This window comes from Chelonia mydas, chromosome 3, assembly GCF_015237465.2.
Source record: "Chelonia mydas isolate rCheMyd1 chromosome 3, rCheMyd1.pri.v2, whole genome shotgun sequence".
Lineage (NCBI taxonomy): Eukaryota > Metazoa > Chordata > Testudines > Cheloniidae > Chelonia > Chelonia mydas.
Window position 1 is genome coordinate 140,139,603 of NC_057851.1, and position 1,146,951 is coordinate 141,286,553.

At 41.3% G+C, this 1,146,951-nt stretch overlaps 12 protein-coding genes and 7 long non-coding RNA genes across 61 annotated transcripts; 9 read left to right on the forward strand and 10 right to left on the reverse strand.

Moving 5' to 3' along the window:
• Positions 1-45,691: 45,691 nt before the first annotated feature.
• CRIM1 (cysteine rich transmembrane BMP regulator 1) lies at positions 45,692-352,538 on the forward strand. 6 transcript variants are annotated; one of them, XM_037895410.2, is made up of 18 exons: positions 45,692-46,455; positions 68,955-69,128; positions 162,325-162,567; positions 174,693-174,813; positions 188,344-188,465; positions 216,152-216,334; positions 226,027-226,224; positions 259,252-259,380; positions 283,485-283,641; positions 296,949-297,070; positions 314,933-315,142; positions 323,478-323,693; positions 329,317-329,538; positions 336,240-336,434; positions 337,585-337,707; positions 341,778-341,965; positions 347,938-347,977; positions 349,658-349,792. In XM_037895410.2, the coding sequence occupies exons 1-17, from the start codon at positions 46,113-46,115 to the stop codon at positions 347,944-347,946; spliced, it is 2,955 nt and encodes a 984-aa protein (XP_037751338.1). In that variant the 5' UTR covers positions 45,692-46,112; the 3' UTR covers positions 347,947-347,977; positions 349,658-349,792. The 6 variants fall into 6 exon arrangements, with proteins under 6 accessions (XP_037751338.1, XP_037751339.1, XP_037751337.1 ...); XM_037895409.2 differs by lacking the exon at positions 347,938-347,977 and having other exon boundaries at positions 45,693-46,455; positions 349,658-352,538; XM_037895411.2 differs by lacking the exons at positions 314,933-315,142; positions 347,938-347,977 and having other exon boundaries at positions 349,658-352,538.
• Positions 323,687-355,261, reverse strand: LOC122465142. The gene is made up of 3 exons (XR_006289745.1): positions 355,152-355,261; positions 328,455-328,731; positions 323,687-324,083 (listed from the first exon to the last, which is right to left on the reverse strand). It is a non-coding gene; the product is annotated as an uncharacterized LOC122465142 (long non-coding RNA).
• A 375-nt stretch (positions 355,262-355,636) lies between these two features.
• On the reverse strand, positions 355,637-361,792 carry LOC122465141. The gene is made up of 2 exons (XR_006289744.1): positions 361,656-361,792; positions 355,637-361,230 (listed from the first exon to the last, which is right to left on the reverse strand). It is a non-coding gene; the product is annotated as an uncharacterized LOC122465141 (long non-coding RNA).
• On the forward strand, positions 359,906-415,336 carry FEZ2 (fasciculation and elongation protein zeta 2). Of its 5 annotated transcripts, none has more exons than XR_006289741.1 (10): positions 359,906-362,253; positions 364,907-365,015; positions 367,082-367,198; positions 371,976-372,120; positions 382,228-382,496; positions 389,810-389,890; positions 399,445-399,520; positions 404,527-404,592; positions 409,732-409,835; positions 414,762-415,336. XR_006289741.1 is itself a non-coding variant. In XM_037895415.2 (9 exons), the coding sequence occupies exons 1-9, from the start codon at positions 362,024-362,026 to the stop codon at positions 414,776-414,778; spliced, it is 1,110 nt and encodes a 369-aa protein (XP_037751343.1). In that variant the 5' UTR covers positions 359,906-362,023; the 3' UTR covers positions 414,779-415,336. The 5 variants fall into 5 exon arrangements, 2 of the variants coding, with proteins under 2 accessions (XP_037751343.1, XP_037751344.1); XR_006289743.1 differs by lacking the exon at positions 359,906-362,253 and adding an exon at positions 362,727-362,785; XR_006289742.1 differs by lacking the exon at positions 389,810-389,890.
• Positions 415,337-435,113: 19,777 nt separating this feature from the next.
• Positions 435,114-502,183, forward strand: LOC102945628 (maestro heat-like repeat-containing protein family member 1). Its single transcript, XM_027820480.3, has 43 exons — positions 435,114-435,659; positions 439,536-439,773; positions 444,457-444,575; positions 444,885-445,013; positions 446,227-446,389; positions 448,333-448,425; positions 449,476-449,630; positions 451,591-451,731; positions 452,212-452,310; positions 453,031-453,109; positions 453,253-453,363; positions 454,140-454,213; positions 454,546-454,668; positions 455,244-455,306; positions 456,079-456,223; positions 457,212-457,255; positions 457,746-457,905; positions 459,222-459,274; positions 459,849-459,956; positions 461,235-461,351; positions 461,761-461,871; positions 463,513-463,668; positions 465,411-465,539; positions 471,233-471,312; positions 473,911-474,046; positions 475,100-475,189; positions 476,845-476,949; positions 480,660-480,795; positions 482,002-482,102; positions 484,396-484,545; positions 486,376-486,530; positions 487,404-487,554; positions 488,057-488,250; positions 488,702-488,839; positions 488,961-489,078; positions 489,754-489,894; positions 490,759-490,935; positions 492,202-492,360; positions 492,632-492,754; positions 493,109-493,211; positions 494,499-494,564; positions 499,557-499,904; positions 501,377-502,183. Exons 2-42 carry the CDS (start codon positions 439,743-439,745, stop codon positions 499,877-499,879), a joined length of 5,049 nt encoding a protein of 1,682 aa, XP_027676281.2. The 5' UTR covers positions 435,114-435,659; positions 439,536-439,742; the 3' UTR covers positions 499,880-499,904; positions 501,377-502,183.
• Positions 502,184-513,950: 11,767 nt separating this feature from the next.
• Positions 513,951-623,868, reverse strand: LOC119565820. Its single transcript, XR_005224813.2, has 5 exons — positions 623,699-623,868; positions 519,295-519,400; positions 516,408-516,523; positions 515,158-515,270; positions 513,951-514,378 (listed from the first exon to the last, which is right to left on the reverse strand). It is a non-coding gene; the product is annotated as an uncharacterized LOC119565820 (long non-coding RNA).
• LOC102945398 (opsin-5) lies at positions 518,813-563,506 on the forward strand. Its single transcript, XM_007057945.3, has 6 exons — positions 518,813-518,982; positions 529,564-529,769; positions 554,203-554,302; positions 558,438-558,542; positions 560,395-560,618; positions 562,724-563,506. The coding sequence occupies exons 1-6, from the start codon at positions 518,862-518,864 to the stop codon at positions 563,165-563,167; spliced, it is 1,200 nt and encodes a 399-aa protein (XP_007058007.1). The 5' UTR covers positions 518,813-518,861; the 3' UTR covers positions 563,168-563,506.
• On the forward strand, positions 586,240-669,349 carry VIT (vitrin). The gene is made up of 18 exons (XM_027820464.3): positions 586,240-586,309; positions 607,836-607,904; positions 611,642-611,707; positions 612,696-612,852; positions 615,356-615,489; positions 619,901-619,978; positions 624,329-624,409; positions 626,436-626,639; positions 628,786-628,836; positions 633,944-633,982; positions 634,760-634,822; positions 640,235-640,282; positions 652,529-652,591; positions 653,816-653,963; positions 654,995-655,098; positions 655,836-656,062; positions 664,970-665,483; positions 666,302-669,349. Exons 2-18 carry the CDS (start codon positions 607,874-607,876, stop codon positions 666,478-666,480), a joined length of 2,187 nt encoding a protein of 728 aa, XP_027676265.2. The 5' UTR covers positions 586,240-586,309; positions 607,836-607,873; the 3' UTR covers positions 666,481-669,349.
• A 3,449-nt stretch (positions 669,350-672,798) lies between these two features.
• Positions 672,799-780,414, reverse strand: STRN (striatin). 2 transcript variants are annotated; one of them, XM_037895431.2, is made up of 19 exons: positions 780,002-780,414; positions 748,106-748,209; positions 732,880-732,953; positions 730,297-730,375; positions 727,932-728,099; positions 714,372-714,507; positions 711,023-711,158; positions 704,151-704,261; positions 701,720-701,806; positions 701,007-701,150; positions 691,726-691,862; positions 689,270-689,445; positions 688,187-688,234; positions 687,314-687,435; positions 685,512-685,679; positions 684,698-684,838; positions 683,915-684,022; positions 682,277-682,363; positions 672,799-682,183 (listed from the first exon to the last, which is right to left on the reverse strand). In XM_037895431.2, the coding sequence occupies exons 1-19, from the start codon at positions 780,275-780,277 to the stop codon at positions 682,014-682,016; spliced, it is 2,472 nt and encodes an 823-aa protein (XP_037751359.1). In that variant the 5' UTR covers positions 780,278-780,414; the 3' UTR covers positions 672,799-682,013. The 2 variants fall into 2 exon arrangements, with proteins under 2 accessions (XP_037751359.1, XP_037751360.1); XM_037895432.2 differs by lacking the exon at positions 701,720-701,806.
• A 101-nt stretch (positions 780,415-780,515) lies between these two features.
• Positions 780,516-801,535, forward strand: LOC114019061. 3 transcript variants are annotated; one of them, XR_006289746.1, is made up of 6 exons: positions 780,516-780,998; positions 789,049-794,795; positions 794,873-794,940; positions 799,229-799,594; positions 799,739-799,843; positions 800,853-801,535. It is a non-coding gene; the product is annotated as an uncharacterized LOC114019061 (long non-coding RNA). The 3 variants fall into 3 exon arrangements; XR_005224814.2 differs by having other exon boundaries at positions 799,229-799,843; XR_005224815.2 differs by lacking the exon at positions 799,739-799,843 and having other exon boundaries at positions 780,518-780,998.
• Positions 786,670-880,194, reverse strand: HEATR5B (HEAT repeat containing 5B). 18 transcript variants are annotated; one of them, XM_043543401.1, is made up of 37 exons: positions 880,058-880,155; positions 876,860-877,040; positions 875,116-875,284; positions 873,890-874,101; positions 871,860-871,968; positions 868,370-868,519; positions 865,747-865,918; positions 863,318-863,475; positions 855,779-856,028; positions 853,399-853,554; positions 851,775-852,025; positions 851,209-851,320; positions 849,481-849,633; positions 849,048-849,147; positions 847,871-847,980; positions 845,180-845,343; positions 842,533-842,708; positions 841,467-841,572; positions 838,140-838,330; positions 835,834-835,993; positions 833,443-833,632; positions 831,096-831,265; positions 826,772-826,916; positions 825,120-825,374; positions 820,909-821,160; positions 819,286-819,467; positions 813,757-813,825; positions 808,474-808,653; positions 805,287-805,524; positions 802,631-802,891; positions 801,085-801,212; positions 799,203-799,347; positions 797,880-798,149; positions 796,213-796,437; positions 793,633-793,805; positions 789,458-789,671; positions 786,670-787,238 (listed from the first exon to the last, which is right to left on the reverse strand). In XM_043543401.1, the coding sequence occupies exons 3-37, from the start codon at positions 875,239-875,241 to the stop codon at positions 786,934-786,936; spliced, it is 6,258 nt and encodes a 2,085-aa protein (XP_043399336.1). In that variant the 5' UTR covers positions 875,242-875,284; positions 876,860-877,040; positions 880,058-880,155; the 3' UTR covers positions 786,670-786,933. The 18 variants fall into 18 exon arrangements, with proteins under 18 accessions (XP_043399336.1, XP_043399337.1, XP_043399341.1 ...); XM_043543402.1 differs by having other exon boundaries at positions 825,120-825,359; positions 880,058-880,154; XM_043543406.1 differs by having other exon boundaries at positions 793,633-793,784; positions 825,120-825,338; positions 880,058-880,153.
• Positions 880,089-890,311, forward strand: GPATCH11 (G-patch domain containing 11). Of its 3 annotated transcripts, none has more exons than XM_037895434.2 (9): positions 880,089-880,221; positions 882,031-882,114; positions 883,987-884,213; positions 885,168-885,209; positions 885,290-885,410; positions 886,019-886,109; positions 887,958-888,062; positions 888,825-888,906; positions 889,409-890,311. In XM_037895434.2, exons 2-9 carry the CDS (start codon positions 882,065-882,067, stop codon positions 889,462-889,464), a joined length of 774 nt encoding a protein of 257 aa, XP_037751362.1. In that variant the 5' UTR covers positions 880,089-880,221; positions 882,031-882,064; the 3' UTR covers positions 889,465-890,311. The 3 variants fall into 3 exon arrangements, with proteins under 3 accessions (XP_037751362.1, XP_007058003.2, XP_043399354.1); XM_007057941.4 differs by lacking the exon at positions 880,089-880,221 and adding an exon at positions 880,688-880,864; XM_043543419.1 differs by lacking the exon at positions 880,089-880,221 and adding an exon at positions 881,746-881,869.
• Positions 883,983-885,366, reverse strand: LOC122465143. Its single transcript, XR_006289747.1, has 2 exons — positions 885,225-885,366; positions 883,983-885,038 (listed from the first exon to the last, which is right to left on the reverse strand). It is a non-coding gene; the product is annotated as an uncharacterized LOC122465143 (long non-coding RNA).
• A 947-nt stretch (positions 890,312-891,258) lies between the features above and the next one.
• On the reverse strand, positions 891,259-935,024 carry EIF2AK2 (eukaryotic translation initiation factor 2 alpha kinase 2). Of its 9 annotated transcripts, none has more exons than XM_043543414.1 (16): positions 934,244-934,510; positions 928,695-928,827; positions 922,257-922,377; positions 919,139-919,338; positions 914,535-914,661; positions 912,032-912,120; positions 911,001-911,097; positions 909,531-909,565; positions 909,268-909,357; positions 908,543-908,662; positions 905,398-905,517; positions 903,922-904,114; positions 902,533-902,658; positions 901,706-901,804; positions 897,033-897,095; positions 891,276-891,455 (listed from the first exon to the last, which is right to left on the reverse strand). In XM_043543414.1, the coding sequence occupies exons 2-16, from the start codon at positions 928,814-928,816 to the stop codon at positions 891,429-891,431; spliced, it is 1,629 nt and encodes a 542-aa protein (XP_043399349.1). In that variant the 5' UTR covers positions 928,817-928,827; positions 934,244-934,510; the 3' UTR covers positions 891,276-891,428. The 9 variants fall into 9 exon arrangements, with proteins under 9 accessions (XP_043399352.1, XP_043399349.1, XP_037751364.1 ...); XM_037895436.2 differs by lacking the exon at positions 891,276-891,455 and adding an exon at positions 891,789-896,931 and having other exon boundaries at positions 912,032-912,114; positions 934,244-935,024; XM_043543413.1 differs by lacking the exon at positions 891,276-891,455 and adding an exon at positions 891,789-896,931 and having other exon boundaries at positions 909,268-909,318; positions 934,244-934,508.
• A 20,360-nt stretch (positions 935,025-955,384) lies between these two features.
• Positions 955,385-980,708, reverse strand: LOC102944375 (sulfotransferase 6B1). The gene is made up of 7 exons (XM_007057940.4): positions 980,439-980,708; positions 974,038-974,153; positions 965,370-965,459; positions 964,506-964,632; positions 961,752-961,846; positions 960,706-960,862; positions 955,385-960,210 (listed from the first exon to the last, which is right to left on the reverse strand). Exons 1-7 carry the CDS (start codon positions 980,632-980,634, stop codon positions 960,080-960,082), a joined length of 912 nt encoding a protein of 303 aa, XP_007058002.2. The 5' UTR covers positions 980,635-980,708; the 3' UTR covers positions 955,385-960,079.
• Positions 980,709-984,065: 3,357 nt separating this feature from the next.
• Positions 984,066-992,181, forward strand: LOC102933873 (N-acetylneuraminic acid phosphatase). Of its 3 annotated transcripts, XM_043543420.1 has the most exons (3): positions 988,029-988,139; positions 988,173-988,280; positions 989,639-992,181. In XM_043543420.1, the coding sequence occupies exons 2-3, from the start codon at positions 988,191-988,193 to the stop codon at positions 990,362-990,364; spliced, it is 816 nt and encodes a 271-aa protein (XP_043399355.1). In that variant the 5' UTR covers positions 988,029-988,139; positions 988,173-988,190; the 3' UTR covers positions 990,365-992,181. The 3 variants fall into 3 exon arrangements, with proteins under 3 accessions (XP_043399356.1, XP_043399355.1, XP_037751366.1); XM_043543421.1 differs by lacking the exons at positions 988,029-988,139; positions 988,173-988,280 and adding an exon at positions 984,066-984,329; XM_037895438.2 differs by having other exon boundaries at positions 988,074-988,280.
• A 6,277-nt stretch (positions 992,182-998,458) lies between these two features.
• Positions 998,459-1,003,976, reverse strand: LOC122465144. The gene is made up of 2 exons (XR_006289748.1): positions 1,003,815-1,003,976; positions 998,459-999,215 (listed from the first exon to the last, which is right to left on the reverse strand). It is a non-coding gene; the product is annotated as an uncharacterized LOC122465144 (long non-coding RNA).
• A 3,947-nt stretch (positions 1,003,977-1,007,923) lies between these two features.
• On the reverse strand, positions 1,007,924-1,010,433 carry LOC122465145. The gene is made up of 3 exons (XR_006289749.1): positions 1,010,422-1,010,433; positions 1,008,793-1,008,796; positions 1,007,924-1,008,099 (listed from the first exon to the last, which is right to left on the reverse strand). It is a non-coding gene; the product is annotated as an uncharacterized LOC122465145 (long non-coding RNA).
• A 94,617-nt stretch (positions 1,010,434-1,105,050) lies between these two features.
• On the forward strand, positions 1,105,051-1,112,193 carry LOC114019062 (cytochrome P450 1B1). Of its 2 annotated transcripts, none has more exons than XM_037895439.2 (4): positions 1,105,051-1,105,618; positions 1,105,886-1,106,211; positions 1,106,985-1,107,980; positions 1,111,502-1,112,193. In XM_037895439.2, the coding sequence occupies exons 2-4, from the start codon at positions 1,106,192-1,106,194 to the stop codon at positions 1,112,112-1,112,114; spliced, it is 1,629 nt and encodes a 542-aa protein (XP_037751367.1). In that variant the 5' UTR covers positions 1,105,051-1,105,618; positions 1,105,886-1,106,191; the 3' UTR covers positions 1,112,115-1,112,193. The 2 variants fall into 2 exon arrangements, with proteins under 2 accessions (XP_037751367.1, XP_043399358.1); XM_043543423.1 differs by having other exon boundaries at positions 1,105,485-1,105,718.
• The last annotated feature ends 34,758 nt before the right edge of the window (positions 1,112,194-1,146,951 follow it).

A 1,146,951-nucleotide genomic window follows, 5' to 3' on the forward strand; every position in this document is an offset into this window, starting at 1 on the left:
TTTACCAGAATATGTGTATCCACACAAAGAAAAGGGTATGTATGTAGCACTGGTATAGTTATACTGGAAGTTAGGTGCCTAGATGCTTTTGAAAAATCCCACTAGGTTCCTATCTGCTTCTTTAGGCATCTAAACACAGTATTTGCACCAATCAAGTAAGCCCGCCAATAACACATGAAATCATGGCAGCAATAAAAAACCTTCTGAATGGAAAAGCACTAGATTGTGATGGAATACTGACTGAATTGTTTAAAAGTATAGAGAAGGAAGGCTTGAAAGCCCTGTCAGAAGTAATGAAGAATATGTTTGAGGCCAGGGAATTGCCAGAAGATTTACAACCTCACTGTGTATCCAAATCCCCAAAAATGCAATCCACAGTGGTGTTCAAGACTTTAGAGAAATCAGCCTAGTATCTCATGCTCCTAAGATGTTTTTGGATGTAGCTAAAGACCAAATACAAAGAAAGATTGATAAGGAATAAGCAAACAACAATCTGGCTTCAAACACAGAAATGGAACAATAAACACCATTATGAACTTGAAGCTCGTATTAGAAAGATCAATTGAAATGGAGAAAACAATATACTTATGTTTCATTGACTTCCAAAAAGCACTTGACAATCTATCACTACAAATTGTGCAATATATTAATATCTGGAGGGACTGATGGATCTATAGTAGTAAAATAATTATACGGGAATTAGAAGGCGATTATAATGGGAGATGAAAATGAAAATCTAATAGAGATCAAGAGAAGATGAGACAAGGTTGTATAATGTTACTGACTTTATTCAACATTTATAGTGAATGTTTAATTTAATTAATCAAAGAAACAGAAAAAGGTATTAAGATGAATGGAAAATATGTGAATAATATTCGCTATACAGGTTTCAGAGTAACAGCCGTGTTAGTCTGTATTCGCAAAAAGAAAAGGAGTACTTGTGGCACCTTAGAGACTAACCAATTTATTTGAGCATGAGCTTTCGTGAGCTACAGCTCACTTCATCGGATGCATATGCATACGCATCCGATGAAGTGAGCTGTAGCTCACGAAAGCTCATGCTCAAATAAATTGGTTAGTCTCTAAGGTGCCACAAGTACTCCTTTTCTATTCGCTATACAAATGACAGTGCTGTTGGCTGATTCAGAAGAAGGGCTGATGGAATTAGTGGAGATTACATACGAAAATAGTCTAGAGTTGCATGTGGACAATACAAAAACAATGGTGGTATGCAAGGATCCCGGGAAAACACACAAGATTCCAGTGGGTGACACAACTGTACAGCAAGTGAGGAACTATTGCTATAGAAGATGGAAGATTTGATGCTGACTTCAGCACCAGAATAGCAAGAGTGAAAAACACTCTGGAAGAATAAACACCTGATGAGAAGGGACAAAAATCTGAAGGCTACATTCCAACTCTTAAAAAACTTACATTTGGTCTGTGTTTAAATTATGGCTGTGAAGCATGGACATTCAAATAATCTATAATAAAATGACAATCCTTCAAATTATAGTGTTATAAAAATTCTGATAATATCATGGCTAGATCAGGTAACTAATGAAAAAGTATTGAAAACTATTGGAACTTAGTGAATGCTCGTCAGAGATCTTCTGAAAAGAGATTTCATTTGCAGGGCCCATTTTAAGAGGCTCAGCAGGCAGTGAATATTTACATGCACTGGAAGGGAAAGTTGATGGCAGAAGAACATGAGCCAGAAAAAGATGTGGTATCTTGGCTGGATCGAAAGGACTATTCATCCACAAAGAGATTAGCAGAGGATTGACGACCATGCAAACCTTACCACATAGGAAGATACCACATAGGAAGATATTTGCATTTTTTAAAATATCATTATAATAAACCTAAAGTAAATGTTACCTATCGCTATCTTCCTCTCAATCTAGCAATCATTAATAGAAATGGCTGATTTCCTATAAGCACCATAGCAGAGGTGAGTCTTGAGGGGAGATTTGGAGAAAGAGAGAATAGTGGCCCTCTGGATCAATTCAGGGAGGGCTCTCTATGCATGCGGGGCAGCATGGAATAGAGCACAGACATTTGTGTCAGAAGCTAACAACTGAGCAAATGAGGCTGGCATTGTTGGTGGAGCAGAGAATGTCAGGCTGCTGCAACAAAAGACAAAAGGTCAAGCATGGAGTGGGGAAGTTGTGAGCGGCCTTGAAGGGGAGGACAAATAACATTACATTGATACAATGGAACAGAGGACCTAGAGGAAGAATTTGGTTGGGGGGGATGGTGAGGTGATCAGAATGATAGGCAAGGAAGATGATCTTAGCATCTTTGTGCTTAATGGACTGAAGGATTATGGAATCATAGGACTGGAAGGGACCTCGAGACATCATCTAGTCCAGTCCCTTGCACTCAGGGCAGAACTAAGTATTATCTAGACCATCTCTGACAGGTGTTTGTCTAACCTGCTCTTAGAAATCTCCAATGATGGAGATTCCACAACCTCTTTAGGCAATTTATTTCTATGTCCAATTTATTCCTGTGCCCAATTTACTCCTGTATTAGTTTTTCCTAATGTCCAACCTAAACCGCCCTTGCTGCAATTTAAGCCCACTGTTTCCTGTCCTATCCTCAGAGGTTAAGGAGAACAATTTTTCTCCCTCTTCCTGGTAACAACCTTTTATGTACTTGAATGGATGCTAGGTAGAGGGTTCTCCCAGGCTTATACGCCTTATTGATAGGGTAGTCAGGTCCTCTTCCTCATCTATGTCAGTGCCAGCTTGGCTCTCCCTCTCTTCCTCACCTACCTTACTATATAAAAAGGAATCACATCTGTGTCTACAGTGCAACAGGTGTACTGTGCAGCAGCCCCCAGCAAGATCAGAATAACCACTCAGAAACATCCTCGGCCCTTCTTGCCTTTCCACTAGAGGGATGCTCAAACCCCCTTCGGCAGAGTTCAAAAGCGCATATAAATTCCAACTTTCTTTGTCTCTCACCCAGCCTCTCTTTCTGTCTGTCTTTTGTTTGTCTCTGTCCATCCCATGATATCCTGCGTATTTGTTGGTCTTAACCAATGTGGAATAGTGTCTCTGGATCTGCTGCCTCTGTGTGAGGCAGAACACTGGTAATGTGTGTGGGGTGGTTTTTTTTTTTTTTTTATTTGTACCTATTGAGTTAGTTGTGCCTTAGGCATAACCAGAGCAGCAGCACCTGTTTGGGTATTAGACCCAGCTTTAGGTTTTTGGAAGTGCAGATGAACAACCATGCCCCTAAGTACAGCCCACAGCCTGCCCCTCTGTTCCCCATACCTACCTGGCACTCAGACATTTAGGGGCACTTATATCCCCTTGTGGAAAATGCCAAAACCGCCTTTTAGCTAACCAAACTACTGGTGCATAATCTTTGGGAAAAATTTGCCCTAAACTTGTTCTATCCACCTTACCCCACGCCCCCAAAATCCAATTTGTCTGGTAAAATCTATTCTTTTTAAACTCATGCTGATTATTGCTCATGGTTCTATTCCCCTCTTGTCATTTAGGCTATACCTGCTAGCTAAGCTGCAAAGAGCTTCTACCTGTTGATTCATTCACACATCTTTGCACATCCCAGCACTGCAGGCAAACTCCTTAGTGGTCTCTCTCAAAAATTGACTTAATACCTTAGCTCTGCAATCATACATTTGGAGCTGGCAGTGAGCTGCTTCGCTAACTTTATGCCTTTGGCTTTCTTTCTGTGTAATATATAAGTTTAACTGTTTTTAATTATGAATTTCAAACCTAGTTGCATTCGTTGTCTCTAATATCTTTGGACCTTGCCCTTTGCTTATCCAAGTTTAATGTTAAACTTGAATTTTCAAATTAGACTGAATTCCCTAGAAATTGGACTCTGTACTTAGTATTTTGTTCTCCTCTTGGATTTGAAGACAGTGGTAATGCATCTGTCATACACCCACCTGGATCTTTTAGGGCCTGATCCAAAGCCAATGAAAGTCTTTACAATTGACTTCAGTGGATTTTAGATTATGCCTTTAGCAATACGGCTAACATCCTTTTCCATCCCCAAAAATCTGGCACTTCAGCTCTGCAAAGATAAAGCACAATTTGCAATTCAAAATCCATTTTTGATTAATAGTCCGCCTTAAGTCACCCTTTTTGCAAGTGTTCACACTAATACAGCTCATTCATATGAATATTCACAGAAAAGAACACAAAAAAGGGGCCAGAACACAGGGAGGCTTCACAAGGCAGGATTCGGTGGTTAGCATGCCCCAAACCCTGTTATACACTCTGGTAGAAAAAATGCTTGTAGTAGTGAGGAGGCATTCCTCAGCCATCACTAGTGCTGAGTATAAAAAAAAAAAAGCAAAATAACATATTTTATAGGGAACATTTTCTATATAACTGGCCACTGCAACGCATGGTTTCATAAAAGATTGCTTCTCTGTTTAACTGTAATAATTATTTGAGGGATTGTCTGAGAAAATAAAATAAAAAATCCTTTATTATAGCCGACTGGAAAGATACCACATTTATTCATGATTAAAATCATAAAGGCCACACAGACAAAGTCCTTTTCTTTTCTGGGTCTGCCATCTGCAGAAGACTCATCTACGGCTCTCCCAGTAGCTCTGAAAATAGTTCTTTGCATTTGAATATAGATGCAGGTGATTCTGGCAGGCAGGTGCAGAGCTCTTCTCAAGCAGCCATCTGCTTTGAAGTCCTCCCAGAAGCCCCTGAAGTACTTCCTTGAGTAATGTCTGCTTCCATTGCCTTAATGCTTTCAATAAATAGTTAACTTTGAGTGGTAACGTCTTCCCTTTTGGGGAAAAGGGAACAAAGAAACACTAAATGAAGTGAGTGCATCTGGTGCCTTCTAGGCCTTCAAACTGCAGAGAGGAATTAAAAAGAGGGGAGATCACTTAAGGAAAAGAGGATGGGGATCTTGTGACTATGTGTGGAATCTGGATGTACAGCTTATGGATTCTGTTTGATATTGAGGGCTCTTTATATGTCTCTGTCAGACTCCATTTTGGATATTGAGGTTCTTTACCTCCCTGTTGTCCTGTTACCTCTGTTGGTCTGGAATTCCAGACACTGTTGGCAAAGGACTAACAACAGAGGTTCATCAACATAGGTGCTCTCCCATTGAAATAGAATTGCTCTAAACAACTGGCTGGTTCTTATCTAGGAGAACTGCTTTATGAGGAGAGAGATCAAGTAGCAATAAAGTCACCTGATCAGGATCTGGGATCACCTGAAGAGGCCGAGTCAGGAGGCACCTGACTAAGGGTTTGAAAGTTATAAAAGGGGAAAGACTGAGAGCCACACAGGAGGTTTTCGGGGCAGGAGAGGGGAATGGACTGGCCAAGGATTAGAGAAAGCAAGCTGGAGGGATAATGCTCCGTGTATTGGAACACAAGCCAGGCACTGCAGCAGAAGGACTTGGGATGGTCCCAGAGGACCCTGACCCCAGCTCAAAAATGCTTTGGAGTGCTGAGAAACTTGAGGCAGGGTAGGGTTGTTATTATGCATGTAGGGTTTCTTATTTTTGTATAGATCTCTCTTTCTCGCACACATGCAATTAAATAAAGAGCAATGTTTTTAGAATCCTGTGCAGGTTCTGTTTGTGAATTGCTACGCCATTCATGTGCCCCTTGAAGAAGTAAACTGTAGACTCAGAACATTCACATGGCTGAAGTTCTGGGAGAGGATGCATTTAAGCTACAAGGGGAGTCTGAGTAGTCACCGCTAGTTCCTGGGACTGGACCCTGGGCCACATGGTTACAGCTCCCCGGAGGGGTTGCTAGATGGAAGGTCTGCACTCTGTGAGTGTGTGTAGGGATCTCAAGGTGGCAGTAGCAGTGCCTGGACTCTGTTCAGACTCTGGAGGATTAAAACGCCTGGGTTTTCAGCAACTAGATCCCCTCATAGCAATCTGGTGAATAGTCAAGAGGGGCGTTTGACTGGACCTGAGGTAGGTGTGGGGCTCCTGAGCAAAAGCAAGTGACTATGCCAGTGAGCAGTGTATCGAGGGCTGCTGTTGGTCCAGGGCCCTGAAGGCCATACCACATTAGGTGCATGGGACATTAGCCAAAACGCTAACTGAAGTGGTTGAGATCGTAGACTTTAAAGGCCTGTATATTTCACTGGGGACTTAAAAGAAAAGGAAAGAGATGGAAGAGGGGAGTCTAAGCAAAACTAACCCAGTACATGATTGTTCCTAGCACCATTCATCTGGATTCCGCTCTGGTAGTGTATTAGCATTTGCGGCAGCTACTCTCCCAAAACTCCTTCATGGTTTAAAACAGAGTAACTCAGACAGCAAAGTAAAACTCTGTCACAGGCTTACAGCAGGTTACAGGTGGCAGTAGCTATCCCAGCAGCTGACAAGGGGCAGCTTAGTTCCTTCTCAGTATCTCCTAGGAGAGCAAAGTGAAGAGTTCATTTGGGCTTTGATCTTCTTGTCAGCTTCAATTACTTCTAGCCATCTGTGTCCTCAAATTTAGGTCTTGTCTATAGTGAATTCAGCCACTGATTTGCACCATTGCAAACCCTAAGTGTAGACCTAACACACTGATGCTGTTTCACCTATCAGGGTAATCAAGACATACCGGTATATAAATCGAACCTACACTTGGGATTTGCACTGAAGCAGCTACTGGTAGAAATCCCAGTGTGGGAAAGGCCTAATCCAGCTTGATTGTTAACATTCCTGGACAGCCTAGATCTACCCCTAATCCCATCACAGTATTGACTCAGGAGTTATAGGTTTCAGTAGAAATTAATTATTTTAGCAGTAAACAAAACATGCTTGAGAGGTCTTCCACCCGTTTCTAAGTTTATCTTGCTCTCCTGGACCAAATCCCTGTTCTGCATACTAATGTCAGGCTGTGGTCTACCTGAAGTCACTCAGCCAGTTTCAAGATGCATAGCTAGGATACTAATACAGATATTCACATTGTGTCTTAGGACATTTAATTTTTATGTAGCACTGAAGATATGTGGGAACAGCCACCTCTGATCACTCTCACAATAGCACTTGCATTCTGGAAGAGAGTACAGAGTACAGGTTTTAGAAACCATGACCACCTCAGTGCTTGAGAGATTTTGCTACACAAAAGGTTAGAAATAAATTAAACTAGACTAGCCAGTGGAAAAATCCCATAGTGGCGGGGGAATTTGCCATGATGACTTTCTTGGTCCACAAAAATGAAAGGCCAATAACATTTTCTACAGGCTATTTATGAGAGACAGTGTTCAAATCAGAATAGTATCTTTCCCAACGTCACATATTTGAAGTACAATAAACAGGAAGACGTGCTAGTGGCTGACTCCACTCCAGTAATCAAAGGAAGTCACCAAGGTAGCACTGTCTGAGTTTGGAATAAAGGTCACATGTTTGCTCTCAGTCAATTCTGGCATGACATGCACACAGGGTTCACAATTGCCACCTAGTGGCTGCTAATAAATACATGACAGTGATAAAATTGCTTCAATAATGGAGACAGAATCTGAGGCATGTGACCGGCTACCACTGAATGAATTAATGAGTCAAAACATCAACTGGTATAAATCAGAAAAGCTCAAGTAAATTCAATAGAGCGAGGCCCATTTTCATCAGCTGAGCATGTGGCCTGATTTTTTTTTTAATATTACTCCCTCTAATCTTCACAAAGCCCGTGTGAAGTAGGGATGAATGTATGTCAAACTCTCCCCATTTTACAGTTTGTGAAACTGATATAAAGAGAGTTTAACTTATCCAATGAGTCAATAAAAGTGAGGATGAAAATTCTAGAGCACCTGATTATTAGTCCTGTGCTTAGTCCACTAGACTAATGCTCCCTCAGTATATATGCTTGGGTAGCTTTTCTCTATGAAAAAAGTGGGGTTTGGTGAATTTCCAAAAGTGTAGTTGGCTAGTTTCAGACAAGGTGACTGATACACTGTCCAGTGAAATCTCTTGATGGAGTATTAATCTTATTCTGGTAGAAATCTTGTTCCAGAAATGCTGGGCTTTAACACAGTCCTACCGGTACACTGTAAAAATGTACCTTGATGATATGGCACTTACTTACCATAAGGGGCATATTAAGAATTCTTATTGGAGTCCAATATACTTTATGAAGGATTTTGGCTCACATGGCCTGTGACCTCAGACCACAGAGGCTTTCAAAATATTATGTATTATTTCCTATTGTGGCTGGGAAAGTCCATATGTGATATTAATGTTGAGACCCATATGTGAGTTATTTGATTTGTATGTACTAGAGAGAGAACAGTTGGATTTAAGTAACAATATTATGTTTCCATATGAGCATAAGGGGTGCATTTATCTATATTTCTTTATTGGTTTCAAAGATTCCTGCTTCATATTCTGAATAACATTCAAGAGGGTAGACAACATTGTTAGTGTGTTAATCTTAGCAATCAAATGCCAGGATAAGTTTTTAAATGATTATTTAACCCCTTGGGAGGCAGCCTGCCCATCTTCTCTTTTAAATCCTTTTTTTACAATTCCTGATAGCCTGGATTCAGAAGGACATAGCAAAGGACACAGAACCTGCTGAAACTTTATGAACCCAGAAATGTATTCTCTGTGATAAACAAAAACAAACAAACAAAAAAAACCTCTCTAAGGGCTGAGCAATTCATATGGCTTTTACCATCTGGCACACAGTCCTTAAACCCAAGTGGTATCTCCTTTATGAACAGTAATACATAAAACCCATATGCCACAGGCTCTTGGAGGTAACCACTTTAAGTTGTGGAAAGTGCTTTGCATTAAAACACTGGAAGACTTTATATGAAGAGAAACCAATCATGACATTTGAGAAGGGAAAAGTTACATTATCTCCAAAAACATGACTGTATAGATGCCTGTCACTTAGACAGCTTTTAGTTACAGAGCCATTGCCACGGATCCACAGGATCAGTGCTAAGCCCCCAGCCATCAGAGGCACATAATGAAGCCTGAGGGAGGCTAAGCCTCCACAAAGCTCGTGTCACTGGGGGGGCAGTGGCAGATTTGGGGCCCCTGGAAAAATCTCCTCCCGCCACGGCCCCAGGGCTGGAGGAGCTCCCACTCCCCACTGCAGACCCGGTACCGCAGCGGGGGATAGAGGTTTTCTGGTCTCGGGGGCTGCAATGGAGGGTGGGGCCTCAGGGGGAAAGAGGCGAAGTGGAGGCGGAATGGGGGCAGGGCCGCAGTAGAAGGGGCAGAATGGGGTGACGCCATGGACAGGGCTATGGGCAGAAAGGGTGGAATGGGGGAAAAACTCTGGGCTCAGAGCTCCACCCAAGGCCAAGAGCTCCACCGCAATCCTGACTGAGGCTGAGAACATGACCCCGGCTGAGGCCGGGGCCATGGGGGGTGGGGGGAGAAGTGCTCAGAGCAGCGAGTGGGGGCATGGCTTTGGCTGGAAGAGACAGGGCCTCGGCCAGAAGAGGTGGGGCAGGGGAACTGTATATTTTGCTGACCCTCGTTTTTGCAAAAAAAGTAGGGGGTCAGGATGAGAAAATGGCCAGTCCTGCTCTATTTTTTTATATCTATTTTTATGCTAATTATGGTTATTTAGGGACATCTAGTAGTCTGACTTTTTTCTTTCCTTTTCACATATAGAAGTACTTCTGCTCAGGTAGGTTTGTACATCATAGTCTATCCATCTATCCATGTGTTTGTACCAGATTCATTACCATGATGTTCTAGATATGCTTGGTCCTCCCACAGCACGGGGGGATGGATTAGATGTCCCCTCGAGGTTCCATCCAGCCCTACATATCTATGATACAGAATCTGAGTGCCCAGACGACCGGGACCAGAGCCAGCTACAGGAGTAGCAACTGGGACAGCAGTAATCAAGAAGAAAGGGCTGCAGCTTCAAAGAATGGCAGCCTAAAGACCAATGGGAAGAGAGGAGCACCTATGTTTTCCCCAAATAAGATGAAACACAGAGGCTAGGAACCCCCTAGCCTTAGACATGGGAGCAAAGAGGAGGAAGTAGTACCTATGCCCCTCCTCCGGAAATGCGTGACAGCTCACCCAGTGGAAAATATACACATACAAAAATGTTACGGGGCTAAGGGGGTGGAGAACCAATGTGTAGTGGGAGGTGTAGGAGTGGCATGGTAGGGGAGTTCAGCTGACTGATTATAAGGAGGCTGATCCTAAATGCTGAGCTCCTTGTTTCTCCCACTATTGTCTCAATTGCTGCCAGGGGGCCCATCTTCATAGACTCAAATATTGTAATGCCACAAAGGACCATTAGATCATATAATGTGACCTATTGTATAGTGCAGGCCATACAGTTTTATCCAATTCCTGTTTGTATTTTCATTTGTACTCCATTTTCAGCAGCCCTTTGGTCCACTGCTTGGAGAATGGGGAGAGAAAACAAGGTTTGCATTGAGTCTCACCCACAATACACCACCTCCTTTTTTAAACTGGAGAAGAGATAGATATGGTGAGGGTGAATACATACAAGCTGTGTACTTCAGAACACAGATTCTCCCCCAGTCTCTCCTATGTGTGGCAATAGAAGTGTATATCTCCCAAGTCAACTCCAAAAGACTGGCCCAGATGCATTGGGGTCACAGAGATGTTCTTTTCTGCCCTCTCTGGTGACCTTTGGTTTCCTACACTTTGAAGCACCAGCACTTCCTTCAGCTGCTGCATCTATAACCAGTTTCACCCATACTGTGATTGTTAAACCTACATGAGGGTACAGGGCTTCTACTTGTAAAAAGAAAGGGAAAGAATAGGGTCAGTTAAGTGACCTTAAACTAATATGTACATACTTGTGTGTGTGAGAGAGAGAAAGAGAGACACAAAGAGAGAGAAAAGATGATGCATTAATTGAAATCTCTCCCTAGCACAAATCCATCTAGGCAACAGCAGCTCTATCCTGTTTCTCAAGGCCACGATTGCAGCACCATAAATAGAAGTGACCCAGATATGTGAAACCAAAGACAGTACAAAAGGAAGGACAGACAGCAAGAGAGAGAGCACCTTTCCCTACACAACAAGCAGCACCATCTAGTGGCAATAATTGAAAAAATTTCCCAATGTATATACAATCACCACTTACATCACATCACTCATTTATAGCATTCTTGCTAGATCTTTAGGATACCTGGAGCTCCTAGGATTGTTGTAACATTTTTTCATGAGGCAAGTTAAACATATTTTTTTAATTGGAAAGCACTGGTATGTGTACAGTTCCAGTTTAACACAACAGCAATAATGGCAGAGGATAAGTGCATTTCTTGTCATTTAATTGTTGTACTAACAGAATATTATTATTATTTATTGTTTGTATTACCATAGTGTCTTGGAGCCCTACTCATGAACTGGGACCCCATTTAGGCTTGACGCTGTGCAGACAGAACAAGAAGATGATCCTTGCCCCAAAGATCTTATAATCTAAGTATAAAACAAGAGACAACACATGGATAAAGACAGGCCAACGAGGGAGTACAAGGAAACAAAGAGATAATACTGGTCAGCATGATAAGCAGTGATCTCAGCACACCAATGGCCTAACCGTTGTCAAGTTTTTGTAGGCATCACAGCAAAGGAGAGTTTTTTAAGAAGGGATTTTAAGAAAGATGATGAGGTAGCTTTGCAGATGTTTACGGGGTGCAATACAAAAGTGTGTGGAATGGCATGAGAGAAAGTTTGAAAGTGCTTGTTGAAAATTTAACAAGTGGATGATGGAGGCTAGCATCATGGGCCACTCAGAGGTAGGAGTCAACATCTTCATAGTGAATGAGAGATTATGGGAATAGTGAAGATAGGTTGTGAAGGGTCGTGAAAGTCAAGAAAAGGACTTGATGTTTGATGAGATAAAGACGAGGGAGCCATGAAGGGATGCAAGAAAAGGGGTGCCATGGTCCAAGTCACTGGCTAAGAAAATGATCTTTTCATCAGCATTCTGAATGGATATGAGTGAAGCAAGATTGCATTTGTCAAGGGCAGAGAAAAGGATGTTGCAGTAATTGAGATGTGAAATGATGAGAGCCTGGACAAGGATTTTAGTTGCGTAGATGGCTAGGCCAGGCCATATCTTAGAGATCTTATGCAGAAAGAATAGGAAAGATTTAGACATAACCTGGATGTGAGGAACTAGAGAGGCTCAAGTTGAAGATGTCCACTCTTAGGTTACAGCCCTAAGTGACAGACAGAATGGTGGTGGTATCCACAGTGATAAAGAAAAAGAGGTAGTAAGGAGGGCTCGGAGGAAAGATTAAGAGCTCAGTTTTAGACATGTTGAGCTTGAGTTGAAGGCTAGACATCAATGAAGAGATATCAGAGAGAATAGTGAAGATTTTAGCTTGGACAGGAGACCGGTCTGGAGTAGATAGGTAGATCAACATAGAGACAGTTGTTAAATTTGTGTTTGTGGATAAGATTACTCAGAGATAAGATGTAGAGGAAAAAAGAGAAGGGGACAAAGGAAAGAGCCCCTCAGAAAGTTGGAGGGGGATTAAGAGGATCCTCCAAAGGACACGCTGAAGGAGCAGTTAGAGAAATAGGAGGAGAACCAGGAAAGGACAGTTACAGAAGTTAAGGAAAGACAAGATTTGAAGAAAAAGAGTATGGGCTGACAGTGTCAACGTGGCTTAGAGGAGAAGGAGGATGGAGCTTTGGCTAGGAAGAGGTCATTAGAGACTTCAGCAAGAGCAGTTTCAGTGGAGTCGCTTTCTCTAAATTGTACTGAAGTATGATTTGTGATATAAACAAGGAGAAACATACACAAGCAAAATATTGCATGGGGATATATCAGTTTCATGTTGTGATAGTCACCAATGAAATAAGATGCAGCACCTTGGCAACATGTGTTACTAGAAACAGGGGAAGCGACACAGGAAGCAACAGTTGAATATGACTCTGAAAGTTCATCTTTCGTGTATTGTGTTACTAAAGATTTAAAGGTCAAATACTAATATTTCAGGGATACTGTATACTATTCAAGGACACAGTATACTAACAGTCAAGGCTATTGTATAAAGGCCCCATTTACAGCAGGTCAAAAAATTTCAATTAAACTTTTTAAAATGTTTTGCCAATTACTGTTTTCTTACAGAGCTTATATCCATCTTATGGAGTGGTCAGCACCTTTCAAAAATTAAAAATGTTGATAATTTTTATGAAAGATTTGAAATTTTTCACAAATGTTTTTTTCTGCATTTTCCCACCAGGCCTAGCCCTGACTCCAGTGGCTTAAAGTTAGGTATGTGCTTAAGTACCTTGCTGAATCAGGGTATATCGTAGCTTTGTCTCAGCTGCCTCTAATCAAAATTGAACTAAAACATTCAGCTACCATAATACTGTTTTCCCCCTTTTCATTTATTCGCAGGAATAGTGTAACATAATATTCATCTGAAAATTTCAGTTTGATTCACATGTTCATGGTATTACAAAATCTACCAAGATACCTGAATTTATTATTAGTTCTTTTGGGGCATTTTTTTCCAATAATGATCTGATGCATGCTACTGATAAGAAAGAAAGAAAGAAAGAAAGAAAGAAAGAAAGAAAGAATCTAGGGTAATATTGTAAAAAAAAACAACAAATATTGGATCACATTTTTTTTTTAAATGTGCTTTGGCAAACATTCTCTATGAATATTCAGGCAACTGTATTTTATTGACATTAGTGTCTATGGAAAGTGCTTTTCAATATTGCATGTTTGAGGGTTTGTAGAAATGGAATTATGCTTTTGGAATCTTGCATCAGAAGTGCTTACATACTCATCTAACCATGGAAAAGAAATAATACCATTTGATTTAAGTGTCCAATCACAACAAAGCAAAATTGGTTATATTTTGAATATCAAGTACAGAATACTTGCCACAAACTGTTGGTGACCAATCTATAGAGGAAAAAAATGTATTTTTAAATGTGTTGAATATATTCCATTGACATACATACCCTGGAAACTGTGATCTGCTTGGAGATAAATCTCAAGCAGAAAAAGAGTCTAAGTTTGTCAGATAAATTATTCATTGTGAATTAATTGCTCCTCTCTAGTGCAGACTCTGGTAGAGAAAGTGCCTACTGAGCCTATTATAGGTTAGATCCCTGGGCTTAATTGGGAAAGGATTGTCCTTTGAGACTTAATACATTGTCTTTGATTGTTTTTATCACTACCTCTCTATTCTTTGTTCACTTCTGTCTGTTTTCATTTCCTATCCTCTCTTTTTTTCAAGACCTGAAATTTGTTGCTCACAGTTTGCATTCCCCGTTTCATGTCAACAGATCTTAACCTGCAGAGAGAGGCTGGTATAAGCAACACTATCTAAGGGAAAAAGGCAAACCAAATCAACAAAGAAGAGTTGATAAAAGCCATCAAGTACTTTTGGAGCACTGTTTTGACTTGAAGCTGTGTAACAGGTCCATAGCTCACCTTTACAAAGTGTTGGCAGATGTTAGCGGAGGATAAATTGCCATAACATAATGATACAAAATAGATTTCTCTGTGATAGGAATCCATACACTATTGTATTTTAGATTAACACACTTAATCCTGTTATTGACACCTCCACTGTTTACAAATGCATGTGGAATTTAATCTTTTTTAAAATGGAGTGTTCAGCCCTGAAGTAATTAAATAAATGTTCTGTGAAGCAATTAAATAAATACTCGGCAATGAAGAAAGGGGTAAAATACAGAAATGCCGAAACTAAAAAGTTCAAACTTACATCAAGATGAAACATTAAAGATTGTGCCCAGCATTGTGAGGGCTCATAAGTGGTGAAGAGCGAGAGAGGGAAAAAACTAACAAATGCTGTACAAAGACCAGGCACAATTACAGCCCTAGCATTTCCTTCATCTCAAGGAGTGCATGAAAATAGCTCTGTCAGTGGTGCAAGACTCTCCAAAGGGGACAGGTAAGAATTGATCCCGGATCCTTATTATTAATCAAGTTTATTAAGGTAGTACCTAAGTACCGACCAAGAATGGGGCCCCATTGTGCTAGCCACTGTGCAAACACAGTAGCAGATGGCTCCTGCCCTGAAGATCTTACAGTCAAAATAGACCTGACAGACACAGGATGGGGGAAGGGGTAGAACACATAAGCAGAGTGAACAATGTGATGGCAGCAAACATTATGCTAGTTTCACGGATTTTATTTTTATGTTTTGGGTGGTGTGATGGGCAGGGGTGAAAGTAATAATAGATTCTTACTGGTACGGGAGCCGGCTCTGGCCCCCAGAAGGGGCGGAGCCTCAGGCAGAAGGGGCGGGGCTGGCAGGGTCAGCCTTCCCAGCCAGCCCATCCGCGTTGCCTAGCCCCCACCACCTGGGTCTTCAGCAGCGATTTGAAAGGGCCCAGGGCTCCAGCCACTGCTGCAGTAGCGATGGCGGTGGCCGGGAGCCCCGGCCCTTTTAAATCGCCGGCCCTGGGGCAACTGCCCTTTTGCCCCACCCTGTCGGCATCCTGGGGGAGGGGCAAAAGGGGCAACAATGTTAAAGCACTGTGGCAGCACTTTAACATTGTTGCCCCGTTTGCTTCCCCTGTTGGTGGCCCTGCTGGTACGGACCCTACCAGCAGGGCCGCCGATGTGGGAGGCAAAAGGGGCAGGGACGTTAAAACGCTGCCGTGGCAACGCTTTAATGTGGGCTGCGTACAGGCTGGTACTGGCTTCTTACTGGTACGCCGTACCGGCCCGTACCGACTCACTTTCACCCCTGGTGATGGGGAGTAGAAAGCCCACACTGTGGCAGCCGCTAAGGGGTTAATGTGCAGATAGTTACTTTCCCCAGCTGTGGCTAAGTGGCTGACCAGCAACAGCTGAGAGAGAGAGAGAGAGACAGAGAGAGGAAGAAGTCTCTAGATGAGACCTCCCAGGGAATAGAAGAGCCACCCAGGTGGCTGGACAAGGCGCAGCTTGCCAGGGAACCTCTGGAGACTGCATAAACTTGAAGGTAGGATGTGGTACAGGAAAACAGCAGCGAGTTTTTGGAAGCAGACTCTAGCTGCTTAATACAGGGTCCCTGGGCTGGAGCCTAGAGGAGGAGGGCCTGAGTTCCCCTACTGACCCCCCCCCCCCCCCACACACACACACAAAGAAGAGAAGGTAAAAACCCCTGATGCAAAGCAGGACAGGCACTGTTGAGCCTGGGGTGTGACTGAAGGCCTGGAATAGGGTCACCAGACTCTGCTTTAGTGGACTTCTTATTAGCCTGGAAAGGGTATGTCTACACGACATTTTGGAGTGAGCAGGAATGAGCCTGTCAGCCTGGTTTGACAGATGTGGGCTAGCAGGGCTTATGCTAGCGCTTTGAAAATAGCTTTATAGACAGCACTTTGACACTACAGCCAGAACCACAACGTCAAAGTCCTGTCTGTACAGCTATCTGAGAGGGCTAGACCCGCACTAGTGTCAGCCCAGGTTGGGAGGCTTGCTCTTGCTCATTATCTCTTGCTCATTATCTTATCTGTTTGGTTTATTTCAGCTGTAAGCAAGTTGAGGCAAGAACTGTCTTTACCGTGTGTATGTACAGCATCTAGCACAAGAATAATAAACCTGATTCAGAAAGGTACTTGAGCATGTGCTTAATTTTAAGCATGTGCATAGTACCACTGAGCAATCTCCAATAGGCTCTGTTCCTGCAAAGACATAGCACGTCTCATAGCGTACAAAGATAACCACGTGCATAAGTTTTTGCATGAATTATTTTTAAGGATCCACTTTTTTGAGAAGGGACATGGTGCTAGCTCCCAACTCATCCAGTCTGCTGAATGAGCAGAACAATAGAAAAAGTTTGTTGTACTGTACTCTGACATTCTGAGTCAGGACCTAGTCTTAGATCAGTTCTAAAGTAACTTTTCCTAAACTTCAGATGTATTTCCCTTCACATGTCAATTAGACCTAATTCTGTTATATGGTTAAACATTTTGGAACTGGTAAGTCTGCCCTGGGAAGGGTTTTGTATTTATACTCATATACTTACTTAAAACAGCTATATTCTCCACCTCCCAAGAAATCTCTAGCGTCAGAAGAAAGGATCATGATTTTCCTTAGGAGTCTCCTGTACAAACCCATCAGTGCTTCCATTATCATTATTGATATATTTTATTTATCTACCAAGATTAGGGTTGCCAACCCTCCAGGATTGGCCTGAAGTCGCCAGGTAATTAAAGATTAATCTTTACTTAAAGATTGTCACGTGATGAATCCTCCAGGAATTTGTCCAAGCAGAGTTGGCAAACCAAGCTAAGATTTACATACACACACACACAGAAGAGAGCCTGTTACGAGATATATGCACCCTTGCCCTTGATTAAAAATCTAATATAAAAATCATTACATGAATGAAAACCAAAACAGCAGCACATTATTTATTTATAAACACACATGTGCACACCAGGCAGTGAAAACATAGGCTCATATTGAAATCTCCCCACCTCTCAATGCCTAAATAAGGCCACCTCAGCCCTCCTCAAATGCCTGTAGCATGTCCTGAAGAACAAAAAATATATTTGGGCTATTTTGGACTGAAGGGGAGAGTGAATTCTAAAGTGACGGAGCCCTTGCAGAGAGCAACCTGGCAGCAGCTCTTTCTCTTATACACAGAAGTTTGAGTGTGTCTGCTGATCTCAACTGGGGCTGTGTTTTAAACTTTTCTGTTTCCCCTTTTTCATGTGACCATTTCCCCCCCAATAAATATCTGTGAAAACACCTGTTCCACCCAGATTCCCGTAGCTTTTTCATATGCTGAAGCAGATCTGTGCATTTCATATAATAAAATGCAATTTGGCATTTTAATTTCTTGAGAAAATTAGCCCTTTTTCCTTTTAATAGTGGGGAATAAATTATACCCATTCGATGGAGATTTCACACTGCAAATTGAAACAATATACATTGTTGAGTTTGATTATTATGAAAATGTAATGATTCTTTTCTCATTTAAGTCAATCTTATTTCAGTGGAAGGAAAATATACCCTTGCCCCATGTAATAAATAGAGAATACGTTCAAGAGCTTTTTTTTTTTTTTAAGGCCCTTTGCCTTCTGATATATTATACTCTTAGTAGGTGGTGAGTCGTCATGGTCTTTGAATGTTTAAGGGGAGTAACAGTATCTGTCAACACTAAGTTTGACCGCAATACCAGATATGAATATAACTCTCTCACTGAGCAGGCATTAAAAGGTTGTCCTCTCTGGTTCCATCTGAACCATATGTAGGTTAGATTCTTAATAAAAATTCCATGAACTTCGGTTGAAACAAAAAATAACAAAACTATATACAGTTTGTTACAGTTGCAACCAGCTTGACCTTGTCCCATTTTTAGCTTTGTTTCCTTTTTCTGTGAGGCTTCCAATTTGAGCCTATTTTGAAAAGAAATCCCTTTGGAGGATCAAATCCTACAGTTCTTACTCAGCCAAAACCTCCACAGAGTTTTGCCTGAGAAAGAGTTAATTAAAGACTGCTGAGTTTTCCCTCTCCACTTGCCCTGTATCTTGAATGGCTTTTGTTTGCTGAAGCAATAAGAAACAGGCAGAAATAAGGCTATCTCAAACATGACCAAAGTAATGTACCAGTCAGAGACTGTTAGTGAAGAAGAGTGAGAATTGCACCAGGGAGATGCTCAAGGAAGTTGGGGGTGGGGGTGGCAGGAGAATTCTATTTTAAAAATCATAAATACATGGATTAACTCCCATGAGTTAATAACTAATAAGTCATACAGATGCAGATTTCTCTTCCCTTTTCCCCCAGCAACATTTAACTTACATTGACACTAAGTCTGTGGTTCCAAACTCCTTCTCAGGATTACCGGGAGGTCCAGGAACAATCTCAGGCCAAACTCCCATTTAGGCTGCTAGGTAAGAAATTGTAGTCCAGGACCTCCATGGTAGCATTCTCTGAAATGCTTCCAGTTCCACGCACAGGGCCAGCTGAACAGGCAGAACTGCAGGGTCTCAATGTGTGGATGAGATGGTTTAGATTTATTAGGAACTGGGGAAACTTTTGGGAAAGGGGGAGCCTATACAGGAAGGATGGGCTCCACTTAAACCAAAATGGAACCAGATTCCTGGTGCTTAAAATTAAAAAGGTCATAGAGCAGTTTTTAAACAAAGGGACAGTGAGGAGGAGCATGTGGTTTGGACATACCTTAGGAGAGGATCTATAAATGGAGATTCCCTATGCCCTAATAAGGAGGAGAGGATGGAAGATGATAAAATACAGGTAGGATCTGATGTGAAACAGTCAAATGAAAAAAAGTCCCATTCAATTACATCATGTAATGCCAGGCAGTTAAAAAGTGACACATTTTTAAAGTGCTTATATATCAATGCTAGAAGTCTAAATAATACGATGGGTGAACTAGAGCACCTCATATTAAATGAGGATATTGATATAATAGGCATCACAGAAACTTGGTGGAATGAGGATAATCAATAGGACACAGTAATATCAGGGTACAAAATATATCGGAAGGACAGAACAGGTCGTGCTGGTGCAGGAGTGGCAATATATGTGAAAGAAAATGTAGAATCAGATGAAGTGAAAATCTTAAATGAACCAAACTGTAATATAGAATCTCTATGGATAGTAATTCAATGCTTGAATAATAAGAATATAGCAGTAAGGATATATTACAGACCACCCGACCGGGATGGTGATAGTGACTGTGAAATGATTAGGGAGATTAGAGAGGCTATTAAAATTAAAAACTCAATAATAATGGGGGATTTAAACTATCCCCATATTGACTGGGTACATATCTCCTCAGGAAGGGATGTAGAGATAAAGTTTCTTGACAGCTTAAATGACTGCTTCCTGGAACGCAGAAGAGGTGAGGCAATTCTTGATTTAGTCCTAAGTGGAGCACAGGCTCAGGTCCAAGAGGTGAATATAGCTGGACATTTGGTAATAGTGACCATAATATAATTAAATGTAACATCCCTGTGGTGGGGAAAACACCACAGCAGCCCACCACTGTAGCATTTAATTTCAGAAAGGGGAACTACACAAAAATGAGGAGGTTAGTAAAACAGAAATTAAAAGAACAGGAGTACTTGTGGCACCTTAGAGACTAACAAATTTATTTGAGCATAAGCTTTCGTGGGCTACAGCCCACTTCATCAGATGCATAGAATGGAACATATATTAAGAAGATATTTATACATACAGAGAACATAAAAAGGTGGAAGTACCTATACCAACTGTAAGAGGTTAATTAATTAAGAGGAGCTATTGTCAGCGGGGGAAAAAAAACTTTTGAAGTGATAATCAAGATGGCCCATTTCGGACAGTTGACACGAAGGTGTGAGGATACTTAACATGGGGAAATAGATTCAATTAGTGTAATGACTGAGCCAATCCCAGTCTCTCTTCAAACCTAAGTTAATGGTATCTAGTTTGCATATTAATTCAAGTTCAGCAGCTTCTCATTGGAGTCTGTTTTTGAAGCTTTTCTGTTGCAAAATTGCCACCTTTAAGTCTGTCAAACCAGACAGGTTTCAGTGAGTTTGTGGGGGGGGGGGGGGCGGAGGGTGAGAAAACCTGGATTTGTGCTGGAAATGGCCCAACTTGATGATCACTTTAGATAAGCTATTACCAGCAGGAGAGTGGAGTGGGAGGAGGTATTGTTTCATGGTCTCTGTGTGTATATAATGTCTTCTGCAGTTTCCACAGTATGCATCCGATGAAGTGAGCTGTAGCTCAGGAAAGCTCATGCTCAAATAAATTGGTTAGTCTCTAAGGTGCCACAAGTACTCCTTTTCTTCAAACCAGACAGTCTCTACACAAAAGAATAAACAAATCTGACATCAGGAATCATAACATTCAAAAACCAGTAGGAGAGCACTTCAACTTCTCTAATCACTTAGTGACAGGGGTTCCCCATGGGTCTCTACTGGGCCCAGTCCTATCTCACATATTCCTATGTCCTATTTAACATATTCATAAATGATCTGGAAAAAAGGGTAAACAAGTAGCAAAATTTGCAGATGATACAAAATTAATCAAGTTAAGTCCCAGGCAGAATGCAAAGAGCTACAAAAGGATCTCTCAAAACTGGGTGACTGGGCAACAAAATGGCAGATGAAATTCAGTGTTGATAAATGCAAAGTAATGCTCATTGGAAAACATAATCCCAACTATAAGGAAGTCTAAATTAGCTGTTACCACTCAAGAAAGAGATCTTGGAGTCATTGTGGATAGCTCTCTGAAAACATCCGCTCAATGTGCAGTGACAGTCAAGAAAGCGAACAGAATGTTGGGAATCATTAAGAAAGAGATAGATAATAAGACAGAAAATATCATATTGCCTCTACAGAAATCCATGGGTATGCCCACATCTTGAATACTGCATGCAGATGTGGTCGCCCCATCTCAAAAAAGATAAATTTGACTTGGAAATGGTTCAGAAAAGGGCAACAAAAATTATTAGGGGTATGGAATGGCTGCCGTATGAGGACAGATGAATAAGACTGGGACTTTTCAGCTTGGAAAAGAGATGACTAAGAGGGGATATGATAGAGGTCTATAAAATCATGACTTGTGGAGAAAGTAAATAAGGAAGTGTTATTTACTCCTTCTCATAACACAAGAACTAGGGGCCACCAAATGAAATTAATAGGCATCAGGTTTAAAAGAAATAAAAGGAAGTAATTTTTCACACAACGCACAGTCAACCTGTCGAACTCCTTGCCAGAGGATGTTGTGAAGGCCAAGACAATAACAGGCTTCAGAAAAGAACAAGATAAATTCATGGAGGATAGGTCGCGCAATGGCTATTAGCCAGGGTAGGCAGGGATGGTGTCCCTAACCTCTGTTTTCCAGAAGCTGGGAATGGGCAACAGGGGTGGATCACTTGATGATTACCTGTTCTGTTCATTCGCTCTGGGGCACTTGGCATTGGCCACTGTCAGAAGACAGGATACTGGGCTAGATGGACCTTTGGTCTGACTCAGTATGGCCACTCATATGTTCTTACGTTCCCATTTTTTATTCTTGCCAAAGGCAATGTAAACACAAACGGTAATAATAAGCATAACCAAGCACGTGATCTCTCTGTGGAGTCAGAGCCATCCCTATAACTTCTGTTAAAAGGCAACTTATTTAACTAATAGGGTCCATTTTTACCAAATAATTAACTGTCATAACACAGCCTAATAGTGCTGCCATTTGAGGCATACAGCACTGTTAATAATAAATAAGGCGTTATACCTCCAAAATCAAGGATTTTTTTAAAAGAAATTGATGGACAAAATAAAGTAGACCAACCTCCCACCAAGAAAGGAAAGAGCAGCCAGTCCTCTGTGGTAAAATCATAACTAGGGCCCTACCAAATTCACAGCCGTGAAAACATGTCACGGACTGTGAAATCTGGTCTCCCCCGTTAAATCTGGTCTTTTTGTGTACTTTTATCCTATACTATGCAGATTTCAGGGGGAGACCAGAGTTTCTCAAACTAGGGGTCCCAATCCAAAAAATGGTTGTGGGGGACGGGGCCATGGTATTGCCACCTTTACTTCTGTGGTGCCTTCAGAGCTGGGTGGCTGGAGAGCGGCAGATTCTGGCCAACAGCCCAGATCAGAAGGCAGTGATGCAGCCAGCAGCAGTGCAGAAGTAAAGGTGGCAACACCATACTATGACACCTTCTTTCTGCGCTGCTGCTGGCTGCATCGCTGCCTTCAGAGCTGGGCTCCCAGCCAACAGTCAGAGCTTCCTGCAGCCGGGGGAAGTTCCTGGAGGTGAGTCTGACCCAGTCCTGAGAGTGGCCCCTGCAGGGGAAGAGGAAATCCTGTCCCTCACCAACCCGGCCAGGACCAGCAGTTGAAGCCTGGTGTACAGTAGGAGCCCTCAGCAAGGGCACCCCCAACCCTGCTCCTCCCCGGCTCCAGGCCCAGCACCCCAGCACTCAGGAATTAAAGAGGCCTTGGACTGGCTGTGGGGGAGGAGGTGACCATGAAAACCCCTCCCCCAACTGCAATGCCCTGGGCGGTTGCCCACATTGCCCACCTGTCCCCCCCCAAAAGTGAGGACCTCCCCATACCATGCCACCCTCTCTCCTGCACTGTTGCTGGTGGCTGTGCTGCCGTCAGAGCTTGGAGCCTAGCCAGCAGCTGCTGATCTCTGGCCGCCCAGCTCTGAAGGCAGTGCCGCAGCCAGCAACAGCGCAGAAGTAAGGGTGGCAATACCATGACCCCCTACAATACCCTTGCGACCCCCCCATGGCCCTCTTTTGGGTTGGGACCCCCAAGGTTACAACACCATGACATTTCAGAGTTAAGTATCTGAAACAGAAATTTATTATTTTTAAAATCCTATGACCACGAAATTGACCAAAATCAAGGCATAAATTTGATAGGGCCCTAATCATAAAATGGGATAAGTTCTAGATTTTCCTTTGAGGCACTGCCAATAGTAAAGAGGAATACAGTGCAGCCCCATCTCAGGGTGAGCACCAGACGGCATGGGGTCAGAGGAAGTTGGAATGACACCCAGAGTTGCCTGCCATGCAGAGGAGTGCACATTGCTGCTACACACTGTTATAGGTGCTACACATTTGGTCCATTGATCCTGTTCTGCATGCTACTGCAGAATGGGAGCTTGCCTCCTCCCTGCCCTTTCCTCCCCTTCTGTGATGTTGGGGACTGTGCCTGAACTTCCATGATAGAAAGCTGGGGGATGCGGGAGCGGAAGCTCATGTTGCTCTGCACCGTGAAGCCTGTTAGACTCGGAGGAGGAGCCCTAAAAAGGGGAAGCCCATTTCAGAAGGATTAGTCCTGGAGAGGTGAACAGCCCTTTCCTCACTAGCTCCCGGAAAGAGCACTGTGAAGGGTTCACATGAACGCTGCATGACAGATCTGAGGGTGCTAAACTGGGCCACAGTTCATCAGGTATCGCCTGAAAGGAGGAGGACGGGCACATTTGGACTATTTGTGTGTTATACCTTTCCTTTGTTACCTTTCTTCTGAGGCCTGTAGAAGGCCTAGAGGCTGAGCACAGTAGGAAGAAGTCCAGGAAAGAAGCAGGAGGTCTAAAGAGGCAGACCTTAATCACCTGCTACAACGGCCTTGGGCTGGAACTCAGGATAGAGGGTGGGATTGGGTCATCAAGGAAAGGTCTGGCGAAGGCCCCCAGATAAGGACTGTAAGGACTAGAGGGGCTAGAGTTGGGCTGGAGATTTGGCACAAGGCTACCAGACTATTATTGGAGTGGACGCTGACTTACCCCCAAAGGGATAGGACTAAGCGTGATCAGCCAGGTAAACTGAGTCACAGGTTAGAGAGGATCACCAGAAGACCTGAACTGCTAGCCGGCAGAGTGACATAAATGAAAAAAACCCACCATTGTCACTGGCTTGGCAATTCTCTCTAGAAATACCTACAGATATATCAGTCCAAGCACAGTTAATAGACACGTTATTCTGATCCCTTCACCAGGAGTTCATGGGCATTATTCCATACAAAAGCAATGTTTTTTTAAAAAGTTGTTTTTAATTACTTTTTTTTTCATAGAGCATCTTATTTATTTATGTTTTAGATAAATTCTCCCTGATCATCTTTCAGGCTACACAGGGTCATATAGGTATAATGCTCCCAGGCTATAGGTTCAACTTTATCTTACCTCAAACTAAAACATTGGGATACCTAGAAAAAATAAAAAATGATTATGTACTGTAATGGTCAGTACCTTAGTGTTACAACACCACGTGTAGGTTCAAGAATGCTGACTACATTTTCTCCCCTATAAAATAAGATGTCTGATACAATAGGTTAACATTAAATTTTAAGAGTCTGATTCTTATTTACAACAAAACCCTTTATGCTTCTCTGGCAGAGTTAAAGGGTCTTAAAGCTTAAAGTGTAAAATGGTATTAAGGTGGGATCCATTTTAAGAATACCCTACATTGCTGGCGCATTGTAAAGGGCTTTTAGTGTAAAACAAATGTGCGTAATTTGTACATGTAATTACAATGATTGTACATAATTGGGTTAGTTCCATGTTCAAAAAGACAGACATTGATCATTTCTCCACAGAACTACCAAAATTGCATAAGCAGTCAATAATCGAGCATGCTAATTTCATATGTGCAGTTTTAACTGTTTGGAGATATATTTGCAATATTTTATTATAATTAATCTCATAAAGCCAAATCCTGGAATTCAGCTTGCTGTCAGTAACTGAGCTGTGCACTAGCGATCTCAATGCAGGCTAGTGAGGAAGCAATCCTCTACATCCAGACCAAGTAGCTGCAAAATAAGCACTTCACAGCTGTGGCCGCAGCCTGTAGCTGCATAGTGGAGAAGGCAGAATAATCTCAGATTTGCCAGCCACTCCTGCCCTTGGCTAAATTGGCTGTGTGCTGAGGTACAGCAAACCAGTGCCGGGTAGGACTCTGAACTGTGTCTGAGGTGTAGAATCCATGCATAGATCCCGTCTCCATATATTTCATGGTGAAAACACATTCGTTCCAAAGGGGAAGAGTTCTCTAAGGACAAGTGGGTAGATTTTGCCTCCCTGATGACCTTGCTCACACTAGTAGTTTAATTTAATCCAGTGAAAATAATAACATGATTTAAAAAAAAGCAGGATCTGGATTCTGTATGTACTGTTCTATTTTGGTGAAGGAAGTACATTGTGTTCTTTTCTTCTGGTTAGATAGCTGTTTAAATGGTTCGAGAATGTCAACAAATTAGGGACCGGATCCTGCTCCCATTGAAATAAATGTTAATACTCCCATTAGGAGAGCAGGTGCTGAGAACTAGGGAAACAGGTGCTGTCAAAAATATAGCCAAATTAGGAAGAGACTTCTGGACACCACCTACACAGGCATGACAGACCACATAGGATTGATTTCAAACTACTTAGGCATTGATGTTGTGGAAACAACATGAATTTGAGGATAGTCTGCAAAGGGATAGATACTCAGTCACAGAATTATGTGAGCTAGCAGAATATACTCCTTAGAAGAATAACGCAATTATTTTCCTTCTATGCAATTTCTTATTGTTTAGCTATCTGTCGAAGAAGAATCTGTAAAATAAAATTTTAAGCCTTATTGTGTAGCCAACAAAATAAAGAGGTCCCTGACAAAAGCATTGCACATTTCAATGCCCTTCAAAGGACAATGATTAATTTATCAAATACTGTATTAATCACAAGTAAGCTACATTTTATATTAATTGAAATAGTAAGTCACGTTTTGATCATAAGGAAATAGAACACATTTATAATTTCACACAAAAATTATGTTAAAAGAATGGTAAGTTAGCAAAGCCAAGCACTCGGAAGTTAGGAAATGCAAGAATTAAGGTACTTTCATTTGTTTTCCTTGCATGTATGCATTAGGATAGCCTTGCTTAACATCATGTAGGAAACTTGTGGCAAACTAAGGGATAGAACTCCACTCTCCTAGGTCCCACTCCTATATCTTAAAAGCAACAGAATATCCTTACTCGTGCAACCCTCTGCCTCAGGCACCATCCATCTTGTGCACTGGAGGAGGGAGGAGGTCTTATAGAGGAAATAATGTGATCATGTAGTTAAAAGATATATCATGAATCATATACACAAGGTAGTCAAATTAATAATGTGTAGACTATTAAGTGCACAGAATTAATATAAATCATTGGATGATCTGAGGCTAGAAGTGACAGTCTCTGCCTGGCTCCCAGTATTAATTATTTTTAAAAGTTCAAAAAACTATTGCCAAATTCCTCCCTGAAGTAACTCTACTGTAGTCAACAAAGTTATGCCAGGGGCAAGTTTTGCCCACTATGCTTTATTACTATTTCCTCAACATCAGATTGTGTCCTGTCCTTTTGCAGATGCACAGTTGTGGGAGGAGGAGAAAAGCAAGATTTGGTATCATGGACCATTCCCTCCCTTTGTGTGGTTCATTTAAGGACCAGGCACAGTTGAAGCCCTTGTGATTAGGGGTAGGGTTGCCACCTGTCCAGGTTTTCCTACAATCACCCTTTTTTTGAGGTAGCTGTCCTGGGAAATCTGTCTTCCTGGGACATTAAAAGACCTGTTTTTTGTCACTTCCCATTCCGTGGCCCTCAGCCTACTTTTCCCTCCAGATTTCCCCTCCATACAAGGGACTGCTCTTGGTTTGATCCCCTGGTTAGTCTGTGCCCTGGGGGAAGGAGAGCGCATGGCCTGCTTCTGAATGGGAGGAAAGGGGATGCTGCCTTGGGAGAGGACAGGGCTGAGAAGACCTGGTCATTCTCTTCAGGCCTGGCTCAAAGGAGGGGTGCAGGGCCAATTGATGGCTTGGCATGCCAAACTGAGGCCCATCAATGGTTTGGTGTTCTCCCCTTAGGTTCCTCAGTGTGTTGCCATTTTAAATGGTAGAACATGTGGGTCACGGAGGGAACAAGCAGCATCAAGCTGCACCAGTCCAGACTGCCCACCCCGAAGTCCTGGTTTGGTTTTTTTTACCTCAAAGATGGCAACACTACTCAGGAGAATGCAGTGAATGCTCCTCTGAGTGCTCCAAAAGAAAGCAGCAAAGTCATGGCCTGCTTCCGTTCTGCATTGGCCTATGGAGCAGGAGTAGTTCATGGAGGTAGAATTCTGCTTTTCAAGAAGGGATGTTGCAATACCATACCAATGTAATATACGTCCTGTGTGCTAGGGAGCTCCCCCAGACGCAGTGCAGTTTCCTACTCTAATACTGGGCTGTGCCTTAAAGACATAATTGAGCATTCAGTGATTGTTATTAAAACTCAGGTTATTTCTTGCTCCTATTAAATCTACTCTTCCTTTGATATGTTATCAGAGTTTGAAGATACAAAGTCTGATATATGCAATCTTTTAGTTTTCAGATAATATATCACCTTGGGAATTCTTAAGTTAATACTATCCTTGACAATTTCTAGAATGTAACATTTTAAATAAAGGAACGCTAACATCTTTGGGCACTAATGTATATGAACAACAAGATGTAAGAGGAGTCTTTCCATTGACTTTAGTGGAAGTTGGATCAGGCCCATTAGGACAGAATGCACCCCTGTATTCACACCCTACACACTCCTGTAATAATCTTTGTACAAACATGCCTTGTAAGCTGTCATTTGAAAACTAATATGTTGCTGGTCAATAATATCATGATGAAATGTATGTAGCAACATTATATGTAAAGTTATGAACATAGGCTGAAATCATGACTGAAGTGTGTTTACCAATCAAGTTTAGGAAGTGGGTAAACCTGTTTCTCAAAGACAATGGACAAGTTGACACCCCTAGCCAGGTGTCATCAAAGCTGATGGGCCATCACCTATCAAGTGGCCATTCTTTGGCATGGAAGGGCGGGGGAGTGGGAAGGAGGCAAGAGACAAGACAGATCTGCATTTCAGAATACACAGGTGAAAAGAAACGCCAAGGAACTTCCTCCATCAGACTCCATATCTCCTTGCTCCCAGCTAGATAGAACTTTATCTAGAGGTCACTCTCAAGAAAATGCATTTCAAAAGGTGACTATAAAAGTGAGGGCAAAAACACCCCAAGTTATCTCCCCCTACCCGTCTCTTTTGTTTCTCCTAAGACAAAAGAAATAGCTGTTGAACTTTGGGATCAGATCCTGGCCTGAGAGTTTGGTCAGCAATGTAATGAAAATATGTTGGATGGGACTTCACTTTGAATGAATTTGTTAAGTTTAGAAAGCATTTTATCTTTGTTTTTCTAAAATCATTTCTGATTTTAATACCTCATTACTTGCACTCACTTAAAATCTCTCTTTCTAGTTAAGGCTGCAAGTTTGTCAAGTGACTTCTGCAGTGGCCAGTGCAGCTGGCTCCAGAGCAGAACCTGGGCCAGTCGCACCGGCCGCTGCTGGGGAAGTCTCGGGCCACCGCCCCACAGCAGCTGGAGGAGTTTGGGTGTGGGAGGGGGCTCAGGGCTGGGGGTTGGGAGGCGGGAGTGGGTGTGGGCTCTGGGCGGCACTTACCATGGTGGGCGGCTCCCCGGAAGCGGCAACATGTCCCTCCCTCAGCTCCTAGCTCTGCGTGCTGCCTCCACCTGTAGGCACTGCTCCCCTAGCTCCCATTGGCCACAGTTCCTGGCCAATGGGAGCTGCAGAGCTGGCAGCGCATGGAGCTAGGAGCTGAGGGAGGGACATGTTGCTGCTTCCAAGAAGCCGGGTGGGGAGCGTGCCAGCCCCACCATCTCCCACCCCCAGCATCCACGGGGGTCCCAGCTGCTCACACCTGAGCACCTGCGGTGCCCCCACACAGCCCCCCTGAGCATTCGCTGTGCCCCCTGGATCCCCCCATGCACTTGCAGTGCTCCCTGGACTGCCCCCCTCCCAGCACATGTGGCTGCACCCACAGCGCCCCCTGGGCCACCCCGTGAGACAGGTCATGGGCTGTGAATTTTTGTTTACTCCCCGTGACCTGTCAATGATTTTTACTAAAAATACCTATGACTAAAACATACCAACAGACCAAGTATATCTGGACTGTCCAGGAAAGGGCTGGACGCTTCAGAACAAATGTTTTTGGGGGAAAATCTGGGACTAGGAGTGTGTTTGGAGTCACCCTGCATGTAGTAACCAAGGCTGCTGGAAGTCAGAGTGTGGCGGATGTTTGCTAACAGGTTGCTGGGGTCAGAGGTCCTGGACCAGGTCTGCTGCTATACACAGGCACTCAGGTTTGACCTGCATGATGTCTGGCTGTTTGTGAGGAGCCCAGGTTGGGAACTACAGCAGCAAAGCATTGTGAGGTACCCCAGGTTTAATGGCAGGGGTGACACAGCCCCTCACTGGTCTGGACTACACCCTGGAATGCATTACCCTGTATAGCATTATATACCCATGGACATTTTGTAAAAAAACAGTATTGAAATGTATTAATAGTTATTTTTACAAAACAGTCAAAAGCAGCCGCAAAAAAGATTTTTTTTAAATGCCTGGTAGATTAGTTTAGTACAAATAGAAGCATAATGGGAAAGCATAAATGAGTGTACCATAAATGCAAGGAATGTTCACATCTTTCACTACTCCAGAAACTATTATATTTTGGAAATAAAACTTTCCATTATGCCAGTTCTTGCTCAGTCACATTCTGCTTACAGAGGCAGTTTTCATTGAAGTGCATGATGGCCAAACTTATTCTGTTGGATGGAAAAGTGATATATAAGAGGTATGGAATTCCATGACTCTTTTTAAAATATCCATTTAAATTACCATGAAAAAAATTTGGTAGACCTGACTTTCATAGATTCAGGAAAGTTCTGCAGAGGCTTTAGTAAATATCTCTACTGAGAAAATACTTCATATCCTCCAATACTCTGCTATTCTGAGCCACACACAATATCATTTTATAGGCTTGAGTCAACCTTAAAAGCACAGTTAAGAAATCTTTATTGTCCAGATCATTCCCTGTCTAGGAAAATCCTGCACAGAGAACTAGAAATTCCATGAAATTCTTTCAAAAAGATTCTTCTGTATTGTTCCTTTAGAGCAGGGGTAGGCAAACTACAGCTTGCGGGCTGTGTCCAACCTGTAAAACCTTTTAATCTGGCCCTTGAGCTCCACTGCCCTGCTCCGGTGGGAAGTAAAGTCGGGGACTTGCCCCTTTCTGGCGCTTCAGCTGGGGAGCGGAGTCAGGGACTTGCCCTGCTCTGGCACTCCAGCAGGGAGTGGGGTCGGGGGCTTGCCCCACTCTGCCCACCTGGCGGTCCTGCGTGTTCAGGACCTGCATGACAGGCGTGAGGGCACACATGTTACTCCAGCTACACAACCCAAACGCACCTCACACGCCATCGGAGCCTGCTACTTGTTGGCTTGTTGAGGATAAAACAAAGAGTAGTTGGCCAGGGAGTGTTCAGTGGCAGTTTTCACGTGGGAGGAGATTTCTGAGAGCAGGGGGCTAGTGAATCTCAATTAGTTCCAGTGACTGGAAGCTGACGCCCGACAAAGTCAGGCTAGAGAGAAAGAGAGTGGAAAGGGGGTAAGTTTGGTTTAATTGTTGTAATACATTGTTATGATGGTATATTTATAATAGTAAGTAAGGTTTTATGTTTATTTCCACTAAAATGTATCTTTATTAAATAAAGTTTATTTGAATATATCTGAATTGTTAATTTTGTGAGCATTCATGACCCACCATACAATTTCCATACCCAGATGCGGCCCTCAGTTAAAAAAGTTTGTCCACCCCTGCTTTAGAGGGTGGAGGGAGCTTTAATCCTCACAGAGTGGGCAAGAGTTACCATTCAAATTGATCTTGGGGAATCTGCCAGAATTCAAGGTCATCTGTGAAGAACTCCTGTGCCTCCATACTGCCTGTGGGGTCCCCATCTCCTCTTGGTTAATCTCCAATAGAACTGCATTGTCAGGGAGTCTCCTGCTAGCTGCTGCCTTCCTGGAATCACCCGTGGGTGGTCAAGGAAGTTTATTTAACATAAGTGTGCGCATGCCAAAGTTAATACCAACTCAGACATTATCAACCGTGTTGTAGAATCTCTGCTGGGAACCTGAGTCCCTAGTCTTATTCACTCCCCACAACAGATCTATAACCCCAAAAATGAGCTCCCAGAGGAAAGGCAGGATGAGACTGCAGTCACCACACTCTCTATATGGGGTACCCATGGGGTTTTTATCCCTCTCACCCATGGAAACAGATGAAACAATTTAAGCCCATGTAAAGCTAATAATTATAGTTTCAGAATGTATGCATTTCTTACCAAATATACCTGGAGTAAAAAATCTTAAAATGCCTAAGTCCTATTTTCAAAGGTGAGTTAGGCATTTAGGATTAGATCCATAAAGGGAATTAAATTTCTAAATGCCACTTTAGGTTCCTAAATCCAAAATATGGATCCTCATAACCCCTGCAGGTGCCTTAATTCCCAAGGCACTTAAGTTTCTATTGGTAAAGTCCCCATGGCACCTAAATTTCTTCTGGTGGGTATGAACTGAGCCGCCTCAGTGCTGATGCCCTGTTCACATCTAAGCCTTGACAGGATTCACAAACTAGGTGTTCCCCTGCCTATCTCACCTGTGGCGTCTGATCCAATCAATGTTCTCGGAGCATGGCTACCAACTGGGCCCCAACAAACACAGCTCCCACCCCCGACTCTATAACTGAATAGTTAGAGCACGCACTGAGGGTATAGGAGACCCAGGTTCAAATCTCCACTCTCCCTGATTTGGAGCAGGGTTTTGAACCTCTTCTCTGCTAGCTGAGTGACCTAACAACCAGGCTGTGGGATATCTTAGGGTGGGTCTCTCTTTGTGTAAAATACTTAAATGTTTATTGATGCAGCAACTGAAACCCAGATTTCCCAGAAGAGTGCACTAACCACTAGACTACAGAGTCATTGTCTTTTTCTGGCCCAGTGAATATTTGTTTCATATAAACATAGGAACTCTAGCAGGAGATTCTGAGAGCAGCCCTGCCCAGAAGTTAGTGCACTCAGCGGGGGACCTGAATGCAAATCCCCATTCCATGGCAACTAGAGTAGGGATTTGAACTTAGGTCTCCTATTTGCTGGCTAAGTGCTCTAACTATCAGGCTATTAGGTATAGAGGGACTAAGGCCTTCTTCAGCTGTGTTTTTTTCCCTCCCCATCAAGAAAGGGCTGGCATGGCTTAGGCATCTAACTCCAGGATATGGTTCACAGCTGTGAATCCAGAGTAGCGGGATGCACCTCCTGTTAGATGCCTAAGTCCCTTTGAGGCTGGGGCTTGGGCCACACCCCTCTCCTCAGCATTTCCTCTGGTTAGCTTAAGTGGCTCCCCGCTCCACATGCTGACCACATGCTGGCTTTTGTGAGCCCTACTCTTAGGCACCTAACTCAAATCATGCATTATACAGAGAGTCTGGTCACCTAATTTAGGATTGTGAATCCCACTAGGTAGCAGGGTGTCTAAAAGTTAGGTGTTGCAATGCTGAGTCCAAACCCCGTTTGTGGATGTAATCCTTAGGAGTTAAGGCCCAGATCTGTAAAGCTATTTAGGTGCCTAACTTCCATTGATTTCCATGGGAGTTAGGTGCCTAAATACCTTTTAAAATCTGGGTCTATGTCTCATTGAAAGTTAATGGGACTTCAGCTCCTAAGAACCTGAGACATTTTTTAATATGGGATTTAGGTGCTTTTGAACATTTTATCCATTGTTTCGTCAGTGGTAAAACTTATTTATTTATTGGGATAGTTTCATATGATACAAATGGCAGTTTTTTGAGGTTCTCAAAAGACAGCAATTACATAATCTTGGGCTCTAAATGTGCTCCCATTGACAACAATAAAGATTTTGCCATTAATTTAAATGGGAGCCAGTGTGGGCCCTAGAAACAATAAAATGCAGAATCCTCAATATAAAATAGCAGACAACATTGATCATCCACAACTTCAATTCTTATAATGACAAGGAGTCTTCTGAAAGATCAACTTTTCCTCAAAACTAAAAAGGCTGGTTCCTGTTTTATTAAATCACAGTTTATTCTAGCTATTTAGGGCTTACATCCTATAACAAATTTTTACTTTATACACTTTAAAATAATAAATAAATGCCATATTTGCAGCTTGGATAAGACATCTCATTTTCATACTAGAGCTAGTGAATTTACTTCTTGTCTCTTACGTTTTTTTCACTTGTACGTAACAATCTATTGTGGTGCTGAGCATTTTAAAATGATTGTCTAGGAAGTCTGAGTGCATCCTTGAAGTCCCTCCAGTTTCAAATAGAATATGATTTTTTAAAATGTGTTAACCTTAAAACTAAAACATTAAAAGATTTGTCCATACAATGCTATCTTTCACTTGGCAACCACGTTTGGATGCACGAATGAAAGTATCAAAAATACTACATTTGTTAATTTCTTGCAGTAAAATCAAAAATTGATTTTTTTTCAAAAGTTAGCCAGACAAGTTTGACTTGCAGAATGTTGTTCACTCTCAGCTCCATTGAAGGTTAGCTTCCAACCTGCTAAAAGTCAAGTGTGAAAGGTAGCTATTTTAATATTCTTTGCACCACATAAAGGAAAAAATGAGGAAATGAATGAACTGTTTCCAGACATTCCTATATGCTCTATAATGGTCCTTCTGGCTATAAATTTGTTTACTAATTTGCATACCATGGCACTCAAGTAGCTGGTATATATGTGAGACACTAATGTTCATTTCAATTTAAAATATTTACAATCAGGTTATTTTGTTAGTCTAATATAAATTATGTATTTGGGGAGGATGTGTTGTTGAAGTGAACTGGTCACCCTAACTTGCAGAAGACTGCATGAGGATGGTGTACTGGCCAGCATTATGATAGGAAGCAGAGTCTGATAGTTGGAAATAACTGAAACAGACCACATTTGACCTGAGGAGCTATGCTGGACTGGACTGGACTGGACTGGACCTGACCTGACCTGACCTGACCCACCCAAAGGCGGAAAAAGAAATTGGATCAGACTATGCCAGCTGGTTGTGGAGTAGCAAAACTGCACTTGGGAAACAGAGGAAGCGACAAAGCCATGAAAGGTCTGTCCACAAGCAACTCCCAAGAAATCCATTGGGACTATCTGTTTCTGAAGGAAGGGAAGAAAGCATTCATGCTGTATAATCCAATCTGATTTTGAGGTTTTATGCTTTATGGGTTCCAGTGCTGTTCTGATTCCCACTAATACCTGTAACAGTTGTCTTACTGTTGTAGTAAGAGAATGAACAGAATTTCTAGGGAGCTGATAGCTTGAGAAGGCTTTTGGTTTTAGGTTAGGTTGACAGATTGGTTTGTGTTAAGATGCTCTGTATATATATTAACTCTGTATCTAATAAAGATTGCTATTAGGTTACTAGTAATGATTTGTTATTAAGACTAATGGATTACTTGAATATATAACACAATAGTGAAAGGAACTTTACCAGAAATATAAGATTGTATAGCTGTAATGTTTTTGCATTGCTTCAGAAATGTATGGGCTTTAGGTTTTCTTTAAATGTCTGTTTTAGTATAAGTAATTCAGAATGTATCCATGTAGTCAGGAGTGGCTTCGTGGTAAAGGATTTTGCTCTGAGTAGGGAATGATGAGGCCACCAGTACAGAAAGCCTTTGCCCAAGGGAACAGAGGTAGGCATCGCCTCCTAAGTAAACTTGATTTGAAATGGTGCTGAATATTGATTTAATGTAGTAATGTAGAAAGTTCATTTAATGTTGTAATATTTTGAATTGTCAAGAATCTGTATGATGATATAATAGTCATTTGTAGAAAAGTGAAATTTTCAGAACTCTCATTTGTGTTGCTTCTGATATGAAAATTGCACTAGCTTCCTGTAAGTTATCCATTGACGTTTGCCCATGTATGGTCACTAAGGCACAATATGTTCATTGTAACTCTACATCTCACTATTTAGGAAAATGCTATTTCTACATTTTGTGCTTCTTGATATTAGCTTCTGCAATTCAGAAATATATGTAACTTTTTGAGCACAAATGCCTTTATTTCCAAGAATCTGGAAAAATAATTATATTGTCTACTATAATACGAGTTTCATAGCAAAAGCATAATTTAAACAAATGATTATAATTAACACTACTATTTTTGAGGCACTATAATATCTTTTTCTTTCAAATGTAATCTTTCACTTTTGTCTGATGTGACATGGAGACACTTAATATCACAGGATCCTTCATTATATTCACTGTCACTTAAGTCATCTGACGACATCAATTCTGGATCTTTTCTGTCCTCTAGATGTTTGGAGTTGGAGAATGATGTGCTCCAAACTTCATCTTCAGTTTTCATAGTCTGTGCCATTGCACTCCCTTCCTCTACTCTTATGTCATATTCTATGTCCGTTGTCAATCATTCCACGTTCTTTATTGAGGCTACAGTGAATGCTTTATGAACACATTATGCATTTTTGTACTTTGCATATCTTAAAGCTCAGTTAGAGTTTGTGGCTCGGTATTCACATATACTGAAAAATCAAAAGTTCGTCCAAATAAATGTATCTTTCATTGTGCTCTGAAGCTTGTAAGACTGGTGTTCTGGCAAACTTTTAAGGGAAATTAATTTCAAAGGGGTGAATGTGAAGGTGGGAATCAATTGAGAGAGTCCTACCACTGATGCTAGAGAGTTTTATCCTGTTAGTAACAGCTTCCAAGACCATTTTAACTGGCATGATGATATATAAAGGAAAAGCTGGTTCCTTAAATAGCCAGGGCCTATTGGGGGCCTTAAACGTTACCACTGGCAAAGAAAATCACATCCAGAAGTGAATTCATTTAAATATTCAAAATATTTGTGGAAAAAAATGTCTACTATTCAACCAGCTCTAATATCAATTCAACTTCAATTCCATATCATTGTCTGAAGCAAGATAGAGATCTAGGAAATATGTGTAATCCATGTGCATTTAGACTCGGCCCATCACCAATCTCTTCATAACCTTTCTTAAGAAAGTGAGATTCAAGCCAAGAGTGTGAAGAAGGGTAGAGAGAGAAATTAGAAGGTTTAAGGTGGGAGGTAGAATACTAGACAGATATCATATGTGCTGGTGGGGTCACCACACCTCCTGGCTTGAAGTAATAATAACAACTCAAATACATGGTTTCTGCCTTTAGCACCCCCACTATAAAAATTGCTCCAGCACCACAGAGTGTCATGCAGCTATTTATAGGCATTTCCCTGAAAGTGCAAGTCCCAGTGGGTGGGGTTTCCTTGTGCTTAGAGCGTCTCTGCCCATATTTAGTAGGGATTCCCTCAGAACATAAGAAGACTCCACCTACAGAAGGGTGGGGTTTCCCTGGGCCCTATTCAGTGAAGTGAAGTTGGAAACCATGATTTGACTCGTTTTAATGCTGGCCAATTGACCTTTATATTTAGAAACCTGTTGGTGGTCTTGTGTGTCAAAAGAGAGAAAGGAAGAGGAAATATAGAGGTCAGGCCTCATCTTAAGCCACAGAATGCTCAGTGCAACTGTAGGGTGCAGGGAAAGGCTGCTTTATACAATCTTGGGTAGTTGAACCCTGGCCGTTGCAGGACTATTTAAAGTTGGAGCCACCAATGGAACATTTCACCAGTTGAGAATTGCCTCGACCCAAACACAAGGGGCTGCAAAGAAGAATGCTGCAGAGTCTTTCACACCAGCTCTGCGCTACCCAGGAATCCGCTGTGCCAGGGGAATCCACAGGAAGTCAGCTAAGATAGCTTTATAGCCCTTTTACATTGCTGTAGTGGCTTAAAGGGGCCAAAGATCTGATCCATAATGTGCAGGAGCAGAAAGTGATGAAAACAGGTACAGTTAAAAATAACATTTTGGAGTGAATAGTAAATTTTGCAAAAGATAGTATGCCTAATTCCCCCACTGCTTTGTACTTCATGCAATCATTTCATTTGCACAGGTGTAACGTAAATGGGTATAAAATTCTTCCAAATCAGACTGGAAGTATTTTGTCACTTACCTGTGCAAAGTGTATGTAAAATTAGGTACAAGGTAGTGGAGAATCAGTCCCAGTTGTTTTAAGTGATAAAGTCTCTTTGTGGGATTAAATACAAAATTGGAGAGAAATTTTGAGAGAGAGGATTCAAGTCCACATAATTCCCAAAGAAGCCTAAGGTCTCCCCCACCAGGAGGATTAGATTAAGATATACATTTAAGAAAAGAGAGCTTAAAAGACTGACAGTCAGGTTTAATGTCTTATACCTGGGGCATGACAGTTATGTGAATGAGCATGTCAACACACAATCTTATAAAAAGAAAAATAAGAAAGAAAAAATTGACGTCAGTTTAGTTCAGTAGAATCACTAAAGCTTGAACAGAAATATAAGCAGACTGAGGGTCTTCATATTATACACCCTTCCTAGAGTACTTTTAAATAAGGAAACAATTGCCAAGTTAATAAGTATTTGTATTATAGTAGCACCTAAAGCCCCAAATGAGATCACAACTCCATTGTGCTAGGCACTGAGCTTACACATAGTGTAAAATGCCTGCCCTTAAATGCTTACCACCTAAATAGTTAAGTCAAAGAATGAGAGGAAAAAGAGTTGAAGTGACTTGCCTAAAGTCATGCATCAGATCACTGACAGAGCCAGGTATAATCGAGGTCTCCTGTGTCTCCACCTAATGCCCTATACATTGGACCACACTATATATTAGATTAGGGAATAGAGCTCCAATGCTACAATGTGCTACATAACTTTGAGGAGACTGAGCACCTCCAACTCCATTTGAAGTCAATGGCAACTTTGGGCACTTAGCATCTTTCAGGAAGCACTTAGAACCTCACAAGGTCATGTCTAATATCTTTCAAAATAAGAAATAAAATTAAAACTAAAGCATATTGCAGGAATGTTTGTGAACTGTAAATAGCATGTTAACCATACATAGCTTTGACAATTCCAGGTTAAATATGCAAGTGTATCTCTTTATTCTGCATAGGCGTATTAATAATGATGTGGTTATAGTTGTGTTGAAGTGAGAATTTTCTTTAATATTGTTATGCTTATGCATGCCTCAGTTTCCCTCAGTACTTTGCATTGCTACCCAGTGGGTACAAAAGGTTTAAAAGAGTGGCTCTGGGAGCACTCCTGGAGACATGAGGTGTTTTCTCATGTACGTGTCTTTGGTGGAAAGAATGGGTCATTCAAGAAAGGAATTAATCCCATATCAATGGCCAGGATGTTCACTTGTAGGAACCAAGACAAAGAGGAAGGAGATTTTTCCCCATTTCTCGGCGAGGAAGCAGAGCAAAGGTCCTAGCTCAAGGACGATAGACCAAAAGGGGTCAGGATACTGGGATATGAGTTGGCTGTTGCAGAAAGTCAGACGCTCTTACCTAGGACTGCAGAGATGGCAAGAAAGAGACTGAAATGGATTCCATAACAGCTTGGCTGGCTGATTGCACTGGCTTGGCCAGAATAGACCTTGTCTTAATGTCTAATTTAAGGACATTCAGATTCTGTACTCCAGATGACTAATAAATTGTTACCTTTTTTTGAAAAGGCTGCCAGGTGTCACTGCAAATACTCAATGAAAACATTATGCCCTGAAGGAGTACAGTACAAGCCTTCCACAGGAGTCTTGCTTCTCTGGATCTGCTGCAGGGAGCCATTGTGAGCGATAGAAATTGCTGGCATCTGAAGGCCCAGTTTTTCTCATTAATGAATTATGTCTCACAATATACTTGTGAGGGAGGGAAGAATTATCGCCATGTAATCTGCTCCTCTCACTGCTGTTTATCTTGGTGACAGTCTTCACCTCCCACCCCTTTTTGGAGACTGCTCACCTGGTTTAATCTGTTTAGGTTAGAAGTTTTATATCAAGGGTATACAGTGCTACAGGGGAGGCACAAATCATACCTCTCAGCCTGCCAAAGCATAAACATGGGATATAATATATGACAAAGACAAAATGAGGGGTACAAAAATTATTCATGCAGGAAACTTACGTACGATCCATTCCGCTAATCCAAATAACTCTTTGCATACATTTATTTTCATGATCCTTTATTTCTGCTGTAAATGATAACAATAAATGAGAGGGGACCCTAAATTTGTGTGGAAAATAGGTAAATTTGGAACTAAAATGAGTGATATCCCTCAACATGAAAAGCATTTTAGAAGAATTAGATGAACCATTGATATGATATACAAGCAGAATTGGAACAAATTTTAGAATAAAAAATAACAGTTTGAGATAGATTTTATTCAGATTTCAATAAATAATGCAATTGAAACTCAGTATTTTGTAATTAAAAAAGTGTCCTCACCAAGCCTAAACAATATATATGATAAAATCAGCTAAAATATCTCCAAAGCACTGAAAATGAATATCAGACCACTAAGAGGGCATGATTTTCTGCTCCACTCCACTGAAGTTACACTAGTGAAAAAGCAATGTCAATGGAGAAACAAGCCCAGAAGCTTAAGCTGCTGTGAATGTGGCAGCCTATTTGTCAAAAAATGTTTTGGGCTTGTTTGGGTTTTTTGTTTGTTTGTTTGTTTGGTGATATTGTTTAGTGATCTTCATTGTGTGCTAGTCTATTTCTAGTGCAATTTAGGGGTTTGGGGTGAGATAATCTGAGACACTTGGACCAAGAGACCTCTGACTGAATCAGGTGGGGGCAAGAGGAAGTGAATTTTCAGTGAGTGGACCTGACAGTGAAATTCAGTTTCCTTTTGTAAATTAGCCAAAGTCTGAATTTGTTGACTTTCAAGTCACACCTCGGTGTCCCTTTCTATTTTAAGGATTTTCTACTTATATAATTCTTTGTTGATGGTACACTATTATAGTAAGTTTCTTGAAAATCAAAAATAATTTTACTGTTTAAATTACCATTGCACTGCAATGTCTTCTCTATGCCAGGCACTGAAACACAGCCACATTTGTATCTAAACACTTTTTATTGGCTGTCCTCCAGAGCCTGAGTTTGCTGGCCTTTAGCACCCTATGCAAGACTTGTCTTTTCAGCTGTTTGCTTGACTTTATTAAACTAAGACTCTGAAGATTTTTTCTTTGATGTACTGGTGTGTTTGATTTCTCCATATATATATAATACTGATGGCTTGTTTATTTAATGTATGTAATGCAATCAGACACCACGGCAATGGATGCATCATACATTATTAAAATATAGATAGTTGTAGTCTTTATTTGTAATATGTACAAATCCAACCTTAGCATCTTTGACAGGGATGTGGAAGAATTTTTTTTACTACTTATCCTTCCCCAAAGATAAGACACAAGTCCACCACTGAATGCATCCGATGAAGTGAGCTGTAGCTCACGAAAGCTTATGCTCAAATAAATTTGTTAGTCTCTAAGGTGCCACAAGTACTCCTTTTGTTTTTGCGAATACAGACTAACACGGCTGCTACTCTGAAAAAAGTCCATCATGATCACTCCATTTTACACAGAGTCAACCTGATGATTTTGGAGAGATTTAGTGAGATTATTTTTTTGGAATTACTAGACTCATTGTACATTTTTAAAAAAAAATATGTGTGCATTGGAAGTCTCCATTCCACTTTCTGCTGAAGGAATGGATCCTGGTTGCTTGGGCTGGTTTTTGTGTGCAGTTGTAATCCATTGAACAAGATTTTGAAAGGGAGAATTGCCCAAACAAAATAGGTAACTGTGACCCATGAGAACTCCAGTCATCAAAGGGTGTTGTTTGTATTTTAGTAAATATTATAGACTTTTACACAGGTCAAGATTTATGCACTTAGGGTCTAATAATAAGAATTTCCACTACAAGCTGGGGGCTCTTCAGTTGAAAGCGACAGAAGAGGAGAGTTGGGTGTGTTGACTGTTCACAAGATGAATAGGAAGCTTGCAGCTGCAAAAAGGGCAAATGCTAGGATGTATCAGATGCGGCATTTTCGGTAGACCGAGAAGGCAATGGTAAGGCCTCATTTGGAATACAGTGTACAATTCTGGTCACCCATGTTCAAGAATTCAGAATGAAACAGGCACAGAGAGGAGCTACTAGAATGACAAGGGAAATGGAGAGCCTATCTTTTGACAAAAGATGCAGCCGATGAAGTGAGCTGTAGCTCACGAAAGCTTATGCTCAAATAAATTGGTTAGTCTCTAAGGTGCCACGAGTACTCCTTTTCTTTTCGCGAATACAGACTAACACGGCTGTTACTCTGAAACCTATCTTTTGACAGAAGACTGGAAAAGCTTGGCTTGTTTACCCTAGCAAAAAGGAAGCTGAGAGGATATATGAATACTCTCTGTAAATACATCAGAGGGGAAAACACCAAGGAGGGTGAAGAGCTATTTAAGCTGAATAATAACGTTGGCACAAGAAAAGGGTATGAACTGGTCAAACTCAGGCTGGAAATTAGAAGGTTTCTAACCATCAGAAGGGTGAGGTTTTGGAACAGCCTCGCAATAGGAGTTATAGTGGCAAACAATTTAATTAGTTTTGAGAGAGAGAGCTGGACAAATTTATAAATGCGATTGTATAATGGGGTTGCTTGTGATGGTGTGGGGCAGAGCTTGGAAACCTTGTGGATCTCCTTCTGGTTTATGTCTTATGTTTCTAAAATCACTTTTCAGGGCTTCAGCTGGTCACCTGCAGGGATCAGGAAGGGATTTTGCAACAAAGTGTAATATGCTTTTTTTTCTCTCCTTACTTTGAAGCATCAGAGATGGTCATGGCTGAAAATTGGACACTGGACACCAAGGGCCAATGCGCTAATGAGGCATGGGACATTCTCTCTTTCTCTCTCTCCTGTACTTAGGTGGCTGTTTCTTGCTCATATGCCCAGGGTCTAACTGATCACCATATGGAGGGTCAAGAAGGAATTTTTCCCAGTTCAGATTGGCAGTGACTTTAGGGGTTTTTCACCTTCCTCTGTAGTATGGACTGTGGTTAACTTGCTAGAATTAAATGGGTATATTTTACTTAATCAATTCCCTTGGGCAATGAGTGCACCTTGGTTCCTCTTACTCTCTGCTTGTGGCACATAATTAGGGCCCTATCAAATTCACAGTTCATTTTGGTCTATTTTACCACCATACCATTTTTAAAATAGTCTATTTCAGATGTTTATATCTGAAATTTCAGGGTGTTGTAACTGTGGGGGTCTTGACCCAAAAGAGGGCTGGGAGGGCTCACAAAGCTGTTGTAGGGAGGGTCACAGGACTTCCATCCTCACTTCTGCGCTGTCCTCAGAGCTGGGCTCTGAAGGCAGTGCAGCCAAGGAGCTTCCTACAGCCAGGGGAGGTACCCAGAGGTGGGTCTGATCTTTCCCTAGAGAGCAGCTGTGCAGGGGATGGGGCAGTCCCATCCCGGCCAGGACTAGCAGCTGGAGCCTGCTGTACAGTAGGAGCTCCAGGCTGGGGCTCCTCCAGCCCTGCCCCTCCTCCCGCAAACAGCTAGATTTCATCGTGTGGTTGATCCAGTTGTGCTGGAACAATCTGTATAGTGGGGGTGCTAAGAGCCACTGAACCAAACAGTAAACACTGTATATGATGGAAACCACTTCAAGCCAGGGGGTGAGGCCACACCCCCAGCACCCTTAGTTCCCGCACTTAATGGGAGATCTGATTTCAGTCTGTGATGTGTTTTTCACAGCCATGAATTTGGTAGGGTCCTACACATAATAGTGTAATCTCCTGTGAGCTTTAATACTTTGACCTGTTTTGGTTGTTGGGTTTATGTGTGGGTGCTGGTTGCCACTGGTGGCCTGTGATATACAGGTCAGAGTAGATGATCTGGTGGTCCCTTCCGGCCTTACATGCTATGACTCAGTCAAGGTGCAGCCTTGTATTGTCAGTCCACCAGTACAAGGACAGCCTATTCAGAGTAGCAGTGCAAGTAAGCTATAAAGATAAACTCTCTCACTGTTTTCATGTACTCTTCCATCTGTCTGTCCTTATTCATCTGCTGTTTCTTGTCTTATATTTAGATTGTAAAATCTTTGATTTAGGGGTGGCATTTCTGTTCTGTGTTTCCTGCATAAAATGCCAATGAATGCAAGCATCTTGGGCCTGTTTCTCTTTCTGATACCAGTTTTAACATTGGCTTTAATGGAGCTACTCCTGACATATATTGAGAAAAGAGAATCAGTCTTTCCTCTATACAACTTTTCAACGACAGATTCATAGCTTTTTGAGGCCAGAAGGGAGCATTAGGTCATATTGTCTGACCTGTATAAGAGAAACTTAGAATTCCACCTATTACCCCTTTGTGGAGCCCAATAACTTGTTTACCTAAAGCATATCTTCTAAAAAGGTATAGTCGTGATATGAAGTCAACAAGAGATGGAGAATCCACTACTTGCTTCCATAGTTTGTTCCAGTTGCCAGTTCCAATACCCTCACTGTTAAAAATTTGTGGGTTATTTCTAGTTTAAATTTTTCTGGCTTTAATATCTCTCTGTTCCCCCCATTCACAGCAAGCTTCCATGTCTCTCCCAGATATACTTAAAACTCTTGTTCTAATTGTCCTTAACCCTGCCAGCCATGGAGTTTTCCCTGGGGTCTTTAGTCCTGAGCTTATAATTGAGATGTTAATCCCTGCTATGAAGCTGGGCTTGTATATGGAACTGGAAAAATCATAAAGGGCATATATAGACTTCTTTCTAATAACCTATATTTAGTTTTCAGAACCTTTGTCCTAGCTATAATTCCTGTATCATTGGCACCAATTTGTGCAACCAAAGACTTCCCCATTTCAGCCTTGTAAGGGCTGCCACAGTCACACTCACTGACCAAGTTACCTTATTCTCACAGTCATCACATATTCTATCATCAGAAATGTACAAAGTTCAGTAATGTTACAGCCTATTTAGCACCTTTGTAATGCCTTGATCTGTGCACACTGATTCTCCTCTTTTGCCACTACCGAAGGACTAATTTTTTGTAATGGACAGTGTCCCTTTGTTCCTCTTTGGTCACCTCTGTCAGGGTACAGGCTTCCTCAGTTGGAGAACTGATGCAGGTAGTTTTGAGGTGGGCTTACTGTACTATATTCCTATAAGCCACATCATTATTTTTCCCCCTTCCCCTTCATCAGGTTGGCATGCATAGCTTCATAAACACTGTACTTACCTTGTACCTGTGGCACTCTGCAACCTACTAGGTATACCAACCCCTATCCCAGTCTAAAGAGCTGCTGGCCTTCTGACTAAAGGGTTTCCTGGCTTGTCAGTTAGCTGGCTACTTTCCCTACACTTTACTGAGAGCAAAGCAAACTATTTATTTATTTATTTGTAATTCCCACCTCTATTACTCAATGTTCTCTGTTCCTCCACTGGGATGTAGTTCAGCAATTTAATTCAATGAGTCCCTCGCTCCCACATACTCGGTCTCCTGCTTAATTATTTCATATCCCTGTGTTTCTTTTGAGGAATGCTCTTCTGTTTTCAGTCAGGGAAGGGCAGCCGTTTGACAGGGAGATTTACTGATAAGTGGGAAAGCTTAATATTTTTGCTCCAGGGGAGACCGATAACATGCCTGGGGTCTACATTTTTAAGCGCTACGCTTTACACACAAGCTGTAAGCTCTGGGTTTCTCGTGTTGTTTGTAAGTGGAAGTGAAAAGCTCAGGGTTTTAAACTGATGGGAGTAATGGAGGCTTTTCCCTGGGTGGGAGGGGGGGGGGGGAGAAAAGACCGGGATTCATCTCCTGCCCGGGATGGGAGAGCACCCAGGCCTTTTGGCGAGGTGTTGTCAGCGCTGTTACGCTTCCCAGCTCGCCAGATGTTTATATCACGCTCATCCCTGTAGGAAGCCAGAAAAGCTTAAATCGCAGCACCGCGCCGGGCACCTCCGCCTCAGTCCTGCGGGCAGGAGCCGCTCCTCGGTGCGTTGCTGGGAGCCCAGCAATACCCCCACGCTCGGGGCTCCGTGGGCCTGGGCTGAGGAGAGCCACTGAGCCAGCAAAGGGGGAGAGTCTTGTCCCGGGTCCTGTACCCCCGGGAAGAGGAGGAGGCTCCCTGAGCTCCGCCCGGGCGCGGAGCGCTGCCTGTCCCGGCTCCAGGCTGCTGCCTTCTCGGCCCGGGCGGGGCCCCACGGGCACGGAGCTCCGGCTCGCACGGCGACACGGATGGGCCCACCCCGGCCTCGCTCCGCTCCGCCTCCACCCGGGCGAGGCAAGGGCGGAGGGAGACGGCCGCCGCGGTGGGGCCCAGGCGGCTGCCGCTGCGCCTCTAGCTCCCCGAGCTGGGGCTGAGGAGGAGGAGAAGGCGGTGGAGCCCTCGAGTCAGTTAGCCAATGAGCTCGGCGGACGGAGAGGCGGGGCGGGGCGATCGCGATCGCCGCCCAATGGGGAACGGGGCGGGGTCGCGTGCAGAGCTGGGAGAGTCGCAGGCAGGCGAAGGCTGGAGTCCGGGCTCAGGCACCGAGCGGGGTAGAGCCAAGCGCCACCGCCGCACTCGCTCCGCCAGGACCCGCCGCAGCCACAGCAGCCGCCCAGCGCGCCCGCAGCTAAGCGAGCGAGGAGCCGGCGGCGCAGGGGAAGCCGCGGAGCCCGCAGTGGGGAAGCGAGGGACGGACGGACGCTGCCTCCCGGAGGGGAGCGGGCGGAGCCGCCGCCGTTTGGAGCAGAAGTTTGGCTGGCGCCGCAGAGAGGAAACTTTTCTCCGGGGGCCGGAGGCGGGGGCGGCGGACAGGAGCCGGCGCTGGGCTGGTTCGGGCCGGACTCTGGGATCCGTGACCTAGCGCGGGGGCTTCTGCGCGGCTCCCCCGGGCCGGGCCGGGCTGCGGCGGCCGGGATGTACCTGGCAGCGGTCTTGGCGGGGAGGAGGCGCCCGGGCGGCGGCGGCGGCTGGCACCTGGGGGCGGGGTGGCTGCTCCTGGTGCTGCTGGGCGAGTCCGGGACCCGGGCGCTCGTCTGCCTCCCCTGCGACGAGTCCAAGTGCGAGGAGCCCAAGAGCTGCCCCGGCAGCATCGTGCTGGGCATCTGCGGCTGCTGTTTCATGTGCGCCCGGCAGCGCAACGAGAGCTGCGGGGGCGTCTACGGGCTGCACGGAGCCTGCGACCGCGGGCTGCGCTGTGTCATCCGGCCGCCGCTCAACGGGGACTCCATCACCGAGTACGAAGTGGGCGTCTGCGAAGGTAAGGGCAGCGCGGCCCCTTCCCGGCTCCTGTCAGGGCTGCCCTAGCCCCGCCGCCGGGCTCGCCCTGCCCGGTGCCTCCCCGCTCCCCTCTCTCTCTCTGTGAAGTTTTAGCTCCTTTGCCGGGAGCGCAAGGGTCGCTGCGGCCCCCCTCGTTCCCCAGCTGAAGGGCTGGCCAAAGGGGTCCCGTCGCTTTCTGACTGGATTGCTTCCCCCCCACTCGTCCAGTGCAGAGTCGGTGTGAGCTGCGGGGGCTTTAAATGCGAATTGCTTTGAATAGGAGCATGTCTGTCTGCTAGGTGTCAGCTCTGGCCCGGGGGAGTCGTGGGGCGACGACTCTGTACGAGCATATAAGGCTGGCTGGTGGGACCTTGTTCTCGATGGAGTTTGCCTGGGCTTTTCTGCTCCTCTTCCCTTCCCCCTCCCAATTAAATCTCCGTGCAGCTCGAACGGGAGCAACACATGATTATTTCCCAACCCTTCCACTGATCATGGGCAGGTGCCCTCTTTTGTATTTATTTGCAGCTCTTGGGAGTTGTTACACTTATTCCCTCGCCTGCGTTTGTCTAAAAATCAATTGCGATTGTTTAAATTTGAATGAGGAATTCACTAATTGTTTTGGTGGGGCACCGGGACCGAGCTCTTCCCTCCTGGCAGCGTTTGGTATCAGGTAGTAGCCTAGGTTTTCTCTTTCTGTTAGCCTTGTTGCTTTCTTCAGCATTAGTCATGGTTCTGCTCCTGCCAGCCATACCATTTCTTCTTACGTGAGACTGTCTGGTTCTCGCAATCTGGAGAGGAAAATTAGACCAGTAGTAATCGTGTTGTGGTAGCAACTAACTTTTTTTGCCTTCACGCTAACTTTCGGACAGGATTTAACTGAATGCTGCTGAGGAAAACCCATGTTTTGAAACGTTGATTTAAGTTTGGTAGTTTGAAGTAGTTTGTTATGCATTCCAAAACGGTTGCAATCTCGAATCCCTTTTCATTAGTAGATCATGTTAACTAGTATCAATCAATTCGGCCAACTACTGATGTCCCTGCCAAATTGCTTGATAAGATTTAAAGCGCTTGGAACAACAGCCTGGCAGTTTGCCCTCATGCAATAAACAGATAAATAATACACGTGATGCTTATTCCGGATTCCTTCTGTGGAAGGAAACACAAAGGCTGATCGTCTGTGGCAAACTTCTCCTTCCTGTTCCTGTCACTTAACACCTCCCCCCCCCCCCCAATGATGAAATGCGTCTTTTCCCCTTCTCCTACAAAGGAAAAATCCGTATGGCAGTAACTCTTCTCCAACCCGCCAGTCTCACTTTTCCTGCTTCATATGTGGTGAACATGACTAGATAGAGGAAATGCAGGGATATTTTCCCCTGTAGTTTGCTTGCTTACAAGTGGCAGGAAGGAGTCCTGGAGTCTCTCATTTGTCAGGTTGCTGAGGAAGGGAAAGCTTAAAACGTAAGAAAGTAAAATACATCGTGATGGTAAGAGATTAGGAATAGTTCAATGTGGAAAATGCATAGTTTTATTTGGTGGGTTTTTTAAAGACCGACTGGACAATTCTGGAAAGTAAGAGGAGCGGGTGTTCTTTGCTTTAAGGCTAGAGGGCAGTAAAGAGTTCGGAAATATCTTTTGAGGAGGAGGCACTCCTCCAAAAGCTGTTTGAAAACAACACAAAAACCCATTAAAATAAAACTACCATCCTGACAAAACTGCCATTCTTCTCAATATGTTCGTTGCTGGTAAACATATCATTTTAGTATCCAGTACTAGTTTATAACTGATATGATCCACAAGTTAACTGTAAACCACAACATAAAAATATGAGGGAAGTTGGTGTGTCCTGCTATACAAAAACAAATAGAATAACATTCTTCCCCCAGGATTCGTTCAGTGGGGTTGCATAGGCGTGGCTGAAGTGAAGAAAGCAGAACTGGGTTGAGTATTTTAATGAATTAATATATAGTTCTGAACTAATTTTTCAAGAGGCTTCCTTGATTCATTCTGTGTTGCATTGGTTTTTCTTTCCCACATACATAGAAACAAATTGGATTTAAAACAAATATACATATATAGAAAGATATCATGATTAAAATATCTTTCAGTTGTTTGGATAATGGTTCCTCTGCTTGCATGTTCTAAGTATAAACATAGCTTGATCTGGAGAGTGGAATAATGAAAGCCTACAATAATTAAATGTCTTGACAAGCCAGCTCTCTTCATGTATCACAATGTGGACTTCTCTGGCAGTTTAGACACATTTCATTCTTTTTGAAGTGATGCAATATGAACTTTGCATGATTTCAACTAGTAACCTCCCATATACTCTCTTAAAAATGGTATGAAGCTTCTGTTGGCAAGATTATATTTCAATCAGTGCTCTGTTGCTAGAAACTAGTTCCAGTTGTTCCTGTAGCAATCATCAAGGAGATAATTTAGGCGCTATTATTCTCAAATAAAGAAACAACTGCTTAAACTGTTACCAAATCTAGAAGATATTACTAGGATAAATGTTGGTTTATGTAAGGTTCTACCTATAATTTTCTTAAACTATGAAACTGTTTGGTATGTAACTGGCCTAATTTTATTGTTTGGGGTGGAAGAAATTTGAATGTTTTATCTCTAAACCAATAAAAGGATTTATTTTCAACTAATCAGACAGTTTAGATCTATAGCTTGCAGGTAGAAGTATGACAGGGTAGGTTGTCTGCCTTATTGCTAGCTTTTAACACTATATGTAATATTCTCTTCACAGACTAACGGGATAAAAAAATTATTACTGTATGTCATGTTTATTGCAGTGCATGCAGCTCTTCTATAACAGATGTGCTTGAATAAAAGTGAAATTCACTAGCTAAGGAAACAGTGTATATAACTATGTGAATAGAAACTGATATCTTTACTTTTTTTCTGTCCCTTTCATTGCAATTTTTACACTGAAATGACCCCTACTGGTTACAACTATAAGTGTAGAATTTTTTTGTGTGGCTTCATAAATGGCTTAGCTGAGACAAAGCTGACATAGACCCTTTCTGACATAGAAAAAGTTAATGTTTTCAGGATCCTACGGTTCTCTTCAGAGACTGATGTTGTTTATACCTGCTGCAATTACAGCTACTTCAGTTGATGTCATTTTCTCAAAAACACAGAATCAATGTGATCTGCACTTTTGGTGGGACAGAGTAGTTTTGTGGTGTCTCTTCCAATGGAGGAATCTATATTCAGAACTTGCCTCTAATCCTGAAGTGTGCTGCTACCAGTAGTATTGGTACTTTAGGAAGTGGATTCTTCTGTATGAATTTGTGCTGAACCAATACATCAGCATAGTGTGAAAATAACCTGTTACCTCAAGGCACCACTATTTTTGCTGGTTTAAATTTAAAAATCACACTTTTTAAGTTGAGGTTAATGCATGTTAGTTAATGCTATTTTTCCTAATGAAAGCAAAGCCTAGGGGAAGAAAATGAGAATTCTGTATGTATTTCAGAAAGGGACCAGGTATCTAAATTTAACCTTTGGACAAAAATGTCTTATGGAGAGTAATTTCTTGCATCCTCTGTAAATGATAACATTAGTCTGTTTATGGCCTTTTAGCACATAAACAAGAAATTGTAAATCTTGGTGTATAATTTTCTTATATTACTATATCAACATATTCATATTTTAAAATACTGAGAAATTACTGTTTCTTGAGAAGTTAATTGGACACAATTCAAATATGAATTTGATCAACCCACTATAGACTCTTCAGACTGAAAAAGGGGAAAAAAAAGGTATCACCAATGAAAAATCTTATTGTAACTCTTCCTTTTGATGCCCTAAGATTAATTTGCTAGTTTAGTGAGAACAATTATTGAAAACATTTTGTAATATGTAAAAGAATGAGCAATTGTCTATTTTGATTAAACTAGAGACTCATTTGCTATATACAGGTAATGTAATTGATGCATTAATTATATGTTTTCCATTTGGTGCATTTACTTTGGGGAAACAGACTTCTCATACTCTGATATTTGTTTAATATTAGAAATCTATGTAGATTGTTTGGTTTTTTTTGTTTGTTTTTTGAAAGTGATCTTAGGAAATTTTGGTCAACTCAAACTCAGATTATTCTGCTCAGATTGTTATATGGTGCTCATCACTGTAGTATCTGACAGGTTTCAGAGTAGCAGCCATGTTAGTCTGTATTCGCAAAAATAAAAGGAGTACTTGTGGCACCTTAGAGACTAACCAATTTATTTGAGCATATGCATCCAATGAAGTGAGCTGTAGCTCACGAAAGCTTATGCTCAAATAAATTGGTTAGTCTCTAAGGTGCCACAAGTACTCCTTTTATTTTTACTGTAGTATTTGAATGCCTTCCATTAGTGCATTAAATGATGTGATTAGCGTCTGTCATGTGTTGTTCACTCATCTCCCCAGTGGTAGAAATGTGTGCAATGGAGTGTCTGTTCTGGTGGTGGTGGTGGGTTTACATATATACATGTTATGCATATATTCAAGGAAGCCAGGTCAAAGAAAGAGCCTAATGCCAACTACCTCAAACATATGTTTAAGTACTTAATTATCAAGTGGTTTGCTGTCCAGAGAAGAACACCTGCAACTCCCAGTGACTTAACTGGAAGTTGTGGGTACCCTAGACTCTAAATATAAGGGTACTGCTTAAATATAAAACTAGGTGCCCAGACTTAAAACACCTGAGCTTTAAAATGTGGCCTTTGTTTTCTGACTTCAGAATTGTAAAGCTTTTTTTTTTTTTTTTTTTTTAATTTGAAGAACTTGAAATTTGCCATGAATTTTTTCTCCATTTAGCTCCTAATGGAGGGGTGTTCATACCCACAAACCACTATTAAGTTTTTGTGGTAAGAGTTCAGGATTTTTTTTATTTTTATTTTATTTTTTTAAATTTTTTTTAGCATGGTTGATTCCTACTATTCCAAGTGAGAACACATGAGCAGCTTGGGGAAGCTTGAACTGCTGCCATTACTGAACTACTTAGTGAGTGTGCATATTCTTTCTTCCTATGGCTATCAGCCTCTCTCCTTTCATAAGGACTGCATTCACTAGCTGGATATGTGGATAGACTTATCAGGTTGTTTTGTTAACCAGAGGTGGTTGGAGTCCTCCAGTTCTGTTTTGGGACAGTTCTATGGCAGGAGTCTCTTGCAGTGAATGGAGTTTGAGTTAGGGATGAGGGAGCTGGACTACTTTCATTACTCTTGCTTATCAGTGGTCAGGGCATCTCTTCCCCCCCCCCCCCCTCCATACTTTTTGCCTTTGGCTTGTAGACACCTTTTTTTCTTACAAACTTAGAATCTTTTGAACTTTGTCTTAACTCCCACTGTTCTCCTTCCTAGAGAGAGGTTCTGATCACTTTGAAGAAGTGTCTTAAAGTAAATAGGTGGAAACTTACGTGGCGGCAGCATACTAAATAAGTAATTTATCTGTGGATTTGCAATTGCTTTCATGGTTTGTTTTTAGAGATGATTGACTTGTTGCAGTTGCTGAAGTGGTCTTGAAATAACCAAACTAGTGAAGTGTCTTACCATATCTTCTAGTCCTTCATAAGAATATGCCCAAGCATACCATGCCCTTTGGTAGCCAGGGAAGTTCTGCTTAGATGATAAGGTACTGGAGCAGAAATGACAAATGGGGAATTCTTCATCTTATCAATTTCGTGTCCATTAATCTGTGTTAGTGATCTTTGAATCACATATGCTGAACGCTTCAGCCTGATGTGTTGTTCATTTTAACCTGTCTAGTTTTTTTACTGAATGTAGAGAAAGCTTTTGAGTGCGGTCTGTAGCTTGTTTCATATTACATGAGGTAGTGCTCTGTTGGGGTTAGGAGATGAATCTTCACCTAGGCAACTGTGTAATACATGTATAGATACAGCATGTTAATATGTACATTAGGTTATATATATATTTCTTTTTTGAGGAAGACTTTGTACAAATCTGGTACATCACCATCAGGGGTGGTGTCCTGTACCTCCCTACAGGATTTAATTACATCTTTCTAGAGGCTAAGAATTACTGCCTAGTCTTCAGTCATGTTGGTCAGTTTGGCTCTTGGGAAACTGTCACGTGACTGAGCAGTAGGAAACCTATGATCTTTCTATAAAAGTTTCATATGAAACACTGAAACTGCTTAGTTTAGAGAGCAGACATGACAGAAATACTTCTGGTGTAGCAGAGGATAAATAAGTGTACCTGGCATACCTGTCTCAAAATACAAGAAGGATTGTACAATACAAGAATACAATAGCAAAATTGAAATACAGCAAATCTAAAATTGATAAAGGAAATTAAATTGTATAGATTTCTGCCACAAAGTCTAAGTGACACACCACTGAGTAAGACTGAAGAAAGGATTAAACTGTGGATGTTTTTTGTTGTGTTTTTGCTAGACTAAAACAGAGTTCTTGTTCGTTTTCTTGTCTGAAATGAAGGCAGTGTTGCTTCTGGGGACTGCTTTTAGGGTTTTCTTCAGCATTATTAGTGTTACAGTTTTAATGTTGAGGGAATTTTTGTCTAAGTAGCTATACAATGTGCATCTCTTAAAGCTTTAAAGATTCCATTACTTAGCATATGGTGTAGGTGCTGCTTGTAGGAAGAGGGTCCATGGAATCATCTTCACAAATGTAAAACTTGTTTCTGTAACTTCTAGTGGGTTTCTCTTGAGGAGCGAGCTATTTTACAGTAAAGGTGAATATCCCTGTTTCTCCTCCCTGTTCAATCCTTGTCTGTGGCATTGCTCTATCTTCAGGTGTCTATTTGGGCCCAGTGCTGTATAGTTTTCAGATAAAATGGTTACAAAAGCTTCTCAGTTATTTGGGAGCCGGAGTCCCACTTTCAAAAATGACTTGTCTCTGAAATTCCCTTGGGAAATGGCTATTGAAAATTTTACTCTTGATCTTATGGTGTTAGGTAGCTGAGTTCAGGGCATACTCAAAAATATGCACCCAGATTAGGTCCCCCCCTTTTTTTTTTTTAAGAGTACAGATGTGGTGACGGAAACTACTGCTGTGGCACAACCGTTGCAGTTCTTGTTGGCATGAACATATTTTTGCATGTATGTTGAACAAGTCTAGAAGTTACCATGGATGTGGGAAAGGCGCTGCCAAATTTTCCACTCCTCCCAAATTAAAGAAAGCTAAGCAGGAGAAGACAGGCCATCTAACTCATCCTCTGACTTTTTTTTTTTTTTAACACAGTACTGTACCCATCTGTAGGAATTAGGTTTTCAGTACTTCCTTTTGGAGACAAGTCCCTCTAATTACCCATATGTTAAGAAGCTTATTTTGCTGGTATCTAGCCAAAACTTTCTTGCTAAATCTTCTTACTCCGGCCTCATTATTCTAAAATTCTCCATTATAAGAATCCGTTCAAATAACTCCAGACTAAGCAAATAGCCAAATTGTCTAGTTATCTCTGTATTTTTCCACATTCAATAATGTTTGTTCTTCTTTAAATCCTCTTCAGCTTGTCCAGTGTGGTTGCATTGGTAACTTCTTTGTGTGTGACACTGTGCTTCTATTGCTGAAATAGTATTTGGCTTGCATGGCACCATATGAAGTTGAGATATGTAGCTCATTACTGTAGTCCAAAGACCTCTTACTGAGTTGTACAGCATTGTTAATGTTGACTTTAGTTCAGGTATTCCATTTTACCTCCCACCACCACCACCTTTTATTTTACTTAACTAAAATTTGGACTGAAGGCTTTCATTCTTGGTCTCTACCTGAAGCTAAAGAACTTAAGTTTAAACAAAATCAATTAACACTTCTTTGGTTGACTCTTTGAAAATATTCAAAGTACAAAAACTTTATTCTCTTTACACAGGATCAAAGAGGAGATTGAGTAGTGGTATTTTTCCCAAGTTCTGCCCCTTGAGGTGTCATGAAACACGAGTCACACTAGCTTGTGAAAATTGTGTGACTAGCCCTCTCCTTTCTTGGGTATGTTGAAATTAGCTACAGTATTTCATAGCTGATCAACACTTAATGCTAATCTACTCTACAAAGCCTCCTAGTGGAGATGCAGCTTATACTGGCAAAAGGAGTTACTTTGCTAGTGTAGTTAACCCATCTCCCCGAATGACATAAGCTATATCAGCAGAAGCAATCTTTTGGTCATATAAGCTGTCTGCGCATACTTTTTCATTCCTAATTGACACTATGCCAAGGAGATAATGTATAGTGTAAACCTGGCTTTAAGGCTTGCAGGGGAGGGGGGAACAGCAGGGGCGGGGCGGGGGACTAGCCTCCCGGGCCAGGTGCTCAGAGGCCAGGCAGGAGGGTCCCACACACGTGGGCCGTAGTTTGCTCACCTCTGCTCTAAGAGATGTAATTAAGCTAACCTAAGCCCCCCCCCAATTCTTCCACCGGCCTAGCTATTGCCTTTCAGAGAGGTGGATTTACTGCAGCAGCAGCAGAACTCCTTCTGTCACTGTAGTTAGGGTCTACACTGCAGCTGTGCTGCTTTAGCATTTCTAGTGTAGACATACCCCGTAGCTCACATATTTGAGTGTTACTCATGACCACAGGGGCTAGAGTTTTAAGCTTTAATTAAAGGAAAAAAAGAGCCGGGGGGTGGGGGGGGGAAGAGTACTGGCTCATCAAGCCTCTGAGGTTCTCCTAAAACTTGACCCCCTCCGTCTGAAATGTTAAGCTTTGAATATGGCAAGCTCAAATGTAGAGATAGTGGCTCTTCTTTTTATTTTTAAATTCCACAGTGTATAACTCTAACTTAATTTTATCCATCAATCAATTAATTTATCCATCAGGCCTTTCTGCTAGGTCACTCATCCCTAGAACAAGTGAAATATCCTGAACTTTGCCCACCCTATCAAGTTAGCAGAAAAGCTCATAAACTTGCTGTTTCTCATTGATACCTTCTGAAGGAATCTGATAGACTATGCTCAAAAGTGGGGTCATCCAGGCATAGGTTCATTAACCACACAGGATCGTGTGAAATGTTCTCTTTCTTAATAGAATAGAGAAGTCAGCAAAGCTGACATCCGCCTTCCTGTTAGTCTGGGGTGGGGTTGGGTTGGGACGAACAAACATTCTCTGTTTACTTAATTTGACCTCTTGGCCTACAGTCTGCACACTACTTAATGAATTTGTCTAGGATGTATTTTGTGTGGATAATCTAGGATGTATTTTGTTTTTAATTTTAATTGTACACCCTTCTGAAGGTATGCTTTCTTTTACACTTAAACTCCAAAGGTGAATCTAAATAAGTCCTATAGCTGGTATCCTTTGTGAATGAGCACAGAAGGGAAGGCATTGCATACTTGCACAGTATGACAGACCCGTATCTTCTACAAGCAATGATAGTTCATTAGCTTGATCTACTTGCACATTGCTCTGCATAGTGGTGGTCTTCAAGACAAGTTCCCAAGGGGCATTAAGTGGGTGGTAGAAGGAGGATTCAATGGAAAAAGTACTTTTTTTTTTTTTTTTAAAGTGAGAGTTTGCCCCAGGCAGTAAAGAAGCCGTGTACAGTAAAACCTCAGTTATGAACACCTCAGGAATGGAGGTTGTTTGTAACTGAAATGTTTGTAATTCTGAGCAAAACGTTATGGTTGTTCTTTCAAAAGTTTACAGCAGAACATTGACTTACTACAGCTTTGATACTTAACTATGCAGAAGAAAAATGCTGCTTTTCCTTTTTTTAGTAGTTTGTTTAACACGGTACTGTATTTCCTTTTTACTTATTTTCCTCTGCTGCTGTCTGATTGTGTACTTCTGTTTCCAAGTGATGGGTGTGGTTGGATGGTCAATTCGTAGCTCTGGTGTTTGTAACTTTGAGGTTCTACTGTAGATGACTTCACTCATAGAAGAATACTTATGCTTTTCACAAGGAGGAACTGTTGTATGACCCTTCTGAAAGGTTTGGGCCCAAAGGGGCTTTCAGTATAGGGCATGCACATTCTTCCCCTACCTTGCCATGCAAACCTATAGCTTCTGTGTTTAAAAAAAACAAAACAAAAAACTGTTACTCAGTACAAAGAAAATCCTCTCCTGTTCTTTGAGGACTTCATTTGAGTATTTCAGCATACTCCATATCGCTCTCGTAGAACAACTTGATAGTATTTAGTCAATTTGCAACAATAATTCAGGGATGAAAATTGCTTGAAGATCCAGAATGTGAACTTTATTAACAGTACTGAATATTCTGTTTTCTTGAGCAGTAAATCTGTGGTGCTGTGACCTTCTCCTGTTGCTATTCTTAGGCAAAATACTAGAGACAGCAACATTTTTGGTAACAAAACTGGCAGGAAGCATGTAGGAGACTGCTAAAGTAGATTGCCTTTCATTTCACTGCAAACTAATATGGGTTAGGCTTTTGTATGTGGGTGTTTTTGTGCTTGAGTGTCATGTGTAATGTACTGTTGAGAACCAAATAAACTAGTTGGGGTTTCAGAAAAGTTAACAGTAAGAGGCATTTGTTTTGTTAGGAAGACTTGTTAACAACTTTTAAGATAACTAGGGTGTTCTGAATCCAAATATGGTTGTTACCAAGCTGTGTGTGTATAAAGGCTATATTTATTTGCAAGTTTGAGGGTCTAAACTTGAAAATTCAACTTGGTAACCATCATTTTTTAATTCAGCAGGTTCAGGGTGGATTTGATTTAAATCATGATTTAAATCACTGCTCAGACTCAATTGAATCATGGATTTCTACATAAAAGTGCATTCTTGTTGGTTGTTATAATCTTAATACATATTCTTCACAACTCAGAGGATAGGTGGGACCCAAACTGGGTCTCTTTTATGGCCTACTGCCATAGAAGGTTTTCCCTTCTACTGAGAGAATGGTATGGTAGATCTCAAATCAATGAAGGCTACACTCAGAAAGACCTCAAGACTTCTGGAATGTGCTGCTCAAACAGATTCACTTTTGTTTCTACTGCCTGTCCCTCCCTTCTGACATTTATCTCCAGACTTCTTCTCCTTGTCCAGATCTATCCCATCCCCAACAATCTTCTTCTATTCATTGAACTTTTTTAAACTTTGCACTTTTAGAGAGAGGTAAGGGATTGACTCCGTGTACACAAATTTGCAGAGGGACAATAAGGTTGAGGTCTGTTATTTCTCACCTCTATATATTAATTTATTTTAAAACATTTTTGTTGTTAACCAGCATGTTATGTCTGGAGACACGAATCCACAGTTTGAGAACTGCAAAACTAAGCATCTCTGATAGTATCTTCTAGACTTAGCACTGAGTCCCATTGGGTGGGTAGATAGATTTAACCTAGATTAGGTCCCTAATCCATGAACTATTGGAACTCATTTACAAAACTTTTCTTAAACATTACATGCATATATTGTCTCATACTGTAGAATTAAAATTTATAATAACTATTCCATGATGAGAGATCTTTGAGCTATAATGTATCTTTAGATAGGTTTTTCCCCTCAAAAAGCATTATCAAAAAATCTGATTTTTATTTAAAAATATCAGTGATTTTTATCCACCTTGAGCAGATTCAAATTATGTTTACAAATTGGTGGTAACTTTTTTTCTAACAAATTCCTCTAGACCCTTAGAAATCTCAGAATCAATCCTTTTTCTAATCTGTAAGTGACTTCAGAGTTTGAGCCTGGCTTGGAAAACTGCTGGAAAGGCTCCACTCCTTCTTACAGTTTCATCTCCCCATACATCAATTTTCCTGGAGTTAGAGTAAGCAAGAAAAATTATTAGGGCAGTTGAAATTCCAAGCCAAGTGCATTCCATGCTCCCCTCTAGTATAAGTGAGGGGTCTCATTTGCATAATGGAACACTGGAAAAGGCTCTCTTACTTGGACTGTCCAGTGAAGGACTGGCGTAACGTAGTGCTGCCAACCCCACATAGTCAAAAAATAAATTGGTTTAAATCATGAGCTGTAAACAAAAAAAATAATTTTGGGCTCTTTATCTGACTCTGGCTTTTGAGCTTTCAAGGGTCACATTTCCAAGCTTTTCTCTGAAACCATGGGGATTAGAAACTTTATTTATGTGATAATCTCTACTTGCCTATTTTTTTTAAAGTCCCAACTCCTGGAATCATTAAGAAATAACAAATACGAAGACCCCTCCCCCACTCCAAATTGCAATACTGTATAAGGGCTAATAGGCTTGGCTTTGCATAGATCTGTCAGATGCTTGAGGACAGTGCTAGGGTTGACTTCTATGGGGAGTCCAGCCCTGTGACGGGGGGTGTACTACCCCTGCACTGGAGCAGAAGGGTTTAAGGCAGCACTCTTAGGAGAGGAAACCATGGCCCCTGGATCCTGTTGGGCATGCTCCAACTGCAGCTGCAGTATAAAAGGGAGCAGCCTACCTCAGTCTGGGCTGACTGGTGAGGACGAAGGACGTATCTCGCTGTCTCCATCCAAGGAGCAGCCAGGATCCTGGACTGCTGGAGCAGGAGATGCTGAGGCCTAGGCAAGTGCCCGGTACCTGCGGATCCCCCAAGGAGCTTGCAGTTGCCACCCGAGGAGCCCAAAGACTCCGAAAACACCCCGACTTCAACTGCAGGAGTCACGGTAGGAAGTAGCTCAGGGAGGGACTAGCCAGTCTGTGAAGAATTTCAAAAAGATCTCACAAAACTAAGTGACTGATGGGGCAACAAAATGACAAATGAAATTTAATGTGGATAAATGTAAAGTAATGCACATTGGGAAAAAATAACCCCAATTATACTTACAATATGATGGGGGGCTAACTTAGCTACAACTAATCAAGAGAAAGATCTTGGGGTCATCGTGGATAGTTCTCTGAAGGCATCCATGCAGTGTGCAGCAGCTGTCAAAAAATCAAATGGGATGTTAGGAATCATTTAAAAAAAGGATAGAGAATAAGATGGAGAATATCTTATTGCCCTTCTATAAATCCATGGTACGCCCACATCTTGAATACTGCGTACAGATGTGGTCCCCTCATATCAAAAAATATATACTGACATTAGAAAAGGTTCAGAAAAGGGCAACTAAAATGATTAGGGGTTTGGAACGGGTCCCATAGGAGGAGAGATTAAAGGGGCTAGGACTTTTCAACTTGGAAAAGAGGAGACTAAGGGGGGATATGATCATGAGTGGTGTGGAGAAAGTGAATAAGGAAAAGTTATTTACTTGCTCCCATAATATAAGAACTAGGGGCCACCAAATGAAATTAATGGGTTACAGGTTTAAAACATATAAAAGGAAGTTCTTCTTTACTCAGTGCACAGTCAACCTGTGGAACTCCTTGCCCAGGAGGTTGTGAAGGCTAGGACTATAACAGGGTTTAAAAGAGAACCTCCAGGAATTTATCCAGTTAAGTCCATTAATGGCTATTAGCCAGGATGGGTAAGGAATGGTGTCCCTAGTCTCTTCTTGTCAGAGGGTGGAGATGGATGGCAGGAGACAGATCACTAATCATTACCTGTTAGGTTCACTCCCTCTGAGGCACCTGGCGTTGGCCACTGTTGGTAGACAGGATACTGAGCTGGTTGGACCTTTGATCTGACCCAGTATGCCCATTCTTACGTTCAGTGTCCCTGCAGCAGTCGGCATGTTGTGAGCAAATTCCCTGCCGACTTGGTGGCGAACCCATTCGCTACTGCCAGGGTCCTGGACTGGGACCTAGTGGAGCAGGGAGAGCCTGGGTCCCCCTATCCCGGCCACCCCTTTTTGGGGGCGGCCCACCAAACACCCTCCTGTTGACTCTGGCTATCAGATGAGGCCGTGCTTCCCTGCATCTGAGGGAAGTCCTATTGACTCTGGCCATTAGGCTGCACTTCCCTGCAGACAAGGCGAGTCCTATTAATGTCAGTCATTGGGCCGTGCAGCCCTGAGGCTGAGGTTAGCCATATTGACTTAACCGTGGGACTACCACACCCTTGTCACACCCCCAGGGTGACAGGTGTACTTGCCCAGTGACAAGCCCCAGCAGAAAGGCGTTCTGTCAGGCACAGTCTGACATATTTGTGACGTAGGGGCTTCCAGCAGTGAGTCCTTAGCCATGGGTGGGTAGTTGTGTATGTAGTATGACTGTTTAGCCTCATCCCTGGTCCCTGTTGAGGGTGACTGCAGGTGTCCCAGAGGAGGCAGCACAAGCTGACAGGGCCTGGAAGTAGGCCCTGCTAGAATAGGATGCATAAGTAAGCTCTTCCGGGCTGTCATCAGACATTCACTTACAGAGCAGCAGTCTAGGAATGAAAAGGAAAGAATGAGGCTATATCTACACAGCATTTTGGAGACTGAGTGTGAGCCTCCCAAGCCAGGTCAACAGATTTGCTAGACTTCAGAACCTGAGCTCCAACCTAGCTGCAACTTTGAAGCGCTGTCTACGCTGCTCTTTTTGCCAAAGTCTGTTCACCCAATGTGGGAGGCTTGCTTCTGTGGTCTCCAAAATGCTGTGTAGACATACCCCGAGTGGCATCTGGTGCTCTTTTATAGGTGTGAAGAGGTGGGACCTAGGTAATAATTCTAGGGAAGAGTCTGTCTTGAGTAAAAGAACTCTGCTGGACAATCTGTTCCACCTTGTATTTAGCTGTGACACTAACACTTCATTTCCCAGATGTGAAGAAGAGCTATGTGTAAGCTTGGATCTTTCGCCAATAGAAGTTGGTCCGATAAAAGAGATTACCTCACCCACCTTGCTTCTCTAATATCTAATAGACACAGCTACAACAACGCTGCAAACAACAAATTGTAGTAATCTTTCCTGGGGCCTCTGGAGTGCGGTGTTACTGGCCCTTATCTTGACACAGCCCCTGGTAGCAAGTGCCATGTGCACCACGGCTGAGGCAACTAGTGCTTTAGTTCAGCTCTGTTGGCCCTAACACTTGGTGGGTTTCAATGCAGTTCCTCAGCTCATCAAATACCATTCTCCTTTCAGGACTCCAGATATCCTGCCTTTTTGATCCACTTCTTTGAACTGCTGCAGAATCTTCTGCCTTTGGCAACCCATCACTTTCCTGAACAGAAGGAAAAGAGCCTCAGCAGATACACCAACATACACTCTGCTTATCACTCTGCTTATCTCTTGAAATTTTTGTGACACCCAGCTCTTGCCCCAGCCAATAATCCAAACAACTCTAGCAGGAAAAAATGACCCTCTAGCCTGGTGCTTAAGGCACTAACTGGAAATGTGGGAGGCCCAGCGTGACGGGTTGGGTCATAGAAACCCCCTTGGGACTGCCACTTGAGCCCGTTTTCCCTGGCAGCTTGGGACTTTAGTACCTTGCCTGGTTGTGCCAGACACTCTAGTCTGCTACAGACACAGACTCTGGTCTGAACCACATCCCCCCAAAAGCTGCAGGCTTAACTGAAAACAGCTTAAGAAGTGCTCCTGTCTCCAACACCCAGATACCCAGTTCCCAATGGGATCCAAACCCTGAATAAATCCGTTTTACTCTGTATAAAGCTTATACAGGGTAAACTCATAAATTGTTCGCCCTCTATAACACACAGAGAGAGAGAGAGATGCACAGCTGTTTGCTACCCCAGGTATTAATACTTGCTCTGGGTTAATTAATAAGTAAAAAGTGATTTCATTAAATATAAAAAATAGGATTTAAGTAGTTCCAAGTAATGGCAGACGGAACTAAGTAAATTACCAAGCAAAATAAAACAAACACGCAGGTCTAAGTCTACTACAGTAACAAACTAATTGCAGGTAAATCTCACCCTCAGATGTTCCAATAAGCTTCTTTTACAGACTAGACTTCCTCCTAGACTTCCTGGGTCCAGCAATCACTCACACCCCTGTAGTTACGTCCTTCGTTCCAGTTTCTTTCAGGCATCTCTTTGGAGTGGAGATGCTCTCTCTTGGGCCAGCTGAAGACAAAATGGAGGGGTTTCTACGGGCTGGTTTAGTCTCTTTTGTGGGTGGAAACCTCTCTTTCCCCCTGTGTGGAATTACAGCTACAAGATGGAGTTTTGGAGTCACATGGGCAAGTCACATATCCATGCATGACTTGGTGCTCTGCAGGTCGACGCCATTGCCCACATGTTAGCCCGAACGTTCCCAGGAAAGTTCAGGTGTGGATTGGCGTCTATCAAGGTTCGTTGTTAGCCACGTACTTCCATTTACTTGAATAATCCCTTCACGCTATGTTGACCAAATCTGCCTTAGGTGCTTCTACAGCAAACACTTTAAATACAAGCATAGAGCCAATGCTCATAACTTCAGATATAAAAATGATACATGCATATGAATAGGATGAATACATGCAGTAGAATATAACCTTTTCAAAGATATGTTACATGGCATATATAGCATAAAACAGTTATGTCATATTTGCACTCATAAGCATATTTCTATACAGCATTATGGGGTGCAACGTCACACTCAGGTTCAAGGCTCTGCTCCAAATCAGGCAGAACAGGGACTTGAATCTGGGGTTCAACATACCAGGTGAGTGACTCAACCAATGAATTCTTGACTATTCTAGGGTGGATGGATCTCTCTGGTTTTGGCCAGAAATTTCGTCTTGGATCTGGGAAACATACCTGACTAAAGTGTAGGTGTGTGTGTGTGGTGTGTTTTTCTTGTTAAAACTAGATGCTTTCCTGCAGAAAGTTTGTTTCAACAAGTCAGCATTTTTCAACAAACACTTTATTGAAAAATTAATGACTGGCTCTAATCTCTGGTTCATGACTTCAGTGGAGGTGTGCTGCTCGGGGACTACATCCAGTCTAGAAGCACAAGCTTCCTTCATGAATAGCCCTATCTTTTGTGACTTCTCTAGGTTTGGTGCTGGCCCTGCATCTACTTAAAAGGTGGATAGTAAATTCTACACCTCTCCCCATTTGACTTTCCTTTCCAGGGTGTCGTCCTCTTTTAGAGCCAGAAGCCAAAGGGCTGTCTGCAGTAGCCATTCCTTCAACCCACTTAACTTTAGACCTTCTGCAGGATCCCTTCTGTCAGTCCCAAGTGTTTTCAGTGATTCATAGCAAGCTATTGGCTATTCCAGTGCACAGCTGTATTTATTTCATTCATGTGCAGCACATTTTTCCTTAGGGCTGCACTTTGCAAGTTTAGGAATATTTAATGGCCAGTCTCAAACTTAGTTTTGATTTGACTGTTATAAGCCTTCAAAAATCTACTTCCTCTGGAACAGGACAAGGCTCCCTCAGTGAAGGCTATTTTTATGCCACTTTCTTATTCCATCCCTCGGCTCTTTCAGCTGTGGAACTGAGGGGTCAGAGGAGAAAATAAGTCACAAGACTTCATTTAAAATAACACCCCCCCCCCTTTTTTTCATGCTCAAATCACAGAATCACACTTTTTTTTTCAACTCCCTGCATGCTGCTTCTCTTCTCTTGCTCTCCCCCAGAAATCCACCTTCAGTCATCTAAAAGTCAACTCGAAGGTGACCATTTCAGAAGTACAGCTTCAGCTACAGTGTTTGCTAACATTTTCACAATACACTGGAAACTCCCGTACATCTTTTATCTAAAGATAAAGTATATTAAGGAGGGTGCAAAGTTGATCTTTCAACCTTGACGCTTATTTGTAGTCACACGCGCGTGCGCGCACACACGTACATTTTTCTTTTGTTAGCTTGATAGAGATTGGGTGTGGAAAAATACGATGCCGGCTATGTAGCAGTAGTGTATGTTCACAAGGATATTGTCTGAGAAGGAAAGAGGCTGGGATGTAAAAAGAGATTCATTGGGAGGAAGGAGTGCCTGAAATAGTCTGCAGGAAAAAAAGGAAAGCAAAGTACAGGAAAAAGGTTTGGTGACGGGAGAAGGGGAATGGAGGGGCAGGAAGGTTAGTATCAGTGTAGTAAAACTTTTCTTTAATCTTAGTGCACCAACTTTGAGTCAAATATTTTCATACTGTGTAACATTTCACTGTCCTTTCAGCAGCAATATATTCTTCCCTGACATAGTTACTTTCTCATCACTTGTACATTACATGCATGTGTGCCTTTTTAAAACAAAGATGGAGCTTCAGGTTAGCGTCTAACACAATCACACTTTTTGTCTCTAGAAACAAGTGTATCTAACTCTTGTAATGCAGGGTAGTGTAATCCAGACATTTCCTATACTATAATTAGAACAAATGCTACAATGATGTTCAATAAAGTACCTTATTAACTGCTTTTATATTGTGAAGAGGTCAGGAAAGAGACATTTCACCATCATGTAACACTTTCCTGAGGCTGTACTTCTAGGAGCTAGTGTTCATCTCCACATGGAACTGTTCTGGAATAGATGTTCTGCTTTAAATTCACACACTACTTCAATCCAAATTGTATTTCAGGTCTAGATAAGCCCTGAAAATGAAGTACCAATTTTCAGAAAATCATCAATGATGTATCAAGTCTTAATTACTTGGTCTGAGTAAAAGTCAATAATACAGCGGTTCTTCTGAAGACTGTCCCCCTTAATTCAAGCATTTGATGGAAATAAACTGAGGGAATAGCTCAGTGGGTTTCTATATAGTACGTGTGAATTGCTGAGCACTGCCTACTTTCCAGGACCAGCAGTAGTGTGAAAATAACTTTTGTGGAGATGGGCATACCTGTCCATGTTTGGTAATACTTATGTTGTTGCCACCGGTAGCCCGATATACAGTGTGCCACACACGCTCAGTATGACACGCTCTTACTTGTTCAGATTCTGATAGCACTTCAATCTCTGTTCTGAGTTGGGGGTCTAGCACCGTCGATGGTGCTAGTTGCTCTGCTGCATGATTCTTCTGCTACCTGATTCTGTACTGTAACTGTTCCTCAGGTTCCACTCCAGAGCCACCTTGGAGTGCCTTCAGTTTCTTTGGAGAAAAGCTTGCAGGATCCTCTGAATAGCCTTTGGGGCATTGCACTCCTTTCCTGACTTGGTATCCTTCTGGAGCCGTGCCAGGGCTCACTCCAGCTGCTTGTGACTCTATATACAGAGCTCCATGAAGACTCTTTTGGAAGCCACAAAATCATCTCTAGTACAGAGCACTGTGCCAGGCACCATGCCCTCCCTTGACGCTGATCCCTTATCTAGTGCTGACAGATCACTGGAATCCTAGGAGAAAATCAGACCTCCCATTGGAGGGTAGCGGCTTCCCTAGTGACAAGGTGCTGTAGAATATTTAGGCTGCTGCCCACCCTCTGGAATTAACTTCCTCCAAGTTGAAGAAGAAGCCTCTCTTCTATCAGTGTTATACCTTCAGGAACAGTCTCCCTTACAACGTCAAGGGATGGAGTTTCATAGGCATCTTCTAAACCTTCTGCTGGCAAACATCCTCAGCAGTACAGAAGTAGGATTCCTCACAGTATCTTACTCCAAGCAGCAATTTTGAGGGTACAGTTGAGAGCCATATACCAATTGCACCATATCTCCAATCACCCTCTCTTCATTCCCTCCTTTCTAACCCAGTCTCTCCTATAGAACATGCAGATGCATGATTACTTCTGATTTCTGGACACCATCTGCAATGGATACAAATCTACCCAATTCTGCATCAGGCCACATGGCCATCTCCCCCTTTCCTCTCCCCCTCCTCTCTTTATATTAAAACAAACAAAAAACCATCTCACTAGAAAGGCCTGTAGGTCAAGAAGAGAGTCGTAGAGAAGGCTCTATGGGAACATTGGAAGAGCAGTTATCTGAAATCTGTCCTCAACCTCAGAAACATCAGCAGGCACATATGAGCATTCAAGTTCAGGATGCACAACCTAGGAGGCCTTATCCCTCTTTTATCCCAAGGAGACTGTTATGTGGCTCTCAACTTATAGGACATGCTTCCTTTCATGACAGTCTCATCAAGTGCCTGAGGTTTTGCATGATGACAAAACATTACCAGTTCAGAGTACTTCCATTGTAGTCTATTCAGTCACAGTAATAGAGATCTTTGCCTCCAAACAAAACACCAAATGCCAAGTGCAGAGGGGGCAAAAGCTTCCTCCTGCATATATTTTACGGCCAGTAGCCAACACTGTCTGTATACCTTGTCTCCCAGATACCCAAGGTCAAAAGATCATGTTGGGCAGAGATGTATTAATAGCTTTAAAGTTGTCTCACGAGTACTGGTGCCTTGTGTATTCTGCAGCTGGCCAGAAAGCCACATGACCTGCTGCCTCTTTGGGCATCTTGTCTCAACAGCAAGGGGGGATCCTGTATCCAGCCTAGAGACGTTGCACCTTGCAACATGGAGGATGAGCTTTTGACTAATGTGGACTCCCCCCACCCCTTAGCGTCCAAGCCATCTGACTGTAATCCAGGAAAGGTTCCATCCTGAGTTGCTATAAAGAGAAAAGGCTGTGGTTCACCATCTGGGTCACTAGTAAAGGACTAACTCAATATTAGGCTAGGATCACTGCAGTCCTGGAGTCCCATCTAAACCTTAGATTTTGGGGTTTAGGTATGGCTTCCTTAAAAGTCCACCTTGTAAGAATAGAAGCTCGTTAGGTTTGTCCTTAAAATGTGTGTGCCTTCTCACCCTATTGTCCTCAAGCTCCTCAACAGCACGGTAAATGTCTTCTCCTTCCCCTCTCCCCCACTATCATTGAAGCTAAATCTTGTCCTAACAAAGCTAATAAACCCTCCTTATGAGCCATCTCATTTAAGCTTTTCTAGAGCATTTACTGATCAAATCAGACTTCCTCAAAGTGATTACATCTACTAAGAGGGCAAGTGAGTTTAATGCATTGATGACGATGCCACTTTTGTACCGTCTGTACCGTTTTGTACTGGTCTCTAAAGACACTGACCAGTGATGCCTCATTCCGGCCTAAGGTGGCCTCAGATTTTCACCTGTCCAGTGCATTTCCCTGTTTTCTTCCTGAGACCTTTCACATTCTGGGGAAACATATCTGCATATAATAGATGTGCAAAGAGTACTCCATTCATATCTGGAAAAGACCAAGCCCTTTAGAAATTCAAGCAGGCAGTTTGTATCATAGGGACATATACCTGTGAAAACACATTTCTGGACACTTTCCTGCTGGATGCGATGTTACATCTTAGCTAGGAAACCAGTACCTCCTGGTTTAAATACCCACAGCAGCACCATCAGTGGTATACATTAAACATGTTCCTCTGGTGGAGATATGTGAAGAAGTAATCTAGAATTCAGTGCACACTTTCACCAGACGCTACTCTTTGGCTTTATCATCATGCTCTAACATCCAGTTAGTCCAGAAGTGACTCTTGCTCAGAGTTACTGGTGAGTAATCTCTTTAAGGGAAGAAAGTGCTTTATTTTCCATGATGTTTGAAACTCACTTGCACTTCCTTGTCCTGCTGCCTAGTCTCATTGTCTTTTAAAGCAACTACAGTTTGCCATGATCTTTAAAACTATCTTCAACTTTATTGGAAACGGCACTGGTCCTGCAAAGCAAAGGATGCTAGTTTTGCTCTTTAGGTGCATTGGTAAAATAAGATTTTCATGAATCCTGGTTTGTGTCATTAATAGGATTTGATTGTTAACAACTTCAGACTGTTTGTTTCCTAGCAACAGAGGATTTGCCAGGCTGAATCAAACACTGTCCCCTCTAGTCCAGTGTCCCACATTTGGCAGTGACTAATGTGATTTTTTTTGTTTAATCTCTTACTACCTGTGCAACAATTGTGCATAGTGTACTAAGCCTGTTTGTATAGTTCTCTCGTGGGGGGCTTCTGGGGCATTTGTGCTTTATGGCACATGTTGATCATTATAGTATTCAGGAAAGACATGTAATTCTCCCTAGCCACATATTTAGTTAATGATAGTATCTTACACCATAGCTATGTGAACTTCAGTGACTGTGGATGGAACTTAATCTTCTTTTTTCAAAAGTACAGTCTTATCACTAAGAGAAGCTCCTTAGCAGTTGGCAGCGAAGAGCCTGTGAGACAGTAGAGCAGTTTTTCCTAGTATAATGATGGGTGCTTGCATACACTAGAAAGGCCACTATTGTTATCAGACCTCTCTTAAATTCACTATAGTATTTGACTCAGACCTCTTGCAGAAGTTAATTCCACAGATTGACTACATATAGGACCTACTGCAAGCAATAACTTCTGTTAATTTCCAATGTCTCCTCATTATCTCACTCACTAAAGCAATTTTACCTCTTCCCTGTATAATCCTGATTATTCAGATTCTCTCCAGCAAATCATTCTCATTTCAAGTAGTTTGCTAAAGGTATCGCAGTTTGCACAAGTGAGAGTGCTGCTTTTTTGCGTTTTGCATGCACTTGATTTTACTGCACGCAAATTATTTCCTCAGTATTAATACTAATATCAGAATAGGGAAATGTAACAAACAATCTAGTATTCAGCATTCATACTGTCTGGATTAATATTTCTGAATAAATAAAATTGCTGCATGTGGCCCTCAAATTTTATATATACAAAAGTGGTATAAGAAACATAGGGTGTCCAGTTTATAATAGCACTTAATTTTTTTAAATAGGGGGAAAAAACAAAGCTTGTTGAGTGCGCCTAATGTTGGCACCTTTGTGGGCAACTTTAAGGCAGTTAAGTGGACTTAAGTGAAAATACAGTAAACATAGTGACTTCATTTTGTTTTTTCAGATGAAAATTGGGATGATGATCAGCTGCTTGGATTTGAACCTTGCAATGAAAACCTTGTAACCGGTTGCAACATAATCAATGGGAAATGTGAATGTGACACCATTCGCACTTGTAGTAATCCATTTGAGTTTCCAAGCCAGGATACTTGCCTGTCAGCTTTAAAAAGGATTGAAGGTAAGCACTTGATTTTTAGTGATTTTCAACTTGTAATTCCTTATTGTGTATCTTTCACTAGGGCCTATCACTAGATGATGATACTTGATCTGTAAAACAACGTTAGTGGTTTCAGGGACTAACTGCCTTTAACTTCCAAAAAGAACAGGAGTGATTTTTTTTAAAAGTCTTAAAGATAATATTAGCACTGTGGAGTTTAAGGAAGATGTGGTTTATCCAGTTTGACTCTCAAGACACCTCAATTTGAAAATGGATGAGACTGATATTGTCTGTCTTTGTGCTAAGTGTCTTTTTAAAAAGTGCATTTCACTGTTGACAAGGACAAAACCAACACAAATTGTTTGTGTCCTTTTTTGACCTTTGTGCAGCTTCACAAATGCTTAGAGTCGTGGAAAAGCAAGTTGTTCAAAATTACATTGTTATATTTAAAGTGATAGATGAAAAAATGTTGGGACTTTAAATATCCTAAATAAAGAGTAAAAATCTTAAGGTGTTCTTGGTTGCCTTGACTCTCAATGTTTTGCATGATGATGGAATTGCTACTCCTTTTTCAGAAGTATATAACGTACAATTACTTTAATACTAGTACTTCTCAATTGCTTGTTTTCCCTTTGTTTTAGCTCACTTTAGATCAACACTTTTGTGTATACTTATCCTCATACTCACATTTGATGTCATAGCACTTAAGACATTGCTATATTACATGCTACTTAACAAAGCAGTCCTAAATTCGGCGAAAGAGTCAGTTCAGGGATATTGTGTTGCAATCAAACCTGCATGAAGTACTTTCTTAAAAGTTCTCTGAGCTGGGATGGAAAATGTTGTGGTTCTTGACAGCTGTCTATGCAATTTTACTTTGTCATAACATTTATTTTCCAACACATCCTAAGAATTTACAAGGAGATTATTTCAGATATGTAAATGAGTGACTGGACTCAACTAAAAGTCCACAGCTGTAGCTTCACGTGGTGACTCAATGCAGTGTTAAACTTAAATGTTCTAAAAGAATACTAGTCATGTTGGTCTGAGTTATGAGGGTAGTTTAAATAAGTAAACTAACAAGTTCCCGGGAAAACAAAATGTTTTGAGACTTGCCTAAGTGTGTGAATCTTAATTGAGCAATGGAAAATGACAGTAATTTGAAAACCTGCTAAAGTTCTCATACAATAAACTAGAAAAATATGGAATAATAATAATAAGGTGAAAGTGAATATTCCTCTGTGCTGGGTCTGATCTGTTAGAAGCTTACCCACAGTAGGGGCTTGTACTGCTAGTTTATTGGATATCATACCCCTAACTGAAAAAGTTTAAAATTGATCTAGAAGTGTAGTAGTACCAAGGGATGTCTCTGAAGTACAAAAGGCAGCAAAGAAGCTAACACTTCAAGTTTTAAAATTTTTGTCTGCAGTTTTTTTCCACACTTCATGACTTAAAGTGATAGATATGTTGTCTAATGCTGTGAGAAAGAAGTGCTGAATTCTGATCCTGACTCTGACAAAGACAGCATCTGTGGTCTTAGAGAAACAGACAGAGAAGCTGTAACTTGCCTGTCTCAGAAAATGAGTTTACAATATTGATCTGGCTCCTGAACAAGAGTGTTCTGAGGATTAATGTTGTAAAGTACTTGGATAAAAGTCAAGTACCATTACAGATATCTAATTTATAATACTGTAGGTTAGTAATGTTAGACTATTTGTGTTTCTGGGAGATAATATACTTGCTGTGTATATCTTAACGAGCTTCAAATGATGTCTGCTGTCCTGAGTAATTTATTTCTAAGTGATTTAGCCTGTACTCTTCTATCTACTTTGTACTGCTTGTGAAGCCCTTCAGTTACGAAACTATAGAGAAATTCTTTGAAGCCACATTAAACCATTAAATACTTTAACGGTCAACAGAAGATAAGTTTGGTCTTTCACTGGTTTTTGCTCTATTTGTTTTTGTTTTTCAACAGCCAATACTTTGAGAAAATAAAAATATTCAGGTCTCCCTCTTTCTTTCCTTCCTTCCTCTCCCCCTTCTTTCCCCCCCAACACTGAAAGCCTAGTTAACATGTAAGTCATTGTCACTTCATGACAAAGCTCTAATACAATTTTCTTCTCTAAGAGGTTCCAGCTACACTCCTAACTATTCAAAGTATTCTACAGAACAGGACTTACAGCATCAGACTTTCCACAGATTAAACCTATTTTTCTGAATTAGTAGCAAAAGGGGAGGGAGAGAAAAGCATAACCACAACAGATTTTCTTGAATATGACAGAGGATATTTAAATTACAGCATAAAGCATACTTTTTTAGCAGAAGTGTCCCCCCATTTATAAGCAGAGAAACATTTAAAAAAACAAAATAAAAAGGACATGCACAAAAAACTCCATGTGCATTACTACCCATTACAGCAGTGAAACAAAGGCCATGTTATGTATGCTGCCAAATACACTTATGATTGAAATAAAAATGTGCTTTACCTTGTAAGTACTTATTCTCATAAATACACAGGGAGAAGCTATACTGGTATGACTACATCCACGCTGGGGAGTTGTACTTGTTAAATTGTATTGGTTTCTAAAGTGGTACAAAAACTCTGGAGACAAGCCATGTCAACACTATAAAATTGTCAACTTTATTTATGTTGGCATACAGCCACCATAGTTGTTAAATTGCTTGTGTGTGTCTGCCCACTTGGCTCCTGGTGTTTGGTGGTGCACCTCCTCGCCATGAACATTTGTATTGATTGTATTGGGGGGGGGGGTATTGGGGGATGGCTTGTCAACAGTTGACAAGAAGGGATGAATATCAAGAGAGGGGGAAAAGTACTTTTGTAGTGCTAACAAGGCCAATGCAATCAAGGTGGACATCTCCCATTCTCAACAGTTGACAAGAAATCTGGGAGTGGATAGGTCACTACAAAAAGTAATTTTCCCTCTGCTGATACTCACACATTCTTGTCAACTGTTGGGAATGGGATGTCCACCTTGATTACATTGGCCTTGTTAGCACTACAAAAGTAATTTTCCCTCTGATATTCACCCCTTCTTGTCAACTGTTGAGAATAGGTTTCAGAGTAACAGCCATGTTAGTCTGTATTCTCAACAAGAAAAGGAATACTTGTGGCACCTTAGAGACTAACCAATTTATTTGAGCGTAAGCTTTCGTGAGCTACAGCTCACTTCATCGGATGCATGCTGGGGAAAATACAGAAGATGTTTGTTTTTATACACACAAATCATGAGAAAAAATGGATGTTTATCACTACAAAAGGTTTTCTCTCCCCACTCTCCTGCTGGTAATAGCTTATGTAAAGTGATCACTCTCCTTGTAAGCGGGGGAGAGAAAACCTTTTGTAGTGATAAACATCCATTTTTTCTCATGATTTGTGTGTATAAAAACAAACATCTTCTGTATTTTCCACAGCATGCATCCGATGAAGTGAGCTGTAGCTCACGAAAGCTTATGCTCAAATAAATTGGTTAGTCTCTAAGGTGCCACAAGTACTCCTTTTCTTGTTGAGAACAGGCCACTTCCATCTTAATTGAATTGGCCTCGTTAGCACTGACCCCCCCCACCCCCACTTGGTAAGGCAACTCTCATCTTTTCATGTGCTGTAATATATGTACTGCTTACTGTAATTTTTCACTCCATGAATCTGATGAAGTGGGTTTTAGCCCACAAAAGCTTATTTCCAAATAAATTTGTTAGTCTCTAGGGTGTCACAAGGACTCCTTGTTTTTGCTGATACAGACTAACACGGCTACCACTCTGAAACCACTCTCAAGGAACAGGTCAGGAACACTGTGATGCACAAATAACTGTTTTCTTGATGTTTCTAACTTCAGCTGGTTAATGACATGGGAACATTTTTCTTTGTAACAATTAGGAAACTAAGTAAATAAGTACACAGTAATTGAAGATTATAAAAATAAATTGCTTGCAACATTCAAGTAGCTGTTCAATATTTTGTTTTATCCTCACTGTTCAATGTGTAACCCCAGGCCTCATTTACTGGAAACCATTCAAACCCAGCTCTGAAGACAGAATTGTTAATTTTTTTTTCTCCTTGACTTTCCGATGGCACTTATCACTGAAGTATCTTAGTGTTTCACAGACATTTAATGAATTTATTTTCACAACACTCCTATGAGATAAGAGTGTAGGTATGACATGTATGCATATGGTCACGTAGACATCGAGTAGAAACTAAGTGGTTATATTTTTAATAAGTTGGTTTATTGATTTTAATAAGTAGCTTTGAACAGCTTGACTGAGCCTTGATACTGGGTGTAAGATTATTTCACTGTATCCCAGATGTGAGAGTTTGGCAAATTTTTATTTGAGGCCTTGTCTCTCTTGAAGTTTAAATATGGGCAAGGAATTACTTTTGTAAGTCAAGACAATGGGTCTTAAGTAATGACCAGGAAGACAACAGGCCCCAATAACCAAGAAGTCATTGATGAGAGTTTCTGCTGTTGATCTCAACCCCTTGTATTTAAGTAATCTTGGTAGTCATCACTTCTTGTTATTCCATCAGTGTTGCTTATTTGGGACAAACATAGACTTATGGGATTCTCCTTTTAGAACGCTGTTTTTAGTCACATCCATAAGTGGATCAAGAGTCAGAATGGCATTGCCTGATCTGGATTGGCCAATGCATTTGAGGTGAGAAACCTGGGATTTCCCCTGATTTTGATCAGAAGATCATCTGAGAGGTTGCGTGGGATGTAGTTATACTGACGGAGTTGGTAGTATAGACCAAGCCAAGGACATCAGATAAGTCAGTTGACCTGAGTGACCACCCCACTAGTGTAATGGTACTTGCAATAGAAAATGTTGCCTGGTTCCCTAGACTGCAGTTCCTGAATGAGTCTGAAGCTCTACAAGGCAAGCAAGGTAAAGAGCAGATACTTTTTCTCTTTGGGTATGTCTACATTGAAATTAGACACCCATAGCTGGCTCGTGCCTGCTGACTTGGACTGTGAGGCCGTTTCATTGCAGTGTAGACTTCTGGGCTTGGGCTGGAGCCCAGGCTCTAGGACCCTGCAAGGTGAGAGGGACTCAGGCTTCAGCCTGAGCCCAGAGGTCTGTGCTGCCATGAATCAGCCCTGTAGCCTGAGCCCGGTGAGCCCGAGTCAGCTGGCACAGGCCACCTGCAGGTTTTTAATTGTAGTGTAGACATACCCTGTCTATTTAACAGGACTGTGCAGGGATGCCTGCCATGAGAGACCTATCCTAGCCTTGTGTGTGTGGCTGGCCAGTAACAGTAATAGCATGGGTGTTTAAGTATATAGTACATGTTTTTTTTACTTTTGGGTATTAACTAACCTAGATTTAAAGCAAATCTTATTGATCTGAGCCACCTGGATTACCTAAAGATTTAAACCTGAATCCATTTTTTCCACAAGGGAAAAATAAGTTACTAAATAAACCACATAAGAATAGAAAGATTAAATAAATCCTTTAATAATGTTAATTTTGTGATTTGATTATTGGTTGTGCTCATGCAGTAACTTCACCAATTGTTGGTCTTAAGCTGTTCTCTTTGTAGTTACTCAGTTAAGTTGTATTGTTAACTCCTTGATTTAACTCAGTTTACAAGGTAATTTCATTATTATCTTGTTTAATACTTCACGGAAATAAAAGAAACTATATAACTTTGTGCTCTTGAACAAAAATTGTAATATACTGAAATTAGTTTTTTCTGATCAACTGGTGATCAGGTAAAAACAACCCTAAGTTAAAGGGAATTTAATTATTCTTAGAGCATTGGCCTCGGGTCCTAACAAAACCCATATTATTACAAGCCGTATTATACCCATTTTCAGATGGGTAGCTGAGGCACAGAAATTGTCAAAGTATCCAGTAATTTTAGGTGCCCAATTTTGAAGCACCTAAAACCTGATTTTGTCAGAATACTTTGCGTAATATAGCATGGAATATGTTCAAAGCACAGTTCCTGTTGACTTCAGTTGCAGCTGAGGGTTCTAGGCACTTCTGCATGTCAGACCACAAGATACCAAGTTAGGCTTTCAGAAATTGAGGAACTCTCAATTAGTGATTACCTGTAAAAAGGTTGGTTTAAGTGATTTGCCCAGCATCACATAAGAACTCTGTGGCAGAGGCGGGGGTAGAATCCAGCTCTTTTATGCCTTAACCTTAAGTTTTTCCTTTCTCTTCCTGTGATGCCCTGACTCATTCGTTACACTTCCAAGTTCTGTAACCAATGAAGCAGGGATCCTACAGGCAGGTCTCTGTTTATACAGTCCTGATTCATCCCTAAGTCCATCTGATGTACTGAATGAGGCAGAGTTCCTGGGGGAAAATCAGTTTTTGATCATCATAACGCATGCACAGTGGGGCTGAATAAAGCTTGATTCTGGCATTTTCTAACTTTTGATTGCTTGACTTTACAACCTTAATGTTCTTTTAATATAGGTGTGTACATGTGTAATTGCCTAGGTTTTTAAAAAGCAAACTGAAAAAAAAAATACCATCATGTGGCATTATTAATACACAGGTTAGTTAATTAGTAAAGCTGGAATGTTTAGATTCTCAACCACCTGAGCTAATAGCAATAGTGGTTCACAGGGGATGATAACCTAACATGAAAGTGGGATGAGACGCTTTCTACCATTGGGTTTACCAGAGGAATGGTGAGACCTAGATCTTGGGTCCATTCCAGGCTGTGGAGGGAAGTATGCTTTAGTGGGCATAGACTCTCTTGCCCATTTTCCTGCAAGGTTGACCCTTTTTGCCCTGTCTCCCTACTAGTTCTGTCTCTTCTTCACCCCTGACTTCTTGTCACAGTCTCAATGTCTTGGTCTTCTCATCCTATTCCTAGTCTTCCCTCCAGGCTTGCTGTACAAGTTCCAGTCTGCCACTCCCCACACCCTGTTTCCCTGCCCAGCCAGTCCTTCCCAGCTCCTCATCTGGTCTGTCTCTTCCCACCTCCCCCTACTGGCTCCCAGACTTGATCTCCCTCCCTGGGCTCTTCATCCAGTCTCAATTTCCTGCCCTTCCCGCTTCCTCCCTCACTCTGTCCCAATTTCTTACCCTGCTGGTCCCAGATTTCTCCCTGCAGCCCAGCTCCTTGTCAGGTGAGTCCCCCTTCCCCTCACTGGTTCCTAGTCCCAGTCTTTGTTCAGACAGTCACCTAGTTCCTCATCCAATCTGTGTTTCCCTTTTACTCTCTGCCAGCTGACTCCTAGCCCCAGGTTCTTTGCACAACTTCCCCTTCCCTCCAAGCCCTTCTCACCTGCTCAGTCTTTCACTAGGCTCCTCCTTCTCACATTCTACACCTTTTCTACCACCCTAGCCTGCTTTTGTCTTCTCTGCACTCAAATCTGCCTACTTTCTCCTCTTCTGAGTGCCAGCAGGGGGAGGAGCATTGAAAGCGCAGGGGGGACAGGCTCTCTAACCTCCGTTTCGGTGTCTTGTACCACCTCAGCCTGAAGCAGCTGGAAGCTGCCTTTAGCTGTAGACTTGGGCTTAAGCATGCTCATTTTGTTTTGTGGGGAAGAGACATGCAGAGTCCAGTCACAGGGAAGATTCGTGAGAGCTTTTGGAATAATTCTGTCTGAATGGTTGGCTGTGCAAAGTTATGCACAGCTGAAAACTGGATCTATCATGGGAAGTGTCTGGCAACCAGCCCAACTTTGGAGTGTTCACATTAGCTATGGTTAAACATTTAATGGTCATAAACCTTCATGTTTCAGGGCATGAGACGACAATGAATAAATTTGAGGCTAGGAAAAAACATATACGAACAAGTTATGTAAATATATATTATAGGGGTTTCTTGAACCTTCCTACGAAGGAAGGAAGCATCAGATACTGGGTCATGGTAATCAGGATACAAGACTTGATGGATCACTGGTCTGATTTGGTGCAGGAATTCCCATGTTCTTGAGCTCCAGGAAGTAAGTGTGGCTATTTTCAGCTTCTGAAGGATCTATTGATGGCAGTTTGATCCAATAACTGGGAAGTTGACAGACCTGGACCATGGGTGGGGGTTTCCAGAGGCTGAATCTGGGAAGAGTCAAGTCTGTGAGTATGAAAGCATCAGATGGCTCTCAAGAACTTTTCTAGAAGAAAAGAGGAAGTTCTTAGCAGATGGGCTAAGCTAAAGTGTAGTCCTGGAAGATTGCCTCCCCCTCCTATTTTCCTAAACATTCAGGGAACTACTAATAGGGCCTAACTTTCAGAGATGCAGAAACCCTACATCTTTCACTAACTTCAAATGATATGGGTGCTCAGTACCTCAGAAAATCTGGCGTTGAGGTTATAAGTGGGGAATTCTTCAAGGCTTGTTCTCATCAGCTGCGAAAACGCATTGTAGTGTTGTCCAGCTAAAGGACTCACTAAAAATTTTGGAGAGATTCTCTGTGAGTTGCTGAGGGAGAGGTGTATTCTGAGTTTATCCTTCAGCAGTTTGGTGCATTCCAAAGGAAAAATAAATCCTCAAATATTCTGATTAGACTGCAGCTCTCTGTGTCAAGCATTAATAGGCCCTGATTCTGATCTGGGCTTGAGTACTGCTGTAACACATGTACAGACTGAGGATTAGGAAGCAATGGTTTAGTAATCTACAGAGAGCAATGAGTGTGCCACCAGATGCAAAGAAATCTTTCCAAAACTCTTAACTTAAATGCTCCTAAGCGCCATTTCCATCAAGCTTATAATAAAACACACAAAGTGACTATTTAAATGTGAAAATTAAAACTATTTATTTTTGCCGGTTTGGGGGCAAATTTTTGTTTAGAAATTAGTGTACATTTACTTGACCAAGTACATATCTCTGCAGCAGACATTATGTTCTGGTAGAAAATTTGGTCAAACTGCACTCGAGAACAAATACAGTTCTTAACACAGTTTTTGGTCTGGAGATAAAAATGTCCTTTAATGTCATAAACCTCTTATTGTGTTGAGGAAGAGGGATTCGTATTGTCTTCCTTTCTCTCTCCTCCTTCCCCACCCCATTTTTATTTTAAAGTTCCTGAGATTTGCTGATTATGAAGATGGTTGAAGTTATTTGAAACATACTTTTTGCATTCCATTATTCTTACACGTAGTTGAATAACTCTAAAGCTGGTCCAACAGGTATTACAGCATTTTCCTATATTGAACATTAAATTTGAGAAGGCAGCTTCATTCTAAATATTAGCCTTCAGTTCATAAATTTGACTTCTTTTGGGCTGAAACTTCACCTGTGTGGTCTGAAAGGTTGATACTTCATGAGAATTAGAGCTAAATAAGTTGAATTTTTATTGAATTATATGAGTGTTGGAATAAATCTTCTACTTTCAAAAAAAAAATCATGTATGTTTTTGCTCCAATAACTCAAATGGCTGAACTTTAAAACTTGGCATCTATCTTCAGTCAGGAATGTGATCCTGGCAAAGGGCCAAATTTTGCCCTTGAATGTGCTTATGTTGCCTGTTACCTATATTTGGCTCCCGTTTTAGTTATTTGAAGGCAGAATTTAGCCCAAACTGTGGGGCAAATTGTTTTAGTAGTTTTAAACCTTTTATTAATGTTTGTGCATGCCAGATTTATACCTTTTAAGCTGTTCAAAAGCATGCACCGTAGTCTGAGGAGAGAACAGTCTGCAGTTTAAATTGCTTCTGCCAGTATTCTCAATTTTTTGTGCAAAAAGGGAACTGGAATTAAATCAATAACAAACACAATTTAATTAAAAGTACCACCTTTGCACAAGAACCATCTGTGAGCGCAGATGACTGCACAAAATGTTTAACTGCATAATTAAAGTCTATTCTAGCCGATAAGAGTTTTGTAAATAAGTATTTAACTACGGTTCCACAAGAGAAATGAATTCTGCTCAAGGCACCCTCAGTCAGGGATTAGTGGTGTATTCCTCCTCCTCTTCTCTATCTCTAGACAATGCCCTGTGTATATTGTAGCAAGTTGGCTCTAAATTCCATGGCAAAGTCTGACAGTTTGGAAATTCTGCAGCAGCTTTCAGGTAGATTAAAAAACTGAAGCTTTTATTTTATTAAACATGAAAATTGTTGGTACAGTATTCCTTTTTTGTTCAGTTTAACTTATTTTAATATTGTGCTTACATTCTTAGGTATTGCAGCTGAATTTTATTGATGGTGCATAACTTCATTGTATAAGTTGTTAGGGAGGGGTGGAAAGGGAAAGCCAGAAGCTCAAGCATCTGGCTAGGGGACATTTGGAACCTTTGGTACTCAGGAAGTCATGGGGTTTGGATTGGGATTGTAGGAGAGGCACATTCTGCCAAAATAATTAGCAGTGAAATAATATTGACATTCAACTTCTCATCTTTAGATTCAGCGTTAACACCCCATGGAGACAAATGGGTGCTGATCATATCTCACTTTCAGCTATTTGAAGCTGTCATTGGCAGGCATCCATGCCATCTGATGCTTAAGGGCTTCTGTTCAGATACTATGGATTGTCCTGGACTCAGAGTGAAAACATAGGATAGCTGAGAGCAACCTATCATTACAACTTGCTGCCTGCATTATTCAAACATATCTTAATGCCTGGTCGTTGTCTTTTCCTGCCCAGCCACAACTGCGTTTCCTACCTGGACAACTTTGTCTTCTTTTTATATGTAGTGACCAGTTGCAAGTTCTAAAGCAAATGTTGTGAGACATAACAAGATTCTCTTCCCTCAAACTGGAGCAAAACTGCATTTAAACTTTACTTTCAGGGCGGTTGCCCCGGCAAAGCCTTTTGAAGGAGGCTGCAGAAGCTACTGCTGGGATCAGAAGTTCTCACTCTCTGTGCTTTACCCCCGGGGGCGGGAGGGAGTCTGGCTGGAGTTTCTAAAGGTTGCTATTTGGCCTGAGCATTGGGATGGAGGTGTGGGCTTGCCCATGGCCGCGTTTCTGGGCAAAGGCAGATAATGTAGATCTTGTATTTAAATATGTAGTAGGTAATGCTGACGGATTATCAACTTTGTCTTATATGAGAATTTACCATGTACAAAGTGTCAGCTATCTACTGGGCTAGAATGACAGTGAAATTAGTGTAAGTAAAAAAAAAAAAAAACCAAGCTGCAAATTCACACTTACTGAGGGTTATAGAAGATACTGTGAATTGTAATATTGAGAAAATAACATGCTCATTTGATTGGACAGTATTGCGATTAATACTAACTAGCGAGTTTGGTTATTCAAACTGAAATCTGGAATTCTGGCTTTTGAATGTTAAAATGTGCAAGCTTTAATACTGTGTGAATGTAGGTTTGGTTTAATTTTATTTAATACTTTTAGAGAATGGTATGTAAAAATTTACATATCTATATCTATAATACGATATTTTAGAATATTTAATCACTTGAAGCTAGAACTGGGTGGAGAAAGGGTTTCTGTTTTGTGGAGTATTTTGGAAATATTGGTTTTGTTTAGATTTGGATTGCCCTGGAGCAGCAGACCCTTGATGCCCTGGGGTCCCCAGCAGCTTGCCAGGTGAGGTGTCAAGAAATAAAGCTAGCGTCTGACATAAAGGTCTCCATGAAACATTTTGATTTTAATAAATTGACAATTTTCAGACACAACTTTTCATCAATTGTTTGGAAAATGTAAACTATTTTTAAATATTGTGGAAGCTGATTTTTCTCTGTCCATTGTTACCTGTTCTAATATGGGAGCTGTGTACATTTAACTGTAATAAAGGTGTATCCTTTTGTTGAAATATTTTGAAACTTAGAGCTACAGTATTCTCAGTGAATCTGAGCCGCTATCGCTATGGTTCCCAATCTAGTTCTTTATCTTCATTTTTCTATCAGTGGAAAAACACTGATTGCTGTGCTTAATCAGAGCAGTGACCCTTTCTACTGAAAGCTAATAAGTCTTACTATTAATGTAGGCCTAAAAATAAGAGCTGACAAGAACCATCTGGATTGTAGTGAAGCCATTTATATTGTCTCATAAAATCCTATACTCAAAATTAATTCAAATTTGGTTGGATAAAATCTGCACATGAATTGAAAACAGACTTAAGGCCTTTAGCAAAGGGTAATTGATAAATTGCTAAGAGTGGTTGGGGAGACATTTAGTGGGATTTTGCAGGGATCAGTGGAGGGAGTAAACAGTAATTTAATGAAAATAGAGGATGATATTAAAGTGGGGAAGTGTTGTGACAGTTACAAATGCAAATATAGCTATGCAGTAGAAACACGAGCAAGAAATAAAATGAGAATCAACTTGAAAAAATGCAAACTAATATTGTACGTGTAAGCAATTATAATCCAGCACAGATTCAATAATTGGGTGAAACCTGAAAAGCAGTGATGTCAGCATAAGCTTGTGTGTAATGCAAATAATGATATATTGAAGAGTGGCTGGCTAGTGCAACTTTTAGCTGCATAGACACAGAACCTCAGAAACTGGTGTTTGTACCTGATACATTTGGAAAGATGCTGGGTTCTGGTTGCAGGCTCTGTGGCCTGCAGCTAGAAGCCAGCTGGTTGTCAAAGATGGAAGATCTACAGGGGTTGCTCTCCTCCTATGTTTTGCTCAGAGACCTGGAGGAAAGGGGAAAAGGTGGGGAGAAGATGCAGGGAGACTAACAGTGTCATGCCTCAGAACTGACCATATGCTGGAGAAATTCCTCAGCCAGGGAGTAGGGAACCAGCTATGAGGCATGTACCCTTGAGCTTCCTGTCTTCTGTATGTTTCTGTGACTGTAATCAGTACAGAATCAGCTGTGGAAAGTTTGATTAAGAAGTGTCTCAAAATACAGATATAAGGCTCACCGCTCCCTCTGGTCTTTTCTAAATCTGAGGAAGGGGCCAACGGAATACAAATTTCAAAATCTAAGTTGGAGGAGCTGGTGGGCTAATGCCCAGGACCCTCTTCAAAGTATTTTCCATGTTCCCTGAACTTCACTCTCTGTGTGTGTGTGTGTGTGTGTGTGTGTGTGTGTGAGAGAGAGAGAGAGAGAGAGAGAGAGAGATACTCTAAGAAAGTAGTAGGTTTCCCCTTATACAATGTATTATTGTAGATAAATGTATTATTGGTGAGATGTTGTTGACTGGCTTCAAAGTGATCCTTCAATTTTATGCATGGGAGTAGTTTACATTCTCCCTCAGAAGCATTTTGACATGAGGTAGTTGATTGATTCCCTGCTCCTCCCTTCTTTCCATCTGCTGTCAGTCCATGAAGTCTCTTGACTCTAGGGCAGGGGTGGCCAACCTGTGGCTCCGGAGCCACATGCGGCTCTTCAGACGTTAATATGCGGCTCCTTGTATAGGCACCGACTCGGGGGCTGAAGCTCCAGGTGCCAACTTTCCAATGTGCTGGGGGGTGCTCACTGCTCAACCCCTGGCTCTGCCCCCACTCCACCCCTTCCTGTCCCCTCCCCTAAGCCTGCAGTGCCCTCACTCCTCCCGCCTTAGCCTCCTGCATGCCATGAAACAGCTGATTGGGAGATGTGGGGTGGGGAGGGAGGGGGAGGCGCTGATTGACAGGGCTGCTGTTGGGTGGGAGGCGCTTGGGGGGGGTGGGGGAGCTGATTGGGGGCGCTGCTGATGTATTACTGTGGCTCTGGCTCCCTCTCAGGCTCAGGTTGGCCACCCCTGCTGTAGGGAACTACCCATGCACATAAAACTAAGCATGTAATTGTTTGCAGGATCAGCAGGTAAGTGTGTTTAAGGATTATGTGTATATACACAAGTACATACACATAGAGTAGAATTTGATTGCCTTTAAAACATTACTCTCAATTTAATATTTTTAACTTAACCCTTACAGCTTTGTTCTTGAGTACTTATATGTTAAGGCAAGTGCTGTTTAAATTATAGTCTGAGGGGTTTTCCCTGGGTTAGTTACCTTGCCTCTTCATTATGACTGATTATCATCAATATGATTATTATTAATAATCATAATCAAAATAATTTGTATTACAATGGTCCTAGAGGTTCTAATCAAGATCAGGGCCCCACTGTGCAAATCACCATACAAGAACAGTAAGAAACAGTTCTGTTCTGAAAAGTTTATAATCTAAATAGACAAGACCAACAAATCAGGATAAAACAATTATCCCCATTTTACAAATGAGGAACAGAGATAAGTGGTTTTTGCTGAAGATATCACAGAAGTAGTCTCCTGAGTCCCAAAGCAGTGCTGTAGTAAGACCATCCTTCCCCTCTAAGAACTCCATTTTGCACTCTTCCACCTATGATTTATCCCAAGACTTCTTTACTTTTTTGGGTAGCCTTGGTGCCAATGTGGAATTCAGACATACCTCGCTTCAGAGATTTTTCTTTTAAAAGCAGTGCCGCTGACCAAATGTTTCCCATCTCCTTATGCACTATATATTATACTATCCAGAAAATACCTGTAGTCTTTGAGTTTGTGCTGTACTGTCAAATAGCTAGAGTCTAGCTACGTTAGATCAGTCTGTGTTAAATCATGTTAATTTTAACTTTCAACACAGAAACTAAACAAAGCATTCCAGGTTAAGAGCTATAAAGATTCTTTGGAAGAGAACAAAATAGTGAACTTTTATAGTCAAGTGGGTTTATGGCTGGCTTTGTAAACTTGAGTTTTATGCACATGTAAAATAGTTGTCATAGTGACAAACCAATCCACATTAATTTAAGGTGCTGGAATTTAAATGATTTGTAAAATATACATGCCAAAAATTTTAGCTTCTAAAATATTAATTAATTTGACGTGTTAAATGTTAGTTAAACATGCTTGGCACTGGCACATAACTCTGGAAAGGCAAAGAAAATATTCACCCTAGGTTAAAAAATACTGAAGTTCTTAAAATGTTCATTTGACCTTTGGCTAATGGATACAGTCACATTGTAGCAAAGGAAATGCCTAACATTCTAGCATCTGGGTTTGAGTCTTCATACTACTTGGCACAGTTACATCAGTAGGTCTCTTCTCTTTTTCCACAGTAGTCACTGCAGACTTTTTGCAGAAGTGGATAAGGGACAGTAATAATGCCAAAAGCTACATGTCTTTTCTGTCTGCTCAAGGCCGGGTTATAATTGAATGGCTTGTTTCATAGGGTGTCTTGGACAAAAAAGGAGAAGAAACAAAGCTATTGGAAGTCAGGCTGGAATTTTGTTTCAGTAGTGCACCCAGATGCTATGATTTAAAAATTTCAGTAGAGCTTCCAGATTTATTTTTGGAAAGAATAGCCCACCTTTTAAAGGAAAAAAAAATGTAAAGCTTTTCAATAGCCTTGTTTTTCACATATCACAGTGAATGCTGTATAAGAACAAAGATAGTAAAGAAAAAAAAATCAGCATTACATTTTCTTCAAAGTCAGATTCCCCTGTCTGTCAGGGGTTTAACTGATGTCCCCTGTCTGAGGCATACTGGGTGGTATTGTTGTGACAGATTGGTGATATAGCTGTGTCAAATCCATTTTATTTTGTGAATACCATTTCTTTTCAGGGGCTCCACTTTGTATTGCAATCTTCATTGTGAGCGAGACTAAAACATCCATTATGTGTGATGTTAACAGGTTGGGCATCTCTCAAAGAGTGCAGAGTTAAGGTTGGATTGCAGAGCTAGCATGTACCATAACTTTGTATTTCCTGGTTTTGAGGGATTGAAGTTAACCCCTCTCTACATTCTAGAAGGTTGAGGCACTACTGGGCAACATTCACTCCCTCTCTTAATGATGTTTGGACTCCTTATTGCTTATTAAATGCCCCCAGAGTGACCGTATCCAAAGAGGCATATAAGGAGTTGGGATATTATGTGGAGGTTAGCCAAAACCTACTTAACCATCTACTTATGATCCATTGGGGAGTCTAGATTCAAACCCTGGCACCAAAATGGTTTAAGTCTAATACATTAAGGCCATATGTATACCCACCAAAACAGGGTTTGTAGAACAGAAGGGAACTGCTCTAGTCATTATAGCTCCCTGCAAGCCACTACAGTCCTGCTTCTAACCCCATTATTGTAGAAGCACTGCAAGAGGAGTTTTTACCATCAGGTAGGAGATGAATCTAGCCCATAGAAAATGCAACTGGCAGTCCTGTGTGGCAGGAACATAGCTCCCAGCCAAGGGGTGGTGCTAACTGCAACAACGTAACAAGGAGAAGCAGATCTGATTTCATACTGGTGGGCACTGTGCAAAAAGGTCTAGTGTCATTTGTAATTTCAACAGATCTATAGTTTATGCTAACTAGGGCAGGTTCAATTTACTCAATATTTGTTTGTAGAAGGTATATCCCCGCACTTGGTCTATGCTTAAATACAACTTAAATGTGCAGAAGTGTAACAGTAGCAGCTGGATATTCACGAGAATTTTAAAAAGGATTTCATACTGTTTTTACATTGCGAAGGGTTTAAGTTTTCTCATCTCCTGGGTCTCTGAAGTTCTCTCACTGGCAGACTTATTTCTCATGCTGAATCTCACAACCTGGCCCAGTCTACTGCTCTGGATGGACTCCAATCTATGATGCGTAGACTCCACTACTGGATCCCATGTTCTTCCAAGAACTCCAGTTTTGGGGTCCAAGTAGTGGTTAATCACTGCCAAGTGCTAGGAACTCTGGCACCAACCAAGTGTGAATCCCATGCCTGACACCCTTCTTGGGCAGCAAGACTCTGCAGCCACCTAGGCCCCAGAACCAGGGTCTCAGCCCTCCTGCACCCAAAGCTGCTTATATCCACATCTGCAGAGTTCCACCTTGCTGTGGGCACTTAGCTTCTTGATTAATCTCTTTAGGGACAATGTGGTAGGCAAGTACATTAAACACAGAATTAAAGGAATTTCTTAATCACAAACAATTTACTCTTAAACAGCATCAGAGTTACATATCTTTGAAAAACAAACAGCCCTGAGACTCACATCTATGAGTGTCGTCTCACCCTTTTCTCTGTGTGAAGTCTGGTTAGTGTTTCAGGAAAGGCAGACCCCCTCATGTCTTCTCTGTTCTTAGCATGGACTTCTGGCATGTGGCCATGAACTGGCCTCTTGCTCAAAAAAGCAACTACATTTTTTTTAAGGGGGTGGGGGGTCTTTATCCCAAAGCTGAAGGCCCAACCAGTAGCAAACCATTTGTTCCAGCAGAAAAGAGTCTCTTAATGTTCATGGCCCTTGCTTGCTCTGTGCCAGCTTCTTAGGCATTCAAATGTGTGTCAAACACCTACCTACGCAAGAGGACTCTACCCTCACAGATACTACAGAAACCTTTGGGAATACAACACATGAGCACTGCAGGATGAAGTGTGAAAACTTTCTCTGTGTGTAGACAAAACTCATGTTTACGTCAGGGTGTTTGTAAACAGCGGTTTACCTACATCTGGTCTACAGTCAAACAGAGGCTGCTCCATGCAAACCATCCTGGACTTGCTAAATGTTACGACCCCTTCCCCCTTCCCCTGCAAATTCCTTCTGAGGTGTCTTCACTTACATTCATTAAGCCCTGCTACCAGTCTGACAATCTCCAGCACAAGAAGACACCCTAGTGCCCTTCTGACACAACCTACAAAACTCAGTACTGAAATAAGGCCTACTTGATCTTCACAGGTACATTAGCATCTGTCCTTATATTATAGTAATGGCTCTGACAAGCTGTTCTACCTAATCCCTCTCCCACTCAATATAGCTACACCTAACACTGCGAATGTATCTGGGATGCATGAAGATAAATGCTGGAATTTAGCACAATGCTATGCACTCTTAGGAGAGAGAACTATTTACTTACTGTAGATTTAAGGCCAAGATGAACTATAGATCATCTAGTTTGACTTCCTGTATAACATAGTCCAGAGAACTTAATTGTTCCTTCATACATTGAGCCTAATAGCTTGTGCTTGATTAAAGCAGCTTCTAATAGGGCAGCCAGTCTTGAACTGAAGATATCAAGAGATGGAAAATCAATCTCTTCTTTTGGTGGTTTGATCTTTACACCATCCTTACCCATTCCAGTGGCTGTTGCCACTCCAGTGTGGATAGAATTAAAGTTGTTTCAGGGCTTGGGGGGCATGTTTTAGCATCACATTTCCTTTTTTCCCAGAGGTTGAAGTTAGCCACTCTTCACATTCCAGAAAGCAGTGAGGGACTGCTGTGTTAGTAACGCTATGTTAATAAAGTATTGGGGTATTTCATTTTTAATTTAATTTACTACTTTTTAAGTCCAACACTGCATATACTATATAGCTCAGCTTTCCTCTTTTTTACTGCTTTGGCAATGATTACCCTGTTCGCAGAGGGCACTGCATCATCTCCTTGGCTCCAGTCTGTCTATCCAGCACAGTCTTTCTCTCCTCTCCCTCTTCCCCCCTCCCCTCCCACCCCTCCAATGGAGCGGTAAGCATCAGCATGGGACCTGCAGGTTGAGCTGGGGGGAGTATTCAGGGCTTAACGTGGAGTCAATGTGGAAGCATTTTTTTAAAGTGAGAACCACGTGGGGTGGGAGGGCGATCAGTAGAAGGGATGATCCAGTGGTTAGGACCATGGACTTGGAAGAACTGGGTTCAACTTGCTGCTCTGCTAACAGACTTTGTGACCTTGGCCAAGTCCCTTAATCTGTGTCTGTTCCTCATCTGTAACAGGAGGATAATAGTACTTTCCTACCTCACAGGAGTGAGGAGTATTGAGGATAACCATCTTAAAGGTGCTTAGATGCTATGGTGATTGTGGCCAGGTAAGTAGCTGTCCTTTGCAGATATTGGGGCTTTTGGGGACAGAACAGAAGCCCCTGAACCTCTCCCACCACACAGTTCTGACCCCCGACTTTATACCCACTTTTCCCTGTTCCAAAACCCCTCGCTGCTCTGACTCCCTTCATATTTCCCTCACAGCTTAGATTCACCTGCTGCTACTCTGACAATGCTCCAGTTCCTCCAACCATCATAGAATTTAGGGTCATAAGGGACCCCCTGATGACCTAGTCTGACTTCCTGTATATCACACTCCACCAGTACACAAAACACAACAGTCATGCCAGTCATTCCCCGCACCATGCCTGTTGCTTTGACCTCTTCCACACACACCCCTATTGGTCCTCCATGCCCCTGGTATACTCGCAGGGTTTTTGTGGAAGTGGCAAAGTGATGGGACTGTGATGAGTGTCTGTACCACCTGGAGGCAGAGTGGAGATGCAGGGTGTCTACCCTAAATCTAGATCCGTTGTTTGAGGAAGGGGCTCCACACATCCATATGCAGCATAGGAAGCCCAGAGGTGTGAAGTAGTCCATTCATCTCAATGAGATGTTCTCAGCTGAATGAGAACCATCCTAAGGGATGAATATTGCCTGAAACAATTGCCCTGAGATGTGATCTTCTCCATTTGTCTCAATAGATTTTCTCACCCGTCGGTTTCTTAGTGTTGTTGCTTGGAAGCCTGTGCCCTGCTCAGAGCATTGCTTATTCTTAGCTCCCTACTCAGAGGGGCAGGGCTCCCAGATCATGGGCATAGGGTGGAGTCAGGGAGAGGGTCTCAGACTCCCCAGAATCCCATCTCCGGGGGCTGAGGGGAAGAGGCAAAGACTCCTAGACCTTGGCTTACACAGAAATGTAATAACATGCCTAGCAATCATTTTCATATCTATGTAGAGTATGTGTAATTTATTATAAAAGAAAATTAGTGATAGCCAGTTTTAAAGTAGCTGTACTGCTCAGGGCCCATTTCCCCAAACTTTAAAACTCCCTTAATAGAGGTGTGTAGCAGTAACGTGTCTACCAGTCATTCCGAGTTTCTGCCAAAGGCAGCGCTTGAACTCTCAGTGAATGGGTGCCGCTTAGGTTCAAAGGCTGCAGCCTGTCCCCTTGAGCTACCACTGTGAAAACAGGCTGCCTGGCAATCCCTCTTGCTTCCAAAGGACCCTAGTCCTGCTGCATGCACACACTTCATTTTTTGCCTCCAGTTGCTGAAACTTATGTTCTTAATTTAAGTATGAATAACTTTTTCAACATAAAGTCCCACCCCACAGGGTGCCATGCTGTAACAGAGAAGTTCTGAATGACTGATCAGTGTGGGGAAGATCAGAGCCATTTGAGGCCCAAATGTGAGCCAAAAAAGTTAAAGGACTAAGTTAATTTTGTAAAACTATTTTTTAGTGTGCTGTATATTGGGAATCCCTTGTTCAAATGATCCTAAATTTGTCCCATTTTACCCTGCACCCTAGTGAGGCACAGCAATTTCCAAGACTGAGTAAGCATACTGATTTTAAAGCAGTGGCTCTCAGCCTTTCCAGACTACTGTACCCTTTCAGGAGTCTGATTTGTTTGTCTGATGCGTACCTCCAAGTTTCACCTCACTTAAAAACTGTGTGCTTACAAAATGAGACATAAAAATACAAAAGTGTCACAGTCCTTAATACTGAGAAATTGCTTACTTTCTCATTTTTACCATACCATTATAAACTAAATCAATTTGAATATAAATATTGTATTTACATTTCAGTGTGTAGTATATAGAGCAGTATAAACAAGTCGTATGAAATTTTAGTTTGTACTGACTTCGCTGGTGCTTTTTATGTATCCTGTTGTAAAACTAGCCAAATGTATAGATGAGTTGATGTACTCCACTCTGGAGCCTGGTCTACACTACAGCCTTAGGTCCACCTAAGGCAGCTTACGTTAACTTAATTATGTCAGTATAGGCAATACAGCCTTTCTCCTGCCGATGTAAGTGCCTTACTACACTGACATAACTCCGCTTCCACCAGAGGTATAGGGCTTATGTCATTGTGGTTAGAGTGATACAGTGTCCCTGTACACACTGTGTTACTTACATCTATTGGCTGTCAGTCTTGTCAATTTCATGGCTCCACTGTGAGCGGTGAAATTGACAAGAAAGTGGCCTCTGGGCTCCCCTGCTGGGCTGCTGCCAGGTCTCCTCTCCAAGCTGGGCGCTCAGCTCAGGCTGCTGCCTGGGCTCCCTGCTTCAATCTGGGCTGCTGCCTGGGTTCTTCAGCTCCCTGCTCCCCACCAAGAGCATGGTAGCTGACCAGCCTCTGGGCACGGACCTCCCCACTAGAAGCCCGGCTGCCTCCCCCACCCCAGGCTTCTCAGCTACTTGCTCTCTGCCAGGAACAGGGCAACTGCCCCAAGCTTCTCGGCTCCCCACTGGGCACAGCCATGCTCCCGATTTGGAGATCTGCAGTCCAGTTGGCTGCTGTGCCTCTGGCAAGGAGTGGGGAGCCGAGAAGCCCGGGGCGACTGCCCCATCCCTACAGTGCCTGTAAGTCAACCTGACATAGGTCAATTTAAGTTTATAACGTAACTTAAGTTTGTGCTTGAAACCAGAAGATTTTTTTTTTAATGTGCATTGGTCCACATCTGCATCCCTCTCCTTTGTTCTGGGAACTGAGTGTATAAGGTGCAATGCAGACTGACTGCCTCCCTAGTTCTTTTCTACTGTCTGTGGTCTGAGATGGAACCAGCGTCTACAGCGTTAGCTAGTTTCTTGTGCTTATTATCTGTAAATAGATTTTAAATAGTAGTTTTCTTAGCCAATTAAGTGTAATCTAGTGCTGGGACCTTGGGGGGTATCTTGCATGCCTTCTTTCCCCCTCTGCCCCCAAAATGGGGTGACAACTGTGTCCAAGGTCCTGAGATTCAAGCACTGTGTATCCTGCCCTCAGGCCTTCCCAGTCAGTGATGCTTGGCTCAAGTGCCTCTGCTTCCTCGGAGAAGATTACAGCCCCTCAAACTGAATACAGGCTTTGTAGATTCCTGATGGATTGGGCTGTGAGGCCCAGGTCTGACTCTGGTCCATCAGACCCTCCTGTACATCTGGCAGAGGTATAGAGAAGCACCCTTCTAAGCACAGTGACCTTCAGCTCTGGGATAGGAGTTAGAGCAAAGGACTCCTTCAAACAGGGGCATGAGAAGGGTGGGAAACACCATTATAAAAAGCAAGAGAAATCCCCCTTCTTCATCCAAGAAGAAGGCCACTTCTCTGACACTCTCTAAGTCTGGTGAGAGACTGGGAGCAGCAGGAGCTCACAAGGGACACAGTATCGTTCTCCCAGCTTTCAGGGGAAATAACGTTCTGAAACCATTGTTAATCGCAGGAACAGGATTATCCCCGGTATCAGTGAGAAAAACAAAAGCGGACACCACCTACACAGATGGTACCAACTCGACATGATAAGGAGTTGACTGACAAGATTGACATTGCTGGTACCACGGTACAAAAGAAGCCCGGTCTGCGCCCTTGCATTAGGGAAATAGATACGCTGCCATCTGCACAGACCCAGAATCCCTGATCCTGTCAGAATGGATTCTCACCAGGGATATTAACTACACTATTGGTGCAGGGTATGCAAAGAGTGTCACTTACTAGTACCATCTACCTGCAGGGGCGTAAGGCCCGCAGAGCTGACTGCACTACCCATGAAATTTGAAGCCACTGACACTTCTGGGTCAGATGTTAGTGGGAGGGCATAAATACTCCCATCAAGACAATAGTTCAGTCTAGACATGAGATCCAGAGTTTCCCAGGGGTCATTGGTGTCAGACTGCCAGAGTACTTTTCTGTTCTCAAGTACTTCTCCAGAAGAATTGTCTGTAGGTGGTGTCATGGATCAGTTATCCGCCCTGGAAGGCTTTTCCCATTTTAGTTGTAGGTGCTCAGTCCAGCCATGTATCTAGATATCTAGCTTTGGCACCCAAATTCAAAAATATATTACATTTGGTTGCTTCAGTGGCTGAGAACACTTCCACCTACCCACACCACATAGTCCTGGTTTAGTATCTTCTTGTTTTGCATAGGCTGTTTCCCTTTTCTGCTTGTTTGATCACATTTGAGTGAAGGTCCAAATCTCCTTGGCTAGCAGGGGGGAGAATTTTAGCATTATTTTAACTCTGATGTTTCAGCTATATATATAAATACAGATAACATGAGCCTGATTTTCAGAACCACAGTCATGTAATTTTGCACCTTCATTTCTTATATGAAAAATGGTGATAGTACTTCCCTACCTCACAGGGCGTTAGTGTAAGGATAAAATTAAAGACTGCAAGGCGGTTAGGTACTATGATGATGGCCATATAAGTATATAAATACAGTTTTGTATCCATTTCTAAAATTGAGATTACTAGATATATCTTGGAATTTTAATAAAATCTTTGAGTTTTGTATAAGTAACAAATGAGACAAGATCACATTATATCTCTTTCAGATAGGAAGTACTGCTTCTTTCAGAAAGAAATACATTTATTTAACATTTGGAGAAACAAAAGAGAAAAGTGAGCTGAGCTCTTTGAGAGTAGGGATGGCTAACTGGTAACCAGGTAACTTGTGATATTTAGGCTATGTCTACACTGTGCTGCAGTGCAAGTACAGGATGTGAATCGTAGAGTGCACCATTAAGTGTTGCACTCAAACTGCCCTGTGTGGGTGCTGCTGGCACAAACTAGAAGGTAACTACTTTGCATTAATGTAATCCTTTTTGAAAGAGGACTATGTTAACAAACAAGGTATCGTTTCATTCGCACCAATAGTGTTGTCACAGGGCAGTTAAAAGCACAACACTTTGCTGTGCAGTTCACACCCCTGTAGGCATTGTACTGTGGTACAGTGTAGACAAGCTCTAAGTCACTAACAGTGTGTCTACACTGTAACTGGTAGTGTGCTTCCCAGCACAGGTAGACAGGCACACACTAGCGGTGTTTTAGCTTGTGCACTAAAAATACAAATGTAGCCAGGGATAGCACAAGCAATGGCTCTGTATAGCTGCCTGAGTGTATAGCCAGATGTCTGGGTGGATTTGTACTCAAGTTGCTAGCCTCAGCTGCTGCCCTTGATACCCCTGGCTACACTGAGTGTGTGTCTAGCCTCTTTGGGAAGCATGCTCACAGCTGTAGACATGCCCAAAGTCATCTGGGTTACTATGTCAATAAAGAGGAACCTTAAAAATATAAATCATGTATCTTTTGTGAGGAGCTAGAAAAAAGTGTGTTGGTAACGTTCTGAAAATAGTGCAAAAAGATTCCCCCAGCTATGCAAGACCTGTGCATTCAGGAAGGTAGTGACTGAGTTAGGTTAGTGCTTTCCCAGTACACGGGTGAGTGCAGTGGTGAGGGGGGAAAAAAAAATACCACTCTGATCATGTTTTCCCCTGGTGAGGACACTGGTAGGACTTTCATATGGTAAATTTTTATTAAGGGAGAAGAGTTGAAAACCCACAATGATGAAACGGTGCAGACTGGGAGTATCCCTGGGCTATTATTGACAGTTCTCCAAAGTAAGCTTTATACAAAATGTACTCCATGTTTGTGCGGTTGACTGAAATGTTTCTGTGAAGAGACATAGGATGGGCTTCAAACATTACATTTTGTCTTTGAGTCTCAATTTGTACAGTTTTTACTTATCAAGGCTTGGGCTTTCCTGAAAAAGCTTATTTTTGAATTTATAGAAAGTTCTTTGGGTCAGCTGAATTCCTAGAGACCTCTCTGGGGCTAAACCATTATGAAATTATAGACAAAAAGGATTTGTAGTATTCTCTGTCCTGCGTGTCAGTTGAGATGTTGGGTGTATTCCGCTACCAGTCTATGGAGATAAGAAATCAAAAGGACTTTGTGATGACACCTTTATAAGGTTTGATTCCTGCTGGGCAATCATTTCCCCCCAGTCCTGACTAAGCTGTACCTAGCTGTTTTAATTTTCCTTCCTGAAATACCTTTTTAAACTGCTAGGACATAGCTAGATGCTATCTACTGTCAGATCTTTTTTACCCCCCTTGTTCCAGAGAATGCTTTTGGGGGAACAGTGTGGTGGTCAGCTATGTGTCATTCCCCTCCTTTTTAATGACTGGGAACACCTTGTGATGTTGCAGCTCTTTAGTTTGATTTCTCACTTGTCTTTGCCCAGCCCAGAAGCTGGAGTCTAAAGTAATGTGTGTGTTTTCTCAGTGTGCTGCTACCTCCTCCTTAAAGTGGATTATTAAACTCAGGGTAAGCAGCTCATGGTTCTTACCAGCTCCAGCATGATCCTTTTTAGCAGGTGGATTAAGAATCGCCCAACTCTGCAGCCCATGGCTTCCATCAGGTTTGCTGTGGATTCGTTGACACTGGAGAAGGTAAGTCCCTGAAGGGATTTTTCTTTTGAATGAAAGCAACCACTTTCAAATATTTGTGTGGGGGAATAAATTATGCCAGTATCTAGAAAGAACTTGAACTTCTTATGCCATGTGCTCTTAGTTCTTAGGAAAGATGATTTTTACCCAGGCTAGGATCTGAAGTCCCCTTTCCTTTGAGTCTCCAATAGCCCTGTGTCTTATACCTCATGACCATGACACACACCCTCTCCTCCTCCTCCTCCCCCCCCACCCCCCCCCCCCCCCCCCCCTGCCCAAGGTGTGTGTAATATCCAGGGTTACAAGCCTGTCTTAAGGAGCCACGGAGATGATGGCAGAATTCTTTGACTCCCTCAAGCATGAGCTCACTGAAAGTGTTAGCTTGCCTATCCCACTTGTAGTTAGCCCTCCACTTGGTCTGCGTTTGCAGCTGTCTTATTTATGAGGAAGAGCTTGACATACCTTTGTTCAGGCCGTTTAGGAGAATGACTCCTCTTCCTCTGCAGTTCCCCCACAAAATACCCACAATGACAGTCACTGTAGAATAGATCTTGATTTTAAAAACAGTGTGATTAAAAGGTGGAGGGACACCCATTCTCTCTCAGGCTGAAGGCTAGGTATTTGTACTTCTTCTCCAACCCTCATCCTACAAATGGTCCTTATGTTTATGGTAAGCCTACTGGTTTGGCAGCCTGCCAGGAAGAAAAGAATATAAGTGCACCAACCCACCCACTTCCTCCTCAGGTTTCTTTTCCTACACCCTGGAATCATGGAGTGCAGCCATATCTTAATTTTCAGCTCCTTCTAACACTTCTGTTTTACAGCTTGAAAGAGAACATGTGAAGAAAATAATTACAGAATAAGAATTGAGGATTTTGAGATGGGGAAATGGCTGTTGAAATATTGCACTGACTGGCCTTCAAGCCATGCATAAAGAGAGCCTGCAGGTCTTTGCTTTGCATGGAGTTCTGTGTGCTTCTCTTCCAAAGTGTTGATTTCGCTGGATATCCTCCTTTCTGCTTGGAGAATCTATACTGAACCCTGTCCACCTGTGGGCATTGAGCTTATATAGCTCCTACTGTATTTCTGCAGAAAATATGAGATTGTCAGGATCTGTGATTTCTGTTGGCTTGGGAGAACTCTGACTTGGCAGTTTTGTCCCTGCCACCCAATTCAGAAATCTATTTTTCTGTCAGTAGGGGCATATCAATCTACTGCTCCTTCCCATTCTGTTTGTATTCCTTACACTTTCTCCCACTAGGTGGAGTCTTACCACCATGGGAGTGTTTGTGAAGGAATCTACCTTCTCTCTCATGAGAGAGAGCTTTGTATTCTCCTGGGTACTCTTTCAAGTGATGTCAGCTGTGCTTGCCTCCCACCAGTATGGGGAGGCTCACATTCTCCATAATTAATTCACTTTCTGTTTCTGTACTTGAGATGCCAACTTCATTCTGTTTCATGATCTCTTCCTACTGGTTTCCCTTAATGACAATGAGATGGACCCAGTTTACTGTTGTATCAGGGTTGAATTAGTCCCTATTACTGGTGGTGTGCTGCATGTGCAATGGGAACTTCTGTTGCAGTTCAGAATGCTGTTGTCACTTCTGCACTTGCCAGCTCAAGCAAGTTGCTATGTTCAACGCCAGAGTTTTCTCCCAAGCAATAAATATAGGAGCATGAGGAGTCTGTCTTCTTGTGTGCTTTTAAGTCTGTGTATGAAATGATTTTTACTAGGAAAAAATAGTGTCACCTAGTATAGCTGTGAAGAATATTTAATAGCTTATGTAAATTTCTAGTATTGGTTAAGGGTGGGGGAGAACCTATGTTGTGCACCTAAATCATGCCTAGCACTATATTGTGTTTCCATCTCCTATGTAAGATGGAGACAGAGACTAAACTGTGTCTCATTCCACGTACTCTGTTCTAGCACAGTTGTGTTTAGTATTTCAGCTGCTGAACTGTCTGGCCTTCCACAGGACTAGTAGATTTTTATAAAATAAAAATTTTGCGTTTTCCTTACTGGCATTTTAAAGAGCTATATCGTTGTAGTTGTATAATATGCAAATAAATCACCAATGTAGTAATACACAGAACTTTGAGGCTCAAGGAGAATTTGACTTTCTCAAATACTCCTTAACCTTTTGGCATTACAGAAATTTCTGTAGTTCCAACTATTGGCACAATGGAAGGCTCATTCTGGAAGTTCCCCAGCACTTCAAAACTTTTATTAAAATCAATAAAATAAACATCAACAGTCGAGAGAGCTTGGCCAATTTTTACATTTTGGGTGCAAGTTATCTAATCCTGCAGATTTATCTTTTTTAGCTTTAGAAGATGCTGTTTAACATCCTTCCTAGTTACTCTTGGTGTAGAAAATATTTCATTATTGCTGTAAGATATGAACACATCTTCCATATTCTTTCCAAATACAGAACTAAAATAATTTAGTGAACACTTGTCATTTGACAATTTTACCATCTCATCTAGTTCACTTATAGCATTGTTAGGGTTCCTTTTGTTCCTGATATGTATTTAAAAAAAATCCTTTTTGTCCTTACAGGTGTAAGTTCACTTAAAACAATGTGCCCCTGCTATTTTGCCATTTCTTACCTTTTTGGTACTTGATAAAGATTCTGTATTACTCAAATTGGGAATTTCCCTATTACTTTCTTCATAAACACATTTCAAATTTACCCAGTCTTTGGGAAGATCTATTGACTTGTGTGTGTTGCCAATTTCTGTTCTTGAAATAGACTTCCAAAATATAAATTTTCTTGAAAGCACACTTTAAATAGTATGTAGTGAATGGATTAAAAAAAAAAATCTGTTTTCTTGCTATGTGTAGAAGGGTGCACTTGAAAGCAACATCAAACTGCTTGGGCTCTCCTTCCTGTTTGTGCAATTACTGTTTGCTAGCTCTTCATTTCAGTGCTGCTGAAGAGCTTGGGGAAGAGCATGCACATGAGCTCCCTTCAACAATTCAGAAAGGAAGTGCAACTGACAATCTGTGAATCAGTGAAACTTGCTATACAAGTGCTGACAAATGCAGAAACATTACCGAACATTTTGTTTTCATTTTACTCTCAATTTAGTAACAGTGTAATATGGCCACAGGGTTTAGATGAAAATATATAGTTTTTCACGTTAATGGTGTCACTTAAATCATCCTGTTTAATTTTTCTCTTCCTTTAACTTGGATCCTAAAGGTAAACTTCATCCTTTTCAAGTAAGCCAAGACATTACTTTTCCTAGGCTGCTGCTGCTTTTTGAGTCTGGCTTACTTGTGTATGGCGCAGAGCTCTTTGTGTTTTTACTTTGAATAAAACAGATCACACATCTTGCTTGCTTTATTCATGGGTCTTAAAGCACAGATTCTTTTCAGTTAGGTGCTATCACCTTGTGTGCTGTATCCTTAATCTATATAATCATCATGTCTGTTACTTGCTGGCTTCCAGTATGACCTTTTTATTATATTTGGCTTATAGGTAAGCTCTTTTTATATCATTCTAGGTTCAGATTTACTTTTCTTTTAGTTTCACTGAAAGTATTGTAACATTAAAAGCAGAGCGGTAGTATCCATCCATCTAACTGATGCTGTCTTGCTGGACTTCTCTTATGGTACATTGTGCTTAACTATCTTTGTTGTGCCAATAAATATAAAATCTGTGCTCTCAAGCTTCCTCTTACATATGCAAAGTAGTGCAGTTCTTTTTTGTTCTCTTACTAACTTCTCTCTGGAAAAGCGGGCCCTGGACTTTCATTATATTTTACATGCACTTCATCAAATGCTGGGTGTTGCTTTGTGTGTCTTACTATCACAGATTGAGTCCACGTTCACCTTTTTCAAAGAGTCTTTCTGTTTCTTCAGACTGACAAATTTTTATGGTCTTCCAGTGTTAACTCCATGTGTTTACACCTTAAACCACATGATTGCTTATAAAATCAGGGAAGTTTTTTTTTTTTTATAATTACAGGGTCCCAATAAAACACTGAATATTCATACACTTCTATTCTTTTAGAGAAGGGTATAGACCTGTTTTTCCATGTATGGAATCTAAACTATTCTAAACCCTCCTTTGGAAAACTCAGACATGTATGTGTATATCAATTGTATGAGCCCCTGTATTGTTAGTAAGGCCATAGTTGCTCATACCAGTGGTTTTAATACATTGGCTTTTAACCTTAATAAAAATAGCTATTTGAATGTCAGTTGTCCATATTTCCTGTAACTTTCCAGGATTATTGGCATCATTTGTGTTCACTCTGTTTATTCTTTTAACTTCTGACCTGTTGTCATTCCTTCCGTCAAAATTGCTCCAGTCTCTCTTTAAAAAGTAAGCAAAGTGAAGAACTTCTTGAAGGCAGTGAGAACCTAGAACTGGTTCTTACAGAGGCTAGTCTTAACTGGCACCCTCTGTCTGGAAACAGCAGTAGAAGAATACTTTGCTTTGAAATGGCTGACCACATACAAACATGTTTCTCAGTTATGCTTGTTTTTCTTAAAACATTAATACAAAGGGATTGAAAGTAAAGTAGGGGAGGTGAGGAACCTAAAGCTGCCAACTCATAGGGAATTCTGATTTAAAAAATGCATGTCATATGACGACCCAAATTCATCTTCTTTAAGATGCAGTTGGAGCTGAAAGAGGGGAAGGGGGAATACAGAAAAAGAAAGAGGGGTGAAAAGTGACTGCTATTGGGGGGGGGGGGGAACCAGTGAATGAGGTGAGAACATGTGAAACAGGGGAAGAGGTGGTGTTAAGTTGTCTGCAGATGACCGTTTATAAGAACAGAGAAATGGAGATGAGATGTGGAGAGTTGAAGAGGGAAGAAAAGATGGAAAATGATTGAAGAAAGCAGTGGGTGGGAGAGAGAAACCTAGAAGTCATGGTGCTAAACTGAAATAAATCAGGGCTGATGGGAAGGCTGCAGACAGTTTGTTGCTTCCCAGGAGCATTTTGAAGTGGGTATTCATTCACATCACTAATGATGGAAGAGAAGGCAATTTTTTTTTTTTCTTTGTGGAAGGATTGCTGTCAGGTGTCTGAGGAGATGATGATGGTAGATGACTCAGTGCACAGGAGTTGGGTTGGGTGCTATTAAGTAGAGAGCCCAGCCCATGCATGGGAACTTCTGTCTGCTCTACTACACCAAGAACAGCTCAATGGTGCCATCCAAGAGAATTAAATGGTATCACCAGTACTTGGGGGGGATGGGTATTGCAGTACAATATGCCTGTGGAAGTGCTTTTGGCAGTCTAACATTTGTCAGGTATGTCCAGAGAACATAACAGATGCTGTATGGTATTTAGTTGTCATGAAGAATCACTATTCATGTTTCTCTTTATGGGTTACATTGTCCCAAGTTCACACATCTGCTGTTAATGAATAGATGCTCGCTGATAATGTTAATGGCATGTAGCTGGTATCAGGATTTGTATGGGAAGGAGGAAAGGGAATGTGCAAAAGGGGTTGGTAATGAGGTTTTTCTTTACTAGCCTTTGAAGAATATGTTCTGTATGGCTTCTTATTGGCTGCACATACATTCTATGATCTCTGCCTGGTGCTTGTAGGATCAAACTTCTGTATATGCAGTGCTCTTTGACAGCCCTTTCTATTTGAGCATTTATAAGCATCTAGATATTTGGTTTCAATGTGCTTTCCCTTAGTTGATGTGAAACAGTCATATAAAGTATTACCTTAAGATTTTGTTTGTATGTGTTGCAGAATCACTGAGTAACTCTTCTACAATGCTTTTATTCTTGTTCATTCCATCAGCAGAGGTAAAAAATAAAGCCTAATTTCTAGCCTAGATGAACCTGACTGGTTTTAAACATTGACCATTAGTGCACAGGACTAGAAGAGCAGATATACTTGCATGACTATAGTGGATAGTTATACCTGTGGGCTACTATCTGGCAAATTTCAGGAAGTTAAACTATTTGCCCCTCCTCCCCCTTTTCATCTGTCTTTGTTCCCTTGGAGCAAATATTTCTCCATCCCAGCCTAGAGAAATTAATAGGTTGGTTAGCTGTGTTCTTAGGGTTAGTTTACAGCCTCAAGTTACTGTCATGCTGTGGAAAGACAAGAATATAATTTATCCATGAAAAGGTGCCTCTATATAGAATGCTATATGCTTGAATTATGGATCGATGTAGCTATATGTCAAGTATAGAGACCTTTCTAAACTACAAAATCAGTTTTCCTAGGTTCCAGAATTAATAGTGATGTTCCTTTATATTGATGTCAACATAGATCCTATCCTCTGTTCATCTAAGAGATTTTGTAATGGGTCTTATCTCTGATTCCTCCGTAAGATAGTTTCTCTTTGTTGCTGTTTTTTGGACAGGCTACTCTGGATAAAGACTTCCCATTGCCTGTTTGAGTTTAATGCTTCATATGTAATGCCAAATGAAATCATGTTTGCTATCTTGGAAGAGACTCTTACCATTTTTTAAAATAAAAAAGGCTTCTGGGACACGTACATATGGATAACTGTCTTGGGGAGCTTGAGGAGGTGTTAACTCTGAAAGTTCTCAGTCTGAGGATCTTCCAGTTTCAAGGGCTCATTCCATGGTCTTTTCTGTAATCTTCGCTTCTGTTCCTGAAAGTATCCAGGCTTCTTAGGACTCCAGCATTTTTTTTAAAAGGGAGGAAGGGGGACAGTATGTTTTGTTGCTCCCCTTTCATACAGGCTAGATACCAGTTTTCTCCTTTCCAACTTAAAATTCCTCTTTGCCTTCCATTTGCAGAAAATATTGCCGGTGTAGCGCTATCTGATAAAGACTTAACTAGAGCACAGTTGGAAAGAAATGCTGTTAGTACATCTATATTCCTTTCTATTTTGTAGAGGACTTCCACTCCTTTTTCACTGGGGCTATGTGGCTCTCTCCTCCTTTTTGAGAATACTTTGAGAGTTCTCTGAGAATAACCTTCATTCCAGAAAATGTCTTTTCTGGGAATATGGTGCAATCTTTGCCATGCTTACTTCATACTCTAGTGACACTGTCAGATGTCCCAAATCCATGGTTTCCTGTGCGAACATTGCTCCACTGGAATGTTCTCTATGTTGTTATATGGTGCCATAGCAGTTTTCTATGGTTTTTGTATACATGAATATTTTTCCATTACCTCTTTTTAACTGATGTGGCCATACCTGCCAGTCTTTGTTGGTCTACATCCCATGTTATGCTGCACAGAACAAAAATAGCAGGTGTTCAGATGCTGTTTCCTCTTGAACTTCCTGACTTGGGGGAATAGCTTCTGCATATAATACAGTTAGTAGAATGTGGCCAGTCTTGGGCATCTGAATGCCACTTTAGGTCAAAGGGATAAGTTTTGATTATCTGGTCTCTGGCAGAAAAAATTGCAAAGGGTCTTTACGGAGAAACTTCCTTGCAAAGAACAATTCCTTTCTCTCTCTGTGGCTATGAACCTCCGGGGATGGTGACTCTTTGCTGAGAAGAGGATCTTGTGCTTGTTTTCTGTCTGCATCTTATCGCTTTATGTACCATCACATCTTGCCTCTCCTCTTTAGGTAAGAGTTTTATGACCATGTATTCTGACTGAATTCAACAGACATTATGATTTTGATATCTGGTGATAATTTCGAGGTTGGGATGTAGGATTTCTTCTTACATCTAAGTCTTAGAATTATTCTCATTAAAAATGTTAGTTAAAGAGACACTGTAAATATTCAGGATTACACTGCACTTAAGACATGAACACTTACTTTGTCCTTGTGCAATAGGTGTCTTCATTTTAGCCTGGGAAAATGAGCACAGAAGTTGTCTTGCAAAAGGTCATACAGCGAGCCAGGAATAGTTCCCAGCTACTCTGATTCCCACAGCCTTTGTTTAACCAATAGATTATGCTTCCTCCTTTGTCAGAGACTAGGAATAGGTATCTTTTTTTTTTTTACCTCAGTCCTAATTTTTGTGACATCGTCTTGGCTGCATGCAATTAAACTATGCACTTTATACCCAGCTATGCAGGGTGAACATAGGTCTAGATTGAGGTTTGCTATTCATGGATCCTCTGTATAATTCTTTCTTTCTTTCCTCATCTGAAAATTACTTGATTGGGGGACAAACACAAAAGCTCTTTCATATCTTGGGTATGCCCTCAGGATTTCACATAACTAAATTTAAAAGTTGCTTGAGACGGTGGCATATTTTTATCAAAGTAGAGGAAACAGTGAGTATCTGCAACTGAGTGGAAGTCCTGTTCTCATACACTGAAACATGGTAAGCTCCTAGATAGGTTTTGGTTGCTCTCTTACTAGATATGCTACACAGATTTGGAAGCAGCCTTTAGGCAGAAGTTTGGCTTTCCAGTAACTATCTATAGTAACTCTTCTCCTATTGATTTGCTTATAAGCTCTTTATTCTAGCACAGGGGAAGAGATGTGTGGCAAGGAGGAAAACTGCTATAACCAGCCTTTTCTCCCAAACCCTGTAACAAATCCCTGCTTTCCTTCTCTGTCACCTTATTGTGGTCCAGTGGTGAGGTTTTTCTCTAAGTATCTATGTGGTGTGTAGGTATCCATGGTGTAGAAAATTTTTAACTGAATGGAAGTGGGCAGGCTGGTATGTCTGTAATGTCCTTGATTGACAATTCTTTTGCTTCCTGGTAGGTGGAGCCATAACGCTTAGTGTAAGGACTCTTATAGGCTGAAGGAAGAGGAAGACTACAATAGACAGAACTGCTGGTAAGTTTTTATTCCCCCATCGCTTTCCATTGTACACATCTTGCAAAAGAATTACTGTTTCTGATTAAAAGGCACCAATTTCTAAGGTGTCTTTAGGAATTGACATGAAGTCTCCTAGGACAATTATGAGATGCTTTGTTTCTCTGGAGGTAGATTTCCAGATAGTAGGAGTAGCTGAGAGGGAGTTACAGTAAAGGACTCCTCAGGGACCCTTGGGCACCTGAGACAGTTCTCTCGAAAAACCCTAGGGTTTATCTCCATAGGTCTATTGTCCAGGATGCAATTTGTGGGTCATATGGGGCCAGGACAACCCTAAAGTGGATACAGAAGCTGTTCTAGGTGGAATGGGAAACTTGCTTTCCAGCAAGTTGTTGGACAAAATCAGTGGAAAGGATAAATCCTCCTGGCTAGCTGAAAACAGATAAGGGTACTTGTGGCCATTGCTGCAGTTTGGATGTTTTGTATTCTGACATTACACACAGTCTTGACAGAGATCATAGCTCCCACCTATCAATTGAAATGCTTATGGTATGCCTTCCTGTCTAGATCACCACCGCCATCTTACCTACACAGTACTTGAGCTGCTCTGCTTACTTCAAATTCTTGTTTTAGTGTCTTTGAGAGTGAGGGTTAATGACATTATCTGCTCTAAAGGGAGTAAGGTGGTTACCATTAGCTTATTGATTTTTGGTTAAACCCGTATGGGCTTGGTGGATCTTAATGTTCAAGATGCAGTTTGAGGGCGAGGAGACTAAATGGAAAATATAATGATTTCACAGATGAGAGCTCTTGGAGAAGAACTTTCCCTATCATGACTCTCTGGATATGAGAAGAATGACTGAAGCCATCTAATATAGCTTCTGTCACCCCTGTGAAGGTCTTTGTAGAATTGGTCAGCCACACCATGCTTCCAATAAAGTTATCAATTTTAAATCTAACGTTAACAACAAAGATGTCATCCAGCTCTCATGGCTCTGAAGACAAGCACCAGTGAGGTCTCTTTGCCAAGGCTCTGACCAGTTCTAATACTTGATTGGAAAGAGTCGAAGAATCTTGGAGATCGGTGTTGCTGGAGTTGGGTTGCCAGTAGTCCCTTCCTAACCTTGCCTTAGAAATTAGTTGGCAAGATTTTATAGGAAATGATGGTACACGGGAGTGGATGTTTCACGGGTTACTACCACAGCACTAAACTTTAAATAGTAATCCAGGGTTGGTAATCTTAAAAGCAGGACACTCAGAGATCATTCATAGTAAGTGTTCACAGTACTTCAAAACTTCAATAGCTTGTGCCCACTGTAAAGGATGCTGAAGAAAATTCTTTATCGTTCAACCTTCAAGAGCTAACTAAACATCTGGATTGTGTTGACAAGATGAGGTGAAATCTACCTGAGGAGGTAAAATTATGCCTCTTTTGATGAAATCTGCATGATGATCAAGAAGACATTGTGGACAAAGCAAAGACACCAGTTTTTCTGAAGAATTGCAATATGCTAGTCCAGGGGGTATATTTTTTATTAGAGAACAACAAAGATCTGGTTATTAAATCTTTTTCCTTTGCTATTTATACTCTGCAGCATGGTCGTATTACAGGTCTGAATCAGAAACATTGATTACGAGTAATTGTTTTGGACTTAAATTCACAAATGCAAAATAAAAGGCACTCAACATAAATTAGTTTTTGATGGGTGAAAATATCTATCTTGACTTTCAACTATATAAAATACTGAACAACATCTACCATCATAGAGCCCCTGAGGTATTTCCATTAAACGCATTGGAGTATGTGGACTCCAAGAATACTACTTGTGTGGTGCGGTGTTTGCTGTTGCCTGGTTTTGCGCATGTCTGATTTTGCCCGCAACAGTCAATGCAAAGTAACTTGCATTACCTCTTTTTTCATTCTTGTTTTCCAAAACATTCATTTTGGTGGTACTAAGACTTTCCCTGCTTAGTCTGGGGTTTTGAGGAGTATGGTCTGATGGTTGGCAAGTGTCAAAAAATTGAACACCATGATTTCTCCTCAAGTCTCTGACTCCCTCCTGAGCTATGTGCAAATAACTTAATCTCTCTACACCGATTTCCTTATGTAAAATGGTTAACTACCTCAGAGTGATTTGGTGAAGACTGAGCACTTTTAGCATGGAAAACTGCTGTATGTTCTCATACTAACAGAAGTGGATGAAACCTATGGGGAAAAGGAGGTAGAAGGCCCAAATGTGTCCCTCAGTGCTGGCAATGTGCAGTTTTTTCACTTTGAATCGTGGTGGGAAATTCCATTTGAGCAAAGACCCAAAAGTGAAAAGACAATGAGCATATGCTACAGAGGAAGACTGGAGTGGGGAGTTCATGAAATAGCTCTAGAACTGTTCAAAACGACAGGTGACTGTACTTGCATGCAACTCCAGTTATATATCCAGATATATGTCTGACTGTATGTTACACATGTATCATAACAAAGGTTCTTCGAATAGTGTCTCTGTGGGTACTCCACATCAGGATGTGCATGCAGAATGGTCAGATTTTTGTCATCAGTGTCTGGATCAAGGCAAACTTGTGCTGTGGTATGAGGGTATACAGGGAGCAACTCCTTGCAGCTTGAGTCAATGAAGGCCCAGTGCAAAGAGCAGAGCACTGGAATGATGTGCTTATGGATATGTGTTTTTTGTTTATAAACAGGCTGCTGTGTTGTATCTGTTGCAGCTTTTTCAGGGTATGTAGATTTATTCCTAGGTGTTAGTTTCAATAATCAAGTGTAGAAGTTACAAATGCTTGCATCTTTGTGATCTGGCCTGTCTCTTAAGACAGGGCATTTGGATATGGAAGTGGTTGTGTTTTGCTGCCATGGCTATTTAGGTATCTGGTAGTACTGTGGAGTTCAAAATGATCCCAAGCTACAAACCAACCTAGCAATCTGTGGGTAAATAAACTCCATATTTGGGGAAGAGGCGAGGGGGGGAGAGAAAAAAGTTCAAGGAAGAAATTACTTGGGAGGGGGAAGACCCATTAATACTAAGGAGAATTAAGTTGTTGATGCAACAAAAGATAAGATCTGTAGTCACACAGAAGACTGGCATAATTGGAAGATAATGAAGACCTTTGCAAAATAATTATTGATAACAGGGAAAGGTATATGAAAATATGAATGTAAACAATTCAGGGGTCCAGATTATATGCACCCTTAAATTATGTATTTACCGAGCTACCTTAGAAATCTGACAATTTTGTCTGAGAAGACTAAATTTGAGAGCTACCCAGAGGATTTGAAAAAATTACAATGTTTCAGGGAAAAGTGACCCTGAAGTCTATAATTCAGAAATCTATTTTTCAATCCCTAGTATAATATTTGAATAAATATTCAGGGAAGAAATTATGAAACACCTAAATACAAGGGAACTCCTGAGCAATAAACTGAATGGGATCATAGACGATAAAATAGTCTTGACTGTTACTGAATTCTAAAAAAAAAAAAAAAAGTAAATGAAGGAATGCGTAGTAAACTTTATATCATAGGAGTCACATTATCATTCTGATCTTAATTCCAAAACTTAATTCGATTAGATAAGAGCATAGTCTCATGATTGGGGTGCGCAAGAGAGAAAATATTGCTAAATGTTGTGTTATGTGTAGTTGTATAAGTGCGTGTTACAAGAATCTGTAATAGTTCAAATCATGTAGAATTTTTCTGCTCATCTGGAAGAGGGTTAAAGAGCATACTAACAAAATTGTGAGGTGATGCAAAATGAGATGTGATTTGAAAGATGTAAGCTGCTACGTCTTTGGGCTAAATTACCTGTGACAAACATCTACAGAAAAGAGACACCAAGAAAGCTTTAATGCAGAAAAAGACTTGGTATTGTAGATAGAAAATCAGCATTACTAATAAGATAAACATTATATGATCTTTTTTGATACAGGAATAGAATTGGTCTCTCTCTCTCTCTCTCTCTCTCTCTCTCTCTCTGGATCAAACAAATAGCTGTTTGTATATACTAACTGGTTAACTAAAATCTGTTCCGTTTACTCTGCAGTAAGTGTTACAAAATCATCTTGAACCTTCTGCTTTTCTTATGAAGATTCTAGAAGGGCCGAACTGAACGTTTTTGGTGCGTAATGGGTTTGAAGTGTCTCTGAGATCTTCTTGCTGTTGAAAATCTGTTTAATGCCGATCCTGTATGTTTGAAAGTGAATGTGTGTGTAAGTTGTATTATATGGAGGATCCTCAAACACTTGAGAAACTTACAGACCATCTGGGATCCTGACAGAGCAGCTTGATGGCTGTGCCTTACGCTTGCTTTCTCAGCCAGGTAGTGGTACTGGGTTGTTTTACAGGGTCAGTAACACTTCTAAAAGGTTAATATGTATGAATAGTTCAGTTATTAAAAGCTCCATGGGACCTCCTTCCTCTCTAGTGTTTTACAATGTCTGTTGGATTTGTGGAAGATGCAATTGAGTTGTATAAAAGATAGGGTGACTGACACTTTCATGGCTAAAATTGCTTTCCAAGCTCTGTCAAATTCTAAGAGAAGCTATTCTTGCCAGAAATGCTGTGTTGCTAGCTTAACTAGTAATATGAATGAATGCAACCAGATTGGTTTGACTGTGTGATTCAGTTGAACCAAATGGCTTGTCTAGTTTTAATTTTATATTATATTTTTTTAAAAACCTAGAGTGAGACTAATTATGAGAGGTGCTTAATATGTTCTAGGCATAAGTTAATTTATGTATGAACTTTGATGGCTGTTAATAAAAATATAATGCTGTAGTACACCACTGCTCCTTTCAGTATAGAAAAATAGAGTCCATTTGTGTACTGGATATCTGCATGCTTGTTGTGGTGGTAGTGGTGTCCCTCACAGCTTTGCAGGGTGTACAGGCAAGATATTTAGTAGTTCAGTTCCTAATAAATTTCTATATTTGCTCCAGATTGATTCAACAAATTCTAATGATATGTTTAAAATCCTTATCCTGACTGATAACTATTCTGGCTATACTTACCATGTAGGGATTTCCCCATTTTCTTCAGGTCATAGGGTGTGGCAATCAGGCAAGGTACTAACAAACTTCAACAGGACTTTAAAAAAATAAAGTGGAAACCTCTTTACCAAGCTGCTGCTGCACCCTCGGTAGCTTTCACTCTGCCTCCTCAACTCCCCCCTACCCTTCCTGTTTCCTGTCCTTTCAGACACTCAACAGTCAGTGCTCCCAGTTCTAATAATTACAAGCAGCATCTAAACACCACATTCCCCCCTCTCTTAAGAAACTCTCCCAATTAAAATAAACGTTCTAACCACAGGAACAAATATGAAACAAGACACTATACAGTTGGCAGAAATATTACACTGAAAACATTGTCGATACTACATATCATAGTCTCTACTCCAGACAGATGGTCGTCTGGGTCTGACAGGCAGTCTCTCAAGCCCCGGTTCCAGTGCAATGTCTTGTTGTGTTGATACTACGGTGAAGTCATCCAATGCAGACTGGGTGTTGGCATAATCTCCTCTTGGTGCATAGGCAGGTGCAAGATAAGAAGCATTCCGTACCTGCCCATCAGAAAGTCAATAGGTATAAGGTCCCTTCTTCTCTATGATTTTAAGAGGAGCTATGAATTTATGGTCCCCTTTGCATAAAATTCCAGGTTTTTGTATCCTAACGAAGGAACCACACTGAAACTTTGGTTCTTTAGCACCCCACCACTTGTCCGTGAAAGCCTTATACTTTGCTTGGTTCTGTTCAACTGTTTTTCTGACATCATCCTCGTTTGAGGCATCAGGTCATGCCTTTAACAATCCAGCAAAGTTCAGTTTAGTATTCATCTGTTTCCCATGCAGTAACTCTGCGGATGATCTTTGTGTTGTGGCATGTCGTGTAGCCTGGTATGCTTGCAAGAAATCAGTAGTGAAGGTTATCCACAATTGCCCTTCCAGTTTAGCCGTTTGTAAACTCTCTTTCAAACTTCTGTTAAACCGTTCAGTTTCCCCATTGGCTTGAAGGTAATATAGGGATGACCACTGTGTAAAATGTTCCTCTCTGCTAGAAAAGTTTCAAACTCCAGGGAAGCAAATTGACTACCATTATCTGAAACCAGTTCTTTCGGGTTACCTTCCCTGCTAAAAACTGAAGAAAGGAACTTAATTACTGTAGCAGACCGTAACTTCTGTCGTACAGGCATCACATTATTCTGCATTTTAACTTTATGCAGAAACCCATAAGCACAGCCGAGTTTCTCCTCAACCTGGTGTTGGGTCCCAGCTGAAACTGGTGTGTGTACCGCAAGAGTGCTTTGCTGAGGAAGATCAATTAGTCCATTAACTACCCTGAGATTTAAAGCAGCAAATAAATCTCTGCCAAGGATAGGAGTGCCTTTGTGGACAACGTAGAACTCTGCAGTTACACAGCAATCACCAAAAGTAACTGTTGCTGGCAGGCAGCCATGTACTGGAATATGGTTTTTTCAAATAGCACACCAAGTGAAATTTGGGTTCAGTAAGAGGCACATCTTTAAAGTAATACGAATAGGTGGAATCAGGTAGTATAGATACTGCTGAGCCAGTGTCCAACATTAGCTGAATAGAGTGTGGTTTGCCTGAGGGTATGGCGGAAATGTTTACAGTGCACTTTTTATTCTGGAATATGTGCAGTAGTGATTTTGTCCATGCTCAGCACAGTTACATCTGGTATTGTAACTGCATGCACCTGTTGATTGAACTGGCTGCTGCGACATACTTTAGCAAAATGCCCAATCTTTTTGCAATGATTGCACTGAGCTACTTTTGCCGGACATTCTGTGTAGCTTGCAAGGTGTTGTGGGGATCCACAGAGAAAGCATGCTTTTACTGTATTTTGAATTTGCTGATTTGGTAGTTTTCCATTAGTTTTCCTCTTGTAATCGTTTGTCTGCAGCGATAGTGAACTTTTCTGCAAAGGAGTCACAGCCTGGACTGTGCCTCCTGTATGCATGCTCATTATTTTGGCTTCAGCTGTAGCTGACTCAATCTGAGTAGCAATGGTTATTGCTTTTTCTAGTGTAAATTGTGGTTCTAGAATTAAGTGTTCTCTTACACGAAGCATGGTTGTTTTCTCAATGAGCTGGTCTCTAATCATCTCATCTGACATATTCCCAAAGTCACAAGTTACAATCAGACTCCTCAGGGAAGCAATATATTGCATTATAGTCTCCCCTGTTTTCTGCTCATGCTGGCAAAATCTGTAGTGATTAGCTACTACGTTCACTTTTGGCACAAAAAAGTTCTTTAGTGCAGTGAGTGCAGTCTCATATTTATTATCTGTAAGGGGAAAAGTGTAAAATATACTCTGCCCTTCTGCTCCAAGGCAGTGGATTAGCAGAGCACGCTTTCTTACTTCAGAAATCTCTGTAGCAGTGATTGCAAGGAGATAAGTCTCAAACGTATGGATCCAGGCAGTAAAAGCAATTGGAGGCTCACCTGGGCTTTGCAGAAAGGGTGCAGGTGGGTTCAGAGGCAGAAGATCCATCCTTGTTGCCAAAATGTTGTAGCAACCAGGCAAGGTACTAACAAACTTCAACAGGACTTTATTTTTAAAGTGGAAACCTCTTTACCAAGCTGCTGCTGCACCCTTGGTAGCTCTCACTTCGCCTCCTCAACTCGCCCCCCCCTTTCCTGTTTCCTGTCCTTTCAGACTCCCAACAGTCAGTGCTCCCAGTTCTAATAATTACAAGCAGCATCTAAACACCACATTGGGTCTGTGTTGGTGGCATACAAGAGAGTTAAAATCATTTTCCTTTGACATCTGTGTCAGTAACTCTCCCTGACTGTAGATGGTTTTTGAAAAGCCTCTTGGAAAAGATACTTTGTATTATCTTCATATATGCAAAACTTTTTATATTCCCCCTTTCTCACAGATAGTATCTCTGTTTGCCTGTTTCTTGCTCTAAAGGGTTGTTTTTAATTATTTTGGTATTTTTTGTTGGCTATACTTTGGGAAGGATGCGTGTATGTACTTGAAAAATGTTTGTTTAACTTTAAAATATATTCATTGTTAAACTGTCAGACTCGGTAACTTTTTTGTCCTCATTGCTTCTCCTAGATTTTTAACTCATTTGCATCTATTGTTCATGGGGTAAAAAATAGGAGAATGTTAGAAAAGGAGCCTGTTTGGAATGAGGTGTTGTGCATCAGAAATCTTAGTTATCTAGGAGTTTCTGTGGCCTAGTTTCTTCAGGTCAAGACACAAGAATCCATGAATATTACCATGTTGTTTCCTTCGAATGCTCTAACAAGTCCTTTTGATGTGCTTGGGATATGGAACTTTGTGCTAGCCTCACTTTCAGCCACAGACATATTCTTAAAATTTGAGCAGGCCCAGTGAAGTTGGCTGGTCCTGACCTCTTTAAAAATAAATTTACATTTTATATTTTGTTTTTGTTCTTTTGTTTTTGTTTGTAGGTCTTCTCCCCTCCCCAACTTCCTGGTTTCAGAGTGGGGTTTCTCCCACTCTGCTGATGACGTCTGAGCTGGATCCGCTGGGGGAGGAGCAACATCAACAGTTCTGAGGGTGAGTAGAGGCCGTCAGGGCTGGGGCCTGGACACCAGTGCCTCTCTTCCCCCTGCTCTTCCTCCATCCTTCCCAGGAAGTGTGTGCCTCCCCTCAGAGCATTAAAGAAAATGGCATGCAGCCATGTTCAGTATTTCCGTCACCCTTGTAAGCACAGTAGAGGACACTGACACTTGTCTCTGTCAGAAAGAAATGTGTAGTGGCCTTTCGATTCTGTGGCAAGTGAGCAGTACCCCTTCTGCAACTAATGGTTAGTCTGGTAATTGCTTTGTTCTCCTCGGCACCAACAAAAGGAGCCTCCATTAGTATCCCCATTGACCCTTTTTCCCTGACCTATCAGTCCCCCATTGATCCTGATCGCAAAGATGGGAGCCCTTTGAATGTTTCAGACTGTTGCTGGAACATATTCTCTAATATGCTCATCTCGCTTCCCGTTCTCAGCGGATCCGGCTCAGATGTCATCAGCAGAGTGGGCAAGGTCTTTCTTTGCAACTAGGAATTAGAGGGTGGGGATACCTTTTTTTAAAAGGTAAATTTAAGTGTATTAAACTGTAACTTTTTTTTTCTTTGAAATTGATTGATTTCTTACAGTACTTCACAGGGCTCTCTCAAAGTTTGTATGGTTAGGAGGGCTACCTACACTGTGAATCATGGAATAAAATAGATTGCTCTATGTATATTTTTTTCCCTCCTTGTAGCCTACAGCACCACCTACTCTTTATCTCTGATATCTGAAGACCAACATGGTGTTTCTTGATTGGTCATGCAGTTTTTTCAGTTTTTTTCTGCTAGTTGGAAGTACTGCTTGAGATATAATGGATAGCTCTTGGACCACCAGAATTCAGCAATTCAGAAACTACTTTCCCATGCATAAACAAGAGTCCCCTGCTTCCTTATCAAGTGGGATTCACGGAATCCTCACACTGAGCTATCCTTAGTTCTGTGGTAGTTCCACTTGCTATTCACATGTTTTAATTAGGGAAGGGACAAAGCCTTTAAACAAAAAAACCCCCCCAAAAAAACCCCACAAAAAACATTGGATCAAATATGAGAGAGTAGCCACCAGTAGTTGCTGAATGTCCTGTGAGCCCAATAAAATCATGATCCAACAACAATTTTAGTGTTGCAGTCATCAATAAATGGGTCCTCAGGTATGCGGAGTCTGTGATGTGCATGTGGTCCATAACATTTGCACGTGGCTGTAAAAATGCCTAGATCAGAGTCTGGATAGCAGTAATTGAAAAAGACCATCCTTAATCACCTCCACCAAAGACTTAGAATGTAGCACCTTATGCCGGAGAAGAGCAGTGGAAGTCTGAAGTTTTACAGGAGGGTGTTATTCTAAACATGTCAGAATGTTTGAAAAATGTTTTTAGTTTGTGTGAGAATAGGGTTCGATGAAGGAAGGTTTGGTGGGAATTTGAGATGGGGAAAGGGTTGGTATCTATTATAATAGGGTTTGGGCATAACCAAACACTGTGGGGTGGTTTGTATATTCTGTGGAGGTTTTATCTTGTGGCAGGGGTTGGTGTGTATTTTTGGTAATTTTAAGATTGGCTGTTTTGTTAGATTCATTTTTCCTCAATTGTGTAAGATAATCTAATTGCTGGATTCTGAATTTGATGGCATACCATGTTATAAATGTGGTAAATTCTTTGAAGGGGCATTCTAAATTAATTTGTCTTAGTCTTTTGATTTAAAAACAAATACTGGGTTTAAAAATAATTGTACAGATTTAAATTCAGGGTGAACTGAGGTTTGTCTCATTCTTAGTTGTAATTGTGAAAAAGGCCTTAGGTTCACAGCTTCATATAGCATACATCTTTTCTTCAATTCCATATCAAAATGACATTTGAAGTCAAAATGAAAATTTCATTTAGAAAATTTCTATATTAAAAATTATTTTTTTTCATTCTTGTAGACATTTCCAAGGTAGGGGGAGGGAGGGAAGTGGGGCAGTAAATCTCATTTTGCAACTGCCTCTACCTAATGTCTTTACTGCTATCTTATTCATGATCAGACTTTCTATTTCTTAGGTAATTGACCTAATTAGTCACCTTATCTTCTTTTTTTTCTCTTCAGCATAGGCCCATCAATCTTAAAATTGCAGGTCTACGATTTAACCTAACAAGTTTCAGCTGTACCATCAGGTCTTTCGTACCATCAGGTCATTCGTACCATCATTTAGTGTTTTCCATTTTCAGTGTGTATAGAAGCACATTAATTTTAATATTTACATTCTTTTATCGAAAATCTTCTTTATTCCCAAAACTTAATATAAAAATTGCTCCTCTACCGCATCCTTTCCAAAGAAAGTTAATAAGCTGGGGTAGTTTTGAACCCAGGAATCATAGAAATGTAGGGCTGGAAGGGACATTGAGAGGTCATCAAGTCTACCTCCCTGTGCAGAGACAGAACCAAGTATAGACCATCCCTGACAGGTGTTTGTCCAGCCTGTTGTTAAAAATCTCCAATGATGATGATTTCACAACCTCCCATGGAAGCCTATTCCAGACCTTATCTACTCTTTCACTTAGAAAGTTTTTTGTAAGAGCTAACCTAAATCTTCCTGTCTGCAGATGAAGCCCATTACTATTTGTCCCACCTTCAGTGGACATGGAGAACAATTCATTCCTGTCCTCTTTATAATAGACCTTAACATATTTGAAGACTGTTATCAGGTCCCCCTTCAATTTTTTTTCTCAGGACTAGACATTCCCAGATTTTAAACCTTTTTTTTCATAAGTCAGGTCTGATCTGCCAGAGTAGAATATCTAATTGAAATAACTGCCTCCCAAGAAGAGCACTATGTAAGCTTGAAAGCTTCTCTTTCACCCCCAGAAGTTGGTCCAATAAAATATATTACCTCACCCATCTTGTCTCTCTGATGTCTTGGGACCAACATGGCTACACCAGCACTGCAGACTTCAATCACAGAGAGCATTACAGCGTCTCATAATTCTGTATTCTTGATTGGCCCCATCTATCACATGATTACCAATGCCAGTCCTTTACTTTCTGCACTTATGCTTGGCACTAGAAGAAGTGCTAAGATGACTTTCATTGGCCCAGTCTTAGTTTTCTTTCTCAGTCCTTGAAGCAAATCACAACTCACTTTGTGAAATCTTGCTTCACTTGTTACTAATTCAAATTAAGCAATTGATTACATTTTTGAGAGCGAAAGAGCACTTCAGGTAAGTGTGTGTGCTGCAACTGGTTCAGCTTACAATTGAATTGAGAATTCTTGAATCTAAAGGCAAAAACTGTTCAAATTAGAGAAAAAGAAATGTAATTTTTTTTTACATTTTTAGAGGGAAATTCCACATCATTACCATCTAAAAACAATATCTCGAACATTGCCATAAATAGAAGTGTTTAAGCTATTTCAGAGGATAAGGAAATAGATTTTATTTTTATTCTTCACTGATTTACCAAGGTAGAATTTCTTGTAGCTGGGGGAACCTTTTTTCCACCTCAGAGAGTCGTAGGTCTGGCAAAACCTTCGGTAGGCTATATTTCTTTTTGTTGTGGGCCGATATCTTCAGGAAGAATAATTTTCCCACTGACACTATATATTGTTTTAAAAAAAAGAAAAAGGAAAAAAAAAAAAGCCCTGTGTGGAAACCAGGGCATAAACATTGAAAGGCTAAAAAATATTGGCTGAGATTGCTTAGCTAAAGTAATTTGACAAAGTAGTTTTCTTAAGTGTTTCTTCCTGAAGAGGAATAAAATGCACAATAAAACTGGCCCTGTTATACTGTTGTTGTTGTTGAATACATAATATGTTGTTGATCCAAGCTGGCATGATTTCAGTTTTGAATACAAAATGTTTTGCATAAATGGGTGGAATCTATTTGTTTCTGCTGTGTGATTTGAATATAATTTTTTTTTTAGCAGTGGTATTGTTGACACGCAAAGACACAAAGTTTTCACTATTAGCTATTTACAAATTACTGCCTCTAATAGTGTGCTATCGTTCTGTTTCTTTCCTGACACCTCTGGATACGTCTTTGTCACCATTGTTACTTGCATTCATTGGAGTTTGGGTATTGAAGTGAAATTCAGAACTTGCGATATATTATGTCTGTCTTAAGCCACAGACCCTCATAGTTTTTTGATTTTTTTTCCTTGAAGTTTTTTGATGGTACTATTCTCGGGCAGTTATGAAAACTTTCCATTGTTATAATGAATTTGTTTTTCAGGATATGAAGTTTATGCTTAATCATATCCCTAATAAGATTGTCCATTAATTCTGATTATAAATTCATCTCCTAGAATAGTTTTCAAAAATAATGTATAACACAAAATATTTAGTTGCTTATGTTAATAGCTGTAATTTTTAAAAAGTTCTTCTATGTTCACAAACACTTCTGCTTGTTGTTTTCATAGCTAACAAACTGTGACAACTAGTCACTGTAGTTTAAAAGAAATTCACCAGTTCTACAAGTCTGTAGAAGTTGTACTGAAAATTGTTCAAATTTTGCAATGAACACATGTTGTACTAACGTGGGGTTTCTTTTTTGAGACAGGCATGCTGCGTTCTTTTGTGTGGTGTTTGTCTGATGCCAAAAATCTTAATTGGGTGAATCTTAAGCCTAGGACTGTGCTTTCTGAACCTTCTATACTTGTGAGTTTTATAGTCTATGAAATCTAGAATTTCATATTTGTTATTGAAGTGTTCTTGTTTGACTGTGGAGGTTGGAAAAATTATTAAGCCAAATGATGTCAGCTGTATAAATATAAACACCACCGGTGTCTCTGTTGCAGATTTCTGTAATTACTACATAGTCTCTGCATCCAGTATTAAAACTCAATGGACTCATACTAAAACATTTGGGTGGAAACTGTTAGTCATAAAATTAGCTAATTTATAGTGGCTTTAATGGTTTGTACAAATATCTTATCTATTTTTAGAGCAAATTAATGGCCCTTTTCACTTTGTGTATGTTATACTGGCTGGACAAAGTTGGTGGCTTCATTAAATAATTGAAGAAAATTTGGTTTTGTGAAATGCACTTGTACTTACGCAGTTGTTAAAACTCAACAGTTTTCCTTGAATTGCTCCAGTCATATATTCTCCAGTCAGATTTATGAATATTGCCACCAATCAAGATAGGTATTCAAGTTTTGCTGAGTTTGTTTTCCTTTTTAAATATGATCTTAGCAGTCCGATTTTGTTACAAGAGTATTTGAAAGAATGATCTGTTGGTTTCTTCTCATCCCTAAACCCTCCTCAGACAACTTTAATAGATTATTCAGCTTCTCTCAACAAGCCTACTGTATAACGGATCTTCTATCACTTAAGCAGGGACACTGATAGGTATTTTCCCAGTGGACTGTAATCTCATTAGTAAAATCAAAAGTATTTCATAAATATTCGCAATAAACAGCTCACTGCTTTAACACTGCTTATTTTAAAAAATGCATGATCTTAGAAGGGTGGTACATTTCTTGTCTTCAGACAAGTTTGAGAAGAATTACTACTTTCAGAAAAAAAAATTGATGGTACTCTTGCTGTTTCAGGAAACAGTTTTTATAAAATGTCTGGATGAAATTAAGGGCTTAATAGAGTATATAAAAATAGACTTAAATACATATTACGTTGAAGCCATTTGATAACACCATACTTGGCTATTTGAATCACCATGTAAAAGAGAACAGTCCCCCATAAGTAATAAGGCCCCAGTCATGCAAACATTTACATATGTGAGCAATATTACTAATTAGAGTAATTCCAATGAAGTATAAGGGACTAGTAATGTGACTAAAGTTATTGACATAACTATTACAGGATTGGGCCATTAAGACAGAATTCCAGGCAGTCTGTATAACACACATTGCCAGTACTGAAAACTGTATGTAAATGGGCATTTAATTACCATTTAATGTATGCTATAATGAAGTCTGGGCCATACTTCTGTCAATTTCTGTAGGTTCAACTTTTAAATTAACAACATGGAGAGAATTCATATGAATTGAATTAAAATTCTTTCAGATTAATTGAGGCCTTACCAACCATATCAAGCTATGGTTGATATTTGGCTCCTTTGCTCGTTGGTTTTGAGTGCTTTTTTTTTTTGGGGGGGGGGTACACTGATGTCATGCTTGCTCCTTTGCATATATGCTTTTAAAAATGAGTAAATACACCACTTACGGAATCATGTTAACAAAGTTGACTTTTCTGTACTACAGTAAACTTACAAAGGTTATCAAAATCTGCTTTGGCAGAATAGTAGCTGCCATATTTTATCTTGGTTTCCTTATTTTATTGTGTCGTAAGACAGGTAGCACTGGTTATTGTGAAGATTATCGAACACTTCCCATTATAAAACCCTGTATTTACTTGCTTAATGTTTGGTAAAGTTAGAATTGTCCAGGCTAAAATTTTCCATACAGGATATCTACCTCTGGTCGAATATTTTCAGCCCAAACTGTTCCACTATTTCTGAAAATAAGCCTAAGGAAAAACGCATGGTCTTTCCCACATTAACAAATTCTGGCAACATTTTCGTTGAAAAGCTCTGGCCCAGGGACTTGAAATTTGGCAGGGGGTGGCTCTTATATTAGGGATGTGCCTTTCACTGACCCATGAAAATCTGCCCAAATTTGTCCTAGTCATAAGGCTTTAACAAATGACAGTTTGCACATGCTCAATAGATACTTCTTTGAAGTAGCTTAATTGCCTGAAGATTCCTTCAACCGCAGGTCATGCTCCAACCCAGGGTTGCAGAGTCCTGAACTGGACTTTGCCTCCAATTGTAGCTCTGGGCTGCTGAGGGCTGTACTAAGTTTGGGTCCAGGCACTGGAAATGTTAGCTGGGAGACTCTCTTCTGTGCTCTGACTGCTCCCTCTGGAGGCACCCAGGAAGCATGGCTAGGAAGCTGTCTGAATCAAATGCCAAAGGGGATAATGGTTGAACTAGGGGTGGGCAGAGATTGGATTGGGACAAGGAGCCTGGAGTGCAGGGAGGAGTGGGATTGGCTGGGCAAGGATCCTGCAATGGGAGCCAGTAGGCAGGTGAGGAAGTAGATGGAAGGGAAAGGGGAGACAGATCTGGCAAGGAGCCAGAGTATGGAGCAAGAATTAGGACTGGGGAGAAAAAGTATGAGACACGGAGCCATGTGTGCATGCAGCAGTGGCATTGAGGTTGGACAAGGAGCGTGGGAGGGAAGGGTGACTGGGATTTGGAGCCAAAGAGTACAAGGAATGTGGGATGACTGTGTGGGTGGTGGAGGGGCACAGATTAAACAAGCAGGGAACTGGGAATGGCTGGGAAGGGGATTGATATTGGGATGAGAAGTCTGAGGAGTGGAGACTGACTGGGTAGGTGAGGAGAAGGAGACTGGGATTATGAGTTGATGATGCAGGAGTAGGGATGCCAACCCTCCAGGGCTGGTCTGGAGTCTCCAGGAATTAAAGATTAATCTTTAATTAAAGATTGTCATGTGATATCTCCAGGAATTCATCCAACCAAAGTTGGCAGCCCTAGTCGGGAATGGGGAAGTGACAGGACTGGAACAGGTTAGAGAGAGGGGGGCAAATGGGATCAAGCTTGGGGGAAATGGGGAGAAGTCTGTGCCCACTACAGTACACTCCTCCCCAGTGCTAAACCAGAGATTCCTGAATCTCACTATTCCTTTGCTGTAAACCTTTATCTGTGAAACCCACTGGTAATGTGTCTTGTCCCCATCTAGTGCCAGCCCACATAAGGAATTAATAATACGTCTGTTATTTACTGTATAAGATCAATTGGCAGAGGTCTGTGCAATGGATCTAAAAGTTCTATCCCTGCTAATGAACAGTTTGTGGGGTATGATGCCATATGCTAGAAATTGTTTTTCACTTTGCTTTTTAAAAAAAATCTTGGGAATTACACACACACAGTATTAAGGTTACAAAGTTTAGCACTCAAAAGTTATGAAATGGCACAATTAAGGTTGACTAATATTATGGGAAGTTGGGGGAAGTTGCTACTTGGATCTCCTTTCAAGAAGTGGGAGTTTAGTTCTGCAGGACCAAAATTTATTCTAGAGTTTGAACCACTACAGGAGTGACAATACAGAATAGTGACTGAAGGTATAGCCTTTTAAAAGCCATCTCTTGGGATGAAAATGCTAACTATGTAGAGGTCCAGCAAAACTTAAATTCTGCTTAAGACCTGTTTTGAGGACTTAAATGATGGATTTAAGGCTGTCTGCATGGGGGTGAATTTCACCTTGAACTAGTAATGGCCTGTGTTCAAAGACCTGCCACCTTTTCTGTTTTCCTCATCTCTATCTCTGGTTATTTATTGATTTATTTTAAGGCCCCAGTTGCATTTGTGCTAGGCCCTGGTATCTGGCATGTGTTTTCAGTGGTTTTGTGCTCCTGAGTCTAGAGCACTGTAAGTCATGAGCTCTGACCTCTTTTATCAGACAGTGATTCTCAAAAAGTTTAATCACCCTTTAGCATGATATGTACTAAAAAATAACCTGCATATTTTAACAATGCTGTTACTTACCTGTACCTCTTTAAGGGACACCTGTATGTATTAGATTTTGCTTGCCATGCAAAGTAGTTCTTTTAATTCAACAGGATTCTAGTGTCCTGACAGTCTGTACTGGGTGCATTACCTAGTCAAACACAAATTCTTCAGCTTATGTGATATTTCAAGTCAGTAATGCCAGAAAAAAGGTAATATGTCCATTTTTATTGTAGAGGTTCCACGGCTTTATTTTTCTTTAGGAGAAAAATACATTTAATTAATATTCTTGCTTGGTGAGCAGATTTTAATGTGCACATTTTATATTGCATGTGTTTTTTGTTTTTTTTTTAAATCATGACTAAATTAATCTCTTCAAGAAACAGACTTGTTGTTTTGCAAATGACTTTCTGGAAAGTTATTTTCATCTTCCCCCGTATGCAAAGCAGGTCTTTGGTTTTATTTAACTTTAACATGATTGAGATCCTGGAGCACAGACGTTAGAGTAATTACTCTGTTTGAGCCATGATGGCACAATAAATGCTGCTCAGTTACCTTGGGCTACAAAGTGCTTAAATGACTTAAATTCACATTTACAAACACAGGGATTTATCTCCATACGTGTCTCAAAAGGTCAGTGAACTGATGTCTTGTGTATTCAACAATATTCCTTCCTGGAAAATGCCGTAACGTGATAAATGTCACAGGAAAAAATCAGAACTGTGTGGTCTTTGGCAGGGGAGCAGCTAGTTTTATAGTTCAGTGAAAGCAAAACAGTTGGATAATAAAAGCCAATGCTTCAAGACAGAAGTAATTGACTTCTTACTGTACCAAATACGGGATTTTAGGCCTGCGGGTGTTTTAGCTTCAGCCCGGGCATTGTAAAACATTAATAGGTAAGTGATAAGCATGCATATAAGTAATTATTCAGTTGAAAGCATCTGGCACTATTACCTGGCAGTCATACATATGGCAAAATCACCAGCTCAACTTGAAGGAAGGCTTCTGTTAAATTAACTCTGGTTGGTAGTTAGTATAAGTGGGTGTGTATGTGAAAGAATGTAATCTGTTACGTCAGAGATTGGTATGTTAGGACATGCCTTATACTTGACCTGTGTAAACAAGGTCTGTAGTGTTTCAGATTTATCTGAACAAGGTGCTTTCCTTAAAGAGGGGTTAAACTGACCTGAAATAAGACTGATTTTTTTAGGGCTAGTTGCTTGGAGCTGTGTGGTTTCTTGCTGATTTAAAATTATAGAAACATAGGGACAGAAATTGGCACCTAGAGTAACAAGGAGTAACCACTCCTAATCTGTAGTAATCTGTATATATAAAAACCCCACAGATATTAGAAACAGAAACATCAGGATGGAAACAAAGGTCCACCTTGTTCAACCCAAGACTTCTGGCAGAATCATCTCCTACTCATTTGATATCTGTAATTGTTGATGGAAATGTATCAACTTTTTAGACTGGAAGATTATTTGCACATTTGTATCCTTATGGCCCCACTTTACCTAAACAACTAGGGCTGCCAACTTTCTACTCACATAAAACTGAACACCCTTGACAAGCCCTCCTCAGAGGCCCCTCCCCCTGCTCTGCCCCTTCTGAGGCCCTGTCCCGACTCATTCCGCCCCTCCCCCCCCCCCCCGCCCTCTGGTCACTTGCTCTCCCCATGCTCACTCACTTGCTCATTTTCACTGGGCTGGCTCAGGGCACTGGGGTGCGGGAGGGGGTGAGGGTTCCAGCTGGAGATGCGGGCTCTGGGGTGGTGCCAGAGATGAGGAGTTGAGAGTGCGGGAGGGGGCTCCAGGCTGAGGCAGTGGATTGAGATATGAGAAGGGGTGAGAGCTCCAGCTGGGGGTGCAGGAGGGATTGAGGGCTATGGCTGGGGGTGTGGGCTCTGGGGTAGGGCTAGGGATGAGGGGTTTGGGGTGTAGGAGGGGGCACTTCTGGTAAACATTAATATTTATTTGCATTGTGGTGGTGCCTAGAGCTGTAACTGGCTTGAATATTCTTTAAACAGTATGAAAATGTTTTTTCTTGTCTTCAGAGCAAATCTGTTGATTTTAAAACTAAACCAATTTTCCAAACAAAAGACTTGTGTGGGTCATAAAACAGGACTTTCTAATGGGAGGTGACTGCAACCCTAATTGTGGAGAGGCTGCTGCCTTTCTTTAATATATTATGTTTTCCATTTTTGTCTTGATGTTAATTGTTATGGCTTCTTGATAGCTACATAAAAATATAACACTTAGTTCATGGATCCATCTTTCATCAAAGGGAGTTAATATAATATCACAAGTGCCCTATAAAATTAAGCTTAATTACATAATCAAGTAGAATCCATTAAAATTTGTATCTGCATCCTAAGATTTATTAAAGTGAAGAAAAGTCTGAGGGGGGGAAGCTGTATTTTAAAAAGGGGTGGGAAAGTTAATTTACAAATACATTTATTATGCAAGATCATACAAAAAGCAATTACTTCAGTTGCAGTTTTATGCAAAATCAGTAAGCTGTGCTCCTGGCTCAGTTTTCTAGCTGAGGTACACCCAATATACACATGACCTTTTAAAGTTCTATTAATTATAAAGATAAACAATGTGCTTTGTTTTGCAATCTACATTCTTAAGCATTTTTTGTGACTAATTTAAAGTAACGTATTAAAAGCCTAACCCTGTTCCCGTTGATGTCCGTGCCAAAACTCCCATCATAGCTATTGGCCCAGTAATTAATTAGTAAATCATTGTTTGATAGCACTTATAACTCCAGCTTTTAAACTGTAAGTTTAAAGGTCATTTAAGTTTGTCATATTTCCTTCTCTTCTGCAGACTCTAAGGCCGTCTGTCTTGTTGCATAATCATGTGATGTCAGCTGTGGCCTGTATATAGGATTGTGAGTCAGGAGGTATGGGTTACATTTAGGCCTGGCAGAATTCAGTTTTAGAAGTTTATTTTAGCTTATAATGTTTACTTTTAAGCACTTTTTTAGATGTGTAATTTAAATTTTTATAAAGGTGAAATTATGGAGGGGTGTTTCACACAATAGGGGATGAGACAATAAATACAGTAGACACTGAGATTCAAAAAGTTAAAGCATTATAACCATTAAATATTTTGACATATGATCTTGACAATTTGTATTTTAAAGTAAATATCTTCAAATCACATGGAGTTTCTTGAGCATTATTTTTCTTTCTTCGCCTATCTGAATTTTGATAATTATTGATGGAAATGTTATTTTGTCGGTTTGTATATGTATGGGGAAATGTATCAATGTATCAACATTTACTGATAAAAATCTAATCCTTCCAAGCATAGCGAGATTCCTAGATCAGCCACTGATTAACCTTGTGCAAATCACTGAATTTCTCTGTGTTCACTTACTCTCTAAAATAAATAGTGCTTATCTACTCTTGTAGAGCACTTTGAGATCTACAGTATGGTTGAAAAGAGAGTTGTATTTAAGATAATATTTAAGCACCTGTTTCACAAGGGTGTTGGGAGTGTTTATTGGAAGTAAAGTTAATATCTATGTAGTGCTTTAAACATATGAACTCTCTATAAATGCTTATTATTAGGCCTATTCTTGAGTACATAAGTTTTGAAGGAAAAATAAAGGGGAAGGGAGAACAAATGAAGAATGCAAAGTAGCTGACCCTTCTCTGCTGAAATAGGTGACAGGTTTCAGAGTAGCAGCTGTGTTAGTCTGTATCCGCAAAAAGAAAAGGAGTACTTGTGGCACCTTAGAGACTAACAAATTTATTTGAGCATAATGCATCCAATGAAGTGAGCTGTAGCTCACGAAAGCTTATACTCAAATAAATTTGTTAGTCTCTAAGGTGCCACAAATACTCCTTTTCTTTTTTTGAAATAGGTGAAGATGTCTTTCATTGTGTTCTTTTGTTAATCAGTATAACTAAGAAAGTGACCTTCAGAGGAGTTAGTTTAAAACTGGATGAAGGCTTTTCATGTTATCAAAAATCTTACTTAATTTAACCATTTAGTTGCTACATAAGGATAAATATTGCAGAGATTTGGTCTTGATTCAGAATTCTGTGAAAGCAGGTATTAAAAGTCTTTTGGGAAACTCCATACATAACACATCTTATTGGAAATACTGAGGCAGAATGATTAGACTATTCGTCAGCAAAAATATAGAGATGGCATGTTGTATAACTTTTTTACATTGTCTTTTTAATAGCACAATGACATGCTTTCTTAAAATATCTATTTTATGCTTTTCTGAGGACTCCATGTTTAAAGTTTTGATATGTTCTTACTCCACCAGCGCCAGTACCATGTACGCCATTCTTTCTGCCTGTTTTTATTTGCAGATTTGAGGTGGATTACACTAGCTGTTTGAAATATGTAAATTTTAAAAAACTGGATAATACATTTTTATTTGCTCACCCTTTCCTATGATTTTTTGTTTTTTTATTTTAAAAATTCCCCTTGCCGAGGTGTAAGGATTTTTATTTTAAAAGGTTGATCTCCTCCAGACCATTTTTAACTTTGAAAATTTGCATCTAGTAGACTTTTGAAATTAAGATCAAAGATTGTAAATTGATATCTAGTAATAGGGTCATTGTGTTCGATCAAAATAAACTAAATTTCCTTACTTGGAATTATGGTGGATATTATGTAACAATCTAATGTTTTAAATTAGAGAGAAAGGTGTACAGTAGGTAAGGCATATTACTAAACTTGTTTAGGTATAGGTAGCTAATGTGAGCATGCATAATATTTTACAGTAAAAAAGAAACAGTTTTTTTCCCATGTAAAATCCTATTTTGTTGAAGCATTTGTTGTGCTCTTTGACAATAATTGCTGACCGGATGTAGAAGAATTTATCTTACCGAAAGAAATGTAGGTGCTGTCAGAAAATAATTTGAAAAAATTCTTTGCAAGAGTCTGTTTGCCTATTTAGTTTCTAAGGATCATTCTCTTTGCTCTGAATGCCCGTTCTACTTCAGTTGCTGTTGGTTTGTGTGTGGAATGTGTGGATTGCTCTTTAATGACAGGTGTGTGGTGGGGGAGGGATTTTAAGGAACACCTGAGGTACCTTGTCTTGGTCTAAACTTGCAAAATACCAAAGTTATCCTCTCTTTTTCTAGCCATCTGAAAAAAATGAGTGCTTGTTAAAATGTGACACAGATTACTACAAAATAGCATAGATTGGCCTTTTCAAACATTTAACCCATTTTCAATACGACTGGCCATTTAGTGTTGATCTAAAATCCTGCTGAAGTCAATGGAAAAGGTACCACCGACTTCAGTGGAAGTTGGATCAAGCTTAGAGTACACCTCAGCAAAATGGCTTTGTATGTTTTTATTGTTCATTGTGATCAAAATATCTCAAACCAAAAAGCCAATAAATCACAGTTTATTCCTCTTACGGGATTTGGAGTGGAAAATGCAGAACAGTTTAAAATGACCCAGTAATGCAGACGCTGCATTTAGTGTTGGACTGGGGGGGTCAGGGCCTCTGGGTAAAGAAGGGGGGGGTCTTTGATGGTAGTCTCTGTAATGGTGGTTTATGCTGTCTGAACACCACATCTCTAGGACCCAGTGGATGGGGGATAATTATGTATGGATGCATATATTTATTTTTATTTCAGAGGAGCAGGTTAGAAACAGGATTCTTGCTACTCCATGGTATGATTACCTAGTTGGACCAAATGCTTCCATGCTTGTCTGTCATGCTCATTACTTGTTGCTGCTTACTTGTGTGTAAAGTTGGTGCTACCATGCCATGTTTTAAGCATCTTACTTTGTGTCTCAATACATAACATGGTCATGTGCTCAGTTGAAATGCAAGAGGCAAATGGGAGCAAGGATCAAAGTCAATCCCCATCTGAATCGCCAACTGTTGTACCTTGTGACCCCACTCTTCTTCAGCCATGGTCCCTTTCAGATGGATTAATGGTTTGAAGATGTGTTTGGACTTCTATCAGACACTACTATAATCCATGGATGGGATCTGTGTTTAATTTGCAACTGTTTAGAGGCGTTTTGGGGGGCTTCCAAGACAGAGATTTCTGGGGATCTTCCCCGTAGTGCTTGAGGCCAGTCTGGGTCTGAATATTTATATAATACATGGAGACATACTTGTTTCTTATGACTTTTTAACTATACACTCTTCCTGGTTTGCAGTATGTGTGTTTTCTGACTCTTTCCCAATGGTTTTTATTATCATCCTTCTATTTTTATTTTCATTATCTGTTTAATCATTGGGTTTTTGCATAATCTCCAGTATGCTGGAGGGCTTGCCAAATGGCTTACATCAATAATGAAGAGTCTTCCACAGAAATTGAGACTTGTTATACATTTTCTGCTGTCACTCTAATTCCTAACAGTAGCCTAACTCATTAAATACTAACTGATGCCTATTTAGTGCACAGAGCACTAATATTCTCAACACAAAGTGAAAAAACTGTCTTAGATGTCTTTTTTCACTAAATTTATTTTGGAAAAGGAAATTCTTTTTACTTTCTTTCCAGTTCAGTGCTCATTTGTATTAGGAAAAGTGAGCTGTTTGCTATTTGACATAAGCACAGGAATTCATGTTTAGACTTAATGCTGCCTGGAAGTACTGAGCCCATTTTCATACTAATGAGGAAAAAAAAGGTAAGACAGTCCATTAATGAGGCTTCTCCAGTTTGATGCTTTTCATGCTCACAAGTCTCCAATTATTCTGTTCCTATTCTATTAATTTTTAAGTTAGTCTCGCATAGTACTTACACTATTTTCGTAGTATTATGCCATTATGTTGGTTACTGTTATGCAATGAAAAATGTAGTATTTGAACTGTACTGATACTTAAAAATGCATTTGATATTATGTATATAGTCTATATAATGGGAAGTGTTGGACAGTGTACCAACCTTGCCTGTAATACACATGTGGAGATAATATCCAAGAGATCTATACATTGCAGAATCATGTCATTAGTGTATTGCTTACCTTGACTATGTCTGTTTCCCCTCATCCCATTAATTATATTCCCGCTATTTATTTTAGTATTTCAAACCACTGAGCAGCTTCATACAGCTGCTTTTTCTTAATTTTTTCCTGCCGGAGATGAGCTTATTTTCCTGCCCAAGTCCCAGGATAGGTAAGAGTCAGTGAGAGACTTTCAATATCAAAGGATATTGTTGTGTTAAACTCCAGTTTCTCTTGTTCTCACAGGAATAGAGTTTTATACCATTGGGAAGGAGAAATTAACTTCCTGATGCTACATAAATGGTATTCCCTTGTGTGTAGAAGGGCAAGAGATATAAATACCATTTAGGCCATTTTTAAGGTATCGTACATGTATTTAATTTCTCTTCTGTTGAGGCATTGTGCAGCTGGATTCAGAGTAGCTAATGCATCTGCCCTTGCAGACAGAGGAATACGAGAAATGGTCTCATATTTTATAAAACCCTCTCAAAATATTTCTAAAATAGTTTTCCGTAAAATCTTATTTTATGCAACAAATGATGTGATGCGCCACATAGGTTAAACTAGCATTCTTTTGGGTTGATCTCCATAATGTACCTTTGTCTTCACCAGTAGTGAACAGTATGATCATCACAATCTCTTGGTGGAGGGAAAACCCACACATAGTCATGAATCTAGATCTAAAATTATATTACAAAAATAAAATACATTAAGAGAACATTAAGGTTACAAAATCAAGCACTCAAATTAGGAAATGCCAGAATAAAGGCTGCCTGTGCATATGTATTAGGATTTAGTCTTTAATTACATGACCACATACTGTTTTTCCCACAAGGTCCCTGCCTCATTCAGAGCTCAGGTTGGACTGTGTTCACTGAATGAGCATCTGTTAAATATCTTGTATTATCTTCATTGTTCAGTGTGCGACCCCATAGTTTTATTTATTACACACTATTCAAGTCCTTCTCTTAGTACAGAATTATTTTCTTCATGGGGTTTTCTATGGCTCTTACCGCTATATTATATTTATATCTGGGTGCTTCAGAAACATGAATGAATTTATTTTCACAACACCTGGTGAGGCTAGGCAGTATTATCCCCATTTTTAACGACGAGGAACTGAGGCACAGAAATGAAGATTTAAAAAAATAATCCCCTTATTTTCGGTGTCCAGATGCCCTGTCGCTTGATTTTTTGGAGAACTTATCATTATACAGTACTTCTATATGTTCAAACTACAGCTCCCTTTGACTTCAGTTGCAGCCGTGAGTGCTCAGCCCTTCTATAAATCAGATCCAGGGGTCTCTAATGCTAACAAATCTCAACCGAGCATGTGCAAAGTAATATTTTTTTCCAAAGACTTATAACTTGACCAATCTGGGGAGTTTTGCACAGTAACAACAAAAAAGCATATCCCTTGACACCAAGGCTACATTCCTTTTGAATTTTAAGTCCCTGCTCCAAAGCATGCAAGAGATTCCCTTTTAAAATGGACAAAAGTGTCCCCCCCCACCCCCATCATCTCTAAAGCAGCTGAAACATTTTTTTTTTTCTGGAACTTTCAGAAGCATCAGACTGAAGCAGGTACCTGACATGGGTGAAACTCTGAACTCAAGGGCATTTTGAATGTGGAACATCCATTAAGTTATGTGTACCAGCAGAAAACATGATCAGCCAAATTATTCTTCAGCATTGGAGAGGAAAGGGTAGTCTGAAATTTTTTTTAAAGCGAAATATACGCATGAATAACATGTATCAACATAGAACATACTCATGGAAGTAAATGGCATATAAGACAGCAAGTTGGAGGGGAAAGGGCTGCTGCTCTGATTTATAAGAAGGGCAAGCTATTTGTTTTTAAAAAAGGGGAAATAAGCAATGAGAAGATTAAATGGATTTGAAGAAACGAGAGAGGAGGACACTGAAGTAGAGAAGAATAAAGAAAAAGGTTAAAGAAGTCAAAGCTTTGAATTAGTGAATTCTTAACACATTTCCTTTTGTTTTATTTGATTTCCCTGTCAGACCAACAATGTTGTAAGTTTGGGGAAGAATGTCACTAATGGCAAAATCTTTCTGCTTATTATAGCTACTCAGCATATAACTAGGTTAATGGAGCACATATGCCTTTTAAATATATGTCACAGGTGGGACTTCTTTTTTTTTTTGCAGACTACAGTTCATGGTTTCCCATGGAAAACTTAGCATCCTAGCTGGTTTGTATTGTGCTGCATAGTTCAAACATTAGTGTAGAAATGAAGTCTACAATTAAATAAAAGTAGCAGCCAAAAACATTGTTGAGGTATTTGATAGTTGGGCATAGGAACATTGTTCTCTTTCAGGCCCACTGCCTTTTGTTCTGTGTAAAAGCTGTTGGTGTCCACATACAGGGGTCCAAATTTAATGACTGTACTCCAGACTCAGCAAAATTCTTGCATTAGTGTTTACAGAAACTCAGTGCTGTGTAAGCTCTAACTCCCTGCTTTTGTGCGATTATGGCCTTTAATTCCCTCTTCATATGATGATACATCTTTTCTTGCTTTGAGATAGAATAAAGAATTCCATGAGATGGCATGTTAAATCCAGGGGCACATTACACATGGTGCAGCGTTAAAAAATTTTTTTTTTTTGCTTTAATTAGATTGGTTTGACAGAAACAGAGCATGGAGCGACCCATCTCCTCCGTGTCACTCTCAAGGCACAATAATACTTTCCTTGTATGATGTATTGCTGTGCTATAATTGGTTACTTTTTTTTTTTGTCAGAAGCCTTTGTGATCATGTCTGAATGTACATATGTTTGGAGTGCATACTGCTGCAGCTGTGAGAGTGTGGAGATTCGATACATGCTCACATTTCTGGCAATGTAATGTCTATATTTCAATTTGTTAACAGAAGAGTGTGTGTAAATAACTGGACCGATCTCTTTTCCAGTTTGTTACTTAAGGCAATTCTTATTCTACGCTAAGCACTGTTTCTATGACATAACTATAGTGCAGTAACTTATCTTGATCAAACAGCTTTTTGGAAAATGTCTTCTGTACTATTCTTAGGAAGCTTAAAAATTGGAGAAGGCTTATTGAGTAAATTAAAGTATTGGTGGTGCTTCTTCCAGTAGCTTGTATTTTGTATTTTTGAGAATGTGCCATGATAAACGCATATTGGCCGCTACTAAAAACAAACTTTTGAACCTAATAATGAGACCCTAGGGCCTTGTCTACACCTATGGGGTAAGTTGACCTAAGTTACACAACGTGAATAATGTAGCTGAAGTCAACATAGCTTAGGTCGATTTACTGTGGTGTCTATGGGAGACACTCTCCCGTCAACTTACTGTATGCTTCTCGTTCTGGTGGAGTATCAGAGTCGACGGGAGAGCAAGCTGCAGTCAGTTTAGTGGATCTTCACTAGACCTGCAAAATCGATCCCCGGTGCATCGATCGCCGCAGCTAAATCCCCATTGATCCCTTGTAAGTGTAGACATGCCCTAAGAGAGTAAACAGTGCTTATCGGCCATTTCAAATGCTTCCTTTTTGCACTAGAGTTTCACAAGTGTGCTTATTTCTGTCTTCAGCATGGCCAGCACCCATAATTATTTTTTTTAAATTCTACCTCCTTTTTATAACATTTGGTACAGGAAACTGCTTGTTATATAAGATATCAGGTTACCAGTTAGAACATGTTATTGCCTTTGTGTTTCTAGGGTACAGCTTTTCTTGTACAAATATATTTTGCTCATAGTAGAGGTGTCAATGATAAAATAAAATTAATCGTGATTAATCACGAGATTAAAAATTAATTGTGATAAATCAGTTTTAATCTCACTGTTAATAGAACATCATTTATTTCAATATTTTTGGATGTTTTCTAAATTTTCAAATCTATTGATTTCAGTTTCAACACAGAATAGAACATGTACAGCGCTCTTTCTATTTTTGATTTTTTTACAGTGCAAATATTTGTAAACAAGAGTATTTTTCAATTCACCTCATACAAGTACTGTAGTGCAATCTCTTTCTCGTGAAAGTGCAACTTACAAATGTAGAATTGTTTTTTACATAACTGCACTCAAAACAATGTAAAACTTTAGAGCCTTCAAGTCCACTCAGTCCTACTTCTTGTTCAGCCAATTGCTAAGACATACACGTTTGTTTGCATTCATGGGCGATAATGCTGCTTATTTCTTTTATACATTGTCACCTGAAAATGAAAACGGGAATTCACAAGGTTACATGCCAGATACACCGTAAGCTCCTTCATACTTTGACCACCATTCCAGAGGACATGCTTCCATGCTGATGATGCTAGTTAAACTTTTTTTTTTTTTTTTTAATTGAAATTGTGACTGAACTCCTTGGGGAAGAATTGTATGTGTCCCGCATTCTGCCATATATTTTGTGTTAGGGCAATCTCAGATGACCCAGCACGCATTGTTTGATTTAAGAATATTTTCAGTGCAGATTTGACAAAATGCAAAGAAGATACCAATGTGAGATTTCTAAAGATAGCTACAGCACTTTCAACCCAAGGTGTAAGTATCTGAAGTGCTTTCCAAGGGACATACTTTGTTCCTCTCAAATGGTATGTATCCAGTTGTCATGAAGGAACTTCAGAATGATGCAGATGAGCGGCTAACAAATGTAATTTCCAATTGTCAATTTTTCGAGTCCTTGAAATCTCACCATCAGAATTGGCGGAAGTCGTAATTAACTTTTCAAAAGGAATTTAGGTGTGACACAAAGGCCCATTGGTGCCAACTGGTAAAAGGTTTACTGTTCTTTACAAGCAACTTCTGTCTCAGGCCTGACAGACTCATACACATAATACATCACTTCATGGTATTTATCCATGAAGGGTAGCATGTGACGTGTCTACAGAAAGCTTGTAACTTATCAATAGTCGTCATTATTGTGAGATGTGTGTACAGATAGTATTTAAGGAATAATTTAACTATTTCAAACTATGCTATATTGACTTAGAGTAAAAGTTAATCACCAGGGAATCATATGTCTCGGTGATGGCCCATTCAAATGGGAATTGTCATGACTCCATGGTCAGCCTGTGGTGTAATGCAAGATTTGATAGTCTTACTCTTACCCCATCCCAGAAAATTCAATGGATAACCATCAAAGACAACTGCAGACAGCCAAAACCGCTTGGAGGTAAAAAGAAACATTATCCGAGACAAGGGAATAAAGACAGAAGACTGAGTCAGTATGTCAGAGAGTGGAGAAAGATACTCTGTATCCATTCACAGAGGAGACATTTTGTTGAGCAGGTGTGTTTCATGAAAGATTGGGTCCTGGTTCCTGTCAAGCCACTCCCCTCTGCAACAGACTGAATCTTTGGGTGGGGGAAATCTATTTTATTAGATAGGAAGGGTAACTATTAAGTGTAGGCCCTAGTTCACGTTTTATTATTCTGTTTTGTATTGTAAACATTTGTGTCCATCACTCTTGTTTCTCGTGGAACCTGTTTCTTAAATAAATCTATGGTTTTATTAAAAGCACTTAAGTGCTGTGCATTCTAAAGAAGCAGTGATTTAGGGGAAAACTGGTAAACAGTTCCTTTGGAAGCCGAGGTTCTGGGATTTTTGTGAATAGGCAGTGTCGGGTTGTATATCAAGCGGAACATTTCAAAGGGACCCTGGGACTGGGGTGCACCTCTTTTTAATCTCCAAGGCAAAGACAGGGCTGGCATAGCCAGAGGAGACTGCTTGAGTGGTAGAGAGACTCATGGTGTTAAGGAGCTAACACCTAGCTACTATGGGTGGCAAAACTCCCTCTTGCTGAGATGGAGGCTAATAAGGTGACTCCTAGTCCTGGGTATCCTGAGAACAGTCACAGTAGGCTCCAAAGTCACTTAAGCACTTGACATTTTTACCACAATTGCAAAACCAAAAAAAAAAAATCAAAGTGAAGGGGTTCAGAGGCTGGTGATGAAAATTAGACTTGGGAAGAATTCCATATGAAGAGACTGAAAAGCTTGCATTGTTTTAGTTCAGGAAAAAGTAAAGTGGGGACATAAAAATAAAAAACAAATGATATAAGGAAGGTAAATTGGGCACTCCTGTTTGCCCTTAATCCTAATACAAGAACAAGTGGTTATTTAATGAAATAGAAGACCAACAAATTTAAAACTGATACAAGGTTTTTACATAGCACCCAACCTAGGTATAGAAAAAGAGGTTAGGAAACCTAGGATGCTATAATTAAGGTGAAGTGGAGAACTGTTCCACTGGAAAAGAAGAATGAAAGAAGCAACAAGCAGTGTGGCCTCACTGGCATGTTTATCTGCTGAAACCAAAGATTATGTGAATGGAGTAAAAAGAGAAAAATCCCAATTGATGCTCAAGTGCTGCTGAGTTGTGCCAAAACATTTTCTCATTTGCACACTTATCTGGGAAAATCTGATCTCTTCAAAATTTGGGATAAGTTTTTATTCCTGTGATGCTGAAGCTGTGTTTTAACAGGAGATGCAGATTGATTAATGCCGTTTGACCTGTCAAATCAGTACCTTTTTCTGTAGGCAGTTGTGTACTAATTCAGAAATGTGGTTTGGGTGCACTTGCAATATGGATTTCTCCAGCAATTGAGAGTACCAGGAAATCTAATACAAGAGATTATAGGCCTCTTGGTGGTATTAGAATTCTTTCAGTGTCTGATGTTATCTAATTAATGTCCTTTGTTCTTCATTGCTTTATTTAAGAAGATACAATGTAGTGCTGATGGATCTGTGTACAGTGGAATCTGTTACCATCTTGTTTTTCTACATATTTGTATTCTATTTCTTTTTAATTTTTAATGCAGATTTATTGAGTTTGACTAGTATGCACATTTTATTCTGGGTAATTAGATTTATTTTTGGAAGACGGTCATCAGGACCCAACATGAGGACTTCAGAAACACCACTGTGGGTATAGTTTTATGCTAGAATAAATAGCTTTGTAGTCTTTACAGTCCTAAATTGCCTTTTCTTCTTTTGCTACTGCATTAGTTGGATGGTCCAATCAAATTCCCTTTTCCCTGTCACCTTACTAGGTAGTTTTTTACATTGATACTTTAAAAATATATTTAATTAAAAGGATATTTGCTTCAGATTCATTCTCCATATGCATATTAACTTGCATTTTTCTTAAAGTACACACAGATTTGTTCCAAACAGTTACCCTTTATTATCAGTTTGTTACACCTACAGAATTCCCTTTTGGATCTCAGTTACTTATTGCTTTGCAATAAAGGCTACTTTCTGCTCCATCAGTTTCCTTTAGTCAAATGTACTACTGGTGTAAATTGATGCAACTCTATTGAAGTGCATACAGTAGTGCCCACTTAATCAGTGATGAATTTAACCTCTTAATTCTTGGTATGTTTCCATGTTTTCTGGCATACCTTAGTTAAGGTCTTCAGCTGTCTAGCTGCGACAGATTAACCGCTACATACACACTCCCTTTTGGCTATGAGACTCTCAGACTGATTGCTCCTGACAGTAGCAGCTGTTGTCCAAAATTTCTCCAATGTAGAGGAATTGGCACCCACTGTACCCTCCTAATTCTTTATAGTAGGTAAGATACATTATATTATAGTAGAGAAACCCAGATGATGATTCTTCACTGTTCCTCATACACATTCGTAGGTGCAATTTTTACCATGTCTTTTAATCCAAGACCATATATAAAGTAGTGATCCACCTGGAATGGTAATTTAGCTACAAATTTAGGTGGTCTGTGGTGGCTAAGGTTATTTGACCCCCTTACAGGTAAAGCGATTTAGTACAGCTGCCAAGGAGGGATTTTATGCTAACCTTCTCTTTATATTTATGACAACTCTCTCTGTTGTAAGATAATGGAAGGTCTGGAAAGCCCCAAACTTGTACTGCTGTTTGCACCTCGGGGACACTTAGATGTGCAGGTGTAATGTTTTACAGACAGTTGTCAATGTGGGTTCACTTTGGGGGAACAGTCTCCAAATTGCACAGTACTGATGTTTCGGGGTGTCAACCATAAAGTAAAAACTCTCTATGCTGTAATAACAAGTACTATGTGGTGGCTAAAAAAGGACCACTTCTGGTATGAACCCAGGGAATGTTATTTTAATGAGGCTGTGGTCTATTTCACACCTAAATTTCCTGTAATAATAGATAACAGGGCTGTCAATCGCTGTTAACTAATGCGATTAACTCAAACATTAATCGCGATTAAAAACCATCATGATTTTAATTGCACTGTTACATTTCAAGTGGTGTTCTATTTGTTAAATATTTTTGGATGTTTTCTGTATTTTCAAATATATTGATTTCAGTTACAACACAGAATACTAAGTGTACAGTGCTCACTTTATATTATTTTTTCTTACAAATATTTGCACTGTAAAAATGACAAAAGCTGTTTGGAAAACAATCAAATTGAGTGTTTCAGTAATCTTCATGACTTCCTGGCAGAACATAAACTTCAGTTGGATCAGTGCACTAAAACCAATATAATTGCACACCTAAAAGGACTTTGCACAACTTTTAGGGAATACTTTCCAGTTATGTCAGGCACTAATGACTGGGTTTGCAACCCTTTTGATGATACCACTTTCTCAACACAGATATTGAACACAGAGGAAAAAGAGAAATTGATTGAGATCTCCTGTGATTATGAACTGAAAAGGAGTTTCAGAAATCTGTCATTGATCAACTTTTGGCTGAGTTTAAGAAACGAGTACCCCCTTGTGGCAGAAAAAGCTGCTGCAGTTTTGTTACCATTTTCAACAACATACTTATGTGAGAAAGCGTTTTGCTCATATGCACATCTGAAAACCAAATACAGAAACAGACTTTATGTCGAACCAGACCTGAGACTTTCTTTCTCCAGTGGTTCCGGACTTCCAAGAGCCATGTAGAGCAAAGCAAGCGCATCCATCACACTGAGGAAATTTAAACTTAAATCCCTGGAAATATTCTTTTTTTTTTTTAGGAGGGGGTTCATGAGATTTCACAATTTAGTGAAAGGGGTTCGTGGGCTGTTAAAGTTTGGGAACCACTGCTCTAAAGTTTTCCATTGTTTTGGTTTTGAATGTAGTTATTTTTTGTACATAATTCCTGATTTGTAAGTTCAACTTTTGTGATAGAGATTGCCCTACAGTACTTGTATTAGGTGAATTGAAAAATACTATCTTTGTTTTTTACAGTGCAAATATTTGTAATAAATATAAAGTGAGCACTGTACACTTTGTATTCTGTGTTGTAATTGAAATCAATATATTTGAAAATGTAGAAAACATTCAAAAATATTTAAATAAATGGTATTCTATTATTAGCAGCACAATTAATCACAATTTTTTTAATCGTGCGAAAGCCCTAATAAATATTTAGGTACTTTGTACCAGTTTTAATGATATAATTGAAGTAAAAGCAAATGTAAAATTACAGAAGGATGCTTTAAAGGAAAGGCAAGCTTATAATATGCATAAGTGCGTTCATTTTCCGTTTTAATCCATTTTTACCAAAAAATATCCTGGGTTTTACAAAAAGTATTATTCATTTTATCCGGTTTTCACGCTACTTTTGTATCATTCAACTATGTACAAATAACTTGTTTTATTAGAAAAATATAATAGATTGCATGAGCTATATGTATTACAATAATGTTAGTCTGTGTATATGCAAAGCTGCCTGTTGAAGTAAAAGATACATGCAATAAAGAGGCACGCAAGCTCTGAAGTGCATGTGCATCTGAAAGTACTGATGAATCTCATGCCCACCATGTACACATTTCAAGCTGTTAGCAGATAACGGTTTAAAGATCTGACACACTAAAATTGGAAGAAAGCAAAAATCTGTATCAGAATACATTTCAGAACACAAGGATTTTAAAGTTTTTAAAAAACTGGAGAAGAGATTAAGTTGAGTATATGCGCTGTAAATGGTGTGGACCAATTATTAAATCGAACTATTAGCCTATAAATATTTTCAAGTCCAAAACAGTAAACTGTTTATTCAAATGAAAAGTTTTATTTGGGGATTAGAGATATATTGTTTTCTTAAACTCAGAAGTGGCATTGTGTTTTGAGTTCTGTTTTATTTCTGCAGCAAACGACACTGAATTCTATTAATCAAAGTATTAATCTACTGATTACTTTTTCCCCTGTCCTATAAATAAACGCTGATATTTAGCCAGAAAAATTTTTTCCACTGATTTTTCACCTGTTTTTGTTGTAGTAATAAACACCAATAAATTCCCAGGAAAAATTAAAATAAAAACTGACAAACAAAGGGCCCTACATATGAAGTAACACCTGGGTGGGCTGTACCATAGGAAGTGATCTTGCATCCCCCCCCGCCTTGTTCATACGTTAAGCCTAGTATTTTTGGTGGTTCAAATAATTACAACTACTGTGGTCTTGAAAATATGTTGCTAGATAATAAACCTAAAAAGAAGGCACAACACTCCCCCCCCCCCCCCCCCCACAAAAATAAAATAAAATAATGGAAATAAAACATAAGTATGTAGAAAAGAAAAAAGAGGGGGCTGGCTTGACGTGTAATAAACACGGGGGAGGCCGCCTTCTTGGAAGATAGGGCTAGGGAGGTAACTTAATCATCAGGCTGAGAACAGAAGTTTGTGCTAAGTAAGATAAGTAAAACTTCTGTTCTCAGCTTGATGATTCATGTGTGCAGTGTATCATCAATGCAATAAGATGTGTAATATACATAAAGGGACAGGGTTTCTGTCTAACTTTGCAACTGTGATGTACCATGCATCCACCCTCCTGCATTTGTATTTAATCTACAAAATGTAGCATTGCTGTATGCCAAATAATACCTAAGTAAAAAATCTAAAGTCAAACTAAGTTCTTGGGAAGCCAAGTGAAAAGAAGTCATGGGTGCAATCTCACTACTCCTCTGTCATTCACATCCAGATACCAATCGGCAGTCGCTCCTCTATTTGTGGATCTCCAGAATCCTGTCCGTCATCTTATTTATAGGCTGTATGAACCTATTGAGCTAAATAACATCTAGCTCTACAGCTTTTACATAAAATTTAAACAGCACCACTTCCACGCCCTCTGCATTTTTATCCAAAATTAGCACGTGGATGAAGAGCAGATGATTGAAGCTGTACTGTAGACAGATAGAGTTGATGTTGATGTGAAGAGGAAGGAGCTTTGAAGAACTAACTTTCTGCATAACCTGTCCACTTTTTTGAGAGCAGTGCCCTCAGATTGTCAGTTTTCAGCCTTGGATTCCTTTTCAACTCATCACTGCTGTTGAATGTCCAAATAGCCACAGCTGCAAATTTCTTATTCTGCAGCTGACCGGAAGACTCTGCCCTATACTGTTGAACACAGATCTGACCATGATGGTCCATGCATTCATGATCTCTAGTCTTGATGATTACCTGGGTTTTTTATTAAATAATTCATACATAAAATGAACCTGCACATTCCCAAAAAAGCTCCAGGTTTTACAGACTACAGCATCAAGGCTCCTGAGAAACACAAGTCGTTAGGAGGATTTTGCACTGGTGCTCTGATCTCTACTAATAGGACCAAAGTCCTATTCTAGGTCTTTGGCAGGCCTTGAATACTGAGACAGGGGTTTGTCCAAGATGCTTGAGATTGCCTCTCCCTCTGTGACCATGATTATCAATTACAACAATGCTCCATTGGAATGGTAACATTTGTTCTTCAGTGGGGGAAATGGAAGTTCCACAAATTTTTGAGTTTCTGTTAATGGGCATCTTCCCATCGCCAGTGATTAAATTACTTAAGGGCCCAGTTCTGCTTTCCCATCTCACATTGAGTTAGTGCCTTACTTCAACGAGACTCCCAAGAGATTCCCCTATAAATGATCTTTTAAAGATTTTTTTTTTAGTTTGTCAAAAAAAAATCCACTCTTGTTCCCACTGTGAGTAAGCGTGTATAAAAGATAAGAAAATGAGAACTTTTTTACCAGTCCCATCATGCTAAGTCCTCAATGGCCAGATCTTTAAGCCTTGCTGAAAGGAGCCTGTTCAACTCCATGAATATCCTGTCTATAATTAGGCCTTTGTGGGTGTTTCAGTGGTGTTAATTCCTTCTGAAGTTAGATGAGGGGATGAGCTGATAGCCACTTAAAGCCAGATTTACAGAGGTATTTAGGTGCCTCAAGATGCAAGTAGGTGCCTGGTGGGATTTACAAAAGCATCTAAAGATCATAATTTTTTGCTTTTAGAAAACTCTAGGTTACATCAAATAGAACCTACTGTTAAAGTTTGGAGCTGGGTGGGAAAGTGTTTTACCATCACGAGAACTTTTGAGATTTTGACAAAATATTTCATCCTGAATCATGATGAAAAGTTGAAATCTTGAAATTTTTCATGAATGATAATCCAAAAAAAGCTTTTGATTGGATCAATCAAAACATTGTTTCAAACTTTTGAAATGTTTGTTTCACTTAGATTTTGACCTTTTATGTTTATAAACTTTTAATGTTAAATTAAGTACATTTTAAAAAGTTTTGAACCAAAAGAATGAAGTTTTTCATTTTGAAATTGTTGAAATGGAACATTTGATATCTTTTTTCCAAAACATTTTGAATTTGAAAATTCATCGAAATTTACCCTTTCTTGTGAGAAGTTTTGGTTTTGACAAATGGGGATTTTCCAGCAGAAAAAAGTTTTGGCAAAAAATTCTGTCCCAGCTCTGTCAAAATCCTCTCCTGGGAGAAAATATCCTTGGACCTAGACCAGACTGGATCTCCCTTCTTCTCTGTTTCTGTTTTGAACACTTTGCTGTTCTGTTTTATATTTTTTTCCTATACTGAGTATGTTAAGATTCAAGCAGTCTCACATAATGGACTAATGAGAGCTGGGTGATTTTTTTTTTTTTTTTAAATCTGTAAACTTTTTTTGGTGAAAAATGCGGATTTGGATTGACTGGAACATTTCATGAATTTGTGTAGGGAATCAGAAAAAATCTAAATTTTTTTTTGTTTTTGAAACAATTTTGATTTTCTGATACAAAAATTTTAGCTTTAAAATTGTCCTTAACTTTATTTAGAAAAACTAAAAAACATTAAGCTTGAAATCAAAATGAAAAATTTGGTTTGAAACTTTTTTATTTACTTTTTGATTTGAATTTTTAAAACTTTTTTTAACTTTTTTTAACTTTTTTTAAAATTTTTTTTCAAAACTGCCACAGACCCAACTAACTAATACATGTGCTTACAAAGTGTCATTATTGTCTTCCTTAGTTATGACTTGGATTCTGTGTTAATTGGGAAGACAAGTGACTCTCCACAGTGATGTGATACATATTTTTTCCTGTGCTGGTACACGCAGTTGTTCCTAACTTCAAAATCAAAATGTTGACAAGTCTGTAGATATGTCAGGCAGGAGGATTTTGATTTCTGCTGCTCTGCGTGTATTTTGACAGGATAGATCTTCAGTAGTATGACTCGTAGCATGACTGTCTTTCCTTTGCCCTGTCAGTTCTGTAAATGGCAGGCTGCAACACACATGAAACAAGAAAATAGGGCTTCAAAAATAGCCCAGACATTTTCTTTATTATATGGGATGTAAACCCAGGAGTGTCAACATGGTATTGGAGAGCCATGTGAAAGATCATTTAAAAAAGCAGATCTGAATGTAAATAAAGTTCAAGTTTAGTCTGAGGTTTAGGTGAAGGTTCAGGCTCTAGTTCCATTATTCTCTGAACCAGTTCAACTGTATACAATACTGCACATACTGTGTGTGTAAGATAATCTCATTTTTGAAGCTATTAAAAACTGTCCTTTTGATTCTTGAAAATCCTTTTGAGTATTTTGCATTCCTGTATGGATCCCTGTCTGTCTGACTGCTTCAGCTGGGTAATCATTTTTCTTGTTTATTCTTAATCCTTTTAATATTTCCTTCCTGCCACTGTATAACTGTACAGTATGCCTATTGTTTGGAGTCTGTTTCAATGACAGCTGTAGGAGACTGTCGAGTGAAAGGAAAGTAGCTGTATTTTAGTCTGGATTTCACAAAAGTGATATAAAACCAACTGAAAATCTAAAACTGCATAGCATGCATTTTAAAAGCCATGATTACAAAGAATACTGTCATAATTTTGTTGGTACTCTTAAAATCTATGTGACAAAGCAAAATGATGTAATAAAAGAGCACACTAAATGAACCATACTCTAGTCTGAACAAGAACCATTTTTTTCTGTGACGTGTATGGACTCTAATTTAGGCATCTTCAAAATTGTTCTCATTCACAGTATTGTTCTTGGGGTATGAAGGGAAAAATACATATATCACTTAAACATGTTTTTAAAAGAGCAGCTGTAGAATAGTTTAAGTATCTCCACGGAAACATTAGGACCTGGGTCTTCTATAGTTCACTTTAACCTTTTACTTTCATGAAAACAGTCTGTCCTTGTTTCTATGGAAACCAAGTAAAGGCATCTCTGGCCGCATCTGAGGTTCTGACAGGATGACAAGTCATTCTTCAGAAAAGTTTCCAAAGCAGTAGAGATCTTTTCATTTGTAGGTAAAAGGCAGAATCATATAAAGCTCCAGTTCCCAACTCTTTCCTCTGTTTACACATATGCTGTTTTATATCCTGAGATAGTTGTACTGTACTAACCAAGCTTCAGCTGTTCTGCTTTTCTCATTAGCTAAACTTGGCATATACTTTCTCTACGTGACAATGCAAAGCATGCAAAACATAATGAAGGAAAAGAGCTTGATGTGGAGGCGAAAACTACATTTTTAATATGTACTTAAAATAAAAATTAACTTGCATAAACCACTCTGATTTCCATGCAGATATAGTACTAGTCAAGACACTCTTATTACCGCTTTTGTGTTTTAATAAGGAATGAAAACTACATTGGGCCCAAGATCTAGGGCCATGTCTACACTACCACTTATATCAGCAAAACTTTTGTTGCTTAGGGGTGTGAAAAAAAACAGCCCCCCTCCCCCCGAGAAACGTAAGTTTTGCAGGCATAAGTGGTAGTGCGCACAGCCCTATGTCGGTGGGAGAACTTCTCCTGCCAACCTAGTTACAGCCACTCATTGGGGGTGATTTAATTATGTCTATGGGCGAGCTCTTTCCCATTGGCATAGAGCAGCTACACGTGAGAACTTACTGCAGCATAGCTGCATTGGTACAGCTCTGCTGCTGTAATGTCTCCAGTGTAGACATAGCCTAGGACTTTCTATGTTCAGTCCTGAACCAAAGCTGAAGAAGCACTGGTAAACCAAGGGACCGGTGACAATGTAATGTGCAGTGTCACGTGAGCCATTGGGGAACCTAAGAAAACAAAGACCCAGAAAATGCCATAAATACCATTAAAAAAAACATGGATTTATTTTTTAAAAAACTGCAACTTCCTTTGATGTGTGGAATCTGTATTAAACTAAAATAGTTCTGGCCTCCAGCTTATTTTCTTATCCCAAAAACCTCTAGCCCCGTCTCGATAACATTAGTGTAACACTTTTTTTAAAAAAAGCAGTTATCTTATTTTCTTGATTTTTTTCGCCATGTCCCCTACTCTCCTCCATTTTCATACACTTTAATATAAATTTGCAGTGTTTTCCATTAGAAAGCCAGTTTGCAAAGCCATCATGCTATTGGAGATAACATAGCTTTATTTTATACTTTTTAAAAAGAAATTATTTTAGTAAATGTGTGCTCTTTGTTAGCAAATGCTAACTTTTTAAACGATGAACTATCTCTGTACGTGGTTTCTTGAAGATGTGTTTTAATTCAAGGCCCTCAGTTATCCTTGATATTTACATAATTTATTAGTGCGCATGCTGTCCCTGTACAGTGGCATGTTTCTTTGGGGGCTAACTGCCAAGTATCCACTCGCAAGTAATATGCTACATACATTAGTAATATGCATTATGTATAATATATAGGTCCAATGTTCTACATATAACTAGTTTAGCTTAAACTTTAAATCTATGGAACTGATAGCCAGTCAAACATCAGCCATTATTTGTCTTTCTGTAGTAATGATTACTGAAGTCAGCACTTTAAGGCGACAACTGTGTAGTCATCATTGTTTATGCACGTAGCTCCTGTTCATCACCTAGAGAAGCGTAGGGCTACATGAGTAAAGTTACTCAAGTGTGTTTGCAAGGATTTGATGCCTATATAGAATTTTTTTCAAAATGAGGCTGAAATTGTCCTGTTTAAAGTTTGCTCATTTCATTAAAATAGACTGAATAACTTCTGTTCAAATTTCTAAAATACATTGATCATAAATAAGGCCCTACTTAACTTGCAATACTGCGGAGATTGCAGATTCCTCAATATTAGGCTTCTACTGAAATTTTGACAGAGTCCCGGGCCTCCACTCTCAGCCGCAGGCCATTGACAGCAAAAAATTGCAGAAAATTAATAATGGATGTTATTACTGCAAATAAAAAGGTTTATTATTACTTTTCTGTAATTTTCCATGGCTTGTCCGCAACTCAGCTGCAATTTTTTTTTAACAATCATCCCGCAATTCAAGTAGGGACTTATTCATACATGTTAATCCTGTGGTGGGAAGAACACCTCAACAGCTCAACACTGGCATTTAATTTCAGAAAGGGGAACTGTGCAAAAATAAGGAGGTTAGTTAAACAGAAATTAAAAGGTGTACAGTGACTAGAGTGAAATCCCTGCAAGCTGCATGGACACTTTTCAAAGACACCATAATAGAGGCTCAACTTAAATGTATACCCCAAATTAAAAAACACAGTAAAAGAACTAAAAAAGAGCAGCCGTGTCTTAACCATGTAAAAGAACCAGTGAGAGATAAAAAGGCATCTTTTAAAAAGTGGAAGTCAAATCCTAGTGAGGTAAATAGAAAGAAACAGAAACATAAACACTGCCAAAGTGTAAAAAATGTAATAAGAAAAGCCAAAAAGGAGTTTGAAGAACAGCTAGCCAAAAACTCAAAAGGTAATAAACATTTTGTTAAGTACCTCAGAAGCAGGAAGCCTGCTGAACAACCAGTGGGGCCCCTGGACAATCAAGATACAAAAGGAGCACTTAAAGACGATAAAGTCATTGAGGAGAAACTCAATTAATTCTTTGCTTCAGTCTTCATGGCTGCGGATGATAGGGAGATTCCCAAACCCGAGCAGTCTTTTGTAGCTGACAAATCTGAGGAATTGTCACAGATTGAAGTGTCATGAGAGGTGGTTTTGGAATTAATTGAGAAACTTAACAGTAACAAGTCACTGGAACGAGATGGCATTCACCCAAGAGTTCTGAAAACTCAAATGTGAAATTGCGGAACTATTAACTATGGTTTGTTACCTGTCCTTTAAATCAGCTTCTGTACCCAGTGACTGGAAGATAGTTAATGTAACACCAATATTTAAAAATGACTCTAGAGGTGATCGTGGCAATTAAAGACCGGTAAGTGTAATGTTAGTACCGGGCAAATTAGTTGAAACAGTCGTAAAGAATAAAATTGTGAGACACATAGAAGAACATAAATTGTTGGGCAAAAGTCAACATGGTTTCTGTAAAGGGAAATCGTGTCTTACTAATCTTTTATGCTTGTTGACCCCCCCTCAAAGAACTCTGTGGACAAGGGGGATCCAGTGGACATAGTGTACTTAGATTTCCAGAAAGCCTTTGGCAAGGTCCCTTACCAAAGGCTCTTACTAAATTAAGTTGTCATGGGATATGAGGGAAGATCCTTTCATGGATTGAGAACTGGTTAAAAGACAGGGAACAAAGGGTCGGAATAAATGGTAAATTTTCAGAATGGAGAGGGATAACTAATGGTGTTCCCCAAAGGTCAGTCCGAGGACCAGTCCTATTCAACTTATTCATTAATGATCTGGAGAAAGGGGTAAACGGTGAGGTGGCAAAGTTTGCAGGTGATACTAAACTGCTCAAGATAGTTAAGACCAAAGCAGACTGTGCAGAACTTCAAAAAGATCTCACAAAACTAAGTGATTGGGCAACAAAATGGCAAATGAAATTTAATGTGGATAAATGTAAAGTAATGCACATTGGAGGAAAAATAACCCCAACTATACATACAATATGATGGGGGCTAATTAAGTACATCTAATCAGGAGAAAGATCTTGGCGTTACCCTGGACAGTTCTCTGAAGACGTCTACACAGTGTGCAGCAGCAATCAAAAAAGCAAATGGGATGTTAGGAATCATTAAAAAAGGGACAGAGAATAAGACAGAGAATATCTTATTTCCCTTCTATAAATCCATGGTACGCCCACATCTTGAATACTGCATACAGATGTGGTCCCCTCATCTCAAAAAAGGTATACTGGCATTCGAAAAGGTTGAGAAAAGGGCAACTAAAATGATTAGGGGTTTGGAACGGGTCCCATATGAGGAGAGATTAAAGAGGCTAGGACTTTTCACCTTGGAAAAGAGGAGACTAAGGGGGGGATATGATAGTGGTATATAAAATCATGAGTGGTGTCGAGAAAGTGAATAAGGAAAAGTTATTTACTTGTTCCCATAATATAATAACTAGGGGCCACCAAATGAAATTAATGGGCAGCAAGTTTAAAATAAATAAAAGGAAGTTCTTCACTCAGTGCACAGTCAACCTGTAGAACTCCTTGCCTGAGGAGGTTGTGAAGGCTAGGACTATAACAGGGTTTAAAAAAGAACTGGATAAATTCCTGGAGGTTAAGTCCATTAATGGCTATTAGCCAGGATGGGTAAGGAATGGTGTCTCTAGCCTCTGCTTGTCAGAGGCTGGAGATGGATGGCAGGAGAGAGAGAGATCACTTGATCATGACCTGTTAGGTTCACTCCCTTTGGGGCATCTGGCATTGGCCACTGTTGGTAGACAGGATACTGGGCTGGATGGACCTTTGGCTTGACCCAGTATGGCCATTCTTATGTTCTTATATTCACATTAGTTCTGTCTGCATGTATGTTCCTGACTGGAACCACGGATAAATATTTCTTCTCTCCCAAAGGTATCCCAGTCATACTGAGAAGATTCATTGGGCATGGATAGTCTAGTAAACTCAAGTGGCTTCCAGATTGTTTCACGTTCTTCTAATCTTGATCTTTCTATTCTTGTCTCCGCCAAAGACTTCCTGTCTGACCTGGGGCAAGTCACATATCCCAATAGACATTCAGAGGTGTTGAGCACTTGCAGTGCCCATTAACTTCCAAGAGAGTTTACAGACACTCAACAGCTCTGAAAAATCAGGCCCAGTATGTGTTCTTGGCAAGATCTGCAGAAGGGACTTAAACTCAGCATTGCAATGCCTAGCATTTAGGCACCCTCCTGCCTAGTGGAATCTATAGCTCCAGGTTAGGTGCCCAGCCTACTTAAGAGTTAGGCATCCGATGAAGTGAGCTGTAGCTCACGAAAGCTTATGCTCAAATTGGTTAGTCTCTAAGGTGCCACTAGTACTCCTTTTCTTTTTGTGAATACAGACTAACACAGCTGCTACTCTGAAACCTGCACTTAAGAATGGGATTCACAAAAGCCAGCAAGATGAGTGGGGAGCTGCTTAAGCTATCCAGTTAGAAATGTGAAAGAGAGGTGTATGGCCTCAGTTTTGCCCTCAAGGTTTGTTAGACACCTAACTCTGGGATGGGGAGAGGTGCCTTCGTCCACTTGGAATTCACAGCTGTGGGCCTCTCTTTTTGTTAGCTGCCTAAACCAGGTCAGCCCTTGTTCATGACAAACTATGATAGAAGTGTTGGGTGCTGCATCTTTGTGGATCTAATCCCTCTGTTCTTCAATTTCTTCTCACATAAAAGGGAAATAGTGCTTATATCATGACTTTGAGACTTTAAGGATAAATTGAAATTTTGTTGTTTTTGTTATTGAGGGAGCTTCCTACAAGCTCAGGTCTTCTCCACTCTCTAGCTGCCTACAGATTTCTCAAAATACTCTTCTAGTATACCCCTGCAAGAACTCATTCCAGGTGTCTGACCCTATCTTGAAAGCTCACATTTATCTGCTTACATAATTGTTTTATCATTCTTTCCATACCATCAGGTATAGAAGGCAGAAGTGAAATGCGACCAATCATCTCTGTCGTTGGCTCATTTTTTCAGGTCTCTTATATTCAGATGTAATAATGCTGCTTCAGCCATTATTGTGCTACGGAGTGTGCCTCCAGGCCAGATTCTCTGTCTCTTGCAGTGGAGTTGCCCCCCTTACCCCCCCCCCCCCCCCCCCAAAAAAAAAAAAATGCTTGTTTAGGTGACCTATTATCGGGCATTCTTAAAAGAGGCCCCAAACAGGTCTCCTCTTCTGTACTATTACTGTTGTAGGTAGTTGTGATCATTCTAGGACCTGTTTGTTCCTTATTCTGTCAGTCCATTTTACTATGAAAAGTCTATGTAGACCTCTGCTTTGAAAGCTGTTCTATTTGCATTGTGTGGACTTATTGTTTTTTCAGGGCTCTGCTTCTGATAGAAGGACTCTTAGGTGGTGGTTTCTAAAATCTTAAGTTTGGTGTTTTTGCTAACGTTGAACTTCCATACTGTTTTAAGTTTTTGAAATACAGCACTTGCTTTATCTATTCTCGACTTTACATCAAATATGTCATCGCCAGTATTGTGAAATGATGCTACCTAGATAAGTAAATTTAAGTACTATCAAGGATTCATCTTCCAAGTAGATAAAAGCATTGTTAGGTAAATTTTCATAACTCCCATCTTTGATTTAATGATTAGACCTATTTGCTTGGTAGAAATTTCAAATTGTCTTTGCTGCTTATTTTCAACAGATTATTTATAAAACAGTTGTCTCCAGAATCTGTCTCCAACTTCACCATCTGTCCATCCAATGCCCATTTCCATACTTAACCGTCTGTCACATAAAAGTCAGTAGCAACTCCAGACAAGATGGAGGGATCGAGTAACAATCTTGCATGATGTCAGTATTAACGTTAAACTGGTCCATTAGCTCCTGGTTTCTCTTAACTGCACGCTTTGCATTCTGATGCAGATTTTTAATACGTTGTATAATTTTGTTGGGGACTTCATGAATTTGTATTTTCAGACACAGTAATTCTTTATCTATGCTATCAAGTGGATGTCTTTTGGAAATCCATAACATTCAGAACCACTGGCAGCCACCATTTATTGCTTTGCTCTATAATATTATGCAGGATGATGATCTGATCTACACAAAATGAGTTTGGGTGAAAACCAACTTGTTCTCAGATCTATTTAGGGTGGTTATACAGAAGATTTCTCCTGGGATTAAAAGAAGCATAATCCTGTGCCAGTTGTTACAATCACTCAAATCTTTTTTGTGGAATTGGATTATAATCCCTCTTTCCCATTCTTCAGGGGTGTACTAAATTTAAGAACCATAGCAAGGTTTTCGTGTTGCCCTCTCTACTTTCTTTGACTAGTTCTGCTGTGACTTGATCTTCATATGTTTATTGTTCTTTAATCTTTCAGTGGGTACTTTAAATTCATCTGGAGTAAATTCCTCATGGAAAACATCAATGTAATTGTGTACTTTACCAAAAAATACAAATTAAAAATTCTATGAAATAGCTAATTTACAATATAGAAGTATTTCTGCAACATCATTTATTCAAGAATCCTCAAATTTACCTACCTCAGAATGGGTGTTGTGAAGGTAAATTAACATTTGTAAAGGTCTTTGGGATCTTTAGTACTACAGAAATGTAAAGTTTACTTATTAACTTAAACTTGGAAATCCTGTCTTGAAACTGACTTTTTAAATTGCTTCTCTATTAGTATTAGAAAATTAAAATATGGTAGGACGAAATGTGCAACAGCTAACTTGTATTCGTGCATGTAAAGGAATGCTTAGCTATTTATTGTATCATTCTTGCATATTTTTAGAAGTGTGAGACTTGTGTATAGAGTGGAACACCAGTTTCTTCAAATCTTTTTTGCTGGTCTTCCCGACATGAAGCTCCTGGCATGCAGAACCGGCTCTAGGCACCAGCAAAGCAAGCATATGCTTGGGGCTGCACAATTCCAAGGGTGGCATTCCGGCTATCCTTTTTTTTTTCCCCCGTAGACAGTTGCGCTCTTGGAACTTGTGGCAGCAAAAAACCTAGAGCCGGCCTTGCTGGCATGTATTGCTGCTCCACCTGCGGATCATACTGTGCTTTCCCTTTCCATCTTCTTTCTTTTTTAATTTAAAAAAACCATGTAATTGCTGCCTCTTAATTCTAAAACGTTGGCAGCGAACAATGGCATTGTTAAGAAAGCGGCATCACGTGCAGTTATAATGTTTGTTAGTCCCTAGTACTGGTTCTGACATTTTCTTCTTTAAAAAGTACAATCCAGTCTTCAGCACTGGCAAAAACAAACGGACAAACAAAAAAAGGCAGCTTGTATGCCTCTCGAGTCTGCCATGATGGAGAAAGCGTTTTGAGTATTGTGGAATTTAATGTGAAAAGAATATTGTAGGGGTCTTACACTAAATACCACTTTCATTTTTTTTCATTGTCTAGAATATGCTACAATTACAGCTCCTATTCTAACTTGAGGAATAACAGTAAAAGTCTGAAGTGATTACTGAAACATTGCTATCTATCACAAGAACAGACTGGAGGCATTCGAGCAGAAATCTCCCTAGGTTTATTGGATGTAGTTGCTACATGGTTTATATGAGAGAGAGGTCACTGAAACTGACCTGGTGCCTGCCAGGTATCTGCCTTATTTAATGAGACCAGGTGGGTGAGGTAATATCTTTTATTGGACCAACTTCTGTTGGTGAAAGAGACAAGCTTTTGAGCTACATAGAGCTCTCTACTATCCAGGGACCAACACAGCTATAACAACACTACATTCTTTAATGATTTTCACCAGACAATGTCTCATTATTGCCTGTGGAATAATTTTATGCATTTTTATCTCAGAAGAAACTATTCATTATAGTATGTAGTCATGAAGAGCAATAGCTACAAATTAAAGAAAGAAATGTTATTAGGGCTATTGCTTTCACAGGTGATTTTGATTCTTCTAACTTTTAGACAATGCTCTGTCTATAGATGTCATCCTCCTGAACCTTCTTGTAGGGGGGAGGGGAAATATCCCCTGCAAGCCAACTGATAGTTTCATTTGTGTGGTCATTATAACCACTGATTTCTCTTTAAGTACAGGTTCTTCTTCGAGTAGTATCCCAATGGGTGCTCCACTGTCGGTGTATGTGTGCCCCTGTGCCTCTAATTGGAGATTTTTGGTAGCAGTGTACATTGAGCCCACACATGTGCTCTCCCTCCCTCGTGGTCTGCCTTGAAGCTATTTAGCGCTGTGCGGGCGAAACCGTCTCTTCCCCTTCCGCCCGCCCCGCAGTTCCTTCTCTACCACAGAGCCCTTATGGAGAACTCCAAAGTAGAGGGGAGATGGGCGGGTTGTGGCGCACCCATAGGGGTACACATCTCGAAGAATTATCATTACTGCACAAGGTGAGTAACTTCCTTTTCTTCTTCGAGTAGTGTCCCTATGGGTGTTCCACTGTGGGTGACTCCCGAGCAGTACCCACCACTGGAGGCTGGGACTTCGGAGTGGAGTCTGTTACTAGAGAAAGTACCATGTAGTCAAAAATGGCATCAGAGGCTGAATTTCCAGTGATCGCATAATGCCAGGTGTCTGGTTTTTAACTGGAACACCTGGTTAAAAGTCTGGTTGGGGCAGGGCTGGCAGGCTCCCTACCTGGCTCCGTGCAGCTCCCCAGAAGTGGCAACAGGTCTCTCAGACCCTAGGTGGAGGGACAACCATGGGGCTTCTGCACAGTGCCCCTACCCTGTCCTGAGCACTGGCTCTGCAGCTACCAGTGCCCTCACCCCAACCTCATTCCCCAGCCCTGAGCCCCCTCCTGCACACTGTACCCCCTCCTGCACTCCAGTCCCCTGCCTCAGCCCTTAGCCCCCTCCTGCACCCAAATTCCCTCCTGGAGCCCATCTCCTGCCCCAGCTTGGAACTCCCTCCTGCGTGCCGAACCCCTCAACCCCAGTCTGGAGCACCCTGCTGCTCCCCAAATACCCCCTGTCTCAGCCTAGAGCCTCCTCCCACACTCTGAACCCCTCAGCCCCAACCACCAGCCCGGAGCTCCCTCCTGCACCCAAAACTCCTCATCTCCAGCCTTACCCCAGAGCCTGCACCTCCTGCTCCAGCCCAGTGAAAATTAATTAGTGAGGTGGGGAAGAGCAAGCGACAGAGGGACAGGGATGGAGTGAGCAGGGGTGGGGCCTTGCAGAAGGGGCAAGGGTGTTTGGTTTTGTGCAATTAGAAAATTGGCAACCCTAATGTGTGGATACGGTAAACCAGTAATTGAGCTTCTAGTGGCTCATCTCTGGTCTGGCAGATGGAGAAAACCATCTTAGAACACAGTATACATTGAGCATGTACACACACATTTGGGTACATAACAAGGGGAGTGTATTTGTTTTGTGCTTCATAGCAAAAACGTAGCACTGAGCCATTTCACAGTTTAGTAACCGTTATTGCTCAGCAATGAAGTCTGCCATTGTTAATTATACTTTCCTTCCCTTCAAGTCTTTGGAGGTGCCAAGTTGATTACCAAACCTTTAATTATTCTGCCCTAGGAGGTGTTTACAATTTACTACTTTCATAAATCACTTTGGTCTGGTTATTTATGAAAATGAGACGCAAGAGACCCATTTTGTCTTGGCAGCTGATTTACACAAAAAATATTCTACCTTGTTGCCCTTTTTTGGAGCGAACAGTGAAAAGGTCAACAGTTAGGTTTTGTATACTAACTCTTAGAAATATTATTTTTCTACAGAATGTGAGATTCCTGTAAATCAGAAAAAGTAAATACCAGTGCAAATGTCAAATCAGCTGGGGGTAAAAATAAGGCTCTTAACCACTATTTTTTAAAAATCGGTGATTAAAGGTGGGCTTAAGTCCATATTTAGGCACTTAATTAAATGGCCTGATCTTCAAAAGTTCTGAGCACCCACCAGTTCTCATTGATGTGCAATAGGTTCTTGCTAGCCCATGCTGTCATATGGATTCAATTTGTAAAGTGTAAAAAAGCAGAGTATGGCTGAAAACTTAAAAACTGGATGATAAAAACTGCCAATCCTGGTGGTGATTGAATATGGTGATATCCTAAAGAAAAAGAGCTTTCAGCTGTTCTTGTATCTGTTTCCATTGTTTCACTCTGAATCCACAGACATTTTAAGCTTCAGAGTGAGAAATAAAGACAATTCTATAATCTTATGCATTATAGTAGCATCAGGATATTGTATTAACATATAACAGAGATAGTTTATGTATTTTAGTTAACACTTCAGTGGCTTTATTTTCAGAAATGGTGGGTATGGATTCAAGAGTATAACTTCAGGTGTCCATTTTTAATTATGGTGGCTCATATCACCTAGGCCTTCTATATCAATATAGGAAAACTGCATCAAAGTCAATGACTGTGATCTGATAATCTGAACAAAACAATAGTAATTATTACCTTCATTTCTAGTGTGATCTAGAGTTAGGGCACGTGACCAGCTGCTGATTTACTGCCCTGGTACTGACTTGCTGTATGACCTTGAGCAGTCTAACTTTCCTATCACTCAGTTCTCTCAGCTATAGAATGGCTATGGTTGAGTCCAGCACTTGCAGTGCTGGTTGCTTCGCCAGTTCCGGTTCTGGGACTGGCTTTGGCTGGGTCTCTGGGACTGGATCCATTATGGCTGTTGCAGTCATTGGCAGGGGATCCGGTTCCATCACCTCCATCGGGATCTCTGTTAACACCCATGGGGCCCTGGTGGAAGGCTCAGGAACAGGGATAGGTGTAAAAGCTTGCTTAGCCCAGCTGTGGGTGACAATTCCCACCCTCTGGGCTAGCTTCACATGGTTGGCCAAGTCTTCCCCCAGCAGCATGGGAAAATTCACAAGCTAAAACCAAAAAATAATCTAACGTGCCTTGCCTTATTTACTTACTCTTTTTGCAATATTGAGACTCATTTTAGGAGGAGTTTTCTGACCTGATGCTTCTCTGCTTCCCCCGAGAAGACGGAGCACAAACAAAGCCTTCCCACCCCTTCCTCCTGATTTGAAAGGATCTTCTTTCCCCATTGGTTCTTTTGGTCAGGTGCCAACCAGGTTATTTCAGCATCTTAACCCCTTACAGATAAGGAAGAATTCTAGGTTACCCTTAGCTGTATGTTTATGACAGTGGCTATAATAATTAACCACTTTTGTCTATCACTTGAGATCCTTGGATGCAAAATATTATTAATGTAGTAGTAGGTCTCCCTCCAGTCCATGAAGTCCAACCACAGAAGTGAATCCTGCACAGTAAACCATTCTCCCTGTTGAGTGAAATCTCTTTTGGTGACCATTAACTCCCTGTTCAAGATAGGGATGTAAAATATTAAATGGTTAACTGATAAGTATTAGTCTTACCGTTAATATATTGCAGTTAATGTTTAAAACAGATTGCCCCTTTCCCCACATCCGAGCACACTGTGTATTAGCAAGTCTCCCTCTTACCTATCTGTATCCTGCTCCCTACTCAGCGGCAGCGCCCAGGGCAGGACAAGCTGAAATTCCCTTGCACGGCACTGGCTCGGAAGCCTGGAACAGTGGGGACTGGGGGTGGTTGAAAGATGATGTGCTCTCAGGCTATCAGTGCTGGCTCCCAGGGCTGGGTGCCTCGCTCCCCACCAGGAGCCAGCACAGGGACCCTGGCCAGGCGCACACCCTCCCCCATAGACAAGGATCCCCTGTCTGGGGAGCAGCTGCCCCCCATTTCCCCACCCCCGCTGCCCCAGCCCCATGGGAGACTGTGTCGAGCCCCTGCACAGACTCCTACCATGAGGGCAGCCGCTCGGGGCCCAGGCTGCGGCAGCAGGTGGCGTTGGTCACTAAGTCCAGCCACTGCTGGTTTGCTATTAGGGTGGTCTTGCTGCCTCCTGGCCCATGGGGCAACCAGGGAGCTGGGAAGCAAGGGGCACATGACTGGAGCTAGCCAAAGTCCTGCAAGGCACTGAAGGAGACTGGGTCATGTGATGGGGGAGACTTGTGTTGCTATGACACCTCCCAGTCATATGATAGGTTCTCCCAACCACCATAACTCTCCCCCACTCCTCCCGTTGCCATGATAGTGTGCAGGAGGGGGTGTTGATGGGGTACCAACTAGGGATATAAAATAGTAAACAGTTAACCAATATAATTTTAATAGTTTAAACACACAATTTTTTAAAATTATATTTACATCCCTAGTTCAGGACCTAACTCTAAAAATTGGTGCGATGATGGCTGTTTATGATAAACCATTTTCATCTTGTGTCAAATACAGACTTTCAACAGGCTCCAGTGCCTGGAGCCCATGTATATGCAATCATTTTTAACCATACTCTATTCCTTCCACTTATAAGGCTTTAATAGGGGAAAAGAATGAACAAAGGTTAATGATAAAGCATTGTTTAATACATTTTGCAAAATATATGGACCAACATCAGTATAAAACATAGATTAATGTCTCTTAGTGCGTGGGAAGTAAGTGCTAGCAGAGGTGAGTGATAGCGCATTGGGGCTTTATTATGTGTTTGTGTGTTATATAAAGGCCATACTTTAAAAAAAATTCAGACTATAAACACCCCAGGATTCTAGTGGTACAAGCATTTCATCATTATAATTGCTTTTCTGTGAATTTGACTCATTTCATAACTGATTCATCTCAACTAATTCTCTGCACAGTTGATCTATAGCATAATTAACTCTTGGGATAATTTTCATACAATAGAAGATGATTAATCATGTCCAGGAAGTACTTACCTGTGCTTCTCACTACATCCATTCCCCTGAGACTTCCTCTCCACCACTTCTTCTAACTGTATTTTATGCTCACTTACTCCCTTTTCTCCAATCTCTGTATCTGTCGTTCACAACTTCTTCTGTCTCCTCTTCGTTGCTTTTGGTGACATCTGCCCTAGCCCTTCTACCCATTTGTACACTTGCTCACAAATGTCATGGGCATCTGTATCCTTCCCATTTCCCTTCTCGTGCTTCCTCTGGAATGCCCACTCTATCTCAAAGTTTTTGTTCTCTGCTATTGATGATCTCCTGCTCCTTCTATAGCAATAGTGGGCAACCTGCGGCCCATCAGGGTAATCTGATGGCGGGCCATAAGACATTTTGCTGACTTTGGCCCCTCACAGCTCCCAATAGCCACGGTTTGCCGTTCCCAGCCAATGGAAGCTGCAGGAAGCGGCAGCCGGCACATCCCTACGGCCTGTCACTTCCCACAGCTCCCATTGGCCAGGAATGGTAAACCACATCTACTGGGAGCTGCGGGAGGCTCTGCCTGTGGATGGTCAACATCAGCCAAATGTCTCATGACCCACAATCAGATAACCCTGCTGGGCTGCAGGTTACCCACCACTGGTTTAGAAGTTTAGCTATGTTTGTTTTTGAAAAAGAAATGCCTGAAAACAAAATGAAATGCCAAAAAAAAAAATTGGGTCAAAATACTTTATTCAGTACAGAATAATCTCTTTAGTTTTTCATTTTGCTGAGGGGGGAAAAAAGAATTTCAGGTATAGTTTGAAATGAGCCAGTTTTTTCCCCCAAATTTTCAGTACCTCCACCAAACTGAAAGATCAATTATTTGCTCAGCTCTAGTTCTCTGTTGACCCTGGGCTCCTGGAGGAGCCTTTCTATTCCCTACAGCTCTCCAGCTCAGTTAAACTATTTGTTGTTTTGTTTTTTTTTGAGGGCCGAGTGATCTTCAAGCTTTCACTGGCTCCTGTGACAGTGTTTCTTTTGGAAGGTTCTCCTCCTCCGCTTTTACCATTACTTGTGAGGGGATCACAGATTTACTTCTTGACTCTTGAACAATCTCTTGCTATCCAGTCCCACATCTTGATCTGTGTGTCTAACATCTTGCAGTTAAACGTAAATTTAGCATGGTTGGAACAGTCATCAGGATGTTACGAGGCTCTTACTAACACCTGTGCCCAGCCTCTTCAGTCATTGACATTCTGTATGATAAAAACTTATGTTCAATGTCGTATTTAAATCACTAATGTGATACAAGTTGCAGTCAGCATGATAAAAGGAACTAGGGTAAGCATGACTGGTGAGGGGGATGGGAGATAGAAACAGTCACTTATGTGGTTGTCAGTGGGCAACTGAACCACTTAAAGTGGCAAAAGGAAAGTATATGCTTGAGTTAATTTACAATTAGTGTTTAGATTGTAGTTGTATTTCCACAAGACAGGATCTCCATCAAATATCAAAACTAGTATATTACTCGCAAATAAGGCTGTTCACAATATATGCCTTTTTGTAATTTGTCCTGGTCACTCACTAATGGTCAATATGACCATGTGTTTAGTATAAGGGGTTATATAAGATTAGACATGCAGGTTCAGTTTGAAGAAGTTTCATTACTAAATAATAGTTGAAGGTAATATTTGAATGTGCAGTAACAGCAGTTTTGTCAGACGTTATCTGTCTTATTTTGGGGGGAGCAAAAGACTATCAAATGAGACATTACATTTTTTCTTGTTTACAGAAAAAAAATTCATAAAATGTGAATGTTATTCTAGTCTGGCAAAGTGCATTATTGCCTCTGCTTTGCTTCATTTTGACAATTTAAAAAAAGCTTTATATGTCATCATTTTTCAAGTACTGATACTAGACCTAAGTAAAAATTTTAAAGGTAACTAAATGACTTTAGAACCTAAGTCATGTTGCCTTTTGGTGAGACTTAGAATCCTAAAATCACGTAGGCAATTTTGAAAATTGAATCCTTGTACACTCTGTCACCGTGACTCCATGTATCAAAGCTGAGAATACCAAATTCAGGACAAACTGTTGAGAAATAGGGTAGATGCCTCAAAAACTGGTAGTTATTCTCAATAAGATGTACCAAGCCAGCAACAAAAGTAAAGTTCTGTTTGAAACGGGAAGTAAGAAAAAGCAGTTTTCATAGGCATTCCAGTCCTTGTATCACCACTAAAAACACTAGAGATTTACAGAGGAGTAGTTCCTTAAGACCAATATCAAATAAAATGTTGTTCTGACCCCGAAGGATCACACACCCAGGTCAATATATAACTCAGACCTTACCCATTAATTACACTGTTGCCAATCATTTAGTATCTAAAAGTTTATTTAGAAAAACGAAAGGTGAGACTTAAAGTTGGTTAAAGGAATCAAATACAAATAAATGCAAAGTTGTTGGATCAGGCTTGTAGCAGGGATTAAATAAACTGCTGTCTTAAGTCAAGTCTGTTTGCTTCTAACTCACTGGAAGGTTCTCAGTACCTTGGTTAGAATGCTCCCATTAGTATAAATCCATAGTCCAGAGGCTGGAGCAGGGAAGAGGCAAAATGGAGATATTTCCAGTGCCTTCTATAGCTTCTGCCCTGTGGAGGGAAATCCATGGTTTCAAACAAAGCCCTCAGCACAGCTAGTGGAAAATTACAGGTAGCAAGATGGTGTTTGGAGTCACATGGGCAAGTCATATGTCCATGCATGACTTCATTTAGTTCTAGCAAGAAAGTCCATTATCACAGGAGTCTCCCATGGTCCATTGTGAGGTAAGTGTCCTTGATGAGCCACTTAATTTGAGTAGTCCCTCCACAATGTGCAGGCTAAATATGTTGTGGGCATCACCTCTGGAACAAACATTTGAAATCCAGGTATAGAGCCAGTACTCAACTTCAAATACAAAAATGATACATGCATACAAATGCATAATCATCTCAGCAAATTATAACCTTTCCATAGACATCTTACATGGTACATTTTGTACAAGATTTGTTGCAATTATACAACTGGTAGCAACAATGATCTTCATGGTCATAGTTTAATCAGATAATGTCACATAACCAAAACAATGTTAGTTGAGTTTCAACACTTCATGGGGACACTAAAATCCAAACTATTGTCACTAAAATTAAAATATGAAAACAAGGTTGCAAATCTTTTAAAATTTATACCCATTCAAACCATATACCTCAATCAATTTTTAGGCAAAATGACAAACAAGAAACAATGGAAAGGAAATCCACCTAATAGTACCAGTTAAACTGTATATCTGGTTATCAGTCAGGTTTCCTCTATTCTCCAGTCATCCTTTTTTTCATCTTCTTTGGCATCTGGTAAAACCCAGTTGAGTCTTCAGGTTCGCTGATACAATTATTTCTACTTGCATTGCATTGTTGCTGATAAAGGAAAGGTAAAGTAGTTTAGTTTATAAAATGTTTCAAGCCTATTGAATTAACTGTAGTTTTTTCAGAGAAATACTAGTGTTCTCTGAATCCACAAATGGAAGAGAATTTTCTAAAGCTTCAAGGGCAGCCTGTAGCCATGGTGTTTTTGTTAAAAAGGAAAAGAATAAAGATAAAAAGGGAGGACAGAGAGAGCAGAATGGAAATGACTTTTGTGGAACCTTGGGAAAGAATATATACATTGAACTACAGGGGTGCAGGGATAGTTTGGATAGCGGAGGTGCTGAGAGCTTTGAACCAAACTGTAAACCCTGTATATGATGGAAACCACTTCAAGCCAGGGGGTTCAGCTGTCCCCCTAGCATCCCTATTTCCAGCACCTATATCAAACTGTTTATTTACATGATTTAGGCTGTATTACAAGCTTGTTTATCTTTCACTATTCACAGACAAAACACTAGCACAGAGTTAGTTAATGTTACCTCATAGTATCTCAAACTTCTGAAAACCAGGAAATGAAGAGTTACAATACATTCCTATCCAGTCTTACCTCCTGAAGCTGGTAATAGTCTCTGGGGATTACCTGCATACATACCAGCTGTGTTCACTGTATTCTATGTAGCTGTATTGAATGATGGCGGTGTAGCGAAGCGAGGACTCACCAGAGCGGAGCCTCCTGCTGGTCATCTGGGAATTAGCTCTTTTCAGCCTTGGAGTGCCCCCTGCTGGCCCATGTCTCGCCTGCCTCAGGCCATGTCCCTCCTGGACCCCGGTGCCCTTTAACTTTGGGGTTCTGCCCCAGCAGTACCCCCACACTCTGGGTCTCCCCTCCTAGGAGAACCCCCAACCCTCTAAACCCACCTTGCCTCAGTGGTTACTGCCAGTCATCATCTTGCCCCCACTCACTGGGGCAGACTGCAGTCTGTCATGACCACTCATCATTGGCATGGGGTTAGGACCTGCTGCCTTTGCCTAGCCTCAGGCTGCCCCTCTACAGCCCCAGGACCTTTTCATAGGCCTTCCTCAAGGCCTGCAGCCTGGGGGTTTACCAGGCTTGAGCTGCACTGCGCTGAGACAGCTAGCCCTTCCTACTCTAGGGCTAGAGTGAGACTCCCTTCTCACAGCCTTTTTATAGTGCCAGCTGTGGCCTAATTGGGCGTGGCCCCAGCTGTGACTGCTTCCCCACTCAGCCTAGCTTTTCCCAGCTGCAGCCCTCTCCAGGGCTGCTTTTATCCCCTGTTCTGCAGGGGTGGGGAAGCCACCCCACTACAGAGGGATTAGTTGGAGCAATTTGGCAGAGCTGTGATTGTGATATGAGGTAATCTGAGAGGGAGGTGGGTGTGTGTGTGAGAGAGGGGAGTGTATGTGTATCTTGAGAGTTCCAGTATGATTCATTTCTGTGCTGGTTTGTTGGAGTTACATCAGTAGCAGGGCACAGAAGACATCTTGCCATGGGGATTATGGAACTGAGTATGGTCTGTGGGTGTAATGAAGGGAAAGTGAAAGTATAGATGGCATCGGGTGCATAAAGATGAAAGGGTTGCAGATGTGGTCTTCTTTCTGTGGATTAGGTTAAGTTTTTGAGTTTTGGGTAGGTAAGGTAGCTCCTGTAGGGTACAGTGCACAGGCAGTGTGTGAGGAAGTTCATTATGAGCATATTGAGGCATCATTCAAAGATAACGATTCAGTGGCTGTACACCTTAACTCTATATTTCCTTGTTTTCGGAAATTTGAGTTTTGCAGAATTTAACATGCTGAAAGGGCATGAGATATCAGTGGGCAACAACCTTAACTCTGCATGAATCAGTTTTTTTTAATCGCAAAGAGAAATGGTGTTAGTAGAAGTAAGTGCTTATTTAGGCAGTTGTATTTATCTCGAAGGTTTGCAGTTGAGATTATATGGGCAGATAATTATAATAATACCGAGCTCTTACATAGCACTCTTCAGCAGTAGATCTCAGAACATTTTACTAAGGAGGAAAACATCATCACCATTATACTGATAGGGAAAATGAGGCACAGATAGGTGAAGTGACTTGGCTAGTGTCACCTGGAAGATCAGTAGCAGAGCTGGGAATAGAGCTCAGATTTTCTGAGTCCTAGTCTACTGTTCTTTCCACTTAGGCCATTAGGTTGTTCTGAGATTTCCAAGTGCTCCCTCGCACCTGGTATACTTTGTTACAGTGGAATAGGGATAATGGTCATGCTTTGAAATGTTTGAAGTTGCTCCCAGGGCCACAAAGGGAAATCTCAGCATAATCTAGGCCCCCAAATCTTGACAGTTTTATTTCACGATGGTTTCAGTAACTTTGAGCATCTGAAGAAGACCCAGCCTGCAAATCACCCACCTCCTCCACCATCCTCCAACATGTACCCTCCTCCTCAGTGACCAGTCCCATTAACCATTTAGCATGTTAGGAGCCAGATTTGCACAAAAACAGTTGAATCTGTAAACTTTAAGAAAAACTGTTTGGTTTTTTCCCCCAGGGGGCTGTATCTTGGGAACCCCCCTGGTCAGTCCCCCTCAGAGTTACAGGGCCATATCCTGGCTTATGTTGGGTGTAGGGAGAGAGGCTCAGATATCCCACAGGGACAGCCTCTCCCTGGATCCTGTCACAGGAACAGAATGTAGAGAGAGGGGTTCAGATCCACCCAGAAGGCAAGGACCCCCCAGATTCTACATTGGAGGTGGGGGGGAAGAAGGGCTTAGATATCCTGAGGGGGTGGGGTCCCACAGAATCCAGCTCATGTGAGGGGGACTGAGAGAATGGCCCAGACCCTTGAGTAGGGCAAGGATCCCCCTGGATCCAATGTGGGAGCAGGAAAAGGAGGTTCAGACCTTCCCTAAGGACAGGGCCTCCTAGATGCCATCATGGGGAGCAGGAAGAGAGGCTGAAATCTCAAAAGTCAGGAAATACTATCATCCCAAGTAACCATAACTTTCTTTCAATGTACTGTTAAATATATAATTGCCTAGTTTCAATTTAAAAAACCCACTGAAATACCAGTGTCTGGAATGATACTGAGTCATCAGCAAAGTTGGATTCACAGTATAGACTTCTTCCGCTTGAGTTAATGGAGTAACTGATCTAAGTAGCAGGCTGTTAGTTTCTTTGTAGACCAGCCATTACAGGTGGGTGAGATGCAGGCTTTGTCAGTGGGTTTCATTATTTTCTAGACAGCAGAAAAATGTTGAGACTCTGGAATCTTTGCTTCCCAGGTTTTGGGAAAGGGTGTGCGCTAGTGGCTAAAGACCCGTCTGTATCCACCCAGCTTGCCCCTAGGAGCGCTCACAATCTATCTTTGTCTTACTCCTCTACCCTCATAATCTTTTTCAGCCATTCACCTTCCCCTACCAAGCTTGTATTTGTCTCCTTTCTAGCCCATTTCCTCCAGCTTGTATCTGCCTCACTTTTTGTTACCCCCTCAACCCCACATTTTTCCCTACCTCACCTTCCAAGATTGTCTGTGCTTTCTGCCCCTCACCTCTCTGCATTCCAGTGAGGCCGCTTCCTCTTCCTGGGCACTAGCAGGGGTACTATTGCAGGTGCAGGAGGGTCTCCATGGCCCTAGCTGTGTTAGGAAGAGTGGATGCAGGACGAGTCCTTCTCATATACTGCAGCCCGGGGTGGAAGCAGGTCTAATGCAGAAGGAATCTTCAGAGAACATAGCTGCCAAACTCTACAAGTCTCTTCTGAACATTTATGAATTGCTGTTTTTTGGAGGCTTATAACTTGGCTAAATGTGAGTGGATTTTCATGGGGACAGCAAAAGGCACATCCCTGATACCAGAATGACCCCTCTTCCCCCAGCCAGATTTCAGGTCTCTGCTCCAAAGCATGTAGGCTTCAGAGCTTCTTAATGAAAAGGTCTGTACAAATTCTTTAAAATTTTCCCTATTTCATTCTTGGAAATAGCTGAACTGGTTTTGCTGAAACTTAAAAATTAACCTGAGACAGACACCAGCATGGGAAATTTCAGTTCAAACAGCTGAAATTTACAGAGTTATAAGCTACTGAATACCAGCTTTTAGTATGGAAAGACTTAGACAACATTAAAGCCAGGCATTTTTACCAGGTTCATCTATAGTTAGAGAGAGAGAGAGGGGTTGTATTTTTTTTTTAAAAGCAGAGCCAAATAAACATTTAGCTTCACTACATTCTGCAGTACTAAAGAATTTAAAAAAAGGCAAATAAAGTTTTAGTAAAATATATTGAACATACATTTATCATCTTCTCTCTATCTATATTACTACTTTTGTAGATCCCAGTGCTACTGTTAAGCTTGGTTGATGTTAGCCAATCCTGATTTTTCTTGTGGCACATCACCTGCAAGGGTAATAGCCTCCAGGCTTGTCAAAGCAGTGTTGTGGAGCTTAAACATCCGGACAGTGTTTTACTGACATACGCAGTATGCTGATTTCTCTCTCCTTTTCAGAAGAGAAACCTGACTGCTCCAAGGCCCGCTGTGAGGTCCAGTTTTCTCCTCGCTGTCCAGAAGATTCCATTTTGATTGAAGGTTATGCTCCTCCAGGGGAATGCTGTCCACTTCCAAGCCGCTGTGTGTGCAACCCTGCAGGTTGCTTGAGGAAAGTTTGCCAGCCAGGCTACTTGAATATATTGGTTTCTAAAGCATCAGGGAAGCCAGGGGAGTGCTGTGATCTCTACGAATGTAAACCAGGTAAAAATGGGTGCCATTTTTTATGTTGAAATTTTCCCCGTCACCTATCTCTAAGAAGCACAATGTATAATAAAATAATTTCCAGTACAGACTACACTGTAAGCAATGTAAAATCTACTGAATATCCTATTACAGGTATTATTATCATCAATAACTGTGTACTGCACATCACTGGAACAACATCCATTTAAAACCCCCCAAAACTTATTTAAACAAATATTTTTCTTGGCTGAGATAAACTGAAATGGGGGCAGGGGTGCTATAAGAGAGGGTGGTGTATACGACCATAGATATTTTTGCAAAAACAACTTATCTGATATTCAGGGTAAGCGGAACATGTGCAACTTCCAAGAAGTTCCTTTTTTACTGGGAGGACTGCACTTACTATTTAATTAAGCCATCAATTTGCAGACAGCTAGAAGAGAATAAGGTGATAAGTAACAGTCAGCATGGATTTGTCAAGAACAAATCATGTCAAACCAACCTAATAGCTGTCTTTGACAGGGTAAAAAGCCTTGTGGATGTGGGGAAGCGGTAGATGTGATAATCTTGACTTTAGTGAGGCTTTTGATACTGTCTCACATGACCTTCTCATAAACAAACTAGGGAAATATAACCTAGATGGAGCTACTATAAGGTGGGTGCATAACTTGGAAAACCATTCCCACAGAGTAGTTATCGGTGGTTCACATTCATGCTGGAAGGGCAAATTGAGTGGGGTCCCACAGGAATCAGTTCTGAGTCCAATTCTGTGAAATATCTTCAACAATGATTTAGATAATGGTATAGAGAGTACACTCATAAAGTTTGCGGACAATACCAAGCTGGGAGGGGTTGCGAGAGTTTTGGAACATAAGATTAAAATTCAAAACGATCTGGACAAACTGGAGAAATGGCCTGAAGTAAATAGGATGAAATTCAATAAGGACAAATGCAAAGTACTCCACTTAGGAAGGAAGGAACAATCAATTGCACACACAAAATGGGAAATGACTGCTTAGGAATGGGTACTGCAGAAAAGGATCTGGGGGTCATTGATTACAAACTAAATATGGGTCAACAGTGTAACACTTGCAAAAAAAGCGAACATCAATCTGGGAGGTATTAGCAGGAGTGTTGTAAGCAAGACACAAGAAATAATTCTGCTCTACTCCACATTGATTAGGCCTCAACTGGAGTATTGTGTCCAGTTCTGGGTGCCACATTGCAAGAAAGATGTGAACAAATTGAAGAAAGTCCAGAGAAAAACAACAAAAAAGATTTAAAGGTCTAGAAAACATGACCTATAAGAGAAGATGGGGGCGGGGGGGAAATGGGTTTGTTTAGTCTGGAGAAGAGAACACTGAAAGGGGATATAAGTTTTCAAATACATAAAAGGTTGTTACAAGGAGGAGGGAGAAAAATTGTTCTCTCTAACCTCTGAGGATAGGACAAGAAGCAATGGACTTAAATTGCAGCAAGGGTGATTTAGGTTGGACATTAGGAAAAAATTCCTAACTGTCAGGGTGGTTAAGCACTGGAATAAATTTCCTAGGGAGGTTGTGGAATCTCCATCATTGGAGATTTTTTAAGAGAGTTTAGACAAACGTGTCAGGGATGTTCTTATACTTAGTTCTGCCTTGAGTGTAAGGGTCTGGACTAGGTACCCTCTCGAGGTCCCTTCCAGTCCTACGGGTCTATGATTCTGTATATAGCAAGGGGTAAGAAAGATACTTCCTAAGTGTGAAGATTTTCAGAGGCCATAAAATGAGGATCTGGCAAACTTAAAAGAAGTACACAATCATTACATATGAGTCAAAGGAACACTCAGAGAGCTGGGCAACATGTTCAACCTTTGTCCATTTCCCACTTCTTGTGAACACACAAATAACTCTCACTTGTGAGGTGCTACTCCCATTGAAATCAAAGGTGAAACTCAGCACCCTGCATCATCAGTACTTGGAATAGGCTCAACAGCCCTGGGGCTCACTTCTAGTTTATGTCCTGTGATCCTAAAGCTCATGCTTTAGGGTTTCAGCCAGCCACCGACAGGTCAGGAGGGGATTCCCTCCCTCCCCACCTTGTATTCTGAGAGGGTTTGTTTTTAATGTCCTTCCTCTGAATAATCAGGAGATGGCCGCGGCTGCAGATGGGACATTGGAAGGGTGGGCCAGGGCTCTGAGGTGGCACTCTGCATTTTCTCTCTCGGGTGTGTGGCTGGCCAGTTCTTGCTCACATGCTCAGGGTCAAATTAATTGTCTTATGAGTGGTCGGGAAGAAATTTCCCCCCAGATCAGATTTGCAGTGAGCTCTGTGGGTTTTTGCCTTCTTGTGCAGCAGGTGAGTGTGCATCATTTGCTATGTAGCCTTTCATTTTTATTTAAAGTAAGTTTAGTGATCTTGTATTACAATAGCTGTGGTTTCAGCTCTGGTGTCTACAGTATCAAATTCAACAGAGTTACCTTTGCCTGTTGTTTCAAATCTAGAGCACATAGGAACACATGGAGGCCAAGGAAAGTAGCATATACAATCACAAGAACAAGTGCTAATATCTCATCAGTTTTATTAAAGTTACCAGCACAGTTATGAGTATCACAGCATATATAAATCCTACATATATCCACCCACAAATTCTAGCTACAGTCATACTCACATCCTCCTAGTTACTTTTAGGGTCTGATGGGTCTTTCATGGATTGGTCATCAGCAGAGGGATAGTTCCTGCTGGAGTTTCCCATAGGGAGCTGAGTGTTCCCAATCTGGGCACCCCCTTTTTATAATGTGATTTTTTTTGACTATACCTGTGCTCTGCAGATGTATAGGAAAGTGTCAACCCTCTTTTTCCTTATTGGTCTGGTGTCCCCAAAACTTGAGGTACCCCGTTTTCTATAGGTTGTGTATAGTTCCTTTTATTCTCAATAGCATTGATGCAAAACCTGTACCCTGTGGTTAAGGCAGGTGTTAGAGAGAAATGTGACTCTACAGCATTTTTGCCATCTAAAATTAATCTTTCTAATTTTTCACGATTTCACCTCTTGGTACATCTTTTCCCATAATCTTATGGTATAGGTTATTCTTTGGTCACTTACTTATGTCAATATTTCTTATCTCTAAGGCCTAAAATAGCTAAGCTAAAATCTTATAGGCCTTTGCCTGGAGGTCTTGCACTTCAGCCCTCCTTACTTAGATACCTAATACATAATCATCCCTTCTAACTACTGATCAGTCTCAGGCTTGGTCTACACTACAGAGTTAGGTTGATCTAACTTATGTCGACCGACCTACGTCAGTGTCTATGCTAGAGTCTTGCTTCCGCTGATGTAAGTGCCCTACTACACCGGCATAACGCCATTTCCACAAGAGATGTAGGGCTTATCTCAGTATATTTAGGACAACACAGTGTCCATGTAGACATTGCGTTACTTACTTTGGCTGTTGATTAAAATTCTTGTCAATTTCACAGCTCCAGTGTGGATCTGTGAAATTGACAAGAAAGGCTAGTAGGTTTCCTACTGTGAAATCTGCACTTGGTTCACTGGGGCTGTCACCCCAAGGCAAGTGTGGGGCTCCAACTAGAGCCTGGTTGCCTGGTTCCCGGCTACTTGCTCCCAGCAGTCTGCTGCCTTGGCTCTCCTTTCCTTGCTGGGAGCCCCACTGCTGTCCAGGCTCCCTTTTCTGAGCCCAGCTGCCGGGCCCTGAGAGCCTGGGCTCCCAGCTCCTCCCAGAGCTGTCAGAGTGGGCCTGCTCTGAGCAGAGACAATGGCAGAATGAAATTGGCAAGAATGTCAGTTTCACTCTTGCTGGGCTCTGTGCTGTGAAATTGAGCTTGTGTGGGGCTCACAGCTGGGGCTGTCAACCCAGGGTGGATCGGGGGCTTCAGCTGTGAGCCCCGCGTAGCTATCAGTGCTCCACATTTGGCTGTCAGTGCCCCACAATGCCCCACTTCAGTTGGTTTAAGTGCTTCTGGTGAGGATGCATTTCACAGACAGAAGGAGGGTAGTGTAGACACCAACAGCCAATTGAATTACTGCAGTGGCTGTAGGTTGACCTAAATTAAGTTGACCTAATTTTGTAGTGTGAACAAGTCCTTATACTTCTATAATCCTACAATTTAACTCTATTTAGCATACAATGGTTATATAGAACATAGCATTATACAATAAATTAAAATCATTGGCTAAAACTAGGATCATCTGGGTATATCTCACTTAATCATTTCCCTGCTTGTGCAGGGTCCTCAGGCATTGGTGTGCCTCGGGCCCTTCTATTCTCTGCTGTTGCTCATAATAGTCTAGTCTTTTGTGCGTTGTAATACTTTGGTCTCATTTCAGTTGTTGGGTTAGTGTGTGGGTAGTCTCTGCTATAAAGGAGGTCAGACCAGATAATCTAGTGGTCTCTCGAGCCTTAAATTCTATGACTCTGTCACTATTTGACAGGGTAGGCAATCACAGAGGAAACTACTAGGTGGGGCCAAATACATCAATACAAGATTTACGAACAGGGAAATGACCAAACCATTGTTGTGATACATGGGCAAAATATATATTCAGTATAGGGCAGATACTTTATTTCTTTGTGGCTTACACGTGCTGATAAGTGATTGTGTATTTCAAATGGAAAGCGTATGGGGCCTGTAGTTTGGGGATTTTCAGAGGGACCCGACATTAAAAGATTCTGGAAGTTACATTTACAGAAACAACACAATGTGCACTAACAATGTATACAAAAACAGTAGGAGATTTGGGGGTAAAAGTAGACCTCACTGTCACAAAGGCATCAGGTCTGTTGTTGCTGTGCTATACTTGGTACACACATGCCTATATTGGTAGAATCAATGCTAGATCAGACCAGTGGTCCCTGTAGTCCAGTATCCTGTTGCTCACAGTGGCCAGTACCAGAAGCTGTGGAAGAAACCCCACAGTGAACATGTTGGTTTTTTTTTTTTAAATGAGGGTATATCTTCCTTCTCATTTTTTTTTCTCGTATTTAATATACTATAGCTTTTTTTTCCCTATAAATGTCTAATGTCTAATTCCCTATCCCTATAAATGTCTAATCCTTTCTTGAATCCTAAGGTCTTGGCTTCAATACTATCAAGTGGCAAAGAGTTTCACAGGTTAATTACATGTTAAATAAAAAAGCAGATGTTTTCTTCTGTCAATTTCAAATTTTTGCCTTTCAGTTTTATTGAATGTCCCCTTGTGAAGAGCCTGATTTTGTGTTCTGTATACTATTCATTATGTTGAATTTCTATCTTTATTAAGAGGCCAATCTAGATTATCGTAATGGTCCCTTCTGAGCTTAAAATGTATGATTTCTCATAGGTTGTACTGGGGTAGAATGGCAAGAATAGCTCCCCATTCTGCTGGATACTGTACAGGCACATAAGAAGAGAGAGTCCCTGACCTAAAGAGCTTAAAACTTAAATAGACAAGGTGATAAAAGGGTCAAAGTGTTATCCTCTTTCATAGAGGGGGAGCTGAGAGGGAGCGAAAGTGCTTTACCCAAAGTTGCACTCTGTGGTAGAGTCAGGAATTGAACCCAGATCTTTGGAGTCCAGCTCAAGGTGTTAACCACAGGACTATTCTCCTAGAGACTATCCCTTCGCCTTTTATTTGTCTCCTCTTTGAACAGTTTCACTGTACTCTGTATCTTTTTATACAGTAGTCTTTCTATGCCTATAATTATTTTTATCACTTATCTCTGAACTCCTGTTCCTTATAATGTACGCTGCCCTGTATTTGTACCTCAGAAGTTCTCCTTCAAGTGATTGTGTACATACACGTTCCATTGTAGATGCATATGCTCCCAATGCACTTGAGTCGGAAACTTTTGCCAGTAATACCATTAGGCAACGTCCATGCTTTCCATGTGTGTCAACCCAAGGGCATAAAAGGGGCTTCCCTCTCCATTCCTTCTCACCACCCATGGCAAGAGTTGGAGCTTTCCATAGCTGTTTAGCTTTGGTTTTCCAGTGTCTGCAAAGAGTTCATCTTACTGTATATGGTTTTTAATTCTAGTTTATTTTTAGTATAGTTAAATAGTATAGTTCAAGATCTGGTGGATTTAACATGAAAAAATTCCCAGGGTTTAAGCAGTGTGCCACAGTCGCTGTTATGGATAGACACAAAAGCTCTTTGAATTGTCTAGATTAGGGATAGGTTCGATTTTTACCTCTTTTCCTATCAGCACAAATAAACGAGGGATTTTCACCTCTAAGTCTACCTTTCGGAGGAGAAAATGTGTCCCTCTTTAGAACTGGATTCCAATCACGAGAAGGCAGACTTTTTGTCCATGAAGAGCACCCGCCCCAGCTCCAAAGCCCAAATCGAGAATGAAACGCCCCTTCTCGTTGTCCCTGATAGCCATCTCAAAGCACTCCAAGCCATCCTCCTCCTCCAAATCTCAGAAACGGTCAAAGTCCCATTCTTTGCATCACAAAGAAAGCTCTGTGATATCAAGTTGAGGTCTGGTCTCAGGCACCAGTGCTCACCAGCCTCATCAGATGTGGCATCGTGGACTCCTGTTCCTCCAGGACCATCAAGAGTGGTGTCTTCATAATTACCGGGTCCTTCCTTTTCAGTACTGTTAACTCCACAGGGCTTCTATGCAGTGAGGGACCTAGTGTGTCTGCCAGTACCAGACTTTTCTTTGTTACACCATCTAGCACTGATGGTGTTGGTCTCTGCACTGTTGATGATTCCAGCATGGCTTTCCTTAGCTTCTTCGTTTTGGACATTGACCGGTTCCCTCAACACCAACCTGTCTGTTGGCATTTTAGCTGCCTTGCCCACTGCTGCTACCTCACTTCAATGCTTCTTTTATGTCAGTGACATTAGGGCAGTACCAGTTTTCTCTAACACTGAAACTCCAAACACCAACTGGAACTGCTCCTCCATTTACTGAGGAGAATTGTATCTCCTCTTCAGACTCAGACCACGAGAGACCAATTTTTCCCTTCCAAGGTCTTTTAGGTCATCTCATGGACCTCATTCCAGGGATACTGAATCTAAAAATCATGTCTGGTATTCTTACAAGGAATCCTCAGAATGGGGCCCACCACTTTTGGCAGTTCAAAGGGTAGAATACCCCCCATGGCCTTTACCGGTCATCTTGGACTGACTGCTCTGAGATTTTCAAGGTTTCCTAAAGTCCCAGTCTAGAAGGAGGTTGCCTTCATCCATAGCAGGGATCTTTAGGGAAGACTCTTCTATCATCCCAAATCATCTTTGTCTCCCCTTCGTCTGTAGTCTCCAACAATGGGGGAAGCTGTAGGTGCCGCCCTTGCCATATTTCATCATCTTCTGATGAGGCCTGAAATTAAAATCTCCTCCAGAAGAGTGTAAAGTGTTTCAGGACCTTATGAAAAGGGTTGCCACATCTCTGGGAGTGCAGGTGGAGGTTGTACAAGATAGGAAACACTTGAAACAAGTATTTTTGCCAGGATCATGAGTACGAGTTGAGCAATCCTGTCTTTTGCAAGATGTCTCATGCAGATCCCCCCAGCAATAGATCTATTTGCAACAGCTTGAAGCACAAAATGCTATCACTTCTGATGAAGGAGGGGACTCAGAACTCCTTGGGAGATGCCCACCTTATTCTTTGGCCTTGGTTTGTCTGTATGTCTACTCTCCAACGCCATTGCTCTTCAGAGTCCTGAACAAGCTGAAACATGAGAAAGCAGTACTTGTCCTCATAGCTCCCACATGGCTGAGACAGGTATGGTTCCCAGACCTGATATGTCCGAGGCCACCTCTTATCCCTTCTTTGGTGCCCGACCTTATGACACAGGGGTCAGGCAGACAATCTCACTCTTACACCTCTATTCATGGCTCCTTGATAGCTCTTGGACTTGAAGCAAGGTTGTTCTCTCAAGGTACAGTCTGTGCTGCGAAACAGTAGGAAACCCACCACAAGGAAAACATACCTTCAAAAGTGGAAGGCTTTCCAGCTGTGATGCACACAGTGGTCGTTGTCTCCTTTTGAGGCCCACTTCTCCATCGGACTTGATTATCTGTTAAATTTTGAAAAGCCTACACTTATCATTCATCTCTGTTAAAGTCCACTTAGCTGCCCTTACAGCCTTTCACCAATCAGCCCAAGGTCATCAGTTTTTACAAACACTACCACTAAAAGATTCTTAAAGGGAGTAACCAACCTCTTCCCTCACGTAAGACAACCCACTATACCTTGGCACCTTAATTTAGTTCAGTGCCTTGAGAAAACCACCCTTTGAGCCCTTGGGGAGCTATTTCCTTCTTTGCTTATCCTACAAAACTGTGTTTTTTGTAGCCATGACTTCAGACAGAACAATAATTGAGCTGAGAGTGCTTGTAGCTGATCTATCATACATTGTGTTCTACTGAGACAAAATATCTCTTCATCCTCCATCCTACCTAAAGTCTCTTCAGATTTTCACCTCAACCAGGACATTCAAATTCCATTTTTTCACCCCAATCCTCAAGCTTCTTCAAGGGAAGAGGTCAGTCTTAATACTCTAGACATAAGAGCCTTTGCCTTCTAGCTCAATGGGACCAAACCCTTCAGATCCTCTCCTCGACTCTTAGTCCTTTCAGTTTCTCTGCAATGGAGACATTCTCTTTCCATACAAAGACTACCTAAATGGGTTTCAGGATGCATTTTAGCACGTTAAGAAGCACTGGGGTCCACCCTGTGCCTAGAGTGATGGCTCATTCCACCAGAGCTCAACCATTTATGTAGCACTGCTCAAAAATACATCTCTTTTAGACATTTGCAAGGCCGCAACCTTGGTTGTTAATGCTCACCGCTTTCATGGCATTATGCTGTCATTCATGCCTCCAAATCAGATGCTGCTGTTGGTGAGACTCTCCTAACCATTCTGAACTTCTCTCTTCAGCACCATCCTCCATAATTTGGGTACTGTTCAGGAGTCCTCTAACGTGGAACACCCACAGGGACAATCACTTGAAGAAGGAGAAGTAACTCGCCTTCGTGTATAGTAACTGGAGTTTTGAGATGTTTTGTCCCTGTGAATTCTCCACTATCCATCCTCCTTCCCCTCTGCTTCTGAGTTCTTGCGATTAGACTTTGTTGTTGAGAAGGAGCTGAAATGATGGTGGGTCTGCCTCTCCCTATATAACCTCGATCCAAAACATAAGGGTGTGTAGGGCTCAGCCACAGGTTCACAGGCACTGCTGAAGAAAAATGTCTGGTTAAAGGTGCATGGGTGCACATGTGCCTAACATGGAGGACCCATCAGGACAGAACATCTTGAGAAACTCTTGTGGATGCTGCTGTCTGAGGGTTTATTGTCAGCAAGGAATCCAGGAGCACTCTTAAACTGTGGACTGACTTGGCCAGTTGTGTTTGAGTATCTTCAGCTACAGGAGACTTCACTATATCTCCACATTTCTTAGTGTTTTCTTCTACCAACAAGCATAATGTCCATTTAACTGACCTTTAGCTTCAAGCGACTCTTATTCAATCCATGAGCTGATCTTGGCAAAACACTGAACTCACTGGCTGACAGTTGTGGTAATGTATATTTTGAAGGATAGATAGAACTGAGTGTCATCTGCATACTGTTGGCACTTGTGCCTATTATGTCTTACCTCCTAGTTGTTGCATGAGAATATTGAATAGTAACAAAGGGGGTTGGTATTTGAGAAACCCCATAGGTGCAAAGATGGCGGAAGTGCTGTTTCCCATCATTACCACTGGATGAGTCTCTCCAGGAAGGAGTCAGACCATTTGAGTGTATTCCTTTGGAATCCTGCCATGTCCCTCAGCTGTGACATTTGACTTCTTCAAATACTGTAGAGTGCTCCCAGAGTATAAGACCTTTTTCTTCCCCTTAGCTGTGCTAATGGAATATATGGGAGATGCACCAATTTGCTGTAGCCATTGAAAGACATGAAAACCAGTTAGCCAGAAAGGATTGTCAGAAGTGCTGGGTGAGGTCATTGCTTTGTGAATTCCCTGTTTTCCTTCTCCGTGAATGTGATCAGATATGGGAAGATTTTTGTGACCATTTTTGAGGTGGAAAAGCTTCTTGGAATAGCTCAGTGGCTGCTGGACTTCAGGAAATTACACAACTTGTGAAGTCCTGAAGCCAGAATAGTGAAATATGGCTAGTTGAAGACCAAGATATTGGACACTGATTGTTGTTTAGTGTAACAGAAACAGAGAAATATCATCATTTTACATTAGCTATTATGGGACAAAATGGTTAAATTTAGGTTCTTATTGGATACATTGGAAAGTCAACCATTAGTATTGTAGTGGAAGAAATAAACATATGATTCATTAAAATACCTAAAACATTTAATTTGAGTGATAACTCTGCTTTTTAAAAAAAAATAATATTCTTAATGTTAAAGATATTCAAAAAAATCTGACCGGTATCTTACTGTCTGTATTACAAAGTGATATGCAAACTTTGAGGTGAATTGTAGTTTTATAAGTTCATCCTGTAATGCTGTAATTAAGTGTAGATTAGTAAATGGAATTTTTTCCTTTAAATTCAGAATTGCTCATATTTTAAAGATTTCTGTACATTGTTTAACTCCATACTGTGTAGCTAATTCTGTGTATTTGTCAATAAAATTCTGCTTATATGTGGCTGGCTGCTGTGCTGGTTATTTATAGTGGCTTAAAGCTTCTACTTCCATTTGTTCCCCACATAAATTGGAAATACATTGTGAATTTCCATTACAACGAATAGCCAGGTGGATACTATGCAAGTTAATAGTTTAAGCACTGGACTAGAAGACAAGAATTTCTGAATTCTAAACCTAGTTCTGTTGGTGCTAGATGTGGCTTGGGGCAAGTCACTTGCCCCCAAAATATTTAAAGTGTCCATTAAACTTGATTACAGCAATTTCTAGGTATCCTTCTTGAAATACTCAGGGTGTCATTTTTTTCTGAGACTGAGAGCTTGCAGCTCCTTGAAGTCAATTGGAGCTGTTAGTGCTCAACATTTTCTGAAGATCATGCCATAGGGAATGCAAAAATGAAGCTTCAGACATTTAGAATTTAACCTCACTGTCTGTTCTCTTATAATTGAAGAAGGCATTATGAATAATGAATTATCACACACCATTATAAGCAGCCACTTCAGGTGATACCAACCCAGTTTTATCAAGCATTGCTTGTTGTTTTGTGTAATTGTCAGTACTGTAAAATTCTACTCACCTTATCGTTTATATGAGCATTTTTTTAAAAAACAGGCAGCTAAATTTCATTAGGCTTTTCGTTACTATACTGGTAGTAAGGAAGAACAAATAGGTTTTTGTCTAGACTGGTAACTTTCATGACAGTTTTGTAAGGCTGCAATAAAATTTACTTAGACATAGTATATTTAGGATTAATTAAGAAAAAGCAGATTTCAACTTCTTGACCATAAATTATAGGGCTAACCACATTTTCAACATACATTGTGCTTCCTCAGTCATCTGACACTCTGTAAAAAGAAGTTGTTTATTTTTGTTTGTCCAAAGGAGGAAAAGCAGCAGTAATAGGCAGCTGAACTATCTGTCATGTTCAAACCCCTGAACATCACAGCCTGATGGAATGTCCATTAAAAATACAACTGATGATGGACATCAGGTATTTCCAGGCATAAACATAAGTACCTCTATTTCATTTTTTCACTAGTTTAACCCCAGACATTTTAACTTTTAATACATAGGCTTCACTTTTCACCAATAAAATAAAATAGGTTTATTAGGTTCTTACTTTAATACAGTTTTTTTAGAAAAAACTACTGTTTCTAAATATACTTTTATACTCCAAAAATGTCAGGCATTTGCGTTTTCAGCTTTCAGTATTCTCAGTGTCCTACCACCCATGTTCATGTAATGATTATTCCCCTTTGTATGAATTTTCAAACTTGAATTTAAGAGTTGTCTGGGTGGCTTTATTAATTTTTAATTGAGTAATATTTGGTCAGTCAGTTCTTGACCCTGCAGATGCAACAGAAGTCAGAGTTAGTATCATTATTTTTTAGTATTGTCTGGAGAACATTAATTAGTGAAGCAACTTTTCAGATCTCGATAAAGAGTTAATAAGTTGGCTCTTCACCATGGTGTCTTTCACACAAGACTTCCTGTAGCAAGAGTAAAACAAAGTTTAATTTTTTTTCTTTTTTTCCTCCTCCCTCTTCAGTTTTCAGTGTGGATTGCAGCACAGTGGAATGCCCTCCCCTTCAACAAGTTGTTTGTCCACTGGATAGCTATGAAACCCAAGTCAGGCTGACAGCTGATGGCTGCTGTACTCTTCCCACAAGGTTTGTGTCTGGTTTTGATTTGTTAAATATTTTTTCAATGTCTCATTTTATACAGTGTGTGGCATGAAATTCTCAACTTCCGAAATGTAGGAAGAGACTGAAGTTACTGTAGGTACCGAGGTGGTGAATGTTTAGTACAATGGCCACAGTGTATATGTATCTTATGCCCGTTAAGGGAAACCGTTTAAAAAGTTAAATCATCACTTTTATGAAACTGCTAACATCTAATCAACTTTCTGAAACTGAAAATTCTTCTCAAATGTGCACAAATACATAAAATGGAGTGTTATTAGATGTATTAATTTGTTTTCAATACCTGTCAGAATTTTCAGATTGACAGTCTAGTCAGAATTTGGTTGACAAAGGACAAATCATTTTGTGAAACTGTGGAAAAATTCCCTGATCAGATGATGGGGAAGTAGTCTGCTTGGGACATCCCTATATGTGCTGTTAAAGAATAAATCCAGTCCTATTAATGAATGAAAATTATATGTGTACTGAGTTATGCAGGTATTGTTAACTATACAACCCCGTGGTCAGACAAAAGTAGGGAGGATGTCAGGAGCTGAGACAGCAGAGGTTTTTTTTCTTTTGGAAATGTTCAGACATGAGGTGCAATTTACTACCTTTTAGAATATTAAAGTATTTCAGAACAAACAGTTCATGCAAAACAGTTATCTGGCATTTTCCTGGAATTCTGTACTATATGATATTGTCTGCATCAAGTTATATCCCATTAAAATACTGATACAGATACCAGAAAAACAGGATCCCAAACGTACTCACCAATTTTCCACTCAAAAAGCTGTTTAAAAAACCAAAACACAAAGCAGGTAATTCTCCCCCTACGCATAGGATCTTTTCAATATTAAGCCAAGCTAACCAAGCTCTCATACCGTACTACATTGACATACGCCAAAACATATTCTGAGATTGTAAATAAAATTAAATCTTATTTTGTGGGGATAGAGAGTAATCTGTAAAAATGTTGGCACCAAAAGTTCTACGAAAAATGCTCCTTACAAAAAATTGCATTAAGGGAATTTAAGATTACTAAGTGAACCACTCAGAAGTTAGGAAATGCCAGAGGTAAGGTTACACAAGCAACCATAACTCTTACCCTTAGATACGTATGTTAAAATCCATTATTTAATTATGTAACCATGTACTACATGGGACACCAGCCTCACTCATTGTGCCAGTGAATAAGAAAAAGGTATAACATTTTTTAGAGGAAACTTGTGAAAACACAAATGAAGAGGAAGACTGTAGTACAGTTACTATTGGTCTACCAAAAATTTGTTTTAAAGTATTTTCTGGAAAATTTATTAATTATGCTTTCATAAGCTGAGTTGGAGGATGAGATTCCATGGCCTGTGCTGTGCAGGAGGTCAGACTAAACGATCATAATGGTCCCTTCTGACCTTAAAGTCTATGATTCTATGATAAGCCATTTAAAATAAATATCAAATGAATTATTTGTAAATGTTATTTTTTAAATAAATTATTTTATCCTCATATCTGATTATTTTGCTAGCCTCAAAACTGAGGGCCAAATTTGGTTATAAGAGTGTGAATTTGAATGGTGCACTTATGCTGGATTTACATTATTACAATTGCAAACAGATTTTGGCCCACATTAAAATGTGGATTCACAGGACTGTGCTCCTTTAGGCTGTGTGGCATAATACATAGAGCACTGGACTGGGATTCAGGAGATCTGGGTTCTGTTCCTGACTACCATTGGCCTACTGGGCAAGTCATTTCACTTCTGTATCTCAGCTTCCCCATCTGTAAAATGGGATGCTGACACCTGACCTCCTTTGAGATCTAGTGATGAGAAATGCTCTATAAAAGCCAGGTATTATTATTATTTATTAACAACCTTCCTACCTGCTGTGCACAGACCAGAACACACCAAAGCAAAACTAGACTTTACCAGAACAATAGATGCAAAACCTGTGGACATATCTCCACTGCTACAGTGATCAACACCCCTCACAACACATCTTTCAAGATCCATGGGTCCTACACATGCCTATCACAGCATTTGGTGTACCTCATTCAGTGCATTAAATGCCCCAATAACAACTCTGTGGGTAAAACCGGTCACTATACTCTCAACTAAACTCACACAGGAGGCAACATCCGAGAGTGGAAGTTCTCTTAGATAGTCCAGTACTCTGTCAGCCCTTCTAGCAAAAAGATAAAAACACGGTATCATCTGTGAGTGAACACTTTTCACAACATGACCATTCTATCTGTTCTGTCAGTCCTCATCCTCAAAGAAAACATGCATAACATTTTCAAAAGACAAGCCTGGGAACTTAAATTTGTAACTTTGCTAGATACGAAAAATCATGGACTGAATAGACACTGGATTTGACTTCTTACAACAACCTGCAACCCACTAATAATCCCTCCAGTGGCCTTTCTCTACACACCCTCCTTCCTTTCTCCCCTACAACAGGAAGGGTGTTAACTGGCCACTTCACCTTGAATGGTCCCTTGAAATATGTGATGACTACTTATGCTAAACAATCTAATCCACCTTGAATTTAACTTTGACGCACTGAGTACATTTCCCAGACATGAAGAGGAGCTCTGGAAGCTCGAAAGCTTGTCTCGCACCAACAGAAGTTGGTACAATAAAAGATATTACCTCACCCACCTTGTCTGTCAACCTGCTGTGCAGTTATTTTCAATATCACCACCTTGGATGTGGGGGAATTATACAATAACCTCCATAGAGGAGTGCCCCAGCTGCTCCACGTCTGGGATGGGGCAGGATTTGACCCCCTTGCAAATCAACCAAGTGCCTGTTGTGCTGTGTTTGTCAGTTTTGCTAGACAACGAACACCAGACAAATAAAGTGAAACAATTTTTTGTGAACACCATGCTGAAAACCTTATGTAACCCGTGTATCAAGTTGTCAGTGATGCATGTTTCAATACTTACATGTAAAAAGTTGTGAAGACAAGGGCCTGATTAGTGAAGCACCTGTAGAGGTTTGCCAGAGAGAGGCCCAGCCTCAAAAACCTTTTCAATCCATTGGACTAATACTCCTGCTACAGAAGCTTAATGTGCCCAAAGCAGCTAGGATGAGATGCTGTCAAGGGCTGTAATCAGGGAAGTAGCATGTGCAGAGGCTGCGGAGCCTGCCTGGACAGTGGAACCACGGAGGCAACAACCGAGAGTGGAAGTTCTCTTAGATAGTCCAGTACTCTGTCAGCCCTTCTAGCAAAAAGAAATAATACAGTTGTAGTGCTTAATCTAATAAAACACATGCTTAACATGCTTGCATGGAAGTCTGTAGGATGAAACTACAGGGATAGAGTTAAGCTTGTGTTTTGGTTTGCTGGGAGCCATGGTGAAGAGGCCAAGTATCTTTCTTTCTTTGTTTGTTTTATTGTGTTTTTCTTAAAAATGCTGTGTTTGGATTTTCTGTAGGCTTAATCTGTATGCAAAATTTTGTGTATGATTTATGTAATTGTGATATTTTAGGAGCTTGAAAAAAACCTTATTTCTGTGGAATTCTCAAGAAGGAATTACTTAAAATATAGAATTTTACCAAGAAATGCCAAAGGTACCTAGAAAACAAAGTGTTCATTTTCTTCTAAGGTCTTGTCTATACAGGCCCATTAGTGCATGATAGACTGGTGCAGATTACAATTTACACCCCACTGGTGTGGACTAATGTACCATGTAGACTAGCCCTAAGTGATTATTACACCATGCTTTAAATGGAACACTCAATACAAACAGTGTAACTGGTATCGGTTTGAGCCTGCAGACAGCCTGAAATGATAGCTCCAAAGTGTTTGAGCTACCCTTTACATTTTAACTCTGAAACCTTCTGCCACTGGGATGAGGGTGGGGGTGGGGCCATGAGGATCCTCAGGGGGAATAAAAAAATAACAAGAAAGGAAAAGATAAACTGGAGTAAAATTATGAAGTCTTTGAAAGTAAAAAAATAAGGAGCTTGATTTTGAAGTACAAGTTGAGAAAGGGATTTGAAAAGGCATGGGAGATGACTTCAAACATTTTTTTCAGCCTCTCAGAATATCCTATATAAAGATTTTTGCATTACAAAATCCAGGAAGAAGGAAGAGCAACATGCAGAAATTTCTCTATGTAGGCATGAACATATATTGGGGGCAGAGGAGGTAGTTTCCACAGGTTTGCAATTTTTTAGTAAAATCACAAACAAATATTAGCAATAAGTCAGCTGCAGTTCACCTTAGATTGCCATGATCCATTTCAAAATTAGCCAACTTTTGTGTCAAGTTTATCAGTTTCAAAAAATCTGACGATATTTTAATGGAACTAGTTATTTCTTTTTGGTTTCTAGAAGCCAATACATATCATTCATTCCCCCCTCTCCCCCCCAAAAGCCTTAATGTTTTAGCAACAATTAATAAATGCTAAGTAACAGTACAGCTATAAGGGCACTTGGGAGTACTGAACCTAGGGAATTAATAGAGAGATGAATTCTAAGTTACTGACTTCACAGACAGCTGACACATTATGTGGAAGGAGAGAGGCTTCAGTTTCGCATGTGATTTTTTTCAGTTGGTCGGAAAAGGTTTATGGCCTGCTTTTTTGGGAACCAGAAACCTGTCTGCCTCCCAGGAGCACTGTTAGTCTATTTCAGGAGAGGAGATGGCACGCATCTCAAAGCTGTACTTAAGAGTACCTTTTGACATTTGTTAACTGATTGTGCGTGCCTGCAAAGTAACTAAATGAAGGGGATCTCTTTACCTTCCTGACATACAGCAAAAACTACCAATAGTTAACATCTCTCTTTATTCCATCTAAAATAGGCTTCAGACACGTCCCTTGGAAAAGCAGTTAATGGTAGACAATTATCTGAATAAAGAATAAGAGAATGTTTGTAAACCTTGTGCTTGATATCATATTAATTTATAGTGAGAAACTACAAACATAGTTGCCAATTGTGAACTGAATCAGCATTAATATTGAAATGGAAAGTAGCCTCAGTTTTTCCACCCTGGAATGAAATACCCAGTGTGACTCTCTAGATATTTTATTTAAGCAATACTTTGAGCTCTGTGAGACACAGGTAAGGACAGTCTCTTCTGTGAAGACCTTGTTGAATAAGAATATATGTTAAAGAAAAAACTTACAGGGAACACATTCTTATTAGGATAACTTGATTTTCTTTCATTAGCAAGATAAGTGAAATAAATTAGGACTGTGGGAGCAAGTTGGGGAAGATCTAATGTTTGCAGCTTTATCTCCCCTATTAGCTGGGAATATTTTCTCCACGCTTGCCGATCTCTCAGAAAGGTTTTTGTATGGATGTGGGATACTTGGCCAGTGTTTTTGTATGATTCTAGCAGGAGGCAGAACGGAATGTGGGGAGTGCTGGTTTCTTTCTTTGCAATTCACAGGTTTGGGAAGGCAAAGTCCCTTCATTCTTCTGCACGTTCTCCTTGAGGTGAGAATTTGAGGGTAAAACATGTCAAAAATGCAAACAAAGTGGAAGGAAAGTAATTAACAAAATATAATACTATTAAAACCAAAAATCATTAGTGTCCCCTGCATCTGCTTAATGAGTTGCATTGTCACAAATCCAATGTGGGGAATACTCTGACTTAGATCAGTCGCAGGCGTAAAGTTCAGTATCTCATGACATTTCAGGACTACAGGTGGAGCTTTGTATCACTGGAAAGACTTCAAATTTTCCAGTGGGATCACCTGCCTTCAGCAGTAGTGAGTGTTCGTATGCCTGCTTTTACAATGGCTATCTATCAAAAGCCATGTAGACTGTAAATTGATACTGTTGACTTTTAAAACCATTAACAGTGCAGACTCCATCTACATTCATATCCACCTCCAAGAGCCTTGTCCTGATGTGTCTGTTTTTGAACATCACCTGCTTTTGCAGAATCCTATAATTATACATTAGAGCAGCTGATCCATCATGCTTTGCTGTGCTGAGCGCCGGGTGTGGAACTTGCTCCTCTTTGAATAGTATCTTTTCTCTATATATTTTAGAAAAATACCTAAAACTTTTTCCCCCTAAAAAAGGTATTTTTGGAATGACTACCTTTGGCTTCATATTAAATGTTTTGAAAACATATTAGTTGCTGGATGCCCAGTGTTGGTATGTAGAGCTATGCAGGAACTGAGATTTTTGTTTTACTGGAAATTCTGTGATTTCAAAATTTTGTTTTTGTTCTGAATTGGAATGAAAATAAAGAATTTTGAATGTTTCCTTAAAACAATTTTTTGGGGAAAAAAATTGGTTCGTATCTATGGAAATGTGTTGATTTTGACTTTAATTTCCCATTTCACAATGACTGTTTGTAAGGAGAGTGATCACTTTACATAAGCTATTACCAGCAGAAGAGTGGGGTCGGGGGAGAGAAAACCTTTTTTAGTGATAAACACCCATTTTTTCATGATTTGTGTGTATAAAAACCAACATCTTCTGCATTTTCCACAGTATGCATCCGATGAAGTGAGCTGTAGCTCACGAAAGCTTATGCTCAAATAAATTGGTTAGTCTCTAAGGTGCCACAAGTACTCCTTTTCTTTTTGCGAATACAGACTAACACGGCTGTTACTCTGAAAAATGACAGTTTAGAAATTTATTTTATATTGTATTTTTTTTAAAAAAAGTAAAAAGTCTGATCCAAAAACAGCCACATGCTTTTTTCAGTTATTTTTCAAACTCAACACATTTCCTCAAAATTTGTTTTAACAGAGCAGCATTTTCCAGCTGAAAATGTTGGATGAGCTCTAGATTGGTGATGTTCTGTTGAGAGATCTTGTTCCATTGCTGTCATCACATGGCTGTCATTTGACAGAGCTGACACCCAAGTAATAAATGCTTTATTTAAACAGTCCAGTGGGTCTGCGTTGACTGTTTTGTGAAGTCCTTTCATTCCTCTCTACATTCACCTAGTTGCTCTAGGGCAGGGGTTCTCAAACTTCATTGCACTGCAACCCCCTTCTGACAACAAAAATTACTATATGACCCCAGGAGCGGGGGACTGAATCCTGAGCCAAAGTCCGATCCCTGCTGCCCCAGGTGGGTGGCCAAAGCCCAACCCCCACTGCCCCGGGCGGGGAGGCCAAAGCTGAAGCCCAAGGGTTTCAGCCCCAGTAGGGAGCCTGTAACCTGAGCCCTACCACTCAGGGCTGAAGCCCTCGGGCTTCGGCTCTGGATGGTGGGTTTCAGCTCTGGCTCCGGACTCCAGCAAGCCTAAGCCAGCCCTGGCGACCCACTACTCTAAGGTACTCTCTCATACTTCACTTTTGGTGGCTCTGAGTATTTTCATTTGCTCTAGTCTTCACTCTTGCCTTGCTGTCCCTTCTTACAACTCTGGTATCTCCACACCTCCTTCTGTTATCTTGACTCTTTGAGCTCTCTCACTGCTTTTGAGCTTTCATCTCATTTACCATTCCAATCTTTCCTCTCTCACCTTTGATCCTATCTCACAAAATGGCATCTCTTGTTTTATACTACCTCTCACAAGGTTAACATAGATCAATGGAAATTTGTCTTCATCCTAAATATATGTAATATTAAGGAAAACTATTTTCCTTGTCTTTTCTCCAGTATCTATAGGAAAGTAGAGTCACAAAGATAGTGCTGGGTCAATATCCAACTCCTTTATCTACTTAATAGCTCCTGCAGTGTCTGCTCACTGACAAACATCCTGCTGATAAAGTAGCTGTAACATTGGAAGGGATATAGATAAGAAGCTAGTCAGTACATTTCAGTGCATCTCAGAAAACAATAATTTGCTTGATTCATTATTTTTAAAAAGAATATGAGAGGAAGTAGTGTCTGGCCTGAAGAAGGACTCAGAAATAGCTACTAGACACCCATACACTGAACCCTGTACTATCTTGTTCTGTACACTGAACCAAGGTACTGTCTTGTTCTACAGAATCTCAACTTTCATTTAAAAAAAAAAAAGAAAAAAAGAAAAGCAAGTTTCTAGCTCTTACGACTGAAAAGAAACCTCTAAAAATGTGAACCAAGTGCAATCAAAGTAGATGGGAGCCTGGAATTTTAGCACTGAAAGATGTGAACTGGCCCACTAATCCCAGTGCAGGATATCTCAGTTGCCCAGTGATGATGATTTAGATGTCAACATTATCTGTTTAATTTTTCATATAAGAGAGAAGAGTGTGACAGATCTGCACAACTTATTTTGAGTGATGTCTCATTTTTCTGCCACAAGTAGTGTGATATTTGGGAGATGCCATCCCTACTTTCTTTTCCCCAGTCAAGAAGGAGCCAACACCAAGTAGCCCTGCAAAGCCCATAGTCTTATTCAAGTCCCAGGGAGGAGTAGCCAAGCTAAAGGAGCCCTGTGGAGTCAAACAGTACTTGTAACCATATTTTGAATATCTGCATAGTTTAAAGTTTGCATTGATTTGGATTGGGGGAATTTATTTTGTGATACCATGCCTAACTACCATTGAAAATCTGGTCCCGTGATGTTCTTCAGGTTTTTAGAATGGGTAGATTTCATGCTCTATCGCCTGGTTTTTATTCCTATATTGGAGGAGGAAGACAAGCTTTCCTACTTTCTCAACTTTGTATGACCTATTCCAAGAGAAGAAAATATTCTCTCAGCATCATCTAGCTAAACTGAAATCAAAATAATTACGTCAAAAGCATTTCTGCACAACCAAAATGGAAAATATTTATGTTTGGAAAAATATAAATACCAGAGTTCGCTCCATGGTAAAGACTGAAAGTAAAAGATATTTAATGAAGTACATGACATTGACATATTTATAAAGCTTGAGAGGACCTCAAAAGTTAGATGTTCCCCTTGAATCTGTACATAATTACAGTAGCTTTTTTTTTTAACTCACTAAAATTTGATTAGGGCTTATTGATGCAACATATTTTATTTATTTCCACCTAATTTCCTTCTTTGACAGGGTTAGTGGCCTAGTGGATGGGGGGAACCTGTAGATATGTCTCGATTTAAGTAAAGCTTCCAAGTTCCATTTTCATAAGCAAATTAGAGAAATGTGGTCTATATGAAATTACTATAAGATGGGTGCACTACTGGTTGAAAGACCATATTCAGAATAGTTATCAAAGGTTGGCTGTCAAACTAGGAGGATATATCTAGTGGGGTCCCACAGGGGTCTGTCCTTGGTCCAGTACTACTCAGTATTTTCACTAGTGAATTGGATAATGAAGTAGTGAGTAGGGTGATAAATTTGTGTGACAAGCTGAGTGAGGTATTTATATTTTATTGAACCAAATCCTGTTGATGAGAGACAAGCTCTCGAGATTTATTTTTTTTAAAGATATTATCCCACCCACCTTGTCTCTCTAATATCCTGGGACAAACTATAGAATCGTAAGACTGGAAGGGATCTCGAGAGGTCATCTAGCCCAATCCTCTGCACTCTTGGCAGGACTAAGTATTATCTAGACCATCCCTGACAGGTGTTTGTCTAATCTGTTCTTAAAAATCTCCAATGATGGAGATTCCACAACTTCCCTGAGCAATTTATTCCAGTGCTTAATCAGCCAGCCAGCCAGTTAGGAAATTTTTTCTTATGTCCAACCTAAACCGCCCTTGCTGCAATTTAAGCCTATTGCTTCTTGTCCTATCCTCAGAGGTTAAGGAGAACAATTTTTCTCCCTCCTCCTTGTAACAACCTTTTATGTACTTGAGAACTGTTATCAGGTCCCCTCTGTCTTCTCTTCTGCTGACTAAACATACCCAATTTTTTCAATCTTCCCTCAAAGTCATAGGACATGTTTTCTAGACCTTTAATCACCCTTTGCTCCTCTCTAGACTTTCTCCAGTTTTTCCACATCTTTTATGAAATGTGGCGCCCTGAACTGGACACAATGCCTAATCAGCATGGAGTAGAGTGGAGTAGAGCATTTCCCTTGCTTACAGCATTTCTGTTAATACGTCCCAGAATGATGCTTGCATATCTACCACAACTCTCTATATAAACTTTTCAGAAGATATCAAGCTGGGAGGAGTTGCAAGCACTTTGGACATTGGTGTTAGAATTCAAAACAACCTTGATGAATTGGTCTGAAATGAACAAAACGAAATTCAGTAAAGACAAGTACAAAGTACTACACTTAGAAAGGAAAATTAAATACACAACTACAAAATGGGAACCTTAGGCAGTAGTACTGCTGAAAAGGATCTGGGAGTTATAGGGATCACAAACTGAATATGAAGCAACAACATGATGCAGTTGTGAAAAAGCTAAATTCATTTTGGGATGTACTACCAAGAGTGTTGTATATAAGACACAGGAGGTAATTGTCCTGCTCTACTTGGCACCGGTGATGTCTCTGTTGGAGTACTGTGGCCGGTTCTGCAGGCCTTGCTTCAAGAAAGAATTGGACAACTTGGAAAGAGTCCAGAGAAGAGCTACAAAAATAATTTAAAAAAAAATTAGAAAACCTGACCTCTGAGGAAAGGTTAAAACAACTGGCACTATTTAGTATTGAGAAAAGAAGACTGAGGAGGGACCTGATAGGCTTCAAATATAGAATAGTAGAATCATACAAAGTTAGGGCTGAAAGGGAATTTGAGAAGTTATCCAGTCCAACACCTTATGTTGAGGTTGGTCCAAGAAAATCTAGACCATCACTGACAGGTGTTTGTCCAGATGTTCTTAAATCCACCAGTGATGGCGATTGCACAACCTCCTTTGGAAGCCTAGTCCAGATTAACAGATTAAAATATATGAAATATTGTCACCTTGAGCCATCACCAGCACTTTTTCTTTTCTTTATACCTGATTTTAGAAATGTTCCAGATTCCAATAATACTAATGAGTGTTTTAGTCTGGAAAAGCCTGAGATGAGAGAGAGTCCTGAAAGTATACTTAATGATACGCTGCAGTTTCTCTAGTTTCTCACTTTCCCTTAAATCAGTGATTACAGGAATATCGTAATGAGCTTAACCTTTGGAGGAATCATTTATAACACTCAGTTTTGTGAGTAATTTCTGGGTAGACAAGCATGTTGGAGCTGGGATCCATTTGGGTGAAGATTAGATTTCATACTACTTGATAAGAAGGACTTCATGTAGGAAATAATAAATTATTCCTCATGAAAAAGGAAAGGAAATGGACACCTGAGATATAGCTATATAATATTTTGTATACCTGTGTGATGTCCTTGTACAATATTTTAATCTTTAGTTCTGAAATATAGTTTTCCCATAAGACTGTATATGGGAAGCTGAGAAGGTCAAAAATGGCGAGGAAAAGCTGAATGACACCATGTGGGGGCAAGAAGTAGAGACTTCTTCAAGGAATAGAAAGATTGAAGCAGGTGGGGGGAAAATACAAAGCATGGCAAAAAAAAAAAGTTGTAATTGTTTCTAATTTAAACCAGCCAAGTTAATGAACAGGCTGTTGGGATTCCGCTGAAACCTCTTCTACTTGGCTCCCTGAGACCTTGGTTCGACTCCACTCTTGTCACTTGGGTTGTTTGCAAGCATTAGGGGGTGGGTATAGGGCATACGATAAATCCACATTTCAGAGTGGTAGCCATGTTAGTCTGTATCAGCAAAAACAGTGAGGAGTCCTTGTGGCACCTTAGAGACTAACAAATTTATTTGGGCATAAGCTTTCGTGGGCTGAAACCCACTTCATCAGATGCATGGAGTGAAAAAATTCAGTAAGCAAGTGAGTAAATAATTACAGTATTATAATAATACAGTAAGCAGTAGAGTAAGCTGTACTATTTATACTGTTTACTGTATTTTTCACTCCATGCATCTGATGAAGTGGGTTTTAGCCCACGAAAGCTTATGCCCAAATAAATTTGTTAGTCTCTAAGGTGCCACAAGGACTCCTCGTTTATACATCCAGAGTTACACAGCAAACCTCTTCCTTTATATAATTTACATGTTATGTTGCATCACATGTTTTGGGATTGGCTTGGTTACTTTGTAGGACCAAGTCCCTGCACAGCATGCTCACTCTGTCCATACGCTTTTTATGTACGACTTACTCTTTACCTCATCTTTATGTTCCCAATTTATCTTATCCATTGTTATATTGTCCACTGTAAATGGTTCCCTGGCTGTTCCACCCTGTCTTAGCCGGGGAATAAGGGATAGGGGGAGAGCCAGCCCCTATCCCTTTTAAAACTTAGTCTGAAAGAGCTAGATTTTTCACTACTCCTCTGGGAGTACTGTCTTCTCACTACATAGGTGGGTTGATTTGGGGCAGGGAATTCATTGTATGCCTATTTTAAAATATATTATAAAGGCAACCAGGAGATTTTCAATCCTCAATTGCTTTAAAATATATTTATAGGGCCTGTTCCCTCTGCTTTGAAATTCATGTTCATCCATGAGGTGGTAAATTAATCTATACATCTTTCATAAAACTTGTATCTACACACTCAGAAAAAGAAATAACATTTGAAGAAATATCTTTTCTATGAAGCTTCTCAGCTGTAATAACCACTATCCTCTGTGTGTTCATTTTGTCTTGTATTTTATTGTATTCTGACTGCTCACACCTTAAAATGTAAGCTCTTCTGGGCACAAGGTGCTAAATGTCTGGCACACATGATCTTTTGCACAGCTCAGTGAGTGTTGATATCACTGTATAAACAATATTAATAATGTCTTTACATTCCATGCATCACAAATAAATGGAACTCCGCTTTCTCTGAGTTTTTTTAAGCAGGGAAATTAGGTAGAAACCATCTCAGACTACTACTTATCAGGATTTTATGCTTTCCATCTCTAAACTTTTCTCTAAAAATCACCCTATGCTTTGTGAAAAAGACTGTGCCTATGGTAGTGATCCACTATTCAAAACTAAACAAAACATTTCATACACTGAGAGTCCAGTTTTTCCACTGCCTTTGCTCCTCGTGTAATCATTTGCACCTCTGCAAAATGCGAATAAACCACTACCAAGTCAGAATGGTACTGTTTTGTACTTAGTTTGCACAGGTATAAATAACTACCCAAGATGCCAAGGCAGTAGATATCAAGCATGATTTCTCTTCCTTTCTCCCCATATAACCCAGTTAAGATATATCTGGAGAGTGAATGGTGAGGGACTACAGTGTTCCATATATTGAGTAGGGGTGGGTGCTGCTGTTAGTTTTTACCAATCTACATTATTCTCAAACACCTTTTGAGGGTAAACCCAGGTTAGACAATCTTAAAGTTATTCTGTGTCTGCTGCTTTCTGAACCTGTACCTGTATGTATATTGCTTGGAAAAGTTATGGGTGTAGCACAGGATCTGAAAACCCTCCACCTGTCCCTCCTTCTGATTGCATGACTAGCTAGCATTTAAGCCCCTAGCCCAAAAGCTCAGAGAGTTAATTCATCTAAATAATAGTTTTTGTTAAACCTGATAATGTGTTAATAAAAGGTCATTTAAAAATATTTGTATAATTCCTTAACAGCAGGAATTCTGTTGTTGCAGCACGCTATTTCACCTTGCTATGCTTTCCTCTGATATGTGGCTTCATTTACTTATGGAGTTTCCCCTTTCTTGTCTTTGGTTTCAGATGCGAGTGTCTCTCTGGTTTATGTGGTTTCCCCATGTGTGAGGCAGGCTCCATTCCCCAAATAGTCTCACGTGGAGACGGAACACCCGGCAAGTGCTGTGATGTCTTTGAATGTGTCAACGGTATGTGAAGTTATTATTGTACCTGGAGAGGATGATTTTATGTGTCTGTGGGAGGTGTGGGTGTTTGAACATGCTGTCCAGGGATTTGGAAAATAATTGCCTTAAGTATTGCTCGTGATAAAAACTCATCTGGAAACTTTGAAGATGCTGTAATGGAGCAAAATGACAATAGAAAGATGTCAGTTTCTTATCCTTTCAAATTCACTGCACTCCTTCCCCATCCCAAATTTGTTGAGATCTTTTAAATGGAGATTTAGCACACAATTTGAATTGACATTCAAGCTCTTCTTTGCCAGCATTAAATACTACACTTTATTAAAAAAAAAAATAGGGGGTTTTGCTACTCACAATCCTAGATTTTGCAAGATGATTCTAAGGACAAATATGCTCTTTGAGCAGTTTGAAGAAACATTTTAAGAAACACATATTTCTAAAGCAGCTTAGATCAACTCTCATTCTCATTCTTTGCAATTGCTAATGCTTTGAGAAGACATTGTTTGATTAAGTTAAACATTTTATACTTGAGCTACTGTACTTCACAATTGTTATAAATTATAAGTGGGAATGGACACTTTTCAATTGATGGTGGTGCTGTGGAAGAGGAGTGGGTCACAAGTTGGGGTGTATCTCAGGTGAATGCTAAAATGGGTATTGACACAATGGTGTCTCTAAAAGTACGTTGTCCCATATTCATCTGCACATCTGGTATATACTTGGGACAGCCGTTATTTCTGAATTCTTGTGCCATGTACGCATACAAAAAAATGTTTTGAGTCGTTGCATGTTGCGATATTACAAACAGCTTAAATGTTGATTAAATAATTAAAATGTAGTACTTGGCACATAATTAGCATCTTTACTCTGATAATAGTAGGGAAAGAGAATATATGAGATATAAAAGCTGGGTTTCTTTGTGTCAATGAAAAAGTTTACCATTGAAAGTAACTGATGATACAAAAAAATCGCAACTGTTGGGGATAAAACTGTATAGTCTGAAGTGTTACATGGAACCTATCTAATTTATTTGCTGCCTCATACATACCTGTTGCAGAGTCACCTGGCTTACAGTTCCATAATCCTTAAAACAACTGTCTCATTTTTGAAAACCTGAGTACTTGATTTAACCATAAGGCAGTGTTTGATTCATCATTCACTATAACACCTACATGACTAAGAAATATTGAGCCAGTTTCAGACATGTGTTCACTGGTTTAATTTATAGATTCTCTTACATAATCTCCTAAGGCTTTATAACATTTTGTGACTACCTTGGAAGTATTTATATCTAATATTCAATGTGTAAGAGAGTCTGAGTTGGTGCAACATATGTTCCATGGAGCTGGAAACTACGTATAAGAAGGTGCAAGTTATTAGCAGCTGTTTCTGTTGCATCAGGTGTTCCTACTTTATTCTGACATGTATGTCCATTGTACTTGACTTCTCGAGAGAGGCAGGATTTTCTTTGGATGCTACTTTAAAATGTTTGTTGTGCTGCTCTCATGCAGTTGACAGTGGTCTTGGGATTGTACTATTACTTCCTTATTATTGTCTTACTGTTTACCCTAAGATATTTCAAAGATTTGGCTCTTCTTTTTTCTTATCCCTCAGATTTACCCATTGCAGTCTCACCTTGGTAGGTTATTGAACTTTGGTTTTCACATACTATATTAGTGAAGGTTTAATTTACTTGAATCATCTTCTTATTAGCATTGGAGATGCACCTCTATCTACTACTTTATTTTGATAATTTAGCATCTGATTAGTGGAGTTCAGTCTGTTCTTATGTGGTTTAATTAGAATTTGTTAGCCTACTTGCACACATTCTTCTACTATATCTTGACTGGATCGTATGATTGCTAAAAAAAATTGTATAAAATCCCAGTTTACTGAAAAATTTTAAAGTTCATAGCACTGTGGGTCTTTGTCTAAGTCAACCTCATCGCAAAACATCTGCTCAGAGAAGGTGGCTTTAAGGGAAGTAGAAGTCAACTTTAGTGAGCTGGAGAATTACTTTGCTAAGGGAACAAAATTACTATGTAGCAGCATATCTCATACATGGCCCACTGTCATCAAGGGAGGGGAACAGAAAGTGAGTCACCCAGGGCAGGAGCAGATGGAACAGGAGCCACCAAGGAAAGAAAGAGATGAGGTCTGAGGGGAAGTAGCTGCTGGAGGAGTGGAGAGGAAAGAGAAATTTTCCAGTGGAAGAGAAAACACAGAAGTGGTGAAAATAGTCTTGTCAAGCAAAGTTGGTGTAATTGTTTGACAAGGTTACAAGCTTGTTTTAGAATGGTAACTGCTCTAGATGTAATATACTTTGGTAGGGCATTTCACTTAGTACTGCATGACATTCTGATTAAAAAATTAGCATTATACAATATCAATAAAACATGCATTAAAGGGTCAAGAACTGACTAGCTAATTGATAGCTCTCTCTAAGTGGTTGTCAGTGAGGAATCCTCACTGAAATGGGGTGTTTTTAGTGGTGTTCCAGAGGGATCAGTTTTAGGCTTATCACTATTGAACATTTTTATTAATGATCTGGAAGTAAATATAAAATCACTGCTGATTAAAATTTGTGGATGACACAAAGACTGGTGGAGTTGTAAATAATGACAGAGCACTCACACAGAATGATCTTGATCGCTTCGTAAGCTGTGCCCATTCAAATAAAATGCTTTTTAATATAGCCACATGCAAGATCATACATCTCAGGACAAAGAATGCATGCTGTGCCAACAGAATGGAGGATTGTATCCTGAAAAACAGTGGTTTCATCATAACTCAACATGAGGTCCCAGTGTTATACTGTGGCAAAAATTAAATAAAACAAAACAACCAAACAGCAACAAAAATGTGCTTCTTGGATGTACAAATAGGGGAGTTGATTCTACCCATGTAAGGCATTTGTGAAACTGAGACTTGAAGATTGCATGCAATTCTGGTGCCCACATGTTAAAAATCATTTGAAAAATTAGATAGGGTGTGGAAAAGATCGATGCAGGAGCTGGAGGAAATACATTGCAGTGAGAGAATTAAAAAGCTCAATCTTTTTATCTTATTAAAAAGAAGATTGAGAGGAGACTTAATTATAGTGTAGCATTACCCCCACAGGGAAAAAATACCGGGTAGCAGAAGACTCTATAATGTCGCAGAGAAAGATATAACAAGAACTCATGAGAAGCTGAAGCCAGACAAATTTAAATTAGAAATAAAGAACAAATGTGTAAAAGTGAGGGTGATTAAACATTGGAACAAACTACCAAGGGAGCTGGTAGATTTTCCATCTCTTGATGTCTTCAGATCAAGATGTCTTTATGTATCTTTTAGTCAAACACAAGTTATTGGGCTCAATAGAGGTAGCTGGATGAAATTCTCTGGCTTACTTTATGTAGGAGGTCAGATTGGATGATATAATGGTTCTTTCTGACCTTAAAATCTATAAAAGCTATCATGGAGTTTCAAGTATGGCAAGTGGGACATAAGTAGAGTTCCGTCACTGTATTTTTCCCCATTTCATGACACCAGTTGGTGGTAGCATGTGGGGAGAGGAAAGAACAAATACTGAACTTGTCAACAGTGCACATAAAAAATTCTGTATCACAACTTGCAGTATGTTGACCTTGTGAGTTGTCCCAATGCTCCAGGAATCTGCAAAGGCTATGAGGGCACATGGACAGCAGAAGGTTTTCTTCATGATACTGCTGTGTCCTAGTGATCACTAATAGCCTGTGTACTATTGAAGCAGTCCAGCTTTCTCTAGTATCTACTCCAAGCATGTGCTAATGTGACTGATTTGAAACTTTCATCTCGCTGGGGAGTAGAGAGAGGCTCCCCTTCATCAAAATGAATGGTATCTGGTGTCTCAAAGCTGCTGTGAGTGCGAGAACATGGCCAATAATGAGAAGATACCTAGTGCTAAGAATAGGCAAGATGAGTATAATATGGAAGGCATAATCCAATATGAAGACACTGTTCATGGTGTGCACTGCATTGTTTATCAGATGGTGGGGTTGTTTTTTTTTGTTATAACCACTTAGGCGAGCAGTAAATACCACCAATTTGGTCAACTTAATGGATGCTACACACATACCTACGCGCGCACACACACGTTGACATAATAAGCTTTCAAATGATATTTTAAGATGAGGCATTAGTGGATATTTGCATTTGTTTTTCTTAGTCATTAAACTGTTATTTCAAGACCTAAAATTGGATTTCTTTGTGATCTCAGTGTCTCACATCAACAATCTAACGGGTAAATCAAAATATAACTTTCTACAGGTATCATTGAACTATAATAGTGCTGGTGACATTTCTAGTCAACATCATTATCATCATGTTGTTCATCATTATGATCTCTGTCGAGAGTGAGTGGGTTACCACAGTGTTCATTGCTTTTGGCATGTGTACAGCTTTATGCAGGGAAGAGTGTTCTGACTACAGACATGGTTGTGCAATGATCCCTACTGGTACAGGCACAGATGAGGTCTTGTACAAGCTCAGATGCCAATGGGCCCTAGAAAAATACAGGAACTAGTTCATCATCAAGCTTTTCCATCCATGTTGCAATGGTGATCCAATATCTGATGTACCTACGTGCTAAGATATCCTAATCTTTGTTTGCCAAGATGCTCTTTTGACATGCTCTTCAAAACTGTCCTCACATGGTGGGAGTCTGGCTAGTGACTTGTGCTTTTTGATGACTAGATTGGGGGCCAAGCAATTCAGGTCTCTGTGGGTCTCTCTTCTTTCTTCCTCTGATCATATAGCACTGCTACCAACTTACTTGCTGCAGAAAATTCGGCTTGTCTGTCACTGTCTCCCAATTTGGCAAGATCTCTGAAGCAGTAAATTCCCTTTGTTTTCACAACATAGAACACATCTTTTTTCCAATACCAAATAAGGATGGCACAAAGTCACATCATGTTAATGCTTGTACAGCAGGAAATAAGTTGCAGAAGGCAGGAGTGAGTATTCACAAATTGTATGCTCAGGTATGTAGCGGCACTTGTCAGTGGTGCTGGTAAAGGTGCCTGTTTCATTCCACATGTTCCATTTTTGGAAAGTAATGAATAGCAAGGACCCAAACATCTGTGTCAGGTGACCTAATTGTTATAGTTCCTTTGACACTAAGGGACCCAAATGCCATATTGGCACATACAATATGCAGAAGCATCCTTGTCTGCTTACTTTTGAGTACTGTACAAGTCTTGGGCTTCTTCCAAATTTCCTACTAGTGATGGACTTTGCTACTTCACCATTGGAAAAGCCTACAGCAAGGAGTGTTTGTGTTGGATGTGCTCCTACACTCTTAGGTGCATTTTGAACCACATATTCTAAAATTCTTCTTTGAAGTGCCTGCTTGTTGGATGCCACATTTAAAAACTATTTCCATGGAGACACAGGGCTTCCACCAATTAGCTGGTATTTCTTGCATCTAGACTTAGATCCGGTCTGGTACTTTTTCTGCAGGATTCAGTTACTGTTGTCATATCTGTCAAAGACTTCAATTACAGAATTAGCTTTGCATCAGATCCTTCTAGGACCTGCCTCAAGTACTCGGTAGCCGATTCATCAAAGGTGAGGAATTTGTCTCCAGACATCATTTGTATGACAACCACAGCATCTGTGGTGTACACTGTGCTTTCTTTGTTCCATGCACTTACCTCAAGGATTCTTTCAGACTGACCTTCCAGCTGATACCCTAATTCAGTCTTTCATCAGCCTGGAAGAGGGACATAGGCACAGCTTCACTTGGGTGACTCAAGAACAGTTGCCATTGAAATGTCATGTCAACATCTTTCTAAGTACAGGGCTCTGCGGAAAACAGTTTCTGGACTGATAGCTGCTATGACTGTCGCTCCCTTGCCAGAGTTAAATTTGGTGGTTTTGGCCATGTCAGCAAATGTTTTGATGACAGATTTCTTGACTGGGCTGAAGAAGCTACATGTTCCATCAGAATGAAGGGCACATCTGACAAATCTTTCCATTTGTTCTTTACCAAAATCTGCAATTTTCAGTGGAAACTCTCATACATCTGATGCTATATGCAGTCCAGTAGATAGGTTGAGAAGCACCTCTGGATGTGATTCGGGGCCAAATGAGTTTATCATATTATTGATGACATGGTTTGTAAAAGCTTAACATCTTCCTCTTTGATGCAGAGGCAAGGACTTGGTTGTGGACTTTGTCTTCATTACTTTTTTGTAGGCCACTTTTTTTTGTCATAGCTTTTGCGTTTTCCTAATGTGAAGGTGTGTATTGTCATCTCTAACGCTAATACTGACGTATGCATAAATGTCACTGAATTAAAAAATGAGTTTATCAAATGTTTTAAAGGCTAATACTGCATGCATAGGTATTTACAAATTAAAACCTTCCAGCAGGCAGACCAGATGCTACATTGTATGTACAAAAGCTTACAAATGGAGAAGCATTATATTAGGAATTCATGTATACTCATATCTCCTCACTGTGCAGTACAAAGTATAGACAATCTACTGCTACTGGTGCACAACCTTCAGTTTGAGACTGATCTAGTCAGCAAATTTCAATTGAAAATATAGAAAACTATTATCACTTTTGAGTAAGACTACGTTTTAGTCACAGGTATTTTCAGTAAAAGTCATGCACAGGTCATAGGCAATCAACAAAAATTCACGGCCTGTGACCTGTCCATCACTTTTACTACAAATACCAGTGAATAAAACTTGGGTGGGGGCTACCAGGGGGCCCCCCCAGGTAGTGGCGGAGGGTGGCCCAGTTGCTTGGGGGGGGCTGCCCGGGGGGGGGGGCTGGGGTAGCGTGCCCTGGCTGATTGGAGGGGGGCCGGGACCCCCGCTGGTGCTGGGTGGGGAGGGGTTAGCGGGCCTGGTATGCTCCCTACCTGTCTCTGCACCTTCCCTCCCCCACCCCCCACCTCCCGGCCCAGCAGCAGCAGAGTTTGGGTGTGGTAGGGGATTGGGGCATGGGATGGAGTGAGATGGGCTCTGGGTGGCACTTACCTGGGGATCTCCCTGTTAGCAGCAACATACCCTTGTTGGCTGGATTTTTCCCTACATCCCTTGCTCAGCTGCTAAGTGGAGGCATGGCTAGGCAGCTCTGTGGGCTGCCTCCTCTTGTAGGCACCACCCCCATAGCTCCCATTGACCAGGAACCGTGGCCAATGGGAGCTGTGAAGCCAGTGCTCTGGGCAGAGGCAGCCCATGGAGCTGCCTGGCCACACTTCTGCCTAGCAGCTGAGCGAGGGGGATGTCACCGCTTCCGGGGAGACCCCCAGGTAAATGCTGCTAGAGCCTGCCTCACCCTGTCCGGTGCCCCAACCCCCTGCTCCCTCCCACACCCAAACTCCTTGGTGGTGTAGGGATGCGGTGGCCCGGCCCCAGCAGCAGCAGGTGCGCCTGGCGCAGGGGCTGCCTGAGCTGCCCCTGCGCCGGGCGCACCGGCTGCTGCAGAAGTCACAGAGGCCACGGAAAGTCACGGAATCCATGACTTCCGTGACCTCTGTGACAAACTCGCAGTCTTATTATGAGATACTTTGACGATTAAGAATGTGATGTGAAAACATTTCATTTTAGTATAGTGCAAAATGTTGATAGTCACCTTTTTGCCTTATGCTAAACTGCTTCATCATTTCTGAAAAAAATATTTCCCTATGCAAAACAATAAAAGTCTTTTTAATACATTGTTGTTTGGTAGCTATAATCAACAAGCACCACATTAAGTTGTAGAAATTTAAACAATAAAAACTGTAGTGTTTCTGGAAACTACAAAAAATGACACTTTCTCATTTTGGTACTATTGTTTCACCTTGCTTACAGCCTTACATCTCCACATCATACTTCATTTAAATGTACATAAAATAAGCTTTCAAATGATAAATGATCTGGGCGTGTACGTAGGGTGGGTACATTAAACTCCAAGAAATATGGCTCTGTTTGGAGAATTGCCAGATGCCTAAATAGTGTCTGTCTTTGCTCTGTGAATATTTTTTTGTGAATTTAATTTAGGTATGATTTGGAGGGCCTGTGGTCACAGAGGTGTTGTGCTTTTCTCTTGTCAACTGGATCTGATTTTGCCTTAGCTATGCTGCTTTCATTATGGGGGATAATCTGCTATTCATAGTTCTTCGCAAATATTTATGGCAGTCTAGATTTTGTTTTGTCTAGACTAATAAAGCAGCTGTTTTTGGCTTAACATACTTAGGGGAGTATGGCCTTATTTTTCCCCATAATGTTCACGCTGTTATTTCTTTATGAACTATAATAATAGATAATTGAAAAGTACTTTCTTATGACAGAAATAACTCTTGATTCCTGTTGAGGATCATGCTGAGTACTACTTAACTGTAATGATGTAACTGGTGCTACTGGATCATGTTGTTTTCATGTTCCGTGTTTGGTCTTCATGTAGTAGACCTCTTTGTTGTTTTTGGGTTCAAATTACAGCAAATACTTAAGTTAGCAAGTGGTTAGAGCCACATGACAGCAGGAAACTTAAGAAAAGAGAACATTTGTCTTGGAGATAGCATGGTGCTTTTCTAACGACTGTGTGTTTGTAATGTTGTCATCATCATCAGCATCCATGGGTATATGTAGAGGTCAGTAAATGTTCTGTGTAAAATTGGTATATTAATTAGGAGCATATTATAGGATGCTTTCTAAAATGTTGTACTGTAGTGGTTAAGATAATTCAGTATATGTGTTATACAAAGAATAATCTCAGTGGAATATGGCTCTTCTCCCTCCTCGAAGCCTTTTACTTAAGTGATCAGAACTCATTCTTTGAAGGTGATAAGTGTCAAGCTCAAGCTGATGTGTCCGTATAAAGTTCCCCTGCCCTGGATCGTTCACCAAGAATGCTGTGTCTTGGCTTTTCCAAGGTATACCCTGAGCTCTGTCAACCCGAGGGACCTCCACCAATTTCAACTTCCCCAGAGGTTCTGAAGATTGACTATCAAATGCTGGAGATATATTGGTTCCATTCTGTTCAAGGCTTTGTAAATGAGGACCTTGAATATGCCCTAGAATTACTGACAAACATTTCAGAGTACAAAGCAACAGAAAGATGTGATGATCTTGTCTTCCCTGTTTAGCAGGTAGGCTGCTGCATGCTGTACCAACCTTAATTTTTCGGTGGTCTTTTGGCTAAACCATAGGTAATAAATATTACAGTAGCCTGGAGGTGACAGAAGCATGGATTGCAGTGACTTCGGCTGTGGTGAGAGGAAATGGAACAGATTCTTAGCTACTCTAGATCTGTGAAGGCATTTTTTGCCTCCTGGAAGTTTAATGATTAGTCTAGCAGTTTGTTTAGCTGAAAGTGCTTGGTGCTGTAACAGACCCAAATCAAAGACCATCTGCCCTGAAGAGTTTACAGTCTACAAAGTAGACCTAGAAAAAACAGTAGACACTAGAAATTCTAGATAAAAATAACTTCATAAGTTTAAAAAAAACATGAAAAATCAAATATTCCATCTCCTAGTTCCCAGTGTATTATAGCGGAGCACCAGATCCACTGTAGTTAAGGTTGAACATTGCTTTTTATTTGAATTTGAACTCTTAAGTGCTCTATAATCTGCATGTTTACTCAGATTGTCTTGAAATTGTTGTACCTCATGAGGGTTCTGGGTAGTTTTCATGGTATGAATTTGGGGTCATTTGAGCAAGGGGTTCCGAAGATACAAACCTATTAAAAAACGCATTTTACAAAATTGACTAATTTTTCTAGTCCGCATCTGGAGCTGAGAATACAACTCTGATCCACCCCAAACTGATCTCAGTTGTTAAGGATTTATCTGAGGTAGTGAATTGCACCTACTGCCCCTTTGTCAGGTTTAGTTTGGAGAAGTTACTACAGGGTAAGTTAGGAACTTACTGTCAGTAGCTGCAGCCAGAGAGAATAAAATGTTCATGTGCAGCAGGATTAGGGCTCTTTGGAAGCAAGAGGGATTCCAGGCAGCTTGTTCTCTCAGTGATTTGCTGTCTCAAGGGGACACTGCTGTGGCTGTTGAACCTTGGGTTTGTGTGATTAGACAGTTGACAACCCTAACACTCTTTCCCCGCCCCTTCTTCAAGGCCTTCCCCGCTCACTCCATCCCCCTTCCCTCCGTCGCCCGCTCTCCCCCACCTTCACTCACCTTCTCTAGGCTAGGCTAGGGGGTTGGGGAGCGGGAGGGGTGCAGGTTCTGGGAAGGAGTTTGAGTGCAGGAAGGGGCTCAAGTCTGGGGCAGAGGGCTGGGGTGTGGGAGGGGATGAGGGGTGCGGGCTACGGCCAGGCGGTTCTTACCTCAGGCGGCTCCCCGGTGGTGGTGCAGTGGGGCTAAGGAGGCTCCCTGCCTGCCCTGGTGTCGCTCCTGGAAGTGGCCAGCACGTCCCTGCAGCCAGTGGGAGCTGTGGAGTCAGCGTTCAGTGCGCGGGCAGCATGCAGAGACCCCTGCCCCCCAGGGGCTGCAGGGATGTGCTGTCTGCTTCCAGGAGCGGCGTTGGGCCAGGGCAGGCAGGGAGCCTGCCTTAGCCCTGCTGTGCCGCCAGACTTTTAGCGGCCTAAAATCTCCTGGTTTGGCTTCAGTAGCCTCTGGGAGATAGAGCCCGATTCCGGGAGACTCACGGCAAAACCGGGAGGGTTGGCAACCCTAGTTGAACATGAGCTGTGCCTGTCACTCCGAGTTTGAGCCCTGTCTTTGGCAGAAATCTGATAATGATTGGTGAGCATGTGCTCAGTTCCTAGTGTGTTTTTGTAGTATCTGTCAGGGTAGAGTCCTGGATTTGTGGTGTTGGCATGCTGGAGCATCTCTCAAAGAGGGCAGAGCAAAGGTTGAGATATAGGGGTGTTATGTACCTTAACTTTGCATCCTGGTTTTCAGGTGTGTAAGTTTAGCCGTGCTCCACATTCTGGAATGGCATAACCTACCACTGGGCAAGTGTAATTCTGTGTTAATGACCTTTTTAGGCATGTAATATGAGAACACCTTAGTTCAGGGATGCTTTATAAATGAATTATAGCCTCAGTCCTCGAAATCATTCAGGAGGTGTTTAACTTTACTGTTCTGAGTAGGCCAATTGGCTTTATTTAAAACCCTGTGTAAATGTTAGCAGGATTGGAGCCTATTGCCAAGAATTTCAAAAGGGACTAGTGATTTTGGGTGCCTCAGTTTTTGGGTGCTCAATCTTGTGATGCTTTAAAACAGTTTGATTCTCAGAGGCTGACTGTTTGGCAAGTTTCATAATTAGGCCTGCTCTGAGTTGGGTACCCAAAACCACTTATTACTTTTGAAAATCTTGGTCTGTATTTTATCCAAGACAAATGGCTTTGTTTTAACAATGTTACATATTTAATAATTTAATATAATATTATAATTTAATAACTCAAATGTTAAGATTCACACAGGTTTATTTGAGTTATAGAGTGCCTATCACCTAATAGATAGGTACTCCTAAAATTAGCAGACATACCATTGTGGATCTGTAACATTCCGTTTATCCTGCATGAAAAGCATGTTGTCTTCACCAGGGCTCAGTATTATTCAATGGAATTTACTCGGTAGGGCTAGAAATTCCTGTGCAGAACAGATGGAATTGTAGTGCTCAAAGACAATAATGCGCATAAAGCTACCAAAAAAGCAAAGCATTGCAGGACCACCGCTGCTCTCTACAAAAATCTGGAAGCAAGGAGATGGCAGCGGCATGCTTGTGGGAGAGTTATTTTAAGGAAAAATGTACAAAAGACAAAAATATATTCCCTAGTTTGTCCAAAGCCTAAGATTTGGGGGGAGGAGGAAGCATGTAGTAGCATGATACAGCAGAGTCTGTGTCCATAAAAGAGTCAGTCTGTGAGAGAGACTTTGGCTGAACTATTATTCTCTTTCAAAAACTGTGAAAATCAGCTGGGATTTTTCAGTGTGTCAATTCTAGAACAACAGAGGAAGGATATATATATATATATATATATATATATATATATACACATACACACACACACACACACTTTCTCCTCCTTAAATGGTAACTTGAGGAGGAAGGGAAGGAGAGGTTTTTATTTCCTTTGGATTTCTCTAAAGAGAGGGAGAGAGAAAAAGTTCCCAAATCTAAGGACCACAAATTTCAATTTAACTTAAAGCAAGATTTATTTGATTCAGAAAATACAGAGAAAATCAAAAGTAAATAAGAGTTAAGTAGGATAAAACATGATGAATAGAGAGTAACAATTTAGCTAGCCAGACCTAATCTTAAATTTGCAGTCTATTGATTGAGCAGGCTTATAAATCAACAGTTATGTTGCTCCTGCCAGCTATACATTGTCATCCCCGCCTCCATTTCCAGATTCAAAGACTCTCTTCTAGCTACTCCATACAGAGCTTGTGAAGTCAAGTATTGAGTTTTAATTAGCATGCTAAACTTTGCAAGGCCTCACACTAAACAGCTTCATATAGTTCACATTGGCTGTACGTTTCCCTATTTAGACTTTGGGTTATAGTGAGCATATAATGATATTCTTGTTTCCATCAGAATTTTTCAGTGTATTGTCACCTTTCCACCTCACCATTGTTAGGAAAAGTATTTTCAAGGGTTTGTTATTTTCTGACCATAGGTGGCTGCCTTATTTTTTGTCAGCCAGAACTACTGGCTGGCAAGACTTATTATCTATAATATATAATAGGTAAATCATTCACTATTATTTATATATCCAGTACAGTTAGCCTTGGATTGCAATTTAGACAGTCATGCTGGCCCAATACCTTCTGCTTATGGCTCTTCCTGAGTGTTATAGTCTCTTTATTTATTCTGAGCACATCTCACCTCCTTGCCGCATGCAGCCCTCTGTACATTGCATATTGCATCAAGGGTGAAGTGTCCCATATCCTTGAACACGCTCTGCTCTGTCCCTTGATGCCATCACTTCCATCTGCCATTGCTACCTTGTTGAACATCCTCATTGTTTGTTTTTCCTGAGTTCTTCAGCATTGTAAAAATGTGTATTATTAAAAGTCTGTCTCCAAAACCAAACTCTCCTTGCCAAACTTCAGCCCACAAAACAGAATTGCCCAATTGGGCTGATGTACCTCATCTGGTACAGGTAGAGCTCTAATGGTTTTATGAACTTAGCTCGAACTGAACACTTCCATTAAGTTTTGCTTTTTCTATTTTTTATTAAACATAAAGGAAAAACTTTTAACAGTGATCTCTGTAATGTTAAAACAGAATGTGTGACAATCTAATGTGCTGATCTGTTGCTATAATTCATATAAAAGCATACGAGGTTACTCTTAAAGTTTTATGCTTGATTGCAAGTTTGATGAAGTTGAGATAAGTATTGCTTTTTGGTGTCTGTTATAGATAGAAGAAAACATTATGGAGTATTGGAGTGCATTAATCAGTGGTATTGTAGGCATTGTGGAGGTCTTATTTCTGTGCTCTTAATGTTTCGGATGGATAAGGTGTGTCCTGATGCAATCTTAACATCGCTAAATGTAATTTTCATTTGTTAATTATACTATGTATGCTTGTGTTCATAATATGTATATATGTGTCTTGCTATATATATAAACATATTTTTTAAAATGGGAAACAGTGTATGTGTATATATGGCAAACATAAAAAAAGGATTTTGCTTAGACTTTCAGAAAATACTTATAGGCTGAAACAACACATGGGAAGTCACAGCCTGAAATGAGAACTTTTGCGAATGTTAATAGCTAGTGAAAACTGGATTTATTATTAAAGTTGCAGTTCTATAGTCCAGTGCCCTTAAAATTCCACATGTCCTTCTAGAACGGAGTGATTTTGTGTCTTTTTGTTTTTACTAGCGTTCAGTGTTTGATAAAATTCACCTGCACTACATGGTGAATTCTAAGTCTAACTACAGTGGTTTCCATTAAAATAGTTATACTTAATGTTTGTAAGTAATTAGCTTACTCTTTTCTAAGTGTAAGGAATGGTGTAAATACCATGGTACCATAAACTAGGCAAGAGGCGAAATTGTAAATACTTTCACAGGGACCACTGTATAAAGCCTTTGCTACTGTAAAAGGTATAGAAAAGCAATATTTGGAATATGCAGAGATCAGGATATTAAGTTAGGGACTCTAGCGTGATGACATAGGCTTCCCCCAATACCAACTTGGCAGTATGCAAAACAAGAAGTAAAGAGGGGAAGAAGCCATTTTGTTATAAAATACTATATGTAAATGGTAGAACACCAAATCTTAGTTCTAAGTTCCCCTTCCTCTCTTCCATTCCCTTTGACAGATTCTATTTTTCCCATAATTCTTCATTTTTCAACTCTCTTTACACTGTAAATCCCTCAGGATAGGTTAGGGGCTGTTTCTTTAATATCTGTGTAAAGCACCATACATTTATGGTGCTTAATACATTTTTATTAGCAGTAACAGTAATATTGCATCTGTAAATTACAGTTTTGTTTTAGTCCAAGCCTTTGTTTCATTTTTGTGGATAAATCTTTAGCAGATACAGAACTAAATGACTTACAGGTAGCTTCAACAATTGTCATCATAGGGAGTATACAGTATGACCAACAATGGTAACGCAGTAGTCTGTATTCCACATAGGTTTTTATTTGTGTGGATATGTTTGCAAGTCAACTAAAACATATAGTATTATGATCTTCAAAATTGCTAAGGGCTAATGCCCCAAGCATATATCGCATTCATGTTTCTTCACTCACTGAATAGCAGAGTAGTTGTATATACAAAGAACACACTGTATGCTTTTCAGTACTATTGTTTATACCAACATACAATTTTAAGTAGGGTTGTCAAGCAATTCAAAAAATTAATCGTGATTAATTGCATGATTAATTGAACGGTTAATAATAGAATACAATTTATTTAAATATTTTGGATGTTTTCTACATTTTCAAATATATTGATTTTCAATTACAACACAGAATACCAAATATAAAGTGCTCACTTTATACTTATTTTTTATTACAAATATTTGCACTGTAAAAAACAAAAGAAATAGTATTTTCAATTCACCTAATATAAGTAGTGCAATCGCTTTATCATAAAAGATGAACTTACAAATGTCAAATTATATACAAAAAATAACTGCATTCAAAAATAAAACGTAAAACTTTAGAGCCTACAAGTCCACTCAGTCCTACTTCAGCCAATCGCTCAGACAGTATCGCAAGATAGTTACGTGCCAGATGTACTAAAGATTCATATGTCCCATCATGCTTCAACTACCATTCCAGAAGTTATGCATCCATGCTGATGACGGGTTGTCATAAAAATAAAGGGAAGAGTAACCACCTTTCTGTATACAGTGCTATAAAATCCCTCCTGGCCAGAGGCAAAACCCTTTCACCTGTAAAGGGTTAAGAAGCTAAGATAACCTCGCTGGCACCTGACCAAAATGACCAGTGAGGAGACAAGATACTTTCAAATCTGGAGTGGGGGGAAACAAAGGGTCTGTCTGTCTGTGTGATGCTTTTGCCGGGAACAGATCAGGAATGCAGTCTCAGAACTTCTGTTAGTAATTAATCTAGCTAGAAATGCGTTAGATTTCCTTTTGTTTAATGAAAAAAGAAAAGGAGTACTTGTGGCACCTTAGAGACTAACCAATTTATTTGAGCATAAGCTTTCGTGAGCTACTGCTCACTTCATTGGATGCATACTGTGGAAAATACAAAAGATGTTGTTTGCATCCAATGAAGTGAGCTGTAGCTCACGAAAGCTTATGCTCAAATAGATTGGTTAGTCTCTAAGGTGCCACAAGTACTCCTTTTCTTTTTGCGAATACAGACTAACACGGCTGTTACTCTGAAACCTTTTGTTTAATGGCTGGTAAAATACACTGTGCTGAATGGAATGTATATTCCTGTTTTTGTGTCTTTTTGTAACTTAAAGTTTTGTCTAGAGGGATTCTCTATGTTTTGAATCTGAATACCCTGTAAGGTATTTACCATCCTGATTTTACAGAGGTGATTCTTTTATCTTTTCTTTAATTAAAATTCTTCTTTTAAGAACCTGATAGATTTTTCATTGTTCTTAAGATCCAAGGGTTTCGGTCTGTGTTCACCTGTACAAATTGGTGAGGATTTTTATCAAGCCTTCCCCAGGAAAGGGGGTGTAGGGCTTGGAGGGATATTTTGGGGGAAGACGTCTCCAAGTGGGCTCTTTTCCTGATCTTTGTTTAAAACGCTTGGTGGTGGCAGCATAGGGTTCAAGGACAAAGGAAAGTTTGTACCTTGGGCAAGTTTTTAACCTAAGCTGGTACGAATAAGCTTAAGGGATCTTTCATGCAGGTCCCCACATCTGTACCCTAGAGTTCAGAGTAGGGAAGGAACCTTGACACGGGTTCTCCTCAATAACGATCCAAAGCAGAGCGGACCGATACATGTTCATTTTCATCATCTGAGTCAGATACCACCAGCAGAAGGTTGATTTTCTTTTTTTTGGTGGTTTGGGTTCTGTAGTTTTCGCATATGAATGTTGCTCTTTAAGACTTCTGAAAGCATGCTCCACACCTCATCCCTCTCAGATTTTGGACAGCGCTTCAGATTCTTAAACCTTGGGTTGAGTGCTATAGCTATTTTTAGAAATCTGACATTGATACCTTCTTTGCATTTTGTCAAATCTGCAGTGACAGTGTTCGTAAATCAAACAATATGTGCTGGGTCATCATCTGAGACTGCTATAACATGAAATATATGGCAGAATGCAGGTAAAACAGAGCAGGGGACATACAATTCTCCCCCTACGGGTTCAGTCACAAATTTAATTAACGCACTATTTTTTTAACAAACATCAGCATGGAAGCATGTCCTCCAGAATGGTGTCTTTAGAATGAAGGGGCATATGAATGTTTAGCATATCTGACACATAAATACCTTACAATGCCAACTACAAAAGTGCCATGCTAATGCCTGTTCTCACTTTCAGGTGACATTGTAAATAAGAAGCACGCAGCAGTATGTCCCATAAATGTAAACAAACTTGTTTGTCTTAGCAATTGGCTGAACAAGAAGTAGGACTGAGTGGACTTGTAGGCGCTAAAGTTTTACATTGTTTTGTTTTTGAGTTAAGTTATGTAACAAAAAAAATCTACATTTGTAAGTTACACTTTTATGATAGAGATTGCACTATTGTACTTGTATGAGATTAATTGAAAAATACTATTTCTTTTGTTTTTTACAGTGCAAATATTTGAAATAAAAATTAATATAAAGTGAGCACTGTACATTTGGTATTCTGTGTTGTAAATGAAATAAATATATTTGAAAATGTAGAAAAACATCCAAAAATATTTTGTAAATTTCAATTGGTATTCTATTGTTTAACAGTGCGATTAATCACAGTTAATTTTTTTGAGTTAAGTGTGTGAATTAACTGCGATTAATCGACAGCCCTAATTTTAAGTTAATCAGCTTCCTTCCTTTTCATTTTAATTAAGGTTCATATTAATTGCAGCAGTTTCTTCCAGGAGTCTGATATGATCTATCCTGCTGCATAGTGAAGGAATTCTATCATTGGAGGTTGTTGGGATCCTGTAACCTTTAATCATTTTAACAACAGACAGCTGTCTTGAGTTTCACTTCCCTTCTGCTGGCTGGGAGCCCATTGATACTGCTACAGAAAGTGCCAAAACTTGTCTATAAACAGACACTGAAACTCCTCGTATAGCTAGAGTTACTGTGCAAAATGACTGCCTAGTGAGGATATGGATTGCAAACTAAATGCATCTCTAATCTTTTCCATGGCCTTAATCAAAGACAGCCATCAGCTAAGGGCAGCTTGAGAAATCTCAGTAATTCAGATCTCATTGTGGTCTGGTGCAGCCTACTGCTCAAAACAAGGTAATGACTGACACTGACCATTTGCATGAATGTTTAATTAATGTGGAATACAGTTGCTCCTAATATGGAGTGCTACTCATAGACAACAACTGCAGCAGGTTAGGTAAGGCAAGGCCAAGTAGGAAACAAACCCAGAAGTATGTGGTACAAATAATTGAAGGAAAAAAGAACTTCCTGCAGATAGTCTGCTAAATTAAATGAAAAAAGGCAGCCAAGGTTCAAAAGGCAATTCAAAATCCTCTTTGCAGTCAGAGTCTGCAAAAGAAAATTGCAAACACTTTTCATAGCCAGGGTTTTTCCTTTCCACTGAGTGGCTCTGTCTTCTAAATCAATTCTGCCTGTAGTAGGAGATTCTCAAGAGCTCACTTCTCTTTCAGGGCCTGATCCAACCCCCTATAAAAATCAATGCAAAGATGCTCATTGACATCCATGGGTATTGAATCAGGCCCAAAATTCATTCAGATAGTTATTCACACCATCTAACTTTGCACATTTCCTGAGTTGAGAAAATACCACAAATGAGAGGGATTAATGAAGTAGCTCAGTTAAAAAGGGAATGTGTATTAACAGAGCCTCTCCTCCTCTACCATCATACCTGCCTCCTCCCTAAATCTTGTTCCGTCTGTAATCCTCATTCCACCTGTTTTCTTTTAAAAAGTGAGAAAAACATGATCATTTCATCTCCCACCCTTTCCATTTTAGTCTCTGAGGCCTGAATTTTCCCTTCTGACACAGTTGCTGCTGCTGCCATCATTCTCTCTTGTGCAGTGGTCTCACCTTCTCCCACTTCCCCTGCTCTAGAGTTACTTCCAAAGATCACAGTGAAGGCAGTAGGCTTTTTTCTCCTGATCTTGCCACTTCTAGTCCATCCCTCCTCTTCCACTTACTCTCTTTCTTTGAATACCTCATCTGACTTTTCTCTTCTCCCCCTCCATGTTATCTGTTGACCACTTGACTCTTCCGCTTTTCACCTTCCTCTTTGACTTCACCTCTTGGAGCACTGTCTTCCTCACATCGCAATCCCACCCGCATCCTCCTTGATTATTTTTCTTTCTATACTGATATCCCATCTTATCCCCTAGTTTCTTGCCTTCTTGCTCTCACCTCCTTACTTCACCTGCAAATATGGATCAACCCTCCCACTTCCTAAAATGGTTGCTCATTTTGTCTTCACCAAGTTCTGATTCCTCTCTTATCTCTCCGTCACTGATTTCCCTTTGACCACCACCTTGTCTCCTTCAACTTTGCTCATTGGCCCTCTTTTCCTCACTTTGCCACCTGTTCCTTCCATGACTTTCAAATTATCAGCATCCACAAATTATCTTCTGCTCTTAGCCCTCTCTCTCCTTTTCCCACTTCTTTCTCCTTCCGCAATTCAGCTGTTGATCATCTCCACTACACACCCTTTTGCTTTCTATCACAAGGTCCATCCATCCAGTCCCCAGTGCTGGCTTATCATAGAATATCAGGGTTGGAAGGGAGCTCAGGAGGTTATCTAGTCCAAACTCCTTGCTCAAAGCAGGACCAATCCCCAATATCCCTAAATGGCCCCCTCAAGGGTTGAGCTCACAACCCTGGGTTTAGCAGGCCAATGCTCAAACCTCCCCCCAACATCCATTTTCTATACTCTTTTTACTGTGATGCTGAGTGTTTCTGGCAGAAGTCCAGTGACCTTGCTCACTTTCTCCAGTACCACCTAACTCTTTCCTTCTTTAATTCTGTCATCTTCTCAGCCAAACAGCTCTACTTCTACTCCCTTTTCAAGTCCTACACTCACAAACACAGCTAACTCTTTACTACTTTGATTCCCTCCTCAAGCCCCCCCCCCTCCTGTCCCCTACTCCCTTTCTGCATAGCATCTTGCTGATTTCTTCAAAGCAAAAAAATCAGCAAGATTTAGTGTGACCACCTTCCTCCACTTTCCCCTTTTTCTTTTTAGTCTCTACTCACTATTTCTTCTTGCTGTTCTCCTCCTCCCGCCCAAGTGATGCCATCCCCTCTTGCTTTCTAATCTTCCACAACCTTTCTCTCACCCCCCTTTCACCCTTCTCAACATCTCATTCTCATCAGATTCCTTGCCCTCGCAATATAAGCATGTTTTGGCCTTCCCTATATTATTAAAAAGGGAGAGAAAAAATCCCCCCTCCTCTTCTCCTCAGCATCTATATCTAGGTGCTGTTACCTGCAAACATGACTTTAACTGCCATCAAATTGTACTACGGAATCTCTATGGAAAGAAATTCCATGCTTGAATAATAAGAATATAGTACTAGGAATAAACTGCCCACTACCTGATTGGGATGGTGATGGTATTGTGAAATGCTCAGGAAGATTAGAGAGGCTACAAAACAGAATACCCAGTTATAATGGGGGTTTTTAATTATCCTCAGATTGACCAAGTACATGCAGAGATATAATTTTTAGACAATGAATGACTGCTTGTTGGAGCAGCAAGTCCTGCTACTCACAAGGGGAGAGACCATTCTTGGTTTAGTCCTATGTGGAGCACAGGATCTGCTCCACAAGGTGAATATAGCTGAACCACTCAGTAATAGCACCCATAATGTAATTAAATTTAACATCCTTGTAGGGGGGAAAATACCTAAGAACCCACCACAATAGCATTTAATTCAAAAAGGGAAAGTACACAAAAGGAGAGAGCTAGTTAAATGGAAATGAAAAGGAATAGTCACAAGAGTATAAAAGTATTGCTCAGGCATGCAGGAGTGAAATCAGGAAGGCCAAATCACACTTGGAGTTGCAGCTAGCAAGAGATGTTAAGAGTAACAAGAAGGGTTTCTTCAGGTATGTTAGCAACAAGAAGAAAGTCAAGGAAAGTGTGGGCCCCTTACTGAATGAGGGAGGCAACCTAGTGACAGAGAATCTGGAAAAAGCTAATGTATTCAGTGCTTTTTTTGCCTCTGTCTTCGCGAACAAGGTCAGCTCCCAGACTGCAGCACTGAGCAGCACAGCATGGAGAGGAGGTGAGCAGCCCTCTGTGGAGAAAAGTGGTTCGGGAGTATTTAGAAAAGCTGGACAAGCACAAGTCCATGGGACTGGATGCGCTGCATCCGAGGGTGCTAAAGGAGTTGGCGGATGTGATTGCAGAGCCATTATCTTTGAAAACTCATGATGATTGGGGGAGGTCCTGGATGACTCAAAAAAGGCTAATGTAGTGTCCATCTTTAGAAAAGGGAAGGAGGAGGATCTGGGGAACTACAGGTCAGTCAGCCCTACCTCAGTCCCTGGAAAAATCATGGAGCAGGTCCTCAAGGAATCAATTCTGAAGCACTTAACGGAGAGGAAAGTGATCAGGAGCAGTCAGCATGGATTCACCAAGGGCAAGTCATGCCTGACTAATCTAATTGCCTTCTATGATGAGATAACTGGCTCTGTGGATGAGGAGAAAGCAGTGGACGACGTGTTCCTTGATTTTAGCAAAGCTTTTGATACAGTCTCCCACAGTATTTTTGCCAGCAAGTTAAAGTAGTATGGGCTGGATGAATGGACTATAAGGTGGATAGAAAGCTGGCTAGATCGTTGAGCTCAACAGGTAGTGATCAATGGCTCCATGTCTAGTTGGCAGCTGGTATCAAGCGGAGTGCCCCAAGGGTCGGTCCTGGGGCCGGTTTTGTTCAGTATCTTCATAAATGATCTGGAGGATGGTGTGGATTGCATCTTCAGCAAGTTTGCAGATTACATTAAACTCGGAGGAGAGATAGATACACTGGAGGGTCGGGATAGGTTACAGAGGGACCTAGACAAATTAGAGGATTGGGCCAAAAGAAATCTGATGAGGTTCAGCAAACACAAGTGCAGTGTCCTGTGCTTAGGATGGAAGAATCCCATGCACTGCTACAGACTAGGGACCGAGCGGGTAGGCAGCAGTTCTGCAGAAAAGGACCTAGGATTACAGTGGATGAGAAGCTGGATATGAGTCAACAGTGTGCCCTTGTTGCCAAGAAGGCGCATGGCATTTTGGGCTGTATAAGTAGGGGCATTGCCAGCAGATCGAGGGATGTGATCATTCACCTCTATTCGACATTGGTGAGGCTTCAACTGGAGTACTGTGTCCAGTTTTGGGCCCCACACTACAAGAAGGATGTGGAAAAATTGGAAAATGTCCAGCGGAGGGCAACAAAAATGATTAGGGGACTGGAGCACATGACTTATGAGGAGAGGCTGAGGGAACTGGGATTGTTTGGTCTGCAGAAGAGAAGAATGAGGGAGGATTTGATAGCTGCTTTCAACTACCTAAAAGGGGGTTCCAAAGATGATGGCTCTAGACTGTTCTCAGTGGTAGCAGATGACAGAACGAGGAGTAATGGTCTCAAGTTGCAGTGGGGGAGGTTTAGGTTGGATATTAGGAAAAACTTTTTCACTAGGGGGGTGGTGAAGTACTGGAATGCGTTACCTTGGGAGGTGGTGGAATCTTCTTCCTTAGAGATTTTTAAGGTCAGGCTTGACAAAGCCCTGGCTGGGATGATTTAGTTGGGGATTGGTCCTGTTTTGAGCAGGGGCTTGGACTAGATGACCTCCTGAGGTCCCTTCCAACCCTGATATTCTGTGATTCTATGAGTGAATACCTACAAGCTTCATGGAAGTTATTTAAATGTACCATAATACAGGCTCAAACTAAGTGTAAACCCCTAATTAAAAAAACACCCAGTGATGGGACCAAAAAAAAAATACCCACCATGGCTAAACAATAGAATAAGAGGCAGTTGGAGACAAAAAGACATCCTTTAAAAACTGAAAGTCAGATTCTAGTGAAGAAAATATAGAAAGGGGCATAAACACCAGGAACTTAAGTATATAAGTATGATGAGGCAGGGCAAAAAAGAATTTAAAGAGCAATCATCAAAAGACTAAAAAAATGTTGCTGTTAGTTTTTGTAAGTATCTCAGAAGGAGGAAGTCTGCCAATTAGTGTGGCCCCTGGATGATCAATCTGCTAAAGAAGCAGTCAGGGAATACAAGGCTGTTGTGGAGAAGCTAAATGAATTTGCATCGGTCTTCACTGCAGAGCATGTCGGGAGATTCCCACATCTGAGCCATTCTTTTTTGGTGAAATATCTGAGGAACTGCCCCAGATTGTGGTGTCATTAGAGGAGGTTTTGGAACAAATTCATAAATTAAACAATAAGTTACCAGGACCAGATGGTATTCACCCAGGAATTCTGAAGGAACCCAAATATGAAATTGCAGAACTACTAACTGTGATATGTATCCTGTTGCTTAAATCAACCTCTGTACCAGACGACTGGAGGATAGCTAATATAGTGCTGATTTTAAAAAAAGGCTTTCTGAAAGTCCAAGTATACTGTATTAATGGTAGGGATAAATGGTCACTTTTCACAATGGAGTGAGGTAAATAGCAGGGTCCTTCAAGGATCTGTGCTGTTCAGCATATTCATAAATGATCTGAAAAAAGGGGTGAACAGTGAGGTGGCAAAATTTGCAGATAATTCGAAATTACCCAAGATTGTTAACTCCGAAGCTGACCTGAAAGAGTTACAAAGGGATCTCGCAAGACTGGATGACTGGGCAACAAAAAGGCAGATGAAATTCGGTATTGATAAGTGCAAAGTAATGCATAGTGGAAAACATCCCACCTATATGTACAAAATAATAGGGTCTAAATTAGCTGTTACAACTCAAGAAAGATGTTGGAGTCATTGTGGTTAATTCTCTGAAAACACCTGCTCCATGTGCAGCGGCAGTCAAAAAGCTAACAATGTTAAGAACCATTAGGAAAGGGCTAGATAATAAGACAGGAAATATGATAATGTCACTATATAAATCCATGGTACACCCACAGCTTGAATACTGCGTGCAGTTCTGGTTGCCCCATCTCAAAAAAGATACATTAAAATTGGAAAAGTACAGAGAAGGGCAGCAAAAATTATTAGGGGTATGGAACAGCCTCCATATGAAGAGATTTTCAAAATACTGGGACTGTTCAGCCTGGAAAAGAGATGACTAAGTGGGGATATGATCTACATCTAGAAAATCATGAATGGTGTGGAGACAGTGAATTAGGAAGTGTTGTTTACCCTTTTGCATAACACAAAAACCAGGGAGCACCCAAAGAAATAGGGGTGAAATAATAGGCAGGAGGTTTAAAACTAAGATTAGGAAGTACTTCTTCACACAACTCTGTCTACCTGTGGAACTCATTGCCAGAGATTGTTGTAAAGGCCAACATTATAATTGAGTTCAAAAAAGAATTAGATAAGTTCATGGAGGACCCCATGCTCTGGAGTCCTGATCCATGACTACGACTCGTAGGCATTATGGTAATGCAACTCATAATAGATGCTGTTGCCACCTCCATTGTGGCTGAGGTATCATGGCAGTGAAGGGCACAGTGATATATTTGAAACTGAATATTTTAAGTACATTTTTAATTTAAAGAAAATGCTTGCCCTATTCAAATCATTCTGTCTCTCCATCTTAATTACTTCATGATAAATATATTATGGCAAACTCAGAGCCTTGAGAATTATATACACATAAATCCTGTCAAATCCTGATGGTGCAAAGATGCAGATTCATAGTGAGATATTTATTCCAATTTTTTTTCATTAAGGACATTTACTGTCTTTTTTCAAGATTACAATTATTGTTGTTTGATATAGTTTTATTTTTTTTGCCTTTTAACAGTAAGTAGACATTCTCGACAGGGAATTTCTCTGCTGTCCTAGTCAGGCATAGATTCAGGGCTACACTCAAAATCAGTGAAATAATGAACAAATGGATTAAAGACCTTTTTAAGAAACTGTTTTTAAATGCTCAAATAAATTTGTTAGTCTCTAAGGTGCCACAAGTACTCCTTTTGTTTTTAAACTAGCAACTCAGAGTACATACAATTGTACTATTTCACAAATCTTTATGTGAATCGCTTTCTAATGAGGTCATAGCTAGTTTCCTGGCTCTTATGGCATTTCCTCTTCTGGTCTCTCCCTTTCTCTGTTTTTTATAATATGCCTTAAACACAGAGAAACAGACCTATATAAATTAAACATCAGAATTGCTAAGAGAGAACCAGCTTCAACCTCCAAGTTTCACAGTAGCAGTCCTACTGCATACCTTGAGACTGGAGTTGAACATAGACACCTCAGTTGGGGATATTTAAAAATGTCATTGAAATGCAGTAAAATCTTAAAGAAAACTTATCTTAATGTTAGAGGCGCACGAAGGGAAAAAAATCTCTAACCTCACAATTTAAGATGTTTTGTTAATTTTACTGCTTTCTACAAAAACCTGCTAATTCTAAATTTTAATTTAATTATATGATACACACGCATGCACACACACACACACACACACACACACACAAGTTAGTTCTAACAGTCATCTCACAGCCAACAAAATCTTGGGCCAAAACTTACCTTCAGTTTGTCCCAGGGGGCAGTCTTGTGAACAAAGCTGGGTGATGTGATCTTGGTGGCTAAGGAGATGTGCTTGCTGTATTCTGGACTAATTGAAGCCCTTTTAAAACTTGACGTGATTACCTATTTAGGATTCCAGGATTGTCACCTGTCTGTGTCACTGCAGCCTAGAATGTCTGAGTCAATGTGAAGCGATGGAAACAGCTACAAGCATGGTTGAGAGCTCTTTTTGTTTAGAATATCACAAGGTTCAAGGATCACTGGGATTCATGATCTGTTACCATCCGTTGTTTTAAGTTCTCAGCTATTTTGACTTAGCAAATTACACCAATGCAGTGGAGAGCTACGGTAAGGCATGTATATTTGCCATCCCAAGAGCTCTAAACCATTTAACATCAGAAGTAACGCAATGAATTACCACCATTACTGTATAGTGAAGTTGCATGCAACAATTTAATTGGTTGGATGAAGGAGAGACTACAGATTATGGATTACTTGGCCCAAATGCCACACCCATGTGATAGTATGGGCTTCCATCTACTAGTGCTTTATATATGTTAAATTGAAATAGTACATCTTGTAGATAATGAAGCTGTACATCATTCTATCCAGGTTCATGTATGGTAAGATGGGGAAATTATAGATAGAAGAGTGTGTGTGTGTGGTGTGTCCAGAAGACGTGAGGAATTCTGAAGGACCCCAAGACTGTGAACCAGTTTGACGAGCTAAAGACATATGCCTTCAACTAAGAATGAAGTGATAGTGGTTGCTAGATATGCACCCTCTTCATGAAATAGTCCCAGTTTTTAAAAACTCTCTAAAATGTTAATTAAAAAGTTCTACTGTAACATATATGGCACATACAGAATACGTGATAATGTAAAGTGGTGCAGTGGTTTTGTTTATATGACTTTGGGATCACAGCATTATTCATGAATTAGTGGGTCATTTCAGATTATCACCATTCATATTGTGGTATTACACCATACAGTCACACATATAGAAAAACTATATTTTAGCAAAGTTTTTAGAAGTTGTTAGTTAATTTGTATTTTTATATCCATCCACTTGTAAACTTAGGCTGCAAGTTATACTGGGAAACTAACTTTGGGCAGGTCTCTGATAGAAAGGAATGTTACAGCTCATACATTTTAGAAGTTTCTACATGGTATCTAAAATTAAACAACATTATGGATCAGGTGTTGCAAATTAAAGTCCAATAGCACTTCCTTCCCCTGGCTGCTCAGAGAAATTCCCCTTGCCTACCATGCGCCTCTCCCCAGCTGGGGGAACTGTCATTTTTATCCCCTCTATCTCCCATCCCATCACTATCCTTGGACCCCTCAGCCTCCCTGCAACCTTTAAATCTACCTCTTGTTCCCCCTCAGTTTCCCGACCCACCATTCATAGTGTCCCTGATGCTCCACACAGGCCTGTGTCCTGTCCAGCCCCTGAACCGTGAAAGTGGCAGCAATTTTGGCTGTGAGCATGGCGTCAATCTCATTGAAAACAGTGGGAGGTGGCAGCCAACTTTATTATGTGCAGCCTCACTTCCACATGCAGATAGACTGCAAGGAAAAAGCAGCCAACTTGTTGACAGTAATGGGAAATGGTGGTCATTTTAAATAAAGGAAAATTTGTCAGTTGGCAGCCTTTCATGTTTTCATAAGCAGAGTTGTGATAAAATCATGAGAGGTGGTAGTACTGATAACTTGTAACTAAGCAAGACTAGAAAGAACTGATCAACACCATTGTAGAGGGATAAGTAAATTTTAATTCTAGTCAATACTCAAATTATAAAGGTGCAGAATTATGTTTATATATAATCTTGCTGCCCTGGGAATGTTTTTGAATAGTATTTAACTGTCTTCCCACTGAAGAAACAGACCCTCAAATATTTTATGTATTTGAAAGATCACAAACTCTAGGGAAAAATAATTGCTTTGGGAAAAAAATACAAAGCTTTGTTTAAAAAAAAGACATTCTCTCTCACTGTCTCTGTATCACTTTGTGTCACCAGCAGCATGAGTTTGTTAAACTTCAGAGTGGACTGCAGAGCTCATCTTTTCTCCCTAGCCTATAATGAGTTGAGTGATGGGTAGTAGTGGCATTGGTTCTTGTGGAGATTCTGCTGCGGACAAGGTTAAATTAAATGTAGTTGCTGGTATTTTTGGTCTTTGGATAATTGTTGGGCATATGCTTGTTTTTTAAAAGGGTTCTCAAGAGCTTCAAAACCTTTGAATGGGTGCTTTTTCATTGTAAAGTAATAAGAATAAATGGATGGCCATATTTGGAATTCACATTTTAAAATTACTTTAAGATAGTAATTTCCTTTTTTCAGCACAGCCTTTCACCAGGGATTTTTGGTATTTTTGCTAGGGGCAGATATTCTTATGAGAGAGAATTCTTCTTTGTTTATAAAATTATTTAAAACTACAAAATCCACTTTTTTTCTTTTTATTTCTTTCAGAAGTGAAGCCAGCTTGCATATTTAACAGTGTGGAGTATTATGATGGAGACATGTTTCGAATGGATGCCTGTCGTTTCTGTCGATGTCAAGGTGGTGTCTCAATTTGTTTCTCAGCCCAGTGTGGTGAGCTGCACTGTGACAGGTACTATGTGCCAGAAGGAGAGTGCTGTCCAGTCTGTGAAGGTAATTTCTTTCTTAATATTCACTTATTACAGCTGCTCTCTCTTATTTGTCTTTTAAGTGGTGATTAGCACTCTGAGCCAGTGTGCGTTGTCACATTTTGTCATTCTAAAGTTTTGGCAAAATATAGATAGTGTTTCTTTTAATCCAAATTATTTTCTACAGTTGCTGGCTGCTATGTTTGGTGCACTGTTTCCACTCTAACCACAGCTGTCTCATGCCAGGTACAAGCACAACCGTAATAATTAAAAAATGGCCTAATTCCTCCTGAAGGCCTTGTATTGTGGAGGCTGCTCCTTGATTCTGTATCCACACAACTAGATGGACTGCTCTGTTGCACAAGTCTCCCATTAATTAACACCCTGCCAAAAAAAAACCCAGACTTCCTTCTGCCTTCCATCAACATGACACGGATTTCTCTGCTTTGCATTTATGGCAGTTTATTTCCAAAATGGGTAGGCATATGGAATGCTTGTGGTTCCAGTCTGAGAGTGGGTTGTTCTCTCTCTCTCTCTCCCTCCCTCCCTCCCCCCCCTTGATAGCCTTCTTCTCTATGTGTCATGCTGCTGTGATCTCTCTCATTTTGGGTGGCTCTCTCATTGGCCTAAAAAGGATTATATAGGAAGTCTCACATTAATCTCTGGCTTGCACCAACACTGAGACAAGAAATTATTTGATGCATCCTTTGCCAGCCATGTCTCCAAGGACAACTACCACTCTTAGGTGGCTGCCAAAACTTGAGTTTGTTGAGATCAGGAAGCAGAGAGAGAGCTCTTTGAGTTATTGGGTGGGGCGGGTTGCTCCAACTTTGTTCCTTTTCCATTACGCTTTTAGAGGAGTTGATCCAGATGAGTTCTGAATTGCCTAGCTTGAGCAGCTGCTCCTTAGCTAAAGTGTTCAGTATATTCAATATGTATTGGTTTGGTCCTGTAAAGTCCCTTAGGGTTTAGGTCTTGTGTTTCTTTCAGATCACTTGTGAGCAGGTGAGATAAGCGAGGATACTTAATCTAACCATGTCCAGATTTGTACCTGAGGAGGCTGGAGACAAAGCATCCTCAGTGGAGGGCCTTCAACAAGGAGATGGCGCTCTCCCGTTGATCTGACAGAAACTCATGTTTGTTGAACATCAGAGCATGCTGTGAGACTCCTTGGTTTGTCCGGCTCGTATTGGTGGGCTCGTTTTGGCTTGTTTGAGGGTTTTTCATGGTTGTAGGATGTGAATGTATATTGTCGTGGTCTTTTGTGACATGTTCTTATTTTGTAATTTATTAATACACATGCATATGACTAAGGGCAGGTCTACACTAAAAGCGCTAAATTGGCGCAGTTGCACTGCGTCTGGGGAAGAGACTATGTGCTGACGGGAGAGCGTCTCCTGCCAACATAGCGCCAGTGTGGACAGCGCTTAGGTCTCTGTAATTTGCATCACTCAGGGGGTGTCTTTTTCACACTCCTGAGTGACATAAGTTAGATTGATTTAAGCATTAGTATAGACGTGCCCTAAGAGTCGAGATCTGAGTTCTGTTCCTAGCTCAGCTGCAGAATTAGTGTGTGATATTCGGCAAGTCCCTTAAACTTTCCTAGCCTCGATTTTTCCATCTGTAAATATGGATTTTTCAGTTTCCTACCTCACACTAGTCGTGTAAGGATGAATTCAGTAAAGTTTCTAAGGTACATTAAGATCTATAGAAGAAAAGGGCTATACAAGTTAAATGTTGCTGTTGTTACTTAGGTAGAAATATTTAACTGACTACAGCCTGGAGAGTACTAAATGTGGCATGTGACAATATACTCTTTCAGTGTTAACTCTGGATCCAGTCATGTAACTGTTTCTCACCTGAGTGTGTATTTCTTACTCACATGAGTAGTTCTCTTGAGTCAGTGGTTCTCAATCAGGAGTACGCAGAGGTCAACTGGGGGTAGGTCAACTCATCTAGATATTTGCCTTATTCACTGTTTCTCAACCTGGGGGTCATGACCCCGATGGGCTTCATGGGACAGTCACGAGTTCAGGTTCGGGGAGTCACAAGTTCAGGGCTGGTGTTAGGGGGTGGCAAGCAGGACAATTTCCTGGGGCTGCATGCCACAGGGGGCCCTATGAAGATAAGTTACATGTTTCAGCCCCAGGTGGCAGGGCTCGGGCATAAAGTACACTGAAATATAAGTGCAATATTTATCTTCCAATAATTTATTTTATAATTATATGGTAAAAATGAGAAAGTAAGCAATTTTTCAGTAACCGTGTGCTGTGACACTTTTGTATATTTATATCTAATTTTTGTAAGGAAATAGTTTTTAATTGAGGTGACTCTTGAGGTATGCGAGACAAATCAGATTCCTGAAAGGGATATAGTAGTCTGGAAAGAGTGAGAACCACTGCCTTAATTGGATGGGGTTTTTGCTTCAATGGGACTGTTTGTATGCATAAAATTTCCAGGATCAGACCTTATAAGCATAAACATATATATGTCAATTAAAATTAAACAATATTTGATTAATGGTGTGGAAACCTCTCTCTCTTTCTGATGATTGTATGTTATGTCTAAATGACTTTCATACACTCAAACATAGGGGCAACTTCTCTGCCAGAGTTACAACACAAAGAAGGTGGCCCATGATTTCTCATGTTTACTGAAAAGTTGGTACTACGTCATTTATCAGCAACTTATTCTGACAAATGGTTCGCAACTATGTTAGACTGCTTTTAAAAAAAACAGATTTACCTTTCCTCATCTGACACTGCAAATGGGACTGCCAAGTTAATTAGTTTTTATTCTCTCTTAGACGTTGCGAGTTAGGATATCAGAGATCTCAAATGGAATTCTCTTGGCGTGACTGGTTCCTGGTAGACAGGATACAATAGATAATGATTAGACAGTTGTCAGCAGAACCCCATCGCTCAGATCTGGTTTTTAGTCTCAGCTGTTTTTTAATTTGGCCTTGTCTGATACAACAGTCAGGCTCTTGCTTCGTTTGCCTGGTTGTCTGACATTGGTCTTGCATGCTGCTTATATGCCTCCTTTTCTGGTATGGCTTCCCATATCTTCATGTCAGGGAAGTATGGTCTCTGGCTTTTCAGTAACTGGCAAGCAAAATACTCGTTCCCTTCTTCTGTAAATCCCTTTTGACTCAGTTGTGTCCTTTTGGGTGAGGTTAGGTGTTTGGCTCTCTCTAAGGGATTATAATTTTACTACTTCTCGTGGTGTGATAGGGCATGCCCTGCTCCTGTCATTTTTGCTGTCATACATTGTTCATTGATCTTCCTTTTGGAGATATCACCCAGTGCTTCGTCTCACCACCTTTTACATACTCATGTGGCCATACTATTAACACAGACATTCAGCATAACTACCTTTTTTTTATTCCCAGGTGGTAAAAGTGGGAAAAGGTCTCTCCACACAGAGAGCTCCCTTTATCAGGCCTAGCTAGCCTTTCTCTCTCTCTTGATTCTCCTCCACTGTGCACTTCCTTCTGGTGCTCTTTTATCCAATTTCCTTGTCAATAGGCTAATTAGCTTATAATTTACCTGGCCCCAATCTGATCTGGTAATCAGGAACTTCTTTAATCAGGCTCTCTGGGGGGACTAATGGTTTAAACAGTGACCAGAGTGCTAATTCAGTTGCTGATTTCCAGCACTCTGTTGCAATTTGGTACAAAACCTCTTACAACCCCTATCTTAATCAATCAAATTCTGTCCACAGGACACCTATCAAAGTTAGCTGTCTCAGCTCCTTGTATGATAACATTTTTCTTTTTGAATTTCCAAAGTGGTCTATGCTAAACAGAAGCTATAAAGACATCAGTTAATCCTCAATTGGTGCAGATGTTACACATCATTACTTACTTCTATTCTGAGTGTTGGGGATTTTTGGTGGACTTTCTTTTCCTCAATGTTTTGTTTTCTTGTTACAGTTGCTAATTTTGTCTACTTACAATTTTCCTGATTATTTGAATTGTGTTTCTTGATCCGTGCTCTTTTCCTTTACTTTTGAGCTCACAAATAGTGGTACAGGCATCTACCAATCTTTCAAGACAGAAATCTTTCTGCAGCTTCTGCAATTCCTCCAGAATTTCTTTGGCAGCAAGGAGGAGTGTGGCCATTGTTACACCCCTTCAAGGAGTGTAATCTACTGTCCCTGAGTAAGCAAGACTTGCTCTATACATCCATGACAATATGCATTGCTTGTGGAAGATCTCTGTGCTCTCCTGCATTTGTATAAAGGCTAGTCACAGTCCCGCCCACAGAGTTTTATGAGAAGAGATATCTCCTTATTCTTTTCCAATGAGTATGACTTGTATTGGTTTGGGGTAAGAAAAATTAAATAATTACATAAAAACCCCGTAAGTTTAAAGAACATTATGGTTGCAAAGACAAGACCTCAAAAGTTAAGAATTACCAGAATTAAGCTGGTCTGTGCAGCCTTAATTTTGCCTCCTTGTGTTTGTGCATTTTGATAGTATTGGCCATCATTGTATAAAAAGTTTGTGGCAGAAGGAGGTAAAGAGCTTAGCAGTCCTGAGTTTCCAGTCCAGTGCCTTGACCAAAAGAGAACATCCTTATTTCTTTTAAAGAATTTTGCTTATTTACCATCTTGTGCACTGAATGAAACAGATGTCCGTAAAAAAAGTACTGTGTGATCATGTCACTCAGTTGCATCCAGTTTTATCGCAATGAATACCCACACAAAGTGGAAAAAATCTGATAAGTTCAATAACTTTTGGGTGCTTGACTTTGCAGTCTTGATGTTCTTTTAATGTCATGTTTTTAGTGTAATTTCCTAGGATTTTGGGGAAAAAAAAGAAAAGAAAAATACATCATATGAGACCATAATGATCCCCATATACGTCATTGGTGTTTTAGATTATTTTTACACAGAACCTTTAGTTGCACAGCTCATATCTCATATCTTTAGTTGCACAGCTACAGGAGTAAGCATTAGGAGTAGTTAACTGTTGTTATTTGTGAACTAGCCATGAGAGGGAAATGGGAAAGCTACTTTATCAGTGGTGTACACAAGCATTTGCTGGAGAGTGGTGAAATGGCGAGTCAGGGTTTGCGAAACTCTTTGTATGTTCTGGTGGTTATAGATGGCACAGCCAAGCATATAAGTTTGGCACATTCATTCTGCAAGGTAGTGTGATTATAAGTGAGACTTGGGCATACCACATTAGAGAGAAGGTTCTATTTTTGGCTCTGCCAGAAGAGATCATCTACAACCTACTTTTTAGAACATATTTAATATATGTTTAAATATAATATATATTTAAAATATGTAAAATGTGGGGAATGATATCTGACTGTCACTTAATTTAGGGGTATGAAGACTTGTTCAATAATAAGGGGTATGAAGTGAACAGAATTATTAATACTAGTAAGTGGATAGGTGAGACTAGAACTCACAGTCTCCTGGTTCCCAGACCAGCTCTTTTCCCAAAGGGATAGTTACTGTTACTCTGTTCCATTAGAACTCAAGCTTTGTGGGGCTGTGGAGTATCCTCATTGCAGATGGAAGGTAGTGTGGACGTGGCATATTTTCAGTGCAGATAAAATGTCAGTGGGGCCCCTAAGCATGCTCAATGAAGAACCAATATTCAGCGATTTGAACTTTTTAGAGGCTTGCTGTTAAACTTTTGTAAATGGTGAGATGTGCAAATGGTTATTTTTCAGATCTACAATTTAGCCAAATCCAGGTAGATTTTCATGGGTACAAAAAAAGGCAGCTGTCTGACTCCAGTGTTATCTCCTGACAACATTAAAGTTCTTGTTCCAAACCAGAGAAGCACTAGAGCTCTTCAAAGGACAAGTGGGATAATTTTTTAACATTATCAAAACTCCCTATTTTCCCGTAACCTCTGTTTTGGAAATGGCTTAACAATTTTCACTGACACATAAGGGGGGAGAGGGGAATCACAAACCTAGCATACAAATTTTCAGTCTAAATGGTTACAATTTGGCAAAGTTATGAGCAACTGAAAACAGGGGCTTATAATGGGAAGTGCTAGGAAACCTTAACTATAGGCATTGCTATAGCTCTCCCTGTAATGAAACCAGGGGGTTAGTCTTCTGAATACAGCTGTTTGTATCTTTATAAGGGCAGCCGATGAAACTTCAAGAAATAACCCAACTTTCTCATTGTTGGTGGTATCACTCATTTCGACTCCTTTGTTCTTGGAGATAAGACTGTTTTCTCTTCAAATCCTTGAAGCACATCTATGGTCTGGAATTTAACCTAGGGGAGAGGAAAGTTTATCTCTGCACAGTATTTGGGATTTGCTCCTGTTAGTCGCTAGTGTTAACTATTAAAATGTTGGCTATGTCTCAAATGTAGTGCTAGTTTGAGTTATTGTTTGTCTTGTAATCTAGAATTACTGCTTGTTTTTTATATCTAATGTAAAAAATTGTAATAGAGATACATATGTTTCTTTTTTGTGTTTGTGAACAAAATACATCAGCACCGTTGCTAATTTGGATGAGTTGAGTACATTCCTGAAGATCAAAATATACTTTTCTTTGTAGTCGTGGAAAGCATATGTAGAATAGCATTATTCATTTGCATGAATATTGAAGAGAAATCTCAGTATGAAGAGGAATGTTCCCAAACATAAGCATGATGATTACAGTAACATGCCCTGAGGCACACGTATCTCATTTTCTTTAGTAACAAGGAAGCAGGTCTTGGAGTTTTAAATTCCAAGAGATGAAACTGTGTTGTACAGAGTAATGCAAATAACTGTTAAAGCTTTGAACTTGACCTGATAGGGCAAAGTAATGTCATTGTGGCATGTATGTCTCTGTATTATGCAAAAACCGGTGGGGGGACAGGGAGAAAAAAGGATTTTTCTACAAAAGACACTAAGCACGCAATCTGCTGTCAATGCTAAGTCCCAAAAAGTATAGGGGAAGGCTTACTTTTTATGTCCTAAGGTCACCGGGTGTTAATAACAACATAACCAGGTGGTTTATAGGGTGAACTTGTCTCACCAATGTAAATTCATGGCCTTTCAACAGTTAGAAAACAAAGTGCAGTCTGTTTGCTAATTATACACATATAATATACAAAAGTATAAAAAAAAATAGAGTTAGGTCCTGAAGTATGAAATCTAAGTTTGTATTTTTGTGTATGCTTATTCTACATGCAGTTTAATGTAGAAGGTCACACTGTTTTGGAACCTAACTGATTTGTTAGCAATCCTACATAGTATATAAATTGGAATCATCTGGAAATGAGTCTCTTAACATGATGTTTTTAATATTCTAGCATTCACTTGCTAGTGTCCACTTTACCCTAGTTAAGGGTGCAAAATAGTTTGTTATAATCCTGTTTTCTCTTCCTTGTAAGTTTTTACCAAAAAAAAAAAAAATCTTTTCAGCCAGAGGTGCCAACTTTCTGGTTTCCCCAGGGGTGATCATCCCCTGCTCCACCCCAGACGCCAGCGCACCTCTTCCCTTGCCTGCACCACCCCACCTCTTCCCGCCCTGTTCTGCCCCCTCCCCTAAGTGTGCCCTTCCCTTGCTTCACCTCTTCCTGCCCCAGCTCCTCCCCCTAGCACCTCCTGCATGCTGCTGAACAGCTGATCACCAATGGGTGGGAGCCGCTGTGGGGGAGGGGGAGGGTCTGATCAGCAGGGCCACTGGAGGGTGCTGAGCATCCACTGTTTTTTTTCCTATGGGTGTTTCAGCCCCAGAGCACCCACAGAGTCAGCGCCTATATTTTCTGCTGAATTTGTCTAAATTGGTTGTATTTGAAAGTTGGGGCAAAAATCCCTACACCATTTTTGTATTCAGAGTACACAGAGGTGCTAGGTAGGTGAAGAGTATGTCCAGTGGAATATTTCAAACGAGTCTAAGAATTTCCACTTCTGTAAGGATTATCTGTATATGCATAGATGCAACTACTGGGAAATAGCCACTCCCTAACGTTTGTCTATTCTTTTGATATCCCCTCTCATAGTGACTGCAGAACTATATTATGCATTTGAACATCCAGTCTCCTATCCATTTTTTTAATATAATTACACCAATGTGCACTCACAGTATGTATGTGTTCTTCACAAGTGCACACTTTTCAACACTTGTTACTAGGCTCTAATCAGCCTTAGGCTTACCCTGGGCCTTCCTACCCCAGGCTGGATCTGCAGGACCTCTGATTGTCACTTCAATAATTGTTCTTATATTTGAATTTGAGATTTGATTCAAATTACGTGCTGTCAAGCGTTGTGCCTCTAAATGTACTAGGATCACCAGAGGCCAAAAGACTTGAAAGATTGGTTTTATTTAGTTTTATTTTAAAATATACATCCATCTAACATTCTGGGCAAGTAAAATTTTTATAAAAACAATTACAGTTCAAACTAGCTAACTAAAACAATAGACGCATCTGATACCACCAACTCCAATTTGTGTACGCTGCTTCACCGATGACCGTCATTTCTTCACTTCAGAAAAAAAAATGGTAGAACAAACTATCCTTGCAATGTGACTTAAAGGTCATGCATCTGGGCTCTGGGGGAGGTAGCAGTTTCCATAATCAAGGAGCTCTAATGGAGAATATCCTACCTCCAACCTTCTGTGAGACCATGCCCAGACACAAAAATCAAGGCAAAAGTGGTGTGAGTTCAATTGTGTGAGCTCAGTCGAGCTAGCTTAACATGGCTGAAAAACTTTAAAAAGCATAGAATGGGCTCTTCAGTTACGTTAAACTAATGAGGTTGAGCTAGCACAATTTAAATTGAAATCCATATTTCTTGTCTGTCAAAACAAGGCTTGAACTGGGTCTCACCTTTCATGGTATCACATGGAAGAGAAGTGGTCTCTGAGATAACCATGATCTAACCCATTTAAGGTGTTGCATAGTTTAAAACCAATACCTTAAAATACACTCGGAAATTTACTGTAAGTTGTGTGCATTCTGGAGCAATTTGATTCCTGTCATAAACACCCTTTCCAATCAGGATGCTGCATTTTGTACCAGCTGAATTTCCAAGTGGCTGTAATATGCAGAGCATATTACAGTAGCCTAATCTGAAGATGACTAAAGCATGGATCATAGTGACAAGGTTAGCCCCTGAAAGAAAAGGGCTCAATCTTCTTGCCAAGTGTAAATGAAAAAGGAGTTACCTGGGTCTCCAGACCAGGGATTCTCAAATTACATTGCACCATGACCTCCTTGTGACACAACAAAAATCATTACATGACCCTAGGAGCGGGGACCGAAGCCTGGGCTTGCCTGAATCTCGCTGTCCCGGTTGGTGGGCGGGGGGGGCAAAGCCCCAGCCCCACAGCCCTGGGGGAAGGGCAAAGCCGAAGCCCAAGAACTTCAGCCCCAGGCAGGGGGGCCTGTGACCCGAACCCTACCACCCAGGTCTGAAGCCCTTAGGCTTCGGCCCCGTGTGGTGGGGCTTGGGCTTCGGCCCTGGGCTCCAGCAAGTCTAACGCCAGCCGTGGCGACCCCCTTAAAATGGGGTTGTGGCCCACTTTAGGGTCCCAACCCACAGTTTGAGAACCGCTGCTCCAGACGCATCACCTGGCTGAGGACCAAGTCCCCAGGAATGCGTTGGGCTCTTTTCCAGAAAGGGAAAAGGGTCTCAAGGCCAGCCTCCATAACAGTGATATCAAATTGCATGTTTATAAATATCTTCGAGGCATAACAGGGAGAATAAACTGTCTCTTCTTACTATAATTTATCTTGATTTAGATCCAGTATATCCAGTTAATAACCCTGCTGGCTGCTATGCCAATGGTCAGATCCAAGCACATGGAGATCGATGGAGAGAAGATGACTGCACTTTCTGCCAGTGTATCAATGGAGACCCTCACTGTGTGGCAACAGCCTGTGGACAGAGTTGCCTGAATCCTGTTAAGGTACCTGGGGAATGCTGCCCAGTGTGTGAAGGTAAGATATATTCATTTCAAATGCTGTCTCCCAGTAGAAGCCTCCCTGTAAGGGCTTGTCTTCCTTAGATAACATTATCACTTTGAGTCATAATTGTGATAAGGTGACCATTACTGACTTGTGTAGGTCAGGACAAATTCTGCTAGACACTCATGCTTAAGGCTACGTTTGTGTCATGGAAGTTGCGGAATCCATGACTTCCAGAGACCTCCATGACATTCTCTGCTTCAGCCCCAGGGGCTGCGGGACTCTGGCGCTGGCAACCAGTGGGGCCTGGCAGGGTTCCAGTGACAGGCGACAGGGGACCCCCTGCAAGGTTCCAGTGACAGATTCCTGAGGGGGCCCTCTTCATGGTGACTGTCTCATGCCGGAGGGTGGGGGGTGAGCAATTCGGGGTGTCCCATTTTCTCCAGAGTACAGAAGTTAATGTTTTGTATGAGGAAATGGTGGCAGAGATGCATTTTTTGGCCCTGACCCTGCAAAGGCTTAAGCAGATGCTTAACATTATGTTGAGACTATTCATAGGCTGGCATTTTCAAAGGAGTCTAAGGCTGCTGGGCATCCAGTCCCCATTGTGTAAGTCTTTTGGAGGCTGAGCAATTTGTATCTTCTTAGAAATATTTATAGTGTGTTAGTGTGTATGCTGAGGTTGTTAAAGGATATACAGTATTCAGCTGAGTTGGCCTCACTCAAAACTTGAATATGTTTGGGATGGCAAGGAAAAGTTCACAGAATTTTCAAGATACTGTCATTCTGCTGATTTTCAAAACTAACTGGTAATTTACTTTTCAAAAATTTAGTAGAATATTTGTTAGTATTTTTCACTTTCAAATATATTTTTATTGTGAGATATTTGAAAAACTGAAGTTTTTAATCTTAACATCTGATTAAGGCGACCAGTTAATATTGAAGTGGAAAAGATAAACAAGTACAAATAAAACAATGAACATTCAACAAAAATGGAAAAAGAAAAAAACTTAGGTTGAAAATAATAAAACATTAAGAAAATCAAAATGCTTTAATTAAAATATCCATTTTTGGAAATATTGCCAAAAATTGGATGAAAACTTTTTCCAACAAGATAATTTGACCAGCGTTACATAAAACCTGCATCAATTATCTATATAAATTAGTCTTTCCTTTTTGGAAAATTAATGTATAAATTTTGGGGGTTTTGTGTTTTTTTTAAATTATTAAATTGCTATGTATGCATATTTTAAAAAATATACTATTTCATGAATAAAATGTGTGAATTTAAATGGTGTTCCTCACTTTAAGCTGCCTTTGGTTTGCTTCTGTTACCTCATACACTTAAATATTTGAGTTCACTGAGGGGTAGATACAAATCTCATTAAAGTCAATGGAATTTTTTCCAGGAGCTATAAAAACTTTGATCTTTGAAAGTTTCCAGAAAATATTCTGTATTTATGAGTTGGAGCCAATGTTTCCAACAACTGTCTGGACTTCAGTAAGTATGCACTGTGTAAGCCTCAGAGATTCAGTTGTATACTAATCTTCTGAAACCAGTAAAGGAACACAATAAGCGTGACAGTGGTATTTACTGTAATCAGTGCTTTTCTGTAATGTATGTGGAATTACCCCTCAGTGCATGGCCCTGTGGAGAACCATCCCTACTCAGCCCAGTGGCGGATTAATGATTTTGCCTCCCCTAGGCCCTGAAATAATTGCCGCCCCACCCCCCAGCAGCTCCCGGCCCCCCCGCCGCAGCTCACCTCCACTCAGCCTCCGACTCCTCCCCTGAGTGCACTGCCAGGTCCTGCTCCTCCCCGCTCCCTGCCAATGCTTGTGCGTGAAACAGCTTCGCGCAGGAGGGGGGAAGAGGGGGGAACGCAGCACGCTCAGGAGAGGAGGCGGGGATTTGGGGAAGGGGACCAATAGGGGCAGGGAGGGGACGGGGATTGGGGGGCAGGGAAGGGGTGGAGTTGGGGCGGGGACGGGGGCAGAGGGCATGAACCGGCACCGGGGGAAACAGCCTCTGGCTGCTATTATAAATTTGCCGCCCCTGCAAATTTGCCGCCTTAGGCCTTGTCAGTGTAGACATTAATATGCCGCTGACTCAGCCCGGCAGCATACTGGCCACAAGAGAGGTATCACACTAATTAAAGAAGAGCACAGATGCACCATCTCATAATGCTGGAATTGCAAGGTCCCTCTCCAATCTACCCTCTCCACATGAAGAGGAAAGGAGAAGAAACTAAATGTTCTCACCCCTAAACACATCATGGAACAGGGTGGAAGAAGAGGAAACATTTGTATAAAATTTCACCATTATTCTTTCTCTGCTTTTATATATTATAGAATTAAAAAAATATCTGAAATTGAAGGAAACAAAACAATGGGATTCAAAATCATGGACTGCTACCCTAAAAATAAGAGATTCCTCAAAGACATTTTATTTATCTTCTGACTTCCTGGATCCATTTTTGATTAAACATTTATACTCAAGCCAGAATCTGAATGAGCTAGCTGCCTTACTTTCCATGGATTTCATTTTTTTTACAGTCTCAGCTGCTAGCTTTCATTTCCTCATAGAAATAGCTCTCTTTTACATAATTGGCTGAGTTTTTAAATTAGCTCCAGGCAGATACCTGCCCAGAACAGCATTTTATAATCAACAGGCACTGAAGCAAAAGTATAAACATCTGCTGACTTGCAAATCTAGAAAATGGGAGGTTTCTATATTGTCCATTTGTTTTAGATCACAGTTGCTCCTCTTGAACAATAAGAAGCAGAAGTATGTTGTTAGAGCATATGAATTTTATAAACGGATTATTGGATGTCCTGTTGCATAAGACTAGAAATGATGAGAATCAGTTTCCTATGGGATTTTTTTTTTTTAAATTGGGGAATAACAGGATCCCTTCTCTTTTAAATTTAGAGTAAAAAAGAGGAACTGGGTGGATAAAGGGGTCGATTGTAGGATATTAGAAGCTTATATTGAGTGGTCTCTGCATATTCCCCTTGGGACTGGCAACTCCTAGTGTTGAGCTCTGGAATCTTCTGAAGAGTATTGTCCCTCCTGAAGAGGTCACTTGCCTCTCCTTCACTTTCCCCTGACAGACGATTCCAAGGGTATAGAAGGAGCAGTGTCCCCAATTGCCCCTCAGTTCCTTCTTACCTGCCAAAGGTGTTCTGAGCTTTTAATGCACAGTATCCTTGATTCTTCCCTCATCAGTTTTTGCTTTTCTCTTGCCCTCTCGGGGCTGTTTCTGTTTAGATTGTCAGTTACTACAGATTTCTTTTAACAAAAGTAAAATTATCCCCATCTGGCATGGATATCATCTGGACCTATATGGAGTGAGAGAGGTGCTTCTCACTTTGCTGATGGGAAGGCTTCTCAAGCTCAGTCGAATAAATCTGGCAACTTGTAAGTGCACCTCTGGCTTTGGAGCCTTTGCCTGGTTTAAATGGTCCCCAGTCTTAACTGGCTGCCCAAGCCTATTGTCAAGGTCCCAGCACGATCAACACACAGCGGAGGTCCCAGGACCACTGACATAACACCTAGATCCCTACAGGTTCACCTAAGTTTGTGTGTAGGATCTGGCACCATAGGCTGTAGTGAACCAGGGGTGGCTAGGTGCCCGCTATAAATTGCACGTTCAACTGAATCCAGTGCCTACAATCCAGTACTGCGGACTCTGGTGAACTTCTTGAGGAAGTGGCCCAATGTTCATTATGCACAGCATTAACATCCCCAACAGAGTCTGGATCATCTGAATTTGATGCCAAGGTTTCAGCACCGTTGACTTGCTTGAAGTAATCCAGAACCAATATAAGTGACATTAAGTTGACATTCAGGTTGATGAGGTCTAGTGGTGCTGATGTAGTATAATTGACTCTTATGAGCCACTTGCTTGAAGTGCTTTGGCACACAGCATAAGAAGCGCTAAGGTCCCTGGTTCCACCAGTTCCAAAGATATATCACCAGTGGCTTTGGTGAACCACTAGTTGGAAGTCATTCTGTACGCACTTGAAATGGCAGTCAGGACCTAAGATCTGTTCTAAGTCGTCATAATTTGGTGCTAAAGATCCAGCACTGTTAATTTGGGCAAACTGCTTGTCAAAGGGGGTACGTACTCAGAATCAGCAATACCCAGGTCCCAGGGTTTGTCCAAATCAGCTGAGTCCAATGTCAGTGCTGTTGACTGTCTCTGAAATTCCACTTACTAAATGGGTGCTGTAGCCTCAATAAATTTGTCAAGATTTGTCAAGGTCTGCTGACTGTACGGTACCAGCAGTGCACCACCCTTCATTTTCTGGTGCCATCAACTCTATACTTAGCAGTCCATTGCTCAAGACACAGCTCTGCAGGTTCAAGAGAATCCTATGCAGTGAGGCTATATGTCCGGTATAAATGGTTCAGAGGTCCTCAGACCTTTCTCTAGATTGGCTGAATCTAGTGCCCAGAACATTCATCCTCCGTTTTAGCAAACAATTTGTTTCAGGTGCAGACGCCTAAGAAGTGTTCTCATATTGATTGTACCAAACTGACCTGAAAATGAGCATGCAGATAGTGACAGTGCCTAATGATAAAGCACTTAATTTATAATTTGCAATTCTCAGGTGAGATTTAGGGCTTGTCTACGTGGTGCATTAGTCTGGACCAATGGGTGTAAATTCTAGTCTGTACCATTTATCATGTGTTAATTGGCCTGTTTGGACTTTGGCATACACAGAGTTTCCGACTGTGCATGAATGTAGTTCCATCTTTCAAACAGTACTACATTAATGCATGCTTGGGAAGTTTGAGTGCGTGCTAGTAGGGTCCACGCAGGCCAGTTAGTGTGTGAGAATCTGGTGTAGACTAGAATTTACTGGAATGACCTGAAGAAGAGCCCTGAATAAGCGTGAAGGCTTGTCTCTCTGCTCTCACCAGCAGAAGTTGGTCCAATAAAAGATATTAACTCACTCACCTTGTCTATCTAGTTAGATCTCATTTTGACATTATCTGTTATGCCAGGGTAGGCTCTGTAGGTAGATCTCATTATTATCAAGGATAACATCCATTGTGTTTAGTTCTGTGTCAGGGTCAAACAAAATCCCATGTCATTGGCAGATTCCACTTTCTTGGATTGGAATCAGGAACTCTTCTTCATATTCCCTCTGATTCACTTGGTTCAGGAGATCCGCCTCCAGGTAAGTGAGGATGGAACCAAGATGACGCCAGTAGCCCTATTCAGATCTTGGCAGTTTTGTCTTCAAACATCATAGGTCTGTTTAACTTTGCTTTCCAGTTCACTGGAGAGTTGTCTTCATATTGGGTTACGAGCACAAACCTGAGCCTGGGTTCTACCCTGAATTCTGGGTACATTCTTTGGAAGTTTAGTGGCTGCTATTTTAAAGCAATAACTTTTGACCAATAAAACCTCTCTTGCCTCTTCATGTTGCTATAAATACTGTGTTTGAATTCTGCCAGGCTGCATAGGTTGTGATTGCAGCTTTCGTTCTCATATGTTGGGTGGCAACAGTCCTCCTTTATCTTGTAGTACCTTAATTTATATAAGTGTTACTCCATGTGCTGCTCGAATTGCTTCAGGTAGTTGCTTTGTCTTGATGGCCACGCCAAAGAAAATTTAAATTTTTTATTAACAACGCACTTTGTTGCACTGGGAATACCATAGGATGGACACATTCATCTAGTTTCCCCAGGGTAATTCCCCCTGGAACATGTATCTTTTGTTTTTGGGTTGGAGCCTTGTTTGAAAAAGCTCTGGGGATCTCTAGTCTGTTATTGGTCAGATGATCATCTTTATCATAAACCTATGAAGAGGTAATTCCTCGTGGCCATAGCTACAGTCCAGATTGTCAGATACAGGCCAAATTGCCAATCATCTAAACTATAATCCATATGGAAAATGTGGTTTGGTTGATGTCCTTATCCCCATTTATAGTCTGTATCTCCCCAAGTCTTTTTTTACAGGCTTGTTATAGCTCACTGGGTATTCATTCTTCTGGAGATACCAGATGGTATTCAACTGATACAAAGTTAGTATCCACAACATACCTGCAAATTATCTTTTTTTTTTTTTTTTTTTTTTTTTTTTTTTTTTTGAAGAATTTGCAAAGCTGGTAATTGAAGCTCTCTAGGTGCTTGGAGCAAATATTTGTTTTTCATAGAGGTCTGATCTGGGTGAGTAAAATTGCACTTCCTCCTACTACTCTCTTTAGCTGCCATCCAGAGTTGATGTTTATTTTGGCACCTTTGCAGCCCTTGTTCACCTAGTGCTCCTTAACCAACCTTCCTAAGGTGTACTGTTTGCGAATCTCCTCCAAGTGGGAATATGCAGAGGCCACTTGAAGAGGAGAGAGGTTACTTACCAGCAACTGTTGTTTGAGACTGCAGCCTCTGCAAATTCACACTTGCTATTCGCCTTTCGTACTTCTTCGGAGTCTCAGATCAAGAAACCAAAATTAGGGCTGGTTTGGACACACTGCTTTTAATTATCATCATCTCTCACTACTGCATCATGGGGAACTTTGGCGTTTTTTTAAACATAAAGCCTTCACAACATACCAGAACTATAAGCTTAAAAAGGGAAAAGCTACCGTTTAAAAGTTTTATCCCTGTGACTCACCAATAAATCCTGACCATGAACTGACTCTGTAGGTTTGTGTAGTCAGGAGTTTAATTAAACCTTCCACAGAATTCCTGCATTGTAGGTGCTCAGGTGCACTGGTTGTCTTGACTCTTGTTAAAATTTTTATAGTGCCTAAGAGGGCGCTCTTCTGGAGGTCATTGTTATACCTTGCACTCCTAACATGTTCTTGAGGTGCTCATTCAAATCCTTAGGGATCTCTCCAAATGCTCCAGAAATCACAGGGATTGTCTTTATTCTAGTTTTCCATAATCGTTCCACTTTGTGGCATAGTTGCTGTCTTAGTTCATACTTTGCTGTCTTATCTTTTCATTTTTTTTATGTTTCTGTCTGCTGGTGTAGCAATATTAGTAAACATAGTCTTATTTGTCATCTTTTCTACAATAATTATGTCTGACCTGCTTGCCTGCACCGTTCAGTCTATGACAATTGCCTCTTCATTCTTTAGAGTGCTTTCCATTCGGTGGTTTTTGTACTGCATGGTTCATTTACATCTGCACTTGATGAAGAGACTCCAATGCAGACACTTGGCAGCCTTATTGTCTCTTCAGATATGCTCTCCCAGCCAGGCTCCTGCAAGTGCTTAACACATGATCCCGTTTCTTCCTTTTTGGAACATATTCTGCAGTTCAGGGAGCAGTTCTATAGGTCAGTTTTGTTTCAAGTGTAATTAAGCCTTAAGGATTGCTCTCGTGTTGTTCATAATGAGTCTGTCTGATAGTCTCTCTCTTTTGAGCTGTTCTTCTACAAGCTATGAGTTTGTTAATCTTCTATCGCTAATGGGTTTGGTGTGTCTCCATCACTGTCTGTGCTTTGATTTCTAAGTAAAGCTTTCCAAGTCTTTTCTCTGGCAATTTGCTTTCTCCTTTCTTTTATGCTTTTTAGGGCTGAGATGCATGCTTGGCTGTCACTTGTTATCACAACCAGATGATCTTTTACTCTGGCTAATTCCACATATATTTTGATGTTATAGTCCTCATTGTAAATTGCTTTCTCCACAAAAAGCAGACCTTTCCGTCCATTACATTGTCGAATGTACATCATGTCCACATTTTGATTGACATTAATTACTCTGTCTCTTCAGGAACTTTCTTGTCTGGGTGTCAAATTTTATCTTCTCCTCTTGATGCCACTTGATCACTCTGGCTGTTTACTGTACAACTGGTATCATCCGCATATTAGTGGCTCGGATCAAATTCTTCAAGTTGAGTTTTGTCTTTAGGGTATTTCTTATTTGCCTGTAATATTCTTTTCTCACTTCTTTGACCCGCATGTTATAACTCAGACATTTCCCTGAGACCAAGGTATTTGAAGATGCCATGCTGAGAGAGATCTTGGATAGTAACTTGTATGCAATCTGATTTTCCCCCTGACCCTCTTTACAGATGCTGGCACGCATTTAGCCATGCCAACCCATAGCTTTATATCTTTGCCAAACTTTTCTACGCATCATCATTCTCTATATCTCCTTTTGTGAATGTCTATATAGTTTCAGATAATCCATTTATAACAAATGGTTAACTGGTTTTTCTCTTTGCTGATATGATAAATTGTGATCATCTCTCAGAGCATCCATGTCAGCAGCAGCATTACTTCCACAAACAGCACTGATGATAAGGAATCCCTTTAAAAATTCCTCTCTTAATTGTGACCTCATCAATGAGAGTCCCTTCCAGGTAGTCGAGTGTTCCAGTTAACCATAGGCTGCTATAGAAAGGAAATGATCTTTGCACGAACCTTGTCCCTTTTCAGTGTCTTAAAGATCCACGAATGTGGGGATGGTATCGTATGCTTTTTGGTAATCTGTCTATATCTCTACATGTGTTTTTTTTATTTTGCATCTTCTGTGATCTTGCTGTTCAGCTTGAAGTGATCTTTTTATCCCTTTTGTGTTTACTATGCAGCCTTTTTGCTCAGGAGACAGCATTGCCTTGCAAGCTACTACTATCTGGATCTTCTTTGCCAGAAATGCTGTTAGAAGTTTCCACATGTTGATTAAACATGTGATTGGACTATAATTCATAGGATCACTGCAGCCTTTTTTGGTTTGAGGATGGTTCTACTTGTCATCATCCGTCTTGGACATCTGTTCCTCAAATGTGTGTTCTTCAAAGATTTATTAAATTGTTCAAGGAAACAATCATGGAGAGTTGTTAGGCATTTCAGCCGGAATCCACAAACCCTATCTGGTCCAGGTATTTTCCAATTTTTCATTCCTTTCGGTATCTCATCTATTTCTTTCTTGTGTATTCCTCTGTTGTTTGATTTTAAACTTTTCACTCATGTTTTTAATCCAGTTCACTTACTGATTATTTTGAACATCCTCATACCAGATTTCCTTCTAGTAGCGTGGAAATTCTTCCACATTATTTATTGGCTTTCTGTTTTTTTTACTGTTTTGCTTTAACGTTGATCTGATCAAAGACTCTCTTTTAGGGTCTCTCAGGAAGAGTCTGTTCTCTTGATACTCATGGCTTCATGCTTAAAATCTTTCAAGCCTATGACTCAATGGATCAGCTTCTGTCCATATTGTTTCTTCACAACTCATCCCTTTCATTCAGCTGATATTTCATCTCCAGGGCCATTTACTTCTGTTTTCTCGTCAAATGATTTTTCTCAAATTCATCCAATAGGCTGATATATCATAGTAAAAGTCTATTTTGTTATTTTTATTATCATTGAAGTGCGTAGGCACCTCAGTCACGCAAACCTAAGTCAGTCATTGACAGCCAAACAAGGCAATTATCTTCTGTTGAGCTTGCCTTCCCTTGGGGAAACTTTGATAGGCAGCAGTCTTCCTTGGTTCCTGGCCCCCAGCCATCTTCTTTCCTGATATGAGAGCTGAAAGTCTGCTCTCCCACCCGGACAGACACCAGCTCAGCTGGGGTCTCAACATTTAGCTCCTCCCTCATAACCAAGCAACTGCTGCCCATTTACTCTCTTCTGGTCTATGTAGGATTTTTACATTCAGTTACATTGACCATACTCACATATAGTTAGAACTTGATCCAAGATGGGGAAATTGCTGATCTTACAGTGGAAGAATTTATTGGTTAGTTCTATATAAGGAACTTATCTGTCTGGAAGCACCACCTAGGCACCTTACATTAGTAAAAACAGACATTCGCAAAGAAATAAATTATGCATAATTTAAGATTTAATAACAGAACACCTGCTCCCTGTAGTTAATCAGTGTTAAGAATTAAAGACTTGACCCAACAAATAAATCTTTCACTGTGATTAGAAACTTATGCTTGGTTCTAATTGACTCTTAGAGGGACCAGATTCTAGAGGTCTGCGCACTCCACTGAGAGCATTCTGCCCGTTATCTTGGTGTGTTTAATACCAGAAACAACTCCCCAATCAGACTTTCTCTTCCCCATCCTCCATTGCTCCCTCCCAATCTCCACTGGCTCCCAGTCCCAGCTTTCAGATCCAGTTTCCCCTCCCCAAGTATCTGTGTTCTTGCTTCATCTGACTACTTGTTTTAGCCCGAACAGTTAAAGTTTGGTAAAATTATAGGCAACTTGTAATGGGAAATGTCAGGTAACCTTAAGAATAGGTAGAGCTACCAGTCCTGGCTACAGTGTTCTAGTGATATTAAATAGATCCTTAAGCTTGAATTTTATAATAGCCATAAACTAGCTTAAAAACTCAGTAGTTATTATCATTGTTTATTCTTTGCACTACCATAGAATCTAGCAGCCCTATGTGCTATGCGCTGTACAAACACAGAACAAAAAGATGGTCCATACTCTGAGGGGCTTAAAGGTGAAGTTGCTTTATGATTGCCAATTTTCAAAACTAATAATCCCAGTTTGGTCAATGTCTCCATCTGTATCCTCCATTCAATTTATCATCTCAGTTGCTGTAGGCTGAATGTTCAGTGTAGGCATTTGTTGCAGAATTACCCGATCTAGAGGAGAGTAACAATGAAGAATTTCTGGACCCAATTTTATGGTATTTTAATCCAGAGAACACCATACTATCCAGCAAATGTTCTTCATCAAGGGATTCGTAAGTGACACAGAAATGATCCAGAAATCAGAAACTCCAACTAGAAATTCTGAATCTGTTACTAATAGGGAGAAACTATTGAAAATATAAAGGCAAATTTGGGAGACACAATCTCAGGCTACTTTAATTCATCATCGTAAGGAATGAATTACCAGACTGCATCAGTTCAAGGGTATTTGATTTCAGGAATTAAGAAATCTAGAGAGGTGCAAGGAGAAGTAGTATTAAAATGCACCAATGAGGAGTCCTCCAATAAAATATAATGAAGATGCAGCAGACTACAATTCTTTAAAATTTTTCAGACTTAACAAAAACAAAGTGTACTTTAAATAAAAAGTTGTGGGTGGTAGGGCAAGTTAAGATTTGCAGAGTAAAAAGCAGAGTAGAGGTAGGGTATCAAGCAAGCAGAATAAATTAATGCAGAATAAGAGGAGTGTTAACAAATGTAAGGGGGGAAAGCAGTTCTAGAATGATGACTCAAATGGCTGTGATACTGAACTTTTAAATCTTTTTTTTTTAAACAGTAACATTGCAGGGAACTTTAAAGGAGGACAGATCCTATTATACCTAGACCATCTTCTTGCCAATGCAGGGCACTTTGTCTACAGTTCATTTTTTAGTTTTGTCCAAACTAGTTTTAAGTGTCCCAGGTGATGGAGGTTGTGAGATTTGTGCCTCATTCAGGAGTGAGAGGGACCTAGTTACATAGATTTGGTGTGCAAGAAAAGGTGTTAGTTATTGATTAGGTTGATGAAACCTTTTAGAAAAAACTCAAGGTTGCTTGTGGGATTAGAGAAGCATACAAAAGTCAAGCTATTCCATTCAAAAATCTAAATGGATCAAATGTATAGGTTGGAAGACTTTTTGTTCCAGTAAGACATAGAACCCATTGTACTACGTGGACAGTGCCATCTGCTTGATGTTTACGATCTCTGTATCAGAAATTTGCAGAGATTCTACTTGGAGTTCAAATGATACTCGTACAAAGTTAGGTTCTCTTGTTTGAGAATGATACAGGTGCTCTACCCGGTCCTCAGTATACAAGGGGTTGACTCACGCTTCCCTTTCCCATTCCCTTCCATTGGTGCTCGTGCTAAAATGAAGGGTGTGACGGGTTGGATCACAGAAAATCCCTTGGGAACTGCCAACTGATGTGCTGAGACTATCCTGAGCCTGTTTCCCCTGGCAGCTTGGGAGTTCAGTGTGCTGCCTGGTTTGAGCCAGACATGCTAGCCTGCTGCAAATCCAGACCCAGGTCTGAACCACTTCCTCTAAAAGCTGCAGGCGTAACTGAAAACAGCTTAAGAAGTGTTTGTCTGTAACACTCAGATGCCCAGCTCCCAATGGGGTCCAAACCCCAAGTAAATTCGTTTTACCCTGTATAAAGCTTATGCAGGGTAAACTCATAAATTGTTTGCCCTCTATAGCACTGATAGAGAGAGATGCACAGCTGTTTGCCCCCTCTCCCCCCAGGTATCAATACATACTCTGGGTTAATTAGTAAGTAAAAAGTGATTTTATTAAATACAAAAAGTAGGATTTAAGTGGTTCCAAGTAATGACAGAACAAAGTAAATTACCAAATAAAATAAAACATGCAAGTCTATGCCTAATACAGTAAGAACGTGATTACAGATGAAATCTCACTCTCAGAGATGTTCCAGTAAACTTCTTTTTACAGACTAGCCTCCTTCTAGTCTGGGTCCAGCAATCATTCCCATCCCTGTGGTTACTGTCCTTTGTTTCAGTCTCTTTCAGGTAACCTTTAGGGGTGGAGAGTCTATCTCTTGAGCCAGCCGAAGACAAAATGGAGGGGTCTCCCAGGAGTCTAAATAGACTTTCTCTTGTGGGTGGACACCCCTCCCTCCCCCTGTGTAGAATCCCAGCTACAAGATGGAGTTTTGGATTCACATGGGCAAGTCACATGTCCATGCATGACTCAGAACTTACAGGTAGCAGCCATTGTTCACATGCTACCTTGAGTGTCCTCAGGTAGACTTCTTATGTGGATTGGAGCCTTCCAAGATCCATTGTCCGTTAAGTGTTTCTTGATTGGGCACTTCACTTTTAAATTCCTTTCTAAAGAAGCTGCCCAAATGCCTTACTTAAAATCAAACAAGTAGACAGCCAATATTTATAACTTTGAATACAAAAATGATACATGCATACAAATAGGATGAATATATTCAGTAGATCATAACCTTTGCAGAGGTATGTTACATGGTATATGTAGCATAAAACATATTCCAGTTATGTCATATTTACATTCATAAGCATATTTCCATAAAGCATTATGGGGTGCAATGTCACAAAGGGATCGAAGAAGTTGGAGCTCCATAGCCAGGCTCTAAGAGCTGATTCAGTCCTCCACACTGAGGGTGGTTTTTGTTGTTTCCTTCTCTTGTTTTGATTTATGATTATACAGATTTTTTTCCCTCCTGAACAGACCTTTCTGATATGCTGTGCTTTCTGTTTCTGCTGCATCATCTCACCAGCTGACATGTTGATTCTCAGGCCAGAGAGATTGTAGAGATCAGTGCTTCATTCTCTTTTTAAGATCTGCCATTCTCTTGAGGGTTATTGCTGCTTACTAGTATCTTCTAGTGCTGTTTACTCTAGTGGTGATCTTCAGAGGCAATGTAATAAAGGAAATGTAATGAAGTATGCTTATTTATCAGTAGCTGGAGTTCTCTGAATATATTGCCTCTTCAGATCTACCTTGACCCTTCCTTCTTCTGCAGAGAATATTGGAATTGGGTCTGTATGCAGCAGAATGGAATAGGATGTGGTTATGAGGTGTGGTATTTTATACTCCTTGCTTTGTAATGTTTTGGTGGAGTGGCAGACAAATCTACTGCTTAAGTGCTTTTAATACTACTGAGGAGTTTGTGGCTCAGGAGGTACAGCCCACGATTTCCTCAAATGGAGATCTACAGAAGCAATAAAATTTTTCAAGTGCACTTGTGCCAGAGATGCACAGAGAGAATAAATTTTACTTCCATTCAGTAATGCAGTGTTTTTTGCATAGGCAGCCCAAAATGCCACTCGTCATTTTTGCTGTCATATTACATTGCAAACTTATGATTAAGCTATGGGATGGAGATCAAAAGTGTTTTATTGAATTGCAGTCCAAAAATATTGTCACTGCATCATTTGACCCCAGGAGATTACACCACAGTGAAAATAAATGTTCTTTTTTTCAATTGTGCTTAGATTTACCATGTATAGTAATTCTGACATGAGCAAGCTGTGTTACTGTAGGTCATCCAAAATGAGTACACCACATATGATTTCTTCTTTTTATTATATAGTACATTTATCTGCTACTTAAGAGAAATGTTCTGTTCCTTCTAGTATAGATTCCTTACTTCACTTTTTTTGAAAGAGATAAATTTCAGGAAATAGTGATTTTTGTATTCCGTCAGTCCTGTATTCTCCCACTGTGGAGGGGGGACACTAATTCCTGTGGAGCAATTTCTGTCCTTAATTTTGTCAATCCTTTTTCACAACTGATGGACCAGTTCTCACTTATGTTGTGTTCCACTGCAAAATAGGCATCAGATCTGTAATGTATGGCATTATTTTAAAAGTATGTATTTTAATATAGTATTTTTAGCCTTATTTTTTCTGATCCAATTTATATTTGCATGCTAGAGAAATCAGGAATGATTTCCAGTAGTCAGTATTAGATTGGGAGAACCTATTCGTAGATTTCAGATGCTATCTATTGGCAGAGATAACTTTTCAAAAACTAGTTATAGATGTGAAAAACATTAAAGACTTTTTCTCTACTGTGTTGCCCCTTTTGGATGGCAGAATGATTTGTAGGAGATGAAACTAACTAACAAGTCCTGTTCAGTTCAATTATGTTAGATTCCTGCACGCTTATATCTTATACCTGATTCTTTTAAAGATAAAGCTGAGATAACACTGACATTCTAAATTCCTGTTTTAATTACTGGTATCTTCCATTCAAAAAGTCTTTTTTAAAGAAATGTTTTTGACAAGTTTCACTGGTGTATTTGGCTATTGTGGAGTTATCCACATATGGGAAAAAGAAAAGGGTTTTCATTATTTATAATGGAAAAAAGTTTAGGTTATTTTTTTTTCATACTCTGATAACTGAAGAAAGTTTTGTCTTAAACTCCAGACCTGAATCCAGACCAATGTGTTTGCCTTGAGAAATATGGTTTATAGGACTCAAGTTCCAGAGATTTGTAAACCTCAAGAAAAAGTAAACGTTATTTTCTTTAACTCCCACTACGTTCTTCTACTGACGCCAGCCTTGATAATCCATTTGTCCATTTCTCCCACAAACATGTCTGCGCTTGATTCCATGTAGCACCTTGTGAACCAAATGCCCTTCTTTAACTCATCCTCAGAGCCATTACCCTCTTCTCAGTCAAATCCCTCCTTAAAACACACATTTTTCTATGCTGCCTGCAAGAAGTTATCCAACTAAGGACATTATTCATTTTGCTATAATTAATGTTTTAAAATAAACCCTAAACCCATCCCTCTTCTATATTCCACCATGAACGCTAACCATTGCTGAATAACTCTGTAATCTTACTTATGTTATTCTGTCTTCCTTTTCTCTCAGAACTCTCTATGCTTTTGTGACCTTTCCCCACTTTGTTGAGTCAAGTCTGAAATTGGTTTGTAAACTCTTTGGCGCATAGATTGTGTATTTTCATTTGTATTATGAGTTGCTGGGACACTCTTAAGTGCTATAAAATAATTGATGATATATTTAAAATTGAGTACTGAAGCACATCTTTCCAAATATTCACACCTATGCCTATCTGAAAGGCTATACAAATAAACAGTAGGGATGGGATGAATCTTTACCCAAGTAGCTGGATGGTGTTAATGTGTATGGGGTAAGCAGGTTGCTGGATAACTATGACTCAGTTTTCTGGTTTTATTTCACCATCTCTGTTATTGGAATTTCTTGACTGGAATTCTTCAGTAAAGCCATGTATAGCATCTTCGACATTTTTATTGTTTAACTTGGAGCTTGATGTAGGGATTTCATGGACAAAACATAATATAGCTCTCATAGGCTTATGTGGCTGAATCACTCTGATAGACTTCACTTCATGGCTTAGATGTGTTTCTTTGGCTCATCAGAGCTGAGGTGAATTGTCAATGATCTGACAACTGTTAGGATAGTAGCAATGGCATAATCTCTGGAATTTCTCTCTTGAATCAAATTTTTCAATAACTCCAGGATTTGACAGACACTGTAAGAATGTTGGTATTTAGGTTTTCAGAGCAGAAAGTAGAAAAGCCCGTTTGCTCTCCAGCAGGCATTGTAAAATTTGGGTCACAGTGTCCTTGGCTGGCTAATTCTCTTGGTTAGATGTTTGGGACAGGTAGACTTTTTGAATACAGGAAGCACAAAACAATCTTCTGAAGGAAATGGTTTCACTTACATTGGGAGGAGAATGGTCTAGATAAGATAACTGGTAATTTTCCATCACTAATTTCTGTCATTTTGTGATTTGGTTTGTGGATATCTTTAAAATTATTAAGGTGCCTGATTACAGTATTGTCTTTTGGCTGTGATAGGACGTGTAGATACTGTATTATCCTTGGAAATTTCATTTTTACAAAAATGTACACACAGCTTTGACTGGGTTGCAATCACAGACTAAAATGTTCCCAAACAATTCCTCCCTGGCCCCTTCTCTCTCACTCATATTAATTCTGGTACTCACCAGGTCATAAAGGAGGCTGTAGTATCCTTCATGATAAAGACAGGACTCCAGTGTAGCAAAGACAGTGGAGATTTAGGGAATGGGAAGAGACATGGTAGTTCCCTGAATCTTTAGTTTATAGACTGAGGAACAGGCTGTGCTGCATAGTGTGGCCACACAGTCTGCCTAAATCAATTGCTTGGGATTTTTACTTCGCTGTTTTGTTTTGTTTTCTAAATAATCTATATGTGCCTTTTTATGACAGGTGCATTTTAATAAATTTGAAAATAAAGTTTAAATAAATAAAAGTAATGGACACAGAAGCTTACCATAAGCATATCTATGTGACTACGCAACATTTGCCAAATGATGCAGCGCAAAAGGGCAGTAGACTGGAAAAAGCTCTGTTCAACAAGAGCTACATTTCTTGAAAGAGGGATTGGACAGAGGTCTACAGGTCTACGTAGATATGTCCATAAGAAGTTGAATACTAGGGTAGGTTAATGGGGAAAATATTGAAATTTCTGAAAACAAAAATATCCAGTCACCCTGGAAACAGATTCTGAGGCTATAATCTGGTTTGATTAATTCTTGTTCAAACCTGTAAACACTTACATTCTTCTTAAGTCAAACCTGCTTTTCTGATGAAATATGTTTGAATCATTGGTATAGTGAGCTTCTGGAAACTTCAGGAACTTGCCTTTCAGGATCTTCATAAGGGCAGTATTCTTCAACCTGCCAGGTATAAATTCATTGTTAAAGTGAAGGCAAATTTTCATAGCATTCAGGAAATAATGCTATCTTTAGCCTGTCCAAATTCAGAATTGCTAAATGAACTGGAGTTTCAGTGTCTAGATACTAGAAACTACTAGTTTATTTATACAATTCTGCCGATTTTAGAGAGAGTTTTTGATTTTTTTTTTTCAGAGCAGCCTTGAAAGTATTGGCTGTCATCCATAATAATATGGATAGTGCATTCCACTAAAGAGGCTTAAGAAATGTAAGGACTTTCTCATCCTAGAAGGCATTAGGGTTCATCCCACAATAGTGTTGAAAACCTCATGAAGCTTGAAAATGAAGCCTCAGCTAATGATTTTATGTAGAGTGGCAACCTGGAGTTCATATTTTTACTGTATACTATACTCTGGGTTTTACACCACTGACATTTCAGTTTTGGGGTTGTTTTGGTTTTGATTACACCATTGAACTTGAATTTACACCAGTGTGAGATCAGAATCAGTACCTTGATGCACAGTCGCCATCTGAGCTATTGTTCAGAAAGAGTTCTATATATCATAGTACAGTTAAGCTATCCTTTGGGTAAAACAGTGTACTTTATAGTCTCCGATACTAAATTGGTGTAGAAAAGAGATTTTTGTCCTACCTGAAGAATGATTTTCAGTTAATTGTTCCTCACTAATGTGTAAAACCCACTTCTGAGCATGTTCCCCCACTGTTGCAGGGGATAGATTGTGTAGTGGCTTGTCCCACATAGATGGGCTGCTGTATACTACATTAGCCAGATATTCCTGTTGCTTTACTTAGGGTAGTTCCAAGTAGACTACATTATGTACTTTTTTGTCTTGAGGTTAAAAGGCATGGATTACTGTGGTGAAATAGATGGGAAAAGGCAGGATGTACCACAAATGACTCCAGGGATTCCATACTGGTAAAGATTAGATGTATACCTCCCATAGACTGTGCACATATCCCTAAACAGTTTTCTCCCATACAGGTCAACATTATTTCCATGTTACTCTTATTGAGGATAAGCCAATTAGCTCCCATGCATTTCCCTACATTGGTCAGACATTGGGAGAACGCAGAAAATGCAGTGTCTGGATTAGAAGAAAAGAGGTGTTTGGTGTCATTGCTGACCAGAGTCTCATAGTCTCATATCCAATCTCGGTAACTACCTCTTAGAGAAGAAATAAAAGTACCGAAGAGAGCTCTCGCAGGCAAGTCACAAAACATCATGGTGAACGGTACTGAAGGCTGTTGTTAAAGTTAACAGAATCAGCAAGTACAGTTGACTTGTATCTGTCATCAAGAGATTGTCAACGTAGCTAATCTGCTCTCCATCCTTAAACCCATATATGAAACCAGGTATTTGAGTTCCAGAAAACTAAGTTGTTCCAGCATAAACTTACCAGTAACCTCCTTTCAGAATTGCAAATGAGAGACTGTATGGTAATTGGAAAAGTTATTGTTACAAGAGAGGTTTTCATAAGCAGAACCTTCACCACTTCCTCTTTAAGTGTGCCTAGCACGCACCCTGCCTTCATAAAGGGAAACTTGAACAATTGTCATCAATAATGGGCTCCAGAAACCCAGCTGAAGTGCAGTTGGGTTCAATTATTTTAGCATATCCAAGACTTCATTAGGTAAAAATGGGCACAATTCAATCATGGAAGACTGGAAGAAGTTCTCTGTTGCTGTAAATTGATGCAGCCCTATTGAAGTCAATAATGCTGTGCCAGTTTACACTAGCAGAGAATTTGGCCCTGTGAATTTATTTGGCCCTGTACCAGTTCAGTTAACAGCTAGTTTGTCCTAAATCTCTCTTCTTCAAAGTGAATCAAGAGAATGCAAACACAATTCTGTAAGGTTTCAGAGTAGCAGCCGTGTTAGTCTGTGTCCGCAAAAAGAACAGGAGTACTTGTGGCGCCTTGGAGACTAACAAATTTATTAGAGTCAAGTTAAGTTGGTTTTGCCTGACTGCCACTTTGAGCTAATACCTGTTCCCAGCTCATCCGGGAGAATATTTGAACCACACACCCCAGAGTATAAGGTACCCAGGGCCAGTGAAACCTTTGTCCAATTTCAAGAAGAGTCAGGAAGATTGTGCTACTAAGGTGCAACCTTTCTTTAACTCTGAGATTCAGAATGCATTGTAGGGGAGAGTTCTGAATGCATGCATTATCAAGGTACCTGGAAGAACTATCTATGACACTGCAATAGAGAGAGATTTAGCTGGTAAAGAGCTTTTTCAATGATCTGTTTCATTCCTCTAGAACATTATATATTCATAGGTTTCTGCCAAATACCTACTAAATTACTCTCTAGTCTTTTGCCTTAACACATTCTAGCAATGATGATAGTGTGATCTGCCTTGTCAGAATATCCCATTATCTATTGAATTTGCCATTACAAATAGGCTTAATCAGATTTGATTTCAGTTGATAAAGATCGATATTTGTCAGTATCACCCCAGTCAAAAAATTTTGGAAACAAAATCCTATTTGTATTAAGCTAAATTTGAACAGGAAGCTGCATGTGTATTGGTGTAGCAGCTCAGGTACAAAATACTTTGATTATGACATGTTGGTCTGAAGGAAGCTCTTTGTTTTCAATACCACAGAAGCAGGGGATAGCTTTTTTTCGGGTGGTAACAATCAAAATAATGTTCTTTGGATAAATGATTAAAAGTAGTTATTTGGATACAAAATTATATTAAGTAATTAAAATTTGGCATCAAATCTGAAATAAATGATTTCTTTCAACCCCAATTAGAGCATACCTTGTAATATTTAGTGTACATATTTTCTTAGTTCTACCCTATTTATCTTTGTACATGCAGTGACTACCAAAAATAATCCCCAATAACCTCTTGTTTTTAATACCTTGTAAAAACTTATAAACAGTTACTTGAAGTTGAATTAAAGGAGATAGTTAAATGGTGAAAAATTATCATTAACTGTAAGGCTTGCTAATTCTGTATTAGGTATGTTGGCACCAGGAAGGAAATTCTGTTGCTTCGAACTTGGGACTGGTATTTTCCATGTAATGAACTCGGGCTGGGGGGGAGAGGTCTGGAATGCTAACTATGAGGATGGAAAACATTTAGTCACTCTTGGAATTATATGAATGTTTTTCCAGGAAGCTTAAGTAAACACACACTGTGCCGCTTAGGAGGCAGCATTTAAAGTTTTTTGGACAGCAGACAACATTCAAACAAGTATGTAGATGCTAATGCAAGATTTTTAAGCAGCACACCCTTTGGGGCAAATCTGGGCTATTTGTCAGATTAGATGCTACAACAAATTTGTATCAGACTACTATTCACTTTTATGTATGAAGTATATTGCAATAACCTTGGTAATAAATACTAAAATAGATGGAGTTTTCACCTCTGTAGGTCTCTGCAGTGCTGGTTTTCTTAAAAAGTAAAATCCATTAGGCCTTCTACACTGGAGACCTAGATCACATTAGAAAGGTGCAGAAGGAAGAGTTATTTTGCTTTACCAAACACAGGGACATTCTACCTAACTCAGGCTAGAGGACTCTCTTCATAGCTACATTAAAGTATTTAATTCTATTTCTCCATTCCTTAATAGATACTTTCTGCCCTCAAAAATAGAATTTATTTTATATTTCATTACTTACATGTTTTAGGGGCCCGAAATTAAGCATAGATCTTTTTCTATTGAATTATGTCGCTGTACACGGTTAACACTTTCTCAAGGAATCCCAAGGACTGGATTCCTCATCAGTATAGGATTGTTCACCGCATAATTCTTTGATTGTAAACATGTTAACTTCAAGGGCATGTTTTATTTTATATATGCATTACTGAGTGCAGTAATATCTTCCATTGATCTTCAGCTGATTGAAATTACTTCTCACAATACAGCCTTAAAGTTTGTTTGTAAATTGTCAACCATTGTTAAAAATACTGGAAACAGAAATAAAGATAGTGATGAACTCATCAAGGGAATCAGTGTAAAATTGTTTTTCTAGTTCCATACTCTGACTACTATTTTGGTAAAAAATGGCAGTCTTTCCTTTATGAAAGATCATATAATGCCTCACTGTTAAAGATTATCTTTACAAAATATTGCTATATTGTACTGACAAAATCTGAGTTCGCAAATTAGTCATAACTTCCTTACTCCTAATTACTTTGCATTACAGTAACGCAGGCAATTGTCCATATTCACAGTACCTGATGCAACATTTCAGTTGTAGTAATATCATTTATTTCAGGTCTTGAAAACAGCAACAAACTGAAGTTACAGACCTTAAAAGAGGGTATGCACCTACCAAGTATAACCCAGGAAAGCATTCTGTGGTGTGTTTTCATCTGCTGCTATTTGGTCAGAGTGCACTACAGAACTTTTAGTGCATGCTAGCAGGGTCCAAATGGCCATAATAGTGCATGGCAGGCAGGTGTGCTATAGATTTAAACCCCAGTGTACCAGGGGATAAATCACCATACTGACAAACCCTAAGGGTATAATTTACAGATTTACTTAACATGTGAATATCTATAAATGAAATTATCAAGATAAGGCCTGTGATATGAAATTAGCAAGTCCTGAGGGTTTCTTCAATGTATTTTTCAATATATATGGTTTTTATAAAATAAAGAAATCTTGGCCCAGATGCTCCTTTCTGGTGTATGGTGTAAAAGGCAGCAAAGAAGGGCAAAGGGACTGGAAAACTGGTTGCTGCTTTGAGCCCATCCATAACAACTGTTTTTTTAATTTTGCACCATTTTTGACTTCTGTTTTAAAAAAAAAAAAAAAAAAAAAGTTTGTCAGTTGGAAGCCATCATTTGAATCAGAGCTCAGGTTTGAGTGTGCTACCATATTGGAGAAAGAAGGTGAGCCACTAATTGGAAGCAGTTGCTTAGCTTGATTCAACATGCTCTCAAAGCCCTTGAGATTTTCATGAAGTTGAGTTGGAAGAGTGTTGCAGCCTCCTTTGCTAATAACAGGTGAAAGTGTGCATATGCTCTGTCATTCAGTAGTTATCCTTAAGGAAACTAAAGTAGTTATCTGTTCACATGGAACATCTGTTTAGAACTGTAAGCAATCGAAAGATTACAGGTAACCACATAAGAAATATGTCTGTTGAATTACATAATTTGTTAGGAAAATTGTATAGTAGTTTATGCTGGAAGCCAAAAGAGGTGCTCTGTCAGTTGTAGATCTGTGGAACACTAACTTTGGCAGGATTTTTCCTTCCCTTGCCTCAGACTATCAGAGCAGCCAGGTGAAACAATAAACCTCAGAGATTTATAGCTGGGGCGGGGGGCAAGGGAAACTACTGTATGTGTTGGGTGAGAGAAGCAATCAATAGGGCTTGCCAGCAGCAACATATAAATGATCAGAAATCGCAGTCATTTGCCACAGATTTCACTTCCCTGAGTGGACAAAAGTTTTGCTTCTCTTTCTTGAAACTTCCCTAAATTGTATCTAATGAACTTTTGGTGCATCCAGGGCCGGTGTAACCACTAGGTGAACTAGGCGGCTGCCTAGGGCGCCAAAAAGCGGTGCCCAAAAGTATTTTTGCTTCATCCAAAACGGGATGGGGCACAGTTCGGTCCTTTCCCCAAGCCACCTTCCCCTGTACCCGGGTGACCCTCGCTCTCTGTCTCTTCCACACACTACGTTGGGCAGCTCTGTCCCATTCTGTGTGCAGGTTGCATTATGGCAACTCAGCTGGGCATGCACGGAGGGTTCATCTTTGTTCCGTTCTCCTGCCTGGGCAAATAAATCAGGGAGCCGGAATCAGAGGGCTTGTGAATCACCCCCATCGGAAACTTCCAGCCTCTCTCTGCCGGGGAGAGGTCCGCAGCAAGTCGTGGCTGCTTGCACTTTATCACAAGCCCGTGCCTTGGACCCGAGGCAGGGCACATCTTCTCACGGGCGAGTGGGACTGGCTCTCCAGCGACCTGCCTCGGTTGCATTTCCCAGGCACTTCCCTTGTCTCTGGGGAGGGAGCGAGGGAGCAAACCGCTGGAGAGGAGGAGGAGGGAAGGAAACACAGCGATGGAGGGAAGGCAGGAGAGGACGCAGGGAACAGGAAACGCGGGGTCGGAGGGGACAGGTGGAGAGCCCAAGGCTGACCCTCCAGGGTGTGCCTCTGTCCCACCCCCTCCGCCTTCCTTCCCTCTGGCGCTCTACTTCTCTCCATTCTGGCGGCGCTTCTGTGTCTCCCCCCACACACACACCCCGCCGCCTGGAGCTCCCCAACGTGCGGGAAAGAGCCTCTCCAAAGCAAGCGAGCTGCTGAGGTCCCTGCGCCTCGCCGCAGGCTTCCCCTCTCTCCACGAGGGTGCTCCATCCAATTCCACTTTGCATCCAGCTCGGCTTCGCTGCAGCTGCAATCTTCCTGGGAGAGAGAGGTGTGTGTGTGAGAGAGATTGCCTGCCTGCCTGGGCTCCTCACCATGATGACACTTGAATTTGGTGATTTATGTGTCATCAACAGCACAAGCACTAACCACCACTGCCTCTCCCCGCGACCCCTCTCCCGCTTCACCTCCCGGCTCCCTGGCGGAGCAAAGTTCTCCAGAGAGGCTGCGCTGCGCAGTTCTGAGCACTCCCTTTGCTACTGCAGCTCTCCGGGGCGCAAGGTGGAAGTTTCGCCGAGGGCGCAAAATATCCTTGCACCGGCCCTGGGTGCATCTTCATTCTGGTACTATATGCAGCATTGTAATAATGGATATGATTACACTGGCTCCCTCTTCTTTTGGTGAGGATTCGTTGACCAGTCTACATTACAGTTATTAACAGTTAAGAGCACTTGAGGGTGAAAGGGTATGGCTTTGCATTTTATCATCAGCCTTTGAGGATATCTTCTATGCTTTATAAGTAAGATTAACTGAAGAACTGCATAAACAGTTGTCCAGAGTAGTGGAAGGAAGGTGAGACATTTAGTGAATTGTTTGTTTTGAACAACGTATCTGTTAGGAATGGCTATTAATAGAACTATTATGTGCTTTTCAGAGGGTAAACAATCATCAGTAAGCTTTGTTTTTTCTTTGTTACCCTCACTTGATTTCTGTGTTGCCCCTGCACTGTGTGTGTGTAAACTCCCAGGCCCTAAAAACATCTTTTCGTTTTGTTTTCATAATGAGAAGTGGGTGTTTCAGTCTCACTCAAATTTTGCTGAAAGCAGTCTTTCATTTTCATCTGAGCCCACTCTGTCTTTCTGCTGTATTTGTTTCCCAGACCTCATGTTTCAGCAGGGTACACAATTATACCTGGATAGAAAAGTTATTCTGTTGTATGATTGATTTATTTTTTGCATTTAATTTCCTTGTTTGCATTTAAGTAGGAAAAATCTGCCTCTTTGATAATGTTATCATGTAATCGGCCAATGTAGGCTATGAGGCTCATATCTATCTTAGGCAAATGGATTAATTTAATAGGTTTGCTGCTGTTGTTTGATAAGAGACAGTTTTCTGGGCAGGGCAGCAGCACTTTGGTATTTTATTAAAAGTATCTTTCCCTCGGGGGAAAAAATGAAAATTTAGGTTTTTTCTGCATTGGTGGTTTGCCTTTGTTACAGCTATTTGTTGTCAGCTATTGGTGTGGCTGCACTGTTGCAAACCTCTAGTGTAGCCAAGCCTATAGACAAGAAAAGCCAATATAAGATGTGATTTGCACCGTTGCATCCCACCCTGATTTCAAGCTGAGTTGAGCTGTATCAGCGCAGATCATGGCTTAGAGAGTTTGACTGTGTACGTTAGGGTTCTACATTGGTGCCTTTACCTTGGTGGTTGACCATCCATGGCTGAAATCTCCATTGTAGACAAGGCCTAAGACTGTGTAGAACTTGCAGAAAAACTTGCAAAGTGACCTTAGAAAAATAAAATTGCAAATTCTTGACTTTCTTGTATCCACTCTTATTTTCTGTTGTGAATTTTGCTATGTGGTTCAAGAAAATATTTACACCACCCTTCAGCCTGGGAGAAGCAGCCACTGTCTTGATGAGCAGGGAGATTCTGTAGTGATTTCACATGAGGGTGGGGGATGGAGAAGGACTTAATTAGGTGCTGCATAAATCTTAGGACATACCTACTGAGTGTTCTCAAAGACTTTTTTCCAATTATTTTATTTTTATTTTTTGCAAACTTACTCTAACCAAAAAAAAATCCTTCATGAAAGGGTAGCCAGATGCCTGGTTTGGAGCTTTTTTCCTAAACTCTTTCAGTTACTGTACAAAAAGTGACCTGTTTTTTTAAAGTGAAGAATGTATGAATGTCAGTCTCCCATAAATCAAAAATGGATTAACAGATTTTTCTCATATTAAAAAAAAAAAAAAAAAAAAAAAAAAGCTGCTGAGATGAAGCATGGAAAGTTTTAGCCTCCGAGGAGAATTTTTTCAGACAGTTATGAGCATGTGAAAACAAGAGGTTATGGTGGATGTAACCTTAACTAGAGCATTTCATGGCAGTGAAACCTATATTATGAGGAATCCTTTTCACCCTAGCCACTCCCTCTTTTTCCTTTCTGTCCCCCCTTTTTCATTGCTTCTATCTACCATTTAGTTCCACTTCTAAAATATACAGACTACACAGTTTTCCCATCCATTGTTCATCTGTGCGCTCGATCTTTCTTCTGCAGTTTCTACCAAGTGCAGCAGTGAAAGGCTAACCCAGATCATATGACCTTCTGTGCTTTTTCAAGCTTAACTACTGTTTGCCTATTCAAATAGCCAGAAGACTGGCAGCAGCAGAGCTGGCTTTATTTGTTGAGTCTTGTCTAGTGAAGTGAAAAGGGCTGATACTTTTTTCTAGCTGCATTTTTGTGGGGGGAGTGGGGAATGAAATTATTTCTTTTGTCCTCTGTTTGCAGCTCATTGAGAATCAGGCATGCATATAAAATTACTGTATCTCAGGGCTTACCTTTTGGACGGGAGGGGGGAAAAACAGATTTGTAAGCTTGTCTGGAAATATTTGGGATGCTTAGGGCAGGCACAAAAGTGGGAGATAATAGAATAATAAAACACAACAAATGAAGGATTAGCAGAAGTCGTTTTAACTAGTGTAGCAGTAGTTTTGTTGTGTCATGTGTAAGAAATAACATGCTACTGAATATTTCAGATTGGCAGTGGTAATTTTTCAAAAGTATGTACCAGTTTACAACAGAATCAGAAAGCAAACCTATTGTAACTTTCAAGGGCTACAAAATACAAAGTATAGAATTGATTTTTCATAGATTTTACTTTATATGTAGGTGTAATTTAAGTGTTTTAGGGATGAATTCAAAAGGAGGGCATGAAATCCTCCCCTGCCCACAGTCCATTCTTTTATGTCCGCGTGGTGCAGGTGATACAAAAGTTTCCATGATAATTTTCAGTGAATTCCTACTTTCAGTTGTATTGATTAGTTGTGGCATTTATAAAGGTCTGAAACAATAGATGTTCTTCTAGCACAACACACTCACTTTAATATTTGTTTTCTGTTCCATAAATGAGCATTTCACTCATAAGAAAAATAAATACAAAACTAAATGGTATGTGTAAAGGATCAAATTGAGAACAGTAGTGTGTGGCAACTAACTTTATCCTGCACCATTCGAGTTAAGACAAAGTTCTGTATAAATGAGATATTCTGTTATTTAAATAGCATTACCCTCTTGTCAGCCACTCTTTCTAAAATTTCCAGTATTCCCTAAAATGGGTGACCTCTGTGTGGCCCTGTAACACTTCTAATCTACTCCTAACCCAGTATTCTAAACCACAGTAGAAATGTTCTCAGACAGCTCTCTGTGCAAGACCCATTACACGGTGTAGCAGCTTCATTTATTTGCTTTTGTTGTGCTATGAGTTTATACAAAGGCAGGAGATGAACCCAGCACAAAGCATAAACAATGTTCTTTTGGCACAAAATGAAATATTGTCAAGAACAACAATGGATGGACAACATTAAGGCTTTAAATAAATACTCGTTAATTTACAAGAACATTATTCAATTACTGTATTTATAAATACCCTTAAAAGATGGAAAATTCATAAATTAAGATCCTTCAATCAGTCTTTAACTCTTGCATGAGATCAACAAATGAGTTTACAATATCCTTCAGTCACTTGACAGAGATTGTAGCTTCTGAGAGATCACCAGCTAAATTTACAGGTTTCTTCATACACCTAGCTGAGATTATCTTGCATTAATTCTGCAGCAAACAGTCTATTTCAGGCACTTTATACAGATTGTACCTACCACAGAAGCCTTCTCAAAACTTCCAACTAGTATAAGCATGGTGAATAGAAGTCTGTGGTCCATAGGTGCCGACTCTGTGGGTGCTCTGGGGCTGGAGCACCCACAGGGAAAAATTGGTGGGTGCTCTGCAGCCACCGGCAGCTCCCCAGCCCCAGCTCACCTCTGCCTCCTCCCCTGAGTGCACCGCTGCGTCCTGTTTCTCTCACCACCACCACCACCACCACCCCCCGTGCTTGTGCCGCGAAACTTCGCACGGCAAGCGCTGGGAGAAAGGTGGGGAGGAGAAGGAATGTGGCGCACTCGGGGAAGAGGCGGGGCCGGGGCCAGGATTTGGTAGGGGTGTGCTGTGGTCTAGAAAATAGGACATTAGATTGGGAATGAGGAGAGTGGAGTTCAGTTCCTCACCCTGTTGTTGACCTGCTGTATGTGGTCTTAAGTCACTCCATGACTCTCTGCTTTGGTTTCCTCTTCCAGTCTTGTCTGCCTGGTCAATTTGGATTATGAACTGTTTGGGTCGAGAAATTTCCCTTACTGTGTGTTTGCACATCCCATAGCCCAATGATACCCCCATTCTCAATTAGTGCCCCTAGAGCTAATACAATAATAATAATGACAATACTTGAGTAATTTCAGTGAATGCTAGCTATTTTTCTCACTGAATTTACAAGATGTGCCAGCAAAGCTTGAAAATTTCTAGGATGATAGCTACTGGTTTCACAGAAATTGCAAGCTGTAGCAGTTTCACCATTCATGCTTGTAATTTTTATGAACTGTAGCTATAAGTTTCATAGAATTCACAGGCTTTGCTAGGTGTGTTAGTAAAGTTGATAAATTTCATTAACCTTAGTTATTTTTGCTATTGGATTTACAAGTGTCACTGACTCTTCAGAGTTTTTTTGCATGGATTCAAAGATAGAAGTTACAAGAAGAACTGTCAGCATAGGTGAACATAAGAACATGATAGCATTGTCTGAAATGCTTCCAGTTCCACGGGCAGGGCCAGTTAGACAGGCAGAACTGCAGGGTCTCAATGCGTGAGATGATAGGGAGGAGGGGTTTAGATTTATTAGCAACTGGGGAAACTTTTGGGAAAGAGGGAGCCTATACAGGAAAGATGGGCTCCACCTAAATCAAAATGGAACCAGATTTCTGGTATTTTAAATTAGGCGGTAGAGCAGTTTTTATACTAAGGGCTGGGGGAAAGCCACAGGTGTGGAGGAGCACATGGATCGGAGAAAGACATCCCTTAGGGGAGGATCTGTTAACAGGGATTCTGTGTCCTAGTAAGGAGGAGAGGATGGAAGACGATAAAATATCAATAGGATCTGATGAGATACAATCAAATGAAAGTGTCCCATTCAATTACATCATGTAATGGCAGACAGCTAAAAAGTGGCAAGTTTTTAAAGTACTTGTATACAAATGCAAGAAGTCTAAATAATAAGATGGGTTCATTAGAGTGCCTCATTTTAAATGAGGATATTGGTATAATAGGCATCACAGAAACTTGGTGCAATGAGGATAATTAATGGGACACAGTAATACCAGGGTACAAAATATATTGGAAGGACAGAACAGGTTGTGCTGATTTGGGAGTGGCACTATATGTGAAAGAAAGCGTAGAATCAAATGAAGTAAAAATCTTAAATGAACCAAACTGTACCATAGAATCTCTATGGATAGTAATTCCATGCTCGAATAATACGAATATAGTAGTAGGGATATATTACCAATCATCTGACCAGGATGGTTATAATGATTGCTCAGGGAGATTAGAGAGGCTATAAAAATAAAAAGCTCAATAATAATGGGAGATTTCAACTATCTGCATATTGACTGGGTACATGTCACCTCAGGATGGGATGCAGAGAGAAAGTTTCTTGACATCTTAAATGACTGCTTCTTGGAGCAGCTAGTCCTGGAACCCACAAGAGGAGAGGCAATTCTTGATTTAGTCCTAAGTGGAGCACAGTATCTGGTCCAAGAGATGAATATAGCTGGACTGCTTGGTAACAGTGACCATAATATAATTAAATTTAACATCCCTGTGGCAGGGAAAACACCACAGCAGCCCAACATGGTCCTATTTACTTTCAGAAAGGGAACTACACAAAAATAAGGAAGTTAGTTAAACAGAAATTAAAAGGACCACTCAAAGACTATAAGGCCATTGCGGAGAAACTAAATTAATTCTTTGCGTCGGTCTTCACGGCTGAGGATGTGAGGGAGATTCACAAACCTGAGCCATTCTTTTTAATATCTGAGGAAATATCTGAGGAACTGTTCCAGATTGAGGTGTCTTTAGAGAAGGTTTTGGAACAAACTGATAAATTAAACAGTAGTAAGTCACCAGGACTACCCAAGAGTTCTAAAGGAACTCAAATGTGAAATTGCAGAACTACTAACTGTGATTGTAACCTATCATTTAAATCCGCTTCTGTACCAAATGACTGGAGGATAGCTAATGTGACCCCAATTTTTTTAAAAGGGTTCCAGAGGTGGTCCCAACAATTACAGGCCGGTAAGCCTGACTTCGTTACTGGGCAAATTGGTTGAAACTATAGTAAAGAACAGAATTCTCAGACACATAGATGAACATAATTTGTTGGGGAAGCGTCAACATGGTTTTTGTAAATGGTGAAGCATGATTTCCCATCTGTTAGAATTCTTTGAGAGGGGTCAACAAACATGTGGACAAGGGGGATCCAGTGGATATAGTGTACTTAGATTTTCAGGAAGATTTTGACAAGGTCCCTCACCAAAGGCGTCTTAAGCAAAGAACTGTCATGGGATAAAAGGGAAGGTCCTCTCATGGATTGGTAACTGGTTAAAAGATAGGAAACAAAGGATAGGCATAAATGGTCAGTTTTCAGAATGGAGAGAGGTAAATAGTGGTGTCCCCCAGGGGTCTGTAATCAACATATTCATAAATGATCTGGAAAAGGGATAAACAGTGAGGTGGCAAAATTTGCAGATGATACAAAACCACTCAGATAGTTAAGTCCAAAGCAGACTATGAAGAGCTACAAAGGGATCTTATAAAACTGGGTGACTGAAATTCATCTGCCATTTTGTTGCTCAGTGTTGATAAATGGAAAGTAGTGTACATTGGAAAACATAATCCCAATATATACATATAAAATGATAGGATCTAAATGAGCTGTTACCACTCAAGAGAGAGATCTTGGCGTCATTATGGATAGTTCTCTGAAAATATCCACTCAATGTGCAGCGGCAGTCAAAAAAGCTAACTGAATGTTGGGAATCATTAAGAAAAAGGGATAGATAATAAGACAGAAAGTATCATATTGCCTCTATATAAGTCCATGGTACACCCACATCTTGAATATTGCATGCAGATGCAGTTGCCTTCATCTCAAAAAAGATGCACTGGAATTGGAAAAGGGTCAGAAAAAGGCAACAAAAATTATTAGGGGCATGGGATAGCTTCTGTGTGAGGAGAGATTAATAAGATTAGGACTTTTCACCTTGGAAAAGAGACGGCTAAGGGGGGATATGATAGAGGTCTATAAAATCATGACTGGTATAGAGAAAGTAAATAAGGAAGTGTTATTTACTCCTTCTCATAACACACAAACTACGGGTTACCAAATGAAATTAATAGGCAGCAGGTTTAAAGCAAACAAAAGGAAGTATTTCTTCACAAAATGCACAGTCAACCTATGGAACTCCTTGCCAGAGGATGTTGTGAAGGCCAAGACTATAACAGGGTTCAAAAAAGATCTAGATAAATTAATGGAGGATAGGTCCATCCTGTTAGCCAGGATGGGCAGGGTTGGTGTTCCTTGCCTCCCAGAAGCTGGGAATGGGCGACAGGATGAATCACTTGGTTACCTGTTCCGTTCATTCCCTCTGGGGCACCTGGCATTGGCCACTGCTGGAAGACAGGATACTGGGCTAGATTATCTTTGGTCTGACCCAGTGTGGCTGTTCTTAAGCTCTTAATTTAAGAGGTCCACAGACACTCAAGAGTATGCTTACGCTGCATCTGGGAGTGAGGCCTCCCAGCCTGAGTAGACAGGCTTGTGCTATCAGGGCTTGAGCTCGTGGATTAAAAAGAGCTGAGTGGATGTTGCCATTCAAATGCAGACTTGGGCTAGCCACCTGAGGTCAAGCCTATTGGATAAGGTTGGCTTGATCTTGGGTAGCTATCGCGAGCCACTGGAGCCACAACGTCCATACAGTTTTTTTCGCGCACTAGCTTGAGCCCTGTGAGCACGAGTATGTCTTCCCAAGCTGGGAGGGACAGTTCTGGAAAGCAGAATGGGAGGATATAAGTAAATGCTTCTATTTTACACATTTTAAACCAAATGAGCCAGAACACTAGTAGTTTTTGAGCTGTTTGTTTTTGAGAGACTGGTGATATTTCTGGGTTTTCCTTTTCACTTTCACTTTGTTTTAATTTCAACTTGCTTAGATTTTTATATGCTGTTTCATCTGCTGAGATGAAACTGCAGTTTAGTTTAAGGCCCCATTCCTGCAAAGAGTGACTCTCATGGCTCACTTTATGCACTGTGAGTAGTTCCCTTGAATTCACTGGGCTACACATGATGCAAAAAGTTAAACATATTCATAGGTCTTTTCAGGCTCGAGGTCTAATTCTGTAGTTAAAGTTGCTAAGTGGTTTTGATGCAATCTTCTAATGGATACTGGAGGGAGAGTAAAAGATGGCAAACTTTTGCCTATGATTTCATTGGAACTGCTGCTTGAAATAAGGGTTTACAGGATCAAGACTGGTTTAATAATTGGTGGTTTATATATATATAATCAGTATTTCTAGTTTAAACTTGGGATACAAATACTTTACTACTATCTGGGCTGTTGTGAATATTTTAAAATGCAATCGAAATACTAAGTATTGCTAAAAGATAAAAAAAAGTTCTGGAGTGGCTGGTTGCAATCCCATTATTACTGTTGTTATTTTTCACTTCAGACAGGGATTTTCAACCTCTTTGTTCTGTATGAAAAATGCAGCATATCTTTCCCAAAAATACAACATTTTATCCTCTGAGTACAGAATGAATTTTCTGAGAATGTACAAGTACTGTAGATCCATTCATTTGAATCAGATCCCCACCCCCGTATTATCTTAACAAAAGAGTGTCCCTATATAGTTTAAGTTTACTGAAATTTTGTGCATTGGCTGTATTTGAAAAAAATAGGAATAAGTCATTTTTTGTTATTCTTCAAAACTGAAAGTTTCGCCTTCAGCAAGAGCTGAAGAATAATCTCCGTCAGACTTCCCCAATCCACACATCTTTATCTGTGCCCTGTAGTGACATCATAAGGGAGGGAGGAAAAAACTCTAATGGTTCTGGAAAAATCAGTTTAGTGTGATCTGGGACTAGGAACACTAAAAAGTGCCTTAATCGTAATCATTATGTTTCTATGTGGTTTGTCATAGGGCAGACTTAAGGTTCTTTATGTTCCCTAACTGTGCGTTTCCATACCTTTAACATGTTGATATTAAATTTAAAAGAAACCCAAATTCAGAATTTCATGGGTTTATAAAGCTTGTTTTTTGTGCTAATTGCAACATTCCTGTAATATATTTACCTTAAATCGTTGATATGTACTCTCAGCCGTAGCAATCTTGAAGAAGTTTTTGCCTGATAATATGATAAAGCTTTATATTTTAAAAATATTGCGAGAAGGGAGTGGTTATTTCTAACCCATTATACTTACTTGTATTTATTTCTTTTTCTTATTTATTAGAACCAACATACATCACAATAGGTCCACCCACATGTGAGATTTTGGTGAACTGCACATTGACTGAGAAAGACTGTATGTACAGTTTCAGACTGGACCAAAACGGTTGCCGCATTTGTCAGTGCAAAACTAGTGAGTACAGAAATCATTGTGGTTCATACTGTTTTTTATCAAGATGTGGTAAAATCCTTTGTTTATTTTAATGTTGAGTAAAATCTTGGAAGTTTGAAATGGAAATCAGTACACAGGTACAATACAATAATTCACTGTTTTAGGATTGATTGTTTCCTTTGATAATTATTTTGTTTGTAAAAATACAATTGAAGCATTTGTTTGGAGAAAAAACATTAAGTATTACATGGGCTTAACTAACAGCTAAGGAAAAAAGGTAGGTAAGGTTTTGGGCTTCTCCTTGAAAATATCCCCTTGGGAATTCTCTTACAACTTTGATATTTCATTTTTTCTCTACTTTAAAAAAAATGGGTTAGCTTTGTTAGAAATAAAAGTGTTTATTCAGGTGTGTAATCTTTATAATTTTTTGCTCTTTGAAAAAAATCATTATAAATGCAGTGTTCATATTTTCTTGGGTTTAGTATTTGGATGTCTACCACTTCATATTTATATCACAGATTCTCATCTGGCATGTGACTTTTACAAGAAAGATATAACTATGTGTCTTGGGAGCACTGTCCATATATCAGTCATGTTAACATCCTCATAGGGAAACAGCAGAACTTGATTCTCGGTACACATTTCATTGAGAGTTTGTAGCATACAACTGAAAAATAAAATTTGAATTACTCCACAGGGGACGTACTATTTGAAACCTCTGCACGCACAAGGAGAGAGAGTTTGCAGTGTAGCTGTCAGTCTACCTTAGGAGCTCTGCCAAGGAGAGAAACTTTAAGCCAGTGATGGGCAAACTTTTTGGCCAGAGGGGCACATCAGGGAATAGAAATTGTATGGTGGCCAATGAATGCTCACAAAATTGGGGTTGGGGTGTGAGAGGGGGTGAGGGCTCTGATGTGGGGCTGGGGATGAAGAGTTTGGGGTGTAAGAGGGTGCTCAAGGCTGGGACTGAGGGGATCAGAGCACGGGAGGGGGCTCAGGGCTGGGGCAGGGATGCAGGAAGGGGTGCAGGTTCTGACTGGGGGTGCAGGCTCTGGGGTGGGGCTAGGGATGAGAGGTTTGGGGTGCAGGAGGGTGCTCTGTGCTGCGATTGAGGGGTTTGGAGAGCGGGAGGGGGAGCAGAGCTGGGGCAGGGGGTTGGGGCATGGGGAGAGGCTCAGGGGTGCAGGCTCTGACCAGCGCTTACGTCAAGCGGCTCCCAGAAGCAGTGGCATGTCCCTTCTCAAGCTCCTACACGGAGGCATGGCCAGGTGACTCTGCACGCTGCCTCATCCGCAGGCACCGCCCCTGCAGCTGCCATTGGAGCGCTGGAGGAGGCCATTGGCGCGCCTAGGAGCCAGAGCGGGGCCATGCTGCGGCTTCCGGAAGCCACATGGAGCGGCCCCCAACCCAGTACCCTGGCTGGAGCGCCAGAGCAGGGCCAAGCCACATGGTGTGGCTCCCGACCTGGTGCCCCGGCTGGAGCAGGGCAAGCCCCAGACCCTGCTCCTCAGCGGGAGCTTGCAGGCTGGCTTAAAACAGCTCGCGGGCTGGATCTGGCCTGCGGGCTGTAGTTTGCCCACTCCTGCTTTAAGCTCTATTGGTGGCATCACTGGAGTCCTGACAGTGGAGACTGTCAGAGATGTTCTGAATTAGTGCATCACTCTGGTCCCCTGCCCCTGTTTCCATTCTAACTGACTCCACTCACCTTCTAGGCTGAGCTGGATGATTTCAGGTGCCCCAGCAGATCAAGGATTATGAGGGACTTGTGCTCTTGGACGTCCTGCAACTTCCAGGTGGAATTTTCCACCACAAGGATAGAGGTGTACTTGTAGACTGGGTTTTGCGAGCAGAAGCCAAAAGAACCAATGGGCTGATCCAAGCCCAAGGAGGTTATTTAGAGGAGTTTGTTTATTTCTCTGGTGGTAGTAGAGTGTAAGAGAGTCTAACAAAGAATAATATGTAAAGTAAACAATAATAGTGGTAGCTCTGACTGTTTGTTTTTTTTGAGAACCAGTTGTATTAACAATAAAGAAAAGCTCCCATTGACTTCAACAGCAGCAGGGATGGATTGCATATCTATTTCCTGCTGTTTGAAATTTGGACAGAAGTTTCCCTTTGCTTCTTAAAGCAGAACAAATCACTTGCCTCTGCCAAATCTTGCATTGGCTGGTGCAGTGAGAAGAAGCAGAAACACTCCTGGAGTAGTCCATGCTCCCCAGGGAGAACTTTTGCTCAAAACAGGAGCAAATGTGCACCTTGCATAGTGCTTGCTGAGTGCAGCAGCTATGGGTTCGAGTCTGAAAGCTCTTTCTAAACAGCAGACCATGCCTCTTTGAGACTTTGGAGTACAAGTCAGCACATTTTTGACTTCTATCATCCCCATACTACGTGCATGGGAAAGAATAGGGGTCCCTAAGTCCACATCTACACTTACAAGCGTAAAGCGGCACAGCTATACCGATCAACTGTCCCGCTGTAAGATCACTCGTATAGCCACTCTATGCCGATGGGAGAAAGCTCTCCTGTCGACATAATAAAACTATTTACTTAAGCAGTGGTAGGAATGTCGGTGGGAGAGCATCTCCTGCTGACATAGCGCTGTGCACATGAGCGCTTATGCTGGCGAAACTTCTGTCAGTGGTTTTTTCACACTCATGAGCAACCAAAGTTTTGCTGAAGTATGGGATAGTATAGACATGGCCTAAGTCCTCCCCACTACTTCTTGCACAGTAGTGCAGTAGAACATAGGATTTTACCTCTAATGAAGTATAAAGAAAATGTTGCTAAAGGTCAACCAAATGCTCTAGCGTTTTTTACCTTTTGAAATCAAATCTGTGTTCTGAATTAGAGAACCGTTGCCAGTTTTGAAGCCCGGTGATGCATGCAGAATATTCAAGTATGTCATGCAATCCTGTCACTGCTAGAATGCTTCTGGGAGATTGCATTCTGGCAGGCTGAGAATTGAGACCTGCTTTCCTTGCAAATGATATGAAGCTCAGTTCCCACTCATGAAAGCAGAGAAGAGCTGTGCTGCGGTATTTATATTATACTATAGATTTTAATTGCTCTTAAAACCAAAGTGTGAAGTCTAGTATTCTGAAATAAGAAGTGTTGCTGTATAACTTACCGGCAGGGCTTTTTTGATCAGACAAAAATCAACTCATTTATGTAGGTATATCTCTGGTACTGTTTTAGTGTATTTTCCCTGGGTAAAAGAAAAAAATGATTCCACCACAGAAGTTAAATAATAAGAAAATGTATACACTAGTATGTTTGTAGCTATACACACATGAAAAAAACGAGTGTGGAAAAAATGTGGCTGTTCAGCACTTCTGCAAATTAGGCCCCAGGTTGAGCACCCAGCGAATAAAGCAACGTATAATTAGTAGCCACTTGTGAAAACTTTTGGTTAAAGTGACTTTTGCCCAGCATCACCTAGCATGTTAATGGCAAAGGCAAGGATAGAACTGAGTTCTCCTGGGTAGCAGTCACCTGCCTTTAAGTAGAAGATCATCCTCTCTTTTCCTATAGTCCCCTACCACTTTATTGACATGGTTTACAACTTCCAGACAAAATGAGGCAGGAATCCTATAAGCAGCCTAATTCATTCCATACCCTGATTAATTTCTTGAACATCATCCATCTTGAATGAATGAGGTAGGGGTATTGTAGAAAAAATAGTATCTGGTCATGTAATTAAAGACTATCATATGGATATGCACAATGGTGCTAAAATAGGTTGAACCTTAAACCTAGCATTCCGTTTTTTTGTAGGTGGTTGATTTTGCTATCTCAATAACATTATTTTAACATAGTGTTTTTAAGGGCAAAAATACATTCTGTTATGTGCAACAGTAACAATTTATCCTTGGCATGACTGGGCTTAGTGGTCACAGTGGGAACTCGGAGTCAGGAGGCCAGCTGGGTCTGGATACCAGGAGTCCAGAATCTGAGACAGGCCAGAGGGCAGACCAGGTGTCAGGAGACAGGCAGAGTCAGGAGGTCAGTCTAAGACAGGCCAGTGGGCAGGCTGGCAGTCAGGATACCAGGAAGTCAGTCAGGTAGCACAGGGGAGGCAGTCCTAACCAGGGAAAGACCAAGTTGCAGGCATGACTTCCTGTTCCTCTGCTTGGTTTAAAGAGAAGCCTTGGAGTTTCGCCCACCAGATCCCTTGACTAGAGTCCTCTGCCAAATCTGAGCTTCAAGTTCTGGTGACTGTTTACAGGTCACTGGGTGGCGGTTTGGAATGTACGGGCTCTTAAAAGTGCTGTGTCCTGGGATTCGAGACCCGTGGCCCCTGAGAATCTCAAATCTCTGAACAGCAGGGTTTGAATCCTGAATCTTTAGCACTGCAATTGAGACAACTTCCCCTGGAACGAAAGGACTAATTTCTTGAGTTGGCAGCAGGAGAAGGCAGTGTTCATCTATGGACCCAGAATCGCTGGGTTACATATGCAGGAGTAGCCCTATCTAACAGATGGCATGGCTAAGAACAAATATTTGCTAATGTTGTTAAGTGTCTGAGACTTGGATCTGCCATGTAAGATTTGGGTTCTGTTTCTGGCTTGTCTAACTTGTGAGACCTTGCTCAATGATAGAGGTTTGCGAAAGGCACAGAATTATCATCACCAATTTACTGAAGTGAGTCTAGAAATCAGGGTTTCCTGGTCCTTAGCACAATGCATGTTCTCATAATCCTAAGGGTATTTTGGCTTGCTGAAAAGTAGACGAGTCCTGGCAGAAATAGGGTACCCTTATCCTTCAGTATAAATGTCATTGGTTAACAAAGGAATTGAACCTCTGACAATTAATTATGAAAGATCATGAAAAAATGGGGAAATACCAGAATGCTGGAAAAAACATAATGAGATAAATTCTTAGAACTAGAAAAGAGTGATCCTGACAGTAAATGTATGGTAAATTTCTAAATTCAATCCCTAGTAAAATAAAATACAAATATTATCTTTAAATAAACACCTAGAGAATAATGAAAATATACACATTCCAGGATGGGTTTGTATTATGGTGAACAAATCATACCGGAGAAACTTGATCTCTTTTCTTAGTATAATTACAAAAATACCCTAAGGGGGAGGAGGAAGAACAATAGGTGGTAACACTATACTGATTTTAGTAAAGAATATATGCCTCATGAAATCAAACTAGCAAAATTCATTCAAACTGGCTTGGATGTGTGAGGATTGTCACATGGAACAAAAACTGTAAGAAGGACTACAAAAGCCAGGTTACTTGCTAGTAAATATTTCTTCAAGATATTGCCAGTACATGTCCACATTCCTGGAGCCATATGTACTATGTAAATCCCAGAACTATTTAAAGCAATTACTTATTAGGGCCATTTGCACTCAGTACACTCATGAAACATTTTATTTAAGCAGGGTTTTCAAGAGTCTCAACACTCCAACCCTCTGTTTTCATCCATGTATTGGAAATCAGTAGAGAAGGAGGAAGGGTTAGTGTGGATCTGTAGAGGCAATATATTCAGAAAATTCCGGTTACTGTTAAGTACCCTAGTTTTCTCCTTCATAAATTTGCCTCCCAGTTCCCCACCCCTGCAGATGAACCAGCAGTAGCAATCCACACCAAGAGGATGGCTGAGGAGTGCTTAATTAAAAAGGTACTGAAAACAGCTCTCTAGAAATATGATCTAGTCTCAACATCAAGAGAATAATAATGGGTAAAGATATGTAGGTAGGTGCTTGTAGCCACACTACAAATCTCAGAAATGGACACTATACAAAGGCATGCTTTAAATGCTGCCAGAGCTCTTGTTTAATTAACATTAGGACCATCTGGTATCTGAAACTTTGTCTGCAAATTAGAAGACAAAATACAAAACAAAAGCTTTTACACCTCTTGGATTTCTCTTCGAAAGACATAAGTAGCCTGGATGATTTATAAAAAGAATGGCTGTGTCTAGGTAATGGATGAGAGCCTGCTTCATATCAAAATTATGGAATAAATGTCTGTCCATGAATAAAGGGATCAGGAAAAGAAACATGGAAAGAAATGCACTATCTATAAGAAGAAATTCTGTGACCACTTCAGAATTTTAGATTGGCCAGAGCACCAAAGTGTCTGTGTGAAAAATAGTAAATGGAAGATAAGCTTATATCTAAGTTTAAGAACACATACCAGAGGAGACAGCAATTAAGAAGTCAATTCACAAGGCCAAATAATAAAACTAGGATAGAGGTTCAAGTGGAAGGTCCTTTATGGATTAAATTCCATTATGGAATTTCTGAATTAAGGTCCTTTATGGAATTCTTTGTGGACTAAATTGAATCTCCTTTAGGCCTGATTCTGAGAGTATTGAACACCCTCCCAAATCTTGTTGAATTCAGTGGAAGCTGGGCATGCTCAACACACCTTAGGGTCATGCATCGGCCATTTGTTTGAAGTTCTGTCTGACAAGCTATGATCCATTGAGGTGCCATGCCTGTGGGGGGAAAAAAGATTCCATGCTGATAACTACTGCAGCTAAAATAGCACTTGTCACATTACAGGGTTAGCTGCACTGCTGTCCCCTTTCAGGTCTCTCTGAGTGTCCCCCTGTAGGTGTTTATACCATATGCCTTTACCTATCAGTGGGCGGAATTCCACTGTTCTCCCACTCTTAGACCGGGCTCTGGGCTACAGTACCACGTGTATCAACCATTCTTGCCCTGCATGTCCAACTGAGTTTGGGCACCTGCAGTTCTTCCCTTTAGGAGGCTGACCAGTAATACAGTGATCAGACAGCCTTCTTAAAACAAAAGTATTGTTTATTTTAGCAGTGGGAACAAAGCAGATTTGAAAAGAGTAAACACTCTCCGTGTGTGTATCTTACCTAAATGTTTAGCATCCATTGATGGCAGACTAGGCTGTCCTAACTTTTCAGACACTCCTCAGCAGGGTCCTGGACCTTGGTCTAGTTCCCTTTAAATGACTACTGCCCTCTCTTGAGAGAGGGTCCCTTTTTAAATCCCTGCTACAGTTCTTTTGTTCTGTCCTCATGGGCCTTTTCCTGTCCTATTTAAAATCAGTTGTTCTTCATATGCTGGTCCCTGTGTGTATTCTACTCTGGGTACTCCTGTGCTCCATGTGCCTAAGAAGATTTTTGCTAGTAGTGTCTGGTGGTCTGCACTCTTTCCCTTCTTGTGCTTTGATCTGTGAGTGTAAGGCGCAGTTCAGATTGACCGCCTCTCCGGTTCCTTCTTACTGCTCCGTGGTCAAAGATAGAACCCTCCAGTGTCCACAGAGTTGATTCTCCTACATTGAAATGCAAGTATTATAAATTCTAAATAACATATATAAAAAAGGTCTTAGTTTAGTTTAAGTAGTTAGATTTCAGGGAACACCCACACCACATGCACACAGTCTTCCCAGTATGGGACTCCAATTATGCCTGGGACTCTGGGCATCAAGAACTGCATCTCCTGCCCTGTTTCTTCCCAGTCAGCAACAACCATCAGAGGTGCCTCTGCCTCAGAGAAGCTTATATATCTGCTAAATGTAGCATCTGTCACTCCTACCTACCCTGAACCCATCAAGTGTAGGAGGTTCAGGGTTAGGAAATACCTCATGGAACAGGCTCTGAGGTCCCAGTTGGATCTGGGCTGGGCAGATCCCTCCCCCCCATACAGCTGGCTGAGATATTGAACGCATTACCCAGCACTGCCACTTTGGATGGAGGGACAGGCAAAGGTAGAGGCAAGTACTCCTCATCTCAGGCTCACCACAAGGGCAAGAAACCCTCTCTAGGGTTTACAGAAAAATACCGCTCTATTTCCACTTCTGAGAGGGGATCTGATTTGCCCATGTGCTATTGAGGTCAAGTGACTCTTCACGCCTGGTTCAGGGAAGCTCAAAAACCCATTAAGGTTGTGGCTAAGAGACCCTCCTATTCAGCACTTTCTGTACTGAGTAAAAAGAGGCATGAGCATAGATAGAGCCCTGCTAATCCGCTTTATATCCATGGACCATTTTTGCAGATTGCAGATCAGATGCAGATAAAAATTTTGTATGTAGAGCCCTGCAAGTCTGCAGATATCCGCTTTATATCTGCAGATGCAGATATCAATGGGTCATTTTGCAGATCAGATGCAGATACAAATTTTGTTTCCATGTAGGGTTCTGAGCATAGACTGATATGACCATTAGTAACGGCAAAGAACTGACCACCATCCATACATCATCAGCACTGACACGCACTTGTGAGCTGACACCAAAAGTTCAAAGGGAGTAGACACTTTGTGGTGATGATTACACAGCTTTGGAGAACATCAACATCTTTTCAGATCTGAATCTGAGCTGTCTGTCAGAACTGATTCTTACAAGGAAGATCGTGATGCTATCAGTCCATGAGCTTTATGAAAGAAGCTGGTCTGCTATTCCCTCTTGTGGTTGGGATATTTCCTCAATGGTTTTGACAGCACTGTCTTTGGCGATGGAAGCCCACATTTTCTTCGGCAGTTCTGCTATGGGAAAAGGACAGTGTCACAGGGTGGGCTGTTGCTGCATCCACCTCCAACCATGTGCTGCCATGCCATACTTAGTTACGGGGTTTATTCTTTTAAGGCACTGGTTAACAAACAGAAGGCAGTCTTAAGTCAAAACCTGGCCCCCAGGCTTTAGGGCCACCCCTCCCAAGGGTCTCCGGCTTCTGGCAACTTTCTTGCCTCCTCCAGCTCTGCTCCCCTCTTGGAACTGCAGCTGTGGGATTGCTTCCTTGATTCCCTGGCCCCATTGGCTCCAGGGACTCACCACAGGACTTAACTCCCCTCCAGTGTGGCCTTTGCTGCTCAGGACTCAGCCTGCCTCAGTCCTTCCTCCCCCTAGCTGCCTAATAGCAGCCCTTTATAGGCCCAGGTATAGCCAAGTCCACTGTAATTAGCTGGATTGAGCCCAGCTGCTCCAGTCCAGGAGAGCTGGGCTCAAGCTGTTCAGAGACCAGCTACCCTGTGGCACTCATCACCTTCTCCAAGAGACATCAACCATGATGGGTCTCAGGAGATTCTAGAACCTCTGACACAACCTGTGTAAGATGGGGTATCCTCTTTAGAACTGATGGTAATCTATGCCTTGGAGTCCACTTCAACCCATGCTGGATCCTTCTCCATACTATCCGCTTTGGTTACACTATAAAGTTCCTCTTCCTTCACCCTCCAAAAGCCCTTTCCCCATCCCCTCATGAGATGATACTTTATAGGAGGCAGACTTGCTACTTCTAAGGAGAGTCATAGAGCCAATACCATCTCAACATTGATGAAACGGATTTTATTCCAAATATTTTCTAATCCCCAAGAAGAAAGGAGGATGGAGACCCATATTAGATCTCCAGTACCCTCAGTACCTTTATCAAGTGTGACTTCCTGCATAAACAACACAGGCCATAAGACTTCCATGAATTAATTCCTGCTTCAATTCCAATAGATGTGGGTGAACTAGAGCATATCTCTTAGGGGGGAGAAATCTGTCACAGCTGTCATCAAGCTCCCCCTGCTGGACACTCACCAGGCTGCTGTGTTTGGAGTCCACATGTTAGATCCATGTACTTTTAAGCTTTCCTGAGCCTGGATCTCTAGGCGCACACTCTTAGTGCAGATTCTTTTTCTAGAACCCACTTCTGAGACTGCTGTGGTCCAACTGCCTAGGTCCTGTGACTAGAGTCCACTCTCTCCACCCCCTCCTAGTTGCTTAAGCACATCCTTCAGATTTCCAACCTTGTGGGCACTCTTGTTGACAATTAACTTCTTCAGGGACATGTGATAGTTGAAGTAAACAGACACAGGTTTTACAAAGGTTTCTAACACAATTACTCTTTACTTTAAACAGCACAAGAGATATGTAGATCTAGGTTTAAAAAAACCCACCTATATGCTCTTTCCTGTCTGTTTCCTCATTACTCTTGAGCATTATTTGTGATTTCATTAGTTTTCTAAGGCATTCAGGATCCCCTCCAGAACATGGAATGTCTCACTCTGACCACTGCAGGCAGATTCCTTCAGTCTCTGTTGGTCCTACAGTCAAAAAGGTCCCCTCTGCTATGAAAGCATGCCCCTTTGTTCTCTCTCCTATCCCCAAAGCATCCTTTTTTTTCTTTTCGTTTTTTTTAAACGAGTCCCATTGACAACAAGTTATTGTTTCCTTGTCCTGTTTCTGGGGAAATTCTATTCAATCAAACTATAGCCCCTGCAGAGAAGCTGAAGAAAACTAGTTCTCCTATGGCTTCAGCCAACCCATTGTCCTAAATAATTCCCATTTGAATGGGAGCTATTCAGGTTAACTATTTGTTTTGTTCCATTTCTTCTTCCATAAAGGGTGTGTGATACATGATTGTGTCCTTGTCAGCCCATGGCTGACTTACTACATAACTGAGGGTTACAAATGTACATAGAATTCATAATCTCAAAGAGAATTCATAAATTTTACATATACAGTATAGGTGTAGCTGTGTTGGTTCCAGGATATTAGAGAGACAAGGTGGGTGAAGTAACTTCTGTTGGTGAGAGATGCACATGTCAGAAGTTGGTCCAATAAAAGATATTACCTCACCCAACTTGTCTCTCTAAGTTGTACATAGACAGATCCCTCAAATCATCACAACATCCAATCCTGATTTAAAGATTTCCAGTGATGACGAATCCACCACAACCTTTGGTAACTTGTGCCAACTGTGAATTACCCTCACAGTTGAAAATTTTCACCCTATTTCTAGTCTAAATGTGTTTAGCTTCAGCTTCCAGCCCTTGGATCTTGTTGTATCTTTGTCTGCTAGATTGAAGAGCCCTCTTACCAGATTTCTGTTCCCCATGAAAGTACTTACGGACCGTGATCAAGTCACCCTTTAGTCTCATGGATAGTCTAAGTAGACTGAGCCCCTGCTGTCTGTTGCTATAAGACTTGTTTTTCAATCTTTTATTCATTCTTCTGGCTCTTCTCTGAACCCTCTCTAATTTATCAATATTCTTCTTGAATTGTGGACACCATAACCGGATGCAATATTCCGATAGCGGTTATACAATGCCAAATACAGAGATAATATAACCTTCCTACTCCTCTTTGATATTTTCCTGTTTTCATGACAAGGATCAGATTACCCCTTTTTGCCAGAGTCTAACACTGGAGGCTTATACTCAGCTGATTATCCACCGTGACCCTGTGGTCTTTTTCAGAATCACTGCTTCCCAGGATAGTCCTCCATCCTGTAAGTATGTCCTACGTTCTTTGTTCTTTGATGTTTGACCTTACATTTGGCTGTAATGAAACACATATATGCTTCCTTGCACCCAGCTTACCAAGTGATCCAAATTGTTCTGTATCAGTAACCTGTCCTCTTCATTATTCACCACTCCCCCAGTCTTTGTATCATCTGCAAATTTTATCAGTAAATTGTGTAGCGCCAAGGACTGAACCCTGCAGGACCTTCTAGAAACACAGTTGCTCAATGATGATTCCCCATGTAGAGTATGATTTTGAGATGATCAAGTAGCCAATTTTAACCCATTTAATGCATGCTGTGTGGATTTTGTATCGTTTTAGTGTCTTAATCAAAATGTTGTGTGGTACCAAGTCAAATGCTTACAGAAGTCTAAGTATATTACATTAACACTATTACCTTTATCAACCAAACTTGTAATCTTGTCCAAAAAAGGTATCATTAGTTTGACCAGATTTATTTTCCATAAACCCATGATGATTGTCATTAGTTATATTACCCTCCTTTAATTTTTTATTAATCAAATTCCTTATCAGCCATTCCTTTATTTTTTCTGGGATTGATGTCAGACTGACAGCCCTATAATTATTTGATTCATTCAGTTTACCCTTTTTAAATAGTGGCACAATATTAGGCCTCTTCGAGTCCTCTGGAACTTCCCCAGTGTTTCAAGATTTGCTGAAAATCAACATTAATCTTTTAATAACACCATGCCTAGTCAATATTTAGAAGCTTCTATAAACACTGGTTTCCTTACTCAGGTTGAAAAAGGCTAACACTGGCCTTGTAACTATTATTTAATTAATTTGATTTCACTCCTTATGATCTAGAAGCCACGTCTGTCCAGCATTGGCATGTTCTAAAGGCAACTGTTGTAGCTGTCAGACTAGGTATAAATTTGTCCTTGAAGTATGTTATATCCAAGGCTCCCTATAAGGATTTTTTGAAAAATATTCTGGTTTTATCATTTCTTGTACTGCTTGTGTTTTAGTCAGTCCCAGCTGTATTCCAGCTGCTGCTAACGTTTGTCATAATTACATCAGCTCCTGTTTAGCAAATGAGCTTCAGTTATATTGATGCATTTTTCTTAATTCTCCAACAGCCTGTGATATGGTCTTTCTAAGACTTAGCCACATCATCGCATTGTTAATGTAGACTCTGACTCTGTCTCTTTCCATCATCCTTTATGAAACATTTCTAGACCAGAACTTTTTCCAATATGGAAGCCAAAGTATGTGTTACTTGTGGAAGTGGGCCCAGGTAGTGAAATTTGGATATGAAACCATATTCAATTCCACACTTTTCAAAGTTCAGGCATATTCATATTCATGGTTCTAGTATGCCCATTACATCAACAGTATTACAAAGTTTGGATCTGGGTCCCCACTTTCCCAAAGTTAAGGGGGATTCAAGCTCAGTGTTTTGGTTCAGGCCAATCTGAAGTTGAATGTACGCATTTTTTTTATTTTTGTTACTTAATTGTGTGTGTCTAAATTCATCTGATTAATCCAGTTTTCTAAAATATTGTGCCTCATATCTCATTATTTTTCTCAGTAATGCTCCTACATTATATTCTCACTGTGTTCTTTGGTATCCACGCACATTCTGAGTGTCCTGATACCTTTATTACACATGCTATTGAATTCACCCAGTCTGTGGGCTACATTTGGCTATTACTTTAGTTCACCACTATCATTCTTATAGACTAACAAACGTATTGGAGCATAAGCTTTTGTGGGTGAATATCCACTTCGTCGGATGCGTATAGTGGAAATTTCCAGAGGCAGGTTTAAATATGCAAGCAAGAATCAGGCTAGGAATAACGAGGTTAGTTCAATCAGGGAGGATGAGGCCCGCTTCTAGCAGTTGAGGTGTGAACCAAGGGAGGAGAAACTGCTTTTGTAGTTGGCTAGCCATTCACAGTCTTTGTTTAATCCTGAGCTGATGGTGTCAAATTTGCAAATGAACTGAATCTCAGCAGTTACCCACATGAGGAAATAAGGAAACAGATCAACAGAGCCAGACGTGTACCCAGGAGCCTCCTGCTGCAAGACAAACCCAAGAAAGAAACCAACAGAACTCCACTGGCCATCACATACAGTCCTCAGCTAAAACCTCTCCAATGCATCATCACTGATCTACAACCCATCCTGGACAACGAGCCCGCACTTTCACAGGCCTTGGTAGGCAGGCCAGTCCTCGCCCACAGACAACCCACCAACTTGAAGCATATTCTCACCAGCAACTACAGACCAGACCATAGTAACTCTAACGCAGGAACCAATCCATGCAACAAACCTCGATGCCAACTCTGCCCACGTATCTTTACCAGGGACACCATCACAAGACCTAACCAGATCAGCCACACCATCACCGGTTCATCCACCTGCACTTCCACCAATGTAATCTATGCCATCGTGTGCCAGCAATGCCCCTCTGCCATGTACGTCAGCCAAACTGGACAGTCCCTATGTAAAAGGATAAATGGACACACATCAGATATTAGGAATGGCAATATACAAAAACCTGTAGGAGAACACTTCAACCTCCCTGGACACACAATAGCAGATTTAAAGGTAGCTGTCCTGCAGCAAAAGTACTTCAGGCCCAGACTTCAAAGAGAAACTGCTGCGCTTCAGTTCATTTGCAAATTTGACACCATCAGCTCAGGATTAAACAAAGACTGTGAATGGCAAGCCAACTACAAAAGCAGTTTCTCCTCCCTTGGTGTTCACACCTCAACTGCTAGAAAAGGGCCTCATCCTCCCTGATTGAACTAACCTCATTATCCCTAGCCTGATTCTTGCTTGCATATTTATACCTGCCTCTGGAAATTTCCACTACATGCATCCGACGAAGTGGGTATTCACCCACGAAAGCTTATGCTCCAATACGTCTGTTAGTCTATAAGGTGCCACAGGACTCTTTGCCACTTTTACAGATCCAGACTAACACGGCTACCCCTCTGATACTTGACACTATCATTCTGTTTCACATTTCCCTTAACTCTTGTCTCCAGGGCACCTGCACTCTACTTAGGGCATGCGTTAACAATGAATCATGTCTTTCAGTTAAATGGTATATGTACCCCCTGAATGTGTCAGGAAATTTTTTGCTTTTCCCAGGCTGCAATTGCTGCTGCTTATCTAGTCTGTTTTGGTTTTGGACCACTTTGGTATTTCACTGTTTTAAAAATAAATCTAATCATCCCCAGCTTTTCACTGGTCTTCTCTCCCAGAAAAGACTATTTACTGTAAGAGCTATTTAAAAAATAGTTTGTCTTTACCATTATGCTGTATCCTCCTTAATCTGCATGTTACCTGCATCTCAATCAGTTCTTCATAGGCTTTCATCACCTCTTTTTTTCATAAGTGTTGTCTTCTGCTTCAGCTCTTTCAAAATCTTCCATGTCATCAGTATTGATTTTGCTCCTGTGAGCAGTACTGTCTGTTTCTAAATGCTAATTTTTTTTAGTCTTAACTTGTTTTGCACTTCAGTATGCTGTGCTATCATTCTATCCATTGCCCCTATTAAACCTCACAGCTGTGTCCGTATCTTCCTTTGGCATTCAAATCTTAGTGTCCTTTAAACACCTCTCCTGATAAGCACACCATTGCAAAGTGATTTTTCTTTTACCTTTTGCACAGTTTTTACCATATGATGAAAAATTTGTATGATATTTCCCACCAAAAAGGTTGCACTTTGTCCCAATTTCACTCTTCTTGATTAGTTATTTCCTGAACACACATTTCACTTTCTGCTTCTAGGGCACAAGCCCAAATTCTGCCCTATGTTACATTAATGCAGCCCCATTTATGTCAGTGGGTTATATGGCTGTAGTTGTGGGCTGAATTTATCTGCCGTCTTACTATTTCAGTCTTTGTCCTTGATTTTGCAGGATATTCCTCAAATGTTACTCTGTGCTTTTCACTTGCTCTCTAGCTTCTCAGTTTCTTGTATTGCCTTCCAGGGCTAGCTGTGCTTTTCAGAATGCCAAATTCTGCAATCTTCATTTATAATGAAAAAACAATGAGGAGTCCTTGTGGCACCTTAGTGACTAACGAATTTATTTGGGCATAAGCTTTCTTGGGCTAGAACCCACTTCATCAGATGCATGGAGTGGAAAATACAGGAGCAGGTATAAATACATGAAAAGATGTGAATTGCCTTACCAACTGTGCAGGTATAAATACTTGAAAAGATGTGAATTGCCTTACCAAGTGTGAGGTTAGTCTAACGAGACTAACACACTTGGTAAGGCAATTCACATCTTTTCATGTATTTATACCTGCTCCTGTATTTTCCACTCCATGCATCTGATGAAGTGGGTTCTAGCCCACGAAAGCTTATGCCCAAATACATTTGTTAGTCACTAAGGTGCCACAAGGACTCCTCATTGTTTTTGCTGATACAGACTAACACGGCTACCACTCTGAAACCTGTCACCGTTTATAATGAGTTCACTGTGACTGCTTACCATGAGTAAGGATTACATGGGCAGCCCTGAGTAAGCACTTTTGTACCTTGTTGATGCTATGGATCACCTACTCTCTTATAAAAGAGGTTTGTGTGATCACATACTTGCAAAATAATACTTTTAATCTCAAATCTATAATAGAATTGTCAGTGACATAAATGGGCTGCTGTACTCAATAACGAAACACATGGCCCGCATGTACTGTATATCCGATACCTTTTCATTTAGAGAACACTATGGAACAAAATTGATTTTGATGCCTAAACTATCCAGTTTTTTCATTAACAGTTCAAATACATTGTACTTTCAATTGCTTGAACCACTGCCATCATTAACATGGCAACTTTTTGCTCATCTGTGGTTTTTTTAGTTTGTTTTGGTTTGGAGGTTTTTTGTGCTCATTGACTTTTAAGTGGAGTAAAAAGTCTATCTCAATATTTACCATTTGCTATCCATGTTTCCTGTAATTTTCAGAGCTTTTAGGGTTTTAATTACTTCTACTGTGCTCTGCTTTTTGCTCTTCTGTTGATTGTTTGCATGGGATTGCTCTCATACAAACACACTCTTGCAACACATGTGTAGTCAGTGCTGTTAGACATTGAGCTATGGGAATATGTAGAACATTCCTTTTGCTGAGTGAAATACACTTTTTGAGCTAACCCAGAAGACTTATTAGTTCAAAGCCACAGTCAAGGCCAGATTTCTCATAAGAGCTACTTTTGGGTGTACAGGTGCGAGCAGATTCTTTAGCAACATTCTATCTGAATCAGAGGAAGGTAGAGACCAGTGCACCTGCCTGGAGGTGCTTTCCTTGCACCAATGGTATCTCTGTCATTAAGTTTGCCATTCAACCATTAGGGGGGTAATCATTTTACCGGAGCACAGATTCATCACAGGAATCAGAATTAAAGCTAGTAGTCAATATTGCATTTAGAAGAAGACTATCATCCAGACATATAGGTATGCCTACAGACTCAAAGATGATCTGCCACTACAGCAAGGCATTTGTTAAATAATTTTGGTGCTGTGGCTTTGACTGGAATGGAAAATTAGTGATTTGAAATAAACAAAAAGGGTATTTCATTTATAAAAGCAGGAAATTAGCGGTATGAATGCTTGCTTTTGAAGAAACTGCTGGAAATGTAACAAAAAAGAAGCTGAGAGCTGGAATCATTACAAAGGAAATATTTAATTTAAGGAATGTTACTCAGATCTTTATTATTGTAAATCAGAAATAACACATTGCACACTTATGGGTTTCCTCATGCAATTTGTGCATCTACATGCATCAATTTATAAGGCTATTCTCAGAATAATGTATTCAGTCAGAGAGCTGGGAAGATGTTGTGTGTGAAAATCATTGGGATCAAATCCATTGTCTTTTTGGGCATCAGATGTTTGTTAGGGGATATTTTACCTAAAATTACAAAGTTAATTCCTGAATATCATGCTGTTAGAAAATGTAAATATTTTGAAATTCAGATTTTAAATATTTATTCAAAAACATAATCCTTTATTGTAGTGTACAATAAAACATTTAAAACTTGTTCCAACCTTTTCTTTTCCCTTACACACAAAGTATGTTTAATAAAAATGCTGATTTACAAAAATTTGACTAATGGGAGTGTTTGAAATACATAGAGTTCTCAGAAGGTTTTTCCATAGATTTTAATTTATCTATTTCAGTATTTTCAATCAATAATATCATTCCTGTCAGTATGAAAGCCTTTTGATGACCTGATTTATGTTAATATTAAATGGCAGTTCAATAACAATTATTGAATTGCTGATTAATATTGACTGAGCCCTTACCTTAAGTGGTGTTGGAACGTCCCAAACTTTTCTGCACTGATGACTTCTATGCGAGGTCAGGATATCTAGGCCACTGGGCAAATATGGAAATAACCCAGGAAGGTTTGAGTTCAGCACATAAAAGCATATACTCATTGTTTAGAAAGCGATCAGATTTGTGGACAGGGTAGTTTGAGATCTGTGTGGATTCCTCTGATCTCTTGGAGGCCCTAGCAATTTGGTGTGATGCCTGTGTATGGTATAGAGACAGCATTAGTAATTTTGGTGGTGAACTTTTTAGTGATGGACAATGGTCACGTGTCCATATTATTTTTGTTAAATACATCAACGATGTTTGATATAGCTCAGCATGAGGCGTTTTAGGTACTGTTATAAGATATGATAATGATGGACAGGGCTGATCCTTCCATGGCTCTATTTCTTAGAGGCAACTGGGTAGCTGCTCACCCATCACAATGGCCCTCTGATGCAGGAGGTATCCCTTACATCTTTTTCATTTTGCCACTCCTCTTGTTCAAAATGTATATTAGTTTGTTACAGGCAGTTAGGCATTTTTTACTACAGCGTTGTCCACATTCTGATGGAATTGGACTATATGTTTCCTGTATATCAAATTGCAACATTGTTTTTCTTGCTTTCCCAATGTTTGACTAAGATATAGGATCTTAACTTTTCGAGACTGAATCTTGAAAAGATTGAGACGATGGTTGGCATGGAAAGCAACTTGAGGAAATGGTAATGGCTGTGACTTCCCTCAATTAATGGATTCATAAGCAGCTTGGGGTATTTTTGAAGCCCTGATCACTCTTTGATTCTCAGGTTACAGCAGTGGCTCATGCCATTACTTTTTGTTTTTATCTACAATATCTAGGAGAAGGTGGCCTTTCTATGATAATGTGGAGTTCACTGCAGTCAATCACACTATTTTAATTTTCATGTCTGGAGTACTGCAGTGTTCTCTGCTTCTTTGCATCTTTGAAGACCTTTGGAAGCCTCAGCTAGTACAGAATGTGGTAGCTCACCTGTTAGTTCAAGTTTGGAATAAGTGCATTACACCCATGTTCTGCAGAGTGCACTGATTTCCTATCTGCTTTCAGATGACATCTGTTCTAATATATACAGCCATACATGGTTTCTGATCCAGCTAGCTTAAAAGCTGCTGCTTTCTCTTGGTACTACCATAATGGCTGAGGTCAAATGAGGCACTTTTGCAGACCATCCTTAGATGTGCACTTTTAGGGATAGTAGAGTATTTATAGTGGAGAGTCGTTGGCTGTGGTTCTTGCTCCTTCTGCTCTTTGCCAGAGCTCATCGTCACTTATCTGCAGAGCATGGCAGATAGGACAACTTTCTAGTAAAGTATATACATATATTTGTATGAACAATAATAGTAAATGGGCAATATAAACATAATAAATGTCTTAAAAGAGCTACATAGTGTACAAATTCATTGAGTAATCAATTAGTAGTAATATCAAATAGCACTTACAAATGAAAAGCCTTTCAATAATAAATCACCACTAAAATTATTAACTAAGAAAATCTGCACTGTCTTGACACTGGATCTTCCAGTCTATACATCAGATGGCATATAATATGTTTTTAGATTATAAACTTATTGGGGCAGGATGTTGTCATCCTCTGTGTATGTTACTGCGTTGAGTACGTTGATGATGCTGTACAAAATAGTATAATAGACATCTCTACTAGCATGTGCTGAGTTAAGATATAAAATGCTAATCTAACACTGCTGTCTAAAAGTGATACAATGAACTAATCAAAGCAAAACATAAGAAGGAAATTGTTTGCGCATCTCCAGTCCCAAATCATGGCTGAGGTTAAGCATAATGGTGTCTTAGTTCCTGATTCAAAGCTTATTGATGTTAATGGAGGCTCCAAGAAAGAATTCTTTTGCCCTCCTTCACCACATTTCATGGAAGATCTGCAGTATGTTTAAAAAAATTAAAAGTAACAGTGAAAAAATAAAATAATAAATGACATCCTTAAAAGATGACTGGGATAATATGTTTGAATAAATTAAGAAAGTGTACAAACCACAATATTGTATTTTCTTTCTGCTTCCGTTTCTTTGTTCCTCTCTCTCTTTTTTTTTTCCTCCCACATTCTTTTTGGCTATATATTCCATTTTCTTTCTCATGTGTCAATTTCAAATTTCTCATGCTTACCCTAGGCTCACTCCCTGCCTCCTTATTCCTGCCAAGACAGGTTTGGGGCTCAAAAATTGATTTACAAGATGCTTATGTTCACATGTGAATCAGATCTTCCCATCCAAAATATCTACAGTTTGTGATGGGAGGAGATCAATACCAATTCAAGGTCCTCTTTTGGACTCTCTATGGTAGATGGAGTATTCACAAACTGTTTTTGAGCAGTAGCAACATATATGAGATGTCCTAATATCTATGTACCCTTACTTGAACAATTGGCTTATCACGGTGTCCTTACAGGAGGACCTAGCAAAAGCTACATCACAGGTATGTACCTTGTTCCAAACACTGAGGTTCAAGAAACCAGGTCAAGTATTGTATTGGGGCAGTTCTGCATTCTCAGAAAGGCAGAGCTTTTCTTCCAGAAGAGAGGCATTTCAAAATCTTTACAGCAATAGCAATAATACAGGAGAACTTTTGTCAAGCAGTGATGTTTTTCCTCAAGTTGATGGGCTTTATAGCGTCAGCCACGCAATTTAACTCTGTACAAATCTCTTAAGATGAGGCCTCTACAACATTGGTTAGCAAGATGCTGTATTCCAAATACAGACCGCATGTTTATGACATTGACACTACAGAGATGCCTTCCTGTCACTCAGATGGTGGACTCAATGTTGCGATGCCCTCAAAGGGATTGCATTCAACCCCTAGCTGCGTCAGCTACAGTCACCTCCAGTGCTTCCAGTTGAGGCTTATTAAACGAATCTAAAAGTGACTGGCATTCCAGGGAGAAAAAATTGCTATCAACATTTTAAAATTTAGAGCATTATATTGGGCTCATAAGTACTTTCTCGCTCATCTGCATGGCAGCGTGGTTCAGGTAACGCCTTAGAATATTACAGCAGTATTTTACATGAAGAAGTGGATGGGGGTTGTGGAGAGAGACATGTTATAGCCACCTGTGCAGAGACTGTAGCTCTATAGGAGTGGTGCACAGTACACCAATTTTTATCCTGTAACTCTCCATCTTGCTGACAAGGACAATATGCGGGCAGATCAGCTGAGTAGAGACTTATATGATCAGCACAAGGGATCTCTCAAGAATTTAGTAGTAAACATCATCATCTTTCTATGAGTGTATCCAGAGGGAGACCTATTTTCAACAAGACACAACTCCAAAGGTTTTATTCCAGAGCAAAAGCAGACAACCAGTCTATCTCAGCAGTACTTCTTCAGGGCTGGTGGTAGGGATATCCTCTATGCATTCCACACAATTCGTCTAATGCAGGAAGTTCTCAGGAAAATCAAGCAAGACAAAGCCAGGGTTATTCTAATAGCCCTGGCCTGGACAAGACAATAGTGGTTTTGGATCTCCTGCAACTATCATAAGGGATTTCTGTCTTTGCCTGCAATTCCAGAGCTGTTGACCAGAAGAGAGGTTAGATTTGCTATCCAGACCCAGATTCTTTCCATTTAACACCGTGGGCCACAGGACTTGGGAAAATCTGGAACTGTTCAGAAACAGTACAGGAGATATAGTTGTCCTCCAGGAAACAGTCAACTCACCTATGTTGTCATAAATGGAAAAGGTCCTCTTTTTGGAGAACCAGCTATAACAGAAATCCATTTTCAGCTTCTGTTCAATCCATACTGGAGTACTGTATTTCAAATCCTTGGGGCTCTCCATGTCATTGGTAAAAGTATATCTCACAGCCATCTCTGCTCATCACAGCTTAATTGAGAAAAAGACTATATTTAGCCATGATACAGTAAAAAAGTTCTTGAATGAATGTCTACCCTGTGGTTAGAGAACCTCACCTGCATGGTCTAGTGCTTATTCATGTTCTAGTCCTTATTCAGCTCATGAATCCTCCCTTCAAACCCATGGGAGAATGTTCCCTATTTCAGCTCTCAATTGAGACAGCCTTTTCTATACCAATTATATCCTCTAGAAAACTGAGCAAGCTATAGGCTGTCATGGCTGGACTCTGCCTCTCTCCCCTTCTTCCCCTCCCTCCCCCTCAAAAGTTATTCACAAAGATAAAGTGATCCTTTAGCCAACCTGAAATTTCTCTCAAAGGTGGCAACAGAGTTCAATCTTAACTTACCAATATCTTTCCCTAGGCCTCACTGTCACTCAGTGGAGGTTAAGCAACACTACTCAGATGCTAAGAGAGCATTAATCTTCTATTTGAGTATGGCTAAGGAATACAAAAAATCACCTAAACTGTTTGTCTCTTATAGGGAAAAGAGTAAAGCTCGGGCAGTCACATGCCAGTGCCTTTCTAAGTGTCTGATTCTCTACTGAAGAGTGTTTATGAACACACACCTGTGCCTCTTCCAGAAGGGCTTAGAACACACTCAAAGTGAAGACCACTTCCCTGGCCTGCCTGAGGGCTTGTCTACACAGCAAGTTACCGCGTGGCAAGCCAGGATGTGACTCTACAATGCTTCAGTTTGCCGCACAGTAACTTCCTATGTGAATACTGCTACAGTGCAGTGAAAATTTTCAGATCATGGAGGCTGTACTCCAGGATTTTCACTGTGCGGTAACAGTGTCCACATGATGAGTTATTGCTCAGCAAGTTGGGGTGCTGTAGGTACAACCCCTGCTTGCCACTCAGTGATTTGCCATGCAGACAAGCCTTCATTTGTCTTCCCATATTCAAACTCTGTAGAACTGCCATTTAGAGCTCAATTTTTTCACAAAATATTGCTGTTTACATCTGGAATCTAAATCTGATAAACAATTTAGTAAAGTAGCATTACAGTATCTATTTAGCTAGGTTTTTTTGGTCCCACAATCCAGAGGGAGACGTGCTGATTGCCCAACTCCCAAGTGGGAATATGCAGAGGACTCGCAAAGAAAAAATTAAGGTTACTCACCTGTAATCAGAGTTCTTCACCTGTAACCAGAGTTCTTCACGATTACCTCTGCACATTCATATTTCCCATCCTCCTTCCCCTCTTCCTTAGAGTCCTAATTTCAGTTTTGCCTTTGAAGACATGGTGAAAGGAACTCATCTGGCTGGCAAACCACACTCCCTTTTTATAACCCCATCCTCTGAATGAGGAATAGGTGACACAAGAGCTCTGCAACAGGCACTGCTACTAGAAAGTTGTACTGGTCCAAGCTGCACAATTCATGTATTCCAAGAGTGTGAATGTGCAGAGGTTGTCTTGAAGAACTTCAGTGTAGGTGAGTAACCTTCATTTCTGTTCTCTTTGTGTATGTCTGCATTGACTTGCCATCTGGTCCATTCTTCTCTTTCTGATTCCTCTCTTCCTATATTTCTCTTGTCCTCTTTTTCATTATTGCTTTCTCTGTGGCTAGTCATTTCCCAGGTCTCTTCCTCTGTTTTACCCTCTCTAAATTAATGAATATTGTGCATTCCTGTTTTCTCACACACACACCCCCAACCAATATATAAAATGTACATTTCACCATTATGCCACACTTTTAAGTGTTAGGAAATTAGTAAAGGATGTGCTATTCTCCATACCATGGAATCATGCCTAAAAATATATAACAGCACAGAAAAGGAAAACTGATTATATATGGATTCATACACCTGATGGCTTGGCAAAGTCTTAGTGTTTTAAACTGTTTTTCCCCCCATGAAGAAAAGCAAACTTGTTATTCTCAAAATAATAAAGGTTTGCTGAAAGTGAACATAAAAGTCACACCCTCTTCCTGACATCACTACACTAGATGTAATCAGATTCCTCCAATCCGCTATCTTTTTTTTTATTGCTCCCACAAGAGGCTATTTAATCATGCTATTGGACTCCATCTTCAAGCTCTTTTACTGTGACTTAATCCAACAGGTGTATTTAAGATTAAGTCACCTCTTTGGCACTGTAGTAATGTGCTTTTAGTAGGGAGGTCTTAATACTCAAACAGGTGACAGTCAACAGTGTAAATAACAAATGGAGATCCTTAATAAATAATAGCTCATCCAATTTTATTTTGGATTAATACTGTTCAAAATAAAATACATTATACTGCACATAAATCTGTTAAACAAAAATAAAACATAGACGGTATGTGGTATTACTGACTTTTTGTGGACATGAATTTAATGTGGCATGACTCATGAATGTTGGACTCAGTTGGAATGTTTACCTCTCCCTAGCAACTCCTTAAATATAAGGTGCCTACTCCCAAGTTTTTGTTTGGAACCAATAATTATTTAAAAAACACTCACTCACTATGGTATGCTGTAATACAGGTCCAAAACACGGTAGTAACACTGATGCAAACTGCAGTGTTTGGGGTCATAACTATAGAATTGTAGAGGAATATTAGGGCAGTCGAGGTAAAAATGTTAGTAGTCTTAACAGTTAAACCAGTAAAAAGTCAAAAGGAGGAATGTATATAGATACATTTTTTCTGATATGAACAACAAATTTTCATTTTGTGCTAAGCTGCATGTGTTCTTCACAGGAGAGGAGCTGTGTACTGGCCTCATATCAGGGTGTTCCTTGGACTGTTCCTTCGGTTTCCAGACTGATGTCCACAACTGTGAGATCTGTCAGTGCCGTCCAAGGCCTAAGAAATGCAAACCCATAGTATGTGACAAGTACTGTCCATTTGGATACTTGTACGTATTTTTATTCTGAAAGCATATTTATCATAATCCATGTGCATATAAAATATGCAAAATCCATGAATATTTATTTATATGTGTTTATGTTCTTTATGAAAAATGGGAGGTATGCAGAGAGGCAGGAATGTACTTATTTGATAAGTGTATGGTATTCCTCAAACAGACTTGGACGAAGTTGAGAAAATGGATTTTGATCACCAGACCAAAAGAAAATTCAAATAATCAAAATAATGACTAACAAAATTATAAAAGCAGAAAAGTATCTTTTAAAATAGTTTTAAACAGTCTTTGAGAGAAAATTTAAAGTACTGCATAAAATTTACCGTTCATGTTGCTTTTTAAAAATTTTATGCACTAACATTTCTGATATCCCCTCCATCTTGTAACTTGCTTCTTTTACTCAGTTGATCCCGTTGTATTCGGAGTTGATCTTTTTATTATGACATAACAGTAGCTTACCTGAGCAATCATCTGCTCTAGTCTTCCATTTCTTTTCTGCCAGTTATCTCCTGTGGAACACTAATGGAAAGTCAGTCTGTCTTCTGTCATAGGTGTCAGTGACACTTAGAAACACTTATAATGTTATCAGACACCCTCTTCCTTAAAAAGAAGTAATGGTGGGTATATTTTTTTTCATCAGGAAAAAGGGATCGTGCAGCAAATAGGGCAATTATTTTGTCATAAGTGGAGATTTCTTTAGAATCCGTAGATATGCAGACATTCGGTGTCCTCAGTGAAGGTTTAACCAACGTGCTCCAGCCCTTCAAAAAAGACATAACACCAATTTATAGGAACCAACATAAATTTCACCTTCTCCCTTGCTTAAAGTTGGTAGTTTTAACCCACAATATCTAACCTTCAGATACCGTACTTAGCTAACTCCACTACTGTTACTGCCCTTGGCAGTTTATACTTGCATTTCTTTAGTTCCTGACTTATTCCTTTTTTCTCCTTTTACTGAATTTGGCACTGTATAATCTCTTAATAATCTTATACACTGCACTATAGTTCCTTCTTATTTCATATTTTCTTTAATCTTTTTGAATAATCAAAATATGGTGCAGCCTAAATCATCCAAACATTTGAGACACATCACAGACTTTAAGAAAAATGGAGATCCAGCTCTGTCATGATCTGACAGCAGAGAATTTAACTAATGCTAGAATTGTAGAGGGGGTGGGAGGGTGTACAAATGAGTGGGTCAAACTCACAATACTTAGTGCTGTCAGATGAAAAATCTGGAGCAGAAAACCCTCCTGCCTCCTTTTTTTTAAATATATATTATGGGCTTGCTTCTCCCACTCCCTAATTCAGCCATTGAGTTGTATTGTACTTATGTGAATGTATCAGTGGAGTTGCCCTCTTTTATTGTTTATATAGCACTATGCAGGTACATAGTGCTGTACAAATGGTGAAATACGATAAACATAAAACAGATCCCTGCCCTGAGGACCATGCATTGTAAAAGCACAGGAAGTACAATATTTTATAATATTGGGGGGGACTCCTAAAGCCTCCACAAAATAGTGAATGTGCGTTTAAAACAGTATTTATTTTATTTCTTTGGATTTCTAATCACACTAAAAAAGGATGCCTTTCCATGTGCTTTACGTCCTCCCTGACAGGATTTAAAAGTATCAACATAAAAAACCACTCCAGTATAATTAATGTGCAGCAGTACCATTTAATATAACCCATAAAGCATTGCTTTAAAATGTTATTGGATTTAGCTGTTTTTCAAGGAGGGTAGGAATGAAACAGAACACAGTGCAGATTATGCGAGTGGCTGTTCCAAGCATTTAGCAGCAAAAATAGGATTTATCAAGTCTCCACTGGATGAAGAAGACAAAGAGAGTAGGTAGACAGGCAATGTGGGTAATCTGTGGGTAGAAGGAGGGGGTGTAAAAGAAGATTATGGAAGAGATGTAGTTGGGGCAAAATTCTTTTTGAAATTGAAAATTACCAGATGTGATCATATATTCCACATGTTCTCACCACTTATGGAGAACAAGAATAATTTTCACTAGTTGATATTTGAATCCTCTGTTTATTTTAATGTTGATAATGCAAAAGTATAAACTGAAATAAATATTCCACTAGTGTAAAGAAATGTAAAAAATAACTTAATGTTACCATTAACAGTGAAAACCAATAGGCTGTTAAACTTGTGTTTCATTGCGATTTGTAGCAAAACACGGAATCTGACTGTTTATGGTATAGAAAATGTCTTAATTATGACATTCAGGTATGCAGCAACACTTAAACTTTGGCACGGAATAAATGAAATTTTTTATTTACATTTTCAGATGCTGTGTTTAAATACTGTTATCCCTGATACTATTCAGTAATTAGCAGTTATTTTTAGCTTTCTAATCAATAATGAACTATACAGAATAATCTAATATGCTGTCACTATAAAAAGGACTCTGTCAAGATGGTTAGATCTTGCTTTAACAGCTTCCCCATGTTACAGCTCTTAAATTAAGGACTGTAACATTGTTGCAGCGCTAATTTAAAAAAATAAAAAAAGATAAATCCACAGTTTACTGTTACTTGAGCTATACATACAATGGACATGTGTCTGTGTGCACACATACATTCTCACATAGTTCAACATAAAACAGCATACTTACATGTGCAGTTTACATAGTTTGTTTAAAGGGCAGCTCTCAATTTTTTAAAAAATTCAGTACTCCACCAATAATACTTTTTAAAAGTATATGATTCCAGTTTTTAATATAAAAGCTACAGTGTGGAATAATTGTTAAAATATGGTCATTTTAAAGGCATGTCATTGTCTCTTAAGGCCCTGCTGCAGGAAAGCACTTACACATGAGCTATAAGTGCTTTCCTGAGCCAAGGCCTAAATGTCCTCCTCCCCCCCCCCCCCCCCTTCAGTTGACTCTCTTTCTTGATTTTGCTGTGGAGTATCTAAGGCAATCAAGCTAGCTTCTCTTTATACTTTTTTCCTTTATAAAATACTTCTACCTTCAATTTAATTTATTTTATTTCACTTGTAATCCTAACCTTGGATCATATATTGCAGTGTTTAAAACTGTGTACTATTGTGAGTTCTGGAAATGCTTATCATAATTTTTCTGAAATGCCACATATTGTGCTTTTTATTCATTGATGTGTGTTTTATTTATTTACTTTTTATTTATTATTCATATTAATTTGCTAGTTTTACTGTTCTGTTCTTTTTATTATAATTGTATAATACATTTTTCCTCTAAAATGAATTTGTGAAAAACTCATGCTTTCTTAATGAGCACTTTATGGGATTAAAAGTTTTATTTGATCCAGTATTTTTTTCCTTACTCTATTTTGTTTTGTTTTATAAACAGTAATTATGAGGGGGGAGGGGAAAAGGATACTTTATTTCAGTTTTGAGTGAAATACAGTAGGGACAGAAACCCACAATGAACATATTTATGCAACTTCTAAATGTTGGACCTTGGGTATTTAGGAAGAATTAATGTTGTCCTAAGGTAAGTAAATGCAGTAGATTTCCATTCATGTTTCTTTACTCCCAGTGTGTGACTGGCGGTAACTTCCTTAACCAGAATCCACAACACCAGTGAGTGGAATATGTGTAGCTGCTAAGAATAATAGTCAGCCATTCCTCAGTCCATTTTTTCTTTCTACTTAGGACAGAGAAACGTCTTTTGACTTTGCTGCTATGTGTACATGTACATCCTTACTCTGTGAGAGTTTATTCATTTTTTAAAAAGTGAAGTCCTCTCTTTATTCTTATTGTTTCTACTGCTTCTTACTGTTCCATTGGTTTACATACAAATTAGATATTTGTCTGTGAGACGAGTCTTTGATACCTGACTACTTTATATTTGATTGAGATGCCTCTTTGCTAAGGCTGAGTTTCATGGCAGGTCTCTGGCTCGTTCCTTCTTTTTCTTCTGGGTTGTGATTTGTTTGTTTTTTGGAGGCACAGACCAATGACTTCAGGAAGAGCCTAAAGTGTGATTAGCAGATGTCCATCATAATGGTAATGTCTTCTCCCTATGGTGTCTGAGTACAAACCTGGACACTCATTGATTCAGAGTCTCTAGAATGTGTTTTTAAATTGCAGGGACTTAGAGAGATCATATCAGGTCTGATTGGCTTTCCCTAAAGTAGCCTGGAAGTCCTTAAAAATACTAGTTAAATACCTCAGATGGAAATTGAGACTCTTCAGATTTGCCTGTTTAAAAGTAAGACCAGCTGAATAGACCCTACAGTGCCACTTTACCATTTGCAAAGCATTTAAATTAAGTCTGACGTTAAGGGGTACATAAAGGCATTAGATCTGTTGGAGCATCGACATAATTTCCTTGTGGCAGTCAACAATGACGTGAAGTTAAAATGGGAGCCTGCCCCCAAGAACCGGTCTACTTCTTTAGTTGAATATTTTGGCATATATGATACATCCCTCATGTATCCTCAGCATCTTGGATTTCCTGGGGTCTCTGCTCACTCCAGATCTACACTGTCATAGCAGAGAGAGCCCAGCTTCAAAGACTGTGGATTGGCCTCCTGTACATTTTAATGAATGCTTTCTTCCTGCATATTTGCAGCCCTATTGACCATATGCAACCTGTTAAGGCATCTTGCACACCAAAAATCAGTTGGAGCACCTGGCTCTGGCCACACAAAATCTGCTGATGTCTGTGCCTAAGCCATTAAGTCTATCAACATGTTCAGCCCGATTGATTGTGTACCGAAGGTACATTATATAAATGTTAAACAGTAATTGATTCCATCAGAGAAGTTGGCATTCTCAGCACCATCTTTCCTCAGTCCACGCCTTCACCTCTCCAACTAGCTGACTCAAGAGACTGAGGCAGAAAAAGATTCATCAGGTCAGTGCTATCTGAAGAAATCTTAACATCATACATTTCTTTGGAGTCTCTTTTCTGGAAGGACACAGATTCCTCCTTTCTAGAGAGACAGGAGGAAACCCCATGAATTTGCTAATTTTCTCCCCTTCACCCCACCGTGAGCAGAAAGGATGCTTTGAGAACATAATAAAAGAGGATTTGCATCTGGTTAGTGTGTCTCTTGATGCCTATCTTGCAACAACAAAAACAGCTTCTTCAGGGATAGAAATTTGCAGGCATGCATCATTGTGGTCTTATGGTCTCCTGCAGGAAGTGCAGCAAAATATGAGGACCTGTCACATAGAGGTAGAGAAATGTAGGGAAAGGGGTAGAAATTGAATGGATGGAAGAGAACAAGAGTAAGGCCACCTTCAATTCCCTGAGTTTCCATCATCTAGCATTCATATTTTTCATACCAGAGGAGGAATAAACAAAAAGCAGTGGCTAATAAATCAGGCAATGCCAGCAAGCCCAGCTTCAAAGATCCCCAAGACCCCAAGCAGAGTATAAAGCCACCCAAAAGCCAGAGGACTTAGTGTCTTCAGCATTATCCATCTCAGAAACAAGAACTTTACGGATTTTTAAAGGTTTGTTTAATCAGCCAGTTTTTACCATGGAAGATCACCCTGTAAGAAGAAGAAGAATACCTCCCACAACTCCCAGTAACCTTTAGTCGTGGATCATCAAAATTATGTTGTAGGACAGCTCACTAATTTCCCCCTTCAAGCATGCACTCGAGTACAGCTCTGTCAAAAAGAATTCACATGAAAATCTAGTCCCTCTTTGACAAAAATGCCATTAAACCCATACCATCAACTGCAAAAGGATATTTTATTCTAGGTACTTCTTTGTCAGAATTGGTGTAATGTAGGTTAGGCCAAATAAATCAGCTGAACACTTGATGAAAAGAAAAAAGTAAGTCTCTTGATTGATTTTGCTATGAAATTTCCCAGAGCCTCAAATTTTTCTCATCTAGACTTTGTTATTCACTATCTCTTGGCAGAACATTTTAGTATTCAGGTACAGGTGACAGTATTTTTGTCATGACTAGAGAAGATATTTTCTGACTTTGCCCAATTCCATGCAGATACACAGAGGAGGAGGAGGAGGCCAGGAGGAGTCTTCCACACGTTTTGCACCCTGTGCCAGAGCTGTGTCTAACTGTTGCAGTTCCCCAAACATAAACACTGTGACTCCAGTGTCCACAGTGGCATAGGACATAGGACAACTCAAAGGGAATGGGGAAGGGCAGGATTATGGCCCCCATTTGCCTCTTCACAAGTCGTGGTGCTAACTCCACAAGGGAGAGCACAAGTTGTACCCGAAAGAAGGATGAGTCAGTGGAGGAAGGATTATCTCAGAGTTAAGAGAATGAACTGGGACTCAGGAGATCTGGATTCAATTCCCACCTGTTGCAAACTTCCTGTGTGACCTTATGCAAATCACTTAATCTTTCTCAATTCTTCATTTGAAAAATACTTCCCTCCCTCACAAAGATCTAGTGAGGATAAAAGTGTTGATGATGTTGTATGAGGCACAGAGATACTACACTGATGAGAGCCATAGAAGTACCTTGACAGACACATCAGTAGTGTCTGTGCGCCACTGATACTCCAGGAGACAATGTGTTTGCCTGAGGCACAAAGTCTCCTAGAATACTTGCTGCAACAGTGCACTTCTGCACTGCCTCTATGCATTTGTCTATACTGCGGCTGGCAGCATGTTTTCTACTACGGGTAGACAGACACATGCTAGCTCTGCTTGAGCTGGCACTCTAAAAATAGTGTAGCTGAGGCAGCGTCTCAGGCTAGCCACCTGAGTACAGACCCATCTGGTCCTTATAGATGCATACTCAGGTAGTTATGCTGAACCGCCACCCATGCTACCCCCTGGCTGTGCTGCTATTTGTAGCGTGCTGTAGCTTGAATAGAGCTAGCACGTCTGTCGACTCAAGCTGGGAAGCATGCTCCCAGCTGCAGTGTAGACATCTTACAAAAGCCACTATTGAGCCCTGTGCATGCAGCTCTGCTGTTTAAATGCTATAGTTTTGCAGGTATTTTATTCATTTATTTTTCTTCCTAGTCATTAGATTGTTTGTTAGCTTTGTCCTTTCTTTTGTTCTTGGATAGTAAATTAAAATTGCATCCATCCTTTTGTTTAGCAGTTCCAGGCTTGGCATTCCATGTTTAATGTGGGTATTTCTTATACTGTTTCCTTTACAGCGGTCACCTTTTGTTTGGTTGGTTGGGTTTTTTGTTTTGTTTTGGTTTTCTTTTTTTTAACTTGGATACACTTTAATTGTGCCCTTCAGGGTTTTTTTCCCCTGAAACGAGGCCTAGATTTGCTCTGCTTAAACCAATGGCTTTTCTAATGCTGCTGCTGTTTTTCTGTATATGCAGATAACAGTTTACTATTACAAACTCTCCAGTTAAAACCGCCATATTTTATAATTAATCACTGAGAAGTATTTTTTCCATTTAGCTGTGTAAACCATAAGCCATGACTCAAATGAATTAGCATTAGAAAATGCTAGATTAAGGGTGTCCAATCTGAGGTTATATCAAACAATTTTAAATGTTATACATACAATTTTGCTGTGGAAGCTAGATTGGAAGTTAATGTCTCGGGTTGTGATAAAAATCCTTTTCACAAAAGCTACCAATACAGGGGACGATGTGTCTCTTCAAAATATCAAAATACTTAAAACTAAGGTTCCACTCTAAATAGTGCTTGTAATCATTGTGCGAATCCCTTATGATGCCAATGACTTGCAGATCAAATGTGCTCATTATTCAAGTAAAAGTATCCTTTTTTCTAATTGCCAGACCTGTCCATTCAAACTGGAATCTGAGCTATGCTGGGTTCTTTCCTGCTACTGCATCATCAGCAATAATAAAAGTTTTGCAGGACAGCTTATGCTCTTAGGCACCTTTGTAATTCATCTTCAGTGGGTTTGCGCATATGTAACTTACTGTAACTTAGGGAACAATTGTGTTGACAAAGCACAAGAAGGAATAGAATCCATCACATTTTCTTTTAGCAGTATTTCCTTATGTGAGTTTGCAAATAATACATCTGTGTCTGTCTTCTGAATATACACAGATCTCTCTAGCAAGAAATATAGGCCATTTTCAGAGTAGAACTACACTTAAAATTAGTTAACCCACTAATAATACATTCTTGGAAAATCAGAGTAGATACGTATTTCATATTAATAGTCAATCCAAGGAAATCAACCGAAGCTCATGCAGTATCTGGGGAAATTCAGTATTCAGAATAAAAGGTCAAATGTTAAATTGGAAGAATTGGCTGGAAAATGGTATTCTCAAACTTTGGATCTCTAAAATAAAGGAATTTTCATGAGTTTTGCAGAGTTAAAGACCAAATCAGGTTAACACAAGAATGCACACTGGCAATATCTAATGCTAAGGGACTGCCTAAAAAAAGATTTTTGGTAAATAACTTCAAGCACGAGATCAGAAATTTGTGGAATTTTTTATTGAAAAGAATAATACAAAATAGCTTCTGAAGTATGTAAATTTCTATTAAAACAGGTGAGGAGAGCTTCCATTTTTTCTCTCTCTTCCTCCACTTCCCCTCCCCGGCATTTGAAATTCCATTGTTTAGAACATAGTTTTTCTCTAATCAAGGATAAAGTAGCAATGCAAAAGAGATGTTGATTTACAGGTGATGCGGCCTAAGATTTCCCATAAAGTTTTCTGAACCGCTTTTCATCTGAACAGGGTAGACTTGAAAGACAATAACAAATACTAGAGGTGTTCAATAAGCTCTGGTAGCTATGATTCAAATCCTGTTTTGCCCTTGAGAGGGCAAACAAAGCCCAAAACACAGTGGAAGCAGTGTAGATTGACTGCACAGAGGAAAATAGCAGGGAAACTTTGCATGGCCTATGCATCACGGGGCCGTTAAATGGAATAACTTGAGCGCTCACTGAAATGAGCAACGGTTGCACAATCTGTTCCTTATAAACTTATCACATTATGACTTCATCACTGAATTCAAAAAAAGATGGAGTATATTCTTGATAGGGGCTTCTGCATGTTCCAGTGATTGTGGTACTCGTTCATCTAGGGGTTAAAGGTCATATGAGGAATAGAGTACTGGATGTCATAAATTGAGTAGTTAAGTGTGCTTAGATACTTGCATGATCAGGCCCTAATTCATTAATGCTATTAAAGAACTATAGCTCCTTACATGAAGAGTGCTATAGAAGTACAAGGTATTGTATGAGGCCTGTGTCTAGAGGTATGTAGGGAGCAGTAGTTTCTACTCTATACATATAGTGTGGATGAGGTAGTTTGGGTTCATTAGTTTGTAGAGGAAAGATAGATTGGGATTATAGGTTTTCTGTACTGGATATGAGTAAGAGGTGAGATGTTGTCTTCCACTGTGAACAGTCATGTGAAATGGAGAGGGGTCTGTAGCTTATAGGAAGTGAATAGGAATTGGTTCTTTGATTTACATATGAAATATGTGAATTCAGGTATTGTGTTAACTATTGGAAATATTAATGGGACAGAGTGAAGGCAGAGAGTAAGGTGGGTTCTGATAAATATCGATAACGTTTTCTATATTAGTTGATCAAGTAAAGTTGACACAACTACATTTTTTTAGTAACCTTATCTCTAAATTCCTACTATATGCCTTTCTTGTAATGTTAATTACAGCCATGGTGTTATCTTAACCATTTTTGTCTCAGAGCTGTCTTGAAGTTTAAGTAATTATTTTCAATAAGATGGGGTGATTTAAATTGTTGATCTAAATCACTTGGGTTTTGTTTGTTGTTTAAATCAACTTGAGGCTTTCTAAAAATAATTTTAAAATTTGTACTTTTGCAACTTTAGATTAAATAAAGTATAACGAACTGAACTATAAACACTGGGTTGGTTGGGGTTTTTTTTAAAGTGCCACTCAGTAATTTCTTTTATTTGAATTTTACAAAACTGCTGGAGGCAAAAACAAAATATTGAAAATTAAAATCCTGATCCTGCAAAGAGTTATGCAGGTATGCAGCATTACTCACATGAATAGCGCCAAACTCAATGAGACTTCTCATGCTTAAAGTTAAGCTAAAACTGTAGTTTAACAAAAAATTTAGTGGCATAAAATCTGTCATTTCAAAACAAAATTGCTTCAGTGTTAACAATGAAAAGTTATTTCGACTTTTGATATATTAACCAAGTTATTGTGGACTTCTTTAAACATGCCGAACAAAATTTTTAAAAATAGGAACCTTAAATTAGGCTCCTAAGCCCATATTTAGGCAAAAAGCACTGGGGAAAGCCAGTCTCATTGACTTCAGACTGCAAAATCTGGTAGACCAGTATAGCCTAGTCAAAGCACTTCCACTTTTTTGACTTGTGGAAGTTCAACGTATTGGAAGGTGGTGTTGGTTGCAGATATAGCACAGCCTATGTTCTAATCAATGTGTTTGAGTGTGCATGGTTCTCAGAGTAAGGATGTTAATGAAACCCTGGAACTGTCTTTTTCATCAAAGATTAGAGCATTTTCAAGGTAAAATTTCTTAGTAGAAATACTCCCTATGTAAAAACTGAAATTCTCCTAACAGGAAACTAAAGAAACAAGTAAACATATTTGACTATAAAATGGGAATTCAGCATAGTTGTAGCCGTGTGAGTCCCAGGATATTAGAGACACAAGGTGGGTGGGGTAATATCTATTCTTGGACCAGCTTCAGTTGATGAGAGAGACAAGCTTTCGAGCAACACAGGGCTCTTCTTCAGATATGGGAAAGGAACTTCCTGCATCACAGCAAAATGCAAGGTGGAACAGACAGTTTACCACAAGTAGTTAGCACATATTGTAAGGGACCATCCAAGGTAGAGTGCCTCACCACAGAACCTGATATCATACCAGCAGGTGAAGAACTAGAAGAATTCTTCCACTATCTCCACTTCAAAAAATCGTCACAACAATGATGACACCACTCACAACTACCATGTTCCCACCTACAATCATAAGAAAAAAGAATCCTCTGAGTGGACACAACAGTGTGGGCAAAACCACACTCTTGATCATTACATTGCTTCAGGAAAAAAACTGACTGCAAAATCCTTAACAAACATCACATCCACCATTATCTCTTCACTGCCAAGAAGACAGCCATACAGTCCCAGAAATCTAACCATCACATAGTGCTCAAACCAGCAGACATTGCACTTGGGGATACATGGAAAAGAGGTGTTACTGTGGCACAGAAACAGTTCCATTTATGGGGAAATGAATGGGTGGGGGGCATAAGTGCTGCCTGTCCATGTTCTCCTCTAGGATGGTTTTAGTGGAAGAAAAATTTACCTCTATTCCCCAACCTTATGGTTTACCTTTTCCTCAACGCTTCACTTTGCCCTGCATGCCTGCCTTCCCTGCATACCTTCTCTGCATCAATTTCCTCATCACACAGTCTGTCTCTCCCACTTTTTTACCATTCCATGTCTTTCAGGCCCCTTGGTAGGGGTGCTGAATCAAAGATTGAGCACTCAAGGGGGAAGGCATTGGGGCGGTTAAGATTCCAGCAACCACAACTATCCTTCCTGGAATGAGGTGTGCCTATGAAAAGATGCTGGCCCTCAAGATGTTTTGATAACGAATGGCTTTGAGGCTGCAAGGTGAATAAAGAATACAAATGGTGTGGGATGTCTGAGAAAAAGACCATTATAAATACTCTGATTTTTAAGAAAATAAAAACAATAGCTTTTAAAATGAGAGTAAAATAGTATCTTTGCACCATAAAGCTTAAAAACTTACACTTTTAATGAAAACTTAAATTAACACTGTATATTTATTTTTAATGTAATATTACTTAAAATCTTACCAAGTCTTACCCAAAAGATTCAAAGGCAACAGTCATCAACACTCCTTACCAAGGGTAAGGGTTGTGGATTTTCCATCACCGACCAAAAAAATAAAAATACTCAAGATTAGATGTTTTTCTAAAATATATGCTGTAGTTCAAACAGGAATTATTTCAGGGAGGTTCTATGATCTGTTTTATGCAGGTGATCAGACTAGATTATCACAATGGTTCCTTCTGACCTTGAAATCTAAAAATCTCTGAATTGTTGAGGATAATAATGTTAACACTACTTGAGGATCAATACTGTTCTTTAAATATAATGTTCCAAAAAAGTTAGACCAGTTTTACAAAAGTGAAATAGATTTGATTTGTCAGACTTTCATATTTCACTTACATCCTGTCCAGTTATCCCCAAAACATTATTTATAGACTCTCATTCCTTAGATGATCACCTTTAGGAAATTTCAGGTGTATTGATTTAGTTTTGGCAAAGTTAGTGGGCTGAGATTGGTTAGTTCCAGCGTTATCTATGGAGCGGTTACCATCTCACTGTAATACTATAAGACCATAACTTCTGTTTGAGCTGTAGTATATCTGTTAGAAAGATAGCTAGTCTTCATTTAAAGACCCCAAGTGATGGGGAATTCACCAAATCCCAAGGTAAATTGTTCCAATTTATTCAAATTTTTTGCAATCTATCCGTTAACCAGTTTTTAATCCACTTAATGTAGGCTGCATTGATTGTGTGTAATATAAATAGATTTAATAATAAAACATGATCTCATCAAAAATCAGTAATAAGTTTGTTTGACAAGAACTATTTTTCATAACACCATATTGATTAGCATTACCAGTGTTACAGGACTTGGTTGGTGATTATAAAAACCCTCAATTCTCTTGCTTGTTTCAATGTATTTATCTGGAAGGTGGGAAAATGTTTCTGTACTTAGCTTCTATCTTGGGTATCTTTGTGAAGATACATATCTTTCTGTATTAAAAAATGTGTAACTATGCATTCACTGCCTTTGCCGCTTGGTTATTGGCATTCCTCATCTTATATTTCAAAGAAGTTTTCTGTTACTTATTTAACATTTTCGGTTACATCCCTGGAGCATTTTACGTGAGTGGAGATCTACTGTATATTACTTATTGGAGAAAAAAAAATTACTTGTAATTTTTGTTCTCAGAAGATAGTGATTATAATAGATCCCCACTTACCCTTCTATCTTCTTTACAGATTTGGAGATGTTCTGTTATATCTACTCTTTTATTCTTTCACCTGAAAAAAGAACTGATTGTCAAAAGCAGTGCTGGCTCATCAGCGCTTAAGTGTACCAGGCAAATGAGGTGGTCTAATAGCTTGAAATTTAAATAGGGTGTTTCTGCCAGTCACACAGAGGGAGCACAAGCCAAGAGTGGAGATCTATTTACCCCTTACCACCTCTGAGTACAAGAATTACAATTCAGGAAATTTTCTTTACTTACTTAGTCACTTCAGGGGAAACCTTTGCTCTGAAGATCATGGGCATTTTTTAATCAGACATTTAAAGTTATCTGCTGACCTTTGACAAATTATTTCGGTCATCTAGGAAGAACAAGCATGGCTGTGATATCTGTCGCTGTAAGAAATGCCCAGAACTTCCTTGTGGTAAGATCTGTCCAATGGGCTTCCAGCAGAATAATCATGGTTGTCTTCTCTGCAAGTGCAGAGGTAGGTGTGAATGCATTACCTCCATATCTGTGTTTGCTTTAAAGCAATTGGAAGCTAGGAGAAATGGAAAGGAGTAGTACATTGTATTAATAAGACTTGCAACTTGGTAACTCAAATGGTGGTAGTCCACTTCATTTTCTGTAGGGGAGGACACTGTATAGTAGGGTTTTGTTATCATTTGTAGTTTTTGTGTTTTTAATGTCAGCCTAGTAAAGGTACACAACACACAGTTCTTTTGGCATTTTAGACCGCAGTCCATTCTTCCATTGAGAAGTCAGTGAGAGTCAGTTGATTAACTTTAGTAGGATTTCGATCAGGCCTTTAATAAGCCTGAGAAAATGGATTGCTTTGCTTCCTTCACTGGAATATGTTTTCTTTAAATCTATATTTAAAATTTTTTAAATATTTCATTTGACTTCCACCTGACCCAATTCACTGTACATAATTGCATCAGTATTTGTACATTGCTTTGACTGTATAAAACATTATATAAGTGCTAAGTATTATTATTTCAACTGAGCTGTAGGTTGCTTAGTAGCTAGGTGAATATTATTTTTTTCTGATCCTGTTTCAATACATTTACCCTTAAGTGTTATCGAAATAATTTGCTACTTCTTCCCTCTGCATCCAACAAGTTCTTAGAGACTTTTGGTTGGTTAAGTAAAATTAACAAATAACTATTTGTTTTGTTAAAATATATGATTCTTAAAAGCTTTTACTTTTGTAAGTTTACTTCTCATGTCTGTAGAAGAAAACTAAAGGAAAACAGTTGGTCTATGGAATACTTCAGTCTTCCTTCCAGTCACAATGAACAGTGTCAAAGCTTGGCAATAATGCACAAGCTTTGACTTAACTTTTGGGGGCTTATTTTACGTTCCTTCCTATTGGCTATGTACAATATGATCCATATAGTTTTACAATAGCTAAACAGTTCTATATTTATAAACAGCTGGGATTTATTTCAACAGTATTAACACATAATATCCCTAATCATCTAATAATAATTTTGCAAAATGCAACTTTTGAGATAAGATATTTAAGCTTCTATTCTTTAATGAACAATACAAATGTTAACCAGTGTTAAACAATGCTACTAACCTCGTGTACTCCCATGGTCTTCTATCACCTCTGTTCTGACACCTCTTACATGCCTCTCCACCTCCTCTCTCCAGGTGTGCATCACTTCCTGTCTCTTATATCTCTTCAAGAATGTCCTGCAGTTTCTTAAACTAAACGTGTTAACATTAAACTATACTACTTATATATCCTCCCAATGACTCCTCTGTCGTCACTTTCTCCGTCACCATTAAAAACTCCATTTCCTCAAAGTTACATTTTTTGGGTTATCTATAACTCCATTCTATCTTCCTCTCCTATATCAAAGCACTCACTATATCTTACTGATTTTCCTTCAATAACATTTCTAAAATCTACTCTTCCCTTTCCCTCTCCACTGTCAAGTCCATGTTTTTATCTTGCCTCGACTACTATAACTTCTTTCTTTCCCATCTTTAATATGTCCAGTATTCAGCAGCTAAGATGGTAACCATTTCTCACTCCTTCAAAATGAGGCTGAGGAGTTTCAGTTTTATACAGATAGAGACAGGAAGTTGGTGAAAGAAAATGAGCTGAGGCTGGCATGGTGAAATGCCTGACTCTCACTGTTGAGGCTCTGCAAGAGCTCTGCCCCTGCCTACATCTCATCTCCTGTGACACTACAACTTTCCTCCTGGTTTCTGCCCACTCTTCTCTAAGATGCCACAAGTCCTCCTGTTCTTTTTGCGGATACAGACTAACACGGCTGCTACTCTAAAACCTCTTCACACCTCATTACTCTACTTTTCACCTCTTACTACTCTCACCGTTATGACGTTTTCCCCACTGATTTCTCTGTAGCTGGAACAATATCCCTCTTCTTTTGCACCCAGCATCCTCATGCTTTCCGATCCCTCCTCAAAACCTATTTCTACTCTACCATTCTCGTCCTATCTCAAATACTGTTTAAATATATTAGAACATATATTATTCATTCACTGTGAATATGTATATAGAATAATAGGACTCTGATTATTTTAGTTTGTTTTATTCGTTGTCCTTCCTTTCCCTGTACTTTTTATCGGTCTTTATATTTTGTCATATGTTTGGCTAATTTAGGCTGCAAATTCTTTGAGCGTGGACCATGTACTTTTCAAATTTCCATAAAGCACCATCCAGACCTATGGCTTAATTTTCTGTTGCCACATATGGCCACTGCCTCAGTTTTCTTACCTCATCTGGGTAATTTACTTAGCTTTATGCATAGCTGCTTTGTCAGCTGTGGCTTGCTTACCATTCTGTTCACCTGTCTCTTATCCCTACTCTTAGGCCTGTCTGAAATTTTCTTCCATGACTTCCATCTGCTGGACTCCCTACCCCCTTACAAACTCCCTCAGTAGTGAAAACCACTGCCAATTTTGCCTCTTTGCTGATCTGTATTACTGGGGCTTTTCTACAGCCCTTTCCCAGCATGCACTTCTTCCCAGATTACAATGCTCAGTGTCATTCTGGGGCTCAACCTGTGAACAGTCCTTGGTGGCCATGTGATCTTCTTTCTTGAGGGCAAGCACATGCTGATACAGGGTCTTTATCAGTGATTATTAATAAATAAATGTCAGCAGTAAAAATGTAAATGTCCTACAGTCTGTACTTTTCTCCCAGCATCTCGCTCTACACGTGAGTATATGCATGTATGCATGCTGCTCTAACGAACTGTGTTAAATAGTTGTACTTTTCATCAATTGTTAGCTTTTGTTCAGGCTGCATTCACACAACCCTGAAGTATGAGTGTTAGTCACAAAGCAGTTTTTACTTGGGGATGTACATGTGCACAAAATTTACTTTTATATTAACTGTCTTAACGTTGTAACAGCTGCAAGAGTTACATATCTAAATAGGTTTAAACTGTTTTAGCACTTAAATAAAGGCTACTTTGTGCAATTAAATTTCCCATGTCCTTCCAGGCCATTCCTTCAGCTGTAAAAGTATAGCTTATACTATACCAGTCCTGAGCACAATCTCATTTATTTAAAGGACTTGGGGACATCAGAAATCTTCAGATAAACAGGATTTTATATGAAACTGTGGAGGTAGTTGGCCAGCTAGCTTTAAAGGAACTGTGATCTCAGGCATCCCAGACTACCTGCACAACCTGGTGAGACACAGTAAAACCATTCTTTTGTTAATCAGGTCTTTTGGTTAAATGAAGATTGCTTAAACAAGGAAGTACAGTTACACAGCTGTATATGTTCATGTGTACTTGTTCAGCTACATTTTCTAATACAAACATGTCCATGTATGTCAAGTTTTTTTGACCCTTGTAATTATCAGATGCAGTAGAGTCATAGAAATTCGGGATGGCAAACACCTAGAAGGACGCTCAGCCTCTCTCTGTGCCAATGTAGAACAGAGCTTGAGTCTGGGGTAACTCTGTCCAACATGTCCCCTTTTAATAGGCTACCTTTAGTGAGGCAGGCAATTGTTCTTGAGTGGTCTGTAGGCCTTGTACTATGCCATGTAGCATTAACCATTGTTACCCTTTTGTAGCATCCTTACATGGTGATGTAACGTTACTCTAGGCAGCAAGCACTATGTAATGGAACAATCACCTTATGATAGACAGGTTTTTGAAAAGATGAATTCTAAACTTAGTTTTAGTTAGTTGGGAATTGGTCCTGCTTTGAGCAGGGGGTTGGACTAGATGACCTCCTGAGGTCCCTTCCAACCCTGATATTCTATGATTCTATGAAAAACTGCTTGCCTATTTTCCTTTTTTTTTTAAATGATACCAATTCCATGTTTCTTGGATGATTAAGAGCCCTGCATACTCTGTAGCAAACTAGGCTTAAATTATTCAGCACTCCGGTGCAGCAGACTAAAATACCTGTGCCTACTTCAAGTACATTTAATAATAGAGGGTTTTATTGCATTCACTGTGGAAAATGAATAATAACAATCATTGAAGTATTTCTTGTGCTATTTAATTATGTTAAATTCCATTTTCATGCTGCTCCTAGATGTTTAATGTGCCACATGATTTTTATTTGTAATGCATCTCTGTACTGTAAACATTGTACTGGGAAATACGTAGACTTTGGCAGCTGTGTAAGAGACAGTTTGGGTTTTGGCTCGAAGGTAGGCATGGGAAGCACTTTGGTTTTGGAGCACCAAAAGTTAGTTGCAGCTTTTGCCACAGAGGAGGACTTGATTTCTTCTTTCCCCATCCTAGCAACCTTTGACAGCAACCAGCTGCACCACTAGTCCCTATTCCTGTATCTGCCAATGCATCTAAAATTATAGATAAGACCATTAATGTAGCTGATTGTTTAAGCCAAAATGATGGGCCATGAAAGAGTAACAGTGTTAATTATTATTGTTTCAGATGATGTCATTAGGTCTCAGAGTCAACACCTCTCTGAGATAATCAGGAGTCTTTTAGAGTTATTATTTGACTGCTTGCATACGCCTGTAGACACTTCGTCAGCTAAAACTTAGGTTTCGAAATGGGAACTATCTTCACAACTATAGGAGTTAAAACTTTTTTCTTTGTAAAAAGTTAGATTCTGGAGTACAATTCTGACAAATTCCTAGGGCATAGGATTCCAGGATACTTGGAGACTTATCTTTAAAAAAAACAGCCCTATGATCAACTTCACAAATCTGGAACTAGAAATTGTAGATTTTCTGTTTTTATTTACCATGTATGAGATCTATTCTTGTTAAATAGTTAAGTGGCCTAAAATACAAAATAATGGACTGTCCTGTAGGTTATAACTTGAGTATTGAGTGTCTGTTTCATTTGCTGTTTTTTCTTGATATCACACAACTTTGAAAAGAATGTCATTATATCTTTCTTTTTTTAACAAAAACTACCATAGAATTCTACTCTAGTAATTTTTTCTTTGCTAAAAGAGCAAGTTTACATGCACAGATCATAATCATCTCATGTATGATGATACACCTCTACCCCGATATAACGCGACCCGATATAACATGAATTCAGATATAACGTGGTAAAGCAGCGCTCTGGGGGGCGGGGCTGTGCACTCCGGCAGATCAGCACGTCATCATGTCTGGCTCCGACACGCTGCTCTGAGCGGCATGTTAAGGGTGCCAGGCCGGGGCGGAGGGGTTGGATAAGGGGCAGAAGGTCTTGGAAGGCAGTCAGGGGACAGGGAGCAGGGGGAGTTGGATGGTTTGGAGGTTCTGGGGATGGGGAACAGGATAGGGCATGGGAGTCCCGGGGGGCCTGTCAGGGGACAGGGGTGTGATAGGAGTAGGGGCAGTCAGGGAGCAGGGGAGTTGGGTAGGGGGTGGGGTCCTGGGCGTGATTAGGGACGGGGGGGTCTCTGGAGGGGGCGGTCAGGGGACAAGGAGCAGGGGGCTTAGATAGGGGGTGAGTCTTGGGAGGGGTGGTTAGGGGCGGGGGGTCTCTGGAGGGGGTAGTCAGGGGACAAGGAGCTGGGTGGGGTTTGGATGGGTCAGGGGTTCTGAGGGGCTAGTCTGGGGGCAGGAAGTGACTATTAATAACAGAAATGCTCGAGGCCAAAGCAAGTTCGCTATAACGCAGTTTCACCTATAACGTGGTAAGATTTTTTGGCTCGCGAGGACCGCGTTATATCAGGGTATAGGTGTAGTTCACTCAGAAAAGTTGAATAATACATATTCAGTTTCAGTGGCCGAGTTCATTAAATAGAATACTGCTGCTATTGATCTTCTTGGAATTAAATCACTTTAACAATATAGCTAGTTTAATGGCAATCCCTAGTTAGGGAAAATAGGTACAAGAAACATAATGTTTATTTGGTTTTCTATTTTTTCAGACAAGACATTGAATAACAAAATACAGATGTGAAAAACTTGAGCTTATTTCACTCATTATTTTTATGTGCCTTTTTCAGAGAAAACCATGCAAAAATGTATGTAATATATTTCAAATAATCACCTGTCACCGGAAGAGATTTCTATAGAAGAGGGGTGGGTGGGTGTGTGTGTGTGCATGTGCGGATGCAAAAGAAGTCTGTTTTCATCATTTTCAGAGACAGAGATCACATGAAACATGATCCTGTAGTACTTAGAGCAATTTCATGACAAAGATAGGCAAAATGTAGACAAAGTATTTGCCCCACTTTGTTACATGTTGCTAACTAGTGATGGAAGTATTAGCCGTTGACACAAAAAATATCACAGCAAAAGGCTGATTAGAGCAAGAATGTCACAACAGACATTTTTTTTAAGGGAGAAAGATGCCCTATTTGGATTTTCAGTTATTCTGATCCATGTTGTGCAATATGCAGTTTGAATAAGGCATCAGTCAGTATGATGGAGACAGCAAGACCACCTTAATACTTCTGCTTTATATGTCCTCTTATTTGAGTCCGTATAAATCATATATTACTCCAAAGGAGGGCAGGGGATGGTACAGCAAATGAGTGGTTTGATGGTGCTTCTGGCCAATACACTAAATCATTCTTTACCAATCAAGCACATATTGGAGGATGCCTACTGAAGCCTCAGATGCTGGCAGATGTAGTGTCACTGACACTATATCTTATGACAGGTTTCAGGGTAGCAGCCATGTTAGTCTGTATTCGCAAAAAGAAGAGTACTAGTGGCACCTTAGAGACTAACAAATTTATTTGAGCATAAGCTTTCGTGAGCTACAGCTCACTTCATCGGATGCATCCAGTGGAAAATACAGTGGGGAGATTTATATACATAGAGACAATGGGTGTTACCATACACACTGTAACAAGAGAGTGATCACTTAAGGTGAGCTATTACCAGCAGGAGAGCGGGGGACCTTTTGTAGTGATAATCAAGGTGGGCCATTTCCAGCAGTTGACAGGAAAGTCTGAGGAACAGTTGGGGTGGAGGGGGGGAATAAACATGGGGAAATAGTTTCACTTTGTGTAATGACCCATCCACTCCCAGTCTCTATTCAAGACTAAGTTAATTGTATGCAGTTTGCAAATTAATTCCAATTCAGCAGTCTCTCGTTGGAGTCTGTTTTTGGAGTTTTTTTTATTGAAGAATTGCAACTTTTAGGTCTGTAATCGAGTGACCAAAGAGATTGAAGTGTTCTCCAACTGGTTTTTGAATGTTATAATTCTTGACGTCTGATTTGTGTCCATTTATTCTTTTACATAGAGACTGTCCACTTTGACCAATGTACATGGCAGAGGGACATTGCTGGCACATGATGGCATATATCACATTGGTAGATGTGCAGGTGAACGAGCCTCTGACAGTGTGGCTGATGTGATTAGGCCCTATGATGGTGTCCCCTGAACAGATATGTGGACACAGTTGGCAGCTGGCTTTGTTGCAAGGATAGGTTCCTGGGTTAGTGGTTCTGTTGTGTGGTGTGTGGTTGCTGGTGAGTATTTGCTTCAGATTGGGGGGCTGTCTGTAAGCAAGGACTGGCCTGTCTCCCAAGATCTGTAAGAGTGATGGGTAGTCCTTCAGGATAGGTTGTAGATCCTTGATGATGCGTTGGAGAGGTTTTAGTTGGGGGCTGAAGGTGATGGCTAGTGGCGTTCTGATTTAAAGGCATACATTGTCCCCAAATGTGAAATAGTTATGGGTGAGGACAAAGTCACAAAGTTCAGCCACCAGGTTTGCTGTGACATTATCGGGGATACTGTTCCTGATGGCTTGTAGTCCATCTTTGTGTGGAATGTTGGTGTAGAGGGCTTCTACATCCATAGTGGCCAGGATGGTGTTTTCAGGAAGATCACCAGTGGATTGTAGTTTCCTCAGGAAGTCAGTGATGTCTCGAAGATAGCTGGGAGTGCTGGTAGCGTAGGGCCTGAGGAGGGAGTCTACATAGCCAGACAATCCTGCTGTCAGGGTGCCAATGCCTGAGATGATGGGGCATCCAGGATTTCCAGGTTTATGGATCTTGGGTAGCAGATAGAATACCCCAGGTCGGGGTTCCAGGGGTGTGTCTGTGCGGATTTGATCTTATGCTTTTTCAGGGAGTTTCTTGAGCAAATGCTGTAGTTTCTTTTGGTAACCTCAGTGGGATCAGAGGGTAATGACCTGTAAAAAGTGGTGTTGGAGAGCTGCCAAGCAGCCTCTTGTTCATATTCCGACCTATTCATGATGACGACAGCACCTCCTTTGTCAGCCTTTTTGATTATGATGTCAGAGTTGTTTCTGAGGCTGTGGATGGCATTGTGTTCTGCACGGCTGAGGTTATGGGGCAAGTGATGCTGCTTTTCCACAATTTCAGCCCAGGAACGTCGGCGGAAGCACTCTATGTAGAAGTCCAGTCTGTTGTTTTGACCTTCAGGAGGAGTCCACCCAGAATCCTTCTTTTTGTAGTCTTGGTAGGAAGGTCTCTGTGGGTTAGTATGTTGTTCAGAGGTGTGTTGGAAATATTCCTTGAGTCGGAGACGTCGAAAATAGGATTCTAGGTCACCACAGAACTGTATCATGCTTGTGGGGGTGGAGGGGCAGAAGGAGAGGCCCCGAGATAGGACAGATTCTTCTGCTGGGCTAAGAGTATAGTTGGATAGATTAACAATATTGCTGGGTGGGTTAAGGGAACCACTGTTGTGGCCCCTTGTGGCATGTAGCAGTTTAGTGTCCTTTTTCTTTTGTAGAGAAGCAAAGTGTGTGTTGTAAATGGCTTGTCTAGTTTTTGTAAAGTCCAACCACGAGGAAGTTTGTGTGGAAGGTTGGTTTTTTATGAGAGTATCCAGTTTTGAGAGCTCATTCTTAATCTTTCCCTGTTTGCTGTAGAGGATGTCGATCAGGTGGTTCCGCAGATTCTTTGAGAGCGTGTGGCACAAGCTGTCAGCATAGTCTGTGTGGTATGTAGATTGTAATGGATTTTTTACCTTCAGTCCTTTTGGTATGATGTCCATCTGTTTGTATTGATTATCACTACAAAAGGTGGTGTTGTCGTGTGTCCCTCCCACCCACCCCCGCTCTACTGCTGGTAATAGCTCACCTTAAGTGATCACTCTCCTTACAGAGTATATGGTAACACCCGTTGTTTCATGTTCTCTGTGTATATAAATCTCCCCACTGTATTTTCCACTGAATGCATCCGATGAAGTGAGCTGTAGCTCACGATAGCTTATGCTCAAATAAATTTGTTAGTCTCTAAGGTGCCACAAGTCCTCCTGTTCTTTTTACTATATCTTATGGTACTATTTATTACCCAGGCACCCCAAGCTAACTGACAGCCCTATAGTGTGTCATTCAACAAAATATGTTGCCTTTATCTCCAAAGCCAGATAGCAGTTAACTCAGCAGTTGATAACAAGGGAAAGGAAGCTTGTTCCAATCTACTCTTACACAAAGCAAATTACTCCTGCCATTGCTGCTATGATTACTCTAGATTTGTGTCCATTTTCTGCCTGTTGAAGCCTCTGGCTTCCATACATATTGCAAATTACTATACCTGGATAACAGGGTTCACCAGACAACATTGCTCAACTAAAGCAATCCCAAAACTGTACACAGAGCCAGGGTAAATATAGCCATGTACCCGTCTAAAGATCTGTTGGATTCCAAGCGAAAGATGCTTTAATTTCTTAAGAGTAAATTTGAGTAATTAAGTGTAAGTTTGAGGAAGGGAACATGTTGGGGTAATAATTTCAGTCCTGTTACCTGCAAAGAAGCTAAGTGACTTAAACCCAATAAAGAAGTCACTGTGCATTTTAAAGTGTGATGCAGATATCACAGGTGTGGATTTATAGGACACTAGAACAGGTTTTGGTGTAATTGTGAGCTATAGTGAGCTGTGGGTTACAGTTATCCCAGAGGTGTGCCAGCAAATTTGCAACAAGATTCAATGGGATTTTTAAAGTTTTATTTTCTGGAGGGGTTACTCAAAATTTTAATAATTTGGCAAAAAAAAGTTAAAAATGCACAGCAGTACATCATACAAAAAATTGTGATATATAATCTGTTAGGATCCAATTGTAAATATACTGTAAATCAAAATAAATTTGCTAGAGTTCTCAGCAGTCATTACTGAGATACAGCAATGTACTAGGAGAAGTAGTTATATAGATTTGAGTTTGATATGACAGACCACTCAGAAGAGTTGTCTTCACTGCAACAGTCAGTACACTAGAGCTAGCCTAGCTCAAGAGAGAGTGAATGACCACACTGGAGCTACATGGAGCAATTGGATTAGCAGCTGGTGAGTTGTAATTTTAGCTGCTGCATCCTCAGGGTATTCCTATCTCCAACATCAGCAGCACTGGAGCATCAGCCCACACCCCCTGACAAGCTAGGTACATGAAGCTTTTAGGGATGTAAAAGTTTAACTGGTTAACCGATAAGCATCAGTCTACTGGTTTCAGTTAATGATTAAACTCCACTGCTGGGTCTGAGTCCTCTGCTGCCCTGTGTGTGTGGGGGGGGGGGGTCCCTGGGTGCGGGGGCCAGCAGCAGGGGCCCTGCATAAAATGTGGGGGTGCTTCAGCACCCCTAATTCCCCAGTTAAACATTTAACCATGTTGTTACAGGTTAGACCCCCCCCTTCTGGGATGCCACCTGATGTTCTGGGGTTTAACTAAGCCTCTCCTGCTCAATCAGCCTGGGTTCCCTCTCCCTGCTTTGCTGAATTAGGCTCTCCGACCTCTTGCAGCGCGCGCACACACACACACACACACACAGGTAGGGCCGCACCCTGCTGCAGACAGACTGACGTCAGCTCTGTGTGAGAGGAGTCCCCCAGCAGTCCCATGCACACCCCTTTTTGGGAGATAAACCCAAAATAATACTGTCTTGTGCTATATAGAAAAATCTGCACAGCGCAAGCTCATAAAAATCCGCCCTCTTCCTGAATGTGAAGAGAAATGTGCAAACTTCTTGTCCACCCAGTTAGAAATTGCATAAACTGAGTTTTATTATAAACAAGAAATAAGTGTATTAACTACACTTAATAAAGGTGTATTTTAAGTGAAAATAAGAGATAACAGACAGAACAAAGCAAATTACTAAGCAAATGAAACCAAACACTCAAACTAAGCTAGGTTCATTAAAGAAATTGGTTACAAATCGAATTTCTCACCCTAGATATTGTTGCAGGCAGATTACAGAAGGTCTTGAAAGACAGCTGCACTGGTCTCCCTCTTGAGACCTCAGGTATTATTACTTACAAGGTAGATGCCCTTCCAGCTTGGATTCTATCCTTTCCCCCTTAGTTCAGTTTTTGCTTCCAAGTGTTTTTTCAGTGTCTCTTTGGGTGGGGAGGCAGAGGAGGACCATGATGATGTCACTCCCCTGCCTTATATAGCTCTTGTGTAAGGCGGGAACCCTTTGTCTTCTAGTGGAAAACCACTGGCATTCCAAAAGGGGAGGGGGGTATCCAGTACCAGGTGACTCGGACCCATGTCTCTTCATGGCTGTGGCAGCCATTGCTCCTAAACTGTCTCCAGAGTCCACAGGAAGCCTAAGCTCTTTCACAGTCCATTGTCTCTGCTAATGGCCCATGAGGCCTGTCTGGCTTTTCCATTGTTGTACCTGAAGTGCAGGTTGGGGGAGACACCCAAATTAACACATTTGAAATACAGGTACATAGTTAATATTCCTAACTGCAGGTACAGAAATGATACAGGTGTACAAATTGGATAATCACATTTAGTAAATCATAACCTTTCCAATGATATCTTACATAAGCCATCTTGCATAAGGTATATCTCAGTTATGTCATATTCATATCATAAGCATACTTTCATAAACAATATGAAGTGAAACATGTCACATGTAACCGATAAAATTTTAATTGGTTACATAGTTACTTTTTTTAACCGCTATTTATATCCCTAGAATATTTAAAACACCACTTAACTCAAGCCAGAGATTTGTGTGTGTGGATGGGAATCAAGTTATAGGCAAAACTTGCATTATAGCATGTGCCAACAGTGCACTGAAGACAAGCCCAGAGTGGTGGTTGGTTCAGTAAAGGACTCAATTGCTTTGGTGAGATATAAACTCATTTTATTATATTGGCTATTGGGCTATTGTAAAACAAACCCAAATATCAACAGCGTCCTCCCCTTACCTGTAGTCCAAAATAAAGTTTTGGAGGAATGTCTAACTTTGGGCAAATCTAAGAGATGAAGAGAAACCGTTAGCTCTCTTCTTTCAAGCCAGTTCAACTATCCGATGTCCATTTTTCCTTTATCGGTCTATCCTTTTTAATATAGTTGTAGCTGTGTTAGTCCCAGGATATTAGAGAGGCAAGGTGGGTGAGGTAATATCTTTTATTGAACCAATGTCTGTTGATGAATTCCCGTTTTCCTTGCCTGGAATTGGGGCTACAGCAAAGATCTGAATGGTCCAGGATAAGATATTAGAAGTGTATGCGTACACTCCTCTATTTTTTCACCAACACAGACATCTGAGAGCAACTGTTTTCCCCACAGAGTCCTTGTTTCACCACAAAAATCAAATGTGCTTTTAATTAAGAAATATATCATTAAGTATTATCTATTTAAAATATTTTCATTAACCTTCTGTATCTTCCTTGTTTTTATTATTTCTTCTGTTTCCCTCCAGTCATTATTTTTCATCTATGTGTATTCTTCCATAACTTTCAGCATCTGTTTTTCCCTAGGCTGATTACTCTATAGGTAAAATTTCCCTTGCACTTTCCCCTGTGTTGTGTTCTTTAATGTCTTACCCATGTTCTCTCTCTTTCCTTGTTTCTGATCATTTTCCTTCTTTCTCTTTTCCTAAATTTCCCCTTCCCACTCTTTTCTTCCCATCATACACTTGTTATTTTTCCCCTCTGATGCTTGCTTACTCATTCTCTTTTCTGTCCCTCTGTTTAGGTAAACTTGACTAATAAAATAGTCAAAACACTTTTTTGACTTTTTAAACAAAAAATGTTTTAACTTTTAATTTGAAAATGTTTTGTTTCAAAATTTTAACTAGATTTTGTTTAAAGAAAAATGAAAAAGGGTAAAAAAAAAAACCCTGAAAACATAAGGAAAAAATGAAAAAAATTCATTTTGGGCCAACAAAACGCTGCATTTGCCTTGAAAAGGGGGGAGGGGGGAGGGGATGTGTCAACTTTTCATTTCAGCAGGAAAAAACACACAGACCCAAAATGAAATTCTTAGGATTTTTAGGTTCATCGACTAAACCGAAAAATCAGTTATTTGATCAGCTCTGCGGAATAATTGGGTCTTGTGCCATTCAGAGCTATAGGCCGCAATTCCGACAAATACATACGTATATGTTAATTGTAGGCACATGGTTAAATGCTTTGCAGAATAGGAATGCACTTAAACACATGCTTAAGTACTTGGTTGAATTATTATCAGCAGCTTGAACTTCACCTGGAATTAAACACACAGCCACAGCTGAGAAGTGATTACAAGTGTCGTGTGATTAAGTAACTTGGGGTCCATGTGTAGCTGGAACTGCCAATCATTAGTATGTTCTGGAGGGGGCTCTCAGGAGCACTTGTTGAAATTCTGCACAAAAACTGAAGGGAGGGTTGGCAGCTCATCAGTTGGAAGTGACAGAGGAAGGGAGAGACCTGGCTTTGTGGCTTGATCACAGGAAAACTGAGACACCAATCCAATGCTGCTGGTAAAAAGGAAAATGTGATTCTAGGATGATTCAATCAAGGCATTTCCAGTAGAGAGAGAGGACTATGAATGCCATTGTACAAGGCATTGGTAAGACCTCATTTGGAATATTGTGTACAATTCTGATCACCCATGTTTAAGAAAGATGAATTCAGACTGGAACAGGTGCAGAGAAGTACTTCTAGGATGATCATGGGAATGGAGGGCCTATTTTATGAGACTAAAAGAGATTGGCTTGGTTAGTCTAGCAAAATAAAAGCTGAGAGGGGAGATGATTGCTGTTTATAAATATATGCCAGGAAAGGTGAAGAGATCTTCAAACTAAAGGACAGTGTTGGTACAAGAACAAATGGATATAAACTGTCCATGAACAAATTCAGGCTGGAAATTGGAAGAAGGTTTCTAACCATCAGAGGAGTGATGTTCTAGAACAGGCTCCCAATAGGAGTTGTGGGGGCAAACAACTTAATTAGTTTTAAGAGAAAGCTGGACAAACCTATGAGTGCAATTGTATGATGCGGTTGCTTATGGTGGTAGTGGACAGGGCTCAACAGTCTTGGTTCTGGTTTATGTCTTATGTTCCTAAAGCTCATGCTTCAGGTTTCATCCGGCCACCAGCAGGGGTCAGGAAGGGATTTCCCACCACCCCCACTGTATTCTGGGAGGGTTTCTTTTATATCCTTTCTCTGAAGCTTCAGGGATGGCCACAGCTGAAGATGGGACATTAGGCGGGGAGGACCAGGGCTCTGAGGTGGCAGTGAGCATTCTCTCTGTCAGGTGTGTGGTTCGCTGTTTCTTGCTCACATGCTTAGAGTCTAACTGATTGCCATATGTGAGGCTGAGAAGGAATTTTCCCCTCGGTCAGATTGGCAGTGACTGGGATTTTTTCACCTTCCTCTGCAGCATGCCGGTGCGGGTCATGTGCCAGGATTATGTGGGTATATCTATCTCATTTAATCAATTCCCTCCCATTGTAGGGGCCTAGAATACTGGTGCACCTTTGTCCTTCCTAATCTCTGCTTGTGGTTCTTAATAGTCTAGTCTCCTATGGATTGTAATACTTTGGTCTTATTTTGGCTGTTGGGTTTAGTGTGCTGGTGCTGGGTGCTGTTAGTTGCCTGTGATGTACAAGAGACCAAACTAGATAATCTAATCGTCCTTTTTGGCCTTCAGTCACAGAGTTTAAGTAGAATGCTAAATCACCACTACTAGATATGACTTATACCTGGAGCTCACATTTGGAGTATACCAGATTGCATCAGGTGTCAGGTATTTCCAAAATAATTTCTTGTGGGAGGATTATACATCCAAGGTCTTCACATGTCAGTATAACTTTCAAGGTATCACCGAGTGGTATATGCACTACTTCCTTATTTTGAAATATCTCACTTCCCTGTCACACTATGTATCAGTGGATCTCAGATTTTAAGATCTAGCATATGACCTCTAAATCTCAAAACTACTTACTGTACTACTTTAAGTAGTGTAGATATAATGAATTCTTATTCTGATAATGTACTTCAAACCAATTTACTTAGCATGTTTGTGATGTACATATCACCAGTGGTACGTGCACCACAGTTTGGGAATTACTGCTCTCGATGTTATCAAAAAAGGACAGTTGCTACCAAAAAAAAAAAAAAAAAAAGGGAAAATCCAGCATTCCTTTTCACACTCCTCTCCATTTTATTTTATTATAAGCAGAAAAAACACCGAAAACAAACTACAAGAAATACACAGAAATTGCAGCTATCACTTTAGGCAAGAGATTACCAAAATAACGGTTCTTTAACGCACATAATTTCTCATGCAAACAACATGTGTTACAGCAGTAGAACCTGAAAGCAAGTCAGATCACAGAAATCCCAGCCCAAAGCCAGTCATAGAACTCCAACCATAACCACTTATTTTTTAAAAATCCATAGAACCAACCAACCCAGAATCTGAATCCTTCTACAACATCAAATGTCATGAACAAGTCTCTGCCATCCCTATCTATCCTGGCCACAGGAGCCAGGTCAAAAAAAGTTACCCAATCCACTAACTGAGACTACGACAGTTTGTGTTACTTTTATTACTCACCAGTCAGCACAATCCAGGAACAAAACAATTTTCAACATTTACTAACTCTCTTCAAAATAAATCACATATTGTAATAACCAAAACAACCCAAATAAATATAAAACAGATTCATGGTATCGGGCAGTGTTATGTGAGATATTTTCATTCACTAGCATGACCCGTCATAAGTCTCTTGTGGCGTCTTTTCAGCCTATCACTTGTAAAGTATGTAAGGTCATACCTCTTTCATGGAAATACTTCTCATGTCACTTTATCCACTACCATGAATTCACATAATGTATAGGAAATTATATTCCTTGTAACATTTTATATTATATTTTCTGCTAATAAATTTGCTTGTTTTCTGCCATTGCTTTTCTTCCTGCCTTCATTTTTAGTTTTCCTTGTATTACTTAGCCTGTCATACCATTTGCTCCATCAAGAAAAAGGGTTGAGATGAAGTGTTTTCCTACAGCCATTTTCCCCTTTAATGTTCATTAATCCTTCTTTCATTCTTTTATGCCAGCTCTCCTTTCCCTTGCCCCTCTTCCTTTTTTCCTTCCTCCTCTCCAAGGTTTTCTTCAGTCACTCAATCCTCCACTCAGTCTCTCCCTCTTTTTCTCCACTTCCTCTTTATTCTCTTTACCCCCGTTGCCTCCCCTGCTTCCACCGTATGTTACTCACTTTACTGAGTGTCAGCATACTCCAGTGGAGAAAGGAGACAGGTGGTACTTTGGGGAGACTAGAGTCTTGAGGGTAGAGGAAGTATGCCAGGATTTGAATCATAGAATCAGGGTTGGAAGGGACCTTAGGAGGTCATCTAGTCCAACCTCCTGCTCAAAGCAGGACCAATCCCCAATTTTTGCCCCAGATCCCTAAATGGCCCCCTCAAGGATTGAACTCACAACCCTGGGTTTAGCAGGCCAATGCTCAAACCACTGAGCTATCCCTCCCCCAGGATTCTTTAACTCCCCCAGGATTCTTTAACTGTTTCTCTTCTATCTCTGAGGAGAATGGCGGACCCAGTCCCCAGCTCCTGTGAAAGTGCTTTGGAATCACATCTTCCTATAGACCAGGGGTGGCCAAAACTTACATGCCCTCCGAGCCGCATACGATGGTCTTCAGAAGTTCGAGAGCCAGAGCACACCTGCCGGGAGCCGGGGCTCGGGGTTTCAGCCCCTCTCCTGCTGAAGCCCTGAGCCCTGGCAGGTGCACCCTGCAGGGCTGAAGCCCCGAGACCCTCCTCCCCACTGGACAGAAGCTCCTACCCCACCAGCCCACTGCAAGGCAGAGAACCTGAGTTTACCCCTCTCCCCCCCTCCAGCCCCCAAGTCTGGTAGGTAGAGAACGGGGAAGGGGGGCAGAGGCAGCTTGCGAGCCGCACTTCAATGGTAAAAGAGCGCATGGTTTGGCCACCCCTGCTATAGACCAGAAGAAGGGAAGCTGAAGATCTTCCCTTTTCATCCCTGGAGGTACTGGAAGAGAGAGTGGTGTCTCTGATGTGATGGTCTTGTGCTCACCTCCCTCCTAACGGGAAGGTAGAGGCTGAGGGTTTAGGGGGTCAACCCAGTAGCTCAGAATGCAGAAATGGACCAGACTCATCTCTGATGTAACTTCATTTAAATTAATGGAGTTACACCAGGGATTAATTTAACCTTTTGAGCATTGCTCTGTGATATTGCCCTCACTCTGCTTGGGTAATCTTATATTTGTTCTCACTGCTGTATGAGCAGCAATAGATGCCTACCTCGGAAGCCCGAGCAAGTGACCACCAACCCATTGCAATCCAACTATAAAGATATTCCAAGCAAAGCACATTGTCTCCTGGTCATAAGGGTGTGCAAAGTTGTTTTTATCAGTATTGACATGCCAAACCAAAATTCAGTTTCTATGTGATTTATGACCAGTGCATTATGAGTAAATGGAAGTGAATACTGGCTTTCTTGTGGAAGATGCATCTAACCACAGCATACATGATAATTTCACCTTGGTACACCTTGGTACACCATGCAGAGGCTTGTTTCAAGTGCTCGTGAGGCTGACCCTATTTCTAAGTCTAGGTGAAAGAAAGAAAGAATAGCTAATAATAATAATTAAAAAATAAACCCTCTAAAAACAAATCTAATGAAGGTATGCACTATTTTTTTTCTAAGCAACACTCTCACCAGGGCACGTATTTTCTGATCATTTTATGCAGAGATACCAGATTCTGTTATGCCACCAGTTAAAACAGGCTCTTGCCTGTCAATGGATGGGCGTCGTCATGAGAAAGAGGAGAGCTGGCATGATGGTTGCCGAGAATGTTATTGTCACAATGGACGGGAGATGTGTGCCTTGATCACCTGCCCTGTGCCTAATTGTGGCAATCCTACCATACATCCAGGACAATGTTGTCCATTATGTCCAGGTAAAATGTTGTATTCTACATTATATAATTAATCAACCCTGCTCCCACTTGTGTGCAGAATTTCCTCACCCAAAGTTAAAGCACAAGTACAAGTCAAGAGACCAGGTTTTGATGCCCAGCTATACCAGAAACTAACTTGGGTGACTTTTGTTATGTTTTCTATGGTTCAGTTTCCCCAGCTGTAAAATAAAGGTATGAATACTTATTTCACATGGCTGTTGTGAGGCTTAATTCATTAATATTTGTACAAAGTGTTGCAATTCTAAAATATTATGATGTTTCCAGTTTATTAGCTGTGATGTCATTTGAATATCATTTGATAAGCTATTACAAAATATTCATCATTTTTATTGGGTTAAGAATGAGATTTCATTAATGGTCACCTATTGATGACAGTGTTTCAGTGGGTCTGATGGGAATATTCATTCAATCAGATTTCTTGATTAATTGAATATTCTCATTGCATGTTGCAGAACAGAAATGTTTGTTCCTGTAATGGAAGATTATTGAGTTCTCTTTTTGGGTAGGAAGGCTAAGTACAAATAATCTAGAATTACTATGTTTTTAATTATAACAGAATATACACTTTAAAAGTACTTGAAAGATCTTTACTTGTAGCCACCATCTAACTTAGTATAAAACTATTTCATTTTTAGTCTCAATGAAATTGCTCACAGGAGGCTGTTTTATATAATAAGCAATAATTATTACCTTAATAGATATTAATATATCATTAATTAATATCTGAGTTACTGGATGGTAGGTGGCATTGCACAGTAAACGTCAAAGTTGTAATAATGATATTTATAGTAATAAAATGCTAAATTGGTAGAAAATAAGTAATAAAAAGGATTCAGGTAATATTTTACTTCATTGTAAGATAAAACAAAAATGAAACAAAACAACAGGTGTGGAAATTAATATTTAAATTAGTATCTTAAAATTAGTTAAAACAATGTTTAGTTAAAGCTTACGTTAGTATTAGGGACTTACCTAGTACTGGGATTTAGCTTCTATGACTGAAGCAAAGTCCCCAGGGCTCTAAGCTCATCCCCGCTGTGATGGGTATTCTGCTAATACTCAAGAAGCCTTTTGTGCCCTGAAGAGATGCATAGCCCTGATGAAAGCTCATTCTGTCACTCCCTCTCCAAGAGGACACAGAAGGTGAGAGAGGCCTGTCTTAAAATTCTTTTTCTAGAGTGCTCTCTGAGAGCCTCCTCAGAACTGCAGAAAAAGGGGCCTACCGGGTATAAATAGGCATCATCAATCAATACTCCAGTAAGCTGTGTCTCAGCTTGAGCTCCCATTGCTCACTCATTGAAGAGACCTAAACCTCCATCTACTGAGGCTAGTAAAACAGCTCAGTTCGTCTCCACCAGTGATTTAAAAGTGATAGGACGGAACATCATTCCCTCAGTGAGCACAGACCTATGTTGCCCTCCCTGGGACCTAGTGAAATCAAGACATATATCACCTCAGAATCAGCCAAAGGCTAGGTCGCAGTCCATACCAGGTCCCTCTGATACCCTGACCAAATATGGTCACAAGCACACAATACTGTCTCAGTAATTTACCTGATACTGCTTTCTTGATACTGAGATTGGTGCAAGTGATGCAAATGACCTCCGTGCCCATTACTCTGGTGCTGATCTTTGCAGTGCAGATGCTCCCAGCATCAACTTTTTCAGCACTGAAGTTCTGTCCATTACTGAGCAATCTTATGGTCACAGTGCAGCCTGAATCACCATTCTTCTCCTCAGCTGTTAGTGTCCTGTTTCTCAGTACCAACTACCACAGCTGTTGTGGTACCAGTAAGCTCTTCAGCTCCAGTGCTGGGGGAAGACTCAAGGTCATCCCTAGAACTCCAGATAGGGAAGTCCCACTGTTAGAGGAGGTGTATTCATTTTCTTCCTTCCCTTCAGAGCACAGTAGGGGGAGGACCTCCTACTCACCCACCTTGTTCCTATAAATAAGACCCCTATTTGACATACAGGGAATCTACAAGCTATCACTGCAAATGCAGACCTCTGGGATCTCGGGGAGAATATTCACCTTGGCATCCACGACCCCAGCCTCTTACCCCTACTGTATGCAATATTGGCTCTTGTGAGCCACTTGGGGTATGCATCCAGTGAGGAAGCCTGCCTCTAGTGACCCCCTTCCCTCATTAGAGTTCGCTCTCCCTCTCCTATGAAATTTAATAGCTTGGCTTAAGAGAGGTAGCTGGTACACACTTGCACTGTGTGCCAGGAAGAAAAGGAAAGTGGGGAAGAATTACATGCTGACTGAAGTGCATCCTATCCCAGCAGCAATCTCCTCTTCCTCAGCAGACCAGAGAGCAGAGCCCTTCTCTCCCACTGAGCTGTTGCATGGCGCACATTTTAGAAATTCCTGTGGAATTGTGCGATTTTTCCTGCACTATTTACTGGACATTCTGCTGTGCCCATTAACAAAGTCCTTTTAGAACCAGGCAAAAACATGGCAGACCCTAGCATCTGTGGTACCCAAGTCCCTTCCAATGGGTTTGAATATTTTCACACTCACCAAGTTCCTGAGTGCATGAAAGGTCCAAAATTCCAGGACCACGCCATAAAATTACTCAAAAAATCAAAGATAAAAAAATAGTTTCTTTGGCAGGAAAAATTGCCCATTAGCAAGCCTGCAGATGCGCACTGCAAATTACTAGCTGCTCCTGTCAAAGTGTGGTTACTTTAATGGAACAAGGTGTCACAATTTATCGAGAAACTCCCTCAAGAACACAGGGAGGAATTGAAGTCTGTGGAACCAGAGGGACAGTTGGTAGCTCATCCATCACTGAGGTGGCATTAGATGTGTTTTACACAAGAGCATGGTCAGTGGCTACCCCCATTGCCACGTGCCGGGCTTCATGGCTACAATATTCAGTAATACCGAAGGAGGTTCAGGGAGCAATTGAGGATCTTGGATTTGAAGTCTGTGACTGCTCAACACAAGAACTGAGGAAGCCCTGAGCTCTCTTAAAAATCAGAGAGAGACTCCATTCTTTGGGAGTCCATGTGACAGCCCCTAGGAGAAAGCAGGCCAGGTCACAAAGCTGCTCTAGACAAAGGCCCTCCACTGTTATTACAACCCACAAAGATCATCGGAGTCACCAAGGAAAAAGCAGAGGTTGCAATGCAGAAGGCCTTCAGGTTTTTTCTCTTCTACTACACACCTTGTGTCCACCTTACAGCAGTAGGTTTGATGCCATAATTGAGAGCCCAGTGCATACACTGCTGTTGTTAACCCAACAGTCCAAACCCAACGAGCCCGAGTCAATTGGCCTGGTCTCTGGGACTCACTGCAAGGCTCTTTTTTTGCTGTGTAGATGTACCCTCAGAATTGTGGGTTTTATGGCCTTGTGCATTACATCACGCAGCATGTCAGACTTCATCTACTCTCCATGCAAGGGTGGTTGAAATCAATGTATCTTCCCAGCAAACATCACATGCACATCAGAGTGCAGTTCACTCAAGTAGTCCTCTCATCACTAAATTGGTGGAAGGACCCCCTACCAAGGTCTTTGACCTTTTCTCCACCTCTGTCTACCAAGATGCTGGTGACCGATTCCTACATGCTTGATTGGGGAGCTCACCTAGACACTCACAAGCCTAAGATCTCTGGACTCACAAAGAGACTTCCGCACATAAACATCCTAGAGCTCAGAGCTCTTTGTCCAACATGCACAGCATTTCTTCCCATGCTAGGTGGGCTAATAGTTCAGGTAATGACAAACAACACAATAGCATTGTTTTATGTCAGCAGACAGGCAGGTGCATGATCATCCCCCACCTTTGTGAAGAAACTTCTAGCCTCAGGAACACGTGCATTTATTACCAAATCACACCACTAGGTCTTAATCGGCTAGGTATACAGAATGTCATAGCAGACCAGCTCAGCAGGCAATTCACAGGTGACCACAAATGGACTACCGATGACTCGGTCCTGCAAAGCATCTTACGTGGGTGGGGATACCCAGCCAACAGTAAACTTGTTTGTTTCAGATTAGTACAAGTAATGCTAAATATTCTGTTAAAAGGGGAGATCTGAGCCCAGGCTCCTTGTCCAATGCTCTTCTCCTCTCATGGATTCCAGGGATGATGTAGGCCTATCCACGGGTCCTAAGGAAATTCTGACAGGTTTCAGCAGATCATGTTAGCCACAACTTGGCTCAGGCAGTTTTGGTATTGAGACCTAAATGAGCCTGTCAGTTCAGCGCCCAGTAACATTACCTGTTTTACTTGATGTGATCTCCCAAAACAGAGGTCAGATCGTATATCCAGACCCTAGCATCATTGCATCTGACAGTGTGGATGCTAGCTGATTAACTATGATCAAAAGAAGCTGTTCAGCTGAAGTCCAGAATATATTGGTGCATAGTAGGAAAGGTTCTACTAGACTGACCCCTGCAGTCAGGTGGAAGCAGGTCCCAATCTGAAAAGGAGAGTGTCACTTGTCTCCCATAGAAGCCCCGATGTGCGCTATTCTGAGCTATCTGCTATCCCTAAGCATTCAGGGCTGTTCCTTAAGCTCTATAAGAGTACAGTAAGCAGAAGTATCAGCACATCATCCTTGTGTCCAAGGTCATAGTGTATTTTCTCATCCTACAAATCGCTAGATTCCTCAAGCGCCTCATTCATGTGTTCCTCACAGTCTGGGTCCCCCCCCCCCTTTCTGGGACCTTAATATAATTTTAGCCTGGTTAATGGGACTTCATTTTGAGCCCCTAGCAACTTGCTCCATATACTATCTATGAAAACAGCTTTTTTTAGAAGCTATAATATCACCTTGAAGGGTGGGGGAAATTCAGGCCTTCGTGGCTGGTCCACCTCCCCAGTAATCCATAAAGACAAAGTGGAGCTTGCTCTGTGTGGCGGGGCTGCATTGCGCCGGCGGCGCAATGAGCTGAGGCTGTGGGGAAGGGGGAACAGCAGGGGAGGGGCCGGGGGCTAGCGTCTCGGGCCAGGAGCTCAGGGGTCAGGCAGGAGGGTCCCGCAGGCCATAGTTTGCCTACCTCTACTCTAGGCCCTACTCTGTTTTTACAAAAAAAGGCTCAAATGTTCATTTAAATCAGATGGTTCACCTGCAAGATTTCTTTCCCAAGCCCCACTCCAACTAAAGGCAAGCCAAACTGCACACTGTTGGCGTACTTAGGGCTCTCTCATATTACCTTGGCAGAACAAGACGATTCAGGAGTCTTGTAGCATTTGTAGCTACAAGGATGCAAGAATCAGGCAATATCTACCCAAAGCTGGTCTAAATGGATATCTAACTGTATTAAAACATGGCGTAAATTAGCTAGATTAGATCCACTCATGCAGGTTAGATCCCATTTCACCAGGTCACAGGCAGCTTCTGAGGGTTTTTTTAAGAAGCGTACAAATTTCAGAAATGTACAGGGCAGCTACATGGGATCAGTCCCCATTTTTACCCAGCACTGTTCCTTAGTTGTGGCCTCAAGATCTGACACTCACTTTAGTAGAGCTGTGCTGCAGTCACTATTTAAATAAGACGCCTAGCACCCACCTCCTGACTCTGAGGTCACCATTTGCTCATCACCAGCAGTGCAAACAGTGTGGACAGTCACACCAAGAGGAAAAAACAATTACTTAACCTGCAGCAACTGTGGTTCTTCAAGATGTGTTGTCCACAGGGATTCCATGACCCATCCTCCTCCTCCACTGCTGTGGCATCCTGTATCATATGGATTCTGTCTTGGCAAAGGAGCTGAGGGATGGTTGGGCCTGTTCTGACTTTTATACCTTTCAGTTGGTGAGGGGGAGGACATCCAGAGTGTAGGTATGGTCCCAACAGCATTGCTAGCCAAAAGAAACCAGCCTCATGCACATGGGACAAGTCTCTAAGAACTACAGTTACTGTAGGGTAAGTAACTGTCATTTCCCATGTACTTGATTCTGGGATACTTGGTAAAAATTCTTGCAAGTCTCTGGCAGTTTCAGATAAATTTTTAAAAAGGATGATTTTATTGTTTGAAAATGAATAATACAGTCAAATCAGTAGATGTTGCTTTGTTTTTATATTAATTTCAGTTTACATTAGAGTACCCCCATATTTTCAGTTTTTGATACGCTACAGATTTTTGTATGGACAAAGTGTTACTACATCGCAGAAGATGTTGGGAGAAAGCAGGTTAGGCAGCGGGTCGGTTCGGAATTATGGGATAAGCACATTAGCTGAATGTGTCTGCCAAAATGGTCACCAGTGAAATAGTTAACAAGATTGAGCCTTACATTGTCAGTTTTAAATTTCAGCATTAACAATTTACGGATATGAATGAGGCAGCTCATCAGAGTTGCTGTTTTTCAGGCTGTTCGCGAATATTGTATTGATTTATGCTCAGTTTCATGTTTTGGTTATTTTGGCAACTATGAGGAATAGAAACATTTTTCAGAATGAAGGCTTAGATTCTGGAGTACAGTTCTTTGCAAAGGACAGATTCTGTGGCACATTCCACTGCCACAGAATCACAGAAAACACAGTGCCCTGAACATTATGAGTTTGTCTCCTTTGATTCTTTGTACTCTCAGCTTGGGGCTAGCTACACACTCTGCCCTTCTGCACTTTCTGCTTTTCTTGGAAGGCTGCACATAAGTCAGAATGCAGCAGGGCCACCCACATTTCAACTGCCAATAGTTTACTCCTTTGCTGTATCCACATTTTTACATGTTAATGATGAGAACAAACTAAACAGCAGTAGTATTACAGAACACTGTAGGTTTCAGTAGGGAGTCAAAGGAAAGGAGTCATTACATAGCATTGCTGGAGTGTTGGCTGACTAGGAGAGTAACAAGGGTGTCACCCTTCTCTGTGTGTGTGGCAGAAAGGCTTATAAAATGATCAGGTATTCAGGAACCAATTCTAGAGCACATTTGACGAGCCAGGTACTGGTTCAGGAACATTATAAGCCTTGTCTTGTCATAAATTTTGCAGTAACTCAATTGCAAGAGTTGTTTCCATGCTAAGGGAGTGAGAAACAAAATTTGATGTTGAGCAGTGCTACCTGGTTATGCTATTTTGACTGTAAGCCCTGGGTAAGTTGCTGTGTATTAGATTGGTTTGCGGTTTTGCAGAATGCCCAGATGTAAAATAGGCTACTTGCTGAGACAAATAGCTTTATTCAGATATGCTATTAGTCATAAGCCATGGATAAAATAAGATAATGCTGATGTAATGCAGTCATGTACCATTACCAGAAGTTCCTACCATTAACTCTTTTCTTGGAGGATGAAGTCCTCATGGAAAAATTATTAGCATCCCCAGTGAAGGCAGCTGGTATATGGAAATGGGCACAGACTGATCATGTGCTATTCCGTATGCTCCAGTTTTTCTACAGGGCTGGCTTGAAAATTAAATGAAGAGGAAATATCCCCTTCTTGGGATGCAGCTGCTTGTGGGACAGCTGGCATGGGGCTATCTGCAGCATTGCACTGCTTGTGAACTAATAAACTGACTTATCTTCTGTGTCCAAGTTATTACAATCACCCTGAACACTTTCTGTCCCTTTCACATTTATACTCTTCTTCTTGTAGATATCCATTCAGCCTCCTTAATCATTTTAGGTGTTCTAAGAATTCCTTCCAAATTCCTGATATCAGACTCTAACACTATTTTATATACAATACCCTGGAGAAGGAATATAGCCTCCCACTTCTGTGCACATAGATCAAATTTGCATTGATATTTTTGGCTTCAGGTTTCCCTGCAAGCTCATATCTAAATTTTCTGCCCACCAGTACTTAGTATTTATATATAAATCACTGACTTCCATGTTCTATAGCAGAGGCTCTCAACCAGGGGAGCAAACTTCTAATAATTCAGTAAGACAGAGGGCCATCCAGGCCAAGTTTGAGTGAGTAGCATTGAGAGCCCAAATGCCAGGCTGTATCCTTCTCACTGTTGTAACCAGGCAGGAGGAGAGGGTGGCTCCAAGTTTAAGAGAACTGCTAAAGCAGGGTGTGATTCAAAAAAGGTTGAGAACTCCTGTTCTGCAGCTATTTCATTAAGTGTGCCCATGTTTAATTGGTTTCTCACATATATATTAGCTAGCACTTTTTGTAAGTGGAGTCTCATATTACTTTTTCTGATGTCTCATTTCTCCCACCTTTTGCCATAATGATATGCACATAATCTCATTTATTTATACAGCTGCTTTCTCAGCTAACTTTACTTGACTTTGTTACTATTGTTCTTATATTATCAATAATAACAGTCAGAAAGTAATACACCTTGGTTGTATTTTATTGACGATAGTCCCAACATATTTTCATTTGTTTGCCTTTTAATTCTCTTTTCCTAGATGAATCAATTGTGCAGAAGCCAGAGCTCAGCAGTCCATCTATCTGCCATGCTCCAGGAGGAGAGTATTTTGTAGAAGGAGAGACATGGAATATTGATTCCTGCACGCAGTGTACATGTCATAGTGGACGCGTTCTATGTGAGACTGAAGTCTGCCCACCTCTTCTTTGTCAAAACCCCATCCGTACACAGGATTCCTGCTGTCCACAGTGCCCAGGTAAGCATGACCTACCAGTTATCAGCATGGGCCTTTCTGGATCTTCTGCAAAATCCTGTGAAGTTGGCAATAAATATTTAGACTTGAATAGAGTCAACTGCTGGTTCTGTGATTGCACAGGAGCAATCCCTGTAGCCATCATCCATGACAGTTTCTGGAGAAGAATGTCCAAAACCTTCAGTAACAATACCTGCATAAATCATTTGTGAACATTTAAAAAAAAATGAATAGATACTGTAAGGAGCAGTGCTATCAATAGCACTCACTTAATGTGAGAGTAAGCACCAGAGGATTGGAAAAGTGCAAATGTTGTCCCAGTCTTCAGAAAGATTGGATGGGGATGAGGAAGTAATCCTGACAAATACTGTCTCGCAAATCCAACTTCTATCCCTATTAAAACAATGAAGAAAATATTAAGAAACATTGAAACTAATTGAAAGGAATTCAGCGAAGAGCAAGGAAAATGACTAAGGGACCAGAGAGACTGATTTATGAAGAACGATTAAAAGAGCTAAATATGCATAGCTTGGCCAAACCATGAGTTTAGGTTAGCTGTCTACAAGTATAGAAGACTAAAAGTGCCAAAAAGGGAAAATAGAATAGACTTGAGTAAAGGAAGTGTAGCTGGATAGGAAACATTTTTCTAACAGTAATATCTATTAGATTGGTATTGCCTCCCATAGGAAGTAATGGAAGCCCCATTGCTTGAGTCATTTAAAACGAACAGAACAGAACACTCACAAATACACTGTAGATAACAATACTGTGTTGGCAGGGGGATAACCTAATAGATCTCTTGAATCAATAATTTATGAAAAGAGAAAGGTGTGTAAGTATCTAGAGGTTAATGGAACCAATAAGTCAAATGAGTTTATAAAGAACAAATCATGCTGGATAAATTTGATGAAGTTTTTGAAGTTTTCCTATACTAGTGGATAAATGGAGCACAGTAAACATAATATATGGATTTTAGTAAAGAGTATTCTATAATGCCTTATTAAACTTTATTTGAAATATTAAGCCAAATTAGTTTAAATAAGATCATTGTAACACTCATTAAAATTGGCTGTAGAACAGCTGATAGAGTATAACCTAAGGTTAATGATAAACAGCAGTATTTCAGATGAGGGGAAAATGGCCATTGACATTACAGAGAGTTAGCTTAGGTAGGCCTATTTTTATTTGATACCCATATCAAAGATAAGGAAGAGAGAGTAAGATAAACAGCAGATTACATACAGACCAGATTGTGGTTGACTATACATGGGTGTGGAAGAGAGGAAAGAGGTCACAAGGAGCCTCCCTTCCCTCAAATCCTTGTGTCCTTACACAGGGACCAGCCACAGTGCAATCGAAAAACAGAGCCACTGCTCTATGCTGATGGTGCCACCATCCTTCCTTCACTATGTGGAGTGAGGGGCTGTAATCCTCTGTAGCAGCCAGAAAAGTGGGCCAGACATAGCGGAAACACATACTGCACCTGTTTTAAAGGTGACTGAGCTGCTACTACAGGGCATCAGCCTGATTGAGAAGTCAGCAAGAATTCCTCCAGGGATCCAACTGCAGTGCAGCCCCTCCCATCCTCCTCCTTCCCCAGGTTCATGGCTGGCTCTTTATAGCACAATCCAGCCCGAAGTCTGCCAATACTAGTAAATTTTGAGATGTTGCAAAAAAGAAGCGTATTAAGATAAAAGAATGTAGGGAGTTTAGAAATAGGTAAACTTCAAAAGTTTTGGTTCAAATAGTGCAGCAGTTCTCAAACTGTGTGTCGGGACCCCAAAGTAGATTGCAACCTAATTTTAATGGAGTCACCAGGGCCAACATTAGACTTGCTGGGACCCAAGGCAGAAGCTGAAGCCCTAGTTCCAACCTCACCTGGGACTCAGGCTGCAGACCCCCTATCCCCCCACCCACTCAGGGTGGCAGGGGTCCTGCAGTCATGCAGTAACTTTGTTGTCAGAAGGATTCAATGAAGTTTGAGAACCCCTGAAACAGTGGTCCTGTAGCTCTCATTATCCAAGATGTATCAAATTACTCAAACCTCCATTGGCCAAGATTTTTAAAAAATGGTGCCTACAGTTATCCTCCTAAGTCTGTATATGGACAGCTCAATAGGTGTCCTGATTTTTAAAAGAGCTGAACACCTACCAGCTCTCATTGACATCACTGGGGCACTTCTGGGTTTCTTTGCACATCTGAAAATCAGGTCACTTAGCTGCCCATATATGGACTTAGGAGACTATCTTTAAGTTCCCATGGGGAGATTTTCATAGGCACAGAGGCCAGGAAAGTCCACCACCTGGATTCCTCCATGAACAAATACGAGTTCCAGTTTCACAGAGCAAACTCAGGGTTTGTCAGAGACTGAAGACCTGGGCAGTCGCGCCTCGTGCTTGAAGCAGGAGTCAGTAGACAGGAATCGGAGCGAAAGGTCAGAGCTGGGTTACCTGGAATGAGGTAAGGCAGGGGCAAGACTGAGTCTGAGGAAGGAACAAGACAGGAGTAAGGCTGGGAAACCAGCAGGGACAGGAACTATTTCAACCATTGGCAAATATTTTGAACAGCCACTGAACTGCTGCTGGGCTTAAGAGCTGGTCTGCTGACTCTTCCTATCTGTCGGTGGTATAGCCTATCAGGCCACCTACAGAAAGTTAGCTGTGCTCATCAGGCTGCCCAGAGACTAGCTCTGCTGCAGGCCCTGATTCCTGACAGGGTTCTTACATACATCTGAGTTTCTACAGAGAATATTTGTTACAGGTTAGGGAAGGAGAAGATCACCCCAGCAGGTGACCAACTCGACTCAAATAACCTTTGCCAAAATGGACCTCAAAGTCAGTAGAAAAAAATCCTCACTTACTCTACATGGAACTCAGGCCACACATTTCGCAGAGGTTTCCAGATAGGATATCTGTTGTGATAGGGCTGTCCTGTAGTCTTTATTGAAGTAGGACTAGGAGCACCCACCCCTGAGCAAAAAAACAACGGTCGGTTAGTCATCAAGATTAGTGGACATTAGAACTAATTGGGAAGTGATATTTTCCCCCACAAAAAGTTTTGGTTTCTCATTGAAAACTTGAATCCAACTGAAAACCGAAAACAAAAAAAAAATTGTGTAAAATGTCATTTTCTGTTTTTTCAATGAAAGCACAAATATTTTCTTCCAAAATAAATGTTGTGGGATGGGGGAAAGAGGGATTTTATTTTTGACTAAACTTCATTTTTTTATGTCAGTTTTTCAGCACATTTTTTTTACCTCATGTAGTGACATGCGCTGCCTTGTTCTTCTCTGATTATTTGTGCACATGAACCCCATTCTTGTTGCAAGTGCATGCAACATCCCACTTCTTTGGCCGGCAGTATTCATTAGGGAACCCCCGCAACCCATCCAGAAGGCAAAAAGGGCAGAGCAGGCCCAGCTGGCCCTCATTTCCTTCTTACCAGCCATGGCAGGGAGATGAAACCTCTGCAGTGTTCACCTGCTTCTCTGTGACTCTGTTGCCATTAGAGTTAGTGATTAGTTAGAATAGTTGAAGGTAGTTATTTAAATCTTAGTTGGTCTGTTGGCTTAAAAAATAAGAGAGAAAATTTTGTATTTTTATTTTACTGATTTTCCTTAGGTAGTTAATAGGCTCAGTACCCAGCCCTCTTTCGCTCAGGTATTGGGTTTCGATCTGCTAAGGCAGAAGCAAAATCTCTGGATCTCCTGGAATTTAATACATGTCCCTCCTCTGATGTTTCTGTGCTACTCAACGATAGGCATTGTAAGTGCCTTTTTTCTTTAGGCAAAGGGTGTGTTCCTGTCCATTGCTTCATCTTTTTCCAAGTGGACTCAGAAGGCAAGGGATGTCTGCCTAAGACTATTTCTTCTCTAGCACCCAATGAAAACCACCTCAGACACCGAGAAGAAAGACATAGCTAAGACTCAGTCCTCCTTCCAGTCACTCTTGGCTAGTGCCGCAGTGAGTTCCACCTGGGGTCCCTGATATCTAAGAAACCCCAGTTATTGACTTAGATCCACATTCAATTTTTTCAAGGTCGGTAGGAAGGAGCATCATTCCAGAGATGAGTTGAGACATAAGTCTCCTTCTCAGGGACCCTCAAAACTGAGACACAAAAGAGTCAACATGTTTTAGACTCATCTCAATCTCCAAAGCTGAAGGGCAGCCAGTGGCCTAAGATGGCCCCTCTGGTACCTCTGTACTGGATAAGAAAAAAGTGGCTGTAGTACTGGCTAAATCTGCTCACTGCCTTTCCACCAACACATCAGTACCAACCCTTCTGGTGCTGTGGCAAATTTGGCACCAAGTGACCTGTCTGTGGGCCCGGTATCAGGGTCCAATTTGCTGACTCTTACAATGTCAGCAGTGCTAACTAGGCATTCAGTCACCAAAACCATTTTACAGCATACAGTCAGAGTAGCTCTTCTAAGGACACAAGGGATTCAGGTCTGCCAATATCTCAATGACAGGTTAGAGAAGGAGAAGATCACCCCAGCAGGTGACCAACTCGACTCAAATAACCTTTGCCAAAATGGACCTCAAAGTCAGTAGAAAAAAATCCTCACTTACTCTACATGGAACTCAGGCCACACATTTCGCAGAGGCTTCCAGATAGGATATCTGTTGTGATAGGACTGTCCTGTAGTCTTTATTGAGGTAGGACTAGGAGCACCCGCCCCTGAGCAAAAAAACAACTGCCGGTTAGTCATCAAACAGACATCCATGTGGACAAGTACTCAAAGCAGAAAGAATGGTTATTTACCTTATGGTAATTGTGGTTCTCCAAAATGTGTTCTCCAAATGGATCCCATGACCTGCCTTCCTTCCCTGCGACTATGGAGTCCTACTGTTCCGGAATTCTGTATTGGTGAAGGAACTAAGCAACAGTTAGGCCCACTCCATCCTATATGTTTTCAGGTGGGGAGACGCAAGGACACCTAGGGCGCAGGTGCAGCCCCATTGGACCCTGCTGGCCAAAAGAATCCAATCTCATGCATGGAATGCATGCACACCACGTGTGGAATTATGTGGACAAAAATCTGAAAAGAACCACCGTAACTGTAAGGTTTCAGAGTAGCAGCCGTGTTAGTCTGTATCCGCAAAAAGAACAGGAGTACTTGTGGCACCTTAGAGACTAACAAATTTATTTGAGCATTCGTGGGCTACAGCCCACTTCATCGGACGCATGCAGTGGAAAATACAATAGGACAATTTCATATACACAGAGAACATGAAACAGTGGGTGTTACCATATACACTATAACTGTTATTTTTCCCCCCTACTGTTCCTCACACGTTCTTGTCAACTGCTGGAAATGGCCCATCTTGATTATCACTACAAAAGGTTTTTTTTCTCTCCTGCTGGTAATAGCTCACCTTAACTGATCACTCTTGTTATAGTGTGAATGGTAACACCCGTTGTTTCATGTTGTCTGTGTATAAAAAATCATCCTACTGTATTTTCCACTGCAGGCATCCGATGAAGTGGGCTGTAGCCCATGAAAGCTTATGCTCAAATAAATTTGTTAGTCTCTAAGGTGCCACAAGTACTCCTGTTCTTTTTAGTAACTGTAAGGTAAGTAACGGTTCTGTACTTCTGCTGATCTGTCTATTCATATTTCTAGATGAACCTCGTCAGCCTTCCTCATCGAGCAACGAGAGCATGCCCAATTACTGCAAAAATGATGAAGGAGATATTTTCCTGACAGCTGAGTCCTGGAAACCCAATGTCTGTACTAGTTGTATTTGCATGAATGGTGTGATTAGCTGCTACTCTGAATCTTGCCCACCAGTATCCTGTGAGAGACCCGTTTTGAGAAAAGGACAGTGTTGTCCTTATTGTATAGGTAAGCAAATAAACAAAATAGTTTGCTCTTCCCTACTTGGGAATAAGAATAAAGAGGTATATTTTCAATCAGTCGAAGAATGTACAGTCTCCTTTTGTGTTGGTGCAGTTTGTGCCTGCAATTGAATTGTAGGCAAAAATCTGCATATTTGAATCTCTAGCTACCTGATTTGCACCTACAATGAGGTAATTAGTAGGGCAAAAATGCAGATGCAGTTTGCACCCAAAAATGGGAGGCCACCCTTCTGAAAATTTACAATTTGGTTACTTATCACAGTTGATGAAAACATTAAAGAGAAATTCATCCTCGTTGTATTTAATATGTTCTGTAATGATATGTAAGAGGATATAAACAGCATATTAAATACAACTGTAGATAATGCTAAATTGGAAGGTATTGTGAAAACTCGTAGAGAATAGAGACATTTTATGAAGAAATATAAGTAGGTTAGAAATATAGCTAGAATAATGAGTCAACATGGAAAAATGCAAGTTGTATCTGGAGAAAAATATTAAACATAATCAGTGGAAAGGAGATTTTGGACAGCAATAATACTTTAAAAATACTGGTGATAGTGAACACAAATTGGATTTGAACTTGCAATTAAGTATATAAAGGTTGCCATTAGAAAGTGAACATTTGCCAACAGTTACCCACAGTAGTATCAGCGATTGCCCCAGTCTTTCACTAAACTTAGAATAAATATCTTTGGTAGCAGATGGCAAAGGATGATTTTTTAAATGCCTCTGCTTTAGCTGCAAAAAACTACAATTTGGAGGCACCTACACAGAAATATCATGCCATGAACAAGGTAAAGTAATACAGTCCTTTGTCTGGCATTCGTCAGAAAGGACTTATGATATTTTATTCAGTTTTGTGACCCTCATTGCCAGGAAGAAGTGGAGAAAAATATGGAGGGAATTCAAAGAAATGCAACAAAAAATTGAGTGGCTATAGGAACTGATGGTTCAGGAGATATGGTTCATTTTACCCATCTATATAATAGGTATAATAATATTTATCTCCATCATAAGGGCATGTTGAGTGTGGTTTTGAAATATTTTGAGATACTTAATAACAATACTATTAATATAGCACTTCACTTCTTCAATTTGCTGTAGAACATTAGGTAATCCCTGAATATAAGGTGCTATAATGTTTTATAACATACAAAAATTAACTACAGCAAAAGTATGTTATTTAGGTTCCAAAGTCAAGCACTGAAAAGTTAGGAAATGTCAAGTTTACAGTTGTTCTTCAGATTTCTAGTGCTTGAATTATAGATCTTCTTACCTTGGCTAGCAGCAGGAGAAAGCTGTTATTTGGAGGGGAGGGATGGGCTGCTAGGACCAGATACTGGGTATTGGAGGGTGCTGGTGGGAAGCCTGGCCCATCTCTGTCTCCCCTCTTCTGCTTTCCCCATTTACCACATGGAGTTAAGGGATAGCCACCCACATCTGGTTTTGCCCAAAGTAGGGGATGGCCCCAGGAAGCCATTCGCTGGGTCTAAGGGATAGCTGGAGGGAGCCTAGCCTGGCTCTCCCTTGCCCAGCAGCTTCCAAGCATTCCCAGTATAATGTCATCTGCTGCTGCTGTTTTGGCAGCAGCATGATTGTAACACTAAGAATGTTTATGTTCAGCTGTTATTTTGGCATGCTGCCAATGTTTTTTTTTTTTTTCTGAGGACAACAATGGAGAGAAGGGAAATGGTGATTTTCAAAACTTTTGATCTTGGTAAAACCAGAACAGAATTTCCTGGGATAAAGAAAAGGCGCTTATCTAGCCCAAGGTCATTCACCTTCTAAGTATCTTAAGTCTGGCTACTGCAAACAATTAAGGTGTTAGTTTCTCAATAAAAGGTCACAAGAATCTGTAATAATGGAAAGCTCTAAGCAACCTAAACATGGGTGTCACTGTCATCTTCCCACACAATAAAATATAGTTACAAAATAGTTAATGTTGAAATGGTGTTAAGAGTCAACCAACACAAAGATACTTTTAAACCTCTCTCGTGTACTTTTTTTAAAAATGAAAAACAAACCCTAATTACTAGAAAGTCTGGAAATGCACAGTTAAGGTCTGCATGCTATCCCCTATTGCCATGTGTAATAACTGACCATCATCATCCCAACCAGTTTCTGTCACACACTCAGCCTTAGTTTTGTCCTTCACACACACAGAGTAATATAAGAATCTAGTATTAAAACGCACAGACATTTTTTTCTTAAATACATTTTCAGCTTAGTACATGAAAAACACAGTATTCCGAATTTTTCACTATGAAACAAAACTACACAAAATTGGAAGAGAATTTGTTCTCTTGAAACCATAGCACTTGTGGTCACGTAAAGAAGGGACATCAGTTGCACAACCTGAATACATATGCAAAAGTGCTGGAGTCTTCCTTGACTCATCACTGGGGGGATCTCATCTGGAGTCATAGAGTTGGGGAAGTCTTAGGGCATGTCTACACTGCACTGCAGTTTGGACTACGGAAGCATAAATAGCAGTGCGCACCAAAGTGCTGCTCTGTAACTCATGTGTGGATGCTGCGGACACAAACTAAAAGGTTCCTAGTTTGAATTAACGTAGTCCTCTTCAAACAGGATTACATTAATGCAAGTAGTAATCTTTTCGTTTGCACCTACAGTGTCCACACATGGGAGTTACAGTGGAGCACTTTGGTGCACACTGCTATTTACACCCTTGTAGTCCAAACTGTGGGGCACTGTAGACATGCCCTTTGACTAAGTTTGATTGAACTGGTTGAAGTTGCTTGAGGAATACAGGATGGGAATAAGAAAGGTCCAATTCCCATCATGAGTTCCAGAGGCCATGTTTTCTCCATCCTAATGGCTTTATTGAAGGGGTTCTGAGAACTAGAATTCCTCTCTCATTACATCCTCCAATGGTCACTACTCTACTTAAGACTTGAGCTCTTTGAACCCCCACAGACACTTCAGCAGAATGTCTGTCTTCGAATGACTGTGTTTCAATACCAGGCAAAATAAGCTATCATTCTTCTGTGCTCTGTTGTGGTCTACTTCCTTTCTCTCATGTCCACTTCTGATACCAAGTTGCAGCCTCTGTAGCCATGTGACAAAGGCACAAGACCCCAGTAAGATACTTTGTATTCCACCCTTCTTCCAAGATCTACTTAGAATTTAAGTTTGAGACTCCTCCACAGAGCCCTCATTATGGAGGAATATCTCTGCCATATCACTGACTCCTTCACTACCTTTCCATTCTGTAGCAGCCAGAAGTCTTTGGACCATACCAAATATTTGTACATCAGACTACATCACACTTATTTTGCCAGCTGGTGGATTCTTCTGCAGTTCTGACTGCATTTTTCACCACACCTTTATTTTTAATCCATCCCTTTTGTTGCTCCATGGAGCTGCAGAATGTCCTTAGTGGCATTTTCTAAGTTGTCTTTAAGTTCAGGAAGGAGAAGCTGTTTAGATAGGGTCTCCTGGATTGTGAAGCTGTGTTCTGAACAGTATTTAAAGCATAATCAAGGTAGAGTTCCATTGGATAGTTCTGCTGTTTTCCTGGAGTCCTTTGTGGACCAAAGTAGAAGGATTTCTGTTGAGTGTTCCTTAACACAGGCAGCCTGTAAGTTTTGAACACCTTCTCCTTCCTTTTACCATCTATTTCTATAATTTTTGTTTGTGCTTATTTTGGTTCCAGTTTCTGGGCTTAATGAAGCAAGGTGCTCAACATTTCAACTCCCATTAAAATGGGCAGGAGTTAAGAACACTGAACATCTTGAAGGAACAGGTCGCATATCTGGCCCTTCTCCTTTGAATGAGTAGAGCAGTGAATGTTGCATGTTGGCTGTCTTGCCTTATTGTACAATACCCAAAGGGCTACTACCATAGACAGTTAATGAGGATACTAGAACACTTTGATAGGTAATTTGGGATCTGGAGGTTCCAGTTCAAAATGAGTAGGCAGAATTGTTTAAATTTTATAAAAGATACTTGTTATCCAAAAATGATAGAAGAACATTTATTAAATGCAACACATATGTGGCTTTCAGATAAATAACCTCCTAGTAGGGAAGAGAAAGGAAACCAGAAATTTGATGTGTCTGATGTTACAGAAAAGTCCCAGTGATACAGGTGTCATCATAATGCATCTATTATTGATGGTTTTTTAACTCAACCAAACATTCTGTGCAGCTTGACCTCTGACATAAGAGGGAAATTAAAAATCATAATACCATAACTACACATCTGTGTCATCACATTAATTTCATGTTAACAGAATTTGTCAAACAGCCATGGTATTTTATAAATTAAAGAGGAATAGAATACTCAGATTAAAAATCACAGTTTAATTCTTGTTTACTCTAGTGAAAATCTATTGACTTCAGTAGAGTTAAACCTGATTTACGACCTTTTGTAAGAGAGAAGAATTGGACCATACATAGTGTTTAAAGACCTCACCTACTCAGTAAGAACATCTTAGATTATTAAAATGGAAAGATTTTTAAATATCTAAATTACTCTTTGCTATATATAATCTAGCTAGTTTTATTTTAATTTGTCATTTCGCAGTCGATTTTACTTTCAAATTCCTATGTACTAAAACAGTGTTGCTCTGTTTCGGTTGCAAATACCTAAATTTGAGAGCAGTTGTGACCTGCTAATTTTCCCTTTTGTAACAACAATTCAATCCAGAACATAAAAGCAAGATTTCAGTTACTGCTCAAACAGTCTCCTAATGATGACTTATTTTCTCATACCAACTTACTTATAGTATATTTTCAGTCAGAAAGTGTTTTTATGGAGACTGTAGATAAGTATATTTCTATTGTTTTCCATTATTTTGTGTTCTTTGCACTGTGTGTGCAATTAATTACTTGGTCTCACTGATTCTAGGAGCATGTTCACTAACATAAAGTTCCCTAATATGAAAGTCTAGTTATATAAAAGACTGTATAGAAACTTTTTTGTTCCTTTTGTCTCCAAATTCCTTCCTCACTACTACTAGTATGAATGGTGGGGCAGACATCTGGGAAAAACAAAAACCTGGAACATTTATAAAATATGTCTTGCTCTTTTTGGCAGCTTTAAGTAGCTTTTCTTTGTTTATATTTGAAAATGTGGCTTTCACATGCTTCCTGTTATTCTGCTTTTAGATGACTTCCTGAGCACTTCTCTGCATCTCTTGCTGTATAATCCTCCTTAATATTTTTATCCCACAGTTGAGAGAGAATTTGGTAGGCAAAATCTGCAGGGCTAGTATCTTCCTCAATAGTATAGTTACAAGTTCAGCAAATCCTGTTTTGCAGGCCCTGCATCCTTTCCTCTGACTTTTCTATTACTTTTTCCATACATCTTCACTTTTTCCCTTAACTTGCATGTTAAGCATTCTCCTTTCTTATGGAGAGAGACTGTTATTTCACATTGAGAACCTCTCTCTTGCTTATAGGAGAGAAATGGAGAGCTATATGATGAGAGTGAAGATAAATAAGATTGTCTTGTGCTTATTTTTGGCATGGTTTTTTGCATTTGATTAATGACTGGTTCAGACAAATGTCTTTTACTGGGGCCACTGGAAGCTGTGAGAAGAGGTAGTTGGAGCTGGGCACCCCATCTTTCATGACCGCTCCTGCTGTACTTTCATCAGGGGAAGGTAGGGTTGCACTTTTGTACATGGATCCCCTACTGCTTCTTTCTTCCCAGCTCCTACTGCATTGAAGACTCCTGTCCTAGGAGCAATGACCTCCATCTGTCTCCTCCTGGTTCAAGTTTCAGTTGAGATGGAATCCACATGAATGAAAAAAACCTTTGAGGCTAATCCTTCATTAGGACTTCTACTCACTCATTTACTTTACCAATTCATGAGCGGCAGCATCACTACTCTTCAAGATTTTCTTTATGTTAATTCCATGAAATGGGATCCACTCTGACGCCTTTCCCTCCAAAAGACTCTGTGGCAATGCCATATCCTTTGGTTTTGTTTAGCAAAATTCAATTTTTATTTTTATTATTTTGCTGGATAATATTGATCTTTATTTTTGAGCATTTTTTAATTTTTATCCATTTTAAATTTTAACAATGTGTGAAAAATCTTAAAAAAATAAAAACGGTGCCTAAACTCATAAGCTTCTGGTGCATATCAAGTGAAACCTATTCTTAAAGGGAACCTGGAAAGTCATCTGTATTTTCATATGCTCTATTTCTCTCACAAAATGGGGAAAAAAAACACTCATATCACTGAAAATGGAGCAATTCTTTTATTGTGAAAATATTAATACTGTTAAACATTTTATAAGCAAAACACTGTTTTGTCTATAACATTGCACTGTGTTAGTGTCAAAATGGGTCTGATTCATACACGCAAGACGCAAGATAATTGAAAGAGGAATGGGGCTATATTGAATCTAATTAACACAGTAGTTAGATTGCATTTTTTTAAACAGAAAAACACTTGTTAAGTTTTATGCTCCTCTTTGTTTTGCCTGTACATATGAAATTGGACTGGTAACGAAACTGCAAAATGTTTGCAAAGCATCTGGTATTTTCACATTTTACTGTTGTAACATGTGTTACATAGTCAATGGATATGGGTATAAATTATTAAGAAATTAGGCTCGTGCCCTTTTTTAATTTGTTCCTCATTGGATTTTTTTTAATATGTTTATATTATGCCCTATCAAGTCATCATAGCAAATTTTTTTTCAACAGAAGATACAATACCAAAGAAGGTGGTGTGTCACTTTAGTGGAAAAACATATGCAGATGAGGAACGTTGGGACATTGACAGCTGCACACACTGCTACTGCCTGCAGGGTCAGACCCTTTGCTCCACTGTCAGTTGCCCCCCTCTCCCCTGTGTAGAACCCATCAACGTTGAGGGAAGTTGCTGTCCCATGTGTCCAGGTAATAAAACCATTGTCCTAAATTTTACAAGTTATAGCGTTGTCAGAGGCTGTAATCAGGCACAGATTATTGGACTCGATTTGAATGTTGATTCACATTGAGCAACATATGCAAAGGATAACAGGAGTTGTTGCTTATATCACAAGAAACAGACACACACAGGAGAACAACTCAGGAAACTGCATACTCACCACAGATAAGAAAGTAGTACACAACAGTATAGTTCAAATCTCATGTTCTGAGGAAGGACTGTTAACTCAAAGATTAACTGTTTTGCCATTGTTCTCTCGGAATGACCTTTCATTAAATTATTAGATAAGTGAAGTGTGAGAGGAAATACTTTGATTCCTCTGTAAACTCCGCTGTTGCCTAATGTTTCTGTTGCTCCACGAGTCTGGGATATTGTTTCAAATTATTTATATTAATAATATTTTAAATTGCTTATATGAGTACTTTTAATTGTGACTTACATGTAATGAGACAGTTTCTCAGCTATGCACAGAATGGAACCAAAGGAGTTTGGTACAGCTTCCTGAATCTGGCCTGGCTTCTTATAGCAGTTTATTACAGCTGTTCTTACCTATGCAAGCTGTTAACCTCCAAGAGGCTATCTGCCAGTCAGAGAACTTCAGCCATGCCCCTACACAGGGAGCTGCAAAAAAGTTGGTAATAGGAGCCAGTCATGCCAACCCTACACCAGCTGCAGAGATCCAGCTGCTTTCTTGGCCTTTTATGCCACTAGAGCAGCACAAAGGGACCAGATTGTACTAGAGAATCTTACCAAGTATATTATGTATTATGAAAAGATATTTTACTTGAAAAATTTAATACAGCACTGTCCCATTCAGTTTACATTGGCATAGTAGTACTGGTAGCAACCATTGGTATTCTGTACTTTATGAAATGAATTAAAAGATAAGAAAAGCCATTGCAGAAACAATAACTTTCTAAATATACTCAGTAAATAAATACATTATAGCAGATAAAAAATTCTATAACCGTAATGATGAGAACTCCAGAACCACCAATAAGATCCACAGGGCAACAATCCACAAGAAATATTTTCTGAATTAAGAGCCCAGCATCCATTGATGGATACCGCAAAGTGTTGATTCTATGGATTGTGAAAAATATTTATCTCATCTTGCAGAGATGTATGTACCTGAGCCCACCAACATCCCCATTGAGAAGACAAATCGTCGAGGAGATACTGAACTAGAAGCACCAATTTGGCCTACACCTAGTGAAAACGACATTGTCCATCTCCACAGAGGTGAGATCTGGTAGAGATTGTTAATTGTTCTCTATTAGGTCTGTGATTACTCCACATGTCTTAGCACATTGTCCTGGGAAGAAAGTAAAGGTATAAATGAGCCATCTTTTTGATAGGCTTGCAGAATATTTAGATAAGATCTAGACATAATTTCTGTAGGATAAAAACCAGAAACAATTCAATCTAGCCTTCTGTACTAGAAGCAGAATGCCTGAAATGTTTCATTATGGCAGGAATGCATGCCCATCCTTCAATTTTTTTTTCTTTTAAAGCAGCAAAATAAACATCTAAAATGAGTTCCAGTGTGTAATATTAAAGAGATTCGAATATACGTAACACTTGGTTACAAAACAAAGTAAATCAATAAAAATAGTTTTGAAGTGTCTTCTTAAATACTATCAGTCTGATTCTACCACCCTTGTTCACATTAAGGAGGATTTACTCATAAGATTAGTAATTAATAAATTCAGTGGCAGTATTCTCTTGGGAAGTGTGACACAACTGGGACCTTAATAACCAAAAATAGCTGGTTGTCTAGGTTCTTGCAACCATCATCATAGTGCCAGCACCTTACAAATGTATTAATATGAACATATCTCTCTGTTGTATCTCTCTCCTTCCCCCATTATGGTGGGAGATTTTTTTATTTTTAAATATGTGGTTTTAATGATCAGTACGTGATGGATGTTATGATAGAGAGGTTAAATTACCAATGTAATTTAAGTGAGTTGTTTAGCTTTACAGGAAGCCATGTGATGTGTACATAGCATTTGCTGCATTGAATGCTGAAGAGTATGTGTTCAGCAGCGTACACAAGACACTTGTTCCATTAGACTGTTGGCATTTGTCTCCCCCAGGCACTACGCTGCTACAACAGAGGCAGATAATCCAATGGAACAAGTGTCTAGTGTGATGAACAGTGTTTGGAATGAAAAGTCAAATGAGTGTAGACACTATTAAAGCTGTTCTTTTGCTCAAGTTGTTTTGGTGCTTTATGATAAACAGAATTCTGAACCCTAAATCACTGGAATAAACCTCCACTCTAAGAAATATACACATGTTGCTGTTCAGTCAGAAACTGGCAATAGCAACATCTGCATTTAAGGTGCACTTTCTCTTTAGGGTCATGAAATACTCATGCAAAATGTTGCCACAAGAGTGTCCTTGTTTTGTACCATGATAAAAAGTCATTTTAGACCCATATCATCTTCGGCTGGGGAGGTTCAGCAGGGAGATGCTGGATTTGTTGTCAGAGGAGATCATCAATATTTATTTTCAGGAGAACATGATATCAGTATACCTTAAAGAAGCATCTGTTGAGCTTAGAATCTCTCCAATTATCTCACTTTCTAGCGGTTTTTATTTTTGTTTGTTTGTTTGTTTTAGTAGTAGCAGAGCAACTCTGGTGATATCTGGAGCCCTCAGATTTTCTTGACTATGTCAGCATCATTTTAGACTTGTGTATAGTATCGAGGCTGCGGTGTTTGCATTGGTCAGTCATCTCCCTTTTGCAATAAAGATGTCCATACTAATTCTTTGAGACATATCAGCTCTGTCTTCGATTATTGTTGACTCTGAGCTATTGTTACTCATGTGTGGATCTGGCAAGCTCAGGAGTTGCTCTTGAGTGACTTCACCCTTTTCTGTTTGAGAGGATCAAGAGCTGTTGTTCGTCAGCCCTAAAAGTTCTCTTGCCTAGGGTCATACACAAGTGTTGTCACCCCATCTGTTCGATATGTATCTGAAGCCATTAAAAATAATTGTAAAGAGTCCTGGAAGACAGGATCTTATTTGCAGATGACACTCATCTCTATATGTCTTTTCATCATACCTAGATGGTAAAGCTGGTCAGCTTTCCCAGTGTCTTCACTATGGTTAGGCCTGGATGAGAGCTAGCATGCTGAAATACAACACCAATAATGCAGAGGGAACACTGGTAGGCTGGGGAAAACAGCAAAAGGAAATAGCAAAGGCAAAATTTATTTGCTCCCTCATCTGAGAGACTTTGTCTCCCTTTTGATACTTGGGGATACTGTGGGATTGTGAGCTGCTTTTCCATATTCAGATAGCAATAATTAACCATGCCTTCTTATCTCCAGATTGGATTTCTGAAATGCTGTCTACTTGGAGTTACTACTTTATTAGATATTACTTCTGCCCATAGAGTTACTGAAATCCAATGTAGAACTCTCCATACACTGTTTCTCATGCTGATAGTCTCATTCAGACCATGTCCTAAATTCATTCCAAAGATGGTTTGGCCTTTTCATAATAACCAGTATATTCACCTACCAGTTTTCTCCCCTAGACCCCGTAATTTCAGCAGAAATAAAGCTTAATACCTTAGATGTTAAAAGAGCCCTTTTATACTCCTTGAACAGAATGAGACTTTTTAAGTCAGTTCTTAGATTGTTCATAGAATATAGTGGCAGAGCTAAGGGCAAATCTGCATCTTCCAGAGTCTAACTGGATTGTGTGAGCTCTATGAGAGCAGCTTATGAGATTAATAAACTGAATCCTCCTTCAAACATTTCAGCTCATTCTGCGAGAGCACTGACTTCATCAATGACATGTTCCCTCTCATAGAAATATGTACAGCAGCTACATGGTCTTCAGTTCATATGCTTACTAGACGCTGCTCATTACAGGCATCATCAAGAGTGGACACTCGAATTGGAAGAGCAGTTCTACAATCTTTGTTCCAGTAAATTCCTCGCTCCCATCCCAAGGTGTTGAACTGCTTGCTAGACACCATTATTGGGATCCACATGTATAGGATCTTGAAGAAGAAGAAGAAACAATGGTTACTCGCCTTTACAGTAACTGTGGTTCTTCTAGATGGTCTGTATATGTGGATCCCACAACCTACCCTCCATCCCTGCAAATTGAAAATTTATTAACAACGGTCAGAGCAATAAAAAATGGGTTGGTATTTGGGGTCGTTCTGTTCTTGGGAGGAGGAGCACGAGAGCATGAGGGATATGCATGTGCGACCCCCTAGAGGACACTGCTAGAGAAAAAATGTCTGATCTCCTGCACAGGGGCACCAGCATGTCATGAGTGGAATCCACATGCACAGACCATCTTGAAGAATCACAGTTACTGTAAGGAAAGTAACCATTTTTTCCAGTATGTGCCCAGATTTGAAAGAATGCACCTGAGGTGAGCCTCAAGGCTGCTTCAGTAAAAATCCTGCTAAATAAACATCCCAGAGTCTGTGAAGGTACCAAGATTTTAATCAACCCAGAGGAAAGGGATGTCAAGGAGCAAAAATCATTTAAGGAAAAAACAGCATAAATGAATTTTTTGCCTTAAAAGTACAGTAGGAAAATTGGAGGAAAATGGCCACAAAAGACATAGATGCAGTGTCTGAAGATACTGAAGTGATGCAAGGAACAAGTGCTGGCATTACTGTATCTCAGGTCCTCAAAGATATAAAAAGGAAATGAAAGAAGATACAATATTAGAAGAAATAAGTATCAGTGTCTTATGTACATGTATATTCCATATTACTGTAAAACCAGAGCACCTCACAATCTGTAATGTGTTTATACTTGCAGCACTACTGTGAGGTAGTTTTACAATATGATAAAAAATAGGTAATTAAGCTGGAATCTCATGTAGGAGAAGCAGAGAAAATAATCAGCTTTTGGAGAACATCCACCACATTGAAAGGAGAAATCAAGACACTGAAAGAGCTACTATAAATAAACATGATCATAGAAAAATGATAGCTTTATAATCACAGCTGGTAGAACGACATAGTATTAATGGGACCACCAAAAGATTAAAAATCCACTTCATATGGAATAGTTACTTGAAAATATGCAGAAATCATTATTCCAGCCACAAAAACTGTGGCTAATAACAAATGAGAACACATACAAGTGTGACCCTCTCGCTAAGTATCAGCAGGGTAAAAATTCAGGATACGGTTAACCAAAAAAAATAAATACAAGGCCACGGTACTGACGCTGGTACTTCCAAAATTCTATTCTTGTTTATGGTCAAGACAGAAAAGGAGCACTTACATTTTTTTTTTTACTACTAACAAATGTTCACTCTTTCAGACATGAGTCATCTTCAAGGAGATTTCAGAGAAGGCATTGGACTGCACTCCAGTGAAGATACATCTCTCAACTCTGTTGCCTGGGTGACAGTTCCCATCATGACAGCCCTGGTTCTTATAATAGCCCTTCTGCTTGTCAATCAGAAAAAGCAGTGGATACCAGTGTCCTGCTACAGAGCCCCAACAAAGGTATAGTGTTAAAACTTCTATATTTAGATTTCTGCTTTTCTGGAAAGTAGGGGGGGTCTCCTGAAATGTATTGTAGGATACAGTTGAGTCCACTTAATGTCAACTCATTTAAATTATTTTTTTCCATGTCTCAAACCGTTTGCACTAATTCAGAACAGTTATGCAATGTCAAATTAATATCACCAGTTACCTACTCCATATACTACTGTATTTTCGGGAGGTAAAACCAAGCCAATCTCAAGTGAGACTGTCAGAAAACACAGGCAGACACCCCAAACTAGTGGTATAGTCTATAATTAGATTTCATGAAGCCAATAACAAATGTGCACTCCTGGATCACTATACCAGTATTACCATGGAGTCACAGACAGTCCCCAGAGACCCTCCAGCCTGTCTTGCCAGCCAGGCAAACTGAACCTAGTGATAAAAGGTTATTAAAACCAAAAATCAGACCACATCAGATTAGTGCCAACCCCAAAGGGTCAGTCACTTACCCCAGTCAATGGATACTCTGTCTCACACCAAAGACAACTCTGGCAGCCAATTGTTCTCGTAAACTAACTAAAGGTTTATTAGCTAAGAAAAAGAAGTGAGTTATTGAGAGGTTAAAGCAGGTAAAATACATTAACAGGTGAGTGTAAGTTTGTAAATCCAAAATGATAGCAGAGATGTTGTAATCTGCTAGTTAAATCTCTCAGGGTTACCCAAAATAACTTTGGAGATCTGTCTTGCATCTGGAATGCTTCCCTATGAATGTTCAAATAGTTCAGAGATGCTAGATCCTTTTTTGAATCATATTTATAGCTTTTCCACACACAAAGCAATGTGAAAAGTGTCTTTACTCCTCCACCATCTCTTGCTTTGAAATGAACATTTCCAAGATTCCATTCATATTTGATTAATTTAGCTCAGAGATCTACACAATATAAAAGGCAACGTAATAGCAAATAACAATCCTTCATTAGTTTCCATGAAGTTTATATATCAAGTACATTCTTACCACACCTTTGATGTAGGGTTATTTAATTACCAAGGTATACATAATGTAAACGTAATTACAGGGGTATATGCAATGCAAATATAATTTAATAACAGATAATTGGTTACAGATAAGTGAATACACTAACATTAGCATCTCTTTTTATATCTAGTAGCATATGAGTGAATTAGTCTGAATGCATACTAATACTTCTTTAATATTCATACAAAAGTGAACTGGCCTACTGCTCTAATCTAAACTGGTCTATCAGCGTCACAGCCCCTTCTTCCGAAATGGCCACACACTCTCACGAAAGCTTATGCTCAAATAAATTTGTTAGTCTCTAACGTGCCACAAGTACTCCTTTTCTTTTTGCGAATACAGACTAACACGGCTGCTACTCTGAAAACTCTCTCATCATTCTCACTGGGAGCAAAACCAAGAACATCATCTTGACTGAGGACAACCTGTTTTCTCACTCCCATTGAGAACAATAGTAGATGACAGACATTTTGAAAAGGGGCAATTCCTGGTGAAACTTTCTGCAGAAGAATATTATTCTTCAATCACTGCTGAAGAAGCAACTTTCAGTTAAGAAGGATAATGCCAAAAAATGGCCACTAAACTGTTTAAAACATCAAATTTAGCCAATACACAAACTTTCAGAGACTTTTCATTATATCACAGGTTTGAAGAGTCTGCATTATTCCATTAAGATCATTTGAGATTTAAAAAGGTGCTAAATTTCTTAAGTGGCCCTTTTAACAATTAATTTTAATTCATAAATGGATTTATTTGTAAATTCTCAGAAAATTCATTTTCTGCCCAAAAATTAAGTCTATAATTTTGGAGCGGTTACACTGTGTTCTTCCTATATAAGTGATTGAGTCTCTGCTTTAAGTACAAAATTGTGGAACTATGTCCAGTGCTTCCATAATAATAAAAGCCTGAATAGTACTTCTGCTTGTTATCTCACCAGCACCCAGGTAAGAGGAACAGATTTTTACTCACTGATTGAAATCACAGTCAGAACAATCCCTGAAAGTACATTTTTGTCAGTCTTCATCATTCACATTTACTATAGTCATTACAGGAACTAATTATCCATTTCCATTTAGTTTATCATTCATATAAATTGATATTTGAGAAGACACATGTTGCTGGGCCCAGTAATTCCCAACCTTTTTTGTCTGGGGCCAACTCCTCCCATGGATTGGTCCTTGGGGTGTCTAGGACCTATCACACCATGTCCTCAACCTGCTTGTCACATCTCACGTATTCTGTCTTGCTGTGCTTTTTACACTTTTTTTCTTTTCTAGTAATTTTTCTTGTTACTTTTTGTTTGTTCTTGTTCTTGTTCTTGTTTGTTCTCCCACCAGGCCCTCCTCTTGCTCCTCAGTAGTCCCACCACTGTGTCCCACTCAGCAGCTGCATGTTCCTCCTCTCTTACAGTCATGCTACAAAGCAGTTTGTATAAACACAGTGTAGCGCCACCTAGTGGAAGAGTACATACCACACAGTTGGAAGCAGCAACAGATTAAGGAAGAGAACATACAACCAGTGCCCAAATCCCTGTAAAAAAGGATTGGTTTGCCCCCACAGAGAAATTTGGGTAGGAACAGCTGCGCTATACCTTCTCTTAATTTACCGTAGAAGCAGATAAGTGGGACAATAGCAGATCTTTACTAATTTTCTGCTGTCATATCACGAGATGTCCCCTAAATGTTGTAAAATGTTACTTTTTGGATTGTTTTGACAGAAGAAAAATCAAAGTTGTTTAGGGACATATTCTGACCCTTTCCTCACAATGAGTAGAGCCTTACTCTGAAAGTGGTCCTACTGACTTGAGCGGGACGACCCTTGAAGTAAGGGGCTACTCAGTATAGCATAAGTCCCAGAATCTGGCATTTAAGTTGAAAGGGCTATATCTAGGTTTATTTGTATGAACAAGTGAATAAGGGTTTGCTGGATCAGGCCCTAGATTTGCTAAGTAGTTGAAATCTACCAGAAACATTGTTTTTGGTATTGCGACTAAATTTAGGAAAATATATTACCTTATCCAGTCTTGTTACAGAAGCATCTTTGTTTCAATCTCTAGCACCAACATAGTGTAACACATTGGCTTAGATGCGTGCAGTTTTTCCTCCAGTTATAGGCTAGTTCTCTTTGAAGACTTGTGAATATGCAAACAGTCAAATTTTATTTAATACTTCACCTTTTCTTTTTTTTTTTGACAGTTACTTCCTCCAGATACCCCTAATTCTTTTGTACCTCTGTCTGCTGGGTGGGGAATACTTCCTAGTAAGTTTTAACAACTAGGAAATGTCTCAGGGTCCAACTGTACAGATTCATTAGCCTTCCTGCCACCCTCACTCCTCTGTGTGTTCTTTAGGGAGTGTATCAAGAACAGCGCTTAAATCCCACTATTGTTTGCCATCCACTTTTCTCCTCTTATATAATCATTCTTAATTATCATTTCTTTATTTATATTGTTTCTGTATATAATGCAAATAATACAAGAATGAAAATAAGGTCTCTGGTCTAGAAAGGTTACAGTCATTTGTGTGCTTGAGATTTCTCCTATTCCTTATAATAATTTTCTTTATAGACAGTCTGGAGCAGCCAGGTCTCTTTGGGTCATTAGTATTCCAATAGGTCAGTGCCCATTACAATTCTGTTGTGGGACAGGATTTTCCTAGCTTCATGGACACATGGAGCATGTGGCTTCTCATTCTTAAGAAAAGCAAATGAATAATTCTCACAGTATAACTACATTAGAAATCATACTTAGAGATAACTCAATTAGGAAGCCCTTTATAATAGTAACAAACCCGATCGCTGAGACTGACACAAGCCTTTGATCTGTTATTCTTTTTGAAGTCTCGCCATCAATGCATTAGTCACTTCAGCCACATAGCCCTGAATCACTGCAAAATCCAATAAACATGATGATGGGTTTTTCCCCAAACATGGAATGTTTTCAGCTAGAAACCACAAGCCTCTCATTTGAACTACTGGCAGCTTGTACGAGAGAAAACAAAAACAGAAGGAAATGTCAGCCATAAAATTTCATCCTACACAAGTGATGACATTTTACTTTATATCCAAAGCAAACAAATCTATAGTAACTTCAAAAAATAAAACATTACTGCTTAATATTAGGATACAGTTCACACCACCAGAACAGAAGCCCTGATGCTAACTGTAATGATCCAAAAGAATAAATGGACATATTTAACTGTAACCAAAAAGGCTTATATTACCTCAAATTTGAAAAACAAAATTGATTAATATAAGGCAAATTATGTGAAGTCATTCCAAAACCCCAAAGATCTAAATATTTGGGAATATTTTTGCTCTTTAATACATGAAATGGGAACTGTACAAATTAATCTTACCAACAATTTTATTCCTACATATTGAAAGAAGAGGCAACTATCTATCTTGACAGGGAGGTTAATGACATGGTATTACTAGTATAAATCAGTGCCAAATAATGTAAATCTGTCTTTATACATTAAAATATCAAATTGATTTTCTGTGACAACCTATTTGTAGACTTATTTGGTAGTGGTCTAAGCACAGATTCAAACGCAATCGTTTCTTATATCATCACTAGTAAACATCTTTTTCTAATATTTTTCATGAGTAACAGCAATTGTGTGTGGTTAAGAGTATTAGACCCACTGTAAATAGCTTTCAGATCTGGTAAATGTTGTAGCGTCTCTTCAACATTTATCTGACTTGGCAAACATTTATTGTGTACTTACACTTCACTCTACCACACATCATGAGTTAAGTAGTTTCATCTAATCCAGGATTCTCTTATCTAATTTATGAGAAAGTCATGCGGAACTGTATCAAAGACCTTACTAAAGTTAAGAAGCACTATGACTACTACATTTCATTTATCCACCAAGCATTTTATCTTATTAAAGACAAAGCACCGGGTAGTGATGAGTTATATCCTCCTGTATAATATAAGAGTAGGGAATCAGGTAGGTGAGCCGTTATTTTTAAGACTTTTTAATGCCAAAGAAGTACAATACTAAGTGTGATAGGACAAGAGTGAGTTTACTGTCATTCCAATATAGAAAATAAAGGTTGTAAAAAGAGGCTTTACAGAGAAGTGGAGTGTTTATGGTACTGATCCTACAAAATGATCTGTGGACTGGACCTTCAGACCAACCCTGAGTCGTGCTAAAGTTAATGGGACTCAGCACAGGCATAAAAGTGTCAGTTCAAGCAGATTCTTTTACAGGAACAGGGCAGAAATTAGGAAAGATTTTTAAAAATAATTTAAGGACTATTTGAGGTACATCTGAAAAAGAAAAGATGATTTGATATGAGTAGGCCCGGATTACTGAATACAAATCTTTGATCAATAAATCCCTTTATGATTTGGATCCTCAGAGAGAGAGAGACTGTGCACCCTTAACTCTATGCCCCTTGCACATGTGCATTATGTTAGTCTAATTACATGATCATATATTATTTTTCCCACAGAACTCCTGCCTCATTCAATGCACAGGTTAAACAGTGAGGCAGGATGTGTAATGAACGAGGCATTGTCTGTAGGACCCCTGATTCATTCAGTGCAGAAGCTAAAAGTCGTATAATAAATGAGAGGAGGAACTGCAGGTACAGAAAGGATGGTCTTATGATTAAGGCATTGGAGGGGACCCAGGAGAGATTAATTCTATCCCTGGCTTGGTCACAGACTTACTATATGGTTTTGGACAAGTCATTTTAAATTTTTCAGAGGCACTCGCTGATTGTATGTTCCGTATTTTTGGATGCCCAACTTGAGATGAACGTGGCTTAACTTTCAGGAGTGCTGAGCACTAACAAATCCAGATGAATGCAGTGCAGTTAGAGTGTAGTGTACTCTGCTAGATACCAAAAATCATGGAAGGAACAGAAACACTGGATATATGGCTTATTACAACAATCTGTGAACCACTAACCCCCTCTTTTTCCACTATGACTACAGAGGCGTTAATGGACCACTCTGCCTTGAATGGGTCCTTACAGTAAGTGCTAACTACTTATGCTAAACAATCTGTTCCACCTTGAATTTTGCTGAGATGCTGGGAATTCCTCATCCAGACCTGAAGAAGAACTCTGTGTGGCTCAAAAGCTGGTCTCTCTTACCAACAGAAGTTGATCCAATAAAAGATATTACCTTGTCTCACCCACCTTGTCTCTCTCAAATCCAGCTGGTCTCTCTCAAATCCAGATGAAGTCATTGAAACAGTGGGTTCTCAGCACCTTTAAAGAATCAAGTACTAACTGTCTCAAATTAGGCACCCGATCACTGAGGAACCCAAAATTAGTGTATAGTTTTGCAAATTTCAAGTGAGCACAGAGTCTGTGCCATCCTTAATCCATTGGCAGTGCCTAACATCAGCCCTGTCCCTACCAATTATGGTGCCCTGTGCAGCCTGAGCACCTGCTTCCCCCACCCCGCACGGAGGGTCTGCTCTGCACTCAAGGCTTGTGGGGCCGCGGAGGCAGGAGCTGTGGGGAGCCGCTTTGGGGGGCTCCACAGGCCCAGAGTGGCCCGGGGATTAGCAGGGGGCCTGGCGCCAGCAGCAGGAAGCAGAATGACGCAGCCCAGCCCACTCCGCTCCCCCTGCCCCAGCTGTGTCGCTCGGGGGGAGGGGGCTTGGGGAAAGGAGTCCGCCCCTCCCTCCCCCCCAACCCCTGCACTCACTGGCGGCGGGAGGTGGACCGACACAGCGGGGAGCCAACGGAGTGGAGTGGGCTGGGGCTGGGTTGTTTGGCTTCCCCTCCCCCTGCTGCCGGCGCCAGGCCCCCCTGCTAATCCCCCAGGCCGCGTCTGTCGCTGGGGGAGGGGGCTTGGGAGAAGGCGTGGAAAATGGGGGTGGGAAGAGGTGGGACAGGGGCTGAGGGAGTTGTCCCGGGCCCCACAGCCCCTAGGAATGTCCCTGCCCCTTGCTGTGGGTGCACCCCATAAGGGGGCCAGCTAGGGGATGGGGCTGGCTGCCGGCGCTGCCGCATACGAAACATGCACCTGCGTAGGGCACCATGAAATTTAGGGCAGTTTGGTGCCCCAAATTTCGTGGTGCCCTACGCAGCTGCGTATTCTGCATATGCCTAAGGACGGCCCTGCCTGGCATCCCAAAGAGGGCAGGTAGCCCTCTCTGGCCCACAGAGCAAGAGACGTGTAGGAAGAAGACTTGACTTTGTAAAGAGTTGTAATAGAATAGCAGATGTGCTGCCTTTGCCTATCGGAGAATTCTGGGAAGCAGAATACCAGTGCTCCCCCAAGAGTCATAGCTCCATAGCTATTTGTAAGCTGTATTGTATCTAACAGGCACAATCCAGCCTGAAATTATAAATAAAGTTTTCATTAAATGTAGAATGTAAAATGCTTTAAAATATATATAGTAAAGGTAGCAGAGTTGTCACCAAATCTTTCCAGATGAAAAGGATTCATTTGCCAGCTTCTGGTCCTACACAATTATATACCTGTGGACCAAATATCGCAGTCCTTACTCAGTCCATGGGAGTCTTGACTTAGCAAGGACTGCAAAAGTTGGACCTTTGTAACAAAGAAAAATAAATAGTTTAGTATGATTTTGTTTTTGTGACCTGTATGTCACAAACATTTCCCATACCTATTGTGGAGAGAAGACAACAGTGAGGTATCAACTGGATTTTTATGGGTTTTTTTTCTTTTCCAACAGCCTTCTTGCTTAAACAATCAGCTGGTATACGTGGACTGCAAGAAAGGTACCATGGTCCAGGTGGACAGTTCTCAGAGAATGCTAAGAATTGCTGACCCAGATTCAAGATACAGTGGATTCTACAGCATGCAGAAACAGAACAACCTACAGGCAGATAATTTCTATCAAACAGTTTGAAGAATTGCACCTTTGCCAAGGATTTGAGAGAGAGAGAGAGAGAGAGAAAGAAGGAGAGCGAGAGACTAATAAGTCTGCTATTAAAATAAAACTAGAATTGTGCACTTGCTTAGTGGATTGTATTGGATTTGTGACTTCATGTACAGCTCTAAGACCTTACTGGGATGGGCTCTGACTCCTGCAATGTGCCAGAACAAGCATTCCCACTTTTCCTTGTGATAACTGACCAAGAGTTTTCTTAGAACCAAAGTTTTAAAACTTGTTAAGATGTATTTGCTTGTAACATAGCTATAGAGATTGTTTGGGTGGGTGAATTTGGGGTTGGGTGGTAAAATGAGAGAAAGCTTCAAAGAAGAAAAGCTGGTCAAGCTTGGCTCGGGGAGAAAACAAATAAAGAATATTGCCAAGCATCAGGATGGTGGCTTTTCTTGTTGCTCTGAAACTGCATTTGTTGCAGCAAAGCCTAACCCCACATGGAAACAGAAAACAAAGAGGTGATTTTTTTCCCCAGCTGTTGCTACAAAAGTATATTCCTAGAACAGAACCTGTCATGTCACAGGTGTGGTGTAGCTGCATATATTTTTCTATATGACAAGAAGCTGCAGTAGTTAATGATATAGCAAGGAAAAGGTTATAGCAGAATATAAAGGGTGGGTTTATTAAGGATGTATAAAATTATACCTTGTGCTGCTTTTTGTTTAAATTTTGTTTTCTGCTAAGCTGATTGGCCAGATTTTGGCAGAGTTAGCAAATGACTGAGGCCTAAATAATTCCTGATATGAGCACTGGATCTTTTGACGGCAGTATTGAAGGAAGGGAAAGTCAAGAACACCATGCAGTTCCAGGGGCTTTTGTTTGTTGTGTTTTTGTTGTTTTGTATTATTCTCTGGTGGTTCATGCAGTTTCAGTGGAGGAGTAGGAAAAAAATATTTTTGTTGGACAAAGCTCTTGCTTAAATGAAAGAGTAAAAAAGAGACTGTTTTAAGGTTTTTCCTGTTGTTTTTATTTACTGGTTATGCAGATTAGAAACTACTTCCATGCTAGGAAGCTACTTAATTTTAATTGTATATTATTCAAGCACCTTTTTTGAAGCTCAGAAAAAGGAGATCATGCTTCTTTAAATGTTAGCATTATAGGAATATTTATGTAAATATAATTATGCTAAAAACAACAAAGTATTTGTATGTCTGTGTGTATATATGTGCATATATATATAATGTGTGTGTGCATACACACAAACACACTATATATGTATATGTATATATACAGTATATATATAGTATCTATCTGTATATATACAGTATATATATATATATAATTTTCTATTTTTTTCTTGTTGAATGTATTTTTATCTGAGAGATTTTACCCAGAGCAGAAACAGATAAAACAGGCATTCCATAGCAGTGCTTAATTGCTTGTGAGTTTAGGAAAGACAAGAGGAGCATCTCATTCTACCTACAGTTTTATTTGATTTGAAAGTGTTTAGCGTGTGTGTGTGTGCGCGCGCGCACGTATGCGTGTATGTATGCGTGTGTACACTCTTGTGTTTGCGTATATGTGTGTATGGTATGTGCACGATTATAGCAGTAAGCGTTGCTCTTGCTACATTTCAGGGTGTTTCTTATTTTCTTTTCCTGCTTAGCCTTAAAAAGGCTTTTAATGAATGCATCCGCTAGAGACACTGATGGCAATATACATGCAGCACTAATCAGCTCCGTAGAATAACACCATCAGCTCCTGGATTTTTTTTAATTCAAACAATTGTTTGAAACAACTACTGGAATATTGTCCACATTAAGCTGGAAGTTTGTTGTAGCTTGCCTCATTGATAACTCTGACTGTGTAATACAAAGTTAACTTTCCAGACAGGTCTTGGCACTTTTATACTAATTACCCATTTGTGCATTGCCTTTTTTTCTTTTACAAATGCTTGTCATAAAAGACACAGATACCCAGTATGCTTAATGTGAAAAGAAAATGTATTTTTTTGTAAAGGAACTCTCAAGTATTGTTGTAAATACTTGGTCAGAGGTTGCTGAACTTTAAAACTGAAAAAAAAAACCTAATTTATTATTATAATGACCTAATTTATTAATCTGAAGATTAACAATTTTTTGTTTTAGAATATCAGAAAGGTGTTCTAGCTGTTTGCATCAAAGAAAAAAATAGGTGTATCATTAAGGGTCATCATATTTTCTATTTATATATTACTTCAGTTTCCAAAAACAAGTAAGAAAAAATGTAGTCCTCCCAGCATTTTGTACTCAATATATTGAAACAGAGATGTTTCTGTCCAGTTATTACAAATATTCTGTCAAGACAAATCATCCATTCCTTGCATAAGAGTAAGCAGTCTTTATCCAGAAATTGTAAAAGCTTGCTTTTGTTTTACAATCAAGGCCATATTCTGAAAATATTAGCAGGATATAGGACATGGTGTAAAATGTTTTTATTATTATTTTATTATTATTATTTTAAAGATATGATTTATCCTATGTGCTGTATCCATTACACTCTTTTACTTTGGTTCCTGTTGTGCTCTTGTAAGAGAAATGCAGATATAATTTTCTGAAAAATAAAATAGACGCATATGTGGCACTCGGAGTGCACTGCAGTTCAGCAGATTGCTTGTTTACTTTTTTTAACTGTAAGGCGGTTTCTTGTAATTTGGCTCTTGGCAGCACAATAAAAATTTTAAACCTAACATTGCACTTTTTTAAAAATGTTCATATGTATGACTACCATAAAATGTTTGAGACATTAGTTTATAAATTATTTATTCTATGGTGATTTATTTCCTTGAGATTTGAATTTGCACATTCTTTTTGCCCAACATTGTTCTAAAGTAATTTTGAACCAAGACAGGTCAACTAGAGCCCTTCCGATGAGGGACAGTTTTTGTCACACACATGAGGTTTGAACTGAAGAATTTTCACAGGGTCATTAGAAAATGTTTGTGGAGTTTTAACAATAAAATTATGGACTATACCAAACTTCACCTCATCTCATAGACTGAAATGACTCAAATCTTAAACTTTAAATTAATACATCTTAACATAAGAACTACTATACTGGGTCAAACCAATGTTCCAGGTAGCCCAATATCCAGTGGCCAGAACCAGAGCTTCAGTGGATGTGTACAGAAAAGGGCAACTGGAGTGATCCTCCCATCTTCCCTGCCCAGCTTCTGTCAGTCAGAGGTTTAGGGTTGTACCAAGCATGGGGTTGCATCTCTGACCATCTCAGCTAATAGCTATTAATGGGCCTATCCTCCATGAACTTATCTAGTTCTTATTTGAACTGTTCCACGTTTGGCCATCACATCCGATATGGGAATGAGTTTCACAAGTTAATTATGCACGGTGTGAAAAAGTACTTCCTCTTGTTTGTATTAAACCTTCTGCCTATTAATTACATAGGGTGACCCCCTGTTTTTTGTATTGTGGGAATGGGTAAATAACACTACCTTGTTCACTTTTACCTCACCATTTGTGATTTTATAGCTCTCTACCATATTCCTCCTTAGTCGTCAATTTTCTAAGATGAACACCAGTAACCTTTTTAGTCTCTCCTTGTATGGAAACCGTTCAATACCTTTGATCCTCTTTGTTGTCCTTCTCTGAACCTTTTCCAGTTCCACTATAGCCTTTTTGAGATGGGGCAACCAGAACTGAACGCTATTCAAGTTGTGGGGATATCATGGATTTATATAGTGGCATGATATTTTCTGTCACATTTTATACTCCTTTCCTAGTAGTTCCTAACATTGTTAGTCTTTTTGACCATTGCTGCACGTTGAGCTGAAGTATCCCTGGTGACTCTGAGATCTCTTTCCTGAGTGGTAACGGTTAATTTAGAACCCATCATTTTGTGTATATATACAGAGAAAATGCATGGGGGGGCGGGGAAGGAGACGCAGGGTCTTGTGCTTCCCCTTCCCCCAGATTTCTGCAAAGGTTTGCTGGCTGGGCCCTGTGCAACAGCTCCCCACTCAGCAGGTACCAGTCATCTCTGCATGTATAGTTGGATTTTATATTTTTCCAATGTGCATTATTTTGCATTTATTAACACTGAATTTCATCTGCTATTTTGTGAGATCCCCCTGTAACCAGGGCCAGATTAATGCAGGGGCTTTAGGAGCTGCAGTCCAGCACCCCAGGCTAAATGGGGACCAGCGCAGCAGGGCTCAGGCAGGCTACCTACATGCTGTGGCCCCACACCACTCCTGGAAGCGGCTGGCTGCTGGCATGTCTCTGTGGCCCCTAGTGGGGGGAGGAGGCGGTTCCACGCACTGCTCCCGCCCTCAGCACTGTCCCCAGTGGGGAGCTGTGGGGGCGGCGCTTGCGGGCATGAGACACACTCTCGCCCTCCCCCAGGGGTATGCAAAGATGTGCCAGCAGCTGGCCGCTTCCAGGAGCAGCATGGGGCTATGGCAGGCAGCCTGCCTGAGCCCTGCTGCACCACTGGCCAGGAGCCACCTGTGGTAAGTGCCTCCCGGCTGGAGCCTACAGCTCACACCCCTTCCTGCACCCCAACCCTCTGCTGCAGGTCAGAATTCCCTCCTGAACCAAACTCCCTCCCAGAGCCTGTGCCCCTCGCCCTCTCCTGTACCCCAACACTCTGTCCCAGGCTGGAGCCCCCTCCTGCACCCAAACTCCCTCCCAGAAAGAAACTAATATAATAGCTGGTCAAAGGAAAGACGTAGGATATTTTGAATTAACTTTACTATATTCTACATGTTTTAAGACTGAAATGTAACCACAGAATTGCTTTGTTAATTAAAAGGTAAGTTTAGTATAGCGTTAATAGCTTCAATGCCACAATTGTGATCATTTTGTTTTAAATTAGGAAAAAGACTTGCATACAGGGAACCCACAAAATCTAATAGCCCTGGGCCCATAGGAGACTGCCTCTGCCTGTAACTCTTTGCAGTTGGCTTTGGACTTAACATCTTGAGTAATTTTGTATCATCTGCAAACTTTGTCATTTCACTGTTCACTCCCTTTTCCAGCTCATTAATGAATATGTTGAACAGCACAATACAGATCCCTGGGGGACTCTGCTGTTGACCTCTCTCCATTTTGAAAACTGACCATTTATTCCTACTCTGTTTCCTTTCTTTTAACTGCTTACTGATCCATGAAAAGGACCTCCCCTGTTATACCATGACTAATTTGTTTCCTTAAGACACTTTGGTACAGGACCCTGTCAAATGTTTTCTGAAAATCCAACTATTATGTATCAACTGGATCACCCTTATCTATGTGCTTGTTGACATCCTCAAATAATTCTAATTGATGGGTGAGGCATGACTTACCTTTACAAAAGGTGTGTTGACTCTTCTCCCAAAAAAAGGGTCCATCTACGTGTCTGAGAGTCTGTTCTGTAGGATAGTTTCAACCAATTTCCCTGGTACTGAAGTTAGGCTTACTGAGCTGTGACACGTAACCCAGAGTACAATCTGGACTGTTGAACAGCTGTGTCCCCCTCAATTCTCCAACCTGGGGTGCTTTATACACTACTTTGCTGTGAGAGCAGCCACTCCTGGCCTGCTCTCCCACAGCCTCCAGCATGTAAATTACTCCAAGGTGAGTATAAAAGAGCTCTTAGCAAGACACTCCTGAATTATATTGCAGAATGACACCAGCAAATTCCCAGGCCCAGGGTTGTCCCCAGAAATATGCATCTTGTACTGCCCAGCTCTTTCATTCTGGACAATACAAGCTTATATAAAATGATATGCACAAACCATGCTATCTGAAATGGAGTTCCTTAAAGCAATTCAATCCAAACACACACTGGTTTAGATAAAACAATAAAACAAGTTTATTAACTACAGATAGATTTTAAGTGATTACAAGTAATGTGGCATAAAATTCAGAATTGGTTACAGAGAAATTAAAAGGTAAGATGCAAACTAACACCTAACTTAACAAGCTAAGTGAACTTAAAGCAAAGGATCGCTCTCACCGTATGTTCTAGCAGTCTTACTGGCTGAATCTTTCAGCCAGGATCACTTCCCTGTCCAATGATGCTTCATTTGTCTTTCAAGCATTTTTTTGCCATGAGTAAAGATGAAGGGAGTGAAAATTTGTGTCCTCTAGTCTCACTTCTTCATCATTTTCATCTTTGAAAATCATCTCCAGCTGAGGTTCAGGCCACAGAAAGTCTATTGAATGGAAACCTCCACCTGTTCCATTGCCAAGATGTAAATTTCTCACTTACACCCATCTTCCTGCCAAAGAATGGCCACTTACCCAGGTGATAGTCCATTTGATTTTCTTGACACCTGACTGAGGCATCAGTTTGCCTTTTGTCTCTCAGAACTTGGTTTGGGCTACTTCCCCAGATTTGAAATATGCCTAACATCATGCAGTATTGTGTTGCCACACATTTTACCAGGACAATAATGCTTTACAAGTTATGAGTTTTCAAATGATACATTTTGTACAAAGTATGTCTTGTGAGGTATCAGACTGTACCCTTATGTTCAGCCTTTTTACAAGACTATCACAGCCTGTAATTGCTGGGATCGCCTCTGGAGCCTTTTTAAAAAATTGGCATCATATTAGCTACCCTCCAGTCATCTGGTACAGAAGCTGATTTAAATGATATGTTACATACCACAGTTAGTAGTTCTGCAATTTCTTATTTAAGTTCTTGGGTGAATACAATCTGGTCCTGGTGACGTATTACTGTTTATCAATTTGTTCCAAAATCTCTGCATCCTCTGCAATGAAGACCAATGCAAAGAATTAATTTCGCTTCTCTACAGTGGCCTTGTCTTCCTTGAGTGCTCCTTTAACACCGTGGTCATCTAGTGGCCCCACTACCTGTTTGGCAGCTTCCTGCTTCTGCTATACTTTGTCTTTAGCAAGTTGCTTCTCAAATTCTTTCGTGGCCTGCCTGCCTTATACTTTTATACCCAACCTGCCAGTGTGTGTGCACTTTCTTACTATCCTCACTAGAATTTTACTTCAAAATTTTAAAGGATGTCTTTTGCTTCTAATCGCCTCCATTACATGGCTGTTTAGCCATTGTTCCATTCATTTGGTCCTCTGTCTTTTCTGATTTGGGGTATAGATTTAGGCCTGAGCCTCTATTATGGTGTTTTTAAACAGCCCCATGCTCCTTGCAGGCATTTAATTCTTGTGACAGTTCCTTTTAATTTCCATCTGACATGCATCCTCATTCTTATGTAATTTCCCTTTTTAATGTTAAATGTTACCAAGGTGGGTTTTTTTGGCATCATCCACTCCACAAAGATGTTAAATTTAATTACATTATTATCACTATTACTGAGAGGCTCAGCTATTTATTGGACGAGCTCCTGTATTCCACTTGACCGAATCAAGAATTGCCTCTCCCTTTGTGATTCCAGGACTAGCTGCTCCAAGCAGTCATCACTACTGATGTCTAGAAATTTTATTTCTGCATCATGCCCTGAGGTGACATTTTCCCAGTCCATATGATAGTTGAAATCACCCATTATTATTGCGCTTTCTGCTTCTGTAGCCTCTCTAACCTCCCTTAGCATTTCACAAGCACTGTCGCCATCCTGGTCAGGTGATCTTTTTGTTCGTTTTTTTTTCCCTCTAGGGCTTTCCCCCTCTACCCCCACCCCATTCTTAGAGCGTTCGATACACAGGGATTGTATCAAACTTGGGAATGTCTTAAACTCGTAGCCATTTAGCCATAAATGTCCAGTACTTTGAAAAAATCATTGCAATAGCTTTAAACATGGCTTGTTTGCAGATACCATTGAGACAAACATTAAACCATGTGTACAAAATAATATTCTTGTGCCTTAATTTCTGTACGGATATACAAAAGAATCTAGTTTGCATTATATAGTATTATGTTTCATAATTTATATTTTAAAATGCTGCATTAAAGGCATAAGCACAGTGGGACAGTGTTTGACCATAACAATTTATTTCCTGACTTTTGATGTTGCTAAGCACACCTTGCTCACTGTGGCTCTTGGATAGCAGGGCTTCTCAACTGTCAGCTCCAACAAGAATGTCAAGTGCAAAGGGGGAAGCAGTGCTGTAGACAGTAACGCTACTGAATCTACAATAACTTACACTCTTGTTACCCTCCTGCTTTGAGGGTATTGGAGAGAATCTGTCAAATCCCCAAAGACCCTTCACTGTCCCTCAACCCACAATGCCAATCCCTTTCCTAGAACCAGATCTGAAAACATACTGTTCCCTCTGTTCATGGAAGTGGAGGGAAGTATGGAGAGGGTCTTATTTAAGAACTGAGATCAAGGAAAGCTTAGCTGTTAAACTCTGATTCTCCTGTTTTTCTTATAGGAAGGGGAGCTCAAGGGAGTGGTAGGAGTAGGAGATATTACTGCAATTTCATCAGTTCATATCCAGCTACTTCAAAGCTGAGACATCTGCCTGCATCTTCAAATCCAATCAGCTCTGGGCAATCTAACAGCAGACGAACAACCAGCAGTGAATGTTTTCTCTTTCATCTGGCCAGTATGACATTTTTGGAATAATTTAATTTTATTCTGACTCGACACTGGTAATTCCCTGGGCCCTGTGTGTCTTGTGCAAAGAAAACTGGAGTACTGTGAGTAGAAGGGGGGAGCTGCCCCTACAAAGCCCAGAGGAACAGGTAACAAGATATCAGCCTCTGTAAGCCTTTCGTTGAAGACCTTATCAGTTCCTAGAATCATGAACTGAGAATGTAATGTATTTGTTCACAATATTGTAGATCGTGTTGGTATTATAAATAAAAATTGCTTAGTTTCACATGACTAAGTGCTGCCTATTCTTGGCCTGTATCCTTAAATACTTGCCTTTGAATAGGTGGTGGATGAAGCCAGTGCTACGCTGAGGGATATTGTTATCTGAAAACTGATGCTGTAGGAGTGTGCAGGCCACAGATTTAACCATTAAGTGTTAGGCACTAGTTCTTTCATCTGAAGTGATGGCAGAGAGCCCCCCACCGTGCCCAATTTGTCATGTGTGTGAGCTTTCTAGTCCATGGGAGATCCAGGAAAAAATGAAAAACAGAGCTAATGTCAAGAATAAGCTCAAAACACTGGTGTTTCATTTAACAGGAAAGTACGCTGGTCCATTGCGCAAGAGAGCCATATATGCAGGTTCTCTCTTAAAATAAGTTCTCTCCTGCCATGTAAATCCAAAGTAGACAGCCTAAGAACAGCCTCTATATCTCCACTGCAAAAAAAGGTGTGTCTTTACATTGATATAGCTATCTCAAGTTAGCTACCTCAACGTTAAATCCTAGTGGAGACAAAGCACAGGTAGTTTGTATCTCAATATGGTAATCATGGTCAACTCTATACCCCCAACTGGAATTTACGTGGACTAACTACATTGAGGTAGAAACCACAGTATCTTGTCTCCACTAGGATTTTACATCGATATACCTAACTCAGTTTTTTTTCTACTCTACAATTGTAGCTGAAGCTTCTGGTAGTGGAAGGGCTCTTCCTTGACTGGCTTGTTGCATGGGCCGAAAAGAACGCAAAGTGATTGCTACTACCACAGAAAAGCAGCATGCCAACGCAGGAGGAGACATCAGAAGGGTTGGACGGAAATGGACAATGGACTATATGTGAGTGCTATTGCCCTGTGTGCTGCATGGGTACCACCCCACCCAGCCCCAATGGGAAGAGCTGACACTGGAGGCACAGGAGCTGGAATATACTGGGGCCAAGTACTAAGGATCTCCTCGACTGACATTTCTGTGGATCTGAAGTGCAAAAAGTACCTTTTAATTCAGCCTCTCTACTCATCTAATAATAAAGTAATGCTGATACTTCATTTTTAAGGCACTTTCTCCTACCTATAAAGTAGCTCCATATTTATTCCCATTTTATAGATGAGAAAATTGAAGAACAGAGGTGAGATAGGATTTTTTCAAAGTTGCATGGTGAGTCAGTAGCAAAGCTGGGAATAGATGCCAGGAGTCCTGATTCTCCAGTTCTGTGCATTAGTCACAAGACCAACCTTCCCATTTGTAGTGCAGTGTTTTCTTTCCTCCCTTTCCCTCTCTGTTACAAGCTCTCTCACTATTGTCTTTCTGATTCTCTGCCACCTAGCCCTATGTCCTTTCTACCTGTCCACTTCCCTTTCACCATGTCTATCATTTGGAGGATGGAACATGCTGCTGCTGAGGTCTAGAAAGCAACATTGTTGGTCACCTGTCTCTGCTGAATTGAGTGGCACAATGGGGACAAGGGAGCCAGCAGAGAAGCAGTAGTTGGAGAAGAAAAATCATTTAGGGCTGTAAAGGACATCAAGAGATCAAGTCCAGCCCCCCGATGCTGAGGTAGGACCAGGAAAAGCTAGATCAATCCTCACAGCTGTTTGTCCAACCTGTTCTTAAAAACCTCCAATGATAGGGATTCCATATCTATTCTATTCCAGACCATATCGATCCTTACAGTTAGTGCAGATTAAGCCCTATCCTACCTTCAGCAGACGGAGAACAACTGATCACAGTCCTCTTTATAAGTCCTTAACATATCTGATGACTTCTCAGGTCCCCCTTCAATCTTTTCTCAAGATTAAACATGCCCTGTTTTTTTTTAAACCATTCTCATAAATCAAGTGTTCTAAACCATTTATCATTTTTGTTGTTCTCCTGTGGATTCTCTCCAATTTGTCCACATCTTTCTTAACATATGGCACTGGACCCAGGCCTCACTAGTGCTGAGTAGAGCGGGACAATTACCTCCCATGTCTCACATATGACACTCTTGTTAACACAGCACAGCATATTAGCCTTCTTCACAACTGAATCATAACCCCCAGTTGCTTTTTAGCAGTACTACCACCTTAACAATTATTCCCTGTTTTGTAGTTGTAAATTTGATTTTTTTCTCTCTAAAGAAAATACAATGTAGTCCTCATTGTCTGAATACTAGGGGCCACATGGATTTTTTTTCAGATAAGCGGGAGTTTGGATAAGTGTGAGGACAGGAGCCATTCAGCAGCCGGGTAGCCTCCCCCACAGCCAGGGGCTCATCCTCCTCCTGGCAGTCCTGGCCCAGGGTCTCCGCTCAGCCCTGCTCATTCACCCCCAGGACTCCAGAGCTGCAGGGGGCTCCCTGGTCTGCTACAGCGCCAATGACCCCCAATCCCTGAAAGCACACAGTGTGGGCTCTAGTTTGCCGTTCCGGCAGATCATAGTAGAGAGAGGGACACACTGCAGCCTCCCTCGTGCCTGCAGGGATCAGGTACCAACAGCCCCCAGGACAGCAGGGTGACCTGTACAACTCCACTATCACAGCCCCGCTCGCTCCTGCTTGGGGTGGCTGGGCTACCAAGAGCCATTCCGCAGCAGGCTAGCCTGCCCCCGAGCCGGGGGTTTGCCCTCACCGTCCTGGCCATAGGTCTCTGTGCCACGCGCTGTGGAGAGAAGGGGTTCGGGTTACTTGGCAGTTCCGATCTCAGGGTTTTCGCCACCGGGATCACGCGGCACTGCGCACTGGGCTGCACTGAATTTCATCTCCGTGATTTCAGAGCAATTCTCCAGCCTGCCCTCCCAAGTGCTACGCCCCCTCCCGGCTGAGGGTCAGCGGCAAACCTCACCAGCGCGCCCTGCCCACCTGCATCCCAGGCCTGACTGAAAACACACGGACCAGGAGCGGCCCGAGGTGCCCCCAGCCCGACGGGGAACCTCTGCCCTTCCAAGCCGCGGCCGAGTCGGGGCCCAAGCAGCGCCGGCCGGAGGGAGAGCGGTGGCAGAGGAAGGGGGCGCCGCCTAGAGGAGGCCGGGGGCAGGGCCACGTCCTGGGGCTAGGAGGCTCGCGGCGCGGGGCTGCTGGGGTTACCTGCCTGCCGCAGCTCAGCCAACGGCCCCTGGGGCTGCGAGTGCCTCGCGCTCTGCGCGGCGCCGCCGCCTCACAGCCCGCCAGGACAGGCGTCAGGCGGGGCGCGCGGGGGGGGCTCAGGGACTCGCCCAACGGTCACTCGGGGTGGGGGCGGAGCTGGCCCCTTTCCGCTCTCTCCCCACTCCTAGGACCCCAGCGCCGGCTCTGGCCTATGCCGGTTCCGCGGTTTGCAGGCGGCTTCTTTGGACGCCAAGGCCCCCGGCGGGCCCCTTTGGCCCGGGACCGGCCCCGCCCCGTCTCCGCTACAGCGGGAGGAGCCCCGCGAACGCGCTCCGCCGAGCGCGCCGCCCGGTGTCTCGGTGGCGGCCATGGCGGCTGCCTCGCAGCGGGACCCCGGGGACTGGCAGGATTTTTCCGGCTTCCAGCCCCCCGCAGGGAGCAGCCCCGAGCCGGCCCGGGACGGGGGCACCTGGGGGCCCGGAGACCTGGGGGACAAGCTGCTCCTCTGCTTCAAGCCCCCCCCACCTCGGGACGGCGGCAGCGAGAGCCGGGTCCCGCTGCGGCCCCTCAGCGAGCAGAGCGCCCTACGGGAAGACGAGTGAGCGGGGGCGGGGCGCTGGGAGGGGGGTGATCCGCACCCGCGGGGGCCCCCGTGGGGGCCAGCAGCGCGTAGGTGGCAGAGGGCAGCGCATGAAGGGTCCGCTGGGGTGGGACGGCCTGGGCTGGGGAGTCCTTTGAGGGGGCAAACGAGTGGGGGTGTCCCCCTGGGGCGGGGGGAGGGGCTAACGGGCGGGGCGGGGGTCCCCGTTCGTTGGAGGCGGGGAGGGCGCTAGGCTGACCGGGCTGTGGCTGTGCTGGCCTGTGCGTGCTGGGCCTGGCCACACTGCGGTCAGCCCACAGAGCGGCTGGGTGGGCACAGCGCAACTTGGCTGTGAACTCAAGTTCGCACCCGAGGCCGCCCTGTGGGCGCGGGCTAACCAGAGCTGCTGCCAGTAGTTGTCCTCATCTTTCGTATGGCCACTTAATAGCAACGTTAAAGGTCGACATCCTAGTTTGTCAGCGTCTCTGTGGTTTCTCCCTGGGGTGATGAACCCCCCTGTGTGTTACTGTTGTAACCCAGGTCAGCCAAGGTGAGCTAATGCCACACCTTTTCCACTGGGTAGGCAGACTGTGCGTGAGCACCAGCAGGGCTTTCCTCCTAAGCTGATCCCATTGAGCTAAAATGGTTGAAAAATGCCTCTTTTGCCCATCAAGACAGGGTCTTAGTTTCATAATTGTCTGTGACAAAAAAGAACTAGATAAATTCGTGGGCAGCAGGTTTGAAACAAACAAAAGAAAGTATTTCTTCACAAAACGCAGAGTCAACCTGTGGAACTCCTTGCCAGAGGATGTTGTGAAGGCTATAACAGGGTTCAAAAAAGAACTAGATAAGTTCATGGAAGATAGGTCCGTCAATGGCTGTTAGCCAGCATGGGCAGGGATGGTGTCCCTCGCCTCTGCCAGAAGCTGGGAATGGGCGACAGGAGTTGTATCTCTTGATGATTACCTGTTCTGTTCATTCCCTCTGGGGCACCTGGCACTGGCCACTGTTGGAAGACAGGATACTGGGCTAGATGGACCTTTGGTCTGACCCAGAATGGCCGTCTTATGTTCTTATGACATGTATTGAACATTACCACAAGTCCTGTGGAGAGTTTTCTTTGATTTGTTGGGGATCCAGCAGCCTGTTCCTCTCCCATGGGATGAAGTTGAAGATCAGATGGATCTGAAACACTACAATAAAAATCTCATAATGAGCATGCACGATAACCAGTTTTAAATTTTTAAACTTTTTTAGTTGTATGTGGCGGTTTTTTTAATTAGGAAATGACAGCTCTTCACTGAGGTTTAGCCACATATAAAATCTGAAGTTTTTTTTTTAGTCATTTTTTAGTCTCTCACTGTATTTTTTTAGATGAGGGGAGGGAAATATTTTTCTCTTTAACTCAAATGACTAAATAAACTTATCTGAAAAAGCCAGGGGTGAAAGTAACTTAAAGGACTTACCAGTACGCTGGAGTCCTGAGTTCGGGCGTGGCCTCAACCGGAAGAGGCCATTTAAAGGCCCTGGGGCTCTGGCTGGGAGCCCTGGGGCCTTTAAATCACTCCAGAGCTCCCAGCTGCAGAGGCAGCCAGAGGCAGCTGCAGAGGCAGCTGGGAGCCCCAGGGCTCAGGGGTGAATTAAAGGGCCCGGGGCTCCGGCTGCAGCAGAGCTCGGAGCATTTTAAATCCCTGCTGGAGCCTGGCTGCCAGAGCGCTGGAGCTCCGGCAGCCAGGCTCGGGCGGGGATTTAAAGGACCCAGTGCTCCTGCCACTGCGGTGATCCCCGGGCCCTTTAAAGCACCGCCCAAGCTCCACTGCCAGAGCTCCGGAGTTGATTTAAAGGGCCCGGGGCTCCCCGCAGGAGCACCGGGCCCTTTAAATCACCACTGGCAAAGCCAGTCCAGTCTGGCACGGTGTACTGGCTCTTGCTGGTACGCCAGACCTGACCGGCTTACTTTCACCTCTGGAAAAAGCCCAGATCTTCATCCTTGGTCTGAAACGAAGCATGGATAGTTCTAGACACACAGCAGAATTTTAGAAAAAGTCGAGTATTGCAAATGGATTTATAACAAAGTTAAGTTTTAACCTTTCTTTCTTAATCTTTCACTTCCATAAACATTAGAGACTTTCCTGACTAGTGCATTTTTATTTATACATTCCTTTATAGTTGTGCAGTCTTCACTGAAATAAAGTGAAGTTTTGGCTTGGGAGTTGCTGCTCAACACTTGCTAATTCCTGGTTTTGAGATGCATGAGGCAAGGGAAATTAGAACAACATAGAAAAGAAGTAGGAAAGAGGGTACAGAGCATTGTCTGGCTAACGTTTCAACAAAGGGAAAACTCATTTATCCCCAAAATTTATGACCTATCAGGAAGCCTAGTTCTTTTTCAGTTTTCTTTTTATTTCTCTGCTGTGCAAGCATCAGCAAATGATTCCCCTTTTTGCATTTCAGGAGGATACATAAATAAAAACAAACTTTTGCAGCATTTATTTCTTTGACTGTAAAAACATTAAAAATATTTTTAATTGAATACCTGAGAGAATTTCTGATTGATACCGGTGTTGAAAAAAGATATTCTGTGTTTTGTTTTGTTTTTTGGTTTTGTTTTGTAGATGATCAGTTGCTATTCATTTCAATATCAGTTTGTTTCTTTAATCCTTTTGTCCAGGATTTGGAATGCTTTGACTGATAATTATGGTAATGTAATGCCAGTTGATTGGAAGTCCTCCCACACCAGAGCTTTGCATATGCCAACACTGAATCTCTCAGAAAGAGGGGTAAGTTCTGACTGTAGCCAAAACCCTTTTGGGGCCTTTTCCTCTCGGTACAGAAACAATATAGGATGTAATTCTTATTAAAATTGTTATTTGTGATCACTTTAAAATATTTTTCTTTTTAATGTGTAGTATTGGCATTAGCAGCAAGGGTTGTCTTTTAACACTGACAGATCTGATACATTTGTTTCTGCTCCTTGCTTTCAATAAAGTGTTATGATGTGGGTGCCTTCTAAACTGACTGACAGGTCAACAAATGGACCAATTTGCATAACAGAGGGGCAAGGGAAAGACAGTAACATACTGTGGAAGTCTTCTTGTTCACTTTCAGTCTTGTGTATTGAATGGTATCCGAAAATGTTGGTAAATTGTGTCTTGGTAAATTCATTATGAACTTTTTCCCACCAAGGCCATATCCTGCAATGAGATAGATACAGGATCCAACAATAGTGTGGATCCAATTGCAGGATCAGAGCCCAAATATATTTCCTTGCTCTACAAATACGTGCGACTGAAATATAGCAACACTTGCCCCTCCCTACTAATAGAGAAAATTGGCACTACTAGCATTGCTTAGCCAAAAAGTGTAATTTTAATAATACAATGCACTGAAGCATATTGTGAAAGTTTGGACATTCTTTTGCAGCCTAATAGCTGGGTGATTAAAAAAAGAGGATTGATACCCCAGATTTCCAATGATGCTTGGTGAGCTATTTGGGAAGATTGCCTGAATATTTGCATCCAACCACAAGCATGATGAAATTTGCACTGAGCACCAAAAAGACTTTAATGAAAACATAGCACATGTTTTACACAACAGGATACTCAGTAGACACTAAATTTAAAGATAGTTTGGGATGGATTTGACAGAATGCAGGTAGTTGACAGTCTCAGTGAAAATCTTGTTCTAGTTAACAAAACTGGAATCGCACAGTAGAAAATCAAAAACTGGTTTAAATGAGGCAATGGATTTTTCCTATTGTGTAGCCAATATGATTGATCCTAGATGCAAAGGTCATATACTGAGCCCAGGGTATGAAAAATCAAGTAAATGTGAGAGGGCAGCTAAAGTCAGAATTTTGGCAATTTTTAAGAGACCTACATTCCCATCTAGCCAATTCAGCATTAGTCAAGTGTATTCTGCACATTCAGATTGGTTTGTTTGTATTGTTTTACAATAAATGTTGTAATATACAAGGTGGTGAAAATGCAAATAATATGGTAAAAGTATATCCGTATATAACGGCATAATGGTAGGCCTAACATTATTAGTCTGGGGACTTGATTTTTGTGTCCCCCCTGTTTAATTGTGGAACTGTAAGGTCTCACGAGAATGTGTGCCTTTTTGTTTGAGGAACAAATGCTTATGAAATGAATCCCATATTATGTGTGTGGTTTTTTTTTCCAGAAAATAAGTAGCTTTGTTTTATGGTTGGAAAATCACAACCTTGAATTGTCTGTCCACCCTGGCTTCTAATTGTAACTTTTTTAGACATGACTTAATGTATATTGTATTTAAAGTAAGTGATTAAATGCACTGCTGATTCTTGCATATGTCAAAAATTCTGATGACTTTCTCAGATGTAAATAGCAGTAATCTATGTAATTTTATATAATCCTTTGTAAAAGTCAGGATACGCAACAGATTTATACTTATCTGTCATTGATATATCTATTTTGGTATCTTGCTTCTATCTGAAGGAGTACAGGGTGAGCTACGTGAGTCTGATGGACTGATTGGCTAGTCTACAAATGTTTGCATGGCATAGAGTGAGTGGTGTGTTTAAAGTCATCTTTTTTTTTTTTTTCCCTTTTGGGAAAGTAAAGAATATGCTAATATTCTTGTCAAAACAAAAAGATGATAAAATTAATAAAATATGCTTCAGTTACAGATTCATTTTCACTTTTGTTGAGGTGTATTAGGTTTTATGGTATAAGAATTATTTATATCTTTTAGATTCTTGATTATTAGCAAGAATCTAATTTTTGGTTCCATTATTGCTGACACCAAGACTTTCTTCTTATAATTTAACTTTTTGCTCTTTCACTTTTTCTGTGTGCGCTGTCAGTTAAATGAAAATTTGAACCTTGACCTATCAGATGATGAAGAGCTTAGAGAACAGCTGGATATGCACTCTATCATAGTTTCCTGCATCAGTGATGAACCACTGTTCACAGCAGAGCAGGTAAAGAAAAATATTCAACAAAAAGATAGTGTTACAGCTTAATATTATATCTTAGTTCTATACCTTTTGTTCTTCCTAGTTAGTGGATGCTAAAGAGATTTGGAGACAAGCTGATCGCTTTTTGTTAGAGTTACAGCAGCAGTGTCTATACTATGATCTAAGGGGGTAATTCCCCTGCTTATGTACACATAGTTGTGCTAGCATAAATAGCAGTATAGCTGCGGTAACACAGGTAGCAGTAGTGGAGACACAGCTGAGCTGTGTCACGTACATACCCACCAGTTTCAAGTAGGTTTGTACTCGGTACAGCTCAGCCATGCCTTCACTGTCACTACCCCTCCTATTCTAACCACACTGCTATTTATACACTCCCTAGCTTGATGAGAGCTAGCACAAGTATCTGTACATAAGCAGGGGAATCACGCCCCTCACTTGCAGTGTAGATATAGCCAAAGAGATGCATTGGGTACTTTTTCATCTTTCAAATTGCCCTCTGTTTCAGCTTTGGGTTTTCCATATGGGTCTTTGAAATTCTCATACTTCAGTTTCCTGGCATGATCCAACAGGAATCTGAGGGAAGAAGATGTAGACAAAAATGCTCCTAAATTAAGTATATATGGCACGAGGCTGGATGTCTTATTTTCAAATGTCTTAGCATTAATATACAATTTGTTACTTCCAAAAATGACAGTGAAGACAAATGTAATTTTTATTTATTTTTTTTTTTTAGGTCAGTATGAGCTCGGTTTAGATGTTACATATTACAGAGCAGCAGCTCTTCTATTGTTAAGGTTGAGAATTGCTTACTGTTTAACGGTCTTTTCTAAGAGCTCTAAAATCCACAAGCTTACATTCTATTCTATTATATTCATTTATACCATGCTCATCACTGTAGTGTCTGAGCACCTTCCAGTAGTGCAATCAGCAGTGTGACTACATATCTGCTACATGATGGTTGTTCTCTTATCCTCTCCCCAGAGGGAGGAACATCTTGAGTGGAGTATCTTGTTTTGGTAGGGTGTTTTTTGTTACAAACACATAGCAAGAGGTATATTTAAGTCAAAGAAATGCGCCTTGCACTAGAAGTGGAAAATGGTGAGATTCGTGTTCCTGGGGGAGTTCATTCCACAGTTTGACTGCCTCAGAAAATAGTTCTGTCTCTTACATAGGCAAACTTTACTCTTACTGTTGAGATTTCCATTGTGTCAAAGGAGCAAAGTTGTCGACCACGGTCTTTGTCCCAGAGGTTTAAGTATCTTGGGCCGAGGCCATGGAGCACTTTGAAAATAAGGTCACAGTAAGTGGGGGGGGGGGGGGGCTTAAGGTGACCCACTGTAGCCATTAAATGTGAGTAGCACTTATGCACTGAGAGTTTGAGCCCTACTCCTGTCAGCTTTCACAGAATGTGCACATTCCTTGCTCTCTGCCTCTATCCTGCAGGGGATCCTTTGTAAATTTTGCTCTGAGACCAACATTGGATTTGAGTGGTATTTGAAAGTGCTAAAAAAAAAACATAAGCACGCTCTGATTTTACTTTAGAAATATTGTCAAGGAAATTACCATTAAATAGCAGGAAGATGGAAAAATTATTTAGAAAGCAGTTAGGGTAATCTAATCATGATTCATGCTCGTCAACCATTTCCTGAATAATGAGACAACTCTAAAAGACAATCTGCTGTGTTCTTTTCTTAATAAACCCGATATCCCATATGTTTGTACCCATCTCAAAAAAGTATTGGGTTATAAATACATAGTTGAGTAGTGCCAAAAGCTGGCCATGGGCTCTTCATAAGCTTACTATAAAATATGACTTTTGAAAATTGATGGATAACTAGGAAAATCTTGAAAAATTGTAGGTAAACGAATATGCAGGACCAGTTGTCATCTGGGAGAGAGCAATTCTGTCAATTATTGTCCTGGTACATCTAACTTCTATCTATACTAAAGTAATCAAGTAAGAGAAGGGAAACTGGTGAAGGTAATAAGAACAAATAATAAAAAGCATGGATTTATAAAGAACAAAGGTTGGCAGAAAAACTTGATTGCTCTTTAAAATAAAACTACAAATTTGGTAAATGAAGGGAATGGAGTTGATGTAAATTTAGATTTTAGTGGAGGGTTTGATATTTTCTGATAATCTCAAAAAATTAATCCAAACTGACTTGCTAAAAACACTGCCATGTGAAGTAAAAACTGGATAAAAGTTAATGATAAATTGTAGCGGTATTGAATTTGGGGAGAGTTGAGCAGGGCAATGCAGTGCCTGGTTTTAGCATCTTCATTAATGATCTGGAATGCTAAATAAAACAGAACACTAAATTCACCTGTGTTAGTAAACTGCAGAGGATTAATCAACAATCAGTACAGAGAAATATTACTGTAAAAGGAACCAAAAGAGAGAAGAAATATGGGCCAAAAAAACCCTGATATACAATTTGGAAAAAGGAAATTAATACAGCTGGGGGAAATAGCATAAAATGCAGATTCTCAGTATGGTGGAGGGAAATGCATAGATTGCAAGACCAGAAGGAACCATTGTGATCATCCGGTCTGAGCTCCTGTATGACACAGGCCATAGAACTTCCCCAAAATTATTTCTAGAGCATAACTTTTTGAAGAACATCCAATCTTGATTAAAATTCTCAGTGATCTACCAGTGATGTTCCAATAATTAATTTCCCTCACTGTCAAAAATGTATTCCTAAATTCCAGTCTGAATTTGTCTAGCTTCAACTTCCAGCCATTGGATTATGTTATACCTTTCACTGCTAGATTGAAGAGCCCATTATTAAATATTTGTTGCCTATGTAGATACTTATCAACTGTTGTCGTCACCCTTTAACCTTCTCTTTGTTAAGATAAATAGATGGAACTCTTTGAGTCTGTTGCTATAAGGCATGTTTTCTTATGCTTTAATCATGCTCGTGACTCCTCTCTGAACCCTTTATTTTTTTTATAACTGTCTTCACTTTCCGTTTAAACCAGGCTTGTTTTTTTTAACCGGCCTGGCCTTCTTCCTTGATTGTGGATTTTTGGGCATCTAGTAATGTGTTCTTAAATTATTCCCAATTACCATTCACATTTCTTTGGTTAAATTCTTCCTCCCAGCTGATTTGGCTCATAATTTTTTTTTAATGTGAAAATGACCCTATAAAGGCACCAGGTGTGTGTGTATGTATCTATAATATGTTACTGTTCTAGACTTAATTCTGCTTGCACATTATAAAGGTGATCAAGTCATGATCACTTGTTCCTAATCTACCATTAAATTTTAGTGCTGTGATCAGTTCTACTTTATCTGTTAGGACCAGGTCTAATAAAAAATTCACCTGTGTTGGCTGTAAGACTTTTTGGGTTAGAAAATTGTCATCTATAAAGTTTAGAAATTCCAAGGATGTTTTAGAACTGGTAGCTTGAGACCTCTAGCATATGTCACTCAAATGGACGTCTTCCATGATCACAGAGGTTTATTTTCCCTGACCCATTATAGATATGTGCAAAAGGAGGCAGTGATCTTGTTCCTACTGTGATCTGGTGGTCTGTAGTAGACACCAATTAATACTTCATTGTGTGCTTTATCTTTAGGACATTGATCCATAAGCATTCAGATCATTTTCTTCCAAGTTATCAGTTACTCGGAAACAAGTAATGCCTTTTTTGACACAGATTGCCACTCCCCTACTCCTCTTGCCCACTCAGTCCTTCTTAAATAGGTTATAACCATTTATTTTTAACATGCTAATCGTGTGAATTAACCCACCAGGTTTCAGTAATACAACTAGATTTTATTTATGCCTATAAGTCAGCAATTCCAGTTCCTCTTGTTTGTTATCCAGGCTCCTATCATTGATGTATAAGCAAAGAAATAATTTCTTCTCTTCATGAGACACATCTGGAAATTAGTAACACTGAAAGACAAATAAATAAATTAAACGTAAATGTGCAATATACAATATAAATGTGACATGGTGTTTAAAAAAAATGTGATTTTGGCTTACAGAACCAGGAGGTTGTAGTTCCTTTTTTTTTTTTTTTTTTTTTTTTTGACAAGCTTGGTGTTACCACAACTGAAATTTTGCATTCAGTTTGGGGTGCCTAATTAACAGGAAGATATTGACAAATTGTGGGATGGCAAGAGAGAGCAATAAAAATGATTAAAGGGCTGTAGAGGGTATGCTTATCTGGAAAGAATAAAGTAACTAAAATATACTGTAGTTTTGCTATGGATGACTAAGGGGAGAATACCTGTTTACAACTGTTTGAAGGACGTACATATCAAGGACTGAGAAAAAATATTTATGGTGGTATAAAGTGGTTTAACTTGGAGGAATGGGATAAAATTAAGAAAATAAAACTTAGACTGAATATCAGAAAAAGATATACAAACTCATCCTGCCAAATCATCGGTGGTCTTGAAGCAGAGAGACAGAGGACCTATGCATGGCTGCAAACTTTATTTCTTAGCCATTATGAGACAATATGTATAGATTAATGAACAAAATTGTTATGAAAAGACCAATTTGTGCAGAGTCCCATTTTCTATTTTTTAAAGAAATTTCCCTTTATATTGATATGCCTGATTCCCAGTCTCAACAGTGGCTTTACCTTGTCAGTACCACCTAATATGCATTTATTGGAAGAAAAATTATCTGGAAATAGAAAATTTTAAAAGTAAAAAAGTTGATGAGCTGTCAGTAGAACATATACAAGTTCTAAGTTGTTGCTCGTTACCAGTGATTCTTTTCCCTAAGACTATGCGTATGCATCTTTATTAAAGGTGATTGAAGAAATAGAGGAAATGATGCAGGAATCACCTGACCCAGAAGACGAAGAAACACCCATGCAGTCAGACCGGCTCTCCATACTTTCCCAGGAAATTCAAACACTCAAGAGGTCAAGTACAAACAACAGTTATGAAGAGAGTAAGGGATACTCATTTAATATCTTGACTATATTTTTAACTTCTTGAAAATAGCTAATGGTTTAAATTGCCCTATACTTGATCTATAATCATTTCCATCTGTGAAATCATCTGCCTTTGAAAACGCAGTCAGAAAATCTTGAAAGGCAAAGTAAACTATAATGTATATCTAGATATCTGGGAAACATAATTGATTTCAGTAAATAAATGTTGTAAACTGCTAAGAATGTTTTTGCCGAGAATTGAATATAAAACCTTAACTTTACAGTATTTAAAACAAAAGCAGCTGTATTAAAGTTTGACATGATGGATTTGAATCCTTTTACAGAGTACGTAATCTTTGTTAAATTATTAAGATATTAAACGTTAGGTAGGATGATAGGTGTTTGACAGATGCACATGAAGGCAAGTGTACTGTATTCTTCATTTAGAGAAATGAACTAAGGTTAGAAGTTGCAAGCTTTGAAGAAGATTAAGAAAAAGTTCGTCCATGATGTTGCTTCAGTTACTGTGGTTTCTCTGTTCTGGTATAAACAGAAGAATCAGATGAACAGTTATTTTCTGTGCTTGTGCAACTGCATAATGAGCTTGACTAATGCAGTTTCTGTTGAGGGTGGTTGTGAGAGTTTCACCTTTACTTTCAAAGACTCCTTTTTGGGCATTTTTGGTTCTTCAAGTAGATGCCAACATGTATTTTTACTTAGGTGTGCGCACCCAGCACTGGAGTTTTTTGCCTAGCGGTACCCATAGAGGGCTGATGCTTGTGACTGTGGCCTCTCTCCTGGCTATATGAGGCAGTGCCACCCTGACCCTCTCCCCAGTTCCTTCTAACTGGAGTCAGTTATGTGTGGTTGTAGTCTCACAGCCTTGCCTTTAGTCTTAGCTTGCTTTATTGTATATAGTTAGTTAATTACTGTTAGGTGGTAGTGTTGCAGTGTGATGTCCTCACCAGGGTTTGAACATTGACCTTTGTGTGGAGGGGCTATCCCCAACTGTGACCCAACTTGTTTAGGCAAGGCCCACCTTAAAGAGCATTGTTTGATCTGTAGATAGTTTAAAAAGCAGACTCAGGTGGTCAAGACCTTCATCTCAGACAGCACCTGCTTGAACAGTCCAAGCGACCTGATCCAGTACCAAAGCCCTCTTTGGGCTAAAGACTGCCTTCTGGCTCAGAGAGCATCACTGCCTCTTGTTCTGAGACAGATGCCTCTCCGAAGAGGCAAAGGAGCTGTTTTCAGTCATTGGTGCTGAGGAAGAGGTCTCATAAGACCATCGGGACCACTCCAGGTCTCAGGGCAACTCCTCTGCCTTCTACTGGAAAAGTGTGGACTGGCACACGACTGGTTCTGGCACACAGGATAGCGTGGGTACCTCTGACCATTCCCTGGTATTCAGTAGGAAGGGTAGAAACCCCGTACCATTGACACCAGTTCTGGTCTCCGGATGTCCATTGAGTCTGGAACCGATGAGGGGGATGCCAGTAGCGACTGTATCTGCTGTGTTGATGTACCAGGTTGTGGCGGATCCGCTCTGCCTTTCCATTCCATCCTCACCGCTGGTACGGAATTTTCCAAGGCTTGCACCTTCAGCAACCCCTCCAAAGGACCACCCCACTGAATCTTGATGCCCCTTGGCACTGCACTCAGACATTCCTTTCCCCACAGTGGGCATGGAACTGGTACCAGAATCAGTATGGGGACCCTCTTCAGCTCAGCAGCGTTTGACACCACAGATGATCCCATGGCAAATTTCACCACCCTGGACGTCAAAGCACTCCTGAGCTCTGATACCGCTGTTTGTGTCAGGACCAGTGACTGCAGCAGTGGCATGCTCAGTAGCAATGGTACTGCCTTCATCGGGGGCAATGGTCTCTCCCTTGTTCTGGGTGATCGATGAATCTGACCACCGGTTGGTTCACTTGGGCATTGCTCTGCCCTTATCGCCGAGATCCCAGGGCTCTTCTGATTCTGAGTCGGGCGGGTTGTCATCCTGCTCCACATCACCCAACAAGCTCTGAGGGCTGCCAGTGGACAAGTATGATTCCCAGGATTGGCTGTGCACCATGGCTGGGACGGAGGTCCTTGTTCCAACCCCTGTTGTCCACCAATACCCTACCTGTGTCAATGGGCTTCTTGGACTCAGTGGGACACTCCTCACTTGTGGAGATCCTGCTCTTTGTCCTGGTCAAAGCCGAAGTCACCTGTTGGATCAACGGTGGTGACTGAAGAACAGTCATGTGCCTAGGCATTGATGGCCTTTCTCCCTGTGGAGCTACTGGAGTCCTTCCTTCTGGGCACAGTGTGCTGCCGGGTTCATCCTCTCCTTCTATCCAACAGGATTTTAAGTTGTACCAGGACCTTTTACACTGCATAGCCAGATCGCTTGGCATCCTGGTACAGTTTCTCCAAGAGAACACGCAAAAATTGGTAGACATTCTACAGCTTGCATCCCTGGGAGAATAGCCCTCCTAACTGGTGATGGGCTCCTGGAGCTGACGAGAGCCCTGTGGAGTACACCAGCCTCTGTACTGCTGGTGGCTAAGCTACTTCATTCCGATACAGGGATTTGAAGGGTTCTATTCCCATTGGGCCAAAACTCCCTGGTTGTGATGGCAGTGAACGACAGGGCGAGACAGGGGAGTTTCAAGTCTACCCCCACGGACAGAGACTCCAAGCAGTTGGAGTCTTTTGGGCAGAAATATCTATCTCTCATTGTCCTTACAGATGAATATTGTGAATCAACAAGCTTTGCTGTCCAAGTATGATTTCTTCTATTGGTCAGCCATGTCCAAAGTCAAGGACCAGTTTCCCAAAGCCTTGTTTGAGGATTTTGGGTGTTCATTGCGGAAGGCTGTTCAGTGGCCAAAGCGTCCCTGGAGTCTGCCCTTGACATTGGAGACACCTCGGTCACGGTGATGATCTCTAATTATGGGGAGCGCTTCATGGTTTCAAAACTCTGGGATCACTTTGGACGTCCAGCAAGCCATAGAGGACTTGCCCTTAGGCTCAGTCTTGTTCTTGGACAAGACTGATGGTACTTAGCACTGGAATCCTTAAAGGAGTGAATCTTGCGGTCCTTGGGAGTGTACATGTTATTGCAAAGACGCCGCTATGGGGCTCGCTAGCAGCAACAGTATCCTCTGCAGCAGTCCTGTGTGCAGCCTTTCCCCCCTAGAAAGAAAGATAGATCCCACAAGAGGAAGCAATCAGGCACAGGCTTCAGACAATCCACACACACTCCTCCAGAGCCTGGTAAGTGCCCATTTTGACTCCTTAGTCCACAGCATTACTCCACCCTCTTATTCCAACCCCTTTGGGAACAGACTGGCCCATTTTAACAGTGCTTGGGACTCAATTACCTCTGACAGCTGAGTCCTAGATACTGTTAAATCGAGCTACGCAGTCCAGTTCCTCTCCACACCCCTTTCACATACCCCTCCCCATCCCCCTTCAGGGACCCCTCTCGCGAGAAATTGCTCATCAAGCAGGTCAGCTCTCTGCTGACGTTGGGAGTGGTGGAGGAAGTTCTGCCGCAACACCAGGGCCATGGCTTTTACTCCCGATATTTCCTGATACCAAAATCCAAGGGCTGGATGAGACCCATCCTTGACCTTCATGGCCTCAACAAGGTAATAAAATAGAGTGACCATGCAGAGCCTCATCTATCGGCTATCCTCCCTGCACTGTCTCAGAATGATGTATTCTTTGCTTTGGATCTCCAGGACACTTACTTTCATGTGGTGATTCTACCAAGCCACAGGAAGTTTCTTCATTCTGTGGTAGGAGAGTGCCACTTCCAGTATACGGTTCTCCCCTTCAGTCTCTCATCTGTTACCCTAGTCTTCACCAAATACATAGAATCATAGTATCATAGGACTGGAAGGGATCTTGAGAGGTCATCAAGTCCAGTGCCCTGCACTCATGGCTGACTAAGGATTATCTAGACCATCGCAGAGAGGTGTTTGTCTAACCTGTTCTTAAACATCTCCAATAATAGAGATTCCACAACCTCTCTAGGCAATTTACTCCAGTGCTTAACTACCCTGACAGTTAGGAATTTTTTCCTAATGTTCACCCTAAACCGCCCTTTCTGCAGTTGAAGCCCATTGCTTCTTGTCCCATCCACAGATGTCACTGAGAACAATTTACCTCCCTCCTCCTTTTAACAACCTTTTATGTACTTGATAGCTGTTATCATGTCCTCCCTCCATCTTCTCTTCTCCGGACTAAACAAACCCAATTTTTAATGGCTGTGGATCATGGCATATCTCAGGAGGAAAGGAATTCACATCTTTCCGTAACTCAGGGATTGGTTGCTGAAGGGGCGGCTCAAGAGAGGAGGTTCTTGCCCGTGTCAACAGCACATTGTGTTTGCTTGGCCATCTGGGACTCATTGTAAACACTGGAAAGTTAACCTTGGCTCCCACTCAAAAAATCAAGTTCCTTGGAGCCCTGTTAGATTCCATGAGGACGAGACCATTCCTGCCAGCCGACTGCTTCCAGGCAATTCAACAGCTCTGTCTCAGCCTGCAAACTCAGCCCTCCACAACAGTCCGGGTATGTCTTAGCCTGCTGGGGCACATGTCCACTAGTACGCAGGGGGACCAGTTTGCCAGGCTTCGCCTTCGCCCTCTTCAGCTGTGGCTCAGGACAGTGTATCGCCCTGCCCTGTATTCTCTGGACAGATTAGTTCGCCTTCCCCCTCTAGTCCTAGACTCCTTACACTGGTGAGCGTTCCCATGCAATGTGTGCTAGGGGAGCCCCCTTTGCTCGGCCCTCTCCAACAAAGTCAGCAGTTACTGACACTTCACTTCTCGGGAGGGCACCTGGACTTGCTGAGGGTGCAGGACTTAGGATCAGAACAGGAAGCCTCACTCCATAGCAACATGCTGGAGCTTCGGGCCATTCACCACGCATGTCATGCCTTCCGGGACTGTATCAGGCACTCAGTAGTTCACCTACACACAGACAGTGCCACTGCAAAATACTATGTGAACAAACAGTGGGGGCGCACATTCCAGGTTACTCTGCCTAGAGGTGATCACCTGTGGCAATTTTTCATCAAAGATGACCTCACTGTGGTAGCACTTGCCGGTGGTGTAAAATCATCCGGCGGACCATGTCAGCCGGGTTTTCTTTCTGAGCCACGGGTGGTCCCTGAAGGCCAGCATCCTCTGAGTCATCTTCGCAATGTGGGGCATCCCCACGATCAGCCTGTTTGTGATGAGGGAAAACGGAAAGTGTTGCCTATTCTGTTCTATTCTGGGGGGCATTGGTCCAGACTCCCTCTCCAAAGCCTTCAATTGCAGCTGGCAGTCAGCTCTTCTGTATGCCTTTCTCCCTACTCTGATCATTCCTCAAGCTCAAGACGGATCAGGCCAAGCTCATCCTAATTGCCCCTGCGTGGCCCAGACCTCCTTGCTTTGTCAGTTCAGTCTCCCATACTGCTTCTTCTCCACCCCGATATGCTCACTCAGAGCTACGGCCACACCCTCCATCCTGCGATCAGCTCCCTGCACCTTTGGGTGTGGCTGTTATTTGGCTGAATGAAGAGGAAGAGCAGTGCTCAGTGGCTGGCCAGCAAGCCCTACTCAGTAGCAGGAAGTTCTCCACAAGGATATCCTACTTAGTTAAGTGGAAGAGGTTCTTGGTCTGTGGGACCCAAACTGACTCTGGTTTCCATCCAGGACATCTTAGTGTACCTACTACATCTTCAGAAATTGGGCCTTGCGCTCAGTTCACTGAAATTGCATTTGGCATCAATATCTGCATTTCATCCCCTTATTTAAGGGAAGTCAGTTTTTTCCAATGCCATGGTGTCAAGATTTCTGAAAGGGCTTCTCCACTTCCATCCTCCAGGTCGGGATCTGGTTCCCATGTGGGACCTAAACACGATTCTGGTGGCTCTAACTGGCCTTCCATTCAAGCCCCTTGCATCCTATCCACTGCCCCTCCTGTCTCAGAAAACCGCATTCTTGATACCCATCATGTTGGCAGGAAGGATGTGTGAGTTGCAGGCTCTAATGGCTGAGCCGCATTACACTCACTAGTCCAAGCAAAAGGTAACGTTGTGACCACTCTTTAAATTTTTATCTAGGGTGGTCTCAGTTTCATCTGAATCAGGAGGTGTATTTATCTGTGTTTTTTCCCTAAACTGCATTCCTCCCCAAAGAAACAGCATCTCCATGCTCTGGATGTCAGGCACCTCCATACTCTAGCTTTAGACAGGACTAGACTGTTTGGTGCTTCGCCTCGCGTGTTCATGTCATATGCAAACCGCATGAAAGCGGTCTCAGCACAGACCATCTCTAGATGGATAACATCCTGTATTAAGAATGCGTATGACAAAGCTTCGGCTATGCCTCCTCAGCAGGGCTCGCTCCACAACGGCACAAGCGACCTCAATAGTGTTCCTCAGTGACCTTTCCAAACTGGACATTTGCAGGGCAGCCACATAGTCATCCATATATACGATTACGGACTATTATGCTATTTTACTGCATCTTCCAGAGCAGACCCAGGCCTTGCAAGGGTGGTTCTGTGATCCCTATTTCAGTAGACTCAAAGCCCTGCCTCTGGATTGGGATACTACCTGTGAGTCACCTAAGTGGAATACACGTCTGCATCTACTCGAAGAATAAACTGTTACTTTAATTCTTTGAGATGTGATGCAGTTGTGTATTCCACAACCCTCCCTCCTTCCCCTCTGCATTGGAGTCTCCTCTCATGGGATTTCGGTTTGAAGGAACTGGCAGGGGTCGGGGTGGCACTGCCTCATATAGCCAGGAGAGGGACCACGAGGCATGAGCCCCACCACTCTGAGAACTTCAAGGCAAAAGGCTCCAGCATGCTAGGGGCGCAAACACCTAAGTGGAATACATGTCTGCATCACACCACAAAGAACCACAGTTACAGTAAGTAACTGTTTCTTTTATTCTGTGCCAAAGGAAAATACTTAATTCCCATCTTTGTCTTGCAAAAAAGGAAGACTTAGGAGAGTTCACATTTATAGTGTGACCATGATATACTGAATGGCAGTTAAAGGAAACTCTTGGCTAAACAGAGTTAAGTTATGCCCCTGAAGATTGTGCTCTTCTGGCTTGTACTTCAAAACTGCCCTCTGGGAAAAGACATGGGCCCAAAAAGTGGCTGTCACCACATCATTCTGGTTTTGGTTGGATTTAGAATGCTTTGACAGCATTCTCACTTCTGCTTTCAGGGTCTGTATTGTCCAAAGCCTCTCCACAAAACTACCTGGCATTTGGCAAGACGACTTGCTGTCTTTAGTGTAAACTTAGGCTGCAAACGGTACTGTCCTGGCTGGTCTCTGGGAATCCCAGGCAGCGTTCTCTAAGGCAGCGGTTCTCAAACAGTTTAATGGGTTGCCAGGGCTGGCATTATACTTGCTGGGGTCCAAGCCCAAAGCCGAAGCCTGTGCCCCACCGCCTGGGGCCGAAGCCCTTCGGCTTTGGGCCCCCACTGCCCAGGACAGCAGGGCTTGGGTGGGCTCAGGCTTCGCTCCCCCTGCCTCCCACCTTCTGGGGTCATGTAGGAATTTTTGTTGTCAGAAGGGGGTTGTGGTACAATGAAGTTTGAGAATCACTGTTCTAAGGCTTCAAAATATGCATTTCAGAGGTGGGAAATCCAAGGTATAGACTTCAAAGCCTATTGAGTAAGGTTTCCACATTTTCTAAAAGATTCAGGTGTTCTCAGAGACCTTCTGATATTCAGCATTGTTTTGTATTTCATATGCTATTCATTTTGCTCTTCCTTATCAGTTATTCCTGTCATTCATTTTTTTTATGGATGAACAGTCAGCTTTGACCAACTGATGCTTTGGTTTGCATGAAAAAATCATTTAGTTTTGCTTTGCCAATGCCTCAGAATTTACTCTGACATCTTCTAAGGTCATTGCCCCACAGAAAGTGGTGGTTACCTCAGTTTCTTTTGTTGCAAAGAAGTTTCAGAATTAATCTGCATATGAGAACTTCACTCTCTTCTAGTTGCCAGTTACGTCATCAGAATGTCTTTACCTAGGTTGGCATGTTTGTTTTGCCAGCACTGACAATCAGAGTTGATTTTACTGAATGTTAACAGCCCTGCAATTTTTTGGACACATTGGGGCACCATGTTATTCAGAAACTGATTGACCATGACATAACCAAGATGCTATACTACAAGACAGGGATGGTCTATAATACTTAGTCCTGCGATGAGTGCAGGGGACTGGACTAGATGATCTCTCAAGGTCTCTTCCAGTCCTACAATTCTATGATTTTAAGTAGAGGCCACAGCCAACATGCTGAAAATATAGAGTGGCGTAAGCATCTTAAACAGTTTTAAAGGCCTTCGGCAGTTTGAACCACATTAATGCTTTCTAAGGGTTTAAGCCTAAACTGTTTTAAGCTTTTAAAGTGGGTTGAGGCTTAAGCTGCTCTGAGGATGTAAAGATTGCCCTTTAGTCCCTTGCCAGAATGAAGAACCATCTACAGTAATGCTACTGATTTCCCCCTTAGCAAGGGAGTGAAGAAAAGCTAGCTCCAGTATAATTTTCCCATTGGGTAGTTGAAGAAATTAAATCATGTTTCAGTTATATCCTCTGCTACATGCAGGAGTTGTATTGTGTTGTACTTGTAGATATATTTAATTTTTTCAGCACCTATCTATGGGTAGGCAGTTTAACATCCTTAAAACAATTTTGCAACAATATAAAATCTACAAAATACTTGCTAATTGAACCTGACCACACAATAATATCCATCTCATTCATCACATTATATGTATCATATTCTTCAGGTCCCCTCTTTGACCTGCTCCCCAAATGCCAGTGGGAAAAAAATGGGCTTTGTGGCATGCCTAGATGGTAACAAATTCCAACTCTGGCGAACTTAGGTGCAGGAGTGAATTCTACAGCCTCAGAGCTCATGGAGAACATTCCTTGATCAGCATATTCCCTTTTAAATCAAGCAAGCTTTAACTTGAACATGTCTGCTGATTCCTGTTTGTCACACCTACTATCTGAGCCACTTGGGAGCTGATAATACTCTAAAAGGCAAAGTTGTGTTGCAAATGGTGGACATACCTGACAGAGGGAGTATCCCATGTAACTTTCACTATTGTATTTTGATGCGCTCCATAGCTGACCCAACATCACTTCTTTCTTGTCTGATTTGCGTGTCAGCTAGTCTTCATCTAGTCCCTATTTCAGAGACATGAGGTCATCCATTCCCTACCACACCAGCCTGAACAGAGAAGAAAGAGACATAGAGCTGTCTATTGTTGTCATGCAAAATATATCACAACCCTATTTTCTCACTAGCCTTCCACTGACCTGATTGTCACCCCTCCTGTTCAAGGTGAACAAATAGGCTGTTGTACCACCCCTTGTGAGAGTCCTTGGAGGAAATGAGCAGTTACCCAAAACTACTGTGTGGGATCTGTAAGAAAGGAACAAAGCCAGTTGAGTGACACATCCACTCTTCCTACGATTTGCGGATGTCAGCAGCATTTTGTGATCACTGGTTACAAAAGCTTCTCATGGATTTAAAAGAATCAGCAACAGTATCCGTAGTTATAATTTCATCGCCCAATGGAACTCTTGATCATACCAGGCCTGAAATATGCAGACTCCAGAAATGACCATGGGTTGTCCTGCCATAACTTTTTCAATAGCTTTTCAGAGAGAAAGAGAGAGAGGAAAAAATAGATATAAAGTGATAGATAGCAAGATTGTCATGTCAGGAGATGATTCTTGTGCAGTGATTCACCACACTTTCTTTAGGGAGAGCTGCCATCCTATATTTGAAGATTATGTATAACTTTTCACCAAGTTCTGGGGTAATCAAAAAGCTGTGGTTATTTTCTTATTTTCATATTTTAATAGCGAACCTAAAAAAAGCTCATGGTGAACTTGTATCCCCAAGAAGCACATAGTGTGTTTGTGTTAGAATTATTTATGGCATCTTTTTGGTGGTGGAAGTATAAATTATCAAAACTTTTGGGATAATTAAAAATCGTTTTTGTTGATAATCTCCCCATGCCTAAAAAACTGACACCGCTTTTTATACATTATGCAGAACATACTCTCTCTTTCTTTCTTTTTCTAATAGGAGTACAAAAACTGTCTGTTGCTGAACTAAATGAACTACTAGAAGAAATTGAGACTGCCATTAAGGATTATTCTGAGGAGCTGGTGCAGCAGTTGGCTCTAAGGGATGAGCTGGAGTTTGAAAAGGAAGTGAAAAATAGCTTCATTTCTGTCCTCATTGAAGTACAAAACAAACAGAGAGAACACAAAGAAACAGTGAAGAAGAAGAAAAAGCTGAAAAATGGTAGTCCTCAGAATGGCAAACAAGAAAGAGGTCATATGCCTGGAACAGTAAGAGAGTCTTTGTGATACTTATATGGAGATTCATGCAGAATTCTGGGGTTTTTTAAGTGTTAATTCATAGTGTACATTTATCTAATAAGGAAGTAGTCATAAATATCTCTCACACCTAGTAAATGATGTAGATTTACCCCTTATCTTCAAGCATAAGCAATGTTCAGTTCTTTCCCTTGAGACTTACATTGCTTTTCATGGTTCCTACCAGACTTTTAGCTTTTTCCCAGCTTTTGAGCAGCAACTTTATCACTTGCACTCTGGCTCAAAATCAGTTGTGCATTGCTCATCGGAGAGGTGGTCATTGCTTGTACATGCTTCATGATTTTGACTGTGTAGGTGGTAAAGCACATATCACTGCTAGACATGCAGGAAGTACAGTATTGTCATTGATATAGCTGTACAAATCTTAATTAATCTGATGGAGTCTAGTATGCAGAATTTATGCATAGTGAAATGTAGACCCCGTGCTGGTTCCACTGAAGTCGGTGACAAAGTTCCTGTTAACTGATATGAGAGTAGTATTGGGATCAAAGTTTAATGTACAAAGACATATAAATTTGGTTTGCTCTCTATAAACTATGCGATCAAACTAAGGAAAAAAGTCTCTGACAGGATTAAAATAACAGGAGTTAGAGATGGAAAAGACCTATTACGTCATCCAGTCTAGATTCCTCCCAGTGCAGTTGTTTTCTTTACAGTATTCTTTTCGAACACTTTGTCCAGTCTAGTGTTAAAAGATCCAATTTGACATTACTGGATTGCCACTGTTATGTGATCCAAACAGAAATTTCACATTACTTCATTATTTTAATTTTTTGGGTGCTAATATACAGGTAATACTGATGTTTTGTGTGCTCCTTATAGTTTGTTTAGATCAAAATGCAGTGTATGATTTATCTCTGCAAGCTTTAAATAGAGAGTAGAATGTAACCGTGTGGTTAATTGTCACAGTTCCTGCCATGCATTCTAGTGTTTGTACCTAAATAATTCTCTTTATTTCTGTAACTCATTCCACTGGGAAAAAAAGGTGCATACCCATTTCACACTGCAATGTTATCAAACTGATATGATGACGGAAGAAGTACAGTTAACCCCTGTATTTGTCAGAAGTTGTGCATAATACGGTTCGTTAATGAGAGAAGAGGAAGGAGAACATAAGAAATATTCGCAAAAAGAAAAGGAGGACTTGTGGCACCTTAGAGACTAACCAATTTATTTGAGCATGAGCTTTCGTGAGCTACAGCTCACTTCATCGGATGCTGTAGCTCACGAAAGCTCATGCTCAAATAAATTGGTTAGTCTCTAAGGTGCCACAAGTCCTCCTTTTCTTTTTGCAAATACAGACTAACACGGCTGTTACTCTGAAATAAGAAATATTCTTCAGTTGTTTAGCACACCATAAAATAATGGAAACTGAATGTAAATGGTGGTAGTATAATTTTTTAGTAGAAAGTGTTTGCTGTCAGATCAAAATTACTGTACATCTGAAAGTTGTTAAGCAAAAGTACCACTTAAGTTATGCTCATATAGTTTACAGGATCATGTAAAAATCACACGTTTATTTGATTCAAAACAAAGCAAGTAACACATACCCTGAGGAAGCTAGACTGTTTGACAAACTTTTTTTTGTTTTTTAATTCTGAATATGCTAAATAGGAATATTACTTTGTTTCTGCTGGGTTTACTGTGTAAGTAGCAGCAAATCTAAGTATACCAGGTAACAGAAAATACATTGAATAATACGTTAGAGAATATTTTTTTAAAAATTAATACGCTGATATGGTGCCTGTGATGAGGCAACTAAGCAACCTACATTAAAATTAAAGATTAACCTGCCAAAATGTATATCTAAATCAAACCAAATTTTCTTCTTGCCATTTACAAACCAGATGAAAGGGATTAATTCCCAGTGAATATAGTGAAAGCCATTAAGAAGTCAGTACTGATTAAGCTGCTACTGCACCTACTATATCCTTGCAAAAGCAGAGGAAAAACTATAGTAGTGTGACATCACTGTTTGGTAATAGTTGACAAATGCAGACTTTTTATGTGGCAACCCTCTACAAAGAATAGGAGCGAAAAGAGGGTTACAAACAGAAAAGAGAACAAGATTGAGGGTGCTGAAAATAATGGGACTTGTATTATGCCATTGACTGAAAATTGTCTGGCCTTTACTGCGTACAAGGACAGAAAGCAATTGTAACTACTGGGAAGGTTCATAGGGTTCAACTGCTTTACTACTTAGGTCATAGATTATGAAGGCTTTCATATCACAATAATGGTAGACACTGTAAAGAAGAACAGGGTAAATAATAATAATGTTGGCGCACTGACCCTTTAACTGAACACAAATTTAAAGCAGCACACTTGTGAACTCTGTTGGCACTGGATAAGGGATTCACCTTCCATCAAGGGATTTATTAATTTTTCATTGAGCAGTAAACTATTTCAGAGGCAACCAGCATAAGTGAGTATATATTTTGTAGCCTTCGTTGAAGGAAGTTAGATATCTAGATCCACTCTTCTGGGTTTTATCCTCGGGAATGAGATTCAGCAGCTGAACCGCAAATGAAATTATTTGGATACCTCCCAAGAATCAATCGTGTGACCTGTGGGTGCACCGTGCACTATCTTGCCTCTAATTCTCAGATCTCTTTCTTCCCAGGGGATATGGAGCTGGGTTATTCGGTCACATGTCTCCTGTTGCTTTTAAGTGATATAAATTGTTATGTGTGATATTAGTTCATGGTGTCTCTCTTCTTCAAACAATTATTTTATTTGTCTAGACAAGATATTCTTTAACGCTGAAACAGCTTAATTTAAAAATATTGAAAAGTGGTAGTTCTTAAGCTTTGTTGTACTGACAAGCATGGGATTGTATGTGCATATCACACGCTCAGTAGCTTGTCTACATTTTTAGACCTTGTAAGTGTCTTAGCTAGGATTCAGCTAACATATGTGAGATGAATGCGGAGCAGGTCACATCTTTCTTGAAGTTCTTGTTTCAGTTCTAGAAAGAGTTACTTATGTTTGAATTGAGAAGACTGTCTTCCAAGCATAAAGGATAGAACTTCTTTTTTAATGAAACCTTGGACTGTCTAGAACAGGGGTGGGCAAACTAAGGCCCACAGGCCGAATCTGGACCGCCAGCCATTTTAATCTGGCCCTCGAGCTCCCGCTGGGGAGCAAGGTCTAGGGCTTACTCTGCTCTGGCGCTCCAGCCAGGGAACAGGGTTGGAGGCTGCTCTGCGCAGGTCCCAGAAGCAGCGTCATGTCCCGCCTCCGGCTCCTATGCATAGGGGCAGCCAAGAGGCTCCGCTCTGCATGCTGTCCCCTGCCCCAAAGGCCGCCCCCGCAGCTCCCATTGGCCGGCGCCTGCAGACAGGGCAGTGCACAACAGAGCCGCTTGGCTGCGCCTCCATGTAGGAGCCAGACGGTGGACATACCACTACTTCCGGGAGCCACTTGAGGTAAGCGCCGCCCCCCCCCCCCCCCCCCCCCCCCCCGGAGCCTGCATCCCTGAGAGACACACACCCCTCCACTTCCTAAACCCCTGCCCCAGCCCTGATCCCCCTCCCACCCTCCAAACCCCTCAAACCCTCCTGCACCCCAAACTCCTCATTCCCAGCCCCACCCCAAAGCCCGCCAGCCAGAGCCCTCACTTCCCCCAGCCCGGAGCCCCCTCCTGCACCCCAACCCCAATTTTGTTAGCATTCATGGCCTGCCATACAATTTCTATACCCAGATGTGGCCCTTGGGCCAAAAAGTTTGCCCACCCCTGGTCTAGAAATCTGAATGTCTGCAGATTTACCAAAATAAGTTATAATTAATATAAATACTCTTATCAGCATAGCTATATCCACTTTAAGAGTTGCACAGATTTTAACTATATCAGTAGCTAAACAGGTATAGTTAAATCAATACAAAAATTGTGTAGACAAACCCTTAGAGGTGAATAGCTGAAGCTAAAGGGAAAGAATTGCTTGTCTTTGTGACATAAGCAAGACAGATCAGGGGGTGAACATTATCATTGTTTTTAAGCAAGGGTATTAAGAGAATTGTATGTAAATGACTAAAATTTGAAAGACTATACCAAACATAATTAAAAGTCACTCTCTTTAGACACCAGTAAATTTAGGAAAACTCTAATCTCAAAAAGAAACAGAATGTGTAAGGATTAAATTCCTTGTATAAACTAGGTTTAGCTTGTTTTTACTGAGTGTGATATTGGAAATTCAGTTAAAAACTTATATAAAATGCACTCCTTATTGGTTTTTTATCATGGGATAGCAAAAGGTGGTATTTTAAATTAACGTAGGAAGAGAAAAATAATGACATAGAGTGGCTCAAATTTGAGGAAAGTGATTCAGACCCATTCTGAAACGATTCAATTTTGGAGTTTCAAATAAATGGACTTGACACTTCCACATGTAGGTATGCAACCCCTGATATAAGACATTTTCAGACCAGGTTGCTTAAAGTTAGGCTCCTAAATACATATTTAGACATCTACATAAAATTGGCCTTCTTTTTCAGAGATGTTGAGCAACCCCAGATTCCACTGATGGTAATGAAGACTGCAGGAGCTAAGCACCTTTGAAAAACCTACTATGGTTCAGATATTTAAATATAGATTGTTACATAAGTCAAGGAACCTAGGCCTAGGTTTAAATGGTTACATAAAGCTAGTCACCTAACTTTTTTTATAGACAGCTAAACAAATAGGTCAGTTTTCAAAAGTGTGTTTTCAAATTGCAAGTTCAAGCAATTTTGTGTGGAAAGCAAAGAAGTGTCCAGTATTGTTAAAAAGCAAAAGCCTTCAGTAGTGCAATGGTATTTTATATGGAAAGACAAAAACTGGAATATTAAGTCTCTTTTACTGTAGCAAGAATAATTCCATTGCAGATGTGTTTGAAACCAAATATTTAACAAGATAAGAAATAATCAAATATTCTAATTCCCATTCTGCCCTTTACTTATGGATAGACTTTTTGGGCAAATCGCTTTGCTCTTTGTTTTCTTGAACTGTAAAATGAAGATAAAGAGTTTTTTAACCTACTTAACAAAAGTACTGTGAGGATTAGTTTAATGTTAGTTCAGGACTTTGAAGATGTAAAATTGTGATGTTCTGGGGTTCACACGGGCTCAGTCACCATCTGCCATGTAATCCTGGGTTCATTGTGGCTGTGTAGCTTTGATCTAGGTTAGACCTCTGACCCCAGCAGCCCACAAGCCTCACCTTAGCTTTGCCCAACCTCACTGCTCCTTGCAAGCTGACCTTAGTACCCTTTTAGTCCTATATTTGCCCCAAAATCATCCTACTGCAGAGATCAGTCTATTTCACTTGACCCTCCCAGGGAAGTGATAGGTTCATTGCCTTTACAGAGGCAGTAAAACACTCCAACCTGTTAGCTTTCTAGAAGCACACACTTTAGTGAACTACACAACATTGATGATTTATAATGAAAGAAAACAAGTTTATTACAAATGAGCAATGGATTAAGGGATACCAGTTAAAAGGGACAAAGGTAGAAATGGTTACAAGAAAATAAAAGTGAAACCACACATCTAAAAGACTAATACTTAATGTAGCATGATGCAGTCTTTGTTCAAGATGGTTTCTCTCACCCACAGTCTCCTTTTCAGCTTTTACTGGCTGGGCTGGCCAGGACCCATCACGGAGATCATATGGCTTAGTTCCTTTGTCTCCTAAGGTGAAGGATAAAGATGGAGTCTGTCTCTGTTCCTTATATCTCCAAAGAAATGTCTTTGTCGCTCAAGTCAGGAAGCCCTTCTGGGGATTCAGTTTCCTGTGTTTTTCTGGGGTGAAGGAGCCATATTAATTGAATGCCTCTCAAGTTCAGGATCAGAATAACCCCCACCAGTTTGGCTTGATGGCTTTATTTACTGCCAGTATGTATATTGAGGTAAACCCACATTTCTTTGTCTATGACAGACATGTTTATCACCTTCACCTAGGCTAAGCTGTCTTGTCTTAAACATGTTTTAGAAACATCAGACAAAGGGATTCATAACTTCACATATGAGATTAACATGGATTTCAAAATGATATTAATAACCAGCTTGTTATTAACTTTCATGTGATACCTCACAAGACGTATTTTGTACAAATATTATTGTAGTAGTCTGTGTGGTATAGATACAGGGGTGCCTAGAGTCACAAAAATATTTTAGTATATTCCAAAAAAGCGCATTAAGGTGCCTTTGAGAGCCTTCACTTTTTCATTTCCTGAATGTTGTGTGTTAAATTTACAAACTTAACATTGTATTAACATCGCATTTAATTCTTCCTTTAAAAAAATTAAATGCAGGGAAATGTGCATGAGTAACGTTATATATGCATACTTATATAAAATCACAGCTCTCTACGATTATCCTGGGGTTGGTTACTTTTTAGTTTGTTAGTCAGCTTCTGAATTTCATGTGTGAGACTGATTCTCAGAAGTGTGGATCTGTTAAACTTCTTTCCTTGAGTGAACAAGAGTGGAATGAAAATAACGAAAGGACAGATTTGGTAGGATACATTTTGATTATTTTTACTTGGCTTCCACTTGTTTCTAATGGACCTTGAAATTAATATAGCTGCTTAGTTAACTAACTTTGTGCATTTTTGATATCAGCATAATTATGGGAATACAGTTAATTATTACTGTGGTTAATTGTTGCTGTTATTGTAGCAGAGGAAATACAAAAGCATAAAATTCTTTGTAGGATAATGTAAAAGAGTAATTTTTATAAAATATTTTTAATTGGTAGTACATACTCCATCGGACTTCATAAAAATATTAAATGTCAGCAGTGTACTTTTAAATATGATAGTGTTTGAATAATAACTTTATAAGAGGGGCTGTCTCTGAAGTAAACTTTGAAGATCTTTATCAGCCTATTTACAATATTTCAGATGCTCTTAATATATTTTAAAATCTTAGTCTAGATTTAAACATTTTTTTAAATAAGAACGAAGTGGTAAGGTGTACTTACGTATAAACAAGTGGTCTGCCATATAAAGATTTTTTCCTCCGACTCTGTGCAGAAAATTTTCTGCACAATCAGGTCATTTTTAAAATGTTTATGGTGGTTCATATTTATTAATCATAAACCCCTCTGTCAAAGCTTTCTTCTGCATATGAACAGCAAACAAAGATGTTAAAATATATTGTAACACATTCTAACAGCTTGTCTCTGGCATTCATCTTACTTATGTTGTCTGGGTAAATGCTCACTAATAGTCTTTGAACTTCTTTCTCTGTCCCCTTCTTTTTCTGCCATGTTTTTGCTATCTTTAGCGCTTCAGCATGGAAGGGATCTCAAATGTCATTCAGAATGGCTTCCGCCACACGTTTGGAAACTCGGGTGGAGAGAAACAGGTGCTGGGTTATCCTCTCACTTTTCCTCATTCTTTGCTTGGTGCTACTGTAGAAATCGAGGTCTTGAAAGATGGCAACTAAAGCATATTTAGTGCTCAGATTGAAAAAATAACTGCTGTATGCTCACCACATCCTCTCCTGCTTTCAGGGTGGCAGTAGGCCTATAGTGTTTTTTTCTCTCCTCAGTGGTTAAAGACCACTCAAGTCTTGATGTGTATGAAATAATGCACTGAAATTACAGCCTCCTCCAAGGCTTTATGTCACATCTGAAAATAAAAATAAATATTAGCATAATGCATGCTTGAAATGTTTTGCATGTCTATAAAACCCACTTTAGAAAGATGCATTAAATTAGAAACTTCACTCCAGTCTTAAGCCTTAAGGAGGTAGGTAACAGATAGTAAGGAGAATAAAGAAGAAGCAAACCCCAATGTTCAGAGCTCATTCTTCTGAATAACAAAATTGCCTCTACAAAATTGCATTTATATCTTTACACCTTTGACAGTTGCATTATGTTAAAAGCAGCCAGTTGTATGGAATACAAATATTCTGGATATAATAATATATCCAAAGGTAAGTTTTTGTTTTTATTGATTTAAATATTAATAAGGAAAATACATGGCATAGAATACCACTATTTAGGATAATGGTTAATATTTCATGTCATTGTTAAATATAGAACTTTTATCCTTTATTTCAAAGTAGTATTTAATTACCATATTTTAATTTAGATTCTGAACTGTAATGGTACAAAAATTGTATGTGTAATATATCTTTCGTATAGTACTTATGATATTGATAAACAGCAAGATTCTTAAAATGTAGTCAAGTTGAGGGTGTGACCCCGGTGGTACTTGCGGCAGCCCTCACTGGAAATGCCAAGTTCTGGGCAGGCTGCAAAAGGGAGAGCAAATCCTCCCAAGACTGGTGGGTAAAACTGAAGTTAAACTCGCCAACCAGTCACAAACTCTGTTTCTGATCCCCCACACTGGTTATCAAGAAGCAAAAAAAAAAAAAAAAAAAAAATCCCTCAGCTCCCTTTATTTCATTCCAGTCTCTGGCTCCCAATCAGCACCTAGGTCCAGTACAGTGAGAAGTTATTTTAAAACTCCACTCACATATACAAAATATTCTTCTGACCCCAAAGGGTCAGCCACGTTACCAGGTCAGTATAGGTTTATATCTTACCCAAAATACTACACTGCCAGCCAATCCTTTAGTATCTAAAACTAAAGGTTTATTATAAAGAAAAAAGAGAGAACAAGAAGAGAGATGTTAAATGGTAAAATAGTCACATACATACAAGGACTTCAAAGTCCATATATCAGGATCCTTGCAGTATTAGTGAGTTTGCTGCCTTGAAAGTGCCTCTGGAATACATCCACAGCTTGGATGGGTCGTTCAGTCCTTTATTCAGAGCTTCAATTTGTAACAAAGTTCCTCCAGAGGTAAGAAGGAGGATTGAAGACAAAATGGAGAAGATGCAGCTGCCTTTTATAGTCTTTTTGCCATGAGGCTTGTGCTTCCTTTGTTTCAAACACAAGCTGCCCAGCACATGTCCTGAAAGCCTTTAGAGTTCTGTCCATAGGCATGCCCCTGCATGCCTTGCTGAGTCATAAGGTGTATCTGCCTTCTCTCAGTGGGTCCATTGTATAGCTGATGATCTTAATGGGCCATCAAGCAGACTAGGCAGAGCTGATACCCAAACTGTCTGGGAGTGTCCCACAGAAGCATAGCCCAAGTTTGAAATACAGATAGTCATACATATCTATAAATGATAATACAAAGATGATACAAACACATAAATGAGATTATCATATCTGGCAAATTATAACATTTTTGCAGATACCTTACATGGCCTATCTGGCATAACTCATTACAGTTTTACAATATTGATATTCATAATATCCTCAAGCCCTGGCTGGGATGATGTAGTTGGGGATTGGTCCTGCTTTGAGCAGGGGATTGGACTAGATGACCTCCTGAGGTCCCTTCCAATCCTGATATTCTATGATTCTAAGTGTCCCCCAGATTCCATACAGCATCACAGAGGGTTTACTTCTCTGGATTATTTCTCAAGATCAACTAATTTAGGGCCCATTCTATCCTCCTGTGTGAAGGGGAAAAGTCCAATGGCTATGTGGAAGGTTGATTTTTATGGAATTTCCTTCCCATTCTCCATTCAAAGGGAAGGGATACCTAACTAAGCTGTGATGTCATGGAATCCTGGACTTTGGAGAAACCAGGCTTCAGTCCCACAGAACTTGGCGTACAGAGAGCAAGCTGTTCCTTGGTGCTTCCTGTAGTTTACTTAAACAGCAGCAGAAAAAGAGTTTGGGTTTGGAATCAACCCCCACACAACCTAAGATCCCTAGTGGCTATAGCAGCATGTCCATACAGAATGTGCGTGCATGTATTTCTTTGTATTGGCAACTTAGTCAAGAGCAACATCTTGAAAGAGCAAATATTGATCCATGCCACAAATAAGGTGCTTAAGTCTCAAAAGCTTAAAGTAAATAGCTATAACTATATATCATTCCTTGTCTTCAAGAGAGAGTAGGAGCCCTGTAAGACATGAAAGCCTTCATTCTCTTTGCAAGGACTTGACAGGATCATTTACCAAAGCCTCACTGTACTGCAGGTAGAGCCAGAAGATGGCCATTGGACTGTGGTGTGGTATTTGTGAGATACCACCAAGCGAGGCAACCTGAGTTCAGCCTGATATCCAGTTGATAAATCTCAGTCTCTTGCCACATCTGAGTAATAAACACCCTGAGATACTCTGACATAGTGGCATTGCAAGAACAATTTATAATTAAAAGAGACGTCCACATTTCTTCAATGCATATTGTATTAGCTGTATACGAATCCACTGTGTGAAGGGTAGTGTGTAAAGAAGAAGGTTCCACATTCAGGTCATTGCCTCCCTAGAAATCTAAACTATATTAGTGTCCTGAAGACGAGGGTAACCCTGTTTGTGTCTGAAGCATTGTTGACTAAATGTCCCAAAATACATCAGAAATCAGTCTGTGATCATTTATGTAGGAGGAGTGGGTCAAGTTATCTCTGTCAGGGTCTAAATGATGAGGACCTGGGCAATGCCCCATAAGATATGCTTGGCTGCCTTTACCTGGGAGAAAAGGAGATGAAAATGGCACAAGTTCAGCAAACTGAAAATAGTCCCTCACAAGTGGTTCTTAGGTCTGGACTTACAAAGTAAATCTAAGAGAAGTCTGTTTGCCACACACAATTGCCAGTTTTTTTGCAAAATGGTAGTGTGCAGATCACAGAAGCAATGCACAAATTCTCTCTCCTTTGATGAAGAACTCGCATGGTCCTTTTATTCCACTTTGTAAAGTAGTAATGGTTCTAACCAAGTACAGGAGTCACCAAAGTTTCAAGGATATTTTTCAGAGCTTCCTTTTTGGGTGAGACAGCATGCTCCAAGCTGGGGGTGGCAGTAGCCAGTCCTATTAGACTGAGGTTCTTGCCTCCTTTGATCACCTGGAACTAGAGCATCTTTCTCAATCTGGAATCTTTGTCCCCAACAGGTTGGCTCTTGAGATGATGGAGAATGTTTTGATGTCTCACTTTCTCCTTGTCACTCTGAAGGAATTTAGGAAAATGCTTCTTGATTAATATGCACAAGGCTCATGTTGATCCTTCCTTCTCTTGTCTGCATGCACTTAACTGATCAATTTCCACACTTCTGAATCTGGTTTACAGACATATTTGCTTAGTTTTTGTGGATACTGTTTGTTTTCTGTTAATAGCATTTAGGTCAGGGTGGATTGATTTAAATCAGTGATTTTAATCTTGATTTAAAGAGGCATACAGGAAACCTTGATTTAAATAATCTAATCTTGTGCTGCATTAGTACTTTTTAGTTATTTTCCTCAACAATGATACATTTTCATTGGTTGGTAACCATTAAAACATGTTGATTTGCAACTAAATATAGCCTTTACACTAAATTTGGTACTTTTTGCAAACCAGGTGGATTCACTTTATCTATACACTGAAGCAGTTATATAGCTTAACATACATTTATTTAAATTCTTAATTTCGTATTTTTATGTTAGACAATTGTAGTGATGCATTTACTATTTACAAGTTGGTTGGTTTTTTGGTTTTTTTGAACTCGTGACTTGTGTTGATCTGCATTTGAATGGAAATTGGAATTCATTAAAAAATGAAAACAGGATTTTAAAACTGTTAGAATTACTTTAAATAAGGTCGATACCTAAGAGAAAAATTTGATTAAAACATGTTTTGCATTTGAAACTGACTGACTTATTAAACAAAGTAAGTATTATCTTTGGTTAGTGAATTGAACTGATTGTTTCTGGTCACCGTGATTTTAGAACTAGTAGATATCCACCTCTCTCACCTCATTCTTATTCATAGAATGGAAGAGAAAAACACGTTTTCCTGCTTTTTTCCACTCTCGTTCAGTTTCTCAGCTGTGAATAAATTAATGAACTGCCCTTTTTGAAAAAACTGAAATTAAGGAAATATTCTCTCTGCCCCTACAGAAGAGGTTACCGCTGTCAAAACTCTGGTTCCAGGTGCTTAGCCATTGACTTCCTTCAATTAAGTGGTTTGACTTTCTTTAAAACTTTGGAATGAACACACATTAAAAGAATAATAATAGTTAAGTGTAGGTCAGAATATCAGTTGTCATAATTTCAAAATTAATTTTAAATGTTTATTTTTAAACATAAAAATTTATTTAAATTTAAAATCAGTTTTTTAAAATCATAAATTTTTATCCTCATGGAGTTAGACCAATTTCTTCTTCACTCCTGGTTACCTGATTTATGAGGATCTTATATATGAAAATCTATGGTCTTGTGGAACAACTGTGATTTTTACTGAGCTGATGAGTCCTTTTATTGAACCACTAGATGTCTCTAAGCTTAGGTTTCTAATACGGAAAATTTTATTCTTGATAGCACATTAATCCATCAGTATTACTTTTATTGTTCCAGAACTTTTATTCTCATAGCACAGACTTTTCTTCACAAATTAATTAAGGCTTAAGTAGATACCTTTTCAAACTTGAGCTGACAAAAGCCTGTAGATCTGTTTTGGAGTTAATAGTTGAATCATAGAAAATAGAGATGGAAAAGACCAGTTAGACTGTATAAAATTACATGCAGGAGTTGGAATTAAATGTGTAAACTCCTGTTCTCTCTTTGATCATCTGCATCTGTCCAGGCACGTGGATTGTAGTTCTTCCCAACCTGTGGCTTCATTGCTCCAGGTCCTGAGCTAGCTTTGATCTAGCTAGCTCAGGTATGTTTATGTGAGCTACAATCGCAACCCGTGATTGCAGTGTAAACATACCATAAGACTTTTGATTGTCATACCCTCCTATATAAGGGTCAGGCCACCTTTCAGCCTTCAGTTGTTTCTGTCTCCAGCGGATAGAGAACATAGTCCCGACCAACACCCACCTCTTCCGACTCCCCTTCCCCGTTCCTTTTGTACTGCAGAACATTTAGTTTGTGAAACTCCAAAGTAGAGGGGAGAAGGGAGGGTAGTGGAGCACACATAGAGGGCGCGTCTCTATGAACCACAGTTACTGCACACGGTGAGTAACCCTCTCCTCTTCTTCGAGTGATGTCCATATGTGTGCTCCACTTTAGATGACTTCAGAGCAGTGCCCTCCTATGGAAGGAAGGGGCTTCGGAGTTGAAGTCATGGCAGATGATAATACAGTGAGTCCCAAGTAGTGCATCCGAAGTTGCATACTGTTCTACTGCATAATGTGTAAATGTATGGGCACAAGCCCAGGTTGCTGCTCTTCAGATGTCTGTAATGGGAACTTTGTTCAAAAATGCTGTTCGAGTCGATATTGCTCTGGTGGAATGTGTGCAAATCCCCGTAGGGGGTTGCAGGTTATGTTGGTGATAACACAGCTTGATGAAATCCGTTTGGATATGGCTTCTCCTTTTGATCGTTCAATGATTGAAACAAGTAATTTCTGAGAACCCAAGAATGGATGCTGCCTTGTCGGGGTTAGTGAAAAGGGCAGCATAGACTGTGAAATGAGGCGCGGCTCTCAAGGATTTCCTTGACAGAAAAAATGAGGTACCTCTTTGAATAGAATCTTTGTGACCTTAAGCCTGTCCCTACAATCTTCAATTTATGCAGCATATGTTTCCCAGGGACAGTGAACTGGTGACAGAAGCTTAGCAGATCTCCAAAGGCCAAAGATAAAAACTGTGAAGTGACCAAGACTCTCCCATTTCTGGTCACCACTGTCTTCAGTGTGAGTTCACATGTGACATGAGTCTGCTACTTCATTGAGACTGCCATGGCTCCAGGAGAGAGGCCCTGTAGCTAAAACAGTGGCTAGTGTTTGTTTTCTTTCTTCCAGAGCCAGGCTAACAGACATGCCTTTTAAAGGCCAGTTTCCTTTCAGTAAGACTTGGAGAAAGTCAACAGTCCTTGGCTGCTTCAAAGAGCAAAGTCCTATCCCAGGAGATGCCAAGCTGAACCTTGAATTCATGTTCAAACAGGAGTGGATGCTGGGAAACTAGAAACTATAATCCAGTAAAAAGGAGGCATAACCATTTAGAGAAGCAGTTGGCCTTAACAATGTACAGCCTTTCATTGACAAAGGAGGAAGTAACAATTATCAGAGGAGTTCCTTCAGATTTTAACCAGTCAGCCTGAAGTTTCTAGAGTCTGGACATAAAGTCCCAACATTGGGGGAAAGTTGAGGAACTCTTTCCATACCTGGGCCTAAATAACATCAAAGGGGTCCTGGACAATACTATATGGATATGCAGTCAATTCAGTATGAGATCTATTCTACTACAACAACTCCGTTCTACTACACAGTGCCACATTGGCCCAGCAAAAAGGCAACTGAGGTATCCTAAACAATTTCCTAAAAATACAGCCCATTGCCGTGGTCCTGGAAGATCAGAAGGACATTGGGATCTATTTCACTGTCCAAAAAACAAGGAGACTGTGTCCAGTTCTTGACTTGAAATGTGTCTGTCCTTCCTCGGTATCTCATGTTTGTAGGATGAGAGTCTCTAAAATATTTTATTCAAGATGTGAAGACAAGCAAATTCTTATGCTCCCTGGATCTCAGGATTGTATACCTACCTACATGTGCCTATCCTGCAGTCTATAAAGAAGTATCTGTGACTTACTGTCCTGGACCAATGCTACCAGTCCAAACCCTCCCTTGCAGTCCCAAGAAGAAAGGATATTCTTTTAATCGCTTGATTAATCACACTGCTAAACAATAACAGAATACCATTTATTTAAGTATTTGTGGATGTTTTCTACATTTTCAAATATATTGATTTCAGTTATAACACAGAATACAAAGTGTACAGTGCTCACTTTATATTTATTTTTAATTACAAATATTTATACTGTGAAAAACAAAAGAAATAGTATTTTTCAATTCACCTAATACAAGTACTGTTGTGCAATCTCTTTATCATGAAAGTTGAACTTACAAATGTAGAATGATGTACAAAACTAGCTGCATTCAAAAATAAAACAATGTAAAACTTTAGAGTCTACAAATCCACTCAGTCCTGTTTCTTGTTCAGCCAATCGCTTAGACAAACAAGTTTGTTTAAATTTGCAGGAAATAATGCTGCCCACTTCTTCTTCACAATGTCACCTGAAAGTGAGAACACCGTTCCAGAGGATGTGTGTCTGTGCTGATGATGGGTTCTGCTCGATAACAATCCAAAGCAGTGCAGACCGACAATGTTCATCATCTGAGTCAGGTGCCACCAGCAGAAGGTTGATTTTCATTTTTGGTGGTTCGGATTCTGTAGTTTCCGCATCGGAGTGTTGATCTTTTAAGACTTCTGAAAGCATGCTCCACACCTCATTCCTCTCAGATTTGGAAGGCACTTCAGATTCTTAAACCTTTGTTCGGGAGCTGTAGCTATCTTTAGAAATCTCACATTGGTACCTTCTTTTGTTTTGTGACATCTGCAGTGAAAGTGTTCTTAAAATGAACAGCATGTGCTGAGTCGTCATCCGGGACTACTAGAACATGAAACATATGATAGAATGTGAGTAAAAAAGAGCTGGAGACATACAATTCTCCCTCAAGGAGTTCAGTCACACATTTAATTAACACATTTTTTTAACAAGCATCATCAGCATGGAAGCACGTCCTCTGGAATGGTGGCCAAAGCATGAAGGGGCATACAAATGTTTCGCGTATCTGGCATGTAAATACCTTGCAGTGCTGGCTACAAAAGTCCCATGTGAACGCCTATTCTCACTTTTTGGTGACATTGTAAACAAGAAGTGGGCAGCATTATCTCCCGTAAATGAAAACAAAGTTGTTTGTCTTAGCGATTGGCTGAACAAGAAGTAGGACTGAGTGGATTGGTAGGCTCTAAAGTTTTTTGCATTGTTTTGTTTCTGAGTGCAGCTATGTAACAAAAAAGAAATCTATGTTTGTAAGTTGCTCTTTCATGATAAAGAGATTGCACTACAATACTTGTATGAGTAGAATTGAAAAATACGATTTCTTTTGTTTATCATTTTTACAGTGCAAAAAAATATACAAAGGAATCAATGTACACTTTTTGTATTCTGTGTTGTAATTGAAATCAATATATTTGAAAATGTAGAAAAACATCCAAAAATATTTAATAAATTTCAATTCTTGTTTAATTATTGTTTAACAATGCAATTAATTGCGATTAATTTTTTTGATTTAATCCCGTGAGTTAACTGTGATTAATCGACAGCCCTAATTTAAACCTTCTGTTCTCCCCTTGGGGTGTCTGGACCCTGGTTTTCACAAGAAAGTATAATTGTTTTGTGTTATCTGTACTGCCTTGTGCTTTACGTAATTAAACATAAAGAGCATAACGTCAGTAGATTGAACAAAGTGTTTGTGTTGACTGCTTCAAACTATTGTGTGCCCCTGAGGGACTTAAACTGTAAACCAGAAGTTTCACACCTTTGGGGTTGAGTTCTGGCTGAGGGGGTATGTTTAAATACTGGGCAGTCTGAAGTGTCCAGAGGGGCTGGGTAGCTGGACAGTGGGTTCTGACACTCGGAGGGCAGTGACAGATAGAAGGTCTGCACCCTGAGCATGTGCATAGGAACCCTGAGATTGGGACAGTGGCTAGACTTAGTTCAGACTACAGGAACTTAAAGCACCCTTGGGATCTGGGGCACTGAGGCCTGAATTCCCCTCACCGTAGTGTTAGTGGGTGGCCGGGAAGGGACTCTCAGTAGGATCCATGACATGGGATACAAGGAACTTGTTAGAGTAAGGAACTTTAAATGATACACAGTTATTTTCTTAAATGTTTAATACACCTTCATGTTTGTGTTTTTTATGTAATTTATGGCAAAATTCAAAACTGACATTTGTGACAGAGGTAGATTTAGGACAGTTGAAATAGAAACTTGTTTCTTGCAAAATATCTGATCTTTTTAAATAACATCTTGTAATTCTACAAAATAAATAAGATTTTTTTAGTTCAAGCAGGGTAAATTATAAGCGAAGTAATTGCTGAATAATCATGTTTTTCACTCGACAGTACTTAACAACAGTCATTCCTTATGAGAAGAAAAGTGGACCACCCAGTGTTGAAGATCTACAAACATTAACCAAAAGTGAGTAAATATTTAAAACTCTCCTGCTGATCTCATGTCCTATACCTAGTATTGCCAAAAACAAGTGTTCAAAAATCATGAGTCAGACCCTCCAAAATCATATTACTATTTTTAAGCCATAATAAATTTTGGGTGGTTCTTGTTTGTCTTCTGATTTTTGAGCCTCTAGAATGCACTTGGATCATGTTTTCAGGCTGGTCTCTGAAACCCTGAGGGCTAGAAACTTTTTATTTTAACTAAAAGCTGATATTCTCATGTAATGACTGGACTTCAGGAGCAGGAGCTGTAAGAAAAATACCAAATATCATGAATGTTGGCAACACTGCTTCCCCGCTCCCTGAAAATATGCTATGTGTATTAATGGGTTTATCAGCAAATTCATGTTGAGTTGAGACAACCATTTATGTAGTGACGTTAGAACTTTTGAGAATGAGAGTACATGGGGGAGCTATTTAATTATAGTTGTCAAACAACTGCTGTTCAGAGAGTTTCAAATTTTCTACTTTTCTTGGCCTAATTTTTCATGTGAGAGTTACTTTGGTGTGTTCAAATTAGGACACCCTAAAGGGATCTGATTTTCACAATGTCTAAAGTGCCCACCCTCTTAAAAGCAGGTCCTTTTAGGGTGTCTGAATTTGAGTACCCAGAATTACTAAACACTTCTGAAAATGTAAGATCTTATGTGCATTTCTGCTGACAGGAGATGTATAAAATTTTTAAGTAATAGAACATTTAAACAAAAGGAACTTAGATACGCATTCTTTTCCTGCAGTATGCTCCCTTGGCTAGTACTTAAGTTTTGTGTTTCAGCTAGCACTTTCTCACATTTAACTTCATTTTCTGTTTAACCCTGTAATGAGATCATAATCCTTTACTTATGACTAAAGCATAGTTCAAAATGTCAATATTCCAGTATTAGTCAAGGGGGGAAAAGCCAAAAGTCTCAGCAAAATACCTTTTTTTTTTTTGTTAACAACAAAAACATTTATACAAATGTGAATTGTAAAGAGTTAAGTGTTTTCTGCGGACTGGTTGAAACCTGATCGTGTTACTCAGGCTTGGTCTACACTACAGAGTTAGGTTGAGGTAAGGCAGCTTATATCTAATTATAGGTATGTCAGTGTAAGCACTACAGCCTTGCTCCCGCTGATGTAAGTGCCCTACTACACCAACATAACTCCATTTCTAAGAAAGGAATAGGACTTATTTTGGTGTAACTAAGGCAATGCAGTGTCCATACAGACAGTTTTCAGAGCAGCAGCCATGTTAGTCTGTATTTGCAAAAAGAAAAGGAGTAGTCCTTTTCTTTTTGCATATAGACAGTGTTACTTATATCTGCTGTTGGCTGTCGTTCTTGTCAATTTCATGGCTCCTTGCTGGAGCCGTGAAATTGACAAGAAAGCCAGGCTGACACAGGGTGGGTGGTGGGACTCCAGCTTGAGACGGCTGCCTCCTGGGCTCCCCCTTCCCAGTTGTGCTGTGCCTGACCTGCTCGGAGTTCAGCTACCCCATGGCTCCCCACTCCCAGCCCAGCTGCTGCCTGGACTCCTCACTCAGAGTTGGGCTGTGCCTGCCCGGCTCCCTGCAGGGAGCCCTGGTACTGCACGGAGGCTCCCCGCTGCCCGGAGTCTGGCTGCACTCCCAGGCTCTTGGCTCCCTGCTCCTTGCCGCAGCCAAGGTCCCAGCAGGGAGCTCCGTGCCTGAAGTCCTCGAGCCTCCTGGGGCAGCCAGGCTCCAGGTGCCAGGGAGCCATGTGCCCAGTGTGGGGAGGGCGGGAGAGTGGCCGGGCTCCCGATGGTGGGGAGCTACATGTGGAGCTGAGAGCCCAGATTCTTAGCCTCCCACACTGCCCCTCTTAAATCGGTGGAAGCGCTCCTGGTGAGGGGACACACCACCAACAAAAGGAGGATAGTGTGGGCATTAACCACCGCAGTAATTACTGTGATGGTTGTAAGTCGACCTACCATAGGTTGATGTACATTTCTAGTGTAGACAAGCCCTCAGTAGCAGATTTCTTGGCTTACTTCTCCTGGCTTGTGCAGTTGTGAGGCAAATATTGAACAGGTTATTTAAAGCTACAAACACTGAATATTTTATTTCAACATAAAGATAAATATAGTATTTTGGAATAGTCATATGGTATTCAGATTCTGACATGAGCGTTCTGGAGTTTATCAAATGCTGCTTGTCGCTAAATGCTGTGCTTCTGATTCTTTCATTCCTCTTGTGTTGCGAACACTTACAGAGGGATATACATCTCAACATTCTTTAGTTGAATATGGAACAACAGACAAGCATAAGTAATCCAGGGCAGTTAACAGAGGTTTTTCCTATAGTTAACTTTCCACTGCTCCAGGGACCAGCAATGGAAATATCTATTCTGTGTTATAAGCCTGACAGCTGCCTATTTCAAAACATAAAACAGGCATTGCATGTAGAAGTAGAATCTTCTCATTAATGGTTTGATCTCTTTCGGATCCAACTCTAAATGCTTGCAAAAAAGTTCTACAGTTGGCAAGTTAACTAAATTGGTTCCTTTTGCCAGTGGATTGTTTAGTCTACTGTGGTTGATGGTAGTTGTCCGGCTTCTCAGTGTTATTTTCTTTTCAATACTATTTTTTTTAGAATTCATTTCTCAATAATTATTGGTTTTCATAATCGACAGCTAACACTGTGAGCCAGCTTATATAGAATGAAATTTTTGCACAAGCAGAGTGAGAAAGCACTTTGCATTCCTCAAACCATGTGAATGTTCCCAAGAGATCTGAAACATTTTCAGAAATAAATGTAGTATCCTCTTGGATGGTAGGAGTTGCAAAAGTTTTTCTAACGTTTTTAGTACTTAAGTAGTACGATGCTTATTCAGTCTGCATAAATTAAATCCCTGTAGGTATGAATTTCTTTCACATTCCAAGAGTTCCTTCTTGTAATAACTGCCACCGGCTGTAAAACACTAAGTGAAATCCTGATTGCTGAAATAGTTCTTATATATGAGTTGACTTTCAGTATTACTAAACTAAATGTGGGATCTTCACAGTAGTGTTTTGCTTTCTAATATTGTTAAGGGATTAGTTAAAACCATTGAAATTAATCTGTTAGACTATTTAACTGAATATTTTGAGTAACTAGAAACCACAAAGACAGCATTTGAACTCCAATATATTTAAGTACCTTATTAAAAAAATTAATAAATTAAAATATCTTAGTTTTAGCCAATATTCTGCTATGTCAGGCTTTGCCATATGGGAGGCTCTGAAAGCTGGGAGTTTGTCTTTATATATGCAAAGAAAAGGTCAGAATATTTAATATAAGAAATTAAAGTGTAATACGTGTTACTCTGAAACACACAGACCCCATAGCAAACAGGGAGTTTCCGACCCAATTCATGGTGTTGGTTTGTACACTTTGGATCAGGAAATTTTTCAACAGGACAAAGGGTAGTTAGGCACCTAACTTCCATTGATATTAACTGCTGTTTGTGTCATTGAAAGTTTCTTCCCAATCTTTACTATGGAATTTGAAATTGTAGGCATTCTTTTTTTTACTTACTTTCACCTTCTTGGTCATCTCTCTCTACCTTTTTACCCTAAACTATAGTGTGATTCTTACAACTGTTCACTCTTTCTGCTTCTTTAGATCAAAAACTTGTAGCTTCATTTTAGTGTTTTTTTTAACTAAATGTTTTGAAGACTTGCCCTTTTTTGGGCAAGAGGAGTGTTCACAGCCACAACTACAGATTCTTTATTCCAGCTGAACATCTTGTCCATATGCAAATTTGAATGTTTACCCTCTGCAGAAAACTTGTCTCAAAATTGTCCATACTTGGTTATAAGATTTGTCTTATAAATGGCATTGTTAGTAAAGAATTCTGTCAAAATCCGTTCCAAATGCAGTCAGGTGTTTGGTATCCTCCCTGGGCCATGGTTGTTGCTTTCATTGTTTCCAAATACATATTTTCATTGGTGTATTGTGTGTTTCAATGGAAAGGAGTCTGTTGTTCTCCTGCATTACCACTGTTTGAGTGGAGACCCAGTGGAAAAATCAGTTGACGGAACTTTCTCTTCCTTCCTGATGGCTCCAACCCTAATAAGTTATTAGCTGGGATAGTTCCATTTTAGCATGTGCCCCTACAGGGATCTTTTCATGTCTAGACTGTCAGAGAGGAGAACCACCACATTCTAGGAATGTCAGTATGCTCTCTTATCTTCTCCTTGTTTCCCAAATGCTTAATTGCTGTGAATGGAGTCTCAGATTCTTCCCCAGTAGATGGGGAAAGGTGAAGGGGGAGTGTAATGGCACAATTATTTCTCTGTAGCCATATCTGAGGGTGAAATAATACAGAATAATACATAATCTGGTGAAATTTACAGAACTTCTGTAGCTTCACAACAGACGGTAAATTTGGCCTACTAAAACGCAGTGCTAGGGGGGAATAACATGAAAAAATACTGAAACATTAAAGGTTTATAATTTCAATATCCTGTTAGAAAGTTTTTCCCCATTGTAAAGATCCTGTTTTAAAACTCCAAAACAATATTGATAGCTGCTAAGTGGAATGAGAAATGTTGATACCATGGTTTAGTGTTTTCTTTACTGTTTATATTGATTTTTATAATAAAAGTGCATTGAAATACATGACAAACAAAAACACCGAAGTCTGATATGATCAATCATGTTAAAGAAAAAAAACTTGAAAAATTCAGTGTGGTTTTAAGAGAGTCTTACTATATGGTACTCCTTGACCAAATTCCCCAGCTCTTATGTGCATACACTATAGATTTGAGTTAGAATTATGCATATGAAAGGGGTGTGGAGCAGTCCCCATGTGTCTGCCATTCATTTTTTCAGTATTCCAATTACATATTTTCTAATTGATATGGATGCAATATCTAGATGAGTAGTTAAAGTATCTTCAGTGTGGTTGTTCGAGTAACATCTTTAATTTAAGACTAATTATCTGAATTATTGCTTTTTCTCATCCACCCTTCCTCTCCCATACTTTTCAGTCCTTTATGCTATGAAAGAGGACAGCGAGAAAGTGCCAAGCTTATTAACAGACTACATTTTAAAGGGTGAGTATGCCTGTTAGTATGCATGCATTAGCTGGGATCTTTTATTTTAAGTTAATATGAGGTATATTAAATATATGTTTTAAAATGCTGTTCTTGTGGCATTCATGAATTAATAGGTCTGTGTTATCTTCTAATTAAGCTAGGCTTTATTTTATTTTATGTGCCCAAAAGACCCTAAGCATGTCACACCATAAATAAAACATTGTGACGGTAATTTCTTTTGTGATGGTCTAAAATACATTATAAGATTGCCATAGGACGTCATAGTATCAAAACTAAATAATTTAAGGTCTAGTATACAAAGTAAAATATGAATAGTTCAAAATGTATTTATTAGGTAGATTTTTCTGAAACAATGAACTACTTAAATAATCTGGAAATAATGCACATTGCTGATACAGGGCTTGTAGACTTCTATAAATTTGAAATTTTCCTTCTGGTCACTAGTAAATATAAGAATGGCCATACTGGGTCAGACCAATGAGCCATCTAGCCCAGTATCCTATCTCCTGACAGTGGCCAATGCCAGGTGCTTCAGAGGGACTGAACAGAACAGGTAATCATCGAGTGATCCGTCCCCTGTTGCCCATTCCCAGCTTCTGGCAAACAGAGGCTACGGACACTTCAAAGCATGGTTTTGTATCCCTGCCCATTCTGGCTAATCGCCATTGTTTGACCTATCTTCCAGGAACAATGTCCTTGGATATTTTTCTTTATTCTGTCAGTTTCCATTTAAAATTAAAAGGTTTGTGTGTACCTACTGGAGATTTTCCAGTGCTATACATTGTCTGATTTTCAGTGTGTCAGGCAATGGGGATCATCTTTGACCTTGAAAAACAGTTCCACAATCTAATAGAGCTTATCATAAGGATTCTAGACATTCCACCTGAAATTGCATTCTTAGTTCATTCCATCACTACTGGTTATTTCATCTTAAATCATTTCTCTCCCTTAGTTATCACACTCCACTTTATTTTTGAGCTAAACTATACAATGCATGTTTAGTGTAGTTAATCTCTCTCCCTAAATTAATCCCTTTGTTACTTATTTTGATCTTTTCTCTTAAACTCCCTCCAATTTGTATGCATCTTTGTGTTATTAAGATGCCCAGAACAGAACGTGGTAGTTCAGGCACAGTCTTGCTTCCCTCTCTCACTTAGGCACATGCAAACACTTGTGCTTACTTTTAAGCATGTACATAAGAGTAGTCCCATTTACTTCAATGCTTAAAGTTAAGCATAGGCATAAGTTTTTATAAGATCTAGACCATAGTGTGTAACTAGAATTGTTGTGTCCCTGCTCCAGGATGTGATGCCTCTTTGTATGCAGTCCAAAATTGCATTACCATTGTTTGTTGCCAGATCAGACACTGCACATTCATCTCTGACTTGCTGTCCTTGGTTTTTAGTGTTACTGTTTTCCAAGTATGTGTTTTCAAATAATATATCACTTGATTTATTCGCTTCATTCCTAGTAGGTTGTATTTTTCTAAACTGATTCTTGTATTTCCTGCTCATAATTTTGATTGCTCTGGCCTCACAAGTATTTACAAATCCTCCCAGTTTACAGTTATCAATAAATTTACTCAATATGCTGACTTTATTTCAATTTAAATAAAAATAAAAGATGGCTATGAAATGTGCAAGGCCCCCTAACACATAATTTAATATTACAACAAAGCCCAGCAGTATTAAAATAATCATTATAACAAGAACACTGCCAGCCACCTACAAACACTCTTTCCCCATCTTTTTTGTTCTGTCTTCTCCAAAAATCCAGTCAAACAGATGACTTTTGCAGGATGTTTAACTGATTGAATTCAGTCTGTGTTTGGTTTCCTGTCTTCTTAAAATAAAGCCAGGCAGGAGCTTTTATCAAATGCATAACATTTTGACTTCACAGTCTTTCTAGAATTTCTCTGTCTTGTCTGAATTCTCTAGCTTTGCTTTATCTCATATAGAGTATATAGCAGAAGCTGCTTTTTTGTCTAGAACTTCTAATTAAGTTTTTTCTCATGTGACAGGTAAAACAATTAGGCTGAAAAAATTCTAGTGATACTATTGGAGTTATTTTTCAACTTAGTAATCCTGCATTGAAAGAAATAAATTACTTAGTAATTGTATTTCTTAGGAGAAGAAAATAATTTATCTATTTTGAAAGAAGTTTGGATGTTTAAAATGTCATAATTTTTAGTAATTAAATACTAATCAGAATGGGCACATTTTACACACACGTTCTGCTAATCTGAGTCATGACTGACGAGTTAACTGCACCCACAGGGCCATCAAAGCGGCTGATGACTCTGATTTTTGGTATCTTCACTCATCCCCTCATATAATCCTGGAAAGTACATCACAGCCCCAGTTGAAACTCTTCCAATGCTTCAAACCCTAAATGACCATAAACATATAAAAACTGTGTACAAGAATGGGGAAAATTCCAGATTAGAACATCTTCTGTTAAATTTAAATGGCCTGTTCCCGTACGCAACCGCTCTTCCAGTCTGGACTCATGACTGATGGAGAATAGCAAGCGGTTCACTCAGAATGAGTGGAAGGGATCAGGGCAGAACGAAGAAAACAGTTCATTACAGGTGAACAGTGAGGATGAGCTCTCAGTGGTTTTGTTACCAGCCCTGTATTGCATATTTACATGAGGATCAATACTAGAAAACTGTGTCAGACTTCCTCATAAAAATGTGGAATTCATTCTCCTAATCAAATAGAGGAGCTGTTTTCCAAATTGGATCTTAAAAATTGGTATTTACATGGAAGTAGATTCAAAATACAGAGCACTTTTACAGCAGAACAAGGACTGTAGCAATTTAAAGTAATATCTAAATGGTTTGATGAGGATACTACATGATGTGCCTAACTCAGCCTGTTAGTTATAGCTGGATGACATCCTGAGACATGCTAAAATTGTTTAGATAGGAATTGTTAAGTTTACAAATGATCTGTTATAAATTCAGCATACCAATTCAAAATTGAATCCAAAGACATTTTAGCTGTTTTTTGTAAAGCACTTTCAGATCTAGAGATAGATATTGTACTATATTATTATGAACTTCTTTGATAATCTGGATAGGCAATAAAAGCAGGCTTCTACCACCATTCAGGGACTGCACATTGATAGCTGCCAGTACCATTCAAGTAGAAGCAGCCAATATAAATAGTCTTCAATCATGCAAACCCCGTCCCCTGCAAAATCTGCTATTGTGCTGGAAAGAGAATAAATTCCCTGAGTTAAGGAATAGTTCAAAGCATGCTCACTATTTGGGAGACTTCAAGGAAGCATTTCTACCTCTGTTATTCTTGAAGCATGAACAGTTGGCATTGACAGGCTTTGTAAGCACCTATGTTGATGTCACCTAAACCTCAGTGTAACCTCAGAGTTAGAGAATATTCCTCCTCTGCATCAAGCTTCAATGCCAACAAGCGGTAAGATATTCTGTAGCTGTTCCTGGAGCAATATATTATCTCTCCGTTGCTCTGCCACCAAGACCTTCTGATGCATGATGACTCCACAGTTGGTGTCAGTGGTCTCATGCTCCATTGGGCTTCATTTGAGGACTAAGGGGTATATTTATACCGCAATCAGCAGTGTGATTGCAGCATGTGTAGACATACCTGAGCTAGGTTCAGTCTTGCTAGCTTGGTACCAATAGTGAAGCTGCAACAGAATGAGCTAGCCAACTGGAGTACAAGTCTGCCAGGGAGCCCAGCTGTGTACTTGGGTGGTTAGTCCATGTAGCTATGGCTTCACTGCTGTTGATACTCAAGCTGTCTTGGGTATGTCTGTATGAGCTGCAATCACACCTCCAAGTGCAGTACAGTAACTCCTCACTTGGTCGTCCCAGTTAACTTTGTTACGTTGCTGATCAGTTAGGGAATATGCTCGTTTAAAGTTGTGCAATGCCCCCTTATAATGTTGTTTGGCAGTCACCTGCTTTGTCCACTGCTTGAAGGAAGAGCAGACTGTTGCAGCTAGCTGGTGGGGTCTTGGAACCAGGATGGACCAGCAGCCCCCCTATCAGCACCCCGCTCCCCTAAGGTCCCTGTGCGGCAGCCACCCAGCAGGCTATCAGTTGCCGGTAGTTCAACTGTCCCTCCCCCCACTGTTATGTGCTGCTCCTGCCCTCTGCCTTGGAGTTGCTCCCAGGAGCCTCCCGCTTCCTGTGCGGTGGGATGGAGTGAAGGAGGGGACTAATGTCAGGGTGTCCCCTTCCCCCCTGCTCCTGCCCCCCGCTTACCCGTTCTCCATGTAGAGCAGGGTTGGGACACGACAGGGCTCAGGATTGAGAGAGCTTGCTGGCTGCAGCTGCTGTCTCAACTTCCTGATATACTTAAAAAGGCAATGTACTTAAAGAGGTAATGTGCATCTCTCTCTCTCTCCCCCACGTGTCTGTCTGCCATCCTGTCTCCCTCCCTGCATTCATGCTGTCTTGTAGAGTGTGAGGCTACATTAACAACAATGTGTTAACCCTTGAGGGCTCAGCTGAATGCTCGTTCATCATTTAGCAGTGAGGCATTCCCTGGGAAATATCCCACACTCTTCCATCCTCTAACTTCACCACCTCAACCAAGCTTCACAATCATCATTGCTGTGTACAGTATTAAATTGTTTAAAACTTATAGTGTGTGTGTGTGTGTGTGTGTGTGTGTATATATATATATATATATATATATATGTATGTGTATATATATATATATATATATATATATATATATATATATATATATATATATATATATAAAAAAAATAGTTTTTTGTTTGGTGAAAAAAATTTTCCTGGAACCTAACCCCCCCATTTATATTAATTCTTATGGGGAAATTGGATTCGCTTAATATCGTTTTGCTTAAAGTCGCATTTTTCAGGAACATAAATACAACATTAAGCAAGGAGTTACTATATAAACATACCCAAAATGTTCTCAGACATTAGTCTATCTGGCATGTAGACGGTTCTTTCAAAGGATTATTAATGGAGGATTAGATCTTTTTAAACAATCTGTTCAGGCAGGCTTTGATGTTGCAGTGCCTTGGAGCCATTTGCTGCTATCATTAACCATTCTTGTATAAGAATTCCAACTTCATCCCTGAATTTCAGGGTAAAATGTTTTACCTGCTTTTTTGAAGGTAGTCTCTCTTCATTGGAAATGTTGAGGATTTCTTGATCAAGATCAAGACCAGAACAACAGTGAGAATTTTGGGGCAGAATGCCACTTTCTAGAAGCACAGATGTGTGTTTAGTGATAACTGACCTGATTTCCTATAATTGGTTCTAGTCTTAGCTATTTTGATAAATACAAGACAGATTACTTGTTGTTAAGGTTGAGTCAAGAAATGAAATACAGAAAAAAATAAGTGTAAATTGCATCATGAAGGTATTGAAGTATGTTAAAATCAAATGACTTTTTTGTTTCGCTAGGGACCTATATTTTCCCTAAAAGAGTGGGCAGGGCTGTTATGTGATAATGGCACGTTGTGCAGCTCTGTGTGAAGTCTTGATAATACTGAATCTTGTCAATATAATTAGCTGACTCCTGAATACTGTTTCGCGAGCAGAAAAATAGTTCTCTACTAAAAGTCCTTATTAAGTGGCTATCATCTTCAGTGAACCCTTGTATCCAGGCACAATTTGCAGTCTTGATAAAAAGCAGAGAAGGGAATACTTAAAAAATATGACAGGTTTCAGAGTAACAGCCGTGTTAGTCTGTATTCGCAAAAAGAAAAGGAGTACTTGTGGCACCTTAGAGACTAACCAATTTATTTGAGCATGAGCTTTCGTGAGCTACAGCTCACTTCATCGGATGCAAATATGAAAGTATTCAGGCCCGCACATCTGGCCGATATGCATATTAAGGGAATTAGATAACATGAGAAAGCTCTGGCAGTTATTGTTGAGAAGTTGTTTAGAACTAAGGATTGGAGGAGAAAATAAAATATAACAATTTTAGCAATGCCATTTTCAGTTCCTCATGGTATAATGGAACAAACATTGAGAGAGAGGTGTTCATCTATAGGTAAATGGAATACTGAGCAACAAACGGCATATGTTTTGTAAAGAACAGATCTTGCCAAATGTCATTGCTTTTTTGGTAGAATCAAAAAATTAGTTGAGGTGAACAGAGAGAGATTCGCTGGATTTCATTAAAGCATTTTTATACAAAGTGTCAAGTTCTCTCAAATATGGTTGAGCACTGACATATTGATTATCAACTTTGTGGAGGACTAAACACAGGTAATAACTACTGCATTGAGTTGGGATGTGTGGTAGGGTTTTGTTGAACTTATTGTATTCTTTGGTCTTCAATAGCTTCATCACTGGTATGGTTGAGTGGGTAGAACAACATGCTAATGAATTGGGAAAGACAGCTTAGTCTACTGCCTGTGGCACTGGGCAAGGATTTGGGCGATCTGATTTCTGTTGCCAGCTCTGCCGCTGATCTTCTGTGTGACCTAGGGCCAGGTCACTTCTCTTTTCTATGCCTTTGTTTCTCTTTTCCCCCTTTGCCTGTCTTGGTTAAATAAAGTGAGGTCTTCAGGGCAGGTACTCTATCTGCTTGTGTATGTGTACAGCACTTAGTACAATAGGACCTGATTTTGGATAGGACCTCTAGGCACTATAATGCTACAAATGATAAATAAGAAATTTGAAGTTGGTACTAAATTAGGTGTTGAGAACTAATAAAGCAGAAAGGCTAAAAACGATATGAAATAGAGGAAGGAATTAATAAATTGAGCTCTAACTGGTAAAAATGCCAGGTAACGCATCTAAGTGAGTGAATGGGAAGATCCTCAAAGGTACCAATGCCAAAAGAGACCTAGAACAAATTGGATGTGAATGTGTAATGAAGTAAAATAGCTAAAAAGGCCAGCCAACTTGGGGCTGTTTCCACTGAGGCATCACATTATGCAGGGGCGGAAGGGATGATTTAGTGGATCTCTGTGTTTGGTATCAAAATACTTTGCATTGTGTTTGCCATTCAAAAAAGTCTTTAAAACTGATGTTAAAAATAAACTTACTTTAAAAATATGTCTTCAGCTCATCCTCATAGCCAAGACCCTTCATTCCAGTGCTCAATTATGTAGTTCTTCTTCGAATCCTCTCTAAAATGTGTACCTCTTCAGAGGCAAGTTACCCAAAACTAGACCCACAGTTCCAGAAAGGGTCTTTTCATGGTATTGCACAATGGAATAATTATTTCCCTTGTTTTGTTCATACTATTTTTGATGCAGTTTAAAATCCTTTTGTTCTTCTTTGTCACAATTCACCATTGTTTCCATCCTTATGTAGTTGGTAATGAAAGGGGCTTAGTGATTTATATTTAGTACATTGTAATTCATTATCCAGCAAGATATGGGTCAATGTATGCTTTTTAGATTGGAAATACTTACTAACATGAAATTCAGTCAGACATTGTCTAGGCTGCATTCCAGATGTGTTTAAATCTTTCTGAATATGATTGAGAGACAAGGTGGATGAAGTAATTTATTATTTTGGACCATTTTCTATTGGTGAAAGAGACAAGCTTTCAAGCTTACACAGAGCTGCTCTTCAGGTCTGGGACAGATACTCTTAAGTATATCTGCCCTGCAGTAGACACCTGCAGCTGGGCCATGCCAGCTGACTCAGGCTTGTGGGTCTCAAGCTAAGGGGCTGTTTAATTGTGGCGTAGAAGTCCAGGCTTGGACTGGACCCCAGGTTCTAAGATCCTGTGAGATGGGAGGATCCCAGAGCTTGGGCTGCAGCCTGGGCCCACACATCTGCACCATAGTTAAATAGGCCCTTAGCCCTAGCCCTGCAAACCCAAGTCGGCTGGCATGGCCAGGCATGGTTGTCTAATTGCTATGTAGACATACCCAAAGTGTCACAGCTAAATACAAAGTGGAACAGATTGTTTAGCATACGTAGTTAACACATATGGTAAGAGAAGTGATGAAGTGGCCAGTTAACACCCCTGCAATCATAAAGCAAAAAAGGTGGTTTTAGTGGGTTACAGATTGTTCTAACAAGCCATAAATACTATGTCTTTATTAAGTCCATGATTTTCAGTGTGTAGCAAAGTTATGAATATAAGCTCCCAGGCTTGTCGTTTGAAGGTGGTGTGCAGATGTTGTGAATATGTTTGGCACTTGAAAACCATAATAGCCATGTTTCAATCCCAAGCCAGAATGGAGGAAGCAGAAGTCTGAAATTTTAGTGATCTGAAGGAGAGGGATGTGTTTAGTGTCAGGAAAAATCTATATTAATGAATCAAGGCCAAGATTTTAAATTTTTCAGTTAAATAAAAGTATTCCATCAGTTTGAAATTGGAAATTTCAAATAATGAGTTAAAAGTTATTTTTGGGTGGTATACCTTCTCCAGTTAATCTCCCAATTTTTGTGGTTTTACAAAATTTTTCGTTTAAAAAAAATTCTTCTCATATTATCATGTGAAAGACCAACAAAAGCAGGGGAAATAATGAAAATAACTGTTTAGTTTGTGCATTTTACAGCACTTCGTGCAAACAGCAGAGCAGAGATTAATGTATTTTCTGTAATCTCTGCTAGTGAGTGTTCTTGGGTGTTACCTGCAATAATAGTAGGTACAAAATGTTCAGATAAGTATGATTAAATTAATCATGTCCCTTTAATATTCTCACAGCAGCCTTCACTCTGCCTATTTACATACACAGTATGCATTACAATACTGTAATCTCATTGCATGATCACATAATGGGATGCTATTCAGTAAATATTACATCATTTATTTATTATGTGTATTTATTACACAAAGGAATAAAACTTATTTGTAATTGGTGAGAATATAGTATGTAGTATTTTTCATTATTGTGTGGCATGATCATATATAGACTTTGTTGAAATACATGAATACAAAGGGCCAAAGATAAATTTGCTGATGGCCATGTGTAAAAAACCTAAATAGATATCTATAGCTTGAATCTTTTGATTTGTTAAATTAAATCTCTAGCCTTAACAATACATTACAGTAGGTTTTTTGCATGTGTTATATATTACCATTATGATAAACTCATCTATGAAAGCCAATTAGGTTTGCTTATTCTTGACACACAGACTTTTATAAATATAGATAATACTTTCCTATTTGAAAAACTACTTTATTAAGTCCATATGGATGCTTAACCAGAGTAAGCTCCTTTTTAAAATGTTCCATTCTTACAGTAACACAAACTGACTGGCTTAAAACTTGTAACTAATCTGAGTATTCTTGCCTCGTTGCCCATAAATGAAAAAATAGTGGTTATGACTTAAGGTAGTTCAAGAAAAATATTGCTACACGTACCGCCAAGTAAAATGGAAGAAAATGTGTGTATTTGTCTTTCTGGCAATTTAAATAGTTTTTAATTATTCTTCTGACCCCCGACTATTTAGATTGTGGAAGTGGTATGATTTCCCATCTTTGAACTTATTTGTTTTATCCCACACCTGATCTTCTAAGTTACCAATAAGGACTGAAACTGATTTTTTATTTTATATTAAAAGGCAAAAATGTAACTGTCAGTGTTTTTATTTTTAAATTTTGAAAGTGTTTCTGATCATGAGAATTTATTTTCTTGTCTTTATTATTTAAAGTTTTTGTGTTTCTTTGTTACACCTGACTTCTTTATTTGCTTTTGTATTGTGCTAGCATTGGTTTGAAAGCTGGATTGCTCTGAGGTTTGTCTCTTAGATGTGAAACAGGAATGAGAAACATGTGAAGGACATGTCTTCCCACTTTACATGATTCACAGGGTACACACATCAAGCTTAGAATTGTCATCTGAAATTTTCAGTACATATTTTAATATTTCACTGCATGGTAGCACTTCCACTTTTTCTTGAATGTTCCATGAAATAATAGTTAATTCCTCAGGACAGAAAGCTTGTAAAATGTAAAGTGTAAAAACACCATTGTTAAGACATGATCTTTAGTTAACTCATTTCTGTGTAATATTAGTTAGTGATAGCATTTTTTTGTCATAAAGTTTTCTTTTGGGAAGAGGGTTGCAGTTTAATCATCTGTATCAATTCTGGATTTTATTCACTGCTTTTAGAGTATAGAACTAAGCATTCTTCATGTTTGTTTACTGTACCCTGCAATCTGTTTATGCACACTGTGTTTAATGAGGTTTATGCCTGTATATTTGTGGTTCTTTTGCAGTTCTGTGTCCGACATGAAAAGTGCTGCTTTACTTCAGAAGTAACCATGCTCCTTCCTGTGACAAGAAGCTTTCAAGAGATAGTTCATAGTATTTTCTTTTCATTTGGCACTGTATCTAAACCTGTATGTATTTACTTTCCATGTCTGTTTGGATTTTTGGATCATACAGTAGGCCTTTTAGGCATGATAGAATGTATGCACTTTTCATTTGATGGTGCAATGTGCTTGAGCGTAGAACAAACATTGTAAAGTTTTACTCACAAGCTTTGGTTTGGCTTTTTAAAATCTATTTTACATTGTGTAACATGTAGTAATCCCTCCCACATATTTCACTGTTGGGGAAAGGAAACTAAACTTTAAATACTGTAAATAAAATAAGCCTATAATTTTAACTAATCTGCAGTAAAAAAAAAAAAAAAAAAAAAAACCAAAAAACAAAAAAAACCCTCTGTTCTTATCTCAAACATGCAAAAGGGATCATAGCCAAGCCTGCCCTGAAGAATTCCATTGAAGTTCTTCAGTGGACGCTCCAAAACAGTGATAGTGGAAACTGGCACTGAACACTTTTTTTAAAAGCAGTAACTTAGATTAAAACTATAATACTGTATTGTTCAGACATTGAACAAATGTTCTGATGCTCTTCAGGAAGAAGAACCTGTGTCTCTGCTCCCTTTACTTGCTATCTGATTTACATAAACATGAAAATATTAGAAAATTCTTCAGTTCATCACTCTTATTTTTTCTGTTGGTTCAGTTTTTAATAATTGTCTGTTGAGACCTGATATGTTCCCTCATTACTTCTATCATTTTAGTACTCATGTTAAATATTTGGTCTTAGGATAATATTTTATAGGCTGCAGTATGTAAACAAATATTTTAAGATGCTGAGTGTCCTTTAAATTATGTGTAGTGTTTGAGAAATGGTCATTCTCGTTTCCAAGAATGTTATATTGAAACTTTCATTGTCATGTACTTATAAAAGGCATCCTACAGATCTGGCTCTTGTAACTCCCTGTCTGTCATGATATTATACCTGTACCTAGATGTCGTTGATGGGAACATATTTTATAAATCACATTAAATATCTTTGCTAGTCTTAGAGTAAGTCTAGTGGTGTGAAAAGAGAAGTAAATGCCAATAGAAAGAAAGAAAGAGACTGTTTTTAGGTTTGATTCCTTATTTATTATATATTTATACTTATAGAAGCCCCCAGAGCCAGCCACTATACCAATACATAGGAAGATACAATCCTGAAGAGCTTATAATCAAACATTTTTCTCAAGAATTTTTCTGTTCTTTTATCTTAAAATCTTAGTGATGAAGAATCTGTTCGAGAATAATTTCCACAATGTAATAATTTTAAGAATCTGCTTATTAGTAGCAGATACTATGAGTTCTTTCACTTGATTAGCAGAGCACATTAATTATGAACATGGCACTCTGTCACTCAGTAATGCACTTTTCCTCTAGATTCAGTTACAGTATTATAATTGAACTTCAGTATTATGTGTCCGTTGTGCCTGTCTTTTTTTTTTTCCAGAATATTCAGAACTCAGAATTTATAGCCATTACGCCACTTGGTCAGCAGTGAACAACCTGCTTGTGCAGGATAATGGCTAAGTATTATTTCACCTGTCAATGAGATGCTCCTTCTGATCTGCTTAAATGGTTAAGTTTCTGTGAAGAGATTCTTGCCTGTATTATTCTTTTTCTTTAATAGTTCCTCTATAAAGAAAAACATTGTTTCCTCTGCTGATATGTTGTGAATTCAACATGGCATTCCTTGTGTTTTTTTGCTGAATGTGTTATTTTTCTGTAGAATTTTTTTAACCTATTGTCTTCTAGTTTTCAATTAAGAAATAATCCTATTCCATTATTTCAGTATAGAAACTGAGAAACAACAGATCAGTGGCTTCAAACCTGGTGAGAACCATTATTTATCTTCAAGCCAGCTCTATTCAAAGGTGCTTCCTGGTGCTATCTAGTCCTAAAATGAATGCCTGACAATAAGGTTCAGTCCTGCAGGGTATTGAGCATTCTGGCCTTGATCTCGCAAATAACTTAAGACAGTGATTTCTGTGGGACTCTTAAGTCCTTAAAGTTACACAGGCTTAAGTGGATCAGGGCCAGAGTGCTCAGCATCTTGCAGTAATAGAACCCATTAGTGCTTGGCATTCCTCTGTGCATTCAGTGAGACCAACTCCAGAACAGTGCTGCTTTTTCAAGGAAGAAGTTTTCAAAAATAATAGAATTGAATGGTGGCCATACTGGGAGCTGTAATTTTTGGTATAGCTGAATTATCACATACAGTTCAGACTTGAGTTCCACATTGCCTCATCAGTCTCAAAGGCATGAAGTCCAATGCATTGGAGTCAAGGTGCCAGGTAGATCTTTCAGTATGCTCCCTGCATGTCATTCATCAACATTCAGATGCAGGCAAAATTTCCCTCAAAGCAAATGTGTAGATTTGTATGTAATGTAGGGATGTTCAAATCTATGTACAATTATTATTATTTCCATACTTTTTAAAATAGTTTGTTTTGGGGGAGGCTTATGGAACTTTCCACTGTAGCCATCACTTTGCCATTTGTGATGCCAAGTGATTGCAGAGTATCCTATTTCTAACATTTCTTTGGGACACTTAAGCTAAATTACGTTGTAGGCTTTTTTAACTAATATTTTGGTATTTTTGTATTGTTTTCTTTATTGTAGCAACTGAAAGTTTAGTGAAGTTATTTGTCTGAGAATTGAGGTGATTGTTTAATATAGTAATGATTCTTGGGATTGCAACTACTGGGCTTGTTTTCCTGAATACAATATTGGGAGCCACTACAGAGATCTGTGTGTCTGATCCTGAACCACTGAAGTCAGTGGTTGCAGGATCAAGCTCTATAAGGGAGAGAAGCGAAGAGGACTTTTAGCTGGAAAGGCAGGGACAGAGGTGTCTCCTGATTTACTGCCTTTCTCCTTGAATGAGAAAGGGAGATGCAGAGAACCACAATACTCTACCCATCTCCTTTACCACAAACGGGGAAAGGTTTCCCCATGACTTGACCATTCCCTGGCCCTCTGCTGAGTTAGGAATGGGGGAAGAAATGTCCCCATGAGCTTTTTCCCCTCTTTAAATAGGTAGAAGAAACAAATGCTCTCAAGTTACCCTGTGTACCCCTACTCCTGGGGTAGGAAAGGGAGGTAAGAGATGATAGATGGAGAGGATTAGCTAAGAAGAATGTGATAGGGAGAGTGGAGGCAGAACAGGAAATGCAGGGTGCTAGGAAACATGGGAGAAGAGGAGAAAAGAAATGAAACACAGGTAGTGGAAAAATCAAAAAAGCATTGGGGGAAAAAAAAGAATTGAAATAAGTCTTAGCATTTAACACTGTAGGAAAACAGACATTGCCAAAAAAGTGCAAAGGATATACCAAAATATACTATGTAGTCTGAACTTCCTAAAAATTTCCTTAGCTGTGGATAAGTTCCTGACAAAAATTGTCTGCCCTACCGGACTGAATTGAATTTTTTTTAAGTATTCTGTATTCAGTGTTGTTGTAGCCATGTTTGTCCCTGTGTAAGTATTCTCTGTAAACCTCGCCTATAAAAGCCTGGCACTGAGCAACAAAAGCTGAAAATAGTTAATGTGCACCCAAACCAGCAAATAAATTTGCAGTCTGCAAGTAACTTTTTTCTGCAACTTTTACGCACTTAAGGTTCTCTGTGCGGTTGGGCCTTGAAGCAATACTATGTCTTGTGTCTTTTTCAAAGAGCCAGAATTCCCTAGCTCCTGGATATTTCGAGAGCACTGAGAGTGTGACGTCGGAGAGCAGTTGCTGACAATTTCAGCATACTAGCAAGGATTCCCTGAACTCATAAAGATAGGCCCCTACTAAGCATGTTTAATTTGGGGCAAGTCTGGGAGCAAGACATCTTTAAAAACTAAATGGTATTAAATCACCAAAAATCAGTGTTCACCAAAGAAAGCTGATATACAGTTGTCCTCTCCCCATTTCATGGAATTAGATGGTTCATTTTATAGATTTACCCATTGACTGGCTGGAATAAGAGGGCAAACTAGTTGAGATTCAGTCCACGTAAGAAGCATGCTCATTGGCTGGGGCAAACTACCAGAAAAACATCAACAATAATATCAGCTCTCTTCTACTGAAGAGAGTCTTGGTCTCATTGGATCCTCAGCTGTTTCTAGTAGTGTTTCAAGAATATTTTGTATCATCAATGCTAGGTCAGGAAGTTGTGACCTTTTCTTTGGGATGTCACCACCGTAATTCATGCCTTTGTCACCTCCAGATCGTATTACCTCAACATCCTATATGCCTTAATGCCACCCGGAAATTACAGCTAGTGCAGAATGTGGCAGCTTGTGTGCTTGGCAACAGTGCAGAGCACTTCACACCTGTGTTGATCATCAATCTACACTAGCTTCTTATTAATTTCCAGATTAATTTACGATGTTATTTTTAATTTATAAAGCCCTAAAATGGTGTAGGTCATAGGTAGCTCTGGGACTGCCTCTCCAACTATGACAGCTACAATCCACTGAAGCACTTTAACCTAACATCCCTCTAATTCTGTCAGGAAGGGACTGAAAGCTTCCTTGGTTTGTTTGAGTTGGTTTGTTAAAACATAAAGCACCAGTTTCTGATCTCTTCAGTTTTACTGCAGTGAAATTAGTCCCTTTTTAATTGTTGTGAGATTATAATCAAGCTCATGGTTTGATAATACACAGACGTCTGTAATCTAGTGATACAGCCAGATTTCCCAGATGCTGCAATATCCCTAGATGTCAAAAGGCAATTGCCCAGCTCACTTGGAACTGCAGAATATATGTCTAGCAATTGCATGGTTTCAATTAAGACAGAAAATGTCCTGTCATCTAATGTGCTGCTAAAATTTCAGTTAATTTTGTATCTTCGGACAAATTCCTTCTATCTAGGGGTACCCTGAGGAATGTCCTCTCATTCTTTTTATTACTGCTATTATCCAACATATAGAACTTTGTACTAAATGTTTTACGTGCAAACAATGCTGTGCTTGACTTAGAGTACCACTATTCAGTGGAAAAACAGTTTTTAGGGACGCTCTAAAATACCTGAATAAATAACAGACAGCGAAATCCATTATTTCTAATTCTCTTTTTTTAATCTTCTCAGTAGGTAAAAAATCTTGGTATCCATTATTGTACAACAGTTTGAAGATACCATGATATGCAACAGGAAAACAATAATGGCATTAAAAGAAGATTCTTTAATTTGGTCTTTAAACCTACCATGGAAAGTGCAGATGATTAGCCATAATTAAAATAATTGATGAGTAAACATCTGAAATCCTTTTTGTTTTCTGGTCAATATCTTGTAATGGGTTCTCAGTTTGGGACTTTCATTTCAGAAACTTAACAGAAAATGTTGTTTACAAAGTGGAGAGAGGAGGAGTGGGGAGAACATAATAACTTGCCTCAAAAACTTCCTAGGAATATTTTGAGTTTGTCAAAATTTGGAAGCTCCTTATATACTGTGTTTAAAGTCTTTGTTAGAGCCAACCTCCAAATATGAAGCACTCAGATAACATCGTGCTGTGGACAATATAAGAACCAAACGGAAAAGAATGAGTAACTAGGTGTAAAGAATCAGCCCTTTGACAAATTAGCCACATGTAAAGTGACCTTTGGCTCCTTTTCTGATTCCTGCTGCTACCTCAAGTTTACCTAAGCTTTGGAGCAAGATAGAGAGGTAAGGCTTTCTGAAGGACATTAATAGTTGGTCCTTGCCCTGAGGTCCCCTATCCTAGCTTCATATTTTCTCATGTTGAAACACACAAAATCAAGGATCGTGGACAAAATTGGCATAATATGTGGAGTTAGGCTATATTTCTACATACCACAGAAAAGCACTCTTCAGTGGCAGTGAACTATCTGCCTGTGTTATACTCAGGACCTTGATATCTCAGACTCTGCTGAAAGAAACTCTGTGCAGCAAAATAGCTAACTGCTAAACTAAAGATTTGCTTCAGTTACGAGCTTAGCCAGTAGGTAAAAAGATCCAGCCTTAGAGGTGTCACTTCCTTTTGAATGAGAGAGATGATTTTGGTCATGATGGTTCAGTCACCAGAACACAGAGCGTGGGGAGTTCCAGCCTGCTGCTATACTGAATAGCCCAGGAATATGCTCTGCAAGTACCGCGATTTGGTGCAGAAGGAAGTATTCCCAGTACACCTTCACTAGAGTTGGCTTTTTCTGTTGCCTCAGAACCCCAGCTTGTTTATATATTTGATAACACAGGATAATACTGTCTTTCATGAGCTTCTTTATAGCACACACTTTGGCGATGACTCTAGGCAGTTTGTGTGCAGGTAATACTCCTGTCTTCCATATCTGGCTCACCATCTTAAACTGAAGACTTACTGGCACCTTAGAGACTAATAAATTTGAGTATAAACTTTCGTGAGCTACAGCTCACTTCATCGGATGCATCTTAAACTGGTGTGTGATTCTGGGACTAAATACTGCCTTACTGATCTGGGATTACATATATTGGAGTCAGAACGGAAAAAAAATAAACTGGCTCTTCTTCAAGTGTCCCCTGCATATTCCCCATGCTTGGGATGTGCACTGACTGGTCCCATTGAATGGTGCAGCCTTCTACTAGCAGTCCTAGCCCTTCCTGCCCTGCCCCCAAGCTCCAAACACATTCCGACGGTGTGACTTTAAATAGGATGCTTGCAGTTACGGCCTCAGTTCTTCTGACATGGATGGATGATAATCTTCTATGGATCAAGATCATTTAAATAGTTGGGATAAGTGTCCAGTTGTTTTTTTATATAGTTAGCATTAGAGTTAGTTTAAGTGTTAGTATTAGTTTTTTTAGGTTATTATGGCAGATCCAAAGATCAGAACACAATGATCAAAAAGATGTGCATTGTTACGGATTCTGATGCCCATGCGCTCTGCCTAAAATGCTTGGAGGAAGGACATTTTCTTTCATGTTGCTCTATTTGCAGCACTTTCACACCATGAGCTAGAAAAGAGAGGCAAAACACTCCAAGCTCTTCTGCAAGAAGCCTTATCTACCGTGTCCTCCAGGTTTGAGGTTCCTAAGGCATTATGTGGTTAAAAACCAAGAGGCTTGGTTCAGCTCAGAGCCTTCCAGTTCCAGGAAAACTTTGGTACTTAGACCAACAGTCTCCGCACCAAGTTCCAGTTCAAAAGAGACTGAGCATTCGGTACCAAAGTCATCTGATCTGACACCACAGAAGGCCACCGGTGTTGAGGAAATCCAGAAGCGACTATAGATTCTCTATGCCGGGCATTTCCACAGAACAAGGGCCCTCAGTTCCAAGACAGAAGACAAAATGTTTATTCTGGAGATTCATTGGAACTGATGGTCATGGCTGGACAGATCAGAGACACAAAGAGAACACCTAAATTAGGGCTGTCGAGTGATTAAAATAACCCCAATTAATTGTATGATTAAAAAAATGAATTGTGATCGCATAATAGATTACCATTTATTTAAATATTGTTGGATGTTTTCTACATATTCAAATATATTGATTTCAATTACAACACAGAATACAAAGCGTACAGTGCTTACTTTATATTTTTGATTACAAATGTTTACACTGTAAAAAACAAAAGAAATAGTATTTTTCAAATCACCTAATACAAGTACTGTATTGCAATCTCTTTATCATAAAAGTTTAAATATTCATGGTAAATAGGCCCAATGGCCTGTGATGGGATGTTAGATGGGGTGGGATCTGAGTTACTACAGAGAATTCTTTCCTGGGTATCTGGCTGGTGAATCTTGCCCATATGCTCAGGGTTCAGCTGATCACCATATTTGGGGTCGGGAAGGAATTTTCCTCCAGGGCAGATAGGAAGAGGCCCTGGAGGTTTTTCACCTTCCTCTGTAGCATGGGGCACGGGTCACTTGCTGGAGGATTCTCTGCTTCTTGAAGTCTTTAAACCATGATTTGAGGACTTCAGTAGCTCAGACATAGGTAAGCGGTTTATCGCAGGAGTGGGTAGGTGAGATTCTGTGGCCTGCATTGTGCAGGAGGTCAGACTAGATGATCCTAATGGTCCCTTCTGTCCTTAATATCTAAGAATCTATGAAAGTTGAACTCACAAATGTAGAATTATGTACAAAAAATAACTGTATTCAAAAATAAAACAATGTAAAACTTTAGAGCCTACAAGTCCACTCAGTCCTATTTCTTATTCAGCCAATCATTCAGACAAACAAGTTTGTTTACATTTGCAGGAGATTATGTTGCCTGCTTCTTGTTCCCAACATCACCTGAAAGTGAGAACAGGCATTCACATGGCACTGTTGCAGCCGGTGTGTCGCAAGATATTTACATGCTAGATGCACTAAAGATTCATATGTCCCTTCATGCTTCATCCACCATTCTAGAGGTCATGTGCCCATGCTGATAACGGATTCTGCTCTATAACGATCCAAAGCAGTGCGGACCGACACATGTTCATTTTCATAATCTGAGTCAGATGTCACCAACAGAAGCTTGATTTTCTTTTTTGGTGGTTTGGGTTCTGTAGTTTCTTCATTGGAGTGTTGCTCTTTTAAGACTTCTGGAAAAATGCTCAATCTCATCCCTCTCAGATTTTGGGAGACATTTCAGATTCTTAAACCTTGGGTCAAGTGCTGTAGCTATCTTTAGAAATCTTCCATTGGTGGTACCTTCTTTGCGTTTTGTCAGATCTGCAGCAAAAGTGTTCTTAAAATGAACAGCATGTACGGAGTCATCATCCAAGACTACTATAACATGAAATATATGGCAGAATGCGGGTAAAACAGAGCAGGAGATGTACCGTTCTCCCCCAAGGAGAATTTAATTAATGCATTTTTTTAACTAGCGTCATCAGCATGTAAGCATGTCCTCTGGAAAGGTGGCCGAAGTATGAAGAGTCATGCAAATGTTTAGCATATCTGGCATGTAAATACCTTGCAATGCCACCTACAAAAGTCCCATGTGAACACTGTTCTCACTTTCTGGTGACATTGTAAATAAGAAGTGGGCAGCATTATCTCCCGTAAATGTAAACAAACTTGTTTGTCTTAGTGATAGGCTTTACAAGAAGAAGGACTGAGTGGACTTGTAGGCTCTAAAGTTTTGCATTGTTTTGTTGTGAGTGAAGTTATGTAACAAACCTAAATTTGTAAGTCGCATTTTCACGATAAAAAGATTTCACTACAGTATGTGTATTAGGTGAATTGAAAAATACTATTTTTTTATCATTTTTACAGTCCAAATATTTGTAATAAAAAGAATATAAAGTGAGCAGTGCACACTTTGTATTCTGTGTTGTAATTGAAATCAATATAGTTGAAAATGTAGAAAAACATCCAAAAATGTTTAATAAATTTTAATTGGTATTCTGTTGTTTAACAGTGCAATTAAAACTGCAGTTAGTTGTGATTAATTTTTGGAGTTAATCAACAGCCCTATTCTAAATCTTTTTCTTTGAGTTCCAAAGAATTCTGTGAGTCTGGGTGTTTATATAGGCACCAATGGCAGCTAATACTGAGGACATACAAGTGTCTGTGGAATAGCAGGTTTTGATTCTGGTTAATTTGGCAACAGTGAAGAGGAAATTGGGTACAGAACCACAATCTCAAAGATCTCCAGTGGACGCAAACTATTACAAACACAAGTATCTCAGCTCTGACATGTTACTGGACTGGCCAGATTGGTAAGAATGGCAAATGCCGTGGAATCCTTGGCCTTACTGGTCAACTCTGACATTTCCTTACCAGCCTCCTGCCGGGTAACCTGTCCAACAAAGAACTGAAGAAAGTTTTCCAGATCCATGACATCCAGGTCCAAGCTATGGACTGGATGTCATGGATCTGGGAATTACAGATGAATTACAGATACTTAGTGTGAATGGACCTTCTGACTCAACAGCAAAGAAAAGTGTACCATCCAGACCCATGGCCATATCTGATAGCATGGGCAATAAGTCTTTAATGAAGTTGGAGATGTCTTTCTCTATAATTATTCAACCTAGTCTACTAAATGTTAGAAGAGAATCAACTAGAAAATGTAATCAATTAAAATGGAAAAGATTTTTGCTATGGATATTTAATAAGGGTATAGATTCTATGTCAGCGCCTATTCATTCTGTACCAGAGTAGAGTTTATATTTGAAGCATTAAGATTTATCTGTTGCTTCACTTAAGGTACATTTTGTCCCACTAGCAGTTTATTCCATACTGTGACAAAGTTCTGTCCTTGCCTCTGTGGGGCCCACATTTCCTGGTGGATTTCACTAGCCTCAGAGGCTCACTGTGACCCTCCACGTAACCCTTCTCTGTCTAGAGACAAGGGTCACAGTCTACTGAGCCTTTTTCATCATAAGCCAGGAAGGGAGGTGAGGAGAAGTTATCCTTCCTTGCACAGTCTCTGTTGTCTCCCAGTCTCAGTGATTAATCAGGGGGCAAAGGTGGGGTGGGGGAGCCCGGGCCCACCCTCTACTCCGGGCTCCAGCCCAAGGACCCTAATAGTATCGGCTATGGTAGCTGACCTTTTAGAAACATAACATGTACAATTCCCTGGGCTACTTCCCCCACAGCAGCCCTCACTTCCTCAAGCTCCACTTCACCCTTACCTCAGGGCCTCCTTCCTTGTGCCTGATACGGTGTGTACTACTCAGCCTCTCCAACAGCACAACTTCCTCCCACAGCTCCTGACATGCACACCCACCTGACTAACTGGGAGGCTTTTAACTAGTTTCAGCCAGCCCCTGATTGGCTTCAGGTGTCCCAATCAACCTAGCCCTCTCCCTGCCTTCTGGAAAGTTCTTAATTGGTCCCAGGTGTCTTAATTGACCTGGAGCAGCTGCCATTTCACTTATCCTGGTACTAGGGATTTGTTTAGCCTGGAGCTAATATATTGATCTCCCACTACTTTTCCATAGCCATCTGGCCTTGCCCCGTCACAATACTAATATATAAGATAGCAAATCAATTTTCTCACATGAGATTGTAAAGAAGTTTTTTAAAGGGTTACTAAATTTGTGCCCTCTGGTAAGAGATCCTGTGGTGTCATGGGACGTAAATTTAGTGCTTCTGTCACCACTGTTTGAGCCCTTGTCTTTATGTTCTTTATTTCATCTATCAATTAAGACCGCCTTTGTTATAGCGATATCAGGCAAGAGGATTGGTGAACTTCATGCATTAATGGCTGATCCTCCATTTATGACCTTTTATAAGGACAAAGTAGTGTTTCATCCACATCCTAGATTTGTACCAAAAGTCATTTGAGTTTAATGTCAGTCTATTACTTAGCCAGTGTTTTTCCTAGGCCTCATTTGGAGAAAGGTGAATAAAAACTACGCTGTTTGGATGCAAAGAGAGTTTTATCATTCTATTTGGGTAGGACTAAATACTTTAGATCTTCACATAAATAGTTTGTGTCATATGCTGGTAACTGTAAAGGAAACCCTGTTTCCACACAAACATTGTCGAGGTGGGTCAGATGGTGTATAGTGGAAACTTATAAGGGGGTATCACAATATCCCCCTGTCCAACTGAAAGCACATTCCACTAGGGTTCTGGCAGCCTTGGTGGCAGGTTTGAAGCGTGTTCCGATAGTAGAGATTTGTAGAGCAGCCCTGTATAGTTCTATACACATATTCACAAAACATACCTTGTTAGATATTTCAGCCAGGTCAAATGCAGAGTTTGGTAGATCGGTGCCACAGTCCTTATTTAGTTAGGACTCCTTACCTATAGTCCTAGTTAATATGCAGACTACTGACTAAACTGTCTCAAGAGCGGGAATGTGCAGAAGATACTCGAAGAAGAAAAGAAGGTGGTTACTTGTAACCAAGTTCTTGGAAATAGACTCTGCATATTCACAGTCCCTGTCCTCCTTCCCCTCTTTTACGGAGTCCTATCTTCTACTGCTCTGTATTAGGAGTGGAAGGAACTGAGGCAGTAACCACTAGTGACCTCCTATTTATAGCCACACCCTCAAAATGTACTTATAGGCTGGGGGCAGAAAGGGCATAGAATCACAGAATCATAGGACTGGAAGGAACCTCAGGAGGACATCTAGTCCAGTCCCCTACACTCACAGCAGGACTAAGTATTATCTAGATCATTCCTGACAGGTTTGTCTAATCTGCTCTTAAAAATCTCCAGTGATGGAGATTACAACCTCCCTAAACAATTTATTCCAGTGCTTAACCACCCTGACAGGAAGTTTTTCCTAATGTCCAACCTAAACCTCCCTTGCTGCAATTAAGCCCATTGCTTCTTGTCCTATCCTCAGAGCTTAGGCAGAACAATTTTTCTCCTTCCTCCTTCTAACAACCTTTTATGTACTTGTAAACTCTTATCAGGTCCCCTCTCAGTCTTCTCTTCTCCAGACTAGACAAACCCAATTATTTCAATCTTCCCTGATAGTTCATGTTTTCTAGACCTTTTAAATCATTTTTTTTTACTTTTCTTGGGATTTTCTCCAGTTTGTCCGCATCTTTCCTGAAATGTGGCACCTAGAACTGGACACAATACTCCAGTGGAGGCCTAATCAGCGTAGAGTAGAGCAGAAGAATTATTTCTCGTGTTTCCTGCTAATACATCCCAGAATGATGATTACTTTTTCTGCAGCAGTGTTACACTGTTGCTTCATATTTAGCTTGTGATCCATGCTGTCCCCCAAATCCCTTTCTGCGGTACTTCTTAGGCAGTCATTTCCCATTGTGTATGTGTACAACTGATTGTTCCCTCCAAAGTGGAGTACTTTGCATTTGTCCTTATCGAATTTCTTGTGAGCAGTTGACTCGGCACTCGTTCAATGGCACCTGTCGGTGCATGTCAAACCTTGATTACAAGTAAGTAACGTTCATTGTCCTAAGCTCTGCCCACAGTCCTATATCCATCTATTTGTTGCCAAAATATATTCATAATATGAGTATCTTCGCTCATTCAGTAGTGGAATAGTTATCAATACTAATATTTATATTTGCTCACACTACAGAATAAACACTACTTCCAGACTCAGAGACATTACTGCATCAGTTTACAGATGGGTTATATTATAGCGGTTACATTTTCAACCATAAGAGTTAAACTTGATTATCTGTAAATGGAAGCTTAGATTCTTAATTACAAAATGAAGCCACATAGGGAGCTGCTACGAGCCAGACCAATCACTTCCTGAGGAATTCAAATGCATGGTTCCTATTTCTCTCCTGAGGTCCTGATAGCTTGGTTTACAGTAATGCAGGGGGACTGGATGTAGAATGCAGTCTTGTTATCCAAGCCAAATCCCCGCTGTTACATCCTCTGCCCTGGTAAGTTGTGAATGAAAAGATTGTGTGGTTAAAGGCTCTAGGGAGGGGCCTTGTCCTGTTTTAGTGATCCTGCCTAGTTTAAAACCATGATGTAAAGGGCTCTTTAATATATAGATTGGGCCTTACCAATGAGGTAAATTTATTGACATGTTCCTCACACCTCCACCTTGATTTATTTAATGAACAGATCCCTAGAGAGAAAGCTGTCATCTTCTGGACCATTTGTTTCTAATTAAAGGTCAACCTTTTTTTGTGCTGCCTTATAGTGTTTGTCATCAGAGCTGCACTGTATTATAGAATGGGGATCAATGAGTTCTCCAGACTTCAAAGAATGTTCTGCTAATTTGAACTCAAAATGGCATTTTCAGTACCTGCTGCCAACATTTTGGTTTACTAATTCCTCAAAAAGTTAGAATTCTTCCTCTGAGTATATCTATCAGCCCCATTACTCTGTATCATGCTCTAATACTAGCTGCTTCTGCATTAGCATTTTGCAGTCAACAGACTTTAAGTTTCAGAGTAGCAGCCATGTTAGTCTGTATTCGCAAAAAGAAAAGGAGTACTTGTGGCACCTTAGAGACTAACCAATTTATTTGAGCATAAGCTTTCGTGAGCTACAGCTCACTTCATCGGATGCATTCAGTGGAAAACACAGTGAGGAGATTTATATACACACAGAACATGAAAAAATGGGTGTTATCGTACACACTGTAAGGAGAGTGATCACTTAAGATGAGCTATTACCAGCAGGAGAGCGGGGCGGGGGGGGGGGAGGGGGAGGAAGGGGAAGAAAACCTTTTGTAGTGGTAATCAAGGTGGGCCATTTCCAGCAGTTGACAAGAACGTCTGAGGAACAGTGGGGGGTGGGGGAGGAATAAACATGGGGAAATAGTTTTACTTTGTGTAATGACCCATCCACTCCCAGTCTCTATTCAAGCCTAAGTTAATTGTATCCAGTTTGCAAATTAATTCCAATTCAGCAGTCTCTCATTGGAGTCTGTTTTTGAAGTCTTTTTGTTGTAATATTGCAATTTTTAGGTCTGTAATCGTGTGACCAGAGAGATTGAAGTGTTCTCCGACTGGTTTATGAATGTTATAATTCTTGACATCTGATTTGTGTCCATTACCATTACCCTCTGATCCCACTGAGGGTTACCAAAAGAAACTACACCATTTGCTCAAGAAACTCCCTGAAAAAGCACAAGAACAAATCCGCACAGACACACCCCTGGAACCCCGACCTGGGGTATTCTATCTACTACCCAAGATCCATAAACCTGGAAATCCTGGACGCCCCATCATCTCAGGCATTGGCACCCTGACGACAGGATTGTCTGGCTATGTAGACTCCCTCCTCAGGCCCTACGCTACCAGCACTCCCAGCTATCTTCGAGACACCACTGACTTCCTGAGGAAACTACAATCGATCGGTGATCTTCCTGAAAACACCATCCTGGCCGCTATGGATGTAGAAGCCCTCTACACCAACATTCCACACAAAGATGGATTACAAGCCATCAGGAACAGTATCCCCGATAATGTCACGGCAAACCTGATGGCTGAACTTTGTGACTTTGTCCTCACCCATAACTATTTCACATTTGGGGGCAATGTATACCTTCAAATCAGCGGCACTGCTATGGGTACCCGCATGGCCCCACAGTCTGCCAACATTTTTATGGCTGACTTAGAACAACGCTTCCTCAGCTCTTGTCCCCTAATGCCCCTACTCTACTTGCACGACATTGATGACAACTTCATCATCTGGACCCATGGAAAAGAAGCCCTTGAGGAATTCCACCATGATTTCAACAACTTCCATCCCATCATCAACCTCAGCCTGGACCAGTCCACACAAGAGATCCACTTCCTGGACACTACGGTGCTAATAAGCGATGGTCACATAAACACCACCCTATACTGGAAACCTACTGACCGCTATTCCTACCTACATGCCTCCAGCTTTCACCCAGACCACACCACACGATCCATTGGTTACAGCCAAGCTCTACGATACAACCGCATTTGCTCCAACCCCTCAGACAGAGACAAACACCTACAAGATCTCTCAAGCATTCTTACAACTACAATATCCACCTGCTGAAGTGAAGAAACAGATTGACAGAGCCAGAAGAGTACCCAGAAGTCACCTACTACAGGACAGGCCCAACAAAGACAATAACAGAACGCCACTAGCCATCACCTTCAGCCACCAACTAAAACCTCTCCAACGCATCATCAAGGATCTACAACCTATCCTGAAGGACGACCCATCACTCTCACAAATCTTGGGAGACAGGCCAGTCCTTGCTTACAGACAGCCCCCCCAACCAGAAGCAAATACTCATCAGCAACCACACAACAGAACCACTAACCCAGGAACCTATCCTTGCAACAAAGCCCGTTGCCAACTGTGTCCACATATCTATTCAGGGGACACCATCATAGGGCCTAATCACATCAGCCACACTATCAGAGGCTCGTTCACCTGCACATCTACCAATGTGATATATGCCATCATGTGCCAGCAATGCCCCTCTGCCATGTACATTAGTCAAACTGGACAGTCTCTACGTAAAAGAATAAATGGACACAAATCAGACGTCAAGAATTATAACATTCATAAACCAGTCGGAGAACACTTCAATCTCTCTGGTCACTCGATTACAGACCTAAAAGTCACAATATTACAACAAAAAGACTTCAGAAACAGACTCCAATGAGAGACTGCTGAATTGGAATTAATTTGCAAACTGGATACAATTAACTAGCCTTGAATAGAGACTGGGAGTGGATGGGTCATTATACAAAGTAAAACTATTTCCCCGTGTTTATTCCCCACCCCCACCCCTCACTGTTCCTCAGACGTTCTTGTCAACTGCTGGAAATGGCCCACCTTGATTATCACTACAAAAGGTTTTCTTCCCCTTCCTCCCCCTCCCCGCTCTCCTGCTGGTAATAGCTCATCTTAAGTGATCACTCTCCTTACAGTGTGTATGATAACACCCATTTTTTCATGTTCTGTGTGTATATAAATCTCCTCACTGTATTTTCCACTGAATGCATCCAATGAAGTGAGCTGTAGCTCACAAAAGCTTATGCTCAAATAAATTGGTTAGTCTCTAAGGTGCCACAAGTACTCCTTTTCTTTTAACAGACTTTAAGGTTCTGCTTGAAGAACTTCACTTACGTGTGAGAAACTCTTCCTTGTTTAGCTTTTATCAGTTTTTACTACTGGAATTGTGTTCTTGGAAAATTTCCCCAACATATGCATCGACTCTGTGGGTGTTCCAGGGCTTCAAGCACCCAATGGAGGGTGCTCAGCACCCACAGGGCTGGATTAATCTTTTATGGGCCCAGACTGTGGCCAGGCCCTGAGGCCCTCCCCATTTGGCATCTCCCCCCAACGCCTCACCCACCACCTACACAGGGGTGTGGGGGGCAGAGAAGAGTGAGCAGGGAGAGGGAGTGGAGAGGAGCGAGTGGCGGGTGAGTCCTTGGAGGAAGAGGCTGAGTGGGGGTGGGGTGAGGGCAGGCAAGGCCATGGTCCAGGCCCTGGATCTCCTCCTGTGTGTGGGCCCAGCACCATTGGTGCCATTTTAAACCCAGTACTGAGCACCCCTGAGCCACAGTGTTGCTGACAATTTCATCCAGAAGCTACAGTGAGACATAATGTCTTTAAACTGATACAAAGGTAGAGACACCGTGTAGGTGAGTGCAATGATTTTCATATACTGTAATTCATGATAATGTAATTATGTAGTTCATTACTATTTTAATAATGAGTAAAGTAAGACACCAATGATAGGCACATATTCAATAACTAGAAATGTATAAATATGATGAAAATAGCCTCTCCCCCAAAACTGGCAGAGCCCTCCCCCCTCCCCCAACACACACATCTCTTCAAGAGCGCCCACTGGCAAAAACAAAAATCAATGCCTGTGCTCACCACCTAAGTTCCCTCTAAACTGTGCGGCCATGCAGCTGCCTATTAAGCGCCACACAGGTGCTCAGGGCTGCAGTGGGGAGAGATGCCTCTCCCCCGGCCCTGTCCCAGCCCAGTCCCACCCCGGACCTGCCATGCCGGGGACAGGTGCCCCAGCCCCGGACCTGCCGCGGCTGGGGGACAGGTGCCCCTTGCCCTCCCAACCCAGGTGCTGCTTCGGGGGCAAGCTGGGGCGGGGGGTGTTCTCTCCCCATTGTACCCCAAACCCCTCATCCCCATCCCAGAGCTTGCACCCCCTGCTGGAGCCCTTCCCCCCCCCCCGCACCCCAACCCTCTGCCCCAGCCCTGAGCCCCTCATCCCTGGCCCCATCCCGGAGCCCGCACCCCCAGCCAGAGCCCTCCCCTGCATCCCAACCTTCTGCCCCAGCCCTGAGCCCCCTCCCACACTCTGAACCCCTTGGCCCTACACCACCACATGAATTTTATGTGCACCAATATGGAGGTGATGTATAACAAAATTCATTCTGCACATGTGTGGGAAAAATTGGAGGGAACACAGCTCACCACTAAGGGATGGATACCTGCTAACTTTGTGTTTTTGTCCAACTATTAAATACTTCTCTAAAATACATATACATATACATGGCCACATGATGGCACTATTCACCCACATTTGAAACAGAAGAGCCCATGTCTGGCAAGGGAAAAATGAAATCCATTTATGACAGAATAGTCTAGTACATTATGGAATGAAAAATTATAGACACCTGTGTGCATGTTTAAATATATAGATTTACAAAACAGTAATTTATCAGATTTTTATCATATGTTCTTATTTATTATAAGTATCTGTTTAGCAACCAGTTTTCTCTGTACAAAACATCATCCCTGAGGAATTTATAACATGTATGGTTCAAAGCCCATAGTCTAGTGCAGAGGTTCTCAAACTGTGGTCTGCGGTTCACTGGTGGTCCACCAGCTCCATTCAGGTGGTCTGCAGATAGTTCCCTCTGAGGTGTGCGCCGGGGTGGCCGCACACGAGAGAATGAAGGGCCACCCACCTAATTAGTGGATCCGTGCTTTCACCTTAGATATAAGCTGCTGTTAGCTTAGGGTCCTAGTAAGGGGCCCGACACTTCAAGGTGTTAAGGCTATGCTGCCAGGTGCTGAGTGCTTTCATTTCCCATGGACTTCAGTGGGAGTTGAGGACATCAGCATCTTGCAGAACAGTCACAGTCCCTTTTGAAGGTTTAGGCCTAATAATTAGGCTAATTGTTGACACTGATTATAAATTAGCTATCACTTCATCTTCTAGCAGCCTTAGCATCATTTTTTAAAATTGATTCCTACACCCATTAATTTCCTTTAATTGCTTTAAGTGGTCCATAATTGTCAAACATCTCTGAGAGCTTATAATCCTTTCAGTCAGGTGTGGATAAGGTGGTAAAGCAGATCCCCAATTAGTGTAAACTGGTGTTGTCCATAGGACTTCACATGAGGAATAGGAATTTGCCTGTGTAGATCATACTGAAGAAGCAAGGTCTGTCTTCTAGATTGCAAGTTTTTTGGGGTAGAGTCTCTTTTGTGTTGTATATAGCAGAAAGCACACTGTTTACACTAAACAAGGAATACATAATTCTGTGTTTTGTCTGTAAGGGCTGATGAAAAGCAGAGAATTCTCTTTTGCTCATTCAAATGTTAGTGATGTTATTAATAATTGGCCAGGTATCACAGAATTATGAACTTAGAACGTCAGAAGTAAGTGAAGTAAGGTTTGGTTTACACTCCCCTTAGCCTGTCATTTTTTCTGAACGTGGACTAATTCAGATCAGATTGAGACTTTTAAAAAAATAATCACACATCATTTCATGATAGCATGTTAAAAGGGTAAAACTACTTATAAATAACTGCTCCTCCCCCAAACAAATAAAATAAAAGCATGTGCCCACATCAAGAGAAATATATTTCTTTTAAAACATGTAATTGGATACTTGGGGTACTCAATGCAGCAAACTCTTAAGCATATGTAACTATATGTGAATAAACTTTACCCACATAATGTAAGTATCTGTAGGATTGAACTTTTAGATTGTAATCTCAGCAGGGCAGGGATCCTGTTCCATCTCTGTGTTTTCAGAGCATGCTCAACAGGGCATCAAGACCTCTATACTAAGTAAGAAAGGTCAGTTAGTAGAGAGAGCCTATTGCTACACTGTTATACACCACTCAAATGATACAATTCCCACCACTCATCTGATACAATTTGGTGCATGAATGTTGGGTTGATTGGGTTTTTCCTTTTCTCTGTTTTCCATAGGTTTAACTGATTAGCTCTTCCTGTATTTTTTTCAAAACATAGTCAAGAGACAAACAAACAGAACACTTAGTCTCTTCCTCCATATTTTTTCGTATTCACACATTTGGGGTCAGATTCTGCCTCCCTCTACTTGCATTGAGAGGACCTTATTCCACCACTAAATTCTACTGAGGAAAATGAGAATATTAATAGAGTATGGTGGTATTCAACCTGGGTAAGGGAGGCAGCATTTATTTTGTAAATGCATCTTCTTCACCCCCTACCTCCCTGTCAGCTTCTGGGAAACGGCATGATCAATAACAAACTATTCATATTTTAAAAGAGAAACACTGCTTATGTAAGGAGGAAACTTGGGAAGGTTTGGCCCATATGATTGTGTTTCTACAGTGCAAAGCACAATAGGGTCATGGCCCATGATGGGCTCCTAGGCGCTAGCACAATACAAATAATTAATATATAGTTGTTGAGGCTTTCAAACTGTACCAGACTGATTGATTTGATAGCCCCTCCCTGACCCTGCCCAACTCCCAAACCTTGTATACTCAGTGCCATTGGGTTTCATGCTCCTTTTACATTGGTTTTACACCAGTAACCCCACTGACTTCAATGGAGTGAGAGGAGAGTTAAGTGACTACCAGAAGAATCTGTTAAACAAGCCTTGTAGCTGATCTCCTAGCAACAGTATGGTAGTCCATTATGACCTGTCCTGACAATGGATAAGTCACTGGCATTCAGTTGGTTGCATGGGTAGACACTGGATATTCTTATATTTGTTCCAGTGAACTCTGCTTTGAAAAACCTAAAGATCTAATGAATATTTAGGGCCAGAGCCTCAGCTGGTGTAAATTGGTGTCGCTCCTTTAGGGTTAAGGGAGCTATGCTGATTTACACCAGCTGAGGACCTGCCTCAAACTGTTTTCTCCTTCAAGTAAGAAATGATCATCCTTCAGTTTACCTCAGAAGTGTCTGTACTGTATGTGGAGCCTGATATTAGTGCAGTCTGTAAGACTGAGGGGAAGGTTTACTGAGTAGGAGAGACTCAGATAGACATTTTGAGAAAGAATAACGGTAAGCATTTTAAGAGCTAGTTACATTCACTTCTCCTAACTTACAAATATACTTTGTGTCTTTTAGGTTCTAGAAGTACAGAACATGGTGATGTACAAGTTCATCTTAACCAATAAACAGAATGAATTAACAAAAGTACAGTTTCACTGAGCTAGAAGCAACCAAATCTGGGGAGAAGTTTGAACAGAACTTTGTATGGTTTTATTAGTAATTTATAACACCAGGAAGAGAGTGAGTCTGAGTTCTGTGTAGCATATGGTCTGTGTTAGAAGGCAGGTTGAATGAGCTCATAAAACCAGCCCTTTCCCAGTTACCTTCCTCAATATGAGTTTCTTAGGAGTTCAGCAATGTTCAGATCCAAGGTTTCTGTTTGGCTACCATGGATAAGATGGCCCAGCCTCAAACTCTGAATCTGGCTCCTAACTATACTTCAAAACCTGAGCATCTTTGGATCCAGGGCTTTTTCATGCTCATCTCTACTTTTCATCATTTACACTGTTTATTTACTCCTTTGCATTTCACTCACCTTGGGAAATGAAGCTAGATAAGTCATTTTCACTTGCTGATTCTCATGCCTTAATACAACAGAATAATGCTTGGGTTGCAAACACTGGAAGAAAATGGTTAAATCCACACAATAAATTGTGTTCATTGAAATAAATAAATAATGAAAACATTTCTGCTCATGCAGAATGGGTCTTGGATGCAAAATGGCTCATGCAGAGTAGTTCTTGCCAGGAGCTATTGTAGCCTGCTGCTCAATATATATCAGGCATCTCTGGTTGACATAATTTCTAAACAAAGGATTACAATATCTGATGTAATGCTGCAGCTATATCTTACCCAAGAAAGCCTGCAAATTGAATCACTTCTGTTCTCCCTGTCTCATAACACAAGACCCAAACGGATATTCAATACAAGGTGGTAAACTCAAAACTGATAAAAGGAAATATTTTTTTCTCACATAGCACACGATTAGACTGTAGAACTCATTGTCACAGGATGTCACTGAAGCCGAAAACTGAGCAAGATTAAAAAAGGAACTGAACATTTGTATGGATAATAAGAATAGCCAGAGTTGCTATAGTTAATGCTAATATACATTTTGGAGATGATATTAAGCTTCATGCTTCAAGGCTTAAGCCAGTCTTTACTGGCAGTTAAGAGGTTTTTTGCACCTTTCTAAGAAACATCTGGTACTGATCACAGTGGGACATTACATGGAGCATGGATCTGATCCTGGATCGCAATTTCCATTATATTCCTTTGTTCCTCTGCTTGTATGTCTGGAGGAATGTCTAGATGACATTGACAACTGGATGTATTGGAGCTTTTAAATAAAGAGTTGATAAAAAGTCAACATTTACACACAGTAACCTAAAAGAGAGAATAAATGTGATTCTTGGAGTGGCTCTGCATATTCCCACATATGAGTAATGAACTAACCAGTGCATCTTAACAATAGAACCTTCTCTGAGCAGTGCCTGTCGCTGCACACATCTTCCTCCTCTTATCCCTCCCCTCAGTGTCTTCAAACATTCTGAGGATGAGGCTATATCAGGGTATGCTGTGCCTTTTACCAACTCAGTTCCCTCCAACCAGTTATGCCAGATGGAAGTGAACCTCTCCAGTGGATCAGGTCTGGGTTTTTCTACTATATTTTAATGCCTTTATATAATTGTTGTTGTTGTTAGCTTTTAGTGTTTAGTTTTAGTTTTAGGTTTGGTTCCCTGTGATGACATAACTGAAGAAGAAGAAGCCAGGATTGAAGAGATGCTCTTCTTGCCCAGCTAGCTTCCTGGAATTGGACGACCACATTAGGTGCTCTAAATGCCTCAGAGAAAGTCACTCTCCTTCTTTTGATGTTCTGTGGGTTAGACTTACACACCCAGAGTGGGTAAGGAGAGGCAGAATAGTCTGTATGTGCTCCTAAGCCAATGGTTTCTGGGAGATTGTTGGATCCGAAGACCAAGAGGCCTGTTTCATCTCCAACTGCCTTGTCTGGTAAGAGTAAAGTTCCTAAAGGATCCCACTGGTCTGGGTCATCATTGGTTCCCACTCCTGTTCCTGTTTTGTTGGACCATCCTGTTAAAACTGCTAGGGTGTCAAAGGCATTGTCAGGTCAGCTGGTGGCTAAAGACCCCACATTTAAGCTGCTGGTTCTGAAGAAAAAGATGAGAGAGAAGACTGCCACTGTTAGCTGTGCCAGATCCCATAGGTCAGACTTACTGGATCTGTCCGATTCTCTCATGTCCTCTGCAATTCTGACACTGAAATCTAAACCATTTCCACATTCGGCTTCACAGCACACGGTTACGGAGCTGAAACTCTTTCCAGAGCTGCTGATGCCTAAACCCATAATATTGGTACTGTTGTTCATTCCCAATTCAGTGTCACTTTTGATTCTGAAAAGGGCTATTACTGAGGTGGCTGATGTTCCCCGTTAAGCTTCTGAGCATTCATCGGATCTGAGTGAGAGACTACTGGGGAAGAGGAAGAGAGAGGCTTTGATAGATCTAAATCTGCTTCATCTGAAAAGGGGGGTAGATTAGAAAATTATTGTGACTGACTCCAGATCCATCTTTGCCGCCTCCTCCGCCTACTCCTAGAAGTTCACCAGGCTGATCCTTCTGACCTTTTATGTCTCTACACCCGCTGTTGCTTTCCCTGACGATAGCTGGGATCTGAGATTGGATCCTCAGAAGAGGATAGAGGAAGAGTTAAAAGATTTGAACCATCCAAATTTTTGTCACCTACGTCTGGGTTTCCTCAGTCTTTTGGAGCGTTCCTCCTATGGATATGTTCCTGGATCCCAATGATTGGAGAGACTGACAGTCCTGGTCTCCGTGGTCTAATCTACCCCCAGAATTTTTGAATCATCCACCTTATGGCTGTAAAAATGAGGTTCTGACTGATAAGGATCTGGTAGCTGAGGATTATGTGGATCCAATCTGCCAGATCCGTCTGCAGCTCAAATGGTGGTTCCTGACATTTTGTCGGAAGAAGAAGAAGAGGTGGTCATGCCTCTTTTTGAGCAGGGTCAGGTGGATACTGACTTTGATCCTGATTTGTCACCTGATGAGCATATGGACATTGGTGCTGCATCATCTTTCTGAGCATCCTTTGCAATTCCACAAATCAGCGGGTTGTATGGCATCCACTTTGGACTTACCTTGTTCCTGTGGAAGAAGTGTCACACCCTGTATTCAACACTGTAGGTCCTCCTTCAAGGAATAGGACATCTTTACCCATACTGTTTGCAACCTGCTAAGACTGTGTATTTTGTCAGCCTATCTAAGATACCAGACAAATGCTATCAGATACCTCATGAGTGTTTTTCATATTTTCATACTCACTGTGTTTACTGTTCCTCTAACAAGAGCCAGAGGATGAGCAAATTACATGTCTTGATAGCCAAGCTTCCATTTACTCTTTTTTCACAAAGACAATGTGGTTCTTACACCTGATCCCAGGTTTTTACCAAAAATAGTGTCACAGTTTCACATCAGTTAATTTACCAGTGTTCCCCCCCTCCTCCAAAGACTCATGCTAATAAAGGGGAAAGTGCTTTACATACTTAAGATGCTAGAAGAGCTTTGGTATCTTATTTAAATAGAACTAAGCATTTTAGGAACTCTTCTAAGTTATTTCTGATGCTGAGAGTGATGAATTGTCATGTATCTGCTCAGACTATTTCCAGATGCGTTAAGCAGTGTGCAATTGAATGTTACAAGTTAGCAGTAATACCTGTGCCCGCTGTTGTGAGATCTCATTCCACTAGGGCAGTAGCAGCATCATTTGTTTATTCCTACTGGGGCAATATGTAATGTAAGGCTACTACTTGGAAGTCAGTCCATATGTTTACTAAACATTATGAGCTGGATTTGGCTTCAAGAGAAAATATTAGGTTTGGTGGAGCAGTGCTGCAATCATTAATTAGGACACTGTTTCATCTCCTGAGTTTTTACCACTGCTTGCCAAATTACACATAAGTGGGAATATGCAGAGCCATTTCAAGAAGAAATGAGGTTTGGTTACTTGTAACCAAAGTTCTTTGAGAGGTCTCTGCCTACGCTCACTTATTGCTCTTCTTTCCCCTTTTCTCAGAGTCCTATTTTGGTTCCTTTGGGTCAGTGGTGGAAGCAACTGAGGCAGTAGACGGTGCAGCACCCCTTATGTAGCCTCCCCTTCAGAACGTTCCAAGACAGTGAGAGGAGCAGCAGGAGGGGGCACACATGTGCTCTAATAGGCACTGCTTGGACAAGGTTCGACCGTTAGGCTGCATGGGTCAGCCCACTACCCACATATGTGAACATGCAGACATCTCGAAGAACTCCAGTTACAAGTAAGTAACCTTTTTTTTTGTTTCCCCAGATGCCAGTGAGAACAGTTGATAAATACTTTTTAAATGGTTTCTTGTAAATAATCTTTAACTCCAGGAAAACAGAAATCTCGCTACTGGGTTGAATCGGGTTTTAGGAGGAGACTCTTGCTTCCTTCATATTGACACTTATTGAAGAGACTTGTTCAGAGATAGTGGGCAGGTGGATCTATCTCTTAGGTACTTATCTGTTCCCTGTTATTGGAGTATCTGAGTTCCTCATAATCTTTAATGTATTTATCTGTGAGTTAAGAAAGTGCTATTCCCATTTTACAGAGGGGGAACAGAGGTAGAGAGAGACTTGCAGAAGGTCATACAAGAAGTCTGGGGTGGAATAGGGACCTGAACTTGGGTTTCCTGGGTCCCATTGTGCCCTAACCACTAGACAATCCTGTTATAATAAACAGCTGCACTAATTTAACTGAGAACCTTAAGCATTGCCATGTTTGTACCTGGCTGCATCAAAGGTAAGCGTGGGCAGGAGCTCTTCAAAATTAGGCTAGGCATTTGTCATTTGATTATGATGTAGAGAGGTTTGCTGCTACTGAATGAGACGCAGTGGTATAGCCGTCCTACAATATTTTAAACAATCAGCTAAGTGTTAGTAAGTAGCTTTTACTGTAAAAGAAAGGAGCATTCTGCTGACAGGTACTGATGACGGCACTGATAACAAATCTGTTGGGACAGAGTGTGAATGCACCTTTCAATTTACATAACTGAGTTAATCAGACGCCCCCCAGGCAAAACAAAAGGAGACTGTGAAAAACCCCACAGTTTGGACTGAGTGGGCAGGCAGCGAGGCTTTGATAAGTATTGTTCATTTTGCATCTGTGTGCGGGATGGAAGGCAGAACACATGGAAACTGAGAACAGACAGAACACCGAGAGGCAGAGGCAAAAAGCAAGAAAGCCAAGCACTAGCTTGTGAGCACAGTGTGACTTAGAGAGAGAATTTTGGGTCTGGTTTTGGCTAAAGAGGCTTGGGGGCTGTGAAACTGCACCTTTTGTTCTTGGTTCCTCCTGAGTTCAGAGATGGAAGACTTTGTACGTTCCTTGTAAGTAAACAAGCAAGCGTCAAAGAAAATGCCACATTCCAACAATTTCTTCTTCCAACTGGCACATCCCCAGGGCCCTAAAATTTGACTAGCCACTCAGGTCAAAAAGCAGCAACAGGATATTATTAAAATGAGACCTGTGATTTTGGCATTTTTCCTTTATATGTCTGTGGTGAGCTGTGATATCTGCTATTGATTGTGCATAATTCTTAGCTACAGCTAGTCTGTACTAAAACACACTATTGTTTTTGTTACCCCATCTTACCTTACCGTCCTACTGCCCACCTGTTATGTATTGTCTGTTAGACTATAAGCTCTTTGGAGCAGGAAGTGTCACTCACTATACATTTACACAGTGGCTAGTGTGATGCTGTTATGACTTAATTGAGGTCATTAGTCACTACCACAATATCAATGTAAAATAATGATGATGATGTGATATTTGCTTTCCTTCCCCCTCTAATTAGTCTGTGTATAACTTACTATGAAGGACCACTCACCCAAATTAGGATGTACAATGATCCAAGTACTTCAGTGTTGGAAGGAACCACTTTCACATATGTTATTGTTTCTGTTTTAGTTTAAAACAACTACAGGTTGTGCCTAATCTGCCCAAAAATGTCTCTTTAAATGATTTAGTGAGAAAGTAGGGATGGGAAAGTCTTTAGCTGAGATAATATATAATTAATTCATCATTACCCCTTATGATTTAGCCAGTGTAGGATTGTGCACTACAGCACATTTAAGAACTGATGTATCCACGTTCTGTGGCCATATGTTGTGTACGTGACTTGGCTCATTAGGGTTTGTTCCATGCTCTCATGCGCTATGTTGGACTTTTTCATAATTCTATATTGGTCCTAGCTAACTTAATAATAGTATCTTAAAACAGGAAATTGATAGAGGAAGCCAACTTTGCTATATTACAGCATTAACATACAAGGTATTACTATTTCCTGTAATAGTTCAATAAAACATTATTGTTATTAATGATGAATAGCATTTGCACAGCATTTTACATCTTGAAAGGGTGGTAGAAACAACAGAGCCAATCCTGCTTCACCCTGATGCACTCTCAAAGGCCTTTTTCTAAACTGCTGTAACACCTTTATTTTCCTAATGGTTCTGTTTGAAGAGAGGAAAATAGGAGATGGAAAAGGAAAGAAGGAGAATCTGTCCAGCTCTAGGACAGAAAGAAAAGAGAAAAGGCACATTCATACCAGGCCAGGAAGTAGGCAAATCACTTGCTAGATACTATAGGAGAAGTGAAAAGGGAGGGACTCATGCCCACCCAGCTCAGGAAGTGCCTTTCAGAGAGTCTGAATGATCCAAAGCCAAACGTCATACTGAGAATTCCTCTCGTCAGCGATCTCCCTAACAGGACTTGAATACCAAGTTATCTTCCTATCACCACACAACAAGCAAAACCCGTCACAGCTATATTAAGAAAAGGAGAGAAAACAATATGGAGAATATTGTTACTGTGACTATATAAATCTGCTATTAAATACATTGGTGACCTTGAACATTGTGTTTAGTTTCAGGATAACAAGAGAGAGGCACAGAGAATAACATTTAAATTCAAGTCCATCCTCTTGCAAGGCCAAGACATCAGCAACTAAAAGTGAACATATCAGCCAGGGAAGGTCAAGTTCTATTTTCAGTTATGCTGGTTCAAATCCAGATTTGCTCACGCACCACCTTGACAGGTGCAGTGTAAGAACATTGGTAAATGGGAGTAACTCAATTGGTTTTTAATAAGATTATCCTGGATTTATACCTCTGGAACTGAGAGAAGAATTTGGTTCTAAAATGATACCACCCTTGGTCACATCAAAAAAAGAAAAAGCAGAAACATATATGGTCCAGAGAAGGGCAACAAAAGTTATTAGAGACCTCATGCACCCAGACTAGGGGCAGCATAGGTATGCTATGATTCTTAAATTTTAGTTTTCTTTTCACTTCATCATAATTTCATTGTTCCTCCCCCACCCCCCGTACTTCATGGTTTTCTATAGCCATGGTACCTCTAGACTAAAGGCTATTGTGTCTGAATTAGTGTCTGTCCCTTAAACCTGCGACTTTGGTGGCTAAATCCTGTGCAGCTTATTGAAAAGGTAGGAGGTTCAGCTAAATGTCCGTCTTTCCTGTCTTCCTGTGGTGGCACTGTTCTCACCCTTGAGATTAATGGTTGACTTGGCTGTGGAGTTTTATGGGTAATTTCTGCACTATCCCTGTCATTAGAAGAGTGTCTGGTTCACAGATTGACAGATATTTGTAATTAATTAAAATAAATGAATAATACTTTGCATTTTTGGTAACACTTTTCCTCCAAATTTTTCAAGGCATCTGACTGCTTACCTGTCTAGAGGTCGATTGAAAACTATTATTTAAATCAAAATTAATATTAATTCAGTTTTTCATAACTGCTTGTTTATCTTTCTTTTTTTCTGTGAAGTCTTCTGACTTATTAAGTTGCAACTTGTAGCAATCCAAACTTTCTGTCACAGAGCCCATAGAAGTCAGTGGTAGAGCTGAACAAAATGTTTTGACTGAAATTTTTTCCAGCAAAAAATGCAGGTTTGGCAATACCAAAATGTTTAGTAAATTCATGTTGATTTTGCCAAATCATTTGTTAGGTGAAAAAAACACTGGAAAAAATAAAAAGTTTATTTTTGACATTTTCAAAACAAAAATGTTTCAGGTTTTCAATTGAAAATGAGTTTTTGTTTTGTTCCTTTAACCTTTTTTTTTAATTAAAAAGTTTTAAAATGCTTGAAACGTAAACAAAACATTTAATTTGACCTGAAACATTTTTTTTTGACTCTTAAATTCACCAAAAAGAAAAGGAATACTTGTGGCACCTTAGACACTAACAAATTTATTTGAGCATAAGCTTTTGTGAGCTACAGCTCTCTTCATGAAAGCTTATGCTCATATAAATTTGTTAGTCTCTAAAGTGCCACAAGTACTCCTTTTCTTTTTGCCAATACAGACTAACACGGCTGCTACTCTGAAACCTTAAATTCACCAGAAATTTTTTTAAATTTTGGTTTTGGTTCAACCCAAAACATTTTTTTATTGCAATTGTCAGTGAAGTAAAAAATACATTACTCACCCAGGTCTCGTCAATGGGAGTCTTTCCATTAACTTCAATGGTCTTTGGATGATGGCCATAGCTCCTGTGCAATGTGTTCTATACCCTCTCATTGCAAACTAAAGATTCCTTCATTTGCATAGCACTTTCCCTGTCACAGTGATTACGTTTTTCTTCCAGACTGTTCACTGTCTTCTCTGCATTACAAATCTGAGGCATTTGCAGGATCATGATAGTGTGAAACCTCTATATTCCATTGTGTCATTAACCATTTTGGACAGGGAGTGACAGGTCCTTGGCTGGTGTAAATCAACACAGCTCCACTGAAGTCAATGGATTTAAAGCACCTAAGGATTTAGTCCAGAATGTAGGGAACATTTCCAGAGGAACTGATAGTGTGAGACTGTGCATTTCACTGTGTTTTTTGTCCTGCTTGACAGGGAGGTGGTGGGTATCCTCCTATTAGACAAGAATTAACTTTCTTTCTTTTTGTTAGCTTCAAAAATATTCCAAAAGGCTTTGGGGAAGGGAGAAGGAGTAACCGAGCTCACTGAATTGGACAATGAGGAGGTGGAGATAAAGAGCATCCTAGAATGTCTTGAGAACAATGATTTGGTATGAACAGTCTTTATGCAATGCAAAAACAGTTTATATGAACCAGTCTCCTTCATTTTGCCTCTCCCATATAAGCCAACTTCTCCCCTCGCCTGTTCCCTGTGATTCATCCCACCTCTCTACTTACTTGATTTGATTCAGTCTATTTCCCTCTCATGTTTCCCATATGCTCTGATTCCTCTCCTGACCCATCCCACCAATCACAATAGTTGGAATAATATTATAATCCACAGAATTTGTCAGAAACTATGTTAAATTCTCACTTTCCCAAACATCAACCTAAGTCGCTGTTTTCTGTCCTCCTTGCAGTTGTCTGTGGAGCACCAGCTCCACATCTTGAGAAACCTAGAAAGAAAAATCAGTGTTGTCAACCACCTGAACAGTGACCTGGCTCAGCGTCTGCTTGACATCACCTCCACCAATCTAATCAAGAATACGGTAAGAATATAAGATGTAGGAGAGAAAGAGGGACTCAAAACTGAACCCAGACATCCAGGTCTTATTCAGAGGTTCATTCTTTCTCTAGGTAATAGTGCCATGAACAATAAAGGATGGTTACTGGTGTCCTGGGCATGTCACATGGCACATTTCTGAAGCCCATATGATAACCTGAGCTGAGATTTTGTCAGCTCTCATGAGCTAAGTAAACACATTCAGGTTTATTCAGTAACTGAAGTGAACTATAACAGATGCTGTGGCACTTTTGGCAAAATTGTGTTCTAGAGCTAGTCATTCTGTTTACTATATGTGAAAATCCTCCTGTAGATGCATTTTGCTTCAACTGTCATTTAATGTTATTTATTATTATAAACATTTATTATTTGTATTATAATAGTGCTGAGGAGACCTAGTAAAGGACCAGGACCCTACTGTCCTTGGCATTGCATAAACACAGAACAACAATACAGTCCCTGTCCCAAAGAGCTTGTTGGTGTAGAACTACTGCCATGATCAGACCCAATTGTGGCTGCATGATCCTTTAGAGATTATATAACATATTATATGCGAAGTGCTTTGCGATCCTTCAGGAACCCAAATTTAATGCTGTTTTATTATTTTATCATGGATAATTGTAGGAAAGCAATGCCTGTCCTGGAATAGCGCGTTACCTTTGTCTGTCTAAACAAGGCATTTAAACTTATTTCCTCATTAGCATTCTGCCCGTTTAGATGACAGGACTGAATTCATCCCTGATGTAACTCTATTGAAGTGAGTGGAGTTATGCCAGGAGTCCTGTTCCTTTGCCATGGGATCTGAGTAATTCCCATTGATTTCAGTGGGAGTTACCAATGTCCTGAAGCTGGAAAATAGGATCCCAAGGATGAATTTGATCCATGATGCTGTAGCGGGGAGACCATAGGACTGTAATGACTAAGATAGGATACACCCTAAGTTAATCAGGTTGATCTCTTTTCTAGTTCCCTTATAGGATTGCATTATCCTCCCCCCCCCGCCCCCCCCCCCGCCTTCTCCTTCCCCAAACATGGCAGGAGGGAAGGGAGACATGGTTTCCAGATCTCAGCTGAAGCTGTTCACTCCCTTACCTGTCTCTTGGACTCTTTTCTGATGGTAATGATTCCACAGAGAAAAGTCCTTCATGTGTAATTCTGAGTGCATCTAATAAGGCAAGAATTTCTCTGTGCTGATCAAGGAACTGAAGGAGGAATTTGAGGAGGCTGCCATTGCAATCCTAGTGGCCATTGGGAAGCACTGCCCAGGAGATGTCGTGGCCACGCTACAGGAAAGATTCCAGCCAAAAGTTCTGCCCCACCACAGTGTCCTCTGTGCAATGGAGAAGCTCTGTCAACTCAGTGGTACCATCTTTCTGAACTTCCTGTTGTCTGAGTTTCTTGTTAGATTGGAAAGTGTTTCATGTTATTCTCCAGGGAAGTGTTCACATGTGTGGCCCCACTAAACGGGTCTGAGTTATCTGGGCTTTTCCTATGTACCCTTCATATAATGACTGCTACTCTGTGGCTGGTCAAAAATTTCCCACGTAAACTGGCTTTCAATGGAAAATTGGGGTTGTGACAAAATGAATTTTTTCATTACAAGTGTCTGCTTTCCTTGGGAGATTCTGTTTGGCTGGTTTTTTTGTCAAAATATTTTAGCCCCAAACCTAAAGATTTTGCCAAAAATGAGAGTTGTGGTGCCTCATGGAGTTGTAGTTTGCTCTTCATATTCCCGTTCTCCTCTATGAGCTTGGATCAGCTGCTTGACTACATCTTCCACAATGGATCATGGTCTCCCCTCTTGGTGAAGGGAGACCGTATAATGTGGAGAGCCTGGCCATGGTGCATTATAGAAGATGTAGTCCAGGTGGGCCGCCCAGCCTAGAGAATAGAATGGGGACATGAAGAGCAAACTACAACTCCCATGAGGCACTAAACTCCCATTTTCAATTAAAAATTTCTGGTTTTGTGAAGTTTGGGGTTTTTTTTTTCTGAAAGCTTAAAATTTTCGGGGTGCGGGGAGAAGCAGGATTTCAGAAATCTCAGCCCTACACCATTCACTCCTGAAGGAGCTTCCTCTCATCCTCTTAGGGATACATTGTCCATAGCCTTATTGTGGCTATGTCAGTGGTGGGAGGGAGTTTGGGCTCAGGAAAATCATAGTACTTGTGCTTGGTAGAGTGCTGCGGCTGCTTTCTCCACACACCACCCGGGTTGCAAATGGCCCCAAAAGGAACATGGCCCTGTCCCACCTCTGCACTGGACTGCAGAGCTGAGTAGGCTGCACCATCCAAAGGGACAGTGCAGTATACATGCTCCCTCCTCAAACTCCTTTGGGTCAGTGCAGCTTCACACTGCCTCCACCACAGGCATATGCCTTAAAGGTACAATCTGGCCCTTGTGGTGCAAGGTAAGTCCTGTACCCTTGTGTTTTTACACTTTCATTCGGTTTAACTCATGCTTTTGGCTGCAGCAGGAGCACTAGTTTGGCAGAGACCATATCATCCAATGATTAATCTTGGCTTCTTGCAGGAGCCACTGACAGCTAGGAAGGTTGGGGTCTTGAAGTGCTTGAGGGGAAGGATCTGCTTCTGGGGCCAGGAAAGGAAGCTTTTGAAGGAATGGGAGGCGGAGGGATCCATTGGCTACTGTTGGGGAGTGCAGAAAGAGGTGGAAAGCTATCTTGGTGAGAAGGTGTAGTATAGATGCCTATGTATATAAGGACCCACAATATCTCCTGGACCTACACAACCGGAGACCCTCCTTCTGCTCTCCCTCACCTACACACATTTCCACTACAGATTTATTTTTTAGATTCTTGCAAACATCATTTTCCTGTGAAAATATTGCATTCCGTAAGAGTTTCTTTCTGAGAGGCGATCTGGGTATATTTCCAGGCCACAGTTGGAAGATCTGTAGTCTATAGCCAACCTTTGTCCTCTGTATGTTAATAGATAATGAGGGGAGAGCCCTTCATGTTATAGTGTTCCTGACATTTGGCTTTTTATAAAAACTACTTGCTGGAGAAGTTGTTTGTCAAGGTATCAGCCCACTTGGAACTGCTCACAAGTAACAACTGCTTGTAGCTTGAGCTACATCTATCAAAAATGCATAGAGTTGTGTATCCCTTTTACATATGGGATATGAAACACACACTCCATTGCTCTGCAGTGGGCTTGACAGGCAGATACAATTCCCTTAAGCAAATATCCCTTCATCCTGTACTGAAGATGAATCCCACAGGACAAAAAGGAATGTTTCAGCTGGAAACAAAGGTGATTGTGTTTTCCTTTCCTTTCTTCCAGTAATGGCACCCTATATAGGTGCAATGTGGGACTGTGTCCTGCCAGCCCTGCCCCTGGTCCAGTCAGAAGAATATATGCTGATATTTAGTGATGGTGAGAATTTCAAGTTTCCTTGTATTTTAGGGATTTTCCCTTTCCCAGGTCTGGATCTCATTTCCCACAGACTTCTTTTTTTGACTTTATGATGCATCAAGAGGGAGGAGGGGAGCGGAGAATTAGCAAGTGCTTGCCTGAGCGCAGGGAATGCAGTTCTGCCTAAACTTATACAATAAGGGGAGGGGAGGGGAAGCTCCTTATACCCTCTTCTTCCCCAACTGAGATCCAGCTACTATTGACCCCTAGCTCGCCTATATGTTTTCTTAGGCCAAGGATGAAAGAGAGTGGAGAGATGAGGCAGAGGAAGTAGTTGAATATACAGGTCAGAGAGGTCTGGAGAAGAGAGTCCAAGGGAGATTTTCAAACATCAGGAAGGATATATTGAATTGCGTACAGAAAGGTGGCTAGGGAAGTCAGTGGAGATTGACAAAGCATGGAGCCATGATTAGGAAGATTGTGAATGTGAAAGAGGATGAAGATAATATGCTCCTAATGTCTTGGAAAAGAGTCATTTAGATTCAGTGTCCAGGGTCAGATTCTGAAACCCTTTCCTCTCATTGTTGCATCACTGAAGCCAATAAGCCTATTCCCATGAATGTGTACCTGTCACGGGGAGTGAATATTCCAAAATCACTTCCTCGGTGCTTTGATTTTGTTCTGTATGTAACGTTCCTGAGGCAGGTGCATTGATCCATCATTTGTTTCTAATTTCAGAGGGAAATCCTCAGTCAACGAGACTCTTTTATCAAGTGAGCTATGGGGTCTCAGAATTGTCATGTATTTTTTTCTCTGTAGTGCAGAGTGGCTAGGCCCCGTTTCATGTTGACTATTCAACTTGCAAAGGCTGAATCATGTAAACATGTCTGGGATCTCCAGCAGAGTTTGGAGGGGAGTAGCTATCAGTTCCAGGAAGGTGGTTTTCCAAATTGAATTTGTGAACAGGGTGGATGTTCTTTATTTCAATTATGGACCCTGCAGAACTTTCCAAAACTATGCTGATTATTACCAATTGTGAAGTAAAATACAATTCTTTGGCTCTCCGTGCAGTACTAAGAGAACTCTCCAGGTGTGCATCAAGGTACCTGGCACAGCCACCACAGGGAGCTGAGGAGCTGGACATTACCAGAGAAACTGCAGCTGCCAAAGCCTATGTGACTTTCTTGGTGCTCTTCAACAAATGGTTCCCAACTGCAAAGGGAAAGGTGAGAAGAGGAAATCCTGGGCATTGTGCATTTTTTAGTCTGTGTGTAGAATTTGGAAGGTGAATCTGTACAGGTGAAAGGAGTCTGAAAGCCAGTGCTATAGGTTGAATTGCCTATTTATCTACAGAACAGCTATAGCTTGGGTGACAGCAGGACAAGCTTTCTTCACATCTCTCTCTGCCTCTGAAAATGTGGCCTCATTCTTGATGTGGAAGAATCCACCATGGGAGAAAAAAAGCAGGGTGTGAAGTCAGTGAGGATGGGCTAGGACACCCTTCTGTTTCTAAAGGCTTCCTGATTTTCTGCAGGAACTGAGCATTAACTTTTTGGGAAAAGACATTAAGTTTCTAGCCCTAATGGTACTGAAGATCCAAACATGAACCAACATGGGAGTTGTCAGACAGACAGCTTAAAACAATACCTCTGTGAGGTTTTAGCTGTCCTTTTTAATCTTATCTGGGCATTATCACTGAAACCTAATCATGACTGTTCAAATGTCAACATTGTTAACTATTTCAGGATTGATAATTTTAGCAGAAACATTCATCTGACATGCTTATCAAGAGTAGTTGGACTATAGGTGACGCAGGTAGGTTTGATTGACGTTTTCCTTTATAAGACAGGTTTTCAATTGCTAAAAACTTTGCCAAACTTCAGCTATTTAGGCTAAAATTTGCTATGCCAGGAATTTGAATTTTTCTTTGAGATGGGGTGGGAGCAGGAATTTCAGCAAAAATGGTTCAGCTGTTTCTCAAAACAAGTTTAGGGAAAATACATTTTTCCCATGGTGAAAAAATACTATCGTTTCAATGAAAAGCTCTAGAGAGTCTATGCTTTGGAGCTAGAGGTTGAAATGTTGCATGGGGGTCAGTCTGCTGTCAGAGCTGTGCCTGTTCCTGTTCTTGTGAAAATTTACCCAAATTTGGCCAAGTTCTAAGCCTGTGAAAGTCTCCGTGAATGGAGCAGGTGTCCTGTAGGAAAAAATCCTGGGGTCCTGTGATTGTCATTAAAGACTGTTTACAGAGTGTATACATACAAGAAAGCAGAATTAGGGTTGCACACGCTACCTTAATACTGGAATTTCCTAATTTTTTAGTGTTTTGGTTTGCAACCCTAACCTTCTTTTGTCATAAATGGAAATTAAAGTTGGAAAAGACCTGTTAGGTCATTTTATCTATCCCTGGTACCAATGCCAGGTTGTTCTCTATGCTGCCACCTCCCATGGGTTGTCTAATGTGAAATAACTTAAGCAATGGAAATTCTGTCACTTCTGCTGGACTGTTCCACATCCTGATAGCTTTCAACACTAGGAAGTAATTTAATAATTGTATTATTCCTAACTACATCCTAGGCTCTAAATTAGTCGCAGGGAAGGGATAAAGGGGACAACAGACATCATGAGGAGGAACAGAACAAAAGAGACCTGGGCAGAGGGATATGACAAGAGTTCTCATCATACTTTTCCTATTTTAGCTCTTGGAGGAAAATGAATTTACAAAGCACAGTAAATTGGGCAATGTTGCAAATATCAGTGAGGACACACAAATAATTGAAAGGACCCAAGATGCTAAAAATATAGGTAGCAAATTTCACTATCACATTCAACCTGGGAAAATGCAGGCATGGGGGAGGAGGGGCAAATAATCTGAAATGCTGATATTCAGTGGAGGAAGAATGTTAAAACAAATTTCAGAGTGATGATGAGTAAAACTAGCTGAAAATTTTACTGTGTAAAACAGCAGCTATAAGTCAATGTGACTTGACATTGGATACACAGACGCATCCTATCACAGACCTCAGAAGTGAGAGACCTTCTCTAGAAAGTTTTGGTGAGATATCGCTATTAAAATTGTAGATATTTCCAGGCACCTCAATGCTGCCAATACATGGACATATTGGTAACCATGCTCAATCTCACCTGGCAAAGGTTTATTCCTTCCCTTTTCTTCCTTCTGCGTAGGTGATGGAAGCCACACTGGATGTAATTGGCCAGCTGTTTTTCATCATGTCTATTCAAACACTGAAAAATCATCTTCAGTGTTTGATCACAGAACTCCTGCATCAGTATGAGACCAGGATACAACATTTTTATGTCACAGAGGTGAGCAATCCAAGGGTATGTCTGTGATTAGTGACTAGAGGAGTTAGATTGCTCTTCATTACCACAGAACCACTGCTTCCATGTTGTGAAGAGATACTGATTCCAAGCCGAGGCTTTGTCTGAAAGGAGCTGGGCAGGGACACATATCTAGAGTAAGGAATAGATGAGGAACTGGTTAGATATTTTGTAAAAAAAAAAAAAAAAAAAAAGAAAGAACAGAAGAAAACCTAAGAATAGGATACAACCAGTTGAACCACTGGCCTGATCTCAAATGATGGCAGGTGACAGATTCAGGGGCCTGTGGAATGAAGCATATGGTTTACTTCTTGTCCCTGGAGAGTCAGGAAGTACAGAGACAAGTGTGGGATAAATTCAGCCATTGATAGGATATGTGGGAAACCTTTCATAATTAGAAGGAGAGTTCCATAGGTGATTGGTTCAGTAGATAATTCCTTATTACTCTTCACTTCTTTACCACAGTGCTTGTGCCATCTTCTGGATGCTGTACTCTGCCACAGGAAATGGAGCAAGAGGTTGTACCATAGTCTGGACAATATTCTCAGTACTCTATTCACACAGGTAAGGAGGTTGACTCCAATCAGGAGTGGAAAATAATATCACTTTGCTCCAGATGTCACTCGTGGTCAGTAGTTGATTTTGCTCTTTGCAGTTGTCTGTTCCCCATCACTTTCCTGTCTCTTGTCATAGGCTGTTTCGTTTCTCAGATATCCTGAAGAAGGGTGAAAAATCTAATGTTTCTGCAGAGGGCTGTGAAGACTGAATATTTTAGGGATGATTCGACTTGCTATTCCATTGAGAGGGGAATGCCAGCTCCAAGGATGAAAGCACCCTTCTCTGTCATCACAGATCTGTCCCTCTTCATCTGCTGTTCTCTTCTCTATCACGTTGGGCACTGCCCTTCTCTCCCGCTCTCTATTCCCAGGTCAGAAAGTGGGTGCTGCTTTCTCCTCAACAGGAAAGGTTCATCACAGGACCTCTCTTGAGAATAAGAACCTAACAACCTCCCTTAGAGGAATTCCCTCTTCTGATGCACCAATCAGGGTCACACAGACTCCTGTTCTTCTGTCAGTCTCTGATATGTTTGTTAAGTTTTCCACTATCTTGGGGCACGCCTGTGGGGCTGAATGAAGCAAATATGCTCATTCTCTTTTAGAGGAGATGGTTTGTTAAACATTCCTGGGGTGTTGAAGGACCAGGTTTTCCAGCTTCTGTGAATGTTTCAAATGCTCCTTTGCTGTGGAACCATGTATCTGGGACAGGGATTTCTTCTGTTTTCAGGTCTGTGCTAAGTCTGAAATATCTGATACGCCAAGTAACTGGAACCAAACCTCTGCATTGCGAGCCTTCCAGGTGCTGGGTAAGAATAGAAAGAAACATTGAAATGAAATAACAGTAGCAGAATCTCAGATTCCTGACTCTTCTAAAAAACTTCATTTGGAAATGTGGTGGGTTTTCTTCCCTTTACATCACTTGTTATTAGTCAGACTTCTCTTCTGTTAGGTCCTATTTATCAGGAGGATATTATGGCTTTCCTCAGAAAGCCGATGGAGGGTGCAGAAGAGGTGGAGTGCACTGCAGCTCTCACAGTCTTGAGAGAAGTTACCCAGGAACGTAAGTAAGAAAGGAAGGCACAAGAGAAGAACTGCGGTGGGGGAGCTCGTCTGCCACTTGCTTATTTATACTAGCAAGTGCCATCAGCTCCTCCCTTTCATGGGTACCAAATGAACACACAAAAATGATGTGAATTATCAGCGTGCCTCTGACTGTCAACCCCAGGGACAAGGTCCTTTCCTGGCTGACTTCAATGGAACTGTGTCCCAGCTGAGACTCTTGCCCCAGATTTTTGGAGCCAGCCTCTTGTGTGCAGGGCACATTTAAGCTTGGCGTTAGAACTTTGTGTGTGAATGGCTGAACAATTTTATATTTGAAATCTGAATTCAAGCATACGTTCCCAGTCTTAATTCACGTTCACAGCCTTACTGATGTGTTAATGGTGCCAGATCCTCAGCTGGTATAAACCAACATAGCTCTATTGAGTCTCAGTCCGGCAGCAGGAGTAGGGTCAGGCAAAACAATCCTCCTCATGACAGGGCTGTCTCACTTGCTTAGAGGCTTACAACATATTGAAAAAGTCCCAAAATACCCCTGGCGTGATGCAATGCTACCATGCCATGATGGTGCATCATGAAGTGGTGATGTAATCTTACAATATGACAGTGGTTGTGCTTACATAACTTGTCTTGGAGGACAGAGCCTAAAAAGGAGTTAACCAAATGTTTATCTAATCCACAAAGAGGCAAGAATGGTGGTATAGGAAGTTAAAAAGAGTGAGGAGCTTCTTGTGATAGACTCCAGCCTGCTAAAGCCCCTGTCTATATTCCTTTCAGCTCCCCATATGGACAAAGTAAAAGACATCATGGTGCAATCTGTGGCTCTTCTCATACATGAAAACAACTATCAGGTAAGAGAACATTCAAATGTCTGGGAACAGACTTGTCTTAAGCTTCTAGGGTGGGAGATGGATTTATAGAATCACCAGTGTAACTAATGGGAAGGATTTTGCCTGTTGGGCTGGGGCAGGTTGTTTGCACTGTGGCTCTGACAACAGAGTTGATGCAGCTGCAGCTGCATTCTCTGATTTCTCATTTATGATCAGCAAGACCCGATCATCTACTTAAGAAGCACAATGTAAAAAACTCTACAGTGGGGAGGAGCATTTCAGACAGTACAGTTGTGGTGCACACTGGGATTTTTAAATATCATTGACAGTCTTCATTTGTGTGTCTTCTGGAGGTGAAAAGTCCTCTCTTGCAGCTGATTAGAAGTTTTGCACGCTGTGGGTATCTCACCTTGCCAGGAGGCAGTGTACTTGTGAATTTTCTCATTCGGCAGTGTGAACTCCCTGTCTGCACCATGGTAGGAAGCAGAAAAATGTCTCCCCTTATTTTTAATCCTCCTGGCCTCTTAACAATTATTGTTACCCTTTCCCTGGACCTTTCAAACTCTGCTATACCTTTTCCTACCATGAATGTATATATCACTATGTACCTTTGAAGTAGAAAATATCATACTATATTCTATATAATTTTCTGCCCCTTATTGCTGTCTTTACCAGTATCCACCAATTACATTTATTTAAGTTAAAGGGATGGTGTCAAGTATGTTCTATGCCAAAATGCAGGTTTTGGTTTTTGTAAAAACAAAAAATTACAAACCTTAATGTGAATGGGAATGATTTCACTTTTTAAAAATGTCAGTGAAAAGTGCTTTTGGGACATGGCAAGCTGGGAGAAGGAAGGGGATTTAATTGGGCATCAATAAGGGCTTCAGTGAAGTTTTCTTAACTGTGTTTGACTCAAATAATTATCTTTCAAACATTCCTCTAGATACCTGCAGTCATTCAAGCACTTATGCTATCCCTCTTCCCCTCCATCTCAATGTGGTTAGAAGGCAAATATATTAATGTGTCCTGATTTTTCATCTATTTATAGAAGCCTGAAGGTGACTGGGATGAAGAGGCAGTCCAGGTGTATAGTATCAACACCCTAAACCTGGTAAGCACGATTATACATGGACTGATCAAACTTTCCAGTAGTTCCACCCAAAGGGTTCTCCCTGACTTACTCACCTGCATGCACTAGCTGGGACATGCCTCAAAGGGATCTTCCTTCGGATGTGTTCCTCATGAGAATCATCTATATGCAAAAGAGCCCGGGTCAGTCATGAAGAGAGACGTATGTGATTGGCTAGGAAGAGAGGAAAGGAGTACCTTTGATCCTGCTAAGTGCTGAGTTCTTCTTGTGAGATGTTGAGTATGCTTAACTCCCTTGAATTTCCTTGGTATTTGAGGGTACGCATTAACTTACTAGAGGTGCTTAGCATACCAAAGGAATCAGGACCATAATGAGAAGGAAGAATCAAACAAAACTGTATAGATTTGGATGTGCTATTGTGGGAGGCAGAGAAAGGCAGTTCTATCTGCCATTAAGTAAGAGGTCAGAGTTCTGAAGTATTGGTTAAGAAGCAGCAATTTTTTCCCATTGATAAAAGAAAAGTCACAAGAGAGATGATGTTGCACGTGTAACGCCGACAGACCCCGGTCATTGGCAGGCGGGATTGAACCTGGGACCTCTGGAGCTAAATGCATGAGCCTCTATTGCATAAGCTAAAAGCCACATGGCTCTTAGCTAAGGCTGTACAGCAGACTCATTAATCTCTCTCTAAGTGATCTCAGTGCCACTACATGGGACAGAGCATCACACCCAAGAGGTGCGTGGGTTACACATGTATAAAGATATCCAAACCTATGCTGTTTGTTGCTTTCAGGTGCCCTGGAAAATGCTATTGCAGTTTCTGTGCCCTCTGGAGTATGTCAACACTTTCATCCCCATCTGCAAGACCTTGACATCTTTGTTCATAAAGTCAGGGAAAGGAGGCCTATCTCCTTACCTGGCGGAGTTACACAGACGACGTTAGTATCAGAACAGCTGCATTTAATTAAATCTCCTTCATAATATAAGATGTGAATGAAACTTTCTGCTGGAGAAGGTTACAGGACTGACACTAGTAAGGTACCTAGCCTGTTAGCAAGAGGCAATGCAATTCTTGTGGAATCTTCTCATACAGTCAGAACGCTTACATTATATATGGAAAGACACAAGCAACCAATGAAAGTGCTGCGTTTCATTCCAGTTTTCATACACTGACCAAAACTCTTGTCAGCATTCAAGTTTTGAATGCTAGAAATATATAAATAAAGAGCCTTATGAACAGGGAGATATACCTAAAAAGAAGCACAAGTGTACAAGGAAATTTCCCAGGAAGGTGAAAATCATGCCCAGCTATATTGGTTCTACTTTGAACTAGTTGGAGAGCAACAGTCTTTATTTGAGATCCTGAATAGGACTGTCTCCTACACTTCATATTTTTATTATAAAGTAGACTGGATTGAGACACCCTAAATAGCTAAAGGTGGTAAAACAAAGCTCAAAGAGGCATATAAATACTCTGGGGCTGCCATTTTATATGAAGACAATGGGGTTCAAAAGGTTCCAGAATCTACATAATTTTTTTCTGTTTTGCAAGCATCCTTTCTTGATAAAATTTTCCAACTCTGATGTTTTTTACTTATCCAGTTGTCTTTCCATCCAGTTACTTCTTGCTTCTTACCCTTTAAGTATCTTTAACTTTAGTGCTATGTGACTCATAGCAGGGATGCTGACGGAAATCTTGGACACCTGGCCAGATGTTTAAATGCTCTGTTTTATTATTGGCCATACTCACCTGTCCAAGAGTGACAAAACTGAGACTGACATTCTAACAAGTTAGAGAATGACCCTGTTGATCAGTAAACACTATCTACTGGTTAAAAACAATTGTTTAATCTCTAACTCGCAGCTCAGTGTGTTGCCACCAGCTCTTCTGTACACTCAATGAGCTTCTATTTCTTTTTATGACAGCGACTGAACTCCCAACCCCTCAGGCACTCCTGCTACGCCTTTTGGTAAGCAATTCTTCCTGTAACTCATCTATTTGGTCCAGGATACTTGAATTTAGTTCAATAATAAATTTTTAAAAAAATTAAAATATGTCATCTATGAAGCCAGAGTTTGCAGTGGTTGAGCCAGCTGAGCCTTTCTTAAATTGTACTGGATGGTGATGGCCAGTTACCATTTCCAAGGATAATCTCCCAGATCTTTCATTCAGATGTCTGCACATCCTGGCTGGATCACTTGGGGTCTCTGGTGATGACTGGTGTGGCAACAGGAAACTGAAAGCAGACCTCTGTGGCTATCCCTGTGAAATAATCTCTGACATGAGGGGGACCTGCAAATGCCGTTTATCCTATAAATAAACCTGTTCAAGACCACCCTGATCCCCATCCCAACAAAAGCAACCTTTTAAGAGACAAAATGAAGCATTATAGTTCAACCTCCCAACCGTTCCTTTTGCTGCTAGAGTCTTGAAATGAATGCTGGCTCTTCATTTTCCAGGTGATTTCATTGTATCCCTACAAAGATGGAGGCTGTGGGGTTGTTGCTCTCCAACTGTTGCATGCCCTCCACCCTCTCAACTCTCTCCATCCTGTGATGCATTCAGATTTGGGACAGTTGTGGATGGAGATGATTCCTGAGCTTATACAATATTTAGAAGGTAAGGAAGTGGGAAGTGGGTTCCCAGAACAGCTGATGTGTGTGACAGACTCTGAGTCAACTCTCCTGTTGATTCAGAGTGCACGTGCGTGGTCCCATGGAAGTAGTATGCATCTGTGTCAAGGCAGCTCTTATAGACTTACACAGTCCTGCTCCCGCACAAGTCATTTGAAGTTTTGCTTCTGATTTCAATGGTAGCAAGACTAGCTCATAGTGGTTTACCCAGCCCAACACACCACTGTGGATTGACATTTGCTCTTGAGTCAATACATTGTAATACAATCCATTTCTTCCAGCTTCACTGGGTTCAGGTCTCAGCCTAGATGTACAAATACACTTCATTCTTCCTATTGGCTTATGCTCCATTCTTGTTTCTTTTCCTGTTTGACTGGAGTTCTGGAGCGAGGCAGGCCAGAACTCCTTCTCCCCCTCCCCACCTCCTGAGTCCATTAGGGCTATTCTTTCCTAGTAGCCTTGGTTCCCTGAGTCAGATCTGGAAGGGAAGGAAAATCTGTTTGCCAACCTTGTCTTTTTCTATATTATTTAGCTAGAATCAAATCCTGAGGCCCTTAGTCCTTATTCAGGCTCTCACTGACTTTTCAACAGGAATTTTCCCCAAGTAACAATGTGGTGGAGTGTGGGGGAGAGGGGCGAAAGGGTCATAACTCTCTAAATATAGCCCCTGCCATTCTTTTAGACTGCTGAGGAGAGGAGGGAATATGGTTTTAATTTGTCTGCAAAGGGATTAAAACTGAGATGTTTCAGACGAGTGAAAGGGAATTAGGCACTCAAATTCCACTGAAATTCAATGGAAATTGGGCACTTAGCTTCCCTAGGCTCCTTTGAAAATCCCACCTTTAAAGCCCTTGCTGTTTTGCCTGCAAATGCCAGCTGGCAGTATCTCCATCACCTTTGATAACTTTTTCATAGATCCACAGATATTAAGGCCAGAAGGGACCATTTGATCATGTTGCCTGACCGCCTGTTTAACACCGAAAAGAATTCCACCCAGTTACTCCTGTATTGATCCCAATAACTTCTGCTGAGCTAAAATATGTCTTTAGATCAAGACTGGATGCCTTTCTAGAAGACATCAACTGATGGAGAATCCACTACTTCCTTTGGTAATTTGTTCCAGTGGTTGAATACTTTTATTGCATACAATCTGTGTATGCTGATCGCCAAGCTAAAGCACACATCCTAGCTGATACATCTCACTCTGTGCTGGTATCTGGAGTCTCCATTATGTCTTGCTGAGCCAATCTGAACAGTGTTCAAAACACTTTTGCTGACAAGCTGCATTTCTGCCTCTTCCAGCACATAATGAAGGAACTCTGGAAGAGGAGAAATGGAAGGACAAGCTGCTTCAGGTAACATTCATCCTCTTGAGGGGCCTTTAGCTCTTCGACGATGTGCCTATTGTGTTCCACCTATGTTCAGCACGTGTCTGTACTACCACTGCAGGATCATCTGCCCTTGCCAACTGTGTGCATCCGCATAGCAACAAAATCATATTTGTGCATCCACATACAGCAGATTTTACAGCAATGATTGTAGCAGTGCATTCTGGGATTCCTGAAGCATCCTATTTTCCTCACTGCCCTGGGGAAAGAGTACCCTGCACTGGGCCAATATCCAGTGAAACATACTTTGCTCCGTGTACTGGGCATGGTTATGCTGGTTAGCGGGACATGGGGGTAAAGGTCAGTCTTCACCCTACACTATTTCTGAAGTATCTGGTACTGGTCATTGTTGGTGACAGAATACCAGACTAAATCGGTTTTCTAACCATTCCTCTGTTCCTAATGTCTTGCATCAATAAAAGACCCTCTGACTAGCTGTCTCTAAATATCGAGCTATTTGCATACTTTGAAAATAGGTAGCAGTGAGTTTGAAGAGCTGTAAGTATTCTTCCTAACAGACTTTCTCCCTACCCCTGATCAGCTTTTAGAAAGGTCAGTGGAAGCCATTATGGATGATGCATGGTCCTGTGAGCTTGCAAATGAGATTCTTGTGAAAAGCAAAAGCTATTCTCAGAGGCCCCAAGATAAGGTCAGTTCTGGGTATAATGAATAGGAGTGAAACAACAAATGTAGTCTACCTGTGTTAGGAGAGGTTTCTGGGGAGATGAAAGTATGCAGGACTGGCTGGGTTACAAGGTGCCCAGGGTCAGTGTTTAAGAAATACATATTAGAGCTCTTTCCATGGGGATCTGTAAGTTATGCAGCATTAGAACAACATGTTCAAGGAGGCAGTTGTCCCTGATGGCACCAGAATACCTGACACAGTAGAATTCTACTTCCGGTCCTGTGTGTCAAAGCCCTGATCCAGCAAAGCCCTTAGGCACATGTTTATTTTTCAGCACATGTGTAGGCCTCTTGATTTCACCATCAAATTTATATGGAAAAACCTACAAAAAACACAGGATTATTTGTTAGCGAAAGTGGAATTAATATTCTCTGTTAGAAGAATTTTAAATTCCCCTTTGGCTTCCATTGACTTCAGTGGGACTACTCAGATATTTAAAGTTGAGCGTGTGCTGCCGTGCTTTGCTGGATCGAGGTCTAAGTGACTACCCTCTCCTCATTCCAGTGCCTTTTTAAAACACACTTCTGCCATAAGTCTTGGGTGGTGATCCACCCCAAAAGTGTATATTGAATATTGTGTGCTGCAATGGGACTACCAGAATAGCTCCTAATATCCCAGCATATATAATCTACTCTTTGTGGGCAAATTATGCTTCTCAGATGTGGTATTCCCATTATACTGTCTTCTCTTCTACGGTTCTCCAACTATGGGGCCAGATCCTCAAATGGTGTAAAATAATGTAGCTCCAGTGAAAATAGGAGCAGCTGGTGCTCATCACTTATTAGACTCTGATTTAGGTGCCTAAATATGGATTTACAAGTCTAATTTTAGGTACCCCACTTCTTAAAACCTCAGCCTTAGTAAACAGATATATATGATCATCTGGGCAGCCTCCAATCTGAAGGCTCTCTCTGGATCATGGTCATTTGCAGTTCCTGAAAACAGTGACCTTCCAATATAAGATGTGTGAAGGGCACCAAAATCTTTATCTTGCAACGATATAATGAGCCCTGCTGGGCATTTTAGAGCTGAGGGAGGTCACACTGTAACTGGCTCTAATTAGTGTTCCAACAGATATCACAATTCTTTACTCATAGCCCATAATGATATGAAGTTCTTTCAAATATATAAAAACACCAAAGAAATTATTTTTTTTTATATACTGCATACAGTGAGATCTAAAATGTATTAATGGGCAATAATCATTCCCCTCTATCTAATGATAATCCTGTATTTTTATAGATTTTCCCATATAAATTTTATGGGGCAGTCCTACGGGCATCAAGAAACAGAGATGTGCTGAGGGAGTACCTCAGCATTGTACTACGGACTTCTCAGCAGGAGGAAGCTGAGAGAGAGGTGAGGGAAATGGAGTGGTCATCAATTAATCTCTGTGGAGAGAGAAAGGGACTAATGAGAATTTCCATAGACTGGAGAGGGGGGCATAGAGATAAATGGAAGAGTGACCAAATATCTCTGTGTGAACTAGAATGGGAGAAATTATGTAATCTTGGAGTGGAGGAAGGGAAAGGAAGAGGAATATAAAGACTATCAAAGATCTGTAAGCAGACTAGGGAAAGGAGGAGAGTAATGATGGAGGAGATAGCCTTTGCCTCCCCTATATGAATGGCATAGAAGGCCCCTGGTGCTCTCCAAAGCTTGGGAAGGGATGTGGAAGGGAAGTCTGGGTGGTGGAAAGGTTGGGGTGGAGAGTAGAGGAACAAGGAAAGGGAAGTGTTCCATACTGAAGCATGACTCTGTGTTTTAGGGAATTGCTTCTGCCATCAGTCTCGTAGCTACCCGCCACCTCAAGGACACCTTGGTGGTGCTTCAGGAATTCATTAACGTTGTGAACCCAGATGAAAGCTCACCCAGTGAGGTACAGATAACATGTTATTTTACTGTGAAACCATGGCTCAAATGTGGCTTGCAAAGCACACAGGTTTCTCAGACTCCCCTCCATCCCTTCTTTTCAGTGACACTTCTGGGGTCATCTGTACTTGTTTAAAGTTACAGAGGAGAGTGCTGCCTTTTTCCAGTAGGAATTACGTTTGTAGAAGAATGGGTTGCACTACCTGATGACATGCGATCTTTTAGTGAGAGACCTGTGACCACTTCTGGGCTCAGGACAAACAGCTGCAGGGCCTCCAGTCTGGTGGGAGGAAATAAAAGGCCTTCAAGTGGGGCACCACCTGCAGTAGACTCGTTCAGCACCAGCAGATAGGTCACGGGTGATTAAATCAAACAATCATCCCCCATCAGGCCTACCTTCCCTCAGGGAGGCTCTGGTAGGCGACAGTCTCCCCTGACTGAGCTGTACTCTCCCCTTTTAATATCTTGCTCTGGACAGACAGCAGGGGGGAAATGTGTTGCCTCATGTCCCACTAGACACAGAAGATTCTAAGTCTAAGTAACTTTCCCCTTTAACCCTTCCCTCCAAGCCTGACACCTATTGCAGGTATAGTGTGTCCGGGCGAGGGATGATTGCATCCACAACCCCTCGTTTATATGCCCCGTCACAGACCCTCTTGGAATGCAAATGTACAAGGTGGGAGAGTTAAGGTTGTTGTGGGAACCTGAATTTTCTGCATTTGTGTGATTTAAAATCTCTGCCTTCATTTTGCAATAATGTCGCTGATTGATACAAACTGTGGGTCCAATTCTGCAAAGGCTTGTTCATGAGAGTAGTGTGTTCTCCAGGGGCTTTGAAAAGATTATTCAGGTGAGTAAAGGACTGCAGGAATGAATTCTGTAAAATGTGGCAAATGAGAAATGTTACCCCATTGTCTTGGAGGCCGCTTGAATGTGCTGGAGTTACAGCCCCCCACACAGGAGAAGATGCTGCTTAGCTTTCCCCTGTTCCAATATTTAAACTTCTGTCTCCTGAAAGAGGGTGGCACTGACCCAACATCAGACAAAATGGATCACTTGGGCCACACAGCTCTGTCTGCTGAATATGTAGGCAGAGTAAATGTGGTCATCTAAACACAGTTTAGTTCTGAAGTCTTTTTCCCCCAGCTCATCACTAGGTCAAGGGAGAGCTCATTCCGACCCTGCTTACACAATGGATATTTCTCTTGAAATATCACATCTGTTGTAAATTCCCTACTTGAAGTTTTGACTCAAGAGTGGGATGTCCTTTTAAGAGAGAGACTAGATTTGCTCTAGTTCAATCACAAGTAATTGGCCTCAGTAGAGTTCACTCATGTGGCAAGGAAGAATAATTCCCTCCTCCACTGCAAGAATCACTGGGTGAAATCCTATGGCCTATGCTATGCAGAAGGTCAGACTTGATGATCAGAATGGTCCCCTCTGGCCATACAGCCTATCAATCTCAGCTCTTCTGAGAACCTCTCCTTCATCTGCAGGTTTTCTCTTACCTATAGACAATTTTCTGGCACCGAATATTTGGACAGTGGAGCAGTTCTGTTGGGGGCGGGGGAGGAGAGAGAAGGGGCTTGTCCATGAGAGAGAATTATCTGGAAAGATGAGTTTGCATTTATCTCCCTTTCCACCACAGGATGCACAGCAGAGTAAGTGGAGTATGGCATCCAGCACCCTTCACCTTTGCTATGACCAGGTGGCCAAGGAAACAAAGGACAACATCCTTCCCTGGGTGGACCACATCCTGTCCCAAATGTTATACCATTACTGCTGCCACACTGCCTCAGCCACGGTACTATGAAAGTGGACCTATTTCTATGGATGCTTTTCTCCTCCTTAAGCATTAGAGTTCCTGGGGTGCAGCAATCTTTGTTTTGGGCTCAGCTTGTCTCTACTAGGAAAGTGACAGGAAACTATCTGCTGGGACACCATCCCATCATTGCTTCTGATGTGGATGTTCTAGAAAGGGGTCCCGTAAGGGCCCCATATCTGCATTGCATCCACAGCATAAGAACACAGGGATTGCCATAATGAATCAGATTAGTGATCCGTCTAACTAATTTTTCTGATTCTGAAGTAACACTTGCTGTTCTATAATACCCAAGATCTTTCCTTTTTTAAAGATAGTAAGAGTTCTTTCAGCAGAACAAGAATTTCTGGTTTGGTGTTTTTTGGTGTTTGAAAAACCGCTCCAGAAAAAGGTAAGGTACAGTTACCAGGTCCCTTCCCTCTACACTCCCTGTGCATCTCCTTTGTGTGTTTTCAGATGTTTCTGAGACTAGTAGATGAGATTGGCAGTAACCTTTTCTAGCAAGGTGGGTTTCTGAAGTGTTGTCTAAATATGGTGATCTCACTTGGTCATGAGAACTGGAATCAGGGAGAAAGGGGGGATTTTCTGAGATTTGCCTTCTCTGCATGTCATGGGAACAGAAGGAGGTTTGTCAGATTCTTGGTCACATGATCTGATGTAGGATGTAGAAAATGTCTCTCTTTCCATCTGAGCATGGAAAGTAGGGGGATGTGATCTAATGGATATTTTTATAGGTATGGTGACAGCCCGGTTTCAGGCTGTTCCCTTCTTACTTAAATTAAATGGAAAAGTTTACCTCTGGTGTAGCTTTTGATTTTTCAAATTCATATTCCAATGGTTAGAGTGATTGTTATTACCATACATGGTGGGTTACAGCCTTAATGAAGTGTTCTGTTAATCATGATAATTAAAACAAATGATACTTGTATAAAGATACTAAATACATATGGGCCCCTCTTTATGTTCCTGTATTTCAGTGTGTCATAAGGTCTCAACACATAATAGTTATCCTTGCTTCTGAGTTCAGGCAATGAGAACAGATGTTGAATATCAGTTGGGTAGGGAGAGAACATTTCTTAGGCTATGTTTACACTAGCACTTTTGTCGGTAAAACTTTTGCCCGTCGGGGTGTGGGGAAAAAACATTCACATGACTGACATAAGTTTCAGCGACAGAAGTGCTGGTGTGGACAGCGCTATGTCGGTAAGAGACACTCTCCCGCTGACATAGCTACCACCGCTCATTGGCGGAAGCTTTATATGCTGACGGGAGAGCTCTCTCTCGTTTAGTATAAAGTGACTACACGGGAGACCTTATAGTGGCACAGCTGCGCCACTGTAAGGTCTCTAGAGTAGACACAGCCTTAGAACGTGGAACAGGCAGGATGGGTAAGGGACAGTATCTCATTATAATATGTTTGACATGAGCACTCTAAGGCCCTATCTAGACTAAGATGTAAAGGCCTGATGTTAGCTAACTTGGTCTAATTAACATCTTGTAAAACCCTAGCCTAGAGAAAGTCATGTTTTAGAGTGTGAATAACTGGTTGAGTTAAGGCCTGGCCCGGGGGGAAGGTGTAAACATTTTACTCTACCAGTAGAAGCTAGCTAGCTGGATCTAACATCTCACCTTTATTCTAATCTAGCCACGACCTAAACTGCTTTATTTCTCCTGTGTCATTAATGCACTAAACTGCCTTTCTCCCCATTCCTGGTGGGATTTAGCACCTAGGTCTGAAGCTGAGCTTTCTGAGGTCAATGGCTGCATTCACCAGAACTGTTGGCAACATCGCCCAGAAAGCAAAAGAAGCCCATGAATTCTCGCAGAAAGCCGTGATTGTGGCATTCATGGTGGTGAGTAAAATATACAAATCGGGCCAAATTCAGCTCTCATTTACAGTCTTAGAGTAACCCCACTGAAATCAGTGGAGTTAATCATATTTTACACCCTGGAAACGAGTGCAGAATCTGGCCTAGGGTCTCTATTCGTTGGGCCATTATAGAGAACTCTGAGCAACACTGGCAGTAAAAAGCTGGGCATGATGGAGTTTATATACAAAGCTCCCACACTTTGAGCACATGGCAGCCGTACACAGAGCTCTGGCACTTTGAATCAATGACCCCTGCTGGAACTTGGTTGCAAGGCTGGTCCAAGCACATATGGGATCTTTCATGGTCCCACTGATCCACTTTGTCCCCACTTATAAATATAATTGTCATTTTATTTCATAGTAGTCCATACATCCCCTATAAATCAGGGCAGTGACTGGAGGTAAGGCTGATATGTGTATGTGGCAGCTTGGCTGGGGGTGCAGAGAGGTCAGGGTGGTCTGGTTTGGAGGATGAGAGGTGCGGGGACAGGAAGAGGAAGCAGTAGGCAGCATGAAGTGGTGGCAGTGTCAATGAGCACAGTGGACAGTCAGGCCTAGTGGTTAGAGTAGGAATGGCTAGCCAAGAGTCAGAGCCAGGACTGTGAGCCAAGAATCAGAACTAAGTTACCAGGAGTAAAAAGAAAAGGAGGACTTGTGGCACCTTAGAGACTAACCAATTTATTTGAGCATAAGCTTTCGTGAGCTACAGCTCACTTCATTGGATGCATACTGTGGAAACTGCAGAAGACATTATATACACAGAGACCATGAAACAATACCTCCTCCCACCCCCCTCTCCTGCTGGTAATAGCTTATCTAAAGTGATCACTCTCCTTACAATGTGTATGATAATCAAGTTGGGCCATTTCCAGCACAAATCCAGGTTTTCTCACCCTCCGCCCCCCCCCACACAAACTCACTCTCTTACCAGGACTGAGGCAAGACAGGGCCAAGGCAGGAGCAGGGCTGGAACAAGGCAAAAGCAAAACTGGAATAAGGTGGGAGCAATTCTGGGAACAAGCAGGTACAGGAGCTATCGCAGCTGTATACAGATACTTTGAGCAACTGCCGAACTGTTGCTGCTGCTGGGCTTAAGAACTGGTCTGCTGAATCTCCCAACCAATCAGCTGGTGTAACCAATAAATCAGCCTACTACAGCCAGCTGCACTTGTTAGGTTGCCCAGATACTGGTTCTGCTGCAGGCTCTGGTTCCAGATTGGCTCTGCTGCAGGCCCTAATTCCTGACAATCCGCCCCCCACACCCCCTGCGCACTCCCAAGAATGCCTCATAGGGGCCTCAGAGATGGGTTTCTTGAAGTACTTCTGATGGAATTCATACAAGAGGTCTGGGGCATGGATGTTCTCTACCGGTTCCCAAACCATTTGTCCAGACCATAGCTTTCCCAGTCCACCAGGTATTGGAGCCTTGCCCTAACTCACCAAGACTTGAGGATTTGGTTGACCACATATTCCTCCTGTCCGAAGACTGTTTTGGGTGGCGGTGGTGGTTTGGAGCCATTTGGGTATGGGTTTTTGGTGTAGGGCTTAAAAAGTGAGATGGGAAAGACAGGGTGGATTTTCAAGGACTCAGGTAGCTGTAACCTGAAGGCAACTGTGTTCACAAGTTCTGTAATCTTGAAGGGGCCCAGGTATTGGTAGTCTAGTTTGGCAGATGGGTGGCTCAATTTAAGGTTAGGGACTGACAGCCCACACCTTGTCCCCTATGACCAGATTGGGGGCAGCCTGGCAGTCTTGGTCCACATAGTGTAGATACCTTCTTTGGTGGATTGCAAGTGTTCCTTGAGCTCCCAGTGCACCTGGTGTAGGTGGGAGGCTAAAAGCACAGCAGTCGGTACTGGGGAACTCATGGTGAAGGCTGACTGGAAGTGGGGGTAAAAGCCATAGTTTGCAAAGAATGGGCTATGTTGGGTCAAGGGATGGATTGCATTGTTATATGCAAATTCGACATCACACAGCAAGGGAAGCCAGTCGTCACAAGGATAACTCAAAAAGCAGCGAAGATACTGCTCCAAGATTTGATTGACACTCTGTCCATTAGTCTGTGGGTGATAGGTGAATGACGTGAGGGACTCAGTGCCAAGGAATCTGAGAAATTCCTGCCAAAATCGGGAGTTGAACTGGGGACCCCAGTCTGATATAATGCCCCTTGGTAACCCATGTTAACGGAGGACATTTTCCAGGAAGAGTCAAGCAATCCAACATGTGGTAGGAACAGTACAGCTTGGGATGAAGTGCACAGTTTTATTAGGAGGTTGACGATAACCAGGATGACAGACTGTCCCTGGGAGCATGGTAGTTCTACAATGAAGTCCATTGATATAGTATACTGAGGCTGGAGGAACCCTCAGGATCCTGACTGTGGGTTGTTGGTACGGGCATACAGCTTGCAGGACTTAATATAATTCTTGCCGTAAGCTCATAGGCCTGGCCATTAGATGCTCCTCAAAACCATATTCCAGCTCATGAATTAGCCAAAATGGCCTGCAAGTAGTGAACTGTGGCATAGTTTTAATACCTGAAGCCGAGGTTGTCCCCCAGAACATAAACACAATCCAAGTGAGTGACAGAGGAAGCCATTTGGTAGTCAGAACTAGGAATCTGGTTGGGGAATTGCATCATTCAGATTCTGGTGGATCTGGGTTGCTGGGGAGCAGGGAGCGGGTGGAGGACGTCAGATCGCTATCAATCATCCTGTTGACAAAGTTGGACACCTTGAGCATGGTGGCAGAGGGCTCTTCTCCAGGTTCATGATATTCGTCTTTGTTGGATAGGGCATCAGCTTTCCTGTTTCTTGACCCTGGACGATAGGTTACTACAAAGTTGAAGCAAGCAAAGAAGAGTGACTGGAAGTTCTAAGTCTTAGTTAAGACATCTAGCAGTCTGTAGGTACTCCAGATTCTTGTGGTCCATCAGGACTTGGACCAGGAATCAGGCTTCTCCTAGGAGGTGGTGCCACTCCTCAAAAACCACCTCAATCCCTACATCCCTTTCCCAAATATATTTTTCGTCCGCTGGGGTTAGCTTCCAAGAATAAAAAGCACAAGAATGGAATTGTTTGTGGGGCTCCACATGGTGAGATAATATTGCATCTATGGCAAAGTTTGAGGCATTGGGCTCAACTGTAAATGGTTTAGTGGGATCTGTATGAATCCGAATGGATGCTGAGGTGAATTCTCTCTTCAGTCAAAGGCCAACTAAGCCTCTGCAGACCAGGCCAATCTGACCCCCTTTTGCAGGAGTGCCATTATGGGTGCAACCAGGTTAGAGAATCCCTTAATAAATTGCCTGTAGAAATTAGAAAACCCCAGGAATCACTGGATCTGGCATATGTCCTTGGGTGCAATCCAGTCAGATATTTCCACCATCTTATGCAGGTCCATGGTGAGTTCCTTGGGCAAGACAGTTTATCCCAAGAATTCCACTCAGACATCAGAACTCTGCTGCATATTTAGCAACTCGCTGGCATCCTTGCCACAACATTTGAAGCATGGCTTTAGCCACTCATTTGCTCTAACAAAGTCCTCAAATTGTCCCAGAAGTGGGCATCATTTTTTTGTCAGGAGCAGAGATACCCAAGCCAGGAACTCCACAATAAGCAGGCTGGTAATTAAACCCACTCTGATTTGGTCAGTAGGGTATAGCTGTGGGCGTAGCAGAAATAGGAGCCAACACTGGTTTAAGAACCCACAATATTTGGCATGATTACAATTGAACTTGTCAGGCAGGGGAGCTTGGGCTCATGGGAAGCTGGGATTGGAGATGAGTGTGAGAAAGAGATTGTCCTTTGTAGACTCCATATGTGCTGCATCAGCCATAGATCCCTTATTGTTTGTGTAGGGACTACTCAAACTTGTCAGTGACCAAGACGTGGGCAGTCATGCCACGTGGTTAGAGCAAGAGTCGGTTGCCAGGAACTGGAGCCCAGGGTCAGAACCAGAGTCAGAGGCTAGATGCCGGAGCCAAAGTCACAGGTCCTGATTTGGAGCCGTGGGTCAGAATCTGACTACCTGGAGTGAGGCATGGTGGGGTCCAAGGCTGGAACAAGCCAGGTAAAGGAGCTATCACAACCATGGGCAAATGCTTTGAGCACCCACTGAACTGCTGGGCTTAAGAGCCAGTCTGCAGACCCTTCCAACCAATCAGGAAGTGTAGCCAATCAAGCAGGCCAGTTATACTTGTTTGGTAAGGTTGTCTGGAGTCTGGCTCTGCCACAGGCCCTGATTCCTGACACACAGTCAGAGGCAACATTAAATTTATAGGAATGCAGGGGGACACTGGAGGAAGCCCTTGGGTAGGGGTAACATAGAGCGGCTGGCTGGGAGCCCCAGCCATGGTCCAAAGACCTGGGATATGACAGAAGAAATAATGAGAGAAGCCACCCAGTAAGAGGCAGCATGAAATGTTGGGAGCCTGGAGGAAACCCCTCATTGAGGCAGCAAGAAATGACTGGGTGGGCAGAGACTCAGAGGAAGAATCCATTTGGGGGGCAGGCAGCAGGTGAGGAAAGAACACTTGCTCTCCCACCAAAATTTCAGATATACCCTTCCCCACTGTCACTTCCTGTCATGTCTCACTGGTTGGTGGACGGGGGGAGGTTTTCTCAACACTGAGCAGTTTTAGACTTAGCAGGATCTGGGGAAGGAACATGCAGTCTTTGGGTCCATGAGGTCCAGCACATGGTCAGCTCTGCCTTCTTGCACATTCTCCATATGTAGAACAGGAGAGAAAAACAAGCATGCACAGAACTCAAACTCTCTACCTCCCTTTAGGGTATGTCTACACTGCAATTAGACACCCATGGCTGGCCTGTGCCAGCTGACTCAGTCTGGCAGGGCTTGGGCTCAGGGATTGTTTAATTGCAGTGTCGATGTTCAGGCTTGGGCTGCACCCTGAGCTCTGGGATCCTTCCACCTCGCAGGGTGCTACAGTCCAGGCTGCAGCCAGAGCCCGAATGTCTACCCTGCAAATTAAACAGCCCCTGAGCCCAAGTCAGCTGGATGGGACAGCCACAGGTTTTTAATTGCAGTGTAGACATACACTAAGTGACTGCAGTTTCCATGGCCTGTCAGAACTAGCCCTGCCTGCTGTTATTGGAGGCTTTCCCCAATTTACAGTCACTCACACCTTGAATGAATGCCCAGCACTCACAGAGACCTCCTTTCAGCATTGAAACGCACGCACACTGCATACCCCTAGCACTCCAATATACAGATCAACAACCACCAACACTGCTTTTAGCCATTCACCGCTCTCAATACTGAGCTTGTCATGGAACCTGTGCGCTTTAGTGGCCCTGCCCAGGACCTCCCATAACTGTCTACCTGTTCGTTGTGGTGATATTGACTGAGCCAGTTTAAGAAGGTTTTTATGGCACATGGGAACTGAGGTATATCAGGGTTTGAGTAGATTTCCTCCTTTAAAAAAACTCTTGATATTGTTTTTTGTCACACCATCTTCTATAGTCAGAAATTCTTCTTACAGTTGAGATCTGGAGAGCCCCAGAGATTAAATAGCCCCTCTGTGTGTGTCCCTTTGGAGTTAGTACTGATGGATGCTCATGTATGGGTCCTTCAGGAGCAGTGGAATAAGGATGGCGTGTCGGTGGGCAAAGCTGGAGCTCACATGCTGCTATTCTGTCTCCTCTTTGATTTACAGAAGCTGATTGAAGAAGAGTCAGTGAACTTGCTGTCTAACCCTGTGCTCCAGCAGGCCATGATTGTTGTCACTAACCTGAGGTATTGTGAAAGCTCAACCAGCCTTCCATCAGAGTTCAGTCTTGAGTTACTGCTCCATATTACGCCCAGGAATATTGGCTCCTGTGTCATGTCCTGTTTGCTAATTTCTCATCTGGAAGAAGCAGGAATATTAACTCTTTTTTTCCTTGCCTATTTCACTTTATGCTCTAGTGATCCGGAATCCAAGCACCTCTTAAAGTAAAGAACTTCTCTGTGAGGAGCTCTAAAAAACCTGTATACAGTAGGTTTCTCTTGTGGGTTTGGGACAAAGTTCCTGTAATTTATTGCAGCATTTCTGAAACAGATACTGTGGTGTATGTGGCCAACAGTGCCTGAGTGCAGAGTTGAGGAGAGATCAGTAACAGAGACCATACCACAAACATTATGTTTCTTCAGATTCTGTTCTCCTTTTTCCTGTTTAAAGGCCTAAGTACTACAAAGCATAGGAGCCGCAGAGAGACAAACTAGTATTTCATAGACTACAGATACAATATGGGTCAAATTGTGTCTGGCCCCTTTCAAGTTGTGTAAAGAGCCTTCTCCCCTTCCCTTGTGCCCAATTGCACGTGGGCCAGCCACAATCACAGCAGACTTACTCCCTAGTACCGCTGGGAGCACAAATCACACCAAAGCAGGGTCGCCCGGAGGATTCAGGGGGCCTGGGGTCTTGGGCGGTGGGTCCTTCACTCCGGGTGTGTTCGGCGGCACTGAAGGACCCGTGCCGCCGAAAACTCTCCTGGGGGCCCCTGAAAACTCTCGTGGGGACCCCTGCGGGGACCGGGGCCTGGGGCAAATTGCCCCACTTGCCCCCCCGCCTCTGGGCGGCCTGGAAGGGAGGAAGCTAAAAACCATGGTAGGATCATGTTCTGCAGCGATGAGGTTTAGCAACAGACATTGTCACTGTGCACTCCAGATGTCCAGGAAGCCTTATGCAAGTCCCATGTGTAATGGGTATATCAGGACATAGAGTGGGTATGGCCAGAGTGCACTATGCTCCAACTGTCTTCAGATGAAAAACAACTCTTCAGGCTACTCTAACCTCTGGGGCCGGGGCCAGGCAGAGAATTAGGGAGATAACCAGCTCTCTGATGTCCGCCATCTGTACTATTCTGAGTTGAAATTCAACATCATAGACAGTCTAGCCCAAAGTTTGCCATGAAGTTGAAACGAACTGTTTTTATAGATGCACAGAATCCTGGGTAATAAGCTTCAGGGGACAAATTAGTCATTCACAAAATGTCGTGAGAAATTAACCTGCAGAAACTTAATGTGCTGCTCACCTATACAGTATACTGCATATGTTGCATTAATTTGGTTGTTAGCCTGTTAAAAGTATGCTTACCGTATATTTCACTCTTTCAACGAAGAACTGTTGAAATAATTTTGATGCCAAATACGATTTTGTTAAAAATATGGTGGTCAGTTTGGCAGGAGAAAAAGGATATGAGGAATTTTAAATAAAAGTGCATTCCAGAACTAAGATATTACTAGCACTGAAAGCTTAAGGCAAACACTTTAAAAACATTAGTTTACATTGAGTTTAATATCTACCAGCTGTAACCCATAAAACTGTCATAATTGTATAACAGTATTGGAGCTAGCAGAGGGTGATATAATTACCACGCACTTCAGCGAGCTTACACATGCCATGTAGTTCAGGGAAGTGGTACATACTTAGGCTGGGCAGAATTCAATTTTTATTTTTTATAATTTTGACAGATAATATTGAAGTTTATTTTAGGTACTTTTAATTTTTATGGATTTAAATGTTCACAGTTGTGGGAAATTATGGGGAGTCAGACAATAATTATTTAATGACCGTAGATGTCAATTTATAACAGTTAAAACAAATTATCAACATCACATGGCGAAATATACAAAGAATATATCCAAATCAAACGCTAAGTTCTCAAGCAGCATTTTTCTTTCTTTGCCTGTCTGTACATTTTGATGATTATCAGTGGAAATATTTTTATGTTGGTATGGTTAAATTGACATTTGTTGACATTTACCAATAAAAATCTAATCCTTCCAAGCTTATACACGCTGTACAACATACACATTGTGGGATGACAGGCAAACACATAAATGCAGCATGCTATATGTGCAAAGAAAGGCACTACAGTATTGTGGCCACTAGATGGTGCCACTATAATTTCTGGCTAAAGCAATGGAAGCCTTGTGGTTTACAAAATTAATATTTTAAATCTCAATAAAAACTTCAGAGTTCAAACATAGTTTGTTCCCTAGTTTATACCAATATTTACCCCTAAAATATTTATTGAAATCAGAGCTAGCTTACTGCATGCTTTATGAACTCTGAACTAAAGAAAGTGAGGAAAAACTAATTTTCCTATCTTTGGGCTATGAATTTATCCCTAAGTAGGACACTTATTAAAATCAGTTTTGATGCATTATATTAGAGCACTTATCTCTGTACCAAAATACACACACACATTTCTATTGCTTACTATGGTCAGAATAAACACCCCATTAAGTTTGAGAGTGTTTAAAGAATAATGGATGATATATTTTTTCCTACCTTGGATTCCAGACATTGTCATGACTCCCATTAAGGGGGCTTCTCTCTTTTGTCAGAAAGCTGAAGCCACCACTAAAGGCTGAGAAGAAAGCTGTTCTACTCCGGGCATGCTACAAAAGTGTCTTTTCTCTGCCTCCAATAGAGATCATGTTAGCAGAGGCATGTGATAATATACAACGCCAACACTCAGAGGTAATCTGTCCTTTAAAAAAATACAGACATAAGAGAAGCCCCAGGTGTCTTAAATTCAGCAGTCCTCCTGGGGATGGTGACATATCGGGCCTGATAAGATAGTTTCATTGTGAGATTTAGAGAAAAAATGGTGAATCCTACTTACACTTTTTGACCAGCAGAATAATATTGCAAGTTGAATACGAGCCTGGATGCCAAGAAGCAGATATTGTCTGCTGGATCATGGCAATGAAGAGCAAGTAATCTAACTAGTCAACCCAGTCAGCGGAATTCAACTGATGTCTAATTAAAAAGAGACAAAACCTGTTAGTAAGAGAGAACACATGGCAAGGTGTGCAATCATCAATCAATGTATGCACACCTGGGTCTGTGTGCTAAGGATGCATCTATTCTGCTTAGTCTCAAATTACTTCACCACTAATAGAGCTAAAGGGAAATAATGGAATAGCACAGTTCCAAATTTACCAGGGTTTTGGCTCTTTAGCAGAGAATTGTTCTAATATCATAATAATAGGGGGTCTTTTCTTAGCTAGGGAAGCAGTACAGGAAAAAAAATATTATCCCGATGACACAATTTCATATTTAAACGGTGAGTTGGTGCATATGTAGCCCAGTGCGTATGTAGCAATTTTGCTGTTGTTCATCTGGCTTTGTATCAGAATCTCTGCTGAGAATGGCAAACTCATTTCACATCTTGTTCTTAGAAGGAATTTAAGGCAGATTGCCAGAAAATAATAGTGAGTTCATATATCTGAAGCAGAGAAGTAATTATTCCTATTTATGGGGTCAGAAAACTTTCCCTGTGTATCATAGGTGCTTATATGGCCCTCATTACCAGGTGTCCGAACACCACACAATTTTTAATGTATTTATCCCCACAACACCCCTGTAATGTAGGGAAATGCTATTATCCCTATTTTACAGATAGGGAACTGAGGCATAAAGAGACTAAGGAACTCATCCTATCTCTCTAAAGAAGTATTCCTACACCTCACGTTGCCTGTAGAATGTCAGATTGTATGACACTGACTATTGTACTACCTCCTCTTCTAGTCTCTGTACAAGGAAACTATAGATGCCTTGAGAGGAATGCTTGAGGGTTTGGTATTTGAATGTCCTGTGGAGGTCCAGAAGATTTTGGAGGTAAGCAGTAGTGGGGCATGCAAGAGAGGAAAAGAGAGTTATAGAGGAGAGATTAAACAATCATGGTTCGACTGTCCCATCTGAGTTCAGGGCTGAATTAAGACAGTCTGGGGCTCTAGGCACACCACAACATGGGAGCTCTATGCCCCAGCATCTTGACCCTACCCCACATCAAAGGGAGTGGCAGTGGCAGGGAGTTCCCTCTCCTCTCCCAAAGAGGCAGGGACGGTCATATGGGACCCCTGTAACCCTCAGGATCAGCACCAGAGCCCCACTACCCTTGAGAGAAGCGGGGGCGGGGGGGAGTGCTCTTAATCCCAGAGAGACAGGGATGACAGCAAAGGGCCTTCCCAGTACTTAACCCAGCAGCCAGAGTATATCTGGTCAGGTGGGTGGTCTGGGCCCACTCTTCTCTTTCCGCCATACATAGAGTACTTTGCTGGGCTGTTTTGGCAGGATGGTTTGTGTTCCCTTGGAGTTTATACCCCATTGAGATGCATGGAGCAGTTCACAACTCTGAGAGCTGTTGTTTCAGGCTCTTTGCAGACTCAGGCGGGCATCTCTACGACACTATGCTCAGGTCATGTTTTCAAACTTTTCTTAACAATCATGAAAGCTGAGCTTCTGCTCTCATGAGACAACTCCAAGAGTTGGGGTCCTGGGCACAAGCCTATAGGTCCACATTTTTAACTGTATTTAAGCATCTCACTTTCAGAAGTGATTTAGGCACTTAGGAGCCCAATGAAATTTTGGCTCCTATGTGCCTAAATCCCTTTTGATACATAGGCTCCTAAATCAAAATCATTGCGTGCAGCAATGCCTAATTACCTTTAAAAATCTGGGCCATAGTGTTTATGCCTTAATTAGCCCTGCTAGAGCTGGTCTCCCATACTCTTCTCTTTTCAGAGAGTATATGTTCAAGGTGCAGGGGTGCTGAAATAATTTGTATCATGGGGGTGCTGAGAGCCATTGAACCAAACTGTAAACCCTGCCCATAATAGAAACCATTTCAAGCCAGGGGGTGCGACAGCACCCATGTCAGGGCGTTAGAACAATCTAATGTATGTAAAAGAAATGTCAACACTTTTATAACAACTGAGAAATATACTTCCCTTCTCTTCCCTCTCTGAAGCTCTTTCCCCCAGATCTTGACTTGTAGGCAGGAGAGATGTCCTTCCTGCCTCCCAAATCTTACTCTCCCTAGAAAAGTCGGGCAGGATATGTGGTGTTACCTATGTGGTGTTACCCTCATTTCCAGAGATAAAAATAGACTTCATTTTATACCCTATCAAATTCTGAATCCACCAACTAAGATTCAGAGCGAAGGAAGGAGCCACGCTTTGGCAGAGCAGATTATGATGTCAGTTTTCCTTCTTAGTGGAACTATTATAGGATGGATTTCTGGAAAACACAGAAAATAACCCTCTTTCAGAAAACCCATAAACTTTATTTACATATAGAGGAGAATGCTACATTTTTTATCTGACCTACCATCAGACAAAGGACCCACCACACCCTCAGCTGGTGTAAATCAGAGTAGTTTCTCTGAAGTCAGTGGTGCTACCCCAGTTTACAGCAGCTACTGGTAGATTTGGGCCACAATCTTTTAGGAGTTTACTTTTTTTGTGAGCAGTGATCTCCATTTTTTCCTACAGTACCTCGAGCCCTGGCTAATCTCCAGAAAGGATCATGAGCGGGAACGAGCAATGTGGTGCAGTGCCCGGATCCTAAGATGTGTGGCCAAGCTTCCCAATTTTGACGTGAGTAACCCTTCACCTGTACTGACCTGACTCAATACAGAACATACACTTCAGCACATACACTTGCCCAAATAAGCAGCCTACTACTCACAGAACAAACAAACAAAATGCAGGACCTGATACTGCACCCATTGAAGTCAGGAGGAGCTTTGCCAGTGATTTCAGTGGACTCAAGCTCTGACAGATCTTATTTTTCTGACAAATTACCCTGAAATCCTTACTGGCACTGTGTCTGCTCAAACTTCTCCCTGGAGAAGTTATTCACTTCAGTCCATTCCCCAAAGTGATGGCAATGTAAATTCAATGCAAACAGCACCAGTCTTTCAAAACTTCTCAGGGCAAGAAAGAGTTATTTCCTCTCCTGTTTAGGCTGTTTTTTGTTGAATCTTTTTGTCTTGCAATAATATTTTTGGCAGTTGTTGCACCAGCTTTACTATGGAATTTAATCACCCACAAAGCTGGTTGTTGCCTGGTATAATCCTACCCCAAAATATATTAGTATTCCTTAAGTGTACTGTATGGTGCTTCAGTAACAAGAAATACATATCAATGGTTTTAAATGTTTCTAAATTGCTAGACAAAAAACTTCACTATACAGGTAACATTATAAGTAAGTATAATTTAATTAAATATAACATCATAGTTATATGAAATGTTTGAGACAAGTTTCTGTAAACAACTTTAAATATGGCCCAGTATCAACACCCATCTCTGTCTAGCCACAAACCCCCCACTTCACTCCAAAATATATCTCCTCTACATTTCCAATAGTAACCATAAAACCTCATCTCTTATTTTGTGTATAATAAAGATGGATCTGAGCTGCAAAGTTTGAATCTGAACTTTCCCAAAGTTTACAGGGTGGTGGTTTTTGGTTTGGGTCCACGTGTAGTAATCACCAGCCTAGAAGCCACTTATATCCAGAGTCATGTATATCCAGAGAGTCAGTGCAGCTTCCATCTGGTAGATCCACTATTGACATGGTTGAAAAGTGTCAAGAACAAGAAAAACCTCTCCGTGGATTTCATTGATCTTACAAAGGATTTTAATCTGGTCAGAAGAAAGGGCCACTTCCAACTACTAGAGATATTGGTTGCCCCCCGATCCTCCTCAGTATTTTTCAGTACTTCCATGAAGGCTAAAGTCCAGTGTGATGGTGATCAGTCTGACAGTTTTGAAATCTGCTGGTGGATCAAACTGGGATGTGTTTTGGCACCAACGCTCTTTGGTATATTCCTCTCTCTGCTGCTTTGTCATACTTTCTCATTTAGCACCATGGGTGTATGTTTTCATGCAAAATCAGATGGAAAACTCTTCAACATTGCATGTCTAAGAGGAAAAAGCAAAGTCAGACATCTGCTAAGAGAACTTCTTTTCACTGATAATGCAGTTCTTGTCATGCACAGTGAAGAGGAACTCCAGCAACTTTCCCAAAACTTTGCGCTAGCTTGTGAGGAATTTGGAGTAAGCATCAGTCTAAAGAAGACAACGGTTATGGCACAAGGTGTGTTGACTCCACCAGAACTTTTAATAGTAGTACCTAGCTTGAAGTTGTGCACAAGTTCTGCTCTCTACAATCAATTGTATTGGATAACTTATCTCTAGATGGTGAGTTTAATGCTCACATCTGAAAGGCAGCCACCACATTCAGCCTACTAACCAAGCGTGGGTGGGGTGACAGGAAACAGACACTGAACACCAAGATACGGATTCCCATATGTGCATTTTGAGCATACTGCTGTATGGTGGCAAGACCTGAACCAGCCACAGCAGGCATGAGAGAAGGCTAAATATCTTCCATGTGTGCTGTCTTCACCATATTCTAAATATCAAGTGGAAAACCAAAGTTCCTGATGCTGATGTACATCAGGAAAAAAACAACCAAGTCTAATCCCTATTCTCAAACACAGATATCTCTATGGATTTGGTCATCTGCACCAGATGGATGTTGGATGCATTCCAAAGGATTGCCTGTATAAGGAACCTGTGGATGCTCAAAGGCCACTAGGCCAGCCTAGGCTCAGGTTCAAAAGTATTTGCAAAAGGGACTAGAACATTTTCAATATCAACTGTTGCTTGAGAATCTGACTTTTTAGCCACTCGCGATGCTGCTGCATGACATGTAGTAACATAATGGCTTTAGCACTTACGCCATCGTCTTTTGAGATGAGTGGTTGCCATTCATAAACCAACTACTACGAACCTCATATCAGCTTGGCCATTTTTTAGTTCACCTAACCATTCATGGAGAAACACACCAACATCTCTCACCTATTTACAGTAAAGAAACCTTCTTCTTGATCTTCCATTCCACCGTGAACCTGAGAACCCAATTTTCTTCACTCACCCTCAACATATAGAGTAGAAATCCTATTCTGTGTACCTTCTCCATCCTCCCCACATGGTTCCATCTAGAAACAGGCCTGACATATACTTTGACACTGTGCATGCTACACAGATTCTCTGCAGGTACCAGAGAACCACAATCCTTGAGGTACCCATTGGGAATGTATTACATTTTCACTTGTAGTCAGTGATGTGAACAGTTTCTGAAGTTATTGGTCCCTTGTACTACGCCAATTGTGCAAAGGGGATTTAAAGCTTCCCTAAGTGGGCAGCTGGAGATTCCTCTGGCATGAGGGAATTCAGGAGAGCTGTCAGGCTCTTGGAGCTGGCTTTAAGCCACTCCCTCACAGTGCTGTTTTATGCCCCAGCAAAAGTGGTGTGGTAGGAGCATTCTATGCTCCATCAATCCCTACTGGTGTAAGAGCTCCACTTAGAGCAATCCTGAGGCTGTTCAAAGTTGTGCTGGGGACCAACGCAATCCCTAGAATTCTTGAGTATCATTGGGGAAGGAAAGAAAACACCCTTTGCTCTTCCCCTCAGGTGTGCGAAGTAGTACTCTAGTGCACCTGTGGCTCTGGCCCTTTGTCATCATAGGCAGTGCTTCTAATACACCACTATCTCCATTAGGTGGGTGGTGAGTAGCAGATTTAGATCACAGTGAAGACTGCGTGCAGAACCTTAACTTCAAATATTCAGGCTTTCAAACTATTTTATTTTTAACTACAATTGGCTAATTTGAGACTATAGCTGAAGCAACATATTGTGTTAGGAGGGAAATACTTAAAACACACAATAAACATTATTCAGAATTAATTCTTATTAAATAAAAACAATACATCTCTAACTAACCCTATGACAGGATCACCCCAGCCTCTGGGAACTGGGAAATCTTCAAGGCTCACACTGCATTCTTAGAGTTTGTCTACACTGGCCACTTTTTTCTCTGAAATTTTCACCTTGCTAACACCAGTGCAGTTTCCCGACATGTAAAATTGTACATAGTCAGAATAATAGTATTTTGGCCCTTGTTTGCCCAGGTGTAAATGATTAAAGACGAGGTGCAGGGAAGCAGAGAATCAGGCCCTTTACCTTTGTGTTGATGATGACTCTTTATTATTGGATATCCTGTTTGATTATGCGGCTTTTGTTGGCATATTTAAATGCCATAAACATTTTCAGTGTTTAAAGATACACAGATTTTATAAGCACGATAATGTGCTCCAGGGTGTGTGCTCGACAACCAATCTACACACACCCATCATAGCATGTTAACAGGCACAAGGCCCAGGTGTGCCCATATATTGCCTGATGATCACACACCCTGTTATATCTATTGCTAATTGGCTTCTTCTCTTTTTAATTAGACATCAATTGAATTCAGCAGACTGGGTCGCCTTGTTAGGCTGCTTGCCCTTCGATGCCATGACCAGGTGGACAACATCTGCTTCTTGGCAGCCCGGGCAGTATACAACTTGTATTGTATCCAGCTGCTTAAAAAGCGTAAGTAAACACCCTTTTTCTACATCACTGGAAACTGAAAACTTCCTCCTTGCAGCTAACACTTACAAACCTTTCTTATTATTACCAACAGATTAGTTTCAAAGTCCTAAAGTAATAATTTCTGTTATTCTATAGCATAGCACTGCATCATCAGGAAAGTAGTGAAGTGGGCTACAGCTGCTGCTATTTATTTATTTATTATTTAGAATATGTTTCCAGTTGAGCCTGCAGTGCCTTGCATGGAGTACAGAGACATGATGATGCCTTGATGAACTTATCAGTGCTGGAACAGAACTATTGTGTCAGGGAGTATCACTGAAATAAATGCATGTTTCCCTGAGGGGGGTAGAGGGATAAGGGAAGGGAAATCCAAGAGAAGGAGCAAAGTACACAGAGAAATGAAATACAGTATATGCAGTTGTTTATAACAAGTATCTAGTATTAAGGTTGTATTCCTCAAACTGAGGAGTACCTCGCCCTGGGAGGGCTTGAAGGAGTAGCTGTGGGATAGGAAGAAAGTGTGGACGAACCTCTTAATCATTCTCCAAAATCTCTGCTTTCATTTCAAAAAAATCACTGGCCATTATGGTTTGAAAAGAAAACCTTGACAATATGACCCAAGTATAACCAATGTAGAGGTGTATACTTGAGCTTGCAGAGAGCCTGAAACAATATCTCTGAATGTGTGAACTGAGCCATTCATTTCAATGGGTGCTAACTGGGGTGTCAATAATGATATTCTGTGTGTCAACATTAACTATTTTCCACTGCTGAATGAATGTAAGGAAGTATATTTTGAAGATCTCAGTTTACTCTAAGTAACTGCTCATTTTGGGGAGACATTTAGCAGTGTGAGATGGAGCTGAGGGAGGCCATGATTGGTTTAATTTTCCTTAAGTGTGGGAAGCTCTGTTTCAAAAGGAAAACATTATGTTAAAGGAAAGAATAGCCCAGAGTGAAGTCCATTTTCCAGATTAAATATTGATTCACAGGCTGCTATGAATCCAGTGAATGGTGCTCATACACTGTACACAAGGGCAAGGGTTGTGTTATATCCATCACCAGCTATTCTACTGAGTTTTGAACCAACTGTAGACTTGCCTCTAGCTAGCATCATGGACACATTCAGACACATTAACAAGTACGGAAAGAAATGTCACCCAACTGAGAAATGACAAATGACACAAATGTGTGTATCTGTTCCAGAGCTTGAGAAGGGACATGGAGTGGAGAAGGTAGACACGCTAAAAAATCTGGGAACGTACAGTCCCTCTGTGTTCTACAACAACACCTCACAAATCGCTAAGGTAATTACACTCAATGCACTGAATAATGAATGGTGTTTCCCTATGTGAGTATTAGAGAGCCATTGATCACAGCTCCACAGTGAAGGATGCAGCCACATATCCTTATAAACCCTATTTGAACTCCCCTTCAACTTTGGCTAGGAAAATTGATTTGTCCTAATTTTGCATTTACTGTAAAGGCCAAGGAAGCTTTTTCTTTTGAAAAAAAATTGGCCAAAGTGTTTTTTTGAGTTACAGGTAATGAAAAATTAACCTGATTTTGGAGCTCCTCAATAACAGTTATAGTATGAGTGTAGATATTCAAAATTTTTCCACTGATACTCTTAATCAACTGAAAAACTGGGTTTTTGACCAAACAATGTTTTTGTGTGTGACAAATGTCTGGTTTCCTCAGAAAACTTGGAATTTTCATAGAAAACAAAATACCCCAAACAAAAAACTTTTTGGCTGAAAACCAAAAAGTTTGATTTGGAAATGCCTTATTGGAGTTGTAGTTCAGGTTCCTCATGCCTCAATTCTCCTCTGTGTGCTGTGATCCCCTGCCGGACTACATCTCCCATGTAGGCAGGCCATTTGTTTGGCTTAAAGCTGGACAGTTCTGTTTTTCTATGGTTTGTTCCCCATGCAGTACTGAGACAAAACCGGACATGTTTGTCTGATGTGACACATGGAAGATGCCATTTTGAAGAGCACACTGTCTTGCCCTTGCCAGGTGACCTCGCACGCATATCTCATGTAAAGTCATGCCTGGTGGGGGTAGGGATCTCTTCAAAATGGCATACTCTGTGCAGTGTGACATAAGGTCACGCCAGTGTAGTTGGGCCCACACCATTCCTGGAAGTAATGTAATGTCCAGTATTCTGGGGATGTGTCAATAGCCAACCTACTCCCATGATGCATGTGGCGAGAAGACTCCTATTGCACACCACAGGGGATTAGCAAGAAAAGAGATGGCACTGAATATTGACAGATGTAATCTGGCCAGGGAGACCTGCCCACGGGGGGAGAATCCAGTCATGAGGCTTGTGAACTACAACTTGATGGGGAACCAGCGCAGCACGGAAAGGTATATTTAATGTCAAACCAAAATGAAATGTTTTGATTAGTAAACGTTGAACCATTTTGTTTTGATTGGAAATGTCAGAATGAAATGGTTCAACCTTTCCTAATTGAAATTTTTGGCCAAAATTTTTCAGTTTTTTAATTTTTGAACAGCTTAAATTTTCTGTGTGTGTGAGGAAACCTCATTTCCCAACTAGATCTAATTATAACCCCTGTTTTCACATTCTTTGTAACTTTAACAGAAAGATTATTTTCATAAAAAAAAAAGTGAATATTTTCAGAGTAAAGATGAGGAGAAAGGATGGTCTTGTGGTTAAGTCTTTGGACTAGACCTCAGGAGAGCCAGGTTCAGTTTCCAGCTCTGCTATGGAATTTCTCTGATAGCCTGGGCATGTCCCTTCATTGTCTTTTGATTCCTTATCTGTAAAATGGATACAATACCTCCCTACTTCATAGCAGTGCTGTGAGGATAAGTTCATAATGTCTGTAAAGCACTTGGATAACAAGGTGATTAGGACCATATACTGTGCATATTTAGACAGTGTTTAGTAGAATTCTTTGAAATTTTTTGAGATGGTTTACTCAGTGTCTAACTTTTGGGGGGTTTCTCAACCAGAGATAGAAAAAAGCTTGATTGATTTATATTGTACATTCAGTTAAAAATCTAGCGCATATGCTCATTTAAAATATTTCAGAAAGACATATTTACAGAAACTTTGGTAAAGAGATGCATGCTTTATAAAATCTGCGTGGCCCCACAGTATCTATGCAGAGCAAGAAGAGGTAGGGAAGAGGCAGGATCTTTGGAGTTCCTAAGTAGGATCGCTGAAGCATTTGGGAAACGTAGGATGTTAAGTGATGGGGATTTTGTAAAACACCTAAACTCTACATTTGCCCCCCCAACTTTTTTTGAAAACATGGGACTTAATGTACAAACAGTTTTGTTGCCTTTAATTAAGGCTGCTACTTAATATTATTGCTGAAACACTTATATACCAAGACATTTTCAATTAAAAATTTCAAAGCATCTAAAATATGAAAATGGATCTTTGAGGGATGTTGGATAAACATTCAAATATCCCCACAGTTCATGTGATTTCCTAGGTCCCAAGCATAGTGTCCCCATCTCTTCTTCCATTCAAAACTGAATTTTGTCTGTTAGTTGGTTGCTCCAGCTCTGGTGACAGCAGGAACTGTGTCAGCATGACATGCTCTTTTCTGTTTGTTTTAGGCTTTTGCAGAATATTTTACCCCACTTCAGCTAACAAACCTGGTTCTGACAGCACTTGATGGTTTGACAGATCCCAGGGAGAAAATATCTCGGGCAGCTGGAGAACTGCTCAGTGCGATTCTGGAAGAACGGGGAGCTGACCTGGAGAAGGTAGGCGATGCTGAGAGAGGCCGCTGTTAGAATTCCCTGTTCTGGAGCCAGGAGGTGCGGCTGCCAGCTCCCTGTGCTGAAATTGTCCATTGACTTAGTTCCAATGCACTTTGTAAGAAAGTTGTGAAATGGCTCCTCTTTTGGGGGAACCAGAATCTGGGTGCAGATGTTGTTTTTGCTGAGGTGCTGCCATTCCCTCATAGTCTAGTTAAAAGTGTAGATTGGGGTGTCTTATGGAGACACAATAATGACTCTATGGTTAAGCCCATAAAGTAGCTTCTATTATAAGCCCAATTTTGAAGCCTTTCTAGATTTTTTCTGCTTTTAGCAGGTGTTCTGACTTTGCTTTTCTTGAAATGTTGTATCTGACAACTTGATCCACAGACTCCAATTTAGTCTCTTGTTCTCAATGAAATCTGGTGCATAGACTGATATTAGAAGGTCGTATTGTTAATTGTGGAGTTATTAGCTGTGAATAGTTACACCTCTGAGAACTATGTGAGGATTATGGAGTTTATAAACTTCGTGCTAGGTTTTGTTGAACTGGTAAATTCAATAAACTGAATAACATTGGATTGAGGGGTGGCAAACTTTGCAGCAAGGACACAGCACCCACCCATGATACTGGGGAGAACTTGTGTGAACACATAGCACTGCTCGGGAGAAGGGAGACAAAATGAGTCTCCAATTGATGTTTCTCTCCCAAGACACTGAATGAGCTTCTGAGGACAGAGGAGAGAGAGAGAGAGAGAGAAAGTTACACCTGAAAGTAGAGTAAAGGTAGTAAAGGAGTGAGGAAAGCTGATACACACTGTATGCTATCCACACTACAGAAATATTAAACAACCAGGCTGAGGCCTTACAACATCCCCACAGAGAAGAGAAGAGAGGCACTTCCATTGTCATTCACAGTTGTGAAAAGGGTTTCTATGGTGTTTCTAAAGAGTTTGCAGTAGTTATACTATATTCATTAGATGGAAATGTAGGGTTATAGTTAAGGTGATTTGTGAATCCTTAACTTGTTCAGTTCCATGACTTTCAAAATATTTTTTTCATGAACCACAACCTTCTAATGAGATTCTTATTGTCTATGGCATATGTGTGTGTAAGTGAAAGGAAATATTATCTTTCTTTAATTCCAATTCCTGCAGCTTTAATTGTAAAGGGGATGTCTGTAGCCTGTGGGGAGGTGCAGCTTCCTATGGAATGAGAGTTAGTTCAAGATGCAAAATGTTATAGAGGGGTCATATTGTCCTCTCTCCCAACAAGACTTTAGATTTCCTCAACTGATTGTTGTTTTGTCTTAACCTGAAATAAGCCATGTAACAGAAATATGTTTGCTGTTTTGGGGAGGGTAGGTGTATGTATGTATATATAGATAGATGTGTGTGTGTGTGTGTGTGTGTGTGTGTGTGTGTACACATACATATGTGTGTGTGTGTGTGTGTGTATATATATATATATATATATATATATATATAAAATTATTTGTATAAAAGACATAAGTGTGTGTGTGTGTGTGTGGATAGGTAGGTAGGTAGGTAGAAAAATTCCAACTGTAACTCTGCCTGCCCAAAAAAGGGTTTTGTCTGGGAATATATTTACCTATCTGCTGTTTCTCTGGGAGTCCCCTGCACTCCAGAAATTGACCTGTTTTGTTCTTTAGGAAGGTGTCTTCTTTGGAGAGGGGAACTCATCCTATTGCTGAGTGATCATCACTGAGATTTAAACTCACCACGAGGGGGATAAAGAACAAGATCCTCCATCCCAAACATACAAACACATACACCCAAATATAGGAAAAAACCTTTAACTCTGCTTTTCCTGCAGGTAGATGACACTCTGACTGGCATTTACCAGCGCCTCAGCCTCATCCATGAACCCATTACGAGGCAGGAAATGTTGCGGGCAGTGTGCTTCTTGGCTGGAAACAACACCAAGAAAGTGGTGTCTATCCTGTTGGACCACGCTCTCCCATGGGACAGGTAGAAAGCTTGCCAGTGCTCTTTCTGTGTTGGGTCTCCAAATGTATGTTCCTTCTTTCTCTTTGTTTCAGCATTTTAAGCACTTGGATTTCATGTTACGCTCCCCATTGCACTGGGTTGTGATTAGAGCTAATTGAAAAATAGGATATAATTTTCACAAAAAAATTCATCTTCTATTTGGCAAAAGTTGAAATTTTAACAACAAATTCGGTCAATTTTTAAAAAGTTTTTGACCAGTTCTAGTTGTGATTAATTATTTGATGTGTTATAATCTATACTGTGTGATAGTGGCTGTTGACTGTATGGAAACGACATGGCTGGCTTTACTGGAAACCATGAGACAGCTTACTTTCCTGGTGTAATAACACACAGTTGTGGCAAATGGAACCAGTGTCATGTCTATATGATTGGTGGGGAATCCCTTCTTCCTTGTTTTTTCCTTTCCCAGGACACATTGTTTCTTACTTCTCTGCTCTCTGACCACGGGTATGATTCCACTGAAGACATCATCAATGTATTTGGATAGGGAGATGAGTTATAGCAGTATAGGTTTGATCCACGTAGAAGGTCCATTCATGAGGGATGCATCATATCTAGTGGTCTGAGCACAGAGCTAAGCATGAGACCCCTGGGTTCTTTACCCAGCTGTCAGTCTCTCATTGTTTGACCATGAGCAAATCACTTTATAGCTCTGAGATTCGGTTTCTTCATCTGTAAAATGGGAATAATTATATTTACTCACAGTACTGCACATAGGTGTTGTGAGGCTTGTTTCACTGCAGCCCTCTGAGATCTTTGAATGGAAGTTGTTATAGACTGTGTGTTGTTATAGAAGTACAAAGTATTATTTTAATTGGGCCTCTAAATTTGTAGCAACACAACTGAGATATGGAGGTTCCTGGGCACCAGAAGAGAAACCACCCTCAATGTTCTTCAGCTGCTGATAACAATCCTGGAGGAGAAACCAGTCCAAAAAGTCAATAGCAGTATCTCTGATGATGAGACCTCCCTCCAGCCTGTTGCTGTGAGTATCTGGGCATTTCATAGGCTGTTTTTTTTTTGACCGGAAAAGGCAGAACTAGAAAAGCAAAGCCTTTAGGGATGTTTTCTTTTTAGTACTACAGACGCCCCCCAACTTACGCAAGCGTTCTGTTTCAGAACGCCTTGCATAAGTCAAAATTTGTGTAAGTTGGAAATGTATCTCCAGCCATTACACAAAAAAACAAACAAAAAACCCTCCTATTTCTAGCTTATGGAAGTTTTTCCGTAAGCTTGGGTTTGCGTAACCTGGGGAGCATCTGTATATAAGGGGGACTGCCCTGTAGGGAAGGGGGGACACTCTGCTGTCCCCTCAGGGCCTGGAAAATTCCTCATTTGATCACAGATTTATACTGGCCCTCCCTTTCCTTAAAGCCTCGAGAACTTAGATGAGCTTTGTGTCTGAGTATCCTGGGGAGTCAATTTAACACCCTTTGCATTTCTTTCTAAGAAAAAAGAGTAACAGAATCTTCTTTTACCCTCTTCAGGTAACGTGTGCACTGTGTGAGATGCTCTCGGTCCCTGGCTGCAGAGATGCAGTGCAGGAACTTTACCCCCGCCTCTTATTGGCAGTGCTTAGTCATGTCCAGCGAGTCATCGAGCAGAACCCATTAGAGAACATGGTGGTCTACAGGAAAGAGTGTGGCCAGGGGCACAGGCCCAAGGCATTCGATCCTTCCAGGTAATTACTGAAAAGTCAAGGTTCTTATTAGTCTGGTTGTAACTCCTATAGTATTTCTGTACTGATGAGCATGTGTGGTTTATCTCACTGTGTGTTACATTTCCATGCAGTCAGCAGGGCTCCCTTACTTACAAAGAATGGACAAAATGGATAGTCTTTGTATCATGCATACAGAAACTAAGTGCAATATCTGAGCAGAAATGAGAAGAAATGGCTCCCACAGTCCTTCTCCCATTACTTCAATATTCACACCTAGATTAAATAATCACTCAGCTCTCCCTTCCCATTTCTGGTCTCTACACTCTCTTGTTAATATTACACAGGGTGCTGAGGATGCAGGTTATGTTATGTTATAATACAGTATCTGTGTCTTGGGGTTTCTATAGACTCACGTAGCTACTAGGAGTGGCGCTGACGTCACTCAGTAACACTGGCATTGTTTTTAATCTAGCTGTGCTCTGGAGGCTGTGAAGACCATGCTCTCAGGTGCTGGTTACTTTGAGGTGTTAGACTGTGTGGAGGAACACAGAGGGTGGGACCTGCTGTCCAGCCCCAGTGACTACTATTGTGGAATAATGGAGATCACAAGGTAAGAGACAAAAGCCACTCATTCATCAGCCTGGAACCAGTTGGGGTCTTTGCTCCAGGAACTTGCTACACAATTCATTTTTCACCTGATAACACACAGGTATGTTTGTGTCCTGTTGCAGTGCCATGGTGAAGCATTTCAAGCCTCTTCATCTGCACAGGATTTTTAACAAGCTGATCCCGCTGCTCAACAGTGAGAATGAGCATGATAAAATTATGTCCAGGGCCTTCTATGCTCAGGTAAGTTTCTTTAGCTGTTTGCAGAGCTGGAGTTCTAGAGAACATCTTGCTCCAGGCCTATTCCAAAAGTGAATGGGGCATATGCAGTAGAAGATTTCAACAGCAAGTATTGTTGGGATGGAGACAGATCACCTAGGAGATGGTTCTAGCTCTCTTGGACCATATTAAATGGTACATTTTATCTGTGGTTTTCATTTTTCAGTTCTTGGGGGGTCATCTCTATTAACCCCCGGGGGGAGGGATAGCTCAGCGGTTTGAGCATTGGCCTGCTAAACCGAGGGTTGTGAGTTCAATCCTTGAGGGGGCCATTTAGGGATCTGGGGCAAAAATTGGAGGACTTGGTCCTGCTTTGAGCAGGGGGTTGGACTAAATGACCTCCTGAGGTCCCTTCCAACCCTGATATTCTATGAAATGACCCCTAATCTAATTCAGTGAAATCCATCACTTCTACCATTTCAGTAAGGGAGATTTCCCTTCAAATCTAAACATTAGTCTGATCTTGAGAACAGCTGTTTAACCCAGAGCTCAAAATGGCTGGCTTAAACCTCTGGGTGAGGTGTGAGTTTTCTCGACGTGACAAAGTTTATTTCTCAGGAAAAAGATGCTATCTATCCAGAGAATAGAACTGGAAAGCCTGTTGTTAATTGGCTGTGTCTCACTTTGTGTTGCTTGTAGCTTCTCTGGCACCGTTCTGTGGCCCAGAGTCTGGAACTCGACGTCTTGGCCCCACTGAAAAAATGGATCCAAGAGCCAAATCCCATCATGAGGCTGCTGGGACTCAGAGGAATTAGTAATTTAGCTCTCCATACAGGGAAGGTGAGAGAGATATTATTCAATTATAAAACAAACCCCAGAAAAATACACTAGAAAAGATGGTAACTCAGAACCGAATGCAGAGCAATTATGTGAGAACTAAGGCACTTGCGTTGGTGTCACTGAAACAGAGTAAAACCAAACCAAGAAGAAATAAAATTACTGGATTTGATCGTGGCTTGGGAGGTAACACTTAAATGAGTTCCAGTAGGTGACAATGCAGTCCTGGAATGAGGAAAAAATTATCCTTTCATTGTAAAACACACATTAGAAAAGGGATATAATAAACATAAAATAAGACATTGTATAGTACATTGTTCTGTCACTGGTAATTTTTAGAGTTGATTGCATAATGAAAAGCCATGTTTATTAATTTTTTAGTGAATAACCCACTCTACCCTGGTTAACTGGAATTCATAGTGTCACACAATTGGTTATTTGTGAATATTATGATGACTGCCAGTATGGAAATATTCATAAATCCTTAAAGTGTCACAAACTTGTAATGGAAGTTTGTTATTCAGGACTGGATACTCACCTTTCGTTGATCTCCAGTTAAATAAGTTGAGTCATCAATCAGGCAGCAGAAACTGAACTTTGTGATCAATCACAAATCCTGAGTTATGGATAACTGGAGCAGGCAGTTGGCAAACTGTGGATAAGCCACTCGTAGTCTGAAAATTATTTGTTCAGACAATCCAGGGAATACTTACATTTGTTACATTTGCATCTTCCAAAATGAGAAATAGTTTACAAATTACTAATTAATCCCTCCGCCCCCAAAGACTAAATTAATTGCATTTTTAGTTTGACTAATCCTATTCTACCAGTTCTCGTAGCTTTTAACAGGCTGCTGCTTCTGTGCAGGCGACACATCTCAGAAATCACCTTCCAGTCCTCCGGGAGTTCTTAAAAGAGAAAGAGGAGAGGATTGCAGAGCAGGCCGTGAAAGCCCTACGAAATATCATTTACTACATGGAAGGGGAAGAGGTCAAGGTTGCATTCTGCCATATCGTCCGGCCTCTTTGGCAGCTAATTACTGATGTAAGGCAATACCCTGAATGACTCCACATGTGTGCACAGTATTGTGCAAAGGAGTGTGGTAGTTACAGAGAATACAGTGAATGGAGTGGCTGAAGGCACAGAGCCTCCAATACTTGTTTGCTTGTTTAGGTCGCTTTGAGTATATGGGCCTGTGCTGTTCCCGCCTTTCATATGACGAGCACTTTCACAAAGCACGACTGATGAAGAGTCAAAAATTCTTCAGAATACAAATAATCAACAAGCAAGGCACAGCAGACAGTGCAGTAATGCTGAGAATCCTACAGACAGGGCATAGAAAAGGCCTATTAAGTCACTTCCATATCTGAGAGAGCAAATGGACATTTGTTCCTTCAGGGCTTTCTCTAATCTAATTTTTTAAATAATTAAAACACACAGATTTCCACCATTTCCCTTGGGAAACCTCCAGAGTCCAAAAGACCCTCAATGATAGGACATGTTTCCAGTTGGACCAAGCTACATTGTCCTTTCATCTCATTACCCCTAATTATATCTGTTTGCAGGGCCATAAATAGAGCCCAGCAACCCAGGTAATATGTATTGAGCAGGCCACAGAATTCTACCAACACATCACTGATCTAGCAGAACTTCAGGTACAAGGCAGAGTGTTGTGGACTGAATAAAAGATCTTGTTACTAATCGGTCTTGCTTGCTTTTGTTGCTCTCTTTTCATTTTCCATTCATTCACAGCAATTTTTTCTTTCTTTATGTATATTTCTGGTGTATGTTTTTTCAAGCTAATTTTTCGATATTGGTTAATAATCCCTTCTTTTCCTCCATCCTCTTATTCCCCCTTTCTTTTAGTATTTTGGTGTTATCTCCCTCCTTCGCCCATATTCTTTTTTAATCTTTTTCCTTTCATGCCTTCCTCATCCCTTACCTTTCTTTCCTCATCTTCCCTTGTTGTACATACTCTTTCCTTTCTGTTGATTCCTTGGTGCTTTCTCATAGACTGCCAGCAAGAGTGCTGGTGGTGGTCATGATTTTTGTGATATGGACCTCAGAAAACTCAATCAAATCACCAAACAGCCATAGGACCAAGTCCACCACAATAAGACGATTCATATGCTGTGGTAGTGCTGACCGACATGTAGATTATGCTGCTTTGCACCTTGCCTCTCTTCATCTAAAGATTGTGCTAATTGACAGTGCTGATGATGTCACTTATGTTGTGTGGAGATAATTGCAGTAGTTGATTGCAGGAGTCTTTCACCCTGAGAGGTTTCTCCATCTTTGTGTCATTCACAGGAGAGAGAAAAAGTGCGCATTTCTGCCATCATTGCCTTTGGCAAAATGCTGAAATGTGTGAACAAATATAAACCTGGACCTGTCATCCATAATGAAATCTACTGTGCTCTGGTGCCTCTGATGCTGGTCATGCAGAGGAATAATCATGAGATACTCAAGGTGAGTCAGAGCTAAGGAACCTGAATTTTCAGGACCTCCAGCCATGTGGAAGTTCCTCTCTACAGCCGTGTTCCCGTCGAGAATCTTATCCTCAACCATCCTCAATCTTACCCTGTGACGAGAGGCAAGAGGTACCTGACCTGTCCCTTCACTTCCCATGTCCCAGGAGTCTTTGACCTTATTCTTCATTCCGGTTGTATTTTCTCACCAATCATCAGCTTTCAATTTTTGTAACCTCAGGAACTCCTCCATGTCTTTCTTTATCTTGCAGGCATGTGGAGACACCTTGGCAGAGTGTGCACAGGTAATGGGATGGAACCAGCCCAGGAACTTATTCAGACAAATGACACTGAGTGATCATCTTCAGGTCTTGCAAGAGATGTGCAAATTTCTGGTCAGTGCACTCTGGGTTTTCAATGGGGTTGGGAACAGGAAATTCGACTTCCAGTTTTTAAAAGAATGTCTCTTTGACTCTAAATGCTTCTTTTACTGTAGGGACATTCCTAGCATCAGTGCCTACTGGTCAGTACCAGATTTCATATCATCAAGGTCAGGATGTGAGAGCCTTGAAAGCATAACTAAACTAGTCCCACAATCATAGGTGGTTAATGAATCCTCTCTTCACTTAAATCCAAGCTGTGTGAAGGTGTCCTTTGATCCAGGGACAGTGGTGAGCTCCATGCTGTCCCACATGACTGGCCCAAGTGGGAAGGAGAGTCTTTCCTGTGTATCTCTTGTTGTTTTCTAGGTGAGGAAATGCAGGAGAATGGTGGGGGACTTCTTACTTGGGAGCATAGCCTACCTAAAGAACCCACAGCCCCTTTTACGAGAGGCAGCAGCCAGGGTTATAGGTAAACAAAATGGCTCAAACCCATTTTTTTCATCATTCTGCTCTGTTACCTCTAGCTGTGAGAACTGCATCCTTGGCTCCTAAGTTACTGAACTGAATCAGACCCCAGGGGTTTATACAAAAAATGGGGCAATTGATGTCCTAACCCCCTATTCCTCTGCATCTAGAAGACTCCCTCTCTCCTGATACCCCAGAGAATCTCTCTTTTCTTCTTTCTAGAGCAGTGGTTCTCAACCCATTTATCATTGCGGGCCACGGGCTGAGAACCACAATGCCCCTACCCTAAAATAGCCCACAGTCCTCTATGCCCAGCATCCCCGCCCAGAATGGGGCCAGGAGTGGAGTCCTGGGTGCAGGCTGGGCAGGTGGCTGGGAACCACACCACAGCAGGGAGCCAGGCAGCAGCTGGGACCCCCAGCACCAGCCAGGAGCAGAGCACCTGGAGGGGTCGGCAGCCAGGACCCGAGAAGGGGGTCAGGAGCAGAGCCCCACCTAAAACCTAGGGCAAACCCCTAGTTCCTAGAGCCCTCCCCGACAAAAAACCTACCCACAGACCCACTCTCCCACCCCCTATCCCACTGCGGCACTTTCCAGTCCTCTGCTGGCAGGAGTGCTGGTGTAGGCTGCAAGATGCTGTCTTCCCCTCAGCCAGCCCTGCTCCCTGCCAGACCAGAGTGGAGGAGTACTTGTGGCATCTTAGAGACTAACCAATTTATTTGAGCATAAGCTTTCGTGAGCGACAGCTCACTTCATCGGATGCATGTATTTTCCACAGTATGCATCCGATGAAGTGAGCTGTAGCTCACGAAAGCTTATGCTCAAATAAATTGGTTAGTCTCTAAGGTGCCACAAGTACTCCTTTTCTTTTTGCGAATACAGACTAACACTGCTGTTACTCTGAGACCAGAGTGGGAAATTTTGAATTTTTTTTAGCACACAGCTGGGCTGCAGCTATATGCTAATTGGGCCACGCATTAAGAACTGTTGTTCTAGAGGAATTGCCCTACCTTTGCTCCTCTTCAGCTGGTCCTATGGGAATTTCTTTAGAGATCAGATCTTCAGATGTTATAAGTGGGTGCAGCTCCACAGAAATCATTTTACACTCTCTGAGGGCCTGGCCTCTAGTCTCCTTTAGAATTTGGTCTCTTGGGAACTTCTTAGGAAACTTGGGATTTGGGGGATTTGTCAGATTTCCTGAGAGAGTGTCTTCCTACTCCCTTCATTTGGGAGGAGTGAAACTTTAGAAGTTAGGTGCAGTACCTGATTTTAGTTTTTATTGCATATCTAGAGTTCACAATAAAGAATTTGAACTTAATTCAAGTCGACAGAGATGATGTGATGCTACTGCTCAATGGTAAGGAATTGCTTGTGATCCAGGTTCTTTTGCAATCTATAATGCACCTTCATTTGTGTTATCAGATGACCTCTGCCTCCCCCACCCACCTGACCTTTGGTAATTCAGTAATTCAGGAGGAGTTTATAGAAATGGAGACAGAACCGATTATATTTTAAAATAATAATTAGGGCTATAAACAGAGAGAGTGCTATTATAGATACTTGTTCACTTGTTCTCATTTATTACTATACGAGGGCAAACTACAATATTTGTAATGAATAATTTATTCAGTAAATGTTGCCCTTTAGTTTGCTTGCAAATTATTTGTGAGCAGACTTCAATTTTCTCGAGATTTTGTTCATTATTCCAAAAATGCAAACCATACTGTTCATACAAGCCTCATTCAGCCTATGAGTTCTCATTGATCTGCTCTGCTTGTTTTGTTTTTATTTATTTACTATTCATTATTTGCTATTTTTGTGGTAAGTGGTTGCTCACACAAATCACATGCTGTTTCTTCTTCCTGAGTGGAAGAATGAAACTTCTGTAAACAGGAGGGGGGAAATCAAAGGTTTCCAGTTGTTCATGCACACACTTGCAGTGCGGATCTTCCTATGGTTGCTTATTTTCACAAATCATAGAATCATAGACTTTAAGGTGCTTTGTGAGGAAAAAAGATCATCCCTGGCTAACAAAAAATAAAAAGGGTCACAAATCAATCATTTTTTAAATGAACAGTTATTTGTGAATATTCTTTTAGCATTTGCTCAGCTCAGCTCGTAATCTTCTGAAAAAATCTTACGAAGACTTTAACTTTCCATGTTTAGTCTCAACCCATAGGTGAACATTTCTGAAAATGCTGAGGAAGATCCCTTTGGCTACTTTTTAAATTAAAAGAAAGTTAAGTTTTTATTCATCAATAACTCATAACAGCTCAATTTTAAATCTTTGCCCAGCTAGTTTTGCATGATGAGTTAAAATAAGTTTTGGGGGAAATAATTAAACTAAAGTTAAAAGTGATTGTAAAATAGCACCAGAGCATGCTCAGTGAGCATGTGTTAAGATTTTGATGAAAACTAAAAAAGTATTACTGTTTATTATTTGTATTACAATAACAGCCAAAAGTTCTTATAAGGATGAAGGGCTAAGTTCTGTATAAACACAAAATAAAAGTCAGTCCCTGCACTGAAGAGCTTACAGTCTTAGAAGGACTGTCCTCTACTTGTTTTCATTAGAGGACTGAGGGAACTACATGTTTTCCGTTACAATGGGGCCAGCATGGACAGGGTTCCTTGGTGGAGCAATTTGCAGGTGGGAAATTGGAAATCTCTCATTGAAAACAGAATTTCCTGTAAAATTGCTGTGAAATCAGGGATAACAAAATTATGGACACTTAAAAAAAAGTTGATCCTGGCTCCTCCCATTGCTATATGTATTTCAATTGTGAGTTAAATGTATATCTAAATCTGTGCAATGGGCATGATCATCAGAGTCTTGGGTGAAATCTTGCCCCCACTGAAGTCAATAGCAACAGAATTTCACTCTTTGCTTTCAAATTCCCTCTGCCTTTGGGTCTGAAGTGCCTCTGCGTTTCCAATGGCAAAAAGTAGAAGCAGTAAGCATAGAACTGGAGGAGTTGCTAAGCAGCACGCTTCTGTCTTTTGCTCAAGCCTGTGGAAGTCATTGTGTTGCTGCTCTGTGGTGGTGTGCTCCATTGATCGGGAAGGAATGAGCCAGGAGAAGCAGCTACTCTCCATGGCATCTCTGTGTGACATATCCAAGCAGCATTAAGTCACCCCCATCCTCCCAGAAGGAAGCTTTGTGCAAGGAGGGAAGCCAGTAGGTTGATAGCTTTTGCAAGAGCCATATTAATAGGGAAGATAAAGAAGCAGGGAAGTACCACAGAGGGGCCAACTTTTCTGGCAGAGTCCCTGGCATCTATATAGTCTAAAGGCCTTGCTTTTTGTTTGTTCTCTGAGGCCTCAATCTCCTTCTGGTCCAGGGGACCATGCAGCAGCATGTGATGCAAGTTGGACTTCTTGATCTTTTCTTCTGCCTCTTTCCCTTCTGTGAAAAAGCTGTTGGGAGGGGAGGGCTGGTTAGACGGGTTTAAATTCTTACACTCCTTTAACTAATTTGTGGGATTTAACATATTTTTCAATTAATTTAGTGTTGAAAAATGCCAAACTGACATTGACCACCTCAGAGAGTTGAAATCTTCCGATTAATCTGCAGAATAGGTACTGCATGAGCGGTGACCATGAGTGGTTCCCCGCCCCACATATTGCCTCACCAATGTGCTTCAACCTGGACTGGGAGAGACATCCTCGAGGGTTGAGACTAGAGTTTGGGCTCCAGGGGCCATACCTTTTTGTGGCATCTTTGCTGCAGGTGTCTAGAAGGGTGCAGTTTGCTGTATACTTGTGTTTGAAATCTGTCCAGTAAGTTACCGGACTGAGATGGCAATAGTTTTATTATAAATAATTCCTATATTTTTTGCAATAAATCACCAGAAATGGATGGGTCTTATGCAAGAGTTCAACAAAAATATGTAATATATCATTAGAAAGAATTTATTCCCTGGAGGACTGAAGGATTGCCACCCTTGTACCAATTTTTTTAAATGGTGCTAAGGGAAATTCTAAGAATATATTGACAACTTACTTCAGTGCCTGGGAAAAATAGATCAGAAAATGGTTACATTAATAAAGCATTTAGAGGAGTGATGTCCAGATAATCCAGGATCAGTAATGGTAGCATAGTTTCTGTCATGGTAAATACTTCCTTTCTAAGATGACAGAATTGTTTGAAAGAGTTAAGAAAGTAGCGGATAAACGAGGAAATAAATGTGTTTAGCTTTTCAAAAGGCTTTTGATAAAGTCCCTCACAAAAGACTGTTAAGGAAACTTAGTAACCAGAGAGCAAGAAGTAAATTTTTGGCATATATTAATAACTTGTTAAAAGACAAAAAGCAACACAAAAAGCATGTTGCAGTCTCTCAAGGATCAGTAATAGGACCTGTTTTCAATATGTTTAATATCCTCATAGGAAGATGGGATGAATAGTGAGGTGGTGAAATTTGCTGATGACTCAGTCATTTAGATTAATCAAGACTTGGAAGAATGAAGAGGAATTTTATAAGTCTAGAAAATTGGGCAACATGACAGAGGAGAAAATTCAGTATAGATAAATGTGGGCACATTGAAGGGCTATGAACTGGTCGTAACCCCTCAGGAAGGGGACCTAGATGTCATTATGAACAGCTCAGAGAAGACTCAAAAGTGCTGGGATACATTGGACAGTAGCTTTTTAGCACTTTCTAATGAAGATAACTTTATTTATCTTGAGGTGGTGTCAAGTTAATTTATTTTCTTGGCTCTGCAGTGTACAATTGACCATATTTTGATGTTTTACCTTGGTTTGTTAATATATATATATATCCCTTATATTTATAAAAATATAAGGGACCTAATTCTGCTCCCACTGACAGGTATAAAACGGGAGAACCTCTATTAAAGTCAGTGAGCAAGATTTGGCCATCTGGCTGAGTTGCACTTGCCACAGGCCTGGAGGCAGGGCAGGGGTGGTTTATATCACCTCTGCTGCTCCCTAATCCTTGGGCTGCTCTTGTATAGTCTTAGGGCTGCTCTAAATTGCATGCCCCTGGGCAATGGCCCTCCTGGCAGGCCCCATTTCCCTTGGTCAGGCCCCACTGCTGAGGGGTGAGGATAGCACTGAGCCACTACGGGCTCTGCCTCTCTTGGGAATACCCCTTCCACTAGGGAAGTGCTCAGGAGACCAATTAAAACAGCTCTATGGCCCCTGTGCCCCAGTGGGCTGGCAAAGAGGGGCCAAGAATCTAGCCCAGTAGTGTCACACTTATGTAAAACCAGTGTAACTGAGATCAGAATTAGGCCCATAATATTATTTCCCTTATGATATGGTATTACATACCTAGCTTAAGGGCATATTGAGTTTTTATTTGCTTTCTTCTGAAGCATCAAGTACCAACCACTGCCATGATAGGATAGTAGGCTAGATGGACCATTAGTCTATTCCACTACAACGCCTTTTGTATGCCTTTTGTATTTCACATAGCTATCCAACAGAAAAGTCATTTACAAATTGTAGATCCAGGCTGAATTCGAACCAATGATGAAAATGAAAGACTCTATAGACCTGTCCCAATCCTCACCACTGCAGTCTTTATTCCTATTTAAAATAGATTCAAATGAGGTTTATAAAATAAATTAGAAATGGGGAAAAAAAGAGATATTTCAGGAATGTTCCCTACAGTGCTTTGTGTCGTCATGTGGTAAACATCAGTCCAGTCATAGGGCATCCAGCCCTTTTTTCGTCAAGACTATACTACAGTTTGAAAGACTTCACTATTCGTAATTTTTTTCACATTTGGCCTACATCTTTTGTGCTTAATGTCATCCCATTATTTCTAGTTACACCCCTTTACAATTCCTAACCCCTCTTCTGATAGGATAGTTCCCAGGTGTGAGTGTGTTCTGTTTGCGCTGAAGAGGTTCCAACTTTTCCATTTACAGAGCGGAAATGAGGACTTCACAAATTGAACTCGATGGTTCTCAATCTATGACATTTAATGTGATGACTGAATGCTTTGGCCTGAAGGTGGTGACGAGGGGTGAGGAAGGCTAAATGCTCATCCTGGCACACAGGGCAGATTAGAAATAATATATATTTTCTGCTTCTACTGCTGGGATATGGCATGGGGCCCAGGAAAATGGCATAAGATAATGGAGCCTAATGAAATGTCATCTCATTGATATAGATATATAAAAAGATCTTCTACACTTTCCACAGTATGCATCCAATGAAGTGAGCTGTAGCTCACGAAAGCTTATGCTCAAATAAATTGGTTAGTCTCTAAGGTGCCACAAGTACTTCTTTTCTTTTTGCGAATACAGACTAACATGGCTGTTACTCTGAAACTTCTCATTGATACTGTGAGCCTTGACATTCATTTCTTCTTGGTTTCAGCTCTTGATGATCTCAAATATGACCCTGTAGCCTCAGTCTGCATTGCAGCTATAGACACCATAACAAATATTGAGACAGCTTGTTTGCCTGAAGCAGAGTCTCTCTCCAGATTGAGGAGGTTTTTCTGTTCTCTGCCTGTTCAAAGAAAGAGGAAGATTTTTAAAGACGGAGAAATCCCATTAAAGTTCAAGTCCAGCTCAAAGCAATTGAGAGGCAAAACCGTCCCTGAAGATACCTTAGCAGCAAGCCAAGAAGAAGGGGGAAAGAGCATGAAACAGAAGCTATGGAAGCTCACAAGGAATATGAAAAGGGAAAGACTCTAATGTTGTGGAAATACCTTCCTCAAAGGTATTTTCTACCCTCTCACATCCCAGTAATTATTGATTCTGTTGAATATCCTACTGAGAGAAGTCATGTGAACTAGAATGGGAGGACTGCCACTCCCCAACTACATCTGATGGGTTACAGTTGTTGAACCTGAGACAAGAAATCCCATTGTATCTTCCATATTAACCCTCCTGGAATGTGTTCAAGATCCCATTCTCCAGATATATCCGATACATACTTCGATCTAGTCCACTGTATTCATGTAGCCATAGGCCTCAGAGAACCCCATTCACCAAACCAAGTGAGGATGTTATTTATTTATCACGGAGAAGAGAAGGCAGGCAATATACCTGTAAGGGTATCTTAGTTTTTTGTTCAGAATCAGTGATTTAGAACATTTGTTAATTTCGCAAAAAGAAAAGGAGTACTTGTGGCACCTTAGAGACTAACAAATTTATTTGAGTATAAGCTTTCGTGAGCTACACTGAATGCATCCGGTGAAGTGAGCTGTAGCTCACGAAAGCTTATGCTCAGATAAATTTGTTAGTCTCTAAGGTGCCACAAGTACTCCTTTTCTTTTTGGGAATACAGACTAACACGGCTGCTACTCTGAAACCAACCATTTGTTAATTTGTAACTCTGAAGTTTCAATGTAAGAATATTCCACTAGAACACCTATGAACAGGGATAGAGAGCAAAGTTAAGGGCTTTTTTTGTGTGGAACTTTTAGTCCAAATTTCCTAACTTTGAAATGGTTGTCCTATGATAAAGATGAAGTTATTTTCAATTATTGGATATTTGTTTACAAACAGAATTCTGCCTCAGTCCGTCCCCGCCCCCGGCCCCAGCCCCTGAAAATACAGTGCCTGCCATTAAAACCTTAGCATCTGTCAATCTGGTTTTTTGCATTCAGATTTTGAGATCTTATAATCTCCACTTCTTGTTTATTGCCAATAGGTGGTGATAGTGCACTCTGCATACAGAAGCCCAAGTTTGTCCACTTTCTGGTCCCATGTTAGTTCCTTTTGCCCCAGTTCAGCCAGAGCTTCAGTGCTGAAGGAATCTGATTACTAACAGAAGTGGCGATTGCATGCCACCATGTTGCATCTACAGGCTTCTCTGCATAGCGGCTCTGGCCGTACTTTTGTGTCTGTGACCCGGAAAATATATTCCTCCTTCCTTCCGAAAAATGTAAAAATGTTCAGTTATTTTGCAAAGGTGCATTTACCAAGATGGCTTGTGTTCCTGGTCTGGATTTTGGTCTTTTATGTAGTTCACTCTTTGGAATGAATTAAAGAATTTATCCAGAAGAAAATGAAGGAAAATCAGGAAAAATTACATTGTATTTGTTGATTGCTATTCTGGCACCAAAGTAAAAATGATGGTGGCACTTCCCTTTTACAGCTTCCATATTGGTAGCAAGCAGTGGGGATGTGCACGCAGCATTGCAGTAAGTGTTCTTGTTAACCCATGCTACTTTCCTTACCTCACAGGTGCTGTAGCTGCCTGTTAAAATCAGAAATTGACTGTGCTGATGGGTCTGCAAACCCTCCAGTAGCTGCTAAGAGAGTGAAAAAGCAGAGTCACCCAGAGCAGCTGCTGAACCAATTGAGGGAGGAAGAAAAGAGTCAGGGGATAGTTTCCACCTCATTTGGCAGTGGGACTTGAGGAAGTATTCAGGTCTGATGGACATGAAGGAGAAGGACACAGAAGATGCAGGAACAGACGCACGGGACAAGGAAAGTGACACCCTCAAGCCATTTCTTCGGAGCACAAAGCTGGAGATGGAGAGGGTCAGACCTGGAGGGGGGAGTGCACACAATGCAAAAGGGACCTACAAAATCAGGCCGTGGTTATTCTCTACATGACAGAGGGTTTCCATACTGTCCTGCCATCTGCCTACCACATAACCAAACATTATCTACCATCAGCTTTACTCTAGCAGTTACCACTTCAGTTACCTCCTACAAGCTATACCCTCCTCCTAGCACAAGTGCCAGCACTGTAGTCTGGTTGTGTCCCCGCTTCCTTCTGGCCAATAGCAATAGAGTTAATTTCCCCTCCCTCTGGTTTTGCTTTGTTTGCTAGTGTTCATTAACGGTTGTGGGGGTTTTAAAATAAATGTTGCAGTGCTATTTTTCTGGAGTGATCACCACCCTGTGAGCAAAGGTTGAGTGCCCAAAACGATCATTATAGTGCCTTTGTCTGTAATCACCCCGATCACCAGGCCCATCACAGGACCTTGCCTTGGCACCAGTCTAACTTGCGTGTAAATAAAATCAAGTTGTGAAATTACAGTAGCACTGGTGGATGTCATCCCTAACTATGTTGCCAGTTGTTGACAGCAGTAGTGGGTTCCTGAAACTCCATGGGCTTCTTACTAATAAAATGCTGCATCTTGCATTGCTTCTCTTATGAGCGGTAGCTGACTGCATACATCAAGACACAATGGCTGTCAATGAGAATCCAACCCAAAACCTTCAGCACCAAGACTACAGGTTTCTCTTGAGCTAAACTAACACTTTTATAGCTGTAAATTTGTAGCAGGCTGCTATAATCTCTGTCCCAATCAGCCATTAGAGGGGGAGACAAGCATGTGTACTGAGGGCTTAATCCTATTCTCCTTGTAGTCCATGGCAAAACTCCCATGGACTTCAGTGGAGGCAGGATGGTGCCTTATGCTAGTGTATTATATTTCCCCCATGCGCTCACAAATGTCAAAGGAATGTTACCTTTGCTAGACTGAATCAAACCAGTGGCTCATCTGTAGTGCAGTATCCAGACACCAACAATGGCAAGTATCAGCCTTCAGAAGAAGGTACAAGAAGCCTTTTCAGTAGGGAGTCAGGGAATAACTTAAGAGCAGAGGAAGTTTCCTTCTATACCCCATCAGTTAAGGGCTGCATTGTGCCCTTCCAATGTTATTTTTATTGATACTAATTTAACTCTGGATGTTGTTGTTATCCATATAAATATCTAATCCTTTTTTTTAATCCTGCCAAGCTTTTGGCCAAAATGGTGTCTTGAGGTAATGAGTCTCACAGGTAATTGTGTGTTGTGTAGAAGAGAAGTATTTTCTGCAATATTACAAAAAATACAGTCTGCGGCAATAATGAGTATAATCAGTGGATTTATTTGCTCAGAGAGGCATCTCCATCAAGTCTCGAGCTTGCCAAAGGCACATTTAATCAGCATTCTGCACCACCTCAGTCGGTGGTGGGAGCAACTTTTGTCCCCGGTGGTGTAAACCAAAGGAGTAGCAGGTGAGAAGCGTGTCTCATAATCACAGTGTAGCCAGACACCACATCTATTGCTACTGTGGGGAAAGAACAAAGTGCCATTCTGCCCTTTCTCAAACAGGCCCATGTTCTAGAAAAGGTGCATATCTTCAGATATTTTGGTCAACTTGCCTACGTGAACATCAGGCACCAGGCTTAGTAACACACCAGGGGTTGCCTCAATGGAGCAGTAACCCTTTTGATTCCTGGTCTCCACTGCTTCCTTGTGTGAATGCAGAATGGGTAAACCTCTTCCATCTGAAGCATTTCCACCATTTGGGAAACTCCTTTGGTGCTCAAACCCTTCCATTATCTTGGGGATATATATTGTATTTGGATCACATGCCTCTGCAGGACTTTGTTTATTGACAGACACATCTCTGTCACACAAGCACATGCTGTTTCCAGATCAAACATATGTGTCACTGAGTGGTAATCATCATTGGTTGCCAGCTTCCACAGTACCATATCCACTGTCTTTTCTACATTGATTTCCTGGTGCAAGTGCTAGACGAGCCAACTAGGGGGGGAGCTTTTCTTGACCTGCTGCTCACAAACAGGGAAGAATTAGTGGGGGAAGCAAAAGTGGACGGGAATCTGGGAGGCAGTGACCATGAGTTGGTTGAGTTCAGGATCCTGACACAGGGAAGAAAGGTAAGCAGCAGGATATGGACCCTGGACTTCAGGAAAGCAGACTTCGACTCCCTCAGGGAACGGATGGGTAGGATCCCCTGGGGGACTAACATGAAGGGGAAAGGAGTCCAGGAGAGCTGGCTGTATTTCAAGGAATCCCTGTTGAGGTTACAGGGACAAACCGTCCCGATGAGTTGAAAGAATAGTAAATATGGCAGGCGACCAGCTTGGCTTAACTGTGAAATCCTAGCGGATCTTAAACATAAAAAAGAAGCTTACAAGAAGTGGAAGGTTGGACATATGACCAGGGAAGAGTATAAAAATATTGCTCGGGCATGTAGGAATGAAATCAGGAGGGCCAAATCGCACCTGGAGCTGCAGCTAGCAAGAGATGTCAAGAGTAACAAGAAGGGTTTCTTCAGGTATGTTGGCAACAAGAAGAAAGCCAAGGAAAGTGTGGGCCCCTTACTGAATGAGGGAGGCAACCTAGTGACAGAGGATGTGGAAAAAGCTAATGTGCTCAATGCTTTTTTTGCCTCTGTCTTCACTAACAAGGACAGCTCCCAGACTGCTGCGCTGGGCATCACAACATGGGGAGTAGATGGCCAGCCCTCTGTGGAGAAAGAGGTGGTTAGGGACTATTTAGAAAAGCTGGACGTGCACAAGTCCATGGGGCCGGACGAGTTGCATCCGAGAGTGCTAAAGGAATTGGCCAATCTTTAAAAAAGGGAAGAAGGAGGACCTGGGAACTGCAGGCCAGTCAGCCTCACCTCAGTCCCCGGAAAAATCATGGAGCAGGTCCTCAAGGAATCAATCCTGAAGCACTTACATGAGAGGAAAGTGATCAGGAACAGTCAGCATGGATTCACCAAGGGTAGGTCATGCCTGACTAATCTAATTGCCTTCTATGATGAGATTACTGGTTCTGTGGATGAAGGGAAAGCAGTGGATGTATTGTTTCTTAACTTTAGCAAAGCTTTTGACACGGTCTCCCACAGTATTCTTGTCAGCAAGTTAAAGAAGTATGGGCTGGATGAATGCACTATAAGGTGGGTAGAAAGTTGGCTAGATTGTCGGGCTCAACGGGTAGTGATCAATGGCTCCATGTCTAGTTGGCAGCCGGTGTCAAGTGGAGTGCCCCAGGGGTTGGTCCTGGGGCCGGTTTTGTTCAATATCTTCATAAATGATCTGGAGGATGGTGTGGATTGCACTCTCAGCAAATTTGCGGATGATACTAAACTGGGAGGAGTGGTAGATAAGCTGGAGGGCAGGGATAGGATACAGAGGGACCTAGACAAATTGGAGGATTGGGCCAAAAGAAATCTGATGAGGTTCAATAAGGATAAGTGCAGGGTCCTGCACTTAGGACGGAAGAACCCAATGCACAGCTACAGACTTGGGACCGAATGGCTAGGCAGCAGTTCTGTGGAAAAGGACCTAGGGGTTACAGGGACGAGAAGCTGGCTATGAGTCAGCAGTGTGCCCTTGTTGCCAAGAAGGCCAATGGCATTTTGGGATGTATAAGTAGGGGCATAGCGAGCAGATCGAGGGACGTGATCATTCCCCTCTATTCGACATTGGTGAGGCCTCATCTGGAGTACTGTGTCCAGTTTTGGGCCCCACACTACAAGAAGGATGTGGATAAATTGGAGAGAGTCCAGCGAAGGGCAACAAAAATGATTAGGGGTCTGGAACACATGACTTATGAGGAGAGGCTGAGGGAACTGGGATTGTTTAGTCTGCAGAAGAGAAGAATGAGGGGGGATTTGATAGCTGCTTTCAACTACCTGAGAGGTGGTTCCAGAGAGGATGGTTCTAGACTATTCTCAGTGGTAGAAGAGGACAGGACAAGGAGTAATGGTCTCAAGTTGCAGTGGGGGAGGTTTAGGTTGGATATTAGGAAAAACTTTTTCACTAGGAGGGTGGTGAAACACTGGAATGCATTACCTAGGGAGGTGGTAGAATCTCCTTCCTTAGAAGTTTTTAAGGTCAGGCTTGACAAAGCCCTGGCTGGGATGATTTAATTGGGGATTGGTCCTGCTTTGAGCAGGGGGTTGGACTAGATGACCTCCTGAGGTCCCTTCCAACCCTGATATTCTATGATTCTATGATATGATTCTATGATTGGATTTTGATAAGGTTTTCACTTAAAATTTTACTTAGTCTTTTGCAACACATGTATAGGAATGAAAAATGGGTCTGTTCTGAACACTGTGAAAAGGAAACAACTTTGAAATTTTACAAAAAATAATTGTACGTATTTTTAAATGGCGCTACTTGAGTGAAAATGTCAAAACAGCATATTTTAAAGGTGTTACACACAGGAGTGCTGGTAAACTTGACTGAACTTTATTTCCTGCTTCCAGATGAAAATAATGCCTTATGCACCCCAGCCCAGGAAAGCAAAAGGACAGCATCTGTATACTTCATTTGGGAGTCACTGGTAGGAGGCAACAGAGAATTCAACAGAAGGCTTTTATCAAAAATGGGAAATTCTCCACAGACTGCTAATGTACCAGGGGTATCGAGAGCAAAAAAACCTTGACTTGCTTGAAAGGACCACCCTGGCCTTGTTTATGTGCCTTTGGACCCAGTTCTTGTCTCCAGATTTGTCACATCTGTGTAGTCAGCGGGCTTGAAGGGACAAGGCTGAGGCCAAAACTAATTAATACTTCTTAACAGTTTTGAGGGGGGGAAAAGCATGGATCCTCTAAACCTATGATAGAGCTATTTTGCTAATGCAAAATTACACTGATAATGATATTTTTTCACTTTGTCTAATCTGCCTTGTAAATGAGCATGACTCTCATTTTTAATTAATAAAAAACTATTGTACAAAGTTTCTTCTGTAAAATCCCACTATTTATATATGTGTATTACTGTTTGCTCTCTAATACAGAGGGTATACTTTTACTTTGGTTGTAAAATACTATATTTACAGTATATTGGCAGAAAGCTGGTTGCTATAAAATATCAACCTAAATTCTGTGCCAGAATGGAGTTTCTACACAAAATGCTTGTATTCTGTGTCATAACGATGCTTCTGTTAAGACTGTTCATGTGATGAAATAATGTCTGTGATGAAATTCATATTCTTTACCACATGGCCCAAATACCTGGGTTTTATAAACAATTCCTTTGGCAGCCGCACAAAAGAACCAGTGGCTACCTAATGTTAGTCCAAACCTCAGTTTGCTTTCCCAGAAATTGCATTCCTGATGCCTTTCCCACGTTTGGAGGAGAAAGTAAGGTGGTTTGTCCAAAAACAGCAGTCCCACTAATTTTCCAGAATGTGTTTATGAAGGTATATTCATATATCCTGTTCAACAAGGGAATTCTACCGTTATGTAAATTAAGTGCATATTTTTAATCCAGTTCTTGATCTATGGAAAAGTACTATTCACAAGTCAACTAATTCATATAGTGAAATTGGGAGGGAGGAGTTTTGTATTTTTCCTTTTCTTCTAGCAGTTTTGATGTATGGGATTAGGAACACTGATGTATTCATATATGGGCTGAGTCCTGGGGTAAGAGAAAACAAAGTGGTTATATCTGATAGTCAGAAGAGAGTTGTGGGAAAGGGGGGGAAAAGGTTTACAAAAATGGATGATTATTCATAAAATGTCTATGGTTTTGGTTTCATTTGGTTGTGCGTTTTCGTGGATGGCTCTCAGACCACTTGTGATTATTTGTTTCTAGTAGCACCGCTAATGTGCTAGGTGCTTTCCAAACGTAAACCACGACTCAGCTGTGTCCAACACATTCTTGGGTATATTAGCAATGTCTTCTGTTTTCCTGTTAGTCCAGGAAGGTCACCCTAAACTCAGTAGCGTGGGCTAGGGTCTGAGACAAAAATGCCTTTTCGGCACCATGGCAATAGTGGGTCAAGTTCCCATCCCAGCTATGGTTTTGTGGGCAAGGCTAACAATTCAGGGCTGTGTTTGATAGTAGCCCTTTTATTATTTATTCATTTTTTATTATAATCATGTTACATAATGTGTCAGGTTTCTTCTCATTTGATTTTCTGCATAAAAAAATAATTATGTACTTGAGCATCAGTGTCATTCCTAAGGATGGGCCACATGATGACTGGCTCTTGTGCCCCACGCAAAGGCACAGCCACAGTCCCTGCACTTGGAAGAGTATAGGAACTCTGCTCCCTCCGTGGTGTACCCCCAAAAGCACATGTCGCCTCGAAGGGATAGGGAGGAGATAACGTCATGGTCCCACCTCACTCTGCACCTCCATGGTGCAGGGAGCAGGCAGTGCTGAATGCAGGAAGGACAGTGCAGTTTGTACAGGCCCGCTGTGCACTGGATTGCTAGGGGAAGGACTGTACCATTTGATTTCCAAGTGCAGCACTAAATGAGCTTCATTGTGAGTTGCTTTTTTCTACTGGACACTTATAGTCCAGGAAGAATTGTGGCAAGGGATAGTAATATCTGCTTCTTTCTTATGCTGCTTTCTTATACTCAACCTCCTAGACTTACTGCTGCTGTCCCATGCCACCATACCTAGTGGAATAGAAGAACTAAAAACTTTAATGGCAACAATTGCTGGTTGCAAGTAATCAACTTTACCGTGGTGTTCTTGGTAGTCCCCTGGCTAAGCATAGGGAACATTCTGGTAATGTTAATTAAGCAAGAACAAAGACTTTAGTGGTGACCACTATGTAGGAGACCTTGCTCTTTCACTCTCTTTTTCTGGCTTTATACTCTCTTAATATAGGATTAAATTCTGATGGTTGCCAAGCATCTGCACATCTAAGTGACTTTAATGGGAATTGTAGGTGCATAGCATCTCAGAGTTTGGACAGGAAGTTAGGAGATTTGATTCTTCACTGCCTTGCACCTTGTGTAGGCATTTACCTTGGTACAAACTGCATGTGAAAAACTACACAATCAGAATTCTTGCACTCTTTGCATGTTCACAGGCAAGGAGAGAAACCAGTGTATAGAAATTGCAGAACATTGTCATCAGTGGCCTACAGACAAATTTTACTATATAAGAAAATTGTATGCCCCAAGAGGTTCCTGGATGAGGAGGATAATCAACAAGAGAATCCTTGTGAAACTGTTGCAGTTACTAACCAAGATGGTATACCTGGACTTTAGAGAGGTAAAATACAGGATGAATGCCCTTTGAAATTATGCAACCAACTGTAGTGAAAACAATAAGAAGACTGATTTTTCAGGAGGTGCCATTAAAACCGCAACAGTTGTCAGCACAGGAACCTGCAATAATCATAGTATCATCCTACAATTAACAAAGGAGGTACCACTATGCCACAATCAGTGTGTACACTGGAAAGGCAATGTGTTCTGGGCTAGGTCATGAGACTGGGACTCAAGACACCTGAATTCTATTCCCAGCTTTGCCATTTACCTCAGGCGCAGGTTTGTATAATTTTTGGTGGTGCCTAGAATTGGTCCAAGTCCTGCCTCCCCCATGAGGGAGGTTTGGGGTGTGGGAGGGGCTCAGGGCGAGTGCAGGGATGAGGGCTGCGGGGTGGGGCTGGGGATGAGGGGTTCATGGTGCAGGAGGGGGCTCATGGCTGAGGCAGATTGTTGGGGTGCGGGGGCTGGGCTCTGACTGGGGGTGTGGGCCAGGGATGAGTTTGGGGTGCAGGCAGGCTGCCCTGGGGCTGGGGCCAGAGAGGAGGACTCCCCCCCAGCCCTTTCCCCACCGGCAGGCAGGGACATGCCGGGGGAGGCACGCGGGGCAGCAGGCAGGGCCAGGGGAGAGACCTGGCACCAAACATTGGTAGAGCCGGGCCCTTGTGCCCTGAATATTGCTGGAGCATGGGCACCATGGGCCCATATAACTCGCCACCCATTTACCTGCTGCGTGATCTTAGGTAAGTCACTTCACCGCTCGGTGCCTAGGTGCCTCAGCTCCCACACGTTGTCTATCTTAGCCTTTGTTTGTTTACGCTGTAAACTCTCCAGGACAGAGACTGTTTGTCACCACATTTATCTATGGGCCCTGATTTCAACTGTGGCCTCTTGATGCTACTATAATACAAATAATAATAGTTAAATTTTTAACAGTGCCCACTGTATTCAGTTTGAGTAGATTCAGCTCAGTGCACAGGCCTGTGTTATAATTTCAGTGGGAGTTAAATGGTGCATAGGGCCTTGGTCAGGCACTCAGCACAAGAGTGAATTTTCCCTTTGATGCTTCATTTTTTTAACCAGCTCTCTTTCAGTATTGACCTAGCCTTTACCTGAAGCTGCAAAGGCTCCTGTGTCAATACACAGTGATTTACAAGCAAGATCTCATAAGAGCTTATTTATTTTAATATTATGACTCTGTTGTGTCAATCCATAAAGACAAGCCTTACTTCAACCAGCAATTTACCAGCTTTATCTAACTGCATGGTGCAGTGCTTCAGGAGAATATTTGATTTCAAGGCTAAAGAGAATAAAGAGGAAATTGAGGAGCAGAAGGATCCAAAAGAGGCTATAACTCAGTTTAAATCATGACAGCTGAAGCAGATGTTACAATAATTGATTTAAACAATGTTAAGTATTCATTTTCTTAGATAAAACTGAGAAGAAAACGGACACGAGGGCTGAAATATGAGTTGGTGCTATGGATATAATGTGTCTTGGATTCATGATGTGCTGACATAGTGGGCACATAGTGTAGGGTTAAATTCAAACATTTCTTTGAGCTGTAAATTTTATCCAGGTTGTTTTCATTATTCTATTTAATAGACAAACACTGGATGTGACTTTAGTCTCTCAGCAGTGTAGATCAGAGGTAGCTCCATAGAAAGCAGTGGAATCACAACAGTGAAAGAAATAGCAGAATCGGGTGCATATTTCCTATGAGTAATTAATTGACCTAAAAAAGACAGAAGAGGTGTAGACAAATATTTTTATTTCATGTTCTTAGGTGAGTAGGTCAAATATTGGTCCAGAGCCTCCAGAACACGGTGTTCTGCCACTGGTGAACTATGGCCCTAAGACCAGCATAACCAGCCAATGGAGGAGCCCACCAGCGAAGGAAGGCATTCCAATCGCAAATAGTTTGCATAGTGGCTCCTATGCAACCTTTTGTCATATTTTTAGGCAACATGGGCCTGATCCAAAGCTTATTGAAATTAAAGGGAATCTTTTCATTGAATTCAATAGGCTTTTGATCAGACCCTATCCGGGTGCTTTTGATAAGTGGTATTCCAGGGAACAGTGACCAACCCAAGGACTTGACGCTGGAATCCCTCCATATCCAGAATTCCCCCTGATTTCAAATGTGGTCACTAATTTTTGGTTCCTCAATTTTTGGGGCCCAATATAACTCATTTTGAAGCCTGATTTTCAGAGGTGTTGAGTCCCTGCAGCTCCAACTGAAGTCAACAGTGCTATGCATGGGTCAGCTCACTGCATGATCAGGGTCTAAACTGCTTGCCATTTTTAAAGTGAGACTGTCAATAAAAAGACTTTACAGCCCTTCCGAAACATCAGCAACAACAGCAAAACAGCCAGGATTGGGTGAAATAAGTATATTCTATTTTAAAATATCCATTAAAAATGTAAACAGTTTTCCAATAAATTTTAGTGTATATTCACTGAATTTGCTTTAAAAATCCCCACAGATTTATACATTTAAAAAGTCCCCACAAAATCTGGAGCAAAATTCAGTAGAACTTGCTATCAATTCCCACATATTTTCAGTGGCCTTTTATGTGACAAATCAGTGCTAAAGAATATGCCTGCTTCTATTTGATTTTAACCTTTTTGTTTGGCATATCTTTTCCTCCAACTCCTTTGATTCAACTGCCAGGTGCCATTTGTATATAATCTTGCCAGACACTAGCAAGTTTTCTTGGCAAATCCCTTCCCCTGGCAACGTCCTAATTATTTAGTGTACCTCAGGGAAATCAGATGCTGGTTAGACGTTATACAACATCACAAACCACCTGAATAAATTATAGTTTTTATGATATTTCACTATGATGTACTGAACTAATGTACTATAGTCTACTAATGCAAGATTGTCTCTGAGGTCAGTGAATAGCACATTGATATGTGGCTTGTTGTGATGGGATATTGTCAGTAAAACAGTTTGGAGAGCTGGATAGTGATTAAAAGTTTCTTGCACATTTTTAGCATCTCAAAGAGAAGCTACCTGTTGGTTTACATCCTTCGTAAGTCAGTTTTGCATGCTACCTCAGAGAACTTTGGCTGATTTAGAACGTCCATAAAAAAGTGCTTTATTAGCCTGTCATAAATCTGGGCGGGCAGGGATTATTGTTCACTTCAAAAAGCTGTCTTGATCTACCGGTGGTAATAATGAGTACTAATTTAACCCTTAAATGCTGGCATTTTCCAGCTTGTCAGGCAAATTAATTACTTATAAGATGTGTACCCTATATACAGAATTTGAGTGACCAGCTTCTGCTAGATTCTCTAAAATTCTCTTAATTATGCAGTGAATGGTCCAAATCCTGCTTTTATTTACAGCAATGTAAATCCACACATACTCCAGATTTGCACTGGTGTGACTGACGACGGTGTTTGTTGCAATGTGCCTTTGAAGTCTATTGTGTGTGCACTAGAGGCTCAGATTCTGCCACCCTTAGATTGCGTAGTATCTTCCTCTGCGAGTAGCCCTATGAAGATCAATTTCACATTATGGTTGAAAGAATCAAAATAAAATCAGTTTTGCCCCATGCCAGGATAAGTCAATCGCTTTACTTGCAGAATAAGAGTAAGAATATTGAGTAAGAGCAGCAGCATATGGCCCTCACCATTTAGAATTTATACTGAGCTTCAGGCCCTTTCATTTTTGAAAAATTGGTTTTTCTGACATTATTTCTGCTTTACTACACTGGGTTAGGGTGAAGTATTATCCTGCTAAGGGATCAAGATTGATTTTATTCCCTTATTCATGATGAAAAAGCAATGAGATTCTAAGAGGAAAAGGTTTGGGAAGTAAAAACCCACTTAGCTCTCAGCAGGTCTCTGCATTGGGTGGACATGGCAGCAGGAGGATGCAATTTATACACCAGGAAGGGAGACTAAGAGGAGGGTGGATGTGAAACCTTTTTGACCTACCCTTCCCATTCCCATTCCCGCCACCTCTTTGGGAGATTAATGTGTAGTCTGATGAACGCCAGAGCAGTTGGACTCCCTTTACTGGAAATGAAGGGATTAAATGCCTTCCGGCAGGAGATTAACTGCCTGCAGTTAGGACCCAATTCTGTTTCATTACTGTCCTGTTGTCTGAAAGTCATTGGCCATTGTTGGGATCTAAGGCCTTGCTGAAAACACAGAAAAATGATTCAGCAAAATGCAGAAAAAATCTCGTAAGACCTCTTACACTGGAGTCTTCGCCCTCAGTATCAAAAGGGTGCATGCTGTAGTGTTCCAACAAGACCCCAAGGCACTTCATCACCCCAAACTCAATTACTGTGAAAGTGTTAGACTATGACATCATGCTGAAGATATTAACCATGCCATGGACATTTAGGAGTTGTCATAGTAATAGTCTGATCCAGACTTTTCAGTAGAAATTCAGCAGCATTATGGCCTAAAGCACTCACAACTGAAACAAAAAGGAATACAATACACATCTTCCCAGACTCAGAAGTAAAAATCTTTGTAAACAGAGATCATGCTTCCTTCATTCCAAAGGATTATCACTAAACATAGAATTACCATCTCATAATTTAAATATTCTGGAAGGAGAATTGCCGCCTACCACATGGATCAGTGCCCTAGGCAAGTCAGTGAACCACCTTGGCACTTGGACATTCAGTGAGAGATATTTTGTAGTGGATCTAAATAAATATTTCCTTAGAGAATAATACCTAGAAATGAGATTCACTTAAATTCTGGGCCCCAGAAATTATTTTACAGTTAAGGGGATTCAACTGCATCAACACAGACACTAACATCCAGGAAATCAGCAGTTAAACCACCGTCTACATCCACATCAATCTCAACTCACATACCTTCCCACCCAAACATCATCACATGTGAACACACATGGATTCCTCCACTCCACAACGGTGTTTTATTTTTCTTTTTAAAATTGTCTCATTGCCAGCATCCCCACTGTTCTAATCTCTCCAGGCACTTCGTAAGATTAGCAAATCCACATGATGACAATTTGGGTGTGATTGGTAAATTTGATCACCACTGAAGCAACATGTGCTCCTTGAAAAGAATAAAAGGCTGAAATTGGTGACGTATGAAACACAGTGTGAGCGTTTGCCAAAGAGCATGACCTTGGCAGTAAATACCACCACAGAGCTTATGGAGGAAACTGAAGGACAGCAAACTACAGTCCCTCACTGCAAAACGTGAGGACTTGGAAAAGACAGTAACAACGATGCTAGACCAGGAAGAATTCTACTATGCTCTCTACTCTGAAAAGAGGCTTTCTCTCTTTATTATATACAAGTACTGACAAAGAATTCTATAATTCAGATGGAAATCAATCCTGAGGCTATAACATAAATCATAAATCAGCTTCTGTACCAGATGACTGGAGGCTTTCAAAAAGGCTCCAGCGGTAATCTTGGCAATTTCAGTCCAGTAAATCTAACTTCAGTACCAGGCAAATTGGTTGAAACTATAGTTAAAAAAAAAACAACCCAGAATTATCGGACACATAAATGAACATGATTTGTTGGGGAAGAGTCAACATTGCTTTTGTAAAGGGAAATCATACCTCGCCAATATATTAGAATTCTTTGAAGGGGGCAAAAAACGTGGACAAGGGTGATCCAGTGGATATATTTGGATGTTCAAAAAGCCTGTGAGAAGGTCCCTCACAATTAGCTCTTAAGCAAACACAGTAGTCATGGGATAAGAGGGAAAGGCCTCTCATAGACAACTAACTGGTTAAAGCACAGGAAACAAAGAGTAGGAATAAATTATCAGTTTTCACAATGAAGAGGGGGGAATAACAGTGTCCCCCAGGGCTCTGTACTGGTGATGTTTCGCATCTTCATAAATGATTTAGCATAGAGACCTCTGTACTGTACCTCTGGCTACAGATTTCTTAAAGTCCCAAACAAAATGTACCTAGTTTACATGTGGAGTAATAGGTGGCAGCGAATCTAACTCTCTTTTATTTGATGTCTACCAAAGCCAGCTACTGCTGGCTTTGTTGATTCCATGGGGCAAGCTCTTCAAATAGAAGATTTAGGGATAGTGATTGATCCAGCTCCAATTGAAATCAGTGGAAAAAATGACCATTAACATCAGTGGGAACAGGTTCTGTTCTTACTGAAATATGTCTGCAATAGCTTACAGTCTAGTGGCTAATAAGATTGGGTGCATAGTTGCACAGGAGAGCTGAGGGCAAAAGAATCTTTTTACTCATACATAGGGATTGAGCATAATTACCTTGTCCACAGGTAAATGCAAAGGCTATGGAAGACAAGCCACTGCTAGTATCACTAGTTAGCTCAATTGTGGTGGAGAGAGGATGGAGGAAGTCAGGGCTGCCTCACTGGTTGCTGTGGAGGGGATAACATATAATGAGAACTTAAGGCATGGGGAAGTGGCCGTGGTCACCCAGTACTTTGGCCGTTAGAGTACACTGTAGGCCAGGGGTGGCCAACCTGTGGCTCTGGAGCCACAAGCGGCTCTTCAGAAGTTAATATGCGGCTCCTTGTATAGGCACCGACTCCGGGGCTGGAGCTACAGGCACCAACTTTCCAATGTGCCGGGGGATGCTCACTGCTCAACCCTTGGCTCTGCCCCCACTCCACCACTTCCCACCCCCTCCCCTGAGACTGCCTTGCCCTCACTCCGCTACCTCCCCCCAAGAACCTCCTGCATGCCACGAAACAGCTGATCGGGAGGTGCGGGGAGGGAGCGGGAGGTGCTGATCAGTGGGGCTGCTGGTGGGTGGAAGGCTCTGGGAGCGGGGTGCTAATGGGGGGCTACTGACGTGTTACTGTGGCTCTTTGGAAATGCACATTGGTAAATTCTGGCTCCTTCTCAGGCTCAGGTTGGCCACCCCTGCTGTAGGAGTTTTGAATACCTGTATAATTCAGGTCTCGATTCATTTTGCTGCAGTGTTTGCAGCACTGTGTTTCGGAACTTGGGACAGAGTCACCATATGCTAAATGAACCTGGGACATGAACCCCGCAGCTCCCACTGAAGTCAACGGGAGCTGGTAGGTGTTCAGCACTTGTGGAAATCAGGCCATTTATTTAGATGCCTAAATGGATGTAGGTGCCTATCTTTGAAAATCTTGGCCCAGGGGTTGAAGTCATTTCAGAGACATGCATTAAGGAGAGAGCAAGAATCCCACTTTCTGATACAGGAATTGGCTTTGACTAAACCTATGCTATTGTGTCTGAAACAGGATGAATTGAGTCTATGTGGGTGCCCTCTCTCCCCTCCCCCTTAGCAGATATGGATAGGGGATTGCCTACATGCTGACAAAAATCGATGTATCTTCCTCTGCCTGTTCTAAGATGCTCCAACATCTTCTATTATTATCCTCTTTATTTTCTTTTCCCCCTCAGGATGACAGGCTTAATGACAAATGAAGGAAAAGCCTGAAGTAAGGTATTAGTCTGCAGCAGCAGAGATAAAAACAAATAATTGATTAAGAGGAATTTGCAAGTAAATGTTTGTCTACCTTTCACCAAGTATAGCTGCCTGAGGCTGGTCTGCTGCCTGAGACTGAGGCGTGTAGGAACAGGCTTCTTCCTCTGGGGAGTGGCACAAGTGGGGTAGGTTAGCTGTTTGGAGTCCCTGAGAGGGAAAAACCTGGGTTTCTTCACAATGATTTGGATTTTGGCTTTTTCAGCATTCTAATTGCTGCACAGGGGGATTAGAATGGGTACGTAATGCTGTATCTTGATGATGCTGAACGTCTATAAAGGGTATGACTTTATGTATTTATATGGTGTATTAATAGGCCTGAGGAGAAAAGCCTGTTAGCCCTCTAAGAAGCAAAGCAGGCTGGGATTACCTGCTAGTAAGTGCTGAGCAGGACTCTCTTAATCAGTGCAAGGCTAGGATCATTAGGGGAACGGCCCAGAGAGTTTTTGCACCAAAGGAGACGAGACAAACTCACTCATGGAGCCAAGGACATGCTTGATCTGGGCTTTTTTTTTTTTTTTAATAATAGCTTGGTTTGTGGTAGGCATTGGGCTGACTGTACCATCCCAGTAAACCACCTCTGTAGTGAAATGGGCTTTCCTCTTTCTAGTGCTCATCACACCCAGGATCCACAATGCAGCATCTCCTTTTCAGTAAGGATGAAGTTTAACTTTTGAAAGCTGAAGTCCAATGAAACAGAAGCTCTGCTTTTCTTCATGTAATAGGATAGTTTTAGGTTGATTCTATAAGGCTCAAATAATCTTTACATTGGGGTCTCCGGTACTGGTGCAAGCCCTTAGTGTAGACGTGCCGCAGCAACAAAAACTGTGACTTGCACCACTGTGGTTTAACCCAGTTTGAAACTGGTGTGAACTGCACCAGTGCACATCTCAGTTTACATCAGTGCAATGTATCTGTGCTAGGGATGTGCACAGATGCAGCTACGTGGGCTTTCTATACCAGTGCGAAAAAAAAAAACCCTAACAAGAGATTCACAAAGGTATTTAGGCACCTAATGTCCACCCCTACTGTAGATAAGACATCAGTCACATCCGGGGCGGTATTATAAGTAGTTATCTCATAGCAGGGAGTTGGGTAGAGCTAAATGTGGGGGCAGATTCTGATCTCTGTTGCACTGATGAAAATCTGAAGTAATTCCATTGGTTCCAGGGAGTTAATCCAGCGTAACTGATATCAGAATCCAGCCTATAATTGGGCCAATGCATCCAAAAGAACTAATAATCATTAGAAGACTGTATCTTCAGTGAAGACTAAATAAAACAAATGGTGAGCCCCTGAAATCACATGCAGTGGCTGCTTTCAAAATGAGGGAAATCTCATTTTTCTGCCGCACAGTGCATCTCCAATTCTGGTGGAAGCTGCAAGTGCTCAGCACTCTGAAAATCAGACCCATGCTATTTCATATTGCCTACAAAACAGTAAGAAAATGATGTTTTTTTTCTAATTAACAGCAGTCCTGCCTATGAAACAACTGTATTTGCATTGAAGCAAACTGATTTCCTCTGCTATATGAGAATAAAACTGATGAGTTAGGTTATTACGCACTGGGGCTAATGTGGCCCACAATAAATCTACCAGAAGTAACATTCAGAGAGTTTAGGTGGGATACACAGACACACTGGTGAGAATCTGAACTTTCTTGCCTGGCCCTGGTAACCTGACATGGAATCCCCCATCAAATGACAGGGCTCACTAGGCACTATACTGGAGGATTCTGCTCAGAAATCAACATGCACATCCACCTTGAAACTGCATCATCTGCCCAGATTCTAAACCTTTGTTCCAAAGCTTTAGCTTGCAATTTCTACAAAGTGAAACTGATGATTTTTAGTGCAATCGAGCAAATGGACCAGTGGTGGAGCACAGTATTATTCAGTGACAGTTTTCAGGAGACTCCTAGGTAGCTCATAGAATGTAGTAAAATGCATCCATAAAATATATTTCTCCTCATAAAATATGGGCCTGAACGTTCTTCATTTGAATTCAATGGTAATCCTCATTGTCTTCAGTGAGGGCAGAGCAGGTGCATTATGGTATTTGTACAATAATATATACACTCATGCATGCATGTTTGTGTATATATATCCTTAGGGTTATTATATTATATGACACATAGTTGTTTTTTAAAGAATGATCATCACTTTGTCTAATATACTCTCTCCAGTCACTAAAGACTTCTGCATTTAGCAGCACCAGGGATATAAGGAAATCTGCTGCCTTGGTCTGGTCACAGATTCATGAGGTGTATTAATAGATAGGATTAGAAAATAAGAACAGGTCAGAGGGCTGCAAAGCTCTTTCTTGTCTCTTGAGATTTCCCTGTTTAGTTTCAGCCTCAGTGCGCTGCTTCCTAGAATGCAAGGAGCAGAAGTTTAAGAAAGCCAGAGACCATTTTCTTTTACTGGGCATTTGAGACTAAGTAGGGGGGGCGAAAGGACAACTTCTGGGTCACGGGCTTTGCCTGAAAATGTCTCTCCAATTTTCTCCACAAGCACCATGGAGGAACAACAACATCACCTTTCTGAACAAAGAGGCTCCTGTCTCAGAACAAGGAGAGACTATTATAGGCTTCTACCTACTGGCTTTAGGTATGTACTGTATCTCTGAATGGCTTATGAAATGAAACTCCTTTTAAGTTTGGACTAAAGTTCAAAGGGATTCCTATGGTGTTCATCCACAAAGGAACAAGATATCATAAACTGCAATTTTTCTTCAGAAAGTTCTTTCAAAAAAAAAAAGGGGGAGCTAGTGTTTTGTTTCATTTTATTTTATTTTAAATGTAAACATTTGTATTGGGGGCAAAAGGATCTGATATTATAGTCCAAGTTATTCCTTTAACTAAGGTTCATTTAAGATGTGGGTGAAAACAAAATATCTTGTGCAGAAAAATATGACATTACCTTGTTTTCTCAAAATATCTCAATGGCATTCAATTCGTGTTCTCTGCTTCTAGCTTCTGCTTATTGAAGTCCGTATTCAGATTGTGTTCATCAAATAGTGCAGCTTCTGAAACGAATACATTCAGTTAAATGAAATAGAATTCTATCACTGTATTTTACATTTGTTTGTAAAATTCTTCCATCTAATATTTTATATACATTTAGAGGAAACTTTCTTGATCTGAGTCTATTAAAGATTCCTTTAAGTACTAAATTATTACTATCAGTAGTTACAATAATATGTGCATAAGTCTAAAAACTTGATCTTCAGATTACATTGCAAAGCAGTTATACACTCAGATTAAAAGTGATTGAAAATGGAACCTCGTATTAACTCACTTTGTTCCTAACACATTTTTTTGATTAAGTACTGTATTGTAATTTACAGCAAACTCAGTGCAGGATGATGGTGAATTACCGTATCTGATGATCTATAGGCAGACTTTATGAAATTTCGAAGAATGTAGATGTACCAGTTGACAAAGAAAATCAAAATAGCCATTTATTATTCTGACTTCATATGAAACAATAGCAAAAGGTAACTGTTTTCCAGAGAATGTCACAAGCACTTCTTAGCTTTATATTGATTCTATCTAAGCGAGCTATCTATGTTTATAAATGATAAAGAAATGAAACGGCATATAGAAGATGTTGCGGATAATGAGAACTCCATACCAATGTAAATGTACATAGAAATAGTTCCTGAGTAAAACCATTGAGAAACAGGCTTGTAAATTAAATAATCACGCTACGTAAGCTTTTCTTTTTCTAAGCTTATCATGTGTTTCCCCCCGGTACCACCAGCAGCTGCAAACCACCACCTGATACTTATAAAGGAAACCACACAGCCATGATGAAGGGGCTTGAAGGCCTTTCCTCATATCTATACGAGACTGGCATCTTTACCAACAAAAATAGCAGACATAATGCAGTTGGCGGTAAAGAATAAGACGGTCCAGAAAAAAGTTGGAAAAAAATGGCAGCCACTTTATGAGGAAGCTGAATAAAAATAATGTGGTCAAGAGGAAGTAGAGATGTTCTGATTTATCCCAGACCTACGTGCACACTTCCATACACGTGCCTGCAGCAGCCTAGAAAGCACACAGCACAATCAACTACTGAATGAACCACAGAACCGGTTTCAGAGCAGCAGCCGTGTTAGTCTGTATCCGCAAAGAGAAAAGGAGGACTCTCAGTTAGGGCTTGATCCTGTGTTTGCTGACGTCAATGACAAAACACACACTGACTTCAGTGGTTCAAAATCAGCTCTTAACTGATTAGCCCTGCTGAGAATGGGATACAGTGATTACTTGGTACCCACCAGACTCCTCCCCAGCAGTTTGATGCTGCAGGTTTCTCTAAAGAAATAAAAATGATACACTCAAGAATAATAAAAAGAGTTTTCCCTTTCTTTTACAAATATTCTCTTTTGGGAAATTTCTCAGTATGCTTAGAGCTGGTTGACATATTGGGACAAATCAATCCTTGATTTGTGAATCTGAAGGCTCTAGTACACTCACTGTTAACTTCAGTAGTGAATACATTCTGATTTGTTTTATTGCTGGAAAAGCTAGTAATTTCCCAAGCAGACATTATTCCTAGTGATCCTGTGGACCACCTCAAAGTCTCACAAATGATTAGCTAGTAGAGACGATTGAAATTTTTCATTCAAAATATTTTTAAATGAAAAATGCTGTTTTTGTTAAAACAGATATTTCTGAGGTAAATGTCAATTTCTTACTATTTTGGGGAGTATGGGGTGGGGATGAGGTATACATAAAGCTGAACATTTCAGTTTTTTGGCCACAATGGTTTGTTTCTAGGATTGCTGAGAACCAAAAAAAGCTGGTTTCAGTCAAAACCTGGAAATGCGTGAAGAAATTTTTTTGATGCCAATTAAAAAAAATGTATTCTGTTACTCTTTATTCCCTTAAAAAAATTATTTCCTGGCCAGTTCTACTCGCTAGCATCTCATCCATATGCATATTTAAACATTTTCACATTTCTAGTGCACTTCTATTATATATATTACAGGACCAATGAATTCTTATGTTTATTTGAAATTAGACAGAGGTACGAATCAACACACTAGATTCAAACATTCCCAAGCTTTGGATTCAGAGCTACATTTCATCTAACTTCTTGCTTTAAGGCCTAAACTCTACTCATAACCAAGTTTCTCTATTGCTTTTTGCCCTGTACTTTTTTAAAATGTGGTCCTACTATGATAACCGACTCCTTAAATATGGCAGCAAAGGTTTCCATGTTTGTTAGCTCTCAATTGCTCCACTGCAGATACCCCACGTTTATAAGTAGAGAAGTTTCATAATTGCCAGCCCTATTCACTCTAGCTCAGGTATAATCACCAGTAAAACTTGTCCAACTGAGGTGTCTTAGAGGTGTTGGTCAAGTGCAAATGATATGTACAATTTTGCATTTGGAACTTAATTATACATTCTGTTGATGATGTAACAAACAGGAGATACTCTACCTCACTTTCCCATAGCTGTATTGACTTTGTTCTGCAATGTTAACCATAGTATTTATGTCAGTAAAGTCAGACGATACAAGTAATTCTACCCAGGAAGCAGGGCTGTGGTATAAGGAGGTGTTATTTTTTACATTGTCACTTTTTGCTCATAAGGGCTTTCAAGGAGCAAAGCTTGCTCTGGAAGGAAGATCATTCAGTGTATATGTATTATACTCAGGTGTCTGGCTTACAGCAGGCAGCCATAAGAGATCATCTGAATTAGCAATAACCCAGAACAAGTATCATGTTTATACAGAATATCCTGCTAATATGGTGCCTGTGAAAGACAGTTGTTGTACTTTGGCACCTGCTAAAGAAGATGTCCTACTCTCTTGAATCCTGAGATTTCAATAAAGTTTGTGGTTAATTATCCACATACATATTTGAGGGACTTTTTTTTTTTTTACCACATACATATTTGAGGGACTTCAGCACTCCAAATACTGTACTTAGGGACTCATTCTTTCTTCACAGGAGATATCACAATAGAGCTGGATGAATTATTTTCAACATTTTTTTTTCAAAAAGTGCATTTTTTGGTACTCTAGATCTACTTGCAAATTCAGGTAGAATTTGACAAATAGTTTTGGCTGAGGAAAAAACTGATTTTTTTTCAAATGAGTTCTAAACTTGACTTTTGTTTCAAAATGACATTTCAAATTCAAATGTGGCCAATTTTTTCAAGAAAACAAAACAAAAAAAAAAGGCTGAAAAATGCCTTAAAAAGACTGAATCACAATGAAAAATTTGAAAAAAATAAATTTTCAGTCAACCAAAATCAGAAAAAAAATGAAAACCCCCAAAATTTCTTTGACCTGTCCTTCCCACAGAAAAACCCCTCAAAACAAAACAACTACACAAAAATTCAAACCCCAGAGAAAATTAACAAACAAACCAATTCCTGAAAATAGGACCAGAATATTGTGATCTTAAACATGAAAGGGTAGGGTGAAAAGTAGGTTAGAAACTTTTTGGATCTGGAATAGTTTTTAATGACAGCTCTGCCATTCCTATCCTAGATCATTTTTAAACAATGTGTTTTAATTTTACTTCTTGGGCAAACCTCTTCCAATATGTTTGTTTGTAAGCCGTCTCCTTCCTCAACAACAAAATCCAAACAAAAAGCAATCTATAGTCGTGGAAAAGCATAGTCAGAAAAAATAAAAAATAATTGTGTTCTGACCTCTAGAAAGGACTACTTCCAAACACAAAAACAATGCCATTTAACCTATGATTGAAAAAAGCAGGGCTATAGCACAGTACCCTTAAATTGGCTTGGTCCTGTTTATACAGGCAAAACCGCAATAAATTACAATACAATTGGAAAATAACCTCATTCCATGGCATTCTTATAAATGTAGCATAGTCAGAACCATTATGAGCCACATGGGAGATTTTCTCTTCCTATTCCTATTCCTTGAGTCAATGATTCATAAAGTCTCTCAGTGTATAAGGCCGTAGTCTACCTGAGCAGAATTTTAGAGTAGCATTCCCTGTAACCTACAGTTTTGCCTCTTTCTTGTCATGAACAAAAAGGCATATTTAGTACACAATTCCTCTAGTGCATCAATGATTTGTCTTAATTCATGGCCTCTCCAAATTTAGCTACCCAATCCAATTTCTGCCCCAAAGAGCAGGTCATTTGCCTCTGATAATAGTATTGTCAATTTTTCCAGCTGAGCCTGACGCTTCACTTTTACTGTCTTTCCCCCACTAGTTCCAACTGGTGCGCTGTCTGTGTTTACAGTGCCATATTGATGGGTTGCAATTTGAATGTGCTGACTCTACTCCTACACAGTTTTTCATAAATAAGGGGACCGCAATAGTCCCAGTCTGGGTGTTGAGAAGTCTAAGGGCAGAGGAGGAGGTGTTCTGTTCTGGCTTGGCATGAAGACTGCCACCAGAAGATATGATAGCCAAGTGTGAAATCTGCTCCCAAGAGCTTGCAATCTAGGAAGCGTGAATATGTTGTTGTTTTTCTGATGTCTTTCAGAGACCCTGACAGTGTTCTCCTTTCTTTTCACAAATGCAATCTCATGTTTTTTCTTAAAAAAACAAACAAACAAACAAACCCACCATCTGTCCCAGCTTTGTTTCCAAGTTTGTTATGTCTGCAGTAAAGAGGTTGAGGATGATTTTATTTATTTGTTTGTTAGCTTTTGTTTTATTATGCAGTTTGCTCCAGCAAAGAGCAATCTGAATCAGGATGTGTGGTGAGTGTGACAGGATGTTCTGGTTTATTTCAATAAGAGCATCAACAAAACTCTTCCGCAGCAGATTGAGTTCAGTCAGTGAATGAAAGATAGCAGAAACATGACATCCTCAGAACAGATTGTCATTGCCAGAATAATGCTGACATCAAGTTATGAGCAGCTTCTGAGACCTGATTAATGCTTACTGGAGTGTCACATACATAGCAGCAAAAGTAAACTGTTTTTAAAATGCTGCCATGATGATCTAGGCTATCATAAAATATTGGCCTTTTTGAAGATTCATAGATTCCAAGGCCAGAAGAGCATCTAGTCTGAACTCTTATATAGCACAGGCCATAGAAGTTCCTCAGAATAATTCCTAAAGCATATCTTTCAAGCATCCAATCTCAATTTAATTTGTCTAGCTTCAGCTTCCAGCCATTGGATTGTGTTACACCATTCTCTGCTAGACTGAAGAGTCCATTATTAAATATTTGTTCCCTATGTAGAGACTTATAGATTGTAATCAAGTCACCCCTTAACCTTCTCTTTAAGACAAACAGATTGAGCTCTTTGAATCTATCATTATAGGGCATGTTTTCTAATTCTTTAATCATTCTCTTGGCTCTTCTCTGAACTCTCTCCAATTTATCAACATCCTTCTTAAATTGTGGGCACCAGAAATGGACATCTTATTCCAGCAGTGGTTGCAGCAGTGCAAAATATAGAGGTAAAATAACCTCTACTCCTACTTGAGAGACCCCTGTTTATACATCCTTTTATTGCATTAGCTCTTTTGGCCACAGTGTCACACTGGGAACTCATGGTCTGCTGATTATCCACCATGCCCCCCATATAAGAACATAAAATGGCCATACTGGGTCAGATCAATGGTCCATCTAGCCCAGTATCCTGTCTTCCGACAGGTGCTTCAGAGGGGATGAACAGAACCGGTAATCGTTAAGTGATCCATCCCCTGTCGCCCATTCTCAGCCTCTGGCAAACAATCTTTTTCAGAGTCACTGCTTCCCAGGATAGAGCCCCCTATCCTGTAAGTGTAGCCTAAATTGTTTGTTCCTACATTTATATTTAGCCATATTAAAATACATGTTGTTTGCTTGTGCCTAGTTTTCCAGGAAATCTGGGTGCTCTGAATCAGTGATCTGTCCTCTTAATTATTTACCAGTTCCCCAGTTTTTTGTTATCTAAAAACTTTATCAGTGATGATTTCATGTTTTCTTCTAGATCATTGATAAAAATGTTAAATAGCATAGAGCCAAGAACTGAGCCCTATGCGACCGCACTGGAAATACACCTATTCAAAGATGATTCTCTGTTTACAGTTACTTGTTGAGATCTATCAGTTAGCCAGTTTTTAATCCATTTAATGTATGCCTTGTTAATTTTATATCATTCTAGTTTTTTAATCAAAATGTTGTATGGTACCAAATCAAACTCTTTATAGAAGTCTAAGTATATTACATCAACACTACTTTCATCAACTGTACTTGAAATCTCATCAAAAAAGGGTGTCAAGTTAGTTTGACGGGACCTATTTCCATAAACTCATGTTGATTTGCATTAATTACATTTTATCTTCCTTTAATTCTTTATTAATCAAGTCCCATAGCAGCTGCTCCATTATCTTCCCTGGAATCAATGTCAGGCTAACAGGTCTATAATTTCCTAAGTCATTGTGTTTACCCTTCTAAAAAATTGACACATTAGCTTTCTTCCAGTCTTCTGGAACTTCTCCAGTGCTCCAAAACTTATTGAAAATTATGAGCTCCTTAGCTAGCTCTTTTAAAACTCTTGGATGTAAGTTATCTTAACCTGCTGATTTTAAAATGTGTAACTTTAGTAGCTCTGTTTGACATCCTCCTGAGAGACCGGCCATAGATTTCTCCTGATGTCACTTTGCTTCCTTTATCAATTTTCTATAGTTCCTAACTTCTGATTTATATTGATTACTAGCAAATTCCTCTTTATTTTCTCGCTCTTAGCCAGTTTCTGATCTATTGCAGAGCTTTGCCCCTCACTCCAGGACTCCTCTGTTTTTTTAAGTAGCCTCTTGTGAGGGCATTTGTGAATGGCCTTTTGAAAGTTGAAATAAATTATGTCAACTGGTTCTCCTCCTTTATCCACTATTTTATTGACTCACCACACGGAATACAAGTACCTCTTAGTAGTTAATGCACCAAATGTTTCTTTCCAGGCTCTTTCCTCAAATGTGATCTATCCTGATACATGTGCCGTCTGCAAAGCAATTGGGGGGAATTCCCTCCAATGTCACTGATGGTGAAGCCCTTGCTTTTCTTTTTCACTATATTGCATTTTGTCCTTTATTGATCCTCTTCTAAATTGTTTTGTAAACTAAACTATTGGTATTGGTTTATGTACATAATAGTCTGTGACTTTAAAAAGGCACATCAATGATGATACAGGGTTCAGTGTTACATGCTCAATGGTCTGGTAATGTATACAATTTTAACAGATCCTTGGTAGCGGGAATTCTTTGTTGTTACATGCAGAAACACCAGATGGCGCTTGTTTCTGGAGTATTTTTATGAGGGTGTCACTGCTTGCCTTAGAATTTGATGGAATTAGAATAACTTCCCTTCAGTTTGTTGCTCAGTACATTAACACATTCAAATCGCAAGCCACTTCACACATCTGAAGTGTTTGACGCAGCAGAGAAAGCTTGTCTGCTTGCTTCTAGTAAAATCAACTCCCTCCACCTGTGGCTGTGCCATACACAAGGTTGCTCTGTAATTTCACTCACCAAGAAGTGTCTGCATTTATTATAAAGTACCCCCATTACGCTCTCTCACACTATCATGCTCCAGATTTCTCTCTAGTTTCAAATCTGAGAAAGGTCTGTGTTTCTTCATGGGAACAGATCTCTTCCTCTCTCTCATTTAACTTCTCTTTTAACTGAAAATTCTCCTAATTTGCTGTGCTACAGAGGTAGTTCTGTATACTCCCAGCAAATGCACTGTGTGCAAATGAAATTTACGTATTAATAGATTTTAAGGAAAACCCACCCATCCTCTCCAGTGCTATGGCAGCCTTTTAGCATAATGACTTTATGAACCACAGTTCAGGAACCTCTGTTCTGTAACATTTAAACATTCTCTATCCATTTGTATGTATACGGAAGTAATGAGTTACAAATCAAGGGCCAAATTCTACTCTTATTGAATTTGTGTCAGTCCAAAGTAATTCCATTGACTCACTCCGGTCTTCGGCTGCCCAGTGCTCTGGTGAATTCTTTGTTGTTGTAGAAGATACTTGTTAATTTTGCCCTTTATGGGTTGATGGCCCAAGCATTTTGGATCAAAGTAATAGGAAATCCTTTTTTGCCTCAGGAGTATCTTCCAAGTTAACTTGTCCTGACTTTAAATTGTTCATGCCATTAGTGAGATTTCACAATTAACACTGCAGAGCTAGACAGCTTTCTACAAGCCTTTAGGAAGATAGTCTGTCCCCTCATGTCCTTAATGTATTGATTCCCCACTTTGGGGGCGATTAGTGAGACTATTCAGGGATATTCTACAGCCCCTCTGCCCAAAAATTTCTTCAGAGCTCCATTTAGCAGTAAGCCTCCTAATACACAGATGGGTCCCATCTGCTGGCTGAATCTAATGTTGAGGGGTTTGATAAATCCTCTTTTGGAGCCTATGTAGGCAGTTTCTCAAGATTTAACCCTTAAAACTGTTTCAAATAGCAATTGTCTGTGCTAACCAGGTTTCTGAGATGGCAGCCCTTGCTTTAAAGAACCTATTTTTAATTTTCCATAAGGTCAATGACATTCCATGCAGCTTGTGCCTGTGTGCTTTGAACCTGATCCCAAGCCTATTGAAACCAATGGAAAGACTCCTGCTGACTTCCTATAAGCTTTGGATCAGGCCCTTTGGCCCAGGCTTAAAACCATTACGCTGTTCATTGTTGCAAAGTCTAAGGCCTAGATGCTCAGAGGTATCTAGGCAGCTAGCTCCCATTGATTCCAATGAGAACTAGGTGCCTAAATACATTTGAGGAGCTGGGCCTAAGTGATTTAGGGCTTATATACATGGGGACATCCAGGAAAGTTAATCTGAATTAACTAAAGGTGTGAATTTAAACCACATTAAACCTCCAGAGCATCATACAGAATTAAAGTGGCCTTAATTTGGTTTTGTTTCATTTGCTTCCAAAGTGAATTAAACGAAACCAAATTAAGACAAATTTAATTCTGATTAACAGCATCCACACAAGGATTTAATGTGGTTTAACTAACCTACTTCAAATTCACACCTTTAATTAATTAGAATGAACTTTTCTCCATGTCCCCATGTAGACAAGTCCTTAAATTTTCAAAAATGGCTTGGCATTTAGGAGCCTAAGTCAATGGGACATATGCTCCTAAGTGTTCCTAAGTGAAAATGAGTCTTAGCCATCTAAATCACTTAGGCCAGATTTTGGAAAATATTTAGGCACCTGACTCACAGGAGATAGACACCTAAGTACCTTTAAAAATCTGGGATTTAGGCCTTGCAACACTGAGAGGAGCAATGCCTACATGCCTTTAAAAATCATGGTCTCTGTGCACAAGTGCTTGACTGATTTTTCACCAGATTCATAATTCCCTTCCTACCTTATGCTCTCCTCTTCCAACAACACTGATGGCTGCTAGACATCACCACACCTTCAATATCAGAGGGGACACACAATTCTATCTAACCAGAAAACAGGGCTTTCCAGTTTCTGAGGGCTTGTTCATTTATTTGAGGTTGAAAGACAGGACACAAGGCCTTAAGAATATTATCTTCAAATGGATTAAAATGCGGCTTCCTGAACAGTATTCCAATCAGTATTCTTTGTCACAAGGAGATCACAGACTGTTCCATGAGAAGCAATTCCATCTTGCCAACTGAAAAGGGCAGCGGTTCTCTAGAACTGACTGGCAAAGCTGCTATGTGGTCATCTGCATACACTTTTACTAGCCATTATCAGGCAGATGGATATGGCATGCCTCTACAGCTGTAGCTTTTGGTAGAATTGTTCTCGTCTCTGTACTGGGAATGCTTTATGGATCCCATCTATTTAGAGACTTAATTTTTCTTTACCTGTGTATGGTTGTTCTTCAGTGGACAAGTGCATTGTTGCTATTCAGTTTTATTACCAGTTTCAGTGGTAGCCCTGTTAGTCTGTATCAGCAAAAAAACCGAGGAGTCCTTGTGGCACCTTAGAGACTAATAAATTTGCCACAAGGACTCCTCGTTTTTTTTTCTCTTACCAGTGTTATTCAGAAGAAGGAAATTAAAAAGTGAAATGCACCTGGTTACTCAAGGAGGCCTAGTACACAACACAGTGGAGTAAAAATGTTCGGGTTTGTTTGTTTTTAATGAAATAACCTGCCATTGTACTGTCCATCAATGTATGGGCATCATGCATTTATATACCACACTGTTTCCTGATTTTTTGTTGTTTGTTTGTTTTTAATCTGACTTTCCATTTATTTTTCAGGATGGATGTCTTGGTTTGGAAATAGCATTGTGATTTTTGTACTCTATAAGCAGAGAGCTGTCCTGCAGCCCACGGATTATCTTACATTTAATCTGGCTGTATCAGACGCAAGTGTTTCTGTGTTTGGTTATTCCCGGGGGATCATTGCAATCTTCAATGTCTTTAGAGATGATGGATTCCTCATCACATCGATATGGACATGCCAGGTAGGAATGCATTATGTGGTGAATTATTTAATTAGACAAAATAAGTAGTGCTATTTCTGCATGTGTGCTGTCTATAAATAACCAGTCAGGGTTATAAGAGTGAAAATTAGTGGTGAATGACTTCAATGGATCATAGTTCTGGTTTGGTTCAGAAAAGCATCCAAAAATGTGGGTGTTTCTCTGGATTTACCAGCCATGACCAGTTCCAAGTGATTTTCCACCCCAGAAATCCCTTTACCCAATAAACTCCTGAGACTACACTTAATGTTGTACTGCTCCTTATAGGTTCATTGTTAATTGCTATTGCTTATATTGCAGTAGTAGTGCCTAGAGGCCTCAGCCAGGATCTGTGCCCTGTTGTATTCGGCACTCTTCACTCATGCAATGAAAAGGTGGTCCCTGCTCCTCAGAGCTAACAATCTAGCCTCCTCCAGCATCTTCAGGGGGTAATCAAGTGGGCTTGCATATTGCTACCCAGTACCTTTTGTTGTTGGGAATATTTGTGAAGCCCCGTGTTTATATTTTTTGTCTATTTTAACATCTTACAGTGCCAAGTTTATTGAACAGGTTGGGTAGGAGCTGCTCCAGTTGCAACTTGATTTCCCAGATGTCTTTGTTCCCTTCCAGTCTGATGATTTGCACGTGAGTTTGGTATAGAAAGAATCTTGTTAACTATGGTTAATGGTCTCTTTCTATTGGTAGCCATTGGTAAGGGGTCCTTGCTGATTTTGTTATAACTATCAGCAGCCTTCGATACCATTGACCATGAGGTTTTATTGACTCGCCTATGAGACTTTACTGGACTGGCTTGAATAGCCCTTTTACTGTGTTTATTGTTCTCTGGGAGGTGCCAAATAATGGTAATGAGTACCTGTCATCTTCCCATAGGGTCCTCAAATACAAGTTTCCACTTGCTCAGGAAAATAGTGAAACATTTTGTGTGATGGCTGCCATTTTTGCAGATACAAGGGACCTCCAGAGCTAAAAGCATGAGTCTCTACCACTTGAGATAAAGAGCCAGGTTTTTCAGTTGAGGCCAGACTCTGATCCTCCGCAACAGAGGGAGACACGTAACATATAGTGACCAATGGGTTACACATATACTGGATTGCAATATGTGAAGGACACTCAGATCTTCATGTGCTTTACACTGAACCCAGATACTGAAATCTCTTTGTTTTCACAATGTCTAACAGAAGTACAAATGTAACTAGTAGCCACTTGTTTTAGGCTCAGTCCATATAAGATGGGTGCAGTGGTGAAGGTATACTGTCTGGGAGTCATTGCTGCTCTTGCATGTCCAGGTGACAGTCGTGGCATTTAGTAATTTTTTTTCATTTATGTCTGGCCCAGGGGTTTTTGGCTCGTCTTTTATCATGCAGACCTTGCCACAGTATTCCACACCTTTGTAACCTCTAACTACCAGAAGCTGGGAGTGGAAGACGGGATTGATTATTTCATAATTGCCCTGTGCTGTACACTCCCCTGGAAGTTCTGGTATGCACCACTTCTGGAAACAGGATATTGGACAGGATACAGGAAACCAGGGACAGTTTACAGGGATCATGGTCTGACCCACTATGGCCTTTCTTATGTTCTTAAGGCTGTATTACTGCCGTGTGCTTGATTTTGTGCTACCCTTGAAAAACAACTGGAAGCTTCAGCTTTGCACCACTTGAGTGGAGCAAGTTTCATTCTTCTAGAAAAGTCACTAGGTTGTCTCTTCCACCATTTGGGAGACCAAGGATTCTAACATTGCTCAGATTTAATTTTTAATAGTTCAATTTTATTTAGCATCATTTCAATGCTATTAATAATGTTAGAAAGTTCAGCCTACCGGCTCTGCTTTTCTCCAGCTCTTGGAAGTCCTGGCCACATTACTCATTAAGGGCTGATCTACACTAAAGATGCAAGTTGACCTAAGTTATGCTACTTCACTGTCTCTCCCGCCGACTTACCTTACACTTCTTGAGTAGCTGGAGTACAGATGTCGATGGGAGAGCGCTCTGCCATCGACTTAGTGGGTCTTCACCAGACCCGCTAAATCAACCCTGCTTCATCGATCACAGCAGGATTGATTTGGCCGTAAGTATAGACAAGCCCTAAGACTTTAAAGTTGGACACAATGCAACAAAGGGCACCACTTGGTCAAATGGAGTCTAGAGCAAAAATTACAAATCTTGTGCCCTCATTATTTTGTTTGATATTTATTAAGGCTCTGACCCAGTAAAGCACTAAACCAGATGCTTAACTTAAGCACATGAGTAGTTCTGTCAAAGTCAATTTGTATCTAGGAGGAAAGCCTATTTGATTAACAGATTTTAAGACAGAAGGGACTGTTATGACCTAGTCTAACCTCCTGCATAACAAAGGCTATAGCATTTCATCAAGAAATTTCTGCACCAAGCCCATAACTTCTGGTTGAGCTACAGTGTATCTTTTAGAAAGACATCCAGTCTTGATTTAAAGATTTCAGGTGATAAATCTGCCACATCCCTAGGTAAGTTGTTCCAGTGGTTTATTACGCTCTCTGGAAATAATTTGTGCCTCATTTCTAGCCCAAATTTGTCTAACTTCAGCTTCCATTGGATCTTGTTATGCCTTGTTATGGCCTTGTCTGCTAGAATAAAGAATACAATCAGAAATTTTCTTCCTGTGCAGATACTGAGAAGACCATGATCAAGTCACGTCTGAAACTTCTCTTAGATAAACTAAACAGATTGAGGAAAAATGATGGGCAATATTATGGTATTTGTTAATTCTGTATTTTGTTATCTGGTAGTGGAAGGAGTGATGAAGAAAAGTGCTACATGGCCGGACAGACAAACCATTAATGGCTAGATTCTGCCATGCTTGCTCATGGTCAGCAGTACTTTATTCTAATGTAGTCCGTTTTACAGATAAGGAAGTCAAGGCACAGACAAAGATGAAGTGACTTGCCCAGGATCACACAGGGAGTCTGGGACAAGAAGCAAAGACAGTCTCCTGACCTTCTGACTTGTGGTTCTAAGCCTTACTCACATCAGCATCCTTCCTCCCATTTAATTTTAAAGGCAGGAAGGTATAAATTCACATAATGTCTGTGGGGGTGGGGTTTTGTGTAAGCTTTTTTGCTTTACATCAAAATCTTTCAGTGATGAGTGTTAAGCCACATCTACACTACCCACAGGATCGGCAGGTAGTGATCAATCTATTGGGGATCGATGTATCGTGTCTAGTGTAGACGCGATAAATCGATTCCCGATCACCCTGCTGTCGACTCCAGAATTCCACCACGGTGAGAGGTGGAAGCGGAGTCGACGGGGGAGAGGCGGCCGTCCATCCCGCGCCGCAAGGATGCCAAGTAAGTGATTCTAAGTCGATCTAAGATATGTCGACTTCAGCTACGCCATTCTCGTAGCTGAAGTTGCGTATCTTAGATCGATCTCCCCCCTGGTGTAGACGACGCCTTAATGTAAAGATTTTTCTCCTAACCCTTAATCTAATACATTCTGCTTTATAAGATTCTGCTTAATATTATTGGGCCACATTGTACCCCTATGTGCAAACAACTCTGTAGGTCTGCTTCCTGGTGGGCTTTTTTTCTGCATTCTCCCATTAGAAGAAGGGTTTGGCTCCACCACCTCATCCCATTGAAGAAACCAGGAATCTATATCTGCATAGCTCCTGGGTATCCTCCAGGGCCATAGTGCCATCCTCCCAAAGTCCGTGCACCTCCACATTGGTATTCAACCCCCTGCTTCTCTGCCCTAGCACCCTGCAAACAAGAGTTTCACTGGAGTCTTGCTGTCATGATTGCAATTTAAAAGGGGTTTCCCAACCCGCAGCTTCCTCTATGACCCAGTCCAACCTCCCCCTGGTTCACCCGTGCAGATAAGGGCTTCTCAGGAAAGATAGAGCTAATACTGTCTTTGGCTGTTAACGTTCTTCCTGCAGTGATTGTGTTTGTCTCAGCAGGATCACATCCACTGCACCCTTTTCCCCCTAACTAACTTGCAGATCCCTGAACTCATGGACAGTAAAGCAGTCTAATAATTTTATTCATTAAAAATGGCGATTTGTCAAAACCGAAAGTGTTCGTGTAAACCAAAAGTGTTGGGTTGGACAAATTTCTTGACTCAAAAAATGTTGAGGTCAAGGTTTTGAAATGGTCAAAATGGCTCATTTCAGCATTTTTAGAATGAAAAATTCCAGTTTTGTTTAGAAATTTAAGCTAAGAAGACTGAAACAGAAAGGTTGAAATGAATTGGGAACTAAAAGCTTTGAAATTATGGAAAGGAAAGGTTTCAATTGACCTGAAACAAGACAAAACAAATTGTTTTCTCAGGTCACTAATATTTTTGAGATTTTTACCTTTTGTCCTGATTCAAGACAGGAAACATTTTTCAACTCTCAAAAATACTTGTGGGACAGGAAAAATGTTTTCTCCCCAGCTCTAATGGATGGTCTTGTGTGGGATTTGAGGGACGTAGGGGAAAGCTGACACGGCAGATGCTGACTCCCCAACCTGTCTTTCCCATGGGAAGAGGGAGATATGCATATGTAGGGCCCCCTCTGTGAGAAGGTGTTTAGGGTAAAATCTAGCTTATTGGCTATTTTCATTTACATTTGTGAGAAGGATTATACTTAATATAAGTGTGCACTGTGTGATGGAATCAAAAGCCCCTTTTCTATGTCTCTTTCTTTGTCTTGTCAGCTTTGCTGCAGAGGCGAGGAGGGAGTGGTGACAACAGTTGAGAGAAGCCCATTTTTACAGCTGGCGCCTTTCACACTAAGTCACAGCCTGTCAAGGAGGCATGCTTTGCTCCCTTCTCCACAGGAGAGTTAACTTACCAGAAGACTACTGTTCTGATCTCAGCAAAATATTCTTGTTCTCCTTCAAAATATGTGCCCCTACATGTCGGTAGAAAGAGATTTTATCTAAAGAAAGCTAGTTGTTTTAGCAAAATTCCTCTATTTGCTTTCCATGCACATTCACAGCTGTCATTCTTGGGTGTGTTTTCAGAGAAATTATAGGAGAACTCTTTCATTTACTTTATTTAATGCATGGCTAAGAAGTCACCAATAAAACAAAAAGTGACACTGAAGCTGAAAAATTCAGATCCAGAATTTAAAGCATTTCAAATGTTGTGTTTGTTCAGAGGAAGGCTGGTGGTGGTGGTAGGAAATTAAAAGTGGACTCAGGAGATCTAGGTTCAATTCCCAGCTTTGTCACAGACTTCCTGAGCTTGGACTTGGGCAAATCGCTGAGGCTGAAATCCTGGCCCCTCAGCAGTCAGTGGCACTCACAGCTCAGTGGGAGGGAGGGACTAAGTTGGATTTAAGCCACCTTTACGTCCTGCTGGACTGGACTGCTTGAGGGGGCTGGGAAAGACCCTGGCATTGCTTGAACAGCCCTCGTCACTTGTCTATGCTATGGCAGCCTCCATGGGCTGCACTATGGGCCACAGAGCAGCCTGGAATCTCTACGGTGTGTCATGTTGCAACCCTGCCCCCAGCAACTCCTTCCATATGGCTTGTGAGAGGGTCCTCAGGAGGCAGCCGGTATAGTTATTTTCCACAGTGCCTGCACAGGGGAATCCTTCTCCGGCTGGAACCAGGGCTTTTAGAGCCCCTTTATGCTGCTCTGGCATTTTTGCAGGGGGTAATGGGGCTGGAGTTGTTGGGGGAGGATCTGGTCCATAATCTTGCTGTGCCCGAGTTGCCTGTCTATAAAGGGGAAGTAGTAGTACTTCTTTACCTCACAGGGGTACTGTTGAGGATAAATTCTTTAACATTTGCGAGGTGCCCACATGCTATGTTGGTGGAGTAAGTAGATGGTGGAGTAAGTAGAGTTGGTCCTGCCTATTTTAAACAAGGAGCCATTTGTAAAATTTGGATCTCAAGCAAAGTTTTGAATTGTTTGGATTTGAGAATCTGGTTCAGACCCCTCTGTATTAACAACCAACCTGTTGCCTGTTCTAAGGAAAGGAACACATTAATTTGCGCAATGTTGCATTGAATATGTCTGCTAATTCTGTGTGTGAGCTCTAGAAGTTACAAGTTATTGTTTCACGCATATGAATGTGATATCCATTTTATAATTAAGAATATATATATTATATATATATATATATATGGATAGTAATATAGTAATACGTTCCCTAACCAGCCACAGGGGTAAGATACTGCTTTCAGTTACAGATGTGTAAATCCAGAAGAACATTGCTGAAAAGTCATTGGAGTTATTCTGGATTTATGCTGGTGTAAATGAGAGAAGAATTTGGCCCAGCATGACTAAAATAACTCTTAAGGGCCAGATTTTGATCTTATTTATACTTGTATACATCTGGAGTAACTCCATTTATACTTGAGTAGAGTTACTCTGGATTTACCCCAGTGCAACTAGTATATTCTCATGTTCACTAATTGTGATGTTAATAAGTGTTATAAGGAATTATTTATTTTAAAAAAAGGCAAAGAAAGTTAAAAGTAAAAATTCTGAACAAACGTATTTCAGGTTACTCTATCAATTGACACATCATTTCCCTCTTTATATATGGCAAAAATTTTAATAAACAATTCAAACATTTAAGCATAATTAAAGTTAAATAGAAAAATACATTTAGGGCCTCATTTCTGTTTCCCTTTTACAAAATGGCAGTTCTAACACAGGAGCAATTCAGCTCATAGCTCTTGTAAATTCTGATCTGCTTTACATCATGTAAATCTAGAGCAATTCCATGGCCTGCACTGAAGTTACAGCAGACTCAAACCCTAGTGTAACAAAAATCAGAATTTTCTTGGCAGGATGAGTAAACAAATGGCACTGTGTCAAAGTTTTACACAAACATGTGCTAGGTGAGAGATTGTGTAAATATTTCCTTGTAATAAGAGCATGTAAATAACTGAGCTAAACAGAATGTATCTCACACAAAAAGTTCTTTTTCCTATTTATCGAAGAGCTCAGTCAACTTTTAAATTAAAAGTGGAAAAGCCGCGGGGTCTCTGAATAAAGTTACTGATTATTCAAGAGGAACAGTTTGAGCAAGCTGTCACTTGTGATAAGCAAGATGTGTTGGCTGGCGGAAAGTATGCTTTTTTCTGTGGAGGTTTGTCTCTGTGTCAGTTTTAATGGGAGTCAGGCTTCTGAGGACAAGCTCATACCCATGCTCATATTCCTTTTCTTAAATCTGACAAAACAGAATGCAGTGAAAACAAGAAAACACATGTTAACATGTTTCATAATGTCTGGCCATAGCATGCTATTGGTTTTTATACACCAGCTACCGTTAAAATCAGTGGGCGTTGTGTAAAAAAAGACTAGTGGCACAATATGTGTGTGTGTGTGATTTTAAAACTCATTTTAAAATATTCAGTACTTCATTACAATAATAATGTTCTTACTATTTAATGCCCAAACTTCATATGCATCTTATAATTCAAACAATATTGGGATGAGCTCTCTCACCCACACCTGCTAGCCTTAGGACTGAAATATTCATCTTCGTTTGCATCCACTTGGGGCCTGATTCAGCTTCCATTGAAATCACTGGAAAGACCTCAGGACTTTCGGTCTTTACTATACATTTGGGAGAGGCAGGAAGCAACCTAGGGGTAGTAACTCCACATAGGTGCATGTCGTCAGCTGCCTTTATGATACACTGATTGGGAAATAAAATTAGGAAGAGAGAGAGAAATGGTTCCTAAATACTTATTTCTGGGGTGAAGGGAAGGGCCATCAAGCATACACAAATAAATGGAAAGTTACTAAATAATGAATAGAGAGGAAATTTTATCAGCATTAAATACTCCAAAGAACTCCTCCGATGGCAGGGGAGTATGGCAAGCCTGAACATCTAATGTATGAACTATCTAGATAGATACTAAATACTAAGACAAACAACTAACCCATGGCCTGGGCAGGGGAGAGCTGCTTACTTTTCAATCCCTTTGTTCCAAATAACTTTTACTCTTAATGTTTATAAACTGAGCCTAGGGTGCCATGGAAGATTATTGTTTGCTGGTCCCTGGTGCCGTTGGTCTAGCTGCAGGTCTGTCTGTCTGCTGTTAGTCTCGGTGCCACTAATTTTGATTGGCTGTGCTTTTCGGCATATCATCATCAAGTCACTCTCTGGCAGGTTAATCTGTGCCAGTCCTCATCTCACTGGCAGACAGTCTTGATTACCAACCGAAACTGGCTGGGATCACTATTTTGGCTGTGTTGCACATATGTACAGTTATCTCATCAGGCATGGCCAATCTCTATTTTCACACATTTGGTCGCTTTCACTGAGCCAGTTTTCTGCCTCACTTTGGCCTTCCACCATGGTCTGCTTGACTACAATTTTGGTCCTAGTTCTGAGTAGCCAGCTTTCACTATCAGACATGTTTAAGGAAAGTTTCCTTTGCTAAGTCAGGCTGTCATTTCCCTTTATCTCATGCACTCATCTCTTTTGATCTATTTGACTATTTTTCTTTCCTCTGTCCATGCCCTTCTTTGATCTCCATGATAAGATGAAGATTTAGGATTTACCAGATCTAGTTATTCCTGCTCCTGGGGGAGAGCGCGGCAGAGAAATGAGATCTCCCCTCTTATTGTTCCAAAACACTAGCCTTTGGAGCCTTTCCACACAAAAAGACTTATCGCCAGGTAAAAAGAGTATCTCTATCCTTTGCATCTCCATTTGAAGGGGGAGAGGTTTCTCCATCAATTCTTCCCCCCTTGGAAGAAAGAGGTACCTCCACTCTCTTGTGAGAAAGATTTTTTTCTCTTTCTGAGGGTTCACAGAGGCTCTCTTCTCAGGAATCTGGTGACTCTGATACCATGGGATGAATTTACCTGGCCTCTTGTTCTGCATGTTTGAGGAGGAGTGGCTGACTTCTGCTGGTTGTGCCTAATCCCTGGCACAGCATTTAGCTGCTCCCGCTAAGTTGCAATTGCTGAGCTAAGGTATCTTCAGCCATCAAACTGAACCAAGATAAGAAGTCAAAGTTGTGGTCTGGCTGCAGACCAGAGCCCCTCTGGGATTTTCCCACCCTGTTCAGAAAATCTGGAGAAAGCGGAAGACTGTTTTTTGCCCAGTTGTAGTTCCGTTTTCTGTCCTCTCATTGCCCTGCCACTGTGCATCAACCCTGTCCTGGAGAGGTCGAGGCAGCAGTTCATTCTCTGGGCAAATGTAGTCTTTGGCCTCTGCTGGGACTGCCCACAAGGGGGTCAGTTCACATCAACTGTGATAGTTGTGCCTGGGTCGAGATATGAGCCAGTGACCTAGAAAATCCCCTGAGCGATCAAGTCCCCCCTTGGCCAGTTTTCTACTTAACAACCATGAACATCTCTCTCCTTTCCATAAAGAGTCTATTCATAGGGTCTACTGCAATAGATGTTCGTATGGAAGAGACAGTGCAACGTGTTAGTAATGTGATGTTGCAAATGACTTTCCTTAACAAGGGGAGGGAAAGAAACACTACAGCTCTCTGTGTGAGCACTTCAAATTCTACTAAAGCTCGCTTCCCAGCAAACATACAAAGCCTCCCCTGTGCGATAATCATAATACCAGTACAGAGCTGCTGGCTTCAGAAGGCCGCTGCCACCAGTGGGAAATGGGGGGAGGGTTGTAAACTCCTGAAATAACTAAAATGGAATAATGACTAGTGGTCTACAAAGCACTTGCTCGTGGTCCAGGGAGAGCCCACTGGTCATACGGCCCTAGCAGCTTTTTTTTACGGTTGCTAAACTGCATTAAAGACCTATATTAAGGCCAGGGTGCCTGTTAGGCTCCTAAATCTACATTTAGGCACTTTAATAAAAGTAGCCTGATTTTCAAAGGTGCTAAACGCTTGCAGTTCCCATTCAATTCAACAATGCTTGGCACTCTGGAAAATCAGGCCATTTATATTTAAGTGCCTAGCTATGCCATTAGGAGCCTAATTTTAGGCAGCCAGGTTTGAAAGTTTTGGCCCAGATACCTTACTGATGTTACTTCCTCGTGTGAGCAAATGCTATAGTAACCACAGAGATGTTATATTTTCACAAATGAGGTCATGAGACATTCTGCCTGTTAAGAAGCGCTCCACATGAAAAAAAAAATTGAGAATGCCCCTGTATTCATGTATTGTTTTTATTTTTCTGACATGCAACTCCTCTGAGCCTTGCAAAGACTACAGCAGATAGGTAACAGGGGAAATAACAGAGAAAGCCAAACCAGTCTAAAACATACCACAGTTAATTAAGATTTACAGGGCCTGGGGCAAAACTTTAAAGCCTCGCCACCCTATTTGTGTTTTTAATGAGTTCCCTCCCACCTTCTTGCCCATTGTGTCCTGTCTCCCACATCCCTAGAGGTTTTTCCTGGCTCCTTGAATTAGTTTGATTTTAAATGATTTTATGTTTTTAGACTAGCCCGCTAACCAAGATAATGTTTTTGCACTCCAGTTTTCCTGTATGGTCCCAGGCGAGGTGACTGAGGCAGTGACAGCACTTCAGGCATGTGACTGAGGAATTAAGGCAAGAACAATGAATAGAAGAGGCCAACACCAGGTTTCAGGGGTTTCCCTTCTACTGTATAGTTCCTGAGTTGCTGAAGACAATGGTGCACAGCATCTCTATGTACCTCAGTCTCAATCCCTACTCACTCTCTGTCAAGCTCACCCCATCCCCATCTTATTCTCCCATTTAGTACCCACTCACTTTTCATTTGCCCAATCATCCCTACACTCACCTCACTCCATCTTGCGGTCAACTCATCAGTTCCATTCAACTGCCCCAGCACACACAACGCCCCCCTCCCGCCACCTGTCCACACAGCCACTCAGACCACTCACTGCAGAATTCTCTCCCTCCGAGACCCAGCGGGATCTATGAGCCAGTCATCTTCTCCCCTTGCATCCACATGGTGTTGGGTCAAGTGTTGTTCTCTTTTTCTCCCTGGGGCTTTCCCAGGCCAGCGTTAAACTGAACCCTTATGTTCCTGAACAGATGCTCACTGACTTCACTGGGCTTCATAAACGTTGCAGTAAGAGTCTATGCATGTAGCTCTGCTTGCAGGAAAAGGATCCGAATCACTGGTACTGCTTTCTGCAGCAGACAGATATTGGTGAAGGTTCCTTATCCAAAAACTAACCCGCCTCAACCCCGTGTAGCTGGCATGATTACAACCCAGCCCAATTTTTAAGATTCTTGAAATAGAACTGAGAGCGGCTTATTAAGAAGTACAGAAACCAGATTTTTCACAGAATTGTATCGGCCCTGAGGTATATGCAGAAATACATTTGGGTGTCTGTGCAGTTCAGTCGTCTGAGTTATATATGAGACTCCCACAAGGAATTACACTGACTGTAAAAAGGGCTTGAGAACTAGCTGCTGCAGGTCTTCACCCAGAATTAGTCAAAGTATGATATTGCTCGGATTTTGTTTATATTTAGCTTATCATTTCTGACATTTGTGTAAGATGAAAATAACCCAAAGCCAAATCATGGAAGTGGCACTAAGAGCATTAACAGATAAAGCAGGTGTTAAAGGTGCTGTGTACAGGCTATATAACTTTAGATCTGTATTCAGCTCACCTTTACATCCTGCTCAGCTAAAAATGGAGTATGTTAAAGATGAACTATAAAGTAAAACACCAAAAGACTGGTTTTTCCCTTTACTGCTCCTGTATGATGGTCAAAGATGGCCTTTCGTGGCCCCTCCATCCCCTCAAAAAATTATTTTTTCTGTGAGGATTTTACATATGAAATATTATGGCTATAGGAAGAGTCCTAACTTCTGTCTCTTGGCTGGAGGACCTTAGCAATATTTAGAAGACCTTAACAGAGTAGTCACATAAAGCTGTAACCTGAGCTGCAGCTCTCTCTGGAGGGAGACAATTTAGATTGAAAAAACAAAGTGGAAAAAGATTTTTTTCCCCCGCCTCTTTTTTTTGCTTTGCAATTCACCTTTAAGTATCATAGATGGAAAAGACAATAGCTTTGATTTGGGGGAAGAGGAGTTAGTCAGAACCAGCATAAACTTTAGCATCACAGATGAGAATATTGGGCCAGATCCTCAGCTGGGGAACTTCAGTGGAGTTATGCCAGTTTTGCACTAGCTGAGGGTCTGACCCATTGTCTCTTGTACTTTTTTTTTTTTAAACTTCTATAGCCATTGCTGACTCGGTGAGAGTCAATGAAGTTATGTATTTGATACTTAAGAACTAAATAATTTGAAGGGTCTGTTTGGTTGCTTAGCAAATCTGAGAGAGCCTCTCCAGTGCTGCACCAATATTATTTCACATCACAAAGCTGATGATCTACCTACACGTCAGCGTAATCACAAGAGAGATATGGGCTAGGGCAGTGGTTCCCAAACTTGTTCCGCTGCTTGTGCAGGGAAAGCCCCTGGCAGGCCAGGCCGGATTGGTTACTGGGCTAGTAGTGTGCACACAGGTCTAGCAAACTAAAATGTCGAAATTCTATTCCTAGCTCTGTCATGTCACATAATTTCTCAATTTCCATATCCCCATTTGTAAAAGGGTGGTAATACTTGCTTACCAGTCTCATTCCTATAATGCCTGTGTCTTTTCCTAACTGGTTACATTTAGTTTAGAAACCATCAGTTTGTTGAATATTTTCAGTTTCTTCAGTGCATCACTTGGACCTTGTCTCTAAAGAATTTAATCTATGATAAGGTCTTCCAATCTCCTAAACTTGGGCGGGCTAGATCGTCTCACTGATTTTTAAGCAGAACTTCACATTAAAATTGAAAATCAATGTGATGATACTACCATTTGTTTTAGATCCTTCAGTAGTTCCTCACAATTCTCTCTGACTTGATTGTGCTAAATGATGTTGTCATCTTCCAATTTAGTAACCTCCCTGTTTACTCTTCCAATTCTTTAACAAATATATTCAATGACACCAGTCTTAGTAAGGCTGCTTGGTGCACTCCTTATTAACTGGCTTGCGTGTTGCAAATTGATCATTTATTTCACCTCTGTTTCTCTGTTAACCAGGCCTCATGTATTCTGTAAGATATCTGTCCTAAAGTTAAATGTCCATTGTTGGGTTTCAGAGTGAATCCCCCCAGTTAAATAAAAAAGCAGTTACTTTATGTATAGTGTAAACATTTGAAAATATTTTCAAGTGTCAGTTCTCCAAATTGTCCCTTATAGGGAAAAAGCCCACATAGGAGACTGGAAACTCTGAGCCTGATCCAGTGCTGACTGAAGTCAATGGAAAGATCCCCAGTGACTGCAATGGACTTTGGCTCAGGGTGTCTATATTATTTGCCTCACGGAGTTTCCACAAGATTGTTCCCACAGCAAAGGATGTGTTTGCTCATGGACATAATGAACAGGGTTGTAGCCTATAGTTCTCTAGGCGGTTACCAAAAGCCTAGAGCAATCTGTGTGAAGACCCTGTACTATTCCAGCCTTTCCTTAATCCACTGTGACTCTCCAGCAATGTGGCTTCAACTGGAAATTACCAGGTTTTTTTTGCTTCTGAATAAATATTGTAATCTGAGGCCATTAGGCCCCCATCCACTGTAGTATTTTATGTTTTCTGGTGAGTTTTAAGTTATTATTAATCATTCTCCATTTATTTCAATGTAGAATCTATGCTAGCCAGCAGTATCAATGTAACAAAGGAGCTCCAAACAGCCATCCCATCCCTTCAGATTTATAGCTACATACCACATCCTTGCTTCAGCTGCTTGGAGCTGAGCTCACATCTTTGCTATGCTGCGATCTCTTGTGGCTAGAAGCCACATTAGCAGCTCAGCAGAAGAACCACCTCATGTAGAAGCCACATTAGCCAGCAGCCAGAAGTGACTCCTTGTCAAGTGACTGCACAGATGGCTTTCCTACAGCCAAAAATCAGTCCAGAGAACTGATAGCTATGTGCTTTGCAGGCCGCAAAGTGGCTGTGGCAATCCCCATGGGTATGTGTGGCAGAGCCCATGAATAACCAATGGTCTTTAGGAAAACTCACCTGACAAGTTTATAATCCTAGAGATCAGTATAAAGCAGCATTCTGAGGACTAAAAAAGTAAATATATATATTACTTTACTTTCACAAGAAAACTGTGTTTGTGTTGACATTTAAAGGATCCCATTATTGGGATTATGTAGGAACCAAAGGCAAGCCCTAATTTCCGTAGATATGCAAAAGGTACAGAAGGTTTTAAACCATCTGGATATGTTCTTTTTAAAAATCCTATAATAACAATAAATACAATGAACCATTGAAGTGTATTATACAAGTTCCCAGGGGAAACTCCATAGTTCACGATTTAATACTTAATTTCATAAAGTAATTCATAAAGGCTGACTGTTGTAACACCATTCCACTCTGGCTCAGAAATATTTCCACTGTGTCTGGTTCAGAGGTGACAAGCTCCACCACCCACCATTTTCCTTGGTCCTAGGGCTCCAGATAATTTTACTCTGATTTCATTCAAGGTATTTTATACTTTGCAAAGGCCAGGGTTACTTCTTTTTTGGGACTGTGAGTTCTTAAGTCAGATAGTTGAATAGCTGACTTAGCATTTACTTATATCAAGGAGACATGTCCCAGACATGTAGTAAGTGACTATAGTTCCTTTTGTCTGAATGAACACCATTTCACCAGCATTTTCCATTACTGAGGCAACTCATAGAAAACACCTGTCAGAGTAACATATGTGTAATACACAAGGTTGCACTGCATGTCTAGTAGAGCTGGTCAATTCCCACAAAGCATTTTGAAAAAATATTCAGGGTTTCAGTGAAAATCCAAACACCAAAATGTTTTTGACAGCCAAAAGGTTTCAAAAAGGAAGCTTTCTGATTGCCAAATACTGGGGGGAAAACTTTTCAGTTTTTCAATGAAAATCTGAATATTTTTTTTCAAAAACAATTTTTTCCATGAAAATTTTGATTTTTCACTACAACGCCACTTTGAGGGAAAAGTTTCATATGAAAAAATTCAACCTGCAATAGTTACTAGGTGTCATGTGCAGGTGGATAGTATTCTGAAAGCCCACTAGCCAATTTTTTTGGGAAAAAATTATGTGAATTTTTGCCAAAGAATTTCATATGATTTCACACCACTGAGATATCAGTTCCAATGAAGATTATAAAATTTGAAAATAATATATGCTTCATTATCAATATTTCATCCAGCAGTATTCCTTATTTTATGAGTGTATAATTGTTATTACATTTTGGGGGTAGTAAATACTTTCCCCCATTTTCAGAAAGATTTATTTTCTACAGTGTACTTATTGTCTACTTGGGAAAATACTGAAAGTAGGGACTGTATTTTTTCACACAACACACAGTCAGTCTGTGGAACTCTTTGCCAGAGGATGTTGTGAAGGCCAAAACTATAACAGGGTTCAAAAAAGAACTAGATAAGTTCATGGAGGAGAGGTCCATCAATGGCTATTTGCCAGGATGGGCAGGGATGGTGTCCCTAGCCTCTGTTTGCCAGAAGCTGGGAATTGGCAAAGGGGATGAATCAGTTGATGATTACCTGTTCTGTTCATTCCCTCTGGGGCACCTGGCATTGGCCACTGTCAGAAGACAGGATACTGGGCTAGATGGACCTTTGGTCTGACCCAGTATGGCCGCTCTTATGTTCTTATGCTTTTGTTATTCCACTGATATCAAGGTGTTTCTAAATGGCAATTTGATTATTCTGTATATCTTTCATTGTGTGAAAGTGATACTATTCTTGGCTGTGTGAAGTTCAAATTGTTCACAGTTCTATGGGGGGGTGTAGAGAATAGCATTTTGATTTTAAGTAATTTTGTGTATGTGTGTTGTAATGTTGTTCTCAGGAATCACTAGATGGCACTATCTCAAATAAATTTACAAAATAAATTTGACTATATCAGAGTTACATTTTTTTAAAATGCTTATTGTTGGCTGTGGTGCAGCTTTTTCTAGCTGCTGAACAGATAACCAGTAAAGTGTGTTCTGCCTTACTCTCAGAGGATATTGTTTCTTTAGGTGTAACTGTTGCCAACAGTTATACTTATGTGATCAAACAAAAAATAATGGTGTAAAACATTCTGTGTATGCATATGAGAGAGAGAGAGATGTGAGAAATGTGTAATGGTCTAGTAATGTGAGCACAGATCTGGGAACCAAGAACTTCTGGGCACATCCAGTTGTGCTCACTGGGACAAGATAATCAGGCCCGTGAGTTCAAACACAAGTTCTGATACTGACATCCTCTATATTTGTTAAATTTATACGTGTGTATTTAGACATTGCATGGTGCATCACAATGTGTACGAGATCGTTGCCCTTCTGTGTAAAGCTAAACAAAGGCTAATCATTAACTCAGGTGAAGTTAAGTACTATGTAATTTCCTCTGAATTGAATGGTTGTCAGTCTCAAGTCCAGGACGTTTACCCTTTCTTGCAAGGGACTTGAGTGGAGAATATTCCTTTCTGAAGAATATTCCTTTCCTTTAGCAGAATAGGGATTGAGCTAATGTACTTTATCTATGCACTCCCCTTCGTCTTATCCCAGCTGCTGGACAGAAGTAACTTAGTGATTACTGTAACTGTAACACTAGAGTCGGTGGATACCGACCACTGTCATGTGATAAGGTAATTAACTTTGTGTAACCCTGACCCATGTTAGGTGACTGATGCCAAGAAATAAAGATGTCCTGGTCACAGAGACATGCCCTTTTTGCAGCCACATTCCAGTATCTCAGTAATGCAGGAAAAGGTTCCCCCGTGCTTCCTATTCTGCTCATGAGATTTAGCCTTGGATTTCTACTCACAGTTTTCCACACCTGTACTATGTAGGATCAAGCCCATAGAATGCTTTTATCTAATCCAGAACATACTTTTCAAATACTTGCCATATTTGTAACTTTAAGAGTATTGAACACATTTTCTTCAAATGCGGGGTTGGTTTGGTTTGGTTTTTTTCAGTTCTTACTGAGATCAAGGGAAATTTGAAGAAAATCAGTTCAGTCATTTTAATGTTATGTATATTTAAAATGATGATGTTCTGGGACCAATTTGACCCCATGCACTTACATGGGTATATACCAGTATATGCACAAGTAATTAAATGAAGGAACTGCAATACCAATAGCCATGAGTCAACCTTTAGCTTAAAAGGCCTGATTCTGATCTCAGTTAAACCAGCGTAAATCTAGAATAACTTCATTCAAATCAGCAGAGTCCTGATTAATATAAATAAGAAGATCAGAATCTGCTCTATGTCTGTTGTTAATTATATTTTTATACACACCAGATGACATTTGATGACTGGTAACTACTAGTATACAATGTGAAACTTTTCTGTTTTTCTTTTTCTCTAGAAAATACTAACAAATTAAATGGAAAAAGTATTTATGCAAGATTAAGACTGCACGTTTAAGAGCTTCGATATCAGTGAATATTGTGGATAATTGAACAGCTTTATTTCTAACCCATTGCATGTATACATTACAATAATGTCTTTAATTTTTTGATCACTCCATTAATCTTAGATGTGTGTATCTAAGGTTGTAGAAAACATTGTACAATATCATATTGTATTATTTTGGAAATAGTGTATGGTCACAGAATTTAAGACTGTACTGTATTGCAATACATGCAGTGGGAGAGACTTATGGTGGTTTGTCCAACCTTGAATTTTGCATTTCTCTACTTTAGAGTGTTTAACTGTGCATCCTCAGTACTGCATTAATATAATCTTTTTTGCATTTAATAATACTGAATGGATTTTTTACATTCCATGGGCAGAAAGGATCCATTAACCTGATGAATACAAAATGCTGAGTACAACTTGTCCTCACGTAACGATTTAAACTTGGTTTACTATTAAACTAAGTGTTTTTGGTTTAGAGACCCTTAATGTATTGGAATATTGTCTGACCTCTAAATGGGGCTGCCCTTGACAACCACTCAGACATTTCAGCTAGTACAGAATGCAACCACCCAGATTGGCAATATTGTGGGCATGGAGGAAGTCACAGAGATTGTAGTGGTTTCTAATTCATTTCCAAGTGCAGTTCAAGTTGATGGTTTGGATCGTGTACCTTGGGACCTCTTCTGTTTGACCTGACAGTTGAAATGAGCTATGTTGCTTAAACTGATACACTCTTCGAGAATTGGTATGAGGGCGAGGAGAAGGTTGTTTTTATTGGATATGAATGTAATTTACTTCCCCACTAGGTGCAAAAAACCAGAATTTGCTGATGTTTAGGGAATACTCTGAGGACTCTCTCTCTTACATTAGTCTTTTCTGGTGAAGTGGTTTCAACAGGGAGTGTTTAAAGTTTTCTCCTTTTTTTTCTGGGTTGGGGATTCTGTTATTTTTTATTTACATGATTTGAATTTGGAGTCATTTTTTGTTTGCATTTTTAAATGTTATTTCTGAGGACTAGATTGTCTCAGGCTTAATATATACAGTGGAAAAATAACCTCTGTCACTTGGTTAGTTTTTTCTTGTTAGATTCATCATATTAACTAGAGGACAACAACAGGACGGCTTAGTCTATGGAGAAGCACATGCAGTTTAGAAAGCAACCATAGATTCACAGAATCAGATTTGTGTCCTCTGTCTTGAGCAGTCAGCAATGAGGAGACTAGTGTTTCAGCCTAAATTGATACACAATAGCTACTTTAGCAATCTGTTTTCATACCATTGTATCTCTGTTAATCTAGGATTAGAACCACTGGGACATATTCTTCTCTCACAGTGATGTCAATAAAGAATAGCTCCACTGAAGCCACTAGGGCTACAGCAGTATAACAGAGAGGCGAATCCAGTCCATTGCTAAAACTTGTTGGTGCATGGGAGATTCTTGACACTTCCTAGCTTAGAGCAAAGCTTACAAAACTAATTTGACGCATTATGAGCTTTACACATAGTGAGTTTTAAATAGTGTACTGTGGACATAATGAGATTTAAACTAAGGCATGAGAAGTAGAAAGTAGAACAAGGATGACATTTTCCTTTTGTTCATGTCTCAGCTTGTAGGCAACCAGTAAAGATAATAAGCAGATTCTGTCAATATCTACATGGCAGAAGGAACAGCTTTGGTGTAGTCCTGAAAGAAAAGCTTTTAAACGGGCTAATCTCCTTGCTCGTTAAGAAATATTAGCATAAAATCTGGTTGACTCAAAATTAAAATCAGACAAACTTCCTGATGTTGTCTTTATTAATTTATGAGGTGAGGGGTGTGCAGTTATTGGATTCCCCTCTCAACACTAGGAATCACTAATTGGGTAGCATTAGGGTTCAGATCACCAGTGGTCCTTAGGTCACATTATGAGGACCACTACCCTACACTGAAATAACAGAAAATGTTATGATCATAGAAGGAAAGAATGGGCTGGAGGTAGAAGAAGAGAAAAAGAGAATAAAGAAACAGCTGAAGGGGGAAAGCATGAAAAAATACACAAAATTTTTTGATTAGAGACATTTAATTTATTCTCCTACATATTTTAGTATTTCCTTAGCTGATGGGCCAAATTATCTTTAAATTTGGAGAAGAAATGGATTACTTTATTCTCAGTACTTATATTAGTATTTCTAGCTATCAACTCAAGATACTGTGGTTAGATAATTAGTATTTTCTGGGTTGCTAGCTACTTTGGATTCTGTAGATCTGTCTCTGTTACTACCTATGATCTATGCTATCTTTTTAGGGGTAGAGGTGGCTGAGAAAGGTCTTTCTCTTTCTGTTGGCCATTGTGGCAAGTCTCTGGATCGCATGGGCTATAACTAGTGTTGGGCCTTTTCTCCTCAAGAGACACCTCCTATTTACTCTTCCTCTCCTTGCACTGGAGTAGATATCTAGGGCTCGATTTTGATCTCAGTGATGCAATTGTAAATCTGGAATAACTGTAGCAGAATCCATATACTTGTTCTGAATAAATATGAGTGTAACTGAGATCAGGATCTAACTCTTAGATCGTACAATTATAGAAGCTAGAGATTGGAAAGAGCTATTAGGACATCTTCCCCCTAGTGCAGAAGGATCCCCTCTTGTATCCTTATTAATATTTTTCCTGCCTTAATTTCATTCTGCTACTCCTAATACTACCCTGTTGTACCAGCTTAAATGTTTTGTCTGTCTTCTTCGTGTGTAAGCCTCTCCCTTGTTTGTAAATCTGAAGGATAGTCCACTGGTTAAGGCACTGGCCTATGACTTGAGAGACCTGGGTTTGAGTCCTTGCTTTACCACACGTCCTGTGTGACTTTGGACAAGACACTTGGTCTCAGTTCCCCATCTGTAAAAGTGGGGGGATACATGTGTTAAAGACCGTGAGGAACTCAGATATGGTAATGGGAGCTATATAGTACCTAAAATGTACCTAAAATGGAAAGAACTATGCAGAGCATGTTGCAACTCGGCTCTGTCTGTGAAGCTCTCAGCTCCCTGCATGCCCAGCACGGCAGATGTTGACAGCAAATTCCTGAGAGAGGAATGAGAATGAAGAGACAGCAACTGGAGTAAATCCACAGAAGAAAGCAGCTGAGGGGCCAACAGTAAATTCACTGAAAGGAAGGGGGAGTAAAGAATAGGGAGAGAGAAACCCGAGTTGACCTTGACCTTGATTTTATAAAGAAGGGAAGGAACAATACCCCTAGAGCTAACAACAGTTAACACCTGCAGCTGGGAGTGAGCCAGGCAGGAGCAGAAAAGGCTAAAGCTGGCTAAGCTAGTGGGCTTGACAGCTCCTTAGTGCTAAGCATGGTGCTTTAATTAATCCCCTTTCTCTTTTAACCCATAACCAAAGAGCAAATATTGTATTTTCATTGATAAAGAATATAGATAGAAACAATGTACAGATACTGCAGTACGCAAATTGCAAAATGTATGTTGTTTTCAGTGATATAACCATCCAATTTTGACCGTCTGCTACACATTTGGGAAGTCACATTTGGGGCTCCACCTTGCCTCTTGTGAGGCTGAGCCATGCTAAAGATGGTTAGGAGTACAAGGCAGATGCTCCACCCGAGGGGAGGGCACTGTGGACATTATGTCTCATATGATTTTAACCCTGGTGTTTAGGTACTTGAGACATATGTTGGTATTTTTCCAAGATAAATCTTAGAATGCTATTTATTGTCCCTGCTTCCACCCACTAGGCCTCTTTTGTAGCCTTTCTCTGTCCTGTTTATGGTTTCAGCTCCTCTGAATTTGATATCCTCTTAGGATTTCGTTCATGGGCTGTTTAATCCCTCTTCTAGGCCATTAATGAAGACATTAAGATCTGCCCAATACAATTTCTGCAGTACCACACTAAGCACCTCCTTGGACCTCACTGCTTTGCAATTTGTCACTACTTATTGTTTTTGGTCCTGCTGCCTGTTTTTGGTCCACATGAAGTGTGTGTCTGTCCAAGCTGAGCTGAATTAATTTTGAGAGGAAGGCTGCATGAGACACTACATCAGACACTATCAAATACTGTCCCCAATTCAAACACCATAAACCACATATGGGGCTTATAAAATAAAATCCCTGTGGCTGTAACAGATTCAAAGATGAACAGGAGGGTATTAGATAAGGGGCCAAAGTCAGAAGGCAAAATGCATAAATAAGCATCTTTTATGCTAATACAGGGTCCAAACCAAAGCTGATGAAAATCAACTGGGGAGTCTTGCCACTGACTTCAGTGGGCTTTGGATCAGGTTCATAGATTCCCTTATTATCCAATGCACCGTGTGTAGTCCTCTATACCTTTGCAAGTCAGAATGGTAGCATTTTATACCCACTCTGTTCATGTTTAAATATCTACACCTGGTATGCAGCCATGGAGAACCAGGTCTCCCTAAACTGCTATTGGAAGGAGACTAGACTGGTGTAACTTAAATGCTGAGGTGCTGAAGAAGGTGATATTTAAAGAAAGATAGTGATTACTTACTAGCTGTACATTTGTTTGGTAAGTGTTGTGCTTTTCCTTGTTTATAATTAGAAATGGTTGGAAAACCAAATTTCTGTTCTGCAGGAAATTCTGAAGTGACATTTTTTGCAGTTCCAAATCTGAATGAAAAATCAAAATTTAAAATTTTTCCTGTTGAAGAGAAATTTTGAAAATTTCAATTGAGAAAAATTGAAGTGTTTTATTTTGATAAGGTAAAAATGTTTTGTTTGATTAATGTCAAAGCGCTATATATACTAGGATATAATGCTAAACATTAAATATAATATTAAATTATAACATGTTTTACTATAAAAGTCAAAATGAAATCAATCAAAATGATAAAGGTGAAAAAAAAATTTCCGCATTATCAAAACCACCAATTTAGTTGAAATTGACACACTCCCATGAAAAAAGAAAAGGAGGACTTGTGGCACCTTAGAGACTAACAAATTTATTTGAGCATAAGCTTTTGTGAGCTACAGCTCACTTCATCCCAAAAGCTTATGCTCAAAGAAATTTGTTAGTCTCTAAGGTGCTACAAGTCCTCCTTTTCTTTTTGCAGACACAGACTAATGCGGCTGCTACTCTGATTCCCATGAAACATTTCAATTTAATCAAACAACATTTTCTGATGGAAAGATGTTTCATTGAAAATGTTTCAACTAGCTCTACTTATGATGATACGGTATTTTGTTTTAAATCAAAATGACTAGTCTCATTTTCCTGCCATTTTTTTGTGCACTCCATTGGTAGATTGAGTTGATCAGGAAATACAATTGTCTCTCAGTGAGAAATGACGTTGGCACATCTACTAACGATGGGGAAATGAGGATGAGAGAATAACAGTTGTCATCTTTGGAGGCAATTGTCATATCCTCAGCCGACACATGACGACTTCAGTGGAGCTGTACTAGTTTACATCCACTGAGCATCCAGCCCTAGTCCTTTATATGTATTTTTATTATTACTGCTTTTTAGGCTTTTGTTCAGATTTTTCACCGTTCTCATGGTTCCTGAAACACTGTTCGGTTCTAAACAATAACTCGTACTATTTTTTAAGCTTATGACTGTGTGGATTTACAGCAGTCCTTGCATATGTTGTTATCTCGATTTGTGCAGTACGGCTATAGCACATAGTAGAGCAGAGGCTATTTGCTTCCATAAGCTTAATGAAGTGTATAGTGCATTTGCATTTCCAGGTGTTTAACTAATCCTGAGAGACAACAGGACAAATTCAGCCAAATGCAACCTGGAGTAAGCATGTGCTGCATCCATGGAAATCATTGGGTCATATTCTTTTGTGACATATACATTGGTTTTGGTTACACATCAGGTGTAAGTTGATCATACATGGCCACTTCTGTCAGATTTAAGTGCCATAATAGTGCATCTTGCACTGATTTACTATTCAGTGATTCTGCAAAATGAATGTAGAGAAAGCACGAGGGGGGCTTGTTGCAGGAGAAGGGTGTAAGATAAAGCGTACCACACCTACTTTAATTTATATTCACCTCATTCACAATGTCCTCAGGCCAAATTCAGGCATGAGTTCAATGAGAGTGGTGCCATTTATGTGAGGACTGAATATATTTTGCCAGAATAATGAACTGGTTTAAGTTGTAGGGTTTTTATTTATATAACCATCAAATACCAAATTCTTGCAAGTTACAGTGTGGAGCCACTTACATCAGTTTTCCTACTCAATTTAATGTGAAACTTACACCTCCAAGTGACCCTCTAGCTCTGTGTTTGCATCTGATTCCAAGCTTTTGAAAATTAGACTAAGCCTGCAAAGATTTTATCCAGATCACCTCCCAGTCACACAGTATTCACTAGCAGCTGGCTACATCCATCTTTGCTACATTCAGCAGGTACTTCTTCCTTATAGCCATGAATTAACCTAGTTGAATTGTAACCATTTTGTGCATAGACTGCTAGTGGGGCCATTGACTTCACTGGCATGCTACACAGGCAAAAGGGTCTATGCAGGCATACCTGTGTGGATCAGATTCCAGGATCAGGGCCTGAGTCAGTTTTACCATACCAGTAATAAATATGACTAGCATTGTTCAAAGGTAAATAATTTGGCTGATTTGGGTTTGGACGTTTTAAAAATCTTTTTTTTCCCACCCAGCTAAGTTGATTGCACGCTTGCATGCTTCCTATTGCTACTGCCACCTTAACCTAAACTTCATGTGTTCAGTTTACATATTTGTTTCTATATAATGAGGATTGTTGCATCCAATCCCCTTTCTCCTGTGCAGTCTTTTTTCTCTTTCATTCCGTAACTTTGTATTTTCGGGGGATGTATTTCAGCAGGTGTTTGCTTGTTTGTTTTACATTCACATTACCCACATGACACACCGCATCTAGTTTTTCAGTGTCTAATTGTTCAGTGATCACAGAGATGGTAAAGACCCCTGACATTTTATATTTCATTGGCATTTGGGCTTTTGGAAAAACTTTCAGGAACATTAATATTAAACCACTGGAGCATTCCCAACAGTTCCCCTCAATCCAACCCCCTTGTCATTCTGTAGTTTGGTTGTGGGAACAAACCCCCTTTTTTATTTGTTTTTGCAGATTGATGGATTTCTGACACTTCTGTTTGGCCTGGCTAGCATTAATACCCTTACAGTGATCAGTGTAACTCGCTACATAAAGGGCTGCCATCCAGACAGAGGTAAGGGCTTCAACCACACATTTGAAGAAATTAAAAATAGCGCTGGTCTGACTCTGCCTTCAGTTACCTTGGTGAAAAACAAGAATAACTCCCCTGAAGTCAATGGGGTAACACGGTGGCCAATGGACAAGGGGGGGAATCAAAATCAGGCCCAATAACTTCTGTTGGAAATCTGCTTCCATCAAACATTTTCAAATTAACCCAAATAAGAGCAGCGTTATTCTTGGCACATTTGCTTCACTGTGGGTAGAATTCAACCCCGTGCAGAGGGCCAACACTAAGCTTATGTATCACTTAAGTCCCTCAAAATAGAGTGTAAATGGCACTTCAGTGGTGCACATGTCCACTGTCCCTCTGCAAAGAGGTGAATTTCATCTTGTATTAAATGAAGTTTAGGACAGTTGCCAGCCATTAATAGACCTGGCTTGGGACACTTTCCTCCACAAATGCCTTTTTGTTCTCAATGGTGTTTTGCCTGCTCGCAGCAGGCATTGTGAATAGGGTTAGGTGTCACCTGGGACACTGAAATCTACTGATCTTCCCAGCAACCTCTCCAACACCATCCAGTCTTGCATCTCAAACTGCTTCTCTGCAATTGTCTCTAGGATGCCCTACCATCATCTCAAACTCAGTGGACCGGATTCTGATCAACCCATGTACTTTTTACACCATGTGAGGTCAGAATCAGGCCCACTCTTTTCAATACTGAACTTCTTTCTTCTTAAACCTTCCTCCAGACTCCTTGCCTAGCTCCATTGACATTGCCACTCTCCTTCCTGTCTCCTATGCCTATAATCTGCATGCCATTTTTGGCTTTCCTCTCTACTTCTCCCTTCTCCAGTTCTCTCACTAAGTCCTGTCATTTCTTCCTCTTCAATATCTCAAAAATCACCCTTTCCTCACGACCCGTGCCCCTAAAACCTTTCCCCAAGTGCTCGTTTCTTGTTTACTGTATACTTATCTAACCTCCATGCCCTCCAATCTATCCAAAATACCACTACTAAAGCTATCGCCCTCTCCCACTGCTCTACACCACTTTGAATACCTCCAATGGCTTCCTGTCTCTTACTCTGTTAAATTCATACTCTTTGTTGTCACCTGCCTACAAACCCCTACATAACCATGCCACCCATCTACATTTCTGCTCTTATTCCCACCTACCCCAATCTGCTCCTCACCCTTTTCCCAATCGTCCCACTTAAAAGATCACTTATGTCCTCCTCCCATTATTCATTTTGTATTTCCTATCCTGTTAGAAATCTCCCACCAAAAGTCCTTGCTCAACTACTTCAAATCCCTCTTTAAAACCCACGCCATCCAGAAATTCTCCCTATTTTCTTCTAATCAATAGTTTCCCATGCTAGTTCACAACTCCAGTGTTATCCAGTATTGTCTTTTGTCTTTGTTTTGTGTGATTTACGCTGTAAGATTTGGAGCAGGGATCCTGTCTCAATCTCTGTATATAAAGAACCGTATACATTTACTGTGTTATATAAATGATATTTCTAATTGCATAGGCAATAACAACCCTGACAAGGCAATATATATTCTGCAGGAAGTTCCACCTTTGCACCAGAACCAATGCACCTTGTCACTGATATATCTATTAAGGCCCATTTTTAACTCAGTCTGGTGCTGGTGCAGTCAGAATCAGGCTGTGCTGTGTTCCATATTTTGTATTTATTGTACCATATCTAGCCATATTTTAAACGCACGTCTCTCTCACCTAAGTTTCTACCAGAGAGCAAGGTCACAGCCACCTCAGCCTACGTGCCTAGGCATCATAGCTAAGCCCCAGAAAGATCCTCAAACTAGGTGTTTCCCCACCTATCTTGCCTGTGGGGCCCAATTTGGTAGGCATGCTCTGAACATACCTAGACCCACACAAAACAGCCAGAGGATGTGATAGTGCCCCTTTGTAACTTTTAGCCCAGTGGTGTTAGGGCCCTCACCCAGGATGTGGAGAGCTGGGTTCAATTCCCTCCTCTGTCTAATGTGGGGAAGGGACTTGAACTTTGGTGTCCCACCCACCTCAGGAGAGTGCCCTAACCATTGGGCTATGGGGTATTCTGGGGTCTCTCTCAATCTCGCCCGTTGAGGCTGTTCCACTGTGTATAAACAATTAAATAGGCATTGGAACAGAGGGACTGAAACCTGGGTCGCTCACATCCCTGGTCGCTCACATCCCAACCTCTGAGAGTAATTCTGTCTCTGGTGCCCAGGAGAGATTGAGAAAAACCTGCCCCAGAATACCCCATGCCCAAGTAATTGATTTCTGTGGAAATTATGAGTCTAAATATCTTTGTGGATCTAGCCTAAGGTGCCTGAGTTCCTTTGTGAATCTAGCCTTAAGTAATCGCAGGAAGTCTAATGTCTTGGACAGCTCTCTGTGCTCTGAAGAAATCTTCCTCTTTCAGAGTTTTACCTCTTCAGCAACTCACCACTGCTCCCATGGGAACCAAATTAATTGCATCGACACAGGGAGCAGGGCTGCACACATTTTAGCCAAGCTTCCAAAACTTCTGCTGGTTAGAAGAGGGTACTTAAAAAGCCTGCTTTGAATACTTACACAATTGAAGATTAAACATATGTATAAGCCAGATTCTCATTTACTCGAAGGCCCCTTATGCCACTCCAGCAGTGTAATGGGGTGTAAATGCAATTTACTCCCACTTTAAGGTCGCTTTACACTGCTGCATACTGGGCCTCCGTATAAATCAGAATTTGGCCCATGGCTTTTCCCATCCCTTTATTGCTGCTGCTGACTGCAACATTATCAAGGGCCATTGATGCAGCCAAACCGTAGCAGAAACTGCACGTTCGTTATCACTGAAGTCAGGCCAGATACTCAGGGAGCACTATGGAAACTGCGCTCAACTATCCCTGACAGGGGAGGGCATGGGCGAGTAAGGGAGGACACAGTGGAGCACGTGGGGGACTCAGGCTGAAAACGTTTCCTATATTTAATAAGTAGGATCATTCAGAACCCCTCCCATCCAATGACAGCATCAACAGCTTGGGAATCAAGGACAAAGAAGAGAAGAGAGTGGAATTCGTTAATTAAAACCATTAGAAATGTGAGTAACTAAAAGCCTTTTGCCTTTGACACGCCTGAGGCTCATATTCTGTAGGAAAAGTGGTAAGTACGGGGAAAGCAATAACTTTATTAAAATACATATCTCAGATACCTGTGCCAGAGAGTTAAATGTAAGGGTCATTCCAGAAGGCACTTGCAGTATTTGAGTGGGCTGGACTCTGGGCTAAATCCCATCACAAGTCACAACCAGACAACCTCAGCAAAATATATGTAGACAGTTGTCTACACCTATTGTCTGGAAAGCAGAAATTTCTTTCAAATGTAATAGGTTAAAATAATTTTCCTATGTGTTGTCTGGCACTGAGAGGTTTGCATGTGCAGACTGCAGCACCTGGGCCTAATGATATTTGTGTAAGTGATGGCACATGGAATCTTAACGAAAAGTGAGGAGAGTACTTTGCTAATCTAGTCAGGTAAAGGATGTATTTTTCTGTGGACTTTATATCCCTTTAAAGAAGGCTGGAACTGGCACAACCACTGTATGGTTAAGAGTAAGTTATTCTGGTTTCTCTGATCATGGATGAGTTGAAAGTGTTATGCTGGCTGAATAAGGTAGTTTGAGTTTCTGATTTGTTTTCCTCTGGCTACCAGTGTGGGGGCAGATTTAAAGTTATTTGAATGCTATACTAGTGAATTTCCATTCTTTCCATTGTTTTTCTTTTTTCGTCTTAAATTAAACTTATAATTTCCTGTCCTTTTAAAGGTTTACAAAACTGCAAAGTTCATATATGTTTCTTGTAGCTTTAACACTGAATTTCCGAATTGTCTCATATCTAATTTATCTGTCACTTTTTAATCTAATCTAATTTCATCTAACTCCAATGTCCTTGCAAAATCTTGAACACTCAAGTCACTGATCTATACTTTCAAACTTACCTTTAGTTTAAAAACCTTTTTTTTAGTCTGGGAATTATCTCAAGTACCAAGATTCCCCTAATTAGCCCTCCCTGGTCTTTACAGTAGTCCAATGTGAACAGATTTAATCGGGAAAGGGTCAGTGTGTTAAGTGCCATTTTCTCACTGTGTTGTATGTTCCAGGGCATTGTATTAGCAACAGCAGCATCACTGTGGCCCTGGTTCTCATCTGGATTGCAGCTTTCTTCTGGTCAGTGGCTCCAATACTTGGATGGGGCAGTTATACAGGTAAAGGGCCTCTCATACATTCCTACAGTGACACAGCTGGCACATTTGCTCTTAATAGAACAAAGATCATTTCCCTCTTATCTTGCTGTTTGTTGTAGAGCAGACTGATTATCAGTAGAGCTGGGAGTATAATTCATAAAGAACAATTTATCCAGGGAATGCTTATGATTGTACTCTGGATATACCTCAGATCTCAGTTTTGGGCCTGGTACTTTCTCTGCATCTTCTACTAATTAGTGATACTACATTACATGGATGAGAGTACTGCTTATGTGCTACTTTGTCCAGGTGTATACATCCTTTCCAATATTTCCCTATGCAATCTACTTGTGGGATGAAATTCTGGCCCCACTGAAGTCAAAAGGAGTTTTGCCATTGATTTCAATAGAGCCAGAATTTCACCTTTGGTTTGCAAGGTTCTTACTGAATGTATCCAGATAAGTGCATCAGAACTTTTTGATGTTAAATATGGAAAAGACCAATGTCTTTTAGCTCAAGGTAAGTAATTAATTTTTTATCTCTGGTTCCTGTCTTCTGAAAGTTAATTCATCCCATTTAAACTTCATCAGCTATGGAGAATTAAGAGGAGTTATTTTTGATTAGGTCTTGTAATTTGATGCTAATATGAGTTCCATTGCTGAATCATGCAGGTTTCACGTGTTAAACTTTTCCAGGGATTGTAAATACTTGACTGTGTAAACAGCTAAAACTTTGGTTCATGCTTTTGCTTATTTGTGATGTATTTTATTGCAATGATTGTCTGAGCAGTCAACCGACTTAATTTTTTTAAAGTCTATGGAAAACCTTGCTGCTCATTTCATTTTGGGGAGTCCTTGAAACCTTCATTCCAACCTTTGTTCAAGTGTGAAATATATAGGCAGGCTCTATTGCTATAAGTCAAACTCAATATTTTGTTACGGGGCCAGATTTACAAAGGCATTTAGGTGCTTAAAGATGCAGATAAGTGCCTAGTGGGATATACAAAAGCACCCCAAGCAGGTTAGATGCCTAATTCCCATTGACCTTCTGTTAAGTGCCTAACTTGCGTAGGCACTTCTGAAATCCCACTAGGTGCCTACCTGCATCTTAAGGCACCTAAATCCCTTTGTGAATCTGGCCCATTATCTAAGCATCTGTAGCCCCTTTATAACTGTACGCTCTAGTTTGCAATTTATGTCTGATCTCAGTTTTTTTCAGGTGTGTTCCCATTACCATGCTGTATTAATGTGCCATTTGCTGTATTAATATTTTTGCACCTCCGGTATCATTAAAGTGGAAGTGCTTTCCATATAGAATGTTTGTGGCTTTCTCCATTCTATTTTGAAAGATTCAATATTTTTTATTCCTATTTCTTATTTTGTAATTTGTTAGTTAACGTGACTTTTTTAATTGATTGGTGTATTATCTTTGTTACAATAACTTCTTATTATGCTGTTTGGTACCAAGATCTTAGAAAAAGTTACTGTGTAGAAAGTAATAGCAAATGGAAGAACATAACTTGCAATGGTATCAAACCTACAGAATTAATAACCATTTTTCTGAGAATGGGAATTAAAATATTACCCTTTACTGTCCCCCCTTAGCAATGGTTTCTTCATGCTGGCTAGGCAGTGGAAATCTAAATCAGAGGCAAGTAGCCTGTAATACATTTTGTTGCAATCTATAAGGTCTCGGAAAATTGTGTCTATAGAACATTATGTCATAATTCATTAAATCACCATGATCACTTGGTCCTTTGCTTTCTAAAAGAAGAAAACTATATGTTTTAAATTTATAAATCAAATGCTTTAAGATTATTAAAGACAAATATATTAAAAAGGAAAAAAGCTAACCACATTGTTTTGTTTTCTAGATCGCATGTATGGCACCTGTGAGATAGACTGGGCAAAAGCCAATTTCTCTACAATCTACAAGTCCTACATTGTGTCTATATTTATCTGCTGTTTCTTTCTACCTGTGATTGTCATGGTCTTCTCATATGTGTCTATCATCAACACTGTCAAGTCAAGCCATGCACTAACTGGAATGGGTGATCCAACAGATAGGCAGAGGAGAATGGAGCGAAATGTCACTCGGGTATGTCTAGGTGCTTAGTATACCTGGTAGTATACAAGAAAACAGAGTGGGCACTTTGCATTCTTCTACAGCATTAGAGTTCAATGACGAAATTGAAGACTTATTATCAAATTGGATCACAAATGAACATTAAACCAGAACATGAAAAAAAATCATGCAGTCAGTCAAAAATATGGCGAATATATAACTGAAGTACTTTATTTATGGATCACCAAAGATTGTGTCCTCTTCTTTTTCTGAAGTGATAGTTGTGGCGGTTCAAATGACAAGACGGAACACAGCTTTTAGCAAGCAAGCGGCTGGTCTGCTAACGGGCTTCTGCCCGTCAGCTTTCCACCCTCTCCTTTATTCTTTTCTCTCCCCCTGGGCATTACATTCTCCAACAGATAAAAGGAATACACTGGCTTTGTTTAACATTCTTATTTACCAATTTCTATCTACCGCACTCCTTGCTCTCGGGCCTTGAGCCCAGTCCTGAGAGGCTTCCCACGGTTCATGTCATCTGGGCGAGATTCCAAGGTTGATGCCCTTGAGAGGAGCTGTGTGTGCACAGGTCCAGCACAACACTCCGGGTGTGCCCTGAATGTTGCCAAGCGCATGAACCTTGTATGAATCCTACAGATAGTACTGTGCAGAGAGAAACTTATGGTGGAATTCTTAAAAATGCTAATCACTGGCTTAATGCTGCTTCCTGTTCCATCAAAGTTAATAGGAGATTTAGTAAAAGCTGAGTGCTTTTAAAAATCCTACTATTCATTATTAAACTCGGGTATAATAAAAACCTGTTTCTTCCTACTCTTTTCTTTTCCCTTTTGAGTCTTATCCTACATTTCCTTCACTTCTCCCCACCCTCCCAACCCCCACTCTCTGTCCTTCTACCATGTATCTTTCTTCTGCATGGTCCTCTTTCCAGTCTCCCTTCCTGTTTCTTTTTCCTGCCCTTAGTTGACCGTTCTTATTTCATGTTCCCTGCATCTTCATCCTAATTCTTTCAAAATACAAGTGGCAAAAAAAAAAAATCAAACGTACGTTATCGTTAGGCACCTAAATCTATATTTCAGGACCCACGTAAGCAGCCTGCTTTTCAGATGTGCTGAATACCCGCTACTCCATTGCACTCATTGGGAACGCTCTCTGCCAAACGCTTCTAAAAACCCGGGCATTTATTTAGTGCCTCAGGTGTCAAACTTTTTAGGTGTTATGTTTGAAAATACTGGGCTAGAGCTGCGGTGGGCAACCTGCGGCCACCACTGACCGCCGCTTCCCGCCGCTCCTATTGGCTGGGAACAGCGAACTGCGGCCACTGGGGGCTGCGGGCGGCCGTGCAAATGTAAACAAACCGTCTGGCAGCCCGCCAGCGGATTACCCTGACAGGCCGCAGGTTGCCCACCGCTGGCCTAGAGCCTGATTTTCAGATGAGACGATCACCCATCACTCCTGCTGATGTCGCAGCTGGGATTGTGAGAGTCTCAGCACTTCTGAAAACCAGGGGTCGACAAAGGACCTGAGCTATTTTTATCTCAGTAAATACTTAGAGTGGAGCCAATTCTATATATTTGAATTGCTTCTGAGAAATACCCATCTGAGCTGTCCAAACGAAGCCAGACAGCATATATGAATAAGTACCAATGAACAAGAGCAAAAGTTGCAAAATCTAGCCCATAGTGTGTCCTAGTGCAAGGGTGCTGGAACTAGCAGAACTGAGGGTTCTAGGAACTAGCAGGTACACCCCAGACCTGAAGTAGTTTCCATCATATACAATAGCATACGGCAATGAAGACATACGCTCAATTCCTTATCTAAAACAGACAATCATCACATTTTCCACATCAGAAATGTGCTAGATTCTGTACAAACATATAGTAACAGACAGTCCCTGCCGCAACTTGCTCACCATCTAAGACGAAGTGTGAGAGGGAAAATACAGGCACAGAGAGGTGAAATGACTTGCCCAAGGTCACAGAGCAGGTCAGTGGCACAGCTGGGAATACAAGCCAGGTGTTTCTTAGCCATCAAACCACACTGCATCTCTCTGCTGCTTTAGTGTAATCCAATGTACAGTATTGTCTTAAGAAAATAAAAGATGTTTTCATTCTCTCGCCTAGGTTTCTATTGTCATTTGCACAGCCTTTATTATAGCATGGTCTCCATATGCTGTCATCTCAATGTGGTCTGCCTGTGGCTACTCTGTGCCCAATCTAACCAGCATCCTTGCCAGTCTGTTTGCCAAGTCTGCCAGCTTCTACAACCCCATTATCTACTTTGGAATGAGCTCCAAATTCCGAAGGGACATTTTCATCTTGCTGCACTGTGCTAAGGAGACTAAGGACCCCGTGAAGCTCAAACACTTCAAAAACCTCAAGCAGAAGCAGGAGCCTTCTCCTTCTCAGAGAGAAGAGAAATATGCAGCGGAGGTCCAGCCTGCACCCAGTCCTGATTCTGGGGTAGGGAGTCCAACCAACACCCCACCTCCCAAAAACAGGGAAGTGTATTTTGGTACCTTTGATTCTGCATCTACCAACCCCAATATTGAATGTGATAGACTGTAAGGCTGAAAGTACCATGTGCATCCACTGTACGTACAAGTAGAACAGATTCAGCTCACCACTTCTGAGCAGCTCCCTAATTCCCATTCCAGCTGTCTCTTACTATAGAACTAACTCCTGTACGACTTAAAGCAAATCAGGATGTGCTAAGCAGATATAATTCTTATTATATATGGGTTATAAAATGCAGTTCAGCAAATGCAGTGGGCATCAAATCTAGTGCCGGGGGAATTTTTCTGGATCTACAGTACTGCATTTGAAAGACTTTATTTAGACAATTTATCAGTTAGCCAAAATCACTAATATTTTCATATCCAAATTATATTAATTAGGTGATTTCATTTCCCAGATCACATTTTGCCACCCTTTTCCACCCTTTAACAGTCCCGGGTTTATCCGATTCCTCTGGCTCCCCAGTGCTGCCGTTAGTTAAAGGCCAAAAGGGAAGTCAGTGTCTGCTAAGATCACTATAATGCTGTTCCAAGATTGGCCACTAGAGGGTGCGCAAAAGCCACATGCTCTCTGTGGGAGACTAACACTGTCACCTCCATGATGCTCTCGGGCTACTCAAACTAGAGGGATGAGTGGGTGGGGATGGTGTAGAAATAAGAGTCCTGAAGTCTAGCTAGGACTGAGTGCAGTAGCAGCCATGTCACTGGGCTAGTTGGCAAGCTCTTTGTGGTACTGGCATCTTTTAGTACTTCGCTGAACTATGAATGGCAGTGTCACACCTGTCTTTGTTTATTTGCTGCATTATATTAATCTTTCCCGATTTTTTGGGTGAGAAGGGCATGATCGTAACATTCATACTCAGGGAAGTTGGCCTTAATTTTCTTCATACATCTCCAAACTGATCTTTTCACTTGGCTGTTAAATCTGAGTAAGAGATGTTGCACGGGCAATGAAACTAGCAAGAAGCTGTTCCCACAAGAGTACCAATAAAGTATGGGTTGAAAATTATTTAAAAAACAAAACCAAAACCCAACCTTTATTGACTCTTCTCAGGGCAGTCCGTATATCTGCCCAGGGATACAAAACTGCCAACTACTAGCTAGAAATAGCTACTCTACAAAACAGTAGGACAAGGCAGTGATTTAAATAGAAAAGCTGTGGGGTTTATTTTTCTTGCTATTGGCAGAATCTGCCTGTTCTGTCAGGTTTGTTTTGGAAAATGAAAACAAAGAGGCATGTCCATTTTTCTCCTCCTTAGGGGCTATTCTTGTTCACAGGCTTCCACCAAAAAAATGTATCGGCATGTTTACAGTAGACACGTTCCCTCTCAAACATTGTACCTGCCTGCATTTACTGGCATTTGTTTGTTCCATCGTTAAACAGGATAAATAATTAATGGTTTGCAAACCACATTACTCATTATGAATCTCTGGAATCTGAGTGTCCAAGTACATAAACATTGTATTTGTTTTGCAGAAGTATGCTTATCCATATGTGGTTCTTGGAAAAGTTATAAAAAAAAATCCACCTTAATTTCCTCCATTAGTATATTTGGTTTGAGATTTTCATCTGATTTGAACTTAAAAACAAATAAACTTTATAAGCAATGGCAGTGAACTATGATTTCTTTCATGGCCATAGAGCTGAACTGAAAGCGTATTCATTTTTGTGGAAAATTTTTGAGAATTTGGCTTTTTTTCTATTTCATTATCATAAATAATTAAAAGCAAATAGGTCAGCTGCTTGTGTCTGGGTGAAGCTGCATTCCACAATTACAGGAGCGAATCAAACCCACAACAGATTTCGGGCAAAATCCTACCCTGACTGAATGGACTGAAGCAGGGGTGACAGTGGGGTGAGTAGCAGGGTGCAAACCCTTGCGTCTATCACAAGAACCATGCTGCTGGCTCAGTGTGGGCAGGTGCTATGCACTATTGAGTACACTTTGCTTCTCCTTTGATGTGAGGCACCATGCGGCCCCAGCTGACACATCCTGCTGTCTCAAGTGTACACGTCAGCTATTCAGCTGATGGGCTGATCACGTCTCATCACCAGCAAACCGGCTAACCTGGCTCCCCCTAGTGCTTTGTTGTTTGTAAGGGAAACACACTGGGGATGAATAGGTTCCCTATTCCTTTGTCCCAATACACTCACTACAGGCGTTGGCCCTTAGTATACACAGAATTGCTATGGCAATTCACCACAGAAGTGACACTCCAAATGATAGTCTTGCATAGTTAAGACCCAGTTCCATGGACATCTTCCAACTCTGCAAGACTACAAGCTAGAATTCAGTCTGAATTGTAATGTACGCTACTTTTGACCACTTTAATAGATACAAAATTACATATGTACAAACAAATAGGGGAATTAGATGATGGAGGGGATGGAGAGTGGTGGAAAGGAGGACACCAGAAGAGAAGTGGAGAAAAGGAAGAAGTGAGAGAGGAAAGCAGGAGGGAGAAGGAGCAGAAGCGGAATGCAGGCATATCTGCCGATGGAGGAGAAGGTGTATTCAATTCTCCCAAAAGTTTGAGCAAGCAGCAACGGGACTTCATCTTGCAAGGACCGTGTGGAGTAGTAAGCTACGGTCCTTCATCAATACACAGTGATGCCACAGAACCCTGGCTCCCACTAAAAGAGCACCCACAAGGCAGTCTATCTGGCTGGGCAGGTTAGGCAGAGGGATACCACTGCAGACACCAAACATGTGGTACAGGATCAGCAGCAGCAAGGGCAGCAAAAACAGTGGCATGTTTGTCACCAAGTGTTGCTCAAATAAATAGACACCATATCCAGACGCCTTGACTAGAAGCAGTTTTGTGATTGCAAGCAGATACCAGTATGTAACACAATGGGGGGGGGGAGGGGGAGTCCAAAATGTGTAACATCACTTCAGTGCACGTAAAGTGCTTTGCTTCATGACTTAAAGTATGAAATAATTGCTATCATGGAGGGTTTTTAAAATGTATCTCCAACTGCCAGAGATAGGGAGAACTCTGAGTTACTACAGTGAATTCTTTCCCAGGTGTCTGGTAGGTGGATCTTACTCACATGCTCAGGGTCTAACAGACTGCCATATCTGCAGTCAGGAAGGAATTTTTCCCCAGGTCAAATTGGCAGAGACCCTGGAGGTTTTTCACTTTCTTTTGCAGTGAGGGACACAAGTCACCTGCTAGTTTGAACTAGAGTAAAGGGTGGATTCTCTGTAATTTGACATCTTTAAATCATGATTTGAGGACTTTGGTTACTTAGGCAGAGGGTAGGGGTCTCTTACAGGAGTGGGTGGGTGAGGTTCTGTGTCCTGCGATGTGCAGGAGGTCAGTGTAGATGAGCACAATGGTCCCTTCTGGCCTTAAGAGACTTTGAGATTCCTGATTTTTGTTCTATTTTTCTTTCCTTTCCTTTAAAAAATGATAATCTTAAAACAGTGGACTGCGAGGAGAGCTCAGTTCAGGCATGGCTTTGCCACATGCTTCCTACGAGATGTCGGGTCAGTCACTTCAGTCAGAATTTTCAGCGGTAGTCACTGATTCTGTGTTCCTCATTTTCTGGAAACATGACTGGATTTATTTTCACAACTACCATGTGAGCGAGGGAAATAGTATCCCCTTTTTTACATATGGGGAACTGAGGCACAAAGGGCCAGATTTTCAAAGCTATTTAGGTGCCTAAAGGTGCAGCTGTGCACATAGGCTCAGATCCTCAAAGATATTTAGGCACCCATCTGCATCTCTAGGTGCCTAAATACCTTCCAAAATCTGGCCCAAAGAGAATAAGACCAAAATTTGCAAAAGTGTCCACTGTTTTGGGGCGCCCAGCCTGAGAATGTGAGGGTCTGATTTTCAGAAGTGCTGAACACTCACAGTTCCAGCTGAAGCCCATGGGAGTTTGGTTAAAATCAGTGGGCTCACAGCACCTGAAAATTCAGGCCTTTGGTCTCTCAAGTTAGGCACCTAAAATTAGTGTACACTTCTGGCCATGTTGGGCTATTATCTCTGATCTTAATTCTTCATTTGTGAAAAGGGGATGCTATGTCCGTACCTCGCAAGGGACTTGTGCAGGTAAATTCATTAGTGTATGCGATAGGGCCGCAGAGAGGTTTTTTTGGGACCTAGAGCAAAATTTGAAACTGAGGCCCCCTACACTTCCAAAAAAATTACCAATGAGGGGAGGCCCTGGTGGGAGTTGGGGTTGGAGAATAAGCCTGCCATTCATTCACCCCACAGCCGTGGCTCTTGGGCTGGGCTCCCCACTCCAGGTATTGTGACCTGGTGCATTGTGTTACAGCACCACGCAGGTTTGCACCAGGTCACAATGCCACTCACTCAAATTTGCCTGGCCATTCCTCCTTCATGCCTGACGGGCAGGTGGGCCAAACCTGAGTGGTGCTGAGACCCCAAGTTGCAATGCCCCTCTGAGGGGGCCCTTGGTCAAACTGCTCCTCCTCCCCCTTCTAGGAAGCTTTGGTCTGTAAGGTGCCGATACTATAGTGAGAGAGCGATAAAAAAATTCCATGAGGAAATTAATAATTCTGTACTGAGCACTGAGTTTGGATAGGGCAAGGTGAAGAAGGCAGGGCCCATACATTGAAGATAAAGAGAACTATTGAACAGCTGCCTGATTCCCAGAGCACTGTCCATCCTGTGCACTGATTCAGGAAGGGGTCCTGTCGAAAAAAATACTTTCCATCCTGTATGTGAATATTGTATCATAATGCATGGGCACAAGGGGGCAGAATTAAAGTTGCAGGGGAGCTGTAAGATACTGGCTCTGACCGTGCCTCAACTTTTGAAAATACCCAGTTATTTCTCCCTTGGCTTGCAGAGCTCCTGGCTAGAATATAGCGTCTGAACTTCAAATTCCTACTCTAGCATTCTGTGCCCCAAGCTCCATGTGTTCAGCTTGTTTTACTGCAACGTCCTGCTGAATTTCAGATCATACCTGATATAGTTTTTGCTTCAATTTTTTTACCAAAAAGTAACATGGCTGATGCCTTGATATGAGGAAGATTACAACAGGCAACCAAACATGTTGGAGTACCTGGTTGAAGTACTGTCTTTTAAGAGTTTAAACTTTATTTAAACAACAGTAAAACTCCTTGCCCTAAACCAGTGATGGAAATAGGTGGCCAGATGTTTGAGCCCATTTACTGAAATGAAAAATCTTTCAAATTCCTACAATGCAAACTGTGAACTAACTGTCTGGGTGTATTAAAAAAAACAAAAAAAAAGCATAGTACTCCCTTAAGGCTTTTGATACACTAGTTGCTGTAAATAATGCGGATTTAGCATGCACAGCAGCATCAACAACTACAAAGAACATTTCTCCCCAAGGTGCTAGTGCAAAATCCACATGGCTTCTCCGCCAAAGTCCATCCTGAACCACAGTCGTACCTGTGGTGGCGGTAGTGCTGGCACATGCTCACACCCCAAACGACTCCTCGCTGTCATTTCAACGAATGAACTTCATTCCGGGTGTAACTCGACTGACTTCGTTGGAGTTACCCCCCAGGACTGAGCCTCACCCAGTCTGGCCACCACACAGAACTTTTTGCTAATACCTCCACTGGAACAATTCCTAAGTGTCTCTCATGCAGAATGTGCTGTTGTCATTTAGTTGGCACAATCACACGAATAACCATTCAACAGGGATGCCTGATGTGTAGTCTCTCATTTTTGTGGGTCAGAAATGGTTTTATGTCATTACAAAGCTTCTATGTAAAATCAGGCTTTCTGTTTTGGATAATATAGGATCTTTCACAGCATTAAAACAAACTGTAATACACTTTACTTTCCATCATGAAAGGTGACTATGATTACTTGAGCTTAGAAAACCATTGTTATAAGGAAATGATTTATATATTGCCTTCCTCCTTTTGTTGTTATTTATAGGTTTCACCTTTCTCTTTCATTTTGAGTGATAGAGTCTCCCTCTTGATGGATAAAAGTGTCTCCACAGTGTAATACAAAGCTACAACTAATCCAGATCTCTCATCATAAGAGAGTTATTCGCATTCATGGATGTCCTAATAATGGTCCTAATCCTGTTCTCATTTAAGCCACTAGGAGCTCTGCTACTGACTGCTAAGAGAGTAGCATTGGGCACAATGTCTCCTAAAATTGTAGCAGTAAAAGTTATATATGCAACTTATGTATGGCAGACCTGGAAAGGTGAGATTTTAAAAGCAGATGCACCTCGCCTGTTGAAAGTATGCCATGACATGCTGCACCATGGGCAACTACAGTCGTTCAGCTGATTGATCTACAGACCGGACTGACACAATCATTCAAATCTCAAAAGCAGAAAGTCCTGTTACTCTCTATCTAATAATTGCAAGTTCAGCAGAAAAAGCCACCAGGACTCCCATAGGTGGGAGTTCCCATTTTACACCGGCAATTTCACCTTCCTCATTCCTGTGGCAACTGACTTATATAAAGATTGTTAGAATGACTAATGCTAGGGTGCAAATTTCTTAGAGATGAAGAGATGTAATCTTTGCTGGACTTTTACAAGGAAGTTTGGTTAATCTGAATCAGCCTGTAAATCCTTATAGCGGCTTAGCTAAAACAAAACAAAAAAAGAGTTGACCCTCAAGCAAGTAGTGCACACATTTTGAACCACTGGTTCCCATTCAAGACTTTCCTTGAGATCTGGATAAACCCAGCATGAATGAAATATTCACAGCAGGCTCAGGAAACCAGATTGGTCTATGCGCTTGTACTCATCCCCTTAAAAACCACAATTATTTCAGGCTTTGCTAACCAGGCGTGGGACAATTTGACTTGCTCAGCAACAAGCTCAAAAACAAATAATCCAATTAATGAAAGAAGCAGAGTGTAAAAGTATTTGGGAATGTTTGGGAATAGCACAGATAAGCAGCCAGCACCTCCCTCGTGGAAAGTTTCCCTGGAACAATGGCTCAATGAGGCCCCTTGTTAATTGAGGATTGTGGTTGGTCTGTGAACTCCACAGTAGTCAGAGCTGTGACATTTCACTGGCACTCAGAAAACAAGGGAGAAAACAAAGAACCGCACACCATGCGAACAAGTTGGGCTTCAATTAAACAAACTCAAAAGACGAATGGTGACATTTGCAACTGCTGCCTACTTCAGATTCTGCAATGAAATCCGAGCAACTGGTTACATAACTTTTTCCTAGCCATTCAAGCCAGCCCTCATTAGACAACAATAAAGGAAGGTCAGCAGTGATTTTTAAAAAATATTTAGTCTTGATATGGGGGGGAAATGGTCAGGTTTATTCCTATTGCAGTTATGGAACATAGGTACAGTGTCATTCTTTCAACATTTTAAAACATCGTATTTATTTTATCATTGTTTCTATGCTAATGACATTCAGCTGCAAATAGCTCTGAATACCTTCAGCTACTCACATACTCCCTCTGCCTGCCTTGCCCAAGTAAATTCATGGCTCTGGCTCAAGTTCCTTAAAGTGTGGCTCTATCTGTGACCCTCACAGTGTAAAATCTTGCGATTAAGGGGCCTTGTGACAGTTATCAGCTCCACTTAATTTAAGCTTTCACTGTTTGAAAAGTCACTCACTAGTCTTTTTCCTTGCAAAGACAGAGCCAGATCTGGTCTGACTTACGTAACGGAGTGTGTTGTGGGCTCTGGTCATGTTAGCTCCTCAATATAAACAGATCAATAGGGTTGTTTTCTACTGTATTGAGGAAACCCCAAATCTCCTCTAACAACTGCTCTTCCCAGCTCCACTCTTGTCTGCCAGCCACTAGCAAACATGGACTCTAATATGAGGTCCTGCTTCTTACAGCCTGCACCTGTTTCTTCTTATCACCTTCTCCCCTCTACTAGGGGAATAGCTGGTGGCAGAAGCCCCCATATTGTCCAACTCATATACTTATATTTAGCTTCTGTATGTCTGACAGTAGAACCACAGAGAAAAAACTAAGCCAAAACAGATTTTCCCCACTTCCTCTCTTGGAGCTATGGGGAGAAATCCTGGCCCTACTGAAATCAGTACCAAAACTCCCATTTACTTCAGGATTTCATAGAGACTTAAGAGGTGTGGGGTAGAGAAGAATGGGTACATAGCCCCTGCACACACCGCTGTGCACTGAAGAGAATCCAGGCAACATGCTCCTCCGTTTTGAGAGGCATTGGGGAACTGGGAGACATACAGGTTACGGCTCAGTACTCAAAAATGCCTGCAGAAGATGTCTGGACCTCAGTAGAGTGTATGAGGCACTAACTGTAACAGGAACCTCTGCAGTCAGTAAATAGTGATGCCTGGCACGTGACCACAATATAACCTTTTGTAACCCTGACCTAGGTGAAGTAACTGGAGCCATGCAATAAAATTCAATCAGCACAGCTGTGTGTCACAGTAATATTGCCCCCGTGGTGAGAGTGGGGCGGTGGAACGTTCTTTTCCAGGGCCCCAGTAAATCTTAATCTGCCTCTGCAAACTCCAGGCTCTGTGTCTAGGGCATGCATTGAGACTGCTTGTTCTCAGTTCCACACCATAGTTTTGGGTGTGAGGCTCTGGCATTGATGGTGCCTGTTCTGCAGTCCCCACCTGGATCTCAGTGCTTGTGGCATGCACAAAGCATGCCTGCTCTCAGCAATGTGCAGAGGCGAATTAAGGTTTCCTGGAGCCCTGGGCCAGAGCAAGTGGGGGACCTGTCCCCACCCCTTCCATCTGTGAGAAGAACTCTAAACAAGCTTTAGCAAAGAATGGTGCGGCGATGGGGTGCTGTTCATGATCTCTGCCAGACCATTCTGTGATTCCATTCTCTTTTTCTCTGTGTGGGTTCTCCACATCGTCAAATGCTTCACTGAATGTTTGAGTTTGCTCCAAGATGAGTCTCATCTAATCTTCTAGGAGAACATCATTGTTCATGCTGGCACCAAGTGCCATCCATTTCAAGCAATTTTTTGCCTCATTTATAAGTTTGCAGATTCTACTGCCATGATTGTATGCTTGCCTCTTAGAGCATGACTGATGACTGAAGCACCATAGATCAGTGGTGGTCAGCCAGGAGTACGTGTACCCCTGGGGGCACTCAGAGGTCTTCCAGGGGATACTCAACTCATCTAGATTAGTGTTTCTCAACCTAGGGGTTGCAGCCCCCAGGAGGGTGGTGGTCATGGGACGGGTTTAGGGGAGTTGCAAGTATAGGGTTGGCATCAGGGGGTGGCAAGCAGTGCAGTTGCCCAGGGCCCCATGCCACAGGGGCCACGCGAAGCTAAGTTACATGCTTCAGCCCCAGGTGGCAGGGATCTGGCTTCAAACAAAGCTCACAGGTGAAAAACAGCCTCAAGTATCACACTGAAATGTAAGAACAATATTTATATTTCAATCGATTTATTTTATAATTATTTGGTAAAAATGAGAAAGTCAGCCATTTTTCAGTAATCGTGTGCTGTGATACTTTTGTATCTTTATCTAATTTTGTAAGCATGTAGTTTTTAAGTGAGGTGAAACTTGAAGTACACAAGACAAATCAGCCGCCTGAAGGGGGGTCCAGCTGCACTATTTAAGCACAGAGGGAGTTCTAGGAAGCTGTCTCTGCAACTCGTCAGTACCTGCCTTGTTGCTACAACCTTAGACCCAACTCCTGGTTTCAGACTTCGGGCTCTGACCCCTAGCTTGACTTCCAGCTCTGACTTCGGCCCCAACCACAGGCCTCTCTCCTGGTCCTTCACACTGGGCCAGATCACCCATGTCCTAAGTGTGACACCCATCTGTATCTTTTGGCACCTCAGTGCCTTTAAAAATCTGTGTCCCTCAGGTTTTTCCCCCCATGAGTAAAAATGTTGCTTGTTTTATTTTAACCCACTCTTTTGTACTGAAAATATTACAAGAACAGTCATGTACTTTATTTTTCCCGTCCCTCCAAGTAACATTTCAATTTAAGCAGGGGTGATCTATCTATATTATAATATCAAATGGACACAGAGTAAAGAGGTAAGTACGTATTACTTATTTTAAAATTATTTTCTTTCCCAGCTACTCTGAGTTCTGCATTGCTGTTGCTGAGAGTTGCACCATTAAGAGGTTTACTCTTATCTGGCAGAACTATATAGTTGATTGTTGGCCTGCTGGATTCATTTGTGCTGTCATGATTGCTTTTTTGGCCAGCATTAACAATAGTAACAAAGCTTTTAGAACAATTTAGTGTAGAGTTAACGAGTCAGTAATGCCAAAGGTATACTGGTGGTCTTTTAAGAGTAATTTCCAACATGTCCTTTATTGTTTGTTATTACTTCTGCCCTAAAGAGTTGTTAGACATGGCCATATTGCATGAAAATAGAGGCTGCTTGTAATTTACATATATATATAGGAAATACTGTAGGGTTCCTCCCTCTACCCCCCTCCCCCACCATATTCTTGCTTTTCTTTGTACAGTGCTTTGAGAGCCTTATATGGAAAATACTGCTACTATGACTAATACCTAGCTGTTATATAGAGCTTTTCAACAGTAGATATGAAAGTGCTTCAGAATTTTTAATGTATTTATCCCAAGTATTACTAGTTTAATTTGAAATCCGTGGCAACGTTTTCCACATTATATTGAAAAAAGCTATAAGGATTTGGCAGTCCTTTCTTTGGAATTCTGATAGAGATTTCATGCTGGCAATTACAGGAATGCGCACAGGTTTTCCAACTGAAACATGTGATTAAGCAATTGATTAAAATGACCCGCTTTACTTAATTTAGGGTCAAAAAGCAGATCATACTTTTGTGAAATACTGGGGAGAAGGGACAGGACCCTATTTAGAAGGATTTATCCATCCAATAGGATTTGTACACCTAGGTTCTCCTTTTTAGATCTCACAAAGGAGCAGGTTTTCTTTTTCAAAAGATAGATTTCAAAGAAAGCTTTCAGACTCTATTTGATCTTTCAATGGAGCCTAAAGGGCATTTAGAAAAGAGACGGATGGCTCTTCTTTGCTAGTATGTCTCTGTGTAACCATCTTTGTAATTAATACAACTACTGTGATATGCAGCAATATTTAAAATCTCTCTCTTTTAAGGTGGAATGAATTTTAGTGCTTATAAAAAATCAGAGACTTACAAAGTGTATAGCCATAGGCTCCTGCACTGCAGAAGCTTGTGCATAATGACCTTCTGCCTGCAAAGAGTCACATATCATTGTTCTGAAAAGACAGAAAGACTAAAAAACATCTTACTCCTTGCATTAATTGGCGCATGATATGGGAATCCAGCCCCTTTGCACTGATGCCATGGTACAGGGAACAGCAGTGAAAAGGAGCCATTTGTAGGTGGAGACAGGCATGGCCAAGTGAACATATCACTCCTCTGTGTCCTCATCTTGCATGCACGTTGTTTGGCAGAGATGTTCTACAAAATACCCATATTCTTTCTCTCTAAGGGCGCATCTCCACTGCACTCTTCTTTTGGTGGTGGGTAGAGTACATACCCACATAGCCCCCCTTGCAAGGTGTGACGGGTTTACAAACCCCGGAGAGCAGGTTATTAAAGAGCAGCTCTGGACTTAGGCGGCCCCACCCAGCCACACCTGCAGGCAGTGCTTTAAAATGGGAGAAGAACAGCTCAGAAGAGGCCAGGTTGTAGAAGGGAGCAGATAGTGGTCATTAGCTTTGAGGGTCAAAGTATTGCCCTAGGGGCACCTAGCCTGAGGCCTCACTACCAGGACCAGAAGAGGACCTAGAAAAGAGAGCAGTGATGGGGTAGGAAGACTCATAGACTCGAGATTTATGCTGGTGCAATAAGCAGGGGCCAGGGTAGGATGTGGCCTAGGGAGGGCGAGGCCCTGATACCCCATGGGGCTGACTGTAGCCGCCCACTGTTGAGCCCTGGACTGGAGCTCAGTGGAGGGTGGGGCAGGCTCCCTTACCACACACTAGTGACAAAGCTCATCACCACTCCTGCAGGAAGTATCTTGAGCACATGAAAGTGTGACATAAGCTTCCTATATAAGCTCCTACCCAATGGCATGGCAGGCAATGCCATAGATGGCTCCACAGTTCAGTAGCCCTTGCATACATATACAGATGTCTTCCAAGCAGAGGTGACACATGGGGGGGGGGGCATGCGGGGTCATGTGTTGTGCCCCCCCACCAATTTGCTGCTTGGCCTGTACTGAGCATGTTCAGTAACACTACTGAAGCCAGCTGCCCTCGCTCTGCCCCCACCCCCACTATTGGCAGGCCTGGCTCATCTCTGCTTCCAAGCTTGCGGTAATGATGGGGGTGAAAAAAGAGAAGTGGGTGAGCCCTAAAGAGCTGCACTCATCCATTTCTGGCCATCCTCACAGCACTGCAATACAGGCAGCAGGGTTCCACATACCTTTGAAGGGAAGGGGCATGGAGGACTCGGAAATCCTTGGAGAGAGGGTAAAGCAAGGCAGAGAGTCTGGGGGTGAGGCAGAGGCGCTCTAAAGCAGGGATACTAGAATGGCAGGGTCAGGAGGCTATCTTCAGCTGATCAGGACCCCGTTGAGTGACTGGGAATGCCTGAATGCTGGCACGGCAACACCCTCACATTTATTTTGCTACAGACGTAACTCTGTTACTATAGATTTCACACACTGCCCCCTTCTCATCCTCCACCCATACAGTCCTTTCAGTGACAGAGTATGCACAGTAGATTTGGAAGTAAGGATTTGGGGGGGAAGGGGCGAAGGGCTTCTAATTTACAGTCTCAAAAAACCCCACCTCGTTGCTTACTGACCCTCTTGTACCCTTATCTGTACCTGTTTGGTGCATCCAAACACCCAGATGGTAGTTAATGCCTTGCAATGAACTCTATGAACCAGAAATGCTTTCTTTCCTACCCTACTAGTCACAAACTTTGAATCTACTCTGAACCTATTCTAGAGGAGAAACCTCCCAAAGGCCAGCAAGCTGCCCAGTGGACTGTGCTGATGAGCTCTAATGAGAACGAAACCCTTGTTGATCTATAATTTAGATTAGCCTAGGCAGCTACTAGTGCATCAACCCAGTTCCTCAAACATTACTTTGGCTGTTTCCACACTATGCTTGAAGCAACATATGATTCTAGCACTGTTTCTGTGATCAGCGTGGACAAGTTTTTTCCCCCTCTGAGGACCATGTTATAAAAAACCATGCTATAAAGCTACTCTTGATAACCTTGAGGGGCAGTCTGTAGCATTGCAGGATATCAGAAAAAATCCCTGTCCACATTGATCAGGGAAACCGCAGGAGCATGATTTCAGCCAAAGTGTGGACAGACCCTCAGTTTTCACCAGTATGTGGTAAGTCTTTGTAAGGGGTTGTATGCGCAGATGGGCTTTTTATGAGCTCTAGCAGCTACATTTTTTGTAAGATACAAACCAGCAAAGAAAATAAATTAATCACCCCCTACCCCCATTAAACACACAGGCAGTTCTGGCCCTAGGGTTTGTTTGGAAACTTGTAGCTGCCAGCACTCGGCTATGATTCCAGCATGCTGCCTCCAGAAAAATCTACACTTTGAACAGTCTTTGTTCCCTAGAGGCTAGACTAAAGAAGACAGGGATAAGGGCACCACAGAGAGGATGTATTCAGTTTCAGGGAGGCAGGCACTAACTCAGTACTGTGAAGTGGTTTTTTTGGCTGGCATTGCCGGTTTACACTGACATCTGATGCCCTACAGAGAGTAAGTAGAAAACACCCAGGGAACATGGTCAGGGAAAACAGACAGAAGATTGTTACTGAATTTACATTTTACAGGTCTGGTTTACAGGGACTATATGGACCTTATACATGTGCTGAGGGGCTATATGATCCAGAATAAGGCCTGATATGCATGGGAAACTGAATTAATGATGTCAGCTATAGCACAGGGCCTGCACTGAAAGCACTCGAATAGAGACAACAAATTGTTAAAAGTCACTTGGATTCTGTTGGAACTGCAAGACTCTGCTGCCTGCTTCCCCCAAGTTGAGTTCACCACTGTGGAAACACTTGATTGCCTCCGCCATACATAAGATTCCTCGACCTAGATGACATCATTTTTATGAGATCCGCAACGCCAAAGGGTTTTATAGTCTTGCACTATTTGGCAAACTTCATTAGACCATTGTCAGGTGGCTCTCAGCTACACCACTAAATGCAAGACATTGTAAACATGGATATGATAAACAGTTTTTCCATTTTCAGAGGAGCAGGGTTTAATCTAAACAGATGCGCTCTTTTATACAGCTGACACAAGCACTTGGGTACCATTCGGATAGGCCCTATCTATGAATATTCAGTCAGTCAAGTGGCAGAAAGAGAGCTCATTGTTGGTGGTTTCCTTAGAATATCCCTTCTCTGTAACAACCTATTGCAAAGCCATTATTGCACCCGGTTTGAAATACTAGCAACTTCCAGCGTCCCCTCCAGGAAAATCTCCTCTGTAGTTCCATACTCAAAGAGCAACTGTGTATTTTCAGTCTGAATGACCTTTCTCTTTAGTCAAATGGAAAACTACAAAATAAGTAAAGTCCCACAAGAGATCTTAAAGTGTGTGTGTCACCTCTATAACAAGCTACATTGAAACTGAAAACAAAATGGCTGATGCCTCCACAAAGAGCAGATTTCTAGAAATTTAAAGGTGTCTGACAACAGAGACACAAAAGGTATATAGTTATATATAAAACACTGTCAAAATAGGACCTGGATTATTCCCGGATGTACCCTCCTGCACCTGCTTAAACATTCTATGAGACATTAGCAAAGGTACCATCCTACTCTACCATCTTCTCTTGAGCAGTGAAGAAAGATAGGTGGCACTGCTCCAGGGCCTCATTCTTGGAGGGGGACAGAATCGGAGGGGGCTGTGCTGTGAAGGAGGGAAGAGAAGCCTGACTTACACCGTTCATTAAACAGTGGCACTGCTTCAGTACCTAGTCTCATATAAAGGAAACGTTTACATAAGTGTATCTATCTATCTATATATCTTGTGCAGTCTCTGCATATATTCTTTCCCAGCAATTAGAAGTTTGGCCAAAATAGTGATTCTCAAATTGGGATTTGACTGCGGTAGATATTTCATCTCTGATGGCACAACATTTCTGTGGCTTTCCAATGGCTTTCACCTGACGTGACCGTGGTAAGATGCAGGCATCACAGTCTGCCTTCATAATACAGCAATTTCTAAAGCTGGTACACCCGTTGTAGTTTCAAGAATTTTAACAAGAGGCTTGTGGTCTGTGATCTATACAACTGTCCTCCCATACAGACGACCATGGAATTTCCTGAGGCCGAATATAGTGGGCAAATCTTCACATTTATTGTTCACGGTGTTTAAATTACGGCCCAGTAATTGTGGCATACTCTGTTCTAAATTCAGTATAGGGAATATTGCGGCCATTGTGGTGGAGGTAAATCTGCTGACCTTTTGGACCCATCTGCCATGGCATTACATGTTTAAAGTCTTCTTCACTTGCTATCAAAACATACAAATACCTTTGCAGCTATCAGTAACTTCTTGGTTTGTTCAGATGCCCTATTATATTCTCCAGTCCAAACCAAAGAACATTCTCCATTGCACCATCTGATTTACTACAAAGACAGATTAGGACAAAACTGTCCACAACAATTAACCTGTGCTAAAAACCTACTTACATCTATGCTATTTAAACACAATTACTTTGGACACATCTTAAATTGTTTCTGGATGAGGCTTAAGGGTTCCACATCAGTCATATGACCCAATGAAATCACTGGGACTGAAAAAAGGCACATTTCTCCTTTTCCACTGCTAGTCCACAGTTTTGAGCTTTTGCGGTAAACATTCCAGGGTTCTCAAAAGAACTTCTATATTTTCACCTGTAAATGGGTCTGTCACTCAGAGAGTAGATCATTTCACTAAAATCTTGTAATATTTGGTCCACTATACACTAAAATATAGTTGCAGTGATAATCATTGCGGGGGGGTATTATTTCCCCTTCCCCCCCACCCACACACTTCATTTTGGATATTTATGGCAAGATAATTTCAAGCCCCTTGCTTGAGTGCCACCTGCTGGTAAATTTGAGAAATGTAGTTTGGTTGAACCTTCATCTGCTTGTTAATGGTACAAACCAATCTAGGTTTTCAGGTCTACATCCAACGAGGTGTTCCCAGGGACTTTGTAGCCTCTGGAAATATGGCCATTGCCATCCTGTTTCATAAAACATACAATAGGTCAAATTCAGTCCTTGTACAAAAGTAAAAAAGATGCCTACGCCATGCATAAATTTGGCCCAGTGGACGCTGCTCATTTCAGAAAAAAGCCACAGAGGCTAGAGACACAAGGTGAGTGAAGTAATACTTTTATTGGACCAACTGCTGTTGGTGAGAGCGACAAGCTTTTGAGCTACACAGCGCTCCTGCTTGCCTCTCTCACCAACAGCAGTTGGTCCAATCAATAAAAGATATTACCTCACCCATCTTGTCTCTGGGACCGACATGGCTACAATAACACTGCATGCAGAGAATAGGGCAGACTGGCCATCCAGTTGCTCTAATTTTGTAAAACAGCCGCTTATGTATCACAGAATGCTGGCACGGCAGCCGCAGCCACTCATAATTCAGCCTTCATGCCTTTCTCAGACATAGGGTGCAGACACATCAGTATATTTTATGTAAGCTTTCCAGAACATTGGCTACTTTATTTACCCTGGGGCAATTTAGAAATAAGTGCTTTAACCAGTTAAAACCAAACAATGGGGAACATAAACCCTAGTTACACTGAGGTCCAAATGATGCCATTTACATTTTACTATGATTGGCCTCCAAATTTTTCTTTATATCTACAGGTTTTAAGTGTGCATGGTCTTGATTACAACAGTACCTGAATTACTCTTTCATTACATAGGCTGTTAAAGAAAGTGAAGGCCATTCATTTTAGCTACATGATCATTTATCAGCAGTTGAACACACAAAGGCAATAAAGCATTTCTGCAGTTCTGGACACGGTATTGTTTACACATGTCTGACAACCCCGGTGCTGTTGTGACATACTTTGCTTTGCGCCGAGATTCTCTCTTGCTATTGCTGTGCTGGTGACTAGTGTGAAAGGCTTGCTCCTTGGCAAGTTCTCACAACATGTCAGAGATGGCCACAATTGCAGCAGTGTAGAGTTTTAAAAGGACAGCAATGATCTAATGGCAGAAGAAGGTTCTTAGGGTTTAGGTATCCAAGTGAGATTTATGAGTTCTTGACTCTGACCCAGACTTCTTATGTGACCTTCAGGAAGTCACTTAGGGTGGGATCCATGAAGGCACTCAAGCATTGTAATGCTTACAATTGTGGCACCTAGAAAATTACAGCAACACCACTGTAATCCACTACCCTGAGTTAGGTGCCTCGGCTTTCTATACAATGAACGGGGACAGATGGGCACTAGCAAAGCATTTTAATATGGCTAAATGTAAATGTATAGATCTAGGAACAAAGAAGGTAGGTGAGGAGAGTCTATCCTGAGAAACAGTGACTCTGAAAAAGATTTGGGTGTCATGGTGGATAATCAGCTGAACATGAGCTCCCAGTGTGACTCTGTGGCCAAAAGAGCTAATGCATTCTTGAGGCATAAAGAGGGGAATCTCAAGTAGGAGTAGAGAGGTTATTTTACCTCTTTATTTGGCACTGGTGTGACTGTTGCTGACATATTGTGTCCAATTCTGGTGCCCACAATTCAAGAAGGCTGTTGATATATTGGCAAGGGTTCAGAGAAGAGCCACGAGAGTGATTAAAGGATTAGAAAACCTGCCTTCTGGTGATAGCCTCAAGCAGATGAATCTATTTAGCTTAACAAAGAAAAGGTCAAGGAGTGACTTAATCACAGTCTACGAGGACCTACACAGAGAACAAATATTTAGTAATGGCCTCTTCAGTCTAGCAGAGAAAAGTATAACACGATCCAATGGCTGGAAGCTGAACTTAGACAAATTTAGACTGGAAATAAGTCAAAATTTTAATGGAGAAAGTAATTAACAATTGGAACAATTTACCATGGTTCATAGTGGATTCTTCATCCTTGACAATTTTTAAATCAATATTGGATGTTTTTCTAAAAGATATATGCTTTAGGAATTATTTTGGGGAATTTCTGTAGACTGTGCTATACAGGAGGTCAGATTAGATTAGCATAATGGTCCCTTCTGGTTTTAGAATCTATGAAACCTTGGACATAGTATACTTCGTCTCCTAGGTTTAAAATTTTCTATTTGTCAACTGTTAAACAATTTATTTAATTTCTTCAGAAGTGTGACCCATCTCTACCAATTCACCTGGCCCAATGGATTGGGCACAGAGCTGGGGTCAAAGGAGCTGGGTTCTACTCCTAACTTAAACACTAACTAGCTATTTAATCTTAAGCAATAACAACATGATAAACCTCTCTGGGCCTCAGTTTTCCCATCTGTAAAATAGGGATAGTTGTTACTTGTTGATCTTTGTAGAGCAGTTTGAGATTTCAGAATGAAAAGTACTAAAAGAATTGCGAAGTATAATACCATGGTCAAGAGATAGTGTTTTGCCCACAGTGTAAACACTGAGATACGGAGAACAATTAAAATAGGACAATTATTTTTTTCTTTATTTCAAATTAAGAGAAGACTGACCTTGTCCTTCAATGGAGCTTCCCAAAAGTCAAATGTTTATAATTTCATTTGAGTATTAGAGTGACTCTAGCCAGCCTTTCAAATTTTGCCACAAGAGGGCACCACCCACTGTAAATGAGAGTTAAGAAGTCTGGACATTTTGCCACACCACAGCAATAAATTAAAGTGTCAGGACTTGAGGTGAAAGTTTCAAATGCTGAATAACTAATTTTTCTTCCAAATTGTTTTCTTTGATAGTTTCGTGTTTAGAGAATGAGAACCAGAACTGTAATACATCTGTGCCCCCATCTCAGTGTGGTGAGAACGTGCTGGGCCTCCAGTGGAACAGACGTGTATTTCATGTGCACAGATATCACCGTGTTTTATATTGACTGTAATATGTGGCATAGGCCACTATTGTATCAATTCACATTCACAAACAATAACTTTGCTGAAAAAGAGTTAAGGTGGAATGTTCATTTTTAGTTACATCCAACTTGTATCCAAAAGAAAAATATTAAATTTTCTTTAAAAAATCCTGTGCCTTTAAAAAAAAAAAAAAAAAAAAAAAAAAAAAGGCAAGATGATCTAGACACATGATCTAAAAGTGAGGCGTTAAGGCATTCAGCCACTACCCTGTTGCTATACAAGTCTCCATTGTTAATGATCACCAACTCTTTCAGGACTGCTAATAAATATAGTAAACAGTACTAGACCTTACACTAATTCCTAGGACCTGAATAGTACACTCTTTCTATTCCGATAACTGGCCTTTTATTCCTATTCTTCGCTTTCTTACCTCTCAAAACATTGTTTCATCCATGGTTGGATTTTACCTCAATCTGGTTACTATGTTTTCTTAAAAGTTCCTTGTAAAGAACTTCATCCAACTTATTTTGAAAGCTAAATAATTTATATTCACGGCTCTTGCTTTATCAGCTACTCTGTTAAACCTTTCAAAGACTTCATATAGGTTAGAGAGGTATGAGCTACTCTTACAAAAGCTGCACTGCTTTGTCTCTATCATATTACAGTGAAAACTCATTAATTTGCATTAACAACTATTTTCTCTGAAACATTTTACTTAAGAGGAATCAATGAGCTTCAGCTGCTGTTGTGGCATATAACATTCATTATTCTCTGTGATGTCCAAGTGTGTGTGTCGGGGGAGGGAGGGGGAATGACACATAACGTGCACTAGCCCCACCATCAATACAGTTATGACACAGGAATAATGGTAAGAGACTGGGCTTTACTTCCTGGCGATTAGTCACCTGACGTGGATCAGGAACACGAAAGGTTAGCAATCCTGTCTGTTTTAGTGCCTGCGATGTTTAATCTCTATACCAGCGACATTCCGGTCACATCATCCCATAAAATCAGCTACACCGCTGATATTGCACGAGCAATGTAAGCATCCTCACTGAAGGCCACAGAAAAGGTGACGAACAGCGACCTCCAGACACTTGAGACACATTTCAAAGCTTGGCAGTTGAAACCCAACACTTTGAAAACACTCATCTCTGCTTTGCACTTAAACAACCACGAAGCCAAAGTGCCATTGAAAGGGAACTTTTGTGGTCTGCCTTTATTGCATGACCACAATCCACGGTCCCTTGGAGTTATCCTCGATCGGACACTGAGCTATCGCCAAATCTTGACAACACCAAAAAGACGACAAAAACAAGGGTTAACATAATTCAGACGCTCCTTGGCAAATCATGGAGATGTGATGCACGCACATTTTGAACATCAGTACAAGCCCTGTTTTTTTGAACAGCAGAGTGTTGCACACCAGTTTGGTGCAATAGCTCCTCCCATCCCAATCTCACTTACACTGAAATCAATGCTGCATTCAAGATTATTAAGGCTCTCTCAAATCAATGCCAATACCTTGGCTTCCAGTTTTGGCAGGCATCCTGCCAGCCAACATCAGGTGAGACACTGCTGTGATCTAGGAGTACAATAAGATCCTGGCCACTCCGGAGCTACCAAGATGTCAATTCACTGCCACTCTCCTGATTCAAATCCAGGAAGCACTTCTGGATCCACACATCAGTGCTACAGGCCAATGGAAAGAACGTCAGCATGCACTGTCTTGAATCGTGGGCCACTTGTGATGTCCCTAACAAAGACCTGATTGAAGATGCAACAAAAGAAATCCAAGGATTTTGCCTTCCCCATAGGCAGTCCAGCGCATTTAACCGCGTTCAGACAACGCACTGAAGGTGTGGATATTTCCTGCACAATGAAAAAATCAAAGAATCACCAAATTGTGATTGTAGTGAGGTACAAACCATGTGACATATCATGGACAACTGCCCAATTCATACTTACAGTGGCAGTACAAGGGGGATCCACCCAGCTAACCCAGAAGAATTAGAATAGCTTTCAAATTTTAAGATTAAATTATAATCCCAACCTGTTGCTTTTCAAATGCCAGATGAAAGAAAATAATCTTGTATCATGACGGAGGACAGTATTCAGGAGCTACCATTACATATTCCACCACCTTTTTTCTTTACACTCATATGCAAGTAAAATAACAGCGAACCAAAAGCAACCACCACAAAAAATAACACCAATTAATGGACTATACAACTGGAGACATCTCAAATGGGAGTCAGTGTAGATGATCTGAACATATAACAGAAGAGAGGGTTATTCTGCCTCCGATTGGCCATCTATCAATAACTATCATCGCCAAAACTGATGGCTTCCTGATCACATGACCACTTCTTGTTCCCAAAACAACAGCTGCCCTCCACAGCTCAGGGGGTTAGAGCAATTGGGGGAATGCAGGGGTCATGGGTTCTAATTTCATGTGTGAGGGAGTAGCCATTTTGGACTCAGAATCTTTTCACGGGTGGCTTGTCTCTCTTCCACAGTGGCCATAGAGGTGCATCTACCACATGGAACCTATGCTGGATGTTGTGCTTTTTCAATTTCAGTTCTTGGGGTGAAGGGAAATCAGTGGAGTTAGGCACGTGGTAAGATTTTCAAAAGTACCTAGTTGCCTATTTGCATCTTTAAAAATCTGGCCCTAAGGTCCTTTTGCCCACGAGTATCGGAACAGATAAGCCTCATAAAGCATTATGAGGTGTGTTGTGATATTCTAACAGCTTTTCTTTTTACTATTTGAATTGATTTTTCGGTTAAACTATTTGAATTTTCATCTTAAGGGCTTGATGTGGTGTGCCTGAAAGGAGATATCACAGCAAAAATTGCTGAAATTAGCCACTTATGAATTCTGGGTCTTTATTTGTTAGTAACTCATTTGGAATCCTTTGGTGAATAAACAATGTTATTATATTGATATGTTGCCCAACAGTACAATTACAACAAAAATTAGAATAGTGATCTACTAATCAAAGGTAATCTTTCGCTTTTGAATTCAAATAAATCTGCACCATCCTTAGCCCAAGGGCAATCAGGAAGTACACATGGTTTCAGTGTTTCTATTGAATTCTGTTTCCTCTACTTATTTAAGCACTCATCCTTGGCCAAAGCAAAAGATCTGGGGCACTCTTCATATACTTAATAATACTCAGAGGGCACTGTAAATTATGCTCATCATTTCTAACCTCATATTTGGAGGGAACTGGGTTTTTCTAGGAATACTCACTCAACTTCTTTGGGTCATTTTATGTTTCTCATTTGGTCTTGTCATATTTTGTTTTGGAAATGACTTGATTACATTTTTTATGTACAAACTGAATAAAATCCAAATCAGTATTATATAAACTTGGTGCTTTAAAAGGGCCATTTTCACAAAGATGAAAACCATCAGGAGCCAAATCAGTTGGGAGAAAGAATTTGAACAGAAACATATGAATGAATGAGACGTGGGAACTATTTAAGACCATTTTACTAAATGCCCCAAAAACCACAGTCAAGAAGGAAAGCAGCATTGTTTTTCATTTCTACCCGAAATGCTTTTATGGGCCAAATTCTAATACCCTTACTCACAAAAAGTAGCATCCAACTCCATGCTATTTGTGAAGTAAGATGCTACTGCAGGTGAGTAAAAGGATCAGAACCTGGCTCTTAAAAGGAAAGTTCTCTTTTTAAAATTTAGCTCACAATTAACCAGTCTGGTATTTGTAATCCTCAGAACTATTCAATGTATTTCAGTCTGCTAGCTGTAGTCCTTTTCCTACCATACAAACTCACAAGTCTCAATTTTAGTGTTGCTGAAATGCTGAAACTAAAGAAAATGGAACCAAATCATCAGTAAATTTTTCCAAAAGAGCAAAACTTGACAGGTCTGACAGACTGGTGGCTACATTTTAATTTCATCTTGAGAAAATAGAAATCCCTACCCCCCCCGCCACAAAAAAAAGTGGGAGGGAGCAGAAATTTAAAAGAGGACCGCCTAATTCAGCAGCTAAATCAGTGTAAGAAGCTCTGCATGTGTGTTGGGGGGGTAAGACACAGAGTGAGTGAGTGAGTGTAATGTGCCTTTCGAAGTGCTGGGAGCTTGATGGGAATGTTTGATTAGCTCCACTCAGAAAAAGAAAAGGTGCCCAGGCCTCCTTTTCCTGCTTGTTTCTGAGTCTTTAGAATAACGTTGACTGGAGTTTGTGGTGCAGAAAAACTTGGAAAAAATACTGCATTCATACTGTGAGGAGAAAAGGAATACACCTCAGGCAAGGTAATTCTGATTCTATTCCTGTGATCTATAGCTCTGTTTATGAGGAGGGGAAATTGTTTGTTTGTTTTGTCAGTGTGGAATTAAATACAGAGGGTTTTTTGTCTAAACTTTTACACTGAATGCATATTACGAAAGGTCCTAAAGGGGAAGTAGAATCTGTACAGTGAAACTGTATCATATATACTTTAGAAATTATTTATTAAACCATTAAGCCCTTACTGTTAAACTGTATACACACACAGCCTTAGCGATAAAGACTTAATAATTTCATTAAATAGTTGTGTATATTATGCGCCTGTGCGCACGCACAGATAGATCAACACAGTTGAAAGAAACTGCAAATTGTGCAGTGTTCTTTGTATACTACTTTTAAACTATATTCACTGTCAAATCTATTTTGTAATTTTTTCCTCTGTGCTCAATAATGTGTGAGTAAGTTGTGTACAGGACAGATGCGTGGTAGCATTAATTAACATGAAGGTAACACTTAGGAATACAAATTTTTGTGATACCATATTTTAAATTAAATTGTTTCACTGCAGCAGATAGTATCGAATCCCCTGGTAGATGGATAGATATGTATGCGTATACACGCTATATATACTTTGGTGCTGAACGCTTGTTCTGCTGGTGAGACGCTAAAACTGAATAGCATTACTGAGCCTGCCGCAGCTGCTCAGCTCTCCACAGAGAGATTGGATTCTTGATGAGTCTTTAGAATGTGATTTGTGTCAGACCAGTACAAACATGAAGCAAGTGCCCCCAGGAAACATTTCACAAGGAGAGTTCTGAAGAGTAAGTCAATCTATGCTCCTAGAAGTTAATGGTAACTACGCCGCTTTCAGAACCAAAAAGGAATTACAGATCCTCTTTGGGGCAGATTTCTTTTCCCCTTCTTCATAACATCAGAAATGTAACTAATCACCCATGGCAAAAAAACAACATACTCTAGATAAAATGTTAATGGTGTATAGATATGTTACATTGCAGTAAATCAAGAACTAAAGCAAAAAAGCCCTAAGATTTTCAAATGGAGTTTTAAGGTATACTTTGCTTGATAAAAAACATCCTGCATTTTACTATACTCCAGCTGCTTGTATATCTTTATTTTCTATGCATAAAGGACCATAACCTGCAGTCATTATTCAGACAGACCTGTCACTGGAGTTAAAGTAAGGGCTGTAGGAGCTGGCCCTTAATAAGGTGCAAAGAGAACTAAAGAAAACTCACTACATTATAATCACATCTTATTTTCTCAGTATTAAATTAGCATCTGATTTCGAAGAGACTTGATTCTCATCCATTTTTATCTGATCTAGCTAATTGCTTGGCAAGGTTCAAATCACTTGTGGTGAAAGAAAACACATTCTGCCTTTTTGTGATTCAAAGGCAGGAAAACTACAATTTTTTTTTTTAAAAAGTCTGTATTAATATCAATTGAAATTCCATCTTATCACCTTTTAGATGAATTATGTTTGCTTTGCTTTGTTGTTATATGTAAAGATGGTCATTTTGTTTTTAATGGGGGGGGATTATTATAAGAGGTTTGAAATTATTGTATGCATGAGGTCAGATAAAAGAACACCATTGTCATTTATTATTTCTATCCATTACTTATGAGGATTCATTGCTTTTGTGCTAAAAGTAGCCCTGGAATTTATGTAAATCTGTTTTAAATGCTTGATTGTAGCTGGCCCTGCAGAGGTGCTTAAGGAGAGAGGTGGCTTTAACTCCCTCACCCTCCCATTATAGCCTCTATGCCTCAAAAACAATCCACGAGAGAAACCAAGATCCAGTGGGTAAGGTGCTAACATGGTATTCCATTAGTTTCCCTGCTCCACCACAGATTTCCTGTGGGGCCTTGGGCAAGACACTTAAGGAGAATAATGGTCCCATTGAAGTCAGTGGCAAAATTTGTCTCTCTGTGGCTCAGTTCCCCATCTGTAAAATAGGGCTCTTACTACTTCCCTACCACACATACATAGGCCCCAATTCCATGGGTGCTCCAGCCACCGTCAGCCAGCTCCCCCCAGCGCCTCCTGTCTGCTGGCAGCCCCCGAGGCTCAACTCCTCCCCCTCCCTCCCAGTGCTTCCTACCCACCGTGATCAGCTGTTTTGCAAGGTGCAGGAGGCACTGGGAGGAAAGGGGAGGAGCGGGGATGGGGCACGCTGGGGGGGAGGGAGGAAGAGGCGGGGTGAGGACTTGGGGGAAGGGGTCGGGTGGGGACGGGGCCTGGGGCAGAGAGGGGGTTTGAGTGGGCCTGGAGGAAGCCAATGCCTGTGCCAACACAGGTGTCTTGAGACTAACCACATTAAAGATTGTGAGGTGCTCTTGGTCATGAAGGCCATATGAGTGCCTGAGAAACAACTGTTGGGGTATGTAGGCACTAGTAATGAGTCCTAGCTAACAAAAGGTCCAGCCCTATCTTCCCTGAGCTGGAGCATTTACTGCAGCAAGTGGATCTGGTGGTGGATCTGCTGTTCCTGAGAGCCCAAGGAAGTATTCTGGCTGTGTAAGAATTCCGAATCAGCCAGAATTCCTTCTGGGGCCCCTCCACTGTGGGCTGTGGTTTAAAAGTCACATTCTGACCATAAGAATTTAGGACTGGATTACCAGGTAGGCACAGATGGCTACCTGACATCTATTTTCCTCACAAACTGAAAAACAATTTCATCTCTCTAGATTCTGCTCCAGGTGCTCATCACTATAGCATATATCTCATTGGTATGTGGTGGTGGTAAAGAGGGAATATGAAACAGATTTCATAGAATAAAAAGATCCAAGAAGTCAAAAGTTAAATGAAGAGCTTTTTTAAAGGATAAAACTTTGATCCATGGCTTCTGGATATTGAGGAATAATAATGGTGCTATAAATTGTTAATACAGCAACATCATAGGCAGTGAATGATACTATAGGCCTAAATTCTCCCATGCTTGCACATAAGTAGTACCTTACTCCATACGTAGTTCCATTGTTAATAACCACTGCTCAATTTGAGTAAGTGGAATAGAATCTGGCCATGATTTGGGACAAAGTATTCCCTGTCCTAGCTGCCATTGTGACAGAGGGGATATAACTCTCTCTCTTCTGATGACCACCCTATCCCAATAACAACTGATTTCTATTATGTTTAGAAAATAAATTCTGAGTAAAGATCTCTGTTCATTCCTTGATAAAAGAGGTCTCCATCAATCTTGGACCAAGTGCAACCAAGGATTCTTTTGCATCCTGTTTTCTTTATTTATTGCAAATTTTACACTTGGAAATCTTGGATAATAGCCTCACTCCCACTCCAGCCTCTCTACACCACATGAAAGGGACAAAGTGGCATAAAAAGGCTCTAAAAGCCCTGTGTTCAGTAAGAGGGGTACTTCCCCAGTGCAGACACTGTAGATAGAAGACAGTCACAAGACTGCCTCACAAGGACACCCTCCTAACCTCCAGCATGGGGAGTATGCTGGGGGATGAGACCGCAGCACACAGCACTGTAGAGATTCTGGGCACTGCTGTGGCCCACAGGGCAGCCTGAGAGTGTAAATTAGACAGGCCCCCCAGGGCTATCCATGTTATGCCAGGAACATCTCAAGTCCCTGAAGTAGTCCAGAATTCGGAGAGTGAAAAGGTGGCTTAAAGCCACCATAGTCCTGCCTCCCCCAGGCTGCAATGGTGGCATTAATGTGTGGCCAAAATAACACATCAAGTTCATGGCCGATGTTCTTAAATGTCTCAATATCTAGATGGGCTGTGTGGATTATGTTTAGCATTTCCATTTCTATAGTCCCACTAAGATTTTATGCTTGAAGGTGACTGGTGGTTTTTGTTTTGTTTTGGTTTGTTTGTTTTTTTGCTGGCCATCCATCTAGAATTATGGGCATATCTAGTGGGGTGTCACAGGGGTCAGTCCAAGATCTGGTACTGCAACAATTTCATTAATGGCTTGCGTAACAGGGTGGAGAGTATGGTTATAAAATTTGCTGATGACACGAAGCTGGGAGGGGTTGCAAGCACTGTAGAGGACAGGATTAGAATTTAAAATGATCTTGACAAATCGGAGAATTGGTCTGAAACAAGAAGAAGAAATTCAATACAAAACAAGTGCAAAATACTTAGGAAGGAAATGTCAAATGCAAAACTACAAAATGGGGAATAACTGGCTAGGCAGTTGTACTGCTGAAAGGATCTGGGGGTTAGAATGGATCACAAACTGAGTATGACTATGAGCCAACAAGAGAATGCAGTTGTGAAAAAGGCTAATATTCTGGGGTTTACTAAACAGAATGCCATATGTAAGACATGGGAGGTAATTGTCCCACAGTTCTTAGAGCTGGGGAGGCCCCAGCTGGTGTAGCACACAGAACTGGATGCACTACACTTTCTTAAAGTCGTGGATAAATTGGAGAGAGAGTAACAGAGGAGAGCAACAAAAATGATAAAGTTTAAAAAGCCTGCCCTCTGAGGAAAGGCTTAAAAAACTGGGTGTTTACTTCTGAGAAAAGAAGACTGAGGGGGGGACCCAATAACAGTCTTCAAATATGTTTTGGGCTGTTATGAAAAGGATGGTGATCTATTGTTCTTCATGCCTGCTGAAGGTAGGACAAGCAGCAATAGGCTTAATCTGCAGCACGGGAGATTTCAATTTGATATTAGGAAAAACTTTCTAACTATAAGCATAGTTAAGTACTGGCATAGATTTCCAAGGGAGATTGCAGAATCCCATCACTAGGGGTTTTTAAGAACAGGTTAGACTAACACCTGTCGGGGATGGTCTAGGTATACTTGTCCTGCCTCAGTCCAAGGAGTGGGATTAGATCATCTCTCCAGGTCCCATCCAGCCCTGCATTTCTATGATTTGGCTTTATCTTAAACCACAGGTGGACAAAGCACAAGGTTCTGTGTCCTGGGCAGACAGATCCTCTTTCCTACAGTCCTTGAAACAATGAGACTACCCTTTTGCATCCCAAAATACTTTGCTATGAGACATGGAATTTTGGGGTGTCAAGTTTCAGACTTGGATGGGCTATAGCTGCTATTCAGACTGTTGGTATTAGTATGTAGAAAATTATATAAGGAAAGCCGAATATCAGAACTGCCACAGCTGTTTGTCAGGATACATATTGAAAACCAAGTTTCAGTGTCATTTCTATCCAGGTTAGGTTTAATTTTGAGTTCTGTGATTTTTTGGGGTTGGTTTGGGGACAAAACTTTGCACCACAAGTTACATGACTAGTTTTTCTGGTCCCAGATTGGTTGCACTTATCCCTGGCAATAAGTGTAGCTCCACCTCTTGTTTTCAGGTTCCCACAGAGGGAAGATGCTTCCAGTCGAACTCTCCCTCACTATGCAGAAGCAGCAGACTTTAAAAGCTCTTAATGTGCAAAAAGTCAGTAAATCACTATCCTCCTGATCTGGAGAGGTGTTAAGAAACCGTGACTCAAGTCTGAGGTCAACAGCAGTCATGGGTGCTCATCTCCTGTCAGGATAAGGCCCCATAGATGTGGAGAGAGGTAGGGACTGAAGGATGTGATTTGGTTTCCATTTTGCTTTTGACAATAACTCTAATATTAATCATTTAATGTTTGGAAAGGGCTTTATGATCCTTAGATAAAGGATATATTACTTAATCCTGAGGGAATTATACACCAAAAAAATTAAAATTATGCACAAAATATTTTAAAATTCTGAAAATTTTATTTGTCACTAAATAAATGTGGCTCCAGCATGGCAGTGGGAAGCACAGGCCACTGGCTGCATTGAGATGGGAGATCACCCTGAAGCCCCCACCTCACCCAGTACAGGGACTTAGCAGTGAGGCTGCACCTGACCCTGACACAGTGCAAGGGCTGGGTCTGCCCCAGAAACATCCCAGGGCCCTGCTCCTCTGTGCCAGGTGCACCAGGTGTGGGTGGGCAGGCTCAGCCCAGCAGAATCCAAGTGTGGCGGGGCTTAGTGTGGGGGAATCCAGGTGCGGGGTGAGAGATTTCTGTGTGGGCCAGTCTGGATGCGAACAGCTGAGTGGGAGATCTGGATGCACAGGGGCTTGTTTGGGGGTTCTGGGTGCAGGGGCAATGGGGCGTTGCAGGGGATCCAGGTGAAGGTGGCTGGGGCTCAGCAGGGTGGTGGTCTGGGTGTGGGGAGATGGGGCTCGGAGGGAGGGTCTAGGTGTGTACAGCTTAGTGGGGGGTTCAGGTAATGGGGGGGCTTAATGGGGTGGAGATCCAGGTGCAGCTGGTTGGGGATTAGTGGGGTAGGGTTCGGGGGGGGGCTCGTAAGAGGGGTCCAGGTGTAGGGGGGGTAGGGCTTGTCAGGGTGACGGTTCGATGGGCCTGCTTAATGGGGGAGCCCCAGCTGCTGCTGAGGGGACGCCACATGCTGGGCACCCGCTTCCCACTGCGATTCCCCATCCCCTTTTTTTCTCCATCTCCATCCCCTCATTCCCACATTCCCCTCCCCTTTCCGTATTCCACCCCCTTCCTTCCCCACTGCCTCTTCGCCCCACCCCCTCTTCCCTCATTTCCCCCAGGCCCCTCTACCCAGCCCCACCGTGGGCACTCACTGTTGCACAGAAAACAGGAAGGTTCCCAGCACGCAGAAGGGGAGCACGACTGTGAGTAGGACCCAGGAGGCGGCATTCAGCTGCAGATCAGCAGAGTCCAGCCGCAGCCTCCTTCAGCTGGGCAGCTCTGCACTTGCAGAAAAGGGGGGGCAGCAGCACGTAACCCCATGTGCTCACCATGCCTTGCCTCTCTTTGGAGAGGGGCAATCCCCCACAAGAAACTGAGCCTATGGTTGCCCCCCACACCTCCTGCATGGCTTCCCTTGGCTTCCCTGCCATTTTCTACAGGGAAGCACAGGAATTCTGCGGGGCGGGGGGGACTGTTTTCTGTGGGCACACAGTCATGCAGAATCCTGCCAGGGGTAATAACTACTAAGTATTATCACTAGACAGGCCTAGAGCTTACATGACATGCAGCATGGATCTAAAAAAATAGTATCCAGAAAGATTGAACTATCATCCATTCTTTTTCATAATACTGGTCAAAACAAGTTCATGGGGGGAGATGGGGAACAAACGAAATAGAGAGTAGAGAAAGTAAGCAGCAGCAAAAAAGCATCCTTAAGCAAAATTCCACAGCCCATTCTTCAGAAAGAGCCAACATTCTATTGCCAAGATGTGTGCTTTTGTAGGGCCTAGACAAATACTGTTTTGTATTCTGCTTCAGAGCCAGCAGACAACATAGGTTAATTATGAATAAATCCCCTTCCCAGAGCACCTGATTCCCTATATCCTGCTATTGTACAAACAAAAACAAAGTTTACTGAGAGGAATGGAAAAACCCAACATTTGTCAAATGGAAATAATGCAATGAGTCTGCAAGGAAGCATTCTTTCTGAATTCTAAGAGGCTGTCACAAAGTATAAAGGAGAAAAAAAATTAAACTGGACAAGCACTGTCCTTTTAAAGGTGAACTATAAAAGTAACACTGAGTTAACCCCTAAATTTTGTGCTGAGTGTTCCCATTTGGTGTAATCCTTCAGCACAAAAACCTTTATCTTAGCTTTTTAAAATTGTTTTTAACCTTCTGTGAATTTCCCCCAGTGCTCTCTGATTTGCTAGACTTCCTAGAATGCATTATCCTCTGACATTACAAGAAGTCTCCTTGACCAAGAAACTAATACTTGGCATTAAGGGCATTCCTGATTACTGTCCTATTCCTATGGCAGAGCATCTCTGCATTCTTGTGGATTCCTATGATTTCCTGAATATCAATCAGTCCAGTTTCTGACCTATGTATGTTGGCAACATTAATAATATCAACTGAAAGACATTGACTCAATAGTAATTTCAAATTTTTAATAGAAAATCTCTCCTCCTCTTGATAGAAAATCTCTCCTCCTCTTGATCCAGGTATATAATAACGAGACCCATATATCTGTGTCAAGGAGAGAATAAATATCCCATATCTTCTCTGAAATTTTACTCCTAAACTTCTATGAAGAAAGAAGTCAAGCTTTGTGTGGACATGTAAGAAAATTCATAAAATCATCCCTGAGGTGATGTGCAATTTTTTCCAGAGAATCAAAGCTTTTAACAAATTCTTCACTCTGTGACAAAAATATGTACCTTCAGGGGAAATCGGACAATACAGTAGTTCCTAGGTTGCAGGCAATACAATATGATGTGCACTCAGCCCTTTTTTTTATTTTGCAGCCTGAGAAAACATGTATTGCACTTAAGACGGACAGTTCAACTTGTTAGAACTGGCTTTTGGGTGGAAAATGGAAAATGCACCATTTTCCAAAAAGAAAAAGGGAGACTCATGGAGCCCATGAATTTCATATACTGACCCACAGCCCGTGGTCACTGGTAAATTGCAGCTGTTTCCAATTTCCTTATTTAACCTCTTCACCCTGAATTTCTCTTTAGGGTGGTGGTTGTGGTGGGGAATTAGTGGCAGCTGCCATGTTCCCAGAGTGGGGGTTAGGGGGTGGATGTGTCGTAGAACTGGTTGTGGGGAAAACACTGCAAACCTCTACAACATTTTAAATACTGAGATTTTGAATAGTTGGGGAAACTTATAAGCTGCAGGAGCAGCAAGGGTTGGTTCACAGTCAGCAAGGGTGGAGCCATAGCAGTATGGGCTGGGGCAGGAGAGGTGGGAGGGGGAAGGCAACATGAGTGCGTTAGAGTAGTATGGGGTGGCTGACTGGCAAGTGATTAGCAGTGGCAGGTGCATCAACTGGCCTGCATCAGTAACCAGGATGGAGGTGTTTGCCAGCTGAGGGGGAATGAAGGTGCTTGCTTGGGGAGATTGAGGGAGGAGACTCTGAGCTGGCCCAGGACGGCAGACACTGTGTACAGAAAGGTCAGCAGCACAGTCATCAAATAAGTACAAGATTTGCTCTAGCAGCTGTTCCCAACGTGCCAACAGAAGTGGAAAATCAAAATTAAATGGTGAAATTAATGTACAAAATAATGTGGGAAGTGATGCAGCCTACTGAATCTTGTGGATTTGGTCAATCTGGACATTCCCAATGAGGTTTTACTTTAAGAAGATGAAGTCCACCAATGTATTTCTTCCTTTGCTGGAAGGATAGGTCAGGCGTTAACATAATTGATAGTTATCTCTTTTGAGACAGATGAAATTACAATCATTGCAGTTTTATTTAGGGTCTGAGAGGGGCCTGGCAAAATGGGGCTAAATATAAAATACACTATAGTTTCACATAAATTACCTTGTTTTGAAAAAGCCCCAAAGAAAACAGAGCCTGATTCACGACTGTGTTACTCCAGCTTGATGTTGGTTTAACTCCAGGGAGTTATAGTGGCATAAAATGATAATACAGGCCCACTGGGGTTTTTAGACTGATCCTAAAGTGCTGGTTTTTAGGTCTGTTTATTATACCTATGTGACTATGGCTATTTTGGACTAAAGGCTACATTCAAGTCTTCACACAAACCTCTCTGAAGAGCACAGTAAACAATATGTTTTCAGAACTGCAGTTCATAACTGTATCTGCCATCCTGCAAAACCATCATATCTACATCTCCTGCCTGCTTGTGATGAAGGATACCCCCAAATGCGTGTGGCTGGGCCAAAAGGGCATTTTCAGCACAGGTTAAATGTTATTTCTATGCCACCATCTGAAAGAGATGAGATGCAGATAAAATAGCTAGGTAGATAGGTGTTATGGGCAGAATCCTCCAGTCCACTACAGCTGCTTTGCACCACTCGAGTAGTACAAAGAGCCCACATTCTGTCCAGAGGAGGCCAGCAGAGAATATAAGGCTGGCAAAACTAGGAGAGGTGACAGTCACCTCCTACTCCAGCCACATCCCCCTATCTCCACTCTAAGGGATATGTCAGGGAAGGAAGGGCTATGCTGGGGACAGGAAGGTGACACGGTGCAGTCAAGCTCTGCTTTACCTGTCTTCCTTTGACATAACTTACAGCACCAGAGGAGTTGCTCTAACTAACTTGTACTGAGTCTGAGTGGTGCAGAATCAGAAAGTCACAACCAGCTGCCTGATACTCACTTGACCTAAATAAGGGTAAGTATTACTGAGATTACGTAGGCCCTGAATGTTGCAATACCTATTGATCAGGTATATTGTATTGCTGGTCTGAATGTATATTTTAATTATAACAATCTCAGGATTAAAACAAGGCAGATGAAAAAGATTGCAGGTTGACTTTGGGTTTTTTTAAACGCTTTGGTCCGGTCTCCAAGTAGCATCTGTGATTTCTAGGACCCTTCTGAATTTGAGTGTTTTGCTTATGTGGGTTCCACACAGCTTTTTAGTGCTTCTGAGTAGGGGAGAGATAGGAGCTAAGCACTGATTAAGTCGTCAGTTCAGCAAAGCACTTAAAAACTTGAAGCATGTGAGCAGTCCCATTGACTTCCAATGGGAGTACCTTACATGCTTAAAATAAAAGCACATGCTTAACAGGAATGAGATACCCCACATGCTGTACTTAAATCCCTGTGCTTAAATCCTATGACTGTGCTTAAATCCCTGATCCTGCACCATTAAAGTGAATGGGAACTTTGCCTTCAGTGTGTAGGTTCAAGCCCCAAGTGCCTTAATGAATTGGGGCCTAAAGGAGTACACCATGTGAAGCTGAGTAACCAGAATAAGTGAGGCAAGAGGACAATCTGACTACGAAGACCATGGTTCAATGAGAAAGATACATGGTTCTTTGGTAGAAAGGCACAGAACATATATGGACATGGATCTCAAGCCATTTTAGTAGCCCTGATAGTTGATCTCCTGTTGTCAGTGGATAGAGAGCAGACTTCTATTCTCATTCTTCTAGACCTCTCTGCAGCATTCAATACTATTAACCATGAGAAACTGCTGTCTCACCTAAGAAAGGTGACAGAGGTCCAGGAGAATGCACTAGATGGTCCAAGTCCTCCTTAGTGGGATGCGTTCAACAACTAATGACTGGAAACTGTGCCTCTATTGCTAGACGCTTGATTTCTGGAGTCCCACAAGGATCAATTATTTTGCTGGTCCTATTCACCATCTGTGTGTGTCACTAGGTGAACTGGTCAGATGACATGAACTCAAGTGCCAGCAATATACAGATGACACACAGCTCTACCTGTTCTTCATCACATGCAAACATGACACTGCCACTAAGATGGCCCAGTTCTTGGACGAGATCAGCTCATGGATGAAGAATAGCTGAATGAAGCTGAATCTGAGCAGCAGAGGTTTTGCAGGTGGGCAATGGAAAGCATTTTGAAGAGTTTGCATCCATGGTGCAATCTCCTTTAGTTGAAGGTTCACACCCATAATTGGTCAATTCAGTTCATAATCTAGGAGTACTCTTGGGTTCTTCACTGATGCCGAGCTCTCACATAGTAGCATCTGCAAGTAATGCTTTCGACCATCTCTGGTTGGTTAGATGACTGCATTCCATCTTGGCAGATGATGAATTGGTCTCAGTTAGTTAGTTCTACCTTCACCACCTCTCAACTAGATACTGCAGTACAATATACCTGGGAATGAAGCCACCAGCCTTTAAAAACTCCAGCTAGTTACAACACTGTGGCACATCTCCTCACCAACACAGGCTACCATAAGCACATCAGACCTCTCCTCCTCTCTTTACACTGGCTTCCCTTAAAACAGTGTTTCCCAACCTTGGGACACCGCTTGTTCAGGGAAAGCCCCTGGCGGGCCCGGCCGGTTTGTTTACCTGCCGCGTCTGCAGGTTCGGCCGATCGCGGTTCCCACTGGCCACAGTTTGATGTGCCCGGCCAATGGGGGCTGCGGGAAGCGGCAGCCAGTATGTCCCTTGGCCCACGCTGCTTCCCGCAGCCCCCATTGGCCGGGCACAGCGAACTGTGGCCAGTGGGAGTTGCGATCGGCCAAACCTGCAGATGAAGCAGGTAAACAAACCGGCCGGGCCCGCCAGGGGCTTTTCCTGAACAGGCAGCATCCCAAGTTTGGGAAACACGGCCTTAGAACATCCAGTCAAGTTCAAAATCTCTGTCTTTATCTTCATGGTGCTTAGTGGTCTGTGCCCAAGATATTTAAAAGATCGCCTAAGACTCCAGGATGAAGACCATGGCTAACAACTCTACTCCTCTGGATCAATGGAACTCTCTATAACAAGGGTGGAGTTCATCAATGTAGGAGACACAACTTTCTCAGGGATCAGTCCAATGCTGTGGAATGAACTCCCACAGAAACAAAGAACCATCACACTCCTCACCACCTTCCATTCCAAGGTGCAATGTGCTCTTCAGCCTGACCTACCTAACAAAGACCTAGTAGTGTATACATAAAACCCCAAAAGCCCTACCAAAAACACAGTTCACTGCATGCACAATTCCACACTTCTGCCCTGGGGAGAGTATGAGGAAACAAACCACACGTACCAGATGTTAGACACATCACTTAAGGCAGAGTATAGAGTAGAATGGGCATATGAATATGAACTTGAAAATGAAACAAAAATAGAGACAAAACAACCAATTTAAAAAAAAACAGATGTGGGTTTTACTCTGGGGCAAGGTGAAGGTCAGTTCTTATTTTATCCAAACAATTCACCCACTCCTACACAAAACCTATTTTATTTCCTCTATAGAGAATGGTATATTTAACTCAAACCACACTGTTGAAAGTAGCTCAAAGAGATTTTTAAACAAAGTCTACTGCTGTTTGTTATAGGTCACTGAGGCTACTATGTCACCAGCCTATTGAGAAAGAAAACAATGGTGCACACTCTTGCTGTATAAAAGTGTACCAATTGGATTTTGCAACTAGGACATTACAGAAAATAGTTTGTGCAAGTGGAAGCTGTTTAAGAACACAACACCAATAAAGAGTTTCTCTTTGTACATATATCCACATATACATATACCCCTAGCCAGAAATCAAGGACCTAAAACCAGCACTTCCATTTAGGAGCATAAGATGTGCCACACAGGAACCATTTATATGGATTTTGTTTAAACAATCAGTTTGTAGAAACTTTCATATAGCAGCTGTCTCAACAGGCTTTATAAAAGGTCAAGATGCCAGTATAAAATATGAATTTGTATGCTGGATGTGTTGTTTGCGAACTTTATTTTATTCAACATGTTCATGTTTTTCCAAACATTACTTGTGGTGGTGGTGGGGGGGGGGAGATTCAATTTTCAAATAGATGTTTGGAGGGGAAACTATTCACTTAAGGCCCAATTCAGCAAACACTTAAGCATGTGCTGAAATCTCATTGACTTCACTGGAACTTGAACATATACTAGTGTTATGCACATGCTTAAATGTTTTCCTAAATTGGGATGATTTTCAAAATATCTAATATACCAGTCTGATGAATGGAGGTGTGACAACTTGTTCAGAAAAACAAAGATCCAAAGCAAACATTAGGAGATTTAATGTTGGATAGTCATTAGTTAACAGAGCTCTAACAGAATGACCCACTAAAGATGTAAGGATTTGCCAGCAGCAATCTTACTCCTCTTTTGGGTACTCTGCTTGGTTATGTCTCAAGATAATCGTTGATCAAAAATGCCAGAGCAAAACAAAAAGAAGTAAGGCTGAAGCAAAAATAAATATAAGAAATGAAGGTCACAGTTTCACCAACAGTACAAGAAAAGAGCCCATTGGTTGAAGCGAACTGAAGACACAGTAATCTACTATTTACCTCAAGGTCAAGAGTAGCTCAGTGTTCAGAAACTTCTTTAAACAACTTGTTGAGTGGAAGTGCAAATGCACAGAACTGATGAAAGTATAACTCACATTGTCACACCACTTACAGGAGTGCCAAATGTAAGAGACAAGAGACCTTCTGAATGGGACCTTCCAAAATAACGTCCAGCAGACTCATTTCCCTGATAGCTTAATAAGGCTCAAACCCAGGTGTTTTTCTTAATGTCTTATTACTTTAAATGAAAAAATGAGTTACAATTGACTTTCTACAGTTTCAAATACTTTAGAACAACCACCTATAGGCCAAATTCAGAAGTAATCTTTATGGCAGTGTGAATTAGACTCCCTTATGATTTTTCCATTTGCTATAAGAAGAATTAGAATAGGCTCCAAGAGGGAGAAATGTTAAATCTTCCTTAATATCAAAAGGCAGCATGAATCCAGGGAAAAGGCACCAAATTGAAATTTAGGAGGTCTGTCTGCTTCTCCTAATTCTGTCAGGGCATATCACTTTATTTTTCTCCTCCTGGAGACTACAAATGGCAAATGTTGGTCACATCGCTTAATGCAGTACTGGAAGGTGCTTACACAGAACTTGTCTCTGCGGTGCCAGAGTGCGGTCTGTGAGGATGTGAACTGCAGAGCACTCTGTCATGTGTAGACCCTGCTGGCAGAGACTAAACGATACCTAGTTTGCATTAATGTAGTCTTGCTTGAAAACAGTATGACATCAACGCAAACTAGGTACCTTTTAGTCTCTGCCAGCAGGGTCTACATGGGGCAATTAGAGCACATATTAAAATGTTCTACAATTCGCCCCCCCGTAGACCAGACTGCAAGGGCCATGGAGACAAGCCCTGAAGTGATGAGGGTACAATGAGATCCAGTACTGTATTGTAGAGTAAGGCAATGGTTCTCAAAGCCGGGCCGCTGCTTGTTCAGGGAAAGCCCCTGGCGGGCCGGACCGGTTTGTTTACCTGCCGCGTCCGCAGGTTGGGCCGATCGCGGCTCCCACTGGCCGTGGTTCGCCGCTCCAGGCCAATGGGGGCTGCGGGAAGTGGCGCGGGCCAAGGGACGTGCTGGTCGCCCTTCCCGCAGCCCCCATTGGCCTGGAGTGGCGACCTGCGGCCAGTGGGAGCCGCGATCGGCTGAACCTGTGGACGCGGCAGGTAAACAAACCGGTCCGGCGCGCCAGGGGCTTTCCCTGAAAAAGCAGCGGACCGGCTTTGAGAACCACTGGAGTAAGACATTTCTCTGCTTTACCTTCCACCGTCAGTAAAGTGGGGATGATGATACTGACTCTCCTTCGTAAAGTATTCTGAGAACTATGGCTAAAAAGCCTAACATAAGTGCTAACTATTAATTAATTAATTAATTATTAGTATGTCTGGCTGCTATGAAGATTCTGAAAAGTCCTAAACACATTTCCCTAATTAAAAGTTAAATGAGGAAGTCAAGAAATGTCTGTATACTATTTACACAGCAAACCTTAATGAAAATGAATGAAAAATGTATTGGATAAATAGAATTTTCTTATGTGTCAGAACATGTAATCTATTCATATCAGGAATAATATGCTCTAGTCAAAAGTGAGACTATGTTATGCTTTTTACTGGGTTAGATATCAGACACTCACATCATGGGGATCAGCATGGTGTACATGATAAAAGCATCTGAGAGTTGAGTGTAATTTACACAAACTGTAATTTGACAGAAGCATAATCATATATTTTAAGATTTGTTTTTATGTTTTGAAGAAGTTCATTGCATTAAGCATCCACTTGGTGCCCCGCATCAAATTGCTGAAGGCCAGATGTTGTAACCAGCTGTGCTAAAATAAATGGTATCAGTGAAATAACTGTAGAATGTGACCACTTACTGTTAAATTTGTAATTACATCTTTGGGAGTTTTTGTGAGCAGGCTGTCCACAGTAAGAGATCAGATTACTTATATTGTACATCTGAAATGTACAAGACCAAAATAACTTGTCAAAAAATATGATGTTTGGGGAAAAGTGAAAAAGATGGAGGTCAAAACTAGTCCTCCAGGAATAATATTTAACATCAGAAGAGAATGAAGGAAACTAGGTGAGGAATATTTTAGGTGTCTTGGATTCAAACCAAAAGGGTAAAATAATTTTGATGCATAAACCTTTGTTTTTCATACAAAAGTCAAAATTTGCATACCCACATGAGTGATTTCATATGCTCAGGAAAGACAAAATGCAGCGTACAAAATGTAATCCTATAAATGGGGCTTATTATGGAGAAATACAAAGCATAGTCTCAATGTTCATGCTAAGAACTGATGCAAAGGAGAAACCTTTTCTAAATTTGTAACTGTTGAATTGAGAGCAACATAGAGATTTTAACACTATCATGCAGTATTTTCCTCCATGCTCTAAAGAAAAAAAAAAAAAGTCTTGCAAATAGGACCTGAATCTGCAATTGGATCCACATAGGCTCAAGTGGGCCACCCATACTGGGTAGATTGCACGATCAGAGCCTCTACCCCAGGAAAGAGAAAGAAAAATCACTCTCTTATTTTGGGTTTTAGTGCTCTTTAAATTGATGTAGATTCCATGCCAGTAAGCACTCCAAACAACCTAAGGCCTGGTGTATACTTAAAAGTTTTGCCGGCATAGGAAAAAAAGTAAAAAAAGTCCTTTTGCTGGTGTAGCTCATTTCACTTGGAAACTTGTGTAAGCTACACTAGCAAAACGTTTTTGGTTTTTTGCCTGTATAAACTGAACCTACACTAGCAGAGTTTGCCAATTTAGATATACAGATACAGTGATCCCAGCAAACATTTTAAGTACAGACAATGTCTTCCAGCTGGTCTGAGCAGGCAAAAAAAATTACCTTTTTTGAAGGAGTCTTGTTGCAAGTAAATAGGTCTAGTGAATTTTGTTACTGGATGGCCTTTAAATCTGAACTCCCCACAGTTTACTTGCTTTCCTTCAGCAGAAAATTCAAAATGTTCTAGAAAAGAATGTTGTTGCCAGTTGAACACGTATCTATTCTGACTCTCCAGTTTGCAGCAGAGTGCTGCAGGGGCTGCCAGCCTTGGGGAACAGCAGAACCTTTGTCAGTGTTTTGAGAGTTCTTGTAAATCTTAAAAGTACAAACCCCGGAGTATAGTCCCAGTTCCATGGGAGACAATGATTTCTGCTCCACCCCGTGCCCACCAGCTTCACAAACACCGCATATCTGAACTGGAAATCCTCCCCCCAGCCACCACCCCCGACATTCAAACAGAGAAAGAGAGAGCAAAATCCATCACATGGGACAGCAAAACCTTCTGATCTAAATCAATAAGGGCTAGAAAACTGTACACACAACTATTCCTAAATCATTTATCACGGTGAATATCTTGGAACCCTAGCTTTATCAAAACTTATTTTACACTGTAACAGAGGGAATAAATGAGCTGTGAAAAACAAAAAAGCATTACCATTCTAGCCAGATTTCTTTATCTTTAACTCAAACTATGCTTGGCTATTCACTGACTCTAGCATTTTATCAGACCAGACAATCAAGTCTTCTCAACACAAAAAAACCCCCCAAATATAGGAGTTTGCCCATATGCCAACTTCAGCTTTTGCTAATAAAGGTTTATCGTTCCATACATATTCTAACTTCACTAAAATACAAAATGATATCTAATCCTGACTGGACAAGCACCTATGGACACCCGCAACTCCCTGTGAATTTTGGCCTAAATTCCCACCAGTGGTTTTAAGTGCTTCAGTTTTTAAGTGCCCAACTTAAGATCACTTCTGAAAAATCAGAATGTTTGAGCCAAAGTCAGTATCAACTTCTAAAACAAGTTTGGCTATAATAGCATTTAATGGTGCGCCAGCGGGGGATCAACAGGTACTTCTACTGGGACTAGATTGAAGGGATGGAATGACAAGTTCTGCTATGAGGGTAGGAAGAGCTATTGCCTCGGTATCTTGCTGTTGATGGATTTGGAAGGATTGATTTGGTGTTGGATCAAGATGTGACTGGGTTAAGAACTGATCTGGGCTTCTCTTAAGTCTCACCATGCTGGAACTCACTGTGATTTCTATTTCCTTTGACAGATTCACTGTAGAAGTATGAACAATATTCTGAATGGTTAGGAAGTGTACTATGCAGTGGCAGACTTAAGAGGCACAGCATGGGCAGCAATTGAGCAGCATGAAGTCCAATGGTCACATGTCCTTAGGCTTTTTTTAAAAGATAAAATTCAAAAAACCCACCCCCAATTAAACAGACATCACGGCCTCAACAAAAATAGCATCCACCCAAACTGCGTCGACTTGTGTATTTCCAGTTATTGGAACCTCACACCACACTCACACTTTTCCCTGTCAAATTTGTTCTATGATGCTGTTGCTGTCTCATCTCTCTCAATCGCAAGGAGTGCAAGGTCACTCAGCCATGTCTATTGTCATGTTGAATGCTTGTAGATTTTCCATGTCTTAAAGAGCTCATTGCACGTTCAGCACTAGCCACTTTAATTGGTATGGTCAGGAAGAACTTCCATTTCCAGTAGATCATCATCAAGAGAGTTGGACACTGAAATTCAGATAGATCTGGACCCCAAGTGACAAAATGTACAGCGCTGTGTCCTTTGTAAAACCATACATCTTGAAAGACAGTCTCATGAACCAAGTCTAAAAAAATATGAATATTTGCATGTGATTTTAAGAACTTCCTCCTTTGACTCTTCTAAAGTTTTATTTTGAAGTTGCCAGGGATGGAGGAAACCAGAGAGTAGATACCTCTTGAAATCTCTCTCACATCAAAATTTTAGTTCTCCAAATATATTGTCTAAGACCTTGAAATATTTCCTTTGATGGTTATCCTTGGCTTCTAATACAGAATCATTTACAAATTCATCATCCATGTGGCGTACACATCTCTTAATGTAGCTTGATAGTTTGCATTTGCAAAACCCACTGCTTCCCACCTGTTCCAAGATTCTTTTACAATTTCCTCATACTTTTCTTCAGACGGGAGATTCCTGAACTCATTCACTTTGCTCTCAAATGTCTAGGGGACCTGGAACATGTCAATTTTCTTTTACTGAAGGATTCCAGAGGCTGCAACCATGCTAACTAAGATCCTATGCCACCATAACAGATTGAGGTAGAAGATCCAAGCCATCAAAGACAGGTTGCTTTATCAAAACAGGTATTGATACTATGACCTTTCGCAAACTGTACAGCTGCCACATGTGACTGCACATGTTGTTTACTCCTCCCCTGAACAGCATATTGTTCCAGTCACTGTTAACCATGTTGTTTTCCAAGTTTCCATATCCCCAAACAACAAAAATGTAACAGCATGCATAATCTGAAAGATATGAGTATGCTAAGCCATTTGACATGCAAATCTTCATGTGGTGCATTTTTAATTCTATCAAATGAAGATGGAAAATGGCAGTTTGTAGAGGGGGAAAGGAAACTGTCCTTTTGGCCCACCACTTTCAGTGGCTGGCAAGGACCAATCTGTAAAAGCATTCACAATTGCTCAAATGATAAAACTGAATCTTGAAAACAACTTTTATCAGATGGGAATATCAAATTTATTGCAGCAGGAAGACGGCTTTGGCCTGCTCCATTGTTGACCTGTTCATCTCCAGTGCCCTTGGTTTTGCTTCTTTCAAGTTCATTGATAGCATCTTTGGATATTTTTCTTTCTTTTCTTTTTTTGGTTGTAACATCATCTATGGGATCTTTGGCGTCATAGCTCATCTTCCATTGTGCTGGTTTCAAGCAAATTTCTCTGGAAATATATACTACAGGTGCAACTTCAGTGGACTGCACAAATTGTTTTCCTCACAAACCTTGACACAATAACAGATTCATGCTTGCTGAATTGAGAGGCAGCTCTTGACTTTCTACTTCAGACTGCAGGAGTTGATTAGGAAGTTTACAAAATGATAGTTTCTGGTCTTTGGAGGCAGTTTATAATAAATCTTTCTTTTCTTTTCTTTTTCTTTTCTTCTAAAACTGGACTTGTATTTGTATTGTTTTCATTTTCAGATATCTTCCAGTCTGAGAATAACTAAGTTGGAAGTATAGGCCTAAATAAAGTATATTTTTGTGCTGCTTCATATATCCTACAGTTGTGGGGATAATCCTAAAAAAAGTTGAATATAGAAGAGATAGGCAGAACTAGAGTGCGGCTGGCTGGGGAGAGTGCTGTGGGGCTGGGAAGAGGCCACAGCAGGCAGACACACATCTCTCAGTGTCCCACAGCAAGAGCAGGCTATGGAAACAAGCTACAATTGCCGACAGAAGTGCCTTCAGCACTGGAGCATGCCCAGTGGCTGTGACCGCTGCAGGATGGGTTAGGAAACTTCTACTGCCACCAGCCAGTGTTGGGCATGCTCAAATGCTGTAGGATTTTGTAAAGGCATTGCAGAAAAGGTGGGTGTAGGTCCCCTGGAACGCCTATAAAAGTGGAGGCTGATGGCCAGGGGCTGCGTTAGACACATGCAACCCCTGCAATTGCTTCAGCCCTGAGGCAGCCAGGGAGCTCCTTGCCAGGGTGACTGACTCAGTTACTTGGGAGGGTGGGGACCCAGAATCGAGTGGGGTCAGATGTTAATGGAATTTCTGGTGCAGCTGCTCAGGGTCCCATGCACTTGAAGGCTGAGGGCTGCTCAACCATACAACATATGACCAGTGGAGGTTGCTGCCATTATTTGTGGCGTAGTGGAACCTCCAGGAAGAAAAGTGTGCTGGTCCCTAGTGCCATTTGAATTTGCCCAGGGAGAGTGCCTCTAAAATGATGGCTCTACTATGAATTCTGATTGACGGGACCACCAATGGCAGACCATTTTGGTCAGAGGCCCCTCCTCCCTTCCCATTGTCTGGGCGAATTCAAATACTGACAGCAGGAACCAGCGTGATGCCCTTCTTAGAGACTGACTCTAGTTTGGAGGGGGAAAAAAACATTTCTTTTGCATTAATCAGATACCAATGGAATGATAATTATGAATATGAAATATAATGCTCTAAGAATTTCAAGCTCCCTACAGCTTAGTGTATGGCCATATCTGGTGCCTTGCCCATCTGACTGGGAGCTTAAATTCACATTTTTTACTTTCAGCGATACCAGTGTGCTCAGACTCTGATTATAGGATTCTCACATTTTACCACCATCAGCTGTTGTTCAATCTCAGGCCTAGGGGTTTTTATCTAGTGATAGAAATCTTCAAAAGTTCCTATGTGAGTATGATTTGCATAAGGCTCCAAAAGTTCAGATTCCTGTCCAAACTTCTCAAGTCTGCAAAGGTAGGATAAGAAATCTCTTAGGAAGAGACACTCTCCCGATTCACGTTGTGATCAAAAACTAGAAATGAAAAACACTGCAGCACCTCAAAAAATCTGTCATGGATGTGCCGATTCATTCTATTAACAAGTGAGTTTTTTTTCCTGTGAGCTCTCCAAAAGGGAAATAAATCAACATTTATGACTGCAAGAGTATGTCAGCTTCTGTCATGGCCTCCTTTGCTGCTGGCATCAGAAATAAGTATCTAGAGTGAAATTCTGGCTGTATTGAAGTAAATGGCAAAACTCCCATTTACCTGAAAAGATTCCAGGAGTGAAATCCTGGCCCCATTCATCAAACTCAAATTAGTTTACTTGCTATAGCACTCTCTATTAGCATATTTCAAGTCTTTATAACGCATACCTCTTCCGTAAGAAGAGGATTCAGGATGCTAGGACTTCAGAGGGCTAAGGGGTAGTGCGCAGAACTACCTCCTCATCCCCATCCCTCTCCCCCTCCTCGCCCCCACTAGTCAATATACTACCTCTGAATGCAATGTGACAGTGTTATTTTGTTTTCTTTTCTAGTGCACTTTACTGAACCTGCTGATTTTGTTGTTCTTGCCATGAAGGCATCAATCATTGCAGCCTTCTTTGGTAAGTAAGTATAGACTACACAAATACACATACAAACATTGTCTAGGACTGGGTCAATGACTCTGGGAAAGCGTCCATGTCATATGAACAATGCAGATCTGAATGATGCAGACATTTTGGGTTCCGTAGTGAATGCCAGAAATGTTTGCTAAGAAAGGCACTCTCCTGGGGAAAGAGGTATCTGAGTTCTGGATAAAATTACAACGTCATGGAAAAACTTTCAAAGATGACTGAAAGACCTGGAAGGGACACTTTCGTTCTCCAATCCAAGTCAATGGCTAGCGGCTTCCTGTGTTTATTTAGGTCTGCCACAGGTAGTTGGGCTCCCAGTAGAAGATGTAGGAGGACCTTGAGCAGCTATATTCAATCCTGGTTACCCCAGTTTCTTGATTTCCCCACCCAAAACAATTACATTAATCACATGGACTGATCATTAGACTGCACATGGGCTGCAATAATTACAGTAGACTGCACAATTATGCCATGTCTAAATCTTAAAAGCCTCCTCCAAGGAAGAACAATGTGTATTTCATTCTGCGAAGATCTTCTTTTATGTTTTTTTTTCCTGAGTCCAAAGAGGATGCAGGACCTTTCACATGATCAAGATGATATTCAGGGAAAAGGGCTGGAAATATACCTTGCCATCGTGTGTAGGGTGTTATGCAGGAGAGACCTGCTCCTTTAGAGAGCGCGTAGCGGCTCCAAGACCTTACACGAACAATCTGGGTTTGGCTGAATGGATCAAACATGATTTTTTTTTTGGTGTGTTTTAGTTACAAGTTTCTCTTTGATAGAATCCGCCCATCATCTTGCCTAGCTGCATTCTCCATCACTAACTGTGGTACTGCCCTAAGTGGGAACTGTCAAGGATGGTTGGATACTCCGGGTTAGCTATATTTTCCCCTTCATTTTAATCTGCTCAGTTCAGTCTGCCACAAGGCAAGAGACCAAGGGCTTGATTATTTTCTCTAGACCAAGGTCTGCCCTAATACTACATGTAACCCAGCTGAACTCACTGACATGACATGAGGGGTCAGTCAGGGCAGAATTTGGTCCTTTCTTTTTGATGGGTTCTATTTTTAAAAAATGGAAGAGCCTTTTGTCCCCAGTTGTGCCTCCCATTGTCCCCACTGACAATTCCACTTCTCTCAAGTAACAGAGTCACCAAGCTTTGTTTGGAATGCCTGCCATTTGAAGTAAGTGGCACTCATACTCAACTTACATAGTGTGGCATGGAGGCAGGGCACTGCTCCCTCCTTTGAACAAGTTCCAAGAGCTATTAAGTCCATGCACTTGCTGGAAGAAATCTGTAGCAATTTAGGGATGGGAAGGGAGGAATAAGATTGCTATGGCACACTCCAGTCAGGATTAAATTTAAACATATTATTATAGTGTCCGTTCACACAGCATGGGGAATTCTAATCCTCTCTAAAGTAGAAGAGGAGTTAAACTGAATGGTTATGTATTAGGTTATTGAAGAAAGAGTAGAAAATGTTCTCACTGTCAGTGCGTAATGTGGAGTTCTGACTGCAGTGCCACAGAAAAGTGGGACAGTTCCTCTACAACTGGGAGCAGATTCTTCATCCCACATGAGCTAAATTCTGATGCAGTGGAGTGGGGGGAGGGAAGAGAATACTGCAGGGAGCTGGTTGCTGCTCCCTGATCTTCAGCCATCCAGCCCCATGTAAATTAAAGCTGGACATGCAGCCTCCTGAATCCATCCCTGAAATGAAAAGGATTAGATATGATCCACAGTCTAAGCAGATTTATACCCAACCCACAGGCAATATTACCTCCTCTGCAAGAACTCCTCAAAAGGAAAGGTACCTGATACAGAAGCAAAACACAAGAATAAGCACCCACCAGAGAAGCAACCGTCCATGACAGTTCCCACTTAGGGCAGTACCACAGTTAGTGATGGAAAATGCAGCTAGGCAAGATGGTGGGCGGATTCTATCAAAGAGAAACTTGTAACTAAAACACACCAAAAAAAAAATAATCATGTTTGATCCATTCAGCCAAACCCAGATTGTTCGTGTAAGGTCGTGTAAGCGCTACGCGCTCTCTAAAAGATCTATATGTACCTTAAATAAAAAAAACTAAGTGCAGATATCTAAGCCTCTGGATTAGGAGACCTATTAGACCAAATTACTAAACATGCATTTCTAAACTCTACATACAGAAGAGTCTCAGGTAGCCCTGTGTAACAACAGTAGAGGTGTGGATTACACAGAATTTGGAAATAAATATCTAGCTATATGCTCCCCTCCACTGTGAAATAAAGTCAGAGGCAAAACTTCAACAGACCTGTGGAAAATGGGGAATGAGGCCACATGGAGGGGAAGGCTACATGGCATGCTACTCTTCATAATGTGCAGCTACATGCAATGAGCATCCTACAGTACATGACAAAATCTTCAAGTGGCTCCATGTAGCATAATTCCCATCTAAAGATTTGCAGTTTACAAAACAATGCACACTGTAAGTTACTGCTGTGCAAAGCAGCAGTTAATGTCCCTGCTAGCATCATGGTGACTCTTCCCGTCTACATGCACACAGTCACAGTGGAGTACCACTGACTGGATGAGGCATGAAGCACCACACTGCCATTGCTGGGGAAGGATGTGGATGAGAAGTTGCAACAAGTGTATGTCCAGCAATCCACTAAATATTTCTGTGGAGCCTTGGACTCAGTGTATTCAACAGATCGTGCCCCCCAGCCCAATCAGATCCACAGCACTGTCAGGTCTGTCCCAGGCAGGGGAGAAGAGCATGAATCTGTGCGTTTAAACACACTCAAGGATCTTGAAAAGCACATTCAACTTCTGTGTATTTCTAGCCACAAAAGGCAAGGAACAAGGTCCTAAATCAGACTGTGAACAACTGCAAATACATATGGGACTCAGGAGGGTGAGCATGTTTGTAATGCAGGTTAATGCACAATATAGTACCTATAACAAGTCCAGAAAATTTAACATTTTTGTATGACCATTAATTAGCAGACAGCCCTATAATGGTAAGTGAGATCTACCTGTCACCACCATATAGTTAACTCCCACATTAAAAAAAAACAAAAGCATTGAAATAGTTAAACTATAAACCTCAGCCTCTGGTGATACATTAACTGTAGGAGAATAGTAATTGCCAAACCAAATCAGGTCAGTGGTCCATCTAGTCTAGCAGCCTGTCTCCATCCGAGCCCAATACCACCTGCTTGGGCACTAAAACTTTCATCTGTGCTGTGTTAAGGAATAACCTGCGTATAGGGGAAGTTTCTTCCTAGCCAACCCCTCCCTAATCCCTCAGTTAATTGTTGGTTTGTGCAGCCATAAGGCATGAGGTTTTCTATCCCTAACGTTATTTATTTTATTTTATATACTAGTGGGTGCTCTCATTACTCATGAAAATGTCTAATCCTTTCTTGAGCCTGTTAAGCTCTTGGACTCAACTGCATCTTTTGGTAGTGAATTCCCGCAAGTTAATTATGTATTATGTGAAAATGTAAGTGTTCCAACAGCCAGTCAATCTCTACTTCCCTGCAAACAAACAAACACACACCACTGAAATATGTCTTTTCAAACAGAATTCTACTTGTTTCTGGAAAAATGTTAATTTCATTTTTTAAAACGGGTTGATTAATAATAAATCTGAGCTGCAGAAAATCCAGGCACAGAGGCATGTGCTGAAAGATGCTGGCAGTTGCCTGTTTACCTGACATTGTATTTTCTTTGTCTTAGCTTTGTTTCTGACTTGTACATATGCAACTAAAGAAGCTACAAAGAAGAACAAAAAGGCTAAACTATGTAAGTAGTCTTAGCAGCATGCCTAATTGCTTCAAACAGGAATGTCCAGAAAAACAAACAAACGGAGTGAAGCTATGGCTATCTTCCGTCAACTCCTTGGCGCTTCTGTTAGGAACCATCAGGAAGATACAACAATACACAGCCCCTTTGTGTAAAACATATGCATCACATAATGAAATGTATATATCAAGTGAAATATATCTAATACAGCATATGGCATACTACATATAAATACTCAGATACCATAGTGAAGAGCCTGGTACAAAAGCCTAGGTAAGAGACATAAATATGTTGAAATACACACACTGGAAGGTGAAACCTGTGCATCTTAACCATTGGAAGGGGACATTATATAGGACTTCTAGCTACAATCCCAAAAGGACTTTTCTGTGCATTCAGTTTTGCTGCACTGGGTGAAATTCAAGCCTTCCACTAGGTTGTATAATCTAATTGGTGAAGAGCTTAAGTTTATATTTATATCCATTGTTTGCTGTGCATAGCAGTCAAACATTTTTAATGGTTTAAGGCAAGATCATAGCATTTTGCCACAGCCTTGCCTTGGTGGGTGAAACAGAACCATATTACCACAAGGGGAACACTGGCAGGCATTCTGCCTCAGGGATGCATACAACTCCCAGATCTCTCTTCTGCCCCTTTCCCCCATTGTATGACCACAATCTATCCCACAGTGATTAGAATCTTTTATATTACACTGGAGATTTCCTTGAGGGTCAGAAATGGCCATTGACTTCCTCGATCCAGCTTTTGTTACAACCCTACCCTTGTCATGTATTTATGACGTTACTTGCAAACACCTCTGGTGCCCTGAAGGCATTCACCCATATGCTCAAAGAGGGCAATGTTGTGAGTTACATGGTTACACAAACTAGATGACCTCCTGAGGTCCCTTCCAACCCTGATATTCTATGATTCTAACCACAACTATTGGAATATTAAATCTAACTTTTCAGATTTTTTGCATTCACAGATGTACCTGAGATAGACTGCGATATCAAAGCAGGGAAGATAATCAATCCAGAATTCATTGCAAAATGTCCACCGGGATGTCAAGACATAAAATACCGTGTTTATGGCACCGACATTTATGCTTCTTTTTCCAGTGTGTGCAGTGCTGCTATTCACAGGTCAGCAGCTTTAAACTACTGAGACACTGCAATACAGAATTATAATTCCAGTATAGGGGGTCATTGGCTTTGCCCTAAACCCTGCCTGGTCTTTGCAGATTGGATTGTAGGCCACGATTCTTATAAAAAAAGAGTATAAGAGAGAGACAGTATTTGATGTGATGGGTCCAATCTGAGAGCGCTTGGCACCCAAAATGTCTACTGAAATCATTTGTTGTTCCCAGCTCTGCAACTGGCCTGCGGGGTGACCTTGAGCAAGGCACTTCACCTCTGTGCCTGTTTCCCCATCTCTAAAGTAGGAATAATGACACTTTGTTGCAGAGGGATTTGAGATCTACTGATGAAAAGCGCTGTAAGAGCTACACGTTAGTTATTACTGAGTGTGCTCAGCACCTTACAGGAGGTGCTCAGACTTTTCCAGATCACTCATTTATGGATAGCAAATGACTTTTGTTGCACTATTTTATACCATCAGACGTGTTCATGGTGTCACATAAATAATAATCTCACTAATAATGTGTAGGCACCATAGGTTATCATGTCTCTTGGTAGGACTCTTTTTAGTGATCCAATTTAAGCTAGAAAAAGACCCTGAAAACATCCACTGAAAGCATCTGCTCCAAACCAGGGGCACCTGTAGCCTCCCGGATCAATGGGTACACTATACTTAATTGCCAAGGGGGCTCCAACCACCTGAAGCATGACCTTCTACCCCAGCACCACAATCCTAATCCCAACCCAGTATGGAAGGGAGGGCTGGGGGAGTAGTAGTGGGGCGGGAGAGCAAGTCCATCCCATTCTCATCCTGTAGTGGTAGCTCCTGTCCCATGGGCTGGGCTCAGCTCCACAAATTGTGACCGGGCACTCAGGTTCAGCCCAGGGCTCATGACTCCCGCTCCCGGTTTCCCCTCCTCACCAGGCTGGGAGGAATGTACATTTGGCTGTTTTTGCACTCTGGGGTGCAACTGAACCCAACCCACACTAAAGCCATCCATGCTCCAAATACTGAGTGACATAAACATGGCACAGAAAAACCAGAATTGGTGAAAAGGTACTTTACAAACTGCCACACCAAACTGCAAGCAATTCACTGGTGGAGTATAACATAAACTGAGAGAGACACACTGTGTGGATAAAAATCCTATGCATCTCTTTATTGTACCAGCTAGCTTTTATGTATATAGACCACTGCCATCTGCTGGCTGAAGTCATATGCATTCAGGTGTTTGTTATTGAATTGTCAAGTGACTAGCTTACAAAAAACAAATTCTTCCCTCAAAATACTTGTGTACAATTCCCATTGACTAAAATGGGAATTGTGCATGAATATCTAGGGGCAGACAGGTTTGAATTGTTTTTGACACAAACACAACATACTGATCGAGAATGTAGTTTCTCCTGTAGCTTAAATGGTAGAGGCCTATATTTTTGGAGCAGAAGGTCTCAGTTTTCTCTAGGTGCCATTTGTGTTTGGATTTGTTGACTATTCTGAAGTGTGTATGAAAGCTGTGAGTTTCCTTTCCTTCTATTGCCAGCAACAACTGAAATTATTCAAAGAGAATTGTAAAGCTCTAAGTTACTTTTCACCATTTGATGTTTCTCATTCCACTTAGCTTACACACTATAACTAGACTTCTCTGTTTACAGTAGCAGTCCCTTCTTGGTTTTCAAACTAATGCTTCAGTGTCTGGGTTGCAGAAGCTGAGACGTCTTACACATTAGGATTCATATAATGTCATCACGCATGGTGAACACTTTGTAGCATTCAGCACACACACAAGCTGCCATGTTTTCCACTGATTTCAGTGGTGTTTCTTTTGATTTACATCAGGGTGAGATCAGAATCAGGCACAACCAGATACAGGTAATACATGGCTGATTTCTTTCGAACAGGGAAAATTCTAATTTCTGTGAAATAAAGGGGGAAATTACCCTCCTATTTGTCAAAATTTAGTTTAGATTCTTGGGCCCTGAATCTCGTCCTACTTACATATCCATAAATCACAACTCTCAGAGTTAATGTACGTACCATGGTATAAAGGCAGTGAGATCTGACTCAAGCTCTAGAGTCTAGAATGTTAGAAGTTTTATGCTAAATCCTGCCTGACTTAAAAATCCAACTGAAGTCAACACGGTTGCACAAAGTAACTCAGGAAAGAGTTCTGCCCTTTTTTTCCTATAATTCTAGGGCTGGTACTTCAAGAGCCAGGGACATGTCTGACCAGCAGTGCCAGTTCAGAACAATGCCATCAGACACAATTAACTTCAGCCATATACTGACACTTGAGTCAGGTTAAAATACAAGACCCCTACGACAGCTGTAAGTGCATAAACACTTCTTAGCCGCAGACTTCTTCAAGTGGCTCCAAGGACTGTTGTAACCTCAACCATGTCATTTAAAATGAGAGAGAACACTTTCCTAACTCTTGGATAGTTGAACATTTTCTAAGTTTCTCTACCTCATTTCTGATATCATTTAACACTTCCCAACCCCGTTTTGTAGTGGTACTATTGACAACTCAGGAGGGAAGATCCTTGTTCAGAAAGTTGCTGGACAATCTGGTTACAGAGGGAGCTTCTCCAGTGGAATCCGATCCTTGTCCCTACCACGCTGGAGGGAGTCCTTCATTGTTTCAGGTACTACCCTCCTTCCTCCCACAAAAAAAAAAAAAATCTACAGAGCTAATTCAGTTATTATGTTACACTACCACACTTTAAAGTGACATGTACTCTATGCAAAGGACCTGGCCAGTTGAATGCATGACCAAAGCCCCATCACCCTGTTGTGTTGTTAAAAGCCCATCCAAATAAATGGTCACTCAGAGTAGACTGTATACCTTCATAATTTGATACCTCTGCTTTCTTACATGCTTTGATGTGCAGTGAAATAGATAACTGTGTTGACACAAAGTATCATCTGGGGCATCTGAGTTAGCACCCATTTAAATAGATGGGGTGGTTCACAATTCAGAGCTATTGTCTGCCTGAATTTGCAGAGAGCCTGAAACATCTGTTTCAGTTAAACTCACTCCATGCTTTGAAGCTTTTCTTCTTAACCATAAACAGCAAAAAACATTTTGCTGCAGTTATTGGCCACAGCAGGCAGTGCCAGGGCTCTTTATTAAAAGAAATACATATCCTAATTAAAAAAGATTACCAGTCCCATATCTCAAACCGTATTCAGTGAATTCTCTTCAAGTGACTGCTCTGATGAGGCAGCATCCTGTCTTAAGTGACCATTTCAACGTATCCTAAATGTATTAATTACAGTTCTGCTCCACCTCTAGGAAGCAGCCGATTTGTGTTGGTCCATTAAATTCTTTCTTAAGTCAGATTTTGTTGTCCTGAATTCCTCCCCCACCTCCATACCAACACTCTACAACAACTTACACTAACTTAGGGCTTGTCTTTCCACCCCTCTGGGCACATGCTACACTGTAAATTGTAGAACGCTCTGAAGTGCTGCGCTCTCACTGTCCCATGTAGATCCTGCTGACATGCTCCAATCTAAAAGGTTCCTAGTGCACGTTGATGTAGTCCTGTTTCAAACAGAACCACGTTAACATACACTAGGAATCTGTGAGAGCATGACACTTCAGAGCGCTCTACTGTTTACAGTGTGACACGTGCCCCAGAGGGGTGTAAAGACAAGCCCTGAGAGTCCCAAGACAAATTCAGAGGTGATGTGTAAATTAAGTCCCCTTACACTCACCTCTACCAATGCACAGAGAAGTCTAAGTTAGTACAGGAGGTGCTAACTTACGTTGTTTTATGTTGCTTCTGTATTAAACCTCCTGTCACACAAGCGTGCGATGGTGTGCACATTTCCACTGCTTGGCTAAGACAAGTAACCAGCTACTATTAGTTAACTACGAGTATTTCAGGCATACCTTGTGGAAAGATCAACACAGCACAAATGTATGAACAGCCATTCCCGAGAAATTCAAGTGAAGAAATATTTTTTCCTGTGAACAGCAAATAAGGGGTAGGAATATGATCAAACTGAGCTATCATTTGGAATTTGAATGAATGTTTGTGGATGCTCTTTTTGCGGCTTTTCTAACAGCCCAGCCCTGGCTCACATTTTAAGAGGATTTACTTTGGATAGTTGGGAATTTCCGGTCATGGCCGAATTGCCTCTGGTACTTGCTCTCTTCTAACAACCAGCAAATTCTAACTTTGGGCTGTAAAGGGAAAATAGGATTTCTTACCTGAATTGCTGCTCAGCTTCTACCCAGTGAGCTTTGGAGTCTCTCACAACAACACCTCCTGGTTACTTAAACTCCATGGAATAGAGGGTGCAGAAGAAAGTTACAAACCTACGTAACAGAGATGGGAAGACTAGGTTCAACCCAGACTGGGTACACATAGGAATGATAACATTCAAATGCCTGGAATAAGGCCCCCAACCTGCCTGTGCTTAATTGTATGCACTGTGAGTAGCCTTACTGAAATCAGAGTTCAAGGCCAGATGGGACTACATCACAGGCCACTAAACTTCACTCAGTTATCTCTGCGTTGAATCCAATAACCTGGATTGGACTAAAGTATTACTGCAGTTCAGAGATTAAACTATAGCATGCCATGGGCAGAGAATAGGAGGGACTGAGGTACACCAATGCCCGAGGCCCCTGCAATGGCAGGGAATTGATTGGGTGAGTCAATGGGAGTAATCATAGTAGCTCATGCAGAAAGAGAGTTGTATTTAAAGGGAAGGGAGTCCTTACTGGGCCTTCTGAAACATGTGGTTTTCTTTGTGAGGAATTTAAAGGCTAAAAGATGGAGACTCATAACTCTTCATCTAGTTCTGCTTTAGTTGGCCTGTGGTTGGATGCAGACAAACCCCACTGGCAAAAAAAAGTTTACATTTGTTTGTGAATTATTAATTATAAGAAAAGAGATGCATAAAGACTAGAAATACAAAACACCAGAAAAGCCAGCTGAGGGATCTGACTCCAAGACAACTTTGACATCTGAGCTGAGAAATTGTCTATATACCAGCCAAGTTAGTTGTCAGCATATCAAGAGCATACATGGTATTGTATGGTGAAAGCGTGCTGACAGTTTGTTCCCAGATAGGAAACTTACCAGTTTAAATATCACAAACTATTGGGGTGAATAAGCATCTATACAAGAGACTGCAGAAGAGGAACAGTTAAGGGACCTGGCCTGAGAAGTGGTGTGACACAGGAGGAGTGGGGAACAAGCACAAGGCCTGGTCATCGGGATTGAAGTGGTGAGCACGCTAGGAGGTATGCAAATGGATTCGTATTCGTTTTCAAGCTCCAAAATGTCTTGGCACTCATGTGAATGACTCCATTCAGGTTAATGGGAGTTTTGTGGCTACTAGGTAAAGAAAAGAGAGTCCCAAATGTCTGAGTGTGCTAGTGACAAGTAAGTGGTGAGAGGATGGGGAAAATTTCACCTATGCACCTATTTTTCAAACATCCATATGTTCAACAATACTCAGGTTTTCAACCCATCTTTAACAGCAACCCCATCTTTTAACACATATTATGGTTATACAAACTCCGACGGATTTTGTGGCAGCTTTCTTGTCAGTGTAAGAGTAGCACGATTGCCAGACCAAGAATCAGCTCTCCATTTAGAGCAGCTCCCACAGATGCATGGAACACACATGGGACACAAACAGTTCTTTACCAAAGACGCCAGAGCTCACCGACTAGCCAGCCACACTGAGCAATTTAGCGTTAGCTGCACATTTGCAGACATTATTTAAATTACAAATCAGATGTAGCATCAGATATTAAGACAAGAGCTGACTTTCACACCAGTTGTACGTCAGTGTAACTTCCTCAACTTCAGTGAAGCGACTTCTGACTTACAGCAGTGTAAGTGAGCGCTGAAACTGACCCTCGCATCTTGCCATGTTTAGAAAGGGAACTTAAGCAAATTCACTTCATCATCTGGTGATTTTATTGGTTACAACAGCTCAGGCTTTCAAAGGAAATGGAATAAAGGGGCTGGAGTTGCTACGAAGAGATTGAACTGGGGAACAAAGGCAATGCTTCTCTGACTCAACTATTGTCCTTATATGGAGAAGGTTAGACTCACCTATCCTTACACCGGCATAAACCCCAGCAGGGGCCCCTGGCTGTAGAAAATCCACTAGGGGATGAGGCTCTGGCAGAACAAGACTGCCACACAACTCAAAAAGTAAAGGCTGGCACCATCTGACATGAGATGTTGCCTTGGTGATGCTGATTCAGTGCCTCTCCTCAGTAGCACCTACTGGCAGAGCTTTTATGGAAGTTAATGCTTAAGCAGAAACACCCCCTGTCATCCACACTGGTACATCACCTCTGTGGCACAGTTGCAGGGGAAGGGAAGAGAATTACTGTAGCTGGGGTAGGGAAATGCAAATCACATCCTTCTGTGCCAACTTTTCTGAATCTGGCCTATAGTATAGAGTGTCCTCTGGCTTCTCTAGTACTGTGAACGCAACAGCAGAAAAACTACTACTTAAGAGAAGTCCTCATAGCCACCTGTGTCAACAGAAATGCCATCTGGTGTGGCACTAGAAAGGTCTGTGGTTTAGAGCATAACTGAACTATGCCTCATTTTCAAGGGAAGGTACCCTCATTTTAGATCCAGATATAACTACCATATGTCCCAGCACACACACGGGATTCTCACTGTTATTATTGTAAATGACACATTAGAAATGATATATCATGAAACAGAGGTTTAAAAAAAAGTCATGTCATTAAAGAAAGGGATCCCATGTCATTCATTTAGAGCTTCTTGCATTAGTACTTCACTTGTTCCCCTTATTTAGATATTGACGTGTTTAGTGAAATGATTTTTAGACATTATCATGGAATCAAGGAGAACTGAGGGAATTACAGGGTTCATTACATTTGATGCAAATTTTGCCCTACGAGAACTTGAAATTCTTTGGATGTCAGCTTGTCATGTGAGTTATATTTTAGAATTAAACTGAGCTATTTACAGGACTGTTTTCCATTTCATTAAAAGGCTCCTAGGCCATACAGTTCTGAATCTGATATATTCTTTTCTTTTGCAGAAGGCAAACCAAAGAAAGGTGTGACATACCCATCAACTCTTGAATATTCTTCCTCAAAAAGCTCACCTGCTAAAGCAGGCAAGTAATTACAGTTGATGTTCCGTCATATTTTATACATATGTTCCATATATATATATGTATGTATGTATATTAGATGAGGGCATGGTATAAGGTTTTTATTGGTATGAGTCAGAAATAATGCCTCATCACTTGGTATTAACTCCCAAATTGGTGTTAATACTTTATACAAAACCATCACATGCTTTTCTCTAATATATGTGGCAACAATGCCAGAATTCTAGAACATTGTTACTTATTGCTATCTTTCCCCACAGACCTCTTTCCCCCAGTGTTTTTTCTTGCTTTAAGTCAGAGAATATGATTCTGTACCACTTGCATGAATGAGTTTTGGATTCCACCTGTGGTTAGGGGGTACACATTTCCCTTTTCGTCTGATGATATTTACTCATCCCTCTTTGGGTGATCAACTGCATGGATAATAATACATAAAAACCACAATAAGTATGTCAACTGACAACAGCCCCAGCCCTTTCAAAGAACTGCCAGCCTAATGCAGTAATGGGCACCTTCCCTATGGACACCTTTCTAACCTGCACTCTATTCTACGTCCCTGGTATAAAATCAGTTGAAATCAATGGACAGCCTCCCATCAACTTCAATGAGCTTTGGATCGGGTCTTATACCAGTTAATCTCTGGTATATTGACTATTGTTAATGTCTTTGTCACTAAAATGCAGTAGATATCTGCATCAGTGTAATGCACACAGGAGCCCCTGGGGTTGTAATAGAGGGCAGATCTATTGTTGATAAGCATATGAAAACAGTACTGAATGGCCCCAGCCCTAATCAGACATCCTATTTGGCCATCAGACGTGATTGACTGTGTGAAATGATGCCCTGGGTATACCCCTACCACTTTCTTATAGTGCTATGCACTTTTCTGTTAGTGATTCACAGCCTGCCAGTGTGATTTCTGAACCTTGATGAGGTTATCCACTACTATTTAGCAGTGCTACCATGTGGCTATTTTGTGGCTTCTCAATGAGTTCACGTGTTTATCGACATGTGGATTCTGGACACGCTCATGCTGGACAAATGTTTGTAGCTACTAGTGTTACCCAATTGCACATTATTGCATGAAAGTAAAATATGGGGGTTGTTATCCTCAAAGTCATGGGCTGGTTTTTTTGCACAATTACATAGTGACACTTGCATATTCTAGTTGCTTGTATTGCAAATATATAGCTCAAAATCCACGCACTTTGTTCTCAGCGCATGTTCACAGCACAAAAATAAGACTTTGTTTCTATCATTTCATAGACTACCAGGGTTGGAAGGGACCTCAGGAGGTCATCTAGTCCAACTGCCTGCTTTTTATTGGATCAATGAAGTGTCCTAGTTACAGAAATCTCAGGGCACATGTACAAATTTAACACAAGTGACTCGTAGCCTAAATTTTAAGCTGTATTGAGGCCCGGTTAGTTTACCCCTGGAACATTTTCAGCAGAGACTTTGCACCTACAAAGTGAGTTACATTTGCAAATCTAAGTATTTTTCACCTCTCAGTGACTGATTTGCATTCATAGTCAAATATTTACAGGTGCAAATGTTCAGGTTTGTGCCTGCAATTCAAACAGGCCACCCAAAAAAAAAAAGAAAGCACAACCTTCCCAGGCATATATTGTATGGGGACAAATCACACCCATGGAAGTGAGACCATGCTTTTGAAAATTTGTCTCCTTCCAGGAAAAGGAAAAGAAAACCAAAAGACTTACCCCAAATACACCCACTTATTGAGCCCCCTACCACAGCTGGGAACACCAGGGCAGGTACCATCACAGCCATGGGATAGGACTTTAAAGCCTCAATGGACTGCAATCAGTCTAACTCAAAATACTATTTCTGCGATTGGTGCTCTGATCACATCTCATACCAGAAATTAATCCGAGGAAGCCTCATCCAACCACTTCTCAATTACACGTCCAATATGTGAGTGACCTTGGCCATCAGCAAACCATGGATGGCAGAAAATGTATTGGCCATTGGTCTTCCATTAAACAGCATGAACTGGAAAAGATCCTGGCAAGTGATGTTGTGTGCTGTTGAGAGGAAAGCTCCAAGATGACCAAAGGGATTAATAACAATTCCTGTATCAAACCCAGTCTTTGATTAATCTTCCGACATGTTTCTCCTCAGCCCAATTCCACATGAACCAGAGAGCCCTGACCCCCCCCCCAAGGAGCACTCTTCCCACCAGACATCCATGTTCCCAGCCAAACTGTGCCTATCAAAGGAGCACAGCTGTGCCATTGATTTGTCACATTTGGGTTTCTGTAAAGGATACAGGATCCATCTTGTAACAGAAGGTTACCTCTTCCTTATCTGAGAAGTGCCAGTTTTACTCCAATTTAAGACATTACAGCCACTTTACATGACTAGAAAATTGAACTCATTATCTCCAGCTGCTACTGGTTGGCTGCCAGATAGTCAAAACACCCTCTTCACACATGGTTGTCTACCATTGTCCCAATGGCCCTAGAGACTCACGACACCTGATATATTCTCTTTTTGCTTTTTAATGCAACTGGCAGTGGCAGCGTCCCACCCCAAAACCTGTGTAGAGCAATAAATGTCTCCCAAGTTATAACTACTCACAGTTGGTACAAACAGACAACAGCTGCTGGTTTAAAAAAGAATCCAAATTAATGTGGAAGTTATAACTCTAGGGTCAGCTCTAAAATAAGACAGCACTGCTGAAAAAGAGAGAGAAAACTAAACACCAAAACCTCCAGTATTCGCTCTGACGCTGATTCATCAAAGCCCTTCAGCATGTGCTGAATTAAGTCAATCAGATCTATATACATGCTGAAGGGCTTTGCTGAATCAGGGTATTGGACAACCCTTCCATACTTGGGGTTAAGGAAATTTAGGATGGAATGACCTGTGACTGCATTTTAATTAATGACTGAAATATAACATACAAACTAGTACTAACCAGCCACTCTACACACATTAAAGCTTTGGTCCTACTTTAAGATGCAACTACTCATACGCTCAAAGGCAAGCACATTCAAAAGTGTTTGCAGGAGCATGGTTTAAACGACTTTCAATAGCAATCAGGAGTCAGAAAAATTCTTGCAGTTTGTGATCTTTCTGAGGGCATCAAGTTACTTGGAAGCAGAATCAACATAATGGTTTGTAAATTATCTGAATTTTGCTGTATTATTAGCCAAACCTTACATTTTTTGGTTCAGTTCAAAAGTCCCAGTGAAGCCCATAGGAGTTTTGTCAGAGTAAAGGACTGCAGAATTTGGTGGGATAAGACTTGCATCAAGGAAGTAATAGTGTACTCCAATTCCAAAGTATACCATAGTCTAGAGCAGTGGTTCTCAACCAGGGGTACGCAGAGGTCTTTCGGGGGTTACATCAACTCATCTAGATCAGTGTTTCGCAACGTGGGGGCTGTGAGCATCAGGGGGGACACAAGTGCAGGGCTGGAGTTAGGGAGTGGCAAGCAGGGCAAATGCCTGGAGCCCCACACCACAGTGGGCCCCACAAAGCGAAGTTACATGCCTCAGCCCTGGGAAGCAGGGCTCGGGCTTCAGATTCCTGAAAAGGATACAGTAGTCTGGAAAGGTTAAGAACCACTGGTCTAGAGATACTAATTTATTTGTCCCTAGACAATCTGGTGATTTAGGCTCAGTAAATGGGAGAAACAAAATGGTTTTCTTTCTCCGAATGCTACATTTTGAAAGGTGCTTGTGTAGAGGCACTCACCCCTCGAGTGCCTCTTCGCTGTGGGTGCAGTTGCACAGTCCTTTGCTCACCCCGTTGCCTCCTGCAGGCTGCCAGCTGACCTTGTTGGGTCTTCAGTGCCTTGGACACAAAGTCTACATGGAAGAGTCTAATTAATAAACCGTCTATTTGCTAAGGTCTTCAGCCCCAGTTCTGGGCCCTTCCAATTCAGCTGTTTTTTCAACCTCCCAAACAAGCTCCATCCCCTATTGGGGGTTTATGCTACTTGACCTGTGGCCAGTCGGGGAGCACAGGCCTACCCACAACCAACAGGTCATCCCTCAAGGTACTTTGGCCAGAGAGGAGCCCCCCTCTGGTCCAAGCCAGGAACTGATCTGCTAAGGCCAGACTTCTCCGTCTATCTGGACCAGCATGACCCTGATTGGCTATTAATAGCCCCTTGAGCCTTTGGAAGACCAGGTCTATAGTTTCCAAAATGGCCACTCCAGAAAGTCCTCTCTAGACAAATTCGGAAGACCCACCTTCTTTGTTATTTTCCTCTCAGCTTGCTGCTTCTTGGAGCAGGGTGTAGTAGAGCAGCTAGACCCCCCCAGCAGAGAGCTTCACAGGCCAAACACACCCCTTCACAGTGCTTTATTTTCTTTCATACAGAACCTAAAAAGTTGGCACACGATATAAAGGCTACCAAGAATACAGACACCTCTAATGCATCAGAAAAATCACCTGAACAAGGTATGGGCTGTGGATCACAGCAAATCCTTAGACATGAATTAGCCCTTCAGTCTAAAAAGTCTGCAGTGGGTTACAAAAAGTAATTTGAATTTGTAATGTATACCAATCTACCTCTCCTGCAGCCTCTATTCTGGATTCGCATAGCAAGAGAATGAGCCTCTGCTTCTGCAAACCATCACCAAAGAGCATGCCAAGATAAGGGAGGAGAGGGGAATGAGGATGCAAGGGCACCATCACAACCTAAGCTTTGCATGTAACATGGTATTGCTCTACTGCAGTGCAATATTAAGGCCTTCACTGTGGCTTTCAGCCACTCCTTTGCACTGGCAGGAGGTGGGCAGTCTCTAAGGTGCCACAAGTACTCCTTTTCTTTTTGCGAATACAGACTAACACGGCTGTTACTCTGAAAAGTGGCTGAACAGCAACTCTCAGAAGTACTGTAGCTCAGGTAGGCATAATGCTTCCAGGTCCACTGGATACGAACTCACAGCAGTGTCCACCACTACCCTCTTGCAGGCTGCAATGTGTTCTCCCCTTGGCCTGCACAGCAGGAAGGACAGAGCCATGTTTCCACCGTCAGCACAATCCTTCCTCGTCCCCACAGGGGTTTCTAGTATTGTTGCCATCTTCAGATTTCCCTGGTTCTTGCATGCTGTGGGTACAAAGATCAAGAATATGCCTTTTCCCTGGCACCTGGGTACAAAGTTAGATGGGAGGACTTGTTGTGCGAGCTACCTTTTTCCCTTTAGCACATCTGTGCATGACAAGGCACAATTCAGCTCTAAGGAAATTGTTTCTGTTAATTTTTCCAATTCATCTGTTTTGGTTTTTTTAGCTCTCTTTGTTACCCCTTTAAAACTGTCTGAGGTTTGAATTTTTAACTGGCTAGCAGCAGGTAGTAATTAATCCAGCAGACAGTATCAGGGATGATGCTTTCCAACAGGAGAACACTAGGCTGTGCTGAGGTAGCCATGAACGGATTGAATAATGATACACAGCCCTGCTTTAATTCCCATAATTTCTTAGGCCTTCCTTGAGGCTGTGAGCTAAGTGGAGAGGAACTGGATTGAGGGCAGTGGTGTGAAATGTTTGTTTCTATGGCAGTTTTTGTAGATAGACTGAGAGGGCAGATTTAAGGGGGTTATTTTTAAAGCTGATAAATTATATATAAAAACACATAAAATCATTTCATATAGCGATATTTAGGAGGCACATCTGGCAGCTAGAAAATTTAGAAGCATCTCATTTTCCCCTCCATCATAATAGTGGGTATCCGCACTTTAAAATAACTGGTCTGAGATGAGTCAAATTTAGAACAATATAGGCCCCACAAAATATTGTCCTATCCCCACCTCACCTCACCTCATCTCGGCTAAACAGGTGGAAGCTGTTCTGATCTTGACACAATTCCCTGAAACACTTTCCCTAGAAGTCGTCCATACGTCAGCAAACTTGCAGTACTGTGGTAGGTACCACATATTTCAGCTTTGCTCAGTGACACATTTAATGATTTTATAGTACGTCAGGTAAAATGAGTTACATTTACTTGGAGTTTCTAGTTGCCTTATCATGTAGAGAAGATATGCCAGTGCAATAGAAATTGACTGCAAAACAGCAGTATCAGGAACGTTGTGTTTTTGATATACTTGTCAGATTCATAGATTCTCTTGTGAAAGTGGAGAAACTGTAGGGGAGAATCAAGGGCATGAATGCTCCAGATTAATTCCTTTTTTTAGTAACTACTTTCCACAGAATGGTGCAGTACTATGTCACATCAAGACATATGCTATATATCCACACAGCAGTGAAGGCATGAATTGGTTTGGTGCTTATAGACATTTTCAGGGTTGTGGCCAGAATGAACTTGGGCTACGTTGTTGCTCACTTTAAACAAGTTGACACCATTTATGATGTTTCTACATATGTCATATCTAATTACATGTTTTTATATATATATATATATATATATATATATATATATATATATATATATATATATATATAAAACTTTTAAACACACTTATAGCCGATGCACTCCGCAAAGAATATCAGACGTCTCCGGGACCGGTACCAACTACACAAGTTACCACCACAACTCTGAAGCCAACCACAATTCTGGAACCCATCAGCACAACACCAAAGCCAACGACAATCCCTGCAACAACCAGCACTACAACTACTATTACCGCTGCCAGACCTCGACCTGCAGTGCATAGGGTCAGGGATACAGGTCGGTAGAATGAAGGCAGGGATTTGTACCGTCATGTTGACCTTCAATTTTCCTAATAAATAATAATAATAATAATATTTCAAGAATAGGTCAAAGTCTGATTGGCCCTTGTTTAATAGACCATCAAAATTTATTAAATAATACAATGTAGGAATATTAACAATGTATAAAAGAATCAGCAGAAAGGAGGGGTGAAATTAGTGCGTTAAGAGTGCTGATATGAATTTCTGAGCGGTTACAAAGCCCATCTGGAAGAAAGTACGCTTCATAAACATAAACCCCATATTATGTAAGTGTAGACTGTTATAGCTAAAAGTGGCTACACTCATATTAGTTATCTACAAGTCTATATATATTCTCAGGAGTAAGACGTGCTACTTATGGATACTACTTCCATATAGATAAAATATAGACTTACATCTGAATTGCATTGTTCCACCTGAGTTCGGACCCTCACCTGCCCACAATAAAATCATGATAATTTCAAATATATTATTCAACAAATATTCCTTTGAATGATTTGGCCAGCTGTACAGGTGGGCTGATAATTTAACACAGAGATTTGAGAATCGTTTCATGATAACTTTCAAATGCATTACTCAAAATAGATTTTTTGCAATTACTTTCCTCCCAATCCTACTTTGACCCTAAAAAGGACCCTTAGTGTAAGCAGGGGAATAGTCCCGCTATTGTGGGGAACTTTCCTGGCTTCTACACTACCCCGGTGAAGTGGCCAGCAAAAGGATCCGAGTCCTTGCTCCCACTTCCTTTACCTAGTGGCCTCCCTGCCCTTGAAGACTCCCCTTCCACTCTCCTGTCTGGCAGAGTCCTCATAACCCCAACAAGGCTGGGTCCAGGATTCCTGGGGGGCTCGACCCCCAACCCTGCTGTGGTCATCTAGGACAGGGGCTAGGGTGTCCCCACTCCAGGGTACTCTCTCTGCACTGGGCACTTCTCTGACCCACTGACCATTGCATACAAGTTAAAGCAAATGCAAGTTATTTAATCAACAATTAATTTTAAAAAGAATAAGGAAAAATGGGAAAGGTTAAAGGAAATATCACCCTGCTCTGTGGCAGGGAACATCACAAATAGTGTCTCTGGAATGTCAGGGCAGTTCACAGTCTGTTCCTTGTAGGTCCCAGGCTGCCTTCTCAGGCCCTGGCTGTGCTGCAGGGATGCTGTGGGTTGGACACTTGCTCTGGTGGTGGCCTCACGCTCTCAGGCTCTAAGTGGTAGGACCCTTCTTCCCAGTGTCGCCCCTGCCCTGTCGGGGTTACGATCCAAGCCTGGCCTGCAGAGCCTCTTGGCTGAGGCGTCTCCCTGTGCTGGGCCCGCTGCCCAGGGTCCCCCTCACTCTCCACAGCTGCTCACCACACCCAGCTCCGGACTGCTCCAGCCCCAGCCCCACCACTCTGTCTCTGCACTGCTGCTGCTCTGCCTCCAGCTCCCTGGGCTGCTGCTTTGGCCCCTCTGCCTCTGGTTGCTACAGCTCTGCTCCCAGGACAGGAGCTCTGCTCCCAGGACAGGTCTGCTCTGCAGGCTGCTTCTGTGACTCTGCTCCCAGCACTGACCTGCTTCCTGGGCTGCTTTTCTGGCCCCTCTGGCTCTGGTTGCTGCAGCTCTCCTCCCAGGACAGGGTCTGCTCTCTCTGGGCTGTGCCTCTGGCTTTGGGGCTGCAGCTCTGCTCCCGGGACAGGGTCTGCTCTCTCTGGATCTGGCACAGCTCTGCTCCCCAGCTCAGCTCGGGCCCCTGCTTTCTCCTTAGCTCGGCCCCACTCTGTCTGCCCAGGCAATTCCAGCTCACACGGAGGACAGGACCTCTCTGACTCCCTGATTAGCCTGCCCGCCGTCATTCAGGCTGACTTGGAGCATTGGCCTCTCCCCATTGTTCCTAGGGGCTGTCAGTCTCAGGGTCCTGATTCCCCATCGACGCTTCCCCCTTTTTAGTACTGGGAGCTAGCAACTAAAACACCCCCACTGAACGTTAGTCCCCTTACATTAGCAAGAGCTCTCTACTATGGACTTTGCTCACCTGATTTTCCCTGATCCTCCCCCACCCCCACTTTCATTCATTAACAAGCATGTACACTGTTCCTATTGTTTAACACCTTTTAAAGTTAGAAACTGTTTTGTTTCTGCCTAGGTCCTAGCAGCGTCCATCCAGCTTACTCAGCTGTGGCAGCTGCAGCATCAAGTAAGTACAGTGTTGCAGCTCATGGTTGTGAGGAGTGGATAAAGTGCATATTAAAGCAGCAGTGTTGCAGTGTCATTAAGGCTCAGATTTGCAAAACTGGAGTGAAATCCTGGCCCAATGAAGCCAATGGCAAAACTCGCATGGACTTCAGGACGACCAGGATTTCAGCCCAGTTTTTAAAGTGGAACTTGAGGAAATCCTACACAAACCTGGGTCAGCATTTACGAACATGGGGGCCTGTAATGAATCCTCTAAATCTGTATGTAAACATGAAAAGAAACATATAGCTTAATTTGCGGAGATGCTGAGCACCCACAACTCCAGTGGGAGATATTGGTGCTCAGCATCTCCGAAAATGAACCACTGTTACCTAGGTGTCTAACTTGAGACATTTGTTTGCAAGTTTCTGCCTTGGTAAACTATGGGTGCTCAGTCTTCTAACACTTGAATTTTTCCAAGCCCCCTGAGTTACTTGATGCATATTTTCACATTGGCCCCTCTGGTCTTACACTCTCCCCCCTCCCGCTGCCAAAAAACAAAACTTGAATACTGCTCTGACATATGCAATTCAGACTGTGGGATAATTATTTAAACTCGCTCAGTGAGAGCTGAAAGCTTTGAACACTGACCTAAGTTAGGCCAGTGCTGTTTGGAAAACCTCAGACCAAGACTCAGGGTCTGGCATAAATGTGATGTTTTTCCTGGCTTTGCATTAGTGTTATTGATAACAGCATCATGTTTGGTCAAAGTTCCTCCTTCATCTTGATCCAGAAACCTGCTTCCATTCTAGCCCGCAAGCTGTAATACAAATATTTGAAGCAACTTGCAGTATTTAATTACTTAGCTGAGAAGAAAAAGAAACACATTTTCAAATGCTAGCAAGTTTCTCTAGACTGAGGACTGAAATCTGGCTTCTACTCAGTGAAAAGGAACATGCACTCTGCTCAGCGGAAAGAGTGGCAGACGTAACAGAACACCTTGGGCTCGGTTCTGCTCAGATACGCAGGTACAACTGTCCCTGAAGCCAATGGAAGTGGTGTCCATGTATCTGAAACCAAAATTGGGATGTTTTGTCTTATTAAATAAGCTCCATAGAAATTAAGAGTAGCCATTCAGCATCCTACCACATGGGGGATGCAATGGTTATCTGCTAAGCTAATTCAAGTACTGAGAGCAAAATTCATTATTAAGTTGTGAATCCCACTGTATTACCTCATCACTGAGGTTCACCTTGAAAGCATGGGGAAGAAAAAAATAGCAAGGAGATGAAAGATGTTGATTCCCGGAGGCATTTATTCTAATGTGCAAATGTTCATCTCTAGGGCAGATTGTCATGTGAGGAGTTGTGCTGCAGTGAAAGACCTTTATGGAATTCTGGCTCAGTCTGGCTCTCCATTCTCTTCTACACCAGGGCATCTCTTCTGGGCCATTATAGTTCCACCTTCACTTCACACCTTCATTCCCCCTTTGGGGACCCACAAAATTTGGTGGCCTTGTGCAGTGCCTGTGCGCTCTCTCCAACTGGATTATGCTCCTGCTCTGCACGAAGATGGAAAGAGGGCCATAAATCCAGATACTCAAAAAGTATTTTGGTGTCTAATTCTCACTGATTTCCCCTAAATACCTTTGAGGATCTGGGCTGTAGTCTCTTAGGGACAGATTTACAAATGTATTTAATTGTGCTAAAATGCAGATAGGTGCCTAGTGGGATTTTCAAAAGCACCAAACCAAATGTCAATGGGATTAGGTGTCTAACTCCTTTTAGGAACCTTTATAAATTGCTCTAGGTGCCTGAATTCATCTTTAGATTCCTAAATACCTTTGTAAATCTGTTCCTTTGTGTGCTACTCCCTTTTCTGTTTCATGTTCATGCAGGGCAGGACACAATTTAGGCCACGTTTTCTTTAAAAAGGAAGTTAAAAGGCTTTTTGAGATCCCAAATCAGTAAGAGAATGTAGATTAAGGGTGAAATCCTAGCTTCATTGAAATCAATGGTAGTTTTGTCATGTACGTCAGTGGGGCTGGGATTTAATCCTGAGACTTTAAAATGTAATGTATTCGTGATTTTTATTTGTCTTTGATTAGTCTCCTGATCGCATTTTAGATCCAGGTTTCTTCTTAAATTTCTTGAAGGTTCCTAATGTGAATCTCTTCCCAAAAGAGAAAAAGAGCTATACATGCAGAAAGATTATAAGGGCCCAGGGTGTGGGGCAATACCTCATCATGTGTCAGTGCTGAAGACCATGGAAGATATCCTGCTGTCAGGAACACAATTGGGACCAAACACATTAATATGATTTTTAGGACATTGCTAAGCATAGTATTTATACCCCAAATCTGACCTACTGCATCATTGTTATCATCTGGTGAGGATGTCTTCTGGATTCTAAATACTTCATTTTTCTAAAAATCAAACAATTGCCAAAAAAAATGTTAAAAGCCCCCATTTTTGTTTGATTATCACAGCTTCCCTCTCAGACGCCTCAGCTTTACATGCATTCAGGGCCCACTTTTAGGATGCAGACTGTAGCTTTTGAGGATGCCCAGCTTCACACCACAATCTGTCTGGTCCAAAATTTAAAAACAGTGGGATCCTGAAGAAACTGGAGAAGGAATCAAACACTCTCTTGTTTGTCCTGGCTAATGGGGACTCGCATCTGACCATCATGGTACATTGGTAACTTGCTTTCAAAAGGCACCTCCAGAGTAAACTCGCTTGGAACACAGTGTAGTTCAAACGATTACCACAACGGTTGCATCTATAAGAAAAAATGCTTTGCCACTACCAACCACTGGTATTGGGAAAAGTTTACATGATTAAACCAAAGGTGATTTGTGACTGAGAGTCTCTCAGAAGAAAATACTCCTTGCTGTCCCTAACAGTCCTTGTATTTGTGCTTCCTTCCTTATATTCTTCCTTTTTTGTTTTCACCTTGCTTTCCTTGTTAGAAAAATATGAATTAACAAATAAACCTCAATGTAAAAGTCCCAAATTTTAAATCTCAACATTGATTGTCTCAGTAGATTACATGGAAACAGGCAAAAAACAGCAGGGATGGGCCTGCTCCACTGCAGGCCCAATCTTTCATATGATTTAGGCACGATAAGTAGGGTTGCCAGGTGTCCGGTTTTCGACCGGAAAGTCCGGTTGAAAAGGGGACCTGGCAGTGTCCGGTCAGATCTACTGACTGGACATCAAAAGCCTGGTTACTGCGGGTGGGTGATAGGGAGAAGGCACTGGGTCATCAACACACGCAAGTCCCTACTCAGCCGGGGCTGCTTCCTGCCTGCATCTCCTGCGCAGGGAGGCTCTGCGACAGGGTCTGCAGCTCAGGAGCAGAGGGAGGCCGGCAGGGGGAAGAGGAAGGGAGGTAGAGAGGCTCCAGCTATGAGGAACGGGGAGAGCAGTGAATGATGCAGGAGAGAGACATGAGTGGGGGTGGGGCCTGGAGGAGAAGATGGAGCTGGGGGTGAAGTTTGGGGGGAAGAGGTGGAGCAGGGAGCGGGGCCTCTGAGGAAGGGGTGTGGTGGAGGGGAGTCTGGTTGTCAGCAATTAGAAAGTTGCCAACCCTAATGAGAGGGCTGCCTAATGCATGAATGTCAGTGTAAGATGCATACTTGGTAGGCCTGAAGTAGGCACTATTGGAATGCACCTAATAAATAAATAAGCATACAAATTTAGGTGCTGTAGTAGGTCTTCTTACTCTGTAGATATTTCAGTACATAGCACAGGGCTGGCTCCAGCGTTTTTGTCCCCCCCCCCCCCCCCAGTGGCAAAAAAAAACAACCCACACTTGCCGCCGAACGGGGAGGCCGAATTGCTGCTGAGCACAAAACACACGCTGACGGAGCGGCCGTCGAATTCCCACCCCCGCTGAGGGCGGATTGCCACCCCAGAGCCCGACGTCCTGCCGCCCCTTTACATTTGCTGCCCCAGGCACCTGCTTGGTTCGCTGGTGCCTGGAGCCAGCCCTGCATAGGCCTCGAGGTTAGATGAGAATTTTCCAGTAAGGCTACTTTTTACTGATTCACATATTCCAGACAGGCCTTGCATTTGAGTAGGTGTAAGCCTTCCTAGAAGCAGAGGATCAAGATGAGAGCCCACTTGTGTAACAGTACCTACCTACACATTTGTGCTATTGAATAAGAACTCTCACCTGGCACTGGGGGAAAAAACCTGGAGTTTATTTTTGGACCTTGGCTCTTTCCCAAGATAATCCTAACCACTTACTCCTCCAGGGACTGCCTGCTGGCCCAGCTGCTGCCGTTCCTGCAGCCACTCCTCTGCTCCTTCTGTATACTGCTCTCAGGTGGCAGTCTCTCTCTCACTCCAGCTCCCGTTGCTGTGTATGGTCTTGCCGTTTTTCCCATTCCGGGTCACAACTTTCCCTGCTGCTCAGCTGTGCTGGCTGGGTTGGCCCATCCATCTCCACCTCTGTGCCCATGGCATATCTATCTTCCTCAGCAGCCACCATGACCGCTGGTTCATGCTCACCATAAGACTTGTCCCAACCACAGACTGGGATCAGTTTCCAGCCATGGGCTCTGACTAGCTCCCTGCACAGAATGCATTTTCCTGATTCTAGGCCTAGATTACAGTGTATTAGCTGTGTTCTGCCTGGTCATATTTAATCAAAGCATCCCAGAGCTGGTCTGCAGTTACACATTTAACATTAATTCCTGACTTTTCCCAAAGCTCCAGTAACTGGGCTTTACTGCCCTCTCTGCAGTTTGCAGTCATAGCACTCAGCTGAACAGGTTCTGCACCTGGTTAACTTTTGATCAGTTTCTTCTGGGGATTCACTTGTCTGACCGGCTGCCACCTGTTTGTCACAGACCTCTCACTCTCATGCCACAGCCTCCTGCTTGTTCAGTGCTCCTTTTCAAAACAAAAACCAAGAACTATATATTTTTACTTTGCCCCCACATGAAACAACTTAAATGTATGAACAATAAGCACAAGCACATTGCTGCAGTATAAAGAAACTCCATATACACGTCATTAACTCTGACAAGTGCAAAATGAAACTCACTGAAAATCCCAGATAATGACAGTCTTGAATTAAACATAGTCTAAATGACATTTTCCATTTTAATGTCTACTTAGGGCAGATTCAGGCTGCACAAGGAAGAGGCCAGAATCAAGGTATGTCCTTAAACTAATACGGACTTAGTAGATTTTATAACTATTTAAGTTCTGTGCACTGACCAATAAAATGTTTTCAAAGCATTCAGGGGCACTTCACCCTATGCAAGTAACAGAAATATTCCTTGAGCTAATACAGGTTAAGTAACTTTTCAAATTTCTCTTTGTAGCAAATTATACCATTGGCATCTACTGAGAGTTAAATAATACAATATTGTTTCATCTTCTAAGCTTTTTTCCAGCAGTCTGCAATGCTAACAAACATCGCACTGATTATTGCATGGGAATATACTTAATTAACGAGGGCAACTTGTTTGGATAAAGAACAAAGAAATGAAAATAATCTCATAATTGGTCTCTAAATATAATCTCTAACCATTCAACAAGGGCACATGTGCTATTGCTAAGCAGTCAGGGTTCACGGTCTGTAACCATGTCTCAGATGCCTTTCAATCTGGGGTTCCAGGGCCTAATCCTGAGAGTCACTGAGTGCCCTCAATGCCTAGCAGTCAAGTGAGCTTAGCACTTTTCAGAAGTCATTCTGCACCCCAGATTCAGGGATACAACTTCACTGAGAAGCATCCACCCTCACTAGATCTTAATTTGACCCTTTGTCTCAGTCTTTAAAGGTACTTCTTTGTTCACAGTTACTGTCTTCCTTTTCCATTTGTCTTTAAAAGAAATCAATGAGTATTACTTTCAGTTCCATTGAACACCCTGTAATCACATTCCTCTGTACTAACCAGTTGAAATTGAGCCTTGTGTCAAATCCCACAGGTATTCAACGCCAAGAGCCTGTCGCAGCCTTCCGGAAACCTGCCGGGTCTCCAGTCCATCTCGGTAAGATCTACTGTTAGAAATTGGCTAAAGTCCCCTCATTTCCTTTCATTTCAAATGTTTGCCCTTCAAGGTAGGTTCATAAGTAACATTTCATGAGATTTTCAGGGTGATCCCATGAGACGTGTAGCAATTTGTCTACTGAACAGCTGTTCCATCATGCCACCATATTTGTGAATGTGAAACAAAGACTAGCTCAGTAACTGATGTGTTCTAGTGTAAAGTTGTGTGAATTAATGTCTCCCATGATGTTGGCAATTTCCTTTGTGAGTGTTCAAATTGTACGTCAAAAAGAGCAAGTGTCTAATACTCCTTCCCCTTGCTTCAATCTTCCTCCCCTCCTTTTCCTCTTCCCTAGCTTTTGCCCTGATATGTCCCCCCTCTGTCATACTTATTTGTTCTCTCCATCACATATATTCTCTGCCTTTTGTTTATCCCCTCTCTCCTTTTTGTTCTCCCCAATCCTCTCTCACGCCTGCCAAAATTGGTGTAGGGGAGGTGTGGAGAAAGCCTGGGACCCAGCCTGCACTACCTGCCCCCATGTGCTGCTGGTGCAGATGAGCTACTTAGGGAGATGTCACTCCCAGCTGGGCCCAGATTCTCGGATTCCACATGGATGTGACACCAAGTGTGGGGGAAGGTTGGCTCAAAGGGGCAGAACTAAAATCGGCAGGAGTCATGTCATGGGGACTGAAGGAGCTGCAGGTGTTCCAGTCTGGGAGAACCTGCCCCTAAGGAGGAGGGGGCATGATGCTGAGAGTTGTTTGTTGTGAAGAAGGTATTTTATTTCTGCTAATATTTTTGTTCAAACATCCTAATGTTTCTCCAAGGCAGTTACAAATAAGGAGTTCCATATCATGAATGATGATGTTGTTTTAATCACAAGGAAAACAACCAACCCCCCTAAAAATCAGTCTTTGATTCTTGTTGTATTCCCAAAAAGTCCCCATCTTCATCTTTTTCAACACCAGTTTTGGCACCTCAGAATTGTTGCTTCCAGCCAACTTCAGCACATGATTGAAGGGAAGCTACTGGCCCACTCCATGCTGTCTTGGAATGAAGTTTTGTTTTTTCTTACTCACACAAGGTGAGCACACAGTTCTTGTGGAACAACCAGGATCAGTTCTGCAGTCTTGGCCTGATGCTTGAGGAGTTTTTTGTCATTAGCCCACTCACACTTGTTTAAGCTGACATCCATCCAGATAAATCCATTTTCCTGCCAAGCTTCTTCCTACACTTCTTCAGGAATTTCATCTCTGCCAAGCAACTGATAATGACCAAACTCTTCTTGTAGTTCTTTACACTCTCAAGAACTTAAACTTGGATTAAAAAAAAAGCCATAACCCACCATCACCACAAAATTGTTTTTATAGTATTCAAAACTCAAAAACCCTAATCTTGCTGCAGTCCAAAAGTCAACAAACTGAGACTTCACACCCACTTGATCTTTTATGGATAGGCTGTGTTATATTCATGGAATACACACAGACAATTTAGATGAAAACATCAAATACTCTTCCTGGAAGGTTGCAATGTAACACTACTTTTATGCTTAGACTCCTGGACACCACACACTAATTAAACACAGAAAGGGACAAAGCAGGCTGCTCCCTAACTCAAAGAGGCACTACTCACCCCACCTTGTTCTGGGCTAGTTCTTTCCAGACTGATTATCATCATACACTTTCCTACAGAACAACCCGAACCTGCAGTCAGGACAAGGAAACCCCCACTACCACTCTTAAAGTAACAGCTTGCAATTTCAACAAAGTCCTCAATATACCACAGATTGTTCAGAGCATACTGGACAGTTGTCATGTAATAAATCCTGGCTCCTTTAAAGAATTTTAATTTCTGTTTCTCAGGGATGTGAATTTCATCTAGAAATTTCCTTATCATCCATTTTCTTATAAGCCCAAGGAATAAGACATTATTGTCAACCTGCTCCTCTCTCTGAGATTTAAGGATTGTCCCATTTGCAATCAGCCCACTCAATTTTTGTCATTTATCACTTGTATATAAAAAAAAATGAGTGTTTGTAAAGGAAAAGGGAGGGACCACTCCTCGGTAGAAACTTGTTAAAGAATATGAGCACTGAAACACTGCCTGAAGGAGCAGTAGACAGAGCTCAATCATAAGGGTTTGGAATGATCTGTGAGGCTCTTGAAACAAACCATCTGTTTTGTCATCATCTGAGTGGAAGTATCATAGAATCATAGAATCATAGAATATCAGGGTTGGAAGGGACCTCAGGAGGTCATCTAGTCCACCCCCTGCTCAAAGCAGGACCAATCCCCAATCAAATCATCCCAGCCAGGGCTTTGTCAAGCCTGACCTTAAAAACTTCTAAGGAAGGAGATTCTACCACCTCCCTAGGTAACGCATTCCAGTGTTTCACTACCCTCCTAGTGAAAAAGTTTTTCCTAATATCCAACCTAAACCTCCCCCCACTGCAACTTGAGACCATTACTCCTCGTCCTGTCCTCTTCTACCACTGAGAATAGTCTAGAACCATCCTCTCTGGAACCACCTCTCAGGTAGTTGAAAGCAGCTATCAAATCCCCCCTCATTCTTCTCTTCTGCAGACTAAACAATCCCAGTTCCCTCTGCCTCTCCTCATAAGTCATGTGTTCCAGACCCCTAATCATTTTTGTTGCCCTTCACTGGACTCTCTCCAATTTATCCACGTCCTTCTTGTAGTGTGGGGCCCAAAACTGGACACAGTACTCCAGATGAGGCCTCACCAATGTCGAATAGAGGGGAACGATCACGTCCCTCGATCTGCTCGCTATGCCCCTACTTATACATCCCAAAATGCCATTGGCCTTCTTGGCAACAAGGGCACACTGCTGACTCATAGCCAGCTTCTCGTCCACTGTAACCCCTAGGTCCTTTTCCACAGAACTGCTGCCTAGCCATTCGGTACCTAGTCTGTAGCTGTGCATTGAGTTCTTCCGTCCTAAGTGCAGGACCCTGCACTTATCCTTATTGAACCTCATCAGGTTTCTTTTGGCCCAATCCTCCAATTTGTCTAGGTCCCTCTGTATCCTATCCCTGCCCTCCAGCATATCTACCACTCCTCCCAGTTTAGTCTCATCCGCAAATTTGCTGAGAGTGCAATCCACACCATCCTCCAGATCATTTATGAAGATATTGAACAAAACCGGCCCCAGGACCGACCCCTGGGGCACTCCACTTGACACCGGCTGCCAACTAGACATGGAGCCATTGATCACTACCCGTTGAGCCCGACAATCTAGCCAACTTTCTACCCACCTTATAGTGCATTCATCCAGCCCATACTTCTTTAACTTGCTGACAAGAATACTGTGGGAGACCGTGTCAAAAGCTTTGCTAAAGTCAAGAAACAATACAAGTAGCTCTTAAGAAGGGTATATCCAGAGAAACTCCAACCGTACTCCCTTTTTTTCCTTCTTGCATTTCTGCCACATCTCAAATGCAGGGACAAAAATTTCTTGTGATTCACAACAAAAATACAGACAGTCAGTGGGATGATCTTTACCATGTCAGAATCATTTGAAGCATCTGTGCTACTGAGAAGAACCCATCAGTGGTGAGGTTGAACAATGCAGAAGAATCAAAGAGCCAGTGCTCCATTCAAAAATACATGAAGGCTGGGTGTGGGCTTGAGCACAAGCATAGCCCTTAACAATGAGATGGTTGTGGAAACAAATATTTTGTTTGTGAGGCTGGTACATTCCCTTGTACCAACCAACTGTCCACTTTTACTTCAGCTCATTTTGTCTGGTCATAGTCAGTGTGGAAGGGCAGGTTAGTTCCATGTGGGATGCAGCTCCAATAAGTTTTAAATTTTAAAACATCTTTTTTCCCCTGGACATGCACAGCTGATGTGTTTGTAGAACGGATTACATGTGAAGAATGCACTCTTTCCCCTGATGGGATGAAAGAGTGGCCTTTCAAAGACTCAGCTGTGCTCGAGTTTTGTTTTGTGTGAACCTTTCCCTTTGGAGCCCTGTGAAGATTCCATAAGACAAAGTAAGACAAAGTACAAAGCTTTGCTAAGACAAAGTACAAAGCTTGTTTCACTGGAAGTCATTGCTCACCTCCACAACAAAAATTGACACACAAGTTTGGCAGTCTATTAACAAATGATCAACACAGGACATGACTGCAGCCAGGTTCACCACCCACTGCCTAAGCCCGTCTGCAGTCTTTGCAGTCCCCCTGCAGCCTAACTCACCCATTTCCCATGCTAACTAAGACTGACCTCCACTGCCATGCCTACAGAACTGCAAATTGATTATGCCTAGGCTGATGATGAGCAGTGACTGTTCCTCTTCCCCTTCCTTCCATCTCCTGCTCCCCAACTCAGTCCCCCATTTCCTTCTTGCCCTCCTTCTCCCCACCCCAAATAAAAACACAACATCGAAACAAAACTCATTGTTTGCGTGGTATATCCCTGTCCTAACCCTTCATTAGTTCTTGAGTCTTTTAGGTTCTAAACTCTGCAGAGCCAGGACTGTGTCTCTGTGTTTGAACAATGCTCAGTACAATGAGGTCATGGGGGCTTGAAGACCTTTATTGGGGGTGAAAGACTACCAAGATTCCCTTCCCAGCAGCCCACTGCCCCATATCTTCCCTTACCTGCCCCATTCCCCGCTTCACAAGGACAAACAAGTGCCCTTCTCAAAGATGGTTGACTTAGGGACCTAGGAGTGACAGTGCTCAAATGCTTAAGATTCACAGGTTTATGCCAGAGACAAAACCACAAAGCATGAGTGTCCATCAAAAAATGGTGAGAAATTTGGTAGTTCAGGGGAAATGGTGGGGAGGAAGGATGCTTTCAGGGATTTTTCATGGAGGGTTAGGTAGCAGCATTTTATGATGGACATAGGGATGGTGTCTAACGTGCTCACCTAGCCTGAGCCACTTGCACCATCTCACCCGACTGTTAGCTCATCCAAGTGGCCAAAAACCAGGACAAAACATTATTTTCTATTAAAGTTATACAGTGCCCTGAGAACAGAGGCAGTCTTGTATTTATTTATACAAACAGAGGTGGTGGTGTTCATCACATTCCTGCCTGTTGGGGGTCTGAGCAGGAATCTGCTCATCTCTTTGGTTTTGGAAGGTTTGAGGTAGAACAGGAGTCGATATTATTATGGGAGTCAGCAGGGCAGGGGCTTGTTTGGTGGAACATTTTTTGCTGACCTGGCCAAAAGAAAAATTGCTAAGGCCAGCCTTGTCCCAATGTTAATGTAAGTGAATATGAAAAGAACAAAACTGATCTAAAGAGATGTGCTTTAATACAGAGGGAGAAGATAAGAGACTACTAAATAAGGCTTGAAATGTGTTCACTGCAAAGTGGTTTGTAACTTCCCATAATTCCATGCTTTTAAGTAATAATTTCTCTTCTCTTTTTGTGCTTGAAAGCTTTGGAAACTGAATTGTGGAAACCTGGATCAAGCCTTTTTGACACAGGTAAATATTTAACACAATAAAACACAACAGATCCACCAGCAACTACACTGGGAATAATCAGCATTCTACACCCTTGTGGGGAAGTAACACTTTTAAGAAGGCCCACGGCACTAACGGTAATAACTTCCACTTACAGGAATTATGATATACAATGACAAATGTGGCTTTCAGTTTATCTCTGGTTGGTTGAAACTGCCCCGGTGGGCCCTGTGCTTCCATCAATCTCAAGCAAGGCCCATTCCAGGAACAGAACTGATGAGGTCTGGAGAGAGTAGCAAACCATGCTGCAAAAGGGGGTTCTAGCTACTGAAAAAAGGGGCCTAAATGAACACTGTATTTCTTGGAAAATGCAGGCGCATGATGATAATCTGCAGAGAGTCAGGCTGCCAACACCAAGAAAGGAGATTGATCAATTAGTCTAATATAAGAGGTTATAATGAAACACAAACTGAACACATGGAAAACTCCTGAAAGTAAAACTGTGATGTTATGGAATAGTGTCCCAAGGGAATTATTATTTAACTTTTATCTTGCAGTGGTGCCTAGAGCTCAAACAGGCCAGGGCCCCATCGTGCTCGGTGCTGTATGAACATTTAGGAAATGACAAGCTCTGCTTCAAAAAGCTTATGATCTGAAATAGACAAGACACAGTGGGGTGGATGAGACAAAAAAGCGAGCTGGAAGCAGGGTAACAAAAATAGGATTTGCAGAATTTGTAGCCTATTGGGCATGATTATCAAAACTTAATGCCTTCCTGGAATTTATGGAAGTCCGTATTCCTTGAGACATTTAAAAGTTGGGTCACGCAAAACACTAGATTCATGGATTCCAAGGCCAGAAGGGATCACTGCGATCGTCTAGTCTGACCTCCTATACAATACAGGCCTTAGAACTTCCCCAAAACAATTCCCAGAGCATAGCTTTTAGAAAAACATCCAATCTTGATTTTAAAATGGTCAGTGATGGAGAATCCACCACAACCCTTGAAAAGTTGTTCCAATGGCTGATTATTCTCTCTCTCAAAAATGTACACCTTATTTCCAGTCTGAATTTGTCAAGCTTCATCTTCCAGTTAATTGATTGTGTTATATTGGATGATATCATAGGGAACAGTCCTGCCCTGGCATGGGGGTGGACCATATAATCTAATAGATCTTTTCCATCTCTAATGTCTATGATTCATTGGTCTCCCCTTTGTGAAACTCTGCCTTGTAAGCCCAATTTTCAAGAGTTTTTATTTGAAAGTTCTAATGACTTCAGAGCTGAGATATAAATTAGACTTGCATTAGCTCCAATGAGTGGCAGAGCATGTGCACATTAGAATGAAAACTCAGAACCTGAGGCAGGAGAGGTGATTCTATAGCCCTAACTATGTATCACTGTGTGGATGAACAGGTTTTCCTGACTCAGAGAGGGCAGGCTGCGTTGGAGAGAGAACATTTTACTGCATATTGTAGGCAAGTTCTGTGTGTCTGTTTGGAATGAGCTGCAGCACAGTGGCTAGTGGTGAGGATTTGTATTTGGAGACAAAAATGAGAGGTTCCTTTTAAACTTGATGAAAACACATTGGGGCGGTCTTATTTGTACTTTCTCTGTAACCCAAATGTGTGTGTAGACTAGTGATAAAGTCTGATGAATTCAGAGTGTCACTTCAAAGGCATGGTTTCTAGTTTGCATGCATCAACTGCTGTCGTATGTAAATGAATGGAAGTTTAATGAGCATGGACAGCTGTGACAATCCAGTGAAGGAAAATCTAATTAGCATGGAGTGAGCTGCCCATACAGTGAGCTGAAATTCCCATGGCAATAACAAAATTAAATTGGGGCTGGCAGAACCAGGAGGCCCATAGGAATTGACCATCTCCCCAATTAGCAAGGAGAAATATTTGGTAGGCGGCATTATTGTTACATAGAAAATAAATCAGTCAGCTGACCCACAACCTTCCATAAATGTTAAATTCACATGACTAGGTTTGGATTGTAGGTAACTACAAAGCTATCTCAGCTGGGCACGCATGTGGAGTACAGAGCCTTCCTTAAGTGCAGATCAGGCAATAAGGCACTTAACTATGAATCTGACTAAGGCCACGTCTACACTACCGACCAGATCGGCAGGTAGTGATTGATCTATCGGGGATCGATTTATTGCGACTAGTGTAGACGCGATAAATTGATCCCCGATCGCTCTGCTGTCGACTCTGAAACTCCACCAGTCGACGGGGGAGCGGCGACCATCGATCCCGCGCCACAAGGACAAGAAGTAAGTGATTCTAAGTCGATCTAAGATACGTCGACTTCAGCTATGCTATTCTCATAGCTGAAGTTGCGTATCTTAAGATCAATCCCCTTCCCTAGTGTAGACCAGGCATTAGCTGCAAAATTTCTAGGTGTAGATAGGATGGTAAATGATCATAATTAATTACTCCATAGTGTTATACTCAATCTGTTGTGCAAGTATGGTGTATTGAGTGCCTTTCACATACAATGATACACAGTTAGTACACATTACACACATGTGGCCACGACTGCAGAAAAAGTGTGATGTTGTTTGAGATATATGATGTGACCAGGTAATTGAAGACAGCAGTGGAATGCATACACACAGGTAGGCAAGGGGAAGGCTAAGGAACCTTAATGTTGTTGTTTCGTGACTTGTAAGTGCAATTTACAAATTGAGGCTCTGGTCCTGCCATCAAGTATGCACTTATGTTTTTGCAGGCTTGGGCCCAAGTCTTTGCACCTTGTGTTACTCATTTACACCTAGGCAAAGCAAGTGCAAAGCTGGTGCCCTACCAGTTCAGAAGGGCAACTTTTTATTTTCACTGTGCACGGATTTCTGACTCCAAAAGGTGCACAGCAGTGGAGAAGCAGGCCCTTCATGAGACCAATGCAAAGCAAGAGGTCAGTGTAGTGTTTACCCAGGCTCATAATGTGACCAAAGGATAGCCAGTTTTCAGGAAAGTCTTCAATGGCCCTTTTCCCCAGGGAGGACTACTTCCTTTTCCAAATTTCAGCTGTCTACGCCCACCTGCTGCACAAGAGCTGTTCAAAACAAGGTTGCAATTTTTTCATAGTAGGATAAGTATTTTACCATTTGCTCTGTAAAATATGATGGAAACCAGTTTTGCTGAGAGTTTCAACAAGTATTCTTCTTCAGGGAGGGACGAAACTGAAAAATCTGAGCCCCAAAGTGAACATTTTTTTTAAAAATGACTATCAACACCTGAAAACAGGGTGAGAATGGAAACAGTCATGCCCCCTTTAGGGGAGTGGTTAGTTGCTGCTCCCAAAGTAATGAATTCCCTCCTCTGCTGAATTCTCTGCCACAGTGTGCCTTTTCTGATCCAAATCCCCTTTGTGTTGTCACTTTATTGCTTTCTTCTTAGAATTTGAACTGAACACCGCAGTCCCTTCATTTTAGAAAGTCCCTTGTAGCTCAACTGTTTGCTGCTTTCTGACCATTTGCTGGGTCCTAGGCTTTTGTGCCTGCCTTGGCCTCAGTGGCTCACAGCCCCCAGCTCCTTGCCCAGCCCCTCTCCTACCTCCTACAGAGCTGTCAAACAAAGACCCACATAGAAATGTACCAACTGCTCTTATTTTCAGTCACTCGTCAGTCTAAGTCCAGAGTTTGTGATCCCCTCTGTAATGTCCTTTCATTTCCTCCCTCTGGAAAGCTGCTGCTCTCTTCTCTCACCTGTTCTGTTTAAATTAGGTTACATGAATTCTGTTGTGTTTTGATTATTTGTAGACCACTCCATGGGGGAACGTGACACTCTTCACACTTCCTGTGTTACTTGGAGGGTTATTACTGTGGCTGTGTCTACACTACAGCAGTTACAGTGGTGCGCTTCTGGTGAAGACACTTTAAGCCAACAGGAGAGAGCTCTCCCATTGGCTTAATAACGCCTGCCTCTGCGAGAGTCAGTAGCTATGTCGGCGGGAGAAGCTCTCCCGCTGACATAGCGCTGTCCACACCGGTGTTCACGCCAGTCGGTGTAATTTACATCACCCATGGGTGTGGATTATTCACACCCCCGAGTGATGTAACTTATACCAAAGTAATTTGTAGTGTAGACCTAGCCTCTATTTGTTTTTCTTTAAAGCCAATTAGCCATTCCTGTGACTGCCCTATTAAACTCTGGTGTCTGCCCTTTTCAATTAACAAGTGATCAGGGTCTGCCTGCCCTGCCCACTCCTCTGCAGCTTGCCTTTGTGACAGGTAGGATGATGTGCTGTTACTGCCAAACACCAGACTGACTTCTGGGGGTCTGGCTTTAAAGGAATGAAGTCCTTACATCGATGATTCTGTTAGCCTACACTGCAGACCCTTCCGCCACTTCCACTGGGATTCAGGGTCGAGGAGGCTCTGATAATGATAGATAGGGCAGAGCTGAGCAGATCTGACAGACAGTACTCCAGGCTGGGACACTGCAGCAGTGAACTACAGCCTTCTCCCTCTTGACCCTACTCCTGAGCCAGCTCCCTACGGGAGTCATGGAATCTGACTGTAGACTGGGAACCAAGCCTTGTATGCTTATGGGAGCGGGGTCAAAAACAGTTCCTACAGCTGGTAGGGGAGCATACTGATGGAAAACCAGAGGTACATGGGGTAGACTAGGCCTGGGGGCCAATTCCAAAGAAAGATGCAGACACACAGAGACCTACCCAAAGGCACAGGGAACATGTCACTGCTTGAGGCTGAGGATCAGATTTGCTACCAGTCAGCCACCAATAGTCCCTGCTTGAATGGCTCATTCCTTTTCCTTACCTTGGCATCAGTTCCTTGACACCTGCTCCTCTCTTTCCCACTGGTGACTCAAGATCAGGCTGGTCAAGGGGGAAAGTAGTAAGAAGAGATGCCACCAGGGGCTCTCAAACTGATCCTTTGTCTAGAGGAGGATCAGGTTCCTTGCACCCTTTGGTGTTTCCTGTATGTAGAGTTGCCAGCCCTCCAGGATTGTCCTGGGATCTCTAGGAGTTAGAGGTTAATCTTTTATGTCATGTGATCAAAGCTCCAGGAATACGTCCAACCAAAACTGGCAACCCTACCTGGAGGAGAGTGGGTATTTCTTTTTGGAAGCAGTTTCTTTGTTCCCATCAGACTTTTTGTCCCATATTCCCCTTTAGACCAGTGAATAGGTTTTGGCCCTCCTTCTGTAAGTATGGAGGTCCTTCCCATCCTCCCATATTAGATATTTTGGACTGAAATCTATTCGTGATTGTTATGGTAGAGTCACCAGGTTGTGCTGTTAAACGTGATCTTCCAAGTAGTTTTTTGTTAGTGTGGGAGTAAATGTTCAGTCTTGGGAGACTTGCTGTGTTGTTGGTGGTTATGCAAGCTTCTGGACAGAGCAAATTTATGCCAGCAGCAGCAGAGTTTGCTCTTTGCCTTGGTCTCTGATTAGACTCAATTCTTGAAACTTATTTGTTTCTAGGAATGAGGCATTAGTGTTGGGCCAAGATTCCTGAAAGAAGGGCTTGCCTATTGCTGTTTGACTATCCCTGTACCATCCCTGGTGTCAATAAAACAAGTTACACATACTCTTTGTCACTGATTTCCACTGAGAGAGTGACAACAATGAAACAGGAACAACAGTCTGAGTTTGTGAATGGTTTGGCCGATTTTATTTTAAAATTCTTCTGCAAAGATGGTTATGGCTGCAGAGTCCGCTGTGTGTCATGACACTAGTGAGCTAACAGTTGGGGGATATACATTTAGTACTAAAAAGAAAAGGAGTACTTGTGACACCTTAGAGACTAGCAAATTTATTTGAGCATAAGCTTTCATGAGCTACAGCTCACTTCATCGGATGCATTCAGTGGGGAGATTTATATACACAGAGAACATGAAACAATGGGTGTTACCATACACACTATAACCAGAGTGATCACTTAAGGTGAGCTATTACCAGCAGGAGAGTGGGGGGGGGGGGGCTTTTGTAGTGATAATCTAGGAGGGCCATTTCCAGCAGTTGACAAGAATCAGCGGCACTACTATGGGTACCCGCATGGCCCCACAGTATGCCAACATTTTTATGGCTGACTAAGAACAACGCTTCCTCAGCTCTCGTCCCCTAACGCCCCTACTCTACTTGCGCTACATTGATGACATCTTCATCATCTGGACCCATGGAAAAGAAGCCCTTGAGGAATTCCACCATGATTTCAACAATTTCCATCCCACCATCAACCTCAGCCTGGACCAGTCCACACAAGAGATCCACTTCCTGGACACTACGGTGCTAATAAGCGATGGTCACATAAACACCCTATACCAGAAACCTACTGACCGCTATTCCTACCTTCATGCCTCCAGCTTTCACCCAGATCATACCACACGATCTATTGTCTACAGCCAAGCTCTACGATACAACTGCATTTGCTCCAACCCCTCAGACAGAGACAAACGCCTACAAGATCTCTCTCAAGCATTCTTACAACTACAATACCCACCTGCTGAAGTGAAGAAACAGATTGACAGAGCCAGAAGAGTACCCAAAAGTCACCTACTACAGGACAGGCCCAACAATGAAAATAACAGAACGCTACTAGCCATCACCTTCAGCCCCCAACTAAAACCTCTCCAACGCATCATCAAGGATTTATAACCTATCCTGAAGGACGACCCATCACTCTCACAGATCTTGGGAGACAGGCCAGTCCTTGCTTACAGACAGCCCCGTAACCTGAAGCAAATACTCCCCAGCAACCACACACCACACAACGGAACCACTAACCTAGGAACCTATCCTTGCAACAAAACCCGTTGCCAACTCTGTCCACATATCTATTCAGGGGACACCATCACAGGGCCTAATCACATCAGCCACACTATCAGAGGCTCGTTCACCTGCACGTCTACCAATGTGATATATGCCATCATGTGCCAGCAATGCCCCTCTGCCATGTACATTGGTCAAACTGGACAGTTTCTACGTAAAAGAATAAATGGACACAAATCAGACGTCAAGAATTACAACATTCAAAAACCAGTCGGAGAACACTTCAATCTCTCTGGTCACTCGATTACAGACCTAAAAGTGGCAATACTTCAACAAAAAAACTTCAGAAACAGACTCCAACGAGAGACTGCTGAATTGGAATTAATTTGCAAACTGGATACAATTAACTTAGGCTTGAATAGAGACTGGGAGTGGATGGGTCACTACACAAAGTAAAACTATTTCCCCGTGTTTATTTCCCCCCCTCCACCCCCCCACTGTTCCTCAGACATTCTTGTCAACTGCTGGAAATGGCCCACCTTGATTATCACTACAAAAGGTTTTCTTCCCCCACCCACCCCCCGCTCTCCTGCTGGTATTAGCTCACCTTAAGTGATCACTCTGGTTACAGTGTGTATGGTAACACCCATTGTTTCACGTTCTCTATGTATATAAATCTCCCCACTGTATTTTCCACAGTATGCGTCCGATGAAGTGAGCTGTAGCTCACGAAAGCTTATGCTCAAATAAATTTGCTAGTCTCTAAGGTGCCACAAGTCCTCCTTTTCTTTTTGCGAATACAAACTAACACGGCTGCTACTCTGAAACCTGACATTTAGTACTGTTTACCAGGAAGAAACAAAAGGAGCAAGTGGAAGAGCATTTGTTGTCAGTTGCCGCTTTATATGGGAAATCTCTCTTTTTAATAAAGAGGTTTATGAACAGCACCGGTGGGAAAAACACTGTAAAACTTGCAGCATAACACAGGGCTCAGTTTGCTCTTCTGTAACATTGCATTGTCCCTCACAGTTCCTGACTATTTAAAAATGGCACAAGGGTATGCAAAATCAGCTCAGAAATGCAGCAGCCAGGGCTCTCTGCAAGAGGACCAAGCAACTACAGGGAATTCCTGTACTGACTAGAATTGGTGCTAGTGGAGTATATCGCTTTGATAGCTGTTTCTTTTAGAACCTGACCTTCCTAAGGCCTGCCAGTATTTCTCCCTCTTTGGGCTCGTGGTGCGCTTGCTGCAGCTGTGGTTAGTCAGACTGAGCTAAGGCAGGAAGCAGGTCACACTATGGGTTTTGTGTTAACGAATATGTTCCTGTTATTAAGTTATCTTGGTCTACTGTGTGTTGAGTGTCTCCCTGATTCAACAAAAGCATTTTCCTCTCCGTTTGCTGTCCTCTAGTTCATGGATTCTAAAGTCTGGCGTGGGAGGGCTGGTCAGAGACCATATTAACAACACACACTGGAGAGAAGCCCCAACTGAAAGGGACAGTGCCAGACACAGTACAGCACATGAACAAAAAGCTGGGCATGGCCCTCCTTGTTTCACAAGGCTCTTCTAGGTCAAGGCTACTTTGGTGAGGCCTTTCTGGTGCAAGGTCAGGCTAGGGGTGGAGGGTATATGTTTCAGGAAGGATTTTTGTCTGAGAGATGGTCCCATCAAAAGGGGGGGAGTAGAGCTGCAGCTGTAGGAGAGCGTCAGCCCACCCCACCCCCCAAAAAAGTTTGTAAGGTACCCTGTGTGCCTGTAGTGGGACCATTGCAACAAGGGTGCAAGTGAAGATAGCACCTGAGAGCTGTCCTAACATGTGCTAGGAGTTTAGCCAGCTCCTGGAAGCCCCAGAACAGGGGAGATGCAAGCCTCCTGCCCTCTGTCCCTCTGTTGGTACTTTCTGCTCTAACAGTGTAGAAAAGGCCCTGTTGCAATAGGAGAGGACCTAGGGCGGAATCCAACTAATTCAGTCACAACCTCTTCTATAGCTCCCAAGAAACATATATTGTAGCAGCACCCGTGCCACCCTTCAAATCAAATGAATACTGTGTGTGCTCCCGTGTGCCTGTCCCGCTCCGCTATGCAGAGCCACACCCTGCATCCAGCTGCATTTGGGGAGGCTAGTATAACGGCTGGCTCTGGCAGGGGGAAATGGCTCTGCTTCCCACTATGCTAGGGCAGGCCCCTCCACACGATCATAAGGGAAGAGGGAATGAGCTTCGTGCCTTTTCCCCCATTTTGCTCGTATGTGGAGCCAACAGCAGACTGGTAATTTTAGTTCATATCTTGGAAGCTGCCTTCTTAACTTGGAGTTGGATTTAAAACTGAGAGACGTTTCCCCAGTTAAGACGAATGATGATGATTATTTCTATTAACAATAGTTCTTTGTAATGTGATAGCATGGAAAGGCCCGAGCCAGGGGGTCAGGACCCCATTGTGCTAGGCACTGGGTGCAGAACAGAATGACAAGATGGTTCCTGCCCCAAAGGTATGTCCATGTTTATGTGGATGCAAGTGCTTGGAGTGTATTAAGAGCTAGTACTTTGTGAAGATTAGTAATCAGTAGGGTTACCATATCTGAATATTCAAAAAAGAGGACACTCCACGGGGTGGGGGAGGGAGTATTTGCTCGCAACCCCCTCCCGCACCTTCCCCACCCCCCATTCCAATCCCTTCCCCAAAGTCCCAGCCCCAACTCCAGCCACTCCCTGCCCCATTGGACCCCTTCCCCGAATCCCCACCCTGGCTCTGCCTCCTACCCTGAGCGCCCCGCATTCCCTCTCTGCCCCCCTCCCTTCCAAACAGCTGTTTCGTGGCGCAAGCGCTGGGAGCTAGGGGGAAAAAGTGGGCACTCTCTCGAGTGATCAACATTCATTCTCTTTCTTGAATGATCAACTCTTCTTTGGAGAAAAATAATAATGGCAAAATCCCGGATGTTTTTAGATATTTAAAAATTCCTCCCAGATGGCGATTTAAGAACCAAAAAAGCCCAACATGTCTGGGAAAATACGGACATATGGTAACCCTAGTTATCAGAATACCATGGCACCGGGAATTGGTCTGTAACTAGGGAGCGCTGTTGGCTTCTCCTCTTCCTCTTGGCTTGGGTCTATCTTCCCTGATGATCTGATCATTGGTATCTGCAGGGTAAAAAAAAATTGGAAATAGCCATGTGTTACTGACTTTTTAGTCTTCTCCCCATCAGTTTTAGATGCTCCAGGAATTCAAAGCATCAGTTTTAGATGCTTCAGGAATTCAAAGCTTGCCAGTTCCCTTCAGAGCTCAGAGGTAGCTTCCTCTGATATTCTTGGTTATCCACTCTCTTTACGTACGTTCATACCGACACCAATTAATGTGTTGTTGGCTGGCAGCTTTATGGGAAAGAGGAACCCGGAGGCACTTTATAATTTCTAAACTTTTGTCTATAATTAAGACACACTTTTAATGCTACCCTCTTGCTGGTTTCCTTTTGAAGTCTGCAGTATTTCCTCCATTTGCCTGCTGATGAAGATTTGTGGGGGTTCTCCTACTACTTGTCTCAGTGATAGACAAGTATAATCACCGGTTCACTGTCTCTTAAGGAAACAAAACAATTATCCTCCTACATAGGTAGGTTTTTTTTCTTTACTTGCAGTATTGTCCCTGCTGATCTTCCCATATCTTGTCCTATTCATGTGAGAAGAAATAGCTTCTTACACTTAGGCAGAAGTGAGTTGCTTTAACTTAGGAAAAAATGGCCAGACATTAAAATCATGAACTGAAGTCAGATTGAACTCTTTTAATCATCCTTATGCTGCTTCTACAATACTCTGTGATCCAATGCTACCTCTACCAGGCCACATCTAATTGAATTTGTCTTATGAAGGGATAAACAGACATTCAGGCTGCTGCTTTTCAAATTCCACATTTTGGCCCTGGGAATCTTTCCATTGACTTCAATGGGGTTTGGATCAGACCTTACTTTGTTTTCTCTCTTCCCTCAAAAGAAGAACCTAACTCTCATAGAAAAGACCTCCTTAATGACTTGCTTCACTTACCTGGATATAATGTGTTAGGATGCTCGCTGTCCTTGCTCCTATCTCCGTATAGGAAAACAGGACATGAGGGGCCTGACTCTCCACTGTCTTGAAACCTTATGTAGTCATTTACACCAGTGCAAAGGACATGTAAGCTGCTAGTAAGGCAGAATAGTGCTCCCACTTTATATTCATTTTAAACAGGGGTAAATGAAGGTGCAAGGCAGTGGAGAATCAACTCTCAATTCCTCACATTATTTCCCTTCCCTTCTAACATCCAGTCAGTATAGTAACCCTTCCTTTGATTGCTGTGGTTTTCAGCAAAGAGAAGACAGTGAAATATACAGATTTGAATGAAAAATTTGAATTAATCTTTGCAACAAATTTGAGAGCTGTAGTAAGGACCACCTTCTGAGAGAGATTCCAGAAGTGTTCGTTTCATGAACAGATCACCTGTTTAATTCATTTCACTGAGGTTGTTACTATCAGAAAAGCCAAATTTAATACCTCTAGCAAACAACACAAAATAGAACTGTGCTCAGAAGAGGAACTCAGAAAAGTCTGCACCACCAGATTTGGCTGCTGGATAGTAAACCTTTTAAATGAGCCACTGCTCTGAACCATCTGGAGGTACCAGGATAGGATACAAAATTATAACCCTTTCTCCAGTCTTTTTGCCATATATGTGTGTCAGATTTTAGGAGCAAATTTAGCCTTTGAGTGAATGTGTAAAAAAAATCGGAAATGGCCGTATGTTACTGACTTTTTAGTCTTCTCCTCATCAGTTTTAGACATGGAATATAGCCAGCACCCTGGTTTAATAGTTCTCCTCTGATTAGAAGATTTCAGGATGAGTAGATGGACATCTCCATTAAGCAAAAGAACTAAGACCTAGTGCAGGGGTCCCAAAACTTGGTTCACGGCTTGTTGGGGGTAAGCCCCGGCAGGCCGTGAGACGCTTTGTTTACCTGAGAGTCTGCAGGTATGGCCGCTCGCAGCTCCCAGCGGCCGCGGTTCACAGTTTCCGGCCAATGGGAGCTGTGGGAAGCGATGGACTGGCTCATGCTGCTTCCTGCAGCTCCCATTGGCCAGGACCAGCGAACCGCGGCCACTGGGAGCTGCAAGCGGCCGTACCTGCGGTTGCTCAGGTAAACAAAGCATCTCGCAGCCCACTAGGGCCTTACCCTGAACAAGTTTGGGAACCCTTGACCTAGTGTAAGGTCAATGTGAAGCAGTTATAATAATCTGATCCCAATCCTTTCCTTTTCTAATCAGTAACAGGAGTGGAGGCAAGCAACATGTCCCTGTGTCCCAGGGATGCACTGTTTTACGTGTCACCTGACCAAAATAACAAGAGGCAGCACAAATCTCTTTCAGACCCGTCTTCTTAGTCATATGTGGAACAAGATGCATCTGTTCACTCCTTGCCTTCTTCCTATAAGTGAGGGCAGACTCCGAACAGTTTCTTGCACATTTAGTGTCTAAACTTTTCTTTTTATTTCTCCAGGCGTCAGTTCAAAGGAAGAATTGAATCCGAAACCTTTGGAGCCAGTTTCCCAGGGAAACCCAAGTATGTAAATCAGAATTAATTGTATGATTAAGTCATAATGATCTTTTGCTGTTATGTGAATCGGACTTTTAAGAATATAGTCAAGAAATTAACTAAACATTAGCTATTAGGGAAAAACACATTTTTGGAACATATATTCCTTTACAATAGACTAACCTAGACATCCTTAAAAGTTTCTGTTTAGCCATGTCTCTCATCTGCTGTAAATAATAATTTTTTCTACCTTAAGGAAAAAAATAGCAACAGACTCTTAACTTACTCAAAGCAAAGGGTACATCTACAGTGCCTGCTTCCCAGGGTGGGTAGACAGACACGTGTAAGCTCTGCTTGAGCTAGCATCTAAAATAGCAGTGTCGTTGAGTAGCAGCTCAGGCAGCGGCTTGGACTAGCCACGTGAGTATAAACCCTCCCGGACCCCCATGGTACATACTTGGGCGGCTAGCCTGAGCCATGGCCCGTGCTACCTCTGGCTACACTGTGGTTTTCAGCTTGCTCACTCAAGAAGAGCTAGCCTGCGCCTGTCTACCTGAGCTGGGAAGCATGTGTGAGATGTTGGCTGGTTAAAATATTACACGGAGGGTCATGTGAATTCTACAGTCCAAGGACCATGGCTTTGCAATATGCCATCAGACACAGAATTTGGATCCTGCCAGGGGGAAGCTTGCTAACTATGCCCTGTATTTGCTGTGCCTGGAATGAGACCTAGGCAAGTGGGCACTGATAACAGGAGCACTCCCTTCATCTGGGATAAGTGACTGAGCAGGCCTGGCTCCTGGAATTGGGGCTGTACTGGCTTGGCAGCAGATCTAATGGAGGGAGGAGGGAATCACTCAGAAAATGGGCCCAGCAGCAAAGGGAGAGAGACCTACTAGGTACGGCTGGAGCCAGAATTTCGGGGTCTTAGCAGTTTGAATGGATTTCCCTGTATCTGGTGAGTAGGATTAATGATCAATGTTGTATACCATGACTGCTATAGTTATTGGGTCCAATACAGACATAACTGAGTGAAATTCTCTGGCCCACGTTAGAGAGGAGGTCAGACTAGATGATATAATGATCCTTTGAAAATGAATAGGAACAAGAATTTTCTGCTGCGGTCACACAGTGGGATAGGTTGTCAGATATAACTTTGATGCCTTGATTTCTCATCAGAGGAAAATCAAATCTAAGAAACACCACCACCACCCTTCACATTTATTCTCTCATTATTATTTCCTGTCTCAGACTGCAAAGTTGATTTGTCCTTCTTGATTGACGGGAGCTGGAGCATCGGTAAACGCCGTTTTCAGATCCAAAAACAATTCCTCAGTGATGTGGCTCAAGCTCTTGATGTTGGCATAGCTGGTCCTCTCATGGGCATTGTTCAGTATGGGTAAGAGTATCTCCCCGTAATGTCTGGCTCTGCCTCAGGCTGTACAGGGTCCCTACTGCACTGTTCCCAACTCTTTTTGGAGTGATCGCTTTTTATTTTTAACACCACATCTCTTCTAAATGAGAGAAACGATCTAAAATTCAACTTAGGAAACTTGGGGAATAACATTTGGGATATTATGAGACTGAATAAAAAGGTCTATGGGAAAAATCTACTTGGTTATTTTCAAAGACTGAACATAGACAAAAGTAAACAAGATGCTGGAGGTCAGACTAGATGATCATAATGGTCCCTTCTAGCCTTAAATGTCTTTATTCTTTTTCCTGCTAACTAATAACAAAGTGATAAAAACCACTGAAATAAATGAGGGGGTTTTCTTAAGCAGGAAGTAGCCTTGTAAAGTAATGAGACTAGTACAAAATAGGCGTTGAAGTTCAATTTATAATACCAATAGCAGCACAGTGCTAAAAGGTGAAACAAAATTACACACCAAGCTTTTTTTTTTTAAAATACGTGTTGTAAAGTTATCTAAAAATAGCTTTCAAACGAGTGAAGCCCTGTAATTCATATAACTAAGACTCTCTGTTACACCATTACCACATGCAAGCTAGTAGCCTCTACTACAGTGGTTTTCAACCTTCTTCCATTGGCTGACCCCTAAAAACTTTTGAATGGAGGTGAGGACCCATTAGACATAGTCCGTGGACCACAGGTTGAAAACCACGGCTCTGCTAAATGAATTCAGAGATGTCCACTGCCGTAGAAATGTTTAAGATTCCATTGGTATGTCTTCACGAATGCCTGTTACTTTATCATTTGTGTTTTACAGGCATACCTATATGTTTACATAGGAAACAGCAGAGACTTCCTTTTAAGGGTCTCCTCTGTTATTATGTAATGAACTGCCTTACGTGATGAGTCTTCCTCTTCCTTCTCCATGGAGCATTACTAAAGCGATTATAAATGGAACCATGCTACATGTGAAACAAAAACTGATGGCTGCTTTTCTTTTTTTCTTATTTACATGTTAGTGATGACCCTTCTACAGAATTTAACCTCAAAACTCATGCAAACTCCCGGGATGTGAAAAATGCCATTGAGAAAATTCCACAGAAAGGAGGACGTTCCAATGTTGGTATGTGGCATGGGGTAGCATATCTGCAGCTCCTAGCCCAAGGAAGACCGGGGATGTAGGATCCTAGATCTAGTGGGCAAATAAGCTCCTTGCAGCACCATGGAACCAGCCTTGTCAGCTGATGATCTCATGCTTAGGAGCATGCTTCGGGCACCCTCTGATGCGTATATTGCCATCAGACTAGCAAGGGTATTAGAACTTCTCTGCCCCCTCCATTGGACTGATTTGGGGAGAAAGGAGCTAGCAAAGACCTTTTAATAACTTATGTGCATTAGTTGGTGAGATTTTGAGCCCACCTTATGTAAAAGATATTTTTTTAATTCTAGTTCCCACCCCTCTTGCCTTGGTTTGGTTTTCAGGAAAGTTTAGAGTTGTGGGGTGTCACTCTTCTCCTTCAACCTCATCAGCAGCTCCCCTGGCACATCTGAGTCTGGTGCTCTCTTTGCTCATCAGCGCTAATAAGGAGGAGCAGAGAAAGGGTGAAGTTCACCCCTTTGTTAGAACCAGGGTAGGGCATATACTTGGACCATTGCAGGTGGCTCCCCTTCGTGTTTGTGTAGCCATGTCAAGTTGCCTCTACTCTGTCTTTGCTAATGCACCCCTTCCCAGTGCTCTAGGACTGGAATTTGACCTCTAGGTCAGTGAGTAAAACTATCTCAGAGTTCAGTGTTGCCATGTCTAAAGAGACTGGTTACTGTAAACAGGATACATCCGCCTCCTATTCACTTCTCTTACAGGGAAAGCACTTTCATTTGTTAACAAAAACTTCTTTTTGGATACCAATGGAAACCGAGGTGGAGCACCCAATGTGGCCATAGTGCTGGTGGATGGATGGCCCACCGATAAGGTGGAGGAGGCCTCCAGACTGGCGAGAGAATCTGGAATCAACATTTTCTTTGTCACCATTGAAGGAGCTGATGAAAATGAAAAACAGAATGTTATTGAACCCAACTTTGTGGACAAGGTACTGAGGAATGGGCTACATGAAACTAGATCTGGGTTTACAGTGTAAAGCCTGGAGCTAGGCCTGAATGTTACTAAGATTTTCAGGGTGTTTGGATCTCATAGTTTGATTTGAGCCCATCTTGTATGATGTTGCTCTCCTCTTCTCCCTCCCCCTTTTTTTTCCTTCTTATGGTTATGGCTTCCCTATAAGAAATGCCGTAGGATCTAACATTTGAATGTTGAATAGCAATGGGCAGCAATGCTCTTGTCATGGATTCATAATTCTATTTATTTGTCTCAGGTTTGAGTAGGGTTACCATATTTGAACATTCAAAAAAGGAAAGGGGGTGCTTGTGCCCCCCCTCCCCAATTCCACCCCCTCCCTGCCCCATTGGACCCCTTCCCCAAATCCCAGCCCTGGCCCCACCTCCTCCCCATAGCGTGCCACGTTCCTCCTCCTCCCCCCTCCCTCCCAACCTTGCGAAACAACTGTTTCGCGGCGCAAGCACTGGGAGCTAAGGGGAAAAAGTGGGCACTCTCTCAAGTGATCAAAATTCACTTTCTTTCTCGAATGATCAACTCTTCTTTGGGGAAAAATAATAATGGCAAAATCCCAGACATTTTTAGATATTTAAAAATTCCTCCAGGACGGCAATTTAAGAACCAAAAAGCCAGACATGTCCGGGAAAATACGGATGTATGGTAACTCTAGGTTTGAGGCTTGCTATATTACATTCTGCCTATACCAGAAAAGGATTGCTGAAATGAAGAACCAGTAACATTTTTATTGGCTAAGGAATAGAGGGGAAAACTTCCTTGCAGTGAGATCTATTAAACTATGAAATAGTCTCCCAAGGAAAGTGGTGAAAACCATAGCATTTGGGACTTGTAAAGCTAGGCTGGACAAAGTGTTAGAAAACAGTCTGCGAGCCACAATTCTGCGCTGGCAGGCAAATGTGGACAGATAACCAAACACTGTAGGTCTTTTCCATTTCTAATCCCATTTTTCTATATTCCATGAATGAGCTGAGCTACAAACAAATACCATTTTTAAGGCTGGAATTAAGGCTGTATAAAGCTTTTGTTTATATCCCTGCACTACAAAAATACCAGACCACAAAAATAAATAGCCTGCAAAAATACCTTCCCTTGAAATCACAACATTCCTAATACCATCCTTCCCCACTTGAATTCTCATATGATTATTATCTTGAACAGCTACAGTAGAAACTAGTGTTGTATATATTAAAGCATGGCTGTTGCCTCTTTTAATGAAATAATTTCTGTTGTTAGGATTTGTATGTGTTATGACATTAAAACCACATTCTGTTTCCAGTTACAAAACGCAGGTGTAAATCCGGAGTAATTCCACTGAAGCTAATGGAGTTACTCTGAGTTTACACTCGTGTAACTAACTCAAAAGTTTTTATTTGTACCTACACTGTGATTCTCCCATTCAACAAAGTCTGAGAAGCCCTTGAGTCCCATGCTAGTACTAAGGTCATAAACAACTCCCGTTTCCACAGCCAAGAGAAGGCACAATAGCCCAAAGTTAGTAAAAACAGACAACTTAAAAATGTGATTTTGAGAGGTGTTGCTGAACAGACAATTATTTGAAATGATATTAATAAATTAGGTGACACCCACAATTTTTGATCCATTGACCATCCACTACCCAGGCTAGAAACACATCAGTGGCTTAGTGAAAAGACTTCTAGCATCAATAAATCTGTCCAAGCCATGCTCCTAGAGCATTCATCAGAAAGCAACAGTTTTGACCCCTCTACTAGTTAATATTTCCAGTGTTTCCATTAACAGTTGTTAATGAGTCCTTGCAGAAGACTAAACCCTTGGGTATTATGAAAATACAATTTCTAAATTTTAAATGTCACTGAGTACAGCAGTCAATGGACATGCATAACAGGCATTCCTCAACCCTTTTGTAGATGTTATGAAGACATTTTTCTTAAATGCTACCTTCAGCATGCTTCCCATATGAAGTAATAACTATAACTCAAACTTTAGTGCCTAGGCTGCTAGGCCTGGGGCTCGGAAGAGCTCAGTTCATTTCCCTGTTCCCCCACAGACTTCCGGGGCAACCTTGTAGAAGGCCTTGTCTACACTGGCAAGTTTCTGCACAGTAAAGCAGCTTTCTGCGCTGTAACTCCCGAGGTGCACGCACTGCCACGCCACTGGGTGCGCAGAAACTGCGCAGTTACAGCACTGTAAAAAACACACCCTGACAAGAGGCGTAGAGCTTTCTGCGCCGGGGCTACAGCGCCACGGTGCCGGTGTAGACACCGTGGCGATTACAGTGATTGGCCTCCGGGAGGTGTCCCACAATGCCTGTCCTCACCTCTCTGGTCATCGGTTTGAACTCTACTGCCCTGCCCTGAGGTGACCAACTGTCAGCCCCACCCCATAAATTCCTTGGGAATATTGAAAGCCCCCTTCCTGTTTGCTCGCTGATGCGTGCAGTGGTCTCAGCGCATCTCTCCAGGTGACCATGCCTGCTCCACGCACCAGGCGATCCCCGGCTTGGAGCAATGCCGAGCTGCTGGACCTCATCAGCATTTGGGGAGAGGAGGCTGTCCAGTCCCAGCTGCGCTCCAGCCGTAGGAACTATGATACCTACAGACAGGTTTCACGATGCATGACAGAAAGGGGCCATGACCGGGACACACTGCAGTGCGGGAGCTGCGGAACGCCCACCACACGGCGCGGGAGGCAAACTGCCGCTCTGGTGCTGCGCCCACGAGTGGCCGGTTCTACAAAGAGCTGGACACGATATGCAGTGGCGACCCCACCTCCACTGTGAAGACCACTGTGGATACTTCGGTAGCTCGCGTGCCAGTCGAGAGCGGACCGAGCAGGAGGAGGAAATCTTGGACAAAGATGTGGAGGGGGAGGGGGACCCAGAGGCAGAGGATGACTCGGAGGTCAGAGATGCATGCAGCCTGGAGCTATTTTCTACCGCGGGGGAGCCTAGCCAGTCACAGCTGTCAGATCTTGGCAAAGCGCAATCAGTAGAGGAGGAGCCTTGTAAGTGACTTTGATTTTGGGAATCACTGAAGCAAGCTGTTGGGGGGGGGGGAAGAGGGGTGGGGGCAGAAGGCCGGCTTGTGTCCAGGGATGAGCTGCCAAAATCTTAACTGGTTCCCTCCTCACCGCACGAGGGGGTCGTTGCCCACCCGCAACCCTGGCACACTTAGGGGAGGAGGCGGAGCAGAGGAGGGGAGGGGGGCTGCCGGTGGGTGCTCTGCACCCACCGAATTTTCCCCTTGGGTGCTCATCCGAATGTTCTGCAGCCACTGCTCATTGTCCCAGACGTGCATGACGATGCGATCCCACCACTCAGTGCTGGTTTCCCCAAGCCCAAAAGCAGCGTTTCACTGTGGTCAGTGGTCAGCACCTCGGTGAATGCACCCATGGAGTCGGCGCCACTTTTGACCAGTTAAATTTAGAAGCCCTTTTAGAACCGGTTGTCCCGCGCAGAACAACTAGTTCTAACAGGGCTTCTAAATTTAACAACCGATTCTAGCGAACCGGTGGGAACCAGCTCAAGCTCACCACTGCTTGCGTCTGTATGTTGCACGTACCACCACATGCCTAGGCCAAGCGGTAGAACAGGGTGTTGATGGACTCCCTCACTTCACAGGAATCTGCCTCAGAGCTCCAGGAAACTCTCAGGGAGATACTGGGCAATCCCCGGCCACAGGTTCTTTGGCAGAGCTGCTTTGTTTCTTGCCCCATTAAGGGTAACTTTCCCCCGCCCCTGTGCCGTCACTGGGGACAGGAAGTACTATTTCTGCACATGGGCAGAAGCTGCAGTCTTGGAGAAGACCCTCCCTTGATTCCATGCTCACCCTTAGCAGTGAGATATCTTCCATAATGAACACAGCCTGTGGAAAATGTGGGGACAGTAATGATTATAAGGCCCTCCCCCCCACACACAGTGCTGGCTCTCCCCCAGAGCCACGTGCCCCATGTACAGTATGGTCCTGAAACACTGATTTCCCCTGCCCCTACAGTTACTCACCATTTTGGGGGCCCTGTGCCTCATGTGTGCTTGCCTGGGGTCAGCTAGTTAGTTATAGATATGTGAATAGTGGCTGTGGTTTAAATCAGTGGGCTGTGTGTTGCAGACAATACTGGTTCTGTAAAATGTTGCATTTTGGCTTCACGGATATGACCTTGGGAGCCCAGCCTCTCTCTTTGTCATTGCCGGCTGAAAGGCTGCGCAGAATTACAAAGTGGCCCCGAAGAACTAAAGAGGACTTTCTGCGTGACGTCACGATGCACTCCGCGACCGAAAAACAAGAATTGAAGGAGTGGCAGGACAGCGAGAAGAGGGACCTAAAGGAGAATGCGGTGCAGCAGAACGAAGCCAAACCGCGGCTCTTAAATGTTATGGAGCACCAAGCGGACACACTCCAGACGCTGCTAGCACTGCAAATGGAGCAACTACGAGCCTCAGTGGTGAAAGTGGAGTGAAGCTTTCACCCTTCCTTTCTCAAATATTATGGCGCGTACATCACACGGCTATCAGCATGGAATAGTGTCATAGGCCAGGTCCAGCCTCCCATATAGGCAGCAACAGCAGGCCTTTAAACATCCAAAAGCACACAAGTCATTCTGCACTTGCTCAGCCTGTTGTTGAACTGCTCCTTGCTGCTATCAAGGTTCCCTGTATATGGCTTCATAAGCCACAGCATTAAGGGGTCGGCAGGGTCTCCCAGGATCACAATGAGCATTTTGACATCCCCTACCAGACTTCTGGTCTGGGAAGGAAGTCCCTGCATGCAGCTTCCTCAACAGGCCACTGTTCCGAAAGATGCATGCGTCATGCACCTTTCTGGACCAGCCTGTGTTAATGTCCCTGAAACGCCCACGGTGATCCACAAACGCCTGGAGAACCATTGAGAAATACCCCTTGCCATTAATGTACTCGGTGGCTAGGTGGTCTGGTGCCAAAATTGGAATATGTGGGCCATCTATCGCACCTCTGCAGTTAGGGAATTCCATTTGTGCAAAGTCATCCACAATGTCACGCACATTGCCCAGAGTCACGGTCTTTCACAGCAGGATGCGATTAATGGCCCTGCACACTTCCGTCAACACAAGTCCAACGGTCGACTTTCTCACTCTGAACTGGTTAGTGACCAAGCCGTAGCAGTCAGGAGTAGCCAGCTTCCACAGTGCAATCGCCACGTGCTTCTCCAATGGCAGGGCAGCTCTCATTCTCGTGTCCTTGTGCCGGAGGGCTGGGGCAAGCTCATCGCACAATCCCATGAATGTGGCTTTCCTCATCCGAATGTTCTGCAGCCACTGCTCATTGTCCCAGACGTGCATGACGATGCGATCCCACCACTCAGTGCTCGTTTCCCCAAGGCCAAAAGCAGCGTTCCACTGTGGTCAGCACCTCCATGAATGCCACAAGCAATCTTGTGTCATAGCTACTACGCGTGGCAAGATCAATGTCACACTCCTCTTGCCTTTGTAGTTTAAAGAATAATTCCACGGCCGCTCATGACGTGTTTGTCAGAGCGAGAAGCATATTGGTCAACAGTGCGGGATCCATTCCTGCAGACTGAAGAGGCAGGGCGCGCAGTACACAAACCGTTGAAAGATGGCGCCAAATGCAGACGGAAGCACAGGGATTGCTGGGATCCGAAGCAATGCATCACGGGGCATTGGGACAGGACCCAGGATGCCCCGTGACCCCCTCCGTCTTCCCACAACTCTTATTGGAAGAAGAGAAAGAGGTGCTCTGTGGGATAGCTACCCAGAGTGCACTGCTCCTAATAATGCTGCAAGTGCCAAAAGTGTGAACATGCTATTGCGCAGGCAGCTGACAGTGTGAACACACAACAGCGGTTTCCCTTCAGCGCTCTCTGAGTGGCGCTGTAACTCTGCCAGTGTAGACATACCCTTAGACTCTCTGGCCTTGATCCACAAATGGACTTAAGCATTACAATGCCCAGCATCACAATGCCTAGCTTTTAGGCACCTAGAAAATCACTGGACTAACAATGGGATCCACAATTCCTGATTTAGGTGCCGACTCTCTTTATACAGTGAATGGGGAGAGAGAGACACCTCAGGATGGGATCAACAACAGCCAGCAAGCTATGCAGGGAGTAGCCTAAACTAGCCAATGGGAGATATCACTGAGGGGGGTGGGGTGTCCTAAGCCCCTCTCCTCTTACAGAGTTAGGTACCTATGTTCAGGCTGCATGCAAAACATAATTCTGTGCCTCAGTCCCCATTGGTAACATGGAAATACTACTACTTGTCTACCTCACAGGTGCATTGTGAGGATAGATAAGTACATGAGATTGTGGGATGCTCACACGTAGTACAGTAATAAGAGCCACATAGGTTCCTGAGAGAGACAGAAATAGTAGTTCTGTTTAAAATCTACTCCCTTCCTGCAAACAGCTGGAATATTAAGTCTCCAGGACTGTATCTACCTAGGTCTGTCAGGAAAGCCCACACATCCTTGAAGAAACATCATCCCATTCCTGTGGTGCTATTTGGTTCTTATAAAAGTCATTGCACCTGGGTACCACAGAGACTGATAGATACTTGGTGCAACCTAAAAATACTACATATACCGAACACACCTGGAGCTCAGCCTGCTTTTGTGAGATTTCTTCAACAGAACAAAATAAAAGCCACAAACGTCTAAATGAGAAATCATAACACATGGGCACATACTAATTATTCAGCTAATCAGGATAGGTATGTTGTCTCCATTGCTTTGTTATAAATAGATGAAACTTCTGGTTATGCTTGGAATAAGAGTGAATCCCTACAATCCACCCTATGGTGGTCTAGTCTTAAACCATTTCAGATAGGCAGCCAATACTCATGTCAATATAAAAAGTACTGCAGGGCCAATTGGCATGAAGCTGTGACATGAGGTGTGATATGCTAGATCAGCCAGGGTTCAGGAAGCAGGGTGGAAGTTAGAAATATTTTCAGAAAGCAACTTGTTCTCTGAGCCACCCCGCAAGATGATTTTGTGCACTTTCCACTGTCACTGTGCCATGAAATACATTTCCTTAATGGCATTAGCTGGGCTGTCTCCAGGATGCATTTCATTGGCTTATAGTCTTGTTTTCATTTATTTTTTAAAAGGGCAAAACTACAGTGAGGCTCTGTGACCCTGCCAGAGCCGGCATGGAAGATAGAGAGCAGAGGGCCCAAACAGGAAGGCAAAGCTGGCAAAACAAACATCATTCTGGGATGTATTAGCAGAAGTGTTGTAAGCAAGACACAAGAAGTAATTCTTCCACTCTACTCTGCACTGATTAGGCCTCAACTGGAGTATTGTGTCCAGTTCTGGGCGCCACATTTCAGGAAAGATGTGGACAAATTGGAGAAAGTCCAGAGAAGAGCAACAAAAATGATTAAAGGTCTAGAAAACATGACTTATGAAAAATGTGGGTTTGTTTAGGTTGGAGAAGAGAAGACTGAGTGGGGACCTGATAATAGTTTTCAAGTACATAAAAGGTTGTTACAAGGAGGAGGGAAAAAAAGTGTTCTCCTTAACCTCTGAGTCTCGGACAAAAAGCAAGAGGTGCGAGGGCGGTTAAATTGCAGCAAGGGCAGTTTAAGTTGGACATTAGGAAAAACTTCCCAACTGTCAGGGTGATTAAGCACTGGAATAAATTGCCTAGGGAGCTTGTGGAATCTCTGTCCTTGGAAATTTTTAAGACTAGGTTAGACAAAAACCTGTCAGGAATGGTCTACATAATACTTTGTCCTGCCATGAGTTCAGGGGGCTGGACTAGATGACCTTTTGAGATGGCTGCCAGTCCTATGATTCTATGACTTTATCTTGTGGCTGTATATGGTAGCATCAGAACATAAAAAGAGCAGCAAGGTAGAAAAAAATAAACATGGTGAGGCTATGACGTGAAGCCTAAACCGATGTGTACAGAACTAACTTAGAGCTGTTGTGAGATAGATTTGCTGACACCAAATGTACTGGGGAAGACACTACTACAGAAACAGTTGAACCCTCTTTTCAGGTAGACGATGAAGAGCAGACACACAATCTGGCTCATCAAATGACCTCAACAAGTTAGTTGGAACATTAACATCTTAAAGATTTTACATTTAAAACAATTCTGAATCTACCTCTCCTACCTACAACATACTCCACATTCCAGCCTCCTCTCTCCCTGCCCCCAGCCAGCCAGAAATCCATTCCCTCACCACAAGTTCCCAACTCCTCTTGTTAGGTCTGGAAGAGCTTCCCCCCACCTGCTCCCTATGCGCATTCAGAGTCATAACTGCTTAAGTTACTGACTAAGCTGTAAAAATGTAAGAAATTTTGCTTCCACTGCACTGGGGAGCCAACACAACCATGGCGGATTCTCCTTTAGTTTATGCATCACCAACATTTGTCTGTTGCCACATTTCTGTTTCATGATCCTGATTTCTCATTGGGATGGCATGAGCCAGAAAGAACCCAGCTTGACTCTCAGGTACCATGTCGAATTTGCAGGACTGACAGGTGGACAAAACCTCATCTTTTTACTTTTAACTGTGATCTGGAGCCATTGCCAGTCAAACAAGGAACTCCAAAAGAAGGCCACTTTGTACAGAGTATAACTCTGAACTAAATGAAGATATATGAAAATGAATTTGTAGTTATCTGAAATAACCTGTGTACAAAACCAAATTCAGAGGGTGGTGGAATTTCATATTGAATTGTTCTGACAGTTTACACTGACAGCTCCATCGCATATTTTATAAATGCCGGGGCAGGATATCCAGTGCTTTAGTTGAACACACTTTATATGAGATATAGATTTTTCTCAGAAAGGCAGCAGAATTTGGTTGTGTAATTAAATGAAATCCACATTATGCCCAATAAGTGCCTTTTTACTTTTGTATTTGCATCTCTCTGCAGGCTGTATGCAGAACAAATGGCTTCTATTCCATTAACGTGCCAAGCTGGTTCAATCTACGCAAGGTAGTCCAGACCTTGGTGAAACGGGTCTGTGACACCGCTCGGCTGGCTTGCAGCAAGACGTGTCTAAATTCAGCTGACATTGGCTTTGTAATTGATGGTTCCAGCAGCGTTGGCACTGGCAATTTCCGCACTGTCCTCCAATTTGTAGCCAACATAAGCAAAGAATTTGAGATTTCAGACACCGACACCCGTATTGGAGCTGTGCAGTACACCTATGAGCAGAGGCTGGAGTTTGGATTTGACAAACACAGCACTAAGCAAGATGTTCTGAATGCTATTAAGCGAATCAACTACTGGAGTGGAGGGACCAGCACTGGAGCAGCCATCAACTATGCCTCTGAACAGCTCTTCAGCAAATCCAAACCCAACAAGAGGAAGATAATGGTTCTCATTACAGATGGCAGGTCTTATGATGATGTCAGAGTGCCAGCCACGACAGCTCATCAAAATGGTAAACTACTGCTATCTTCTGCTGCGGTGGCCCACTCCACCTATATACAGTAGCTTAACATGTATGGAGCTAAGGCAGTTAGAGTGGTCCTTGCATTATGGCAGTAGATGGACTTTTGGGCAGCTCACCATCCTAAGCTATAGCCTTGTTAGAGCTAATCAAGATGAAGGTGGGTGAGTAAACAGATGGGAAGCCCGTAAGAAAATAGTGTAGTCAGATTTGTCAGACAGGATGTATCTCACACGTTGCAGTGCTCAGTGGGTTTCTGTAGGCCTACAGATTCAAGAAGTGTGTGTATGAAGCTCACTTTTGCTTTCAGTGTAGGATGTTCAAACACATTCTGTGCCAGGCTTTCAGGCAACAGCCTACTACTGTCTGACACCTTTCTGCCGTTGGCAAGACCTATTCTTCAGGGCTGACACTGCCCTTCACACCTCAGCCTGTATAAGTGGTTCAATTCTTGTTGGACGCTCACATAGAGGCCGTAAAATAAGCAGCAATGGGACATGGAGAATTTTCCTGGCACAGAAGAAACATAGGTCTGATGTATGTGAGTCTATGCAGCTCCTTTCAGAGACCCCAGTGTAGGCATTGTATTGAGGGTGGGAGGGACATTAACTGTAACACTCAGTTTCAGAGCCTGCTGTACATAAGAGCAGCCCATTGGCTGCACCTTCTATAATGTCTCTCAGAAGCCACAGCCCAGAGTCTGGTCCCTTCATTTTATGCCCTGAACATCACATTTATTGTGGGAGCAGGTTTTGTAAAATTAATTTCAAAACACACCTGGCCATTTTAAATGCTGGTTGTCTTTTCAGGGGTCATAGCTTATTCTGTTGGAATTGCATGGGCAGCCCAGGATGAACTGGAAGCCATTGCAACAGACCCGGATAAAGAACATTCCTTCTTCGTGGATGAATTTGACCACCTCTACAGATTCGTTCCTAGGATCATCCAGAACATTTGTACAGAGTTTAATTCACAACCCCGGAACTGATGAAAGTAGGCAAAGCATTATACTAACGCTGGGTCACTGGGTGTCATGCAGGAGATACACAAAATGCTATACAAGTAATGCCAGCTATGAGTCCAAGAAATACTAGAAGAGTTATTCTCTGGCATTTTTCAGTTAAAGCTGATTTCAGCTCTATTCCCTATGCATGATAAAGCTCTGTGTAGACAGGCATTTTTATTTTACCTTTTTTTCTGGCTTCAAAACTCTGACTTGGTTGGATAGACAAAGACAGTTATAACCCTTGAAAAGATAAATCAAGTGACTCAGCTTTGTAGATTGAAAATTTGTTTCCAGAAGAGAGATTTGAAAAGGTTTTTCAATGTAGATCCCAGGGACATTTTCATTTGGCCTTTGTGTATTGCAGAAGCTCTCTTTAAAGACATTCTCTATCACAGTGCTTCTCAAACTGTGGTCTGTGGACCACTGGTGATCTGTGGAACACTGCCGGTTAGAGACCAAGCTGTGTCTATCAGAGTGGTGAAGCATCTCTGTCTTCTAGCAGTGATGCTTCCTGCTAGTTGTTGTCCAGACCAGGACTCTCAGGGTTTCCAGAGATGCTTTCCAACAAAATCCAGAACACCTTTTTTTAAAACCTTGGACAGCTGTTTTATGTCTCTCTGACAGGTTTTCATTTGGTATAATTTCAAGCTGATATACTAACAGGAGAAAGAGCCAAACTGCAAAGTGACCTGGATAGATTAGAGCAGTGGGGTCTGCAGGCATTTACTGAACTTAATAAAGTTCTGCACCTATGGAGAGGAAGCAGCTGATGTACATACAAAATTGGGAACATGGAATCCAGAATCCCCACCCATTGCATTAGAGGGAGTTTATTTAGAATCTTTTCCTCTTAACGTTGTCCTATTGTCAGTGTCCAAGCACGATAGTTACTGCAAGAAGGGTCTGGGCTCAGGGAGGAGATACCATTGGAAGGGCCTCCGTCTTAAGTGGTACACAATATGAAAAAAGTTTGAGAACCACTGCGTTATCACCAAACCATTCCTCTTTTAGGTTTCACCCTGAAGTATGGATGGAGATCAATAGCATGAAGAGAAAAGATTGTTCTAGAGTTGTTTTGTTAAGGATTTAAGAGAAACACAGTCTGACTGTATTATTGGATATTATACATTGGCAAAAGCAGGACTTCCCAATGGTAGAGACACACACTGTAGATGAAGTATTTGGGGTTGGTTTTGTGTCTGTTGGTTCACAGAGTATGCTTGTCAATTGTGCTTGACCAAGCCAATTATACTATTATGATGCTGCCTTCTTAAATGAGGAACTAATCTTCAGCAAATGATGCCAGAAGTGATATATTACTGAAGTCTTGAAAGACTTGGGCTTTAGTTGGTGTCAGCTGGCATCTATTTTTTTCACCCACTAAAACTTCATAATATATGTTCATTGTTTATCACAGTTCATGGAGGGAAAGGGGAGAAGAGTTAAATATTACTTGAGAGAAACAAGACTGTTCATGAACTTCCCTGGATATTGGAATTTGTAGTCCACAATGCCCGGGGGGCGGGAGGAAAGGGTAAGAAATTAATGATGAAATATTAAATGAGTTTTTGTGGCTCAATTCTCATAGCTACTACACTTTGAATAAATAACAGGATCTGAATGCAAACATGTCATTCAAATTAATTACTACTCAAAAACATCATTAGAAATACAATCCTTCCAACCCTAATTAGCCAAAAGAAATCATTTAATCAGAGACAGAGGTGAAGGGATCTGTGCCAATCTGGAGTGATTGCCTGTAGGCATGCATTACTTCACAATACAGATACCCTGAAATAGAATTAGTAGAACAAGGAGATTATCAAGTTATTGCATTGATGAGGTTTTGCAGCCTTCCATCAGCAAAACACACACACTTCAAAGACACTTTGTACCCTCACTGGCCCAAATTCTGACACCATTCATAAACCCTGAGTAGACCAGTTTTGCGCAGGGGGTCTAACATGGGAATATGAAGTTAGGAGCAATAAGGGCAAATTTGCATGCGTTAGGACATATTTTCATTTCTTTGAACATTTTAGTCTTAAAAAATAGCAAACTTGATAAGCATTTACCATGGTGGTTTTCAAATGCTCTTCACTTATGTGTAAAAGTTCAATGACCATCCTCCATATCAAGCATGCAAGATTATTTTTCAAAAGGCAACAAGGTAAACCACTTAAAAAAACCCAAACCATAAACTTATTGAACAACTGTTTTGTATGGTGACTGAATGTCACGAGAATTTCATTGCCTAAGTCTTTGAAGTGATCCTTAAATTGTCAGATTCCCCAAAAGTGATTTTTGTTTTTGTTTTTAAATGTCTCATTTTAAGTATCTTTTTCATAAACACTGTAAATTAAAAGATAAGGGCTTATTCTACAGTTGTGGAATTACCACTGATATCAATGGGAATCCAGTGCATAGAAGAAGTGTAGATATATCCTCTTATACATTAAAAAACATTTACCTTGGACAGCAACCAAAGTACAGGTCATCTGCTGAAAAGCCCCTGCAAAGAACGTGTTGTTAAAACATGGGATAGTAAGTTATCTGTAAACCGTCTCATAAAAAGTTTTTTTTCTTGTATATTTGTTTGTGAAGAAAGCAGAGTTCCTTTTGTAACACGTCTGAGCTACTTTAAGAGCTTTTCATAATACAAGTTGCTAAACCTTTTGCAATAAAAAACATAAAAGGTGTATGCAGTACAGCTTGCATATGGAAGACAATATTTTAAAACTGTACATCCAAATATTGTTACTGCATTTTAGTTTTTAAAATGCAAATAAGGGTTTCCTAAAAATAGAGACACCATCAAGGTCAGCAAGACCTAAGGTGTTAAAATAAAAAGGTTTCTGTGCTTTCATGTTGAACATACCTGGCTGAATTACTGCAAATCTTGCAAAGATCCATGGAAGGGGAAGTCAACTCCAAGCTGTGTAAACTAGCAGAATTTGATACGCTGCACCCGAGATGGAGGTTGATGTCAGGACAGAGGGAACAAGGGGTGAAACATGTCTCACATAGCGCCTGAGGATCTTTAGGACACATCCGTGTGAAAGCTGTGGACCTCCGAGACCTGAATGGTGTGGAAACCCCCATGGTTTCCAAGTGGGTGGCTATGACACATTTGACTCCATTGCTGCAATGAAACCGTGTATGGCTAAAAGCTAAGTGTTACTAGATAAACTAGACACCCATGTAGAGCTGGGATAAGAGCCTCAGGGCCAGTTGTCAAAGATATTTAGGTATCTAACTCCCATTAAGTCACCTAACTACCTTTAAAAATCTAGCCCTTAGTGTCTCAGCTCCAAAAGCACAGGATCTGTCATCTGATCTGAAGGAAAACTCCCTTAGCTGATAGCAGCAGCTCCTTATCCTTTTGTGAGCTAGCCACTAGAGATCATAACTCATGCATGTAACCAGTACCTTAGTGATATATATGCTTTCTGCAGCCTTGCTGACTGGGCTCACTGAGTACACAGTAGCAACTAATGGTGGGCTTAGCAGCATTAGGTGCCACAGCAGCTAGACAGACAATCTCCCAGAACATAAAGAAATCACCTGGGAATAGCTTGGTCCCAATAGATGTGTTTACTAATTACATGCACACACGCAAGGCCTCACTATAGCATACATCTGGTCTGCCTGACTGCCGGTGGCTTCTACCACCATGGTGAGTGCCACTGAAAAGCTCACCAACTTTTTAAAAGGGATACTACCCTGTTCCTATGGACGGCACAGGGGGACCTGCTGCTCCCCCTTCCCATGCACACCAGCCACACTCACCTAATACCTCATGTCCCCCACCAGGACTTGCCACAGCAAATACTTGATATGAAACCGAGATGACCTTAATAAGAGGGATCGGGTAGATTCAAGCCCTCTTATCAGAATACAATCCCAGTGTGTGTTTCAGGTGGAGGGGGGTCTGTGCAAGACTAAAAGGAGTGGTGTGCGTGTACTATGGGCACAGTTGGCTCTGGGCAGAAGTGGTTCTGTGCCTGGGGCCCATGAGAGTGATGTCCCATACAGCTCAAAGCATGTGGAGCAGACTGCCTCACTGCCCCACAAAATACCCCTTCCTTTTAATTCCTGTAGCGTGCAGCCTGGGTGGAGAAGCCACTGCTGGGCCAGAAGTGCAGATTCCTTACTGCCTCCCTTGGACTTTGTGGGGAGGGAAATGATGGTGGATCCACCACTGCCTTCCACATGGACCAGGAAGTGGGGTTGGAGATATTGGATGGGCTGGGACTCCCCGCTAACCCTTTGGCCAGTGGCCCACTGCTCTGCAGTGACCACTTGGGTGGCTGGCTGGAATGGGGAGGAGACCCCGAATTGCTGTTGCTCTGTGGGGATTCAGCTACCAAGGCTGGTGGTAAGCTTTCAGATGGGGGCCTTCGTATTCCCTATTCACTGCTTTCATATTTGGGAAAAGATCCCCACGATTGCTGCTCCTGTAAGAGACGGGCAGACCCATTTTCCCTTCTCCATGCTCATTGCAGCTCTTGCATTGTATGAAATATTGGAGTAATACATTCCCAGTGATTAGGGAAGCTTTTGGAAGTAGCTAGCCCAATAGGGGCCATGAGAAAGTCCTTTCTTCATGTCACCAGAGCATGGATCACCATAGCCAGGTCCACATCCAGAGTCTCCTGCCCAGCCTAAGTGGAAAGAAAGCATTCCTCATTACTGCTGCTATCCGAGCACCCAAAATAGTGGGGAGGGGAAGGGGGAGGACTTCCAGGCTGTGCACCACCGTAAGCCATAAAATGGACACTCTCTCTCTCAAGAGCAAGATCACGGTAACTGCTAGCTCCTTAAACAACTTCCCTCTGCCTATTAGCATCAGTTCTCTCATTTCTGGACAGAACTTGAGCCAGCTATTTTTCATTCAGGTTCTTAAATGTACCAGGCAGTGGGACAGCAGCAGTACAAAACTGTCTATGCTTGATGAGTCATCTACATGGCTGATGGCATTATTTATAGCCCATAAAGTCTCATTCTCCCCATGTAGCTGTACCTACTTGTTAAACAGAACAAGTGACAGGACCGAGCCTTGGGGGACATTACAGATTTACCAATGTCCCAGCCACATTGTTTACAACTAGCTCTTAGTCATACTGAAGGGCAGGGTAGGTGGGTATGCTCTTCCTGCTTCTACAGCAGTTCATCCTTCTTTCTGGGGTCTACTAAACGTTGCCTAGATTAACTTTTAATCCTGCAATTATTAAAAAGACAGATAATTTTTGTTCCACACTTTTAAAATTTCCATTGTATACACACACTTACTACCAACCTTAACATTAATGGCATTTTTTGTTCTCATGGCCAATAAGACTATGCACCTACTACAACCATTAATAAGGGATATAAACCCTTATGCTTCGGTTCATAACGCTCTGACAGTTTGTAGTTGGCTTTGGAAGAAACTTTCCCATGTAGGCAGATTACTGCTAAATTGTACATAAGAGCATTTTACACTTTCCACTGAAACATCGGATACTGGCCATTGCTGGAGACAGGATAGGGACTAGACACACCTTTGTTCCATTCTAGCAATTCCTGTTTTCCTACAGTGGAGGGGATTGGGAAAAGTGACAATTCTCCCAGCCACTGAAAGGAGGCTCGGGCTCTTCGCTATCCTACTCTGAACTCAGAGGAAACAGGATGCGTTTGCTAACAAGTTTTTCTGTTCAATTACATACAGAATTTTATACCATTCTCTTCACTGAGCATCTGCCAGTAGTGCATTAAGCAACATGACTGACCTCTGTCCTGTGTGATTCATTCTCTATCATCCCCTCCATAGGGGGAGAATTGTGTGTACACATTTTTAAAATGTACATGCTACTGTCTGTTTATGTTAGAGAAAGTAAGGTTGAAGCACATTGTCTTACTCCCAAGATCACTGCATCACTCTGTGATAATCAACCCTCAACACAAAGGCATTTGCTCTGTTGGAATAATGTGTCTCTAACTCCCAGTGAAGACACTAAGCGCTGTGTGCATTCAGATTGCATAAGTGGTACGGTGCCACGGATGTCAAGATGGCATAGTCATAAACAACAGCATATGGAAATGTAGACCAAGTACAAAGAATGGAAAGGGAGATAATATTTGGCCCAGGAATAGAAGAACTGCTTTTGTAAAGGTCAAATTTAAAAGGAAAATTCAGATGATACTAACATGGCCCACAATGGAATGTGCTCATATACATCTGTAGGGCTCTTTTGGGGTGTCCCCACACTCTATATGCTTATATATTTCTTATGAGGCAAAAATATGGACACTACAAAATGTTGAAAAATAGTATTTATTAGCACCCAATTTACATGTACAAGTATATGATACAAATAACATTTACTTGCTGCTGCAACATTAAATAAAGCTGCTCTTAAAAACCATTGCTTATTTCTGGAAGTCCATGTGATTTTGCTCAGGCCAGAATGTGGGTACAGTATACAGATATCCCACTTCACTACTGCCATATCAATATAAATACCTACATGATTACCTCAATGTTATCTCATTTTAAATTGCACATCAATATAAGCAGATCTATATAATTTTAATGACATACTTGGCTTATCAGACAAGCAAACGTAACTTTAAACACAATTGACCCAATACGTTCTACAACCAATAGTTTCATTGCAGTTCATAAAAACAGAAAAATTAGAGAGCTCCTATTGAGATGTCCCAAAATACACAAATAGGTTTTAAACGACTGCCCTGTGACTTTTCAAATTTTGCAGTTTTGTATGTATGTCTAGGATTCTGAAAATGAATTCTGAAGCTCTGACACAATATTAAACTTTTAACTGATAATACAATGCTTTCATTCTAATACAAAAAACTTCTGGTCTGTTTGACGGTAAAAGCATCTCAAATTTTGTAGGGATTAACACAAGCAGTTAGATTTTCCCCAATGAATGCAAAATCCTTTTGACATTATAGAACATTTGCAATTTATGGATTCTTATTATTGGGAGAACTAGTTACTTTGCAAATTTAAAAAATGGATATATCACTTTTAAAATAATTAATTCACTGTGTACAAAAGAGTAGCATATACCACCAAATCAGCATGGTTATATAACTTTTACATAATCTCATACTAAACCATAGACACAAATTGACAAGCCAACAGAATTACTCAACAAATAGATATTTTCCATCTGAGCCACCATTTCACAAAGCACCTGCAGTCTGATACTGTTACACCAAAGTAGTCATTCAGGACACTCACAAGTGCGCAACATAAGAACCCCAAAGTAACATGCATGCTCAATCTTTCTCCTTGTTAATTGTTTTCAAGGATGTGTTTCAAGGATGTGTTTCCCACATTACTCTTGCACCCTTTCACTTCAATTTTCATACGAGCTACACAAAGTACAGACTTAGGAATGTGACAGCTATAGTCACTAATATTTTGTAGTCACCACCTGTAATCTGGGTTGCCAACCCTCCAGGATTGACCTGGAGTCTCCAGAAATTAAAAATTAATCTTGAATGAAAGATTATGTCATGTGAGCAAGCTTCCAGGAATATGTTCAGCCAAAATTGGCAATCCTATCTATATTTTAAAAGGGGCATTACCAAATAGCTTTGGTCCCAAATATAGTTTTTGTTTTAGGAAAAAAATGAAGTACAGGAATCAAAACAAGAAACAAACTGCATTAACAGTGAAACATATTTAAAATTACTTCAGTTTTAACTATGCGTAGTATTAGTTCCAGAGGCAAAGAAATTTCTTTGAAAGACTGTTTTAACTTGAGTGCCTCTTTAAGAAACCAATTGAAGATATTCATGCAAAATACACTGCAAGCAGTGCTGAACATGAATATCCATGTTAAGAAGTTATTATACCTATAATTAATAGAAAATATTACACTGAATAATAGTTTTATCATCCTGTATTCTTCTACAAGTTGCTGAGATGCATGATTTAAGGAAACCACTGCATGTAGTACAAGACTCCCTGTCAATCCAGTCAGGCTCCAAAGCTACAAAATGTTACTTGTTAACGTACTCTTTTTGTATTTTCAAAAGTAAATTGCTCCAGATTGCTAATGCTGAAGCGATATCCCTGAAATCTGTTTATGTTTGTTGTAAATGCTTGACTGAGATGAAATAACATAATTTTGGGAGCTCTACATTTGAAAAAACAAACTACATGTAAAGACCAAAATTTCAATGAAAGATAGAATACAAAAATAAATTCTTAATGAAAAAATGTCAGCCTGAAGTCCATCATTTATCCCTTATACAATATTTTTGGCTGCTTTTAGTAAGTAAGCCACAAAAGTAATGAATCTATTTGGTTTGGCAAGAAATTATCCCTTCCCTTTTAGAAAAGTACAAATCCAGCTGTGTAATTCTTTTTTTAACCTTTCAGCTTAAGACTCTGGTGCTAGGACCAAGGATTTCTCAGACTCTGAGCAAGTAATTTTGGGAGCCTGCAATTCAAGGTGAATGAATGCAAACAAACAGGACTTTTAGGCCTTGTCAGCACAGGGCTTTGAACAGTTTAAAATACATGCTTAAGCATGGGGTAAACATGCTTGTGGTCTTACTGTGTCATAACAAAGCTTGGCAGTGTAGACAGCGTCAAATTGGTTTAAAAAATATCACACTAGCTCCAGTAGAGACCTGCATTAAAGCATATTTTTTAATCTAGCTACAGTATGGATTGGTTTGTCCATGGCGACAAAGTATCTTTACTGAAAATAAGCGAGATTAAAACCAGGTGTGTGATGTAAAATCTTTTACTGGACCGACTTCTGTGGGTGAAAGAAAGAAGCATTCAAGCTACCCCAAGCACTTCATCAGGATCTGAAGAAAAAGTAGAAAAGAAAAAAATGTCTCTTTCACCCACAGATGTTAGTCCAGTAAAAGATATTACCTCGCCCCTTTGTCTATCCTGGGACCAACACGACTACAACGACACTGCAAACACCAGATTCGAACCCTCATTGCATCGTTCAAAGGGATTTATACTGAGAACAGAATCTTAAAGTACGGTCTTACATTGTACAGTACTTCTCAGGCTTCAAACAGACTTTAAGCAACAAAATTAAGTCAGCAGGTAGGATAAAAAAAATAATAAGAAAATTCACTAGAATCAGAAACTAAAATTAAAAATAAGTAGGTCCAAAAAAGCTTTTTCATTCTAAATAATGAAAACTCAGATGCTGTAGTCCTATAGACCTGAAATCCCACCTGTCCTTCAGGAAAAGTGTCCAAACAGGAAGTCGCTCTTAATCAATGCAATTCACCCTCCAAAGCAGGAAGTCAAAAACAGATGGGATTTTAAGGCTCCGTGAATGTATAGTTTATGGAAGAGATTCAAATGGTAAGAACAAACAAGACCATGAAAAAGGTGGCTACTCAGCAAATAGTTGTTAGTAAACAAGGAAAAGTCATCATTTCGCAAGATTTTCACTAACAGGAGCAGACCCATTGACTGAACAGGAGTACTTGCCTGAGTAAGGATCACTTAAACATAGGGGTTTGATCGGGCTCATGCCTTAATTTTTCACCACCCCTAAGCTTTCCCCATTTTCTTCCATTTCATGTCAGGCCACCCTTCAAAATTCAGTTTCCCTCCAACTACCATTTTTCTAGTTTGTAGACATACCCCACAGGCAGGCTGATGGGAAAAATGTTGTCTACTACCTTACTATTGTTACCCTTAGTCATGCTGAGTAGTACCTGACATTGCAAGGGGTTTGATTAGCAGATTACGTGCAATTTATAGTTAACAGTGTTGTTCTATAAACCTAAATCCATGTATACCACAGAAGTTATGTCACTTTTCAGTGTAGCCTCCGCCAAAAAAATACACAGCAAAAGTCAGAGTAAATGGTAAATTCTCAACTCCTTATGGGACAGGGGAACTATCCAAAACATTTGCCTCAGGGAAGAGCAATAGATTTCAAAAAATAAAACAAAAACAAAACTAAAACCTTACTACAGAGTTACTCTATGCCACTCAAGAGAGAAGTAGTTAATTTGACTGTAGCTCTGAAGCTCACCATCAGGAAAGGTCCAAGAGGTAAAATGAATTAACTATGTTACAAATTATAAATTTTCCTAACAACAATACTGTATGTTCATCTATCTTAATGTCATGGTCTGATTTTCCCTTTTTAGTAGTTGTGGCCAAATAATTTTCCATTTAGCAGCATCAAATTTCAGAATGTATTTTTAAATGTTGTATTGTAGTTAGTTTCCACAGTTATTTCCATTTTGTATTTTCCCGATTTAATGAAGAGTTCCATTTCACCTATCTGAAATATATACATGTTCATAAACTGACTCATGAAATATCTTTGAATCACTGTTCCCATTCATACCTTATTTGCATGTCAAAATAAAGAAAAAGCGGTAGCATCATTTAGTAACATGGTAAAATGGCAAAGACACTTGTGATCACACTGGAAATAAAGCAAAGTTTCCAAAGCTAAGCTTAGAATGGCATTGACAGTGCATTTATTTGTATGGAATGGATTGTTTATAATGAATTAAATGCAAAAATACCATAATTATTTATATAACATTGAGGTCGTGACCTAAATCCGCAAAATCATGGGCATTCAGAAATAAGGCTGAAAACTGGTCCTGCACTCCCTCCTTTGTGATTAAGTTCTAATCCTATCACAGTACATGAGAACAAGTCACCTATTAATATCTTTATGGCCTGATACTGCAAATTCTTACATATGTGCTTAATTTGAAGCTCATGTGTGGTCACACTGAAGTCTCTGAGGAGTGTGTCAAAGTTAGATTGGATCTTATATATGAAAAATAAATTAAAACAAAACACCATTTTATTTTCAAAGATTTTGTTATAAGATACCACAAATCTCTTGCTACCCCTTCTCTAGTGGTATGTTTTACTATTTGACCAAACTATACTTCTACTTTGGCACAAAAGGGCAAAATTTAGAATTTAAAATTGGGTCTTAAAATATCCTGCAATCAGTGATAGGCAGACTTCATACAAGTTGACATTCATTATATAAAAGTCTTTAGAAGTGCTTGAAAAAGATGCGAGATATGACGTTTATGCTTGCTAATGAATTTTTGGTTTCCTTTAGGATGGATTCTAGTAACGTGCTTGTAATCCAGTGCTCCTATCAAAAAATGATGCATGTATTTTACATTAATGCATGGTTTGTGGTTAAATGGTTGAAGTAGCTGAGAATTAGAAACATTTGGGATGAGTTCACACTGATGTATTGAAAGTAGTATGTGTTTAATTACTTTAGATTTTATTTATTGAAAAGGACAAGTTTTTATTTATGTGGAATTTGCACCTTCTACATCTATGGTTATGGTTTAATTACAAAGCTGAATACTGAACAATTACACACTTAGTAACTCAACCGTATTACGCTTGGGAATACTTAAGCTGTAACATTACTTTAATCACACACTGCATCCTAAAAAACAACTATAGGAAATGAAGTTTATTTCTAATAAATTTGTTAGTCTCTAAGGTGCCACAAGTATTCCTGTTCTTTTTGCGGATACAGACTAACACGGCTGCTACTCTAAACCTTTCTAAAGAAAATGTTTTTTTATTGAATGAATTAAACTTAAATGTGATCTGAAAATCACGGTAGTCCTAGGTAACTTTTATAAACAATATAAATGAAAAAGACATTTGAACACTCTGATTAGGATTTTACTTGGCATGTCACAGAGGTTTGTCTTTAAGGTACCAAAAAAAAAAAAAAAAATGCAGTGACTAAGACACTATAAAAGTGAAGGAAATATTTCCCATAATACTTAATCCAAGGTGTGTCCCAAACGAGTCTAATCCTTTTGCACAAGAAAGTATTTTAGTCAGCCGAATCATAACCACACAAAAATAGCATATGGTTTATCTTTGTAAATTGGAAGTGAAAAGGAGGATGTTTAAGCCTATTAGATCATTTTCACCAGATAAAGGGGTTGCAGTTTCTCCTTTCAACTGGACTTTACTAAAAACAAAAATTAGTAACAGGTTAACTTACACTGAAATTTCTATGAAATAATACTACAAAATTGCCATGTGAACTTGTTGTGGAAATAGCATAATGGCAGAATGTAATGCATCACGGATATGGAAATTTTAGTGGAAATACTGCAAGGATCGGAGTTGGGTCCAATCCTATGAATATTTTCATTAGTGGCCAATACACATTAACGAAATTTACAGACTATACTGAATCGGGAGGAGCTGCACATAACTAAAGAAGAAACAACAACCTGGGAAGCAATAATGCTGAAAATTGTCTAAAGAAGATGGCAGATACAATTAAGATTTGAGTTTGCGATCTGACACAGCAGCAAAAAGGCCAATACAATTTTGGGCTGCGTGAGCAGAAGCATCACATCACAGAACACAGAGGTTAACAGACCCTCTCTACACTAGTACTGATGGCACTGCATCTGGAATGGTGTGTTCACAGTTTTGGACAGCAAGTTATGAAGAAATAAACTGACAAACTGAAAGGGCTGAAATGATCAGGGGTTGTAGAGAGTTGACTTGTAAGGAAAAAAATGAAAAGAGCTAACATGTATAGCTTGCCTAAGAGACAATTAAGGAAGGGATATGATAAGCATCTACAGATACCTTCAGGGTGTAAATACCAAGCATGGAGAGGAACTATTCAGTACAAAGGACTATAATTTGGAATAATGTGATGAAATTAAGAAAATAAATATTTAGACTGAATACCAGGTAAAACTTTCCGATAGTGAGATACCTAAGCATTGGAGTAGTCTTCCAAGGGAAGTAATGAAAGCCTAATCATTTGGGACATATATAAAACCTCACTGGTCAAAACACTATGAAAATGCACAATAGGGTAACAATCCCACTTTGTCAGGCTGATGAACTAAACTGCCTAAACAGTCTTTTCCATCCTTAACTTCTATGATGATGTTCAGATGAGCTGACAGGCTCATGCACAGTATCCTGCAGTCCCGCAAGTACGTGAGCAGATACAGTAAAAAAGACATTAACATCAATTATGAAGACCAGCACAAAAATATATACTCCACAACCTCTTTGTAAGGCTACATTTGTTTTTTTAAAGGCACCTCATCTTCTAGCTATTGCCAGCTTTAAAAGATTCACTTTTCAGTTTGAGCAAGAGCTCAACAGTAAGAATGGAACATCTTTCAATTCACATTTGACTATCCACTTTTTCTTACATTCAACTTTTAATCAGTTAGAATGACAGTCTTTAAAAACAAGCATGCTGGCCTATTAGTTTTATGTACAGCAATCTAAACACCTGTAACTATGTATTATATTTTGTAAGCAAACAGCACAACATTCATTTCATACTTATCAACATCCTTTGTATACACAAACTGAGAACTCTTAATACTAAAACATTAAAATGCACCCATGAAGTCTTCCCTTACAAGACAGATTTAATACATGTTTACAATATATATATACACATCTATAATATACATAACTTTTAGAATTTTTCAAATAAATCTTTGTAATTTCCTTTCCAAAAAGAAATAAAATAATGACACTGAAAGAACAAGTCAAGTACACAAATGACTTTTCACAAAGTTGAATGCTCAGTTTTGCAGCCAGATTTCCCCTTTTTATCATATAAAACTAAATAATTTGAGTTATTATAGTAATCTGTTTAGTGGTAAAATTCTAATGTTATTTAATGCAAATATATTGTACATCAGTATCACAAACTGAAATATCTGAATATGCTGAGCAGTAAAAGGTATTCCAGGGTATTTAACATTAAATATAATACACTGCAGGCTCAAACAGTTCAGGGCAACTTTTTATCATAAAGCAATAGAGTGACATTGAACTCCCTATGGTAATCAATGGGGAGTTCTGCCTAAGTGTGGTTCTGCTCTGAACAGTCACTCTAAAAATAGCATTGTGTCCTATGTTTACTGTGTTTCAATGACTCCTATTTCCAAAGCGTCAGTTTACAAGAAAAGATTTCTTTATTAACTTCTAGCCAAACTCAACCTGAGATTTGAGAGTCAGGCTGGGTTCTTTCCTTCTCACATCATCACCAGTAATAAAGAATCTACAGAACTAACTACACTCCACAAGTGGATCTGAGGACACCACTGCCTTAAATGGATTTACAGAAAGGTAACAACGTCTGATGGTTCCCAGTAGAATACACTCCACCTTACTCTTTCTCACCTGCGATGGCCCTTCAGGGACAACAGGACTAAAAACCACCAAACTTATTTCTGTCATGAAAGTAAACAAATATACTGAATAGTAAACTGAATATAGTGAGGGATCAGATCTGCTGAGTAAAAAGGTGCCATTTTTAAACGGTCACTTTTCACATAACCGCACTTTAAAGATCAGTGGCACAGCATGCCCCATACAGGGGGAACATCTCAAAAGTTCCAACGGTTTGAAAGTTAGGGAATCTCTCTAGAACTAGTAGAATCTTTAAAACTGGTGGAACTTTGTAAAGGCACCCACTGCATTAATCTGATAGCAAGACTCACACAGAGCACTATGAATCCACGTTTATTCTTAAAATGAAATCATGATTTTCATCCACAGTGGCACCCTTTTTTGTAGGAACGGGAAGAAATGAAGATGTGTTGGCTAAACTATGCTAGAGGTTGCTGTGGGAACTTTTATTACAATTTCTTGTGCCTGACCTCCAACAATAAACAGTATTATACATTTGAATAAATTAAATCCCTTATTACAGTATATACAGACTGTTTCAGCCTGTCTCCTTAATTGTGATTAGACTATGGCCTAAGCTTCTAGCCACTTGCTATCACATTCTTTCACAAAATTAATAAAACGTATACATTTTCTGTAAACTAAATATTTGCTGTATAACATAATAAATTGAACAAAACATTACTGCATTAATAATTTTTAAAATTTAGTAATTTTTTCCTTTTAACCAAATTTATCTTATGCTAGCAGCCAAGTGGGCTGAGATTAATTATCAGCTACTTTCCTCTAAACACCATCTAGTCATTAATACCAAAGGGATGAACAAGTGAAATTCATATGGTAGCCCAATGGGCATGTGAATGGTCACCTTTTTAGGTTACTTAATTTAAAGTATGCCGTTTATAAGATTCCTTGATGAGAAACACTTGGAAGTTCCGCTCCCCTCTCCCTGCAGCACTCAGGCCACCTATTTACTTGATCATCCCTCTAGTGTCCCACTTTATTAGCAGAGAATACAGAGACCTAGTTTCGCCCAAGGCCTGCCTGGACAAATATTCACACCCTCAGAAATAAAAGCATTTCTTTTGCTGACATTTGAAACAGAGTATCCAAGCTCTCAGCACCAGCTGAGTTCACAGAAACCTGAAGAAACCTTAATTTAGAAAAGAGCACCCTGCAAAAACTAAACCATTACAAACGTTCTCTTAATTTCAGGGTAGGAAATGAAGATTCTTGCTCATGTCTTCCTCTCTTTTGTGCATCTGGTTAAATGTACAAGAGCTAGAGCTGAAAGGGAAGCACTGTGTCATACGAAGACCTTAGCCAGAGCATCTGCTCCTGCACTGGCAATATAACATTTGGATGGGTGAAATGCCACATCATGAATAGACTCATCAAATTTTTTGCGATGAGCAGTAAATTCTTGAATACAGGTTTTGCTTTCAAGGTTCCATAAGCGAATTGAACAGTCATGACCTACATAGAGAAAGATGGAAATATGTTTTCTTAATGGTAATAAACATTAAAGTTATTATGATAAAGGAAGAGGTTAACATTTGATGTACTTACTGCCAGACATCAAATACAAGCCATTAGGATCAACAGCTAAACTTGTGACTGCATCTAAGTGGGCTACCATTGCGTGGATCAGTTTTCCTTTGAAAGAAAAGATTATCCATGTTATTTTTCTACAGTTCATTTTTGTAATTCAACATATTATGGCAATTTACTTTGTATGACCCCACTGAATCTGAAAGAGAATGAACATTTTAATTCTGTCCATTGCTTGTTCTCACTGATTGGAGCCTGTCACATTTTGTATTATATTAAAGAAAAATACTCTCTCATGACTCGGTAAGTATGGTTATGTATCAAGTCATTTTATATTGTTCATTTGCTTAAGTGGTCAACACTTCTGAAGTCAACAACTGTGTTAATCCATTGCACTGCATATAGAACACACGCCTTGTGGACTGTAACAATCAATAGTTTTCCCTGAGCTGATGCTGCAGCCAGAGTGAATATACAAATCTAAGTCAGGAAGCAGAGAAGTCAGTTATTCAGCAGTAAGCCACAACAATGTGTGCACTGGTATGCAACCATACACATTTTGGGTAAATACAGTTGAGTGCCTTCAACCATTCCAAAACGGAATCAGTCCTTTACTACTGTTGAGCCTTGCATGACTTACTGCTATTATGGCAGCTCCTTCATTTAAAAACATACAACGCACTTGTGGCTTTATCTATGGAATACATTCTTCTATTGTGGAAGGAAATTAACAAGCGAAGGGTAAGAAAACAGGAAAAAGGTTAAGGCTTTCTTGTCTACTTGTTCAATTTTTAATAAATAGGTTTATTTATTTCCATCTTTTCCCCCAGCTTTTACTATCCCTTGCCATGAGCTCAGACGACACTTTAAGCTCTTGTGTTTTACTATAAAAACAACACTGGGAATACTGAATCGTGTACAATACAACTTTTAAGAAAGTGAATTGGCAATAGCAAGAGGGCCACAGATTGCTGGGAAAGGATTGGTTTACTATTGTCATTGAATCCCACAGCACCTCTGTGCAGGTCACTGGATCCCTTAAAACTGACCTGGGAACATAAATCCAGCTCCCAGTCCAGACTTTTAAACTGAATTAAAAACTGCCCAGTCGATCCTGGAGAAGAGGCCATTTTCCTTGAAGCAACACTGCTGGAGGAGCGCTCCCATTGAGTCTGGAGCAATGTCACTAGTGGAACTTCAAAAGGAAACTGCCGCTTCCCCAAACAGGCCAGGCCAGGCCCAGCAATCCTTCAGAGATGCCTAGGCTGCTTTTAACTGCTTATGAGGATCCAAGCAGGCAGAATTGGGGAGGTGGGGGGGGGCGGAATCAGCAAATGAAAGTTTTGGGGAAGTTTCCCAAGAATGAGTTTCCACTAGGTCTGTGCAATAGCCCTACAGAGGAAATGTGGAAATCACTACCACATGAGACACTTAAAACCAGAAACTGCAGACTGCAACAGTGCAAGTTTCACAACATTTCCTCACAATGTGTCAATTGGATGGGCTTCCTAAGAGGAAGTCTGGGTGGATAGTTCAGTGTCAAAGGTCATTCAATCCCTGACCTCTCTCATAAGACTGCCAAAAAATTACTATGAGAGTGTGTTTGTTTTGTTTTACATAACTACTATGGACAGTATCTGGTGAAAGAACACTTACCTGTATTGTTGTCATAGAATTTGATGTGCCTGTCTTCATGGGCAGTGATACTAATAGGAAGAGTTGGATGGCTGACAACTCTGTTTATCTGGCAGGAAGAGTTAGCGGCTATGAAAAAAATATTTAGTGAATCTCTAAAGACTGCAAACTCCAGCACACATGTTCCTTTGAAAGCATAAAATTAGTAACAAGTTTTGGGTTAAAAATTCTTCATAGGCAGTAAATCTACCACATGTCTGTAATGGAAGCTCTCTCAAGTAATAACTTACTTTTATATAGTGCCTTTTATCCTAAATCATTCCAAAACACTTTAAAAGTGACACATGCACACTCACTGCCACTCAGACATACTTACCTACATTGATAGGCTTCCATATAATATCCATGCATGGGGATAAACAGAGGAGGGGTTTCGCTATGGATTCCCCCAACCTGTTTCCTCTGCTTTAATTTTTACTATTACTGCAACTGCTTAAAAATATCCCAATAGAATTATGAGTCTCACAATGCATGTTCAAAATATGCATTTCTTCTGACCTTTTATCAGAGATATGCGGTTCACTGTGCTGCTGGAGCCCTGCATGAGGTCCAGAGGATTAGCTGTTAAATTATCCATCACTACTTAAAATCCAGCAACCACATTTCACTCTATAATTTCACCTGTCACACAACTTGCCTATTTTTTGTGAACGTACTCTCAGTTTGAGTAAAATAATACAAGCTTTCAACAATAAAAATATCAACCTCTCTCAAGAAGGAAATGTTTTCATTTTGGATACATACTGGAATCTATGTTGGACTCCAAGGTAAGAATTCGTTGCCGTGTCTCCATGTTAAAAATGCAAGTGTGCCCACTGTTAAATGATGCTACCATGTGGCTTGGGTCACTGCTCACAAGGTCCACAGAAGAAGGGATTCCCATTTCTACAGAAAAGCAGCAAATTTTTCAGAAATGAATTAGTTGGTAAAAGCAAGAAACATTTTGGTATAAAAAATGATATAGTTTCATAATGTTATAAGGGAAAAGTTGTTAACGCTGTCCAAAACTATGTAATTTTCAAACATTACTTATCAATTGAAACACTGACTGCCATCTTCCACTTGATAATATAATAAATATAAGTCATTATTTGAAGTGATACTCTACAGTGTTCATTGGTTTATTACAGATTTTATTATCTAGAGAGCGTAAGGACCCAGAATCTAAGCCCATATCGTCTAGTATGGTCACCAGCTTAATCTTATTTGGTGGATATACTATCTCAGATAATATTTTTTATTAAGATACTTTATTTAGAGCTTGGGCTGGGATAGGAGATCCATTTCTACTTTGAAGTCTGTTCATGGGAAGGAAATCTTTTCTTGCATGGAGCTCTAAGACGAATTCCCAGAGAAAAATATCTATAGGACAAAGTTAGAGGACACAAGTAACTTAAGGGTAAAAATACTTACAAAAAAGTTGCAGTTGTTTAAAAATTACTATTAAAACTAAGGTGGAGTCCTCAAGAGCAGGATGGAGGAATGTGTGGGACAATAACAGAAATTAAGAGTTTAAACAGCGATGCAATAAGCGCTTAAGTAGGAAATTATTCTGTACCTTGATTATCATTAAATATATTAAGAGCTGGAGCAATTTCTGAAGCTTTCCATAAACGTATGGTGCCATCTGCTGAGCAGGATAGTAAACGCTGGTGTGCTCCACTATAAACCAAGCCCCATACTGCATCGGTGTGGCCTACAAATGCACCTCTTAGAACAGACGGATCTGTGAAAAAGGTGATAGGCGATAAATGTTTTGAAACAAAATTTAAATAAAAAAAGAAACGAAGCATCCAATTAAAAGTTATTCCTTTGGCTGTGAATAGAATCAAATATTAAAAACAGAGGATCTGGCTGGGCCTTTCACTGAAGAAATTTAGCTTATTCAGTTAACGGTACTCAAACTTCACTAGGGTATCTGGAATTCAGTTACATAATTTGTATTTTTAAACAATAAAAATTGGCTTTTACAACATCTCTAAAAATCCACTTCCTATATACTGCTATCACTAAAACTCTTACTATCTTGTACTGACGACTGCCACCTCCTCCTTTCTGGCCTGTGCTTCTTTCCTACCCGTTCAGTATATTCAAAATACCGTAGAGCATAAAGCACCTTCCTTTTGTGGTGCTCTCCCTGTCTCTCTGCTCCTTGAGTCTTTTTAGTGGGTTAACATCTCTTTCTAAATCGAGGCCAAACTCCTCAGCCTCATCATAAGGCCCTATACACACAGCTCAGACCCTGCCTATATTTTAAGCTATCTTCTGTCCCTTTTTGCTCCCTATGTGCACTCTTCTCTTTAGTGTTCCCCAGCTGTTTCCTTTTCTCAATTGCAGCTCTATACCTTTAACCATTTTGCCACCAATACTTAGAACAGACTCTATGTGTAGGCCAAGCAATCTTGATCCTCTTCAGATTTGTTTCTTTCCACTATTACACTATCTTTAATTTATAACACAATCCTAAAAAACCCAAAACTTACCAAACACTAACGCAAACAAAAAATAGGTATGATTTGGTTTTCTTGCAAACCCATAGTCTCCCAAAACAGTATTTCCTTTCCTAAGTTTTTCTTTTCTCCCCGTTTTCCATGACCACCACTGTTTATTTATTAAATTCTCTAATTTACACTTAAAGGTCCTCAGCACAGCTCGTCTTCCTACATGTTTCTACAAAGCTGTTCACCTCAACGGTATTATAAAAATAGTAAGAAGCACTTAGAAAGGGAGAAACATTCTGATATCTTCAGAATGTGCACAGAGGATGAGAAATGAAAGGATAATTCTATGTATTCCTAGGCTTTTCCAATCTGAAAGTGTTCATGTATAATATCAACAGAACCAACAGAAAAAAATGAAGTTGCAATCATGCCACATGAGGGAGAAGTTAGCATTCAAGAAGTTAAACGTAAATTAAGATTAAAATGCCATTAATAGCACGTCAGCTTATTTTTCAAAAGCCAACTTTCATACAAACCATACATGAAACAGCATGTTAAGAAGTCTCTTGACATAGCCTTTGTTCTTTGTTTAACTGGCAGGTTTTGCCAGCATGTAACGAGTCAATCCAAGAACTAAAGCAGCAGTTTACTTATGATTTGTCTAAACGGCGAGTTAGCGCACAACAAACTGGTGTGCTGTAGAGTCACACTGCGGCTTGCATGTACTAACTCACCATGTAGTCAAGCCCTTAGATACTAAAGCCAATAGTTACCTTTTTCTTTCAAATTCTGAATACCACTACGCGAAACAGTTCACAGTGCTGCTAAATCCAGCAAAAGTTCAGGTTTTCACTGGATACCTCATTTTCACTCGCTAAGTGTCTGTGACAAAAACGTACCAAGTGTGACAGAAACGTACCATAAGAATCATAGGGGTCAATATTTGGGTTTGTCGTATTCCAGGCCTGTATGAAGCCATCAGTTCCTCCACTATAACACTGCTCACCATTACTGCTCATTACCACACAGAGCACTGGGCCACTGAAAAAAACCCCACAGAAATCAAATTATCAGTTTCAACTCTTCTCACTGATTAAATGAAGAAAAAAAACTTAAATTGCTGTTCAAACAAAACATTTGGCCTTGTGAACTCCTAATTGAGACTCGCTAGGTGGATACATGCAACAAAAACACTGCACATTTCAGGTGGTATATGATACAGTGCTTTTGACTTTGGCTAAAAAGGCTCCCCCACCTCAACGTCCTGTCATATCATTAAAGTTAGACCAAATTAATGATTAAATCAATTGCATGAAGTACAAAAGCAGCATTAACGATGTGCCTGTCCCTACCAGTTTTAAAATATAATTAAGTTTAACTATTTTGCCTGGGAAACTGTACATCTGAAGATCTAGGATGGCTTATGAAAGGGATTTTCATGCTTTAACTCACTGCAAACAGCTTCATACTGTACACACATTTAATAGGAAAAAACAAAAATTCTGTACTGCAGTAACAAGCACAAAACTTCCCTATATTTGCAATATTTATCTTTAGATTTGTCTTTTTAAAATGGTAGCTTTAACAAGCTCCAACTATAATAAAGACATTCATAATAGATCCAAACACTCATACAAATATTTAAAATGGATAATATGGAAACTAAATTAATAAAAAGACTAGCTGATCTTTCATACATGGTAGAAATTAATACTTGAAAACGACTTTAAACATATAAAAACTGTATTTCTCAGAGTACAGAGTTCCTATATGCTCATAAGGATGTACTTACCTATGTGCTCTGAATGTATATATAGGTTCTACATCGAGAGAGGCACTCCTAAACAAAAGCACAGGAGAGCAGTTTCAGAGTTTATGTTACATTATACAAGTGTTTCCCGAAATATTTTTTGAAAACAGAATGCTGAAACAGCTAACTTGTCCAACTGCTGTAAACTCATATGAAAGTTTTCCCCAACCATCTTACATCTCTGTAATACTTTGTTTTCTTCCAAAAAGCAATACTGGAATGATGTTTTAGTAAAGCAGCGGAAAAAAAAATGGAGGCAGACTAATCGTGAGCAATCCTACAACAACCAAACCAAAAAGAGGGAATAAACTTTGAATAGATTATGTATATTCTGTGGGCCACATTCTATACTGTGCTCAGCCACAAGAGACAGGGAGGGAGCTGATAACTCACTAAGGCCAGTTATGCCAAAGCCCCAGATGAATTTACAGCAGCTAAGAACATGCTCTAGAGTCTGCCAGCTGGTAATTGTCCCTAAGGAACTGCACGCTGGGGACTGCAGGAGTACACAATGCTTTGGCCAAGTCTCTCCCCACCAATCACTCTGGTGACTCTAGGATTGGCGGCATAGTTACAGGCTATTCAGGAAATCTCCAGCAGAAGAGATTCATCCAGATCCAGCAGCGCATAAGGTGCAGAGTGGGCCAGAGAATCTGATCTCACGTCTGTCCATATTTTTATCAGTAAATACACACACATATACACATATACACACACACACGTAACGGATATATAATTAAATAGGTCACCACCTTTAAATACATTTTCCTAGTAAAATAATATAACAGTATCTATCCGGAAGTACAGTAATAGAAATCATATGGTATTTTCATAATGAAGGGAAGAGAGATTAATGAAGTTACATGGCTTCAGCCTGGCTTTCTTTTAAAGTCTGTATCTTACAACAGCCTCATGCCTCCTCGCAATGAAGTGAAAAGAGAGGACTCCCATTGACTCCACCTGGAGCTGGATCAAGCCCCAAATGACCTTTTTTTGTTGCTACTGCTTCTCTAAATAATTAGTTAAAATGTTTTCACATAAACACTTAAATAAGAATAGCCTTACTTTTTTGCTGGCGCTGTTTTTTGTAAATTCCACATTTTTAACGTATGGTCCTCGGATGCAGTTATTAAGACTGGTTCAACTGGATGGAAAGCCAGACCTCTTATTCCATCAAAATGACTTCTTAATGTGAACTTGGGGTTCCAGGTCTTCCTCAGTGCATCCTTATTGTTTGCTATCTATTTGGAAAAAATACCCAAAACTTATACTTCGTTTGGGGGACTCACAACAGAAGGAGAAATCAGAATTTTAATCTAGCATTTATTGATTACTTCAAATCATTACTTCATGTTCATATCTCCATGTCTTTAAACTAACCAGCACTCTATTTCCCAAGCATGAGAAAACTCATATATACATATATAGGTAGAATATACAAAAGTAAGATTATTTGTACCTTACTTTTCTTCCTCACTTTTAATTTTAAAAAGGTAGCAGTAGTTTATGACCAGAATTAAAAATAAGATCATAAATAACATGAATTGGATTACTTTTAAAAAATGATAGAGGCATCCCATAAAAACAGAGGGTGAAAGTCCTCCTATATGGACATGCCTCTGTGCAAACATGAAATGTTCTGTGAGGTCACATTTATTATCGCTCAGTGACTCAGTTTCTCAGTTTACAAGTCACAAAAATAACCTTCCTAACAACCAGTGCTACCAACTCAGCCTAGGATTTGGAAGTTCAGCTGTGTTCTTTCTGGTTCACATATTAACAAACAGTGGCCTTGACTCAACCAGGGTGCATTATAGGAATAGTTAGGGTGCAACTGGGGTGTAAACCTTAAGGTAAAAAATCTGTAATGGAAATGTGGCTAGCAATTCTGTTAATGTATAAGCCAGGAAATAATCCAAGTTATTTTCTTAGAGATGTATCGGTTTTGTTGTGCTAACAGGATCAGTACAAAAACTTATTTTTAATCAGTAAAATAAGCAGTGATGACTTGGAATTAAAAAAAGGAAGCAGAACAGTTGAGTAAGACTATATTTACAAAGTATCAAAGGGGTAGCCATGTTAGTCCGGATCTGTAAAAACGGCGAAGAGTCCTGTGGCACCTTATAGACTAACAGACGTATTGGAGCATAAGCTTTCATGGGTGAATACCCACTTCGTCGGATGCATGTAGTGGAAATTTCCAGAGACAGGTATAAATAGAGCGCGCTGAAATTTATTTTTGTCTCAAATTGGTTGAGGTATCTGAAAAAACTCTGCTTCTTTCTACCAGAGAAAATGGGTCTATATAATTTTCCTTACAGAAGGAACTGGATTTTATAGCACTTTGACGCTCCGGAATTTGAGTGTTGTTCAAAGAACACAATGCTGAGAACTTTCTCCAATCTTACTCTGAAGCCCCCACTAAACAATGCTGAGGAATTATGTGTTTGAAATTAGTGGCCTGTAGGTGTACTAAACTATTAACAGCAGAAACAGAAAACAGTCTTAGGAGGGGACCAGGTGTTACTTGGCATGCACCCCTTGGTGCCAACACAGATAATAGTAATAGCATCTAGCTCTTAGACAGCAGTTTTCATCTGCAGCTCTCAGAAACACTTTACATAGGAGATAAATATCATCATACTAATTTTACATATGGCTAAACTGAGGCACAGAGAGGATGGAGTGACCTGCCTAAGGTAAGTCAGCAGGACTAGTAACAGACCCAGAAATAGAACTCAGAACACCTGAGTTCCAGTATAGAGCTCCATCTACTAGGTAAAACTACCTCCGTTCCTTTTCACCCTTCTGGACATCCCAGCATCTCTGAAGAAGCCAGAAAGGTAGAAAAATGGGTCCACAATGGCAGCATACTCTGAGAACTTCAGTTACTAATAAGTAACCTACTTTCCTCCCTCTTTAAATTACCAAAATGGGTTTCTACGCTTGGAAATCAACCACGGAGGGTGGCTTAAGACTAATTTGATTTAAGGACTGGAAGACAGTTCTTCCAAAACTAGTATCTGATCAGACTATTTACAGCTTAAGCCTCCAGTCAAGTGAGGTCATTGAGAACCATGAAAGAGCTGATTTCTGGATCACAAGATAGCATTATAGAAGGCTCTTAAGAAATCACATTGTAAGTGAATGAACAAAAATGAATACCCTTTCACAGGAAGGCAGTAATATGCCACAGGCCAGCCACAGGTGTTTTACTGCAGTGTAGACATACCCCAAGAGTGGGGATCTGAGGAGCAATTACTATATATGAATAACAGCTATTTTGAGTTAAGACAGCAGACCCTTAAAAGGTCACTAACTTTTTTTTCTTTTAATAAAGAGAATTATCCTTCATTTTGAAAATGATGGATATTTTGCAAACGCTTTTCTTTATTCTATATGTTGCACATGGGGGGTTCCTCCTGTAGTCTGTACACATGTAAAACTACTGAATTCACTGAGATCTTCACACATATATAGATGGCAGAACCTCAAATGGCTTATTTTAAACTACCACTTACATCATAAGTCAGTGAATCTGCCTCATTGGCAACTGTAAGGCCCGCCAATTCTCCAAGACCCAGCTCACTTTCAAGGGCTTCATCTGCTCCCATAATGAATGACTTCCCTGATGTAGGAGGGAATGTTAAAGCTTCCACTGCAAGAAAAAGAAAAACATGCAAAAAATCATAGCTATATACATACAATTCTGTGGGTTTTCATGTAAAAATACCTGTTCGTTTTCCCTGTAAAATATTATATATTAATTACCTCAATTAGTAACCAAGGACAAAAGAGCAATAGACATTCATGCATGTGGAACACACACATATTCCAAAAGATATCCAAGGTACTTTCCAGTAAATGGAGTTCTTGGAATATGTTGCTTTCACAGACCCACACCCTTGGAGTCCATATGTCTCAGGACTACTAAAAGCAATTAATCTCAGGCAAGAAGAGTATGCTACAATTTATGCCCCTTTTAGCTCTTTCTAATGCCAAAGTAATAAAGAGGTGCACAGCCACTTCTTCGGTTTTATACAGAATATACAGATGCTCCAAAGATGCAGGGAAGGGAAGAATGGAAATGTGGGTTGGTTGAGGCAACATATTCGGAGAACTTCAGGTATTAGAAACCTAGGTTTTTCCTTCTATACACTGCTTCCACAGCTATCTTGGAAATTATACCTATACATACCCAGAGGAGCGCTGGGTATTTAAAAAGGGAGTGTTAAAGCACTCTCTCATAGGGAGCATCTGACCTAGCCTTTCAACTGAGAGCAATGTTAGGTAAAAATAAAAACTGAGAAGTCTTCACATTTCAGAGGTGATTATGTGTTGTAGATATGATAGAAAAGGTATCATAACACTGGTGGAATTAGCCTTCAGGTCACATGATACTCATCTTTGAGTTAACAGGCATGAAAACAGAACAATTAAAATTTGGACACCATCTATACCCTAACTAATTTCCCTGTGGGGCTCACACCAAAAAACTTCAAGGCGCCTGGATGACATATGGAAATTCTAGCCTATGCATCACATTCAACTTGAAGTATAGAGCTGTTCCAGGAGAACTGAAGTTTAGAAAAGAAAACCAGCAAGGAGAGGGACCAGATGCAATGAAAATTAGAGATCACTTTCGCCACAAATCTTCAATTTCTTCATTGCGCTTCGATTTCCAAAGTTGTGGCTCATACTTTGTTGTTATTATATTTTACAATTTACAACAAAGAGGTTGCAGCCTTTCCTAGAAGATGCAAACTTGACTAGTCATTCATGCTTCTGCTGTCTTCAGCTTAGGCTGTTGCTGTGCCCTCTTGAGGACTAGCTGGAATCCTCATTTACAGTGCACTAAGTTGAAGCCTATTGCTTACAAAAATGGGTCAGCAAGAGCTAATTATGCCTATGCTCAGTTAACTCCACTGGCTTCCCATTTGTTTCCAGATGTAATTCAATATATTAGTTCTAATTTACTCCAAAACCCCATATGTAGCTTGGAAATAGCTGCCATAGTGTCTTCAGCACTGCAACTGTTGATTACATACTATTGCTACTAGTGTTAAGTTAGGCATTTTAGGGATTTAATATAGGACGCTTTCAGTGGAGGGTCACTGCCACTGTATCTTGCTTTTTCAGGTGTCTCACCAGAATCCGAGTCCAAAGATCTTCAGAGTATGGTATGAGATGCATCTTTATGATAAAGCATTTGCTCAGCTATGACAATCACTGGGTTATGACTGGAGTGGTATTGTTAAACACATACACTTTTAAAACACTTCTCAAACGTTAACACATTACAAAGGTGCAAAGAATGGATATTTGTGTTGTCCACTGAGGGTAGTTTGCATGCTACATTTAATCTTTGTAATGCTGAAGTGAGGGGCATACAAAAGGAGATGTTACTTACCCTGTACAGTAACTGGAATTCAAGATGTTTGTTGGGTGTTACACTTAGGTGCACATGAACTCCATGCACCTTTGATCAGAGGCTTTTGATAGCAGTGCCCTTCTGTCCACATATTCATCCTAGCATATTCATGCCCCAGACAGAGGGTATGCAGGAAGTGTCAGATGAACTTCCCTCAGTTCTTTCTCTACTACAAAATCTAGCAATGCAAAGATTCTGAGGCAGAGAGGAAGAGGGCAGGTAGTGAAGCACCCATAGGGTCAAACATCTCGAGCTCCAGTTATCATAGCGGGGAAGTAACTTTTCCTTCTCTTTCAGGTAATGTCCCTGTGCTCCACTCCAGGCGACTCCTCAGCAGTACTTTCTAAAGGAGGTGGGTGCTTTGGAGTATGGTCTAACATAGTTTGCAGAACTGCAGTCCCAAAGGCAGCATCTGCCCTAGAGGTATATACTAACGCATAGTGTTCTGACAAGGTGTAGAAGAAAGTCCACAGCAGCTTTACATATTTCACCCATGGATACATTCTTCAGCAGGGCTATGGAAGTAGACTGAGATCTGGTGGAATGGGCTACAACCCTAAAAGGAGGCTGAACATTAGCAGCCTCATAGCAGAAGATGATACAAATGGAAACCCACTTAGAGAGTCTTTAGGAAGGAAGAGGGGCCCCTTTAATTCTGTCCATGAAAGAGAGAAACAGCATGGGAGAGACTCTGAAGGGTTTAGTCCTTTCCAAATAAAAAGCCAATACCCTCCTGATGTCTAAGGTGCATTGCGCAGCTTCCTCCCTAGTCAGATGAGGTTTAGGATGAAACACTGACAGCCGAATGACCTGACTGATATTAAGGTCTGAGGTTACATTGGGTAAAAAAGGGAGATGTGGCCAGAGACATACCTCTTCTCTATAGAAAACTGTGTAGAAAGGGACCAACCATTAAGGCACCAAGCTCACCAATTCTCCTAGTGGAGGTGATGGACACTAAAAATGCAGACTTCACAGACAAGTGTAGAAGGGCACACTTAGCTAGTGGCTCGAAAGGGAGGCTTCATCAGAAAGTTGAGGGCCAAATTCAAGTCCTGCATAGGAGTGGGTTCTTTGACATGTGGAAAAAGGTTAGCCAACCCTCTGACGAATCTGGAAGTGATGGAGTGAGCAAACACTGAAAGCCAATCAACAGGGCAATGAAAAGCTGTGATAGCTGCTAAATGAACTTTAACAGAACTCAGAGAGAGGCATGAATTCTTCAAACTTGACAGGTAAAATAAGACATCCAAAAGGGAAGACTCAGCAGAGGATGCAACAATGGTGGAATCTCTCATTCTGCAGGTAAGTTTTTCCAGTTGATGCTTTTCTGCTATTCAACAAAACCTTTTGCACCTCTCTTGAACAGGAGACCTCTACCCCAGAGAACCATCTAGAAACCAAGCCTTGAGCTACTGCATGTTCAAGCTGAGATCAGTTCTTGAGTCAGCAGGTCAGGAATGGTTGGAAGCTGTAGTGAGATGTGAAGTGAATCAGGCAGGGGGAACCATATTTCCCTTGGCCAAATCAGTGCAATTAGGATGACTTTAGCTCTGTCCTGCTTGATTTTGTTTAGTACTCTGAGGAGCAGTGGTGGGATAGGTACAGAGGAGATTCCTTGACCAGAAGATGAGGAAAGCATCCCCCAGAGCTTGATGGTCTAAAGCCCCTCTTGATCAGAACATCCGACATCCTCTGTTGATGGCATTGGTGAAGAGGTCTATTTCCGGAAAACCCCAAGTGAGGAATATATGCTCAAGAATTAGGTATTTGATTCCCACTCCTAGTCCTAGCAGAAGTGTCTGCTTGAGCCATTGGATATAGTGTTCTAAAGACGCAGTAAGTATGAGGCTGAGAAGAGAATCTGACGCACTATGTGCCACTTCCACCATTTTACTGCTTCTGTACAAAGGGAAGGGAATCTTGCTCCTCCTTGAAAATTTATATGGTGCATGCTGGTTCTGTTGTCTGTAGACAGATTAGCCCTAGATCATGGGAAGGAAACGTTTTCAGGCAAACTAACCAATCTGAGTTCCAGGTGGTTACTATGGAAAGCGGACTCTTGGGCAATCCATTTGCCTTGAATAGTACGTGTTCCAAGATATTATACCCCCGACTGTCCCCCGATGAGAAATTCATCATACTATGGTGACAGTCAGGGGGAAGCAGAATGAAGGGAACACCAGCACAGACATTTTCCAGGTCTTTCCACCAACTAAGCGACTGATGAGGAAGTGACACTAATTTGTTCGGACTGTGCTTGTTGGAGGTGTAACCAGTTCTCAATCATCCTTGAGAGCAGTGTAGGTGCAACCTGGCATGAAGTGTAACAAATGTGCAGGCTACCATATGATCTAGGAACTGCAGACAAATTGAGGCTCTTTGCGGACTTACCTGAACCTGCAAGATCAGATTCGATAGTGTCAAAAACCTGTCAGTTGGTAGGTAAACTCTGGATGTTTGCAGCATGTAAGATGGCTCCTTATTAACTCTATTCACTGAACTGGTGTCAATGTGGACTTGTCTTTGTTGGGCTCAAGTCCTAGCTGGTTGAATAGGGTTATAGCTTTCCTCGCTGTGGAAAGAACTTTGTTGTGCGAATGGCCCTTGAGAAGTCAAATCATCAAGATAGCAGAAATCAATTATTCCTGATTGTTGTAGTTGAATGGCTTCCCAAGCGCCTTCATAAAGACTCTGTGGGCAGTAGAGAGCCTGAATGGGAGAATGTGATATTGGAAGTGCTCCTGGCTGATCATGAAGGTCAAGGACTGCAGACCCATCTCCCAGATCTAGAGATGGTATTTATAGCTATGAGTGTCGCCATCCTAAATTTCTGTGTTTTGATGAACATGTTCAACCACCTGAAATCTAAGATGGGTCTCCATACAGTCTTCTTTTTCGGAACCAGAAAATCCTTGGAATAGAACCCCTTTCCCTCTGTGTTTGGCAGGAACTGGAACTGTGGACTACTATATGGAGAAGGAATAGTTTCAGCAGATGTTTGTGAGATCAGTCCCTGAAAAAGGATGAGGAAGGAGTGTGGGTGGGGGGAATGGAGGTGAAATGGATGGAATAGCCTCATGTTACAACCTCCAAAATCCATCTGTCAGAAGTAATCTTCTCCTATGAAGATCGAAAATGGGAGAGACAATCCCCAAATAATGGAAGAGAACAAAACCTTTGGCCAAAACATCAACATTGACACTTAGATGAAGAAGGCTGAGTAGTGTTTGTTCTTGAGGTGGAGGATGGTTCTCTCTTGTGGAAATTAGGTTTCTTCTTAGGTGGTTCCAAAGGCCTGTGATAAGCAAGGAATTGGGCTTGGTGGGATCTGTGCACCATCTATGACCTGCTGAATCTCTTTTATTTGCAGGCATGTAGACACCGAGGGAGCAGAGAGTAGCTCTTGAATCCCTGCGAGAACGCAAGAGTCCACTGGTGAACCCACTGAAGAGCTTGAGCCTCACAGTGTTTTCCCTAGGGAGCCCTGAGGATTGCAGCCAGAAGTCATGACACATGACCACTGTTGTAGAAACAGAGTGGGCTGCCATGTCAACCACATCTACAGTAACAAAGTCCTGGCTAATAAATGACCTTCCACAATGATCACCTGAAATTGCTCTCATTGTTCCTGAGGCAGATGATCAATAAAAACCTAAATTTCTCATAGCCGGTGTAGTTATATTTTGCAATCAGCACTTGATAATTGGCAATTTTAAATTGTAACAAAGCAGAAGAGTACCATTTTTTGGCCAAAAAGAGATCTGGGTCCTTAGAACGTAGAAGAGCCTTTCAATGGTGTTGTCTACCTCATTCGTTCACAGCATCCAGCACCAAGGAATTGAGGGCTAGGTGTGTGAAAAAAACTTGGAATCTTTAGCTGGAACATAGTTTTTTCTTTTTTCTGTCCTCTTAAAAGTTGGAGGTATGGGAGCTGAGGTTTGCCAAAATTGTTTTAGCAGGTTCAAGCAGGGCTCTGTTTGTAGGTAAGGCTACTGGACCAGAAGAGGTAATATAGAGAACGTCCGAGAGTTTGTGCTGGGTCTCCTGAACCTCCTCTGTGGAGATTCTGGAGGGAGTCAGGAATTCTCTTTGTGAGCACTTGGAAGTGCTTAAAATCATCCACATGTGATGGAGGTGGTGGCATCACTGTCTCATTAGGAAGAAATGTTAGTCTGCAGAGTAGATGGTGACAGATGAGGCCCTGGTTCCAAGAGTCTTTCCATATCCATCAGTAGAGGGGACTCCAGTTCATCCAAGACAAACAAGTCCCTGGAAAATCTAAACTCCTGTGGTATCAGGTGAGTGTGTGCAGAATTCTGATTATGATTCTGTGGATGACCTTGGCTTTGCAAATTGATCAATCAGTGCTATCAGTGTCAATGTGGATACTGCAGGCAACTTGAAAGCAGGGTACTACGGGACTTATAAGTTCCTGAAGCCTTAGCTGAGGGGTCCTCGGTATCAGGAGATCTTGGGAGCCTCAGTGGTACCCTTTCTGGGATGCAAGGTCTCAAAAGCAGTGGGTCTCTGTGATGACCTTGGCTTCCTGGCACCAACTTCTCTTTGAGGTGATCTAGAGTTCCTCTTTCTGGAATTCTTGGTGCCATCCTCTGTGGTTCTCTCCCCAGTGGGTGAGGGGGAGGTTGATGGGGCACTGTGCTAACAGGGAGACCGCTATACCGGGCGGAAGACGCGGTATGTGGACCTGGGTCTGAGGCAAGGCGAAGGGAGTGCGCCATCATGAGAAGCCTAAACTTAATCTCCCTGTTTTTTCTAGACTTACTCTTAAACCCTGAACAACTTTTACACTTAGATGGGAAATGGATGTCCTCTAAGCTGCAGACACAGTGACGGTGATCATCAATAACTGAGAATCCCACCAAGTGAGACAATGTTTAAATCTAGGCGATTTAGGCTTAACACAAAGATAACATCCTTCAAAGAAGGAAAGAATGCACCCACTCACCCCCCAGGGTGGGAGGGGGAGAAATGAGGAGTCTCTTAAAGAAGTTTCCTCAACCAACCATCTTATACAACTGGTAAAAACTAAAAAGGGGGGCTAACGGAAGCTCTAAACAATGAAGTAAAAACGAGAAGCTATTCCCTAAGAAAGAGATAACTAGGGCATGGGCACCACAAAACCCTCCATTCTCAGGCCTGTGCAGCTGAGAAGGAACTGAAGGCTGTTCATCTGATACTGCTTATATATCCTCAGTATGGGGCATGAGAGCTAGTGCTCACGGGTGGACTGCAAGACACTGCTACCAAAAGTCTCTAATCAAAGGCACATGGGGACATGTGCACCTGAAATTGAGCACCCGTAGGACATAAAAAATAAGTTACTTGGGAAAATTCACCAAATAACTAGAGTTCTGAAAGAAAATGAAACGTAGAAAACCAATGTCTGAACAGCGCTTTGTGATTGAAAGCTCTGTTGATAGGCGGAAGAAAACATGAACTAAAGGAATGGGATGGCACCATACACCCCTGGTATTGAGATGTGTCTGCATATATTCTGCCCTCCACCCAATGCTAACAGCCTTTGATGTTTGAGTGACATGTGGACTGAGAATGGGAAGCTGTGGAGGAAATGTATTCAAGACCCACCACCCTCTAGAATCTAAGCTTGCATTAAAAAAAGAAAAAAAGAAAAAAAAGAGTTTCTAACCCTTTTTGATGTTAGACCTCTCTAATGCAGAGAAACACGCTAACATCCTTCTGAGTATGCAGACACGCAGATTATTCCTACTGACTACATGTAACTTCTGCCCAATTTATCTTTATGCCTTCTTCAGCTCTGACCTCATCTTACTCCTCTCCAGTCCATCCAGAATGTGGCAAAATCATCTTTCATGTGTTCTTCTCACCATTCATGTATTTCTCTGAATCTCCCTATGGCTCTCTCTTTTCTACCTTTTTCTAGTCAGATTCAAGCTTTTTGTACTCTGCTTGAGGACTGCATAAATGTAACTCTACCCAAATTTCTGCTTTTTAATTATGAACTCTCTTTTTTGCTCTGCTAATGCATGAATTACCAGTTTCCTTTTTCTCACTTGCATTCCTAACTTATTTAACATTTCCTTATATGTACAGATTTAGATTTTTTTTAAATGGATGTTAAACGGCTACATTTTTAATAATAAATTTTCACTAATGAAAAAAGAAGCAACACTGACATGTTTTGGTTTTGCCTTTTTCATAAGCTAGTCAGATGCTCTCAATTACAAAATATATATTTTGAAAGAAAGTGAATGTGGAAAGGTCTCACATTATGTTTTTTGCCACCAGTGAGGCACTTGTGGGATGATCGGAAATGCTCAACACACACACAAAAATAATTCTGCCACATTTCAAAATGTTGCTAAGTTACCATTTTTCTTTTAAAAATCTCTCTAAGCATGTGGGAGGTTGAACTACTGTGCTCTGCAGTAGTTAAACCACATGGAACCCTTTTTCATCTGCATTCTTTTGTAATTTGGTCAATCTAATTTCTTACTATTTCAGGAAGAGAGATGGATTATTAGCCAAAATCATGTTTTGCTCATTTTTCCAGCCATATTTAGCAATCTTTTGGGCATAAGTCACAGCATGCCTCATATAAATTAACACATCAGAAAAGGCACTTTTATGCTTATTTTATTATTCTGTACATCATTAAAATAATTGAAATACTGAAGCTAAAACACTGCAATTAACAATTTATAAGTGTAGTGTTTGTGAAGGTAAGTGTTGTATACTGAATGAGAGACTGCGCACAGCATGTTAGGGCTTTCTGCCCTGACCCTAACTCACTGAAAATTTTAGATACAAACACCACTATAAAACTTAAGAAATGAGCAACCAACCTGAGCAAAAATTGCGGTCTGTCCTTCCTCTATGATTCTGGAGCCAGTCACTGCGTGTTTCCATGTTAGACACACCTTTTAGTTTAGCTGCAGAGTTTGCTCCCTATCACTGTACTCAAATATTATAAAATGCTACATGTCTTCTGTACAATCATAAATGGGCAAAGGATGGTTTTGTGGTTAAGGCCTGGTAGATCTGTGTTCTATACCTGACTCTGCCAGATTTCTAGTGTGAACATGGGCAAATGACATAGGGCCTTACATAAAGCCCACAGAAACCCACTGCACTCTTTCCACTGACCTCAAAAAATTTCAGATCAGGACTTCAAATCTCTCCCTGAATTTCCCCAGGGTGATGGAGAAAAGTGATAACGCTTATCTACCTCAGGGGTATGATGAGGCTAAATTAATATCTGTAAAGTGCTTTAAAAGTATAAAAGAAGTAAAGTCTTAGGCAATAATAATAATTATAAATATGCAAATGTATACACATTTATATAAACATAAACAGACAAATACTTGCCTTCATCTGTCCTGTTTATCTCATGTTCAATAAGCCTTGAGCTACTCGGCCTAGAGGGTGATGTGACAGATGGCTGTAATGAAGGTAGATCATCAACATCTCTCAAGTTTGCAAGCATGTCTTGCAGCTTTGACCTGTTGGGCCCTATCCGGGAAAAACAAAAGTGAAATGGCTTATGTAAACGTAATTCACAGCAATGCTATTTATCACATCAAATATGTTACAGCAAGACAAGCAACAATGGATCCCATCGTTGACATGACATTTCCTAACAAACATCAGTAATGAGCGCCTACTTCCAGCAGTAACTAACCTTTCAGCATGAAATGAACATCTTGAAAAAGAAAATTATGGAAGCAACTGACAATTTCCCCCCCAACTTTTACGAACTCACACTGCTATTTGCATGAAAAAGTTAAATACCTTCAGTTGACTCAGAACAACAAAATGACTGGTCAAACAAAATATTTTATTGCTTTCCAAGAACAATTGCAAACATTTGTGAAATATTTTAAAAATCTGTGCAGATGCTTTGTGCAGTATATTCTTTAAATAATTTGTGAATATTTTAAAATTATTTGTGCAGTAGTGTATATTTGTGATGCTACATAATCTATACAATTGTTATATTAAAAAAATAAATCAAACTGGATTCGCTGGCTTACTTCCTGAAGCTACATGTGGTGAAGACCCATGCCCTTCTTGACACTTACCTGTGCTTTGCGCCATCATTTTCCCACATCCCTGTTTTGACTGTTTTATATAGGATTGAGGCTGAAACATATCTTCGGTAGTTTTTCCTGTTGTAAGTTTAATTAAGAATGGGAAAATATCTTACCCATAGTCCGTTATGGTTTTTCCTAGACCAGTAAATAATACAGCTATTTTTAAGTAGCTTTAACACAGAGGTGTATTCTAATATATGTATGATCTTATTACACTACTTCACAGGAATTTTTACTACAGCCTTGCAAAATCATTATAAATGTACTAGCCCAGCTACAAGTTCTGTTTTTCCCACCCTTACCATAACGATAATAAAGAAACTAAATAGTATTTTAGTTGTCTATTACAAAACATTACTTGAGTCAGGCAACGAGTGAATAGGATTTTGCAAGGTTGTTTTAATACAGTATCTGATTTTCTAGAAAAACAGCATTTTACTGAACAGTTTTATCTCTGAATACTCATCTATGATGAGATTAAAGTTATAAAACAGACTTCATACATCTCAATATTACGGTGTTTAATTTTTTTTTTTTTTTTTCATTTCTTTCCTCACTCCTTTCTTCTCTAAGATCATGAACGGGTGACAGATAACAGGTGTAACGCCTCCCGATTTTTCTGCATCGATGCCCTTCCAACGATGGTTTGTCCATGGAAAGATGCTTAATTTCTGTAATTCTTGGTCTCCCCCAAATCAAACCTCCATCCAAAAACATGTTACTATACATGTAACTATAGTACCCTTGTGAAATAGTGCAAGGTGCCAAATTGCAGTCTTGCATCAGGCACTTTGCTCATTAAACATATAAAACAAAGTTCCAATGATAGCTGTGCCTAAATTAATCATTAATTACTATAGTTTGATAATCAGGATCTATACACCCAATATCTGATTGAGAAATGTACTCATTTCTTAATTTAAATGTTTCTAGCAAGTTGGCTCATTAAAACTTTGGCCCTGACACTGTATACTATATACATGTACTATGACATTAGAGACAAGAAGTTATTAAAATAATTTTCTGTGTATTCCTATTGTATGAGAATCTCTATTTTAATTACAAAGAAATTCAGAATTTATTTGGTAAAACGATAACTGTTTTTTGGGGGAAGCTCAACTTCTTGCTATGCTTGCATTTTTTCGGGTACTTCAATGGTACCTTAAATAATTGCAATCAAAGAATACACAATTCTTTCAAATGTCATTCATATCAGCATAGGAATCTGAAGTACATACTGATTTGCTTAGAGAAAGTAATAATGTAGGTTTAGCCTCTACGTGCTATATTTGATGCTATAACCTCAAAGCTAATATTTACTGAGCTGCAACCAATCACATTTAGAATCTACTAAATGCAGAAAGTAACAAAATGAGGCAACCTTGAAACAATAATGTAGAGGAGACGGCATCTTTTTGTATGATTTTGTAAACACGCTGGAAGTGACAGTTCCATTAAAATTAATAAGCATCTTCCCACAAAGGGAGGAGTAATGAAACATATCCTTCACATTTCCCCCTGAATTAGGTGCATCGTTTTTAAATTTCAACTATTTCCACAAGAGTTCTCAACACAGCTTTATGTTTGAAATAGTTATGATTTCCATTTTAAACATTTAACTTGACTCTGAAAGGTATATAAATACTTATTTTATTTAACAACACAGGTTTCACATAATGGATTTGTGTTTCAGGAGATATAACAGAGAAAGGTATGATGAACAGGGCTAGAAATTGTATTTCAGATACCTATCACAGCTGTTTGCTTGGAATCCAAATAACACCTATGACAAATATAAATTCCACAGGTAAAATGGTAGTTGATAAATAAGAACTGACTTAGAGGTTGTCAATAAGATTTATTTTCCATTTCGAGCCCTGCATAAGGAATTATGAGGACAGCATGACTTGCATGTGGTGAATATTAAGTACAAACAGGGGTAGAAATTAACTTGTTTCTCCCTCTGTCAGCTAACAGATACTAAAGAGTTGTTTGTTTGTTTTATTTACCAAACTCCAAAACAGGTCTTATAAAACTGGCATGTTTTCAAATAAGAGAGTTCTGACATTTTCTCAATTAAAATATACAGTTTAATAAAGTCTCAAAACAATGCATTTAAATTTCATATGTCTATATATCACCACTGGTTGCTACATAGTCTATGTCCAGCATAATCACTTTGAATTTATCCAACACTAAACTGGTAAAAGTTATATCCCAGTCAGCATCTTCCTACTTTCTCAGGCAACTGGATTGACTATCATTAATTTCAACCCCTGAGCACTGGTGAACAGGAAAGCAGTCAGGAGTGGCAAAGTAAAAGAGTAAGTAGTTTTAGGAAAACATTGAAAGAAAGATAGAATTAGGGGTGTGAAAGAGATGGGGCTTATGATTTTAAGGTGCAATGTTTTCCACTTACTCTTCACCCCCTTTTTTCCCTTGCGCTCCTTTTTGTATTGTTCCTTGAGTTTGGTTATTACTCCCTGGTCCACATTCCAGGCTTCAGGCATGAGACACTGGTCTTCCTTTTCTAAATAAAGTAAAACAAACGAAACATCCTTTTTCAATAATATGTCACTAAATAGTTTTCACTGAAGGAGGTAGCAGCTGTTGTCAATCTTATTTATACCTTGTACTAAAAATACACAAATAGCACCGTGGTTGCAAATTCTGCGAGACTGCATTCTCACCCCTATTTTCACTTGCTCAGAATTTCTTAAAAAATCATTTTGTGATGAAATTTCAAATGCTTAATCTCTGAACCCAATTAGTTCATAGTGATCGTTCACAGAACAATGTTTTTTGTTGTCATTTTTTGTTTTGTTTTTCCTCTTCTAACAAGCAGGTAATACTTTTACTGCTTTAATTATTTTTCCAGAGAAACAATTATATCCACAAATACATATTACATTACTAATCTAACCTAGCACTTACAGCATGGATGCAGCATGTCTGGAGTTTACTTAGTCATATCCTATTATTTATACAAAAAAGTATGTTTAAATTAAAGGGGGTTTTGTAACAGTTTACTTTACATTTCACCAGGGTTTTTACAAATAATTTTAGACATCAAAAGTGCATTTAATTTAAAAAGAGGCTGGAAAAATTTGAGATATCACAGTCAGACAAAGGAAGCAGCACATCTAGTGTTGGAAGCCTGCATTTTATACCTAAACTCAACTGAACTTCTGCCATACTTTCAATTAAGTCACTGATTCTCAGTTTCCCCTGTTGTACAACAAGAAAAACAACACTTACCCACTTTTGTAATCTCTTTTGAGATCCTCTAATGAAAGGTGATATGTAGGTACAAATATTAAAGACATTTACACAGCATACCAGAAGACTATATTTAGCCAGTTTACTGTAACATACAACTCAGAGGTGAATAATACCGTTTATGATTTATGTATTTTTACATTACAACTCTGGGTTTTCTTTTAAAAAAATGCATTAAATTAAGGCTTTATTTTCCTCATTCAAATTTATCATGTTTCATCAATATTTAATATAAAGTTTATTCCTTAAGCCTAAAACTGGTAAAGTGTTCCTTCCTTTTAAAAAACTTTAAAAAGTGGTGAATTATTCTCCTGATGGTTCAGAACAGATCATTTGGCTATGATTGATCTGTCATTTAAAGGGCTCTTCAGGGACTATTCAAAACCCATATGAAAAGTATTTTCTTGTGCATACAGTGATAACTTATCTAGTTGCAAAATCTAACATTTAAATGAATAAAAACACTCAAGACCTTTCATGCTATGATTCAGTCAATAAGTTTATGAGCATCTCAGTACAAAACTGTGGAAAGCAGGATTTCCAATTGAATGCAGACCACTTGATCTACAGCTATAATAGAACACAAAACTGTATCTCCTCAAAGATCTAGATTCAACTGACAAAAGCCAACCTACTCAAAAGTTAAGTGACTTTTTTTTCTCAGTTAAGGTGTGAAATGAAAAAGGCACACCCCAAAGTTAGAAATTCAATCTCAGATTTTTGTCAGTTAAAACAAACTATTAAAAAAGTTTGCCCATGTAGCATTTTCTGTTTTAATTTTTGTATTAAGCATAGTACCTAATTGATGGCCATTATAGTTTATGGTGTATTATTAAAATATTAGAAGCATGACTAAAAAACCAGTGAGGCCCCTAACAGGGAAGTAATGTAAGGAATGAATGATTACTGAAAGAAAATAAATGGTTGCTCACTCCTTTGGAAAGCGTAGTCTACGTTCTGCAGACACCACTCCAGATTATTCAGAAGTAATGCTGATAGCTGTATTTAGCTCTCTTTGGCCAACAAAATGATAGGTACAATACAACATGAAGGTAAGCAATGTCTGAGGCTGATAATCTAAAATCAGTGGTTCTCAACCTTTCCAGGCTACTGTACAGACATGCCAAACCCATGAAAAAATGCAGAAATTGGGCTTGTTTTTGACTTAATTGGTTTGCGAGTTGCTTGTTGGCTAGTTTTTGGCTTGTAGGGTGTTGCTTGTTGCTTCTTTTTTTGACCAGCTCCTGGCAAGCAGCGGCAAGAGGAGGTAAGCAGGGGCAAGGGGAGGAGAGAGTCAGGGGTGCACAGCAGGACCACCACAGTCCCAGACTGCACGCCAGGGGGATCTAGTCACATAGAGTGTTGGGGTTCTTAGGGACTGGCTTGTTTTGGCCTCCTTTTGAAATGGATTTAGCTTGATTTTTGGCTTATTGTGAAAGCTGGGTGCTTATTTACCACGTGAAAGTTGGTAACTGCTACTGTAACCCTTTCAGGAATCTGATTGGGTTACAGTATGATTATGTATCCCAAGTTCCACATCAATTAAAAACTACCTGCTTACAAAATGAGACATAAGAATTAGGGCTGTCAAGCAATTAAACAAAATCAGTCGCAATGATCGCAATTAATCACACGATTAAACAATAATAGAATACCATTTATATCAATATTTTTGGATGTTCTTCACATTTTCAAATATATTGATTTCAATTACAACACAGAATACAAAGCATACCGTGCTCACTTAATATTTATTTTTTATTATAAATATTTGCACTGTAAAAATAAAATAGTATTTTTCAATTAACTTAATACACGTACTGTAGTGCAATCTCTTTATCATGAAAGTTGAACTTACAAATATAGAGTTATGTACAAAAAATAACTGCATTCAAAAATAAAACAATGTAAAATTTCAGAGCCTACAAGTCCATTCAGTCCTACTTCTTGTTCAGCCAATTGCTCAGACAAACAAGTTTGTTTACATCTGCAGGAGATAATGCTGCCTGCTTCTTGTTTGCAATGTCATCTGAAAGTGAGAACAGGAGTTCGCATGACACTGTGGTAGCCGGCATTGTAAGATAGTTACATGCCAGATTTGTTAAAGATTCATATATCCCTTCATGCTTCAATCATCATTCCAGAGGACATATGTCCATGCTGAGGATGGGTTCTGCTCGATAACGATCCAAAGCAGTGCAGACCAAGGCATGTTCATTTTCATCATCTGAGTCAGATGTCACCAGCAGAAGGTTGATTTTCTTTTTTTGGTGGTTAGGGTTCTGTAGTTTCCGCATCAGAGTGTTGCTCTTTTAAGACTTCTGAAAGCATGCTCCACACCCCATCCCTCTCAGATTTTGGAAGGCACTTCAGATTCTTAAATCTTGGGTCGAGTGCTGTAGCTATCTTTAGAAATCTCACATTGGTATCGTCTTTGTGTTTTGTCAAATCTGCACTGAAAGGGTTCTTAAAACGAACAACATGCTGGGTCATCATCCGAGACTGCTATAACATGAAATATATGGCAGAATGTAGGTAAAACACAGAGCAGGAGACATACAATTCTCCCCCAAGGAGTTCAGTCACAAATTTAATTAACGCTTTTTTTTTTTTTTTTTTAAACAAGCGTCATCAGCATGGTTGCATGTCTCTCTGGAATGGTGGCCAAAGCATGAAGGGGCATACAAATGTTTAGCATACCTGAGACATAAATACCTTGCAATGCCAGCTACAAAAGTGCCATGCAAATGTCTGTTCTCACTTTCAGGTGACATTGTAAATAAGAAGCAGGCAGCATTATCTCCCGTAAATGTAAACAAACTTGTTTCTCAGTGATTGGCTGCACAAGAAGTAGGACTCAGTGGACTTGTAGGCTCTAAAGTTCTACATTGTTTTGTTATGGAGTGCAGTTATGAAACCAAAAAAAAAAAATCTACATTTGTAAGTTCTGCTTTCATGATAAAGAGATTGCAGTATGATACTTGTATGAGGTAAACTGAAAAATACTATTTCTTTTGTCATTTTTATAGCGCAAATATTTTTAAGAAAAACAATATAAAGTGAGCACTGTACACTTTTGTATTCTGTGTTGTAACTGAGATCAATACATTTCAAAATGTAGAAAAACATCCAAAATATTTAATAAATTTCAATTGGTATTCTATTGTTTAACAGTGCGATTAATCGCGATTAATTTTTTTAATCATAATTAATTTTTTTCAGTTAATCGCGTGAGTTAACTGTGATTAAATCGACAGCCCTAAAAGAATACAAAAGTGAGTTAGCACACTATTACTGAAAAATTGCTTACTTTCTCATTTTTACCATATAATTATAAAATAAATCAGGACACCCCCAGCCGGTTGAGAAACACTGATATAGCATATACAGTAGCATAAACAAGTCATTGTCTTTATGAAATTTTAGTTTGTACTGACTTCGGTAGTGCTTTTAGCCCATTGTAAAATTATCTAGATGAGTTGACGTACCCCCTGGAAGACATCTGCATACCCTCAGGGGTACATGTACCCCTGATGGAGAACCACTGATATTAACGGTTTCTTCACATCAACATGAGGTGAAGACATTAACACATCCATGGAAGAAGTATTTATAAATTCTAATAAACTGGAGGAGACTAACATATTGGACTTGGATAGAATTACGATACAAAAAACAATGATCAAAGAGGAGTTACTTCCATGGATGACAGATTAATTCAAAAAACAAATAGTTGTGCTAAGAATTAATTATTTTTGGAACATCTTTGAAAATGGAGAAATATCAACAGTTAAAAAAAGTTCCTAGAGAAGAGGCTAAATTATTATGGGCCATCGATGGGCTAAGTCCTTTTGACCCATGTACAGAAGGTCTACTCTATGTGTGGATCTTTTCCACATATATTGTGAGGGACGGGAGAAGGAGGGTGTATCAGTTTCTCCACCGCAGATTTTTCCCCAGTCTCCACAGTCTGGTGATTTGCTGGAGGTAGAAGTTAAGAAACAATCCCCTCATTAGCACTGAAGACATCCCCAGAAGTGTAACACAGAGGTAGAATAAAAATGGATCATGAAATATAAGCAGCATTACATTTAAGGGCAGGGCAGGGTAGTTTTGTTTGTGGACAACAGGCCACGATTTCTGAAATCAGGAGAGAAGTTTTAGCTGATCATGCTTTTCTTCCCCAGATTTGATATGGAATTTCTGCTCTCCTTTGGGGAAAAAAGGTTTAGAAATATGCAGGATATAGATGCCACAGTTGTCAGCAAACTACTTCAGACATTAATATTCTATGGCATGCCTATGATAATACACTTACATACTTCCTGCATGTACCATACATCATATTTAATCCATTTTACAAAGTGGATTTTGAACTAGTATGTAAATGCTTTCTAGTTTAGAAATCACAGATCTGATCAACTCTAAAGGCTCTCAGTAGTAGTCAGTCATGGCATTCCATTGTACCTGTTTAATAAATTACTATTAAAAATATTCAGGAAATTTTTGTTGTAAAAAATGTACTGTTCAAAGCTAGAAAGCAATTTTTAAACAACTTTACCATCTGTTTCCCCCTACTTCCAATATATTAAGTTATAAGACATTATTACATTTAATTTTTAATTTAATTTAAATCAAATAAGTGTCTTAAATGAATTGATAAAGAATTTATAATGACATATTGTCGCAGCTTATGATGACAGACTATTATAACTATAATTACAAGATGTGATATAAAGAACTGAAAACCTCCTTTGGATCCAGTTTTACAAGGACTGAAAACATACAACTATAAAGGAAATTATACCTTTCCATAACATTTCTATTTTTTTTTGGAAAGTAAATCTTTTGTAAATCTGTACTGAGCTGTCACCAATGTTATTAAGAATTTATTTAACACCTTAAATTACATAGGACTGCTTACTGACAAACTCACCCTATTCACATTTCAGTGGCACAAGTGATAGATACAGTATGCTCAGAAAGCAGAAAAGATGAAGGTTTAATTATAAAAAAAAATAAATACCAGTATGCCTTTCAAGAACTATTTTTGGGGAAGAATCATTGGCCTTTTAATAACTTAAGGGAATTCTTGTAGCTGTATTTAAAGTAACTACTTAGGGTCCAATCCCAGGCCCAGTGATTTCAGTACATTGAGGGTTACTGCAAGCCCAAAGCTCAAGTAAAGCTTTCTTCTTCCCTGTGACCAGTTCATGAGTGGCGAGAGAATTAGAGATATGCATTGGGCTATGAGGGGGGCTTAGGGAGCTCATGACCTCCCACCAGCAGAGTTAACTGCAGCCTCTCAACCCTTTATATACTGGGCCAAATATCCTCAGAATCTATCAGCTTGGCATGCAGCTAGTTTACGTAGTATGCTGGGGCTTAAATAATCAATTCTTCAAAGTAAACTAGGTTCTGATAATCTGGCTGCAAGACGTTAACTTGAACCACATATTACTAGACAATAGTTTATGAAATTCCCTAACTAAACAGGATTTAAATATATGCCTGCTATCTTTTTCAAAGGGATTTGAGCAATAGAATAGACCAAAATGCTCAAATTGCTGCCATTTGAATGGAAAAAAAATTAATTAAACCTTTATGACTCATACTGCTTTCTGTATTAAAGTGGGAGGAAGGGAAGCAGATTAAAAACCTCTCATATTCACATTCACAATCTGACAAATCAACGGTTTATAGAGCTTCTATAGTTTGGATAGATGGAAAAGATACTGGAACTCTATAGAGATTATTTAAACTATATATATTTGCATTATTACTTAAAATAAACACCTTAACAAAAATGTGAATGTCTTAAGAATGTGGGCATAAAGCTGCATACAGAAAAGTAACAATATCTCAGTCTCTCAGTAACAGGATCTCAGTCTACCACCAAAGGATTTACAGTAGGGCTCCTTTAAAGATGTAGCGATCTTGACAAAATATTGTTCAGTTTTTGTGCTTAACCTATTTTCTGTTTTTCTGGTGTGATCCACTAAGCTCCCTTACCCCAGTCAGTTCCATCTCCTGAACTTCTAGATTCTCCGTCTCCTTCATCTGATCCAACCAAGAAGTCAAACTCTTTCAAAGCTTCTTCTGTATCTCTGTCTTCACTGCTATCAGACACCACTCTTCTCCTCACCATCTAAATAAAAAGAAAAAAAAGCTAAATTAAACTAAAAATACAGCTTTGTATCTACCAGTACTATTTGCTTTCACACGTGGAACTAACAAAGTTAGAACAGAGGCAGGAAAAAATTAAACATAGGGTTCCTCTATTTTAGCGGCGGGGGCAGGGAGGAAACAGGACAAAGTGAACACATTTGATTTATTCAAACAGTAAATCTAAAGGAAAGTCCTGTCTAAAACAACAATCTTCCTCACCCTAAAGCAGTCAATACACAACCTTAGCACAGTAAGGGCTATACTGGTAATTTACCAGGGATAGTCTACAAGTGTGACAGTCTGTATTCTTATGTTCACCCTTTTTACAAAACTGATTTGTTCAGAATCATCTTTGCTGGGCAAAATGGTGGTGACCTTGCCTATTTGCTGCACATTTTACCACCACCATCTATGCTTTTGTCACTTCTAAATTGTATTTTCTTTGGTCACTTTAACACCATCTCAGTAATTTGTTAAAAAACAAAAAGTTCTAAGCTACACTAATTCATACTATACTTGTCAACCGAAATTTATTTTTCCTACAACAAAAGCAGACTGTCTAGGTTAAAGTCATTTAATTAACCAGTGACTTAGGTTTGTTATTGGTTTCAGAGTAGCAGCTGTGTTAGTCTGTATTCAGAAAAAGAAAAGGAGTACTTGTGGCACCTTGTTACTGTAAATTATAATGGTGTTTATTTCAATGAAAAACTGCTTTTGAGCAGTACTTATTTCACTTAGGCCTGATCGATACTAAAAAATTAGGTTGGCATAACTACATGAAAAATCCACACCACTGAGTGGCATAGTTAAGCTGATCTAAGCAGTAGTACAATGATACTCAATAGGCAGCCTCCGAGCCAAATGTGTTCCACCAAGGCTTCCTGTGTGGTCCACCAGATCCCCTTAAAAAAATGTTTATAATTAAATTCACGAATAGTGATGTGCTGCCTACCATTTGCCTATGATTTCCTATTTGCCAGAGATAAAAACAAAGATGACATTGTGAACCATGTGAAGCAAGTTTCCCTGCCTAATTTTATGGCAGTGGAAAGACTGGAGATAAATTACAAGCATTGTCTGTCAGTACTACTTTATGCTTTTAAAAATGCCAAATACACGTCTCTTAAAGAGGCTGAATCAAGCGATTTAAATGACACTGCTCAGCTATCACTGTTAGATTTTATGATGGTGAAATTTTCAAGGAAGAATTTTTGTGCTTAATACCATTAGAAACGTACACCCAGGAGAGATCATTTTTGCAAAGGTAAAAGGCTTATTGAAAAAAATTTTTTAGATCTGCAGAAAGTAAATTTGCTTGTTACAGACGGCAGTCCCTCGATGACAGAGAAAGAAAGGGCATTTATTTGTACTTCCAAAGTCAATCACCATTGTACCATCAAACAACTAATTGTTCCGTTATTTTAAAATTATATTTAAATACCACTGATTAGACAAACATGATTTATTAGGACAACATTTTCAGACATTTTCATTTGATCAATTGTAACCTTACCATACATTGTATACTCAAAGGGAAGTTTAGTCATTGTGTAGCAGTAGGATTTTATGTTTGTATTTTATATAATTTAGAATGACGGATAAAGAATAATAATGTAGCATGTATTAAATGTGTTGGTGTATGCTTTGATTATATCCTGCCAGCCAACCTTTTTGAATAGCAGAAAGAAAAGGCTGAATGGGCCACTGGTAAAGATACATCAGCCAGAATCTGTCTGTGCTGATTTCAAGGCAGTGACAGACCTTTGAGGGTCACCAATTTGTAATAGATTTAGCACCTTAAAATAAGTAAAAGAATGCCATGATTGTTTTCTTTTGCATTGCAGCTTGATGTTCCTGTTCAAAATGTTCTCTGTAAATTAATTTTGTTTTGTGTGTGAATAAGGAATGTGTGTGTTAAGTGTAAAGGCCATCACCGAACCAGATGGTCTAGGGAAGAACCGTAGACAGACGCAAGGGCGCCAAGAGGCTGCAACACGCCCCTATTAAAATGTCAGAGGAGAGCAGATTAACGACTCTAAAAATGAGACAGGCACCTATCAATGGGGACAAGATAGCTGTAATCACAACCAGCATGGAATAACTCCCTGAGGAACTTAGTAAAAGAAAACAAGCACTCGTCAAACAACAATTGATTACATGATGGTGCAAAACTCATTAGTCCCAATGAAGGAAAATCACTATATAAACAGGGTGCCTTGCCATGAAACTTTGGGTTCGTCCTGCTAAGACTTCCCCGGAGCATCGTTTTGCAACCAACGGAACCCGGCTCTGGTGATCAACTGGTGATCAACCTAGCTGGTGATCAACCTAGCTGGCCACTAGATTGATCCAGACTGGTAACTATAACATCGACTGGTGGGACAGTGTGTGTGTGTGTGTGTGTGTGTGGTGTGATTGAATGCATATGCCAATTGTTGTATCTTCAATAAACACGGCGTATTGCCTTTTCCCCTGAAAAAGATCCCGTGTGCTTCTTGTAAGCATAACAATTTGACAAAACAAAACGGGATTGGGTTAAATAATAGGGTTGGGTTTATTCATATATTACAGGTACATTTACTTTAAAATTCTATACAAGCTGCTTAAAAATGAAATGTAATAAGTTTTGGGAAACTGCAAAAAGCATTTTCCTCAAATTAGTTTAAAAATTTTAAGCAAATATTTCACATCAAATGGATTTCTGATTTAGAATTACAGATTATACTTCTCAACACCAAAAGAAGGCAGAAGATTGAATTAGAAGGTGTGTGGTTCCTAAAAAATAAAATTGATCAGTTGCTCATTAAAAATAATTAGGTTCACAAACTTCTGGATTCAAACAGAGCAAGTGGTGGCAGGAGGTTTGTTTTTTTTAAAATAAAACTAACAGAATAGACCAAAGAAGAGTAAAAAATAACATTTGGGGATAATTTTCAGGCTCCAAGTAGGCACGCTTACTTTGTGCGCACAAATTCAGAAGTGCATATCTTACGCTTCCAATCTTGCACACCCAACTAGGCAGATATACATTTAGTCATATATGGGGTGTGTTTAATAATTTGCATGGGGCACACGCAGATGCACATGTATAAGGGACACAGAATCAGCTTGTTTACTTTTCCTTAACCTCACACTTTCCTTTTACTTTTCCGTTCACCACAAGTTTTTCAACAATGAGATTTTTTTGACCCACCGTTGAGGTATCAATCATTGTTTTCTCTCTTCTTTCAATATCTTCATCCTCATCTTCATCACTGAACTCTGAAGCTGCATTTTCAAGAAATTTGAAGGTCTCTAGCAGAGAGGCAGAGTCTGTCAATTCTGGTTTCCTGGATAAAAAACATATTTTGAATAAAGAAGAGCAAAAACAAAAAAAAAAATTGCATTCACCAATCTGGTTGTTTTGTTCTGTAATGAACAAAGCTCTGCAACATAAAAATAAGTCAGTTGGTAAAATTGGACAATGATTATATGTAATTATATTTGTGGGCAAACAATATAATATTAATGATGGGTCCTTTTTTCTCTCTCTCTCTTTTTTTTTTTTTAAACACCCTGTATTTATTTCTTGCTCAGCTGCAATTCCCAACTTAGCTGCTTCAATTTTCTGAAGTATTTTAGAACAGTTTCCAGCTGGGCCCACATCACAAAACACCACCACAACTGGCACCCTTCTTGGCAGTTGCAGTAGAGAGCAAAAGGACTGAATGAGCCAAGACAACCAAGCTAGCTTTCAAGCATTCACAGGGGCACAGTAATCTGACAGAGCAGAATATGACTTCACTGCTGCCTGTGATGCCCCCATCTTGCTGGGAAACAGAATGCTCCAGACCCATCAATCACGCACCTTTGATGAGTACTAAATTTGCTACTGTAAAACAGTTCAATGGGGAAAAAAAAATCCGTTTAAGACTAAATTAAGTACTAGGGGCTCTAAAGAGCAGTTAACATTTAATAAAATATAATTTTGCTAACATTACTTTTGTCAATTCTAGCAGAAATCCAGAAAATGTCTCTGGAACAGGAAGAGTTGGTACGTCAATAATGGTTAAGAGAAAGAATCCAAGCTAGACCTTGTGACCATTAATCAAGGTAATGTTGATGAACATACAGTACAGTAAAAGAGATCCTAAGAATAAACACAATTAGTGAATCAGTACTTCAAACTCCTAGGATGAATAAGAATCCATAAAACTAAATCAGCCTAACACGACTCACAATGGGACAGAACTCTGAACAAAGATTCTGGTAGGAAAGCTAAATACAGATGGAAACAAGTGGAAAAAACTCCAAACCCCAGAGGTACACAGAGAAATGAAGCTTCACCTTGCAGACATGTTTTCTCTGCCTTGTGCTCTGGGAGATTTGGCAATCTAATAACATTAACTCCTAACGCTTTTACTTGTGGTATTCTTGCTATTTGGAAAATCACATAAATATCTAATATTTTTACTTGCTATTACAAGTGATGTCTAAAAATGCTGTTAACTGAAAAATATGAGAGAAAACTTATCCATTTTTTAGTTTATATTGTGCATTTGACAGCACTTTGTGTAAAGTCAGTTTCAAGGTTTACCCTGTTTAGTCAGCTTCCTTTACAGTTGGTATGGGCCTTCACAAAGCAACAGGAAAGTGAAAATTATTAAAAATTATGAGTATGTGATTTGAAGAAAACCGGCAGGACTACTCAAGGATAAGAGTAGTAACTAAAATTACTTTTAACTCAATAAAAATCAAATAGATTTTAACTTTACATTACCAATTATACTAGAATACCAAAAGAAAAAGCTTTAAATAGTTGAAAGTGAAACCTGTGGTTGAAAGTTGGTTGATGTGTGAAGCGTAATCTTGACAATGATAAAAGGCTGAACAGCAGGATAATGACAGAAGCAGCTGTAGGGACTGCTGCGTTAAGCGGGAGGGGGAAAAACAGGACTCAGCTGAGGGCACCCCTCCCTATAGCACCCTTATGGGGAAATTCCTAGCACACACATTGAGGGCAAGAGGACCAGGTGGTACAATATGCTTTTTTAATGATTTCAGATTTGGGAAATATCTGAACTCACTCCTTTTTGGAATAAAGAGCATAATTACCCTCACAGAACTCCCAATCCTCTTTGAGATAATGTAGAGCATACACCCCCGCCCCCAATTCTGTTCTATGAGAGATACCAGAGATATCATTTAAAGCTCTCACTGATATGACTGGTCTGACCATACCAACTTCAATTCCTGCCCTGAACTGTTGTTCCAGCAAAAATTTTGGCTTGGGAGCCAGTTGGTCAAAACCTTAAAACATAAGGCACTAGTCCAAAATGTATAATGTTCATTTGGCTTTCAAGGTCTAAAATTTAGGAGCTGGTTCAAATACAGTAAACTGTAAAACATGGGGCACTAAAGTTTAACTCACTGTTTTTAATGATGATGCCACTAAGAGCACATTGAATTTTCTTTGCTGCTTCTAACATGACCCATAATATTTTATAATTTAAAATTAAATTATTGAAATTAGTTAATATTATATTGAAGACAGTTATTGTCTTTATGACACCTCAGATCTTTTAATTACTGGGGCCTTCCTCCCACCTTGAATCTTTCAGTTGCTGTGCCCTCCCTCCCACAAGGAAAGAGGTTAGTTCCTTCTCAGAGACTCTGGTCAGTGACTAATAGTATCAAAGACCGAAGACAGGTAGTCTTAAATAAAAGCAGACTTTATTGGTAAATTACAGAAACAGAGAAAATTCACAAAATAAAATAGTTAAATACAGGCTCAACTTAGACTAAAAAATGTTTAAGCAGGCCAATACAGAAAAAGTCTGTGTCTGAACCACAGTTTCAAAGGCCTAATCTAGAGCACCAGAAAGGCTTCACATGACCCAGTGTAGACAGAGGGGTGGGAGAGTGTTTTATAGCAAAATCCCCTCTCCTACTTACAGAAAATACAGCTTTTTGTTCTCCCCAAGGCCTGCTTTGGGCCTCATATATATGTTACATCACTTTCCTAAGCTAGTTTTTGTTGACTCCTTATCTCTTCCTACCAACAAAATCTGTTCAAATGTGAGGCCATAGTATCTTTAAAAACTCCCTTCTCATGGTATGAAAGTTCTTTCAAGCCTGCCAAAATCTTAGTTGAGCTGTGTCTCAGACTGAGTACAGAAAACACATGCATACATATCAATTAGCTTATTCTTTTCCATGACTAATGACTCTAAACGTTTTGAAGAATTTTCATTACCATGCAGAGAGCCAGGCCCTTTATAATGCAGCATAACTGAAAATATGGAAATACATGTCACCAAATAAAACTGTAGAACTGCTTTAATATAATTTTTACCTTGTGTATAAAATTATGACAGGCTAGACAGTCTGTGTCAATCTCTTTGAAACTTCTAATGAATTAACACACGCTATACAAGAAACAATGCAATACAAACTAAAAGTAGGAAGTAATACTTACAAAATGGTTTGGATGTAAACTGCAAGTTTACTGACTGAAGAAGCTTTCAGCCCATATAATTATGTCCCAACAAATGTACATGAAAAGATAAGGCTGCTTGACTAGCCAGATCACTATACCATTCCACAAACAATTTTTGTAAAAAATAATTGGGGTAACATTTAAAAGTTACTTCCCTATTCATCTCTCTCCTCTTCTCTGCTTCCCTCTCCCCTATTTATTAACTTTTTTTGGTCTCTTCCTCTTCACTCCAGAAGTGCCTTGTATGAGGTTTCCAAAAACAAGGTACCAGTCCTGGTCACAGATGTGTGGCAGTGGAATGAGAGAGGCTTCTAAAGTGAAGCTGTTGTCACTGGCCTGAGTGTCTTCATTGGATCAATAAGAGTGGGACCTCAAAGAACACGGTAAGGTGTTGCTTGTTGTTTGAAGCATTACTCCTAATGATCAGCTAAAGCCAACTGGCCCAGTAGTTTTCCTTCAGAAGCCCTGTTTAAACTCATCTGGTGAGAGTGTCTGGGTGTGGCAAAAACAGCTGTTTTTGAAGCCCCACTCAGGTAAAGCAAGAGGGAGATAGGAATTGAGGAAAGGAGGGGAATAAAAAGCGATTTTTAGAAATAAAAAATAGTTTTTCAGTGTTATAATTGTTTTTATTTACTATTTGTGTTGAATTCACACACTATTTTGGAATTATTTCCTTCCTCCAATTAAATTCAGGGGTTTAATTTTTTTTTTCCAATAAACCATTTTATAAGTATGCTAACACACACTATGTATGTTCATCAGCCAGTACACAAAGAGCAGATTTATTAAATGTGTAAGTGCTAAGAGGATTTATGGATGCAGGAACTACTCAGGTATTCTGCCTTTTGGAGTAGAAAGACATTTAGTTGCTTAAGTCTTGGTTGGAATGGTTTATTTCACTCCAGAAAATAAATCCGGGTCATGGAAAAATGCTTAATTATTCTCCTGACATTAGGGAGCAGATTCCACGACGGTTTTCACTTGAGTTTATTTTGCTCATGTGTAAGTTGTGAAACAGAAATCAGCCTTATTAAAATAAAAAGGCGCAAATCCAGTTTGAGATTAGGGAGAGATTACAGCCCAATTAGCCTTAACCTTTAAAAAAGTGATTTTTTAACAAATGTTAGAACTCTTGGAATGAGTTTCAACTGGTCATTTAAATGCAGTTTCTCATCTTTGAGCCTCTTTATCAAGTCCTCAGCATCATAAATTATTTATTTTGTTATTAAACATTTTATTCCTTTATTCCATTTCACCAGTTTTATTCTATTATGTTTATTCTTCTGTCAATAATAAAAATATACCCTCAAAAAGAAATTAATTTGGACTACCTAGGATTCAGTTAAGGGGTAAAGTGATTAAAAATAAGATTTAAGGAGTAAGCTAAAGATACTTAAATACTTTCATGTTGCACAAGGCTACACATGACATTTTAGTGAGGCAGTTTCCATCTGTTTTGTTTAATGATATAAAACATTTGATGTGGGAAAAGCACTCATTCTGTTCACTGCAGGCATTGGAAATTTCAAGTGTTAATAGAAAGTTATGTTTAGTATCTGTTTTTGAGTGCATTCATGCTGAGAAGTTGTACTTATCTTCCGTAATGCAAGTGGGTTGATCTGAAGAAAGTGAACATAGCTCCCCTTTTAAATGCCATGAAACATGTGGGAACAGGACTATCAGTGTCAGGCTATCAAAATAATGTTTTCATAAATGGAATCAAAATCTTCCAGGAAGCATCCCAAATCCACATGATGTTCTTGAGTGTTAAAGTGTTCATGAGGATCTGTACATTAGCAGATATACAGGAATGTGTAAAAAGACAAATATTCAGCCATATGCCTAGTGGCTACTGATATACTAGACTATGAGCAGGAAAAACTTTAGCTCCTAACTTAAATGATTTTCAGACAATTGGAGTAAGTTGAGCATGGTGCTCCAAAAATACTGTCCAGCGAATCTACTGGAAATCCAACATCAACATGTGAAAAGCTGACACTATCCAGACTTAAAACAATTTTCTGAAGTAGTTAGAAACTCACATATCTTCAGTTAAGCATTTCAGTCTATGAGAAAAGAAAGTCACTGTCTTCACAGTACTACCACAGTAGCAGCTCTGCCTACTGCCACCCTCGTTCTCCCCACATAGGAACACTGAGATGAATAAAAGCAGCCTCCTAACACAGTCACCCCAAGCATTCCAAGCTTCTTCATGGAAATTTTCCCATTTTCCAGAGATGTAGCATTTACGGCCAACACTATAGCATTGAACATTAGAATCCTGGTACTCCTTAGGAAATTCTGCACTAAAAAATTAAAAATTCTGAGCAAAAAAAAAAAATAATTCTGAGCACAATATTTTAAAATTCTGCAAAATTCTGAAAATGTTATTTATCAATAAATAAATGTGGACGCTCCAGCAGAGCAGTGGAAAGCACAGGCTACTGGCTGCACGAAGGCGGTTGGGGTTCAGCAGGGAGTCTGGGTGAGTGGGGCTTGGTGGGGTGGGAGGTCCAGGTGCAGTTGATTGGGGCAGTGGGGTTGAGGGGCTCATCAGGGTGGGGCTTGTCGGGGTAGGGGTTCAAGTGCGGCGGTGGTCTTGGTGCAGCGGTGCGGGTCCAGATGCAGAGGAGGTGGGCATTGTGGGGGGGGTCTGGGTGCAGGGGGGTGAGGTTTGGCAGGGAGGTCTGGATGCTTGGGGGATGGACAGATGGGGAGCAGATCCCCATACAATGACCTCCTCCCTCTCCCCCCGCCCCGCAGCTGAGGAGCAATGGGGGCAGGAAGTGGAGTGGGGGGAAAGCATGTGGAGTTTTCTGCAGCTGGGGAAGATTCGGGGGGTGGGTCTAACGTGGCCCCAACCACTCCTAGCAGGGGAAGAGCAAGTCTCATCTTTCCCCCTCCCCAGCCCAGCTGGGACTAGTAGCTGAGCCCAACATAGGTAGGAGCCACCTGCTGGGGAATCCCCAGCCCCCCCATGGTGATTTATCTCTGCTGGCTGCTCCAGGCACCCAAACTGATGTGCCTGCGCTGCGGCTTCCTTTTGTTTCTCCACCATTTTCTGTGGGCAAGCAAAGAAATCTGCAGGGGCCATGAAGTCTGCACATATAAAGTAGCGCAGAATTCCCCCAGGAGTAAATGCTGGCCATGAACATAGGTCAGGTGAGATATGGTATAATGGATGTGTGCACAACAGGCAAAATAATTTTTCCCTCTTAAAAAAAAACCCTAAAAAATAAAGAGATTACATCGTTGAGAGGAGAAGAGTATCCTCCTTTCCTCCCAGAAACCTGACATCTGGCCAGTTTGATTTCATGCAGGGACAAGGGAAGACGACAGGGTTTATCCGAACAACAGTAAGAGACATTTGGTAGAGGACAGGAGGGAAATGAGAGATGTCGGTCTATATGGTGGAAGGCAGTGGACTAGTGCCAAGAGAGGCTGAGGTAGCAACAGCAATTGCTGCACTTGGTGCAATGCTCGTACGTAAGATACTGTGCTAGAAGCAGACAGTATAAAAGCATCACATGAGGTCCTCTTTCTGGGGATCACCTCCAAGTGCAAAATTTGACTGGCATTTGTCAGACAAATTCATTCACCACTGGCATGCAGGCAAGTCCTTTTATTAAACCTTGACTGCCACCATGGTGGATTGATTTAAACCATGATTTAAAAGCATCAAGTGGAAAGCCTAGATTTAAATAATCAATTTTAAATCAAATTGTACTTCTACTATTTTCTAAGAAAGGTATACGCTCATTGGCTGGTAAAACCATTAAAATACATGGACATGCAATAAAATAGAGCCTTTACGCTAGATTTGATACATCATTTTGCTATCTAGGAAGCATACATTTATTTATATATATTTGTTTAAGCAATTATATAGATTAATATTTTCAGATTCATATTAATTGTACATTTTCAGTATGTTAGAAAATGTTGAGTGATTTACTGTTCATTTAAAGATACAGACTCACTGAAATGTAGAGCTGGAAGAGACCCTGAGAGGTTACCAAGTCCAGCCCCCTCTGCTGAGGCAGGACCAAGTAAATCTAGATCAGGGGTCCGGCAACCTTTCAGAACTGGTGTGCCGAGTCTTCATTTATTTACTTTAATTTAAGGTTTCGCGTGCCAGTAATACATTTTAACGTTTTTTAGAAGGCCTCTCGCTATAAGTCTATATATTATATAACTAAACTATTGTTGTATGTGAAGTAAACAAGGTTTTCAAAATGTTTAAGAAGCTTCATTTAAAATTAAATTAAAATGCTGATCTTATGCCGCCGGCCTGCTCAGCCCGCTGCCAGCCTGGGGTTCCGCTCACCTAGGCCGGCAGCAGGCTGAGTGGAGCCTGCGGCCAGGACCCCGCTGGCAAGGGGCTGGCAGCCAGAACCCCAGACCGGCAGCAGGCTGAGTGGGGCCGGCGCCCGGGACCCCAGACCAGCATGTGCGGCTCAGCCCGCTGCCAGTCTGGGGTTCCGGCCACCGGCTCCTGCCAGCCAGGGTCCCGGCTACCGGCCCTGCTGAGCCCGCTGCCGGCCTGGGATCCCAACCCTGCCCCATAGAGTGGGTACCTAGCTTCTCCCTGGTTCTAGCCCATTCTCTTCTTCTCTCTCTGCACTGAGCTGAGGGTGGGAGTGCACTGAGCACAGGGCTGGGGGTGAAGGAGCAGGCTGGGGGCTGGGGTTTAGGGTCTGGCCAAGAGCTACAATGAGGGAGGGGGCTCAGGGTTGGGGCAGGAGGTTTGGGTGTGGAGTGCTTACCTGGACAGCTCCCATTTGGTGCGAGGGGTGCAGGCAGGAATGTGTGTGTGTGGGGGGGGGGGGTGTGCAGGAGCTCCCGTTTGGTGCTCAGGGTGTGGGTGAGTATGTGGAGGGGTGCAAGAATCAGGGCATGGGGTGTGGGAGGCTAGGTACGTGTGGGGGTGCTGGAGTTAAGGCTGGGGTGTGTGGGGGGTGCAGGGGTCAGGACAGAGGGCTGGGTGTGTGTGTGAGGGGGTGCCAGGATCAGAGCAGAGAGCTGCGGGGGGTGAGGAGGGTGCAGGAGTCAGGGCAGACAGCTGGGGGTGTGTGAGGGAGGTGCAGGGGTCAGTGCAGAGGGCTGGGGGTGTGGGCTAGGGTCCTGGGGGTGCTCCCAGCCCCCTGCCCAGAGTGGCTTACGGCAGGGGGTTGGAGGGGATATGCCCTGATTTCCCCCCCTTCCCCACAGCCCTGTCCCCACTTCTTCTCCGCCTCCTCCCTGGAGCAGCAAGCGCATTGCAGCTCTCTTTCTCCCCCTCCCCCGCAAGGGCCATCAGCTGATCAGTGGCAGGGAGGGAGAGGAGGAGGGGCAGGAACCCAGCACGGCAGGGGAGGGGGGACCTTGCCTGCTGTGCAACAGCAGCTGGCAGGACCAAGCTTCTTCACCCTGCCCCTGCGGGTGGGGGTGGGGGGCTGGGAGAAGAGCGGGCCGGGGCGGGCAGGATTTTTAATGGCACGCTGCTGCCTGCCGGGGTCCCGGCCTGGGTTCAGCAGCGGGCTGAGCGGGGCCGGCGGCTGGGACCCGGCAGGCAGCAGCATGCCACTAAAAATCAGCTTGCGTGCCATCTTTGGCATGCGTGCCATAGGTTGCCGACCCCTGATCTAGACCATCCCTGACAGGTGTTTATCCAAACTGTTCTTTTCCTTTACTAGATAATTAACTTTTTGGTCATGATTTGTGTCAAGCTGTATAAGGATGATAATTGGAATTTAAACACACAAAACAGCACATAAAATTTATTTTTTATTAACCAGAACAACCTTAAATGTTTTGGATATATAAAATTAACATGTTTCACATTTACATCTAAATGATATATTAAACAGCCGAACTAACTGCAATCAGTGAATTAAACTGATTATTTCAGGGCAGCCTGGGAAAACTTTCAAATATGCTTAAGTGAAAGTGACTGGAACGTAAGTCCCTACTTGCCTAAGACTCTTGAAAATGAGTTACTTAGACTGACTTATTGTGCCATATTAATAAAGCTTGACCTCACAAGCTAGAAACAGGGGACAACATTTTTCTTTACACAGAAAAGCAGCCTTGAATTCAGTTTTTGATAGAGGCTCATGGATTCAGCACTTTTTTTTATTATTGAGATGTTTTAAGAGAATATAGTAAGTTTAGGCCTCAACATATTCTGTATTAAATTCAGATTTCCTTTTAAGTAGGTTTTCTTTAAAAAAAAAATTTAAAAATTAAAAATTCAATATTTTCATAAAAAATGGATTTTTATCCACTTTGATTACAAATCAATTATTTATGTGTACTTTTACTGTAACATTATTACATAATAGGAAGGTAGCCTAGACATGTTCAAGTCCTGAGAAAAGTTATAAGTTATCACATTACAGAAGCCCCTTTAGCATCGCATCTTATCTGACTGTATTGAAGGTTTACATTTCACTGGCTAACAGTTCTTCACTTGGCATCCTCCAGTTTTGTACTACCTTTCCTACAGTATTAATTTACTACAAACTGAAATGGTATTAGCTAATTACTAACAACTTACATTCCAATAATAATAAAAGACACGTGGAAAATGTAAGTAATGACCATACTGTAGCTTTAAGTGTTTAACTCTCAAGATTTCCTCCCAACATTACATCTGTACATATTGAATGAGTTCTCTTTGTGTGGTAGTCACTTTGGCCAATCTGCTCTTTCTGTAAATGTCTCTCTCTCTCTCTATATATATATATTACACACACACACTGTATATATATAAAAATCTTTTAAACATTATAACTTAGTGTGTCCTCTGTGCTTTCCCCTTCTTTTACTCTGAGATCTCTTTTCCCTCAAACTGTAACATGTTTCCTCTCTTTCCTTCTGTGCCTTTCAAAGTCCCTCTTTCCCCCTAGTTTGTGGTCTTTACTTCCTTCACCCATGTTCTTTTCCATCCCTTCTCAATCTGTCTCAGAGTTCTCATCAATTTGTCTCTTTTCTTCTTCTCTGTCAGTTCCTTTTGCTCTTCTTCCGCATACCCTCTATCACAGCACCCTCCAATCACTTCTTTCTCTACTACTATCACCACCACCACCTCATATGCCTTCAGGCATTGTCTCCCTCCAGCCCCCAATCACAAGCTTATTCTGGCTTCATAATCTTCCACCAGCTTTCCATATACCATGGATGTGGGGAGGAGGTGCAGCTGACTGAACTCCCCTGTTCTTTCCCCCTCTTAGAAAAGTAAGCTGTCTGGGACTAATGGGGTGCCTCACTCTGGGTACACTTTCCTCTGGGCCAGTGGAGAGTGAGCTACGCCATCTAAACTTTTCCCCAGTTCTTCCCACAATTTAGGCAGAAGTTTTTTCTGAGGGTATGTCAACACCACGATTACACACTCGGAGCTGGCCTGTGCCAGCTGACTTGGGCTAAGGGGTTAGTTAATTGCAGTGTAGATGTTCGAGCTTGGGACTCTCTTACCCCTCAGGTTCCTAGAACCCAGGCTTCAGCCCAAGCCTAAATATCTACACAAAATTAAACAGTCCCTTAGATGAGCCCCTTAGCCCAAGTCAGCTGGCCTGGGCCAGCCACAGATTTTTAATTGCAGTGTGGAAATACTCTTAGAGGCTGACTTGCTTGGGTGTAGGGATTGACAGTGTCAAGTCTCTGAAGGCTGAACAAATATTCTGACTAGGACTTGGCTCATCCTGCTTGCCCTTAATCTCAATGACGTACTCAGCACTGGTGCTCTTCTAGAGGTTGAGGAAGCAGACAGGCCATGCAGCCCATCAGGACTGAAATGAAGGGAGAGAAGCATGAAATACCTCCTGCACTGTAATATAAGATATGATAGTTGATCGCCTATGCACACATACCATACAATCCAAAATATTCACAACACAGTTGGCCAGTCATACACTCTGCCCTGCAAGAGTTCTTCTCAATCCTTTGGTAAAACCCTGACATCCTTCACTTCTAAGAAGAGGCAAACCAGTGGTCTGAGCTGACATCTGCAAACACAGAGTAATTTGAAGAATGCAGAAACAAGCTCAGAGAACTCCACCATGAAATCCTCATATAACGGAGGGTCTATACATGAACTGAACCATAACATTTGTCATGTTCCACACACATAAAACACCCAGATCCTCAACTAAACTCTTCTCATCAGTTAGCGACCCTGTGCGTTACAAGTGAGATGACTACACATGCAATACCATAATTCTGCAACTGCAAGTCTTCTAGAACGACAGATAATTGGTGGATCACTGAACACTCACAGCCAGAAATAGCCTGCAAATGCAAATGTTAACCTTACTCAAGTTTTTGTTGTAGCAGTGCTGGTCCCAGGTATTACTGAAATTAGAGAGACAACCTCTGTTGGTGAAAGAGACAAGCTTTCGAGATACACAGAGCTATTCTTTGGATGACCTGGAAAGCTTGTCTCTTCTACCAACATAAGTTGGTCCAGTAAAAGATTTTACCTCACCCACCTTGTCTCTCTAACTTTATTCAAAACAGACCTATCTCTGTAAGATCAAAGCTTATGGAGAGGAAATCTGAAGGAACAGTTACACCCCCACCACATGCATAGTTCTCAAAAAGGAGAATTGAGTTGCTGAAGGAGGCAACACAAAGTATCTGGTGCCATCAACTCCAAGGCCTATCTCCTCTACTGAGCATCCTCCTAACAAGTATTTTTAAATGTACTAGCTCAGCTCCATCATTCAATCCAATTTACCCATTACATATCTCCCTATCTGGAGCGATCGTCCATTCAAACTAATGGAAAATGACACTCCACTAATCTCAAGTAAAACAAAAAGGAGGGAGAGAGAGCTTAACTCCCACTTTAACTCAAAAACAAATCATTCACACCTCCCAAACTGAAAGCTATATATGCAGTCAGAACTCACTATTTCTTCAAGACTGGAACAAAAATTAAAAACTATCATAGGAGAGAGTGGGAGAGAAATAAAGAGGATAAATATGGAAAGGGTGAATAATGTATCTGACAAACCCAAAATCAGTTTTCTACAACAAATAGTCAATTCCATTAGGTTACTACCTCAGAGCAGCAAGGCTGACTTTAAAAAGGTGCCCTGGCAGCAGCAGCCCTTGCCAACCAGAGGATGTCCTCCTCAGGGCAAGGCTTGCTAACTAGTTAGAAGTACAAAATAATTTAACAGGTTGGGGTCCCCTCATATGCCCTAATTCCTCATTTAACAGAATAATTTTAATTATAGAATGAAAATGAGTTAATTAAATAACTTCTCTGCACACATGCCTGATGCCAGTAAATTATCTACTGGCTGGGATTATTGTGAACTCCCTTTGGAGATTAGGTGCCACATAAAGCAGTTATACTTCAAAAGAAAAGGACACTACCCTCTGCTGCATTTAAACCACAACTGCTTGTGAAACAAGAGGCCAAACCTAGACAAACAAGGGTCTACTGCTTGTTGGTGGTAACACTACCTATGGGAGTACAGAGCTCAGTCACAGATTTTTAATCAAAATGACTCAGCATCCTTTTTATTAGTTTAAGGTCTTCAAAGCTACAGTATTTCAGTCAAGAACCAAGGAATAATTTTGCTGAACACCTAAAGTTAGCTTCAGATATTAATGGTAATAAGTCTGGCAAGATTAAAACGTTTATTTACAATACTTTCAGCAAAATATTATTTAGTAAACAAAACATAAGTAAACTTGAAAGGATTAGATTTTTATATCAAAAAAGGATTGGCATGAACATATGGAAGCTACACTTAGATTATACCCAGAATTTCACATATTTATCCATGTAAACACTAGTCACAAAGTTGGAGAGTTATAACAGTGAAAAAACTTACCCATGTTCAAAATGTTTTCAGATACTATAAATAAAATCCTCTGCTTACTAGAGATTATGCTGTTATAACAGTAAGCACTATCTACCAGAACGCAGAGGCCTCTAATCTATATTAAGGTTTCCAATAAATCAAAGAAAAAGATGACTCTGGCAGTTGGTATTTTCCCTAAAGCATTAAACAACAGATGTATCACAAATAAGAAGGTTTGATTTCTTAATGTCACCTTCCAACGGAAATAAAATTAAGATTCTCATAAAGAAGCAACATACTTAGCGTGGCTTCCATATTCATCCTTTAAAATTTTAAAACAGAATTGGCTATAAATATTCAGTCAGTTTGAAGAATAAAAAGTATACGTTTTCAAATGAACATAAACTAGATTTATAATAATAATAAGAAGAAGTTGCACTTATATACAAAGATAACATTTGTTGTCTTAGGCACTTACCCAATCATTGCGTTTTCTTTAATCTCAGCCTCTGTACCATTTACCATTGATTCTTGATTTTTGTCATTTTCCCTGTCTGATGCATCACTTGAGAGGCCCAGCAGAGCTCGCACTCGTTTTGACTTCACATCCAGTATAGTGTCAGTGTAACCCACCTCCTGCAGATACCTGTATGAACAGAACTCATGCTAGTCTTTCATGCAGATCTCAATAAATATACCCTTATAATTATTTAAATCAATAAATAAAAGATTCTCCCTAAACTCATCTTTGGTACAATGCTTAGCAAAGCATGGTACTGTGCTAATGAAACATGCTAAGAAATTGTCTTGTACCAGCTGCAGAGGGGATCGTCTCTTGCAGTACCAGTCTCTACAGTCACTGAGAAAATCAAAGAGCCTAGTAGTCAGTGTTTATACAATACGTTATTCATTAAATTTACCAAAAATAGATGGAAAAGGACTTTAACTTAAAATATCTGCAATTTATTCATAAAAATGTCAGTTACATATAACATACCACAATGATTTTATTCATCAAGAGAAGTTCATGGAAATCTAAACCAAACTTCAAAAAAAGTAAAACTTAAATTTTGTCCCTTAGATGACCATTAAACAAAGCCTGTAAACACCTACTGTGTCAACTTCCCATGCTGTTACTGTAACTATAATAGGACAAACATATGATTTTACGATGTAATGTATTTTGTACAGATCGAGTCTTACTAAATCATTTTATTAATCTTAAATATTCCTGCATTTGGCTCATGTGCATAAGAGGTGAAAGTGCGATCTAGTAAACTGAGCCTGGGATTGGGATGCATGCGTTCTAAAACTGGCTCTATCAACAATATGCTGCATGATGCTGGGTGAGTCAATCTTTCAGTCTCTTTCCTCATCTGTAAAACAGAGTTAATGTTACTGACCTCACACAGATGTTATGAGGACTAACTGGTCAATACTGTAACGGTCTCTGAGGATGCAAAGTGTCATGTATTATATCATTTTAGGAACACACTATGACTATGACAAACTGGGGCATTTGTTTTTCCCTATTAATACAAGCCACTCCTTGAATTTACAACAATTACATCCTCATTGCCACCAGTCTCGTGGGAGAAAGAGTCAGTGCTGGATCTCTGGCAGTCTCAAATTAATTGTGCAAAATTAAGTCTGTATTTAATTTAAGCAACAATTTCATAATACATACGTGATTCAACATCATATAACAGCACGATCTTCTTTAAGATTCTGAGAGGGAGATTACAGGATACCTTTGTCCTCATACCATTGAGTCGTAGTCAAGAAAATATTTGTTTATTTAAAATGGATGTGTATCCATAGTTTTGGATGGGCACATTAAATAATAATCCATTCAACCAAAAAAACTGGTCCAGTGCCAAAAGTTAAGGCCTTTCCAAAACAAAACAAAACAAACCCAACACTACCAGACTTTTCTGCTACACAGTTCTGCCCACTCAGTCCTCCCCAACAAAAAAGTATGGAAACACATGTAAGCTTTGCAGCATGACCTGAAAATCATCAGAACCTGACTCTGACAGAATACGGTATAGGGTTTATGGGGGAACAGACTGGGTTACACAATAGAGGACCTTTCACTGACATTGCCTTGCAACAAGAACCAGACCATTTAAAGCAAGGGGCTGTTAACTGACAACTGAAGTGATATTGCATAATTAGGGGGACAGTCACTTGGATAAAATATATAAATTTTGACCCCGTTTCATCAAAGTGCATGCATCTTCCATTACAGCATTTCAAAATCACTGTAGATTACTATTGTATGTTCTCACTGCTGTTATTTTAAACTTATTGCAATAATCACAATAAATAGCAGGAAGATTATTATATGGAGCCAACTCTTGCTCTAGAAAGTTAAATATGTCGAACTGAAAACTACAACACAGACGGTGGTGTTCTAGTCCTTTTGGATTGGAGCTCTTTGAGGCAAAATTGTCATGTGTTTCCATTCAAAAAATTGAAAAAATGTTGTGAAAAAGATTTGAAATTTTTCATTAGATTTTTGTGAATTTTCTTAAACCAAATTTTAATCCCCCTCCCACTACTTTTCTCCATTTTTTTCCTTTTTGCCACTGAAAGCAATAATATGAAAAGTGGTGAGTAGTTTGCCCCCCTCTGACTTTTTACTTTTTCTACTCTGCAACTTATCAAAACTTCTCAAACTTTGGAAAAGTTAGAGTGACTAAAGGAAAAGTTAACCCAATTCTGCCACTCTTTTCACAAAAGAGAAAAGTCTAACGGAAATATTTAAGAAAGGCCCAGTGACACATTCAATTTCCAAGCCTGTTTGTATCTAGCTCCCTTGTTTGAACTTTGACACTTACTGTCTCAGCAGCTGTCGCCCTTGTTTCCAGATTAGTTGACTATTTTGTTGGGGCTGAACCTCTGTTTCATTCCCTTCATCTGGAAAAGATTTAATTAAAATCAGGTTTTTTCAGTCTTATTTTTAAAGGTCTTAAAATAAGTGCAGCTCTGCAGTGCTACCTATGAGAACACACTATAAAGACTGCCATCAACATACTACTGTATTCTGAGAACAAGTTATACTTGTCATCAGCATCTCCTTCATATTAGCATTATTTCCCAATATAAAACCCATCATCTCACTGGTTCCAACTCCTTTTCTTCACAAGGATGCGGTCACATGCATACATCTGGAATTCTGTACTAGTGTTTTCTGTAGTGATCACATATTTTAAAGGTTAATTGGGTTCTTATGAAAAGAAAAAAAGCATTACAAAAAAACCTTATTGGTTCCCACTGTACTTGGCACAATATCAATCCTTAAAGCTCACCCAACCAACGTCTAAGATTTGTTCATGAAGAAATCTCTCAGTCAGGCCTACTTACAGATAATTTAAAGTTCAGCCATTTTTCAATGATTTGTGTGGGGAAGGAAAAAAAGATTTAGCTGTTTTTGTTGAGACAATAGGCAGTTTTCTTCCGGCTATGGGTTATTTTAATAGTAGTTCAACACATTTTCATCAAATTTTCACCTGAAACTAATCTTTTATTTAAAACCACAACTAAGTTTTTCCATTTACCCAGATAAAGCCATTACGGCATAAACAAATGTGCTGCTGTCCTGTCAGCCCAGGCTTATAAATAAATACATGTAAAAGTGCCATATGAATGTTAAGTACTGCTGTGACTTTGAATTTACAAGCTTGCTCAGGAATAACAATGAAAAATAATCAGTCATTTAGACATTGATTTTCTGAAGACAGCTGAACACAGCTGGATCCATTGTACAATTATCAAAACCTGTGTTAGATAAAAGCCAAGAGACCTTTCTGCATCAAGACTGAAGTAAATTCACACTAACTCCTCTTCAGACAGGAAACCTGGAGGTTGTTTATATTAATGTTGAAGTAAAGACATCTCAGAGAGATCTCTCTTCCCCCCAAAATTGATGACAGATCCATTATCCCTCAGGAAGGAGACTGAAAGAACTTGGACTGCTTGCCAAATGGCACAGAAGAGCTCTAATGAGAATGTCACCTAAATACAGGTAAGAGTTGAATCCCTTGATTAGGAGAATTATAACCAGAATTATTAGAACCTCCAAGGTACCACATAGGGGACACACAGGATGTATCACTGGAAATAAGCCTCAACATTTTTTCTGACTTGGTCCAAGAGAAGCATGCAGATGTGCATGGATCTATGTGCAGTAAAGCAAGTACAACTCACATGGACTAGAAATAATACAAAAATCTCCATCCTGAAAGCGTATGAAAAACCAGCTTTGGATCCCATATGGTGCAAGAACCTCCATTCTTTTAAGCAGCTACATGTAGGATGCAACAGAATTGAGTATTCCTCCAGTCTGGGTACAAGAGCTCAGTGGCACCATTTTGTAAGAGATGAGAAATAAGATGCCTCAGTTTGTGCTTAATTGTATTTTGCGTAGTTTGGGAAGGGACAAAGGTATTGTCGAGAATTTGATAGGTAAGTGTTTTTAGACCATCTTCAGCACCCAGTAAAATAGGGATTTGTCCAGGACTCAGTTAACCAGGACAGTCTCCTTCAAGTGAATGGCAGGAGTGAAGTGTGCAGAAATGACTTTCATATAGGCTTTTTTTGGGGGGGGGGGGGCTGTACGGGAGAATAAAGCTGTGGAATAATTTCTGCTTATTCCTTCCTCCTCTCAAGGACTGGTTGCATAATCTGGAACCTGGGGGAAAAGTCCTTTTGGTAAGGTTTATTTTGCTGATCAGAACAAAAGGAATTCCAATTTCTCCTCTTTTGTGGCTCAAAGTCACTCCATTTCTTTATGAAAAGTAGAAGATTCATCTTCTGGAGGGATAACAAAAGAAAGCGATCCATAGATACAGGGGAGAACTGTTCTGTTCCAAACTTGTGTTCATCATTTGTTATATATTTATTTTCCAGTTGTCATTGGAATTTTATAAAATTCCATAGTATATACCTCCAACTTTAGTTTACCTCTAACACGTTTGTTTCAATTTTTCTGGAATCCAACCAAGATCATAAATCAGGAAATGATGTACTAAGCATTTTGAATTCATTGCTATTGCATTACACTGTTATTGTTAATGCATAACAATTCTTCTATTCTTCCAATATAAGATTCTCCAGATGTGTTTTCCATACCTTTCTGTGACTCCAGAACTTTCTTGAATTTTGATCTGAAGAGGAGAGAATAGATATATTCTGCAGCATCCATTTTTTACTTCAACTCATTTGATGGCCTAATTACAGATACTGAAGAAACAAATCGTCCCTATAATATCAGTGTAACAAACTGCATTGGCTAACATTTGTCTTTTTCAACATTAAGCAATCTTTATTATCCTCTTTGTGTCCACGAAGTTGTTCAACAATCTATAGCTAAAATTAGAGGAGAACTTTATACCATATTTCCCTCACTCTTAAATTCTTACCAGAATCATAGTTTGGAGGCTTCATATCTCCCTGATTCAATTCTGTGCCGTATTTTAATTTGTGGTATTTAGCTCTGAAAAAGAAAAGACAAAAGAAACTCTATTAACACACTTCAAGGATGCTTGTAGGTGCACAGATACCATAGGTCCCTGTTTTAGAAAGATACTTTTCCATTCTGCCCTCTCCCATCCCCCCCCCAAAATAACCTCCGTCCAATTTATTTCAGCAGAACTAAAAGGAAGCTATGTTCCTATTTTTCGCCCCAAATCTCTCTCTCTCTAGAGCTTTCAGATACTGGAATGTATTAGTAAGTGAATAATTACATAATCAGAAACACCAATACATAGCAAAAGCAACAGAAAATTTTATATGGAGAGATATAAGAAAAACATTCTCTCTCTCTCTCTATACATATATTTACAGAGAATGTTTTTATTTTTCATGGACATGTGCTTCTTCTAGGATGGGGCTGCTTTGGTGTTTTTCCCCTTTTCTCTCACTATCACTCAACTGCCAAATATCTTCTACTCTCTATGGCTATGTCTACACTACAGATTGCTGCTGGCATTATGTCATGTCGGTCAGGGGTATGAAGAAGTGCAATTCCAGCTGTGCCATCAGAAGTCTGTAGTGTACATACAGTTATATTGGTAAAACTGCGCTTTTACCAGTATAACTTCTTTCTCTCATGGGGGGAACAGCTTTGCCAGGATAGGTGCATCCACACTAGCAGCACTATGCCAGTGTAATATACCTTAATCCCTAGAGTGGTAAGGTGCTCCCAACACAGACATACCCATATGTCAACTTAGAATCCTCATCTTACACTTCTCATTCCTCCATGGTTAACACACATTTGGGCTCAGTCAACTTTACCTAGTTGTATTCTCCCCACTACTTCACTTTCTCCCAAAAGTATTTTTAACACTGTGATGAGATAAGCCTTGAGTAGGGTTCTATGATAAGGTCTTAAATACCTGTAGCAGTCAGTGGTCTATCAGCTGTTTTCAAACTGTGGGTTGGAACCCCGAAGTGGATCACAACCCCATTTTAATGGGGTCGCCAGGGCTGGCGTTAGACTTGCTGGGGCCTAAGGTCGAAGCCCAAGCCCAAGGGCTTCAGCCCTAGCAGCGGGACTCAGGCTTCGGTTTCATCCCTGGACAGCAGGGCTTCGGCTTTGTCCCCCCTGCACAAGGTGGTGGGGCTTGGATTTTGGCTTTGGCCCCCATCTGGGGTGGCACCACAGCAGGATTCAGGCTCTGTCTCTGCCTCCTGGGGTTGTGTAGTAATTTTTGTTGTCAAAGGGGGTCGTGGTGCAATGAAGTTTGCGAACCCTTGAAACACCATTGCTAAACTTGCAAAAACTCTGGGTCATGAGCTAGTTTTTGCAACTGTGGAAAATTTTCTAAGAAAAATGTTCAGCATATTGAAGTCCTATGGGGACAATCAGTAGAGAGTGTACCATGTGATACGACAGATTGTGTAGCAAAAAAAGGTACCAGAAACCAGTGGTTGGAATGTCTTGCTCTTGCAGGATCAGTATCCAGGGATTCAGGCATAGACAAAGTAGTAATGAGTAGCATAAGTTGTACACATGGATATAGGTTTACAGAAAAAATATGATATTGCATTACATGACATTACCTCTGGACAAACTGGAGAAATGGTCTGAAGCAAATAGGATAAAATTCAATAAGGACAAATGCAAAGTACTCCACTGAGGAAGGAACAATCAGTTGCACACATACAAAATTGGAAGTGATGCCTAGAAAGGAGTACTGCAGAAAGGGATCTGGGGGTCATAGTGGGCCACAAGCTACATATGAGTCAACAGTGTCACGCTGTTGCAAAAAAAGCAAACATCCTTCTGGGATGTATTAGCAGGAGTGTTGTAAGCAAGACACAAGAAGTAATTCTTCCGCTCTACTCCACACTAATTAGGCCTCAACTGGAGTATTGTGTCCAGTTCTGGGAGCCACATTGCAGGAAGGATGTGGAGAAATTGGAGAAAGTCAGGAAAAGCGCGACAAAAATGATTAAAGGTCTAGAAAACATGACCTATGAGGGAAGATTGAAAAAACTGGGTTTGTTTAGTATGGAAAAGAGAAGACTGAGAGGGGACATGATAATAGTTTTCAAATATGTAAAAGGTGGTTACAAGGAGGAGGAACAAAAATTGTTCTTCTTAACCTTTGAGGATAGGCCAAGCAGCAATGGGCTTAAATTGCAGCAAGAGAGGTTTAGGTTGGACATTAGGAAAAACTTCCTAACTGTCAGGGTGGTTAAGAACCGGAATAAATTGCCTAGGGAGGTTGTAGAATCTCCATCATCGGAGATTTTTAAGAGCAGGTTAGACAAACACCTGTCAGGGATAGTCTAGATAATACTTAGTCCTGCCTTGAGTGCAGGGGACTGGACTAGATGACCTCTCAAGGTCCCTTCCAGTTCTATGATAAATGTATGAAACTTCATACAACATGTGGTAGATAATTTCCTATTTAAAAAATTGTACTAAACTGAGGCAGAGAGGTTAAATGACACATGCCAACTATATGGCAGAATTCAGATCTCATTATTCTGAGTCCTGTACTTCAAACACCAGACCATGCTTCCTCACATGGAGGCAAATTCCTATACTTCACATGATGCAAGCATCAACTAGCAAATCCACTCACCTACTCACATTATGCTAAAATCAGATGGTGACTGATAAGGCAGAGCAGTGTCTCGGGAGGGAAGCTCCATGAGAGGCAAAGGAGGAGTTAATCTTTCCTTTACGATGCACACACTGGTAGCAAGTATCACAATTCTTCTAAACAGTGAGTTGTCCACTGTTGACCCGAGTTCCTCTGACCCAAGTTTACAAGATAACATGTTCCTGCTTAACATCCTTAATTTAAAAAGGAGTAGCGTTTTCCTGGAGGTTGAATATTCTTTTACTTACTTCCTTTCATTGCCTCTCTTTTTTATTTTTATTTCTTTTTAAATGAATAGCGCAGATTTATCAAACTAATAGAATTCAACAATGCTCATGAAAAGGAGTAATTCTTGATATCAACAGATTCTTCCACAGAATATAAGATTACAGTCAATACATGGATCACTGAAGTCAAACATTGTTTTACAATGACAAAAGAGATCAGAGGGCCTATTTAAAATATTAAGCCTTAGGCTCTAGACAAAATTTGTCCAATCTTTAGGCTGTCTACTTTATACTGGTTAAAGGGGTGAACAGAAAAAAGTTTTAAGTTTTTCTACAATAATCCCCATTGAGAGAGAAACTATAAGAGAATTCCATTTGATGTGGTATGAGGCAAGCAATATAGAGAGGTCTAATAAACAGGTCTAAATGAAGTTAATTAGGGCTGTCAATTAATCTCAGTTAACTCACGTGATTAACAGAAAAATTAATCGCAATTTTAATCGCACTGCTAAACAATAGAATACCAATTGAAATTTATTAAATATTTTGGATGTTTTTCTACATTTTCAAATATATTGATTTCAATTACAACTCAGAATACAAAGTGTACAGTGCTCAATTTATATTATTTTTGATTACAAATATTTGCCCTGTGAAAATAATAAACAAAAGAAATAGTATTTTTCAGTTCACCTCAGACAAGTATTCTAGTGCAAGCTCTTTATCATGAAAATGCAACTTACAAAATGTAGATTTTTTTTTTTTTTTTTTTTAACATAACTGCACCCGGAGCAGTTATGAAGCACTTGAAGGAGAGGAAGGTGATCAGGAACAGTCAACATGGATTCACCACGGGCAAGTCATGCCTGACCAACCTGATTGCCTTCTATGATGAGATAACTGGCTCTGTGGATATGGGGAAAGCGATGGATGTGATATATTTTGACTTTAGCAAAGCTTTTGATACGGTCTCCCACAGTATTGTTGCCAGCAAATTAAAGAAGTATAAATTGGATGAATGGACTATAAGGTGGATAGAAAGCTGGCTAGATTGTCAGGCTCAACGGATAGTGATCAACGGCTCGATGTCTAGTTGGCAGCCGGTATCAAGCGGCGTGCCCCAGGGGTCGGTACTGGGGCCGGTTTTGTTCAACATCTTTATTAATGATCTGGATGATGGGATGAATTGTACCCTCAGCAACTTCGCAGATGACACTAAACTGGGGAGAGAAGTAGATATGCTGGAGGGTAGGGATAAGATACAGAGGGACCTAGACAAATTGGAGGATTGAGCCAAAAGAAATCTGATGAGGTTGAGCAAGGACAAGTGCAGAGTCCTGCACTTAGGAAGGAAGAATCCCATGCACGGCTACAGGCTGGGGACCGACTGGCTAAGCAGCAGTTCTGCGAAAAAGGACCTGTGGATTACAGGGGACAAGAAGCTGGATATGAGTCAGCAGCGTGCCCTTGTTGTCAAGAAGGCCAATGGCATATTGGGCTGTATTACTAGGAGCACTGCCAGCAGATCGAGTGAAGTGATTATTCCCCTCTATTCGGCACTGGTGAGGCCACACCTGGAGTATTGCATCCAGTTTTGGTCTCCCCCCCAGTACAGAAGGGATGTGGACAAATTGGAGAAAGTCCAGTGGAGGGCAACGAAAATGATTAGGGGGCTGGGGTACATGACTTACAAGGAGAGGTTGAGGGAATTGGGGTTATTTAGTCTGCAGAAGAGTACAGTGAGGGGGGATTTAATAGCAGCCTTCAACTACCTGAAGGGGGGTTCCAAAGAGGCTGGAGCTAGGCTGTTCTCAGTGGTGGCAGACGACAGAAAAAGAAGCAATGGTCTCAAGTTGCAGCGGGGGAGGTCTAGGTTGGATATTAGGAAACACTATTTCACTAGGAGGGTGGTGAAGCACTGGAATGGGTTACCTAGGGAGGTGGTGGAATCTCCTTCCTTAGAGGTTTTTAAGTCCCGGCTTGACAAAGCCCTGGCTGGGATGATTTACTTGGTGTTGGTTCTGCTTTGAGCAGGGGATTGGACTAGTTGATCTCCTGAGGTCTCTTCCAACCCTAATATGCTATGATTCTATGCACTCAAAAACAAAACAATGTAAAACTTTAGAGCCTACAAGTCCACTCAGTCCTACTTCTTGTTCAGCCAATCGCTAAGACAAACAAGTTTGTTTACATTTACAGGAGATAATGTTGCCCACTTCTTATTTACAATGTCACCAGAAAGTGAGAACAGGTGTTCACATGGCACTTTTGTAGCCAGCATTACAAGGTATTTACATGTTAGATATGCTAAACATTCGTATGCCCCTTCATGCTTCAGCTGCCATTCCAGAGGACATGCGTCCATGTTGATGATGCTCATTAAAAAAATAATGTGTTAATTAAATTTGTAACTGAACTTCTTGCGGGAGAATTGTATGTCTCTTGCTCTGTTTTACCCACATTCTGCCATATATTTCATGTTATAGTAGTCTCGTATGATGACTCAGTTGTTCATTTTAAGAACACTTTCATTGAAGATTTGAGAAAATACAAAGAAGGTACCTGTGATGTTCCACCCCATAATGCTTTATGGAAATATGCTTATGAATGTATATATGACATAACTGGAATATGTTTTATGCTAGATATGCCATGTAATATATCTCTGCAAAGGTTATGATCTACTGGATATATTCATCCTATTTGTATGCAAGTATCATTTTTGTATTCGAAGTTATGAATATTGGCTATGTACTTGTTTAATTTTAAGTAGCCTCAGTGAAGCAGTTGGTCAGCTTACTGAGAAAAGACTACTCTCAGTAAGTGCCCAATTAAGAAACACTTAAGCCAACAATGAACTATGAGAAACCAATCCACATCTGAGCTTTCCTGGGAACATGGCTTATAAGGAACCGAGTCATGAATGGACATGTGACTTGCCCATGTGACTCCAAAACTCCATCTCGCAGCTGGATTCTGCATAGGAGAGAGGAAGGGGTCTCCACCCACAAGAGAAAGTCTATTTAAGCCCCTGGGAAGCCCCTCCATTGGTCTTCAGCTGGCTTAGGAGATAGCCTCTCCTCCCCCAAAGGATACCTGAAAGAAACTGGAACAAAGGACAGTAACCACAGGGTTGTGAGTGATTGCTGGACTCAGACTAGAAGGAGGCTAGTCTGTAAAAGAAGCTTATTGGAACATCTCTGAGGGTGAGATTTCATCTGTAATCACTTTCTTACTGTATTAAGCTTAGACTTGCATGTTTTGTTTTTAATTTTGCTTGGTAATTCACTTTGTTCTGTCTGTTATTACTTGGAACCACTTAAATCCTACTGTTTGTATTTAATAAAATCACTTTTTACTTATTAGTTAATCCAGAGTATGTATTAATACCTGGGGGAGGGCAAAACAGCTGTGCATATCTCTCTATCAGTATTATACAGGGCGAACAACTTATGAGTTTACCCTGTATAAGCTTTATATAGGGTAAAATGGATTTATTTGGGATTGGGAGCTGGGCATCCGAGTGCTGGAGACAGGAACACCTCTTAAGATGTTTTCAGTTTAGCCTGCAGCTTTTAAGGGACAGGGTTCAGACCTGGGTCTGTGTTTGTAGCAGGCAAGTGTGTCTGGCAAAACCAGGCAGGGTTCTGAAGTCCTAAGCTGCCAGGGAAAACGGGCTCAGAGGTGGTCTCAGCACATCAGTGAACAGTCCCAAGGGGGTTTCTGTGATCCAACCCGTCACAGTACCAATGTGAGATTTCTAAAAATAGCTACAGCACTCGACCCAAGGTTTAAGAATCTGAAGTGCCTTCCAAAATCTGAGAGGGATGAGGTGTGGAGCATGCTTTCAGAAGTCTTCAAAGAGCAACACTCCAATGCAGAAACTACGGAACCGGAACCACCAAAAAAGAAAATCAACCTTTTGCTGGTGGCACCTGACTCAGATGCTGAAAATGAACATGCGTCAGTCCGTACTGCTTTGGATTGTTATCGAGAAGAACCTGTCATCAGCCTGGACACATGTCCTCTGGAATGGTGGATGAAGCATGAAGAGACATATGAATCTTTAGCGCATCTGGCACGTAAATATCTTGCAACTCCAGCTGCAACAGTGCCATGTGAACGCCTGTTCTCACTTTCACATCTTCATTTATTAATGGACCTACTTACTTGGGCAGGTTCTTCCTCCCACCCCAATATACTTTTAAAAACCCTTCTGATTCCTTTCACATCAAGGTAATTCATTCATTTTCTTCATGGCTCTCACCTTTTTCCTTGCATGTTAAACTCATTCTATCTAGTTTTGTTTCCTCTCCTCTTCTTCAATCCCAGTGGAGTTTCTTTTCAATCCCAGAAGTTTGAGTAGATACTTATTGATCCACCATGACCACTTGGTTTTCTCTGCATTTTCCATTTTCAGAGGGACGAAAGTTTGTTGCACTTTAGTCTTTTACATTTCCCAGCATTCCTTCTACACCAATGGATTTTAATACTTCCTCCCGTTATTTGTTCACTAAATTCCCTCAAAATTACACCTTGTAGTCCAGCTCTGACTAGCTCCAACTGAACTACATTTTTAACACTAAAACTGGCTGCTCCAGATTAGAGGTCAGCTATATTAACATACCTGGAGAATTATACATTGCAGCTAACTATACTTGTGTTTGTGCAGCAGATAAATGGAGAAATTTTGGTTTCCTATATGATCATCATGACATTTGGTCAAAAGAAACCCTAAAGTTTGGAGGATAAGAAATTGAACTTAAAGATGTACATTATCTTCACATGAAAATGATGGTTTAGATGAGATGTAAATCATTGAACTATTAACATCTATATTAATTTCTGAAAAGAATAATTTGTATGAACAGCAGTATGCAGAGACTGAAAAGTAAAATGATATAAAATAATTGGCTTGAACAGACATCACGTTATCAAAGTTATTTTCCAACTGCAACCGGCTTTGAAAGTCATTTGGAAGGAAGATATTTTTAGACTGCAAAGCTATGTTACTAAATAGACCTGCTTAGTTACTAAGATAAGGAAAAAGAAAAGAAGTACTTGGGGCACCTTAGAGACTAACACATTTATTTGAGCATAAGCTTTCGATGAAGTGAGCTGTAGCTCATGAAAGCTTATGCTCAAATAAATTGATTAGTCTCTAAGGTGCCACAAGTACTCCTTTTCTTTTTGCGAATACAGACTAACATGGCTGCTACTCTGAAACCTAAGATAAGAAAGATCACTACAACTGCTTTTGCTTCCTCATTTCATTAGCTTATTCATTGCTCTGCTTCATTCTTTTCTTCTTCATGAACTGCAAATCTGCTGTGCAAGTAATCCATATTTGCTATTCAATATGGCTGCCCCAACATCTCAATAACTGAGAACAAGAAACTTAGTTAAAATTTTAACTTTTAAACTCTCAATTTAAATGCCCTAGGATTGAAGACTTTCATTGCTCACAGACCAATTCATAGAAAGAAACCAGTTTGATTTCTAATCAAGAAATGCCACTATTTCTTGGAAATATTTCAGTGTGTAGACCTGAAGCATCCAATCCAGCTGTGCTGAGAGGGCCTGCCAAATATCCACAGAAGTATTAAGAGGAGTCGCCAGACCAATAGACATAAACAAGACAGACTGCCAGGAACAGCACTGGGAGATATCCTGGCCAGGGGAGAAGGCGCCAGTCTTACTCTGACCAGACACACCATTTTAAAAAAATAACATAAAAGTATTTCTAGAAAAGTGGACTAAGAGTTCTGTTGTTTGGTTAAAATACTCTGGAAAGGGAAATGAGTAAAAGACGGATTATTAGTTGTTGGACATATGCTTTAAATAGATTAGTATGTTTTTAGCTAGCTCCTGAAAATCCAGGGATAACAATTTAAACAAGTAACTGGTAACTGAGCAACATTACTACCAAAAAAATAATAAAATAACGTTGAAGAGTGAACAAAAGTCTTACACTGCAATCTGCTGGATGGTAGCAAAACTACAGCAGAATTGCTTTTGAAACAGCAAATGTAGGAGAGTGTTCAAATTCATTATTGATCAACCCTCTTCATTTTAAATGTCTTTTACATATAATGTATTAAAGAATCCTTGATAGAAATCATTATTATTAAAGTTGACCAAATCTCTTTGCCAGGGAATAGAACCAAAACACTCTGCTCCATAGTGGAAAATTTTTACACTCCACTATAAGTAATCACTATAAAATCATGCAAGAGTCATTAATTATAGAACAGTGACATTGATCAGAAATTAAGTTAATCATTTTCAGTGCCTGAAAAAAATATGCTGAATACTCAGTATACAGAGGCTTAATTCAAGGCAGCATATTGTTGAGAAACCAGTGCCGCTCCCACTTGTCATGACATGCTGCCAATGGGCCCTACTAAGGATCAGCATTTTACACACTGGCTCATGACTAATAGGTATGGTTATTTGCTTGATAAAGATTTGGTAAATTTGGAGGGCAGGGCAGGATCGAAGTAATCTTCCCTTTATCTCTTAATTACCTGGTCTTTTTTTCTCCTCCTCTCCCCAGTCTTGCTTTCCCGTGCCCTCATCACAATTGGTCAGGAGAAAAAGTTCTGCTCCTCTCCTGCAGATTGTCCTTTTTGTGACTCCCAGATGCTCAGTGGGAACAATCAACACAAACTCTTCACTGAATGTTGGTTAACCCAGGTTGTGAGCTGATTTAGGAAAATACTGTTGTGAAACACAGCAGGGCTTCTTGTGCTCAGTATGCTGCCCTGCCTCTAAGTACCAAACAAAATTTCTGCTTAGAAACCCTCCCAGAACAAATATGAGATTGTTTCTTGAACAACTAGCCAGTGAAGATTGTTGTTTTAGATCAGATTGATATAAATAGCTGTCAGCATAAGCCATTCAGAAACACTGAATTTGCTTTAAAAATGCTTAAAAACAGAGGAAGAAAGGAACTGTCATACCAGATCAGACTAGTTGACCATCTAGTTTGATATCCTGATTGACAATGGCTAATATCACACACTTCAGAGAAAGGTGCAAGACTACTCATTAAGGGATAAACACAAAACACTCTGCCAAGTGGTGTTTTTTCCTAACCTATTAGTGGTCATCTTATGCCCTAAAGCATAAGGGATGAAATGCCCCTACTACATTTCTAAGGCTACGTTAACACTTGCACTTTTGTTGGTAAAACTTATATCACTCAGGGATGTGAAAAAACACACCCCTGACTGACAGAAGCACTGGTGTGGACAGCATTATGTTGGCAGGAGATGCTCTCCTACCGACATAGCTACTGCTGCTCGTTGCGGGTGATATGTCAACGGGAGAGAGCTCTCCCATCGGCATAGAACGGCTACATGGGATATCTTACAATGGCGCAGCTACATTGGTACAGTTATATGCTTTAACGTCTCTAGTGTAGACATAACCCTAGAGACACAAAATGGGTGAGGTAATCTCTTCCATTAGACCAACTTCTGTTGGTGAGAGAGATAAGCTTTTGAGCTCACGCAAGATTTCTTCAAATCTGGGAAATGTACTCAGAGTGTCAAAGCTAAATTCAAGGATCAGATTGTTTAGCGCAAGTAGTTAACACATCTCAAGGGACCATTCAAGGTGAAGTGGCCAGTTAACACCTCTCCAGTCAAAGGGGAAAAGGAGAGGGAAAAAAGCTGGGGGTGGGGGGGTAAGTGGGTTATAAGTTGTTGTAATAAATCCAGTATCTTTATTCAGGCCATGATTTTTAGTGTCTAGCAAAGTTATGAATTTAAACTCCCAGGCTTGTCTTTTAAAGGTGTTATGCATATTTTCTTTGAGGATGAGGACCTCTGTCAAATAGAGTGATCACTTTGTGGAGAGTGTTCACCCACAGGTGATATGTTGTTTTTGTCCTTTATCATTTTTCTATGTGAATTCATTTGAGAGCATAGTGATTGTCTGGTTTCAACCATATAGTTGTTATTGGGGCATTTAGTGCACTGAGTGAGGTACACCATATGTTGTGATAGATGTGTGTAGAACCCATGGATCTTGAAAGGTGTGTTTGGGGGAAGAGGGGGAGTATTGATCATTGTAGCAATGCAGATACATCTACAGGTTTTGCATCTGTTGTTCCGACAGGGTCTGGTGCCTCTTTGAGTTGGTGTGTCCTGGTCCTTGGGGAGCTTGCTTCTGATGATGAACTTGGACAGGCTGAGGGGGTTGTTTGACGGTCAGAAGAGCAGCTCAGGAAAAGTTCCTTTCAGGATGTGATCCCGACCAAGTAAGGGTTGTAATCGTTTAATGATACCACATATGGCTTCCAGTATGGGGCGAAAGGTGATAACTAGGGGTATGTTGTTGGATAGAGTCTTCTTTCCATATTGAAGCAGGTTCTCTTGGGATATTTCGGTGGTTTGATGTGATCTACTTCTCTGGCGGAGCATCTTTGTTTGATGAAAGTGGGTTTAAGTGTGTTATGGTTTATATCCCAGACCTTCTCCTTGGAGTATATTCTGTGGTATTTGAGTGCCTGGATGTAGATAACAGGTTTGTTGGGATGGTTACTGGCTTCTGGAAGGGTTAAAGGACATGCGACCAAGTCCTAGCCCTCACTACATATACAGAAAACTGGTTTCAACAGAACTCGAAGACAGGAGCTGTTTTCTTGGACCTGACAGCGGCCCACGATACAGTATGGCACACTGATCTTCGGGTAGAACTATCACGAGCTCTTGGAGCATGGGTGGTGGACATTGTTGAACTTCTTCGTGACAGGCATTTTTGGGAGGTAGAACAAGTGTATGGAGAAGACAATCCAACAGCTTGCCCCAAGGTTCCATGCTTGTGCCCACCCTAGTCAATTTGTACAAATGACCTATCACTGACTCAGTTACACAAGTTTATCTAAGCAGATTGCATCTGCTACAGTACCCAGTTGTACTCTTTCACTGAATTGGAAAACATCTTGAATGTTGACCTGGCCAAGATGGCAGCCTACTGTAGCAGTTGGTACCTCCAACCAAATGTGACTAAGACAGTTTTGATCGTCTTCCACCTTCATAATGCAAGCACTAAATGTGAGTTGGACATCTTCCTCAGTGGAAGATCACTGACACACAAGACAAAACCAGTCTACCTTGGTGTTACACTGGACCACTCTTTGACTTTCCACAACCATCTAAAAAAAGACTGCTGTCAAAATCAGGACTAGCAATAAGCAAATTAGCTGGTTCAACACTGGGTGCACAGACACTTAGCACGTCAGCTCTGGTACTGTGCTATGCCTCAGCGGAATACTGTGGCCTTGTGTGGTATTGTTCGCCTCACCCCAAATTGGTTGACGTTGAATTGAACTTGACCATGCATATCATCACAGGCACCCTGAGCCCCACTCCTATCTCACTGCTACCAGTTCTGAGCAACATAGCCCCTCTATACACTCGTTGCGGAAAGTCTACAGCCAGACTGGTGGAGAAGCTTTTTACCAATTCAGGTCTCCCATTTGACGTGGACATTTTCAGTCACTCCAGAGCATGACTTACATTGAAGCATCCATTGTGGTTTCAACTGCCAGATCGGAATCTGTCAGCAGCAACCCTGTGGCACGATGAGCGGTCAACTAAAGACATTTGGAATGGCTCCCTTGTCACTGATCCGATTATTCGACTGTCTGGATTTGACCTGCCACATCATCTTTGCCCAGTTCAGAACCTGTTCAGCAGAGTCCAAGGAATATGCGCAGCCAGCCTCTACACATGGGGGCTGCGTAATGACCCACTTTCTCACTGTGTCTCTGTCAGTCAGTGGCACATATTGTCAATGAGTGTCAACTGACTAGGTTTCATGATGGCCGTAGGGCTCTTCATTGTGCTGATGAAGCTGCTGAGCCATTCAACGGCAAGCATTGCAAATGCTAGAGGAAACTGGGTATGTGAAAGTAGATGTGGTGATCCATGGGTTTCTTGTATGTAGTTGTCTGTAGGGTTCCATTGCTGAAACTGATCGTGGTGTCCAAGAAGTTGATGTCAGTGTGGGAGCGTTCTAGAGAGAGTTTAATGGATGGCTGGAGGTTGTTGTAGTTGTGGTGAAAACCTATGTGCGAGTTTAGATCATTTGTCTAGAGAATGAAAATATCAATGTATTTTAGGTATACCATTGGTTTTGCGGTGTATTTGTCCAGAAATTCTTACTCAAAATGGCCCATGAAGAGATTGGCGTATTGGGGAGGCATCCTAATACCCATGGCTATTTCCATGGTTTGGACAAAGTGTTTGTTGTTGAATGTAAAACTGTTATAGTGAGGATGAAATGGATGAGTTTGATTATGTGTTTAGGGTGGGTATCTGAATGTTGTCTATCGTCTTTTAGATATTTGAGGCAGGCAGCGATGCCGTCATTGTGAGGGATGTTGGTGTATAGGAGGTAACATCCACAGTGGCAAGGATGGTATTCTGACATTAACCTGCCTCAGAATGCCACTAACTCGCCCTCCCCTACCCTCAGCTTTTTTCCCCTCTCCTTTTCCCACCCATGACTGGAGAGGTGTTAACTGGCCAGTTCACTTTCAATGGTTCCTTGAAATTTGTTAACTACTTATGCTAAACAATCTGTTCCTCCTTGTATTTAGCTGTGACACTGAGTACGTTTCCCAGACCTGAAGAAGATCTCACCCTCTATCTTTAAATGACGAATATCACCTCCAGCACCTTTTTAAATTATGATTCGTATAGCATTTCCTACCCTTCAGTCTTCTACTACAATAGGTGGTTTTAATGAGATTTCATACTTTTAACAGCTTAGCCACTTAATTCAAATTTTCTGTCAACTCCTGGAAAAAAAAAAAACCCCACTCAACTAGGTTCTGCTGACTCGTTTCTATTTAATCATCAATGTTTCTAGTACCTCCTTTTGACACACACTATGTCAGTGAGTAATTTTTATTGTTTCAAAAGAATTGATCTGGGAAAGGCATGTCCCCAACATCCTTTGCCGTGAAGCATAATGCAAACAGATCAACACACTCTGCTTGCACTGGTTTAAATTTCTGGAAGAATCTCATCAAAAGATACCTCACTAAGTCCCTTCCCCTGGGTCACACCTTTGCTTTCTTGATGAATTAGACAACAATGAAAGAAGTCAGAATAGGACTAACCCATAGCAGCATGCTAAAATGACTACACAGCAATATTCTTTCTTTGGGCCTTTTTCTGAATTTTTCAGTGTCCACATTGACACTCAGTGTTAATACACTTTCAAGGTAATTACAAATTCTTCCTATCCCCATGCAGTTTAGCCAAAAGTCATTTGTCTAGTGACATGAACTCAACTGCATTTATGATTTTACTTACGGCTTTATACTGATTTAAACTGTTTTAAAAAGATTGTACATTTATAGCTGTTTAATTCTTTTTTATTGAAAATGATTAGGATTCTTCAGTGGCCAGATAGTATACAATATTATTACTATTAATATCAGACTCAATAAGTCACCAAGGAAACAAATACTCTTATCTCCAAAAGTATTATTACTCCATTTTACAGATCACAGGTACACCCTAACCTGGAATTCTAGGTTCAGTTCTTATCACCTTATCTCAAAAATTAGCAAACAAAATTAAGAGGGGAGCAGAGATGACATGATAATTAGGGGCATGGAAAAACTCACATGAAGATAGTATCGAAAGACTGTTTACCTTTGAAAGAAGACATGAGAAAAGCATACACAACAATGAATGGTATAGAAAAGGTAGATTGTGAACTTTTATTTACCTTCTCATATAATACAAGGAACATTAAATGAAAATCAAAAAGTGGCAAAACTCAAAACTGATATAAGTATGTACCTTTTCACCCCGTGCATAATTAGCCTGGGACAAGAAGTTCCACAGATTATTGTTGAGGTGAAGAGTTATCAAGATTTAAAAATATAGATATTTATGTGGATAACTAAATAAAAATTCTTGTTATTAACAAACACAAGAGCTTTGGAAGAGAAAAAAAATCTGTGCTTCAGGATATAAAACAATATCTAACTTCTGGGAGTTAGAAAGAAATTTGCCCTGAGAGATGTTATCCTGTAACTGTAATGCAGGGTTTTTTTTAAAACCTTTTTCTTAAGCATCTGAATAGTGACCACTGCTGATGACAGGATTCCGGATAAGATGGACTTATTCAGTATAACAATTCTTATGTTCATAATTACCTATTCAAGATTCAAAATATTTTTTCATCTGGATGAGCCACAATGATATTTGTTTTTTAAAATTTTATAAGAGACTTTTTACACAAAATTCTCTAGTATCTTAAAAGTGATGTACCTTTCCTGTTTAAGAGCATATTCCAGCATTTTGATTCTCCGCACTAGATCCTTCTTCAGATTTTCTTGTCCCTTCCTTTCCCCTTGAAGAAAGGCAATCTGGGCCTGGAAAAGAAAACTCTACTTAGAAAAGTTCAAAAAAAGGCAAATTGTTTCCCTAATACATTTGCATGACACATATATTAAGGGTCCCATCCACTCCCAACCCATTCTGAATCATTTCACAACTGATTCCGTTTAACACTGTTTAAAAGCAGTTTGGCTACTGCAAACCAGGTACAACCATCATTTTGACCAGGGGTCTCCCGTGGCCCACCTTAGGCGCCAACTCCACCGGCAGCCAAGCTCCCCTCACCCCCTGTCCCTCTCCCCAGCGCACCGCGTCCCCACTCCTCCGCCTACCTCCCAGTGCTTCCCGCTGCCAAACAACTGTTTGGCAGCGCTTAGGACTTTCCAGGAGGAAGGAGCGGGGATGCAGTGCGCTCAGGGGAGGTGGTGGAGCCAGGGCGTGGATTTGGGGAAGAGGTTTGAATGGGGGCGAGGAAGGGGCAGGTCCTCATGGAAGGAGTGGAGTCGGGGCAGGGCTGGGGGCAGAACTGCGGGGGGGTGGGCTTTTGTATCTTTGTATGAAAAGGTTTCAGTGATGTGGCCCTTGGGCCAATGTACTAGTCCTCATGTGGCCCTGATGGTGATTTGAGTTTGAGATCCCTGATTTAGACCATATCAACTCTCTCTTTGAATTCCTCCACTGGCTCCCCCTTCTGATGCCAGCCTCCACTGCCCATGTTCCATTTTCAAACAAGCATCTTTGTGCATTCTCCTATGCTGCACCATGCACTTTGGCTGAAGTATTCTCTGTGAAAATCCACAAAATCATTGGCTTATCCATCTTCAAATCCCTCCTCAAAATACCTCCTTTGTTAAGTTTCTTTTGTAGGCATCAGAATACTAAGTTGCTAGTATTCAGAGACCAGTGCGTATCATGCTAACAAACACTATCTCACTGTTTCCTTGTACTTCCCCATCTGTCGTCTCTTGTCTTATACTAAGACTGTAAGCTCCTTGGGGCAGGAACAGTCTTTTTGATCTGTGTTTGTACAGTAAATTATTAATAATAAGTCTGTTATAAAACTATTCATAGTTTGCACTGACAAACACTTTAAACCATGACCTCATTACAGACGTCAAAATAATAAACAGGAGTTAAAGAAATATAATAATTTTAAATGGTCTCACATAGCAATTAAATTTGGTCTGAGGGCTAAGCATTCAAGCAAATATAAAGAACAGATCAGTAGCATTCAAAAAAGCTTAGGCAGAAAGAGACACAAACAGCATGTAGGGGGAGAATGTCTTGAGTTGAACGATAACTGAAGTAGTATGTAAATAACTTAGATATTTTGTAGATATCTATATTGCAGGTCAAGGGATTTCTTTAAAGTTAATGAAAGGAAAAGGAAAACTTAAAAGGCTGAACCTTTATTAAAATGTTGGAAAAAATAGACTGAAGTTTATTCAGAGACATTGTTTATAAAAAATGTCAGTTGAACTAATACAAAAGGATTTTGGGGGGAAGTGGGAGATTTAAAGACACTTCTTTAATGGCAGTTAGGTGCCCAACTCCCATTGACTCTGAATGGAAATTAGCACTTAACTACTTTTAAAAATCTCTTTTATGTATAAAATTGTAATAGAGGATGTTCATGACCAATCATGCAACAAGGCCAACTGGTGACCAAAAGAGTTCTCTCTGGTACAAAACAGGTCCCTGAGCTCTTTCTAAACCAACTCATGGAACTCAGATGTTTGAAGCCAAGCAAACTTACAGGCATCCACCCCACGGTACTAGCGCTGATCACTGTTTCACCCACATCCTAGACTGTCCATACCCAATGTCAGGCCATATTTGTATCCTCATGAATAAGCTGCTTAAGCTCCTGGCATATTTTTTTTAGGGAGAAGAATCAAGCAATATGGCGGCTTGATATTCTGTAATATGAAGGGTTTTGGCTACAGATCGGTAAACTCTTCGTCCAAATTAATCCCATCATGGTTTTGACACAGAGACCAATTTGTGGTGCTCTACTCTGGCAGCAGTTGATCGGGCCTGACATACTGACCACGCCTCATACACCGTTGTCATAACCTGCAAAGGTGACATGTAAGGTATCATTGGAAAACTAATCATTCACTGATCATTAATATTCTTGTATGATGTATGCACCGGATGTGTACGAAAAGTTATGAATATGTGCTAGAATCATATTCTTAAAATGTGTTTGGCAAGCAATGCATAAGCACAGTCTGTCTTAGACAAAGGAATATAGGTTTACTTCACTTTACATATAAGCAACAAACAGAGTCAGCAAACAAGGGGGGAGATTGCAGAAACAGAAAATTTGCATTTTAGCAAACACCAATGGGGGAAGAGCGAGCATGGAGCTTCCATCACCACCACACTCTACATTGCCTTCCTCACAGCTTAAATAAGCTTTCCTTACAGAGATAACCCTCAGAAGAATCCACTTCAAAGGTTTACTGGTCACTCAAGACAAGGGAGGCTGAACCTTAAGGCATTAAATGATTGAATCAACTGTTTTTTTTATAATACAATATTGTATACAAAGTGTATAGAGAGGTCTTTTTTAATGACACACTGGTGATTAATGTCATTGTGAAATGTATTTATTAATACTATATGAGGAAATTATATACATTTAATGATATTATGCTTTAAAGCCTGTGACCAAACAGGGAGAAACAGTTTCCCTCTGAGGCAGGAGGAAACATCACTGCCATCTACCTTTCTCCAAAGAAATTAAACAAGATGTGACAAAAAACAATGGAAGCCCAATTTACATAGACATCAGCAGGGGGATGGGAAGATGACAGGAAGGGAAGAACAGCATGAGGTCGTCCTGTCTGTAGAAGCAAAGTCAACGAACTTTGAAAGAGATGCTTTTCAAAGGTTTATGGGACTGTAAAGGGAGGAGAAGCAAACCCCTAGGCTACGTTTGCTTATTCGGAAAAGGGAAATAGGGACAGAAAAGTAGGAAAATGAGTGAAAGCAGTGAAGGTATTGTGAAGTTGGAGCTTTTTAGATTGCAGGTTACAGAAAAAGAGAGAGAGCACCAGAGAATATTGGAACTAGAGATAAAGGAGAAAGAAAAAGCGAAAATACCAATTGGACCTGCTAGAGAAGCAGAACCAGAACCCACCGATTCCCAATGCTCCAAAAATCCACAATTGGGACCATTTATGTCCTGTATACAATGAGGAAGATGATATTGCTGAATATCTGACCACCTTTGAAAGGCTGTGTGCAGTGCATGAAATCCCAGATGCCAAGAGAGTTCCTACCCTGATTGTGAAATTAACTGGTAAAGCTTTAAGGGTATTCAATGAAATGCCCATTGAGGATGTGTCATAACCATACAGCTAAGTGTAGCCTAGAATTCCTCCTTAGCTGTAAGGGGTTAAGAAGCTCAAACAACCTGGTTGGCACCTGACCAAAAGGACCAATGGGGAGGTGGGGGTGGGAATACTTTCAAATCTTGTGGATGGGGAGGAGGGGAGAGGCTTTGTTGTGTGTGTTCTCTTGGGAAGCAGAGAAGCATCAGGTCAGAAAACTTCTTCTCCTATAAACCATCCTAAAAGTCTCTCATATTACAAAAATTGTAAGTAAAAGCCAGGCAAGGCATGTTAGATTATCTTTTGTTCTGCTTGTGAATTTTTCCTTTGCTGGAGGGAGGTTTATTCCTGTTTTCTGTAACTTTGAAACTAAGCCTAGAGGAAGTTCTGCTGTGTTTTTGAATTTTTTGTTACCCTCTAAAGTTATTTTCCATCCTGATTTTACAGAGGTGATTTTTACCTTTTTTTAAAAAAAAATAAAATAAAATCCATCTTTTAAGAACCTGACTGATTTCTCTATTGTCCTAAGACCCAGGGGTTTGGGTCTGTGATCACTTTGTAACCAACTGGTTAGGATATTATTCTCAAGCCTCCCCAGGAAAGGGGATGTAAGGGCTTGGGGGGATATTTTGGGGGAATAGAAACTCCAAGTGGTCCTTTCCCTGATTCTTTTTAAATCACTTGGTGGTGGCAGCGTACCGTCCAAGGGCAACGAATTTATGCCTTGGGGAAGTTTTAACCTAAGCTGGTAGAAATAAGCTAAGGGGGTCTTTCATGTGGGTCCCCACATCTGTATCCTAGAGTTCAGAGTGGGGAGGGAACCCTGACAGGATGCTTTAGACCACTAGTTCCCAAACTTGTTCCGCTGCTTGTGCAGGGAAAGCCCCTGGTGGGCCGGGCTGGTTGGTTTACCTGCCGCATCCACAGGTTCGGCCAATCACGGCTCCCAGTGGCCGTGGTTTGCTGCTCCAGGCCAATGGGAGCTGCTGGAAGCTGCGACTGGCCAAACCTGCGGACGCGACAGGTAAACAAACCGGCCCAGCCCACCAGGGGCTTTCCCTGCACAAGCAGCAGAACAAGTTTGGGAATCACTACTTTAGACCATTGTAAATGTAAAGATACTGTTTTGCAAAGTTTTCAAATTACCCCTGAAACATATAGAGTTAAATTTAGGAATCTTAAGAGGGATATTGGTATGAGTAATGAGGAATATGTAAACAAAATGAAAGATTTGTTGAGAAAATGGGTGAGGGGTAAAGAGGTGACAAGTTTTGAGGGAATGCTGGATCTTGTTGCTCAAGAGCATTTCCTAAGCATATGTAAGGCTGATGTAAACCAGTGTCTATGGGACAAATATGTAAAATCTGTAGATGAGATGGCCTCTCTAGAGGATGCCTTTAAACAGACCCAGGTATCTACTGAAAGCAAACCACCAAAAGAGGGGTTTAAACCTGGTGGGAAGGGAGGATCCCATTTTATCCCTAGCAAGAAAGGGAGGGCTGGGCATTCTCCTCCCCAAAACCATTCCTCTAACTCCCATCCCAACTCTCCTGTAAAAACAGAAGCACACAAAAGGTGCTACCAGTGTAATTCCATTGATCACCTGAGGAATAAATGCCCTGTGCTAGGAAGAAGCAGGCAACCAATAGTTCATGTTAGTTCTGCTGTCCTCAACACAGAAACCCCCAGGTGATTGAAACCTATCTTACTGGTTTTGTGAGATTAGGCTTTGCAGAACCAGATAGGGAGCACATTAAGGTTTTCAGAATTAATGGCAGGGAGTACTTGGGGCAGAAGGATACAGGGGCCCAGATCTCTCTGGTTAAGCAGAGTGCGGTCCCAAGATCTGGTATATTACCTGACTAGAGATCGTGTGGGTAGGCAAAACCAGATTCTTCATACCACTAGCTTAAAATCCACGTGGTGTGGGAAGATTTGGAAAGTGTTTTGACTGTGGGGGTAATGGAACACCTCCTAGTTGATCTGCTTCTTGGTAATGATTTTTTCCGTGCAGCTCAGGTTAAAGTATTTGCCCGCAGCAAGAAGGAGTTTGAGTGCTGGGACCCCAGAGGGTAAGGTCTCAGGAACTGCTGAAAGAATGGGAGAGCGTCTCCTTGATTCTTCTGCAGCAGGGGGAAGCCACGTGCTCCCAGGTGGGAGGTTAGTTGAGATCAGCTCCTGCATTGCAGCTGGAGGCACCAACACCTTAGAAAGGGAGGAAGGTGTAGTGCCTGCCAGGGAGAGAACTGTCCAGGTTGTTAGCTGCCAGCAAGTTGCAGATGGACAAGGGACAGACCCCACCCTAGGGAGCATAGGTAGATATGTTCCAGAGGGAAGCCCAGAGAAGGGTGATGGAATCTCAGAAACCACTGAGGTGAGTGAAGGTTCCTTTGACTTTGTAACACAGAGAAGCAATGTGCTTCCAAGTATGGGAGGGGCTGAGATTAGCTCCTTTTCCACAGAAGGTAACATGCCCTCAGGATTAGAGGCAGGAGAGGTGTCATGAGTGATTAAAGAAACTGTCCCAGTTGTTAGCTGGCAGTTTTGCAGCTGAATAAGGGACAGACCCTTTCCTAAGAAGCACAGAGAAATGTGTCTTAGAGGTGGGCCCAGAGGAGGAAACTGGGGAAGGAACAGTGGACGTACAGGACTGTCTCCTCACTGGTCACTTGGGAGAGGATGCCCAGGACCGAATGGGCGGGTCAGCATCTGTGCACCCCGGCACTCAGCCTGTGACCCAGGTTTTGAGAAGGAAATGTGTAACCAACTTCCTGGAAGGGAGCAGTCACGCATCTGACTTCTTGGGGGCAGAGAAAGGGGTGACTGAGGGTACCCCAATCCAGGTCCCAGTTTTTCAGGATGTTATTTCTGATAAATTTTTGGAAAGTAATTGTGTCTCTTTAAATCAGGCTGCAGTTCCAACACCTGTGATAACAGAGGAGTTGACAACAGGAAATTGTCAGGTGGTAGTTTGTGAGAAGGCAAATTACCTGACCGACAGAAGAGTGGGGAGGGGTGTCTTTCTCCACGCTAGTGAGACACAGAAAGCAGTTATGGAAAAGCTGTTGGGAAAAAGTGCATCTGACCAAAGAGTAGATACTCTTAGCCCAGAGAGCACCAATCATAACCCTCTAGGAAAAGGGGGAAAGGAAGGACTCAGTGCTGGGAGGGGGAACACAGGGTAACCCCAAAAAGGGAGCTTATTTTTTGCATATGTACAGTCCTGGGGTTGGCAGCTCTCCAAAGGACCAGCCACTGTGCAGGATCCCCCTGGATCCCTATCTTGCCAGACCCTGAGGTACCAAAATCCCAGAAATATGATTAAATTAAGAACCCAGGCAGAAGGGAACACTGGAGGGGGAGAAAAGTCAGTGACTGATTACGTGGGAGGGTGTCAAATGACACCATGGGTGACGGACAAACCAACTTCAAACCAGACTGAACTGAAGCCGTGGTATCATAATGATACTTGTAAACACACATCTGTGATAAAAATTGGGTATTAATGTTAAACTTTGTAATAAGAATTTTGATACCGATGTTAAGCCTTGTGATAAGCTACATTATGCACAATTTGTGGGAAGAACTTTGGGACATACTAGAAATGGTAATTGGGAACACCTGTAATATTAAGAAACCTTATAACACCACTGCTTATCAGTTAATAACTGTAAACAGACTTCAAGCTTACCACAGCAGAGAAACCATAACAAATCTGGTTTGCTATCTGAAGGGGAAAACTGAGGCATGCCACCTCATGGCCTGGATGGCTGGATGCCAAAAAAACATAACACATACTGACTTCAAGTTGGGCAGTGACTAACCCTCTTGCAGTAAACTAAGGGGTAGGTGTGACACTCTATACCTTGAGAGAGCACTTTGTAACCCCCATATTCCTCATCTCTATATAATTGTGATATTGCCCATAAAGCATGCCCTGTGAGGTATCAGGGGAAAGGTTATGATCGGCTGAAACCCGTTGTTCCATCTAAATATGCGTATCATTAATGCATACAAAATTATTAGAATTATGTTGTGTGGTTTTCACTAAAATATGCTGTGGGTTTGAGAAGTGCACAGACACTAGCTCTCCAAAGACAATGACAAGGGAGGTCACCAATGCCCGGGTGGGTGCTGAAGAAACATCACCAGCCATTTGTCCAGCAGAGGAGTTACAATTCAAGGACTCACTCACAGGAGACACACTGGGGTACTGCTTCACCTTATGACTCAGCAATGCCCACCAGACATGCCTGGACTTATGTTCTCCAACCACATGGACTAAGGGTATAAAACAGAACATAGTAGCCCCATGCTTGGCCTTTTCTCCTTCCCCACCCCACCTTGCAAGCAACAAGGACACTCAGAAGTCTCCAACAGAGGAGACTGGCCCAGGGTTCAAGGGTGAAACGTGTACTATGAACTGCAATATCTAGTGGGGTGAGAAAAACTGCTTAATCTAGATGTTGCCCAGTCTAATAGGGTTGAGAATTTAGACTGCGTTCTTATATTTTATTTTGATAATCCCTCTGACTTTTTGCCAAGCACTTTAAATCTCTGTAATCAATAAACTTCTTTTACTGTTTATCTTTACCAGTGAGTATGCCTGAAGTGCTTGATAAATCTGCTCAGGTTTATAAAGGCTGATGTATATCCACTTTCCATTGATGAAGTGGTGAACTAATTAATAAACTTGCATTGCTCAAGAAAGGGTCTTGAACAGTGCAGGACGGTATATTCCTGAGGTACTAGGCTGGGAGGATTTAGCTAGTGCCTATGTTTGATTCATGAGTGGCTCTGGGAGCATTCATGCAATCTAGCCTGGTGTGGGGCTTCACGTGCGGTTGTGCTGAGTGATAACAGCGCCTGGAGGGGTTTGCTGCTTGTCACTAGCAAAGCATTGTGAGAGACAACCCAGGCTGGAGAGTTAAGGAGGCACAGTGGTCCCTCAGTTCCAGGCTGCAACCCGGGGATCCTGTCACACTTACAAGCTGTGAAATATGGGCCTTCAACCAAGGGGGGGCTGACACTACCTCAAAGCAGCATCCTGAAACCCTCATATTCACCACTGTCATATAATTATGATGTTTCATATAAAGTATGCTTTGCGAGTGTCATAAATATAAAGGGAAGGGTAAACCTCTTTAAAATCCCTCCTGGCCAGAGGAAAAATCCTCTCACCTGTAAATGGTTAAGAAGCTAAAGGTAACCTCGCTGACACCTGACCAAAATGACCAATGAGGAGACAAGATACTTTCAAAAGCTGGGAGGAGGGAGAGAAACAAAGGGTCTGTGTCTGTTGGTATGCTGCTTTGCTGGGGATAGAACAGGAATGGAGTCTTAGAACTTTTAGTAAGTAATCTAGCTAGGTATGCGTTAGATTATGATTTCTTTAAATGGCTGAGAAAAGAATTGTGCTGAATAGAATGACTATTTCTGTCTGTGTACCTTTTTTGTAACTTAAGGTTTTGCCTAGAGGGATTCTCTATGTTTTGAATCTAATTACTCTGTAAGGTACCTACCATCCTGATTTTACAGAGGTGATTCCTTTACTCCTATTTACTTCTATTTCTATTAAAAGTCTTCTTGTAAGAAAACAATGCTTTTTCATTGTTCTCAGATCCAAGGGTTTGGGTCTGTGGTCACCTATGCAAATTGGTGAGGATTTTTACCAAACCTTGTCCAGGAAGGGGGGTGCAAGGGTTGGGAGGATTTTGGGGGGAAAGACGTGTCCAAACTACGTTTCCCAGTAAACCCAGTTAGAGTTTGGTGGTGGCAGTGGTTATTCCAAGGACAAAGGATAAAATTAATTTGTACCTTGGGGAAGTTTTAACCTAAGCTGGTAAAAGTAAGCTTAGGAGGTTTTCATGCAGGTCCCCACATCTGTACCCTAGAGTTCAGAGTGGGGGAGGAACCTTGACAGCGAGGTATCATTTTAAAAGTCTTGATCTATTGAACATTAATATCCTGTTGGATTGTATGTGCTATTATTGTATGTGAAGTTATGAAGTTTTGCTATGTGTGTGTTACTAAAATATGCTGTCAGGTTGGGAACATCTACAACCAGCCTTTCAGGTACAACAATGGAGTAGCCGGACGCACTGATAGCACATTAAAGGGAACCCACTCCCAACAGCCATCCCAGAAGACTTCTCAGAGAGAACATGTAGACAAGGGAGACTGCTTGACCAACGGGGACTGTTTGATCCCCATGTCAAAAGATCTTTCCAGCAAGCTGGAAGAAACTATAAAAGAGGGGAAGTGACATCACGACTTGGCCTCACTCCCCCCACAACTCAATACCTGGAAACGTGCCTGGAGAACAAAGACTTTGAAGTGGGGAGGGTGGAAAAGAGTCCCAGCCTGTGTATTGAGGAACTATACCATCTGTCAGGGCAAGACACTGCATGATTCAAATCCTGTTTAGTTTGTAGAACTCAGACTATGAATTTACTTTTATTTCTTAGGTAACAAACTTTGATCTCTATGCTTGCTACTTATAATCACTTAAAATCTATCTTTCTGTAGTTAATAAATCTGTTTTATATTTTACCTAAAACAGTGTGTTTTGATTGAAATGGTTGGGAAATCTCAGCTCAGTTTACAAAGGCTAGTGTGTGTCTTCTCCACATCGAGGAAGGGACAGACTGGGTAATGAACTGACAGTGGTCAGCCTTCTGATCAGTGAAAGACTGGGGAGCTAGGGGGAACTGGCTGGAGCCTTTCTATTATTAGTTCATGAGTGGCTGGGGAAAGCATTCATGTAACTCAGCTAGGTGTGTCCCTGCCTGTGGATGTCTGTGTAAGTGCAGCACCTGTTAGAAGTTTGTAGTTTGGCAACAGCATCACAGATTGAGAGGGATATCTAAGGTCGGTGGGACACAGGGCTCAGCCGTCCCACAGTCCAGGTTGCACCCCAGGAATCCCATCACACCAACTCAGTGCTGTGTTTGCAGGGAAGGGTGTATTTACTTCAGTAAGTTAATCATCTGTGACATGCTTTTGTCTCCTTAAAAGGAACAAACCACCTTATTTCTCTGAACTGTCCAGGGAAGAGCTGGACATTGCAGAGCACACAGTTTTGTGAAGATTAGGGACTGGGAGCGTGTTGGGGTCACCTTACTGGTTGTAAACAAGGCTAGTGGACAGCAGAGTGGGGCTGCAGACAAGCTGCTGGAGTCAGAGCTGCTGAACCAGGACAGCCTAGGACACAGACACTCAGGCGGTGACCTGCATGCTTGTAGGCTCATTATGATCATTCCAGGCTGGGAGCTACACCAGCAAAGCATTGTAAGGCACCAAGGGCTGCAGGGCAAGTGGTGACACAACCCCTCATTGGTCTGGATTGCACCCCGAACCCTGTACCAAGCATATTTTAAGATTATGGGATGTAGTATTGTGTGTGGCTGGTATTTCCTGTAGCCACTGATCCCGCCACCACCATCTTGCAGAAAGGTGGGAAACACAGCCAGCAGCATATTCAGGGAGGATATACCTAGGTCTGTCAGTCCTGAAGGCGGTCACTTACACAAGTTCCCCATGTTCACCAACTGATCCAAATCAGGATGCAATGGCAGAACCACCCTATTGAACTGGGTTCACTGACCAAAGTACCTCTCAGTGGTGGGCCTGGCAGACATTTGAAGAGACTAACTCATTGTTGGCTATGAGAGTCAGTTTCTGAAAACTATGAAAAATGTTTGCTCCTTCCCGGGGTGGCAGTCGTCCTGTTTTGCAAAAATCTATTAGGCTTAAAAACAGTCCTCTGGGTCAGTTGAGCCATACTAGTGGCCCTCATCACTCTGATGCTAAGCCTTTCCCCATTCAAATTGCCAAATGGGGTTATCTAGATGGGATACATGGAAAGTTGCAAATGCACTGCAACGCCTGGACACTGGTTATGCCACAACTCCCAATGCAGGAAATGCCAGATCACTGGAAACATCAACTGTCAGTGCAAGAAGCACTTCAATTGCAACAAGATCCTATCCCTGCTGATGTAGATTAAGAATTCCTCAAAGCTGAAACTGGACAGAATGGCAATCTCACAGAAGACCAGATTGCAGAGCACACACCAATACCTGGAATCGGCATCTCCTTATCCACTTCTGGCACACAAATGCAGGAAGAACCAAGAGAAACAAGCAATATGACAGGTGACAATCTACCCTAAGTGTGCTAAAGTGCTTGAGACAAAGACTGCAGAAATTTCGAATGCTTAGATAGATCTAGCTGGAAGACAGCATTGGGACCAACAAAGCATACCCAACAAACATCACTGGGATCTGGAGATAAGCATTTATATTTGGCAGAGTGGTGCACGACAGCCTACCTCATGTTTTACTTTGCTAACTATTCCCAAGGGTCAAAAACATTAAGAGCTAAGGGAATCCTACTAGTTTTGTGCTAAACCCCAGGAGTAAGAATCTTGCTCAGATGACAACTTTGAACAGGGTTATGTGACATATAGGTAGTACTAGGAATCCACAGAGAAGATCAGAAATCTGAAGTATTTGGATTTCAAGGAACATGGTGATACTGTATACCTCCTTGAGGTAAAATGAAGGTACTGCCTTTTGAAGTTTTCTATATAGGGGAGACAGTTGGTTCTTTGTTCTAAGTGTGGACTACATGACTGACCAGTTGAGGGCAAAAGAGTGAAAACTGCTCGAGGGCTTTTTGGGCCCACAGAAGAATGGCTAATCCTGATTAGGAACTCCCACATTCAAAGATGTGGAATGTATGAAAGTATTGTTTCTCATTTCATTGTGTCCCCTGAAATTTTGGTGTTGGGGAGAGGAGGGAAGCATACATACTGGAGGAAAGTTTTGAAGAACAGACTCTGTAGATTGTTTTTATCCATATGTCTTGAGTAGTACTGGCCCAAGTTAGTAAAATTACTACTATATTGTAGCTTTTTCTTGTTTCCAGGCTTCTGAAGAGCTCCCGGATTTGTCAAACAACGAGTAAAAGGGGTGTTTGCAGGAACAAGAGCTCAAGTGTCTAGACGGTTTAAACTTTGGCTGAAAACACTACTTGTTCTGCAACAGCTTGAGCTTGATCAAGTCATGGGACTCTTAAATCACTACGTCCAGTGCTTCTGCAAGAAGTGTAACGCTGCCAAAAAGAGACTGCACTAGATAAGACCAAGAAATCATGTCTGGCACTTAGGCTTTGTGGTGGTAAACACAAAACAGAGATGGAGCATGGGATGTAGCAACAGAAGTCAGAGGAATGATACGAAGGTTGATAGACTGTTGACCAGCTTTCAATTTTTTCAAGCCCTTGGGTTTAGACCTTTGCAGCTTACCCCAGGTCTAAACCCTGGAAAGAGATACCCTGAAGGTCACCAGGCAGGCCAAGGCTGCAGACTGAAGTCTCATTTCCGTGCATTCAAGCTTATCACGATTCTTCAGGGTGACTGCCCATTCACTAGATTGGTAGTTTTATTGGTAAGTCTGGTAATGGACAAGCCCACTTTAGGGACCATGAAAAATGTATAGCCTCTCTTTCTTAAGACTATATAGTTTCTGGCATAATTTGTTCATGCCCCACCACCCCCCTTCTTACAATGTCCTTCCATGCAGAGTACACAATATTTCTGTGGGATTCCCAAACTGGAAATGAGGTACTAGTGTTTCATTATCTCATTTTCATAGGGTACACTGGAGGAACAGGGTAGATCGCCAATTCTTTATTATTATTATTTCCATGGCTTTAGTGATGCTAATTTGTCGTCTTCAATTGATAAATATATACTGGACAATTACAATGAAATCCGCTTACCGCAATGAAAAATCATTGCAAGATATGTATTTAAGCTTACAGAAAAAAGCTGTATGATACTATACTTAAGAAATTTTAAGTATAATTAATTTAAAAAACACTAATGCATATACAGAAAAGACAACATTGAGGTTACACATCAAGTCTTAACATTGGTATTTCCTGACTTGAGTGCTTAAACATACAACTGTAATGTTTTCTTAACAGTATCTGTATGCAATATTACTTAATATTTATTTAACACAGACAGTTACTTGCACCTTCATCCAGTCGGGAGAAAACGATAGGAAAGAAAAATATCACGAGATGCAAATCAATAAAGAAAACTAATTGCTATATATTTCCACAACTTCAAATGGAAATATGCCATATTTAATCAAAGTCTGTATGATAAGAAATTGGTATTTCTAGGTGTGTCATCTCTGATCAAAATAAATGGTCAATGACTGAGTGAAATATGTAAACAAACATGCTTCAAGGAGTAATGCCCAATGTAGGTGATCAATGAGATAAGATGATAAAAGGCAATTAGAAGAATGAAAGATTCACAGAAAGTCTGGAAGGAATATGAAATATTCTGTAACAACATCTACCCCACTACCAAAAACTTAATTGTTTCACTGTTAGTACCAAAGACACCTTACTTAACATGCACACCACATTAATTAGGGTCTGTGCCTCCATAACAAATTCATTTCTACTTTCTGCCACGACCTACACACCCAAATTCTGTAACTCTATGGTGCTGGGTGGCTCCCCATAATCAGCTGCTAAACTGCTGGAAAAGGAATCTAAAAAATACTAAGTATTTATTTAATATTACTTTTCTATGTACATTTCTGAAGTTGCCACAGGGATATGACTGCAAATGGGAGGGGGGATGATCTGCAGCATTGCATGTTGATGGGAAAATGGTTCACAAGAAATATCTGTGGTACACAATATGGAAGAGTTTGAGAAGCCCAGTTTAGGTTGCTTTGTTTTCTCTTTCACACACACAAATGCACAATCAGATTTTTCTTTAAATTTCCTCTGCAACCATCTCAGATTTTTTTGATGATTATCTGGAATCAACAGGATATTTCCCCACTATGACAGTTTTAATGTGTATCAAATTTTGAATCTATATTATTTTACAGTATTGTAAATTAAGGAAGGAATACCTTAGTTGTGAATATGCTATGTCACAACCTTAGAATTGTTCCCTGGCCACTCCCAAGAAAGCATGCCAAAGTCTCAAGGACTCACACACACGCCCCATAAACAGGTTTTTGCAGTAACTGACCTTCTAGCCAAGAAGGGCTGTGTCAAGCAAACTTCTGGGCTAATCACCACCACTTCTGAAGTGGCCTGAAGGGTTGATGCAGAGACATGTAATGCTTCTTTCACTATGGGTGGAGCACTCTCTCTTCATAGCACTCTGAGCTCCTGCTGGCTCAGCAATGAAGACTCAAGGTGGAGTCAGGGTATGTCTACACTACAGTGACTATACCAGCATAGCTACGCCAGCATAGACCCATATCATAAATGTAGTCTAAACTTACAGAAGGGGTTTTTCTGTTGGTGTAGGACCACCACCTACCCGAAGTATGTTAGCTACATTGGAACTGTGTTTCCGTCAACAACATAGCTGCTTCCACACTGGGAGTTGTATCACCACTGTTACATCGGTGAGGGTGTGGACACACGCTTAGAGGGGGAATGAGATACACCTAACAAACAGTCTAAATTTAGGCCAAATACCCTTTCAAAAAAATAGCAAACAAAAAAAAAAAACCTCTGCAAGAGTAAAAATAATGCAGGCAGAAGCCCAACAGCAGAATGGGGGCTCTCCAGTTTATTGCACTGAATCCAGCATGTATGATTACCTGCCTTGTGGGCAGGTGCAAGCAACTCATGGCCCTCACATACCAAGTATGGGCTTTTAAGATCTGAGTGGTTGAACTGGGGGACCTAAGGGAGACAGAGAGGTACACAGATGAGACTTTCCAAAACACAGTAGAACAATCCCATCCCCCACACTTCGATGCTGTTGAGAAGGATGAAAATCTCAGGGAACAAGAACATTTTACTTCTAATTTACTTTAAGGGGAGGAGGGGGAAACTGTCATGCTTTATTATTATTTCTTTTACTGTAGTGCCTACGATACCCAGTCCAGACCAGGATTTCATTGCGCTAGGTGCTGTACAAGCAGAACAAAAAGACAGCTGCTGACCCAGAAAACTTACAATCTAAGTATAAGACAAGAGACAAAACAGATACACACAGAAGGGGAGTACAAGGAGTCGGTATTAGTCAGCACGACAAGCAGTGGTTTCAGCACATCAGCAGTCTAACCTTTGTCAGATGTTTTGTCTGCTATTGTAAAGTGGTCCAGTATGCTTTGAAGTTCACACTACATCGAAACTGATCAGAGTGGCCAGGGGTAAGGTCACACTTTTTGTACTATTTTGCTACAAACAATATTTTTACAAAGTTGTATTAAGAGGGCTACGTAAAGATTAAAATGTAAGATCTTTTTAAATTAAAGCTTAGAATTTGCATAAAACTTTACATTAACAAAAACTCCAGACCCTAAAATTCACAGGATCTGAAATTCTCATCCCCCTCCACAGATTTAAGTTAAAAAAAAACATAGCATCTTTAAGATTTTTGTTAACAAATCCCCTGATATCATAAAAGAGCAAAAAAGAAAACTATCTGCAGTTTACCTTTAAAATGGGATAGTCAGGAAGAGGCAGGGAAGCTACATTTGGGCTATGAGTTTCGACACACACAAATTATTTGTGTTTGGTATCAATTTCACCCATCCACATGTGGCTTTAAGGGATGTTTCTGGAATTGCTCCAACTTAAAAAGAGATGTTCCATTATTAGTAATACTCCGTAATTATATAAATCTTTTCATTTATTGAAGAGCTGTCCAAGTATTAATTAATTCTCTTTGCAAAACGCCCGTGAAGTACTAGTTTATCCCCATTTCACAGACTGGTACACATAGAAGTCATTTGTCAAAAATCAGAATTATAACCCAGAGGTCTTTGGCTCTCATTCCTGTGTTTAGTCCACAAAGAATGGTCCCCCAAGTACTCCATGTGTCCTGCAACAAATTCCCAACAGCTTGTTTCAGGTTTACACCCAGTACAGGTCCTGTAATTTTACAGCAGCTGATGAAAAGCAAAACATAGTGAGTTATAGTCAAGAAGCAAGATGAAGGTGCTGTCTAGCAAACAAAAAATATTAATTTCTAATTTGCAATTGGATTATTTACCCACTCCAAATTCTACAATGAACTTGATTGGAAAAAGAACCTTCCATGTTTTGAGAACAATCTTGCTAAAGCTGTTTAAACAGCAAAGATCAACAGGTTAATCTAGACTAACTCAATCACTGAACATTCAGTCCTGCATCACATCCAGCACATACTTAGAATATGAAAATACATACAAAAATCTTAGAATTTTCAGTCCTCCCCACCTCCTCTGAAAATGAAGAAGGTTCTCTCCCCTCTCTTCTTTTCCCACTTAACTGGTTAAAAATGTTGCATTGTCAACACTAAAATCTCCTCCAAGAAACAGGTTATTCTAGTAACAAAAAAAAACTTCTTAGTCTCGACTGGGACTCTTATCACAGACCTGTTTTACAAACATCTTTAATATTTTTGAAATTTAGGGCATTGTTTCTGGTCCTCAGCATGAATACATAACTCACAAAATTGGAGAATTGTGAATGGACTAGAGAGACTGATGGGGGGGTGAGGGGATCATCAAATACATGAAAGCTAAATCTGTCTGCATAACATTTTTGAAGTCTAAGTGGAAATGTAAGTTGATCTAGGCCAATGCTAATAAATAATAGTAAAAAAAAACCCTATACTATGAATACATTAAAACAATTCAAACCTAATTGATTTTTAGGTAGCTACTACTGGAAACCCATCCAAAAATGGTAGCATTTCTTGCTTATGATTTATTACCATTTTAATGTAGACTTCTCACACATGCTTCTTTGTACCTTAAGGTCATTTAAGTGCACAGGTCCAATGCATAGTACGCTGGCTAAAACAACTGTGTATTATTACATACTATGTACTGACGAGAAACAGTCTACCTTAATAGCTCAGCTCTCCTCTGTGCTTTCCAACATTTGCTTAAAATTTCAGAAACAGGACTTTGGGGCAGGGACTGTCTTTAATTGTTGACCCGCAGAGTGCCAAGAATTTTGTCAATGCTGAACAATAATTTTATGGCCATGAAATCTGAACTTTTCTCTTCTACACAGCTATTTTTAGAGGACTAATGTGATTCCCAGTAGCCCAAGTATTGTTAACCCAGACTGTCGGGGGGGGGGGGGGGGGGAAATCACTCCTGCTCATTCCAAAATGTTGTGTAGACATACCCATAGTGGCCTAGCTTCAGCAGGAGAGACAACCATTATGCATCGGAAAGGAAGATGTTTGCAATAGCGTCTATTGTGGCTTAAGATAATTAAAAAAGATATAAGAGAAACACTAAAATAAAACCATAAATTTAAACAAGGGGATATATATTAAATTCTGTACCTCATTCACCTCAGAAAATGCAGTGTTAATTATGTGGAGCAGATAGATACTCAATACCCCACAGAGATAACCACTAGTACATTAGTTCATCCAGTTAAAATGTATCTATTGCCACTGATTTCAGCTTGTTGGGTCATATTCTGAAATAAACCTGTGATGTAGGCAAAGTGTTTCGCTTACTGTAAGCAGATGCTTGTGAAAATGAATTACTTAGACTCACTAACAATCATCAATATCAACGGACAGATTCAGTTTTCTTCAAATAACTTCTTTCACAGAAATTACAGACAAAAGAGCCTAAGAGGTCAGCCAGTCCTTCCCTCTAGCAGTGCAGGTTTACTGATTTATTCCTAATACTTTGTTCAACCTAGTTTTAAATGTCTCAGGCAAATCAAATGGATTTGACTACGAAGAATTTTCTCTAGTCAATCAGGTTTTCCTTTATTCACCCTGCTAACTATACAGGCTACCACTACTGTAAATAATTTCTCTTACCTTCAAATATTAAATAATTGGTTAGCCAAGCTTTATATATTCAGCTCTCAATTATTCCTCAAACCAAATCCTTATAATCGTTTTATCATTTCTGCAAGTTTTATTTAATTGGAGGGCTCTAATTTGTTTTAAGCACTATCGGCATGCTCATCAGCATACTGTGTATACAGAAAAACAACAAGGAGTCCTTGTGGCACCTTACAGACTAACACATTTATTTGTAAAAAGAAAAGGAGCACCACCTTAGAGACTAACCAATTTATTTGAGCATAAGCTTTTGTGAGCTACAGCTCACTTCATCGGATGAAGTGAGCTGTAGCTCACGAAAGCTTATGCTCAAATAAATTGGTTAGTCTCTAAGGTGCCACAAGTACTCCTTTTCTTTTTGCGAATACAGACTAACACGGCTGTTACTCTGAAACCTGACATTTATTTGTTGGTCTCTAAGGTGCCACAAGGACGCCTCGTTGTTTTTGCTGACACAGACTAACACAGCTACCACTCTGAAACCTGTGTATACGCAGAAGGTCCAGAGAAGAATATCTAAATAAATATGGTATTAACAAAATAGGCAATGACAGGAATGACATACATATTACAAAAAATACAGTACATAATGAACCAAAGCCCAGATGTAAAAATTTCAAACATACTTCCATTTAAACTTATTGCATAAAGTCCCGCACTGAGCAGGGTAGAATGGAGATCATAGATCAGATGGGTTGATGCTAACATTTAAACTAACATGGTGGAAGCTCAGGAAAGGAACAGTTGACTGCTCAGGTTAGGGCAAGGCAAATTAGAACAGATCATAGGTGGCCTCACTAACAAAACGTGAACAATCGAACCAGCCCCAATAGTGTGTCTGCAAGGAAACTGGAAAGATACGCTCTGGATAGGTCTACACAGCATTTTGAAACAAGCCTCCCAGCCTGGGTTGACAGAGTTGGGCTAGCGGGGTTCATGCTAGCTCTCTAAGAATAGCTGTATAGTATATAAATAGTGCTTGGAAGTTGTGGCTCAGGCTGGAGTTTGAGCTCTGAAGCCTGGGTTCTGAAGCCCCCACCCCCAGGCTTCAGACCCAGAGCTGCAACTTCAAAGCACTGTGTACACTGCTGTTTTTAGAGCACTAATGTGATTCCTGCTATCCCAAGTCTTGTTGACCCAGTCCTGTTCATTCTAAAATGTTGTGTAGATATACCTATAATGGCCTAGCTTCAGCAGGAGAGACAACCATTATAAAGGGGAAAGGCAGAAATATGCAATAGAATTTGAGTCCAAACTATGTATTTTCCCACAAAAAATGAGTAACTGCATTCTATAGGCTTCTGTGGGAGTCATCACATACAAACAAATAAGTCCTTGCAATAATGAATTAAATCTGAACACATAATGAAGGGGTTTTTTTTGTTTTTTTTAAAGGGACTGTGGTAGGAGAAAGTGACTTATCTTGCTGCCCAGGAAACTACACCTGTATAAACACTGAATAATTATGTTAATGAAACAGTGCTGTGATGGAAGAGGAGTCACCTTTTCACTTCAAAAGAGTCCAAAACCTATTAGGAAGCCTAGATATTGGAGATACTTAATCCAGTGGAGTTAGATCACTTTAGTATCTGAACATCTCACAAGTATTTAAATATAGAAACAATCACAATCTCTCTTTCCTCCTTCCAAGCCAGAGGATGTCTAGAACTCACTGAGAAAGGTGGGAATGAAGGATTGACAGGCAAAATAAGATGGGCAGCCTGACAGGCCATGAGGGCCTGAATCATTATGCTAATATCGTGAGTAGGTAGCTTTCTGATTTCTCATCTCGCTCATATAAGTCTGCGTGCATACAAATTAAAGATTAGACACTCACATATTGTTTGCTTTTAATATTGAATCACGATGTAAGAGAAATTTATAAAATTCTTGTGGTCTTGGGAATTTCACACAGTCCATCCTAGAAGCAGTAAATAAAACTTCAGTCTCAAAAGAGATTTAATGAAGATGTGCTTCTGGACCATACCTACAATTAGAATTTCTTGGTCAGACGACATAGACAAAAAGGATCTATCCCACAATGTAAGTGTCATGTTATAGCTCCAGTTAGTGCAGACAATGTAAAATGACTACTAAGAAGAACAGACTTTAAATATGTAAGATATCAACGAAAAATTTATGTATCACGTATCAATACACAGACTACAAATACACACTATAAAAATACACACTTAGCACTTTGAAATATGTACTGAGTGTAGTGTTATGTGGGAAATTTCAGTTTTTATCTTTACTTATAGGTACTAACTATATTCTACCCTTGGCATGTCAGTAATATTCAACAATGCGTTCTGTACCAAAATCATGAACATTTGATGATATTTTAAGGGAATATTTACAACAGTGAAAATAATGTTTATGACTTGTACAACAGTTTTGGAAGACAACAGAATTTGTGATCCTTAATGTGATCTATATACATTAAAAAAAGTTACAAAACCATATTCACAATGTTAATTACTCTGTAGAGCCATTTCTGTAAGAAACAGTTTGAACAATAAAAACAGACTCAGACTTCAAGGTCAGAAGGGACCATCGTGATCATCTAGTCTGATCTCCTGGTCTCTGACAATCTGACCTGGGGGGAAATTCCTTCCTGACTCCAAATATCACAATTAGTTAGACCCTGAGCATGTGGGCAAGACCCACCAGGCACATATCTAGGAAAGAATTCTCTGTAGTAGCTCAGAGCCTTTACCATCTAGTGTCCCATCTCCGGACGCTGGGGATTTTTGCTACTGGCAGTTGCCGATGGGCCACATGCCATTGTAGGCAGTCCTATCATACCATCTCCTCCATAAAAACTTATCAAGCTGAATCCTGAAGTCAGTTAGGTTTTTTGCCCCCACTGCTCCCCTTGGAAGGCTGTTCTAGAACTTCATTCCTCTAATGGTTAGAAACCTTTGCCTAATTTCAAGCCTAAACTTGTTGATGGCCAATTTATATCCATTTGTTGTTGTGTCCACGTGGGTGCGTAACTTAAATAACTCCTCTCCCTTCCTGGTATTCATCCCTCTGATGTATTTATATAGAGCAATCAAATCTCCCCTCAGCCTTCTTTTGGTGAGGCTAAACAAGCAAAGCTCTTTGAGTCTCCTGTCATAATGTAGGTTTTTCATTCCTTAGATCATCGTAGAAGCTCTTCTGTGTTCACGTTTGAATTCATCTTTCTTAATGAGAGACCAGAACTGCACACAGTATTACAGATGAGGTCTCACCAGTGCCTTGTATAATGGTACTAACACTTCCCTGTCCCTACTGGAAATCTAGGACTGCATTAGTCTTTTTTTACAGCCACATCACATTGACAGCTCATATTAATCCTGTGATCAACCAATACATCCAGGTCTTTCTCATCCTCTGTTGCTTCCAACTGATAAATCCCCAGCTTATAGCAACAATTCTTGTTATTCCCTAAATGCATGACCTTGCACTTTGCACTATTAATGGGTTCATACAGGTCTTTAAATCATAAGCTTAACAGGTCCTGGGCCCAACCTTGGGACAAGGTTCAAAGATGGTGGTGAGAAAAGTGGACAGTCATTGGGTACTGATGCAATAAAAAAAAGAACATATAAAGCAGGCAGAGATATGAAGGGCCTTGATAATCCCTTCAAATTATATTCAGAAGTGATTTAGTTCTTAAATTTTCCTCTGCACCTAACAATCAAGCCTGTACATTTTGGGGGGCTAGAGTGTGACTCCTTACTCACAATGGTGAACAGTTACTTGCACAAGTAGTCCCATGTCTTAGATGAGGCTACTACTCATGAGTGCAAGTGCTCATTTGTGAGAGCTGATCAACAAAAAACCCAAACCAATGAAATAATAAGAAAACCTTTCCTCCTCTGCTTCAGGTTAATGCGCTAATTACAACGTCTGCAACTGGCACATTTCCCTTCACTGTTAATAATTTTTCAATTACTTTACGGCCCATCTAGCATCTTTCCAGACTAAATAAATGTAGCTCTTGCAACCTCTTGTCGTTTTCCAATCTTCTCTATCTTCTTTTCACTTCTTTGGAGCACTTCAGTCTCCAGTTGCTTAAGAAACTAAAACATTGGACACTGTCAATCTTCCATATTTTTATCCTTCCAAAAACTATGAACCCAACCACTGTTTGCCTTTTTAAGCGATTGCTTCTTATTCAGCAAACATCTTCAATGAGTTATCCAAGACTTTTGCCAAATCACCTTCCCCAAAGGGTCTCAAAAGTTCAGTTCTCATCAGCATATAAGAAGTTTGGGGTTTGTTTTTTTTTGTTTTGGGTAGGTGGTGGGGGGGGGGGTGTTCATATTATATAATATCTGATTTCTGCAAATTTTATTTAGTCTTCCATTATTCTGTTCGAACACCCAAAATACTTAAATTCATCTGAAATTTTATACTTTTTAAATAACTAAATCAACTTCATCAACTCACTATCTATTTCAAGACTAATATTTTTACTTTTTCAAAGTTTGAATGAATTAAATTTGCAATAAAAGGATTAATTCTGCACCAGTTTATTTATATGGTATCACCTGAAAGTCAGGAAACAATATATGTGCAATATTTTTTTAAAGTCAAATACTGTTCTCAAAAATATAAATAGCCATGCTCATCCATTTGATTACCCCCATCTCCTGACTATTATAACGCAGTTGCCTGGAATGGCACAATCCTACTGCACTCACTAGACACTGCTTCTGTTTTATAGCAGAAGAGGGAAACAGCGAGGAGCTCTGTCTGTCACGATTCCAACCATCAGTGCTTCTCCCCAACCCCTAGAGACCAGCTAGCATTACAGAACATTGACCCCAATACTAACCTCCAAGATGCTCCATCACTTTTCTCCAATTCAAACAGTATCCTTTCACACCAGCTGTTTGTTACCACTTAAAACCATTTTAATCTCTGACAAAGCTTAGCCCTTATCTTTTTAGTTGTTTTACTCATTAATATCTGACATGTGGTCAACATGTTACTTAGGGACAATGCTCTCTTACTGTTTGTCCATAAGGAGGTTCCACTACTCCCAAAAGTCCAACTGTTCTCTTTTTATAAAAAGAGTTGTCTGTTGTAAATAGCGTAAATTTTAAGAGTAAAAAGTCTAATCTAAGTAAAATTTAATTTAAGTAAAAAACACAATCACAATGAACAATTATTTCTGAAAACTGATGGAGAACTAAACAGTTACCCCAGAAGAATCTAAGAAAAGTTAGCACCGATTTTCAAAAATTGATGTGCAATTGTGTCAATTCTGCTCTATAAATCTAGCTTCCATTTCCACTAATAATAATCACCAAACTAAAAGATAATAGAATAAGCTATAAGAACAAATTACATTTTGCAATACTATCAAAAAACAAAACAGGATGAAGGGAATGAAGCTGATTAACACTTAATTTCAGTAAAATATTTGACAGCGCGTCTCACAACATCTTACTCTTTGCATTAGTTTAAACCTGCTCACACATGAATACTCATGTGTGCTGAAAACTCGCTCCAGCAGAACCCCAAAATCACGAACACCTGAGTTATAAATTGACCGGTCAACCATACACCTTATTTGGAACCGTAAGTATGCAAACAAACAGCAGGAGAGACAAAACAAAAAACAAATACAGCACTGTGTGAAATGTAAACTACTAAAAAAAATAAAGGAAAAGTTCAAAAAAATTGACAAGGTAAGGAGATTGCTGCTTTTAACCATCTTAATTTAAATGAAACCTTCTTCTTTTGCGTAGTAAAGTTTCAAAGCTGTATTAAGTCTATGTTCAGTTGTAAACTTTTGAAAGAACAACCATAATGTTTTGTTCAGAGTTATGAACATTTCAGAGTTACGAACAACCTTCAATCCTGAGTTGTTCATAACTGAGGTTCTACTGTAAATACCTGTAAGCAAATGGCAACAGTATAATGGCAAAGTATATCATTAGGGGATATGCATCTATTGGAGTCATGCAAGAATCTGTGTTAGTTCTGATCTTACTGAACATCTTCATTAATCAGAAGAGGGAAAAAACACCATATTCATTAAATTTGCAAGTGATATTAATGCATATATGTTAAGAATCCCAGCAAAGAGAGAAATGACACAAGAAAGATGACAATGGGGGCAGATCACAAACTACGACTGAACTTGAAAAATGTAAGCTAGTACATTTTTTGGAGATTCTTGATGGGAAGGATAAACTTGGGAAAAACTAATACTGAGAAAATCCAACAGGTGAGAGTGGAACAGCAAATTAGACAAGAGCTTGCTATGCAAGATGTTAGAAACCTTAAATGAAAGCATGAGCAATTTGCAGAAACATCCCATCATGCAAGATGGAATTTTTTTCTCTTATGCATATTCTATTTGTGAGGTACATTGTATCATGAATAGGGCCCTACCAAATTCAATATCCATTTTGGTCAATTTCACAGTCACAGGATTTTAAAAATAGCAAATTGCGTGATTTCAGCTATTTAAACCTGAAATTTCACAGTGTTGTAACTGTAGGGATCCTGACCCAAAAAGGAGCTGTGGGGTGGTCACAAGTAGCGGGGTTGTGGTACTTCTGTGCTGCTGCAGGCGGCAGCCCTGCTTTCAGAGCTGGGCAGCTGGAGAACTGCGGCTGCTGGTGGGGAGCCCAGGTGTGAAGGCAGAGATGCTGCCAGCAGCAGCACAGAAGTGAGGATGGCATGGTATGGTATTACCACCCTTACTTCGGTGCTGCTGCCTACAGAGCTGGCCCCTCAGTCAGCAGCCACCACGCTCCGGTTGCCCAGCCCTGAAGGCAGCAGTGCAGAAGTAAGGGTGGCATGGTATGGTATTGCTCCCCTTACTTCTGTACTGCTGGTGGTGGGATGCTGCTTTCAGAGCTGGGTACCTGGCCAACCGCCACCACTCTCTGGTCACCGAGCTCTGAAGGAAGCACAGAAGTAAGGGTGGCAATACCACGACCCCCCCAGAATAACTTTGCGACCCCCCTGCAACTCCCTTTTTGGTCAGGACCCCCAATTTGAGAAAAGCTGGTCTCCCCCATTAAATCTGTATAGTATAGGGTAAAAGCACACAAAAGACCTATTTCACAGAGGGAGACCAGATTTCACAATCCAGGAAGCATTTTTCATGGTCATGAATTTGGTAGGGTCCTAATCATGAATATATACATATGAATATCAAGACAAAGTTTGCCAAATCAATCTATTTATGGAATTCCACTGTACGTTGCCTGCCTAATGAGCATATTATATCTGTGCCAAAACACAGGGTATTTTTAACAGTTGTTTCTGTTAACTTGATACAACTAGATAATGAATCAGTTACTAAATGACAAATTCCACAATTAAGGTCAATCACTCCAGGTTAGAATCATGTCCTACCTGTTTCCCTTGTCCCCACAAGCATTTCTTTTTTAAACTTGTGCAAGGGAACAGATGCAATAGAAAGGTAACAATCTTTCTGCTTGGCTTTGGTGCAAGTGGGTATGGAATACTGCATTTACAATATTTATATTTATATTTACAATGAAAATATTTAGCAAATCAGAGGAAGTTTAGAGACCACCACCACAAGTGAACAGGGATCATAGTGGGATTGATTTATGAGGACATTAAAAAAACCTGAATAGGTGTAGCTTGGCTAGGCTATGACTACAGAAGGAAAGGCAAAGGAAAACATGATAACACTACACACTACCTGAAGGGTGTAAATACCATAGTATGTGAGGAGTTAGACTAGCACAAGAAGCCTATGTGAAATAAGATAAAATTGAGAAAAAAAAATCATGTAATATCAGGAGCACAGAACAGTCTCCCAAGAAAAGTGATAGTTTAACATTTAAAGCTAGGCTGGATGAAAAACTAGTGAATGTACAATAAAGAACAATTTGGCATCAAGAGAAAGAAACTATACGACCTCAAACTTCTATTATTCTATTAAACATTTCCGTATATACAGGCCAGCTGGAAGGCTTCAGAAGTCAGTGGAATTTGATTTTAATTAACACTGTTTGTAATTCAGCTATATGGATCAATTAATTTCCAACAGCCATTTCCCAGTAGCACAAAATACAGATCAGAGAGCAATCATTTATAAATTGTCAGATAGGAAATAATTTCTTTGAGTTTTACAAAGGTTGCAAAGAATTTCACACCTTTTTGAGTATCACTCTCTAGCAGATAAATGTTTTTACAGCTTGTGGCAGTGCCAATCAAAGCTAATTATAACCTTATTGAGATGCTTTGGCACAGAGGCAGCAGGCCCAGGGGATGAAGCAGATAACTGGTAGTCAGAAAAAATAGGTTATATTTAGGGTTGTCGATTAATTGCAGTTAACTCACAGAATTAACTCAAAAAAATTAATCGCACTGTTAAACAATAGAATACCAATTGAAATTTATTAAATATTTTGGATGTTTTTATTTGTGTATATATATATATATATATATATATATATATATATATATATAAAAAAAAAATCAAGAATAATATACACTTTGAGGTGAATTGAAAAATACTGTTTCTTATGTTTATCTTTCACAGTGCAAACATTTATAATCAAGAATAATATACACTGATTTCAGTTACAACACAGAATACAATACATATATATATATTGTAGTCTGTGTTGTAACTGAAATCAGACTAACACAGCTGTTACTCTGAACCATACACATTGTAAGGAGAGTGGTCACTTTGGATAAGCTATTACCAGCAGGAGAGTGAGTTTGTGTGTGTGGTTTTTGGAAGGGGAAAGGGGGGGCGGGGGTGAGAAAACCGGGATTTGTGCTGGAAATGGCCCACCTTGATTATCATACACATTGTAAAGAGAGTGGTCACTTTGGATGGGCTATTACCAGCAGGAGAGTGAGTTTGTGTGGAGGGGGGGCGGAGGGTGAGAAAACCTGGATTTGTGCTGGAAATGGTCCAACTTGATTATCATACACATTGTAAGGAGAGTGATCACTTTAGATAAGCTATTACCAGCAGGAGAGTGGGGTGGGAGGAGGTATTGTTTCATGGTCTCTGCGTATATAATGTCTTCTGCAGTTTCCACAGTATGCATCCGATGAAGTGAGCTGTAGCTCACGAAAGCTTATGCTCAAATAAATTGGTTAGTCTCTAAGGTGCCACAAGTACTCCTTTTCTTTTTTTGAAATCAAAGTGTATATTATTCTTGATTACAAATATTTGCACTGTGAAAGATAAACATAAGAAATAGTATTTTTCAATTCACCTCATACAAGTACTGTAGTGCAATCTCTGTATCGTGAAAGTGCAATTTACAAATGTAGACTTTTTTGTTACATAACTGCACTCAAAAACAAAACGATGTAAAACTTCAGAGTCTACAAGTTCACTCAGTCCTACTTCTTGTTCAGCCAACCTCTAAGAGAAACAAGTTTGTTTACATTTACAGGAGATAATGCTGCCCTCTTCTTATTTACAATGCCAACAGAAACTGAGAACAGGCACTTGCATGGTACTTTTGTAGCTGGCATTGCAAGGTATTTATGTGCCAGATATGATAAACATTTGATGTCCCTTCATGCTTCTGCCACCATTCCAGAGGACATGCTTCCATGCTGATGATGCTCGTTAAAAGAATAATGCATTAATTAAATTTGTGACTGAACTCCTTGGGGGAGAATTTTATGTCCCCATCTCTGTTTTACCCACATTCTGCCATATATTTCATGTTATAGCAGTCTTGGATGTTGTTCATTTTAAGAACACTTTCACTGCAGATTTGACAAAATGCAAAGAAGACACCAATGTGAGATTTCTAAAAATAGCTACAGCACTGGAACCAAGGTATAAGAATCTGAAATGCCTTCCAAAATCTGAGAGGGACGAGGTGTGGAGCATGCTTTTAAAAGTCTTAAAAAAGCAACACTCCAATGAGGAAACTACAGAATGCGAAGCACCAAAAAAGAAAATCAACTTTGTGCTGATGGCATCTGACACAGATAATGAAAATGAACACGTGTCGGTCTGCACTGCTTTGGATTGTTATCAATCAGAACCCGTCATCAGCACGGACGTACCCATATCTACTCTAGCGACACCATCAGAGGACTCAACTACATGAGCCACACCATCAGGGATTCATTCACCTGCACATCTACTAATGTGATATATGCCATCATATGCCAGCAATGCCCCTCTGCCATGTACATTGGCCAAACCGGACAGTCTCTATGTAAAAGAATAAATGGACACAAATTAGACATCAGGAATGGTAACATACAAAAGCCAGTAGGAGAACACTTCAATCTCCCTGGACATTCTATAAGAGACTTAAAAGTAGCCATACTTCAACAAAAAAATTTCAAAAACAAACTTCAAAGAGAAACTGGAGAACTAAAATTCATTTACAAATTTAACACCATTAATTTGGGGTTGAATAGGGATTGGCTGGCTCACTACAAAAGCAACTTTCCCTCTCTTGGTATTGACACCTCCTCATCAATTATTGGGAGTGGACCACATCCAACCTGATTGAATCGGCCCTGTCAACACTGGTTCTCCACTTGTAAGGTAACTCCCTTCTCTTCATGTGTCAGTATAATAATGCCTGCATCTGATGAAGTGGGTTTTTTACCCATGAAAGCTTATGCCCAAATAAATTTGTTGGTCTTTAAGGTGCCACTGGACTCCTCAATTGTTTTTGTGGATACAGACTAACACGGCTCCCCTCTGATACATGAATCTTTAGTGCATCTGGCATGTAAATATCTTGCGGCATCGGCTACAACAGTGCCATGAGAATGCCTGTTCTCATTTTCAGGTGACACTGTAATCAAGAAGCGGGCAACATTATCTCCTGCTTGTTTGTCTGAGTGATTGGCTGAACAAAGAGTAAGACTGAGTGGACTTGCAGGCTCTAAAGTTTTACATTGTTTAATTTTTGAATGCGGTTATTTTCTGTACACAAGTCTACATTTGTAAGTTCAACTTTCATGATAAAGAGATTGCACTACAGTACTTGTGTGAACTGAAAAATACTATGTTTTTGGTTTTTTACAGTGCAAATACTTGTAATCAAAAATAAATATAATGTGAGCACTGCACATTTTGTATTCTGTGTTGTAAATGAAATCAATATATTTGAAAATGTAGAAAACATCCAAAAATACTTAAATAAATGGTATTCTATTATTGTTTAATCGTGCGATTAATTTTTTTTAATCACTTGACAGCCCTAGTTATATTACCAATTCTGTCAGTGACAAGATGGCAAGTAGTTTAACCTCTGTACTTCAGTTTTTCCATCTAGTGTATAAAATGGGGAATCATCTTTACCAACCTTTTAAAAGTATTTTGAGATCCCTTGATGAAGAGTGCTACATAAGTGCAAAGTAGTAGTAGTATTAAAATGCTTGGCACGATTAGGTCCTTGCAAGGTGGACATTTTTCTCTCATGCCCATTTTATTTATGATGCAAACTGTAATGTGAATACATACATATCATATGATTATCAAGATAAAGTTTGCCCAAATCAAATCTTATTTATTTCACTGAACATGTGGCCTGCCTCATGCTCACTATATCTATCCCAAATACACAGGTTATTTTCAACACGTTTCTGTTAATTAGACACAAATAGCTAATGAATCAATTACTAAATTACAAATTCTGCAATGAAGGTCAATCAGTTCAGGTCAGACTCAATTACATCCATCCTTCTCTTTCCCTTGTCCTCACAAGCACTTTTTAAAACTTGTGCAAGAGAATCACCATAGAACATCACACCTGCAATCCTGTTCAGAAGACCTTCTTGATAATCCCACAGGAACAGAGAGATTGACAAAATCAGATTTTCCTGCCTATAAAAAACAGGGAAGCAGCCTGCGTTGCTGCATGTTGGGGAAGGGATATGAAGAGAAAAGAGGACAAAGGGATAGGAAGCGGAAAACAAAGAGGGAAACCTAGAGAAGAGGAATGCGTGGTAGGTTCTAAGTCTCAGATATGGTCACTTTGAGAACCAACTAGTTAGTTATTAGGAGTCTGCTATTTGGAGATGTGACCTACAAGAGATTCATTCTTGCAACTGATCTGTAAATGGCTGGAAAACCTACTCTCCTATTACAGTTCTTACAGCATGCTAATCACTGAGGCTATATCTACACTAGCACTTTTGCCAGTATAACTTATGTCACTCACGGGTGTGAAAAACACACCCCTCAGACTGACATAAATTACACTGACAGAAGTGCTGGTGTGGACAGAGCTATGTATGGAGGGAAAGCTTTTCCCGTCAGCATAGAGCACCTACATGAGCGATCTTACAGCAGCGCAGCTGCAATGGTATAGCTGTGCAGCTGTAAGTTCGCTAGTGTAGACATGGCCTGATAGTGGCTCTAGATAGTTTGTGACTGACTAGAGTTGTAACTCCTTAGCCCGGGAAGGGATGGGAGGATGCGAGTCCTCTATCTAGCAACATGCTCTGACCAACTGAAGGCTAACAGGCTCTGGGCCTTGTCTACACAGGAAAATTAGGATGCTTTCTTCACTATGCAGCAACTCTGGGAAGCATCAACAGCAGAAGCTGTTGTGTAGTATATGCAATACTACAATAGCAATACAATAGTAATATAAGCAGTAGTCAGTGAAGGGGTTACCCAATAGGAGATTAACCGCCATATGGATCTGGAGGCACAGAGGCTGAGTCCTAAACAGCAGCAGACACAGATTGTAATCCCTTCTAAGGATCCAGCTACCTATGCACTTCATGTAGCAGGGACTGGCGCTCTCGCATCGGTCTTTTTAGCCACAGCCATACTCACAAGACAAAAAACTGTTGTCAGCGTCATCTTCGGTCAGGAACGACAACAACAATTGTAAAGTAGCAAATAAAGAGACCAAGCTCTTTTCTCCACTACACCTTCTATCATTGCTACCACTGCTGAAGAATTAAAGGTCCCAGTTATTCTAGGATAGACAGGGCCCAGATTCAGCCTCTCTCAGCACAAGAGATTCTGACACATAGGGAGAGTAGAAGGGTACATGGCATCACTCCTGCTCCCTCCCCTTCAGTTTAAGAAAGAGGCAGGAAGAAACTGAAGCGATTCAAAGAAACAAGGGAGGATAAAATGGGAGAAATAAGAGAGGGGCCGTACCGGTCACCCCAAGCCCCAGCGCAGCAAGGCTCCGCAGAACAGCCACAACTCACAGGCGAAACTCACAGGGGACACGACAGAGACTTCGAGCACCGCTGTGACCGGGGTGCCCCCGGCTGCCAAGCCCTGGGGCACACAAGGCTCAGCGCCCCACCACCTCAGCCGCTGAGACAGTGGCTCTCTCTCTCCCCTCCCCGGGGCGGGTGCGTGCGGCTGAGGGGACGCGGGTGTCACGCCCCCCACACGCTGCGCGGCCGGGGCGACCAGCGCTGCCCTTTCCCGGGGGCAGTTCAGACGCCGGAGGGGACGGCGGGCGCCCGAGGGGCTCCGGCTCTGCCTCCCGGGACCATGCAGCGGCCGGACCTGGCAGTCACTAGACGGGGGGCGGCCGGGCCGGGGAGCGGCGGTGGGAGTCGGGCGCAGGCCCCGGGAGACGCGGGACTAGTGGAGCCGGACCGGGGAGGGGAAAAAAAAAGCGCGCGGGGGGGTGTTGGCGTTACCTGCAGCTCCGCCCGCTCCGCCTCCCACTCGGCTCGCTCCGCCTCGAAGCGGCCCCACTCGTGCTGCAGGAAATGCAGGATGCCGGGGACGCTGTACTGAGCCCGGGCCGCGGACACCGGGGCCGGGGCGGCCGCCGCCAAGGAGCCCCCCGCGGCCGCCGCCGCCGCCGCCTCCCCCGGCTCCAGCCCCGGCCCGGCCCCGCCCGGCGGCAGCAGCAGCGCGTTGTTGTTGTTGTTGTTGCTGAAGAAAACGCCGGGCCCCGCCTGCTCGTCCATGGCCGGAGCCGCCGCCCGCAGCCGCCGCGTCCCGGCAGCAGCAGCAACAACCTGGGCGCGCCCGCCCGCCGTCACCGCCTGACAGGACGCCCCCGCCGGCTGCTACCGGGGCCCGGCGGGGACAATTCCAGCGCGCGATCCGCACCGGCCCGGCCCGCGGTACTCTGGGAAATGTAGTTCTGGGGCCATTCTGCCGGGGAGCTGAGCGCAGACAGGGCCGGGTCGGACTCTGTCCCGCCCTCGGTCGCCGGCTGCTCCCCACTTGTGAGAAACGGAAGTCACACTAGAGTAACTGGGAAAACATCCCTGCGTCAGCTCCGCAGACAAGTGCTCTGCCCCCAGGAGCTGGGAGTCAGCAGGCGCCTTCCAGGCAGACCCTCACCCACTTCCGCTCCTCCCACCCCGCAAAAGCAGGGGCTGGAGGAGAGAATCCACGTAACCCTCGCCCGAAAACCAACCCCCTCTCCCGCCGGGCCTTGTCTCCCTGGGAGCTGGCAGAGGCCCATGACAGGGGCATCAGACAGACGTACAGGGCCACGAACAGAGCAGGATCGTGAGACATGTACGAATTCCAGAGGAAATTAACCATTTCTCACCCCAGCCTTTAACCACGAGAACTGCTCCTGGCCGCTGTAAGGCTGGGTGGCACACTTTGGAACAGAGGACAGTCAGAGACCGAGGCTGGCAGTTGTATCCAAATAATCACTTTCTCGGCAGCATGGTAAGATTTTCTGCAAGAGCAGCTTCATACAACTTTGCATAAAGCTAAGGCAGGTCTGATCAGTGATGCATCCACCGTACAGGCACTTTCTACTCAGGACCTTCAACAGCCTTTACCATGGGAGGTAGTGAAGCAAGTCTGTTCACTGGTTACAGTAGCCTCTGAAGATTAGGTTCTGGAGGGAGATAACACAGTGAGGCTCAGTTTACACCCCCCACACGGTTAGGTCAACGTAAGCAGCCTTCGCTTAAATTTGGTTCCCACTAACATAAGTGCCTCTCTGTGCTGATTTAGTTACACTGTTTGAGGAGGTGGTGTTAAGTCAGTCAAGGTAGTTAGTTCAACACAGCGTCAGCGTTACTGCATTGTTATTGGCTTTCAGGAGTTATCCCACTATGCCCCACACTGACAATACAATAGATTAAAGTGCTCCTGATGAGGATGTGCACCACTAACACAAGGAGCCAAGCATGTGCACACAAGCAATTTAATAACTGCAGTGGCTGTATGGTGGTTGACAATTTTGTAGTGTAGACATGGGCTTAGCCAGCATGTTACAAAACTACAGTATTAAAAAATGGCTGGAGTAGAAAGGGCCATTTTCCTCAACTGTAAGGGGATGGAGACAGGGAACTGGGGCACTGAAAATTATAGTGCACCGCAGTCCCCGCCTCCCCAGCCTCAGGGAGGAAAACTCTTAAGATGAGCTGCCTGGAAGAGTAGTTTTGCAGAGCTGTGGTGCTGTAAGGGTTCAGCACAGGAGGATCTTCTGAAGACTGCTCTTCCCTGCAGCAGAAGAAAAAGCTGGAGTGCTGAGACCTGTAAAGCCACCCCACAGAACTGCAGTAGAAGGAAGCTTGTCCTGGAAGCTCTGTTCTCCCTAAAAGGGGAATGGTGAGGAAGGTTACTGGACCATATTGCAGGAAGTCTCATAGGAACCACAGCCTCCTTTGAAAGGACAGTGGGAGCCTAAACTTCTAAAATTGGCTCCTCTTGAGAAGCTGGGCCTAGGCGATGGATTCACCAGCTGGTGTTTAAGGAGGAGGAGAGCCAGAGCCTCCTACTCTGCTGCAGCTGCCATGGCCCTCAGTGTGAGGCTTTGCTTCCTATCTCATAGCCTAGGCCCACTCAGAGATCTACTACAGATTCACATAGAGATATTAATGAAAGGAGCTTTGCTGAAAAGGAATGGCATTACCAAATCCAGAAGAAAGCTAAAAAGGCTGAGAACATGTGATGCCACTAAAAATGCTGCAAGCTCTGTAAGCAACAGACCCATGTGTCACCAATGATACTGTCTTGGCATAAGCTGAGCATTTGTACAGGCCCATCAGTGGTAAAGGCACTGAGTAGTCCCAGAGCCTTCACCATATTTTGTACAGCCTAGGAGTGTTGCTGAGCCTCTCAAACAAGTATTTCCGGTTCGCTGATGGGCATCTATTCTTCAGAAGGCCAGTACTTGCCTGCTTCCTTGCTGGGCCATAAGCCTGAGAGGGAAAAAATACTGAAGGAGCATGGAGAGAGAGAAAAGGAGAATGAGGGATAGCAAAGAAGATGGAAAAAGCAGGAGAGGTGAGAGAAAATAGGAGCTGGAGAAAACCAAGCTCATAGGGAGCAAGAAAGGGAGCAAAAGTAAGGAGGGCAGTGAGAAAAACAGGAAGGAGTAGAGAGAGAGAAGAAAAATGGAGAGGGGAAGTGGAAAGAAGTTAATTCAGAGGAAAACGGACACTGAAAAAAGACCATGAAACCTGGGAAAGGCAGAGAGAGGAAAAGAGAGGAAGAACAAAAGCGAGGAAGGCATGCCAAGTTACTTTGCCTTTTAATCAAATGTAGTTTAGTGCCAGATTATTATATAAAATCATTTTTCCCCTGAGGAGCAGGAAAAGGACAGGACAATGTAGATGGAAAACTTGAGACGTTTGTTTCTAAATGAGCATGAGAACCCAGTTTGTGTGTATGTGGTGGAGAAAAAGCTTCTCTTTTCATCTGCATCTGCCTTTCCCTTATCCCTCAATCTCTTTCTGTCTTTTTTCCTGTCAATTAACATTTTTCGCCTATTTTACTTTTTTTTAACTGGCTTCCTACAGCTTCCCACTATTGCTTGGCTGGCTCTAAACTTGCATTTTAAGAGTTGTTTCTTTGCCTTTTCTGAGTTTCCAGCCATCTTGTTTAGTAAGATTCAATTCTGACTGGAAAAAAAGTGCTAGGGTAAAACAAGACTATTTTAGGGGAAATTAGGAGACAACAACAAGAATTCTTGCTGCTAATTCAGGCAAGGCAGAGAGAAACTGGCAGATAGCTCATGACAGAAGGGAAGACATGTCCTCAATGCACAACAAAAAAAAATCCAGAAATTTCATTGGGATGTTTGTTGCATGGCATGGATAGGAACCCAGTAAGCATAAACTAACTTGAAACAATGAGAGAAAGCACATCATATTGTTTTTCTCACTTCCAGCTGTTTTACATGTTTGTATGGTTTCTCTAAAAATCTTGCTGACATTTATTTTGAAATTTGCCTTCTCTAATGAAATGTTAAAAGGCTTGTACTTTTTTATTCAAACGAGCGTTTAGTGTTTCAGCTTTGAAATTATGAATTATATTGTAAATTTTAATTAACTTAATCACTATGTATAGAAAGAAAGAATAAAACAAATAATTCTTTGCTGCCACTCTTTCATAGAATATCAGGGTTGGAAGGGACCTCAGGAGGTCATCTAGTCCTACCCCCTGCTCAAAGCAGGACCAATCCCCAACTAAATCATCCCAGCCAGGGCTTTGTCAAGCCTGACCTTAAAAACTTCTAAGGAAGGAGATTCCACCACCTCCCTAGGTAACCCATTCCAGTGCTTTACCACCTTCCTAGTGAAAAAGTTTTTCTTAATATCCAATCTAAACCTCCCCCACTGCAACTTGAGACCATTACTCCTCGTTCTGTCATCTGCTACCACTGAGAACAGTCTAGAGCCATCCTCTTTGGAACCCCCTTTCAGGTAGTTGAAAGCAGCTATCAAATCCCCCCTCATTCTTCTCTTCCGCAGACTAAACAATCCCAGTTCCCTCTGCCTCTCCTCATAAGTCATGTGTTCCAGTCCCCTAATCATTTTTGTTGCCCTCCGCTGGACGCTTTCCAATTTTTTCACATCCTTCTTATAGTGTGGGGCCCAAAACTGGACACAGTACTCCAGATGAGGCCTCACCAATGTTGGAGAGGGGAACAATCACGTCCTTCGATCTGCTGGCAATGCCCCTACTTATACATCCCAAAATGCCAAGGGCCTTCTTGGCAACAAGGGCACACTGTTGACTCATATCCAGTTTCTCGTCTACTGTAACCCCTAGGTCCTTTTCTGCAGAACTGCTTCCTAGTCATTTGGTCCCTAGTCTGTAGCAGTGCATGGGAATCTTCCGTCCTAAGTGCAGGACTCTGCACTTGTCCTTGTTGAACCTCATCAGATTTCTTTTGGTCCAATCCTCTAATTTCTCTAGGTCCCTCTGTATCCTATCCCTACCCTCCAGCGTATCTACCTCTCCTCCCAGTTTAGTGTCATCTGCAAACTTGCTTAGGGTGCAGTCCACACCATCCTCCAGATCATTAATGAAGATACTGAACAAAACCGGCCCCAGGACTGACCCTTGGGGCACTCCGCTTGATACCGGCTGCCAACTAGACATGGAGCCATTGAGCACTACCCCTTGACCCCGACAATCTAGCCAGCTTTCTATCCACCTTATAGTCCATTCATCCAGCCCATACTTCTTTAACTTTCTGGCAAGAATACTGTGGGAGACCATGTCAAAAGCTTTGCTAAAGTCAAGGAATAACACGTCCACTGCTTTCCCCTCATCCACAGAGCCAATTATCTCGTCATAGAAGGCAATTAGATTAGTCAGGCATGACTTGCCCTTGGTGAATCCATACTGACTGTTCCTGATCATTTTCCTCTCCTCTAAGTGCTTCAGAATTGATTCCTTGAGGACCTGCTCACTTTGGGCTTCATTCTATAAACAGTTCATTACTCCATGTCTTTACACTCATGTCTAGTCCTACTACGTTAGTGGAACAAAGTGTGGGAGTAAAGATACATCCTATCATAACTGTTTGCAGGAACATAGGGCTCACACCATTCTTTGTGATCTTGAATAATGGTCAAGAACAATTCTGAATTAAAAACTTTTCTAAACATAACGTTATGTTAAAGGGTTTGCATAAACTAACTGTGACAGGGTGAAAGAACTACCTTGTTCTTAGTTAATTGGTTTTCATTACAGTTGATCTTTCCCTTCCCCTTGCATAGACGCTCAAAGGAAGGGCTATCACAGTGGCTATTTAGAAGAAAGAGATGGGTAAATGCCTACGGCAAGATCAGAATCCATACCTATTTCAGCCAAATATTAATCATACAATTAAATTCTGATTACTACTCATTTCCTATTGTGAGGTTCAAACAATAGAAATTTTAGGATCCACTTCTCAAATTTTATAAATAACTTGTACATTGACTTGTTACAGGAACACCTGAATGAACAGCAAAGATGGAGGGATAGAAACATACCTACATTCATTATGAAAGCCCTATAGGTTGTATGACACAACAAACCTATATAGGAAGGGCCCCTGATTTATGTGGCAAACTGGAAATTCTAAAGCAGTGTAAAAAACATTAAAATGCAGAGATTTCAATTGACTATTAAAATGGATAGGAACAGAGGCATTAACATATAATTCAATACAAATACGGTACTTCAGTATTTTCCTGTATATTTCACAATGTTGCACAATTCCCAGTTTACCAAGGAAAACAGCACTATTGCATCGAATAAATCAGGATCCTTGCCAGAAATTGTAGGTCTGATATGCACAGAGTATATGGCTTTATGTCTTCCACCTCTTCCTGACACTAAGAAAGGTGTAAGAGAGCTCTGGCCCACTCCCTGTGGCTGCAGGAAGAAGGTTCTCCACCAGCCCCTTGTGAAGTCTGGCAGGAGAAACAGCCCAATGGCTCCCAGTATAGTCAAATCTTGTAGCAGGTAACAGTTCTCTTTCCTCTGTCTGAGAATCCAGGCAAAGTAAGCATAACACTGAACTGTGGGATCTGGGCAGAGTAGGAAAAGTTTACCACAGGAACCTTTGCAACAGGCAAATTCCAGAGCCACAGAAATGGAGATGGCATATGGTCCTATTTATAAACCTTATTTCCAGTGCATCTTTTTATTTATCTTAGTGAGAGATGGGGGAGGGTGTTGGTTCTTTGAATCCTTTTATTAACTCTCAGGCATGGAAACTGATCTGAAAGAGATATACCACAAAGTTAATAACATCTTATTTTGACAGCATGCTTGATTGTTTATCTTGGAAAAGACTGCAATCTTTTCCAACTCCTGGTTTTTTTGTATTTCATATGACCTGAAATGAATTATAGGTTTGATACGCCCCAACTTCACCAGGTTTGTGGGGTTCTTTTTTAAATGAAAAAAGTGATTATTACACCTGAAATTTCCAAAGATAAATAGGAAATACTGAACACTGGTTTCTCCACCCACTACAACCCTGCTGTGTTAGTGTGCTGGTACAACAGTGGGATAGCATTAACTAGCTTTTAAAAACACTTGCATTTGTAAGGTTTGACTCAGTATTCTAAAAATAAACACAATTTAGTAGGACAGATGATACTTTTTTGGTGGATAATTTATAACATAGATTCACAAATATGATCAAACAAATTCAATTTCTTAAAAATCTATATAAATACTTGTAACGCTACTTCCCTTATAATGCACAAATTTCAAGTAATTACACATAAAGCTATTAGATTGCCTCTGACATACAAACAATGCAAAATACAGACATATATGCAGTAGCACATAAGGAATGATGTAGTGCTTCTGACTTTTAATTGTAGGTATGATCCTAAAAATAACAACTCAAAATAATTCAAAAAAAGCTAGTTTTAAGTTTAATTGTTGGGACAGAATGTATTGTGGGTGGTGGTTGCCTGGCAGCTGCTTTTGCTTTGCTGGCCTGACTTGCACGGACTGCAGTTTCTAGACGTATTTTCAATTCAGGAGCAGCTCCCATTACTGTCTTGAAAGCATGAGGGTAGAGGGGACCAATGTGCATTAAATTCTGGAGTGCAAATTCATGAAGATCTTTTGATACTGTAGATGCAGAAGCAAAAGCATTTTCATTCAGTAAATAAGAGATCAGAGTTGGAACTAGAAGAGCAAGCAACTGGACTCCTGAAAGTGAGAAAAGAAAAAAGCATAATAGATTAGAAATGAAAACTATATGGAAAATTAATTGTGGCAATAATACTGTTCCTATAAAAGAGTCATTACAATCAAAGTTGAAAACAAACACAGCAATAATATAATAAAATCAAAGGAGTCTGAAAAGCAGAAGACCTTTTTTCAGGACATCCAGTCTTTTTCCTGGCCAGTGTAGGATTTGGCTGTATTCCACATTTTCTTGTGTTTAATACACTTCAGTTCTGTTCCAGCCACTTCACTGGGGAGATTAGGGCAAAGCCTGATAGCGCTCACTGCTAAATGTGTTAAACTGCTAGAGCATCTTGTACCTCAAAGGATCCTACAGGATTTTACAGATTGAGAAATCACTTTCATCTTACTTTTGTAAAGCAGCCATCATGGGGAGTATGACATACCAGTTTAGGACACAAACTGAAGAGTACCTCCATATCAGTTTGAAAATGCAGCAGGGAAATAGAAGTATTAGTAGGATAATATAGCTACCATGTTTGGAATTTGACTAGGACACTGGCATACCTCTTACTCTGAATGTATGGTTTAGTGGTCAGAGTAAGGATTTTATGAATCAGAATTCCTGCATTCTAGACCCGGTCTTTGTCACTGACTCATTCCGTGATTTTCAGCAAATCACTTATTCTTGTTATGCATCTGTTTTCCCATCTGTAAAATGGGCATACTATTAATCTCTCACACAGGGGGATCGAAGTGTGTTTGTATAGTACTTTGAGAGCCCCAAATAAAAGATGCTATGTAAACACAAAGTATTAGTATTTATTATCGTTACTTTTGTGAAGAGCTTCCTGGTATCTTTAGTGACTACGGTTGGTTAGGATCTTAGTTCTTGTTTGAAAGATTATACCTCCAATAGAACAGTGCCCCTTGTGTTGGTGCACTGGCTCAAAGACTCAGAAGAGAGTCATCTACTAAATTGCCAAGACTCTGAAAGTTTCCCATCCAAGTTCTGACAAGCCCAAGTGTGCTTAGCTTGTGAGATCGGATGAGATAGCAACCCAAGGAAGAGACTGTTCTTGGAAAAAAGAAAAAGTAAACTAAAGCAGTCATAGATTATTCAAAAAATCAGCAGCTAATTACAGCTTTATTTTGCTTAAAATAAATAATTATGTTAGACTATAAATTTTAAGTTCATAATAAACATTTTTGGTTAAAGGATTGATCAGAATATTACTCATTATGTTCTTATATTTTGGGATAAATGTGAACTGAGCTCTCATGTAAGTAGGGGGACTGATATGCTTGGCTCTAACTAATGTTAACAAAAATCAGATGTTGGACAGACTTTCCCCCACACATTTCTACTAGTCTATCATTTCACACCTGCTCAGCTCACCTATTCCAAAACCAGAGTGACTCCTGAGTAAGTTCTGCCAATTGTATGTGGGGGTTTTGTTTTTAATGTGGATGAATATCACTGGGGAATACGCTGAAAACAGTAATCTTATTTACATTTGTCTCTGGGGTGTCAATCGGTCTCCGAATGCAGATTCATTTTTAACTTAACTGAATTTTAAGATATTATATGAATATTCTTTTCTGCAGAAAGAAATTGATGTTACTCTCTTCAGACTTGCCCACAATTTCAAACAGCCCTTCCAAACCCAGCATAGCTGTTTCTCAGGGTAATCAAATAACTTTGGTGATGGGTGTAGTATTGGTAGAAATACCTAGATCAATAGGCAATCCGTGTGCTAAAATGGTCAGTAGTGAAAGAGATAACAACTGGAGCAGTTTGCAGCTCTCTATTACTTTTTTCCATATGCAGGCACAAGACAACAATACTACACCACATTTGGAAGATGTCTTTACAACCACAAGAGGAAAGAGTGCTAGTGCAATCCTGGCATACAACAGCCCTTGTCATGTAAAGCTATAATACAATCACAGGTTTTTGCATCATAGAATCAAAGAATATCAGGGTTGGAAGGGACCTCAGGAGGTCATCTAGTCCAACCTCCTGCTCAAAGCAGGACCAATCCCCAATTTTTGCCCCACATCCCTAAATGGTCCCCTCAAGAATTGAACTCACAACCCTGGGTTTAGCAGGCCAATGCTCATTTCAAACACCATTGTAAATGTATCACCTCCACCACCATATCCCTAACTACAACATTCCTTATGTAAAAGGTTGTATTTCAGAGTTATTAGTGTTCTACAGAAAAAAAGATACTTACTATTCTGCTCCTCACCAAGGGCAACCAATGTTTCAAGGACTTTAATTCCTTCCTGGACTGCTAAAAGCTCTGTGTTGCTGTTTGGACGATTACTTTCTACAGCTTTCAGTTTCTCAACCATTATTGGTGCCAATGAATGGATGTACGGAGTTGACAGGGCACGGTTGGTGTGTTGGAATACAGAAAGTAGAAGCTGATAACACTTGGCTTGAACCTAATCAAGATAAGTACATTTTATTGATTTGTATATTGGCTTGGCGGTTGGCAATACAATCCATCATATATTTGTGTGAACATAAAAATGCTTGGAGGAAATAAAGGAAAAAGACCACTGAAATTGGCGGAAAACAGCAAAAGACTAACAGCTGGCTCAGCTGCTAAAAATACTGTTACTCAGTTTTCAATACAAGAAAAAGGAGTGCAACTAGGAAACAAATGCAGGAAACAATAGAGCAATGATTAAGTGAAGCTAGGTAGGATAGGAAAGTTAAAGAATAGTTAACAACATACTAATCAGCCATATGGGATGCATTCTAGAGTCCACAGGGAGCTGACTCCATAAACAACAACTACTAGCAATAACACTGGATGTATCTGAGGAGTCATTTGAAGTTCCCTTCCAATTCCACAAAGGCAAAGGGGTCCCCACAGCCTAAAAAAAAGTATTAGAGTAGATTAAGGTAATTACAAAACATAGGTCATGGAAAACTAAGTTGATGTCCTTTATATTCTAAAATGGTGTCAATAAGGAGAACTCAGTGAATGTATTTGATTTGGCATTTAAAAGGGATTTTTCCAAAATACTACATAGGAATCTCAGACAAATTGGAGAGATATGGCCTTGAATACCATATGATAATCCAAAACGGAGGCTACGAAGTTGGACATATTTATAACACCTCATAGGGTCAGTTATCAAGCAGTCCCCCCTAAGGGACTTTGAGCTGTATTATTCAATGTATTAATGACCTGTGAGAAGATCAATCTGACACTGATCACATTTTGGGGTGCAGAAAACTTGGAAGTATAGATAAGATTACAAATTAAAATTATAGATTGTAGATTCATAGAAAGTAAGGATGAAAGAGACCTATTAGGTTACCTGGTTTATCTTGCTATCCATGCAGGATTAATTCCTTGCAACGGATTTGATAGTGCTCTGTATAATTGAGATTTGGAGGTCCCCAGTGTGTTGGAGCTTCCTCAACTTCCATTTGGATGCTGTCTAAAATTTCCATCTCAGAACATTTTTCCTGATATTCAGCCTAAATTCTGGGACCAGTTTCAACTGGTTACTTCAATTTGTACTCCCGTACCACTATAAATAATATTCTTCCATCCTTGTTGTTTTGACTCTTCAAATTCTTGAAGTGACTTACCACACACCCTTTCATTAGCTTTTGTTTAAACTGCACATATTTAAGAACAAAATCTTCACATTTGCAGGTAGAAGCTTTCATAGACTTCAGCAGGACCCCTATGACAGCTTTTGATAGCAGAATTTGGTCCACAGTTCTTTTAATCTATTCTCAAATGTAGAATTTGTGCAGATCCTACACTCACTGAAGTCAATGACAAAGCTTCCATTAACTCTAATGGTGCAGGATCAGGGCCTGAATCCACTTTGGAGTCTGTAGAGCTCTTTCTGAGATCAAAGGTTCCCAGAATGGAATGAAGGGACAAAGGCTTCTTAGCTGAGAGCTCTTGATTCTGCAATTCACTTCTGTTTGTCCAACAAAGCCTGAGTTTCCTAATGGAAGGGTATAATATAAAGCATAGCTATCCGTTCAGGCTTTTGCCTGAGGCTGTTGTTTCAGTGGTGGAGCACTAGTCTTTGGTGGTACGAGTATTTTTAAAGAATTCTCTATTTTATGTCATTTCAGCGTATTTTTAAATGTATGTCCGTTTATCATTAATGTGTGCCCACCTAGGAGCTGCTGTAGTTGTCATTTTATATATTGAAAAAATAAAATAAATAATACAATGCAATCCAGAGTATATTTCCCTTGTGTACATACAAAACAAAGTATGGACACAGTATGGCTGATATTACGCTGCTCTCTGTTACCAAAACTGTGCTAGGAGAGTGTTCATTACTGGCTAGATGAGAAAGGCAGAGAACTTCCTTAAAAACGGAGGAGAGAAATGAACTTCTCCTGTTGTCAGTCTCTGTACAGAGCTAAATAGGGATAGATGTAAAGGCTCCTTCTCAGCACACTAGACACTTCCCTCTCCATTGTCTCTATCAAGAGCTCCTGTAGGTGTGACTATTGAACTAGAAGAAGAGACATGGTCTCAAACTGTTTCCCACCTTAAGAACTCCAGCAAGTCAAGCTTTTGTAAACTGCTGAACAGTGACAGAGCATAAGACCTCAGTTCAATCTGGAAACAGATGACTCCACTGCAGAGAAGGACTCTCAGGTGGACTAGAGTTCTAAATGCCTAAATATGGCATGCTTTTTTTTATATTTTTCTCTTCAGGAAATCTCTGAATGCCTGTGTGAGGGAAACATTATATAGAAAACCTACAGGAAAACCCCAAGAACAGTAGAGAAAACAGAGGAAGAAGTTTAGACCTACATCAAAAAATAAAGTTTGGAGATAACAATTCATCTATATAACTGGATTGGGGGGGGAGGGAGAGGGAGCAAAGAACTGGCCTATATAAGGCAGTTCTTTCTTAAACATGGACAGAATTTTCTCCTCCCGCGCCCACTCCCCTAAAGAAGGAGCACAGGGAAAGTAGTTCTCTTTTAGATATCTTGTCATTACTCAGAGAGCTTGGAGAAGGGACACTATAACATGGTAAGTTACCACTGCCAACCTTTAACCTTTATAACCAATCCTAGTCTGCTCAGTGCAGCCCTGGCTTAGGTAAGAGAAGAATTGGTGATCATTTTCTTTATATCATCTCCCTTTACTTCCTCTAGTCTCTCTCTCTTCATTGTTCCTTTCAAGCAAATAGTATTCAGTTTAAGTGCAACTGTAAATTGGATGTGACAGATAATATTGTGTGAATTGTTAACTGTCTCTCTCTGGTGATGAGAAAATCTCTACCTGTGGGGGAGGAAGAGCAAACAGGTGGAGTCCATGAAACAAGAAGTCACAAAAAGGGGCCCTGGGGAGGCTTCAGTCCCTAACCCAACAATTTCTCCAACTGGTGAACAGGTATCTGTCCTGGCATAAAGTGAGTTCTCTGACTTTGGGACTACAAGACCTTCTGTTACACATGAGTTTGGGAAACATTCTTTCACCTAAAATTACACTTTGTAAGCTCCTATCTGCACATCTGTATAATTGCTCCAACAAACTGATTTCTACATGGCAATTATGTTTCACTTCATGCTAACTGAGCATGTCTGAGCCAAGTCAGGCTACAATTTATCGCTTTTGCAATGGACTAGTTGAAAAGATAATTTAAAGAGAAGACAAAACAAAAAGCATAAATGAGTTTGCGACAAATAAGTAACCATTTTCAGAGGACTTCTGAAATGATATGCACGTGCAAATCAGATAACTGTATCCCTGAACTGCACACTCAAAATGGGTTTTCATAGAATCATAGGGTTGGAAGGGACCTCAGGAGGTCATCTAGTCCAACCCCCTGCTCAAAGCAGGACCAATCCCCAATTTTTGCTCCAGATCCCTAAATGGCCCCCTCAAGGATTGAAGTCACAACCCTGGGTTTAGCAGGCCAATGCTCAAACCACTGAGCTATCCCTCCCCCATGTAAGTAACAAACACAAATTTTGTACATATATAAGTAGGAGAATCACAGCAAATTTGGGCCTTAATCTTTATCTATGGAAACAGGAGTTTGAGTAGCATTATGAGGAAGTAGTATTAAATAAACCAGAGAAAGTCTAGATTTTTTTGGCCCAGTGGTCTTTTCCTTCCTAAAATTTCTTATATTAACAAAGATGTAACTTTTATAAATCCATATAAATCAAGAATTTGGCACAAGTAACTTGAAAATCCTACTTCAGAAGTGCCAAGTTTTGTTATAATTGCCATTGAGGCAATAGTTGTGATGATTAATTTGTTAATCTGACAAGCAGGATCTGGTTACTTTTTGAAGTGAAGAAATTATAGATTTCAGAAAATGTAACATTATTCCTAGTTACTTTATGTCAACCATTTAAAATATTGTGCACGCTTCCACATGATGAGCTTACCCAAGGATCGCAGGAATTCAATGCATTTTTAAATCTGTTAATGCAGCCGTTCTGTAAGGACAGCACTCCAATTATTTCTGTACTTGCAGACCAAAGGAAAAGAGCAATCGCTGTAAGCATGCTTACTTCATCAAGAATAGACTTGGTGCCCTCTGAAAAACAAAAAGAAAAGGCTGAGCTTATTGTGAAAAGGTTTTAGAGTTTGTTTAGTAAATCCTAATGTACTAGAATAATTCACAACAAAGAGATATACTTGAAAAGACTTCAATTACACTCAAATACGTGCCTATTCACCACTACCAGAGTCACATTTTAACTATTAGTGGTAGTGACTGATATAGTTGAGATTGTTTAAGGTGATTAACTCTAGTCTAATCCTCTCTTTTAAACTGCTTAAAACTTCCTGAAATTTCCACCTATGCAGCCAAAATTATTCATGCTTGGTCTCTAACCACAGATATATTTTTATTGTTTTTAAAGTTTTAGCAAATACAACTATGCTATTTTTGAGCAGAAAGATGGTGGAAAAAACATTATGCTGTCCCCATTACAACCAAGTCTCTTGCAAACCCTTTCAAAACAGCCTCTACAGCTGAAATGGTTGGGATGTAAAAACCTAAAATCTAGTATGGGAATAGCCTGCACTAAGGAGAAGGGTTCTTGAGTGTTCTGCTGAAAATCATTTATGATTTGACGGTGTTAATAAGCCTGTGAAAATCACACCGTCCATTTTGCTAAACTGGTGAAGTGTGCAACTTCATTCTGTCCTGAAAAGTGAACTGAAGGCATGCAAACCCTTGCACCTTGCAAGGAGTTAAATGAAATCTCCTAAAGTCCACAAAAGGTCTACAATAAGCGTCAGTGGTGCTTGTGGAAATGGGGGCTTGAAGGCCCTTGAGCCAAGGTGAAGTTGGAAGAGAGAAGTTTGATGAAACGTAATTAAAGAGGCCACTGAAAATTAATATGGGTTTGGCCTGGAAAACTTAATCCAATTATTGTTTCTGCTCAACGATCCTAAAGGATGGCATTGTGTAATTACTCTTTTGTCCCTTCAGATTTCACATGACCACTTCTGCCAACTCTTCCCACCCCGCTCTCCCGTTCTATCTATATTTCAGGCTATTTGGGGGTGTAGTGAGATCGTTTTGGCCGAGATACTTGCGGTAGGTAAATGACGTGCATCTCTGGATCTCTCTTTTGGGTCAGAAAACATGGATTGTACCAGCCTTTGTTCTTCTAGGGCAGAGAAGACGCTTGGATCAGAGGAAGCTGGTTGAAGTCAGTGCAGACAAGATGGAGATGCTGCTGGTTGGTCACGGGAAGCATCTAGGGGTTGTGGCAGGGGTATGGTTTTTCCCATTACTGAAAGGGTCACTCAATCCTTTGTCAAGGAGATTTAAAATCTGGAGATGCTTTTGGGTCCTCACTTCTGTTTGATTCCCTGGTGATATCAGTGGCTAGTCTTTTACCCCTCTGTATTATGCTAGACTATATTGTGATCAATTCTCTGGTGTGAATTTGCCACAGTCGTCCATGCCTTTACTACCTTCACACTGAATTACTACTGTAATGCTCACTATGATGAAGACTACATGAAGCCTATTATACGATTCTCCTAAAGCACCACTGCCTTCCAGTTTCCTTGAACCACAATTCCAGGTATTGATACAGATATTGAGACAGCTCGATACAATTATGGCTCTGCCTACCTGAGACAGTGGCTCTCTCCCTATGTGCCATTTTGGATCTGAGTCTCTCTGGGCAGGCAGATATTTTGGGGTAAAAGGAAAAGAGGGGTATAATCAAAGATGATTCCTAGTTTATGGGCGTGGGTGACATGGGGGAGGATGGATTGTCAACAGTAACAGAAAGTGAGGAAGGGTTTGGAAAGGAAGACAAGCTGTTAACTTGGTTGTGAGGCATCCAGGAGTTTTCAGAGAGACAGGCTGAGATGCAGAACTGGCAGAAGAGAGACAGGTCAGGAATGGAGAGGTAAACTTGTGAGTCAAAGGTACAGAGATGGTAGTTGAAGCTGTGTGAGTTGATGAGGTTACCTAAAGAAAATGTGCAGAAACAGAATGTAAGTGTGCCAAGCCCTGTGAGAGACCTATAGAAACAGGAGAGGAGTGGGAGGCCTGCTGAAAAAGACACTGAGGAAATGAGTGGAGAAGTAGAAGAGAACTGATTTGTAAAAGCCAAGTAAGGACAGGATTTCAATAAAGAGAGTATGATCAATATTGCCAAAGGCAGCTGAGAGGTCAACAAGGATGAAGGTGGAGTGTGCTGCCCTGAGATAAGGCTGTATTATTCTAAAATCGGCATTGTATTCAGCATTACATACATTGTATACATTATATATACAGTTCACTATAATGCAGAGTGTTTAGGCAGGCTTGTGTTAGCACTTAGATCTTTTCTCTGTTTTACAACCTATGCTATGTTAATCACAGTTTTTCGTCCCCATAATCCTAAACTGATAGGTAGCCTATAATATATTATATACAAACACGTAACATTCATTTCTCCATAACAGAAGCTTTAGTTTTAATCTACTTAACTGGTTGAGAGTAAACTGCTTACCTGGTTGGGAGTATTCCAAGATAGATGCCAGAGTGCTGCGGATAAGACTGGTCCATTGCTTATGAGTTTCCTCAGTCTTGGCCATTGGAAGAGTTACAGTAGTTTTTATCGCCTGAAGAGCTGCGCTGACTGGTGGTGAGACCTGATTATCCACTGATTTTACTGCAGTTTCTTTCAATACTCTTGTAATCAGAAACAGGATTGTAGGTAATATTGTCATACATCCTGAAATAAAAAATAAAGTGCATTCTTGAAGTTAATTCTAACACCAGGTATAGTCCACAACTTCTTTATATTTCCTTAGTGGAACATCTCTTGCTAGCAATGGATATACCAAAATGTATTATAATTTATTTATGTGGTAGTAAATATAATTCAATACTATTTTAACAATTAAGAAACATCTTATTATATTCCAAATGTATTATATGACAAATTACATAATTTGGAGTCATTTGTGCTAATGTAGTTAAAAAGCAGTCAGCAATTCAGGGATTTATAACTCAGCCATTAAAAATTTGCTCTAGGCTGACAAGGAATGATTTTTAAAAATCCATTAAAGAGAGAAAGGATGGTCCAGTGGTTAGGGTACTAGTTTGGGACTGAAGAGATGCAGGTTCAATTTTTTCCTCTGCACCAGACTTCCTGTATGAGCTTGGGCAAGTCACCTAGCCTTTTTTATGCCTCAGTTTCCCATCTGTGAAATGGGGATAATAATACTTCCCTACTTCACAAATAGGATAAATACAATAAAACAGGGATAAATACAGTAAAGACTGTGAGATGCTCAGATATTAGGGTAATGGGGGGCCACAAAGCACCAAAAACAGTTAAATAATTGATCATTTTCTCTTGATTTTCTCTTGATTAGGGCTTATTTTGCACCCCAATTGGAGCCAAAAAGAGCTCAGACATAGAATTTGTACTCATCCTTCCCCCAGCTCATACTTAAAGCCATGAGTCTGGGCAGATAGCTTTCTGGCTAGGAAAACCTGGCCAAAATTCCTTGTGGCGGCTGTCAGTATCATTCTTTAACTGGTCTGAAAGGTCACTACTGAATGATAGAAGTGCTCTGTTCGATGCAGGGAATGAGTAATGCTGCTTCTCAAACACTCCTTTACTCAGTCATCCCTGAAAGCCAGAAAAAATGGGACCAGGAATCAAATCATAGGCTCCTGCATGGCAGCAGTGCAAGACTCTGGGCTAGCTTGTAGAAAAATTTTATTTTTAACTAATCATTTGCCATCCATTAATCACTAATTTGGACTACAGGCCAAGTATTTTTCAGAAATTACTTTCTCTAGAATTGTTATTAACTTTGCACCTCATTAAGGGCTCAACCTCAAGAAGTGCTAAACATCTGCAATGTCAATGTAATTTCTTGCAGACATGAGAGAGACCTCTGCTGTATTCGAAAGAACAGGGCATACAGTGCAAGTTTTGATTTTGCGATTTTCCTGATGTCCTGTGACCTGAAAAGCAGTCACCCTTAAATTGCTCTAGAATCTAACCTCACCATCAATAAATTAGCTTCACTTAAAGTGGTCTGCAACAGAGGTAACATTTTTAGTTACTGCTGTGTCATTTGGTCATTTCAAATTACAGGATTTGTCTTATATTTCTCATAAAACACATTCATTTATGCATATGAAGTTATAGTAGAATACCTGCTGGAGAGCATAGAGAAGGCAGGTCAGATAGGATGGTAACTGTGGCAGCCACAAGGCGAGCACTTTCTTCAGAGAGCTGAGGTTTGGCAGAAACATGACTTGGAGAGTCTGACATTTTTGGGCTTAGATGTGGCATATGCCGTACTAGGATAAACATTAGTAGTTCCATGGCTGCAAAGACAAGAGACTTTCCAGGCTCAAGACCACCAGTCTCACCACCTTCTCCTAATGCAAGGCACGTTTCTTTTTCCTTTATGTTGTCTTCATCTGCAGTGAAAGACATTTGATTAAATAGTAAAGAACCCAAAATAAATATTAGATAAAATACACTGGAAGGTAGATAATACTTTGAGAAGAGCTAGAGGTTCACATTAATGTATATAATGTCAGACAGATCACACAGATTAAGAAAACTACTACTTTTAAAAGTTAAAATGTACTGAGGGAGTTTTAAATTGCCTTAAAGGTTTTGTGATTGTAACAATTGACTTTAAAATTCCATAATGAGCCCAGAAATTGATAAAATTTAATAATTACAATGTCTGAAAACAGTTGCTGTGTTTCATACTTCTTAAAAAACCCTTGTGATAAAATTATCATCAAAAGATGCCAACTTCTGCATGTTGCCAGGCACAATGTCGTGTGAAGTACATTAATACAATCGGTTTTTTTCTTTATCTCAGTTACGAATTAAGGTTTTTGTAGAAAAAATATTCAAGTGCAATTCCAACCTGAAATGTGACTCTAAAAATAGTACTGTGGGATTCTGTGTACTGTCTCCATGATGTTAGTATCAATTGTGCTCAGTTTTCAAGATTTTCTTCTGAGTTGCAGACTTACAAGCTATGTCCTCTCCTTTGACATTGTCAGTAATAAAGTCTAGTAATTATGCCCTCAATTCCCCTATGCAACTCTGAATTCAAATGATGTTTTAGTGAACACATGTGCTGTCCCACTGCGTGCATGGGTTTAGAAAGATGTAACTTACTGGGCTTCAATAAACAATTCTATTGATGCAGAAAAAGGAAACAAATGCATTCCACTCTCTCTAAGCTGTGCTGGTTCTTTCTACAGCACTAATGATAGTAGAAAGCAGTAAAACCTTGCCCTGCCCCACAGTTATGCTCTGAAGGTATAACTCTGAATACATTGAACAGATCTGTGGGATAAGGAGGAGCCATTTTTACCTAGTCAGTTTTCAGAGAAGAACCACACTTTAATAAATCTGAGTTCTTCTCCCAGTTAGGAAATTTGTTGCTTTTTTCCTCTGCAAATGCAAACAACAGTTTTAAGTTTGTTTGTTTCTTTTTAAAGTCTTACTTAGAGTATTCCTTTTTTCTTGCAAGTAATCTTGAGCTGCTCTCACTATCTGCTGGACAACTCCTGTAACTAGCAGCTGGACTGAAGGAGGATCCCAGGTCAATAAGAGTCGATGCAGCACACTCAGAAGTTCAACACCAAGGAGCTAGAATAAATTAAAGTATTTTTTTAAATGTAAATTAAAAGTGAATGATTCACAGACCCCTAATTATCAGCAAAAATGGTTTCCAGTTAATCTACTGTTATTCTTAGCCATAGAATATTTTTTCTCAGTTTTAAAAAGCACAATTTCTTTGGTACACACTATGCATGCAAACTGTGGTTTAGGAGGTTTACACTTGAGAAACACAAAGGATTGCTTGTCGGATTGTTCTTTCGTTTCTGTTTTAATGGTAAGATTTAAAAGGAGAAATTTTTTTAAAAATGGGCAAGTGTGCCAATACACAAGCCTAATGGTATTAAATGGATGTATTTGGTTGAGTTTTGCAATTTACTGTCTTTTTTTTTTTTTAAAACAATATATTTTTTCACCTCAGCTGCTTGAAAACTAATGTAGTCTGCTGGGGAATGTGGAGGGAAAGCCTCCCATGGCCAAAGTAACCAACCACACACACAGGAGCTTAACTTTGCCCAATTTATGAGTAAGTAGTGTATTTTCCCCACAAAATAATAAATAATTAAAGCCCTTGTAAAACCATAAGGCTGCTAAAGGATGAAGACCCATGAAAACAAACTGTTTGAATACATCTGGGACATGGTTGTGATACTCAGAGAAGTGGCATTAGGCCCACTGAGCTCATGTGATCTGAAACATCTTCTGAATGGCTGACCGTGGCGTTTATGCCACTTACTCAAGAGCAGGGGAGGGGACAACACATAATAGTTCACACTCAACTCTGTGGCTAGCAAAAATCAAAGTAATTGTAAATAAAGAGAGAGTATTTGGTCTACAGTGTTGCTACAGGACTTCCATACTACTTTCCCTATAAAGCCTTCTGTTCTACAAAAGTGTACAGTCTCTGTCAGAGATAATCATAAGGTACATCATCTGCTGTGATTTATCACGCATTAAGGAAAAGAAAAGGGGTGATAAGTCCACTGCCATGATCTTTAGATTTACTGAATTGCTATTAAAAATTAAACATGAGTCACCAATTAAAATGGAAAAGCTTTTTACAGATCCCACTTATTCCTACACCAAATCATCATGGCAAATTAAATAGATCCCTTACCTCCAAGATATAGCAATATATTTCTTCTATGACAAATATTGAGTTTTGTTTATAAAGTTTTCCTTCTTGAATTTAGAATTCATGTCTCTCCCTAGGAGAATCTAGTAAGTTAGATATTGAACATAAAGACTGAAGAATATTTCCAGTAAAGCTGCTTTTTTGACTGCTATTATTTGTCATTGAAATTTGTTCTTTATTTAAAAATGGAACTTTTGAAAAACATTTCTAAACTGCCTACTTTTGAAAATTAATGAAAAAAATTCTAAATGAAAAAATTGTAGCATATTTTTTGTTTTGCAAAATGTTGGAGCTTTTTTGTTATTGTTATTTTCCTGTTTTTAACTTTACTAGGTCAGTTTTTAAAAATCATTAATGAAAATTTAAGGTAATAACCAATTTTTTTTTCTTAAATCTACAGAAAAAGAAAAAATTGGATCATTCTGAAAAACAACAAAAATATTTTGAATTTGCCTACATTTCAGTAACGTTTTTTTCCTCTAGTTTTGGACCAGCTCTAATTTTCAGGGATGAGGAAGTAAATAGAATACAGATTAATCACTGAACACTTACACACACACACGCATCTAAAAACAGAATAAGCCACTGAGATTCAAACATCAGTAACATATTATTAGGCCTATTTACTATACCTGATCCTCTGCAATATGAATTCTAGCACAAGGGGAATCCAGTAAAGTATGCAGTGCTTGTAAACAAGACGTGACATGTTCAACAGGCTCCTCAGGCCTGGGGGAACAGAGGAATTGTATACTAACACCTGAAAAGAAACACACACAAAAAATCTCATTTCTATACCAATATAATAAGGGTTGTTTTTATAACATATTTAAGTATTTAAACGATGCGGAAGTTGGGATTGTTTGAGGATTTTTTAAAACACAAAAGTTATACTCGTTTTATTTTTGCTATTGAGAGATATTCTTTGTATTAATATGTATGCCAAACCAGTCACTTTTTCCCAGAAAAACCAATATTGAGATAGTAAATAATCATGGTCACTAACCTACAGATCTGTAAAGGAAACTAATTTTTGGTCATTTGCTTTTGCAAATCTGTAAATTAAAAATCTGCCACTTTTAACTGTGTTTTTAAGTTTCTTTATATTACAATATTTTAACTGGAAAAAATAAACTGCAATAGAAGAGATCTTATTTTCAGGTATAACCTAGATACACAACACAATTCTTCAACAAACATTTGTATTATTACAAATGTTTAAAATTCAAATACTCCAATTACAGTACTTTCACATGCAATCTCTATAAAGAACTGCCACTGTTTAAAGAAAGAAAAAACAACATATATCTTTTAACAACTAATATGTCTCTGGGTTTATTGTACAAAAGTCTCAGAGTTAATTATACGACTGACAGTGCAACACTGTTTTACTAGTTATTTGTATAGCATGGATCAAAAACTACTGAAAGATATACATAGATAAACAGTGTACTGCTAAGGCATATATTCCAAATCCTACAAATCTATACACCTAGACATTTCCATAGCCCTCATTACTATCGTACCTGAATGCTCAACTACTAACGGATGCTTTCCTTACAACACCCCTGTGAAGTAGGAAGTACAATACTATCCCCAGTTCCACACATGACGAACTCAGGCACAGCATAGACCAAGTGACTAGCCAATGTCACACAGGTCTTTACTGAATTATAATCTGATCAGGAGGTATAATCAGGGGTGCTGGAACAATTTTTAGGGCAGGGGGGAGGCTGCTGAGAGCTACTGAATCAAACTGTAAACCCTGTATATAGTGGAAACCACTTCAAGCCAAGGGGCGCAGCAGCATCCCCAGCACCACGGGTATAATTTAATCTAGCTCATGATTCTAAAATTATAGAAAGAACACATGTTTAGAGAACATAATTTGTGTCATCTGAAATGTAATAAATATACCTTTTGTAGACACTAATGACTTATTTTTAAACCATGTAAAAATCAGATATAAAACTAATCAGGAAGATTTCATTAAAAGGACATGGAGCAGTGTTTTTCATCGCTATAAAAATCATTTCGGAGAGATGGGTTGCCAGGTGTAAGCATTGGAATGGACATATGGCCCATTTTAAACTGGCTAGATTTCAGGATGATGGTGTCCTTTTAATGCAACCACACTGTGGTATTAAACTTTGAAATATGATATCATAAGGCTCTTACCTAAAATTAAGTGCATTCTATCTTTGTTTATCTCTGGCAAAGATTTAGTGGTAGATGGTGTTCCAGGTGCCTGGTTTAACATAATGGAAGAGGCACGTTTCTGTGAATTAGGCATTGCTGCAGCTGCTTCTTCTGGTGACTCAGAAGCATTAAATCCTGCACTGTTTAGCCAGAGTGCTACTGCATGTAGGATTGGAGCCCAGGAGTTCCGGTAGTGCAGTCTAGCTGTATCGATTGTCTCTGGAGTGTAAAATGCTCCACCTGTTAAATTAGCAAAGCAAATGCTAACTAGCAGAAAAAGTACATGTGTGTGTGAGAGAGAGGGCATATATTGTAAGCATACATATATAGGGTACATTTGCTGATGTAGATATTCAACTTTGATCCTTGTTACTGCTACCTGCAGCACAATTCTCCATGCCAACAGGACTAGCAGGCATCTGTATCATCTGTACCACTTCCTGTTCTTTGATCTAAAATATTTTCTGCTAGTAGATGATAAAGTGAGACTAAATTTCCTCCCTGTCCTAACTTTTTTCTATGCTGCATATGACTGAGGGAAATCCACAAAGACCTCAGAAACTGACAAAAAGAAAGACAAAGGACCAGGAGGATACGATACAATCCAAGAAATATTCTGCAAAACAAAAGAAATATCAGCCACCCTAGAAACCTTAGCCATAAAAAGCCAAGTACTGGCTCTATATCTGAGTCTCTCTTTTCCTTATTTAAGAAAAAAAAAGTTAAGATTTCTTAATTATGTCCCATTTACAGCTTTAAAACGTCTTAAAAACAAACACCCAAAAGTCTGAAAAATCTGTTACATTTGTCACTGAATATAAACTCTCATTAATTTATAATTAATTTGCAAAGTTAGTAAAACCCAAATAAATCTTTTCAGTGGAAACTTAACCTGGTTCAGCTGTTTAAAATGTTATCGTACATTGTAATTCTATGGATATATTACAGCCTTCCATGGATTAGAATGCAACAATTTATTGATTTCCTCACCAGTGGCCCCAAGCTTTCTTACATTTGAACCAGTGTTGCATGTACATATCAGTATTTTTCTGAGTTGGACTGTGACCTCTTCAAAGCAGGGACCTTGTTTCTTCATGTGTTTGGTAAAATACAATATATGCCACTCAGTCTAAAAGACCCTCAATCCTGCAATCCTGCCTATACTTAACTTTAAGCACAAGTTGTCCCATTGATTTCAATTAATTTATTCACATCTGTAAAGGTAAATGCATGCAAGTGTTTGGAGGACTGGGGTATGTCTACTATTACTAAAATAATCATAATGTGATCATTTATATTATCGTTCATGCATGTATTATATTATTCAATTCTCAATCATTATTTACTAATGTATTCTCATCTATTTGAATTCTCAATCATTAATATTTTCAGTGTATTTTTATGTTTTTATTATTCTAAAGTATGAACTTAGGCTAAAATTTCAAAACATGGTTGACTAAATCCATGTCTAGTTATCTAAAATAAAGTTGCCTTGTTTTCAGAAATGCTGAGCACTCACAACTCCCACAAATCAATGGAAGCAACAAATACTCAGTATCTTTGAAAAATCAGACAACTTTATTTTAGATAACTAGACACGGACTTAGGTAATCCTGGAAATGACTAATCGTGTTTAAAAAAAATGTGTACTTTATATTTTATATAAACTACAATCATAGAAAAGAATAGTGTATATTATAAGTTATGGGGAAACTTTAGGAATTAAATATATTTCAGACTTGTTTCATTCAATTTAAAGAGTGAGCAATTTTAGAATGAATTACACTTAGAGAATCTTTGTGTATTTTACTGTTGCTATAGTGCTTTGTCGAAATTAGAATTGCAATGAATGCTAACAAAACTAGATCTGTGTCACTGAAATGCCAGAGAAAGCTATGACTAAGTTTGAAATTCAAGTTAAATATATTGGCTTTGTTTCTGAACAGAATGCAGAAACTTCACTTGATTTTCTTTGGACATGATCCTGCACTATTAAAGGTCAACGCCAAAGTTCCCATTAGCATCAATGGTGAAGTTACAGGACTTCAGTGAAAATGCAATGTTATGGTTGAGATAAAGTTCTATGAGTTAGTTAATCACTAACTTTACATTATTTCGTCCCATTTATAGAACAGTTGTTATAGGTAGTAGAGAGTTTAACATTTGTTCTACTCCAGTCATTTCAAAGACTAAACACGGCAACTAACACATCCTGACTCTAGAGACAAAGTCATATGAAATATAGCACCAAAAGATATTTTCGATTGTTGAACATTTTTCTAAAGTAACTTTTCTGAAAAAACAGAGGTATAAATGAAATAAAAGATGTTTGGGATGACATACAAAACTCAGTTGTCGTTTCACCACACAGCAGTAATAGGTCATCTAAAATGCACACTGATGAAAGTTTATACCACTACACAAAACATTTACTTCAGCCTTAGGATTTCTGTCTATACATAATGAAAAAGGTATGCATCCAAGCGTTAGAGTTATGTTAGCGTTTCTGTAAATGCAAAACATATTTGGGAAGTGAGTAATTAATAGAAGAAATTCAAAATTCCTCCAACAATTCCTTACCAAGATCTTCATTCTGTCTTTCATAATCATAAAAAAAATGAATTGCTGTGCTTACCATCTGGTGGAAGCTGACTAGCAAATTCAGCTGGTAAAGTCAAAAGAGCATAGTCTTTCAATGCAGCTAGCCAAAGGCGACTCAGGATAGGCAGCTCAGGTTGTACAAGTGTTATCAAACTGTCTGGCGGTAGCTCATCTACAGTACCAAAATCCTCCTCCTCATCATCCGTATTCTTTATTGCTCGCTTTGGTTTGGTCTCTGCTTCCTTTTTAATTTTCATAGCTACAACATACACCTATAAAAACAGATACAAAATTTTTTACTTTAAAATTCTAAAAAGAAAAAGAAAAAAGCCTTCTTTCAATTAAATGACAAATTGCACTTGTAAATAACCTTTGTTTTAGCTGTTATGGAATATCATGAATAGTTTTACATTTTTGTGACAATATGAAAATACTTTAAAAATACCGCAAAATATCATACTAGAAAAATTTATGCTACACAACAGAGGGAAATAAAGATAGGAAAAATGAAAAAGCTATTATGTTTTATCAGTCTATATTTCCATGTTAAATCTGAGTGTGTTGCTAACATTCACAGCAGAGTGTAAAGCCAATCTGGCTACTCAGACTTTTAACCTGAAGAGTGTCAGTTAGGGCTCTTCTCACAGAAAATGCACAAATTTAACTTAATTTAATCTATTTAGGAATCAGTTTAGTTACATCAGTGCAATTCACTTGTAGGTTTACTCTTAAATCAGTTTAGGAAGGAATAAAATCAATTTAGTTTCATTCAGGTCACATTCTGTGTGTAGCTCAGGCCGTGTGAATAAGTGTTTCTTCTTTTTTGATTGTGTACTGTTCTGTAGAGGGTCTGTAAATTGGTATCTGTGGTACCCAGCATGGAGGGCTGAGGGAAAATTTTAAAGCACTTACAGAATGACACATATTATGCAAATAAGCAGAAAGATTGGGGGAAAAGATTTGCAATAGGAACAAAAAGCAGTGTTTTTAGAAAAGAAATATAGCAGACATAAATGTTCCCACACAACAGATGCTTTGCTTCAGATCAAAGCTGAAAATAGCTTAACACTATAGGGCTGAAGTGCTAATACTTTCCTTATTTTCTCAAAATAACTTCCAAGGAAATTAAATGCAAGAGAACTACAGTATGTTAATGCAATAGAGAAAACAAAGACCTGCTTGTGCTCAGCTTCTTCAAAACACTGTTCACTACTTCTATTCACTAAAGTAACGCTTTATAAAACAATGCACAATGGCATATATAGCCAAGTTCACACAAAGTAGTCTCTTTAATCAGTACTTTTATTCTTGCATTATAAAATGTATAGTGCAAATGGTTTCAGAAAAGCTTTAGTAAGACCTGGACCCATCTGTGTTCCATTTGGCACACCATATTCAGGGACCTCTGTAATAGCTTTCACGTCACACATGCTCATTAAATACACCCACATTTAAAAGGTTATTCACAATACAGTAGTTCCAGCCAACAAAAAGAGCACCCTCACCATTAAAAATAGAGATTAAAACGATAAATGAAACCAGAACATTTTTACAACATTTCATCATTTAAAGTGTCTTGCAGCACAGTATTTACATTTTAAAAATATTTTCTGTCCAATAATTTCTTATGCTCACTATCTCATCTGACTCCTATATTAACTGTTGGCCTGATTTTCAGAGGTACTAGACTCCCACTGCTCCTATTAACTTCAGTCGTATTTGTGGGAGCTCAGCCCTTCTGAAAATGAGGCCATTTTTCTACTACTTCATCAAACTACTCACACTGCTAGAATGACAGTTCATGCTTGGCCAAACATTCAGATAGTTTCTCTTTCAAGTACCTTTTAATTTAACCCACATGGACATCCTAATTAATTACCATACACAATGTTATTTGTGAAATCCATCATTTTTAGATACTTGTATGTTCCTTGGTATCTTACATTCCCAAACAATGACTTCAGTAGCCCTGTAGTTTATTATTCCCTATTTGGAGAATTCCTGGCTAATTAGTAGGACCCTACCAAATTCATGGTCCATCTTGGTCAATTTCATGGTCACAGGATTTTAAAAATCATAAATTTCATGATTTCAGCTATTTAAATCTGAAATTTCCCGCTATTGTGATTGTAAGGGTCCTGACCCAAAAAGGAGTTGTGGGGTGGTCACAAGGTTACTGTAGAGGGGTTTTGCGGAACTGCTACCCTTACTTCTGTGCTGCTGCTGGAGGTGGCCCTGCCTTCAAAGTTGGGCAGCTGGAGAGTGGCAGCTGCTGGCTGAGGATCCCAGCTCTGAAGGAAGCGCCACCGCCAGCAGCAGCACAGAAATGAGGATGGCATAGCATTGTATTGTCACCCTTACTTCTGCGCTGCTGCCTGCAGAGATGGGCCCTTAGTCAGCAGCTGCCACTCTCTGGCCGCCCAGCTCTGAAAGCAGCAGCACAGAAGTAAGGATGGCATGATATGGTATTGCCTTCCTTACTTCTGGACTGCTGCTGGCAAGGCGCTACCTTCAGAGCTGGGTACCCGGTCAACAGCTGCCGCTCTCTAACCACTCAGCTCCAAAGGCAGAACAGAAGTAAGGATGGCCATACCATGACCTCCCCAAAATAACCTTGCGACCCCCCTGCAACTCCCTTTTGGGTCAGGACCCCCAATTTGAGAAATGCTGGTCTCCCCCATGAAATCTGTATAGTATAGGATAAAAGCACACAAAAGGCCAGATGTTACCAGGGGGACAGAGGGGGGACCAGATTTCATGGTCCATGATGCTTTTTTCATGGCCTTGAATTTGGTAGGGTCCTACTAATTAGCTATGCTTTGATTTAACCAGCTCATCCTTGAGTTTTGTTTTTAAATGAACAGGCAAGGACATGGGAAGGAAATCAACATCTGACAGAGTCTGGAAATTCTCAGGGGGCGTGGGTATGCACAATGGGTGGGATGGAGGAAAGGTGGAGCTGTGGGGAAGCCATGGGGAGGAGAGAGAATAGAAGCAACGTGACGAATGTGGACAAGTTAGACAGAGAGAAGATGAAGCACTGCAGAGACAGGCATGGAGAACCAAAAGCCTGGAGAGGGTGGGAGGAAGTCAGAGTAGCTGGAAAAGATAGAAGCTTTGGGGCTGGCTGGCCGGCCAGCTGGCTAAAAGGATGAGAAGTTGCAGCTGTGCTACAGTAACTAATCTGAGGTATAAGGTAAATATAAATGCTGAATGTTTACCTCAGCCCAGGCTTTCAAGACTGCCAGTTTTTCCATAGTCGTGGCACTCTCTCGGTAAAGCTGACTGGAAGACCCCTTTCCTGCTTGCACTTTGTCCAGGGAGGAGACAAGGAGATTGTGAACTCGGCGAAGATCATTCAGGTCACTTACAACCTCACTTCCTATCCATGTGCTACATACCTAAGCAAGAAAATTTAAAATCATTCTCAAAGATTTTTTTGGAAGGAATCATGCACAATGATACCTGCTCAAGCAAGCACAGATTTTTTTATGCAAAGTTAAAATCTTTCTGTAACATCCTAATAGCCCCCTTTGACAAACAACAGTCTAGCTAAGTTTTTCCTTTTCATGATACTCTAGACGGGCTTAAATCAGTAGTTACAAGCATAAAGATGGTGTTTGCAGAGCTGATGGCATCTGCAATATATATTGTAGATACCTGTAAAATATGCCATGTAATATTAAGCAGAGATGTTTGTGTTTATTTATGAACCACAGTAACTAGCATAAACAATAATATTTTTACTCTGTTCTTGAGTATGTCAGCCTAATCATGCAAAATACAATTTTTTTCATCACATTTGTTTTGAATTGTGTACTGGATACTAGCCCTTTTAAAAGTAACCTATAAACAACTTTTTTTTTTAAATCTAGCAATTGTAAAATGACGTACTAAACGTCCCCCAAATCACCAGAATAAGATGGGCTTTAAAGCACACTAACAACTTCTTTCCTGTTTCAAGTTATTTTTTAAAACGGTCCAATTATCCATATCTTAGCATGTCTGTAAAAGGTTTTTTCCCAAAACCATGTCCTATAAAAATCAATAAAACATTTTTTGGGACTATGAGTGTTTGGGGTTTTTAAAAAAAAACTTAAACAGATCCTTAAGATTTAGACATCATGCAGACCACCTGTTCAGCACTATGCCCCAGCAATCATCCTCTTAAATACAATCACACTTTCGAAGCTGTAACACCACAGAAAGAAGCCCATTTATAGGGGTCCCATAAAGTTAAAGATTTCCAGTGGGGATAATGTCTGTGACAAGCTTTGTGACAATTACTAGCTTTGTATTGAGCTGAATAATGCACCTTCCCCCAACTCCTTTCATGGAGAGAAGAGCTGTGAACGGGGGGTATTTTCCAGTATTACTGCATACTGATAAGATGACCATGGGAGACAGATTCTCTCTTTATGACACCCAATGCCACCTAGGAGATGGGAAAGCACCTTTATTACTGAGTCAAAAGGCACCTAAATTCCTCCTCTGTCCAACATCATCTTCACTTCAACAGGTTCCCCAGACAAGTTGAAGGGAACAGATGTCATTATCCTTCTTCCCAAGTAATGGAATCTTCCATTCCTCTGCAAGGGCCGTGTTAGAGGTATAAAAATTACACTGTATGTCATCTAGAGGAGGTGACAGCAGAATATTCACACGTCTATGAACATGAGCGGTAGGCACAGTAGAATCTTAACCCACTCCATCATAAGCAGCGGTAGCAGATTCTCCCCACACATGGAGGGAAGGCAGTGGAAGAATTTTGTGCATCTCCTTCCCTCAATATGGGCAGGTTACAACATTTCCCCAAGACAACGGCAATTCTTTGATCCCAGTGGAACTGTTGGGCAGAGAAGGGGGAAGAGGCAGATTCATGGGGCTCAAGTTTAAAAAAACGTGTCTCTCTCTCATAGCTTTCTGGTGCAGCTGGTCAAAAAAAAAGAAAAGAAGAAAACATTCTCCACAAAAAAAAAATTGTCAGTTTATTTTCTGTGTTTCTTTTAAGTTTTCCAAACCAGCTATACTTGCTGGTCAAATTCTAGGGTGGCACTGGAGCTCACCATTGCCTCAAATTATTTGATCAGATTAAAGATACCTATTTCTCAACAGATCTGTTAGCCTCACAACAACCAAAACAAAGAGCACAATATGCAAGTCCCATTTTCAATTATGGTTAGTAGCAGTGTATTGTCGAAGTGCCTACTAGCCCTAGTAATGGACCAGGACCCTTCATTTAAAAACAGATATCAATAAAGTTATAAACCATATTTATATGTAGCTATTTACTACTGGTTGCAGAAAAGCAATACAAAAAGATTTCTTAACGTAATGCCCCAAAGGATTTCTGCACTACTGAACAACAAAATATATTACCTGGAGCCTCTATCAGTGCTCCTAATAAATAAAGTTACATGATAAGTTTCGCAAAAAGAAAAGGAGTACTTGTGGCACCTTAGAGACTAACCAATTTATTTGAGCATAAGCTTTCGTGAGCTACAGCTCACTTCATCGGATGCATACTGTGGAAAGTGTAGAAGATCTTTTATACACACAAAGCATGAAAAAATACCTCCCCCCACCCCACTCTCCTGCTGGCAATAGCTTATCTAAAGTGATCACTCTCCTTACAATGTGTATGATAATCAAGCTGGGCCATTTCCAGCACAAATCCAGGTTCTCTCACACACACCCCCCCCCCCCCCCCCCACAAACCCACTCTCCTGCTGGTAATAGCTTATCTAAGGTGACCACTCTCCTTACAATGTGTATGATAATCAAGGTGGGCCATTTCCAGCACAAATCCAGGGTTTAACAAGAACGTCTCGGGGGGGGGGGGTTAGGATAGAACAAGGGGAAATAGGTTACCTTGCATAATGATTTAGCCACTCCCAGTCTCTATTCAAGCCTAAGTTAATTGTATCCAATTTGCAAATGAATTCCAATTCAACAGTTTCTCACTGGAGTCTGGATTTGTGTCCATTTATTCTTTTACGTAGAGACTGTCCAGTTTGACCAATGTACATGGCAGAGGGGCATTGCTGGCACATGATGGCATATATCACATTGGTGGATGTGCAGTTGGCAACAGGCTTTGTTGCAAGGATAGGTTTCTGGGTTAGACACACCCCTGGAACCCCGACCTGGGATATTCTATCTACTACCCAAGATCCATAAACCTGGAAATCCTGGGCGCCCCATCATCTCAGGCATTGGCACCCTGACAGCAGGATTGTCTGGCTACGTAGACTCCCTCCTCAGGCCCTACGCTACGAGCACTCCCAGCTACCTTCGAGACACCATTGACTTCCTGAGGAAACTACAATCCATCTGCAGTTTCCACAGTATGCATCTGATGAAGTAAGCTGTAGCTCACGAAAGCTTATGCTCAAATAAATTGGTTAGTCTCTAAGGTACCACAAGTACTCCTTTTCTTTTTGCGAATACAGACTAACACGGCTGTTACTCTGAAACCTACAATCCATCGGTGATCTTCCTGATAACACCATCCTGGCCACTATGGATGCAGAAGCCCTCTACACCAACATTCCACACAAAGATGGACTACAAGCCGTCAAGAACACTATCCCCGATAATGTCACGGCTAACCTGGTGGCTGAACTTTGTGACTTTGTCCTCACCCAGAACTATTTTACATTTGGGGACAATCTATACCTTCAGATCAGCGGCACTGCTATGGGTACCCGCATGGCCCCACAGTATGCCAACATTTTTATGGCTGACTTAGAACAACGCTTCCTCAGCTCTCGTCCCCTAACGCCCCTACTCTACTTGCGCTACATTGATGACATCTTCATCATCTGGACCCATGGAAAAGAAGCCCTTGAGGAATTCCACCATGATTTCAACAATTTCCATCCCACCATCAACCTCAGCCTGGTCCAGTCCACATAAGAGATCCACTTCCTGGACACTACAGTGCTAATAAATGATGGTCACATAAACACCACCCTATACCGGAAACCTACTGACCGCTATTCCTACCTATATACCTCCAGCTTTCACCCTGACCACACCACACGATCCATCGTCTACAGCCAAGCTCTGTGATACAACCGCACTTGCTCCAACCCCTCAGACAGAGACAAACACCTACAAGATCTCTATCAAGCATTCTTACAACTACAATATCCACCTGCTGAAGCGAAGAAACAGATTGATAAAGCCAGAAGAGTTCCCAGAAGTCACCTACTGCAGGACAGGCCTAACAAAGAAAATAACAGAACGCCACTAGCCATCACCTTCAGCCCCCAACTAAAACCCCTCTAACGCATTATTAAGGATCTACAACCTATCCTGAAGGATGACCCAACACTCTCACAAATCCTGGGAGACAGGCCAGTCCTTGCCTACAGACAGCCCCCCAACCTGAAGCAAATACTCACCAGCAACCACATACCACACAACAGAACCACTAACCCAGGAACCTATCCTTGCAACAAAGCCCGTTGCCAACTGTGCCCACATATCTATTCAGGGGACACCATTGCAGGGCCTAATAACATTAGCCACACTATCAGAGGCTCATTCACCTGCACATCCACCAATGTGATATATGCCAGCATGTGTCAGCAATGCCCCTCTGCCATGTACACTGGTCAAACTGGACAGTCTCTACATAAAAGAATAAATGGACACAAATCAGATGTCAAGAATTATAACATTCATAAACCAGTCGGAGAACACTTCAATCTCTCTGGTCACGCGATTACAGACATGAAAGTTGCAATTCTTCAACAAAAAAACTTCAAATCCAGACTCCAGCGAGAAACTGTTGAATTGGAATTCATTTGCAAATTGGATACAATTAACTTAGGCTTGAATAGAGACTGGGAGTGGCTAAATCATTATGCAAGGTAACCTATTTCCCCTTGTTCTTTCCTAACCCCCCCCGACGTTCTTGTTAAACCCTGGATTTGTGCTGGAAATGGCCCACCTTGATTATCATACACATTGTAAGGAGAGTGGTCACCTTAGACAAGCTATTACCAGCAGGAGAGTGGGTTTGTGTGTGTGGGGGGGGGGTTGGGGGGGGGACCTGGATTTGTGCTGGAAATGGCCCAACTTGATTATCATACACATTGTAAGGAGAGTGATCACTTTAGATAAGCTATTGCCAGCAGGAGAGTGGGGTGGGGGGAGGTATTTTTTCATGCTTTGTGTGTATAAAAGATCTTCTACACTTTCCACAGTATGCATCTGATGAAGTGAGCTGTAGCTCACGAAAGCTTATGCTCAAATAAATTGGTTAGTCTCTAAGATGCCACAAGTACTCCTTTTCTTTTTGCGAATACAGACTAACACGGCTGTTACTCTGAAACCTGTCATGATAAGTTTCCAAATTTTCCAGTACTGGGGATATCTACTACTATTTTTCTTTTCTCACTCTTTTCCTAAAAACAAGAAAAGAAATCACACACAGATACACTTTTGAAATATGTCAAGTTTTTACTATAGAGTCTTAATATTTTTCTCTGTACCTGGCAGGCTTTTGCTATTATGTCAGAAGGGGTATCTTGGGAAAAAGCTGGTCTTAGAGCAGCTCCAACCTACGTAAAAAGAAAAAAAAAAAAAAGGATTAAATGAGGCTTACAAACACACACAAAATGTATAGAGCATAACAGAGCGCTGGATTTGGAATCAAAACTCCATCGACAGTTATCCTTATTTTATGTTGCCTATAGAAATTTGTAATACTATGCCTTTAAAAAAAAACAACAACAACCTTTGTACTGCACCTTTCACCCATTCCTCCTTACAAGGAGCATCTCCTTTTTGAACCACATTTATCTTTGTCACATACAAACATAGTGTCCTCTCATATTACTGAGAACCATTCACATCAGAAATGCTGAATCATGAAATTGCTATTATAGGCCTTGTTGATTATCACGGAGATATTCCCATAACAGCTACAGCTATCTGCCCTATTACTATTTTCACTGTCTTTCTGTAGATGCACTTAAAAACGACTACCATTTGAAAGGCATTACCAGTGCTATTGGTATTCCTCATTTTAACTCTAATTATCTGTCAAACCAATAGGATCTTTCAAAATAGAAAATAACTTAAATGCAACAACTGTAGATTCTTTATTCATAGTTTAAACAGGTCCCTGGTAGTGTGGAGCTTACAGCCTATACTTGGTCAACTACTGCTGCTTCTAAGGTTCTGTGGATACCAACACTACACATAAGGATTGGTGGAACCCGTTGTGAGGGGTTCGGTCACAGAGACCCCTTGGGACTGTCACCCAACATGCTGAAATTACCTCTCAGCCCATTTTCCCTGCCAGCTTGCGACTCCAGAACCCTGCCTGGTTGAGCCAGACACGCTAGCCTGCTGCAACACAGACCCAGGGTCTGGTCCATGCCCCCAAAGCTGCAAACTTAACTGAGAACAGCTCAGCAGGTTACCTGTCTCCAGCACCAAGATACCGAGTTCCCAATGGGATCCAAACACCAAATAAATCCATTTTACTCTGTATAAAGCTTATACAGGGTAAATCCATAAATTGTTCACTCTCTATAACACAGATAGCTGTGCATATCTCTCTGTTTGCTCCCCCAGGTATTAATCACTTACTCTGATTGTTTATTAACAAACAAAAGTGATTTTATTAAGTATAAAAAGTAGGATTTAAGTGGTTCCAAGTAAAACCAGACAGAACAAAGTAAGTCACCAAGCAAAATAAAGCAAAAACACGCCAGTCTAAGCCTAATACAATAAGAAACTGATTACAGGTAAAAATCTCACCCTCAGATATGTTTTAATAAGCTTCTTTCACAGACTAGACTCCTTCCTAGTCTGGGCCCAATCCTTTCCCCTGGTACCATCTTTGTTAGATCCAGCAGACATTTCAGGTGGTAAGCAGGGGTTTTCTTATGACTGGCCCCTTTTGTCCACCCCCTTTTATAGCTGTGGCACAAGGCAGGAATATTTTGTCTCTAGGTCCCCATCCCTCCATCTAAATTGAAAAGTACCTGATTTAAGATGGATTCCAGTATGATGTGACATGGTCACATGTCCTGTGAGACCCCAGCCTCCATTCTTCCTGGGCTTGCCCACACATACACAGGAAGGTTTGCAAGTAAACAGAGCCATTTACAGTTCATTGATTCTGAAGCTCCCTTAATGGCCTCCACTTAATATGTTTATATCAGTAATACAAGTTTATATCTTATTCTCCTAACTTCAGACATAGAAATAATACATGCAAACAAATAGGATGAACACACTCAGTAGATTATAAGCTTTGTAATGATACCTTACAAGAGATCTTTTGCATAAAGCACATTTTAGTTACATCATATTCACATTCATAAGCATATTTTCATAAAGCATATGGAGTGCAACATCACATCCGTAGCCTCAGACAGCTGAGCCCAGCAGTTAAGGGCAGAGTTAGCCTGAAGCTGGGAGATACTCTGAATAAAGTCAGTGTTCCAAAAGAAGTGATGCCTTGGTTGGGCAAGTTTGATACTAAAAAGTTTCAAAGGGCTTCACTGAAATAACCTAACATGCCGTCTGAAACAGTGCCGAGGCTGTGGTAGTATCTCCCCACAATTTGGATACACTGCTGCAGAGCCCTGCATTGCCCCAGAGACACGGACAATCTCTATGCCCTGCATGAAGTCTCAGTTCATATTTCCTCAAGACAGTCTGAACCCTTTGAGATTTTCATGGCTGGATTTGCACTGAACTGACAGTAATTGTGGGGAGGACCAGCAGATTTTCAGGCATTTTTTCTGGGACTGGATCCGTGAGCAAATCGCACAGGCTGAGACAATCAGGGGTCTTTCTCAGGCACAGCATGAATTGTGCAGTCTATCAGGGACATTATTCAACTGAATTCTGAACATTTATAGTCACTGAGACACTTCTCTGTTTTGAGAAGGAAAGGCAGAGAAAACAGAACACGCGCACAAAAAATACAGCAAAAGCCATCTCAGAGTTTGATGTGCCAGAGAACTACTTTGACTAGTAATGTAGACTCGGAGGTTGAGAGTGAAAACAATGGTCTCAGTGGAATGGGAGAAGCTGGATATAAACTACAGGATACATCAATATGGAGGCAGAACTTAAGCCAGAGCATAGTAGGTGTTCTGAATGCTGGAGAAGGATAAGTGGACTCAAAGCTCTGGATGCACTGACAACTCAGCACTATCCTCAGGAAGAAAGGTCTCATGGAGCACAAAAACATCCCAATCAGGAATGGAAGAAGGAGATGTAAAGACTTAAAAGAATTAATTACACCCCATTCTGGCAGGAGCTGGTGTACCACAACTGAATTTTGTTTTCTTTTTAAAGGAGCAGAGCAATGAATACCAACAGTGGAGCACTTGCAAAAAATTATGGGGAAAAGGCTAAGTAATAAAGCATCATGAGATTCTGGATGCTCCACAGCTGAAGAGCTGGTTGAAATCCCAATGAAAGAGACCACTAGAGCAGGGAGGATAACTAATCAGCTCAGGAGGTGTGGTATGAAATTGACCAACTGGAATCAACATACCTTAGAACTCTGAGATAAGTATTGTCAGAGAGCAATTCCTTGTATTTGGGCATGAGCAGGTCTCTGGTGATCTTTGTGATAGCAGTTTCACTGGAGTGAAGAAAGCAGAAGGCAGATGGAAATGGATTAAGCAAGGGGTGGGGAGAGAGACAAAGAAGTCAAAACAAACAGCCCTATTGGGGAGATTCTAGGTATATGAAATGAGAGGGTAGGTGAAAAGGTAGCCAGAGCAAATGGCAGGGTTCTTCAGGATAGGGGAAGCAATGTGGGAAATCAGCCAGAGATCAGAGAGGTGTTGAAGATAGGTTGATGTTGAGAGAGAGACAGCACGCAAGCCCAAAAAAGAACCTGAGGCAAGAGGGACTGGGTCTAAGGGACAGGAGTAGGGGTTATAGGCAGACAGAAAGACAGAGAGCTCTACGTCAAAGACTGGAGTGAAGAAGAACAGAGTTGAAGAGGAGAGTTGATAAATCCCTGACAGATAGTGTCAGTCCTGTCTTTCAAAGTATTTGACAAGAGCCGAAGCAGAACAGAATAGAGAAAGGGTTCTCAAACTGGGGATCACAAGGTGGTTAAATGGGGGTCATGGGCTGATAGCCCCAAGTCTGGCTATGCATGGGGGGACTGTCAGCCCTGAGCCCCCATTCAATTTAAATTAAATTTAAAAACCCTGATTTTAATTTATAAGGACCGGGGTCACACTCAGAGGCTTGCTGTGTGAAAGGGGTCACCAACACAAAAAGTCTGAGAACCACTGGAATAGAGGAAGAATGAAGGGATAAACAGGACAGAGGAGAAAGCCAAAAGTGCAGAAGAGCTGCTGAGTGAAGCACACATGGGACCTATTCAGGGAGCACAAAGCAAAGCCAAATGTACAGTGGTTGAAACCAGCATAGTCATGAGACTTCCACTACAGTTGCTCCAGTTCCTGTTGGAGCTGTGCTGTCAGGTGGGAAGAAGGTGCCTCAACAGTTAGCCTTCTCCTACAACAGATATCCCAGGAATTACAGAATTAGGAATATGCACTGCCTCTCTACTTCTCTCATCAGATAATCCCTCCCATTCGAAGAGACAATTCTATATAAATTAGAAGTGACAGGACACTCGATTCTAATTCCCTTCCCATAGGTTCTTCCACCAAAGGGGATTAAATGGACCAGTGAATTATCTTGGACCATAACTAAAACGTCTTATGTAGTTTATATGCCACATTTAAGTTCAATTATAAATTGGAGATTTATATTCCAGATTTTGTACATATCAGCAAAATATGCACACAGCCAACACTGGTAGACTAAGTAAGGCTCAGTTTTATACCTTATGCCATAAGATTGTGAAATCAAAAACACAATAACTTCAAAAGTTAAGGTCTCCAAAACAACATGAAATCAGTCATGCAGCAAATGGTATTCTTTTAACAAAATAAAACCATAAAGGCAGGAATCAGAATAACTGCATACTTTGCACATACATAGCTCCCTATATCTAAAGATAGCAAACTGCTTTATAAAAACATTAAATAACCAAAAGGGGCAAAATGAGTTTGAATCAATTTTTCTCATTTTATAGTCACTCGTCACTGTTCTAAAGAATATTTCTCTCCCCTGTTGCTGTGTGAAAGACCCCCACAAAAACTGTGGAAGCTCACCGACTGAAATCCGGATCTGGCAAACATTTACATATGTGCTTAAATTTTGCACTAAAGTCAATGAGACAATGTGTGTGTAAATATTTGCAGGATCAGGACCAACAGCGAAATTGACTATACATGCAAAGTGTCATCAAATGCACAAAGTAAACAAACAGAAAAAACTGAGGAAAAAAATAATCTCTTCCAGTTACAGTAATTTTAGGGGTAACCCACTATTCTCACAACTAAGTAATTCTGACCAAAAACGATTTTTAAATTGGCTGTCTCCTTTTAACTCTCAACACTCCTTTGAAGTACGGGTTCAATATCATTCCCATTTTAAGAATGAAGAAATTGAGGCACAGGGTTTGAGGGACTTAACCAACCTCACACAACAAGTCAGTGATATCCAGGAATAATAAACTCAGATCCCAGCTTCCATTCCTGTGCTTTCACAGATTTCTGGCCTAATTTACAGAACAGGGGTGCATTCATTAATCCCTGAGAAAAATAGATTTATTAGGTTCAATCTGGAATGGAATCAAAGTGCTCTTTTCAAATTTCTAATTCTGCCAGAGAAATGGCCATTATGGTTGCCAAAATATAAATTTCACCCTAATATTTAGATTTCAAGGATCAGTGGCAACTGATTTTTTGGAACTTTTGCCAGTTACTAAATTATAATAAATAGGTAGAGGAGATACAGAAATAATTTTGAAGGGGTGAATAAATTGGTGTCTGCAGTACATTCTCACACACACAAAGTTCCTTCACAAGTCATTTAAAACTACAAACTGTTCTCAAAACTGACACTGGCATATTGACAGAAAAATATACAGTTTCCTAAACATATAAAGGAGGACTCACATTAGCCTGATACTGCTCCAGTATCACATGACCTGGAAACTCTGGCTCAGGAACTGATGCAAATTTCTTGATAATGTCTTCAAGTGCCTGGAGACCAGCCATCCGCAGCTGGTTGCTGTGATCAGTTGCAGCCATGAATGCCATACGGATGAGGTCGGAGAGATGGAGCACTAAAAGATCATCTGAAAATAAAAATAATAAAGTCATTAACTAAGTTAAAGATATTCAACTGATGTCCATATCAACACACCTTAGAACTCTGAGACACTTGTAACTATTCATAAATTTCTAACAGGGAGAGTATGTTATAATATGCAAATTTCGCCCAATCTTGAAAAAAAAATTAGTTGCGTATTTTGAAAAAAATTTAATTGAATATACTTGTTTTATTATTATTAATATAAATGATCACTTCAGATTTCTGAAATGCCTGTTGTGAAAAACTAAGTGTTATGAATTTGAATCAAAGTAAAAGGAAAGGTCATGAGAAAAAATTGCTCTGAATGTTAAAATGCTTCATGTCCGCTTTGAGAACATTTTGCAAAAACAGATTTAACGACTTGTTCCTCATGTTGACAGAAAACCTTGAATGCAATTGCTGTTACAGTCCTATGCCTACAGTGACCCCTGCTGATAAAGGAAGATCTGATCAATTCTAAAACTCAGGTACTGTAGCCAGCCACTGAGTATTGCAGGTAATATTAATATTTATTTGGGTGCAAATGGGGTTATGTCCTCACTTCTTTGGGACGAACAGCTGGATCCAGACCCTGGGTGAAAGAAAAATGTGTGACGACAGCAAGGGGTAGAGGAAAATAATCCAGAAATCAGTAACATTTCTGTGGAAACTTTTCTTCATTTGTTTTTCTTAACATCCTAATCTTAGCTTTTAATGCCAGATATTGTAAGTAATAATTTTTTAAAAATGAATTTCCTTAATTTATTAAAATGTGATATTGAAAAGGACTAATAAAAATCAACAGAAAAGTAGTAAACCCTACAGATGTTATTTTCAAATCTCTAGATTTTAAGAGAGTTTGTAACTGGTTATGCGAGAACATCTGTGAAGAATATAATGTGAGGTAACAGCACATGACTACTGAAACATGGCTGACTCTCTCATGTTTACCATATAATTATGAAATAAATCAACTGGAATATAAATACTGTACTTACATTTATAGAGCATAGTACACAGAGCAGTATAAACAACTCATTGGCTGTATGCAATTTTAGTTTGTACTGACTTTGCTAGTGTATTTTATGTAGCCTGTTGTAAAACTAGGCAAATATCTAGATGAGTTGATGTACCCCCTGGAAGACTTCTGCGTTCATGTGCCCTTGGTTGAAAACACTGTGTTAGAGTGTAATGAGAGTTATTTATTGAGGTGTGGGGTCTGTCAGGGAAACTGGTCAATGTGACATGCGGTGATGAAGACATGCTAAAGGAGGATACCTTAACCGAACATTTCTCTGCTTTTAATAGTTTGCATGGACAGCTGCTCCCCTTACTCAGGCTTACCTGTTCTTTAACAAAGTTTTCTTTTTGTGGGTATCTTATACCCTTAATATATCTCTTTACAGCTAAGTTTAAACAAAAACACATGCAAATGCTTTAATTACTTTTAGGGTTTCTGAGTTTGGCTGAACGGGCCATGGCCAGATCAAAGTGAGCCTTATTCGCATTCTCACACAGCATGATAATTCGACACAGGCAATCGGCAGCAAATACACGAGTGGCCCAGCGAGGAGCCACAGAAGGCTTCGATTTATCCTCTTCACCCAGAGTAGTAAACATTGTGTCGTCATCCATCTCATCTTTCTTCTCTGATTCTTCATCCTTTCCTCCTCCCAAAGGAGCTGCAGTGCTCATGTCTACATCAGAGACACAAAGTCATAAAATTTAGCAATTCCACTGTTAGTAGTAATTTTCAGAAACAATTTACAATGTGAAGTTGTCAACTCTTACAATCCATTCAAAATTAAAATGGAGACTAACTTTTCTATAGGAATTATGGCATTTGAAAATGGAGAAGGGCACAGTAAAGGAATATTAGTAAGTAAAGATGTTTTTTCCCTTCAGCATACTAAAAGTATCCTTCATCTTTTTGAAAGATAAAAAAATGACATTCCTAAAACTCTAGCTCTCTGAAGGTCTCTATTACAAAAAATCCCCACTTCCGGGTCCTGTAGCTTAGAAATTTAAACTGTTAAACTGTCAATGCAGAGGATACTGCTGTTACCCATGCTTGAACTCTCATTCCCTTTTAGTAAAAGATAAAATGCATATTAAATGAAAACAAAATGAAAGGCCAATATTGTGGGAAAGGCAAATGGGCAATTTATTCTAGCACCACACACAAACATGTTTGAGAACAAGCATTACAGGTACTGAAAATAATTTTATTTTCTCCAAATTTGACTACTGTAATAGATTCCCAGATCAGGATATGAACAAAATGTCAGGGATCTCAACAAAAAGACTATTAGCTAGAAACTGATATGGAAAACCTCAGTATCATTTTGATGCTCTGAGAACTGGACAAGGGATTACACGAAAGCTACCACAGCAACAAGAAGAAACTTATCAGAGGGATAAACTATCTCAACTGAAAAAAGAAAAGGAGTACTTGTGGCACCTTAGAGACTAACAAATTTATTTGAGAATAAGCTTTCATGAGCTACAGCTCACTTCATCGAAAGCTTATGCTCAAATAAATTTATTAGTCTCTGAGGTGCCACAAGTACTCCTTTTCTTTTTGCGAATACAGACTAACACGGCTGCTACTCTGAAATCTATCTGAACTGAGTCACCCCATTCCTAAAAAATAATACAATTAGGCTGCAGAAGAGTTGTGGTATTTTAGGGTGAGAAAGGTTGTGCAACCTTTGCAAAAGCATGCCAGAAAACACATGTGGCTGACCTGAAAATTGGCTTTGCACGTGCCAATACATCTCAGACCAAAGACATCCCAAAATAAATTTGAAGTTACTGGCTTACTGAAGAGCAGCAGTGAGAAATGCATTTAAACATGGTTCTCCAGGAAACTATTTGGCCTACTGTACAAGTGTCAATTAAAAGAAAAAGCTGAATGCATATTTTAAGGATTTTAGAATCTACTCCGAATAAAATGAAAGAGGACCTTTTAACATCAAATATTAAACAAAGTGCCACTACATTAGGAATGTGGGAGTGGGGAAAATGTTAGAAGGATAACTAATTTGTAAGTAGAAATCTGATAACACCTTTGGAAGGGCTCTCGTTTGAATCCATAGCTCCACATTGTATTTATATAAAATAGTGCATGGGAGAAGAGTAGAGAGACTGATTCACACCTGCTCTGCAAGGTGAAGTCAGGAATAAAATCGTCCAGAAAGGAATTTTGAGTGAACGAGTAGATCAAAAGGAGGTTTAATCAATGGAGTAAACACCACATTAATAACTCTCAGCACCTCATAATGGGAAGTTTTAGATGCACGTAACACTTCCTTCTGCATAAACCGGACAGCTAATGGCTGAACAGAAACTTGTGTGCATTCAGCATGTTAGTGGAAAGTTAAAACAGTAGTCATATGGACTTTGTACGATAAAGTCTACAGTCCAGATTGAGGGCATGTCTATGCCAGACACGTAAATTGACCTATGTTAGGTCAACTTAAAACCACCACAGTAATTACTGTGGTGGTTCATGCCCACACTACCTTCCTTCTGTCGGAGGTGCACATCCTCACCAGGAGTGCTTCCACCAACTTAAGAGGAGCAGAGTGGGGGGCTGAGAGCCTGAGCTCTCAGCTCCACATGCATCTCCCTGCTGGGAGCTTGGAGGCTGCCCCGTTTCTCCTGGATCCCCACCAGGAGCCCGGGAGCTGCCAGGACTCCAGGTGCGGAGCTCCCAGTTGGGAGCCCAGCTGTGGTGGGGAGCGGAGAGCCCAGAGGGGCAGCCAGGCTCCTGGTGGTGGGGAGCCGAGAGTTGGGGGGGCAGTGGGGAGTGGGGAGCAGAGGGCGGGGGGGCAGGAGCCGGGCTCCTGGCGGCTTGGAGCTAGGAGCATCCAGGCAGTACCAGGGCTCCCCGCAAGAATCAGGGATCTGGGAACCTCTGGGTAGCAGCCCAGCAGGCAGTGGAGAGCCCAGGCAGCAGCTGGGCTGGGAGCCAGGAGGCAACCAGGGTCTGAAAGGGGCAGGCACAGCCTGACTGGGAGCAGGGAACCTGGGGGACAGCCAGACTTTAGCTGGAGCCCCCTACCTGCTCCGGTGACAACCTGGCTTTCTTGTCTATTTCATAGCTCCAGCATGCCAATGGCATTTTGGGATGTATAAGTAGGGGTACTGCCAGCAGATCGAGGGACGTGATCGTTCCCCTCTATTCGACATTGGTGAGGCCTTCATCTGGAGTACTGTGTCCAGTTTTGGGCCCCACACTACAAGAAGGATGTGGAAAAATTGGAAAACGTCCAACGGAGGGCAACAAAAATGATTAGGAGACTGGAACACATGACTTATGAGGAGAGGCTGAGAGAACTGGGATTGTTTAGTCTGCGGAAGAGAAGAATGAGGGGGGGATTTGATAGCTGCTTTCAACTACCTGAAAGGGGGTTCCAAAGAGGATGGATCTAGACGGTTCTCAGTGGTAGCAGATGACAGAACAAGGAGTAATAGTCTCAAGTTGCAGTGGGGGAGGTTTAGGTTGGATATTAGGAAAAACTTTTTCACTAGGAGGGTGGTGAAACACTGGAATGGGTTACCTAGGGAGGTGGTAGAATCTCCTTCCTTAGAAGTTTTTAAGGTCAAGCTTACCAAAGCCCCGGCTGGGATGATTTAGTTAGGGATTGGTCCTGCTTTGAGCAGGGGGTTGGACTAGATGGCCTCCTGAGGTCCCTTCCAACCCTGATATTCTATGATTCCTTAGTATTGACATTTTCTGTAACAATATCTAGGCACAGATTTTATAGCCAGCCAGATCTCATCTGGTTTGTCCCAATACATGTCAGGATACAGTCATATCTATCTGAAAATGGCACTTTATGACTGCACTTGGAACACCTCTTAAAGCCTCTAGATTGCTTCTATGATAACCTGAACAATAAGGAAGAAAAAGAATAAAAATTTAATACAGTGAAACAGATCCTTCAGCTGATGTAAATCAGCAAAGCCCATGTATCCCAGCTGAGAATCCAACCCAGTATTATAAAATCAAAAATCAAACTAGGACTCCATGAGGTGCCAAGCTCATTCAGTCTCACAAAGTAATTCTTAAACGTAAATAAAATAAATAAGATTACTAATCACTAAAAGCACACAAATTAAATTAAAAAACAAAACAAAACATGTTTCCTATCACAAATTGTGAAGTGATGTAGATGAATGTAGTATGGGGCAGAAAGAGCAAAGCTGGAGAACTCCTTTGCTATCAGCAGTAAAAGAAGAAACTGAGGTTATATGGCCAAAGTAGCCATTACACTCTTTAGGAGAAGCATTTTAATAGTTCAGCATTATAAGATGCAGGAATCGTTGCCAGTCAACTGCTAAACGCAAAGGCCAAGAAAGTGTTTTAACTATTGTAATGCTCACCCTTTAAGAACTACCTATATATACACAGTACCAGATTTACTTTAAAATGTGTGTGTCTGTACATAGACTATTCAAAACTGATCATGATATTTGCCATTTTCTCTTTCTGAACAAGCTAAAATATTACAATCCAAGATACAGGTGACAAAACTGAGCATGGATTCCTATCCCACAAGAACATAGAGAGCTCCAAATGAATGTTGTCAAAAATAAATTAATTCTAAAGATATGATGTCTTATTATATGAATGTTGTCAAACACTTACCACTGGAGGCTGCTAGGACATCCTTACATAGCATTAGCCAGTGTGAAAGTTTTTCCACTGCCAGGGATGAAAGCATATGTCCCAAGGTATCATGAATATCAGAACACAGCTTTCGATCAGTCTCCCGATCTAACATTCCAAAAAGAACCCCCTCGAGGCCAGTCTCTGTTATATTAACTCCTTGATGCCGGCAATGAATATCCCGCCGAGAACCAACTCCTGGTGCAAAAGGGTTAATATCTGTAAAATGAGAAACTAGTTTTCCAATAAGAAACTGAATCATATTTGTGCCTTGAAATTAGGGCAATAGCAGCATTAGAAAAGGACATTCTGCATTCACTCTTAGTTGCTCAGATCACAAACACAAAGACATTACTACAATTTGTTGTCAATAAACTCTAACATAGTTTAATATATTAAACTTTTTAGAAGTTAAATTCTATGAGATACTGAGCATTTTCCATGAAATGATAAACACTGTCAATTGCCATTGAGAGCACTCAACACCTTGCAGGACATGCTCAGCATCTACCCGCATTGGATCCTGGAGAATCTCTTCTGAGTTAAGTCTTAATTGTGTCCCACAATACTAGAATGCACGAGTCTGTGGTACAGTGGAAAAATTGTTTGTTTGATAATCCGTTGAAAGAAGGCAGATAATGTTTTTCAATGTTTTTAAAAATTTAAAGTATATAACAACCAGCAGACAATTATATACTTACTATGGAAGGCTTCTGGATATTGTACTTTTTCCTGACCATTCAAACAGGCGAGTAGGAATCATAACTCATTTGAGCAGCAGCAGCAACAGGATAAAATTATATATGTAAAAATTGGGGCAACTGGAAAACCCGACTGGCTACTAAGGATGTTGTTAACAGAACATCCTACTCACAGTATACGGAATCATTATGCCCTGTGACAGGGTCTATCAGGTTTTTTCTGCTCCCTGCTACAGGCATTGGTGCCCTAATAGCCCCTATTTACAGAAAACCCACACAGACCAGGCTACCAACAAGACTTCATCCTCCAGAGGCCTAAAAGAGCAAGGAGGAGACACTAACCAATCAGGTGCTAGCACGTCAGTTAAAAAGGCTTGCCTGTGCTTCTCAGGGGTAGCGGCAGGATGAGAGCAGACCAGAGAAGTGCTATCCCAGAACCCGAAGGCCAGGTCAGGGCCTTGTCCTCAAGCACTACAATTAAGAGCTTGCCTTTGAAGTTGTGTTTGTTTGTTTAAAGGCACAGACGGACAGATTCTGAGGTTATTTTTATTCAGCTGTTTTAGACTGACCTTAAGTTTATAGCACAGGCCACTTGGCTCTGAGTAGGTGGCAGTAATCTGTGGACTAAGGCAGGGAGCACCTGCAATGCCATTCTTGGCCCCATGAGAAGCCACTCCCCCACCCCCTCCGTGCCATGCCCATTTTCAAAACCAGCAAAATTAAGGGAGAAGAACAATCAGTAAGAGAGAGGAACAATTTACTGGGGGGAAATTCCATTTCTAATTTGTTCTTCATATTTAAGAGGCGAGGGCTACTGTCTTTACTTTTAGCTGGAAATATGGAAATGGCAAGAAACTCCAAAGGAGGTTGGGTTTTGTTTGTTTTTGTCTTAAAAAACTCACACACTATATTAGAAAAGGTAACACTTACTGATGCCACTATTCTCTTTGTCACCAGCATTTTTCGCTAAGCTCATGGCGTATTCACACACTTCTGCTGCTTCCCTCTGTGCAAGTTGCCGCAAACATGCCACTGCAGCCCGACGGAGCAATAAGTGAGAACTGCACAAGTGAACCTGCAATCAGAACCATTGTAAACTGGTAAATTGCTGTGTCTTTATTTAACTGAATCAAAACTGTTAGTGATTAATAACAGCCTCTCGCTCAGCTAAATCAAGTGTAGGTCATGTAAACAGTTACAAAGTAGTGTTGCACTTGCACAGAAAGTCAGAATGCAAGAAGCCATTCGGCTGAAAACATTAATTAAAATGGATAAGTCCCTTAACTTACTGAAGGGCATGCAGCTAACTAAACCCAAACATGATCACGTCCTTTGGAAACGAACCTCTGCCTATCAGAAACACGTAAGAGAACTACCTGTATCTGCTCACTGCATTTGCACACAGATCTTGACCATCTTTCTCCTGGAGAACCAACTTGTTTAATTTCTTTCTGAGCTTAATATAATGAAAGTAATTCTGTTCTATTCTTCTATGTTTCCATAAAGCAGCTATTCCCCCTTGCAGATTTCAAGATTCTAAAGAGTTTAATTAGAGGAAGTTTGAGTGTCGTGGTTCCAGGTGGGGTGTATTAGCATCCCAGCATGTTGCCCCATCTCCCAAATGGAAGCACAAGTGGGAAATTTAAAAAGCAAAATTGAGAAATCTTATTAATAAAGTTTATTATTCAAGATTTTAAAATGTGAAATACGAATTAAGCCTCACAGACTGTAAAAGTGAAGCCAATCAGGAACTCTGGAAAATCTCTTAGCTTCTCTCCCATTTCAGCTCTAAGACAAAGAGACCACACTTTCAAAAATGCTCAGTACTAGGCAGCTGCAATTGTTCTCAGATGTTTATCTGGAAGACTGGGCACTTCATTTGGGTGCTGAAATGGGAGGGGACTGTGACAGAGTGCTGGGCAACAACAGCAGAGCCAGCCCTCTGGTCCTCGCAATTCTAATAAATTACTCTAGAGCAAACCTTAATTAAGAAGAGCTGTGCCTAACGGATGGGCTGAGGAGGACTAAGAGGCTATTTAGACCATTAGGCAGATGATACAAAAGGCATAGAAACGGAGGAAGCAGAAAGAGAGAGGAAGAGAATGCTCTCCCCCCTGTTTGCCTCAGGAGCTGAGGGCTCCCTAGACTGAAGGGGTGAGGGTATTCAATGTATATGGGTGGAGAAAACTAAAATGGTAAATAAACTGCACTGGGTGTTTTATCAGCAAAAAGGTCTCTGAGCTGTTTGTGGACCTGGCAGAGGGAGGAGCAAGGCGGCCTGCCACAGGGAGCTCTTTGGCAAAATCTGGTCACTTACTTGGGATGGCCAAATGTGAGCTGTTGGGTGCTGAGCTCTTTGAAAAATCTGGCTAAAGGTGCACAAACAAGCACTTCTCACAACATATACACTTGAAAATAAAGTTTATATTTTCATAGCTGGTATAGCCATCTGGCTAAAGAGGGATAACATTGTGACTGGACCCACAGGGAATAAAATTTGACTCTAGACCAGTGTTTCTCAATCCATGGGTTGGGACCCAAAACTGGCTTGTCAGAATGTTTCAAAGGGTCATGTGGCAGCTCCTGTGGCTCCTGTCCCGCTGGGCTAACTTTCCCACTCCAGGCACTGCAACTTCTGGGGTCCCAGAGCCACTCAGGTTTGACCCAGCTGTTATGACGACGGGAGTCCGGGTAGGCCAAATTTGAGTGAGTGGCATTGCAACCCATGAGCCAACAACTCCACTCACACAAATTTGGTCCAGTCAGGGGTGCGGGAACAAAGCTGAGCGGTGCTGCAAGCCTGGAAGTTGCAATGCCTGGAGCGAAGGGGCAAGCCCAGCCAGCCCCACAGCACAGGAGCTGCAGGAGCCACCACTGTGGGGTTAGTGCCAGGCAGGACCCAACCAAAACCACCCAAGGGCCTCCACCCCCAGACTATTTACTGGTCGTGACAGGCCATAAACATTTACAAATGGGTGCTGAGCCCAAAAAGGTTGAGAACCACTGCTCTAGTCCAGTTTACATCATGCTTTAACATTGGTTACTAGGATCCTGTATTCTGCCAGTGACAGAAATTACAATTTTCAATAAAATGGCCACCAGCAATCGTTGAATCACTCATGACAACTGTCATTAAAACCTTCTATGTTCAAATCTAAACCATAGTTTATACCACATATGTCAGTAAGTACTTCTCAACATGAGAGCGTTCAGATTTCTGTGCTAAGTAACATTTGCTTCTAATATGCTTTGAATCACCTCGAGTACAAGTAAATATTTTTCTTCCAAAAGAATTTTGCAAGCTCCCAACTTTTCTTGAGAGGAAGTAGCTGTACAGGGAACTGTATGTTTTTCAAGGGAGGAGATAAAAAGTGCTCTTTTAGAAACTCTAATCTTGAGTTACCTCGGGGGACATATTTTTTAATAAGTTGAATACACATTTGCTTTCCCTGTATTAGCTTGCTACGAGGGTGGAAATTGCTTTCCCAAATGAAAGGTCATAGAGCGTACAAAATATTTAACACTAGGCCTTTATTTCGTTCATGAATGTCTGAAGGTTTCAATCTTGAAAAACAGACTTTAAGAGATCCTCTAAGTATCATCCTGAAGTTGTTTCAATAGAACTACAACAGAGAACTTTAGGATTTAAATTACTGGAAAGATTATTCCCTGCTTTTAGTTAAAAAAAAAAAAAATGATGAAGAAGTACAGAGGCAGAAAGGAATCTGAAAAGCATATGGAAGACATTGGTTTAAGTCTGATACATGGTGTTGGTTCCAAACAGAAGACAAAAGCTTGTCACTGATTTATCTTTCATTTAATGGGGGAGGATTTTCAGCCAGTCCTCTATTCAGCCACCATGTCCACATTTTACTTGTCCAAACAGATGTGGGAGCATGTGCAAAGCCATTTGCAGGTAGGCTTATCATGGAGGGAACAAGATTTTGGAAGCAAAAGAGAGGGAAGGAAAATTAGGTAGCTGAGGGTTTATGATGGAGCAGGGAAAGGACAACAGAATGGGATGGAAAAAGATTTCAATCAGCAACAATTACGCCTTGGGTTAACTTCTTTGTCTATAATATTCCTACTGGGAGATCTAGTCATAAAGGAACTGACAGAGATAATTATTTGTCACAGGATGTGGTACATATCAGCCTGTTATTCACACTTAACAGAAGGGCCCACCTCCATCTGTGCTGAGCAATACCTTTCACTTGGAATTCTCTGCACTCTGACATATTACAGAGTATGGGTCATGCTGAATAAGAGTGAACCAGTTGCGCAAGACAAGGGGACATGTGCTATGGGGAGGAAACTCTAAGGAAAGATTGGAAGCAGATTACACAAACAGGGACAAAGTCCCAATTTCAGTATAAATAGGCCTGAGTCCTTTGGTCATTATCTGTGAAGAGTCTGGGACACAGGTGACCAGGGATGTCTTAAAGGGAGGGTCTCTCCCTTAAACTCAATTTTCTGAATGTCTGAGCATAAGTATACTTAACTCCAATGTATTTTTTAAATTTTCATCTAATAAAAGTTTTGTTTAAGATCAAATTTTGGATTTTACAGCCCTTGCATCACTTCCTGCCTTCAGGCAGGAAAGCTGGTGCTGTGTTTATTGAGACATGTGAAAATACTCACCTGAGCAGCAATGGAGGAACATGAGGATGACAGCAAGACACAGACTCTGCCTAGGACTCTGATAGTAGGAGATACGCCACTTTCCCCACATACGCTTCCTTTTTAAGTAGCCATAGGAGATAGGCATGTAAGATAAGGAATGAAAAAGAGGAGACCTTTGGGGGACCCTGAGACTTGTTATTGTGTATTCCTCTCCTTTCCAAGCTAAATAGTCCTAGGGCCTGATTCTCACTTAAACTAAGGCCACTTTACACCACTCTGGCAGAGTAAAGGGATTTAAAGTAAGCGTAACTATAATCTAAGCCCACTTTAAGGCTCCTCTTCACACCCAGAGCAGTGTAAAGTGGCTTTAATGTAAATTAGAAAGAGGTCCCTAGTCTTGGGTAAAATTTTCAAAAGTGCCTAAATGACTTAGGCGCCAAAGTCCCTTCATTGATTTTCAATGGGACTTCTGACTTGGGAGCCACTGAGTGCTTTTGAAAACTTTGCCCCTTAACACGTACGTATACTCCCCCATAGGCTGCTAGCCATTTCTCTTTCCTTTCTGCAGGCCGTAATGCTGAAGTTTCCAGCATTAGAGATGTAGGACAGGACAGACACATTTTACACTCACACAAAGGCTGGGAACCAGACTGGAGAGGTTGACATGACGGGGTGCAAACATGTGAAGCTGTTGAAGGCAGGATATGGCAGCTGCCTGAACAAGAGAGTCCGAGTGATCTTGTGTGATTGCACATCCCACCAAGCACGAAGAGCGGATTGTTGAAATAGTAGCTCCATTACCTAACAGAATAAAGAATTCTTAACAAAGCAACTTTTTTGTATAGCTGTTATACATTTTAACCTTTTAATCACAAAACTTCAGAGATGTGAAATCTTTGTAAATTACATACAGCATCACTCTTCTAAATACGTATATTTGAAGTTAACAGCTGCATTACTGCAAAAGGACTCTGTATACAGGGTTAGAACTCACTTTCCATTTTAGCCCAATTTTGACACTTACCCCTTTGAAGTTTCAAAGCAATCTGCTAGCCCAAAAAGTCCTTTAAACCTCAAAATTTTGCACAACTGATCATTAGCCAGAAAAATTTTGCGGACATTGTTCAGTTAGTCAGTATTTCTGAGATATGGCACTTGTTAAAATGAACAAAGTTCCAGGTTTTGGAAATCTATTTAATTTAGTAGTCTTGGATAAGATTGCATGCATAGACCCATTTCTTAGAATATTAGATATAAAATTTTAGAGTTATTTGCTATGGATTTAGTTTTAAACTCTGAATACTTATCACATTTTGACAGGTTTCAGAGAAGCAGCCGTGTTAGTCTGCTAAAAGAAAAGGAGTACTAGTGGCACCTAAATTGGTTAGTCTCTAAGGTGCCACTAGTACTCCTTTTCTTATCACATTTTGGAAGACTTTATATTTTTTTGCAGTTTTGGAGCAGTTTAATATATTAATATGCTAGAGGAGTTTCTTATCTCCCTCAGTTGCATCACTTGGATTCAACAGGTTACAGACTACACAGAATATTTGATTTAAAGACTATGTTATCTTGCATTTCAACAAGTACCATTCATCATCTTTACAGCACAGCTATAATTACAGCAAAATGTCGTCTCTATAAGAAAAAATTCTGAACAACTTATGTTTGTATATATCAATACTTTTAAAATATCTGTTAAAAATCAATAAGGAAATTCCTAGGCAAAAAAAGTTCAGATACAACTACAAGACCGAAGTTAATAAACATATTCGAAAGGCAGGGAATTTATAACTGAGGTTTCACTAACAGCCTCATCTATGGCACTTTATCAAAGACCCATGTATAGCCACCAAAATCCCCTATGCACCTTAAAGAAAAAACACCATACTTCATCTTTATTTCCAGTTTGGACCGCATACCCTCAGATAACACACTGAAAAATTTGTCAAGGTATAAAGATCTGAGAATACTGAGACTACCTCATTATTGGAGTTAGATAGTTTTGGCACCAATTCATATGGCCACCTGCAACATATATGGTAATTTCCTGCAATATCTTTGGGAGTTCTTACTATATTTAGCTTATGTATCATTGTGAGCCAGGGATTGTATGCAATTCCACGGAGAGGGTGGCCACAGTTCCTCCAGGAACTAAGAACAGTGGGGAGTGATTAGGCAAATTCACTCAGGTCTAACATCTCCAGAGAAGTACCACCACCTGGAGAGGCTCACATATACTAACTAGTTCAAACTGGATTCCCCAGAGACCAAAAGACAAAGAAAAGAGTTTTGGAAAAACAGCCTGAGTTTAAACTGTCTCAGGGCCTTCTATCTGATTTAGCTAAGAGACAGGACCTTCTGACCAAGGTGAGTCTGGGAGAAATCCCTGTAGAAGAGCTGGAAGGGCTGAAGTTGGGATGACCTTTGGTAAGCTTTTTAGCATGCATATAAGGGGTGTTTATAGCTTTCATATGTTTTTTTCTGTAATCTTTCGCCTTAAGAATAAATGTGCTTGCTTATAAAGACCTGCATGGTAACTTGTAACTGCTGGCGATTACAATTGTTCACAGCCTCCGGAGAGAACGCAAAGTGCAGATGCTGGACTGTTTAGGCAGTCTGGCTTGCTGGAGATATCACAGAGTGGGCAAGGAATTGTGTAGCCTTGAAAATCCCTTGTCAAGAGGGAGAGAGATGAAGGTCTTTACCCAGGAGAGCTGACAGTTGAGGAGCTAGGAGCCTAGAGTGGGTGCCCTTGAGGGATCATGGAGGAGGAAATACAGGTGCAGTCGCCCTGAATTGTGTCACCATCAATACACACGGTGCAGCTGCAGATAGACAAACCCTACACACCAATCACAAATGCTTCATTATCTGCACCATGCAATACTTAACAGCCAGCTGACATTAAAAAAAAACAGCATCTATCCTATTTATAACCTTAACTTTATCTTAATTAAATTGCAGATTAAACTTACCTTGCAGCTCAGGGCCAACCGTAGTTATTATAGCCCCAAGACATCGGCCCAAACACTGATGTACTTCTGTATGCGATGGTGGAACTGTCAAGAGCAGGGTAAGAACTAGAGACAGAGTAGGCTCCACATATCCCCGGTACATTGGCCCACTAGAGTCCACTATCAAGGCAAGTGAATGGAGAGACCAGGTCTATAATAAATCAAAGAGATTTTTGGTTTTGAGTCATATAAGTTTGTTTAGTTTAGAGTTTTGACGATTTATTTATAGTCGCTATGGCTCTCACCACACTTGTCTAAACATTTCTATTTTAACCCTCTGTTTTTAAGAACATCTTCGTCACCCCACAATCTGGAACATTCACTTCTGGGCTGAAATTTCCCAGGTTTGGTCTCTGCCTGCAGGTGAATTTTTGTTTGTTTGAATAAAAATGGCTACGCTGTTTGAGAATGAGAAGAAAAGGATGCATATATTTTTTCCACTATATAAAAAAGTTTGACACAATTTTGAAAGCCAAAACTGGGGCAGAAAGTTGAAATTAGACTCAGAAATGGTCCTCGAGAAGAAGTGCCTGAACCAATGGAAACAGGTTTTCATTTGATAATGTTATGGCCAATTGAAATTCTCAGCTTGCATATACAGTGCATTTTGCACTGAGTTTTCCTTCTAAACTCGTAAAAGTGAAGCTAAGGAAGGCCACGCTGCTCACATGTAGTTAACTTAGCTGCACTGGAGAAAGGTAGTGAAGGGCAAAGCCCTGGTCTCATTCACTGAACACCCTGTAAGATACACTATGAATGAAGCCAGGTGCCCTTGTTTCATTTTCTTCAAAGCTTGTAGGGAACAAGTTTCAGGGCTGCTAATGTTCACAGGAAATGCACTCCCTCTCCTGTGGGCCGCAAAGTGTGCAGGACAGAGTGTTCCAGTGGCATTTACCAAAATAATTTTACATTATGATTTTCCCCCCTCATTCCAAAAAACGTGGGAAGTTCCATAAAAAGAAAAAGGACTATTGTAAGAGGAGGTTATAGTTGCACAGTTAAACATTTGAGTTAGCTGGCCACACTGCCTTTATTCTGCTCCTACAGTCTAGTTACATGATCACATAATCTTTCTCAACTACATAACACTATTTATTTTACAATGTTAGACACTAATGTTGCATCATGTAACATTTTTTTCATTCTTTCTACTGTTTCATTCTATTTATTGTAATGCTCCAGTATCTTTTTACTGATTTAGACGGAGGATTTTAAAGGTTCAAACAGAAGTGTTATGTGCCTAACTCCCATTTAAAGTTAATGGGGATTAGGCACCTAACTGCCATTTGTACCTTTGAAAATCGCCTCCTTTGATTTCTTATCTTTTTATACTGCAGTAAAAATTGATTAAATTTTATTTGTGAAATAATATGCAAGCCTTTGTTTAAAGACTACCATGATGCATTTACAGAACAGCAGAAATAATATTGCACATGCAACCTGAGACTTTGTCAATATCTAACTTTTGAGAGCTTAACTATGGAAATTTATGAGGGTTTTTTTTTATTATATATATATAGAGAGAGATAGATAGATATATGTATCACTAAGCAAAGCAAATCAAAACTTCTATCAATCCTGTCTCCTCAGACAGAGGATTACCTCTACTCCATGTTCTCTAAAGTTAATAATTGAAGACGACACGGGTGTCTGTGGTTCCAGGCGACAAAGGTAGCAGAGGATGGGGGCTCCAAGCTCAAAGTTCTGAGCCATTAAACTGCCTCTTTCTGTGGGTGAGACACACCTTCCTGCTGATTAGGCGTAATAGCCAGTAGCCACTTCAACTAATAATTTCTTTTGGAGTAATGGGGGAAAAGAATGAAAAAGTCTCCTGATATGTGGTGAGTTACACTATAACCTTTTGAGAATAATATTTATAGGCAAGTAATTTTTTTCATTCAACGTTTTTATTTATATCTTTCTCCAGAGGGTCTTCTACAAAGCCAGTTAAATAAAATAGTAAAATTCACTGCCAAGGGATATCATGAATGCACCTACTTTCTTTTAAGATTCTACTTTAACTTACATTTGTTTGCCAAATTCTCTTATTATTTATTTTAATTCATTGTTCTACAGAATGGAATAACTTATTTACATCTTGAGATGACTCAACATAATTAGGCACTTGCCTAAAGTAACTGTTCAAAGTCAGGTTAGTTTGTTGTTAGGCCCACTGCACCATAAAGAAACTGTATTTAGGACAAAAAGATATCGCTCTCCCGTTTAGACTTATACTCCTTGGGGCATGGACTGACAATTTTTTCTTTTGTACAGCATTTTCTTTGCTGTTGACAGTAATACATTAATATTAAACCCTACTGAATGGTTTTAAAATGTCTTTTTGTTTTATACCTGGACTTCAGGTGAGGTCCCATCTTGTGCCAACGCCAACAGAATACTGACACTGGTTTTCAGATGCTGTCCGGAACCTATTCCACCCACATAACGATGGAGACAGCCAAGAGCCAACGAATGACCAGTTCTTGACACAACATCTCGAGCAGATTTTAACCTATCAAGATTAAAGCATAAATCAAAGTATTTGCCAGATTTGTGGTTGAGGCAAGGATTGTTCAAGTGTCAGAAAAATAAACAAACCTCAGCTTCTACCTGGACTATTTGTTAACTCAAAAAAAAAAAAAAAAAACCACAAAAAAAAAAAAAAACAGCAGAGACTTTCTGGGAAGATATAAATGAAAAAGACAAAGGAAAATATTTAAAACTTTCTGATTATTAATTCCTCATATTCAGTTGCTTGTAAAGTTATTCTGACTTTACTATAATTCCTTTCTTCTCTTCTGGGAAGCATTTATTTCTGACATTTTAGATAAGGAATATTTTTGTAACTGACAGGACACATGATTCTCTTAAACTGTTTACTCTTTGCTTGATGTTGCAGACCACAGTACTCTGTTACCCAGAAAATGCTGTGCTAAGCTTAAACAATCAAGAATGAAAATGTGACGAGACATGGTGGAGGACTGACGGGAATGCAGCTGAATCCTCTGATATATTGCCAGCTCACTTGTTATATCTTTTTAGAACCTACTGCTTCTCACTGCTATGAGTTTTATTATGAAGGTTTTTTTAAATAATCTTTTATTCAAAAGAAACAAGGAGGAAAGTAGCAAGACTTTGAATCACCAGATTACATAAGTACATGATAACTTTTCTTATCGATGCTTGGCAAGATTTGAGCCCCCCACATCTACTACAGCTATGACAACTGTAAATAATTAGGCTGCTAGCTACAATTGTTCTCCAGTAGTCATGGAAAATGGATACCTGTAAAGAAGAAAGTGAAGGGTAATTTCTCGTCTTTCTGCATGTAAGACCTTAGCACTCCAGGCAGTATGCAAACATATAAATAATAAAAGGCCTCCAGTAAATAATACAAGAATTACTTAACAATATGGACAAATTGAAAAATCCATTTGATAAAATGGATCTTGGAGGAGAAATTATGGACAAAACCATAGCAGTGCTTGGAAAATCATGGATTCTCAAGGGAAGAAACAAAGTCTTACAAGCAATTGTATTATAAAAATAAAGTTCAAATTCTGAATATTGAAAATCTTGAAAAATGCTTAACATATGAAAATAAGTATCCTTGAGATACTTAAACTATCTAGAAGATCTCTTGAGAATTGCTGAGGATAATAAATTTTACTCCTTTAAAAAAACTCTTATCTATAAACACTGAATGAGATCATGTGTGAATCTAGGTGACAGCAGGAAGAATCTGAACTCTCCCTTACAGTTTCTGATACTGCTTAGTTTTCCGAGATCCAGGGGTGTAACTCTAGGTAAATTTTGCCTTATTTATAATAGAAACAGAGTCTTGCCTTGAAATGACACCACTGAAGAAACAAATTATTTCACAAAAAGAATGTCCCCAGATGGTTTTTGGCCTATTTGATTTAAGCTGATTCTTCCTTTATATGAAAGAAAGATTTTATACTTAGAAGTTGCAATCTCTTTTGCATTGCTGCAAACAACCACCACCACCACCACGACTTTTTATCTTTTTAGACATGGACAAGTTAATCCCATTCATAAAAGGGAAGATGAATTTAACATAACTGGATCATCAGAAGACCAATTTCCAGTTTAAAGGAAATACACTAGAATATAGTTCACGTACTCATCTGAGGAAAAATTGGACACACTTATCTTCCTGAATCTTTAGTACAGACAGATCTTTGAAGGCCTAATTAGTGATGGGGAGTCAGATGGAGTACAGAAGCAAGTCACTGTGGGCCAACAAAGAAGCCAAAACCTAGACGCTGAGAGGAGGTGTTGATAACATGCGGCTACCGATATGCATTGTTCTGGGTAACCCCACACTTTACACATACTTAGAGTCAGCCATGTTTATTTTATCTGAAGCAGTTTCTTCATCCTTAAATAGATCATCAAGAACTGTTCAACAATATTGTTCCGAAGACCAAATATTTCAATCAGTCATTGTTCACTCTTGGTAACAGCATATGAAACAACTCAGAATCTGTAAACCTGATTAGGCCTACCAACCCAAAGTGGTCAGGCATGAAGGAAATATACTTAAAACTATAATTGTATTTAGCAGAGACATTTTCTGCACATGTTTGAATTCTATGTTTTATTTCCTTTCTTGAGGCAAAGTGACAACAACTTACTTGTCAAAGCTGAATTGAGCCATTCTGGCGATGAAAGTTGCTTCTCCAACTACCTGAGCCATTCTGCCAAGTGCCTCTCCTGCTGCACATCTCAAAATGGGATTAGGATTGTCAAGAGCACCCATAACCAATGTCAGAGCAGATTTGCGGACTTCTTCTGGTCCTAATGTGCTTTTATTCTCAGCTAAACCCTATATGAACAAATGGGAAAAAATATTTGACCAAAAGGAATAAAAGTATGTTTTGACATCTGTTGCTGAAATCAAGTTTAAAACAGTTTAAACTGATATTTTCACAAGAAGATAATTCACTCATAAGACAGCCTACCTAATTATTTAAGTGATGTCTTACACACAACTGGACATATCTTACATCTCACACCTTGAGAAAGGTGTTTAATTTCTACTTCTCTCCCTATTTCTCAAGGGTTTTTTCTCTTTTTTTAAAATAAGATTAAAATAATGTTACATGTTAATACAAATAAAGAAACAAAATGAAGACTACATGAACACCCAACTACTACCAAAACAATATTCTGCTTCTGCCCCAAAAAACAAAGCAACTGGTTTCCTCCAAAACCAACAGCAATGGCATTGCATGGTTCTTTGCTAATTGTTTTCCATAAGCCAGTTCCAACAATACAACTTGATGGGTTGGCTCCTCCCCTAGATCAGACAGGCAAGGCAACAACCAAAGAGACACTGCAGTTTTCACGCACTTAACTCCACCTCCTTCTATCACTCTCACTCCCCTGAGCCCCTCACCAGCACACCAAGTAGAGAACTTCAGAACTGTAAGCTGAATCATTGTAAAAAAAACAACAGAACTTCAGCATATGATAAATCAGCTCTTTATGATAGTGAAGCGTGGACATCTGGACTGTTGTCCATATATATATCATCTGGCATGCTGCTTTCTGAAAGAGTATCTGGTGGTCTAAGTTTTACGGACTTGTAGATATAATGACTAAGGGAAGAAGAGAAAGGGGAAAGAACTCCAGAAGTAAGCCCTGTATCACAAAGTCATGCATTTGTGACCAGACTGGAAGAAACCAGAAATTTTCCCTGCAACATTCAGGTAGTCAGACAGAGGAGAGTAACATTTTAATGGAGACTTTGCCCAACTGCTACTGCTGGCTGGAGATCACGTTAGCTTGTTCTAGTCTACCAAACAAGTGATTTAGGTTCAACAGCTAGCCACTGATTGCATAACTACAGTCTTGCAAATAGAAAAATCTGAACACTGCCTGGAAAAACTGTTAGAGCAATATCCCTTGAAATGAGAAAAAAAAGAAAATTAAGTCTCCCGAGATAATTTTCTTCTGGTCTAAACTGACTTGCAACTGGTGAGTCCTGTTAGTCTCCAACAGCTGGCATTAAAGGGGACTAATAATCAATTTTGTCTTATCTGAAAGACACCACATTTCCAGTCAATGAACTTCTGGGGTCACTGTTAATGACCTGTTGACACTGGCTTTCATCTTCGTGGAGTTCTGAGCAAATGCATCCAACAAAGTGAGCTGTAGCTCACGAAAGCTTATGCTCAAATAAATGTGTTAGTCTCTAAGGTGCCACAAGTACTCCTTTTCTTTTTAGTATCAGGAAAGAGACAGAGGGTGTGCACTGTCGGAGGAACAACAATGGTATGATTTCCCATCCCTCTGGCAAATAGGTTCCTGGATGCTGAAGAGAATGAACTGATCTGATAGGCTGTGGCATCAAAATCAGTACACCACAATTTAAAGTGTGTGTGGTAGGAGAGGAAATCTCAGCAGGAAAGGGCCAAAGTCAGCAAGGCAATTCTGTAGCTCACAAAAGCTTATGCTCAAATAAATTTGTTAGTCTCTAAGGTGCCACAAATACTTCTTTTCTTTCTGCACATACAGAGCAACACAGCTGCTACTCTGAAACAAAGCAATTCTGTTCCCCGTAGGGAAAAAGTTTCAGGTTTACTGGGAGTGGACTGTCTGTGAGAAGTAGAAAAATCTTTACTTTGAAGACTGTTTATTGTCCAGTCTCTGCACCTGTGAAACGTGCCCCCAGGGAATCCCTCTTTGGAGTACCCTGTACTCCCACTGCTGCAGTCAATTACTTTGAAGAACTGTGAAAACAAGTGCTCTCTGAGAGCCTGGGGCAGAATGTCAAGGCTTGCAGAGTGGCCATAAGAAACTGGATGCAACATGACCACTGCATTAAGTGTATTCATGACTCTTCTCATCCTAATACTCCATGCGAAGGAAGGAAATGATCTTCTCAGCAGAAAGGCAAAAATTAGTGAGTTACAATTAAAAGTATTAATCTAAGGCTACGTCTACATTTTGAGCTGGGGTGTGATTCTCCTGCTCATGTGCACATACTTGCGCTAACTCGATGAGAATCACACCCCAGCTTGAAGAGTAAACATAGCCTAAAAGGAAGATGAGGCTGAAGAAAAACCAAAGAGGGCCCACCAAAACAGCCTGGCTGCCACAGTTGCTACTGACCTCCGTAAAGGAAGGATATAAACTGGGCAAGAGACACAAAAGGGCTGGAGCTAGCTGAATGGAAAGAGTGAAAATGGAAGTCTCATTTGCTCGAATCCTACCTAATTCACAAGAAAGGGGAGTCAACCCATCAATCTGCATTGTTAATATTATGTAGATAGATAGATAGATAGATATACACATAGATAGATAGATATACACATAGATCTATATATATATATCAGCGTTACTGAGTTAGCTTTACCTTTACCTAGGACATGCAGGCAGGGGAGGCTTTTATTCTCTCCCCTCACCAATGGATCAAACTCCGTCAGACTGGAAAGATGAAATTTTTAGGTGGTATGTCAGTGTGTTGCACTGCAACAGTCACTAAATTAAAGGACATTTTAGCTATATGAAGAAAATTTTGAAACTATTTTTCTTTTTCGAATCAAGGTAGCAGCAAAAAATCACATCTTAACACACTGGATGGGAGTGAAAATGCTGGATGACTGCAGCAGCCTGTTTGGTCCTCAAGTATGATAAGGATAAGGAATGTATTATTACCACTCAGAAAAAGAATCAAGTTACTTTAGGAAAAACACCTTTCTCCCCAAATTGTAGGTGGGGAAATAAGATGTGATCGTGTAGTTAAAGATTGTAGCATAACACACATGCACAAAGGAGCCCAATTAAGAATGTACAGGCAACTTTAATTCTGGCTTTTCCTAACTTTTGAGTGCTTGACTTTGCAACCTTAATAATGATCTTTTAATGTAGTTTTTGTGTTTAACATTATAAATAAAAAAGTCTATAAATCTGAGAATTTTAGTATCTGTCAGTTACAAATTTTAAAGCAGTTTTACCTTCAATGCACTGAGAACAGCAGTGAAGATATTAAGCTGCACAGCTTGCTGACGGACACCTTTAGCCTGTTTGACACATTCAGCAAAGTGATCCAACATTTGTAGCCTACAAAAGAACAATTAACATCATCACTAAGAGAGAGACACTTCCAAAAAATAAATTGAAAAGACAATACATTTTGCCTAAAGGGAAAAAGACCAATGCAAAAGAGAAAAAACAAACAAAGCAGAAGGGTTTAAACAAGGCCCTGTGAATTTTGCTATTTGGCTGCAGAATGTATTGGGCCTTATGAAAATCTTTTCATCTCACCTCGTGGCCTGAGAACATGCTACCAGGCAGAAGGGGGTAAAGACCTCTGATTGACACTCTGCTGGCTCTGCCTTGAACTCAGCCACAAGCAAGAGATTGTCATTTCAGAAGAAATGATTGCTTAGAAGAAACAGCGACTGCAGAGAGACTTTGCAGTATGACCAGGAATTGTGGGGAGAGGAGAGAAGAAAAATTCACTTGCCTCACTATCCTCCGCCTTAGACACAATGCTGGGAATAAGCAGAGTGCAAACTACAATTCACATTCTCTCCTTCCACCTACATTCTGCTGAGAAATTAGAGGAGGGGAGGAAAATATGAACTGGCTTTGTGCCTCACCTTTCCTCTAGAGATGCCAGGAATAGGAGGGAATAGCGCCACCAGGATCCCTATCCAGGTAGCAGTGGTTTGGCATGTAGGCTACAGAGTTTTTTCATTCAGATGCAGGTAGACTTTGTCATAGTTATCCACGCCACTGTCACTGCAAAGCTGAATTACTGCAAAGTGTTCTGCATGCTAATACACTTTAAATCAATTATAAAAATGACCTCACCACACATTATGTTGAATTTTCAGGACTGTAAACTAGGAAAAAGATCTTTTACTTCTAACGTGAGTACATGTGATATGGAACCCACTGAGAGACAATGAACGTGGAACACCAGAAGTAGATTGACTTTTTGAGAGAACTATAATCCCATTAAATTAAAAAAGGAAAGTCAACCATACACTGAATTGCACACTAACTTAGACTGACCTGTGTTTGTAAGAAACATGAGGAAAAACCACACCAAAGAGCGCCACAGAGGCATCAATGACAGATACTCCCAGGGGAAGGGGGCCAGGCACAGCTTCACCAGCTGGGATGCGCAAATAAATGGAAGACGGGTCATGCTCCAAAGCACCACTTCCAGATGCACTGTTTGGCTGAAGCTACAAATAACCACAAGTTATTAATACCTTCTAAATACATATTTGCACATATTTATACTGAACATACTGAATTAACCAAACTACATATGCAGCAACTTAAAACTAGATTACTCACCAGCAGTTAGAATTCTCTAACTACACTCTTACATACAATGCCAGGCAAATCCCAGAAAGTTCAAAGCAGTTAACAGCTTGGTGTGAGCAGTCTCAGTCACCCTTGGTACAGATGAGGTGGGTGAATTAAAGACAAAGTGACAAAATTTGGTTCTGATAGCAGCTCTGGGAAGCAGTGAACACAAAGAGGCATTTCAGGGAAAAAGGTTAAACCATCATTCCCTCAGCATGGGCTTGAGGCGGAAAGGCAGCATACATCCTGTATCAACTCAAGGAGTAATGATTCCCCAAAGGGACCAATCTGTGTTCTAGAAATTGATTTCTGTCACATAATACAAACATCTCTTTAAACTCACCCTCTCATCCAGGTATGCCATCAAACAACAGCAACCATAAATGAAAAGGTGGTGAACTTTCTCATACCAAGTCTTTATTGTTATTTAAGTGATAAATAATGTATGAAATATAGTTTGAGGCTAGTGCTTCTGTGGTCTCCTAGGCAGGCAGATCAAACAGAAACTGAGGAGTCACTGAGACCTCTTCATGCCTCTTTATATACCTGCTTAGATTGTAGTTTCATGCAGGCAATAGGATGCATGCAGTCCAAACATTAAAAGCTTTGAACAGTGCTAGGTTTCATTTATCAAGATATGCAATTTGAAGACAAGGATCTATGGATGCAAGTATAGGAACGCAAATTTATAGAGAAGAATGGTACAAAATAGTGGTACAATAAAACAGACTGCTCACCCCAGTAGCCTCAAAGGTGAAGAGGGTTAGCCTGGGCCAGCAAGGGAAAGAAGGTCTTTTTCCCTTCCCACTCCTCATGGGAGCTCAGCTTCCTTGAGGGCTTGAGAAGGGGGAGGAGGCATCCTAACTGACTTGGGCTTCCATTGTACCTTTCAATCCAGCCATTGCTCCATGTGCACCCAAGGGGAGTGTTTACAACCCCTTACCTCCACCCAGTGTACCATTCTGCTTCTGGGAGCAACAGCTCCCCTGCCCCCCTGAGTATTACGCTAGGGCTGGGTTTTGGGGCCATCTGTGGGCATCATACTAGTCACCTTTTAGGGGCTGAGAAGGAGTTTTTCCCCACACTGCCAGATGAGCCTGGACAGAGATGTATTTTCACCTTCCCCTCGGCAGTCCAGGGACTACGTGGGCAGGTTAGGTTATAGCGTTCATGTTGTCACAACCTGACAGCATAGGTGTTGGAACTAGGGTTTCTGGGGGGTCCTGCTGCACCCCTAGGTTAGAAACGGTTTCCATTCATATACAGGGCTTACTGTTTGGTTCAATGACTCTCAACACCCCCACTATACAAATTATTCCAGCGCCCCTGCCTGACAGATACCTAAAACAGAGGAATTGGGACCAGAATTAGGGGAAACTTATCTCCTAAAGGTGGGAAATGGAGCTGGGCCTCCTAACTTCTGGTACAGTGAAGGATCAAGCCCCTTTCCGCCTCCCCTTTAAACTTTGTACAAGAGGAAGCCATTGGAGTCCCAGCATTAATGTTGAGACCAGGATTAAGGCTTTGAGTGAAGAGAGGGGAGGGCACTGAAGACTTATTGCACTCAACACTGGTTGAGTTATTGCCAGATAATTTCCCAGATGCATTTAATTAAAAAAGTTGTGGCCTAGTTAAACAACGTTCCCAGTGTCTTGTCTTTCTTCCAGTGATGTCTGGCACAAAGCACAACTGGACCAATGTTAACAGTTGACTATCTGCAAAAATTCATTAAAAGGGTCTTCAAAAGAAAAATTTCCCAAGATCTTTTATTTTTCACATGCCTATAAATGTTTTCAATAGCTAACAGATTTCCTTCAAAAATGTAAGCAGTTCCTTCTACTCCCAATAAGACTTTGTACATGTCACCATCCAGATGGAAGGATATGATTTCACACTGTTGCTTTAAGAAGAAAAAAAGAGTCCCTTTTTGGTATAACACTAGTTGCAATGTTCATACTGTGACAAAAGTTCCATTATAAACTCTGCTTCTTTTGGATTTTATAATACCTCAGCTGGGGGAAAAAATTATGAGACTTACTGCTAAATCTAGAAAGGTTTAATTCACTCTTTAAAAGCAAGGATAGTTGACTAACCACAACTTTATAAACTGTGCAATGATATTCTCTACTGATTTATTTATTTTTTTTGGTAGCTAGTTTTACCAGAAATTTACACTGCACATGGCAGGCTTTAAAACCTTTAAAATCCTTTGAGACAAGGTTGGAAATCAGTAGAATTACACTGGTCTTCCAGATCCATAGTAAGAGTGCAGTTTCAGTTTTTAGGATTTTATTCAATAGAGCCAAGGATAAGAGGAGTTTTATTACTGATTTTTTTTTGTTACCTGATCTTCAATTGATTTATGATCTGTTTCCTGCAGCCAAGAGCCAAGAAGAACGCTGTCGTCATAGTGGCAAAGAGATCTAAGCAGCGATGTAGTTGTATTAGCAGAATTGTCTGTCAAAGTGAATTCTGCCACTAGCTCCCGAAGGAGTGCATTAAATGATCCTAGAAAACAGAACTGTACATTAAACCTAGTAATAATTCTTGGCTCTTCCATAGACTTCAAGGCATTTTACAGATGCAGGCAAGTAGCATTATTCTCATTTTACAGATGGAAAACTGAGGCAAAGAGCAGTACATTTGATTAGCACAGGGTCAGTGGCAGACCTGCACACAGAACCCAGGAAGGACCCTTGACTCCAAAGCCCAGTGCCTCACCCCGTGCATCATGCTGGCTCCTACAAGACCATGATCCCACTCTAGCAAACACTTATGCTTGTGAGTGGTCCCACTGAGTTCACATAAAGTTACTCACATGCGTACGTATTTGCATGATCAGAGCCTATTTTTGTAAACAACATACTGCCACAGAAAACAAATGTACCATTGCTCTTTGTCCCCTCTACTAGTATTGATCTAATAGACTTGTTTCATAATGTAATAATATATTAGCATATCTAAGCTTATTAAACTCTGAATTACTGACATACAGAATGAAAAAAAAAATAGAATACAAACAATTTCTTTTTGACCAGAAAATATGGAGCATTTGAAAAATACAAAACCATTTTAAGGTTTGAGTGTATTTATTTCCCCAAGGACTGTGTGTACTTTCTAACATTTAGGGATTCTAAACTGAATAAATGATCCTTCATGAGAATTCTCTGAGAAAATTCACACACGTAAATAAGAAAATGAGCATTTTGTCCTAACTGCAGTTACATTTACAAGTTAGATGTCAACTTAATGATGCTAACCTTTTGAACACTTGAAATCAATATATTTTATACATCAACAGTTTGGACTGATTTAAATCAAAGCTGATTTTAATCAGCAAACAGGAAACACTAATTTAAACAACAGATTTTAATGTTGTTTTTCTTTTCAAATTTTTAGTTATTTCCATAGAGAAAGACTGATTCTCATTTGTGGGTGACCATTAAAGCATTCTGGTTTGCAACTAAATAAAAAACTTTTATACCAGATTTCTTTTTGCTAAGCAAGAGGATTTATATCTATACACATTCATTTGAACAGTTATATATCTTAACTTACATTTTTCAGATTCCTAAATTTTACATTTTTTATTATAGTGAATGATGCATTTATTTACTAGATGATTACTATTTTTTTCTTGTGATTTGTGTCAAGGTCTATTTGGATGGAAATTCAAATTCAACTAAATATGCATAATAACAGCATTTTAAGTTGTATTTATGTATTTATTAGTAGTAGTTAAATAAAACTACCATAAATGTGCAGGATACATAACAAAAAAAAAGTTTATCAAAACATGTTTTACCTTTAATACTAACTGATTTATTAAAAAAAGAATCTGTAATCACAGAACTGTAGTGATTGTTTCTGGTCAACATGTCCTTCAAGATTTTAGAACTAGTAGACCTTATCTTTTCACACCTAGTTTCTATTCACAGAATGAAAGAGGAAAACAAGCTTTCCTGCTTTCCCAATTGGTTTCTTAACTTTGAATGAAGTAGTTATTGAACTAACCTAGCTGAATAAACTGAAATGAAGAAAATATTCTCTCTGCACTGCAAAAGGCTATTGCTGTCAAAAGTTGGTTTAAATCTTCAAAGTAAACTCTGGTTCCACATACTTATTCAGAGACTTCCCCAGTTAAGTGGTTTGACTTTCTTTAAAACTTAAAGAAGCAAAAATGTACTTCTTAATATTTTTTTTATTTAATTTAAATGATTGTAATAAATTACATAAATTTAGGCCTTAACTTAATTTTTCAGAGTTTCAAATTTCATTTTAAAATGTTTATTTTAAAAAATAAATCTGTATTTAATGTAACTTAAAAGATCCAATTTAAAGAAAAATATCCAATTTTAATTTTTAAGGTTTTTTTAATTATGGATTTTTATCTACTATGTATATCAATCTAGTACTGCATTAATGTTAAAGACTAAGAAACCATAAACTTAAAACCAGGAAATGAATCTTATCTCTATCCTTTGTGTATCTGCCTTAAAATATCATTCTGTATTTGTTATATCAGTTTATTGTATTTGTTAAATAAAACATAAAATACTACAAACTTAAAATTCTCTTAAAACTCTACAGATTGGAACTTCATCTTCTGTACATATATATTACATACACTGTATGCGTTGTGCTGTACTATGCAGTGTACAAATTATGCATCTAAATTGATAATATTTAAAATTCTAATACTATATTCTTCATCCTCTAGAGAGTTTCCATTTTTATCTTACTAATGTTATCTTTTACTTTGAAACAATTACATGGGATCTTCTTCGTCCTGTATTTTCACTGAAATCACAGAAATCCAATACATATGGAAGATTTGTCACACCTTTGAACTCTATCATTTCTTTTAACTGTGAATTTAGATCTTAAATATTTAAACTGCACTGTAAAGATTTTGAACCAATTATTTCTTTTTCAACTGGTATGGATCTAAGCCTTACCCACCACAGAATCCATCAAAAGGCATAACTACACTTTCTTATTTGGTAACTCCCTTTAAAAATATATATTTATTTACCTTCATACGTTTTTGGAGGTAACAAAGCCAAAATGTCATAAAGTCTTAAACGGACCATAGCTGCACTAGCTTTAAGATGAGCTCCATGGGCTTTAATAACCGATGGAATGCTACAGTGTGAAAAAGAAGAGAGTTAGGTACAATCAAGCATTAATTATGTTATGATATAGGGAATTTAGGAATCTTTTAAACGTAAGTGGTAGTTGAGATAACAGTACACTATTCAGAAAACTATTCCGAACAAAGTTACTCAGATTATTAATTTGTTTTCAGAAGTAACAGTACTGAGAGGATCTTTAACACCGTACAAATCAAAGAGCAGATCAAAATATAGTAGTAAACTACTACTACTGTAAATTTCTCTCTTTGTTTTGTTTTCTGTAATGTATATTTAAAACCTTTTCATCTGTTACATTGTTTAATAGGCCACTTTAATTAACAAACTTCATTTTTACTTCTAATTTCTTGATGTTCTTATTCTTTGTGAAGGGACTAATTAACTAAGGAATCAAGAATTTATTGACCTGGAAATCCAAAATCAAAAAGGGAGTTTAAAATGACAAAGTCAAGTCAATTGTTGTATGCAGTGTTGTTGTAGCCATGTCAGTCCCAAAATATTAGGAAGACAAAGGTGGGTGAGATAATATCTTTTATTGGACCAACTTCTGTTGGTGAAAGAGAAAATCTTTCAACCTTACATAGAGCTCTTTTTCTTCTTCCTCTTTCCCAGACCTACCCTGTCTCTCTAAAGAGAAGTCAAAACAGGCCCAAAATATAAGTTTTCTGATAAACTTTTACAAAACGTAAGACCAAAATAAGTGTTCTCATGAAATTTAAAAAAAAACAAAAATCTATCTTACTTCAAGAAAAAGAAATGAGCACTGCTCTGTGGGCAATTCAAGGACTGCAACATAAGGTCACAGCATGAGAAACTACAAGTAAAACTAACTAGAAATACAAGTGAAACTTACTGAACCAATTTCAATATCCAGGCTCAGTGAAAAGTAAAACTCAGACCTGAAACAGTGACAACTTAGGTTTTTTATTCCATATTGAAAATGTAAGCCATTGTTTGTAATAGCAGTAAAGATTGTTTGAATAATGGCATTTTTAGCCTCAACCTGTCCCTTTAAAAATTATGCAGACAAGAAGAGAATTTTAAAAGCTGTCTACTTACTGTGACATCATTGTCATGGCACATTCTATGGGTGTCATTAATTTTCTGATCACATCTTCAGTAAGGAGCTCAGGACAGTGAGCAACAAAACTCCTCATAGCTATCAATGTAAAACATTTCAGTCAAAGTTAAATTGCAACAGAAATGGAAATAAATTTCAGTAAGTAACCAAGCTACAGATGCCAACAGGATATATAAAAAAAAACTTTTAATCACATTTTTATTAACTCATAGGTCATAAAACAATTAGTAAGATTACACACTGGAAAAAATTAATTATGTAACAAGTTTTGTGCATGCTTTTTCTATTACTTTTTGATAGAAAGAGGTGAATTACAAATTCTCTGTATGAGTATGGTATTTGTGATGTTGAAATTAGCATACATCTAATGAAACAGGACATGAACTTTCACCACTTCTTTGTGATTCTTACCGCACAGAGCTCCAGCACGACCTTCCAATGTTACTTGCCAGGTAAAAGAGTCTCCTCGGGCTTTCTCTGCTTCCAGCTCCTTTAGAGAACGAGGAAATACATTTCGCCATAGCAGCAGCATCTTAGGTAGATGGTACCGAACAACTGAAGGACCTAATCAAGGAAATGTTTATCTGAAATTGCAGCATCTATTTATAATGTGCATTTCAATTAATAGCCTAAGACTAAAATAAATTGCTTTGCAATAGAGATTTCTGAATACAATTACTTTTCACTGTATATACTGATTCCTTACTTTTTGCATTTCCTCCTGCTAGAACAATGAAAAAAAAAGGAAGTCATTCTCATTTTTAGGTTAAAAGTGCTGTAAACAAACTGCAAGGGTATTTTTATTTGTTGACTAACAACTGTTTTTATTAGAGAGACAAAGTAGATGAGGCGTAGCTCAAAAGCTTGTCTCTTTCACCAACAGAAGTTGGTCTAATAAAAGATTTTACCTCATCCACATTGTCTCTCTAATATCCTGGGACCAACATAGCTACATCAACACTGCAAACAACTGTTTTTAATGATTATTTTAATTCATGGAAACATATCTATTAGTCTTTGGTTCTGCGGAGTCTTGTTTATACAAATGCTAAATTTGGGGGCAAATTTAAGTTGACAATGTCCCTTTAAAAACCTGGATGTTTTATAATAATACATTAGTGATTTCTACCACCAATCTCCATTTTTGTTTTTCATCATATTCTCAGCTGGAGCAAGACATGTTCTTTTAACTAAGCTAACCTGTTCACATTACAAACAAACAAAAAAACTAACTGGAAGTATCTAGCTTTAATGGTAAGTTTTTCAAAAAGTTTTAGAAAAAGTTCTGGAGGGCATAAAATCCACTGTTGCAAGCTCCTTTTTTTTAAAAAAAAAAGAAAAGAACAGAAAAAGTCCGTAAAAGGGCAACAAAGATAGTTTGATGTATTTCAAGACTCGCATATGACAACACATTTGCAAAACCCAGGATTACTTGGAGCAAAAAGAATAGACTAGAGAGGGAACCTGATTGAGAGCAGTGAACAGAGATCTGCCCCGTTTTCACCTTGTGTCATAATATAAACTAGAAAATTGTTACTGGACCACTAAAATTTCAAGAGAGGCTATTTAAAACCTCTCAGTGTATGATCAATCTGCAGAATGCACTGCCACAAAAGGTCAGAGCCAAATATTGGGTTGGATTTTAAAAAGACAACTCGATAATTAAGACCATTCAGATCTGTCGTTCAGTTATAATTATTTATACTGTTCCACAGAGATGAGATACTGACATGGGTAATCATATCTCATATTTATCAAAGCATTACATAATTAAGTAAGGCACATTAATTATAGAATGGGGGGAGGGGTTTGCCCTCCTGCAAGGCATCAGCTACTTGCTATTGCTAAATGCAGAACTAAACAGAAAAATGTTGTGACCTGCTATGGTAATTCAGCTTATATAAAAGCATCAGTATACCACTCCAGTTTAACTTAAAAAGGGATAAATGAACATTTAACTATTGAATTATGAACATGATGCTATACAAACAGAGTAATTTTCCTCCTAGAATAAATAATCTTGTGCTAGATTTTTGATTGCTCCAGTACAAAGTGTATTTACCAAAACAGATACATCAGAAATGCTGGACAAGAATTAAAACAATATAACTAAAATAAAAAGCAACTACTTGTACAAACCTAAAGTCATAAGTGCACCAAGTAAAAGCCACCCAGCTTGAGTGCGCTGTAAGGACAGTCTGCTATTTTGAGCAGCAGTTCGTAACAGATCCTCAGCAATACTGACTACCATCTGCAACAACAGGACAAAGAGTAATGGATTTCAAACAGAAGTTAAATCAGCTAAGGAAGGTGCCACAAAGTAACCTATTACACATGCTCTACTGTATGTTAAAATGTTCTCAAATAAACAAACAAACAATCTTACATTTTGTAAAGACCAGATTACTTTTTAGGCAGGTTATCTACTCTTATGTATGCGCAATGCTTATATAGTCAACTTGTCTGTGTTATCAATTAATTCTTGAAACAGAATTTAATGAAATCACAACAAGAAAACAAAGCTGTGAAACAATAACTAAAAGCACACCAAAAATGACTTTTGTTCTCTATCAGTCATTAGTTAGGTTTCAACGATGTTTTAAGGGTCAGTGTCCCACAGTCAGTTGGAACATTTATTTCTCAGTACAAATATCTTTCACTACAGTACAATTCCAGAGATTAAACGTTCTTCATCATCAACTCACTTTTCCCTTTGCATGAGGAATACCTAAGGGACACTGATGCACTCCACCTAGTAAAGCAGCCATTGCAAAACTGTAGCCACTAACTGCTTCTGGTGAGGTCTTCAGATTGTTGAGCCTTTCAGCGCACCTATCCAGAAATGGAGTCAACTGAAAAGGCAATGCCACAGCTACACAGCGCAAGCACCATGCAGCAGCTAGTCGAGCAGCCATGCTTGGATGAAGAAGAACTGAGGTTACCGTCTCCAGTAGCCCTATGAAAAAAACAATACATGATCATGTAATTAAAGACTATCACAATGTATCTATACAAGGGGCCCAACTGAATGTTGCAGAGGCAGCCTTAATTCTGGTGTTTCCTAACTTTTGAGTGCTTGATTTTACAATCTTAATTTTCTTTTAACATCATTTTGTGTGTGTTATTTCCTACATGTTTAAAAAATAAACTGAAATAAATTCTATCACATGGCATCATACTGATCCCCAAATAGTTTATCAGGAGGACTGGAACCTTTAGATCCACAGTACAGGCCTCTGACACTCGAACTCAAGGTGACAGAGCATCAGTAGGCTGCCATCCTAAACAGCCACTAGAGGGGGATGAGACATTTTGCCAGTAGGTTTCACAAATATTTAATGACAACAGAGATACAGCAAGATTCAGAAATCTTGGGATCCATTCCAGGTTCTGGATAGGAATGTGCTCTAGGAGTCATATAGACTTCTACCCCTTTCCCAGTCCTGTCTTCTCCCCTCCCCTAACCACTGGACTCTTCATCCTAGTCTCAAGAGCACCCTCCTCATGTACTCAGGGCCTGTCTCTTCCCCTGGGCTCCTCATCCCAGTGTCCATTCCCAGCCAGCCCTAGTCTCTCTTCCCCCACCATTTCCCAGTTTTTCTGTCACCTGGCAGTCCAAGTCTCCTCCAATAGGCTCCACGTCCCAATATACTCCCTCCATCACCTCCACGTCCAGCTCTTATCCCCACTGTATTTGAGTCAGGCATCTTCCTTCTTCTCAGTGCTTGGGTGCCAGTAAGGGGAGCACTGAGCGCACAGGAGTGAGTATCCTTGCCCTTAGTTCCTATGCTCAACGCCACAGTACCCCCTCAGTAGCTAAGAGAAGCAACTGCAGGGGAAATCATGCAAAGTCCCTACACTGCAGCATGCTCAGTACAGACATTTTTCAGATAATCTACCTGTTGTTAAATGCTAACAACTCTCCACTGAACATGTGCAAGCTGAGATTTTTCAAAGGCTTATAATTTGGCCAAACTTGGGCAGTTTTTCCTGGGAACAGCAAAAGGCACATCCCTGGCACAAAGACAACTCCCTCCCCTTGCTACAAAGCATGGAGGCACCAGAGCTTTTCAACAAAACCACTTTAAGAATTTTTTTTTTTTTTTAACATGAGCAAAACAACTTATTTTCCCTTTTCTCAGCAACAGCTAGGCCATTTTCAATTAACTTTCTTAAAAAATTTCACCCTGAGGAAGATACTCAGGGACACCTTGTTTCTAAAATGGTTATTTATCCGTTATATTTTGCCAGATTTTAACCGTGTTTCATATAACTACTCAAAATGTCTTATGAACTGCTATATAGAGCTGCTGAGCTTCATCCACATACCTATGGAGGGTTCTTGTATGAGTGGAGATGCAGTGGCATTCAGGCTCTGAACCAGGCTACCCAGCTCTTGAAGGGCACACACCATCACATGTTGGCTTGCAGCTATGTCAGCAGCTCCTGATTTATTTTCGCCGTTAGTATCATTCACAACTGCTTCTGCAAAAGAAGAAAAGCAAGTATCTTACTAAACTTTGTCACTTGAATCACACTTGAATACAGATAAGAATCACTACAGAAGCTGGATAGAGACTATTTAGTTTTGGCAACAGCCTTAAAAATGCAAATGCAACCACAAGTTTTCTACCTACGATGACATGGCAAAAAAATCCCCCCAAAATGTAACACCTTTATGGTTATTAGCAAAAGCCAAAGTAAATAGTCCAACCAAGCCTCATTTACAATGAATGACAGAAATTATTCTGGATACTAGAATAATAACAAAAGTCATTTAGCTCAGAAATTGAGCAGTTCTAAAATAGCAAAGGTGACTACAGAGAAAATATGGACATGTTATACACACACACACACCCCTATGTACATATATACACACACACACACATATATATATATAAATTTATTAAAATGTAATCTTAATATATTTATGCAGCGTTTTAGATTTTGTTTCTTTCAAGAATTTGCATGTACGTGTATGTGAGGGGTTGCAAAAATCAGGCTTATAACAAAAAAGAAATCACACCAGTAACTATGGGATAAAAGAAAAAGTCAGTAATGTAATTTGGGGCATTCTGCTCTGTGTGTTTCAGTGAGACATTTCAACTCTTCCTCCTGCATCTTATCTCAGCAGCAGCCCTAGGCTATTCAGGCTAGGCAAAGAAGATATACATTGTGATAAACATAAGAATGGCCATATTTAGGTCTGACAACGATCCATCTAGTCCAGTATCCTGTCTTCCAACAGCGGCTGGTGCCAGACGCTTCCAAGGGAGTGAACAGAACACTTATCGAGTGATCCATCGCCTCATAGACTCTAAGGCCAGAAGGGACCATCATGATCATCTAGTCTGAACTCCTGCACATTGCAGGCCACAGAACCTCCCCCACCCTGTAATAGACCCATAACCTCTGGCTGAGTTCCTGAAGTCCTCAAATCATGATCTAAAGACTTCAAATTATAGAGAATCCTGCATTGACACTAGTTTAAACCTGCAAGTGACCCATGGCCCATGCTGCAGAGGAAGGAAAAAACCTCCAGGGTCTCTGCCAATCAGACTCTGGGGGAAATTCCTTCCTGATCCCAGTCATCTAATCCCAGTTTCTAGCTGTCAGAGGTTTAGGGACACCAGAGGGGACATTGACATCTACTCAAATATTGACAGACAACAAATGAGCATGCTCAGAAGTGATTTTTCAGTCACATAACTTCATTTCCATCACATCACAAATCTAACAAAGGGGTGATTACAAAATAAGGAAATGCAAAATCTGGAGTTTCTTTGTTCAGCCATTTTTGGGTTACTGGTGAACAAAAATCAAATGTCTCAAAAATTATGAAAAAATTATTTATTGCTCTTCCAATAATTTAAAATTTCTAAGGGGATTTTCTGCTAACTATGGTGGGGAAGTAACTTCTGAGATGAGACCAATGACAGAAGTATCATCCCCCAAAGGAGAATTTTTCAGACAGCTATGACCGTGAAAAACAGGAATTCTGATGAAATTCCTGATATAATCTTAACTGTAGTTTTCACTAGGACATTGTACCCTGGAAAAATTATTCTGTGAAAATGTTACTGTGCAGTTCCAGTTTACTGTCTCAATCTCCAGCTCAAATTTTCTCATTTTATAAGTAAAATGATTTATTTTAATTGCCAGCTCTGTAAAACCTTCCATGGGATCTTTGAATCTTTCCTTCTCAGACACAATCAAGAATAATTAAAGATTCTGCAAGCCAAGTTATGGCTACATTTATCTTTTGTAACTCCACTGTCTCCAAAATATGCTCTGTAAAATCAAAACAGATTTCAGGAAGAATGCATGGGTTTATTTCAGGGCCTAATATGACCTGTGTGATTAGTAGAGGTAATAATGCATAAGAAGGAAAGAACCCAGCTTCATTTTTAGAGACCATAAGACAATTTTCTGGGATAGCACTTTGAAAAAAAAAAATCTTTTTACTTGTAAACTAGATGACAAATGCCACTCTCCACAATGCCACTTGCGCAGAATCACTCTTCAGAGTAGAACCAAATTTTTAGTATGGATACCTTTGACATTGCAAACTGACATTGCAAACTGACTGAGGAAAAAAAACAGCTGAGTAGTTTAACAGCATAACTGCAGTAATCATTCACTAGTAGAGAAAACACATTATTAAAGTTTTGCTCCACTTGTTTCCTAAATAAAGAAAAAAGTTTCTTACCCACTGCCTTCATTTGTTTACCAATGGCTTGACAAATATCTTTGGCAGCCGCAATCTGTGCTTTCTCCCCTAATAAACTGCCTACGGTTGCTCTCAGGATAAAGGACACACATCTTCGAGAGTATACTGCCTCTACATGAGTCTGAGTTGCACGAGGATGGGACACCAGATCCAGGACATGGGACAAAAACGTAGCAAAATTGCGCTCCAACCACTGTCCGCCTAGCGTTGTAACAAAGACAACATATGCCTGCAAATACAAGATATATATATTCAATGCAAAAGGGAACAAAAGGGTATATTTATTCAAGCTAGAAGGCTTTAGGAAGATAAGAGGAAAGTCTAGTCAAAGCAAAAAAACAAAAAGGCACTTTTAGGGTTTTGTGTGTTGCTGGCTTCTTCTTTTTTTTAAAACTCTCAACAATGGCAAGCATGGTGAATGTGTTATAAATCATCTAATCCAGTTAAAAAAACAACAACACTGAGGACTGATCATTTGGTCAAATGTCTAAAGTTGCTGTGAACTGACCAAACAAAAGAAAAAGCATTCAGTAAAGCCTAATGTTATGCAAGAGAATAGCTGTAATCCAATCACTGCAAATGCCATGTACTTTCACATCACTATGTCCCTTTGGAAGAAACGTTTTAATCATGTGAAATAAGTTGACAATATATTTATATAGGCTTGCCATATGAATGGTACAAAATATATTCAAAGAGTGCTTTTCTCCTTTGTTTTTAAACCAGATTGCCAATGTGTTATATATTTATATAATCAAAAATAAGTATACATGTTTTAAAGCACTGTGTTGCACAGTCATAAAAAAGGTTATGGCTGTTATTCTTCCATCTACCATGAAACCCCACCACTCCCTAAAAAAGCCTAGGAAAAATGAAGTTTACTTACTTGTAGCTGGAGTTCTTCAAGATAAATTCCGTATATGCACATCCTGGGATGCTCCCACGGGTGCAGCCTGAACAGCAGAATTCTAGCTAGCAGTAGACGTTGGGAGTGCTCACACATCCTCTCCCCTTCTTCAGTGAATGCTCAATGTTCCCGGGTGAGAGTACAAAAGGGGCATGGAGCTCCAGCCATTTAAGTTCCTTCCCCTATGGCCCCAGGCCTTCAGTAAGTAGGACTCCGAAGCAGTGGGAAAAGGTGGACAGGGGGTGTGAATATGCAGAGTCTACCACAAAGAACTTCAGTTACATGTAAGGAACCTAAATTTCTTCTTCAAGTGTCCTCTGCACATTTTCATTCTTGGGATAGATTAACAAGCAGTAATTCCAGTCCAAGATGTTGGGACCACAAAGTCCTAATTGAACAAGGGCTGTAAAACTGTCTTGCCAAATTTTTTATCAGACCTAGACTCCAAATCTGAAGAGCAGTGTTTAATGAAAGTGTATATAATCTAGTATCTCCATCTTGAGTGTGAGGTTGGGGGAGAGGAGGAGGAGGTGGGGCAGAGTACACTGGTTTATATGAAAATCTGAACCACCTTTGGTAGAAACCTTGGGTGTGTACAAAGAATTACTTTATCTTTATGAAAAACAACACATAATGGATCAGCCATTAGGATATGCACCTCATTTATTATTATTACCATTCCTCTCAAAAACAGCAGCCATCTTATGTCTGGCAGAAGTAATAGCTAACAAAAATACTGTCTTAATAGACAGATGGAACAACATATAGCTTCCCACAGTTCAGAGGGAGGTTTAATCAATTGTGAAAGCATTATGTTTAAATCCCAAAATGGGATAGGATGCCTGACTGGAGGATAGAGATTATTAAGACCTTTTAAGAATCTTGTAATCACATCATGAGTAAAGACCAATTTACTGTCCACAGGATCCTGCTATGCTAACATGGCTGAAAGGTGAACCTTCACTGAAAATAACGAAAGACCTTTTCTCTTAAGATACAATAGATATTCCAATATGTAACTAACAGGTGCTGTAAAGGATCTATATCATACATGGAAACCCACAACAAAAGCCTTTTTCATTTATAACCATCACTTTCTCATCAGGACTCTTTCCTTGAATTTATCCGAACATTTCACACCTCTTATGTTTTCTAATAATCTCACAGTCTAACTCCCCGTGCTGTTAAATGAAGAGACTGAAGATCCGGGTGACAGACCTTCCCTCATTGTTGTGTCAACAAGTCCGGTGCCAACAGCAGAGGTTTGATTAACGTGAATCAAGTCCAGTTCCCACTGTTGTCTGGCCCAGGCTAGTGCTATTAAAATTACCCTGGCTCTGTCTTGTTTTACTTTATCACTCTTTGAATAAAGGAACTGGGGGAAATGCATATGAGGCCTTGACTCCAACTTATTAGAAACTCAACTGATACTGAGTCCATGGCCATTTGCCCTTGAGAAAAATCTTGCATGCTTGTTGTTGTTTTTGGATACAATAAGGTGTATTACAGGCTTCCCCTACAACCTGAAGAGGTGCGTTACTACTTTCCTTTAAAGATCACTCGTGCACTGGACAGGTCGACCTGCTCAGGTGGTCTAAAAGGGAGTTTTGTTCCCCGATACATGAATCGCTATTGGGTGAACACCTTGTTCTATATATTAATCCCAAAGATGCAATTTGCCCAATTGTAGAGAATGAGCTCCACCTTGTTTGTTTAGCTAATATAATGGTGTCACATTGTATGTTACCTCCTGAACTACTTTGTGTCTGACCTGAGGTAGGGATCATCTGAGAGCCAGCCTGATTGCGCTCAGATAACACGGTGATATGAAGTGTCTTTTCTCCTGGTGACCAGTGCCCCCTGACCACAATACTGTTGTTTAAGTGGGCCCCCCATCCAGAGTAGATGCACTGGAGGTAATTACTACTGATGGCATATAGTGAAACTGAATGGTATACCTTTCATCGCATTTAGACTGCATGTCCACCACGTCAGTGCTGCTAACTCTTACTGTGGAATTACCAATTTGCAATGTGTATTGTCTACGCCTGGTTTGTAATTTCTCCCTAGCTAGTGCTGCAGACCTCTCATCCAAGGATTAGCATGCAGGGTCTCTGATGTAGCTGATGATAAGAGACCCATTAAACAGAGGAAAAATAGCATTGGCTGTTGAGGAAACTGCAGTAGGAGATGTAAAGATTATTTTAATTTTATAAACCTTTCTTCTGGAAGAAAGGCTTTTGCTATAACTGAGTCCAATATGATCCCTATGGGAAGGGATCCTTTCAGTTGGATTTAGGAGTGATATTTCCCCAATTTATACATAATTCCAGACTGGAAAAAGTTAAACATATTTGTTTTACATGAAACAGGGTCTCTTCAACAAAATTTTCGACAGGGTGTCAGTCGTTAAGGTAAGGGATATACATAAATCCCTTGCTTTCTCAGATATGCTGCTACTACAGTGACATTTTAAAACATTCTCGGGGCTGTAGAAAAACCGAAAGGGAGGACCTTATATGAAAATACTCCTCTCCTACAATGAAACGCAGATATTTCCAGTGAAATGGCCGTACTGAAATATGGAAATGCACATCTTAAATCCAGAGCTGCAAACCATTCCTGAAGGCACAGAGAACTGATTATAGAAGTTAGAGATAACATGCAGAAACTAGACTCTTTAATAGGAACAACCTCCTCTCTGAGCAAACCCAAATGAACCAGGTCCTTCATTGAGGACAGAACAGGGGAGAGGTGTTAGGATACAGATATTCAGGCCTGTCTGTAAAGGCCTATACTCTAATTTAGGTGTATTCTTATCACTTAGCTAGTTATAGAGGTATAAAAGAAAGAATCAAAATCACTGTCTGCCGGTGTAAGGGCCTTCTCTTATTGTGACAGTCTGAAGCCCTGTTCTTAGGCTAAGGCCTTTGGCAGGCATAAGCTGGGAAGCGAACGGTCACATCCTCACATTCCAAACTAGTCACATTGAAATAAGGTGCTATTGGGCTGTTAGGAATACAATCCTGTCCTGATAATGCCTATCGCCTCCGGAGAAATGGAAATGCCTAGAAGATGTAAAAGGAAACTTAGTTTGATAGCATCCTGTCTGACAAGAACTCACTGATCAATAGATGTACTTGTGAAATCCTCACTTCTGTATTGTTTTGTCATTATAGTTCCCACTTTGCTATTGTTTATTTGCATGGTCTCTGTCTGGTTCTGTGATTGTTTCTGTCTGCTGTATAATTAATTTTGCTGGGTGTAAACTAATTAAGGTGGTGGGATATACTTGGTTAAATAATGTTACAATATGTTAGGATTGGTTAGTTAAATTTCAGTAAAATGATAGGTTAAGGTATAACTAAGCAGAACTCAAGTTTTACTATATAGTCTGCAGTCAATCAGGAAGTAAGGGGGGGGAATGGGAACAGGGATTGGGAGTGGGAAACTGGAATCATGTTTTGCTAAGGGGGGAAATGGGAACGGGGACACAGGTAAGGCTCTGTGGTGTCAGAGCTGGGAAGAAGGACACTAAGGAAGGAAACTGGAATCATGCTTGCTGGAAGTTCATCCCAATAAACATCGAATTGTTTGCACCTTTGGACTTCAGGTATTGTTGCTCTCTGTTCATGCGAGAAGGACTAGGGAAGTAGACGAGTGAAGGAATAAGCCCCCTAATAAGAGGGGTTGGTGGAAGAAAGGGATTTGAACTGTACCAAATAACCACATTCAATAATCTCTAGAATCCAGCTGCCCAATGTTATTAATTCCCACTGCTGGTAAAAACGGGACAGGTGGTTCCCCAAACAGAGGATAACAGAATGTAACAAGGCTGACTTGTAGCTGTAACTTTTTGTCAACTCTGTGATCTTGGAGGAACTGCAGAAGACAATGATGTTGAAGACTGCCTTTCTTATTGCGATACTTAAATGACCTCTTTTTGTTTTGCTGTTGTTGTTGAGAGGAATGATGTTGAGGTTGGTAATAATAATTCTTCCTCTGATAGGAGTAAGGAACCAACAACGAAGAAAGTGGATATTGTCTCTGGTATAGGAAAAATGGAACTGCAGATGATCTTGTTGTATTAAACTCCAAAGGTCTAACTGTAGATCTGTTATTCTTCATTTTCCCTAGCAAGTCATCTGACTGTGCACTAAGCAAGCCATCTTCAAAGGGAAGATCCTCAAATTTCATCCTTGTCTTCTGAGAAAGACGCACTAATCTAACCCAAGTATGTTTTCTTAATGCAACAGCTGAAGCCATTGCTCTAGCTGATGCATCTAAAGAGTCAAATGCTGCTCTAAATGAATATTTAGCCACATGTTGCCCTTCTACTAAAAAAGCGTTTGTTAATCTTTTATGCTCCTCTGGTAGTGGATTCAGGAATGTCAAAGTTTCCCCATAAATGATATTGATATCTAGCCACGACAGCTTCATAATTTACTACTCACAAACGTAAAGGAGCTGAAGAAGATATTGTCCTCCCAGACATACCCAGTCTTTTCCTTTCTCTATCAGCAGAGTGAACTTGTGTACCCTTCGACATGAGTACTGCAGCCTCTACTAACAAATTAGAAGAGGAATGAGAATGGAACAAAGCAAGACCTTCCTGACGGAATTGGTACAATTTGTCAGTTTTTTAGCAAAGAAGGAGCCTCAGGTGTCAGGAGAAATGGAAAAATCCTGACTTCTTCAATTCTCCATCTAGTCCCTGCAGAAACATCCAATTGAACTGGTGCCAAGAAAATGTCCAGGTCCTGCTCAATTGCAACACAAGGATTAATCGCTGACGGAGTCAGAGGTGGACCCAATCAATGTACCCACACCATTACTATTTGTTGTGGTGCTGTGTTAAGATCCTTAATCTTTCCCTCAAACCACTGCTTCCTTAGCTTTAATTTATGAAACTGGCTCATTTGGAGCCAACAGAATTGGATCTGAAGAAAAACATCTCCTGATTCTACCACAAGAATCTGTACATGCAGTAGGTTCCCTGAAGACCCTCTTGCAGACTGGCTCTTTTCAAACAGGCTGGCACCAGCGAGGATAGAGCATTCATGCTCCTTGTAATGTCTGAGTCCTTTTCTTGTGGATTGGCTCTGAAAACACAGAGGCTGACATCACAGTAGGAGAGGCTTCCCTCTTCAGATCCTTCCTGTTTCCGGCTCCTTCAGTGCTGAGTACTGAGGAGGCAGCTTTATCTTTCTTCCTTGCAGATTCGCTCAGGGCCTAAATTGGTCTCTGCGATGAACCTTGCATTTGCTTGGTTTCGGATAGTTTTGATGACAAAGCTTCTCATAGTAAAATTCCTCAAAGGCTGTTCTGACTCTCTCTTTTTTGCTCACAGTTGCATTCCAATGGGGAGTGTCCCCCATTCCAACATGCCAGACATCTGGCATGTGCGTCGGACGCTGGAAACACAGTCAGACATGATATGCACCTTTGAATCTCTGGGGGTTTTAGTCTTTGGTTCCACCCCCTTTGCACCAAAAAAACTTATAACTAACTTACTCTATGATACTAATACCAAAACTATTAATTACTAGACTAACTAGATCAAACTAGCTACAGATTTAGGAACACCTTGGAGCAGTTCCTAATCCATGCAGCTGGTGATGGCTAGATGGAACTGAACCAGCTGGAGAGCCAGCCCCCTTTTATGCCCTCACCCTGGAACGTTCACTGTTCACTGAGCAGGGAGGCATATGAACACTCCAACAGCTACTGCTTGCTAGAATTCCATAACTCAGGCTGCACTGGTTGGAGCATTCAAAGAGTTGGAATATGCAGAGGACCCTTGGAGAAAAACAAATGAGTCTTGCGTTGCACACTGAGCCTCAACAGATCAGGGTTCTAGTAAACGGACTACAGGAGGAAGTGTATGTCAGAGTTGGGGACCCATACTGATGCCCAGCTCCATTTGCTTTAAACCAGGTGTCTGGGACCTTGAGTACCTCAGCAGATCTCAGCTGCTACAGTAACATGAGGGAATAGAGATGGTCTAGCAGGGTTGCCAGGATCCAAACGATTTAGGGCTGCAAACTTTATCCAGAAAATCAATTGGTAGCCAATGCAGATCACAGAACAGTAGTAATGTTCTCTCTAGGGGAAATACAAGTTAAGTTGCATTCTGAATCATCCATTTTTCAAATGGTTTTAAGGAGTACCCTTAGCACACTGTGATTGGATGATATTTTTCATATATCCAGTATACATGGCAAACTCTAATCTGTAGTTGTCTATTCCCTAATTTAAAAAATAAATAAATAAATAAATAAAAAAGCAAGCTTTCAAAAGTCAGCCAGTACTACTAGCTAAAAAATAATAGTAATGTTTATGTAGTGCATGGAACTAATGTAATTCTCTCTGGTGAACAACAGGCAAGTCAACTTGAATTCATATATAAGTTTATACAAATTGCCAAATTAAGAAAGTGCATTACACATTTATGCAATCCTACTGTTTTGGGACAAATACAAAAACAATAACTTAATAAGCCTATATAGTCACATTTTTCCCCAAACAGGGCTAATAGCTCCAGGGTATATATTGTTACTACATTTTCAGAAAACATGAGAGGAAAAAAACTTCTAATAGTTATCACAAACCTGTGTGACACCAACTCGCACTTCCCGATTGACAGACCCTCCTACTTTCAACATCTCACCACCACTTTTTAGGAATCCTGACCCTCCTCGAAGAAATCCTGTGGCCATAAGTTCTAAGACTTCCTCCAGTGTAGCCCGCTTCACATTCTGACGCATCACTTTTGGAAAGACAACAGTAATCATTTAATTATATACTTTTTAAAACAAGACAATTTAGCCATCTTAAGACCCACCATTAAATATTCACATCACTCCTGCTACCATGAATCCAGTTTAAAATCCTTTTTTTTTTTTTTTTTTTTTTTTAAACATTTTTATTCTTTTGAATTCTCAGTGGAAGACTCCCACCTATGCTCTTCACCAAGACGCTCACACAGCTGCCATAGCAAAAGTAAAATAAAACTATGAGGATCAAGCCATTCCAATCTGTCTCAAACTACTGCTGCCAGCATCAATATACAAAAGTAAAGGTCTATGCCCAGATGTGCAAATTCTCGAAGGGAGAGGGAAACGCAGTTGAAATAAAGGGAGATGGCCAAGTCTAGCCTCTTGTTTCCCCACGGTAACATGGTTTGGGGGAAAAGAAGCACTCTGCATTTCTCCCTAGCAATTCCTGTGGTCATTTTGAAGGAACAAACCTGGTATCTGCAGAGGGTGCCACATTCAGTACTTCTCAGCCATATAACGTAAGTTCATAAATAAAGCCTTATTTTTAAAATAATAGAATCCTCCCCCATTTGAAAGTGTTTATGTTTCAGGTTTATGTGTGTGGTGATGGTGGGGGTTGAGGAAGTAAGTAAGAGAAAATAAAATAAGATATACGGACCTAATTCTAACCTTCAATATCGAGAGATATGCATCACTATAAATTCACACATTTTAAATTACTCATGACTGTCTTTTCACATGCATGCACAATAGCAGCTTTTTCTTACATAAGGCAACATACTAGTGCACATATGAAAGATCAAAATCTGGTTCTCAAGTCTTGTCTACACTAGGAATTTTTTGGACCCATAATTTCCACCTACACTAGAAATTTTTTGGACCTACCTGTGGTAGTGCCAGCGGAGGCTTTAGCATAGACAAGGCTCAGGTGTTTTGACTGCCACGGTTAGATCAAACAACTGCAAAAATGCCTAAGCCAGTCTGACCCTTGCCTACATTACATCTTCCATGAGTGCTACGGCTGTGGAGCTATGCCCCTTTGAGAATGATGAAGCCAATAAATCTGACCATAGACAGACTTGAATGTGTGATTTCAAGCTTTTTTTTTTTTAAAAGGTAACAAAAAGAGTATTTTAGGTCTCATTATTCTGAGATTGTTAAACTAGGTAAAAAGAAAAGGAGTACTTGTGGCACCTCAGAGACTAACAAGTTTATTTGAGCATAAGCTTTCATGAGCTACAGCTCACTTCATCGGATGTAGCTCACGAAAGCTATGCTCAAATAAATTTGTTAGTCTCTAAGGTGCCACAAGTACTCCTTTTCTTTTTGCGAATACAGACTAACACGGCTGCTACTCTGAAACCTTAAACTAGGTATTTACTCTTCTACATATTTATCGCAATATCTGTCTACAAGGGGCAGAGGATGACATAGGGGGGTATTCCAGCAACTACACATTTTACAAGGTGGATCAGGCTACAGTTGTGATGGGTAAGGCTATGATTTAGTCACAAGTATTTTTAGTAAAAGTCATGGACAGGTCACGGGCAATAAACAAAAATGCACGGCCCATGACCTGTCCATGACTTTTACGAAAAATACCTGTGATTAAATCTTGGGGGAGAGGGTGGGGTGGCGCTGGAAGGCCGCAGCTGACGGGGGGAGTCCAGGACATGGCTGGGGGGCCATCCAGGGCCAGCGGCACCAGATGCCAGGGGCCGCAGACCACCGCTGCTCCGGCCGGCTGCCCGGAGACCGCTGCCTGGGGCCGCAGACTGCAGCTGCTCCAGCCGCCCCAGGACCACTGCCGGTGGCCACCTGATCAGCTGACCCCAGAGCCAGCTGCTTGGGCAGCTGTGGGGTCAGCCACACTGGCCCCTGCAGAAGTCATAGAGGTTGCGGAAGGTCACGGAATCCATGACTTCTGAGACCTCCGTTTCAGATATGGAGCTCTAGTGATGGGTGGGAATAAGTTGGAGATCTGCATGTATAACGCTAGTCTTGAGGAATCATAGTTGAATCTTAGCTATTGTGCTTTTGTTCACAGTTTTGTTTTCATGTTTTATGCCAGGTGAATTACCTTTTTGTAAGTTAAAACTAAAACTACTGCCTTTATCTCCTTATGGGAATTTAATAGGAAATCCACAGACTTCACTCATTTTAGTTTATTCATTTTAAAATTTAAGTCTACCAAAAAACAACAAACCATCCACAAACTGAAACAACACCACACCATGCCATGTGCTCATATAATGCAATACCTGTTGCTTGTTTTGGTATCAACGCTGTAGCCATGACCGTCCCCAAAAGATTCGACACTGCAACTCGTACACCATAATTTGAGTTTTCCAGTGCTTTAAAGCAGAGCGTTGCTACGTTTTCTAGCTCTGCAGTCCACATAAATACAGCTTCATTCTGTAGTTCCAGTAGGCACTGTAGGAAAATAAGAATAATAGAGTACTACTACAACCTACTTTTCCCTTCTGTCATTAAGCCTAAGCATTAGGTTTATTTGGCAGACATGTTAATACTAACCACTTCTGATTGGCTTTTTGTTTTTGTCTCTCCCATTAAACCCCAGATAACTTGGCTGGAGTAACCACTGAAGAAAAACCATGGGATTATGCAAAAACTTCAAAAGCATGGCACCTCTTTTGTTTTAATATACTCAACTAGCCATAGGCGCTGACTCCGTGCGTGCTCCAGGGCTGGAGCACCCAAAGGGAAAAATTGGTGGGTGCTCTGCACCCACCGGCAGTCAAGCTCCCCTCCCCACCCCGCCCTCCTGCCCCAGCTCACCTCCGCCTCCTCCCCGGAGCTCGCCGTCCCTGCTTCTCCTCCCAGCACTTGCCACCGCAACCCAGTTGTTTCATGGCGTAATAAGCTCTGGGAGGGAGGGGGGAAGAGCAGGAACGTGGCACACTCAGGAGAGGAGGCAGGGAAGAGGCAGGGCCAGGGCAGGGATTTGGGGAAGGAGTTGGAATGGGGTGGGGCAGGGACAGAGTCGGGGCGGCACGAGCACCCACCAGCTCCAAGAGAAGTTGGCGCCTATGCAACTAGCCTTGAAATATCTGAAGTAAACCACACTTTCAGCCTCCTTTGTGTACAAGACTGTAAGGGACACCTAAGAGATGAAGACAGATCCAAGAGTCAAAGGACCTCTGATACTGTAAACTGAGCAGAATGTGCTAGTCACAGCTGACAGAGGCCTTCCGGAAAGAAATATTATCCTATTCTACATGTCAAAATCCATAATGTGTACAGTCTCCCCAGTCTAGTGAGATTTAACATCTCAGACTGACTTCTTGCTGAGAATTTGTGTAACTCTCCACCTCGTCCATATTCTCCACCAGTCTGTGGGCAAAGCTTGCACTAGTTCTTTTTGTGTATTTTCATTGTTGATTTGGAGTAATTTTGTCAAACAAAGTAGTCTAGTGAAAAATTAATATACTGCATGTTAAATATCTGGCTTTAACAAGTATTGTACAATTGTAGGAATGGTCCTTGTCTGAGGATTGCCATAAAATCTAGAACTCCAAACATACATATGTGATGAAGTTTGGATGTTGAAATGTGCGAAAGTTAAACTGAAGTTTAATTTCTTATCTCCAACTTGGATTTAGAGAGCAGAACAAAGACCTAGTAGATCATCTGCTTCATCTACCTGCCTGTGCAGCATTATTCCCTATAATACATCTTTAGTGCCTTGTTTAAATGACTAAAACTGGAAAGACTAGCTTTTGAGGAAAGATTAAAAGAATTATTCATAAATAGGGTATCTTGACCAAGCAACAATGAAAAAGGGACCTGAAAACAATCAAGAAATATTTGTAGGATGTAAACATCAGAGGACAGGAATTTAAGATGGAACAAAAGTATAAAGAAAGATAAAATTTAAAAAAAAAATGTAGCTGAATATCAGGAACTATAAGAAAAAAACTTAACATGTTGATCTATTAAAAAGTGGAATTGTCTCTTAAGGGAAGAGGTAGAAGGCCAATTACTTGGAACATTTAAAGCTAGACTGGACAAGGCACTAAGAAGCGTACTGTAGAGATCAATTCTGCATGTGTAATTCCTATAACTCCGGGATTAAAAAAAAAAAAGCTTCCCCCCCCAGCACCACTAATTATTTACCGCTAAACAAAAAAATAAAGTGGATTGTTACTCATCACATTAATTACAATCTAACTGAAACACACAAACATCAGAGTTTATGGAAGTACAGAAAAGGCACCATGGCACAGTGAACAAATATTCCTCACGACACCAACCTCCTTATTCAGGGGTGAAAGTAATATAAAAGACATACTGTTACGGGGGCCCGGCTCCGGGCCCCTGCAAGGGGTGGGGCCTCAGACGGAAGGGGCGGGGCTGCAGGTCAGCCTCCCCAAGCCAGCCTTTCCACACTGCCCGGCACACGCCACCTGGGGCTCTGGCAGCAATTTAAAGGGCCTGGGGCTCCGACCACTGTGGTTGGGAGCCCCAGCCCCTTTTAAATCGCCGGGCCCCGTGGCAGCTACCCCTCCAAAAGGGCAGCAATGTTAAAGCACTGCCGCAGCAGCACTTTAACGTCGTCTGTGTACGGGCCAATACCGGTGGCCACTTCTTACCAGTACACCGTACCAGCCCACTTTCACCTCTGTCCTTATTCCTGCAGACTGAAAATCATCAGTATAAAATCAAAAGCAAAATTTGCCATTTTCCCTATAACTCACTTTGTTGCTATCAATTTTGTATTCAAATAGCACCTAGTGCTATGATTTCAGAAATGTACCACACTATACAATAAAAAGAACATGCAGCAAGCCCAACTATAAGGAACTTAGCATCCAGAACACAAAGAATATTGGATTTTTAAACCTTATAAAAAAATTTACCTACCTTAGCTACTGCACATCGTACAGCCATAGATCTATCTGTTAGCAGAGATCGTGCATTCTTATAAATATCACGGTGGCATGAAGCTGCTGCACCACCCAATCCATTTAGAACTTTCTGTAAACTCATTAATATTTCACTTCGGCCCTGAGACTGCATACGTGAAAAGAAAGCGAAGGGTAAAAAAAAAAAAAAAACCAATTCACAATCAACAGCTCTTCACAGTTATTTGTACCCCAAATATCAGCTCTATAGTTGTATCACCTTCTCTTTTTGTAACTGCACATATTGGTGTGCATAGATGGTACAAACTCATCAATTCAATAAAACCGCTTAAGATAGCTAGAGGCTGAACAAATAACATGAAATTATTGTGTAGTGTTCATGTAGTAGCAAATGTTACATTTAAATATGTAAAATGGTCTCAGTTGTTATAGGCCATATGGCACATGTATATGCTCGAAGTATAGGGAGAGCCCCCTGTCCTTCCTGGCTGGTGTAGCGAGAGCTCCCTCTGCTGTTTCAATCTACTTCAAGTACTAGGTACACTTCTACCCCGATATAACGCGGTCCTCGGGAGCCAAAAAATCTTACCGTCTTATAGGTAAGACCACGTTATATCGGGGTAGGGAGAGGAACCGCTCCCCGCCCCAGCTCACCTCTGCTCTAACTCCACCTCCTTCCCTGAGCGCGCCGCCGCCGCTCCGCTTTTCCCCACCCCCCCGGTCCCTCCGTCCCTTCCTTCCAGGCTTGCCGCGCCAATCAGCTGTTTGGTGCGGGAAGCCTGGAAGGAAGGAAGGAAGGAAGGAAGGAAGGGGGGGGAGAAAAAGTGGAGCGGTAGTGGCGCGCTCAGGGGAGGAGGTGGAGGTGAGCTGGGGTGGGGAGCGGTTCCTCTGCGCCCCCCCAGTCCCAGCTCGCCTCCTCCCACGAGCGCGCCGCAGCTCGTGTGAGCCTGGGAGGGAGGAGAATCAGAGCTGCGGCGCACTCATGGGAGGACGCGGAGGTGAGCTGGGGCCGGGGGGCCGCAGCAAGTAAGGGGCGGGATGCAGAGGAACCGCTTGCAGTAACATGAATTCGGATATAACGAGGTAAAGCAGCCCCACTCCCCGGAGCGCTGCTTTACCGCATTATATCTGAATTCGTGTTATATCGGACCACGTTATATCAGGGTAGAGGTGTATATGTATAGTAATAAACATATGCATTAAAGTGCACTTTCAATCAGGGGTGCTGGAACAATTTGTAAAATGGGGGTGCTGAGAACCATTGAACCAAATTGTAAGCCCTGTGTATGATGGAAATCACTTCAAGCCAAAGGGTTCTGCAGCACCCCCCACAGCCCTAGTTCCAGCATCTATGCTTTCAATATGAAACAGGAATAGAAAATAGTACATACGTAGACGCTGCTATTCTAATTGTGAAATCTTAACGTTGCATTCAATCTTCTAGTTTAATTTTTTGCATTTTATTTCTCAGCTATATTAACAAGGAAAAAAAAGGGGGGGAAAAAAATCTAGAACTATTTGGTTTACATAGTTCATAAGCTCCGTCTGCAAAGCTTTCAACCAGCCAATCGGGGCAGCTCTACCAATTTTGCCACCCCAAGCAGTCGCCACCACAACAGCGGTGGAGCTGCTGCCGAAATGCCAGCGCAGGACACAGACTGCTGCCCCACTCTGAATGTCGTCCCAAGCACCTGCAGCCGATACACATTTAACTAGCTGCACACACATGCATCTTTTCTTAAGTGTGTAATTTTGTACTTGGCACATTCAGTATCCAAACTTCAGTCTATGACAACTGTGACATCAGAATGATTTTATTTTATTTATTTTTATTTTTTTTTGGAGTCTAGCAAAATTACTATTCCTCAATGAGAGCATGGAATGTTTCACTTAGACTGTAAGCTCTTTGGGGCAGAGACCTAAGTTCCCTGTAAGCTGCATGACCACGCAGCAGCCTATTTACCGCTGCGCAGGCACCCAGGGAACCTGCCTGGGAACGTGCTGGGGGAGGGGCGCACCTCCTCTGGCCTCTACCTAGCCCGGGCCCCAACCTGTGATGTGTCACACATCACCTTCATATTGGTGCACATAACAAAATTCATACAGCGCATGGGTGGGAAAAATTAAAGGGAACACTGACAGACTATTTTGTTCTGTGTTTTTCATGAAAAATAAATAGCTGTAAGACTAGGAAACAGTGTTTGTTAAACATTTAAAAACTCAAAGAGTTCAACAAAATGAGCTCAAATTTCTCTCCCCTCCCCTCCCCCCCCCCCCCCCCCCCCCCCCAAAAAAAAAACATTAAGGTGACAGCAAACACAATAGCCTCAGTTGAAAAGTTTTTTTCTGTTAGTCCAACTCAATACAAGACTGTTTGCCAGGGGGCAGATTCAGCAGCCAGCACAGTCCAAATAAACCCTATGTACTCAGGCTTAGGTCCATATCCCTTTCTTCAGGGTCAGGTTTACTAATCAACAGAAGACACAAAGGTTCAAATACATACAAAACACTTGAGAATAGATACTTTTCCACTTTCTGCCAGCTGGAAAGGGGAAAGGACACATCCTTCTCCAGCAAGATAGCCCTTCCTGTCTGCTATGGAGAGCCTTTCCCAGGTCCTTCCCTGACCCTGGGTCCTCAGTAGTAGAATAGACCTCCTGTTTATAGCAGCAGCTGCTTGCAACTTAGGCCTGTCTACACTACAGAGTTAGGTTGACACAAGGCAGCCTACACCAACCTATGTAAGCATCTACACTAAAATTTCACTCCCGCCAATGTAACTGCCCCGCTACACCAACTTAATAACTCCATCTCCATGAAAGGTGTAGCGTCAGTGTTGATGTAGTTAGGTTGACACTGTGTCAGTGTAGACACTGTTGCTTATATCGACTCTTACTGGCTTTAAGAAGCCGTCCCACAATTTACTGGCTTTAAGAAGCCATCCCATATTGACAGTACAATCAGTACAAGTGCTCCTGGTGAGGACATGCACTGCCAACACAAGGAGCAAAGTGTAGACACACACAAGCGATGTAATTACTGCAGCGACTATATGCCAACATAAGTTAGGTTGACTTAAATTTTGTAGTGTAGACATGGTCTTAGAATCATAGGACTCTTGTCATGTGCTCCCTGAACTCAGTCCCCTCAGTCTTAAAGGACTGAGCATTGAACCAGGGTGCAAGGACATGTACATGCGACGCAGGACCAGCACCCTGTTACAAGGGCTATAACAGTATTTGAAACCATTGTGCAGCTTTAACGGTTGCAATCGCAACTAAGTGACTGCTATAATAGTCACATGCCAAAATTTTAAGCCACTTACATAGTACAACTATATGTATATCTTTATACTGATATGAACCATATAGACAGTAACTGTTTGCCCAGTTCAGTGAAAAGCAATGAAGACGCTAATTAAAAAAACATACTTTGGGCTTTAAAAAAAATCCCTAAATGTATAGACCTAAAATGCCCCTGTAACTTACCTCTGCATTTTTCAGAGACTTTAAGAGATTATTAACTGTTTCTGGAAAAGAACTGCCCAGCATCCTGCCCATTTTCTCATAAAAAGCTCCAACACATGCCACTGCAGCCCTACAAAGACAAGATGTCCCTTAGTAACCTCTTTGTCAACGTTTAACATACAACTTAAATGGAGAGCATCAAACTAGGAGTTAAGGAAATTTATTTTTAAATGTACACTATGTTGTTAATCTTCTTCTATTACTAAAAATCTATTTATTATTCAGTGGTTATGTTGGTTGTTTCTCTATATTTCACTCAACCTAGATAGCGAAAATAGAGTGATCAGCTACGTGGGGTTTGCATGGGAACAGGGATGCTTCTGGGTTGATCCATTGGCAGGATTTTTCCTTAGGCCCTAATCCTGTGTAAAATTAAGCATATAATTAAATCTTTGCAGGATTAAGGCTTTAAATGGTTGCAGAAAACGGTCTTCAGCCAGACAGCAGAAAACTGTTAAAGGTCAGCAGTACATTCCTTACTTTTTGATATACGTGTCCTGACAATTGAAAAAAGAAAGAAGTTTTTTTTGGTTTTGTTTTGTTTTTACATAAAAACTCAAAATGTGTACAATGTTGTACAATGCAGTTAAATTTAGATACGCTAAAATCATTGGGTCAGTCAATTTTTTGCACTCGCATTTTTCCTTTTCCTGATGTTCAGGTACTAGAATAACTTGGTTGGTTGGAGTGGGGTTTTTTGTTTTGTTTCATTTTTTGGAGGGGGAAAGAAGAGAGTTGAGGCAGAAAGGATTTTAAGCAATTCTGTGTTTCAATTAGACATATAAATAGTTCCAGCTGCAGCTTGACAGAAGCAGCTCCTGTGCATCCCAGGCCCCCGAGAATGCGTAAACTGATATCACAAAGGGACAAGGCTTTCTTAGCTGAAAGTTTTTAAACAGATACAATTGAGAATGCTCAACAATAATTTTTCAAATCACGTATAGCCTTATTATCCAACCAGCTCTTCATTTCAAACTGATCAAAGCACGTAACTCCTCATGAAGGCCACCTTACATAAAAAGTCTGCCATTTCAAAGTGCAGCTGGTTTTGAATAACCTGAATGGGAAAAAAAGGCTGTTGGGATATTCTTTAAGCGGGGAAAGTAATATGTTTGGGAATTCATAATAAAAACTATTCTGCTCAACATTTCCCATTTAAAAAAAGGCATAAATGAAGCAAGGAGAGTTTCAGCCCAAAGGGTCAATATTTCAGACAGTTGAGTATGTAAAACCAAAGGGTTATTATAGAAATGGTTTTACAACCTTAACTAGTATTTCCTACCAGTGAGACTGCTAGGACAGTGTTTCTCAACGACCAGTCCTTGGACCGGGGGGGGGTCCCTGAGATCGCGCTGACACAGTTTAGGAAGGCAGCAAGCCAGTCGCTGTTATCAAAAAGGTTGAGAGACACTGTGCTAGGATACCTGAAATGTGAGCTGAAGCTAAACACACACAGAGCACAGAGATTACTTATTCAAGAGACACACCCTGTATGCTACAGTAGATGAATACAAACAAACAGTGAACACTCTTTCTGAAGAGTGCCAAACATTAACAATTATCTCTTGAAATATAAAGTCCATGTTAGGGTTTAGCCTGCAAGGTTCCATGCACCTTTTAATTTGGGGATCAGAATGTGCCTGTAAATATCTGAGAAAATCCAAGTAAAGGAATTTGTCCATTTGTTATTCTGTCAGGCATTAGCTTTCCTCTGGATAACATAAACATGTAAAAATTAGCCCACAGTAGGAGTCATTTCCTTACCTGGAGGAAAGACTCTTCAACTCCAGACAACCACATGAATCTTTGCTAGCTCTAAATCCTTCCCTCCACGCTCCCAATCCTGCTCTTGTTAGGTCTCGTTTATTTTTATTATATTCTATACATATGTATATAATAGACAAATACATACACACACAGATTAATGTAGAGATATGAAATACTTTATTTATAACAAACATTCCCCATTCTTAAGGCAACATTTTACTTACAGTTTGGTCGGTAAATAGGCAGCAGTATCATCTTTATTCTTGATAATGTCATTACACTTATCAAGTGTCTGAAAGACAGTAAATGTATCGCCAATGCTATAGAGAGCCGCAAGATTTTTAGCCAGTAATTTACGTGTGGGTGGCCCAGGGGAACTGCTGATGAGTCCAGTTAGCTGTTCCACAAGCTTCTTTTGTTTTTCCTTGACATCTGTCTGTTAAAGGAACAAAATTTATGTTGTTATGTTCTTTCAATTCATATGTAATTCAATATTTCTACCAGTTTCCATAAACCTTGAGGGAGATGTTTTATGTTTCAATCTAAAATACTCTATATTATACTCAACACTTGCACATATAAATGCTAAATGGAAATATACAAGTGGTTGCTATTGTTGAGTCCTTACTATTTCTATCATATATCATTTATTAATACAATATTACTTCACAGAGGGTCCTTTAAGCTCCAAGGACTATCCTCCTTTGCCATTTTCCACCTCTTTTTCCTCATCATTAAAAGGTCCCGCACTGGAAGAGAAGAGCTAAACTTACCAAGGTATATATATTACCGAAGAACTGTAGATCCTACTGAGTATTGTAGTTTGTAAATCTATCATTTCAGACTGAGCACATGTAACAACAAGCAAAATAATAAGCACAGGTATTTACAAAACTATAAGATATATAAACTTCCAAATGTATGCACTTATAGTTAGGGCGCAGTATAAATCACAATTTATTTTATTTTAGAAAATTCAGGACACTGTAAATGGCAAATTACTGAATTTTATGACGTTTGCATGGAATTCGTTTTACAAGTATCATTAGTCAATTTTAAGAACTAAATGAATTTCACAAGTAATGTCAGTCAATACCAAGGTGTCATTTCATCTTTGAAATTGACTAACACTATTTGGAAAATTCATCCTGTCCTTGAAATTGACTAGCTAAGGTTTTTTTTTTTTTTTTTTTTTTTTTAGTATTAAAGACTTTCTTGTAGGACATTTTTCCTTTTACCTTTAAAAAAAAAAAAAAACCATGGTTGCAGGCATTTTCATGATTTCTGTACATTACATGAAATCATGATTTACACAGGGGCCTACTTCCTACTTACAGTCACGCTGAAGGTTGGCTCCCAGATCCTACTGCCACTGTTATGGATGTCCATCTGGTACCTTTACATGAGTATGAAATTAACATGACATTTTTAGAGTGAGAAATAAAGTTACCTTGTTGGCAGCTACAAGCACTTTATCCAGAAATCGCAACCACTCAAAAATAAAGACCGGCCTCTTTGCTTCTGTGATTTGAGCCAAAGCTTCTTCATTTAGCAACAAACTATGAGCCAGCTCCATCCTTATTTAAACTCTGACTTCACTGTAGACTCCTGTATTGTCTCTAAAATACAGTTGATGTACAATGTAAAGCAGTAAAAAGCTGTTACAATTTTTTTATTTAATGCAAATTAGTTTTCAGCGCAGAACTGCATTTTAAATACATACTACAGTATCAAACCCCAATTCTGCATACACTTATGCTTGTGCTTAATTAAGTAGTTTCATAGAAGTCAATGGGTACATCTATACAGCCTGCAGCAGTGAGCTTCTCAACCTGGGTTAACAGAATTGGGCTTGCAGGGTTCATGCTAGAGCTCTAAAAATAGGTATGTAGCCAGCTCTTTGAACTTGCAGCTTGGGCTGGTGCCCAAGCTCTGAAGCCTAGGAAGGGGGATGAGTTCCACAGCCTGAGTTCCAGACCCAACCACAACTTCAAAGAGCTGTCTGGTGCATGCCCAAGTCTGTCAACCCATGCTGCAAGGCTCACTAGCACGGGCTGTGTAGACATAAACATGTGACTAGTCCCATTAGGTAAGATTAAGCACATGCATGTTTTGTTCAACATCTTTATCAATGATCTGGATGATGGGATTAATTGTACCCTAAGCAAGTTCGCAGATGACACTAAGATGGGGGGAGAGGTAGATAGGCTGGAGGGTAGGGATAGGGTCCAGAGTGACCTAGACAAATTGGAGGATTGGGCCAAAATAAATCTGATGAGGTTCAGCAAGGACAAGTGCAGAATCCTGCACTTAGGAAGGAAGAATCCCATGCATCACTACAGGCTGGGGACCAACTGGCTAAGCAGCAGTTCTGCAGAAAAGGACCTGGGGAATACAGTGGACGAGAAGCTGGATGAGAGTCAGCAGTGTGTCCTCGTTGCTAAGAAGGCCAAGGACATATTGGGCTGTATTAGTAGGAGCATTGCCAGCAGATCGAGGGAAGTGATTATTCCCCTCTATTTGGCACTGGTTAGGCCACACCTGGGGTATTGCGTCCAGTTTTGGTCTCCCCAGTACAGAAGGGATGTGGACAAATTGGAGAGAGTCCAGCGGAGGGCAATGAAAATAATTAGCGGGCTGGGGCACATGACTTATGAGGAGAGGCTGAGGGAACTGGGCTTATATAGTCCGCAGAAGAGAAGAGTAATGGGTGATTTGATAGCAGCCTTCAAGTACCTGAAGGGGGGTTCCAAAGAGGATGGAGCTAGGCTATTCTCAGTGGTGGCAGATGACAGAACAAGAAGCAAGGGTCTCAAGTTGCAGTGCGGGAGGTCTAGGTTGGATATGAGGAAACACTATTTCACTAGGAGGGTGGTGAAGCACTCAAATGGGTTACCTAGGGAGGTGATGAAATCTCCATCCTTAGAGGTTTTAAGGCCCGGCTTGACAAAGTCTTGGCTGGGATGATTTAGTTGGTGTTGGTCCTGCTTTGAGCAGGGGATTGGACTAGATGACCTCTTGAGGTCTCTTCCAACCCTAATATTCTATGATTCTGTGTGTATTTGAGGTATAGGGACCTTAAATGTCAAAAACAAAGTACAGGCATCTTCAGGATTTCAGAGGTTTTTCTGCCTGGTAAAGAGTAATGTTGAGGTCCTTGTAAAAAAGTCGTAAAGAGAAAAAAAGAATGTTACCAGTCAGGAGACTCTACTTCCCTTCCCATCCATGATCTTGATTATCCCTTTAACCTCTCCAAGATACTGGATACCATGGAGAAGAATACTCCATGGGGCCTTGTGAAGAAATCTGGGAATCTTCTCTTTGATTTGTGAGGAGATCCAGGAAGCTTTTACCCCTTCCAGTTGAAGGGGTCTCCTGCACGAAGTACATAGTCCATAAATTGTGTTTCATAGAACTAGAGCAGTATAGTTGTATGAAACATGCATTTCACCAAGTGTAACTTCATCCACATACCAGACAATTTATAAACCCAGAGAGAAGTACTCTGCAGATCCTACACTTTTTTCTTTTTCCTACTTTTCTATTTCTCCTATTTCCTTCTCCTTTTTTTTTTCTCCTTAAAGATAAAAAGCAGGGAAATTAAATGCAAGAAATGTGCATTGCAGAGGGGCATTGCTGGCACATACAGTGCAAATAAGTGATGGTCACATAAACACCACCCTATACCAGAAACCTACTGACCACTATACTTACCTACATGCCTCCAGCTTCCATCTAGCACACATCACACAATCCATTGTCTACAGCCAAGCCCTAAGATACAACCAAATTTGCTCCAACCCCTCAGACAGAGACAAACACGTACAAGATCTTTAACAAACATTCTTAAAACTACAATACCCACCTGGGGAAGTGAGGAAACAGATTGACAGAGCGAAATGGGTACCCAGAAATCACCTACTACAGAACAGGCCCAACCAGGAAAATAACAGAATACCACTGGCCATCACGTACAGCCCCAGCTAAAACTTCTCCACCACATTATCAACAATCTACAACCTATCCTGGAAAACGATGCCTCACTCGCCCAGACCTTGGGAGGCAGGCCAGTCCTCGCTTACAGACAGCCGCCCAACCTGAAGCAAATACTCACCAGCAACTACACACCACACCATAGAAACACTACCCCAGGAATCAATCCCTGTAGCAAACCTCGTTGCCTACTCTGTCCCCATATCTTCTCTAGCGACACCATCAAAGGGCCCAACTACATCAGCCACACCATCAGAGGCTCATTCACCTGCACGTCTACTAATGTTATATATGCGATCATGTGCCCGCAATGCCCCTCTGCCATGTACATTGGCCAAACCGGACAGTCCCTACGTAAAAGAATAAATGGACACAAATCCGATATCAGGAATGGTAACATACAAAAGCCAGTAGGAGAACACTTCAATCTTCCTGGAGATTCTGTAACAGATTTGAAAGTAGCTATACTTGAACAAAAAAACTACAGAAACAGACTTCAAGGAGAAACAGCAGAACTAACGTTCATTTGCAAATTTAACACCATTAATTTGGGCTTGAATAGGGACTGGGAGTGCCTGGCTCATTACAAAAGCAGCTTTGCCTCTCCTGGAATTGACACCTCCTCATCTATTATTGGGAGTGGACTACATCCACCCTAATCAAATTGGCCCTGTCAACACTGGTTCTCCACTTGTGAGGTAACTCCCTTCTCTTCACGTGTCAGCATATTTATGTCTGCATCTGTAATTTTCACTCCATGCATCTGAAGAAGTGGGGTTTTTACCCACGAAAGCTTATGCTCAAATAAATCTGTTAGTCTTTAAGGTGCCACCGGACTCCTTGTCCTCATTTTATAGGTATATGACTTTTCATTTAGCTGTATTAAAATGTCTTCTGTTTGACTGGGCTCAGTTTATCAAACAATTCGGATCACACTATATGACTGACCTGTCCTCCTCATTATTTACTCTTCTGCCAATCTTTGTATCGTCTGCTAATTTTATCCTAACCGACTTTATACTTACTTCTCGATCATTGATAAAAATAATGAATAGCATCAGACCTATGATTCCCGTTTGACAATTACTTTTTGACAAGCTTTTTTGTAGGCATCATAACAGAGGAGACTCTTGAGGAAGGATATGCAGGTGGATAATGAAGTGGCTTTGTGAATGTTCATAGGGTGCTCCTCCCAAACATGGAGGGGCAGCAAAGGAGGAACAATGGAGGTGTTAAGTTTTCAAACAAGTAAGCAGGCAATGGAGGCTGGCACTGTGGTTGATCAGAAACGAGCACCGGCAGCTAGACAGCAAATGAGAGATGATAGGTAGGGTGGGGATTAACTGCAACTAGCCTTGAAAAGGAAGACAAGCAGTTTATGTTGGATGTGACAGAGAAGGGGGAACTAGTGGGAGAATGCAGAGAGAGGGGTGACATGGTCAAAGCAACAGGCTAAGAAAATGATCTTTGCAGCAGCATTCTGAATGGATATGCATTATTTGAGAGCAGTATATAGTTGAAAGAGGGAACGTTGCCTGGTAGTTTTAGAACAGCAGAGGGGGGAAAGGACATCCAAATTCTATTCCCAGGTCTGCCACTAACTTGTTGAGTGACCCTTGAACAAGTCACTCACTCTACTTATGCCTTGGGTTCCCCATCTGTAAAATAAGCATTATACTTCTTTACAGGGGTGATATGAGGATAAATTCATTAACATTTGGACCCTCAGATACTACAGAGATAGGGGCCATGGAAACACCCAGGAATAAATCTTATTTATTATTATTTAGTCCCAACGTGGTGCTCCATACCATTCAATAATATAAACATATATCCCCTGCCCTTATTAATACAGGTGGTCAGTTCACTCAACACACCAATTGTTGCTTATGGAGTGGTATGATGCAGCAGCCTTCATCCTGAATATGGAGGTACAAGCCCTGGAAACCAGAAATCCTAGGATACAACACACACAGGCCACAAAACACTACTGCGGAGCCATGCTACCCTCCAGGTCCGTCACCCCAGCCCCATGGCACCATATGCCACCTCGGCAGGGCCACTCCACCCATTGGGAACCGCCAGCTCCGGTGTTGCCAGCTCTGGTGAGTTTCCTCGCCAGCCGCTGCTGGAGCCCTGCCACCAGGCCGGGCTCTCGGCGAACCCCGCACGCAGGGCCAGGCTCGCAAACGCGCCCCGCATCCGTCACTGGCACCAGCCAGGCCCGCCTCAGGCTCTCCGGAGCTCGGGGCAGGATTTCTGGCCGCCGGGGGTGGGTGGCTCCGTCCGCGACCCCCTTCCCGGCAGCGTCTTCCTGCCCCCGGGCCGCAGGCACCCACGGCCGCTTCCCCTCCGAGCAGCTCCCCGGGTGCCGCCGAGCCCCCCGGGCCCGCACTCACCCGCCGGCGGCGGCCCTAGCAGAGCCCGACGGGCCCCTCTCAGCAGCGCACCGAGCCTCCCCCCGGCGGCAGGAAGAGCCGGGTCGGGCGCAGGCGCAGCCCGGCACCCAGGAAGCGCCGGAGCAGAGAGTGCGCAGGACCGAGCCCCAGAGAGAGAGCGGGGGGTGAGAGGCCGCCCGGGGGGGCTGGGAGGTTTTGGGCTGGGGGTGCTGAGGCGTGGCTGGGGATGCTGGGAGGTTTTGGGGTGGGGTGGCTGGGGGTAATGGGGGGGGAGTGGGAATGCTAGGAGGTTTTGGGATGGGGAGGCTGGGGGTGCTGAGGGGTGGTGGGGGGGTGCTGCGAGGTTTTGGGGTCGGGTGGCTGGGGGTGCTGAGGGGTGGCGGGGGATGCTGGGAGGTTTTGGGGTGGGGTGGCTGGGGGTGCTGAGGGGTGGCGGGGGGGTGCTGGGAGGTTTTGGGGTCGGGTGGCTGGGGGTGCTGAGGGGTGGCGGGGGATGCTGGGAGGTTTTGGGGTGGGGTGGCTGGGGGTGCTGGGAGGTTTTGGGGTGGGGTGGCTGGGGGTGCTGGGGGGGGGAGTGGGAATGCTAGGAGGTTTTGGGGTGGAGTGGCTGGAGATACTGGGAGGTTTTGGGGGTGGAGGCTGGTTGTGCAGGTAGTAATTGGGGCTTGTAAACTCTTAAGATATGAAGCAAAGCAGCAGTCACTGAACATCTGACTGGCTTTATTTTTTACCTGATTTTCGGACTCTGCGGGTTATAACTTCCAGATCTTCACAGCTGGAATTCTGCAAAAATGTCTTGTGTTTGTGGTAAAAATGGAAAATGTTGACCTCATGCTTTAGCCCTCCTCCTCCCCCCTCCTTCAAAAAATGTGTCTGTAATTTTACTTAGACAAGATAGGCAAGCTAATATCTTTTATTGCACCAACTTCTAATTTTAATTAAATTGTAATTTAATTTTACTTAAGTGACACTTTTTGTAAATTTTGATTTCGGTGGGACTGCTCAGGGTAGTAAGTTAAGCACCTGCCAAAGTATTTGCAGGATCAAGACCCTGTAAGAATACAAAAATATATTTAATTTATGAGGGAAATTTTCTAGGGAATTCAAGATTAAGATGGATGGATATTCCTTTTTATTTTATAGCATATGCTTCAATAAAAAAAATCCATTTGTCTTGTGAGCTTGAATGGTTTAAAGAAATGTTGAGATTAGAAAATGTAGGCGTAACTGCCAGGTTAGATGATCTACCAAATGGGTCATCTCCATGGTGATGGTGCAGAAAGTTCAAGATAGTTTTGCCTAAATTCACAAAATCCGAACAAAGTGAGAACATTAACGGGAGCCTAAACTTGATTAAATAGTGAATTGTCTGATGCCTAGTTTTTCAGTGCCTTGGATGCCAATCCTGGCAGAAAAAATGTGGACAAAGAAATTGTAATGCTCTGATGATGTTTAAAACCTCACAAAAGATACAGATTCACCCATTTGTCCTGTGGTATTTATTTAGCCCAAGAAGTATTTAAAATTAAAGAGGAGAAGAGCTTTTTGAATTGTAGACAATTTGGGCAACCACGGAAGAAAATTATGCCAAAAATACCAAGTGTGGATATTGAGGAAAAACAGGGTCAAGTTTAATTTAGACAAGTGCATTATCAGAGCAACTGACATAGTAGTCTTTTTTTTTCCTCGTTGAGGGTATGAAGTGTAACCCTGCTAAAGTAACAATAGTCCCCAAGGTGAGGCTGCCACAGAACTATACTGAGCAAGAGACGAGATCAAGGATGATAACTGAAACATTCATTTCTACCCCTGGTAATTCCCAAAATATCAAATGATAAAACTGCTGTCAGTCCCTCAGTCTAGTAGTGTTTTTTGGCACTTGTCCAATACTGAATATAGCAAACCTATATTATTTCAATTCCATTCATTTTAAAAAGGTAAAATGTGCAATAAAATATCTTCATTCGTTATAGGTAAGAGGATCTGAACAGGGTACACATATTAAACATGGAAGAAGAAGACGACGACTATATGTCTGATTCTTTTATTAATGTGCAGTAAGTAGCTTGCCTAAGTAGATCATACACATCTACATCCAGTAACAATACTGATCATTTTGGGGATTTACTCACTGAGTTTTTCCCTAGTGTTTATGAAGAGCCTGTCATCCCTGAATCAACCATTCTGTCAATTTCCAGGTATCTCATTAAGGGCCAAATCCTCTTTTCATTCTCACCCAAGTCACTGGGAGATTTCAATGGGATGATTCAAATGAGTAAAGCAAGCAGTATTTTGGCCAAATTGAAAATTTAGGCCTAATTTTTCAAAAGTGGCTATTGATATTGGATGCCGCCATTTAAATATTGGTTGCCATCTTAAAGGGCCTGGTTTTCAGAGACTGGTTGCTCAGTACCTTCTGAAAATCAGGAGGACCCTTTAAGGTGTCTCAGGTTGGGCACCAAAAATTCAAGGCACCTCAGATCACTAATTACTTCAAAAAAATTGGGCCTCTCCCCCTCTGTACTTTTTTTTTTTTTTGCATTTACTATGCCTCTCCTCCAAAATATAAATTATTTGTATGTGGCTAAGGTGAAAAGTTGAGGAGCACTGTATTCCTTACAAGTCTTCACCAGTTCTGTTGTAGAGACATATGTCCAGGTGGAAATGGAAATGAGGCAAGATTAGCTGCCAATGAAACTCTTCTGGTAACTGCCATTTCTCAGCATCAACAGAGTATCCTGAGATCCTAAACAAGAAAGAATTCATCTGAGCTGTATAGTAGTCTAGCAGGCAGGATAAATAACTCTTTCAAAGGATTCTTTCCTTAAGAGCTAATCTTTTAAACTGGTTAGTTATTGTACAGGCAAGAGCATTTCTGTAAGACGCAACCAAACACTTGCATTGAGCTGTATGGGATCCCCTTTGATATGTCAGTTGCATTGCAGAGAAGAGAATGGGAAAAGATAAGTTCTGTAGGGATGGGAGAGCATCCAGATGGAAACACCATTTTGACTGTGTGTTAAAAGTTTACACATAGTCTCTATTTGCAGTTATATTACAGAATAGGTAATACAATTATTGTCATTCTTAAAAGCCATTTAAAGGTTTACTCAAGTGAAGCATGTGTGTTTGCAAGATGTGGTAAAGCTACAAGAATTAGTAGGAGGGATTAAGCAACAAGTAGTGTAGCTGAAACTACTTTTAACCTTTTTTTAGTATAATTGAGTAGGTTTCAGGTTCTCCATTAAATGTCTGACCTTCAGCTGTAGGGAGATTGTTATAGAGGAAATAATTTAATTTCTTTTTTAAGGAAGTTTAATGCACATTATATTTGACATTTTAGTCATACATCAGAAAAATCAAAGTTATGTTTTCCATGGATTACGAGCAGCCACCATTTTAGAACAAAGTTATTTCTGAGTTTTCAGAGTGAAAAAAATTACGGTAATATTGACCTATTTTCTTAAGGTTTTCACACATTTATAGTTCAAACAGCACAATGAATTGTATTCAAATTCCTACCACAAACAGATAGTATGAATTAGAAGTTTTGGCCCAAAAGATAATTTTTGAGTCCATTACAAGCAATTGAAAAATAGGGTATTAGAATGGAAGTGCAGTGATTCAAAGATATGGAGAAATCAGAGCTTAAGATTTTCAATTTAGGCCTCCCCAGTCTTAAAGTCACTCCCCATTCTCAAGTGGTAGCTATATATTTTCTCTGGAGTTTGGACCTTGACAAAAATAAATTTGATGACGAAATTTGGACCTTGACAAAAAATAATTGATTACCCCTGCACTAGAGGTTGCTTATTCAAAGCTGATTCTATGTCCTCGCCATTTCATTGTAATGGATTATGCTGCCATTAAACATTTATTGCCTCTTAATAAAAAAAAAAGACAATATTAATACTTATTTTTTCCCTTAGACAGGATGTCAGGCCAGGATTGCCAATGGTGAGGCATGTGAAAGAAGCTATTCAAAAAGAAGAAAAGCAGAGAGAAGCTAACCAGAAAAATAGACAAAAGAGCCTAAAAGAAGAGGAAAGAGAGAGACGTGACACTGTGTTGAAAAGTTCTTTAGGAAATGAAAACAAAGGCTTTGCTTTGCTCCAAAAGATGGGGTACAAAAGTGGGCAGGCCCTTGGCAAGAGTGGTAAGTTTGTTAACTTCTAAGAATTTAGATGTATGCCCATTTTTCAAAATGTGGGTTTAAAAGGGTACCTGTTACTAATACCGTTCCACCTATCTCTCGATGAATTAAATGAATACCTCTATAAGAACTCCTGTCTGTTAGCGTAGTTCTTAACTGCCACCTTGGCACAGCAGAAGAAAGCACAGAAGGTGAGAGTAAGCCCTTAAAATCTCTGAAATAAAAAGGGTGAGGGATATGGGGGAATTGGAAGAGAAAGAAACAGTACTGCTACTAACTAAATGGTATTTCAGATGTGGATGATAGTTTACAAGAATCTTACTAGCTGTAGCAGGGCATAGCCTTTTGATTTTGGTGTTCCTTCCAAGGAAGTAACTTTTAATATTAAAGAACCTATTTCCAATCTGCACAAATTTACAGCTTGATTCTGGAAAGGGATCTGTGCACATAGACACTAAGTCCTTCTATACAGAGCCCTAGTGAAGCAAAAATATCATCTGGGATCTATCCAGAGTAAATCACTAGGGGATGAATAAATGATGCACTCTATGAGTGAATAGTGAGGGCATACTGACGCTTAGTTAGTGAATGTTTGTAAAGTGTCTGAAGATTCTCATATGAAAGATGCTACAGAAGGGTGCAGTGTATTGTTAATGATTATTATTAATTACTAATATGTTATGCCTATCAAATTAAGCCATCCTTCTTTGGTGCATAGGGCAGCAGCCTGAATGAAGCACATAGCAACACTACAATTCAACAGAAAAAATAAGGAATGCCTGATCCGCCAGTCCATTGTCAGTGCACCATGATGCTTGATTTATCCATCTGTTAAAAAAAAAATTACCATAAAAACCAATTGTTCAGTGGCAAAATCTTATGTATACTTGGATCGACTGTGTTTATGATTTGGGGAGAGACCTGACTTCATAAGCTGTCTGCCCTTTTTTCCTACAGGAGAAGGCATTGTTGAGCCTATTCCTCTGAACATTAAAACAGGTGTGTAATATTTACCTCTTATAATTAGTTGGAGTTCACAGTCTCTCAGCTGCTCACAACAGTGTTTTGAACTTAAACAGGCAGAGGTGGGCTTGGTCATGAAGAATTACAAAAGCGGAAAGCAGAAGAAAGGCTAGAAAACTACAGAAAAAAGATTCATATGAAAAAACAAGCAGATGAAGAGGCTGCAGATCAGTTTAGGTAAAATGATTTATTTTCATGTTATTGTAAACATTTTCAGGTAATGTAAAAAAGGATCCGGGTTTCACACTTTTCTTAAAGTGGTACTGACTGCCTCAGGTTTGACTATCATCAAAATGTCTTATCAATTCTGAATAACATTTGTGTGATGAGTGGGCCCTGAGGAGAGTAATTACCAGTTATTTTAAAAGAAAAAATGGTTTGACACAAGAAAACAAAAATACATAAATTCCCTCTGCTGTGCCCCTTAATTACTATGAACATTAGCAATGCTCGGGGACAGACAAAATAATGTATATATTGCCATTTGTTAGAGGGTGCAATTTAAACCAGAAATCTGTTTTAAAAACTATTTAAATGTAGCCTCCTCAAGGAAGACACATACGTACATATAACTTTACAATTATGTTCTTAAGCTTCAACATGGTCCTGTTTAGGATGGCATCAGAGAACTGTATGCTTGTACAAAGGAGCAGAGTTACAAATGTTGTGGGGAACTATGGTGTGTCCAAAATCTCAACTCTTTATGTTACAATAAGTTCTTGCCTATAATATGTGAATTTGTTATCTGCCTGTTGATTGTAGCTAGCTACTTTTTTTATTGACAGAATGAGATTCAAAAGCAAACAAGAGGAACGTAAGATTGAAGGGGACCTTAGAAAAAGCCAGCGGGCCTGTCAGCAATTAGACACACAAAAGGTAAGGCTAATACGCTGCTTTGGGGTGGAAGGATGGTTTATAGTTTAGAGCTGGCTACAAATTCTTCAGTCTTCATGTACAACAATATTATTTCACTTCTTAACAGTTTTGTATAATATGGGGTGTTATTGGACTGAAGTGGCAATGCTTCTCTCCCTGAGATGCCCTGTGTTACCCGGGGACCTCCTGGTGCCAACTGGCAGAGGGCACAGGGTGCATAAGGGTTACAGGGATCCCAAGGGTCTGGTATCTACATCCTAGTTCACCAAAGGGTGTAATGTAAGGTCTCTACTGAAAGCTTGTGTCACACTGGTCATCATGATCATTATGAAATTTATTGATGGATAATATGTAAGGAGTTACGTGTGTGTGTGTGTGTGTGTGTGTGTGTGTGTGTGTATACACACACACAGAGAAAATGATGTTCTTACGGTGTGTATGTGTATACACACACACACACACACACACACAGAAAATGATGTTCTTACTGGCTATATGCAGATTGAGTGATGTATACTTCACAATGAATGAAAATTTCACAATGATAGGCTGACTGCCTATCTACAGTCTGAAAAAAATACTAATCAAGTGATTGCAAAGTCTCCAGGGGGAGATTCTAGACTGGAAAAAAACAAAGTATGGGGGATTACCCTTTTTACAAGTAAAGACAGTGGATTGGTGGAACTAATCTGGGGGTGCAGAGGTAACCCAATTATCCTTCATCTAGGAAGTAAGTTGACCATGTGTTTGCCTTATGAAAAAAGGATCACAGCCAGGCTTTGCTGAAAAACACTGGGAAGACTTTGGGGTGAGCTAAACTTAATTAAAGAAGGGCGTGTCTTGTTAATTAAGTTTAGGCTCTGGTACCTCTGTTATGATTTTATTTTATATGTAACCCTTTGTTTCCAATATTTCTGCATGCTATCATTTGAATCTTTGTTAAATAAACTTATATTTTCTCTGTAAACAAATCTAAGTGTTGTATCTTAAGCAGTGTTGTGATCTAAAGTATAACTGGCAAGCAGGGGTGGACTGTTCCTTTGGGAGCAGAGGATCTGGGAATTATGTGAATGTCCAGTGGAACAGATGCTGGACACACCAAGCGTATCCTCAGAGGGCTTAGGAGTTGGTGTGTGCCTATTGCCAACTTGCTAGTAGCCATCCTGGGGGAATGCTGCACTGCGAGAGCCTGTGTCCCATGGTCCAATAGAGCTTATATGCGACAGAAGTTACATCCTTGGGCTTAGAGACAAGAAATATGTTCCACGTGAATTCATTTTGGTGTGTAAGCTTTTTAAGGACACTTCAGACATCAGCTAGAAGGCCTCTTCCACCTTACTAACCATTTACTATTTATATGTCTCGTGGTAGCTTGTGTCAGGCTTCTCAGTCTGGCTCAGAGGAGGCTGCTCACTTGCCATCCTAGGTGAGGGAGGAGCTTCACAATGATGGGCATGTGCAGACTCAGGATTTTGAACTGTAAAGTCATAAAAAGAGCCTTCTGAAAGTGGACATGGGCAATAAAGAGAACCAGTGACAAAAGAAACAAGAATAGTTTGTTGTGCAGTCTTGAACTTTACCAGCATATCTGGCACAAAAGTTTATTTTAATAAAAACTTTACATTTGTTTTTAAAAAGCAACAAACCCACAAATAACCCTTGCTGTGGTCCATTGTGATCTAAATTCGATCAGTTCTATTCTTGAAGCTTCAGTGTCTCAAGATCATACTTTATAACAAAGTTTATAAAGTGATACTTGTCCCATTATAAACTGTGTTCATCAGGCATCTGCTGGAGAAACCTATAGCGACAGAGAGAACTTTGCTTGTAATTTTTTTTATTTTTAAGGATATTAAAGTTCCCAAGGAGATTTGGTACTGGACAGAACCTGACCAAGAAGAAAAAGATCAAGAGGAGGAAGAAAAGGATGAATACAAAGGTTCAGACTTAAGTGTGAGTGCTGAAACAGAAGTTAGTATAAAGTGGTCTTTATTTGTAAAACATGTATGTGTGTATCAAAGTTCTAATAAGTGGTCTCTCTTTCTGCCTTGCAAAGTGATTTTGCAATAATATTAGGTGGAATAGTATAAAGCATGATTATACTGATTTGGAGTAAAAGAGCACAATTAAATAACACTACCTCACCTTTGGGCCAAAATTTTCAAAAGAGAGTAGTGATTTTGGGTGTCTTATTTTTAGGTGCCCAATTTGACACTTGATGGATCTAGTTTTCAGAAGATGCTGAGTAATTGCCTCTAAAAATCAGGGCCCTCAAAACAGTCAGTTTTGAAAATTATGTCCTTTATGCCCAAGAACCCACCAGTGGTGTTATTCTAATGAGCTCAGTCTGTGGCGGAGGTGGGTGATAAAAAGAATCCTATCAGGAACATCATTCAATTGAAGTAAGATATTTTTAGTTGTTTAGTAGGTGAAAATAAAGAACAGCCAACATCCTTTAACCAGCTAGTTCTCCACAGATCATTGGTGCACCACAAGCCACAATTTGGAGACTTGGGCTGTAGTATCAGTTACAGTGTACTAAGGTTTCCATGTTTTTGATTGCAGTATCATGTGATCTTTTCTTAGCGAGCCCTTTTGAGCCACAGAACTATTGATTAGCAGGGAAGACAGTGCACCCCAGGGGCTCATCCAGGACTGTGATTGTGATTCCTTCTCAAAGCTATAAAATATGTTTCTCTGTTTGTATATATACAGGTAATAGAGAAGTTACAAATCCTGACTGCCTATTTAAGAGAAGAGCATCTTTATTGTATCTGGTGTGGAACAGCCTATGAGGGTAAGAGTTAAATCCATCTTGGATATAATTTTCCTTTGGTTATGTATTTGGAGGCGTATCCTGCAATTCTTATTTATTCATTCTTTACCCCAGCAAAACTCCCATGGAGGCCAGTGCCACTAATGATATCCTTGAAAGTAACTTTTGTATATATTGGTTGAATTCAGTCATTTCTCTTCTCTTGGGTTCCAGGACTAATGAATGATCAATAATGGGCTCTGAATCAATATTTTGTGGCCAAATTGGTAACATTCTCCTCTGAGACATCCCTCATCAGTCCCACCTGAGCATCACTCTTCTATTTTATAAGTTTATAAGAACTTCAACCTACAACCCCATTTGGAATTAACTTAATCTGTTTGTATTGTTTCTCCAGTGTTAGATTAGCACATCACTTTTCTTCTGACTCCCCACCCCTCTCTTATTTTAAATAAGATTTGGAAGATTATAGATCTTTTCTTCACATACCTGAAATATTAACCTTATTTTCTTTATACTGTAGAGGCTGCAGATTTATCTTCAAACTGCCCTGGAGATAGTTCAGCAGATCATGACTAAAATCTTTATAATAAAAGGAACGCTGGAAAAATATTGTTGATTCACAGCAGTATTTTAAAATATCTCCATGGGACATCAAGAATTCACTCAAGTACGCAGGTGGAAAGACGTATTGAAAGGTTCAGAGCACACACTTTTGAAAGCACAGAAGCATTTGTAGATTTTGGATTTTTTTTAAAGTGAAGCTAGTCATTGAACTCACTATTTAATAGGAATTACAAATTTACATATGTACTTAATGCAAAATAATTTAGGTTGAAGCAGGAGTTTTGCAGGTTTCTACCAAACTAAAAACTAGTTGGTACTATCTCTGCAATTCCAGTCTTGCACGTCAGAGGACAGGCAGCTAACTGCACCAAATTGTTATAGTTTATTATTTCTGTACGCCTCCAGTTAGAGGTACCTAGGTTCAGACTGCTAAATTTGTGTGTGTGAGAGATTGTGAACGGATGGAGATTTGAAATGGACAGTACTTGACTTTGTAACCAACATTTTAAAGGCTTCCTTGGGGAAATAAACACTGCCCTTCGTTTCCCACATAACATAAAGCATGGAATAGAAGATAATCAGTTGACAGTGAATATTGGTTAAGTCTTTATAGTATACAGTGTTAGACAAGTCATTTAATATGCGTCCTCCATGAGGATGTCTGATTTGAATCTTAAGTTTATTTTTTGTCAACATAATCAGCCAGACGTGAATGCTGATGGTTGAAAATGGTCTGACTTTGTATCAATCACTATTGCTTAATGTAAATGTGGATGTTTGTATAGAAACTCTAAATTTCATCAATTTAGTGGGTATTTTTAAAGTGTTTTGTTCATAATTAAACAGCTTTTTGTAACTATCTTTTTGTCCAACTTGGTTCCATTCAGTCAATACCTACTGAACAGTGGCAGCATTGTCCATGAGCAGCAACTGCTAGTGGAAGTAAATCCATAATGATGACAGAAAAAGGAGCTGAACTAGAAGAATTAGCTTTTAGTGTAAGGCAGGCAGCAGCTTGTGTTAGACACATCATAGAGTTGGACTGAGACAACCACCTAAACATCAGTTGTGGTGAACAGAGACTTTACTGTTGTAAATCTTGAAGTTTAATGGGCAAGTGGCAGAGGACCTCTTAGTTATTACATGCCAGTAAGATGTTGTAACAGGGCACATTCACGTCTCACAAGCACCCCCTTGGCTGAGTGCATGTGCCTGCACTCTCTCTGTTTGTGGTAGGTCTGCGGTGACTCAGCCCTCCGGCCAAGTCTCGTGTCTGAATGTATAGGCAAACAAACCCCCTCCAGAAAAAACAGTCCAAGAGGGGTCTATCCCAGTATCCCTTGGTTGGAATATCTCTTTAGCCCTCCCTGGGCTCGGCTCACAATCAATCCAGTAGTCCCCCAACCCTGGTATGGGGGCTTTCTCCCTGAAGACTCTTCACCCTCATAGGGCCTTTCTGACCACAGCTCTCCAGCTAGGCTACTGCAGTTCAGTTCCCGCTCTGGGGTGCTTCAATATCCAGGCCACTTCGCCCAGTGGCTAATGGGCGGGGAGGGACCCAGGCCAACCCACTACTCTGGGTCCCAGCCCAGGGACCCTATTGAGAGCAGCCATCCACTGTGTCCCTCATCTAAGTCGGGCCACTGCTCTAATTCCCTGGTCCGCTTCCCCTTGGCCCCATGCCATCTTCACCCTTCTCACTCTCCCCGGCTTGTGGCAGCACTGCCCTGTCCCAGATCCTGCAGCTCCCTCAGCCAGTTACACACCATCCACGCTCCTCCAGCTCCAGCAAGGGACTGAACTTACTCTGGCCCTGCAGCTCCATCTTATCGGACCTGCTGGGTCCTGATTGGCTGTGTCGCACACAGCCACTCTAGGCAGCTCGGAGGATCCTTTCCACTGCCCTTTTCTGGGATGGGGTGTGGCAGGGCCACAAGACCTTCAGCAGATGGCCTCAGAAGGTCTGGTATACCCTGTCACAGATGAATATTACAGAACTTTCCCTGAGAGGAAAGGAAATCCAATTAGGTGGCTTTTCTCTGGGCTAGGATATACTCTCACTAGCATCTTGAGTCATTAGGAAAGAAGAATTTGTCCAAAACAGGAAGATTTCAAACATTTGTTTTAATGGGGAAGCAGCAAACACTTACATTCACCTCAAAACAACTGAGCAAAGCTTACATGTATTCTCATTTGTTATAGAAGAATGCACCACAAGTTTAGAATTTATATAAAATTGAACACTGGATAGCAGGCCAGCACCAAAATTTCCCTACTTCAGAGAGCACAGACTTAAGAACACATCTGCTATCCTGCAGTGGCTGGGGGTTTTTTTCAGGCATACTATTCATTCTAATACTTGATCAGTATAAGAACAAAAATTGTGAATTTATCCACTGTTTCTAAGAATCAAAAAAAGTACTTTATCTACAAACCTAACGTAAATTTGGGCCCTGTTTTTGCAATGAGGTCTGTAGGTGGACCAATCGGTTCCTACAGAGGCACAAGGATAGCAGCACGCAGATCTCTGCTCACTGCAAGACTGGGGCCTTAATTTCTACGAACAGCTTTTAAAGAATGATTATGTTACCCTTTGGCACTGACGTTGCTATGATGAAAGCATTAAAAATGCCTGTAACAACCTGATTCCTACCTCCAACTGCTCTTTATAAGCACAGCCAGGGCTTTACTATTAAAACATGCCCACCAAAAATCTAAAGTGCTTGAACTATGCAACCCAATGTTAAAGACCCAACTGAACTCCTTGATCTTATAGGACAGGGTTGGTATCCTGGGGGAAGAGAGAAAAAGATTGGGAGTGCAGGGAGGGGATGGTATTTACTGGGCTCACTCTCCCTCTCCACAACTTATTGGAGATTGTTTCCTTAATCTGAAGGTCCCTTGGCCTCTTACTGATAGCACTCTCCCTTCCCTCCACAACCACTTTGTCTGTGGCACCTGCCTCACCACAACTCATCTCCATGCATAGGTGCTGGAACTTGGGAGTGCTGCAGCATGCCCTGGCTTGAAGTGGTTTCCATCATATACAGAGTTTACAGTTTGGTTCAATAGCTCTCAAGAACCCCACTATACAAACTGTTCCAGCGTCCCTGTCTCCATGTGGTATATATAATTGGAGAGTGAGGTGGTGTCACAGACTCTTCTCCTGGGAAGTAGACTGAGATTGGAGACCACATAATTACTATGAGGCTGCTACTGAGGGAACATTGTGGAGCCCAAGCAATTGACACAGCTGACTTGGGCAGGATGTGGGTTTACATTTCAGAGACAAATCCCAATCTTCAAAAGACAAAAACCAGATCTTACATGTTAATTCAGTTTTCAAACTGTGGAGGTGTAGAGGAACATTTGGGAGAGGGGGAGAAGGCAAGTGGCGGGGCTTGAGGAGGAAGTACCACCTCTACCCCGACTCGCCTCCTTTTGTCTGGGTTTGGGGGGCATAACCAAAAATTGTAACTCAAAGGGAGGCTCAGCTCAAAAAGTTTGAAAACTGCTGTGTTGACTCATTGTGACACCTGGTTTCTATAAAGTGAATCGTTAAACTGAGCTTTAAATTCTCAAAGGGACACGTTCTTTAAGAGCCTAAATATTTTTTAATTCTTCATTGTTTGAAACACCCTCATCGTATTAGCATTATTTATACAGCACCAGCAATTTGCTAATAATTTAACATTCAGGTATAAAGACAAAAAGCCCAAAAAGCTTGCAATCTTCAAATACGTATAACATTTCTAATGCTTTTTTACCAAATTTAATCGTTTTCCATTTGGCAAACATTAACTTGTCTGGTGTCTTTAAGTGAAGTGAAATTCATTATACTAATGTAATAAAAATCAACTTCAAAAGTGCTTTAACAGATATTTTGGTCCATGTGCCAGCAACAAGCATATTAGCTATTGCTAATTATATGTAGATACCAATCGGCCACTGAAGAGCACACAACACAGACCTCGTCTAGAGAAAACTCCAGCTATTTTCCCTCACTGTCAGACAGTAATAAAGACACATGAACCTTCTCTACACAAGAGGCTATATAGTCACAAAGGGGACTTGTAGGTGCCCTGCCTCTTAGTGGAATTCACAGTCCTGAGTTAGGCACAATGAACAATGCATGGGGAGAGTTAGAATGGGAATCACAAAAGCCAGCCCACTGAGCCTACCTAGCTTAGGTGGAAATGCTGTGGCGAGGGATATGGCCTATGCCAGGGATTCTCAACTTTTTTCTTTCTGACACCCCCACAACATGCTATAAAAACTCCACAGCCCACTTGTACCACAATAACTTGTTTTCTGTATATAAAAGCCAGAGCCAGCATTAGGGGATAGCAAGCAGGGCAGTTGCCTGGAGCCTCATACCACAAAGGTCCCTGCAGAGCTACATTGCTCAGGCTTCAGCTTCAGCCCCATATTATGGGCTCTGGGCCCCAGGCTTCGGCCCCAGGCTTCAGCCCCATATGGTGGGGCTTCAGCTTTCTGCCCTGGGGCCCCAGCGAGTCTAACACTGGCCCTGCTTGGTGGACCTCCTGAAAGCTGTTTGTGGCCTCCCAGGGGCTTAAGGGAGTTGAATGCTTAAGTCCCAACTAGAGGGAGACACCTATCTCCACTTGGGATTCACACCTTTCTCCTGGACTTAGGCACCTAAGCCAGGTCAGTCATTTTCATGAAAAACCACAAAGGAAGATCACCCCATAGCACAGCAGTTAGAGCCCTCACACAGGATGTAGGAGATCTGGGGTCAAATCTCTACACTGCCTGATGTGGAGAAGGGACTTGAACTTGGGTTTCCTACCGCCCAGGTGACTGATTTAACCACTAGAGTCACTCAAATTCTTTCTCTGGCCCCATGAATATTTCATTAGGTACTACAGAGTGGAGCGGCTTCAACAAGAGATTGAAACCAGTGGTTTGGATACTCTCCTGGGAGGTGGAAGGACCCAGCAGAGTAGAGATTTGACCCCAGGTTTCCCACATCCTGAGTGACCATGTCCAGCCACGAAAAGTTGGGAGCCTCTGGGACTTCATCAGTAGAAACTCAGTCACCTTGGGACTTTAGGGGAAGGGTATGTCTACACTACGGAATAAGGTCGAATTTATAGAAGTCGGTTTTTTAGAAATCGGTTTTATATATTCGAGTGTGTGTGTCCCCACAGAAAATGCTCTAAGTGCATTAAGTGCATTAACTCGGCGGAGTGCTTCCACAGTACCGAGGCTAGAGTCGACTTCTGGAGTGTTGCACTGTGGGTAGCTATCCCACAGTTCCCGCAGTCTCCGCTGCCCATTGGAATTCTGAGTTGAGATCCCAATGCCTGATGGGGCTAAAACATTGTCGCGGGTGGTTCTGGGTACATATCGTCAGGCCCCCCTTCCCTCCCTCCCTCCGTGAAAGCAAGGGCAGACAATCGTTTCGCGCCTTTTTTCCTGAGTTACCTGTGCAGACGCCATACCACCGCAAGCATGGAGCCCGCTCAGGTAACCGTCACCGTATGTCTCCTGGGTGCTGGCAGATGCAGTACGGCATTGCTACACAGTAGCAGCAACTCATTGCCTTCTGGCAGCAGACGGTACAATATGACTGGTAGCCGTCATCGTCATGTCCGAGGTGCTCCTGGCCACGTCGGCTGGGAGCGCCTGGGCAGACATGGGCGCAGGGACTAAATTTGGAGTGACTTGACCAGGTCATTCTCTTTAGTCCTGCAGTCAGTCCTATTGAACAGTCTTATGGTGAGCAGGCAGGCAATACGGATTGCTAGCAGTCGTACTGTACCATCTTCTGCCGGGCAGGCAAGAGATGACGATGGCTAGCAGTCGTATTGTACCATCTTCTGCCGGGCAGGCAAGAGATGATGGCTAGCAGCCGTACTGTACCATCTTCTGCTGAGCAGCCATGAGATGTGGATGGCATGCAGTCCTTCTGCACCGTCTGCTGCCAGCCAACAATGTAAAAGATAGATGGAGTGGATCAAAACAAGAAATAGACCAGATTTGTTTTGTACTCATTTGCTTCCCCCCCTCCCCTGTCTAGGGGACTCATTCCTCTAGGTCACACTGCAGTCACTCACAGAGAAGGTGCAGCGAGGTAAATCTAGCCATGTATCAATCAGAGGCCAGGCTAACCTCCTTGTTCCAATAAGAACAATAACTTAGGTGCACCATTTCTTATTGGAACCCTCCGTGAAGTCCTGCCTGAAATACTCCTTGATGTAAAGCCACCCCCTTTGTTGATTTTAGCTCCCTGAAGCCAACCCTGTAAGCCGTGTCCTCAGTCGCCCCTCCCTGCGTCAGAGCAACGGCAAACAATCGTGCATCTGAGTTGAGAGTGCTGTCCAGAGCGGTCAAAATGGAGCACTCTGGGATAGCTCCCGGAGGCCAATACCGTCGAATTGTGTCCACAGTACCCCAAATTCGAGCCAGCAAGGCCGATTTAAGCGCTAATCCACTTGTCAGGGGTGGAGTAAGGAAATCGATTTTAAGAGCCCTTTAAGTCGAAATAAAGGGCTTCATCGTGTGGACGGGTGCAGGTTTACATCGATTTAATGCTGATAATTCAACCTAAAGTCCTAGTGTAGACCAGGGCTTAGGGGCCTACAAGGTTAGATGGCAGCTGAGCAGTGATTTTGTGAGTACAAGTGGTGCCTAAATGTTGGACTTAGGTGCCTAACTGCTACACTAGGCACCCAAGTCCCTCTTGTGAACCTAGCCCTAGCACTCCCACCCATACAGCCAGAAGTGGCAATTTTTCCTAAAATTTCCTACTGTAAAAAAGCCACAATATTTCTAGGTGACATAAAAATAAATGGTTACTGCTGGGAGAGAGCAAAAGATTTAAAACAGCAGGCAACAGCAAACTTAAGTATAAAAGGTCAAATCCTGCCTCCTTCATACTTATGGAAATAAGCACTGGACCTGCTGACATTCTGTTGTACAGCAGGGGCAGACTGTAGACGGACCTCTCCACCCCATGAAGTACCATGGGGTAATACTGCACAGTGGTTCCCTCGTCAGCCAAGGATGAACATAATGATGGGTCCATGACTGCTGATCCACCTGTAAAACACGACACCCACCACCTGCCCAGAGGTGAGAAAGGGCAGGGGCACAAGGCTCCAGACTATGGGGTATAAAGCAGAAATTTATACTGATGCTCTGGATCACAAGAGGCTTTCATTCCCCCAATCCCTGCAGAGATCCCCATGTAAAGCCAGGTTTTGTGCAGGACAATAGGATTGAACCTAAGATTCCAAATATGTTTGTCACGTTTCAGCAATTTTAAGGGGGGGGGGAGTCAAATTCTAGACCAAAACAGAGCTTATGTTGTTCCTTTAAACAGGGTGCCTAACACGTATGTACGTTCTTTGTATCTGGGTTCTTTTTAGCAACAAGCTTCAAAAGCTCCAGTACTCCAGATGCCGAAGGTCTCTTTGCAACATCTTTTGAGAGCAATTGCTCAATTATGTGTTTCTGTAAAAAAACAAACAAACAAGGTACAGTATATATTAGAGGAAATAAAATACTGAACATGAATAATGAGGAAATAGATGAAATAATGTGTTATACTGTACCTCTGCCGGAAATTTCTTGCTGAACTCCTCTGGAAGTACACATTCTCTTATTTTGGGCCACTCCTAAAAACGACACCAAATAATTTTTTTAGTATGATATTTTCATTGACTACATTTTGAAGCTCTGCAATTGAACCACACAAAGTATGAAAACAAAATAATCACAAAATGTAGTGACAGGTAGAGAGCGAGTCTTCAAAAGACAGCATTTGTCAAAGGAAGTATCTGAAAGCTTTCAATTTGGCTGTAAGGTGTTTTTAAAAGTGTTCTGTAAAGCTTTGAGTTTGACGACTTTTTCTCCTTGTGAGCCTCAAGGTCCATGAAGACCTGCTTCTGCCTCATTTTTGTCAAATCCCTGGTTCTCACTGTCAATTAAAAAAAACCAGTAGTTCTGCATCCCAAACCCCGTGGAAAAATCTACAGGAGAGGACTTTAACTCTGCCCCTGCGGGCATCATTGCTACTTGTGAGACAAGGGGATGCAAATAACATTCCCCCGCACCACACACACAATCTTTACTTTTAACATTGCTACAGTGTTTCAGAGAGTGCAAAACAGGGAAGGGAGGTAGGAAGGAAAGAAAAAAAATCTCAGACTCAGATTACAGTCTGTGATTAATATGTCCATGGGCTTTATGGTCTCTATCTCACAGAAAATATAAAATATAATGTGGAGGACTTATGTTACACACACAACATGAATGCCATTAGAAAAATTCAAAAACACCTTTTTAACTCACTTTTAAATAATCAGTGCTAAGTCACAATGACCAACATTTTTAAACCCAGGTGCCTAAAATTATGCTCCTAAATACGTATTTAGGTACATAAACAGAAGTGGCCTAATTTTCAAAGATGCTGAGCAACCCTCACTCTAAATTAAGTCAGTAACAGTGGCAGGTGCTTTGTACCTTTGAAAAATCAGATCACGTCTAGTTAGGTGTTCATATATGGATTTAAGAGCTTAATTTCAGGCACAGTTTTCAGGTTTGAAAATTTTAGCTACGCTCCCTGCCCCAAAAAGCTTGTCATTGAAGACAAGACATAACAGAGGAAGGTGACCAGCACTAGGAAGGCAGGGGTAAGAGAATCACAGAATATCAGGGTTGGAAGGGACCTCAGGAGGTCATCTAGTCCAATCCCCTGCTCAAAGCAGGACCAATCCCCAACTAAATCAAGAGGACAAGCATTACAGCAAAAAGGATAAAGGTAGCATCAGAGGTCTAATTTTAAAAAATAATGCTGAAGGCAAAGAGAGAAACCTCTGTTTTGGTCATCAGACACATGCCTGTTGACCAATTCCTATGGTCCTTACTTGAGCAAAACTCTCACTGACTTCAAAGGAAGTTTTGCCAGAATGAGGGCTGCAAAATAAGGTACCCCAGAGATTTAGTATAGCACGTATCAGACTAGCCATTCCCTTTTCCCCTCCCCTCAATGTAATTTGACCTGTCAGCAAATCCAGCCAAAAAGCATCCCAGACATCAAGAGTACAAAGCAGGGTGTGTAGGTTACTAGCTGCAGAGTGCTTCAGTCCCATGCGGGTAAATGCGATATATATTTTACAGGACACGAGGATAGTTTTATAGTTAGGCACTGGACTGGGATGTAGCTCCAGGTTCAATTTCTGTCTCTGCCACAGACTTACTGTGTGACTTTGCGCAAGGCCCCAATCCTGAAAAGACTGAAACACATGTGTAAGTTTATGCACCTGAGTAATACCATACACTTCAGTAAGACTACTCATGTGCATAACGTAGAGCCGGTAAAAAAGGTTTACTGATGAAAAATGTCTTTTTAATTAAAAAAGAAAAGGGGGGGGGGGGCAAAAATGTTGGCAGCAATATTGATTTTAAAAATCATTTTTTTAAACAAAAAGTGAAACAATTTGTTTCAAATAAAAACTTGTTTAATTTTTGAACAAGTGTTTTTTTGCGGGGGGTTCTCTCATCTTCTCTTTTTTCTCCCCTCCCTTATTCTTACCCTTTTGGAGGATAAAGGGAGACAAAAGATAGTGAAAACCAAGCAAAACACCTAAATTCTAACATTTTCTTGGTTTTTGAACTTTGAAAAAAAATTCAGTTTGACAAAAGCAACCTGTTTTTTTCCCATGGAAAAAAATTTTTTTTAAGATCTTTTTTTTAATTTCTCATTTAAAAAAAAAATATATATATACCCTTTACAACCCAGCCCTAGCATAAAGTTACACACATGGTTAAAAGAACAGGAGTACTTGTGGCACCTTAGAAACTAACAAATTTATTTGAGCATAAGCTTTCGTGGGCTAAAACTCACTTCATCGGATGCATGCAGTGGAAAATACAGTGGGAAGATATATATATACACACACAGAGAACATGAAACAATGGATGCTATCATCACTCTCATTAATGTGAGCTATTACGAGCAGGAGAGAAAAATAACCTTTTGTAGTGATAATCAAGATGGGCCATTTCCAGCAGTTGACAAGAACATGTGAGGAACAGTAGGGGGGAAAAACAAACATGGGGAAATAGTTTTACTTTGTGTAATGACAAGTCTACTCCCAGTCTTTATTTAAGCCTAATGTAATGGTGTCCAGTTTTCAAATTAATTCCAATTCAGCAGTCTCTCGTTGGAGTCTGTTTTTGAAGTTTTTTTGTTGTAATATTGCGACTTTTAGGTCTGTAATCGGGTGACCAGCAGTCTCTCGTTGGAGAGACTGCTGAATTGGAATTAATTTGCAAACTGGACAACATTAAATGAGGCTTGAATAAAGACTGGGAGTGGACGTGTCATTACACAAAGTAAAACTATTTCCCCATGTTTATTTTTCCCCCTACTGTTCCTCACACGTTCTTGTCAACTGCTGGAAATGGCCCATCTTGATTATCACTACAAAAGGCTTTTTTTCTCTCCTGCTGGTAATAGCTCACCTTAACTGATCAATCTCGTTATAGTGTGTATGATAACACCCATTGTTTCATGTTGTGTGTGTGTGTGTGTGTGTGTGTGTGTCTACTGTATTTTCCACTGCATGCATCCGATGAAGTGGGTTTTAGCCCACGAAAGCTTATGCTCAAATAAATTTGTTAGTCTCTAAGGTGCCACAAGTACTCCTGTTCTTTTTGCAGATACAGACTAACACGGCTGCTACTCTGAAACACGTTGTTAAGTATTTGGAGGATCAGGGTCTTAATCTCGCTGTACTTCAGTTGCACACCTGTAAAATAACACAATATTTCTTTACCTCACAGGGTTTTTGTGAGGATAAATAATGATACACTCAGATACCATAGTGCTGAGGGCCACATAAATATCTCAATTCATATCGCTTGCTCTCTCTTCCCCTCTCTGATGGAGATTAAGTTTGCTGTACTAGACAGCAGAGCTGTCTGACAGACTAGATAGCAGATAGAAAAGGAGTACTTGTGGCACCTTAGAGACTAACAAATTTATTTGAGCATAAGCTTTCGTGAGCTACAGCTCACTTCATTGGATGCAACAGATAGCAGATGTAGCCAATGATTTTAGTTTATTGTTCATTTTTTGTGTGATGTTATGATTAATCAACATCATATATATTCATTGTATGTTAATTAGAGTTAATTTGTAGGATTATAGAAGTATAAGATTGATCAGTATTTAGAGGAATCGTACTGGGTAAAAGTAAGTAGGGCTGAAACGCAAGGCCTACAGGCTGAGGCCTGTAAGATTTTAGCTTACCCATACTAGGCCATCAAGTTAAGAAATGCTGATTTAACTAAGTGATCGAAGAATAACCCGATGCCCTAAGATTACGGGAAAAGATGTACCAGTGGGTGATATTGCAAAAAATTAACAGTAAAAGTAATTTTTTGCTTACAAGATACCCAGTAATCACGTTTTGCTAACACACGCCCTAACCGCAGGGTGCTTGATGTGCAGAAATGCTAATGAGGTATAGTCAGAATTACATTATAAAAAAGGGTGCCTAGATTAGGAAAATTGAGCTTCCTATGGGAAACTCTAGCAGGAACCATCCCTCTACTAATAATCAATCCATGAGAGACCTATCAGACCCTAACTCTTGTTAAGGATGTGAGTCGAACTATGTTTGTAACTTGTGCGTAGGTTCGGAAAGAATTTCTGTATGCTTGGGTATTCAAAACTTTAACTGAAACTTTTATAAAACTTGTAAAACAGACTAGATCTTGTACTCGTGAATGTCTGTGTGGTTACTACCCTTGGTCTTTATGTGTTCCTAGAGACTCTAAATCTGAAGCAAGTAGCAAAGGTGACTTTCACTCTGTTAAGATTGAAACTGTAGCCGCCAGAGCCGATCGCAGGGTGGTGTAATACCACATTACAAAATTCACTTTAAATAAAATGAAAGGCTACACAGAGGTGACAAACAGAGAGCACCAAAACACATTGACAAGTGAATGGTGCTAGGGTAATTTTTGTTTTAAATTTTGGAAGACAGCTTTTATTCACAAAAGTAATATGAATATGTAGGCCTCACTGAAGTGAATTTTCAGGAAGGACAAGAATGAAGAGAGGATGAACACCTAATGTACTGGTATAAGGAAGGTATTCCAGACATATGGGGCAATAAGGAACACTACATAATATACAAGTAATACGTCAAGTCATATTTTGCCTTATATAGTTTTCTTCTGACCTATTTTTCATTAATAGTTTAAGATTACTTACCTGAAATTTTTCAGCATCAGTGGAAAATATCCAAAGAATTTCAAAGAGAATTAATCCTAGTGCAAATATATCCACTTCCTGTCCATATTTGTCTCCAGCCTGTGGTGATTACAATAAAAATAGCATATACCAGACATGCCTTTTAGGTCTAAAAATGTATCATAATTGAAGTGTTTTCATACAATCCAATTCTGCAGTATTTATACAAGCTAAAATCCCTATGAAGTCAATGGGAGTTTTGCCTTAGGACGGCATGATTGGGACCACCAGGCCCTCATACAAGTCCTTAAATCTCCGTGCCAAAGATGCCCCATCTGTGAAACAGAGATAATATTTACTGTTAAGTGAAATGAAATATACAGACTTTAAAGCATCCATAGTCCCACATACATAGGATAAGTAATTGATTCCCCCTTCCAGATAGGGAATCAGACACAGAGATTCTAAGGCCAAGATTTTCAATAATGGATGCCTAAAGTTACCCAAATTCACATTTCGGTACCTAAATTAGTGGCCTGATTTTCAAAATTGCTGATCACCCACAGCTCCCACTGACTTCAAACTTTGTAATGTAAGACAGTATCGATGAGAGAGGATCACCTCATTTCACAACTGACTTGTGCAATTTGCTTCAGATTTTCCAGTTTAAAGAAAATAATAAAAAAATCTATCCTGATTTAGGATCACACCTGGAAAACTTTAGGCAACTGGTTTAGTACTGGAGAAATTAGGACAGGGATGGCTAAATCTGGACTTAAATGCAAGGATAACTATGGAGACACTCATGTCTTCTGATGTCTTACTATTAATCCTGCGGTAACGGTTACCTGTTCTGGGCTCATATATGATCTTGTTCCCTTTTCTGTTGTCCGTAGGTCATCTGTCATTGAAGTTACAAGTCCAAAGTCACCTATTTTTATTTTATTTTCACGAGATATGAATATGTTGAGGGGCTAAAAAGGACAATTGAAAAAAATGTCTCAGTTTCACGTTACAAACTTTTAGCACCAGGAAAAAAATCAGTCATAAGGTACTTCAGTGGAAGAGTTGCTAAACAGTCAAGGAAATGATTAGGAGTTATGTATCAAAATAAAAACTGTTGGTTTAACAATGAAATTTTAAACACACTAGTCAAAATTTGAAATCATGACTGCCATAATAACTAATTGTTCTCATTTGCACATACAATTAAGTACTACTGTGTTATTCTATAGCATTGGTTTTCAAACTTTTTTTCTGGTGACCCAGTTGAAGAAAACTGTTGATGCCCACGACCCAGTGGAGCTGGGGATGAGGGGTTTGGGGTGTGGGAGAGGCTCAGAGCTGGACCAAAGGGTTGGGGTACGGGGGTGAGGGCTGTGGGGTGGGGCCAGGAATGAGGGGTTCAGGGGGTGGGAGGGGGCTCTGAGCTGGGGCAGGGGTGTGGAAGGGGGTCAGGGCTCTGGGCTGAGGCTAGGGATGAGGGGTTTGGGGTGCAGGAAGGGGCTCTGGGTTTGGGGGGGTCTCAGGGCTGAGGCAGGGGGTTGGAGTGCAGGAGGAGGTCAGGGCTCTGGTTTGGTGGTGCAGGCTCTGGGGTGGGGCAGGGGATGAGGGGTTTGGGGTACAGGAAGGGGTCCCAGGTTTGCGGGGGCTGGGGGCCAGGAACCAGCCAATGGGAGTGCGGAGCCAGTGCTTGGGGCGGTGGCAGCATGCAGAGCCCTGTGGTCCCCCTGCCTAGAAGCCAGACCCGCTGCTGGCCACTTCCGGGGCGCAGCGCAGTGTCAGAACAGGTAGGCACTAGTCTGCCTTAGCTGGCAGCACCGCCGATGGGACTTTAATATCCTGGTCAGCGGTGCTGACCAGAGCCACTAGGTTCCCTGGGTGCTGAACAAGGCAATCCAGTGCCTTACATGCCAGTACTCGGTCGCAACCCGAACTCTGAAAAACACTGCTCCCTAGGGCATTAACTTCAGTACACTAAAATATATGATGTGTTGTATGTGATTTATTAAAATTGATTTTGAACTCAAACTTGAAACTTAATATATACCTAGTATACAGCATTTCACATTCAAAAGCACTTTGTGATTTTATTCCCAATCTTACACACACTGACAGACCCTTATGCTCACATGGAGTCCCACTGAAAATAAAACAACAGTTCAACATTTTCTGATCCTCCAAACATTTATTCATTACATCTGTCCACCCACACAACGATCATCTGTTCTGCTTACCTTGAGGTCTCTGTGAATAAACCCTTTAGAATGAATATATTCTACTCCTGTCACTATTTGTCTAAATTTGATGAGAGACTCATCTTGGTAATTTTTCTTCCCTCTCTTTTCATCAATCCAGCCATCCAGTGTTCCTTTCTCACAGAATTCCATTTGGATAAAAAGGCAATCACATAGAAAATCTGACCTCGGTCTGTAAGAATAAAATTAAATCACAGTATTAAAAACAGCACTACACAATTGTTCCTAAGCAGTTGGCTCAATGGTTTGCTGGTTTCCAACCTTTCATTTGGCTGCAGGCCCCCACAATCGTGGCCAAAAGTCCCTAATTTTTTAGGACCACTCCAGGTAGGCTTGGGGCTGCCAGTGATGGCACTGGAGTCAATCCTAGCTCCCAAATAGCCAGCTGCCTGCCACTGAAGCCTGTTCTACACTAAGTAGGCTGGCGTAAGGCAATTTACCTCATCCTAATTATGTCAGTGTACACACAACAGCTTTGTCCTGCCAATGTAAGTGTCCTACTACACGGACAATAACAACTCCATCTCCACAAGAGGCATAGCACTTATGTCGGTGTAGTTAGGGCGACACAGTGTCTGTGTAGATGCTGCGTTACTTACACCAGCTGTTGGCTGTCTTGTCAATTTCACAGCTCCATGCTGGAGCCCCCAGCTCCCTGCTCCCAGCCAGGCTGCGCCCAGAGGCTCCCCGCTCCGGGAGCTGAGAAGCCTGGGGTGGCTGCCCCCCAGCTCCCAGCAGGGAGCCGAGAGCCTGGGGAAGTGGGGACAGATGGGCTCCCAGTGGGGAGCTACGCGGAGCTTAGATACTTGGCCCTCAGCCCCCCACAATGCCCCTCTTCAGGCGGTGGAAGCACTGCTAGTGAGGACATGCACCACTGACAGAAGGAGGGTAGTGTGGACAGTAATTACTGCAGTGGCTGTAAGTCGACCTAACAGAGGCTGACTTAGGGCTGTAGTGTACACATGCTCTGAGTCAGCTCTTCTGCTGAGCAGCCAGTAGACCCACAAGGTGGGGCAGAACAATACCATGGGACAGGGCATGATCTAGTGAGTGAAACACTGGTTGGAGAAAAAATAACTCCTGCATTTTAATCCCAATGCAAATACCATCTCTCTTAGTTGCTGAAGATCCTGCTACTGATTTGGCTTCAATATAAGACATCATTCCAAATTAGGCCTCAATGTCAGTGTACATATCTGCGACACATACTGTTCACCAAAAAAGTGGCAATTCATCAACAAAAAGGAGATATACATGTACATCGTTCATTAAGCATGCTGCCTGATGTTAAATATTTTTCATGTTCTTTCTTCTTTTATTAGATGGAAAAAATATAAGTGTAGGGATCTGTAATTCACTCATTTTTTACCACACAAATCTGCAAGAGGGAAAAAATAATCTGATTATTCCAGTTAAAGAGCCATTGATTACACTACAGAATTCATTTTTATTTACCTTGAAAGGCTTGAACTGTTCTCAGAATTGAGAAAGTCTTTCCCAGTCCAAGAGGTGTAATACCGTATGATGTTTTCATGCGCAAGCTCTGCTAGTGCTTGTACCTCACGCTGTACTTTACTAAAGAAAGAAAGAAAAATTCTCATTACACAACACTGAAGAACTGACACTTCTTAATAAAATGAACAATAAGATTAACTGAAGACAGGATATCAAGCAACAGTAGTAATCTTCAGGATTAAATATCTATTTTAAATTATTTTAAAAGTCAATATAATTGTTTAATTTTTAAAGAGAAGCTGAAAATTGTATCTACTAGCTGTGTTTCGTTTGCCAGGCTGTTCTTGTGTTTTGCCTATTGTCTGCTCTATTATCCTGAGCACACAAGTGTTTGAACCCTGTTCAAAATGTTTGAAATGAGAACCGCACCCCAACTCAGATTCTTGTACTTAATACCTTATCTGGTCATAAGAACACAACAGATAAGCAAAGCATAGAGTTGATGCTATCATGGAGAAATTAAGCATCCAAAGACCCTGATCCTGCAAACACTAGAGCATATAACTTTTAATTTGCAAGTAGTCCCTCTACATACACTGAGCTCAGCAAGACTATTCATATGCAAGATTATTTGCAGAGTTTGGGGCCTACTTTGATTATTGTAGGGCTGTCCAATGAATTAATTTCAACCTCAGATGGGGCCCAAATGTGACCCTTTATTTGAGGAACATATAGGGCTTACATTTAAAATGTTAAATTTACTTCTCAGGAGTGCAATGTGAATGAAAATAGGAAATATCCTGGAAGAACATTTAGTAATACAATATACTCATTAAAATAAGACACCAAAGCAATTTAGGCTAAAGGTTGCTCTGAAACTGTTGTAAATAACATGGAGGAGGAGATCCTTAAAACAATTTGTTAAAGAGACACTTACAACTTGTTTTTTAATTGATTATTTAAAATAAATATTACTCAGCATTTTATCAGAAATTAGAATGTCCAGAAAAGTTTTTTTATGCTCCTCTGATGACGTTTATAACCGTCTTTTTAGCAAGTGACACAAGGACAAAGAAACAATTATACTGGTTTTATAAAGAGTGTTGCCAAATGCACAAAGAAAAAATAGGAAGGGAGGATTTCCCCCACCCAGTGTATAGTCATCTGAATTGCTACTGGTCAGTTCAAACATTTTCAGACACAAATGTGGTTTTCAAAGTGACTCTGTCTCTTTAAATGTTCTATAAATCTGTTAGTCTGCAGCTGACAAGTTTTATAAAAGCAGTAATCACCATTCATAGATAATCTACCAAGTGTTCTGCAAATTTATAGATTCCCAGGCCTGCAGAGAACACTGTGATAATCTAGTTTGACCTCCTGTATAACACTGGCCACAGAACTTCCCCAAAATAATTCCTGTTTGAACAAAATCATAGCTTTTGGAAAAAACATCAAATCTTGATTTAAAGATTACCAGTGGCTTAGAATCCACCACAGCCCTTGGTAAATTGTTCCAATGATAAATTGCTCCTCACTGTTAAAAATTTACACTTTATTTCCAGTCTGAATTTGTCTAGTTTCAACTTTTGACCATTGGATCTTGTTATATCTTTGTCTGCTAGACTGAAGAGCCCTTTATTGGGAACAGAAATTTGTCATGTAGCTCTTTGGAGTCTATCACTATAAGGCATATTATCCAATCATTTAATCATTTTCATGGTACTTTGGGACTGGTGAACCTCACATATGGTGAATCAGGTTTTCAATAACCTCTCACTATATTAGACGTGGCTGTCTAGCTATGGGTCAAGGGCTGGAATGCTTAAAGGGGACTGTATTTGGCTACTTGGAGAGCAGCATGGTATTACAGAAGCTGTTTTGTTACTGACTTGGTTAATCTAACTGAAGAATAAACCACCAGTTGTGGGAATTGTCTGCCCTATTCCTTGCAGTCTGCCCTGAGTATAGCATTCTCACTGTGGTCCATGCACTCAGTCACACCTCTCTTCTCCCACATCTCTACTGAAACAAGGCTGCTTGAAAGACTTTGAATTGGGGAAATTGGTCCCAGGCTGGGAAGGGAATCCAGACTGTGTATTAAGAACTGTGAACTGCCCGCAACATCCGGAGGGGTGAGAAAAGCTGTTTGCTTCAAATTTTACTTAGCATGAAAAAGTTTAGGAATTAGCTTGCAATTTTATCTTTTATTTCTTTTAAAAGCCAATTCTGACTTCTATGCTTATACCACTTATAATCTCTTAAAATCTACATTTCTATAGTTAATAAACTTGTTTAATGTTTTATGTAAACCAGTGTGGTTCATTGAAGGGTTTGAGGAATCTACTCAGGTTAACAAAGGCTGGTGCATATCCATTACCCTTTGATGGAATGGCAGACTAATTAATGAGCTTGCATTGATCAAGAAGGTCTTGAGCCGTGCAAAACACGCATTGCTGGGGTGCAAGGCCGGGACTGAGAGATATGCAGGAGTTGCCATATATCTGTTTATGAGAGGCTGGAAGAGCATTCATATGACTTTGCAGGGTGTGACTCTCACATGCTAATGGCTATGTGAGAGCAAAGCCTGGAGGGGCTGCTTTTCACTTGCGGAGCAGTGTGAGAGGTATCCTAAGCTAGAGAGTTAAGGGGGCACAACAGTTCCACTGTCCAGATTGTACCCTGGGGGTTGTCACACAAATACAGAGGTAAAATAACTTCTCTATCCCTACTTGAGATTCCCGTTTATGCATCCAAGGAACGCACTTGCCCTTTTGTCCGCTTCATCATCTTGCCCAGGATCAACGTCAGGCTGACATCCCTATGATTACCTGGTCATCCCATTTTCTCTTTTTAAATACTGGCACAACATTAACAAAGAGAGCGCGCACAAGTTAACAAATCCTGTTTCCTATGCTGTGCTGGACTATAATTCTAGTGCACAGAGAAGCAAACATCAAAAGACAGCACACTCATTTCAGCTCCACTGAGAACAGAGAAATAAACATGTTTGTCAGACAGAATGGACAACGCTGTAAAGGAAAATTACTTAAACTTTTAAGAGATTATTACAAACAAACAGTTTCATCTACAGAAACTGTTTGAGAGTGTCCTTTCAAATAAAAGCAAGCCGATGTACAGTACTTACTCGCTACACGTGACTCGTTTGACAGCATAGTACTTCTTATCAATAATTTGTTTTGCTTTGAAAACATTCCCAAATCCACCGCTGCCAATTCGCTCTAGCTCTTCAAAATCCTTGATAAGTCTTTAAAATAATAAAATTAAATTAATTAATTAATAATAATAATTTTAGCAAAATCAGCCCTAACATTAATTTTGGAAAGTATGGGTCTGATTCTGGAACTTGCAGAGCATCTCCTGAGAGACGCTGAGCATCATCTTACAAGAGATACTCAAACCTCAGGTAAACAAAGCGTCTTGCGGCCCGCCAGGGGCTTATCCTGAACAAGCCGTGAACCAAGTTTAGGAACCCCTGGATTAGAGGCATTCCTACGCTATTTTACATACTTATAACATTTACATTTGGAATTTTCATAAGAACAGAAGCTGTCCACCCATTTTCTTTGAATAACCTCTTCTATTACAACATTTGTAGCACCACCCATTTCTCGGGGTAGAGGGAAAAATGAAGAAACATTCTACAGAGTTGCACAAATGCCAAATACAAACATTCTTATTATAGGAAATACCCTATACCTCACCCACAAGTGGCAGTTTGCATATGCTTGTAAATGGAATTCCTTCTCCCCCTTTCTTTGTTTTGCAATAAACATGCAAAACTGTTAGTCAGGGAAATCTAACCCATCATTGCAATAACTATACATCTCTTACTTAAAAGCTCCTTCTCACCTTTCATCCTGAGTGTACTTATTTTCCTTTTTCTCTTCCTTGACCTGCTGCCCTGAGAACGAGGGTGCCAATTTAGTTGCAATCTCTCTTCTTAGAGAAAAAAGAAAATTTACAATAAAACCTTGTAATATATGAATACAGAAAAGAAATTTACCTGGAAATATTTTTGGTGTCATGTTTTAGTCAAGTATCAAAGCCACTAAAACAGGATTTGCAATATTAATTTCAGAACATATATATTTAAAAACAAAGTAATTACGTACCTCTTAGATTTCATGGCAGCATTTTTGGGAGTTGCCTATATCAAAAAAGAAAAACAAACATATTCACTGTTTTAAAGAATGATGATTATTTTTCTAATATGGATTGGATGTGGCTACCAGCTGTCCAAATCCATACTTAGACTGGTTGGCTCATCTGTTTGATGACAACCTTCAGTTTAAATTCCTCATGAAACTTGGATATTACTAGCGCTGTGTGAGTAATGGATTTTTCAGAGTTCGCTGGCAATCCCAGGGGGAAAAAAAAACCTGTTTGTGTCAACCCCAAAGCTATTTTCTTCAAACTTTTTGATGAATCAGAAGTTGGGAAAAATTCATTTTGATCAAACAAAACATTTAGTTCAAGCTAAAACTAAATATTTCTATTTTGAGCATTTTTTAACATTTTAAAAACTAAAGGAAATTTCAAACTGAAAAGTCATTTTGAACTGAAAAAATAACTTTTAATTTAAAAAGTGCTGAAATAAGGTTTCAAGTTTTCAGAATATATGTGTGTATATATATATATATATATATATACACGGTACACCAAACAATTTAGCAAAACTGACACAAATTCCAGAAGCGTTTCAGCATAGCCAAATCTACACTTTTTGCCGAAAGACGTTTTGGCTCAAAAATGTCCCCCAGCTCTAAGTATGACATCATGATTCTTATCAACATGCATCAATTACATTCAATGTACAAGCACAGATCCATCAACTTCCATGGAAGTATGCCTGTTTAAGCCAGCAGCAAATCTGACCTATTGTATGTTTAGTGAGAATGATGGTAAAAAGATAATGAACATTTTAAATAACATTCAGATATATTTTGTAACGATAATCATTGTGGGTAGAGGAGAAAATTGATACTGCACTATGCTCTGAAACTCCCCTAACTCGGGCTCTAACAGGCTGCTAGAGGAAGCAGTTCTTAACTCTTGCGGTGAAATAGAGAGAGTGAAGCAATCTCAAAAGATTAGGCTCCAATTTATTGGTAGTTTTAGGCCCCGGTCCAGCATTGTCACCCTCACAGGCCAACGGCTCAGCCTGCATTTAGCCCCCATGACATCAGTGACACAGCAGTCCACCTGCACAGATCACAAAGCAGGAGTGAAGCCACATATGTTTCTTTTTGGGAGTGGTTCAAGGTTAATAGGCAGCTAGTGAGGAGCAGAGACCTCATGTTGTGTACTCCAAAGAGTTTATCCCACTCAAGAGATGAACTACTACACTCTGCACTAGGGCCACATTCCACTTCCAGCAAAGTATCTGAGGACATACTAACTTCAAAAATTAGATACAGACATTAGCAGCCTCAAGTATCCAATTTTACCTATGTGCAACTTAAATATTTTGGAGATAGTAGCTCTGTTATCCACATCTTCATTAAAAGTGAAAATTATGAACAGGAGTAAAATAATGACAGTCTAAAATTTAACTATAAGGAATAAAGGCTTTCATACTGTACCCAAGGAGATGAACAATCTTCAGCTACTTTCAGGTCATTCATTTTATTTACTAAGCTCCCATCTGAGTTGATATTTTTAGATGCAGAATCAGAACCACTATAAGGGGAAAAATGGATTTCAATATATCTCCTTCAAACAATTCTTGAATCAAAACTACGATTCTTGATACAACAGAAAAAGGATTATGTGAATTAATTTAAAATACAAAACTTCACTTGTACCACAATTCTTGTGATTCAATAGCATTTTATTATAAAATACTTATTTCTATAATGGATTTCATCCTATTATGTCACTGTGATTTATAAATGTTAGTTATGTATTCTCACTATGGTAAGGCAGGTTAGGTACAGAGATCATTTCAATGCAGTGAGGCCACCACTGGTCCAAAATATAGCTGCTCTTTAACACTACACAGGGCATCAGAGAGAGTAAAGTGGTGATACCAGAGCCAAATTAACCATCAAGCACAATAGGCTGGTGCCAAGGGGTCCCAGCACAGACTGGAAAATTTCTCACCATCATTTTCTTTCTGCTAGCAACTTCTCTCTTCATTCTCCATGAATACGTTGTGCCTCTTTTGATTAATGGAGAATGAAGAGAGAAGCGGTATAGCAGAAATTATAATGCGGTGCACAGAAATTACTGAAAAGAACTGACATCCGTTAAACAAAGCAGTGTCATAATACAAAAATGGCTACTGAAAACTTCAATAGAGTGACACTCTTCTTTTCACATCAAGCAGAAATGCTTCTAAAATAATTACTGGTGCTCAACAAGAAAGCATTCAGGATAGCCAAAAAATCTGTGTATCATAAAGTATATTATAAGAAATATAAAAAAATTAAATGCAATTGCACAATTAAACTGTATTCTTGATCTGTAGATAAAGAAACAGGTTTAAAATACAACTGATTAATTCACAAGTGAAAAGACAGCAAAAGATTTTGCTTAACCGCTCTCAACTAGTTCTTGAATTATAAGCAAATGCATTATGTTAAACATCACAATATTAATGGTTCCAACTTACTTTGCAGATGACCAGCTTGACATTCCACTGGAACTACTAAGTAGACTATTTGCAGAACTGGCAACAGCTGTGTGTCTCCCTGCCTGTATATACATATATAAAAAAAAAAAACAAATACCTGATACCTACCAGTCAAAGCTTTGCTACTACAAATGACAACATTCTAAAATGACAAAAACAATGGAGTTTCAGAAAAAGTTATTGGAACTACATTAAACACTAAAGCCCCAGCTGGGGAAGACGTTTATTACTCCTGGGGGAATTCTGTGCGACTCCGCGCCCGCAGAAAACATCCGCCCCCCGCAGAATTCCTGTGCTTCCCTGCAGAAAACAACAGGGAAGCAAAAAGCAGCCACGTGGGGGAGGGGGTACAACCATGGTCGCAGTTTTTTGTGGGAGATTCACCCCTCCCAACAGGGGTGAGGCATGGGGGGCAAACAGGGTTACGTGCCACTGCCCCTCCCCATCGTTTCTGCAAGCGCAGAGCTTCCCACTGCAGGAGGCTGCTTCTTGGCTCCGCTGACTCTGCAGCTGAACGCCATCTCCTGAGTCCTAGTGCCAGTCGTGCTCCCCTTCTGTGTGCTGGGAACCTTCCTCTTTTCTGTGCAACAGTCAGTGCCTGTGGTGGGCCTGGGTAAGGGGGGTGAGGGGAATGTGGGGGTGAGGGGGAGGGATGAGATTGGGAAGAAGAGTGCACAGGGGAATCGCAGGGGGAAGTGGGCGCCCGGCATGCGGCATCCCCTCGGCAGCAGCTGGTGCTCCCCCATTAAGCAGGCCCATCAAACCTTCACCCTGACAAGGCCTACCCCCCTACACCTGGACACCCACCTCCCATGAACCCCCATACCCAATTCCTATCCCACTGAGCCCCAACCAGCTGCACCTGGATCTCCACCCCATCAAGCCCCACTCCCCCAGCACCCAGACACCACCCCACACCAAGCCCCATCTCCCCACATCCAGACCCTCCCTGCTGAGCTCCAACCACCTTCACCTGGATCCCCTGCAAATCCCCATTGCCCCTGCACCCGGCACCCCCAACGAGCCTCTGTGCATCCAAATCTTCCACTGCGCCGCCTTCACCCAGATTCCCCCACACAGAAACCTCTCACCCCACACCTGGATCCCCCACACACACACACACACACTAAGCCCCTCCACATTTGGATCCTGCTGGGCTGAGTCTGCCCAACCACTCTCGGCCCTTGGACTGTGTCAGCGTTGGGTGCAGCCTCACTGTCGAGTCCCCCTACCAGCGGAGGTGAAGGCTTCAGAGTGATCTCCCACCTCAGTACAGCCAGTGGCCCGTGCTCCCCACTGCCATGCTGGAGCCCCATTTTTATTGACAAATAAGATTTGCAGAATTTTAAAATACTACATACAGAATTTTTAATATTCTGGTGCAAAATTCCCTCAGGAGTAGTTTATGCACATGCTTAACTGTAAAGCACTGGGGTGAAATTGAAGGCATTTGCCCCATTGAAGGGGGAATTTTTCCATTAACTTTAGTGTGACCAGGATTTTGCCCCAGGTATTTAAAACTTTACATCCTTTTTCACACCTGCAATTAAATATCAGCAAAAGTAGAGTTTTGTAAATATCTTATGACCAGATCTTGACCACGAATCCAGGAGACATTTATAGTACATGCCCTCATTTGCAAGAGTAACAAGGGATGCAAGGATGAGGCCCCATTAAGAATTAGGACCAAAAAACAGTATTCATTAGTTGAGGGCAAACTTTTCAGAGCTTCTGCATCTAATTGCCATCTATATAGTAACTGGGCACGCAAAGTGATAAGCATGCAAAGTTTGCATTACAAATTTAGAGCTGGCTGAAAATTTAGTCGTAAGTAATAACTGAGTTTTTGCCTTTTTCCATCCCTTTGTTTTCACTTAGTAAGAGACACTGAAGTTTCAGATTAAAAGCAAAAAGTGTGATATCACAGTTAGGCATGTGTAAGAGGTGCTCAGCAACCTTGACTTCCCTTGAATTCCACTGACATTGCAGGCTCAGGTCCCATATGATTAAAAAAAAAATTCTGATTTGCAAATTAAACACATCCAACACAAATGCAAGGAACTATATAATTAAGAAAACTTAGTAATTGTACAGCAGCACTGTACTATGCTCGAGAGAATTCCATTTCAGTATATTAGTTAAGTTTTAAAGAAAACTGTAGTGAAATATTTTTTCATAAGTTCTTTTGTCATATGCATTTGTCTTTAACTGAATGATAACTCACAGGACCATATACTGAAATATGCAATTAGAGATTCAGATTTTTTGGGGGGGGGTACAATAAGCTATTGACTATACAGACACTGTGAATTTTAGCTACCGTACAGTGGAGCACCACCAACATAAATCTATGAGGCAAAGATTATTTCTCCCTCAAACTGAAACAAACCAGACTAATTTTTAACCAAATGATGATGGACCTTGCTTCAAAAGATGAATGAGCCAGTAGTCTCTTTACATACAGACTACATGCAATACATACCCTTGACGTTTCTTGAGATCTTAACTGTTCATATGCACATTTTGCAGCAGCCTGTTTTGCAGCTTTTTTATCATTTCCAGTGCCTGCACCATAAATCTGGTCACCAATTTTACAGCTAAAAGAAAATCTGTAAGAATAATAGAGAATAAAACAGTATCCATAAATCCTGTACGGCAAATTCTAATGTTAACGATTTTGAATACTAATGTCATGTAGAAATGATTCTAGGAAGAACACAGTTCTTCAATATTCTTCTGCATATGTACGTTTTCAAATATAACTTTAGTCATCTAACTTGAGATGCCTTAAAAGGGTCGGATTTTTAGAAGATAGGGCTTAGCATTTTCTGAGGAGCCAGTGCCATAAAGCATCTTAAATAAGGTACCCAAAACTACTAGTCATTTGAAAATCCTGAATGTAGATTTTAAGACTAGTTCCTTGTAAAGGTATTTTTTAAATTGCAAAATTGTAACAACAACTTAGCCTAGAATAGTATATTATTTAAAAGAGAGAGAGAGAGTGCGAGAGCGCGCACGAGCGCAGGCTGATTAAGGCACATTCTACAGAATAAAACATTTGCGGTGAAGAATTTTAGTCTGTGTTTGATTTACCAGGACAGATTCTGTGAAAAATCTTAACGGAATTAAACAAGAGTAAGATTATTTTTTAAATCATAATTGAATTAAGCAAGTTTGTTTTTAAAGGAGCACTGAAGTCAGTTTGAGAGCTACCAATTTAAAAAGCATTTCTTAAACATAAAGCACTTCTCACCCTGAATAAACTACTAAATGTATTTTATTTAAAAATACTGCTATGGCAAGTCATTTTGCTAAAAAAAGAACATGGATTTGTGACAGGGTAATAAGAATTATAAAGACAGTTTGGAAATAGATTCCAGACTAAGACACTGATCCTGAAAACTCTCAGATACATGCTTAACATTAAACCCAATTAGTCCCATTAACTTTAAACACACATATTTGCAAGATCAGGGCGTATCTTTCCATGTTCATGCTGGTGTTTTATAATTCTATTTTTAATTATTTCAGCCAAAATGTACCTGTTATGAACTAGGGCTCTTTGGTTAGACATTCCTGTTACCCTTCCACATTTTTCATAGAATCATAGACTTTAAGGTCAGAAGGGACCATTATGATAGTCTAGTCTGACCTCCTGCACAACGCAGGCCACAGAATCTCACCCACCCACTCCTGTAACAAACCCCTAACTTATGTCTGAGCTACTGAAGTCCGCAAATCGTGGTTTAAAGACTTCAAGGTGCAGAGAATCCTCCAGCAAGTGACCCGTGCCCCACGCTGCAGAGAAAGGTGAAAAAGATAAGCACAACATTCATACCCTCCACTACAATAGCTAATTTAAATTAATTACATTTTTTTGTTAGCAGCTCTGACACTTCATTCTTTAATTCATTCAGAACTGTTGGATGTGTCACTGATGAATTGATGTTTTTTAAATTTATCAATTTGTTTCAATACCTCTTTTGATACCTTGCTCTATAATAGGGTTGCAAACTTTCTAATCGCACAAAACTGAATACCTTTCCCCTCCCCGTACCCCGCCCCTTCCCCAAGGCTCCACCCCCCACTCACTCCTTCCCCCCTCCTTCTGTCGCTCACTCTCCCCAACCCTCAGTCACTTACTCATTTTCACCAGGCTGGGGCAGAGGATTGAGGTGTGGGAGGGGGTGAGGATTCCGGCAGGGGGTGTGGGCTCCGGGATGGGGCCAGAAATGACTGGTTCAGGGAGCAGGAGCAGGCTCGGGGCTGGGGCAGGGGTTTGGGTTGAAGGAGAGGGTGAGGGCTCTGGACTGAGGGTGAGGGCTCCGGGGTGGGGCCAAAGATGAGGTGTTCAAGGTGCAGGAGTGGGCTCCAGGCTGGGGTGCGGGGCAGGGGTGAGGGATTTGGGGTGCAGCAGGGGGCTCCGGGTTGGGGCCGAGGGGTTCAGAGTGCAGGAGGGGGTTCCGAGCTGGGACAGGAGGTTGGGGTGCAGGCTCAGAGAGGAGCTCCAGGCTGGGGCAGGGGTTTGGGGTGTGGGAGGAGGTGCGGGGTGAAGGCTCCAGGTGGCGCTTACCTCAGGCGGCTCCCTGGAAGCAGCGACATGTCCTTGGGCTCCAAGGTGGCGGCGCAGCCAGGCGTCTCTGCACAGTGTGTGCTGCCTTCGCCTGCAAGCACCGCCCCCACAGCTCCCACTGGTCATGGTTCCTGGCCAATGGGAGCTGTGAAGCCAGTGCTCGGGATGGAAGCAGTGTGCAGAGACCCGCTACAGGGACGGTACCCGCTGCTTCCAGGAGCCCCCCGGAGCCAGGTAGGAAGCCTGCCTTAGCCCCACTGCGCCGCCAACCGGACTTTTAATGGCCCGGTCAGCGGTGTTAACCGGAGCTAAGAGGGTCCCTTTTCGACCATGTGTTCTTGTCAAAAACTGGACACCTGGCAAACCTAGTCTCTAACAGTAGGTCTTTATTATCTGAAAATAACAGATATCTCCCATTATCCTCTGCAGAGAAAACCAAGGCTATGTATTCACTGCAATAAAAGATGTCTTTTTATATTGAGTTAACTATTTCAGCGTATACTATTAGTGGAAACAATGCACTATAGCTTTTACCTCAATATAACTAGTCCCCCCCCCCACATGGGGTTTACCTCCACTAGCTATTGAGATAAAAACTACAATGACTTTTTCCATTTGAATTTTACAATAAGATGGCTACTATGATGTGAATATATAAAAAGAGACAATCTCTAACCCGAAGAGCTTACATGAAAGCCCCAATCCAGTATATGTGTACGTGCTTACTTTCACTCACGCGAATAGTCCCACTGAAGTCAATGGAGCTACTCATGCAACTATTTGACTTTACACAAGCATTTGCTAATTAGAGACAAGATGTGACATGTAGGTAAACACTGCAGAGCCTGAGGAAGGGGAACAAGGTTGAATATATTATGTAAACAGCCAATTTGGAGACTTCAGAGGTTTGTTTCTTTTAACTTTTTTTGAAACAATATAAGTGAGTAAGAGAGGTTGTCACTTTTTTTGGACTTTGTTATCTCTAATGTCCATCAGTGTTGTGCACTCTGTTTTCTTTCCCTTATCAGAAGACTGGTAAGAAGTCTTACAGCTTATTAGAAGTCTTACAACTTGGAATTTGTATCACTAGAGATTCTACTATATGGTCCTCTCTGCACGTAAATTTATTTTATCTCATTGGATTCTATCAACTCTTTTGTGTATAGTGCTACTCACCCACCTCTACAATCTAGCTTGGCCTTCCCTGTAGTTAATAACCAAGTATTACATACTGGACATGCACATTTTGAAAACAATTTGACAATTTTGTAAGTTAAGCTTATAGCTAATCTATATAACCATGTATTCTTATAACTGTTACCTGTTTCTTTCCTAATTCCTCTTTCATGATCTATACCCACTTATTATGGCTAATCTCAATTAGACTTTGAACTCTTTGGGACAGGGGCTGTTGTTTTCTACTGAATGCACAATGCCTAGTACGATGGGACAACGGTCATAACAGTGACATCTGGATGCTTCTGTAATAAAAGTAATAAAACCACTGTTTTATCATTCTATCAAGCTTCAGTATTGTCTCTGTGATGGGGTATCTGCGCTCCATTCCTGGATGAAGCACAAAGGGTTAAACCCCTTCAATGGGCTGAGAAAAGAAACCTACCCCTTAAGGATTACCAGAGTCACCAGGACTTGGAAGCAGGATCTGAAAGCTAAGGTCTGATAGGCAAGGAAGGAGCCTTAATTAGAGAAGCCACAAAAAGAATCAGAAGGAAAACAAGAGTTTTGTTGTCTTCTAGCCTAGGAAGCGGGTGAATCAAGCCCCAATCCGGAAGTAAGGTGAAACTGAGGAATCAACTGCCGGATTTTTTTCAGAAGAAGTAGCATACTTCTGCACAGATACCAACTACCTACAGCAAAGGCTGTTTGCTGAGGCTTCCTTTGGACAAGACTGAAAGCAAGGCTTCCTTTATGAATTGTTTTGCTTCTCATAATGTACAAATAGCCATGTTTTCTCCTTTGAAGATTGCGTTTTAGCAGCTGGGAACTGATCCAGCTCTCTAGGAAAGCAATAACAACTCTCAGTGACTTCAGTGGTAACAGGTTTAATTCCTTGGTTTATAGGACTGTTAAGCCAATCTCAAAAGCTGATTTGATCAGAAATTTGTAAGGGAGTAATTAGGGGGTCATGCACTGGCAATGTCACAAACTGTCAATATTTTTAAGATAAGATATACCTTGCTAAATATCACTCTTTTGGGAGCAGTTCTTAGCAAACACTTGTTGGAATAGTTCCACCGCTATCTGGATTCCTTCAATTCACTTTTAATTCCTCCCATTATGGTTTCAATTGTGGGTAGATCTCATTCCAGTAACAGATACAAAAAAATGCCCTTTCCTCAAGCAGGTCACTGTGACAGATCCCTTTGACTTTGGCAGCGAGTACATGATTGCAGTTCTGGAGACTCATCTAAAAGCATCCATGTAAAGAAACAAAAGAGCAGGCAAATAGAGAGAAGAAGCAGAAGGAATTAACAACATTAACCACATCTTACGTTTTTTTATGGGGGGGTCCACATTCATCTTCTAATTTATACTCAATCACTATGTTATGTTTTAGTCCATATTTGGTAAGCATGGAGATACAGTCAAGTGGTTGTATCTCTTTCAGTATGTCTGATGAAAACTCTGTTGGCGGTGGTGGTGGCGGCGATGGCTGCGGCTGTGGAGTTTGTGGGAGCGAAGCCTGTTTAGTCTACAAAAAAAATATACAAAATATGCATAGCTTGAAAGGCTTGAAGTTACTAAAGAACATAAAATGAGCATCATGAGAGTGCTGGTATAACTGCAGGGGTTGTGAATCCTTAACCAACTGTTATAGGCATTTCACAACGTTTTAAAAATAAACCATTTCCCAATCGCCACTAATGGGATGTACTGGCTCTGTAAAGCGGAGAACCATCCTGGATAATTACTATACCATTGTAGATTTTGCAAAGAAGTTTATAATCAACGAATCTTTAATAGAAGATTTCAGGATTGTCACCTGCTGGTGAATCACGCTGAAACTTAGAATCTCTGTTCAATCAGCACAAAGCGATGGAAACAGCTACAAGCATGGTTGAGAGCTCTTTTTATTGGGAATATGACCAGGTTCAACGACCACTGGGATTCACCATCGGTTACCATTCAATTATTATGTTCTCAGCCATTTTACACACATGCATTAGACCCATGTGACAGCACAGGCTTTCACATGCTAGCAAGTACTGAATGACATTAAGATGCTTAGGTGTCAGGCTGAATTCCCCTATTTCTGTGCTCAATGCCGTTGTGTATATAAGGACAAGGAGTTATTTAAGTTTGAATCCTGATCAAATTAACATTTGATGACTGTTTGGTGGCCACTGAAATGAGTAACTGCTCTCAATAGGTATCCATACATGACAATCACCATCTTCACCAGTTGCAGATACTCTCTGCAAAGAGGTTAAAGGCTGAAAGTGCCTAAAGACTAAAGTACTCTCCTCCAACCCCTTAATGAGGTCCCTGCAGCTCAAGGATGAGGCAGTGTAGGGGGAATACCTGTAATGCTAGTACTGCACCTACTGTCGCTAAACTTCTTGTTCCAGCATTTTCCCCCACAAGCAATAGTCATTCACATAAAATAAAGCTCAGACTGGAACCCAACTCAGTGCAGGTTTGGCCTAGTGAACATTCTTGTTTTGAGTATGGTTCTTATTCAGTTAGACTATTTGTTTCCATGACAGGCCCTTGTTCCCCACCCCATGTTTGGACACCAATGAATACAGAACGCTTCTCTGTCTGCAGAGCACCTCCTTCCAGTTATCCCATTCATGAGATGCACCATGTAGAAATATACATTCTATAAAGGACTGTGAAGTACATATGGGCCTTGCAGAAATACTGCTGACTCTCTGGAATGCTAAAAAGAGGAGGTCAGGGAAAAACTGAAATAATTCAATTCTGAAATGCAGCCTCTGTCTCTTGTGGGAGTTGTCATTCAGGTACCTCATGCTCCAGGCTCTACAGCGGGACTTCATCTCTCATGATGCACCGCAGGCATTGAGCTGCCAAGATGAACTGCCTCCCCCTGACCAAAAAGGAATTCTATGGCTCATCATGAGAGATGCAGTCCTGATCAGGGATCCCAGCCTACACAAAACAAGAGGAGCATGAGACGTCCAAACCACAGTGGCATTTCAGAATTGAAATATTTCAGTTTTGGATTTTTGGCCAAAATCCACAAGATTTTCCTCTGAGGTGAGGAGAACCAAACAAAACACGAAAGCTTTCCAGCCAGCTCTACTTTGCAGCTCCTTAAAACAGTCTTCACCATTCAACTCCTTAACCCCAGTTATGGCCATTGAGAACAATAAATGTAATATATTTCAGAAATAGAAATAATGAGAATTACAATAAACACAAATGCCATATATTTTAACAGGACTACCACATGAAAATGATTACCGGTAATTATCCTGCTCTGTTCAGTTCAGGGCACTACATCTCAAAAGGGAGAATTCAGTGAGGTCTAACAAAATGCCTCTCACACTCTACTGACATTAAGAGAAATCCAGTGTAACTTGCTAGATAGATTAAATATGCCTTGCATGAAGTGTTTAATATTTGGTATTCTGGATTCACTTGTGTCCCCCAAGTGTAATTTGTTGCTTAGAAAATACTTGGATACCTTTTGGATCTGACTTAGGCTCAGATTTCTCATCTAAAAATCAATTGTTAAGAAATACTGTGGTCCCTTCGCCAGATCTGTGTCTTGATAAACCTATGTGAGACGATCAATGAAAAAGTTTAATTGGAGACATTTAGCTTGAAAATGTATGCCTAGAAAATGAGACTATAATGAACTTTCAGATCACAACTCCTTCTTACAGCCTATTTTCCTGGAAGCACTTTCTTTCTGCAATATATAGTCATATGAAGATGGATTTAGCTCTTGGGTCATGTTTATTCAACATCTTTGAAAAGAAGAGTCTTGTTAGAAGATGACTATATGACAGACTTGAGATTTTTTTTTAAATATACTTTTATTTTCCTTTCCAGTGATACCTCAATTTAACAGGTTGTATTTAGCATCAATTTATACCTTTCACTTTTTTCCCCCCATTATGGTTCTGAAACTAAACATTTGTTTCTAAACTACAATGTGGACATGGATTTTTTTAAATGTTCACGACTGATGTGAATATCTTTTCCAAAACCAACTCTAAAGAATATAAAAAAGAATTAAAAGTCTGGAAAAAACTCTAATGGAATATTACAAAAGGACATTCTTTTCCAACAGAGAAATTTCTAATGGATCCACTTGGTCTGGACAAAGATATCTTTTTACAAATAGGAAAGAGGATGTTCTAAAAAGAGCAGATGATATCCAGTCACATTGTCGGGCTTTTCGGTCCCACAAACCAGGACGAGAGGTTTTTAGTTTTGGCTTTGACATGTAGTAGAATTGCCATGCTTAAGGATTTTCTAGACAGACACCTGTCACTCAGACAGTTTAGAGACCATTTGAATTGCCTCTACCATGATTCAGGGGATACATTTGAAGATGACCCATTCAAAGCCCTCTAACCCAAACAAAACAATGATAGTTTACCATTTACTTTTAAACAAAAGATGTTGTTTACTTACTTGATTTTCTTGTGTTATGCTACCCCATGCTGCCTTTGCGGCCTCTTCTTTTGCCTCTTTCTTGGTTTTACCTGTAGCTACAGGATACTCTCTGTTACCTATTACAACCATGACAGTGAACCTGCAATAAAAAAAACTGTTCACTGAACACAGCTGAATTGTGGCATATGCCTAAGGACCCTTATCAAGATTCCATTGTTCATTTATCTTTAGAGCACTATGAAATGTTATGCAAGTACTTAAGTATTCAAGTACTTATCATCTCCCAAACCCCATTTTCATAATTCTTTGGAAGCTTCAAGTGTTCTTATAAATAATATCTTCCCTCCTCCTCAATCACATGTTCATACTATAACATTTATAAACACTAAGCTGCTTTACAAAAGCACTGAAGAGTGCATTAAGATAGCGATGGATAGCTTGAATCTGTTGATACATGTCCAGGACTTGGAGGGGCCAAAGACCAGGATGCTCTTCATTGCTCCGGATTGTGGGAAGAGAGAAGGCTGGCCTGCCTTGGTTACATAAACGAAATTACATCCACCCTTGGTCTGTCACTGCATCATTATTTTACTAAGGGCACATCTATACTACAAACTGAAGTCGACTTAAATCAACATCCAGCTGCTGCAGTAATTAAGTTGGCTGTGCATGTCCACACCACCCTCTGTGTCAGTGGAGCTCATCCTCACTAGCAGCGCTTGCATCAGTGCAGAAAGCAGTGTACTGTGGATAGCTATCCCATGGTGCAACCAGGACAATTGACTGTGGATGGCTCTGTTTGCAGCAGGCCTTCCTGTGAGTCAGGCTGGGAGGAACGAAGGCTTGGGGACTTATAATGACATGTGATCATGTCACCTGAACTGGAAGCCATCTTTAACCTGGTGTTTTTCCATTGAGAAGGAGGGGTGGGAACCCAGAGGGACAAAGGATTCCCACCTTATGCAAAAGACATATAAGTCGGTGGAACAGAACAAGGGGGAGCCATCATGAGAAATCCCCTCGCTACCACCTGAGCTGGAACAAGGGCTGTACCAGGGGAAAGGACTGTGCCCAGACTACAAAGGTGGCAAGTCAGTGAAAGAAACTTATTGAAACATCTCTAAGGGTGAGATTTTATCTGTATTCAGTTTTTATTACTGTACTAGACTTAGACATGCGTGTTTTATTTTATTTTGCTTGGTAATTCACTTTGTTCTGTCCGTTACTACTTGGAACCACTTAAATCCTACTTTCTGTATTTAATAAAGTCACTTTTTACTTATTAATTAATCCAGAGTATGTATTAATACCTGGGGGGTGGGGGGGAACAGCTGTGCATATCTCTCTATCAGTGTTATAGAGGGCGAACAATTTATGAGTTTATTCTGTATAAGATTTATAAGGGTAAAATGGATTTATTTGGGGTTTGGACCCCACTGGGAGTTGGGCATCTGAGTGTTAAAGACAGGCACACTTCTGTAAGCTGCTTTCAGTTAAGCATACAGCTGTTAGGGGACATGGTTCAGACCTGGGTCTGGCTTTGCAGCAGGCTAGCGGGTCTGGCTCAAACTAGGCAGGGCACTGAAGTCCTGAGCTGACAGGGCAGAAAAGCAGGAGTAGAAGTAGTCTTGGCACATCAGGTGGCAGCTCCTAAGGGGGTTTCTGTGATCTAACCTGTCACACCAGGAACTGTGTGCGGAGCTCGTCTCAGCCTTGCAGCACAGCAACCCTAAAATGAGACCTGCTCTGACAGCGGAGAAGCAATTGACAATCACTGTGTGGAAGCTTGCAATGCCAAACTGCTACGGGTCAGTGGGGAATCAATTTGGAGTTGATAAATCCACCGTGGGTGTTGTTGTGATCCAAGTATGCAGGGCCATTAATCGCTTTCTGTTAAGGAGGGTAGTGATTCCATGCAACGTGCAGGGCATACTTGATGGCTTTGCCACAATGGGGTTCCCAAACTGCAGTGGGGCAATAGATGGTGTGCATATACCCATCTTGGCACCAGACCACCTTGCCAAAAAGTACATAAAGAGAAAGGGATACTTTTCTATGGTGTTGCAAGCGTTGGTGCAGCACCTGGGGTATTTTACCAACATCAACACCCGGTAGTCTAGGAAGGTACATGACATATGCATCTTTAAGAACACAGGTCTGTTCAGAAAGCTGCAAGCAGGGACTTTCTTTCCAGATCATAAAAATCACCACTGGTGGTGTTGAAGTGCCCATACTGATCCTGGGAGACACCCTATCCCTTACTCCCAAGGCCCATGAAGCCATACACAAAGCATCTGGACAGTAGCAAAGTGTGGTTCAACAACAGGCTCAGCAAGTGCAGAATGGTGGTTGAAGGTGCCTTTGGCCATTTGAAGGGTTGCTGGCGCAGTTTGCTCACTAGGTTAGACCTCACTGAAAAAAAATGTCCCCATGGCTATAGCTGCCTGCTGTGTGCTTCATAATACATGTGAGGCAAAGGGAGATTAGTTTTCGCAGGGGTGGGGCACGGAGGTGGACAGGCTGTCTGCTAATTTTAAGCAGCCAGTACCAGAGCTACAAGAAGAGCTCAGAGTGGAGCAATGCATCTCCGGGAGGCTTTGAAAACCTGTTTTAGTAATGATCCACAGTAACGTACACTGCTTTTCTGTATTGTGCCTACCCATAGTCTGAACCTTGCTGTGATTCTCTCTTGTGTACATCCATCCCAGTGCCTCAGTTTGCCTATCTCTCCCCTACCCCCCACCCCCACGCTTTGAATTAATAAAGATGATTTTATTTTCAAGACATGGACTTTTATTACACACAGATATAAACACTGAAAGATCCGACAGAAGAAATGAACCTTGGAAAGAGAGTGGAATAAAATTTTGAGGGGGGAAAAACACATTCATCTTGTCTTTAAAAGCACAGCTGCCTTGCCTATGTGCGGCTGTTATTCTTGGCACCCTCCCCCAGGATTGAGTGGAAGGGATATTGCACTGTCCGCCCTTGCTAGTGGAACGTGTGTGAGGGGGAGCACAGAGATGTTGGAATGCCATTCTGCAGGGGCTACAGAGGGAGTCAAGCCTCAAGGTGTTTCTCCTGAAGGTCAACCAGATGCCCCAACACGTCTGTTCCGTCAGAAAGCCCAGCATCTCCTGCTGAGTGCCACGTTCATTCTCCTGGGCTTCTCTCCTGTCCATCATGTCCATGTCCATTTTTTCCAGAGAGAACAATCTCCACACCCTCTGCTCAGCATCCACTATCCCAGAGGCATTCACTATCTCATTAAACATGTCATCATGACTTCATCTTATCTGGGAGATCCTCTCCACTGGTGTGGAGGAACAGCTGAAGGCTACACTTTGCACTGTAAACAATGCAAAGCACAAAGGAACCACTGTCAGTGCAGACCTAGAGTATAGCACAGAGATGCTATATAAAAATCACTCCCCTGAATCCATGCAAGTGTAAAGCAGAACATTTTCATTTCTGCAAGGTATTCATTGAACCAGTTTGATGTCCCAGTCATGGTGAGTTATGACCCAGTGGCATGAGCACTGGACTGTCAGCAGCATTGGGTGGGCAACCCGCGACGGTACTGGAGCTGGCCAGGGGGCCATGCCACCTCCTCTTTGTAACATCGACGCTGTCTGCAGGTCGAGGACCAGCATTCCCCCTTCCAAACTGCAAACCTTTGCAGAAGCGATGCTGAGGGAGGGCTTGCAGTGTCGTGGGGCCACCACAACATTTTCCTTCCCTCTCCATTGCCGCTGCTGCTCTCTGGCGCCAGAGGCTTGCAGTTTCTGGGGTCAACAGAGACCCAAACTATGGCCATGTTTTGTAAAGCATGGGGAAAGGGGTGGAAAATCACTTGGGGGGAGCCTGCAGGCAATATTGTTTGAGGTTTGAGCAACTGAAAATGACCACTGTCTCCCATAGGTGACCCTAGCTGATATCACGCTCCTGAGGGTAACAGCTGCTCCAAACATCCAGGTATAGACAGCGTCCTTATACTGCTATGCTGTGTACTGCGATGATGCCAGTTGAATTCATACTGGAGTGGCGTAGGAAAGTATCCTACTATGCAAAAAGAAAAGGAGTACTTGTGGCACCTTAGAGACTAACCAATTTATTTGAGCATGAGCTTTCGTGAGCTACAGCTCACTTCATCGGATGCATACTGTGGAAACTGCAGAAGACATTATATACACAGAGACCATGAAACAATACCTCCTCCCACCCAACTCAGCAGGAGAGTGGGGTGGAAGGAGGTATTGTTTCATGGTCTCTGTGTATATAATGTCTTCTGCAGTTTCCACAGTATGCATCCGATGAAGTGAGCTGTAGCTCACGAAAGCTCATGCTCAAATAAATTGGTTAGTCTCTAAGGTGCCACAAGTACTCCTTTTCTTTTTGCGAATACAGACTAACACGGCTGTTACTCTGAAACCTATCCTACTATGGTGGAAGAAATAAGGCAGCCCTCCATAGAAACCTTCTACAATGGATTACAGAGCACCTCCATGAAAGTTTCCTGGAGACCTCTATGGAGGATTCCTGGGCCATCCCTGTGTACAAAGTCTTTTTCTCAGGACACCCTCTGCCAAGCTGGTGTGGCCACTGGGAAGCAAATAGGCACAATACCTCAACTGATTTTTTTAAATAAAAAAAAAAAAATAGCATATAGGAACATGTGACCCCAAAATATTAATTGGAACTGCATTCTCAGCAGAGGTTTCTGCCCTGACATCACACTCTGCCATGTTGCTGTGCTGGGACTGGCTGGACTGCTCCAGGGTTACAAACAGCTCCTGGCTCTCTGGGACAATGAATTGCCCTCTTGCCTGTCTCCCATTCTCCTCATCCAAGACTCCTCCTCAGCGTTGCCTGCAGTGGCCTGGGACTCTGACTTCTCAGATGTATCCACACTGATCTGGGGGGGGGGGGGGGGGGGGGGGGTGTCATTGTGCGGTTGCCACTGAGAATAGCACGCAGCTCCTTGTAAAAGCAGCATGTCTGTGATGCTGAACCAGAGCGACCATTCACCTCCCTTGCCTTCTGGTACGCCGGCCACAGTTCCTTGATTTTCACGTGGCACTGCTGCATGGCCCTGGTGAAGCCCTTCTCCCCCACGCAGCAAGCAATCTTCTTGTATACGTCTGCGTTTCTTCGGCTAGATTGGAGCTATGCCTGCACTGCCTCTTCTCCCCATAGACCTAGAAGATCCATCACCTCCCGTGTATTTCAGGTAGGAACGTTTTTAGAGTGTGGCGCCATCATGATCAGCTGGGCAGGCAAGCACTCCACACCAAACAAACAGGAAATGGAAATTCAAAAGTTCCTAGTCCTTTAAAAGGGAGGGGCTGTTTCCTGCATACCTGGCTGCTGGGCAGCAGAGTTGAGAACGGTGGCCAGAGCGGTCATAGTGGAGCATCGTGGGACACCTCCTGGAGCCCAGTTAGGTTGACATAAGCAGCACAGTGTCTATATTGCCACTACATCGACCTAACTATGTCGAATTAAGCATTATGCCTCTCATGGAGGTGGAGTCATTGAGTCAACGTAGCAGGTGAGTTACGTTGGCAGAAGGGAAATAGTGTAGAGACAGATATTACTAGGTCGACATAAGGCAGCTTACGTCAACCTAACTGCGTAGTGTAGACAAGGCCTTAGAGAAATGATTTTAGAGTTTTATATTTGCTATTCCAATTTCACTTTCTAGTACTCTGATGAAATGTTAGGATTAAAAAAAAGAATATGATGTGGGTTAGTGCTGGTGGTCATTACAGAAGTCAATGTTTAAGAGGGATCTCACTGAGAAGAGTGGAGAGACATGGGATGTTTAGTTTTGCTAGTTATTCCACACACATGGGACAACACAGGGGGGAAAACCACAAAGATGGAAATGAGAGAAGGAAACAGATTTTGCCTGGGGTGACAGGAGCTTGTTAGCCAACTCCTTATAAGCTCCTAATGTTAGTATGCATGTTCTGAGACTTTACATCCACAATACACCATTTTACACAAACTGCTCACAAAGAGAGCTTCTAGACTTTGTTAGTCTTTTTAAATCTGCACGTGCAGCAGAAATGCAAAGACAATATTGTATGATGACTCTAATACATAAGCTCCTACATAGATTTTAAGGTCTTTGGAGCAGGGACTGACTTTTTGAGGTGTGCAGGTACACTGCTTAGCTCAGTGGTACCCTGATCCTTGATTACAGCCTATAAGCACTACCACAGTAATAATAAATACCCTTTCCTGCTCCCTGACACCACCTCCTCCCTCCCACACACACACACACACTTGAGAACAAAAAGTTATATTCCTACTCACCGATTTCTAGGGCTGTTGCAAGGACTAGTTACAAGCTATAACCACTTAAGCACTGCTGCAGTGCTTACACAGCACTTTACATATTCTCACATTAAAACAAGTCGTAGTATTTATCAGCATGCACTCTGAACTTACACACGATCATGAGGAGGGCCTTCCACTTTGACATCCTTATACTCAAGTTGCAGTTTATTCTTTTGACAATATTCATGAAGTTTTCCCTTGTACAACTGTGGCTTAACATAATATTCTGCCATTTTGGCACAACCTGTGAGGAGAAAGAAATTTTGACAAAGAATCTTGTATTCTCAGTGTTTTTCTTAGGGAATAAAAACACAAGCAAAGATGGCAGCCTACATTGTTCAAGGGTATTGGAGCAAAGTAAGGAAATGTTTACAAATGCAGAGAACCACTAGGTGTGCTTTGCCAGAAAATATTGGTTGTATGAGAGAATCGTTCATCTTGGTAATAGAACCTAAATGCTTGCAGGTTATTATTTAAAAACACTACTCAGGGCAAGGGCCACATCGTCATATGTTTTTGGAGTATCTAGTACAAAATAACCCTACTCAGGCATTAGTGTAATATAAATGTAGTTATTAATTAAATCTACTCCTGCAGCTACAGAATATGAAACTGAAATATCAATATGTTAAAGTAGATTGTTCCTTTGCAGTAAAACAGGAGAGTGGTGGACTTGCAAATGTTTCTTGAAGACATTAGTTTGCATGGGAATAACTGATTTAGAGATCTGAACTGAGATAACACATATATATCCCCAAATCAGTAGAATTATCGAGAAGTTATTTTTTTTAAACAAAAGTAAAGTAGCAAGTGGCTCTTTGAAGCTGAAAAGCCAGCAAAACAATGCATAAAAAGTGTAGTGTGTGTGTTTATTATTTGTTTGTTAAAAGGAGATTGAGGTGAAGCCTAGCTTCCACAATAGAAGTTATGCTTTAGTATTTCTTCCGAGGACTTTTGACAGTGCAACTAAAAAACAGATACAAAGTCTACAGAATTCTCACTTTTGTTAGCCAAGGCTAGATTTAATCATTGCCCAGCTTTATTAACAAGGGTGCAGAATTCCCCCCCACACACACACACACGCGCGTTCAAAAGAATCAGGAGGGGTCCCAGCGCCATTTCAGAAAGCAGAACTAAAGCAGACTCTAAAGCCAGGGCAGGGCGAGTCAATAAGAGAAGGGTTTGAACAAATCCTGGCAAAAGCTGATGGTTTTCAGGCCATAGTGACTCTTCTAGGAAGGAAGCTTGAGACAGTGACTCCTCAGAATAATAATTAATACAGGAGAATGAATGGGACTGAGCACTTAGGCCCAGATCCTCAAAGGTCTTTAAGATGCCTAATTCCTAGTGATTTCAATGGAAATTAGGTGACTAAATATTAGGGCTATCAAACTATTAAAAATGTATCATAAGATTAAAAAAAAATTGCAATTAATCAGTTTTAATTGTACCATTAAAACATAATAGAATACCATTTATTTTAATATTTTTGGATGTTTTCTACATTTTCGAGTATACTGATTTCAGTTACAACCCAGAATAAAGTGTACAGTGCTCACCTCATATTATTTTTGATTAAATATTTGCACTGTAAAAAGAAAAGATATTGTATTTTTCAGTTCACCTCATACAAGTACTGTAGTGCAATCTCTTCATTGTGAAAGTGCACCTTACAAATGTAGAATTATTTTTTTTTTATTACATAACTGCTCTCAAAAACAAAACAATGTAAAACTTTTGGACTTGTAGGCTCTCTCTGTCCTACTTCTTGTTCAGCTAATCGCTAAGAGAAGCAAATTTGTTTATATAAACTGGAGATAAAGTTGCCTGTTTCGTGTTTGCAATGTCACCTGAAAGCGAGAACAGAAGTTTGCATAGCACTTTTGTAGCCAGCGTTGCAAAGTATTTATGTGCCAGATATGCTAAACATTCATATGCCCCGTCATGCTTTGATCACTATTCCAGAGGACATGCTTCCATGCTGATAACTCTTGTTAAAAAAAATGCATTAATTAAATTTCTGAATGAACTCCTTGGAAGAGAATTGTATGCCTCCTGCTCCATGGTTTTACCCGCTTTCTGCCATATATTTCATGTTATGGCAGTCTCGGATGACAATCCAGCATATGTTGTTCGACTTAAGAACACTTTCATTGCACATTTGACAAAACGCAAAGAAGGTTCGAATATAAGATTTTTTTAAAGATGGCTATAGCACTTGACCCAAGGTTTAAGAATCTGAAGTGCCTTCCAAAATCTGAGAGGGAAGAGGCGTGGAACATGCTGTCAGAAGTCTTAAAAGAGCAATACTCCAATATGGAATCTACAGAACTCGAACTATCAACAAAGAAAATCAACCTTCTGTTGATAGCATCTGACTCAGATGACAAACATGAATGTGCGTCGGTCTGCGCTGCTTTGGATCGTTGTTGAGCAGAACCCGTTGTCAGCATGGAAGCATGTCCTCTGGAATGATGGTACAAGCATAGACATGGACATACAAGCATGGACATACAAATGTTTAGCATATCTGGCACGTAAATACCTTGCAATGCCGCCACAACAGTGCCATGGGAATGCCTGTTCTCATTTACAATGTCACCTGAAAGTAAGAAGTGGTCAGCATTATCTCCTGTAAATGTAAACAAAAACTTGTTTGTCTTAGCAATTGATTGAACAAGAAGCAGGATTGAGTGGACTTGTAGGCTCTAAAGCAGAGGTGGGCAAACTTTTTGGCCCAAGGGCCACATCTGGGTGGGGAAATTGCATGCAGGGCCATGAATGTAGGGCTGAGGAAGGAGCTTGGGGTGCAAGAGGGAGTGAGGGATGTGGAAGGGGGTGCGGTGTGCAGGAAGGGGCTCAAGGCAAGGCGTTGGGGCGCTGGAGGGGTGCAGGGTGCACGAGGGGGCTCAGGGCAGGGGGTTGGGGGGTGCAGGCTCCGGCCCAGCACCGCTTACCTGGAGCGGCTCCGGGGTGGCAGGGGTGCGCACTGGGGCCAGGGCAGGCTCCCTGCCTGCCCTGGCCCCGCGCCGCTCCCAGAAGCGGCTGGCATCACATCCCTGCGGCCCCTGGGGGAAGGGGGTCAGAGGGCTCCACGCACTGCCCTCGCCAGCGGGTACCACCCCCGAAGCTCCCATTGGCCACGGTTCCCTGTTCCTGGCCAATGGGAGCTGCGGAGGGTGGTGCCTGTAGGCAAGGGCAGCGCACAGAGCCCTCTGACCCCCAGGGGCCGCAGGGACATGGTGCTGGCTGCTTCTGGGAGCAGCACGGGGCCCGCGGCGCCACAGGTATGGCAATCCCTTGAGCCAGATCCAAAGCCCTGACGGGCCGGTTCCAGCCCACAGGCCGCAGTTTGCCCACCCCTGCTCTAAAGTTTTACATTGTTTTGTTTTTGAGTGCAGTTATGTAACAACAACAACAAAAAAATCTACATTTGTAAATTGCACTTTCACAATGAAGAGATTGCACTACAGTACTTGTAGGAGGTGAATTGAAAAATACTATTTCTTTGTTTTTTTTACAGTGCAAATATTTGTTATAAAATATAAAGTGAGCACTGTACACTTTGTATTCTGTTTTAATGAAAATCAGTATATCCAAACATATTTACAATACCAATTTAAATTATTTTGTTTTATAGTGCTATTAAAAATTAATTGCAATTAATCACAGTTTTAATTGTGTTTTGAGTTAATTGTGAGAGTTACCTGCAATTAATTGACAGCCCTACTAAATCTCTTCTAGAATCTGGACCCTAATGTACAAACAGAGAAAGAGATAAAGAACTGTACTAAAAATAGAAAAGGAAGTCACCATCCTTAAAACTAAAACCTCCCTTTAAAGCCATATGATTTTAGAAAGGAAAATTGAAACTTTGGAAGACCAACAATCTGAGAGTACTAGGAACAGCAGCAGGGAAAATGATATCCCAACTCTTTTGATTACCTATAGTGAACTTGTATTAGTATTTTATTTGTTTCCTTTCTGACACAGAGGTAAGGAAGCAGTTTGCTTCACTACTACTGGGAATGCAATTAACATCTTTCTCTCTCTGAATTTTAACATGCCAGAAATGCTGCAGTGCAGCATGGCATTAATATAGCAGTATAAGAATATATCCAGATGATTTTCTCCCTCCCCACACTCCCTTGTAGCATTTGTTTTGTAATATAAAACGTTTGGAACAGTGGGACTTCAAATCCATTGTTGTGATTGGGTCCCTAGTGGTCTGTATTTCAGAGATATGGATCATAAGCATAACCTCCCCAGCCCACACACAAGTGTCACACCTCCAAAAGGAATAGCTGCATTACCTTCTACTTAGAGCAGGGGTCTCAAACTCCCGGCCTGCAGGCCATCTGCAGGCCGAGAACCTCTGCAATGTGGCCCGTGGGGCAGTTTTGGGGCCAGGTCTCTCCCTTGGCCCAGCCCGGGGCCCTGCTTCTCCTCCGCACGCTGCCCCCATCCCGAGCGCCCCTGCGACCAATGGGAAGCTGCAGGGGTGGTGCTTGGGGGCAGCAGTGCACGGAGGCCCCCCCAGCCCGCCCCGCCTTGGAGCCCCAGGTACGCACGGCACCCCCCATTCTCCTCCCAGATCCTGCACCCCTACCCCACCTACACCGCCCTGCCCCCAAACTCCCTCCCAGAGCCTGCATGCCTCCCCCCTCCTAGAGCCTGCAACCCCACCCCTGCCCAGAGCCTGCACCCAGCACCCAAACTCCACCCCAGAGCCTGCACCCCAGACCCCCTCCCCAACCCAAATTCCCTCCTAGAGCCCAACCTCTCACCCATTCTGCATCATAGAATATCAGGGTTGGAAGGGACCTCAGGAGGTCATCTAGTCCAACCCCCTGCTCGAAGCAGAACCAATCCCCAATTTTTCCCCCAGATCCCTCAAGGATTGAACTCACAACCCTGGGTTTAGCGGGCCAATGCTCAAACCACTGAGCTGTCCCTCCCTCCCGGAGCCTGCACCTCAATCCCCTACCGCAGACCTCCTCCCCCACCCAAACTTCCTCCCAGAGCCTTGGGGCGGGGGAGGGCAGAGGTTTTTTTTTTTTTGGGGGGGGGGGGGTTTCTGGGCTGCATGAGTGACATTATTGGCTCGCTGGGAGGATTTGAGGACTGGTACTGGCCCTAAGAAAAACTGAGTTTGAGACCCCTGACTTAGAGACTGCTGACCCCCATACTTAGACGTTTACTTTGCACCTGTAAGGGGAACAGAAGTCACTGGTGGCTTTCCAAGAATACCCGCAGTCCCCGGCACTGCTCCTAGTTCAGTTTCCAGAGCTAGAAACACTCGCTCGTTTTAACACCTTGGCATAGGACCAGAAGCCCAGTTCTTCATTAGCCCAACCCGGGCTGTGTGGGGCAAGCTCAAGCCTGCTCCAGTTCACACTCTGCAGCCTAGTGAGGGGTCTCGAGGAAGCAGAAAATACCCAGAGCCAGGGCACCCCAGCTCATCTCCTCCATCCAACCCTTTACCCCCCAGTCAACCTCTACGGTCTGTACTAATGGCTCGCCCCCAAATCCCAGCCTTCCCTCTGCGCTTCCCCCACAGCTCCAGCCTCGCCCCGAGCCTGCACCGGACCCCGGCCCGGCCCCTCGCCCGCCCGCCCGCTCACGCAGCGGCCCGTCCTCCCCCCGAGTCCCCCACTCACCGCGTGGCTGGGGGCGGCTCGGCGCGGCGCTCGGAGTGCGGCGGAACAGCAACAGCGGCTCGGCGCTTCAGCCGGCTCGGCCCCAGTTTCGTTTCCTTGCAGCGACTTCCCCAGGCCCCCGGCAGCCGCCGCGCTCCGCCCCCGGATCGGCTCCGGAATCGAAACCGAAAGGAGCGGCCGCCTACCGGGGCCCGCCTCCTCCGCGGGTGCCGGGGGCAGAGCCGAGCGGCCGGAGTCAGCAGGGAGGCTGGCCCGGGCTGGGGCTGCCCCTCCCAAGCAGCCGCTGCCCGGGAGGAGCCGCAGCAGGAAGGGGGGAGCCCAAACCCAGCATTTCCCCGCCAGGTCCCCCCCCCGCGGGTGCGGGATCAGCGGGGAGCCTCTGCCGGAGCCCGGGGCTCCTCTTGTTCCCCCTCCCCAGGCCTGAACCTCAGTCCCCCCTTCGGGGGCTGCAGTTCAGCCGCCTGCTCCTCCTGCGGAACCAGCCACTGCTCCGACTCCGCCCCGCTGCTCTGCGGGCCCAGCTCCTGCCTCTGCTCTTTTAGGCCTTTTTCTTCTGAGGCCCTGGTGGTTGCCGTCTTAATCCCTGCCTGCTCAGGCAGAGATACAGTTAATTACAGCTTAGGTGGAGCTGGCCCCATTGTCCCTGAAAGGGGCCAGACACCCTGTGACATGGGCCCTTCTAGCTAAGTTGCCCTCTTACGTGCAGATGCACAAGCAAGTCCATTCCCCCTTTCCACTGTTTCCCTTTCTTCTGGGGCGGGGGAATGCTGACAGTATAAAGCATATGGGTTTCAACTGCACAGCGCCAAAGAGAGTCAATACACAGCCATCTACAAGATTAGAGATATTACTGGTTTTCTTGAACCTGCAATGGATTGAGAATCTGACAAAATTATAAAGAAAAGAAAAAACAGGGTCCAGCTGCGCAAAAGGGAGCTAAGCTCTTACAAAATCACAGGAACAACACTAGGATCCACAAAACCTGAGTTAGGTGCCTAGCTCCTCTCTAATGAATGGGGAGAGATGGGCATCTTAGAATGTGATCCCCAAAGCCGCACACTAGGTGGGGAGCCACCTAACTCTAGCCGATGACTATCTCTCTAATGAATTCCATCAGCATTAGCCTAATATTTTCCCTGGGTAGTTTTTGGCCAGCTAGTGAGTTGGTTGATTCTATAAAATGCGTTAATACAATTATTTGACAAATATTAGTGAAATTAATCAAACACTACAGTTGCCATGATTTGACCATACTTAAGGAGTGAGGGAGGAGAAAGTTGGCTAAAGCCAGTAAAACTGGTGACAAGGAGATGTGTTCAGAATAGAGGAGCACAACAGCCAGGAGCAACAGATTCTCGAAATACTGTAAAATATGCCTCCCATCTACAGTGTGTGTTTAGAAGATGGATCCCTTAAGATTAAACCTGCCTATTCTAAATAAAACCCAACATTTGTACCACATGATTAGGAAGGGTCTATGCATATAATCACATTATTGGAGTTTGGTTATGGAAATGTAGCCCCCACCCCCACCCCCAGTCTACTGGCTCAGTGTGAGGTTGTTCAAGATAGGGTAAGTCTACCTTGCGTTTTTTTACGCAACTTTGTAAAACTTTGGGCTTGGGGTTCCTCTGTATGCTCTGTGTTGTGTGTCAGTGTGTATTCACCTCAGACCAGACCCACTCAGACAAACCACTGGGAACAAAGGTTTAGTAAATAAACAGAGAACAGGATTACAGTCCAGCAGCCTCCTCTCTGCTTGCCTGCCTCCTGCTCCCAGCTTCAGTCAGTGCTGAAATTTCCTGCTGCAATGGCAGAGGATACATCCTGGGGGAACCAGGAGGTTCTCCCAGCATTCCACAGTTTGTAGTTTCCACGTCTGCTGTTAAAGCATACTGGACCTTGGGCTACAGGAATAAGGATTTTTACATTTCCATCAGAGATATGTACAGCCCTTTGCAAACAGGCAAAAGTAACCTCAGTTTCTATATGTTTACTTGGTTGAGTTAAAGCAAAAAAAAAATGCAAATACAGTGTAAATTAAGGTAAAGACCTAGAAACTCCTATTGATTTAGTAATCTGAGGCAGGGAAATAATGAAATCAGACTTACAGGTACTGTAACTTAATGCCCTAAACATGTTACAAGATACCATTGGAGTGGTCTAATGAGCTAATGCATGGATTTTAGGGCCCCAAAACACCATTATATCAATTATAGATGAGTATAGCAGCTCCTGCCCTCCATCCACCAGGAAAAGAAGAAGAAAGAATGCTGTTAAGTTTGGCCCATTGTTGCCCATTTTAGAGTTCTCTGATACACACTCAGTTTAAGAACTTTGAGAAACTAGCAGTAGCGCCACACACAGTAGTTCTGTTTCTGTCCAGCAGGGGGTAGTGGTACACAGGCAAACATCACTGCCACCACCACACAGAGATGACAAACCGTTGCTAATATACTCGTATAACTCAGGAGTTAGTAACCGTCAGCACGCAGCCCATCAGGGTAATCCGCTGGGGGGCCGTGAGACATTTTTTTTCGTTGACCGTTCACAGGCACGGCCCCCCGCAGCTCCCAGTGGCCGCGATTCGCCGTTCCAGGCCAATGGGAGCTGCAGGAAGCAGCGGGCCACAGGGATGTGTTGGCTGCCACTTCCTGCAGCTCCCATTGGCCAGGAACTGTGGCCATTGGGAGCTGTGAATGACCATGCCTGCGGACGGTCAACGTAAATAAAATGCCTCACAGCCCGCAATCAGATTACCCTGATGGGCCGCGTGCTGAAGGTTGCCGACCCCTGACGTAACTCCTCAGGGACCCTTCGATAAGAGAGCAGTGGCTCTGGAACAATTTGTATAGTGGAAGTGCTGAAAGCCATTGAACAAAACTGTACACCCTGTATATGATGGAAACCACTTCAAGCCAGCGGGTGCCACCACACCCCCAACACCCGTGTAAGAGAGTGCCTCAAGAATGGCTGGAAATGCTTTTTTCCCCTTTCTTCACTGCTCGATGTGCTTCCTACATGGGGCTTCCACTCAGTATTTTTATCTAATGAATGTTTATCTCAGCACTATTTTCATACCCAGCCCTCTCTCATTCACATCGCTTAACAGCTAAAGTATTGTGCACAGTGCCCTCTTCAGAACGAGGTGACTCCATAACTGTCCCTATAGCTGCAGAAGCATCCGTCAGGTACGATCAGGGCCTTCTGTTGACAGACATAGAATTGCCTTTTAAAAACGACTGCATGATTATGTTCCAGCATCTAAGATGGATAGGGGTAAGTAGAGGTTTTTCTCCCTAGCAGGTAGGAGAAAAACATCTGCTTACCCATTCACCAAGCTTGTTGAGATCTCTTGAAGTTCCTCACAGTCCTCTCTTGTCTTGACTAACATCAGCACCTTATTTCAATTGGCAACTTTTGCTACCTCATTATTCACCCCCAAATCCTTTCTTTATCATTAATAATTGTATTAAACAGCACTAGACCTAGTGCAGAACCTGGCGGAGCTCTCCTTTAACCTTTTGCCAGGATGAAAATTGGCCAGCAGCACAAATCAATGAACTCTAAAGCAATTTCATACAAGGCCGCAGAAAACATAGCAGTGTAGAGGACTAAATCAACTACTGAAGCTGATAGATGAGCTTAAAGAAAAAGCCCAGAGAGTTTAACACCCTGAGCTTTCAGAAAGTTTGGATCTGGAGCAGAGCTCAATTTGAATTAATGGCAGATCAAGAAAAAATATAATCTCAAATAGGCACAGAAACTTTGTATACTATTCATATGTTTTACGTGTTCAGCCAAATTCTTCTGTTACATCTATATAGTCCCAATAGCAGAATTTGGCCCATTATTTACTAGGTTCTCATGATTTCTTTATTTTGCAAATCCATGTGTGAAAGTCTAAATTATTTTAATCTATGCATTCTCAAATGTGAAAGGTAGTGAAATAGGTGATGATGTAGCATTAGAATGAAGTTAAGATTTAGTATTTGCAGTATTTATCATATTTTAGCTTTGCTCCCAGTTTGGTTCCAGCTAAACACACTTTAAATTTGGCATCCATTTCCTGGCTCTGAGCTTCAGTGAAAAGATTCTTCCAATCTCCAACATCACCTGCGAAAGAACAATGAAATAAACTATAACATCACAGGTCAGGTACGTAACATTGAAATGCTGACACAAACAGCCGGAATGACTGAACTTATTGCCAAATTTCAAACCCCCAAAAGGCTTGAAGCTTGTATGAATGTGGACGGGGTAATTCCAGTTAAAGGTTAAAGAAAAAGCCTTGCAGTAAGTTTTATAGGTATATATGTAAACACCCTTGAAAACAGAGAGCTAATATTTTGACAGAACAGCAAGTGCCTGGTAGATCAGCTGCTTATGGATGTCCATTTTCTGAAGGTGAAAATTCATCATCAGCTATGAATTAAATACATTAAGCACAGAGACCACAAGAGGTATATGCTTTTAAATGTTAATTAGCTCTCATGACCAATTTGGTTAGCTGTTCTAAGCCTTAAAATGACTATTATCACTCTGTATAAATGTACCTTTTCTGAAAGCATGGGAGCAAATTTGCCATGTGTTTCTTGGGATTTGCTGCTCATTGATTGGAAGGTGGAATTCTCTGCAATAGACTGAATCTTCTCATCAGGCAGAGAGAACCCCAAAAATTCAGCTATTTGTTTCACTCCTCCATGTAAGTTCTGAAAAACAAGAATTTGCTGGAGTTATGTATGAGTCAAAGAAAATACCCCTGACAATTTCCTCTTCTCTTTTGTCAAATGAATGTAGTAGATTTTATCCTCATCCATACTCAGGGCAGAACATTAGAGGAGTATATTAAGTTCAGCAGCAAGAGGTTGCCAGAACAGGTGGTTACTTCAGATAAGATTTTGGTATCTGCCTCCCTTCCCCAAATGGAAATGTGTTAAGAGAATACTCTCTGTCTTTTGCATTTCTCTCTTAGTATTTATTTCTACTGATTACATTTATCTAGCAGCATCAATTAGTATTGTTCTGTACAAACATGGGTATTATCTGCCCCTCAAAATTTAAGGCCCTCATCCTGCAAACGTGCACATGCTTAATTTTCAGCATGTGAATAGACTCCTTGAAGCAAATGGAACTACTCACACGCACATGTCTAAGGAGGATCAGGGCTTTCTTGCTTGCAAATGAAGGTGGGCTGCAAATAGAAGAACTAGTAGCCAGTGGGAGAAAAGGGCTGCTATATCATACGCCTGCCTTCTCCTAGCCTTTGAAATGCACAATAAGGTTTTGCCTGGCACAAAGTGAAAACTGGACTGGACAAGATACTTGTGAATGTACTGAAGGGAACAATTCTGTATACGAACAGGTTTTTCCCATATCTAATTTCTACAAAAATTCACCTCTTTCATTTCTTCCTGTGTGATGATCATGATATTCTCTTCATCCATGTGTTTGTTCCAGGAAAGAGCATGGTCAAAATATGAACTCCAGGTGACTGAAATGAAATACAGGAGATAGATTTTAAAAGAACATAATTTAAAGTATATTTAACTTACCCCTGAGATGAAATGTACAGGCTAACTTCATATAGAGTCCTGGAGATCTTAGATTTTTTAATCCTTCAACTGCCTCTTCATACTTCATTTATGAAATGGATTGTTAGAAGTCATTCACTCCAGACTTGACTTTTCACTTTCTCCTTGCAAATATTTTTCAGAATAAATCCATACATCAAGATTCTAGATGGCAAGTATACAACAAATTACATTACTAAAACAAGAGTGTATGTATATTCAGAGAGTACCTGTATTGTCTAACCGCAGCCAACGGGAGCTGCGGAGGCGGTGCCTGCAGGCGGAGGCAGCGCGCAAAGCTGCCTGGCCACGCCTCTGCCTAGGAGCTGAACAAGGGGAATGTCGCCACTTCCAGGGAGCCCCGCAGGTAAGCGCCGCTCAGAGCCTGCCTCACCCCATCACATGCCCCAACTCCCTGTCCCTTCCCACACCCAAACGCTGCTGCTGCTGTGGGGGCCAGTAGCCTGAGACTGCCCCACTAGCAGCCAGTGTGACTGGCTCAAGGGCTGCCTGAGCTGCCCCTGAGCCATGCACACCAGCCACTGCAAAAGTCATGGAAAGTCACGGAATCTGTGACCTCCATGACAAACTCACAGCCTTAATTATTGTTAGTGATGATGCTACAGAAGGAAAGAGCCCAGGCTGATTCACAAATCCCAGATGGAATTTGAGGGGCTGGCAGTTACATAAAACATTGTTTATTTGTAAACCTAGCACCTTTGATCTGGAAGCAATTGAGTCACACAGATGGAATCTACAATGCCATTTTTTCATTCTCTTCCCTCCTCCTCCCCCAGGAGAGCATCACTTGAAATGCAGGGTTGCTCTCACTGTTGTTTTCATTGGGCCTGTTTGAGCCTGATTGCTATGAAGCTCCCTGACCTGACAGGAAATTTGCTGCTCATGACTTTCCATACAGGGTGAACTCTCTTTGAAATTGAGAGATGATAGAATAAAAAATGGAGTTCTTCAGTTTAGAAAAGGGGTTTTATCTATTTTGATTGTAGTTCCAACCTCTGCACAACTATAAATAGATAAAGGGTCTAAGTTCTGGGGTGCACCTAAGAGAGTTAGAAGCCTAAGTCCCATTTTCAAAAGTAACAACGTTTAGGATCAGATATTTAAGTGTATTTAGGCATCTAAATATGTCAAGTGCAATTTTCAAAATTGTTTAAATTCAGTAGGAGTTAGGCACCTCGGCACTTCTTGAAAACCACACTAAGCATCTATCTGCATCTTTAGGTGCTTAAAAACTTTTTAAAATCTGGCCCTTAGAAGCGTAAGTCTAATTGAAAGACAATGGGAGTTAGGAACCTAAGTCACTTAGGTACTTTTGAAAATTTACTGCAAACCTTTATTTTGAGTGTCTCTAGGGTTATGTTTACACTGTCTTAGTCCCCTGCTGATGTACACTTGTGCTACCTCTCATCGTGCTAGTATAAGCCTAACTAGCAGGGTAGTATGTACTCTTCACAGCTTAGCCGTGCCCCTGCTGCTGTTACCCATGCTATTTATACTCACACTAACTTCATGAGGGCTAGCATGAACATGTATGTGTACATGAGAAGGGGAATCACACCCCTACCTCACAGTGTAGACATAGTCTACACCTGCTCAGAGGTGCAGATGAAAGAATGAGAAAAAGGGAGCTGAGAACAAGGGGAGAGATCCACGAATCTAGTTGTTAAGATGTGAAATCACAAGGAGGAGGTGCCTTCTGGAGGGAGAGTAAAGCTGCGGACGAAGTAGAATCCCTGTATAATGTATCAGCGTGATTATTCAAATGGCTCCACACCAATGTTCCCAGTGCTGCGGACTCTGCCAGGGTTGGCCAAGGGAGAAGCACCTTCAATTCCTTAGCACCAGGTCCTCCACCCAAATCATTAGTTTGAATCCATTTGGGATTAATTTTAACATGATGATCACAGATTCCCTTTTTGGACTGCAGACCAAAGAAGAGTTGAGAACATTGTACTAGAGTGTTTATAAACACCACTGAGAAACATAGCAAAGATCTAATAACTGTACCTTCTCCACTCATGAATTTCTGAAAGAACTCATCCCAGGAGCTGACATTTGGAAGCCCAGGTTGTTTGTTGTAGAAGTGGTAATAGGATACAGCTGCATCTTTTGGATTTCAAAATACCACAGTTACCTTTTAAAACAACAGAGGCACATGAGTCCTGGATATTTAAGGTAACCCTTGATCTCAAGGGTCCTGCATTTAAAAAAATAAATAAATCAGGTCTTACAGGAAATTTGGAAAATGAAGCCTCAATCCTGCAATGTAGGGAACAGAACAACTTACTGACTTCATGGGAGTTCCATGGAGCAATAAGGGCTATCCCATACAGATCAACTTGCAGGACTGGAATCTAAGATTTGACCCCTTTGTGTGAATTACAGTGATCAGTAAAAATTAAATTCTATTGTATCTATTTTGATTGTAGCTCCAACCGCTGGAGGTTGGAATTTTTGGCCAGGCTGGAATTTTTGGTTAATATATATATATGAGAGAGAAAAAAAATAAAATAAATCAATCAGTAGCCTAGTGGTTAAACACTTGTCTGAGATGTGGGAGACCCATGTTCAAGTCTCTACTTTAATTCAGGTTCAGATGCCTGCTCTCTTTCCCCTCTTAGGTTTTTCACAAAAAATAAGGTCTTGGCTGTGGAACAAAACCAAATTCCAAAACCTTGGAATTTTTTTGAAAAAACAGAATTCTTGTTTTCCAGGCAGCCCTAAACCTAATAACTTCCCGGAGAAAACTGGGAGTTGCTCAGAAAGTAGATAGTGTCCTCCATTATGAAAATGCTCACTTACTTTCACCTTGTTCTCAGAGACAGCCTTGGGAATATCATCATAATGGAGATGCGTGGAAAAGATACGTGGAGAAGGTACGTTTTTTATTTTCTAAAGCAAAACAAAAAGTGACAACAGTGAACCGTAATATTCCTACCTTAAAGATGCTGACAATTTGTAGTATCTGTACATTTACCCTAAAAAACTATATATGTAGTCATTGTTAAATTGTAGTTTCTCTTCTTGCTTCTTCTTATCATTCATAATGTCACTGAAGTGACATTGTTAAAGCCTACCTTTTGCAAAATTGTAATTTGAACATAAACATTTTAGCAGAGATTTCAAAATTATCCCAAAGTAGCTTGCATGAAAAGCCAGACAGTTAAAGAGAGAAAGCTGTTTGTGGTTTTCCTTCTATTAATTCATTGGTTATATAGGCCCAGCTTTTGTGCCTTTTTATGTTGAAGCATTTAGGCCTAAAGTGGCAGAGGCAGAGCACACACCTGCGACTGCTGCTGCAGAAAACACACACACACCGGGACTCCACTTCTGCCTATGCACTGTAGAGGAGAGCTCCAGAGCAGATAGATCATGGAAGGGATAAGCAGTGGGTTCACTGCACTAGAAATCCAATATAGAGAGCAGGAGAACAACAGATCATAGAATCATAGAATATCAGGGTTGGAAGGGACCTCAGGAGGTCATCTAGTCCAACCCCCTGCTCAAAGCAGGACCGATCCCCAATTAAATCATCCCAGCCAGGGCTTTGTCGAGCCTGACCTTAAAAACTTCTAAGGAAGGAGATTCCACCACCTCCCTAGGTAACGCATTCCAGTGTTTTACCACCCGCCTAGAGAAAAAGTTTTTCCTAATATCCAACCTAAATCTCCCCCACTGCAACTTGAGACCATTACTCCTTGTTCTGTCATCTGCTACCACTGAGAGCAGTCTAGAGCCATCCTCTTTGGAACCCTCTTTCAGGTAGTTGAAAGCAGCTATCAAATCCCCCCTCATTCTTCTCTCCTGCAGACTAAACATCCCCAGTTCCCTCAGCCTCTCCTCATAACTCATGTGTTCCAGTCCCCTAATCATTTTTGTTGCCCTCCACTGGACTCTTTCCAATTTTTCCACATCCTTCTTGTAGTGTAGGGCCCAAAACTGGACACAGTACTCCAGATGAGGCCTCACCAGTGTCGAATAGAGGGGAATGATCACGTCCCTCAATCTGCTGGCAATGCCCCTACTTATACATCCCAAAATGCCATTGGCCTTCTTGGCAACAAGGGCACACTGTTGACTCATATCCAGCTTCTCGTCCACTGTAACCCCTAGGTCCTTTTCTGCAGAACTGGTGCCGAGCTATTTGGTCCCTAGTCTGCAGCGGTGCGTTGGATTCTTCCGTCCTAAGTGCAGGACTCTGCACTTGTCCTTGTTGAACCTCATCAGATTTCTTTTGGCCCAATCCTCCAATTTGTCTAGGTCCCTCTGTGTCCTATCCCTACCCTCCAGCATATTTACCTCTCCTCCCAGTTCAGTGTCATCTGCAAACTTGCTGAAGGTGCAATCCACACTATCCTCCAGATCATTTATGAAGATATTGAACAAAACTGGCCCCAGGACCGACCCTTGGGGCACTCCACTTGATACCGGCTGCCAACTAGACATGGAGCCATTGATCACTACCCGTTGAGCCCGACAATCTAGCCAGCTTTCTATCCACCTTATAGTCCATTCATCCAGCCCATACTTCTTTAACTTGCTGGCAAGAATACTGTGGGAGACTGTGTCAAAAGCTTTGCTAAAGTCAAGGAACAACACGTCCACTGCTTTCCCTTCATCCACAGAGCCAGTTATCTCGTCATAGAAGGCAATTAGATTAGTCACTTGCCCTTGGTGAATCCATGCTGACTGTTCCTGATCACTTTCCTCTCCTCTAAGTGCTTCAGAATTGATTCCTTGAGGACCTGCTCCATGATTTTTCCAGGGACTGAGGTGAGGCTGACTGGCCTGTAGTTCCCAGGATCCTCCTTCTTCCCTTTTCAAAGATGGGCACTACATTAGCCTTTTTCCAGTTGTTCGGGACCTCCCCCGATCGCCATGAGTTTTCAAAGATAATGGCCAATGGCTCTGCAATCACATCCGCCAGCTCCTTTAGCACTCTCGGATGCAACGCATCCGGCCCCACGGACTTGTGCACGTCCAGCTTTTCTAAATAGTCCCGAACCACTTCTTTCTCTGCAGAGGGCTGGTCACCTCCTCCCCATGCTGTGCTGCCCAGTGCAGTAGTCTGGGAGCTGACCTTGTTCGTGAAGACAGAGGCAAAAAAAGCATTGAGTACATTAGCTTTTTCCACATCCTCTGTCACTAGGTTGCCTCCCTCATTCAGTAAGGGGCCCATACTTCCCTTGACTTTCTTCTTGTTGCTAACATACCTGAAGAAACCCTTCTTGTTACTCTTAACATCTCTTGCTAGCTGCAACTCCAGGTGTGATTTGGCCTTCCTGATTTCACTCCTGCATGCCCGAGTATTATTTTTATACTCATCCCTTGTCATTTGTTCTCTCCCTCCCTGCCGCCAATCAGCTGATGGCCCTTGCAAGGGAGCGGGAGAAGCGGAGCCGGAGCGCTCTCGCTGCTCCGGGGAGGAGGCGGAGAAGAGGTGGGGACGGGGCCCTGGGGAAGGGGGATGGAATCAGGACATATCCCCTCCAGCCCCCTGCAGTGAGCCGCTCTGGGCAGGGAGCTGGGAGCACCCCCACAACCTTAGCCCACACCCCCAGCCCTCTGCCCTGATCCCTGCACCCCCCTCACACACTCCAGCCTCCTGCCCTGACCCCTGCACCCCCCCACGATCCCAGCCCTGACTCCAGCACCACCCACACATGCCTCCAGCCCTCTGTCCTGACCCCTGCACCCTCCTCACACACTCCCAGCCCTCTGCCCTGACCCCTGCACCCTCCACGACCCCAGCCTTAACTCCAGCACCCCCACACATACCCAGCCCCCTGCCCTGACTCCTGCACCCCCACACATACCCAGCCCCCCCACACCCTATGCCCTGACCCTTGCACCCACCACATTCTCACCCCCACTGTGAGCACCAAATGGGAGCTCCTGCACCACCACCCCCACATTCCTTCCTGCACCCCTCGCACCAAATGGGAGCTGCCCAGGTAAGCGCTCCACACCCAAACCTCCTGCCCCAACCCTGAGCCCCCTCCCTCATTCTAGCTCCTGGCCAGACCCTACACCCCAACGCCCAGCCTGCTCCTTCACCCCCAGCCCTGTGCTCAGTGCACTCCCACCCTCAGCTCAGTGCAGACAGAGAGGAAGAGAATGGGCTAGAACCAGAGAGAAGGTAGGTACCCACTCTGTGTGGGCAGGGCCAGGATCCCAGACCGGCAGCAGGCTGAGTGGGGCCGACAGCTGGACCCTGGCTGGCAGGAGCCGGCGGACGGAACCCCAGACTGGCAGCAAGCTGAGTGGCAATGGGCTGAGCTGCTCAGCCCACTGCTGGTCTTGGGTCCCGGATGCCGGCCCCACTCAGCCCGCTGCCGGCCTAGGTGAGCGGAACCCCAGGCTGGCAGCGGGCTGAGCAGGCCGGCGGCGTAAGATCAGCATTTTAATTTAATTTTAAATGAAGCTTCTTAACTATTTTGAAAACTTTGTTTACTTTACATACAACAATAGTTTAGTTATATAATATATAGACTTATAGAGAGAGACCTTCTAAAAAACATTAAAATGTATTACTGGCACACGAAACCTTAAATTAAAGTGAATAAATGAAGACTCGGCACACCACTTCTGAAAGGTTGCCGACCCCTGCTATACACATTACTAGTGGGGAAGAAGGGAGATAAATTATGCTGATTCAACCCCTCAGTCTCCGCACAGAATGATAATACTCTTTCACCTGACCCCCTTGCTGCTAGTTTTCCACCTTGTGTAAACTTATGTATGTGGGGCAGCCTGGGATTTGCTGCTGTAGAACAAGGGTGGGCAAACTTTTTGGCCGGAGGGCCACATCGGGGTGCAAAACTGTATGGAGGGTCAGTGCCTCCCCAAACAGCCCGGCCCCTGCCCCCTATTCACTCCCCTCCCACTTTCCACCCCCTCACTGCCCCCCTCAGAACCCCCCACCCATCCAACCCCCCCCCACCCCTGCTCCTTGTCCCCTGACTGCCCCCCCGGGACCCCACCCGCTATCTAACCCCCCCCGCTACCTGCCCCCCTCAACCTCTGCCCTATCCAACCGCCCCCTGTTCCCTGTCCCCTGACCACCCCACCCTGAACCTCCACCCCATCCAACCGGCCCCTGCTCCCTGTCCCCTAACTGCCCCCCGGGACTCCCTGCCCCTTATCCAACCCCCTGGCCCTCTTATCATGCCGCTCAGAGCAGCATGTCTGGCCGCCACCTGGCCGGAGCCAGCCATGCTGCCGCGCTGCCCTGAATGAGTGCACAGCCCCGCCGCCCAGAGTGCTGGTGGCAGGCAGCATGGCTGCGGGGGAGGGGGGACAGCAGGGGAGGGGCCGGGGGCTAGCCTCCCCAGCCAGGAGCTCAGGGGCAGGGCAGGACAGTCCCGCAGGCTGGATGTGGCCCGCGGGCCATAGTTTGCCCACCTCTGCTGTAGAATCCGTGCAGTTTGTTGCGTGAAAACTGGGAGTAGCAAAACTGGATGAGTCACAACAATGACAGGAGAGAGAAAGGGGTGGGGTAACTGCTTCTCATGCTAATAGGATTACCATGGTTTTCCCAGGGAGAGATTGGGGGCTCTTCAGAGTAAAGATTGTGCCTAACTTGCTCCTATAAGCCTAATGTTAATACACAGCTAAACCCTAACTTGGCCAACACCAACAAGACAACCTTCATTGTTCGGGCTAGCTACCACAATATCTAATATTAACCTTCCACATAAGAACCTGCCACTCAACATAACCCAGTTAGACCCATTCTTCAGAGACTCCATAACTCAGATATAGGCCAGAAATCAAGCTAATTATGTCCAGTCTCAGCATGACCCCAAGGTCATGTAAAAAGTCTTGGAAGACAGGTTTGGGATCCCCTTGTGCAGGGTATGTGCAGAAGGGTGGATATCAAGGCCCAACAAAACACAAGTTTTATACTTCATTTACACAGTAAGGAAGACTTTCATATTTTTGCAAAGTTATGTAATAGTTTCCCCCATTAGTAAGGGGAGTATAAGTAAGGTTAACAAAGGTAAAGTTAAATTTGGGGTTGGTATCTTGACTCAGAATTCCCACACTTTCTGGAGTTCAGGGTTGTTATGAGCTACAACATACTCTAGATTCCTGGCTTCCAAACTACAGTATTATTTTTAAATAGCTAAAGCGTTGTCAATCAGTGGCTTAGTTACAGTCTTAACATTGACAAAGTTTTGCATTTGGCTTTCATCCTCTCCCCAGCTCTCTGCAACACCAATCATTTTTTGTTTGTTTTTTCGGAAATACTGATACATTCTCTACATGGCTGTTCGAACAAAGGTCTGAGACTGGGTGAGGATTACTCACTGGGTTGTTTTCCAAAGCTATCAGTTATCAGTGCCCAAAGGTCATACCTATTAAAACAGAACAAACACTTTTAAAGGAAAATCTTCCCAGTGTCACTCTGCTAACCCATTCCAGAGACAATCTCCATATCCCATTGTGGGCTCTTGTCCCCCACCTCACCTTCATTTCTAAAAATGGAGAAAATGCAGGGATATACGTGTATTAACACTTCTGTCTTTAAGACTTTGTACAATTGCTTATAGACATTATTAGAATTGTACTAACTGTATAATAAGCATGTCATTTTTCCCAAAATGGCTGACAGAACCAAAACAACCATGAGTCCAAAACAAACAGTTAGTGCCCCCAGAGAAAGTGGGAAGGGTAAGAGAGACTTCCAAAACCATATGGTCAACTCATTGGACAAAAAGGGCAGAGACAAAAGGTGGGGGCATGGAAATCTGTTAAAAATACACGGTGATGAAATAGCATAGCGTTATTACTACTAGGGAGCCATTCCGTATCAGATACTAATTCAGCACCTAAGAGTTTTTTTTAATTTCTACAAAAATTCACCTTTCATTTCTTCATATGTGATGCTCATGATATTCCCTTTGTCCATATGTTTGTTCCAAACCAGAACATGGTCAAAACAGGAGGTCTCATAGACTGAATTAAATACAAGAGATATTTTAATTTATTTTGTTTTTGACCTATATTTAAATTAGCCCTTAGAATAAATATACAAGCTAATTTTAATGTGTTCTGGAGAGGTTAGATCTAATCCTTCAATAGTTGTTCTCTTTCATGAATGGAGTTATTTTAGAAATTCATTGCAGACTTGAATTTTTACTTTCTTCCAAATATTTTTCATACCGCAAGATTCTGCATGGCAGTTGAAGAAATGAACACAAATTAATTCTTTAATTCATTTTAAAGTGATCAGGAGCAAAGCAGTGTGTGTATATTTATAGAGTATGTGTACAGTCTATCACATAACCTGTCTGATATTGCACTTGTGAAATGGTGAATTATTTTTAAAAGTTAAAAAAAATACTTGTTTAAGGCTCTGCAGACACTCACCATGTGAATAATTTACCCCAGTGAGACTACTTGTGTGTGTAAAGTTACTCTCAAACATACATATTTGCAGGTCTAGGCCCTTACACTGTATTAACAATCAAGCAGTATACTTTATTTTTCCAAGAATCATTTATTAGAATATGCACAGATTCTTCGCTGTACAGAGATAATGGGGGAGGGAAGTATTATTTCTTTTCATCTGGTGGATAAGGACTGGTCAACAGTAGAAAATTAGGTAGACCCAGCTCTTTTGACAACCTAAGCCCCAGTGTAGACAAAGCTAGCTACCACCTCTCAAAGAATTGGATTTACTACGCTGACAGAAGAACCCATTCCATTGCTGTAGTGTCTTTTCTACTGTGCTACTGTAGCACTGCACCTGTGCTGCTGTAATGTTTCTAGTGTAGAAATAGCCTAAGTGATTCAAATCCATCTTCGTAGGCACAATGTTGTCAAGTTTTGGGGTGCAATCCAGACCAGTGAGAGGTTGTGTCACTGCCTTCCCTGCAACCCTGGGTGCTTTCAAATGCTCTGCTGCTGCAGCTCATTTTCTGGATGCTCTCAGCCAGCATACAGGCACGCACTGAGTGTGTGTGATAAGCAACGCTGGTTCAGTAACTCTGACTCCAGCAGCCTGCTTGTTATACCATAGCCACACTCTGATCTCCACCAGCTTTCTTCACTACTAGCCAAGTGACCCAAACACACATCCCAGTCCCAAATTTCTTCCAAACCATCTACCCCGGAGTATCCAGACATCTCCTGGACTACTCAGAGAAATAACATTCATTTGGTCCTATAAAGAGGCAGTACCCAGCAGCTTGCCACATTAACTGGAGTTAACAATTACTTCAATCCAAACATAGCACTGGGTTGGTTCAGATTAAAATTAAACAAGTTTATTAGCAATAGGACTTAGGTTAAGGGTTGCCAAGTAAAAGAATTAAAGCTAGAGATAGTTACAAGCAAATCAAAGTGAAAACACGCAGCTAAAAATCTGAAACTTAATCTAGCAAGGCACAGTCTTTGTATAAGATGGTTTTGCTCACCAGTTGCCCTTGGTTCAGCATGGCTGACTGTCTCTCCATCAGGACCTCCATAGAAGTACGAGGTGTTGGTTTGTCGTCTTAGCTGAAAGATAAGCTAGGGGTCCACTGTCCCTCTCTTTATAGTTCAGTAAACCTTTGAAAAGCATCTCTTTTAAAGCTCGTTGACCTTGCTTCAAGAAGCAGAAAGGCTTTCTGGGGGTGCAGTTTCCATCCCTTGTTGACAGTTGAGTCATTACCTGCCCCCCCCCCCCTTGTTAGCTTGATGGCTTTGTTTCCCTTTTGTGTAAGTGAACCTTCATTGTCTCTGCCTGACGACCAGGCTGGTTAGACAAGCAAATACACAATTATTTTTGATCCAGACATGCTGACTCCACAAACACCTTGTGAGCTTTGATGGTTCTGTTTACCGCAAGTGTAAACTGCAATTCCATTGTCACTGGTCACCCTGATTTATTTGTTTCTGCTTTGTTCAAATACAGATTTTAAAACAATATCGGAGGACAGCTGTAATTCCACATGCAGCATTGTCACATATATTCTCCAATTATACTATTGACCAGTATGGTGTTAGTTTTCAGATGATACCTCCCAAGGCATAGTTTGTGTAAGTATCATTGTAGTAGTGTGTAGGCTGTGAATACAGGGGTTCTTAGGGTCACACACACCCCTTTACAAAACTGTAGAAGGATTAGCCACTGGCTGAACTGTATGCAGTGGGTCAGTACCCTGCTTCATATAGGGCATCAGCCACAATATTTTCTTTCCCCTTATCATGCACAATCTGTATTGTCATATTCCTGGAGTGTGATGCTTCAGAGTCGTAGCTTAGAATTTATGCCTCCAAACTAGTGGAGACTGGTCAGTTAGTCCCCTGAATTTCCTATTAAAAGATTGGGCCATACCTGCTTGACAGAGTAATTCTGTTGAGTAGATGTCAGTTTCTTGCTTCAGAAAGCGAAGGCATGTTGGGTTTTTTTTTTAACTTTCCACTGACTGCATCAAAAGAGCCCCTAACCTGGTGTCTGATGCATCTGCACAGACTTCAAATATTTGGTCAAAATCTGGACAGGCCAGAAAAGGCTTTTCAGACAAGATTTTCTGTACCTGATCAAATCCCTCTTTGATAGGCAGTTGTCCACACAACCTTGTTTGGCTTTGTCTTTTTACACAAATCTGTGATTGCAGATACAATGTCACTGAAATCATAACCAAATCAGCGATAGTAATGAAATAGGCAGGCCTTTGGAAGACTGAACCTACTTTTTGGTTTGGAGCACAGTCCAGTTTAAAATGGCTTCTACCTTTAAGGGATCAGGAGAGCTTTGACCATTCCCTACCCAATGATCTAAACAAGGAAATGTTCTTTCTCCTATTTTATACTTAGAGGCTTTTATAGTCAGGCCTGCCTCTTTGAGCTTTGATAATACAATCCCCAAGTGTTTCTTGTGATCAGACCAAGAGTTGCTGAACACTGCTATATCATTGACATAGGCCCTTGTGAAGTCCTGCAATCCATTTAACTTTTGGTTGGTCAGCTGCTGAAAAGTGCATCCTGCATTAATTAACCCAAATGGTAACATTTTGAAGTCATACAGTCCCATACCAGTAATAAAAGCAGATTTTTTTCTGTGCATCAGGGTCCAAAGGACTCTGCGAATACCCTTTTACAAAGTCAAATATGCTAAGATATCTTGCTTCGCTTAAAATATCAAGCATATCATCAATTCTGGTTATTGGATAAACATCTGAAACAGTGAGAGCATTCAGTTTTCTATAGCCCACACAAAACCATAAGGTTTATCTTTCTTGGGGACAAGCACAATGGGTGATGCCCAAGAGCTCTCAGATTCTTTAGTCACCCTCAAATTTAGCATGCTCTGTATTTCTGTACGGATTTGCTCTAGCAATGTGCCAGTGGTGTGATAAGCCCAGCTGAGTGCAGGCTGAGGACCTACAGTGTCAATCTTATGGGTGACCACTAGTCTTCCCTAGCTTGCTGGAGAAAACCTGTTTGTGGCTCTTCAATATAGCCAGAATCTCTGCCCTTTCAGTCTGTGTTAATTCATTGCACATCTCATTGCTTTCAAGTGATAAATTGTCTTGACATTCAGCCATCAAATCAATGAAGTGGGGTGCCTCAATTTCCCCTTCAACACAACAAATCATGTTGACCGTTGCTTCTCTGCTGTCATAAGCTTTAAACCTGTTTATATGCAGTATCTGTGAGCATTACTGTGACGTCTTTTGACGTGATATGTGCATGTCATACATGTTCCTCTTCGATTACTTCAAGAGGTCCCTCCCATGAGTTTTACATTTTGTATTTTTTCACCAGCACCAAGTCTCCTACTTCAAAAGAGCGTTTACAGGTATGTTTGTCATACTAGACCTTTTGTTTTGACTTGTCTTAGGTTATCCTGAACCACATCCATCATGCCCTTTAACTCTTACCCGAACCTTTGTACATATTCCGTCACAGGCGCCCCTTCTGCCTCGATGTTCCCTTCCCAAGAGTCTCTGGTGAGCTCTAAAGCTTCACTCACTTTCCTGCAGTATGGAAAATCAAATGGGGCAAATCTTGTAGATTCTTGGGACACTTCCCTATAAGCAAGTAACCTAAGGTAACTTTTCATCCCAATCCTGGACCCGCTTGTTGGCATATATCCCCAGCATAGATTTCAGGATCCCACTGAATCTCTCCACCAACCCATTTGTCACTGGGTGAAAAGGGGCATCTTTCACCCCCCACACAAATTCCATAACTCACTGAATGACTGGGACATGAAATTTGACCCATGATCTGATCACCTCTCTTTTGGGAAACCCAGTCTGCTAAAAATAGTGAAAAGGACTTTGGCTATAGAATCAGCTTCCATGTTACTCAGAGCAACCTGGTCTGGCTACTTAGTGGCACAATCCACTATAACCAAGATATAGTTTTTCTTCTTTTAGTAGGATGTGGCACAGGGCGCCCAATATTCATTGCTGCCTTATCAAATGCCTCATGTATTACAGGCAAGGAGTGTAGAGGGACTTTTTGCGGTCCTACAGGTCTTTTTTTCCACTTCTGCGTAAGTCACAAGATCTGCAATAGTCTCTCGTTATTATCCCTGGCCAGTAAAAATTCTTCTTTAACCTCTCGTCGGTTCTCTGTGTCTTCAAGTGACCAGCAAAAGGGCAATCATGGGTAGCAACACTGACTCCCCACAGTGCTGGAGTGGCTGCTTATAAGGTTCCCAGGGCTTTTGTCCTTCCCCATGGGTCCTTCTCTGTAAAACTTTTCTTCCTCTTCAAAAAAACCTTTCCGCATATCTCCTTACTGGGGGTCCCCTTGAGGATGTACCCAGGGATGCTTTCTAGCATAGGGTCTGCTCTCTATTTGCAAAACCTTGGCTACAGGCAACCTGAACTACCTTTCTAGTTTCGGGAGACAGCAACTCCCCTTTTAGCTCTGGCTGTCCTCCTCTGCCTTGGCCCCTTCCACACCTGAAAGTACTTACTTTCTCCTGATAAGCTGAGGCTAGGATCATCCCCTCCCCCATAGCTGCTGCTTTGTCCACACAATTCTCTTCTGAGATTACAGAATGTTATTTTTTGCTGCAAGTTACTATATTAACTTTTAGCTATAGACAAAATATCATTTTCCACAAGAATTGCTGTTAAAATACTATTCAGTACACCAATTTTCAAAGTTCACTCCAGCTCGTTACACTCCATATGTACTTTAGCCAGAAGTACAGTGACTTTTTCTCATCCCAGTGCTAGTTCTGCATTCTCTCCAGGGAGCATGTCTGACTGTTGAACTGTGCTTCCCCTGACCAGAGAAATATGTGCACTACTCCTACTGTCTCTCCACCCAAGGCATTCTTTGCCATTTGCCTTGGCAGTTTTAACAAATTCCATCTCTACCCCCCAATAGATCAGATCTCACAAAATCAATCATATGACCTACAGGTATCTCTTGGGATTCTATGTTAAGAACAGGTGCATTAAACTTGGGCTGGACAGGGTCTGAACTTAACTTCTTTCTTTCCTCAGACATTCAGTAGAATCACAGGTGAAACACATTCTTGAATTATTCTCCTGTACTGCAAGTGAGATTCCCAAGGGATGATCTGTTCTGGGGAGGAGAATGTCTGCACTCCCAACCACCCTTTCTCTTCCCAGGGACAAAACAGGGCCCATTTTAACACTGGGTTTCTGTCCTTCCCTCTGTGGTTGCGGTCACTGGATGCTTTAGCTCAGTGGTTCTCAGACTTTTGTACTGGTGACCCCTTTCACACAGCAAGCCTCTGCGTGTGACCCCCGCCCTTGTACATTAAAAACACTTTTTATATATTTAACACCATTATAAATGCTGGAGGCAAAGCGGGGTTTGGGGTGGAGGCTGACAGCTCACGACCCCCCATGTAATAACCTCGTGACCCGGAGGGGTCCTGACCCCCAGTTTGAGAACCCCTGCTTTAGCTTTTATATATATATGTGTGTCAGCAAGAGCCACTGCTTTTTTAACCAAATCCAGGGGTTTTCCACAAAGAGCTTGTCTGATTTCTTCAGAAAATATGCTCAGGAATTGTTCTTGTACCAAAAGATCGAACAACTGATCACAATTCTCTGCCCCCTTCCCGTTCACCCATTTTTTCATCAAATCACATTTATACAAGTATTTTCTGTAACTCTTTTTGTCATGCATTTTGAAACATCTACATTTCATTCTATACACTTCAGGGGTAATGTGAAACCTTTGCAATACACCCTTTTAAAATTCAGCATATTTCAAAGCCTGTTCGCTTGGCATTTCATTAAATACATTGAATGCTTTACCAGACAGTGTGGGGACATCAACTACTTCCAGTGGCAGCAGGTTCTACAATCTAAGTATGCACGGTGTGAAAAACTATTTCCTTTGATCAGTTTTGAATTTTTTACCTTTTAATTTCATTGAATTTCCCACTGTCTTTTTTTAATGAGGCAAGGAAATAGAAGTGTGATGCTAGCAAACCAGGTGTCAGCTCATGCCAAGGTCGCCATGCCTCACTTGGATACTGACCAGAACATAGCCGGAATCGCTCTGGTTTGCCTGTGTGTTAGTATTGTTAAAATACATATTAGAGATACAAAAATGTGCTTAGTGTTTAGACTTTATTGAATAGTGATAAATCGCCGCATTCATTAATCTCATTTATAGCATCCGTGATCCATAGTGTAAGGTAATAGTTAAGCATTTGTGTTTATAATACAATAATTCTACAATGGGATAGGGTCCCAGAACTCTGGCTCTACCCCAAGCACGATCGTCTACACAGCAATTTTAATCCTGCATCCCAAGTCCCAGTCAGCTGACCAAAGCCTGCTGTGATCATGGCATGGGTCTTTTATTCTAATGTAGATGTACCCACAGTGCTTGCTTATTCTACACGCTTCTGTTACTTATTGGAATTTAAGATTGTAACTTGTGTGTGTATATATCAGTTTACCTGCTTTAACCTTGTAAATAACTCTTGTTTCCTTTTACTATATAATAAATCTTCAGATAGTTTATTATAGCATTGACTACAAGCTTTGTCTTTGGTGTAAGATCTAAGGTGCAATTGATCTGGGGTAAGTGACTGGTCCTTTGGGACTGGGAGTAACCAGAATATTGCTGTGAGCTTTGGCGTAAGGAACCATCTATCACAAATGTAAGCTGACCTGGATTGCAGCATAGATCAGCATACTGTCTGTGACTTCATGTTAAGGCTGTTATAGTGCCTGAGGAGTATACTTGATAATTGGTTGGTGAAATCTAAGTATAAAACTCACCACCAATTTGGGCTTTGTGCCCTGGTTCTTAACAATCTGCCCAGAGGGTGGTATTCACACTCTTGAGCCATGGCAGGATAGCTTGAAAAGAAGGTCCAGGTCTCCCATCTTTAGGCCATCTATTATTTTATATACTCCTTGCTGAGGTAAACAATCCCAACCTTTCCAATCTCTTCAGATAAGATTTTCCATGTCCTTAATCATCATTTTCTCCCTTCTCTGAATCCCTTAATTATGAGATGTTTTTTTGAGACGGGGTACCGGTATTGCACACAGTATTCCAGATGAGGCTGCATAACTGATTTATATAAGGGCATTATAACATTTTCCATATTATTCTCCATTCCACTGTATACACATCCTCATATTTGCTTTTTTTTTTTTTTAAATAAAAACACCTGCCCCTTCAGCAGTGGTCTTCACTGAGCTGTCTAGAATGACACCCAGGTCCCTGTCCTGCATTAATACAATTAATTAAGAACTTTGTAATGTGTGTGACTAGTTTAAATTTTTCCCTCCAATGTGCATTACTTTGTATTTATCAATATTAAACTTCATTTTCCCCTTCACCTAACATGTTTAAATGTCTCTAAAATTCCTCACAGTCCTCTCTGGTCTTCATTAACATCAGTAACTTCGTTCAGTCTGCAAATTTTGCTACCTCATTACTCACTCACCTTTCCTGATCATTAATAATTATATTAAGCACCACTAGATCTAGTACAGAACCCTTGATGCATTCTCCTGTTAACTTTTTGCCAGGATGATTTACCATCAAATCAATGGACTCTACAAGAACTTCATACAAGGCTGCAGAGAATATAGGATACACAGATGAACAAATTAACTACTGAAGATGAGAAATGTGTCCAAAGCAAGACCCCAGGATGCTCAAGAACCTTGGACTTTCAGAAAATTTGGATCTGGAGCAGGAATCAACCTGAATCACTGGCAGATTATGAAAAAATTAAACTGAAATAGCCAAAGGCACTCTAGTATATCATTCATGTGTTCTACATATTCAGCTAAATACCTCTTACACCCATATAGATGTGTGGAAATAATGTTGCCCCAAAGGAAAGACAAAACTGACATGGGGATCAAATGATGGCTTCACCCAGAAATAGCTAGACTGGGGTAGTCAATAGGGGGGCCGCAGGCCAAATCTGGACCACCAGATACTTTTGAACAGACCCCAAAGTCTTATTTACTTGTTGTTATTATTTTTATTATTTTCTCTAGAGTCTGGATCTTGACTCTACCTTGACCAAAAATAATTGACTTCCCCTGAGCTAGACTATGTTGCCATTAAATTGGAGCTGGAGAAGATCACACCCTAGCTTCCAACAGCATAAGAGTATTGATGTGGGAAGCGACCGCCATTTTGTTATTCGGATGATCCAAATAAAACTAGAGAAGGCAGCACCAGGCAAGGCAGAGCATATGTGTGATACTAGAAAGCTAGCAGATCCAGCAGTGAAGGTGCAGTTCAAACTGCAGATGAACAACAGATTTGAAGAGTTACATACACTGACCAATGACAGAAGAACCATGGCAGTTTTCAAAGACGTGCATGTGGATGCAGCCAGGGTTATAGTGGGAATGAGAAGGTTTAAGAAAGCAAAATGGCTCCAAACAAATACATGGACTTGTTGGAGAGAGGAAAGAATTGAAGAAGAGAATTCAACAGGAACAAGACAGTAGCAAAAGAGTTATTCTACAACAAAAATAGGTGGTCAAAGACAAAAATGTTAAAATATCAGTTGGAAAAGAAAAGAGAGAATGGCTGGAAAACAAAGCAAGAAAAGCTAAGAAGGTGTACAAGAGAGGGGATTCTACAAAACTTTTTCTAGTATCTAAATGACTGACATCACAATTCTCAAACCACTGTGGGACTGTGAAGACATGAGATGGTAGGATTTTAAACCACAGAGGAATGACAAGGAGCCTGGTGGATGGGAACATTTCTAATTTGTGCTCAGCCAGCCAGAACCACGAACGTACACTGACAGATGTGAAGAAATAGTGGATTTACCTATATCACTAGAAGTAATCATCTTTGAAGAAATAACTGAGGCCATAATCCAACTGAAGAGTGGTAAAGCACCAGGCTATAATAAAATAGATGCTGAAATGTTAAAAGCTGAAAAGAAAGTGATTTGAATTACATATGAAGGTTGTACAGAATGGTTTGGCAAAAGGAGATCTGTCCTAAAGATTGGCGATGAGACATTATCTGTATAATCCCTGAAAAGTGGAACCAGTTTATTTGTGATAACTGGAGAAGAGTGACACTCCTATCTATACCTAAAAAAGTGTTTTGCATTATCATTTTGAATAGGATGAAATGGTTGTTGAGAAAGTATTCAGGGAAGAACAGGCTAGATTTCAATAAGAAGTTATGTTCAGATCAGATTTTTCACCTTGAGAAGACTCATTGAGAAAGGTTTAGAAGACCAGCAGAAGACAGTTTTAAATTGCATTGATTTTATGAAAGGATTTGATAGTGTCCACAGAGAAGCCCTTTGGAAGATCCTGAGACATTCCAGAATAGATTACTGTCTGTCCTGGTGCCATCTGCAGATTTGCCCTACAAAGTTTTTATCAAATTAGCAAAGAAATGAAATGGTTTAAGATTATTATTGGTGTAATGCAAGGCTGCGTACTATCCCCACTTTTCTTCTGCACTTCCTTTTCGTGATGAGAAGAGTGATGGTTGTTGCTGAGGATACTGATGTTCTTTGGGCAAGAGATAAGCTGGAGAATTTACCTAGATTTAACAGATGACAGTCAGACCGGATACCAACATGGATGGAATGAAAAGATTTGTTATGAGCATAAAAGCAGACGCGGCCTCAAGTGGGACTTGGTATCTGTATGCAGAAGTCCAAGATTATGTAGATAGGAGAGAATACAGTCAACAATGGCAGATGAACAATTGATGGAGAAAAATACAAAAGAGTTGATGACTGTTTATCTTGTAAGTCCAATATCTTATAATGGGTAGCTTACTAAAGAAGTGAAGGAAAGATTTTGGCAAAGCAAGTGGATAATTTTCTCATTTGTCAAACCTGGAAAAGTAAGAAGATAGATCTACACACTGAAATGAGATTGTACAATGCTATGATCCTTCCGACACTACTGTACGTGCCAGAAATGTGGCAGATGTTGGAAGTACACAAACAGAAAGAGGAATGCATTTCACCAGCTTTGTTTGAGAAGAATTTTGGAAACTCATTGGTTACACGATCTCTCCAATGTCAGTGTTGCATGGCACGAGTCAACAGACTGTGGACTCAGTTAGACAGAGATGACTACGGTGGTTTGGCCATGTCATCAGGCTACCTCAAGGCAGAAGCACAAGGTATATCTTAGCTGTGTCTACACTGGAACTTCGTTGGCAAAACTTTTTTTTAACACCCCTGAACGATAAAAACCGCCACCCCGAACGACAAAAGTTTTACCAACGAAAAGTGCCGGTGTGAACCTACCGACAAAGCTGCTGCTGCTCGTTGTGGGTGGAATTTTTTTGTCGGCAGGAGAGCTCTCTCCTGACGACAAACAGCAGCTACACTGCGCGGCTTTTAGCGGCACGGCTGTAGCGGCACAGCCATGTTGCTAAAAGCTGCTTACTGTAGTCGTAGCATTCTATGGGATTCCACCTGGAGGGAAGAGAAGGCACGAAGGATAAAAAATGGCCTATTGCAAGACAATTGCAAAAGTTGTTGCCATCATGGAGACAATTTACAATTGAGTCAAACATCTTGTTCTGGACAGGCAGCAGTAGGAAAAGTGGGTTGCCTCATGTGCCACTATGCCACTAAGTCTAAATAAGTCACAGATGGGCAGTATTTGGACCACTAGCCTTATTTACTGTGTCTTGGGTTTGGTTGTTTTTTGTGTGAAAATTCTTGCGTGAAAGGCTAATTATTTTAATCTCTACATTCTCAAACAAAAGGTAGTAAAATAGATGATGATTCTGAGTAAATGCTAATGTCATTCTGATATTCAAGGATTTAATATTTGCAGTATTTATCATATTTTAGCCTGGCTCCCAGTTTCGTTCCTGCTAAACATTCTTCAAATTTGGCATCCATTTCTTGGCTTTGAGCTTCAGTGAACAGATTCTTCCAATCTCCAACAGTACCTGCAAAAGAACAATGAAATAAACTCATAAATATTCCTGGAAGTATAAGATCACCTGTCAGGTAGAGGTAGATAACAATGAAATGCTGACACAAACAGTTGGAAGGACTGAACTTATTGCCACCTTTCAAATCAATATGAGGCTTCAATGTGGATGGTGTTCTTAAAATTTTAGGTTAAAGAAAACCCTTTGCACTAAATTTTACAGGTATATATGCAAGCACCTTTTACAACCAAGGTATTTTCCACAGAGCTCATATTTTGAAAAACAGCATTCAGTGCTTGAGTGATCATCTAGCTAGGGATGTCCATTTTCAGGAGAAGAAAAGTCATTATCAGCTATGAATTAAATGCATTAATTCTGCATTTGGGAGCTCCTGAAATGGTCACAACAGTCATGCATCTTATCAAGCCTTTTAAATGTTAATTAGCCCCCATGACCAATTTGGATACCTGTTCTAAACTCTAGGACTATCATCGCTCTGTATAAATGTACCTTTTCTGAAAAGGATGGGACCAAATTTTCCATATGTTTCTTGGGATTTATTGCTCATTGATTCAAAGGTGGCATTCTCTGCAATAGACTGAATCTTCTCCTCAGGCAGAGAGAACCCCAAAAATTCAGCTATTTGTTTCACTCCTTGAGGTAAGTTCTGAAAAACAAAAATGTGATAGAGTTATGTATAAGTTAAAGCAAACATGCCAGACATTTTCCTGCTATCTTGTCAAATGAATGTAGTTGATAATATTCTCATCCATACAAAGGGCAGAACATTAGAGAAATATATTAAGTTCAGCAGCAGGAGGTTGCAGGAATGGTGGTTACTTTTGATAAGATTTTGGAATGTGCCTCCCTTCCCAAATGGCAATGTGTTAAGTGAATGCTCTCAATCTTCTGCATGGATCTCTTTATTTTAGTATTAATTACTACTGATAACATTTATCTAGCCACATCAATTAGTATTGTTCTATATGAGCATTGGCATTACCTAACCCAGAGAATTTACAGTTTAAGATCCTCAAACTGCTAACATGGACATGCTTAACTTTAAGCATGTGAACAGTCTCACTGAAGTCAATGGGACCACTCTCATGCACGTGCTTAATGTTGCAGGATCAAGGCTTTCGTGCTTGAGGAGGGAGCTGGGCTGCAGATAGAAGGGCTAGTAGCCAGTGGGAAAACAGGCTGCAACATCGTATACCTGTTCTCTGCACAATAAGGTTTTGCCTGGGACAAAATGAAAACTGGATGGGACAAGATCATAGAATCATAGAATATCAGGGTTGGAAGGGACCTCAGGAGGTCATCTAGTCCAACCCCCTGCTCAAAGCAGGACCAATCCCCATTTTTCACCCCAGATCCCTAAACGGCCCCCTCAAGGATTGAACTCACAACCCTGGGTTTAGCAGGCCAATGCTCAAACCACTGAGCTATCCCTCCCCCCAATGCTTGAGAATATACTGAAGGGAGCAATTCTGTATCAGAACTGAGTACAAGACCTACTAAGTCTTTTCCATTTTTAAATTTCAACACATATTTACCTCTTTCATTTCTTCATAGGTGATGATCATGATATTCTCTTTATCCATGTGTTTGTTCCAGGCAAGAATATGGTCAAAATATGAGCTCCAGCAGACTAAAATGAAGTTAAGGCAGACAGGTCAAAAACAGAAGATAGTTTAAAGTATATTTAAATTGCCCCAAGATGAAATGTACAGGCTAACTTCAACATAGAGTCCTGGAGAGCTTAGATCGTCTAATCCTTCAGTACTCTGTTCTTAGTTCTTTTTTTTTTTTCCTTTTTCTTTTTCTTTAGGGGGAGGAAGGGACAGATGTTATTTTGGAAGTCATTCACTCCAGACTTGACTTTTCACTTTCTTCTTCCAACTATTTTTTCATAATCAAGCTATACCGTTTCTACATGACAAGTTTTAAAAAAAATCTGTTTACAACAAATTAATTCTTGAATACATTTTGTAGTAATCAGTAACACAGCCATGTGTGTATATTCAATCTATCACATAACCAGGCTAACATTGCACTTATGAAATGGCGAAGTTAAAAAAAAACAACCCCAACAACACAGATTTAAGGTCCTGCAAACACTCACCATACGAATAATTTTCTTTACTTTAGTGGGATTATTAATGTGAGTAAATTTTACTCACATGCATAAGTGCTTGCAGGGATAGGCCCTTACAAAATATAAACAATTAGTTTCTACCAGTATACTTTATTTTCCAATAATGGTTTACTAGAATATGGGACAGACTCTTTGCTATATTAAATTTCCTCCATTTGCTTCAGGGGCTGTAAGGCCGTTTATGGTTATGGTTCCCTGATTCTCTGCCCAGCTCAGACCTGGCTCCACCGTAACTTCAAGCAGCCTAGAGGCTACTCTAACCTATGGTAAGTGGCAAAGTCCCCAAGGAACTATTCACCAATTAAGATTAGTCTCTTGACACCACCCCTGTGCCAGTTATAGCGGCAGAATAGTACAAGAATCAAGAATGCCAGCTTTGCGTCCATGGAAAGCTGTCCTACATCAGGGGATTTCTCAGCTGGCCAGATCCAGCTGATTTCTGGTCTCTTTCCTGACAGAAATGCACAAAAAAAGGGGTGAAATAAAGAGACTTTGCTTATATTGTACATAGACATTGTATTATACTGTCGGCAACTTCTCAAAATCCCTGAAATGCACCTCAGTGTCAGAGTAGCTAGTATGACAGAGGGTTTGGCTTGATATTTTGTTAAAGTGCTGTTCTCTGCAAAATGAGTATGTAAAACAAGGCACCTTCTTACTAAACAGGTCTGTTTCCCTGAGTATATACAGTGCCCTCTCTGCTTACTTTAGGAAATCAAATGCATCTTAAAAGGAGTGAAAAGCATTAAACTCTGCCAAATCAGCACAGTTAGGAGAGTACAAGCTGGAATCTATTCCATTTTGTGCAACAGCATCATCAAAATAGCTTGCTAAATTGGCATGACAGGCCAGTGGGGTTGTAGAGATGTTACTAAGAGTGTAGTTTGGCCTGCAGAGTCCTTATCACTGGCAGTGGTGTTGAAGAAAGAAAGAGCCCAACTTGATTCACAAATCCCAGATGGAATTTGAGGAGCTGGCAGTTACATAAAACATTGTTTATTTGTAAGCCTAGCACTTCTGATCTGGAAGTAATAAAGAGATGTGTACAAAATCCACTATGCCATTTTTACAGTCTCTTTTTCCCCTTTACAAGAGAACTTCACTTGAAATGCAGGGTTGCTCTCACTGTCGTTTTCCTTGAGTCTGTTTGAGCCCGATTGCTATGAAGCTCCTTGACATGACAGGAAATCTGCAACTCATGTCTGCTCCCATTGCTTTGACAGCGTGAACTCTCTTTGGAATACTGTTCTTTCCAGCATAGTAGTGCTATTTGTCAACAGATGATAGTGAGACTAATACTGAGTTCTTCAGTTTACAGAAAGGGGTTTATCTATTTCAGTTGTAGGTCAAACCTCTGCTCAATTATAAATAAAGGGCCAAATTTTCAAAAGTGCCTAAGAGATTTAGAAAGCCTGAATCCCATTTTCAAAAGTGATTTCGATATAATGGGCAGATAGGTGCCTGGTGGAATTTTCAAAAGTGCTTGAAGTCTATGGGAATTAGGTACCTAGGTGCTTTTTGAAATCTCGCTAGGCATCTATCTGCATCTTTAGGCACTTATATGCCTTTAAAAATATGGCCTTTAGGTGATTAAGTCTCACTGAAAGTCAATGAGGGTTAGGCTCCTAAGTCACTATGGCACTTTTAAAAATTTTACCCCAAACCTTTATTTTGAATTGCTCTAAAATGTGTACCCCTGCTCTGAGATGCAAATGAAAGCAAGAGAAAAAAGTAGCTGAGAACAAAGGGGGAGAAGCTCACTCATAAATCTAGTTGTTAAGATGTGAAATCGCAAGAAGGATAATGCCTTCCAGAAAGAAAAGGAAAGCTGGAGTTTACCCTTTGTGTGCTGGGGATGAAGTGGAATCCCTGTATACTGCACCATCCTGACCATTTGAATATCTCCACAGCAATGCTCCAAATGCTGAGCATTGCTCAGGGTTGAAGAAGAGTGAAGCACCTTTGACTCCTTAGCACCAGGTCCCCTGCCCTCCCCAACCCAGATCATTAGTTTGAATCCATTTGGGATTAATTTTAACATGATGATCACAGATTCCCTTTTTGGACTGCAGACCAAAGAAGAGTTGAGAACACTGTACTAGAGTGTTTATAAACGCCACTGAGAAACATAGCAAAGATCTAATAACTGTACCTTCTCCACTCATGAACTTCTGAAAGAACTCATCCCAGGAGCTGACATTTGGAAGCCCAGGATTTTTGTTGTAGAAGCGGTAATAGGATACAGCTACATCTTTTGGATTTCGAAATAACACCAGTACCTTTTAAAACAGCAAAGGCACATGAGTCTTTGGTATTTTAAGGTAACCTTTGATCTCAAGGGTCCTGCATTAAAAACGTATCAGCTCTTACAGGAACTGAAATTTGGAAAGTGAGGCCCCAATCAGGTGACCTTACACCTGCTTGGAGCCCTTATGACTTCATGGGGGTTCCATGGAGCAATAAGGGCTATCCTATACAGCTCACCTTGCAGGGCTGGGATCTAAGATTTGACCTTTGTGTGAATTACAAACAACAATCAGTAAAAACTGAATTCCACTTTTATAGTGAAAGATGTCAGATTGTGGGATCTGAAAAAGCCAAGTAGAGAACTAGAGTTGGTCAGGAATTTTTCAGTGAAATGTTTTTTCACCAGAAAATGCTGACTGGCTAAAAGTTTTCCCAGAAATTTATTCATTTCTGGTTAAAATGGGAGGGAGAGAGAGGCATACACACACACATCCCAGAATAGCCAAAGTCCCAACAGTTACGGCATTAACCTGAAACATCAGAGACCCAGGTTCAAGTCTTTGCTCTCCTCAATCTGTTTTTTCACAAAAAAAATTCCAACGTTCTTGGTTACATTCCAATGCCGAACAAAACCAAATGCTGTAACCTTGAATTTTTTTGTGAAACTGAATTCCTGTTTTCCAGGCAATCCTGTAGAGAACTTTTGCCAGAGGAAAACTGGGAGTTGCTTGGAAAGTGAATAATATCAAATATTAAAATGCTCACTTACCTTTGCGTTACTCCCGAAAACAGCCTTGGGAATATTATCATAACGGAGATGTGTGGTAAAAAGACGTGGCGAAGGTAAACTTTTTATTTTCTAAATCAAAACAAAAAGTATATGTGAAAAAAAAGGAATCACAACATATCTACCTCGAATATGTTGACAATTTATAATATGTGTATGTGACATTGCACCCCATAATGTTTTATGGAAATATGCTTATGAAAGTAAATATGACATAACTAGAATATGTTTTATGCTAGATAGGCCATGTAACATATCTCTGCAAAGATTATGATCTACTGAATAGATTCATCCTATTTGTATGCATGTATCATTTTTGTACTCAAAGTTATGAATATTGGCTGTGTACTTGTTTGATTGTAAGTAGCCTTAGTAAGGCATTTGGTCAGCTTCTTTAGAAAGGAATTTGCAAGTTAAGTGCCCAGTCAAGGAACACTTAACAGACAATGGTTCTTGGAAGTCTTCAATCCACATAAGAAGTCTACCTGAGGACGCTGAAAGTAGCATGTGAACAATGGCTGCCACCTGTAAGTTCTGAGTCATGCATGGACATGTAACTTGCCCATGTGACTCCAAAACTCCATTTTGTAGCTGGTTTCTACATCGGGGAGGGGGTGTCCACCCACAAGAGAAAGTCTATTTCAACCCCTCCATTTTGTCTTCAGCTGGCTCAAGAGATAGCCTCTCCACCCCCAAAGGATGCCTGAAAGAAACTGGAGCAAAGGAAGGTAACGATAGCAGGGGTGATTGATTGCTGGATCCAGACTAGAAAGAGACTAGTCTGTAAAAGAAGCTTACTGGAACAGCTCTGAGAGTGAGATTTCATCTGTAATCACTTTCTTACTGTATTAGGCACAGGCTTGCATGTTTTATTTTATTTTGTTTGGTCATTTACTTTGTTCTGTCTGTTATTACTTGGAAACACTTAAATCCTACTTTTTGTATTTAATAAAATCACTTTTTACTTATTAATTCCCCCAGAGTATGTATTAATACCTGTGGGGGCAAACAGCTGTGCATATCTCTCTATCAGTGTTATAGAGGGCAAACAATTTATGAGTTTACCCTGTATAAGCTTTATACGGGTAAAACAGATTTATTTGGTGTTTGGACTCCATTGGAAGCTGGGCATCTGAGTGTTCGAGACAGGAACACTTCTTAAGCTGTTTTCAGTTACGCCTGCAGCGTTTAGGGGACGTGGTTCAGACCTGGGTCTGGGTTTGCAGCAGGCTAGCATGTCTGGCTCAAACCAGGCAGGACACTCAAGTCCTAAGCTGCCATGGGAACCAGGCTCATGGGTAGTGTCAGCACATCAGTTGGCAGTCCCAAAGGGATTTCTGTGATCCAGTCTGTCACAGTGTAAATTTGATCTAAACATCTATTTTGTATGGAAATAATTTTTATTGGTAATTGTTAAATTGTAGTCTCTCTTCTTGGTTCTTCTCGTCCTTCATAATGTCATCTAGATGGCATTGTTATTAAAGCCTAGTTTCTGCAAAACTCTATCATTTTTAGCAGATTTCAAAATCGTCACAAAGCAGGTAGCATACGTAGGCCAGATAGTTAAAAAAAGAAAGCTGTTTGCATTGTTCTTGCTCTTAATTCATTATAATTATAAAGGTGAGCTTTTGTGCCATTTTATGTGGCAATATTTAGGCCCAAAGCAACAGAAAAAGAACATGCACCGGTGGCTGCCGCTGCAGAAAACACACACGTAAAGACAGAGGGACTCCACACCCTCCTGTGCACTGTAGACCAGAGTTCCAGGGTAGATCATGGAAGAGATAAGCATGAGCAGTGAATTTTCTCATGTACTAAACTGGAGAACAACAGGCTATATTGGCTACTCCCTTGTATCTTGTAGTAGCCACTGCTTTTCCTGCTGTGCACCAGTTCCTCCTGTTTAGGGATTTTCCCTTAGGCCTTGTCTACACTGGCAAGTTTCTGCACAGTAAAGCAGCTTTCTGGGCTGTAACTCCCTAGGTGCACGCACTGCCACGCCACTGGGTGCGCAGAAACTGTGCAGTTGCAGCACCCTGACAAGAGATGTAGAGCTTTCTGCACCGTGGCTACAGTGCTGCAGTGCCAGTGTAGACATCCTGGTCAATTACAGTGCTGCGATTGGCCTCCGGGAGGTGTCCCACAATGCCTGTCCTCACCTCTCTGGTCATCGGTTTGAACTTGACTGCCCTGCCCTCAGGTGACCAACCGTCATCCCCACCCCGTAAATTCCTTGGGAATTCTGAAAGTCCCCTTTGTAGGATTCATACAAGGTTCATGCACTTGGCAACATTTAGGGCACACCCGGAGTGTTGTGTAGGAGCAGTGCACACACAGCTCCTCTCAAGGGCATGAACCTTGGAATCTCACCCAGATGACATGAACCGTGGGAAGCCTCCCAGGACTGGGCTCAAGGCCCGAGAGCAAGGAATGCGGTAGATAGAAATTGGTAAATAAGAATGTTAAATAAAGCCAGTGTATTCCTTTTATCTGTTGGAGAATGTAATGCGCGAGGGGAAAGGAAGAATAAAGGAGAGGGTGGAAAGCGGACAGGACCAGTCTGTTGGCAGACCAGCCTGTTTGCTTGCTTAAAGCTTTGTGCTGTCTTGTATTTGAACCGCAACACCTCTTCCTGTTTGCTCGGTGACGCCTGCAGTGGTCTCAGCGCATCTCTCCAGGTGACCATCCCTGCTCCACGCACCAGGTGATCTCTTGCTTGGAGCAATGTCGAGCTGCTGGACCTCATCGGCATTTGGGGAGAGGAAGCTGTCTAGTCCCAGCTGCGCTCCAGCTATAGGAATTATGATACCTACGGACAGATTTCACGATGCATGACAGAAAGCGGCCATGACCAGGACACACTGCAATGCAGGGTCAAAGTGCCGGAGCTGTGGAACGCCTTCCACAAGGCACAGGGGGCAAACTGACACTCTGGTGCTGCACCCATGAGCTGCCGGTTCTACAAAGAGCTGGATGCGATATGCTGTGGCAACCCCACCTCCACTGTGAATACTTTGGTGGCTCGTGTGCCAATCGAGAGTGGACTGAGCCAGGAGGAGGAAATCTTGGACGAGGATGTGGAGGGGGAGGGAGACCCAGAGGCAGAGGACAACTCGGAGGTCAGAGATGCATGCAGCCCTGAGCTCTTCTCTACCCCAGAGGAGGTTAGCCAGTCACAGCTGTCGGATCTTGGCAAAGTGCAAACAGGAGAGGAGGCCCCTGGTAAGTGGATTTGATTTTGGGAATCGCTGAAGTGAGTTGTTGGGGGCAGAAGGGTTGCAGAAAGCAGGTTTGCATCTGTATGATGTGCATACCACCACATGCCTAGTCTGAGCGGCGGAACAGGGTGTTGATTGTCTCCCTCACTTCACGGGAATCTGCCTCAGAGATCTCATGGAGATACTGGGCAATCCGCTGCCACAGGTTCTTTGGCAGAGCGCTTGATTTCTTGCCCCATTAAGGGTAACTTTCCCGCGCCACTCTGCCATCACTAGGGTGGGGGGGACAGATCATTGCCGTACACAGGCGAGCCACATAAGGGCCAGGGCGGAAGCCGCAGTCTTGGAGAAGACCCTCCCTTGATTCCCGTCTAACCCTCAGCAGCGAGATATCTTCCATAATGAACATAGCCTGTGGAAAATGTGGGGACAGTAATGATTATAATGCCCCCCCCCATACAGTGCTGGTTCTCCCCAAGAGCCATATGCCCAGTGTACAGTACAGTTCTGGAACACTGATTTCCCCTGCCCCTACAGTTACTCACCATTTTGGGGGTCATGGCTCATGTGTGCTTGCCTGGGGTCAGCCAGTTAGTGACAGGTATGTGAACTGTGACTGTGTTTTAAATCAGTGGTCTGTGTGTTGCTTCTGTAAAATGTTGCATTTTGGCTTCACAGATATGACCTTGGGAGCCCAGCCTCCCTCTTTGTTATCACCGGCTAAAAGGCTGCGCAGAATTAGAAAGCAGCCCTGAAGAACTAAAGAGGACTTTCTGCATGAGGTCATGATGCATTCTGCAGCCGAAACACAAGAATTGAAGGAGTGGAGGGACTGAAAGGAGAACGTGGAGCTCCAGAACGAAGCTACGGAGTGGCTATTAAACGTTATGGAGCGCCAAGCGGACACACTATAGGCACTACTAGCACTGCAAACTGAGCAGTTCCTCGCTCACCCTCCCCTGCAGCCACTGTCACAAAACTCTTTCCCATGCACCCCCCCCAGACACCGCCAACACACTCTTATCAACCTCCTGGCTCTAGTCTGTACCCGCTGCATTCCACTCCTGCCCCGTCACAGTCCAGCCCTCCGGACTCCCAGTACTCACTGCACTCAACACTCGTCCCTCTGCAGTTAAGCCCTACTGAAGTACAGTACCCGCTGCACTGTACTCCAAAGGAGAAGATTGGGTATGATACCTGGACATACCCAAATCTTTAACCATCCTGGGACCCTCCCTTCCCCCAGCCTCCACAGTGCTGATGTGTTTTTTTGTTTGTCTCTCTCCTCCGGTTGTTTTTTAATAAGATAATTGTTTTGGTGTGAAAGCAATCTTTATTCCATTAATTGAAAGCAAACAGAGCCCCACAAAGGAACAGGCAGTTTTCTTACACCTTCATAGTGCATCGTCTGCACCAATCACAGTCACCTAGCATTACAAGAACTGCACTCCTGAGCATAGCAACAAATATTAGTGGCTTTCAGCTTCAAATTGCTCCCTCAAGACATCCCTGATCCTATGGACCCATGCTGCGCCCCTCTAATAGCCCTGGTCTCTGGCTGTTCAAATTCAGCCTCCAGGCACCGAGCCTTAGTGGTCCAGCCCTGTGTCAAGCTTTCACCTTTCCCTTCACAAATACTATAGCGCGTACAGCACGCAGCTATAAGCACAGGAATATTGTCATCGGCCAGGTACAGCCTCCCATAGAGGCAGCGCCAGCGGGCCTTTAAATGGCCAAAAGCATACTTAACAGTCATTCTGCACTTGCTCAGCCTGTTGTTGAACTGCTCCTTGCTGCTGTCCAGGTGTCCCACGTATGGCTTCATAGGCCACAGCATTAAGGGGTAGGCGGGGTCTCCCAGGATCACAGTGGGCATTTTGACTTCCTCTATGGTGATCTTCTGGTCTGGGAAGAAAGTCCCTGCTTGCAGCTTCCTGAATAGGCCAGCGTTCCGAAAAGTGTGTATGTCATGCACCTTTCCGGACCAGCCTGCGTTAACGTCCGTGAAACACCCACGGTGATCCACAAGCACCTGAAGAACCATAGAGAAATACCCCTTCCGATAAATGTACTCAGTGGCTAGTTGGTCTTGTGCCAGAATTGGAATATGTGTGCCATCTGTCGCCCCTCCGCAGTTAGGGAAGTCCATTTGTGCAAAGCCATCCACAATGTTATGCATGTTGCCCAGAGTCACAGTCTTTCGGAGCAGGATGTGGTTAATGGCCCTGCACACTTCTGTCAACATGAGTCCAACTGTTGACTTTCCCACTCCGAACTGGTTAGTGACCAATTGGTAGCAGTCTGGAGTAGCCGACTTACACAGTGCAATCGCCACACGCTTCTCCAACAGCAGGGCAGCGCTCATTCTCGTATCCTTGCACCACATGGCTAGTGTGAGCTCATCACACAGTCCCAAGAATGTGGCTTTCCTCAACCGAAAGTTCTGCAGCCACTGCTCATCATCCGAAACGTGCAGGATGATCCCATCACTCAGTGCTTGTTTCCCGAGCCCAAAAGCAGCATTCCACTGTGGTCAGCACCTTGTGAATGCCACAAGCAATCTCGTGTCATAGTTACTACGCGTGGCGAGATCAATGTCAGACTCCTCTTGCCTTTGTAGTTTAAGGAATAACTCCACTGCTGCTCATGACGTGTTGGTCAGAGCGAGCAGCATATTTGGTCAACAGTGCGAGATCCATTCCTGCAGACCGAAGAGGCAGGGCACGCAGTACACAAACCGTTGAAAGATGGCGCCAAATGCAGACAGAAGCACAGGGATTGCTGGGATGCGAAGCAATGCATCACAGGGCATTGGGACAGGACCCAGGATGCCCCGCGACCCCCTCCGCCTTCCCACAACTCTTAGTAGCAGAAGAGATGCTCTGTGAATAGCTGCCCAGAGTGCACCGCTCCGAATACCACTGCAAGTGCCACGAGTGTGAACACACTGTTACGCAAGCAGCTGACAGTGTGAACGCACAACAGCAGTTTCTCTTCAACGCTCTCTAAGCGGCGCTGAAACTGCCGGCACAGTAACTCTGCCAGCATAGACGTACCCTTAGTCCTGCAACACTGACTCAGATTTTACTCAGGTTTTGCTCCATTGCTATCAGCCCATATGATGTCTTAACTGAGGTTCTTAAATATTTTCAAACGGTAATTAATTAAGTCTCACAGCACCTCTGTGACAAAAATAAATAATATCTCTGTTTTACAAATGAGGAAACTGAAGAGGAGAGATTAAATGTCTTGCCTGAAGTCAGACACAGAGCTCTCATTAGCAATCTCCTAACTCTGACTCCCAATCTTGTGCATTACTTATAAAACCACATAAAGAAAAGTAACAGTCCATCAGGTGTTACTACTCATGGTTTGCAATTATAACATATATACACACACACAGCCATATACACTGTTAGAGTCACACATTCCCCTGATCTTGCAAAGACTTAGGGCTTGGCTACACTTGCAAGTTAGAGTGCATTAAATCGGCCCCAGGCATCCTAACTTCTGAGGTGTCCACAGGGCCATCCCTAGCCATTTTGGTGCCCTACGCAGGCCCCCCTCCCCCCCCCATGGGGGGGCTGTGTGGGGCCCCAGGCCTCTGCAGGGAGGGGCAGGGGGAAACCACCCACCAGCACTCACCGGCGGAGCAGAGCGGGCTGGGGTCGGATCACTCCACTTCCTGCCGCCCGGTGAGTACAGGGCAGTCAGGCCCGACCCCACACTTATGGGGTGGCGGGAAGTGGAGTGACCCGGCCCTAGCCCGCTCCGCTCTGCTCCCTGGGCTCTCAGTCTTGGGGCCCAGGGGGGGAACAGCCCCCCAGCACTTGCCAGCAGTGCGGCTGGGAGCCAGCGGAGCGGAGCAGGCTGTGGCTGGGTTGCTCTACTTATTGCCACTGGTAAGTACAGGCCCGACTCCTTGCAGTCCTCAGGGGAGTGGGGATGGGGCTGGGGTGGAGCAGGGGTAGGGGCTTTGGGGAAGGGGTGGAGTGGGGGCGGGGCTGGGGCAGAGCAGGAGTGGGAAGAGGCCAGGCGGAGCAGAGGAGGAGGCCATGGGGAAGAGGCGGAGCAGGGGCTGGAGCAGCACGCAGCTGCTTAGGACACCAGGAAATTTACTGCCCCAAATTTGCTGATGCCCTAAGCAGCTGCGTACTTTGCTTATGGGTAGGGACGGCCTGGGTGTCCACACTGGCAAGGCACTTAGAGCTCCTGGACTCTGCAGCTGGAGCGCTCCTGGCAATCCACCTCCACGAGAAGCATAAAGCTTGCTGAGAGACGTGTTGCATTACTGCACTGTGATTGGCCTCTGGAAACATCTCATAATCCCCTGAAGTCAAGTGGCCACTCTTCTCATTGTTTTGAACTCTGGAAGGTTGTTTTTTTATGAGAATATCCAGTTTTGAGAGCTCATTCTTAATCTTTCCCTGTTTGCTGTAGAGGATGTTGATCAGGTGGTTCCGCAGTTTCTTTGAGAGCGTGTGGCACAAGCTGTCAGCATAGTCTGTGTGGTATGGCTGCAGGCAAGTGGATATCCCCTTTCAGAGCTCCATTTCTGACAGCCAGCATGCTTATCTTCTCCGGGACACAAAGCAAACCATTACTGTGGAATGCCACTGCTGCCGAGGCCTGTGTGTATGAGAAAGAGCTGGGGGGTGGGGGGGGTCTGCTGCCATCTGAACTTACGGGACAGCATGCTGACACACACTGCCCCCCAAAACACACTGTCTCTCCCCCGACATACACACAACACAACTGTCACACTCCACTCCACCCCCCCTCCTCCATTTGAAAAGCACGCTGCAGCCACTTACACATTGGGACAGCTACCACAATGCACTGCTCTCGGTGGCGTTGCTAGAGCTACTAATGTGGTCACACCACTGCGCTTGCGGCTGATCGTGTAAACACACGGCAGCATTTTCCCTGCCGCAGTCTCCAAAGGCTGGTTTAACTCCCAGCACTCTACATCTGCAAGTGTAGCCAAGCCCTTAGGCATAGGCTTGACTTCACTTTGGAAAAGTCACACCTTAAACTAGGATGGATAGAAACCAGGAATAATCAGCTAATGACTTCATTAACCTTTTCTTCTCAAAAGATTTTTAAAATATTGCACTCAAAATTCACACTAAGTATTGGAAATTCTAACACAGCAATAGGAGGTCCAGATTAGAGTTAAAATTAACTTCTGTTCTTTTAGTACACAAAAGTCAATTTCATTTCAAATCACACTTGTTTGCCCGTGTTTTAATCTTTTATAACATGTTCCCACATACAAAAAGTAATTGAGAGAATTAACTTCAAATTACTTGATATGGAAGTGTATACCCTCTCTGTAAAGTGTTTTGTACTTATATGAGATACTGTAAAATACAGACATTTAAAAAATACTAGATGCTAAAAATAAGCTTCATGAATTAGTCCATGCTGACCTGAAATTTTTCTGGAACTCCAAATTCAAGAATTTGTAAATGCTTTGTTGGTGGTACCTCCTCCCTTAGAACTGCAGATGTCAAGTCATTTAAAATGTGTTCAACCCAATTAGTTCCTGAAACATAAAATAACTGTTAGAAGGAGCCAAGCAGGAATTTCAGAACTGTAGCCTGTTAAATATCTAGCATAACTTTCTAAAGAGTCAGTATACTAGTCCTCCATATAACTTGTAGGTGTTCCATTATATAACTTGTAGCAGTTGTAGGTACACAATTTTCAGACAGAAGTGTGATTTTTACATTGAGAGTGTCTCTTTAATGCAACATTGGGGGTGAGAATGAAATCCTGTGCTTTGGCAATTACAAGTTAAGTTATATATCCCCCGCACAACTGTACTTTATTTACATTGCCTATGTGCATATAATGGCAACCCTTGTAAGCACTTTAAGGCTGCTGCTTCTGCTATGTACAGCTTGTGAACACAGTGTAAGGATATGCCTACACTGCAATAAAAAACCCATGGCACCAATAGCCTGGGTCAACTGAATCTCACAGCCTGGGTCAACTGAGTCAGGCTCGTGGTACTAAAAATAGCAGTGTAGACATCTGGGTTCAGGGGAGTCTGGGCTTTGAAATCCCACAGTGGGGGAAGAAGGTGTCAGAGCCCGGGCTCCAGCCCAAGCACAAATGTCTACACTGCTATTTTTAGCTCCGTGTCCCTAGTCCTGTAAGCCTGAATCAATTGACCTGGGCTCTGAGACTTGGTGCAGTGGGTCTTTTATTGCAGTGCAGTGACTCAGATCTTGTTGCTACACAGAATCTCCTTCATGTAGGAGGGGGAGATCTTTGCTGCAAGACTGAAGAACAGAGAAGTGAAGATAAGGTTTCCCTGCAACATCCTCAAACTGCCACCTGCTCTTTCTCTATTGCCCCAGTCAGCTCAGTTACTACACATATGCTTCCTTTTGGTTTGGCAGGGAAGAGTAGAGCACGAGCTGTGCTCAGGAGTAACTATCTGTGGCAAAAAAAGAGTATTACTGGGAGAGGAATGCCTTTGTCCAACAATCACACGATCTCTGCAAGGGTACTATCATGAGTCTGGGAGAGCCGAGTTCAAGTCCCTTCTTCTCATCAGGAAGAGGAGGAATTCATCTGGGAATCTTCCACATCCCAGGTGAGTATCCTAAACACTAGGCTAACGGTTCATAGATTCCAAGGCCAGAAGGGATCATTGTGATCATCTAGTCTGATCTCCTGTATAACACAGGCCATAAACATCCCCCAAAGAATTCCTAGAACATATCTTTTAGAAAAACATAATCCGTCCCCTCTCCCCGCAAGTCATTTTGTGCAATTAGGCTGCCTCTGAGTACACCTAATGGATCAGGCCCTACAGATGAGATAGCTGGGACAGTGCCTATCTGCCTCTGGCTTGAGGATCATGAAGGGCTTAGGTGTGAGGTAGGCATCTGGGTGCCTCCCAGAGGCATCAGTGTATTTGCCCAGAGGAAGAAACATAGGTGTCTAGGAGACTTTTACAGCAAAAATTTAGGTGGTGAGTAAATTTAGTTTGTCTATAGCATAGGCAGCAGCTGAACTGGGGATTTGTAAATTGGAATGGTGCCTAAAACTAGGACTTTGGTACCTAAGTCTGGAGTTTGTGCATCTACATTCCTTTGTGGATCTGGGCCAAACAGACACCAACCTAAATATTACCAAGTGTTCTGAAAAAATCATCATCCTTGGGCTAAGAACAGCTTCGATAAGGGTATTGAATGGCATGTTGTCATAACCATACAGCTACGGGTAGCCTAGAATTCCTCCTTACCTGTAAGGGGTTAAGAAGCTCAGATAGCCTGGTTGGCACCTGACCAACAGGACCAATGGGGAAAGGAGATACTTTCAAATCTTGGGAGGGGAGAAGGTTTTGTTTGTGCTCTTTGTTTTGTGTGGTTGTTCTCTCTTGGGACTGAGAGGGGCCAGACAGAAATCCATCTTCTCCAACCCATCCCAATGCAAGCCTCCAATATTGCAACCGGTATAGGTAAACCAGGCAAGGTGGATTAGTTTATCTTTTGTTTTTCTTGTGAATTTTCCCTGTGCTAAGATGGAGATTTATTCCTGTTTTCTGTAACTTTAAGGTTTTGCCCAGAGGGGGATCCTCTGTGTTTTGAATCTGAATACCATGTAAAGTATTTTCCAAACTGATTTTACAGAGATGATTTTTACCTTTTTTTTTTTTTTTTTTTTTAATAAAATCCTTCTTTTAAGAACCTGACTGATTTTTTCCACTGTTCCAAGACCCAGGGGTTTGGGTCTTTGATCATTTTGTAACCAATTGGTTAGGATATTATTCTCAAGCCTCCCCAGGAAAGGGGGTGTAAGCGCTTGGGGGGATTGCTGGGGGAAGAGGAACTCCAAGTGGTCCTTTTCCCTGGTTCTTTGTTAAATCACTTGGTGGTGGCAGCGTTACTTAAATCCAAGGTACAAGGGAGAATTTGTGCCTGGGGAGTTTTTAACCTAAGCTAGTAGAAATAAGCTTAGGGGGTCTTTCATGCGGGTCCCCACTTCTGTACCCTAGAGTTCAGAGTGAGGAGGGAACCCTGACACATGTATCCCCCAAAAGTGGTGCTATTGCACCCTTAACCTACTGGTGTGTGAGGGGGGAGATTCTGCCAAACAGGACAGCAAGTTGGAACATGAGGGTTAAATCCCATCATGGGTTTTGGTATCCCAGCTGGGAGCATCTCCCACAGCCAGGGCAATCAGGAACCTAGTTAAGCTCAGACTCATAAAAAAGGAAAGGGCTGATTTATTTTCACAGGAAGCGGAGACAGGGTGTTGCTAATGAAAACCAGGAGAGTGAGCTCTGGAGGTATGAGAGATGCCTTTCCTGTTTCTTTACAGTTGACTGTTAAGCTACATTAAGAGAACGTAGCCATGGATTTTCCTGATTTGTGTTATTCTGGCTGAATAAGGACCCTATATACAGAGGTGCAAGTAAGCCAGTACGCCCCGGTACGGCATACCGGCAAGAGCCCGTGCGCTGTACCAGGGTGAACCGGCTTCCCCAGGCAGCAATTTAAAGGGGCTGGGGCTCCTAGCAGTGGCTGGAGCCCTGGGCCCTTTACATTTCCACCAGAGCCTGGCTGCTGGAGCCCTGGGGTAGCGGCGGTGGGGCTCCAGTGGCTATTTAAAAGGCCCACGCTCGGAAGGGGCCCTGGCTGCTCTTCTCTGCTCCCCGCTCTCTCCTATGGGGGCAGAAGCTTGGTGCTGCCTTCTCCCGGGGCTCTGTCCTGCTGCTGCAGGGCAGGCTTCGCTGGCAGCCCAGCTCCCCCCTCCCCCGCCTCTTCCCCCAGTGTGCTGCGTTCCCCCTCCCCCACTCACTCTCTCTCCCTGCTGCTGATCAGCTGTTTGCTGGCATGAGGAAGCAGAGAAGAGGTGGGGGCGGGGCCTTGGGGAAGGGGGTGGAAGGGGGCATACCCCCTCCAGCCCCCCGCCGTGAGCCGCTCAGGGCAGAGAGCTGGGAGCAACCCCAGCCCACACCCCCAGCCCTCTGCTCTGACTCCTGCACCCCCCTCACACCCTCATGACCCCAGCCCACACCCCCAGCCCTCTGCCCTGACTCCTGCACCCTCCCACACCCCATGCCCTGACTCCTGCACCCCCCCACATCCGCACCCTGAGCACCAAACGGGAGCTCCTGCACCCTCCCCCACCCCACATACCCACCTGCACCAAATGGGAGCTGTCCCAGGTAAGTGCTCCACACCCCAACCTCCTGAGCCCCCTCCCTCATTCTAGCTCCTGGACAGACCCTGCACCCCAACCTCCAGCCTTCTCCCGCACCCTAACTCCCTCCCAGACCCTGCATCCCCAGCCCTGTTCTCAGTGCACCCCCCCCCCCCCCCCAGCTTGGTGCAGAGAGAGACAAAGAGAATGGGCTAGAACCAGGGAGAAGGTAGGTTCCCGCTCTGTGTGGGCAGGGGTGTGTGGGGCGGATCCTGTTTACCCCCTCCCCAGCCCTGCTGCCCTTGCAGTTTACTCCCAGCCCTTCCCTTGCTCCAAGGACCAACCCTAGCTCCTGCCCCACTATGTTTTTGCCCCCAGCCCCTGCCTTGCTCCAGTCAGCAGGGACTAATTCTCCCCCCATGCCTCACTGTGCTCATCTTGCCCCGGCCCCTGCCTCGCTCCAGCTGGGGACCAATCCTTCCCCCCCCCCCCCGCACCATGCCCTGCTGTGCTCTTGCCCCTGGACTCTTCTTTCCCCAGGGGGGCTGTTAAGGTTCCTTCCCCACTCTGAACTCTAGGGTACAGATGTGGGGACCTGCATGAAAACCTCCTAAGCTTACTTTTACCAGCTTAGGTTAAAACTTCCCCAAGATACAAACTATTTTACCTTTTGCCCTTGGACTTTTGCTGCCACCACCAAACATCTAACCGGATTATTTATTAGGAAAGAGCCATTTGGAAACGTCTTCCCCCCGCCCCAAATCTTTCCCCCTTTTTTCTGGGGAAGGTTTGATAAAAATCCTCACCAATTTGCATAGGTGACCACAGACCCAAACCCTTGGATCTTAAGAACAATAAAAAAAAAATCAGTTTCTTAAAAGAAGAATTTTAATAGAAGAAAAAGTAAAAAAAGAATCACCTCTGTAAAATCAGGATGGTAAATACCTTACAGGGTAATTAGATTCAAAACATAGAGAATCCCTCTAGGCAAAACCTTAAGTTACAAAAAACACAAACAGGAATATCCATTCCATTCAGCACAGTTTATTTTCTCAGCCATTTAAAGAAATCATAATCTAATGCATATCTAGCTAGATTACTTACTAAATTCTAAGACTCCATTCCTGTTCTGTCCCCAGCAAAAGCATCACACAGACAGACCCAGACCCTTTGTTTTTCCCCCCCTCCAGCTTTGAAAGTATCTTGTCTCCTCATTGGTCATTGTGGTCAGATGCCAGCGAGGTTATCCTAGCTGTGAAAGGGTTTTTCCTCTGGCCAGGAGGGATTTTAAAGGTGTTTACCCTTCCCTTTATATTTATGACAGGGGCCCTCAAATATGTTTGGTGCCAGGCCCACAAAAAGTTAATCCAGCCCGGACACTTTAAATAGCCCCCTTTAAATCACCCCCAAACCCCAGGGCTCTCAGTTGCCTCTGCAGTTGGGAGCTCAGGGGGTGATTTAAAGGGCCCAGGGCTCTCAGCTGCTGCTCCCACAGCCCTAGCCCCAGGCCCTTTAAATCCTCATTTAAAGTGCCTGGGGATTTAAAGGCCCAGCCCCCTCATCAGGACTCCGGAGTACAGGTAAGTCCTTTAAGTTACTTTCACCCCTGCCTACATATAAACTGGAAATCTCTCAATTTATTTTACCTGGATCTCCTATGAACTGTCTCTCTGCAATTGCTCAGTCTACGGCTCTGCCAGAAAAAACTTGCAGCTCCAAGAATAGCTTATTTAGTAAATGGAGTTATAACTTAAGTGTTTTCTCATTCCTGCCTACATACTGCAAGGCCAATAGTATAATTAACTTTTTTTATAGATACTCTGGTTAAATTTCCTATATAATGTGACTGGAGATCACTTATTAGCCAATCAGATTCCTTTTCAGTTTCCTTAGAAAAATCTTCCTTTTCTCCTGCATCAAGTAAACTCCTTTCTTCCTTCAAAGCCTTCTTCAAAACATATTTCCTACAAAGTCTTTCCTTGTAGGATCCTATTCCCATCTTAAATTCATACCATCTCGTACAGTGGGATTTTCAAAAGTGCTTAGCATCCACCTATCTTTACACCCATTGCTTCAACGGGAGCAGAATTAGGCTAGCGCTTATTGCTTCTGAAAATCCCATCCTTCATGACCTGTGTCTGAACTGTCTTGTCTGTTCTAAACTAGTGGTGGGGTCCGTGCCTCTTTATACAGGTGTACAGCTCTAAGCCTGCCATTAGTTTGTTATTAACAAAGTTTCGGGGCAGTTCAGATTCTGTTCTGGCTCTGAATTCTGTGGACTGACCCCCCCATCTCTTCACCATATATATGAAGGTATAATGCTACACAGGCACAAAAAGGCAGAATTACAGCAACTATAAGAATCAAAAGCTTAAAATTTCCTGACACTTGTATATTTAAGCTCTCCATAATCTTGCATGATTCTTTGTATTTAAGTTACTACAGCCAGCAGCATGTCTATCACTGCTAGATGAAACACACATCTGAAATTATGGAAGAGGAAAACACATGGATCACTAGCACACTGTTTCCCTGTGACAAATGAGGATTTACTACTGCATGTCACATTTGAATTTCAGTGCTTTTCTGCATTCTTCGAAAATGATCACATATATTTGACATCTAAGCACTTTTCTTTCAATTTTGCACCAAAAAAATCCAGACTTACCACATTTAGGATAAGCAGCTAGGAACACATCATCTTTTCTAACTTCCATGGTGTCCAATGCTTGGAAGGTCTCAGCGCAACACAACACACTAGGATATAGCACCCCCTTGTACGTGATCAGCAGCTCCTCAGGTTTTTTCCCTTCAGCTGCATCAAGAACTGCATCTATTTCCCTAGCAAAGCTGCTCATAGCCATGGTTGGAGTTTGCTTTGCCTTTTGCCAGACTCTGCCCCTAAACCGTATCTCTAGTTTTCTTTGGGAGGAGAGGGAGGAGGAGGCTGATAAGGAACTCTTAGATATGAACTCACTGGCTTCTCTGCTGCCTCACCCTGTTTCTCTTGTCCAATAAGGGAAATCCAAACTAAAAGAAGTGTTGAATTACAAGGTCCTGGTGTGAACTCTTGGTCATGAACTGTAATGGATTTCAGCCAGTGTTGAGCATTACATTTAACTTGTGCTTTCCTTTGGCATGAATTGTAATGGGAGAAACTCCTAGTGGGATAAGGGTGAGAAACAAATTGTGCTTGTTCAGCCCCTCAGCCTCCATGTGGAATGGAATACTCTTCCACCTAACCCACTGGCTGTTAAGTTTCCACCGAAGGTAAAGACAGATTTCAGAGTAGCAGCCGTGTTAGTCTGTATTCGCAAAAAGAACAGGAGGACTTGTGGCATCTTAGAGACTAACAAATTTATTTGAGCATAAGCTTTCGTGAGCTACAGCTTATGCTCAAAATAAAAGCTTATGCTCAAATAAATTTGTTAGTCTCTAAGGTGCCACAAGTACTCCTGTTCTTTTTACCTCAGGTAAAGGTATCTGTTAAGCACCCTGGGGAGTTGTTGATGTAGAATCATGCTGCTGTTTGCGTGCGACGTGGAATCATTCTGCTGTTTGTGTGCGAACTAGAAGTTGTAAAACTGGATGAGCCACCACAATAACAGGAAAGAGAGAGGATTAAAGGGAGATGGGTTAACTGATTCTCAGGCTTACAGTGGTTTTAAAACAGAGAGACTGGGATCTCTTCATAGTAAAGATTGTCTCTAACTTTTTCGTCTAAGCCTAATACTGATAGCCAAGTTAGGGTTTTAGGTAAAACCAAAAAGACAGCCTTCACTGTAAAGGCTGGATACCCCAGTATCTAATACACCTCTACCCTGATATAACTCTGTGCTTGGGAGCCAAAAAATCTTATCGCGTTATAGGTGAAACCGTGTTATATCGAACTTGCTTTGATCCACCGGAGCACGCAGCCCCACCCCCCCAAGGCACTGCTTTACCGCGTTATATCCGAATTCATGTTATATCGGGTCGCGTTATATCAGGGTAGAGGTGTATTAACCTTCCACAAAAGAATCTGTCGCTGTCCACAACGGACTCAACAGAATCCAATCAAGCCCATTCACCAGTATTCTTCAGAGACACCACACTGCAGATACAGGTCAGAAATCAATTTTACTATGTCCAGTTGTGATATACCATGGCACAATCCAGACTAGTGGGGGTTGTGTCATCCCTGCCCTGCAATTTTGGGTGCCTTATGACGCCTTGCTGTAGCAGCTCCTACCTAGGCCACTCACAGTCTCCCAGCATGCAAGCCACACCTTGAGTGTCTGCATGTAACTGCAGCCTGCTAGCTACACTAGGCTCTCACCAGTATTAGTTAGTGCTTAATTTGTGCCGGGGCTGAGTCTTGGACTTGGCAGTTCATAGCCCCATCGCCTCTGGACTTACCGCATCAGTTCTTTTGTGTACACAAGAGATTCAAGCAGCAGTGCAACCCTCCACCTCCACGTCACTCAGCTGCCAGAGGAATGTCTGTGGAGCATTGCACGGCTGCTTGCATGATGCTTGAGCCCCAGCAACTCTACCATTACCAATTAAGCACTGGTTTTGGTTATATTGCAGGGAGATCCCAACACACCACCAGTCCTGTATCTTCCCCCAGAAATGTATGTCCTGTACTGCCCAGCCCTTTCCTGGACAGCACAAATATGTTAAGTCCATTATATCTTTAATGGAATAACATGCCAACTCCTTACCTTCAATAGCTACCCAGACACTTCAACTTAAACACACTGCGTAAGAGTCAACAGTAAAACAAGTTTATTAACTACAAAGAGATGTATTTTAAGTGAGTTCAAGTAATGAGGCATAAAAGTCAGAAATGGTTAAAAGAAAAATTTAAAACACGTACTAATATCTACTTAAGACACTATTTTAGTTGCAAAGCAAACTTTCTCACCACATGCTTTAGCAGATTACTGACCAGACTATCAGGTCAAGATTCCTTCCCCTGAGTCCAACAGCTTTTTCCTTTTGTCATCTCAGGTGCAGAGAATGAGATTCACAGGGGAAGCAAGAGAAGTGCCTGGGGTTGTTTGTCTATCCTTTTTATAGCAAGTAGTGGGGGTTTGTCCATTAGTAAGTGGAGAATAAATAAAGATGATAACAAAGGCAAAGATGAATTTAGAGTTGGTAACTTGACTGAGAATTTCCAGACTTTCTGCAGCTCAGGGTTTTCTAAGCTGCAATATACTTGAGATCAGTAATTCTCAACTGGGGGGCCGTGAGCCCTTTCAGGGGGGCTGTGGAGCCCCGTGGCTGAAACCTGGTGCCCCAAACCCCAGCACTTCTGCAAATAGAAGTAAATCTATGCCTATGCCCAAGGGTCCCCCCGCCGGCCCGGAACCCTGAGTTCCCCTCCTGCCCCCACTGGGCCCTGGTGTTTTTACACCATGCTGAGGGGGGCCTCAGCAAGAAAAAGGTTGAGAACCCCTGCTCTAATTACTGACTTTCAAACTTTATTTTTAGGTAACTAGAGTCTTGTAAATTAGTGGTCTATTTACAATTTTAACATAGACAAGGTTTGCATTTCTTCCCAGCTCTCTGCAACAGCAATCAGCTTTTCAGAATGACTGAAAAATTCCCTGCATGGCCCTCAGAACAAAGATCTGAAACTGGCTATCAATGCCCAGAGATCACAGCTATTAAAATAGAACAAGCACTTTTAAAATAAAACCTTACCAGTGTCACTCTCTGCTCCCCCATCCCACAGACAATCCCCACCTCTATATATACTATTGTAGGCTCTTGCCCACCACCTACCCTCCCCTTTCACTCTCTTCTACCTGAAGATTCTCCTCTCCCTCCCGTTTCTTTCTCCTTGCTCTGCAGATGGTGTGCCGCCCCCACCCAGCCCCCATCACTTCCTCTTTGGTGGGTTGCTCACAGCTCATCCTTCCTCCCCCACTACTTCACCTACCGCGTCCCAACCAATCACCTGGGCTCTCACTCCAGGAGCCTTTCTTTCCTCTTCCCAAGGGGTCTCCAGCTTCCTTCCTCCTCTGGATCTGTAGACAGTGTGAAAAAGCCAGAGCTAGGCAGAGAGATCTCTGGATTTACATGGATGTCTACATTCTAGTAGTTGTGCATTTTGTCCCAACAAAATTATGTGCTACAACACAAATATGTGATACAACACAGAAGGTTATGCAGCATAGTTTAATCCAATGAGGATACTAGAATTACATTGTGCACAGTGATACAAGAAGGTTTAATGTATTTAAATACAGCATGCACACAGCACAAAACATACTCAAATATTTGATATCTTCACAGCGACGGCACATACAGAAACCAAGCCATAAGGAAAAAGCTACAATCAATGAAGTAAAGATCTCAAATCAAATTAAATATTCCACCAACAGAGGGCAGATCAGCAATCATGATTGTTGATCTAGGGTTCTAGGCCCATCATTAGAAAAACTAAGCTGCATGGTGACGACACAAATATTGCTACCTGCCTACACTCCTGCTGGACTGACTCTGGGATTGGAGGACCAACCTTTATTTCAATGAACCCCATCGCTTTTGGCTTGTGATGCTTGAGGGGGTAAGGATGTGGATTTCATTATATCCTCTCTTTTTGTCTCGGATGTATTATTCAACATTAGTAAGGATGGCAGACCTGTTTTATTTGCATTATTTTTTTTTGGTACCTGGAATAACATTTCTCTTCTATTTCCCCCCAGGACCAAGAAATGATAGTGGTTTGGGTTCAGTAAGCCAATGTCCCTCCAGTTTGTCAAGACACTCATTCAAAAGACTAAATAAAGTCAAATAGAATAGTCTCCACAATGCAAGCCTGGAACTCATGTCCTTACCTGTTTAAATCTACAGCATGTTCATTATCACCACCCTCAACAATAGCCATGAAATTATTATCATCCTCCAGCATGAGCTCCTCATTCAATTAGGGTATGTCTACACGGCAAAGAAAAACCCACAGCCGGCTGACTTGGACTTACAGGGCTCAGAACACAGACCCCGACTTTTCAAAGTGCCGAGGAGTGTTCGACCCCCCAGCTCTGCCCCAGGCCCTGCCCACACTCCACCCCTTCCCCCAAGGCCCCACCCAGACCCCGCCTCTTCCTGTCCCCACTCCACCCCTGCCCCACCTCTTCCCACCCAGCCCTGCCTCCTCCCCCAAGCATACTGCATCCTTGCTCCTCCCCCCTCCCTTCCAATCTCTTGCACACCGCAAAAGAGCTGATTGCGGTGGGCGGGAGGTGCAGGGTGGGAGGGGGAAGCGCTGATCCGCAGGGCTCGCCGGCGGGCGGGAGGTGCTGGGGGTTTGGGGAGGAACTGATAGAGGGGTTGCCGGTGAGTGCTCCAGCCCCGGAGCACCCACAGAGTTGGCGCCGATGGTTCAGGCTGCGGTGAGGCTGTTTCTACTCTGTTGTGTAGACTTCCGGGGTTCGTTCTAGAGCCCAAGCTCTGGGACCTCGCTGGTCCAATAGCCCTGGTTCCAGCCTGAGCCCAGATATCTACACACAGAAGTGAAACAGCCCCAGCCCCGCAAGCCCAAGTCACCTGGCACGGGCCAGCTGCAGGTGTGAAGTTGCTGTGTGGACATACTCTTAGATATTCCAAAGGCAGGCCACACTGAGGAACATGCAAGCAGCAATAACTCTTAAGCACACCTTCTCAGTCTTCATCTGCAGCTTGCCACCAGTGTAGTGCAAATTATGGGAAATGCATCTGTCATAAATATAAAGGGAAGGGTAAACCCCTTTAAAATCCCTCCTGGCCAGAGGAAATCTCCTCTCACCTGTAAAGGGTTAAGAAGCTAAAGGTAACCTCGCTGGCACCTGACCAAAATGACCAATGAGGAGACAAGATACTTTCAAAAGCTGGAAGGAGGGAGAGAAACAAAGGGTCTGTGTGTCTGTCTATATTCTGTCTTTGCCGGGGATAGACCAGGAATGGAGTCTTAGAACTTTTAGTAAGTAATCTAGCTAGGTACGTGTTAGATTATGATTTTTTTAAATGGCTGAGAAAAGAATTGTGCTGAATAGAATAACTATTTCTGTATATCTTTTTTGTAACTTAAGGTTTTGCCTAGAGGGGTTCTCTATGTTTTGAATCTAATTACCCTGTAAGGTATCTACCATCCTGATTTTACAGGGGGGATTTCTTTATTCCTATTTACTTCTGTTTTTATTAAAAGTCTTCTTGTAAGAAAACTGAATGCTTTTTCATTGTTCTCAGATCCCAGGGTTTGGGTCTGTGGTCACCTATGCAAATTGGTGAGGCTTTTTATCCAACATTTCCCAGGAAAGGGGGGGTGCAAGTGTTGGGAGGATTGTTTGTTGTTCTTAGGATAGAAGGGTGTGGGTCTGTAGTCACCTAGGCAAATTGGTGAGGCTTTTTACCAAACCTTGTCCAGAAAGTGGGGTGCAAGGTTTTGGGAAGTATTTTGGGGGGAAAGACGTGTCCAAACAGCTCTTCCCCAGTAACCAGTATTTGTCTGGTGGTGGTAGCGGCCAATCCAAGGACAAAGGGTGGAATATTTTGTACCTTGGGGAAGTTTTGACCTAAGCTGGTAAAGATAAGCTTAGGAGGTTTTTCATGCAGGTCCCCACATCTGTACCCTAGAGTTCAGAGTGGGGGAGGAACCTTGACAGCATCATTAAGGCGCAGAATTTTCCTCTCATAAGAACGGCCACACTGGGTCAGACCAAAGGTCCATCAACCCCAGTATCTTGTCCTCTGACAGTGGCCAATGGCAGGTGCCCCAAAGGCAATGAACAGACAGGTTATCATCAAGTGATCTATGCCCTGTCACCCAATCCCAGCTTCTGGCAAACAGAGGTTAGGGACACCATTCCTGCCCATCCTGGCTAACAGGTCCATCAGTGGCTATCTTCCATGAATCTATCTAGCTCCCTTTTGAACCCCATTATAGTACTGGCCTTCACAACACCCTCTGGCAAGGCGTTCCAGAGGTTGACAGTACGTTGCATGAAAAAATACTTTGTGTTTGTTTTAAACCTGCTACCTATTAATTTCATTTGTTGGCCCCTTTTTCTTGTATTATGAGGAGTAAATAACACTTCCCTATTTACTTTCTCTACACCAGTCATGATTTTATAGCCCTCTCTCATATCCCCCCTTAGTCGCCTCTTTTCCAAGCTGAAAAGTCCCAGTTTTATTAATCTCGCCTCATATGGAAGCCGTTCTATACCCTAATCATTTTTGTTGCCCTTTTTTGAACCTTTTCCAATTCCAATATATCTTTTTTGAGATGAGGCAACCACATCTACACACAGTATTCAAGGTGTGGGCTTACCATAGATTTATATAGAAGCAATATGATACTTTCTGTCTTATTATCTATCCCTTTCTCGATGATTCCCAACATTCTGTTTGCTTTTTTGACTGCCGCAGCATGAGTGGATGATTTCAGAGAACTATCCACAATGACTCCAAGATCTCTTTCTTGAGTGGTAACAGCTAATTTAGACCCCATCATTATATATGTATAGTTAGCATTACGTTTTCCAATGTGCATTATTTTGCATTTATCAACATTAAATTTCATTTGCCATTTTGTTGACAAGTCACCCGATTTTGTGAGATGATGAGGGGCCCATTTCATAACCCCAAGGTCTGCCGTGCCTGCCACATGGTGGCACCACTGTGCTCCGGACTGGGTATGGAGCAAGGTGGTTGTGGCTGTGCTCAGTGAGGGGGCAGAGGAAATGTGGCATATGGTGGGGTTGGCATTACTGTGCACAATGGATGTACCTGGAGAGGATGGGCTTGGGCGGGGCTGTCAGACTCCTGGCTGTGCAGAGGGCAGGGGATATGGGGGGAGGCCGTAGCTGTGCTCACGGCAGGAGATGCTACCACGGCTGTGCCCCGGGCAGAGGGCGTGTGGGGTAGTGGGGCTGCCGTGGCCGTGCCCAGGGGAAGGGGAGGGGCTGTCATGGCCGTGCCCAGGGCAGAAGGTGTGTGGGAGGCGGCCACAGCTGCGCCCAAGGCAGGGGATGTGTGTGGCGGGGGCTGCCAGGACTATGCCCAGGACACACGGTGGAGGCGGCCAGGGCGGTGCTCGTTCCCTAATGTCAGACTAGCACCCTTATCACCGCTCCACCCTTTATCCGGGCGGCGCCAGCGCGTGTCTACGGAGAAGAGCTTCGAGGCAGGAAACCCGCCCCGCCACCGCGGGTCGGAACCAGAACCCAACAGGGCCCGCTGCGCGCGCAACCACGTAAGCCGACAGAGCACGCGCCGCCCGCGAGCACTAGGTCTCGCGCTGTTTTGGTCTCTCCCTGCCCCGCCCCGCTCCCGTTCTCTTGGCCGCCCTGCTGGGAATCCCCTGAGAGACCCGCAGCTCTCGCGAGATGTAGAGGAGCGCGCGGCCGGCCGAGCGCAGCAGCGGCAGTAGCGGTGCGGGCGCGAGGCTGCGATGGGGCTGCAGGGGGTCAAGGCCGTGTTCTTCGACTTGGACAACACGCTCGTCGACACGGCCGCCGCGGGCCGGCGGGCCATACAGGAGGTACCGGCCCGGGCTGGCTCGGCGCGCAAGGGTGACACCACCAACTCCGGGAGGGGCTGCTCCGCCCCCGCCGCCTGTCCCCCACACCTGAGCACGGCAGCCCCTCTTCCCTCCGCCCCCAATCCCCCAGGCACGGCAGCCCCTCTTCCCCCCCCATCCCTTGGGCACGGCAGCCCCTCTCCTCCCCCCCCCCGCCGCCCCCCGGGCACGGCAGCCCCCAAAATTATGCGTTGGGGACAGCATCATGTGCTGTCCCATAGCCAGCCCCCCCCCCCCCCCGCCCCGTAAAATTATTAACCCCTTCGTCCTGGGCTCGCTGTAAGGCACTGGCGTTTGCCGTGTCCTACACGGGGGGGACACAGCCAGCGCTACGTGGCCGAGGGACACCTGACATTACCCGCTCTGGGCGGGTTGTGGCTACGTGGCTGTGCAGAGGATTAAGGGGAAATAACAAGTTCGCTTGCACGCCGAGTGGGCTACCGGGGTCAGAGCACACGGATGGGGGCTCTGTGCCCACTAGGTGGCCCAGGAACGAAGGGGTGGGGAGCAGGCCGAGTGGCGGCTCAGTGCTGCTGAGCTGACTTGGGAGGTGACTGTAGATCTGCCAAAGCAACGTGGAAGAGGGAGGTTCGTATATGAAGCATTATGCTGCTTGGGGCTATTTCTGGCGAGGGGCAGCTTACACACCATTCCTTGCTTAGGGTTTTCAGTAGTGCCCATCCCTATAATATCTGAGGCCTTACTTTAGTCATCCCAAATAAAGGTTGCATAATCAGGCTTTGTGTGTTTGTGATTTTGTCGCAGAAATTACAAGGCTCTGAAGTTGCCATCACTTACTGATAGAGTATTAACCAGTTTCTTCAGAGATTTATAACAGCTTAGACCATGGGTCTGAAAATCACACTATCACACATTCAGCATTAGATTGTGCTAGACCTTGTGGGAGTATGAAGGATTACCCCCCCCCCCCCCCCGAGGTTTCCCTAATGTGGTCATATTATGTGTATGCTACACTCAGGGGTGAAGTAATTTACTCTCTCTTGCTCCCTCCCACCTACCCTCTGGTGTTGGAGGGAAGCCAAAGCACAGTACCTTCTGAGGGCTCCTCCTGATGCAGTGGAGCTATGCTTATGGGTTTGTTTTTTTATTAATTCTGTGATACATCACTTCAAATTATGGGCCAGATTCTGCCATCCTTACTAATGTTGAATAATACATTATTCAAGGAGTAACCCAATTTATTTCAGTGGGACTGCTGTGGAAGAAAGTAATACTTCATGTAAGCCAGGGTGGTAGAATCTGGCCCTTAGTGTGTAATGCTTTATTGTAACCTTCCTTTCCCTTTACATTTGTTAAAGGTAATAAATGTCTTGCAATCAAAACATCAGTGTGATGAAGGAGAAGCTCACATGATTTGTGATAAAGTCCAAGAAAAACTCCTCAAAGAGTGTCATGATCCAGCTAAGGTGTGCATTACTGATTTAAGGATCTCACATTGGGAAGAAGCAATACAAGAAACAAAGGGTGGTGAGGCTAATCGAAATCTGGCGGCAGAATGTTATTTCCTGTGGAAAACTACACGCCTCCAGCATCTAACCCTAACAGAGGATACAAGAAGCATGCTTACTGAACTTCGAAAAATGGTCCGCTTGCTTTTATTAACTAATGGAGACAAACAGACTCAGAGGGAGAAGATTGAAGCGTGTGCCTGTCAACCATACTTTGATGCCATTGTTGTGGGAGGAGAACAGAAAGAAGAGAAACCAGCACCATCTATATTTCTTTATTGTTGTGATCTACTAGGAGTACAGCCTTGGGACTGTGTGATGGTTGGTGACTCACTAGACACAGATATTCAAGGAGGCCTGAATGCAGGTTTGAAAGCAACTGTCTGGATAAATAAAACAATGACAATGCCAGTAAACACTTCCCCAGTACCTCATTATATAATTTCTTCTGTTCTTGATCTTCCATCGCTCTTACAGAATATGGACCACAAAATGAATGCTAACTTAGAAACCAATAAGATGGTTAGTATTAATGACGTACATGACAGTGCCAATGTAGAATCTAAGAAATTCTAAGTCCTTAGCCTGCTAATGTTTTTGTTGAAAGTTTGGCCCTAAAATCTTACACATGTAAACATGTTTACTCAAACAGTGGATGTGTGAGTAAGAGTATATTTATGAGTGGAGTTCAATAGAAGAAAAGTATTAAATTGAATCTTGTTATTGATTGAAATTTTTGGAAAAGAAATGAAGCATAAGTGCAATTATTTTAAATTTATGCTCTACTTCTGGAAATTACTGAGAGACTTTTTAGTATAGGTCAGAGACAACCATGCTTATCAGTCTTTTGGTTTTGCAATGAAAAAGGAAAAACCTCCATGTTTTTGATTTTCATTTTGGTTTGCTGGCTTACATATTTAGCAGGAATTTCAGTCATAAAAGATTGTTTGTGGTGTATAAAACAGTAGAAGGTGGAAGAGAGAATATGGTAGAATTCTAGGTTCTTCACAGTCTAATCTATAGATTTCTCAGTAAGGATTAAAATGAATTTCCCCATTTGAAAAAGTGATTGGATCTAGTACATAAAGTAGCCCTTTCTAAAATTTTTGACTTTGCTTTTTGGGCAAACTTATTGACTTTGTAATTTTGGAAGCTAGTGACTATTTTCACAAATTTTGCAGAGACTGTTCTTAGATAAGACCCAAATCCCTATCAGAAAAATATATATATGTACACTTCAAAGCTTGCATATGTATAGGGGACCATTCATCAGCAGGGCTTCGTGGATAGAGTTTTGTTTTAATCACATACATGTGTCTGCACTAAAACAGTATTTGTAATGCAGATTATGATTTACGTTGCACCGTATTGTGAGTTAACTGTTTTTTTGGACATTTGCAATGGTCTTTGCTCAGTTTTGTCTAATATTCTTAAAGCTTATGCAATTGTTCTGTTTGGTTTTATTAGTGAATTTTGATCAAACTTTGGTTTTGTAGTTGGCTCAGGAAGGTGCAGGGGTCTACCCACTTGGAGCCAGTTACAGGATTGGAGCCTTTCTGACTACTAATTCCATTGCTGTAGAACCTTTCCAAATTCTAGCTTCTACATATACCTCATCTGTACTCACTTTGAAAAATTGTGTACTAGTAAAAAAATAAGTGGTTTGCATGACTTTTCCAGGAACTTGAATTCAGGTATTGGATGTAATACTGGATAAACAGCTTCACACTGTACACTATTGACACTGGATTTAGAAGATTACCCTGTTTATACCATATTATAACACTACTCTTCCTCCACAAATTTATTTAATTTTGCTGTACTTAATTTCCCTCCTTAGGAAACACCTCTTTTTTAAAGAATGTAACTTCTCACACTTCAAAAATGTGAACATTTGGGAGTATCACATTTTAATTTTCATATTTTTAGAAATTGGGATTAATACGTTTATTGGAAGCATTGCACATTAACACCCATGCCTGTGTTTACACTACGTCAAATATCTGTCATTATGTGATGGATCACAAATGTCATGTTTTAAAAAATGATCATCACAATTGATAGTTATACTTTGGATATGTTTGTGAGTTAGGATAAAAACATTTCAGACTTGGAGAGTCATAGAATACCATAAAGCAAGGAAACCTACCAGAAGGTGTAGAAGGACATGTCTACATGAGAAAACTGCATCAGTTGAACCTAAGGTTTAAATTTAAACCTATTTTAAACTTGTGCAGTGCCCTGCATAGACTTATTTTGGTTTAAATGAGGCTTTTTTAGTTTACCTTAAATTGATTGGCAACAGAGGAAAGCTAAATCAAAATGTCATTCCTAAACTGAAATAACAGTGTCTGTGAAGGATTTTGCACTTTAAATTGATTTGTAAAAGAAAAGTTAAACCAGTTCAACTTCTTCATTTAGACAGTGCTAAGGAAGGACCTCAAGGAGCAAACTGCCAGAGCCATACAGAACAATCAGTTAAGGAAAAGCCTGCACCACCTAAGTCTTTAACATAGTTATGAGCAAAAATTAAGAAGGAAGGCGAGGCCTAAAAGGGGGCTTATATGAGCAATAAAATGTATCCAAAATGTTAGATGGTGTCACCAAGTATTCAAAGTTTAGGCTGTTGGCTTGGTTCTGTAAATGAAGACTGTTTAATAATAAAAAAAAAAACTGTTTACCACAGCCTCCCAAGATTTGTTACACTAAAAATCTATTGTTTGTATAGCACCCAGCAGAAGGAAAGCCCAGTCTGATAAGGGCCTCTGAGTGCTAGTGTAATAAAAAAGAATCCATAATTATGGGATGAGGCTCTGGACTGCAGATGTCCATGGAGCCACAAGGCCAGATCCTCAACTGCTGTAAATTTGTTTTAGCTCCATTGACTTCAACTGAACTACAACTATTTATACAAGTTGAAGATCTGTCTAATACTTTTTCTTGCCAATAATGCATCATTCTGCCTTGGGCTGCTGCGCCTGCTGGCGTATTTATTGTCTCACTCTGCTTTAGAGAGGAACATTGTTATTTCTGCTTTGCACATGGTCAGTGTCAAATTATCAAAAGAAGAAAGCACAGTAACTGCATACTCAGCTACACAGGGGCCACACATATTTTTCCTTCATTGCTGAGTACTGTACCAGGATACATGTAGCTACCAGTCTGCACTTTAGCTACTATTAATTATTACTATGCTGCTATAAAACAAGAAAAATGTAGAACATGTTATTTTTTCCTATCTAAGGTACTTTCAGAGTATCAGTCATCATATCTAGCTTATCTGCATGTCAAACTGGCAGGCTGGTTTTCTTGAGATTGAGCTCTTCCAAAATGCCAATTGAAAGAAAAAAACCAGCTGGATCATTTTTATGAGAAAAGCAACAAAACAGGACAGTGTAACAGTCTGTATTCAGTGGATTTCTGGTTTTGCCAAGTCTTTATTAATATAACCAGGCAATTAAAAAACAAAATAAAAAGGTTCCTTTAAGATGCTTCCAACCTCTGTGAAAGTAGAATGAATTATATTGAAATTATAATTCATTAAAGAAATGCTACTTGAAGGGTTTGTTGAAATATAGTTGTCAGGAAGAGAAACATTAAGGAGTGTGAGAAAATGGGTCCTCAATCTAATTAACTTAGAGCTCCTACTGAGCTAGGAGATTGGTAAACGTTAGTATGCAAATAAGATATGTATGTATATTTGTCAGTTTCTGCTTTCTTTTGTCTCTTATGTTAAACTGGCTTTGGCTTAGCTGTATAAATAATGACAGGTTTCAGAGTAACAGCCCTGTTACTCTGTATTCGCAAAAAGAAGGGGAGTACTTGTGGCACCTTGGAGACTAGCCGGTTTGTTTGGGCATAAGCTTTCGTGAGCTAGCTGTAGCTCACGGGGGCTTGTGCTCGAATGGATTGGTTGGTCTCTAGGGTGCCACGGGTCCTCCTTTTCTTTTTTCTGTATAAATAAGTTATCTTGAGCCTCAGAGAGGGGCTCACATCTGGGTGCATTAGCAAAGCGCTTTGCTAATAAACAGAGTGGTCTGACAAATTATGTGAGTCCTGAATCTGACTTTGACAATTTGGAGGTTCCACCAAGATGGCAACCATCTTCTCTGGGGCTGTGTGACTCCTGACTGTTCTTAGGACGGCCGTGGCAAGCCAGCACCTGGGCATTTGGCCCGAGGGGTCCTCCGCCAGAACGGAAGGGTGCATGACCACAGTGAAGTCTACGCCATCGAACCTGTTGGTTCCCACTCTGTTCTGGTAGGGATCCCGGGATCTGACATCAGGAATCTGGTCAGGAAATTATTTCTGTGTTTTGTCCGGACTGAGGACTGTCTTGTCTCTGTGTCTATCCGTCCTCCCTGTGGTGTGTTTGAGTCTGGGTGCCGTCTCCGTCCGGGGATCAGCTGACCAAAGGGTTCCTGTCCCCACAGTCTGAGTGAGTGAAATCGCAGCCGCACCGCACCTTGAGTAAAACCCTTGGTGTGAAAGCAAGGGTGATTGAAGTAGTAGCCTGTGGGCTCCTTTTGTGTGTTGCACCGGGCATCGCTCTGACAAACCCGACTTTCCTTCTTGTGTGATTGATGTGTAAAGTCCTCCTGTATGGGTAATCAGACATCTAAGTCAGGACAGTTCCCTAAAGGAATGCCGGCTCAGTTTATGTATTTTAGGAAGAGTCCGGACTCCTGTAAATTTCTGGAAAAATGGTCTAGGCTAAGGGGGTCAGGTAGAGTGGCTACTACCACCACTACGCTTCTGTCCCCAGAAGCCTTTACAGCTATTCTGAGGGAAAATGGGCTCTTTTCCCACAGAAATGGTCTATAAGGGACTGCTGCAGGCAGAGAGAGAATCTGATCAAAATTGTTTGACTATTGGGTAATATAATCAAAATCACTAAAGGATGTAAGGGGTTTCTATTGGAACTTAACTTGGCTGCTCCTGGTTGTGTCTAGTTGTACAAGATGGAAGTGTAATTGGGGTACAGTTGTGTAAAAGAGTAATCATAGTGCAAGAGATTTTAGGCAAAAGAGAATTTTGTGTGCGTGTATAGTGCTAAAATCTGAAGCTGTGTCTCAGCTATTATCTGAGAATAAACTTATAGCTTGGTACAGCAGAGAAACTATTGCAAACATGGTCTGTTGCACAAGAAGGGAAACTGAGGTACACCACCTCATGAATTTCATAAATGATCAGTGAGTGGGGTAATTCACCAGCCTGACTATAGAACAAAATAAGTACAGCCTGGAGGTAATTCTTCTGTTTTTCCTGCAATTAGCAAGGAAATTTGTAAAAGAAAGTGGTATTATTATGAAGCAATAATCTGTTCCCACCAGGGGGGTGGAAATTCTTTCTTTTGTTTTTAGACTCTACAAGCAAGCTGGTGCCAGTGGAAGAATAACTCAGAATACCATGGATCTATGTTTTGTGTTGTTTGCCTGTGGTGTTTGTCTTGTTGCTAGTATTGTTGTGTTTTAATGAACAGAAAACCTCATGACATGGGTGGGGGATGGCTTCAAAAGGCTGACCTTGGGGCGGGGGAAGATGTGTATGGGAATGCAAAAGGCTAACTCAGGAGAATCCCAAAATTCAGTGACCACTGTTAGGATCTTGGGACAAAGACCAAGTAGACGTCTTAAAAGACAAACTCGGCCAACCTAAAACTAAATTGGCAAAAGGAGAGGTTGATTGTTTCATGCAGTGGTGGGAAGAGGCAAATCAAAGGTGGACAGAATCAAAACTTGCCTCTCTCAAAGATTCTGGCTTCTATCCCACCAGATAGAACTCATTTTACTGTTGTTGATTTGTGCTCTGCCACAGGGGTATACTGAAAGCCTGTCACACTTTTCCCAAGCATTAGCCCGAGACCTTGCTGACCTTGTTTTCCCATCCAGGTCCACACTAGTCCAATATGTAGATGATCTACTCCTCTCCACTCCAGCGAAGGGCAACAAAAATGATTAGGGGTCTAGAGCACATGACTTATGAGGAGAGGCTGAGGGAGCTGGGATTGTTTAGTCTGCAGAAGAGAAGAATGAGGGGGGATTTGATAGCTGCTTTCAACTACCTGAAAGGGGGTTCCAAAGAGGATGGCTCTAGACTGTTCTCAATGGTAGCAGATGACAGAACGAGGAGTAATGGTCTCAAGTTGCAATGGGGGAGGTTTAGATTGGATATTAGGAAAAACTTTTTCACTAAGAGGGTGGTGAAACACTGGAATGCGTTACCTAGGGAGGTGGTAGAATCTCCTTCCTTACAGGTTTTTAAGGTCAGGCTTGACAAAGCCCTGGCTGGGATGATTTAACTGGGACTTGGTCCTGCTTTGAGCAGGGGGTTGGACTAGATGACCTTCTGGGGTCCCTTCCAACCCTGATATTCTATGATTCTATGATTCTAAGATGTACTGTCAAAATATACTAAAATTCCACCTGCTAAAAATGTTTACTTTGGGAGATAGTTTCTTACGGGAGGCATATTCTGAAATAGTTTGAACTGTGAAATTTTGATTTTTGTGAAATGCTGATCTGGAACATGTGGTTAACATTGATAAATGACATGATTTGGGTTTTGAATTGTTAATTTAAAATAAATGATGTACTTGTCAAATAAAATCTCCTGTTTTTAAAGCATATTTTCCTTGGCTCTTTGTAGATAGAAATGGTACCAATAAAGTATTTTTTGTTTTGTTTTTTTTAAACAGGGCCTGTTTTTCAAAAATAGCAAAGTTAGGCTCCTAAATCAATGGGTCTGATTTTTCACAAGTGCTGAGTAGGTGTGTTTTCCATTGACTTCAGATAAAGTCGTGGGTGGCCCAATTATTAGAATTGTTGATCACTACTGATTTACTAATTTCAGTGGACATAAGTTTCATGTTTGTGTCTTGATAATCCACAATCATCATAATGCATTAAGTATTTACGAGTAGCTGTATGAGGGGTAAATAAACATTTTTGCTAGCACACAGGATATTACAAATATTTTAATGCATTCCAGTGATCTCTATTCTGTTATAACAGCTTGCTTGAAACAGATTTGTAGCCTATTGCTTTTATAGTAATTCATTTTTGTTTTGGTTTCAATTTGAAGTACTTATCCCTTGCCCTGCATGCTTTCAGAGAAACTAAAAATGTACAACTACAAAAATAAAAACTATACAAATGCATACTGGACCAACCATACAAAGCACAAAACAACTTGCTCCTAATAACTATACATCTGATCACTTGCTAGGCCCCCCCCCCCCCCCAAAGAAATGAACTTTGTGTAAAGATCTGAAGATTAAGTGCCACCTAGCACCTTTCTCTGAAAAGAAGCAAAAGCACTTTTGTATACTAACTACATAGATAAGTTTGTCAGAATTCAATTTTTATTTTTAAATAATTGACAGATTATTTTTATTGATTTAAATTTTCACAGTTGTGGGAAATTATGGGGGGCAGACTATTTAATGACAGATGTTGAGATTCAAAAAGTTAAAGCTTTGTAACTGTTACACACACAAACTTTTGAAAACTTTGCCATTTAGCAGAATTCAGAAAGAATTGGATGTTAAGTAACAAGAACATCCAGTTCCAATAAAAAATTAATTTAAAAAAAGCAATTAGATTTAGAAGGGATATAAAAATCTCATTCTTGAGGGACTAAAACAGCCTTTAATTATTAGCAGTTGGGAAGAAGCTTTCCCTATGAATAGGTTATTCCATCTCAGTCTACTAAAAGTTCCTCCAAAGCTTTGGTATGGGATGCTGTCAGTGACAGGATATTGGACTAGATGAGCCACTGATCTGAGCCATCATGGTAATTTCTGTTCCTAGGAAAGGAGCAAAGTCTTTTTATCCAACAATTTTTCTTTAGATTTAATTTATTGATATCCCTCATCCTTGTTTTCTCTTGCTTTTTTAGTTTGTCATACTAGCTTACTCATGGCAGGCATTGTAAATGATAGGCAAAATTTACTTGGAGAGTAGTATGGCCACTTGAAGTACTACTTCAATGCAGCTGTTGTTGGAGGGGAGTGCATAATCTGTTTACTAGTTCACAGTAATTCTATTCAGCAGTTTGGAAATGGTAGTAAAGAATACCCTAGTCAATCAAAATCACACAGTGAATGAAGGTAGACAAAATGTAATCTGATTTTTAGAATATGGCAGGACACTGAGGTTAACACGCCCACACTTACAAAAAGGTCCATGATATCTTTCATGACCAAGGCACCAAATCGTACACACATGCTTAACTTTATGCATTATGAGTAACCCCATGTCACTAATCACAGTAAGTAAAATTACATACATGTGTAAGTAAGTCTTTGCAAGATCAGGGCCCAAATAAGATAATCTTCATTTTGTCTCCTCCAAAAGATTCCACTTTCAGCATAAAGAGCCTAAACCAAAGCCCACTGAAGTCAGTTGAGTGATTCCCACTGATTTCAGAAGGATTTGGACCAGGCCAAAAAATATTGAAATATGTTATTCTCTCAAATGTTAGGTCTGTAGCAAAGTGTTTACGTTCCTTTTAACAATTCTTAGTAGAATATTTAAACAATCACTTTAATTTACTGCTAGCAAAATATTTCTCCTATAAAACCGTGTTTTGGACTCCTTGCCTTCATTACGTAGTTTATTTTGATTTAACATATAAAAATGGATGATCCCTGGCTATAGGTGCTTTGAGAAATCATTAAGGCCAAGATTTTAAAAAAAAAAAAAAGTCCACAGGTTGACTGATGGATATTGCTGGCTTCACAGGTATGAGGCAGGTATGTGTTGGTACAATAGCTGAGTGAACCACTATTTTGAAGCATAAGAACTGTGGGAGAGGGGTGTACAATGATTATGAATCAAAAAAATATATTGGGAACAAAGTAGTCAAAAGTGTGCATTCGTAATGGGACTTCATGTGGTCCTGAAGAAGCCAGGATGCACAACTATTTCTGATGTAAACACAAATGCAGCTTGGTATAAATATTTATTATTTAACCTTTGTATAGCCGTAGTGCCTAGAGGCCAAGCAGGTCAGAACCCTATTGTGCTAGGCACTGTACATCCCTATAGTAATGCCAGTCCATGCCTCAACCAGCTAAGTCTAAAAGAATAGCTATGTACAGTTGTAAGATTGTATAAGGTAGTCTAATAAGATCCATTCTTAATTTTTGCAGTCATTGATAACAGGACATTGACTCTTTGCAGTTCTCTCTTGTTAACTTCACTAGAAGTAGGATCAAACTAATGGGGCATGATTCTTCCATTGCAGCATACAAGTAACTCCATCTGAAGTCAATGAGACTTACATATATCCTGTGGGCGTACACTCTGGCTCATTGTCTGTATGTTTCTGGCTGTTCTCAAGGAATGATCCAGGACTAGAGTTGTGGTTGTCCAGGGGGCGTTGATTGTACCAGCATATATGTTCTTTGTTTTTGAAGTCTAACCTTAAAAACAAAATTCAAAGTTAGCCTTAAACTAATTTTGCAGTTTTTACTCAAAAAGTTAAAGATAGCTTGTCATCTGGGAATCAACTGCAAACAATCAGAAGTAACATGCAAACAGAAATACAATATCTGTGTTCTATATAGTGTTTTTCCATTCTTTTGTGCATAGCTTTTATTTTTCTACCAAACCTTGTAGTGGATTGTCCCCATTATAATTCACTTTCTAGATCTCACTGTGTACATACAAGAGACATAACAATGCAGGCTTGATGTCAGCTGTGTCTAAAGCAAAACTGCAGCTTTGTGCCTATGTTGTTAGGGACCCAGACATACAGCATTGCATATGTCCTTGCTATATAATATAATTTGGCCACTTATCGCACGTTATTGCAATAGAGTTGCATAGGAGACTTCTAACATCCACATGAACTCAGCTCAAGGGTTAGAACTAGGAACTTTTTAAAAAATATAAACAGTCTGGTGGGTGTTTATTTTATATGAATTTTCATTCCTTATGAATGTGAGATTTGTTAGCAATGCCAAGACCCAATCACAGGCCCAGGTCCTGCAGAAACTTACACATAGGCCTTATTTTACATATGTAAGTAGTCTCACTGAAGTGAGTGGGACAACTTCATTTAAATTAAGAGTGTGTATAAGTCTTTGCAGGATCAGGGCCTTGGTACAGACAGGTGATTTCCAAGTCTCCCCTCTTTGCTCCAACTTTTGCTAATGCTTCTCAGTCCTCTGTATGATCACCTGTGTCAGGATTCCCTCCCCACTCTGAACTCTAGGGTACAGATGCAGGGGCCCGAATGAAAGACCCCTTAAGCCTATTTCTACCAGCTTAGGTTAAAACTTCCCTAAGGCACAAATTCTTTGCCCTTGGTGGGTACGCTGCCACCACCAAGTGATTTAACAAAGAATCAGGGAAAGGACCACTTGGTGTTCCTATTCCCCAAAAATATCACCCCAACCCTTTACACCCCCTTTCCTAGGGAGGCTTGAGAATAATATGCTAACCAACTGGTTACAAAGTGATCACAAACCCAAACCCCTGGGTCTTAGGACAATAGGAAATCAGTCAGGTTCTTAAAAGAAGGATTTTATTTAAAAAAAAAAAAGTAAAAATCACCTCTGTAAAATCAGGATGGAAAATAACTTTACAGGGTAACAAAAGATTCAAAAACACAGCAGAACTTCCTCTAGGCTTAGTTTCAAAGTTACAAAAAACAGGAATAAACCTCCCTCCAGCAAAGGAAAAATTCACAAACAGAACAAAAGATAATCTAACATGCCTTGCCTGCTTTTACTTAAAATTTTTGTAATATGAGAGACTTTTAGGATGGTTTATAGGAGGAGGAGTTTTCTGACCTGATGCTTCTCCGCTTCCCAAGAGAACACACAAAACAAAGCCTCTCTTTCCCCCCACCCCCCCAAGATTTGAAAGTATCTTCTTTCCCCATTGGTCCTTTTGGTCAGGTGCCAACCAGGTTATTTGAGCTTCTTAACCCCTTGCAAGTAAGGAGGATTTCTAGGCTGCCCTTAGCTGTATGGTTATGACAACCCGTATTCCCATTGCTCACTGAACTAGAAATACAGTTTGCACCTGAGAAAAACGTGGCAGAAAGTTGCAACAGAAATGATTGGGAGAAATCACACTTACACAGAGAGAGTGAGATGAGCCTCTGAATTTATCATCAGCTGGTTGGCAAGTATGGGCTGCAAGTATTTTTTAAAAGGCTTCCCTCCAAATATATTTGTCTCTATATTATACAGTCTATGCACATTTGACCTTTTTGTGGCAAAGAGCTGCTGTCAACCAACGGGTATCCAGGCACAGCAGACAGGTATAAAGGATTACAGGCTAGATGTTTTTCCCTGTGATTTCAAACAATGTTGCAGATTAACTGGTTTCAAAAATGGATCTGTAGGATCAATGAATATGGATAATTCTTGCAACAATTTCCATCTGTTCTAGTACTTTGTTTTTGTTTTCAGAAGTACTGAGCACTTACAGACATTAGTGACTTCAGTGGGAACTGTGAACATTCAGCACCTCCCAAAACTACCCACTTTCATTTTGGTGCCTAAAATATGGATTGAGGAAGTTTACTTTAGGAAATCAAGTTTGAGAACTGGATATAATGTTTACTGCATTTTTCCTAATACACAGCAGGGGGCAGTTTAGGATTAATTTTCTGTTTCATGCTTAATACAGATGGCAAACATTGTTCTAATCCTTTCTTGGCTATGAGGCTACTTTTATGCATTGAGCACCTAGTACAAAGGGGACTTACCTTCTAGTTTTTAAAATTTAAATATAGGCACAGTTATTTCCTGGCAAATCCTCTCAAAATGATGGGATTCAAATGTTATGTTTCATTTTTCTATTTCCTTTTTCAAATTTTATATAAATTCTTTGAAGGAAGGAAATTTCATACTAACACAGCATATGTAAACTATGCTTATAAATATAGTTTAAGATCTACCAGTTATGTCCCCCCAAACATTTCATACAAGCTATGCCACTTAGTTGATTCACAACTAAAATTAAAGGAAGAAATTTGGTTTTGGGGTATTGTTTTGGGGGGTAGGGAGGGTGGTGTCAGAGGTAGACAAAGTATATTAATTAACTTTTTTATTTCAAGAGTCTTATACAATTATCTTGCTACTATCGCTGCATTATAGTTCAGGATGCCAAAATCTTGAAGTGAGCTACAGATAAACAGATTAATTGATTTATATTGCAATAGCGCATAGAAGCTCTAAATCATGGACCCAGACTCCATTGTGCTAGGTGCTGTACAAATAGTGAGCAAAGATATTATTTTCCCCACAGGCAGATGCCCCCAAAATCACTTAGGAATGTATTAATTTATTATAGTAACAGTGTATTTATTTATAGAAAAGGAACCACACACCCAATCTTGTATTCCAATGACTTTTCAGTAGAAAAAACACACAACAATCCCAACACTAACGGCTGCTGGCTAGACCAGTAGCAAATTATAGCATCCTGCTCCTCTCATTTTGGCTGAGCTGTGACAGCTGTGCGTTGTCAAGTTGGGCAAAGCTCCATCCATTCCTCTCTCCTCCCCACACCTCACCCACCTGCTTTAGGGGGGACTAGTGAGTCTGCAGTGCCCACTTCAGTCTACTCAGATGGACCTAAAGTAGCCCCTGCAAGGAAATAAGGAGGATTTTTTTTTACTCCCTCTTATGACCTGTGCAGGCACATAGGCCAGAACACAATCTGGTCCTAAGAAATAGCCAAAATATATAGGGATAAGACCAAACAGTAGCTACTATATTATGCTCCATTACACTTCATTGAGCTAAATTTTAAGATTGAGAAAACAAACACTCAAGAGTTAGGATTTTATTCACACTATTAACTTATTCTGTGACAACAAGGCTCCCCTCCCACTTTGCCAGGCGGGACAGAGCTGTAGCTCATTTTATAGCTTTGAATGCTATCACTGTTCAAGCCCTCCAAAGAGAGAGAGTTTCTCCTAGTGGCTTAGTGAATCCACCTCCGGCCGATATAGCGCTGTCTACACTGGCACTTAGGTCAGTGTAACTAAGTCACTCAGGGGTGCGGATTATTCACACCCCAGAGCGACATAGTTATACCACAGTAATTCTGTATAGTAGACTGCTAGCTGTTTAACACATGGAATGCACTCCGGGAAATCTCTTTTGAAACTTTACTGGTGTTTGTGGCTTTACAAGAAAATGGAGCTCGGACCAACATTCAGTATCTGAAGTTTGATGGGAAACATTTGGAATTGTTTTTTATTAATGGTCAATATTTCCTTGATCCACCGAGATTGCAAAAGACTGTGATTACTGATTCTAAGTAGCGAAGAATTGTGTAAACCCTAATATTTTAGTTACCTCATCTTTTCCATCATCCACCCACCCACTTGTTTGTTTCATTCGCCTGTTAGGTCTCATCTGTTAGATTATAAGCTTTTTGGGACAAAGGCTTATTTACTAGATATTTTTACAGCACAATGGGGTTCCAGCCTGACTGACCGGTAAGCGTTACCACAACATGAAGTGTTTAGTTTTGGTATACAGTATTTCTTCATTGCATGCTGAAAAGTGGGCCAACTTAAAGTCTTCTTTACTTGTCCTATGTGCTGAAGTTGGCAAATTTAGTAGGTTTTGTTGACTTATAGAAGACCAGGTGGTACCGTTCAAACATTTATAGGTCACGCCAGGCAAAGCAATAGCATTTGCTAGTGGTGTCCTTATCTTTCGCTATGTGTGTGTCAGATTTTGGTCTCATTTACACCAGTGTGGCCCAGAAGCAACTCCATTACAGTTGCACAGGTATAAGACTGGTGTAAGTGAAAGGAGGATCAGGCCCTCTGCTTGTGAAGTACCTTCATAACTTGTAGTTGACTAAAATTTCTCTGTTATCAGGTCTTATTTTAGCAAAACAAAAATAATGCCATCCCTAACAGCTCAAAGTCAGTGTCAAAACAAAACCAGGGGTCATGCGCCCTTTGTAACAAATCATAGTCAGTGGGAATTCCCTTTGAGCAAAAGAAGCAGCTGTTACCTCGAAGAAACATAGATCAAGCTCACCTGGAATTTCCCATGACAAGACTCATAACTTCTGGCAGGGAGCAACTACTCAATCAGAATGCAATGATCTGTAGCACAGAAAAACAAATATGCTCTTGAGTCTTCTCTTAACACTAAGTTCCTTAACTTGGTATACTTCTTCTAGCTGCGTTCGATCCATTGCTGGGGAGAAGATGGAGAATTCCGACACAGTGAAGACCTTAGAACTTCCACAGCTTAGAACAAGGCAACTACATGTACATCTAGCAATGTTTTCCAAACTCTTAAAAGAAAAATCCTCAAGGCAGCCAACAAAATTTATACAATTAACATATTGATTTTACTCTGCCTTTCATTTAGATGTGATTTAATCATGCATCCCATATCCTGTGAACTGAATAGCTCGGGAGGTAGACTAGAACATTGTGGCATTTCACATTTCAAATGCAGTGCTCATGACCTCTCAACAGCCATCATCCTGATTATCTCCAAACTTGCAAGCACAACTGGAAACACTGCAAGGGCCATTTCAACAAAGTACTTAAGCACCTGGTATGGTTTTTAACATACTTAAATTTAGGCACATGCTTAAGTACCTTGCTGAACTGGGGCCTTAGTCAGCAAAGAAACAACCCAAGGTCAGTCATATTGATAGGAAACCTCAAGTTTATACCCCAGTGTATGACTGACCTCCATGTCTAATCAACCATGAAGTTTAGCCCTCCCAAGCCCACTTTTTTGGAGTACTTCTTTCAAATACTACTGGAAGGTGAGATAGTGGCTTGCTATGGTGGCCCTTTTTGTTCTCTAATGTAGTGTTTAGATAAGGGATGACTATCCTGAAATGCAATACATAAGAGCTGGTGATTATTATTTAAAGTTAAAAGGTGGTCTTGTGTGTACCAAATATTGTAATTCTGCCCTGTAATTTTTTGACAACTGCTTCATAGTTCCTTCTTACACCTTGTACTGTAATTTGTAAAAATACTGTAGAATCACAGATATCTGAATGAATATGGCAAGATCACATAGTAAAATAAATAATCCAACAAACTTTAACAGACAGAGTTAACACAATGTCATCTCCCTACCCTAGAGCTGAGGACAGGCAGCCCCCCCACACTCACAAAAAAAACCAAAACAACAACAAAAAAAACACCCAACCCACACCTGTTTCACTTCCCTTTTCCCAGTCTCTCCTTCAAACCACACCCATCTGCAATCCTGCTAGTGGGGAAGGAGACCCATTACACTATCAATATATAGAAAAGAGTACATTGTAAGTTATAGAGTAATGTTATGAGGTTCATCATTAATGAGACCCTATACAAATTTATTTCCATAAAGAAACACCTGTACCTTGCACGTTGTTTGAAGGCTTTGAGTGAAGTTTGCCCTGTGCGGAGATTCTGCACAAGACCTATTCACAATGTTAGTTCTACTTCAGATGTGCTGAACATCAGGACACTTTTAGGCTCTGAATCTGCAAAGATTTCTACGTGTGCTTTAGTCCCCTTAAAGTTAAGCGCATACTTAAATAGCTTGCTGAAGCAGGGTCTCCTGCCTCTGTGCTTGGCATAGACGGGATTGTATACAATGCCATGCCAGACTGTAGGATTTGAGTAATAACATTCATAGCTGATTTCTCAGAAGCGGGCCATCTTAACACATTCTTACACGTTTATGAACACCTAGCTTCTCCTGACATTTCGCTAGGGTCATTTTCTAGATGCTGCTAGTTAGCTGCCTCAGAATGTTTCTTTTTAGGGCTAAATTATATTAGATGTCTGTACTTCTCCTCTGGAATGAGCCCGGCAAGTAGCAATTAGCAGCACTTGTGAACTAGTCCTGTTATTATAGTAACAACTAGTGTCTGCTAACTCACAGCACTCGGAGTATCTGCCTCGCATGCAATCACATAGTTACATCACACAGCAATAAACAAGTACTTTCCTAAAGAAAAGACAGACATGGTTACTGTTTCTAAATGTTGAGAATTACACAGACATTTTTGTCAGTCACGGCTTAGTGTGGGAAAACAAGCCCGAACTTCCCTGGCAAAAAGCTACAGGTACGCTAATTCGATTGTTTGATGGCTCCAGCTTTCTTGCCAGCAGATGCATGTCGTTCTAATGCTACAATAAAATAACTCTGATAATGGTCATTCAGAAGCTGACAATAGGAATCCCTATTTTACATATTGGAAATAGCAATTATTTATATTTGTTAAGCATCAACAATATGTTGAATCCTGTATAAGACATGGTCCCTGCCCCGAGGAGCATACATTCTAAATAGACAAAAACTCCACAGTTCAGCCTGTTCTATGGATTTATAAAAACAAAAAGAACAAAAACAAACCCCAGATCTTTGGCATGGCTGAATAACTTATTTTGCTCAGGAAGAGTGAAAAATAAACACCTTATCCTGTACGCTAGCAGTTCTCATATTTTGAATGCTTAAAAAAATACGCTGTGTGTGATCCTAAGTTTGTTTTGGTCGGTGTTTGAACTCTTTCCCCCCTGCTGAAAATAATTTACCTTCATAGTGGCTGAAATATTCACTTTTTTATTATTTTTAGAATCCAGCAGATAGGAAATAGACCTAGTTTAGTGACCTGAAGTAGCGGATGATTATGGTAAATAGGTTGCACATATTAACAAGAAAAGAGGTTCATTCAGCACATTAAATATGCTCTGAAACTTAAAGACCATTTCATGAGTTAAAGAACCCTGCTTTTTCTTGTTCCAGAAAATGTAAAAAGGGGTTACCTAATCAGAGCTAGAAGTATTTGCTAACCCTTATATTTAAAAACAAAACCACCACCACCACAACTATGATTTGGTAGAATACCTAGTTTTAGATGGATTTCCTCTGCATGATCATAGCAACTAGATAATAAACCTGTTCAGTCTGAGGGAGTTAAAGCCAAGTAAATATTTACCTACACAAATTTTTCTCCTGTGACCAGGCAGAATAATAGGTTTGCACACTAAACTAGCTATTTGTTTTTAAACACGGCATTGCAACCCAGATCAAGCCAGAACGAAAAGAGCATGAAAGGTTTTTGCCACTTTATTCCTCAAATTTGGAGCGGCCCAGGACTGGAAGAGCGGGAGGAACCTGAACTGAGCCAGCCGCGCACTATGACTGACTCTACTCACAGCTACATGTTTCTCAATTTTAAGAGTATGGTAATTGTTTTAGAGAAACATTTCTCTGATTTATTTTATGCTGGACCTAAAAGACTATTTTTTAAAACTCTGTACAATGAGCTGTGTCAAGAGTCACCCTATTCAGTTCTCTTCTGAGCCTTAAACACCGACAAATCTTGGGAAATTTTATGGGTCAAATCCTCTGCTGGTTTAAATTGTATTGCTTCATTGAAGTCAGTGAAGCTATGCTGATTTACATGAGCTGAGGTTGTGGCCATATATCCCTGGTGCTAATTTCTCTTCACATTCAAATCTTGCTTATGACTGCATTCCTCTACTAGAGAAAAAAGGAGCGAAATCCTTATGTATTTTGTCTGAACACATCATTATGTTTGATTAATTTAATAGTAACACAAGAATTACTATAGCAGGTCAGATCAATGGTCCACCTAGCCGCATAGACTGACAGTTGCCAGCAGAAGAGAGTGTAAAGCTGCCAAAATGATCAATTATACAGTAACATGCTTATGGGAAAAGTTTCATCTGAACACCTGGCAGTGCTTTATTGGCTCATGTCCTGAAGCAGCAGGACTTATACTCCTTATAAATTGTAAGACTATTTTAACCCTAGATAATGTTCTTAATCATATAAATATTGGTCTTACTAATCTTTTCTGAGAATTCTGCTATTAAGGCTCTGTACCTAATACCTTTATCCGTAATTTCCACACATTACAGCTGTTGGGTATATAAAACAATTTTAAAACATTAATGTTCAATTTGTTGCTTTTTAATATCATCCCTTCTTGTATTTTGAGAAAGTCTAAATAGAGACTAAACTAATTCTACACGATCCAGTATTTTATATTCCCTCCATTATGTCACCTCTTATTTGTCTCCTTTCTAAACTAAATAGTCCTACTAGCTTTAATACAAGGGTTCTCAAAACTGGGGGTTGGGACCCCTCAGGGGGTCATGAGGTTATTACATGGGGAGTCGCGAGCTGTCAGCCTCCACCCCAAACCCCGCTTTGCCTCCAGCATTTATAATGGTGTTAAATATATAAAAGTGTTTTTAATTTACAAGAGGGGTCACACTAAGAGGCTTGCTACGTGAAAGGGGTAACCAGTACAAAAGTTTGAGAACCACTCCTTTAATATCTCTTTGTATGGAAGTCTTTTAATGCCCCTAATTATTTTCATTCTCCTTCTCTGGACTTTTATATTTCTGGTATATTCTTGGAGATCAGATGCTCATTATTTACCTTGCTCATTCTCCGTCCAGTTTCTTGAGTTTTTCTTTAAAAAGGAAAGAGCAAACAGACTCTGAGGTATTTAGTTACATGCAAGCAGAGAAAACTCAAAGACTATTAGATTCTGGCTCGATTTGTCTTTATCTCTATAGTGCAACTAGCAGGTTTTTTAAGAGTGGACTTTGAAATTGTTGCTATTTGGCCTGATTTTGCTATTTGGCCTGATTTTCCTTTGCACTAATACCCCTTTCACTGGTCTGGCAATTTAAAGGGGCCTTGAAATGGGTGTAAATTGTACCTTAAGGCCCCTTTACACTGTCCGGATTGTGTAAAGGGACCCTAATATAAATGAGAAACAGGCCCTTTGTGTGTTCAGCGCCAGTGTAAAATTGCCCAATACAGCAATGCATCAGAATACCCGTAGATTTGTTTAATATCAGCTGATTTCTCTTCTTGGTAGATTGATTTGGTGAAGTGCCACATGTCCTGTGCAAAATTACTTAATGCCTTGTTTGGGAAAATGGAAAAAAACTTCATGACCATGAAGCACAAGGTTATTTTACCAGCCTGAGCACAGTACTGTATATAATACAAAGCTGTCTAGCAGATTTCATCCTCAAAGAGCAATGAAGCATCCCATTGCATTAGCTCTCATTTTCTAGCCTAGCTACTTGGTTTATTTACCGGGGTGGGGGTGGGTGGGTGTACATAATTACAAAAAACAAGTGCCTAGATTTTATTCCAATGTATCATTATTGTGCTCTTTTATGCTATTCAGACTTGAGTGACTTCAACAACACGAGGAAAGCTAATATGACCTATTTAAGATTCAGATGGAGCCTTTGCATCATGGTCTGTGAAAGGGGCAAGATGTAGTTGAGCCAGCCCAGCCCCAGCTGAAGTAATTGGTGATGTTGCTGTTTTCAAGCACAGATTATTTCCACCCCACCCCGCTTCAGCTCTGCTGGCTGGCTCAGTGGGGGAGTGGGCCAAGGCCCCCTCCACTCCTTACCTGTCGCTGTTCCCTCTCTGCACACTTGCTTGCAGGCTGTTGGTGGCTATGCAGAGAGTCCTTTCCCACTGTGCCCTGAGTCTAGGTGGGAGGCCACACCGTTAAATGTATGTGTTTGGCGGGGGAGTGTTCCTCCCTTATATGCCCCTACATGATTGAGTAAGACTGTGCCGTGATCCGCCCCTACTTGTGATTTCCTATGGGGATGTTGTTGCTAAAGAAGCATTGTAAAGACAAATATGGTTTAGCTATTGCCAAGCCTTATTTTCATTTAACTGCAAAATACCTCATTACTGATAAACATCCATTTAAGTTAATGAAAGCTACAGGGTATTTTACAGAAACCCTTATGGCTTCTATTTACGTTCTTGTGAATTTAGTCTGGCTACGTAAGTATTTGATCTAGATCCAATCAGGCATCGAAGGTATATTATACCCACTGAAGGCGGCCTGTCTAGCAGAAAGACAGCTGAAACACAGCTAAAACAAAAACCTGAACAAAACTGGAAAAATAAATTGTATGATGTACACTGCATATGGACAGATACAATAATTCAATACACACACGTACCATTACTTCCTCTGTGTAATGTAGCTGAATTCTCACAGCAATCTTCTCAGTTGTCAAGTACTATTTCTAGTAGGATTATATGAGTGGGTGAAACTCAAAATTTAAAAAGTACTTAAACTTTTTCCAAGTTGTATACTCCCTTTACTTTATTATGCTCTGTAGGCAACTTTCAAACATAATACCATGCTCACAAATGTCCGAGCATGCAATGCTAATGAACTTCCCACCTCATTTATGATCCCAGAGATACGATTATGCAGTAACGGTGTCATTGTTAAAGCTAATTTCTGAGTAAAATATATGCCTGTAATTTTCGACTCACCTTTCCCTTCCCCATAAGCCTTTAGGGGCAGTGAAAATCATGGGTTTGTGCATCTCAGCCCATCCCCACCCATGTTCAAACATTGTTTTCATGTTTCCCAGGCATGCAGCAATAATGAACTGGCCTAACTTCCCAAGGATAAACTCCAGTCTGCTAGAGTGCAAGATATTCTGCCTCTGCTGTTTCAAATGAGTGAGGCAAAGACAACTATATTGCATTGCAATAAAGAATAAAACATTACTGTGTAAGTACAAGTAGCTTGCAAAATATCCTACAAAAGATACAGCACGATTTTATAGCAAGGTGGTATTAGTACAGAGGACAAGATATCTTTGAACGGATGCTTTGGATTTAGCAAACGTTACTTAGCAAGTTCAAAAGATGAGACTACACCGTACTTAGATTGTAATACCGCAATCCTTCATAAAAAGTTGGGGGGGAGGGTTCGGGGGTAATAAGTAGACAAAATACTCAATACATTTTAATCTCATATGAGTTTAGAAACAGGAATAAAGAACAATAATATGATAAAAATGGTTAGGAAACAATTATTCCTAAGAAAAAAGTGATGACGTGGCAGGGTTTACTGTGTGAGGGGAACAGAGGAGATGTAACTAGATCAGGATCTTAGGAAAGTATTTAATGACTCACAAAATCTTACTAAAAATTGAGTTGAATTGGTTTGGATATGAACAATCATGTAGATCAACACTGGCTGAAGGCAATTGTAAAAGGCATCACACTGAGTTGTGGGGAGATATTGGGTGTGATGTCCAGTGTTATGTAACAATGATCTGCAAGAGGGAGTACGTAGCACAATCAAATTAACCACTAAATAAAATGGGAAGAAAAGATTTTAAAAGCTACTGTATATAGGTGTTTCTTGGCAAAACATCAGTGAGGGGTGAAGGGAAGGGATGCATAATAGTCTACAATTATTTGAGGGTGGGTGTAAACAGCCAGAAATGAGAGGGGGAGGGGAAAGACTAGGCCTACAGTCAAGGAGAAGATAAAGGAAAAGGTCCAGTACAGAATCAGAGAGAAGGAAAAGAAAAGATCAGACCTAAAGTCCAAAGGGATCAAGAGAAAAAGACCCATTCTAAAGTCAAAGTCAAAAAGAAAAAAAAGGAGAGTCCAGGCCTACAGGTGAAATGATTAAAGAGTGAAAAGTTAAACCAAATCTCAAGAAGAAGAGAAAATGGAGAGGCAGAGAAGAAAGAAGCACAGTACACTGACAGAAAGCCAGGTGGATCTGCAGCAGGATAATCCTCTCACCGCCTCAGAGGTTCTGGGAGTCTGCCTCATCTACAGCCAAAGTACAGGTATCTCTCAAATGGCCTCCCCCACCCCCATATTAGTAAGCATTTCTAAAACTAAAAGAGGGGAGATGATAGAGAAGGCTCTCAGAAGGTTTACACTGGTAATGTCACTACACCAGGAAATAGCGTTGATTATCTATGTCACTTTTAGGTTACCAGTAATAAATCACTTACTGGGGTTGGAACCAACACATGCTTCTCGGCTCTTTCCTACAGCACAGCATGAGAATGCATTAGAAGTGATTTCTTCTTGCAAAAATCTTGGGATGGGATCTGCAGTTCTGGCACAGCAACTTCTATACCATTTGTGTAAATGGTTAGACATTGTCTTTTCTTATTGAACATATTCTTAGCCCCAAACCCCTTTCTCAACGGCAGGTGCCATTTCTTATGCAGGAATTAAAAACAGACTAATTAATAAATAATTCCTCTCTTTTAATGTATCTGTCAAGGTTCTTATAGCACACCCATCACCAAGTTTTCTGAGTGCTAACCTGCATTACATTCCTTCCACTTGTATTAATTACTTTAAATGCTTAGAGGGCCCAAATGAGATCAGGGCCCCGTTGTGCTGGGTGCTGCACATACAAATAGTAAGTGACAGTCTTCATCCAAAAAGTTTACAGTCTAAAAGAACAAGACAGGCAAAGGCGAGAGAAAGGAAGCATTATCCCAGATTTACTGATGGGGAATTGAAGTACAGAGAGATTAAGGGCTTGTCTACACAGTGCATGGACTATGTGGGTGTGAATTGCAGCATGCACTAAAGTGTTGTCTTGTAACTGCCCCATGCAGACCCTGCTATTGCAACTTAAAAGGTACCTAGTTCACATTAAAGTAGTTGTATTTTAAACAGAACTACATTAATACTAACTAGGTACCTTTTAGTTCACAGTAGGAGGGTCTACATGGGGCAGTTACAGTGCAACACTTTAGTGCACACTGCAATTCACATCCCCATAGTCCGCACTGCAGGGCCATGTAGACAAGTCCTAAATGATGTGCCCAGCATGATGCAGGAAACAGCGTCAGAGCCAGGAATTGAACCAATGCTTCTTGAGTTCTAGGCCAACGGCTTAACCACAAGACCATCATTCTTCCTTTTACTTTCTTGACTACCACTATTAACAAAAACAAAAAATCCCCGTGAACAAGTAGAATAAACTTTTTACTTTTCAACAAGAGAAAGACACTGCAGCAGTGACATGGAAAAGTCATTAAAAATACCTTAGGGTGTCAAAAGTACTTACTGTATATTACAGGAAAATGCTGTTATGACATACATTGATGTCAGGAAACAAACTAATCCACAAGTCAGTGAATATTGCAGAGCTCCAGACACAGGAAGCTAAATCTTCAAAGGGGGAACTACATGTGTGCAAGGGAGTACAGGGCAGCACAGGAGTAACTGTAATAAAACCAGCAGAGTTTTCATTCTGAGATCCTGTATTTTGCATGACACATGCCCATTACATTTACAAAATAAGCCTTTTGATTTTTATGTATAGGTCTCAAAAGGATGGGGGTCAGAGAAGAACTTATGTGCAAGTTATAGCCAGGATGGATAGAAACAGCTATGTTAGAAAAATGTCTCAGTTTGCTGCTGGTGGTGCTGTCTTACACTTAGGAAAACTACTATCCTGAGAATAATCTGTGTACTGCCAACCCCAAGTAATCAAAAATCATGAGTCAGACCCAAAACAACAGGATTAGATTTTTAAAAATAAAATAAATCACATTGTGTTTCAATGACTGCTGTGGGGAAGCTGCCCAGGCCTCTGTGCACAAGGTCATTTTAGGGGCAAAATTGATTTTGCATTTACACAAAAATGCACACATAAGATGTACACCTTCCCAGGCTGCTCAGAGGGGGAGTCCACTGACCCTGTCCTAACTGCTGCAGTGCAGGTACTGCTGTTCTTTCTTCCTTCATTTCCTTCCCTCATCACTATTCTCTCCCCCTCCCCTTCCATCTCTCTCCCTGCCCCTACTGTCTACATGTCTTTGTTCCTGTCCCACCAGTAATGCTGCCGGCAGTGATTCAAGAGCATAAAAATACCAATCTCAAGAAAGACTGTTAAGAACCAGGGCACACACCCCAAATTGGTTGTGAATTCTGTACTTAGATTTCACCAACCAATTATCAAATGTAAACTCCTCAGGCACTAAAGCAGCCTAAACATGGAGTCAAAGACAGTCCCCTTGGGTACACCATTCTCTTTTACTACCAAGGTGAGCATACTTGTATGACAGATGGTCCCTTACACTAAGAATTACAAAAATATTCAATTTACTTCCAGTCCCAAAGGACCAGTCACTTACCCCAAGTCAATTGCACCTTAGATCTCACACCAAAGACATTTGCACTCAATCCTATAATAAACTATACGGAGATTTAGTAAATAGGAAAAGGAAAGAATTATTTACAAGGTTAAAGCAAGTAAATGATATACACAAATGAGTTACAATCTTAAGTTTCAAAAGATAATAGAGGCTTCTATAATAAGCAAGGTCTGTACGTCCCTTAGGACTAACCCAGGCTAAGCAGCTGGAGATCTCTTGCTTATGCTTTTGCCCCCCAGAGTCAAAGCAGCATCGTGAACCTGTTCCTTCTTGTTACAGAGGAACAGGATAGAAAGAAGGAAGGGGATAAAAACTCCTGAGAAGCAAACTCGCCTGATGGGAGGAATCCACTTGCATGACTCATCTTCATGGGTTGCGGGAGGAGATTTACACACTCACAGAGGTTCACAATGCAACCACTCAAATATTACCTTATAGTATGGGATACAGAGATTAAATTAGATTAATGCAGGCAGCAACTCACAAACACTCAAAGTCTAAACACTAAACACATTTATAATTCTAATTTCCATTTTAACAATACTAACACACAGGTGAGCCAGACCGACTCCAGCTTTGTATTGGTCAGTGTTCATTTGAGACATTGGGACTTTGGCGAGAGCTAGCACTTGGTTTGTCAGCATCACGCCACCACCCAGTCTCCTCCCTCCCTCATTTTCTTCCTCCGTGTTCCTTCATAGTCTCCTGTGCCACACCTGCCTCCCATATTTTCCCTCCCTTTCCTCACAGTCTCTCACCCCCTCACACTCTCGTTTGCCCCTGTTCCTCTGCATCTCTTCAGTCTGCTGCCTGAATTCCACCTGCCCTTTTCCCTCTCACAGTCTTCCTCCTGCCCCCATGTTCCCCAGTCAAGTTAATGCGGAGGATGACAAGAATAGAAAAGCAAGCTTCAGCTATTGAAGGACCTCAAATAATCCTCTGGTGTAACAGTAATATCCCCTCCTGACTTCAAGTAGAATTGCCTGCTGTACAACAGATGAAGTGCATCGTCCAAAAACCATCTCATCAGGCAACTACACCCTCTTCTAGTCCCTAGAAGTTTAGGTGGACTCATAATTACATAGTCACAGTCAGCAAGAAGATTTTCTGTTTTTTGACATATAACATAACTACATCTTGAAATCTGCCACTCCAAAAGAGATAGACATGGGTTCAGTGATAACTTCAGGAAAGCATTACTGCTTTTGAGCACTCAACAGCATAAACACCAAGTCTTCTGTTTCACTGATGGTAAATGAATCACAGATCAATCATATCAAGGTATTGGCTGCAATCTAAAATACATGCCTCTCATTTCTGCCAGCTTTCATCATGCAAGACAAGGAGCAAGTTGCACCAAAATGCATTTAGAGAAATCCACTATGGCATTCAAATTTGTGGCTCTTGTTTAGTCTTATACAGTGCTGGTAGCAGTGAATCCATCCAAATCCTGACATTCAAAACCATTATGAGGACAAAGATCCTAACTTTGCCCTTCATGTTTTGAGCTTGCAAACCTAAGGCCAGATCCTCAGCCCTTGGCCCTAACCAAGTGCCTTTTGTGCCTCTTCAGTGACATGTCGGGGATGGGAAGTAACGGGGCCAGAGTTCACTATCCTGCCCTAGGGATCTGGCCATTTATGTCCTGCAAAGGAGCAATTCTATTGTATAAAAGACTAAACACAGTAACTTAAAAGTTATTTAAATCAGGCACCTTAAATTCTAGTTCACTACTATGACCTCAAGTGTAGATTAAACTGATTCCTTGTGTTCTCTCACAATTATTACTTTCCATCCCAAGATAACATTGCTAAAGCCTTGTCGGATGAGACAGGTAACACCCTTTTCCTTTTATCTTCACTTTTATTTCCCAAGCCAACCTAAAGGCGAGGGACGCTGCTCTGGGCAATATTCCAGCTCCAGCAATACCAAAGCTTTCAGAAGCCTCTCTTTCCTCCCCCAAACCCTACCTTTAATCCTCATCAAGCAGCTAATTGTCAATGTACAGCACATTTTCTCATCCCAAAACACCTGGAACATAAAGTCTTTTGGCAAACTTAATGTAATTATAAATCAAGAAAAAAATACCCTATTCTTGTTCAACAAATTCAGTTGTGATAGAGTGAAACAACAGTGCCAGCTAACTCCAATCAAGCACTTACAGCATCAAAACATTTTGCCTCAAAGACATTCATTATCTCCAGCGGTGAATAAGAATATCAGAATCCCAGCCCTTAATTAAAACTCATACAAGGAAAATGTTGCAGCGTTCCTACAGAAAGATTTGTGTTTCTGGAAAAAGGCAATTTCACACTGGTCTTGACAGAGCTGATATTTTTGCACCAATCTGCTGAAAAGGAGACCATTTGCCAGCCACAAGTGAAACTAAGTACAACAGCAAAGGTAGAATTCACTTCCAAGAAAGGTGTAACAAGGATTATTCGCGGAAATATTTATCATATGGGCAGGCCTTTACTGGCTCTTTGTCTAGTTCATTTTGTTCGGTTAAGGTTTGGCACCTTGGTTTCCCAAATCTGTTTTCCTCCACTCATCCTTCCCATTTCCTGTTCCTTTAAATTCATTCATTTACTTCTTAACAGCTCAGGGCTGACATGTGCCTTTAAAACTAAAAGTGACACATCCTGGATGAGGCTTTCATCAGTAGATGTGAAGAGACTGTTACTGAAAATAGCTTCACAGCACCTTGTAAATTAAATATTATTCTTCCCATTTTATAGATGAGCTAAATGAGTCACTAATCTATTTTGGGCTAATTCCTGCTCCCCTTGTAGTCAATAGGAATTTTACCATTACCTTTAATGGATCCTGTGGGCCTGATCCAGAGATCACAGAAGTCAATGAGATTTCCTCCATTAACTTCAGTGGGCATAGGATCAGCCCTAAAGCTATGTCTACACTGCAATACAAGACCCATGGTACAGCTGCAGCTGGCCCAGGTCAGCTGACTCAAGTTCACAGGGCTTAGGCTGCAGCATAGGCACTGACTTCTACTGGTGCCGGTGGGTGCTCGACCCTCCCTCTGCCCTGCCTCCACCCCTTCCCCAAAGTCCCTGCCCCTATTCTGACTCCTTCCCCAAATCCTCACCCCGGTGCCTCCTCTTCACCCTCCCACAGCTTGCTACAGCTATTTGGCAGTGGAGGTAGGCGGAGGAGCGGGGACACAGCGCGCTCTGGGGAGGAGGCAGAGGTGCGGTGAAGTGAGGTGGGGAGCTTGGCTCCAGCCCCGGAGCACCCACGGAGTCAGCGTCCGTGGGCTGCAGGGCTATAAAATGGCAATGTAGATGTTTGGGCTGGAGTCTGGGCTCTGAGACCCTTTTAGGGGGAAGGGTCTCATAGCCTAGGCTCCATCCTGAGTCCAAACATCTACACTACCATTTTTAGCCCTACAGCCCAAGGCCTGTGAGCCCAAGTCAGCTAAGCTGGGCTCTGAGATTCATCCTAAGAGATGTCTTGACCAGAGTGGGCCAGCACGAGGCACCCAGATAACATCACCACCTCTACTGGCTCTGGCTGCCACCTGGTATGTGAGATTTGTTCTCCCCCCACCTTCCTCCCCACTGTGTCCTTTTCTTTCCCTCCCTTATTTCTTTTCTTTCCCATCTCTTTCCTTTTTCCTCCTGTCTAATAAGGAACCTGGTTTAGCTGCCCAAGACTCCATATTTTGCAACGCTGCTGTAAGCCTGTGACCAGAAAGAGGCAACTAAAAGCAATGCCCTAAATAGCCCAATGCTGGTACAAGTTTGCCAGGACTTGGAGTAGCTGATAAGGCTGGGTGCTATGCCTGTGTTTTCCAATTGCAAGTTGGAGTCAACACCAGAGAGAGAAGATACATTTTCTCTCTCTTTAATATTCTTTTCTCTCCTCTTTCGTGTGTGTGTTTGTCTTATAAGAAATAAGACAACAGCTCCAGCCTGTCTCAACTAACTTCTTTTTTCCTCACGAGGACAGTTATTACCATCTTTGAGACCATCAAAAAGACTAAGGGGGCGGGTTGTCTCCTTCTAAGAACTCTCCCCAGCTAAAAGGAAAGGGCACAAAGGGATGTTAGCTCATTAACCTTCTGCCTAATTAAACCATCTCCCCATTAAATCCACTCCAGGGAGAGAATAGCTATCACCTTTGTGTGATCAGACTACTGGGTTGTTAAAATGAAAACCGTACTTAACACTCTACATTTCAAACACTTTAACTGTATTTCTGTCTTTTTTGTATCTTTAAAAGGGGTTTTAATGTGTGTTTGCCATGGTAATAAGCAAGTTGAGATCTCTGTATAGCACACTTTGTTTAACTATTTAATATTGGTCGGTGACTGGGTTACGTGAATGTGTGTTTGGCCCATTTATTCCATCTAAATATGAAACCACCACCCACCTCTGATTTCCACTGGCCATTTACCAACTGAGTGCTCAGCTTTCAGTTTCCCTGCTGCTTCCATTGGTATCCAGCACATGGCATGGGTGTACAACAGGTTTCTTCAATCCTTTTTTTAGCAGAGTCTTTTTATGTTTGATTCACGTTGCAGGGCTCCCTCCTCTGCCCTGTGGACCACCACAAACAGGCTGGGCACTTTCCAGGTTCTAAGCATCAGTGTGTTGTTTATTAGGTCCTCACCACCAGTACCGCCTCGTACAGCAACATACAAGTGGACATTAACTTTCCCCTTAGCCCAAAAAGGGAAAGATCTCCTCGTCCTGCAAACCTGTGTCCCCTGACTCCCACCAGCCTCTTACCTTGTCTTTTTTTTCCTCACCTCACTGTTCCCAGCTGATGGGTTGACTGTTCTCATTAGCCTTCTGCCTAATTAAGTCATTGAGCACCCATCTCCGAATTAAATCCACTCAGAGGTGGGGGGCAACAGCTGGCCCCCTTAGTGACCAGAGCTGGATCAGGTCTAGGCTCCTGGCACTCTGTCACAATTTATTTCCAGGATTTTATTTCAGTATTAGCCTATGTCATGAATTGGGTTTCCCACCCTTTTAAGCAATTTCTTTTAATAATTCCAAGTTATATGCAGGTCAGGTGATTTTATCTTTCAGCCTTCCTTTTTACACTATACAATGCCTATCACTTGCAGAGTGCAACAGTCATTTACCAAGAGAAGAAAAACCCAAATCAATCATAGTATTCTAAATCTGGTCAATATACTCCATATATTCTGTGATTGTATATAAGCATTTCACTTTATTTAGGGCTTACAATAGAACAAAGACATTATCAACACAGAGAGAGAGAGTTTATCTGATTCATAGAAGCTTCTCATTTCTCTGCCCTAACTCAGAGTGAAAGACATTGATTGGACAAAATAGATTATTCATGTTATATTTGATTTAGAATGGCAAACAAACATATAGTTTATAATTTGGGGTGAAAAACATGCAGTTTAGATTTCTTGGAATAACAGACAGTTTGCCCTATTTGACCTTCAGTCTCACAGCCAATTATTTTTAGTTTGTTTAACTCACAACTTCCCGCACTCATCTCTTGACCCACTCTCTGCTTTTTGAGTTTTTGAGAGCCAGAAGGAATCAGTAGCTATTAATCATTCAAGGCATATCTGTTCTTTACTCCTTACACAGTCCTCCGCCTTAACTGCAAGACCACATATAAATCGAAAGTTGTGTTGTGTAACTTTACTCTTAATACTTAAAATCTTAGATGTCTCAAAGAAACATTCAGCAGTTGCCTCACACAGCATATTCAATTGTAACAGATAAAGAAATTAAATAACTTCCTTTTTATAGAGAGCCTGTGTAACTGTAGAACAGAAAACTGTCCTGTAAGCCATTTAGTCGCATTATATACATGTTGATTTACCTGATCGCGAGTCAAACTCCACTTTAATCTTCCAAGGCTCATTTTAGTTTGAAGAACAGCCAAACACGCCCATTTGGACAGACTCCTATAATGTGTTTCCTACTACTTAATGAAAAAGGAAAACAAAAATTAACTTATCTTTGTGAGATAATTTATTTCCTGGAGATCAGGTAAATGATGTTTTAAATATTATTTTAATCCTCCAGCAAGTATATTTCAAAGGAGAGACAGATAAGTCAATTTCTTTTACATGTAGTATTATATCAACTGGTGGAAAAAGTTTCTTTGGGGGCAGGAATTGTCTTTTTGTTCTGTTTGTACAGCACCATCTAGCCCACTAGGTCCATGACTGGGACTCCTAGGCACTACAGTAATACAAATAAATATCAATAATATTAGACTCCCAACCTACTACTCAGCAAGGACTTAATGCTCCTTTTATATATTTGGAGATTTTAAACCAAAAGGATCGTTATGATAATCTAGTCTGACTTCTGCATAGTTATTACTGCATGTATCCCACAATTTGTAGCTGAACTCTAGCATATCCTTTAGAGATTTAAAGTCTATTAAAGACTAAGAATTTATCACATCCTTTGGTTTCTGTGGCTAATTATTCTCATTGTTAAAAATTCGCATCTCATTTCTAGCTTGACCTTTGCAGACTTCAACTTCCCACCGTTGGATCCTGCATGGCCTGTGTCTACTAAGTTAAAAAGCCCTGTAGAGTCCCAGATATCTACGCCCTACGTAGGCACTTCTAGACTGGTCAAGTTGCCTCTTAGCCTTCCCTTCAATAAACTAAACAGATTGAGCTCCTCTGGTCTCACTCTCAGACATGTTTTCCAGGCCAAAAATCAGACAGATAGCTCTTGTTTGAATCCTTTCCAATTTTTTCAATATTCTTTTAAATATGTGAACACCTGCACTGGACACAGTTCCTGTAGTGCTCTCATGAATGCTGTGTACAGAGCATTCACTTTCCTACCCCTACTCCATATTCCCCTGTTAATATAGCTAAGAGAGCTGTCCTTTTTCAGAAAATGAAACATTTTGATTTTTGATTAAAACAATTTTTTTTCAATTTCTGAGATTTTCCTCCCTTTCTCTCTCTCTTTTCCCATCCCCTTTATCCCTTTTCAGTGGAAAAATGGAAGAAAGAAGACTGATGCAAAATCTCTAGTGTCGTGTAGCAAAAAAGGGCAAACAGCATTGCCCTAGGGGCTCATGTACATCTGGTTATCTGCAATGGCCCCCACGTCATTTTCAGTCACCTGCTTTCCAGAATGCAGTCCCCAGGCCTGCAAATACATCCTACATTCTTTTTCTCCCAGATGCATGGCCTCCTATATGGCTGTATTGAAATGCAGGTTGTATGATTGCACCCTCCTAGCCAAGGGAACACAATCATGCTATATCCGTGACCTGTCTTTGTTGCTATTCATCACTCCTGTGTGTCCCCTGCAACTTTTTATCAGCAATGAGGGACTCTGTTAGAAGCTTCCCCACGAGCCGATAATTGCCCCATTAACAACTACATTTTGAGATCTATCAGTTTGTCAGATTTTAATATGTGCCATATTGATTTATATGGCTTTTAGCACTGACGTCAATAGGAACAAGATCAGTCCTCTACTGCTTAACTATCTGGTTTTGTTGGTTTGTTTTGGAGCAGATTGTCCTCTATCCTTGCAAGACTGAGTAATGGCATTTTTTTAATTCAAATGAGGGTGAATGAGACTTCTCAGTATTAATCTCATATCAGACAAAAGGACTAGTCACTCCCTCTTCCAGCCTCCAGCCTTTGACTGCACTGTCTGCATAGAACTTCTAGTACCTGAAGCATAGGGGAGTGAAAAACTACAGCTGGAAACTGAACCCAAGCCTGTAAACCCATAGCCTCATGTTTTTGCTTGTAACACAATTTTTAGTAGCATTATCAAAACCTAGTCCAAGCACAGTCAGCGTATTTATGAATATTAGTCAAGGGGAACACAAACGCAATCAGAATTTTTAAAATGACAGCCCTGTTCTAAATCAGTGCAGTTCTCACTGTTTTTATTGATGAGAAAAGGAGCTTTAGAGAGGAGGCCGCTCCATTTGCTTCTGCCCAGGATCTTTTGAACAGAGATTGGATTATAAAAAGCTCCAAATAGTTCAAGTTTAATTACAATGCAACAGGCAGAGAGTGGGCATGTAGGAGAGCGTTGGAAAAGGGACTACACAACACCAATGTAGTGGGCCCCGGTGGTGAGGCAATGGCTGGAGGGCAAAAGGAGGCAGAAAGTAGTCATTAAGCAAAGCAAGATCCCTGAACTTGTAGGAATTCCTATATGACCTGTTAATGCCTATCTAGTTCTAGGAGTTCAAGTGAACAGTGTCTGTATCATTTGGGTATAAATCTTTAAGTGTTGTTTATGTATTTCTAATTCCTGAAGGTTTCTTAGATAAATCACCCTGCCGTTAAGAACTGTGGCTGACATCCTCACTTCCTCTCAACCCCAAACATCATCATCAAGAACATTTTCTCCTCCCCAAGATCGTGATGCTCTAAGTCTAAGCTATAAAGTATATAAATCATGTTAATATTCCTAAATCCAGTGTGAGCTGAAAGCAATCATCAGGGCCAGGAATACATCCTGTAGCTCCCTGTTGTTGAAAGGATATGGAAACCACTTTATCTGCCAGTATCCCATGCATGTAGGAACTTAGAAATAATACATTTTGATCAATCAGCCTACTATGTTGACATACATAAACAAAAAGTACTTCCACTCAGCCAAACCGCATATCTTGGCAAACTACCTGCTAAAAGACAACAAAGACATAGTTAAAAGACTTGGCAGCCTTCCTGGCATGCTACACCTTGAGCTTAACAAGTCAGTCACGCTATGCTGGCTCTGTGGCTTAGCCACACAGTGCAATACCACAAAGGGGAATATCAGAGTTTGGGTCCGAACTTGTCTGTCTCTTCTGGGCCTTCAGAGGCTGGCAGTGATGGGGAGGCAGCAAGGTCAGACCGTAGGGTTAGGAAACGTTTTCATGAAGGAGTGACATGGAGAATTATACTTAGCCCTTACTGTATATAACTCTTTATCTGATTAACTGTCTGTCTTTCCTAGGAATTTCTCATGCCCCAGTAACTGTATCATTCAAGCCTTCATACCACTTTGTAAAGATTAAACTAACAAATTAAACAATCAAGTTCAGTGGTGGATTCTGAAGGGAGCTTTGTCCCTTTCTCCTCCCAGGTGGGAAGAGTCCTGTGGTATTGTGCATCTAAAGGTCCAGGGCAGTAAAAGAGAGAAAATGGAGAAATCTTCAGGTCTCTGATGGGCTCAGAGAATCCCCAAACCCGCTTCCAAGAAACAAACATTAGTCAGACTGTTGCAGCACCAGGGAAGCCAAAAAATCATGGTGGCAATTGAATATATAGCAAATTACCATAATCATCTGCAGAGTTGCTGAACATGCAGACTGTGAGCCAGATCTTTGGCTACTGTAAAATGACATAGCTACACTAAAATGACTTAGCTATACTGATTTACACCAGCTGAAGATCTGGCAAAATGGTGGCTGTCAAAGAATCAGCACCAATTATAATTGCTCAAGAAAATACCCTGTAAAGAATTCAGTGTGAAATTCTTACAACAGACTGAATTCCATCTGATTTGGCTAAAGCCAATACGTTTTCAGCATGTTATGCCAAAAATGGTTAATGCACAAATCAGGTAGCTCACTGCATGCTGGGTACCAGCAGGATGGTTCTACTGGATGGATATGTCTGTTGGGTTCCAGTACTGTGGATCAGTGGTTTTCAAACTGTGGGTTGCAACCCAGAACTGGGTTGCAGGGTGAAAGGGATTGGGTCACGGCGGATCTGGTCAGCACCATGGACCGGGTCACGAAAAGTCCCGTCAGTGGTTTTGCCCGGCTAAGGCAGGCTAGTCCCTGCCTGTTCCGACACCGCACTGTGCCCTGGAAGCAGCCAGCAGCAGGTCCAGCTCCTAGGCGTGGGGGCCCCCACCCTGAGCCCCGGCTCCGCACTGGCCAACGGGAGCTGGGGGGGCGGTGCCTGCAGGTGAGAGCCGCACGGAGCTGGACCTGCTGCTGGCCACTTCTGGGGAGCAGTGCAGTCTGTGGGGCCAGGACAGGCAGGAAGCCTGCCTTAGCCACCCCGCTGCAGCACTGACTGGGAGCCGCCCGAGGTAAGCCCCAGTCCCGCACCCCATCCTCTGCCCCAGCCCTGAGCCCCCCCAAACCCAGACCCCCTTCCTGTACCCCAAAACTCCTCATCCCCAGCCCCACCCCTGAGCCCAGAGCCCTGACCCCCTCCTGTACCCCAACCTCCTGCCCCAGCCCAGAGCCCCCTCCCACACCCTGAACCCCTCATTCCCAGCTTCAGCCCTCACCCCCACGCCCCAACACTCTGCCCCAGCCCTGAGCCCCTCCCACACCCCAAATCCCTTATCCCCGGCTCTGTTTGAAAACGACCACTGTAGATGAAGATTACCAGCATTCTGCGCAGGCTTGCATTAGGAGAGTTTGCAAGAGTAAGCAGACTATAACAGCACCTGTCATTCTGATCTGCAGATGCTGAGTCACAAATAAAGTAGCAATGACACACTCCAAGCAGAACCCAATTCGTCCCCCCCCCCCCCCCCCCGCCCGGAAAAATTCAGTAAACTAAATACTGTGTTTTAAACTATTATATCAAAACCCTTTCCAAGGGTTGATTCCCTCCTCCCCCTTTTTTTTCTTTTTTCCAACATTATTTTTCAAAGTACCATGGGAAAGCTCCTGCACATGCTGAACTTCTCAACTGTATCCATAAATGTTTCATTGAGTACCTATTATGTACAACGTATGTTTTTCACAGTGGAACCTGATTCCCAAAAAGGATTCATTATTCCTCTGCTTTGAGGTTGCAGTCCTGCAAATAGCACATTACATTATATAGAGATACTGCAATGCTGGGAACAGTGAATTCCTGGGAAGTGCTATAATGCAATCTCATCAGTTCAGGTTGCTGTGGTATACGGATTAAAAATGAAACATTACAGATATGAACAAATATATAAATATCCATGGATCTACTTTAGAAACCCAAAAGTTATATTTGAAACGCTTTAAGTATAAAGACTACATGCATTTTTGTTGTTCAGTATTATTCCTGAGGAGCTAGAGAACGCTCAGATATATTAAATATTGCACAAATGGTATGTGAGTCATTAAGTGAGTTATTAAGTTGTGGGACTAATTCTCTGGAGTCTAATAGGTGCAAACTATATTCAGAGTCTTAATCTTCAAAGATAAAAAATATACTGTCTATCTTGAAAGATCTTCTCCTTGCTTTTTGGCTTTTTAAAAATTATTTACTGCTTATTATTCAGAAATCAATGTAAGAAAGTCATGGTACAATCACCATATCACTAAATAATTTACTTCTAACAACATTTTTCATATTCATAGTTTTAGATTTTTTTTTAGCAAACGGCATTTAAATCTAAACTTATTTTATAAGCAGCAAAATAAGTTACCAAATAATTCCAGCAACACAAGTAGTCCCAAGAAAATTAACTTTCTTTTTTTAATTTTAGATGCATCTCCTTCAGATATCCTCATGTTACAAAGACAGACCTGCGAAATATTTAAATATCAGGAGGGCAGATATAACTTCTTGAACTAAAATGCCAGAATTCATATTAGCCAGCCTGTGGTAAATCCTGATTATCTGAATTTTGGTTTATCTACCATTTGTTTAATCCTGCAAATCTGAAATTCATATAGAAACTGAATGTTGTTTATCCAAAACTCTGATTACTGGCAGTTTTTAGTTCTCCTCAAGACATGCAGGTAATAAAGGTTCCTGTTGTGCAGTATTCTTTTAATAAGGGTTTGCAGGGTGGCAAGATGCCCACCATCCATTTTATGTTCTTCTAGTGAGGTTCTCATGCAATGCCTGACACCATGGTGTCTGAAGGAAGCCAAGGCATTGTGTGTTGCTTTGTTCATGTGAAACAAGGTGGGTGAGGTAATATCTTTTATTGGACCAACTTCTGTTGGTGAGAGAGACACACTTTCCAGCTTGCAAAGTGCTCTTCTTCAGGTCTGGGAAATGAAGAAGTGTGCACTGTAAGCTCAAAAGCATGTCTCTTTCACCATCAGAAGCTGCTCCAATAAAAGATATCACCTCACCCACCTTCTCTCTAATATCCTGGGACCAACAGGGCTACTACAAAACTGCATACAACTTTGTTCACGTGGCAGCTTCAAGATAGCTTTGGCTCGATGTTCAAGGCAATATGGGGGCAGCCATTTTGGACGTGATATTGGAATTTGTCATTATAGCATAAGGCAGAGAGAGGAAGGAGGTACCATGTCTAACGCAGACTGTTGCCACTGTAAAGAGAAAAGAGGGAATGGAAGAAAGCCTGAAACTTCAGAGTGGGCCAGGGGCCCAGGAAAACTTTAATCTAGGATTCAAGAGTTTGAAGATCAATCTCCCTTCATGTTGAGAACTGTAGACCAACGGGTTTTGTTGGGGGGGGGGAGGAAAGTGGTACGGGGGATTTTATGGTATGGGAGATTGCAGCAACTATTTGCTCTCTATTTGCTCTTCTTCACAGGAGAAGCAGTCAAGGAGGGCAGCACAAGAAAATATGAGCTGTTTAAATGCAAGAGAAAGTGCTTAGGAGTGAGGGTCTTCACACCTGGACAGAAAATTTTCACGGGAGGTGGACTGGGGTCATGCACCACTGGTGGCTCAGCTCCTAAAAGGACAGTGTCCTGAACTCTATTATGCTCTGTTACCCTGAGTAAATGGAGATGTAGGAATGACTGCTCAGAAGAGTGGAAATTGCTGATCTTAAACACAAAAAAGAAGCTTACAAGAAGTGGAAGATTGGACAAATGACTATGGAGGAGTATAAAAATATTGCTCAGGCATGCAGGAGTGAAATCAGGAAGGCCAAATCACATTTGGAGTTGCAGCTAGCAAGGGATGTTAAAAGTAACAAGAAGGGTTTCTTCAGGTATGTTAGCAACAAGAAGAAGGTCAAGGAAAGTGTGGGCCCCTTACTGAATGGGGGAGGCAACCTAGTGACAGAGGATGTGGAAAAAGCTAATGTACTCAATGCTTTTTTTGCCTCTGTCTTCATGAACAAGGTCAGCTCCCAGACCACTGCACTGGGCAGCACAGCATGGGGAGGAGGTGACCAGCCTCTGTGCAGAAAAAAGAGGTTCAGGACTATTTAGGAAAGCTGGACAAGCACAGGTCCATGGGGCCGGATGCACTGCATCCAAGAGTGCGAAAGGAGTTGGTGGATGTGATTGCAGAGCCATTGGCCATTATCTCTGAAAACTCATGGTGAACGGGGGAGATCTCGGATGACTGGAAAAAGGCTAATGTAGTGCCCATCTTTAAAAAAGGGAAGGAGGAGGATCTGAGGAACAACAAACTGGTTAGCCTCACCTCAGTCCCTGGGAATATCATGGAGCAGGTCCTCAAGGAACAACAGTGTGCCCTTGTTGCCAAGAAGGCCAATGGCATTTTGGGATGTATAAGTAGGGGCATTGCCAGCAGATCGAGGGACGTGATTGTTCCCCTCTATTTGACATTGGTGAAGCCTCATCTGGAGTACTGTGTCCAGTTTTGGGCCCCACACTACAAGAAGGATGTGGAAAAATTGGAAAGAGTCCAGCGGAGGGCAACAAAAATGATTAGGGGACTGGAACACATGACTTATGAGGAGAGGCTGAGGGAACTGGGAATGTTTAGACTTCAGAAGAGAAGAATGAGGGGGGATTTGATAGCTGCTTTCAGCTACCTGAAAGGGGGTTCCAAAGAGGATGGCTCTAGGCTGTTCTCAGTGGTAGCAGATGACAGAACAAGGAGTAATGGTCTCAAGTTGCAGTGGGGGAGATTTAGGTTGGATATTAGGAAAAACTTTTTCACTAGGAGGGTGGTGAAACAATGGAATGTGTTACCTAGGGAGGTGGTGGAATCTCCTTCCCTAGAAGTTTTTAAGGTCAGGCTTGACAAAGCCCTGGCTGGGATGATTTAGTCAGGGATCAGTCCTGCTTTGAGCAGGGGGTTGGACTAGATGACCTCCTGAGGTCCCTTCCAACCCTGATATTCTGTGATTCTAAGGAATCAATTCTGAAGCACTTAGAGGAGAGGAAAGTGATCAGGAACAATCAACATGGATTCACCAAGGGCAAGTCATGCCTGACTAACCTAATTGCCTTCTATGACGAGATAACTGGCTCTGTGGATGAGGGGAAAGCAGTGGACATGTTATTCCTTGACTTTAGCAAAGCTTTTGACATGGTTGTGACGCACTCTATATGATTTTATAAAAATATGCTAATGAGTGTGAATATAATGTAACTGGAATATGCTTCATGCAAAAGGTCTCTTGTAAGGTATCATTACAAAGCTTATAATCTACTGAGTGTGGTCATCCTATTTGTATAAATGTATCACTCTTGTATCTGAAACTAGAAATATGAAATATAACTCTAAATGCCTATTGTAATTATACAAAGTGTGGTCAATGGTTGTTTGGAATCTTGATGGCTCCCATCAACCAAGACAGTTGGCTGTGGATGGCTCTGTTTGTAGGCAGGCCTTCCTGTGAGTCAGGCTGGGAGGAATGAAGGCTTGGGGTCTTACAGTGACATGTGATCATGTAATCTGAACTGGAAGCCATCTTTAACCTGGTGTTTTTCCATTGAAAAGGAGGGGTGGGAACCCAGAGGGACAAAGGATTCCCGCCTTATGCAAAAGATATATAAGTGGGTGGAACAGAACAAAGTGAAGTGGCCAGCATGAGAAATCCCCTCGCTACCACCTGAGCTGGAACGAGGGCTGTACCAGGGGAAAGGATTGTGCCCAGACTAGAAAAGTGTCTAGTCTGTGAAAGAAACTTATTGAAACATCTCTAAGGGTGAGATTTTATCTGTATTCAGTTTTTATTACTGTACTAGACTTAGACTTGCGTGTTTTATTTTATTTTGCTTGGTAATTCACTTTGTTCTGTCTGTTATTACTTGGAACCACTTAAATCCTACTTTCTGTATTTAATAAAGTCACTTTTTACTTATTAATTAACCCAGAGTATGTATTAATACCTGGGAGCAGGGGGCAAACAGCTGTGGATATCTCTCTATCAGTGTTATAGAGGGTGAACAATTTATGAGTTTACCCTGTATAAGCTTCATAAAGGATAAAACGGATTTATTTAGGGTTTGGACCCCATTGGGAGTTGAGCATCTGCGTGTTAAAGGCAGGAACACTTCCTAAGTTGCTTTCAATTAAGCCTACAGCTGTTATGGGACGTGGTTCAGACCTGGGTCTGGCTCAAACGAGGCAGGGCACTGAAGTCCTAAACTGACAGGGCAGGAAAGCAGGAGCAGAAGTAGTCTTGGGACATCAGTTGGCAGTTCCCAGGGGGTTTCTGTGATCCAACCCGTCACAACGGTCTCTCACAGTATTCTTGCCAGCAAGTTAAAGAAGTATGGGTTGGATAAATGGACTATAAGGTGGATAGAAAGCTGGCTAGATCATCAGGCTCAGTGGCTCCATGTCTAGTTGGCAGCCAGTACCAAGGGTCAGTCCTGGGGCTGGTTTTGTTCAATATCTTCAATAATGCTCTGGAGGATGGTGTGGATTGCTCCCTAAGCAAGTTTGCAGATGACACTAAACTGGGAGGAGTGGTAGATACGCTGGAGGATAGGGATAGGATACAGAGAGACCTAGACCAATTAGAGGATTGGGCCAAAAGAAATCTGATGAGATTCAACAAGGATAAGTGCAGAGTCCTGCACTTAGGACGAAAGAATCCCATGCATTGCTACAGACTAGGGACCGAGGGGCTAGACAGCAGTTCTGCAGAAAACGACCTAGGGGTTACAATGGATGAGAAGCTGGATATGAGTCAGTGTGCCCTTGTTGCCAAGAAGGCTAACGGCATTTTGCGCTGTATAAGTAGGGGCATTGCCAGCAGATCGAGGGACGTGATCATTCCCCTCTATTTTGGCATTGGTGAGGCTTCATCTGGAGTACTGTGCCCAGTGTTGGGCCCTACACTACAAGAAGGATGTGGAAAAATTGGAAAGCAACAAAAATGGAAATATGGAAAGCAGAAGGCAACAAAAATGATGAGGGGGCTGGAGCACATGACTTATGAGAAGAGGCTGAGGGGACTGGGATTATTTAGTCTGCAGAAGAGAAGAATGAGGGAGGATTTGATAGCTGCTTTCAACTACCTGAAAGGGGGTTCCTAAGAGGATGGATCTAGACTGTTCTCAGTGGTAGCAGATGACAGAACAAGGAGTAATGGTCTCAAGTTGCAGTGGGGGAGGTTTAGGTTGGATATTAGGAAAAACTTTTTCACTAGGAGGGTGGTGAAGCACTGGAATGGGTTACCTAGGGAGATGGTGGAATCTCCTTCCTTAGAGGTTTTTAAGGTCAAGCTTGACAAAGCACTGACTGGGATGATTTAGTTGGGGATTGGTCCTACTTTGAGCAGAGGGTTGAACTAGATGACCTCCTGAGGTCCCTTCCAATGCTGATAGTCTATGATTCTAAATTGTTTCATCCTCCAAGGACTCATTCAGGTTGTACATTATAGACATGTCATTATGGAAGCAGTCGTATATATGGAGTCCAGGTCAAATATAAAGCAGTTTGTCCAGACAGGCTTAACTTATTTTATTGAAAGGAACACAACTAGTAGAACTTGTCAAAGATTTTTACCTCAAAGTTTTCCTTTGGGGAGAAAAAAAGAGGGTTTTGACAGTGACATTTTGTGAAAAAAATCATTTTTCAATGAAATTTTGAATTGAATTTTTATTAATTAAAAAAAATTGTTTGAAATGGGGGGGGGAGGAATCCCACGCCCTTTCACTGTTTTACTTTCACTTTCCTTTCACTGTTTTCAAATAAAAGAATAGGTGGAATAACCCGCTTTCTCTCACTTTTTTCCAGGGGAACAAAGTTAAAAAAATGAGAGAAAGTGAGGAAGAAATCCCAGAAAATTCTAAACAATTTTTAAAAAACAAACCAAATGTTTTCATTTTATTTCAAAGATTTTCACAGAAACATGCAAAGCATTTCCAACAAAATGAAAATTCATTTTTTGAAATTTTAATGATAAGAATTCAACCAGCTCTCTTAAGTAGACAGGGAGAGCCAGCAGCAGCCACAGTACCAGACACCTTTTCTGAGTGGTATGAGATACAGAAAAAGTAGTCAGCTCAAGGCAAACTCTGTGTAAAGGGGAGTTTCAACTACAAGCTTTTGGCATGAGGATTGTGTGAGACCCATCATTTGACGAGCAAGTGAGCCGCCTAAAGGTAATAAAGTAATAAGACTTTGCTCCCGGAGGTATGAAGATACATCTGGTCTCCTTTTAAATCCCACTAAACTGAATCAAGATTTCCTGTGGCAGTAAATTCCACCTGTTTATTATACTGTGCATGATCCAGGGATTTGTGCAAGGTCAATATAGTCTTTACTATTATTTTTAATTCAGCCTAATATCTCCATTAGCCTTATCTACTTTAAAAATAGTTTTTCTATGATCATCAGAAAACTGGGAAAGAGTTGTGGAGAAGGTGTGGTCTGTTATCCATGCTATGGTAGTGCCTGGGATTGTAACTGAAAACTTGTCAAACGTGCATGAATTACTGGTGACGTGCATGAGTTACTGGTGTGATACATCCTGTATGGATCTTTACAGTTTGGCATAAATAACTCAATACAGTCACAACTTACTTGCTAAGAAAATGTCTCTAGGCTTTAAAGGTGTGGTTCACACTGTCAAGGGGTAACGATACAGTATGTGAAAAATTAGTTCTGATATATGACTCCACACTTCATATTTTGCAAATACTGCTCTGAAATCTATTGATGCCAGATACACTGTGTGGGATCTGAAAACATAATATGTTGCATAAAAATATGAAACAGATGTCTTTCACCTGACAGGATTCATTCCAAATTCTGATCGGTCTAATTACATGCTACCTTTTCCCTCTCTCCAACATGAAATATGTTCTTTTGGTTTCCATTTTCTTTTCTTTTTAAAGACAATCTTTATTAAACATGTAAACAGCTATGTAATGCTTTATGAAGTGCAGAATTTGTTACTATATTACCTGGATGACATAGGATTTCTGAAGATAGTAACGTTGTCAGCAGTAGTGATTCCTCCCATGTAGGGTACATCAAATGTCTATCCATGATGACAGCAGGAAAAGACAACTATTTCCTCAAAGGAAGAAAATATACAACTAATTCATGGGGAGAGTAAGGGGAATAGAGGAAATACAATATCAGCTATAGTGACAAGTAATTACTACTTTTAATAATGATCTTCATGATTTTTCTTCATGGACCAGACCAATGTTCATTTTGTGTATGTCTGTAAAAAAAGCCCCCTTTGCATGCCTCCTTCCCACCTTGGATCTCATGTCAAGTGTAGCACAGCCTCATCCAAGGACTGGGACCCTGAACTTTGTTCATCATTAGGAAGAGATATTGAGCCCGTGAGAAGACTGCAGTTTTTACATCATATACAGACTAAAGAAATCAAGAAAATCTAGACTCCAAAGTGTCACCACCATCACTCAATCACCTTTAAAAAAATATTAGAGACATGGAAGTAATTGATGAGATTGCCAGGGTGATGAGCAGGGGATTAAAAACACATGTAACTCAGTGGTTTTGCATGGTATGAACCTGAAACCAGACAAAAACTTGCCAGTTTTGGCTGAGCTTTTCCTTTGAGATTTTGGATTCATTCAGACCTGAAACTCAGAGCAAATTTCAGCGGATGTGAACTCATGTAACCAACCACACAAAGGGGTCTCATGAAACCACTGCACACTAAAACCACCGAGTTTCAAACAGCTCTCCTTAATTCAGACATTTTTGGCTGAGGTGATCATGCAGATATGCTTACTCCCTGCTGGCCTAATGCCCCCTCACCAATGGCCTGTTTCCAACACAAAAATAATTACACTCGAATTCCAGTAGTCTGCCACCCTCCAACTTAAAGGCAGTAGGCCAAATACAGGAGTTGTGCAAGTAGGCTTATGTCTGTTGAAAGTCTACGCAGTTGTGCCCACTTACACCAAGAGAGGATTTAGCTCAGTAATGTGATAAGTATCTTTGTGGCTTCTTTGCCGAGGCAATTTTTTTTCCCACTTGAAAGCACCTATATTGGTTTAAACACTTTGTTGTGCGCTTCTCTCCTTGTAAAGAACATGCTTTATTAAATATACAGAGTGAGATTTTGTATTGCATCTCTTAGACACATAGCACAGAACCTTCAGCCCAGGGGGAACATAACCTAAGGTAGCTTTAACCCACCTTTATATCCTCCACATTCTAGGCTGCTCGAGGAACCACACCAGATAATGTAGTGAACACTGGAAGTCTGCCTAAGGCAGTGGTCCCCAAACTTTTCAGATCACCCACCCTTATCCCTGTCTGTGCCACCGCACCCCCGCCCAGAGCTGAGGCTTGAAGCAGGGCCACAGCTCCCGGGGGGATGTGCAGACAGGGGTAAGGGGGCCGCAGCTGGGGCCGCAGCTGGGAAGGGGGCCGAGGCTGGGGGGAGGGCCAGAGCAAAGCTGATAGCAGAGCAGGACTGGGTGGCGCTCCTTCCCGCTCCCCATGGGAGCTGGCCCAGGCCTGCTGCCCCCGGCCCCTGCATATGCTCCTCTGCTCTTCCATAAGGGGGGCACACCCCACAGTGTGGGTATAGGAGACTGTCCCCATCTGCCTGTGGGCAGCAATACTGCCTGGAATCTTGACTGCTATGCACTGTTACTCCACCTCCTCCTATACCCAGCCCCACCTTTGGCATGCTTCCCATGCCAGGGTTTGTGAAGAGATCCTCAGAACACACATGGCTGTCTTCCTCAGTTCCTGCATCAGGGATATTCTCCCTTGTCTGGTTCCAGGGCTGTTTCAGCCCTTTTATAGTGCTTTGGCTCTTTCAGACAAAGTACAGGTGTGTGTGTGTGTAATGAAGGCAAACATCTCACTCAGTTTTTTCAGTGTGAGCTGGGTTTTTGGTCATACAACATTAAAAGTGAATATTTGGGGCCTAAATTATTTTTATGGACTGCAGAGATATCCGTAGTTCAGAGGCCTGAAGTAAAATCCAAGTTGTATTTCTGAATAGTTAATAGGGGGAAATATATCTGAATTACAGTTTTATTATTAGTTGCACAGTAGATCGTTTAAGATTTTCAGTAATGTGGTTATTTTCCAGCAACCAAAATAAGTTGCTGCATGGCAGATACTAGAAGCAAAGTAACTTTTTAATAAATATATGCATTCCTTTAGCACCTTAAAGCTCAAATATCTCCTAAATCTAGGCTGAGATTTTTAAAGGTGACTAAGGAATTTGGATGCCCAATTCCCTTTACAATGAAGGTGTCTGGTGGGGTCCCTCATGGATCGGTGATAGGGCTGGTCTTATTTAACAACTTCAGTTGGGATTTTCAAAGGAACCTAAGGGACTTTGGTGCTCAGTTTCCAGTGGAAGTCAATAGGAGTTGGCTGCCTAGCTCACTTAGATTTATTTGGAAGTCTCACCCTTCTAACCTGGGAGAAGGAGGAACCCATATTACAGTAAGTGGGTCTGCTTATGCTTTAATTTAAACGTATAACTGTTTGTAGGATTGGGATATGAATGAGGTGCCTCTTGTTCAAATGTAGATTTATACATCTTGGGGAAAATAACCCCAAATCTATATACTCAGTGGAAAGGGGAAACCTGGGAATTAGTAATTCTGGAAGAAACCTAGGGCTTGTAGAGGGCAACATATTGCAACATGAAATTGCAATGTGATATGTCTGCAAAGAAAAGCTCGATGTGGTTTTGGGATGCATTTGTAAAGGTATCTAACCTGGAGTAGGGAGGTAACAGTGCTCTTTATAGGGATGTGGTGCAACCACATCTGGACTACTCTGTTCATTCTGGGCATCACTATATCTAAACTATATTCACTAGGCTGGTCAAAAATTTTCCAACTAACCTGTTTTCTGATGGAAAATTAGGGTTTTGACTGAAGAAAACTTTTTGCAGAAAGTGTCTGCTTTCGTTGGGAAATTTTGACTTTCTTATAAAATTGAAAAGGCTGCTGTGGAACCTCATGGGGGTTGGAATTTGGATGCCTTATTCTCCCTTTCTCCTCTATGGGCTGGATTCCTCAGCTGGACTACAACTCCCATGATGCACTATGGACAGGGACTCCCAAGGTGCACCATGGTGGCACAGCGAGAAAGCAGAGATTAGTGCACAGTGTGTTACGTATTCTGGGGGCCATAGAGGAGATCAGAAGCATGGGGCTATCTTTTTGTTCTGTGTTTGTACAGCGCCTACCACGAATGGGCTCCTGGTCCATGGCTAGGGCTCCTAGGAACTATTATTAATAGTAATAATACTACTAATTAACAAGGCACTGCCCAGGACATTTCCAAATCAGAGTGTTTCGTTTTCAGCCTTCAATTTGTGGGGTTTGATTTTTCTCCCAAAAGTCAAAATTCTCCTCAGGGAAAGAAAAAAACTCAACATCTTCCAACCAACTCTAATATTGACAAAGGAGGAGAAAAGCAACAAAAATGATCATGCAGCTGAAGGGACTGATTAATGAGGAAAGATTAAAGAGCTAAATATTGATAAAAACTTGATGATATAATAGCTACAAGGACATGATAATTGTCTACAAATATTTGAAGGGAGAAAACACCTACAAGGCAGATCCATGGGAACATGAAACCAAGTAAAGAGATGAAAGTTAGACAGGGACAACAAAGGCTGAGTATCTGGAAAAGCTTCCTGATGGTTCTGAAATCTGACCACATTATTTAGGTCCCTAATTGCGAAAGGAGCCCTTTTGAAAATCTGGCCCCAACAGTGGGTGCTGAACAGAGCCGAATGACCTAATCTCAACTGTTCCCATTTTAAAATAAAATACATTTTAATTCTGCAACTAGGGACTTTTCGCATGATTCTTCACTTGAGTCAGGTTGTAAAAACTCAGGTCCTAAAACAACTTCTACAACAATGTTTCATGTGTGATCAGTTAGGGCTTGTCTATACTTATGGCTAGATTGGCACTGCTGTGATCAATGGACAACTGGAAGTAGAAAGGCAGTGAATGTAAATGTAACTTCTCTACTGTCTAAATCTTTTAAGAAAGCAAGAGAACAAATTGCTAGCAGTTAACATAGGTAACAAAATGTCCATCTTGGACACCAAAACATGTACCTATGTAATTTTGTTTATGGCACCTAAATATCATGGTGGCACATTAGAAATGCATAGATAGATAATCTCCATTAGCAGCAATGGATGTTCATGGGGAATCAGAAACTAGGGTAGTGGCTTGGTGGAACAAAGCTAGCAGAGTATTTGATTTCTAAAGGCGGTATGAAAAAGGCATAGACATTTGTGGGAGAAGTGGACCAATAGGCAAAAAAATTTTTATTCCAGAATAAAAACAATGCATATGATAACGGCAAAGTAAATGCAGGGATCATTTTGATATACACCAGATATTAACACTGGATACATAAATATAAAATTAGTTTATAATTACGATCATTTCTTAGGGGGGCTATGTCTTTGGACTTGATATGTCAGTTTATGTTTTGTTGTTGCTACTGCTGCATGTTTCTTTTGGGCTAGATTACACAACCAACCATGCTCACACTTACAGGTACCCCCAGTGATGTTGGTGCTCACCAGCGCGAGTGTGGGTTGCTCAAAAGGGCACTTTCTTTGCTGAACTCAGCTTTTTACTAAATATATTAAAAGGTTTTGAAAAAAAATAGGGGTTTGAACTAGGAATTAATAGAAAATGCATTCTTTCTTCCTAATACAAAACAGGAAAACAAATTTTCTTCAAGAAAAGTCAAAGTGAAATGCTACCATTCAGATTTGGTAGCAGTTTACACACATTCTGTGTATGTATAAGTTATTATACAAGGTGCAAGGCAATGGAGAATCATGCCCCATTTTTTGGCATGTGTATCGTTTTTTGTTTCAATATCAGGAAGGAAAAAAGGAGAATCTGCAAAGTGATATAAATAAACCAAGAGTCACTAAACATGTACAGATAATCACCTTCACTTTTAGGCAATGGCAGTCTTTAGATGCTGGACCAGATCCTCAGCTGCTATAGACTGATGCCACTCTGCTGACTTCAATGAAGCGACTCTGATTTATACCAGTTATGGGGTCGCGGTCACAGCCATCTCTCCATGGCACAGAGTAGCAGCAAAATTATTTATTTCACAAACTAGATATCTTTTCAGCTCATCAGGACCCTTTGTGATGTCACTGCCACACCCATCCCTTGCCTGCAAGGCTAATGTCCTGCCCCTGGCCAGCCTCTTTGAGGTGCTTCCCCCGGACCACCTCACTCAATGACTGCTGAGTCTGGGGATCAAGCCGGCTACACAGTAAAGCATCAGAGGCTGCTCCCGTACCACACTCAGTTTTTCATAAATGAGTAGGACTTTAACGACAGACGGGACCATTAGAGCATCTAATCTGACCTCTTGCATATCCCAGCCCGCCTGTATATCACAACAGCTAGGTTTTGATCAAAACACATACCAGAAAGGCATCTAGTCTTCATTAGAAGACATCAAGAGATGGAGAATCCACCACTTCCTTTGGTAGTTTGTTGTTCCAGTGGTGAATCATGTTCACTGTTAAATATTTGTGTCTTATTTCTGATATGAATTTGTCCGTTTTCACCTTCCAGCCACTGGGTCTTGTTATGCCTTTCTCTGTGAGATTAAAAGGCCCTTTAATACCCAATATTTTCTCTCCATGAAGGCACTTAGACACTACAATGAAGCCACCTTACAACAAGACAGGTTATAAGATAAACAGATGGAACTCTTTCAATAGCGCACAAGAAAACATTTTTCTCCAGCCCTCAAAATGTTTTATGGCTCTTTGCTGCACCAGTTCCAATTTTTCAACATCTTTTTAGAATGTGGACACCAAAACTGGCTGCAATATTCCAATCTGTCTCACTAATGCTGTGTCACCTCCCTACCCTACTCGCTACTCGGCTCATATGTGGAACGATGGCTTCAGCGCTGTTCACCACAGCATCACACCGGGAGCTCATGTCGAGCGGTTTGCCTAGTATGACCCCTAGAACCTTGTCAGAGCCACTGCTTTCCTGGATACCCCTATTCCGTAGGTGTGGCCTGCATGTTTTGTTACTAGGTATATTACCTTGCATTTGGCTTTGTTCAAACTTGTTTTGTTTGAATGGGTCCAGCTTACCAAGTGATCCAGATTGCTCTGTATGACTGCCTTGTCCTCATCATTATTTACAACTCTGCCAGTATTTTGTTACCCACACATTTTATCAGCAGTGATTTTATATTTTCTTCCAGATCATTGATTAACAAAATATTTTAAAAAATAAGTTCTTGAGAGCCTCTTCAGACCCCTAATACCAAATGCCTGCTCCCTACAACACAGCAAGAAAAGGCCATCCAGTCCTGGTGTGACATAGGGGCTAAGCACAGAACACACACATGCTAGGAGCTGTGTTATCCAGAGGCACTGAGCAACACGTGGGGGTTAGCAGCTTACAAATGCACTAAAGTCGTATAGTGTAGACAGGCCCCAACTGTGTCTCAGTCTCCCACCCTGTACAATGGGGATTGTCAAGGTTCCTTCCCCGCTCTGAACTCTAGGGTACAGATCTGGGGACCTGCGTGAAAACCTCCTAAGCTTACTTTTACCAGCTTACGTTAAAACTTCCCCAAGGTACAAACTATTTTACCCTTTGCCCTTGGACTTCCACTGCCACCACCAAACATTTATCTGGGTTTATTTTTATTAGGAAAGCGTCATTTGGAAACGTCTTTCCCCCCAAAATCTTTCCAATCCTTGCACCCCACTTCCTGGGGAAGGTTTGATAAAAATCCTCACCAATCTGCATAGGTGACCACAGACCCAAACCCTTGGATCTTAAGAACAATGAAAAAGCATTCAGTTTTCTTACAAGAAGACTTTCAATAGAAGTAAAAAAGAATCACCTCTGTAAAATCAGGATGGTAAATACCTTACAGAGTAATTAGATTCAAAACATAGAGAATCCCTCTAGGCAAAACCTTAAGTTACAAAAAAGACACACAGACAGGAATATTCATTCTATTCAGCACAGCTATTTTCTCAGCCATTGAAATAAATCATAATCTAACACATACCTAGCTAGAATACTTACTAAGTTCTAAGACTCCATTCCTGTTCTGTCCCCGACAAAAGCATCACACAGACAGACACAGACCCTTTGTTTTTCTCCTTCCTCCCAGCTTTTGAAAGTATCTTGTCTCCTCATTGGTCATTTTGGTCAGGTGCCAGCGAGGTTACCTTTAGCTTCTTAACCCTTTACAGGTGAGAGGATTTTTCCTCTGGCCAGGAGGGATTTTAAAAGTGATTACCCTTCCCTTTATTTTTATTACAGGGATAATAAATGAAACCTTGATTATCTCTATTTTATAGCTGGGAAAACAGAGGCACACAGAGGTGAAGAGACTTGCTCACGGTCACAAAGCCAGCAACAGAAAACAGCAGGTCGTCTGCTTGCCAGTCCTGGGCCCTAGCTCTGATTCTCCTGGCCTCTCTGCTCTAACTTTAGTCTCAGCCCAACTAGAGATTTTCTTCTTCTCCATGTCCCTTAACTCCACATCACTACAGAAGAAAGATTTTCTCTTAGCAACTTGGCTCTCATGCATGTCTGTCCAAAAGCCGTGCTCTGGCTCTGTCACATGTTATGGGTTTGATGGAGGAACCATTTGGTGACATTGTATGGCCTGTTATACAGGAGGTCAGATTAGAAGGACAGAATGGTCCTTTCTGACCTTAAAATCTGTGAATCTATACATTTCCCTGCTGCTGCTAGTAAGATAACTCTGGTCATATTTTCTATCATTCACTTTCAGTTGGAATAACAAAGCAATACTTACAAGCACACACTACTCAGGGCAATTTATTTATCCAGTATTGGCTCCTAATCCATAACACCAAATTAGCTTTCTTCCTTCTCTTAGCATGTGCTTTATCTTGCCTCCTTTCCCACCTCCACCCCCACTCTCTCTTCGAAAAGGAACTACCAGCAGTTTGCAGTAATACAGGGTAGAAACAGGCAGAGTTATATGAAGAGAGCATGAGAGAGACCGGTTGAGTTAGCAGCAGATACACACTGATTATAGCATCATCTGCTTACTTTTCATTAATGAACAACTTCAGAGAGTGGTGCATATATTTAGCACTGGAAAAGCAATTACATGCCGTCTGCATCCATAGAGTAGTGTGCTGTTGTAAGATTTCACGAGATAAGCAGGGTTGGTTGGTGCTTGGATAAGTGACCTCTAAAGAAAACAAAATGTGCTGTTGGGAGTACTGTGGATGTTTTAGTAGGAGGCACAGTCTGTTTGAGGCAGTTTGGAATCAATGTCCCAGCAGGGTGCTGCTGGACATGCAGCTTTTTGGCAAAGATGGAAAACGATGCCACTGACCACCACTCTCGTGCTCAAAAATCCTAGTCCCAGACAGTCTCCTGGCCAGATGCCAATATAAGAAGCTACAGTCTGCCTACCCAACTCCCCTTTGAATATAGTATACTTTCTGAAATACCTGTCCTCAACAGTTTTTCAACAGCTTATGTTAATGGTGCACAACTATCACCTTCCACCCCAGGGGTAGCTGCATTTCAATACAAGATAAAATGGTTCCTCTTTCATAAATCTGATTCAAAACCAGAAAATTCAATGAAGTTGACAGAAAGACCCCCAATGACCATTGGCACAGGCCCTATAGGCATTAAAGGTAGCCTTATTAGATTATAACCTGATCAGACCTTTCCAAGAGTTACTTTTATAAGATCCTACTATAAAGGTTAATCCTATGGTGAGGCATTTATCACCTTCTGAAGATCCCTTGATTATGTCTGGAATGGATTTCAGGCAAGCTAGAGAAGTGAAGGATTCTGGAGTATAGACACCTGGAGTTTAGAAGGATTCTGGAGTTTAGACATGATGGGCTTCATTGTAAAGCAGGAAAGTGAATGTAAAGAATGAAAAGTGGGTTTTAGCCCATGAAAGCTTATGCTCAAACAAATTTGTTAGTCTCTAAAGTGCCACAAGGACTCCTCATTGTTTTTTGGTTTTACTAGAACTTAATTTAAATTTTAAAACGAAGTTGTATCAACTCATAAAAATTAGAACTTCTTTGTTTAGAATCGTAGAATTAGAATGTTGAAAGTGTTGGGGGGGATGTCTTTTGATGATTTTGAAAATATTTTTTGTTGAAGCAGGAAATTTGTCGCAACCTTTCTTTTCCCACGAACAGTTTCAGTTTCAACAAATCAGCAACGAAAACGCCTTTCATCAAAAAATTCCCACCCTGCTCTATATCCAAGGGTTTAGTCCCACTGCTGCTGTGAAGCTCCAAGTGGCCAGGACACAAAAACTATGAGCTCAACTATGAGCTCCAAGGTGACCTCTGGCCACTTGCTTAATACAGTCCAACTAAAGGGCGAGAATGCTGGATTCAGACACTGCCAGTCTCTCCCGTTGGAGCTGTTCCACTTGGTATAAATATTCATTGATCCAAAAACAAAGATTAACTCTATGACTCTAGGAGCCTGGGGACCAAGTCCCTGCGCTGGCTGATTCAGTTCAGGGACTTGAGCTGGCGTCTCCCACATCCGAGAAGATTGTCCCAACTACTAGTTACTCTGGGGTCTCTGTCTCTCTTGTGTTTTTTCACAACAGATTTCAAAAGGCCTCATTTTCCTTCTGCACTGGAATGAAAACGAACTTCAAAACCTTGCAAATTTTTGCACAACAGAATTTTTGTTTTCCAGTCAGCCCCAGTCACAGCTGTCCCTTGGATATAGCAAATTGGGGCAATCGCTCCAGCCCCCGCGCTTTGGGTGGCCCCATGGGCTGGTGCGATTGGCCAGTGTGGTCGGTCCCGGAAGTGACAGGTAGGTCTTGGAAGTGACGGATTCATCACTTCCGCCCCAGGCCCTGCAACCCCCTTAGGGACGGCCCTGTCCCCAGTTACAGCCCCTAATGCACTTTGTGGGTCATGGAGTAAAACAAATACATATTCTATGGCAGCCATTTCTAATGCCTGACTGCCTTGCACCGCGGAGCTCATCGTGATATATTGGATAAAGGGTTAGAAAGGGGCCCCACGCAGCTTCACAGTTCAATTCTCTCTGAGCAAAGTCATCAAATACCTTTTCTTCTGCAACAGGAAAGCCCAGAATTACTCCCAAACTGCAGACTGACTTGACTAATTATTGATATGCAGTTTGATCACTGGAGACTGCACAACAGCTGCAAAATCCTGCAGTGGAGGGAAGGGTCCATGGCAGCAGCTCCTGACTGAGTTGTCTTTGCTTTTAAAGAATATTTGTTTCCTCCCAGTAAAAAGATCACTCTTAGATGCTGGGAATCTCTACACAGGCATTATTATTTTTGCTTTCAACTTATGCTACAGTACCGTCATAGGCCCAATACAATGCCCACTGGAGCTTTCCACTGGCTTCCATGAGTTGTGGCTCAAGTCTTGTGTCCTTAACTTAGTAGATTCCTGACTTACATAAAAATGCATAGGCAAGAAAAAGCTATTGGCACTCAGACAGGATGGCGAAGGGGGCTTGGGACCTGGAGAGACAGTGCGGGTAGCCGGTATGTAGTCTAACTTAAAAATGCTTATATTATGTAATCATTTTAAAACACCACCTTAAAATAGCTCTAACTTGTGAATGAGTGTAGACAGTAATGGGACAAATTTCCCTAGCAAAAGTCACCCTATTGCTTGTTAGGTTATTTAAATGTCAAACTTTTAAAAGAGACAAGGTGGCTGAGGTAATAGCTTGTATTGGATCAACTTCTGTTCATAAAAGAAACAAGCTCTCTCTCTGACCAACGGAAGCTGATCTAGTAAAAAAATATGACCTTACCCGCTTTGCCTCTCTAATATCCTGGAACCAACATGGCTACACAAAACTTTTTAAACAAACAAAAAAAAATTTTTTTTAACCAAACAACTCGTTATTTCTAATTGCTCTAATTTTCTCTTGGTATGAGGTTTGTTGGCCAAAGTACAGCACTTTTTGTTTCCATCTTTCATTTTCATGGACAGAAAGCAGTAAATATTGTGGAGGATTGTTACGGGCTATGCTTATAGATTACTCTTTCTGAATGCCATGGTTCATCAGGCTTTTCTGTGCTTTGAAAAAAACAAGTCCACCACTCAACTCTGGAACTGCCGATCGTCATTATCCGGCAAAAAAGAACAAAGGCAGCAGAGCAGTAGCTCAGCGGGCCTCAAAGAAAACCTGACCCACAGCCTTGGTTCAGGGTGACTGAGAGAGAATGAAGAGAAGTCAGGCTCCAGTAACTTTTAAGGACAGATCTTGTTCAGGTTAAGAAAACAACTCAGCCATCACGCTGTGATTACATCTGAATAGGGACCCATCATCCTTACCATTGTGGGATTGTGAAGAAGGTTGTTCTTCTCAAAATTAATCTTTCCGTGCTACACAACTGGCACTTGATATGCCAGTTTGAGACACAAAACTTACTGCTGGTTGCCTAATTGAGATCGAACTGATTTCTGCTGCTTCTGCCGTTTTATCTTGCCTCCTGAATCCAACCTGTCCTATCAAGTTACTTTTTGTTCCAAATAGGAGCATAGAATTTGGTTCAATAAAAGCCTGTCTGTGTCCCCTTCCTGGGCCCCTGGAACGGCCCATGGTGTTGTGCTCGGTCTCATGCAGATGTATGCTTCAAACAGCACCTAGCCAACAAAAACAAAAACAACAAAAACCCGTCCCAAACAAAACCTAACTTTTTATTTGTCCTGATTCATATTTAGCTTCCTTGAGTAAAGGAACACATGTAACATTGTAGAAAGGTCTCCTTTCCTCCTTTTTGTTTGCACTATGCAAAACCAACCAAACAAAAACCCCAGCATTTTTGAAGCAAATAAGAGAGAGAGAGAGCAGGGTCCTTAGCTGGTGTAAATTAGTGAAGCTGATTTCCCAATAGTTTTGGCATCTCCAGAACTGTCATATATTTATATTCTTTCTCCACTGTCCCCACCAAAGGCACCTCCATGGAACTCTACAAACTTTCGTGGTGTTGTATCTGCTAACACCAGGGATGAATTTAGGGGCGAGTGTTAATATTTTGATTAAATTCCATATAATCCTGTGCTAGTGATTACATTTCTTCCTAGTTCATATCTTCATAACCTTAGTTTAGTTTTGGTTCTGAGATGCTGTTCTCATTTTCCAAGCAGTAGAAAGTGAAAATGCAGTTCTTACTGCTTCTTTTTTTGATCAATATTTATTTATTGTGATTATTTGTAATCCAGTAGCACCTAGAGACCCCAGCTGAAATCAGGCCCCATTTTGCTAAGCGCTGTCCAGGCATACAGTAAGGGTATGTCTACAGAGCAACTGGACACCCACAGCTGGCTCCTGCCAGCTGACTTGGGCTTGCGGAGTTCAGGCTGCAGGGTGTTTCATTGCTGTGTAGACTTCCGGCCTCAGGCTGGACCCAGTGAAGTGAGAGGATCCCAGAGTTTGGGCTCCAGCCCAAACCCAGAAGTCTATACTGCAATGAAACAGCCCCACTCACAGCCCAAGCCCCATAAGCCTGAGCTGGCTAGCTCGGGCCAGCTGTGGGTACCTAGTTGCTGTGTAGACATACCCTAAGAGACAGTCCCTGTCCCAAAAAAGTTTACAATCTAAATAGACAAGACAAGCAACAAAACTATGATTACAGATGGGAATTGAGGCACAGTGAAGTGAAATGACTTGCCTATGATCACACAGGTTATATGTGGCAGACTTGAGACTTGCATCTCCTACTGGCATGAATGAGAGTCATAGGTGCTGGGCATATGCCAGATTTGGCCCACAGTGCTTTTCATCTTTAGAAACTTTTGTTATGTTAACATTAATCTGCCATCTGCATCATATAAGTGAAGCAAGCCAAATTCTGCCCTTACTTACACTAGAATAAATCCAGAGTAGATCCATTGATTTCAGCGGAATTACTCTGGATTTACCTCTGTCACTGAGTGTAGAATTTGGCCCGGCACCGTATGTCATTTTCCTGTTCATCTCTGTGAATAGTGACCTAACATGGCACCATAAAAGGTGTAAATTAAGGAACATCACAGCTGCATGTTGGCACAAAGACAGGCAGACAAACCCAAAACAGTACTGAGTTCAGAAGTTCAGATTCAGCACACAGCTATGAAAGCTGAATTGCAACCTTGACTGAACCCGGGTGCTGGAGTGACACCCACTCTGATGGTCTGTTGTGATTTTTCAGTGAAACAACTAGGAACTACTTGGCAATTACAAATTTTGGCAAGTGTGAATATTTATTCGTTTTACTCATTGATTTTCAAAAAGGAACATACACTTGCTTTTTCTTTTACTTATGTAAGTCCTAAAAGGGGCATTCCGCTTAGTTTCAGTAAGTCTCAACCCTATTTCTATTATGGTTGCTTGTAAGAATCAAGGCATTTATAGATGTGTCAGTGATATGTGTTATAGCATAGTTATATTAGCCTTTTGTAATGACGCTCTGTTTGGGGAAATATGGAATGTGTTCATGACATCTAAAATTTACCATATTTTTGATTATATCCCAGCTGAATCTACAATATAGACACAGAGGCCTCAGCTGGTGTAAACTGTCATAGCTCCATTAACTTCAATTCACACCAGCTGAGGCCACTTAGTTCAATAATACTATTTTGCTCCCATAAGTTATTATTATGAGACTAATTTATGCCAATAAACCATTCATTCTACAACCGGCATGACGCATAGAAAGCAAATGTGCAATGGATTCATTGGCTGGTGTTGCCATTGGAAAGGCTTGACTGGAGCTGTAAGCAGCAGCAGGCCATTTTATTTTCCTAATGTTATAGTCTAATTTCCCAGCCTGAGTGCCTAGAATTAGGCTCCTAAATCCATATTTATGCCATGAAATAAAACTGGCTCAATTGTTTCAACAGGGTTTTGGAGTGCTCAGTACCTCTGAAAATCAGACGACTACTGAATTCCTCAGTGAATGCCACACCTCAGTGGATGTTCAGGAACAGATATTTTTAAAGAAAGGCACATTGCTGTGGAAATCAAGGCGAGGGAGGATGGTGGGGATGAACTGTAAAAGCTATATCTACTGTACCTCTGCTTCAGAGGGTATACTCAATACTATATGGCCAAAAGCACTAAAATGATTATTAGATGTCAGTTCAACAAACAGAATTTAGTAGAGCGTGAATGTTCCTCAAATGGGCTCGCTGAGATAACATGACTCCATCCACACTGGCAAGAAAACTCAACACATCCCTTCATAGGTTGTACCATACACTCTTCTCTTTTAATTTTCTTTCTCCATCTCTTCCCACACTTTAGCCATGGCCAGAATTGTGATTCCGCTCCTTTCCCCAACCACCATATCATACTCTTTTGGTTGACCAAACTTGACTTCTCTCAATATCATTAAAAATTATTAATAATAAGCAAAATCTGTAACAAAGACCTCACTTCTTCCAACTTGTTTTATACATTCCACTCACCTCTTTGCCAAAGTGTTCCTACAATAATACCCTCACTTCCATACTTACACAGGCATCCCAAATTAGACCCAAAAAATCGCAAACAACCAAACCTGCTTCTAGACAGTGGAAAAGGAAATATGGAACTATGTTACCTACCTTTTTTTTTTTCTTTTTTTTCTTTTTTTTACTTGTGGGAGGTACTTGGCTATTATAGTGATGAGGGCCACATATGAACCTAGATAGTTTTGTTATATTTTACTCTTGGCTTATTCCAAAGTCTGTGATTCCTGTCACTTTTAATGTATATTAGAAGAAACAAAATTATATTTTTGTTCCTCCATATCTCTTGAAACATATTTTAAGGTGAAAAAGAACACTCATGTATTTTTAAAATAATATTTTAATTATGTCGTGCCTCATCAAAATGGCTAGCCTTTTGTTGAAACATGGCTTAATTATTTTATGAAGCTTTCATAAAACCCGCACACATAAAGCGCCTTTCTTCATACTTTCAAGACCTAAATTTGCAGTTGGCTCACTACCAGCGCACTCAAGCAAATAGTCACGTAGGTAGCGGCAGAACCCATGTTGATGAAGTAATCATAGTTGACTGCCTCGCTTGCGCTATTTCACAAACATGCCCACAAATAAAAATTGGATATGCATGTTGGTTTTGATTTTGAATTCATTCAAAAATGCCCTTGCTATGTCAGAAAGCATGGAGACACCTTCACGGACTGTTGGCTACGCCTCGGCAAAGCTTTGCAACAGTCTGTGAAACAAAAAAGGAGCCTGATGCAGATACCTTAATAAGCATCCCATCTGCGAGGTCATCGGGATATTTCAAACAACTTTCAGTTCTCATTAGTTTAGCAGTTTTCACAAGAATGTCCTTATGTTTTGTAACTTTTGTAGCCAAACTTCCTGGGAAAACCTCTGAACTGGATGACACTTTTACCCATGGGGTCAGTCTGCAGTAATGAGCCACCAATTTATGTGTCCTTTGCACTTTCAGGCAGTATATGTTTGTATTAACCTTTCATGTTGTGAATTTTCTTTTTATCCTAGTAATTCTCCGGCTTTCTACAATGCAAATCTCATTATTCCTAATAGGCTGCAATTAGGGTCTTCAAGCTGTTGATCACAGTCATTTGGAACAGCTGAAGGGCACTTCTCAAGAATACGTGCTCCTTTTTTATATTAATAATGAAATGCATCACACAGATTGTGCCCTAAATGAAGTAGCGAACAGTCCAGTGGAAACCCTTCTAAGCCTTAGACATGCCTTCTACCAATACAAATTGTAAAGCATCAGGTATGGCTTCATATAAAATGTACTCTGCACACTGCAGCATGTAGTCTAGGCTTAGAATTTCTTAAGTATTTTAGACCTGGTTTAATAAGTGGTGATTTATTATCTTCCATTTGAAAGAGATAACCCAGTTCATTCAACACCTGATGACATGCAATCATTTTCTTGCACTAATGATTAGTCCCTTAAAGTGGATGCCTTCATACCATTTATTTCTGTATTTTGCGTCTTTTGGATTCAAGGCAGCAACTTCTCCTTGAGGTGTAAAAGGATAAATCCTGGAGTCTTTATTTAGCACTTTATCAGACCACTGACATTTTTGGAGTTTTGCCTGCCTGAGGGCTCAGGGCGCGATTCTGGAAAGTGCTGAGCACCTCCAGGGAGATGTTTAATGCCCTCAGTTCCCATAATACTCAAAGGGAACCAAGTGTGTTCAACATACCAGAGCCTAGCACAGCGGGGTCCATGACTAGGGCTCCCAGGTGCTACGATAATACAAATAAATAAATAAATAATAGTAATAATAATAATCTCACTGGAGGAGTTCAGGCCCTAAGTAAGGACTACAAAATTTGGTCCCGTATATTATTGTCTAATATCCAGACAATCATCTTTGCTTCCATTCAAATGCAGAATTTACTTATTTTCTTGTACGTTTTTAAAATTTTTAAAAATATTTATTTTCTTGTACGTTTTGGAAGCGATATATTCACCTAAATATCAGGCCATAACCCAACCTCTAACTCATGGGCTTAAGAGGAAACTTTCCCTGTGGGCAGATTATTCCATAACTTTCTACGGCCAAGTTTCTTCCATCTTCCTTCAAGGCAGCTCCTATTATCCACTGTCAGACATGATACTGAACTAGAGGGACCCGCTCTGATACACCATGACAATTTCTGTGGTTCTATTTTAATTTATAGACGTCTTTATTCTATGGCACAATACATATATAAAATATGCAAAAGATATTTAAACAGGATTAGACATTTCATAAACTCAAAAGGATTAAATCCTTAGTAGGTTTGGAAGTGAAAATAATGAACTTAACGGAGCTACAAATTTTATTAACATAAATTATTAGATTTCTTTTCCTTTTTTAAAAAAAAATTAGACTGCTTTCAAGGTTCTGTTAACTGAAGGTCATTTATCAACATTTGGAAAATATTTTGTATTTTTAATTTACATCCAGTAGTTATATTCTAATTTAGGAAGAGACAATATTTGTAACAGAACATAAAAATAGTTTTTAAATCCAAGGAACAGGAAGAGACTAACAATTATTTATGTTTTATTTTGCTTTTTTTAAAATACTTTAATATCCTAATAAAAAAGTACAAAATGTCATTCATCTGACAGCTAATGGAACTATCCAATGCATATTCCTAAAATATTGGTCTCCCCAATTAAATGTAACATTAAAGCTTTTTGTTCAGTTATTGCTTATTAACTATTGCACTCTATAGCATCAAAACAAAAGTTCGGATTCTTGAATTCTCCATCTGAGAATTCCCAGAGAGCCTCAGAATCTCAAATCAGAATTCTATAGCTCCAGAAGCTGCTGAATCCCCATGGAGAATCTCAAGAGTGATCAGCACAGAAATTATTAGTAAACAATTGTCCCCTGGTATGTATGGACAAGAGGTGGGCCTTTAAAATCACAGGAATGTCAGATCAAGTAATCAAATGCTTTAACTTTTTGCATTTGGTTGAAATGTCACTCAGCAAGCCTGGTGGTTACTACTCTCAGCCCACCCTTCTCTGTCCTCCCTTGCTCCCCAGCTTCTCCTCACCTACCTTTTCCCTATTGCATTGTGGTCTCAGGATTATCTTGCTCTACTACCTTTCATCCTCTAGATGGTGCAGCAATAGAGTGTTTGCACTCAGGGCCAAATTCAGACACTCTGCATCAAGCTGAATATCACCTTACTCCATGAATACTCCCATTGACTTCAGTGGAACTACCTGTGGAGTAAGATGCTACTGCATGTGGGAAAGGTTATCAGAATCTGGTCCACAGATAGCACCACGTCACTCGTAATTTCTCACACTCTCTGTAACGTGTCCTCCCCCTCACTAATCACCAGTCACTTTCTCCTCCGGCTCCTTTCCCACAGCCTTCAAATACAGCTTAGTATCTACTAGAGGGTTGCACACTTCATAGCTTCTGCAGACCGAGCTCAGTGCATACACCAAGGGTTCTTTGCATTCAAGCTCCCTGCGTGACACCCTCCTGTTCCCATCTATTGCAGGGACTCCCTGCAACTACTCATCCCAGCCCCTTGAGCTAGCTGGCCTCTCCAACTGCTGTTCCACCTCCCACATGCTTCTCCGACATCAAATCCTGTATGTCCTTCCACCAGCTCATGCTCACCATGGAGAAAGCCTAACTCATCTTTCCCATATGCCTCCTGTTGTGTCCCCCTTCTCCATCACCACTGACACTTCTACTCTCCTCCCAGCCATCTAGGCTCTTCACCTCAGTGTACTCTTTGATGCCTTACTCTCAATTCCTTGCCCCCATCCAAACTGTAGCCCACTCCCATTAATTCTTCTGTAACCACTCTAATTTCACTTCCTTTCCAACCTTACACCTAAAACCCCAATCCACTCTTTGGCTATCACATACCTGAACTCATTCCTCTCTGGTCTCCCATCTTCTCACCTTGCTCCCCTACTATCTAAAATGTCGCTTCCAAAATCGTATTCCTCCTCCGCTGCTCTGATCTCATCACCCTCCTCTCTGCATCCCTTCTCTCTGTTGCCCTCATCTTTAAGGCTCTGCACAGCTGCAACACTTTCTACATCTCTGTTCCCATCTCCTCTTACAACCCGCCCCTGCTGTTGACAGCGCTTCCACCAGTTCTCCCTCCCAAGTTCTCCCGTTACCTCTCAGCTTCATTATTGTCTTTTGGAACTTCTTGGGCTTCAGCAGAGCTAGGCTGATTTACACCAGGTGAAGAACTGTGCTCTCCAATACATGGCTGTGTCTGCATTCACTCAACACAGATGCACTAATGCAACTGAAAGCGGACATCTAATCCAGTATCCTGGAGGTTTATGAACAGCATACCGTAGCTCATGTGCTGTGCAAAGTTATGATCTGGTAGCGCTTCTACACCCACTTAGCCTCACTAGGCAGTGGTGTAAATGGATAATCAGGCTCACAGTGGTATTTTAATGTTGCTGTGTAAGTCTTTTTCACAAACACAGTATGGTATATTATACTATATTCAATAGTGAGCAAAACTAACAGTCTTTTAAAAGCAAAAACCAAAATGTTGGTCACCGTGGTGCTGTAGACTCCAAGCTGACATGGGGGAGGGGAGAAATGTGCTTTCTCCACAAGATCTTCTCATCTCCCTGCCCCGGCCTCCTCACAATCTCTCTGCCTCCCTGTGGGTCCCCTTTGTTCCTTCGCCACCATCAAAACTAAAAAACATCCAAACCTTTAAGATGCACCAGCCTCAAATCCTGTCTCGTTCTGATGCAGCTAGCTTTTGGATCTGTCTGCTGTCCCTTGCCTCTTTCACTATCACCTCAGCTCCTAAAATCCCTGTTTCCTTTTCTTTGAATAGCCTGCTTAGTGCACCCCGCACTGTGGCCTCCTCACTCTTCACGTGCCTTTCTTAACTTGGCTTCTCAGAACTGTTTTTCTTGGAATCACAAGTGACTCATTCTCCCAGGCCGGATAGCCCTGTCTCCCAAGGCTTCTTTTGCCACTCTGGGAAAGGCGTCGGGAAACATCATTTTTGAGGTCAACAGTCATCACATGCTTGATTTGTAACTAGATAATTCCCTTTTCTCCAAGCTAGGATTGCTTTGCTTCACTTCTCATCTTTCGAACCTTTCAGCTACTGAGCTGAACAACGCTGATATGGTTTTCTTTTAGCTGTTTCAGAATAATAAGCCTGAGAGAATAGAAGTTGTTCATATGAACTTAAAAAAGGGATTTCCGTACAGATGCAATCCCTTCCACGTCTCAGAGGCATGTTCCCTTCCATAACATGCTGCAATTCTAAATGCAAAATGATGCAGTTCGTAACAGTCAAATAAACTGTATTGCTGGACTATGAGACTTTTTTGCTTTTCACCAGGAGGACGAAGCTATGAGAACGAGAGGAAATATAGATCAGATTTTCCAACAGGCCTCTAAAAATACGTATGCACAAAACCTGCATTTCAGATCTATATATCGGTAAAACCAAAGACTGTAGTCCCATTAATGCAGACATCGGGAATATGCGCCCACATATTTAATGAAGCAAGGGGAGCTGCCTTTAGTACATACATGCTCAGAAAATGTCACACTCACCTTTTCTCTCTCTTTAGATACAAGAGTGGGATCTCAAAGTACGTTTTAGTAAATGCCTCTGCTGTGTCAGAAAACACTGTAGCGATGTGTAGTGATTATTAACATTAAGAACTGGGCGATGGTCAGATTTAGAGACAGAACAACATAAGCCCCAATCATTCAGTAAGCCCTGTCCAGGTAGATCCCTGCACCTGCGTGAGCCCCTTTGACTTCACCGAGGTGCTGCATAGACATAGGGTTGCCCTGCATAGAACTCGAAGCAGGAACAGACACTTTATTTGCTCCCTGCCATTAACAGAGTTTGGACTGAGATGTCTACTTTGTTTACCTAAGTGAATTTCTCTCTCTCACTTTCCATGCACATCTATAAGCATGAGGCAAGTGTTATGAAGCCAAGGAGTCTCTCATAACTGACCACCTACACTGTCAACCAACCCTACTTGTAAGCCACAAAAAACAGGTAAAAAGAAATGCAGCACGTTTCTGACTCCACGATGCATAAATCCCAGGGTACACTTGTGTCTCTAGTTTCTGTGTTGGTAGCTTTACTTGTAATTATAAAGCTATATTAGTGGCTAAGAGTCTCCATATAAGATCACAAAAAGGAGCAAACCCAACTTGTATTCTAACATTGACATTTATGCAAATCTTAACACTTGCTGCTGGTCAGAGGGAATACTGAGAATACTTTGTGAAATATCCTGGCCACCCTGGTGGCTGATGCATGTGGGAGCAATGCCTGAGAGTGGTGGGCAATGTCCTGTCCTCTACTTGTGGATGTTGGACTAGTGCCTGTGTGATGCAACTGCTGGAGGTCCTAGCCCTGTCAGGCAGCATACGTAATATTTGTTAGGAGGAAATGAGAGAATGTCCTGGGATCCAGTTCCTGTCTTAATTTACTGGCAGGTCCCTACTGACAGGAGCAGAGATGAGTGAATAACTGACTTTTCAGTTTCATGACTCAATAGAAAAATCTGAAAAATAAATCAGTTATTGTGAACCAAAACTGATTTATTTTGTTTTTGTTTTTCTTGATGGAACAAAAAAATGAAAAAAGTGTTGCTCAGGTTGAACAAAATGTTTCAAGCATCTACTTGAAACAACATTTTTTAAACAAATGGTTTTGACATTTTTGTTTTCAGTTTTTTGGTTTTTACCAAACCTATTTGCTGATTTTTGAAATACTTTCAGTGCTGTGAAAAAACACATTTCTCAGAAAATACTATGTTTTTTAATTGCCCAACTCCATTCAGGAGGATTTTGTAGTGATCGGGCAAACTTCATGAGAGTTGCAACACTGAAACCATTTGATTATATAGTGAGTCTGGTATTTGATGTTTTTCCAAAAGCCAGAGGTCCCGGAGTCATGTTATTGTAGGGCATTGTGGTTTTGTTTGTTTGTTTTTTAAGGTTTCTGGCCCACATATTATAGAGAGGAGCCTGAAAACATGAACCAAGTATACTCTGAAGGCTCAGAAACCAAGGAGAAAACAACAAAACCCCTTTAAAAAAAAGCATGATTTTTAAGCCAACATTATGATTTGTGGGGGAGGAGGGCTGAGTTGTGATATCTGAACATTTGGGGTTGCTGATACTGTGCTTTGGAGGTTCACTTCAGTTTAGAAAAGTACACAAAAGTAGAAATACTTATTGTAACATGTTGGTAGAGGCACTGAAGCGCCTCCAAATGCCTTTTCTCTACAAAGGTCAAGTTGCAGGATGTTTTTGTGAACTGTCTTGCTTTTTGTTGCGCGTCAAGGGCTACATCGAGAGTTCATTCTCGGCCATGAGTACAAGGCAGCACACAGAATATCCCTGCTCCTGGAGGCCGGGGTTTGTGGGGGAGAGATGTAAATTATTCCAGCCCTGAAAAGGATCTAGTTTACTTCCCCCTCACTTTGGCCCAGTTCTTCTGGCCAGTGATGGGAGGTAAGGAGTAGAGCCAGGCTCCACCTCCTCACTACCCCTCTGGATCTCTCTCCCTGCTTATTTGCTCACAGTAGGTAGGATCTGGAGATCTGGGGCAGCACCCTATATCCAACCCAAGGTGTTACTCAACCAACAGGGCAGTGAGGGGATCTTACTGCCCCTTTTCACTCCCCACATGGCCAGAGAAGACAAGGACACTGTCTAGTTCAGAATTACTTCAAGGCTGGTTCTGCATGCGTATATCTATGTGTGAGCCTCATGCTGCAGTTTCTCCCCAAGAAAACCGAAAGATGCAGCACTTATTTGAACCTTATTCCAATGGAATGTTTGCAAAATTGGGAAGTGAAGCTCAAAGGAACAGTTTCACACTCTTGAGATTTTTCAATATTTTCATTCTCTATGTGGGCCAGAAAGAGTGCAAGACCAGTTTATCTCATAGTACTTCAGCATTTCTACTTCTAGTACCAGCACTAAGGGGAAACACTGCCCACCACTCTTCTGGGTGCAGGGACCACAAATGGGCAGATGGCACCTGGTACGCACCCTACATCATCTTGGTCGTTACTGTTTCTTTTCACTTCATTCTTCCAGTGAATCTGTAGCTTTCTGGTGAGCAAAACTGAATTCAGAGTTCTAGGTCATGCCATTTTAGAGACACATAAAACAGGCCCAGGCCTCCCGGTTCCATGATATCACATGATATCTGTGTATGAGACAGTGCACAGCAAAGACTTTTAGCGATTGCAGTTTAGTATCACACAGTTTGCTGTCCAGTTCTGGGCACCACGCTTTAGGAAAGGTGTGGACAAACTGGAAAGAGTCCAGAGGAGAGCAACACAAATGATCGATCAGATTTTCTAAACCTTTCATCAGGAAATGTTAAAACTGGGCATGTTTACTCATGAGAAAAGAAGACTGAGGTAGGATCTGATAACAGTCTTCAAATGTGTTAAGGACTGTTATGGAGAGGATGGTGATTAACTGTTCTCCTTGTCAGCTGGAGGTTGGACAAAAAGTAATGGGTGTAATCTGTAGCAAGGGAGATTTAGGTTAGATATTAGGGAAAGTTTTCTAACTATAAAGGTAGTTAAGCTCTCAATAGGCTTCCAGGTGAAGCTGTGAAACCTCGTCACTGGGGGTTTCCAGTAACAGGTTGGACAAACACCTGCCAGGGATGGTCTAGGTTTACTTGGTCCTGCCTCAGAGCAGGGGGCTGGACTTGATGACCTTTCAAGGGCCCTTCCAGCCCTGCATTTCTATAATCACATCTGCTGTGGCACAGCCTGAAAAGTTTAGTTTACCAAACACTGGGGCCCCATTGTGCTAGGTGCTGCACAAAGAAATGGTAAGAGACAGTCCCTACCCCCAGTGAACTCACAATGTAAATAGACAAGATAGGCACAGGGTGGAGGAAAGTGAATATTATTATTCCCATTCTACACATTGGGAACTGAGAGATTAAATGATTTACCCAAACTCACACAGAGAGACTGTGGCAGACTCAGCAACTGAACCCAGATCCCCTCAGTTCCTTAACCATCTTCCCCCTTATTAAGACTGACTCACTGTAAAGAATCACACCACCAGAAGAGATTTCCGCCTCTTTGCGGTCAGCTCAGTTCTAATCTTTCAGGGCCAAACAATCCCCTCTGATGAGGGCTGCAAATGAGACAAAGAATAAAACAGCAGCCCAATCAGGGTGATAGAAGTGGAAGACAGGGGAGTGGAGCCTAGTTTTCTAGTACTTGAAACCCAGCCAACAATGCATTTAATCTGCAGCAACATGTATAGCACCAGTAGCTTGTAAATGAGATGATTAATATAAAGTTTTAAACTTATTTTAGATGTAAAATTGCAGATTATTTCCTGTAGGCAGGTGGAACAGCACCTCCGGCAACATCCAAATTGTCTGAAAGAATTAAGCATCAGATTTCCTTCAGCAGCTTGTGTCGCACTCAGCCTGGTTCAGCAGAAAGACTCTCAGGAATAATATTGTTTGTACTTTCTTCCGTGCAGTGTTTTGTTTTGTCATTTATTTTTTGAAATAAAAGGGATGGAGAGGATTTTGAAAGTCAGATTGTGTCTCCCTTCTGTCCAAATATTGCTTTCCTATTCATAAAGTGTTGTGCTTGTATTACAGTAATTCTGTATCCTCTTCCTACGCTGGAAAGGTAGATGTTTTTTCATTCATGAAGCAGGAGTTAATAATTAGGACACAAGAGGAAGAGGAAGGCTTCAGAAGAGGGTTGGCCCCATCTGAGGGAAGCCACATCCCTTCGAGGCTCCGGTCTTGTTTATACACAGAATCTTTGTCTACACTAGCAACTTATGTCGGTATAACTGCATCACTTAGGGTGTGGATTTTCCAATTCTAGTGACCAAACTCCTGGTGTAGACAGCGCTATGTCAATGGAAGGGCTTCTCCCATCAACATGGCTGCCACCTGTCAGGGAGGTGGAGTACTATGCTGACAGGAGAAGCGCTCCCACTGGTGTAGGTAGCATCTTCACTGAAACGCTACAGGGTGCTGCTGCAGCATTTTAAGTGTAGACAAACCAAGAGTTTGTTGCGACTTAACAAAAGGGGTGATTTTTAAAGCTATTTAGCCAAACCGTGCAAAAGGCTGTGTGAATGTTGTTATTCTGGTTAAACCAGGCTTATTGGTATGTATCTTAGGGTGTGTCTACACTACAAAATTATGTCAACCTAAGTTACAGTGATGTACAGCCACCGGCCGCCGCAGTAACTAAATCGCTTTTGCGTGTCCACACTACAGTCCTTGTGTCAGTGGTGCATGTCCTCGCGCTTGCACCAATTTAACTGTCAGCGTGGGACATTGTGGGCTGGCATCTGAAAGGCAGCAATAGTCGATGTAAGTAACGGAGTGTCTACACTGACACAGTGATGACCTAATCACATTGACACTGACGCTACGCCTCTTGTCGAGTTATTAAGTCAGTGTAGTGGGCGAGTTACATCGGTGGAAGCAACTTTTTAATAAGCTGCCTTACATCAACCCCTAACGCTGTAGTGTAGACCTGGCCTTAGATAGATTAGGAACAGGTTTAAACTAAACCAAAATAAGTCACCAAAATAAGAACATCCACATGAGGATTTACACTGGTTTAACTTTGGTTGGTGCAAAGTTTGGTGCAAATTTGTGTGTAAACAGCCCTGTAGAAGGAGCAGAGTTCCTAAGGCCAGAAGAGAATAGTTGATGAGAGAAGGGGCAGCAGGACTCCCTTGAGGAAAGGGCAGCTCAGTCAATAGAGTATTTGACTATTCAGTGAGTGAGAAGGACTGGGCTGTGATTCCCTGAGGTAAGGTACAAAAGTGAATGTGTCTGTTGTCCCCTCTAAATCAGCCAACAGACAGTTTGACCCTGAGGTGTGTGGGTGAGACTGTCCAGGCCTCCCTGGGGAAAGGGAAAGCTTCATTATGGATTAAGGAGAGGATGAGAGTGATTGGTCTTCTGAAGCTGACCCAGTCTACACCTGGCTCAAGACAACTTCGTTTATTGAGTAAATTAAAAAATATGGTGAAGAAGGTTTTTCCCCAAACCACCCTGAGACAGATCTTTCCTTTCATCTCCACTGCAGCCAGTTGTCACTTCCAAAAGGCCCCTTCGAAAGTCTGGCCCGGCAGGACGGTACAGTACCATTAAACTATTAGTTTAACAAAACTGTTAAAAGCAGCAAATCGCATATAATCTAAGGGCCTAATCTAAAAACCACTGAAGTCATTAGAAAGACTCCCACTGACTTGACTTCAACCCGAACTAAATACGTTCTGTTGACATAGTATCTTTCTGCTGTTTCCCACGACAGGTCGCTTCCTTCTCTCCCTGCTCTGCCAGGCTGCCATTAATGTGGAATCTATACAAGTCCGATAGGAACTCCTCACATTTAACAAATTATTTACACAAACTCACACTGTATAAACGTTCCATGGAAGCTTTCCAGACTAATTTAAAATCATACTTCCTGAAACTTGGAGGATTGCCAACAGCTTTCAGCATCATCCTGCATTTCCTGTTGGCTTCGAATGATCAATTAATATTCATCTGTTAGGCTAAACAAAACTGCGTAAAATTCAGTGGAATGAAGTTCAAATGTATTTTAGTGAGAAATCAGTCTAAACTAGGAAACGCCATTAAAATGAATTGAAATGCAGCTCTCTTTGTTTTCTTTTCTCAAGTGGCATTTTCCCCCCCAAAGCCTTCTCAATTTCTATGCAGCTGGTTCTGCTTTTTACACGCCTGTCACAATACCAACTGTACCGATTTTAGCTAGACTGCCCCAAACTCTGCCATAGTTTAAATTGCTATAAAGCATCTACTGCCTCACCCTGCCCTTCCTAAACCAGTGCAGCCCACACAGACAAAAGAGACACAAGTTTAGAGGGCCTACCAATAAAGCTAAGCGTGTAAGTAAGTGTGTACAGAATCAGGGCCTGAGGTAGGCACAAAAACCAGTTGGGGTCCCTCTAAATCACTATTCCATGTGAATTATGAGTCTGAAGAAATTCTTTAGCCCTCTGACAATAGGTCAGTATGTTAGCTAAGAATCTGTACTAAAACAAGCACAATTATTAAAGCCAGACTAACTCTATGCCCAGCTGAACTGATGCTGTGGGGAAAGAAGAATATGCTATGAATACAGCTAGCATATCGCAAAATGCTAGAAAGAGGCCCATCTACACACACAAGTTGCGCCATTTTAACTAAATTCTGTTTTAAAACCAATGCAAATTCCTGTGTAGACACTCTTAGTTTGGTTTAAAAGTGGCTTGTTTTAGTTAACTTAACCTGTTTCCAAAAATTACACTTTATGTTAAACTGATGCAATTTACACATGTAGACAAGCCCAGAGTTAGAATAAAAGAAAATTCCCTGTCTAGTTAAAAAAAATCATAACTCATCAATTACATATGTCCAAAGGGACCATTTTTTAAGATTCACTATTTAATTCATTGTGGTCTTATACGAGATGGATTTAAATCCATGGCATTGCAGCATTATCTGCTCCTTCATCAAGACTAGAGCCATTCAATGAGAGCCCTATCCTTCTCCCATTAAAGCCACTGGGAGTCTTTGCATTGACTTTAGTGGGAGATGGATTAAACCATGTGTGCACAGGAAATTCCACTTATCTGTGGACCAAAAATGTCAATGGCATTTGTTTCATTTAAATATCTGCTGAATCTCCTAGTTAGAAAGAAAGACTGAACAACACCTCATAATAAAAAGGTAGAGAAGAAGGGAATAGTTACATGAGTCTCTGGAGATGTGTTGCATTCAAAATGGGAACTCCACTGGGGTCACCTCTCTTCTGAGATCTCAGTAACTTCATAGCTGTGGAAAGCACTTTGCCTAGAATTCTGCATTCAATGCAACTATTCGAATGAAAAAAGCTTTTTAAAAGGAGTTTCGAAAGTGTCACTTTCCCTACAAAGTTACATCAAAGCAAAAGCAGATTGTGGATGTTATAAAGTTATACAACAGCAAGTTAAGACCTCCTGAGGCTTACAAACTGTCAGAGCTCTTGAAAAGAGAGGGAAAACTTGCTCATCAGACAGGTTTTAACATGTTATCTGAAGTGGGTTTTTTTGTTTTTTTTTAAAGAATGATATAGTACCAAGGTAATAAAAGTCTGATGGGCCAGTCTGGGGTTAGATTTAGAGCTGGGATCTTGCATTCATTGGGAAACCTTTCCTTCCATTTTTGTAGTGCAGATTATTCCTTATTTACCTGTTTTAGATTACAAGGACTTCAGCTTTTAGCATAGGGTTTATCCAAGTAACTGACTTCAATGGGAATTGATTCATCCCTTAAAGTGTGATACTGATTATTGCCTTGACATGGTTCTACCCAGGATGAGCAATGGAAAAAAAATCCCAGATAAGTGGTGTCACAATCCATAATTCTGGGTATTGACATGCTATTAGAGAAATAGTTTTGAGTTTTAACTCTGATTCTGATCCTGCAGTTAACCATGCATGTAAAAAAGGCAGCCACAGAGCAAAGGGCAGCAATCTGCCTGAGTATTGTAAATTGCAGGATTGGGGGTTATAATTGTAGTCAGATTTTCAAAACTTATTTATGATAGTCGGTTAGAAAGTTTACATTACTTCAGTCTGTAACCACAAAATTAAGCTTTCCAACTTGTTAGTATTCAGCATATCTCAAAGTGATGAAGAATTAGAATCACCAAAAGGAAAGAGGTGCCCACCTTAATTATTGTAAGTGATTTTAAATGGTGATGACAATATAGTCTAAAGTAGGCACACAGTGTACTGTTTAGTGCTTAATGCACTTTCCTAAATTACATGGAACATGATGATTTGTTATTGCATATTGAAGAAACAAATATAAACAATTCCTTCTATATGCTGTATTACAAATTTCTTCATTGTATCATAGGTCAGTGTTACAGCTATGCCAGGCTCTCTCCTTTATTATGTTTCACCGGACTGCAAAATTCTATTACTTCTGGTAAAGTAAGGATAGTATTTTATAATAAGAGTAAGAGATCATATTATTCCACAGCATGTAATATTAATGTTCCATATTTTTTTTACATATTCAGTGAAAAAGTCCTTGCTTTGACCACTTAGGATTTTTAGTCATTTAAAAACGTTAGTTTGAAAATATTTTCCCAAGTACATTAAAGAGCCATGATGGTGACGACAAGCCCAATTTTGGTCCCCACTCTTAACTAAAGCCTTACCTGTGTTGCAAAGTTTGAAGCCAAATTATATCCACACTTCTCCAGTGTTTGGGAGTGTCTGAATCCAGGGCATTATGTCATCCCATTATAGAGATAAAGTCCAGCGACAAAGATTGGATCTGGATCCAATTTCCAAAGTTCACAGGTTTTCTGATCTAGGGTTTTGGTTCTATCCATTGCAGTAAACCGATGGCTGCATTACATGCATGTGAATCAAGCCCTCTGCTCACTGGGTTTGGGGTTTTATTATTTCTTTTCTGGAAGCAGCAAACAGACAAGTACTGAAATCCTTTTTGGATGTTCTTTTTAAAACTACTCATAACTCAAGCAGTTTGGTCTAACAGATGCATAGGTGTTTTGCATATCAGTTTTCAACCAGAACAGATGATTACTCTAACTTTCCTGTGTTTGAGCTGTAAATTACAGGTCAAATTTAGAAACCCTAGAAACTGTGTGACAGTCTCTGCAGATATTATTTGCATACTATATGGTTAATTATATATAACTCAAGTCATTATGCAAATCAGACACCTACATCCCATTAGAGAGCAGAGGACTGTATAAATCAGGGGGGGAAAAAAAAAACCTCATAGCATGTTACCAGGCAAGGTAACCTAAGTGAACCCTGAGATCCTGGTGGAAGCAAGCACCACAGGGATGCTCACGTCACATGCAGAAAATGATTTCATCCAGGCCCCTCAGACCTGAGTCCAAGCCTGCCAAACCCTCTGGGTACAAGCCCAGGTGGCTAGCCCACTGCTGCCACCCATGGAAACATCAGCACTGCTTTTGTTAGCGTGCTAGCTTGAGCGGAGCTAGTTCAAGTCTATCTACCCGTGCTGGGAATCGTACCTCCCAGTTGCAGTGCAGACCTACCTTCAGAGACTGTTGTCTCCAAAAGGATACAATTAGGCCACTGTGTTTTACATTTAATAGTTTTGCCTCGTTGTTTAAACAGGATAAGCAGATTTTATTTTTGCCAAATGTTTTACACAGGATAAATCACTTGAAACCGTCGGCAGTTATGATGAAAATTAATTTCTGCATGATGACACCTGTCAGCACTTTTCCACTGAATCAAAAACCAGATCGTAAAGATAGTTACAGTTGAATAGGTTAGGTTCTTGTTTACAAAGCAAAGAGCAACAGCACTTTCTTAAAAACTTTAAATAGTTTGATCTATGGTTAAGGTTAGGGGGATGTGAAGCCGTCTAAAGACAACCAGTGTCAGACTAATCTCTGAGATGCCTCAGTAGAGTCTGTCTGGTGCTCACCTATGTGACATAGCATGAAGTTCTATAAGATAACCAAGTGTTGACCTTGTCCTCTAGCTTGTATGGAAATGTCACAGAGGTGGCCCTCTAGGATTGATCATTTGGTTTGCTCCACCCTCCTTCTGTGCCAATCCAAAGGTCACAGGGGCCACAAAAAGGTCAGACCTTGCCTAGCAAAGAACCCTCCTATCTCTAATTTATTATTATTTTTTGTATCTGTAGACTTGCTCAAGGGCACTGCCCTAGTGAACATGCTCCAAATCCTGGCACCTCAGAGGCCACAGAACGTTCAGGTCTGCTCCCCTTAACCTTTGGATATACAACCTGAATATACACTCCCTAGGTAGACTAGCATTCCAGGAGAGAAACAAGTACACAATCACCCAGAAGGTGAGTGAAGAACCCCCAAAACCTGAAAAGACAGTTGTGAGAGAGCAAGAATCCTGCAAGCTGATAATGTTGAGAGGAGCAGAGTGGCAGGTGAATAATTTCCCCTTCTCTAAAGACATAATTAGGCTTGGAAGGAATAGATTTTTAATCGGTAAATGTCGATTTCACTGTACACAGACAAACCGACAAAAATATTTCCATTGACAATAATCAAAATTTACAGATCGGCAAAGTCAGAAAAATGCTGCTTGAGAACTTAGAGTTCCATTTAAGGCTATTTACTTTGTATATCCAGACAGGTAATTTTGACAATTTGTGTTTGAACACTTATAAAACTTTAACTTATTGAAGCTCAGCATCTACTGTTATTAAATAATTATTTTCTGACTTCTCCGATTGTCTCACCTCCCCACTGTGAAAATTTAAGTCAATAAAAATAGAAAAATGCATAAAGATAAACATTGGCATTATCTGTCAACATTATCTGTCAAAACTATTTTAAAAAAAAATCAAACTGTGCCAAATTTAGACACAATCCACACAAGATTCTCACTCTTGGAGAGTAAGTAGCTTGAGGGATGTCCCACCAGTAAATGTATCAAAAACTACATAGAAACACAAATGGGTTCCAGATACACCACGTGTAAGCATACAACTCTTTGCCAAATACATACCAGAATCAAACTTGTCCAACATGTAAAATAGGACACTGCAAACACATAATACCTTCAGGAGGACAGAGAGGTTGGATTCTTTGGCTTGGGTATAGAGAGAAAGATCTGAGAGATCTGACTGAACGACACTGAGGAAGCGAAACCCAAAGTGCTGTCCTGTCAGGATCCCAACGCAGACAGTCAGGACCAAGGGTCAGAGCCGGGGCAAACTGGAGGTGGGGAGTAGCAGAGGAGTGTATAGTCAGGTTCCAGCCCAGGGTCAATACCAAGGGTCTGAGTCAGAAGGCAAAGTCCAAATCTAGCCAAGGCCAAAGCCAGGAGTTGAGCAAAGAACAGTCATGACAGCTACAGGGAATCCATGCTGTTGCCTGGACAGATTTCTGCATGCCCCTTAGGTTTATATAGGGTGAGGAGCCAATCAGGAGCCATGGGGCTGCTGTCTGTCAGACCCCTTGAGGCTTCCATAGCAGGTCATGAGCTGTGGAGTGCAAGCTGGTTACAGCTCCTGCTGCTAGGTGGCAGCATGGAGATGCCAGCTGCCTGGCTGCTTTGTATGCCTGGGTTCTAGACCCATGGGGCCTTATATGTCCATGTAGGTGCAACATGTATCACAGCTAAGAGCTATCTTGTGGCAAAGGAAAATGAATGTCTTCCCTTGCTCTCACCAATCTCTCATGACAAGGAGTCCCACAGGCTAATTGTGCATGGTGTAAAAAGTATCTCCTTCAATCAGTTTTCAATTCTCTGCTTTTCATTGTTACTGATTGTCCCCTTGTTCTTGTGTTATGAGAAAGGTAAATAGGAGCAACAAATCTACTTTTTCTGTGCCTTTTATTATGTTTTCTCCATTTAACATGTCCTCTCTTGCTCATGTCCTGCCTAAACAAAACAATCCCAATCTTTTCAATCTCTCTTCATCTGGAAAATCTCCCGTGCCTCTAATAATTTTCGCTGATGGTCTTTCAACCCCTCCTTTATTTCTGCTGTACACTTTTGAGATCAGTTAACCAAAACTGACTGCCATTGCTGAAACAGCAGCTTCTGAACTACTAACACACTAATGATGGGATTATATTTGAAAATACAACATAGGAAGGTCTGGAAATCTTTTCATTTGGATATTTTATATCAAAAAGAGAAGAAAAGAAAAAAAAGAGTCATACTTGATCATAATTTCATGAATAATTCATAATTTCTTAGGTGAGTTCATGAACTGTAAATGCTACTAAATATCACATGGGAGACTCTTTCCTTGCCAGCTGCATCCTTTGCCTCTTTTCTTTAACTCCCATAATGTTTGTAGTAGTGTAGTGTATTTAGACTATTATCTGTTTTGGAGCCAGATACTCAGCTGATGTAAAGCAGCATAGTATCAGAAAAGTCATTGGAGCTACAATGATTTACACTGATGATGAGGCTGAGGGAGGTAGAGCCTTCCCAAAAGTGAGGGGAACCAGGGACCCCCATCTCCTGAGACCCAGCCCCCACTCTGCCCCTTCCCCCAAGGCCTCACCTCCATGCCCCAAAACCCCTCCTCCTCTTCCCCAAGGCCATGCCCCGTGTCTTCCTCAGAGGCCCCACCCCAGCCAAGCCAGAAGCCATAGTGGGGGAAGCCCAGGCCCCCGCCGGGGACAGAAGCAGCCACCTGCCCACTCCTCGAGCCCCCCTGCCCAGGGCAGGTGGAGGGACCCAGGCTACCCATGTGGCTCTTACACTGACCCAGCTCTGGCCGGGGCCTTGGAGCCACAACCTAGCCATGGTAAGAGCAGAGCAGGCAGCTGTGGAGAGCTGGCGCGGACCCACCCCTCCATCTGCCCTAGGCGGGGAGCCCGGGGGGCAGGGACATGGGCGGGAAGAGGAGAGGAAGGGGGCGGGGTCCACCATGGCAAAAAGTAGGAGGGCCATAAACTCTGACCCCCCCCCCCCGGCCCGATTCCAGGGCCACTGGATGAGGCCCAAAAAACCCAGAGTGGGGCAACCCACAGAAGTCTCAAAGCTGTTTACTGAGATAAATATGTTGTAAACTGATAAAGGCCACAGATCTGTTTGCATTATCTTTTTGCTATTTGCTAAATGTGCATTACAACATGAGATACATACACACACACACACAGACATATATAAAATCTGACAAGTCATTTCTGAATGTTTATGGGCAGAGAAAAGATGGTTGAAAAGAAGAAAATTTCCCTACCTTATATTGAAAAAACAAATTGTGACAGAGGGCATGTGGCCTATCAATAATTTATATTTTGCAGCAAGGGAAAACAGCTTACAGCCAGGCCACTTCTGGAATCAGCTAAGATAGAAACAGGATACATCCAGCATTAAGGTGCGAGCTAACTCATCTAGATAAGAATAATGGACATGTAACACCTTGACTGGTAAGGAGTGTCTAGGGAGTTGGAGATCAAAATGGCCTGCACAATGCTAGACTTGGAAAGAGGGAACTGAAGAAACCGCCCAGAGGTTATGGGGGCAATAATCCTTGTATGGGGGACAAAGACTATGGCATTTACTCCAGATGGTATTCCTGATCAAACACTCCTTTGTGGAAATGTTGATGTAGCTTCACCCTGACATGGTTATTATGAACTCTAACAGGGACTTGGAAAACAGGTCAAGTGAGGGATAGGGTGATCTCTGGACAAGGCACGGAGAGGCTGTCTGATCCGACCAGGGAATGGGCAGACAGGGGATGATTTCTTGAAATGTAAGATTTTCTTTGCTTTTCTCTGTAACTGAGCTAAGGGGAGCCTACTTCACTGGACTTTGCAAACTGTCCAGATGAGGTATGTCAGGCAAACAGTTTCTTGTGTTTTTACTACCATTCTCTCTCTACTGTTAATAAACCTTGCTTTTCAGAAGACTGATGTATTGGATAATTTCATGCAGAATTCCAGGAAAGAGATGAGAATCAGAAAAAGATACTGAAGGGTAAGCAGTTTCTGCATGCCAGCTACCCCACTCATGGTCTTGGTCACACACGGCATGGACAGAGGTGTCCTTTCCCATTACAGGTTTCAGAGTAGCAGTCGTGTTAGTCGGTATTCGGAAAAAGAAAAGGAGTACTTGTGGCACCTTAGAGACTAACAAATTAGTTTGAGCATAAGCTTTCATGAGCTACAGCTCACTTCATCGGATGCATTCAGTGGAAAATACAGTGGGGAGATTTATATACACAGAGAACATGAAACAATGGGTGTTATCATACACACTGTAAGGAGAGTGATCACTTAAGGTGAGCTAATACCAGCAGGAGAGCGGGGGGAAAGGGGGGGGGGGGAAGAAAACACAAGAACAAATCCGCACAGACACACCCCTGGAACCCTGACCTGTGGTATTCTAACCTGGAAATCCTGGACGCCCCATCATCTCAGGCATTGGCACCCTGACAGCAGGATTGTCTGGCTATGTAGACTCACTCCTCAGGCCCTTTGCTACCAGCACTTCCAGCTATCTTCGAGACACCACTGACTTCCTGAGGAAACTACAATCCATCGGTGATCTTCCTGAAAACACCATCCTGGCCACTATGGATGTAGAAGCCCTCTACACTAACATTCCACACAAAGATGGACTACAAGCTGTCAGGAACAGTATCCCCAATAATGTCATGGCAAACCTCGTGGCTGAACTTTGTGACTTTGTCCTCACCCATAACTATTTCACATTTGGGGACAATGTATACCTTCAAATCAGTGGCACTGCTATGGGTACCCGCATGGCCCCCCAGTCTGCCAACATTTTTATGGCTGACTTAGAACAACGCTTCCTCATCTCTCGTCCCCTAATGCCCCTACTCTACTTGCGCGACATTGATGACATCTTCATCATCTGGACCCATGGAAAAGAAGCCCTTGAGGAATTCCACCATGATTTCAACAATTTCCATCCCACCATCAACCTCAGCCTGGACCAGTCCACACAAGAGATCCACTTCCTGGACACTACGGTGCTAATAAGTGATGGTCACATAAACACCACCCTATACCAGAAACCTACTGACCGCTATGCCAACCTACTTGCCTCCAGCTTTCATCCAGACCACACCACACGATCCATTGTCTACAGCCAAGCTCTACGATACAACCGCATTTGCTCCAACCCCTCAGACAGAGACAAACACCTACAAGATCTCTATCAAGCATTCTTACAACTACAATACCCACCTGCTGAAGTGAAGAAACAGATTGACAGAGCCCGAAGAGTACCCAGAAGTCACCTACTACAGGACAGGCCCAACAAAGAAAATAACAGAACGCCACTAGCCATCACCTTCAGCCCGCAACGAAAACCTCTCTAATGCATCATCAAGGATCTACAACCTATCCTGAAGGAAGACCCATCACTCTCACAAATCTTGGGAGACAGGCCAGTCCTTGCTTACAGACAGCCCCCCAACCTGAAGCAAATACTCCCCAGCAACCACATACCACACAACGGAACCACTAACCTAGGAACCTATCCTTGCAACAAAATCCGTTGCCAACTGTGTCCACATATCTATTCAGGGACACCATCATAGGGCCTAATCACATCAGCCACACTATCAGAGGCTCATTCACCTGCACATCTACCAATGTGATATATGCCATCGTGCCAGCAATGCCCCTCTGCCATGTACACTGGTCAAACTGGACAGTCTCTACGTAAAAGAATAAATGGACACAAATCAGACGTCAAGAATTATAACATTCAAAAACCAGGCGGAGGACACTTCAATCTCTCTGGTCACTCGATTACAGACCCAAAAGTCACAATATTACAACAAAAAGACTTCAAAAACAGATTCCAACGAGAGACTGCTGAATTGGAATTAATTTGGAAACTGGATACAATTAACTTAGGCTTGAATAGAGACTGGGAGTGGATGGGTCATTACACAAAGTAAAATTATTTCCCCATGTTTTTACCCTCCCCCCCCACAGTGTTCCTCAGACCTTCTTGTCAACTGCTGGAAATGGCCCACCTTGATTATCACTACAAAAAGTTTTCTTCCACCCCTCCCCCGCTCTCCTGCTGGTATTAGCTCATCTTAAGTGATCACTCTCCTTACAGTGTGTATGGTAACACCCATTGTTTCATGTTCTCTGTGCATATAAATCTCCCCACTGTATTTTCCACTGAATGCATCCGATGAAGTGAGCTGTAGCTCACGAAAGCTTATGCTCAAATAAATTTGTTAGTCTCTAAGGTGCCACAAGTACTCCTTTTCTTTCTGCGAATACAGACTAACACGGCTGCTACTCTGAAACCTGTCTAAATGCAGAATGACTCAAATGGCAAAGTCAGTCAATTGCATGGCAAAGTTAGCATACATAGCGATAACACTGGGAGTCACAGAACGAATTCTGAACTGCTGCAAAGCAGAAGTCTGGACACCATGGAGATGCTCACCTTGATGCTCTGCTAGTGCTGGGAAAAGGCAGATTGGAAATCAACGCTCCTCCAGGACAATAGATTGGAAGTGGAAGGAATAAACGGGAGCTGGGAGTTTTTAGGAAGTTTTGTGCCTTAGGGAGAACTGCATGGTGTGAACAGGGACAGAGGGCTGGCAGGCCTATGTTTTCTCCCCTACCTTGCCCTGCTAATTCTGATGGTTGGGGGTGGGGGTGGCAACTCCAACTTCATATTTATTTTACCAACTTCTTACATTAAAACTATTACAAGAAGATTTTAAGCCGTCTGCCAGGGCTCAGTGTTTCAATGATCGTTTAATTTGGTTGCTTTTAAGAGTATGTTCCACAGGCAGCAAGCTGTTTAGTGTAGCAGCCTGAGGCAGCATTTGAAAATCATTTACTTTTTACACCTCTCTGTTCTCTGCTGTGGAAGGCACTGAGTGAATCTGTATAGCAGACGCTTTCCTGGGTGACTCCACATCTGTGCTGTCAATCAATATTAAACATAGGTTTCAGAGTAACAGCCGTGTTAGTCTGTATTCGTAAAAAGAAAAGGAGTACTTGTGGCACCTTAGAGACTAGTCTCTAAGGTGCCACAAGTACTCCTTTTCTTTTTACGAATATTAAACATAGAAGTTGGTCCAATAAAAGATATTACCTCACCACCACCCTTATCTCTCTCAATCAGTCTTAAAGGCAGTTACTATCTCAGACATCAGGGGATGAAACATGAGTAATTTATTTAGTCACCTTAAGACGCTTCTAAGACCAAAACTGCCTTTCTTTTGTGTGTGCGTGTGGGTTGGAAACTTTACTCCTAATTTTAAAATGTTGCTGATGGCAAGGGGTGAGAGCACCAATCATTATCTTTCAAGCAGTTTTGTTTAGTCATTGCTGGGCTCAAATGTTACAGTTTCAAATCTCTGTAGAAATGCAGGGATCTGTTGAGTAGAGTGGTGGCTATAGCATGACAATGAGCTGAAGAAAAGACATTGTTTGCTTTGTGCTCTAGATGAGGCAGAGATTTTTACTTTAAATTTTCACCCTTTGCTGAAACCTTATAAGAAACAAGCAAACCAGGTTTCTGCATTTGAGGCAAGATATTATCTGAGGCTAACCTGAATAGGGTCCCAATGTGCTGTACAAATATATGGTAAGTGACAGTCCCTGCTTCAAAGACCTGAGCAAGAAAACTAAATTTACTGTTCATGTGTTGGATGTAATTTTCAAGGATCATAACCTGATCATCTCCAAGCCAATTTTCATTGGAAAACTCAAACTTCTCCTAAATGAGGACTGTTTTCCTGCCAATTTTTTATTTTGCATGCAGAGCCCTTTCAGCTATAGAACTGTTTAAAAACAAAAAAAGAGCACAATATTTTTAATAATGGGGGAACGTTTGTGTTTTACTCTTCCTGTATTCAAAAAACAGCTGATGCTTTCCAGGAAAATTCACTTTGTAGAGACCAAACTTAGAAAATGTCAGTCTGTGAGGGGGGTGTTTCAGAATATAATGAACTGAAAACAAGCAGGGAGAATGGAAACATTCACACGGCCTTTAATGAGAGTGGTCCCCCTCACTCCCACTGTAATGAATGGCCTAAAAATCTCTGGCACAACTCTGTTTTAATCTAAAAATATTGTAATATTTCTGAGTCTTCCAGTCCTACGATTCTGTGTGGCCACCCTATGGAGTTTTCCTGGGATCATTCTGCAGGGATTGTGATTTGCCACACACAGAGTGACCAGCAGTTCGGTCTCCAGGATCTCCACAGATCCTGAGGGGTCTACAGGAGGCTAATGCCATCTGCAGAGAAGTCCTGTGCCTCAATGCTAGCTTCCCGCCGCCACCTGACTCCCTGGCAGTGTGGCTCCACAAAAGCTATGGAATCCTCTACCAGCTTCTTACCCAAGGTGCTCCTTTAATTAAGGGGGACTTCCCAGCACTGAGGTACAGCAGCCTTCACTTCTAACACATAGGTGCTGTGGGTCATGGACTCAAATACCAAGGGGAGGAGGAGGAGGAAATCAGAAAAGACTCAAGAGAATTCAAAATATAAGGGGGAGTGGGGAGAATATTCTTTTAATTTTAAGCCCCATAAAAACTGAAGTAACTGGTGCTACAAAAATTTCCCAAGCCACTTAACAACAGTACAGCTCTCAGCTTTTCAGCTAAAGTAAAGACCACCCTCCCCCATCAAGTTAGAACACGTCCTCATCTCTCTAACAGGCATATGACAGGTTTCACTTGGTTGATGCCCAGCAGCACCACAGTTCCTAATGCTGGTGACATTCACAGAAGACTCCAAGATGTGACACACACTCTCCATAGAATCATAGAAATGTAGGGCTGGAAGGGACTTCAAGAGGTCACGTCCAGCCCCCTGTGCTGAGACAGGACCAAGGAAACCTAGAGCATCCCTGATGGATGTTGTCCAAATTGTTCTTAAAAACCTCCAGTGGTGGGGATTTCACCACCTCTGCTGGAAGCCTATTCCAGTACTTAACTATCCTTATAGTTGGAAAGCTTTTCCTAATATCTAACGTAAATCTCCCTTGCTGCAGATTAAACCCATTATCTTTGTCCAGCCTCCAGTGGATATGGAAAACAATTGATCACCGTCCTCTTATAACAGCCCTGAACATACGTGAAGACAGTTAACAGGTCCCCACTCGGTTTTCTTTTCTCATGACTAAGTGTGTCCAGTTTTTTTAACCTTTCCTCAGAGGTCAGGTTTTCTAACCGTTGTATCATTTTTGTTGCTTTCCTCCGGACTCTCTCCATTTTGTCCACATCTTTCCTAAAGTGTGGTGCCCAAAACTGTACACAGTACTCCAGCTGAAGCCTCACCAAGTAATGTGGGACAATTATCTCCCATGTCTTATATACAACACTCATGTTGATACACCCCACGATATTAGCCTTTGGCACAGCTGCATTACACTATTGACTCATATTCAATTTGTGATCCACTCTAACCCCTGATGCTTTTCACCAGAACTACCCCCTAGCCAATTATTCCCCATTTTGAAGTTGTGCATTTGATTTTTCCTTCCCAAGTGTACCACTTTGTACTTGTCTTTACTGAATTTCATCTTATTGATTTCAGACCAAGTCTCTAATTTGTCAAGGTCGTTTTGAATTCTAATCCTGTCTTCCAAAGTGTTTGCAACCCTTCCCAGCACCCGCAAATTTTATAAGCACACTCTCCACTTCATTATCCAAGTCATTAATAAAAATATTGTACCGGCCCCACGACTGACCCCTCCAGGACTCCACTAGATATGCCCTCCCAATTTGACAGTGAACCATCAGAGGCTGCACCACAGATGTCCACTTCACAGTACATGGAGAAAGCTTAGCAACTTACACTTTGCTGATACAGCTGTTCCAGCACATATCCCGATCCCATTGATGCAGATGGCAGTTTTCATTGACCTCAAGTGGAAGCTAGAGTGGGGCCACTGAGCGTGGAATTCAACTTTGTTACCTCATCCTGCTTCAGCCAGGGAAGAGCATTCTCCACCTGCAGCTCCCTCGGGATGTGATCTGCCATGTATGAGTGACTTAAATGGCCACAGACCTTCCAGGTCAGGGTCAATATCCTGCTCCTGTTCTTGCTCTTTATTTAGGAGCTCCCACACAACTAAATGCATAGGGTGTGCAAAGTCAAACCTATTACAATGTACCCCATCAGCCAAGCTATCTGAGTTCCCAAACACAGGGGAGAGAGAGAGGAGCTGGTCAGCTGCCACCTATCTGTTACCTCATTCAGTTTGTTCAACAGATTCTCAGCTGGTATAAATCAGCATTGCACCACTGACTTTAATAAAGCTCTGCCACTTTACACCAGCTGAGTTCAATGGAGTTGTGCTGATTTACTCAGCGAAGGTGCGTGTGTGTGTGTGTGTGTGTGTGTGTGTGTGTGTATATATATATATATATATATATATATATATATATATATATATATATACATACTAATTCTGTAGCTTCCAGAAATCACATACTATATATGTGTGTGTGTGTGTGCGCACGTACGTATGTACGTACACACACAGTGTGGCTTGTAGCCAGATGCTGCTGCTCCCCTCATGCCTGTTCAAGTTTTATTCTGTCAAGATGACCAAATAGCCACTAAAAGGTATATATAATCAGTGATCTGGCCACTGGCCCACACTGTGAGGGGATTTGTTGTACCCTCACAGCTCCTCGGGGCACACTGCACTGTGTAGTCCACAATATCTGGCAAAGCTCTGGGACAGCTTTTAGCACCTGCCACTGCAGATATCATCAGCTGCCAGAATCTGTCTCCTTCAACAAGTGAGTAGTAGAGTGCCAGCATTTTTCTCAGCGATGTCTTAAGCAAGATGACCAGAGACAGATACAATGGACAAGCTCAGAAGCTTGTCTCTCTCACCAACATAAGTTAGTCCAATAAAAAATCTTACCTCACCCACCCTGTCTCTCTAACGATGGAGTTTAGTCATTTGTTCCCTCGTGAGTCAGATAGATTATCAAGTCCTGGGGTGGGGCGGGCTGGAGATAGGGTGTTTCTCAGGTGGGACTCTTGGCTCTGGAATGTACTTCCTCCATTAGTGCAAAGTGTGAGCTTGTTGACCTTTAGGCTAACCCTGCAAGATTTAACTGTTCTCTTAGGCCTTTGTATGAAGATGGTGGCTTCTACCAATGACTTTTTATTGGTGGGCTGGAGGGAACTTGTTTTTAAATGAACTTCTTGTCTGGCCCTACTTTTAGAACTTCTCTGCCACCCTCCCCCCGAACCTCTAGCAGTATATGCTTTTGCAAGACACCCCCAGCAACAACAGGACTCTGAGGTCAGTTAGCTCCTTAGAAGAGAAGTGAAAGGTGATATTTTCACTTAACACAGGCAGAGGTTCTGCTTCTCTTCCCAGGCTACCAGCTGAGGTTTTGCTTCTCTTCCCACTCGTGTGGCTATAGAAAAAAAAATCACAATTGGGGATTTGTTATAGCTCATGGGCCAAAATCACCCTTAGCATAACTCACTGAAGTACTAGATGCCTTGAGGTTTGTAATTCTGAAGAGTTTTATTGGTGTTAGAATGGTGACACATAGTCTCACATATGGGCTAGCAGAATCAAAACTATAACCACATAAGGCATTTCACTTGAGATTAAGTTACTCAAACGTCTCCAAGAAGAAAGATGTACCTTTTTCTTACTAGAGTAGCCAAGGCCCCGATGAAAGACAGCTGTGAACTTGTCCGAGAACTACAGTGACATAAAAGTATCGTGGTATTGTTTTTTCACTCCATTCTGTGGCTAAAAACACAAAGGGCTCTTCAAATATAAAAGATCATGAACAGTAAATAGACTGCAAGTGCCATTTCCTCTATAATCCTATTTAATGTACTGGGGTAATTGCCTCAAACTGTTTCAATAAACATCAACATAGTGAGTATAGAAATTAGATGGATCATGTTTGGACGATGCTAACACTTCTCTGGTTATTCAATCTTCTGAAGATACAAGGGGGGAAAAACAGCAAGTTATGCGTTATTGACTTTTTTTGTAGTAATCTTGTAATGTTTATTGTATTCGTGGTTTACAACTTAGATAAAAACAGACTAGTGCCTGAAATAGACATTATACATGTCAAAATACAAGCAAATTTGTTTCTGCAGTAACACAAACTATATCGCAGACAATTCATCATATTAACCTCCAGAGTATTACTACATAAGTTCTGCGTGCGGTGCATGTATATACCTTATCAACTTCGTTTAACTTCCGTCAAATTCAGGCTCTAACAGGTATTTGTCAAGACAAAGATGAATGACATCACTGTACTTTGCTTTAGGTGTTTTACAACTCACATCTGGCTAGACCGTGATTATTCCACAAACTTTCCAGTAATTATGGATATTGCTTAAGTACCTCGCGTGTGTGCTAGCATTCTGAAGCACATAATGTAAGCCATGTACAAACACACCTTGGAAAACCGACTTAACACCTGTGAGGGACATGATATCATGCTTCCTCAGTGGTATTATTGTAAACCCTCACTTCACATTGGCTTGTAATACTGAGACGGGGAATAAATGCTGAATGCTCCTGGGAGGAAAGATGACAACCATCACAATTTTTAATTAATTTGGCTTCCATGAGGTAGCCCAGTTTTTTTAACTATATTTTCAGGTTGTAATCCCTACCTCTATGCGAGCCTCCCATAGCAGAAATCATGGCGCCAAACACAAGCCTGGCATAAAAGAACACAGCTTCACTGAAGTCATAGGAGTTATACCCTCATACGCCAGGGTTGAACTTGGCCCGGGATGGTCACAACAAACAGAAATAGCTTTGGATGAAATCCTCTCATCCCTTTCCCCAGTCACAGAAAGCTCAAAATGCAGCACAACTTTCACAGCATGTGGCAGGGTTGGAGAAGGTGGGGGAGTATCTGGAAGCCAAAAAGATCTGTAGCTCCCTCCATGCTGTGGAGTCAAACCCTATAGTGATTCTCTCAGCATGAAGGAATGTGGGAGAGGGGCAGTGGCTTGACCCAGGCATGACAACGGAGTTAATGCCCAGCAACTGTATGGATCCACTGGACACAAGCCAAACAGAGGCAATGCAGCAAGTCACAGGTCAGCTGCACAGGTGCCCAACCAACCGCTTTATATTGGGGTCCAGGTAGGATTCAGTCCCTTACTCAGACTTTGCATAGGGAACATGAAGTTCACAATTAGCTTTTCCCCAGATTTTGCCTACTGGGTAAAACGTAGAGAAAATATCGATGGGCAGAATATGAAAAATGGCAAGAAGGACATTGGATTGAAAATGCGTTAGAGCCACATTTGTTTTAGTGATGATCAATTCGTGAGAGAAAGAAAATTTAAAACCATTTTGATAAATGGGAGTGTCCTCATTTTGTATTTCAATCCAATAGTTTCACTCAGGTCCTGAACTTCAAAGGGGAGTAGAGGAATTGAGCGGAGAGGAGGAGAAGGTATGAGAAGAGGGAGGGAAAGCACTTAAATAATGATAACAGCAACAACGACTGGAAAGTACTCCCTGCTCACTCAGTAATAACTGCTTCGTGGGATAAATACATTCCACAGCCTTGAGGCTCAGAGTTTATGAGCCCAGATTTGATTATTACCTTGTAAACAGGAAGCACCCTTAATTTATTACAGTAATAACAGAGCTGTGAAACAAACTAATAAAAGCAAGGAAAATCAAAGTTAGCAGCATACCCTGTCTCTACATTACACCTTTCACCTCCCACACTGTGTCTAGATATTGTCGCAGCACACATGATATTAATAAATCACTCACTGTTCAGAGATGAGGGACATGACATTTTGCATATCCTGGATGATTTGGTGCCCCTCCCATGCAATATACACAATCTCCCAACACTAGCCACACCGTCCTTACATGCAATCTGTGCTTGGATGCAAGGGTGGGGCAAAGGGCTCAGTTGCCTTCACAATCATTTCCCACCCCCTTTCTCCAGATCCTGCAGAATGTGCTCCAGGGGTTTGGAGTCTATGCAGCGGGAGATGGTGGAAACTGACTGGGTTGAGGGTAGGAGTGGGGCAGAGCTCAGGACATGTCCAGAGGAAATTTGATGGTTTCTCTGCATTCAGCAGAGACTACTTGACTATTCAGCTGGGGCCCGCTGTGACGCCTTTTCTGCACCTTTGCTGTGGGGCTCTCTCTTTAAGGGATATTTTGAGGGCAGCTGCTGCAATGAGAGGCCCTGATAGCATGAGTCCAGTGGAGTCACGCTGACAAGGAACATGAAGGGGGCAGGGGATCAACTAGGAAAGATGCTACTCTCCAATGTCCTTGCTCTACTTCTGACCTGGCTTTCTGTATGGAAACCCAGGCAGGAAATAACCAAAGTTGGAGTTTCCGTACTGCTCCCTCTGGGTGCTTACTGTAGCTGTTACTTCACTTTATGCTTCCCATCACTACAAAAAGAGGCCAAATCACATTGCCATCCAACATCAAAACCTGCAACAAAAGCCACCAAAATGGGTGAGGTCCCATTTACATCTACTTTAATCACGGGTCTAAGATCCTAATGGTCAAAAAAGTGATACCACATTCTATCTTGTTGGGGTTTAACATCATGTATTTGCTATGAATTTGCTAGTAGCATTCCCCAGCTCGCATTCAGACCCTCTCCAGATCTAGTGCAGTGTGAAGACCATGAATTGATCTATAAAGACACAATGGGCAAAAGGGAGGTATGTCAATCATCAGTTTATTCATTGCCGTTCTCTACCCACGTAGCCTTCAAAGAAAAATAGACATTTAATTGTGTCTAATTACAGAGGCCTGTAGTAGATAGTGTGGATCTGGTTTTCAGAGAAACTTTGTATTTAAAAATGTAAGGCAATATTTTGCCACCTGTTGGTTTGTCTTTTCAAAATTAAAATAGTGCAATTAATCACATACAGATTGAGAATGTCATGATGAGGAGTATAATATACTTTCTAAACTAGGACTGTTTATATGACTTTCGAGTGCTGGGGCAGAGAAAAACCATATGTGTGTTTTGCCTAATGTAACCAGGCCTCAGTGGGTTACAACTGAGAATGCCAAATTCAGGACGAACTGCTGAGAAATAGGACAAACACAACCCAAAACTGGTGGTTATGCTTTCATAAGATATACCAAACCAGCCACAAAAGCAAACTCCTGTTTCACCACACTAGCTTACAAGAAGTCATAAAAGCAGTTTCCTTGGGCATTCCAGTTCTTATATCACCACCAAAAACACTGGATTCAGAGATGAGTGGTTCTTTACAACCAGTCTCATCAAATGGAAGTTTCTCCTGATCCCAAAGAGCCAGCCACACATCCAGGTCAATATATAACTTAGATCTTACCCAAAAATCACACTGATGCCAACCCTTTAGTATCTAAAATATAAAGGTTTATTTGTAAAAAGAAAGAAAGAAAGAAAAAAAGTTAAAATTGGTTAAAAGAATCAAATACATACAGTAATTGCAAAGTTCTTGGTTCAGGTTTCTAGCCGTGATGGAATAAACTGCTGGCTTAATAAGTCTCCGGTTGCTTCCAGATCTTTGGAAGGACCTCAATTCCTTGGTTAGAATGCGCCCATGAGTATAAATTCATAGTCCAGAGGCTTGGGCAGGAAAGAGGCTGGAGCAGGATAAAGGCAAAATGGAGGGGTTTCCAGGACCACTTATATCCTCCAGCATGTGGAGGGAAACCCATTGTTTCGAACAAAACCTCAGCACAGGTAGTGGAGAATCACAGGTGACCAGATAGTGTTTGGAGTCACATGGGCAAGTCACCATGTTTATAGGACAGTCCACTTCCTGTAGATGGGCGTCTCCCATGGTCCATTGTGAGTTAAGTGTCCTTTTGATGGGCCACTCAATTTGAATAGTCCCTCCAAGATGTGCTGGCTAAGTACTTTGTGGGCATTACCCCAGGAGCAAACATTTGAAATCCAGGTATAGAGCCAATATTCCTAACTTCAAATACAAAAATGATACATGCATACAAATAGCATAATCATAATGAGCAAATCATAACCTTTTCATAGACACCTCACTTGATAACCTTTGTACAAGATTTGCTGCAAATATAGAACAGTGGTTGCAACAATGATCTATATAGTCATATTTTAACTAGATACCTTCACACCTACTTCCCCTAACTTATGAAAATAAAGCATTACATTAACCACTGCTATATATAAATATATTTTCCATGGCAGCTGGGGATCCTGAAGAGCACAGACTACACAACTGCAGGTGTGTCCTTTTTTGTTACTGTCTTTTGGTTAAGGATAAACAAAATAGTTGACAGTATAATCTTTGGCCACAAATATTGAAAAAGAAGGAGACAAATACACAAGGTAACAGAATGCAGCAGAGTTTTTAAGGTCAGGCTTGACAAAGCCCTGGCTGGGATGATTTAATTGGGGATTGGTCCTGCTTTGTGCAGGGGGTTGGACTAGATGACCTCCTGAGGTCCTTCCAACCCTGATATTCTATGATTCTATGAGAGTTGAGGGTGAGAGGTTATGAGTTACAATTGGTATGCAAATTGGTTTTGTAAAAATTATATCACTGAGTCCTTTTGAAGTGGTTCCTTCTGTTTGACCCTTCTCTCATCAAATAGTTCACTTGCTAATCTAATCCAGACACTAAGTAGCACCCTGTTTCTCTTAATTCTGTCAGTCACATACACACAGTTGGCATTTGTTTTTGCAACCATAACAATGAACTACATTTACTGGCTTCAGTCACAAGAATACTAAACAGATATCTGGTTTGTTTAATTTCAGCAAATCAGGACATTTGACCAATAGCAACAGGAATTTGGGAGACATTTCTCTCAGGCGACTCCTGCATCAATTTCCCTGTGTCAGACCAAAAAGCCTTTCAATTTATTACAATCCCAGATAGCATGGAGATGGTTCTCTGTATGTTGATGTCCCCTTCAGCATTTTGATGCCTGTTTTGTTTTACAAGGTGGGTACTTTCTGTTATTCATATAGCTGCTCTTATTCAAATAATTGTAGTAAGTGGGCTACTGGTATATCACACCCATCCTATATTGATGGGCGGCAACTATGCCCTGGGAGGATTCACCTCTAGAGGAGGGTAGGTGAAATTTCTATCACGGACCTCTTAGTGGGTTATGCCATGAGAGAGGAGATTTAATTTATGGCTGGAGCTCCACCAGCTGTCAGGGTGACGCATTGAATATACGTATTTCTCAGGCCTCTCCCTCTCTCTCTCTCTCTCTCTTTAGTCAGCCCCACACACTTCCTGGGCTTCATTGACTGGTTCTGGGCCTCAAAGCAGAGACGAAGTTGCAGTCAGTTGTGCTTGACACCCACACCCTGATGTCTTTTTAGCTGGATTTTCCACCACTGCCTGAGGCTCTGCTGCCAGAAGAGAATTTGGCACTTAGGCACTACTAAAATACAAATAAATAATAATAATTCATCATCATAATGTGCATGTCTCAAATATGCAGTGTTATGAGATACCGCACACACAGTTTGTATAGAAATAATACCCTGGGAGCCATATCACCTGTGCAGTGGAGCTGCTCTGTGGCATATTTCTGGTGTGTTCTGGCTGCAATAGCGGGGAGTTTCATACCAATGGAAGGGGAATCCCCCAGTGTCACAGAGCAGACATAGAGGCTCTGACATCCCCATCCTTCTTCTGGCATTGTGGGGTGTGGCTGTAAGACAGCGACTCCAGTTGATATGCCCCCAAGCTGCTCCTTTTCCCAGCTGTGGTTTTGGGCCCCTGGCCTCTTGGGCTACTATAACTTATGCATGGGACTGGAGCTCCTGGATCAAGAAGGCACAAAGGTGAGCTTTCAATCATCTTTGCACATTCACATACACGTGCATATTACTTGCACTGTGAGCGTCTCATTCATATCTGTGTCTCCACGTGTAAACTTAGGAACATGCTTTTTTCCCCATGAGTCAGAGGATGACCACATAAATAATAAGTGATGAAGCCCTGAGTTAGTTGTTCCAGAGCATCCCTAACAAATGTAATGAAAAGACATGTTGCCTGTCCCACATATGGAATACACTGTTTTTACCACATCATAAAATATTTTCCACCTTGTTCAGTCTTTTAAATGTATGTTTCACTGTCAGATTTCCTGGCAGCAGTCTGTACCACATGCCAGACTCTGATGTTTAGAGCAAAAAGAGCTGGTCCAGCAGGAGTCAGCTTGCTATGTTGGCATTAAACTGTCAGCTTGGTGCTTAAGTGGTTTTGATACAAGTGGAAATTATTGAGACAAACTATGGGAAAACATCAGAAGTGCGTATACATGTTTCTATTTCTTGCTAATGAATGTTTCCAGTACAGCCTCAATTTTATGAACACCAATCTTATGAACAACCAGAGATTTGAACCAGCGGGCAGTGGAGTAATCCTAAATCTCAAGGTATTGGAACGCTGTGGGCCCCCTGCTGCTGGTGTGACCTCCAGCTCACTGTGCATGCAAGGTCACGCTGGCAGGGCAGAGCAGCATGCTCTGCAAAATGGCGTCCTCCATGTGGCACACGTAGGCTGCTACTGTGGCAACCTTGAAATATTACCGGAAGGGCATTCTGGCTCCACAACACCACTGCTGACGGGGCGGGAGGGAATCAGTGCCTTCAGTGCACTGGAAATTATTATGCAGTGGTTTGAAAGTCAAGAAGAAAGTGATGCAGTGTACTATGCTGCAACGTATGCATTGCACTGACTGTCATTTTGAGGAGTTCAATGTTACGAACTTCTCAGTCCCCAATTAGTTCATAAAATAGGGATTCTGCTGTATTTCTATCTCACACTTTTTGTGATAGGAAGTAACATGAATGGTTTGGCTGGTCTCTTTCCAGATTTGGCCGTTCTCAGGTTTTAAGAGAGTTAGGTCTTGTTTTTCAGTGTCAGAGCTTTTTACATTATACCTAATATAGGGTTGGTAATGAGAGGTGAATATAGTGAGAAGACCAGATAAGAATAAGTCCCTGGCACGTATTCGATTAATTCAGTAGTCTTGAGAAAATACTATCAACCTCATGAAAGTTTGAGATCAGGTCAACTCTTGGTTGTCCGTTTAATCCAAAATTCCGACATAATTAACAACAAGGACCTTAGGCCGAGTCTGTAGGTTACAAACCTGGACACATCCTTTCCACAAGCAAATAGCCCAATGAAGACAAAGGGGAGTGTGGTCTGAGAAAGGATTGAGAGCGGGGTTTAGAGAACTCCCTGAGCACTTTGATACCTCTTCCAGGGGTGGACTCACCAAGGGCTGTAGGATCAGCATCTCACATTAAACAACAGATTTAGCATCAAAGATGTTCTGTCTGGATTAGCTTTTCAGACTAGGAGTGTTACAAAGGGGCCAATCCTCCAAACCCCTGTGTGTCTACACCCCCCCACTACATCAAAGGAAAGGGTTAGATGCACCCTTGGGAAATCCCACTGAACGTGTCCATCCCGCTGAACTGTAGGAAATATGGGTCATATTTAATTTAGCATCAGGTTGTAGGCAGAGTCCCCGCTGGTTTCAGTTTAAAAATAGATGGAGATTTCTACAATCCTTACTGGGGCAAAATTTCAGTTGACCTTCAAGGGTGTTTTGTCTGAGTAAAAGCAGAATTAGATCCTAATTTTGAGAAGGGGACATCATAATGCATCATTACTAGAAGTGCAAAATTTCTCTCAGGCCTTTACTGGTGAACTTCTAAAACTACTAATTTATAAATCTCAGTAACCTCTGGACTCTGAGCCTGGCACTAGTGTAACTAATGCAATGGACATGACCTCGTTGTAAGGAAGATTTATAATGAGATCTAATGGAACAATTTGTGATTTAGGCAGTGTGACAGGGTCAGGCCAGATGGCTATAGGAGAGTAATAAAAGGCAGATATATTAGCCCCAGGCTAAGTAGGTCCCTTTTCCCTGAGTAAGGTAACAGGGAAGGTTCCAGAACAATCAGGAACCTTCTGGAGACAATTAAGACAGGCTGATTAGAACACCTGCAGCCAATCAAGAAGCTGCTAGAATCAATTAAGGCAGGCTAATCAGGGCACCTGGGTTTTAAAAAGGAGCTCACTTCAGTTTGTGGTGTGCGTGAGGAGCTGCGAGCAAGAGGCACTAGGAGCTGAGAGTGAGAATGCGGACTGTTGGAGGACTGAGGTGTACAAGCATTATCAGACACCAGGAGGAAGGTCCTATGGGGAGGATAAAGAAGGTGTTGGGAGGAGGCCATGGGGAAATAGCCCAGGGAGTTGTAGCTGTCGCGCAGCTGTTCCAGGAGGCACTCTAGACAACTGCATTCCACAGGGCTCTGGGCTGGAACCCAGAGTAGAGGGCGGGCCCGGGTTCCCCCCAAATCCTCCCAACTCCTGGTCAGACACAGGAGGAGTTGACCTGGACTGTGGGTTCAGAAAAACAGCCAAGCTGAGGGCTGCCATGAAGCTCCAAGGCGAGCAAATCCGCCAATAAGCGCAAGACCCACCAAGGTAGAGCAGGAACTTTGTCACAGCAGTTTATTTGTAGTTCATTTAAAATTATTGGGGAAACTGACCGAAAGCAATCACGTACTTCTGCCATGTGAGCCCTCTGCTGGTGGATTCCCATATAAATCTCTAACACTTCCGCACCACTCTCTAACATTATCATTCCAGGAAAGTTTGCATTAAAATATTACATTAATCCAGCCAGCTCCAAGAAAGGACAGGGAAATGGTGAACTCCCTGTATTGGTACAGTCCAAACGCCACTGATTTTAAAAGGTCCTGACCCTGTCTTGGCTGCAGTAGCTTTCAGGGAGTCTAAGGAGGTTGGAATTTAGCCCATTCCTCTTGAAAATTCAATGATTAATCTGTGCAGGTTTAATTGTTAACTATTTTCTAAATCCATGTGTGTGAGGAAGCAATAAAGATCACTTTTGATCTTTATAAATTCAGCCATGGGGAACTTTGCATGTATTTAATTTCACACATCTGAAATCCATGGTCTTTACTGACTGGGAAAAACTATTTGCAGTGACTAGCACAAAGATGATCTCATCTCAGACTGGGCCTCTACCCTTACAATAAATGAATAAATAAATTTAGTTTTACTATAACACCATCAACTTAAGTCCAGAACAATACAGTTATTTATGTTATCCTGTTTATAGGTATGTTAATGTTCAAAATATTTTCATATTCAGATTTCTGGGTAGAGTAGCTCTAAACATGGTCTTACAAGATAGATATTGAGGATAGTTACATTTCATAATGAATCAGAATTCTCGTGGATCTGTATAAAACTGAAGTTAATCCTCCGACATTGGCAGAAATGTATACATGATCAATAGGGTGAAGATCCCAGAATCTGAGATAGTAGCTGAGATAGGTTTCAGAGTAGCAGCTGTGTTAGCCTGTATCCGCAAAAGGAAAAGGAGTACTTGTGGCACCTTAGAGACTAGGTTTGATTGGGTCTCGCATACCCAATCTCTCGGCATCCACAATTCTGTTCTTGCTATTTCTTAATGGTTTTGCGTTCATGGTCTTGCAAGGAATAGAGCAGGATCAGGGCTGTAGTTATGTCCTTTCTGTAGCAGCCTGTGGTAGCTCTGATAATTTGTGCTAATTTCATTAGGATCTTTACTGGGAACCATGAACTTACAGTCTCTCAGGTTTGATGCAGTCTGTACATTTAACAGTTGCAGAGCAGCATGTTGTGTCAGGTCCTGTGTCTGCTTTGTATGCTGATTCGTTTACCCACCCCACAGATCTGTACAGATGATAGCTGTAAATGAGTTAGTAAAAAAATCGATTTTATAGGTATATGTATGCATGACACACACACACACACACACACACACACACACACACACACACACTTCTGCAGTGCTTGATATCGAAGCCAGGGCCAGGCTGTAAACTCGGCTGCTTGCCACGCATTGTAGGAGATCCAGCTACAAAAAGCGACAGTAAATCTACAAAACAGCATTTCCCAAAAGCCCATCAATATCCGCCACCGCAGGAGCTTTAAACAGTTTGCAGCTTGTTGTCCCCCGGGTCTGTAGAATGTGTCCCTCCATATGCACGCTCCTGCCTGTGTTTCTCCAGGACAACACGTGCAATCGCATCCTTCTATTTTCTCCATTTGGTTTTTCTCTCTCACTTCTTTTCACGTTGGCCTCTCTTGGTAACCCATCATTTCCATTCATTTTCACCCATGCCAAAAGGCAGGTCATTCCACAGGAAGGAAACAGGTTAAGTCATTGCAACCCCCTGTGCAGCTTCCCCCCACAGCCTTTAGGAAAGCTTTAGCATAAGCTTTAGCAATAGAAAATGTTTCTTTCTGCCCTCGTCATGCAGGAATGTCATCTGGCTGCCAAATCGTGAATATTTGGGGCAAAATAACTAGCCCAGAGATTATTTAATAAAAGCTCTCCTGAAACAGGACATTTTGGGACTGTTCTGGCAAAGCTCTTCTGTTGGGAAAAGAGAGCGAGACAAATCCAATTTTCCACTAAGACATTGAACACAGGATCAGGAAAGCAAAGAGGACCAAAATCAAAGATTCTAGGTGAAAGGTGGAGAATTCCTTATGAATTAAAAGTCCTAACTAATTCCAAAGTCCAGCAAGATTTGCTCAGGCCTGGTCTACACTGTGGGCTGGGGGGGATCGATTTAAGTTATGCAACTTCAGCTACGTGAATAACATAGCTGAAGTCGACGTACTTAGATCTACTCTCCGTGGTGTCTTCACTGTGGTGAGTCGACAGCTGACGGTCCCCCATCGACTCGGCCTGTGCCTCTCGCTCCGGTAGAGTACCGGAGTCGACGGGAGAGCACTCGGTGGTTGATTTACCATGTCTAGACTAGATGCGATAAATCGACCGCCGCTGGATCGATCGCTGCCCTTGGATCCTGCGGGTAGTGTAGACAAGCCCTCAGTCTGATTTTGTCTTGAATCGCTGCAACACAACAAGCAGCACCATGGAGCTAATTTACACTACATGCAATTGTCATTTTCATCTCAGCGAGAATTGCATATTATCTAATAAAAATGCGAGTACATAAAAACCACGGTTCCCTTGAGAAATCTTCAATTTTATTGTGAAACAATTGATTTATTGCTCTCCCAAGGGTGGAGACAAAGGAAGCGCAGAGGAACTCAGTCACAAATGTTAACAGTAAGAAAACAATCTTATCGGAGCAGTTTCACTGTTAATAAATGACTCTGGCTGCCCCAGCCCACATTATACTTGGCCACCAACAATAAATGAATATTGCTTGCAGTGGGCAGACTGTAGTGAACCATCTATGTTTCTGTGGTAACTACTAATTTTAAAAAAGAAAATCTTGCTACACTCAAAATGTACTTGTGTCAGGAATTTGCAAATCCTAGTCAACATCTAGTGGTTTGCGATGTAGGTTGCTTTATCTATTTATGTTGTGGAGGTTTTCTCCTATTTTGCTATGTGGATCTGAAAATTAACCTGCTCTTACAGCACCACCCTTTTGATTCCACGCGCTGTCTCACTGCTTTCCCTCTTTTCCTCTGGTGCCCGGGAGATCATGTTTGTCCTATCGCTTTACGTTTCGGATAGTGCATTCTTTACTTAGTTATGGATGAATGCAGCCATTTAAAGGGATCTTTCCCAGTCTTGGAAAGGATCTTACAAGAGAGACTTTATTCACTGGGCTTTAATTCCACAAATCGCTTCTGAGCAAAGCTCTGACTCAGCAGCACTTTCTTTCCTCTGTGTTCTAAAAGAACTATTTTACCTTCCCCAAGCTCAGCAGCTGGGAATCAGAGGTGGCGCTTGCCTGTGAATACACCCCTGCCAAACTAATAATTTAAGGCTATTGGCTTGGGACTGCTACTGCTGGTTATGGTGAGCAGGAGGGGAGGGGGCACACAGTCTCTCTTAGCCCTGGTCTACAATACAGGGTTAGGTCGATTTTATAATGAATGTGTCTACACAAGCAACCCCGTTCCATCGACCTAAAGGGCTCTTAAAATCGACTTCTGTACTCCTCCCCAGCGAGAGGAGTAGCACTAAAATCGACCTTGCTGGGTTGCATTTGGGGTAGTGCAAACCACTACCACTACCCCACCATTGTCCGTGGACACCTGCAAGGGGGGAGGCTCATGCAACATGGAGGAGGATTTTATGGATGAGGAAGAAGAGGAGGAGGAGGAGGAGGAGAATGAGCAGGCAAGCGGTGAATCCATTCTCCCCAGCAGCCAAGACGTTTTCATCATCCTGGAGCCAATACTCTCCCAAGGCAGGATCAGCGACCCTGAAGGCAGAGAAGGCACCTCTGGTGAGTGCACATTTGTAACTACAGTACAGGGTTTAAAAGCAATAGTGTTTAATGTTTGATTTGCCCTGAAGACTTGGGATGCATTCGTGGCCAGTACAGCTACTGGAAAAGTCTGTTAACGTGTCTGGGGATGGAGCGGGAATCCTCCAGGGACATCTCCATGAAGCTCTCCTGGAGGTACTCTGAAAGCCTTTGCAGAAGGTTTCTGGGGACGGCTGCCTTATTTCGTCCTCCACGGTAGGACACTTTACCACGCCAAGCCAGTAGCAAGTAGTTTGGAATCATTGCAGCACAAAGCATGGCAGCAAATGGTCCTGGATTTTGGTCGCATTCAAGCAACATTTGGTCTATATCTTTCTGTGTTAGCCTCAGGAGAGTGATATCATTCAAGGTCACCTGGTTGAAAAAGGGGAACTTTTGTAAGGGAACAGTAAAAGGACCCCGTTCATGCTGGGCTGTTTGCGCCTGGTTAAAAGGGATCACCCCGGAGAATAGCCACGCGGCGGGGGGGAGGGGTGAAGGGATCATCCCAGAGAATAACCATGCGGTGGGTGGGGGGAGGTGTGTGCTGCATATCCACCTGAAAACTGCAGCCCCTCCTCTTAAATGTGAAACCCAACTGGCAGTGCTTGCTACTGGAAAGGAGGGTGCTGCAGTTTGAAACCATTCCCACATGTTATGAAGGCGTTAGAAGCCAAACCTGCATACCCTTTGGCTTACCATGGCTGCCTGGAAACCGAATTATGTTGCCCAGCCATTTCTGATGTGTCACCACACCGACAGGCACTCAATATAAAAGGCAAAATGCAACCTTGTACCTAAAGCACATGTGCTGTCTGCTGTGAATGGCTTGATTCACTGTGAAAGAGTCTCCCTTTTGTTCTCAGAAATGTATCATCTTACATTTTACTTTTTATCCCCCTGCAGGTGCAAATGTTTCTATGCTCCCCCTATCATCTCCGTCCCTGAGGTTATCGCAGATTAGTAGGCAAAAAAAACGCACTCGCGATGACATGTTTTCCAAGCTCATGCAGTCCTCCTGCACTGATAGGGCACAGCTTAATGCATGGAGGCATTCAGTGGCAGAGTCCAGGAAAGCATTAGGTGAGCATGATGAGAAGAGGCAGGATGCAATGCTGAGGCTAATGGGGGAGCAAACAGACATGCTCAGGTGTCTGGTGGAGCTGCAGGAAAGCCAACAAAAGCACTGACCACTGCTGCATCCACTGTACAACCACCTGCCCTCCTCACCAAGTTCCATGTCGTCCTCACCCAGATGCCCAAGAACACAGGGGGAGAGGCTCTGGGCCACTCCACTCCAGAGGATGGCCCAAGCAACAGAAGGCTGTCATTCAAACAGTTTTGATTTGTAGTGTGGCTACAATAAGCAATGTGGCCTTGTCCTTCCCTTCTCCCTCACCCCACACGGGCTACCTTATCAGTTATCTCCCTTTTTAAAAAAATTAATAAAGAAAGAAAGAATGCATGATTTCAAAACAATAGTGACTTTATTTCCTTTGCCAGCTGTGATCGAAGGGCGGAGGGTGGTTGGCTTACATGGAATTAAAATCAACAAAGAGGGCGGATTTGCATCAAGGAGAAACACATACAACTGTCACACCATAGCCTGGCCAGTCATGAAACTGGTTTTCAAAGCCTCTCTGATGCGTGGCACGCCTATCTGTGCTCTTCTAATCGCCCTGGTGTCTGGCTGCTCAACCTCCCACCCCGCCATAAACGTCTCCCCCTTACTCTCACAGATATTATGGAGCACACAGCAAGCAGTAATAACAATGGGAATAGTGGTTGCGCTGAGGTCTAACCTAGTCAGCAAACAGCGCCAGCAAGCTTTTAAATCATAGAATCATAGAATCATAGAATATCAGGGTTGGAAGGGACCCCAGAAGGTCATCTAGTCCAACCCCCTGCTCGAAGCAGGACCAAGTCCCAGTTAAATCATCCCAGCCAGGGCTTTGTCAAGCCTGACCTTAAAAACCTCTAAGGAAGGAGATTCTACCACCTCCCTAGGTCCAAAGGCACATTCTACCACCATTCTGCACTTGCTCAGCCTATGGTTGAACTGCTCCTTACTACTGTCCAGGCTGCCTGTGTACGGCTTCATGAGCCATGGGAGCAAGGGGTAGGCTGGGTCTCCAAGGATAACTATAGGCATTTCAACACCCCCAACAGTAATTTTATGGTCTGGGAAGTAAGTCTCTTCTTGCAGCTGCTCAAACAGCCCAGAGTTCCTGAAGATACAAGCGCCATGCACCTTTCCCGGCCATCCTAAGTTGATGTCAGTGAAATGTCCCTTGTGATCCACCAGTGCTTGCAGCACTATTGAGAAGTACCCCTGGCAGTTTATGTACTGGCTGGCAAGGTGGTTCAGTGCCAAGATAGGGATATGCGTTCCATCTATCGCCCCATCACAGTTAGGGAAACCCATTGCAGCAAAGCCATCCACTATGACCTGCACATTTCCCAGAGTCACTACCCTTGATAGCAGAACATCAGTAATTGCATTGGCTACTTGAATCACAGCAGTCCCCACAGTAGATTCGCCCACTCCAAATTGATTCCTGGCTGACCGGTAACAGTCAGGCATTGCAAGCTTTCACAGAGTTATCGCCACTCGCTTCTCAACTGTCAAGGCAGCTCTCATCTTGGCATTCCTGTGCTTCAGGGTGGGGGAAAGCAACTCACAGAGTTCCAGGAAAGTGGTCTTACACATGCAAAAGTTTCGCAGCCACTGGGAATAATCCCATACCTGCAACACTATGCGGCCCCACCAGTCTGTGCTTGTTTGCCAGGCCCAGAATTGGCTTTCCACTGTATCAACCAGCCCCACTTCTGCCATGATGTCCCAATTGCCACATCCCATGCTTTCAGGAACGTCTGTGTTCATGTCCTCATCACAATCGTCCTCGTGCTGGCGTCTCTTAGCCCGGTTCTTCACATACTGTAGTATAATGCGTGAAGCGTTTAAAATGCTCACAACAGCAGCGGTGAGCTGAGCAGGCTCCATGCTTGCCATGCGATGGCATCTGCACAAGTAACCCAGGAAAAAAGGTGCAAAATGATTGTCTGCAGTTGCTTTCACAGAGGAAGGGAGGAAGGGAGGGAGGGGAGACTGACGACATGTACCCAAAACCACCCATGACAATGTTTTTGCCCCATCAGGCATTGGGAGCTTAACCCAGAATTCCAGTTGGCAGTGGAGATTGCGGGAACTGTGGGATAGCTTCCCACAGTGCACTGCTCTGTGAGTCAATGCTAGCCACGGTAGTGAGGATGCACTCCGCCGACTTAATGCGCTTAGTGGGGACAAACATACACAATCAACTATATAAAATTGATTTCTAAAAATCAACTTCTATAAAATTGACCTAATTTCATAGTGTAGACATACCCTTAGTATTTCATACCTTACGCTTTCCAGAGAGCTGTGTTTAATGTGCCGCCCTAAGAAAATGAGGTTTACTTTCAAGCATTTATTCAACATATTGTTCTGTCAAGCAAACATCACGCACAACAGAACCTGGAGGGGAAACTGGCAATGCATAATATTCCACAATAAACCCTGCCCAGTCATTACCCTGCCTGTAAAACCTCTCCATTTACATAAAGCTGGGTCGAGCGCTCTGCTTTGAAGTAGTCATTAAAACAGAAAAGTGCAAAGGAATTAACAAAACTCTGGTGATCGCAAGACCCTGGCTGTCTGCAGGCTCCAGAGTCTCCCTCCCATTCACCCACTGAGTTTAGGGCAAATCCGAAGTGCCAGAAAGCCACCAGGGTGTCACAAATTGACCCAGACCCAGGCAGATGCTGAAGAAAGACACCCAATAATGTTCACAATGAGATCACTGATGGGAGAGAAAACAAGGGTCATTCACATCTTCTTTTTGCCTGGGGCACCTGAGAGACTGAAAGCTGCAGGCTTTAATGAATGTGCAGCCATGAGCAGAAAGGAGGCCATGTAAAAGCGACAGCTTCATGCTCATTCAGCCTCCCACCCACTGACTGTACTGACAAAGAACCAGAATATCCCTTCCACCTCTGATTGCCGGGGGGACAGCCCCCCAAAGAATCTAGCCGGGGAGTCGGGGGTGTCATAAACAAACAGCTGAGGGTAGCATAAAATCCCTCCTTTACCTGTAAGGGGTTAAGAAGCTCAAATAACCTGGTTGGCACCTGACCAAAAGGACCAATAAGGGAAGAAGATCCTTTCAAATCTGTGGGGGGAGGTTTTTTGTTTGTGTTTTTTGTTGTTGTTGTTCTCTCCGGGACAGAGAGGGACCAGGGCAGGAAAAACTCCTAAAACCCTACTTGAAATAAGCATCCAAGATTACAAAAATCGTAAGTAAAAGCAAGGAAATGCATTAGCTTATCTTTTGTTTTAGCTTGTGAATTTTCCCTATGCTAAGGGGGAGGTTTATTCCTGTTTTTTTGTAACTTTGAAGTTTTGCCTAGAGGGGAATTCTCTGTGTTTTAAATCTTATTACCCTGTAAAATTACCTTCCATCTGATTTTACAGAGGTGCTTCTTTTACTTTTTTCTTCATAATAAAGTTCTGTTTTTTAAGAATCTGATTGGTTTTTAGTGTCCTAACAACCCAAGGGTCTGGTCTGTGCTCACCTTGGTTACCTATTTGGTTGGTATATTATTCTCAAGACTCCCCAGGAAAGGGGATGAAGGGGTTTGGGGGGATATTTTGGGGAAACAGGAACTCCAAGTGGTCCTTTTCCTGAATCTTTGTCTAACTCACTTGGTGGTGGCAGCGATACCGTCCAAGGACAAGGAAGAATTTGTGCGCTGGGGAAGTTTTTAACCTAAGCTGGTAGAATTAAGCTTAGGGGGTCTTTCAAGCAGGTCCCCACATCTGTACCCCAGGGTTCAGAGTGGGGAGGGAACCCTGACAGTGGGGTATTGCAGAGTAGAGAGACACCTATGCTGCACCATTCCCACCCTCTTCCCGTGACCATGCAGTAGCCCTATGTGGGGTTCTAGATCTGTGCCTTTGAAAGGGGAGGGAGAGCTGGGGAGAGACAGTGTCATTCCTACCTTACCGCAAAATAACCCCATGGGACTTCATTATTATTTCTTTGTATTACTGAAGCATCTAGGAGTGCTGGTCATGAACCAGGACCCCATAGTGCTAGGCATGGTACAAATACAGACCAAAAAAACCCCAAACAAAACCACCAATCCGTGCCCCCAAAGCACTTATAATCCAGGTAGAAAACAAGAGACTTCAACAAGTAAATACATCCTCACCCTATCCGAATTAATTGCCTCCTTTCTCTCTGTAAATTGTGGAAACCAGCACCCGTGTCCATCCAAGAGGGAGGTTCCAGAGGCAGTGACCAGCAGAGAAGTCCCAAATGATATAGCTCCTGCAAGAACTGTTCTGCCAAGAGCACAGGACCTCCACATGGTTGACCATATGTCTACACGCACATTTTGAGACTCAGCCCTGGTCTACACTACTGAGTTACGTCGAAGCAAGGCAGCTTACGTCGACCTAACTCTGTAAGCGTCTACACTACAATGTAGCTCCCACCCATGTAACTCGCCTGCTACACCGACTTAATATCTCCATCTCCATGAGAGGCGTAGCATTTACTTAGATCGAGGTAGTGTCAGTGTAGATGCAGCACTGCTTACATCGACTGTCGCTGCCTTTCAGAAACCATCCCACAATACCCCACACTGACAGTTAATCAGTGCAAGTGCTCCTGGTGATGATGCGCACCGCCGACACAAGGAGTGTCGTGTGGGCACATAAAAATGATTTAATGACTGTGGCAGCTGTACATCGCGGTAACTTAGGTCAACTTAATTTTGTAGCATAGGCTTGCCCTCATCGATTTCAGGGATCCGCTCCATGGTGGCTCGTGTTTAGAGGCTGATGGGGCACTGCATACACATATTTTATATAAAAGCGTGTGTGAGAGAGCGTGAGCATGAAGTGTCCAAATAACAACGGTGAACACGGCAAATAGCAGCCTCCCATAGGCCTGCTGTGTTCATGATCCATATTTAGCAGCGGAGCTCTTGTTTCCACCGCCCCTGTGGCACATGCACAGTTATGATTTCCAGGTTCTGACAAGAGGTGAAGCCACAGCAATTTTCAGTGGAGTTTGGGGCACTGGATTCACTCCCCAACTACACCCTGTGATGACTGGAGTGCACTAGAATGTGGTGTGCTCTAACTGCCCCATGTAGACCTTGCTAGCATGTTCTAGGTACTTTTAGTTCGTGCCAGCAGGGTCTACACTGGGTGGTAAGAGTGCAACACATTAGGGCACTCTAGAATTTACACCTCAGATCTGGTAGTTAGAAAATAGAAAAGGAGGACTTGTGGCACCTTAGAGACTAACAAATTTATTAGAGCATAAGCCTGTGAGCTCTCGCTCACGAAAGCTTATGCTCTACTAGATTTGTTAGTCTCTAAGGTGCCACAAGTACTCCTTTTCTTTTCACGGATACAGACTAACACGGCTGCTACTCTGAAACCTGTAGTTAGAAAATAACATTTTAGCTGAATACTGGAAGTCACTGAGGAAGTATAAACATGGAACTCACTATGCCATTTTTGCAAAGCATCTATTCAGAGTATAATTACTCTTTTCCAGGGCTTAAATTCAGCTGGAGTTGTCTGGAGCGGCGCTCTGGTAAATATTTTCAACACCCACATGCCCCAAGATTTCATAGCATGTTGGGGAGGGAAGGCCTGGGGGGCTCCAGGAAACACTCTATGGAAATTTAAGCCCTGCTCTTTATGCTTTTCTTAAGTTTACCAACATTTTTTCAAAATATTTACTAGCTGTCTGTAGAGTTATAATTTCCCCTGCATAAATACCAGTGTAAGATTGACAACATCTCCACTGGGGTTCTGTTTCATTAATTCACAGACACAATTAAGCAATGAAATATTATTCCAGTGTTTTAAATGGGGGCTGCTTCAGAAGCTGGGCCCATTTCTATGTTCTTTGCGCTTCCAAATCACCCAGTGACTCAATGGAGTGTGTGGATCCCAAGGATGCAGGGTCAGGATTTCTATTTGGTTAGTAAAAATCATAACTGAATGGCAAAAAGATATGTCTGCATAATGAGGCAATATGCAGTAGGGCATTAAGATATTGGTTCCTGACCAATGGGAGCTGTGGGGATGGTGCAGGGGGCAGGGGTAGTGCACGGAGCCACCTCCCCACCCCTCCCACCAGGGGCTGCAGAGACATGCTAGCAGACAGCTGCTTCCGGGTGCGGCGTGGGGCTACGGCATGCATGCAGCATGCCGGAGTGTCCTGGTAGACTTTTAGCAGGCCAGAGTTGGAGATTGCTGCCTGTGATTTATTTTTGCAGTACCCCCTTTGAGTCAGGCCCTAGGCTGCAGCCCCTAAAGCCCCTGCCTTAATCCTGCCCTGGTACAAGCATGTATGTGTAGTTTAGCAGGGAAACCAATATTGGCCCTGCAGAAACATTCTGACTATGGAAAGACCAGTCTCATGTTCTAGTTAGAATTTACAAACTCATCAGTGTAGCAAATTTTTCATACTTATCCCAAGTGCTGACACAAAAGGGGTATAGCCGATAATAGATACGTTACACAAAATCTCAGTTTCTAATTTTGAAAACATAAACGGTGATGGAAAATAGGAAAAATATTTGCATTTTTTAAAGAACTGCTTAAAAGGGCAGAGAAGTGGGAGGGATGTGGACAGAAAAAAGGAAATGAGAAGGAGGGAAAAGAAAAACCCCCCCACAGGTATACTTCATGGAGACAAGGGTCCATTGGTTGTAAATGCCTTTGATTGGAAGAATTTTGTTAACTGATCTATTCTGTGCAGAGGACAGAATATGCCCCTGTTATGTCCAAGCTTCCCCAAAAGGCAGAAAGAACTCAGAGCCACTTGCTTCAAAAACAACAGCTCCCTACCACTCAAATTAAAAGAGAGTCTTCACTGGGAGCAGACAACATAGGCCTCGGAAGCAGTATAAGGTGTATGATTCTAGCTGTTAAGCAGTGTCCCTATTTTAGTAATGAGAAAACGGGCACAGAAGAGATGACATATGGTTATGGTCAAAAAAGCAAATTTTTTAAAATGACACTTACTTACTCAATAGATCTGCTTTGTGATGTATCTAATTACTCAACACCCATATTACGATGCCCTTATTCAAGCTGAGTAGAACCTTACTCCATTGTGTCAGAGAAAGGCAATCTTCAATATGAGCAAAGGTATCAGAATCTGGCCCATAGTGACTAAAATACATGTTACTATATTTCACTCCTGCTAGCACTGTGGGCCTGACATCATAGGTGCTGGAACTAGGGATGCTGGGGGGACTGCCGCACCCCCTGGCTTGAAGTGGTTTCCATCATATACAAGGCTGTTAGCACCCCCACTATACAAACTGTTCCAGCATGCCTGCCTGATAGGGCTGAGAATGAGCTGGATTCCATTCTGTGTCAAGCATCTTCAGTAGAAATGCAGACTGAATTCCTTCTGTAGAATCTTTATCACTGGGATAATACACATGCCAGAAATAAAAGAGCTCAAGTTTCAGACCTCAAGTCGAGTTTAGTGACCTGGCAGATGAAAACGCTTCCTTTCTGCTTGCAGACTTAGCTAATTGGATGTGGTATAATTGAAAGGCAACAAACATTGAAACGCACTAGGCCACTTTTGCAGTTACTTTCAAAGGTCACACAGTAAGTGGAGGGTAGACATAGAAAGGAACCCAGTTCTCCAGACTCCTAGCCATCAGCTCTAACTACTAGACAAGATTCCTCTCCTTCCTCTGGTGCAGTAACAATCAATATTGAACAGGTGAAAAGTGGAGGTTGGAAATTATTTTATTTAAATCTTTTAAGGGGGAAAAGGAATAAAATGAAATTGTTGTTATTGGGTGCTTCCCTCAAGTGCCTCCTAACATGAAGTGCCATTAGGACATCACACTAATAAAGTACAGCCACAGTTCTTCATAGTCATTGCATAGTCTGGAAACTTTTGGGGGCAGCTCTGACTAGCTTTTTTAGCTATCACTCGAAACAGTCACAAGGTTAGCTGCAGTGGTAGCTATTAGCAAATTACAGCAAATACTTCACAGATTACATGTTGTGTCAATGATATATTTCTTGCCTGAATAGAAGGAAAAGCTTTGGCTCCACACTGAAATAAACCCAGGAGGGTTACATAACTGGAAAGTTAAGAAGGACTGAAATAAGCTTCTGCCACTTTAAAACTTTCCTTCATCCTCCAACACCACCATCCATCAGTTGCCTGGAGCAAGTATATTGAGGAATCGCGTGCAAGCGTTACCACAACTCAAGGCTTAACATAAACTAAACACTCTCAGGTCACTGGCAAATAACAGGTATATCCGGTTGTGCCTTTGTACTTGCCTGCACGCAAATTGAAAGCTCGTGTAAAGTAACAATAATCAAAGTCACTCAGGGAGAAGAGGAGGAGTGCAGGGAGACTAATAACCAGGGGATTGTGCTATTTATCTTCTCAGAGCAGCCACCGCTAAGACTTTGCTTGCATGCCATTCACACCTCAGGGGCCAGTCTGGATTTCAGCCAAGAAGCCCCACAAAGGGTCTGGTGCAGCTCCTAATCCCCTAGGAAACTGGTAAAATATTTGCTCCCTGCACTGCTGCTGCTTCTTCCCCATGTTACTACATAATTGTCCATTATGGGTGTTTTACATTTTCTCCTTGCTGTCTGTTAATAGCAACCCTCAGAGACAGGATACCAGCCAAGATGGACCATTGGTCTGCTCCACACCATGCAGGTCCCGTGTTCTCCAAAGGGGGACCCTTACCTTACCCTCCTGTTCTCAGCTAAGCTGTTGCCATCATTGCCATTGGGAACCCACCTACCATAGGCAGACACTACTTTCTATCTCAGCCAGAGGGCCCACATGCTTGGCCTACATAATTGCTGATCCCCCTTCAGAGGGAATTCACCTGATCCCAGCACTGCTGCCTCTGGAGGGAACCTGCTCTCTATTCCCAGCATTGCAGCTACTGCTATTTTCCCTTTGGTATCTCCCCCTGCCTCACCTGGACATTGCTGTTTCCTCCATAAGAGGCAGCAGCTGCCTGCATGATACCAGAATTGCTGTTTCTGCCTCTTCCATGGGAAGCCTGCCCCTGGCTCAAGGACTGCATCTGCTGCTGCCCCCTGTAGAGGGAGCCATCCTGCCTGTTTGCAGCTGACTTGAGTCCTGTGTAATGTGCGTGTTTTGGAGAAGCGGGGGGGCGGGGGGGGGGATTGGTTTAATTGTTTCTGTCTTTCCCACTTGGCGTGCCAAGTGCCATGAGATTAGCAAGAACTAGTGAATGACTATTACTGGGGAGTTGTGTCAAGACCAAACCTGTCCTGACTGGCACCTGCAGTCTTGTTTTCCTCCTGGTCTTTGCCACCATTGAAGGCTAGAGTAACAGAATGGTTCAGAAACCCATGCACACTTCCCTTGGGTTTGCTCCCAAATAAATACATATGGGTTCTTTGGAGCTGCTGAACTCTACATGGGGGGCGAGGGCAGATATTATTGTTGTATTATCAGAATGCCTGGGGGTGGAATCAGCCAAGATCAGTGCTCCTTTGTGCTAAGCACTGTAAAACCATAAAGTAAGACTCGGTATTATTACTTGTATTACTGTAGGACCTCAGAGCCTGAGTAATGGAGCAGGACCCCCTCATGCAGGGCATTGTACAGACACAGAACAAAAAGACAAACTCTTTGGGGAAGAGACTAGTGCCCTGAAAAGTCTCCTTAGACTGTAAAGGAAAAGAGAGGCACAGAGAGGTGAAGTGACAGGCACAGGAATAAAACCCAGATCTCCTGACTCCCAGTCCAACGCCCTTTCCACTAGTCCATGCTACCTCTTTGAGGAGTTTTCTCATCAAGGTTAATTTTCCCCGGCTGATGAAGCCACATACCTCTCTAATCAGGACTTGTCATCACTGCAACAGTTAGCAAAGAACAATATCCTAGCCCAGGTGGTTCTAAACTTTTTCTTATGACCCCCTGTGACATTCTGTATCTCGGGGAAACACCCTGTACCCCCATCTTCATCCTTATAATATGATTGTGTGGTATCCAATGCAAAGTTTGTCATGTCAGGTGTCTTCGGAAGGCTCATGATGCACTGAGCATTATTGTTATAGTAATGTTATAGGCAGTGATGAGCTGCCAGAAGCTGAAGAACCGGTTCCTTCAGTCTCCCCGGGTCTTCGGTGGCACTTCGGGGGCACATCCTTCAGTCGTTCTGGGTCTTCAGCAGCACTGAAGGGCCCACCGCCGAAGACCCGGAGCGACTGAAGGACCCGCCGCCAAAGTGCCACCGAAGGACTGCAGGGTCGCCGGGTGAGTAGAAATTCTCAGGGGAGCCTCCCCAGCCGAGAGCTCAGGCGGGACAGACAGGATGATCCCGCAGGCTGCATGTGGCCCTCAGGCCGGAGTTTGCCGAACCCCTTTAACAACCGGTTCTAAACTGGCTGCAAAATTTAACAACCGGATCGCGCAAACCAGTGTAAACCAGCTCCAGCTCACCACTGGTTATAGGTTGTAATTTCATGTATATAGTTATGAGGCTGAAAGTGTGTCCTCATGGCTTAAAACAAGCCCAGGCAAAACTCTCCAGGAACAGAGGGGCAGTTCACACCTTATCAGAGCATGTATGGGACAAACCCAGCCCAGCCTCACAGGAACAAAGGACACTGGCCTAGGCAGCAGCAAAGGATCTGCTGGACTCTCGAGTGAGTCACCCCCCTTCCCTTGGTCAGTTTGGGAGCAGGGCCATCCCTACCCATACGCAAAGTACACAGCTGTGTAGGGCACCAGGAAATTTGGGTCACTGGTGAGCACTGGGGGGCGGTTCCTGCTTGCCCCCCAAGCCAGCCCTTTCCCCCCCTGTGGAGGCCTGCCACCTCCCATGGGGGGGCTGCGTAGGGCCCCAGAATAGCTAAGGATGGCCCTGTTTGGGACTATGATGCTCACCTGACCCTGGGGAGCGGGGGGAGAAGCCAAGTGGGAAGAAAGAACATGATAAAAGGGAGAGACATTTGCCATGCTCTCCCTCTCTTCCACCTCCATCTACAGACACACCAATAAGCGACTGACTTGCAGATCAAATGGGAGAGCATGGCTGAAGGGCAACCAGCCAGCCTGTGGTGAGAAGCATCTAAGTTTGTAAGGCACTGAAAGTGTTAAGATTAGCTTAGAATGCGTTTTGCTTTTATTTCATTTGACCAAATCTGACTTCTTGTGCCTTAACTTATAATCACTTAAAATCTATCTTTTGTAGTTAATAAATTTGTTTGTTTATTCTACCTGAAGCAGTGCCTTTGGTTTGAAGCATGTCAGAGACTCCCCTTGGGATAACAAGCCTGATATATATCAATTTCTTTGTTAAATTGACGAACTCATACAAGCTTGCAGTGTCCAGTGGACATAACTGGACACCGCAAGACGGAGGTTCCTAGGGTTGCGTCTGGGACCGGAGATATTGGCTAGTGTCATTCGGTTGCACAATCCAAGCAGCAGCTGGCTAAAAGTGCTCACTCATGTGCTGGGAGCAGCTAACATGCTAGAGGCTGTGTGTGAACAGCCCAGGCGTGGGAGTTCTCACAACGGAGCAGGGTAAGGCTGGCTCCCAGAGTCGAGGATTGGAGTGACCTAGCAGATCACCAGTCCAGATGATACCAGGGGAACGTCTCACACACACACCCCGCACCTTTTCACTGGCCAAATACTGACGAAAAAAAAAACCCTTTAGGGCTCTTATTGCCATATAACTATACATTTCAAATTCATCAAAGTTGAGGCATCAAGACCTAGTGCATCAGAGGGAAGATTTGCTCCTCTTCAGGGCAACTCACATCTTTGTGCTTTTCCTCTCCCCTCGGCTCTGATTGTCTATTTTTCACTATTCTGTGGGACTTTCTAGCAACGATGTGATAGTAGCAGAAAGTACCAAACAATTAAAAGAAACGGAGTGGCCAGGTTTATGGTTTGCTTATTTCAGGAGCAGCATTTAGGGAGTGACCTTTAGGAGCAAATCCTTAGCTAGTCTCAATGGTCATAACTCCATTGGCTTCAGCTGAACTCTGACCATTTACACCAGATCAGAGGATCTGCCCCTTTGAGATTAGAGTGCTTGAGCTCATAGACTCAAAGGTCAGAAGGGACCATCATGATCATTTAGTCTGACCTCCTGAGCTGAGTAGAGCCCTCGTGCTATTCACATTGCTATGTCCCTGTTTGATTAAGCCACCAGATAGACAAGTAGCAATCAACAACATTGCAAACAAGTAATAGTCTGTCTCACACACCGTCTCTACGAAAAGCACGTTTCCACTTTCCAGAGCACCAGAGATACTGTCTGCCTGTGTGTAACTGAGTGTAACTAAGACTTCACTTATTTAAAACCCTGAACATTTCCCACTGTCAAAACGTAACCATTTGAACTCTGCAAACACCACATCAAGAAGTCATCATAGATACTATGAGGGTCACGGTTTACGCAACTTTGGCCCTTACAATTGAAAGTGGTGGTAAGCAGAATGTGATTCCCCCCAGGCAGAAGAAAGCCCAGATACTAGGCACACGTGCCAAATCCTAAGGAAAATGTGATCAGTCTAACGAGCACAAGTGGTCTGGGCCTGTTTTATAACTCATGGAAAGGACAAACTCCTCAGCATCACCTGATGTTACACTTCAATAATGGTTCAATGCAGACTTCCAGAGAGAAGAGCACCACCTGCTGAACCTTACTACCACTTTCTGCAGCATAGCATTTTCAGTTGAAAGCTTCCAGCCCAACCCATGAACTCATGAGATCAAAGCCCAAGAGGGCAAGACTACAGGAATCACAGTTAGGTATATTCTGTGGGGGAAGGGGCAGTACTTAAAATTCACCTTACCCTACTGTACTAATGATATATGCTATGTGCAGAACAACCAGGTTCAATATTGCATTGTCTGTTTTTGCTCTTTACAAAACTGTATTTGTGCAGAAAGAATGATGATCAGGGCACAATACAAATTGAAGAAATTAAGTGAAAAATATGTATACAATGGGAAATTATACCGTGAGAAACTGTAAGCTGATAAAATGGCCTAGGGGATAGTGCACTGAACTGGGAAACTAGATCTGGCTCTGCAGCTGATCCTTTATTCATCTCTGCCTCTCTTTTCCCATCCCACCCTCTACCCATCCTGTCTTTTTAGATGATAAAATTATTTGGGACAGGAACTGTTTCTCATTATGTATATGTATTGAGTCTAGCACAATGGGCCCCAATCTTGATGTTTTCAATTGCTTATAACTTTGCCAAACTTTAACCATTCGGGCTGAAGTTTTACATGCTGGGTGTCTCCCTCAGGTTGAAATTTTGGAAATGTTTCAGCCCAAACAGTCCAGCTTTTTCCAAGAATGAGTCGAGTGAAAATACGTTGTTTTGTTCATGTTAAAGCTTGAACAGCCACATTCTTTGGAGTGGGAACTTGAAATTTGGCAAGCGGGTGGCCTTTGTGTGAGGTGGCCTTTTGCCACCCCCCATGCCAAGACCACAGCCTATCATGCTGACCAACATAGACTCTTTGTTTCCTTGTACGCCTCTGTAGCGATGCGATGACTCACCAGCACGGCACCTCCTGCTAGTCATCTTGGGAATTAGCTCTTCCAGCCCAGAGCACCCGCTGCAGGCCAGTTTCTCGCCTACTGCTGGCCCTGTGTCCCTCCCAGACCCTGGTGCCCCTTTCCCTCAGGGTTCTGCCCCAGCAGTACCCCCACTCTTGGTTTCCCCTCCCAGGGGAACTCCCAACCCTCTAAACCCACCTTGCCTCAGTGGCTACTGCCAGTCGTCATCCAGCCCCCTTGCCCTGGGGCAGATTGCTGTCTGTAATGGCCACTCATGACTGGCAAGGGAGTAGGACCAGCTGCCTCTGCCTGTTCCCAGGCTGCCCCTCTGCAGCCCCAGTACCTTTTAGCTGTAAACAAGGTCTGCAGCCGGGGGTTTACCAGGCTGGAGCTCTCCAGCTCCCTTTGCCCTTCCCCAGCACTGCTCCACTTCAAATACCTTGCTTCTCAGGCAGCTAGCCCTTCCCACTCCAGGGCTAGAGTGAGACTCCTCTGCTTCTGGCCCACAGCCCTCTTATAAGGGCCAGCTGGGCCCTGATTGAGCTGGCCACACCTGTGGTCAGCTACCCATTCAGCTTTTCCCAGCTGCAGCCCTATCCAGGGCTGCTTTTAACCCCTTCAGGGCCAGAGCAGGGTGACCAACCTGCTACGGCCTCCATTTCTCTGTCTGTATTCATCTGTTATCTTTTGTCTTATACTTAAATTGTAAGCTCTCTGGGGCAGGGACTGTCTTTTTGTTCTGTGTTTGTACAGCGCCCAGCACAATGGGTTCCTGTTCCATGACTCCTAGGTCCAACGATAATACAACTAATAAATAACACCACCAAAAAGTTAGGAAATGCCAGAATTAATGTGCTTGTGCAACCTTTATTCATTCTTCTGGTGCCTATGTATTATGAACACACACAGTTTTTTCCACAGACCCCTGTCTCAACTATATATAAGAAATTAACAAAGTTTTAAGATATACAATGTAACAATATATATTTTAAAAAGCAATCTCAAGATGCTCTAATTTAGGCCAGGCCCAGCATAGAATTGGCCCCATAATCAGGGAGCCCCAGCCAATTCCCTTGCATTCCTGGCACTCTGGGTGCAGATGAGAATCAGATGCCTACTGTTGCCCTTGTATCAGTGTAAGGCAGTGACACGGAGGAAACTAATCTTTTGCACTAGTGGAACCTGTATCAGAAGATATCTTCACGTAAACTGAACTCTTGTGGTAAACTCTGCCAGCTTTAAATAAAAAAAACTAACTCTTACACATGAGTGACTCCTAGTAGGTTTAGTGTGTGTTAAAATCCATTTATTGTTTTATTATGTTTTCCCTGTAATGCTTTTACCTTATGAATAAATGTGCTTGCTTAGAAAGAGCTGCATGGTAACTTGCCACTCCTGGCAATAGACTGCTCATAGCCCTTGGGGAGAGAAAGCAAAGCACAGGCACTGGCCTTTAGGAGGTGGACTGGCTTGCCGGGGATATCACAGTGTAAGGCAGGGAGCTGTGTAGCCTTAAAACCCCAGACAGGAGGGAGAGACACATGGGTCTCCACCCAAGGGGGGGACACCTGGGAGCTGAAAACCCTTGAGTGAGTGCCCTCGAGGGACCATGGAGGAGGAATAGAGGTGAAGCTACCCTGAAACTGTAAACACCTTGCAAAACACTAAGAAATCAGAATGGCAACATTTCACATGCTTTGCACAGTTGTGACTACACAAGGTGCAAAACACTAGAGAATCAGGCCCTAGAAAGTTGGGGTGAGTGTTTACTACATGCAGTTAAAATAATGTTTGGACAATATTGGATTTAAACACTAGACACTGGGCGAGGACATCACTGTTTATATATTTGTACAGCACCCAGCACAATGGGTCCCAGACCTGGTTGGACAGTAGGGACCACTTCAATATAAATATGAAACAATAAATGTAATATCTTTTTTCTCATCTTGCCTTGTTTCTCTTTCTTTCCCCCAATCATTGATTAATGGTAGGACTCGACATCCATGACTCTTGGAAGTCACTTATCTTTCTCGGAGGCCAAAGGAAAATGAAAGGAGACGATAGATATTTTATTACAGAACGCAAAATTACACTCAGGCTTGTAATAATACATGGACTTTAGATCTGAGTCCTTTAGCTTGAACAGTGAATGCTCATGATTTTAGTGGAGAAGTCCTTGGTTCAATCTCTGCTGACCACCCAGGGTGAGCAGTTATACTTATAGTCTAATTTGGAGGTTCCATAGGAAAAAAATGTTAAGGCTGCAAAGTGAGGCACTCAACAGTCAGGAAATGCCATTTAAAGGTGCTCTCAGTGGCCTAGGATTCAGCTTCTTCGGGTGCCTGTTTCCAGTGTCCTGTTGTGATGGGTCAGGATCTTCTTGATCTTTGTCCCCAGTGCAGGGCTGGCTCTAGGTTTTTTGCCACCCCAAGTAGAATGCCGCCAAAGCAAAAAAAAAAAGGGGGGGGGGTGGGGGGAGCCAGAATGCCGCCCCTTGAAAAGTGCCACCCCAAGCACGTGCTAGGTTTGCTGGTGCCTAGAGCCGGCCCTGCCCCAGTGTTAAGTTCCTGGGTGCAGACAGCCAGGCGTCCTTGGTAAGTGAACCTTGGCTCTGGAAATCCTCTCCCTCTTGGAGTCCACCAGCACTGGAGTTTGGTGACCTGGGGATTAATGCAAAACACACACTGCCCTTTTCTTAATTCAGGGGAGGGGAGGAGGGCAGGACAGAGATATAGGACCTGTTGCCTCTTTTTGACTAGAGCAGCTAGTCAAAATTTGGGGCCCTGAGGATGTTCCAGTTGGGAGTAGAAATTGGTGATAAGGATTTCTTTGATGCAGTTTTGTTTATTTAAAAAGAACATGCAAACTTCTGTGTCTCTGAATGCAGAAGGAATCAAATAGTAGGAAATTGCTTCTTTGGCTCACAGCACCAAGATCACTCTTTACAGCCTGCCCCTCTGACCCAAAAAATCTCTTCCCAGGTTTCTTCCAGGTCAGATACTAAGCTGTCTCAGTTTCTGTGTGTTCTTCCCTCTCGCATACATCCATGCCACTGAACATAAACATTACACAGCAAAAATTTCTGGATGTGTTCACATATTCCTTTTGTCTTAGGTGAAGTTTATCTTTACAGTATGTTAACTTAAGGGTGCAGTCACACCTGTTAATTTCAATGAGGTTTTAACTCAACCCATAACAAGATTTCACCCAGCTCCTAACAGACCCCTTCTTGCTGCCATTGAAATAAATGGTAAGGTTTGCATTGACTTCAGTGGAAATAGGATTAGGTCATTACTCAGCTGATGGAGGTGGTAGAAGGAGAGATGGGTTTGACCAATGCCAATTGTTGGTAACAGTCTGTTTAAACGTTTGTAATATGAACCCAGATATAATTCTGTGGATACAATGTGCATTTTATAACAAATTAATAAATAGTAAAGCAAAATAAAAATAAAAAGAGCTTCTCAGATGGACAAAATGCCATGTTCTCATCTCATGAAACTTTAAATGCCGCCAAGATGATATTTTCCACTCAAAGCTGCCAGGCTAATAATTTGTAATCTATTCTGTTAGCCTGGGGCAAATCTTGTGTGTAAGAGTTTAAGAATATTTGAAAAGCAATTAGAAAAGAAACGCAGAAACCCCATTTCTGTAGGTACCTCTGAGGACTTCTGTAATCCATTTCAAATCAAGAAAGACTGGAATACATCCTAAATGTATGATAGTACTTAACTCTCTCACTCTGTCTGTGTGTGTCTACAAGGAAAAAATCCCCCAGATAAACCATGGAAAGCATCCCAATAATATTGGAAAATATACCTCTGAAAAGATCACTATTTGTGCCTGAAAAGGGGAACTGTACATTTGCTTTTGAATAGTAACATGTGATAGACATGTCTGCTATGTTAAATGTGTAATCAGTGGTTTCACTCGATTTAATAAAATCATTAGAAATAACATATCTGTGGGTGTCTTAACATGCTCACTCTGCACTATAGTAACATAGAGAGATCTGATGACTGTATCACTGTACTTCTCTAACCAAAAGCCCAGTGTTATAATGATTATTGTATTGTCTCTGATATTTACACGGCGAGGATTTGTCAACCTCTTAAAACTCCCTAAACAAACAAGTAGAAACTCTAATGGGACCGAAGAAGGAACCGCAGCAAACATCTGGGCTGTTCCCATCACTTTGCCAAGAGCCCTATCCTGCTCCCATTCAAGTCAGCAGCAAAGTCTCCCCGGGCTCCCCTGAGCAGCCCGAGGGAACCGTTCCTGCCCTCCTAGAGGTAGGCGAACGAATGGAGAGACGCGCAGGCACCAGCGGCCGAGACTCCGCACGCTCCGCCGGAGAGGGACACAGCCCAGTGACCCACAGAGATTTCTGATGAGGAGCAAAACCGAACAGGAACGAAGTGTCCGTCCTCTCCCAGAGGAAATAGCTCCCTTCTGGGAACTAACAGCTCCCTTCAGCAGGTGGCACAGCTATCAGCCTGGCTCCCCAGGCTACAGCCCTTTCCTCATCTCGCACGCGGCCGGGCGCCTGGATTGCCCCGCTTCGCGTTACTTCCCTTTAAACTGGTGTCAGGTACCGGGGAGAGGGAGAGCGGGGGGAGGAGATGGCTGGCGGGTTCCGCCACAGGCTCACGCAATGCAAACTCCGCACGCAACTGGGAGGCGACAGGCAGAGGAGGGGGAAACTTTCCGACTTCAAAAACCCTGAAGATGAACGCGATTTTCCCTCCTGCCCCAGAAGCCCGCGATCCCGCAGCCCCGCCAGCCGTTCAGCTGGAACCGCTTGGCTAAACGTCCACCGAAAGGCAGGAAACCTCGAAGGCTCAGCTAGTCCAGACGGGTTGGGGCCAAGGGCCATTGACAAAGAGCGGGGTCCCGTAGGGACGAGCCGGGCGGCTGCGATTTGTCAGTACCAGGCAATTCGGGAAGGGCTAACTGCGGGCTGGGGGCTGCAGCAGCTGGCGGCTTTGAAGCCACGAGAACCAGCGCCAGGAGGCTGCCCAGCCCGGCTCAGCTCAGAGGGACCCTAAACTGTCCTGTAAGCCGCTCACACTCCTCATTTTCTCTCGCAGGTTTTGGCTGCCCCATCACCCGGGCTCCGTGCGGGGATCCCACCTGGCTGGTGTCAATTGAGTCTGAACGAGGCAGGCTGCTGAAGTGCGAGCTCTGAGGGGTTGAAGCGCTTGGAAGGGGAAAACAACGCACGATGCGGGATCGGGTGCAATTGGCATTTGCCTGCACTTGACCTGCCAAGCTCCGGGTGACAAGAACCTGGGCGTCTAAGGAGTTTCCCACCGTCTGCCTGCTGAGTGCCCTGCTGGTGCTGCCCAATTGCACGGATCACAGCTGCTGCAGGCTGCCCGGCCCAGAAATCTCTGATGGAAGCGTTTGCCAACAGGTCAGTTTTATTAGAGATTTTTTTAAAAAAGCTGCCTTACCCCTTCCTCTCCCCCCCCCCCCCTCAAATTAAAAGACAAAATGTGAAGCACGTTTCGATCGTTGTCTAGGAGCTATTAGTCACCACACCGGTAACTGGTATTTTGGGTCTGAATGATATTCCTGGATCACTGGGGCTGTGCCCATCTCCCTCAACCCATGCGTGCACACGGACTGTTACCAGTTCATGCCTACAGCTAATTCAAGTCAAGAAGGGGGAAATCTTGTCCTGATTTACAGGGTCTCTCACTGTTTCCTTCCAAAGGCAATTAGGAGCGTTGCGCGCATCTTCCAAAGGGACAGACGTGCGGTGAGCACAGCTGGCATCACCTGCCCGACCTGTATAAGGAAGGAGCTTCTTGCAGCTTCCACCTCGCGGCAGCTCCTAACAGCGAGCGCATCCTCCTCTTTTCCCCCTCTCCTGCCGCGGGCGCCCGCAGGCCACGAGGCAAACTTCCCCTCTCGGCCTCCCCAGACGCCAGTGGGCTTCATTGCGGTTTTCGCTCAGCACCCAGCCCCGCGCTAGGCGCTTTCTAGGCACATCTCCGGCTCCGCAGTGACAGGATACGCATCGCTCGCTGGCGCCGGTATCAGCCCGTGTTCTGTTTACACGGGCCTCCCCTGCGAAGCCGGCACATCTGCATCCCCCCTTTGTCCAGCCTTTGGCTGCACGGCAGATGCGGGCCCATGAACCCTTCCTTCAGAGCCCGACCTGATCTCTCCTTCTCCCCGCAGCGTGGCCCTCCGGCGGCTGGGAGAGGCGCTCTCCAGCATCCCGCCCCTGCAGAGCGCCCTGCTGCTGCTCCTCTCCCTGCTCGCCGCCATCCACCTGGCGAAGCTCCTCCTGCGGCAGCGGCGCCTGGAGCCCCCGGGCCCTTTCCCGTGGCCCCTGATCGGCAACGCGGCTCAGCTGGGCAGCGCCCCGCACCTCACCTTCGCCCGCCTGGCCCGCACCTACGGCGACGTGTTCCAGCTGCGCCTGGGCAGCCGGCCCGTGGTGGTGCTGAACGGCGAGCGCGCCATCCGCGGGGCGCTCGTCCGCCAGGGGGCCGCCTTCGCCGGCCGGCCGCGCTTCCCCTCCTTCCAGCTGGTGTCCGGCGGCCGCAGCCTGGCCTTCGGCGGCTACTCCGAGCTGTGGAAGCTGCAGCGCCGGCTGGCGCACGCCACGGTGCGGGCCTTCTCCACCGGCAGCCCGGCCCCGCGCCGCCTGCTGGAGCAGCACCTGCTGGGCGAGGCGCGGGCGCTGGTGGCGCTGCTGGTGCGGGGCAGCGCGGGCGGCGCCTTCCTGGACCCCTCGCGCAGCCTGGTGGTGGCCGTGGCCAACGTGATGAGCGCCCTGTGCTTCGGCCGCCGCTACGGCCACGGCGACGCCGAGTTCCTGCGCCTGGTGGGGCGGAACGAGCAGTTCGGCCGCACGGTGGGCGCCGGCAGCCTGGTGGACGCGCTGCCCTGGCTCCAGCGCTTCCCCAACCCGGTGCGCGCCGCCTTCCGCGCCTTCCGCCAGCTCAACCGCGACTTCTACAGCTTCGTGCGGGGCAAGTTCCTGCAGCACCGCGGCAGCCTGCGCCCCGGGGCCGCCCCCCGCGACATGCTGGACGCCTTCATCCGCCTCCAGCAGGAGCAGCCCCGGCTGCCGCTCGAGCACGTGCCCGCCACCGTCACCGACATCTTCGGGGCCAGCCAGGACACCCTCTCCACCGCCCTGCAGTGGCTCCTCATCTTCCTCCTCCGGTGGGTGCGCTCGGGCGGAGCCGCCGCGGGCACCCAGCGCGGAGGGGCGGGGGCTTAAAGGCAGGGGTGAAAACCGGGGGCATTTTTTCCGGGGCGGGGCGGCGGGGGGTAAGAGTTGTGTGTAGAAGATAAAGCCCCTAATAGGGGACAACTGGTCCCCCTAGCACCAGCGGAGTGGGGTGGCCGCCCAGGCTGGGGCTGCCATTGCTCCCTGTCCCTAACCAACGTCCCAACCCTTCACCTCAGCACCCAGCATGAACCGAGCACCCCTGCTAGTGCAAGAGCCGAGCCCTTCTCCTCTCCCTCCAGGCCATGAACTAGACCCCTCCGAGGGGAGGGAGGGTCGAGTGGCTTTGGGAAGGGGAGACCTGGGTTCAGTTCTTGGCTCTGCCATGGACCCGCTGCGTGATCTTGGCTAAATCACATCGTTTGTGCCTCACTTCCCCATCTGTAAAAGCGGGACAATGCTGCTTCCCTACCTCCGTGGGGTGTTGGGAGGATAAATACATTTAAAAGACTTTGAAGAGTGCTATACAAGAAATAGGTATCCCTCCCTTCTTACCTACCGCAAGCGGGGATGAACCTAGAGTCCCCCTCAGTGCATGATCCTAGACCCTCTTCACTGCTGCTGCTACATCAGCCTGACTCCAGCTGTTTCTTTGCAGCAGCAGAACCCCCTGGCGGCTGTCTTGGGGAAGCCGAATGTGAGAATCTTCTCACAACTTTATAAAAATAAAATCCTCTAAGGGAAACATGGCAATGACCTCCCCTGTTTAAGGCAAGAGTTGCCAGCAAGGGTTAAAATAATTTACAAATACAGAGCCTGATTCTGATCTTTCTTGGGGGGCGGGGGAAGAGATCAAAATCGGGCCAACCTGGCTTTTTGTGGTTTTAGGCAGGGTGGGTTTATCATCAGTTTATAAGACCCAGGTATGACTACATCCTGCTAGATGAAGTCTAAAGAATAAAGTTGCCCCTTGCCAGTCAAAATTTCAGCGTTTTGGGAAAATATACCCCATCAGTTACCCCATCAGTTAAAAAATTAATCAGTTTTCTTCTCTCCCCTGCCATGCTTCTGAAATGTGACAGTGAGGTTTTGTCACTGATCCCATAGCAAGACTATTGCTTTCCCCACTCCAGTTCCTTCAGACACAATTAGATGCAGCTGTTGGAAAGGATCCATATATAAAAGCCAACTAAAATAAACAATGCTTAAAACTAATAGGTCTAGCTGTGCAGAACATTTTGTGTGACATAAGACAGACAAGTTGGAGTGAATCCTGCAACCAAAATCTAATGTATTAAATATGCTCCATGAACAAATTGGCCCATTATTAGAGGTGAATGCTTAGATTGCCAGTGAGTGCAAGCATCAAACTGAACTGATCTGGTTATTAGCTCTTTGGTTCTAGTAGAAAGTAAACATAAATTAACAATCCTGTATTTGTGTGCACTAAAGTACCTTGGTTGTTCCTGATTAACTCACACGGAAGCTCTGGGAAAACTGCCAAAAACTACAGATATTAAAAAAAAACCCAGTGCGATCCAGTAAACGTTGCATAAAGATACAGGCTGGCAAAAAGGCAACAAAACAAACTCAAAAAGTAACAGATTTTACCCGGTCAAGATCAAAGAGATCGTAGGAACAGGATATCTACTTAAACAAGAGAAAGAGTTCATGCACCGGTTTACAAACTCTCTATTATGTTATTGCTCCTATAATGTGGGTGCCTTTATTACGGTTGCATGACTAGTGAAAAACAACCTCAAAGCATGAGAGCAGGTAGACCCCTTGGGCAGCGTGTGCATATAAACGCACCATAATATTCACCTCGCTGAAAATGATTGGACTCAGCAAAAATCTTATGGTTGGAAGAGGCATTTAAATAGCAAGAAACTGGTGTTTACCTCCTTTTCATCTCCCCGCGTTTCCTTAATCATTTGCATTTTCTGTGGATCTTATCTCCTTAGGCTCATCTACTTAGCTGCTGCTTAAAAAGCGGACATATTTAACACCTGAAAAGTAGGGGGATAATTTCTAATATTTACATAAGCTGTCTGGCATTCTAACTGGAGTACTTTACATTTGGACTTTGTTTGCCATGCAGACATATATTTCACAAAGCGATCTGACCTCAGTCCTCATCCTCAAAGGAAACCTTTACAACATTTTCAAAAGATGAGCCTGAGAGCTTAAATTCATAACTTTGCAAGACACTAAAAATCCTGGTCTTAGTAAAGACACTGGATTTATGGTTTATTACAACAATTTGTAACCCACTAATTCCCCTTTTTGTCTTATGACTACAGAGGTGTTAATGGGCCACTTCACCTCGAATAGTCCCTTAGTTTAGCATAAGTAGTGCTTTTTTATCCGTTTGATCCTTGTATTAGCTGTGACACTCTGAATACCTTTCCCAGACTTGAGGAAGAGCTTGGTGCAGCTCTAAAGCTTGTCTCTCTCACCAATAGAAGTTAGTCCAATAAAAGATATTACCTCACCTACCTTGTCTCATGCAGACATACTGAGAGAGGGGGAAGATACAAGAACATGAAAAGCCCAAACTTGATGAGTTAAAAAATCAAAACTTCCCACATCTGTAATGTTTTGAAGACAATAGAGTTATGTTGCTTTTAGACAGGGAAGGAATGAGGGCTTAAAAAAAAAGAAAAAAAAACTACAACAAGGAGATCAGTCTATTTTTTCCTCTCTCTCTCTGACATTTTTGCTTGTTTATTTTTTTATAATCTCTCACTAGGAAATCCTTCTCCAAGTTTATATAACAAATTTGGAATAATTTTTTGCTAGTGACCCAAAATACAATGCAGTACCATAAAAAAGTGTATTTTGATATGTAAATATCCACAAACAAAGAGCTCATGAACTTTCTTATTATGATAATTTATCAGATAAATATTTTAGTTTTAAAAAACACTATATTACACATGGTTTAGAGCTGTATGTAGTCTCGTATGTGTTGATTCAAATACCAATGCAAACAGATTTAGAAGTTACATACAGAGCTGGTTAAGAACCAGAATTTCCATTCTGTGAGAAATTCCTACTGGGGGCGGGGAAGGGGAGAAATAATTCTGATTTAGAAGGAAAAGCTGAAATTTAAAAATTTTCTACAAAACAAAAATTCCAAAAAGATTCATTTAGTGTCATTTAAATCCATTTTGTTTCAACTTTTATATTGCATTAAAATATATAATACACATGTGAAATATTAAATGTAATATAAAATAAAAATTTAATATAACAGTCTAAATTAAACAAATTGAAACACTATTGAAACAAATCATTTTGACTTTTTCCCCACTGAAAATTTGTCAAAATCAACGTTTCCATGAAATACTTTATTTTGACACAACTGCATTTGAGAAAAATTGTGACAAAGTTTGAGCAGCTCTAGTTAAATACAGTTCTTTCGAAAAGGAAGTCTGTTGTTTGAAAATGTAGATTATATTTGCATAGATGACTTGTATATATGTAATAAATATATTTTAAATCCCAACAGATATCCAAAGGTGCAGGTTAAAATGCAAGAAGAAGTGGATAGGATTGTTGGCAGAGATCGCTTGCCCTGTGCAGAAGATCAACCTCATTTGCCCTATGTTATGGCTTTCCTTTATGAATCCATGCGTTTCAGCAGCTTTGTGCCAGTCACTATTCCACATGCCACCACAGTCGACACCTCCATAATGGGCTACCTCATTCCAAAAGATACAGTCATATTCATCAATCAGTGGTCAGTGAATCATGACCCAGAAAAATGGTCCAACCCAGAGGATTTTGATCCAACAAGATTCCTGGATGAGAATGGATTCATTAACAAAGATCTTACTAGCAATGTGATGATTTTCTCATTGGGTAAACGTAGGTGCATTGGAGAGGAGTTATCCAAGATGCAGCTCTTTCTCTTTACCTCCATACTGGTACACCAGTGCAATTTTGTTGCTAATCCAAATGAGGACTCTAAAATGGACTTCACATATGGGTTGACCATTAAACCTAAGCCATTTACAGTTAATGTCACTCTTAGAGAGACTATGGATTTGCTAGATAAAGCTGTCCAAAGATTGCAAGCAGAGAAAACAGCTACTGAAAATCATCTATCAGCAAATCTATGAACACTGACATTTGAATAAAATATATAAGGATGCTCCAGCCTCTCTCTTTTTAGACTTAAAATAAAATAAATAATAATAATATGCTGTGCTGGTGAGCTCTTTGTAATATACCAAGTACCACAAAACACAGGGGAGTGGAATTGCCCAAGCATTAAGCAGGTCCTCTTTTTTAATTCCAGAGAGAGAGAGAGAGTGTGCCAGGGAAGCCTTATAAATACATTAAGTGCTGAAATACAGGCAAAAAATGTGTGATTTGAAAGTAAATTTGTTTTTGGTGAACAGGCAGAAGAAAACAGTTATTTTTAACACCTTCCTCATTAACTGCCTGGCTGCAGTGTCCTGTCCGCCACTCCTTGCACAACACTTTCCATGTCTCATTGCAGCTCTCTCAGCTCTAGTTTGCCTACCAAGACTCTACATCCCAAAGTGAAATCTTATCTGGAAACAGGTGCCTAGATTGTTGGAGCCAGATTCTGCAAGTGCCCTATGCAGGGAACTGCCATGGGCTCGTGTTGTGTCCTGGGACGTGCGCTGGGATGTGTTTCAGTGCCTTGATGATAAACTTTCAAATGAAGTTGGGTAAAATGCCAAGCTTGCCTTTAACATTCCAAAGTATTTAAAGTATGACTACAAAGAGACTTGTTTATGAGCACAACAGAATTTTGAAATGTATTTCATAATCTATATGTGGACAAATGGAATGTACTGAAATTCATTACATCTCAAGCAGAAAGATTAAAAGTGGTAAGTCACCAAATGGCAGATATGATATATAATCCATTAATTTATTCATAAGCAGAAGCAAAGATACTGATCAAAGGAAAAACAGTAGATATTTTCATTAGGAAAACCTAAAGGATGGCCTTTTATTGTGGATTGTTTATTTTCTCAGCTAAAAGCTTATGCCGGATTTTGCCAATCTTTAGGCACATGCCAACACTTAATCACATGAGAAGTGCCATTAAAATTCACATAGATTTGCAGGAGCACTTGTCTCTTAGAACTTTTGTGCCACTAATCAAATAACATGTGGAATAGATATAGTTATGTTCCTATAATCATTCTATTAGCTGGAGTTAAAATTATGCCTATGATGGTTCATCATGTACTATTAATGTGATCTACTTCCTGTAAGGACATGAAACATAAAATAATGGGAGTTTGGGTTACATACAATTATTGGGGCCCAATCAGGATAATTTGAACATTTTGTAGTTTGCATTATTTCACAAAACACTTAAAAAATTTCAAATAAAGAGCCTTGTGATCAGCTGTTAAGTAAAATATACATGAGAAGTATTTCAGTCTTGAACCACTGTGTAATGGTTATATGAGATAATGAACAACACTCAGAGAACTTGCTTTTTAATATATAAAAGTGCAGACCCTGCAAAGTGTTGGGCACCTCCTGTGAGACACAAACCACCCTCTACTCTAAATGAAATCCGTGGGAGTTAGGGGCACTCAGCACATTGCTTGAGGTGAATAGGCTATTGCAAAATCAGACCCTATGGTATATAGAGGAATATGGGCCTGGTGCTATAAACAATGGGACTACTTGATAGAGTGAGGACTGTTCACATGAATAAAGATTTGAAGGACTGAGCCCTATATTATACAGTAGGTAACAATCCTACCCTCTATTGATAGCAATGGCAAAACTCACAGTGGTGTTGGATGGGAGCAACACTGAGGTCCTGATCCCACTGAAGTACATAGGAGCTTTGCTATTAACTTCAAAGGAATCTGTCAGGGTCTTTAAAGCATTGCTCCCTAAACCCAGGTAGTAGGGACACACCTGACTCAGCTATTCCAAATCTCTGATTTTGTAGGGAATGTACGTCCATGTTTTTCAAAACTAAACATTAAAAATCAAAGGCTTTTTTAAAATCTAAAAGGGGTATCCCTCAGTTATTTTGTGGACTACATAATATCTTTGATATCCCAGAACTTAGCCTATATCTGTGAAATGCTGTATAACATACTTAACATGTTCATACTCAGATCAACACATTTTTCATTTATACTTTTATATGTCCATAATAAAGGCTCTAACCTTCAACAGAATAGTTATTCTAACTCAAGGATCATTGTTTTCTATTTCAGTAAAAAACCAATATCTTTTTTGTAATTTTGTACTTCTCCCAAAAGCTTTAAAATATGTATCTGGCTTCTAACATGACTGTCATTCATACAGTCAAAACTGATTTCTGTGGATTTCTATGATCAGGTGATACACAGTATAAATGCTTGTCATATATGTGCATCATACTATCACTGTAAAATTCTTCAAGTTTATTAATACTCAGAATGTATGCAGTTCTTAAACAGCTAATCTTTGTGGTCATTTAAAGATGGATCACTGTATTACCAAAATATTAAATAAAAATTATTCTTACAATAAATCTGCTGAGTTTATACTTCATTTTTTGGGATTTGGATAAACAAAACCATTATTTCTGTTGCATGCTTAACCTGGGAAAAGTCAAATGATGGTGTGGCCCCCCCCAGAGTTAGTCAGGCCAAAGAATTGCTTTGTCCCTGCTAGACTGCAGTGACCTAAATATTTTCCCCCTGAGATTAGGCAGAATCAGTTTGGGGTATTATTCTTCTAGTCTTTTTGCATTCTTTCCTCTTTCTCCATCTTTCCCCTCCCCCTTTTATCTTTGCGTGCCCATCCCACCTCTTGGTCTTCCCAAAACTTCCCCCTCACAATCTCTTATTTTTTTCTTCCCCCAATTTCTTTTATGTGAAAAACATTCCCTGCTAACATCAAGAGATTGTGGCAGAGTTATCTCCCCCACCTCCTGTTCACCTTTCCCCAATCTCTGTCACACCACTTTGTGTTCCTCCTTTCCTGGTTCCTCCCCCTTTCACTGGTTCCACCACTCCTGACTGCTTTTCTTGTCTCCTCTCCCCTTCTCAAGTACCCCCTTGCCCATTGTCTTCCAGCTAACCAACGCACCTAATGTCTGTGCTTCATAGCAGAATATATTGGCTAGCCAGCTGTCCAAAGCTGGAACTCAGACTCCCTCTTCAAGGTTAACTGACACATTTTGACTCTCCATTGTTGCTTCTTCAGTGCTAACAGACCCTCTTGTGCTGATGCAGCCAGGGGAACTTGGCTTGAGGTTTAGACAGGGCAACAGCAGCAGCCTGTTCCTGCCAGTTCTCAGCTAGCCTGAGGAAAGATGTGGGGGTAGAATTTACAGCTGCTGAACAGGCAACAAGAAACTTCTAAATCACGTCATTTTAGGCCAGCAATCGCAGCGTACAGAAGTGAGGCTGAGTGAAGTGCTAAACTTTCTGTTAGACTCCACCAGATCCCAGTTTAAAAATGATGATGGCTGTAGCAATGATTCTAGATTGGGCAAGGGTGTATCCAGCAGCAGACAAGTCACACCCCCGTCAGATTTCCTAATGGCATAGGGTCGTCACCTCCCTAACCTGTGACAGGCGGTTATTATGGCAACGAGGGAAAAATGGGTGGTGCTCTGAGACCGATCTGCATCATGATAGAAACAAGTAGAAAAGTGAGTCACAGTTAAACAAATACATTACAGAAATATCTTATTCAAATCCCCAAATTATTTCTGAAATGCTCTTGCTATGTTGTAAAAATGGGGGCCTAGCAGGTCTACCCCAATTGTGACCTCAACGGTCAGAACCTTTTAAAAACCCACTTCCCAATCCCTTATAGCAATAAGCGTGGATGTAGAGAGGTATAAAAGGGAGACAGAACAAAAAAAGCAAAAGGTCTCCTGATACCATCCAAGGAATATGCTGAGAGTATGTCTGGTAAACAAGAGAAGAACGAAACCAGAAATTAATGGATCAAAATGGGTTTATTGGAGAGTGGGTCTATGGTGTCAAAATAATGAGAGCATGGGCTTGTGACAGATGCTTTGGAAATGGAATAGTCAAAGACTATTGTATTAATGTTATATGTATCTTTAAGGCTTTGCTAGTGATTGTCAGCATGCAGGAAGTAAAGACACTACAGATAATTAATGCAAATCTTCACTGCTGAAACAATGTGGGCAGAGACCCAAAGTACTTTAAAAACATGCCAGGGTCTTCTTGTAGACTAGAGGATGGGTGATCACCTGGTAAGTCAGGCATGCATACAAGCTGTTGATATATTTTTTTTAAAAGGTGTTTTCTTTATCATGCTTTTGTTCTGAATCAAGAGTACTTGGCTTTGTGAAAGTTGGCTAGTCACTGAATAACATTTTCACTGCCTCAGAGAACAGGACTGCAGGTGCTGAACTGAAGTCAGATCTGCTCAGGTGATCACAGTGAATTGTGGGAGTCTGCAACCTAAAAACCCAGCCAGGAAGAAGAGAATGGCAGAATTCTGTCCCCAGAAAGGTGACATCTACAGACCAGAGACCAAAACGGGGTGCCTCGAGGTGACCCCTAAGGGGTCAGAGGTGCAATTAAATCAGGAATTGTGACAGGCTCTCCTGCCCATCATCTGCTTTCAGGGTTCATAAAGAGAGACGTTGGGGTGGGGAAATTGAATGGGGATTCCATTCTTGGGGGATTTTCAGGGGAAAGGCTGATAGGCCCCCTCTTCACTCCAGATACAGTCCTTTTTCATGAGCCTGAAGGGTCATCATGACTCCCAGACCTCAACGCATCAGTGAGGTCCTCTGACCATCATCCCTGCACCAGCGAGGACATCAGCCGTATACATGTGAGATTCTTCTGTCTTTCCTCCCCTTGTATGTTCTTTTCTATCCCTCACTGTCTCCCTTCCCTTCCCCACTGTCTCTCACTCAGCTTTTCATCTGATCCTGAGACCAGCTGTACCTCATGGCACAAGCATAATGAGATGAGACGGCATATCTACTTCTGCCCAGCCTGAGACAGACCGGTGAAGGAGAGGGACTTGACCAGACCAGCCAGATGACATCCCAGACTGCAGAAATGAGCCAGAGTGCAGAACAGCTACCATAGCTGCCCTTGCATGATTGTCTAGTAACCTTGTACTTCAAGATCAACAAAAGCTGAATTTCCCCCACATTTACTGTCCTCTCTCTCTCTCCCCCTTGTGTCTGTTTTGTCAAGGGCAAGGACAATGATCATTTGCAATTCAGAATTGAACAGAAGAACTAACCTTTTCTTCCCCACTATGAAGGAATGCTAGAGAAATAAGAAACTAACCCAGTGGTTTTCAACCCATGGTCCTGGACCTCTGGGGGGCCACAGATTATGTCTAAGATTTCCAAAGGGATCTGCATCTCCATTTGAAACATTTTAGGGATTCGCAAATGAAAAAAGATTGAAAACCACTGGACTAAACAACAGCCTCTCTCTGAAGAGGAGACTTTGATAATTTTTGATTAAGCTTGTTCTGCAAAACCACAATTTCAGAAAGCTTTATATTTTGTTTCAGATTCTTTTCCTGCTCCGTATCCTAATCAATAGATATCCAAATATTGGTGTGAATTTATGAGTGCGTTTGCTATGGAACTCAGCAGGCCCATGTCTTCGTACTCAAAACCCCAAAACATGTGACTATTTAGTGTTGAATAATGGCAAAATCATGTTAATGCCTTTGACTGTCCTGGTCGTTTTATTCTATCGAAATTAACACAAAAGGTCTCAAGGGCTCAGTGATTTCACAGAGCTTGTGAAGACAGCCTCCAGCACGTTCATCCTCTTCTCATCGGAAGAGTTATCGCTTTCTTTTCCTTGTCTTGGTCAGCTCCTGAAAGCACTGATTGTGCCTTCTATTCAGGCTGTGAATCGGGTTCAGTGGTAATAAAGAATTGGAAGATACAGAGAGAGTTACACGGCTGCCATGGGTTTCTTGGAAAATCACTAGCTCCTGAACTGTGTCAACATACATGCAAGAGAGGGAGTCATATAAGCTGAAGCAATAAATACAGTAGAAACTAGGGACACATACTAACCAAGGGCACTATCATGTTTCCATTAAAGCCAAAAGCAAAACTTCCATTGACTACAATGGGAGCAAGATTAGACCCAGAATGAGAAGAACAAATGACAAAATGCTAAAGAACCAGTTCTGTGGTGGAAAATGATTTTCAGTGGCTAGTGGGAACCAGGTGAGCAGGGTCTGGGGAACAATTCACAATCAGTAGAAGGAGAGGCGAATGGGGCCATCAGCTCAGGACCAGGGAAATTATGAAGGAGGTGAAGACAGACCTGGAGAGGATTAACAACCAAGACCTAATTGAGAGGGTCTTAGGGTATCAGTGGGGACTGCCCAGGCAGTGCAATAATGCAGACTGGGACACTGAGCAGAGAAGCACTAGCACAAGAGAGAGGGAGAAAATGCAGCTTACTCAAGAGAAGCTAAAAGGAGCCACATGCACCAACTTCAGATGGAGACAGTGTGAGACAATCAGGGACTGGAAACAACTGTGGTGTGCCCATACACCATGCCAGCACATTTATGAGCTGCCTGCCATCTTGTCCTGCTCCTGTCACCTACACTGGTCACTCGAAGCTGCTCCATGTACTGAAGGACAACTAGTTCTTCTTCAGTGGTATAACTAAAATGGTGTAAGTGGTGCAGTCACACCAGGGCCAAGGTTATGGGGCCCACCCAGGGGAGCTGCTGGGAAGAGTGGAGCCTATTGGCCCCCTAGGGCAAGGACACGTAGAAAAGGCATGTGGGGGGGGGGAAATCACATTGCCACGGGACGTGCAGGGGTGTGGAGATGCACCCTCCCAAGAGGCACGGTGCAGGGTAAAAGTATTTTGCCACTTTGCATGGAAGTGTGGGGGAAACTGGGGGAGGAGGAATTAGAGCGGGAGGTGGTGGGGGTTGGAATGTGGAGCTAGGGAATGGGGAGCTGGACTGGCACTGTGGGGGAGATGGAGAGAGCAGATTTCAAAATTGGAAAATTCTTGCCCCAGGACCCTCTGGGGCCTATTACCCCACTGTCCCTCAGCACTTGGAGCAGTTTGTGCTCCCTCCTGAAAGCATAAAGATGGAATGTGCCAGCTCAGAGCAGGGCCTCCTGCTCCCTCTATTCTCCACCCAGTCTGAGGGGTGAAGATCCACTAAGGCTGTTCTCACCAGATCTGGGAATGAAGATCCCTTGATGCTGGTGCTGGAGGGTGACCTGTGTAGGCGGAGTGCGTCAATTGGCGGAGTGAGTGAGGTGTGGTGGGGGATATTAATTCTGCAGGAGCCTGTGGAGAAGGCTGTGGGGATGATCTGTGTGGGAAGGAGTGTTTGAATTGTGGAGTAGCCTGTGGAAGGGGCTATGCAGGGAACATGAGTTGTGTGTGTGTGCGCATTGATTACAGGGGGGCTCTGTATTTGGGGAGAATCTGTAAAGTGTGTGGAGTCTATCGTTTGTGTGAGAAGCTGTGTGCGTGGGAAGGTCTGTACCAATCGTGGAGAGGATCTTTACTGTGTGGGGATTTGCATCAGTTATGTATGGGCTTGTGTAGACAGGTCTGTATCAGGGGTGTGTATGGAGGGGCAGAATGGAGTGGGGTAGAATTAAATAGCTGTACTAAGGGGAGCACCAGAATGAACTGGTGGTGGGTGACTGACTCAGTTATTGATTTTCAGTGGGGGATGGAATTTCTTTTTTTGTGGAGGGGAACCCTCACTAAATACCACCACGTATTCCCTCCCCACCCCTCCCCCGCATCTGACACTTGGTGATATTGTGACCCAATGGTTCAGTAACTAGAGATAGAAGTCTGCCATCTAACCCATATCTGAAGGTGAATCTAAATTATTCCCACAAGAGGGAAAAGACGACGCTTTCAGTTCTTTTGTACATATGTGTAATCATAATAATGTGGCTGAAATGGAGAGGTCACTTCTGCCTTCCTTGTTGAGCAGTAAGGCTCTGAAAAGCTCCTTATGTCAGATTCTGATGGCATAAAATGAGTGTGATGTCCAATCTGCTGCAGAGCACTGAGAATTGGTGCTGCGTACCTCTTGAACGTTGTGAGAGAGAGAAACCGGCCTCTCTATCATAGTTTATATTTTAACCCTGTTTTATATTTCAATTGATGGTTAATTATAGTTTTTTCACTCTACTTAGAAAACCATAAAAGGTATGGACCACGGACTGATTCTCTGTTGTTCGCTCAAGCAAAAAGTGCCACTGAAGATTAAATCAGCAGCTTTCATAGTTACTCTAATGACAAGTAGATTTAAAAAAAGAGGAATCGGTTTGTATCATGGCTTTCCCTTCGCTTGGTGAAGTTCATTCAAGCATATAGCTGCTGGAACACAGTGTCATGCTTCCACTTGTTCCATGTTAGAACTACACTCATCTTTCTGTTCCTGGCAGAGAGGAGGTAGAGCTGTACCTACACTGTAGAACAATATGCCCTGCAGAGAAGCTTTCTGGGTATCCTTTCCAAGTGGCACAAGAACAAAGGGGAAGTGTTTTCCGTAAGCTTTCTCTCAGGTCTCTCTCTTTCTGGGACACCTTGTGTATTCTTGCCAAGCCAGCATCTTCCAAGTGCGTGAGAAGTAAACCTGCCACAGTGAGTTGACTGCAAATTAGCTAATACATCCTGAGAAAGTACTTCCGAAAATAAAGTTCAAAAAAAATGAAACAAGGTTAAATCTTGAAGATAGGAAGAAATCAACCTGAGACAAATCTTTACTATATTTGTTAAGCAGCATGCAGTACAGTTTAGAAACAGATCTAGTTAAAGCAGTGCAATCCTCTAGCATGGCAGCAGTTATTCCAGTATAAAGGTGCTTATATTGCTATAATATATTCCTCTAGAGCAGTGGTTTTCAACCTTTTTTCATTTACAGACCCCTAAAAAATTTCAAAGGGCGGTGCAGAACCCTTTGAAAATATCAGACCACAGGTTGAAAACAACTACTCTAGAGGAGACACCCCTAGGGAATAAGCTACACTGATACAAGCACCTTTAAATACTGATATACATGTGTTCACACTAGTGGGTTGTTCTGATTTAACTATATTGATTTCTGGATTATAAAGTTATAGCAGCAGAAAAAGTGTGTGTGGACCAGCCTTTATTCTGTTCTTTTTCAATTTGATATACACACACACACACACACACACACCCATGGCTTCTCTTTCTAGCATCTTCTGTTTGGAGCAGCATTAACTTCATCCTGGGAATTTTTGCCAGTGTGCTACAGGAGCATACTATTATGGGTTGGATTTTAACTTATGAGTCAAGTGTAACCACCACTTTGCATTCAGGATAAATCTAAGGAAATTGTTGCAATCATACGACTGAAACAATTCACCTGCCTCCATCCCAAACACAGGCCCACATCCCCAGCTGAAACTCAGAAATTTGAACTACATAGGCCGGGACTGAGCCGGTCGTTGTTTGGGTAAGGGTGTGTTTGAGAGAGTGAGAAAGAGGGCAGAGACACAGAAGCAGCCAAGCAGAGAGTAGCAGAAATGCTGGTAATGGGGCCCCGAAAGAAAGCTAAGAAAGAAAGCTATTTGGGTACAGAGTGCTGGCTGGAAAGGCAGGTTTGGAACAACAGCAAAGAAACTGTCTCCCACTGTTTGATTGCAACTGTGTTCAGAGAAACAGGACTTTACGTAATATTTGTAAATAAAAAAAAAAGATGGCATCAAAGAAGTTACTTGGCTTTGGCTGCATCCATCAATTTCTCTCCCTAACTGGAACAACCCACAAAACCACCAATTTAGCTAACTGCTCAGTCAAAAGGGGTAACAATACCATGTTGAATGGCTGGTTGATGTACCCCAAACCTGCGTTGTTCCCTGGAGGAGCATCCACTGGTGTAGGAAGAAGATAAGGCGATGTAACATAGCCACTACTGCCCTCCTTCTGGTTCGTTAGGCCAGATTTAAATGTGATTTTATGCACATTTTTTCCTTCTGAGTAATGTAGGGGATCTCTTGGCCCAGAATGATCCATCAGAGGCTTTTCTACTGCTGCATTGTCCTAGCAAGTCATTCATGACTTCCACAGATGGTTCTGTTTTCTGAACTAATGAGAACCGTATGCACTGTCTAATCTCCCCTAAAACCAATCCCAGCACAATCAAGAGAAAAATTCACCACTTGACATGGGGAACCAAGAGCTGTCTTGCCCACAGGATCAGGACAAGAGTAATCAGGAGCAAAGGACAACAAATGGAGAACTAGAACCTTTAGGTGTGTACATGTCTCCATCAGTGAAAGTTCCCTCATCTTTTAATCAGTTTTAGCACTATTAAAATTTTAAATGATGTCATAATTCCCCTTTGAAAAACAGAGAACTGTAGGCATTTAGCTTCACTGTCAGAGCTCTTACCATACTGACACTAAGCAGAATAGCCATTCTGTTTCAAATAAGGATTGACACAGGGCCTTGGTTACCCAGTGCCGGTTTGGCATATGAACTCAGTCATTTGGTTGAATATTGAACTGTGATGTTTGAACATTTAAGTTTTCCTCCCTGTCATTCCAAAAGTTACTTCAATACTATTACTATGAACATGTGTTTCTGTGTGTAAATATGATAAAACGTGTGTTGCTCTGGAATTTGTTTTCTTTTACCTTCTGACTACAAAGTAAAAATTTGTTTCACTAATCAACATTAGCAGGGTTTCTTTTAATCCTTTCCTTGCTGTATAATTTGAATGTGGGTATCCATTAAATATAAACAGTTCTAAAATGAAGATACACTTCAAATATGGGTAGGAGCAATTCAGATAAAAAATTAAATAAAAATATGAAAAATGCAATTAGAAATTAAATTCTGCTCCCTTGCTCATCTCTGATCTCTTCTTTGCCTTCTTCACTTGCTGCTCAGGACTAAAATTACATGCTCAAAAGAATCGTCTTAAACCATAGTAAATGAAGACCTACAAAACCCCAAACTAAGCTTCATCACGTTATTTTAATAAGACCAGTACCCAATGACTCGTGTTAGAAGACTGGGTCTTTTCCCAATACCCTTCCTGATGCTTGTACATATTCACATATATCTATAGATAACTGATGCAACCAATTTTATACATTATACTCTAGGAAATGCATCCGCCCTGAGAATTTTAGAAGGTTCATAAGGTACAGTGCAGTTTCTCTTATATTTAAGAGCGTGGTTTATTGTTTTACCATTTCCATTGCTAAATGTAAACATTGTAAAACTATCTCACCAAAGAGGATGTATTACATTTCACTAGTTCATTTCAATGGAGTTGTTAACCTAGGTAGTTGTCAAGGTTCTTTCCCCACTCTGAACTTTAGGGTACAGATGTGGGGACCTGCATGAAAGACCCCACTAAGCTTATTCTTACCAGCTTAGGTTAAAAACTTCCTCAAAGGTACAAACTTTGCCTTGTCCTTGAACCCTATGCTGCCACCACCAAGTGTGTTAAACAAAGAATAGGGAAAGAGCCCACTTGGAAACGTCTTCCCCCAAAATATCCCCCCAAGCCCTACACCCCCTTTCCTGAGGAAGGCTTGATAAAAATCCTCACCAATTTGCATAGGTGAACACAGACCCAAACCCTTGGATCTTAAGAACAATGAAAAAGCAATCAGGTTCATAAAAGAAGAATTTTAATTAAAGAAAAAGTAAAAGAATCACCTCTGTAAAATCAGGATGGTAAATACCTTACAGGGTAATCAGCTTCAAAACATAGAGAATCCCTCTAGGCAAAACCTTAAGTTACAAAAAGACACAAAAACAGGAATATACATTCCATTCAGCACAGCTTATTTACCAGCCATTTAAACAAAAGGAAATCTAACGCATTTCTAGCTAGATTACTAACTAACAAGTTCTAATACTCCATTCCTGTTCTGTTCCCGGCAAAAGCGTCACACAGACAGACAGACCCTTTGTTCCCCCCCCCCACCCCTTTGAAAGTAACTTGTCTCCTCATTGGTCATTTTGGTCAGGTGCCAGCAAGGTTATCCTAGCTTCTTAACCCTTTACAGGTGAAAGGGTTTTGCCTCTGGCCAGGAGAGATTTTATAGTTCTGTATACAGAAAGGTGGTTAGCCTTCCCTTTATATTTAAGACAGTAGTCATACTAAGAATCAAAACAACGGCCTATGCAAATTCTTACCAATGTCCCCTCCACACAAAATTTGGAGGACTGGGGAGGGAGAAGAGGAGGTTGCCTCATTTATAACCTTTATCCTAGTGGTTGGGGCACTCATTTATGATGTGTGAGGACCTGGTATAATACCTCCCTCTCCCTGATGAGCACAACGGATCTAAACAGGGGTTTCTCACATCTCCGGTAAGTGCCCTAATCACTGAGCTATGGACTATTCTGCTGTGGCTCTCTCTCCAGCTCTGTTGTTTTAGCTGTTCCACTGTGTGTTAAATAATTAAATATTAAATGAGCCAGAGAAAAGTGAGAAGGACTATAGCTCAGGGCTAGGGCACTCACCTGAGAAGTGGGGAACTCATGTTCAAATCCCATCTCCTCATCAGGCAGAGGGGGAAATGAACTGAACCAGGGTCTTCCATATCCCAGGTGAGTACCTTACCCACTGGGCTAACAAGTTATAAAGGAAGCTGCTGCCTCCTCCGGCCATTTTGTGTGGTGTTAGGCAGGCAGCTAACTCATTCTTGCAAGAATTGGCTTCAGGCACCTGACTCCAGGCTACCTTCAGCTCTTTGCAACCTAGTATGTTTTTAGCTTATAAAATGATTAATCTAAAACAGGATGAGAATAATGCTTGTTCTTGAGTACAGGGAAATTGGACAACTCTGCTAAAGTCATAATAAGATATGATTATCACATACTCAAAAAACCAAAGTGTTCCTAGCATACTGCAAAAGCAATATGCATAAAAACATCTGGTTTTGTACCTACTGTTCCTGACATTTGAAGACAAGATACAAAAAAATATCCCATTCAGAGGGACCACACAAGGTCTATGTGCCATTTAAGTCACACTGAAATCTTCATAATAGATCTTAAATATGACATAAATAGCACGTAAGCCTGCTGCATGTTGTCTGCACAGGAGGATTTTCACCATGGACGATTGCACGTTCGAGCACGTCTAAACTGCATGAACACTGGGAAGCCTGAATATGAATACCAGTAGGCAGATCCCTGCCCTAGTCACCTTCCAGTTACACCGGTTGAGGATTTCTCTCATGGCATAACACGGATGCACAGATTTTAAGGTCTAGGGAACATTATGATAGTCTCATGAATACTACAACTCATAGAATTTCACGCAATTAGTCCTGCACTGACATCAATAATCTGTCAAACTTTTGGTCTCCTTAAGAGAGCCATCTGGTCTTAACTTAGAAACAGCAAGTGATAGAAAATTTAATACCCAGCTCCTGAATGTGATTACATCAGGCTAAATTTTCATTTTTGAAAAAAATGTAAGTTTCTTGACCTCAGGGTTATGAAGAAAAGTCAGAAAACATGAACCAAGTGTAACTATTGGAGTGATCCCTGCCCGAGTCTACTGAGGTATCAGCTCCAGGAGATGTGAACTGCTCCATTTATCTCACTGGAACGTGAGCTCCAGGAACCACCACTCTAGGTTATCCCACTAACACTAAACACAAACCCAGAAGACAGTGTGTGTGGCAGGAAGAGATAAGTACAGAGGGCTTGGCTCCCCCACCCAAGTAGATACATGACAACTGCTCAGGTAAGTAATGAGGGTGCCTCCTGCTGCAGCCTCTGCTTCGGGGGGGTGGGGGGAAAGGAGGCAGAGAGTGGATCCCTGCTACTACCCTTAATGCTGCTCCTCAGGGGTCTTATGCCAATACCTGCATGGAAGGGGACCCCACTTCTATGCTACTCCAAAGGAGGGGTGGGACCATAGCATGTGAGCAAGGCTGCAGGGTTGGCGCCATTAGGAGCCCCATGTTATGTTGTTCTTTTGGCTTTGAATTGCTTTAATTCAGTACTGACCACATCTATTGGGGGTAAGCAGGCAGCGGAAGAGAAGATTTGAACTCAAGGTCTTCTGGCTCGCAGCACAGCACATCTTCACCTAAGCTCCAAGATACCACAGTTCGTCATTCGAAATGAAAACTGCTGAAATATGGGTCTTACCACATGAGCTGGGACATTAGAATTCTTGGGTTGCTTATCTTATCTAGCTGTGAAAGTGCAACTCTCAGAAAAGCGATGCTGTGAACATGGTAGAGAGGGGTTCTGCGGCCGGAGCCTCCCATATGCTACCAGAGCCAAAGAGTTCAGTTCCAAGTAAAAAGCCGTGTTAACATACTGTCAACACTGCAAACTGGAGATGGTTTGAGCACAGACAAACCTTGCCCTTGTTAGCGAGAGCTGTTCTGTTGTAGAAAGGGAGGTACAATTTGAATGGGTCACGCAGAGGGTGCACGGCCCTTGTGTGATGAAAAGACCCACTCTCTGGGGATCCCTTGCAAAGGGCAAGTAAGGTACAGGGAGGGGGTCCCACCAATGTATAGCAGAGTTGACTAAGGGGCTCTGGTGAGGGGGATTCCTCACCTCCCCACACACATCTGCCCTGCGCCCAGGCCGGGCACAAAGGTGAGGATTTGCCACCGTCAACAACAGCATCAATTTGCACTTTGGTGGTTTGTAAATGACTAATGTCTCTTGGAACTAAAAGAGTCTGCTGTTTGCTTTGTGGGGGTAGATTTTAAGAACATGCACATACTTTATATGCCACAGCTGGAAACACTTTCTGACTGCACCTGTTTTGGAGTCACAGACTACTTACTTGTCTACTTTGGTTTAAAAAAAGAAAAAAAAACCAACTTTATTACTTCTTTTTTCTTTTATCCACACAGGAAAAGTGCATTTTTCCATCTTTCTATAAAACTCACACCAAATTAAGAGGCATATTTTATGTTCCATTTCACACTCTACTGATGTGCTTGTAAGAATTACCTTAGCGGGTACCCTCTCTGGTCTCTTTGAAATGGGACCAACCATTGTTCACGTGCAATAGATTACATACAGATTTAAATTATTCAGTGATGGCTCCACTTTATTTCTAAACCTTTACAGCTAAAGAGTCCTAAGCAGGTAGCTACTCAGGTGACAGCGAATGGAAAATATTCCATTTACTTGTGGCCAAGGCAATTCACAACTGATTTCCCCAACCTGATGGGGAACTGAAAATCTGTTACTTTAAAAGAACAAAACTCTCAACACACAGAATGAGAACCTAGCACAATGCGAGTCATCTGTTTCTAGTATATGGGAATCAGTTGAAACAGAAATATAATACTGTTGGTAGATGAGTGGGCCAATATGTACTATGGTGTTCATATGTTATAACGTTAAAGAGGAGTCCGGTGGCACCTTAAAGACTAACAGATTTATTTGAGCAGCTGAAGAAGTGGGGTTTTTACCCACAAAAAGCTTATGCTCAAATAAATCTGTCAAGTCTTTAAGGTGCCACCGGACTCCTTGCTGTTTTTGTGGATACAGACTAACATGGCTACCCCCTGATACCTAACATTAAAGAGGGACTTTCAAAGGCAGCTAAGTGACTTAAGACCACATGTGATTTTCATGCTTCTTTGGCATTTCTGAAGGTGTCACCCTTAATCGTTACATTAAAATTGAAAACAAACCACCAAAACCCTACATAATCTCCACACAAACTGGCAGCAGAAACACTGCTAACTACATTTGAGTATTTGCACAGAAAAAGAGAGGTGCAACTGGTATAGTTAGCGGTTTCCTTTTAACTAAGCTATGGAATATTCTGATGTGGGTCTCCCTCAATCTCTCCTATTGAAGTTGTTCCACTTTAATTGTACAAAATAGTTAATTAACTATTAATTAGAATGACTTCATAGTCTCATGGTTAGGATAGTCATCTGAGGGGTGGCCAATCTCTGTTCAAATCCCTTCTCCCCCAGAGGAGGCGGGACTTGAACTAGGAGTCTCCCACATTCTGGGTGAGTACCTATTCATGAGGCTAAATGTTACGAGAGAGCTCCTCCCTCTTTCCCCCACTCAGTGTGAACTCACCTGAGGGGCCTCATCTGGTAGAGCAGCCTCTGACCACACATACCAGATTTCTGCCCCTCTCCCTCTCCCCACACACAACTCGGGTGGCCAAAGGACTTTCTTCTCTGGCCTGTGCATCACTCTGGGGCTTAGATGGCAGATAGGTGCCCAGGTGCCTAGAGGGAGGAAGCAGTGTACATCCCCAGACAGACACATAGGAGCCTAGGGAATTTTTACTGCAAAAATTTAAGTGCCAAGTGAATTTAGGCCCTGTAGGGTCAGGAAGCTGCCAAGTGGGAGTTTTGTGGATTACAGTGACGTCTAAAAATAGGACTTGGGCACCTAAGTACCTTTGTGGATCACATCCCAAGTGAGTTGCCCAAAGTCAGACATAGAAAGTTTAGCAGAGAGAGAAAGCAAAGTCAGGTTTCACCAGTCCCCAGTGAGCACTCTAAACCCACAGGACCACCCTTCCCTGGGATTGGGGTCAACAAGCGTATTAGCTGATGAGATTTGGAACATGGTTTAGTGTAGACCAGAACAAACTATGTCTACCATCATATCAGTGAACCATGATTAAACATAATGTTACATTAGGCATGAGCTTAAGCACCGCCCTGTATGCTGTAGCGAGGAACATAAGAGGCGATATACATGGTTAATTTTAGGTCAGCTTTCCTGCCTTCATAATCTGAATACTATAGAGTCTAGCAACTGCAGTGTGCATAGAGTTAACCAAATGTTTTACTGCTTAGTCGTCAAAACCGTCAGGCAGAGAACAGCCTACCTCACCGCTCAGCAGCTGCGCAAGCAGCACGAGATCACGGTTGCCATCACACCATCTTTCTATATTTTCATTTCTTTTTACTATCAATACTATCAGAATAGCTAAATAGTTCCACATGTTGGGGTAGAACTAGGCGCTTTCATGTGGTCACTGTTCCTAGGAAAACCACTCTAGTACTGGATTTCATGTTTTAAAAATCTAGCTCTCAGACATGCTTCCCTGCACATTAATATGGGGGGAAATATGGCAAAAGGCACAGATAGGAAAAAAAAACTCTCTAAAACCACTTTCAGTACAGCAAACCTTTGGATGGAGTAGCAAAAATAGTTCACAGTTAATTTCTGGAGACATATGGTGATTAAACTGGAGGGATTTTTCAACTTTATTTTTTATTGCTTCTGAGATCATGGGCAGGCAAAACCTCAGGAATCCGCTATTTTCTCCCCATCCCAGGGACATATATTAGGTCAATTTTGTGGTGTATGTGATGCCCATGAAAGGGTTAATTTGGAAACTGAAGCTTTCAGAAGCTGCTACAAACAGCACTATGCCCTCAGAGTAAATTCAGCCAATGAGAAAGTGTTCTGATTTGTGCTTCATTGTGTGAGTCTGTCCTCACTTACCAGCCTGCTGGGGGATGGAAGGGAAGCCCAGGTTCTCTCTGCCCTGTGCATTCACTTCAGTTCCTATTTAGCTCAGTAGTTTTTCTAAGTTGCATTTGGATTCTTAATCTGTTTCTCCACCTTAGAATTTTATATGGATGTCCATCACCATGGTATCTGAGTGCCTTCCACAGAAAATCAATAGCAAAGTCCCTAGAGGGCTTCATGAAGTCTAGTCCATTCTATATTTGGTCTTATATGGCACTCATCACTGTAGTCTGAGCACCTTCCACTGGTGCATTAAGCAACATGACTTAACACCCGTCAAGTATTGTCCGTTCTCTCATCCTCTCCCCAGAGAAATGGGTGCAGTGGAGTGTCTTGTTCTGGTAGTTATTGGGTTTTTTAAAACATATACGTTGCATGGATTAAAACCACCTCACAAAATAGGAAAAGAAACCCACAGATACAAGCCCACCTTTTACCATGATGATTATGAAATACTACACACATTTAAAAAGTTACTCTCCATGAATGAGTGGGTGAGTAATGGGATGTTGCAGTCTATAGGATTTTATAAAAATATGCTAATCAATATGAATATAATGTAACTGGAATATGCTTCATGCAAAAGGTCTCTTGTAAGGTATCATTACAAAGCTTATCATCCATTGAGTGTGGTCATCCTATTTGTATAAATGTATCACTCTTGTATCTGAAACTAGAAATATGAAATATAACTCTGAGGCCCTATTGTAATTATGCAAAGTGTGGGCTTTTAATGGTGGTTTTGAATCTTGATGGCTCCCATTAACCAGGACAGTTGTCTGTAGATAGTTCTGTTTTACTTGTAAGTCTTCCTGTATGTGTGTGTGTGTGCTGGCAAGTCTTACAGTGACGTGATTACGTCACCTGAATTGGAATCCATCTTTAAGCTGGTGCTTTCCATTGAGAAGGAGGGGGTGGGAACCCAGAGAGGGAAAAAGGATTCCCACCTTATGCAAAAGATATATAAGTGGGTGGAACAGAACAAAGAGAGGCAGCCATCATGAGAATCCCCTAGATACCACCTGAGCTGGAACAAGGGCTGTACCACGGGAAAGGATTGTGCCCAGACTAGGAAGGTGTCCAGTCTGTGAAAAAAAAAAAAAAAAAAAAACTTATTGGAGCATCTCTAAGGGTGAGATTTTCTGTATTCAGTTTTTATTACTGTACTAGACTTAGACTTGCGTGTTTTATTTTGCTTGGTAATTCACTTTGTTCTGTCTGTTACTACTTGGAACCATTTAAATCCTACTTTCTGTATTTAATAAAATCACTTTTTACTTATTAATTTACCCAGAGTATGTATTAAATACCTGGGTGTGGGGGGGCAAACAGCTGTGCATATCTCTGTGTCAGTGCTATAGAGGCGAACAAGTTATGAGCTTTATACAGGGTAAAACCAATTTATTTGGGGTTTGGACCCCAATGGGAGTTGGGCATCTGAGTGTAAAAGACAGACACACTTCTTAAATTGCTTTCAGTTAAGTCTGCAGCTTTGGGGCCCATGGATCAGACCCTGGGTCTGTGTTGGAGCAGACTGGCGTGTCTGGCTCAGCAAGCTGGCGCTGGAGTCCCAAGCTGGCAGGGAAAGCAGGGGCAGAAGTAGTCTTGGCACATCAGTTGGCAGCCCCAAGAGGGTTTATGTGATCCAACCCGTCACAAGTAATTTCACAGGGCTTTCTTTCATCAAATCTATTTTTATTTCCTTTTGCTCATCACAAGAGACACTGCTGGGCCCTAATCCAAAGTCTGTTGAAGGCAATGTCCGTTGAAAGAAAGACCTCCAGCGACTTCAGTAGACTTTGGACCATGTCTTTAATAAGGTCTGCCACCTTGTCCCAGATTAAACAGGAAATGAAACAAAGTGGGCAGAAATAAAACTGTTCACTGAGCTGCTTTTGCCTCTCCATAAATCTTATCAGGCAAAGGCAGAAGAACCCATTAAGCTAGACTGTGAGTTGGGAAATGAGACTATGGGACAAAACAGAAGCAAAATACCAAAGCCCTGATTCAGGACTGACGTGCTTCCGTCCTCTTGACTTCCTGAAAATGGAGTGCTTTCCTGAATTGGGCCTTAAATATGTCTTCTTGTTCTCCCAGTGCTTTTCTTGTTGCTATAACTGCCAAAATATCTTTGATGGATAATTAAAAAGGACAGACACATACTTCAGTGAAACAAAGTGATTAACTGTCCAAGGCAGGTAACAAATGGAAATGATGCAAAACCCACTCAAGGCAATGGGAGTCTTTCCATTGGCTTCAGTGGTCTTTGGATCAGGACCTTAATGAAAATTTTATTTTCACCAAATGTCAAATGAATGAATGTCTAGTTTCAGATGGTGACAGGCAGAGAAATAGTATTTGTCAATGTGATGGTTTTCACTGTAAAGAAATATTGGTCTTGTAATGCAGACTTAGTTTCTCCTGCTAACCAGAGGGGAAACAGCTTATAATCATAGAATTGAAGGACTGGAAGGGACCTTTATAGATTGAAGGAATCGAGAGATCTTCTATTCCGGTCCCCTACACGCATGGCAGGACTAAGTATTATTTAGACCATCCCTGACAGGTGTTTGTCTAACCTGCTCTTAATCTCAAATGATGGAGATTCCACAACTTTCTTGAGCAATTTATTCCAGTGCTTAACCATCCTGACAGTTAGGAAGTTTTTCCTCATGTCCAACCGAAACCACCCTTACTGCAATTTACGCCCATTGCGTCTTAATTTTTTTCTCCCTCCTCCTTGTAACAGCCTTTTATGCATTTGAAAACTGTTATGTCCCCTCTCAGTCGTCTTTTCTCCAGACTAAAAGAATCCTGTTTTTTCACTCTTCCCTCATAGGTCATGTTTTCTAGATCTTTAATCATTTTTGTTGCTCTTCTCTGGACTTTCTCCAGTTTGTTCACATCTTTCCTGAAACTTGGAGCCCAGAACCGGACACAATACTCCAGTTGAGGCCTAATCAGCATGGAGATGAGCAGAAGAATTACTTCTCGTGTCTTGCTTACAACACTCCTGCTAATTATACATCCCAGAATGTTTGCTATTTTTTGCAAGAGTGTGACACTATTCACTCATATTATATAAGGGTTGAGTGAATAAGGGGGCTGGCATGTTTGGGTTAACTTTCCTTAATCTTTCTTGTCTTAAACCTTTCAGGTGCTTTTGTACTTCCTGGTTTGGGCTGAAATACCAGGAAGAAAGTTATGCAGAAACCACTAAGGGCTGTGAATCTTGAGTGGAAAAGCCTGTTCTTTCCAGTTGCCTTGTCTGATTTCTTCGGCTGCTACAGTTTCACTGTATCTTCCCAGTTTTGGGAAAGGCAGAGAGGGGACAGATTGTTCAATATCATCTCATGTTAGTTTGTGGCTAAATTACATTTATGTCACTTACAATAAGACCAGTCTGCATTCAGACAGTGGACACACACACACACAAAAAAAATACAACCTATTCTCATGAAAACACTACCTGACAGGTCATGGGCGGGGGGGAGAAGAGATGACATGACTCCAGGTCAAACATCTTCTGACCACAATCCAACCCAGTTCTGCTAGTGCAAGATTAAAGATCGAAACAGATACAGAAATAACATCAGTTAGTGCATCACCTCCTCCCTTGCATTGCACATGCTGTATGTATTAAATACAATATAAATTAAGTAGCCTAACTAGTAATCAAAACTACTCTGCATGTGGCTGCGGGAGAGCAAATTTTACTTTGAGACTCTTCACTTCTGTGTTTTCTGACTGTTTAGTGTGTCAGGGGAATCAGGGAAAAGTCAAAGCCAAACTTCAGGGGGTGGGAACTATGCAAACAGACAACAACATACAGGAGTTTGCCAGAATTCCTGCAAACTAAAACCATCAAGTTTTACACAGTTCTGCCCAGGATTTTATTTTTATGGACATATTTCTTTCTGGGCACAGGCTCATCTGTCTCAGGTCAAACCTATTGACAGGCTTGTGGTTGGTGTTGAATGGCCCGCCCATCTGCTTGGTGCAAAATCACTTAACAAGCCTTGAAATCCTGGCTCTAAACTCATTGGCTTAAGGTTACGTTTTGGCTCTTTCTGACTTGGAACTCGACTGAAAATACCATTTGGTTTGGCAAGAAAACTGGAGTGGATTTAATGCAGCATTGGTGGGTGGTTTGCTGATTACAATCTTGAGATTATTAGCTCTTTAGAGAGGAGGAGGGATACAGATGCACATTCTAGTAATCCTATACTGGGCAGATACTACAGCCTGGCTTTTGATTTAGGAAATTTGGGCAGTGTGGCTCCGCCCCAAAAAGGCAGGCAGAGGAACACTAGAAGACTGCCTCCCAAAGCTCCCTAGTGCACAGAGGAAGCCTGCACAATGCTACACCCCTTCATGTGATTTGGTATACTCCCCCCTGCTAGCCTGGTCTGCTGGCTAGCATGTGGCAGGGGTCAGAGCCATGGTTTCACCTGCTCCCTTCCTGGATCCATGCACCACTAGGGAAGTAGTGAGGGACTCTTTGCACTGCCCTGAGAACACAGACTGCAATTTGATCAGAGCCCTACCTAGGCTGCAACCCCTAATGCATAACAGCCATGTTTAACCAATTAGAAATAATCTCCTGCAAGGAAGACAATTCAGCAAAAAAAGGGAACTAAAATTAACGAAACACATTGGCACTTTAATGCCCTTGTATGCAAGATGGGAATATTCAAGAGGCATTTGAATTTTCTCAAGAGTACAAAACACTTTTTCTTCAAGCCACCTTATCCTTCCAAAGAGTGTAAATTAAGAGTTCCAAAAGGATATTCTGGAGGACAGCTGTTTTAGTACTTTTCTATGCTTCAGGGTCTTCAATTGGTTTTGGATCCATACCCTCTGCACTATATTTTTTGTACCCATTTTCTTTTAAAAAAAGATTTGAGAGTGAATTCAGAGCTCAAGATGATGAAGGAAGCCAGGCAAGTGCTGAGTAAGCATTTCTCCTACCGCAGCTCAGCACTCTGCTACAGTACATTTGCTGTGCAAGTGCCAGACCCCCTTTAAGTAGAGACTTTTTATATTCATGCTGAATTGTGTGGTGGTTTAGTGATATACATCTGCTAAGAACTAGAGAATTGAACCAAAGTCCACTGAAGTCAATGAGAGTCTTCCCATTGACTTTAGTGGGCTTTGGATTACAACCTTGGAAAAGAACAATTTTTCTCTTTTATGGACTCAGATTAGGATCTGAACTCAGGTCCCTAGCAGAGGAAGGTTAACACATTGATTTGCAACAGCATTTACCCTTCTTCCGTCCCTCCCTGAAAAAGGGGATGAGTGGCCAGTGACAGAAACTGACTGGCCTACACCAAAATCAGTGTGCATTGTGTGACTATTAGCTAGCACTTTCTCCCTCTCTAATAAAAAGTCCACAGCTGCTCATATTATCTCCACCTAGACCCCATCCCATGGCTGAGTTCCATTGGAGTTGCTGAACTTAAGGTAGTCAGCTGCAATTTCTTATCTTTCTAACTCTCTCCCTACCCAACACTGGACATGGCCTATATTATGCCCTGTCTTATCCTGTCTCTTGGGAAAAACACTTTGTGAACCCACCTAAACCCCTAAACACAAAAAGGCCAAGTAATTTTTGCCTAACTCCAAGATGAACTACTGCACGAATCAAACTTCACAACTCCACTGTTTAATGGTGTTTAGAGAAAAATGTAGTCCTCATCCATTTTTCATATCTATGCATTCATTTCAGTATTCAAAGGTAAAGCAGAGATTAAGAACTTGAATCTGATCTGATTTACACCAGTGCAAATCAAAAATATTTTCACAGAAGCCAATGGAGTTACACTGGTTTCCAATGAAATCAGTCAAGCCCCATGGTTTTTATCCAATAATACTCAACACACAACATAAATAAGACCTTACTGTATGCTATTGTTCAACTGCACACTGTTCTTCATCAGGAGAAACATTCCCTCACTCAACAAGTTTCTACTACTCTCTGGATTTTTTTAAATACATCAACAGATTGATCATCTGTTTCAAAGCTTCTCACAGAGTAGTTTTCACTTAGAACTGCAAACCAGATCCTCAGCTGGTATAAATCAGCATAGCTTAATTGAGGTCAATGGGCCAGACCCTCCTCTCCCTGTCTAAACTGGCATAGCTCATTGCTAATAGAGCTACATAAAGGAGCTATACTGATTTACATCAGCTGAGGAGCTGACCTGCAATGGGTACAGTACTTTTATAAAGGTCCAGAGTAAGAAGAGATTAAACAAAACAATACAAATCAAATAAAAAACAGTCACATTAGCATTTTGGAGCTCAACCCACATAAATATTTGTTTTTTTATGTTAATTAACTGTTCTCAGACAAGGCAACAAGTGGCAAACATATTTACACTATTAAAGGTCTTTTCCTTGTGTTGTATTTTAAAAGACTTTTAGTGTGCATGAAATTCTGCTAAAAATTAAAGTGCTGAAAGTTTCTAATTATATGCAACATAAACAATGATCAGAAAAATCAAGGTGTTCAACATTTTTTCAAACCCTTCATTCTGTTATCCTACTTACCAATGCATATAAACATGAATGCTAGGCACAGAGAGAGCGCACAAATAATCCATGTAGGAAATGGCTTCTTTTAGTAACTAGGGCCCCAATGCTGTAACTGGCTCAACACAGGTAGGCTCTTGTGCCCTCTGGGAATGCCATTGAAGCCACAGGGACCTAATCGAAGTCAACAGGCTCCACACAGGCATTTGTCTTCCTGCATGGAACAAAACTGCAGGATCAGGGCCTTGAAGTCCTCCTTTTCAGGACATAAGGGATTTCATAAAATAAATACTATCATGCCTATGGGTAACATCCCTACCAACAGTGCAGGAAGTGAAACCAGATATTATAGGGATAACAGAAACATGGTGGAATAGTAGTCATGGCTGGCATACAGGTATTGAAGGGTATGTGCTGTTTAGGAAAGACAGAAATAAAGGCAAAGGTGGTGGAGTAGCATTGTATATCAATGATGAGGTAGACTGTAAAGAAATAAGAAGTGATGGAATGGGTAAGACAGAGTCTGGGCAAAAATCACATTGGGGAAGAAAGCTACTAGAGCCTCCCCTGGGATAGTGCTTGGGGTGTGCTACAGACCACCGGGATCTGATTTAGATAAGGATAGAGACCTCTTTAATGTTTTTAATGAAGTAAATACTAATAGGAATTGGGTGATCATGGAAGACTAACTTCCCAGATATAGACTGGAGGACAAGTGCTAGTAATAATAATAGGGCTCAGATTTTCCTGGATGAGATAGCTGACGGATTCCTTCATCAAGTAGTTGCTGAACCAACAAGAGGGGATGCCATTTTAGATTTGGTTTTGGTGTGTAGTGAAGATCTCATAGAAGAAATGGCTGTAGGGGACAACCTTGGTTCGAGCGATCATGAGCTAGTTCAGTTCAGACTAAATGGAAGGATAAACAAAAACAGATCTGTGACTAGGGTTTTTGATTTCAAAAGGGCTAAGTTTAAAAAATTAAGGAAATTAGTTAGGGAAGTGGATTGGACTGAAGAACTTGTGGATCTAAAGGCAGAAGAGGCCTAGAATTACTTCAAGTCAAAGTTGCAGAAACTATTAGAAGCCTGCATCCCAAGAAAGGGGAAAAAATTCATAGGCAGGAGTTGTAGACCAAGCATCTCAGAGAGGTCATTATGAAAAAGCAGAAAGCCTACAAGGAGTGGAAGATGGGAAGGATCAGCAAGCAAAACTATGTTAATAAGGTCAGAACATGTAGGGATAAAGTGACAAAGGCCAAAAGCCATGTGGAGCTGGACCTTGCAAAGGGAATTAAAACAAATAGTAAAAGGTTCTATAGCCATATAAATAAGAAGAAAACAAAGAAAGAAGAAGTGGGACCGCTAGACACTGAGGATGGAGTGGCGGTTAAGGATAATCTAGGCATGGCCCAATATCTAAACAAATAAATACTTTGCCCCAGTCTTTAATGCGGCTAATGAGGAGCTTAGGGATAATGGCAGGATGACAAATGGGAATGAGGATATGGAGGTAGATATTACCACATTCGAGGGAGAAGCCAAACTCGAACACCTTACTGGGACTAAATTGGGGGGCCCAGATAATCTTCATCCAAGAATATTAAAGGAACTGGCACATGAAATTGCAAGCCCATTAGCAAGAATTTTTAATGAATCTGTAAACTCAGGGGTTGTACCGTATGACTGGAAAATTGCTAACATAGTTCCTATTTTTAAGAAAGGAAAAAAAAGTGATCCGGGTAACTACAGGCCTGTTAGTTTGACATCTGTAGTATGCAAGGTCTTCAAAAAAATGTTAAAGGAGAAAGTAGTTAAGGACATTGAGGTCAATGGTAATTGGGACAAAATACAACTTGGTTTTACAAAAGGTAGATCGTGCCAAACCAACCTGATCTCCTTCTTTGAGAAGGTAACAGATTTTTTAGACAAAGGAAATGCAGTGGATCTAATTTACCTCAATTTCAGAAAGGCATTTGATATGGTTCCACATTGGGAATGATTAGATAAATTGGAAAAGATGGGGATCTATATGAAAATTGAAAGGTGGAAAGGAACTGGTTAAAGGAGAGACTACAACGAGTCATACTGAAAGGTGAACTGTCAGGCTGGAGGGAGGTTACTAGTGGAGTTCCTCAGGGATCAGTTTTGGGGCCAATCTTATTTAATCTTTTTATTACTGACCTTGGCACAAAAAGTGGGAGTGTGCTAATAAAGTTTGCGGATAACACAAAGCTTGGAGGTATTGCCAATACAGAGAAGGACCGGGATATCATACAGGAAGATCTGGATGACCTTGTAAACTGGAGTAACAGTAATAGGATGAAATTTAATAGTGAAAAGTGCAAGGTCATGCATTTAGGGATTAATAACAATAATTTTTGTTATAAGCTGGGAACTCTTCAGTTGGAAGTAACAGAGGCGGAGAAGGACCTCGGAGTATTGGTTGATCACAGGATTAGTATGAGCCGCCAATGTGATATGGCCATGAAAAAAGCTAATGCAGTCTTGGGGTGCATCAGGCAAGGTGTTTCCAGTAGAGATAAGCAGGTGTTAGTACCATTATACAAGGCACTGTTATACAACATTTTACAAGTACCGTTATACAAGGCACTGCAGTTCTGGTCTCCTGTGTTTAAGAAGGATGAATTCCAACTGGAACAGGTACAGAGAAGGGCTACTAGGATGATCCAAGGAATGGAAAACCTGTCTTATGAAAGGAGACTCAAAGAGCTTGGCTTGTTTAGCCTAACCAAAAGAAGGCTGAAGGGAGATATGATTGTTCTCTATAAATATATCAGAGGGATAAATACCAGGGAGGGAGAGGAATTATTTAAGCTCAGTACCAATGTGGACACAAGAACAAATGGATATGAACCGGCCATCGGGAAGTTTAGACTTGACATTAGATTAAGATTTCTAACCATCAGAAGAGTAAAGTTCTGGAACAGCCTTCCAAGGGGAGCAGTGGGGGCAAAAGACATATCTGGCTTCAAGACTAAGCTTGATAAGTTTATGGAGGGGATGGTATGATAGGATAGCCTAATTGTGGCAATTAATTTATCTTTGACTATTAGCGGTAAATATGCTCAATGGCTTGTGATGGGATGTTAGATGGGGTGGGATCTGAGTTACCACAGAGAACTCTTTCCTGGGTGTCTGGCTGGTGAGCCTTGCCCATATGCTCAGGGTTTAGCGGATCACCATATTTGGGGTTGGGGAAGACTGGCAGAGGCCGTAGGGGTTTTTTGCCTTCCTCTGCAGTGTGGGGCACGGGTCACTTGCTGAAGGATTCTATGCACCTTGAAGTCTTTAAACCATGATTTGAGGACTTCAATAGCTCAGACATAGGTTAGGGGTTTATTACAGGAGTAGGTGGGTGAGATTCTGTGGCCTGCATTGTGCAGGAGGTCAGACTAGATGATCATAATGGTCCCTTCTGACCTTAAAGTCTATGACTCTAATTTCTGTCTTCCTCTTTGTTAGCCCCCCAAAAAAATAATTTACCTCCTTAAGGGTAACCCATCTTCCAGGTGTTGTCAACAGCAAAAAGGGCCACGTTCAATTTTCTGGAGGTTCCTTCTGAAAACAAATATCTCCAGCTTGAGCCCCCACCCAGAAACCTAGGAAACTACATACAACCACCCCTGGGTGCCCTTGATAAGCAGTATTTCCCTACTCACAAGCACCGAGTGTAGGAGTTTAAAACAGAGAACTTTAGAGGGAGGAGAGAGGGGAACAACAGAATGAACTTGGGAAAGGCAGCAATTACTACATGAACAAGATCTGTTAGGCAAGACTCCCACCCCCACAGGCTGTTTTAACAGTAGTCCCAACCTCAGACTCCACTTGCTCTCGGGAGTGGCTCATACATTCTACCCACTTCCCTCCTGCCCAGCTTCCCCACTCACAGTTTGTTGTCCTGGGTGTGTGGTATCCAAGCATTCTGGAAGGTCAGTGAACCTCCAGAGGCTTTACAACCTGACCCAGCTGGAGTGAGGTCAGTTTTGACTGCTGCATAGGAAAGCCTACACCAGAGTCTTTCAAATAGGCTGCTGCAACTTCAGCCCAAGACACCTCAACTCCGCACTATCCACTACCTCAAAGCCACCTCAGCTCTAGAACATCCACCCACTGTCTCAGCTGTGTGCTAGTCACTGTTTTGTAGCTAGCTCAGGTCTTTGGAGAGGGCTCTACAGTACACAGGGCCTATAACAGAATCCTTACCAGGAGACACCCTCCCCTCAGAGGATAGAACCTTTTTCTTTCCCGCACTCACGTTCTTTCTCGCTCTCTCTTAAAGCTGCCCCACCCAACTGTGGTAAAGGTTAGGGTGACCCCTCACTCCAGACTTAGGTAGTGCAGTTCTCTTGTCCCTTAATTTCCCAACAGGAACCATTTTATTGCCCCCAAATGTAGAATGTTAACTGTTTGTTAACCAAAATGCCCCCAAACTATCACAACTGAAATGCAAATAGGGCCTGGCCCATTCAGTCATTCCCTGTTGTTCACCAACAAATGCAGGCAAAGCTCCCTCCCCTGTGGAGCCTCTGTCCCTGTGCATGAGCTCTCAAGCAGCTCTGGGCTGCTCTTCTCCCATTTCACCAACAGATGTCAATAGCGAACTCCCATCTCTAGTGCTTCAGGACACAGGTTTACATCAGGATTCAGATACGGACTTAGGGGGACAACTTTAGGCACCCAAATTTGACAGTGATGGCTACAATGCCTGCAGCACTGTGTGTGCTAAAAATACTTCCATTCTCATTTGCCACAGTTTTAAACATCAATTTCTCCAGAACAAAAAGAGACTCGGATTGAAACAGAAATGCACCTACCACTACAAAGCCACCAGCGGGGTAGGAAGAAGAGGCTGAGGCTGACTTCTGTTCCAGCCTCTAACCTAGTGGCTGGTGTAACTCACCCAGGCGGTGGGAGACCCCTAGTTCATGTCCCTCCTTCTGCCTAATAAGGACAAGGGATTTAAACAAGGCTCTGCCACCCCTCAGGTAAGTGATCTAACCACTGGGATAGACAGTCATTCTATAGCCTAGCGGTTAGGGCACTCACCTCAGAGGTAGCAGATAACTTCCTCTTCTTCAGGCAGAGGGGGGAATTGAATGAGCAGTTTCTCACAACACAGGTGAGTGCCCTAGCCAGTGGACTAAAGGTTACAAGAGAGGGGGCCGTCCCCTTGGCTGTTTTGTAGAGTTAGGCAACCTTTGCATACACCTAATGGATAGGGGTCCAGGTTTGTCACAGAGGTCATGGATTCCGTGACTTTCTGTGACTTCTGCAGCGGCCAGTGTGGCTGACCCTGCGGCCAGCTGCTCAGGAGGCCCTGGGGGCAGCCCCCAATGGCCGCTGCTGAAATGGCTCTGCAGCCAGCCGCTTGGGCAGCCCCACAGTGAGCTGCACTTGTGCTGCTGGAGCAGCCCCAGTCCCGGCTGCTGCTCAGACGGTCCCGGGCAGCCGGCCCAGGGGACTGCCCGAGCAGCAGCCAATGCAGCTGGCCCCAGGGACTGCCTGAGGAGCGGCTGATGCAGCTGGCCCCGGGGACCGCCTGAGCAGTGGTCACAGGGGCTGCAGGAGCCCCTGTCCTGGGTGCCAAAGGCTCCCCTCCTCCTCCAGCAGCGCTCCTCTCCTAAGATTCAGTCAGGGGTATTTATGGTATAAGTCATGGACAGGTCATGAGTCATGATTTTGTTTCTTGCCCGTGACCTGTCCATGACTTTTACTAAAAATACCCCTGATTAAATCATAGCCTTACTAATGGATAAGGCCCCACTTGTGACTCAGCCAGCCACATGTCAATCTTCCTTCTGGTTTGTGGATCACTCTGGGGCTTAGGTGGGAGATAGCTACCCAGACGCCTAGAGTGAGCCAGCAGCACACATGCTCAGAGGCAGAAACACAGATGTCTTCAGAACTTTTACTGCAAAAAATATAGGCACCAGAATACTTTAGGCACCTACACGGTTAGGTTGCAGATGAATAGGAATCTTTGTGAATCACATTGGCACCTAAAAACAGGACTTAAGTATCTAAGTACCTTTGTGAACCCCACCCTAAGTGATGTAATTAGACACGCCTTCAAGGCAGCATAAACAGTGTAATAACAGGGTGAAAAACTATAGCCTGTGTTATATAGGAGGTCAGACTAGATGCTCATAACAGTCCCTTCTGGCCTTAAAATCTATTAATCTGTAATAAAAAATATAGAACTAATGGGTTTTAAGAAAACCACTGCTGATGGACTATTGATTCAAGCTATTGCTGAAATGACCATTTGTCCTGGTTTTTCATATGATGTCCCATTATCCCAGGAACTTCTTTCAAGACACCGGAAAAGTCTCAGTTTTTCATTTAACCAATAAAAAAATTAGTTATATAATAACTGCAAAGCATTTGTTCAAGGCTTTTCTATAATGAGTAGAATTTACTCTGGGCGAGATTTTCAAAAGTGCCTAACTGCTAAGGAGCAACAAATCCCACTGAAAGTCAGCTGGCTGCTTTTGAAAATCTCACTCTCAGGGTGCAATCCTGACCCCACTGAAGTCAAAGGGAGTTTTGCCATTGATTTCAGTGGGGCCAGGATTTCATCTGGGCCTTTGCCAGGAATAAACAGTCCAGTACAACCAGTGTTTAGTGTGATCCACAGTGTGTTGAGCAAACAGAAAAGTCAAATGAGTGTAGACACTCCTCAAACTACTCTTAACTGAATGTTCATTATGATTGTGCAGGGTTACATGATAAACTCATTCAGAACATTAAGCAGAACACATTCTCCACTCCGGAGCAAAGAGCACATGTTCTGCTAAGTCAGAAGCTGGCATACAGTGATGCCAACACGCATTCTTAAATGTTCTTTTGTATGAATATTTTGTCACACTAAAAATGTTCCCATGAAAGCATCCTGTTTTTTTATTTTGAAGATCTGATAACCTTAGGTATTGCTTTAAAACTTAATACATTACTTTATATTGTGAACCGAAGGAGGAGAGACATTATAAGATTTTACCCAGTGTTTTGGAAACTACCCACGCTACATAACAAGATACAATCAGGAGTCTTACAGAAGATTTTTATTTCTCCCTAGAAGATTCTCTCCAGCATCAGCAACATGAAAAAATGAACGTCTGAGTTCCTAAGCTTGGGAAACAACTTGCACCAACTTTGCTATCCTGGCCCTTATTTGACTGCTCAACATTTGTAAAGGAAATGTTACCCTGTGAAGTAACTGCAATTCTTTCCTCGGATGGGTGCTCCACTTCAGGTGCACATGCACCTCCTGAGCCCTTGATCAGAAATTTCTAGCTAGCAGTGCCCATTTGGCCCACACAGGTGCCCTATGTCTCCTAGTGGCAGACACCAAGACCAGGGCTATATAGGGTGTGTGGGTGAACCACCCCCAGTTCCTTTTCCTCTCAGTCATCCCCTAGGGAACGACTGAAGCAGAGGGGAAGCAGGATGGGTAGTGGAGCACCCATAGGGGGACACATCTTGAAGAACTATAGTTTCTGTACAGGGTGAGTAATATTTCCTCCTTCTTCGAGTAGCATCCCTAGCGGTGCTCCACTAGTATACAAACAGTATCCCCAGAAGGAGAAAGGAGCTTCAGAACAGGATCCAGAACTGAAGATAGTACTGCAGAGCCAAGTACCACATCAGATCTGATGGCACAGAACAGGGTGTAATGTTTTGAAAATGATGAAGACCTGGTAGTGGCGCTACCTATCTCGGATACCAGGGTATTCTTCAAAAAAGCAATAGACGGCACTTGTGATCTGGTTGAATGTGCTCTCACCACCAGCAGGGGTCTGAACACCTGCAGACTCGACCCAATATCCATTTTGAAAGTCTTTGGGCAGAAATGGGAGCCCCCTTACACCTGTTCATTAGGATATGAATAGGTGGACACACTAGTGTTCTGTCTTGGGCTGAAGAGGGAGAGAAAGAACTGAGGGTGGTTCACCCACATGTCCCCATATAGTCTTGCTGTCTGCCACAAGGAGGCATGGGGAGCACGTGTGGGCCAAATGGGCGCTGCTAGCTAAAAATCTCTGATCAAGGGCTCAAGATGCATACATGCACCTGAAGTGGAGCATCCTGGAAAAGAGCAAATATAGTGCCCATCTATTAAAAGGGAAATAAGGACAACCCGGAGAATTACAGACCAGTCAGCTTAACTTCTGTACCCGGAAAGATAATGGAGCAAATAATGAAGCAATCAATTTGCAAACACCTAGAAGATAATAAGGCGATAAACAACAGTCAGCATGGATTTGTCAAGAACAAATTGTGTCAAACCAACCTGATAGCTTTCTTTGACAGGGTAACAAGCCTTGTGGATGGGGGTAAGCGGTAGATGTGGTATATCTTGACTTTCGTAAGGCTTTTGATACTGTCTCGCATTACCGTCTCATAAACAAACCAGGGAAATACAACCTAGATGGATCTACTATAAGGTGGGTGCATAACTGGTTGGAAAATCGTTCCAGAGAGTAGTTATCAGTGGTTCACAGTCATGCTGGAAGGGCATAATGGGTGGGGTCCCACAGGGATCGATTCGGGGTACAGTTCTGTTCAATATCTTCATCAATGATTTAGATAATGGCATAGCGAGTACACTTATAAAGTCTGCGGATGACACAAAGCTGAGAGGGGTTGCAAGTGCTTTCGAGGAGAGGATTAAAATTCAAAATGATCTGGACAAACTGGAGAAATGGTCTGAAGTAAATAGGATGAAATTCAATAAGGACAAATGGAAAGAATCCACTTAGGAAGGAACAATCAGTTGCACACATACACAATGGGAAATGACTGCCTAGGAAGGAGTACTGTGGGAAGGGATCTGGTGGTGTGGACCACAAGCTAAATATAAGTCAACAGTGTAACGCTGTTGCAAAAGAAGCAAACAGCATTCTGGGATGCATTGGCAGTATTGTAAGCAAGACACGAGAAGTAATTCTTCCACTCTACTCCGTGATGATTAGGCTTCAGCTGGAGTATTGTGCCCAGTTCAGGGCACCACATTTCAGGAAAGATGTGGACAAATTGGAGAAAATCCAGAGAAGAGCAACAAAAATGATTAAAGTTCTAGAAAACATGACCTATGAGGGAAGATTGAAAAAACTGGGTTTGTTTAGTCTGGAGAAGAGAGGATTGAGGGGGGACATAACAGTTTTCAATTATGTAAAAGGTGGCTACAAGGAGGAGGAACAAAAATTGTTTTTCTTAACCTCTGAGGATAGGAGAAGCAACAGGCTTAAATTGCAGCAAGACAGATTTAGGTTGGACATTAGGAAAAGTTTTCTATTTGTCAGGATAGTTAAGCACTGGAATAAACTGCCTAGGGAAGTGGTGGAATCTCCATCATTGGGGATTTTTAAGAGCGGGTTGGACAAACACCTGTCAGGGATGGTCTAGATAATACTTAGTCCTGCCTTGAGTGCAGGGGACTGGACTAGATGACTTCTCAAGGTTCAGTTCTATGATTCTATCCATAGGGACACTATTCAGAGAAGAATGACTCTTTCGGACATATCCAGGTGTTGAAATTCTATCCACCACACTGGTCATTTCTTTCTATAAACTGGAAACCATAACTCCAGTTCTCTTCACTTGTTAGACTGGAAAAGTTTATCCCCATTCACAGCTGACAGCCTTTAAATGTGTTTTTTCTACCAGAGCCCCATTGGTACCCAGTGAAAATCATTTATATGACAGCAGTGCCTCATTTAGGCTAGGTGCTGTACAAACACAGAGTAGCAGACAGTCCCTCTCTCAGACAGGTTACACTCTAGGAAGACATGGGATGGGAAAGGAAACAGAGGTGAGGTGACTTGTCTAAGCTCACCCAGCAGATCACTGACAGAACCAGGACTGAAACCCAGAGCTCCTGAGTCCCAGTCTATTGCTCTAGCCCTCTTAATACAGTTCTAAAATCTCTGCCTGTTTACTGAAATTTAGTAAAACGTTTTATTGAAAAGGCTTAACATTTTAAGGAAACAGAAACCTGTTCTCATTTTCATTCTAGTATTTTGTTTACCAGTGACATAATGCAGGGGTTACACAGACATACAATGGATCAGAAAAGCTTGCTTTTTATACACTGCCAGGAATGATCTCACAGGCAGTTTGATTTGTTTCAAGGTCTACTTGAGAGGATCTATGGTACATAAAGCACTAAAAATCACAGCATAACTTTATGTATAAAGGAAAATCCAGGTGCTGCAGGAAGTGATGTTGGTGATTAAGTAGGTACTGCTCTCTCCTCTGAATTTGTATTGAATAAATGTTGGAGCAAAGTATTCATGGTCACGAGGGATTCACTTCCCATGGAAAAATGTGGAATTTGCATTTTTACAAAGAATCTTTAGTTTTTACATTTTGTGAAAAAAAAAAAAAACCCAAAAACCGTATACAATAGAACCGCATACCACTAGTGCATGCACAGGAATATGGGAAATTGACACTTCAGCCTTGGGCGGCTGGGCTCTGGCTGTCAGCCCCAGGCAGTGGGGCTCCGGCTGTCAGCTTTCATTTTAATCACAGAAAAAACCGTGCATTTTTGTGTGTTTTTATTGGAGAATTTTGGGCTTTTATATCACGGAAAACTAGGATGGCTGGTGGTCACTGTACCACAGGAGTTGCTGCGTTTTGGATAAGATTTAAAGTATAGGTTGTGACTTCTTGTGCCCATTAAAAAATCAGAGGACCACATACATTCCTTTGTAGGTAAATCCCCCAAATTCCCTGAAGTTCACTAGGGACTTCACTGGTGCTAACAACTTTACATGGAAGATGTTCAGATACAATCATGAGGGGCAGAAGTAAAAATGCAGAGATCTATATAGAGACAGAAATAGGTAGATAGATAGTAAATCCATGTCTACCTACATTCCCCTGGTAGCTTCCTTTCCATATTTTTGGAGATGCTTTAAATATTATAA

What these genes read in the sequence shown, in the direction of transcription:
- CRIM1 (XM_037895409.2), top strand. Translation starts at nt 46,113, where the DNA reads ATGTACCTGGCAGCGGTCTTGGCGGGGAGGAGGCGCCCGGGCGGCGGC. An exon ending in ATGCTGCCCAGTGTGTGAAG is followed by an intron (nt 226,225 to 259,251) that starts GTAAGATATATT and finishes CTTATTTATTAG; the next exon opens with AACCAACATACATCACAATA. An exon ending in GTGTTGTCCTTATTGTATAG is followed by an intron (nt 329,539 to 336,239) that starts GTAAGCAAATAA and finishes TTTTTTCAACAG; the next exon opens with AAGATACAATACCAAAGAAG.
- FEZ2 (XM_037895415.2), top strand. Translation starts at nt 362,024, where the DNA reads ATGGCGGCTGCCTCGCAGCGGGACCCCGGGGACTGGCAGGATTTTTCC. An exon ending in CACTGTTCACAGCAGAGCAG is followed by an intron (nt 367,199 to 371,975) that starts GTAAAGAAAAAT and finishes TCTTTATTAAAG; the next exon opens with GTGATTGAAGAAATAGAGGA. An exon ending in GAGGTCATATGCCTGGAACA is followed by an intron (nt 382,497 to 389,809) that starts GTAAGAGAGTCT and finishes TGCTATCTTTAG; the next exon opens with CGCTTCAGCATGGAAGGGAT.
- LOC102945628 (XM_027820480.3), top strand. Translation starts at nt 439,743, where the DNA reads ATGCAGACATCTCGAAGAACTCCAGTTACAA. An exon ending in TATCCAGCTGCTTAAAAAGC is followed by an intron (nt 480,796 to 482,001) that starts GTAAGTAAACAC and finishes TATCTGTTCCAG; the next exon opens with AGCTTGAGAAGGGACATGGA. An exon ending in CCTCCCTCCAGCCTGTTGCT is followed by an intron (nt 487,555 to 488,056) that starts GTGAGTATCTGG and finishes TACCCTCTTCAG; the next exon opens with GTAACGTGTGCACTGTGTGA.
- LOC102945398 (XM_007057945.3), top strand. Translation starts at nt 518,862, where the DNA reads ATGTCTCTCCAATTTTCTCCACAAGCACCATGGAGGAACAACAACATC. An exon ending in GGGCTGCCATCCAGACAGAG is followed by an intron (nt 554,303 to 558,437) that starts GTAAGGGCTTCA and finishes TGTATGTTCCAG; the next exon opens with GGCATTGTATTAGCAACAGC. An exon ending in TGGATGGGGCAGTTATACAG is followed by an intron (nt 558,543 to 560,394) that starts GTAAAGGGCCTC and finishes TTTGTTTTCTAG; the next exon opens with ATCGCATGTATGGCACCTGT.
- VIT (XM_027820464.3), top strand. Translation starts at nt 607,874, where the DNA reads ATGAAGGCATCAATCATTGCAGCCTTCTTTG. An exon ending in CGGGTCTCCAGTCCATCTCG is followed by an intron (nt 634,823 to 640,234) that starts GTAAGATCTACT and finishes TGTGCTTGAAAG; the next exon opens with CTTTGGAAACTGAATTGTGG. An exon ending in AGTTTCCCAGGGAAACCCAA is followed by an intron (nt 652,592 to 653,815) that starts GTATGTAAATCA and finishes TTCCTGTCTCAG; the next exon opens with ACTGCAAAGTTGATTTGTCC.
- STRN (XM_037895431.2), bottom strand. Translation starts at nt 780,277, where the DNA reads ATGGACGAGCAGGCGGGGCCCGGCGTTTTCTTCAGCAACAACAACAAC. An exon ending in GCCTCCAAACTATGATTCTG is followed by an intron (nt 730,376 to 732,879) that starts GTAAGAATTTAA and finishes AATCTTTTCCAG; the next exon opens with ATGAAGGGAATGAAACAGAG. An exon ending in TATATTTAATGATAATCAAG is followed by an intron (nt 684,839 to 685,511) that starts GTACAGAATAAT and finishes GCTTTTCTGTAG; the next exon opens with AAATGGGAATCCCTTCTTCT.
- HEATR5B (XM_037895418.2), bottom strand. Translation starts at nt 875,241, where the DNA reads ATGGAGCTGGCTCATAGTTTGTTGCTAAATGAAGAAGCTTTGGCTCAA. An exon ending in TTCCTCATGCAAAGGGAAAA is followed by an intron (nt 851,321 to 851,774) that starts GTGAGTTGATGA and finishes CTGTTGTTGCAG; the next exon opens with ATGGTAGTCAGTATTGCTGA. An exon ending in TTCTCTATGCTCTCCAGCAG is followed by an intron (nt 796,438 to 797,879) that starts GTATTCTACTAT and finishes TTTTTATTTCAG; the next exon opens with GATGTATGACAATATTACCT.
- GPATCH11 (XM_037895434.2), top strand. Translation starts at nt 882,065, where the DNA reads ATGGAAGAAGAAGACGACGACTATATGTCTGATTCTTTTATTAATGTG. An exon ending in TCCTCTGAACATTAAAACAG is followed by an intron (nt 885,210 to 885,289) that starts GTGTGTAATATT and finishes GAACTTAAACAG; the next exon opens with GCAGAGGTGGGCTTGGTCAT. An exon ending in ACAAAGGTTCAGACTTAAGT is followed by an intron (nt 888,063 to 888,824) that starts GTGAGTGCTGAA and finishes GTATATATACAG; the next exon opens with GTAATAGAGAAGTTACAAAT.
- EIF2AK2 (XM_043543410.1), bottom strand. Translation starts at nt 928,816, where the DNA reads ATGGCAGAATATTATGTTAAGCCACAGTTGTACAAGGGAAAACTTCAT. An exon ending in GCATAACACAAGAAAATCAA is followed by an intron (nt 919,339 to 922,256) that starts GTAAGTAAACAA and finishes TTTTTTTTGTAG; the next exon opens with ACTAAACAGGCTTCGCTCCC. An exon ending in GATCTCAAGAAACGTCAAGG is followed by an intron (nt 912,121 to 914,534) that starts GTATGTATTGCA and finishes TTATATATGTAT; the next exon opens with ATACAGGCAGGGAGACACAC.
- LOC102944375 (XM_007057940.4), bottom strand. Translation starts at nt 980,634, where the DNA reads ATGGCTATGAGCAGCTTTGCTAGGGAAATAGATGCAGTTCTTGATGCA. An exon ending in AGCTGCTTATCCTAAATGTG is followed by an intron (nt 974,154 to 980,438) that starts GTAAGTCTGGAT and finishes TTTATGTTTCAG; the next exon opens with GAACTAATTGGGTTGAACAC. An exon ending in TTTTCGGGAGTAACGCAAAG is followed by an intron (nt 964,633 to 965,369) that starts GTAAGTGAGCAT and finishes CTGTTTTAAAAG; the next exon opens with GTACTGGTGTTATTTCGAAA.
- LOC102933873 (XM_043543420.1), top strand. Translation starts at nt 988,191, where the DNA reads ATGGGGCTGCAGGGGGTCAAGGCCGTGTTCTTCGACTTGGACAACACG. An exon ending in GCCGGCGGGCCATACAGGAG is followed by an intron (nt 988,281 to 989,638) that starts GTACCGGCCCGG and finishes CATTTGTTAAAG; the next exon opens with GTAATAAATGTCTTGCAATC.
- LOC114019062 (XM_037895439.2), top strand. Translation starts at nt 1,106,192, where the DNA reads ATGGAAGCGTTTGCCAACAG. An exon ending in ATGGAAGCGTTTGCCAACAG is followed by an intron (nt 1,106,212 to 1,106,984) that starts GTCAGTTTTATT and finishes TTCTCCCCGCAG; the next exon opens with CGTGGCCCTCCGGCGGCTGG. An exon ending in CTCCTCATCTTCCTCCTCCG is followed by an intron (nt 1,107,981 to 1,111,501) that starts GTGGGTGCGCTC and finishes AAATCCCAACAG; the next exon opens with ATATCCAAAGGTGCAGGTTA.